This window comes from Phocoena phocoena, chromosome 6 (genome assembly GCF_963924675.1).
Source record: "Phocoena phocoena chromosome 6, mPhoPho1.1, whole genome shotgun sequence".
Lineage (NCBI taxonomy): Eukaryota > Metazoa > Chordata > Mammalia > Artiodactyla > Phocoenidae > Phocoena > Phocoena phocoena.
Window position 1 is genome coordinate 60,369,005 of NC_089224.1, and position 996,259 is coordinate 61,365,263.

General features: G+C 40.5%; 6 protein-coding genes and 2 pseudogenes across 9 annotated transcripts; 3 read left to right on the forward strand and 5 right to left on the reverse strand.

Annotated features, from left to right (window-relative positions):
• The first annotated feature begins 28,665 nt into the window (after positions 1 to 28,665).
• Positions 28,666 to 50,429, forward strand: AK3 (adenylate kinase 3). 2 transcript variants are annotated; one of them, XM_065879013.1, is made up of 5 exons: positions 28,666 to 28,986; positions 41,837 to 41,956; positions 43,136 to 43,308; positions 43,954 to 44,072; positions 49,180 to 50,429. In XM_065879013.1, exons 1-5 carry the CDS (start codon positions 28,836 to 28,838, stop codon positions 49,298 to 49,300), a joined length of 684 nt encoding a protein of 227 aa, XP_065735085.1. In that variant the 5' UTR covers positions 28,666 to 28,835; the 3' UTR covers positions 49,301 to 50,429. The 2 variants fall into 2 exon arrangements, with proteins under 2 accessions (XP_065735085.1, XP_065735086.1); XM_065879014.1 differs by lacking the exon at positions 41,837 to 41,956 and having other exon boundaries at positions 28,836 to 28,986; positions 49,180 to 49,300.
• Positions 50,430 to 55,125: 4,696 nt separating this feature from the next.
• On the reverse strand, positions 55,126 to 79,837 carry CDC37L1 (cell division cycle 37 like 1, HSP90 cochaperone). Its single transcript, XM_065879326.1, has 7 exons — positions 79,566 to 79,837; positions 73,976 to 74,257; positions 70,994 to 71,087; positions 64,024 to 64,139; positions 63,539 to 63,661; positions 59,638 to 59,802; positions 55,126 to 55,734 (listed from the first exon to the last, which is right to left on the reverse strand). Exons 1-7 carry the CDS (start codon positions 79,695 to 79,697, stop codon positions 55,633 to 55,635), a joined length of 1,014 nt encoding a protein of 337 aa, XP_065735398.1. The 5' UTR covers positions 79,698 to 79,837; the 3' UTR covers positions 55,126 to 55,632.
• Positions 79,838 to 90,096: 10,259 nt separating this feature from the next.
• SPATA6L (spermatogenesis associated 6 like) lies at positions 90,097 to 135,631 on the forward strand. Of its 3 annotated transcripts, XM_065879288.1 has the most exons (12): positions 90,097 to 90,135; positions 94,315 to 94,452; positions 98,133 to 98,181; positions 102,250 to 102,291; positions 111,351 to 111,475; positions 119,210 to 119,287; positions 121,700 to 121,939; positions 124,011 to 124,113; positions 127,393 to 127,427; positions 128,172 to 128,368; positions 134,358 to 134,451; positions 135,542 to 135,631. In XM_065879288.1, exons 1-12 carry the CDS (start codon positions 90,097 to 90,099, stop codon positions 135,629 to 135,631), a joined length of 1,230 nt encoding a protein of 409 aa, XP_065735360.1. The 3 variants fall into 3 exon arrangements, with proteins under 3 accessions (XP_065735360.1, XP_065735361.1, XP_065735362.1); XM_065879289.1 differs by lacking the exon at positions 102,250 to 102,291; XM_065879290.1 differs by lacking the exons at positions 98,133 to 98,181; positions 102,250 to 102,291; positions 111,351 to 111,475.
• Positions 92,696 to 94,083, reverse strand: PLPP6 (phospholipid phosphatase 6). The gene has a single exon (XM_065879448.1). The coding sequence runs from the start codon at positions 93,983 to 93,985 to the stop codon at positions 93,113 to 93,115; it is 873 nt and encodes a 290-aa protein (XP_065735520.1). The 5' UTR covers positions 93,986 to 94,083; the 3' UTR covers positions 92,696 to 93,112.
• A 12,580-nt stretch (positions 135,632 to 148,211) lies between the features above and the next one.
• SLC1A1 (solute carrier family 1 member 1) lies at positions 148,212 to 208,693 on the reverse strand. Its single transcript, XM_065879278.1, has 12 exons — positions 208,598 to 208,693; positions 184,104 to 184,244; positions 168,008 to 168,100; positions 166,225 to 166,339; positions 164,503 to 164,545; positions 162,978 to 163,076; positions 160,150 to 160,334; positions 158,922 to 159,029; positions 156,951 to 157,073; positions 156,368 to 156,562; positions 150,573 to 150,707; positions 148,212 to 148,459 (listed from the first exon to the last, which is right to left on the reverse strand). The coding sequence occupies exons 1-12, from the start codon at positions 208,686 to 208,688 to the stop codon at positions 148,213 to 148,215; spliced, it is 1,575 nt and encodes a 524-aa protein (XP_065735350.1). The 5' UTR covers positions 208,689 to 208,693; the 3' UTR covers position 148,212.
• A 9,893-nt stretch (positions 208,694 to 218,586) lies between these two features.
• On the reverse strand, positions 218,587 to 218,686 carry LOC136125274 (U6 spliceosomal RNA; annotated as a pseudogene).
• A 64,758-nt stretch (positions 218,687 to 283,444) lies between these two features.
• LOC136125050 (elongation factor 2-like) lies at positions 283,445 to 290,880 on the reverse strand (annotated as a pseudogene).
• A 120,217-nt stretch (positions 290,881 to 411,097) lies between these two features.
• On the forward strand, positions 411,098 to 911,054 carry GLIS3 (GLIS family zinc finger 3). The gene is made up of 10 exons (XM_065879061.1): positions 411,098 to 411,485; positions 573,434 to 573,641; positions 585,282 to 586,401; positions 804,443 to 804,604; positions 808,653 to 808,763; positions 844,709 to 844,850; positions 864,240 to 864,408; positions 882,787 to 882,962; positions 909,839 to 910,021; positions 910,918 to 911,054. Exons 1-10 carry the CDS (start codon positions 411,098 to 411,100, stop codon positions 911,052 to 911,054), a joined length of 2,796 nt encoding a protein of 931 aa, XP_065735133.1.
• The last annotated feature ends 85,205 nt before the right edge of the window (positions 911,055 to 996,259 follow it).

Consider the following 996,259-nt stretch of genomic DNA (forward strand, 5'->3'; position numbering starts at 1 on the left):
GTTTGTAGCGATTCTTGGACAATGTCACCAGATTATGAGTTCCAGAACACATGGGGGAAGAGACGGTTCTGGAAGGGGTCAGAGCTTGAGTAAGACTAAAGAAGGTGGCTAGCGTTATGCGGGTAAGGCTCAGTTATGAGGAACCACTGGAAGGTCTGAACTCCTATAGGGTGACAGGTTATTAGAGGTGTATGTTGAGTTTAACAGAATCAGCCCTGAAGTTCATTGAGGGAGGTGGGTAATCCATGCACATTATTGCCATTTCTTGAGACTTCTTTTAGGAAGTTGACAGTATTGAAAACTCCAGGACCTCTGAGGGCCTCCCTTGAATCCTGCTGTGGAGGATGCCAAAGCAAGGAAAGGAACCATCACACCAGGAGTGTATGTTTTGTATATCATCTCATCTTAATTAGTCAACAACCTTAAAAAACAACTAATATCTTCTGTAGCAATCCCTGTCTGTGCCCTGTTCATATCCCTTCAGCTCTTACTATTTTCAGTGCAAACGTGCTTAATTATCCTCCAACAGCACCTAGATCTCTTTGTCTGAGGGTTTTTCCCACCTGTATGGAACTCAGAAGGGCAAAGGTGCTGGGGAATTAATGCCCCGCCCCCCCTCCCCCAGAGTCCTCAACCAATGGCTGATGGGAGTTGATGTATAAATATCCCAGCGCCCTTAAACTTTGAGTGAGATAGCTCTGAGACATAGATTCTACAGCGTTTCCCCAGGGACCCTCAGAGATTTTAATCTTCAGTTGCCTACAGCAGGGGTCCCCAACGCCGGTAGAGGTCCGAGACCCATTACGAACAGGACCGCACAGCAGGAGGTGAGCGGCAGGCGAGCAAGCAAAGCTTCATCTGCCGCTCCGCGCCGCTCGCATTACCGCCTGCACCATCCCGCCCCCACCATCCTCCGTGGAAAAATTGTCTTCCACGAAACCGGTCCCTGGTGCCAAAAAGGTTGGTGACCGCTGGCCTACAGGGGTTACTTGCTTAAGTACCTTTTACTGGCTTCCTTCCCTTCCCCGTATCCTTCCTAGCTCCCTTCTGATATTTCGTGGGATTAATTTTCAAATAAACTACTTTCACTCAAATTATTGCCTCAGGGTCTTCTTCTGGGCACCTCCAATATAAGTTCTGATTTTTGATATTTGAGAACTGAGGTTCAGAGAGAATAAATGACTTGTTTAAAGTGACAACACTAATAAATGGCAGAACCAGAATAAAAACTGTCTGCCTGTCACTGTCTGTCTGTCTCTGTCATCTCATATCTTTGGAACCCTGAACCTCTAATAAGAAGTCTGGCTACCACGAAGCTGCCATGCCAGAGAGACCACAAAGATTTAGTGCCAGCTGTTCCAGCTGACAGCATCAGCTGCCAGACATGGGAGTGAGGAAGCCTTCAGATGATTCCAGTCCCCAGCCAGCCTCTGACAAGTCTTTGGAGTCACCCTAGCTGACACCATATGGAGTACAGATAAGCTATCCTCACTGAGGCCTGCCCAAATTGAGCTAAATAAATGATTGTTAGTATTTTAAGCTATGGGTTCAGGGGTAGTTTGTTACACAGTAATGGATAATGAAACTACATATCCCCGAATCCCCTTCCCTGCATAATTCTGGGTTAGCAAACCACAAGAAACATCTTGCATGAGATTTCAAAGGCAAACGTAAAGTCACAGCCACATTTTTTATGTTTGAAAGGTCACTGCAGGGTACCAGGCTCTCTTGCAGCTCACGTAGTTACCTTGTTGGCATGGAGCAGCAGCCAGGCCCAAAGCTCCTCCAGCTTCCACCTGATCCTACTTAGCAACTCCGATTCCTGGGCCAGCTGTGTATCTACCTCCATGACAGAGGACACCATCTTCTGCTGGTCACTCCCATCATTGGAGTCAGAGGCTTGGAGTCAGTGAGAGACTGATGCAAGTTCCAGCTCATCCTGCTGACTTTGGGCTCTATCACCAGGCGCAAAGACGACAGCTTCATACAGACTGTGAAACCAGCCCTCACAATAGCATAAGGTCAGATCCCTACAATAAACCTCTAGTGAGTGGTTCTGCTTTTTTTTTTTTTTTTTTTTTTGCGGTACATGGGCCTCTCACTGTTGTAGGCTCTCCCGTTGTGGAGGACAGAGTCCGGACACGCAGGCTCAGCAGCCATGGCTCACAGGCCCAGCCGCTCCGCGGCATGTGGGATCTTCCCGGATCGGGGAATGAACCCATGTCCCCTGCATCGGCAGGCGGACTCTCAACCACTGCGCCACCAGGGAAGCCCGGTTCTGCTTTTCTGTTTGAACCCTGACTAGTGCACAAGCCATTACTGAAAGCCTACTGAAATTAAGGCTCTATGCTAAAGTATTTACACACATGATCTCATTTGGTCCTCACGCCAACTACTTCAAAAGTTGGGTTGTATGTACATAGGGGTTTATAATACAGTTCTCTCTACTTTTGTTTATTTTCAAAATTGTCCATTACAATTTTTTAAATCTGCTCATAGATTTTTCTTTCACACTAAATGATAAATTACATATACCTTGCTTTGTAATCACTTCCACAAATACTTCCACTTTAATAATGATAAAAGTGTGCTTGGCTCAGTAGTGGATTTGGGGGCCAGAGTAGAAACAGATTCTTCCCAGTCCATAGAGAAAGTTACTCAACATCACACTTCTGCCCACTCTGCTATCTCATCATCTCCTTTATTCAAATCATAATGGTTCAATGGGCTTTCTCTCACCTCAGCCTGGAACTAATGCTTACACCACTCCAATTTTAGGATGAATGTTTGTGTCCTGTGCTCCTCCTTTGGGCTCCCACAATAACTATTCACAAGTACATTTCTGCATATATATCGTCCTTTTTTAAATTATTTATTTATTTATTTATTTTTGGTTGCATTGGGTCTTTGTTGCTGCACATGGACTTTCTCTAGTTGCAGCGAGCCGGGGCTACTCTGTTGCATTGTGCAGGCTTCTCATTGTGCTGGCTTCTCTTGTTGCAGAGCACGGGCTCGATGCACAGGCTTCAGTAGTTGTGGCACGCGGGCTTCAATAGCTGTGGTTTGCGGGCTCTAGAGCGCAGGCTCAGTAGTTGTGGCGCACGGGCTTAGCTGCTCCGCGGCATGTGGGATCTTCCCAGACCAGGGCTCGAACCCGTGTCACCTGCATTGGCAGGCAGATTCTTAACCACTGTGCCACCAGGGAAGCCCCCATATATATCCCCTTATAACCTCTTGAAACCTGTTTATGTGGCAGCCTACCTAACAATACTTTGTGATCCAGTGAGTGTGAGGACTGTGTCCTATCACTTAAAGCAGAAATCGTCTTATCATTGTATGCCCAGTGCTTAGCACCTAGTAGGCGTTTAATAAGTGTGACTATAATTAATTCTAGTTTAATAAGTGTGACAATAATTAATTAAAACACACATGGCTAGCCTAAATCAATAAACTCAAACTGTCTAAAACAATGGTTCTCAAACTTTATCATGCATCAAAACTGCCTGGAGGGCTTGTTAAAACACATATTGCTAGGCCTCATCCCCAGAGTTTCTTCAGTACATCTGGGGTAGGGCCTGAGATTTTACATTTCTAACAACTTCCCAGGTGATGTTGATGCTTCTGGCCTAAGGATCACACTTTGAGAAGATTAAAAAAAAAGTGGGGGGTGGAATTCCCTGGTGGTCCAGTGGTTAGGACTCCACGCTTACACTGCAGGGGGTACAGGTTCGATTCCCTGGTTGGGAACTAAGATCCCACAAGCCATGCAGCACGGCCAAAAAAAAAAAAAAAAAACACACATATGCTTACATACACAGAATAGGAGTCCCAGAAGGAGAGGAGAGAGAGACAGGGACAGAAAGAATATGTGGGCAAAACTTCCGAAGTTTGATGAAATGCATAAATATACACATCCAAATACTTAAAGTCACTACTTTAGAAGTTGAAGTTTTATTAGAAGTGGAGCCTCCAGACGAGAACCCAGTCCTGGCTGACACCTTGATGAGAACTTTGTGAGGCTGTGAAGCACAGAACCCAACTAAATCATGCCTGAACTCCTGACCCACAGGAACTGTGAGATAATTAGTATGCATTCAAGCCACTGAGTTTGTGGTAATTTGTTACACAGCTATGTAAAATTACTACACTGGGGCTTCCCGGGTGGTGCAGTGGTTGAGACTCTGCCTGCTAATGCAGGGGACACGGGTTCGAGCCCTGGTCTGGGAAGATCCCACATGCCGTGGAGCAACTAGGCCCGTGAGCCACAACTACTGAGCCTGTGCATCTGGAGCCTGTGCTCCGTAACAAGAGAGGCCGTGATAGTGAGAGGCCCCTGCACCGCGATGAAGAGTGGCCCCCGCTTGCCACAACTAGAGAAAGCCCTCACACAGAAATGAAGACCCAACACAGCAAAAATAAATTAATTAATAAACTCCTACCCCCAACATCTTAAATAAATAAATAAATAAAAGGTGAGCAGGTGGACCTAGAGACCCCCAGGCTCCTGTTCATCTCCAGAGTCCTACGACTTTAAAAATAAATAAATAAATTACTACACTGGTTTTCAAACCCAGGTCTGTCTGGCTTCCAAAGTCTGTGCTCTCTCTCCTACACCTGATTAAACGTCTTGTGAAAGGTGTTAACCGAGGAGTTGATGGAGGTGATAGACTTTCCAAGTTTCAAGAAACACAAATCATATGGTCCAGCCTCTCTATGACAAACAGATGCCCCTCTCCCAAGGGAACATCAAAGAACAGTGGTCCCAAACCTTTTCAGCACCAGGGACTGGTTTCATGGAAGACAATTTTTCCACGGACCGGGCGTGGGGGGTGGTTTTGGAATGATTCGAGTGCATTACATTTATTATGCACTTTATTTCTATTATTATTACATTGTAATATATAATGAAATAATTATACAACTCACGATAATGCAGAATCAGTGGGAGCCCTGAGCTTGTTTTCACTTGCCACTTACTGATAGTGTTTTGATATGAGTCTGCAAGCAACTGATTTATTATACTCTCTGTGCAGTCAAACCTCTCTGCTAATGATAATCTATATTTGCAGCCGCTCTCCAGCCCTAGCATCACAGCCTCAGCTCCACCTCAGGTCATCAGGCATTTGATTCTCATAAGGACCACGCAACCTAGATCCCTCGCATGCGCAGTGCACAGTAGGGTTCGCGCTCCTATGAGAATCTAATGTGGCCGCTGATCTGACAGGAGGCGGAGCTCAGGTGATAATACGAGCGATGGGGAGTGGCTGTAAATACAGGTGAAGCTGCGCTCGCTCACCCGCCGCTCACCTCCTGCTGTGCGGCCCGGGGTTCCTAACAGGCCACGGACCAGACCAGTCCGTGGCCCAGGGGTTGGGGACCCCGGTCTAAGAAGGTTGGGACATTGAACTATAAGACAACACCCTGAGTCCCATTTATATTTAGATGATGACTAGGGACAACCATAACTAACACTTTTAAAGATGCTTATAATTCTCAGAGACACCCTAATTGTGATATTTAACCTCTGTTTTTCTATAATTGTTAACAGTAAAAACACTGATAAAAGCTGAAAAAGTTTCTGTGCTTGTTTCAGAGCCTTTGGGAGAGGAGCAGGATGGGGGACCTCAGTCTTGTTTCACGATCATAAACTCTCTTCATTGACTGTGAGAGTGAAAGAGAAGTGGATGATCGGCAGGTGATAAACTATCAGAGCAGAATTTTTAAGGCACCAGCTGCCAATCCTTTTTTTGTGTGTTTTTGTTTTCTGGCCACATCACGTGGCATGTGGGATCTTAGTTCCCCAACTAGGGATCAAACCCGTGCCCCCTGCAGCGGAAGCACGGAGTCTTAACCACTGGGCTGCCAGAGTAGTCCCACAAGTTGCCAATCTTGAAGCCATCATATCATAATTATTAAATATTAGGATTTATAACTATGAAACTTCAAATGTTAATTGATGCCTAATACACAAATGTGGCATTGTTACATAAATGACACATTCCTGATTTTCTAGGACTGTCTCAAGGTCCTATATTTTATTCACTATCTCCATCAAATCACACTCATCACTCAACAAATCACACGTTCCAATATTTGATTCAGAACCATCTATATAACAACTCTTTCACTGTCTTAAAAATGCTTAACGGGCTTCCCTGGTGGTACAGTGGTTGAGAGTCTGCCTGCCGATGCAGGGGACACGGGTTCGTGCCCTGGTCCGGGAAGATCCCACATGCCGCGGAGTGGCTAGGCCCGTGGGCCATGGCCGCTGAGCCTGCGCGTCCAGAGCCTGTGCTTGGCAACGGGAGAGGCCACAACAGTGAGAGGCCTGTGTACCGCAAAAAAAAAAAAAAAAATGCTTAACCATAAAAAGGAGTGTATTGATTCATTAAAAGTTAAAGGGTATCCAAATGTCCATTAACTGATGAATGAATAAACAAAATAGAGTATATCCATGGTGGAATATTATTCAGCCATAAAAAGGAATGAAGCACTAATACATGCTACATCATGGATGAACCTTGAAAACATTATGCCAAGTGAAAGAAGCTATACACATACATACATACACACACACACATTTTGTATAATTCCATTTAAATTAAGTGTCCAAAACAGGCAAATCTATAGAGGCAGAAAGTACATTAGATGGAGACAAACATGGTCATTAGAAAATCCAGGCTCATCTTCTACCAGTTTGGCAAACCCACCATGAATAAGCCACCTCTTTCCCAGCAGCATCAGCAAATGTGGAGTAGAGCATTCACTGGCCCTGCTTGGATCACATACTCATTTCTGAACTGACCACGGTTGTCTGGAGGAGTATGGTGCTCTGATTGGCCAAATCTGAGTCACATTCTCATCTCCTTTGTACAAAAAGTAGTATCAGTGCCTCTCAAACTACAAGAATGGAGCAAGAGAGAGGAGTGGTTCCCCTAAGGAAAATTAAAGTTCTGTTATCACAAGAGGTAACAGATGACAGATAGGCAAAAACAATACATGACAACTTCACCAAACCCACGCAAAGCCCAAGAGTCTCATTACCTAGAATCTCTTCATGACTTTGTGGAGTTAAAACTTCACAATATGTGGATATTTTCTCAACTCAATTCAATTCCATAAAAATTTATCTAACACCTACTAGAGTGCCAGTGTTGGCCATGCCAAGAAATGTACAAGGATACAGGATAAAGGTCTAAGAATGTAGAGATGAGAAAGACTCACACCCTGTTTCCAGGATGTTTCACAGCCTAATCTAGTGATTCTTGACTTTATTGTACAAAAAATTCACCTGGGGCTCTTATTAAAAATGCATACTCCTGGGCCACAATCTAAGATTTTCTGATTTCTTAGGTGTGGGATTGGCTCTAGAAATACGTCTTTAAAAATTCCCAGGTGCTCATGCTGCACGGGGTCCAGGAACTACTCTTTGAGATTCTCTGATATGATGGAGAAGAAACACATGCAAAAAGGAAAATACAAGGCATCTGAGAGTAGCTGTACGACCAATATGAATGTCTGGGAGGTACAGAGGAAGTAGTGCCCTTGTTTAGCTTATATCACACATTTTGCACAAGACAGGGTTTTCAATAAAGGAAACTATAGGATTATATCCAGCCTACTGTGAACGTTTCTGATAATGACGAGCCTGGGGATATCTGAGAGATGAGAAGCTAAGAGCTGGCTTCATTCATTACTTGTAACAATCCTGTATATTTGCTCTCCTTTAATTCCACTGAGCATTTTTAGTGATATTGCAAATGAATTTACCCTTCAGAATTTATCCTACCCTTCAGTACTTTCTTAACTGAAAATCTTCATCCTTATATGTTCCTTTCAAATTGTTTCAATGTATAATTTTCACCTTTAAAAATAATTTACTATTATCTACTACTAGGGCTCCATTTAGATTGACTCTTCTGATCATAAGTAAGAAGGCACCTTAACCTCATGAGTAAAAGGTAGGTACCGTCCTTCAATATATTGAAAACCAACTCCGTAGTCTTTTTTATATTAGGAGAGTTTCTGAGACTATAGTTTTATCGCTTTAGGATGTTACAGACCTGTAAAATTAAAAGGAAAAAGGAGACCAATTGTGGTGGTTTAAAAAAGTCCACAAATTCTCTGATACTCCCTTCAATAGGTAGATCCTAATTAACCTTCCTTTTAGTGTGGTTGGACTCAGTGACTCACTGACTCACTTCTAATGAGTAAAATATGGTAGAAGTGACAGTTTGACTTCTAAGACTAGGTCATAAAAGGCACTGCAGCCTTCTGCCTGTTCTCTCTCTTGGATTTCCCACTGTGAGTGAAGCTAGTTGCCATGCCATTAGGCCACTCCAGCAACCCTGTAGACAGACCATGTGACAAGGAACTGAGGCCTCCAGTCAACAACCATGTGAGTGAACCATCCTGAAAGAGGAACATCCAGGCTCAGTAAACCCTTCAGATGACTGCAGCCCCAGCCAATATCTTGACTACTGCCTTGTGACAGATACTGACCCAGAATCACCCAGCTACACGGCTCTCAGATTCCTAACACTCAGAAACCATATGAGATAATAAAGTTTGAACCTGCAACGTTTTGGAATAATTTGTTATGCAGTAATAGATAGCTAATACACTGACAGAAAAAGATGCCACCCTTTTATTTTAAAGTAAAGGACATTAAAAAAAAACTACCATCTGTTATAACCATCATTTTATAAAATACATGATTAAAATCTTTTAACGTTTTAATGTGCACAATTTTAACATGCCAGAGAAAGAACCCTCATGTACTTATCTACCTAATTCAACAATTATTAATTCACAACCAATCTTATTTCATCTAGACCCACATCTATCCATCCATATCCACCTTAAATTATTTCAAAGGAAATTCCAGACAACATAACGTTTCATCTGTAAATATTTCTAAAAGACCCATATCTCTGAAAGATAAACACCCCCTTTTAAACATAACCAGAGCTTCCCTGGTGGCACAGTGGTTAAGAATCTGCCTGCCTAAGCAGGGTACATGGGTTCGAGCCCTGGTCCGGGAAGATCTCACATGCCATGGAGCAACTAAGCCCGTGTGCCACAACTACTGAACCTGTGCTCTAGAGCCCATGAACCACAACTACGGAAGCCCGCGTGCCTAGAGCCCGTGCTCCACAACAACAGAAGCCATTGCAATGAGAAGCCCACACATTGCAATGAAGAGCAGCCCCCGTTCGCCACAATTAGAGAAAGCCTGCACACAGCAACAAAGACCCAACTCAGGCAAAAATAAAATAAATAAATAAATCTATTTTTAAAAACCATAAACAAATACCTTTACAACACCTAAAAGGATAATTTCTTAATATTGTCAAATATCCAGTCACTATTCAAAGGTTTTAAAATTTGTTTAGTTTGTTTGAATCAGGATCAATTGCTTGATTTGTTTCATAGGTCTCTTTTAATTTAATGGCTCCTCATTTCTCTCTCTCTCTCCCCCCTCTTCCTTGCAATTTCTTTGCTGAAGGAACTACTTTGATTGTCTTTTATGTAGAGTTTCCCACAACCTGGATTTTGTCGATTGCAGCCCTAAGATGTCAGTTGACATGTTCCTCTGTTCACAGTATATATAATTGTATATAGATTGATTTTTTGATCTCAAGTGGGTTTCCTCAGGCTCAGTTTTCTCACTATTGACATTTTGGACCAAATATTTCTTCATTGTGGGTAGCTGTCTTATGTGGTGTAGAATGTTTAGCAGCAATCTTGGCCTCTAACCACTGGACACCAATAGCACTCTCTCTCCCAATTGTGACAACCAAAAACAATCTCCAGATGTTGTTAAATATCTCCTAGGAGTAACTGATATTGGACGACTCAGAAGATTCAGGTTCAAATTTGGAGGGGGCTACGGAACAGGAGGCATACTTTACAGGTAGGATGTGCACTTCTGTCATAAGGCATGTAACGTCTAGATGTCTCTTCTTTTTACCTATTGGCAGCCACTGATGAGCACTGCCTACTTCTATTAATTCATTAGAGGTTGCAAAATAGTAACATTCAAATTCAATTATTTATTTTTCATTTATTATCTCAAATATTTCCATAAAGAGAAACTTACTCTCAACCACTATTCGGTTACCTGAGGTGCAGTTCATAGAGGAAAGGTAAGATGTGTGTTTGTTCCTTTTCATTTATCTACCAATTTTCAAAATAATGAGCTCTTCAAAGGAGTCCACTGGGGATTTGGGGGTGTGTGAGCCTTTATGAGCTCATTAAGTTAAACATATTTGATGTGTTTCAATCCATTGCAGTTAATATTCTTAATAATGTTCAAATTATCCCCTCTCTCCAAGATGTGACTCTTGAACTTGGTTGCTGAGGATTTTTGCATTATTCAAGTGTATCCTGATAACTTCCTTGCTTTCTTGGATGAGATGATGTTCCAGCCTCAACTTGTATATTTTCTGTCTCTAATCTGGAATCAACCATTTCCCCAAGAAACTCTGACTTCTTTTAGTGGGAATCAGAGGCCATAATCTGGGCACTCTTTGTTACTTTGTCCTTGTTTCTAGGTTTTTCAGTAGGCAAAGCAGAGAAACACCTTTTCTTTTTTAAGATAAAATATACTGTGAATTCATAGTGGCACTTCCCATTCAAATTCAGGATTCAAGGTATTTAAGTTAACTTCATTGTTCTTACATTTGTATCTCTTTGCTCCCATTGCAATAAAAACTTGGTTCCCAAGGACCCCAACATAATTACTCATTTGCTTTATCCCACAAAACACAAAACTAGTCTCAGAACAATACTAACACCAACAATACAGTTACAGAAAAGAGTTTACAATATTTTTTTGTCCCCAGAGTATACTCCAGGAGGGATGTATAGTGAATTTACTGTGTTTTAAAAGTCTTAAATAGTTCTGCTCTGTGTAGTTGTGCCATCTACTCAATATAGACTTAGGCTTATTTGTTTCATTTTGCTTCCAACTTTTAGGGATTAAGAAAATTTTTTTAACTTTGTTTCACAATTATATAAAATTTACAAAACATTGTATATATAGAAAAATGTAGTTACTACCTCCATCCTTTCTATCCTGTCCCTTCCCTCCCCCCTATAAAAGACTGATTTTTAAAAAGTTTTTAGTTAATCCTTATTTTGTAAAATATAATTTTATTCCCTCTCCCTTCAGCTTTCTTAGATAAGCAGTACCGTATCACACGGAATTTTCTTCATGTTGGTTTTCAACTGACAAATACATGTTAGAAATCACTCCACAGCAATACATAGAGTTATTTCTCATTTCTCTTTACAACTTCCTTTGTGTGGATGGGCCATTTTATTAAACAATCCACAACAGTTTCCAGGGTTTTGTTATTGCAACACTGCAGCAATTAATAGCTCATTTGCACTGTTCCTCAATGTCATTATTTCCAGACCATTCTCTTTCCCAGTCCCTCACCTCTGGACCATTCTTCAGTCTAATAATCAGGAGGACTGTGAATTTGATATGCACTAGTCTCTACTCACTTCCCCTGCCCGCTCCTCCCCACTGCCACGTTCCCAAGCTGGTAGCTGCAGGATTGGAAGCCCTTCCATAGTAAAACCCGTAAAAGACACTTTTGCTGTGACAATCCTCTAAGAGATCAAAACCATACAGAGTAGAAGAGCTAGTAGTTAGGTCTGGGACTAGAATAATAAAAAAAGGACAAATCCCTGAATTTTGCCTTCAGGGAGAAGTACTGGAACAATGGGCTTATTGCATAATTCCAGCCCACTGATTTTGGGGACCAAAGCTGTCTAAAACCAGAGAAGGGGAACCAGCTGTAGGGAATTCCAAGAAACATCAACATGTGTGTACTTCTTGGAGGGAGAGCTCCAGTGAGTTCTGGGTACATTTAGTAACTTCTGTATTTACGTATGTTTGGTGTGTAAAGGCAAGTGCTCACCCCAAAGATATTCATTCAGAAGTAGATATAGTGAGTCTTTATTTTTTAGTTAAAAAAAGTTTCCTACTTTTTTCCTGATTTATAAAATACTATACATTATCAAAAAAACTGGAAAACATGAAAAAATATACATAAGTAGAGATTAAATCATATGTGACAGGTACTCATACAATAAAATCTTTCCATATTCAAGAGACAACAGCATACCTATTAATGGTCATGTTTTATGTAACAAAATTATGGCACAAAATTATTTGTGTCCTTAAACACAGGATTCATAATTTTCAAGTTTTAACTCTCTCCTTTCTGCTAGAATTAAATAATTTATTGTAATTCCTTAATTAATAAACCCGATGACTACTTCATGGCTGACTAAACTGTCAAAGAAGTTTCCCAGTTTGGCTGTTTTCAATGGCCCATAAGAAATACTTATAGTCATTTCAAACTCAACATATCTAAAAACTGAACTCTTCCAGTCAAATCTGAGGTTTTTTTCCAGTCATGGAAAAAAACTTCTTTTTTATTCCTTTTTTTTTTTTTAGTTTATTTATTTATTTATTTTTGGCTCCGTTGGGTCTTTGTTGCTGCACGCGGGCTTTCTCTAGTTGCGGTGAGCAGGGGCTACTCTTCGTTGCCGTGCGTGGGCTTCTCATTGCGATAGCTTCTCTTGTTACGGAGCATGGGCTCTAGGTGCACAGGCTTCAGTAGTTGTGGCACGTGGGCTCAGTAGTTGTGGCTCGCAGGCTCTAGAGTGCAGCCTCAGTAGTTGTGGTGCACGGGCTTAGTTGTTCCTCAGCGTGTGGGATCTTCCCAGATCAGAGCTTGAACCCCTGTCCCCTGCATTGGCAGGCGGATTCTTAACCACTGTGCCACCAGGGAAGTTCCATCCTTTTTCTTTTTAAGAGATGAAGTAATGTTATTTTTCTGGTTCACCAGACTTACAGCATCAATCAAAAACCTCTGTCTTTTCTTCCCTACATATTCACAAAGATAGAAATTCTCCCTTTATCTCATCACAAGAAGAAAAAGATTTCCTTTATTCTTTTCTTCTTTTTTAAATTGTATCTTTATTAGAAGATGGGTGTTAGCCAAACGTATTTTAGTTATAATTTCACAACATATGTAAATAAAACTATCATGCTGTACGCCTTAAACTTGTATAGTGATGTGTGTCAATTATTTCTCAATAACACTGGGGGAATAAAAGAACTCTCCTTTAAATTATTTAGAATTCTGTCTTGACACCACACTAGGCCTCATCAACGGGAAACATGTTAGTAAGAGGATTCAAGTTAATGTCCATCCAGTTGCCTCCATTATTCCCCCAACACGTCCTTATGTTTCATCGGTCCTTTTTCTGAACTGTGTGATAGCTCCTCGTTGTTTATTGACTAAAATCTAAACTATTTGACCTAATGTCATTCATTTTAAAACTATTCACTCTGTGCCAGGCATTGTGCTAGGCAGAAAGGATACAAGGATGCATTTAACAGACAAGGTTCCCTGCCCCCTGGTGCTGCATCTAGTGGGGGAGACAGACAATAAACTGCATGACAAGATAAGCATGCAACTTGTGACGGATGCTCTGAAGGAAATGACCAGGGTGCCCAAGAATCACAGAGAGGGTCTACTGATTGGGGGCAGGGGGTTGCTGAAAGAGGAAGTGGGGAGACCAACAAAGAGGCTCCTCCCATGGTCTGGGCAGCAGATGACAATGGTTTGGATTATTGTGGTGGCAGTGGAGAGAGAGGGAAGTGGTCATAGTAGAGATTAAGAGGTAGAAATGATAGGACTTGCTAACAGATTTGATATGAAAGGGAAGGTCTGAATCAAAGATCATGTCTAGCTCTCTGGTTTAAACAATTTGGCAGATGGTGGTACCAGTTCTGAGATGAGGAATATGAAAGAAGAGTGGATTTGGGGATTAAAATAAGGAGTTCCATGTTGCAGCTACTCAACCATCTAAGAAGATAGAGGAACCAGCCCTAGGATCACAATAGTAACAGCCACCGGGCAACAGGCTCCTGTGACCCCATCCCTTAAACCCAGCTCTCCCAGACAGAACCCAATCCTCTGGGCAGCCAGTGGCTGATCCTTATCCCAGCTGGGGACCCAGCCCAGGGCAGCTTTGACAGATGGTGAGTTTCTCTTCTACAGCCTCCAGGGCAGGAAGAATCTGGTCAAAGTTCTTCCCCTGCAGCACCTGCTCCTAACCCTCCCCTGGCTTAAGGGAAGGTGATTTCTCCAAAGGCTCCCACATCCAGCAGGGCCACCCTCTCTAGACTGCTGTGCAATAGAAGGGGAGCTCCTCCCTCCCAACCTTACAAGGGCAGGATCCCTTCCAGGAGGACGCATTGCTCTCCACAATTCCCTGTTGATCAGGAGGAAGGTTATCTTCCTCTCTCTGATCTGGAGGATGTGCTCTCCCTGCTATGAGCAGAGAGAGCCAACGTCAGCCCCTCACTGGTCCACGGCCGTCCTGAGGCTGAGTCCTGGCATCACTGGCCAGTGTGGATAGGGCCTCTGGCTGGCTGGCCTCCTGCTCTCCTCCAGACAGCCGTCCCTGGACAACATGAGCCAGATCTGCCTCCCTTGATGCATCACGTGTTGTGTTGTGCGGCCCCTGGAACCTGCCCCCAGCTGCTTACTCTCAACTCAGCCACCAGGGCAAGGCCCTGGACTTCCTGGAGAGAAAGATTACTGGTAGTGCTGCTGCGTTTACCACTCAGGCTGCCCAGAATCTGTAAAACATGTTCCCTGACACCCAGGGCTCACTCTGGCCAGAGACCATCGGTGCTGGCCACAGCTGGGGCAGACATGGCTCTCCTGCTTCCAGGGGACAGCTCCCTTGGGCTCAGACATGACCTTCCTCCCGGTTTGGGGGAGGGGACACTGGACAAAGACAAGAACATCTGCCACCTGACACTCTCCTTCTTGGTGGTCTCCAACCTCCCGGCCACTGGCCCCATCCAAAGGTGGCTGTGGGCCTACCCCTCATCATGAGGACAACCAAACGCACCTGGGGGATCTGGGCGGATGCTCCCGCCTGCGGCTGTGACCAGAAGCCGGCCAGGAAGTCCCAACTTGCTTAGCTCCCCACCTAATGAGTTTTGAACTTGACAGTTCAAGGAGTAAAAAGAAAGAGAAAGGGAAACTGTATCTTCTCTCATTCCTTTTAAGCACTTCCATCTAGTTTATGCTGGGTCACTCAGAACTTGAAAGTTCTTCCCACCGTGTCGAAATTACTGTGATGCCTTTAAACTGTGCCTTCCAAATAGGACTGAGACTGCGCTGAGGGCAGGGGTTTTGCTTCTCCGTCTTTGCGTCTATCATTGTGTCTACTGCTCCCTACCCCCCACCCCCGCTTTGCAGAGCGCTGGGAAGCCCCTTCCCAGCCATCCTCCCTGCGGAGGGCCTCGGGCAGAAGCCCCTACCCCGCCCCCCTCCCTGCCGAGGGCTTCCGGTGGAAAGCTCCGTGCTGGGAGGAAAACAGCTCAGCCTCTAGCTCTGGCCCTGCCTGATAGTCTTCCCAGGGCCCCACACCAGCCCTATCACTTCTGTGCACGTGGATGCCCCTGGGGGTCGAGAGGGGAGGCTGGAAAGGGGAGCAAGAGTGGGCTATGGGGCCCCTGGCTTCTAGACTGTGAGGCTCACTTCCAACACCTCGGGAAAATCAAGTATTCAGCCCAGGAGGAAGACTCAGGCTTTCAGACGTTGCATTGCAAGGGAAACGACTTTAAAAGGTTAGTCACATAGGCATTTGACAGTCTGTAAAGGAAACGTGGATGACTAACAGAATTACAGGATGGCTCCACCCTCTTACTGAAATGGCTTATTCTTTTGAATGCTTTGGGTAATTTCACAACACTTAGCGCTCGCTGGGAGCAGCTTTCCATCAGGAGGATGGAATAGGGGTAATTAGAATATCCTTCCCTTCTCTTTCATTACCTGCTCAGCTTTCTGTGACCAGCCTCTTTCCACTTGTTTTTCTTGTCTAAGTCTTCATGCCTTCAGAAAGCAATTTATTCAGGCAGGTGGGACAATGGTAGACAAACTGGGTAGGAAAAAATAAATTACTCAGCAGTCTAGTCTTGAATTCCTGTAAAACAAAATTTCCCATCTTCCTCCTCCCCGCCCCCCGGCGTAAAAGCATATATGTCGTCACAGCGCCATCTGCTGGTATCTGGAATCGCAGTAGCAGAATATTCGCTTTTTATTTGTGTTGCCTTGACCAGTGCTGCCCATTTCACTCATTGATTCGCAACACATGCATTGTGTGCCTACTTTGTGCCAGGCACTATGATAGATGCTAGAAGTACAAGAAAGCATGGCCGCTGTTTTGTCTAGTGTCAGGATCCTGGCACAAGTCAGAATCTTCTCAGGAAATTTCTAAATGCAGACTCCTGGGCTCTACCCAGTGAAGATTTTGAGTTGGTGGGACCAAGATAGGTCCCAGGAACCTGAATTTTCAACAAACTTCCCAGGTGATTCTGAAGCAGGGGGTCCACGAATTATATTCTGAGAGAAACTAATGATGGAGAAGCAGACAGTGGAATCTAATATTGAAATGTAGCCTGGTAAATGCCACATACTATGGCAGGGTCTACTGGAGGCACAGAGAAAAGATGTCTAATCAGCATAGGGATGAGATTGGAGAAGCCTTCCCAAAAGGTAAGACTCTAGATACATAGGAGTTGATGAGGTGGAGAAGGGGAGCAGAGGATCCAGGCAGAAGGTGCAGCATATGCAAAGGCAAAAGGTCATGAAACTTCATGGGACTGCAGGTAGTGTGGGAAGCTGGTTTGAAGTGTGGCAGAGTGTCAGAAAATGAAAGGCCTGGAATACTAGGCTAACTTTATCCTAAAAGCTCCAGGGAATATAGAAACTTTTTTTTTTTTTTCGGTACATGGGCCTCTCACTGTCATGGCTTCTCCCGTTGCGGAGCACAGGCTCCGGACACGCAGGCTCAGCGGCCGTGGCTCACGGGCCCAGCCGCTCCAAGGCATGTTGGACCTTCCCAGACCGGGGCACGAACCCATGTCGCCTGCATCGGCAGGTGGACTCTCAACCACTGCGCCACCAGGGAAGCCCTACAGAAACTTTTGAAGCAGGAGAATGACCTAGCCAGATCTGCATTTTGCAAAAATCCCTCTGGCAGCAAACTCAGGGTGCAGGACTAAAAGCAGGGCATCCCTTGGGAAAGAAGTGGCAGGACTGTGAGTGGAAGCAATGGCAGAGGAGGAAGAGGAGGGAGCAGATCGGGAGGAGTTAAGAAGGTACAGACAGTAGAACCTAATGGCTGACACACGGGGCAGGCAGCAGGTGAGATGGGTCCAAGGATGACACTAAGGGTTCTGGTCTGGGTGACCAGATGTCATTTCCCAAGACAAGACACACAAAAGGAGGGACAGGGTTGGGGAGGGGCAGGGAAGAGTAGGAGAGACACAAAAGGGAGAGAGGAAATGGACAGTGTCCCTTTCTAATATAATTGTCACTGCCCTCCTCCGCCGTTTACTGTGTGATCTTAATTCTTCCTTAACCCCACTATGCCTTGGTTGTTTCATCTGTCAAATACAGATCGTATTAGTATCTACCCCATAGGGTTGTTGTGAGGATTAAATGAGTTAATACATGCAAGGTACTTAACAAAAGTGCCCAACACTTAATAAGACTCAGTAGATGTTAGCTATCGTTTTATTACTTTTTATATATTATTCATAATAATGTTTATTGCCAGATTACTAATTGTGGTAACATTGGGTCATTGCTCCCAATGCTTCATTCCCTCCATGTTTTAGGATTTTACATCCACGTCCTTTGCTAAAGGACTTTGCACTAGGCTAGAGTACATCCCCCTGTTTGGCATCCATGACTTGCTCTGGCCAGTGCAGTATTAGTGACACTGTGACACAAGCAGAGGCTTTAAAGGTGCTTGTGAGGTTTGGCTTGCTCTTTTGTGCTTATGTCATTCACCAACCATGACCTTGTTAGCCACTGGGGGCTCAACCCAGAGGGGGCCAAGCCAACCTGTAGACTTGTGAGCAAGAAAACAAATGTTTCTGGTTGTGTGTCACTAAGATATGAGTGTTGTTGTTACAGAGCATTATGGTAACAATTGTGAACTAATACACTGATGTGGGAAAACATTCTCTGGCCAAACTTTTACACCGTTTCAGAGACTTTTGTGTCTCTACACTAGGTTCCTCGCAAGCAGAGGCTGCCTAGGCATCCTAGATCTCTGACAATATACCAGGCCTTTTCAGCCTTTGTCAAGAGTAATCATTTTAGAGGCTTCCCAAGTGGTAGCCACTGAGGGGTTACTTTGGGTGTTTTCATGTCCACAGAAGAGAGGCACTGAGCCGGAAAATTGGCAGGTGCCCAACCCACTTCTGCTTATACCCTTCCTTCCCCTTGACCAAGCTCAACTCATGGCCCTGACCACAGAATAACCCAACAAAGCTAAATTTAACTGTATGTTTGAAACCTAGGGGTGAGCTCAACTTGACCTCCAACTCTCCTAAGAGCAGCACTATTCCCAAAGCCATTCTCTGCATAGGTTGGCTACTAGAGTGGGTCTTCTTTCCCTTTGTCAGGAGCTCTTGTATTTGACAACCCATTTGCCCACATGCCATGCAGCAACTAAGCCTGTGCGCCACAACTACTGAGCCTGTGCTCTAGAGCCTGTGAGCCACAATTACTGGGCCCACGTGCCACAACTACTGAAGCCTGTGTGCCTAGAGCCTGTGCTCCACAACAAGAGAAGCCACCACAATGAGAAGCCCGCACACCACAACGAAGAGTAGCCCCTGCTCACCACGACTATAGAAAGCCCGCACAGATCAACGAAGACCCGACACAGCCAAAAATAAAAAAATAAATGAAATAAATTAATTTTAAAAAAAAGAATAAAAAAAATAAAACTCCATTTCTCAGCTGTATTTGACAATCCTCCTTTACTCTAGACAGCAGAGTGGGAAAGGCACTGGGTCAGGAGTTGAAAGACGAGCTCTGCCTGTCTGACATTGAATAGTCACTTAAAATGGCTGACTTTCAGTTTTCCATCTGTAAAATGGGGATAATAGAACCAGCCTCTAATTATCACCTAGTTATAAGGACCAAATGAGAAAGTGCTCACAAAACTGTAAAATGAAATATAAGTGATAAGTCCTATCACTAGGAACTTCAGTACTGGGGGGTTGGAGCAGGAGGAATAATTCAGGAATGGCGCCTCCTTCTGTGTGTCTCAGGAACTGCAACACATGACTGAGGGGCAGCCTTCATCCAGAGTGGGGATTTGGAGCCTCAGGCATTACAGGTTCCCCCTATCTCAGGTTCCCAGCATCAGATGCTTTACAACTTTCCTCCTGGTTTCTTTGTCACCACTCTCCCATCCCTCAATTTGGCTTAGTCTGGGCACAGGATCTTCAGAGCAGCTTAGAATTCTCCGCCACCATATCCAAACCCCAATCTCACTGTGCCCTGAGGCATCACAGTTCTGCTGCTTAGACTAACTTGAATAACTAACTTTTAAAAAGTTATTTTTTAATAAATCTGTTTTATAATAAATATATTTTAGGTGATAGTATCTTAATGTGCTATCTTAAAAGACGTTTGTTTTTAATAGCAATCTTTAAAACCTTGAGTCAAAAATGGGGGTGGTAGGGAATAAAGAGAAAGAGACTTACAATTTCAAATCACAAGCTTTGCCTAAAGAGATAATTTGGAGACAAAGCCTTTGTTTACATAATGATAAAACGTGCCCACATCACTAAGATCCTAAGTAAGAGCCCCACCACCACTCTGGGACAGGCGTGATCTCCATTTTACTGTTGAGAGTGAGGCGCAGAAAGGTCAAGTACTTGCCGAAGTTTACAGAGCTAATGAGTGACTGAGGCAGGACTAGGACCCAGCTCTTCTACTTTGCACTTCGTTCTTTGTCACTTCATTCTGTTGTAGAGAGTATTTGATGAGGCAGATATTGCAAATGTTCACTGAAGAGATAGTGATATTTAAAAGAATTGCCTGCAGATTTAAATTTTCCTTTGCTTTATTATTATTATTCTTTATTTTTTTCACAGTAGTAATTACTATGCTCTTTCCCTTCCACATACGGGAAGGAAAACTTGAGTATAGAGGTTTTGCTGCGTTCACTGCTGCTACATTCCTAGAACATCAGTAAATGCTAATTGGATTAAAATGAATCTAATTCATGAATAATAAAAGTGTGATGTCATCAATTATACTTCAATAAAGTTTTAAAAAGCTGAAGAAAATCCACTTTTAAAAAAAATAAATTTATTTATATTTATTTTTGGCTGTGTTGGGTCTTTGTTGCTGTGCGCAGGCTTTCTCTGTTTCTCTAGCTGCAGCAAGTGGGGGCTACTCTTGGTTGCGGTGTGCAGGCTTCTCATTGCGGTGGCTTCTTTTGTTGTTGAGCATGGGCTCTACGCGCGCGGGCTTCAGTAGTTGTGGTTCACGGGCTCTAGCACAGGCTCAGTAGTTGGGGCTCACGGGCTTAGTTGCTTTATGGCATGTGGGACCTTCCTGGACCAGGGCTCGAACCCGTGTCCCCTGCATTGGCAGGAGGATTCTTAACCACTGTGCCACCAGGGAAGCCCTGTCTTTTTTTTTTTTAAGGTGATATATTAGATGGGATTTGTTGGGGGTTTTTTTAAGGTGATTTTTTGGGGGTAAAAATTATATATGCTCATTAAAATTTTTTTCAAATGAAACAGAAAAGTAAAAAAAATCAACATGTCACATCTGTTATGATGGCATACACACACAGAAAAGAGGCCATGTGATGATGCAGTGAGAAAGTGGCCATCTGCAGCCCAGGAAGAGAGCTCTCACCAGACACCAATCCTAATGACACCCAGATCTTGGAATTCCAGCCTTTAGAGCTGTAAGAAAATAAATATTTAAGCCGCTCAGTCTATGGTATTTTGTTATGGCACCCCGGCAGATTAATGCTGGAAGTATGTTTACATTTCTCTTGAGTAACTGCCTGGGAGAGAGACTGCTTGGTTTTTTTGGTAGGTGTGCATTTAACTTTACAAGAAACTGCCAAACTTTTCCAGAGTGGTTGTACCATTTTGTATTCACATCAGCAATGTATGAGAGTTGTAGTTATCCCAGATCCTCTTCAATATTTGGTGTGACCTGGTTTTAAAAATTTTAGCTGTTCTGGTGGTATACACTGGTATCTCATTATGGTTTTATTTTACATTTTCCTGATGACCAGTGATATTAAGCATCTTTTCATATGCCTGTTTTTCAATCATATAGCTTCTTTGATGAAGTATTTGTTCAGATTTTTTGCCCATTTTGTTATCAGGTTGTGTGTTTTGTTATTATTGAGTTGTAAGAGGTCTTTACATATCTTTTATTAGATATATATTTTGCAAAGATTTTCTCCTAGTGTATGTTTTTCCTTTACATTCTTTAAACATTGTTTTTCAAAGAGCATAAGTTTTTAATTTTGGTTAAACTCCAGTTTATAATGTTTTTCTTTTATGGTTCATTCTTTTTGTGTCCTATCTAAGAAATCTTTGCCTAAGCAAAAGTCACAAAGATTTTCTCTTAGGTTTCTTGTAGAAGTTTTATCATTTTAAACTTTTACATGGAGGTCTATGATCCATTCTGAGTTAATTATGGCATAAGGTGAGAATTGAGTTTATGTTTTTCCACGTGGATATCCTTTTATTCCAGCAACATTGTTAAAAAGACTATCTTTTTCTCCTTTGTCAAAAATGAATTGACCCTATGTATGAGTCTATTTCTGGACTCTATTCTGTTCCATTGATCCATATACCTATCTTTACATCAACAGCACACGGTCTTAAATACTGCAGCCTTATAGTAAGTCTTGAAATCACGTAAAGTTCTCCATTTCTGTTCTTTCTCAAAATTGTATTGGCTAATCTAGGTTCCTTTTATTTCTACAAATTTTAAAATCAGCCTGTTAATTTTTATTTAAAAAACAAACCTGCTGAGATTGTGATTGAGACTATGTTGTATCTATAGATGATTTGGAGAGAACTGAGATTGTAGCCAAAACAATCACTGTTGTGGCCTCTCCCGTTGCAGAGCACAGGCTCCAGACGCGCAGGCTCAGCGGCCATGGCTCACGGGCGCATCCGCTCGGTGGCATGTGGGATCTTCCCAGCCCGGGGCACGAACCTGTGTCCCCTGCATCGGCAGATGGACTCTCAACCACTGCGCCACCAGGGAAGCCCCAAACTGAGTGTTTTGATGCATATACATAGTATGTCTTTCCATTTATTTAGATCTTCTATAATTTTTCTCCGAAATGAGTTTTCAATATTCAGTTCTTGTATTCAATTTCTTAGATTTACCCCCAAATATTTTTTGATGTTATTACAAATGGCATCTTAAAAACTTTTTATTTGCAATTGTCTGTTTCTAGTGTGTAGAGATACCAATGTTGCTTTGTATTTGACTTTGAATCCAGAACACATTAGTTCTAGTAGCTTTTTTGTAGATTCCTTATGACTTTTTATATACATGGTCATTTGTGAATAAGATAGTTTTGTTTCTTCTTTTTCAATCTTCCTTGCTTTACTGCACTGTCTAGGAGCTCCAGAACACTGTTAAAGAGACACGATGACAGCAGATATCTTGGTCTTGTTCCCCACATCTGGGAGAATACATTCACCATTAACTGTGATGTTAGCTTAGGTTTTTTATAAATGCCCTTTATCAGATTGAGATGGTGCCCATCTATTCCTAGCTTTATGAGGTTTTTTTTTTTTTTTTTTTTTTTTGCGGTACGTGGGCCTATCACTGTTGTGGCCTCTCCCGCTGCGGAGCACAGGCTCCGGACGCGCAGGCTCAGCGGCCATGGCTCACGGGCCTAGCCGCTCCACGGCATGTGGGATCCTCCCGGACCGGGGCACAAACCCGTGTCTCCTGCATCGGCAGGCGGACTCCCAACCGCTGCCCCACCAGGGAAGCCAGTTTTCTGAGTTTTTAATCATAAATGGGTGTTGAACTTTATAAAATGATTTTTGCCTCTATTGAGATAATCATATGGTTTTTCTTTTTAATTTGATAATATGGTGAATTATATTGATTTTTTAAATGGCTATTGAGATATATTTCACACATCATACAATTCACTCATTTAAAGTGTACACTTCAGTGGTTTTTAATATATTCACAAAGGTGTGCAACCATCACTACAGTCCATTTTAGAACATTTTCATACCTCAAAAAGAAACTCTGTACCTTTTAGTTATTACCACCCTATCTTCCTTGTTCCCCATATTCCCCAGCCCCAAACACTACTAATCTACTTTCTGTCTCTATAGATTTCCCTACTCTGGACTTACATATAAATGGAACTATATAATATATGGCTTCTTTCACTTAGCATAGTGTTTTCAAGATTCATCCATGTTATAGCATGTATCAGTACTTTATTCCTTTTTATGGCCAAATAAAAAGTTTCATTGTATGAATATATTACTTCATTTATCCATTCATCCATCGATGAACATGTGAAATGTTTCCACCTTTTGGCTATTATGAACAATGCTGCTATGAACATTCATGTACAAGTTTTTGTGTGGTGGACATATGTTTTCCATTTTCTTGAGTGTATACCTAGGAGTGAAATTGGGTTATATGATAACTCTATGTTTAATTGTTTGAGAATTATCAGGCTGTTTTCCAAAGTGACTGAATCATTTTACATTTCCAACAGCAGTGCATGAAAACTCAGATTCCTCCATATTTTCACCCACACTTGTTGTTATCTGCCTTTTAAATGTTAACCCCCTCCTTTCTTTCCAATTTTTCTCTTTCCTTCTGTCCTTCCCTTGTTTCCCTACTTCATCTCTTCCCTTGGACAAATATGCACAATTTATAATATTATTGGGACTAAAGTATTTCCACCAAGAAACCCATTCCTCTGTGCTTTTAACACCTAAAAGCCTCTTCACTTAAAATCACCATTGATCTCTACACCCACATTTCTACTACATTTATCTTTGAATTTCTAATTCTAGTGGCCAAGCCTCCATCTGAATGTACTGCAGTTCATCAATACTTCTAAGGACCTCAGAGTTTGAGAAGAACCTTAAAAGTTTCCTAGTCTAACTTATTTTGTTTAATGAAGAAAAGGGTGGAGGGAAGATTGAATGAAAAGAAGGTGGGAAAGAAGAGGAGGGAAGCAGAGCAAGGAGAAGAGAAGCAGCACCTAGCATATGCCTGGCATTTTACGTACACGATCCTATTTAAATTTCACAACAATCCCATGGGATTAATATCACCCTCCCCCTATTTCATAAATGAGGCAACTGAAGCTAAGAGAGGTTAATTATTTTGCTCAAGGTCCCTCAGCTTGTGAGAGTCAAATTTAGCTGTGTGCAACTCCAAATCCTGTGACCCAGAAAACTCTTGAATTTCAAGGAGGAGGACTACCCTCAGGGGCATATGATTACCCTATCCCTGGGTCCTGGGACAGAAATGCCCTGGATGGACCACAACTTCAGAACCGACGAGGCGTTATTAGGGGAATAACACAGTGTCTCCTCTCTGGAGGGAAGTCAGTGCTCTGATAGGAGTAGTTTTGTCCCAAAGGACAAGCAATGCCTCAGGCTAGGACAAAATGGTGAGGAAGTATGTTCTATGGCCAAGTTACAGTATTTGTCGCCTGGCAGGAACGACAAAGTGAGCTATGTGAGATGGTATGGAAAATTCCAAGATAAAACTTCAGAACATGCGTTACCCCAGTAGCAAAGGAAGCAACTCAGATTTCTGCAAGCTATTCAAAGAGCAGTAGCAATTATAAAAATAGACAGAACCGAGTCATTACACAGCCATGTTCATTTGTTTCATTTTGCCTTTAACTTTTACGGCTTGCTTTTGGAAACATTAAAAAAAATTAAGTCTTGCTACATACTTAACAAAGTCACTTGAATAAACCAAAGTACAATCAGAGAAGTCTGATCTCCATCTGCCCCATTCCTTCTGCCTCATTCCTTCCTTCCCCTAGAGGTAATCAGTTTTTGTTTGTTTAAATAAAACAAAAATTTTAATTTATTTTATTTTTAAATTTTTTTTCTATTTTTCTAAAACATAAAGATATATTCATATCTTCCTCCCCCCTCTGGTTAAGTGGTAGTATATAACCTTCAGCTTTGCCTCCTTGACGTTTTTTCACTGGCAATCATGCCATAGCACTCTACAGAGATATTTCTCATTTGCTTTTACAGCTGTGTAGTATTCCAATATGTGAGTGGATCCTCATTTATTTGACCATTCTGATGGACTCTGGGATTGTTTCCACTCTTTTGCTATTACAAATACTGTTCATTGCACAACCCTATGTATATATCTTTTTGTATTTTTGCTAGTGTATCTTTAGGTTAGGTTCTTAGAAATGGAATTTCTGGATTGACAAGTGCACGTATATGAAATTTTGCTAGATATTGCCAAATTTCTCTCTCCATGGATTGTACCATTTTTGTATTCCCACTAGCAAAATGTGAATGCCTGTTTCCTCACTACCTTGTCAACACATTACGTTGTCAAACTTAGATTTTTGCCAATCTAATAGTTGAGAAATAGTATCTCACTATAGTTTTAATTTGCATTTCCTTTGTCATAAGTATGATTTAACATCTTTTCATATGGTTCTTTCAAGGGCTGTTAAATAGAGCCCTTTATTTTCATTTCTTTGTGCCTCTTTTCTCTTCCCCTACTTTTGTCTAGATCTTCTCTTTCTTTTTTCTCTAATATCCTTGTTCTGGACAGTTTGAATTCTACTCCAAGAATTCCCTCTCAGAGAAAGCATTTTCTATATTTCACCTAACATTTTTTGAAATTACTAATTCAGTTGTTGAATAGCTATGGGATTCTTGGCAAAACTATCCTCTGATATTTTCATCTATGCATTGTAAATGAAAAATAATCTTTTTTTTTTTTTTACGCTTAGAAATAATTTCAGTCAGTTCTCAGTCCTATCAGCAGAATCTGACTCATTTAATCACTCCCTCCTTCTTGAAACACATTCCATCGACTTCCAAGATACTGCACTCACCTGTTTTCTTCCTAATTAACTTGCCTCTCCTCTCAGGCTCCTTCAGTGTTTCCTCCTCATCCCAAAATTTTGGCAAACCCCAGAACTCAGATTTCAGACCTCTTCTCCTCTCGTCTAAACTCACTCCCTAAGTGACTTTGTACTAGCTCATGAATTTAAATATATCAACAACTCCCAGATTTTACATCTCCAGCCTGGACCTCTACTATGTAGTCAAAATTTGTACATCTAACTGTTTCCTTATCAATTCCTGTGGATGTCCCAAAGGCATCTCCAACTTAACTTACCCCAAACAACACTGATATTCTCCCCAAACCTGTTTCTCCTACAGTTTTTCCAATCTCAGGTAATGACAGTTCTATTTTTCTAGTAGCTCAGGGAGAAATTCTTTCTCCACTCTCTAATCCACCTACCCCTGGTGGTGGATTAGAGAGTCCCGTGGCTACAACTGGCAGCTCAGCTGGAATGGCTGGACCGACTCAGATCGCTGGCCCTCTCTCCACATGGTCTTCTCTCAGACTTCTTTGGATCTGGCCTCTTCAGGAGTTCTAGAGGGCAAGCCCCAACATACAAGCATTTTTACGTCTCTTTTTGACTCACACTTTCTGTTGTATTAATGTATTATTTGAGCTCAGTGTCTTTACCACTGGGGCAAGTTCAAGGGTGAAGAACCAGCCCATACAAATATGTGTGCATGGCCAAATGACTGTGCTAAGCCCAGCTGCCAGGAGATTTCTCAGTTTGGCAGTTACTTATTCATTCCTCATTCATAATCCACAAACTTTAGCAAAGCTGCAGTTAGTTGGCATTTTGTGGGGCCTGGTGATGTGACCACAACACTCAGCTTTTCCTCCCCAGTGATGGGATGATTCCTCCGCTATTTTGTTTGTTTTCTTTCTAAGCCAAATATCCCCAGGATTTTCTTTCAGGTTTCTTTTGCAGCTAAACCCTCAAATGTTCCCAGCTTTGGAGATTAGAAGGAATCTCTATGCACCTAGTTCTCTAGTGTTTCGTAACTTGTACTTGTCCAGACCTTTTCATTCTTTTGTTAGTTCTGTTTCTTAAGTTCTCTGATCCTTTCATTTATGTTCTTTTTCTTTACTTAATCCTTTCCTCTGCTTTCCATGGGTTATTTTGATGTCTTTTTTCTAACTATATGAGTTGAATGCTTAATTCATTTATTTTCTTTCTTTCTTTCTTAGTAATAGATACATACGAGCTACTAAATTTCTTTCCAAGTACAGCACTGTCTACCTATTAAATCCCCCCATCCACTCACCCAGCTCAGATTCACTGGGGAGCAAGATTTCCCTTACCACCTCACTCTGAAATAATTTCTATCTTTTAAATTGAAAGCAGTTTTGGGCCACTCATTCGGTAACTTCTGAGGAGGACGGAACTGTGTTTATTTTCACAAAGCCTTCTCGCTGCCTTAGCATAGTGACCTTCCACAAAGAAACGATAATTATAGTGGATGACTTTAATGTAATATTGAACACTTACCCTGTAGCTGGCATTACACACATTATTTTAACAACTCCATACTAATCTTCCATGCCCATTTTACAGAGGAAATAGGTAGGAAATTTTTGTCTTGTGTTTCTATTCCTGGAACATGACAAACATTCCACGTTAGGGCCTTTTCCCCTTGACTTTGTCCCTCTCCCTCCACCTTCCCATTCAGTGCTAAGAGCAAATGCCATTTCTTCAAAGCTTTACTGACCACCCAATCTAAGACAGCCTCCCTCTACACATTGTATTTTATTTTGTTCATAGTACTATCTCAAATTACCTTGCTTATTTATCTGTTTCCTTGTTATGACCTGCTTCCACCACTAGACTTTCAAATCCAAGGAGCAGGAATTTTACTGAATAAATATTTATGGCATCAATGCAAACAGTGGAGCCTGAGGAGGAGCCAGTACTTTTAGGCTCGTCTGCGTAAAAGCAACAGTTCCTTTTGAATCCGAAAGTGTGATCCTGGGAAGTAAGAGACACCCCTCAACAGACCTGTGACTTACAGCACCTCACTCATTTTCAACTGGGATTCCTCTTCTGTGAAATGAGGAGGAAGGCCCTTTTGGTTCATTGCCACCCACTGGGACTCTACCTAGACAAACGTACCTTAACGGCCTGCGTGAGAATGCAAGGGAGCAGGAAAAGTCGCTCAGCAGCAGAGGAGGAGAGGGGAAGGGAGGGGAGGGAACTGCGGGCTTGGGAGGAGGAGAGGGGGACCTCTGAAGACCCAGGGAGCCGAGGGGCACGGGTGGTGGCGAGGGGGCAGCAAGTGGGAGCCGCGCGGAGGACGGCGCTGGGGTTGGGAGAGGCCCCGGGCGGGCGCTGTCGATCCCCTGGGACTGGGCAGGACGGGGCGGGGCACTGACAGGTGCGAGGTGTGGATCTGAGGGAAGTAGGGGGCATTCAGGGGTCACGGAGGAGGGCCCCCAGAGGCAGAGGACAGCAAAGGGGATGCTGAGGGAGCTGGCGGGTGGGGAGGAGGCGCGGAGAGCCGCGGGCTGTGTGGGGCGGCCGAGTCGCTCGCAAGGGTCGCTGCTGAAGTGCCGAGGGGGCGTGGCTTGCGCGGGCCGGGCGGGGTCAGGCGCGGGGGATGGGGGTGGGGGTTCCCGGGTCGCCAGGGGCGGGCGCGGCAGCCCGGCGGGGCTTGGGTGGGGCTGGCCTGGAGGCTGTCGCCTCACTTCCGGGAGCGCCTGGGCGCGGAGGCCGTAGCTTTCTTGCAGCGCTGCCAGCCGGCCGGCCCCGGCCTGCGGAGCGGGTGAGCGCGCAGCCAGGCCGAAGCCCCACTGTCCGCGCGGCCCCGGCCTCTCTCGGCGGCCATGGGGGCGTCTGCGCGGCTAGTGCGCGCAGCTATCATGGGGGCGCCGGGCTCTGGCAAGGGCACCGTGTCCTCGCGCATCACCAGACACTTCGAGCTGAAGCACCTCTCCAGCGGGGACCTGCTCCGAGACAATATGCTTCGGGGCACAGGTGGGAGCCCGGGCGGGAGGGGTGGCTGTGCGCTGTCGTCCTGGTGGGGATTTGTGGGCGGAGGGACCGAGGCTCGGGAAGTGGGTCCCAGGAATGCGGGTCCAGGGGTGTGGGCGCAGCATCTCCCAATTGCCGCCCGGGGGGTGGGGGCGGGGAAGTCCTCGAGCTGCTGAGATACTGTTCCCCGAAACCTCTGGCCTCTGTGGATAGCTTCAGGTGGGTTATTGAGGGAACGCACTAGGAAGTTAGGACACATTCGAAGTTCAAAGATTAAAGAAAACCACATGGCTTTGAGAGGTAAGTCCAGCCCCAGTCGCAGCTGCTCCTAAGGGTCCGTGATCTGTGTGTGGCTTATTCTCTGTCAGCCCTTGCGCTTGGAGAACTGTTAGAGCTCTCTTTCTTTTCTTTTTTGTTTTATAAATTTATTTAATTTTGGCTCTGTTGGGTCTTCGTTGCTGCGCACTGGTTTTCTCTAGTTGTGGCGAGCTGGACTACTCTTTGTTGCGGTGCTCGGGCTCGTCATTGCAGTGGCTTCTCTTGTGGAGCACCGGCTCTAGGTGAGCGAGCTTCAGTAGTTGCAGCGTGTGGGCTCAGTAGTTGTGGCGAGTGGGCTCTAGAGCGCAGGCTCAGTAGTTGTGGCTCACAGGCTTCGTTGCTCTGCGGGATGTGGGGTCTTCCCGGACCAGGGCTTGAACCCCTGTCCCCTGCATTGGTAGGTGGATTCTTAACCACTGCGCCACCAGGGAAGCCCAGCGCTTTCTTTTTTAATTTTTTGTTTGTTTGTTAAACGCTATGGAATTTTCTGGTTTTGACCTTTCCCCCATAATCTGAAGGCCAATATTATTTACCCTCCTTGCTGTCACAAAATTGGCTTAGATCTTTAGACAGGAAAGCTGTTCTTGTGCATGGTTATCTGAAAGATTGTTTTGTTTCTCATGCCAAAAAAATTCTTGCAACTCAGCACGAAATCGAGTCAACAAACTGTACACTTTACAATGGGTGGATTTTATGTAAATTATATCTTAAGAAAGCTGTTTTCCAAAAGTAACAGCAAGGTGAGTTTTTTTTTTTTTTCTCTCTCAAAAGTGTTGACCTTTACTTTCCAAAACAAAGTCATTTTGAAGCTCCTTTTAAAAATTAGGACTAACCCCTTGCACAAGGTAAAAAAGGATTGGAAACAGTATGGAAGTACATAATATTAAAAGTAAAAGTCTCTCTCATTCCCTGCCTCAGTCTCATTCTTCAGAGGGGAGCAGTGTCATGTGCTTGCTTTTAGAAATCTGTATTTGTGTATAAGCACATACAGGGTATATGTATATCCCATGTTTTATGCAATATGTAATCCTACTAAATATGTGTTCTGCACCAGTGTGTTTTCTCTATATCTAGGATATTTTTCCACACGAAAATACAGAAATCCATTTCATTATTTAACATTTGTATAGGTATCTATTTGCTGGATCTGCCATGGTTTATTTAACCGATCCCCTATTGATGGGTTATATAGGTTATTTCTAGGTGGGTTTTTTTGTTTGTTTCAGAATACTGACATTCAAATGAAAAAACTGTTTTTAGCTTGTCTTGTGGAGTTCTTTGGTTTATCACCTAATCTGGTGAATTACTACTTTTATTTTTCTCCTAACATTGATCTTTAAAAAAATCATAAAGTATTAAACTTCAGAAGGTTAAACTGTTTGGCTCACTTCGTAGTGTTCTTGATGCAACAGATTGCATTAGGTAACAATAAACAATCCCCGGTACTGCACCATCTTGGGGCAAGGTTATTCAAAGTGGGAAGGAGTAAAGAATACTTAAGCGATTCTCTGAAAAATAACTCAGCAGTGAGGCATAATTGAGTGTTAGAGAACACCTTCAGTGAAGAGTTAAAGATATGTTAACTTGGGAAAACACAAAACATTGAAAAAAATTAAATTTAAAGCAAATTAAGTAAACTTTTATTTTAAATTAAGAAACAACCCTCTTTGTTTATCCTTAGCATCCCATGACAAGCCCGCCATCCTCTTCCTGACTCCACAACATGAAAAGAGAGGCTAGAGGGAGGGAGGAGAGGATCACTGGGAAAGATGTGCAGCCTGCCTTAGACGCTTGCTCTTTCTGGAGTCTCTACAGGCAATTCTTTAACAAAGAAAACAGAAAATGGAGTTGAGGGAGGTGTCATGAGATTGTTATTACAGATGTTCTGTATCTCAGGACTAAGAATATATTCTCAAAAAATATTTGTGAATGGATTGGATATTTCCCCCAGGATCAGAGCCAAAGGAGAGGTGTAACCTTTTATTTAAAAAATACTGCTTAATGTTTTTTGATACCAAGAGTAAAGTATATTTACTAGAAAGGAAGGAAAACACTTAATGGGAGTATAAAAAAGAAAATTGAAGTCCTGTATAGTTCTACCACCCAGAGACAATTATAATTAACCCTTTGGTGCTTTTTCTTTTTTTTCTTTCTCCTTTTTGTTTCTTTTGTTTTTTTAAATGTATATTTATTTATGTTATTTATTATTTTTGTCTGTATTGGGTCTTAGTTGCGGCACACCGGATCTTCGTTGAGGCATGCAGGATCTTTCGTTGCAGCACAGGCTCTTCCTTGTGGTGCGCGGACTTCTGTCTAGTTGTGGCGTGCCGGTTTTCTCTTCTCTAGTTGCGGTGCGCAGGCTCTAGGGCACGCGAGCTCAGTAGTTGTGGTGTGCAGGCTTAGTTGCCCCGTGGCATGTGGTATCTTATTTCCCTGACCGGGAATGAACCGGTATCCCCTGCATTGGAAGGCAGATTTACCATTGGACCACCAGGGAAGTCCCTCTCTTTTTTTCTCTGTTGCATTTGTATGTCTTTGCAGACTAAATGATTGCTTAGATACCTTTTTTCACACTTATGTGAGCATGTTCACACATCACTAAGCAGTCTTTTAGTTTCATCAAGATTGCACAATTGTTAATTGAAACATTTTCCTATTATTATACACTTATGTGGTTAACCATTCTTTGTTATAATTAATACTGTTATGACTATCCTTGTACATGAACATTTGGCAGCATCTCTACTTATTTGCTTCAAATAAATTCCCTAGTGATGAATTTCTATAAATACAGTACCATCAGATATGCTAAGGAAGGATGGTGCCAATTTACTTTCCAACCACCATTTCATGATGATGCTGTATTATATAACCCATGGCTGTATTTTATAGCTAAAGTTTAAAATCATCCCAGCAGATGCGATAAAGACACTGGAAATATGTGGGAACCTGTTGACTGTAGCAAACCTGGAGTAACTGTAGACCACCACTGAACCCTGCAGTCAGGAAACTTGAGTCTTCCCCTTTGTCATTAGTCCAACCCTCTCATTTAGAGATGAGGAAACCGAGTTCAGGAGAGGTTAAAGAACTTGCTCAATAATAAAAACCAGTCGCTGGGAGACAAAAGTGGACACCCAGGTCTCCTTGTATGCCAATTAAATTACTCTCTCCATTATGCAACATTTCCAAAATTGAGGTTCATGAGATAATTTTAGGTAGACAAAAACATTTCTCAAAAATTTTTCTCAAAAATTAAATGCAAATAAAAAATCAATAAAATTTTTAATTTCAAAGTGTATTTGAAAAATGATAACTAGCACACCAACCCTTTAATTTTGTGAACATTATAGCTTATTAAATTAAAAAGCTGGACTTCCCTGATGGCCCAGTGGTTAAGAATCTGCCTGCCAATGCAGGGAACACAGGTTCGATATCCCTGGTCCGGGAAGATCCCACATGCTGCGGAGCACCTAAGCCTGTGTGCCACAATACTGAGCTTGCACTCAAGAGCCCGTGAGCCACAACTACTGAGCCCATGTGATTCAATTACTGAAGCCCACGTGCCTAGAGCCCGCGCTCCACAAGAAAAGCCACCGCAATGAGAAGCCCATACACCGCAACAAAGAGTGGCCCCCACTTTTAGCAACTAGAGAAAGCCTGCACACAGCAATGAAAACCCAACGCAGCCAATAAATAAATAATTAATTAATTTAAAAAAAAATTTAAAAAGCTGGGTCACTTTAAAGAAAATTATACAGTAAATAATAGTTCAGCTATGGCAGAAATTGTAAGGTTGCCATGTGATTGCCCAAAGTTTGAGAAACTGCACTGCAGCTTAGTGCTTCTCAAAGACATAATCCTGGACTAGATGGCTACCCCTTTTGGATCTCATTTGTTCTTATTTGTAAGTTGGGGAAGTTGAACTCAGTAGGTAATCCTCAAAGCCTCTGTCAGCTCCCAAGTTTCTGTATGTCTAACAAAACTTCTATTATGTACACACAGGCAGCATAGATGTGCCTAATTAGAATGATACTGACAGAGCAAATTATTTTTGTAATGGCAAAAATTTTGATTTGTATTGAAAATAGGCAATACATTTACATGGTTTTGAATTCCAAAAAATTTAAAAGGACATTTAGTGAAAAGATCCTTTCAGAGCTATTTCATGCACATACAACCCAGAGTTTACCTATTCTTCCCTCTGTTCTTTTTTACACAAGTGATAGTAAACCGTTAAGCACAGTTTTCTACCTTTAACAATATTGCTTTCTGTGAGGATTGCTCCATTTCTTTTTTTCTAACAAGGTAAGTTAGGCCTTTCAAAAATTCCATGGCTAGAATCCAGGATAGGGACTTCCCTGGTTAAGTGGTTAAGAATCAGCCTGCCAATGCAGGGGACATGGGTTCAAGCCCTGGTCCAGGAAGATCCCACATGCCGCGGAGCAACTAAGCCTGTGTGCCGCAACTACTGAGCTTGCGCTCTAGATCCCACAAGCCACAACTACTGAAGCCCACGAGCCTAGAGCCCATGCTCTGCAACAGGAGAAGCCACCGCAATGAGAAGCTCACGCACTGCAACAAAGAGTAGCCCCTGCTCGCCACAGCTAGAGAAAGCCCATGCTTAGCAGCAGAGACCCAATGCAGCCAAAAATAAATAAATAAATAAATATGTATTTATTTATTGGGGGGAAAAAAAGAATCAAGGATAATCCAGGCAGCTCATCTCTCTAGCTATCCATTCATTCATCCATCCATGGATTTGTCGAGCACCCAATGTGTGCTGGGTACTGGAGATACAGAGACAAATATATTTCACTGCAGGTGCTCACAGTTGGAACATGGGCAGGCCGATGGCCATAAGTCTACTCAGGCTGCCATAACAGAATAGCACAGACTAGATGACTTAAACAATAGAAATTTATTTTCTCATAGTTCTGGAGGCTAGAAGTCCAAGATCAAAGTGACAGCAGGGTTGGTTTCTGGTGTAGCCTTTCTTCCTGGCTTGCAAATGGCCACCTTCTCACTGGGTCCTCATGTGGTCTTTCCTCTTCCTCTTCTTGTAAGGACACCAGTCATATTAAATTAAAGTTCCCCTTTATGACCTCATTTAACCTTAATTACCTCCTTAAAGGCCCCATTTCTAAATACAGCCACATTGGGGGGTCAGGGCTTCAGCATATGGATTTTAAGGGACACAATGCAGTCCATACCAACATGTAAACAGGTAGTTTCAGCAGTGTGATAAGTGCTGAAACAGAGATAAGTCTGTGACATTATGGAAGTCCAGAGGAGGAACTTTTGGTTGCCTCAGAGGTTGAGGGACACCTCATCATGAAGAACCCTTTAAGATGTATCTTGAAAGATGAGTGAGAGCTTATCAGGCAACAGAGAGGAGAAAGAGGCGTGTGCAAAGGCTAGGAGGACCCAGAGTATGTGGAGCTCCTTGCTGGGGCCATAGTTTGATGGTTGGGTAGAAATGGTGGGGAGGTAGGTCGGGGAGAGAGAAGATGAGGCCAGACCCACTTGGACCTTTATACAGTTCTTGAGTTGACATTCTATCCTGAAGCACAGTGGGAAGGGGAGGAATATAGACCTGGAATGGGAATTCTTTCTAGGTGCTTCACTGAAGAGGAGTCAGATTGAGTGATGGTTGGAGGGAGGACCAGGGTCAAGGGATGTTTTGATTTTCAGTATAATTCTTGTGAAATATCCCATGCATGAAAGTATTATAATTTCTTTGATGGTTAGAAGAAGAATAAAATAAACACCCATTTACCCACCATCAGACAGAAAACCAGTACTTTTGGGGTCCCCATATGTGCCTATCCATCACATTTCCTTCCTGCCCCCCCAGAGGTAACCACTATGTTGACTCAGTCTTTATTATTTGAGAAAGTTTTTTTTTTTTTTAAGCCCGTGATTGGGTGTAAAGCTATCATTTGACTCATTCCTGTTGTTTTCCTAGTTTTATTTCAACATGTTTTTAAAGTTTTATGCACATTATAATATAACAATGCTAAAAGCACTTTTTTTTTTTGCGGTACGCGGGCCCCTCACCGCCGCGGCCCCTCCCGCTGCGGAGCGCAGGCCCAGCGGGCATGGCTCACGGGCCCAGCTGCTCCGCGGCACGTGGGATCCTCCGGGACCAGGGCACGAACCCACACCCCCTGCATCGGCAGGCGGACTCCCAACCACCGCACCACCAGGGAAGCGCTAAAAGCACTTTTGGCAGGAACTAGATTCATTCTCTGTAGCCCTTTCTCTTGGCATATATAAAAGAGAACTGTATTTACAGGTTGGTCAGGCCCTCTTTTGTACTTCATAGCTGCTCAAACAATAAGTTGTTTCCAGTTAGTTCGGATATGAGGTGTGGTTGGTTTGAGTAGTCTTATAAGAATGACCAGATGTTAAAAGGAGATATAGAATTAAAAATGGTTTTTTTGTATTAATGTTTCTGTGTTTTAGAATTTCTGATTATTATCCTTAAAATCAAAAGCTGGTTTTAACCCTTCCTATTCCCTTTTAAGCTTCCTTTTCTGTTTTTATTTGTGAATAACTTTATAGAAAATCAGTTTCTTTTGAATGATTTACTTTTTTTTTTTTTTTTTTTTTTTTTTTTTGCGGTACGCGGGCCTCTCACTGCTGTGGCCCCTCCCGTTGTGGAGCACAGGCTCCGGACGCGCAGGCTCAGCGGCCATGGCTCACGGGCCCAGCCGCTCCGCGGCACGTGGGATCCTCCCGGACCGGGGCACGAACCCGTGTCCCCTGCATCGGCAGGCGGACTCTCAACCACTGCGCCACCAGGGAAGCCCCTGATTTACTTTTAAACTAGATTTTTGTGTTTTGTAGGTGTGGAAGCTCCCAAATTCGTTAACATTTTGAATAAAAAAGGAAATTTTTTTTTTAATGTGGAGTCTATTTAGATACATTAAATTATACGCAATCAAGGGAATAAAAATTTACTAAATGTCCAAAGAATATGCTGGACAAAAGTCCTTGCGTAATTTTAAGAGGGAGTAAAAACTTGAAATGTAATAAACAAACTGCTTAGACTATGACGTAGAGAGTTGAATCATTTTATTTTTCTTTTAAATGGAAGCATTACAGGCTTCAGATTTTGATAACTATTGTGTTTAGTGATATAGAAAGTTGTTAGTGATATGAAAATGATTATTAGACTATGCATGGGACTATCTACTCATAAAACAAAATATTTGGAGGTTTGTATATTATCAGTTTTTTTTGTGTGTGTGTGGTACGCGGGCCTCTCAGTGTTGTGGCCTCTCCCGTTGCGGAGCACAGCCTCCGGACGCGCAGGCCCAGTGGCCATGGCTCATGTGCCCAGCCGCTCTGCGGCATGCGGGATCCTCCTGGACCAGGGCATGAACTCGCATCCCCTGCATTGGCAGGCGGACTCTAAACCACTGTGCCACCAGTGAAGCCCTATATTATCAGTTTTGATGATAATTATTCCTGAGTAATGTTGGTTTTATGAGTGGCTTTTTGTTGTTGTTTTGTTTTGCTTACCAGGTATTTTTCATCTTTAATTTTTTTTTTTTTTGGCTGTGTTGGGTCTTCGTTGCTGTGTGCGGGCTTTCTCTAGTTGTGGCGAGTGGGGGCTACTCTTTGTTGCAGTGCGTGGGCTTCTCATTGCAGTGGCTTGTCCAGTTGCGGAGCATGGGCTCTAGGTGTGCGGGCTTCAGTAGTTGCAGCATGCAAGCTCAGTAGTTGTGGCATGCGGGCCCTAGAGCATGCAGGCTTCAGTAGTTGTGGTGTGTGGGCTTAGTTGCTCCACGGCGTGTGGGATCTTTCCGGACCAGGGTTTGAACTTGTGTCCCTTGCGTTGGCAGGCGGATTCTTAACCACTGTGCCACCAGGGAAGTCCTACATTTTCTAAAAAAACATCTTTATTGAGATATAATTCACATTACATAAAATTAACCCTCTTAAACTATGAATAAGTGTTTTTTTTTCAATTACATTCAGAGTTGTGCAACCATCACCACAATCAATTTTAAAACATTTTTATCACCCCAAAAAGACACCCTATTCCCATTAGTAGTCACTCTTCATTTTCCCCCAATGCTCCCAGCCCTGGACAACCACTGATCTTCCTTCCGTCTCTCTAGATTTGCCTACTCTGAGCATTTCATATAAATGGTGTGATGTAATACGTGATTTTTTGTGTCTGGCTTTTTCCACTTGTCATGTTTTCAAAGTTCATACACTTTGGGACTTCCCAGGTGGTGCAGAATCCACCTGCCAATGCAGGGGACACGGGTTCGAGCCCTGATCCGGGAAGATCCCACATGCTGCGGAGCAACAAAGCCCATGTGCCACAACTACTGAGCCTGTGTGCCACAACTACTGAGCCTGCATGCCACAACTACTTGAGCCCGCGTGCCTAGAGCCTGTGCTCCACAACAAAGAGAAGCCACAGCAATGAGAAGCCCACGCACTGCAATGAAGATTAGTCCCCGCTCGCTGTTACTGGAGAAAGCCCGCGCACAGCAACAAAGACTCAACGTAGCCAAAAAAAAAAAAAAAAAGTTCATACACTTTGCAACATGTATCAGTACTTCACTTCTTTTTGTGGCTAAACAATATAATTTTGTATGGATATTCCACATTTTATTTACCCACTTGTCATTTGATGAAGATTTGGGTTGTTTTCGCTTTTTGGCTATTGTGAATAACGTTGCTGTGAACATTCACATACAAGTTTTCGTGTGAACTTAATTTTTATTTCTCTTGGAAAAATATACCTGAGCTGAATTGCTGCGTCATGTAGTAACTCTGTTTAAACCTTTGAAAAACTGCCACACTGTTTTCCAAATCGCCTATACCATTTATAATCCCACAAGCAATATATGAGGGTTTCAATTTCTCAACATTCTTGCCAACATTTGTCTTTTTTTTGTTGTTGTTATGTCTTTTTGATTACAGCCATCCTGGTGAGTGTGAAGTGATATCTCATTGTGGTTTCCATTTGTTATTTCCCTAATGACTAATGATGTTGAGCATCTTTCCATGTGCTTATTGGCCATTCATATATCTGTTTTTTTTGTATTCAGATCCTTTGCCCGTTTAAAAAAATGGATTTCCTTTTTAAATGCTGAGTCGTAAGAATTCTTTAGATAGTCTAGATAAAAGTTCCTTATTAGGTATATGATTTACAGGAACGTTCTCACATTCAGTGGATTGGATTTTCACTTTGGTGATGGTGTTCTTTGAAGCATAAAAGTTTTAAATTTTAATGAAGTCCACTTAAGAGTTTTGTAGTTTTAGCTCTTATATTTAGGTCTGTGATATACATATTGAGTTAATTTTTTAATATGGTGTTAGATAGAGGCCCACCTAACCTAATCTGTTCTTTTGTGTATGGATATTCAGTTTTCCCAGCACCACTTGTTGAGAAGACTATTTCTTCCCCCATTGAATTGGCTTGGTATCCTTGTTGAAAATCAACTGACCGTAAATGTGAGGGGTTATTTCTCGGCTCTCATTTCTGTTTCATGTGTTCACACAAAAACTTATATATGAATATTCATAGCAACATTATGTCTATCCTTATGCCAGTACAAACAGTCTTTTGAAATCCGAAGTGCATGTCCTCCAACTTGGTTCTTCTTTTTCAAGATTGTTTTCAGCTATTCTGGATACCTTGCATTTCCATATGAATTTTACAGTCATTTTGTCACTTTCTACAAAGACACCAGCTGGGATTTTGATAGGATTGCATTGAATCTGTAGATCATTTTCAAGGAGTCTTGCCATCTTAATATTAACTTTTCTAATCCACGAATATAAGCTATCTTTCCATTTAGTTAGATCTTCTTTAATCTCTTTCAACAATGTTGTGGTTTTCAGATTACCAGTTCTGTGCTTTTTTAAAAGAGTATATTGCTAAGTTTTTTATTCTTTTTGATACAATTGTAAATGGAATTTTCTTAATTTCATTTTCATATTGTTCATTTTTGTATACTTTTGATCTTGTACCTTGAAACTTTGCTGAACTCATTTATTAGTTCTAATAGTTTTTTAGTAGATTCCTTAGGATTTTCTAAATACAAGATCATGTCACCTAGAAATAGAGATAATTTTACTTCTTCCTTTCTGGATGCCTTTTGTTCTTTTTCTGGACTCATTGCCCTGGCTACAGTCTCTGGTACAGTGTTGAAATGGCAAGAACAGATCATCTTTTTTTAAGGCTATTCTTATACTTAATATAAAATTAGGTACTTTATTAGTTAATCCAATCATCTCAATCCATTTGTTGCCATTAGTTGAGGGCTTGGCCTGAAGAGTGAGAGGGGAGGGGAGGGACCAATACTAGTTTTTGGGATTCAGCCTTGGAGAATTATGATTTTTCTCAATACTGAGTTTGAGCTCTGTGTTCCCCAGAGCAGTGGTCAAAACCCTGACAACAGAGAGGTGCACACATATTAAGTATGTGGACCTTTCCAAGAGGGTATTTTAGAGAGTCCTGGGCGCTCTCAGAACCCAGGGCCTCTTCCAGATGCTGTTTATAAACCCAAGCAGTATACCTGTTATACGGCAGCCAATTTCCATGTAGTTAATGTGTTTAGTTAGAAATCTAAAGTTTCATGAATTTGACAATTTAGGATATGTTCTGAAGTCAGTATGTCAGTCCATACCAAGAATTATGAAAACAGTCATAAACTTTAAAAAAAAGTTTTTATTGGACTATGGTTGCTTCACAACGTTGTGTTAGTTTCTGCTATACAGCAAAGTGAATCAGTTATATGTATACATTTATCTCCTCTTTTTTAGATTTCCTTCCCATTTAGGTCACCACAGAGCACTGAGTAGAGTTCCCTGTGCTATACAGTAGGTTCTCATTAGTTATCTATTTTATACATAGTAGTGTATATATGTCAGTCCCAATCTCCCAATTCATCCCACCCCCTCTCCCCCCTTGGTATCCATGAAAACAGTCATAAACTTTTACTGTTTAATCTCTGAATCCTGAGAATTTATCCATCAGAAATAACTCAGAAGCCCCCCCCAAAAAAAAGAAAAAAAAAAGAGTGTTAAGATCTTTAAAAGCAGAAGTGGTAGGGAAAAATCAAGACTAATTTAAAATTTTAAATGTCTAACAGTATATATTGCCATGATAGAGTATATATTTTTAAATTTTTTTTTTAGAGTTTTTTTTTTTGATGTAGACTTTTTTTTGGCTGCATTGGGTCTTCGTTGCTGCACGTGGGCTTTCTCTAGTTGTGGCGAACAGGGGCTACTCTTCGTTGCTGTGCTCATGCTTCTCATTGTGGTGGCTTCTGTTGTTGCGGAGCACGGGCTCTAGGTTGTGCAGGTTTCAGTAGTTGTGGCACACAGGCTTCAGTAGTTGTGGCTCGCGGGCTCTAGTGCACAGGCTCAGTAGTTGTGGCGCACAAGCTTAGTTGCTCTGCGGCATGTGGGATCTTCCCGGACCAGAGCTCGAACCCGTGTCCCTTGCATTGGCAGGCGGATTCTTAACCACTGTGCCACCAGGGAAGTCCGAAAGAGTATATTTTTATCAAACATAGATATATACTGATGGAGTATTAGTTACCAAAAATGACTAAATGACTATATAAAATCACTGAAAAATATTTACAAAATGATGCTAAGTGAAAAAAGAGCACAAAACTATAAGTACACAGGTTTTTTTGTTTTTTTCTTTGTTGGTACGTGGGCCTCTCACTGTTGTGGCCTCTCCTGTTGCGGAGCACAGGCTCTGGACGCGCAGGCTCAGCGGCCGTGGCTCACGGGCCCAACCGCTCTGTGGCATGTGGGATCTTCCCGGACTGGAGCACGAACCCGTGTTCCCTGCATCGGCAGGCGGACTCTCAACCACTGCGCCACCAGGGAAGCCCAGTACACAGGTTTTTACAGTGGCATGAAAAATTCTGAATGTGTGTAAATAGTTTGGTAAGAGATGATGAGGAAATGAAAATACTGTTGTGTAAGAATGACATACAATTATAGGTAATACATAAAAGTTGTTCATAAATTCTTTTCATGTATTTCATTAAAATATAACATGATCACAGTGCTGATCTGGTCAAAAACTGAATTGTGACAGCAGCATCTCTTAGAGGATTAGAAAAATCTCTATAGTAACATGATTGCTGGCACTTAAACTGAGCCACTTAAAAATAATGACTATTTCAGTTTCTTATTTAAAAAGAAAATAATTTCAGTTAGTATATATATTTTTTCCCATAGAAAATTTAGAAAAACACAGAAAAGTGAAAATATGTTAAAAAAAAGAAAAGATAACAATTCTAACAGAGATGACTACTGCTAACATACTGGTTTATAGCTTTCCATTATTTTTATGTAATGGAGATTTTGAAATAGGCGTAGATTATTTTGTAATCTCTGTTTTTATCACAAAAGTTGATGATGCACATTTTCAAATGAGTGTGTTATCCAGGGAGCGTCTTTAGGTAACCAATTTCCTAGAGGACTAGAATAGGGTAGAATAGATGCACTTGCTGACTTTTCTTTTTTCCCACCTCTGCTATAGAAATTGGTGTGTTAGCCAAGACTTTCATTGACCAAGGGAAGCTCATCCCAGACGATGTCATGACTCGGTTGGTCCTTCATGAGCTGAAAAATCTCACCCAATATAGCTGGCTATTGGATGGTAAGTGGAATATTGAGAATATTTCAGCTGCCCAAAAGGATGCGTGCAGACAGGAGAGTGAGGATTTCACGCGCTACAGACATGGATGGTGGGCAGGGGGCCTGAGTGCTGCCACTCCCCACCCTGGGGCCTTGGGAGCCAGTCATGTTCTCTGGCCTGCTTTTTTTTAAATGCAAAGAGGGAAATGGACTGCATGATTTCTAAGCTCCTTCAGATATGACTTTTTGTTCCTTCCCCGCTCTTGGAGAATATTTAGGATAAGGGAGGATCACAAAAGGAAGAAGGAAGGCTGGAGAGTAACTTACAATCAGCTGTAAACATTCCCCAGCCAGAGGTGTGGCGGGATCCTTGAGGATATGTTGATGTTTAGTTTCTAGAGAGAGGTGTTTATTATAAGGAATTCGCTTACACAGTTATGGAGGTGGGCAAGTCCTAAGATCTTCAAAGTGAGTCAGGAACCTGGAGACCCAGGAGAGCCGGTGGTGTGATGGTGTAGTTTCGGTCTGAAGGCAGATGAGACCCAGGAAGAGGTGATGTTTGAGTTTGATTTCAGAGGCAGGAAAAAGCCATGTCCCAGTTGCAAGGCAGTCAGGCAGGAGGAATTCCCCTTTATCTTCTGGGGAGGCCAGCAACTTTATTCTATCCAGGCGTATCCACATTAGGGATAACAATCTGCTTTACTCAGTCAACTGATTTAAGTGTTAATCTCACCCCAAAAGACACCCTCACAGACACACCCAAAATACTGTTTGACCAAATATCTGAGCAACCTGTGGTCTGGACAAGTTGACACATAAAATTAACTATCACGGCTGCCCTACAACTACAACAAGGTTGTCATCCGCCTTCCTGGTGTTACTGCTTTTGTTCACATTGCTCAATATTAACTAATTTTCTTCCTTCTCCCCTTTCTCCCCATGGCTCTTTCTTCCTTTGTTCATTTTTTTTTTTTTTTTGCTGTATGCGGGCCTCTCACTGTTGTGGCCTCTCCCGTTGCGGAGAACAGGCTCCGGATGCGCAGGCTCAGCAGCCATGGCTTACGGGCCCAGCCGCTCCGCGGCATGTGGGATCTTCCCGGACCGGGGCATGAACCCGTGTCCCCTGCATCAGCAGGCGGACTCTCAACCACTGCACCACCAGGGAAGCCCCCTTTGTTGATTTTTAATTTACTTTGTAAAGGTTTTCCAAGGACACTTCCACAGGCAGAAGCCCTGGATAGAGCTTATCAGATAGACACAGTGATTAATCTGAACGTGCCCTTTGAGGTCATCAAGCAACGCCTCACTGCTCGCTGGATCCATCCAGGCAGTGGCCGTGTCTACAACATCGAATTCAACCCTCCCAAAACCATAGTGAGTATTTAGGGGGGAACTGACTTGGCCTTCAGCGTAGCCAACTGTCTCCAGTCCTCTTGCACTCACAGGTGACCTTGGATACCCTTGGATGACCAGAACTCCTGAGGGCATGTTCTCAGGTTACTTGGTGTAGTCAAATCGTCTAGTCCAGTCAGCTTGGTAGTAAAGGCATCCCCAGGAGCAACGGGGGTTATTCCTTCAAAAGCATGTATTGATTTCCTACTCTGTGTCAGGGAGTGTGTTAGAAATTGGGGCAGTAGGGATTAATGACACCTTGGGTTATTTAGGGCTTGCAGTTGAGATTCCCAGTCTGTAGCTGAATCTTTTTGTATATATATGTTTTTAATGTAATATATATAATATAATATATAACATAAATATAATATATAATATAAAATTATCTAGAGGCTGCTTAGAAAACCTTTTGCTCTAAAGAGAAGGTGATTGACACTGTGGAAATGATCGTGGGGTCTCATGGCTCTGTGTCGCAATGACCTGGATTTGGATTTGATTCCATTTATTTAAAAACACATTTTTGTTTGCTGCTTGCATAGATGTCTGTTTAAAAATCAGTTAACTACCTATAAAAATATCCTTCAAAAATATGATATTTGATGCCAGCATCTTCTAACTCCCATTTAGGGCATTGATGATCTGACTGGGGAGCCTCTCATTCAGCGTGAGGATGATAGACCAGAGACGGTTGTCAAGAGACTGAAGGCTTACGAAGCCCAAACAGAGCCCGTCCTGGAATACTACCGGTGAGTTGGTCACTTTTCACAACTTCTCTTGTATGATGAATCACTAAATCATTTTCTGATTATCCATGCTTTATAGCCAAAATGCTAAAATACCAGAAGATCCAACTCAAATTGGTTTAAATAATAAAGGAAATGTTAAAATGTTGTATACTTTGATAAATTGTCTATCAAAACAAAAGCTTAAGCTTAAAAGAAAGTTTTTTGCTTTCATTTGCTTTCATTGTAATAGCTGTGGAAATCAATAAAATAGACTCTTAGCAAAAAAAAATAAAAATAAATAAAGGAAATGTATTTGCTTGTGTAACAGAGAAGGCCAGAAGGTAGTTTGGGCTTCATTTGCCCCTAGGTTTGATCGGAATTTTGCTCTTCTCTCTGTTTTGTATTGGCTCTGTCTTCAGGCTTCCTGCATAGTTATACATGGTTGCCAGGAACAGCCACAGCATTCTCTTTATGAAAGGCTGAGGGGTCGCCTTCCCCACAGTGAACAAAAGCCTTAGATTGAACCAACTTGAACAGCCACTGTGGTCAGGGAATGCTTTGTGTTCTAGGCCTAGGTTACTGCCCATTCCTGAATCAGTCACTGGGATGGGAGAGATTACACTCGTTGGTCCACACCCAGAGCAGGGAGTGGGTCAGTCTCACCCAAACTCTGTTGTCTAGTGGAGGGAGGGCTGGAATGAATGCCGGGGAGGCAAACCTAATGGTGCCCACTCCCTGTGACAATAGAGGACACTACAGCACAGAAGACTCTCAAAGGACATAATCCTCAGATCATTTATTTGCCAAACAGTCTTTAGAAGTTTATATTCAAACATAGTTTTGTTAACTCTTAAGGGAAGTCATATCCCACCACAAATATGGGAACTCTACTGAATTAATAATTGACTCAGGCTAAGAAATAATTCCGTTTCTTTACTCAGCCTTCCCCTCTCCTAACAGAGGATTGATTACATTCACTTTCCTTTCATTCATTCACTTACTGAAAAATGACTCAGCATTAGGACAGGACAGTGCTGGGGTTAAAGCACAGACTCTGGAGCCAGAGTGCCTAAGTTCAAATCCCAGCTCACCATTTATTAACTTGACCTTAACCTCTTGTTTAACCTCTGTTTTCTCCACTGTAAAAGGGGGATGAGACTAAAGGGTTGAAAGATGGAGTTAATATGTGTAACCCTTAGAATTGTGTCTGACACACATTAAGCACTATATGATTATTAGCTATTATTATTGTTGTTGTAATGGGGTAACTATGCAGTGAATTCTGAAGCAGTAGTCTCCAAATTATTTTAATAGTTATTTCTGGAGGGTGAAATTACAAGGGAGTAGCTGTTACTATAATTTTGTGATTGATTATATAAAGAGCCTGGCTCTGCAGATTACCAGCTGTGTGGCCCTGGGCAAGGTGTTTCAACTTCTGTGCCACAAATTCTTCACTTGTAAAATCAGAGCAGTATTAAATAGTACCCACTTTATAGGGTTGTTAAGGGAGTGAAGTGAGAGAGCCCCTGTAAAGACTTACAGCAGTCCTGGCACTGTTAAATCATTCAGTGGTAACGATTATAATTTACTCGGTTGACACTGTGCTAGCTAGGCCCCTGGTCCACACACGTAATTAGACCCAGTCCCTGCCAGCGCCAAAGAAACTCACCTTCTTTATGAGGCAAAGTGCTGGGTAAACAATATTCATCATACAATGTGATAAGTGCTTATGTGAATCAGAGACCTAATTCACCCTAGCTTAAGCAAAAGGGAAATTTATTGGTCATGTAACTAAAGGGTCCAAAGGTAGATAGTTTGGGTCCAGGTGTTCAAACAGTGTCATCAGGCCTTGGTCACTCCACTTCCTTATGTTGGCTTCAATCTCAGGTGGGCTCTCCCTGTGTGAGCCCCTCAACATTCCAGCTCACGTCCTACCAGTTTACCCCAGCAGAAAAGAGAGCCTCTTTGCCTGCAAAAGTCCTGGAGTTAGTACTAACTAGCTCTGATCATGTCCATACTTGAGTCTGGGAAGTAGGGACAGTACCATCTGAATCTCACAGACTGAGTTTGGTGAAAAGGTTGTTTCCCTAAAAGGCGTTTGTTATTCGTTCAAAAGTAACCAGAAGAAGGGAGAACACATTGTTGCTGAGCAGATAAGAACACTGTGAGGCTATTAACAGAGGTAATAACAGAATGCAGTGGAAATACAGTGGCTGTAGGGATTAGTTCTGTAAAATGTGGGAAGGGAATTTGGGCAAGACTGTAGAGATGAAGTGTATAGCCCGGGTCCCTATTTTCAGGAGGTACCCTAGTCTTTCTCGGCTTCTGGCTTTTGCTACCTCTTGGCATCAATCAAAGCATTTCTGTCTAAGCTCCTGCACATAAAACTAGGACTAGACTTAACCAACAATTACAAGTGGTATTTGCAGCAGCCTTAGAGTCTGCATTGTTATTTTAAAATACCGACAGTTGTATTGTTGCTCTTAAAACTTCTCAGCTGTGGGACATCTGATAGTGTAATTAAGTCTGCGTTTACAAGCGATATGATGCTTTTACTTTTTAGAGGAACAATAGCTGAAGCTGGCTCCATTTTATTACATAGAAATTAAGGTGACACATGTTTGTCCAAGGTACACAGCTTTAGGACTGAATAGGTGCCTATAGTTGTTCCTTCAGTAATTAACCCACTTCTGACATTGGCTTGACTTTAAGGTGGCTCTTCAAGAGGCTTACAACAGTTAAGAAGCTTGTTCTCTTGAAAGTTTTACAAGATGTCTGTGAATTTAGAAGCAGGAGGGCTTTAACAGATGTTTCTTACCAAGAAAACAGTGGGAATTATTTAACATAGTCTTAACTGGCAAATCTTATGCGGTATCCAGAAAGGAATGCTTTTGTTCCCAGTGAAACATCTTAAAATCTAGTGAAAAGGTTGCACAAGTATGACAGATCCTGTTTTTAGAAAGTAATAAACCAGAGTTCTTCATTTGCTCTTCTGCGGCCTTTAAGCCAGTGTGTATATGAGTAGCTGGAGGAGGAGAGTAAATAAGAGGAATGCCAGAATCTCTGGCAGGAATCTGTTTTGAAAAGCAGCCCCTGGATTCTGATACTTATCACCACTGAACCCTCAGGAAACTGGAGTGAATAGACTTTGGCTGCTGGCATGGTAACAAGCCAGACAAATCTGCCTGGGGAGAAATGGAGAAACCCAATAGGAAACAATAAAAACAACGTTTTAAAATTCCCTTTTCCCTAAAATGCAGAAGGAGAGCATAGAGAAAAAATAAACCAAGTGAAAGAAGGAAGGATAATCAAGTATTAGAAAGCTGTCTTGCAAAGGGGTAAGTAGACAGAGAAAGCCAAGGATGTTCTGATGTTTGGCAGGACCTGTGTTTGGAAACCTACTACCATTTTGGTGAGTTGGGTTATTGCTTTACATCCCTAACACATAGTTTTATCAGTAAAATAAGGAAACTTGAGCTTTAAAGAGGATTAAATGAATTATTAGCACTTAGCACATGCTCAAAAAATGATAGGTGCATCTTAAAAGTGACCATTTGTGTTAGCCAGAGTGCACAACTGAAACCAAAATCTAGGTTTTCTAACACCCAGCCAAGTGCCTTTCTCTTTTGATCACACAGACCTATACTTACTGACACCCTTAAATCTACACTATCATCTTTTAAGAATCATTTTGAAAAGCTCATTAGGAAAACCCAGACCTGTGGGGTTTTTTTCTTTCATTTTTTAAAAATTGAAGTATAATTGACTTATAATATTATATTAGTTTCAGATGTACAACATAGTGATTCAATATTTTTTTATTAGAAAATGATCACAGGGCTTCCCTGGTGGCGCAGTGGTTGGGAGTCCGCCTGCTGATGCAGGGGACGTGGGTTCGTGCCCCGGTCCGGGAGGATCCCACATGCCGCGGAGCGGCTCGGCCCGTGGGCCATGGCGGCTGGGCCTGCGCGTCCGGAGCCTGTGCTCCGCAGCGGGGGAGAGGCCGCAGTAGTGAGAGGCCCACGTACCACAAAAAAAAAAAAAAAAAAAAAGAAAATGATCACAATAAGTCTAGTTACTGTCACCATACAGTTATTACAATATTATTGACTATATTCCCTATGATGTATATCGCATCCCCATGACATTTATTTTATTTATTTTACATTAAACTTCTGTAGAAACCAGAAGTTTCTACCTCTTAATATCCCACACCTATTTCCCTTATTCCCCTGTATCTCTCCCCTCTGGCAACCAGCAATTTATTTTCTGTATGTGGGTCTGTTTTTGTTTTGTTATGTTTGTTCATTTGGTTTGATTTTTAGATTCTACAAGTGAAATCATACAGTATTTATATTTCTCTGACTTACTTCACTTAGCTTAATACCCTCTAGGTGCATCTATGTTTTTGCAAATGGCAAGATTTAATTCTTTTTTATGGCTGAATAATATTCCATTTTATATACATACTACATCTTCTTTATGCATTCGTCTGACACTTAGGTTGTTTCCATATCTTGGGTATTATAAATAATGCTACAATGAACATGGAGGTGCATATAGCTTTTCGAGTTAGTGTTTTTGTTTTCTTTGGATAAATGCCCAAAAGTAGAATTGCTGGATCATATTGTAGTTCTATTTTTAATTTTCTGAGGAACCTCCATAATGTTTTTCACAGTGGCTGCGCCAATTTCCATTTCCACCAACAGTGCATGATGGTTCCCTTTTATCCACATCCTCACCAACACTTGTTATTTGTTGTTTTTTTGATAAAAGCCATTTTGATAGGTGTGAGATGATATCTCATTTTGCTTTTGATTTGCATTTCCCTGATTAGTGATGATGAACTTTTTTTTTTTTTTTTTTTTTTTTTTTGATGAACATCTTTTCATGTGTCTGTTGGCCATCTGTATGTCTTCTTTGGAAAAATGTCTGTTCAGGTCCTCTGCCCATTTTTTAATCAGATTGTTTATTTTTTTTGATGTTGAATTGTATAAGTTCTTTGTATATTTTGGAATTAACCCCTTATCAGATAAATCATTTCCAAATATCTTTTCCCATTCAGCCCGTGATTTTCTTTTTTTATGCTGTCAGACCTGTCTTTTTTTTGTTTGTTTTTCATCCTTAGGAAAAAAGGGGTGTTGGAAACATTCTCCGGAACAGAAACCAACAAGATCTGGCCATGTGTATATGCTTTCCTACAAACAAAAGTTCCACAAATAAACCAGAAAGCATCAGTTACTCCTTGAGGAAAAGTGCGTATAACTAGTAAGATGAGCAGAAGCTCCTTGTCTGTGCATTTAGAAGTTCATTGTCCTAAGACTCTGGCATGTATAAATTCTTTGAAAATTGTGTTTTATTTCTGCTGATTTTATTCTGGAAATTAAGGATGTGCCAAATGAGTCAGATGTGAAGATTCATCTTTTGAAATGTCTATTGTGTTTTATCCAGTTATCTTCTATGGATGCACAATTTAAAAACATCAGAGATGTCTCAACTTTTGAAAATTACTGAGCATAATTAAAAGAGCAGTTGGTAATCTAAGTTTTGTTCAGAAGAGGAGTGGTTGATAAAGTTTCCTTATTTTTCTTGAAAAGTAAAAAAAAAATTCCATGTCACTTGTGCGAAGTGTCTTATCAGAGGCTTTTGTGTAGACTGATGCTAAAAGAGATCTCTAGCACTGTGGTACACAGTTTTGTGGGACACTGTGCCTACAGAATTCCAGAAAAAAAGCAACGGGATTTACAGATTAGTTGCAGAATGCAAATTCACTGCTGCCTTTTATTGACCTAAAACAAATAGACTGCCAGGTATTTCTCCAGCAACATGGGTTTATTCGAGATCAGCAGATAATTGCAATTTGGGGTCTGCAACCATGGTGAGCCATGTGCAAGTCCTCCTCACAGCAAGGGAAGGAGAATGCTTTTATAGAGGGAAAAGGAAGTTGGGAGGGCTATAGTAAACAAAGAGTCTGTGGCTTTTCATTGGCTGAGTCCTTGCCAGGAAAGGAGAGTTGTCTTCTTCTGTTGGGCTCTACTATCTTCACAAGTCATGAGAGCTCCCCCTTCTGGTCTCCTGACTCTAATTGAGGTGTCTATTATTTTTTTACACTTTACACTAGCAAACTTATAGTAGCCATATATGCTATATTTTGTTGTTAAACATACTTTCAGTTTACTCCAGATTTTTGATTTGCTATAAAAGTGTACCAATTAGCATATAGGAAAATATACTTTTCTATGACTTATTTTCTTTTGAAAATAGTTGTGTACTGAGGGATATGATTTGTTAGAAATTGACAGCATAAGTTCTTGCAAAAGCACCAAAGTTGAATTTTCAATAGAATATGTAATTAAACTCTTATGTTTTCAGGTGTTACTCAGGTTAAGAAATGTGTGCTTTAGGATCTACTTGCCAGTTTCTCTTTTTGATCCAAATGTATGATCTGCCTTGATGAGTAACAAAGAGAAAGAAAGAAAGAGAAGAGACAGAAAGAAAGAAAGAAAGAAGCATAAGAGAAAACCCATGGCACTACGTAAAATAAGCATACTTTTTCATTAGGAAATCAATCATGTTTGCCTGGGGAAAATTCCCTTGACATAAATAACAATCATGATTAGTAAAGGTGTAGCAATTAAAAGGATTTACATGACATGTTAAAAAAAACAGGAAACTGATTGATTTTGCTTAGAAGAGTTCTTTATTCCTAATCAAAGAAGTTGACAGCTACTAGTGTTAACTGCTATCCTACCTTAATGGGGAAGAATTCTGCCGGTGAATGTAATCTGAACAGCCATTTTAAAACGAAAATGATTTGATTCCTTAGTGGGGCAACGGGATGTGTGCTTACACGGTGGCCTGTTAGGAAGAGCAGGGCAATGAGAGGTGAAGGAGAAATCCGACAATATCTTCAATCTCTTACTTGGTGCTAGATGAAATGAAACAAGTCATCGTATAAACCATTATTAACTACCTTTGAAAATTTGGCCTGTTTTATGCTAGGCACTGAAAATACAAATGCCAGCAAGCGATTCTTACATATCTTGTGGGGAAAAAAACCTTACTTTTCTTAGATTTTTAAAAATTCAATATTGATCTTTCAAAAATGTACCAAGGCTTTAAAAAAGTATTATGGTAAACATTTCATCCTTCACAAAACTTCCTTTAATGCCTTATTTGAATGTTAATATGTGCATTCTAAAAATGTTGGGAACTACTAAACTTATGAATTATCAAACATACATTAATATCAGTGTATTAGAATTAAATGAAAATTTAGAACTGTGGATATTACATTGTCTTTGGTAATTCATAGGGCCCACTCTATCTCACCGTCCCTTCTGCTGCCCTGATGTCTCATTTGCTTCTGAATTAGTCTGCTTTCTAAATAATAATTGTCTTAAAACAGTACTGTTTTAGATATGTAGGCTGGTTTCATTTTACACTTTATCTCCTGCCATAATACTGCAGCCATACTGGCCTTCTTGACACCTTCAGGAGATTTAGAAATCAAAAAGAGGGATAGAAGAACATAGCTATGAAAATTAAGACCCTTCTTCCTGTGATCATTCCCTCCCCACTCCCAAAACAACCCAAAGTTTTGCACATACATCCATTACTTTGGGAGATGCCTGCACTATTAAAAAAAAGCATTTGTTTTCTGCTATAATAACTATCATTATGATTTATGTGTCACATGAAAATATGTCTGGAGTTGAATGCCATGGCCAGAAGCTATTATGCCTTAGTTAAAAGCTAATAAGACTTCAACCCATTACCTTATTTTCTAGAGTACCACAAGTTATTTTGGTACAAATTTCATAAGCAGAATGTGCTGTGGGAAATGCAAAGTGGCGGTTAGTACCATCCAGAAATCTTATTTAATTCCATTTGAAATAGTTCAGATTTCTAAACCCTACACCACAGCTGCTTCCCCTCCAGCTATTTACAATGGTATTTGAGCAAAATATTTTGGACATTCATACTTTGTGACAAAACTTACCTATGTTAACAACAAATCATGGTAATTACAGACCTCAGATTATATTAAATTTCTGTAATACTGTAACCAACAACAATAAATTTGTATTTTAAAACATAAGTTGTCTTTTCATTAACAGAAGAAAATATTCCAAGACACTGGTAAACTGCAGAAACAGCCTTCCTATCTTTGCAATTCAAGATTCTGATTTTAGAAGTTATAAAAATTTTAAACACAAAATAGTCTAGCTGTGTTTAAAGCTTCTGGTGAAAGCCCATATGTTTTGCAGAGTCCACACCCAGCTCTAGCTTTTTTTTTTTTTCTTTAGCTCACTAATGATCACGTTTTTCCATATAGCATTGAGTAAAAAGTTAAACTGTCGTGCAGGTCAAATTGCACGACAAAGTGTAAATCAGTCTGGTGGTGTCATATTTTACCAAAGGACTCTTAAGTGTTTGAAGGGTAAATAGCATGACAAATCATGCCATTTAAAGAAACAAGTGAAATATGTGAGAATCTTTAAAAATCATTTTCATACTTAGAAAACATCAAACCTTAAATGTAATTCTTCAAGCCTTATGAGAATGGTTTCAACGTCATTATTAGATGGTAAGCAATTCATAATCAACTTTTATTCATCTTTGTACCCTCCCCCCCAGTTAGCTTACCTAGTAAGCAAGCAAATAAATACTTATTAGATGAGTCAGCTTCTTAGAAGACCTGTGAAATAGTATGTACATGTCCATTACAGATGGGAAATGAATGCATAGACTTTTAAAATGCATATGATATAGCAGCAATGAAATGAAAAGCCTGGCCCTCAGCTGAGACAAGTACGTTTCTGTCCCATATCAATTTAAGAACTGAAATACATGACTGACTTTGAGAACAGTAAACTGACATCTTTTTATTTTTCTCTGAAAATGTGCCAAGATTAACTTCAGGATCACTTTGCCTAAACCCACAATGTTTTCATCCTGTAAGAGAATCTACTTAACTAAACTATATCCATGTTCTTTGGGCATCATCTAATTAGTTCACTTTTAAAAGGGTAATAGGAATGCCAGGCGGACAGAAGTCCCAATTTTCCTAGAGAGAAGTTACAGGAGATTGTGAGCTTTTAGGCAATATTTGAAAGAGCCCACTAATGGTACAATTGGATGAGAATGTTACTCGTCTTCCTCTCCTAGAGAATAATCTTAAATCAGTATTATTTCCACCACCATTAATAAAATGAGACTGAGTTAACAGGGAATAGTGAAAACTATTTTTTTAAAATCTTAAAAAAATCTTTTATTGGAAGATTAATTTTATCAAATGAAATAATCTCTGATGGACACTTTGATGTCAAAGGTTTCACTTATTTGTTTGGACTTTCCATGGTTTGTATAGTTTGGAGAAAATTGTCTAACGTGAAATATAAATTATTCCTTTGCTTAGTATACTCTTATTATTTAAGAAACAGAAGACATTTCTCCTAATAGGAGTTAGTTCTTAGTAGTAAAGCAAAATAAAGAAAAATAAAAAGGATATCAATTTATTGTTCTGAGTACTATAGTACTGCTAAATTGTAAGTTATAGTCTTTAAGTGCAAATTATGGCATCAGTCAGTAGTTCCCAAAATAAATCCAATCACTTTCACACTGATACAACACTTCCCTTTGAAAGTAAAAGAATACACATAGCCAAATTTTAAATAGTTCTTCTGTTTTAGAAAACAAAAGCCAAAAAATCCTTCTGGAATAGTTTACTCAGTTTGTTGATAATTTCTCTCCTTCCAGTCTTCAGTTTTTAATACCTCTAACCTAAGGCAAAATGAAATTCAAAACAATTTTAAAGCTTACAGGCAAATCCTGGGGAAAAGTGAGAAGAATGGAAAGTAATGGTTCAAGTTACATTTCTGTGAAACTGGGGATTTTATTCCTATGTTCATTCTCCATTTGATAGGAAGGAAAAAGCAAGAGCTTGCTCCAGAACAGAAAAAAACAAACAACAAAAAAACTTCTATAACTAGGTCATTGGTTAAAAAAAAATTCAGGCTGATGAATACTACCATATAAATTAGTCAAACATTTTATTATAGAGTATGTATTTATATCAAAAGCACAAAAACAGCTTTATTCTTAAAACCAGGAAGATTGTGGTGTTACATACGTAGATTCAATAATTCCAGTCCATTTCTATGGGTACTAAGTGCCTTATCACCTCAGATTAGTTAAAACAAGGTGCAGATGAGGCCAAGATAACAGGTCTGATCACCATGTGGGTCCCTTGGCGTTACCTGGCTTCTCAAATTGAGACGCATAGTCCAAATCCCATTTAGTCATCTTCTAAATGTTTGCTACTAGTCTCAATGGGACTGAGCCAAAGACTACATTGGTTTCAAATCAAAGCTCATGTTCCTATAAGTCAGAAGGTTAATCCTCAAATAATAAGGACAGAATAATTAACATTGTCATCTCATTCCAAATAAAATGAATAATCAAATATCCTGGCATATTTAAAGTGAACTATATAGGAAGTAGTAAAGCTCAGAAGCATTCCATGGTAACTGAGCTAAAGAGAGGAATGACAAATGTAGTAAAAGCCATCATTACCAGTAAGGATCACCAAATTCTTAGAAATATGTACTTAGCTCCAAAAGATTTCTCTTGCTTTTTTAAAAAAGTCTTTGGGCCATATCAGAGTAAAACAAACAATAACCACAATTTTAAAAATCAGATTATTTTTCCCTATTTGTTCTTACAGGCCATTAGTATTCTTTTAAAACTTGCTCCCTGAGAGATCCCAGACTATGTCAAATAAAGAAATTAGGAGTGAGATTGAAGTTCCTCTCAGTAAAAAAAAAAATCTGTATTAGCTTTATCACTTTTTATATCACTATATAACCCTAATATTAAAATGTCAACAGGGTAAAATCAACTACTAAGGAATATAGTTCTGAGAATACTTGGGGATAAGTTTAGTATCTATATAAAATTGATATTATAGTCAAGGATTTAACTGATGGTGCCGAAAAAACAAATGTAATATTATTTTAAGGGGAAATATTTTGTTTTAATTTGTACCACCCCACTTACTTAGTAAAGTAGATTATCAACTACTGATTTATTGCTTTTAATATAATGAAACACCAGATTTGACAGCTAAATTAGCAATAGGATACAAGTACATTTTTATCTTTAATCATTTTTGTAGAGTAGGACATGTACATATCCATATAAAAAGACTGTAGCAGATGCCTCCTAGAATCAACCAGTTCTTGTAAACATTGCATTTGTGCAGATTTTCATACTTTGATTCCAAAATTGAGAACAATAAGATTAAAGGCAAATTTAGTAGCTAAAAAAAACAAAATAATGTCCAGTTTGACTTCTTGCAACATGTGGTACCACTCCTCTCTTCAGAAAAAAAAACAAAAGAAAAAAACCTAGCAGCACATGAAAAAAATTTTACAAAACGTTTCAGTACTCTTTGTTCTCCCTCCCATCAAAAACCGAACAAAAATAAAGTGCAGCACCCATAAAAGTGTCAAGAAAATAGCCAAGTTCTTCCTTTCTTGTAACAAAATAGCACTTGGCTTCAGCAGTCTTAACCAAATTATACAGTGTCCATCATTTTGGGTTCATCATCATCTTTATGTACCACTGAGTTTAAACTGCAGAGAGCTGTATTGATAGAATACTGAAGATAATCTGGATTCTGAAAAGAAAAAAGAATGAATGAATGATCATCAGTTTTATGCCAGTATATGCAGTTGCATATTCAGTTTTGCATTCTCTATTTCTCTGCAGTATAGCAGAACAGGAAAAAAGATGGACTTTGAAGTCAGACTTGGGTTGAAACCCAAGAAGATAAAGAAAAAAATTAAATAGATTATTACCACTTAATCCAAAGAGATGTGATAAAGAGAGAATGATGTACGTGAAAAATAGAAATGTAATAAACACTACCTTTTTCCTCTGTTTAACAAAACTCTATAATTTTAATTATTTAATCATATAAGACTGTATCTTCCATATGATTATATGTACATAGCTATTGATAATTTAAAAGATAAATATGGCTTTAAGCCAGCAATGTATTATATGTATTATGAAGATTACTAATTATAACAGTAAATACTAAAATTACAAAAACACTTGAATAAGGAAAAAATATATTTACTAAGAAAATATTATAGCTATCTTCAGAGTCTATTTTGGTTTCTCAAAGGTTAAAACAAACCCAAGTGAGAAATGGTTAATCTTCTGAAAGGTACTTAGACTCGTATTTAAAAAGTTGAAAACAAAAGAACAGTTTAATTTAGGTTTTGTTTATTTTTTAAACAGCAGAACTCAAAAATATTCTAATTTGTTCATTTCTAAAACTAGGAACAGAAAACTTTATTCAATAAATGCAAAAATAAACCCATTATTATTAAAGCATCATGAATAGAGACATAAGCCCTTAAGACCTAGGACTTTAGGAAATTCTTCCCCAAGAATTCAGTTTTATCAGTTGTTCTGAATATCTGCTCATACTTAGAGTTTTATTATGTATCACCTACTTTCATCTGTTTATTTTATTTAATAAACATCAATGAGGAAAACAGTCCACACAGGGCATAGATATCTTAAACCTCCCCATACCAAAGGGAGGCAGGGTTTTCAAAAGGTCTCCTTAATAAAGTACAATACTTTGTGATTCTTTTATTGTAAAAATCAAAAAGTAAGCCAGAAGTTAGTTGGATTATTCTCAATCAGGTTTTTATGAAGGAAGTGGCACAAATAACTGACTGAGGTCTGGAACACTAAAATAACTTTGGACCTCAGTTCTAACCCTACCTCTTCCACTTAGTATAATGCCATCCTCAAAGAGAAAATAATTCATCAAAATTTAATAACATTAAAAGCTAGTATACAGGATAAGCCTAAGGTAACTGTTACTTGTATCTCTGTCCAAGAGGCCTTGGTTTAGTTCTCTCAAAGCTAATGATAGTGGTATTTGGCTTATTTCACGAGACTGCTGTCAATTAAAAAAAGAGATTAAAAGCTAAAGTGTTATCCAAATTTAAGTTTTATAAAAAATTATTAATAATCTTGTTATGTTATCCCATTCTCCAAAGAAACAGAGTGCTAAGATCTTTTCTGACCATCCAGGCCCAATTCCAAAGGCCTTCAGAACAGAGCTTACAGTTACTCTCTATTAAGACTAGGCTCCAGATTTTCATGGAGAATTTTGAGTATTAGAACTGGCTAAAGAGATTCTCTAGAATTCATCTACCCACCTCCTTAAGAACTGAAGACATCATCATGAGGAGACTTAAAAAAACAAAAAGCAATCCATATACCTAACCTAATGTACACTTAAATTCCACTGATTACCCTATATTCTCATCTAATAACATACTCAACACATTTCTTGTCCCAGAGACCAGTTCCTCCCAAGAGCACACAACTGAGTGTCTTGTCCTCTTTCTAGCATATGATTCAACAATATTCTATGATGTAGGTCAGTGGTCCCCAACCTTTTTGGCACCAGGGACCAGTTTTGTGAAAGACAATTTTTCCACTGGCCTGGGGTAGGGGTGGGGGGATGGTCCAGGCGGTAATACAAGCAACGAGGAGCAGCAGATGAAGCTTCGCTTGCCCGCCGCTCACCTCCTGCTGTGCGGCCCGGTTCCTAACAGGCCACGGACTGGTACCAGTCAACGGCCTGGGAGTTGAGGACCCCTGATGTAGGAGAATGAATAAGCAATGGAGTAGAACAGAAATCCAGGATTAGCATATTAGCTCCATCACTTACTGTATTGACTTCAGGTAGATTACTTAACCTCCAGGAGGTACAGTTTACTCATCCATAAAATGAATGAAAATGTGTCACAGCATTTTTGAGAAGATTAAATGAGACACCATGTAAAAGTGTTTTGCAGTTTATAAACTGATATAATAAAAATGGGATGTTATTGTCATGGTTAAGCTCTTCTTCCAAATCTCCTCTCAGTTGACAACTTAGTCCCTCAGGTTGTCTCTCATCTTATCCTATCTATCATCTTATCCTTCTCTCAAATAACAGTGTTTCTGTGGATCTAGCTGAAATCTTATCTTTTCCCTCTTACGTTTAGAATCAACAACATCCTTCAAAAGTCTTTTCCTCTGCACTCATTATGTAACACCTTAGTTTTAGGAGGTTTATATGTTGAACTTACAGAGACTTAGTCAAAAAATTCCTTTGGAAAGACTGCGTCCCTATGGGCTCTTTCTCACAGAACTGAAGAGAAAATTTTCATTTTATTTAAACAGCATTAAGAGGTAATGTGTAGGACAAATTGAGAGAGAATATTGCTTACATGTCTAACTAAGGGTTAACATTACTAATTATTTAAAAATCGGACCTTAATTATTTCTATCCTTGAAAATAATATTTTTGGCTGAGTTGAATGTGATCAATTGCTTTCCTTAAATTGTCCCTTTGGCCTACAATACATATAACCAGAATAGTGAAATTATAGATACATAAGGTCAAGATACTGAAAATCTCAATTTCTACCACTCTTGAGATTTAAAAATAAATACAGGGCTCTCCTCACATTGCCTTTTTTTTTTTTTTTTTTTTTTGTGGTATGGGGGCCTCTCACTGTTGTGGCCTCTCCCGTTGCGGAGCACAGGCTCCAGACACGCAGGCTCAGCGGCCATGGCTCATGGGCCCAGCCGCTCCGCGGCATGCGGGATCTTCCCAGACCGGGGCACAAACCCGTGTCCCCTGCATCGGCAGGTGGACTCTCAGCCACTGCACCACCAGGGAAGCCCCACACTGCCTTTTGAGTGAGACTTCCCTTTCACTGTGTAGGCAACAGGCTAAACTGGCTAAAGCTGTTCCTAAAATCTTAGGTCCTAAAAATGAGAAAATGAGAGATGACTGGTTCAATTTAAATGCTACTAGAACCAAAATGGGCAGTAACTTTTAATAACTTAAAACAGTAATCCTAAGTAGAATCAGGCAGACCTGTGGTCCAACCTCCTCTTTGACATAAATTCTTTCACACTAGTGACATGGTTTTAGCTTATTCTAATAGCAGATTTCCAAGGGGCTCAAAGAATTGGCCAATATTACCATAAAGAACAGCTTAGCATAAGTTACATTAATTTGTAGTAAGATGTTACATCTGGTAGGCAACACCAACATTCAAAAAGATAATACTACTAAACTCATGCAACAGATCATCTTGGTTGCTACTTGGACATATGCTTTGAAGCTAATTCATCTCAATAAATTCTTAACGGTATAGTTCTACTTAGAATGAGATGTTCCTCAGGAGCCATCCTGAGAAGTTTATGATTGAGATGATCAATAGTTAACACTTGCCCTTAAGAATGCTTAGGTGGTCCTCATCCCTTCTGTATTTAAAGGAGTGGAATTTGGTATCTCTCTAAATACCTAAGAGATGAACAAGATTTAATGCCAAAATATGGCATGAGATGAAACTCAAGAGTTATCTTTTGAGGCAAGAATATTTAAAATGACCACACATATATAATGTATAAGAAGAAAGAGAAGTCCAAAAGAACAAAAATTATGTAAACTAATATATTTATAAAATAAATATTTACTTTTCCAACTTACCTGTGGTAAGGATTCTAATAAACCTATAGATCCAACACCAGAATGGGGAACATTATTCTGAACTGTCATAGGTTGGAAACTTGGTGATTGAGAATAAAGTCTTACTCTTGACTTGAAAGCTTCAAGTTCATTTTTGAATGCTTCAAAATAACCTTCTTCCTCTGCCTAGAAAATACAAAATATAAAGACTGTGTTTTTCAAGACTTCCAGACCACAGAGTAAACTCTAGCAAGCATATATTAGGCCTGAAGTGGAAGAAGTAAAGATGAGGTGAATAGTTTCAGTGTAGAAACCACCAAGATCTCTGTCAGATTTCTGAAAACTGCCTGTTTTATATGAATATTGAAGATTGGTTTGTTCCATTTCCCTTTGCTTCAGCAAAATAAAACAAACTAATAAGAAACAGCCCGTCTTTACACATACACACTAATAAAATGAAAGAAGGTAGGCTTCCTCTGTATTTCTCTTGATTTATCTATATTCTTGACAGGATCCAAAATAGTCCTCATTTAACCTCTCATGTTCTCCTCTCCTCTTCCCACTGCCAAGCAACAGCCAAGGGATATTCTTTAAACCTTCTAATTCTCTACCAATTAATGAGGGAACACTATTATTGTTATTAGTAATTCTCTGACCCTAAAACCCCTATTTGTAAAAGCCATGAAAGCCAATTAAACTCAACATTCAACTTCGTTATGAAAATACCTTAATGTTTTAGTTAAGGAAGTACCTTCTTTTCAAGTTTATGGAAAGAAAAAAGTACGATGAGTTATGTTGAGGGAAGGGAATTCTCTCTCCCAAGGTGTATTTAATATAAAGCAAAATTCTTAATGCAAAACATCCTTTTGGCAGTAGCCTCCAATTATAAACGTTTCCTTTGCAGATTAAAAAATGACACAGAGCACATCCTACACAATAGATCACAGAGTTTAAGTTCAAGTGGTGGAAGAGATTTTGTCGAAGTCTCATTCCTGAATATCAATGGGCCCATTCGTCTGCAGTGCAATTTTTTTTCTTTAATGTAGTTTACGTTGTGTAACTGGATTAAAACCTATGGATTAGTTACTAGCATCAATATCTATACAAATAATGCAGACAATGTTCTGTGCTGCCATTCTATCTTTTTAAGAATTTAGGAATCATTTCTTTAATTATATTATAGCATTTCACTTTAGTCAATATACGGTACTCGTGTAGACACATGTAATGTTAGCCTTCATATCCAAAAGTAGTCCTTCTGAAATGGTTATGTAGCAAACCATTAAAGGAATCAAGTGACACAACTGCTGACCTTACTTCATGCCTAAGGCCTAGGGATTTAGATCTAGAGAGACTTGATTGATTTTTGTTTTATTAAGCAACCTATGGGTCACTTGCTCAGTTTCTCTATGCTAATTTCCTCGTTTGTAAAAAAAGAAATAAAAATCCTTATAAAATGTTATGAGGATTTAATGAGTTAATCCATGTAAAGTGCCTAGAATAATACCTGGCACAAAGCAAGCACCTCATGAAAGTTATTCCTTAATTTAAAAGAAATTATTAAGAGCACAATGTTAAGATCTAAGACTGCATAGCTGTTCAGTTCTATTTTGTCAAAGTAAATTTCAAAGGATACATATAGTTTGACTATGTTCCATTATCTTACTAAGCACTAGTTCAAACATATCCATTAATGTAAGATGAAAAAGAAAGTATGATTTTATTTTTAATGCCTATGTGTCAAGTGAAAATTTAGAATAGTCATCAGAAGCCTAACTAAAATACCAACTCAATCGTTTACTCATTAAGGGCTTCCCTGGTGGTGTAGTGGTTAAGAATCTGCCAGCCAATGCAAGGGACACGGGTTCGAGCCCTGGTCTGGGAAGATCCCACATGCCATGGAGCAACTAAGCCTGGGTGCCACAACTACTGATCCTGCGTGCTGCAGCTACTGAAGCCTGTGCACCTAGAGCCTGTACTCTGCAACAAGAGAAGCCACCGCAATGAGAAGCCCGCGCACCACAACCAAGAGTAGCCCCTGCTCACTGTGACTAGAGAAAGCCCACGCGTGGCGATGAAGACCCAACACAGCCAATAATAAATAAATAAATAAGTTTATTTTTTTTAAAAATTGTTTACTCATTAAAACTACTGTCTTGGGAAAATTTTGTATTTTAACAGTAGAAGTAGAAGGTAGGACTGCTGCCATACTACTTTTTTTTATTTTAAAAACACAATGTTTTTCTCTATAAAAGGAAATATGTTGACTGTAGTATATGAAAAAGAAAATGGAAATGACTTATACTTCTACGACCCAGGTATAATCAAAATTAAACTTTTGGTATATTTCCTTCTAACTTCTAATTGTGTATGCTAAAATATATCATATATGCAAAAAAGAGCATGTAAAATATTTACGTACAATTTATTGGGCAAAAATCCCACTATGTACCCACAAAAATTAGGAAATAGATCATTACTAGTATCTTAGAGATGAGTTTCAAAGAGCATTCCATCTCTCTCTGAGGTTACCATTATTGTAACTTGTCCTAATCACTCCTTTGCCTCTTCAGTTTTACTGCTTAAAATTTATGTATCATCAACAATATATTTAGTTCTGCTTGTTTTTGAACTTTATAAAAAATATAAGAAAATGATACCAGATATATCATTCTAAGACTTGGTTTTTTTTTGCTTTCTTGTCTTTTTATCCATGCCAATGCTGATTAGTATATTACCAAATGAATATACCACAATTTATTCATTCTACTGTTAACAGACATTTGGGTTGTTCCCAGACTTTTTGCTATTATGAACAATTCTATTAAGCACATACATGAGTGTCTCTAGGGCAGCAGTTCTCAAACTTTATAGTCGCAGGACTCCCTCATACTCTTGAAAATTATTGAGAAACCTAAAGAGTTCCTGTTTATGTGGGCTATATCTATCAATACTTATGTGTTAGAAATTAAAACTGAGGAATTAAATATATATTAACTGAAATATAATAACAAACTCATTACATGTTAACATTTATAACATACTTTTTTAAAAAAACTCTATTTTCAAAACAAACAATTTAGTGAGAAGTCTGGCTTAAGAGAAGATAGCTGTATGCACACATCTGCTTCTGTATCAATCTATGCTGTACACTGATGAGAGAATGAGAGTGAAAATGGCAAATAACATCTTATTATTATTATGAAAATAGTTTTGACTCAGGACTAATGGAAAGGGTCTTGAAAACCCTCAAGTGTCCCTGGACCACATGTTGAGACGTTTTTCTCTAGGGTATATACCTAGGAGAATTTCTCGCTGTAAGCACTTGTCTTGTTCAACTTTACAAGGAAATTTTCCAAAGAGGTTATACCAATTTATACTCCTAGAGTCAGTGCATGTGAATTCTTATTGCTCTACTTCTTGTACAACTTTTAAATTATAGTAATAATTTAAATTAGTAAATTTAGTGAGTGTGAAATGTTATTTAATCTTTCTAGACATACCTATTTTTCGTTACTATAGCTGACTTCATCCTGTATATATAAACATGTATCACTTCTTTTGACTTTATAGCAAAGCATTTTCTCAGGTTAAAAATTTTTCATAAATATAATTTTGATGGCTGAATAATATTCTGTGTACTACAGATTTTTTTTAACCATTCCTCTAATTTTCCTGAATACATACATTCATGTAAATGGCTCTCAATTTCACATACATGTTGTATAGTATAGCTTCTTATATAGCTCCTTTAAATCTATATTAGCATGAAAACAACAATATAATTTTTCTTTTCCTTATAAAATCTACAGAATTTAGCCTGTGGCATCCTGGTTGGATGGCTTCCATTGATGTGTATGGACAAATGAGGTCTCAGCTAAAACCTAACCTTCCCATTTAACAATACCAAATAGCTACTTACTTTGGCTTTCTGGAAAAATAAGCGAAAACATCCTCTTGGATCCACATTACAGTTTTTGGCCATTTCCATAATAAACTGCATTACAACTGCTTGATGTGCTATTTGTTCCATCAGAGCCCCTTTCTGAAAGTAACAGATTAAAATTATAAGAAATATATTTAATATTGTGATTACTATTTGGATTTTTAAAATATGATTTTTAAATAGGTTAAAAAAGAAAAAGGTTTATAGTATCAATACATGGGAACAAGAGAGGTGAGGGGGCAGGCAGGCAGGGAAAGCACATTGGAAACAAGTTTCCCTATGCTAACTGAAATAACTAAAAAAAATTCCAACAGTAAGCTCAAGTAGATGTGAAAACAAAACAAAATTATAATTTCATTTAATGACCTTCCTACTTTCATTTAAAGTAACGGAAAAAACAAAACAAAAAAGTAAATCAGAATTCCACTAATGTTCCCAGAAATTCAAGTTTCACATGATACCTGTTCAGCTTCTAGATGAAAACACCATAAAATAAGATATTTAGCAGTTTCTTCACATACAAGGTATGGATGGTCAGACAAAAATCTCTGACTATCATCCCATCGACTTAACATACCTGTAAAAAAAAGAATTAAACCATGAATGTCAAATACTTTCCTCTTGTAAGCAAAGAAATGGTATTTTAAAATGATTCTCTTTAAAGACAACTCACATTGCCATAGCAGTATGTTATTGGAATACATACTAGCTATTGGAATACCCAGCATATTGGAAATAGCTTTCAAAATTCATAGCAAACTTTATTTCAAATAATGTCAGGCTGAAGTAGGGTGATTGGTTTAAAGCCGTAAGTTCTACATCTGGGGAATGCCCGAAGTCCCAGGCAAATAGAGACTCCTGGTCATTCTAGGCTAAAGTAAGTACAGATAATTTCAGGAGATTCAATATTATTTATTCAGAGAATACAAATTTTTCTGTTAGAAAGATGCATAAGAAAGCAAAACCTCAAGAAACTACACTGAGCAAACAAAGACATAATAAAAGATTCAGAAAAACTACATTTCTTCTAATTTATTAAAATATGTCTAAGATAATATGGTAAAATGTCAACAGCATGGGAAACCAATCCAGTAAGTGTTATAATAGTAAATATACTTTAACCATTTTAGTCATGTTAACCATTTAGTCATGATGACTTTATACGTAGAAAACAAAATCTTTTTAAAATTAGTTAAGCATATTTGAAAATAGCTGCCATTTTGCTTCAGAATACCAAACCAGTCCAAATACTACTAAAGGTGTACTGTCTTCTTTACCCAAATTAGTTAAGAAATTTGGTCAAAAAGTTGATACCACCCAAGTAATTAACAGAACCAGCAAAGTGTTGAGCTTTATTTAGACTCATCCAACCAAGAAAGTTACTGAGTCATCATGGAAATTTTATAAGGCTATCTCAATAGTTTGGCAATAAATCTTTCCTCTAGACACAAAATGAACTTCTGAAGTTCCACATCAGAACACAAGTAAAAACAAAACTGAGGACAAATGTCTTACTGAGAAATACACAGCAACACATGGAAATTAATTAAAAATAATGATTTTTTCCTCATTTAAAAAATTGGAAAAAAGCATTTTAGCATTTTCTCATAAAGAGTTTTACAAGCTTTAGAGAGTTACTTCCCCAACACTTTGGATACAGTGAATAGGTCATTTTAAATTCTGAGAAACGATGATTATTTAAGTTACTTTAAACTACTTCTCAAATTATATAAAGAATCTAATTAATAATTTCTGTGGGTCAGATCTAAAGAAAGCATAATTCTATTTCTTATACCTGAAGCCATAAAATAAATCCTATAAAGCAATTTTGCCTTAGCTTTGTTACACTTCTGAAGAGGGAATATTTTCAACTCTATCAAACCATTCAGAGAGATCATTGCTTCTCCGTTTACTTCTCCATGGGCAGCATTGTGACTTACTCACGCACCAAATTCCTACCCATTCTGGTTTCTTTTGCAGGAAAGATATATACGAAAGGGTTAGTGACACTTGTAGGGGCCGTGAAGAAGGGTGTCACTAAACGTTAAAGGTTTTAAACTATCCACTTAATAACTGAGACAAAACTAACACTTGAGGATGACCATAGCTTTTCTTTACCTGAAAAAGAATTGTCAATACCTGATTTCAAAAATGCATACTAAATTATTATGAAATTGAGAAGTTACGTTACAAGTAGTCCATTAAGACCTCTGTGGGAAGAGTGTGGAATTTTATGAACAAAATATATCAAGAGAATCAATGGCTTAGTGGAACAGAACATACCAGAAAGTACACATATTACTTTGGAATTTATAAAGAAACTAAAAATCAAATGGAGAGTAACACAATCTAACATGATGACTCTAGGACTAAACTGCCTAGGTTCAAGTATTGGCCTTACCACACCTTGGGCAAGTTCTGTTATACCTCTATGCCTACATTTCCCCATGTGTAAAAGAGGGCTAAAAACAGCATCTAACTCATAGGATTTTTGTGAGGACTAAAGGAGTTAATACATATAAAGCACTTAAAACAGTACCTGACAGAAAGTAAACACCTGATAAATACTAGGTATTATTAACACAATATGAACAATTCATTCATTCATTCATCCATCAAATGTTAAGCTAATCCTTTTTTTTTTTTTGCGGTATGCGGGCCTCACTGTTGTGGCCTCTCCTGTTGCGGAGCACAAGCTCCAGACGCGCAGGCTCAGTGGCCGTGGCTCACGTGCCTAGCTGCTCCACAGCATGTGGGATCTTCCCGGACCGGGGCACGAACCCGTGTCCCCTGCATCAGCAGGCGGACTCTCAACCACTGCGCCACCAGGGAAGCCCTAAGCTAATCTTTTGGTTAAGGATAATCTAGTCATTTAAACCAGCCAACCAACTTCTCTGAATGCTTGAAAAACCTTACTTTGACAAATTAAAATATTTTAATTATGTATCTTCACCCATATATTTTTTTTCTGGTGAATGTCTAAATCCCAATCCACCCTTTAGCTCTCAATATTCCATCTGATTCCTAAAATGGTCCCCAAATACACTTCATTATTTATTTCCCTTTCCTTTTTGCATTATACTGATAGAATGATAGATTTCAATCCTTTGAATTATACTAAGTATCTTAATTTGTCAATATACCAAAAACCTCCCAACTAGGTTGTGAATTTCTTAATGAATGATATATGACCTATTTTTCAATATATCCTGAGCTCCAGATCTCCTGTATTCCCAATCACCTACCACCAGACAGCTACTTCTACCTACATGCCTGCACATAAACTCATCTTATTTGAAAATGAACCCATTCTTCTCTCCCTGCCCATCTACATTGCTTCCTAGGTTCCATGTCACCCAATCAGGTATTTCAGAGATTCTTCTGACATTTCCATTCCTCCCACATCAAACTTATCACTAAGTCCTGTGCTTATGCTATTGCAATCTGTTAATATGGTGAATCACATTAATGAGTCTTCTAATGTTAAGCTATCCTTGAATTCTTAGGATAAACTCTTTAAAAATATTTCTTTTTCAGATTATAAAAATAAAGTATTTTCATTGTGAAGAATTTGAAAAATCCAGAAAATAAAAACCACCTGCAATGCTTACAAGAGATAATCAATGTTAACATTCTGATGTATTTCCCTCTGGTTTATTTTTTAATGACTTTTAGAGAAACAAAATTAGAATCATATCATACATGTTAATTTCCTACTCACTTCACATTCTAAGAGTACTTTTATTAATGTTTTTCAAAAATAGGATACTGATGTGTTTTTGAAAAGCAATATGTAAGTGATTACATTGAAGAGACTGAATATCCACCTACAGCACAACTGATTCTAACATAGTATCTATGCAAATATTTACAGCTTTTAACAAAATCTCCAGTGGCAACATCCCACACAGATTCAAAGAAATGCTGAATCACAGCTAACTTTGGTTGGAAGTGAACAGATGATGTGCCATGAAAAACTGTTAGATCACCAAAAATCAGCTCTAATCATCATAAAGACAGTGATGTCAAAGATGCATATGACTTTGAAGAAAACTGTTCTGTGAAGTTTAAAAGAAAACAGACTTTATTTCTAAATTGGTATTTTATATTTATAAAACACGAATTAACTAAATTAATAAGTAAACATAAATATGGGGGAAAAAATTAATACTTCACAATATTCCATGACATGGTTGTACCATTAATCATTAGATGGTAAATTCCATCTAATTACAAGGGGTAATAAAAGCAATATAAGAAAAGACAGTCAAAAAATATCAAAAGATACCATAAGGGAAAGTTAGGAGGAAGTCTGAAGAATATACGTACGCATGAGACCACAAAGTAGTACAGTGTCAAGCCTTTGCAGCCCTTCACAACCTCCCATGTTCTAGGCCCATGTCTTCCAAGAGTCTGGAATGCAAACCAAGTTTGGAAAGCCTCCAGCTAGAAGCTCTAATCACAGCTGCTATTCCAAATGTGTTTACTTCAAAGGATTATATGAATGTAGTCATTACTCTGACAAATGCCTTTTTTTCCTTTATTACAACAAGCACACAACTCCAGAAACATCTGCTTCCACCCAGGTGGGACAATTATTAAACTTCCACTGTCTTGCCTCAGGTCTCTCCATCAACTCTGTGCCATAATTTAGTCCCCAGAGACTTTGGCTATCTCATCATCCCACATGACTGCAAACTGGTCTACTGTACTCTGATGGAACTTGGTGAGCAAGAAGGAGCAGGTATCCCATTTGTCTTGGTACGATACAAACAAACATGCCAGAAAGTGGGAAATAAAAACACAGGAAAATTTTGGGAGCCTATACTACCCTAGTAACATTTCTGGGGATCCAATGGGCTGTGGCAAGTAGGATATCTTGCCCAAAGCGAAAAGTCAAGTGTATTTCCACTAAGAAACAGGCACAATGTGAATCTGGGAATGGCTATCAGGTCTGGTTGGCTTTGAAGACAGTAAGGCTCTGGTTAGTATTAAAGGATGAGACATGGAAGCCCACTCATGCAATGGCAAAACAACTGTTTATTAGTCACATATTTCCTCAGCCATCTGATTGTTTGTACAATATTTTATAAACTAAGGAGTCATGGTGGTAGATTTGAGATTATGCAGAGATTCAACAGCATGGGATCTCTTCATCAAGGGTATTCCAGGTTAGCCACTGAATACCTAATTTACCAGTAGCAGAAACCAGTGCTGAAACCTCAATATTGAAGAGGACAGCCAACCATCAAGCTGGAAGGACCAGCCAACCATCAAGTAATAGGTCGATAATCTTGGTCCCGTTTCATTTTGGAGGGACCAGTGGTTCCTCACTTGAACAAGACCATTTGAGATCTGGTATTGCCCTCCCTCTTTGCCATGCTTCTACCAGTAATGCATCTGTGGTCTTACTAAATGGGATGTTCCCCATACCACATTATTTCTTGACCCCAAAACTGAATTTACAGCAAAAGAAATGAAGACAACAGGCTCATGAAATTCACTGGTCTTATGAACATTACTACACAGAAGCAGTAGGTTTTATAGGATAGTGAAATGTTTTATTGAAGACACACATAATTATAGTGCCAGGTGGGTTACTACACCTAGTGAGGTAGGGATATTTTCCCAAACAAAATTCCTTCTGACCACAGCACTCAGTTTATAGCAAAAGTGAGGGAACTATTTTACATGCACTAGGTTTCCCATGGCTCCAAAGCAACTGGCCTACAGAATGCAAGCTCTGTGAAAGCACCTTGAGGGATGCTATTCTACCAGATGCATCATGCTCTGAAAGAGTAATCAGTACATGGTACTCCTTTTCCTACAGAACACACAGGCCTGGGAAGTAAGGGCTGTAGGTGGGAGCTGCAACTCACATTATCACAACTAAGATTCATTTACAAAATTTTTGCTTTTTATTCTTATAATTCAGGGCTCCGCTTATTTAAAGATTTTAATATCTACCCAAGGGATGACTGTATATCCATTTTTTCTATTGTAAATAATACTGGAATGATAATATTTGCAAAAATAAACTTCGCTTACTTCTTCAGACACTATTCTTGAATTAAACAGAATACGTAACTTATTTCACTTTTTAAAAATAAAAAGTATGAGGGCTTCCCTGGTGGCACAGTGGTTAAGAATCTGCCTGCCAATGCAGGGGACACAGGTTCATGCCCTAGTCCGGGAAGATCCCACATGCCATAGAGCAACTAAGCCCGTGTACCACAACTACTGAACCTGTGCTCTAGAGCCCGCGAGCCACAACTACTGAAGACCGTGCACCTAGAGCCCATGCTCCTCAACAAGAGAAGCCACTGCAATGAGAAGCCCACACACCGCAACGAAGAGTAGCCCCCGCTCGCCACAACTAGAGAAAGCCCGCACGCAGCAACAAAGACCCAACATAGCCAAAAATAAATAAAATAAATAAATCTATTTAAAAATAAAAAGTATGAGAAAAATGAATAAATTTTATGAATAAACTTTATGAAATAATTCTATGAATAAACTGCAAAAAAAGGAAAAAATCTAAAGTAGTATCTGTTGTACTGACATAAGGATGAATGAAATTCTAAATACTTTGGGAGAGAAACACCAATAGGAAAAAGGTCTCAAAATGTCATTTAAAAAGCTTATTAACATACTCCAAATAAAAACTATGTTTACTAAATTGACACATATATACTTCCCAGTAGCATTTTCACTCCAGCAGTATTGTCACTGCTTATAATTCTTAGAACATAGCATACTGTTTCCCGACTCTGCCTTTGGACATGCTGTTGCCTTGCCTCCCTTATCTACATGGAGAACTCTTACATGTTCCTTATAATCTAACTCAGACGTTATCTCCTCTGGGAAGCCTTCACTAAAATCAACCCCCATCCCACTGCTTTTCCCCAATAGAGAAAACTATTTTTCAGTTCTTTGTATATGTATTTCTATTACTTATTATTTATTATAAATTATATTCTATTACTTATTAGTTATCTGAATAACAGTTGAAGCATCTACATAAATTGTATAGCATCATATCCAAAACCTGAAAAAAATGAATGCTAATCTTACAACCATAAAATAATCAGATACAAAGGAAGCAAAGATGAAAAAAGACAAAAGCAAAGACTAGTTGGGAAATGGAAAGAAATCTAGGTAGTAAAAAAGACCATGTTTTTAGAGGGTAGGATTATATAATAATAGATTGAATTTTGCTTTTCTTCACAATTCAGTTTACTCTGTCACTCTATTTTTTTACGACCAAAAAAAAGTCTAAAACAAGAGCTATACAACTGTGCCAGAAGCAGCTATGCAACTGGAGTTTGTCACTTGTCTTCTTTTTGGTCCCCATTTTATAAATCCACCTTTTGTACACATATTTATGGTACCAAACATTACAAAAGAAGGAAACTCAAGTAGTAAACTTACCAAAATGTCTGATTTTCTGCTCATGTTTCTGCATAAATGATTTTGATTTATCTTCATCTTCTGTTTCTTTTCTTTTATCCTGATTAATAAAACTCTAAGAAAAAAATTTTGAAGTTAAAATCAGATTTTATATTCTAATTGGATTTTTTCTCACTTATTGAATGCCTAGCAATCCTTCTTATACACACTATAAAAAGGTGATGTAGTAAACTCATATTACATTATTAAATTCATCTGTAAAACTCTATTAAAAATTAAAATTTTCTTGGGCTTCCCTGGTGGCGCAGTGGTTGAGAGTCTGCCTGCTGATGCAGGGGACACGGGCTCATGCCCCGGTCCGGGAAGATCCCACATGCCACGGAGCGGCTGGGCCCATGAGCCATGGCCGCTGAGCCTGCGCATCCAGAGCCTATGCTCCACAGTGGGAGAGGCCACAACACTGAGAGGCCCACGTACCACAAAAAAAAAAAAAATTAATTAAAATTTTCTTGTAATGAAGTTTCATTAGTCTTATTTAAAGTGATATATATGTAGAAAATTATACAATTATTTTAGAAATCAACAGAGAAAAACAAATGAATTAACCTTTCTGTAAAACTGAATTTCCCTATCAAAGGCAGGTACAGAAAGATCCTTTACATGCATAATTTATGTTTTGCATTATTCATTTCCATTAAATATTTGCAGCCCTACTGTCATCTATGGAGTTCTTGCTGGAAACAAACTCAGAAATTCAAAGCATATAGAGTATATTTACAACAAAATTTTTGATAAGACATAAACCTAAAACAGACCTTTGCTGTAAACTTTTTTTAGGAGAGGCTAAACAGTTCGATTCTGAAATCAAGTACAAATTTCTATTAAGGAAGTGCTTCTTTTCAGTTAAATAAGTCATAAAAAAGACGAAGATGAAGTTTTTATCTGGCCAGAAAAACTGGCAGAACAATTTCTCAGAACATTATGTGATCACGTTTAAACCTTGAGATCATCACTGCCAAAAATGAAAATTGAAAACTAGCTCTCTGACAGTTTACAATCAGGAAACACACAAGTTTACATATTTCAAAATAAAAGCATTTTTTTCCTTTATATATTCTCCATCTAGACCAGCACTGTCCAATAGAAATATAATCCAAGCCACAAACGTAATTTAAAGTTTCCTTTCAGCCATGTTAAAAAGCAAAAGAAACAGATGAAATTAATAGCATATCTATTTAACCCAACATATCCAACATATTATCATTTCAACATGTAAGCGACACAAAAAATTATTAATGGAATATTTTACTTTTTTTGATACTAAGCCATCAGAATCTGGCGTGTATTTTACACTTACAGCACATCTCAATTCGGACTAGCCACATTTCAAGTGCTCAATGGCACATGTGGCTAGTGGCTATCAAGTTGGACAGCGCAGACCTAGACCAGTCCTCTCAAGTCTCAAGCTCCCAGACAAAATCAATGTACGATTTTGAGCAAATGACTGGAACATAAAGAGAGTCCTAATTAATTTGTGGTATAAATGTAAGCTATGTTAGAATCCAACTTTAAAAAAAAACAATTAAAAGAAGAGACAAAAATATTTTCTTTGTGACCACTGTGTTAACAAAAGAGACATTAACTTTATAAACAAAGAAACACTGTTTTGACAATTCCCTCTGGAATAAAAAAATTATTTTAAATAGTTTTGGGGTATAAATGCAAACCAGAAATAAAGTAATACTTAAGATGACACATCCCTTAGAACAACATATACAGAGACAGCGAATCATTCAGTGAAAGAATTATTCTGTTGAGGGGAAAGAAAAATATATAAATTAGTACAATCACAGAAAAAGTCTAGAAGGATATGACTCACTGTTAACAGTGGTCATCTCTGGGAAATGGAAATGAAGGAAGCCTTTCAATTCTACTTTACAGGTTTATGTTTTTGTTTTTTACAAGAAGCATGTTGTACTCTTACAATTTATCTCCATTAAAGAAAGAAGTACTGATAGGGCTAGTGGTACTAGACATTTACCTGTGTGTATTACTTATTGCTGTAGCAGGACTAGAGCTAGTCCAGGGGAAGGAAATTAAAGGTGCTTGGGGGGGGAGTGTTGAGAGTGGATGCCAGAGCAGAAACAAGTAGTGTTACACACTACATGTAGAGAATAATGACGGTTAAAGATAAACTGAATGCGGACTTAGACAAGAATGAGCAGTCCATACCTAAGTCTTGAGAGTTAAGTTTAGTACAAATAGAAAGAGCACTACTTTAGACATTAGATGAAAATGACTTTATTTCATTGCCCACTTCTTTTTCAGATACAAAAGTCAAAGAATAAGGCCTATATATGTAATCCAGTGAGAAACAGAAGACCGCTCTTAACAAACTAACTTGGCAAAAGTATTTTACTACTCCTTTCAGCAATAATGCTTGTAACACTAAGACCAGATTACTGTCTGAGGTTTACTAAATACATACTGGTAAATAACAGTGAGAGACTTTGTTTTATTTGATAAAACCAGTAACGATACATTAGTGTTACAAAATTGAAAGCAAGCTGATAAGCATAGCAACATCAGAAAGCACTGGTAACATCTGAGTTTTACCACATACCAGGCCCCATGCTATCTGCTTTTAAGATGTTACCTTATTTAGCTTTCATACCCACTCTTTATAGTTGATGAAACCTTAGAGAAGTGACTTGCCCAAGGTCACAAAGCCAGCTTGTGAAAAGTTGAAATTTGAGGCAGTCTGACTCCAGAACCCAGGCTTATATTCATTGTGCTATGCTGTAGCCATATAATTGGATTAAGGACTACCCACATTAGACACTACTGGGGATAACACATTTCTGTAACAATCACTTTTCCTAAACTGTCAACACTGAATACTGTTTATAAGATTCTGTTGCTTTGTTAACAGATATGCACAACTGGTTTGTACAAACACTTCAGTCTTTCCTTCTTTCATTATGGTCCAATAAAAGAGAGTACCTTATTAAAAACATCCTTGCTAATGGCATCCATGTTCCACAGACACATTCTCTCTCTTTGTACTAGAGCCTCTTCTTTCTGCCGCCATTCTTCTTCCCGTTGCCTCAGTTCTGATACTGCTGTTTGTGCTTTGGCATGTTCCTGATCCAAGGACTCAGAGTTATGCAGTGCTAAGCTACCAAGTTTCTGCTGAGCTTCAGCGAGATTCCATTTGCACGCCACAGAGCTCTTCACAAACTCTTTCTGCTTTTGGCAAGCCATTTCAATTCCATGGCTATACATCTGGATTAAAAAACAAAACAGTATTTTTAAGAAATGAAGAAGGCAACAGAACAGGTATGTTTATGTAGCACAGTTCAAATTTCTATTAGTCATGGATTTCTGTACAATGTTTTTGGTACACAGGTATTCAGCCTTCTGTGTTTGCAGTTAAGAGTTTTATATTATAGACCTTGTTTCATCAACTAGACTCTAAGTTTTGTTGTTAATTTGTGCCTCTCCCCTGACAACTAACAGCAACAAAAAGCCTGGCAACTAGCACAGTATCCTGCATACAGCGGGGCCTCAACAAACATTTGATTTATAGTCTTCATAATCCTGAAACAGAATAATGAAAACAAAAGCTTAAATCTAGTTCATCATCTTATCACTCAACATGCTGAAAAACAGACCTTTATAGAGCTTTGCTTTGCAAGTTCTTCACTCAAAGAACCTTTTATTTAGAAGTAATCACTTCTTGGTTTCTATTTTCTTTCTGTGTTACCCCAATCCTTGGTAATCTGAGTTGTTATTATTGGAAATTTCTATTTAAAACTGACTACATCAGATAGATAACCTTTAACTTAATCCTAATCAAAACAGACAAAGTTGTTTTAAAAAAATAGTCACTGGTCCACCCTAGTGACTCTTTTTTTTTTTAAGATCTTTACTGAAGTATAATTGCTTTACAATGGTGTGTTAGTTTCTGCTTTATAACAAAGTGAATCAGCTATACATATACATATGTCCCCATATCTCTTCCCTCTTGCGTCTCCCTCCCTCCCATCCCTCTAGGTGGTCACAAAGCACTGAGCTGATCTCCCTGTGCTATGCAGCTGCTTCCCACTAGCTATCTATTTTACGTTTGGTAGTGTATATATGTCCATGCCACTCTCTTACTTTGTCCCAGCTTACCCTTCCCCCTCCCCGTATCCTCAAGTCCATTCTCTAGTAGGTCTGTGTCTTTATTCACATCTTGCCCCTAGGTTCTTCATGACCTTTTTTTTTTTTTAAGATTCCATATATATGTGTTAGCATACGGTATTTGTTTTTCTCTTTCTGACTTACTTTACTCTGTATGACAGACTCTAGGTCCATCTACCTCACTACAAATAACTCAATTTCATTTCTTTTTATGGCTGAGTAATATTCCATTGTATATATGTGCCACATCTTCTTTATCCATTCATCTGCTGATGGACACTTAGGTTGCTCCCATGTCCTGGCTATTGTAAATACAGCTGCAATGAACATTTTGGTACATGACTCTTTTTGAATTATAGTTTTCTCAGGGTATACGCCCAGTAGTGGGATTGCTCGGTTGTATGGTAGTTCTATTTTTAGTTTTTTAAGGAACCTCCATACTGTTCTCCATAGTGGCTGTATCAATTTATATTCCCACCAACAGTGCAAGACGGTTCCCTTTTCTCCACACCCTCTCCAGCATTTATTGTTTGTAGATTTTTTGATGATGGCCATTCTGACCGGTGTGAGATGATATCTCATTATAGTTTTGATTTGCATTTCTCTAATGATTAATGATGTTGAGCATTCTTTCATGTGTTTGTTGGCAATCTGTATCTCTTCTTTGGAGAAATGTCTATTTAGGTCTTCTGCCCATTTTTGGATTGGGTTGTTTGTTTTTTTGATATTGAGCTGCATGAGCGGCTTGTAAATTTTGGAGATTAATCCTTTGTCAGTTGCTTCATTTGCAAATATTTTCTCCCATTCTGAGGGTTGTCTTTTCGTCTTGTTTATGGTTTCCTTTGCTGTGCAAAAGCTTCTAAGTTTCATTAGGTGGTGACTCTGTTCTACTAAGACTCAACAGTAATTAGTTTTAACATTTATTTAAAAATTTTTTTTAAATAAACGTATTTTATTTATTTATTTTTGGCTGACTGGGTCTTCGTTGCTGCGCACAGGCTTTCTCTAGTTGCGGCAAGCGGGGGCTACTCTTCGTTGTGGTGCGCGGGCTTCTCATCACGGTGGCTTCTCTTATTGCAGAGCACAGGCTCTGGGTACACAGGATTCAGCAGTTGTGGCACACAGGCTTAGGTGCTCCGCGGCATGTGGGAATCTTCCCAGACCAGGGATCGAACCTGTGTCCCCTGCACTGGCAGGTGGATTCTTAACCACTGTGCCACCAGGGAAGCCCACTTTTAACGTTTATTGAACCACCACGTGTAAAGCATCGTGACGGATGTTTAATTCCTTATATTCCTCAGTTCTATCAAACAAAAGCTAAAGGCACATTCTTTATGATTTCTTAGCCAAAATGTAGATCAATTTCAAACTAGGTATTCAGAATAATTTTACTCTAATCTATTCCCTTATCTTTATCACTATTCAAGCCCTTGTAATTTCACACTTTAATTATATAAATACACTCTTTCTCATTTCAAGCCATTCTCTACTCTTCTAGACTTGGAGTGATTTCTCCAAGAAACAAATATGATAATTTTACTCATTCTTAGAGTCTTGGGATAAAGTGCAAACTCTGTGGCATGGCATGGTCCCTCATGATCTCACTTCCTATTATCTCTCTAGACTCAGTCCTAGTCACTCTTCTACTTGTTTGCTTATTCTTTACATCCCCTTCCCACCCCTCCACCCCATTCAATGTGACAACTCCCCCATCCCTAAACCTCCTATCTCCATCCCAGATTCCAGCATCATGTCCCTTCCCTCTTACCCTGTCCCTCTCCACCCAAGTTATGCATATTTTTAAAGTGGTGTTTTCACACAATACTGTGCTTATTTGTTTAACTATCAGCTTCTTGAGGGGCTAGAATGCAATAAATCTTAGATGAATAAACGACTTGACTTCTTGGAATAGACTAGTGGTGGTTAGGAATTCTAAGGCAAGTAGCATGCAAGGCTTCTTTTTTAGCTAAGTCTTCAGGCAAACTTAGATTTCTATTGGAGGGAATGTGGACACTTGCTATTCAGATGTTTTACTTGTTTAGCAGGTTTGGAGCCCAGATACCACTTGGTCCTAACCAACCAAGTAAGGTATTTATTTTTACTTTTTGCTACCTTAGAATAGGGTTAAGAATAACTGCAGACTAGCTATGCTTAAAAAGGGACTAGGAAGAGGAGAAAAATGAAGCTATAAAATTTATTTTGTAAGAAAAGTCAAAGAAATACTAAGAAAGGTAAGGACAAATGGAAATATCTTGCATTGTCAAATTATGCGGGAGCAAATTCTCAAATCACCTCTCAAATCAAACACAGAAATTTTATTTCTTAATTCTAAAAATGATTTATGTTTATATCCTTCTGCACAGACTACACAGACTATGTTTGGGCATTTGAGTAAACTATCCAACATGTATTGAGATGACTGATCATATTTTAATAAACAAAGATTTGAAAAAAGAACTGTTAGCATTAAGGTCTACTAATGTAACTTTACATTAAAAAAATTCCCAAACAGGATCTCTAAGTTCCAAACTGCATTTAACTGGATCTCAGAACTATACATCACATATGACATTAATATAGCTAGTTTCCTTATATTTGGTAAAATTACACCAAGGCTGTTTTTATAAAGATTATAAAATGTTTATATACTGAATTAAATATTTTATTCTTTCCAAATATTCCAAAAGAAAAACTTAAGTTCTAAAACTTAAATCCAGCATGACAAGTAAGTAGGTTTGTTATAAACACAGGAACTAATTTAGGATTAGAAATCATTTTGCAAATCTTAGTACCATTCAAAGTTAGTTTCAGCCAAATAAAATTTTACATTACATCACAGGATGGGCAGTACAGTAGGTGGGAAAAAACACTGTACTAGGTGTCAGAAGTGGATTCTACTTTTAATTCTGCCACTGCCTACATGGCCTCAGGGAAATCACTTTTAATGTAGGATTTAAGCCTAATCATTTCTAAAATTCCTTTCAGCTAAATAAGCTTATAAATTAATATACAGCTATTTTTAAAATTCAGTTTCTCTTAGGTTACTCTTTAGATTCAACCACAATGCAGTGAAATTCTTGAGACCTTTCTATCCTCTCTATACTCCTTCAAAACTGACAATGGCAGCTGCTGTTCATTCTTTTTCTATCTCTGTAACACATTCATTATGTGCTTATATAACACATTTTGTATATAAAGATGACACCAGTGATCCATAATTAGTGGGTGACTACCAACCTATCAACTCTCATTCTGTCCTCCTAAAAAAATGTCTTGCACTTTCCCAGTGACTAGCTGGCCGAAGTACAGTCTGTGGTTATGAAACAGCATTTTTCTCTGTGCAGCCAACCAACCCTGTGAGCTGGGCATAGGATCGATGACCCTACACTTATTGGCAAACAACTTAAATCACTCATTTTCATTAACAGCTAGCAAGATGAGTCTAGAGAAAAACTGTTTTAATTCAGTTAAGCCCTGGGGGACCCCATTTTGCAAGAAGCCTAGAAGGCAAATACCTATAATCCATTTCATTGAACATATTAGTGTTTAGTCCGTGATCCTGAAATATACTTCGAAAACACTCAGGTTAGGAGAAAAACCGAGACAAGGTGATATGAGTACCTAAGCACTCCCTAAGATAGGACCAGGAAAATCCTAAGTGGCAGTATATCACATTTGGATAAGTTTCAGAGGAAAGAAGGCTGGGCTGAAAACCACAAGTAGCGGCAGGAATCTGAGGAAGAAGTCTGAAGGAAAAGGCAAACGTGTGCCTATATATTTTTACTGAAGAATGGTGTGAAACAAAACTAAAATCAGAAACGTAAGGGGAAAATAGTCACGCGAATGGGCGAGATTTATGCCAGCATCAATAGCAAGGTTTACAGAATTTGCTCAGATGTCAAAAGTCAGTGATATAAACTGGATCTGAAATCTTTATGTCAGGAGCTCAGTGAATTATTGAAATACAACCATTCACTGTTCCCATCAACTGTGCACAATTATTAGTGCCTTCAAAAGAATAAAGTGCTCGGATAAGAGCAGGCACAAGAAGACAAAGGGTCAATGTTATAGAGTGAGCTGTCCCAAATCTGGGTACCGTCAGAAGAGGGGTGGAGGGGAGAAACTTCTTCCAAGGGTGAGGAATTAGCCAAGGTGAAAAGGTGTGCGTGGAGGTGAAGGTTGGGGCTATATGGCCAGACCCTCTTCGAAGACCTCAGTAGATGCTACAAAGTGATGGGATGGCTTCAGGCTCCCGACGCCCGAGGTTGGGGGTCGGGAGTCGGGGGCGGGGAAAGGGGGAGGTGGGGGCTCAGAACAGGGCACAGAAGAGGGTCGCAGAGACAGAGGGCTCTGGGGGCCTGGTGACGGCACCTCTCCATCCCCCCGCAGAACACGGGCCCCTTCTCACCTGGGTGCCGCCTCCGGGCAGCTGCGGGTAGCGAGGAGAACCGGGGGACACGTCCAAGTCACTCTCTTCCTCAGCCTCACCTTCTGCCCGAGGGAGGCTCCAAGGTCCTGGCGGAGGCCACGGCTGCTCCATGTCCGGCTGCCCCCGGCCCTACAATCCCCACTGCCAACAGACTTCCCGTGAGCGGAACCTACTGCGCGGAGCCAGCCGCCCCAGCCGGCTGGGGCCGTTACCCAGAATCCCTCTGCCGGCCGCGGCGCCGACGCACGCCCGGCGCCAGCCTGTGCCGCGCCACCGGCGGACGGTGGAAAAAGACGTACTTCACTTGTTACGTCACTTCCGGATAGGAAGGCGTGGTAGAGGGAGGTACGTCCCGGATCCTGGGAGGCGGCTGTGGGTCTGGAATGGTTTCTTGTTTAAAACTAGTTTTTCTGAAGCCTTTCAGTGCTGCAAGTTTACCCTCAACGGCGCTGAGGGTCATGTAGTATTAAATACTTGTTGTCTGGAGTTTCCTACGCAGTAAACGGTGGGTCCTAGGGGCGGGTAGGTGTTCGGACCAAGTGTTGTCCTCCACTGCGTATTGTGTAAAAACTGCAATTCATTCCTGTACTCGTTACTGATATGTAAACCAGTTTCTGAAGCGGGGGTGAGGGTGGGGGTAGTTGAAGTGGAGAGAAATTTTAAAAACAGAGACAACTTTCCTCTCGTTCTGAGTTACGAGCAACGAGGATTCTGCGAAACTTGGCTGGGGAGAAGAGTATGCCAAAGATAAAGTACTGGAAGGAGCAGGACTTTAAAAAACACAGTACCATATATACAATGGAATATTACTCGGCCATAAAAAGAAACGAAATTGGGTCATTTGTTGAGACGTGGATGGATCTAGAGACTGTCATACAGAGTGAAGTAAGTCAGAAAGAGAAAAACAAATATCGTATATTAACGCGTATATGTGGAACCTAGAAAAATGGTACAGATGAACCGGTTTGCAGGGCAGAAATTGAGACACAGATGTAGAGAACAAACATATGGACACCAAGGGGGGAAAGTGGTGGTGGGGGGCGGTGGTGGTGTGATGAATTGGGCGATTGGGATTAACATGTATACACTGATGTGTATAAAATGGATGACTAATAAGAACCTGCTGTGTAAAATAAAGTTCAAAAATTATAAAAAAATTAAAAAAAAAATACAGTACCACAAATAGCGGATGTGTAGGAAGGGCTTCAGTGTATTTCTACGTATCTCGTTTAATCGTAAAGATTTGTGCTCTCATTATCCCCTTTTTTGAGAAGAAGAAATAGACCCCATTATGCCTAAGGTCACACATTTTAAGGGGAAGAGGTAGGATCAGCCCAGGGCGTATGACTTAAAAACGTGCACGTTTAACAATCAGGCATTGCTGCCCTACTCATAATTAGAGACCCAAATAAAAATAACGAGACGCCATTTTTTCAATCTTTTGAAGTTTGTCGATACCGAGTGTAGGCAAGGTGTGAGGAGATGCTGTTAGAATGTCATTTGTGTAACCTTTCGGGTGGGGTAACCTGAGAGTATCAGAGGTTTAAGTGCTTAGATTCGGCAATTTAACTACCAGGAAATTATCCAACAGTTATTTTTGCACCAATAACTAGTGATTTATCCACAAAGGTGTTTATTGCAGCTTTTTTCTTTTTTCTTTTTTTTGTGGCAAGGAACAAAAAGCAGAAAGTATATATAACTGTGCTGATATAGAAATATCTCCAAAATGTGAGTAAAAAAAGGCAACTTACTTTCTTATATGTATATTTATATAGCTATACGTATCTATCAAGAGACAGTAATCCAATTTATGTAAAAACAGTTCTGTGTGTGTGTGTGTGTGTGTGTGTGTACATGTGATAGAAAATTCCTGGAAAGTAAACAAGAATTATTAATGATTACTCCTAGTGGGTAAGGCTGGAGAGGAAAGTTTCTGAGCATCTTTACTTTCTTTTTTTTTTTTAATTTTTTTGCCGTACCCCGCAGCATGTGGGATCTTAGTTCCCAGACCAGGGATCGAACACATGCCCCTTGCATTGGAAGTGGGGAGTCATAACCACCGGACTGCCAAGGAAGTCACTGAGCATCTTTACTTTCTACTCTTAAGTTTTCCTGTATTATGCTGTTCCAGTATTTTCCAGTGACTATATGTTATACCTTAGTAACTAATTACAAATAAAAGTTGAGGAGCACTGTGCCTGAACCTTTCGAGTTCAAGAGTGAAAGCCATAGGAGAAAACATGACAGCAGCTAAAGCAGGAAGGGAGAGGAGTGAAAAACAGCTTTACTCACTTGTGGCTTTTTACTACTTGAAGAACATTTCTCAGAAACTTCCAGTGACTTCCCCTTATATATTATTGGCCAGAACTGGCTTAAATAAATTGATTCATTCCCTAGACCTAAATGTATTGCCACCTGCACAAAACCGGGATTCCATTGGCAAGGAAGAAGAGCTTATGGCTCTTAGGGAGGCAATCACATTGTCTTCCATAACTGTTTAAGTTCTTCCATAACTGTGCCATCTAGTGCCAGCCTAACTCCTGAGTGTCATTTCTTAACTTCCTCTACCCCCTGCCCAGTTTTCTCTTATTATGCTCATTGGTCTCCTTTCAGTTCCTCAAACATATCAATTTCTTTCCTGACTCATGGCCCTTTACATTTGTTGCTCCTTTTGCCTGGGTATCTTTTCTCTTTGTTCTTTAAAAGTCTTGTTAGTGGTCATGCTTTTCTTTTTAGGTCTTAGATCAACTGTCATACCCTTAAAGAGGCTGACCTGTCCACTGGGTCTAAATAGGGTTCTTCTTCCCTCTAACGTGTAACTTTCTATCTCACCCCACTGGATATTTCCTCCCTAGCATTTATCATACTGTTATTATCTATGTTCACATATTTATTTTATTTCTTACTTCACTAGAATGTAAGGTCCACAAGGGCATAGATTGTTTCTTGTTCACTCTTGTGCCTCCATGGTCCAGAACGGTACCTAGCACATAGTAGGTACTCAATAATATGTGTTGAATTGATGAATAGGGAACAAATGAATGGAAACAAGGATAAAAGGAAAGGTGTAGGATTACACAGAGACAGAAGAGGGTAAAACGGGAATGGGAAGAGTTATATTTTGTTAGGAGAAGAAAGGGTGGATATAATGACGTCAGAAGTAGCCTCATCTTAGCCATGGCCGACTTTGGGGCCTGAATCCTGTGCCCAAGTACAGTGGATACTTTTTACAAGTCTTGGAACTAAGTCATACTCTTTTCTGCTTTCTTATATCGGATAATATAATTCCTTGGAAATTGCTTTGGGTCATAGTTATCCTACTACTCCCATGGACATAGAACTAGCCAGCTGAAATGCAAAGGAGCAAATTAATTTTTCCTGAAGAGAAATTACTTTAAAATGGAAGGATATGCACTATGTACGTAGTCCAGAATGCCCAAGGGCAGTCCTTGTGGAAGGTTTTGTGTGGTATCATTAAGTAAGTATTGAGCCTACAAAAGCCAGTCAGTCAAAGCAGAAGCCAAAGAGTAACATGAGTTTGACTCATGACCTCTAATATAGTTTGTGAAATAGATTTCATGTGTGGGTCCAGATCCCAAATGACTTCAAGATTGTTAAAAGCTGTTCAACTGCAAGTTAATTCCTTCCCTGGAAGCCTTCCTGATACTTGGGGAAAATTCTCAAGAAGCATGTATGCTTAAAGAAGTAAGCAAATTGCCAGCTCCTGTTTTGGATATTCATGCAGAGACCACAGTTATTATAATACACTGCTGCTTTTTTGAATTACTTGTAAAGTATTACACACCACAGTAATTTTCTTCTGTTATCTGAATTTGAGTTGAATAGATCCACCATATTTTTTCTTTAAACATATGTAAGACTTTTTTTTTTTTTTTTTTGGCTGCGTTGGGTCTTTGTTGCTGTGTGCGGGCTTTCTCTAGTTGCAGCGAGCAGCGTCTACTCTTCGTTGCAGTGGGCAGGCTTCTCATTGCAGTGGCTTCTCGTTGTGGAGCACAGCACACTGGCTTCAGTAGTTGTGGCTTGCGGGCTCTAGAGCGCAGGCTCAGTAGTTGTGGCACATGGGCTTAGTTGCCCGTGGCATGTGGGATCTTCCCGGACCAGGGATCGAACCCATGTCCCCTGCATTGGCAGGTGGATTCTTAACCACTGCGCCACCAGGGAAGTCCCAAACGTATGTAGGACTTCTGTCAAAGAAATTCATAGTGATGCCACCAAGAATCTTCTTGATGGGCTATCTTAAGACAGGATGAGGTTTACATAAGGATATGATTACTTTTCTTATTTAAGTATGTGTTAAAGATTTTAAAATTGTTATTATATTTTTAAATACACAAAAGTATATTATTATAGTAAACTCCATATGTCCATCACCCAGATCAACAATTATCAAGATTTTGCTACATTTCCTTTATCCATTTCTTTTGTTAATTTGCTGGAGTATTTAGAAACAAAATCTTAGGCATTAGATCATTTCTGCTACATACTTCAATATGCATCTCTAAACAATGTTGATATTTGTCTTCCACAAACACAGGGACATTATCATACCTATCAAAATTAATTAATTTTGATTAATTAATTAATTGCTTGGTGTTATCTAATACCCAAACCATAATCAAATTTCCCTAAGAGTGTTCAATATTCTGTTTAAGTTGGTTTGTCTGAATCAGGGTTCGAACAAAGCCCACATATTATATTTGGTTGTCAGGGCTTGTATCTTTTAATCTAGAACATTTCTCCTCCCCACCTTCCTTTTTTTTTTTTTAATTTGCAGGGTTTGACTTGTTGCAGGCTAACTGGGTTAGTTGTCCTATAGAATGTTTCACATTCTAGATGTGTCTGTTTGCTGTCTTGTGGTGTCATTAACATGTTTCTCTATCCTCTAGGAAGTGAAATTAGCTCTAGAACAACACTGTTCAATAGATGTTTCTGTGATGATGGAAATATTCTACTTGCACTATCCAGTACAGTAGCCACTAGCCATTGTGGCTATTGAGCACTTTACAGGTGACTCGTGTGAGGAAATGAATTTTAAATTTTATTTAGTTTTAGTTAATTTAAATTTAAATAGCCATATGTGGTTACCTTACTAGATCATGTAGCTCTAGTGGCTCAGATTAAACTTCAAATTTCTTGGCAAAAGTGCTTCATAGGTGCTTCCTATGAATCACATATGAAGAAGACATGTGATGTCACCTTTAGTGATGTTAAGATTGATCAGTGGGTTCATATGGTGACACCCTCATCCCTCTAATATGGAGTTCCCCCAAAGGATATGATTTTAACATTAAGATTTAAAAAAAATATAAACTTCATCTTTGTGCAGTTTTTGAGAACCAAGGAAAGAGCCCAAAATAGCTCATTGAGCTCTTTTATACATTTATAGTAAAAGTCAGAAAGGTAAACTTTTCTCCTCCCTATATCAGACTCTAAGGAAACTATATTGTTAAAGAACATTTCAGAGAAAGACTTTGAAGAAGGCCAAACATAAAACACAATTAGTTCCTGAATCTTGAGGCTGGGTCTACACTTAAAAAAAAAAAAATCAGTAATCTGCCATTGCTTTAGGGCTGAAATAATCCAGATTGTTTCAGGTACTTGAGGTTTCCCTGCACCCAGGCGTTTCTCCCAAATCCTAATGAACAACTCGCTTTGGAAACTCAGTTTGCTGGTGTTATTCACATTTGCTAATGAATAATTCACTGGCACAAAAGATTGTAGGGCCTAACAAATGAGTCTGAGTCCAGACATAAAATAATGGCCTAGAACAGGACTTTGAAGATCTTTCTCACTTATTATTGAATCCAGCTGCCGTTGGAGAGACAGCTGGCTCTAATAAGTGGGCATGAATGTGATGGAGAGAAGAGCCCCTCTTTCCTTATCTGCTCATTGTCAGGTAACATGGGTGGCCCTTCTTTTTGCTATAGCAGGGAACTGAGGGCAGGACAGTGGTTCCAAAACCTGATTGGACTAACTCTACCCCTTCCAGACTCCAATGAAAACTACAGGCTCTCTTCCCAGAAAAATGCACATATGCACATGCATGAAAGGTTTCCTATCATCTCAGGGCCTTTAGGATCCCTGACACATCCAGGGGTCACAGCATAAGACACCCTGCACTGGAAGCAAAAGTATCAGACACACTTGCGTGGATATTCTCACAGTATGTGGTATACAGGATGGAGCCCCAATGCTGAAGAAGCCAGTTCCTGGTCCTTCCTATCCTCCCAGATTTATCCTTTCTATTATTTTATATTTTCTACTTGTTTTAATTCATTTTCCTTTTTAGACCAAATAATGCAAATACTTTGCAAAACTATTTTAAAAGTATCTAAGGCTATTCAATGAAAAGTAAGTTTTCTCTCTGTGTCTCTACTCTAGGTTCTTTCCCCAGAGGCATCCACCATTAGCAGTTTCTAGTTTTTTCTTTCAGAAATATTCTAAGCATATATGTCTATATCATATTCTCTGTCTCTTCCAAATGGCAGCACAGTTTACACATTTTTGTTCCATGCTTTTTTTTTCTTAGCTCTATATTTTAGAGAGTTTTTACTGCTGGGACTTAGAGCTCTGCTTTATTCTTTTCCCATGCTGCATACTATTCCATCTTGAGGCTTAACCATAATTGATTTAATCTGACCATACTTAATGAACATTTAGATGGTTTCCAGTATTTTTTAAACTACAAATATTGCTGCAGCATATGTTTTTTGTACTTGTGAAAGTATACCCATATATACCTATTCCTAGCAGTGGAATTCCTGAGTAAAATGAAAAATTTTGATAGATATTAACAAATTGCTCTCCAGAGAAGTTACATGTGATAGACAGAATAATGGCCCCCAAAGATATCCATGCCCTAGTACCTGGAACCTGGGGACATGTTACCTTTCATGGCAAAGAGAAATTAACTTGAAGATGGAATTAAGGTTTCTAATCAGCTGACCTTAAAATAGGGAAATTATCCTGGATTATCTGGTGGACTCTATATGGTTACAAAGGTCCTTAAAAGAACCAGAGAGATGGTAGCATGAAAAGGAGTTGGTTCAATGTTGCTGGCTTTGAAGATGAAGGAAGGGAGCTATGAGTCAAGGAATGAAGGCAGACCCCTAGAAGCTGGAAAAGCAAGGAGATGGAAAAGATAAGGAATGTAGCCCTCACATTTTGCTTTTAAAGATCTCTGTTGGATTTCTGATCCACAAAATCAAAAATTATACATTTGTCTTGTTTTAAGCCATTAAGTTTGTGGTAATTTGTTATAGTAGCCATAGAAAATTAATACACTTTATGTATTTACACTCCTACCAACAATGTATGAATGTATTTTCCCACATCCCTGCCATTAGTGATGCCTTTTTTTAAATATATTGTCCTCCCCTCATATGAATACTCCTTCCAATGTTATTTGAAAATAAATGTTTACAATTTAGTGTCCTGTATTTTTTTAGATAAAAGGAAAATCTCAGCTATAATTATCTGTAATATTTTGTTCTTTTCTCATTATAATTAACTCTTTGGAAAATCCCCATCTGGGACATGTACCATTTTCTTGGCAGTGGCCAGGATGTGAGCAGTATGCGTGACTGATGTGTCATTTCTGCAATGCTGTTGTCACTGCTGATCAGCCTGCACTGCAGAAATACTCTGGGACTAAGAGTTGTTTAATGAGATTTGTTTTCTGCCACCTACACAGGTACCTACACAGGTAATAAAGCCAGTGTCTGTAAGTGGTGACAGTCCAATGGCTTTGCTTGACCTCCAGTGGAGGTGGCAGCCTCAATCTTTGCAAGATGGGCCAGAGGCATTGTATATGTAGCAACTTCTGTATCTCCCTGGCAGCTACGTGCCTCAGGTGACTGGGGTGGGGGAAATTAACAGAGTGTAAATATTTCCTATCAGCTCAGTTAATACACCCATGCCCGACTAGCAGAAGTAGCTGCTAGTTGGGCATGGGTGTATTTCTCATTTTGCATAGTTAGTTTGCAATGTAGTGGTGGGACCTCCCCTTACCCATGTACATACATTAAACCCTATAGCCTGGCTTGACCATCTCTGAAATTAACATCTATTCAGGATAATTATTGAGCATCTACTCTGCTAGGTATTTAGGACACAAACTCTTAGCCACGCAGAGCTTACAGTTTATGGAGACAAATAGTAATCAACAATCGCAGGAGCAAATGTAAAACTGCTATTGTCACAGTTGCCAAAAAGAGGATATATATGTATGTGTGTGTGTGTGTGTGTAAATAAACAGTAGTGAGATTCTACCTTGTCTGGGAAAGTATAAGAGAGGCTTGGGTGGGATATGTAAATCTGTATACATTTGCTAATCCATACCTACATTGGATGACACCCTAGGTAAAGGATATAGAGGGAGGAAAAGAAAGAACTAGAAACACTGCTTAGCCAGGGAGAGGAGGAAGAATGGCCAGAGAGTTGAAGGGAAACCAGAAAAGGGCTGTGCCCTAGGAGTCAAGCAAGGAGATTCCAGTTATATCAAGGAGAGTTAAGCAAGGAGAGTCCAGTTAAGGCTAGGAAGAGCATTGAATGGGACACTGTGTCTCGGAATCAATAGGTTGTCTATGTTACAATGGCAGAGACGTGGTAGGGCACACCTGGATTCAAGTGTGGCTCCTTCCCTTTAGATGTGTGGCATTGGACAAAAGACTGTCTGGCTTCAGATTCTGCACCTGTAAATAAGAATAATAATATCTCCCTGAAAGAGTTACTGTGGGGATGAAGTTAATTAGCATATGCAATATCCCTACCAGTTTGTAGGTTTTCAATAAAGATTGATTCCTCCCTTCCATTATGTCTGACCACTTACTTATGTTTTGGTTGTCACTATCCTTGATGTCTTAGCATTGGTGTTGATGACGTACTTGTAAGGGTCAAGGCAGGTCCTGTCCCTGTATATAAATGCATTAGTAAGGGTGCCAGCAAGTTGTTGTGAGCTGACAAGTCAGTGCTCTGGATACTGTAGGGAGCCAAGCACCCACTGGTGTGCCTCTTGCTATGCTGACAGATCATCGAGGATTGGATAAGGACATAGTACATCTTCCTTCATCACACTGAGTTTTTCCCTTTCAGGGAAAGGCACTCCAGTTACCAAAATTAATACCTAATTCTTGTCTCAGGACATCTTTCTGCACTCACATTTCTGCAAATGCATAAATCTCCAATGCAAAATATTAGTAATAAATGACTAATTCCAATAAAATTTGTTTTGTTTAGAGACAGCATTGGCCCTCCCAGATTTTTCTGATTGGCTAGAAGCGGCCACTCCCTCCTTTATTCCTTCATTTTTGTCTGTTAAATACAGTGAATGGGAAAAAATGCAATTTCTTCTATTGGTTAAGAACTCTTGCCCTGCCTGCTACCTCTGACGGTTTTTACAGTGTAACCCTGGCTTTGGCAACTATGGTAACTACCCATTGGGAGATTATGTAATTCATTGCTTCCCTTAAGTTAACTAAACCCCAGTAAAGAGACTGAAAAATATTTCTATTGGGACTAAAACAGGATACGTAATTTTTAAACCTCTTTAGGAATTGTCCTTGTTTTGTTTTGTGGTACGTGGGCCTCTCACTGTTGTGGCCTCTCCCGCTGCCACGCAGGCTCAGGGGCCATGGCTCATGGGCCCAGCCGCTCCGCAGCATGTGGGATCTTCCTGGACCGGGGCACGAACCCGCATCCCCTGCATCGGCAGGCGGGCTCTCAACCACTGCACCACCAGGGAAGCCCTGTCCTTGTGTTTTTAATTAGCACACGTTTCATTTCTTATTGACAGTGGGCATGTTTTATGAACCAAACATGAGGACGTAACATTTCATAAATATGATTTTTATAAGCATGAGAATACCTTTAGGGACATACTACTATTTTAATTGTAATTGTTACAGAATTTCCAGGGCTTGGGGGTCGTATAGATACTAAAAATGGGCAGGGCTTAAATCGTAACGGAGCTATGATCACATTCGACTTTTAGAATTGACACTGTAAAATAAACATTTTAACATAGTGATTGGGGCCCTAAAGAGAGTGGATGGAAAGCGTGGAAAGGAAGCTAGGGCTCTTAGCATCTCGTGATCCGGCCACCAGGGCATATACACTAGGACATTCTCTCCCGTTAGTGCAGTCTGGAAGCCAGCGTCGTTCCAAGTGGAGCACAGGCGGCTCACACTCTGGCGGCGCCGGGGGCCTCGCAAGCGTTCCTTGGTGGAAGGTTGCGTGTTTTGAGTGTCCATAGCAACGCGACGCTTCAGCCTTCTGGAAGCCTTGGCTCCAGCTCGCGCTGTATGAGACCCGTACCGGTGGAAGGGACCTGGGCTGGTGGGAGAACTTATGGGGGTACAGTGGGGTGGGGAGCTGGGGAAACTACTGGGAACATTTGCTCCAAGGATTGAGTTAAACTTAAGAAAAATCGGTCCAAGGCTCAGCGCAAAAGGATCTTTTCATTCCAGTCCTTTCGCCCACGTAGGGAACTATGCCTTTGGAAGTGGTGGTGGAACTACAGATCCGGGCGGTAAGAGCGATCGACGAACCTCTCCTCTTTGGCCCAAATCAGACTCTTTCCCCAGGGTTCTAAAATGGTTATGGGTCGTTTTCACCACCCCTCGCCCCACACACATCATTAATACTACCTCTGTCCCTAAGATTCTCCACATTGGTCTTTTCTTACTTTCTAACCTTTAGTTCAACTCAACCTCTTCCCACCCCTCCTGCCCCGCCCCCCCGCCGTCCCGCCCCCAAGCCTGTTTCTTGGCTTTATCTGGAATTTTTCTGTTCTTTTAAAATAACCTTGCATTAAGTCCAAGAAGGATTTTATTTTCTTTTCCGGGATACAGATTTGTGAAGATTAAAAAGCCCCTTCTTTAAATAACCAGGGAAGATTTTAATTTCAGAAAGCCAGATCACTTCCCTGATAATTTGCCACCTCTATAAACCAATCAAGTATTTCTAAGATACTTCCCCTACAGATGGCTCTGGCTTGCTAATTCCAAAAGGGATCAATCAACAGCTGTTTAATAATTATCCACTGAATCCTGCTTAAGTGAGGTGCTGTGGCAAAGTGACTCCATTGTTCCTGTTTGGGGTCAGTCGTTCCTTATTTCAGCTTCCATTTTCCAACCCTTCCATGTGTAGTTGGTGACAGACTGTCAGGCAGCTTTGCCTGAAAGCTATAAGGAGCTTCTCTACTGGCCAGGTTTATAAGCAGAACACCAACAGTTTATGGCCGTGGAAAATCTGGTTAGCCTCCATACAAGTGACAGATGCTGTGATTTCATCCTAAGTGCAGCTCTGAAACAAAGATGGAAATCTCCTGGATTTGACTGATTTTGCTGACAGCAAATAGGACCAGACTATATCATTTGTGCTATATCAACTGTGACCTCTCACAATTGTGTAGTAAGATGAAGGAATTCTTGAGACGAGTGATAAATCTGTCTTCCTACTTATTAAGGCAAAAATTAAACAAGTTTTCATCTCACTTCATTCAACATTACTGGTTAATTTTATTTTGATTTTTAAATGGTATTCTTCAGTGTACAATTAGTTAACAGGGGAATCAGTTTTTTTTTATTCTACAGTACTTAGGATGCTTCAAAAAAATCAGGTGAATTGATCTGTGCTTTAAAAGCCAGCAAACTCAGGCCCCAGCAACCAAGATAAGGGAATTCCAGAAAAATAACCAGAAAGGAGGTGAGCCTAATTTTGATCTCCCAGTATTCAGACTTGTAGATGCTGCAAGAGGAAAAACTGCTTCCAAATATCTGGCCTGAATATTGCTGCAATTAAAATAAAGGATCTCTTTAAGTCTAAACAATAAAGGAAACCACTTAGAGTGTCACAGTTTGGCTGATTCAGGAAGTGAAGATGTAGTCTGTGTTCAGGATGTTGTGGAAATGCAAATAATTTTGCTTCATTTTGAAAAGTAGCTATTCCTTTTTCAGTGTTCCTCTCACGCTCAGAAAGTTCACACTTCCACCCAATCAGAGCCTACCTGTCACAGCCATTCTCCGGATTCCTAGGTACATCTCTATATGACAGATCAAATGCCATAATCCTTTCTATTTATAAATGTCAAAATAATTGGTTAAGATTATCTAAAGACACCAGTTCCATAGGTAATTTAAAGGTTCATATTTTCAGGCAGAGCAGCATTTAAAACACACACCCTCTTCCATCTTTCCTGATCAAAGAATAATGAGCAGAGTCCACCCTGCATTTGGAGGTTTTTGGTCTTGTGATTTGGGGAGGCACCATCGATAAACTGCTTTAATTGTGAGGGTCAATATAAATGGAAATTTAGGAGTTATATTTTGTGCCTGGTATAGCAGTAGGCTCCACTTGATGAATTTCAAGTTAAATACTGTTACCTAAAGTGTGCTGTATACAGGGAAATGGAATTCCATATGAAAAATATAATATACAGGGTCATCCTTGTGGTATATATTTGAAAGCTTATGCTGTTGCATTGCAAAGAATCAAGTTATTTTTCCATTTTATTACCTCATTAAAGAAGCATTATTCTTTATTCAGTAGAGATGGTAGGCAGCAGGGCCCATCTTCTTCCATGTTGGTCCACTGACAAAGTATGTAGTGAGCTTACCCCCAGACTCTCAGTTCCTTTGATCTCCTCAGCAGCTTCGCTTTTCTGTCCTCTGTCATGCCATGCTATTTGCTGTCAACAGAATTAAGCATGAGGCCATAGTCCCATCTTTCCTTTTCTATGGGCACTGTCGATATGACCGCCTTTAAGTGTTTCTTCTTCAGGTAAGTTCTTGGTTTGTTCTCTGAATGCAGAAAGACAATATTAGTGGGAAATAAATATCTTTTTAAAGATCTTTTGAGGAGGTAGAGGAAAAGGAGAGAAAGATATGTACTATAATCTCTCTTCTCACTACCTGATGCACAAAGATGTAAGAGACAAAACTAAGAAAGCATACCAAGAAAATTAGGAGTAAGAATAAATCTTCCCAACTGTGGTAACAGATCTTCAGAGGATAAATTAGAATAACCTATGTCTTAGACTCTTAAAGTACTGTTTAAAATCTACCTCAGGAAAAGAACTAGGATTAGTATGTGGCTCATCTGCCTGTATATTTACAGAATGAAGGTGATTTGTTTTTTCAAAGTTCAGTTTACAAGTGATATGTTGACTTACAGGATTACACAAAACAAAATTTTCTGATGTCAACTTTTAAAAAGCAGCAATATTATAATCACCTCAACTTGGTTTCTTTGCAGTTGTCCTGGAGATATAAAAAGTTGTTGAATAGGTATATAATGGGGGGGGGGTTGCTTTCTATAATATGGCTGTCATCAGTAATGGTCAGCACTGTGCTCTAGCCTAGCAACCCATCAAGATTGTAGGACACCTGAAATACCAAAAGGAAGCCTGAAATCCTTAGGGGGGCAAGCAGGATGGCTGCTGGTTTATGTCAGCATCGTCACGTGTAGAAACTTTCAGATCTGGTGCCATAACAAGTGAGATGGTGTCATGGTTGGTTCCACAGTACAAAGAGGACTGGAGCATTGTGCGGTGAAAGCCAGCAATAGTCCACGATGCTGTACTGCATGTAGCCCAGAAAAAAGCCAAAAGCCACGTCGGTGACATTGTGCCGCCCCAGCATGACCCTGGAGAGGCCCAAGATGAAGGCCCACAGTACCACGAGCACCCTCAGTGGAATGGCCAGCACTAGGTGGTTCAGGATGAACCGTGAGACTAGGGCGGCCCTGGTGGCATGGCCCGAAGGGAAGGAGTACTTGTCCACCGAAAGGGTGAAAAACATGTCCATCTGGTTGTGGGCCGGGCGGCGCCTGCGGACCAGCCCCTTGATCAGGGCCACCAGCAGCAGGTCCAACAGCAGGGAGAAGAGTAGGTTCATCAGCACCTCTCGCCCGGCCCAGCTGTCGCTCCTGGACAGGCAGTAGAGGGTGCCCAGCAGCCAGGGGATGCCGTGTCCCGAGATCTCCAGCAATTTCATAAGGGGCCGCACGCTGCCCCAGGATGAGCTCTCCCCCGCACACACCCCCAGCTTCTTAGACAGCCACAGGTCGATGGCCAGCAGGGAGCGCAGGGCGATGCCCAGGAAGGACGGGTTCAGGTCCATGCGGTCCTCCTCGGGCAGCGGGGACGGGAGCGCCGGCGAGGAGCCCCCCCCGGCCAGGGCGAACGAGCCGCGGCGGTGCACTGGGCTCTCGGATGCGCGGAGCCGGGCGCAGGTGGGGTCGGCGCCCGGCGCGCGGCTACTGAGCAGGGACTGGAACTCGAACCTGCCGCCGCCGCCGCCATGGGCCGGGCTGCCGCTGCTGCTCGGGGCGCAGGCGGCCAGCGGGCGTCCCTCGGCGTTCCTCCGGGGGCTCGGCATCGCGGCGGGCGGCCCGGACCGCAGCACCCGGCCAGCCTAAGGAGAAGCTTCCCGGCCCTGCAGCCTCTTCCGCTTCCGCACTGCCATCCTGGAGGGGCGGGGAGAGGAGCCAGCGAGAGGACGATTGTGACACCTGGCGGAGACTTGGGAGGAAATTGGAATTTCCAGTTTGAGCGAGGAGAGGAGAGGGGGAGGGTAGTGCTATAGGAGAGAGGTGAGGGTTACGGTTGTGGGGGAAATTTGACATTGTTTGTGGGAGGTTAGGGGAAATAGACCCTTTACAAAGCAAAACGCAAACCCTGTTCTCTATTTTTTTCTTTGTTTTTAAGATTTCTTGCCCAGGGGTGTGCCTTCCTGACAAGCAAGATGTGTTCCTTGGGGTTTACCTCCTGAATCAGTACCTGGAGACACACTGCTATCCTTCCGTGTTCCCTATTATGATTCAGCGGAGCATGAGGTTTGAAAAGGTGATCTTGACTTTTTCGTTGCTAAATAGAGAAATTCAAATTCTGTTGTCTGAGGATCATTTAGTGGTTCTTATAAAAAACACAGCTTTTATAAAGTTATTTTGTAAATTTTCTTTAAAAAAAAAATACATGAAGGCACCTCAGCACAGTGCAGAATCATAGTTGGAGGACTTGCTTTTGCATCCCAGATCTGAGCCAAGTTCTGTCAAACTAGTGCTAAGTACCCTGGTAGATGTTTTCTATTTTTGGAACTCCCATGGCATTTTCTAACTGGAACAGAGAGCATTTTCTGAATGTTCTTTGAAGTGTTAGAGGCAGCTGTGTACATTCTGACAGAGATTATCAATAAACTAGCAGACCTTAGAAACAAACTTTTTTAGATTCAGAAAAATACCCCAGACTAACCAAATTAGTTAAATCCTGTATGTGAAATCCTGTAACAAAACAAGAAGGCTTTTTAGATTTACTGAGTTTCCTTAGGTCATATCTGGTTTATTTAGCTGCAGTGATAAAAGCTAGATTCCATTCCAGTGAATGTGATCATAATATAAGTAGCCAAAACGTTACCAACCCTCTTCCCACTTTCATATTTAATGGAACATTAATTTCATTACTATCCAATCACTGACAATCTCTTGAAGTTTTTGTTTTGGAATTTAGAGATTGAATCAGTTTTAACCTTGATAAGCCTATGATTTTGTCCCAAAAAATATCACTGAGGTGGTTCTATTGGGGAGAGGATGAGAATGGGAAGGCTTCAGGGTAGGGCCTGTCACTTTTAAAGGTCTGGATAGTGGTGCCCTGAAAATGATCTGTCTATTTCAAACAGAGTAGCAGAGGAAATCAGGATTGATTTTTGAAAGGGCTAGGGCTGTGTGTAATATTTTTATAAATCACAGCCCATTAATTAATTTTTTACATCTTTATTGGAGTATAATTGCTTTATAGTGTTGTGTTAGTTTCTGCTGTATAACAAAGTGAATCAGCTATATGTATACATATATCCCCAGACGCCCTCCCTCCTGAGCCTCCCTCCCACCCTCCCTATCCCACCCCTCTAGGTGGTCACAAAGCACCGAGCTGATCTCCCTGTGCTTTGCAGGTGCTTCCCGCTAGCTATCTATTTTACATTTGGTAGTGTATATATGTCCATGCCACTCTCTCACTTCGTCCCAGCTTCCCCTTCCCCAGCCCCCACCGTGTCCTTAAGTCCATTCTCTATGTCTGTGTCTTTATTCCTGTCCTGCCACTAGGTTCATCAGTACCATTTTTTTTATGTTTCCCTTGTTTTATTTTTACCTCAATTAATGTACTTTATAGATGTGATAAAATATAAGTATTATGTAAGGAGTGGGGAGAGAACAAACTATAGCCACACAATTCTTAAAACATAGAAACACACATACAATAGGGCAACAACACCAAAAAATTCTCATCTGTTAATTCAGTTATAATGTGCCTTATTACTTAATATTGATCATTACTTCCTTGTGTATCATTAAATACACATTTATGGCATCATTTCCAAAGGCTTTGACCCCTTTCCAACATACATTTTAATCCAACCTCCATTGCTGCCTTTGGTTTCTTTTTTTTTTTTAACATCTTTATTGGAATATAATTGTTTTACAATGTTGTATTAGTTTCTGCTATATAACAAAGTGAATCAGCTATATGTATACATATATCCCCATATCCCCTCCCTCTTGCGTCTCCCTCCCACCCTCCCTATCCCACCCCTCTAGGTGGTCACAAAGCACCGAGCTGATCTCCCTGTACTATGTGGCTGCTTCCCACTAGCTATCTGTTTTACATTTGGTAGTGTATATATGTCCATGCCACTCTCTCACTTCGTCCCAGCTTACCCTTCCCCCTCCCCGTGTCCTCAAGTCCATTCTCTACATCTGCATCTTTATTCCTCTCCTGCCCCTAGGTTCATCAGAACCATTTTTATTTTTTTTTTAGATCCCATATATATATGCATTAGCATACAGTATTTGTTTTTCTCTTTCTGAGCCAGCCTGTTAATTTAAATAGTCTTCCAAACTGTTTGGATAAGAGAGGAATAAATGGATATTACCTTGGAACATACAGTCCGAATCCAAAGGAACCTAGTTCTAACCATTTCAATGTTGGTCATGGTTAAAAAGTGGGTGGTGAAAATCCAGTCTATTTTTTTCCCCCAAGAATTTCCTTATTAGTTTTATCAATTGTAAATTTGCTTTTCTAGAAGACTTTAAACATCTTTTTATAAGAAGCCCAAGGATGTAAAATTGTAGAAGCTGTAAATCAATCTGTAAATGACCTTGGAGGTCATCTAGTCCAAGCTCCCTGACTTGCAGAAGAGGAGAATGAGTGTCAGAGTCACACTCTAGATGTCACAAAGCTGTGTATTTGAGATTACTAGATATCACAGACCATTTTTCATTTTATAAAGTGCAAGTAAATAAATGCTTTATTTTAAATTTTGAAAAGTTGCCTTCTTGTGTGAGCTGTTTGAGTTCATATTCAAGCTTTCTACCAGTTGGCTCTAGCTTTCTTGTATCTGTTCCATTCTCTAGCTGCAAATACTTGCAGGGAGTAGTGAAAACACTTTCTCCTCCTTGGACCTTCTGTATAATTCAGAATTCAATGTTCTAAAGCATTCAGATAAACAAGAAATTACTCATAAAGAATGTATGAGCCATTGTGTTTGAGCAGTTCATGTTGATCATTTATTCCCCACGATCATCCTTGAGAAAATTCTTAGACATGGATGAAGAGAAGGGATGAACTAATATTACTGGAAAAATTTTGGAAAAACCCCCAGCTCACTCACATTTGCTTGTTAAATCCAAGTCAGTAAGACAGAAGTGGATTACAGGGGACAGCCTCCACTTTTGTGGTTAAAGCAGACCTGGTTTTGGATCAAGAGCAGATTTTAATCATGCTTAAGGTTAAACACCGTTTAAATCAGAAATTTAATGCCTGAAAACAAACTCTGCTGAAAACTTATGTTTCTTACAGGGTTCTAGAGTTCAGGGAGAGGGTCATGTTATGCCTTTACCTCAGTCCCCCTAGGCCCTTTTATCTCAAGGACAAAATAAACATATTTGGCTGTGGGTAGACAGGTATCACAGTGTTTTTCTTGTGCTTCATGATACACCTAAAACTTATGAGGCTCTCTCTCTTGTTATTTTTGGATTCTGTGGGAGTCTAGCTATGAATACTTAGCTTTTCTTTTGTGTTGCACATAGAATTTTTATTTATGTTCCTTTTTAGCACAACCAATGGCTTGGGAAGAGAAGCCATTTATTCAGTTAACATGTAATAAGTATCTGTTGTATTCAGGATGTTTTTCTAGGTACTCAAACAAGACTCTTTCAGGTAGATGCCAGATGTGCTTTTAGCAACAAACTGTGGGGCTAGGTCAAGTAGATGACGTTTTGAACATGTGGTAGATTCAGCTAACTTAAATTTTCCTTGTACTTGGTGTTGTGTTCATTCTCATTCATTTATTCTATAGTCATTTGTTGAACTTTTAACCACATACCTGTTAAAGGTACTCCTGTTGAATCCTAAAATATTCTATGGCTGGATTTGACATGTGTTAATTATTTGGAAGAATATGCTCTAGATTTTCTATAAGTATATATTAATAAAACTTTGAAGATTTATTTTCCCCATTTTTTTTCCTGCAGGTATTTGAAAATGCAATAGATCCTGGAGCTGTAGCAGACATTTTAGAAAGTAGGTACTCCCCCCTTCACCCCCAACAAAAGAGAGAGAGACTATTGTGTATATGTAATTCACAGATATAAAATTCTATTTTCTAAGTTGTGATACTTCCACATTTACCCCATATTTATGTTCAAGATAGTCTGTGTAAAATTTCAATCATGTCATTGATTCAATTACAAACCCTTTTCTAGATATGTATGGCATTTACTGGATGGTATGATTATGTTTGTTTTATTACAATTAAATGGTTTTTATATCTTAACAGAGTTGTTTAACCATCACCGTAATCAATTTTAGAACATTTTCATCACCATGGAAAGAAACCCTATACCCATTCTTCCTCATCCCTTCCAGCCCTAGGAAACTACTGACTAATCTTTCTGCCTCTATAGATTTGCGTATTCTGGATATTTCATATATATGGAATTATATAATATGTGGTCATTTGTAACTGGATTCTTTCATTTAGCATAATGTTTTCAAGATTCTTCCTTGCTATAGAATGTGTCAAGATTTCACTTCTTTTTATGTCCAAATAATGTCCCATTTTATGGATAAACCACATTTTGTTTATCCATTCATCAGATGATGGACATCTGGATTATTTTTGCTTTGGTGCTATGATGAATAATGCTGCTATAAATATTTGTGTACAAGTTTTTTTTGTAAACATGTTTTTATTTCTGTTGGGTGTATGCCTAGGAGTGGACTTGCTGGGTCATACGGTAACTCAGTTTAATTTTTTGAGGAATTTCCAGATTATACCAAAGGAGTTGTATCATTTTACATTCCACCAGCAATATATGAGATTTGATTTCTCCACATCCTGGCCAACACTTGTTATTATTTATCCTTTTGATTGGTAGCCATCCTTGTGGATATGAAGTGGTACCTCGTGGGTTTGATTTGCATTTCCCTGATAGCTAATGATGTTGAGCATTTTTTCATGTGCTTATTGGCCATTTGTATATCTTATTTGGAGAAGTGTCTATTCGGATCCTCTTCCTATATTTTAATTGGGTTTTTATTATTGAGTTGTAAGTTCTTTATATATTATAGATATAACTTTCATATCAGATGTATGATTGACAAATACTTTCTCCCATTCTTTGGACTATCTTTTTGCTTTCTTAATGGTGTTCTCTGAAACACAAACGTTTTTAATTTTGATGAATTATATTTTATCTATTTTTCTTTTGTTACTTCTGCCTTTGATGTCATAACTAAGAAACCATTGTGTAATTCAAGTCAAAGATTTATGTCTATATTTTCTTCTAAGAGTTTTATCATTTTAGCTCTTACATTTAAGTCTATAATACATATTGAGTTGATTTTTGTAAATGGCATGAGCTAAGGGTCCAATTTCATTCTTTTGCATCTGGATATCCAGTTGTCTCAGCACCATTGTTACTAAGAGTAGTTTTCCCCCATTGAATGGTCATGGCACTCTTGTTGAAAATCAATTGACTGTAAATGTGAGGTGTTTTTTTGGGGGGGTCTCAATTCTATTCCATTGATTCATAAATCTATCATTATTACAGTGCCACACTATTTTGATTATTGTAGCTTTATAGAAAGTTTTAAAATCAGGAAGTGTGAGTCCTCCAACTTAGTTCTTCTCTTTCAAGCCTGTTTTTTGCTATTTGGGTTCCCTTAGTTTGCCATACGAATTTTAGGATCAGCTTGTCTGTTTCTGCAAAGAAGCCAGCTAGGATGTTGATAGGCAATGATAGATTGCATTGAACCTGTAGATCAGTTTGGAGAATGTTGCCATCTAAACAATATTAAGTCTTCCAATTCATGACATGCCACGTGGTGAGAATTAATTGAGTGTAAGGAATTTAGAGACTGAGATAGCTTAAACGCTTTACATTACCATTGGGGTGATGGTTGGAAAAGATATAGTCCTTCTTCCTGTTTGGAAAACCCAAAATTATGGGGTGTCTTGGCTTTTAAGTTTCTTGGCATTTAAAATTCTGTCCTCATGTATTAATGTTTTTCATAAATCTACAAAGGGAGAATTTTTTTATTTTTTTGTATATATTTTTTATTGTATATATTTTTTTCAGCTTTATTTGAGGATATAATTGACATACAACATTGTGTAAGTTTAAGGTAACAGCATGTTGATTTGATACTCAGATATTTAGCAAAATGATTATTACAGTAGTGTTAGCTTACACCTCTAGCATGTTACATAATTACCATTTCTTTTTTGTGGTGAGAACATTTAAGATCTACTCTCTTAGTAACTTTCAACTACCGTATTAACTATAATCACCATTATTGTCTATATTAAAATGTTTTTCTAATATGTTGTGGAAATTATCTTTACTGATTTTTTATTTTTATACCATTTGTATTTTAAATTACTTTCAATATTTAAATTTTATTCTTGGCCTTATAGACATTGAACATGGGCACACTATTTTTTTTTTTTTTTTTTTTGCAGTACGCGGGCCTCTCACTGTTGTGGCCTCTCCCATTGTGGAGCACAGGCTCTGGACGCGCAAGCTCAGCGGCCATGGCTCACGGGCCCAGCCGCTCTGCAGCACGTGGGATCCTCCCAGACCAGGGCATGAACCCGTGTCCCCTGCATCTGCAGGCGGACTCTCAACCACTGCGCCACCAGGGAAGCCCTCACTATTTTTTTTTTAACATCTTTATTGGAGTATAATTGCTTTACAATGGTGTGTTAGTTTCTGCTTTATAACAAAATGAATCAGCTATACCTATAAATATATCCCCATATCCCCTTCCTCTTGTGTCTCCCTCCCACCCTCCCTATCCCACCCCTCTAGGTGGTCACAAAGCACCGAGCTGCTCTCCCTGTGCTATGTGGCTGATTCCCACTAGCTATCTATTTTACATTTGGTAGTATATATAAGTCCATGCCACTCTCTCACTTCGTCTCAGCTTACCCTTCCCCCTCCCCATGTCCTCAAGTCCATTCTCTACGTCTGCATCTTTATTCCTGTCCTGCCTCTAGGTTCTTCAGAACATTTTTATTTTTATTTTTTTTAGATTCCATATATATGTGTTAGCATGAGGTATTTGTTTTTCTCTTTCTGACTTACTTCACTCTGTATGACAGACTCTAGGTCCATTCACCTCACTACAAATACCTCAATTTCATTTCTTTTTATGGCTGAGTAATATTCCATTGTATATATGTGCCACATCTTCTTTATCCATTCATCTGTCGATGGACACTTAGGTTGCTTCCATGTCCTGGCTATTGTGAATAGAGCTGCAGTGAACATTGTGGTACATGACTCTTGTTGAATTATGGTTTTCCCAGGGTATATGCCCAGTAGTGGGATTGCTGGGTCATATGGTAGTTCTATTTTTAGTTTTTTAAGGAACCTCCATACTGTTCTCCATAGTGGCTGTATCAATTTACATTCCCACCAACAGTGCAAGAGGGTTCCCTTTTCTCTACACCCTATCCGGCATTTACTGTTTGTAGATTTTTTGATGATGGCCATTCTGACTGGTGTGAGGTGATACCTCATTGTAGTTTTGATTTGCATTTCTCTAATGATTAGTGATGTTGAGCATTCTTTCATGTGTTTGTTGGCAATCTGTATATCTTCTTTGGGCTCACTATTTCTAAATATATTTTGAACTCAGGAAATATTAAAAAAATGTTGTTTTATGTCTAATTTATATAGTCATATAGCATACTGTTTTAAGCAAAATAAGCTTTTATAGGTTGATGGATAACAGTTGTATTTTGAATTTTTTAAATGAACAGTAGTATGTTGTTATTTCCGTGATTTATGAATACATCTTTAAGAGAGAAAGTATCATATTTTGTCAATATTTTTCAGGAGACAAAATGCTATGTTTTTTTTTGTTTTGTTTGTTTGTTTTAAATGCTATGTTTATAAGTCAGTTATTCTCACCCCATGCCCCTAATTTACTGGGTCTAGAAATACCTGAATCATTGTTGGTATGCCACTGACTATCAGTAGTAGTAATGTAAATGGGGTGTTATGGCAGTTTTAAACTTAGTAATTAATGAAAAACTCTGACAGTATTCTAAAGTATTAATATCTCATTTTTCCTTTTTAGGCTTTCTAACCAGGTTTGAGTTAATACAGCTAGTGCCTCCAGGTAATGTGCCAATAAATGAATTTCTAAATTAGTTTAATTTAAATTTAAAAGGATTTTGGCATGACAAAATGGGGACTGGCATTTAAAAGCTGTGCTTTATATAACACATGCTGTTTACCCCCACCAGTCTGTTGAGCTTTGCCCACTTTCAGAAGAGTAACTTTATGGGTTTGAAAAAGCAGTAAGCATAGCTTAAACAGGTTCTTTGACCTTCCATTTTTTCATAATTTTATCTAATAATCATCAGATAATTTTTTTAGTCCTGGCTCAGCTTCTTTCAAGTGTTTGCTTTTGGCTGTGTCGTAATTTGTAGAGTGAGTGAGTGAGAGTGTGTGTTTGTGTGTGTGTGAAACCCAAAGCCATCTTCTCTGTTGATGCTAGAACAGGGTTGGCAAACGACAGCCCCCAGGCCAAATCCAACCTGCAGTCTGTTTTTGTATGGCCTGTGAGTTAAGAATGGCTTCTACATTTTTAAGAATTAAGATTTACTTCATATACTATAAAATTCACCATTTTCAAGTGTACAATTCAATTGTTTTTAGTATGTTCACAAGATTGTGTGACCATCACCCTATCTGATTTTAGAATTTTTATTACCCTCAAAAGAAACCCTCTACTCATTAGCAGTCGCTCCTCATTCCCTCCTCCTTCCAACCCCTAGCCACCACTAATCTACTTACTATCTCTAATTGATTTGCTCATTCTGGACATTTCATGTAAATGGAATCACAATTTGTGCCCTTTTATGTCTGGCTTCTTTCACTTAGCAAAATGTTTTCAAAGTTCATCCTTGTTGAAGCATATATCAGTATTTCCTTCCTTTTTATGACTAAATAATGTTCTTTTATATGAATATGCCGAATTTTGTTTATCCATTCATCAGTTGATAGACATTAGAGTTGTTTCCCCTTCTGGATATTATGAGTAACGCTTCTGTGAACATTCATGTACAAGTTTTCACACATGAAAACACATGAATACGTGTTTTCTGTTCTCTTGGGTATGTATTTGGGTATATACCTAGGGGTGGAATGGCTGGGTCACATAGTAACTCCATGTTTAACTTTTATTTTTTTTTTTTTTGCGGTACGCGGGCCTCTCACTGTTGTGGCCTCTCCCGTTGCGAAGCACAGGCTCCGGACGCGCAGGCCCAGCGGCCATGGCTCAAGGGCCCAGCCGCTCCGCAGCATGTGGGATCTTCCCGGACCGGGGCACGAACCTGTGTCCCCTGCATCAGCAGACGGACTCTCAACCACTGTGCCACCAGGGAAGCCCTCCATGTTTAACTTTTTAAGGAACTGCCAAACTGTCTTTGGCTTTTACATTTTTAAATGGTTGGAAAGAAATTTTTTTAAAGGAGAATATTTATTGATACATGAAAATTATATGAAATTCAAATTTCATCATCTGTGATGTTTTATCCATGCTCATTCATAGAAGTATTGTTTATGGCTGCTTTTGTGCTGGAATGAGAGTTCAGTAGTTGTGACTATATGGCTTGCAAAGCCTAAAATATTTATTCTCTGGCCCTTGCAGGAAAAGTTTGAGACCTCTGTGCTGGAATCATGGGACTTTAGGAGGAAACTGTTCTGTGATGACTTTGTTTTGTGTTATGCAAGAGACCTGAGCTAGTGAGAGCAAGTAGGAACTGCCACCTGGTGACACCACTTCTCAGAGTTTCTCAATGTGGCTGATTATCTGGTGATTTTAGAGTCTGTGTGTATGTGTGTGTGTGCATGTGAGAGAGAGAGAGAGAGAGAGAGAGGATACCTAAAACTCAGAAACATTTCTAATACTCTTCTCATATTTGCTAACATAAGCTTTGCCCTTTCCCTTCCCAGCTTCACAGTTTTAACTTGTAAAAAGCATCCCCAAATGCTGAGGAAACCTTTATTTATATTTTGGTGAACATGTTTCTTGCTATTTCTCTGTGGTTAGAAGAACACATGGATATGGAATTTTTACGTAAATAATGTCACATACATTTTCTTCTCTTACTAACTTCCCCAATTATATGTTACTGTTATACTGTAATTTTTAAAAACAGATTGAAAAGCATTATTTTTGGTATCATGAAGAATTTCATGAATTTACTTATGTGTTTTTATAGGTCTATAAAAAGTCTGTAAATAATATTTGGGGTTTTACTTTTTCACTCTACATTGTTACCTGTAGGTAACTTATTTGTCATTTTCAATAGGTATGTATTTTCCATAGTGTTATTACCAATCTTAAATTGATATTGCTGCTCATTAGGATTTCTTTGTCTTTCATATATTTATAACAATTATTTTTTCTCTTGATATATTTGTAAAGAATAGAATTGCTAGATTGAACCATATCTTATAACCCGAGAGTAAACTGATCCCCAGCAAGTTTCCATTATTTCTACTGCATTCAGCACTGTATAGAGTGCCTGTTCCCCATATCCTAGCTAATGCTGGATGCTATCATTTGGATTTTTTGTGTTTATAAAGTGTGTAATAATTCTTTAAAATATATTTCACCATATTTTCCGGTCCCTTCTTTTTAGATATGATTTGTGACAACCTTAACATTTTAAATTTACTTCAGAAATTTTCCATTTTCCCATATTATAATTTGTTTTCTTTCTTTCCTTCTGTATAGTATGACTGTCAGTGTCCTTTGATTACTTGTGGAGTGATGTCTGCATATTAACATTGCATTTTGGTATAAATTCCTGATATTTTCACCAAAGTTTTAAATCAGTTATGCTTAACACATATGTATTTCCCCTGTTTTGTTGCATTATTTTGATATTTTATTGTGTGAAACTTTCTTTTTCTTAAGAAAGCATAGGAGAAGGAAGGTGAGTCTGGTAGATGCCTCAGCTAAAGCAGAGGTGGCTGTGGAGGCTTTTATGAGGATCATGGCCCTGCCTACTGTGGCTGCTCTGCAGCAGGTCAAGGGCCCCAGTGGAGTGGAGTGGACCCAGTAGTCTGTAGTTCTTTCTTCTGCTGCTTAGTTTGTTGGCAGAGGCATGTCCTGAAAACAGATAAGAACCCCACTCTCGGTGGGTCTAGGGATGGACACACTTGTATATGTCAGTGCTTTCTTAGGTAGGCAGAACAGAGGGAAGATCAGAGATGCCTCCTACCTGCTTTTCAGAAATTCTCACTGAATGTTTTTTAGCCTAAAAGTAGCAGGCTAAAATCAGGGCATTGAGTTTTCTTCCATAATTTTTTTTTTTTTTTTTTTTTTTTTGCGGTACGTGGGCCTCTCACTGTTGTGGCCTCTCCCGTTGCGGAGCACAGGCTCCGGACACGCAGGCTCAGTGGCCATGGCTCACGGGCCCAGCCGCTACACGGCATGTGGGATCCTCCCGGACTGGGGCACGAACCCATGTCCCCTGCATCGGCAGGCGGACTCTCAACCACTGTGCCACCAGGGAAGCCCCATTCCATAAGTTTTTTATTTGACCCAATTTTATGTTCAAACGTATGTCACTGTTAACTGGCAAGTTATATTTTAGTATGCTAACAAAATAGAAGCAGGACCATTTTGATCTTATTTAATTTTTCGTGAGTTAAAAAGATTACCCAATATCTATAATAAATATCCTCACTGTAAAAATTGTAAATAACAAAATAATATAAAACGAAAAGTAAAAATTCACATTCTTCAACAACCTCTGACAATAATTACAATTAACAATTTGTTGTATATCTTTCTTAGGCCTTTTATAATGCATTTAATATGTATAATGCATTTAGTATATTCAACCAATTCTGAAATATATAGACATATACACAAACACACACTCACATATATATACATAAATATTAAATATGTCTAATATTTAGTATATGTTTATTTAATGTATATATGTATATATATAGGTTGAATGTATATTTCCTGCAACTTTTTAAAATTTGGTATATTTTTGACTGCCAGTTTTTTTTTACTTGACCGGAAATCCACCTGTGAGAAGGTTGCAAGAATGGTTCAAAATTGTGATGACTGGAGAATATTGAAGCTGGGTGCATGCTTACAGGTTATAACTCAGAAGTTAATCAGATACAAAGTGGGGGCTTTATTGTACTTGTCTTCCTTTTGTCTACAATCCTTCAATTTCAGATTGTAATTTTAGTGGAATTAAACTTGAATTGCTTGATATAATTAATTTTGTTTAGCTTCAGATGCATTACAGATTGATCCATTAATTTGTCCAACATATGTTTATTGAAGGTGTACTTAGAAAATGCCCTACACTGTGCCATTTCCTGGTGGTATGCCAGTGGCACCAGGTACAGAGTGGTGATGGTGAGCCGCCTTGATCTGCTGGTTCTTGATACTAGCTAATTAAGTAAAAATTATTTGCTTAAAGTCTCAAGTGGACTGTGCTGTGGGGTCCCATGGGCCACATTTAGGTTCTCAGGGAACAATTCTTCTTTGGCCGAATTGTTACCTTTTCATTTTGTTGTAGATATTACTGTATTTGATATTGTTTCATAGCACTTTCAAACACACTTACTATAATCAAAAGACATATTATGACCATTAAGTTTGTGATACAAGTACCTCAGATTTGCATACAACTTTACTTCTAAAGAATGAAGAGATCCAATGATTTGGCTTAGAAGTAATAAAGACTCCTCTGGGTCTTCAGTTTACGAAGATGGGAAAAAGCAAATAGACACAGGAGGGCAGCATAATTCTGTTTGACAGTGAGCTTGGTGCTTTTTTTTTATTGACCTCTTACACAGAAACTTCTACTTTGGGATAAGTCATGTATATTCAGTCCAGCTGTAAAATGCTCTTTTTTAGTGGGCACCCATTCCGTGAATCAGAGCTTGATTTTTTTTTAAATTAATTTATTTTTGGCTGCGTTGGGTCTTCGTTGCTGCTCGCAGGCGTTCTTTAGTTGCGGTGAGTGGGGGCTACTCTTTGTTGTGGTGCGCGGGCTTCTCATCGCGGTGGCTTCTCTTGTTGCGGAACGCGGGCTCTAGGCACGCGGGCTCAGTAATTGTGGCTCACGGGCTCTAGAGTGAGGGCTCAGTAGTTGTGGCACACGGGCTTAGTTGCTCCGCAGCATATGGAATCTTCCCGGACCAGGGCTCGAACACGTGTCCCCTGCATTGGCAGGTGGATTCTTAATGACTGCACTACCAGGGAAGCCCCAGAGCTTGATTTTATACTTCATAGTGATGTTTACTAGGCATCAGCAAGGAAAGAACTCCTGCCTCAGATGATCTGGTTTTGAATTCCTGCTTTGCCATTTGGCATCATGACAAGTGTCTTCAACTCTCAGAGCCTCATTTATCTGTAAAGAAGGAATCAAGTGAGACTCCATATGGGGAAGCAAGCTGTCAATTCTGATATGCTCTCTAAATACTAGATGTTTCTAGAAGCAGTATCGTTATTAAAATTATTATTTCTCTTAAAGTCTCATTTGTTTCCTTTTTCAGAGAGAAGTTTTTCACTAATGGCATTGACGATGTCCCTGTCTGTGCCGTTAGCCTATTAAGAACACCAAGCTTTTTCAGGCATTTTACTTGGCTTATGAGACTTGCTCAGCCTGTGCACATGTTTATTTATTATTTATAACCTAGGCTCTTGCTGTAACATCCCCTTGGTGTGCTGACATTTTCACACTGGGTGGTAGTTTGGATCTTTAGAAAATGACCAAACCAGACAGATAGAATTGAGAAGCTTCACAACCTTCTGTTTCTCTAAGCCTATTTCAGTTTCTTTTTTATTCCAGTGATTCCAAAGATAGCAGATAACTCACTTCCAATTCTCGGACCTCTCATTTTTATCTTAATTCTTGCTAAATGTATGAATAGTAAGTAATAGCTATCATTTTGGATGCAGTGACAAGAACTAGCCAAAAACATATGAAAGGAAAAAGGAAAAGCCCACTGTGTAGAGCATCATAGCAGGTGTTTGTTCCCAATAGGAACATACGATCGAAAACACACGATGTTTGTGCAGACCAGCGTAGTGTGGGGAGCACTGCTGAGCTGGTATCACAGATCATGGAATGTATGATGCTAATTAAGTTAAGAATCTCAAGGTGAGATTATCCTGGATTTAGAGTGAGCCCTAAATCCAGTACCTTTTTTTAAATATATGTATAAATTTATTTATTTAATTTTTTGCTGTGTTGGTTCTTTGTTGCCGCATGCGGGCTTTCTTTAGTTGCGGCAAGCTAGGGCTACTGTTTGTTACGGTGTGCGGGTTTCTCATTGAGGTGTTTTCTCTTGTTGTGGAGCACAGGCTCTAGGCGGGCTTCAGTAGTTGCAGCATGCGGGCTCAGTAGTTGTGGCACACGGGCTTAGTTGCTCTGTGGCATGTGGGATCTTCCCGGACCAGGGATTGAACCTATGTCCCCTGCATTGACAGGCAGATTCTTAACCACTGCGCCACCAGGGAAGTCCAAAGACGGACAAATCTTTAAGGTAGAGATGACCTCGGTGTGTTTGAGGGACAGCAAGAAGGGCAGGAGGGATGCTATGGAATGACCAAGGAGGAGAGTGATAATAAAGAAAGTAGGAGAGGTGATTAGAGGCTTGACTATACAGAGCCTTAAAGGCTAGGATAAGATGCTTAGATTTTATTCTAATATGATGGCAAGCCTATTGGAAGGTTTAACCACGTGAAAGTCACAATCTGATGTAACCTCACAGTGTGTAGGGAATAGATTTGAGTTCAGGAAGAATGGAAGCAGGGAGACCAGCTAGGAGGTCGTGGCAGCAGTCCAGGAGAGAGGAGGGTGGGGGCTTGGATCATGGTGGGGGCTTGGACCATGGTGGTAGCTGTAATAATAGAGAGAAGGGAACAAAATTTAGATTTATTTTGGAGATATAGTCAACAGAACTTGCTAATGGATTGATGTAAGGAGTGAGAGTGGAATCAAGGATAAATCCTAGATTTTTGGCTTGAGTAACTAGTACTGGTTCCTCTGATGGGAAGGTAGAGGAGAGCTGATTTGTGGAAAAAAGTCAAGAGTTCTATTTTGGACCTGTTATTTTGGAGATACTATAAGACACTTAAGGTGAAACTTGAAAGATGAATAGAATTTCAGCAGGATGGGGAGGAAGAAAGGATGTTTTGTAAGAAATAGCATAAGCTGAGGAAGTACAGAGCAGATGAGGGAAAGACACATCATCAGTCCTTTGTGGCTGGAGCATGTCTGAGAAGGGAAGAAGAGAAAGAAATATGATGAAAAATGTAGAACACATTGTTTTTGCACTTTGATCCTTGTTAGAATCCAAACATTCATATTAAATGGAATAAGTAGGAAGAAATTAATCCATCATATTATTTGATGTAAGGTCAGTTATTTTCTACATTTGCACCAAAATATACCCTCATCAGAATTCTTCAGACAAATAAAATAGGAGTCACAAAACAGTAAAGTTGAGACAGGCTGGGACCTGGGACCCTTTGCTACAATGCCTACACCTGGACACATCTATCCTCCAGCAATGAAACACAAAGAAACTATATGGGACTAAAAATAACTGCGTGCATGGGCAGTTGGGGCAAATTCTGGACAAAAGATACAAAGAGACCAAAAAACCCACCTGCCACTTCTGAAGAGACTGGAGCAAAAACAGGGTGTCGGGGAGCAAATGCAGGGTCCTGAGCATGCCGCCTGCACTCAATACACCCCACTGGAGGGGTGGGCAAAACACCTAAGCCACCCTCTGGCCTGATCCCTGGACACACCCCTACCCTCACCCCCTTATAAGGAACCAGCTCGTCCGGCGTCTGGGACGGAGCAAGCAAGGGAAACATTTGGTTTTGCTCCCACCTGAGGTCGCAGGGGCCCCAATAAAGCCTTGCCTGAGTTTCTTATCTGGCCTCTAGTCAATTGCTATTGATTGGGGAAGGCCAGGAACCCTGGTCAGTATCAAAGCTACCTCACTGACTACAGCTAATTTTTTGGTGGTGCTCTGTACAGGGGCCACTCTTGGTCCAAACCACTTGTATAGCACCTGTTTTGTAGAAGGCACCTTCTCCATCATTTAGCTCAGTGATTCTTAATCATATTACACCCAAGATGATCTTTTGGTAATGAGTATTTCATACTATCTCTTTTACCGTACTGAAATAATATTCACAGTTAATATAACCAATTATATAGGTCACTGCAAAAAATATATAGTATTCCAGCCATAATATAAAGGAGAAATACAAAGGAAAATTATTTAAAATAAAATGACATGTATACTAATATGTAGATGTTGAGCAAAATGTAATATTTGGATGTGATATGATTTTCAAAATGCCAAAAGGGTCTTGGTAAATATCCAAACAAAGCAAAGTACACTTGTTCCTTAATTTACCTGGTACCTGTATTCCTGAAAATTCAGTGTATTTTTAAGTTGTACAAAAAAATGCTTTGTGTTTATATGTAACAGTTAGATTCCAGGCTCAGATAACTATAAAAAGTTTTCTTGCCTGAAAGAATGTCTGGTAGGGTGTTAAAAAGTCGAGCAGGAGTGTCTTGAGCATTGCAGGATACCTTGAACTTTGGTTCCTGCCTGTGAAATTTCTCCACAAATTTCCAAAATGTCCCTGGGTTTGTTACCAGTACTGCTGAGAACCACAGCTCTGGCTGTTCTCTGAGCCATTGGGATGCTGACATTCCTACATCACAGAACACATGGAACCCTAGTCTACACTGTAACCTTTGAGTGAGCAGGGCATTGTCTGCCTGTTCTATCCCTAGGACCTGGCCCACGGTATGTCCTTACAAAACATTTGTCTCCTTAGAAAACATTTGTCGATGTTGGATGGAAAGAGATGGATGGAAGGTTTTCCCTTTTGTTCTATTTTGTGGAGCAACCCTTTAGGTAGTCTTTTTCTCTGCAGTGACTTGGGAAGGCTTTTAAAAATTATGCATGAGACAAAAAGTAGTAGAAGTCGTTGCCTCTTGAATAACAGGTGCTGTGATCAAAATGTCTATTTTTATCTGAGTGCCGTCTCTGCCATCACTTGTCTAAGCTTTTATTTTGTTGAACTCAGGGTTGTAGATACATCATTTTCAGAACATAAATCTGCTTATGCCTTTTTTCCTTTGTTTCTAGCGTGGGAAGAGTTGGCCTATTATGAAGAAAACACGCGGGACTTTCTCTTCCCTGTACCCAGGCTGACACCTTCGTACCCTGGGCTGTGTAGGGAGGTGCTCATGAAGACAGTTGAAGGTTTTCCGGTAAGTGATCTGTGCCCAGCTGGGCTTCTGTTGGGAGAGGGATTCTCGGGACCTGAACATTTTATTCCTGACAGGACCAGTTTGTGGGCAGATCACTTCATCTTGGTTAGTGCCCCTGATGTTCTCTTCAGCAGCCCTGATTAGATGCCCCACTCAAAATAATAAATGATACTGATTCCCACTATTGATCTGAGATGTGGGAGTCTTTTTTTTTTTTCATTAAATACATTCATTTTCGCTTTCTTCCCACATCGAAATACTCGAAGTAACCAACATTACTGTGGATTGCCCTGGTTCCTGTAGGAGTACCATATTTTAGCACCATTTATAAGAATACAGATCAAGGCATTTTTCATTATATAAAAGGTCTTAAGTACAAAAAAATTATTTTAAAGTTCAAAATTAAGCTCAAACACCCCTGGTTACTGGGGAAAAGATTGCCGAGACTGTGGTTATCTCCAGCCCCATATCCTTTCCTTGGATTACCCATGTTTTGGCGAGTTCACCCCTGTGTCACAGCTACACTCAGGAAATCAACAAGAGTGAGATAAAGCTCTGGTCAGTGTTCTCCCTCACTATTAATGAGCATTCAAAATATGGAAATATACAGATGGCCATAAAGGCCTGGTGACAGAGATATACGTAATAAATGGCTTGTTGATATGACTTTTCACTACAATTGTCTATTATCTCCAGGCTTAATGACCACTCTGTATAGTTCAATTATACTTACTAACCCATCCCACCATTCCCAGTAATAAATTTCAATTTACCATGAAAAAAAAAGCAAATGGCACAGCTTACCTTCACCCTCCCAAATGTGGCCAGGTCTCAGGCTGTGGGACCTTGCATACTTAAGGACGTCACTTTGTGACTGCAGGCCAGTGAGCAGGCACATTCATACACACGCATACATTCCTTCTGGTCATGGCCGAGCCTACCTTGCTCCTACTGCTACTGCTACCAAGGGTGGGAGCAGCCAAACCAGTTTAGTTTTGTGCTTCTCATGGCTCCAAGTTATTAACTGGATCACACAGGTATTAATCATCAGCTGCCCATGTCTTTTTCTTTTGACCTCTCACTGTTGTGGCCTCCGGTTGCGGAGCACAGGCTCCGGACGCGCAGGCTCAGTGGCCATGGCTCACGGGCCCAGCCGCTCCGCGGCACGTGGGATCCTCCCAGACCGGGGCACGAACCCGTGTCCCCTGCATCGGCAGGTGGACTCTCAACCACTGCGCCACCAGGGAAGCCCCTGCCCATGTCTTAATTCACTGCATAACTCAGCACTGGCTCCCTGATCTCTCCAGCCACTCAGAAGAGATCACCGAGGTTTTCTGAAAGAGTTAAGCATTACATAGTCTTCTTCTGTTAAATAGGCAACTTAAACTTTAGAAAAAGGAATTTGCAGAATCCAGGCACCGAAGTCTTCCACTGGTTCAGACTTTTATCCTTGTATAACGTAAGCCATGGAGGTCTGTCAGGCATGAGATGTGGGAGTCTTATCTAACCATTCTAAGTCACTGCCATATTCACACCATCACATAGTTATAAAAAGGTTTCTTCTTTCACCTCTTTTTTTAATTAAAAATTTTTTAATTGAAATATAGTTGATTTACAGTGTTGTGTTAGTTTCTGGTGTATAGCAAAGTGATTCAGTTATATATATATATAATTATTCCGTTTTATATATATTATATATAATATGTTATTATTTATATATATTATATATAATAATGTGTTATTTATATATATTCTTTTTCAGATTCTTTTCCATTATGGTTTATTACAGGATTTTTTTTGAATTAATTAATTTTATTTATTGTCTGCTGGGTTGGGGTAGGCTTTCTCTACTTGCGGCGAGCGGGGGCTACTCTTCATGGTGGTGTGTGTGCTTCTCATTGCAGTGGCTTCTCTTGTTGCAGAGCACGGGCTCTAGGCACACAGGCTTCGGTAGTTGTGACACGTGGGCTCAGTAGTTGTGGCTCGCAGGCTCTAGAACACAGGCTCAGTAGTTGTGGTGCACGGGCTTAGTTGCTCTGCGGCATGTGGGATCTTCCCTGACCAGGGCTGGAACCTGTGTCCCCTGCATTGGCAGGCAGTCTTAACCACTGTGCCACCAGGGAAATCCCTATTACAGGATACTGAATATAGTTCCCTGTGCTATATATAGTAGGACCTTGTTGTTTATCTATTCTATATGTAGCAGTTTGTATCGGCTAATCCCAAACTCCTAATTTATCCCTCCCCCACCCCCTTTCCCCTCTGGTAACCATAAATTTGTTTTTGTGTCTTTTTTCATCTCCTCTTAATGCAGACTAACTGAAAGATTTAATATCCGTTTATTTAATCATAGCTATTGTTTTAGTAACAATAATAGTAAAATAGAGTAGTGATAGTAATAATGCTACCTCTCACTTATTTTGTGCTTGGGTTTTTTCATGTGATATCTTATTTTCCTCATAACAGTTCTTAAGTCAGCCAAGGCAGATATTATGGTCTCTACTTAATGGAGGGGAAACTGTCAGAGGTTCACAGACTGATATTATCGAAGGATCTTAAAAGATACAGCAGTTATTTTTTTTTTTTGATACAGCAGTTATTTAGTTGATTATCTAACTGTTTGGGGGGCATTATCTGAACCCAAATTCAAAATATTCATTTTGATGTTATCTGGGATGATTTTTAACACTGCAGAAACTCTGACAATTTTCTTTACTTTTATGTCACTTGAATGACCTGTTTTAAGGGCCACATCCTTGTGAATTATAAAAAGCATACTTAATACTCAACTTTTCTGTTACTGCCCCATGAATCACCATTATTATAATTTAATAAAGTGTTATTGTCTCCATTTTGTTGAGAGTACTGTGCAGAATACATAACACGCAGGACCCCTGTTTCTAGGATGTTTATGATGACAGGACTTCTAGTTCTAATACTTCAAACAGCAGGCATTCATCAAAAGTTCTCCTAATCTGAATTCCTAATGAGCATAACTTTAAGTCCTCCAATAATCTTTGAAGGTTTGGTGAATATCACTGACATTTTTTTTTCTCAGAGATGTTCTTTGTGTATCACTTATACCCATGGTACTTGTGAGATGCTTGTCTTTATTATGTTGAGTTATTGGGATTTTGCTCTTCAGAAGCAAAAAGGGATAAAAACTAGTGAGAATTAGGTGGGAGATACTCTTTATATTAACTTTGGTTTGCCCAAGTTTTCTATTAAATAAAATCTATCTGCAAACACTGGGCTGGTATCCAGCTAAGTATCAAGACAAGAAGAAACACACTTTCTCATATTTTCCCAAATGTTATCTTTGTTTAACTTTATGGGCATAAGTAGGGAGAAGAACCTATGGAAGCTGTGTTTGTAGTTATTCATAAATGCAGGTAATCATAAGTGAAAGAGCTTTAGAACTGCAGGGAAAGATCTTCATGCATTAGAGGTAAAGTATCAATTCTTACAATGAAGTTAATGAAAGTATACTTTAAACAATTTGTAAAAAGATAGAGAAGCTCAATTTCTCTATGTTCTATAAAGCAAAATAAAACCAATTGCTGAAGCTTTACTCATAGCTGACATTCATTGCATGTTCGCTAGATGCCAGGCACTGTGCTGAGCTCCTTACACGGATGATCTTGTTCAATCCTCCTTAACCCTGCAAGGTGGCTACTGAAATTTTCCTCATCTTAGGCATGGGGAAGCTGGCATGGAGAATTTATCAAAGGTACTCAGAGTCACAGACCTGGTGAGCAATGGAGCAGGGATTCTCATGCTGGCCTGTCGGGCTTCGAAGTTTGCACTCGGTCACTGCATGAGGCTAAATCTCTCATGTTTATTTCAGCCCAGGGTCCAATTTCTTTTCATTAATGTTGTAGGATATGAGAATAAATGACATGTGCGGGTCAGGCAAATCATTCACTTCATTTATTTTCTCTTCTTAGTTCATTAAGAATTAGATTTATTTCCCCCAATAAAGTGTGACTTTTTCTTTGTACTTCCATATTTTATTTCATTTCACTTGTTATGCTAACAGCCTTTTTTGCCTCCTTTTCCTGCTGAGGTCAAGAATTCTGAGGAGGGGAATATAATCTGTTTTTTTGTTAGGTAAAGGCTGAATTTGTAAATTAAGCGGAAACAATATTTTTTTAATTATTAATTTTTAGTTAATAATTTCCATTTTTCTTTAGTGCAGTGATTCTAGGAAAATCCTACTGTTAAATACATTTATTGACCTAACCATCATCACCACCATCCCGTTGCTGAGGGGATTGCACAAGATAGAGCCTGTAAATTTCAGCTCTAAACTGTTATGCTAAAATCAGTACTTCTATGAAAAATACCTTCCTCCGTGTTGTCTGGAAGTCACTGCCAGGAGTGGAGGTCAAATAGGTGAACAAGATGGTGTTACAGGCTGTGGATTCCTTACTGGTAGGGGACCCTCTTCGTCTTCTCCAGGCAAAGTGGAGCTGCATGTATAGCGGTTACGTGTGGACTCAGGTGGTCTGGGTTCAAGCCCAGTGTTGTCACTGAATGACTGTGTGATTTTGGGTAAATTACTTAGTCTCCATGTACCTTAGTTTCTTCATCTGTAAAATGGGACTGGTAATAGTTCTTCCCTTATAGGGTTATTAGGAGGGTTAAATGAGGTAATATATGTATAGTCTTTAGCATAATATCTGGTGTATAGTTAAGTGCACAATAATGTGAGCTGTTATATTTTATTAAACTGTCGTTCAATGGTTAATACTACTTCTCCATGAGGTAGTCTTCTTAATGCCTCAGGGCCACTGGGGACCTGGGGCTTCGCGCACCCATGAGGTTTTGGATTTCCACCAGTGGTGCTGTGGACCCTGAAACTCCCCTTCCCCCACCCTCTTCTTCATGTGGGCAGTCTTGATAACTGGAGGTGAGGCTGTGCCGGCCATGTTATTGTGCATTCTTTATGGAACGCCACCTCCCCGCCGCCCCCCCACCCCGACCCCAATTATTCAACTCTGTGCAGCAACTGGGCTCTTGTGTTTATAAGCCCAGAAATCTTGAGTCACCAGTCCGGGCCTAACACTCTTATGGGCGTACTGTGCATTCTAGAGGCAAAAAAAAAAAAAAAAAGAGGAGGGGGAGCTGAGGAGGTAGGTTGTGCCTGTGAGGACCTGTTCTGTAGACAAGATGAATGTACAGGACTGAATGTGCATCGGAATGAATGAATGCACAGGAATCGAGCTGACTAGTTCATCCATGAAGCCCCCTGAGAGGTAGCATGAGGTAATGGAAAGAGGATGGGTTTTGCTGTCCAACAGAGTTTCAACTCTTGGCTCTACTGATCCCCAGCTGTGTGACACTGGACAGACTAACCTCTTCAAGCCTGTTCCCTCACATTTAAAGTGGGATATAATTGTCGACTACACAGGTTGTATGAGGATTAAATGAGATCGCACATGTGAAAGCCTCTAGGAGCACCTGGTACCTGTCTAAACATGCAGTGCATGTTGGTTCCTTTTCCCTCTAGGGCTTCGGCCGATGCAAATTCTTCTTGCAAGTACTTGGAGTATGTTATATAAGTGAAATGAGCTGTTAGCAACTGGAGGGAGAAGTCACTATGGGTGTGCCTGGAGGGGAGAGGGTGAGGCCAGGCTTCAAGAGACAGGTAGGATTTGGATTGGCAGCAAGAAGAAAGGGAAAGTGTCCCCAGAACAAAGGGGTACCTGGCCAGGCGGTGTTCTCTGGGGGAGAGGAGAGCAAAGGGTCATGTTCAGAGGGGCTGCAGGTAACTGGATGGGGTCAATTGGAGACAGTGTAATTCAGCTCCAAGTCCTGTACCTGTTTTGACGTTTACAAGACACGTGACCTTGGGAAAATTGCTTAATATCTCTTTCTGCCTCAGTTTTTTTTAAAGAAAAATAATTGTATTTTTTAAATATACAGTAAAATTGACTTTTTTGATACACAGTTCTATGAATTTAACACATGTATAGATTTGTGAAACCACCATCATAATCAGGATACAGAACAGTTCCATCACTCCCCAAATCTCCCTCATGCTATCTCTTTATAGACACATCCTCCGCCATAATCCACTAATCTGTTCTCCGTCATTAAAACTTTGTTTCCTCTTGAGAATATCACATAAATAGAATCACATAGTCTGTAACCACTCAAGACTGGCTTCTTTCACGTAGAACAATGTTTTTAAGATTCATCCATGTAGTTGTGTGTATCAGTAACTTGTTCCTTGTTATTACTGAGTAGATTCCATTATATAGATATACCATAGTTTATTCACCTATGAAGAACATTAGAGTTGTTTCAAGTTTTTGTCCAGTTCTCAGTTTTATCATTTATAAAGTGGGTTGACGTTAATAACTGTACTTTCCTTATAGCACTATGAGAATTAAGTAGGATAGGGTATATGTATGTGTATGTATATATATGTGTATGTATGTATATATATATATATATATATGTATCACCATGTTTTAGATACGATGGTACGGAGCAGAAAAAGAAGTATTGATCAATGAAACAAAATGAAGAGTTTGGAAATGAGTATAAATATTTTGTATGAGATATAAAGCATGTTTTCAAAGCAGGTAGGTAGGGAAGGAGAACTTCTATCCATCCCTCCCCCTAGGTAATCTCATTCAGTTCCATGGTCCGGTGTTTTAAATAGAGTAGCTAACTGCGGGGACACAAGTTGCAATGCCTGGATTCAATTACCAGCTCTGCCAGTACTAGCTGGACAAGTTGCTTAAATTCTCTGTACCTTAGCTTACACATCTACAAAGTGGAGATACTACTGGCACCAACCTCACAGGGTTGTTGTGAGGGTTAGATGAGTTAATATATGCAAAGCCCTTTGGTTGGGCTCTGGCACATAATATGTAGTATTATATGTGTTTAGCTATTCTTATTATGTATGTATTTTATTTTCAGCTTTGTTGGTGTATAATTGACAAAACCTGTATATATTTAAGGTATACACATTTATTTTTGTATATACCTTGTAAAATAATTGCCACAATCAAGCTAATTTTTTTTTTTTTTTTTGGCCGTGCTGTGTGGCTTATGGGATCTTAGTTCCCTGACCAGGGATGGAACCTGGGCTCCGACAGTGAAAGTGCCAAGTCCTAACCACTGGACAGCCAGGGAATTCCCACAATCAAGCTAATTAACATATCCATCATTTAACATTGTAAACTGTTGTTTTTGTTCTTTTTTGTGGTGAAAATACTTAACATCCACCCTTTTAGAAGATTTCAAATATAAAATATGGTATTGTTAACTGTTGTCACATTGCTGTACATTCCACTTCTAGAATATGTTCATCTTGCCTAACTGAAACTTTGTATCCTCTAACATCTCCCCATTTCCCCCATCCTCCAGCTCCTAGCAACCAGCTTTCTATTAGCTGTTTCTATGAGTTTGTTTCAGATTGCGCCTATAAGTGAGACATGCAGAATTTGCCTTTCTGTGTCTTGTTTATTTCACTTAGTATAGGGTCCTCTGGTTTCTTCTATGTTGTCACAAATGGCAGGATCTTCTTATTTTGAAAGGCTGAATAATATTTCACTGTACATATATTCGTTATGTATGTATTTTAGATAATGTGTGTAGATTATGCCAACTACAGAAAAGAGCATTTAGGTTCTCGGATGATTTCAAGTTAGGATAGGATGAGCAAAGACCCTCTTTCCATTTTATTTGTTATCTTTTATGCTGTTTTATTTTCAGGGCATTGCTCCCAAAATAGAGTTTTCTACGAGGACAGCCATCAGAGAACCTGTGTTTCTGCATAGAAACAGATTTCTTGTAAGTATAATTGAGAATCCAGTGATAGAAATGTTAGAAATTTTCTCCACAAATTTAAAGAATTTCAGCCTAAACTCGGTTTACCAAGTTTAGATGCAACTGGACAAACAGAAACCTGGAAACTTATTACTAGGTTTGAATTTCCATAGTCAAACTGTTCGTTCAGCCTGTCACATTAGAGTGAGTATGTTTGGCATGTATTCATCATGGCATAATTGGTGGAACAGAATGATCCAGAAGCTACGATCACAAGCTTGATGTGTCGTTTAGTTAGCTTTCGTTGTTGTTGTTCCATGACTTTTACTCTTGATTTTATCAACAGTAGTGTTTCCTTCTTTCCTGTGCTGAGGCTGAAGCTCAGAGTTGTATTTGTGGGCCACCTTTGGTAACAGTAAGGGTCTTGGGGCATCCATGAGCACTACCTTCATTTTACTTTCTTGTTCAGCCCTAATTTCCCCTTCACCCTGACTTCTTTCTGTTTTTGTTTTACCTTATTGTCCATAATTTTGCAACCATGTAAAATCGTTTCTAAAATGATATAGAGAGTTAATGAATATAGTTTGTAGACCTCACCTGGAGTCCTAGAAAATGTGGGCTTTGGGTTAAGAGATACTGAATGAGAAGGGTCACTAATCTGTGCGAGTCCGTCAGTCCCCTGGGCACCATAACTCATAAATGGGAAGCCAGTGGTTAATTTTCAGGAAGGCAATAGCTGCTTTTTAGTCTCTCCTTATTTACCCACTGTTTTCTCCAATCTATTTAAGTGTGCACAGTGATCTTTCAGTTTATTATTCTTTTTCTTCTACTCCACCATTTTAATCTTGTTTTAATCTCCTAATATAGGTCTTCCTATATTAACTTTTTTAAGTGTTAACTTTTAAAAATAATAGCTTTCATTGTTTTCCTATAACAAAAGTATCCCATTTATTTTATACAATTAGAAAATACAGATAAGAAAAAAGGACAAAATAAAAATTACCTGTTATTCTTACTATCTAGAGATGAGCATGAGTACTTTTTTGAATATATTCTTCTGTACACACACACACATACACATATTGTTTTAATTTTAGAAGATTAGGACCATACTACAATAATGATATTATTTCATATCATATTTTCACTTTGAATGTCATGAACGTGTTCTCATGTCCTTAAGTATGCTTAAGCCAGGCAATTTTTCATGGCTTCATACTATGCCATTGTACAGAAGTACCATAATTTTTGGCAATTCATTTTTCTGTTGTTGGGTACTAAGCTGATATATTAGTCAGGGTCCAGTCTGGAAAACAAACCATACCTGTTACTTTAACAGAAAGATTTAATGTAAAAAAAAAAAGGGCTAAACGAGGGTTGGAGGACTGAAAGGAAAAGGGGAACAGTGAAGTGATGGAGATAGTAACTACAGGAAGCAGCTTCCACCTCTAGTGTTGGGGGACCAAAGGGAAGAGGTTGGATCATCAAGAACATAGAAATTGGAGGAAGAAACCCCATAGAAAGGGCACCCAGACATGTGGGGAGGGGCTGCTCTCCCGGGTGTTTCCTCATGATTTCAGAGGGGAGACTCTGATGAGCTGGGACTCAGATCTCTAAGGAGGGACACTACTCATTGCTGCTGTCCCAGGAGCTTGGAGGAAGGATCCTGTGGGTCTAGACTCAAATCTCTGAGCAAGGGGCTCTCTGGCCACCTGGTGCTGTGAGGCTAGTTTTGGATTATGATAGGAAAAAACTATAAACTGGAGCCATTTGCTGCTGTCAAGGTGAAGAATGGTTGCTGGGGTGATGCTGACAAGAACAGAATGCAAAACTGGAAGTCCCCAGTCCCTTCCTCCTCCTCTAGTCTTACGGTCTCCCTCTAGCGCCCTCTAGTGGTGGAGCCTAACAAAACAGCTGGAAAAACCGAAGGGGGTTTGCAGAGTGCCGGGTCCAGTATCATAAAGCTGAGTGTAGAAAGGTGGGTTTGGAGCTGAAAGGAAAGTGCTTACTTACCAATATAGTTGGTTTCTAATTTTTGAAATGTTCTAAGAATTTCTGTAGCTATACATATAGCCATAATTATTTCTTTATAATAAATTCCTTGAAGTGAAATTGCTGGACCCAAGTTTATGCCAAATTCTCTCTCTCACTATATTTCTACATCTGTTAATCATCTGTCTATGATGGGGTGGGGGTGGGGGTATCTGATACTTTCCAACTTTCTCATAATGCAAATAAATCTCACTGCTAATAGTTGAAATATACTAGTGATACTAACCTGACCTGAAGAAAAATTTTTAAATGCCCTTCCTTAAGTTCATGTTTTATAAATCTGAGATGTTTAATCTTCTACCTTAGTTAAAGTTCAATTAAACACAGTTATATTCTGATTGAGTTTTCTTCTTTAAAAATATTGTTTCTTTTTTGGGTTTTCAGGAAGAAAGATGTAAGTCACGAAGGCCTTTATCCACATCAAATGGACCAAAATTCCACTTAAGTAGTATAAAGATGAAACCAAGGGAGAGTAATCTCGACAGACTGCCCCAAGGCATGCAGTCCCGGCCGCCCTCTCCATATTTCACCAGGCGTTCCTTTCAGGACCAGCCAGCTCAACTGAATCTTGGAGATAGTTTCAAAATACCTGGAGAAAGCAAACCTCCATTTGTAGTAAGACATGTGAGCCTAAAATTATTTTTCACAGTCCTTTGGAATGGTGAGGGTGTGAATGAGGGTGGAATAAAGGAAGGTTGGACCATGAAAACAAATGGGTAAGTAAATAAATAGAGGAAATTCAAATTGAATGACAGCTATGATTAAATTATGTTCACTTCCTAGAGTCATTGTCAGGAAAGATGTCTTATGCAGAAGACTTGCTTAGTAAATGTCTGCCATCCCTATTTTTAATTTCTGAAGATTATTAATAGAGAGTGTTATCTACATATGATAACCTGCCACTGTCCAGAAGAATCAATGAACTGTCAGTGGTAGAAGATGCATATCAAAGGCTGGCATATACTCTGTACCAATCTGAAACCAAAGCCTCATCTGTTTTAAGAAAACTGGTTTGAGTTTTCTTAGTGAGGTTGTTGCTTAATGGCCACACTTTTAAGAGCAGGAAACATATGTCTGCAGGAAGATGCAATGATGTGCCACAGTCAAAGCCCTTAATCAAAGTTATTTTAGATTTAGCCCTCAGGAAATAGTAGGCAAATTTAATCACACTTGTTCTCATAGTCTCAAGATTTTTTGAATACTATAAAAGTAAAGGAAAATGTAGAAGAGTTCAAGACAAAAATTGCCCACAGGTTCACCAGAATAATAAAATCATTGTTTAATTTGATACATTTTCTTTTGCCTTTTTTTGGTATTCATAATGCCTTATTTTTTCCCACAAAGTTGTAATTATACTGTATATACAGATTTGTTTCTTGATATTTACAGTTAATATTACATTAAAAACACTTCCAGTATTAGTTCATATTTTTCATGAACACCATTCCACATTCTAGTTCATGACTTATTCTTCAGAATGTTAACTGTTGATATTATTGTCAAGTTGATAATTTGACTTAATGATGATGTTTGTGCATTAGACACAAGAAATGAAGCATGGTAAATCTCAAAGGCAAGGTGCTTTTGAGATGACTGGATATAGAGTTGGTTTGTAGGTAGAACAGAGACGTTGTTTGGCTAGAAAGTACAGGATAGCTGTTTTCTTCATGGTGACCTGGGTAAAAATGTCTGGCAAAATCTAGCAATCACTCTTTAAACGTGGCTTCATACAAATATTGTTGAATTGAGTTTACTGAGTCTGATTTATATCATTTGACATACATTTTTATAAAATACAACTTTAGTGTATGCCATTATGGGCTAAATAAGCTTAAAATCTTGGAAGGTTTCTTAGGGAATTAAAACTTGCTTGATACTTTTATTTAACAAATTCTTATACAGTCTTTACTAATGTGCCAAGCTCTTTCCTAAGTGCTCTTTTATTTAGCCAGATTTCCTGATATCTGAAGTTTAAGTAGCAGCATTAAAATGTAGAGGACCTGATGTTGTCAAGATTGTAAATTCTAATCAAAGTATTTCTTGAAGTAGATTGAAGAGTAATATTATAACATGCTTTCTTGAAATTTAAAAAAAAAACAGAAATAAACAATGTTACAAAGAAACTCCAGCAACTCTATGTCATACATATTCTGGAAGAGTCTCTATTTCAAGTATTTTGACATGTTGTCCAGTGTAGGAAAATACGGTTACCTTAAATAAAATAATACAGTCACCACTATTCTTTTTTTCAAGAATATAGACACTCAGACTGGAAGGGGATGTGGAAGGCTGAAATGTCACCTTGTGAAAATCCCTTGTCTTCAGGGAGGACCACACCTAGGCCAGTACTGCTCAGACTGTTTAGGAACATGAAACTCTGTCTGGTTCTAAAAGAATGTGAAGTAAATGTCACTTGCTGTTTTCTGGGCTGGAGCCTTACCACTGGTTAGAATATGATTTGTGCCTAGTGCTAGGCCATGTCTTCGTGTTCTAACCTCAGTGAAATTAGGGACAGACAGGTTTCCCTGTTGGGTATAACATTTTATATACTTGGAGACTGTGATTTAATCTGTTTCCAACCTCTTTTCTCACCTGCATGACTGTGACTGAGGGGGAGAAAGGCATTACAGGCAATGAGGAGAGGGTAATACAAGCTACAGTGGGTTCAAGTCTCATTCCTTTCCTTTCCTTTCAGGTGGACAGTGCAAAGCCCTTTGGTGAGAACAGTTCAGAGCATCATTCCCAGAAGTCTAGAAGAAAATCTGACTTTTCAAACTTTCCATTTCCAGTGAGAAGAGGTACTTGAGTTTCTTGTTATTCCTATACAGTTTCCCCATGGGAATGAATGCATTCTACCTACCTCTAAGTCTTCTTTCATTCTGAGGAATCACATGTTTCTTTGGAAATTCAGGGCCTAATTCTCAGGTGCCCTCCCGCTGTGGAGTTTCCAGGGAGGGAGTTCCCATGAGCAGAGTCAGCTGAGAAGCTGTTTCAGAGTTCCCCTAGCTGTTGAAGGAGACTGCTCTGAGTAGTGTGACCACTGAGCGTGCTCTAGCTGTGGTTGTTCCCTGGCTGGGCTGGAAAAGCAGGGAGCATCTTGTCCTGGTGGAATCTGCTTGCTAAGGCACCACTGATAGCTAACATATAGGACTCTCCATTTCTCTGGATAGGAAGCAGCAGGGGATTGTTGGAGATCAGGAGATGCAACACTTACTTTACAAGATTCCATGTCAGCAAAGGAGGAGAGGCAATTTGTCTGAAGCAGTGAGGTTAAGGCAGGGGATCTCAAATGTTTAGATTTCAGTACCCTTTTGCATTAAGTATTATTGAAGACCCCAATGAACTTTGTGTATGCAGATGATATCTATCAATATTTAGTGTTAGAAATTAAAACTGAGAAATTTGTAAAATACAAGAATATACAAGCACACATTCCATTAAACATCAGAGTGGTGACATCATGACATATCATGTAGCTTTTGGAAAACTCCATTATACAGTTGTGAGAGAAAGAGAGTGAAAAAGAGATTAGTATTAATAGGAGAACAGTTTTGATCTTGCAGAGCTCCTGAAAGGTCTTAGAGACCCATGGGGAGGCCCCTGGATCACACACTGAGAGGCACTGGGTTAAGACCTCCCTGGGAGGCCTTTACTTTATGATTGAAATACATGAACCATGTCAATACTGAAGGTCAGGGCAGTGAATTTCAACCATTCCTGAATTAATAAAAATTCTTAGGCTAGAAAGGGATGGTGGTGGCCCATTCTCTTGACTCTTGGTGAGACTGGACCTGTACCATCCCTGACAACAGGGTTTCCTATGTTAGGCTGAAAGGTTTATACTTTTAAGGGGCTGCACATTCTCTTGTGGTAACTCAAGCCGGTGTCCTTGAATCACTGTGACTGTTCTACAGCAGCAAACCAAGGACAGAAGACAGGGTTTGAAGCAGAAAGTGCTTCATCACCTCTGACATTTAAGTCCTTTGGATTGAAAATCACCCATGTAGCCCATAAAAGCAGCACTGTCTTCCCCAATTACTCTGAAATCAAGCAACAGGAAATGTACTTTCCCAGGGAGGACAGTTGGGCTTAATGCTAGCTCAATTACAACAGGACTCATATATCACATTGGTCTCAGCCTTTGTCTTTCTTAATCCTGGCAGGTGGAGAACTAAGGTTCCAGAGAGGTTACAGAGTGTGTACAGGTCACACACCAAGTTTTTGGCATACTTACATTTAGAGAAGAAGTTCAGACCTCGGGGCTCAGATCCTTGGAATCCCTGTAGCTTCCAAGCCAGACTTTTCCTTAGGTCACCTGTCAGCTCATTCATTCAGGCCTAAGGCAGAATAAAGCAGTGCTTCTCAAACTTCACTGTGCATTCGAGTCACCTGGGCGTCTTGTTAAAGTGCGATTCTGATTCCCTAAGGCTGGGGTGGGGCCTGGAATCCCTCTTTTCTAACAAGCTTCCAGGTGATACCGATGCAGCTGGTCCATGGACTACACTTTGAGAAGCTAGGAAACAAGGGCAAACTCCCCGTGAAAGGGAGTGTTCAAAAATCAGTAGCAAGGGGGTTCCTAGGCAACAGGGCAGATTTATGGTTATAGCTGAAAAGAGGCTTAGCATTACCAATTCCCTGCTCAGCTGGGAGTTGGGTGGAAGAGAGCTTCTGGGACAAGATGCCCACACACCTATGTGCATGCCCAGAGGATATGACAATTAGCATGCTTTAAACAATCCCTTTTTATATCTTCCTTCTTTTTTTTTTTTTTTTTTTTTTTTTTTTAATAAATTTATTTTATTTATTTATTTATTTTGGCTGCTTTGGGTGTTCATTGCTGCGCGCGGGCTACTCTTTGTTGCGGTGCGTGGGCTTCTCATTGCTGTGGCTTCTGTTGTTACGGAGCAATGGCTCTAGGCACGCGGACTTCATTAGTTGTGGCACTTGGGCTCAGTAGTTGTGGCTCACGGGCTTAGTTGCTCCGCGAGCATGTGGGATCTTCCCGGACCAGGGCTCGAACCCGTGTCCCCTGCATTGGCAGGCAGATTCTTAACCACTGTGCCACCAGGGAAGTCCCTATATCTTCCTTCTTATTACCAGTGGCATTGGGGAATCAGCAGACCCTTGTCACTGCCTAAGCCCCAGTCATGCTGGGGGAAGCCCCGGTGGCCTTAGCATAGTCTTGCAAATACTCATTTCAAAAGCATTTTTTGGGCTTCCCTGGTGGCGCAGTGGTTGAGAGTCCGCCTGCCGATGCAGGGGACACGGGTTCGTGCCCCGGTCTGGGAAGATCCCACATGCCGCGGAGCGGCTGGGCCCGTGAGCCATGGCCGCTGAGCCTGCGCGTCCGGAGCCTGTCCTCCGCAACGGGAGAGGCCACAACAGTGAGAGGCCCGCGTAACGCATAAAAAAAAAAAAAAAAAAAAGCATTTTTTTTCAACCTGGAAAAATCCCATTTATTCTTGGTTTTATCTGTGTGTATTACTTCTAGTAATTCTTACCATTCTCTGGCATTAGGTCTATTTACTTATTATGATTACTTGGGTAATCATAATGATTTACACTTTTGCTGTGTTGTTTTTCCAAGCTCTTATGTATTCATTTTTGTATCTACCTTGGACAAGTACACTCAAGAGTTTCTGCATAAGTAGGATTTTATGTAAACCAAATATAAAGGGAATGCCAGAAGAGGCAGAGGGTATGAATTTTACATTGAGCCAAATGGCTTTCTTTTAGGCCCTGGGCACCTGGGCAAATAAGAGTTTTCCAGGCTGCCCAAGGGCTACTGAAGTTATTGCTTCACTTTAGACTCCCGCTTACTCTTCCTGTATCCATACGTGCTGTCATTAATATAACCTCATTGTCGACCTCAAGAGGACAGTAAAACTAATAGATAAATTGCTATGACTTCAGGAAGACTTAAAGGTGATGGTATAATTTACAAGGGAGCATTTAAGTTCTCTGATAATTCATTCATTGTGTAATATTTTTGTACTGCTGTGGAATAAGTGTAACAGCAGCTTTAGGGGTAACTGGTAATAATGAGTCATTGAAACACCTGTTCCTCTTTCTTCTAGCTTCTTCTCTTGACAGCCTTGAAGCTAACGTAAAGGTAATTTTAGAAGTAGCATTTGTAAACTGATTTATTTCCAGCTGTCTAATGTCAATTATTGTGCTTTCTCCCATGAGTGGTGGAAAGTATATTTCTAGCTAATGCTGCTTATGGAATTCCTGTAGTTTAACTTGAGTTGCTTTGCTTTAGTTGGTTTATTCCCCTCACATAAACTCTTTTCATTTGTAGGATGAATCACCAGTGAGGGTGTATGTAGGCCCAATATCTACTTTATCAGTAGGGATTTTCATTACTTTTTCTCTAGTCGAGTACCTTTGTATATGAGATGGTAAATCACTTGTTCTTAAAGTTTGATTGGTTTATTCAGGTGAAGGTGCAGACTTCCATGTTACAACATGAGAATGGATATATGCAAAGAAAATGGAGTACGCTGAGCTTCCTTTGCCATAGCAGTTAAATATTTTGTCTAAAAAATTATGTCTTTCCCAAACCCAATAATCTCCAATCCTCACAAACCAAAGCTCAGAGCATGAGTTGATTTTGGCTTGTGAATATATGCCAAATGTACAGAGTTTTGGTTATCTTTCCTTGCCCTTGACTGCTGAGCGTTTTGTCTCTAGTCTTCTCTATTCCCACCCCTCTTTTATTTGCAGGAGATCCCTGTGGCAGGTATTCTATCATCTTGCCCCCAGTTCTCTTCCCTGTCCCACCTGGCCCCCAGCTCTAAATTAAGCAAACCAAAGCAAAAACTACAACTAACGATTAATGCACATTGTCACTCAGGTTATCAAAGAGCCAGATGAACGGATTGTTTTAAGGAATGAATCACCATTATCGTTAGATTCAAGTAAGTTTGGAAAGCCCTCGGCCAGTTACAGTCATCAAGGGGATGCCGATTTCCACTGGGAAACTTCATTTGCCACCTCCCAACACTCCAGAACTCCCAGCCCTCTTCTGGATCAGCCCCTTCTCCGAGAAAGGTCAGCAGCAAGCACCCATCTCTTTGCTAGAAGAGTGCCTTGTGGTCTGGCAGGAGTAAAGTCAGGTCACTTCATCAGTTTGCTTCCTTAGGAATATTCAGCTGGGGACACCTTGATATGAAAAATTATTATTCCTTGAAAAATAATCCCAAAAGTAAGAATTGAGACTTTTCTCTTACCCTGGAAAGCATATCTCAGAATGCTTGTTGAAAATGGGACAGACAGCTAACTTGGCATAGGTACTATTTATCTATCCATTATGATCTGTCATAAATTTTAGAACTCAAGCTTTTGGTTTCACCAGTATAAAAGAACTCACTCTCGAAAGTTTGGAAATTATAGAAAAATGAAAAGGAGTGAAAAAATAAATCACCTATAGTCCTGCCACCCAAAGATAAGCATGATTAATATGTGGGTGTATTTTCTTTCTCTTTTTCTAGACATGGTTTGTTGGCTTGTTTATATTATTGTCACACACACACACACACACAAACCCACAATTGTGTATGTCTGGAGGGCAGGCCAGAGATTGAGAGCAGGGAACTTTATTTTCCAAACTGCACTCCCAGCTGATGTGACTAACCATCTGGTTTGCCCCAGACTGTCCTGATTTTAACCCTGACAATCCTGCATTCTGGGAAACTTCTTGGTCCCAGGCAAACCAGGACAGTTGGTCACAACTCCAGTGAAGTAGCACAAAAGATAATAGTTTTAAGATAGTTGTTTTGAATGAAAGATAGGCCAGTCTTGGGCTTCCCTGGTGGTGCAGTGGTTGAGAGTCCACCTGCCGATGCAGGGGACACAGGTTCGTGCCCCGGTCCGGGAAGATCCCACATGCCGCGGAGCGGCTGGGCCCGTGAGCCATGGCCGCTGAGCCTGCGCGTCCAGAGCCTGTGCTCCGCAACGGGAGAGGCCACAACAGTGAGAGGCCCGCATACTGCAAAAAAAAAAAAAAAAAAGGCCAGTCTGCTTTTCTCTGTATTGTTAGTGATGAGAGTAAGAAATCTCCACATAAAAATAATACAGTTGCTAACAAAGAGACTTGTAGTAAATATCCCAGAACAAAAGTGGCACTGAAATTTTAGTAGGAATTATAAGAAAGTGACAATGCATTCTTAGACTTTTTTCAGAAATGATAGAATACCTTTATATTAAAATGGACTTGAGGAAACCAAGTAAAATATTTTGATAAAATCTACTAAGTAATGGTGAGTCCTTGATTAGTTACTGTATTGGAAGAAAATAACACAACATAGATTTTTAAAAATTGGCCTTGGCTCCCAGAGACAGGTGGTGAGAGACACATTTACACCCGTCTCTGGGCCTGGTCTCCCTTCTCTTCTGGCTTCTTCTCTTTCTACCAGCCTGCAGCTTAACAGGTGGACAGAGCAGGTAGGGGGTTACCCCAGATGTAAAGACTTAGAATTTCTTTTAAACAGAGAAGGGGAGGAACCTTCAACTGGTGGTAGTCAGGACACTTGAGCTCTGCTCAACCTGTCTCCAAGTGCTATGTGATCTCACACAAGTACTCAGCCTTTTAGACCTTAGTTTCCTCAGCTGTAAAAGCGGTTTAGTGACCAAAGATCCATCCTCTTGCAGCCCAAAGTGCTTCTTTGCTGCCAGAACTGGAACAAGCTCATGGATTTTGCCCATGTGCCTTGTTTTCGTGCATCACCCAAACTCCTTATAATCAGCATAGCAAGATTTTCTGAGGGACTGAATTGAGCATCCATTTATTGAGAACCTATTATGTGCAGTGTATGTGATCGTGACACGTCCTGGCTTCCCAGTGGCTCACACACTAGACAGGGTGGCAGGCATACCCCCATGTCACTAAATTTGAGATGGATTATGATGTGCACTTAACAGAAATATAAACAAAATGTAGGGGAAAGGCAGAGCAAGAAGAGGTTAATTCCATTAGGAAGGAGATCTAGGAAGGCCTCGTTTCTTTTTAAATAAATTTGTTAGGTGGTTTATGCATTCATTCAACCAGGCTTTCCTGAGTATCTTTATGCAGCAGGACAGTAATTCTCAACTCTGGCTCACTGAAGAATTGCCTCATATTGAGTCAGAATCCTTGAGATTAGTACTGGGTGTGTGGAGGGGAATGTAGAATCTCTGTGATTAAAAGTGTGCCTCACCAATTATACCTCAATTAAAAAAAAAAGACACATGAAGAATCAGTTACCAATTCATGGCACTTAGTAGACATTCAATAAATACTTGCTGACACAAGGGAAAAAACAGTGCCTCAGAAGGAAAACAGGATTGATAGTCAACCTGCTAGTCCTGGAATAGAAATGCTAACATTTAAGACATTTCTTCTGATCTCTGAGAACTTGCAGAGGATGTTAAAAAAAAAAAAATGTACACAGAGAGTTTTCTACAAGGCAGAACTTTGAGAACAGTACAGACCAAATGCTATCAGAGTATAAAGGAGAAGGAAAGTACTCTGGAATGTTTTATGGAGGAGGTGGCATTTTCATGGGGGCCCAGAGGGGAGGGGATTGGATTGTGATAGTTAATGGAGGGGAGGGATGGGAGGTGAGAAGGCAGGGGGTGCTGTCAGGTTCTAAAAGTTAGAGCAGCCTTAGGGAAAAGTAGGTGCCAAGGCTGAGGGTCTGAGGGGGACTGTGGAAACCAAGCTAAGGAATTTGGGCTCAGTTGGAAGGCAGTGGGGAGCTTTTGCAAGTCATTCACAGGAATTAGCACAGTTGACTGTAGAATGATGACTCTGGCTGCAGACCAGAGTTTTAATCATTTATCTCTGATGAGTCAGCAAATTCTCTGTCCAAAGTCACTCTAAACTGATAAGTTTGGAACTAATCAAACTATGAATTTGTAAATAAGGTGACAAAGTATAACATGGTCACACAAAGGCTATCTGGTTTGCCCAAGACTGTCCTGGTTATAGCGCTGAAAGTCCTGCACTGTGGGAAACCTCTTAGTTCCAGGCATCCAGGAGAGCTTGTCACCTTAACCTCCAGGGAAGTGGCACTGAAGATAATAATTTTAAGGCAGCTGTTTTGAGTAAAGGATATCTCTTTGTATCCTTGGGGAAGAATCCATTCCCCATTGACCTCAGTGTAGCCCCTGTGGAAGAATCCATTCCCCGTTGACCTCACAGAGGTAGCCCTTGGAACACTAGGTGTTACTGTTATCGAACCAGGTTCGTTTGCCCTATGCACAGCAAGCCAAATGCTGAGGTGCAGAGAAAGTTTATTCACAACGCAGCCAAGTAAGGAGATGGGAGAACAAGTCTCAGCTCCACCTCCCCAAAGTTAAGGGGCTTGAGATATTTATGGGATAAAGAAGCAGGGTGGTCTTAGGCATGAGGAAATGTGATTGGAGGTAGAGAAAAGGTGAAGTAATCGGTACTTTGCCCAGGCATATCTGGGTTACATGCTTCTTCATGGGATGCATGTTCAAAAATGGAGGTACTTAGCATGATCTGAGGGTGGAGTTTTTGACCCTCTGAAGTCAAAAAATTGTTCATCAGATAACTCTGCAGACACAGTTTTAGGGTTAGTTATCCCAACCAGTCTTAGCCAGCTTGAACTAGACAGGATCCAACTCCACGTTCTTGTAAAACAACTTAAGCCCACCATTACTATAGTGACCTGTGATGTCAGAGGCTTTATCTGTAGGGGTGGTTAAGAAGTCTTGTGATATATTACCCTAGGCTATGTGAAGCTTGGAGGGTATGCAAATAAAGAAAGGAAAAAAGAATAAAAACAACTAAAGCAAGCTTAATCAGTAAAGGCAGTTTGTAAGAAGAGGGGTTTTTAACAAGCTGGTTCCTTATCTTCTGTAAGTCAAGCTCAAGAATTTCTGGTAGTCAACCATAAGGGGCGTAGTTTCACTACCAGTGCTTAGGCTCTGCCTCACTCACCGTTCTTTTCACATGAGCCACTGGGACCAGTCTCCCTCTGCTCAGATCACAGAAGTGCATGAGAAATACCTTTTGAGTTTCTGCTGACTTAATACTGAAATCAGCAAGGGCCAAGTTTGCAAGAATGAGATGGGAGGCAAGTTTTGGAGTGAGAATCAGCCCAAGGTTTTAATGGAGGAAGTGGAAAACCCTTTTAACTAGCAGCATGGGAAATGGTAGTCCCAAACGTGGGAGAAACACTCTCAAGCCGGTTCCCTAGCTCCAGTGTCCGGATAGAGTCACATCCCTTCAGCATCCATCCGCAGTTCAGCATCCATCTGCAGTCATCCCACTGCACAAGGAGAAGGCCATAATCAAGGCAGAGCACTGCTCTTGCCTGTTGACTCATCATTCTCAGAGGTCTTCAAATATAGTGTTGATTGTATATAGTAATAAGGGTAACAAGTGTACGGATAATTCTGGCACTGGTTACTCAAGACCAATGAAAAAGCATTTGCAGTGTCCATTTGGTGGCTATTTTTAAATGCCAATTTTATTTATAGCTTCAAAATATTTCTATTCCTTCATCTTAAAAATTCTTAGAGGAGTGTAGAAATGATGTGCCTGGCCTTTTCTTAAACATGGGCAGTGCTTTAGGTGGTTCGTTCATTTGCTGTGAGTCATTTTCCTGGGTTGGTAATGGATTTGTGTAGATCCAGTCATTCTCTTGGTCTTGTCTCCCTGGAAACCAGAGGGTACATGCTCGTTACAGGGAGCCAGGATGGGTGGCCTGGATGTGGGTCCCAAACCGAGCAGAGGGGCAACTGCACAGGGACTCATTAGTGTGGTGGCCACAACAACAACTGGATTGATTCTCACATGTTTCTGTCATTTCCAGTGTTTACTGTATATTAGTTAAAGAGACGATTTTATCCAAATTGCTAAAAGTTTTAGGCATTTTAAGAAAACAATATCTGTGCTTTTCATAATCAAACTGCAAATTCTGCCTCAACTTAAGAATTGGTACTCACTTCCCTCCCCAAAATGAATGAATGAATGAATGGATGGATTCAATCATTCAAGAAATATGTATTAAATTCCTACTGTGGTATGCAAAGCCCTGAGATGAGCTATTAGCCCAAGAGGCTCAGTCCCAATTTCAGTCTAGGAGGAGAGACAGACATTAACCAAATAGTGACAAAATGTCCACTGGGGGAAGTGCTATGAATGAGAGGTGAATGGATTCCAAGTGCATGAAATAGGGAAGCCGACTCCCTCTACAGCAGGGGTCCCCAACCCCCCTGGGTCGCGGACCGGTACCAGTCCATGGCCTGTTAGGAACCGGGCCGCACAGCAGGAGGTGAGTGGCGGGCGAGCAAGCGAAGCTTATCTGCCTCTCCCTGTCGCTCGCATTACCGCTTGAACTCCCCCCCGCCCCACCCCGGTGCCAAAAAGTGTCTTCCACAAATCCGGTCCCTGGTGCCAAAAAGGTTGGGGACCACTGCTCTACAGGAAGGGGCTCAGGAAGTATCTTCCTGAGAAATCAGTAACTGAATTGAGCTCTGAAGGTGGGTAGGACTCAACATGAGTGGGGATGGGGCTTGGGGGTGGCAGCATTCTACCCGAGGGAGCAGTGCTGGCAAGTGCCTATGGAAGGGAGAAAATGCAGCCTGTTTGAGGAACTGAAAGACACTGAAAGATCTGTGGTTAAGTTTGGGTCTGGGTGGCCTAAAGTAAATGACACATAAAAAACCCCTGGTAGAAAACAGTTGGGATTAAATTTTGTATTAAAAATTTTGGGGTTACATGTTTTAAAAGTAAAAGCAGGATTTGTTCTTTAGAGAAATATCTAAAATACACAGTAAATTACAAAGAAGAAAAGAGTCACACACCCTGACACACACCACTTTTAACATCTTGCTTGTTTTTATTCCCAGTGCTTTTCCTATACCTAGGCTTAATAAAGACATTGAAACCATGCTATGCACACTGTTTTGCATGTTGCTGCTTTTTTTCTCACCTTTAAGTTCTAAATATCGACCCTTATTGTTATGCACTCTAAGTGTCTTTTTTATCAGCTGCATAATACTCCACCCTGTTTACTCTGTTGAGCAGGTTCCACCGTGGGTCCCAGTCCATGTGGAAGAAGATCCACGAAAGGGTCTGTAGTCATCTGACGTCCCACAGATCTCAGCAACACCTAAACAAGGTCAGGGCTTCTGATGGAATTAGATCTTTGCTGATAAAATAATATGGGGACTGGGTCTCACAGTCTAGCAGGGGAGACATACATTAATCAAGTAACGACAGAAATAAATGTAAATTGTGATGCTCACCAAGGAGGTTACATGGTATCCTGAGAGTGTATGAAAAGGAGTATTGGACTTAGTTGGCAGTCAGGGCAGGCTTCCCTGAGGAAGAGACAGCGGAGCTTCAATCTGAGTGATGAGTAGTAGCTACGAGTGATGAGTAGCAGCTACTTTGGAGAACAGCACGCATCAAGCAGAGGTCCTACAGCAAGAGGGAGCATTGTCCTGTCAAAGAACTTAGAGAAGACAGTGTAACTGGCCCGAAGCACATTTCCTTCTGCTCTGGACAGGAATCCCTGTCCAGGGAAGAATCTAGGGACGTGTGTGGTCTGCATGAGCTCACAACATGGAAAAAAGTTTTCCTCAAAGTGCATAAGGTGTTTTTCACTGTTTGACTTTTATGGGGGTGAGGGGAGTGTTTCTGATCCATAGATAGATAAACCCAGCGCTTTGTCTACTGCAGATGTACAGCCATTAGCTGTGACCTGTCACCAGTTCAAAAGAATTCAAATGGAAGGTTGACAGTGCCCCCTCTGGTTGGATTTAACTATACCATGTAGTTGAATTGGTCATCTTGACTTATTTAAATGCTGGCATTTAAATGAATTGTTTAAATGAATATTGATTCCCCTAATCACCAGGGTTGTGGATTACTTTATGGCCTGTCTGCAAAGTCATTTGCTTTGCTTTGTTAATTCGTAGTTTTTTCAAGTAAGGGAATCCCTTTAAAATGTAAAAAGAAGAAAAGGAAGAAAGGGAAGAGGGAGGGGGCTTGGGAGAGAAGAAGGAAGAGGAAAGAAAGAAAGCGATAAAGGGAAGGAGGGAGGGGGAAAAAAATAGTATCTATATACACACATGTATCATGAACACAATATATACGGCATATATGGGATTCACAGACCTCTTAAATGCAAAACTACACATCCAGATATCCTTGATCTGTATTACATTATGAGTAATGCAATTGCTGGATTTGTTTTTGTTATATAGGAAGACTCCATCTCTGAAGTAAAGAATATCCTTGAAAGACCAAACTACCCTCTGAAGAAATATCCGGTTCATAAACAGAGATATTTTTAAACTGCTGTCCTGTGTAAGTAAGCAGCTTAAGTGCTTCTTGTTGATTTGCTCAAATAATTTCAGCTTCCTGCTACCATATAAAGTACCTAGAAAATGTGGCGGACAGGAGTCAAGGAGGAGATAAGAGCCACATTCTTCCTTCAGACAGCACATATGAGGGTCTGCCAGCAGTCTTGCCTCTTGTATGCTCCCCCTACCCCCTTACCTAATGGTCCCTCTTTCAGCTCCTCAAACACAAGCTCCTTCCAGCTGTGGGGCCTTTGCATGTGCTCTCTGACTGGAATACTTCTTCCTGACCCTGTATGGGTCACTTCTCTTTACCTTTCGGGTCTCATGCCTTTCCATGACACCCCCTCCTGCTCTGAGGTACACCTTTTTAGCCCTCTGCAGTTTTCTTTCATACAGTATGACACAGTTTGTTGTTATATTTTTATGTGGGTTGATTGCTTAAAAGTCTGCTTGAATGATACCTTCCCGAGGTCAGGGACTCTGCCGTCCTGCTCACTATTTTACAGCCAGAATTACAGTGGGATCCCATTTAACTTAGGTGAACTGAACCACACATGCCAGGTGTGTGCCCTGAACAAGAGCCTTCCTTCCCTCCACCACCCTGTCGCCACCCTTGCATCAGATGACCTTCCACTGTGGTTGGTGCTCAGTAAATATTTTTTTGTGGGAGGCTATTGAATGAGGTGATGAGGCAACTCTTGAATTCAGGTGTGTGGTAAGAAGTTCGACATTTTGAGGGCTGTTGTCATTTCTCAGGTTTTTTCTTCTTTCCCTTCCTACCCAGGCCCAGCATAAGAATAGCTCTTCCTTATTAAGTGCTTCCTGAGTGCCAGGAACTGGCCCGAATACTTCACTTGTATTAAATGAACTAATATTTAATTATCACAACAACTCTGTGAAGTAGGTACTATCACCAGTTCCATTTCACAGATAGGGAAACTGAGGCAAGGAGAGGTTAAGTGCCTTGCTCAAGGTAACATGGCTAGTGAATGGCTCAGCTGCCGTCTGAAGCCAGGTGATCTGGCTTTTAACCATTACATTCCATTGTTCTCCAAAACTGGAGTGTGTGATAGGAGAACCCTGGGGAGAAAGAGCAGAGCCCTTTGGAACCTAAGCAGAATTGGTGGACAATGCCCTTGAACATCCCCCAGAGGGTCCTATGGTGTTGTATCATGTAGTCCCTCATTCTAGCAACATCAAGATAATTAACGAATCTTTTTAAACAATAAAGGAGTGTGGGATGATGTGCTAGGTTTTCACTGTCCTCAGGCTCCTGAAATTCTGGTTTGAGGGTCATTTGTGCTTTAGGGCACACATTGCCTTGCCCAGGGCTGGCCAGGATTTCCCGCCTTCAGCACAGAGGAATGTAGAGGACAGCTCAGTAATTTCCCACTTTGCAGGCTTCTACCTTAGAACGTTCTGCTTGGTAGATTAAAGGATGGCTTCTGGGCCACATAATCTCCGGTTGCCAAAATAGTCATCTAGGCATTTATTAGGTGTTTATACGGAACACAGGCCACTTAATTACCACTTAGGGAACGTGGCCCACGTAATTACCAACTGCCAAATTGTGTTGAATTTCAACATGGCTAACATCAAGTTACATAAAGCCCTGAACCGGCAGATATGTGGACCCTGACGTGAGGAGATAGAGAGAAGGTAAGAAAAAAAAATTCCGTCTTAGTAAATAGCTTTCCTTTGTAACATGAGTTCCCACTCAGTGGTTTGGAATATGCTCATAGGCCTTCTATGAAAGCTCTCCATACCATTCTCTTCCTGTCCCAATTTGGGTCATGGATTCCTGGTGAGGCAGGGGTCCTGGAGGACTGTCAGTGAAAGTTTTCATGGTTGTAAAGAACTCAGGGGACTTTGACTCATCTTAAGCAAACAGGGCATTTAGTAGAATGAAGCTGTCTCAGTGAATCCAGGGAAGATCCAAACAAGCAAGGTCAAGCAGCTAAAATGGGACCGTTATGCCTATGGGCTGGGTAGACAGCAGCAGAGAGGAGCATTCGGCAGAAGACCCAGTGAGTTTCCACTCCATGTCCCCTGCCCTGCTTTTCTCAAGGACTCTCCTGCTTACAGCACCAGCGCTTGTCCTTCCCTTCTGCACTTCTGCTCTTTCACTGTTCATCATCTTTCCCTCTCCTGGTTTCCTGGTGACCTCAAGATTCAGGGGAAATGAAAAAGTAGATTCTTAGCACTTAGGGATTAAGTTAGGGATGCTTGGACCAGAAACCATGAGTCCAATTGTCTGACCAGGGAATGTGTGGAAGAGATGGGTCGAAGGGGTTGGACACCTGTTTCTCCTTACTCAGGATGGTTTGGGCCTTGATACTTTTGGTGTAAAACAGATGATCCTTTGTATACTTTAAGATGGTGAATTTTAGGTTATATGAATTTTACCATTAAAAAAGTCCCATAAGCGTGCACACACACACACACACACACACGCACACACCCATTATCCGTAGTTCTCCTGTGAGGTGTGATTGCCTCGGTGTCACCGTCCTTATCAAGAGCTGATTGCCCACGTCTGGTGTGTGCTCACTGAGATTCCACTTTCAAGGTTGGGCTTACAAGGCCTCCTCTGTGAAACCTGCTGGTCCCTCAGGCAGACTCAGGCCCTCTGCCTTCTGCCCCTCCACGTGCCTCCACTAAGGACTTCATTCCTTCATGTATTGTAGTTGGTTTTCCTTATGAAAACTCTCCCAAGAAGAGGGCAGAGGACTGGAGGGAGGTTTCTGCAAAGGGATGGGAGACTGAGCAGATGGCACCAGCTCTGGCCCACCGACCCTCCCATCCCTGTGAGCAGCTCCCATGATCCCAGCTGCCGCCGCCATGGCCAGCCTGCAACGGGACCTGGTCCACTTGTAATGCTCCCAACTTGAGGGAGGGCAAAGAACCCAGGCCCAGACACAGACAAGAACTGTAGCACAAAAACTTTTCTAAAATTAAAGAATAGCAAAAAGGAAATAAACCAAGAAAAGGAAAGAAAAAGGACAACAGTGAATTAAAATGCTGGTTTCTGATTCTGTCATGGCTCCTTAGGCCTCCAGCTCCAAAGGGAGGGGCTGCTATGGCTTCCAACCTTACCATCTCTGCTGGGCAGGCAGGAGCCATTTTACTTCCTCCCACGGGGCCCCTTCACCTCCCGTACAACCAAAGCAAAAAGCAAACCAGCCTACAGATGCCAAGCTCCAACCTCGAGGCCCTCCCTCTCTGATTTGCTCACCAGCTTCGGAGGGATTTATCATTTGATGGTTTGTGGTGATTGACACATGGATAATGACACACCTCCCTTCATCCCAGGGGCTCCTGCTCCTGTGAGAGTCTAACAGACAGACCACACAGGCAGTGGCCATACACCCAAATCACATGGCAAATTCCTGGGTCAGCAATCCTCAATGAGCATTAGAATCACCTGGGGGTGCTGAAAAATACTGATGCCCAGGTCACACTCTGGACCAACTTAATTGGAATCTCTGTGGGTGGTGCCTGGCATCAGTATTTCTATAAATGTTCTTCAGGAGATTCTAATGCACATTTAGCACCGAGAATCTCTGCAGTAGGCTGCAAATGTCTTGAGAATGGGGGACTCAGAACACCCCCCCAATCCTATACTGACCCCCTCCACTATCAAAAATAATTGTTCCATAGAATAGAATTGATTTGGGCATGTTTAACAGTTCAGCTCAATAACACCTAGCAGTTTCTGCACATTTACTATGTGCCAAGGACTGTACTAGCTCCTCAGAGTAACACTAAGAGGTAGATACTTTGCTTGTCATCATCCTGATAGTATACAAAGAGGCCAGGTAACTTGCCCAAGGTCACACAGGTGTTTGTCTTGCTAACCTAACATTGCCTCATTCCTACACGTAGAGCTACATGCCAAGATTTGGATAGAGGGAAACCATCTTCTTCTCCTTGGTTGTGTTTATTGATGGCCTTTTTCTCAGTACCACATGTAGTGTATGAAGTTGTCTTCACATTTCACAGGGGAGACTGAATGAAAGCTGGAGGAGCACCATGAAGAGCTCACTCATCAAGCCAACTGAACAACAGTTTTTGTTCTGTGTATCAAAGCACCAGTGTCTAACCCCCATTAACTCAAACCTGTACCCACCCAGTCTTTTGTACCCAGGTAAGAGTCATTGATTAAAGTGTCTGCTGTTTGGGGCTCAAGTTTTCTTGTCAAGCTGGAAAATTTGTGTTTTAGTTTGTTTGTATGCTTGTTTTGAGCTTGAAAACGAAAATAATAGTTGGGTGGCCGGTGCCTTTTCATTTGGAAAGTGCTTCTTAAAATTCTGATGAGAAGGTGTCAAGATGCCTTTTCAGGTGTTCCTCATTTTTGGCAGTGGATGTGTTCTTGAAAAGTTCTTTTCTTTCCCTCCTTCCTCATTTTTTCCTCCTTCCCGCTTGTCCTCACGCCTCCCCCACCTCTACCTATTTCCCTTCCTTTTCCTTCCCGTTCCTTCCTGTCCCTTCCTGTTCCTTCCCTTTCCTCTTACATTTTCCATGAGCTCGAGGAAGCTGCTATCTAGAGGAATAAACTGATATATCCTCTAGAAAAAGACTGTCACCCTGACTTTCCATTTTTGGTAAATCTGTTTTTTTGTGGTTGTTTGTTTGCTTTTTAGTGTTAGGCTTGATTTACATGATATCAACTGAAAACCTAGGAAGAGGGAGCATTACTTCTGGAGAATTCAGGTCTTGCTTTAAAGGTTTAATTTCTATGCTACATTTGTAAGAGGAGGCTAATTTCTTTTGTTTGTTGTTTAAACCACTCCTTCTGTCACCTACCCCTCCTTTTTCCCAACAATTCTTAAATAAATTTATATGAGGAACAAAACCTTCAAATATTTTTCTGAAATAACTACACTAAGTTTGGCAGAAATGACTGTCAAAACCAGATTTAAAATTAGTAGAAGGGTGCCTTTATGAAATGCTTACCCAGTTTGAGGAACAAGAAGAGGATGGGGGTGGATTGAAGTGGACATTTGTCTTCATGGGTCTACAGACCCAGAGAAGAGAGGGCTTGAAAACGGAAACCTTTGTCTTTCCTTCATGCTATATCCTGAGCATTTTCCTCTACCATGCCCTAAAACCCTTTCAGTTTTTACAAGATTCAGTGAGAGTCAAGTTTCCTTATCTCATTATTACCACAGGAATTGGTTCATTAGGTAAATTAAGAAAACGAAATTTAAAATTAAAGGAGAAAAAAAGTCCAAAAGCCAAAATAAAACAAAATTCATTTATCCCCTTCTCAGAATTTCAGCCTAATAAAGGTATATATCACAACAAGCATTCCACCTTTGAAAGACAGACGATATGCTTAAATTACACCTGCTTGTATGTTCTCAGTGTGTCTGAAACTATAGTTGTCAGTTTGTTATTTTGAGGTCTAAGTAGTCATCAATAATAAAAAATACTGTATTACATTAAGACTATGGTAGAGTTCTCAGAAAAGGGCCACTTAGGAAGGATATAAGCAGCTGAAGGAAATCAGTTCTAATGAATTGGTATCCGGTGGCAGTTATTGTTCAGATACCCACTGTGACACTCATTGTCCTTTTTTTCTTTTTTTATGGTTTGAGCATAACTCCTTAATTCAATTTAGGGATAAGATCTTAAATGCCCATTCTCATTTAAAGTCTTTTTTTTTCTTTTGCAAATCAATCTGCCTTTTGCTCACTTTCTGATCTGCTAACTCTATTGTTTAAGTTATTCCTATTTTATCTTTTTATTTCTCAAGGAGTTATTTCAGTTTTGAGGACTTACATTGGGGCCAGGATTGCAGCAGGATTTTGCTTTTGGAATATATAAAAATGTGAATAATTTTGTGACTTATTGGGGATTACTTTGGGAAGATCTGTGTCATTAAATGTAATAAATATCCCCACCTGTCTTGCTTCAGTTTATTACTGTTTTCTTGACTTTCACAGCGGCAGATCTATCAAAGCCTGGACCGTATTTTACAAATGTATTTTACAGGGTCTGGGTTTACAGAGGCTCCTGGGAAAATCTCCTTGGTGGAGCCTGGGCCCTCCAAGCAAAAGCCACCATACAGTAAGACCATTTCCCTATTGTCACCTGACTGACCCAAAGTTAGCTGAAGCCTATAGACCCTGAATTATAAATAAGATTTTAAAAATGAGAGTGTATATAATATGTTTAACATAAGAGAAGTCGGTCGGTTTTAAATGCATAATTGGGTCGGACTGATGGATTATGTATGCAAGTTCACCTAGCCCCTGAATGCCTGGCCGCTCTTACTAATAGTCATGGCTGTTCTTGATTAGTTCCATTAAAGGAGCCCTCTGACCTCTCTGAGGGCAGCCCGAGGAAAGGACGTGCTCTCTAGTCCGTGTGTGACCAGTGAACCTGCTAGTACTGCCTGACGGGACTGCTGTCCTTCCCTGAATAGGGGGCCCATCCCAGCACTCCTGGGGGATGTGCAGGTCTTGGAGAGAACTCCGTCCCCTCTTCCCATGGAGTGGGAACCCTGCTGACAGTGAGCGGAGCTGCAATCTTACTGCTCCTTGGTCTGCTCCCCCGGCCCCTCCACATGGGGCCTAGGGGAAGCAGTAGTTACTTCGATCATCAGAGGAAAGAGCCTGTGCTTGGTTTCACCTTCAGAACTAGGAAATTTGGCAAAAGCAGGGTCATGCCTAGGACAGGCGCTTTACCCTGGTGCAAATGGATGGCTGGCTTGTCGGAGCTTCTTCAGCAGTCCGAAATTTCCCCCTTGGGCTTCTGTATTTTTAGAGTGATCCTGCAGCACCCCCGTAAGTATATTTTTATATTCATAAATGTATATTTATGTACTTTTCTTTCTCTTATCTTTATTTTAAAAGTACCCTGTAGCCTTTAGTATAATATCAACCCTCCTCATCATTCACCATGAGAATCACCTGCCAGGGCTCATTTATTTGCTCTCTGTGGTGACCACAGCTTTGCCTCTCCAAGACGCTGTGGGCAGAAGGAATACAGCATATTCTGTGGCAGGGTTTGTGTGTCATCTCAATTCCAGGAGCTCTGAGATGGCAGCACTGAGGGCCACCATGCCTGCCCAGAGACGGTGTGGGGAACTGGGGGCTGCTAGGCGGCTCAGGTACCAGGATTAGGATTTTCAAATGAAGAGAAGAGGAAGAAGGGAGACCTCTGGCAGGGCGGAGTTCGCTGTAAGGTAGGAGAGCTGAAACATATGTGATGGGTCTTTGGTTTTTGACTGGCTGGAGCTGCTTTTGGCTCAGCCAAGGTATGTCACTGCACGTCTTGCTCAGCCTGGGTGGGGGTGTGGAGTGGTTTATTCTAGGTCCTTCCACAGAGGAGGCCAGGACAAGGGCAACATCCAGGGACTTGGGAGAGCTACAGTCTGTTTTGTTTTGGTTTTTTTTGCTGTATGCGGGCCTCTCACCGTCGTGGCCTCTCCTGCTGTGGAGCCCAGGCTCCAGACGCACAGGCTCAGCGGCTCAGCGGCCATGGCTTACAGGCGCAGCCGCTCCGCGGCATGTGGGATCTTCCCGGACCGGGGCACGAACCCGCGTCCCCTGCATCGGCAGGCGGACTCTCAACCACTGTGCCACCAGGGAAGTCCCGAGCTACAGTCTTTTAAAGACCTTACCAACTAACTCTGGGAGACCTGGAATCCCAGGAGAGAAATGGAGTAAAGGTCTTTTTCCCTCTTCCTGCCCCCTTTTTCTCTCTTTTATTCCTGTATTTACTGCCTCAGTTTGCCAGGTGCTGTATCAGGTGCTTCCCAAGGGCATTAGTAGGCGGTGTTAAGGTTGAGGGCCCTGGAGTGAGAGCACCTGGATTTGAATCCTGGTTTTACCATTTACTGGCTGAGTGACTTGAGCAAATAACGTAACCTTTTTTTGTGCCTCAGTGTCCATCTATGTGAGATGGAGTCAATGGTACCATCTATTTCATAATGTTGTTGTCATAAGCAAATGAGTTAATGCATTTAAAGCCCTTCAAATCAGTGCCTGGCACAAAACAAGCACTCAGTAAGTGTTAGCTGTTATTATGCTCATCTCATTTAATTATTGAGGAAAGCATTCCCCTCCCCCCATCCCCCCCTTTTTTTTTTTGCTGAGGACACTTAGGCTCAGAAAAGCTGAGTGTCCGAGCCAGTTTCCAAACCCTGGTCTGTCCTGTCTCCAAACCTCATGACCTTTCTGCTACTTTCTGCCACCCCTTGGTTGTCACTTGATTGTCCCTGAGACTGGTGCACGCTGGATAATTCAACCTCAAGGGTTTGAAAAAAATGAATTCAGCGTCCTTCAGTAAAGTGACAGGGCAACTAAGGTCTCTTGACAGGAGTTGGGACGAGGTTAACCACTTCTTGCTTAGGCCAACAAGAGATGCTTTCTGCTCTCATTTCCTGTCATTGGAATATTATGTTTGTAAACAGCATTTTTAGGAAACCACCCCCCCTTCCCCCACCCCAAAATCAACATCCCTGTTCCTTTTCCTCCAGGAACTGGCACTTATTTAGACTGATATCTTGAACTGAGGTAAATATCACACCTATTTTAGTGGGACGACTTCTGGGAAAGACTGTAATAGGTGTCATTGCTGGAAGTGCTGGATTCATGGTGAGAACTCCTTGTCGTGAAAGCTCGTTTGTCCTTGCATGAGGGGAGTTCAACATGGCGAATGATGACATCCTTTGTTCACTGAGTCATATGGTCCCAGCCCTGACGATTAACTGAACTGGTTCTGTAGCCTTGCGTGCAATCACTGTTTTTTTTTTTTAACATCTTTATTGGAGTAGAACTGCTTTACAATGGTGTGTTAGTTTCTGCTTTATAACAAAGTGAATCAGTTATACACGTCTCCATATCTCTTCCCTCTTGCAGCTTCCTCCCTCCCACCCTCCCTATCCCACCCCTCTAGATGGTCAAAAAGCACCGAGCTGATCTCCCGGTGCTATGTGGCTGCTTCCCACTAGCTAGCTATTTTACATTTGGTAGTGTATATATGTCCATGCCACTCTCTCACTTTGTCCCAGCTTACCCTTCCCCCTCCCCGTATCCTCCTCAAGTCCATTCTCCAGTAGGTCTGCATCTTTATTCCTGTCTTGCCCCTAGGTTCTTCATGACGTTTTTTTTTTTTTAAGATTCCGTATATATGTGTTAGCATATGGTATTTGTTTTTCTCTTTCTGACTTACATCACTTTGTATGACAGATTCTAGGTCCATCCACCTCACTACAAATAACTCAATTTCGTTTCTTTTTATGGCTGGGTAATATTCCATTGTATATATGTGCCACACCTTCTTTATCCATTCATCTGTCGATGGACACTTAGGTTGCTTCCATGTCCTGGCTATTGTAAATAGAGCTGCATTGAACATTTTGGTACATGACTCTTTTTGAATTATGGTTTTCTCAGGGTATATGCCCAGTAGTGGGATTGCTGGGTCATATGGTAGTTCTATTTTTAGTTTTTTAAGGAACCTCCATACTGTTCTCCATAGTGGCTGTATCAATTTACATTCCCACGAACAGTGCAAGAGGGTTCCCTTTTCTCCACACCCTCTCCAGCCTTTATTGTTTGTAGATTTTTTGATGATGGTCATTCTGACTGGTGTGAGAAAAAAAAAAACAGCTGGAGGAATCAGGCTCCTGGACTTCAGACTATACTACAAAGCTACAATAATCAAGACAGTATGGTACTGGCACAAAAACAGAAATATAGATCATGGAACAGGACAGAAAGCCCAGAGATAAACCCACACACATATGGTCACCTTATCTTGGATAAAGGAGGCAGAAATATACAGTGGAGAAAAGACAGCCTCTTCAATAAGTGGTGCTGGGAAAACTGGACAGCTACATGTAAAAGAATGAAATTAGAACACTCCCTAACACCATACACAAAGATAAACTCAAAATGGATTAAAGACCTAAATGTAAGGCCAGACACCATCAAACTCTTAGAGGAAAACATAGGCAGAACACTCTATGACATAAATCGAAACAAGATCCTTTTTGACCCACCTCCTAGAGAAATGGAAATAAAAACAAAAATAAACAAATGGTACCTAATGAAACTTAAAAGCTTTTGCACAGCAAAGGAGAACATAAACAAGACGAAAAGACAACCCTCAAAATGGGAGAAAATATTTGCAAATGAAGCAACTGACAAAGGATTAATCTCCGAAATATACAAGCAGCTCATGCAGCTCAATATGAAAAAAACAAACGACCCAATCCAAAAATGAGCAGAAGACCTAAAAAGACATTTCTCCAAAGAAGATATACAGATTGCCAACAAACACGTGAGAGAATGCTCAACATCATTAATCATTAGAGAAATGCAAATCAAAACTACAATGAGATATGTTTGTTTTTCGTAATACTACGTGCTCCGTATTGTAATGTGCCCTGGGGGGTATGGGACGAGATATGCTAAGGAGTGTAAGATACAACCTGTGCCTCCTGCAGTCTCTGGAATTACTAGGGCAATGAGATGTTTCACGTGTGACTATCAACTGACCAGGTCTCTCCCTTCCCACACCCATCGGAGTGCGTGAGATAAAAGAACAGATTAGGGAAGGAAAAGGCAGAGAAGAAAGAATGATGGAAATGTTTATTGAGACTGAAATGGAACATTGTTCTCTTTTATGAGTTAACAGCACAGTGTGTTAAGAGGCTGGTTACAAACTCACTCCAAAATAAGGATGACCTGCAGTTCACGAATGGCTCTGTCACCTCCAGTGCCTCAAATCAGAGCAGGCTGCCAAGAGGGTAGAACCATTCAGCCCAAGATAAATTACTGATTCAACTGTATTTATATTTACTTCCTAAACAACAACCCAATATTTGCATGTTAAAATTCACATTGAATCATGGGTCCATAATTTATGTGTACATGACCATTTGGTATCATCCTCTTGTAGATTTCAGGTGCAGGTGGTCAATACTGAGCATTTTGTTTTACTATTCCATGATCTTTGGCACAGTTTCTGGTTTCTTAAATATAAAAGCACAGGCTTAAATTGGCTACGCAATACTGCAGAAACAGGACTATTTTGGATCTCAGTGTAAACACAAGTATATGGTAAGCATTATTTACAAGATGAGAGCCGAGCACAGACTTCAATACGCTGTCTTCACAAATGAGCAGAAGAATGACAGGCAACAGATTTTAATGAGCAGGGGCCAAGATTACTAGACTACTAGTTAGTTAGAACAAACTTCCCTGGAGGAGGACACAAGTTTCATACAATGGAAGAATTTCCCTGAACCACTGATACCAATGTCTCATGTTGTGGGATTTACTCTGCAAGAATCTAGGGTAGGGACAGTGCTTTTCTGGCCAATGTGGCTTCTTCAGTCCATCAAATCCATATTAAAATACAACTTAGCTGGTAGCTTGCCATTGTTGTTTGGGCCTGGTGGGTAGGAAAGGGCAAAGTACTGTCTTTTTACGCAGGTATAATTGACTTTGGAAGAATTATAGTTGGATAATATAATTATTGTATTAAACACATCCAGTTGGATAAAAACACATCCAGCCTTATATGAGTGACAACTTTGTCTATAGTCTTATATAGAGCTGATATGGATTCCCTCCCAGAAGTAGAATCTGGAAGTTGTAAATGAGTGGGCCGTGCCACCTCAGAGTATCACCAGAATAACATCTCTGCTTTGGGGCTGATACATAAATGTGAAACGATCAAACAACATGATTTCTCATTCTTATGCTTATGAGAGAGGGGTTCTGATTAAGCCCCAAAGCATATCTGGATTGAAATTGTAGTTATTATTCAAGTACAAGGAGAGCTCTGTATTTCACGTTGACAGTTCTATTGTGATCTCTGTCTGGCAAACTATATGAAAATAATAAATATATACATATTTATATATATATATCTAGCTCTATACTGAACACTGGGTTAATAGTTACCAGCGTCCCAATACAGTACATTGAAAAAAAGAACCCTTCTCTCTTCTCCCCAGACCTCACATACATCTTAAAACTGTTACTGCAGAACTGTGCTGGTCTGTTTTCTTTCAGAGTAGTTTCTTTGAAGTTGGCCGGAGATGAGTTCAAAATGGACAATTTGGCACATTAACTTGCGGGGGGGCGGGGTGTTTAGATGCATTATAATCTATAAAAATGTGAGAGGTCAAAGGAAATCCATGGCAATAAAGCCTGAGTAATGACAGAATATTTTTTTAAAAAACCCAAAACACTGGTCTGTGCATGAGAAAGCAGTTTCTCTTTCACATCTATTGATATTACCTAATTAAAACAGTTACTACTTTAAATACTTCCTAACTCTGTCTCCCACAGGATTTAAAAATTCCAGGTAATACAGCTTTCCTTTCAATCAATTTTCTCTCATCTTACCCCACCCCCAAATCCCAGAACTCGGAGAGCAAAAGCTGTGAATTCAAATATAGAAAATAATCCAGAGGTCTGTATATCAAATCAAATGTACAGTTGGCTGTTAGTGTTTTTCTTTTCCTTACTTAATGTTTGAATTTGCTAAGAGATGAATCTCCTGGAGAGGTCCTTCACCACTCCCAGTTTTCCAAAGCCACGGCCCTAGAACTGTGAGGTCTGGGTGAATGAGATGGTGTCGGACTTGTCGACAGCAAAGCCTCCGTTGACATAGGACTTCTTGGTGTCCAAGTCTTCATTGTCGAGTGTCGTGGATTCCAAGGCAAAGGGGTTCACGATGTTGACTTCAGATGAAACATCCATCTGCTCCAGCTCCTTCTTAGAGAGCTTCTCCACGATGCCAGTCCCGAATGCATCGCCGAGGACATTCACCATGGTCCTGAACCGATCCCTGGGGAGGACAGAGGGAGTCAGACAGAAGGCCCAGATTTCATTTTCCTTCAAGTTGGAGACGGGAAAGGACCCAAGGAATTCAGTTACAAATTAAGCAAAGCACAAAGTGCTGTCCCCAGGGCTGGCTGACCAGAGGCTCTCCACTTCACAGGCCTGGGCCAGAGGTGGTTTGTAAAGGCACAGAATGAGCATACAGGCTGCCCTGGGTCCCCGTCAGTCACAGTGAATCTCCTGAATTCAGCACTGAGCTCCCTAAATTCCCTCCTCTCCTCCCAAAGAAACGTGAACACCGTCTTCACAGATATTTGGGGGGGAGCTGAGGGAGGGTCAGGATTCATTAGTCTTTCACCCAACCTCTTTCTTATGGGCATTTCTGAGCCTTCTTTTGGCTAAGATGAGAGAACTTGGATGTTTTGTGGGTGGTGTGTGTGTCCCCAGTGTGCTCCTTTCTTTCCCACACAAGGTCACTCCATGAGCAAGCCATCAGGGACACCACTGAGCATAGGGTCAGAAACCCCAGCCAGCCTGGGAATAGCTTACTCCTTGTGGCACTCTCAGCCAGTGGTACCCCCCAGACAGCCCGGAGGAGAGGCTGGTGGCAGGAAGCCAAGTAGGTGAAGGAGGCATCCTGGATGCTGGAGCACTGTTGCTAGGAAATGTGTACATGAATACTGTGAAAGCTACACCTGCAGGACAGAAAACGCTTACGCACGTGCTTACACACGTCCATTCTGGGTGCCCTCCTGCTATTTAGAACATGGATATTGAACTAGACCCTGGTGTGGACCAGCTAGTGTCTTCTTGTCTGTGGATCAGGTCAGGCCTTTGACTTCTCTGGATGTCTTGGAAGTGAAGGTCACTTGTGTTTCAGGAAGAACCAGGGAAAGGAGAGAAGTGCAAATCCACCATCACCACTAGAAAGAAAAATTGAAGCACCTGCCTCAATGGTAGGGTGTCTTGGCAAGAAAGGTGCCACCTCAGTTGGGCCTTGAAGAACCAGCTAGCTGCTGAGGGGGCCCCATAGCAGCTTCCCAAGTGCAGAAGCTTCTGCCTTCTGGGATGTGACGGTATCTTCAAAGCCACATGGAATGTTTCTGCTTCCCTCTCTACTATTTCAGCTGCTACTTGCAAACTACATAGCACTGTACTCCCCAGTAAAGCTGGCTGGTTCTGAGTGAAGGCTCAATATGGAGCAAACTCTCCTCTGATGGCCAGGGGACAGAGCCACACCCAGATGCTGGAAGACCACTGCACAGAGTGGGTATCAAGGTTAAAGCCAGGAACCAGGCTCATTCTAACTTTAACCTTGGGGGTCACAAAAGGCATGTTCTTACCCAGATGTTCTGCTGTGTTCCTTAGGTAGGTGTGTGCATGCGTGTGTCTGTTGTTAGAGAGAGAATGAATTGTTGGTTCAGGCCTGAATGGTCCAACTCATTCTAATCATAACAATTAAACTTGCTGTTAATTGAGCATATACTGCCAGCCAGACACTGTTCTGGACACTCCTCTCATTGTAGCTCACTCAGTCCTTATACCAACCCCATGAACTAGACAGAATCTTTCCCATCTCATAGGTAATGCAGCTGGCCCCCAGAGAGGTTAAGGAACTTGCTCGAGGTCAGAGAGCCAGTAAGACACTGAACCAGGATTCAAATCCAAATTAGTCTCATCCCAAAGCCTTTGCTTGTGCTACTGCCCTGATGGTACTGACGATCTTGGGAAGGTAGGCTGACGTTGAACCAGGCGGTTCTGAACCTATGATGCTGGGATAGGCTAGGGTGGCCTATTGGGTTTGGAATGTCTGGGGCCTTGCCCAGCTTCTTCACCTTATTGTTTTATGTTTATCTCATCCCACACCCAGCTCCTAACCTTGAGCATTACCAGGTATAATGAGTTAATGGAGATCACAAGCTTTATAAAATCACTGCTTGTAGTTATGAGGAGTTAGTTTTTAAGCATGTTATCAGATGGCCTGGGCAGAGGGAAATTAAAGCAGCAACAGATGGCTCATTAGGCAATCTGAGGGGAGAATGATGACAGACTGCAGATTATCCATGGCTGGGAAGCCTGCCTTCCCATCCGCCAGAGGCAGTGCGTTTATCCCAACTCACAGGAGCCAGTCGACAGCGATGATGAGGGTGACATCCTCAGCGGGCAGCCCCACGGCACTCAGCACGATCACCATGGTCACCAGGCCGGCCTGGGGCACACCGGCAGCTCCGATGCTGGCGGCTGTGGCCGTGACACTGTAGGCAAAACACACCAACACAAAAGGAGTCAGACACCCATTTCTCCCTTCAAGGGCCCTGGTCCAAAACGGTTAGTCCTGTTGGCTCTTACTGCTCTGTCCCTAGACTGGCCAGTCAGAATCTGTTCTCTGCTGGGCACAAGCTCTGCCTCATTAGACAGCTGTGGAAGACTGAGAAGAGCATGGTCTTTTTCCAGGGGGGAGATATAGCAAGTCATTCTAACATGAGGAAGTGGAGAGGAACTGCGTGAGTGGCACACAAAAAATGAGCTAGAGAGACACTTAACAGGAAGGCAAGAGTTTACCAACCGAGGTGTTAATGGAGGACTTTATCCACCCATCCATGTAGCCATCCATCCTAAACAAGTGCCAAGTACCTCTCCACGTGCTTTCTTCCTCCCTTCCTCCATCTATTCACCCAGGCAATCATTTATTGAGCATCTAATGTGTGCCAGGAATTTACACTGCCTTGAAGGATGGTGAAGGGGTGGGGATGGGGGTGGATGGGCAAGGGTATTCCAGGTGAAGGCAAAGGAATGAGGCACTGGCCAAACAGGTTTCAGTGTACTTTCTTTTACATCACAAGTCTCTTGACCTCTCTGGGAGCTGCCCTTTAGGGCACTGAGTTGAGAAATAGCTGTGACTCCTGTCCAAGGTACAAGTGTTTATTCCCGACTGCTCCTTTTTACCAGTGGATGCACTCTGTGCAAAAGGAAGAAAGATCTGGAATCCAGGAGAGGCAGCCAAATGAACTTCGTTACCTTGTATTTAAAAAGATCCCTCTTGCACGGATCAAATGTGGCACTAGGGATCTTTCTCTTTGGAATGTGCAGTTTTTCATCAGCAACATCTTCCTGATTTAAATCTGGTCATTTTGGAGAAAACAAGAGTTTGCCCTGCCCTGAAATGTCCCTGGATCTGAATGAGCTTGAGGGGACCCCTATATTTTCTGGATACACCTTCTCATCCTTGGGCCAAGGATGCCATTGGATTTAAAGCTGAAGATGGAGACACTGTCAATTTAAACTAGAAGAATCCCTGATTCTATCTACAATTCCATACTCTGTGGGCTAAAAAAGCCTCAGAGTTCTCACCAAGCTGATTCTACTGTTCATTCATCTGCCTAGTGATGTGTCACAGGTGGTCTCTGAGGGCACGGTCAAACACAGGCCAGAGTTCTTTGACAAGTGTGGTTTCCTTCAGTGGCTGTGACCACCAACTTACAGTAAATTAGAGATTTCTGGGGCTGTCCCAATTCCTCTAAAAGTTTCAGGCTTGCATAATCCTTTAGATCTGTTCTGACTTAAGTAGTCTTTGGAAAACCTAAGTTTATGTCAGTGGTGGTCGAAAACATTTAAAGTGAATGCATCAGTGGGTTTTCTTTGTCAGAAGTGATTTGTGTCCATACCCACTGATCCCTCTTGGAAGACCCAACACATTATGGTTAACCATGTCCCTATGGATTGAGGCTGGGCTTGAAACTCAAAATCCATTTAGTCAAAGAAAACTCTGCCCTTGAGCCTTGACCTTGCTGATTAAACTTCAGCCATTTGCCTGGCTTAGGTCTGAAACTTGGAACTATAAATCTTCAGATGGGGGTAAAAATATAAAAAACCTACTTCTTCTTCTTGAACATACCCCACTTTGACTGAAGAGGGTTTCACAGAAGAAAACACAATAATCATTGGTAGAAAGTTCTTTCCTAGCACTGAGATCTAGTTTTAGGTCAGGCCATTTGAAACTCAGCTCTCCATACAGGTTGGGGACTGAGTCGTGAGCTAGAGTGAGCACAGGTTTTAGAGGCAGACAGATCCAGCTCTGCCGTTTTACTAACGGTGTGTCCTTAGGCAAGTTACTTCTCTGAGTCTCAATTTCTTGCCTGTAAGATGGGGAGAATATGTCTACTTTGCAGGGCTGCTGTTAAGATTAGATGAGGTATTATATGTAAGGCATCAAGTATAGCACCTGGATGTAGTAGATGCTTAAAACTGATGCCATTTTGCTACGTCAGCAGCTGTTACAACTACTACTGCTGCTAGTATTACTATTAAAATTATCATAAAAACATCTACTATTACCACTGCTGCTACTTTTTCCCTCTAAGCTCTTTCTAGGCCCCAAATCCCATAATTATCTTTTGTTATAAGAAACTTTATCCCATTTTCAATCAGTTGTAACCTTTGATAAGTGAATATTTTGATAAAACCACGAAAGGGAATGTTTTAGGTGGATGGTTTCTTTGATGTCCAGTCCAAAAGGACCATAGAAAGAGATAAACTATGGATCCAAAAATCTCTGTAACCATCAACCACATGAGCCACAACTGTAACCTGTAAAATTGAAAAAAAAACAAAAACACTTATTATTTGATTCTCTCCCAGGTAGAGCCAGAGGATTTTTTAAGTCAATGATTACTCTGGGCCTCACAGTTGTTGTTATTTGCTCTGGGCCAGTAGTTATCAGCAAGTATGATTTAAGAATACACCAGAGGGGCTTCCTTGGTGGCACAGTGGTTAAGAATCCACCTGCCAATGCGGGGGACACGGGTTTGAGCCCTGGTCCAGGAAGATCCCACATGCCACGAAGCAGCTAAGCCTGTGTGCCACAACTACTGAGCCCGCATTCTGGAGCCCGTGCTCTGCAACAAGAGAAGCCACGACAATGAGAAGCCCGCGCACTGCAACGAAGAGTAGCCCCCGCTCGCCGCAACCAGAGAAAGCCCGCGTATGGCCACGAAGACCCAACACAGCCAAAATAAATAAATAAAATAAATAAATTAAAAAAAAAAAAAAGAATACACCAGAGCAGGGAGAGAGGTTTTTCATGTGAATTGATTAGTCTCTAGGCCCAAAGTTTATTTCTCTAGCAGTGAGGTTTAAAAAAAAAAAAAGGGTTAGAAAGATCTAGGAAACTTATGACTGAGGCAGAGGAAGGGAATTCATCCCCCAAATGGCAAATACCCAAAAGAACTGGCACCTCATACAACCACTCCTTGGAAATAAGTTAAGCACAGACTGGGTTCCACAGGCTGTGGTGAGGGAGGTGGGAAAAGGCACTTGGAGAAGTAAAAGTAACAACTGCTGGAACCACAGTGGTTGTGGAACTTTCTCAGGCATGATTCAGGGTTTCACTTTTAACATACTCACTGCTACTCAAATTACAGAATTTTACCCATGCTCCTCGGGGTCTAGCTTCCTTAGCCACTGATACATTTTACAGATCAGGAGGCACTGGTATAGCTTCCTGGCTGATGTGCCAAATGGTCTAGTTTGTACTTGTCTTCAGTTAATTTCAAGCAAACTGCAGTACATACTTTATGATTTAGGGTTGGGAAGATTTAAAAATTTACTGCATTAGAATGCTGCAAGAACTTACTTTATGCCTGGGATTTATGCCTGTGTCAAGTGCTGAGGATGCAAGAGTGAATTAGCTCTGAAAGGTTCGGATTCAACTGTGTGTAGGCCTAGGGACCCGGTTTAGTCTTAAACTTCTACTCTAAACTGAAGTCTCAGGATTAACTCTAATCCCAACCCACTACTTCAAAGCAGCACTGTCCAGTAGAGTTTTCCACTATGATGGCACCTATTTCTACAGTGACAGAACCTTCGCTGTCTGCTTTGTCCAATTTGTGTGTGTGGCTAATGGCTACGATATTGAACAGTGCTATTCCAGAGAAACATCTCTGGCAAAGCTCACTAATGAGGACTTCCCTGGTGGTGCAGTGGTTAAGAATCCGCCTGCCAATGCAGGGGACACGGGTTCAATCCCTGGTCCGGGAAGATCCCACATGCTGCAAAGCAGCTAAGCCTGTGCACCACAACTACTGAGCCCGCGCGCCACAACTACTGAAGCCCACACACCTAGAGCCTGTGCTCTGCAACAAGAGAAGCCACTGTAATGAGAAGCCCGTGCACCACAACGAAGAGTAGCCTCCACTCGCCGCAACTAGAGAAAGCCTGCGTGCAGCAACGAAGACCCAACGCAGCCATAAATAAATAAATTAATTAAAAAAAAATTCGCTAATGACATTTTCACCATCTACTTGAGCAGACAATTTCAGTCTTCATTTGACTACAATTCTCTGCAAGATTTTACTCTGTTGACCATTTCATCCTTGAAAATCTCTCTTCTCTGGGTTTCCATGACACCATGGTTTCATGGCTCTCTTTACCACCTTTCTATTCCTCCTCATTCTCCTGTTGGGTTTTCCCCTTTCTGCCTGCCTCTAATATTAGGCTTTTCTAGGGCTCAGTCCTTCGTCTTTCTCTCTTCTCTACAAACTCTCCCTACGTAATGTCATCCATTCCCAACATTTACTGAGTGCTCAGGATACAGGCACTGTTCTAAGCATTTTATATGCATCATCTGACTTAATTATCACTCCTTGCATAAAATGTAGGTACTATTATTATCCTCATTTTACAGGTGAGAAACAGAAGCTTAGAGAATTCGAGTAACTTGGTCAAGGTCACAGCCAATCATGGTTAAACATACATAACTGACTCACGACCCACATGCTTGATGAGCACCATCAAGCTGATGACTCTGACTTCTGTATCTGCAGTTGTGACCACATTTCTCACTGCATATTTCCACCTGCACGTCTTAAAGGCATTTCAAATTCAATGTGTCAAAAAGTGTAATCTCTTTACGTTCCCACCTATACTTGCTTCTCTTATACTAGTCCCTGTTCTGGTAAGCACCATCCATCAATCCAGAACCATCCACCAATCCTGGGGGTCATCTTAGCCTTCCTCTGTCCCTCACTCTGAATCCAGTAAATGCCTCTTGAATTCATTAGCTCTTCTCCATCCCCCGTGTCAGTACCTTAATGTAGGCCTTTTCATACCTTACTTGCAATAGTCTTCTAACTGGTCTTCTAGCTTATGGTTCCTGCCCCCACTGGGGCCATCCACCATATTACCAGTTACCTCTCTAAAATGCAAATCTGTCCATAATATGAAAGACTGTCTAAGACCCTTCCATGAGCTCCTCACACAAAGCCCTTCAGGATATGATCCCTGCCTTCACATTGTACTCTTTATGTCAACCATACCAAATAATCTGTACTCTGTAACTAGGCCATAGTTACATCAAGACCCCTGTTAATGCTATTCCTTTTTCCAAAATGCTTTTAGCTTCCTTCCTTCTACTACTAAATTCTTATTCCTCTTCTAAGACTTAGCTAAACGTTCCCTTCTTCCAGGAAGCCTTTCCTCGCCTTCCCAGGTAGAGCCAACCCTTTCTTCTTCAGTTCCCTTTGTGCCCCCTCAACTCAGACCTCTATTATAGCCTTTACCGTACCACTCAGCACTTATTTAGATATCTTCGTACCTTACCGTTCTACCAGGAACCCCTTGAAAGCAGGGACTGGTCCTTATTCCACCTTGAGTCCTTGGTACCTACTCTGTGCCTAGCACCTAGTGGGTGCACTGGACTGAGAACACAGGGATGCCTTTGGCTATCCAGACCTGAAGCAGTTTTATGTACCACGATCCCACTACTTGTAATATAGTTGTGCTTAATCTCGGGAAGGGACTTTGTAGACCAAGAAAATCAGCCTATCACTGGACCATCCTTGATCTCCCTTCACAGATGATTTTCACTTGAGGCAATTCCAGTAAGAGAGATGAAAAGGAGTGTGACCTCATGCCCCACCTGATAGTGACAATCTGCCCAATGCTCAAGTCCAAGTCATTCAACTGTGCAATAAACACAGCTGCCACTGCTTCATAGAGTGCGGTCCCATCCATGTTGATTGTAGCACCAACGGGCAACACAAATCTAGTGATCCTCTTGTCCACCCGGTTCTTCTCTTCAGCACAGCGGAAAGTGACTGGCAGTGTTGCTGAGCTGTGTGATAACAGAGAAAGGAACTGATGGTCTAGGAATGCTGGTCCTCGATCCCTGCCTGAAGAGATACCTCTGTTCCAAAAACTAAACCGAGATCTCAAAGCATGATGGCACTTTTGGCAGGTCCAGGAATCAGAAGGCGCTGTGCTTGCCACTGCCCCCAGCTACACTATAACCCCTTCCGGGCTGCAGGCTCTGCCAAGAGGGCAGGAAATATCCAGTAGGTGAGGGAGTATGTTTAAGGACATGGGCGGAGACTATGGACGTCATTTCTCAAATTAAAGGCAGCTACAAAACCCACCAGCTGCAGCCAGTGCTTCATCAGGTGAGGTGAGAGTTGCTAAGGCTTGGTTCACAGACTTCTTCCAGACACCCCTCTTCTATTTACCTGGAGGAGATCATGACAGCTGTCAGAAGAGCCTGGGCCATTCCCATGGCGAATCGGAAAGGGTTCTTTCGTACAATTAGAAAATATATCAGTGGGAGAATTACAATGGAGTGGATTGCAAGCCTGTAAACAGGAGAGAAACAGGTTCATAGATGATATCATCTCTTCATACTACTTCTTTTTTTCAAACAGCAGTTTTACTCATGATATATCATTCAACTTTCATAATGACTCAATGAGAATATGAAAAAGAGGACAGGAATATATGTCTCCAGTGCACATATGAGGAAGAAGAGACTCAGCAAATCAAATATCTTGTCAAAGATAATGGCTAAGCCAGTAGCTGAGCCCATGTTTAGGGGCTCACAGAACAAGTTGTGTCACGTTGCTGAGCCCTGTACCTGCGCTTCCTGCTATACGTGTTAACGTGCTTTCACTTCCTTCTGCTGTTGAATTCTTATTCCTCCTCTAAGACTCAGCAAAACTTGCCCCTCCTCTGGGAAGCCTTCCTTCACCTTCCCAGGTCAAGCTGACCTTTCCCTCCTTGGTGACTCTGTGGCCAGTAGTATTATAGCCCTTATCACAGCGCTCAGCCTGGGCCACGCCACTGGCTGGATGGCACCCACCACCTAAGAGGAGAATCAGGGTGCAATAAGGAGGAAGTAATCCCTGCTTTTCCACAGTCGTACTTCAGGACTGACCCTCTTTTCTTTGTCATTCCTATCTTCCAAACTATTCCTTGCCAGGGGGCTTAAGAAATGAGACTGATTTAATAGATGCCATGTAAGTGGGAACTTAGAGTTTACAGATCAGTTATGTGAAGCGGAAATAATAAGAAATGGTCATGGAAAAAAACAGATCCTGGAGGTCAGGAAAGAGGATCTTATAGACAGAAAGCCTGTGGCTTAGAACTATGAGAAACTGACTTAGTTTTCTGTTAGAAACCTAGATAGGTCAATAGAGCAGAAACCAGCAGAACCCCATTATGAAATAGCTCAGCATAATAAACCTCAGCCACACCATGACCTGGACACAGCCCCTGGCCTCCAGTAAGGTGGATGGTCCCACCTCCATTACTTCTGGGGCCCTGGGATTTGATTCTGGCTTCTTCTCCATTGACCAGCAGGGCTATGCTTTTGGTACACACAGATTAAGAACTAAATGCTGTACCGTGGAAAGTCCCCAGTGCATCTGAGTTCCAATAGGTGAGCTGATTGCTCCAGTTGGGTGTTTGGGGGCAAGGACCTATGGGAGTCAATTGATGATGTTTAGTCATTCCCTTGGTCCATATTTCTTAGCACATGTGACGTATCCTGCCCCTAGCTAGATATCTGGGCACACCACTCATAACCTATCCCACCACATCTCCCCTCAAGAACCAATAAGTGGGCTACAATAAATATGCACACAACCTGTCTCCTACTGCCCTCCTGCTTTGCACAGTTCTTACCAATCTAAAGATTCTCCTAGCACCCTCTCCAATGATGCAGGCTGTGACTGTGCCTACCAGCCCCACCAACAGGAGTGGAACCAACCAGCCATCCCACTCCTACTTGCTCCAGTCTGATTTAATTTAGGCCCTGCTTAATTTCTTTCAGACTCGGGGTACGTGGGGCCTGTTCTTATTGGTTTGGTTGGTTTACATCCTTGAAGAAGTTAAGGCCAGGAGCAGACCAAGAGAGGCCACCAGTGGGTTTTTCTTTTAAGAAATGATTTTAAGACAACTAATAAAGGCAGTGACAAAGCATGGTCCAGGCTGTTCTGCCAAGATCTGGAAATTAGCACAGTGCGATCCACCTCCAGTTCAGCCGTTAAAGGGCAGCCCTCCTCCCTGCTGCTCTCTTATCTCTGAACCCCATCTTTCCCTGCACGTGGGAGAGAAGCCAATTTTAACCAACTGAATTGCAGGCTCTCAGCAGAAATCCATTGGCTCAAATGATGTTTCTGTTTCTTCCCTCGAGTCTGACATACCCACTCAGGACGGTGGCCATGTAAAGGCCCAGCTTGCGGAATATTTCCCAGTCTTCGACTTCTATGATCTTCCCGGCAATCAGGAACAAAATACCAACCGGCATGTAGCTAGAAAGTAAACATAAGAAAGACTCACTTCTGTCATCAAGTATTTTCTCAGGGTGGGAATGATGGGGAAGAAACAAGCCAGGGCATGCACCTGGGCTTGGCATGTGCCCTCAGCTGGGAGTCCACAATGAAGCTAAGGTCTCACTTTCAGCCCTGCTGGACCACATTGGCACCAGGTTTCAGCACCCCTGTGCACCTTAACTTCTACCCACCTAAGCTACTGTAAGGGGTACACTTGGTTAGAAGGTGTGGTTAAATTGGTACATACCCCATGCCTTGCTTCTGGTACACAAACACCCTGCCTACTGTCACATCTGCAGATCTCTCCTTAGCTTGACTGTCCAAATATGGCCACTGGCTCTTTCTGGACATGGTTGTCTTGTTTCCCAGGTAGTGGTATCAGCAACAGAGCAGTAGAACTAGTCGTGCAAGTCGTCGTAATAGCTCTGTTTGTGGAGCTGTCATTACGTGCTTTGTGTTGGGTTAAGAATTTTACATGCACCATTTCACTTAATGTACTTCTCCCAGGTCTAGCGGCAGACGTTATTATCCTTTTTTACATATGATGAAGCTGAGGTTCAGCAGGATTAAGTGACTGAAATGTCACTGCCAATGTCTATACTTTGAACCAACTTGCCATGAGATAAGCGGGGCAGAGGTCTCCTAGGAAAGGTGGACTTTCTGGCATCTCTAGGGACAGGGCAGATACTCAGGTGGTGCCACTGCTATGCTCACCAACGGCAGCTTTTATTTGGATGCGTTAGGGCCCATGTCGTACCAACTGTAAATATTCTGAAAGTCCCTTCTGCCTGGGGCCTGGGAAGGAAAGCACCTTGTGTTCTGATGTGCAGGAAACTCTTTCAAATCACTCCTTTAAGAGTTATTTCTTACATAAATGTTGCTTGGTTGCAAGATGATCCAGGACTTTGGTAGAAAAGACAATGGCTGATATCTAGACTTTTGTTAGTGACCTAAGTCCTAAGTAATACATGGAATTGTTTAATACTCCAGTGTCTGGATACCCTCTTCTAAGGTGAGGTCAACTGAGAAGCATAAATCTCTTCATGCTAGTTTTGAAGGGTCAGGGGAAGCAAGATGGCATTAACCGGCGTGTGCTCACCACATAATGATTTGAACGATTTTCATGGTTGCGTCACTCAGAGCATTGAAGAAATCCACCAGAATCTGTCCCCTTTCTCCCATTTTTCCAATGACAATTCCAAAGACGAGGCAAAAGACAATCAAGCCCAGGACATTTATGCCGTCTGAATACATGCCTATGACTTTGTATTCCTTTGTTCTGTTCTGTGGATCAAAACCAAGAAAATACATTGATGCATGAGTACAGTCTTGTTAGAATGCATAGACCCTGAAACAGAAAGATATGATAGCCAAACAAACCAGTGGCTCTAGCAAGAACTCTGGATCAACAACTTTGGGAAACATAATTAAAAACACAAACACCTACGCGTGGGTCAAATTTTACTGCCCCCCACCCTCTGCCACTGAAGTTTAAAGTGTGTCTTTTTTCCTTTCTTTCAACAAATCCATATTTGAATATTTCTTTTGAAGATTTCTTATTCTGGGGTGTTTTAAATTTTTAATAAGAACTTTAGAATCAAGGCACTTTTCAGGGTTATTTTAACTACTAGTTACATTTGGAGTCTGCATAAAAAAGATACAGATTAATAATGCAGGAAGCTCAAAATATTTACCAGTGTGGACATTTTTAGGACACTTTACTATCTGTTTTATCCTGATAATGAACACAGGAATATTCTTTTCTGCCTCTAATCCTGGATGACCAATAGGATTTTAGAGACATAAAAATTAACCAGACATATACTACTGTGATCCATGTCTTTGTTTTATGCTGGGTAAGAAGAGCATGAGATATACCGAGAGATAACTCAATCTGCGTTATGCAGCTGAGATTTACTGAGAGATTTCACAGGGAGATAACGTATTCTGAGTGGTGCAAACCAGGTTTACAAAGAATTATGTGGACGAGCCACTGGGGTACCAATTATTTCTTACTTATGATCTGACATGATCAAACATATTTATTGAGCAGTTAGTGTGCTAACTGCATTGGCTACAGCATAAAGTCTTAAAATGCAGCTGGACAGACAAGACTAACTGTGAGAAACAGGAGCCAATGCTAGCAAGGTGGTGTGTAATTAACAGCACAGCCAAGCTATGAGTTACAGGCATCATGTGGAGACTGGGGACATGAATGAGGGCTGTGAGGTTAGGGAAAGCTAGGCCTGAGCAGTAGGCAGCCAGGAGATGAAAGCACAGTCCAGAAAAATGTAAGGAAAGGCAAAAGTCATCACGCACCAGGTCCCTGTACCCTGCTTGAATAATTCCTACTCATCCTTGATGGACCCCAAACTAATTTAAACCTCCCCGCTGAATGCCCCAGAGTACCCTGTTCTTCCCTGATTTAATATTCATCACTCTTCACATGAGGGCATATGTCACATCTGTCTTTTCTCTACTGTAATCCCAATGCCCAGCAGGGCTTGGCTCATGGAGGGTGCTCAGAAAATCTTTATGGAACCATATCAAAAAGCAGGAATAGAAACTAATTGAGGAGGTGGATCTGGATAGAATAGATTGGGCTCACCAAGAAATAAGCTGGGAAACCAGGGAGGAGCTAGGTCATGGAGGGCTTTCTGTAGGAAGAAAGAGGAAGCTAACTGTGGCCTACTTAACCTGAACTCTTACGTCTACTGAGTATTTATTTTTTCCTTAAATCTTTCCTTTCTGTGTGAAGGCACAGTACCTTCAGGAGCGATCTACAGGACTACAGATATACTACTTTAGGTCCACACGATCTAATCTCCAATGCTGAAATCCCCAAAGTTCTCAAAGCCTGTTGATTTCATTGATAAATTTATGGCAAACTCTTGGTGGCAAAACCTATCCCGAACTGAGATGAGGCTACATATAGCCTATTTTTCTTACTTGGTAGAACATTCACAAGTTAGTTGCAGAAATACTGATGTGCTTGATTCTAGAATGTTATTGTCAATTCCACTTAAGGATGTTGTATAACATATAGTACATACACCACCTGGACCTTCTAAAGTGAAAAGCTCTGAACTCAGTATCAAATATGGGCAAAGAGTTTCAGATAAGGAACTGTAGGCCTGCAGTTTAAGTAGTCTTGCAAATCTAACATAGTTCCCAGAGGTGCCCAACTCAACTCTGGGTGGCAGAGATACAGAAGTGAGAGGGCTCATTCTTTTCTCTGCGTGGTTCAGTTGCTTCTCATTATTCTCAGAAGTTACACTCTATAAAGTGGCTGCGAACACTGAATTAGTGAATATTGAATCAATGTTCCTAGGGGAAATATAGAATTAGGTTTCTGGGAATCACTAGTCACAACATTTTTGCCAAATAATCAACATAAAACCTTGTTTTCTCTGTGTTTCAGTTCAAAGACACCTTATTTAATATATATTATTTAGTTGTTAACATTGAACTCACAGCCAACACACTTTAACTCATGTCTGAATGAAACTTATCTAACACATGTATTTTCTCATATGGCACATCAGCCTGCCTGCCTTTGGGAAAACTAACTAGACAGCACTGCGGCATGATGCTTGGGGAACATTTCAAACAGCGACATCACCAAGACAGAGTACAAAAATGTGAAAAATGTGGCATAAACACACCGCACAAAGGACACTTATTTACCGTGTAAGAGCTGAACCAAGAAGGCTGAGCTGTAGCCTTGTTCAGCCTCAGCGGGGAACATGTGCATTGGGCAACTTAAAACTTTCACCACTCTTTGTGTGTCTGTGAATGTGAGTAGGTGAATTTACAAACGTGGAATCTGCGAACAATGAGGATCTACTTATTTCCATCTCCTGCTCACTCAATGGCTCGGCCCCTGCCTACCAGGGAAGGGAGCAAACAACAGGATGGAAATGGTACCTTGGAAATAGCAGTTGTCATGATGGCTGTGACAGACGCCTCCGTCCTGTTTGTCCCTGGCTCATTGGGACGTTTCACTTCTTCACGTGTGGTTTTGTACTGCACGTTGGAGGGGGAAAAAGGTCAAAGAAACAAACAAAAAAAGAATTTTTTTTTAAGCTTCTGAGGCTAAAGGAGTATTACTTTGGCCAGACAAGTGTCACTGAAAGATTCCACCTCCGAGGCCTCTGTTGGCTTCAGGTTTGGACGGTACCTCCCATGAGGCTTTGGAAGCAAAAATGGGATTGAGAAATCCAACCTCCTGATCTCCACAGCCACCATTCAATGGTGTCAAAATGCTCTCTCACTTCTGTAATAAGGGACCAATTAATGGAGCAATAATGTGAAAGAAAGCATGGGTTTTATTTGTAGTTGCTTTACCAGACAGACTCTATAGGAATCCTATGAATCATTTTTGTTTCAGTTTATTTATTTATTCATTTATTATTTTTAATCTGGAAAAAAAAAAACCTCATCACTTGGATAAATGTAGTCACCGTGACTTTAACAAACATCAAGAACTATACGGTTGTTCCAAAGTCAATAGTCCCTTTAGGGCTATTACGTGAGTGAGATTTCTGTTGAATTTCTTCAGCCCTGTTTGATTCTGCTGGACTTCAGCAGAGATGTTTAAGAAAGAGCTAGTATATCATCATGCCAGGCATAAACGTCACTCCTACGAGGCTCTGCCAACACCAGGAACCTTACAAATGACCACTGTGGCTGAATTGCAAAGGCACTCCCTAAATAGAGGTGGTTCTGTACCTCTTGGAGGTCGGCAGGGAGCAATTTAATTGCCATTTTTGTTGGTCTACACAGAGGTCTCTGTTCCTGTAATTATGTAAATGAATTCAGCAGCTTGTGATAGACTCAGCTGTCTTAAAGTGCATAGATAAACAAGAGAAAAAGCCTTAAAGGAAATGGAGTGAAGAGATTGTTAAACTTCCTAAAGGAAAAAAATCTTGGCTTTGTTATATTGCTCTGTAGAGTGCAAGCAATGGGCACGTAAAGGTGCAAGAAAAGACCAAATGCCAGGAACACTAACCACCCATGTGGGTCAGATACTGATTTCCCAACATGGGAGGGAAAGGAAAGAAGAGGTGGAGGGCTACTTTTCTAACTGCATTATATCTGTAGATAATCTAAGTTTCTTCACAAATATAATGTGGTTCTCCAAAAATAGGTACTAGAAGCCACATTTTAAAACACTCATTATTTGACAGCTTCCTGACTTGCTCCAGTTGAGCCCTTTTGGAGGAAAGAAAAAAAAGCCTAAGGGAAAACAGAGGAGCTACAACAGGCATGTCACTGTGCCTGGAAATACTAGGGTTAAGAAATAGGTCACCTGATATTCCTCCATTCACAGGTGCATTTCCTGTCATTTTTGACAGGCTAATTCTATTTCTTGGGTCATAGCAGGAAAAAAAATCTTAATTGGCAAGGGGGAAGAGGGGAGCAACTTGAGGGCAAAAGTCATTATTCTTACCTGCTGAAAACAGGCTTGGACAAGGTTCTCAGGGAACATATTCCTGTTGGAGACAGTACAAGCAGTATTACATTAAGGCAAAAGTGTTTTGTTTTGTTTTGTTTTTGCAGTACGCTGGCCTCTCACTGTTGTGGCCTCTCCTGTTGCGGAGCACAGGCTCCGGATGCGCAGGCTCAGCGGCCATGGCTCACGGGCCCAGCCGCTGCGCAGCATGTGGGATCTTCCTGGACCGGGGCACGAACCCGTGTCCCCTGCATCGGCAGGCGGACTCTCAACCACTGCGCCACCAGGGTAGCCCAAGGCAAAAGTGTTTTGTTTTGTTTTGTTTTGGTTTTTTTGGTCATACCCAATACTTTGATGGAAATGATTATGCGATAGAACTAGTACTCTGGTTTCTCTTCTGGCCTCTCCTTTACATAATACTTCCTTGTATTAAGACTTATTTTTCCCTGCTGAGCTTCAACCAGGGATAGATAGAAAGCTCTCCTAACCACCTGTCACGCTTAACTGATTCACCGAGTAGCTGACATGCCTGCTGTCCTTGGTGAGATTCACACTGGCAGGTAGACATGCACAGTTAAGAGACTTCTTTAATATTTTCCACATTTCTGTTTTCATTGATAATGAGAGCCCACTGCACTTATTCCCAAATTCTTTACGCCAGTTGCAAATAATCGTTATTATTGAATTAAAAATTATGTAAATCAATGCATTATAAGTGTGAAAAGGAAGGAGCAGTTTCTATAAAAACTAAGCTGGGGGCTTCCCTGGTGGCACAGTAGTTGAGAGTCTGCCTGCCGATGCAGGGGACACGGGTTCGTGCCCCGGTCCGGGAGGATCCCACATGCCGTGAAGCAGCTAGGCCCGTGAGCCATGGCCGCTGGGCCTGCGCGTCCGGAGCCTGTGGCCCGCAATGGGAGAGGCCACAGCAGTGAGAGGCTCGCGTACCGCAAAAAAAAAAAAAAAAAAAATCTAAGCTGGAATGCCTGGAAACTCAATGGAGGCAACTGAGTAAAACTTCTGTGGTTGCATTAGGTAAGGAAAGACAATTGAAACAAAAAACAACTGTAAGAACTCGGCACTCAGCTTTCTTTGCTATTTCTAAGGGTTTTGTTTCTCCACTTCATGGAAACTGAATCTGGAAATTGTAGATGATGCGTTTATAAAGGCAGCCTAGGCAACAGGAATATGAAAAATCAACTGACACACTCTAAGAGAAGACCTTGGCCCGACATAAAAAAATTGGCAAATAAACGCATTTAAGTTTTAAGTGTAAACAAAATATGTAATACATATTTACGATTCTCTGCTTTAAATGCTGTTTTTTTTTTTTAATTAACTGATCAATCTCCAGCCCCGATTGCTTCAGATAAGAGGGTTTCTCCTGTACAATTAAAAAATGTATTTCTTCAAGTATGCTTCAGAACTGACCACCTAACACAGCCCGGCATCTTAATGCAACAAGTATACTTTAGGCATCTCTGTCCATCCTAAACCCTGACAGAAAACGCTGTTCCTTCCATTCCCTCTTGGAACCATGACGTGGTAAGCATGACTGGCTGTGTAATTTGCAGGGTCCAGGGCAAAATGAACATGTATAATAATTCAAAAATTATTAAAAATTTCAAGACAGCAACAGCAGAGCATTAAACCAAGTATGGGGCCCTGTGCGACCACATAGGTCGCATGCCTATGAAGCCACCCTGCTGGCCAGACACTCACCTGATCAGGTCTAACATGGCATCCACTGAACTGACTTCCGGGCTGCTGCCTGTCCTGTCAATTTCATTCACTTTCTGGGTGACACCAGGCTTGATGCTCACCACCAGCACGATACCTATGACCAAAGATAGCACCCACAGAGCATTAAGAACCTCCTCGGGCACCTGACACCCCTCGTGGATCCATTTTAGAAACAATAGGCCTGGTGGTACCGGGCAATACTGGGATGGGGACCCTGAGGTCCAGCCAAAACGACAAGCCTCAGTGGGGACCTCAGCAGATGCCTTTATTACTTTTCCAACTAAATGAAGCAGAAAGAACTCTTCATGTGTGTTTTTAAAAAATGAAGGGGCTGCATTCCACAACTGCTTCTGGAAACACCTGCTGATGAGAATCCTCTTTTTTCTTTTCTTTAGCTTATGAGATCAGCCTAGGCAGGGGTTAGGGTGAGAATAATTCATTTTCCGACTCAGGGCACTCACTCAACATCTTTCTGTAACTTTTACCCACAGTTGCTGCTTATTTTTCTGAGGCTCATACAGAATGAGCCCTATCTTCCTTTCATATCACAAGCCTTCAAATATCTGGAAAGCTGTTGTGTAACCCACAAAAGGATTTGGGTTAGGAAGTGTTCCGTGTGACTCTTAGGGGGTGGAATGAGGACAGGAGTTCCAAGGAGAGATAGTTCTTCTCATTGTGAAGAAGAAATGTCTAAACAGAGAGCATCTGAAAGCCCCATTTTGGCCTCTGGAGGTAATGGGTTCCTCTTGAGGTGTTCAAGCAGAGGTGGGAGGTTTTAGGAAAGACCAGGTTGTTTGACTGGAGGGGAGTGAAGAAGAAAAGGCTCCATGCCCTTTATCACTCTTCCCAAGGAGAAATGCTAGTCCAAGGGGGCGGGACTTAAGGATGCTGAATGTGTCAGTTTTGCTAATGGGAGGAGTCACTGGGTAATAGAGGGGCAATGAATGGGTGTGGTCCACTCTTCTGTCTCAGGGTTGCAGTAAATAGATAAGCCCAGCTTTGTTCTTTGCCTTGGCCTCCCTCAGGAATCTCATGAGGAGATGTAGCTTTGATTTAAGGCGGGGTTCAGGCCCTCCTAAGTCCCCTGGCCTAATACCACTAAAATGTCACCACATCTTCATCACCTTTTATGAGTTCATTAAAGCAGAGCTGCAAGGGTCAAACTGGCTGCAACATCTGAGTACACACTCCTCTCTTCCCACTCCGGGCATCCTTCTTAAGATGTTACACTAGGTCCCAAAGGATGGACCATACTTTTTTCACAAAAGAGTGCCAAAGGTATAAGAGCAACCATATTCCCTCATTAGAACATTCTCCCTCTTTCAAGTGGAATTTATACTTGGCAAGACTCTGTTAGCTCTGGCTACTACATGAAATTTGAAATGTAATGAAATGCTGTCTTTCTGGAAATACTTCATAATTATACTCAAAGCCACTATTATAGACTAATCATCAAGTTTAAAGATCATATTAGCTCTTGGCTTCATTTCCTTCTACCCGATAAGGTAGATATGGCACAGAACTGTCACCCTCCTTCTGTTTCTTACTAGAGACACTAATAAGCAGTACCACGACTGAAATTCAGTCAGCCTTATATTGTTCGTATAAAATGTGCTGTGCTGACTTCAAGCCAAAAAGCTTCATAGTAGTTTGACAATTGTACTTTCTGATTTTAAAAAAGTGTGCATTTTTAAAAGCCAACTACTTTTAACTGGAAAGTCACAATTATACAGAAAAATAAGGATTCAGAAATAAATTTTACCTAAAATTACAGCAATGACAGTGGTACAGAAATAATACACGACAGCACGTAGACCGATTTTTCCAGATATGTTGGAATCCAGTGCAGCAACACCTGAAAAGGGGGGAGAAATCAAATTATATTACTCAAAAAGATTTCCAGGACCGGTGGTGATTCAATCCTCAAGGTGTGAAGAAAAGAGCTGAGAGCTGTGTCTGCATCTGCTAGGCCTATCTCACACATTTTGTTTGAATAAATGCAATGGGCAAAAGAACCACTTCAACATTCCAAATGCAGAATTAAGAGACAGAAGCCTAGTGGGAGGCAAGTTCCCCTCTGGCTAATCCCTACTACTTTAGCCCATAGTGAGTGCTGTGTCTTTGGCTGCTCTTGGGGGTGGTCATGAGACAGTAAAAGGAGTCCCCCCTTCTGCATCCGCTCTAAGAACTTTATCAAGATTTGTACATTATATCACTCAACATTCTTTTGGGATTCAGTATCAAGGAAAAGTTTACCTTGAAGAACTAAGAAAGTTCTTTCATCACATAATAAAAACCATGTAACTCATGATTGTTTCCCTTTCTGCCCTTTTTTGTCAGGAATCTCACAGTCAACTAAAAAAATAACTTTTACATGTGATTATAATATATATGTTCATTGTAATTATCTGAAGAAAAGAAAAAAACATAAAGATGAAAACAAAAATCACTTCATGTCATCAGCTGTAGTCAATATTCTGGTGAATTTTATCCCCATATTTTTTTCTCAATTTTTTGTAAACATGGCTGAGATAATTTGATAGTTTTTAATCCTCTCTCTTCTAAATACTGTATTATAAGCATCTTTTCTTATTGTTACAAATTCACCCCGCAGATAATTTTAAAGGCTACATAATCTTCTGTCATGTGGCTGTACCACAGGTATTTAATCATCTACTTAATGATGGATCTTTAGACAATCTCAGGGCCAAATTCAATAATAAATCACAGTAATTTCATTATCCATCCTGGCTAGCAAATTTCCTTCTTTTCATGATTTTTAAATTGCTTTTATGTTTACAACCTTATTCTGTATGGCTTTGATTGTGAGACTCCTTACAATCCCAGTTGGAGTTGGGATATAAATAAAAATTTCCGAGGGCACAGGTAATCAAAGAGACTTAGGACCACATTGTTAGATCTAGTTTCAGATGGTCTTTGGCTGCCAGTAAAGTGACTGAATGTTACCTGACTTGAAATGGTTGTGTAGCATGCCAAGGATAGCTGTAGAGGTGGAAGGCACACATCCCTCCTTGCTAGAAACCTCTGCGTTCCATCAAAGATGCTCATATAAATGGAATCAAATGATGCATCTCTCTAACTGGACTGCTTCTACGTGGGACACGAGGCAGGTTCAGAAGCGACCAAGTCATCTTTCAGCAAACCGTCATTTGAAGGTTTCAGACTACCCTGTCCGACTTCCAAAATGAGAATCACATTTTGAATCAAACGATCACCATAGAAAGTGATTTTTGAGTCTTCAACACACGAGTTGTTCCATAACTGTTTGCAAAACCTGAAGTACAAGGTAGCAGGAAAAACGAAGAGGTTGTCATGAGACAACCCGGAGGAAAAGGTCGTAAACCTGCAGGCTATCAGCAAGCACGAGTAGCTTTTATATTCACTCCTCATGCCATAAAAGGCCTATCCATTTTTTTTAAGTGACTAGGGGATTATGCTCCCCACATATAATCGTACATAGTTGACGTACAGGAAAAATCTGTAAGGAAGCTCTCATGATGATGATGACAGAAAAAGTCATCTCTCACTCTAAACACGCCATTCCTCTGGCTGTTGATTGCTCCTTATGAAGTTAATATTTTGAGAGAAGGGGCTCTGGCCTCTAGGAGTCACCCCAGGATGTTGTTAAGGGCTCATTAACCAACCTCCGGAGCAAGACTGTGCAGTTACCATATGATGGGTATACTGCAGTCACATACTAGAATAACCTGGATGATAGATCCTGTTCTCTTTCTTTGGGAAAAAGAATGTGGTAGGCTGAGCAGACTTTCTTTTCCTAATGTTAAGACAATTAAAAACAAGAATTCTACAAGAAACAATAACAAAAAAATTTAAGAGACACTGAAGGCTACAACTCAGAAAACCAATGAACTATCTCATTTAGCTTTGGTCTCTTAAAAAAGAGCAAACAATAATGCAAATATATAAGCTTGCTAAGTGTATTATTTGATTATAAAATGTTCCTATTCCATTTCTGAGCTCCATACATTATTTTGATAAACAATTATAATAATTATTCATAACAATAATGGTGGGTTAAAAAAAGAAAATCACCAACTTAACAGCACTCCAAGTAACCTGTACAAACACCTGTATCCCTGATCTAACAGAAGATGTATTTTCAGATATATTGACCTTTGTCAGACATCCAATTTAAGCATCTCCCAGTCCCTAAGGCACTGACAAGTGACAGGCTCACAGGGTGGCTGCAGAACTGCTCTCAGGTATGTGTTTCATGCCCGCTCAGGATTTTCTTCCAGCAGTGAAACAAATTAAATCTATGTGGGTAATTGTTTCCAGCATATATGGATATGTCTTAATTTGTCTTGATGATTTGGTCATGGGCTGGTGCCTCTGCTTTTATTCCAGGTCCCAGATGGCAATAAAAGGCTTCATAATAATGAGATTCTTGGCGGAAATATTTTAAACAAATACAGCCCCCGAAGCAGTCAGCCAGCTCCTCTCTGCTAGAGTACAACAACTCTCTTGTAGTTACTTTTAGGAAGAGCTTTGTTCCCCATCTCTCAAATCTACCTAGGTCCTACAGTTCTCTTGGATATATCAGAAGTGTATTCAAATCAACAGTCACACTTCTCCACCTCTCTAGAGTTACCACGCTAACTTTCTAGCCACCGCTGATTGGGGGCAGCATTCACACTCAAATCCAGGTTCTCAACAATTTTTAACACAATGTTGAGGATGAGGGGTGGGTGACTGCCATACAGGGAGGGAACATATGCAGGGAAACAGCCTAATATTTGAAAACCTTTATAACAGGAACATTACTGAACTTATTAACATGAATATAAAATGTCTGGATGGGTGGTCTAAACACCCCACCTGCCAGTAATAATGATAATTATAATAAAAATGAAAATGTTAATAGACACTGTGTACTGAGCAATGACAGCATGTTAAGTGCATCATCTCCTTTTATGCTTACTATATAACCCCATGAGCTAGGCCTTATTACTCCCATTTTACAGAGAAGGCTGTGGCTCAGAAAGGCTAAGTGACATGCCAAGGTCTTACAGCTGGTGAGTGGTAGAGCTGGATCCCAATCCAGGTTTGACCCCAAGGGCCAGATCTTAACCACTATGTCCTACTGGGTCTATCCACGTGCTATAAAATTCTAGACCAGCACTGCCCGTAGAACTTCCTGTGACGATAGAAAGGTTCTTGGTTTGTGCTGTCCATTGCAGTAGCCCCAGCTACACATGGCTAGTGAGCACTTGCAATGTGGCTAGTGTGACCGAGGAACTGATTTTAAATTCTGCTTAATTTTAATCGCAATATAAATAGCCACATGTGGCTAACGGCTACCATACTGGACATCAGCATAATCTCTAGACCTTACCAGAATGTCCAGCATTTAGTGGGTGCTCAGCAATGTTGAATGAATAAACTCAAGCTTAAATGTGCTACAAAATTCAGTGCAGGGCTTCCCTGGTGGCACAGTGGTTAAGAATCCGCCTGCCAATGCAGGGGACACAGGCTCGAGCCCTGGTCCGGAAAGACCCCCATGTGCTGCGGAGCAACTAAGCCTGTGCGCCACAACGACTGAGCCCGTGTGCCACAACTACTGAAGCCCGCGCGCCTAGAGCCCGTGCTCCACAACAAGAGAAGCCATTGCAATGAGAAGCCCACGCACCGCAACGAAGAGCAGCCCCCGCTCGCCGCAACTAGAGAAAGCCCGCGTGCAGAAACAAAGACCCAACGCAGCCAAATATAAACAAATAAATAAATGTATTAAAAAAAGAAATTCAGTGCAACCTGTACCTTGATAGCACAGGGGCGGTGGAGAGGATGACGGTAAACCTGATCAGCCATCATCTCTTGGTGTGCTTTTCCATCACCATGCTGACCATAGTGCTCTAAGGCCAGAGGCTTATTCTTTTCTGGATCCTCTGTGTGTTAAATAAGATGCTTTATGAATTTTGTACTCGATGCTTTCCATGTGACAGAAAAAACTGCACTTCTTATTGGTATTCCTCTCCTCACAAAGTGAGCCCATTTCAAAGATCCACTCCCGTGTAAGAGATTAGGAACTTGGCAGGTAATCTTAAAAACCACTCATACAGGGCAGTTTGGTATGGTTCCCAGAGCGGCCAACAAAAATACTTTTCACCCATAACAGACCTCCATGTGAGAACATATTTAGCATCTTAGTGTTTTTCTTTTTTTTTCGTTATTGTGTGCTCCACCCCACTCACCCCTCCTCCAGTCTTAGATATTTTTTCCTCATTGCCATCCCATGAAATTTTAATAGCACAAACCGTTCATCTGTTCACGTACTAAATGTATATACGTGCTCTTTACATGAGAAGAGTAAGTCCCCCCTCCACCCTAGGAACCAGCTTTTGCTGCCTCGAGGCCATATTGCTCCTGTTGAGAACGTGTGGTCTAGCTCAATGGATGTTGTCCTGCAAATGGTAACTTAATCCAGACCTTGGACTCTGAAGACAGCGCTTTTCAAGTGCTCTCTTACATGTAGCTGGTGGCTACTGCAATGGACAGCAAAAATAGAGAACAATTCCATCATCACAGGAAGGTCTACTGGGCGGCGCTGGACTAGATTTTGTAGCACATGCATGGGGCTAGTATGAGACAGTGGTTGAGAATATGGCCCCCTTGATAAAGGAGAATGGGGAGCTATTTATGAGTACAGAGTTTCAGTTTGCAAGATGAAGAGTTCTGGAGATGAGTGGTGGCGATGGTTATGCAACAATGTGAATGTACTTAATGCCACTGAATTATACACTAAAAAATGGTTAAGATGGTAAATTTTAGGACTTCGCTAGCGGTCCAGTGGTTAAGACTCTGCGCTTCCAAAGCAGGGGGTGCAGGTTCGATCCCTGGTCGAGGAACTAAGATGCCATATGCCACAGGACATGGCCAAAAAAAAAAAAAAAGGTAAATTTTATGTTATGTGTACTTTAACCACAATTAAAAATAATTTTAAAGATTTAAAAGCCTTACAGGTGAAACATCACCATAACGTGGTGGGTTTTACTCTAAAGAGCCTCCTGGATTCCTGGCTTTCAGGCCACGCCTCATGCCTGGTGAAGTCTAGAGGACCGCCTCTCCTTACGGTCCACTCCCAAAACTCAATTCTTCTGGAAGCTAACACCTGCCCTTTAGCAACTGACAAATGAGAGGGAACTGTGCACTCATATACTGCAAAGCAGGTGCGACAGGATCTGCACAGAAATCAAAGGTAAGTGTTTGAAAGTTTATGGCAATTGAACAGAATTTTGTCTGTTGAATGTAATAATAAAAAATCGGGCAAGTGTTTTGTGTGTCTTTTCTTTTTTATATCTTCTTCCTAGTAATTCATTTCTATTATAGTTTACAAAGATTATTGATCCATGCAGATTGGAAATTTAAAAAACTGGATCTTTCCCACCCACTTTAAAAACTGGATGCTCTGTAAAGCACTGGTGCAGAGACCTGGTACCATGGGCTTTCAGAGGAGCCAGAGGTGTCACCAGGCTGAGGTGACCAGAAACAACTCGCAGCAGGCAGCATTAAGATGTGCCGGATTCTGACAAAGATTCTTTGCTTCGCCACACTTTAGTCAGGCTTCTGAACCTTCTCTTAGGCCCATCTGTGTACTTCCTTGCAAAATACACTTTTAGCAAGAACCCTGCTAAGTCAGTTTAGCCAGAACCCCCTACCCTTGATATCTGATCATCCTAGACATCTGATCAGGTCTCTTAATCCTCTACCATCTCCCAGATGATGTCTGATTACTCTGGCCTGTCTTCAACATCAATCTTATTGGGTCAGTTTAGCCAGAATCCCCCTTACCCCTGATGTTTTCTCTTAATAATTATCCATCCCGCGGCCCCCACCCCCGTTGCTCCTTGGCTATAAATTCCCATTTCCATGCTCTATTCAGAGTTGAGCCCAGTCTCTCTCCTCCACTGCAAAATCTCATTGTAGTGGTCCCTACACTTGTCTTTATGGTCCTAGCTCAAATCTGCCTTACCATCTTTAACAAGTATCACCGAATTTCTTTTCTTTAACAAGTCCAGTTACCCGTGAGTCCAGGATTGTCCTTTAAAAACAGGGATAGTTTTGAGGCTGAGCTGTGGCCTAGAAACAGAGGTAGTCCTTGGAATTTAGGGGCACCTGCTAGCTCTTTAAGAAACCACACTTGTTTTTTCACCTCCGGAGGAGGCTTGGATGAGCTGGGGTGCTGGTTCCTGACCAAAGCAGTAACAATCTACTAGAATTTTTTTTATGAAAACACTGCAAAGGAAGCGTGGGCTAAACAATAGTATGTTTTACAGATAAACAACTGAGGGCAAAAGACTCCTCTGAGAGCTCTCTGATTAAGCTACCGCCCACCTGAGAACAAAATTTCGTGATGATCTCTCCCCACCTTGCCATTAAGGTATCAGAATTAACTGTTACTGGAAGATTTTTGGGTCTGGCGTCTGATGGTACTTCACAATTGTGAATGGACACATCATTCAAGAAACTCATTGCACTGGGGCATCCTCTTATCCAGAGGACTCCTGTCTCTCCATCACCAGCAGAGAGGCCACCGGCACATGGAGAAACAAGTATGGGCTTCGGTGGGACCCCCTGGGATCACATCTATAAAATGGAGGATTTTTTTTAAAAAATAAATTTATTTATTTTTGGTTGCGTTGGGTCTTTGTTGCTGTGCGCGGGCTTTCTCTAGTTGCGGCGAGTGGGGGTTACTCTTCGTTGCGTTGCGCAGGCTCCTTGTGGTGGCTTCTCTTGTTGTGGAGCACGGGCTCTAGGCACGTGGGCTTCAGTAGTTGCGGCACGCAGGCTCAGTAGTTGTGGCACCTGGGCTTAGTTCCTCTGCAGCATGTGGGATCTTCCCGGACTAGGGCTCAAACCCGTGTCCCCTGCATTGGCAGGTGGATTTTTAACTGCTGCACCACCAGGGAAGTCCCTAAAATGGAGGTTTTAAATGCCTCTACCTCGTAAAGTGTAATTGTGAGGAGCAAAGTGAACAACCCCATCTTGTACAGCTGTTGTGAGGGTCAGAAACAGTACCTACAGCACGCCTAGAACTTAAATTTTACTCAGTCAGTAGCCTCCGTTATTATTGAATGAAATGATCAATATGAAACGTGTCACTGGGCACATGGAAGGCACTACACAAGTGTTAACTCGTTCATTCCCTCACTCCTACCATAATCCTTCTGTATTCCTTCATCACATGGCCACTAAAGAGGTCTTTTTAAAACATAAATCAGGCCATTTCACATGCATGTATAAGCCTCTCGTTGCACTTAAGGTAAAATAGAAAACCTATGTATGGCTGCCTGCCCCCAGGCACCTCTTCCCAGGCTCTGGTCCCCAGGCAGCAGAAGGTTCCAGAATGGAGCCCGAGACTCTGCGTCAGTCCTAGGTGCTGCTCTTATGATCTGTGTAATCTTGGAAAATTGGCTGAATCTCTCTTCAATCTCCTGTTTCCTCATCTCTGAAGATAGAGAGGTAAGGTCCTACTTACTTTCATTGGGTTGCTATGAGGATAAAGAAATAAGTTCATTTCCCAGAGAAAACAAGGCTAGCTATGCTCTCACTTTGTTGATTCAGGGGGGCCTGGATTAATACTCCTGGGATGTTAAAAGGGGGAAAGAGAAAAGGCAGAGGGGAGCATGCAAAATATATTTCTGTGCACGCTTCACCTATGACATCTATTTTCCTTAGAGACATTAATACAAAGAACTGCCTTGAAATAGGTTCTATCACCTCCCAGACTATTCTGTGAAGTTAAAAAAAAAAAAATGGTCCCCAGCAAATGAACTAAAGGCTCTCACTTGCAGCCTTTGTCAGCAGGTCCACATTTGATGTTCAAAACATCTGTCAAGAAGCAATGGGCTGGTCTCCTGGTTCTTCAGCAATCCAGGTGCTGTTTTAACTTTTTTTTTTTTTTTTTTTAATATCATAGAGGACAGTGGTATTTGTAGTTGGGCCAAGTTTTCAGAAGATTCAATGAGCTTTTATAGGAGGCTTCTTGTTCAATAAGCATTAAACACACCTCAGAGGATCTAAGGAGCTCAGCCGCTCTCTTCAAAGTCCGTGCTTTGACATCAGGATAACTAACAGCTCAGTGAGACTTTTTTGGCTTTCTACCGCAAGCTAATTATTACCGAGCTCTCTCTTTGCTTCTCCTTACCTTACAAAGCTGGTAGCTCAGGCATCTGGGTAGAGGCTGTTTGTATGCTCAGGAACTTAACACTGCTGGCAGAGCAAGCCTTTTCCTATTATTTTCATTTCCAGAATGAACGCATTGTGTGAACTCACCTGTGTGGGCTTGATTCTAATACTGACCCTGTAGCTTCTGATGCCAACATTGGGACTGTCTAGAAACCTCTGATAGTATCAGACAAAAAAGAGTAAGTTAAAAAATTATATAGCTCTTCCAGGGCACTATGACATAGTATTATCATTATCCCTATTTTACAGTTGAGGACGCGTTAAGTAACTTGTTCAAGGTTTCACAGCTAGTAAATGGCAGAGCCAGGATGCAAACCCAGGCAGTCTGGCTCTTAACCAGTAGACTCTCCTGTTCCTCTGTGATTGATACTGACAAAGATTCTTTGCTTGACCACTTTAGTCAGGCTCCTGAACCTTCTCCTAGGCCTAACTGTGGACTTCACTGTAAAATCTAGTTTTAGCAAGAACCCTGCTAAATCAGTTTAACCAAAACCCCTATACCTCAATATCTGATCACTCTCCATATCTAATCAGGTTCCTCATTCTCCACCACCCCTCAGGGGATATCTGATTAACCTGGCCTGTCTTCAGCAAGAATCCTGTTAAAGGTCAGTTTAGGCAGAATCCCGCTTACCTCCGACGTTTCCTCACAGTAACCTTCCATCCACTGTTCTCACTACTCAGTTTCTTGGCTATCAACTCCCAGTGGCTCATGTTGTATTCATTTGGAGTTGAACCCACTCTCTTTCCTCCACTGCAAAATCCCATTGCAGTGGTACCTCTACCTACCATGATGGAATAAAGTCTGCCTTACCATCTTGGACTGTCACTGAATTTTCTTTTAAATAATACTTCCTCGCTTGTTCAGGGTGTTCCTTTGGAGATAATGACACAGGTGGGAGTCACTGCTCTAACTTGCTTCGCATGCCTACAGGCTCACGTCGACCTCCCAGGAAGGCGCACAAATCACATGAAGCCATGCCCTCAGCCTTCCATTCTCATGCCTCCTCCCCAGGTTTGCAGCATTCCAGTCCAAGTCTCACTGTCCTCCCAAGATGCCATGCCTTCTGCTATTTTCTTCTGCTTGGAATGCCTGCCTCACTTCATCTGATTCCTATCTCTTCTTCAAAACTCCACCCAATGTCCCTTCCCCGTCCTCATTCCCACAAAGCACTTATCACACAGCATTGCAATGTAGTTTCCCTTTCTTGAGGGACAGGACTTCTCTTTATATCTTGTATGCCCAGCACAGAGCCTGGGACATTGAAGATGAAATGAATGAATGAATGAATGTCGTTTCCCAGATCCATGTACTCCACAAAGGAGGTTCCTTAGAATCCTTGCATGATTTCTCACTCATTTTTTCTATTTTTTTAACAGGAGAAAAGTATACACATTTATTTAATACAAGTTTTACAGGACATGGAAGCCCTCATAAAGAATGAAGTCCCAAAGAAATGGCAAAACCTACTTGCTTTCACATTAGGTTGACAAAGAGAGGCAATTGAGGCAATTGTGGAAAAGTGACTCAAGTATATGAGGCTCACTCCTTTTTTTTTTTTTTTTAAGAAACAAAACCAGGTTAACTCAGTTGAACAGAGCTGTGAACCAGTCTAGCAGCACTGGTTTAGGCAAAAGGAAAGCTCATTCAGGGTGGACTCTCTGGGCTTCACTATGTCAGGGACTGAAGCAGGGAATAGTCTTGCTGCTTTTCTCTTTATTACTGTGGCCAGTGGTACATTCATTATGGGAACTCCATTCCTTATGTATACAATGTACCCCTTCCTTCTTTGGAGAAAACACGTTGTAGAAACCCAGTTAATATAATAAGTCCTCTGGCTTCAATAACTGTGTTCTAACACAACAAAAGTTTCTTGTTGGTCTTAGGGGAATGTTTAATTCATGTGTGCGAAGCTGTTTAGGCCATCTTATTTTCTTGGTTCCCAAACAAATCTGGGAAAAGAGAAAGGAGGCACTTCTTGAAATGCAGGCAGAGTCCAGTGGTTCCAGATAGTGCAAATGAGGTAAGATGTTCATTCTCAGCCTGTGTGATTCTAAGCTCCAGCAGTAAGTTTTAAATTTATAATCCATCTTGAAGTGGCAATTTTCGTAGAGACTAAACTATATAAAAAAGCCACCAATGTTTCAAGAAAAGCATGCATACTTTCCCCCATAGATGAAGTTGATATTGGATGCTCTTAGTTACCTAATAGCAAGCTGTACAGCCAAGTGATATGTGAGTCTTCAACTCTTATACCTTCTGGCCAACAAGGGGACTCATGGACTTGCGTGGCTAGCAGAAGACCTGGGATCCATGACCAGGTGGATGGTAGGAACTTCAGCCTCTCACAGGGTTAGTTTGTTTTCACACAGTTAACCAGTGTTTTCTGAATTAAACTGAACCTGTTTCAGGGAGGCACATGCCATGATTCTTTCCACTGGAGGGTGTGGGACAGCTTCCTGGTACACAGCCGATTATGAGTAAATGAATACGTATCCTTAAAAAAAATGCCCTCCCCAGCCTAGATGATCCCAGTATGTCACCACCTGCAAAGTCTGAATTTAAAAATAGGGATCTTGGGCTTCCCTGGTGGCACAGTGGTTAAGAATCCGCCTGCCAGTGCAGGAGACACTGGTTCAAGCCCTAGTCTGGGAAGATCCCACATGCTGCAGAGCAGCTAAGCCTGTGCGCCACAATTACTGAGCCTGCACTCTAGAGCCTGCGAGCCACAACTACTGAGCCCACGCGCCTAGAGCCCGTGCTCCGCAACAAGAGAAGCCACCGCAGTAAGCCTGCGCACTGCAACGAAGAGTAGCCCCCACTCACCGCAACTAGAGAAAGCCCTTGCGTGGCAACAAAGACCCAACGCAGACAAAAATAAAATAAATTAAAAAAAAAAAAATTAAACAAAAATAAAAATAAAAATAGGAGTCTCCAAATACCTTGATACTTCACTTTATCTGCTCCATCCTTCATTCTTGTGTGTCTTCACTTCTTATAAGTAGTATTTGCTTGGTGTGTTGGTTTGTCACTCAGATTCCATCTCAATTAGACTGTATCTTGAGAGTTAGAATCTAGTCTTAAATTTATCTCACCAGAGGTCAGCTGCCAGCTGGTCTCCTATGATTTTTGTAAATAAACATTTTATTGGCAACGCAGCCAGGCCCAATCATTTACATATTACTGACTGCTGCCCTTCTGTGATAACCAGTTGGATAGTTGGGTAGGGACAGTATGGCTCAAAAGCCTAAAATATTCACTATCTGGCCCTTTACAATAAAAGCTTCCAGATCCCTGCTTGAAAGAAAACCTACTCACACATATATTCTAATAAATACTGTTTCTATCTAAGCCTTAATAAATACTGGCTGTTGCTTAATAAATACTGTTTAAATCAAAGCCTTCGTTAAACCAGTAATGGAAAACCTTTGCCCCTGGAGGTGCGGTCAAATGGTTGTCATTGCAGCTTCTGCATCAGGGGAGTAAGACAGCATTCTGGAAAGATGCTCAGGGAATTTCTTGGAGCAGGCACCAAGGAGCTGTTCCATTCCTGTGCTGGAGGCTCCAGTCATTATAATTTGTATATTAAAGAAAATGTGACCTGAATTTAAACTCACTGGCTGATAAGAATGGGCCAGGATTTTCCAGAGCCACAATTCTAAGGCATGGCCAAAAGCCATTTCCCCTGCTATTTCCCTGGTGGTGTGATATAAATACAGCTTACAGACCCTAATGTTAACAGAGACTAAGCACTGATATTCTGCACATGGCACACGTGTGTCCCTCAGGATGTAAATTAAGGGTAGGATTCTGTTAGTGCCTACACTATCCGCCTCTGAAAATGCCTTGAGATTATGTCTATTGTTCCTCCTCTCTCTCTTTTTTTTAAATTAATTTATTTTATTTTATTTTTTATTTTTGGCTGCATTGCATCTTCGTTGCTGTGTGCCGGCTTTCTCTAGTTGCAGCGAGCAGGGGCTACTCTTCTTTGCTGTGTGCAGGCTTCTCATTGCGGTGGTTTCTCTTGCTGCGGAGCACAGGCTCTAGGTGCATGGGCTTCGGTAGTTGTGGCACATGGGCTCAGTAGTTGTGGTTTGCGGGCTCTAGAGCACAGGCTCAGTAGTTGTGGCGCACTGGCTTAGTTGCTCCGTGGCATGTGGGATCTTCCCGGACCAGGGCTCGAATCCATGTCCCCTGCATTGGCAGGTGGATTCTTAACCACTGTGCCACCAGAGAAGTCCTTCTTTTTTCTGTTTTAAAGCAAATTCCAGACATTATGTCATTTCATCCCTACATAATTCCACACACTTTTGATAAAAGAGCATTTTCTTACGTAACTAAATGCCATTATCACCGCTAACAAAATTATCAACAATTTCTTGATACCATCTCATAACCATTGTATATTCAAATTTCCCTGATTAATGTGACATCTGATCCTCATCATCACGTAAAGAGATATTCTTCCTGTTAAAACAGCTATAAAGTAAGTAGTTTTACATCAGCAGAGCCTTTGATGGCAGAGGTTTTTTTCCTACGTGTTATGCAAGATTATGCATAAGCACAGATCATTAGTCTTAGGTCTCAGTTTTGCTTGTCTCTACCACTAATTTATGCATCCTTAGGGCACTCACTCAACTCTCCCCCACTTCCAACATGTATTCTCCTTTGTCCTAATAAATGTATAAAATAAGCTCTTGACCTGCTGGATTTATAAAGGCTTTCAAAACTTGAAAACTGTTCTTCCTGTGTATTTTCCATAGCCATCTTCTGCTTTACTCTCCTGGTTCTGTGCTGGGTGGGGAGGTTGAGGACCACTGCAGGGTTTGGGGGAAGGACCACACACCAGGTGAAGGTGGTGCTGAGCTGCAGGGACAGGGAGCAGAGCTGGGGAGGAGAGTGGGAGGGAAACTACCAGAGGAAAGGCTGGAGGAGCACAGAGCAGAATCCATCCTACTTTCTTCTTCTGGAAGGAAGGAAGGAAGGAAGGAAGGGAGGGAGGGAGGGAGGGAAGGAGGGAGGGAGGGAGGGAAGGGAGAGAGAGAGGAAGGAAGGGAAGGAAGAAAGAAAATACAAAACAAAACAAAAATAACGTGTGTTTGCCTTGAAAATGCAAAGAAAGCTCAGTGAATCACTTTTTCTTAGTATCAGGATCTAATCATTGTTAGCCATTTGGTTTTGATCCCAACTCTTAAAATGTATATACATTTTAATAAAATTTGGATTGTACACAATATCTTGTTGTTTAATTTGTTTTATCCTTCTACTTTATATTGTATCAGGAACATTTCCACCTTCATTAACTATGTTTCCAAAACAAAGTGTTTAATAGTTGCATAGAATCCTAACTTACAGGTATAACATACATTTAGACAGCTTATAATTTATCACCATTATTAAAAAAATGTTACCATGAACATCCTTGTACCTAAATCTTTGAACATATCTCTGGTTATTTCTTAGCAGTAAATTCATCAAAGTAGAAATACTACGTGGAAAGGTCAGAACGTGCTCCAAACTGCCCCCAGAAAGTTTGTTCCAATTATACAGTAACTGAAAGTGAATGAATGAGCCCATTTCCCCATAACCTTGCCTTCATATTGTTATTATTTTTTCCTTTTAATCTGACAATTTAAAACACAAATATAGCATCATCGTTTCCATTCTGCTTTGTTCATGTCCCTTGAATCTTTGATCATTTTATCACTTTATGTCAAAAGAATGGGTAGTTGTTCTGATTTCTAACTCCTATTTAACTGCTGGGGATTTGGTGAAGGAAAATTGTAGAAATTTCCAGACCTGTGCTATACCTTCAAAAAGCAGCTAGGCTATGTGAATGGAATGCTGAGGGTTGCAAATTATTTTCCTAGATTATTTGCAAGGCTGAGCTAGCACCCAAAACAGCCAGACTGCAAAAATCTCACTAGTTATTGAATACCAAGAGCAGTATATATTTTCAAACATCCTACAACTAGTCCATAGACGTAAGTATCAATCACTAAGTAGTTTATGAACTTCGTGCAATCGCATGTAAAATACAGTATATATGTACAATCGTGAACACTTTTCTTGGGAGAGAGTCCAAAGCTTTCATCATGTTCTCAAAGGAGCCTAAGAAGAGATTAAGACTCTTCAATATGGAGAAAATTCTAAGGGGTTGTAATGGCAGTGTCTACAGGGAAAGGCAGGTAATGTAAATGAGTGAAGTAGATGAGGTATTAGGCAATAGGGAGTGGTGGGGACTGTGGCATCCTCAAATGCATTTGCTCCAAGTAAACAGAGTAGCTGTTTCTCAGCTCCAAACCACTGTTGGTGTGTGGGAACATGGCTCCAATGTTTCCTGATCTTATTTTTTTTTCAGAGGAAGCCAGAAATCTGGATGCTTACATGAAGTCTTCCAAATTTTAAATGCTTACAATCACTTCTACAAATAAACAAACATTATATGGTACAAATGACTGGTCTGCTGATTTGGCCCTCTGGCTGCAGGGCCTAAAAGAAGCCAGTCATTTCAAAACATAATTATACTCTCTTCAGGTCTGTAATAGGCCAAGAACACCAACACCCAAGGGACTCTAGTCTGATTGGAGTTTGGCACTTCAAAAGGTCAATGGCCAGATCCACAGCTCAAGCAATGCATTGCTGAACGCAGAAGATCCTGACACCCACCCTCCCTTAACCCAGCCAATGTCCAGTACTCTACATAGATCAGTCCTAGGTCTCTTTAGTGGCAGTAGAGAAAAATGTAGAAGAGGCCATGCCGAGAACCCTAATTGCCTGGTTGTATAAAACCATGATTTTCAAGCTGGCAACACTAGTGATTGCCACATTTTACCTACTGCCAGAACGAAGGTAAGGACAAGAAACTATGGAATGCACAGAGAAGCTTACCATACCCAGACAAATGACATTTTTGTAAGCCAAATTAATCTCTATCTATATCAAGGCGCTTGTTCTTTAAAGAGACCCTGCAATATAATGATCTATAAGGAAAAAATCATTTCCAAATTCAACTGCATCACAAGTTCAGATTTAAGAAAACCAGGTTTTTAAAATATGGTGCCAAGCCATCATTAAACCTTTTCCACAGCATGTGACTGCTGGTCCCCTGGGCAAATTTCCAAGGCAAGTATGTAGCAAGTTCTGAGTTCTGTGGAGAAGTGGATGTGAGTGAGGAGAGGGGACAGAGGACTCTTAAGGCTGTCGCTGACAGGGTAGGGGGCAGGACGGATGCAGCTGAGAAACAAACGAGTAAACTACTGAAAACATGATCAATACTGACAACCACATTTTCCCTGAGGATACCGGCTGACATCTCATTGACCAAATATGCCTTTTCTTTTCCTTCCTCATAAGACGTTATACGGCTGGTCAAATGAAGATCTGAGCTGCGGTGGACAGTGCTACAGGCAGAGCAATGCCACAAAGCAATGCCACTTTGTGAATAATGAAATATTTCACTCAAGCAAATATATACTTTCCAAGTGAGGGGTGTTTTGTGTGTGTGTGTTTGTGTGTGTGTGTGATACATCAAGTGCATTTTGACTTTTTCCATAATAAGAAAAGAACAACTCAGGTGATGGGATGGCTCCTTAAATAATCATGGAGAATGTCAGTTTTCTCAAGGTACCTGTAATCATGCTGGATATAATTAATGGTAAAACGATGAGTTTCAGCATTCTCATTAGAATTTCTCCAGGAAAGGAAAAGTAGAATTTCTCCAGGTTAGAGAGCTTGCTGTATTCTCGAACCAAAACGCCTATGGCAATCCCTAAGAAAAACAAGAATTGGAAAGAAGAAAGGAACAACATTGAGTTCTTCTGTATAAATTTCTACGGAAAAATACCACCCCCAGTGCAAATTTTAGTGGCAAGAAAAACAATTTTGATGATCTCCCATGAGTCTGTAAATGTGAAGACTTAAAAAACAAATCACATTTTAAAAGGTAAAGAGTACAAGTACACGTTATTCAGCAAATCTGGAAAAAGTGTAGTTTGTGTGAAAGCTTTTGTTTTCATTTCTTTTCTTCCCCTTCAATTATATTTATTATCATGACAAAACATCTAAGAATACTGTGAGAAGGAAAAAAAAGTTCATCTTAGTCAACCCAATATAACTATTGTTTTTACACACCACTTTTATTCTGTCTACCTATAGATATTTTACATATTTTATAGTTTACATATCAGTTTGTATTTTTCTCATATTATTTTAATAATAACTTTAGAAATACTCTTCTCTTTTTTAATTGAAGTATAGTTGATTTATAATGTTGTGTTAGTTTCAGGTGTACAGCAGTGATTCAGTTATATATATATATATATATATATATATATATATATATATATATATATATATATATATTCTTTTTCAGATTCTTTTTTTCCCTTATAGATTATTACAAGACATTGAGTATAGTTCCCTGTGCTATAACGTAGGTCATTGTTGGTTATCTATTTTATATATAGCAAGGAAATGTTCCATATCAAGAAACATACATTCTCTGAAAGCTTGCCTTAATGTTAATATGAACTTCTTCACTTGTGATGACTTTGACAACTAAAAATCACAAATTCTATCAATAAATATTTCTTCTTTATCCTCTTCCAAATGGTTCTAATAACATCTAATTGGTTTACTCCCCCCCATCCCCAGGAACCCTCACTCCCTACTACCTTTTATTAACCGAGAAAGAAATTGGGTTGGGATGACTCACACATCTTTTTTTTCTTCATCAACCTCTGATGGATGTCATGCTAATTGGAAGTAAAATGACTAGAGGACAGGAAGATTCAAGGAGGATATCACTGGATATGTTAATTCACAAATTCAAGTAATTAGTATGTGAAAACTTAGAGTTATTTGGGTACCGTTAAGAATGCTAGGGCAAATGAAAAGAGATGTGAATCATAATCAATACTAGAGTTTTCATTTCAATTCTGGTATACTTCTCATGCCCACTAGTAGACCAAATAGATGAACCACATAAGATACATTTGTGTAGTAACCTTATCTTTAGCTTACTTTTATTTTCCTGCATTAGCAGGTGGATTCTTAACCACTGCGCCACCAGGGAAGCCTTGGATATGGGTTTTTATGGGAGACATAAAAGAGTCACCACGAGGAATCATTTAAAAGCAATCAAAGGTGACAAGCACAATGAATAGGTTACTATATTTAGTCATGAAAGCTTGATAGAAAGCTTTTTTGTGGCTCAAGGGCTTAGTTGCTCCGTGGCATGTGGGATCTTCCCCGACCAGGGCTTGAACCCATATCGCCTGCATTGGCAGGCGGATTCTTAACCACTGCACCACCAGGGAAGTCCACCATTCTTAATTATAGAGTCGAAATATATTTTAATGATTTTTCACAGTTTACATCAAAGGTTGTAAATGTCCAAGGCCAGAAGTCCGGGCAGAAGTGCGAGAAACAGGCCTGAGGGGCCTGTGGTGGTCCTGACAGCTCCAGCCAAGCAGTGTCACATGGAAGTGAGGGTCCAGGGTGGCCTCATCTTCTGAATTTTTTACAGAGAAACTAAGAATCTGGGTCATTGTGTGAAACCACTCAATTTTTAAATGTTAATGAAAGCTTAAAAACAATTGTTAAGCTCTGTGAGGTCACACTAAATACTTCTGCAAGCCAACTTCCTGTTGAGCTGTCATCTTTTATTCTGGTTTTCCCACTGAAGACAGTATAGGAACATGATAAAACACAAGAGGGAAAGCTGCTGTGTTCAAAAGAAAGCAAACACCACAGGGACCAGGAAATGATCATGATGACCTCGTACAGTCTCCCATGTTTTTGAGTGAATCCTGCAAGTGTTACCTAACTTCTTGCACATAACACAGGAAGAGAGGCCAAAGAGAGGATGCTGCCCCTGCCATCGAGAACCTACATTCTAGGAGGCAGGACAGGACATGCACAATAATGATAGAAGCGCTTGCGAGTCTACAGAGGAGCCCACCCCAGAGTCTGTAGGAATTCAAGACTTTCTTGAAATTCCCATTAGGCTAGATTAAGAAAGGGAGAGGTTCAGATACACCTTCCATAATAGAATAGGAATTCAAAAGGCAGGTATTATTGAAGAAGAAGGAAAGTGGGGGAAACACCCAAAGACAGAGGAGTCAGGAGAAGAAGAAACACTCATCAAGTGCCTCTGTCCTAAGCACCTTTACAGTCATCTAATCTAACAAGCCTTTATTCTACAATGTACAGTTGTCCCTGCATTACTTTAACCACAGGGGAGTGATTCCAGGAGCCCCTGCATATACCAAAATCCAAGGATGCTCCACTACCTTATATAAAATCATGTAGCACAATGAATACATACAAGAAAGGTTAGAAAACTTGCCCATGGTCACATGGCCAGCCTTGAGACCAGGTCTGTCAGACCCCAAAGTGCAGCTCCTTCCATGAAGAGGTTACAAGGATGTGTTTGGCCAGTGGTTTGGCTGGTGCTCGAGGCGTGGTTTAGAGAACTGAGACAGAAACCTAAGTTGGGGCACACCATGAAAGGCCTAGAATGCCAGTGAGGAGAATTTATACTTCCCTAAGCGTAGGTCCCTTCCGATAACTGGGTCATTGTGCAGATTAAACAAGAGAAACCATGTGTTACACTATAACGTAATATAACAAGATTAGCTATTAGTAGAGATAATGAGAAGCCATTGAACATGTTTGCATAGCGGTGGGCCTGGACTGGAGATAAAGCTGGCTGAGGTATGTAGGGGCTGAGATATGTAGGAAACTGTCCAAATGTTCAGGCCATTCAGGGTAGGTGTACAGTGGTGTCTTTAGAAGGATGCCTGGGGTGAAGGGCTCAGCTCTGAAGTCAGACACATCTGATTTGGAACCTGGCTCTTTTGTGGAATCGCAAGTCACTTCCTTTTTCCTTGTGGCAACTCCAAAGAGGAACCAGGCTAGCCCTAGTACCAGAGCGGTTCTCTAAAAGGATCTGGAACTGAAGGCCAGTCACAGGGACGTGGCTTGAATTCAGAAAAAACATTTTTAGGTGGCTGAAGAGAAGTGACTTTCCTAACAACTTGCTCAAGTAATCTTTCAGTTCAGGGAAAACACCAGACTGGAAGGAGGGAGGAGGATCTAATTCCTTGCCCCATACTGAAAATGTACAGGACAGAAGCAATCAGAATGCTGTGCTTCCTGCACGCACTGCCTGGCCTTCCAGGAAGGGCAGGAGATTCTGACAGTAGCAGCCTGGTCGGAGAGGGGGAGAGGATGCTCAATGTGGGTCCAAGAGTCCATTCTGGCTGAAAAGATAACTCTTTGCCAAGAGGATGCTAGGACCCAGAGAAAGAATTCTCAGACTGCAACATCCTACGAGTAAAACCGGATGGATGTCTGGAGGAACCTAGCCAGGCTGAGTAAGCTCTCCATCTCCCCACCTCTGGACATTCCCCTCCACACTGATACTGGTGTTTGCCAAGGAGTTTGTATTCTGACCTCTTCATGGGCTGTCCACTCTCCCAGGGTAATCCTATCTGCTCTTATAGATTCAGTTTCCACTTCTATCTCCTGCCTCATTCTGTCTCCCAAGTTCCAGGTCTTCAGGCAATCTCTACCTAGATATATATAACTCAACATGGGACCCAACATACTAAAAATAAACCTATCATTCCTTCTCCCAGAAGACTTCTGACTTTTCCTCCTGGGTTAGCTGGTGGTTTTAAAATAGGTCCACACATTATTTGACACTCTTTCCATCAGGAGATGGAGTCTCTGTCCCCTTCCCTTAAACCTGGGTAGGTCTTTGTAATGGCCTTAATAAAGAAAATACAGCACAAATGAGCCTGCATGGAGTCTGAGGCTAGCTTAGAAAAGGGGTGGCTTTTGATGGTTTCTCTTCTTGGGACACTCACTTTGAAGCCCTGAGGTACCATGTAAAAAGTCCAGCTACCCTGAAGCTGCCCTGCTGGAGAGACCACATGGGAGAGCGAGTGAGTGAGTGAGTGACAGAGAGAGAGAACAGCTGTCTGAGTCTTCCAGGCAGTAAACACGTGAGTGATGGCCCTTCAGTTGACTCCAGCCCAGCCACCATATCCCTGCAATCACAAAAGTGACCTCAAGTAAGAATTGTTTAGCTGAGCCCAAATAATTCTCAGAACGACGAGGGATAATAATATGATTGCTATTTTAATCCACTAACTTTGGAAGTAATTAGTTACACAGAAATAGATACCTGGGAGTTCCCTGGTGGTGCAGTGGCTAAGACCCCGAGCTCCCAATGCAGGGGGCCCGGGTTCGATTCCTGGTCGGGGAACTAGGTCCCACATGCATGCTGCAACTAAGAGTTTGCATTCCACAACCAAGGAGGCTCCCTGCCGCAACTAAGATCCAGCACAACCAAATTAATTAATTGGCTTATTAATTTAAAAAAAGAAATAGATACCTGGAAGAGTTCCCTATCTTCCTAAATTGTGTTGTCACTGCAGACATTTTTTGAGGGCTGTGTAGACTATGGTCAGGTACTGTTCTAAGCATAATTAACTCTGACTGATCTTCACAACTCTGTGAGGTGACTTCATTTTCAGGTGAGAGACGGAGGCACAAGGAAGTAAAGTAGCTTGCCCAAGGTCCACAGGAAATAAGTGACACAGCTGAGATACCGAAGCAGTCTGGGTCTAAAGTGGTACACTTTGGGGACATTCTAGACAACTCTGCATCCCATCCCAGGCCCACATCGAACAGCCACCAAGTTCTGCTGATTCTACTGTCTAAACAACTCTCCAATCTGTCTCTCTCCCTTCCATCCTCACTGCCACCACCTTGGTTCAGGTCGGCCTCATTTCTCACTAAGACTATTTCATCAACTTCCTAACACTCTCTCTGCTTCTGGTCTTGTCTCTTCCAGTGCATCCTCCAAATCAAAGCCAGAACGATCTTTCTGAGATGCAAATCTGGCTGAGTTACTTTCCTGCTTAAAGCCCTTTCAATGGTTTCCCATCACAGGGTGGCATGCAAGCTCCTTGGTCCGCCCTACCCCCAGCCCCGCCCCAGTGCCCAGGTCTCTGAGGCTGTGCACATAGGCCCTCTGCTTTCCGACTTTACTTGTTTACCATTTCAGCAACTTCAAAACTCAGCTCAAGGGACTTCCCTGGTGGCGCAGTGGTTAAAAATCCACCTGCCAATGCAGGGGACACAGGTTCGAGCCCTGGTCTGTGAAGATCCCACATGCTGCAGAGCAACTAAGCCCGTGCACCACAACTACTGCGCTCTAGAGCCTGCGAGCCACAACTACTGAGTCCATGTGCCACAACTACTGAGCCTGGCGCAACCAAATTAATTAATTGGCTTATTAATTTAAAAAAAGAAATAGATACCTGGAAGAGTTCCCTATCTTCCTAAATTGTGTTGTCACTGCAGACATATTTTGAGGGCTGTGTAGACTATGTTTTCAGCCAAAACTACTGAAGCTGGCGTGGCTGGAGTCCGTGCTCCGCAACAAGAGAAGCCACCGCAGAGAAGCTGGCGCACCGCAACGAAGAGTGGCCCCCATTCACAGTAACTAGAGAAAGCCCTCACGCAACAAAGACCTAACGCAGCCAAAAATAAATAAATTTATTTAAAAAGACAAAAACAAAAACACCTCAGCTCAAGGGTGTTTGGAAAGCCTTCCCAACCTCCTCCATGTGACGTGTGTCCAGGTAACAAGGCAGGCCCTGGCTGGCCCTGCAGGTGTGGAGTTAAGAAGATCCCTTATCTTCCACGCCCCAAAATACCAAAAACAATTAGATCAGATATCCTCCGTAGGAGGGCAGCATCAGTCCACTGGAGGCTTCACTCTTCACAGGAATGAAAAGACACCAGAAAGAAAGAATTCCTCACACCATTTAAACATAGAACATCTCCTGAAACACTGGCCCTGTCTGTACCAGCCAGACTCTTAAGGTGTGTGTGTATGTTTAAGTGTACTTATCATACAGTAAGACTGAACTTTAGTGCACAGTCTTATGATTTTTAACATGTGTTAAAATTCTTACAACCACCGTCAAAATTAGGATATGCAAAGAGGATAGTTCTATCACCCCTAAGAACTCCCTTATGCTATACCTTTACAGTGATACACACACACACACACCCTGTCCCTAACCTCTGGCAACCTCTGATTTGTTCTCCACCACTATGTTTTTTTCTTTTTGAGAATGTCTTGTACATAGAATCATACTCTACGTAGCCTTTTAATACTGGTTACTTTCACTAAGTATGATGCACTTGAGATTCATCCATGTTTTCTGCATATCAATAATATGTTCCTTCTTCTTGATGAATGGATCACCTCTTATAGGTGGACAGTATTTATTTTTTCATTCACTGAAGGACATCTGGGTTGCTTCCTGTTTTGGGTGATTATGACTAGAGCTGCTATAAACATCTGTGTATAAGTTTTTGTGTGAACATAAGTTGTTCTCTTTCTAGGGTATACACCCAGGAATAGGACTGCTGGGTCATATGGTAAGTGTATATTTAACTTCTAAGAAACTGCCAAACTGTTTTCTAGAGTGGTTGTACCATTTTACATCCTCACCAGCAAGGTTTAAGAGGACCAGTTGCTCCACATCTTCATCAGCACTCAGTACTGGATTTTTTTATGTTAGTCATTCTAATAAGCATGTAGTGGCATCTTGTGTTTTTTCGTAATTTATCCTTGTTTTATTGAGATTTAATTGACATACAGCACTATATAAGTTTAAGGTGCATAGCACAGCGATTTGACTTACATACATTGAGATGATGACCACAAGAAGTTTACTGAACATCCAGCATCTCACATAGATACAAAATTAAATAAACAGAAAAAAAACCTTTTCCTTGTCTCATTGTGGTTTTAAGTTACATTTCCCTAATGGCTAATAATGCTGAACGTCTTTTTGTGTGTTTACTTGACAACCTCTTTGGTGAAGTGACTTTTTAAAGTTGGATTATTTGTTTTCTCACTATTGAGTTTTGAAAGTTATTATTATGTTCTGGATACAAGTTCAGACATGTTGGCTATGTGATCTGCAATCATTTTTTCCTAGTATGTAAGATTCTTCAGTCTCTTTCCCCCACCCAGCTTTATTGAAATATAACTGACAATTAAAAATTGCATACATTTAAGGTGTACAACTTTATGATTTGTTGTGTTCATTCTCTTAACATTGTCTTTCATAGAACAAAGGTTCTTTTTTTTTAATAAAGTCTAATTTATCAATTTTTTCTTTTATGAATTCTATTTGGTCATAATATCTAAGAACTCTTTGCCTAACTCTAGGGGCAAAGACTCTGAAAATTTTCTTTTTTACTCTTCTTCTAGATCTATGATCCGTTTTGAGTTAATTTTGTATAAAATATGATGTTTAGGTAGAGGTTCTTTTTTTTTTTTTTTTTTGCATATGAATGTCTAGCTGTTCCAATACCATTTGCTGAAAAGACTTACTTTCTTCTTTGAACGGCTTTTGCATCTTTGTCAAAAATCTGGAATCTCTATTCTATTTTATTGACTTATGTGCCTATCCCTTCACCAGTATTACAAAGTCTTGATTACTGTCATCTGTGATTCTTCCAACTTTCTTCTTCTTCTTCCAAATTGTTTGTTATTCCTTTGCCTTTCCATATAAAGTTTAGAATCAGTTTGTCTGATATATCTACAAAAAATACTTCCAGGATTTTGACTAGAATTGCATTAAAACTATAAGCCAATTTGAGAAGAACTGACATCATCATTATGATGTATCTTCCAATCTACGAACAGGTATGACTGTTTATTTAGGTCTGGAATTTCTTTCATCAGTGTTCTGTAATTTTCAACTATAGATCCTATTCATACTTCTTGTTAGATATATACCTGATCTTTTACTTTTTGGAGCTATTTTAAATAATATTTTAAAATTTCCATTTCCAATCTTACATTGTTAGTATATAGAAATAACAAATGCTTTCTTGGGAATTGATCTTGTATCTTGCAACCTTGCTAAATTGCTTACCAGTTTTAGGAGTTATTCTGTAGATTCCTTGGGATTTTCTATGTAGAAAACCGTGCCATCTGTGAACAGGGTAAGTTTTATTTCTCTCCAATCTATGTTCATTATTTCTTTTTCTTGCTGTATTGCACTGGATCAAGCTTCCAGTGAGATACTGAATAGAAGTGGTAAGAGTGGACATCCTTGCATTATTCCTGATTTTAAGGGGAGAGCATTCAGACTTTCATCACTAAATATGACACTAGCAATAGGCTGGGTTTTTGGGGTTCAGGGGGTTGTTTTTTTAAAATTCTTAAGAGTTTAAAGCAAAAATTCAATTGTGGTCCTTGCTTAATTTTCCTTCCCCTCCCTCAGGCTTTAAAGTAGTTTCTGTCTTAATTATTTTCAAAGTATGTGTTTATTATCTAAACAACTTCAAATGTTTCTGTAATGCTATGAATTCAATAAAGCTTAGCAATGAGTATACACCAAGTGCATTCAGGAAACAGTTCAGGAGCACAACAGATAAAAGGCAAAACATTTGCTGTAACTGCCACCCAATGTCCATTGTCTCTGCTGTTAATAGCATATCTCCCAACTCTCAATCTGTTTCAGGTCCAGCTCAAGTTATAACTAATTCAGAAGTTAGGGGAAGAGGGTGGGATGAAGGAGTGACTTTGGCCTGGCCCATCAGATAATCTCGTTTCCTTAGTACCAAGACTGATTATGGAATGGTCATTGACCCAATTAGGACTGAGTGAAACTCAGGCCAAGGCCCCAGAGTCTTGTTTGAACAGAGAGACATTTTCTCTTTTCTGCTGGGTATGAAGCAGGGATATAGAAACCTTGAACTGTGCTGGCAGCTATCTCACCACCAGTGGGAGTGTCTTACCTGAGAGTGAAAATAACACAAGAGTGCAAAGACTATATGTAAAGAGAGAATAGGACAGAATGATATTTTTGAACCCCTGAATTCAGCTGTACTTGAAACCACTCACCATTTCTGGGCTCTTAAATTCTCTGAACCATAAATTCTATGCCGACCCCCCACATTTCTGGCTTAAGCCTGTTCAACTGGGATTTTCTGTCACTTCCAATTAGAAGAGCGGGGAGAGCGAAAGTGTCACTGATATTCTGGGTGCCCCCTCGATCAACCACGCTGGCCCTCTTTGCATGAAAGAAAAGCTGGTTGATGTGAGGGCAAGGCCTTCTAGCTGTGGAAGCCATGGGGATGGGTCTGTGGGATAGGGCAAGGTAGGAGAATGGTCATGCTGGTACATGGTTACAGACGATACAGGAGTCATTATACCACTTACTTCTCAAAATGCCCATAGCAGAGGCCTCCAGTATTACCAGACACCATCAGACTAACTTCTCTACCATCATTCGTAGAACTTGATAATGGTGTCCCAAGAAAACCTCTTAGCATGGCATTCAATGCCATGTGGCTCTGTGCCCGTTATTCTCCCTTTGCCCTTTAGATTTACCTTCTGTCCTTTTCTGCCCCGCTTTGTGTCCCGGGAGAGTGATCTCTACCAATTGTGTAACCTGGGGTTCCTTGCCCTCTGGCTTTAGCTGGGTTTAGCCAAGGAGAAGCACTAACTGTGGATCTTAGGACAGAGAGAGAAAAGTTGGGGTATATGTTGTCTTCATTCCTTCCCTGTCCTGCCATGGTTCTGGTAGTGGCTATGTTCCTCTGTGGCCATACAGGTCCTATCAAGCAGCTCCTCTGTCGCAGCCCAGCCCCCAATGGACTGTGATAACACTGTCCCCCCTTCCCTTGACCATTCCGGCACAGGAGAGTTAACAGCTTCCCACAGTTACTAGCCCTGGGTGCCTCACCATCCCTTAACCCCACCTAACTCTGTCAGTAGTCCCTTGATTACAGTCTGTTCAGTTATATACTTCTGAGTGAGTGGATCATCTGTTTTCTGCCAGGTCTGCCCTAGCTGATATAGGCCCTCACATCTTCATCATCATTGATCTTATCATGTCCGGTCACAATAAACTCCTTGCTGTTTCTTAAAGATGCTCCTTGCTTTTGTGCGCTTGTTCGCAGATCCCCCTCCAAGGAAAACCCTTTGTCACTATCTTTGCCTAGTGAAGTGCTAATCACTCCTCAAAACAGAGTCACCTCCTCCAGAAAGCCTTTCCCAGGGTCTCTCCCCAGGTGAGATGAGTCTCTTCTCTGGGTCCTCCAGAGCTTCATCTGCATCTATTGTCCCCTCTAAAAGACCTCTATCTCAGCCCCTCCCTTCATCGCAAGTTCCCAAGGCATAAGCATTGTATGCTCACTTTTGTACCCCCACAATGTCCCAGGCACCAGTGCCTGACACTCCATGGATGTATGGTCAATACCTGCTGCACTGAAGTGAACCAGGAATGCATTATAATTGCTATTTAATGCATATGCCCAGGAAACCACTGCATTTTCTATTCGTTACTCATCAAATCTGATTACAAAAGGCAGGAGAAAATAGCTGAGATAGGGTACCATTAGCAGAGCGTGAAAACTGGGCTATAGGAATGTGGGTACAATTCTGCCACGTTGTCCCAGGGCCATCAAACCCAGAGAGGCATCATAAATATGGCCTCTCCAGTAATGGACAACGGCTATAGTAATGTACCCATGAGAAGTTAGGTGCCTGGTTCCTACACCTTGGGACTTCTCCCAGGCTTCTGGAGCCCCTGGAGTCCAAAGAGTCCCTTGGGTTCAAGTGAGGATAAGGCTGGTTATAGGACCAACCCACAGGAATCCAGTCTCTACAGCAAGCATTCAACTGGCTTAGAGGCCCAGCTTGTTCTAAGCTAGGAACAACCAGACTGTCCCTCCCCCCTAAAGATGGGTCAGTCCCACATACGTGTGTTTGGGTTATTTCCTGAGATACCTATCTATAACTTGACTTGTGGATTCTAAAATCTCCCGTTTCCTACCTGTGGTTGACTTTCTTTATTCTACTTTTTTTTCCCCCCTCTTAAAATGGTTCACGTCTGCTAAACTCATGGGTCATTCTACCGATCAGGTTATTTTATACATTCCTGTGAAAGATCTTCATCTACCTTGTGGCCATACTCCACTCTTTCCCCTCCTTGGTACCCAGGCAAATATTTGGTCTCCAAGTCCCTGAAGGAATGACAAGTCTCCTCACTCAGAGGTACACAGTTTGGAGAGGCCCTGGAATCCTTTGCTTGAAGGACACACCTTTTCCTCGGGTTTAACACCAGATTATCCAGGAACCCTACCTCTTTACAGTAACCAGTTTTACAACTCCCATAAACACCTTCTTGGTTCATTACACAATCTTAGGAAGGCTTCTTTCCACGTGTAAAAGAAATCTGACCATCTACCCCACAGTGGGCTTTAGTCAGGGGCAATTTGAGAGCAGGAAAGAGATGGACCTCTGCGAGAAAGAAGGGAGCCAGTCATCCTGGATTTTCTAGACCTGTCACAAGCCTGGAATCCCCATCTCGATGAACCCTGCATCCAGAGTGCTAAGTCTAAGTAACTGGGACTCCCCAACTTTCTCAGCCCATTCCTCACCTCTGCCTCAAAACTGTGTCACCTGCTTATTCTTACCATGTTCCTGCCTGCCAACTGTTTATCCCTCTCTTCTCCTAACCTCTATGGAGACTTAACTCTGACCTCTCCTTCCCCACTCCCAGAAGGACTGCAGAAATATTTACTTTCATCTTTAAATGAGTTAAGGTGTATTTGAAGAACTGTATAATATTTCCTAAATTAAAATGAAAGTGGTACCCAGTGTTGAAAGTTTGGGTCAGGGATTTCTGTCTCTAAATACCTCAGATGCTTCTCTTAACCCTAACTGAAAGAAAAAAGGCAAAGATAGACCAGCTTGTTTATTACTTCTGAAAGGAAAGAACACTCATGTATAGAATATTAAACATGTCATATAGCTACAAAGGGCCAGATGTCTTTTCACAGGGATGAGAGTTGGGCCCTAGAAAACACACGAAGATAACATTGTATATTAGTGTCTTCGAGGAATAACATTGTAACCAGGACTCAAGTTTTACAATTTGCATGGCTCCCTTTTTTCTTTGTTTATGGGAAACAATAACAAACATTTATAAGACACTTTATAGTTTTATAAAGTACCTCCACATGTTTAGCTCATTTGATAAAAACAATGGATTAGATTTAAGGTCTAGAGATAAGTATAAATGCATTTAAGATGACTGGCAGAGACCAAAAAAAGAAAAAAAAAAAAGAATCAAACATGGTGAGTATAATCTTTTCACAGTAATACTAGAGGATTTTGTTTATTCTTGGAATCTTGGAATGTTTTACGTTTGTGAGGATCTTCAGCCTCCTTTCTCAGTATTGCCCTCATGAACAGATGTTCCAGGGCATGGGGAGAGGCTGTAAAAGGGGAGAAAGAGAGAGAATCTAAGCAAAAAGTCACAGCTGCAAACCTCATTCACTGTGACGTACCAACACTTTCCCCTGGAACACAGAGCCCTGAACCGGATTCAAAAAGCCTTTAAAAACTCAGCGATGAGCACTGCAGGATCTTGATCTTGGATTCAATAAATCCAGTCTTCTGTGGTTACTTACTTGCAATTTAAAAAGCAGCCAAGGGGGCTTCCCTGGTGGCACAGTGGTTGAGAATCCACCTGCCAATGCAGGGGACATGGGTTCAAGCCCTGGTCCAGGAAGATCCCGCATGCCACGGAGCAATTAAGCCCGTGCACCACAACTACTGAGCCTGCGCACCTAGAGCCCGTGAGCTACAACTACTGAGCCTGCAAGCCACAACTACTGAAGCCTGAGCACCTAGAGCCCGTGCTCCGCAACAAGAAAAGCCACCGCAATGAGAAGCTCATACACCACAACGAAGAGTAGCCCCGCTTGCCGCAACTAGAAAAATCCCACGCACAGCAATGAAGACCCAACGCAGCCAAACCTTACCCAATCATTTCCACTTAAACAACAGTAGATGTAAACTTCTAATTTTTTTTTTCAAAATAAACAAGCTAGTCAGAGATTACTGGCAAATACTTATATTCAATGCAAATGGCAAACCAGTTACAAAGAAGACCTGGGCATGTTTCTCGGGGACTGTGGGTTCTGCACTGGCAGCAAACAAGAGCTCAACCTCTGTTACTCTGTGGAACTCAGAATTTCTCCCACGTGATGAAACCTCAGGAAATTCTCTAGGTGTGAGAAAGAAATCAATGAAGCGGAAGCAGAAATGGAGCAAACCTGTTATGTCTCCTGGTTGACAATTAACTTTTGCTAATAAAAAAAGTAAAAACTCATCTTCAGAATCTTTAACAACCAAGTCTGGTGTTTGTCCAAGCTGTTTAAGCTCAAGGTCTACTGGAACAAGCAGCACAGACAGGCTAATTAATCTCTTATCATAGAAATAATCTCCAGACAGGGACAGAATTGGGCAGAATTTGGACAGGGATGTGAAACGATGTGTGGAGGGGGAAAACCTAGAAAAAAATTCACTGAAAGACATAGGAGTTGCCAAATACCACATTCAAAAAGACTACCATCCAAGGGTGATTCAGCTCCACGCCATGGCCCAACTTTGGGAAGCCAGATGGATCTTCCAATCTCTCTAATTCTGTCCAGTTTCAGTATTGTATGGAATTATTAGTCTAATTAGTCCAAAGAACTCTCTGGAGATCAGGCTCATTCCTGTGCTGGTTTCCTGAGAAGGTCAGATCTTCCTCAGGGTAGAAAGATGCTCTCCATTCTGAAAGCTCCAGGGTCATGCTGAGCTCACACTAAAATGGCTTCAGAACTGTTAGTGATTAGGCTTGCCCTTCTTCTGGGGCCCCCAAACTAGGAGTAAAGTATATTTCAGATGACTCCAGCTTGGATAAGAGTTCCTCAGGGTCTTCACTCAAAAAACCATGCAACTTACTGGGTAACTAGGGGGTCGATGGGATAGGCTCATCAAGGATTGACCTCTTCTTCAATGAAGAAGGTTCTATAATCAGTCAAAAATATTTGGGAGCATCTCTTATGAAGCAGGTACCAGGTTAGATGCTATGAGTGTGACAGACCCATATAAGACAGCATTTTTTTTTTTTTTTAACCCTCAGGACACTGAGATAAGAAAGAGAAGCTGTAAAAACATAACAATACATATATTAAATAGTTTCATACAATACTGAAATCGGACACAAGATAAAGACCCCTGTACCCATATCATTATCTCTACCTGGGTTTGTCATCTTTCCAATCTTCAAGCCCAGAAATCCTACCACACCTGCTCAAGGCCATTCCTGGCCTCCTCCAATTCCCAATTCCACCTGTTTCTCAATTCCCCCTCTTCTTTGAAGGCCCAAGGCGTGTTGTAGCTTTCCTGCAGCATTTACAACACTTACACTCATATTAGTGATTTCTGTGCACATATTGCCTCTGATAGACTAAGACAAAACACAGACTTCAACTCTGTATCTCTTGTCCGTTAACATCAACACTTGTTCAATTTAAATTAATTGCAAAGTGAATAGATTTTCCCAGCAATGGACAATATTTTTCGTCTTACATGCCAGTTCCCTTTGATTAACAGTAGTTGCCTAGAGAAGAGTTTTGAGGATTCTGAGGTCATAGCAAAGCTCCAAGGTAAAGAGTGCTATAATCAATTAGTGATGTCTGCCACAGGGCAGGATTAGGAGTAGTGGTTCAAATGCAGTACAATTTGGGAAAATAAATTAAGGGTTATACGAGCACAGAGAAGGGAAATCATCTCTGACTGGCAGTCAGAGAAGTCTATATGATAAAAGTGAAAATTAGATCCACCATCAAGGATGGGTAGGATAACAGTGGGTGAAACACATGAGCAAAAGCAGTAGGGCAGGAGAGTATGACACATCCTGGGAAAGCAACTCTTAGACAAGCTCAACTAGAATAAGTTCAAATAGAAGGTTTACATGGGAGATGAATAGGGGAAGGACTAAATACTGTAGAATGTCTCAGGTTGAAGGACATGATAAAGAAAAGCCAAGAGACAGACAAGGGATGGAGTAAGAAGGAGGCTACTAGGCTTTATTTAGCTATTGTACAAGAGTGAAGTCTGCAAGAATGCTCTGAACTATCAATTAGGTGTATCAAGGTTCATTAGGAAGTAGCCTTGCTTAATAGTTAAGAACTGCAGTTTTGGAGTCAGACAGTCCTGGGTGCAAATCCCAGCTCTGACTGTGACCTCACGTGACTTAAGCCTTGTAAGTTTCAGTCTCCTTTTCTGTAAAAAAACTACACTTCTTACCTCATTGTGCTAAGGCTCAAATGGGAAATAATGTGCATAAAAGTCATAATAAGCCCTCAATAAATATTACCTATTGGGCTTGGTTACCCACAGAAAAAGAAATTTTCAAAGGAGAAAATGTGTCTCCGTCATTGTCTCATAATTTGGGAAATTTTATATGAAACTTGTAAAGTGGTTACGTGGCTCAGAAAACAATTAAGTATATGAAATAGCCACAGAAATAGAACAGAATCAGTTTATTTTCCAGTAATGCTCAGAGATTAGGCTTTTTGTGGTTAGGCATTTCTGGTGATGGTACATTTTTTTGTTGACTTAATTCTTTACTGAATTATAAGTAACCAGATAACTCTCAGGTGGTAGAAAAATAATTTAATTTTATAATCTTATTTAAGCATTCTCCTCTAAGGGTTTCCTCTTTAGTCAAGTAAGTAAGTACAGTTTTAACCCCCTGAGAGCACAGTTGTCTCAAATGCAGCTGTAAAAATTAACACACAGTGCAGACCCCTGCTGAGGTCACTTCTGAATAGAAGTTCCAGTCCCAAAGGCCACCACTTTGCTTCAATATGCAGACCTAGCAGAGTCACATGACGCTGGTATCAGGACCCTTCCTGGACACAGGAACATCTGCTGTGACAACTGTCCTGCTTGTGGACCCTGTTATGGACTCTGACCAACAAGGGCTCTGGGAACAAAGACCTTAGCCTGAGTGTGGAGGGATTGGTGGGAGGGTCTTGTTTCCTCAGTGCTGGTTCTGGGTCTCGTGGTAGAGAACAAGGCACAGAGTCCCCACTCTCCTGGCAGAGCGGGGACCACCGCCCAGAGCTCACACAACTGGGGCTGGGCCCGGGAGAGGAACCACCCAGGACACACAGCATGAAGTGTCTGTGAGCTGGGACAAGGTCTGCCCATCCCAGAAAGTGCAGGAGTATTTGCTGGAAAGGAAATATTCTACCTCTGGTAATGGAACAGACAGTGGGCAGATATTTTTCAAAGGTAGGGTAGTAACATTTCTGGCGATGAGTGAGTCACTGAAACACTTCCTTTCCATTAACAGAGGTGTTACTGTGGAGCGTTCTAATTACAACAGAGCACTCTTTGTCGCAGTTTGGGGCTGTTTTCCTCAGCAACTATAATGAATCAGCTCCTTCTAAATCTATCTGCTGTGCTAAACTACAGCTCTGAAGTGAATTATTGGCTTAATAGTAACTGTCTTCAATGTTGTCTTCTATTAGATGTATGTTTAACATTCAAAATAGGAAAGGCCATTGAAAAGACTTGCTACTTTAACAGACATTGCTGTGGGGGAGTTTAAGTGGGCCACTCAGTTCCATCTAAGATGAGCTCATTTTCTTCGAGAGTGCTGGAGTCCCCACCGTACTCGTGACCCCAGATCTCCAGCGACATCAACATGGGGGAGATCTGCAGTTCCTCAGGTGAACAGAGCTGCCTGGCACCAGGCCAGCGTGTCACTGACTCCCTATATAGGACAGCTATTTTCAGTCTCAGCTCTGCTAAAGGTAATCACAATTTCTCCCAAGTAATTAACATGGAAAGCTTTCTCTCTTAATAAGCAAGTGTTCATATGAGCACACATATGCTCTCCAACAGCTAATTCCTAATCCCATTTATTTACACCGTGTCTGAGCAACCCAAGATTTTTACTCATCTGAGCTACTATATGAGCTCCACCAAATCCAAATTTGGCATGTGATAATTTTCTCCATCTTATGTCGTCATTTGAAGCTTCCTTTATTTCTTATGCCCACTGCTCAAATTTCTGACAGATGGGTTAAGTTTGATCAGCCAAAAATCAGAATCTTTTCAGTGATTCCCCAACTCTGGTGGGTTCTGATTTGGTTTCAAAACTGAAAGCACCAGGCATAGGCATTCAAAGCCCAAAATTGTTTCCCTAATCCTTCAATATGTGGAACTAGGGACAAGTCAGCTAAAGGATCGCTTCTCAAAGGTACTTAATTAAGTAACATGCAAGATATATATACATGTATAGAAACAACGTAAGTTTATTAGACCTCACATTACTGTCGTGATGAATAATTTAAGGCTGACATAGAACATTACCCTGGTAACAGTCCCACACACAATTTACATTTTTACACCCCAAGTCACAGATGTAGAACAAATGACTCAACATCAAGGTCATTTTACCCTCCAGTAATGACTTTTAACCCTTCCTTAGTTCCCTAAGGAAGACTTCCTCTAACTCCCAGCAATGAACTGAGGAATGACTATACAAGCACACAGGTAAGGGATTTTAAAGCTAGAAGAAACTTCAGGGACTTTCTGACCCAGGGTCAACAAGTATGCAGCACACAGGCCACTATTTCCTGACCTTAAGCCCTTGGCAGACATCAGTAATCAATTTCAGAACTTTTCTTTCTCAACAAACATATCACGCCAGACAGTCCACTACCTATAAATTGGAGTTGGCACATGAATGAAATCTCTTTGATCTTCCAGCTAATCCGAACCCCTCTTCCTTCTGACAAGAAACAAAGATACACTTTTTTATATAGCATTTTAGAGTCAGTCTCATTACTTTAAGGTCTCCTTTCATTTTCTAGTGCCTGCTAAGGGTAATCAGAATGCTTTCGCCCTCTAGGGGTCTATAATCTAGTTTTGAAGAAGAAGAGTTTAACATGCTTGATAAGTATATGTAAACTAAGTGTTAATCTGTCTTACTGATGCAGATCAGAGGAGGCTGAAGTAGGCAGAGAAGAATGTATGGTGGAATTCAAGCTTAGCTTTGGGCTCATTTACTCATTCAATAAACAAGGATAACGTCTAACTATCTCTCTGAGTCATAAATGACACAACAATTTAACAAATGTATTGAGCCCACCAGGTATTGTGACAGGTGCTGTGGGTATAGAGAGGGGCAACACAGAATTCCTTCTCTCAAGGGCTCATGGGTCAGTGGGGAAGGCAGGAAATTAGAATACACTCTAACTATACAGTAACAAAAAGCAAGTAGACATTGGTTCTGTACAGTGGGAGAGCGTGATAGTTCTTTTCCAAGCTGCTGCCCGCTCCGGGACTTCCTCTCCTGCTAGACATCACCACCTCCTTCTCCCGAGGACTAAACCTAGCCAAGTCGCATCAGATCAACCTGCTGAACACCTCACAGAGCTGTCCTTTCCTTTCCACTCTCAATGCTGCTGCTCTGCTAAGGCCCCCATCTCTCTCTCTCTCTGCCTGGACCTTAACAGTAATCCCCTAGGGTGATCTGCCCACTTGCAAGATCACCCTTCTTGGATCCATTTTCCACATCCATCTGCCTCAAGGATCTTTTCTAAGCACAGTCCTGCCTATGTCATTGTCCAGTTTTGTCCTCAGGAGCATGTCTGGACTTATCAGCATGGCATTCCAGTCCCTCTAGGATCTGGCCGCCGACCTCCATGGCAGCCTTGCTTTTTCTCCCCCCATGTCCCTCAATCACACCCTTTGTGGCCAGTCACACCAAGCCACTTAGTTAGAAGGTAGAAAGGGCAGGCTTTGAAGGTGGAAAGAATAGCAGGGCAGCCTCATGGACAGAGGTGTAAGGGTGGCTCTGAGCCTAGAGTGGAGACCAGTCTGGCTGATCAGTCTGGCAAATCCCACAGGAGCAGTGTTCCTCCAGGGCACACACTGCAATTCTGAGAGTCCTGTGGAGGCATGTTGCAGCCCCTTCTCAGTCTCAGGGGAGAAAGGCGCCAACTACAGCCCAAAGTGCACACTACAGAATCCTCATACCCTATCCCGATGTGGCATACAGCCAGACCACCATGGTCCCCAGGAGGGTCTGCAAGGACCAAATATGACAGGGAGATGGGGAGCAAGATGGAGGACAGCAGTCCAAAGGGGGAGAAGGAAAAGTATAGGAAGACTGGGCATTCCCAGTTGTTATCTGAGTGATCCTGAGCGAGTCCTGCACTGTTCCAAGTCTGTTTCCTCGTGCATATAACGGTGAACGATAAGGCCTACTTTATAGTTGCAATATTTTTTTCATTGATTTTTCTTAAGTATTTCCTAAGATTTCACTAGCCATGATGGAAATGAGATTAGAAAAGTGTAAAATACATAGCAGAACAAGATCCTAACTTTCTTATACAGAACAATTATAAAATAAATCATTTTTTTAATTAAAAAAAAATACATAGCAGGTTAATTGTACTAGCCTCCTAAACTGGTCTCTCTGCTTCCACACTTGTCTCTGCTGTCTGTGGTCAAAAGAGCAGCCAGACAGGGAAAGCTGATTAAAAGATAATCAGACCATGTCACTGCTCTGCTCAACACCTTTTAATCGTTTCTCAACTCCCAGTAAAAGTCAAAGTCCTTATAAGAACTCACACCATCCTACTGCCTCTTCCCCCCACCTCCTCACTCCACCCCCATGCTCTTCCTTAAACACATCAGGATCTCCCTAGATACCTGCATTCCTTCACCTCTTTCCAGTCTCACTTCAATTCTCGCCTTCCCAGCAGGGTCTTCCCATTCTCCCTATTTCAACCTGCAATCCTCCAGCACCCTCTCTGCTTTACGTTACTCTGGAGCACTCTCACCATCTAACATACTCTACATTGTAGTTTACCTATTTTTCCGGTTTACTGTCTGCTTGTCTCCACTTGAACATAAGTCCCATGAGGACAGGGGTTTTTATTTTGTTCACTGTTATGTGCCCTGGTTCTAGAACAGTCCCTGGCACACAGTAGGTGCCCAATATATATTTGTTGAATGAGCGAATGATTTAAGCATCGGTTACTCTACAGGTATATTCCAAGGCTGAGCTGATTAGACGCCCAGCAGCACCAGGCCTGAGACCTGCCAGAGCACGAGTTTCATGATAACAAAATACATTCTGAATGCTGAGCTGCAGTCGTCTCCCTGCCCGATCCCCGATCTTCAGGAGCTTCACAGACACGCAGAAACTGAGCAAGAGAGCTTACACCATGACTCAAATTAGCACTGCCAGATACAAGAGCTCCGGCGTAGGAGACGTAAGGCTGGGTAGGGCAAGGGTTATTACTAAGAACATGAAGGAACTGTTCTCGATTTTGGACAATGGAATCTGAATCTGTAAATGACCCCTTTCTTTAGTGCTCCAAAGAAAATTATTCCGGATGAATAAGATTGCCAGCTCCTGTAAATAACAACAGCTATTTCCTTTCCTGAAAATCCACAACCTGGAAATCAGATTTTTCAAACGACTGAAATAAAGCACAACCTGGACAGAAAGATCAGGCTTTATGTTGTGAACGGGGTGAGGGTTCCATGAGTGCTTTACCAACATTATACACGCTATGATCAGTACTGGCTGACTTGGACACAGCCACAATCACAACGCTTGGACACAGAATTATCACACACAGATTCTGCTTGCACAGAATTCCCACTTAAAGCACTAAAATTCTTCCCTCGTAATTTCTGCCCCGTTAAGTGAAATGAGAATCAGGCTATGGGGCACAAAACAAAATGATTAATCCTTTCCATATCCTTTTAAAACAGTAAATAATGCTCTGGAGGCTGGTGTTCACCTAGACAGAACATGTCATCAAAACACTTGAGTCACCTTGGACTCAGAATTCTAGGCTGGACACCAAGCAGAACAGAGAAAGACCACGAGAGACCTTATTTTATAAGAAAATATTAATTTCCTCACAATGAAATTATTCAAATCATCTTAAAATGACATTTATTGAGTACCTGTTATATGCCAGTCACACAACTAGATATTTTCACATTATCTTAAACAACTCTAATAGCAAATGAGGTAATGACCTATATCCCTATTTTCCAGATGAGGAAATTGAGGATTCCAGAGAATCAGAGATTTTGTCTAAATGGTAGAACATGACAGTATCAGAATTCAAATCTAGAACTCTTGACTCCAGGCTCTGTGCTCATACTACTACACTATGGAAGCAGGGAAAAAGCCTGAAAGAATTGTAATAGATGCAATGAAAATTGTTCCTAATCAGATTTTAGTAAAGGCCTCTCACCTGAAAATCCAAGATATTATTTCCAGGACCTTGTAGGGTTTCACAGAAATTAACAAACATGGCCACTTAACTATTCAATCCCTTTATCTCATGAATAAGAATATGAGGAAGTATTTAGCTTTTAGCATCTCCTTGTCCATGAAAGAAATTAACTTTTACACCTAATAAAAATGACTTTTAATTTCATTTCCCCTCAAATGCTGTCTTCAAAAATCAGAGGCTTTAAGATGGCTGGGAAAAACCTTTGCCCCTTACTTCAAAAATCAAAATATTTTAAAGTGTCAGGGTTGCTGAATTATAGCAGGGACAAAACATTTCAATTTTAATCAGAAGATGATATTCTGTCAGGGTAATAATAAATAAGTTTAACTGTTTTTTCTTCTTTAAGATCCACATACTGAAAGGTACAGAAAGGAGGCTGCATGAGAGTGCTTGCGATTTCTGTATCAATCAAGACTGTTATAAAAATAAACTTACTATCATGGCCTAAAGGGCTTATGGATGGACTTAGCATCCCTGTTATAAGTTGGCTGCAATTTCACTTCTGGGTTTAAACCAGAATGAGTTAGCACAGACTACACAGACAGAGGTATGATTTTTGCACTCAAGCCCAGTGTTCCAAAGAATGAGGAAAGGAGGAGGACTCTGGGAAGTGCCTTGTGATGGACACATTGAGGGTGGTGTAGGCTTGACTTCTCAGACCAGGAGCTGAAATGCTCAGGGATGAAAGAGTTCAGTTGAGCGCTTACAATTTTTATATGGTGTTTTTCCTTTCTGGAGCAAAGTATCTGAATCAAGCTCCTGGGGCTTACCCACATTAAAACTGGAGGAAATTGCCCATCTGACACCAAAGGCCACGTCTCCAAAACAGACATGTTATCTCCTGTGACTCTGAAGACGTATTTATGCAACAAGTTCCAAAGGCCAGGGGACAATTTTCAAAATCTTTGCCAAACCAGCCTCCAGTGAATCGGTAAACTCAACACTGGTGTGCCACACTTGGTTAATAGGTGAGTATCTCTGGAAAACCCCACAGCTGAAAAGGCAGGATCATTTCACGCCCATGGGGGATTGGGAGGGAAATGCCAGGCTACCCAAAACCATCCTTAAAAAGGGATTTAACAATTAATTCTGGAATCTTGTCACTAGGAAAACAAACAAGGCCATCTCATCTATTTGGCTGAAATCACTCTCTCTGAGGCATCTGTTATTTAAAACGTGATGGGGTGGGATAACTCTTCCCTTAAAAACACCCTAACCAGGGACTTCCCTGGTGGCACAGTGGTTAAGACTCCGCCTGCCAATGCAGGGGACACGGGTTGGAGCCCGGGAAGAACCCACATGCCACGGAGCAACTAAGCCTGTGCGCCACAACTACTGAAGCTCACATGCCTAGAGCCCGTGCTCTGCAACAAGAGAAGTCACCGCAATGAGAAGCCCACGCACCACAATGAAGAGTAGCCCCCGCTTGCCGTAACTAGAGAAAGCCCGCGTGCAGCAACGAAGACCCAACGCAACCAACCAGCCAACCAACCAACCAAAACAAAACAAAACAAATGCCCTAAACCATGTGGCTCTTCTTGGGGAAAAGAGTTAAGCAGTCAAGACTTGCTCCTCTACTTCTCTCTTTTCCTCCCACACGTGGCCTCTGCTAAGGTAATTCCAGAATGTTATTTATTTACTAGAAACCTGACTTGACTTTGCATAAGGATCTGGAGGAACAAATCCGACCCTGAGGAATCCATTAACCTCCACAGACTTTTTTTGGGGGGGCGGGGGGGTTGGGCACCAAGAGGGGGAGCAAACAACACCAAATATTCTGAGATTCAGAAGCAGCCGCTGGAGAGAAAAGTGCATGAGGCTGGGAGAGGTACAGGCTAACCCTCTCCCCAGCTCCAGTTTCCAAATGGAAGGTGGGGTTTTCAAAGGAGCCTCACCTGCTGGGTGTCCCCACCTGTGCCAACTCTTAGAGGAAAGGAGGCAGTCTTGGCGCCAACGCCAAAGAGGAGCATCCCAGGGCCCAAGGTGTAAAACAGACTACCTGGCAGAAATTCAGAGTCTAAATAGGAACAACTCATACCTCTGAGCAATGGATCTGACATTCACCTAGTCCAGTGATTTCTCAGGAATGAATCACTTAAATACACCTTGTTTAAAAACAAGCACATATGACTTAAAAATTACTTTCAATAGAAAACCAATGTGGAGAGCAAGGAAGCTCAGGGAGGCTACCTCGGTAGATTTGCACGGGGGAAAGGGAGAAATCTGATAGCTCTCTTCCCCTTGACATGCTGCGGGCCACAACTACATACTCCTGAATTCAAGCACGAATCTGGCAGGTTTTCCGTGCCTCAGTGCGGGCAGCGGCTAGCCGCGTGGGAAGGCACTTTCCAGGCACTGCCCAGGGTGACCGACCGAAGGTAACATCCACCTCCTCCCTCCCTCCCCCCGGGAACCGGACCATCCCTGAGGTTCAGGTGCCTCTTCCAGTCCAATGGGAACCATCATCCACACTCAATCCCTGTCCGGACAACGCACGGTTCAGAAAAAAAAGGGGTGAGCAGATAGGATTTTAAAAATTAAACACATTTGCTTCCAAACGGGAAGAACCGAGAGCTCTTGCTTCCCTTTCTCCCTTGCAAGCCCCTTTGACCATTTTGGGTAAAGCAGGAACCCGCAGGCTCGCGGAACACCCAAACGGGAGTCCCGGAGGAGCTTTGTTCTTTGCACGCAGAAATCAACACCCTCAAGGGTAAGCCCCCGCGTGGTGTCCGAGGCCGAGGGGGAGCCGAGGGACCCGAGCATCGGGTGCGCCAATGCCGTGCCCACCCTCGCGCCCACCCTCGCACCCGCCCGCCCGGCACGCGGCCTGGGCGCTGGGAGGGCGTGAGGGTGCGCGCGTCGTCCACCCGCCACGCAGCTCACCTAGCACCACCGCAGCCACGGTGGAGAGTAGCAGCCAATTATTCCTCAGGAAGCGCTTCCAGTCGCATCCCTTCTTCGCCGGCTTCCCCATGGCTGGCGCCCGGGCTCCGAACCACAGGAGAGGCGGCCGCTCTTGTGCGTGGGGCTCGGCCGTGCGCGCGGGAGCCGGTGGAGCCCGGGGTCCGCCGGCGGCTCCGCGGCTCAGTGCAGGAGGGATGCGGGCGCGCTGGGGAGAGGGTGTGCGTTGGCCGCTGCCGCAGCCGCTGTCGCCGCCTCCGCCGCCACCTGAGCTCGCGCGCCGCTCCTGCAGCCCCTGCTAGCTCGGTGGCCGTGCGTGGCGGGCGCGCCCGGCTCCTCCTGCCGCCGCCGCGCTCTGCGGCGCCGCGGCCAACCAGCGAGGAAAGAGGGAGGAGCGGCCGGCCCAGGGAGGAGGGCGGGTGGGTGCGTGCGTGGTGCGCCCGGGGGTCCCGGTGGAGCAGGCGTGGGAGGGCTCCCACGCTGTGGCTGCAGCGGGGACGGCTACTCAGGGACCGCTGCGCTCCTCCCCAGCCTTAGGCTGGAGACTCTCGATTTTTTTGTTTTTTGTTTTTTTAATTGGTCAGGCTAGGTTTTCGGATTTATGGTTTCCTCCTCTTCCTAATCCAGAGGGGCGGAGTCGCTGGCCCCTTTGGTTTGGACTTCATTCGGCACACCAGCAAGCCTCCTCTTTCTCCATACCAGCCACTGCCAGTGCAGCACCGCAGTGGGGAGAGTCGTGGGGAACTGAGTTCTGTCTTGGGTCCCATTTGCTTCTCCACTGCAGCCTCGGATTGGCCAGAAGCCTGAAAAGCCTCCTAGAAACCTCTAGGAGGAGGGGGAAAAAAAGAGTGCTGGGGGGGGCGGTGAGTAGGACAGGACTTTGTGAACTTTCACACGAGGCCTCAAAGTCCCCTGCCCCCACAGGTATTGTTAACTCTCCTCCTTAAGCCGAGGGAGGTGACGCTCCCACAGGATGGTCTGTGGACCCAGGGCTTGGAATGGGCCCTCTTAGAACTTCACTGCCGCTCCTTGCGACCGGCTCTGTGGCCGCGCAAGGCCCCAAAGCTGTGAGACTTGGCAGAATGATTGGGACTGAAAAACCGACCGAGCAGTTCTGAGGAGAAGGTGGGCGGGCCCATCCCTAAGGCCAGATGCTTTGGAAAGGCAGACACAGGAGAGGTGGAGAAACTAGGTAAGTGCAGCTAAGTGAATTTTCTAATTCTCTTCCATTCTTCTACCCAGTTTTTTCACCCTCGCTTATACAAAACTTTTTCCTTCCCTTTTACCACGCCACTACCTCTGCAGCTCCAGTCTGCCTTCTCATTAGCTTTCCTAACGTTAAGTCAGCCCTGCACCTTTTTGCCAGACGTCTCCTCTGATTGGGGAGGGTGGGGGAATCTCCCAGCTAGATTTTCTGGTGACTAACCCCTCACAATTAGAGCTCCATTCCTTTGGCTTAAATTGACAGAAGTGTCCTTGAAGAGAAAATAAGTTTTATGAACCATGTACACTTTAGTATGAATGAGTTTATCAGCTACTTTCCAAAAAATAAATTTTGAGAGAAGGAAAGCTAGAGGGAAAGATCTGAAGAAATGTCAGAAGAAGGGAAACTATTGAGAAAGAGGGGACAAAGACATCCATCCCACAGTAAAAAAGCTGGAAATACTCAGATGTTCAAGGTGAAGAGTGGTAAATATATTATGGAACTGCCACGTAACTGTACATTATGCAGCGTCTATAAAAGAAGTTTATGAAATTTCTAATAGCATAGGGTAGCACATGTCATAATATGAGGTAAAACCGGAAGATGAAAATTGTATATATCACGTGATCACAACTATGTAAAACAAACCTAGAGCAAAACCATGTACTTAGAAAAAAGTCTAGAAGGAAACACAAAATTTTAACAGTGGTCATTCTTGAGTGATATTATTACTTGAATCTTTTTGCTTTCTATTTTTCTGTATTTTCTAAAGTGTTTACCATAAGCATACCTGTGCCCATTACAGTGTGGATAGGGCTGTATTTAAGAAATAAAGAGGTCCTAAAGAGAAAAGCGTGGAAGAATCTAAGCAGACTTTGTACATCACAATTTTTTGAGGTGTATGTAGTGAGATAATTACACCTGGGTTTTGGGAGTAGGATATTTAGGTTTAAATCCCAGCACTACCACTTACCAGCTGGGTGACCTTGGGCAAGTTGCTTAAATTTTTTTGTGTCTCAGTTTCTACATCTGTAAATGGGGGCATTAATAGTATTTATCTCATGAGGGTATTGTAAGAACTGAATACTAGAATGTATGTAAAAGACTTAGAACAGTGTCTGGCATACAAGCGTCATCATGAGTTTTACTTGGGGGTCAACCTGGACAGGCATCTTTTTACTTCCTCTCGTTGCCTGCCTGTCATGAACACACCCTGAGCCACTTCACACCCACAAGAACCCTGGTATACATATATTTTATTATTAATTTTTATTGGAGTATAGTTGCTTTACAATGTTGTGTTCGTTTCTGCTGTACAGCAAAGTGAATCAGCTATACGTATATATATATATATATATATATGCTCTCTTTTTTGTATTTCCTTCCCATTTAGGTCACCACAGAGCACTGAGTAGAGTTCCCTCTGCTATACAGTAGGTTCTCATTAGTAATCTATTTTATACATAGTAGTGTATATATGTAAATGCCAACCTCCCAATTCATCCCACCCCCCTTTTCCCCCCAGTATCCATATGTTTGTTCCCTATGTCTGTGTCTATTTCTGCTTTACAAATAAGTTCATCAGTTTATTTTTCTAGATTCCACATATAAGCAATATTATACGATACTTGTTTTTCTGACTTAACTCTGTATGACAGTCTCTAGGTCCATCCACATCTGTGCAGACTGCACAATTACTAGAACCCTTGTATATTGGTCAATAGTAATTGCCTTTAGAGTTACAATCAGTGGACCCTGAATCTATTGTACTTTCACACCTAAAGCCCATATAGTACATATTCATTTTATGCTTATTTAAATTATGCAATTTTAGGATAGTGCAATATAAAAAGAAAAATAGAGTCTAAACATATACACTCATTTTGAAATAATTAAAATCTCCTAAATTAAAAATAAAAGTCAAGAATCGAAGAAGTTCAAAGCACGTGGGCCAAGTGAATTATAAACTATGTTTATGCTATTGCTACATGGCAGGTCCACTTTAGCTGGTAATAAAAGGTAATTAATAAGCAAACACTGATAATACACTTAACATTTGCCAGACACCCTTCTAACCACTTTATACGTAGTAACTACTTTGGTCCTCACAACAACTTAATGAAGTAGGGACTATTGTTACCTCATGGGGCTGCTGGAAGAATCAAGTGAGATATTGTGTATTATTATTATCTTCATTTTACAGCTGAGGAATCTAAGGCAAAAAGAGGTTAAGTAACTTGCTTAAGTTCCCTCTATTAGTAAGAGAAGGATCAAGGGTTGAACTAGGTGGTCTTGCTCAAGCTAAATGCACAAACTGCATTAAACCAAAGGTCCTCAACCCTCGGGCCACGGACTGGTACCAGTTCATGATACCAGTTCATGGCCTGTTAGGAACTGGGCCGCACAGCAGGAGGTGAGCAGCAGGCAAGTGAGGGAAGCTTCATTTGCATTTACAGCCTCTCCCCATCGCTAGCATTACCGCCTGAGCTCCGCCTCCTGTCAGATCAGCGGTGGCAAACCCTACTGTGAACTGTGCATTCGAGGGATCTAGGGATCTAGGTTGCGCGCTCCTTATGAGAATCTAATGCCAGATCACCTGAGGGGGGTTGCTGAGGCGGTGCTGGGGAGCGGCTGCAAATGCAAATTCTCATTAGCAGAGAGGTCTGACTGCACAGCGACCATAATAAATCAATTGCTTGCAGACTCATATCAAAACCCAATCAGTGAGGGGCAAGTGACAAGCTGCATCTGGTGGCAGGCTTTATAGTGGCAAGTTAATTGATGTACTTCAGTTGTACAGCTGCATCTGGTGGCAGGCTTTAAGTCAGAATCTGACACTTACTTTAGTCCACACTTGGCCCACCCATTATTATATGTACCACTTCCGTTCGTGCCTCTTTCCCACACTGCACACTTGTCTCAGTCACAGTTGTGGTAAGCCCACAAGCTAACCCTAGCCAAAATGAGTAAAAAACAAACATCACTGGAGAGCCTCTTTGAAGAGGGGTAAAGACCCAATGATGAGACAGCAGAAGACTCTAAGACTGCCAACAAAAAGAAAGCTGCATTGAAAAGAAAATACCAAGAGTCCTACTTAAATTACAGGTTCATTGCAACAGGTGATTCACATTCTCCAAGCCCGCTTTGTATAATATGTGGTGACCGGCTCTCCAACGAAGCCAAGAAATCTTCAAAACTGCTTCGTCACATGGAGACCAAGCACCCTGCATTTCTTTTTTCAAAAGAAAGAAACGTGAACACGAAGAACAGAAGCAATTATTGAAGGCCACCACTTCATCAAATATGTCTGCACTGACAGCATGGTCCTTAGTGGCTAACTGCATTGCTAAAGCTAAGAAGCCCTGTACTATTGGTGAAGAGTTGATCCTGCCTGCTGCTAAGGACATTTGTCATGAACTTGTAGGAGAGGCTGCAGTTCAAAAGGTGACACGTGTTCCTCTTTTGGCTAGCACCATAACTAGATGAATTGATGAAATAGCAGAGGATACTGTGGCACGGTTGTTAGGATTAATGAATCACCGTGGTACGCAGTCCAGGTTGACGAGTCTACCGATGTTGACAACAAGGCAACAATGCTTGTTTTTGTGCGATATATTTTTCAGGAGGATGTGCAGGAGGACATGTTATGTGCACTTTTGTTGCTAACCAACACCACAGCTGCAGAACTGTTCAGTTCTTTGAATGATTACATATCAGGAAAACTGATTTGGTCATTTTGTGTTGGTATATGCACAGACGGAGTGGCTGCTATGACTGGATGGCTTTTTGATATCACTACTTGAGTCAAAGAGGTCACTTCTGAATGTGAGTCTACGCACTGCGTCATCCATAGAGAAATGCTGGCTAGCCAAAAAATGTCACCTGAACTTAACAGTGTTTTGCAGGATGTGATTAAAATTATCAACGACATTAAAGTACATGCCCTTAACTCACGTCTGTTCACGCAGCTCTGTGAGGAGATGGACACAGAGCACACACGTCTTCTCTTATACACAGAAGTGAAATGGCTTTCTAAAGGTAGATCACTGGCCAGAGTTTTTGAGTTACGAGAGCTGCTCCAGATATTTCTTTTAGATAAACAGTCACCCCTGGCGGCACATTCACATTTCAGTGACACAGAATGTGTCGCAAAACTTGCTTACTTGTGTGACATATTCAACCTGCTCAATGAACTCAATCTGTCACTTCAGGGGAGAATGACAGCTGTGTTCAAGACGGCAGATAAAGTGGCTGCATTCAAAGCCAAACTGGAATTATCGAGGCGACGAGTGAACATTGGGATTTTTGACACGTTTCAAACATTAGCAGAGATTTTGAAAGAGACTGAGCCAGGGCCTTCTTTCTCACAGCTGGTGCATGATCACCTGTCTCAGCTTTCAGAAGAGTTTGAGCATTACTTCCCAACCACAAAAGACCCCCGAACTGGGAAGGAATGGATCCGCGACCGGTTTGTGAATAAGCCAGGTGAATCGACTTTGTGCTAGAAGAGGATCAACTGCTTGAGATCTCAAATGATGGTGGCCTTAAAAGTATGTTTGAGACAACTTCAAATCTCCATACGTTCTGGATTAAAGTCAAGGCGGAATATCCTGAGATTGCCACAAAAGAACTGAAAAGCCTCCTTCCATTTCCAACATCCTGTCTTTGTGAAGCAGGGTTTTCTGCAGTGACAGCAACCAAAACGAGATTACGGAGTAGACTGGGCTGAAGGAAGGAACACAGTTCATGTGTCACTGTCTCCCATCACCTCCAGATGGGACCGTCTAGTTGCAGGAAAACAAGCTCAGGGCTCCCACTGATTCTGCATTATGGTGAGTTGTATAATTATTTCATTATATATTACAATGTAATAGTAATAGAAATAAAGTGCACCATAAATGTAATGAGCTTGAATCATCCCGAAACCATCCCCCCCCACTCCACCCCCACCCCGGTCTGTGAAAAAATTGTCTTCCACGAAACTGGTCCCTGGTGCCAAAAAGGTTGGGGACTGCTGCATTAAACCACCACCTCTTATATGAGGATCAAATACAGAATTGTTATGGGAAAATTACTCTTGAGTTACATGAATTTTACTTTATGCAAGATCTTCAAGAATCCCTCCGTTCACATCCAAGAGACACTATGGTGTCCTACAGTGCTCTGCTGAAGTGGAAACTGCATACATTTTATGGGGCAGTGGTTGAACTCTCGAATCCTCTCCCCATTGCTGCTACTGGAACTTAATAATTCTATGTTATTTCTCTGCCTAAGACAAGAAATGGTGTAGGAAGCACCACTTTGGGAAGGGGGGAAATTGGAGACCCCTAGTGCTCAAGTTCCATTCTTTCTTACTTTCTTAGCCTGGGATAGTCATGGACACAAATGATCACAAATTCGACGAGAGTGAAGAGGCATCTCCCTTGTAAACTCTACCTGAGGGGATCTTGACCACTCAGCTCCTGGAACAAAAACTTCACTCCCCTGGGATAAGATCTTAAACCCAAGTAGAAAGCAGTGTTAGAATTTTACCCCCTCCAGTAGATGTTAACATCTCCCTTTTTTCCAGGTCCCTCACGTTCCTTATCCTGCTGAAATACACCTTTGGCCAGTTCTTACTAGATTACATTTTGCCAGTGCGCTTGCTTGCTCTTATCCTCCCTCCCTCCCTTCCTTCCTCCTTCCCTCCCTCCCTCCCTTCCTTCCTTTCTTTCTGCCATTTAAGTAACTATGCCATTTCCTTTATTGTTATTGTTCTCCACCCCCCCCCCTTTTAAATTGTTAACTCATGGACTCTCTTGTTAGTAATTAAAGAAAGGAGACTTCAACTTTGCCACACAAGGTTAAATGAGCAGGTGACAACCTGGCCTTATATATTAATTGGGATAGAAATGGAAAGGGGCATTCAGAAACAAAAAGTAAGGCATCAGCTTCTGAGCATCTCTCAAAATAATATGCTGGTTGCATTCTACCACCATAAAACATATGCAGTTGGATGCTTTGTCCTCAGGCTGTGGTAATGGGGAGAAGGAGGTCATGGGTACCACAGTCTCCTTCAGCGTCTACAGCTGTGCAGCCATTCATGACTGATAGATGGTAAGAAGGATGCTGTCAGCATATTCAGATGCCCTTTTTAGCAATCTCTTTTTTATCTTCCAATCTTGATTTGGATTTCTCTTGGAATTAAAAATTATGGAGTAAAAGAACTGTAATTCATTAAATCTTCACAATAGTTCTCCAAGCAATATTTTATAAAGATGATTTGACCTGAAGAGACATGTTAGTTAGATATCCTTGAACTCTTGGATTCAACAGAACTTTGCCCCATAGGCTTTATTGCTTACTCTGACAAACTGAAGAGCAATTCCGTTTCATTTTAAAACATGAAAAAAATAAGTTATCTGCTTCGTAGAAGCTGTGTGTCCTTGAACAAGTCATTTAATCTCTCTGAACCTCAATTTTCTCATCTGAAGATATCATTTAAAGTAATACAAATGGTCAATATGTATTTGAAACATATGAAAAAATTTTCAATCTCACTAGTACTCAAAGAAATGAACATTTAAACCAATATTTGTTTACCAGCTGAACAAAGATATTTTAACATAAAATTTTATTTTATTTTATTTTTTCACATCTTTATTGGAGTATAAATGCTTTACAATGTTGTGTTAGTTTCTGCTGTACAACAAAGTGAATCAGCTACATGTATACATATGTCCCCATATCCCCTCCCTCTTGCGTCTCCCTCCCACCCTTCCTATCCCACCCTTCTAGGTCATCACAAAGCACCAAACTGATCTCCCTGTGCTTTGCAGCTGCTTCCCACTAGCCATCCATTTTACATTTGGTAGTGTATATGTGTCAATGCTACTCTCTCACTTCATCTCAGCTTCCCCTTCCCCCCCATGCCCTCAAGTCTGTTCTCTACGTCTGTGTCTTTATTCCTGCCCTGCCACTAAGTTCATCAGTACCACTTTTTAAAATTCCATATATATGCATTAGCATACGGTATTTGGTTTTCACTTTCTGCCTTACTTCACTCTGTGTGACAGATTCTAGGTCCATCCACCTCACTACAAATAACTCAATTTCGTTCCTTTTTACGGCTGAGTAATATTCCATTGTATATAATAGCATAAAATATTTTAAAATTCACAATTATAAAATTTACAGTTTTAACATTTTAATTATAAATTTAGAGAAGGTAAGGAAAAGTGGGCAGTGTCACACACTGCTGGTGGACCTGGAAAATGCTATGATTTTTCTAAGGATAATTAGGCATTTTGTAATCTTTCCATCAAAAGTGTTTATATTCTTTAATTCAACCAGTCTACTTCTAGAAGTTTATACCAAAATAATACTACAGGGCTGTTCATCCCAACTCAGTTGGAAACAACTTAACTGTCTAGTATAGTGGATTGGCTAAAGATTGATTAAGTGTGTAAAAATACACTGGACAATGGAACACCACTCAGGGATTAAAAAGCATATTTTAGCAGAATATTAAATTACGTGGGAAAATGGTAAACACACACATACAACTGTGTTTTGAGATCGCAAAATTAATAAACAGTGGGTGGGTTGCTTTTTACAATGAAGATGTAGTCATTTATTATTTTTAAACCTAAAAAGATAAAACTTAAACTATGCATATTATAATTCCAAGTAAGTCTCTGTGTGTGTGTGCGCATGTGTATAAGAGTGGTGATATGAAAGTTATTAATGTGCTTTTTTCGTTTTCCTTTCTGAACATATGTTCTTTGCCCTGCTAGGCTAAGGTATTCATATGCTTAGGAGATTTGTTATAGAAGGAATTTAAAGGAAATAAAAATGTACTAACATTACACTTCTGCATTATATATAATAATATTATTAATAATAATTGTGAGAAAGAATGTTCCATATTCCTTCATCTCCCCACTAGAATATCAAAAGATCCAGTTCACAGAATTTTCCTGTAGTGTAGGAACGATACCCTTCTATCTATGGCAGCTGTCACTCTACTGGAGCAGGAGGTTAACACATAGGGGAATTAGAAGAAAAACTTACCACTTTCTAGTCAAGGGAATGGTGGGAGGAAGAAACAGAGAGAAGGAGAGATGTTGATCCTGTTTTCTCTCCAGGCAGACTTCATCCAGGAAGGGGGTGTATGTTAGAGAAAAGGGGGTAGCAGCTGTCCCCTACTCCCTATTATGAGGCTGCTTCCCAGGCTGTCCTTTACCAACCTGGGGTGCAACTACATCAATGCAAATGTGGCAGGACAGTGTGATCAGGCAGCAAGAAGCTCTGAGATTTTACTTCTCAACCACGCTCTGTTCCTGGTGGCAGGGGTGCTGAGCTGGCAGTCACAGAATGGTCATGGCAGGATGAGGAGACTCTTCTTAGAGTCTGGGGGGAAACCATGTGAACTGGCCTCATGCAGAGACTCACTTATTTGTTACTTAGCGATAGCTGAGGTGAGACGGAGGCTGTGGGTAGATGCCCATTGGCTCTGGCTCTAACAAAGTAAAGGAAAGGACAGAAATATATCTTCACAGCAGCAGATTTCAACCAAGAAGGCCCACAGGGCAAGTTCCAACCAGAAACACAGAGGACAGTGCTCTGGAAACCAAGATCCAAATGAGTCCACACATTACACTGGGTTGTTAATTTTGCATAGTCTCTTTTATTCTACAACAGATGCTCCTCATCTCATTTGTTCAGGGGTCATTTGTCCTACAAAATTCCCCATATTCTGGATTTGTCTGGTTGTTCCTTTCTTTTTTAAAATATGGAACGCTTCATGAATTTGTGTGCTATCCTTGCAAAGCGGCCATGCTAATCTTCTCTGTATCATTCCAGTTTTAGTATATGTGTGTCTTCATGGTGGCAATTAATTTGTTTCTCTACCTCCACTTTTTCCTCTAAGCTGGTGATTAGATCTGGAGGTTTGATGTTTAGCAATGCTAAGATTGAACAGTGGATTCTGATGTTGCCAGCCTGATTCATCCGTGATAAATTCACCCATCAACCCTTTTGAATATTGTTTTGGCATCTGTTGGTGATGGTTGCTTAATACCATTTTGTTTAATTCATTCTAATTCTATCATTCCTTCTGAACACATTTGCTGAGATTCTTCCGTAAAAAGAATTTCTACCTCATCAACTGTTTGGTTACCCTGAAATAGAGTTTGTATGCAAAAGGCAGGATTCATGCTTAATTTCCTCCCTTTATTGGTTTTCTCAGTAATGAATTGGTACACTAGAAACATCCAATGGTGATTGATGAGGTTTTGTGTTTTTATTTTTTGTTAGTATTATTATGAACACATGGATTTATGTGTTGTGGATGGTTTTATGTGTTTCAGTCAGTTATAATCATGATTCTTTTCCTTGCTCAAATTGTCCCATCTTTGGTCAATGGGAGCCCCTTCATTTTGACTCCTGTGTCCTTTTGACAGAACTATTTGTCTTCAGTAGTGTCCTTATTTTCTGGGTCAGCAAGATGTCCCAAGGCCATCTCTTAGATTTCTTGCCCTGGAGCTAGAATCAGCCATTTCTCAAAAGAGTCCGGGTTCCTCTTGGTGGAGAATAGTATTTAGAAGCTATGATCTTGGTGATGGGGGTGCTCATTGCTACTAGGTTGTCAATGCTTCTAGACCTTTTTAGTGGACAGCCCTCAGAAATACATATTTCATGGTAAGAGACAAATATATAATGAGTTCATACTGATGTTTCCTGTACAGTTGTTTTATTATTGTAAAATATTCATAATTAATTTTACCACGTAAGCAATTTTTAAATGTATGAGTTTGTGACATTAAGTACATTCACATTGTTCGGCAAGCATCACCACCATCTGTCTCCAGGGCTTTCTCATCTTCCTAGACTGAAACTTTGTACTCATTAGACACTAACTCCCCACTCCCTTTTCCTCCAGCTCCTGGAAACCACCATTCTACTTACTATATTTATGAATATTTTCCCTTACGCGGCTGGTTTATTTCACTTAGCATAATGTCCTCAAGGGTCATCCATGTTGTGGCATGTAATTTCTTACTTTTTAAGGGTGAATTATGTATACATTGATGTATATACCACATATTGTTTATCCATTCATTCGTTGATGAACACTTGGGTTTTTTCCAAATTTTGGCCGTTGTGAATAATGCTGCTACAATAATGGGTGTATAAATACCTGTTCGAGTCCCTGTTTTCAATTCTTCTGTGTATATATCTGGAAGTGGAATTGCTGGATCATATGGTAATTCTATGTTTAATATTTTGAGGAACTGCCATACCATTTTTTAAATTGGTTGCACCATTTTACGTTCCAACCAGCAAAGCACAAGGGTTCCAGTTTCTCCACATCCTCATCAATACTTGTTATCTTAATAGTAGGTATCCCAATGGGTGTGAATCAATTCAAGTTTAAGATTACAGAGTTTTGATTGAACTTCTTTGATTTTACTCATATCAATTTTCTCTTTACTTCGAAAATCGTGGTTCCCAAAGACATTAATTGAAGTATTTATTTCCTAATCCTATAATGTATATATAATAGTTTTAAAAAAGTATCAATATTACTTCTAATAATAAGACCACTGAATGCAGCTTAAGAATTCTTTGTGGTTCTTTTGTCACCCAGATATATACCACAAGGGATATATAGTCAAATTTCTGTGTTTGAAAGTCACTCAACAAACATAACTAAAGAGAAACAGAGTCATAGATACAGAGAATAAACAGATGTTTCCTCAGGTTGGGGGGATGGGATGAGAGAAATAGATGAAGGAGATTAAGAGGTACAAACTTTAAGTTACAAATTAAATGTCACAGGTATGAAATGTATAGTGTGAGGAATATAGTCAATAATTATGTGATATCTTTAGTGACAGATGATAACTATTCTTATCATGGTGATCATTTTGAAATGTACAGAAATATCGATTTATTATGTTGGGTGCCAGGAACTAATGTAGTGTCGTAGGTCAATCATACTTCAAAAACAAACAGACAAACTCATACAAAAAGAGATCAGATTTGTGGTCATTGGGGGGTGGGGGAAAAGGAATTGGGTGAAGGTGGTCAAAAGGTACAAACTTCCAGTTATAAGATAAATAAGTACAATATGATAAATATAATGAACACATCTGTGCGTTATATGTGAAAGTTGTTAAGAGAGTAAACCCTAAGAGTTCTCATGATAAGGAAAGAATCTTTTTCTCTTTCTTTAATGTTGCATCTCTATGAGATGATGGATGTTCACTAACTTACTGTGGTCATCATTTCATGATGTATGTAAGTCAAATCATGATGCTCTACACCTTAAACTTATACAGTGCTGTATGTCAATTATACCTCAACAAAACTAGAAGGAAAAAAAAAAACCACGGGTAGAATTACAAGGAAAACGACCAAAGAGTCAAAAATAATAAAACAGCACAACACTGTGAAGGCACCAAATGCCACTGAACTGTACACTTTAAAATGGTTAATTGTATGTTATGTGAATTTTACCTGAATAAAAAAACTGAATTTAAAAAAGTCACTTGAAATAATTATTTGCCCTGTGTATTTATGCCATCAATTTGATATACAGTTAGAATTATAGGTTTCCATTTGGTGTCAATTTTTTTTATATTTTTATTTTTTGGCCACACTGCATGGCATGCATGAGCTTAGTTCCCCCACCAGGGATCGAACCCGTTCCCCCTGCAGTGGAAGCTCAGGGTCTTAACCACTGGACCGCCAGGGAAGTGGTTTTCAAATTTTAGAAATTGGTTTTTAAAAATTCAGTGATTTTTAAGATATGTAAAAACTTTTACATAGTTCAGTCAAAACTGTAAAACAGCACAGAGAATTCTCCATCTCCTTTCTTCCTTTACTCCCCTACCTCCCACCATATGTAACAATTAGCAGATATCTCTTACTGTTTGGTTTATCCTTTAGTTGCTTCTTTTTAGGAAATAGAAAGAAATATTTATATTCTCCTTCCCTTTATTACACAAAAGTGACATTTTACAAGCCCTGTTCTAGGCCTCACTTTTTTTCATTTATCCTGGTGCTCACTCAGTGTTACGTACAGAGATCTTCCTCATTCCTTTTTCTGTTCAATACTCCTTTGTGTAGGTCTTATTGTAAAGAAAACTTCCTCATTCCTTTGAACTGCTACGGAATATTATACTGTGTGAATAAACCCATAGTTAATTTAACAAGCTCCCTACAGCTGCTATGGAGGTTCCTCAAAAAACTAAAAATAGAGCTATGATACGATCCTGCAATCCCACTCCTGGGCATATATCTGGAGAAAACCATAATTTGAAAAGATAATGCACCCCAATGTTCATTGCAGCACTATTTACAATACTCAAGACATGGAAGCAACCTAAATGTCCATTGACAGATGAGTGGATAAAGAAGATGTGGTATACGCACACAATGGAATATTACTCAGCCATAAAAAAGGGATGAAATAATGCCATTTGCAGCAACTAGATGGACCTAGAGATTATCATACTAAGTGAAGTAAGCCAGACAGAGAAAGACAAATATGATATCGCTTATATGTGGAATTTTAAAAAATGATACAAATGACAGGAATTCCCTGGTGGTCCAGTGGTTAGGACTCCGTGCTTTCACTGCTGAAGACCTGGGTTCCATCCCTGGTCAGGGAACTGAGATCCCACAAGGTGTGCGGCACAGCCAAAAAAAAGATACAAATGAACATGTATACAAAACAGAAATAGACCCACAGACATAGAAAACAAACTTATGGTTACCGAAGGGGAAAGGGCAGGGAGAGGGATAAATTAGGAGTTTGGAAATAACATATACACACCACTATATATAAAATAGATAACCAACAAGGATTTACTGTATAGCACAGTGAACTATATTCAGCATCTTCTAATAAACTATAATGGAAAAGAATCTGAAAAAGAATAGATATATATGTATATATATGTATAAGCAAGTATTTTTTTATCATTCCAATCAACTTGTTGGTATACAATCTTTATTCCTTTAGTGGTTATACTGGAGATTACTACATCCATTCTTGAGTTATTAGTGTGTAATATAAATTAGCACTTCCCACATAATAAGACTTTAGAACATATTAACTCTGTTTACATTTGATGTTTATGTTGTCATGCATTTTTAATTTTACATAAAAACCCCACAAGACAGAATTAATAGTAGTAATACTAGTATTTTTTTCATATAGTCAATATTCATTTAGGTTTACTCATGTATTTACCTTTTTTGGTGCTCTTAATTCCTTTCTGCATTCTGTATTTTGGCTCGGGATCATTTTTCATTTTCCTGAAGAATTCCCTTTAATAGTTCTTGTGGTGTTGGTCTCATGGCAATGAACTGTCTTTGTCTGGAAGTATCTTTATTTTATGTTCTCTTTCAACGAACGTGTTTGTTTTTGTCTTAGATCCTACTCTGGCCCAGGGCAGACACTTCATGGTCCAGGCCTCGTGCTGCCCTTTTAGTGACTGGGCTCCTAATGCCGAACTCCCTCCTCATGCCCACATACCAGCTTTGGCCCATCTGAACCTTGGGAGGGTGTTTCTTGCTTGCCTGGTAACTGTGGACCAGTTCTTGCCTGGGCAACCCAGAGAACTTTTTCACTGTCGAGTAGGCTATAACTATATATTCTCCAACTTGGGTCTGCGTCCCAGCCTTGGGGAAAGGACCTTCTAAATTTGTCCATCCTTGGGAACTGTTGTCAGGGCTAGTTTATTCTTTAGCATTCTCTTTATATATTTATAGTTGCTCCCCTGTTGAATTAGTGATTTTTTTAAAATCAAACTTTCCCCATTTAAATTACTGTGTGATTTCTCTCTACTGGTTAGACCCTGAATGATACACCAACACATATCCCCAGGATAACCCCTTCTGTCATGACGTATTATCCCTATTGGATATATATTATCCAATATAATAAATATATATTGTTAGATTAAATTTGATAATATTTTGTTAAGAAGTTATACATCTATGTTATGAGGGATAATCTGTAAGTCTATTTTCTTTTAATGTCTTTGTCAGTTTTTGGAATCAGGGTAATCCTGGCCTCATAAAATGATTTAGTGTTTCTATCTTTTCTATTTTCTCAAAAATATGTGTTTGGATTGGTATTACTTTTTCCTTAAATGTTGGATGGAATTCACCAGTGAAGTCTTCTAGGCCTGGAGTTTCTTCGTGGAAGCTGTTAACTATGAATTCAATTTCTTTAATTGAAATTGGGCTGTTCAAGTTTTCTATTTCTTCTTGGGTCAATTTTTTTTTTTTTTTTCCAGTACGCGGGCCTCTCACTGTTGTGCCCTCTCCCGTTGCGGAGCGCAGGCTCCAGACGCGCAGGCTCAGCGGCCATGGCTCACGGGCCCAGCCGCTCTGCAGCATGTGGGATCCTCCCAGACCCGGGCACGAACCCGCATCCCCTGCATGGTAGGCGGACCCTCAACCACTGCGCCACCAGGGAAGCCCCTTGGGTCAATTTTTGATAATATGTGTCTTTCAATGAATGTGTCCATTTCATCTATGTTATCACAATAATAGTTGTTCATAATATATCCTTATATCCTTAATCTTTTAGGTCTGTCGTGACGTCCTCTCTTTCACTCCTCATGTTGGTAATTTGTGTCTTCTCTTCATATTTTTCTTGATCAGTCTGGGTAGGAACTTGTGAATTTATCAATCCCCCCCAAGTAGAACTAGCTTTTGGGTTCATTGTTTTTCTACACCATTTTTCTGGCTGGTAGACCACATTCTTGGGGTTCCCTCATCTCTCTGATCTTGTACTCTAAAATTGTGGCTGCTAAGGCAATTTTCTAATGATGTCAAATAGACTTACTGCCTTTAAATAGATTTCATTTTTGTATTTTTTTCTGGCTTTTCAAGTTGTTCTCAACAGGAGCACATGTTGCTTCATTACAGCCAGAAGCAGAAACGGGAGAGAAATAATTTCAGGTGGCTGGTATTGCTGGAAAAGCACTGATTTGGAAGCAGGATTCTTGAGTTCAAGACTTTTCTCTGTTGCTTACTGATAGTGCTGTTATCAACCTTGGGCAAGTCAACTTGACTATGTTTTAGTTTCCTTGTTTGTAAAGTGGGGATAACAGTAATATCTTTTACATCACAGTGCTTCTGTACGTATTAAGTAATCCAAAGTGAAACTGTTTTATGAACTATGGAAAATGTCGTGAATATAGCATGGCTCATGTTTAATTTGTACAACTGTGGATGCCTTGGAGGCAGTGACTGAGTCTTTTTGATCATGATTCCTCAACACCTAGCACAATTCCTGGAACATATTTTGGCTTTTAATAAACCTTTGTTGAGCTCAACCAAAGCTATTTTACATGAATGGTTAAAACTCTTACACACTGACTCAGTATAAATTCATACTGTATGCCCATAGTTATTGGCAACACCTGAATTAAGCCAGATCCTGCTGAATTGTTGTTTATTATTGTTATTTAGACTAAAAATATATACAATATCATGTGTAAACTTCCTGTATTCTTATAGGATTATGCTTTTTCTGGCCACAAACAGAAACGTGTGCTGAAAATCTGTAAATAGTGGGAAATCCCTAAGGGTTGTCTCATAGGAGGAAGAGGTAAAAAGATGCCTTGATTCTGGTAATGCTGTAGGATGAGTGTGCAAATATAACAGAGGTTCCTAAGTGATGTGTCACTGCAGCTTATAAGCTCTAACATTCCTTTATAGTTTCTGCACATGGGGCTGTTTGGAGGAATTTAACTACACCACCTACAGAAGACAGGTTTGTGTGTTATCTTAATAACATTTCTGGGTCACCCCTGCCCCTTTCCCCCCCATATGCATGCATATTTCTCTCCTCAGTTTTAAATTCAAGTGTGAAGTTCATTCAGGCTAGATCACTGTTTCCCCAGCTTCAAGATTCTGCATACCACCTTCATAATTCTTTCCCACATCTATGTACCACTTATACTGTTTACCTAAGATTTTCCTTGAACTAATTTTATTTTTCCTAAATTAATGTATTTTAAAAGAAAATTATCACTATCACAAATTGAAAAGCAACACCACCTTCCAAGATCGTGGTAAAAATAAAAAAGAGTGAAAATGAAACAATTTGTTTTAATTTAAATGCTACAAAGAGATCATTGCCTATTGAAGACTCTGAGCCCAGGGCCTGCTGTCTTTCAGGGATATACTGGGTCAGATAATCTCTAAGGTCTCTGATTTTAGCTTTCAACATCTATGGTGTTCCAGATATTTTCTCTTCCAACTATTTGTGTATTTCCTCCCTCAGTTCTCACTCATGCAAACTGTCCTTGCCTTATACCTCATGTACAAATGATTCCTTTTTACCAATGACTGCCTCCATTTTTAGTGTTGAGAGTCAGTATGAAAAGAACTTGGGGATTCTATGTAAGAAATAGAAAAAGGGGGGAAACTGTGAAAAGCAGGAAGTGATTGGCAGGAGGTAACTCGGACAAGAGTCATCCTGCCTCCTTGACCTAGAATAGTTTCCTCTGTTTTCCCAAACATATTCTTTTCATTTCCTTTTACTTCTCCTTTGAGGTTTGAGTTAAAATAAGCATATTCTCTAAAAAAGATAGCTACCTCTAGAAGGATTAAGAGGCCATTAGTCATCTACACCTAAGTGTAAAATAATCCAATCTACTTATTTCCTTAATACTTGAAATTGCCTACACTGAAGGAAAGGGAATGAAAGAATTTTGATGAGTGGTATGTTTTGGAAGACTAGGGGAACATAAGAGGAGAGAGGGTTGGCTGAGAAGGCATGGAGAGATAGAAGATAATAAAAGGTGAGAGAATCTAAAAGAAAAGTTTACCATAGTTTAACAATTTCTCTTTCCTCTCCTTCTTACCCTATCACCTTAATTTCTGTTCTAGAGACCCACAAGTTAAATTAGTATAAAAAATTATAGAGTTCAGCTACTTCTTAGATCAAGTCAACTTTTTTTTTTTTTTAACATCTTTATTGGAGGGTAATTGCTTTACAACGTGTGTTAGTTTCTGCTTTATAGCAAAGTGAATCAGCTGGCTAGGATTCTCCCCACCATTAGTAAAATTGCTTCTAAGAGAAAATGTATTCTGCATTCTGTGACACAGTATTTCATAACCTGAGAATTGTACAGTGTTCCACACACAGTGGGTAATTAAGAAATGTTATTACTACTGTCTGCCTTTATAAATATCCAGTGGGACAGATAATGTCAGGAAGATTGTTAGTATGGCCATGGATTTTCCCAAGAGAACAGTTTAACTTTGCTTATAGTGTTTCTGTGTGGTTTAGGTCCTGTATTAGGTTTCTTATCACGCTAAGTGCAATGATTGTTCTGATGACTTCCAGGCAGCTTCTGGGTCAATGCTTTTCAAATTGTCTGTGGTGAAGAGCCGGGATTTGTGTGTGTGTGTGTGTGTGTCTGATCTGTGGAAGACCAATCTTAGTATGCACCTTGTGCCACATGTGACTCACCACATCATTCTGACAATGCACACACTGTTCTATTACCTCACTCAAGAAGACAATTTGAATAACCTTGAGTTTGGATGTTCTGGTAATGTCAAATTGCTATAACAGCTTCTAAACACACACTCCTATTTCTGGGCTTATCTCATTGAAAAATGATGAAGAAAAGATCACAGACTACACTTGAGTAGTCTGGTCTAGTAGGTGTGTTCTGAGAGTTCCTCTTATAAAATGACAAGACCCCTCCAGCCCTGGGGAGTCCTTTTATTGACCTAAAATAAATGTAATATTAACAGTGCGGTTCATGGAGAAAAATAATCTAAGAATTATTGGTTTGTAACACAAATTTTCCAACTCACTTGGCGTACTCTTATTGCTATTCTCATTTTTAAAAACTCTACCAGAAAATTAGGAGCCCAGAAAGTTTGGAGATCTTATAATTTTTGCCTATTATTGTAATACTTATATTACATAAACATAATGTGTAAAATAATTTATAAAGCACTTTCTGTCAGGTTAAGTTATGCTGCAGTAACAAATGGTCCCTGAAATCTCAGAGCTTTATAGCAATAAACATTTATTTCTTGTTCATGCTGTGTATCCATCAGGGGTCCATTTAAGCTCAGCTCCAATTTGTCTTCATTTTAGGACTCACAGTAAGAGAGCAGTCTAGGTGGAACATTGCTGGTCTTGTGGTCAGGGAAAAGAGAAGATGGCAGCCATGTGATCACTCTTAAAGCTCTACCCAAATTGTACACATTACTTTCTCTCATATTTCAATGGCCAAAGCAAGTCACATGACCAACCCTGAAGTCAAGGGGTCAGGGATGTATAACCTTCCAGAGGGAGGGGCCTGGAAGGAGGGGCAGCAAAGAATTCAAACTAATAACACCTATGACACACACTGTTAAAATCTGAGTGAGAGTTGGGAAAAAGGGTAGAGAGGCATTTCAAAGTGTAGGGAATCTAGTCTGTAACTAAGAGAGATAAAATTACTTTTACTAATTTTAATACCAGTTTGAGAACATTTAAGTCTTTTTTTCCAGCTTTATTGAGATATAATTGACATACAACATTGTGTATGTTTAAGGTGTCCAGTGTTATGATTTGATACCTGTATATATTGTGAAATGATTACCACAATAAGGTTAGATTACATATCCATTACCTCACATAGTTACAATTCTTTCTGTGTGGGCTGAGAACTTTTAAGATCTACTCTCTGAGCAACTTTTAAATATACAATAGAGTATTGTTAGCTGTAGTTGCCATGCTGTACATTACATCCGCAGAATTTATTAATCCTAAAACTGGAAGTTTGTACCTACCTTCACCCATTTCCCCCACCCCACCACCCCAGCAACCACCAATCTGCTGTTTCTATTTCAGTTTGTTTTTTTAGATTCCATATGTAAGTGAGATCATACATTATTTGTATTTCTCTGACTTACTTTGCTTAACATAATGCCCTCAAGGTTCATTCGTGTTTTTGCAAGTGGCAGGATTTTCTTCTTTCTCATTGCTGAATAATATTCCATTGTATATGTACATATATGCACCACATTTTTTTAATCTATTCATCCACTGGTGGACACTTAGTTTGTTTTCATGTTTTGGCTATTGTAAATAATGCTGCAGTAAATCTGGGGTACACATATCCCTTTTAGAGAGTGATTTCATTTCTGTTGGATCCATACCCAAAAGTGGTATTGCTGGATCACATGGTAGTTATATTTTTAATTTCTTGAGGAACCTCCATATTGTCTTCCATAGTGGCTGCACCAGTTTACATCCCCTTTTCTTTGTATCTTCCTCAGCATTTGTTATCTCTTGTCTTTTTGATAATAGTTATCCTAACAGGTAGGAGGTGATATTTCATTATGGTTTTTATTTGTATTTCCCTGATGATTAGTGATGTTGATTGAGCACCTTTTCATGTACCTGTTGGTCATTTGAATATCTTCTTTGGAAAAATGTCTATTCAGGGTCTCTGCCCATTTAAAATTGGATTATTTGGGTTTTTTTGCCATTGAGTTCCTTATATATTTTGGATATTAACCCCTTATCAGATATATTGTCTGCAGATATTTTCTCCCATACTGTAGGTTGCTTTTTCATTTGTTGATTGTTTCTTTTGCTGTGCAGAAGCTTTTTTAGTTTGATGTAGTCCCACTTGTTTATTTTTGTTTTCATTACTTGTGCTTTGGTGTCATATCCATAAAATCATTGCCAAGACCGATGTCAAGGAGCTTTTTCCCTGTTTTCTTCTAGGAGTTTTATGGTTTCAGATCTTACAAGTCTTTAATCCATTTAGAGTTAATTTTTGTGAGTGGTGTAAGATAGGAGTCCATGGGTTTCCCTGGTGGCTCAGTGGTTGGGAGTCCGCCTGCCGATGTGGGGGACGCAGGTTCGTGCCCCGGTCCAGGAGGATCCCACATGCCATGGAGCGGCTGGGCCCATGGGCCATGGCCACTGGGCCTGCGCGTCTGGAGTCTGTGCTCCACAGCGGGAGGGGCCACAGCAGTGAGAGGCCCACTTACCGCAAAAAACAAACAAACAAAAAAAGAAACAAACAAGATAGGAGTCCACTTTCATTCTTTTACATGTGAATATTCAGCTTTCCCAACACTGTCTATTAAAGAGACTATCTTTTCTCCATTGAGTATTCTTGGCTCCCATGTCAAGTATGAGATGCCTGTACATGCATGGGTTTAATTTTGGGCTTTCAGTTCTGTTTCATGTGTCTGTTTTATGCCAATACCATAATGTTTTGAGTACTATAGTTTTGTAATATAGTTTGAAATCAGGATGTGTGATGCCTGCAGCTTTGTTCTTTTTTCTGAGAATTGTTTTGACTGTTCAGGGTTTTTTGTGGTTCCATATGAATTTTAAGATTTTTTTTTTTCTATTTATGTAAAAATTGCCATTGGAATTTTTTTTTAATTTAATTTAATTTTTTATTTTTAGCTTCTCTGGGTCTTCATTGCTGCACATGGGCTTTCTCTAGTCGCTGTGAGCAGGGGCTACTCTTCGTTGCGGTGCACGGGCTTCTCATTGCAGTGGCTTCTCTTGTTGGGAGCACGGGCTCTAGGTGCGCAGGCTTCAGTAGTTGTGGCATGCAGGCTCAGTAGTTGTGGCTCACGGGCTCTAGAGCACAGGCTCAGTAGTTGTGGTGCACGGGCTTAGTTGCTCCGTGGCATGTGGGATCTTCTTGGACCAGGGATCAAATTGGTGTTCCCTGCTTTAGCAGGTAGATTCTTAACAACTGCACCACCAGGGAAGTCCTGCCATTGGAATCTTGATAGGGGTTGCATCGAATCTATAAATGGTTTTGGCTAGTATGGACATTTTAACAATTTAATTCTTTATTTTACTCTGTCTTAAAGGCTCTTATGAGATTAGTTCTTTAGGTGTCATAAGTGGAAAATGTATCCCCTGTGGAAGAAGTATAGATAATTTATATTAAAAAAGAGAAACATCATGGGAATTTATCTCTCTTGGGTATATAGGGATGACATAGTAACAAGCATGATTATAAAGGAAACACAGAAGATAATAAAGTCTAATATGATACTAACTCACTTTATGTGTGAGGTTTCAAAACTTCAATATCTTTTATCTTGATTAGTATGGTTCTTTTTTTTTTTTCTTTTTTGGCTGTGTTTGGTCTTCGTTGCTGCACGCGGGCTTTCTCTAGTTACAGTGAGTGGGGGCTACTCTTTGTTGCGGTGCGCAGGCTTCTCATTGCGGTGGCTTCTCTTTGTTGTGGAACACGTTGTCTAGGCGTGCAGGCTTCAGTAGTTGGGGCACGTGGGCTCAGTAGTTGTGGCTCGCAGGCTCTAGAATGCAGACTCAGTAGTTGTGGCGCACAGGCTTAGTTGCCCTGTGGCATGTGGGATCTTCCTGGACCAGGGCTTGAACCTGTGTCCCCTGCATTGGCAGGCAGATTCTTAACCACTGTGCCACCAGGGAAGTCCCCGTGTGGTTCATTTTAGAAGATGAGAATATCACAGAAAAAGAGTAACATATTCACGTTCTGAACTTGTCAGAGAATTCCTGATTTGGTAAAATACAATTCCCAGAGAAGAAGTCAGACAGGTCTTAGCAGTTCTTAAAAATTATTAATTCTCTGAGGATAGGAAAGAAGTTTCCTCAAACCTTTCTTAAAACAGGGCTCATTCATATCAAAGAATTAATAAGCCTCCTTAAGCTCATAACATACAGTCATGGAGTAATTGGGCTCATTTGGAGCTAGTGCTCTTCAAGATTTCTTTTATCTTTAAACGACTTCAGATTTGAAATGCCTTGTCAGAAATAGAAAGAAAGAGTAAGGACAAATCCCCAGTGCATATAGGGGATTCTTCTTCTTCTTCTTTTTTAGTTTTAATTTTTTTTACTTTTCATTGTCTTTCATTCTTATTGACTTATATTACTAGTAAACACAGTATTTTGCAGTATAACAAGCAGTTTACTGTTCAGTTATATGATTTAGGAGGAGGACATAAAATTTAATCTTTTTTCTTCATAGTCCAGTGTGGGACAGATTACATACCCCTTTACCTATGCACACATTTATGAATATATACATATATCTATTCATATACACATGTACATATATAAATGTATATATACACATGTATTTATATATAAGAATAATATATAAATAAAATAATATATTATATATAAATGAAATCAACTTTTTTCCCTCTTTTATCTGCCTCTTCCCCTTCCCTCCTTGCCAATGATTTCTCTTTTTTTTTTCTTTTCCCATTTCTTTTCTTTTTCTTCAGTCTTCTTTCCTCTCTTCCTTCCTTTCTTTCTGTCTTTCTGTCTTTTTTGACTTATGCTACTCTTGGGATGGGTTTTTCAATTTTCTGCTTTGAGAGCTAGTAAGAGTACATTTTCCTAAGAGCTCCCAGTGTTTAAACTTGGGGAAAAGAATTGTGTTCTTCTAGCCAGAACATCCAGCTATAGTTGTTTAAAATATATATGCTCCTTTATGGGGCACAATGTGGCCAGGGAGTGATGCCTGAAGATGTGCCACATGGGTCTGCACTTCCATTTTGTCATCATGATGGTAACCAATTATGCTTGTTGTGGTAACCTATCATGCTTGTATAGAAGTTACAGTATGTACAGAGCTCATTCATCACATTCTCTTTTTTGATCTGATTTTGACACCAGTTCTGTAAAACTGGGACTTTTAACCCCATTTTATAATTAAAGTTTAAGTTACAGACCCAATAATGGGGAGAGCCTTGGTGACCTCCCCTTCCTCCTTCCTTCCCCCTTTCTCCATCTGCACATATATCTTAGGTGCCCATGTTCCTACAGTACAGCCTGAGAACCCCCACTGTTGATCAGCCTACCACTAACCCATCAAATTACCTTTCTCCTTGGCCATAGTTTATTGGTCTAAAGGTGAGTGCTTGATCTGAGCGACATTAATCAGGGTCCATCTTTAGGATTTTAAAAACTAGAACTGAGAATTCAGCACCTCTTCAGTGGTACAGCTTTTAGAGCATTTGTCTCCATTATTTCACTGGAAACAGCTCTTATCAAGGTCACCTATGACCCCCTGTGGTCCTATCCAGTAGTCAGTTCTCAGGCCTCATTTCTCCCCACCATTTAGCAGCATTTAGCATGGTTCATCAATTCCTCCTCCTGCATTTTCTCCAGATGACTTGTGGGATATCACTGTCTCTTGCTTCTCCTCCTACCTTGCTGACTATTCCTTCTGAGCCTTCTTTGCAGATTTGTTCCCAGCTCCCAATCTCCAGCAGTTGAAGACATCTGGGGCTCAGTCCAGGCTTCTTCTACTCTCTATCTTGGGCTACCTTTGGTTCTCTCCTCTTTTACCTCCACATCCAATGCTTCAGCCTATCATGTTGACTACCTTCAGAATATATTCAGCCTCTGACCATGTCTCACCCACTCTACCACGTTATCTCTTATCTAGATTATTGAAATAGCCTCCTAAATAGGCCCCAGGCCTCCACTTTGCCCCCCTACAGTTTCATCTCCATGCAGCAGCCAGAGTGGTTCTACTAAAACATGAATCCAATCCTTTCACTTCTCAGCTCAGTATTTTCCAGTGACTTTCCATCCCAGAGTAAACACCCAGATCTTTACAATGATCTTGGATTTATATAGTTTGGGCATTGTTACCTTTCTGATCGTGTCTCTTAGCACTCTTCTTTTCTCCCACTTCTACTCTAGCACACTGGCCCCTTGCTTGTCCTTGAACATGTCAAGAGTATGTTCCCACTTAGGAGTCTTTGTGTTTGCTGTTCCACCAAATATTCTTACTACTTTCTCCCTAACTTCATGGTTTGTTCATATATAACCAAATATTAGAACACTTTCCCTGACCACTTTTATAAAATAATACACACCACCACTACCACCACAACCACTCAGCACTCCCTAATGCCTTATACTGGTTATTTTTCTCCATAGCAGTTAACACTACCTTATATATTATTTGTACATTCGTTTGTTCTGTGACTTTCTCCATTCCACGAGAACACGAGCTCCCGGAGGGCAGACATTTTCCTTGTCACTACTATTTCCCTAGTGCCTAGAGCAGTGCCTGCCATGCAGTCAGGCTGAAAGGCAACAACTATTGAGTGAATAAGTAAATGTAACAATATAGAGCTGAGAAAGGCAGAGAAAACCAGTCTGAAAAAAGGAGAACAAAGCCAGCATTCTGGGAGGAGCAGAGACCAGGTGAAAGGTGCATCCTGACTGAGCCTGAGTCCCTGATTGTTCCAGGTGCTCAGGTGCATTTCTGATCTCCTGCAGCTTGGTGGTTCAGTTCTCCCATAGAATCTATGGACCTTGGTGTTTAAGTGGCCTTGAGTTGGGTTTCTGTATCCACCAGAGTCCTAACAAGTACTGTACACCATAGTCATATATACAGAAGGAGCTACAGGTCCAGAATCCAGGTCTTGGATTTTTAATCCAGCATCATACCAGGCATTTCTGCAGTTCAAATCCCTTATATGCTTACAGGGCCAAAGATGTAAGTGCCAAAATCCACTTGAAACAAGGACACAGAGGGTGTCAAATGTGAATGATTTCCTACCAAACTTGCTAAATATCTGCAGAGGGTGCAATCGCTTTCCTTATAAATACACATTTTCAAGATCTGAAAAGGTACAAGCAACACATAGTCTTTGCGCACCCCATTATTGATCAATTTATGATGATAAAGAGTAGACTTTAGGGCTTCCCTGGTGGCGCAGTGGTTAAGAATCTGCCTGCCAATGCAAGGGACACAGGTTTGAGCCCTGGACCGGGAAGATCCCACATGCCATGGAGCAACTAAGCCTGCGTGCCACAAGAGAAGCCCCCGCAATGAGAAGCCTGCTTGCCGCAACTAGAGGAAGCCCACGCACAGCAACGAAGACCCAACACAGCCAAAAATAAATAAGTAAAATAAATAAATTAAAAAAAAGAATTTATGGTGCAAACTTGGGTGCTGTCCATGGTCCTGCCAATTTAAAGTGAATTATTTCCAACTGTACATAAAAGGCTTTATTATGATAAACAACCCAAATCAGAGTTTATTCTGATGAAACATCAAGAATCTGAAGGTAGACAATCAAGTAGCCGCTCAGATTGGGATAATAGGGAGCTGTGGAAGAAATCTTGGACTGGGCATTAAGAGGATCTAGTGCAGTGATTATCTGTGTATTTGTCTGTCTGGCATTCATTTACCTTTCTTCAGTTAACAGCACCACGATTTTCCTTTGATCAATCTATCATCCCCCATAGCTCCATACAATTCAGGTAGAGTTGACCTCATCCTCCACTTCCCCCCTCCATTGACCTGTCATTGTTGCAGTGAAGGATCATAGTTCTGTGTGAGATCCCAAACTGCAGTGAATCAGATGAGAGCTCTAAGAGCTAGCTTTAGTGACCAGTACCAGTTAGGGAAAGCTTCACTACTTTGGAGGACAAATAGGACAGGAACAAAAGTGAAAACAACATAAAAGGGCAGGACCTGAACATGGAATACGCTGGCCTCAGGTGCTGAACGGAGGACTGTGCTCAGGAGGTGGACTGCTTTACACAACCTCCCATCAAAAGAAGAGATAAAGTTACCTGGGTCCTTGGGGAGGGTGTCCCTCATGAAGTCATCCACGGAGAGAAGATTTCAGCATCTCTTTCAGCAGATCAGCAGTACTTTGAGTCAAAGACCAGTCAAGAAGCAGAGTGAGGTTCAGGAAGGGTGATCAATGGTCACATTGGAATAAGAATGAAGAGTTTAATTTCTCAACATTAGTTGAGATTTTGATTGGAACAACAGACATAAAATAAATACTTGCCATACTATGAGGTAAATGCAAGAATACATGCAGGACATTGTAAGAATATAATGGATGAACACATTGTGTGGTGTTGTGGTGGGGAGACTGTTCAGAGATTAGTTCCCGGTAGAAAGATAAGATATAATATGTGAGAAAGGTTCATTGCAGGCATAAGGTACAACATGAGCAAGTGACAGTCAGTGGGCATGTTTGTTAGAATCAGTAGGTGTGTTTGTAGAAATATAAGCTGTTCAGTGCTGCTGGCGCCTAAGCACAGGCAAGGACAGTTGGAAAGTGAGCTGAGAAGGAAGCAGGGGCTGGATCACGAAAGGCCTTTGATACCATGAGAAAGAATTAGGACATTTCCACAGGTTGCCAATTGGTAAATCATGGGCTAATTTTGACCCTCGGATATTGTTTGACCTACACAACATTATTTAGAAAATTGAAATATCATTTAAAGGGCTTCCCTGGTGGCGCAGTGGTTGAGAGTCCGCCTGCCGATGCAGGGGACACGGGTTCGTGCCCCGGTCCGGGAAGATCCCACATGCCGTGGAGCGGCTGAGCCCGTGAGCCGTGGCCGCTGAGCCTGCGCGTCCGGAGCCTGTGCTCCGCAACGGGAGAGGCCACAGCAGTGAGAGCCCCACGTACCGCAAAAAAAAAAAAAGAAATATCATTTAAAAATTAGGAGGTTTTACATATCAAAAAAATCTAGATTTCTGATCTTTCTTTCTAGAAGTAATTAAAAGATCTGGCAATCTTGGACCTACATGGTGATATGGTAAAAAATTACCCAGAAACCAATATTATCTGTCTTCTCTGAATGGGGCATGTGCATTTCCAGTTCCCAATAGTCCAGTTCCAGTACAGTCCACTGATTCCTCAACTGGCAGCCAGCCTCTCTCTCTTTTTATCTGCATGACCCTTGTAGTAGTGAGAGTATCTGAGAAGGATTCAAAGTCTGAGTTGCCCCCAACATGCTGTATGTCTACAAGTAGGTCATTTAATCCCTCTGGTCCCCAGTTTCCCCATCACTTAAATCCTAACTAGTTTATTTCCAAGGTCCCTTCCTGCGCCATTATTGTATAATTTTATTATAATTAAAACAGTGATGAAAAATGCTCTAGCACTTTAGTTTTCAAAGATTTTGTATACATTTGTCACGGCTCCTGTGAGAAAAGTACTACATTCCTGATTGAATGGATAGTAAACTGAGATCCATAGAGGCTAAGAAACAAATCCTGTGCCCTTTCTCTCATACTGCACTATACTGTAAGGCTGTGCTTGAATTTTCTTCTTTCCAATATTCCCCAGGGTTGATGCATACTGATTAAAATAATGAAATGCAACCCACTAGCATGAGATAAAACGTATGAGATGTAACTCCAAGGCAATGGGATAGATTCCATATGACAAACAATATACTTAACTCTCATGTTTCTTGTAAGATGCTTTGGCATCTTGGGGAAGAAGGAGCTAAAACTGTGCCCATTAAGAAGGTTTTCAGTCATTTCTTTTCAGACAATTTATTCAAGCATAACATCTTTGAAACAATTTTGTAATCAAGTCTGAAAACAAGTTTTCAATCCTCAGATGCAATAAAGCCAGGGCTAGTGAGGTAAGAGGGTGTGCCTGCAGGGAATGCAAATGTCACTGGTTTCATATACACTAGAGGCTTTGGCTCTTCTTATGTGTTCATCTAAAAGGAGAGGTAGGGGAGGGGAAGAAAAATAAATAAAAGGAGAGGAAGCCAGACTTCTAATGATGGGATGGCTTGCTGTCTTCATGATAACTGACAAGGTAACCAGAATACCAGACTTGTGAAGTCATGTCCAGCAACCAGATGTTTTGCTTTATACAGGTGAATTTGAAGTTGCTGGAAAGAAGAGACATCAGATACACAATAGAATTACAGGAGTCTGGCTTAATGATTCACATATGAAAGAGAGACCAGAGCCAAAAGCTCATCACTCCAGTTCATTCAAGAAAAGTATGTGAACTGGAAGATACTTGAGAAAATGTTGCTAACTCAGACAGAAAGGTGAGAGGACAGCTTAGCATGTGATTATGTATCACTTCTGTTGGGAAAACAGAAAAGCATTACGTAGCTGTCTTTAAATTGTGTATGTGAGGCAGAGTAGTTATTATGATGCTCTTGTGAATTAACATAAGTGGTATACATTATTTTGCAGAAGAGATTTTGCATGTTTGAGATGCTGATTGCTGGACAGGCATCCCAAGCTGAATGGTTTGACCAGCAACCGAACCAAACCGCCTGCTGACTCAGTGACTTTATTGGAAATATCCCAATTATCACCCAAGGGCATTTCTTTTTTCTTTCTTTTTTTTTTTTTGCGGTACGCGGGCCTCTCACTGTTGTGGCCTCTTCCGTTGCGGAGCACAGGCTCCGGACGCGCAGGCTCAGCGGCCACGGCTCACGGGCCCAGCCACTCCGCGGCATGTGGGATCCTCCCGGACCGGGGCACGAACCCGTGTTCCCTGCATCGGCAGGCGGACTCTCAACCACTGCGCCACCAGGGAAGCCCTCTCTTTTTTTTTTTTTTTTAATAAATGTATTTATTTTGGTTTTGGCTGCATTAGGTCTTCATTGCTGCACGCGGGCTTTCTCTAGTTGCGGCGAGTGGGGGCTACTCTTCATTGTGGTGCACAGGCTTCTTATTGCGGTGGCTTCTCTTGTGGAGCACGGGCTCTAGGCACACGGGCTTCAGTAGTTGTGGCTCGCGGGCTCAGTAGTTGTGGCTCGTGGGCTCTAGAGCACAGGCTCAGTAGTTGTTGCACACGGGCTTAGTTGCTCTGTGGCATGTGGGATCTTCCTGGACCAGGACACGAACCCGTGTCCCCTGCCTTGGCAGGCAGATTCTTAAACACTGTGCTACCAGGGAAGCCCCCCAGGGCATTTCTAAACTATTCTTATGAGGTTGCGTTCTGGATTGGGGTCTGGAGCACTATGTGGATGCAGCTTCAAGACTTAGAATGAGGGACAGCAAAGTGGGAGAAAGAGAAAATGAAAACAAAATCCATTTGATTTAAACTAAACCTGCAAATTAATAACTGTAAACATATAAAGGAATCTAATGGTAAGAAAGACATGAATTCATTATAGATGAGATTAACTTATTAAATTTATTAATTTTATTAATTTATCTGACAAAGACTTTGAACTAACTTGAATAGTTAGTTGAATACCTTGAATACCATAATACTGATGTTTAAGGTATTCAAGGAGAAAAATGAAGAAATAAAATTCACTGAAAATAAGACATTGTAGAACAAAAGTAACAGAAATGAAATCTGAAATGAAAAAGGATGAATTAGAAATCCTGGAAAATAGAAAAAAACTGTAGTCTTGGAAATACAAAATTTCTTTATATAAATATTTATAGGGAGAATTAATGAATTGGAAAGTAGTACTGAAGAATTCACTCAGAATGCAGCACGGAGAGAAAAAGGGACAAAAAAATTAAAGCATGTTGAAGAGGCAATAGACTGAGATTGAGAGGGAGGGACCAACACTGATCATTGTGTACATTTTGATGGCACATTATGACCCTATGTATATAATTCCTAAAGGCAGGCCAGACAATGCTATATTTAATGAAAATCTACATGTGTGGTAGGATTATACAAAATATGCAAGGAAATGATAAACACCAGATTCAAGATAAGCTGTTGCTTCCTTCAAAGTGGGGCCAAAGTTAGGGTAAAAAATACTTCCCATTGCCACCATCTCACATTCTCTTTGGCTCATTCCACCTCCCTTAGGAAAATGAGAGTCAGTCACCATATCCTCAGAGCTTCCTGTTGTTGATTACAGGGTGGGCAGACTTCAGTGGGATATGGATAAATACAGTCTACTAGTTATCTGGCCTTTCATTGCTTTTAATTAATATGGTCTTCACTACTAAAACAAACATTTTAGTTGTATCTGTAATTTTTTTTCTTTAAATATGTGTATCTAAAGAAAATATGGCAAAACATTAGGATTTATTAGGGTGGCACGATGGGTATCTGAATATTGGTTATTTCAGTCTCATTATACTTTGTTGTAGAATGGAAATATTTCATTTGAAAATAAATTTATAAAATAAAAAAGAATAAGAAGCTATGTAGTTGGTGTCAGTGTTTGGGGCACTGGTTCTGGAGTCAGATTGGTTGGGGTCATTTCCTAACTCTTCAACTACGGGGCTGTGTGACTTTGGGCAAGTTGCCAAACCTCTCTCTCCATGCCTTAGTTTCCTAATCTGTGAAATAGTTGTCATAATGGTGTCTACTTCAAAGAGGTACTTGAAAAGTAAATGAAAAAAATTCTGTATGTATGCACACAAAGCTAGAGAATTTAGAAAATGTAGATATGTAAAAAGAATAAAACCATGTCATTTGCATCATATTAATATCTTAGTGGATAAACCTGCATCTCTTTTTCCTTGTGGATGTGCATATAAATATAATCCTAATAAATGTAAGCCCCTCATGCAGTTTTGGGTCCAGCAAGCAAAATTAATATTTAAGAAATCTAATTCTTTATTGCCACTTCTACAAAACCATGAAGGGGTTCAAATACATTTCCATACTAAGTTTTCACAACTTTTATCTTCTGTCCCATTTCCTCACACCCTGATGCTGTTCTACATCCCCTAGGAAACTCTTCCTCTTCCCCAGCTCAAGATACCTTTTCTCTACATTAGCACTTTATTATGTAGATTCAGTTGCCTTTTAGATGTAAATCCTCCTTTTTCTTCTTCTTTAGTTCTGTCTCTCTCTCCATTACCCAGATTATACATCACAAAACTCAAAGAATTTGAGAAAAGCAGAACTCTTTTCTTAAGGTAAGATGTCATTGATGGGATGGTATAGGTAACCTGGGGGTCATGGAGGCAGCAGTACTGGTAACCTGGGCAGGCAAAGACTGGACTCATTTTGGAGGTAGAGGGAGGAAGAAGGTGAATATTACAGTGTTACAGTTTTTATCGTATTTCCTATTAACATGAGATCATAGTTTATATTAATTTGAAACCAACTTTTTAATGTAATGTATTACAAATATTTCTTTGATATTTTTCTATAACACCGTTTTCTTTGCATAGTATCCCATAGTATAGATTAAACATTTCTCTATAGTTGTTTCCAAGTTTTTATTACTATAAACAAAGCTTTGTTGAGCCCCCTCATAGCTATATCTATGTTTACATCCAATTTTTTTTTTTTTTTTTTTTTTTTTTTTTTGCGGCACGCAGGCCTCTCACTGTTGTGGCCTCTCCCGTTGTGGAGCACAGGCTCCGGACGCACAGGCCCATTAGCCATGGCTCACGGGCCCAGCCGCTCCGCGGCATGTGGGATCCTCCCGGACCGGGGCACGAACTTGTCCCCTGCATCGGCAGGCGGACTGTCAACCACTGCACCACCAGGGAAGCCCCTATATCTAAATTTTTAGAAGAGGCATTATTGGGTTCAAGGATATACCAAATATCTAAGGCTTTTTTTTTTATAGTAAAAAAAATATCAGCACCAGTGTTGTGTGTCACAAATGAGTTTTCTTCAAGTATTCATGTTTATACCGAATATCCTTAGGATAGCTACAATTCACAGAAAATTTGGGGGGGAGATTTTTGTTATAGGCTATTGTCTTAACCTTTTTGGCAGAGATTTAAACTAAAGAGGCTTTTCAGTGATACAGCAAATCTGTCATTAAATACTAGGCAGACCCAGGATCAGATAAAATTAATATGAAAGGACCTTTGTAAGAGGATGCCTTTTGAGGGTCCTGTGACAATGGTCAGGAGACCCAGAGAAGGAAAGAAACACTTGTCTGAGGCATACTCCCCACTCTCCAATGAAGAAATGAGAGAATCTGCTCAGCTCCTGGAAACTCTACCTTTTGATTTGTCTTTCTGGGATTTTATCCAGCCTTCCTTGCGCCTGCCTCCTGCCATTGAGTTTCATAATCTCATTCAGTTTGCACTATCAGTAGTAATTCTGAGTATGAAACAGACAGTGGGGAGAGGGGAAAATGAAGGGGGTGGAGAAAGGAGAAGAAGGAAAGAAGCAAGAAAAGAAAGTGTTTGCCAGGCTAGGCACACTGTCATGGAAGGGAGAAAACTCGAGAAATTCTTTAGGTTGGCCATATTCAATCCCTCTCAACAGGCTCAAAGATGTTTATCTCCACAGATTGTTTCAGATAATTGTGAGAGACAGAAATCTCAACTTCAGCTGTATTAATGATTGTGATCTTCCCAAATTCTTGTATAACTTTGAGTGCAAATCATACAATTTGGTACTTGCTGGCTTTGTTCTGATTTATTTCTTGAATACAAATCTTGATTCTCTAGTGACATTATAATTTATTGGTGGCCTGGATCGAATCTCCTTTGGCATCTCTCCCCAGCACACTGGGCTCACAGTGAGTATGGGGTTGTATTCAGTATCCCATTTGCTTACATGTGCATTAGGATGAAAATCTCTCATTCTCAAGATTTAAAATTTTTAATTTAACAGAAAGAGAAAAACTAGAATGTCTTCTCTAGAGCTGGAGGTGGAATTGGAATTAAACCTCAATGCACACTGGAGGTCTGTATGGAAGAAAGACTAACTTACTCTGTGTAGAGGACAGTACAGGCTTTCCAAAGGTTTCTTCACATCCATCCTTCCATCCATCCATCCATCCATCCATCCATCCATCCATCCATCCATTCCCTTAGCAAATATTCATTGAATATACACAATGCTCTGTAATCAAATACTTTCTCTACTTGAGATGCTGTCTTCCCATTCTCTCTAAAGCTTCTATTTAACATCTCAGCTCAGATATTATCTTTTCAGAAAAGCTTTTTCTGATCCTATAGACAATTTTAGATGCCTCTTTTCCTATGTACCACTTTGACCTGGACATACCCCCACAAAATAAATTATAATACTATAGTATAAACACTTGTTTGCAGTGTGACTCTCACGGGCTATCTCTACTACCTCTGGCACCAGTGCAGTATCTGGCACACAGCAGATACTCATAAATATTTGTGGAATAAATGAGTGAATAAATGACTATTAACATTAAATGTCAGAATGAGGCACTGGCACTGGGTGCTCCCAATTTTGAGGCGTCCATTCAGTTGCAGTCTAGGTAGACCTTACATGAATGTCAGAACAGATTTCTCCAGCAGCAGGTGGAAGCAGGGAGTCCTGCACAGAAGGCAGCTGAAATCAATGCTTTCAACACAGATGGGTTCTGAAAAACAAGCCCAACAGGTTTGTGTCAATTAGGGATAAGTAGTTCTTTTTAGGGATCTAGAAATGAAGGCCCAGCTAAGTAAGCTTCTGACTTCGTGGTTCCACCTCTATGCAAATTACTTCTCAGTATCCAAATGAGTTGGCAAAAAACTTGAGTCTATATTTTATCATGGCATACCCTTCCAGGAATTTCAATAGTTGGCTATAAATCTCTGTACATGTTAACTGAGGAACTTTTCCTAGGAAGGCTTATTTTAGATTAAGACAATGAGAATCAGAGCAACATTTATATAGCTCTATAGCTGAATAACTTTCTGTATATGTTGGTTGAGTAAAACAATTCTTCTTTGCAGATACTTAAAAATTTTATAAACACCTGAGAAACAAGCTTCTGTAGACCAATCTGGGCCTCTAACTCCCATCGCTTATAGTGTGTTAGAAAACAGTCTGTGTTTCAAACAACAAATTTACAAACAGATTTTTGGCACCCAAGATTTGTGTGTACACTTCTCAACAACTTACAATGGCTCTCTATTGCCACTATATGTCTAAACTTTAAACCTGGTGTTCAAAACCTTTTTATCTTTCCAGACTTATGTCCCTTGATTCCTCCAAATAACCCTGTGTGACAACCAAACTCAACTACATGTGCTTACTAAACCTACAATGCTTCCAGCTGCTACACATTTGCTCAAGCTGTTCCCCACTTCTGTTAAAATCCTATCCTACCTTTGAGAATCAACTGTAACCTTTCCTAATCTCCCTCAATTAAGTATGACCACTTCCTCCTATAAATACCAAAGGTACTTTATTCCTGTATTAAAAACAAAAGATGATGGTGCCATTTATTGAGCAAATCCTACATACTAACCTTTGCACTAAGCACTTTACAAACATTGTTTAATATAATCCTCAGGACAGTTATATGGGGATAGGCATTAATTTTACATGTGCCTCTTCCATGGTGCTCACTCTTTATCTACTGTCTGAATGCAGAGAGGGACAAGGTCCTAGAGCAGGGGTCAACAAACTACAGCCCACTGCCTGTTTTTGTAAATAAAGTTTTATTGGAACACAGCCGTACTTATCTATTTACATTTATTTTATATAAATTTATTTATTTATTTTTGGCTGCATTGGGTCTTCGTTGCTGCACGTGGGCTTTCTCTAGTTGCAGAGAGTGGGGGCTACTCTTCATTGCGGTACATGGGCTTCTCATTGCAGTGGCTTCTCGTTGCAGAGCATGGGCTCTAGGCATGTGGGCTTCAGTAGTTGTGGCACACGGGCTTCAGTAGTTGTGGTTCACGGGCTCAGTGGTTGTGGCTCATGGGCCCTAGAGCACAGGCTCAGTAGTTGTGGCGCATGGGCTTAGTTGCTCCGCGGCATGTGGTATCTTCCCGGACCAGGGCTCGAACCCATGTTCCCTGCATTGGCAGGCGGATTCTTAACTACTACGCCACCAGGAAAGTCCTCAATTTACATATTGTCTCTGGCTCCTTTTGTGCTGCAGTGGCAGAGCTGAATAGTTGTGACAGAGACCATATGACACACAAAGGCTAAAATGTTTTCTAAATGGCTCTTTACAGAAAAAGTTTGCCAACCCCTGGACTAAGAGATGGGATGGAAGGATCCTGAGTCCCCAATTAACCACGTGGAGCGGAACTCTTCATTCCCCTGCCTCGCCAACCCGCATTGAACTGCGATGGAAGTAAGAAACAAATTTTTATTCTGTTAGTATGTTAAAAGTTCTGGGTTACTTGATCTAGTAGTTAGCCTAGCCCCACTAAAGTGATGTAAATATGCTATCTCTCCAGGACAGCAATCAAATGATTCCTCTTTCCATGATCCAGGAATATGTGAAGTTTGTTGCTGATTTCTTCTGTTGACTTCTGATGCCTTTTAAAAATTACAAATGAATATAAGAAAAATTCTAGGACTTCAAATTAGGATATGCTTCACAAAATAACTTCCACAAACGCCATGGCAGCTGAGTTGCTAGTGATTTAACTAAGTAAATAAACACCATAGGAAAAAAGATCCCAACAATTTCTGAGGCATGTACTTAGCTGGTGTTTGAGTGGGGAAGGTCAAATTGAGAAAATCTGTGAAGCTCTTCTACATGCCAGGTCCCTCCAGAGTTAGAGGAACTGACACTAAAAAGCAGATACTTATTTGAAAAGCAGTAAAAATACTGGAAGAGCAGTTTGTTACATCTTTTTATTCCTTCAATGAAAAATGCTAGGAAAGGAACCCGGAATGAGATAAAGATGAACTTTCCCATGATCTCTGGCATACTGAAAGTGACTGCAATTCCTATTGGGAATTTGAATTAAGTTAAGGGCCATTATCAGCTTATCTTTGGACTATATTTTTTTTGGAAGGAGAGTAGCCTAGTCAGTAATCTACACATTCTCCAGCAGTGGCCATTTGAGTTCCTTGCCCATTGCCTTCCTTAGGATCATGGGAGGAAGATGTTTATCCTCCTGTGGTGGTTGTTTCTTTGCTTTAACAGAACATAGTGATCTTGGAACAATAAAGCTAGTTATAGATTAACTGATCCTAACTTTTCAGTTTTGCAGAACCATCAAAGTTCAAGTTGGATAACTATTGCTAAGATTATTTATGAGGGCCCTACCCAAATATTTTCCATGCAAGGTACAAGCATAAGTGTGTACTGACAATAGTGCGTCTTTCCTGCTACTCTCCCATGCATCTAGACTGGGTATTGCAAATTGGTATCCATAGTCCACATTCCTCCTGCAGACATGCTATCTTTGGTCTGCACAGTGTTTTAAAATCAGAATGACTGTACACAAAAGTCAAGGTTTGAACTTCTCTTAAAAATTAGGACAGCCTAAAAATATTGGGCCTGCATTTCTGTGTACCAATAATAGTTTAGAGCTAGAATTATATGCACGTTCCAGCTGGATGTGGTTCCCAACACTCTGTCTTATCTTGGTTCTGACCTGCCTCAGCCTTTACATTACCTGCCCAGCTCCTGTCGGCACTGGAGTTCCTGGTTCTCACTCCAGGGTTCCTTGCTGTCTCCTCTGCTTATCTCAATTGTTTTAAATAGAAAGACGGCTGGATTTGGAGTCAGATAACCTTGATAGGCATCTTAGATCTACCATTTTGTGACTCTGGGCAAGTCATTTGATATCTCTAGTCTCCTTGTTTATAAAATGCCTGAAGCAAAAGATGGAATGTTTTTCAGATTAGCCAAGGTAATGCATGAAAAAAATGGCCTTGGTTTCAGTCGCTCACCTTCTCCTACAAGACCATTGCCTCAGTCTCCACCTTGGTAACCCTGCATCCAGTCTCTTCACTCCTCTATTCCATGGTTTTTAATGTTTCATTTACTCAAAAGCATGTTGAGCACCTACATGTTGAGTACCTACTCTGGCACTGGGCTGGGGATTCAACCGTCAGTGAGAACAGACTCAGTCACTATCTTTATGAAACTTACAGCTTTAATGGGGGAAGCAGACATAAATCAAATAATCATACAGATAAATGTAAAATTGTAATTGGGGCAACTCTATGAAGGAGATGAACTTGTCATTAAGAGAACATATGATGGGGCCCTTGATGAGGCCAGGGAAGTCAGAAAAGGCTCCGAGATCTAAAGGATAAGGAGCTGTACAATTGAAGAGGGTTTAGAAGAATATTCTAGGCAGTGGGAACAGCATGTATAAAAGCTCTGTCGGGGAGGAACATGGAAGGGATGAGGCACTAGAAGAGATCCAGTGGGTCAGGTTTAGAGGGAAAGAGGAAGAGTGGGAAACAGACAACTTGGGGGAGGTAGGGATCAAATGGCATTGTAGGCCATGCTTAGGAGCTTAATCTTTATCTTAAGAGCAGTAGGAAAGCTGTGGACAGTTTAAGCAGGGGGCAGGTACGACATGATCAAATTTGCTTTATGAAAAGGTAACTCTATTTGTAGGGTGGAAATCAGATGGAAGGAATATCAGATTGAATCCTATGAAGTTGCCACATGTAGACTATTTGTCCTATAAGATGGCAATTTCATATGATTCCACCTGATAAAGGGGATGCAGGGTAAACCAGATAGGAGGCTAGCAAGAGATGATTAGTGGCTTGGACTAGGATGGGGCATTGGAAATGGAGAAAAATGGACAGATCTGATAGATATTTAGAGGGTAAAAATCACTGAGCCTTAGTGATGGTTGGTGCAGGGTATCAAGGACAACTCCCAGACTTGTGTGCCTTAATGGGAAGTGGTGTCATTCATGAGTAGGGTGCTTTGGCAGATGACCAGGTTTGGTAAGCAGGGACGATTCCACATTCACTTCAAAGTGCCTTTTGCAACAACCCCCAGGAGATGAACTTTGAAAGTGTCTCTACAGAAATACCTTGCCTTGGCTTTAGCTGGATTCCTGGGGGGATGAATGACTCTAGGCTATGTTAAATCATCAGCTAGAGGTTCCACATTATGAATGTTTTATAAATTAAGGCCCCAAACCTGTGTAATGTGGGCTCAGAGTTTTGATTTTCACAGGTAATTATTTTTACCCCTCTCAAAACCCCAGGCAGATAATGTGTTTATGCAGGGAGTTCAGTTCTATTCTTTCCCTCCTTTGGGCCTGAACTCACTTTTTTTTTTTTTTTCTGTAGGTGTTAGAAGTCTAGCTCCCTTGCCCCAGGGTGTCCGTAACTCCACCTGAAACTCCTGTGGCCTCCTCCTGATATCAGCTCATATTTGTTCCTCTGACTTGATTTCATGCTATTCTTGGCACTTGAAAATTCCTTTTTTTAAAAATCAAACTTGGTTACATGGAAGGTATTTTTTGTCACATTGTATCTAGTATTTCTATGTGGTTATGTGGCAAGGGGCCTATTTGGGTCAGCTCAGTGGGCTGGGTGGTCACAAGTGGTCCAGGTAATTTTATATTTTTAGAATTATTTTATAACGATGTATGACATGGTATTCTGCCTTTTTTTTTTGCGGTATGCGGGCCTCTCAGTGCTGTGGCCTCTCCCGTTGCGGAGCACAGGCTCTGGACGCGCAGGCTCAGCGGCCATGGCTCACGGGCCCAGCCACTCCGCGGCATGTGGGATCTTCCCGGACCGGGGCACGAACCCGTGTCCCCTGCATCAGCAGGCGGACACTCAACCACTGCGCCACCAGGGAAGCCCGGTATTCTGCCATTTGACATAAGTATACATCTTTTGTTACAAGAGAGGAAAATCTTGCAGAGTGGTTGCCATCTGGCATTGGGCTTCAAGCTTATAGAATATGAAAATTTGTATATGACCTGGGTCCTAAGCTTGAATTCCAATGCTAAAGAGCAGCTAGTTTGCAGGAGCCCAAGGAGGACATTTCTGATCCCTTACCACAGTGTATGGCACCCAGGAGTTGCTGAAGAGATGTCTGTATAATTGAAAAGGAATTGAAAAAATTTTAATTGTAGAAGATGGGAATTCTTGGCATATCCTTCATGGTGTAATAAAAATCCTGGGATTAGGACAGAGAGATGTAATCAGGATGTTTTTTCAAGACCCAGAATGATTTGTAGTCTCAATATAGCATCCATCTTACTGTTCCCTGGCATCTAATCTATTCATAAAATGTAGATGACAACAGTGCTATCTCTGGTTCTTAGATTACATGTTTATGGATGATTCATTTAAATTCAAATATCATATACTAGTTATTTGCTATGTGCAAAGGTTTGTTTGTTTGTTTTTCTTTCTAGGTTCTATGAGGTATAAAGTGATGACTAAGACCCAGGGTCTACCCTCAACTACTTTATAGCCTAATGGTAGGGGGTGGGAACAAAAGCATACAATTAAAATAAAAATAACTAGCCCTTATCAAATGCTTTCAGTGTGCCAGGCACTGCGCTAAGAATTTTACATGGATTAGCTCACTTAACACTATGAAGTAGGCTGTTATTGTCTTTGTCAGTGAGGGAACTGAAGCACAGATAGGTTAAGAAATGTATACAAGGTTACATAGCAAGAAAGACACTGAGTCGGGATTGAAACCCAATCATTCTGATTTCAGATGTCAAGAGTTCAAATATTCTGCTGTATGGCAGCCCAAATAATCCATGTTAGAAGATGTTCATACCTTAACAGATGTTCAAGCTCAGGCTGAGAGCACAAAGGAAGTGTTCGGGAAAAGCTTTCTAAAGAAGTTTATTCTTCCATGGTCTTGAAGAATGAGTGGCATTTTGACATATAGTGATGAACGAAGAGGGTCTAGGGGTAGGAAGTTGTTGAGCAAAGGCAGAAGGCACCTTGGCATGTTTGGGAAACAGCAAATAGACAGTCCAACATGGCCAAGTATGGGCTGTTTGTGTGAGATAATGCAGGAAAGGAGAGGTAGATGGGACTTGAACTTCAGATAAAGGACTTCAGAGCAGGAAGTGGGGAGGGGTGTGCAGCATTCTTTTCATTGCTGCTCATAAATAACGTAAAGCCCATGAACAATTGAAGCTTCCAGAATTGACTTGGTCTACTTTCATTTGAGAGCAGAAGTGGAGAAAAAAAAAATTGGATGACTTCAGAGGTTTTAAAATCTGCTCTGAGGTTCAAAGGCATGACATATACACACTACTATATATAAAATAGATAACTAATAAGGACCTACTGTAGAGCATAGGGAACTCTACTCAATACTCTGTAATGGCCTATATGGGAAAAGAATCTTAAAAAGAGTGGATATATGTATAACTGATTCACTTTGCTGTATAGCAGAAACTAATACAACATTGTAAATCAACTATACTCCAATTAAAAAAAAAAAAAAGACTTCTTAGCCTGGGGGCTCTGGACTCATGAATAGGCTTCAGAGGGCCTGGCACCTCAGGAAATTGTGGGCAAAGTTTTGTGTTGCATGAACATATATGTTTTATGTCTAGGGAGGTGGTCCATAAGATGCATCACTTTCTCTAAGCATTCATAAGGTCCTTAGACCTTATGATGGTCTAAGGAGAGAAAGTCAGCAATGATCTCATTGGGGCCTTCCCCGGAGTCAGGAACTAGAACCAATGTCCTATTGTGTATCCTGAAACTTTGAGATTCTGCAGAAGTCAAAACTGAGAGTTTGAACTCCCCACTGATAAGCAAAACTTTCCACAGAAATATCATCACCATTAATCAGTAGAGGCCTGCCTTGTGTCAGCCTCTGCCTCAGGATTGCAGGTTATCTTGGTTAGCAGTCCTAACCAGGAAGGTACTAGGTAAAGCAAACCTCATTGTGAAAGTGTCAATAGGAACTGGGTCACTTTTGAGCTTCTGCCCCAGGATGTTTACAAGGGTAATAGGAAGCTATAATTTCCAGGCAGATGACAGCTGTCTGGAAGGATTCCTACCATTGCACATTTAATCCAACCCACCGGAATCACTCAACAGTAAAACAGCCTTGGCAATTGGCAACTTGTGGGCCAGGCCTATGAGAAAACCCTTCATTTCCTCCTGTTTGCAAAGCTTGCCCAGCAGGCCCTGCCATCAGTGACACCAGCTGAGGCGACTGAAGGTAGGAAGCCAGAAATGCCAGTGATGAAAACAAGGTTTCCAGGTAAATCCTTTGGTTTGCAGAAATAGCTGTGGTGGAGGCCGCTTTGGTCATTAGTGTTGTGTTTTTATATAATGATACTCTTTGATAAAGAGAAACAGAGTCCTGTGTGTATTAGTCATGATTAGGACTGTCTGCAGGTGACAGAAAACTGAAGACAACAGTGGCTTAAACATGATAGATATTGATATCTCTCTCATGTAAACCAAATCTAGAGTTGGGCAATCTGGGACTGGTTTGGCAACTCCATGAGCTGCAGGAAACCAGGCTCCCTCTAGTTTATTCCTTCCTCAAACCTAGGGAGCTACGTAGGCTCCTCAACCTCCAGCCTGGAGGAAGGAGAAAGAGGGGAAGAAAGGAGCCCCCTCTTTTAAGGACACTTCCTCAGAAGTTTCAATTCCATATACATCCCATTGTCCAGAACACAATGGCTGAAACTGGTGGTGAAGATGGTTGGAATGTAGTCTTCAATATGGGCGTCCAAGTGTCCAGTGAAATATTGGGGGCCCTATTCCATACATACATATATGGACAATTAGATGTCTCTTACAGTGTCTTCAGAAAAGATGGAATGTTTTGATGCTGTTTTGATAACTCTAGGGACCTTAGCAAGCCTGGATACTCCTCTATTTATTTAGGTTATTTAGTTAGTTCTCCTCCTGCCATGAAAGGCACCTTTAAATAGATAGCATCCTTTATTTTTGTTAGCAGGAGTGTGAGAAGCAAGATTTCTCCATTCACTCACTGATTCATTCACTCATTCATTCAGGTATCAGTACTGTCATGGCAGAGATGGTCAGCTATTTACCACATTTATGCCTCCTATTCAAAGCATAGAGTTGCTCCTGGGAAGTGGTTGTCCAGCCAGGGGCTAGACTTAGCCTGTACCATAGAGGTGGGCCCATATGGCCAGCTTTTGCCAATGGAATGTGAGCAGAGGAGATGCATCCCTTCTGGGAGGAGGTGGTTAAAAAACAAGCATGCTTTCTTCATCTCCTATTTTCCTACCTGCCTCTGGAAGCAAGGGATCCTGAGACCTATCAGATGGCAGAGCCACAGGTGGAAGGAGCCTGGGCTCCAGAATCACCCCAGGAAAGCTGCCCACCAAATATGCACACTGGACTGTTACATGAACAAGAAATAAACTTCTGTCATCTTAAGCTTCCAGTATGAGGGTGTTCAGTAAGTAGCCTGCTCTGATACAACACTAGGTTGAGGGCTCACCTCTCACGTCAGATAGAACTAGATTCCAATGCTATGTGCAGTACTTACTAGCTGTGAGATTTCAGGTAATTTCTACTAATCTCTCTGACATTTATAAAATGTGGCTTAATAATAGCACATACCACATACAATATTTTTTTGGTGAGAGGCTAGTACCTATTAAATGCATCATCCATGTTGGTTTTTATTCTTATAATCACATCTTGTTGAGTTCCTCCTTTTCTATTCTAGTAGGGTAGCTTTTGCTAATTTAGGGAGCAATCAAAAAGTTTGGGGGCTTCCCTGGTGGCGCAGTGGTTGAGAGTCCGCCTGCCGATGCAGGGGACACGGGTTCGTGACCTGGTCCAGGAGGATCCCACGTGTCACGGAGTGGCTGGGCCCATGAGCCATGGCCGCTAAGCCTGCGCGTCTGGAGCCTGTGCTCCACAACGGGAGAGGCCACAACAGTGAGAGGCCCATGTACCACAAAAAAAAAAAAAAAAAAAAAGTTTGGGCTCTCTCACTTATTTCTTCTCTTGTGCCCTCCAGGTTGTGTAGGTCTCTCTGCTGGTGGTCATCAGGGATTCTGCACAGCAGATGTCTCATTCCCCAGCTACTCTGTAGTAGGCAGAATAATGGCCCAAAGATGTCCATGTCCTAATCCCCGGAACCTGTGAATGTGTTGCTTTACGTGGCAAAAGGAATTTTGCTGATGTGATTAAGTTAAGGACTGATAGATGGGGAGATAATCATGGATCACCAAAGTGGGCTCAATGTAATCACAAGGGTCATTAAAATATGGGAAAGGGAGACAGAGAGTCAGAGAAGGAGATATGATGATGGAACAGATGTTGGAGTGATGAGGTTGGTATAGCTTGCAAGATGGAAGACCATGAGCCAAGGAATGCAGGCAGCCTCTAGAAGTTGGAAAAGGCAGGGAATGGACTCTTCCCTAGAGACTTAGAAGGAACACAGCCCTGCCAAACCCTTCATTTTAGCCCAGCAAGACCCATATCAGACCTCTATCCTACAGAACTGTAAATAATAAACGTATATTGTTTGTCCTTAAGTTTGTGGTAATTTGTTACAGCAGCAATAGGAAGCTAATGCATACCCTACTCCTAACATGCTTTGTTGCAACGTTCATGTGAATTTCTTTTTTTTCATCTTGGAATATAATTGCTTTACAATGTTGTGTTAGTTTCTGCTGTACAACAAAGTGAATTAGCTATATGTATACATATATCCCCGTATCCCCTCCCTCTTGAGCCTCCCTCCCACCCTCCCTATCCCCTCTAGGTCATCATAAAGCACAGAGCTGATCTCCCTGTGCTATGCGGCTGCTTCCCACTGGCTATCTATTTTACATTTGGTAGTATATATATGTCAATGCTACTCTCTCACTTCATCCCAGCTTCGCCTTCCTCCACTGTGTCCTCAAGTCCATTCTCTACATCTGCATCTTTATTCCTGCCCTGCCACTAGGTTCCTCAGTACCATTTTTTTAGATTCCATATATGTGTGTTAGCATACGGTATTTGTTTTTCTCTTTCTGACTTACTCTGTATGACAGACTCTAGGTCCATCCACCTCATTAAAAATAACTCAATTTCGTTCCTTTTTATGCTTTATTGAAACAGGAGGGAAAATCTCAGAAAGGACTCACAGTGCAAAAAGGACAAAGGCCAGGGTGGGGTGGCTAACATGAACTTTCCTTTGTATCATACAAGGAAAGGTACTTCAAGACTTGGGCTTTCCCAAGGGGGCTGTCCCCAACCCTCCAAGGATGCTCCTCAATTTCTGGCCAGGCTCTCCATCTTTGTTTTGTGTCATGGACACTTCATGGCACCCCTGCCCCAGCCCTCCCACTGCAAGCTGTGAGCCTGCCAAATCCCATACTAAGTGCCCTTTGAGTAAGAACATGTCTCCTATTTCCCTATTGGCAGGGTTCTGGCTTTGAACTTGAGCAATAGTGGATCCCATACTTGTAGTGAGAGCTTTGGGATGTTTCTGCGCCTCCCATCCCTAGACCAGGGAGCAACATAAAAGGAACACACTGACTGTGTGTGTGTGTGTGTGTGTTGAAATTCACAGAAGCCATTTTAAATTGTACAATTTAATGGCATATAGTACATTCATAATGTTGTGCAACCATCACCTCTATCCAGTTCCAAAACATTTTCTTTGTCCCAATTAAGTAGTTCCGATTAAGTCGTCACTCCCCAAGTGCCCCTTCCTCCCAGGCCTTGGCAGCCACCATCTGCTTTATGTCTCTATGGATTTATTTTGGAAATTTCAAATAAATTGAATAATACAATATATGGCCTTTTGTGTTTGGCTTTTTCCACTTAGCTTAATGTTTTTGAGGTTCATCCACGTTGTAAAATGTTATCGGTACTTCAATTCCTTTTCATGACCAAATAATATTCCATTGTGTGGCTATACCACTTTTTGTTTATCCATTCATCCATTGATGGATACTTGGGTTGTTTTCTCCTTTTGGCTATTGTGAAAAATGCTATGAGAATCTGTGCATGAGTTTTTCTTTGAATACCTCTTTTCAATCCTGCATGGACCTGTGTTTTCATATCTCTTGGGTATATTCAAAGGAATGGAATTACTGGGTCACCCTGGCCTTTGATACCTGCTTATTTTGTTGTCAAAGATAAATGTCTCCAGCACCACTAAATTACTTATTTTCAGGATCTTCTCTAGGTGGAAAGTGTGTACAGGGGCAGAGGGGGATGCTAATTTCTCTACCACATTGCTATTATCAAGCATGTTATCCCATGCATCTTTGTAGCCAAAGTGCTACCATGTGCTAAATTAACGGTGACCTGGAAGTGAGGGCTACAGGCTGCATCAGAACCCAAGACACCTTCCGTCACTCTCTGACACATTAAGCGGGTTACTTATACATTCACTGTCTAACTCCTTTACTGACTATATGAGTTCCACAAGGGCAGGGATTTGGTATGTTTTGTTCATTTCTGTATCCCGAGTGCCTATGACAGTGCCTGGAACAATGAACACATGAACATTTGGGAGGTCTGACCAGCAATGTTCTCTGATTCAATGTCCTGTCTCTCCTTGAGGTCCCAATCCTAGTAGCTGGGTCTGATACCCAGATGGAGGGTAAGACTCATATCCAGGAGCTCTTTAAATGGCACCTTTGTGTCCATTTTTCCTTTCAAGACTCAAAAATACCCTGGAGGTGTACAGAGTAGGTGTTCTTTCGTCACTTTGAAGATGAAGAAAATGATGATCAAAGGCATTAATTTGTGTCAAATAACTCAATTAGTGGGTGGTGTCAAAGGAAGGTAAGGGTGGTGTAGTAGTTTCCTAGGACTGCGGTAACAAATTACCACAAACTGGGTGAGTTGAAACAACAGAAATTTATTCTCTAACCATCCTGGAGGCCAGAATTATGAAATTAAGCTGTCAACAGGACCATGCCCACTCTCAAGACTCTAGAGGAGGACCTTGCATCCAGCTTCTGGTGGCTCCAGGCTTCCTTGGCTCTGGAAGCCCAGCTCCAATCTCTGCCTCTGTCTTCACATGGCCTTCTCCCCTGTGTCTCTGTGTGTGCTTTCTGTCTCTTATAAGGACATTCATCGTTGGATTTAGGGCTCACACTAAGCCAGGATGATTAATCTCAGGATCCTAAACTTAATTCACCTGCAAAAGCCCTTATGCCAAAGAAGGTCACATTTTGAGGTTCAGGTAGACACATCCTTTGGAGGCCACCACTGAACTCATTGCAGGTGGGTATCCCAATGAGAATGTCTCCTAATTGAGCTCTTTCTCAGTGGGAGCCTGATCTGCACTCCAGCCTTCCCAAACTGTGTCCATGTAACACTGGTTCCTTGAGACAGTAGGTGTTGTGAAAAAGAGGGCTGCAGGCAAATGAGTTTGGGAAACTCTGAGTTAAAGCTAGGCAGGAATTTTTACTGCAGGATTTCTCAGACTCTTTAACGTGCTAGTATTCACTGTAAATATTCACGAGAGGAAAACATATGGAGCACTCCTCAAATTCCTTTGATCTGGAAATCCTTTGAAAAAAGTGTAATGGAGAACAATGGAGCTCTCACGGGGTGAGGCTGCCTGGAATATATGTGGGAAGCGATGCTCCTCTCTTTCTCTTCTTTTCTCTTGGGGGGACTCCATTCCTAGGAGAGGTCCCATCAGAAATGATATAAATCACCCCAGAGAGGCTAAAGTCAAGTGGCATGGAAACGATCAAAAATATAATGCCAGATGTATTCTTTCAATCAGTAAATGTCTAATTAAAAAAAGAAAAATCCACCAGCTGCCTAAAAATCCCATATGATTGTCATAGTGATCACGCATCCCTTAGTGGACCATATTGGAAGTTTGAAGATATTTGCTAGGATTATGTTCCTGTTAGGAATCTATTGCCTAGTGCCATGTGTGCCTATTCTAATTAGAAAGGCAGAGTTTTAGAGCTGCAAGAGGTCTTAGAAATAATCTCTTCTAACCCAGTAATTTTACACATTAGGAAACAGAGGCCCAGAGAGACAAAACAGTACAGTGGGGCTCCCCTGGTGGCGCAGTGGTTGAGAGTCCGCCTGCCGATGCAGGGGACACGGGTTCGTGCCCCGGTCCGGGAAGATCCCACATGCCGCGGAGCCGCTGGGCCCTTGAGCCATGGCCGCTGAGCCTGTGCGTCCGGAGCCTGTGCTACACAACAGGAAAGGCCACAACAGTGAGAGGCCCGCGTACCGCAAAAAAAGACCAAAACAAAACAGTACAGTGTAGAACCTGCTCAAGTTCACCCAGAGAACCAGGTGCAGAGCTAGTTCTGGAACTTACGTCAACTGATTTCAAGTCCAAGGCTCTTTCTGCTACCCCGGGCTTCTTTTCTTTTAAAATATTGCTGTAGAAGGAAAAAATTTTACACTGATGTTTCACTGGAAATGTAAGGATTTGGGGATATTCTTATAACTGAACTTTCTGCCAAAAGTCCTTTTACCTCAACTCTTGATTTGAGGAAATACTTCTAACATTTATTGTCTTTATTCAAGATGCAATTTATTTTTTCTTTATGTATGCATGATTTTACAGTGGGTTAGGTCTGTTGTCTGACCACAGACTTAAGTGGAGATATAGACTGTATAGGAAAGAGATTAGCAACACTTTAAAAGACATGTCAAACTTTCACTGATTTTCTTGTGACATTTTAAGTATGTGTGTGGGGGATGCTATGAAAAGGAATAAAGCAACTGAAGGTTTAGAAGTATCTGGAAAGGTAGTCTGATAGGAGCAATTGGTCCACTTTTCAATAAAAATGGTTCCATGTGCCCTTTATAGCATTTGTGCAGTAATTTAGCCCACATTTATTATAGGGCATAGGGCTGAATGTTCAATGACCTTGTGATAGCCCCTGAAATTACTGGTCTTTAAAAAATAAATCCTTTATATGAGCTTGTTTCATAGCAACTGGGTAGGATTTTTGTAGATTTTAATAAGCTGTAAGTGATGTCGTAGAGGCTGCTCACAGACAGGAGCTCTGATGTCATTTTTTCATTAGGAAAGAGTGATTCTCCTAAAGGTCAACGCAATAGGGGCAAACGAGTAGCTTTCTCTGAATCCAGCTGGGAAAAGATGTGGAGATGTGTGGAATAGAACTCTTGTACCCACCGGCAGGCCTTGGAAGGTAAAAGTGAGAGGCATTTTAGAGGCAAATAGTTGCTGTTCCCCAATCCCTATAATAGGTTATTTCACTGCTGCAGGCCTCTCAAAATCAGGGGTGTGGGCTCCATGATATCAGGGGTGTGGGTTCCATGATATCAGGTGAAACATAGTTGTGGATCCTCTCCAGGAATGAGGTGGGACCTCTGATTATAGCAACTTTTTGTCTGAAAGGCAGACTTATGAATTGGTCTAGGAAGGCTCAGGGTTGTTCAGAGGTAAAAAGATGCCGCCCCCTGCCTTCGGTATTCCACATGTGGAGAATCTGGACATGGCATATATGAGGGCCCTCGATATACATCCCCACTGCTGTTTCTGACCACTTGTGTCCATCTCATACCCTTGGCCACCCCAAATTTCCTTTTCTGATTCCTGTGATTTGTTTCTTTCTCCAAAAAACAGGGCATGGCAGGGAAACAATTACTCCTAACTCAAGGGAACTGATAGTTTACTTGTTTCTGTCTCAGGTCCTTTGTCCTATCTTTCAGTAAAATTCCTCCCCCAGATATCCTCCTCCAGGTCTCAGCATGACTTGTGTCCTCCGAGAGACCTTCCCTGTCCCCTTAGATGTCCCATAGCACCTCTTGGAATTTGCTTTTTATCTCATTACCCTGGTTCACTTTCTTCAGGGCTCTGCTCTCTAACAGAAATCATCTCGGTTATGTATTTCCTTATGTGTGGTTGGCTCTGACTTCCTCCACTAGACTGGTAGGCACAGATGCTGTATCCCCAGGGCCCACACAGGGCCTGGCACAGGAGAGATGGAAGCAGAATCTAGGTGGGTCCCACTGGACTAGAAAACTGGGGGGTTGGGGGGCATGTCTGCTACTATAAGGATCTCTCACACCTAGACTTTTTAAAAGAGCTCTCAGCACTGTTTTCAATTATATATTGGTGTGATTATTTCTCTAAGGCCTATCTCTCTTACTAGGGCAAGGATTCATAACCATTTTGTGCCAAGATACATTTTGGTATCTGGTGAAGCTTATGGACCTCTTCTCAGAATACTGTTTTAAAATGCATAAAGTAAATATATAGGATTATAAAGGAAATCAAATATTGAAGTAAAATCATCAAAATATAAATTTGCAATATAGTTACATATGCTTCTTCATTAAGTGACACATTAAATAACAAAACCGACCATAATTTTTAAGTGGTGATGAGCATAATCAATTTTTTGAGATGTCTGCAAAAACTGTAATGTGAGATAAAAATGTCTGTGATTTCTACTGGTGACAAAAGCATAGGTACTTTTAATACTGCTGTGTTTTGTTGCCTACATGCATGATTAAATCAAATGCTAAATTTCAGTTAGAGATTAGTGAAAATAAAGATGTAATTCTTCCCATTCAAGCTCACCAATTCCCTGAAGTCTTTCCACAGATTTGGGGGCGGTAAGCGTGGGTGGGGAAGGGTCCATGGAGCCCAAGTTAAGAATTTCTGCACTAAAAAATATCAGATAAATTTGTTTCGCCATTTTAACCCTAGTCCCTAAGGCACAGTGGTAGATACTCCTTACATATTTGTGGAAGGAAAGAAAGAAGGAGAAAAGGAAAGGAGGGAAGGGCATTCTTCTTTGCATCTGACACTTTTTGGTGCTTGCTTGCTGAATTAATGGATCCTGCAGGCAGGGCACTACCCTTAATAAGCTAGTCCTTAATAAATGAGAGTACCCCTTTCCCCACATGTTCCAAATAACAATTGTATTTTGGGTAAGGTCCTTTGTATACTACTGAAACCCACTGAGTGACTCACCCATAGCTGACACAAAATACATACCTGAATGATAAAATGCCTCTTTGACTGAGGTAACCCCTACACTGTGAATTATCAGGTATGATGCATCAGTGCTTTCAGACTTCTATCAGAACAATCAGCTTTCCCCTTGGGCTGCCTTGGGCTTCATTTCCTGTCAGCAAGTTCAGAGCTTCTGAGGCCATGGCCCTTTTATCATGACAGCACCCGTGAGTTGACACTAGCCACCACCACCCGTCCCCCACCCCTGGTGAGTCATCTTGGAGGGACCTTTTTCCTGCTTCATGAGAAGAGAAGGCCCATGGAGACAGCAGGCTCACTAGGAATCAGGCTCTATCATCTGACAGAGATTACTTCAGGCTCTCATGAATACCAGCTGGAAAGATCAGCGCTGTGGATTACTGCTCTCACTGACAGGACTTAATGAAAACTCAGGGCTAGTGGAGATGAAATCTAACTCTTTATTCAATGCTTCAAAAACAAATCCTAGTATATCAGCATCACAGATGCCAACATGCATCTCTTGGTAGCAGACACTTTTGGAAAAGTTTGGAATGCTTTCTAAGACAGTTAAGGACAAATTAATATTTATGAAAGTGCTACAAAAATGAAGGTCTATTTTTTTAACATCTTTATTGGAGTATAATTGCTTTACAATGGTGTGTTTGTTAGTTTCTGCTGTATAACAAAGTGAATCAGCTATACATATACATATATCCCCATATCTCCTCCCTCTTGTGTCTCCCTCTCACGCTCCCTATCCCACCCCTCTAGGTGGTCACAAAGCACCAAGCTGATCTCCCTGTGCTATGTGGCTGCTTCCCACTAGCTATCTATTTTACATTTGGTAGTGTATATATGTCCATGCCATGTGAAGGGTCTATTTCTTAATAGGGGAAAGATAAACAGCTTGGGAAATAGACAGCAATAAAAGTGGCTATAAAAACTAGACCTTATGCATGGACCTGTTTTATTGTAACTGCCCAGTGGAATCTTTCTATGTTATCACACAGATCAAATAGTAAATGTGTTCCGTGTTCCCTCACCCATCCTACCCTCAAATCGATTGACTTGCTCAACATAATACTAGGCAGTGACTAACTATAACTTCCTTGCATCACAAAGCCCTATGAGGGACTTCCCTGGTGGTCCAGTGGCAAAGAATCTGCCTTCCAATGCAGGGAACGCAGGTTCGATCCCTGGTCGGGGAACTAAGATCCCACATGCCACGGGGCAACTAAGCCCGCACGCCACAACTACTGAGCTTGCGCGCCTCAACTAGACCCTGCGTGCTGCAAAACTACAGAGCCCCCGAGCTCTGGAGCCCATGCACCACAAGAGAGAGAAAACCTGCATGCCACAGCTAGAGGGAAGCCCACGCTCCACAATTAAAGATCCCGTGTATCGCAACTAAGACCCGATGCGGCCAAAAAAAAAAAAAGATTAATAAAAAACCCCAACACCCTACAAGTAATGGTTTGGGGCTAGAGATGCTTGTCCAGCTATATAATCATCAAATTATCTTTCTTTAAGTTTGTGGGGTATGTGCTTTCTCAGATAACATGGTCAAGATAATGGAATATGGATTAAGCAATGGAAGAAAGTGAACTTCTTGAACTCCATAAAATACCTGGTCTCTCTGCAAATGTGACAGTGGACTTGTGGATTCATGATCCCAAAACTGCTTCTTCCTCTCCATGTGGGGTCAGTGGTCTCCTGTTTGATGATTCCTCAAATCTGTGGTTTTCCATCCTGGAAAACCACTGCCCATTAGAATCACCTGGGAGTGATTTTTCAAAATAACCACACGTGCCTGGGCCCTACTCCAGGTATTTTAAAAGCTCCCCGGGTGACTGCACTGAGAACAGTGCACTTTAGAACCACTGCTCTAAAATCTCCACCAACTACTCTTGATGACTTCTGTTCAGATCCCTGTACATGGCCCTCAGCCCACTCTCCTGTTTGAAAGAGATTAGCATCTGTTCAAACCAGATGAGCATCAAAATAGAGTCTTTTTCTCTGATATAATCAGGAAATTGAACTTTTGGGAGAGAAAGTGACAAAGAGACTCCCATATTTGAGGTCAGAAAGCAATACTCCTGGACTTCATCAGTTGGGTCTCCATCTCCCTTTCTAGCTTTGCCTTGAGTTGACTGTGCACCATACTCTACCTTTCATTCCACCACACAGAGCAGCAACCTGTTCCCTGAAGAAGTCCGCAACGTTTCCACCTCTTGCCCTGGCTCATACTTCTCCTCCTACATACAATGCCTTCCTCCTAATCTCCACCATTTGAAATCCTACTCATTCATCCTTAAAGATCCAACTCAAATACTACCCATGAAGGCCATTCTCTCTTCAAGGCCTGAATCAGCATGTTTTGCCAATTTTTTTTTTTTTTTTTTGCCGTACTCGGGCCTCTCATTGTTGTGGCCTCTCCCGTTGCGGAGCACAGGCTCCGGATGCGCAGGCTCAGTGCCCATGGCTCACGGGCCCAGCCGCTCCACGGCATGTGGGATCTTCCCGGACCGGGGCATGAACCCGTGTCCCCTGCATCAGCAGGCGGACTCTCAACCACTGCGCCACCAGGGAAGCCCCAGCCAATATGTTTTTATAATACCATTTTGTATTTGTATTTTAGCCTTTTCAAAATTCTTATATAGTCCTTTCTAATTATTAGTTCAGAAAGTTTTACTAGAGTAAATCCTGTAACATCCTTTCTTTAACCTTCTCATTTGGGCAGCATTGTGATTTGCGTAAGGTTATAGTCTACATGTTTGTCTCTCCCACCTGAGTACAGTGACCTCAATAGTTAAAGCTAAGTTTCTTTCCTACAATAAACATTTGTGGGACTTAAAAAACTGCTTCAGTATTCTCTAGCATAGTTTAAGGTTCAGGGTGGCTTATTCAAAGGACATCTGACTATACCCAGTCCATTTGTTCAGGATGGCTCATGAGTGACTGTTAAGTCTTGGTAAGAAGACTGAAACGTCCACCCAGTGGTCCTCAGCCAGGTGGTCCAATCCTAAGAGGGCTTTGGAAATATGTGGCTTTCATAAAGCCTGGAGGTGTTATAGGCATTTAGTGGGCATAAGCCAAGAATGCTAAATGCTTTGCAATGTGTAGAAAAGCTTGTACAAAATGAGTTGTTTCATTAAAAATACCAATGGTTTCCCAAACCTACACCCATCCTAGCAGATTCTAACCAATCCACATTATAAAATACTTAAAAAACAGAAACAAAACCCAACATGGTTTGGAGAAATGAAAGAGGCTCATAAAACTCACTCTGAAATCACATGAAAAGTGTCTTGGGCATATTACCAGACAGGCAAAGAAAGCTTGATGATATCTGGTTGGTGAAATAGGAATTCTCACATTCTGTAGGTGAGAGTGTAACATGATGTAACCTTTCTGAGGACAATACTTATCAATATTTAAAACACATATTCCTTTAGATCTAGCAATTTCACTGCTAGGAATTTATCCTGTAGCTATATAAAGGCTCAAAGGTGCATGAACAGGGATGTTCATTACAATGCTGGTTGCCATCACAAAAAAGTGAGAACAATCTATATGTCCATCAATAGGAGGATGGTTAAATAAGCACTGGCACATCCATATGATGGTATGTGAGCACATGGAATGAGTGCCAAGTTATATTAAGTAGAAAAAAGTGAAGCCAAGGGATGCATGATATGATCTCTATTTTTCTTCAAAGTATATACATGTACTTACATACATATATACACACAGAGAATATATATATATTCACTTTGCATTGTTCTGATATAAACAAATTTTGTTACCATGGGTGAGTTAAATAACACCAGTCCCACAACAACATGATTTCAGTTTTAGTTACCAAGGTATATTAACTGTGAGTCATTGGATAAAGTACAAACTTTGTTGCTACCTCTTCAATCCACAAATCATTACATAAATAATACATGCACACCATGATCTGTAACTACTCACTAAGACTTCCTTCAATGTCTGCTGGCAATAAGTCACTGAACATTTGTTATCAGTTCACAAACAGATGGCAAAACAAGTAGTTTGTCCCTTTGTCTCCCAGTAATAAACCCACGTGACATTTTAGAAAAATTAGGTGCAACGAAGAAAAGAATAGTGATAACACTAGAAGGTAAATTTTGAATTGCACGAAATGGAGGTGTAGAAGCAATAGATGACTGTGGAAACATTGACGCTGCTGCCACTTGAGAGACTCAAGATACACATCAGGAGAAACTCAGTGAAGACCCACTTACCAGGAGCAATTAAAATTGTTGTGAGAAAAGAGATGAAGGTGCCTCAAAGGAAGTGACACCAGCAAAAAATTTCACATGAAAGGAACTCTTGGAATTATTTCCTGACATTGAAGGCATAAAATGTTGGAAATTGATCCAGATTCAAAAAGGAGTATGACAATTTGCCAAGGCATAGAAAAGACACTCTCTCCATATCATCAAGTTATATGACAAAAAGACGGCAAGGATTCCTGCTAAATTTTTTACAAAGAAATACAGCACTCTAATTCTCAGTGTTTCTAATGTTTCTAAATAAATAGTAGGTTTACTATTTTTTTCCTCTACATTTGTAACCAACAGTAAGAGAGTTTTGATGAAAAATTGTAAAGATAATGAAACAGTTATAATTTTCCCCATTGATCATTAAGATCATTTTGCATGGTTTCAGTTTGCAGTTATTTTCACAGTCCAGCACTACTGTGCAAAGCCAGGCCTGCCTGTATATATAAAATGCACATATATCTACATGTACATATATGTGTAATTTAAAATTAATAGTTACTTCTGAGGAGTGGGGCTGAGGCAGAGATGGTAGCAAAGGGAAATTTTATTTTCATTTTATACCCTTCTGGAATGTTTGACATTTTCCCCTTTAGTATGTATTAATTTTTGATATAAAACCGAACCTATAAAAATAAATATATAACAAGAGAGATAAGTTAATAAAACATTAAAAAATGTTCTGTGAACGTGATTTGTGCTGTTGTCAGTCCCTCCACCCCCACCCCAGGGAGATAATCCAAAGTTTTCATTAATTAAGAATTTCAGTAGAATTCATGACACCAAAATGGTTTAAAATCCATTGCTGTAAGGTCATATTTACCCTGTTCTCAGGCAGAAAGATTACAAAATGTGCAGGTTCTTCAGATGAATACGATCTTAGTTATTGATTTAATTTGCCTGTAGGGAGAACTAGCCTGAAAAGAAGTCCAATTGATGGTGATGTTCAGGTGCAATTTGCAAACAGATGCCCTAGACAAAATGCTTCCACTGTGTCTGATGATTAAACATGCATCTGTTTAGAAGGCAGCAGGATTGAGGCCAAGTATGACCTTGTGCACAACCTTGAAAGTTTACTTGCTGGCAAACAAAAAGGCAAATACATAGCAAGGACCATTTAGAGATATAATGTTGAGATTACCGGTGTATTTACCCTGCCAAGACTTGGTATACTCAGAAAATGAAGGTCCCATCAGGATTAGGCTGAAAACTTAACCACTGATGCAGAATGAGCAGCCAGGATTCAGTATGAGAGAGTTCATAGGGTGGGAAGATCCTGAGATGCCTAAATTGACCTAAACAATATGTTTTGACCTTCTATCACATTCCCTGAGGCCTTCTGGATAGATGAGGAAAATGCAAACTTATTATAACCAGGAAAGACTCTTGAAGGTCTAGGGAGTGAACTAGGGAGTGAGCAGGAATGACTAGGTAATCCTGAAGCATGCAGGATACAAGGCATCAATCAGTGTTTTATATGCATTATCTTATGTGACTATTAAAACCATCCTATGATTATTTTTACCACCCTAATTTCACCGATGAGACAACCAAGGTTCAACGAAGTTCAAGGAGATTAAATAATTTTCCCATTACCACATAGCAGGTAACTGGTAGAGCTACGACTCCAAAGTGCTTGGAAACGCCTCTGGGCTATACAGGTTTTGCTGCATCTTCCATTTACCAGAAATCTTGCTACTGCTAGATTATCTAAACTAAAATCTGCCCAGCCCTGCTATACTGTGGTGCTTGCCATTATGGGCACTCAAGCCTTTTGATCTTGGACTCTGCCCTTTTGTGTTTCTCTTACATGGTGTCTGTGGCTGGGAATCTCCTTGCTTTTGCCAACTTCACATTACAATCAGTTCAGAGGAAATGTACAGAAGCCTTAGTGTTTCCCCTTAAAGGACAGTATGGTTCTGACTTTCACTGACTTGGCAAAGGCTTCTATGTCTACAAATAAGAAACATCTGACTAGGGGTCTGTAAATGAAAATGATGACAAACTGGGCAGGGTGGAATTCTATAATCTGGCAAAGTTGAGCCATATTTGGATAGTCAAAACTTCATTTAGCAAAATCCAAGTTTTCATTTGGATTAAATCTTATTGGGTCTCAGTTAATAATTTGAAAAATGAAACTGTGTTCTTTTGGGGGCATTATAAGTAATGGTTAAAATGGACAGTGGAAAATATTCCCTACTTGGTATAAGACTCAGGGACATGGAGTCCCCTCCCCCATTTAAAGTCATGCTAGGTCTGGGTGGCACTGTTCAGGATGCTATTGGGGTTCCTTCCTAAATAACAGAGTCAAATCCGAGCTCTTTACAGAACTTTGTTAGCACACTGAAGAGTTTGACAATCTAACAGTTGTCCACAAGCAGGACATATTGAAAAGTATGTTTCTTGAGAGGTGGAAACTGGAACTTGCATACTCTTTGAGATAATACATAGCTGAAAAATTATCAGAGTTCATAATGTGTGGTGTCAGAAGGCAAGCCCAGGTCTGATGGAAACTCCTTTTTTTTTTTTTATTAGAAAAGGGATTAAGTGTGAGACCAAGAAACTGGAAGAGACCAAGAAGTCAATCAGAGAGGACTGCACTTCCCACAGTCATGTAGTCACACTAATGGTGTGATTCAATGTACTAGGCGTTATGCTAGGGTGGCTGTGGCTGATGTGTTTAAAGCCAATTGCCTACAGGTTATTTCTTTGGGAGCATTATTCTGCTTCAGAAGAGGAGTTTAGGTAGTTGAGCATAGAGTATCTAGCATGAGGGATCTCACTTAATCTTCTCAACACCCCTGATTTGGGATCAGCGTGCTAAAGGTATACCCAACATCTCTGAGTTGGTGGGTGTCAAATGCAGAACTCAAGCCCAGGACTGACTCTAAATAGCACCCTTAGCATTATGATACCTTTCCTTCAGTAATGTCAATAAAGCATCATTGGGCTTCCCTGGTGGCGCAGTGGTTGAGAGTCCACCTGCCGATGCAGGGGACGTGGGTTCGTGCCCCAGTCCGGGAAGATCCCACATGCAGCGGAGCGGCTAGGCCCATGAGCCGTGGCCGCTGAGCCTGTGCATCTGGAGCCTGTGCTCCGCAATGCGAGAGGCCACAACAGTGAAAGGCCCGCGTACGACAAAAAAAAAAAAAAAAAAAGCATCATCTATTTAATGGACTGTATTAGTTAGGATAGTACCAGGGACTGAAACAAACAGACCCTAAATATCAGTGGCTTAACAAAAGAGAACTTTATTTCTTACTCATCTTAAGTCTAATTGGCAGCAAGGGGGTGGCAAAAGAGGCTCATTCAGGGATCCAAGCTGACACAGGCTCTGCCATCTTTGACACTGGCTCAAGGTCGCTCGGGGTACTAACATCCAGAGGCAAATGGGAGAAGAAAGATGGCGGGGGATCATATGTTAAGCTTTTATGGGCTGCGCCTGCAAGTGACATATCCATTTTTGCCCTATTTACTGGTCAAATTCAGTCATATGGCTAGACTTACCTCCCAGGGAGCCTTGGAAATGTAAACTAGTTGTGGGCCCAGGAGGAAAGGAAAAAGGGTTTGGTGAATAGCCAGCCAGTTCCTACCACATTTGTGTTTTTCTGTAGTTACCAGAATGTAAGTATTATAAATAAATGTTGCCACCTACTAAATACCAAATTCCATGCCAGGTTCTGAGGATTTAAAAGTGAATAAAACCTGAATTCATGTCCCCAAGTCTAGTGGGGGACTAGACAGATACAAACATACAGACTGATATGGATTGTATCCTTTACATAAATAACTAGGCCGTTTGGCTCTTAGGTTGCATTTATGGGTGCGAGGATCCTCTCTTATTCAGAATTACTGATTTGGCTCCTTTTGAGGCTCTAGAATTGTCTGCTGCAGGGTCTGAACTTAGGTGCCAGTCTAGGGTAGGTTTTTTTCCCCCTTAAAAAAACTTTGATTATAAAAGAACCCATCTGTAGGCTCCCAACACAACCCAAAAGCCACACTGTCTACAGCTCACAACTCATTTTCACATTATCAAGCTGTCATAGCAGTATAAGCATTCCATCTTGCTACGCCTAAATAGGTGTGCTTCTTAGAAAAGCACCACCTAACCTTTAGGCTAGCTAGATACTGGGCTGTATAGATGGCACGATAAGCAAGATATTCTCAGAAAGTCACTGAGGACAGGGGTTCTAGCAGAGACTTAGACAATTTTGTCAGAGTGACAAATCCATTATATTTTGGCCTACAACTGTAACTAAAAAAATAAGATTACCTTTCCTTCCTGTCTCTATGCTAAGGAGAAAAAGGAACTGTTTCTCTCTTGTTCTAGCTTCCTCTTAATAAATGAAAAAATAAATATTTAACTTATATGCAACCTAGTCCTTCAGATTTAAATTACATGGGGTTTTCAAGAAATTACTCCTGTTTTTGCATGTACTGTAAAAAAAGATACTGAGAATCATTTATAGGCACTTGGGGATTGAGGAAATTCCAGTAGTCATGCCTGAAATCAGAACTAGCCAATAACAATGCTCTTATGTAGGCTTCCAGGTTTGCTTTCCCTGTGGCCAATATTATTTTTCTTTGACCATCTTTATGACCAGTTCCCTTTTTCACATCTATAGTTTGTGGCTTATTATTTCTTCCTCTCGTTTTAACTCACGTTTAATAACTCACCAAGAAAATGACTGTTTGCAGTTAGAAGCATAATTTTATTGAAATTACTAGAATCTTCAGTGTTTCTCCTAATGGTTTTCATTTATGACATCATGCTGTGACAATAATTCTGTGTATACTCTATAATGATCCAATTATACAAGTAAGCATGTTCATCTGTAGTAAATGACTGAGGAGACTTCCTGTAACCATAACAAGGGCAAATTCTGCCATAAGTACTAGCAAATAAAGTGGTATTCACATATTAATTAGGAGATAATTTGCAGAAATATTTTTGATAACATACTCAAATATGTGGTACTAATATCTACACCACTGCTTAAGTCAAAAATGGAGGACAACACCCTGATGTCCTCATCTCTGTCACACTCACATTTCATCAATCAAGCCCTACTGAGGTTTACCTCCTAAATAGCTCTACCCTTTGTGTCTCTATCCTTCCTGCTATTGTCCTAATTCAGGCCACCGTCATCTCTCGTCCATATTATTTTAACTGCCTTCTAACTCAACTCTATCATTTTTCTCATGCCCTCTCTTGGATCTATAGCCACACAGAAGAGCCATCTTTTCTATAACACAAACGTGATCATGTCCCTCCCATGCTTAAAATCTTCAATGATACTCCTTTTCTTCAAACCCCTTATGTGGCTTCTAAGGTTCTTCATAACTGGAATCCTGCTTCCATCTGGGTCTTTTCTCATCCCATTGCCCATTCTCCCTCCTCCCCACCCCACTCCAGCCTCCCCTATCCTGCTCCAGCCATACTATATTTCTTTCTTATTGTTCCTTCAACCGACCACATGATCTCTCGTTTCTGAACTTCACACTGTTTCTCTGCTCAAATATTCTTCTCCCCATGTTTTCCTTCAGTTTTCAGCTAGAATACCATGCTTCAAAGTAAACTTAACCTCATAGCCAATGCTGAATTAGATGTCCCTCCTGTGGGTGCTCACAGCATCCTACACTTAGCACCATGGTATCATGTATCACAGTGTACTGGTGCTTGAGCAAAGGGACAAGGTCTTGGGAAAAGAATTGCATTCATACACACACACACACACACACACACACACACACACACAGAATGTCTAGTAACTAATTACACCTGGCATTGTGGTTATAAAAGAATGTCAGCATGATACAAAGGAAAGGAAAGACCAGGGCTTGATCTTGCCTTTGCTTGCTGACCATCTATGAGAACTTGGACAAGTTACTTGATCTTCATGAGCCTTTGTTTCCTCATCCATAAATTGGGGTTATTGTAAAATGTTCTGATTCTGTACCCTCCCCCCTCCTCAAAGCACAAGGGAAGGAACAGAAGATAATCAAGGGAATCTAAGAACTTGACCATCTCAGAGTCTAGAGGATGGTACTGGGTGTAGGGTGAGGTGGGAGATGGGTAGCTGAGAAGCCACTTTTAGCTAAATGAAATCTACTGACCTGTCCCTTAGATGGAACCACTCTTCATTCTGGGCTCAGGGTGGAGGATGAAGGAGGCAATTCACTCCAGGACCCCAGGGGAACTCTAGCGTAGGTGGTGAAGATGTGAAGATGGTGGTGGTGTGAAGATGGTGGTGGAGGGCACTTTAATGTGCACACAGATCACTTGGGACTATAGTTAAAATGCAGATAATGGTTCAGTAAAACAGGGTGGAGGCTGAGATTTTGAATTTCTAACAAATTCCCAGGTAATACTAAGGCTGCTGATCCAGGGAGCATACTGTAAGTAGCAAGGATGTAGAAAATAACCATTTATGCCATCTCTTACTGGTGTAATGATATGGAAAAAGTATTAGCCTCTTAGTAGGTAATGTAAGAATTCCTTTGGGGAAGAATACCCTATGTGTTAAAAAAACATACTCTGATAAATTACTGGGTTTGGGCTGAGGGAAACTGACTCACCAAAGCACATATCGAAATAATTATTGACGATCTTAAACTGCCTTCTCAGGAGGCGGGGCGTCCCATTAACTTCAAGGCCTTTTTGTCTGTGCACCAGGATGAGTGGGGCATCTGGGTTTGAAGGCAAAGAGTGATTACTCTGCAGAGGAGGAGAAGGGAGCCAGAAGGGATACAGATTGAGTGGGGGAACTAGAGAAAGAGAAACCCACATTAGAGAAGTGTCTATATCATTATTTAGAAGTTCTTTGGTTGACAATATACTCATTTTTGTTCTTCCCTTCCAAGGAATCCTTTGGACTTCTCACCAATGCTTTTGTGCATGTGGTTTCTTTCTTTCTTTGCAGGGGGCGTGGGCTTGAAGAGGTGGATGAGGGGGACAGCTCACAGCAGGGTTACACTAGCCGCAAAGGACCCTGATAGGTTCTCTTCAGCAGCTGGAGTGGGGTAGGCAGGAGCGAGGGTGGGACACATCCATCTTCTATTGTCGAGTAATATGGCTCTGCTGCTATCAAAATCAGTAATTAAAGCCAAGAGCATTAATGGGTTAGCAAAAACACAGAGGCCACAATGACAAAGGAGATGAAAATAGGACGCTTGGGAAAAGGTTAACAGTGCCTGGAGTATTTACCTAGAAAAGAGCAAAGCCATCGTGATGATCAAATTTTATCAGCCATATTCAGGCCTTCTTTATTTCATAACCTCACAAAACCATAACTCAAGGAACTGGCACTAGTTTTAAAACATAGAATCTTAACCTGGGATCCAGGAAAGGGCTTGGAGAAGTGGTGGCTTTGAATTTCCTAAAATTATGTGCAAAAATTATTATATGCATATCTTTCTAGGGAGAGGCCATGTAGCTTTCAGCAAAATGCATACTGAATGGACATATGAAAATAGTTAAGAATCGCTGATTTCAAAATGAAAACCAGCTAGTACTCTTGCCTATGAAAATAATGAAAAAATGGGGAAAAAAGGAAATTAGGAATCTTGTCAATAAGAATTAAAAGAATCAGGCCAACGTTACACTGTCATTCTCTTAAAAATAGTGAGATCCAGTAAGAGGAAGATGAAACCTTTGCATCTGCTTAGAAAAGTAAAACTGGCTTCCCTTGATATTATTCAACAGAAAATCATGGCAAATTAATCTCTTTCTCTACAGTAAATAAAAACAACAGCAAAAACATGACATCAGATTGTAAAAGTACAAATTCAAGTTGGATCAGTAGTTCTCTCCCCCAGGGAATATTTGGCAATGTCTGGAGACACTTTGGGTTGTCTCAACTAGGGGTGTGCTACTGGCATCCAGTGAGGAGAGGCCAGGGATGCTGCTAAACCTCCTACAATGCACAGGACAGCCCCACAGCAAAGAACTCTCCAGTCCAAAATGTCAACAGTGTAGAGGCTGAGAAACCCTGAGTTAGAATAAATGAAAACTTCCTGGCTATGAGGAGTATGAATAATTGAAATAGGTATCTTAGGAACTGTAAAATCTCCTTCTATGAGGTTTTTAATGATCACGAACCTCAGCCCTAACTCACAAAGCACCTTCATTTTCTGCAGAGGTGAAAGTACAATCTATGGAGATGAAGCTCACATGAGAAAGACTTGATATTTTTCAAATTCATGTCCTCACAGTTCCTGTGTTTGCAGAATGAATAAATATCTCTGTTTACTACAAGTGACCTGCCACTAATTCGACTGCCTCTAGGGTCAAATGCCTTTCTCAATAGGAAGGATAATCATTTGTTACCAACTTGAAATTGTAAAGAAATTTAAATAGGAAGGCCATCACCTGATCTGGAATTTAGACAGACTGGTGGCAAGAGCCTGCTGGGAAGTAGTAGCAATCCCTGGTAAAGTATCCATATAAGCTTCTCAAAGGACCAGTTTGGCATGGGCTCAGCCCCTTTCAGAGGAGAGGTGTCACCAGTACCAAAGTGACCCATGAGTTGTGTGGGGATCCTTTCCCTTTGGATAGAGCATCAAAGCTGGCTGAGTAGCAGACACCACCACATGCCTCAGGCTGCCTTTTGAGCCTGAGGCATAAGATGAAAAGCAGATTGAAATCTCTGTAACAGGTATATGTTCACACCAAAATATTATAGTGAGTGAGTTGGGGGAAATAGAAAATCATGTCAGCACCTCAACAAAATTATCAGACTACATGTGCAAATCACCTTATTTTGGAAGTCATGTACGTAATCACTGGTCAATGAATACATTTATATTCTGCTTGCAAAATACTGCCTTTTAAGGGAGAAGATGTGATTGGAGTTTAATAAGCTGAATTATTAGGATTTAAATTCATGGGCAAAATTTGTAAATTTATGAACATAGTCTGCATAAAACCCTCAACATTAACATTTCGTAGGTTGGAGACATGCAATAGAAGCCCATTTTATTCTTAATGAATAATTGGAAAGCATTTTACACTGTTATAGACTTTCTACAGAGTCATGGTTCTGAATTTTTAAGTTAGCAATTAGTCATCTACTGGATATTCAATGCAATAATAGTACTCAGTGTGTTTTCCCAAGCCAGTCTGATTAAACAGCTAATTATAGTGCTAGCTATTGCAGCTTTGGCCTCCAAGCTTAAAGATATTCATAATAGCTAGACATGGCTATATTTGGCAGTGTTTTGCTATTGCTGTAATACAGAGAGAGCTATATGAGTTATAATCTTTTCTCATTGTTAGTGAACGGAATGAAGAGTGCGCTTGGATTAGTCTGTACTCTGTAAAAACAAATGTAGAGTCAGATGTGAAAAATCAGGAAAATCAAATGAATGTAGTGGGCTACCTTTTCTGAAAAACTTTGGCATGAGATACAAAGCTGACCTTTTGAATGGATATGAATTATTTCTCACATATATTTCATCTGAATTAAAGGTGAGTCTTCTTTCTTCCACCCACTCGATGGTACACAGCACCACTAAATTAAAGCTTGAAGGTTATGGTTTTCCTTTGCTTGTTGTTCAAGAATTATGACCTTAAAGAATTCTTCTATATTTGAAGCACAGATCCCAGAACCTAACTCCATGTCCCTTGAGAGACTGAAGGCTCAAAACAGCCCCAGATCACTCCTTTAGTCCTTGAGTTGGGGCTCTGGAATAACAACAACGACTGAATTGAGTGCTCCTAAGAGAAAGATATGAAAGTCCCAAACCTCATCTCAAACCATTCTGTGCTTTATGCATTCCCTGAGAAGAATCCTGAATTGTCAGGGGGAGCAGACCAAGGCAATCACAATAAATTCAGAAATAAATTCAGTCAAAAATAAACGTAGAATATGAAAGGGATTTTTTAAAAAATGTAGACCAGTTATCCTGGAATTGGGCCTTTAATGGAACCAGGTTCACCAAGTCCCAGTTCTGTGTCCTTCTGGTTCACCCAGAAGTACCATTTTCTGTTCCAGTTTTGGTTACTCTGTGAGTAGGGTAAAAAGTCCAAATTCAGGTGTACTGATCCATGAAGGTCACAGGAAAGATAATGCTTTAATTGGCAGTAAAAAGACAATCTATTAAAAGATAGCCCCTCTTATATTTTTAACAACAACGATAAGATAAAAAGACTGTCTCCCATTAATTAAGTGATCAAAATTAATCACTAAAACAGACAAACTAACATCATGTGCCTTCTGATATAATGTACCAAGAAGGACACAACATTACTTCTTTGGTTTTCCTGACAAAATGAATAACCTGAATCTAATCATGAGGGAACATCAGGCAAATTCAACCTATGGGACATTCTACACAATAACTGGCTTGTGCTTTTCATAAAAATCAAGGCCAAATAGCACGAAGAAAGGCTAAGAAACTGTTCCAGTTTAAAGAGGAATAAAGAAACATGAAAACTAATGCAATGTGTGATACAGGATTAGACCTTGGTCTGGGAAAAAACAAGTAGTTATAAAAGATATTATTAGACAATTGATAAAAACTTAATATGCACGGTACTCCACATTATATATCATTATATATCATCTCATAAATTAAGATGACAGTGAGATGTTAGTACATACCTATTGGAATGGCCAAAATCTAGAACACTGACAACACCAATGCTGGTGACGGATGTGGAACAAGAGGAACTGTCCTACATTGTTGGGAATACAAAATGGTACAGCCACTGTGGAAGGCAGATTAGTGGTTTCTTATAAACCATACAATCCAGTAGTCATGCTCCTTTGTCCTTACCCAAAAAAGCTGAAAGCTTATGTCTACACAAAAACCTGCAAAATGATGTTTATAGCAACTTTATTCATAATTGCCAAAACTTAGAAGCGACCAAGATGTCCTTCAGTAGCTGGCTGGATAAAATGTGGTACCTCCAGAAGATGGAATATTATTCAGTGCTAAAAATTAATGAGCTATCAAGTCATGAAAGACATGGAAGAACCTTAAATGGATATTACCAAAGTAAAAGAAGATAATCTAGAAAGGCTACATACTGTATGATTCCAACTACATTCTGGAAAAGGTAAAACCATGAAGCCAATAAAAAAAATAGTGGTTTCCAGGAGTGGAGGTGAGGAAAGATGAATAGGCAGAACACAGAGGATTTTTAAGGCAGTAAAAATATTCTGTATGATATTCTAATGATAGATATATATCATTGTACATTTGCCAAACCCACAGAATGTACAGTATTACCCCTAAGGTAAACTATGGACTTTGGGTGATTATGTTGTGTCAATGTGGATTAATTCTTAGTAAAAATAATGTACCATTCTGGCAAGTGATGTTGATAATGGGGGAGGTTATGCATGTGTAGGAACTAGGGGTATATAAGAAATCTCTGTACCTTCCTCTCAATTTTGCTGTAAACCTAAAACTGCTCCAAAGAAATAAAGTCTTAAAAAAAGAATATAGATTGTTGATAATTAGTATGGTATCAGGTTAAATTTCCTTTTTTAAAAAATTTTTGGCTGCATTGGGTCTTCGTTGCTGCGTGCGGGCTTTCTCTAGTTGCCGCGACTGGGGGCTACTCTTTCTTGCAGTGTGGGCTTCTCACTGCGGTGGCTTCTCTTGCTGTGGAGCATGGGCTCTAGGTGTGCGAGCTTCAGTAGTTGTGGCGCGCAGGCTCAGCAATTGTGGCTCGTGGGCTCTAGAGCACAGGCTCAGTAGTTGTGGCACATGGGCTTAGTTGCTCCATGGCATATGGGATCTTCCCGGACCAGGGATCGAACCCATGTCCCCTGAACTGGCAGGTGGATTCTTAACCACTGTGCCACCATGGAAGTCCCCAATTTCCTAGTTTTGATAATCACAGTGTGGTTATAAGAGGACACCCTCGTGCTTGTGAAATACACAATGAATTATTGACTACAGGGGCATGGTGTCTCCAAAATTCTCTCAAAAGATTTAGGAAAGGAAAATTACAGATAGAGATATAAGTAGAAATAGAAATAGAGATATAAATAGAAATGTGTGTATAAGGAGAGACATGCATGTATAACAAATGGAGAAAGAAAGGACAATGTAAGTAGTTGGTGAATTTATATAAAAGGTATATACAAGAATTCCTTGTACAATTATTGCAAAAATAAAAAGTTATCTTATAATATAAAAAATGGCTGCCATTTATTTGAGCATTTACCATGTGTGAAGCCATGCTCTAGATGTTATATACACATTAGCTCAGGTAATTCCAACTGATTTAGGAGCTAGGATGGCCCCATCTTACAGAGGTGGAAACTGAGGCCCAGAGAAGTTAAGTGATTGTTAAGTGACAGAGAGGCCTGGTCTCATCCTGGGTTGTCCAATGCCAAACTTGGGGTTTTGGCCACTATGCTCTCCTCTCCATGAGAGGCGTATTTTTATACTTATGCATGCCAGTTACCACCCAGACCTTTCTAAATCAAGATCCTCTGGCAACTCTAAGCTGGCTCTAATACACTCTTCCTCCTTCAATGCAAAAGCCTCCACACAGCCATGTGCACATATGAGGACTGGAGTTACTTCTGGGGCCAGAGGACAGTCAATCCCTAAGCAGATCTCTGGCCTCCTAAGCCATTACCCCATCAGTAGAGCCCCCTGACCAGGCATCTCCTTTGATGTTCTTATTGTCTTCCTTCTTGGTGCTCTCCTGGGCCCCACACTTCTCCCTGATGCTCACTGGAACCCCCACTGATTTCCCTCTTTGTCATATATATATTTTTAATTTTATTATTTGGCTGTATCAGGTCTTATTTGTGGCACACAGGATCTTCATTGTGGCACACAGGCTTCTCTAGTTGTGGTGCATGGGCTCAGTAGTTGTGGCATGTGGGCTTAGATGCCCCTCGGCTTGTGGGATCTTAGTTCCCTGACCAGGGATCGAACCCACATCCCCTTCGTTGCAAGGCGGATTCTTAACCACTGGACCACCAGGGAAGTCCCCACTCTTGCTCATTTTTTTAAGTGAAAGTTGGCTCCAACCTCAGGATGCTGCTGCCTGCTACGTCCCCCTCCAACAAAGATGTGTATTGTTCTGTTTCTCCTGTGATTCATGTTCTTGTGATAGGATTGGCTTTTCCAATTGTCCAAGTGTTGAATGACACTAAAAGATATGTTGAAGTCCCAACCCCCAGTACCTCAGAATGCCACCTCATTTGGAAATCGGGTTATTACATTAGTTAAGATTAGATAAGGTCATACTGGAGTAGGACGGGCCCTGAATCCAATCGGTCTGATGTCCTTATAAAATGTGAAGACACAAGAGTAGAGAACACCATGGATGATGGAGGCATCTATCAGCCAAGAAATGCCAAGGATTACCAGTGGCAACCAGAAGCTAGATGAGCAGTATGAAAGACATTCATTTCAGAGTCTCCAGAAGGAACCAACCCCACTGACACCCAGATTTTGGACTTCTGGCCTCTAGAACTGTGTGAGAAATTTCTGTTGTTTTAAACTACCCAGTTTGTGGTACTTTGTTATGGCAGCTCTAGAAAAACTAATACACCAAGGCTGCTTCAAACTCCTCCTACATCAACTGGTAAAAATCTCAGCTCTTTTAAGGGTCCTGCCACTAGGTTGTACCTCTTCTACTCCTGATCGCTAAAAACTACCAGCCTCCTGGCCACTCTTTTTCTTTTTTTAAATAAATTTATTTATTTTTGGCTGCATTGGGTCTTCGTTGCAGCACGCGGGCTTTCTCTAGTTGCGGTGAGCGGGAGCTACTCTTTGTTACGGTGCACAGGCTTCTCATTGCAGTGGCTTCTCTTGTTGTGGAGCACAGGCTCTAGGTGCGTGGGCTTCAGCAGTTGTGGCACATGGGCTCAGTAGTTGTGGCTCATAGGCCCTAGAGTGCAGGCTCAGTAGTTGTGGTGCATGGGCTTAGTTGCTCTGCAGCACGTGGGATCTTCCTGGACCAGGGCTCGAACCCGTGTCCCCTGCATTGGCAGGCAGATTCTTAACCACTGCACCACCAGGGAAGTCCCTCTTGGGCACTCTTAACAGGTTCATTGACCCTTTGGCTCCTTTCTTCTCCATCTCCTCCCGTTACCTGCTGATATTCCATGTGTTCAAATGACCCTGTAGATGAGCCATCCAACACCTGAGCCTCAGTTTCTTAGCCCCAACTCCAGTAAACCCCACTTTACTGGAGCTACCTCCATCTTTGGCTTAGAACCATTCCATATTAGAAATCCTAGGTAACCACTCTCTGATAAAACCGCAAGTCCTCCACAATATCATGTACCTCCTTCCTTTTTTTTTTCTTTTTTTTTTTGCAGTACGCGGGCCTCTCACTGTTGGGGGCCTCTCCCGTTGCGGAGCACAGGCTCCGGATGCGCAGGCTCAGCGGCCATGGCTCACGGGCCCAGACGCTCCGCGGCATGTGGGATCTTCCCGGGCCGGGTCACAAACCCACGTCCCCTGCATCGGCAGGCGGACTCTCAACCACTGCACCACCAGGGAAGCCCTACCTCCTTTCCTAAAACTCTTGTTCTCTAGCTTCCTAGTGTCCTCTGTACCCTAAATCTCAGCCTATTATTCCAGTCATCCCCCTTCTAGCCTCACTTGTTTCCTTCCTTGACTTGGCCCACATGGTTGATGACCTAAGCTACAATTCCACTCAATCTCTTAATTCTTCTGCAGCCTGGCTTTTATGCCACAGCCACCAGGCAAAACTCAATCTTGAAATTTGCAATGTGGCTTTCCTTCTGTATCCAGATTGTTAAGTGATAGGTTGGAGAAAATCCCATCTCCAGGTGGGTTGGCTCCACTACAAAGCCAGGGTTAGCATAGCGGCTCAACTCTTTTTCTTGTCCCCTGTCATCTTCTTTCCCTTTCCCCTCAGCAACTACTGTGACCCTCACTCTCCTCAGGTCCCTCATTCTCAGCAGAGAAGCTGTCTCCTTCATACACTACAATAGTGAGGACTTTGGTGATGAACTATTCAACATTCTAGATCCCCCTCCATAAACACAGCCACATCCATATGCACCTTTACCTCCTCCTGCCAATCTAAAAGGATAGAGTGCTTTCCTCCAAACCAAAGCCATTCCTTCTGCTTGTTCTTGTGATCCCAGCCTGCTCATTTCCCTCTGGGACCCTAATTCTTCTTTCTTATCATTTCAATCCACTGTTAAAGTTTCTCTGATCCTAAAATCAATCAGTTCTTTGATTCATCCCACTCTAACCACTGTGCTATCTTCCCCTTAACAGTTTCTTACCTCTCATTCACTCCTCAACTCACAAAAATCTGGCTTCTAATTCTATTGTACAATGAACTGCTTGTCAAGATCACCAATGACCTCCATCCTTGTAATCAATGGGTCTTTTTAGCCCTATGTTACTTGTCTTCTGTGCTAAATTTAACACTGTTAGAACATTCTCTCTTGATATTTTCTCCTTCCTTGTCTTCCATGACAATAATTCTATTTTTCCACCTATATTTCTGCCTTCTTCCTCCTTTTCAGTTCTCCTTTCCCAGTCTGTACATTTGGTGTTACCTGGGGTTCCATCCTTGCTCTACTACTCTTCCATGGGTCATGATTTTACCCCCATACGTTATTTCCTTAGAGAACTTCCACGACCCCAACTGCGAATCAGGTCCTTCTCTTAACTATCTTGTAGTAGCTTCACCTTTCCATTATTGCACTAAGCAAAAGCACACTTTTCAATGATATGTTTATGTGACTTTTTGTGTGTGTGTGTGGTAGGCGGGCCTCTCACTGTTGTGGCCTCTCCCGTTGCAGAGCACAGGCTCCGGATGCTCAGGCTCAGCAGCCACGGCTCATGGGTCCAGCCGCTCTGTGGCATGTGGGATCTTCCCAGACCAGGGCACGAACCCGTGTCCCCTGCATCGGCAGGCGGACTCTCAACAACTGCGCCACCAGGGAAGCCCTATGTGACTTTTTTGATTAATGTCTGTCTCCCCCACTAAATGGTTAACTCTTTGAGGACAAGAACCAATACTTATTTTCTGCATCTGTTGTATACCCAGAGTTAAGTGCAGTGCCTGGCCCATAAGGTATGTGACTCCTAGATCCAACCAGGCAAGTATATTCTATGATTTCCAAGTTCACAGCTCCAGCCCTGACTTCTCTCCTGAGTCTCAGATTTACGTGGCCAACTGCTTACAAGACACCTCTATTTGTATACTTCATAGTCATTCTAGACTTTTCTAAAACTAAACTTATCTTCCTCCTCCTGATGCACTTGTCTTCTATTATTTATCTTCAACCACCCAGACATCCAAACCAAAACCCTAGGAGTATCTTACGTTCTCATTCACCCCCACATCTAATCAATTATTTAATCTTACCTAGTTTAGTCTAAATCTCTCTCAAAGTCATCCTTCCTCTCCATCTCTGTATCACTGCCCACATGCCGGCCCCACCATCTCTCATTGAGACTATTCCTCTGTCACCTGCCTGGACTCTCTGCCTTTGCACATATGCGTGTGTGAGACTGGAGTGATCTAACTGAAATGCAAGTCTCACCATATCACTCTCCTTTGGAAAGCCTTTTCATGGCTCCTCATTGCCTGCAGGAAAAAAAAAAAAACCCTCTAGATACCTCCAAATTCCACAACACCATGTAAGGTCTTCTGCTATCTGGGCACAACTAGTTTTCCCAGTTGCATCGACTGTCTCTCATTATCTGGCACTTCCTACACTGATAATACCAAATGTTCACAGGCTCATCCATACATCCCCACGCCTTTATTTCCGCAGGTCCAGTGACCAATGATGCTCTTCTCTCCATAAAAGTACATCACACCGAAAGTCATCATCACCAGCATTATCCTCCTCATTTATGTGTCTGCCACCCTCCCTATCTCCACCCAATTAGACTGAGTACCTTGACAGTTTAGCCGTGTGTAGTTCATTTTCATTGCCCCATATCTTACTAGCACCTTCCTGACACATAATAGTTGCTCAATAAATCTTTGACAGCCTGACCTGAATATACTTGGAACATAAATGTGCTGGGAGCTGGTAGTATGACAGTTTGGTTTTCAAACTGTTTTCCTGAGGTTCTGAATTATCGACCAAAGAAACTTCTTCCTTGTCCAAAGGAAAACAAAGACTTGCATGGTATCAGATATTTCCTAATGCTGCCTGTTCTGGTACATATTAGCCTGTTATAAATGGCCAAGTTAGACAATAAACAATAACTAGTCCACTGGGTCATAATGTCATCTTGAAGTGCTTTTTTACCCCCCTGATCACCCCTGCTCTCCTCACAATTAAAACAAATCAAGTTCTATTCTACATTCTTTCCTTTCCAAATCTAAAAGGATAAATATGTGCCCATACTAACCAGCAAAATAATGGGAAAGAAAGAAAAATTTACTTTTAAAATTTGACCCTATAAATACTGTAACATTAAACAATTTTTACACACACCATTATTTTATTTCTGTCAAATTCCCCAAAGTGGGATTGCTGGATTAAAGGAAACTCCTTCACTTCAAAAAACAAATTAAGCCCCACTGTTTAGGGAATAAAACAAGCAGTGATTCAGGAAGAACAGTGACCTAAAGAAGCAGTTCTGGATTTTTTCCAGTTATTTCACTCTGGCAAGTGACATCTCTGTGTAGTCTTGTGTTTCCACTTGTTACTATAAGCACCAGTAGTCCTGACTCAGAGAATGGGGCTGCTTTGAGGTGCTCCCACCAATGACAGCAGAAATAAATGATTAATTCATCTAGAAACAAAAGGGTATAAACTGTGTGTCCTTCCTGCCTTAGCTTCAATACTTTGAAAAGAATGTTGCATCTGGCGGGGGGCCGGTGATCTAGGTCGTAAAAGTAAACATTAAAATCCTGGATTGGATAAAAAAAGAAAAAGCTGCAACTGTGTCCCCTGTTAGAATCTAATAATAATAAGGTTCAGGGCTGCACTGAGAGGTAATTGGCTTCAATCCCCTTTCCCAAGAGGAACCACAAACCCCAGCTAAGCCAGGCGGAGGCAGGTTCTACCTAGAGATCCTAAGGCAATGCACCTTTTGTAAGAATAATGATAGCCTCCAGGTATTGCATGTGTGTTTCCTGGTGCTAAGTGCTTTACTGAATCTCTTTTGACAATGCAGGCCTCTTTCTGGTTTTTCTGTCCTCAATGGAGATGGAGAAATGTGATTATTTTTCAAATTCTAAATAAACATTTGCATATCAGCTGGAAAAAAAGTGAACACCCCATCCTACCCTACTCAACAAACACACACACACACCCCTCCTAGACTTTTATCAGTAAGAAACCTGACGATGAGGAAGGAGCTATTTGCGTACAGTTCCATTGTCTCAGGTGACCCAAGTAGAGTGATTTTTCAGTTAATGTAGACAGCCTTAATGAAAACCAGGCCTGAAGAGAGGTCTAGTGTTACTAATTCAAAAGGAGCAGGGTTAAAGCTATAATAACAAGAGAACATGCTCCCTATATAGACTAGACAAGGTAATCTTTGGAAGTAACTACTTCTTTCACAGACAAAGTTTGTTTGTCTTTAAGGAATGTCAGAAGGCAATCTGGAGGCAGGCCCTTTGGAGGTGAAGCACCCTCAGCGTAAGTCCTTTCACAGGAGAATGTACCCTATAGAACAATTTTACAGAAGGGGGATCAGAGAAAGCCTCCACTGGCATCCAGCTGAAACCAGAGCTTGCAGAATATTCCAGACTCAACAACTGGCAGGCACCAGGACTCTACATCCTGGCAGGAATCACAGGGAGTGACAGAAAGGGTAGGGGAGATAGGGAAGAGTGGGGTCCAAATAGAAGAGGGGAAGACTCAAAGATAAGCAAACAGAGGAAGGTTAGGAAGGTAAGACACCTTCGTGGAGATTCTTTCTAGAAGCCCACAAACATGGATGACTTATTCCCCTTCTGGGAAATAAATAGAATGTTAGCTTTTTTTTTTTTTTTTTTTTTTTAAAGCTACAATTTCTGTTTCTGCCCTTAACCCTCTGCTTCTTTGGGTCATACATGACTCTTTCAGGAAAAAAAGTGATTTAAATCTTCTCCCAGTGGAATCTAGGGAAGGTGAGAAAGTATCAGGAGAGGTAGGCATGCTACATCTGATGACACCTGTTCTGTCCCATGAGGGACTGCTGGGTGGGGAAGAACCACAACCAGCTGAGGGTTCTACAGCCTGAGGGAGAGTAAGGTGATTCCCTGTGTCCTCTGGCTGCCGCCCCACCTTCTCAAGAGGGTCACAGGCTACTAGCAGTTTCAGACTTTACCTAATATACACAAACACTGTCTGGGGTTTGTACCTCCACAAAATTTACTTATGCTGTTTACTTACGCATATTATGAAGTGTTGCACTCAATGCATAGTATGAGTTATTGCACACTTCATCCTCATCTGCTGCTTTTTTCCTGCAAATTTTATTCTCCCCAGTTTGGAATGCCACACAGTTCTTCAAACCCACCATGATCTCTTAGGCATCTATACATGCATATGATCTCCTCTTCCTGAAATGTCTCTTTTTCTATTTGCTGGAAAATGTACTTATCCAGGTTTTTGCTCAATGAAGCACACAGTATGTATTCAAGAAATGTTTATGGAATGAAGGAATGAATGACTCCTTTATCCCCAAAGAGTTAATCACTCCCTTCTCTGTGCTGTCTTAGAACCTTCTGTACATGTTAGTAGTTTCACTTATCGTGCCATGTTGCCTATTTACTTATTTCTCAACCATAGACAGATTTTTTTTTGGCACCACCATATCGAATTTTATTACAACGACACTAATACAGCTGAAGATGCTCATGGTGACATGGCATAAGATTTCCTGCCTTCTAGTTTCTGTCCAAAGAGAATGTCTACCCACTTGTTCCTTCCCCCCTTTCTGGGAGAAAATCCACAATAGGCCACTTACCCAAATAAACCTCTTCATGTGTCTATTTTAAATTTTGGGGGGGGGACATTTGAGTTCCCCTCCGAAGAAATGAACAAAAAATAAGTGTTGGGCGTCCCCTCCCCTCCCCCCCCTCCACCGGCCAAACAAGTACCTGCTGCGAAGGCATTCCTGTTGCTCCGAAACCTTTAAATAGATATGAAAAGAAACGTCATCAAACGTCCATGATGAGCAATGGCACCAAGTGGGCCCCGGAAGGCTGGCAGGCGGAGCATCTCGGGTCTGGACAGTCTCGCGAGGCGTCGTGAGGAGAACGAGAGGCTAGAGGTTGTGTGGGTCGCCGGCTGGACGCAGGCGCTGCGCAAGGAGGCGTTCCCCGGCAGAGGCGCAGTGCAATATGCCGCTTCCAATCTGTCATGGAAGTTGTCTGGGGCTGGGATGCCTTCCTTCAGGCCTGTGTGCTTCCACGTGTCCCCCACAGCCTGGCTGGGGCGGCTGGTGTGGTCGAAGGGGTCTGCGAGCAGGGTCTGGAGGTGCCAGGAACGGGAAGGCCTGGCCGCTCGTGTGAGCCCTCAAGTCGGCCATGAAGCCAAAGGGCCTTCACGACAAGCATGGGGGTGCCAGCCACCTGGGACTCTTCTAAGTCGTGGCCCCGCTTCCTGTTCAGGACCCCCTGGATGCCACCAAGCCCTGTTGCGGACATCGGATCTCCACAGGTGGAGGGGCCCCACGGGCCGGGGCAGGAGGTCAGCACGGCATAGAGGCAGCGCCGGGCGTGGGGAAGCTCTGAATGGATCCACGTGCAGCGTCAAGTAGCGAATGTCGAAGCGCCCCCTGTAGGCCAGCCGCCACGCTGTCCCCATCTCGTTGAGGTACTGCGCGCCCTTGGTGATGTTGGGGAGGTGATGGGGCGGGTGTTTGAGGGCCCACAGTACCGCAGGCTTCGGGCCTCGGCCACGTCTCACTCATACTTCTTGGCCAGTTTGAGGCCTGTTACTTGAGCTCCTGGCGGGCAGACACCTCTGGTCGGTGTCCTTGGCCAAGGAGTCTAGGAAGGGCCGTGATTTCGTGTACAGCCGATTGTGCTCATTGGGGGCCTCGGACAGGCACCACAAGTTAGAGTCCTCGCTGACGGTCTCGCTATACTGCACGACCGGCTAGGATTTCTTGGTGGGAATGCAGGTGTGGTTCTTCTCCCGGTCCTTCAGGCAGACCCACAGGTGCCGCTCACCACCCTGCTGATAATGTGCTCCCCCTATTCCTCAGTGGTGCGTTGTACCACGCGGACCGACTTGGCCGGCCTCTTCAGCCCCTCCACCGGCTTGGGCAGGTCAGCCAGTTGTTGGCCTCCGTGGTGACCCAAACAGGCTCATGCTGAACGTCATCACCCGCATGTTGTGAGCATGCTCAAAGATGGTGATGGTGCCTGTCTTCACCAGGAACTGGCCCATGCCCAACAGGCCAGCGGTGTTCCCCCAAGGCACGTCCTCGATGGACTTTACATAATGCTAGACAGATTCTTGGTGGCCGACACTTGATGGCACTTCTGGCGTCTCAGCTGGTACCCAGCCTTGTTCAAAAAATACACAGCCTGGATCATAGTCAGCAGAAGTTTTCCCAGTGGTGAGGACACGCTCAATGGTCTAAGGAAGAAAAGTTCAAGAAATCCTGGGCTTGAAAAAGACCTGAGTAGGACATGGGGATTGAATGACACTTGCAAAGGGCTGTCACATCACAGGGAGGAGGGATAATGTCTTTGTGGCCTTGTAGTCTAGACCTAGACTGGTGGTTGGTGGCTAAAAGGAAATAATTTTCAGTTCAGAATAAAAATGAATTTTCTAATTGTTAGAGTAGTCCAAAGGTGAAATATTTAGAAAGAGAGTTTACTGTCTTTAAATGTAAATAAAGTGATCCTTGTAGACAGTGTTGAGGGGGTGACTCACATATCAGATGAGGATTGAATTTAAGGACTTTCTGGCTTTTCCCAATATGGCATCCTTTGGTTCACTGAACTTGAGTTGTTTTAGTAAAAACACTAGTCATTTACTCATTGTAGCACAGCAAGGGAATCCTCCTTTATTTTGTGTAATGGAAAGAGCATGGTTTGTAGAAATAGACCTGGGTTTGAATCCCTCATCTGTCATTTTTCTGGTACACCTTTTGAGAGAACTCAGGTAAGTTTCCAAGCCTCAATTTCATCGTTTTAAAAGTGAGGGTGAAAAAAAAAATTAATTAAATAAAATAAAAGTGAGGGTGCTACAATATTTACCGTCTAAGATTGCTGTGAATGTGAAGCACGTGACAGAGTGCCTGGCAGACAGTATGCTCTAGGAATATTTGTCATGAATATTAATGGTATTGTTGTGATTGCTCTTATTAGACATCCTGAAATTTTGATTGATTAATTCTATTTCTAAGACTATCTCAAAAAATATTCATGGCCACCCACAAAGATTTAGTCAGAAAAATGTTATTACAGCCCAATAATACGTATTTATATAAGTAATTTATTATTATAATGGAATAGCACTCTAATACTGTTTGGTCACCAAATTTTTTTCTGAGTGTGGTGATTATGGGGAGAGTTTATTTTTAGTATCTCTCTCTTTTTTCCCCCCTTAATTTTCTACTGTGTATATATGTTTTTATAATAAAGAGATTAATCATAATAAAGCATTTCAATTCCTCATGCCTAGGGGTCATTGGTGCCTGAGTGGGGAACCAGGAAAGATAGCAGCATCAGATGGGAATAGAGGTGGATAATCTTAAGGTTTCTTTGTATCCTGAAGTATTGTATGCAGTCAATGAGTGGTACAGATGCTAAGTGCTATAGGAGATTAAAAGCTTGTGGGGCTCTCTGGACAGGCTTGGACTTTTGGAAATCCCTGAAATTTGTATTTGCAGAGGGGAGCTGAGGAGAAACAGTGTGGGAAATGCAAGAGGTTGCAGAAACAGTCCTGCTATCAAACTGCAACAGATGGTACTCTAGCTGCTATTAGTTCACCAGGACAATAAACTGTCCCTGATGTGTGTCAGGAGATTTTCCTTTATTTAGAAATTTGAAGCACACTTTAAAATCTCTCATTCTCTGGTCATTTTACAAGCATTTTCTAAGAGGCTGAGCCATTTGCCCTTGGTTACTGGCCCTCTGCAGGGCAACATCATGAAATTGGAGCAGCTGAATTTTGACAGGTGACTTGAAATTGTGACAGTGACGGTTATAACCCAGCACTGTGCAACAACATCTCAACTGAGGCTCATGTTCCCAATTTGGATATCAAGGAATAGAAAGTCTTTTATCTGATATGCTTTAGATACCAAGGTTGTGTCAGGGGGTGGGGGCAGGACACAGAAGTCTGTAGATATTAACCAGCTGATGTTAGAAATTTCTCAAAAAGAAAGGCAGTTCATTACCTAGCTTTTGTACATACAAAAGGAAGCTGGTAGATGGAGAGTTAGGTCCTGAAGTAAAGCAGTGAGTGGCATCTTGCTGTCCGGGGAAGAAAGAAGAGAGTGGCTGTTTTTTTGTTTTGTTTTGTGTGTTTTTTTTTAAGACCAGGAAAACAAGAAAGAACAAAAGAGAGAGAAAGAGGGGAATGAATTTCAGTGCCATTGGCCATGGGTAATAGTCCTTATTAAAGAACAAAAAGCTTAGATTGACAACTTAGAAAATTAACTTTTACCTTCATGTGGAGTCTCTAGAAAGTTCCTTTCCAGTGAGGGTGAGTCCTGACTAAATGAAGAGTATTGCCTAAAAAGCTGCTCCTGTCTTTTGTTTTTGGCAGGGTTGCTGTTATTTCAAAAGAGGCCCCCATAAGTGAAACCCAAAGGTCATCTAGGTCCAGCAACCTGAGTTCATTGCAAGTGTGGGTCCCACAAAGTACATGGGGGGAAAACTTGTAAACACCATTGACACAGTCTCTGAACAGAGTGCTGGGAAGTTAACCCCCAAAGGCCACAGCTTCTTCAGTACTAAGTGGGGAACAGATGGGACTAGCTTGATGCCCTATAAGTGAAATGACTGATGGGCAGCCAAGGATGCTGAAATTCCTCCAGAAGATCATTGTAAAATGTAAGTAGAGTCTGGCTGTTCACTGGGAAAATGGGGGTAGTTCAGTGGGTATTTAGGGGAGTAAGTCTTGAAAGAAAGGAATCTAGGGGTATTTAGGGATTCAGGGTCTCTCTAGGACCACCCAGCTAACACAGGATAAGGCGGGGGCCCGTTTCTACAACTGGAGAGCCATTTACCATTCAGTACTTCCCTCTTCATTGAAATTTAAGCCTCTGAATACAACAATTTTGTGGTCAGTCAGTATGAAGAAAGGACAGCTTATCCAGGATATTTACTTTTGGAGAGGTAGATGCTCAAATGGAGAAGATCAAGGCATGATGTTACCTAAGAAGGGTTATAAGGGACCTTTGAAGGCCCCTTTTGGATCCATAAATCTAGAATTCAGTTCCTTTCAACCATCTTAATGGATTTTTAATGCAGTCGGAGAGCTGGAATTCAGAAATGTTAAAATATAGCCAGGTCTCAGCTTGTGTGGAAGCTGCTTTTGGAAAACATGCAGTACTCAACCTGTTAGTAATTAAAATTAATTACTGAATAGATTCTATCATAGGTGAGGGTTCTATATCACCTTAAAAATAACATAATAAATAGCTCATGGTAAACCTAGATTGGTTTGCTTATCCGGGAGTCAGGAATAATTTAAGTCAATAATGTGGGAATAGTAGACCTAAAAGGAAAATTAAATTGTCAAATAACAGCTCCAAATGTTATTAAACAAAAGGTGAATAATAATGCAGTCTGGGGCTTCCCTGGTGGCGCAGTGGTTGAGAGTCCGCCTGCCGATGCAGGGGACACAGGTTCGTGCCCCGGTCCAGGAAGATCCCACATGCCACAGAGCGGCTGGGCCCGTGAGCCATGGCTGCTGAGCCTGCGCGTCTGGAGCCTGTGCTCTGCAACAGCAGTGAGAGGCCCGTGTACCACAAAAAAAAAAAAAAAAAGCAGTTTGTTTGGAGTTTAGTTTTTCTTGCAAGCTCATTAAGCTTATTTCTTAAGCTTGTTCTTCAGAATGCTAATGCCAAGAACCTAATGCAATGAAATCTCAGGCCTCAGTCCAAGGAGAGGCTTACTTCCACTCTTTTTAGTTCTTGCTTCCTCACTTGAAGCCTGGCAGCCTCAGGACATGCCATCATTTACTTTCAGAGAACTCAGGTTATTTGCACTGTTTAGGTTTTGCTGTCTATTTTCTTGGCTAGGTTTCTGCATTTCTCTCTTAGGAAAAAAAACTGATAGAAAGATGGATGAAAAGTATGGAATCAGTGAGTCCAGGGAAGGTCAAAGTTTACTACTTGAGATGCTTTTCATTGGGCCAGAAATATTAATTGGGCAGTTAGTGACACCACCTGGTCTCCTTGGGAATCTTCACTTAGTCAGTTCATTGAAAAATGGACAAATTTTATTGCCTCTGCGTAAACTGTGTTAGGCACAGTAAAAGCTACATAAGAAATGGGAGGGCCCTGACCTTGAGGGCTTTATTATCTGAGGAATATTTTATATGCCTTTTCTACCCCATCTCTCCCACCCCTTACTCCAGAAATTCTGATTCAGGAGGTTAGGAGTGGGAGTGGGGTCCTGGCATCTGGATATGTTTTTCTGAGGATTCTGATGATCACTCTGGCTTAGGAAATGATTCAGGGGAAGACTCTGACTGATTATTTACCTGGAGAAATACTCTAGAAATGAGAGAACCGAAGAACCAAAAGAATTCAGAGTAAGTAGATCAAGGCGAGCTGGGGTAATCAGAGAGGCTTCAATGAAGAGGAAATTCTTGTAGATCTGTGTGAAAAAGCAGAACGGATAAAAAAACCCAAAACAATATAATAAGGTAGTATGTGCTAGGAGATATTCTGGGATGAGAGGAAGGTATTTTATCCCCTACATATGCTATTAAATAATAACCTAATTCTCCAATTTAATTTCAGTTTCTATTCTGGATTCTTATGGAACACATGAAATTTTCTCTAATCTCTGCTTTTAATATCTAATGTAATCACGTTTCCCCTGATTTTACCAAGTGTGTCAGTCAGAGTATTGTCAAAAAAACAGAAACCATTTCTGTTTCAAATAGAAGTTTCAGAGGGAATTTAATACAAATCTTGGTCTTATGGGTGTTGGAAGGGATTTAAGAAAAAAAGAAAAAGCAAGGGAGCTTGAGAAGCAAAAAAGATAAAGAGTGATACCCAGAGATTAGTATTTGTAGGAAGCAGCTATAAACTCTAGGACTGGATCCCAAGATCAGGCTTCTAGGGGTTCCACCTAGCCAATGCTAGGGCTGTGGAGGATGGTCTCCCTGGCCACAGCTGGGACCACCAAAGAATAGCAGTTACAGCAGAAGCTTGGATCACTGACGGGACACAACTACTTCCAGAAACACCAGCAGAAGCAAAAGAATATGAGAAAGAAATAATGGTTCTTTCTTTTGCCAGCTAATGAATGAGTCTGGGAAATGTAGTTTGTAGATACCAAACCCCAGCAATACAGAATAGTTGGAAAAAGGTGGATGTGGAGCTGAGGGGAAACAGGTACATCAGGTAAAATGAATCAAGATGTACTTCCTTCAGGAAGACAAATAAACATGTCCCAGTCAGAGGTTCATGCATGACTGCCAGCAGGTATTAGTACTAAAATATGCCAAATCTCGTAACAACCACTTAGCAGCTCAGTCCAAGAAAAGTAGAAAATGAAGCTTATGAAGTTTGGTGAATACTATGTGAATGTGCAACTCTTCCCTTGGCTTTTCTCATTTTAACCTGATTCACCGACCTATCCATCTACCTACCCGTTCATCCATCCAGTTAGTGCCTACCATATGCCAGACATTGTGGAGCACACTGGGAATACAAAGATAATGTCATACAGGCTTCCTTAGCTAGCTTCCAAGCCAGGCAGGCAGTGGACAGATTTGATAGTCACAGAAAATGCTTCAAGAAATAACCATATTATTTACTCCTTATGCTTTTCAAAGTAGTTTCTCATCTCCTATTCTAAAATTTTTGTAGGATATTTTTTTTTTTTTTTTTTTTTTTTTTTTTTGCGTTACGTGGGCCTCTCACTGTTGTGGCCTCTCCCGTTGCGGAGCACAGGCTCCGGACGCGCAGGCTCAGCGGCCATGGCTCACGGGCCCAGCTGCTCCGCCGCATGTGGGATCTTCCCGGACCGGGGCACGAACCTGTGTCCCCTGCATCGGCAGGCGGACTCTCAACCACTGCGCCACCAGGGAAGCCCGTAGGATATTTTTAAAAGATAATTTCACATTGAACATATTTTATTTCTTGCCAAAAACTTTCCATGAACATTGTATATCATTTTCTTATAAGGACACTCACATTTTTACTATTTTTCACTCACCTGCCTCTTACTCTCCTTTTTGATGAATAGGCTTTTTCCTCTGACCCGTGACCTTCCTGAATCTCTTCCTTCTTTGTAGGCCTGAACAGTGGTACCATGCAAAAGATTGCCACTGTTTATCCTGTGGCCATTTCTGTCCCTCTTCCCATGTTTTTCTTCCAATTTTATATGGCCTCTTAGACTCTTGGATTTGGTCTTTTCCTCCATTATCTTCGCCAGCTGGCTCTTGTAGATCAACTTTAAAGACTTTTTGAGAGATCAGACATTGCTATGAATCCTTCTCTCCTTGCCCTGCTCTCAGGAGGGTCTTGTCTCTCCTGTCCCAGAATTTATATTGAAACAAGCATACTTTCTGCTTTCTACCATTTTCTTTTTAACTCATTGCCTTTAAAAATCTTAACTATATATTTGTAGTGACCAATGTTTTCCAAAGTGTTCAAAATGGACCACCTGCCTCTGAGTCACCCAGGGAGCTTATTAAATATCCAAGTTCCCTGGCCAACTCCAGTCCTACTGACTTATAATCAGTGGTGTGTGGTCCAGAAATTTACATATTTAACAAGTTCCCCAGATGATTCTAATCACATGAAAGTGTGAGATGCACTGATAGAGATCTTTGTCTTCAAGCTCTGAAATTCTCCTTTGGTGCTTTTGAAAACACTGGTGTCTTTAACCGAATACTTTCTTATCATCAGACTTCCCCGATGGGCAATAATGATTTGAAGTTGGCCCCCTTATTTCTGAAATCATTTCACTTTGAATCAGTTATAATTTCTTCTCATAGTATCATACAGCCAAGATGCCTTCTGGGTTTGAAACCTTGTACCAAAATACTTCTGTGGAGTAGAGCAATATTGATGTCAGACTACAGTTGGTGAATATGAGGCTCAGAAGGAGTACGGGGCTAGTGGAAGGTCACATAGCCAGATCATTGCAGAGCTGAGATTGAAGCCTAGGCTGCCTGGGACACTTTCCCTGTCTTACCCAGTTAAGACCTCCTCTTTTTGGATTGGTATCTGTATTAAAAGATAAAACCCACACACACACAGACACACATTTCCATCCTTTGCAACGTACCATGAAATGTATTGAATACTGGCATTTTTTGGTACCTACCTTTCACAAAAGTAAAGTGGCATCTTTTCCCCAACAGCAAAAAGATGCTTGAAAATGCCTTTGTCATCACTAGTGTCACTGTGAATTAACACAGTGATGTTGATTGTAAACGGGGAGGGATGGTGCACACTGAAGTGAAGCAAACAGTTGTGATCATTTCAAGCTCCACCGAAATAGCAGAAGACAAGTCAGCTGCCACTATCCAATGGAGATGAAGGAGCTCGAGGTTTAGCTCCCAGGTCTTGACATCTCATCAGCTCAAAACAACTTATAAGCATTTACATGTATTTACATGTTTACTCTCCCATCTCTAGATAATTTGCACTAAAAGAAGGGACTGATATTGTCAGTCTTCCAAAATGGCTGATAATTCCAAAGTCATTTAGATTTGACTTTGCAACTTTTTTTAATGTTTAGTATTTGAATTTGGGCTTAATGTATTCTGAAAAATTATAACATTTTAAATAACAATAACACAGTAGTGAGAACCAGGTAGTAATATCTGCCTTTCTTATTCTGCCTCTTGATTTAACACTTCTCCTCTTTATGGTCCATAGTAGGAATGCTGGTGATCTCATACTGCACCAACCAAAACTGAATCTCTGTTTCCGACTCTCTCTGTCTCTGCCTCTGTTTTTTTTCTCTCTGTCTCTCTCTTTCTCACATATATAATTATTATATTTATTTCAAAGGACTGATTTAGGGTTTCTAGATGAAATACAAGGTGCCAAGTTAAATTTTAATTTCAGGTAAACAACATAAATTTTTCGTATAAGTACATTCCAATATCTCAGATAAACAATGAATAATTTTTAGTATGAGTATGTGCAAATATTTCAGATAAGCAATGGAATAATTGCATTTTGGACATACTAAAAATTGTTTATCTGAAATTAAAATTTAACTGGCATTGTGTATTTTTTATTTCCTAAACTTTGCAGCTTGAAGTGAAAATTAGATGAGATAATGTGTGTACGGTATCTGGCTCATAGTAAATGTTCATTAAAATTATTTTCATAATTGATCTCCTGTAGACCCTAACAAATAATAATAATTAGCATTTGTATATTACTTTACTATTTACAAAGCCACCTAATATTCATGATTCTTCTGATCCTCTTAGTGACTGTGGTATCCCCATCTACCTCATGAAGAAATTAAGCCTCATAAACATGTTTTACTGACTGTACAGCAATCCACAGTATGCTGTACAATCTTTTATTTCATAGACATGTATTTTTGAATATTGGCCTCATTTCTAATCATTGCTACTATAAATATTATTGAAATGAACATCTAAGAGCATAATTTTTTTATAAGTACTTTATGAGCTCCTTAGGTCAGAGACCATGACTATTTTGTTTTCCATTGCCCAACCAAAGATACTGCTCAATACATATTTCCTAAATGAATGCAATTTCCAGATTTACTGCTAGACTCTTCTAATGAAAATAACAACAATAATATTAATACTATTTTATGATGTACCAGGCATTTTCTAGATTGCTTTCATTTACTGATAATAATCTTCACAGTACTTTGCGAAATAGGTAGCATTATTACCAGACTTTATGGATGTGGAATCTGAGGCACGAAGAGATTAGGCGATTTCCTGCCCAATTCTTTGGCTAGTAAGCAGTGGAGCTGGGAGACAATTTCAGGTGACCTGGCTCAGAGCCTGCATTCTTATCCATTTCACTCTTCAGCCTCCAGCAATGGAATTAATGGCTCAAAGAACATGCATTATTTGTAAGCATCTTAATGCACGTTGCCAAATTGCTTTTCAGAAACATTGCACCTATATATTCTTCTACCAGGAATTCATGAGTGTCTCAACACAGCTTTTCTAGCATTGAGTATTCTCATGAAAACTTCTTTTCACATCAGTTAGGTGAAAAATAGTATCTAATAGTTACTACATTGTATTTATTTGATTACAAACGGTTGAACTCTCTTTTTCATATAGTTAAAAAATATATTTCTTCTCTTATAAGGTGTATATTTATATCCATACCTTTTGGCATATTAGGACTAAGCAAGCCAATCACATGAGTCTTATTGCCATATGTTGCAAAGGACTTATGAAAATCAAGTTTGCTTGTCTTTCAGTTTTGCCTTTGGACCTTTGGCTTATGAAGTTTAATTATAAAGAGAGAGAAATATGTCAGTCTTTTGTGATTTCTTCTGTTGCTCTTGTGCTTTGAGAGCATATAGGTCCAACATTTTAAACTTGACATTGTAATCCATTGCTTTTTCAAAGTCTTTACCTAGAAAAACTTCAGCCTTTGAAAGCTCTCCTTGTTATCCTCCTAATTTTTTAGATACTCGATACCTAAAAAGGTGGATTAATTTGTCTTTCTTAACCTTTCCCTACTCACCCCTTTTCCTCCTAACAACTTCTTCTGAGAGAAAAGCTTTGCCTCTCCTTCAGGGAATTCTTTCCTCCACTAGGATCATGTCTGAAAATATTTAAGGAGCAAGGCTAAACTATTTTTTTTAAAAAAATCCACATTGCTAATCCAGCTGTTTTGAATAATAATAAGGCTTTATATTCTGTCTGGTGTTTTAGCATATTTCAGCACCCTTTCTATATGTTAGGTGACCTCAGCATCCCTGTGAAGCCCATAGCACGGGTACTTTTTCCCTTTTACAGGTGAAGAATCAGAGACAGAAGTTAAGTGACCCAAGGTCACTGAAACTCATGTAGCTAGGACTGGAGTCTGGTTATTTTAACTCCTGCTCTTGTGATCTTTTCACTACTCCAAATTTTCTTATAAATGACTTACTGTCACAACAAGAAACCTAAATACTCATATAGTCATTTTTCCTCTCTCAAGTGTTTTAAGGTTCTGATACTTTCCCACTCATGCCAGAATGTTATCAGTTGGGGACAGTGAATTCTCTGAGCATTTGCTTTATGTGCACACATTTTTAAAAAGTCAACAAACACTGATGTGTATATTCTATTACTGTAGAAGCAAATATTCCCTTAAAGAGGAGCTTGCAGTCATACTCAGCTGGTATTTCTCATAACTTCACACACTAGAAAGCCATGTGTCTTCTGATTATCTTCTGTGTCAGCCACAAGATGGTACCCTTGCACATGGGAAAATGTTCAAGATGTATTATAAAGTGAAAAAAATGGATTTCAAAACAGTATATTCAATTGTGTGCACATGTGTGCATGTGTGTATGTGTGTGTGGAATTGGATGCACAATAAATGGCTAACAGTGGTTCTCTCTGAAAAATGTAGCTATTTATTTTTTGACCTTTGAGTATAATCTACATTTTCTATAGTAAGCCTGCTTTGTGTATGTGATCACTCATCCAGGAGATGGGAAGGCTCTGCTGTCAACAGAGATTGCATTCCTATCCTTATGGTGGGGGAGATGTGATGCTTGAGTTGACAGCCTGATCAGAATCACACAGAGTTGGGAATGGGCATAGTTTCCCAAGAAAGGGATGCCAGGGAGACAGATGCCATGTGTGAGCCTAGCTGTCTTGAGGGCCTTGGGCTGGGCCTGTACGAAATGTTCTTTTAGGGATTGGTCAGTAATTGGCTGAAAGTTCTGTCTGGGTTAACCCCAATATTGGTTCTTCTAAAATATGCTATGAGGTGGAAATTGCAGGATAGCTAAAGTTGACCAACAGCACCTTCTATCTTTTTGTTTTAGAGGGGTGAGTAGAGTAGGAAGTAGGGCATAGAGGTTTTTGCCTACAACAGCCATTGATTCAGAGGAGGCAGTTGTTCTGACTCATTTTGTAACTGTTCTTGGAGCAGAAATACTTGGCAGTGATGGCAAATAATCAGAAAGCAATATCACTGAGGCAGTTTCAATAGGGAATTCTTTCTCTGTACTTCAGTAGGAAAATTAAATAGCAGAGGTATGCATTTGGACAAAGATTTCTTGTATTACCTGAGAGCCTCATACTACCTGTTCCATTCACTGGAAGATATGAAATGTAACTGTGAAAAAGGTGCACACGTATGGTATAAATTGTTCAATAGTCACAGTCTGAAAATTTCGTGTTTTTCCCCCAGATAAGGAAAAATAATTAATTTCACCCTGAGTGTTGAGAAGTCTTTTTAGACCCGGGAAAGAGTTTGGCCAGGGGTTTTGCATAACATTTATGTAATTCAAATTGATTCTTGGTATAAATTGAGTTGGGTCTCAGAAACATATGCAGCTTCAACAGTTTGTCATCCTAGGGCAATGGTTTCCAAATGCTGGTTTGTGTATCAGTTATATGAGAATCACGTGGAAGAGGTTTAAAAATACCCCACACCACTCGCAAATTCTGATTCAGTAGGTCTTCAGTGGATCCTGAGAACCCCCAACCTTCCCCAGGTAACTCTGATGCAGTTGGGGTGGGAAACCATTGATCCAGACCACAGGACATGGAAGCTAACAGCTCATCTTCCACATTTAATGCAGTGGGTGATCGGTGATGTTTGAGAAGGGTGTTCTGCATTCCCCAGGTCCCATCATGGCGCCAGAAAAAGTCCAGTTTTATGTAAGAAAGCAACGTTTCAGAACTCATAAATCACAGAACCCAATGTTTCCATGTGCTTGGGACCTAGGGAACACAGAAATCACTTTCCTGGAGGCAATGCCTGGTTTTGAAATGTGACATTTAATAATCCAACTTGTGTTTTTCTTTCTAGTGTATTTTTGCCTTCTGCAAACATTTATGCAGTGCTACTAGTACTAGTTAGTGCATGAGGCATTGAGGTGGATAGAAATATCAGCCATCATCCCTGGCTCAGAGAACTCATTGTCCATTAGAGGCTGGGGAAAGACTGTGGAGTCCTACCATCACTACATGGAGTGACATCTGCCACGGTGGTGGCAGGTGGGAAGGATATGGGTGAAATAAGGACAGTATAGCACAAGATTCCTACAAGGGTTAGATGAACTATTATAACTTTAGCATCTTTCCCAATTCTTTTTTTTTTAAGATTTACTTATTATTTATTTATTTAATTTATTTTTGGCTGCGTCAGGTCTTAGTTGCGGCACACGGGATCTTCGTTGAGGCATGCGGGATCTTTTATTGTGGCACGTGGGCTTTTCTCTAGTTGTGGCATGCAGGTTTTCTCTTCTCTAGTTAGGGCTCATGGGCTCTGTAGTTAGCTGCACGCAGGCTCTCTAGTTGAGGCGCGTGAGCTCAGTAGTTGTTGTGCGCAGGCCAGTTGTTGTGTGTTGCCCAGAGGCACGTGGGATCTTAATTCCCTGACCAGGGATAGAACCATATCCCCTGCATTGTAAGGCGGAGTCTTTACCACTGGACCACCAGGGAAGTCCCCTTTCCCAATTCTTGACTCTATTTTTAGGGTTCTTAGGAAAATCACCTATGTTAGCAGGTCTGGGCCCCTTCAAGCAAATACCACTTACAATAGGATTTTCATCTTTCAATCATCAGACAGTCTCCTAAATTAGATGAAACTAGGAAGCTTTCTTGAAGTAACTTCCTAAAGTCTAGTAGTATGTGCAGTTGCTGTGTAATTTTTTATTGGAGGGCAACTGTCCTTGGGTGGCCCAGCCCATGAATGCCTGGCTACTTACCATTAACATCCTGACTACACCCTCTGGCCCTCTCTCAGGCAGCCTGCAACAACAGGATATGTCCAGTGGTTCTTGCAGTTGGTGATACACCTGCTAGAAGCCACTGTGGATTTCCCACTTCTTTCCTAACTAGAGATGGCAGACTCATCCCCAAAAAAGTGCTCATCCTCCGCCCCTCCATCAGCATGCACTGCCAGTAGTGATGAAGTCTGTAGTCCTTATTTCTCCTGGGCTGGGACATCTCCCTTTTTCCCCACAAGGTCTGGGTACTGTTGGTTCATTTCTGTCAATGCTGTGTTCCTTGTTTTAGAGACTTTGGATTAGAGGGAAAAGATTATGTTCTTAATTTCCATTGGAACAGACAATTTAGTCTTTAATCAGACCAAAGCACAACACATAGTAGGCACTCAATAAGCCTTTCCCTCCATCTTTATAAGTGTAATTTAGGGTTTGCTGGTAGTCAGGATAGAAAGTGGTTCCTTTTTGCCTGTGAAGGGCCAGCTACCTAATTTGCAGGGTCCAGTGCAAAATGAAAGTGCAGGGTCCCTTGTTTAAAAAGCATGAAAAAAGTGCCATGAAAGGTACTAAGAAATACTTTCTCCTTTCTTCTGTAGACTCTCTCATGATTTGTCATGGTGTTTAAAATTTGCTATTTAATGTCATTCTAAGTAATTAAAATTTTAAATTATTACCATGAATTTTACCATTCATAATTACATTGTGCAAATGTCAGTCTAAAAGCAAATATAAGAGCATTTAACTTGTATGCAGAATCAATGTAGTTGCACATTTGTATTTCATAGATCATACATGCATATGTATTTCATTCCTATCAGAACAGTAGAAATGCTACACAAAACTAACTCAGCTTTTAAATTTCACTTCTTGATATATGCACATTCTATCAACATTCTCTACCTGATAAGTAATGAATAACTTAAAGGAAAAGGAACCAAGTGTTACCCTACCTTTCCCTTTCTTTCTGTGTCATCTTTTCCACCATAAGTGATTGGCCAATTCAAGGAAGTAATGTGAATAAGGAAGGATATGATAAGGTCCTTGGGCATTCATATTTCTGTCTTCTTTCTGCACTCAAAGCAAATTCTGGTTCAAATGGAAAGAGTGGTCTCCCTAAGGTGTTAGTTTACTCCATTGCAAATGTAACATGCTCACCTTGTACTCACTTTTGAGTCTTTCTGAACTCCCATGTATATAGATTTACCAGAATTCTGTACTCATGGGGTATCACAAATGCTATATGTGATCGTGGTGGCAAGAAATAGAAGCAGACACTCATGTTGCATGTATCTCTTACACTCAAACTTTTGCTTCACTGTTCCATCGTATTTCACTTACATAGCAGAAGTTCAAAGATAAAATTATTAAAAATTTCAAGATGGCAACAGTCGAGTATTAAACCCAAGCACAGGGCTCTTCTGAGGAAAGGCCCTGTGCAGCTGCACCAGTGGTATGCCCAAGAAGTTCGTGCTACATGAATTCTTTCTAGACTAATTCCTCTTGCCTCAGGACACTTCAGCCACCCTTCATGGCATAAACAGAGCAGGCTGAGTAGGAGTTACGCTGCCACATCTTCAAAATATCAGGGATCCTGGAGGAGGGGAGGGGGCAGCATGCAGTACCTGAAACTACCCATGGAGGCTGGACTAGAAGGGGACTGAAACAGACCCAGGTGCAGTTATGGCTAGAAAAGGTGCAAACAGACAGGCAGAGCTGAGGATCCAAGGAAACACTGTTCTGTCCACATTTATTGTGAAACAGAAGGACTAAGAGGTGGCCTATACCCTTGAAGGAAAGAGTCAGGTCCTTGGGGGAGACTTGAGCCAGGCAACAGATTTGAATTTTGCTTTGTAGGAAATGTGGAACCATTGAAAAGATTAGGAGAGTTATGGGATGATTTCTATGTTTTATAAAGATGACTTTGGCCACAGTGCAGTAGTGGGTGGTGGGAGAGACAAGGCAAGGGACAGGGGCCAGTTGGAAAGCTGTAGCAATAGTCCAATATCTTGTAGATCACAACGAGAGGTCAGCAAGGAGGGCCACGCACTGGGGGTGTTGGGTGTCCCAATGGCAAGTCCAGGCAGGGAAAAGCACTGGAACTGCCCTCACTTGGCTGGGATTTGTGGGCAGGGCTCCAGCCATCAGGTGGGTGAGTGGTCAGAACAAAACAGACCACATACCGAAGCTTGAAGGAGAGAATTAATTCATCTACGGAGGAGTCTGGGGCTTAGGACTGAGGTGGTATCTAGTAGAAGGAGTGGAGTGAAGCTGAGGGGACAGCTTATGAGAGGCAATGTACTAAGGCTACTTACATGCCTTCTGTCCCCATCTGTCAGGATTTGTCATGGGCATGCACTGAATCAGCAGGGAGAAGTACTGTTCTTCTTTTTGTGAGGAACAGAGATGTCAAGCCTGGGGGCCAGACCTGACCACACAGTTTATATATGAATCTTTTTAAGAACCAAAAAATTATATCTTTTTCTATCACAAAAATCAGGATATTAGACAATACAGATGAGTAAAATGAAAAAATCAAAGCAAAGTATAATTCCAACCATCCTGGGTCACTATTAACTTTTGGGGGCATACACATTCAATATTTTATCTTTGCAAGTTCCCCCCTTCATTTACAAAAATGTTAGTCTTTTAAGCTGAATCTAGGTTGGAGGAGGGATATCTTTTACCTTTTGAAGTTTCACTCATTTGTGTTTCCTATATAATTCATACATGTTTATCTCAAGTCCCTCTCTCTAGAAGCAGGACCAGGTCTGCTGTTTTGTTTTGAATTCCCCAGAGGATTCTAATTCTTTCTCCAGAGTCTTCATGAAATAATGTCTTGTTGACTAGAGGACTAGTTACCTCATGAAATGTACATTGAGTATGGTGTGGATCTCTTATTCCTTAGTTGAAAGAAAGAGAAAATATATAATTAATTAAATATAAAATTATTTATATATAGTTATATAAAATACTTAAATATATTTGTTATATATAAAATACATACATGTTAAATATAGTATATTTAGTATCTAGAAAACCTGACATTGTGCAGCTCCCATTCCTTCAGTCCTTCCACATGACCCATAGTTTGAGATCCCATTGCCATCCAGAGGAAAAAAGACTGTGAGCAGATCAAAATCCCTGAAGATTTTGAAGATCTGGAATAATGAACCAAATGAACCAAGTTTAAAGAGCTTTATTTAAAAGAGATAAAGACCTATATTTGCAACCAAAAATCTAACAAGACCCGTAGAAGAAACACACAACTCTGAGATGGTGATGAGGCAGCAAACTATAGCTCAGGGGGAAGGATTGGAAGAACAGGATTGTTCATCATGGAGAAGTCTGAGAAAGTGATGCTGCTTACTTGTCTGAAGACGGTCATGCAGAAGAGGAAGCTCCTTACTGATACAGAAACCCATGCAAATATTACTTTGGATAGCCACAAAGTGCTATTGATTTGTATTTCGCTTCCAGTCTCCAATTCTTTTCACTGTCTCTTCATTTATGTACTCCTGCAATTTTATGTTTCCTTTTTAGTTGCTTGCTTTTTGGCCATGAACATAGGACTTTATTAGATAAACTCTCTTTAGATCTGGTGCATGGTTCCAACTTGTCAAAATCCTTTGGGGGCTTCCCTGGTGGCTCAGTGTTTGGGAGTCCGCCTGCCGATGTGGAGGACGCGGGTTCATGCCCCGGTTCGGGAGGGTCCCGCATACCATGGAGTGGCTGGGCCCATGAGCTATGGCCGCTGGGCCTGCGCGTCCGGAGCCTGTGCTCCGCGGCGGGAGAGGCCACGGCAGTGAGAGGCCCGCGAACCGCAAAAAAAAAAAAAAAAAAAAAAAAAATGCTGTGGGATTCTGATTTGTTCAGTGAGCATCTAAACCAGCTCTTGCAGTTGTATGCACATTTGATCAGCATGCCATTATTATGTTATAATCCTCCATGTATTGATGAGAAATAGATCCTTAAGAAGGATAACTACTTGCCTAAGGCCTTACAGCTAGGGTGTGTCAGAGCCCAGACTACACCTGGGTCTTCTATTCTCAGGCCAGTGTTCCTTCCATGGAACGGTACTCTCTCAACACAATTTTGAATTTTTGGTAGAACTTGAAGATAGATGCCCCAGGCACAATGTAACAGAGACGTGCCCTTTGAGTAGTGCTTTCACAAACATTTTGCAATAAATTATTTTAATAACTTTAGAGTTGGTATTGTTGCTCTCATTTTATGAATAAGAGGCCCAGGAAGGTTAAGTATTTTTATTCAAGGTCAGAAAGCAAACTACATATCAGTTGCTGCAGAGAACAGTTAGGTTGGGAAGATGTCTTACCTTCCTGGGATTCTTAAAACATCTTAGGGAATACTTCTTTAGAAGACCTAGAATAGTAGCTGAACAGTTCATCAGGAATTATTAAAATGGGAGGACCTCAAGGTCTGATCAGTCAAGATACTAGAGAATCTTTTTATGGTGTACAGAAATTCTAAGATGAAGCAAATGTCTAAAAAGATGCATAACAAGAAAGCATGTAAGCACCATTTGGGGTCTGATTAGAATTCTGAGGCTAGTTCTTTACTTTTAGAAGTATAGTAGTTGGAGAGAATTTTCAGGGAAAAAGAAAACATTCTTTTGGGCATTATTTGCTCTGTTTAATTAAGACTTAGTTAACATAAACAAGATTTTTATTTTTCTGACTGAAGAGTTTGAAGAGGTCTTTTAACACCAAGCAAAATCACCACCTTATTTCAAGTATAAATCAGCAAGTTTGTAGAGACGAGCTCCACTTTGAATTAGAACAATGGATTCCGTCCTCTTCTTTTCAAAAATGAGGAACCAAGTTTCAGAGACACGAGGTAGCTTAGTGAAAGTCATCCTTCAGCCTTGGGCTAGTGCTTACCTCCTAACTTTGTCCTCTTCCTGTTTTCTGCTTCATGATGCTTTGTTGCCTTCTGGTTGGGAAAGCTCACCAGGGTGACTTAGTTATTTTCTTTGTAGATATTCAGAAATTGGATATCTCATTTTAAAATATCTCTTTTTAAATGGAAGAACAAAAACACCACCTAAAGTAGACACCACCTAGTAGAGATGATTTTAGCATTACTCACTGTTTGAGAATAGTCAAGCCATGTGATGCTTTCATTGACAGGAATAAGCAAGAATTGACTGTGGTCAACTTGGGCTACGTAAGAGGAGGCATCATGCAGTAGAAAGTCCATGGGCTTTGGAATTATACTTGGGTATGAATTCTGGATTTGACATATTCTCCCTTAGAGCTTTGGCCAAGCTACATAAAACCTCTCTGAGCTCCACTCAGTTTCCTCGCTATAAATTGAAGATGATAATACTTTCCTTAATTGTATTAAATGAAGATTAAATGAAAGAATAGATGTCCAAATATCTAACCTAATGCATTGTCCATATTTGACACACAATAATATGTCGGTCCTCCTTTTCCTTTCTAGAATTTGCTTCTTCAAACACATTATTTCAATAAATATCTAAAGTCCCTGTGTTTGGTGTAAAGGATAAAGAGATGACAAGCACACGCACAGTATCTGTTCTCATAGAGGACAGACTGGGGAAGATACACATTAAATAAGCAATTACAATTGAGTGTTATGAGTGATTAGGTAAGGAAATGCAGGGTGCTAAATTTGGACTGAACAGGGAGATCTAGTTTAGGGAATCAAGAAGGGCTTCTCTGAGGAGGTGATATTTTAAGTTAAATTCTAGCACATGCATAAGATTTAGCCAGATGAGATGGGGTGAGGTTGGGGAAGGGAAGTCACAACTATTCCTAACAGAGGCAGCAATCAAGTGTGAAAATATTGAAGAGAGAAAGTTCAAGAAATGTAAAGTGATGGGGAGAGTGACGATTGATGTAGCTGGGGAGGTGAATAGGGGATATATCCTCAGGGTTTTACAAACCATGGTAATGATTTTAGAGATTAATGTTAAGGGCAATGGGGAATCATTGGACAGTTTATGAATTCAAGTGAAATGATTTTTGTCATTGAAATTAAAAGACTGTGGATATTATCTCTCTGGAAGTGTGTAGATAAAGGCCATTACTCAAATGGGCTGATAGGATTGCTTCAGGAATTGCCTTCATCCTTCGTTCGTAGAATTCAGGGATGTCTTTCTAATGGGAATGTGCCAGGATTTAGCCATTGCGCTCTGCCACAAGAGGGAGCTAGTGGTCTTCCGTGGTCAAGTAATTTTCTGTTGGTCCACTGTCTAATGACAGCATGGTAGCACTGGCAGTTGGCTCAACAGCTGGCAGTTTTCCAGGGACAAGGCCGTTATGGCAGTTGGTGGTTGGTAAATTCAGTCCCTACTCTCTGTGCCCAACCATATGTCCAGACCTTCCTAGTCCTGAAGCCTCCAGCCAGCTCAGAACAAAAACTTAGTCTGAAAAGGCCTCTCCTTGTCACCATCGCAATAACTTGATCATTTATGCTCAAAACAGCTCTCTGACAGGAAAACGTTTGTGTTCCTCCGGAATGTGAAGGAAGGTTCATGGTTTTTAAAATTCATGAATTGCGTGGAATGGAACGTTCCTTTTCTGAGTACAGGAAAGAAACAGAGAGGCTGTGTCTTCATGACATCCAAGCTATGGGTCATCTCAGGCAGGAAAAATCTAGTCAAGCCAATTATTTGGCATGGTAAAGATCCCTTTCCCTTCCATTCCAAGAAAAGGTTGTAAAATTTTTTCACTTTCCAGCTCGTTGCATTGGGTTCACTTGAGAATATTCAGGCTTAGGCAACCAGCTGAAGAAATTCAGTATTTCTTTCTTCTATTTAAAATTATACAAAGGCAGTGATTCAGGCTAGGTATATGATGAAGTAAAATCCAATTAAAAGATTTAAGTGGACTGATTTTCTTTGGTTGGTTAAATACAGCTATGAGGATAGGATAGAGCCTTGGGAAATTGTGGAGTTTATCTTTAACCATTCTTATCACTCTTTCTACGTTCTCTCCTGCCTTCTTGGGTCTATTTCTTCCTTCTGGATGCCAGATCCCCTCATACCCAAATCAGACTTCAGTTCCCCACCAAAGCATATCCAAGGACCTCTCCTACCCTGTTTGTTCTCTCATCTACACTTTTGAATGAAATCTTAGAACCTGTGAGTTTGAAACAAAGACATTTGATTAAATTGATTTACTATAAGTTTTTAATAAACTCTAATGTGTGAATGTAGGAACACCCAGCACACTCTCTAGCTTCTTGACCCTTGGGAAAAGATTTTGATAGCCCAAATGAATACTTGGTGGTGGCATTTTAGGAACACAGTATTTTGGCAGCTGGTGGAATGGGGTGAGTTGGAGCAGGCCTTCTCAGCACTGTGAGTGGGTAGTAATCTACGTTGCTGCTTTTGGAGTCTTAACTTTTGTCCTTCCATGTGAGCAAGTCAGGATGATAAGATGCAGCTCAGGTTTTCATTATGTTTGATTTGATCTTTCTCATTTTCATGTAATCTTTTTCATATAGTTAAGCCATCTCTTTTTCAACTGCCTTCCTTTCCCCATACATAATACTTAATAGCATGTTTGTGGAAACTAGAATTACTGTTTGATGATAGTGTCTGAGAAAGACTTACGACAGACAGAATTTTCTGTAGAGGGAAATACCTCTTTTATAAAGAAATCATATTGAAAGGATGTGGAATTTTTTTATCAGTTAAGAATATCCCATGTCTTCACTTTATAGTTTTATTTTAAAAGCAATACATGGGCTTCCCTAGTGGCACAGTGGTTAAGAAGCCGCCTGCCAATGCAGGGGACACGGGTTCGAGCCCTGGTCCGGGAAGATCCCACATGCCACGGAGCAGCTAAGCCCGTGTGCCACAACTACTGAAGCCCACGTGCCTAGAGCCCATGCTCCACGGCAAGAGACGCCACCTTAATGAGAGGCCTGCGCACCACAGCAAAGAGTAGCCCTCTTGCTGCAACTCAAAAGAAAGCCTGCGCACAGCAATGAAGACCCAATGCAGCCAAAAATAAATAAATTTTAAAAATAAATAAATAAAAGCAATACATGATGACAGCATAAAGATATAGAATATATATAAAGTGTAATAGAAAACATAAAGCAGAAAGTAAAAAAGATAAGTGTGATCACAGTTTTAGAGAATAATCACTGTTAAACTATTAACATTTTGAAACATTTGGAACTTTTCAGATATTTTTCTATGCATACATAGTCATTTTTCAAACATAAATAAGCAATATTATATTATGGTTATTATTTTGTAACCTGATTTTATTCACTTCATTACACATTGTGAGCATTGTTCATATCATCATTTTAAATGGGATCACACAATTCCTTTGCTTGAAGGTAGTATCATTTACTTAAGCAGTGTAACTGATCTCCTGTTAATGGAACTGTTTACAATTAAAAATGGCCAAATATCGCATCCTGAGATTTACCCTTGCCGGGGATATAGCACACACTATTTCTTTTTTTTTTTTTTTTTTTGGCTGCACCGGGTATTAGTTGTGCCACGCAGAATCTTCGTTGTGGCATGTTTTTAGTTGCAGTATGCAGGATCTGTAGTCACAGCATGCAGGCTCTTAGTTGTGGCATGTGGGATCTTTAGTTGAGGCATACAGACTCTTAGTTGTGGCATGAGAACTCTTAGTTGCGGCATGTTAATTCTTAGTTGTGGCATGCATGCAGGGTCTAGTTCCCTGACCAGGGATCGAACCCGGCCCCCCTGCATTGGGAGCACAGAGTCTTACCCACTGGACCACCAGGGAAGTCCCACCACACACTATTTTTGAAGAGGGAGTTTTCTAATGTTCACTAAAAATACTGTGGTCCTAGGTTCTATCTAGTATTTCAGAATGAGCTTCAGAGAGAGACCAAAGGCCTACAGAGATTTAGAGAGGGATTAGCTGTCCTTTTTGGTAATAGTTCTTCAGTAGACTCAAGGATATCTTAAGATCAAATGAGAATAATCAAGTGTTTCCACTCTTACAAAGAGACCCTTGAATATACCATTCAGTTTTCAGCTGAGGTTTAACCCAGAAGGGCAGATTTTTAACTTGACTATGCATTTTGTGTCAACTGTATGTGTTTCAGCATTTAGTATACAAGTCTCTATAGGAATTCTATCCAGACTACTGTTGAACCAGAGTTACTAAAGGGGAATTTAAGCAAAGGATCAAGGACTATAGAAACCTCTTTTGTAATACTGGACTGGGGGTCCTGCTCTGTGTCCTCATTCCTGGGAACGCTGTTGGAGCCTGGCATGAAGAATTGCCACGAGAGGTGGTAACCAGTTTATTAACCTCAACAGCCATCTAGCCCTTATGAGATTATCTTAGCTGGTACAAAGTGTTGATCAATGACAGTTGTATGTGTATATGTGTGTATTTTCAGAGCAGAAGAATTAAATGAATTTACTATGAGTAGAGCAAAGATACAAATGAAAAACCAGTATACTTAGAAATGTTGCTGAGTACCTATTTGTTGAGGATGTGATAGAGGTGGAAAGAATCCAGTCTGGATTAAATAGTGCTGGAGAAGCTGACCATTAAGGGGCCTTTTAATATTAATAGCTCAGACACTAAGAAACATCTCTTGGACAGGACCGTTGCTACTGCAGTATATAGGATTTCTGCTCCAAAATTTGTGTTTGACTTCTAAATGCCTTAAATATTCTTTTTTAATTAATTGATTGATTTTGGCTGCGTTGGGTCTGTGTTGCTGCATGCGGGCTTTTCTTTTTAGTTGCAGGGAGCCGGGTCTACTCTTCATTATGGTGCGTGGGCTTCTCATTGCGGTGGCTTCTCTTGTAGCAGAGCACGGGCTCTAGTCGCACGGGCTTCAGTAGCTGTGGCATGCGGGCTTCAGTAGCTGTGGCATGCAGGCTCAGTAGTTGTGGCACACAGGCTTAGTTGCTCTGCGGCATGTGGCATCTTCCTGGACCAGGGATCAAACCTGTGTCCCCTGCATTGGCAGGCAGATTCTTTTTTTGCGGTATGCGGGCCTCTCACTGTTGCGGCCTCTCCTGTTGCGGAGCACAGACTCCGGACGCGCAGGCTCAGCGGCCATGGCTCACGGGCCCAGCCGCTCTGCAGCATGTGGGACCTTCCTGGACCGGGGCACGAACCTGTGTCCCCTGCATCGGCAGGCGGACTCTCAACCACTGTGCCACCAGGGAACCCGTGTCCCCTGCATTGGCAGGCAGACTCTCAACCACTGCGCCACCAGGGAAGCCCCCAACAAATGTTTTTGATCATAAGAATAATGTTCAGACTTTTCCCCTATGAGGTAAGTAAGATCCCTTTCCCACTGGAGTCACTGAAGGTGGCAAACATATGACCATGAGCAACTTTAAGGGAAATTCATCATAAAGTGCCTTTTTTACTGTTGTTTGAAAAATAAGCTGTTGCTATAGGATTTTAATAAAACTGGCCCCATGCCGAGATGGAAAGCATGTGGTCATCAACTACAAAGGGAGCTTCAGCTGAGAGGGCTCATTTGGGGATGAAAATTGTCTTCCTGTTTTCTTACTGCATCAGTGATACAGCAGTTTCTTTTATAATTTCCAGTTGTGCACAAGCCAGTCAGAAGAAAAATGAATTTCCTTTCCTCCCTAGCTGAGAGAATATTCTTTTAAACCAGGGAAAGAAAGATAAACAGAAGAAGGAAAGAAAGAAGTAAGGAAAAAATCCATGGTAAAAAGTATATTTAAAAAATCCTCCCCCTCCACTGGTTTCAGGGAAGAGAGATTAGTTTGATATACAGCTTGTTTTAGATCTTATCTTAACCAGATAAGTTGCTTCACCAGGCACATGAGGTTGTTGGGGGGAACTGATGAGCACTTTTTAGTGATTCAGTATCGTGTAAGTAAATATATCCTCGTTCACTGACCATTTATCTCGTTTATTTCTGCTTACAAGCTAGAAAAAGAATATCAGTTGATCGTTGGAATTTCACTTGGATTTTCTCATAAAACTGTTCACACATTTTTATTTCTTTTGGATGGGGAGAAGAGAGATAACATTCCAAACTTGCAAAAACAAAATAAAAACTTCAAAGATTACAAGGTCCTTCTCTTCATCGTCAGGGAAGGAGCTTCAAATTAGGCTGTAGATTTTCTACTGATGTGCAACCAAATTCAGGGTTTTGAGGTGTAATAGAGTCATTGTGTTACAAGGTCAGGAAATGTGGTTAGGAGCTTTCACTGACTTTTGATGCCAAGCCTTCCCAGATATATTTGCAAGGTTGGAGCAAGGTGAAGTGAGGACTGCTTATAGAGTGACTAGGGTAGGAATGTGGGGATCTGGAAGCTTGAGCTTCCACTCAGGGTTTATCCGAGGATTGATCTTGGCCCCTTGGGTGAATTACCCAGGAAGGAACAGTTCATACATCACAGCTTTGTAAATCTAAATCTCTGTGCATGTAGAACCTTGTTGACACTCGTTATGGAAGTGAAAGAGACCAACCATCAAATAATTTTTTTATAAGAACTTTTGTCTCAGATTGAGTTCCCTAGGAAAATGGGACATTACCTTCAAGGGAGTGAGGGAAACAAGATTGGGCAGAAATAGAAATTGAACTGCCCTGCAATTGCAAGAGAGATTTCAGCCAATCTTTGGGATCATCAGAGGGATCTTTTCTTGACGCTAGAGGGCCAGACTCTTGGTACTCCCCTCCATCCACCAGCCATTACGTAAAGACTGCCCACAGGGAGGGGTATAACCTTGAGTGAAGCCGCTCCCTTCTGCAGAGAGCAATTCCCCAAGAGGGGCAGCTGGGAGCTGTCAACGGCCACCATTGCCAGCAGCAACACTCTCAGGAATGAGGGGTTTTGTTTGTTTTTTTTTTTCCATTTATAAAATAGGGCCAGTACTATCAACTTTATGGGGTTAATATAAAGAGTAAATGAGGTAATCCTTGTAAAGGGCCAAAGCTGGCATGGTAAATGCCAAGAGCTTAATGCATATTAGCAGTTATTATTTAAATGATAGCAATTTAATATTAATAATATTTGTAAAAGTGTTATTAGCCATCAGCCACATCCGTCTGAGAGTGTGTATTTTCCGGGTGCAAGATGCAGGCGGACTTCGGGAGAGTGACAGTGTCTCTGAGATGGATCATGTTTTTCTTATAACAACCAAATGTAGTCAGTCATGTGCTCTTCTGTTGTTGTATCCCTTCACTCTTGGAAGACATGTTGAGACACAGAGCCCTTTGCTGTCAAACAATCTAAAAGCCAGGGGTGGGTCAGACGCTTAGATGGTGCCTCCAGTGTTTCTAAGCCTGCTGCCTCCTTGGGAACAAACAGTGCTGTCTGTACAAGGCAAGTGCCCTTGTTGAATAAGGATGGCAGAGGGAAATGATGACTTCGTTAGGAGATGGAGAATAGCCTAGGTAGGCTTTAATTTCTGTAATTTAAATTTTTGCAAATTCTGGTATTCTATTAAAATTCTATCTATCTGACATTTGTGTCAGCATGAAAAAGAGTAAGAATACATATATTGGTACTTGCTTTTTTTAACATGAAGCTTAATTATTTTCCAGTGTAATTATTGACTGAGGTGGAGACCAGGGTAGCCTACAGTTCTCAGTTCAATAACTCTTTTTTAAAATTATAGATACTTTTATTTATTTATTTGAAATTGATTGTTTTCATTTTTTTTCTCTAGTTGCGGTGAGCAGGGGCTACTCTACGTTGCAGTGCGTGGGCTTCTCATTGTGGTGGCTTTTCTTGTTGTGGAGCATGGGCTCTAGGCACGTGGGCTTCAGTAGTTGTGGCTCGCGGGCTCAGTAGTTGTGGCTCACGGGCTCAGTAGTTGTGGCTCGCGGGCTCAGTAGTTGTGACACACGGGCTTAGTTGCTCTGTGGCATGTAGGATCTTCCCGGACCAGGGCTCAAACCTCTGTCCCCTGCATTGGCAGGCAGATTCTTAACCACTGCGCCACCAAGGAATTCCCTCAGTTCAATAGTTCTTGATGTTAACTTCAGCAGAATTCTATGTCTGCTTATTGTACTCCCAGGAGCCATTGCAGGCAACTCTACCTTTTAAAATAAATGTTAGTTCTAAAATTAAATTGAAAGCTGGGTCTTGGCATCTCATGAGTACTGTGTACTCCCAAGTTATTTCTATGAAATGTTAAATAAAACATTTATTGGCTATGTTGCCCCTGTCACCAGGCAGAAGCTGTTATTCCTCTGCATATGGGAGGAATCATTGTAAGGTGATGAAAGGTGAGCAGTAGCTCCTCAGAGGAGTCAGCCAGAAAGATTGTACGCCTTAGTCTCATTATAGTAGAAATAACCATCAGAAATCTGTCCTGATCTTTGCCCTGAAGGAATGTAAGCAGCTGTTCCTGACTTCCTGAGGCTACTGGTTCTAAAAGCAGTTCAGGTGAATCTACAAGGTCAAAGTGGAAGAGGAAACAGAAAAGGTCTGATGAGCCACATGCCAGTTCCAGGCACTCCAGCGGTGGAGCCAGTAAGAGGTTGGGAAAAAGTAGGTACAGGGCTTCCCTGGTGATGCAGTGGTTAAGAATCCACCTGGCAATGCAGGGGACACGGGTTCAATTCCCTAGCCCAGGAAGATCCCACATGCCATGGAGCAACTAAGCCCGTGTGCCACAACTGCTGAGCCCATGTGCTACAGCTACTGAAGCCCATGCACCTAGAGCCCGTGCTCCACAACAAGAGAAGCCACCACAATGAGAAGCCTGTGCACCACAACGAAGAGTAGCCCCCGCTCGCCACAACCAGAGAAAAGCCCGTGTTCAGTGAAGACCCGACGCAACCAAAAATAAAATAAATTTAAAAAAAAGAAATAAGTGCATGAGGAGATTCACATGTATGTATCTATGGGTGTGCACAGCTGTGGGCATTCCTGACATTTGGGGTTTAGTACATGCTGGAACAACTGTTAAAATTAACTTGGTTGGAGGGAGCTACTTTCAGTCCCCAGAGACTGGTAGCTAGGATGACAACCCAGATGAGGTATTTGAAGTCTCCCTTTGGTGAATGCAAACCTCTGTCTCTATAAGCTGGCATAGTCTTACCAGATGGAAATGCCAAGGATGGGACTAGTGACAAGTTTTAAGGACTTAGGGACCCAGCCATCTCCTAAACTACGCCAGCCTGGGATTTAGGGACCTGGCTGTCTCCTGAACTGCAGCCAGAGTGGAAGGTTTTGGAGTGGAGGAGTGCAGGCAGCAGCAGCAGAGGGAGCCCCCTGTGAATTCCGTAAGATAACTCTGGTTGTTAGTAAGATTTTACATGTTATGGGGACATTTTTCACACCCATCTAATCTGCTCTGAATAGAGACTTCACTGTATAGGGTTGTCTATGTGAATGCCAGACAGACTGCAACCCAGACACATATGTTAAAACACACATATGCACACACATGTAATGTGCACAGATACCTGTGTGCTCATCCCTCTGGGAGCATTTGTAGAGATTCTCACTGTATGAGGTATATCAGGACCACATGAATGTGATGCACAGACTGCAAAATTTCTGATGTAAATAGGTAGACTTTAAGAATGATGAAGGCAAAGGTTTTTGTCTCTTTTGGTCAATGATATATCCCCAGTACATAGAAGAGTGCCAGCACATATTAGGTGCACAATAAATATTTGTTGAATGAGATAGGTAATATTTCACCACCAGTAACAGCAGCACCGGGCTTCCCTGGTGGCACAGTGGTTGAGAGTCCGCCTGCCGATGCAGGGGACACGGGTTTGTGCCCCGGTCCGGGAAGATCCCACATGCCGCGGGGCGGCTGGACCTATGAGCCATGGCCGCTGAGACTGCGTGTCTGGAGCCTGTGCTCTGCAACGGGAGAGGCCACAACAGTGAGAGGCCCGCATACCGCAAAAAACCCCAAAAAAACAAAAAAACAAAAAAAAACAATAACAGCAGCACCACCTATACTACCAAGAACAATTACACCAGCGAACTAGAGAATTTCACAGGACGAGGAGCACTTCAACTTGGGAAGGTACTTAGCATGTTGCTTGGTATGTGATCCTTAATTACTGAATGAATGGGGGAACTTTTGTATTACTCTAGTTTTTTTTAAATACAAAAGTAATACCTGGCCATGGTAAAAAAAAAAAAAACAAACCCAAACGTTAAAAAAGAGTATATAACAAAAAGTAGAATTCCTCATCACTCTGGCCACTAGTCTCACTTTCCAGAAGCAACTAGTATTTACAGTTCATGTGTGTGTAGGGGAACATACTCTACACTGTTCTGTCCTTGCCTTTGTTGTGTTTAATGTCTTTCCTTATCAGATTATATAGATCTACCTCATTTTTTTTCAACAAAGGCATAAAATACCCATAGAATTGTATCATGTAGATGTAACATAACTTATTTAATTGGCCTCCAGTAGTTGAAAGTTGCACCCTTCTGAAATGTCACTTGACATTTCAAACAATGTAACAGTGAACATCTTTGTCATGCTTCAAGGGCACCATTGCCAAAGCCTCAATGGGAATGGTGCCACCTGGTCCAGCACTGTGTAATGCAGTGGTCCTGAGCCTTATACTTAGTCTTTGCACACATGTCCAAGTGTTTCTGTAGGATAAATTTCTAGAAGGACAGTTGCTTGCCCAAAGCCTATGCTCAGTGTGAAGTTTGATAGCTAATCTCCATAATGTTGAATGATGTTAACATGAATCAACTGATTAGTCGTTTGTGGGAGTCTGTATTAGCCAGAGAAATAGAATGTCTACCTATCTATATATCGATATCTATTTATCTGTCTCCTATTGGTTCTCTCTCTCTCTATGTGTGTGTGTGTGTATGTATATAAAGAGATTTATTATAAGGATTTGGCTCATATGATTATGGATGGTGAAAAGTCCCAAGATTTGCAGTTGGCAAAGAGGAGACCCAGGTGAACTGATGCTATAAGTTCCAGTCCAAGTCTGACTCTGAAGGCCGGAGCTGGATGTCCTAGCTAGAAGAGAGTCAGGCAGAGGGGAGCAAATTCTCCTCTTACTTACCTTTTGTTCTGTTGAGGCCTTCAGATTGGATGAGGCCCACCTACTTTGGGGAGAGCAATCTGCTTTACTCAATCTACCAATTCAACTGTTAATTTCATCCAGAAACACCCTCACAGACACACCCAGAATAATGTTTAATCAAACATTATTATTTTTTAAATAAATAATTAATTAAATAAATAAATAATTTTATTATTTTTTAAATAAATTTATTTACTTATTTATTTTTATTTTTGGCTGTGTTGGGTTTTCGTTGCCCCGCGTGGGCTTCCTCTAGTTGCGGTGAGCAGGGGCTACTCTTTGTTGCGGTGCACAGGCCTCCCATTGCAGTGGCTTCTCTTGTTATGGAGCATGGGCTCTAGGCATGCAGGCTTCAGTAGTTGTGGCACTCGGGTTCAGTAGTTGTGGAGTACAGGCTTAGTTGTTCTGTGGCATGTGGGCTTTTCCCGGACCAGGGCTTGAACCTGTGTCCCCTGAATTGGCAGGTGGATTCTTAACCACTGTGCCACCAGGGAAGACTGCTACTCACTTTTTTTTTTTTTTTTTTTTTTTTTTGTGGTACGCGGGCCTCTCACTGTTGTGGCCTCTCCCATTGCGGAACACAGGCTCTGGACGCGCAGGCTCAGCGGCCGTGGCTCATGGGCCCAGCTGCTCTGCGGCATGTGGGATCTTCCCGGACTGGGGCACGAACCTGCGTCCCCTGCATCAGCAGGCGGACTCTCAACCACTGCGCCACCAGGGAAGCCCTGCTACTCACTTTTAAAATGCAACTTGAGACTAAAATATGACTTTTATTTTTATCCTATTTGCATAAGTAAATGCACTAATACTCAATGATTTGTATGTGTTAAATTTTGTTTTCAGATTCTTGGTCTTTGAACACTATAAGATTTAGTTCTAGTGAGTATATTCTACCTTTTAAAACACTTGTTAATGTATTACGATAAAGCTAACCCTAGCTCCTGGCATAATGCTCTCCCATGAAAGTCTAATTTAACCTTCCTTTTACATACGTAATATTGCAAACATCAATGGGCATTTTACATCCAAAGGGCTTTGGGTTCAAACCTTTAGAGATTTCCTTACTGATGTTTCTCAGCTGTTACTTCAGCAAATTCCAAATTCACTCTTGGTGATTTTTATAGCTATGATAGCCATTCAATTTCATTTATAAATGAAATAAGTGGCCTATGATCATATACTCTTTGCAAAGCCTGATGCACTCTGTTGAATGTGTTTTGTTCCCTCTGTATTTTTAAAAGCAGTAGCTGCACTAGAGACAGCTTGACCTTACCGTGAGAAATAGCATTTTATCATGAAACTTGGCAGAGCCTTCAATTTCCTCCCGTTTAATATCTGTCATTCATTCCCATTGTCCAGGAAATATTCTCTCTGCTCTCCATGTGAAAGTTGTTATCTCTGGTGGCAGATACAACTTCTTTGAGGCCAGATCATCCTCATCCCACAGCTCAATCATGTAGCATTGCCGGACCCCTGTGGAAAACCAATCATGTTCTTTAAAGTGTGGCTGGAAAGTTAATGATGTAAAAGAAAGACACTGGATCCCCTAAACATACCATTAAGTTCCTGCCCACTTCCCCTAAATTGTGTGCCAATCTCTTTGACCCTGCTTATGAATCCAGCAGGCATAAAATAGAGGCTGAAATGAAAGGAAGAGGTCTTACTTACCATATCAAAGTATTGAGCTAGAAGGGACCTTAGACTTTGTCTAATCATAAACCTTCATTATAAAGACAAGAAAGCTGAGGCCCAGAGAGGGGAACTGACTTGACCAAGATCACTCAGCTAATTGGTGTTGGAGCTGGGGCTGGAAAACATATATTTTTATTGACTAATTTAACTGATATGTAATTTGCATACCATAAAATGCAGAGAACTGAGATGTCCAGTTGATGCATTTTGATTAATGGATATTTCTATGTAATCATAGCTAACACACCCACGTCCAATCAAGATATAGAATATTTCTGAGGAATTTTCCATATATTTCTTTCTAGTTAAAAGTAGGTTTTTCACTTCTGATCTAGTGTTTTTGCTGCCACTGACCTTTTCACCATCATATAGGTATGCTTACCATTTGATGAAAAGAGCCCAGGGCCAGAAACAGGGTATATGGGTTCTCCTTCCAGTTCTTGTTCAATTAACTGTATGATATTAGGCAAGCAGTTTCACTGAGTCAGTGTCTCTCGCTATTATAGGATGGCGTCCGGTGGGGAGCCAGATTGTAAAGGTGATAAAGCTTGCCTTTGGTTCTTCCTACCCTTCTTTTCTGAAATCTTTCTTATCTGGGCTGTGAAGTGTTGCTAGTTCTATCTAATTCCAACTACATTCTGTACGTTGTTTTGATCTAGCTAAGTACCATTACAAAGTAAGCTGAGTAGTCTGTTTTATGTCAAGGTATTAATAACTTTGTTCCTGGAAATGCTTGTGTTTAATAATCATAGGGACATCTACAGTTTATTGGAACCTACACTGTATATCAGGCATGTGTTTAGTACTCTATATATGTTGCCTAAATGGATGTTGCCTTATAGGAGCTCTATAAAGTTGTTGGGTCTATAAAGTTGTTGTTTAGGAGCTCTATAAAGTTGTTGGTTGTAAGGCCAGTCTGAGGCTCAAGTAGGTTGTCATTGGCCCATAATTGCACAGCTAGTAAGTAGCAGAGTTTGCACTGGGACCCAGATCTGCCCAACTCCACAATCAGGACACTTTCCATTCCCCTTCCTGCCTCAGGGAACTCTTGAAGATGACAGTGACTTCACCCAAAGGAATAACTCTTTGAAGTTAGAATTTGAGGTAGTATATCTTTCTGGAGGGAGAATGACATCTGACCGGGGAGCTCATGGACAACATATGCATCACCCCAGGCCTGTCAGTGTGGTTGTTCTCCTGGTCCCAGGACCACAGTGAGAAAGGCCTGAGAAAGCCCTGTGAACAGTGCACTGCTTTGCATGAGTTGTATGTTTAACTGTGTCTGGACAATTCTGTGCACTGGGGTTTTGGACTCAGTAAGATGGAGCAAATGGATTTTGGAGGGCAAGTATTTATTACAGCCAATATCGCCTATAAAAATTGAGATTTCAGGCCAGAGTATATAACTATGTTAATTACAGGAAAAGAGAAAGGAATCATCATGCACTCACTCAAGGAAGTAACTCTGGCTAAGGACCTCATGCCTACTAAAGGGGTGCTCTGTCCTCTTCCCCACAACATAAAGAGAGGTTTCCTGGTTTAACCGAATGAACTGAATCTTATTCACAAAGAAAATGATTAGGAAGTTTTGCCTGAGGGAATACTCAAGAGTTTCTATTGGGGTATCTAATTTCATTCATATACCTTTGCTTCTAGTTGTCTGACTTGCAAGTTTAGCATAGTATTCTCTTTTAAAAGCCCTATTTTAAAAGTCCTATTGGGGGCTTCCCCAGTGGCCAGTGGTTAAGAATCCGCCTGCCAATGCAGGTGATGCAGGTTTGAGCCCTGGTCCGGGAAGATCCCACATGCCGCGGAGCAACTAAGCCCGTGAACCACAAATACTGAGCCTGCTCTCTAGAGCTCATGTGCCGCAACAACTAAAGCCCACACGCCTGGAGCCCGTGCTCCACAACAAGAGAGGCCGCTGCAGTGAGAAGACGACGTGCCGCAGTGAAGAGTAGCCCCCGCTCACCGCAACTAGAGAAAAGCCCACGTGTAGCAACAAAGACCTAAGGCAGCCAAAAATAAATAAATTTATTTTAAAAAATATACTAAAAAAAAAAAATCCCTCTTGGGTATTAAGAGTTTTCCTGAAGTGGTACAGAGGAGACATGAGAAATAAAGCAACTCAACAGATAGAGGTGCCAAATTAAGTACAGCATATGTAATTCAGAGCATACTATCCCCTTGCAGGGGATATGCAGGCCCCAGGAGAAACAGCTGAGAACAATTTTGTTGTGTGGCTTATGGGAGGAATCTAGATCTAGCTCAAGAGCATCCCGGACTCTAGCCTACTACTGATTAAGACCCCCTTTTGGGTAACTTCTTGACCTTGGACCTGTTGAGAGACACTCTCAGGCAAGGAATCAGTGCAATCCTTAGTTTTGTTAGTAATGCACAGCTACACATGCCACCCTTTGGCCAATACCCAGAAGCAGTTCTGAAAATGCCTTAGTCATTTTTGAGCTGGGCTGAATCCAGAGACAAACCCTGGCCCCTGAACTTTGGAAATGCTGAGGCTCACTAGACTTGATTAGTTTTGGTACTGGTGAACTTCAACACCTCCTCATCTTTTAAAAAAAGCTGCCTGAGGTCAGAGGCCTGAGACTTCAGAAAAGCAGATCATACAGCATGCAGCTGCATTCACAACAAGACAGTGGAGGCTTTGAGGGTTGCTTGCCTATAGAAGTTTGCCCCCAACTGTGGTTTTGCCTGGTCAGTGGGGCACAGAAGTCTGATTGCCTTTGCATCAACAGTTTTAGCCTTTAGTGGCACAGAGGTATCAAGACAGAATAGTTCTCAGAGTCTGAGAGAAAAAGAGGTTGGGTCAAGTTGTGTGTGTTTGCTCAGGGATAAAAGATGAAACCGAGTCTTGGGAGGTGGCTGCCATACTCCAGGCTGGCATAACTTTCCAGAGAGCTAACTGACCTCCTGACCAAACCAATAAACCAACAAACCACTAAGAACTAGAGCTCTGAAGGAGGACCCCATATCTTAGCCTGAAGAGTCGCCACTTACACCTGTTAAATGTATAGACAGTAGGACTTGTTTTGCGCAAAGGGATGTTTTTCTTTCACAGTTCACAAAATCTTTCAGTGGTTCACCAAGCAAAAAATATTTATTTTTGGCAATGTCTGAGAATATTCATTTATGACCAATTCATTCTTTTGACCACTCCATCAAAGTGTTGTTTCCTGGAGTCTGTGGCACAAAGGTACAAGGGCAAGCTGAACTGCCCAATAACACACCTAGCCCTTCAGGCCTGCCTTGCTCCTGATTATCTCTGTGCCCATGAAAGCCTATGGGTGGCCAATGGAAGAAATCTCTCTACATAGAGACAGCCTAACCCAAGACAGAGTTCATTTAATGACCATCTGTAAGAGGCATGGCTATTTGGTTACCATTCTGTACTCTCTGATACTGGAGATCAGGAAAGTCTCTTGGTTTTACCCCCAAGATATCCTACTGTGCCCCAGCCAACTGTGTTCTCGTGCCCTCACAGGCCAAACAATCCAAGCTGAACTGTGAGCTACTTTAAAATTGGAGATCAATGATGGAGACCTTACATAAAAAGCCTAATGTAGGGCTTCCCTGGTGGCGCAGTGGTTGAGAGTCCGCCTGCCGATGCAGGGGACGTGGGTTCGTGCCCCGGTCCGGGAAGATCCCACATGCCGTGAAGCGGCTGGGCCCATGAGCCATGGCCGCTGATCCTGCACGTCCGGAGCCTGTGCTCCGCAACGGGAGAGGCCACAGCAGTGAGAGGCCCGCGTACCGCAAAAAAAAAAAAAAAAAGCCTGATGTAATTTTAGTCGCCACGGGCCAGCCTCAGGTTTTCCCCTTGTTCCTGAGCCATATGCCTTCATGACCTTGAGAAAATCAGTTAGCCACCCAAAAGAGGGTGTTACTGGGTGTTGCCTGAGCTTTACAGATGTTAGCAAGGCTCAAGACAATGGCTGCATTTTTTATTTAAAGGAGGAATACTGTGAACCAAGACAAGCTTCTTCTATAATGACAAAAATACACCTTTCCACATCAGTTGTGAATCTGACTTCATAAACATGATAGTTCAAGTTTACACTGAACACTTCATGAATCGGAGGATATTTTAAAAAATGATCTAGCTTACTTATTTCTTAACCAAGAACAGCTATTAACCCTCTAGAGATTAAATTAAATCTCTTAGATCCAAACACAACTCAAATAGAAGCACTATTAGTTTAATTTTTTCTCCAGATTCAGAATCCAGAAATTTTTTAAAAAAGAAAACTGTGCATTCATTTTCTCTGAACATGACTTCTTTGTGGTCCAGATTTCTAGCTCAGATATAAAATTAAATTCTTTGAAGAGGTTCAGAAACTAATTTTAAAAACCTAAGGCTTATCAATAAGTGACAGTACTTTGGGTACCATTTTATACTCCCTATTTCTAGCCACCACAATATTTTGTTCAAAACAAAATCTTTCATTGTCATTTAATGTCCATCATTAGGCAATACAGATTATAAACTTTTTGCTCTTTTTGCCCATGAAAACTACTAATTCTTGTCAGTTAAATGGAAAGTTTATTTTCAGTGTAAAATCTGAATAATAAAGAATTCTTAGAGAAAGGTATTTTTGTGTTTTAAAATATATATTTGAATACTTTGTAATAAGCCCAAGCACTAAACAGTATTTTCTCAACTGTGTAAAAGATTTTTCCTCACCCCTCCCTTCTTGATTTATATTTTGTTTGTTTTTAATTTTGGAAATTTAAAAAATACAGAACAGTGTGAAAAATAATAGACCATTACCCAATACCCACTAACATTTTATTATATTTACTTTTAGTATTTTTTTAATTAAAAAATAAGACATTTTAGATCAAATTGAAGTCCCCTTTGTTCTACATTATCTTATCCCATTCCCAGGGACAGTTGCTGTTATGAATTTAAGATATATTCTTAAAATACTTTTAATACTTTTTATGTGCATACTTATATATCAAAGGAAAATATGTACTAGTGTATGTGTGTGTTTTTTAAAATTAATTTTTATTAGCGTCTAGTTGCTTTACAATGTTGTGTTAGTTTCTGCTGTGTGTGTTTTAAATGTGCAAGAGGGACAGTTTACCCTACATATATTTTTTTGTATATATCATCTTACAAGTTGCTTTTGTCATTCAATATTGATTTAACCATGAATATCTTGATTAGTGGATGAGTCTTCTTTGCTTATATTATTTATAGTATATGACATATTTGGAATTACTTACACCATTTTAGTTTTTTTTGTTTGCTTTTGTTTTTCCATTTTGCTTGCTTTTCCCCTCTCTTCTCAACTTCTATTAGATGGTCACATTTCTTTATTTTCCCTTTTTTACTAGTTTGAAAGTTACACATTCTATTTCTAGTCCTTTAGTAAGTACCTTTAAAATTTTGTTATACATAACTCACATTATTTTAAAATAAATACTGAAGTTAATTTATACTATCCTTCTAAACAAGGAATTTAGCACATTTTTACTATAGAAAATCCTCTTCAGTCTCCCATATTAACTGTTGTTTAGAGTTTTAGTTCTACCTTGTTTTTAAATACAAAAGAGTGTTTGTTAGCTAACATTTTTACAGTTGTTTTGTTTGTTTTCTTTTCTCACCATTGCTGTTGAATTCCATCCTTCATTCTGCCTTCTTGTTCTTTCTTGCTAAAGTCTCTCTTTCAGTAGTTCTTTTGGTGAGGATCAGTTAACTCTCTTGGGCTTTGGATGTATAAAACGTGTATTTATATTACTTTCATTCTTGAGTGATCATTTATCTGTGGATAGAATTCTATTGTGTCAGTTTTTACCCTTGAATACTTTGAAGATGTAATTCATTCTCTTCTGGTATCTGTTGCTTCCAAAGAGAAGTTTGCTGTTAGCCTGCAGCCGGTCTAAATGTGTGATTTTTAATTTTTAGATAATCTGCCTTCTCTTTCTGTTCTATTTTCTCTTAATATTCTATAGTTTCACTACAATGTGTCAATGTTTTGGAATTGTTTTTATTTAACCTGCTCGTGACTCAGTGTGGTTCTTATTTATTTTTTAAACTTAAGTATTTCTTTGGTTCTAAAATTCTCATCCATTATCTCTTTAAATGTTGCCTCTTTCCTATTTCTCTATTCCATTCTTTTGGAATTTCTACTAGAATTATACTTTTCCCCTTTCTTTCCTCCATATCTCTTAGTGTCTTGTTCAAATTCTTAATTTTTAAAGTTTATCTGTGCTATGTTTGCTGTTTTTTCAGCTCTTGGTTCACTAATTCTCAGTTGTTTCTTTTTTTATTTAAATGAACATATTTTTATTTCTTGTATTTCTATTCAGTTCTTTTTTTATATATAAATTTATTTATTTATTGGCTGTGTTGTGTCTTCATTGCTGTGCACAAGCTTTCTCTAGTTGCAACAAGTGGGGGCTACTCTTTGTTGCGGTGTGTGGGCTTCTCATTGCAGTGGCTTCTTTTTGTTCTGGAGCACAGGCTCCAGGCACGTGGGCTGCAGTAGTTGTGACACGCAGGCTCAATAGCTGTGGCTCGTGGGCTCTAGAGCGCAGGCTCAGTAGTTGTGGTACACGGGCTTAGTTGCTCCACAGCATATGGGATCTTCCCAGACCAGGGCTTGAACCCGTGTCCCCTGCATTGGCAGGCGGATTCTTAACCACTGCGCCACCAGGGAAGTCCCTCTACTCAGTTCTTTTCCAAATCCAATAGTTCTGGTTTCATAATCTATTTTTAGATTAGAGGTTTCTATTTTTCCCCTTTGTGATAAGGATACTGTTTTAAAAATATTTTCAGGTGTTTTATTTTCCTGTCCTGAAAATCTTATCACCCACATTGCAGTGTGACTGGCAGAAAAAGGGTTGGGAAATGCCCACCATATTTTAAAAAGACATTAATCAGTTTTTATCACCAAGTTAGGTTTTCTCTGAATCCACAACAAGAAAATAAGCTTGAAGTCCAGTCTCCTTTAAATGTAAAGAAGTTATTCTAACCAGCCTTGAGGTCTAAGCAAGAAGCCAGAATCAGTAGGGAAAGTGAAAGTCCAAAACCCACCACTTTAATACCTGCGTATAGGCAGGACCAGCTACATGGATGTGCACCCTGGCCAGTCACACAGGGACTCATGCTTAGAAGGGACCCGTACTTGGTTTAATGCTCTGCTGTTACCATCTTGAAATTCCTAATAATTTTTACGCAAGGGGCCCTTATTCATTTTGCACTGGGCTCTGAAAATTATGTAGCTGGTTCTGATACTAGGGGAAATGCTGAGAGACAGGAAGAGGAAGTAAAAGAAAAATTAACTTTTGTTGGCCCCAGGGCATCATGGGTAGAAGAGGCAAGAGAAACAGTGAGTGAGACATATATAGATTCACTTCCTCCTTGGCACAGGAAAGAGGATATTATAAGATGGAGAGGAACGCCAGGAGGGGTCCTTTTGTCCCATTTCACACTTTGGACTCTGGAAGGGAAATTCAATCCCCCACCTCTAAAATGGAGATAATAAAGCATTCTGAAAGAGGCTTTAAAATAAAAATGTTTTTCAAAATTTCAAAGAGATACAAAGCAATAGGATTGTAAATTTACTCATGCGGTACTCAGGTGAACAGAGAAAATGTTTAAAGAAATTTTCTATTAATTATCCAAATTTCATTAGTAGGTCTCATCATTATAGAAGTGGGAAGAAAAATCTGAATTTTAAGTCAAATCCAGTAAGCCTGGTCCAGTGCAATAATTGAAACAATCCTTCTAAGCTTGATTTTTGTTCATGATTTAAACATGCCCAATTGCTCAGAAATCCACCTAGTCTCCCTTTGCTCTCCCAGGTACTGAGTGATGTCTAGAGGATGTAGCAAACATGGTCGTGCCATGGACCTTGAAGGATGGAAACAATTTCCTGAAGATGGTGAACTGGCAAGATAGGAACCTTGGTTTCTGATGACACTGAAGATTCCATATCAGCCCTGGATTGCCTACCTGCTCTGAACTTCTTTTAGGTGAGAGAGAAATATATTTCTATTTTGTTTAAATGATAATTATTTCAAATGTTCTCTTATATGCAGACAAACTTAATTCCGATACAGATACTTAGGCTGATTCTAATTTTTTGCTGCTATAAACTATGCTGCAGTTAGCATACTCGTCCAAACATTTCTGCACATTTGTCTGAGAAATTTTAGAATATATTCCTAGAAGTTGAATTATCAATTACAAGATTTATGAACATTTTTATTGTTTTGTGAAATATCTTGCCTAACTTGGGAAGGCATTCTGAATGGGGATCCTCTTGGGCAATGAACAAATGGGGTGAGAATATGTGGGACACTGATACCGGGAAGTGGTTGACATAACATGGGAAATGTAGATGAGAGCCAGATGTCCCCATGTCAAGCTAAAACTCCATTCTACTATTCCCTTTACTAGAATGGCTTAATCAAAGTCAAAATTATAAAAAAATAACCCAATAAAATAGTTGCATTTCAAGCCTGTCAGGTGTTCTTAAGATATTCGTTTGATATAATTGTAAAGCAGTAGACACACACACACACACACACACACACACACACACACACACACAAGCTACTCTGCTGGGTCCACTTCCATCTATGATTTTTAGGTCACTCTGGATTATTGGGAGATTATTATTGTTAGATTATTATTGGATTATATAAATAATTAGTCTCAAACTTCAGCACAGTTAAAAATCTATCTAAAAGCCTATTGGAAAAGTACATTTCTGAGCTTCACATATTCTGATTCAGTTGGTCAGGGGTGGGGCCCAGGAATATGCGTTTTAACTGGTATACCACTTTGAGAAGCACTTATCTAGATACTTTGAAGATTAAACTATTGGTTCAAATCCCATCCATCAGTAAATCTTACTGCCTCACTGTTAATTAATTCTTTGGTCAGAGAAGCTGACCAAAGATGGGCATAGAGGTGCAACTGAAATTGGCAGTTCTGGTGCTTTCTCTCAGTTGATTGACACTTTATGATTGTGGATTTAAAGTAATAGCCACACTTATGAATAATGAATATGATATTTTAGGAATTATTTAATGTATTTTTTATTCCTCTTAAATCAAGATGCCATATGGCTTCCCATCCTTTTAATCAATGAGTTTCAATGCTTCAGAGGCAGGGTAGTTACTGGCTAGAACACCAAAGTCATCCCTCAGCTTTGATTGTCAAATGAAGCTTTTTAATGTATTGTGTCCCCAGGGAGAAAGTGCTGTTGAAAGCTGGGCTGTATCAAGAGGGGAAAGGAATTTCTAATTTTCTAAGCTCCCTTTATATATCATTTATTTCTAATGGTATTGGATTCTTATTAGAGAATGAAGTCTGTAAAATTTCTACTTTCATACTTTCTTGAGGTTTTTTTGCAGCCATGTTCATGATCAATTTTTATAATATGTCTTTCCTTTAAAGGATGTCAGGTTCTTTAGCAATTAAAACAAGTGAGTTGATTGTAATATTCAGTTCCTCTGTATCTGTATTTATTTTTTGTCTCATAGATCTCACTGATTTGAAAGAAGTATATTAAAATCTCCTATATAACTGTATTTTATCTGTTTCTTTTTAACTTTTGCAGTCAAATTATACTCTCACGCTTAAAGAACAAAAATTAACAACAAACAAACTGAGCAACATAATCCCTGCCTTACTCCTTCCTATTCCCATATCCTCTCTCCTCAGAGGCAACCACTTTCAACTCTGCTTATCTTCTGGTGGTTACTACCATATTTCAAAATTACATGTAAATTTGATTTTAAATTTAAAAAATTATCTATTGACTTTCTACTTTGGACAGTGAGTTTGGGGAGAAATGCAGATAAACACCTGCATTCAATCTGCCACGCTTAAAGTCTTTAAGGAGGGGGGAAATGAGGAACAAAGGCAAGTGGTGAGATATGTGGATCCTGGTTGCTCTTTTGCAGGTCAAAACGTCAGCTTGGGGGTAATGAATATTAGAAATAATAAAACATATTAAAAATATTTATTGAGCACTTACTGTTCTAGTAAAATGCCCTCATGAGCTTGTATTCTATTGAGAGAGCCAGACAATAAATAAATATGTAAAACACATATGTCAATCGGTAAAAAGAAAAAAAAAGCTATGGAGAAAACAAAGCAAGGAGGTAGATAGCATAAAGAGGTGGGGTTGGGGGTAGGCTTGTGATTTTTAACTAGGATCATTATAGAAGGCCTGACTGAGATGGCAGCATCTGTGCAAATGCCTGAAGTAGGTGAGGGTACTGGCTGAGGGTATTTCAGGAAGAGCAGAATGAAAGAAAGGCAGAAGTAGGAAATGAGATCAGTGAGGTAATGGTGGGGCCCAGTGGCAGGAAAGGGTGAGAATAGATTGTGTCTGACCTTGTAAACACTTTGACCTTTACTCTGAGATGGAAACTTCTGGAGACTTTTGAAAAGAGGAGTGACCTAATTTGATTGTTGTTTTGAGGACAGACTGAAGGGAGACAAGGTGGACGCAGGATGTCAGTCAGGTGAGTAATGCCATAGTCCAAGTGAGAGATAAGTACAAGTTGGACCACAGTTACAGTAGTGAAGACACTGAGAAGTGTGAGTTCTGGATATATTTTGAAGGTAGAGCCAACAGGATTGCTAATGGATGAGCTTTGGCAATCTGAGAGGAAGGAAATTGTGCCTGAGAAACTGGAAGGAGAAAATTGCTACTACCTGCATTGAGGAAGATTGTAGACAGAGCTAGTTTTAGGGAGAAAGTTCAGAATCTGGTTGTGGACAGGTCAGGTCTGAGATGCCTGTTGGTCATCCAAGTGAAACTGTGGACTATACAGTTGGATATTGGAATCTAGAATTCATGGAAGATGTTTAGACTGAAAATGAAATTTGGGAATCATTAGCATAGATGATTTTTAAAGCCAGGAGACTAGATGAGAACACCAAAGAGTGAGTGAGTATAAAAGAGGAGACAGGAGAGAAGAGGCGTAAGGACTGAGACCTGGGTCACTCTACATTTGGAGGTCAGAATAGGAGTGGGAGATGAGTTGATAATGAAGTCAGAAGAAAACCAGGATTTCTAGGAAGCCAAGTAAAGACAGTATTTCAAGGAGAAATCTCAATCAACCTTGTCAAATGCTGCTGGCATGTTAAGTAGGATGAGGACTGGGAGTTGACCACTAGACTGAGCAATAGGAAGTCATTAGTGGCCTTACAAAGAGTAACTTCAGTGGAATGGTGGCAGGGGGGAAAAAGGGGAACCATGGAGGAAATCAAAATAAATATAGCCAACTCCTAAGAGGAGCTTTGCTGTAAAGGGCAGCAGAGAAGTGGGGTGATAGAAGGGGATGGATGAGGATGTAGGTTTAAGGTAGAAAAGAAATTTCAGTATGTTTAAGTGGGATTAAATTAACAGAGAGAAAAAAGGTGATGATGCAGGAGACAGGGGAGAATTGCTGGCAATGGGATCTAATGTTCAAGTGGAGTTGTCTTTAATTAACAATGGATTGCTTGTCCTCAGTAACAGGGAAGGCAGAATATATGGGCACAGCTGCAAGAGCTGGGTAGAAGTGATGGTGTAAGCCTGTGGATGCTTTTCTATCAGTTTTCATATTCTCAGTGAATTGAATGCCCCTTCATCAGCTGAAAATGAGTATTGATGAGGAAGTGCTAGGAGTTTGGGGAGATGAGAGAAAGCATGAAATAAGTCATGGAGGCGAATGGGAGAGAAAATGATCTAGGGCAGCATTAAGGCCTACGTGAGATGAGTGACTTCAGATTTAAAATGAGACCAGTCTTCATAATCATGAGTTTTTCTCCAGCCACACTGGAGCTGTGCACATGTTAGCCTGGGACAGAAAGAGAGTTAGACTGAACCAGGGTGAAATGTCGCCAGACAATTATGAGTTTGGAATCCAGAGTAATGGAGCTTATCCCTTACTTCCTTGGGTGCATGCTGGGAAAACTCTAAGCTCCAGTGTTGCCAGAGTGCTAGTTTAGAAGTGGCTGAAGAAGGGTGGACGTGGTTGGGCAGAGAGCGCTCTTGATTCACAGAATGTAGCACATGCCTGTGGGGTCAGAGAACGCAACTAGGAAAATCTGTCCCCCAAAAGAGAACACAGAAATGCTAAGAGCAGCTATGGACCAGAAGAGATAAGAGATCATTTGGATTAGAGGTAGGCAAGATTTGCAGCCAAGAGGGTACCTCAAGGATAATGGACTCTAGGCATGGGTGTTTGCAGTGTTTCCAAAAGAATCAGGTGGGATCAGGCCCCCACAATGGTCAGCAGGTTCAGGTATCCAGGGAAAAGATGCCTAGTCTCCATGTCCCCATGGTGGGCAACAGCAAGGACATGTGAGCCATCCCTCCTACTCCCACCCTCCTGCCACCATAAATACCCCCAGGTCCAGGAGCCATCTTGGTAAGGAAAATGGGGAAGAAGCATACACCCTGAAAGATGGAGCATTTCTTCCAAAGACACTGGGGTGAGATAGAATTTTAAAATGTTTCATACTGGAATTAAATGAGTTATATTTAGTTAGTTCATTGAGTCTTCCCCCACCCTTCTCACTTCTACCCCTTGGCACACCAGGAGCTCAAAAGTCAGATGATAGCAGTTGTGGGAAATAGAGGAAAGCAACAAAATTTTTTCTCATTTGATTTGTAGTTCATAAACTTCTACTTGGGTGTAGACATTTTGGATTATTTAGGGATTTAAATCATACATATTATTCCATGTAACAAAGTATGAAGAAGTCTGGAGAAAAAAGGAATAGATCCAGACATTCTAGGGGAATACTAACCTCACACTAGACCATGAAGCCATGAAGATCTTGTGAATTTTCCAATGAGCAAGAAGCAAAGCCACTTGTAACCAGGTGGTATTAGATCTTGACTTCTCACCAATCTATGTATATTGGTTAATATCAACATGAGAATGTCTGCTCTGAGAAGTCCACTCTACCACCAAAAACATCCTGTTTTTTTCTTTTTTTCTTTTGAACAAAAATTGCTATGGAGCTTTCACACCCATTAGGGAGATTTCCAGTTTTGCACTTTGACCCTGAGGTACGTTAATGATCCCTCCGCCCCATTAGCTCTTGGACTGTATCTTAGATGTCATCAGCACCCTAATGGGCAGTGTCCTGTGATTTGACAGTGCTACAGCTGTTTGAGGATTTTGCCTTTTTAAAATCCAAGCCAAAGGCCACTGCAGCTCAGGAGAATCATGTGTACTCTAAGAGTAGAGGTAAAATGAGGGCAAAGTAGGTTTTCCAATGGCTTTGTGCATTGCTCAAAGTTGTTATGTTCATCAGTGACCCAGTGGGCAGACAAGGGCAATGAGGAAGCTTCCCTGTGGAATCAAAGGCACTAGCACCTGAGAGAATGGGCCATTCAGAACCATCTTGGGCCACATCTCTATCTTTACCAAGAGCTCAGCATGACAGAATGTCCTGCCTTAGAATGGAAGCTGTTTGATGGCATCTGGATTTGGACAAAGCTACTATTATCCCTACTTTCCTTTCAGAATTCAGTCCTGCCAAGTTGCTATAAGGATTAGTGATAATGTATTTAAAGCAGAAGACATATACTAGGTGCTCAAGAAATGCTTGCTGTTATTGCAGAAACAATGTGAATAGTATTAGTATAAAGCAGTAGTTTTCAAAGATCTTCTCAGAAGTCCATGGTTAAAAAAGGGAAATTTAATTTAGACCAATGTTTTTCAAATCTGGCTGTGGTCAGAATATTTTCTGAGGCTTGCTAAAAACACATATCCTGGTGTCAGTCCTAGACATTCTGATTCACTTTGGGGTAGGGAGTGGGCATCTACATACTGATAGTTTAACAAGTTCTACAGGTGATACTGATGCACAAACCAGTGGTTCTCAGCCTGGCTGTACATTAAAATATTAAAATAACTGGGGAGCTATGAAAATTACAGATGCCAGGGCTGTACCCTAAGCCAACTGAATCAGAATCTCTGGGCAAGCAGACACTGGTGTTTAAAAAGCTCCTCATGAGATTCTGATGTGCCACTAAAGGGTCTCTGGTTTACATCATCATCACCTGAGGTGCTTGTCAAAAATCCCAATGCACAGGCCCCACCAATGCTATTCTGTACTAGATTTATTTGAGTGGAGGCCCAGGGATCTGCATTCTAGCAAACCCCACAGGTTTTTATGCATAACCAGTATTAAGAACCACAGTTATAGACAATAATTCTCAAACCTAGCACATTGGAATCTCCTGGAATAATTTTAAAAGTACCGATAGTTTGGTCTCACCCCCACATATTCTGAATGAATTGGAATGGGCTGTGGCCTGGTCATAAAGATTTTTTAAAGCTCTTTGGGTGATTCTAATATCCAGCAAAGCTTGAGAAGCAGTAGTCCCTGGGTCAGTAGCATCAGCATTATCTTCTGGGAACCTGTTAGAAATGCAGATTCCCAGGCTTCACCCCAGACCTACTGAATCAGAAATTCTGGGGGTGGAGCCCAGTTATCTGTTTGGTTTTTTTTTCTTAATTTTTATTGGAGTGTAGTTGATTTACAATGTTGTGTTAGTTTCAGGTGTACAGCAAAGTGAATTAGTTATACATATACATATATCCACACCTGTTTAAGATTCATTTCCCATATAGGCCATTACAAGCGTATTCGGTAGAGTTCCCTGTGCTATACAGTAGGTCCTCATTAGTTATCTATTTTTTTTTTTTTTTTTTTTTGCGGTATGCGGGCCTCTCACTGTTGTGGCCTCTCCCCTTGTGGAGCACAGGCTCCGGACACGCAGGCTCAGCGGCCATGGCTCACGGGCCCAGCCGCTCCGTGGCATGTGGGATCTTCCCGGACCGGGGCACGAACACGTGTCCCCTGCATCGGCAGGTGGACTCCCAACCACTGCGCCACCAGGGAAGCCCAGTTATCTATTTTATATATAGTAGTGTGCATATGTCAGTCCCAGTCTCCCAGTTTATCCCTTCCACCCTTATCCCCTGGTAACCATAAGTTTGTTTTCTACATCTGTGACTCTACTTCTGTTTTGTAAATAAGTTCATTTGTACCCTTTTTTTTAGATTCCACATGTAAGTGTTATCACATAATATTTGCCTTTCTGTGTCTGACTTCACTCATATGACAATCTCTAGGTCCATCCATGTGGCTGCAAATGGCATTATTTTGTTCTTTTTTATGGCTGAGTAATACTCCACTGTATATATGTACCACATCACCTTTACCCATTCCTCTGTTGATGAACATTTAGGTTGCTTCCATGTCCTAGCTATTGTAAATAGTGCTGCAATGAATGTTGGAGTGCATGTATTTTTTTGAATTATGGTTTTCTCTGGGTATATGCCTAGGAGTGGGATTGCTGGGTCATCTGGTAGCTCTATTTTTAGTTTTTTAGGAGATTCCATACTGCTCTTCATAATGGCTGTACCAATTGTGCTTCTGGTGATTCTATTGCACACTAAGGTTTGAGAACCAGGGACTAGATCTTGCTAATTAGCAAGAATCAATTAGCAAGAGTTCATGGATCAGATTAGCTGGTTGACACTTTGATTCAAGGGGCTTGACCCAGTCTGTTTCTACTGAAACAATGGGAAAGGCTGGCGGTGTGCAGCCCAGTTGAGGGGTGCCTAACTCAAGGCTGCCCAGAAAGGTTAGCCTCTGGGTGTGTGTGTGAAATGAAGAGCTCTGGTCAGCCCTGAACACATGGGTTCTTTCTCATTTGAAAAGCCGTGTTCAGGGCTTCCCTGGTGGTGCAGTGGTTAAGAATCTGCCTGCCAATGCAAGGGACACACGTTCCAGCCCTGGTCCAGGAAGATCCCACATGCCGCGGAGCAACTAAGCCCGTGCGCCACGGCTACTGAGCCTGCTCTCAAGAGCCCGCAAGCCACAGATACTGAGCCCATGTGCCGCAACTAGTGAAGCCTGCATGCCAAGAGCCCATGCTTCACAACAAAGAGAAGCCACTGCAATGAGAAGCCCACACACGGCAACGAAGAGTAGCCCCCGCTCACTGCAACTAGAGAAAGCCCATGCACAGCAATGAAGACCCAACACAGCCAAAAAATAAAAACAAACAAATAAATACATTTATAAAAAAGAAGAGAAAAGCCATGTTCTACCAAAGGAGAGCCCAATGCTCTCAAGGGCTTTCAACAGCTGTTCCAAGCTTTGGTGAGAACTAAACCCTAGACACCATGTTAAAATTCAGCTTCCTGAGCCCCATGCCAACAGAGTTTGGTTCTCTGGTTGTGGGGTAGGCACCAGGAAATAGCATTTTAAACAGGCACCCACGGTGATGCTGATGTAAGTGGTGTGTAAACCAAGCTCTGAAAAACATTGGTTTTATGGGCTGCTATCTCGACACTTTGTGAGACCAACTTCTGAGACCTTCAGATTTTAGCCCTGGTTCAGCTTCAGAAGGTCTGGGCTCCTCCATCGGCATATGGGTAGCAAACCCAGGTTACTATGTGCAAGGCCACTATGTGCAAAGTCACTGGCCGAGCTTTTCTTCCAGCACCTGGTTCCAAAGTGAGGCTTTTGATGTGAGCGAGAAGCTTCTTTTGTTCCAGGCCTTCCCAGCCCCATTGTTGCACTGCAGTCTGACTTTGAAATGTCACTCTAGTGTCCCCACCCTTGCTTAGAAAACTTTGCTATATGCAAAATCCAATGTGCTTCACCTGACCCTAATTCCTTGTGACTGAGGCCAGAAGCAACAGGTCGAAGAGGCTCCTTCTGAAAAGAAATCCAAAATGCTGCACATATTTGGCCTCCAGGCGGCGCCAGCCTTTTGGAAAAGGAGGTTGTTTATGTAACAGATTGGCAGTTTCAGCGGCTGTGTAAATGTCATTCTTTAAAAATAAAGATGAAACTCTCAGTTAACTCAAACAGGAGCAAATTAAAAAGTAGAGTGAAACATCTATTTCATGAACACAGTTCATCTGCTGTCTCTGGTACTTCAAAATGATACCTTTTCTCCAAATGATAACTGGCACCCTCCCACTGGCTTTAGCTAGGCAGTGACAAAACAACAGATCAATTCACTCACTTCAGTGAAGAAGAAAAAATCCAGTCAGTTAGGATGGGCTTCATGTAACTCACACACATGGAGACTGAATCCTTTCTATGCAACCAAACATATGAGCAGAGCCACTGAAACATGACTGAGGTGTTAAGTTTGTCCCCCAAAATGCAATAAGGAAGTTTGTAATGAATCTCAGTTGTTTTTAAACCCAAAGGATGATTATTCTTTGTGAACTCACCAGGAGGGTCCTTGAAATATCAGTTTTCAGCCATTGTAAGGGTATGTCTTTAACATGTAAAGCCATCTCATTTAGAGGGCTTTCTGTCCCGTGTGCTAATGCAAAATCTCAACCTTAGCTTCAAAATGGAATCGCTTGGGAAGCTTTTAAAAATTCCAAGGTTCAGGTACATATCCCAAGCCAATTAAGTAAGGATCTGGAGGTGGGACCCAGGCAACAGTCCTTTTTTAAGCTCCTTAGGTGACATAATGTGAAACCACCCCTTTCTGTTTGCAGCTATTTTCTCTGGAGTTCAGACCCTAGTCCTTGGGGCTGGGTGCAGGGACCAATCTCTAATACTCACACTGCTTTCTCCCAGTTTCTCTTCTCCTAGGGTCTGCTCCAAACCTCGTGCAGACCAGTCCCTAGAGGGCCCATCTCCAGTATCTTATGCCTATTATCCCAGGTGTGTCTGAAATCCAGTTGTGGCTACACCTTGACCGCAAGCTTGGGGCCCCACCACATAGTAATTGACTGGTCGATATGAAAGATAGCTCATTGTCTAGTATGATGGTTCCCAAATACCAGTCCAGAGTTAATTCTTATCCTGAATAAGAATAGCTCAAGGAGCTTGTTAAAATATGTATTTCTGGGCTCAACCTCAGAAAACCCCGTTCAGTTGGTCTGGAGAAAGACCTGGAGAGTTGTGTTTTAACAAGCTAAGCTTCTGGGGGAAACTGATTTAGTCCAGTGCCTCCAATACATAGAGGTAACAGAATCTCAGAGGAGATGTGACTTGTTCAGGGTCATTTGTCTAGTTAGGATAAGAGGCAAGATTAGAAGCAGGTGTCCTGACGACCGTGAAAAGAAGACATGCTATGGAGAAATACAATTTTTGCATTTCAAAAATATTTCAAAAATCAATGAATTTTCTTTCCAACCTTACCAATTAGATATTCCAGAAAGAGCAGAGCCTTCTGAAGTCAGATCTGTGTTCTAGTCCCTGCTTAGCAATACATTAGCTGTGTGGTTTGAGGCAAGTATTTTCATCTCTCTGAGTCCTAGTTTCTCTATCTTTCAAATGGGATGCTACTTGCCTCATAGGGTTTTGTGAGGATTAAATGACATAATGTTGGGCTTCCCTGGTGGCGCAGTTGTTGAGAGTCCGCCTGCCAATGCAGGGGACACGGGTTCGTGCCCTGGTCTGGGAAGATCCCACATGCTGCGGAGTGGCTGGGCCTGTGAGCCATGGCCGCTGAGCCTGTGCGTCCAGAGCCTGTGCTCCCCAACGGGAGAGGCCACAACAGTGAGAGGCCCGCGTACAGCAAAAAAAAAGACATAATGTTGCAATGGAGAGGACTTACTTTGCACCCACATGAGATACTGTTTGGAGACTCCCAAAATTAGGGCAGGGAGAGGATTTTGCAATGGGTGGGAGCCAGAGAAATATGGTTTCTGCTGCTTTTGTGATCCCACTTTAACATCGTGCTATGTGATGATAAACAGATTGGGAAACGGAGGCCTACCAAGGTGCAGTGACTTGCTCAGGATCACATAGCACAGTGTTTTCAGATACAGGTCTTCTGACTTATCAATCATTGCCCTTCCTTCTACATCTCCTACATGTCACCGAGGAAATTGCTTCAAGTCGGTAAGTTTTTACATTAGATGATCATAGTACTATATTATCTACTTGAATTTCTTGGAACTAGATACAGACACCAAGGATAGGTTGAGGGAAGGATCACTCAGCCCCCTAACCTTATCTTTCTAAATCTGATTCAGTGGGGGAAGGGAACTTAGGACACTTCAGCAAAGAACAAGGGACCCAGGGGAGGGCCTCTTGGATCCTTCTAGGATACGTATAAACGGATCCTGATGTTTCAGGTTTAAATCTTACCCTAAGCAATGTTGAAAATGCTCCCTGTTTAGCCCTGGGCTATCTGGGACCCTGCAGAAGAGATGCTAGACAGAGGCTGGGTCAGTGCCTTCCTCAGGCTAGTGGGGTGGGGATGGACCCTGGAATCATCACATTCTCCCCGTTTTCCACACCTGAAAGCTTTGTCAACACAGGAAGAACATGGAGTTGAGATGACACTTCAGTTTGAGCAAAAACCCTTTGCTGAGTAGTGTTGCTGGATATTTCTATCTGGTAAATCTGGAAACCTTATGAGCGATAGAGGATTTTTTTTTTAATTTTTACTTTATTTTTTTATACAGCAGGTTCTTATTAGTTATCCATTTTATACATATTAGTGTCTATATGTCAACCCCAGTCTCCTAATTTATCACCCCTCCCCCCCCACCACTTTCCTCCCTTGGTGTCCATACGTTTGTTCTCTACATCTGTGTCTCAATGTCTGCCCTGCAAACGGGTTCATCTGTACCATTTTTCTAGGTTCCACATATATGCGTTAATATACAATATTTGTTTTTCTCTTTCTGACTTACTTCACTCTGTATGACAGTCTGTAGATTCATCCAAGTCTCTACAAATGACCCAATTTCGTTCCTTTTTATGGCTGAGTAGTATTCCATTGTATATATGTACCACAACTTCTTTATCCATTCATCTGTTAATGGACACTTAGGTTGCTTCCATGTCCTGGCTATTATAAATAGTGCTACTGTGAACATTGGGGTGCATGTGTCTTTTTGAATTATGGTTTTCTCTGGGTATATGCCCAGTAGTGGGATTGTTGGGTCATATGGTAGTTCTATTTTTAGTTTTTTAAGGAACCTCCATACTGTTCTCCACAGTGGCTGTATCAGTTTACATTTCCACCAACAGTGCAAGAGGGTTCCCTTTTCTCCACATCCTCTCCAGCATTTGTTGTTTGTAGATTTTCTGATGATGCCCATTCTAACTGGTGTGAGGTGATACCTCATTGTAGTTTTGATTTACATTTCTCTAATAATTAGTGATGTTGAGCAGCTTTTCATGTGCTTCTTGGCCAATTATATGACTTCTTTGCAGAAATGTCTATTTAGGTCTTCTGGCCATTTTTGGATTGGGTTGTTTGTTTTCTTAATATTGAGCTGTCTGAGCTGTTTATATATTTTGGAGATTAATCCTTTGTCCACTGATTCGATTGGAAATATTTTCTCCCATTCTGAGGGTTGTCTTTTCGTCTTGTTTGTAATTTGCTTTGCAAAAGCTTCATTAGGTCCCATTTGTTTATTTTTGTTTTTATTTCCATTACTCTAGGAGGTGGATCAAAAAAGATCTTGCTGTGATTTATGTCAAAGAGTGCTCTTCCTATGTTTTCCTCTAAGACTTTTAGAGTGTCCAGTCTTACATTTAGGTCTCTAATCCATTTTGAGTTTATTTTTGTGTATGATGTTAGGGAGTGTTCTAATTACATTCTTTTACATGTAGCTGTCCAGTTTTCCCAGCACCACTTATTGAAGAGACTGTCTTTTCTCCATTGTATATCCTTGCCTCCTCTGTCATAGATTAGTTGACCACAGGTGTGTGGGTTTATCTCTGGGCTTTCTATGCTGTTCCACTGATCTATATTTCTGTTTTTGTGCCAGTACCATATTGGCTTGATTACTATAGCTTTGTATTATAGTCTGAAGCCAGGGAACCTGATTCCTCCAGCTCCGTTTTTTTCACTCAAGACTGCTTTGGCTATTCGTGGTCTTTTGTGTCTCCATACAAATTTTAAGATTTTTTTTGTTCTAGTTCTGTAAAAAATGCCATTGGTAATTTGATAGGGATTGCATTGAATCTGTAGATTGCTTTGAGTAGTAGAGTCATTTTCACAGTATTGATTCTTCCAATCCAAGAACATGGTATATCTCTCCATCTGTTGGTATCATCTTTAATTTCTTTCATCAGTGTCTTATAGTTTTCTGCATATAGGTCTTTTGTCTCCCTAGGTAGGTTTATTCCTAGATATTTTATTATTTTTATTGCGGTGGTAAATGGGGGGTTTTTATTGATTTCTCTTTCAGATTTTTCATCATTAGTGTATAGGAATGCAAGAGATTTCTGTGCATTAATTTTGTATCCTGCAACTTTACCAAATTCATTGATTAGCTCTAGTAGATTTCTGGTGGCATCTTTAGGATTCTCTATGTAGAGTATCATGTCATCTGCAAACAGTGACAGTTTTACTTCTTCTTTTCCAATTTGTATTCCTTTTATTTCTTTTTCTTCTCTGATTGCCGTGGCTAGGACTTCCCAAACCACTATGTTGAATAATAGTGGTGAGAGTGCACAGTCTAGTCTTGTTCCTGATCTTAGAAGAAATGCTTTCAGTTTTTCACCATTGAGAATGATGTTTGCTGTGGGTTTGTGGTATATGGCCTTTATTATGTTGAGGTAAGTACCCTCTATACCCACTATCTGGAGAGTTTTTATCATAAATGGGTGTTGAATTTTGTCAAAAGCTTCTTCTGCATCTATTGAGATGATCATATGGTTTTTCTTCTTCAATTTGTTAATATGGTGTATCACATTGATTGCTTTGTGTATATTGAAGAATCGTTGCATCCCTGGGAAAAATCCCACTTGATCATGGTGTATGATCCTTTTAATGTGTTGTTGGATTCTGCTTGCTAGTATTTTGTTGAGGATTTTTGCATCTATATTCATCAGTGATTTTGGTCTGTAATTTTCTTTTCTTGTAGTATCTTTGTCTGGTTTTGGTATCAGGGTGATGGTGGCCTCATAGAATGAGTTTGGGAGTGTTCCTTCCTCTGCAATTTTTTGGAACAGTTTGAGAAGGATGGGTGTTAGCTCTTCTCTAAGTGTTTGATAGAATTCACCTGTGAAGCCGTCTGGTCCTGGACTTTTGTTTGTTGGAAGGTATTTAATCACAGTTTCAATTTCATTGCTTGTGATTGGTCTGTTCATATTTTGTATTTCTTCCTGGTTCAGTCTTGGAAGGTTATACCTTTCTAAGAATTTGTCCATTTCTTCCAGGTTGTCCATTTAGTTGGCATAGAGTTGCTTGTATTAGTCTTTTTGGATGCTTTGTATTTCTGTGGTGTCTGTTGTAACTTCTCCTTTTTCATTTCTGATTTTACTGATTTGAGTCCTCTCCCTCTGTTTCTTGATCATTCTGGAAAATGGTTTATCAATTTTGTTTATCTTCTCAAAGAACCAACTTTTAGTTTTATTGGTCTTTGCTATTGTTTTCTTTGTTTCTATTTCATTCATTTCTGCTCTGATCTTTATGATTTCTTTCCTTCTGCTAACTTTGGGTTTTGTTTGTTCTTCTTTCTCTGGTTCCTTTAGGTGTAAGGTTAGATTGCTTATTTGAGATTTTTCTTGTTTTTGAGGTAGGCTTATATTGCTATAAACTTCCCTCTTAGAACTGCTTTTGCTGCATCCCATAAGTTTTGGATCGTCGTGTTTCCATTGTCATTTGTCTGTAGGTGTTTTTTGATTTCCTCTTTGATTTCTTCAGTGATCTCTTGGTTATTTAGTAACATTGTTTAGCCTTCATGTGTTTGTGTTTTTTACGTTTATTTCCCTGTAATTGATTTCTAATCTCACAGTATTGTGGTCAGAAAAGATGCTTGATATGATTTCAGTTTTCTTAAATTTACTGAGGCTTGATTTGTGACCCAGGATGTAATCTATCCTGGAGAATGTTCCATGTGCACTTGAGAAGAAAGTTTAATCTGCTGGTTTTGGATGGAATGTCCTATAAATATCAATTAAATCTGTCTGGTCTCTTGTGTCATTTAAAGCTTGTGTTTCCTTCTTAATTTTCTGTTTGGATGATCTGTCCGTTGGTGTAAGTGAGGTGTTAAAGTCCCCCACTATTATTGTGTTACTGTCGATTTCCTTTTTTATAGCTGTTAGCAGTTGCCTTATGTATTGAGGTGCTCCTATGTGTGTGCATATATGTTTATAATTGTTATATCTTCTTGGATTGATCCCTTGATCATTATGTCGTGTCCTTCCTTGTCTCTTGTAACGTTCTTTATTTTAAAGTCTATTTTATCTGATATGAGTATTGCTACTCCAGCTTTCTTTTGATTTCCATTTGCATGGAATATCTTTTTCCATCTCCTCACTTTCAGTCTGTATGCATCCATAGGTCTCTTGTAGACAGCATATATATGGGTCTTGTTTTTGTATCCATTCAGCAAGCCTGTGTCTTTTGGTTGGAGCAGTTAACATTCACATTTAAGATCATTATCAATATGTATGCTCCTATTACCATTTTCTTAATTGTTTTGTGTTTGCTTTTGTAGGTCCTTTTCTTCCCTTGTGTTTCCCACTTAGAGGAGTTCCTTTAGCATTTGTTGTAGGGCTGGTTTGGTGGTGCTGAATTCTCTTAGCTTTTGCTTGTCTGTAAAGCTTTTGATTTCTCCATCAAATCTGAATGAGATACTTGCTAGGTAGAGTAATCTTGGTTGTAGGTTCTTCCCTTTCATCACTTTAAATATGTCATGCCACTCCCTTCTGGTTTGTAGAGATTCTGCTGAGAAATCAGTTGTTAACCTTATGGGAGTTCCCTTGTATGTTATTTGTCATTTTTCCCTTGCTGCTTTCAATAATTTTTCTTTGTCTTTGATTTTTGCCAGCCTGATTAGTATGTGTCTCGGCATGTTTCTCCTTGGGTTTATCCTGCCTGGGACTCTTTGTGCTTCCTGGACTTGGGTGGCTTTCACACGTTAGGGAAGTTTTCGACTCTAATCTCTTCAAATATTTTCTTGGGTCCTTCCTCTCTCTCTTCTCCTTCTGGGACCCCTATAATGTGAATGTTGGTGCATTTAATGCTGTCCCAGAGGTCTCTTAGGCTGTCTTCATTTCTTTTCATTCTTTTCTCTTTATTCTGTTCTGTGGCAGTGAATTCCACCATTCTGTCTTCCAGGTCATTTATCTGTTCTTCTGCCTCAGTTATTCTGCTATTGATTCCTTTTGGTGTAGTTTTTGTTTCAGTTATTGTATTGTTCATCTCTGTTTGTTTGTTCTTTAATTCTTCTAGGTGTTTGTTAAAGATTTCTTGCATCTTCTTGATCTTTGCCTCCATTCTTTTTCCGATGTCCTGGATCATCTTTACTATCATTATTCTGAATTCTTTTCCTGGAAGGTTGCCTATCTCCACTTCATTTAGTTGTTTTTCTGGGGTTTTATCTTGTTCCTTCATCTGGTACATAGTCCTCTGCCTTTTCATCTTGTGTATCTTTCTGTGAATGTGGTTCTTGTTCCACAGGCTGCAGAATTGTAGTTCTTCATCCTTCTGCTGTCTGCTCTCTGGTGGATGAAGCTATCTAAGAGGCTTGTGCAAGTTTCCTGATGGGAGGGACTGGTGGTGGGTAGAGCTGACTGTTTCTCTGGTGGGCAGAGCTCAGTAAAAGTTTAATCCACTTGTGTGCTGATGCGTGGGGCTGGGTTCCCTCCCTGTTGGTTGTTTGGCCTGAGGCAACCCAACACTGGAGCCTACCTGGGCTCTTTGGTGGGGCTAGTGGTGGACTCTTGGAAGGCTCATGCCAAGGAGTACTTCCGAGAACCTCTGCTGCCAGTGTCATTGTCCTCACGGTGAAACACAGCCACCCCCTGCCTCTGCAGGAGAGCCTCCAACACTAGCCGATAGGTCTGGTTCAGTCTCCTATGGGATCACTGCTCCTTCCCCTGGGTCCCGATGCGCACACTACTTTGTGTGTCCCCTCCAAGAGTGAAGTCTCTTTTTCCTGCAGTCCTGTCGAAGTCCTACAATCAAATCCTGCTAGCCTTCAAAGTTTGATTCTCTAGGAATTCCTCCTCCCATTGCCAGACCCTCAGGTTGAGAAGCCTGACATGGGGCTCAGAATTTTCACTCTAGTGGGTGGACTTCTGTGGTATAAGTGTTCTCCAGTTTGTGAGTCACCCACCCAGCAGTTATGGGATTTGATTTTATTGTGATTGCACCCCTCCTACCGTCTCATTGTGGCTTCTCCTTTGTCTTTGGATGTGGGTTATCTTTTTTGGTGAGTTCCAGTGTCTTCCTGTCGATGATTGTTCAGCAGTTAGTTGTGATACCGGTGCTCTTGCAAGGGGGAGTGAGAGCACGTCCTTCTGCTCCGCCATCTTGAACCAGCCTTGCGATTGAGGATTGGCTTTAACTGAATCGTTTCACTTAGCTATCTACAATTAATTGATCAAATTCACAAGTTAATTGTCTTAGAGCTTCATTTCACTGTGTGGTATAGATGTTGATGATCTCTGGAGGTATTTTTTATGCTTGTAATTTGTGTGTTTTTTTTTAAGGTCAGCAGATTTTTTAAAATAAATTTATTTTATTTATTTATTTATTTTTGGCTGCGTTGGGTCTTCGTTTCTGCACGCAGGCTTTCTCTAGTTTTGGCGAGTGGGGGCTACTCTGTGTTGTGGTGTGCTAGCTTCTCATTGTGGTGGCTTCTCTTGTTGCGGAGCAGGGTCTCTATGCAGGCTCAGTAGTTTTGGCACGCGGGCTCAGTAGTTGTGGCACGCGGGCTCTAGAGCGCAGGCTCAGTAGTTGTAGTGCATGGGCTTAGTTGCTCCGCGGCATGTGGGATCTTCCTGGACCAGAGCTTGAACCTGTGTCCCCTGCATTGGCAGGCAGATTCTTAACCACTGTGCCACCAGGGAAGCCCCTGTAATTTGTTTTAATTATGGCACTGGGGCCTTCAGTAAAAATAGGTGGAAAGGTGTGTTTCTTCCGAGAGCTGTTCTGATTTTAGTTGTAGGTTTATGGGAGTTGACATGACTGTCCATGGCTGGCCACACTTTGAAACTTTGAAGGTCAGAAGTAGAAAAGAACCATGGGACACCTCCCACCCCGCCCCCCCCCACCCCACTACAGAAAGCCTTCTATAGTGTTTTTGTGTGCGAGAATGAAAGCTGCTTTTCTTAAAGGCAGTGGTTTGGCTGAGGGAGTGAGAAGTGAAAGGAGAGGGCAGGCTAGGCAGCCTGGGGACAGCGTATAGCACTAGGCCGACTGCTTACTGGGCCTGGTCAGGCTGTTTGGTCTTCACCTAGGTAACCTGTTGCCAGGAGGATGACAATAACTTCCCCATGACAACACTGGAGCAAGGTCCCTGGCATTGCAAACAAGGCCAGAAAAGTCTGCCCTTCATTAGGCCTGCTGGTTAATGAGCATGCATTTGTGCTGCAGTCATTTCCGGAGGGGTGGAGGGGGGCAGAGGGCACTCACCAGCTTCCCAGTCTCTCCAGCCATAAGCTCCTGACAACCCCACTTTTTCTGCCCATCTGCATACCCTGGAGCTGCCTGTTTTTATAGTTGCTTGTTTTGATCTGGTTCTGTGCTTTCTTTTTAAAATTTGTATAAGGACTGAATACTATATCCAGAAAACACCTTTAGAAACAGACGATTTACAGCCTGCTTGGGAGTTTCTCTAATACAGATGACCTTTCATTGTCTCCTTGACTCAATTTCTTCGCTTGTAAAATAATCAATTCCTATTTCCGATATTTGACTGAACTTATGTGATATCACACTGCTGAGCGACACTTGCTGTAACTGTTGGTCTTGAGATTCAAATTCAAACCCCCTGTATTACAAGACTAGCATATTGCCTGCCTCATGAAGAAGTCACTTTTGTTTCTAAGTGCTTAAACCCCTAGCACTAAATCTTGTCCTTCCCTCTCCTTAAAAGGTCAGCAGAGCAGATGTTGTGGCCGCTGCCAAATCCAGGCAGGATTTGAGGAGTCAAAGAATTTCTCAAAGAAAAATGGTTTTCTCTGGTGTGGCCCGAATTCCACCTTTTTTTAAGCATTATTTGAAGCTTTATATGAATATAATTTCTTGTAGGAGGATATCGCCAATCAGGTGTAACCCCTGGAATTGATGGAGAATCAAAACAGGTGAAACAGGAAGTTTCCTCCTATCTCATTGCATTGTCTAGAGCAGCCCTTCCTCAAAGTTCTGAGGAAAAGTTAATAGCATGACTTGAAAAAAAAGTGTCTCATAGCCAAGTTCACTTGGGAAACATTGTGTTAAATCAAGTTGAACAGGTCTCTTTTCTACAGGTGTTTGTCAGTGACTTTAATATTTAAATGCACAGTATGAATCCCTTTATTATGCAGTATTTCTCAAACTTATTTGACTAAGAAACCATATTTCTTTCCCACAGAGCAGGAGACCTGTTGTTCAATGGATTGAATTTGAGAAGCTAGCTCAGAGCAATGTCGAAAGGCCTTTGATAAAGATCTTGTTCTTTCACTCTTTACTGCTTAGAAAATGCTAGAAATCTCTCCCTGTCTCTTAAGATTATATTATTTGCTGATTCTTTAGGAAATTAAAGTCCATTTTTAAGAAAAGGCTTAGTTTTTTAATTTGTAAAATGAGAATAACAGTAACCTTTCTCACAAGTTGTTATGAGAATTGAGGGGGATACCCCAGATAAGGCAGCTGTCACAGAGTAGGCAATGTTATAAAGACTAACAACGAGATGAAAAGACTAACATTGAACCAAGAGTCCCTTGGTGTCACAACAATAAAGATTGTAAACAGGGACTTCCCTGGTGGCACAGTGGTTTAGAATCTGCCTGCCAATGCAGGGGACACAGGTTTGATCCCTGGTCCAGGAAGATCCCACATGCTATGGAGCAACCAAGCCCGTGTGCCACAACTACTGAGACTGTGCTGTAGAGCCTGCAAGCCACAATTACTGAGCCCGCGTGCCATGACTACTGAAGTCCGCACGCTTAGAGCCCCGTGCTCCGCAACAAGAGAAGCCACCGCAATGAGAACCCCATGCACCGCGATGAAGAGTAGCCCCCACTCGCTGCAACTAGAGAAAGCCCATGCACAGCAACAAAGACCCAACACAGCCAAAAATAATAAATAAACAAAATTTTAAAAATTATAAACAAAGAGCAATATACTGCCCATCCCAGAAATATTGATACCACCACGTATAACATTCAGAATACATAGCATCTAGCACCTGGTAGATGGTCAATGTATTTACTGAACGAATGGATGGGTGGATGAATGCCTAAATATACATGTATACTGAATGCAGTCTATATCAATAGGGACCACATGAGGATGGTTCTTGCATTAGTTACAGTGGCTCAAAAGATTATAGAAGTTTCGGGCTTCCCTGGTGGCGCAGTGGTTGAGAGTCCACCTGCCGATGCAGGGGACACGGGTTTGTGCCCCGGTCTGGGAAGATCCCACATGCTGCGGAGTGGCTGGGCCCATGAGCCATGGCCGCTGAGCCTGCACTCCACAACGGGAGAGGCCACAACAGTGAGAGGCCCGCGTACCACAAAAAAAAAAAAAAAAAAAAAAAAAGATTATAGAAGTTTCTTTCCACCTCATCTAACACCCAAGAGGTGGGTGGGCCATCTAGCCTGGGTAAACTGTTGTCTGCCTCAGGAAGTCATCCAGAGACCCAGGTGATCTGGTCTGCTCTGCTATCTTCAACATGGGGCTTCCATCTCTGGGCACAAGGCTGCTATATTTGTCCTTGTTTTCAGCCAGCAGGGCAGGGGAAGAAGGAGGACAAGAGTAAGTGGCTTGTTAAAAAGGTTGTGGACTAGAACATAGTCATATGACTGTACTCAGATACAAGGAAGGCAGAGATGTTAGTCTCTAGCTGGGCAGCCATGTGCTCAGCTAAAACTGGAGTGGGGGGTGTTATATCAATAAGGAGAAGAGAGTAATAGTGGATATTGAGGCCCAGTTAACAGTCTCTGCCTCAAAATTCTGCTCCAGTTTTATGCCTAGATCTAGGAAAGAAAGGTGCTGTCAGTAAATGTTGATCATTAAGGTCAAAGTGTTGATCCTGTGGTATTGGGTTGGAATATTTTCTTCCATTTCAAGGTTTTACTTCAAGAGATTTAGGCAAGCTCTAGTGGGTTTGGAGGACTTCAACCAGGATAGTTAGTGGTGAGATGAGACTCCAAAGGATATGAGAAATCCTTGGAGGAATTAAGTATATTTAACCTGGAAAAGAGAAAATTTAGGGATAACAGTATACCTGTCTCTAAATGCATAAGGACTCCCAAGTTGGAGAATGGTTAGGATTATTCTGTGTGGCTTTAAGAGATAAAAGACAAAGGCTCAGACTTCAGTCCCAGATGCTCTCCCTCCTAGTCCCTTGTACCACTCTACAACTCAGCCATTTTGAATATCTTCGTACTCCTGTAATGAATCATATTCCTCTCACTTCTGAGCCATTGTCCATGTGCTCCCTCTGTCTGGAACACTCTTCCCCAGTGTCTCTCTTTCCACCAGATCTTCATCTGACTGTTTCCTTCCTGTCCTTCAGGTCTCACCTTAGATGTTCCAAACTTCAGGAAACCTTGCTTAATATCCAAGTCTGTGTTTGGTGCCTTTTATGTTCCTGTGGCACCCCACATTTCCTCATCATAACCTATTACGTTCTATCATAATTGTGTAATAGGCGGGATTTACCACCAACCACTCCCACCCAAGTGCAGGCTCGGGATTTTCCTGCCACTCAGTCACTTCTCTGGATGTCAAGAATTCCACCTTCTATTTCAAGGGACCAATGAGTGTCCTGAGCTGTTTGAAAAGGGAGGGTGAGGGAAGTTCAGTAAAGGTAATTTGCATGGTATAGTGGATTGAATAGTGTCCCCCCAAAATATGCACCTAGAACCTTAGAATGAGACGTTATTTGGAAATAGAGTCTTTACTGGTGTAATTAGTTAAGATGAGGTCATACTGGATTAGATGGGCCCTAAATCCAATGACTGGTGATGTCCTTATAAGAAGAGGAGAGGACATAGAGAGACACACACAGAGAAGAAGGCCATGTGAATATGGAGGCAGGGGTTAAGGTTATGTTCCCACAAGCCAAGGAATGCCTGGGGCCTCCAGAGGCTGGAAGAGGTAAGGAAGGATCTTTCCCAAGAGGCTTCAGAGGGAGCAGGGCCTGCTGATACCTTGAGTACAGAAGTGTTAAGAATAAATTTTTGTTGTTTTAAGCCACCTCATTTGTGGTAATTTGTTATGGTAGCCCTAAGAAACTAATACAAATGGCCCAAGGCATGGCCCTTTCTACTAGACCATCTTAGGGTGGTCTAGTAGATGTGCAAGTAGCAGTCAGTAGTGGGTACTAACCATACAGCAGGGGGAAGAACAGCTAACATTATCCTTTGCATGAGTGACATGCAGTGCTTGTTTAAATGGCAATTGGTGACTTGTATGCACTGGCTTAGCTCCCTTCTGGCTCCCCTGGTGCTTGTGGTGGGTGATTATGAAAAGTTTCTCAGTGTTAACTCCACTTTTTCCAAGTTACCCTGAGTCCAATCCCTCTTCTTAGAGAGCGCCACCCTTTCCCAGGTATGGCCTTCTACTTCATCTCTAGCTTGCTTCCCAGGCCAGGTGGAGGTCATTTATAGTTTCCCTTACACCTTAGACTGGATCTTTCTCTTTTCAATCCACTGTCAAAGGTCTAAATCCTACACTAATGGTTTTCTAAATGTGGTCCCTGGATCAGTAGTAACAGCATTACCTGGGAAGGTTTCAATAGTGTAGGTGCTCAGGTTCATACCAGACCTACTGAATTAAAAATTATGGGTAGGTACCAGCAGCTTGTGTTTTCGTAGGCCCTCCAGGTAGTTCTGATGTGCACCAAAGTTTGAGAACCATTGGTCTCCACCTTGCTGTCTTAGGGACTGCCTCTTGATTTTTAAGAGTCTTTTCTTCTCTTGGCAGTGTCCAGACTATATGAATCAGAATGATTTGGCTTTCAAAACTGTTGTTTCTTCTGTGAGCCTACATTGGATATCCCAAAAGTAAGTTTTGACCAGTTTTGTCTGTTAGCATTTCTGCTGGAATACTCCTCATTTTCATGAGGATATGTAAAAACCTTTGACTGACTTGGGGAAGGGTGTTATTCAAGGAAACATGGAAAAGAAAAGCACAAAGATTAATTAAGCTCAATATGATATATCACTGCATTCATTTATTCATCTGTGTTTCCATCTAAACTATAAGCTCTTTGAGGACAGGGATTGTTTCAGTTTGGTTCACCGTTGTATTACCAGCACCTAGCTGTGGACCTGGTCACTTGTTGAACAGATGAAAAAACTAATAAATTGTAAAGATTATGAGTTTCCCATCATTGGAGGTGTTTAAACACAGAGTAGATGCTACTGGTAGAGATATTGTATCAGTTAGGTGGTTGGACTAGATGGATTTTAAAGTTCTCTTCCACCCTGGAATGTTGTAATTCTTTGTTATAGGACCCCACAGGGATCCCGCAGTCCTTGGTACAGTGTCTAGCTTTTTTTTTTTTTTGGCGGTACGCGGGCCTCTCACTGTTGTGGCCTCTCCCGTTGCGGAGCACAGGCTCCGGACGTGCAGGCTCAGCGGCCATGGCTCACGGGCCCAGACGCTCCGCGGCATGTGGGATCTTCCCGGACCGGGGCACAAACCCGTGTCCCCTGCATCGGCAGGCGGACTCTCGACCACTGCGCCACCAGGGAAGCCCTAGCATATTTTTATTGATAAATGCTTTATAACCTTTTGACTTCTCAGTGAGGTTGGTGGGGTTACAGTGACGCTGTTACCAGCTGCTGGACACCACCTAGTTCTAGGATAAATTCTGAGATGTTAGAAATACCCATTGGGAAGTATTTTACTATTCAGAGGTATCTTTTTTTCCGCTGTCACATTTGTAAATTGGAGGATTATTCTGACTTCAGTATCAAAACGTTGATTATCAGAAATGAGCTGCAAAAGAAAATAGTAAGAGCCTTAGTGGGAAAAGAAAGAAACTTCACACACAAGCACAAAGGTGCTCCCCTGGTTTTATGCAGGCCTGGGGTCACAAACTCAGAATGTTATTGCTGGAAGGGACCTCAGAGAATTGTTTACATTCAAGTAAGCTGAGGCCCACAGAGGTGGAGAACTTCTTGAGCCCACACAGCTGTCCAAGTAGACAATATATTGGGAGGATGAAAAAGGTTCAGTGTTAAAACTATAGCCTGGCAATAAGGCAGGATTTGAGAGTCTTATTCCTCACCATAAATAAGCCTTTTGTGACAAATGCTGTTGGTATCTTGCCCATGTTCCTTTGGAACTCACCTGACAAACTGTGGTCACTGGAGCTTAAAGAAAGCAGTCAGGGAACTGCAACCTGTCAGCTTGTCATTGATGGCCTGAGAGCAGTAAGTGTCAGACTCCTGTTCTAACAGAGTAATAATATTGAACATTTATTAGATGCTTACCATGCCAGGCACTGACCTAAGTTAAGTGCTCCATGTGTCTAATGCTTTACATCCTCACATTGCTCTCTATGATAAAAACAAGTAATATCATCCTCATCTTACAGATGAAAACACTGAGGCACAGAAAGCTTAAGAATCTCATCCAAGGTCACATAGCTAAAGACAGGCATAGCAGGATTCCAACCCAGGCTGTTCCAGCCAGACTTCAGGATGACTCCCCTATAAACTGCTCCTTAACATACATGATCATGCTGGGTTCAGGAGTCAGAAGACTTCATCTTTATCAACACAGATTTTGGCTCCTCTAGGTTCCCCTGCTTCTCGGAGGCTGATCTGCCAGTGGATCATGCTTTGGGCTGGAGCTACAGTTTATCTGTCCACAGAATGGCAAGTGAGGGTCCCTAGATTCCACCCAGTGCGGCCTGTTTTACTGTGACTTTCTGAGGTGTGAACACCTCTACCTGCTTCCATTTAGTGGGTGGAATGGGTCTCTGTCTGGCTTTAGTCAACTGGAACCTCAGGAGGAGCTGTGTCCAGATCATTCTTTAGGGACCACAGCATCATGTGGGCTACCTAGGAGTCCTCAGAGGAGGCCTGAAGGGGTCTTTGTTCTCTTGCTCCAGCATTCTTAAGCTGCAAAGGGTGAGTCAGTCTCGGGCCTCTGGTCAGACTCTGTGGAACATGACTTAGTGGCACTGAAGCCCTGGAGTAGCAGCGTGCAAGGCTCTTCCCATCAGCAGACCATGTGACCAGAAGACGTATGTGCTGGGCTACACGAGCATTGCATTGATAACAGTGATAAGTGGGGAGAGAGTGAACAACCCTCCAACATGCCTCCAGTCATGCGTACATGGAGGCTTTCTTTGTCCTACTTTCTATTTGCCCAGAATTTTTCTAAAGGCTGAGGTTCATGATGTGATTTCAGTGGAATTTGACTTGAACACAAAACATTTGATTGCATTGGGCTTCAGGCACGTTGGTCACTGATCACAACCCACAGGTATACCAAGGGAAAATGGTAGATAGGAAGAAGTTAGACCCAGGTTAGGTAGCCGAATTGTCTCCCTAAAGGTCACATGTCATATGGGGCTCTTGCTTGTGCACAAGGTCAGGAGCATCATTGCCACTGACTGAAAAGTGGATGTTAGCCACTGGAGTTGTCCAGTGTGATGACAGTGATCGAGCCTTTATTCAATGAGTTTGAAGGCAGTATCCATCCAGCTTCACAAAGCAGAAAGTTCAGATTTATTTGTGACTTCTCCTTGTCTTTCATCCTTCATACTGCCTGATTCTGCATCCAGTTCCAATGTGGGTTTTTTCCCCCACCAACACGCAATTCTCAGGTACCAGCTGTGTGTCCTACAATTCAACTTAATTCTGACACTATCTACCTGGAGATAGAGCCAGATTCCACAGGTTGTCCTCCGACACACATTTCAGATGCCAGTCACAAGTCCAGGTTGTTGACTTGTGTGTTTGACCGACCAGCTATAGATCAGAGGTTCTGATGACCCATTCCTTGGGTTCTATTAATTTGCTAAAGCAGCTCACAGAACTCAGAGAAACTTTGCTTTCTAGATTCTTATTTTACTATAAAAGGATATAACTCAGGAACAGCCACATGGAAGAGATGCATAGGGCAAGGTATGGGGAAAGAGCAAGAAGTTTCTATGGACTCTTTGAGCGTGCCACTTTCCCCAAATCTCCACATGTTCACCAACCCACAAGCTCTCTGAACCCTGTCCTTTTGGGTTTTTGTGGAAGCTTCATTACATAGGCATGATTGCTTATATCATTGGCCATTGGCGATTGATTCAACCTTCAGCCCTTCTTTCCTCCTCAGAGGCCTGGGGTGGGGCTGAAAGTTCCAACCCTCCAATCATATGGTTGGTTCTCTAGGCAACTAGCCCCCATCCTTAGGTGTAGTCCAAAAGTCACTTCATTAATTTAACAAAAATCACTGTTATTGCTCTCATCACTTAGGAAATTCCAAGGGTTTTAGGAGCTATGTACCAGGAAAGGGGTTGAAGGCCAAGTATATATTTTATTAAAAGATAAACTGAGCATATTAAAGTTTTTAAGAGTTTATTTGAGCAAAAATTGATTTGGGTAGTGCCAAACCAAAAGTGTTTAGGAATGCTCCACTAGCAGGAGCTTGGGGAGAGGCTTTTATAGTCAACATGGCATTAGGGCCACATCAGTTTAATGGCCTCTCTGTGTAATTAATTTCCCCCTTTTTGTCATCCTCTCATACATGAGAGATTGATCAAAAATTGATATTAGCACCACTCTCAGTCACTGTCAGAGTTAAGTTGCTCTTGTCTCTTTCTGAAACTCAGGTTGTGATGTCACATCTGTGGAAGAATGGTTTTTGCTGTTCATCTCATTACCCATCCTGTTTCTCTTCTCCCAAGTACAATGAGACCATCTGATAGTAGTAGTGCTGATGGCTACAAACATGCATTTAAGACCTTTGAGAGAACATAGTGTACCAGGGAGACTACAGTGATAACTATTGGGAGAATACCAAGAGACTGAAGTATACTCCTTAGCCAGGGCCCCATGAACCAAATTAGTTGTTATCAAATAAATCAAAGAATGTACCTGAAGGGTCATCAGCCTGTTTTAACTAAGTGGCTTGTGTGTTAATTTCTTGTACTTGCTACAGTACCAGAGGTGTTGACCCAGGTACAGCAGGAGACATTTGCTATGGCATAGACTTCTCCTTGTTCAGCCAAAAAGTAATCTAAAGCATTTCTATTATCTAAAACCACCTTAGCAAGAAAGGCTAGGGAACTTAGCGGTAGATTCAGCAGTAGTTGCCAGAGTTAAGGAGCACTGTCTTCCTGTGCATTAACAGAGAGAAAAAGCAAGTAGGGAAAAGGCAAAAGGAAAAAGACTTCATATTGGAGATGAAGATCTTGATCTGTGATCTTGGGAGAGGTTGTCTGCCTCAAGATGCTGTCTGCTTCAGTGGAGGAACCTCCCTAGTCAATTTTAATTTAATATCTCCAGTTAATGTGCAGTTCCAAGAGTCAGGAGGAGCCCTTTTTAATTGGGGGATGTGGACCCAAGATTCAAGTCCCTGAAGTTTGACTGCCATCTGGGTAGTGAGGAGAACCTGGTATGGTTCCTTCTAAGGAGGTTCAGGGGCTGTCTTTGTTTTTAGTGATTCCAAACCAGAAGAGTGGAATAAAGTTGGAAACATTAGTTTGGAGAGTTGTAGCCAGATACTTGAGAAAACTAGAAGAATTCAGGATCCAGTTCGGTTTATAGATATATAACAAAACCTCAAAGGCAATAAACAGGACTAGAATATGATATCCACAAGGTTGTTTTAATTTTTTACTGAAATACAGTTTTTTCCTTTGTAATCACCTTCATTTCTATCAAAGATAATCATAGTAAGATTAATTTGTTTTCAGAATAAGTCTAGTCTCATTAAACTTGGCCTGATTATTTACATAAGAGCAGTAGGAATAGTCACTGACCATATACACTCTGCTGGAACTTTTCACAGGGAATCTTAGATTAGACTTTTAAAAGCCTCTCCAGGCTAAGAAGCCAAGCCAAGAATTTACCATCAGACTTTGCTTGCACTGCCTATAGATTTCAGTGAATTCCTTTCTTCTTGAGGTACCCCAAATATCTTGAGGTTCCTGGTTGTGCCAGGAAGTGACCTTCTGTACTCATCTGGTAAGGCTGCTGGGAATCCTGTAAGCAAAGTACCAGGCCAGTTTTCCCAAGAGGCTTTTATTGGCTCCATAAAGCCAACTTTAGTTCCTTAAAACTGTTTGGGCATATCTGATTTTATGCATATTCTTTTTTTTTTAAAGACTGGTTTTGTTTGTTTATTTATTTATTTATTTTTGGCTGCATTGGGTCTTTGTTGCTACACGCAGGCTTCTCATTGTGGTGGCTTCTCTTGTTGCAGAGCACAGGCTCTAGGAACACGGGCTTCAGTAGTTGTAGCACACAGGCTCAATAGTTGTGGCTCACGGGCTTTAGAGTGCAGGCTCAGTAGTTGTGGTGTACAGGCTTAGTTGTTCCGTGGCATGTGGGATCTTCTCGGACCAGGGATCGAACCCGTGTCCCCTGCATTGGCAGGCGGATTTTTAACCAATACGTCACCAGGGAAGTCCCTATGCATATTATTAAATATGACATTCTAGTCAAAGGCTTTGTAATATAACCAGTGTTTCCAATTGTGTCCAGTTACAAGGAGAACAGATTCTTTTTGAATGTATGCATATAACTGTATTGCCATGAAAATAAGAATAGAGTTTCTGAATTATAGAGGGATCAGATAGGGAGAAGAAAATAAATGTTTCATCTTTGTTCACAGAAAATGTATTTTACCAAATTGCTGAATAGCTTAAGAGGAAAGAGAAAAAGTTTCCTAAAATTTGGGAAAATAAAACACTGAAGGACCACAGTGTTTCAAACAAAGTTCTTAAAGAGTATAATCATCCTCATCAGTTCATCCAGTCCCATGTAATTAATTCGTATTGATCTTGATCTTTTGTTAGCAGTTGTATGAAGCCATCAGTTTCTCCATTAGCATGCTGCAAATTCTTACTCAGTTCAGTGGTATGATCTGAAAGTTAACAGAAACCTGTATCTGTGAGTTCCTTCCATGAGTCTCCTTAAAGATGAAGTACTTTTGCAGGAACATTTTTGCAAAAGCATCAGAGTAAAACAATAACTGTCTGTAAGTGATAAGAGACATAAAAGTGGCCGTGGTTAAATATCTAGTGAGAGCTCCTTATAATGCTATTGACAAGAAAACTTGGTTATTTCTGTGACATACAACATTTTAAGATAATAACTAGAACTACAAGTGATAACATTATACTAGGACATACCAAATTTCTAGGACACTTATTATTGATATCATATATCCATATAAATCTAATGTAAACATTACTTCCTATTTGACAGTGCTTCCCATGTAATATAACATACAAAATAAGCCTAATTAGTTCAGTATCTCTTTTTATAAGGAGAGAGAACAACTCTTGAGATTTTCCAGGGACCCTCTGTAAAATCCCAAAGTTACTTCCAGGTCAAAAAGACTTCATTTAGAATTTGAAGTTTGCAAAAATATCAGAAGGATTTAGACACATGGCCAAATAGGATCACAGATCATTATGAAACAATATACTTAATTATCTATTTAACCAAAGTGACAAAAGATTTTAAAGGCAAATACAGAAGGTTACATAGTTGTGAGCAAAAATTAGCTCTTCTAATATTGAGAAGACTCAGTTTTCTTAAGTATTTTAAAGACCTGATAAAGACAATACAATACACAGGAAATTATTTTAGTAAAACACAAAATCTTTGCTTTCTAGGAGGATTACTTAAAAGGTAAAGAAAAAATCATTCAGAATCTCATATCATCAAGAGCAGAACAACATTGTCCAGGAAAACGTTGTCTTTTTAGCAGATGAAAAATGAATTAAGTTTTAGTTTTACATAAGCATACCACTATATTAAAGCTTAGTTTAAAAATCCTTATAATAACAATTCGATTTTAGCCAGCTTTACTACACAAGGTAAACTTTTCTCTCTTTCTCTCTCTTCCCAGCTTTCTATATCCATTTAGTTTGTCTTCATTCTCTTCTTTCCCATTCTGAAGAAACCAGCTTTACTTTAGAACAAAATTACTTTCACTTCTCATAAACAAAAGTGCATCTCCATACCTCATAAACTTTTCTTAGCCAAAAACACATCTTACTTTCCTGGCATAGAGTTGTTTTCCTTATTATTTTTAGTGGTTTTAATTACACATTAATTAGAATTCTTAATCCTTAAGAACCTTAATTTATAGTGAAAAGTAAGAAGTAAGCAATTGTGAACTGTTACCCCAGCATTCTTTAGATTGGCAAATTTATGAATACATTTCATAATTTCTAGAAGCATATGCTTCCTCATAGCATCATTTTTCAATGAAACACAGGCATGTTTACTAATAGACCCAAGTATGTTTAGTTCCTCTGTAATAACCCAAAAGTAGATAAACCTGTGTTCAGTAATTAATGTTTCAGTATTTTACCTTATTTGGAAGTGGTCTAGATATTCAGTGAATATCCATCATTTAACTTATTTCAGTATAATTTTAAGGTTTCAAGTTACCAAAAAGATTTTGGGAACTTTTTTTTTTTTTGCTGTACACGGGCCTCTCACTGTTGTGGCCTCGCCCGTTGTGGAGCACAGGCTCCGGATGCGCAGGCTCAGTGACCATGGCTCACAGGCCCAGCCGCTCCGTGGCATGTGGGATCTTTCTGGACCGGGGCACGAACCCGCGTCCCCTGCATCGGCATGCGGACTCTCAACCACTGCGCCACCAGGGAAGCCCTTGGGAACTATTTTTAAGTAAATATACCATAAAGCATAATTATTCTTTAAAAGTTCATTTATAAACTTTTATCTTACCTGCATCTATTTAATTTACTTGTTCTTAACAATTATGTTTAGATTATTCATGAAAATTTTTTTTTTTTTTTTTGTGGTACGCGGGCCTCTCACTGCTGTGGCCTCTCCCGTTGCGGAGCACAGGCTCCGGACGCGCAGGCTCAGCGGCCATGGCTCAGCGGCCATGGCTCATGGGCCCAGCCGCTCCGCGGTATGTGGGATCTTCCCTGACCGGGGCACGAACCCGCGTCCCCTGCATCGGCAGGCGGACTCTCAACCACTGCGCCACCAGGGAAGCCCCATGAAAATTTTATAAAATATTAAACGGCTCACCATTATCTTAAGATATATTTCTTGTTGACAAATTCTGTGAGAGAACATGAGTTTTTTTTTTTTTTTAGTAACCTAAAATAAAAGTATTATATTTAATGCTGATAACTCTAAAGATATGCCTATTTTAATTAAACTAACAAACTTAAAAGAGCTTTTATTTACCGAAGATTATCCTAGATCATGTGAAGTTGAAAAACATTTGGGTTAGTGTTTACATTTCTGAGAGTATACTTAATTTCTTAATTTACATAGCGCTTGTTTGTCTTTCTTTTTTTTTTAGGCTGTGCTGCACAGCTTGTGGGATCTTAGTTCCCTGACCAGGGCCCTCAGCAGTGAAAGCGCCAAATTCTAACCATTGGACTGCCAGGGAATTCCCCATGCTTGTTTTTCTTTAAGCCAGTTAAATAGAGCTCTTTATAAACTAATTTTGGCAGTAATATCCAGAGGTAGAAAAATGTTATACATCTATAACATACATGCACAGATGTACATAAACAAACAGACAGATACAAATCTTACAACTTTCACTTAAAAATTTTAGCCGGGGACAGGTATGATAATGCAGAAATCATAGGTTTGTAAAGGAATAGTTGGCTCCAAATTGTGTTTCTGGCAGGTGATATAAGTTTACTTTCCCAATTGGCTTAAACTTTTTACTAATGTTGTGGAGAAGATTTTTAAGATTTTTCATTTGCCTAGTTTCCAAATAGCCTTTCCCCCACTTTTCTCTTTTAATTTTTATCTTCTGATTTAGAATTACCTCCCTGAAGTTTGCTATTCAGAGATAGCCCTCAGTTTCCAGAGAAGACTGGGTAGAACATTTACATCTCAAAGGCACAGGCAAAGAATGCAGGTTCCTTCAAGAAGGACTTTTGATCCTAAATACAGAATTTTACAACACCTACAAGCCTTTTGAGATGAATAGGGGAGGCTTGGGGTTGGTAAAAAGGATAGATGGTCTTTGAATTATTTCTAGAGCAGCATTTAAGTTCTTATAAAGATTTGTAAGACAAGTACAGTTTTTAATTCCTTAAAGAATTGAGTTGCTGCTTGAATGATATCAAGGCTGACCCATCCAACTACTTTATCTTCAGTTTGCTTCTTATGTCAGGGAGAAGATCATTTCAACTAATATGGAAGTCAAAGATTCCTATGTTCTAGATTTAGAGCTGTTTGCCTTTGAATGTTTTTCTTCCCCTCTGGGTACAGAGCTTCTTTTAGCTTAGGGGAGCCTAAAACAAAAGAACAAAAGCAAAACAAAAAAACCCCCTTCTTATCAGGCTCTGAAAATCAGCTTCCAGTTTACCCAACTTTTGACCTTAGAACTACTTTTAAAAAATCCTTTCAAATATCTTATAGCTTTTCCTGGCAGTATTGAACAACTCCATGGACTTAAGAGGCATCCCCAAAGAGGTACAAAAGATACTGCCGGGCTTCCCTGGTGGCGCAGTGGTTGAGAGTCCGCCTGCCGATGCAGGGGACGCGGGTTCGTGCCCCGGTCCGGGAGGATCCCACATGCCGCGGAGCGGCTGGGCCCGTGAGCCATGGCCGCTGGGCCTGTGCGTCCGGAGCCTGTGCTCCACGACGGGAGAGGCCACAACAGTGAGAGGCCCGTGTACCGCAAAAAAAATAAAAATAAAAAACAAACAAAAGATACTGCCCTCCTAAAATCCAAAGCCACTCCCCAAGATTGCTAAAGGAACGAAAGAGACAATTTCCCTGAGAGCTGGCAGCAGTAAGACCCTAGCCACAAATAGAGTGCAGCCCACATTTCTGCCCCCAACCTGGTTACTGCCAAAATAAGTTCTCATGACACAAAATGAGGCAAACAAGAAGGCAACAGCTGTCCCTGGGAGAGAAAGAGTTGACAACCAGTGACTACCGGAAAGCAAATTTACGAGTCACAATTCAAAGACCTTATTCTCACAAATGTGTTTTTTTTTTTTTTTTTTGCCTGCCAATCTGAATTTGGAAAGGAGGGGACAGTGTGAAATTTTACCTTACTGTCTTGTCCAGGCACCATAGATAGAGATCTAGGAGGGCTGACTTTGGTAAGAATTCTCACCCTTTGCCAGCTTCTGCCTGGTTTTCCAGGATCCCGTCTGCAGGCTCTGAAGCAAGTGAGGTGTTCCAGCGGGTCTCATCATGGTCACCAGAAACAGTAGAGGAGGAAAACAAATTTCCCTCTACATTCTATGGTGAATGCTTGGCTGAGACCCCGTTTTCTCTAGGTACCTCCTAAATGGAAAAGCTTATCTAGGTTAAAAGTTCCCTACTGTGGTCACTGTAATTCAAGATTATCTCTGGTAAAGTTAACCTGCTTCTTCAGCCTTAAAACAAAATTTTATTCATCTGAGGCTTCACACTGGTCTGCGTCCAGTTTAAGTAGACCCAGCCCAACCTCAGACCCAGTCTGTTTTCCAACTCAGACCCAGTCTGTCTCTGGCCAGTTTCTGGACCCAGTCTGGAAAAATAAATGCTAAAATGAAGACTAAAAGTTCATAATGCAAAAACTGGTGAACTAGGATCTGAGAGGTACTTACCCACCACCTCCAAAGGTGCAGCAAATTCGAGGGGCTCAGGTCGCTTCCCCTTGTTGTTCATTGCTCCTGGGGGCCGTGGCGGGGGCGGGGATCTCCTTCAGTTCCCTCTTCTGACATCAAAACTGTCAAAAGATAGACTGAGACACAGTAACATTTTAAAGAGTTTATTTGAGCAGAAACAGATTTGAATCAGGCAGCACCAAACCAGAAGTGGTTTGTGGAGCACTAAACTACTGGAAGCTTGGGGAGAGAATTTTATAGAGAAAAGGCAGAAGAAAAGTTGTTGGCTATAGCTTAAAGCCTAGTTGGTTGTTCATGGTTGAATGTCCTTAGTGGTTTTGATTTTGTAACCTTGGGACATTTATAGGCTTAGATTTTGATTTGCATATGTAGGCCACCATGGCCTTAGTAGAGCCACATCAGTCTAATGGCCTCCTTGTTTAATTAATTTAACAATTTCTTATTATAAATCACAATATCATAATAACTGATTCATCTCAAAATCTAAATGCCACTTGAATATGCCTTGTCTCCTCATCTCCAGCACTTCCCTATCCTCTCACATCTACTGTCCCTCATATGGATTACTGAAGTAGCCTCCTAACTGGTCTCCCCATATCTCTCTTGACCCTTCTTTCCAAAATGCAAACCTGATTATGACATCTCAACCTCTTTTTCTCCCCTACTCCCACCCCCAAAACAACTCCAGTGATTCCTCTTTGCTCTTAGGACAAAGAACACAGGTTTGAACATGCTCCCAGGCTCTGATATCTGTCCTCTGCCACCTCCCCAGAAACATCCTGGTCCCTTTGCTCTCTTAACTTCACTGCTGTGTTCAGGTCCTAGAAACCTGTGGTTCTTTCTGCCTAGGACACACTCCTTTCTCACCTCCACCCCACTGCATCATTAAATCTCACTCTTGGCTCATGCCTCACTTCCTCATCAGACCTTCTTGACATGGATCAGATGTGTAACCTCCATATGTGATTGTTTTATGTCTTTCTCTCACATGTGACTCTAAGCTATATATCTTGTTTAGTGCCGTACCCCCAGTAACAGCACAGTGTATTCAATACATATTTGTTGTTGTTGAAGGAATCACTTTGCCCTTAAGTGGGAGGAGAGAAAACTGTGTCACTGTGAGAGGACAGACAAGCCCACAGCCATGGATCCGTCACACCAATGCCAGGCCCTCTGTCCTCCCAACGAAGCCCTACACCTCCCCCTTCTGCGGGTGCTTCCAGCCTGAGTACATTTACAAATCGCTCTTGTTCTTTGTCCCCACTGTAGTTACAGACTCCATTATAAAAAAAAAAAAAAAGTGTGGTAAAATACATATAACATAAAATTTACCATTTTTACCATTTTAAGTGTACAGTTCAGTGGTATTAAGTACATTCACATTGTTATGGAACCATCACCACCGCCTACCTCTAAAACTTTTTCATCTTTCCAAATTGAAATTCTGTACCCATTAAACAATAACTCCCCCTCCCCCTTCCCCCTGTTAACCGCTATTCTACTTTCTGTCTCTATGATTTTGACTACTCCAGGTAGCTCATATAAGTAGAATCATACAGTGTTTGTCTTTTTATGACTGGCTTATTTCACTTAGCATAATGTATTCAAGGTTAATCCATGTTGTAGCATATATCAAAATTACCTTCCTTTTTAAGGCTGAATAATATTTCATTGTAAAAAAATCTCTGTGTATCTATATCTGTATCACATTCTGTTTATTCATTCATCCATTGATGGACATTTGGGTTGTTTCCACCTTTTGACTATTGTGAATGATGCTGCTACGAATGTAGGTGTACAAAAATCTGTTCAACAGACTCTTTTTTTTAAAAAATATGTTTTTATTGAAGTATAGTTGATTTATAGTGTTTCTGGCATACAGAAAAGTGATTGTTATACATAAATACATCCATTATTTTTCAGATTCTTTTCCCTTATAGGTTATTACAAGACATTGAATATAGTTCCCTGTGCTATACAATAGGTCCTTGTTGTTTATCTATTTTATATACAGTAGTTTGTATCTGTTAATCCCAAATTCCAAATTTATCCCTCCCCCCTTTCCCCTTTGGTAACCATAAGTTTGTTTTCTATGTCTATTCGTCTATTTCTATTTTGTGAATGAGTTCATTTTTACCATTTTTTAATATTCCACATATAAGTGATATTATGGGATATTTGTCTTTGTCTGACTTACTTCACTTACTATGATAATCTCTAGATCCATCCATGTTGCTGTAAATGGCATTATTTCATTATTTTTTATGGCTGAATAATATTCCATTGTATATATATTAAACACACCTTCTTTATCCATTCATTTGAACACACTCCATTTTTAATGACATGTTATAATTGTAAGATCAAAGGATGATATGTCCCTCACATTGATATAATGGAGTCTTTTTTTTTTTTTTTTTTTTTTGCACAGAGAGGTTTTATTGAAGAATGAACTATTATTTTGACTTCGTTTTTTTTTTTTTTACATCTTTATTGGCGTATAATTGCTTTACAATGGTGCGCTGGTTTCTGCTTTATAACAAAGTGAATCAGTTATACATATACATATGGTCCCATATCTCTTCCCTCTTGCGTCTCCCTCCCTCTTACCCTCCCTATCCCACCCCTCTAGGTGGTCACAAAGCACTGAGCTGATCTGCCTGAGCTATGCAGCTGCTTCCCACTAGCTATCTATTTTACGTTTGGTAGTGTATATATGTCCATGCCACTCTCTCACTTTGTCACAACTTACTCTTCCCTCTCTCCATATCCTCAAGTCCATTCTCTAGTAGGTCTTTATTCCTGTCTTACCCCTAGGTTCTTCATGACATTTTTTTTTTCTTAGATTCCATATATATGTGTTAGCATACGGTATTTGTCTTTCTCTTTCTGACTTACTTCACTCTGTATGACAGACTCTATGTCCATCCACCTCACTACAAATAACTCAATTTTGTTTCTTTTTATGGCTGAGTAATATTCCACTGTATATATGTGCCACATCTTCTTTTTTTGTTGTTTTTTTGTTTTTGCGGTATGTGGGCCTCTCACTGTTGTGGCCTCTCCCGTTGCGGAGCATAGGCTCTGGACACACAGGCTCAGCGGCCATGGCTCACGGGCCCAGCCGCTCCGCGGCATGTGGGATCTTCCCGGACCGGGGCATGAACCCATGTCCCCTGCATCGGCAGGCAGACTCTCAACCACTATGCCACCAGGGAAGCCTGTGCCACATCTTCTTTATCCATTCGTCTGATGATGGACAGTTAGGTTGCTTCCATCTCCTGGCTATTGTAAATAGAGCTGCAATGAACATTTTGGTACATGACTCCTTTTGAATTATGGTTTTCTCAGGGTATATGCCCAGTAGTGGGATTGCTGGGTTGTATGGTAGTTTTATTTGTAGTTTTTTAAGGAACCTCCATACTGTTCTCCATAGTGGCTGAACCAATTCACATTCCCACCAGCAGTGAAAGAGTGTTCCCTTTTCTCCACACCCTCTCCAGCATTAATTGTTTCTAAATTTTTGATGATGGCCATTCTGATCGGTGTGAGATGATATCTCATTGTAGTTTTGATTTGCATTTCTCTAATGATTAATGATGTTGAGCATTCTCTCATGTGTTTGTTGGCAATCTGTATATCTTCTTTGGAGAAATGTCTATTTAGGTCTTCTGCACATTTTTGGACTAGGTTGTTTGTTTTTGTGTTATTGAGGTGCATGAGCTGCTTGTAAATTTGGGAGATTAATCCTTTGTCAGTTGCTTCATTTGTAAATATTTTCTCCCATTTTGCGGGTTGTCTTTTGGTCTTGTTTATGGTTTCCTTTGCTGTGCAAAAGCTTTTAAGTTTCATTAGGTCCCATTTGTTTCTTTTCGTTTTTATTTCCATTTCTCTAGGAGGTGGGTCAAAAAGTATCTTGCTGTGATTTATGTCATAGAGTGTTCTACCTATGTTTTCCTCTAAGGGTTTGATAGTTTCTGGCCTTACATTTAGGTCTTTAATCCATTTTGAGTTTGTTTTTGTGTATGGTGTTAGGGAGTGTTCTAATCTCATACTTTTACATGTACCTGTCCAGTTTTTCCAGCACCACTTATTGAAGAGGGTGTCCTTTCTCCACTGTACATTCCTGCCTCCTTTATCAAAGCTAAGGTGACCATATGTGCGTGGGTTTATCTCTGGGCTTTCTATCCTGTTGCATTGATCTATATTTCTGTTTTTGTGCCAGTACCATACTGTCTTGATTACTGTAGCTTTGTAGTATAGTCTGAAGTCAGGGAACCTGATTCCTCCAGCTCTGTTTTTTGTTCTCAAGATTGCTTTGGCTATTCGGGGTCTTTTGTGTTTCCATACAGATTGTGAGATTTTTTTGTTGTAGTTCTGTGAAAAATGCCAGTGGTAGTTTGATAGGGATTGCATTGAATCTGTAGATTGCTTTGGGTAGTAGAGTCATTTTCACAGTGTTGATTCTTCCAATCCAAGAACGTGGTATATCTCTCCATCTATTTGTATCATCTTTAATTTCTTTCATCAGTGTCTTGTAATTTTCTGCATACAGGTCTTTTGTCTCCTTAGGTAGCTTTATTCCTAGATATTTTATTCTTTTTGTTGCAGTGGTAAATGGGAGTGTTTTCTTAATTTCACTTTCAGATTTTTCATCATTAGTGTCTAGGAACGCCAGAGATTTCTGTGCATTAATTTTGTATCCTGCTACTTTACCAAATTCATTGATTAGCTTTAGTAATTTTCTGGTGGCATCTTTAGGATTCTTTATGTATACTATCATGTCATCTGCAAACAGTGACAGCTTTACTTCTTCTTTTCCGATTTGGATTCATTTTATTTCCTTTTCTTCTCTGATTTCTGTGCTAAAACTTCCAAGACTATGTTGAATAAGAGTGGTGAAAGTGGGCAACCTTCTCTTGTTCTGGATCTTACTGGAAATGGTTTCAGTTTTTCACAATTGAGGACGATGTTAGCTGTGCGTTTGTCATATATGGCCTTTATTAATGTTGAGGAAAGTTCCCTCTATGCCTACTTTCTGCAGGGTTTTTATCATAAATGGGTGTTGAATTTTGTCAAAAGCTTTCTCTGCATCTATTGAGATGATCATATGGTTTTTCTCCTTCAATTTGTTAATATGGTGTATCACGTTGATTGATTTGCGTATATTGATGAATCCTTGCATTCCTGGAATAAACGCCACTTGATCATGATGTATGATACTTTTAATGTGCTGTTGGATTCTGTTTGCTAGTATTTTGTTGAGGATTTTTGCATGTATGTTCATCGGTGATACTGGCCTGTAGTTTTCTTTCTGTGTGACATCCTTGTCTGGTTTTGGTATCAGGGTGATGGTGGCCTCGTAGAATGAGTTTGGGAGTGTTCCTCCCTCTGACATATTTTGGAAGGGTTTGAGAAGGATAGGTGTTAGCTCTTCTCTAAATGTTTGATAGAATTCGCCTGTGAAGCTGTGTGGTCCTGGGCTTCTGTTTGTTGGAAGATTTTTTTTTTTTTTTTTTTTTTTTGTTGGAAGATTTTAAATCACAGTTTCAATTTCAGTGCTTGTGATTGGTCTGTTCATATTTTCTATTTCTTCCTCATTCAGTCCTGGCAGGTTGTGCATTTCTAAGAATTTGTCCATTTCATCCAGGTTGTCCATTTTGTTGGCATAGAGTTGTTTGTACTAATCTCTCATGATCTTTTGTATTTCTGCAGTGTCAGTTGTTTTCCTTTTTAATTTCTAATATGTATTGATTTGAGTCTTCTCCCTTTTTTCCTTGATGAGTCTGCTTAATGGTTTATCAATTTTGTTTATCTTCTCAAAGAACCAGCTTTTAGTTTTATTGATCTTTGCTATCGATTCCTTCATTTTTTTTTCATTTATTTGTGATCTGATTTTTATGATTTCTTTCCTTCTGCTTACTTTGGGGTTTTTTGTTCTTTCTCTAATTGCTTTAGGTGCAAGGTTAGGTTGTTTATTCAAGATGTTTCCTATTTCTTAAGGTAGGGTTGTATTGCTATAAACTTCCCTCTTCGAACTGCTTTTGCTGCATCCCATATGTTTTGGGTCGTCGTGTCTCCACTGTCATTTGTTTCTCGGTATTTTTAAATTTCCTCTTTGATTTCTTCAGTGATCTCTTGGTTATTTAGTAGTGTATTGTTTAGCCTCCATGTGTTTGTATTTTTTACAGGTTTTTTCCTGTAATTGATATCTAGTCTCATAGTGTTGTGGCCGGAAAAGATACTTGATACAATTTCAATTTTCTTAAATTTACCAAGGCTTGATTTGTGACCCAAGATATGATCTATCCTGGAGAATGTTCCATGAGCACTTGAGAAAAATATGTATTCTGTTGTTTTTGGATGGAATGTCCTATAAATATCAATTAAGTCCATCTTATTTAATGTATCATTTAAAGCTTGTGTTTATTTATGTTCATTTTGGACGATCTGTCCATTGGTGAAAGTGGGGTTTTAAAGTTCCCTGCGATGAATGTGTTACTGTCGATTTCCCCTTTTATGGCTGTTAGTGTTTGCCTTATGTATTGAGGTGCTCCTATGTTGGGTGCATAAATATTTACAATTGTTATATCTTCTTCTTGGATCCATCCCTTGATCACTATGTAGTGTCCTTCTTTGTCTCTTCTAATAATCTTTATTTAAAAGTCTATTTTGTCTGATATGAGAATTGCTACTTCAGCTTTCTTTTGGTTTCCATTTGCATGGAATATCTTTTTCCATCCCCTCACTTTCAGTCTGTATGTGTCCCTAGGTCTGAAGTGGGTCTCTTGTAGACAGCATATATATGGGTCTTGTTTTTGTATCCATTCAGCCTGTCTGTGTCTTTTGGTGGGAGCATTTAATCCATTTACATTTAAGGTAATGATCGATATGTGTGTGCCTATTCCCATTTTCTTAATTGTTTTGGGTTTGTTATTGTAGATCTTTTCCTTGTCTTGTGTTTCTTGCCTAGAGAAGTTCCTTTAGCATTTGTTGTAAAGCTGGTTTGGTGGTGCTGAACTCTCTCAGCTTTTGCTTGTCTGTAAAGGTTTTAATTTCTCCATCAAATCTGAATGAGATCCTTGCTGGGTAGAGTAATCTTGGTTGTAGGTTTTTCTCCTTCATCACTTTATATATGTCCTGCCAGTCCCTTCTGGCTTGCAGAGTTTCTGCTGAAAGATCAGCTGTTAACCTTATGGGGGGGATTCCCTTGTGTGTTATTTGTTGTTTTTCCCTTTGTGCTTTAAATACATTTTCTTTGTAGTTAATTTTTGACAGTTTGATTAATATGTGTCTTGGTGTGTTTCTCCTTGGATTTATTCTGTATGGGACTCTCTGTGCTTCCTGGACTTTATTAACTATTTCCTTTCCCATATTAGTGAAGTTTTCAACTATAATCTCTTCTAATATTTTCTCAGTCCCTTTCTTTTTCTCCTCTTCTTCTGGGACCCCTATAAGTCGAATGTTGGTGCATTTAATGTTGTCCCAGAGGTCTCTGAAACGGTCCTCAGTTCTTTTCATTCTTTTTTCTTTATTCTGCTCTGCAGTAGTTATTTCCACTATTTTATCTTCCAGGTCACTTATCCGTTTTTCTGCCTGTTATTCTGCTATTGATCCCTTCTAGAGTATTTTTAATTTCATTTATTGTGTTGTTCATCGTTGCGTCTTTCCTCTTTAGTTCTTCTAAGCCCTTGTTAAATGTGTCTTGCGTTTTCTCTATTCTATTTCCAAGATTTTGGATCATCTTTACTCTCATTATTCTGAATTCTTTTTCAGGTAGACTGCCTATTTTCTCTTCATTTGTTAGGTCTGGTCGGTTTTTATCTTGCTCCTTCATCTGCTGTGTGTTTTTCTGTCTTCTCATTTTGCTTATCTTACTGTGTTTGGGGTCTCCTTTTTGCAGCCTGCAGGTTCGTAGTTCCCGTTGTTTTTGGTGTCTGTCCCCAGTGGCTAAAGTTGGTTCAGTGGGTTGTGTAGGCTTCCTGGTGGAGGAGACTAGTGCCTGTGTTCTGGTGGATGAGACTGGATCTTGTCTTTCTGGTGGGCAGGTCCACGTCTGGTGGTGTGTTTTGGGGTGTCTGTGGCCTTATTATGATTTTAGGCAGCCTCTCTGCTGATGGGTGGGGTTGTGTTCCTGTCTTGCTCGTTGTTGGGCGTAGGGTGTCCAGCACTGTAGCGTGCTGGTCGTTGAGTGAAGCTGGGTGTTGGCATTGAGATGGAGATCTCTGGGAGATTTTCGCCATTTGATATTATGTGGAGCTGGGAAGTCTCTTGTGGCCCAGTGCCCTGAAGTTGGCTCTCCCATGTCAGAGGCACAGCACTGACTCCTGGCTGTAGCACCAATAGCCTTTCATCCACACGGCTCAGAATAAAAGGGAGGAAAAGTAGAAAGAAAGAAGGAAAGAAAGAGAGAGAAAGAGGGAGGGAGGGAGGGAGGAAGGAAGGAAGGAAAGAAGGAAGAAAGAAAGAGGATAAAATAAAATAAAGTTATTCAAATAAAAAATAATTATTAAGAAAAACAATTTTTTTAAAGTAAAAAAAAAAGACGGACAGAACCCTGGGACAAATGGTGAAAGCAAAGCTATACAGACAAAATCTCACACAGAAGCATACACATACACACTCACAAAAAGAGGAAAAGGGGAAAAAATAATAAATCTTGCTCTCAAAGTCCACCTCCTCAATTTACGATGATTCGTTGTCTCTTCAGGTATTCCACAGATGCAGGGTCCATGAAGTTGATTGTGGAGATTTAGTCCGCTGCTCCTGAGGCTGCTGGGAAAGATTTCCCTTTCTCTTCTTTTGTTCGCACAGCTTCCGGGGCTCAACTTTGGATTTGGCCCCGCCTCTGTGTGTAGGTGGACTGAGGGCGTCTGTTCTTCGCTCAGACAGGACGGGGTTAAAGGAGCAGCTGATTCGGGGGCTCTGGCTCATTCAGGCCGGGGGGAGGGCGGGGTACGGATGTGGGCCAAGCCTGGGGCGGCAGAGGCCAGCATGATGTTGCATCAGCCTAAGGCATGCTGTGCGTGCGTTCCCCCGGGGAAGTTGTCCCTGGATCACGGGACCCTGGCATTGGCGGGCTGCACGGGCTTCCCGGAAGGGAGGTGTGGATAGTGACCTGTGCTTGCACACAGGCCTCTTGGTGGCGGCAGAAGCAGCCTTAGCGTCTCATGCCCCTCTCCGGGGTCCGGGTTGTTAGCTGCGGCTCGCGCCTGTCTCTGGAGCTCCTTTAAGCAGCGCTCTTAATCCCTCTTCTCCCACACCAGGAAAACAAAGAGGGAAGAAAAAGTCTCTTGCCTCTTCGGCAGGTCCAGACTTTTCCTCGGACTCCCTCCCGGTTAGCGGTGACGCACTAAACCCCTGCAGGCTGTGTTCACGCCGCGAATCGCAGTCCTCTCCCTGCTCTCAGACCAAAGCCCGAGCCTCAGCTCCCAGCCCCCACCCACCCCGGCGGGTGAGCAGACAAGCCTGTCGGGCTGGTGAGTGCTGGTCGGCTCCGATCCTCTGCGCGGGAATCTCTCCGCTTTGCCCCCCGCAACCCTGTTGCTGCGCTGTCCGCTGTGGCACTGAAGCTTACCCCACCCCCCCACCCCCCCGCCCACGCCCTTGTCTCCACCCGCGATGGGGCTTCCTAGTGTTTGGAAACCTTTCCTCCTTCACAGCTCCCTCCCACTGGTGCGGGTCCGTCCCTATTCTTTTGTCTCTGTTTATTCTTTTTTCTTTTGCCCTACCCAGGTACTTGGGGAGTTTCTTGCCTTTTGGGATGTCTGCGGTCTTCTGCCAGCATTCAGTGGGTGTTCTGTAGGAGTTGTTCCACGTGTAGATGTATTTCTGATGTATCTCTGTGTGGGAGGGGGGAAGGTGATCTCTGCGTCTTACTCTTCCGCCATCTTCCCCCTCTCTCCTATTATTTTGACTTTGGTTTGAGGAAAACTATAGCTGTTGTACAGCTACAATGTATAACAGCACAAATCTAATATCAGAAATAGAGAAGACTGAATGTGGATTATACAATTAAAATAATATGACAAAGTTATTTGGCATGATTCCATGGCTTCTTTTGTTCAATAAACATTTATTATTACAGGAATGAAATTAACTATCATTTTTTAAAAATTGGGGTATAGTTGTTTTACGATGTTGTGTTAGTTTCCGCTGTACAGCAAAGTGGAGTTCCCTGTGCTATACAGCAGGTCCTCCTTAGTTATCTATTTTATACGTATTACTGTATATATGTCAATCCTAATCTCCCAATTCATGCCACCCCCCCTTTCCCCCCTTGGTGTTCATACGTTTTTTTTCTACGTCTGTGTCTCTATTTCTGCCTTGCAAACAGGTTCATCTGTACCATATAATGGAGTCTTGAAGTGAGTATTAACTTCTTCCCAAAAAAGTACCTGCTAAGTCTTTCAGCAAGCCGGCACCAAGTTAGACATTGCCCCCTCTGAGAAATTAACAAGTATAGGGCAAGTCTGTGCCCCAAATGGCAGGTATACCTGGATGAGGAAACAAGTTCTGTGGAGTTTTGAATGCTATGTTATGTATTCAGACAATCAGAATTCAGAGAAGGGAGAGATCAAAGTGGACTTGAGTGTTAGAGAGGTATATTAGTTTCCTATTGCTGCTGGAACATACTACCAAAAACTTAGTGACTTAACACAAATTTGTTCTCTTATTGTTTTGGAGGCCAGAGGTCTAAGATTATTTTCACAGGGCTAAAGTCAAGGTGTGAGTAGGGCTGGTTCCTTCTACAAGCTCTGAGGGGGAATCGTTTCCTTGCCTTTTTCAGCTTCTAGCGACCTTCTGTATTCCTTGGCTTGTGGCCCTTTCCTCCATCTTCAGAGCACATCACTCCAGTCTTTGCTTCCACCACTGCATTGCCTTCTCCTCTGAATCTGACTCCTCTTGCCTTCCTCTTATAAGAACTGTTTTGATTACATCAGGCACACATGGATAGAACCTTACCTTAATCATATCTGCAAATTCCCTTTTGCCATATAAGGTAACACATTCACAGGTTCCGGGTATTAGGATGTGGGCATATTGTGTGTGGGTGGGTATTATTCAGCTTACCACAGAAGACTTCCTATAGAAGCATGTGGGATGGCCTTAACAATTGGCAGGCCCTGTAGGAGAAGCCGGTGGAGACAACATTCCAGTGAGGAGGTAGATGTGTGCTGTGCAGTCTGCCCCCCACTAGGCAGTAGGCCTTCCTTTTCCTGTGTATGATTCAACATACATGTACCCAGCACCAACTGTGAGCCTGGACCCTCCTCATTGTACCTGTTTGAGTATTCTGTATTTTGCAAGTACCCACTATGTGTTTCTGACCAGTGAGCAATGCCCTGATCCCTGGATGTATAGTAGCAGTGGAGACCATTGGCATTGAATGCTCATGGATCTTTAAAAGATTCACTCATCATCTACATTTTTGGGGCACCTCCAAGTGCCAGGACTATGTTAGACTTTTGGTCGCAGATAACTGACGTGTAGTCCTCTCACCCAGGGCATCTTTTTCTTTTTTATTTCTCAAGTTTCATACCATGAACAGGACTACTTTTATAATTCACAAAAAACCAAAACATAGTATTTATCTAAAAATATAAAGGAGTTGCTTTCAATGCCAACTTTAGGTGAAAGTGAATCTAAAGTACGCTTTTTCTTGTTTTAGTGCAGATGAGAGTTTGAGAAGGTAAAAAAGACATCCTTCGTTTTGGAGGTGATTGCAGAAACATAGATGTTTTCCAGGAAAGGTATGGATATCAGAGGATGGGGAGTAACCAGAATGCTAAGTGGGGACAGGCTTTGGGACCTGGGCTTAGTAAAAATTCCTAGTAGGCTCTGAAAGTCCATCGCAAATGGTGAGTTAAAGATGAACTGGTCTATGGCTATACAACCCTGAACGTGCCTGATCTCATCTAAAGATGAACTGTATATTCTTCCTTAAACCTTTCTTTCTTTCATGCTTGCCCAAATGTTATGCCCTAGCACATTTCTCAGAGTTCTAGTCATCACATTAGGGGGTCCTCTACTCTTTAAAGTGGTTTCAAGGGGGACTTGTCACTCATCAAGAACGCATAAACAGCCCCAGAATAGGTCCTATGCTAGCCTCAAAAGTAAAACATAAAGGAGGAAAAAAATGTGATAGGGTTTGCAATTTGGAAAACCCAGACTTATGTATTTAAAGGTCAAGAGTGTGCTGAAGAATATGGGCTTTGCAGTCACACCATATGTGTTCACATCCCAGCTTAAGAATTTACCCACTGGATGGCATGGGCAATTTATTTAATTTCTCAGTGATTCCTTGGCCTCGTCTATAAAATGGGGACAAAAATGGTACCTACAGTATCAGGCAGTTGTTAAGGATTAAAGTATTTAACATATTACTCAGCATGTAGTAAATTTTCAGTAAATGTTAATTGCCATTCAGCGGGTCAAGATGCTGTTTAAACTTATAGGGGAACACCTTTTAGTCTTTAAAGCAAGGTAAGAGAAAATGACCAAAGTTAATGACTTTTTTAGAAACTTGAAAGAAATCACCCAAAGCCAAAACAAATCAAGTGACTTACAGAAAATGGGGCAAAACAAATCAAATGATTTACAGAAAGTGGCGCTTACTGAGTCATTGGCAGGTTTCCTGCTTCCTTGCATTTTCCTTAGCAATTTATTTGAATCCTGGAATATGTGTTCAGATTGACCTCAGTCTCTTTATGAGGAGATATTTCAGAATCCAGACCTGCTGCCAAACTTATGTCAAAGGAGGGAAAAAGTTTGAAATGATCAAGGAAAAATAGTTATCATAATATTAGCTACCATAACAACTAACATTTGTATTGCGCCTATGGTTGACAAAGAGCTTTTTCACCTGTTTTAGCTCATATGGTTCTCCAAATAATCCTGTGAGGTATCTGTGGTGGGTGTTATTAATTTGGTTTTACTGATGAAAATACTAAAGTTGAAAGAAGTTAGATAACTTGTCTAAGATGACACAGAAAATAAGTGGCAAGGTTCATGGCTCTACATTTTGTGCCTTTAGAAAAAGTCAGCATCCTATGCTATCAGCATCACTATGAAGAGATTTAAATAATAATAAACACACGCTGTTCTATGCAGTAGCCTGAGAGTGTTGTTTTTCACAGTGGGCACTGTTGGGTGCTGTGAGCTATTTTGACAATGTGGCTGTTGTGCAAGCATTTTTAGGATGCTTTTCCAATTATGACACACACATACACACGCATGTTTCATTATTTTTTAATTCCTTCCCATTGTTGATCCAAAATGCTCAGTGATTCATTAGCCTTGGTTTCAAGTGACGTTTTGCTGTTTCAAAACTCAAATCTGCCCTTTTCAGATGTGACTTGAGATCAGTAAAGATACTCAAATAAAATCCACAGACCCTATTGATACATCCAAAAGATTTTAAACCAGAATAGCCTTATTGGAATGTACTGGAATAATGTGTCCCTTCCTCAGGGGACTATTTTGAAGGGCATCTGTCATATGGGTGTGAAAGTTCTGGTATGTTTGTTTAAACACAAGGGTCATATTACTTTATCATTGTGGTTTTAGGAAGTCAATAAATAACTTCATTTCTTCCCCACCCAAATTAACTACCAGTTGAGAAATGAGACAGGGAAAGCAGACAGATGGAGATCAAAGTGTGAACTCTATTACTGATAAGCTGATGGGAGAACTGACTTGATAACTGTGGCCAAAAGTGTTGCCAACAACCTAGCCCAAAGTTAGAGAGGTTTTCTCACCAATCACCTGCACCCCCATGTGGAGCCTGTTTCATTAAGGTACCACACTGTAGAAGGGCAGAGCCGTATGTCTGAATTCTACAGCTGGACTGATGAGAGCTGTTGAAGGGTTGAGAGGGCAGAGGAGAGTTGGGTGCAGGGGAGCAGGGATTAGAGAAGTGGAGAGAGAGAGAGAGAGAAAGATGGAGTAGGAGATGGAGGAGGAGGTGACTGCAGCTAAGCCTGGATGTTCACTTCTCCTAAGTTCACTGATGTTACTCCTCCCCCTTCCTAAAAGAAAAGTGAGTAAGGGGTGGGGGGTGAGGCCAAAAGTGTTACAACAGGAAAACATGGGGTAAGTGGAAAGTGGATTCCTATCTAGCATTTTCCAGGTATTTATCTACTTTAATGTGACCAACATTTCCAAGAGTTAGAGTGGTTGGTTGAATCTGCAGATGAAGAACCTGTGGAAACAGAGAACCAACTTACTATGCCATTTTATATAAGGGACTTGAGCATCCCCTGATTTGTTATCTGAGCCAGGGGTCTTGAAACCAATCCCTCTGCGGATAGTGAGGGGAGACCATATAGATAATTTCCAAAAGTCACACAGTAGGTAATAGTAGAAAGGATTTGAACTCAAGTGTGAATACAAAGCCCATGTTTGTTCCAGTACATCAAAAAGAACTTTGGATCGTGCACAAATAAGCGCTGTGTGTAAGGTAGTGTGTGGTCATAGCCTAGAGACTGAAGATCATTCCATCTGGGAAATAGGGAGGTATTTGGGGGGATGTGGCATTTGAAGCAGGCGTTGTGTAGGATTTAAATACTCACAAACAAAGAAAGGACTCTCTGGAAGAGGGAACAGCATAACCAGAGATGAGGTGATGAGAAATTGTCAGGAATTGAAAGGTAAAGGAATTGAAAATAGTACATGTGGAAGTCATACCGGGTTGGGATGATATATTGGGGTAAGCACCATTTTCAAAGTAGAAAGAACAGAAGTGAGCAAACAATTAAATGTGAGGGGTCAGGGAAAGACCAGAATCAATCAGACCTAATGTCAAAAATTTTAAGCCTGGTTAACTGTTAAAGAATGATGATGGCATTAAAAATATATGAAAGTCAGGAATAGAGACTGGTTTTACAGTTATTTGTCTTTGACCATGTTTAGTTCGATGTACTGTTTAGTACAGATACTTATTTTCATGATTTATCCATTCATTTAAGTAACAACTTTTTTTTTTTTTTTTTTTTTTTTGCTGTATGCAGGCCTCTCACTGTTGTGGCCTCTCCCGTTGCAGAGCATAGGCTCCAGACGCGCAGGCTCAGCGGCCGTGGCTCACGGGCCCAGCTGCTCTGCGGCATGTGGGATCTTCCCAGACTGGGGCATGAACCCATGTCCCCTGCATTGGCAGGCAGACTCTCAACCACTGCGCCACCAGGGAAGCCCTAAGTAACAGCTTTTGTTGAGTCTTTATGATGTGCTAGGAGCTAGGGATTTAATAGCAATCAAACATAAGCATGGTGCCTGCTCTTGGGAAGCTCATAGCCAAGTGGATGGGGGAACAGATCACAATCAAACAATCACATGATGTGAAATTGCTACTGTGGTAATGGCTACAATGGAGATATTCAACATGTTTTGAAGGTCTGTAATAAATAAGGGGGTCTTACCTGGTTCTGAATGTCAGAAAACATCTAACGAGGTAACACCTGAGCTGAGATCTGAGCGATAAGTAAGAGTTAACTGGGCCAAGAAGAAAAATTGCTTTGCAGGCATGGGGTCATTCACATAATGGAATATTACACAGCAATAAAGATGAATGAATCTCTGCTACTCACAGCTACCTGCAACTCATGACTTTGGATGAATATTGGTGACATAATGTTGGATGGAAAAAAAGCAAGTTCTAAAGATTATATACTTCATGATACCTTTTAATAAAGTTTAAAAACAAGAAAAATTAAACAACACATTGCATAGATATATATGTGATTTTTAAAAAAGGCAATGAAAAATAAACACAAAATTTAGAAAGTGAAAATTCGGAGTAGGAGTGGCAGGGGAAGGGATGGAGAGGTTCATAAGGACATGTAAATTTTAGTAAAACATGATGTTCTAGATACTGGGGTGGATGGGGAGCTCTGAAAAGTTCATCATATTATTTAAATAAACAGAGCCACGTACCAGCCAATTTTAGTGGCATGATAAACTAAGGATTATGATTAATCCAATTTTGGGCACCTGAGATTTTTTTTTTTTTTAAGAGATTATGCTGAGTATTGGGGACTTAAAGAATATCAGGATGGCTGGAATAGAGAAGCAGAGGGGAAAAGACAGGAAATGAGGCTGCGAAGATGGCTGAGCTCTGGACCATGTATTGCAGGCCTTTTCAGGCAGTTTTCCCATTATCCCAAGAGCTGTAGGAGACATTGAAAAGTTTTTAAGCAGGAGACAGGCTTCAAAATTTGCATTTTGAAAAAAGTCACTTTGCCTTCAGTGTAGTGACCAGATTGAAGAGAGGCCAGAAGGAATGTGGATGAATCACTTAGAAAGCTTTGTCTAGAAATAAGATAGTGGGAGCTTAGGATAGGGTGGATGTTGCTGTGCTGGTGGTGATGGTGATGGTGATGTTGGTACTGGTGGTGGTGATGGTGATGTTGGTTGTGGTAGTCCTAGATGGGATGGTGGTTTTAGTGTTGGAAATAGGGCTAAATGGACAGATTTGAGAATATTTAGGAAGTAGAATCTTTAGAATTTAGGGATAGATGTGACATATGTGTTGATGGAGAGGAAGGCAGACATCAAGGATAATTCCTAGGCTTTTGGCTTGTCAATAAAGTGGGGATGGTGCAGGAAGGAGAAATCAGTGATTCAGTTTGGGGCATGCTGAGTTTGAGATGCTTTTTCAGGTTCTACCTCTTTTGTAACCCCTTTCCAGAGATAGTGATTCACTTTCCTCTCTATTGCCTAAATGAGAGCTCACAAACTCCAGTTCTTTTGGGGGTCAGGTGGGTAACTGGTGTGACTAAAGCAGGCTGAGTCAGGGAGAGATTCAGAATGGTGAGGACTTCAGTGACCTGTGGAAAACATGACCCATCAAAGAGGGAGTGGTGGTGGCTGCGACTCAGCCCAAGTGTCGTTTTGACTCTTGAGTTTTCAAGTGGAGCAAAAAAAAATCATGGTTTTAATGTTTATTAGTTAGCAGCTAATCCGACACACAAAAAGACCTACTATAAGGGCTAATCCTGTGGGTGGGCCAAACGAAATTAATCTGTGACCCATAAGTAGCTAGATTAGAATTTTGGTTTTAAATCATTTATTAATATTAATTTATTCATCATATTATTGATCAAGTACAGTTCAGTACAGTTATTGGGATACACATTTTCTGATAACAGCACTATTAAGAGCTACTTGCATTTGAATTTTACGGAAATGTACTATATACTCAATTTTATTTTTAAATTTTCCATGTTACTATTTAAAAAAATTTTTTTTTCTATTTTCTTTTCTCATTTAGGTTATTACAGAATATTGAGCAGAGTTCCCTGTGCTGTACAGTAGATCCTTGTTGGTTATCTATTTTATTATTTTTTAACCCCTCATTTATTTATTTATTTTTGGCTGTGTTGGGTCTTCGTATCTGTGCGAGGGTTTTCTCTAGTTGTGGCAAGCGGGGGACACTCTTCATTGCGGGGCACGGGCCTCTCACTATTGCGGCCTCTCTTGTTGCGGAGCACAGGCTCCAGACGCGCAGGCTCAGTAGTTGTGGCTCACAGGCCTAGTTGCTCCGTGGCATGTGGGATCTTCCCAGACCAGGGCTCGAACCTGTGTCCCCTGCATTAGCAGGCAGATTCTCAACCACTGCGCCACCAGGGAAGCCCTGGTTATCTATTTTAAATACAGCAGTGTGTGCATGTCAATCCCAAACTCCCAATCTATCCCTCCCCCCTTCCCCCCAATAACCGTAAGTTCATTCTCTATATACTCAATTTTAGAACATTTTTTAATATTTAAATTTTTCATTTTGAAAAATATTAAGTCCTCAGAAGAGTTGCAAGAACAGAATAATGATTCCTTCACCCAGATCCACCATTTGTAAGCATTTCTTCACGTTTGTGTTCTCTCCTCCACCGTCTCAGCCCCTGCCCCCTCACATCTGGACCATGCCAGAGTTAGTTGCAGACATCATGACCTCTAATACTTTAGCACGTATTCCCTGTACAATGACATTCTCTTACATCACCACAACACAATGATTAAATTCAGGATTGATACAATACTGTTATCTAATATACAGTCAATATTCAATTTGGCAGTTTTTTTCTGATCTAGAATCCAGGGTAAATCATCCATTGTATTTGGTTGTCATGTATACTTAGTCTCCTTTAACTTGGAACAGTTCCTCGTGTCTTTTATGACAGTGACCTTTTTGAAGAGTACAGGCAAGCTGTTTTATAGAATGACCCTCAGTTTGAGTTTGCTTGATTGTTTCCTCATGATTAGGTTCAGGTTATGCATTTTTGGCAGGAATACTATGTAAGTATTGCTGTGTCCTCAGCGCATCACATCAGGAGGCACATGATATCACTTTGATGATTTAGGGTGGCTTGTGTCTGCCAGGTTTCTCCACTTACAGGAACTTATCTTCTTTGTAATCAGCAAGTAATCTGTGGGGAGATAGTTTGGGACTCTGCAAATATCCTGTTCACCAAGACTTTCACCCAATAGTTTTAGCATCCATTGAAAATTCCCATCTGAATCTGTTCCTACTATGGAGGTTGCAAATTTGTGATTTAAAAAACCCCTAACATTTCTTCTACGTGTATTAGCATTCTACTGTAAAGAGGCGCTTTGTGTTGCCCATTTATTTGTTTGTTTACTTTGTCTTTTTTGTATCTGTATAGACACCTAGATTCTTTTGTATCCAAAGTTTTCTAACCTATTGTTGTTTTTATGCTAAAATTGCCCACAGTTTTATGCTAAATTTCCAGCACCTTCAAGCTGGCTCCTGTGTTCTTTGACATCTTCCCATCAGTTTTTGAGGATTTACTTTCTGCCACAAGATGCTATGGCTCTCTTTGTGCTTTCCCTGTCCTAGCCCTGGAATCTGCCATTTACCCAAGGAGCCCTGCTTCCTTTTATTGGGGAATGTGTTTAGAAACAAAAATCGGAGACTACTTGTGCTAATCACTATTGAAATGTCATTGATTCTAGGTGCTTTCAGTGGACAGAACTTGTAGGCATGCATTTTTTTAAAAATCCATGGGTTCATTCCGATACTCCTAATTCCAGTCAAACACTAGAGGGCTCTTCCTTGCTTTCCCCTCAGTCCATAGGTGTATTTCTCTTCTCTCATAATGACTGCCTGGCCCCTAACAACATCAATGTATTTGCTCATTTAAAGAATGTGTTTTATACCAAATGTAAAATAGCTAGCTAGTGGGAAGCAGCCGCATAGCACAGGGAGATCAGCTCTGTTCTTTGTGTCAACCTAGAGGGGGTGGGATAGGGAGGGTGGGAGGGAGACACAAGAGGGAGGGGATATGGGGATATATGTATACATATAGCTGATTCACTTTGTTACACAGCAGAAACTAACACACCATTGTAAAACAATTATGCTCCAATAAAGATGTGTATAAATAAATAAATAATGTGTTTTAAAGCAAGGGAGATTTCCTCCTTTCCCAGCTGCTGAGATAATTTATTTTGACATTCCTCAGTTCCCATAGTTTTTCCTAGTTAATTTTTTCATATTTTAGGCATGTTCAGATTTCTCTAAGCATATCTTTGCAAAGATTTCACCATGTAGAAGTACTATATTAATATGATTTATCATAAATCATATGGAGAGAGAACAATTCCCTTCTTTTGAGTGAGGCTAAAATGAGGGTTGTTGATAATAACTTCCATCTGCTTGGCAGTTTACAGTTTGCAAAGTACTTCTTTACATGTACTACTTCATTTACTCTTAATGGTTTGAATTCTTTAGGTCCCATACAAAATGAAGAATACATACGTAAACCCAGAGCTTCGTGAATGTTTCACATGGTAGGACTCAAATAATACCTGCTGATTTTTAAAAAGATGCATTTAGAATCTATGGCAGATGAAAACAGGTATTATATAAAAGTGTTACCGAGTTCAAGCTCACTCTGCTTGCCACAAGACAGATGAATAAATCGAGAGACGAGGTGTCGAGGCAAGGAATAGCGACTTTATTCGGAAAGCCAGCAGACGAAGAAGATGGAGGACTAGGGTCCCCCAAAAAACATCTTATCGGAGTCTGGATGCCAGTTTCTTTTATAGAACAGAGAGGGGGAGGAGGTTAGGAAGTAAAAAGGCCATTTATCTTGTAAAATAGGAGGCGAGGTGTTAATTTCTTATTTTCTGCAGCCATTCACAGGTGGGCAGAGTCAGAATGTCTCTCTGTGAGCTGAACAAAGGCCCTTTAGTTTAACAGTCAGGCAGAGGGGCAGGGTTCCCTGTGGCAGGCCATTATGTATGCTTACAGCTGTAGATAGTGATTATAATAACAAAAGGGACAAAAAGCAAAGGTTAAAGTAAAGGAAACAGATCCAACATGGAGTCAGGATTGGCTCTTCCCTGTTACAAAAGCATGAATAATCCTCAGCAATAGATGATCTAAAACAATTTTTTTTAAACATTCAAACTTTATTTTTTTGGCCGTGCTGTATGGCTTGTGGGATCTTAGCTCCCCAACCAGGGATTGAACCCGGGCCCTCGACAGTGAGAGGGCAGAGTCCTAATCAATGGAACGCCAGATTCCCTAGATGATCTAAAAATTTTTATGCTCACATTGGCACTTTTTGCCATTGCTATTTTGTAGGAATTTTGTGTCTTTCTTAGAGTGATATTTTGAAAATATGTCTGCTTCCTAAACATACACCAAATTACAAATGCCTTTAAAGCAGTGGTTCTAGGGACTTACCTGGTGGTGCAGTGGTTAAGGATCCACCTACCAATGCAGGGGACACAGGTTCGATCCCTGATCCGGGAAGATCCCACATGCCGCGGAGCAACCAAGCCCGTGCGCCACAACAAAGAGTATCCCTGGCTCACCACAACTACAGAAAGCCCTCACGCAGCAGCGAAGACCCACTGCAGACAACAATAAAAAAAAAAAAAGAAAAAAAAAAAGCAGTGGTTCTTAAATATGGCTGTATGTAGAATTGCTTGGGGAGATGTGGGTGAGGGCCGCATCTCTTGCCAATCAAATCAGAATCTTTAAGGTAGGCATCAATACGTTTTAAAGCTGTCCAGATAATTCCAATGAGCAGCCACTGCACTGGTGAGAGAAGGCTCTGCTAAGTTTTGGTGAGAGTGGCTTGGGTCACATATAGACACAAGGTAGCTTGATCTGAGCCTGATTTCTGATTTAAAGACTGATGCTTAGAGTATGCAGGAATGTATTTTGAGCTTGACTTAGCAGTTGAAAGGCACCAAACATATTCTTTTATTTTTTCATTAGCTAGCCATATTCTCTTTATTCTAAGGTTTACATGATTTTCACATTTCAGTGTTTCTGAAATCATGTCACGACCTAAAATTAAGTGTATGTGTACACACATGCATTATAACATTATAAAGCCATATATAGAACAGGGCTCTTAAACCTCAGTGTGAATCATAAATATTTGATTAGTTATTATAAATGCGGAATGTTAGGCTGGTTGGGGGCCTTTTGAAAGGGCCAAGGTTAACCAGCACCCTGGGTGATTCTGATCCATCAGGTCCTTGGACTTTGCGTTACCGAGTCCAAGCTCACTCTGCTCGATGAACAACTGGACAGTAAATCGGGAGACGAGGTGTTGAGGCAAGGAATATGACTTCATTTGGAAAGCCAGCAGACTGAGAAGATGGCAGACTAGTGTCTCCAAAAAACCATCTATCTTATGGGGGTCTGGATGCCAGTTTCTTTTATAGAATCAGAGAGGGAGAGGCGGTGAGGAAGTAAAGTAAAAAGGCAGAATAGAGAGGAAGAAGCAGCGAGGAATTAAAGTAAAAAGGACGTAAGTCTTACAAATATCTCCTGGAATGGCCAGCCAGCCTCAGAAGGGGATGTTTTAATTTCTTCTTTTCTGCAACCATTCACAGGTGGGCAGGGTCAGATTGTCTCCCTGTGAGCTGAACAAAGGCTCTTTAGTTTAATATTCGGCAGAGGAGCAGAGTTCCCTGAGGCAGGCCATTATGTATGATTATAATAACAAAAGCAAGAAAAGAAAAGGTTAAAATTCAAAGAAACAGATCCAACATGGAGTCAAAATTGGCTCTTCCCTGTTACATTTGCTTGCTTTGAACAGTGGTTTTCAGAGTGGTTTTACCTCCTTCCCCCCAAGCAGTAGCCATGTCACCTAGGAACTTGTTAGAAAAGCGCATTCTCAGGCCCTACCCCAACCTACTGAATCAGAAACTCTGTAAGTGAGGACCCACAATCTGTATTTTCACGGGCCCCTAGGAATTCTGGTGTAGGATAAAGTTTGAGAACCACTATTTTGAGGAACACTGCCAGTGTTTCCCATACTTCTTTGATGATAAGAATCACCTAGCATACTTTAAAAAACTCCAAATCTTGGCTCCATCCTGGATCTATTGAATTAAAAATCCAAGGGGGGAAAAATATTCCAAGGGAACAGGTGGGTAATCTGTATATTAACAAGCTTCCCAGGTGATTCTTATCCTCAGACAAATTTGGGAAATACTGAGATGGAAAAATCAAGGATTTGTCAATTCACAGCCTTACATTCCCTATTTAGGTTTATCTTGGGTTTTGTGTTTATCATCGCATTTAAATTTTATAACAGCCTTATGAAGTAGATACTATTATCAAACCTGTTTTATAGATGACAAAACTGAGGTTTGAAGATCTCAAAAAACACACTGGGGGGCTTCCCTGGTGGCGCAGTGGTTGAGAGTCCGCCTGCCGATGCAGGGGACACGGGTTCGTGCCCCGGTCCGGGAAGATCCCACATGCCGCGGAACGGCTGGGCCAGTGAGCTACGGCCGCTGGACCTGCGCGTCTGGAGCCTGTGCTCCACAACGGGAGAGGCCACAACAATGAGAGGCCCGCGTACCGCAAAAAACAAACCCACGGAGTCATTTAGATAGTAAACCAGAGAGCTGGGACTCAAACCAAGAACTTTCTGACTCTAAAGCCTTGGTTCTTAAACTGTTCTAGGGTAACTGTTTGCAAATCGTTGATGTTGTTGTTGTTATAATGTAGGGTAGCTTTGCGGACAGATACTTGCCCAGAGACATTCCTTGGGTCAGTATTTAAGAACTGCCATCTGTAATCCCAACCCAGATTTGCAGACTTTGTTCCCTACTGTTTCTCAACATGAATTGTTCCCTCCAACAAGGCCATATTACTCCTCATCTTTGACCTCCCTTTGCTCACTCCTTCCTTTACTGTTGTATTCACTGTACCTTTACTGATGAGAAGTATCCATCCTCTTGTCTTCTAGGCCTCTTAATTACTCATCCCTTATTTCTTCCCACAAAAGGATTTTCCTTCCTCTTCTCAGTCCAAAATCTGGCCATGCCACAAGACTATTTCAGTTTCATTTCCCCTGTGAAGAACCCCTGAACACACTGGGCATCAGTGACCTCTCCCTTCTAGGACTTACAGTGACACTCTTGGCCTGCACCCTTTATTTGGTCCCCATCATGGAGTGCCCTGCTTATGCATCTTAATCTTTAATCTAGATTTGAAGGTGCTACTCTGTTCCTGGCCAAGTAGTAAGAGTGCCAAAATATCTGTTGACCTGCAATAAAGTCAGTCCAGTTAAAGAATCACAGAAAATGAAGATGGATTTTAAAAGCAAAAAAGACAAGTTGTGGGACCTTCTGGGAGAATCTGTGATGGGGTTACACTGACTGTCACGTGAGCCGTCAGTGGATTTGCAAGGGTAGTTAGGTGAATTTAATGATTATTCCTTCGAATTTAGTTTGCAGGATTCTTACCCTCTCTTCCAAACTCAGAAAAAGGTGGGAGCATCTCTTTTGGTGAGGATGGAATGACAGTGGAATTGGGAGAGGGGGTGGAGGTGTGGTGTAGGTTTTGTAAGCGGGAATGACTTTAATTTAAAAAAAAAAAAATTCCATTGTGATCTCATTCCAGACTAGAATGTATTTTCTTTTAAAAATACAATGGGTAATGCCTATTTTGGTTCCCTTCCAGATGTTAAGGTAGCATCATGTTTTGGAACCATAGCATCCTACGAGGTAACATGAGACTTCAGATCTGAAAGTCCTACGTTCTGGAAACCCCGACCTGGCAGAACATGTCCAGGTACCTCTGAGCTAGGGTCAGGGCCAATGCTGGGGAAAGGGTGCCACCTACTGACCAGCCATAGTCACACTGTTTCCTGCCAGAAGCGTTTCATTTGGTTTGGCTCAGAGCTCTTGCCTCAAAGAGGCTGGCCCCAGAGGCCCAGGGAGGTTCTCTGCCAACACCCATTGTGTTTCACGGGGAAGTTCATGAGGACATAGCTACACAAAGTGAGGTGTTCCAAGGGTATGTCTTCTATGAGAATATCTTTCAGGAAAAGAGTTTTCCTTTGAGGAAAAATATCAACAGCCTCTGTGTAGAAAATGACAGAAAAAGGGCTTCCCTGGTGGCACAGTGGTTGAGAGTACACCTGCCGATGCAGGGGACACGGGTTCGTGCCCCGGTCCGGGACGATCCCACATGCCGCGGAGCGGCTGGGCCCGTGAGCCATGGCCGCTGAGCCTGAGCGTCTGGAGCCTGTGCTCCGCAACGGGAGAGGCCACAACAGTGAGAAGCCCACGTACCGCAAAAAAAAAAAAGAAATGATAGAACAAATATTTGGTTGAATGCTGTTACGTAAAGTTATGGTTCCATCACATGGATTTCAAAGACAGTTGCGTTATTAAGGGGTGGACAGAACAGAGGGTGATGTTTAGGACTTAACTCTGTTTTAGAAGAGTTTGAATCCATTAATGGTTTAAATAATTAGAGGTCCATTTCATTTAAAAATAAAATTATATTTGCTACCATATTATTAAATGGGGAATATATATATAGAAAAGTTTTATTCTTTTATTTAGTGTAGGTTGATGGAAGACACTGACAGAAAGAGAACCAGTGCCTCCTGATATACCATTCAGTGTCAAGCTCCTTGACTAGGAGATAGTCATAATTGTTTGTCTTCTCAAGACCCTGTTGGGTCAATTTGAAAAGTGCATTAGAGGTTGACAAGATGGATGGATGGGATTTGTTTCCTCCACCAGGAAAATGCGTCCGGGACACATGATTGCAGGTGTGAGAAAGGCTACTTCCTAAATCAACTGAGATCCAAAATTAGACTCTTGCTTCTTTGGTGGGAGTGGTATCTTTTTTTTTTTTTTTGGGGGGGGGGAGTGGTATCTTAAAGAAAAGACGCTTTCATTGAGTCAATACACAGGGGAATGAGAGAGGAGAAGGAGATGTTTCTATGGCAGCTGGAGAAGGACTTCACAAGCTGCATCTTGGCAAATTGGCTTTTGGGGGAATCCCACTGTCACCCTCTGCAGCACTTAATCCCCGGGGAATTCCAGCCCTCTGGATCCTGATAAACAAAGTCACATTAAACTAAACCCTCCATTGAGATGTGCTATCAAGAGGGTTTTCCTAAACTAGAATGAGAGGAAGGGAGTGCTGCTTAGCCCAAAGGAGTAGTACTGACAGGCAATGGTTACTGGTACCAGGCACTGTGCTAAATGCTTTCCACAGATCAGTTCATGGGTGCTCCCTACAGTTCAGTGAAATAGGAATAGCATACGCTTAGGGATAGGGATTAAGGAACTTGCCTAATGTCCCAAAGTTCATGAGTGAGAGGGCTAAGATCTGAACCCAGTTCTGCCTGGCTCCAGAATCAGTACTCTTACCCATGTGACGTTCTGGACCTCTAATGGTGGCATTTCAGAAATTGCTAGTGGAATTATCTTGGAGTTAGGGAAGCTATGAAAGACACCATGGCTCACTCTTTTTTTGTTATAAGGGGTTACCCTGTGCCATGGTTGACAGAGACCCCCCTAATTTCTTTTCTTTTTTCTTTTGACTGAAGATGTCGTAGCTTCCTCAAGCTTGTGTGTGTGTGTGTGTGTGTGTGTGCATGCGTGTGTGTTTGTGTATGCATATGTGCACACACATATACATGTCTATGCATCTTTTTTGCATGGAGTGGGTTTGTTGAACCAAGAGTAGTGACACTGAAGGAATGGAGAGCAGTCAGCTACACAGTGCCGGGAGAGAATTGAAGTACAGTGAGCAGTGAGCAGTCAGCTACACAGGGCCAATGAGAAAATTGAGTCACACAGAGGTTGTTACTTGCCCCAGGTCACACCAGCTAATAAATGGTAGAAAGTTGGCTTAAACTCAGGCAGCCTGACTTACTACACTAACTATTATGTAATACTGTTTCTCAGCTAACTGATGTGCGTTAGTTAACCTTTCCGTGCTTTAGTTTTTCCTATTTATAAATTCATATTTTTAGCAAATATTGAGTTCCTAGCTTGTGTCAGAACTTATAGATCAGGTAGAGATGGAAAAGACCATGCACACAGAGTGCAAAATGCCAGAGAGAAAGAGGTTAAGCAGTCACATTCAGGACCATTACAATCTTATAGTAGCATGTAAGTCAAATTAATGTGGGGGGTAAAGTAGATAGCTAGTGGGAAGCAGCCGCATAGCACAGGGAGATCAGCTCGGTGCTTTGTGACCACCTAGAGGGGTGGGATAGGGAGGGTGGGAGGGAGGGAGACGCAAGAGGGAAGAGATATGGGAACATATGTATATGGATAACTGATTCACTTTGTTATAAAGCAGAAACTAACATACCATTGTAAAGCAATTATACTCCAATAAAGATGTAAAAAAAATTATAAATAAATAAAACAATCTCAAAAAAAAAATTAATGTGGGGAGAGACTGGAGGCAGGGAGACCAATGAGGAGGCCAGAGAACTGAAGAACTCAAGTTGGGTGGAGAGGCAGGGGTTTAACAATGGGAACAGTTGCCAGAAATATCAGGGAAGCAGGATGGTGAGGGTGAGACAGGGTGGGGGGAGGTAGTACAGCGAGCAGAATGGCTAAGTGAGAGGTTGACAGTGGCTTGCAAAGGAGGTCAGTTCAACTGCTGACTTCTTCAAACTAAGATTCCTGTGGACTCTGTACTCTAGATCAGAGCTATTGGATTTATATGGCTGAAGCTCAGAGTAATGATCTTTGGAGGAATATGATAATGACAGGTATGTGCCAGGCATTCCCCCCACTCACAGTATCTCTAGTCAGCAGAAGAATATTGTTCTACGGGTGCATGGCTTTCATTTTGGAGGGATTTTCCTTCCCCAAAGAGGCAGCATAGCATAGTGCTAGCAGGGCAGGCTCTGAAGCCAGAAGACTAGAATAAGTAGAGGACCTACTGACTAGTTGTGTATCCTGGGCAAGAACTTTAGTCTTTCTGTGCCTCAGTGTATGCATGTGTAAAATGGGGATAACACCACCTGCTTCATAGGGTTGTTGTGAGGATTAAACAAGTTAATATATGCAAAGTGCCTGGCCTGAGTTAGCACATAGGAAATATTAATTATTCCTGTTGATGAGTAAACTGAGGAGCAGATGAAATGATTGGTTGAGGACTCACAGCTCAGGATTCAAACCCAGGCCTGCCTAGCTCCAAGCCCTCCTTAATGTCCACTGTGCCATGCTGGACTGAGATGCGAAAGAAGTGAAGAAGATTGTGGAAATAGCACATCAGGTGGCAGAGGATGAAGAGCAATATGAGAAGTAACAAGGTAAAATTATGAGGAAGAACAGGAATAAAGAACTTTAAAAAACCTTTCCTGTTTTTCTGATTGTTAAATTGAAACAGCCTCACTGTAGAAATTAAAACATCGTAGAACTAAATTCCTGTCATCTAACTACCTCCCCTGCTCCCCTATCAGACTTTGAAAAAACAAAAACAGACCAGGACTTCATAGTATCATAGAAAGCAGCGGAGACTCAAAAGAGCAGAAGTAGTTGACAAAGCTGGATGCAGGATGGTCAGGGCCACAGGCTTGGTGTTGGGAAGGGCAGAGAGGGGACGTCATGGTAGGCGTTTGAGGGGCAGATGATGCAGATCTAGTAGTTAGATTTGGAATGAATCTGGTGTGGGAGGGAGGGAGCAGTGGGCATAGGCAGCTCCGAAATAAAGGGGGTGGAGCAGAGAGTTGTGGGGCAGGAGACTTTTGTGCTATAAATCCATTTGGGAGCCTCATGAAGCTTAGGGACCTCTTCTCAAAAAATGTTTTAACACCTAAAATAAAAGACGTGAGGTTACAAAAGGTTAACACTTCTCTCCACAGACCTCTTGGAATTCAGAACCCCTGTAAAGACACTACCAGTTTTAAGATTTGGTACTTCAATAAAGTCTCCATTCTTAGAAGCTACTTGCTGCCCTTAGAATCCTCTATATCCTGTCTGTATAGAAACCCAGAGATACCTCCAGAATGCAGAATGAGTCCAGATATCTGGCTCCAGGCTGATTTTAGATGAAGACCTATCTTCAGGTGATTTGGATACCCTAAAATGTAGAGAAGTTGTATAAAACATCAACATCACCACCCCCATTTGCTTATTTCAGAAGGATGTTGCCAGAGTGGAAAATGTTTTGGAGACTATGTGCTGACCAATCCTCATAATGTTCCAAAAAAAAATTTCACTGAAAACCAGAGAAGGGTAATCCTGGGTTATTGACTCATTGTAGGAGGTTCTCGGTATGCTTCACATGCTTGAAAGATGGCTGATGTGCTTTTCTCTGGGGTTGGATCCATTCCCTCACCCCCATATGGGCATATTTGGGATTTAAGTTTGCAAATGAAACTCAGAAAATCACCAATGACTCTTCTTGGACTAGGTGGAGGGCAAGGGGAAGCCTGGCAGCAGGCATGACCCAGGGTGGACCCGTTGGGGCATATACACTAGAAAAATGAGTTTCTGAGATTCTCTTCTTCACCCATTCAATCAGAAACTGGCTGAGCCTGCCTATGAAGTCATTATTAATACAGTAGAGGAGCGGTTTACATAAAATAATCCCATTTACTGTTCAATTATGTTTTTATATTTTTTACCAGGTCACAGGAATGTGTCTACAGGAAAAGGGTTTTTCCTACTCCTTGCCTGTAACTTGAAATTAAAATCATCATCCCAACAACATCCACTGTTGGAAGTACTATTTTGGGTTGGCCCTATGTAATGTGAAATGAGGAGAAAAAGTGTGTAGCTGAATCCCGATATGGAAATCCAGACTTAAAAACATTCTCTGATGGTTTGGCATCCGTGGGATAAATTGGTCATAGTTTTCAACAACTCAGATCAAAGCCAAATGCTGTTTGCATTCAGACAGTGATTCAGGGACCATGTCTTATTTGGTTTCTTTGAAAATAGAGCACAGACATTTTTTCATACCTTTGAGAGAAATCTTTCAGCCGCCAAATTTGTGCCTTGTAAATGTTATTGTACCCTAATACAAAATTTTACATCTTGTCTCAAATGTCTTTTTCGCAGTTATTCCACCATCCCCAAGTGCGTGGCTTGTTGCAATGAGGGTCTCCTGATGTAATATAAAGAGAAAAAATAGGCCAACTGGTAAAGATAAAAAAGAAATGAGAGTAAATAAAACACATATGGAATGTCTGCTTTCAGAGTTATAATGTATATGAGCATGTATGCAAATCAGCCATCCAAATAGAAATCTAGACTGGGCCAACCAGTTATGAAGGGGAAAAGGCCTTTCACTTCCCTTACCTAGATATTCCTCCATCACCTCTACCTCTCTCCTTTCTCAGGCTACTTTTTTTTTTTTTTTTTTTTGTGGTACGTGGGCCTCTCACTGTTGTGGCCTCTCCCGTTGCGGAGCACAGGCTCCGGACGCACAGGCTCAGCGGCCATGGCTCACGGGCCTAGCCGCTCCGCGGCATGTGGGATCTTCCCAGACCAGGGCATGAACCCATGTTCCCTGCATCGGCAGGCGGACTGTCAACCACTGGGCCACCAGGGAAGCCCCTTAGGCTACTTCTGATCCTTCCCAGTGAGGGAATCAGAATTGCTTGGTTTCAGTATTCGCTTTGGGACTCCTACCTCTGCCATGCATGCACTTCCTTTCACTTCTACTGCCCTTCAAATGCATGTGTCCTTTACCTCCTTTCTGTGGACCTTGCTTGTTAGGGAGGAGCTGCAGTGGTAAGTGAGAATTATTTAAATGACAGTTCTTAAAAAAATTAACTCATAACCAGTTATTGATTTTAATGAACAGATTATGTGTTTTTTAAAAAATAATTAATTAATTAATTTTTGGCTGCATTGGGTCTTCGTTGCTGCATGCAGGCTTTCTCTAGTTGCGGTGCATGGGCTTCTCACTGTGGTGGCTTCTTGTTGTGGAGCATGGACTCTAGGCGCTTAGGCTGCAACAGTTGTGACACACAGGCTTCAGCAGTTGTGGCACCCAGGCTCTAGAGCACAGGCTAAGTAGTTGTGGCGCACGGGCTTAGTTGCTCCGTGGCATGTGGGATCTTCCCAGACCAGGGCTCGAACCCATGTCCCCTGCATTGGCAGACGGGTTCCTAACCACTGTGCCACCAGGGAAGACCTATATGTTTTTTGAATTGTTTTCTGATTTTGTTTTGTTCACTTAACAGACTTTATTGAGTGTATATTATACAGAACACAATGGCTCTGGTGTAGTGGGAATTATAGGAGAGCCCAGTTGTTAACTGGGGGCGGGAGTCATATACACAAAATGTTAAACAGCATGGCAAGATAGAGTAACAACTTGGAGATGACACAGCTGATTTTATCTAGTGAATTCTTATATTGTACATTCAGTGTGGCAGACACTTTTCTAAGTGCTTCTCAAGTATTAACTCATTTAGTCTTCAAAACAAATATTTAACCCATTTAGTCTTCAAAACAATGCTCTGATATTATTACTATATTCATTCCCATTCTGCAGATGGAGAGATAGGCAGAGAGAGGTTAAGTGACTTCTACAGGGTCACTCAGCTATTAAGTTTGGAACAAGAACTAAATCCCATCTGTTTGGCTCCAGGGTCTGGGTCCTTAAATCATCTTGATGCAGCCTCTCCAGCTTTAGGCGATTAGTGCCAAGTGCGAGACATAGACAAGGGCTCTGAGTTTGACAGCAGGACCCACTCTAGGTGAGCTGAAGAGGTTGGAGAGGGCTTTGTGACAGTGGTTCTTACCCTGGCTGCCCATTACAGTGATCTGGGAAGTTTAAAAAAAAGTCTCCATGCTTTCATTACACCCAGGCTGATTAAATCAGAATCTCTAGAGGTGAGGTCTGGTCAGTTATATGAAGAGCTTCTCCACATATTCTAAAGGTCAGACAGCATGGAAACCACTGCAGGGAGAAGGCACTAAAACTGGATCCTGCAAAGTGGGCTGGAGCTCATGAAGTTGGGAGGAGAGAGGGTGGTCAGGTGGGAGATGGGGAGGCAGAGAAAAAGGTCCCTCCTCTGTTTTCTTTCCCTCTTCTCTCCTACCACTATGCTTTTGGAGCTTCCTCCAGCCACCCTTCCTTTTTTCTCTTTTCTGACTTCATCGTACCCTTCTTTCCTTTGATTCTCTCCCCCTCTCTCTCGTCAACCCTTTATCCCTTTCCTTCTTACGTCCTTCTGCTGCCTAGTCCCTTCCTTCTAGTTCATGACCTTTTGGTCATCTCACTTGCCATTGCCCCTCGTCCCAGCAAAAAGTGAGCAGAGGTTGAGGCTTTTGGGTCAGTCACAAGGCCCATTCATAGTGCACCTGAAAGGAATTAAAGGAAAGCCTGGGAGTACAGACCCAACTCCCAAGTAGTATAATTAGTGTTAAATACTGATAAGGACTGTACTATATTCTTTGGGGAGCTAGAGCATGTGGTATGCCTGGCTCTGGGGTGAGAGGAGAGAAGAGAGCTTGGAAGATGTATTAGTTTTCTACTGCTGTTACAACAAATTACCCTCAATATAGTGGCTTAAATAACTCAAATTCATATCTTACAGTTCTATAAGATAGAAGTCTGACTTGAGTCTCACTGGCAGGGCTGCATTTCTTTCTGATTGCTCTAGGAAAGACTCCTTTTTATTGCCTTTTCCAGCTTCTAGAGGCTGCCCACATTCCTTGGTTCATGGTTCCTTCCCCTGTCTTCAGAGCCAGCAGCATAGTACCTCTCTGGCCCTGCTTCCATGGTCGTCACATTACTTTCTCTACCTCTCTTCTTCTGCCTCCCTTTTCTACTTGTAAGGACTCATAATTACATTGGACCCACCTGGATAATCCAGGATAATCTCCCTATATTAAGGTTATTTTATTAGCAACCTTAATTCCATTTGCACATTAATTCCCTTTGCCCTGTAGCCTAACATATTCACAGGTTCCAGAGATTAGGATATGGACATTTTGGATGGGATATTAGTCTTTCTACAACAGAAAGCCTCACAGAATAGGAGGAAATGGACAGTAAAGGTCATTTCATGTAGACAACAGCAGATAGAAAGGATTGGGGGCTTTGGAGAGTGTTCAGGGTAGGTTTTGAGGAACTATAGTTTAGTATCACTTCGTAGTATCATACAACAGGCCATCACATGTGCCATTTATCCAATATGTTTTGTTCTTAAAGTTTACATATAATTATGTTTACCACATATCTCAGCAAAATATCTTACAATAAGCAGTACTCTTTGGGGGCAGTACAGTGTTACAGCTAAGAGCATGTGCCATGGAGCCATAGGCAGTGGGTTCTAGTCCTACCTCTACCATTTATTAGACTGATACTGGTAAGGATTCAATGAGATCAAGAATCTCAAGTACTTTGCTCTGCCCCTGGCATATAATAAGCCCTTCATAAATGTGAGCTGTTATTATTGTCACACTTAAACTATGCCTTAATCTAATGGCTTATAACTTGCCACTCTCACTTTCTCCTTTTTGTTTTTTTGGCCTCGCCGTGAGGCTTGTGGGAATCTTAGTTCCCCAACCAGGGATTGAACCCCGGGCCCTAGGCAGTGAAAGCATGGAGTCCTAACCACTGGACTGCCGGGGAATTCCCTTACTTTCCCCTGAATGTCTGCTTCTTCCTGGAAAAAAAAGAAAGCAACGATAGGAAGATTATTTCTGACCTATGCAACCTGCTGAGATAACATCGTTATTATCAAGCTCAAACTGTCTAACTGCTGGGCCCTTAATTCAATCTAGAATCTAAGGACTCTCTGCCCCTGCTGCTTATGCCAGCAACCCCAAATGGTATCTATAACTGAGTTTTAATTTGGTTACGAAGCAGAAGACAGAAGAACATGGGGGTTGGGGAAGGGGGTGTTCCAGGCTGAACTGAAACTTTCGAAGGCAGGAGTAATAACAGCAGCAACAACAGCAAAAGTGAGTGGGACTCAGAGATGCCTGGATACAAATCTTTTTTAATTTCTGAATGTAATTCCAGGAAAATCTTGGCTTTATTTTATCTGGGACTGAGATAAAGTCAAATTTCGATAGGAATTTGGGAATACATATATTTCCTATTAGGTGCTGAGTTCTGGGACTACATTTGTTAACCAGTGACTGAGAACATGTAGAAATGACCTGGCTTTTCAGGTCAGTTGTCTGACAACCAAATGGATACACTACTTTATCTGACCCCCAAAAGTTTACCAGCTGTTCTGAAAGGGGGCACTGGGCAATTACGGGGGAAGTGGAATGTTTCTTGCTTAATATTATACTGACAAAATGGTAGGAGGATCTTGAAAAGAGGATGAGTTATAACGTTTTAAAAATAATCAGGCTAAAATGATGTCACAAAAACTATTTAAGTAATTATTAGGTAGTGAGCACTTTTAAGTTTGTCTCGCTTATCTTTGTACCCTCCATGGTGCCTTATAGAACACTGTAGGTACTTCTGTGACTTGTTGTCAGCTATTTGATTAAAAAATAAAAGGGATCTTACTGGCTCCCACAAATGAAAAAGTCCAGCGGTCAGATGGAGATCAGGTGTGGCTCCATCAGGGCTCTGGCCCCTGCTTTTTGCAACCTTCTCCACAGAGACACTCCACAGAGTGTCAGCTCTCTCTGTAGGCTGAGAGGAAGACAGCTTCACTTCTGTCTCTTCACAACACATAGAAGAGGAAGGGTCACCTTTCCAGTGGCTTCCTAAAGCCACTTTCCTTAGAAGCTACCAAAGAAACTTCTCATGAGAACATCTCAATAGCCTAAATTGGGTCACATGCCTATCACTGAGTCAATCCCTATGATCAGGGCTTTCCTCTTCACATCTTATTGGCCCAGATTGGGTCACATGCTCATCAATGAACCTATCCGTATGGCCAGATGAATGTCATGCATTGGTTGGCTTATGTATGGACTTATGAGCAATTCACTTTGACCAGGGGAGGGAGATTTCTCTCAGAGTCATCAAGCCCATTCCTGGAGCTGGGGCTGGGGTTCATTTCCCCTGAAGGTGTTAGACTGTGTCACTTTTCAATAGAGAAAGCCTCTGGTTGCACATGTGTGCTGGTCAGTGTTGCAGTTCCCATTCAATCTTTTCAATAACTCACGTAGCTGAACTGAGGTCCTCCCCAGTGGCTCAGGAACCAGCTGAAGGTCTCCCAGTAAGTGGTGGAGTTAGAATTTCTAGGTTTTCTGATTCCCAAGTCCATCCTCCTCCTAACACACCTCCCTTCCTGAGTGAATGAACAAATAAATGTATGGTGGAAACAGGGCTCCCTGCTCTGAAAGGGTAAGAGAGTAATGGTTAATGTGGGAGAATGTTTTTCTCTGAAGCGTGGCCATTCCCCCAGAAGTTAGGTGACACTGAGAAGACCTCACCCCTCTCTCTGCTTGTTTCCTCATTTATAAAATAGTAGTTGTGCTAGATCTTACCTCATTGGGATGTTGTGAGAATTAAGTGAGGTAATGCAGATAATGAACTTGGAACAGTGTTCCCGGCCTGAAGGCGGTCAAAACCTTACCCAGGGCAGGTCTACTTTGGGGGTAATTGGATATTTATCCAATGGACAATAAAATTACACTTCTCCCTTCTCTACAGGATTAAAAGGGGATAGAAGTATTTATACATGTGAAAACCTCCTGAGTGTTTAGCATCATAGGGATTTAGAATTTGTAGAAAATTTCCAAGTGTATTCAAACTCCCTTGCAAGGGTATTTGGAACTTGAGGTTAGTTGGGGAGATGTCTGAAAATCCATGGAATCACTTTTTTTTAGAGATTAATCATGCCCAAAACTTATTCATTGTTCTCAGTTATCCCGATGATGTCCTGATGCTGTCCTGCCTTCTTCATTTCTTCTCAAAAAACTCATCTTCCTCTCGGCACCCTCATTCCATCTTTTCTCCCCATAATTTAGTACATATGTGTATATTTTTTCCTACAAATTTGAGATAAGCCATTCTTTTTTTGTTTTAATACATTTATTTTTATTTATTTATTTTTGGCCGCATTGGGCCTTAGTTGCTGTGCACAGGCTTTCTCTAGGTATGGTGAGCGGGGGCTGCTCTTCGTTGCGGTGCACGGGCTTCTCATTGCGGTGGCTTCTCTTGTTGCCAGCACGGGCTCTAGGCGCGTGGGCTTCAGTAGTTGTGGCTCATGGGCTCAGTAGTTGCGGCGCCCGGGCTCTAGAGAACAGGCTCAGTAGTTGTGGTGCACTGGCTTAGTTGCTCTGCAGCATGTGGGATCTTCCCAGACCAGGGCTCAAACCCGTGTCCCCTGCATTGGCAGGTGGATTCTTAACCACTGTGCCACAAGGGAAGTCCCAGTATGTATATTTTGGGGTGGAGGAATTCACGGTGTGATGCAAATGACCGGTTTTGGAGTGGTGTGAAGGAGGTAGTGGGATGTCAGATAGGGAGGGATCATCTGGTCATTGGAGGGAGAGGCTCACCCTCCTGGTTCTAAGCATTGCACAGAGACTGAATTTTCTTCCCCAAGAAATAGGAAATAATATTTTAATCTTCAGTTTACAATGAAGAGCATGGGGGCACACAAAGAGAAAGACAGGTGTTTAGACTCTTTTGGAGTATTGAAATGATTGTGCATATTCACAAAGACAATAGTTAGTGCTATTCACCATCTCTGCAAGTAGGGAAACCATTCTTTGGCTTCCTCATTAATTCATACATTCAGTTAGCGTTAATTACTTACTAGTGCCCAGCACTATTGTTAGGCCATGAAGGGCTTATGAAGAAATGTAAATTCTGTCCATTATAAGGCATTTACAGAAGGCAGTTATGGATAAGATAGCATCATGATCAGGTAATGAATTTTATAATTATATAAGTGGCCAGTTTGGATATCAAATGAAACTGGAAACTGCCACAGGAAACTGGCTGCCTGTGGAACATTGTGTATATCTATGAACTTATTTTTATTTAGGTAAACTCGTTGGAGATAAAACTTAGTAATATGTCAAGAAATATCCTATAAACCTTTGTAGAATATTAGATGCATCTCAATTGGGTTTGTATAAAATAGGCGGAAAAATTTTACTGGTAATACAAGGCGGAGAGACATTGTATAGAGTAAAATATTTCGACATTGTATAGAGTAAAATATTTCACATTTTGGTCAGTTGTTTGTGGAGTGATACATTTTAGACTCTGACTTATGGTTTTGGCCTTAGAAAGGAAAAGAGGCATGATGCTATGAACGTAATGGGTATAAATAATAATTTTTAAAAATTGCATCACTGATGTGTAAGCAGGAGAGTCTGGGCTGACTGCACTTGTGGCAAAATTAGTAGAAAGATCAATTTAAAAGTTTTATTAGAGTATCACACACTGATAACATTCCACTATTTGTATTACTAACTTAGGAAGGTGAAATGGAAAATTTTCATCTTAAACATTTAGCTCCCCTCTTTAAGTTGGCAAACACTGACTTTTTCCACTGTATTTCTACATACTGGACTCTTGCTAGCTCCTGGGTGTGTATGTGTCTGTGTGTTGATAGTTAGGCATACTATCACTGATGCTGTTAGCTCAACTTATCTGCATTTTTGAGGTAAAACTCTCTATAGACACTTTACAGCAGTAGGAATCTGATCAAGGTTCTTTGCAAGTTTGTAAATGCTGTCAGATCACTCAGACTGACACAAGTAACAGTTCTTCTGAAGGTTTGCAGTTAGGATGTTCCCTCCAGGGTCTACTGTGTTCCACTGCTATAGCTCTGAGATTGTGAATTATCCTATTTTGTATTCTAGCTTTGTGTGAGCAGATACCCTAGAGTTAACGCTTTTTGTGCCCTTTCTGATGCTGATTCCTCCTCTTGAAATGTTCTCCTTTGTTTATCAATTCTCTACCCACTCTTTGAAGCCCAGCTGAAACAGCCAAGCTACTTACTCCATGTTCTGTAGTAGGAAATTATTCCTTCGTCCTCTACACTCAGTTGTGCTTGTCTGACATTAATTAGAAGATGCCTTTTACTTTATACCCTTGCAATATATTTTACACACATTCAAAGAGCATGCATGGTTATTTTGTAGGATAGCAATGTTGAAAGGACTTGAGGCTTCTAGACTGGCAAACCTAGATCTGTCTCCTACTCTCCTTAACTGTTTACTGAGTTTCAAGCTTCCGTACTCCTAAATAGGAGACTGCCAGTGGGCATCTCATATGATTGCTTTGATGAGATAATATATGTAAAACACCACCATTTCTTGAGTGTTTGCTATATCCCAGGCCCTGGGCAAAATGCTTTATGTAACATCCTCCCATGTACAATGCCTACATCTGTTGATTCCTTTGCCCCCAATCCTGGGACAGAGTAGGTACTCGCTGAATATTTCTCAAATGAATGAGAACTGGACTTGAGCTGGCAGCAGGGCCCTGTCTTCTGAGTCAGCTGCCATGAGTCAGCCGTGGAGATGCATGCAACTAATGACTCCAGAGAGGAAAGATACAACTGGGTTGCAGTTCCCACCTGTCTGGCTGAAAGGCTACCATGGCATTCCTAAGCACAATGGAAAGCTCATGGAGAAAGGAGAGTGTCATTTCTGAACTGCACTATTTCCTTTTCCACCATCTCATTATTCTCCCCTCCCCAACTCATGCTGACCAGTTCAGTCCAGAAGAGGTACAGAGCTCATTCTGAGTCATTCCATGGTTGTATTGAGAACACTGCATTTTAACTATATCCCATGGAATATAAGGACATTGCAGATCTACCTTCCTAGCAAAAAAAAAAAAAAAGAAAAATGTAAACCAAAGCATTGTACCTGTTAAGTGGTAGGTAAATGTCTTAGGAATGTTAGAAGCTTGTGAAAATCCCACCTAAATAAAAAAATGGCATTCCCACCTTGGGCTCTTATAAGTGAAGAGAATTTTGGGAATCTAGGTTGATGACTCATAACTTTCCCAGTGTTTTATTTCCATGAGCCATTGATTAAAGTAGGGTGTAACACTATATATTTCTCTTCCAGCTATTCCCATCAAGTGGGAAGTTTTGGAAGCTTCTGTAAGCCCCTAGGATATAATTTCATGCATCGAAACCATTGTATTTGAAATGATATTTAAGGTACGTTGGAAAGGTTTTTTGCAACCTCCATTGAGGCTTGTCTTGTTCCTGGGGAGCAGTATGTACAACAAAAGAATCTGGATGAAGAGAATTTCCCGTGATGCATTGAAGGGTCAGTGTTCCCATCTTGCTCTGCTCCGGAAGGCTGGAGTTAATGAGGAAGAGTTTTTATGTGAATGTCAGGCCTGTTGCCATAACTAGCCACAGTGGAATAGTCATGGCAACTTCCATCACCTGGTTTCTTTGTTTTTGTGATACTGCTGCATGCTTCATTTTATGAGTATTTTCTTTTCTTGTGTGTGGTTGAACCCCCTTCTATTGCCATCTTGGGCTTGGATACTTGTGTTTAAAAAGAGAGGAAGAACAGAGGGAGAAACTGGAAAACTGACAGAATTACATATCTTAAGAACTTATTACTTTATTTCCCTCCCTCCACTTCTGCTGATAGATATTCTGGTTATTAATATTCTGATGAGTTTGTGTCTTTGGAAAAGGAAAAAAATGCCTTCCCTGAAGGGAATCTTGAAAAGCGGATCATAATGAGACAGAGGAAGTATTGTGAAAACTGGACTTTTTTGGTGATGGCATACCTTGGATACAGACCAACTCTAGTAATATTATTTCTGAAGTAAGATAAATGAAAATTTTCAACAATCTTTGGTGAGTCATTTGTGTACTTGAGGGCTTTTATCTTGATCACAGCATCTGCTACCTGAATGGTAATTTATAGTTCAGTGAGAGCCCTGGAATAGAATACAAGGACTGGTGAGAATCTAAGTGTCTTGAGATATCCTCATTCATTTCATTCATGAGGGTGAATAATATTCTCACTGTAGAAAGGTCTAACTGGAGAATACTGTGTGCTTTACTTACATTGACTCCCAAGGTGGAAGTCCACGCATCTGTGGCAGTACAGGTAGGGAACCATTAACAGTTGGCTTTCTGGGGACAGCCTCTTGAGGTCTCTGACCAAACCAAGCAGAAGGGCTGGGGTCACAGCTTAGATGGGGTATGAAGTTGAGGATGTTGGATTCTTAAGAATGGTCCACTATATAGGTGCAACATATGCAGGGAATGTGCCTCCATTCCTAGCAGCCCGTCTTTAGAATTTTACATCTTGTTACACTTCCATCACCTTCATCTCTTTTCTGCTTATTCTTTACTTTAAAAAGTTGCCAAAGGCATCTTCACCTATCCATTTTCCAAGTTATGTGCATTCAATCCTGTATATTAGAAAGACCCTTTTGCCATTTTCCACTTTTTAATTTTTCTCTCCATTTTACTACTGCGTGTTTTTTTTTTTAACTTGTTTATGCTTTGACATTAACTCTTGTCGAAATGCTGACGGTTTTGCATGTTAAAAAAAAAAAAAACCCGTTCAATAAATAAGGCCCAAGAAGAAGGTGAAGTGTCTCCCGGCTGTTAGCCGGTTCTGGAGTTCTTTGACTCCCTGGCGCAAGGGAAGGACTATGTGCTTGATCGCGTCGAGAGGGAGACACAAGCTCGGCCTTCGAATTGGCCAGCCTGGTGACCAGCGAGCCCGTCCCCCCTTCCCCCTCCCGCGCTCACACTCAGGAAGCAGCTGCCTACAGGCCGGCCCTCGGCGGCCGCACACACATCCACTCTCCTCCCAGGCCGCCTCCCTCCCTCCCTCCCTCCCTCCCTCCCTCCTCCCTCTCTCCCTCCCTCCCTCTCTCCCTCCCTCCCTCTTCCCCCTTCCCCTCTCCCTGCAGCCGCGTCCACACTGCGCCGCCAGGGCAGCCCAGAGCGTGGCGCGCACGGGCACTAGCGCTGGGGCCGCCACCACTGCCCCTCCCCGCAGTCCCGTTCGCTGCCCGCAGCCGTCTAGGCTAGCACCAGCGTCCTCCCGACGGAACCCGCCGAAAGCAGTTAGCCAGCATCCCACGCCGGCCCCCAGACGCACCCTCAGGCCCAGGGCGAGGATGAACAGGACGCGCGAGGCACAAAGTCGAAACTCAACTTTTTAAAGATATTATTTGCTCCGTGTGTGTGTGTGTGTGTGTATGCGCGCGCGGGGGGGGGGCGGCAGAATGAGCTGATGCCGAGGGTACAGCCACCCCACTTCTGCCCCCTCCTCCCCCTGCCGCCGCTGCCCTAGCACACGCGCGCGCACACACGGCACTTGGGCCGGGTTTCCGCGCTCGGTCCCCCTGCTTGGATGGGAGTTTTCATTTCCGAAGGAGGCAGAGCCGGGGGAGCGCGCTGAAGGGCTGGAGCCCCAAGTTTCTCCTCGCCAGCGCTGGCCGCCCGCTGTCACTCGCTCAGGCTGGCCGGGGGAAGGGACCCGCACGCCAGGCTTTGTTGTGGAAATCCCGGTTACCTGGTAAGTGGATGCCATAGGAACTTTGCTCGCAGGCGAGAGACGGGAGAAGCCGGGCGCTTGAGAATGTGGGGGAGTTGCAACGCTCAGAGATACAAACTAGGTATTAGAACTGTTTCCACGCTGAGCGGGTGGCGTTCGCTCAGGTTTAAGAATACGTGCACTCCAACACCCAGATTCTCTAAAAGGTCTGTTTACTGAGATAGATAACAATTCTCAATTAGGAGTCAAGCCGTGTTCCTTGTCAGTTGCCTAAAAGCGTCGACTGAAGAAGACGGAGAGGAAATCAACAAGGTTTTAAAGTTTTTCTAATGAGGACGACTTTTTTTGTTTTTGGCTTTTCTTCTAAACTACAGGGTCCAGAAGGCTACAAAATCAGGGCAGGTTACGGAACGCAAGGGCATGGTTGTGCACGCCACCCACGAGTCCCCACTGAAGGGAAACTTTGGAGAAGTGGGAATTGATGGGTTGACATGAGGTCTCTCTCGCGCTCACGGGGCTTTAGTTGCCTTTGCCAGTTCCACGTGTTTGTGGAGCTCTAACGAAGGCTGTTTTCCATGTTGTGCCTCACCCAAGCCCATGTCCCTCCCCATTGCTCCGGAGGTCCTCCGGTAGGGGGTACATTAACTCCTCGTGGGGACGGGTCCAGCGACTCGCAGCCGCCAGGTCTTGTAACTCTATAAACCCACGCCGCAAAATGCACAGATTCAGGCGCGCACACTCCCCACTAGGTTTGTCACCTCGCATTTACATTTTTATAGGGCCCGACAAAATGTCAGCACTGTTTGGGAAATGTCTCAGTCTCGGGGACTTTGTCCTGCGCACAACTCCAGTCCCTATAAATGACCCTGTGTGTATTTTGAAGTCGCCCGAGGCCGCTTTCTGGAAAGCCTGAGTGAGCAGCCGGCTTTCTCCTAAACACACACCTTGCCCAGAGAGACACTTCCAAGTTACTCACTGGAGCTGACAAGTCACTTCGGTGATGAGGAAGTCACCCAAATGTCTGGAAAACTTGGCCCTGACGGATTTGTCATCCTATGGATGATTCAATTAGGTACCTGTAGGGAGAAACTTTCTGAAAGGTCATTTCTGGCTTCCCGAGTCGCACCCTCGACTTGGGGGTGTCTAAGAGGCAAGAAGTGAAAGAATAAGGATTAGGACGATAGTTGGGTGGGGGCTTCGGGCCGGCGGGAGCGTGCGCTCCCGGGAGCGGCGAGCAGGCTGCGACTTCCTCGGGATCCGGGATTGGGCCGGGCAGCGCGCTGCTCCCTGCCTCTTGGACTTCCCAGCCGCGGGCCAGCCGCAGCGCTCGTTCGGCCCCGACTTACTCAGGACTGGGTTGCACAACAGGAAGCCTGCACAAGTTTGTTTTGTTTTGCTGCCCTCGGTTGCGGACAAGGCCGAGGGTTAGGGGCAGAGGCGGCCAGGGAGTAACGGGGTCGCAGCAGCGCGTCCCCAGCAGGGCTTTGTCGCCTCTGCCTCCCCGGACCCGCCCCTCACTCCTTGCCAGAGAGCCCAGGGGCATGGGCCTCGGATCCCCGGTGGCCAAGATAGGGGGGTCATGAGCAGATAAGGGCTGCCCTTCTCCTGTCCTGCCCCACACGCTTCTCCTTCGCCCGGCGGGTCCCCGGCACCTCTCCCGACCTCTCCAGCCCTCCTCCTGGCTGGAGGGCCCCCCCACCTCGGTATTCCTCACCCCCTTACTAGGCTTTCCCGGACATCAGCCGGGCCCTCATCCCTGCAGCATCTAAACCCAGGGCAGGGGGTGGGGGTGGAGGGTACTTCCGGAAACGCAGGGACTTGATAGAAGGAATTGCGGCCCCTTCTTGCAGAGAAGAGGGCTTTGCACCCTCTCCCCACCTACTTGTAGGACATAGCGTCGCCCCAGATTTTGGGCCTGGGGCTCTGGAGTTTGAGAAGAGGAATGTTCTGCAGCTCCCCCCAGTGGACCAGTTCCCTTTAGGTTGTGGAAAGAGGGAATCTCAAGTATGATGGGATCTTGGTTATCACCTACGGATGAGGAAACTGAGACCCAGAGAGTTTTAGGAGTTTTGCCCAGGGCCTCAGAGCCAGTTGTCACAGTCGCAGGGCAGACAATCAAGTTTCCCAGTTCCCAGTTCAGAGAGCATTCCTTGGCCTGAAGGTGAACTCAAGACAAATGCAGAGTCTCATTCTGTCCCTTCTGAAAGCTTTGATGAGTCATGATTTCTGCCTTGGGAGTTAGCCAGACGTCTGTTTCCCTCTCTGTAGCATTTCTGACTGGACCTCCCTTTTTACATAAATGGGGAAACTTTTTTTTGTATAAAATTGATTTGTATTGGTTTAAATTTTCCCATTCCTTCTTTTCTCCCTCCTTCAAGTTTGCTTACAGTGAAGTGTGAAACAGCTGCAACCAGCAAAAGTTTGTAGAAAAAGGATCTGCCACAATGAATGTTTGAAGCCACTTAGAGACAGGAGAGTGTGATGTTATTTTTGCAATTGGGAACTGTTGAAGTTTAATGATCGCCTTTGAATGCTTTACAGTTTTCATATGTTTTCACTTGTTGTCTATGCAGCCAGATTAGCCCTAACACTACCTTGGAAAGGAAGAGTGGGGGATTTCTTTTCCAGTTACTTTCAAACACCTTTCCTTGTTGGTAGTTGAAGTCCTTTCCTTTGTTACCCAGAGGACTCAGTAATCCTGCAGTGTGAATAGTTAAATCTAATTGCTGCTGTAACTCCATCTCTCCTTGGTTCACATTAGGCCAGTTTGAGAGAGCATCTTTTCTCTGGTTCCCGATACCATACAAGTTCCTTAATAGTAAAGAGTTTGTCAGAAATTGAATACTTGGGGGGTTGGTTGGTTTGCTTGGGAGGAACTGATCATGTACCAGCCCTGCCTTCATTTATATGGCAGAAAGTGGTCTTTCCATCATTTCAGAAGAGAGCTCAGTGTTCTCAGTTTTTTTTCTCTGAGTGTTCTTTCCTGCTAGTAAATTAATTTGAGGACATTCTTTCCGGTGTCGTCTCTCTCATATTGTAGTTATTGATCTCTGGAGTTGTAATGTTAATTTGTAGTTCTTCCAGAGTATAGAAGGAGTACTTCTTGAAGGAGATAATTCAGGAAGTGGCATCCCGTGCACATTCTCTTCCTTGGAGAAGTCATTTTCTGTGTAATTATTTTCTTTAGAGGATATTATAAGGAAGATTGAAATACAAGACTTAACATTTAACTTCTCTCAAAGTTTGGTTGGCTCATAGACTCAATCAGGACTGAAAATAAATTTAAAACATAAATAAACGGCACATAGGAAATCTGTGCAATGTAACCATGCTGCCTTACTCTTTCCAGGAGGATAAAACTTACAATAAAGTCTTTGAAATGACATTAACATGTAATTTGATTAAAAGATGCTCAAATTCCAAGTTTTCCTAGTTTTCCACTTACTTGAGGCAGAGTTGACACGAAGTCCAAAATTTTTATTGAGAAAATATTTTTACTGAGATAAAATAAAATATTGATAAAGTACATACATCTTAAGCTTGATGAATTTTCACAAACTGAACACAACTGAGTAACTAGCATCTGGATTAAGAAATGGAACATTACCAACACCCCAGAAACATCACTCTTACTCTCTTCTCATCACTATCTTCCCCCAGCCCTTCCAGTCACTGTGTTCTCCTCAAGAGTAATGACTGCCTTAACTTCTACGAGATGTAATAATGTTGCCCGTCTTTTTAATACCTTATGTAAATGGGATAATTCAATATGCACCCTTGGGTCTGGCTTCTTTTGCTGATACAACAACCTTTTAGTAGGTCAAATAATTTGGACTCCCCTTTAAAGTTTAGGGGAACATTTTGGCTTGCAGAAATTGGTTGGTCAGGCGTTACTTAATATGACAGAATTAAGGAAAAACGCTGACAGAAGCAGAAGCCCTATTCTCCATCCTAATGACTGTCTGATTAGGGAGACTGAACATGAGTGAAGCCAGCTTAGGGTGAGCAAGGAGAATGCTGAGGAGCAGCTACCACCGTGACAGCCCAGAATGCATTCGGCAGTCTCTCTGTTAGGGATAGCACCCCCCCCCAACTCCCCCAACACGCAAAGAAGCGCCTGGGTGAAAGTACTGAAATGACTGTATTTGTTTTGTGACTTTTAGTTAGGATTTCTCATTGTTCACGAGTATGCCAAGGTAAAGACAAGAATAATATGCCGGCTCAGAAGAGTGAGATGGAGTTTTTATGCTACTTTGTTCTAAGAAAGAAAGGAATAGACTGGGAGGAATAGACCAGGAAGCACACAACTGTAATTAAACTGGTTCCACAAGGCATAGAGCGTAAGGTTCATGATTTTATGGTCACACCTTACTTAGACTATATTTATTCAGGCAATAAATGATAAATATAGGATATTAATATATAAATATATAATTATATATTTCATTTATACCATGCTTTTCAGTATAAATAAGCAGTACAGTGTGATAACTATAAATATAATAAGTATATGTGCATAAATGTATATGAAAAGTCAATATGTATGACACAGGTAGTGTGAAAAATATAAATATAAAGGTATAATATAAAATAATCTGTGTACCTATAAGGGCTGGGGAGAGTTCAGAGGTAATTTAGACACAGTCCTAAAACTTAATGAAATTAGAATTTAGACAGGAAGATGAAACATAGGCAAATAACTATAAGGCAATGCAGAAAGTTATGAATGTTAAAGGAGGTGTACATAGAGTGAAATAGTCAACATTTATTGGATCCTTCTATGTACCAGACAGTGTGCTAAACAAGTAACGTGCATTATCTCATTTAATATTCTGTAATGCTGTGAACTAGGTACAACAGTGTAATTCTCACCATTTTACAGATCAGAGACAGAGGGATTAAGAGAGGATCAGAGAAGGCCTAAGGTGGGGTGGGCCTGGAGGTTGAATAGAATCTGGATTTGGGGAAACAGGGCAAAAGAAGGGAGGAGGGGAAACACCACTCAGGTGGACTCAAAGGCAATATGTAGGATGAACAGAAACAAGGATCTAATCATTTTCTACTTTGGGAACAAAATCGGGATTTATTTGTAAAACTGGAATCATGAAGGCTCTAAGCAGTTGAAAGCAGACTTGAAGTAAAGAAAGCTGGTGGGGGCCATTCTTGTCTGACATGATCTCTTCAGGCCAAGAATGGGAACAACTACACATTCCTTCAGCTGCAGCAAGCCTTGCTGAACTGCAGATGGGCAGATAGGATTATAGTGCAAGATCAGACCCCGTCCTAGGCTCCTTGATAAAAAGGTCAGGCTCTCTCAATGTCAGTTATTTCAGAAGTTCTGAGCCAGATCTATGAAGTTTCATTTCTAGGCCTGCTGAATACTGTACACACAAAACTAACCAGATGCCAGGCCTATATATGAATTCTTGTTATTCCTGTGTGTGAAGAAATGGATTAATGTTTTCTCAACCTTTGCAGCATGACCAATAGATTCCACTTCTGTCTGTAACTTGACTGAGTCATTCATGTAGGGTTTTTTGTTTTTTTTTTTAAATAAATATGTTGTCATGTTGGTTAAGGGCCTAGTCATTGTTGTGGACATTCATACTTCTGCAGTGATGTCAGTGAACATAATTTAACTTGTATAAAACTTCTGTCTACCAACAGCTAAAAATAGTTACATTGGTTACTTTTAAGCAATAACTAACTACACTGAAGGAAAGAAATCACTCAGTTACACAAGTGATAGGGATAATTTAATATATTTGAATATTTGGTTTAATGAGTGCTAAATTCAACTTATTTCTAGAATCTTCCATAGGTAGATGTTTATTATCCTTTTGAACATATAGTGAGTTTTAGCTTTGCAAATAGCTATTCACATGGGCTGAGTAGTTATTTATACATACTAGGTGACAAAGAATGCACTTTCATTTGCCGTATTTTACAACCTGTGTATCTCCTTGTGTGAGGATGGATTTTTTTTTTTAAAGAAAAATCTCCAGGCAGTTACTTTTCTTTTATATTTCTGAAGAAGGCTTTGTGTCTCAAACCATGGCCATGTGGTGTTTGTTCACTCTTTGCAATTCAGGTAATTAATTCAGTGGTGACATCACGGGGAATGTGTTCGTTTTTCCATTTCAAATTCCTCTTCATAGGATCTGATGGTTAACTTGTATTAAGAACAGATTTCAAAAAAAAGTCAGTTCTCAGAGGCAGTTATGTGTTAATTTATACTCGCCCTCTTTATCACTGTAAAAGTGAAGTTTTATTCCAGGGAAGGTCATGTACCCTTTACAACAAGGAAGATATAAAATTGTCAGTCATTTTGATCCTGATTCTGGTAGTCAGTTGGTTAATTGATAATTGTAGAGCACAGTTGATCAGTTGATACTAAATAAAAGATAAAGTGAAAGATAACAGTGGTAGGAGTATAGCTTTGTGTGATTTAAGGCTTATTTTTCATAAAGCTAAAAATGTCAAACATTTAGATCTTTTCTTTATTACGGCTATATTATGGTATTTGTTTTACTTTGGTTGTTTAATTCTGTCTGTGTCTACAGATATTCCTGTTAAGTACCTGGACAGGCAGATAGTCCAAATGCTTCCATAACAGTAGCTTTTATGCTTTTTTGTCTGCAACCCACCAGAAAATATATTTTTCATCTTACCCAGAATACACTATATGCATATAGATATGCAGACATATACACCCACAAATCATTAAAAGGAAACAATTCTTAACCATTAATATATTTGATGCACATTGATAGCTTCTGTTTTATTCTAGTTGGTTCTATTTCATTAAAAAAATGTTTTGCCATTGAATAATTGATTTCAGGGCTCACCAATGGATTGCCGTCAATTTGAAAAACAGTGCTTTAGAAACATTACTTTGTTAAACATAGATCTAGGAACTTATGGCCCATATTCACCTTCGGCCAACGCATGGGCCAAGGCATGGTTACCTTTCTGAACTTACCTATGTTTGTCTCAAAAATCTTTTTGGTTTCAAGTTCATTCTCATTGTGTGTGATTTCTTGCAGCTGACTAAGGGAATCCCTAACTATCCCCCTCTCTGTTGCCGTTTTTTGGTAGGGCCATATTTTTCTAGAACTTTCTGTACTCATTGATGAGTTCATGACTGAGGCAAAGTTGATGAAACACTTGTAGGTAATTGCTACTAAAAATAGTGACATTTAGTAAGTTAGGGGGATATGAGAGTTGCATAGATGCATTGAAGTGTGGAAAGTAGATTCTAAGAGACGTTATTGAACTTCTAATAATGCCCTCCAGCAGTATTTTCTTGAAGGTTCTGAATTTCTTCCAGATATCCATAATCACTAGCATCGTGTGGAATGTTCTCAATGCTGCTTCTGATTTTTAAGTTAGGATTAACTAACTACAGAATAAATTCCTGCATTAGATTTGGTCATTTTTTAGCACTCCCTCCCCCTCCCCTTCCCTCTCTCTCCTTCTTTCTGTCCCTCTTCTCCCTTTCCCTTTCCTTCCTTTCCTCAGTGTCCTGTCCATATTTACTACCCACATTTTTAGTATCGTAGCCACTAAATTTGATTAAAAAGGTATTTTACTCCATAAATTTAGGGAAGATTATTTTTATTTTTGAGAAAATTTTATATGAAAAAGTTAAAATGTGTATATCTCTAATTCGATGGCAAAGAGTTGTAATCACAGATTAAAACAGAGTCAGGAATTCTATTAGGTGGGATCCATAAGTTCATTATATAATCTTTTCTGAGTGGTCTTTGGTAGAATGGTCTTGAATTTCTGAAGGGAACACTGATTTGTCTTCATACTTTTAAGTGAAGTATGGTATAACTCAAAGCTAAACTTCTTTGATTTCATTTTATCAGTGATTATATTGCTTGAGTAATAGCTATAAACATCTTAGTATTCAAAATAAATATGTTAATATTCTCAAATTACATATATTAGACCTTGGGAGTGCCCAAGTGACTATACGGTCTATATGTACTAGTTACAAGGTGTAACCTCCCCAAGTTTCCACTCCACATCCAAATGTGGAATTATTCCATCCCTGTTTCTGTGTGACCTCTGTTGTAAAGTCTGTGAGAGTGCCAGTCTCACTGTATAAAGTTATGAAAACACGGAAATGATCAACTAAACTTTGTTGCTGGTTACTTAATATACTTTCAGTTTAGAGAAATGATATTGTATGCATCCAATGCATTTCCTCTGTAGTATCCTCCAGCTTCGCAGGCACATGTTTGCATTTTCCTCTTGTTAAAATTGCAGACAAGAATAATTTTGATTTATTGGTGACATCTAATATAGCTGTGTTTATATTGTTGCCAATAAAATGACTTACACGATGGGTTTTTGTTTATACAATCTTTTCTGAGGAGTCAGTCACCTGTGTTAGGACAAGGTACATTCTGCTTATTAAAATGAACTCCTAGGATCTAAGAACATTCAGATCTATCTGTCCTTGATTGAATTGCAAAACGTGCTTCACACTGCAGCAGTGCATGAGAATACCTTATATTATCTATCAATAGGCTTTTCATTTCTATATTCTTCTGGCTACAAAGCTGTAACTAGAGAAACCCATGGGAATAGCAGGGGCCTATTAGCGATCAAGGCAGTGATGTTGAAAAGGCAATGTTAATGAAATTATACAATCATTAACCTGAAGCGGAAAAAATAAAAAGAATCAATAAAAACTCTATTTTAGATGGTTTAGACGTATATATAAGAAGCCAGCCCAGGAGCAGTTTGTTTGCTGACAGGCATTTTGTGTCTCATTATCAGGTTTTCTATGCAGGGTAAGAAATGCTTGTGGCATAAGGAATGGAAAATGTAACAAAGGCTAAATGTAGCCTAAGGAAATGAAATGATGTATGAAAATTAATAATTAACTGGCTCATCAGATGAATTATGACTCTAGATGAGTCTGTTAATAATATTAACTAAGAAAGGGCTTTTGGCTGTAAATAGACATTATAGAACTCGTGTTTTTGGAATTTTCTTGAAGGGATGAGTTAACATTGTTCTGTGTAATCCTTTAATCCACACGGTACAGTGCCTTGAGCTTTGGGTAGAAGGTAGAGTCATGATCTTGTATTTTGATTAAAGTCATAGCTTTTCCAGAAATCTAATGAAATTATCATTAAGTGATTTTGTGCCTTGGTTTTCTTAGGAGTTAAGTAACTTCCTCTCTGACTTGACTTACAGGAATGTGTTTTAAGAGTTTTCAAGTGGCCGAAAGGAAAGATTTATTAACTTATGTTGACTCATATAGCAGGATGAATGAACATTTTCATTGTTAGAACCAAAGGAGTATTAAAAATCTAAATGTATTAATATGTCAGATCCAAAGTACCCTAAATTTATACTTCCGGGGGTTCCATGCTTTTTCTTTTTCTTCTTTTTTTCTGTTGATGCTTGGGTTTACAGTAGTTGGATGGAGGACAGAGGAGAAAGTAATGGTGGAGAACTTGATTAAGTTTTTAAATAGAAAGATGTTCTTCCAGTGGAATCCTACCAGTCAGGTTTTGATAGTGATTAGTAGTGATTTTACTTTCTGGCAAAGTGTAGGAAAATTTAACCCCAATGTTCATTTTTCAAGGTGGGTGTTGTCTTTCAGCACATCTCTGTTGTGATGGAGACAGTAGAGATTACTGTTATTTTTGCTTTCATATCCACCCCAGTCCCTTTGATTTAAGTGCCATAGGTATAAAAATCTACATATTTATCCTTCATCATAGTTAATGAGTATTTTCCATAATCTTCCTTTTCTTAATTATCTAGAACAAAATTTCAAGTGATTATCACCAAATTCTTCATTTTGTGGATGAAAAACTGTCCAGAGATGTTGTAAATGATTTGCCACAATTAGAACAATTAGAATTAGAACACAATTAGTTAGGTGTCCTAACTTCTAGTTGAGTACTCTATTCACTCCGACTCAGTGAGGATGGGTCTTTCTTAAAAGTTAGCTGTTTATTCCTTTTTTGTTACCAAGTGGGCTTAGAATTATGATAATATGACCTGGCCAAAAAGCACGTAAAATATTATATAATATGAATAAACAAATTGATTTTTAAATTCTGGTGTCTAATGCTTAAAAAATTTGTTGGTGTAATGAATGTGAAAACTGGATTATTTGGCATATTTTCTCATACAATTTATTTTATTTTTGTCTTGGGGCTGGTTTTTCTCAGCTCACACACCATTGACCTATTGGTTTTTCTTTATGGTATTAATCACTTTACTTTCTGGCTATTGCTTTTTTAGTAATAAAATTTAAGTACATTTTTGTTGTTGTTTTTACTTTCACCCTAAAGCTATTTAAAACAGGAGTGTGATTTATAAAAAAATAAAAATAAAATAAATATCCGGGCAGGTATGAGTTCTGATAATTAAGTTCTCAGTTCTTTAATTATTTTTCCTTCTTACAAACTCACCTTCTTAATGATCTAACCAAATGCTGAGTACTTACTTATATATATATATTTTTTTTTTTTCTGTGGTATGCGGGCCTCTCACTGTTGTGGCTTGTCCCGTTGCGGAGCACAGGCTCCGGACGTGCAGGCTCAGCGGCCATGGCTCACGGGCCCAGCCGCTCCGCGGCATGTGGGATCTTCCTGGACCAGGGCATGAACCCGTGTCCCCTGCATCGGCAGGCGGACTCTCAACCACTGCGCCACCAGGGAAGCCCTTACTTATCTGTTTTTACCCAGATTTTTTATGAGAATTCCTGCTTATATATGATCTTGATGCCAAAATCGACTCCCTTATTTTTAAAAAACCTGGAAATGGGCATAGTCTGCAAATCTGCAGAAACTTGTCACTTGGCCCATGGTCTTAGTGACTCATATTTCCAGTCATGTTGGATCATTCCTCATTTTCAACAAATTGCCAATACAACATATTTATTTTGCCTTTTTTTTTTTTTTGGCTGGTACTGAATAAGTGCTTTCTTCTGCAGGGTTCAAAGTGCCTCAGAAAACACTGTTTTATCAATGAATGGAGAATAGATGGCCAATATCATCTGGCAAAGTACAGAGACATTAAATGACTCTTGCCCACAATCAACCAGTGAATCAACAGAGAGCTGGTAGTATACTTGAGTTCTTCTAAATGGATGCAGCAGAAAAGGCATTGGAATTTTTCCATCATTAAAAAAAAACCTTACAGCCAGTCTGATACCAGGGTTCATTTCTTATTGTTCCATAAACAAACTTAAATGATGCAGTTTTGGATAATCTTCATTAGATTTATTTGTCCCTTCTTGGCAACTGTAGTGGAGGGAAGGACAGGAGTGAGACCTAGGATTGTTTCCGAGGAGGCATGTCAGTATTAAATGTGGCAGACTGATAGAATTCTTAATAAAATGGAGACTTGATAAAGGTGAAGGAAACATTCCAGTTTTATATTGTTGGTAATTTTGGAAGTTCCTCAACATATGGGCATACACACTCAACTTTGCAGAAGGCACAGTGAGTGCTTGGCTTGAAAATTAAATACTACAGGTTTCCCCTGCTATCTGAAAGTAGAGTGTTCCTATGAAATCTTTCATCAGCTGAAATGGCATAAAACGAAGAAGCAATTACCTTAGGACACATGTTGCTAAGGGATGCACAAAATAAAATGAGATAAAGCACAGATGTTCACAGACACAGTTCAATGCTCTGGAGGCTTGAAGTTGAGATGCTGAGCGTAGTTCCCAGCGAAGGAGCACTCTCACTGCTTGGGGTGAGTACTACCTCTGTAATGGCCCCCTGCAGAACAAATGCTAAAGCTGTTTTTGCTTTTCACCTTTTTTCATAAAAGTGAAAATCCTCCTCAAATTTCTTTTGGTTAGTGAAAACAGGTACTTAGGTAAGTTTTGTAAAAGCAAAGTGGCGTAAGGTGAAATTTTGAAAAGCAAGGGATACCTGTATTTTTGATTTTCTAAAACAGTAAAAAAAAATTCTTCACAAAAGGTTTGCTGTTCTTGATATCTTGTACTTGATGATTTATGGAGCATTCATTTGGGAGTTGAGTTGGAAATATTCGTCTAAGACATTGAGTGGATCATAGAGAAAAAGTAGGAATCATCCAGTTGAGGATATCTGGCCATTACTACTTTGCACTCAGTCTGTATTTCTTGTGTTTGTTCAGCTTTGGCTTCTTTCCATGACTATCATGTCTGTATAAAAGAATACAGATTGTGACTATGTTGGTCATTTATTTGGAGTAGTGGCACTTAGTCATGTTATTACACACATTTTGGGGAACTGTGGATCAAGGGAGGAAAAGGCCTTTCCTAATGATTTATAACCAGGAAGTACTGACATTATTATATATGGGTGGATGATGATGTCCTGTGGCCACGTCACTACTTTTGGTTCTCCCTCTGCCACTTGAGGAAGGGAGTGGTAAGATGGCAGATGGAAGCTTCATGGAACTACTGTCAGTTTACTGTGTGTGGTGCATGATGAACATACTCACCTTTAGAAGGGTTGTTTTGTCCTTATGCTTTCCATAAAGCATTTCACACAGCCTTTTCCTTGTCTAGGATCTTACTGGAAGAAGAGAGTATTGTGATGTTGATTCTATTTCCTTCCCCATAACTCAGGATCAGTATAGAACCAAGACTCTAACGCTGCTGTGAATATTTGGATATATGGATATATGAAGCCTTTGTGAGATTCCCATGCCTATTTTTTTATCCTTTGTAAATCTAGGGACTGTGAAAAAGATTGCTCGTAGAGTAAAAATCTGAGATGGTTTAATGTCCTCATAATCTCTTTTAGAGGTTATATCGGCTTTTTAAAAATTTTTCTTGATTTATTTTTGGCACTGGGTCTTTGTTGCTGTGCAGCTTTCTCTAGTTGCTGTGAGCGGGGGCTACTCTTCGTTGCAGTGTGCGGGCCTCTCATGGCGGTGGCTTCTTTTTTTGTGAAGCACGGGCTCTAGGCGTGCAGGCTCTAGTAGTTGTGGCTTGCGGGCTCTAGAGCGCAGGCTCAGTAGTTGTGGCGCACAGGCTTAGTTGCTCCGCAGCATGTGGGATCTTCCCGGACCAGGACTCAAACCCATGTCCCCTGCATTGGCAGGCGGATTCTTAACCACTGCGCCACCAGGGAAGCCCTGTATTGGCTTTTTGTTTGTTTACTGGAATCTTTGAAGCACTAGTCTCACAGCTCATGAAGGTGATGCTTTTGGGTTTCCCAGGATGCACTGTAGCAAACGTGAGCTACTACCGACAAATCCTCTACGGAGCAACATAAGTTTCATTTTGCAAGCTGGCACCAGTAGATTGGTTATAGTTGCCAAGAGCACTGTATTGAGAAGGGTTCAGTGGCAAAAAAAACAATGCAGTGATCCATAATCCATGTCTACAACGAGTGCAGGAGGGGAGAGTGCCTGACAATGAACCATGTATTAGATAACCCTGTTCTACATAAAAGACCGTTTTGCTGAGAGTGCTTCTTTTCTTCCTGATATGAATGCTACACAGGTTGAAAACTCGTTGTAATTTATTTTCCTTTTTACTTTTAAAAATGCCTGCATTTATTTTTTTAAACAGGCTAATAAACCACACCATGGATAACTTATTGGACTTTGCCTGAAAGGAATCATTAGTGTCATTGGATATTTGACCAACCTGGCTACAGGTTTTGTCAGAATGAATGGAAGGTCATGCAGCATGAATCTCCACCGGACATCAGGAACCCCACAGGGGCCTGGGATGGTCAGTGGCCAACATATTCCTCCCATTCGAGCCCACTCGGGGACTCCTGGCCCCTCGTCCTGTGGCAGCACACCAAGCCCTGCCATTGGAAGCCTTGCTAACAGCCTCCATCTCAAGATGCCCTCAGGAGGAGGGATGGCTCCTCAGAGCAACATGAATGAGAGCCCCATCCATCTGCCTGCCTTGAGCCCCAGGAGACAAGTGCTCACCAGTGGGAAGCCACGTTTCCAGGTCACCCAGACTGGAGGCATGTCAGGGCCACACACTTTAAAGCCAAAGCAACAGGAGTTTGGAAGCCCCTTTCCTCCAAAATCTGGGAAAGGTAGGATTGTCTTTTTGGGATCTTTTAAAAGTGGACACTATTTTTTTTCTCCTCCTTGTCTCTTCTCTGCCAGCAAATCCAATGGAAAAATACATGATTCAGTGTCAGGGTCAAAGTTTTTAGTCTCATAATGATATGTAGCTTTCTAGGAAAGGATGTGGACGTGTACACGTGTACATACGTGTGAGGGTGAGGGCACCACAGTGGTAAATGTGTCATCTCATGGGACTGTGAAATAGAGTGGAAGATGAGATAGAAAGATTGGAAACAGGGAGGTAGGGTGGGTGGTGGCAGAGGAAGGGCAAGAGCAAGTTTATTATGATCCTGCCCTCTGGATACACAGAGCTCTGCCTTGGCTTACCAGGGGCTGGATTCTGCAGGCCATGGAGGAGATGAGTGGCTGGAACTGTCATTATGTTAGCTGGATGCTAGAAGAAAGGTGGTGTTTGGAAGGAAAAGGATTAAAAAGGGAGAAATTTTAACAGCCAATAAAATGAGGAACTAGTACATAAAATAAAAAATTATTCTAAGAGCAAAGCCTATAATTTTTAAAAATTTTTATTTATTCATTTTTGGCTGCATTGGGTCTTTGTTGCTGTGCACAGACTTTCTCTAGTTGCGTTGAGCGGGGGTGCTACTCTTCATTGTGGTGTGCATGCTTCTTGTGGTAGCTTCTCTTGTTGCAGAGCACGGGCTCTAGGCATGCGGGCATCAGTAATTGTGGCTTGCGGGCTCTAGAGTGCAGGCTTAGTAGTGGTGGCGCACGGGCTTAGTTGCTCCGTGACATATGGGATTTTCCTGGACCAGGGACCAAACCCGTGTCCCCTGCAGCGGCAGGCAGATTCTTAACCACTGCGCCACCAGGGAAACCCCTAAACCTATAATTTTTATAATACAGCTAGTGACAAGAGAGTAGGCAGCTAGAAGAGTATAATGAAAAGATGTATTTTTGTGCTTGTTGAGAACTAGAAAAAACTTGTTAATTTGAAATGCAGAGCGAATGCTTTTAATTAAGCAGTGTTTGAATTACCATACATTTTAAATTAAGAATAATTTTTGGAGAATAACAAATTATTTGAGTGACATGCTCTCTCTAGAAACTGTTGTTGACTTAATGAGGTTATATTGCTAATGATATGTGTATTGGGGCTAGAAAAAGAAGGAGTATGTATCCCATGTAAAATATAGCTCTGTTATATAAAATAGCATGATTATATATTCCTTTAGGTGTTTTTAGCATTTAGTTTTAAATGTTTATACTAAGTGTTTATACCACCAAATAAAATTACTAGCAGCCTTGTGAGTAGCCATTCACCCAGTTAACTCATAACTTATCCAATTATGATGAATAATGATTTATATCAGGCAAGTTACCCCAAAGTTGTTTGTTTTAGTGTCTGTGTATTTCTGTATATGGAGAAGTTGGTATAAATGGGTAGCTTAAAAAAAAAAAAAGTAAACATGTGTAACTTTTTCTACTTAACTTTGGTGTAGGCTTGGTTTTGAGGTGTTTTATTTCTCAGAGCTACTGATATTTAGTGTAACTATAGGAAAAATTTTCCCTGGGGGCTGCATCTGAAATAGCTCCGTCATCGTCAGGTTGCTATGTTCATGACGTGGCAAGCTAAGGTTCTTAATGTCAAGCTCATGTGTTTGTATTTTCAGGGACTGAGGCCCAGTAAAATCTTTCAGCTCATGCTTGACTAGTGAACTGTAGCTTGCTTTTATATATATACTTGTGTTTGAAATCCTGACTGGCAATAATAATGGTGATAATATTAATAACTTGAACTTATTATATCATAACTTAGCGTGTGTCAGGCACCATGTTAAGTGCTTTCCAGTACATAGTTATTCCTCACGACAGCCCTGAGTTGTATGCTATTGTTGATTAACTGATAAGGGAACTAAGGTCTAGAAAGAATAAGTAACATAAGCCCTGCCAGGCAATAAGGAGTTTGGGAATATTACTTTAATAGTGATTAGAAGTGGTTATAATTATAATCGTAGTTTATAAAAAATGCTTCAGGTACTTAAGGAATAACGAACTATCAGGGTTAATATATCTTGGAACTCATGTAAAAATTAGAACTGCTTCCTGATTCTCTTTTTTTCTGTTTTCTGGCTCCTTGCTCAGCTTACAAGTTTGCAGTGCCTGTTCTGGATCTGCATGATTGGGGCATGTGTGGGCATGGGTAAGGGGTTGAGGACAACTGTATTATTATTCCCCCTTGCCTTGCAGCTTGGATACCACTAGTGGTCTGGATGGTGCCTGGAGTGGCTGAATGTGTCCCTTTCACATCTTGGATAACAATTCCTAAACTAAGCCAGTAACTGTTTGAGAATGGTGATCTGGGACTGTTTGAGCTTCATCCAATCATTTGCTCTACAAATAATTATTGAGCATATGTTATGGGTGAGCCACTGTTTTGGGGATATAATAACCAATAAAACATAGTCCTGACCCTCAAGGAGTTGAGAACTCAGAAAAAATAAATGGGCAGTTAGAATAAAGCATAGTTAAGGCTCTGGTAGAGATACACTCAGGGTGATATGGCAACATTGGGAGGGGTTCCCAGCCGGTGCTTGAAAAGTGGTTCTGGGAGGAGAGTAGGGTATCTAGGCAGACACCTGAAGAATGAGGAGCTAGCCTTACAATCATGGAAGAGTATGTCCTCTGTGTGTGTGTGAAGGGGCAGGGGCTGTCTGGAACTTACTCTGGGTAGGGAGAAAAGCACACTCAAAACCTGGAGGGGAGAGATCATGGTGCATTTCATGGACTTCTATCTGGTTTCACATTGAGGGGAGGTGTGGAGACTTTGGTAAGAGATGAGACTGGAAAAGAATAAGCAGTAGCCAGATGAAGGGTCATGAGTGCCATACCAAGGAGTTTGGATCCATCTTGAGGACACTAGCAAGCTGTGGAAGGATTTTAACCTTGGGGATGATGTGGATCCAAATAATCGTATGTGAATATCTTATTCTGTAACAGCCTTTCATAGCATTTTTAATTATTTATTTATTTTTTTGCGGTATGCGGGCCTCTCACTGTTGTGGCCTCTCCTGTTGCTGAGCACAGGCTCCGGACGCGCAGGCTCAGTGGCCATGGCTCACGGGCCTAGGCACTCCGCGGCATGTGGGAATCTTCCAGGACCGGGGCACGAACCCGTGTCCCTTGCATCGGCAGGCGGACTCTCAACCGCTGTGCCACCAGGGAAGCCCTCATGGCATTTATTGATGATCCTTGTATGAATCAGTTATGCTGCTGATTGCATAATAGTTATTTTCTGATTTTATCATTCCTTCTAGGTTTATTATCTGGTATTCTTCTAGAAGGGAGAGCTTCTTTCCCTTCTCTTTTAGAGTCATTGCAGATTCATGTATTCCTTTAAAAAATTCACTGTGCTATAATTCACTACCATCATTGTTTTTTCTGATGCTCAAACTGTCGCTGATTTGGCCAATGGGAGCCCCTTCAAGTCAGTTCTTATGTCCTTTTGACATGTTCCCATTAAGTACTTCCTTGGTTTGAGACAAAGCAAGATGTTCTAGGCTCATTTGTACTTCCCTGCCCTAGACCTGGAATCAGCTATTTTTCCAAAAAGTTCAGGTTCCTTTTAGTGGGAATTGATACTTGGGAAACTGGATGAAAGGGTGATCTTATTGGCTCTGGGGTGTCATTGCTTCTAGGTCCTTTCTGTGGACAGAGTGAGGAGATACACCAGACCAAGATAATGAGTTCCAGTTAAAATACATCACAGAGTTCTTCCTCACACTTCCTCACACTTCCTCATTGTGAATTTGTCAGTGAGAACCCTGGCTCTCAGGAACATGAGTGTATTTGTTTATTTGCTTTGTACTACAACAGAGAAAAAAGTTACTTGTAGCTTTATATTTCTAAGATATAGAAATTTGTTTTAAAAATGATTGCTTACCACATGTCAATTTTTAATGTGCTGAGATAAGAATTTTCATATTTATCTTTGCTGGTGAGTGACTGAGTTTGGAGGACTTTCTGCAGTTGGCAACTTTCTGGCCCTCCTAGAATTGGTGAGTACAGAATCTAAGTTAAATTGTACCACTAATGGCATTTCTCCCTACTTCCTGCTCAACAGTTACAGACTGTAATTAGACTGGGAGAAATGCATTTTTCAAAGCATCTGGGAAATCAGTTTTATGATCCTCACTATAAGCACGTTTGACATAGCTATTTAAATATTTAAGACAATTCCACATTCGCAGTACCCCTAGAACTATATAATTGGGAAGATTTTCATAGTAAAGGTTTTTTATTTTTCTTCAGGGCCTATGACATATCTTGTTGGGCTCTGCTGTCCTTGGAGACAAAGGGAGTTAGTTATTCATTAGTGCTTGTGGGTTATTCATTATTGTTGGTCAGAAAAAGCAGAATAATATCAACCAAGGACACTAAACTAATTGCGATTTAAAAACTCTTCTGTGTCACTTAAGGCTGGTGTCTCTTATAAAGACCTGGTCTAAGAAAATGTGTCGTGTGAGCCTGGGAGGTCTAAAAACTAGTGTACTTTAAATAATACATCAATTTTTATTCTTTACTGTTTGTGGTTTACTAATTTAATTGGTTATACCCTGGAGCTTAGGTTACAGCTTGATTCCTTAGTGGGTCAACTAGCTTCATAGTTTTCCCCCACTGCTACATCAGAAAATTTTAAAATACTGCCACTGATTTAAAAAGTTACTTTCCTATATCATTCCTTTACTTATGTTGATCCCTGGTAAAACAACAGACAATAAAAAAAAATCTGCTAACACCAGTGAGTGAACCATGTTGAGTGTAGTCATGTTAGAAGTGGGGCAAGAATAGCAATTGGGGAATCCCACATTTTTGAAGAGATACAGTTGATATATTAGCTTAAGAAAGTTGGGGCAAAATATGTGGTTACTTTTTTCCCCCCTACTTCTACTTTTTAATCATTTATATTTCCTTGCACTTCCAATGTGGCTTCCTGCAGAATTAGAGCAAATAAAGTTAATATTCCATAAAAGGTTCCAAAAATAACCAAACCAGTGAGAGACTAAAGGCTTTATTCCAGTTGAGGTAGCCAGAGTTTTCATTTCATCTTGCCAAACAAGACAGGTGAAACACAATGTTCACTTTTGTTTACTCTTTGGTCTGCACAGGGTTCACTTTGTGAGATTTATTGATGCTGAGTATAAGTCATATTGGTGATGGATTTCCAAGTATTACTGAGTGGCAGGCACAATTTGTTCCAGTTATGAAAGTGGTTTGTCAGTCTCATAACATTCCACCTTTAAAAGAATATATTCTGTTAACACCCCTACCTTCTATACACACCTCAAATGCTATGGGGCATGACCTTGAAATGTTAACATCTGTTAGTAACCTATAGCATTTTCTAAGGCTGTTAAACAGCAACAACTTTGGATTTGTAAAGTACTTTGTAGTTCATAACCTTTCATAGTGACTGTTTCATATGATTTTATCAAAGGCATAATCCCATGAGCTAAGGCAAGTGTAATTGGCCCCATTTTAGGGATGAAGAGACTGAGGCTCAGTTTTCTAGAGATCTCATTTTTCATGTGCTGCATGGGTTGCCACTGAATAGGACTCCATAATCTGAGAGTTCCTGCTAGAGGAATTCAGAGAAATCTTGCCCCCTCTCTTCAGTAGAGTCTAAGGTTGCTGCCATTCCTGAAAAAGTATATCTTTAAAAACTCAAAACCGTTCAGCCATCATTTCTATCCATGAGCTGAGGATATGGGCCCTTGCTCCTGTTTTAGAAAATTGTACTTGACACTTTTCAACAATAGGTCCTTCTGAGCAGGGAGGGCATTGTCTACCTGAGCAGGAATCAGGAAGCCTTTGTGTGATGGCCACCTGAGTGACATCGGTATATGTACAAGCATAAAGTCTTTAAACCCAGGCCGGAGGATATCATAAATATATGAATAGATTTGCTACTTCTGACACATCAGATTTTGAGGATACAATGGATGGTGACTTGTATTTAATACCTATTTTCATGGCTGCATTATTTGAGTAATGAAAGAAATAGAAGGTGTGTAATTGGCTCTGACATAATAAACTGGTTAAAAAATGAGACTTGTGGTGTAGGATCTTGATACTCAAGGGTAGTCTGAGGCCAACAGTGTTAGCATCCTCTGGGAGCTGGTTAGAAATGCACAGTCCCAGGGCCACCCCAGATCTGCTGAGTCGGATCTTGCATTTTAAAAGATCCCAGGTGATTCTTGTGCTCAGGGCTGGCTTAAGGGTGACTGCACAGTGCCCTGTCTCAGAAGGGGTGCCCTGTACTTGGCGTATAATGCTCTGGGGTCACTGACTTGACATTATTACTAATTTTATCTCTGAAATTGTGTTTTGTAAGTGAAGTCTGGTGGGACACTGGAGCTTGCGGGGGGAGGGGAGCTTCGAGTCTTAGTTCATACGTAGTTCCACATCTGGCCAGGATGGCCACTGTCTCCCTCGCCCCACCCAGTGTCCACTACTGCCTTCTGCCCTCAGCAGGGACCTGAGCATTGGTGTGGGGAAGTCAGGGTCAGATGTGTGTGCCCCACATGCCCAATCATGGGTGAGGATCTGGGCACCTTTGAAGGCCTGCATTCACTGTGAGTATCCCTGTTTGGAAGTAGCCCAGTGTTAAATAGCAAATAAAAAAATACCACGGCAAGTCAAGAGATGGGAGAAGAAAGGAAAATGCTGTTTTCCTCCTTTTTGAACAAGGGATCCAGCATTTTCATTTTGGTCCCTGTAAATTATGCTGCTTACCTTGCAAGTGCACACTGAAATTTGAGAAGCATTAGTATAAGAGAAAGAGCATGGACACTAGAGTCAGAAGACCCACATCTGGTTCACACTTTGCTGGTATGTGACATTGGGCAAGCCACTTGACCTTCCTGACTCAGTTTTCTCATCTGTAAAATGGGAGTGATGTCTTATGCTCCTTTCGCAATGGGCAGGGTCTAGGTAAAGGGCAGACCTGGCGACATGTCTTTGGTAGGAGTGTGTCCAGAACACCTTTCATCTTTGGCTTCGGTTTCATGAGGCTGGTAAACAAACCTGGACATCATGGCCTGAGGGTGGGATGGAGGTGGAGGGCAGGGTTCAGAATGGGAGAAGAAGGTCAAAAACATGGGTTTCAAATCCTTGGGAGTGGATGGAAAGCAAGAGTCAAGGAACTGAGGAAGGCAGGGACTGGGGATTGTGGGTAGGGAGAAGTGAGCATCAGAGAGCTTGTGAGCTGCACTCATAGGTTTCCCAAGTGGTTACCCACTTGTGTGGAAATCTCAGGCATGCATGAAATTGTGGGACAGAAAATGCGTTTGCTCTTGAGAGTTAAATTTGATGATACATGTGAGAATGCGTTTTACACTGTAAACTGCCGGACGCATGTAAAGTATTGTTCTTCCTAATTACAGGGGCAGTATGGCTCTCCATAATCCACAGCACCTGCTGCTGAATGGAATGGCCTCATCTCGATACCCTGTTCATTCATGGATTTGTCCTTTGAAGTAAAGGCCAGCTTAGTCATAACTCCCAAGTCTGGGCAGTTTGAAAAGCTACTTGTTGTGTGGATGTAGAACCCTAAATTCTGTTTTTACGGTTTGCCTCAAAAGCTAGAGAGAAAAAAATTAAAACACAATAAACAAGCCTTGAGATGAAATAGCATCTTTTAAGTTTGTCTTCCATCTAAAGATTTTACTGTAGATAGGGTGATCATATAATTTATTACCCAAACCAGGACACTTTCAAAAGTGAAATGGGGCCCTATTAATAATTATGCCCAGGACTACCCAGGATGAGCTGGAATGAAGGCAGGGTTGCCCTACATTAAGGGGAAAGTTTAATTGCGTTTAAACTCAGCATCTTACTCAACTTCTTTAAGGTAAAGTAGTTCAACCTACTTGACAGGATTATCCCCATGTAAGTTATTTCTTTCAAAATTATTTCTTGGGGCCATTGAGTGATTATTTGTATATTATTAGGTAGAATATATCAGTTTCTGGTTGTTCTACGGTTGGATATAAGTGAGCTAGCAATTATTTAGCACTTTATATTTTGTATAACTGTGCTTAGGTTTACATATTTTAATTTAATCCTTCCCAGCTCTGTGAAGTATCCCCACTGAAAACATGAGGAAAGAGAGGCTTAGAAAAATTAAGTAACTTGACCAAGAACACATGGGTATTTTAGCCCATGCCTCACTGACTTCGGAACCCTAAGTACTTTTATGGGATGTTGTTTTGGTTTTCTGGCACAGGGTTTGCCTCAGCAGGCTAGGTTCTTGGCAGTTGAGTACGATTTCCTGAAAGACATAATTATGTCTACCATAATTTCTACCATATAGTGTTGTAGTGTCTGTATATATTTATTTTGAAGAGAACAGTGAGCTGAAGCAGAAAAATCACTGTCAAGTAAATTGTTGCAGGTGTTTGTGTCAATTTGTGTTAAAAGTGTTCCTCCTTACTTGATTAAGATAGTGGTTTTGGTGGCAATCAGGTAGGCAATGTAATATAAAAAGGATACAGCTAATTTTTTTAAACCCTTACTCTGGGCTAGCTGCTGCACTGAGCAGAGCTGCTGGGCCATGCAACTAGAGAACAATTCAGAAGCCTAACATGATGGCCCTGGAGCTCAGTTCCTTTTAATCCTTGTAACAACCCTATGTGACATTAGATCAAGAAAACTAAGGTTTGAAGAGGTGAGTAATTTAGCAGCAGTCATGTGGCTAGAATGTGGCAAAGCTGGGAATTGAATCCAGGTACTGTCTGAACCGAGTGCCTTGAGTCTTAACCATCCTACTGTCTTCTATTGGGATGAGTCAGGTTACGGGGGCTGAGCTGGAGACCAGGGCCTTCTGTTGCATGTGTACTGATTCACCAAGTACCTTATTCAAGCCTCTTCTGGTTTCAGATAACTTGAAATCCACTGGGCTAGCTTATGTAAAAGGGGATTTATTATAAGAAACCAAGGGTGTTTCATGGCACCCCAGAAGAGGATGGACCACAAGATCTTTTGAAGGACTATAAAAACAAGATACTTCTCCACACTGCTTCCCTCTAGGCAATGTGATTTTTTATCTCTGCTGCTTCTGTTTGCACATTACTTCATTCTTCTCCCTGCAGATTGATTTTCTGTTGTGTGTGTGTGTGTGTGTGTGTGTGTGTGTGTCTGTATTAGTCAAGGTTCTCCAGAGAAATAGAACCAACAGGATATATTTATTTTTCTGTTTATTTATTTATTATAAGGTATTGGCTCATGCAAGTATGTACACAGAGAAGTACCAGAATCTGTAGTCGGCAAGCTGGGTACCCAGGAGGGCTGATGGTTTAGTTCTAGTCCAACTATGAAGGACTGAGAACGAGGAGAGCCTGTGGTGTAAGTGCCAGTCCAAAAGCAGGCAGCCTCGAGATTCAAGCCGAGTCAATGTTTCAGTGTGAGTCCGAAGGCTGGAAAAGACTGAGGTCCCAGCTCAAAGCTGTCAGGCAGGAAATGTTCCTCCTTGCTTGTGGGAGGATCCACCTTTTGTTCTATGTACACCTTCAACTGATCGGACTAGGCCCATCCACATTGGGGAGGGCAGTCTCCTTGATACAGTCTACTATTTCAAATGTTAATCTCATCTAGAAACACTTCACAGACATACCCAGAATAATATTTGACCAAAATATCTGTTCACCCCATGGCCCAATTAAGTTGACCCATAAAATTAACCATCACAATATCTATGGCCTCAACATGGCTTTCTTCCCCAGCCCTAAACAGGTAATGTACTCAGAACTTCTGTGCTATGAGTCAACTGGGTAGTGTCCCTCTATCCCAGTTTTAGGTTCCTTGGAAAGAAAGAAAGAGAGTCTGGTTGCTCCAGCTTGGGTCAGGTCTGGTTCATCCAGCTGGGTAGGGAGAGCCTCATGGAATAAACATGGGTCCCTCCTGCTCAGAAAAGGAGCATGTAGGTTGAGTGATACTTAGGACTTAGTCTCCTAAGTAAGCATAGTTTGGGGATATGCTTCAAATAACGGTGACGTTTCCAAAGGTATCACAGAAATGGTGTTCTTTAGCTGGCAGGATTCCAAAGTAAGGGAGGAGATTGTGGAATAATGACCACCAGAAAAAGTTAATTCTACGAGAAGTTATTTTTTTTAATTTATTTTTCTACTTAAAATATAAACTACTAAACTGTGATTGTGATTGTGTTACTTTGCATTGCTTTTCAGTAGTGGCCACTACAGTTTATAAGGTAAACGATTTTTTAAATGTTACCAGATTTTCAGTCCTGGATGTGGGAATTAAGAAAGAGCATATAATAGTTGATCCATTAAGCATTTAGGTTTATGTTGTATGGAGAGTGTAGTGAAGGTGAGGGTTGCCAGGGTTCAGATATGCAGACAAATTATTTCTATTTGAAATCACCTTGAACAGCACAGCAATTTGAAGTAGTTTGGCTGTCAGTTTTGAAAAATTTCAGCATAGCTATTTCTTGTTGCCTTGGGTTATATAATCAGAGAGTATCTATTCATGATTTGAATACTCTCACAGTTTTAATAGGAATCTATCAGGCATAAAACACATACAATTAATCAGTGAGTCAAATTTTTAAAACTTGGAGTATATGGATTGGGTGTTGAAAGCATATTTTCTTAAATATTTGGCCCAGGTAATTTTCCCACATACATAGAAGCAAATTCTGTATAATTACCTATACATTATTGTGACAGGCAGACTCTAAGATGGCCCTCAATCTTTCGGCATTCATGCCCTTGTGTAATAGCCACCACTTGAGTATAGGCTAGATGTAGGGACTTGCTTCTAAACATGACAAAGGTGATGAAATGTTACTTCCATCATTAGGTTACAAAAGGTTTCACTGTTGTCCTGCTTGCAGACTCTCTTTATTGTCCTCTTGGTTTGTATCTTTGATTAAGAATGCTGTGATTTTGGAAAGGCCCATGTGGCAAGTAACAGAGAGGGGACTCTGGCCAAAAAACAGTGAGGAACTGAGTCCTCAGTCCATCAACTGTCCTGAAACTGAATTCTGCAAACAACCATGTAAGATTTGAAGTAGAGCCTTCCACAGCTGAGCCTTCAGATGAGACTCTAGCTCTAGCTGACACTTTGATTGCAGGCTTGTGAGAGACCTTGAAGCAAAGGGCCCATCCAGCCATATTCAGATTCCTGACCCACAGAAACTGAGATAATAATACACATGTATTGTTTTAAGCCACTAATTTGGTGGTAATTTATTATGTATATAGATAACTAATACAGTTGTTGTCTGGACTTCTCTCTCTTTCAGCAGGCACAAGAAATTGGGCAACATCTAGGAGCAGGTGGGTAGGAATTAACCTCTGGGGTTTTTTTTTTTTAGGTTTTGATTTTACTTTATTTTTTAAGATTTTTTTTTATTGAATTTTTTTTTTTCTTCACTGTTATGTTTGCCTTCAACACTTTTTTTAAAACATCTTTATTGGAGTATAATTGCTTTACAGTGGTGTGTTAGTTTCTGCTTTATAACAAAGTGAATCAATTATACATCTACATCTGTCCCCATATCTCTTCCCTCTTGCATCTCCCTCCCTCCCACCCTCCCCATCCCACCCCTCTAGGTGGTCACAAAGAACCGAGGTGATCTCTCTGTGCTATGCGGCTGCTTCCCACTAGTTATCTATTTTACGTTTGATAGTGTATATATGTCCACGCCACTCTCTCACTTTGTCCCAGCTTACCCTTCCCCCTCCCCGTATCCTCAAGTCCATTCTCTAGTAGGTCTGTATCTTTATTCCTGTCTTGCCCCTAGGATCTTCTGACCACTTATTTTTTCTTCTTTTTTCTTAGATTCCATATATATGTAATAGCATAAGGTATTTGTTTTTCTCTTTCTTACTTCACCCTGTATGACAGTCTCTAGGTCCATCCACCTCAGTACAAATAACTCAGTTTCGTTCCTTTTTATGGCTGAGTAATATTCCATTGTATATATGTGCCACATTTTCTTTATCCATTCATCTGTTGATGGACACTTAGGTTGCTTCCGTGTCCTGGCTATTGTAAATAGAGCTGCAATGAACATTTTGGTACATGACTCTTTTTGAATTAAGGTTTTCTCAGGGTATATGCCCAGTAGTGGGATTGCTGGTGTGTATGGTAGTTCAATTTTTAGTTTTTTAAGGAACCTCCATACTGTTCTCCATAGTGGCTGTATCAGTTTACATTCCCACCAACAGTACAAGAGGGTTCCCTTTTCTCCACACCCTCTCCAGCATTTGTTGTTTGTAGATGTTTTGATGATGGCCATTCTGACCGGTGTGAGATGATATCTCATTGTAGTTTTGATTTGCATTTCTCTAATGATTAATGATGTTGAGCATTCTTTCATGTGTTCATTGGCAATCTGTATATCTTATTTGGAGAAATGTCTGTTTAGGTCTTCTGCCTATTTTTGGATTGGGTTGTTTGTTTTTTTTGATATTGAATTGCATGAGTTGCTTGTATATTTTGGAGATTAATCCTTTGTCAGTTGCTTCATTTGCAAATATTTTCTCCCATTTTGAGGGTTGTCTTTTGGTCTTGTTTATGGTTTCCTTTGCTGTGCAAAAGCTGTTAAGTTTTATTAGGTCCCATTTGTTTCTTTTTGTTTTTATTTCCATTTCTCTAGGAGGTGGGTCAAAAAGGATCTTGCTGTGATTTATGTCATAGAGTGTTCTGCCTATGTTTTCCTCTCAGAGTTTGATGGTGTCTGGCCTTACATTTAGGTCTTTAATCCATTTTGAATTTATTTTTGTGTATGGTGTTAGGGAGTGTTCTAATTTCATTGTTTTACATGTAGCTGTCCAGTTTTCCCAGCACCACTTATTGAAGAGGCTGTCTTTTCTCAACTGTACATTCCTGCCTCCTTTATCAAAGATAAGGTCACCATATGTGCGTGGGTTTATCTCTGGACTTTCTACACTGTTCCATTGATCTATATTTCTGTTTTTGTGCCAGTACCATACTGTCTTGATTACTGTAGTTTTGTAGTACAGTCTGAAGTCAGGGAGCCTGATTCCTCCAGCTCCATTTTTTGTTCTCAAGATTGCTTTGGCTATTCGGGGTCTTTTGTGTTTCCATACAAATTGTGAGATTTTTTGTTGTAGTTCTGTGAAAAATGCCAGTGGTAGTTTGATAGGGATTGCATTGAATCTGTAGATTGCTTTGGGTAGTAGAATCATTTTCACATTGTTGATTCTTCCAATCCAAGAACGTGGTATATCTCTCCATCTATTTGTATCATCTTTAATTTCTTTCATCAGTGTCATAATTATCTGCATACAAGTCTTTTGTCTCCTTAGGTAGTTTATTCCTAGATATTTTATTCTTTTTGTTGCAGTGGTAAATGGGAGTGTTTTCTTAATTTCACTTTCAGATTTTTCATCATTAGTGTATAGGAATGCAAGAAATTTCTGTGCATTAATTTTGTATCCTGCTACTTTACCAAATTCATTGATTAGCTCTAGTAGTTTTCTGGTAGCATGTTTAGGATTCTCTATGTATAGTATCATGTCATCTGCAAACAGTGACAGCTTTACTTCTTCTTTTCTGATTTGGATTCCTTTTATTTCCTTTTCTTCTCTGATTGCTGTGGCTAAAACTTCCAAAACTGTGTTGAATAAGTGTGGTGAGAGTGGGCAACCTTGTCTTGTTCCTGATCTTAGTGGAAATGGTTTCAGTTTTTCACCATTGAGGACGATGTTGCCTGTGTGATTGTCATATATGGCCTTTAGTATGTTGAGGAAAGTTCCCTCTATGCCTATTTTCTGGAGGGTTTTTATCATAAATGGGTGTTGAATTTTGTCGAAAGCTTTCTCTGCATCTGTTGAGATGATCATATGGTTTTTCTCCTTCAATTTGTTAATATGGTGTATCACGTTGATTGATTTGTGTATATTGAAGAATCCTTGCTTTCTGGGATAAACCCCACTTGATCATAGTGTATGATCTTTTTATTGGATTCTGTTTGCTAGTGCTGTTGGATTCTGTTTGCTAGTATTTTGTTGAGGATTTTTGCATCTATGTTCATCAGTGATATTGGCCTGTAGTTTTCTTACTTTGTGACATGTTTGTCTGGGTTTGGTATCAGAGTGATGGTGGCCTCGTAGAATGAGTTTGGGAGTGTTCCTCCCTCTGCTTTATTTTGGAAGAGTTTGAGAAGGATAGGTGTTAGCACTTCTCTAAATGTTTTATAGAATTCACCTGTGCAGCCATCTGGTCCTGGGCTTTTGTTTGTTGGATGATTTTTGTTTTTGGTTTTTTTTGTGGTACGCGGGCCTCTCACTGTTGTGGCCTCTCCCTTTGTGGAGCACAGGCTCCGGATGCGCAGGCTCAGCAGCCATGGCTCACAGGCCCAGCCACTACGCGGCATGTGGGATCTTCCCGGACCAGAGCACGAACCCATGTCCCCTGCATCGGCAGGCGGACTCTCAACCACTGCGCCACCAGGGAAGCCCTGTTGGAAGATCTTTAATCACAGTTTCAATTTCAGTGCCTGTGATTTGTGTGTTCATATTTTTTATTTCTTCCTGGTTCAGTCTCAGAAGGTTGTGCATTTCTAAGAATTTGTCCATTTCTTCCAGGTTGTCCATTTTATTGGCATATAGTTGCTTTATTGGCATTTTATTGGCATATAATCTCTCATGATCCTTTGTATTTCTGTAGTGTCAGTTGTTACTTCTCCTTTTTCATTTCTAATTCCATTGATTTGAGTCTTCTCCCTTTTTTTCTTGATCATTCTGGCTAATGGTTTATCAATTTTGTTTATCTTCTCAAAGAACCAGCTTTTAGTTTTATTGATCTTTCCTATCATTTCCTTCATTTCTTTTTCATTTATTTCTGATCTGATCTTTATGATTCCTTTCCTTCTGCTAACTTTGGGTTTTTTTTAATTCTTCTTTCTCTAATTGCTTTAGGTGTAAGGTTAGGTTGTTTATTTGAGATGTTTCATGTTTCTTAAGGTAGGATTGTATTGTTGTAAACTTACCTCTTAGAACTGCTGTTGCTGCATCCCATAGGTTTTGGGTCGTTGTGTTTTAATTGTCATTTGCTTCTAGGTATTTTTTTGATTTCCTCTTTGATTTCTTCAGTGATCTCTTGGTTTTTAAGTAGTGTGTTGTTTAGCCTCCATGTGTTTGTATTTCTTACAAATTTTTAACTGTAATTGATACCTAGTCTCATAGCACTGTGGTTGGAAAAGATACTTGATACAATTTCAATTTTCTTAAATTTACCAAGGTTTGATTTGTGACCCAAGATATGATCTATCCTGGAGAATGTTCCATGAGCACTTGAGAAGAATGTGTATTCTGTTGTTTTTGGATGGAATGTCCTATAAATATCTATTAAGTCCATCTTGTTTAATGTATCATTTAAAGCTGTGTTTTCTTATTTATTTTCATTTTGAACTGTCCATTGGTGAAAGTGGGGTGTTAAAGTCCCCTAGTATGATTGTGTTACTGTTGATTTCCCCTTTAATGGCTGTTAGTATTTGCCTTATGTATTGAGGTGCTCCTATATTGGGTGCATAAATATCTACAGTTGTTATATCTCCTTGGATTGATCCCTTGATCATTCTGTAGTGTCCTTCTTTGTCTCTTGTAATAGTCTTTGTTTTAAAGTCTCTTTTGTCTGGTATGAGAATTGCTACTCCAGCTTACTTTTGATATCCATTTGCATGGAATATCTTTTTCCATCCCCTCACTTTCAGTCTGTATGTGTCCCTAGGTCTGAAGTGGGTCTTTTGTAGACAGCGTATATATGGGTCTTGTTTATGTATCCATTTAGCCAGTCTATGTCTTTTGCTTGGAGCATTTAATACATTTACATTTAAGGTAATTATCAGTATGCATGTTATTACCATTTTCTTAATTATTTTGGGTTTATTATTATAGGCATTTTCCTTCTCTTGTGTTTCCTGCCTAGAGAAGTTCCTTTAGCATTTTTTGTAAAGCTGGTTTGGTGGTGCTGAATTCTCTTAGCTTTGCTTGTCTGTAAAGCTTTTAATTTCTCCGTCATATCTGAATGAGATCCTTACTGGGTAGAATAATCTTGGTTGTAGTTTTTTCTCCTTCATCTCTTTAAATATGTCCTTCCACTCCCTTCTGGCTTACAGAGTTTCTGCTGAAAGATCAGCTGTTAACCTTATGGTGATTCCCTTTTGTGTTATTTGTTGTTTTCCCCTTGCTGCTTTTAATATTTGTTCTTTGTATTTAATTTTAGATAGTTTGATTAATATGGGTCTTGATGTGTTTCTCCTCAGACTTATCCTGTATTGGACTCTCTGTGCTTCCTGGACTTGATTAACTATTTCCTTTCCCATATTAGGGAAGTTATCAACAATAATCTCTTCAAATATTTTCTCAGTCCCTTTCTTTTTCTCTTCTTCTTCTGGGACTCCTATAATTTGAATATTGGTGCATTTAATGGTTTCCCAGAGGTCTCTGAGACTGTCCCCAATTCTTTTCATTGTTTTTTCTCTATTCTGCTCTGCAGTAGTTAGTTATTTCCACTATTTTATCTTTCAGGTCACTTATCCGTTGTTCTGCCTTAGTTATTCTGCTATTGATCCCTTCTAGAGAATTTTTAATTTCATTTATTTTGTTGTTCATCACTGTTTGTTTGCTCTTTAGTTCTTCTAGGTCCTTGTTAAACGTTTCTTGTTTTTTCTCCATTCTATTTCCAAGATTTTGGATCATATCATTATTCTGAATTCTTTTTCAGGTAGACTGCCTATTTCCTCTTCATTGTTAGGTCTGGTGGGTTATTGCCTTACTCCTTCATCTGCTGTGTGTTTCTCTGTCCTCTCATTTTTCTTATCTTACTGTGTTTGGGATCTCCTTTTCACAGGCTGCAGGTTCGTTGTTCCCATTGTTTTTGGTGTCTGTCCCCAGTGGCTAAAGTTGGTTCAGTGGGTTGTGTAGGCTTCCTGGTGGAGGACACTAGTGCCTGTGTTCTGGTGGATGAGGCTGGATCTTGTCTTTGTTGGGCAGGTCCACGTCTGGTCATGTGTTTTGGGGTGTCTGTGATCTTATTGTGATTTTAGGCAGCCTCTCTGCTAATGGATGGGGTTGTGTTCCTGTCTTGCTCGTTGTTTGGCGTAAGGTGTCCTGCACTGTAGCTTGCTGGTCGTTGAGTGGAGCTGGGTGTTGGCATTGAGATGGAGATCTCTGGGAGATTTTTGCCGTTTGATATTACTGGGAGCTGGGAGGTCTCTTGTGGACCAGTGTCCTGAACTTGGCTTTCCCACCTCAGTGACACAGTGCTGATGCCTGGCTGGAGCACCGAGAGCCTGTCCTGCACACGGCTCAGAATAAAAGGGAGAAAAAAAAGAGAGAAAGAAAGAAGAAGATAAAATAAAAGTCAAATAAAATAAAAAATAATTATTAAGAAAAAAAAATTTTTTAAGTAATCATAAAGAAAAGAAAAATAAAACGAAAAAAAACGGACAGACAGAACCCTAGGACAAATGGTAAAAGCAAAGCTATACAGACAAAATCACACACAGAAGCATACACATACACACTCACAAAAAGAGAAACAGGCAAAAAGTATATATGTATCATTGCTCCCAAAGTCCACCTCAAGTTGGGATGATTCGTTGTGTATTCAGGTATTCCACAGATGCAGGGTCCATGAAGTTGATTGTGGAGATTTAATCCGCTGCTCCTGAGGCTGCTGGGAGAGATTTCCCTTTCTCTTCTTTGTTCGCACAGCTCCCGGGGTTCAGCTTTGGATTTGGACCCATCTCTGAGTGTAGGTCGCAGGAGGGCGTCTGTTCTTCGCTCAGACAGGACGGGGTTAAAGGAGCAGCTGATTCGGGGGCTCTGGCTCACTCAGGCCGCGGGGAGGGAGGGGTACGGATGCGGGCCGAGCCTGCGGCGTCAGAGGCCAACATGATGTTGCACCAGCCTAAGGCATGCTGTGCGTTCCCCTGGGGATGTTGTCCCTGGATCACGGGACCCTGGCAGTGGCGGGCTGCACAGGCTCCCGGGAAGGGAGGTGTGGAGAGTGACCTGTGCTCGCACACAGGCTTCTTGGTGGTGGCAGAAGCAGCCTTAGCGTCCCATGCCCGTCTCTAGGGTCCGCGCTGATATAGCCATGGCTCGCGCCTGTAGCTGGAGCTCCTTTACGCAGCGCTCTTAATCCCGTCTCCTCGTGCACCAGGAAACAAAGAGGCAAGAAAAAGGTCTCTTGCCTCTTCGGCAGGTCCAGACTTTTTCCCAGACTCCCTCCCGGCTAGCTGTGGCGCACTAGCCCCCTTCAGTCTGTGTTCTTGCCGCCAACCCCAGTCCTCTCCCTGGGATCCGACCTACGAAGCCCGAGCTCCAGCTCCCAGCCTCCGCCCGCCCCAGCGGGTGAGCAGACAAGTCTCTCGGGCTGATGAGTGCTGGTCGGCACCGATCCTGTCTTTGCAAGGTAATCTCTCGGTTTTGCCCTCCGCACGCACCCCTGTTGCTGCGCTCTTCTGCTTGGCTCCGAAGCTCCCCCGCTCCGCCCCCCGCAGTCTCCGCCCACGGAGGGGCTTCCTAGTGGGTGGCAACCTTTCCTCCTTCACAGCTCCCTCCCACTGGTGCAGGTCTCGTCCCTATTCTTTTCTCTCTGTTTTTTCTTTTTTTTTTTTTTTGCCCTACCCAGGTTCGTGGGGGAGTTCTTGCCTTTTGGGAGGTCTGAGGTCTTCTGCCAGCATTCAGTAGGTGTTCCGTAGGAGTTATTACACATGTAGATGTATTTCTGATGTATTTGTGGGGAGGAAGGTGATCCCTGCATCTTAACTCTTCTGCCATGTTGAAGTTCCTCCCTTATTGAATTACAATGTTGTGTTAATTACTGCTGTACAGCAAAGTGACTCAGTTATACATATATACATTCTTTGGCATATTCTTTTCCATTATGGTTTACCACAGGATATTGAATATAGTTCCCTGTGCTATACAGTAGGACCTTTTTGTTTATCCATTCTATATATACCAGTTTGCATCTGCTAATCCCAAACTCCCAATCCACCTTTCCCCCACCCCCTCCCCCTTGGCAACCACCAGTCTATTATGTCCCTGATTCTGTTTCTGTTTCATAGACAGGTTCATCTGTGTCACATTTTAGATTCTACATATAATTGATATCATATGGTATTTGTCCTTATCTTTCTCACTTACTTTACTTATGATAATCTCTGGTTGTATCTATGTTGCTGCAAATGGCATTATTTTATTCTTTTTTATGGCTGATTGGTGGAATTAACCTCTGTTGAGGGCCCATGATATGCCAGACATGGTGACAGGCTCTAAGATTCAGCAGAGCCAAATTGTAAGGCCTTTGTTATTACCTCCATTTTACAAAAGTGGAAATAGACATTCAGAGAAGTGAAATTATTTGCCCAAGTTTACATGACTTATAAGAGGCAGAACCAGTGTTTGAATGCAGGTCTGTCTTACTCCAGTGTCTCTGTTCCTTCCGTGCATCTGGCTAACTCCTTCAAGCTATGACAAACACTGGTGTGGCATTATTACCTAGAAAAAAAGGATTAAACAAAGGCAGTTCATATTTAAGCATTCACCAAGTAGCCAAGTACCTTCTGTGGCTTGTTGTCAGGACTCACCCCCACCCCTTTGTCTTTCTTCTCAGTGTCATGTTCCCACCAGCTATTCTTTTGCTTCTCTCTTCCTGCCCTCCATCTCCATCTAAACCTGTGTTTCATAGCCCTACTTGTATTGCCCCCTTTATTATTCTCAAACAAAATTCATGGACAGTATTGTCTACCTACACATTTAATTTTTAAAAATGGATATAATTTCATAACTGAAGTACAAGGAAAATAATTTATAATAAAATAAAATGCATTTAAATATGAAAATGTTCCAGCGCAACTATACCAGAAGACATAATGAAGTAGATAAGCTTTCACGTAAAAGTGGAATTAGCTAAAATTCTGATGATTTAGAATTGTATTTGTTGTATTGGTGGCTCAGATATCTAGTTGTTTGCTTTCAGTGATAGGATTTCATGAAATGGTAGACAATACTTCATAGTATTTCTGTCAAAACAATAATGCACTTGATTTGCACTATAACTTCATTTTAGATAATTTAGTATAAATGAGAATTATGAAAATAAAATTGACTTCAGTTCTAAACTCAGATGATTATAAACAGGTTTTTACTATGTGAATGTCTGGTGAGACACTTGAAAATCATATGGGATAGTTTTTTATTGTGTGGCATCCCTGCCTTCACCACTGAATGCTGATAATGATAACAGCCCAGAATGCCCCCAGAATTTCCAGATGATACATATCAATACATATAAGTATGAAGAAAATCAATATGAACACAATCAAATATGAAGAGAGAAGGAGAAACATTGAAAAACAAGTGATTGCATGAATAATAGTTCATTAACAAGAATAGATGAATTTCACAGGCTTTATGTACTTATATGTAACTCACAACATGTAAGTATATAAAGCCTTTGAAATGACATATATTATATGAACTGTATAATATACTATTTATATTATATATGCTAATATAACTATATTATTTATGTTACAATTTTTATAGAAAGTCTTTTATTAATAAGTAAAAGTTCCCAGAGACAACTTTTTCCTCCATTGTTTTTTTTTTTTAATAAATAATATTCTTTTTTCTTTAAAACCCACATTTGTTTATTTTTGGCTGTGTTGGGTCTTCATTTCTGTGCGAGGGCTTTCTCTAGTTGTGGCAAGCGGGGACCACTCACTATCGCGGCCTCTCTTGTTGCAGAGCACAGGCTCCAGACGCGCAGGCTCAGTAGTTGTGACTCACGGGTCTAGTTGCTCCGTGGCATGTGGGATCTTCCCAGACCAGGGCTCGAACCCGCGTCCCCTGCATTAGCAGGCAGATTCTCAACCACTGTGCCACCAGGGAAGCCCTCCTCCATTGTTTTATACATTGGAAATATATCTTCATACATAGATACCTTTATATCCCAGGGAGTATGTCTTTAGTTTACATTGATAAGAGAAGAAGATAAGCTAAGAGGAGATCTCATATCTCAAGTGGATAAGTTGAAATTAGACATTAAGAAGAGCTTCATTTGAGGGACACAGGGTGTTTTAACATGTTTCAGGTAAAGGATTGGTGTTGCGTTCTCTGTCGATTATAATGATAAGGGGTGATTTGTATAGTGTGAGGAAGCTGGGCCTAAATGTCCATCCAGTGATGTATCAGCCATGGCCCAGTCAGGAAAAGAGAAACCACTTCAGCTATTTGAACAGAGATAATCTAATATCAGAAATTAACAGGTTAAACAGATATTGAAGGACTGAAAAGGGGAAACGAACAGAACTCTGAGGTAACACATAGATAATAATTGTAGAAAGCAGCTACCATCTTAGGGCTGGAAGATCAAAAGGAAGAAATTCACAGTTACCAGAGTTTAGAAATTCAAAGGAAGAGCCCACAGGGCTGGGACCCAGACCTCTGAGGAGGTGCTGGTACTTTGGAGAGCTGGGACACACTTCCCTTCCAGTGGCTTTTACAGAATCAAACCAACAAGTATGAACTCCTACTCTCTGTGAAGCATCACTACAGACCCTAGAGTACTCTACACAGATGTCAAATCAATAATGATTCTCAAAACAAAAGTCATGGATTAGATCTAAACACTGGTGGGACATTTCCTCCTTTTATTCTTGTCCTTAAATTACCTAGAATAATTACACTGGTTAGGTCTAGGCGTAAGCCACTAAGCCATACTATTGCATTCCTTTCAAACTGTTTGTATCAAGAGAAGCTTGCATATTTGACAGTGTTCAGAACAAGCCCAGAGAAATAAAGCAAAGTGAGACCTTAACCTCCTTTTCGTGATTTGTTTACAGTCTTAACAAGATTGGAAAGAATAATGTTATCTAATACTTACATAACACTTATGATGTGGTAGATACTATATGTGCTTGATATCTGATTTTTTAAAAATGTATTATTGGGACATGTTTAAGTTGCCCCCAGACCCAGTGAGGTGGGGGCCATCATGCTAGTTGTTGTTATTATTATTATTCCTCGTATTTTATAGGTGAGGAAACTGAGGTATGGTTGAATAACTTGTCCAAGGTCACACAACTAGTAAGTGCAAAGTTAAGATGTAAACCAGCCAGTTTGACTCTAGAGTACATGATCTTAACTACTAAGCCATATTGGCAATTTATATCTATAAAACCTGTGTTCTTATTTGTCTATGGATGGATAGCAAATCAATTCATTTCTTCAGCAATGATGTAGTTTAGTAGGAATGCTGGCTTGGGGATTGGGAGAATGAGGTTCAAAACCTAAGTCTTCCAATAATTTTCTTAGAGATTTTATGAGAGTCATCCTAGCAGTTTGGGCTCTTTGTAAAATGAAGAGGTCGAATAAAATTATTTTAGAGATTTTTTTCTACCTATCATTGTTTTATGATTTGTAAAAGTCGTTACTTTTTAGGAATTGGGAGCTAGAGGTGAAGCCTGGCTTGCAGGGTGAGTTAGCTGTCAGTTTCCTAATATGTGTCAGACATAAACTTGGTAGGGGTAGTGTGATTGATAGCTAAGTAGACGGAGATTGTCAAGGACAAATAGAGTAAGGACTCATTTTATTCAGACATTTGGGCACTATGGGTTGACCGTTGTTTTAATTCCCATTTTTTGCTGAATTTCTATTTTTCTGCACTAGAAGTCAGTCTTGCTGGGAACTTTCAAAACACTGCTTAGAAGTAATTTCATCTCTGGAGCTTTAGCCAAGAGAGGATGGTCTCTTCTGCTAGCTTCCCTTGCTCCTAAGGGACTGTCTACTTTCCCAGTTTCCCTGGTGGTGCAGTGGTTAAGAATCCGCAGTGGTTAAGCTATCTATCTATTTATAGATAGCTCATCTACAGACTTACCTTTGATCCAAACACTGGAGAGCTAGAGTCCAGAGACTGAAAAATGCCCACAAACTAGAAAAATCTAGCAAAAGTGTTCTCAGATTAGAAGATAGGCGATGAGGGGCTTCCCTGGTGGTGCGGTGGTTGAGAATCTGCCTGCCAATGCAGGGGACACAGGTTCGAGCCCTGGTCTGGGAAGATCCCACATGCTGTGGAGCAACTGGGCCCGTGAGCCACAATTGCTGAGCCTGCGCGTCTGGAGCCTGTGCTCCGCAACAAGAGAGGCTGCGATAGTGAGAGGCCCGCGCACCGCGATGAAGAGTGGCCTCCGCTTGCCACAACTAGAGAAAGCCCTTGCACAGAAACGAAGACCCAACACAGCCATAAATAAATAAATTTAAAAATATCTCCAACTCACGGTGACCTGTGAAAACCCGATGCTAAGTAAAGGAAGCCAGACATAGAAGTTCATATGTGATGCATTATTCCATTTATAAAAAAAAAAAAAAAAAGAAGATGGGAGATGAGTTGTGTTGGCTTAATAAACCTTATCCTAAGGTTATGGAGGGAACATGGGTGTGTGTGGAGTGGGTGTATGTGTGTGGGGAAAGCTTTTCTCTTATTCTCCAAGCAGTGACATTCCCTTTTACCCTTAAGCATTCTCTTTTTTTTCCATTTCCTTCTCTCCTACTCACATTTTCCAAAGCCTTGATTTTTATGAAAGAGCTGAGTCTTCAAAACCTTTACATAAATGGGTTGTATTGTAGCATGTAGCACTTATCAGCAGTTCTATAAAATTAATGGGTTTATTTAGAGTCAAAAGTGATTTCAAATTAGGTTCTAAGTGTTGCCAAGTGTCACAGTTGACGTTGTTTTGGTAAATTTAGAACAAAAGAATAATTTTGGCTCATGTTTAGTAATAAAGTTGAATACAGATAACGTAGTTTGTTTTCCAAATAATTCTTTGTAATCTTTGAATTGTGTCAGGATATTTTTTTTTACTATTTATAATATTGCAGTGAAATATATTTTTTTACTATTTATAATGCAGTGAAATAAATGCATCATTATCATAATGGATGATGTCCATCCCATATACACTCAAGAACCACAAGGCTGATGAGAAGGGAGTGTGTGTGTGTGTGTGTGTGTGTGTGTGTGTGTCTGTGTGTGTATAAAATGTATGCCTATAGTTGTAGATATGCTAGATAGCATGGGCAGTGAGAATGAGTGGCATCTTGATAGGGTACACATATGGGCTATTCCTAATTTATATTGCAGTAGAAGAAAGAAGCGAAGTCACTTTACTGCATCTCGAACTTGTGGTACCTGTTCTTAGGTCTTGTGCTCTTCTAGAATTGAGCTAGAGGATCCTAGAGAATTTTCCTGGAGCTCTGTCAAGCTGTGGGAGGGACCCATCTGAGGCACTCCATCCTGCACAGTCAGGAGTTAATGGAAGTTTGAGGCAAGAAGTTGGTTTGGTTCTTTCTGCATAAGCCAGGCAGCTGATTTTCCTGGTGACAGATGAAGAGCCAGGATGAATGTGTTTTACTGAAGTATTTGGCTTTGGTTTACTCCAGGCTGTGAACTTGTCACCTCTAGTTCTTATTTAAATTTATAATCTTTAGAGGAGAGGAATTCATAATGTGGGTAATATGGGTGATGAAGTAGTATGACAAATGTCTTATTTGATGCCTCATCACCATAACATGGCATGTGATCTCTGTATGTGCATGTCTCTGCATTTGCCTATGGTCAGTTTTCTTCAGTTAATTGTGTATTTGGGTAAATGAGTTCTTGTGATTTAACATAGAAATTAAATTTCAAGCAGTACAAGTGACAGCATTTTTTTTCTTGTGATAGGAGGTAGACTTGAAACATTAGAGGTCATTCTAGCTCAATCCCTCCATTTTACAGGTAATGACATATAGAGGCAGTACATAGCATAGCATATTGGTTAAGGGTGTAGACCAGGAGTACGATACACCTGAGATTGAATCTAAACTCTCCCTAGGATCACCTCTGGGACCTTGAACAAGTGACAACATTTGTACGTACCTCATAGAAACTTAGAAAATTAAGATAATATATGTTCAGAATTTCACATAATTATTGATACATAAGACATGCTAATATGTTAAGTAGCATAGTGTGAAATTAGCACAGTAAACAACAGACTTTAGACCAAATAACCAGGTCTTTTGAGCTGAAAGTCTTTGCCTTGTCATCTTTCACCAGATATAAACTCTGTGAGGACAGAAGATTGTTTTTTCACTAAGAATTTGAGAGCCCATTGTATGCCCATGTGAACAAGAAAAAGTCTCACCTTATATTCTAATGGGAATAGCAATCAACAGGTAAATACCTAAGATATCTTTTCATAGGGTGATAAGTACAATAGAGAGAAGCAAAGCAGAATAATAGGGCTCAGAGGGATGGGGATAATACTTTAGAATGGATGTCCAGAGACAGCTTCTGATTTAAGTGGGGAGTAAGCCATCTGAAGATCTAAGGAAGAGTGTTCCTGGAAGAGAGAAAAGCAAGTGTATCGGACTTGATGTGATTCTGGTTTAGCCAGATCATTTAGGTCCTTAGAGACTGAAATAGGGAGTTCAGAGATTTTAAGTGTGATGGGAACTCCTTTGAAGGGCTTTAAGTAGAGAACTGATATTATCTAACTTATAAAGAGGAGGTTCTGGTTACTGTGTTGAGAATAGACTGGGTGGGAGGGAAAGAGTGGAAACAGGAAAACCAGTTAGGTTATTGCAGCAGCCCCAGTGAGATGGATGGAGGGTTCAGATCTGAGATGGGTTTTGATGACAGGACTTGCTGAAGGATTGGATGTGATGATAAGAAAAGGAAGAATCAAGGAAGAACTCTAGGTGTTTTTCCTGAGCATGTAGTGAATGGCAGTACCATTACCCTACATGGAAAAAAATTGAGTTTGAGGGTAGGAGATCAGGATTTTATTTTGAACATATTATATTTGTGATACCTGTTTAGTCCTTCAAGTGAGGATGTCAGGTACATAGTTGGATATATAAGTCTGGCCCTCTGGAGTGAAGTGGGAGCTAGAGATAGAAATGTGGGAGTTAACAGTATAGAGAAGATATTTGATGTCATGGGACTACAAGGGACTTCCCAGGAGGAGAGTGAAGATGGAGAAAACAGCCAAGAACTGAGCCTTGGGGCAACCAACATTGGAGGCTGAGAAGAGGGAGAAATTGATAAGTTACAATCAGCGGGGTAAGAGGAACACAAAGATAGAAGATGTCCTGGAAACCAAATGAACAAAATGTGTGAAGAAAGGAGTGATTAACTTGGTCAAATGTTGCTAAGAGGTTGGGAAAGATGAAACCTGAAAATTCTCTATTGAATTGGAGAAGATGGAGGCCACTGTTGGCCTTGACAAGAGGACAAAGGCCATGTTGTTGTGTCTGGCTTTTTCACTGCTATGTTTCCTGTGAAATACATTGTGTCTGGAACATAACAGAAACTTAAAAACATCTGTAGAATGCTGGATGAATGAATGAATGAATGTATTGACAAGCCAGACTTTCCTCCTTTTTGTAGTCTCAGTGCAGTCTTTGCTTATTTTAGACTTTAGTTGTTTTTTTTTTTAACATCTTTATTGGAGTATAATTGCTTTACAATGGTGTGTTAGTTTCTGCTGTATAACAAAGTGAATCAGCTATACGTATACATACATCCCCATAGCTCCTCCCTCTTGCGTTTTCCTCCCACTCTCCCTATCCCACCCCTCTAGTGGCTGCTTCCCACTCGCTATCTATTTTACATTTGGTAGTGTATATTGTCCATGCCACTCTCTCACTTCATCCCAGCTTACCCTTCCCCCTCCCCGGGTCCTCAAGTCCATTCTCTATGCCTGCGTCTTTATTCCTGTCCTGCCCCTAGGTTCTTCAGAACCATTTTTTTTTTGTTTTTTAGATTCCATATATATGTGTTAGCATACGGTATTTGTTTTTCTCTTTCTGACTTACTTTACTCTGTATGACAGACTCTATGTCCATCCACCTCACTACAAATAACTCAATATTGTTTCCTTTTATGGCTGAGTAATATTCCATTGTATATATATGCCACATCTTCTTTATCCATTCATCAGTTGAAGGACACTTAGGTTGCTTCCATTAGACTTTAGTTTTTGGTTTTATCAGGGACAAAATCATATGATTATAATAAAACACGTACATGGCTTTCTCTCAGCTAACAGTCTGTAATATTGACTGAACATTTACCTCACATGTTAATTAATGAAGTTTATAAAGCACCATAGTTCTAGACAATGTCCTGCATTATACAGTAGAATGAAGTAGTTAAAGAAGTGATCGATCCATTAATACTCTACACCCTGTCCTCCCTGTTCCTGAGTCTGCAGAGTCTCTCTGAGTCACCCTGGGGTTTATCAGTTACCCAAAGGCTGCTGTGGCTTGAATGTAGAACACTGTTAATAGAACAGACCAGAGGTTACTTCAGGCCATTTCAGTCTGGGCCATACAGATCTTTTCCCCTTTTCTTTGAGATGTTAACCAGCAAGGATACTCTCAGTTGGTTGCAGTAGGAAAAGTCCAGCCTTGCAGTTTCTCATACAGTTCTCTGAGGTACCCTGGGGTGACACAGGGAATTCACTGGGAGGCTGTGGGATTAATTTTTTTTTTTAAGGAAGACAGAAATAAACATCTGTCAGTTACTCTGTGAACTACTGGTTCAAGGTAGTTCATAGTTTCAGTATTAGATCACTGCATTACTTTTTAATGATGTCATATCTTTGCAAAGCTGGGCTCCTGGGGTTCACTGCCCTAAAAAAACAGTACTGTATAAAAATGTGGAGCAGGAAATGGGGTGGGGGGGTTCAAACTCATTTCAGAGTTTGAGAAGCTGTGCAGTGCCAGCAGCATACACATCTTATTAAAAATCGTGGTTATTTAAGAATGAAATAAAAACATTACTTTCATATCAATTTATTTCTAGTTTGTGAATGACTACCAAGCTGTTAGAACATAAGTACTTATTAAGTTGTTTGGAGCTACCTATTTAACAGATGGAACTGCTAGGTATCTCTCTTGGCTCAGGGGAGCCGTGAAAAAATTACCAAGACACCAGGAACTGATAGATTTTGAGAACCTCTGGTTTAGCCTTTTTGGCTTCTAGCAAGAAGAAAAGGAGAGAGGGAACCATTCTGCTGCCATCTCCAGCTTGGCCTGTTTGATTCCCAGCATCTCACCTAAGTCCACGCCGCTTAGTGTTCTGTGAGGCATTCCTGTGAATGATTGGGTGAATTTGCAAAATTAACAGGTATTGATGAACATTCTTATATTACAGCTGTGCCAACAACCCTACTTATGGATGGCCAGTGTTACCTCTCACCCAGGAAAGAGTGACAGCATTTTCTGTCCTTTTTCCTCTTTCTCCCCCTTGAGCTCTTTGCCACAGCTCCTAGAACCAGGTTCAGATTTATTGGTTAGAGAGACTTTTCGGACTAGCCTGGGTCTCTCCCCTAACCATTCATTTCTGTTTTATTTTCCTCTCCATGGCAATGTATTTTGAGCACTAGACAACTACCTTACATGTGAACTTTCAGAGCACAGCCCTTTATAACATGGGGATCATCTGGATTGGTGGAGAGCCGTTTCTGGAGATAATATTAGAGGACACACTTAGTTATGATGTATTATATTTGGCCCTTAAAACCTTAAGAAATTCATATCTGTTCATAGGAGGAGCATGGTGCTTTGTGTGTGTGTGTGTGAGATTCAAGAGAAGAAGGTGAAAAAGATCCATTTCACAGGTTCATGAGCAGTGCCATGTGATTTAAGACTTTCTGAAATGGGAATTGCGCTTAGTGAAATTGTGGGTTTATGGTCATTGACAAAGGTGAAATGCAGAGAAATGAGAGAATGTGATGTGTCTTTGTCTGTTTTGCTCAGGGGTATTCTAAGGGCTCAGAATGCCAGAGATGTATCCTTTACCTTCACTTTTGTGCCTTTTTCTGCTGAGTGGGTTGACTCTCTTGAATTATCTCCTTGGTTACTTGTCACTTTATTCTTGATACCAGCCTTCTCAGTTTTAGTCTTCAGAATTACTGTGAGTAGTGGGAAGGGTGTTTGGTTTTTTCCCACCATAGACGTATTCTTCCCTATCTCTGTCTGTTTCTTCTTTTTTTTTTTTTTTTTTTTATTATGCGTTACGCGGGCCTCTCACTGTTGTGGCCTCTCCCGTTGCGGAGGACAGGCTCCGGACGCGCAGGCTCAGCGGCCATGGCTCACGGGCCCAGCCGCTCCGCGGCATGTGGGATCTTCCCAGACCGGGGCACGAACCCGTGTCCCCTGCATCGGCAGGCGGACTCTCAACCACTGCGCCACCAGGGAAGCCCTGTCTGTTTCTTCTTAATCTCCATCTTTTCATTTCACCATCTCCTCTGTTCTCTTTTCATCTCAATCTACCCCTCCTCCTTCTCTCTTCTTCCCCCTCCCCCTGTCTCTCTTTCATCCCTTCTCCTCCATCCCCGTATCTCCTCTTCATTGCTTCCATCACAGCAGCGTCCTCAAGCCCCATGTCTCACTCTCACGTATCCCCAAAGGAAAGAGGTGCTCACACTGAATTGTGGGTATCTACCCCAGACCTGAATTGAGCATCAAAGCTTTTTGATATTTTCTGTGTTGAACTTGTGGATGGGACACAGATGATTTCTATAAATGAGTTTTACCCTGGGATGAGTTAACCAGGACTCAGTTCCCTCATCAGTTTTCTAGAATTCCATAAAATTCAGAAAACTTAGCCTGTGTTTGCTGCTTGGGTTTAAATGTCTCTAATACTAGGACCACATTATCTCCAGAGCAGCACTGCTGTGTAGAAATAATGTGGTAGCCACAAACATGAGCCACAGAAGTAATTTTAAAATGTTTTAGTAGGCACATGAAAAAGTAAAAAATCAAATAGTGAAGATAATTTTAATAATATATTTTAGTTAACCAGATATATTCAAAACATTATCATCCCAATATATAATCAGAATAAAAAGAGATTAATGAGATATGTTACATTCTTTTTTTCTTACTAAGTCTTTGAAATCTGGTGTATATTTTATACTTAGAGCACATCTCAATTTGGACAAGCTCCATTTCATTGCTTAAGAACCACATGTACTAGTGGCTACTGTATTAGACATTGAAGCTCCACATAGAAGGACATGGAGAAAAAAGATTGATTTTAGGCAATTAATGAACTGAAAGTATTTCTTGAGCTTCATGCTTCCAGAATGCTGAGTAAATGGAGCAGGTGCTCGACTAATAAGATGGGCTTGGAAAGCACCTTCAAGTTCAATATCAGTCTTTTAATGGCCTTAATCAAATAGCTGGTTGGCTGTGGGGTCTGGGGACTTGACCTGAGGGATAGAAGGCTAGGGGTCACTGCCATTTTCTGTACAACCTCCCAATTCCCCCTCTTCTATATTTCTACCCCCCATGGAATTTTCCCACTTCTTGTAAGTCTAGGACTTAAACAAATAAGGATTAGTCCTTCTGGTGAAAATAACTTAGCAGTTAAGAGCTCAAGTAGGTCCTTTAAGTTCTGATACACATTCTCTTCCTTTTTACACCTTGGTTTGCATGGCAAAGGAGATTTACCTTTTTCCTTGAAATTAACAAATGACTTCTTATCCCAGAAAGGCTCAAAAGTCAGCAAATTTAAGTAATATATTTTCATAGTTTGCATGTCACAGTGACAGGAAGGTGCTGCTTACCTCCACCCCCCATTTTGAACAGAGACAAGTTTGAACAGGCCCTGCCCCTTTCACCTTGGTTAAGCATTATCTTGTGTTCTTTGGGTTACTCTTGCATAACACTATCACAGCGTAAACTGAAAGTGCCCCCATTTAACTTTGGTCTGAATCTGCCCTAAGGATGAAGGGATAGTGTTGTGGGGGTGAGGAGTTGGTGAGTTGTCAATAACTAGGTAAATAAAATGGGAATATGGTTAACTTTAACCCCTCCCACCTAAGTCTCTCCACACTTAACTTCCATTTATTTTCTTCCACATGAAATGAGGAGTTTGATTAGATGAGAAACTCCCAGTGTTTCTTCTGAAGAAGGTCTGTTTTCCATTCCTTATGTGCTAAGGGGAAGGTAGAGGGTGCTGCCTGTACTAGTGGGGATTGGGAACTCCTGGTTCTGCAATCCGTTATCTGGCTTTTCTTAGAAATGAGCAAACTGGAGACCCTTGGATCTCATGTAACCTAAAGTCCTCTGGTAGTTTCAGTTTCTAGGTTTCTGACTTTTGTAGAATCCTTGAAGTGTTGCTTACCTATGCTTTTGCAACAAAGAGGTATTGATAGGATCTGAGTGGTGGGGTCTCCATTAATGAAGTACCTGGAATGTTTGGTTGCGGGGAGGTGTTATGCAGGCAAGTAGGGAACAGGTAGGAGATGGCAAACCCATAAGGGCCCATTGGTGTTTACCAGAGTAAATTTGTTTGCTGGATGACATCTGGGGCTTTGTGATAGTAAGCTATGTTTAGAAATAGCATTGGAGAAATACAGAGGTTGAATGATTTCCACATGTTAGGAATGTGGAGGGTTGCTTGGATAAAAGAGAAAAGAATCCAAGCAATGTCATACTAGGGTAGTCCAGTATTTTGTTTTCAAGGGACTTCAAAATTTTAAATATATTTACATTTACTATTATAGCAATAAAAAAAGAAACCAACACATGAAAACATAAAATCACCCGCATTTCTGCCACACAAAACCAACTGGTCTAGTTTTCTGTTGTTTCTGAGAGTTCCAAGGGCTGATTTATAAGTGAACATGGCTCCCCTTGGTGACAATATCCTCAGAAGCAAAAGGCCATCTTCCAAATATGCTTCCTTTCTCCCTCCCTCCCTTCCTTCCTTCCTTCCTCCCTTCCTCCCTTCCTTTCTTTCTGTTGCGCCGGGTCTTAGTTGTGGCAGGTGGGCTCCTTAGTTGCAGCCGGCAGGCTCCTTAGTTATGGCACGCAAGCTCTTAGTTGCAGCATGCATGTGGGATCTAGTTCCCTGACCAGGGATCGAACCTGCGTCCCCTGCACTGGAAGGTGGATTCTTAACGTCTGCACCACCAGGGAAGTCCCCAAATATGCTCCTCCTTTACGCATTATGAGTCTGCCTTTTTTTTTTTCTTAAACTAAATTTTTTATTTTGGAACAATTTTAGATTTACAGAAATATTGCAAAAATAATACAGAGATAAAACCCCAAAGACAAGCGCCTGATACTTCCCTGCAGGCCAACTATCTGACTAAGGTTATCTGAGGACTGACAATGAACTTTAAGGTTCATGAACTTTCCCAATCGCATCTTACTGGCCAATATTACCTAAATTACTTTTTATTACATTTGTCAAACCTAAGAAACCAATATTGGTATACAGCTATTCACTAAACTCAAGCCTATATATTCAGATTTCATGAATCACTGTGGATCTTTATTAGTTCATTTAAGTTATTTTTTGAAGTTTGGAATTGTCTGTGATACTACTTTATTTAAATAATGCTTTTTTCTCTCTGAAAACAATATATATACATATTTTTTTCATTGTAGAAATTAAGAAAATACTGAAAAATATAAAGAATAAAATAAATTGTAACTCCATTCCTGCCCTAATTTTGTGTTGAATGTAAGTATGTATGCATTAGCAAATTAAGTTCATTATGTTTACAGCATAGTTTAGAATTGCATATTTTTCATGTAGTATTACTTTAGGAGAAATTTAATTAAAAATCTTCAAATCAAATGTGTAATTAAAAAAAGTCATATTCCATTGTGTAATTACTCATTTATTGATGAACAACCCTTAGGCTCATTCTAACTTTGGCTACTATAATTTTTTTTTACCACTTCCCTGATGATGTTCTCAGTGTAAATTTCTAGGAGTGGAATTACTGGATCAGTGGACCTGCCTTGGTGTTTGTTGACAAGTTACCATCCAGAAACATGGTACCAATTTATATTCCCAAAGTATTCTTTCAGATACCTTACTTCACCTTTACCAGCACTGAAAGTCATAATTTTTAATCTTTCACAATTTGATAGGTGAAAAGTTGTATATCTTTTTTTTTTTTTTTTTTTTTTTTTTGCGGTACACGGGCCTCTCACTGTTGTGGCCTCTCCCGTTGCGGAGCACAGGCTCTGGACGCGCAGGCTCAGCGGCCATGGCTCACCGGCCCAGCCGCTCCGTGGCATGTGGGATCTTCCCGGACCAGGGCATGAAGCCATGTCCCCTGCATCAGCAGGCGGACTCTCAACCACTGCGCCACCAGGGAAGCTCTGTATATCTTTATTTTTTTAATTCTCATTTCTCTGTCACTAAACTTGTCCTATATTTTCTTAGCTTATATAAATGACCATATTATGCTTAATGTTTTAAACCATCTCTGATTAAATATACATTTACTGAATGGTGTGATATTACTATAAAGGTCTAAAAGGCCTTTTTCTACATAGTTAATGTACCCCCAAACTATAATTGAGTATTGCTTATCCTGTTCTCACTGAATTGTTATGTTCTTTTTTATAGGAGTGTCTCTATCTGAGATCACTCATCTGTTCCAGTGATTTTTCTGTATCTTTGGCCAGTACCAATATTATTTTACCATTAGAACCATTTTTATTTAGGGCTTGGGCAAATTCCTTATCCTTTTATTCCAAAAATATTTTAGCTCTTCCAACCATTCCCGATGAACTTTGGAACATTTTGCCAATTTTCAAAAAGGAGTCTATACTGTCCAACTTCATTGGAATTGCTTTATAATTGCTAGTTTTCTTCATCAGTAATATGGCATGATTCTCTATTCAGTCTTTTAAAAAATTCTGTTTCTCAAAGTGATTTGTAATTTTCCTCAAATAGATCTGATGCATTTCTTGTTAACATTACTTTATGTTTTGTTGTGGTTGATGTTATTGTGAATGGAATCTTCATTTACACATATCTTCTAATTATTTTTTATTGGTAGAGTTAATTACATAGGGCTTGATTGAACCTTATTGATTTTTTTACCCCTTATGCCTAGTGCATTACCTGACATGTGATAAGTGTCAATTAGTTTTCAGTTCTTTATTTTGTATTTTCTCACTATACTGTCATATTCTGTAAGTAATGATAGCTCTGTTTTAATATTTAAATGTTTTGTTTCATGTCTTATGGAATTGTCTGTATCTTCCCAAGAAATGCTAAATTATAATGGTGGTAGTAAGTATTCTTGTCCATGATTTAATAAGGATGCTTTCTGGTGCAGGAATTCTTAACATCCTTAGAGATCTATAGATGGGCTTTGGGAGAGTCTATTAACCACCCAAATATATGTGCAAATTTGATTTAATGAGAGAGATTGTGTGTGGGAGAGAGTATTTATATTTATATAGCTATTCTTATATATTTTATATTAAATTTATAATTTTAAATCATATAAACAATATATCTCTTTATTTCTGTACTTCTTTTTACCATGAGATTATTTTCCTTTGAGTTCTTCTTTTCTTTTATTTATTCTAAAACAACTGTCCTTTGAGCTTTTTTTTTTTTTATAATTTTTTCAGGGCTACTGATTTTTTTTTTTAATTTTTAATTTAATTAATTAATTTATTTTTGGCTGCATTGGGTCTTCATTCCTGCGTGAGGGCTTTTCTCTAGTTGCGGTGAGCGGGGGTTACTCTTCGTTGTGGTGCACGGTTCTCTCATTGCGGTGGCTTCTCTTGTTGCAGAGCGCAGGCTCTAGGTGCGTGGGCTTCAGTAGTTGTGGCACGCAGGCTCACTAGTTGTGGCTCACGGGCTCTAGAGCACAGGCTCAGTAGTTGTGGCACATAGGCTTAGTTGCTCCGCAGCATGTGGGATCTTCCCGGACCAGGGCTTGAACCCATGTCCCCTGCATTGGCAGGCAGATTTTTAACCACTGCACCACCAGAGAAGCCCCTCCTTTGAGCTTTAAGGATATGTCCCCTTAAAATAGCTGGTTTTGACTGAAGATACTGTTAGCAGAGGGGAGAACAGCTATTGAGAAAATCCAGGCGATTGTGAGATTTAAAGCTTTGTAGGAGGCTGGAGATACTTAAAAATGGCAGTGAGAGGCTATTTTAATGGCCTTTTTTGTACACATTGAACTCATGAAGACCAAGGCAAGGATGACTGACAAGGTGTTTTTAAAATCCAGTGTTTGAAACACTCAGATGTTTGAGCGACAAAACATATTGAATAGAGACTATAACCCATCACAAATGTATTATCTTACGCTTAAACCAAACTAAATATGAGCTAGTTTATTTAGGGTAAAGCTTTTGCTCCCTTTGGTGTCAGAGTTTGATTAAAGGATGTAAAAGAGCCTCAGGAAAATGACAGAGACTGTCTCATTGGACAGTAGTCATTAAAACAAATTAAATACAATTTACAGTTTCTGTCAGGAGTTAAAAGGAACAGAACTTGAAAGGCCCCTTTAAGAGCTGCAAATAAGTTCTACAATGGGCAAAATGCAGTTTTGTTTTAGGAACTGACAGGAGGAAAAGGATGAGACCAGTACTTTCCTTTAACCTTAACAAATTTCATATCAGGTAGATGCCTTTAGTCTGTAGCAGTTAGTGGGGATCCTGAAATCCATTGTTAGTTTGGAGAATACATTACTACAGTGATGGCTGTAGCTTCCTCAGCAATTACTCATTACTTAAATTTTAGTGGGAGTCATTAGAAATCCTAAAACAACCAAAAGAGGCACTTAGAAAAAATGCATGTAAATTGTAGTCACACAGAATCCCCTATGGAGTTGTAGAAATATTTTACCTTAAACAAGATCTTGAGAAGCCCATTTCCTATCTGTGTATCTGGGAACACAATGTGGTCTATTTCTTCCTGTAGGCAATGACTGACTTCATCATCTACATTGTTTTGTGTGTGCAAAAGCACTCCAAATGCTGATCAGCAAAAACATTACTAACCATTTAAAATAAAAGAAGTATTTTAAGAGGAATTTATTGCTTCTTAGACTCATAAATGATATGGTCCCTCCTTGAAATAGGGTGTTTCCTTTTCTAGCAGATAGGGGAGGTGGAAACACAGGCAAGAATTACTTTTCCCTGATTATTCTTTATGTAGTTTGCTAAGTCAAACTGGAAAAGGAAAAATAATTGCCAGAGTAAGGAACAGAAGATATGAGAGTGAACAAAACCCATGAGCTTTAACGACTTTGATAGTCAGTTGGAATTCTGCATTCAGACCTACCTTGCTTGGCACAGGGCACTTTGACATACTCTGTGCTGACTTAGAGCTGAAAAGAGAGGTTTTCGTCCTGGAGGCATTTAACAAGAAGGGAAAACTTAATTACAACATAAGGCAGATACCGGGTTGTAATAAAAATATATAGTGTTGTGGGTACCTAGAGGAACTGGAGGAACAGAAAAGGTGGAGAGTTTTGAGCTTTTCAACCCAGAGGTGGATTTTCTTAAGAATTCCATTACAAGCCAGAGTTAAGAGTGGGGCAAATCCTGGGGCATGGAAGTGTTAAGGAAGAGTCTGCAGTCTGATTCATGGTGAGAGAGACAAGACTGTGGAGCTGTATAATATGAAGTCCTTCAATGCAGAGTCCTTCAGTGTGTTGGCAGAGGTAAGTTACTGAAGGATGTTGAGGAAAGAAATGACATGATTTGAACTGTGTTTTAAGAAGACAACTTTGGGGGTGTGGAGTCAAGATGGTGGTGTGGGAAGACGTGGAGTTTATGTCTCCCCACAACTAGGGCGCCTGCAGGATGCTGGTGGGGGACCTTGATGCCCAAGGTGATGGGAGGAACCCACAAGTGAACTGCCGGGGGTCAGGCCGAAGCTCCTGCAGTGGGAGCTCTGTGTCCGAACCACTGGACTAACAGAGAACCTCATACCCTAGGGAATATTCATCGGAGTGAGATTTCCCAGAGGTCCTCATCTCAGCACCAAGACCCAGCTCTACCCAACAGCCTACAAACTCCACTGTTGGGAGCCTCAGGCCAAACAACCAGCAAGACAGGAACACAATCCCACTCATCCAAAAAAAAAAAAAAAAAAAAAGAAAAAATGAGACTGCAAAAAAATATGTCACAGATGAAGGAGCAAGGTAAACACCTGCAAGACCAAATAACTGAAGAGGGAATAGACAATCTACCTGAAAACGAATTCAGAGTAATGATAGTAAAGATGATCCAGAATCTTGGAAATAGAATGGAGGCACTGATTGAGAAAATACAGGAAATTTTTAACAAAGATCTAGAAGAACAAACAAACAGATGAACAACACAATAACTGAAATGAAAAACACACTAGAAGGCATCAATAACAGAATAATTGAGGCAGAAGAACGAATAAGTGAGCTGGAAGACAAAATGGTGGAAATAACTGCTGAGGAGCAGAATAAAGAAAAAAGGATGAAAAGAATTGAAGACAATCTCAGAGACCTCTGGAACAACACTAAATGCACCAACATTCAAATTATAGGGGTCCCAGAAGAAAAAGAGAAAAAGAAAGGGTCTGAGAAAATATTTGAAGAGATTATAGTGGAAAACTTCCCTAACATGGGAAAGGAAATAGTCACCCAAGTCCAGGAAGCACAGAGAGACCCATACAGGATAAACCCTATGAGAAACACACCTAGCGTTAGACACATATTAATCAAACTAACAAAAATTAAATTCAGAGAAAAAATATTAAAAGCAGCAAGGGAAAAACAAAAAATAACATACAGAGGACACCCCATAAGGTTATCAGCTGACTTTTCAGCAGAAACTCTGCAGACCAGAAGGGAGTGGCAGGATATACTTAAAGTGATGAAAGAAAAAAAAAACTACAGCCAAGAATACTCTACCCAGCAAGGATCTCATTCAGATTTGACGAAGAAATCAAAAACTTTTCAGACAAGCAAAAGCTAAGAGAATTCAGCACCACCAAACCAGCTTTACAACAAATGCCAGAGAAACTTCTCTAGGTGGGAAACACAAGAGAAGAAAAAGACCCACAAAAACAAACACAAAATAATTAAGAAAATGATAATAGGAACATACGTATTGATAATTACCTTAAATGTAAATGGAGGGCTTCCTTGGTGGCGCAGTTGTTGAGAGTCCGCCTGCCAATGCAAGGGACACGGGTTTGTGCCCTGGTCCAAGAAGATCCCACATGCCGAGGAGCAGCTGGGCCCATGAGCCATGGCCGCTGAGCCTGTGCATCTGGAGCCTGTGCTTCACAACAGGAGAGGCTACAACAGTGAGGGGCCCGCGTACCACACACACACACACACACACACACAAAAGTAAATGGATTAAATGCTACAACCAAAAGACATAGACTGGCTGAATAGATACAAAAACAAGACCCATATATATGCTATCTACAAGAGACCCACTTCAGACCTAGGGACACATACAGAATGAAAGTGAAGGGATGGAAAAAGATATTCCATGCAAATGGAAATCAAAAGACAGCTGGAGTAGCAATACTCATATCAGATAAAATAGTCTTTAAAATAAAGACTGTTAGAAGAGATAAAGAAGGACACTATTACATAACGAGCAAGGGATCAATCCAAGAAGAAGATATAACAATTATAAATGTTTATGCACCCAACATAGGAGCACCTTAATACATAAGTCAAATGCTAACAACTATGAAAAGAGAAATTGACGGTAACACAATAATAGTAGGGGACTTTAACACCCCACTTACACCAATGGACAGATCATCCAAACTAAATAAATAAGGACACACAGCTTTGAATGACACAATAGACCAGATAGATGTAATTAATATTTATAGAACATTCCACCCAGAAGTGGCAGAATACACTTTCTTCTCAAGTGGGCATGAAACATTCTCCAGGATAGATCACATTTTGGGTCACAACTCAAGCCTCGGTAAATTTAAGAATATTGAAATCATGTCAAGCATCTTTTCTGACCACAATGCTATGAGACTGGAAATCAATTACAGGAAAAAACCTGTAAAAAACACAAACACATGGAGGCTAAACAGTACGCTACTAAGTAACTGAGAGATCACTGAAGAAGTAAAAAATTACATAGAAACAAATGACAGCAAAAACACAACAACCCAAAACCTATGGGACATGGCAAAGGCAGTTCTAAGGGAAGTTTATAGCAATTCAGTCTCACCTCAAGAAACAAGAAAAATCTCAAATAAACAAGCTAACCCTACACTTAAAACAACTAGAGAAAAGAACAAAGAGGACACAAAGTCAGTAGAAGGAAAGAAATCATAAAGATCAGAGCAGAAATAAATGAAATAGAGACAAAGAAAATAGCAAAGATCAATAAAACTAAAAGCTGGTTCTTTGAGAAGATAAACAAAATTGATAAACCCTTAGCCAGACTCATCAAGAAAAAAAGAGAGAGGATGCAAATCAATAAAATTAGAAATGGAAAAGAAATCACAACTGACACTGCAGAAATACAAAGGATTATAAGAGACTACTACAACAACTATATGCCAATAAAATGGACAACCACAAAAAAATGTACAGATTCTTGGAAAGGTACAATTTTCCAAGACTGAACCAGGAAGAATTAGAAAATATAAACGGACCTATCAGAAGTAATGTAATTGAAACCGTAATTAAAAATCTTCCAACAAACAAAAGTCCAGGACTAGATTGTTTCACAGGCAAATTCTACCAAACATTTAGAGAAGTAACACTGATCATTCTCAAAGTCTTCAAAAAAATTGCAGAGGGAGAAACACTTCCAAATTCATTCTACGAAGCCACCATCACCCTGACACCAAAATCAGAAAAAGATATCACAAAAAAAGAAAATTGTACACCAATATCACTGATGAACATAGATGCAAAAATCCTGAACAAAATACTAGCAGAGTCCAACAGCACATTAAAAGGATCATACACCATGATCAAGTGGAGTTTATCCCAGGAATGCAAGGATTTTTCAATATATGCAAATCATTCAATGTGATACACCACATTAACAAATTAAGGAATAAAAACCACATGATCATCTCAATAGATGCAGAAAAAGCTTTTGACAAAATTCACTTCCGATTTATGATAAAAACTCTCCAGAAAATGGGCATACAGGGAGCCTACCTCAACATAATAAAGGCCATATATGACAAACCGACAGCAAACACCATACTCAGTAGTGAAAAACTTAAAGCATTTCCACCTAAGATCAGGAACAAGACAAGGATGTCCACTTTCGCCACTCTTATTCAACATAGTTTTGGAAATCCTAGCCATGGCAATCAGAGAAGAAAAAGAAATAAAAAGAGTACAAATTGGAAAAAAAGAAATAAAACTGTCACTGTTTGCAGATGACATGATACTATACATAGAAAATCCTAAAGATGCCACCAGAAAACTACTAGAACTAATCAATGAATTGGGTAAGGTTGCAAGATACAAAATTGATGCACAGAAATCTCTGGCCTTCCTATACACAACAATAAAAAATCAGAAAGAGAAATTAAGGAAACAATCCTATTTACCATTGCAACAAAAAGAATAAAATACCTAGGAATAAACTTACCTAAGGAAGTGAAAGACTTGTATTCGGTAAACTATAAAACACTGATGAAAGAAATCAAAGATGATGTAAACGCATGGATTCCATATTCTTGGATTGGAAGAATCAGTATTGTGAAAATGACTATACTACCCAAAGCAATCTCAGATTCAGTGCAGTCCCTATCAAATTACCAATGGCATTCTTCACAGAATTAGAAAAAAAATTTTACAATTCATATGGAAACACAAAAGACTCCGAAGAGCCAAAGCAGTTTTGAGAAAGAAAAACAGAGCTGGAGGAATCAGGCTCCCTGACTTCAGACTATACTACAAAGCTACAGTAATCAAGATAGTATGGTACTGGCACAAAACCAGAAATATAGATCAATGGAACAGGATAGAAAGCCCAGAGATAAACCCATGCACATATGTCACTTAATTTATGACAAAGGAGGCAAGAACATACAATGGAGGAAAGACAGCCTCTTCAATAAGTGGTGCTGGGAAAACTGGACAGCTACACATAAAAGTATGAAGTTAGAACACTCCCTAACACCATACACAAAAATATACTCAAAATGGATTAAAGGCCTAAATGTAAGACCAGACACTATAAAACTCTTAGAGGAAAACAGGAAAAACACTCTTTGACATAAACCACAGCAAGATCTTTTATCACCCACCTCCTAGAGTAATGAAAATAAAAACAAAAATAAACAAATGGAACTTAATGAAACTTAAAATCTTTTGCACAGCAAAGGGAACCATAAACAAGACAGAAAAGCAACCCTTACAATGGGAGAAAATATTTGCCAATGAAACAGTGGACAAAGGATTAATCTCCAAAATATACAAACAGCTTATGGAGCTCAATATCAAAAAAACAAACAATCCAATCCAAAAATGGGCAGAAGACCTAAATAGACATTTCACCAAAGAAGACATACAGATGGCCAAGAGGCACATGAAAAGATGCTCAATATCATTAATATTCAGAGAAATGCAAATCAAAAGTACAATGAGGTATCACCTCACACCAGTCAGAAAGGCCATTATCAAAAAATCTAGAAACAATAAATGCTGGAAGGAGTGTGGTGGAAAAGGAGCCCTCCTGCACTGTTGGTGAGAATGTAAATTGATACACCCACTATGGAGAACAGTATGGAGGTTCCTTAGAAAACTACAAATAGAACTACCATACAACCCAGCAATCCCACTACTGGGCATATACCCTGAGAAAACCATAATTCAAAAAGAGTTATGTACCCCAATGTTCATTGCAGCACTATTTACAATAGCCAGGACATGGAAACAACCTAAATGTCCATTGACAGATGAATGGATAAAGAAGATGTGCCACATACATACAATGGAATATTACTCAGCCATAAAAAGAAACAAAATTGAGTTATTTGTAGTGAGGTGGATGGACCTGGAGTCTGTCATACAGAGTGAAGTAAGTCAGAAAGTGAAAAACAAATACCATATGCTAATGCATATATATGGAATCTAAAAAAAAAAAAATTGGTACTGATGAACTTAGAGGCAGGGCAGGAATAAAGATGTAGACATAGAGAATGGACTTGAGGACACATGGGGTAGGGGGAAGCTGGGGTGAAGTCAGAGTAGCATCGACATATATACACTACCAAATGTAAAATCGTTAGGTGGTGGGAAGCAGCAGCATAGCACAGGAGATAAGCTCGGCGCTTTGGATGACCTAGAGGGCTGGGATAAGGAGGATGGGAGGGAGGCTCAAGAGGGAGGGGATATTAGGATGTATATGTGCATGTGGCTGTTTCACTCTGTTGTGTGACAGAGGCTAGTGCAGTACTGTGAAGCAGTTATACTCCAATAAAGATCTAGTAAAAAAAAAAAAAGACAACTTTGGTAGAAAATAACCATACATTTGGGGGAAAGAATAACAACGTGTTTGGGTTGTGTTTAATCGTTGCAGCGATTTCTTTTTTTTTTTTTTTTTTTTTTTTTTGCAGCGATTTCTTAAACAGCGCTTTCTCAGGACCTCCCTGGTGCTCCAGTGGTTAAGACTCCATGCTCCCAATGCAGGGGGCCCAGGTTCGATCTCTGGTTGGGGAACTAAGATCCTATATACTGCAACTAAGCCCTTGTGCCGCAACTCCTGAGCCTATGTGTGCTGCAACTACTGAGTCTGCGTGCTGTAGAGCCTGTACAGCACAACTAGAGAAGCCTGCACGCCTCAACTGGAGAGAGCCTGTGCACCACAACGAAGACCCAGCGCAGCCAAAATAAATAAATAAATTAAACAAACAAAACCAAAAAACAGTCCTTTCTCCAGGTCATCAGGGTCTTAGGGAGTTGTTCGTTTATTTCCATCCTTCCTTTGTATATTCATCTCTTTATTCATTCATTTAGGAAAAAAATGCTGAGCATTCATCACTACATCCTTTCATGTATATAGTTCCTTGTACTTTTCAAAGTACCTTTATAATATTGTCTGTCTTGCTTCCTTTAAGTACCCTATGAAGTAAGTAGGGATGATGTTATGGTTCTTATTTTATAGATAGAGCACCTGAAAATTGCTCCAAGTCAAGAGCCAGGAAGTAGTGAATTTGTATCAGAATTTGGGTTTTCTGATTCCTTAAGCAAATATGACTTCTTCCTTTTGTACAACACTTAATTCTATGTGGAATGCTGAGGACTCTGGGCCACGATAATCTTTTCTTTGAGAGAGGGACAATTTTTGTGGGGTCTGAGGTCACATACCTCCCAAGCAGTATAATCCCTCTTAGCCAGCATGATCTGGACTGGTTATTGTCCAGATAATTAAAAAAAATTGTTCATGTGGGAAATCAGAAAGCTGCTATACATTCATACCTTAAACATGTTACAGCAACTTAAAGCATCTAAATACATATTTATTTACCAGACTTTTGATTTGGGACCAAGGTCCTTTTTTTTCATTAAATGTCTTCTTCTTGGAGTCCACTTCAATCATCTGTCTTGTATATCTCTTCTATAATTTAAACGTATTGATTTATTTAATGTGGAGTGAGAACTTAAAACATTTGTGAAGCAATCTTGAGTATGGAATCATTTTAGATTTTAAAATTTCCCCCTAAGATCTTTTACAAATATCTACCCCACACCTAATTTAGCAATAGGTTTTTTTTTTTAAGTTGTTGACCTTTTTTTTTTTTTTTGACTCTTTCCAATGTAGTTTTTATAGGAAAACCACCTGCCTTCTTTTTCTATTCACTTTATGTAATCTTTAACTAAAGTATGTAAATATAACAGCATGCAACTGTCATAAACATGTCTATCATAAATGGGTTTGGGAACAAACACAATGACTCTTGGTAAATAACCTACTCAGTTGGTGGGGGCTGAAGTACACTGACATATTTGAAAGTAGCTTCCTAGCCAAGAGCATTCACTGTGCCATGGACAACAGTCAGTATATTTCACAGAGGGTATGGTGGACATTAGCCGTTTCAGTGAGTTGGTTAAGAGAGATTCAACTGCAATGTAATCTACAGCAGCATATACCACTAAAGAAGTTCAGAGTGTGGGTGGGTTGAGGTGGTCCAGAAAGATTTGTGGATGGCTTGGAACATTAGTTGGGGCGGGAAAGATGGGTGGGATTTAGGAAGGGAAGTTCTGATTGTGTGGGTGCATGGGTTTGTGTGTGTGTACTCAGAGAGAAACAGAGAGATAGGGAGCAAGCAGGGAATGGTCAGGTGTTGTCAGAAAAGGAAGGAAGTCCATTTCCTCGGAATACAAAAAAGTGGACAGTCAGACCAACTATATCTATTCAAAATCCTGTTCTAAATTCTACCTCATGAAGGAAATCTTCTCATAGTAGGTGGTTTTGTGAGGATTTGGACTTACTTCCTATTGTAAACAAAATAATTGTGGTTCCCATACAAATTAAAATGCTTTTGTTCTAGTTCTGTGAAAAAATGCCATTGGTAATTTAATAGGGATTGCATTGAATGTGTAGATTTCCTTGGGTAGTATGGTCATTTTAGGTATTTTATTCTTTTTGTTGCAATGGTAAGTGGGGTTGTTTCCTTAATTTCTCTTTCTGATATCTAGTTGTTAGTGTATAGAAATGCAACAGATTTTTGTATGTTAATTTTGTATCCTGCATCTTCGTTGAATTCATTGATGAGCTCTAGTAGTTTTCTGGTGGCATTTTTAGGATTTTCTATGTATAGCATCATGTCATCTGCAAACAGTGACAGTTTTACTTCTTCCTTTCCAATTTGGATTCCTTTTATTTGTTTTTCTTCCCTGATTGCTATGGCTAGGACTTCCAAAACTATGTTGAATAAAAGTGGCTAGAGTGGCATCCTTGTCTTGTTCCTGATCTTAGAGGAAATGCTTTCAGCCTTTCACCATTGAGTATGATGTTAGTTGTGAGTTTGTGAAAAATGGCCTTTATTATGTTGAGGTAAGTTCCCTCTGTGCCCACTTCCTGGAGAGTTTTTATCATAAATGGATGTTGAATTTTGTCAAAAGCTTTTTCTGCATCTATTGAGATGCTCGTATGGTTTTCATTCTACAAGTTGTTAATGTGGTGTATCACATTGATTTGCAGATATTGAGAAATGCTTGCATCCCTGGGATAAATACCACTTGAAAGTGGTGTATTGACTCTTTTAATGTATTGTTGGATTCAGTTTGCTAGTATTTTGTTGAGGATTTTTGCATTTATGTTCATCAGTGATATTGGCTTATAATTTTCTTTTTTCGTCTGGTTTTGGTATCAGGGTGATGGTGGCCTCATAGAATGAGTTTGGAAGTGTTCCTTTCTCTGCAAATTTTTGGAATAGTTTCAGAAGGATGGGTGTTAACTCTTCCCTAAATGTTTGGTAGAATTCACCTATGAAACCATCTGGTCCTGGACTTCTATTTGTTGAGAGTTTTAAAATTACTGTTTCAATTTCAGTACTGGTAATTGGTCTGTTCATATTTCCTATTTCAGTCTTGGGAGATTGTACCTTTCTAAGAATAAATAGTGCCATTTGTAGCAACATGGACGGGCCTAGACATTAACATAGTAAGGGAAGTAAGTCAGACAGAGAAAGACAAATATCATATGATATCACTTATATGTGGAATCTAAAAAAATGATACAAGTGAACTTATTTACAAAACAAAAGATTCACAGACATAGAAAATAAATTTATGGTTACTAAAGGGGAAGGGAGGGGAGGGATAAGTTAGGAGTTTGGGATTAACAGATACACACTACTATATATAAAATAGATAAGGAACTAGGACCTACTATATCACACAGGGAACTATATTCAATATCTTGTAATAACCTATAATGGAAAAGAATCTGAAAATGGTATATGTGTGAATAAATCAATCACTTTGCTGTTCATCTGAAACTAACACAACATTGTAAATCAACTATACTTCAATTTAAAAAATCATTGTGGTAGCTATTTAGTCTTCCATCTCCATTGTGGACTACACCTGACCCATCCCAGACAGATTAAGGGTTACCCAGTTTTAAGAAAGATGCCAAAGAAGAATTTATGGTTTCCCTTAGTAATCCATTCTGATGTTCTGGCCCTCTGTAATAACCCTTCACATATTTAAAAATGATTATTAAATCTTTTTTCCAGTGCCTAGGCTGGATTATCCCAAAGTGATAGAACCATCATTTCATATATTCTTTATTCTAAATTTACTGAGTAGAAAGAAAGAGAAATTACAAAGCATAGATTTCCCATTCACAATTTCAAATCAGCCATGAAGGATGTTGGTACTACATATATATATCTATGGTAGTACTATGTGTGTATGTGTGTGTCTGTATAGTTGTGTTTATATATATATATATATATATATACATGCATGTATGAACATACATGTGTCTAAAACAGTGTGTAAATATAATATATATACACAAATGCATACATATACATACACACACACCATAGCTTTTGGAAACCAAAAGATAAAGGTGCCAAAGGCAGTCTTACAGGTGTAACTTGAAAGTCAGAATGTTGAGGTTCTGTCTGAGATCACCTGACAGGGAAAGTTGATTGTTTGATACCCTTTTACCGTGATCATTTCTGGCTGTTCCTTTCTGGCCACTTCCTCCTCCTTTCTGTCTTCTGTACTCTGTCACAGGTTAAATAAGAGTTGACCTTTATATCAGTTTGCTGAGCTCCTCCTGATTATTAAGTGGGTTTGCTACTAAAAATGGATTAAGGTATCGTTCTCCTTAAGGTTATTTGTTTCTTAAGGGAGGACTTTTGGAGACAAGTCTTTGCAGACATAGGTCTTGAAGACCCAAGGCCTGGAATCTCTAATGTGGGATCAAATGGTTGAAGGGTTAATCCCACTAGTTTGCCAGGCATACACTGAAATGTCATTGATGTACATACAAAGGTGGGCTTTTCTGTATGCATAGCTTATCTAGACCAGTGCTGTACAATAAAATACAATGTAAGCCACACATGAGCCATGTATGTAATTTAAAATTTCTTGTAGCCACAGCAAAAAAAGTAAAAAGAAACAAGTGAAATTAATTTTGTTAATTAATTTATTTTTTTGTGGCTTAATCAGTCTCTTCTTTTTTTAAAAAATTCCTTTCCATTATGGGTTTATTATAGGATATTGAATATAGTTCCCTGTGCCATACAATAGGACCTGTTGTTTGTTGTTTATCCATTCTATATATAATAGTTTGCATGTGCTAGTTCAAAACTCCCAATCCATCCCTTCCCCACCCCCTTCCCCCTTGGCGACCACAAGTCTGTTCTCTATGTCTCTGAGTCTGTTTCTGTTTTGTAGATAAGTTCATTTGTGTCATACTTTAGATTCCATATATAAGTGATATCATATGGTATTTGTCTTTCTCTTTCTGACGTACTTCGCTTAGTATGATAATCCCTAGGTCCATACATGTAGCTGCAAACAACATTATTTCATTCTTTTTTATGGCTGAGTAGTATTCCATTGTGTGTGTGTGTGTGTGTGTGTGTGTGTGTGTACGTACCATATCTTCTTTATCCATTCATCTGTCAATGGACATTTAGGTTGTTTCCATGTCGGCTATTGTAAATAGTACTGCTATGAACATAGGGGTGCATATATCTTTTCGAATTAGAGTTTTGTCTGGACATATGCCCAGGAGTGGGATTGCTGGATCATATGGCAACTCCATTTTTAGTTTCTTGAGGAACCTCCATACTGTTCTCCATGGTGGCTATACCAATTTACATTCCCACCAACAGTATAGGAGGGTTCCCCTTTTCTCCACACCCTCTCTAGCATTTGTTATTTGTAGACTTTTTAATGGTGGCCATTCTGACCAGTGTGAGGTGGAATCTCATTGTAGTTTTGATTTGCATTTCTCTAATAATTAGCAGTGCTGAGCATCGTTTCATGTGCCTTTTGGCCATCTGTATCTCTTCTTTGGAGAAATGTCTATTTAGGTTTTTGAAACCAATTTTAATAATAGGTTTTATTTAACATACGTATATAATCAATGAAAAATTTCATCAATGAGATATTTTAGTGTTTTTGTATTAAGTCTTCTGAATCTGGTGTGTATTTTGTGTAATGCATCTCTACTTGGATTAGCCACATTTTAAGCACTCAATAGCCACATCTGGCTGGTGGTTACTCATTTGAATAGTGCAGGTCTAGAGACCTGAGAGTGCCACACTGAGGACAGGGAGCCTGTCATTTCTAAGTGTTGGATCCCACTTAGTACAGGGAGCCTGTTGTTAGACAACCTCCATCTGCCAGGGCATTCCATGGTATGCGTTGGTCATGCCCAGTAAGTAGAGGGAGTCAGAGTGTTTTGTTGAGCATGGGACTTTAGAATAGCACTTTGTGTTTGATTTCACCTCAGAAGGAACAGATTGATTCCTATACAGCTCTGAATAAAGTGAATTGTTCCTCAGAAAGAAAGTTGTTGAGCAACAAGTATAGGATTTCCTGGATAATAGCCAAGCGTGAGCAGGTTTTCTATAGATTAGCTGGCACACATTTTTTCCCACTTCCTGGAGATGCTGGAGAGTTAGAGATGAAAAACAGCCAAGTGTTACAGTGAGGGGCTATACAAGACACAGTGTACCTGAAACTGACCAGGTTAGAAGTTGTTTCCGGGGGTCTGGGATGGATCAGGAAGGGTCCATAGCAGCAAACTGGCTTTCCTCTACTACTCAGACTCCTGAGGCACCCTGTGAGTTTCTTTTCATTGCTGAGGGCCTCAAAGCCACAAGATAAATATGGTATAATTTTACTCCAAGACTTAGAGAACAGCAGTGTTATTTTTATATTAAAACAAATGTGGCTATTTTATGAGTGTAATGCAAAATTCCCTTGCACCTTAAAACATAAAACACAAGTCTTGTAAAAACAACGGACACTGAATTACTCTGGGACACACCATCTTTTTCCTTGAGCTTGGAGCTCATTTTCCTTTGCTTGTTGGGAATACTTGTAGAAGTGCTGCCTTTCCTATGTACCCCACCACACTTCTTCCAGTCTTAAGTTTAATGCACCTTCAGGTTTCAGAGCATGCACAAAAAGGCAAGGAAACTCGGGTAAGGTCATAATTATAAAGGGAGATTGTCCAGTGATGGGAGTAAAGTTATTTTGAAATCAATATTTTGAAAAAAATAGGATAACAAATTGCCTGTAAAGGTTAATTTCAGTAGAAATTAGTCTAAAAAATACACACATATACCCATACATATTTTCTTCCTCAGAGTAGCCATAGTTCTCTTTTCTTACCCTATGTCATTTATTTTCATTTGAATATTTCTTTTAGTGAAACTCAGTGAATAAGGATATGCTGTTTAGATAGTTGACTTATTCCCTTTAGCATTGTACCTCTTATTTTATTTAACTAGGTAATTAATTTTATTGAGATGTAGTTGACACATAATATATTAGTTTGAGGTATGCAACATAATGATTCAATATTTGTATATATCCAACTTACATTTTAAATCTTTTCTAACATTTTTACTTTACTCAAATTATAAGACTAATGCATTCTGACTATATGGATAAGATAAAGTTATCTATTAGTTTTGTGATGTAGTGCTATCTTATACTCTTGTTTATGATTGTAGCTGTTTTTTAAAAAATTTATTTTTATTTATTTATTTTTGGCTGTGTCGGGTCTTCACTGCTGTGTGTGGGCTCTTTCTGGTTGTGGTGAGCGGGGGCTACTCTTCGTTGTAGTGCTCAGACTTCTCATTGTGGTGGCTTCTCTTGTTGTGGAGCATGGGCTCTAGGTGCACGGGCTTCAGTAGTTGTGGTGTGTGGGCTCAGTATTTGTGGCTCGCAGGCTCTAGAGCACAGGCTCAGTAGTTGTAGCACACGGGCTTAGTTGCTCTGCAGTATGTGGGATCTTCCCGGGCCAGGGCTCTAACCTGTGTCCCCTGCATTGGCAGACGGATTCTTAACCACTGCGCCACCAGGGAAGTCCCTGATTGTTGCTGTTTTAAAAAAAATTTCTGAAGGGAAAACCTTAGGAACAGAGGGTCGAAGTTAGGTTTTAGGTGATGAAATAATCATGAGAAAGATAAGATATATGTCCATCACTTACATATTATAATTTTTTCTATCAATTGCAATTGCATTTGTAAAAAGATCAAGTTAAATGGTTGAAGAAATAATTCAGCATGAAAAAACTAAAGTTAAAAAAGTAACTTAGTGTATAACATAATGCAGATGGGTGAGACAAGGTTTATCACCCTTTATTCTGATAAAGGTCTTATGATTCAGAGTGAGGAAATAGACACCATTTGCTAACACTCCTGAAATCTAGTGATTGTGGTAGGTGGTGCTCATTGTCCATGGTTGTCTTTTCTACTAGGCATAGCCTCACAGTACTTTTTAATCAGCTGTTGGCATAGTCAAGTAGAAACTATTTAATGTTTATATTTATTTAATATTCTAGGTGTAATGTAGTCAGAGAAGGGAAATAAGTGATGGAAAACCATAAAAAATTTTATATCACTTTTTTAGTGAAAAAAAAAGGGGACCTAATGATGATGAGATCCCCTACAACTCCCAATGTCCAAGCCTTCTTTTATATTGAATTTAAGGAAAGATAGAGAGCATCAGTGTAGTAGTTCTCAACCTTGTTTTCTCATTAATGACAAAAGTACTAGAGTTGGCATCCAGGTCTCTAGAAACGGTGCAGAGTCTGCAGCCCACAACTTATGTCTGCTCATGGGAATACAAAAGTATGAGAAGGTCATCGTTCCCAGTCACAGAGGAAAAGAAGCTGTGACTGCTGTGGCTAGAGAGAACAGCTCTTTCATAATTTGTTTTAAACTCGTTTCCTCACGGTGAAGAATTTACAGCAGCAGCAGCAGCTGCAGCTGAGTAGTTACAGTGGTTATAGCACATCTCTTTGCTGGCCATTTCAAAAGTCTGAACTCCAGGGAAAGCCTGACTTACAGAATGCTTTAGCACATGAGGGCTTCAGGGTTTAATTAAAGAAAGCCAACTCTGGAAGAAAGATATCAGGTAGGCACACAATACAGTGATAGAAGGTGTCTGACCCACAAGGAATGACACACAGGGAGAACACTTGTTCAGAAAATTGTGCATTTTCCTGTTATCAGTAACTGAAAGAACATTGGTAGCACTTGTGTTATGCTGCCCATAAATGGTGATGGTTTCCTTGGTTGCTAAATAGAGGCCTTCTGAGTTCAAGTAGCCACAGTGGTTTTAGTTTTAGCACTGCAGGGTGGGGGGATATCTGGCACTTGATTTTTTTTAAATTGTAAACTGGTAGGTCTAGGTATATTTCAGGAAGGAAGTTAGAATGTTGGGGGATGATTAATATCTTCTCTCATGCAGGAAGGCTCTCTCATTCTCGAACAAATAGGAGTATATTCATATTTTATTCCTCTTCATAGCAAAGTAACAATTCCGTCTTCTGTATCACTTCTATTTTGGGCAGAGGTTAGGGATGGAGAGGGATAAATACTGATAAATACTGTCTACTAAGAGATCACCTCCCTCCCTTCCCTCCCTTTTGGTCTCCCTTTTAGCTACATTGTTTTACACTGTCTCTTAGGAAGCTCTGTAGAGGAATCAACTTCACATGAAACAGGCTGAGAGGTCCTTTCTCAGGGGGTAGACCTAAAGGCCCTGACATTGTGCTCAGTGGTATGGAAACAAGACATACCAGTGACAACAGGAAATTGGCAACAGGAAATTTGGGAGACATTTTTTGTTCTAGAGCACTCCTAGGTAGAAATTCTGAGAAAGGAGATCTGGATAGTCACTGGTCAAAGATAAGAATAAAGAGAATGTGTGGGGACTCATCCTGTCCATGTGAAACCTGCTGGGCTAGTGAATTAACTGAGGAAGGGAAAGTTATTTAAAGCCACATCAACTGGGTAAAGTCCTGAAGTAGCAGAGGACTAGAAGAGAGAAAATATGCTTCCAGTGTTTCCAAAAACAGGAAGACAGAAATGAAACTGTCAGTCGTTATGCTCTCAGTATAGAATTAATCTCAAGTGAAACAGTGGAAAAAACATTGCAAAACAAAAGGCATATTTTATGAGAGAGTTAATCAGGTCGTGAGAATCAACAGTTTGATAAACCATGTTAAAAAGTTTGAATTTATGAAATTGGGGGTAAAAAAGGTAATATAAATTGATAATGAAAGTGCTACACCAAAAACCTGGACCTGTGGTTTAAAAAAGTAATCATTCTGGAATGATAAAGATCCCACTTCTAGGTTTTCAGTCATGCCTCAAGGCTCACTGTTGACCCTGAAGTAGAGATTCCTTCTTGCTTTCACTGGAAACTACTATTTTTGCTTTTTTGCATATTTAAAAATATTTGTAGTCATAGTATAGACTTAATTTAATAATATGATTTTTTTCTTAGTTAATGTAAAGTTGCTATGAGTAGTTAGTTCATGTTGTCATAATTTTTATGGCTGCATAATATTCTACTTAGAGACGGTGCTTAACCATGTCTTGGTGTTAGATATTTAGGTTATTTCAAAGGGCATTGTTGTTATTACAAATAACCCACTATGAATATCTTTGCTTAGTAAACCCTTTCCTGTTATTTTTGGATTATTTCCTTAAAATTATTTTTAAATAGGATGGGTGAAGGAAATGAGTGTCTTTATGACTATACTTACTGTCAAACTGCTTTCTAAAACATTTCTGTGATTTTCACATGGTGGAGTTAGGAGTGGATGTGTCCACTTGTGCCTAATGAGATTATACTGCGTGAAGGATTCCCTAGATTTAATGCAGCTGGAAATGATTCTCCCTTGAGGTGATGTTGAGTCATCTCCCAAGGGAATCCTGGTCTCAAAATATTTCTAATGAATTGCTATGGACAAAAGAAAGAAAAGCATCTGCCAATCAGAAGTTTTAGATAGGCTTCAGAGGAGGGATTTTTATTTTGATTATTATTTTTTTGGTTTACATTATCTTATATAAGTGTTTTTGGCCTAGAATCTGGGAGTAAATACAACTTTAATAAATTGAATTTTGTTTTTTATAAGATAGCACCTAAAAATGCCTCATGCATAGTGGAGCTCTGTAATATTTGTGAGTAAATGAAATGCTGTGGGAAACTTGTCATTGAAAGTAACCCTGAAATGAATTTTTTTTTTGATCAACAGAACAGAAATTAGACTATTCTGCTTGAAACTTCAGATATTTTTCCATCTAGGTTTTCTTAAAATGAGGTATGCTTCTACAGTTCACTGCTACAGCCAATATTTGCAAATACTGTAACAAAAAACTGTTTAAACATAAAAACAAATATTCAGTTTGTCACATCCCAACCCATGTGGAAAAGGGAAATACTTTTTTAAAGTGGGAATTCTTAATATTATAAAGTGTTTGGTTGGAGCAGCAACTATTTAAAAACTCACAACTTTAATAAGTGAAGGAGATATACTGATGTAAACCACAAACATGTTTAGTGCATGAGATAGTTCAGACTCCTTCTCACCTTCAGCACAAAAGGTTTTCCTTCTTCTCTGGTTTTTTCTTTTTCCTTTCTTTCTTTCTCTTCTTTCTTTTCTTTTCTTTTTTTTTTTTTTTGACAACCACGTCAAGTTTTCCTGGCTGTGGCCAGGGAGCAGCACTCCAGCTATTAAGCTGTGTGAGAACAGTGAACTTGGTCAGCAAGGATCATTTGTCTCCAGTTGTCAACAAAGGCTTGTTTTACTAGGAACAATGACTACGCAGGTTTGTGCAGAGTGTTGTGTGCAGAAACGTTAATCAGTAAGCAGCCTGAGCCATACTCAAAATCTCTTTTACATAGTTATTTTGCTTTTTAGGGGTGATTATTGTCTCTGTCAATTGACACCATCTGAAAAAGAAGTTCATCAGTATGCTGAGATGCTCTCTACCGAGAAAGCTTGACTCAGTCCTCTGTTTCTTTCTTTTGGTTCTCTTTAATCAGTTTTCACCAGTGCGCAGCCCCGTTACTATTGATGTTTAAGTACAGCGAAGTGATTAAATGATAATGATCTTGGTTTCCATCCAAGATGACAGATTTTTCTAGCTTTGGGAATTCTTCAGTGCCCTGATGGAATGCATTTTTTACACACTCACCCACTTGTGCATTCACATGCACACATACACTCACATGCTTCACACTCACAGAGGACCTTGATTCCAAGAAGTACAGAAAGGATGACTGTTGGCTATTAGAAAGGGTGCAGTCTAAAGCCAGTAGGAGTAACTGGGGGTGAATGAATTCTTCTGCTCTGTTTGGCACTTACCAAAAGGACTGAATCACTCCAAGAAACATTCTGAGCTTAATTCCAGCATGGCTGAATCACTGAGATCAAGTTGTTAGAAATTTGAAGCTGATAGAAATTTCACTTTGAATCTGAAGGAGTGGTACGTGTGTGAGCCTTCTCTCTGTGTACATATTTCAGGAGATTCTTCCCAACATTTCCCACTCAGTGATTACCTCCCTGCCCATCACATTTTTATTAAGTTCAGTGGGGTGCAGCTTTCCATGACTGACTGAGGCAAGTGAGACTGGTGTCAGGGAGTACATAGAGTGGCATATTTTCAAGTCCTTCCACCTTCAGAGAGTGTTTGTGAGGGGGCAAAGAGTATAGTGTCTAAGAGCTTGGACTGTGGGGTCGAATGCAGATAGACCTATGTTATAATCTTGACACTGTCTCTCTTTTTTTTAAAATTAATTTGTGGCTGCGCTGGGTCTTCGTTGCTGCACACGGGCTTTCTCTAGTTGCGGCAAGCGGGGGGCTACTCTTGGTTGTGGTGCACAGGCTTCTTATTGCGGAGGCTTCTCTTGTTGCGGAGCACGGGCTCTAGGTGCGCAGACTTCAGTAGTGGTGGTGCGTGGGCTCAGTAGTTGTTGACACTGTCTCTTAATAGCTGTGCAACCTTCAGCAAGTCACTTAACCTCTCAGTATTAAGAGTCAACGTACAAATAATGGATTAACATAATAATAGTTTAACACTAATTGAGCTTTCACTATATACTGGGTACTATGCTTAAGCATGTTACACATGCTGTCTCATTTAATCCTATAACAGTGCATCCAGGTACGTCCTGTTATATATGTGAGGAAATTCAGACCCGGAGAGGTTAAAAATGAGCAGTCAACTGCATCTCTTGAGCCATATTCATTCCACCATAGCATCCTGCCTCTCCCTAAATGCCCTGGTGTGATTTCTTGTATACCAGGATTCCTGTTTCTGAAAGATTGAATAGATGAGATAGGGAGAAATGGTTGACCAAGGATCTCCCCAGATTCTAAACTGTGCTTGCTTTTAACCGCTAATGGTTGGGAAGCAGGCGATGGGGGGATAGACCTATAAGAACTAATATTCTAACTAATTGCTGGTCAAAGTGGTTTGCAGCAAGCAGCTTAGGGGTAGTGAGACATGGAAAGGGATACAAAAGGCTGAGGCATCCCATAGACACATGGTCCTGGGAGGGACCATGAAGTAGCAACATCAGTGACAATGCAGGAAAACCCATGTGAGGGTCCAGTGACTCACTTTAGTCAAAGGTCTTTCACCCCTAAGGCTGAAGGTATGAGGATTTTTGTAACTAGACCACAGTAGTTATACCAAGTCTTGGAGTGTGAGTCTTTAGAAATGCTCCTTGGTGCATCCCATAAGCCCTGTAGACTTCATTGTCGTTGAACAGAGTTTCCCCTAGCCAAAGGTGGACAGAGTTGAAGGAAGTTCTGGATTCCTCAAGATTAGCAAACCTGGGATAGTACCTGAGCAGGAGGGGTCAATACTGCTATAAAGTACAAGCCTTTCTGGAAGGACCTGGCTAGTCCCTAGATAAGGGGTTTCTGTGGTAATGGTGGCCAGCTCTAACTTCTGGGTGTTTGAATGGAGAGTGTCACAAGAGTAGCAGTAGTTAACCAAGAGCATCAAGAAATCACCTCGTCTGCCAGTCTTAAGGATTGAAGATAATGTGGGAATACTCTCTGAAAAAGGGGTCACCAGTATATTTGTATCATTGGTACCAAAATTATGATTGGTCATTGGAACTCATCCTCTTTGTTAATATAGATATTACTATCATGTGGTAGTCTTGGGAGCAGAGTTGTTGGTAATATTCTAGAGTAGAAAAGAAACAGGCCCAAACACAAAAACACTTTGCCTGCATACTGGTTCCACTGGAGGTATTAGGATTAACATTCTACTCTTTGGAATGGCCAGTGTTTCCTGGGTAATTTTACCTGTCATTTACTTATATCTTCGATTTTGTTTTTCAGAAGTTTGCTAACCATCTAACTGTAGTTCCTTTAAGAGTTTTGCTTTTTTCTGATGTTTTTCTGTTTTACCTCAGTGTATTAAATGTAGATTTATTTTTACTTATCTTGTTTATGCTTTCAGTATAAGGACTTGTTTCTTTCTCCGATTATGGGAGATCTTTGTAATTCTCTTCATTCTTTTCTTCTGGAATTGTTATTAGACATGTAATGGAGCCTCTCAGTCTGCCTTCTGAATCTCTTAATTGAACTTTAATATTTAAGAAAAACCTTTTTTCCCCTTGTCTTCCTTTTGGATGAATAAAATAATACCTCCTTAGTATTATCTTCTAATTCACTGTTCCTTTTTGGACATGTAAAATATAGGTTTTACCTCATCTATTGAATCTTTCTGGTTCAGTTAGTATACTTCCTAAAATTTTAAAGTGTTTCTTTTTTGTGTCTACCTGTTTTTATTTTGCTTTTTTATTTTTATAAATCTATTCTTATTTTTAATGGCTATTGCTTCTTTATTTATCTTATTAACCATCCTAAACCTATGTACTTTAAACTCTTTGTCTGTTCTGTGAAATTAATTTCATTTGGGCTGAATTCATAACTTGATGGTTGATTTGAGTTTCTTAGAATTAGATCCTTTTATATGTTTGGAATTTTAGTTTGTGGTTTCATTTTGAATGTGAGGGATTTTTGCTTTCTTCTGTTGTTTCTTTCTCTCATTCTTCCTTCTTGACTAATGCTTTTGTGGTTTTGCATTTGCCTTTACCTGGTGCCTCAGGCCCAGTCCATAACTGAGTATTATAACAGTGTTTATTATATCCTTGCTCTGTGATGATTTGGGGAACATCACAGATTCATGGAGCAAGCAGGCAATCTGACCCAATTCCTCTCTTAAGTCTTCTTTCCTCTTTCCCTATACCCATAGCTTCTGGTAAAGCTTAGGAGTCTTAAGCAGTAGGTCCTCTGTTACTTCATCCAGGTTCCTTTCACAAATGTGTGGGTACTTGGACATTTGCAGAGGAGAGAGGGAGCCTCACTTCAGTCTCTGGCTTCAAGCAGTAAGTCAGGCTCCATCTCCACCTAGCACGTGACAGTTTAGGATCTCATACCCCTCAGAAGTATACTTCTCTGCTGCTGCTGCCTGCTCCTGATTTGGGAGTCCTGCATTTCTTTAATCTCAGCCGTACTTGATTTCTGTTTCTTTTCTAGTTGATGGAGATTTATCTTGCCTTTGAGACTGATGATATCTTATTGATTTTCTCTTTTTTAAATTAAATTTTAAAATGTAAAATATGTCTTTGGATCAGAGAAACTGTTTTGGAGTTTGGACGTACAGGGCTGACTTGACCTGAATTGTACCATTTTCACTTTGCCAGCCTGCCTGTTTTAAAAGTCATTTCCCCAGGAATGCCAAGGGTACTATTGTATTGCTGTCTGCCTGGCCTTTTTTCCTCTCTTGTTGAATTGCTTCTGAAATTAAGGGACTTACTTTCTACCTGGTGTTATCTTGATTGGGTAATATTGAGAATAAATTTCAAGACTCCATCTTCACTGTAAATGTCAGTATTATCTCGAGTTAAGGAGGATAATATTAAAGAATAAGTAAGCTTACAGAAATTATTCTCCAGACCAAATTTCAGGAGATGTGACATTTGATATGATGTGTACTCAAGTATAAACTTCTACTTGGCTTTCGTGTGTGGTTATGAAATAGCTGAAAAAGCTTCATGAGTTGTTAGGGTTTTCTTTTTCTTTTAAATAAGAAATAATATGGTAGTAAAGACTTTATATCAAAGATTTTAAGAAGGTAAATGTTAATAAAACTGCAAATATTTTCTTTATTTTTTTCACATCTTATTAAATTCAAAGAACCAAAAAATATCCATGTTTCAGGGCACTTTTAAACGTACCTTGAGTACTTCAAGTTTAAAGGTAACATTGTGCTATAGACAACTTCTCTAGTCTTCCTTTAAAGTCTGTTGAAGACCTATTGTAACTTTCCTGTCATTCCAGTAGCTTGTGCTCTTATGCTCAGATCCTGAGCTCTGGGAACTGGTCATGGTAACCAACCTAAGTTAGATCTCTTGAAATCCTTTCTGTATGTACAATAATTTAATATCAGCTATTTTCAAAATTTTTATTTATTTTAAATGATCCTTAAAAATCTTTCAAAAAGATAATATGTGTGCATGGTAAAGTTTTCACACAAAGCGTATTCAGTAAAAGCAAGTCTCTAATTCTATCCCATTCCTGTAGGCCTCCTCCTAAGAGATGGCGAATGTTGGTGCTCTGTATTTCCTTCTTGAGATCTTCTAGGCACGTATGTGCATATTCCGTTTTTTCATAAATTGTAGCATATCGTACATACCGTTCTGAACCTTGTTTTTTATATCTAACAACTTACTTTGGAGCTCATCCTCTAATGGTATATATAAGGCTACCTCATGATTTTTTAAATTAAAACTGTTAATTATTGCTAGAATCTTCTTGTATTCCATAAAGCATTATGTAAGAGCTGTTAATATCCATCACAAGTTTATTTTAGAGTAGAGTGAACTCTCTTTATTCGGCTCTCCTGGACAGTAGGTTTTGAACTTCATATGTGAGTAGATAATAGAGCAGAGTTTCACTGTATGGAAGTCAGCTCCTAAGCTAGCCTTTCAGTTCTGTGTTTTCAACAATAGGTGGCACCAGCAATTTCTGTATTTGGGCTGTATGTAGATGGGAAGCATCATCATTTTGATAATTTTTCGCTTCATATCGTTGTGTTCACAGATTATTAATAGCAAAGATGTGTTTACCTGAAAGCCTAGAGGCTTGCAAAACATGCGTACATACATGGGGGATTAAGAAGCACTTTGTAGAAAGGTACCTGGAGTACTATGCTGCTTTCCTTCCCTTGCCCTGGATTTGTAGCAGTCATCTAATGAGACCAGACATTTATTTAATTATGAATATTATTTTATGTATACAAACAGATCTTTGCAGGGGAAACTTTTGAGATTGATTTTGGTGGAAATTTGTTCCTTGGCCACACACATGAGAATTTATCACTGCAGTGAGGAGTCATGCATTCTCAAGCTTAACCTGTCACATCTGTGCTGACAGTTCTTGTCTCTGTCTCAACCCCTCCTGCTACCCCATGATCCTTGTCAGCTGTGCCTAGAATGTCCCCTCAGCATTTAAAACACAGCATTTAAAAAACTAAATGCTTGGCTGCACAACGGCTTGAAGGTGCACCTGCAGGCCGGTTCCCTAGCAGTGCGCGTTTACTTTTGAGGGAAGAGCCACTACCCTGTGGTGCTGGGAGCTTCCTGTCACGTCACGTCAGGAGGAACGTCCTGTGTTCTTAGGTCGTCGGGAAACAGACTGAGCCTGCATACTTTTTTCTCAGCTGTTACCCATAATGTATTTGGAATCATTTAGCCTGCCATTGTTTCCAGAAATAATTACAGGTCTGTCCTGAGTGGGAAAGAAGTGGCCTGTGAGCAGGACATCTAGAGCAAAGTCCCAGCTCTGCTGCTGTGTGGCTGTATAACCTCGGGCATGAGTGTCACCTCTCTCTTGGGGAATAACAGCACCTGTGTTAGCTGAAGTCTATCTCTTGGCCACCTCCTCATCCATCACCACGTCCCATCTCCTCTAGTCCATTTGGAGATGAACCCCACAGACTCTGCCCTGGAGTCCTTCAGAGACAAGAGTGGAGACGTGTGTGTGTATGTTTCCTTGTGTGATTTTTGTCTGTTTCGTTTCGCTTTTACCATTTGGTTTGGGGTTCTATCTGTTTTTTTTTTTTCTTTTTTTTCCTTCCTTTTTTTCCTTTTCTTCTGAGCTGTGTGGCTGGCAGGATCTTGGTGCTCTGGCCAGGTATCAGGCCTGAGCCTCCAAGGTGGGAGAGCCGAGACCAGGACATTGGACCACCAGAGACCTCCCGGCCCCACGAGAGCCCGCCCAGAGGTCTCCAATACCAGCTCCACCCAACGGCCAACAAGCTCTGGTCCTGGACGCCCCATGCCAAACAAGTAGCAAGACAGGAACACAACCCCACCCATTAGCAGAGAAGCTGCCTAAAGACATACTATGTTCACAGACACCCCAAAACACACCACCGGACATGGCCCTGCCAACCAGATGAACAAGATCCAGCCCGACCCACTGGAACACAGGCATCAGTCCACTCCACCAGCAAGCCTACACAAGCCACTGAACCAACCTCCCCCACGGCACAGACACCAAAAACAATGGGAAATATGAACCTGCAGCCTGCGAAAAGGAGACCCCAGACAGAGCAGGTTAAACAAAATGAGGAGACAGAGAAATATGCAGCAGATGAAGGAGCAAGGTAAAAACCCACCAGACCAAACAGATGAAGAGGAAATAGGCAGTCTATCTGAAAAAGAATTCAGAATAATGATAATAAAGATGATTCAAAATCTTGGATATAGAATGGAGAAAATATAAGAAATGTTTAACAAGGACCTATAAGAAGTAAAGAGCAAACAAACAATGATGAACAACACAATAAATGAAATTAAAAATTCTGTAGAAGGATTTAGCAGAATAACTGAGGCAGATGAACGGATAAGTGACCTGGAAGATAAAATAGTGGAAATAACTGCCGCAGAGCAGAATAAAGAAAAAAGAATGAAAAGAATTGAGGACAGTCTCAGAGACCTCTGGGACAACATTAAACACACCAACATTCGAATTATAGAGGCCCCAGAAGAAGAAGAGAAAAAGAAAGGGTCTGAGAAAATCTTTGAAGAGATTATAGTTGAAAACTTCCCTATCATGGGAAAGGAAATAGTCAATCAACTCCAGGAAGTGCAGAGTCCCAAACAGGGTAAATCCAAGGAGAAACATGCCAAGACACATATTAATCAAACTATCAAAAATTAAATAAAAAGAAAAAATATTAAAAGCAACAAGGGAAAAGGAACAAATAACATACAAGAACATCTCCATAAGGTTAACAGCTGATCTTTCAGCAGAAACTCTGCAAGCCAGAAAGGAGTAGTAGAAGATATTTAAAGTGACGGAAGGGAAAAACCTACAACCAAGATTACTCTACACAGCAAGGATCTTATTCAGATTCGACGGAAAAATTAAAACCTTTACAGACAAGCAAAAATTAAGAGAATTCAGCACCACCAAACCAGCTCTACAAGAAATGCTAAAGGAACTTCTCTAGGCAGGAAATACAAGAGAAGGAAAAGACCTACAAAAACAAACCCCAAACAATTAAGAAAACGGTAATAGGAACATACATATCAATAATTACTTTAAAGGTAAATGGATTAAATAAATGATCCAACCAAAAGACATAGACTGGCTGAATGGATACAAAAACAAGACCCATATATATGCTGCCTACAAGAGACCCACTTCAGACCTAGGGACACATACAGACTGAAAGTGAGGATATGGAAAAAGATATTCCATGCAAATGGAAATCAAAAGAAACCTGGAGTAGCAATACTCATACCAGACAAAATAGACTTTAAAATCAACACTATTACAGGAGACAAAGAATGACACTACATGATGATCAAGGGATTAGTGCAAGAAGATATAACAATTGTAAATGATTATGCACCGAACAGAGGAGCACCTCAATACATAAGGCAAATGCTAACAGCCATAGAAGGGGAAATTGACAGTAACACAATCATAGTAGGGGGCTTTAATACCCCACTTTCACCAATGGACAGATCATCTAAAATGAAAATAAATAAGAAAACACAAGCTTTAAATGACACATTAGACCAGATGGACTTAATTGATATTTATAGGACATTCTATCCAAAAACAACAGAATAAACTACTTCTCAAGTGCTCATGGAACATTCTCCAGGATAGATCATATCTTGGGTCACAAATCAAGCCTTGGTAAATTTAAGCAAATTGAAATCGTATCAAGTATCTTTTCCGACCACAACACTGTGAGACTAGATATCAGTTACGAAAAAAAAATATAAAAAATACAGACACGTGGAGACTAAACAGTACACTACTAAATAACAAAGAGATCACTGAGGAAATAAAAAAGACCTAGAAACAAATGACAATGATAACACGACGACCCAAAACCTAGAACTGCGAAAGCAGTTCTAAGAGGGAAGTTTATAGCAATACAGTCCTACTTCAAGAAACAAGAAAAATCTCAAACAACCTACCCTTACACCTAAATTAATTAAAGAAGGAAGAGCAAAAAGCCCCCCAAAGTTAGCAGAAGGAAAGAAATCATAAAGATCAGATCAGAAATAAATGAAAAAGAAATGAAGGAAATGATAGCAAAGATCAATAAAACTAAAAGCAGGTTCTTTGAGAAGGTAAACAAAATTGAGACACCATTAGCCAGACTCATCAAGAAAAAAAGGGAGAAGGCTCAAATCAACAGAATTAGAAATGAAAAAGGAGAAGTAACAACTGACACTGCAGAAATACAAAGGATCATGAGAGAGTACTACAGTCAACTATATGCCAATAAAATGGACAACCTAGAAGAAATGGACAAATGCTTAGAAAAGTACAACCTTCCAAGACTGAACCAAGAAGAAATAGAAGGTTTGAACAGACCAATCACAAGCACTGAAATTGAAACTGTGAAAAGAAAATCTTCCAACAGTCAAAAGCCCAGGTACCAGATGGCTTCACAGGTGAATTCTATCAAACATTTAGAGAAGAGCTAACACCCATCTTTCTCAAACTCTTCCAAAATTTAGCAGAGGGAGGAACACTCCCAAGCTCATTCTACGAGGCCACCATTCACCCTGATACCAAAACCACACAAAGATGTCACAAAAAAAGAAAACTACAGGCCAATATCACTGATGAACATAGATGGAAAAATCCTCAACAAAATACTAGCAAACAGAATCCAACAGCACATTAAAAGGATCATACAGGGCTGCCTTGGTGGCACAGTGGTTGAGAGTCTGCCTGCCGATGCAGGGGACACGGGTTCATGCCCCGGTCTGGGAAGATCCCACATGCCGCAGAGCGGCTGGGCCCATGAGCCATGGCCCCTGAGCCTGCACGTCCGGAGCCTGTGCTCCACAACAGGAGAGGCCACAACAGTGAGAGGGCCGCATACCACAAAAAAAAAAAAAAAAAAAAAAAAGGATCATACACCGTGATCAAGTGGGCTTTATCCTAGGAGTGCCAAGAATCTTCAATATACGCAAATCAATCAATGTGATACACCTTATTAACAAATTGAAGGATGAAAACCATATGATAATTTCAGTAGATGCAGAAAAAGCTTTCAACCAAATTCAACACCATTTATGATAAAAACTCTCCAGAAGGTAGGCAAAGAGGGAACCTACCTCAACGTAATAAAAGCCATATATGATAAACCCACGGCCAACATTGTCCTCAGTGGTGAAAAAGTGAAGCCATTTCCTCTAAAAATCAGGAAGATGACAAGGTTGCCCACTGTCACCACTATTCAACATAGTTTTGGAAGTTTTAGTCACACAATCAGAGAAGAAAAAGAAATAAAAGGAATCCAAATCAGAAAAGAAGAAGCAGAACTGTCACTGTTTGCAGGTGACATGATACTATACATAGAGTATCCTAAAGATGCCACCAGAAAACTGCTAGAGGTAATCGATGAATTTGGTAAAGTAACAGGATACAAAGTTAATGCACAGAAATCTCTGGCATTCCTACACAGTAACGACAAAAAATCTGAAAGAGAATTAAGGAAATACTCCCATTTACCATTGCAACAAAAAGAATAAAATATGTAGGAATAAACCAAACTAAGGAGACAAAATACCTGTATGCAGAAAACTATAAGACATTGATGAAAGAAATTAAAGATGATATAAACACATGGACAGATATACCATGTTCTTGTACTGGAAGAATCAACATTGTGAAAATTACAACACTACTGAAAGCAATCTACAGATTCAGTACAATCCCGATCAAACTACCAATGGCATTTTCCACAGAACTAGCACAAAAAATTTCACAATTTGTATGGAAACACAAAAGACCCCCAATAACCAAAGCAATCTTGAGAAAGAAAAATGGAGCTGGAGGAATCAGGCTCCCTGACTTCAGACTATACTACAATAAATAAAGTAATCAAGTATTTATTGTACTACAATAAATACAGTAATCAAGACAGTATGGTACTGGCACAAAACCAGAAATATAGATCAATGGAATAGGATAGAAAGCCCAGAGATAAACCCACGCACATATGGTCACCTTACCTTTGATAAAGGAGGCAAGAATATACAATGGAGTAAAGACAGCCTCTTCAAAAATTGGTGCTAGGAAAACTGGACAGCTACAGGTAAAAGAATGAAATTAGAACACTTCCTAACACCATACACAAACATAAACTCAAAATGGATTAAAGACTTAAATGTAAAGCCAGACTCTATAAAACTCTTAGAGGAAAACATAGGCAGAACACTCTGTGACATAAATCAGAGCAAGATCCTTTTTGACCCACTTCCTAGAGTAATGGAAATAAAAACAAAAATAAACAAATGAAACTTAAAAGCTTTTGCACAGGAAAGGAAACCATAAAGGAGACAAAAAGAAACCCTCAGAATGGGAGAAAATATTTGCAAATGAAGCAACTGACAAAGGATTATCTCCTAAATATACAAGCAGCTCATACAGCTCAATATCAAAAAAAGCAAGCAACCCAATCCAAAAATGGGCAGAAGACCTAAATAGACTTTCCTCCAAAGAAGATATACTGATTGCCAACAAACGCATGAAAGAATGCTCAACATCACTAATCATTAAAGAAATGCAAATCAAAACTACCATGAGGTATCACCTCACACCGGTCAGAATGGCCATCATCAAAAAATCTACAAACAATAAATGCTGGAGAGGGTGTGGAGAAAAGGGAACCCTCTTGCACTGTTGTGGGAATGTAAATTGATACAGCCACTCTGGAGAACAGTATGGAGGTTCCTTAAAAAACTAAAAATGGAATTACCATACCACCCAGCAATCCCACTACTCGGCATGTACCCTGAGAAAACCATAATTCAAAAAGAGTCATGTGCCACAATGTTTCTTGCAGCACTATTTATAATAGTCAGGACATGGAAGCAACCTAAGTGTCAATTGACAGGTGAATGGATAAAGAGGATGTGGCATATATATACAATGGAATATTACTCAGTCATAAAAGGAAACAAAATTGAGTTATTTGTAGTGAGTTGGATAGACCTAGAGTCTGTCATACAGAGTGGAGTAAGTCAGAAAGAGAAAAACAAATACTGTATGCTAACACATATATATGGAATCTAAGAAAAAAGGAAAAAATGGTTCTGATGAACCTAGGGGCAGTACAGGAATAAAGATGCAGGTGTAGAGAATGGATTTGAGGACATGGGGAGGGGGAAGCGTAAGCTGGGACAAAGTGAGAGAGTAGTATTTACATATATACACTACCAAATGTAAAATAGATAGCTAGTGGGAAGCAGCTTTATAGCACAGGGAGAACAGCTCCGTGCTTTGTGACCACCTAGCGGGGGTGGGATAGGGAGGGTGGGAGAGAGGCACAAGAGGAAGGGGATATGGGGACATATGTACACGTATAGTTGCTTCACTTTGTTATACAGCAGAAACTAACACACCATTTTAAAGCAATTATACTCCGATAAAGATGTTAAAAAAAGTAAAATGAAAGCACACACACACAGAAACTAAATTCATCATTATTCCCTTTTCTTTCTATTGCCACCTTAGAGTTCTCTCCACCAGTTTCTAATTTGCCCTTTTGTATTTCAAAAGATTGCCTTTATTTCTGTTTCCTGGCAGTCCAAGACTTTGGTCAGTTTATAATTCTGTAATTCTCCTGCCCCACCCTCCTTATGTTCTTTTAAAGTATAGGGAGAAAAATCCTCCTGACTTGAGGATGGAAAATCAATAGAGGGGTCCTCAACAAGGTTTTCGAAGTTAAACATGCACTGATTCCAACAAACTGTGTGATTCAATACAGGTGTGAACACACACATTTTGATGTCATCATCTTTTTGCCCACATCCCTTGGGTCCATGGGCAACCTTTGGAAAGGAGCAAATGAAGGGAGATTCTACGACCCTCAACAGTGCTGGCTTTCAGTTGAGTCAGCCTTGCTTCTCTTTTCCTTTCTGAAGGGAGTTCAGAACTCCTTGGCCTTCACCTGCTATCATGCTTTGGTTTCCTCCCATGATGATATTTGTGGGTTTCTGTCTTTATAGAAACGTTTTGATCTTGTAGAAGTTCCAGATAGGTCTGCTGTGTATCTTTAAGTCAAGACCTTGTATTTTCCAGAGTTCCTAAATCTTCCTTTGTGTTCTGTAATTCAGTACTTTACTCTTAGGCTTTTTCAGGTATTTTTCAGGTACTTCAGTGACTTATTCAAGTCACTCTGTCAGTAAATAGTCAGTTACACAGAAATACCAGATCACACATTCAGAATGACTATTCTTTGTGCTCAAAGCTTCTGATTTATCAGCCCCGTATTTTGCCATTTTATTAGGACAAGGGTCTGTACCAAAGAGGCCAATATAGTCCTGGAGTCACTGCCTTTTCTACAGTTTTTGCTTGAAAACCTTCAATAGCTTCTTCCCAACTTTCCATTCCAGACAGACCATCATTATGTGGACTTAATCTACTTCTTTGTGTGTGTGATGACCCAGAGCCATCTTTGGGAGTCTGCAAGCTCAGACCTGTCTTTCTGGGACCATGAAAGGTCACCTGCCTTAGAGAGGAATACCCAAGAGAGAGAGAAAGAGGAAAAACAGGGGTGCTTGGTGAGGTTCCAACTGCTGCAGAGCTGTCTCCTTCTGCACACTCTCTGTCAGCAAAGCGAAGGGACGGAACTGCCTATTACCTTTCTGCAGACCTCTCCCAACAGTAGGCTTCTTCCTTGTGTGCTAGGACTTCTGCTTTTTTTTTTTTTTCCAAGGATGCTCCTAATGATTATTCTGACTGGATTTCTCATATATATATATATATATATATATATATATATATATATATATATATACACACACACACACACACATATGACTATGTATATATGATTAACTGGGCCCCTCTCAGAGATTAATTATTCTTATTCTTTTAAAAACCTGGTGGAGTGATAGTCTAGAAATTTACTTCAAACTAATTAATTAATAATACTAGCCACTGCTTATTGAGGTCATGCTATAAGCTAGACATTTTACACCCATTGTCTTTTTAGTCCTCATCAACAACTCTATGCCATAAATACTGTTACCTCTGCCCCATTTTGCAGTGGAGGAAATCAAGGTTCAGGAAAGTTAAGTAACTTGCCTAAGGTCACATACATAAGGAGTAGCCAGAAGGAGACTTGGCTCTTCGCTTCATACCTTGTTATCTCCATACTTTGAGGCAATGCTATAAAGTTCTCCTTCAGTAAGAAGCAGGAAGCCATGCAGTTTTCTTATCCTTGCTTGGCTCTTTCTTACCATTCACTCTCCCTTAGGCATAGACGGGTCGTTATACAGAGTTTGAGCCTAGGCATAGCACCCTTTAACCTTCTCTAGGGAAGAGCCAGTATTTCTCTGTTTCAGTTTTGCAACTTGTCTTTGTTGGTAATTTTTTTTTCATTTTTTCGCTGTATATATGTATTCTAATGACTGTGTGTCAAGCACTGAGCATACAGGTGTTCAACAGACATATATGGTCCTATCTTCATAGAGTTTTATAGATTAGTTGAGGAGAATACAGGCTATATGTATATAAAAAGTTAATTAGCTAAGTAAGAGACCAGCTTACTGCTGTTCATCCTTACTGTCAAGATATTGGAAAGCAGAATTAACTTGAGCATCCAATGCACAGTCTGCTGAGAGAAGATACATACGAATACATTGTCTCCTGGGCAGGATTTAGTAATTCAAACCAGTAATGTTTGAAGTTGATTAAAGAAAAATAGTCAGATTCCTGAATAATGATTTAAATGTGCTGGAACATTACCCATTACCCACACATTATATAAATATATTTTAAAATTCTGGCCAGTTGTTGAAATGATAATATTTCAAGTAGGTGGCACTAATAAGTATTCGTGCAATCATAGAATGTTGTTAGAAAGTGTTGTTTGACCTTCCTGTTCCTTATTTTATCTGAAGAAATTAAAACTCAGAAAAATTGCCTGTGCAGTGTTCCCTTACTTTCCAAATTCATGACTTGTAGAATGAATAGACTCTGGTTTATTCAGGGTCTCAGGAGTTCAAGTTGTCAACATTTCATCCTCTCACACATTAGCAACGTCAATGACTTGGAAATGAATATGATTTGAACTCCGTGATTCTTTCTCTTAGATGTGGTTGAAGTAGTGTGAGCTCATCATCAAGAAACAGTTAGTTAGATCTTCTCTTCAGCCTGCCTTGTCTAAATTTCATCTGCTACTACTAAATGGTTTTTACTAGTTCTAGTGACTCAAGAGGCAGTTTTACTCTGTGTGACTACTAGCAGACCACATTAAAGCATTTATGTTCCTTGTTAAGTTGCAGGAATGAGTTTTCTTAATGCCATCACTGAATTCCAATGGAGGAAATAAATTACTCATGCATTTTCTAATGGTTACAAAATTTTCCAGCATCTTGGCTGTCTAGTTCTCATCATGCTGAGGTTCTATTACCAAAGAGTAATTGACATGATTTTGACTAGCAGGCTGATACTACTTAGAAAACCAACTAAATAAAACATCTGAGTCATGGATCCTAGGAGAAAATTTCAAAGAGTAAACTATATAAGAGACAAAATTTTGTAGTTATGGGGAAAAATACTAGACTTGGGAAAAAAGCGTGTGGTCTTGTCTTATTAGCTTTGTCAGTGTGGGCAAGCTGTTTAACCTCTCCAAGCCTGTTTTCCTCATCTGTAAGCATGAAGATAATCATATTAATAACTGCTGCAACTATTTCATATGATTGTTGAGAAAATCAAATGAGATAACAAATGTGAAGGCTCACTAGAAAAATACTATGAAGATCTTTGTAAATGTAAGGGCCGAAAAGTATTGTAGTAATGATAATGATACTCAAAGTGACAATTGTGATCTAAATCTTGGCATAGAATTATGTATAAGAGAACATTAAATGGGTGCTTGGATGCTCTTATGTGTTGGTATAGCGACAGTGTTTGAAAAATGCAAGTCACTAAAAGAACGATTTTGCTGTTTAGCATTGATGTCAGTAAATGAAAATAGCTTGAAATATCTCCTTTGTGTCAAAAAAGGTTAAAAATACTTTTCAAAGATATAAACAATAGAAAAAGATGAAAAAAGGTAAGTGAGGAAATGGGGAGAAGGGAAAGTGGGATGAAACAAAGGGTTAAGTTAGGACCCCCCCCCCCCCCAATGCATCTCATAGGGCCCTACACCATTTGTTAGAGGTGAGTCAAAGATTGGGTTCTCAGTTTTCCTGCAGCCAGTGCAAGGAGAGAAACAGTCAACTATATGAATCATAGTGCCCTTAAGGTTCTGTAGTGAAGGAGGGCTGGCTATTCCTAATAATGAGACACAAGACAAAAGATTTTCCCAGGGAGTCATAAAAGAGGACAGTGTATGATGAGCAACATCCCACAGGACATCTTGATGATAAGCATTCATACATTTTTTGACGTTATCGGTATGATTGCCAAATGAAAAACTGACAAATTCACTGTTTGTTAGCAAGTTTTTTAGTTGCTTGGTTATAATCATGATTGAATGTATGTTAGGACTAGAAATAATCTCTGAGATCACCTTGGTCCCTCCTTATGTCTTGTGGATTAGGGAATTGAGGCCTACAGGAGTTGAGTGAAGGCTCAGGGTTAGGTGGTGGGTTTATATCAGAGCGCAAGGGGCTTCAGTGAAGATAGTTTCCTCTGAGCCCAACCTGTGTGACTGCGGGAACTTTCCTTGTCTCGATATAAATACCATTTGGCACTTTCAACATGTTTCTAATTGTGAGTTTAGCAGTTTACTGTGGTGGGTTTTTTCGGGCTGTTCGTTGTAGAGTATAGAAGCCGTTGACTATGATGGCATCTTCGTATCTTGTTTGTTTTGTTTTCATGGTAGAAGTTACTGATAAGCCTGCAAAACTGGATCTGAAATTTATAGAGAACAGGTCTCAAAATGCAAAATTTCCAAAATTTGTAATTATACTGCCTGCAGTGCCCCTCCTCATAAACTTAACACTGTCGTCAAAGACATAACTAGAAAATGCCCCTCCTCATAAACCTAACAGTATCATCAAAGACATAACTAGAAAATGTAGACATCAATATTTTAAGCCAATTAAAAAAAAAAAAAACCCAAACCGTAATTTTGAAACATAGATGGAGTTTTAAAATATTGGCTAAAAGCCTAAGGGAATTTTAGGTTGGCTTCTGTAGTGAACTTATTTGCTCACATTCATGGAAGGTGGCTTCTAATGTAGGCAGCAATTGTTCAAGAGGTTCCTGTGGTGTTTTAGAGGCCGAGTAAAACAAACTTCTTTTATCAAGGAACCATGAGATCAGCTGTGAGAATAAACAAGGGGGCCTAGGTTCTAGAGAAAATGAGAGTGGGTCTCCAAAAGGATCAGTCAGTGGGTTTGAGGGATTTTAGGGAAATTTGACTTTTTATGGTCAATTTGTGAGGCAATGTGTGTCTTTGAGAGAGGCACACTTAATGAACTTTTAACCTAGGAGTAGTGAATCATAGAATGTAAACATTGGAAGCAGTGGTTGTGAGAAGACGTCATGTCTGTCTCATCCACAAGGTTAAATGACTTGACCAGAGTCACAAAGTACAAAGGATTGAGACTTGAATATTCGCAGTCCAACTCTAAGATATGTGGGGATGTGCTGGAGTGGAGGGGAAGAATAGGCAGTGCAGATGTTAACATCCTTTCCCCATCTGTCTTTTTCTTTCCTAATTTGTAAAATTAAAAATCAGGGCCAGATTATCTCAAAGCAATTTCACAAATCTAAGAAGAATTCCTCTTGTGGAGTGTAGGTGTGGGAGATGTAAGTACTTTAAAAGTAATCTTTCTCTTTCCTTAAAAAAACCCCAGCCTACCTAAAAAGTATTTTTTTCTCTCATTCTGTAAGGAAGAGCAGTTAAAGGAGTTAACCTGAAGGCTACTGAGATGAACAGAGCGGAGCCATAATCTATTATCCCCCTTCTGCTTGGTATAACCCTGTGAATGAACATGTTGGCTCAAGAAATGGCATGCTGCATCTTTTTCATCTTACTGACAGCAAAATGAGTTTGACACCTTTCATCTCAAACATAAGCACTTTAGGGGCTTCCCTGGTGGCGCAGCGGTTGAGAATCTGCCCGCCAGTGCAGGGGACACAGGTTCGAGCCCTGGTCTGGGAGGATCCCACATGCCGCGGAGCAACTGGGCCCGTGAGCCACAATTACTGAGCCTGCGCGCCTGGAGCCTGTGCTCCGCAACAAGGGAGGCCACGATAGTGAGAGGCCCGCACACCGCAATGAAGAGTTGCTCCCGCTTGCTACAACTAGAGAAAGCCCTCGCACAGAAACGAAGACCCAACACAGTCATAAATAAATAAATTAATTTAAAAAAATGAGCACTTTGTTAAGCCAATGTGTTAAGATACAAAACATATACCACTTTTTTTACTCAAATTGCTTAGCGTGTAAAGTATAACACATTCCCCTGGACTTGGTACTGCCCAGACTTGGTTCAGGTGATGCCTTTATTCTTTCTTTTAAAGTACCACTGTCCTTTGACCCTTATATCCAAAAACTTGCCTACTGAATTAGTGATCTGTGCAAGCACTTGACACTAAATAGTGACATTGTGACTTGAAACATTGGGTGAGCTACAATGCTGTGGGGTTAAGTAAAGTCTTGGCTGGGTCTGTTTATGTTTGTTGTTAGTGATGAGTGTTAAGTGATTCATGGATGAAAAGGTTAAACACAAGGCTGGACCCATTCTAAACATCTCATTTTTGCATGTCCATTTTCTATGTTGTAAGGTGAGTCAGTGTAAGGCTTTCTGGAAGAATTGAGTCATGCAGAATCCAATTCAGAGAGGTTGTATTTTAGATAAGTGGATAGTGAGAGAAGCTGGGTAGATAGAATAATATTTTGCTTGGGAGTTGCAACAGGAGAAGAGAAAGAGGAAGGTGCACTTTGCTACAGTGTCTAGAGAAATTGTGCTCCATAATGGTTTATGTTTATACAAAACTTAGAGCTTTCAAAGCAGTGTCACATACCTGGTCTCACTGACTCTGGGTGGAGAGAAGGGAAGGAGGGAGAGGAGTCTGGAGGTGGCACCAGTGGCATGAATGTTAAAATACAGACATCTCGAGGGTCCTTTGGGTCTGTAGCAAAGCTCCAACTCCATCATCCCAAGAGCCTAAGTAGCTTCTTCCTCCTTCCCTTTCTGGTCTGTCCAAGGGCAGCTGATCTGGACACCTTCCCAGACCTGTATGGGTCCTCTTTACATTGGGAAATTTGCCCAGGTGGCCTCTGGGGTCCCTTTCAAGAGCTCTTAGAGATGATTCCTAGCGCTGGGACTTCTTGCTTAAAGACAGATGATACTGCCTTTTCAGACTGTCTGATTCCTATCATCAGGTTTGCCTTGGCCTCTTCTTTCTTGCATTGTCAGTACCTGCAGTGCTTTTCTCAACTGTTTCTGCCTCTTGGTATTTCCGTATGTTATCTTTGCCCCTTTCTCTCATGGTATAACCACGTTAGCCAAAGTCAAGTATTAGATTTTCCATTCTGTGTGTTGGTAGTTCTTTCTTTAGACATTCTTTGATATCAAAGGAGGGTTTTGGAAAAAAATTAGGTCAGTTGCCTGAATTAAATCTAGATAATTTTCAAAACCTCTTAGCTCACTAATTGATCTTTATGTTCTCATTCATCTAAGGAAAATGTGAGAAAAAAATTTTTCCAGCTAATTCATGGCCCCTGTATTATACATGTATTTTGTGCATGCTTGAGGGTTCCAAGAAAATGCCAAATAAAAAATTATTTATTTTTTACCTGTATATTTTTGGTTAACTTAAAAATTTTTAAACAATGTCAAACTTCAAGAAAAAGTTGTAAGCCTGGTACAAAGATTCCCATATGCCCTTTACCCAGATTCACCAAATTTGAACATTTTACCTCATTTTTGCCTTATTATTCTTTCTCAGCTCTTCAAAAATGTCAAGCTCTGACATATATCCATATATCTCTCTATATGTATTTTTTTCTGAATCATTTGAGAGTAAGTTGTAGACATGTTCCAATATCTTGAAATATTTCAGTGTATATTTCCTAGAAGAGAAAAAAAGAAAAAAAAAGACAAAATCCTTCTTTTATTTTTCCCTTTCCTTTTTGCTCTGGGATCCAACTTAGAGTGTTACACATTGTTTTCTTCATGTCTCTTGGTCTCTTTTAGTTAGGAACAGTTCCTTAGTCTTTTTCAGTCTTTTTTTTTTTAACTTTGATGAGCTGACGTTTTTGAAGAACACCTGCCTCTTACATTGTCCATGTTGCTCACGATGAGGCGTTGTGCTTTGGGTCTGAAGACCTCAGATACAATGCTGTGTTCCTCTTGAGGAATCATATCGGGGCATCAACGTGTTCAGTGCTGGTGATGATAACTTCTGTCTCTTGGTCAAGAGAGTTGTGCCAGGTTTCTCCTCTCTAAAGTTAATTAATATTTTGTTTTCAGGAATTTATAAGTGACTTATAAGTTTGTGATATGGAAATACTTTGAGATTATCTAAATATCCAATTCTTCATCAGACTTTTACCCTCTGCTTTTAGTTACACAGATTATTTTCTAACCTCATCATTACTTCTAAATTTATTAATTTAATTCCACAGTAAAAAATTATTTATTTATACAGTATGTCATGGATTTTAATTTTCTCAGCATGTTTTAAACCATTGCTATCAATATTTATTTTGATGCCCAATATGTCCCAGATTTGTCCAGTGGGAGCCCTTTCAAACTGTCTCCCGAGTCCTTTTGAAATGTCTCTATCATTCCTTGAGCAATTTTTAACTTTCTGTTATGATTAGATGTTCTAGGCTTATCTAGTACTTTCTTGCCCCTGCCCTGGAATCAGTCACTTCTCTAAAGAGCCCTGGTTCTTTTTGGTGGAGAGTGGTATTTTTAGAAACCAAGGTTCTGGGTGATAGATGTGCTTATTGGTACTGAGGTATCATAGCTTCTAGGCCCTCTCAGTAGGAAGAGCTGGGAAATATATAGGTATGTACACACATGCTATATACACACAAACATCTATATGTCTTTCTATATCTATCTAACCATAGATATTAAAAAGCTTGAGTTTGTACCAATACCTCTAATTTCCAGTTTAACACCACAAGGCTTATCCTAGTTGTATCCCTTTCCACATTTGTATCTCCTTCTGCAACAGTGAGAACCCTGCTCCTGTTATTCTTGTTTACTTATTTCCTCAATTTCCTGGCCACATGGGCTATCTCCTGAGTCCAGCCTCTTCAACCTAACAGTCATCTGGGACAAGCCCCTCTCCCTGCTCTGCCCATTATGGGTCTGCTGCACATGCTGACTGTACCAGCCAAGGCCTCTCCCTTCCCTTAGCTCAGCTGCGTTATTTGTGAGTTTTAAAAAAATATTAGTGTTTTTCATTGAAAGATGCTTAGAATGGTGATTGCCATAACTAAAGTCAAATTTGTAACTGGTATATTTTCATCTTTCTCCCTGTTCACTATGAGTATGAGAGAAGTGACTGATTTCTAAATATTTGAATGATATTTTGAGGGTTTGTGGTTTGATCACATTTATTAAAGGGTAGGTTCAGTGGGTTAGCAGTGCTTCTCAACAAGTTTTGTATCTTGAGGCACGTAGATAATGGTGATATTTGTTCAGCACACAGAGTTAAATGGATAAGATTTGTAGAGGATGCAGTCAAGAGGCCTGGGGGCTGTGGGTATTCAGGTTCCCTCATCTTGTTATACCTGTCACCCAGTAAGGGCATACTACTGTTTTAGAAGCTCTGGTTTAGACCTTGGTACTCCTAAGCTGCTCAGATAGTTCAAGGACCTAATTCCAGTGTCTGTAGCCTGTGTGCCTGATGTTGGTCAGTTCTCTGTCAGATATGTGCCAGTGGTCACAAGGGGACTCTATAAGAGGGCATGGATATATAGTGACAGCCCGCTGGCATGTTAGGTGCAAAAGCTCAAAGCACTTGTTATTTTAATGGATGGACTCACTAATCACCTCCATTAGTGGAGGATTGCTGTAAAGCAAAACATAGAAGATAAAATTTAAAAAATGTCTATTCCAAATTCATTGATTTATTACTTTAGCAATTACTTATTGAGCTCTACTTATGTGCCAGGCACTGCTTGAGTTAATAAGGATATAATACTGACCAATTTTGGCTCTCATAGGCCTTATATTTTAGAGGAAGAAACAGATAATAAAGAAGCAATTAATAAAGATTATTTCAGATATCTATGAGTGCCATGAAAAAAATAAACCCAGGGGAGTGTTTTAAGGTGATGATGGGGCATGGGCTGATTTGGTACATTGTGATTTGTATTTTTAAAAGATCAATTTGACTGATATGTAGGGAATAAATTTTAGGGAGCAAAGAGTGAGTGTGGGAGACTAGGAGAAAGATGATGATGATTAACACTTGGCTGTCCATTATGGTAGCCACTAGCCATATGTGGCAGTTTAAATTTAATTCAAACTTAATTAACATATCTGACATATGCTACAATATGGATGAGCCTGGAGGACATTATGCTAACTGAAACATGCCAGTCACAAAAAGATAAATACTATATGATTCCATTTACATGAGGTATGTAGAGTAGTCAAATTCATAGAGACAGAAAGTAGAATTGTGGTTGCTGGGGGCTGGGAGAGGGGAGTAGTAGTTTAATGGGTGTAGTTTCAGTTTTTCAAGATAAAGATTTCTGGAGGATGGTTGTACAACAATGCAAATGTACTTACCTCTTCTGAACTGTACACTTAAAATGGTAGATTTTATGTGTATATTTTACTACAGTTTTTTAAAAAACAGTTAAAAGAACTAGCTAAAATCTTCTGCATGAGAACACCAGAGATAAGTAGAAGTTTGTGGAGTAAGAGAAGGATGAGAGGAGAAAGAAGGAAGAGTAGCAAGATGGCATGAGGCTAGGGTCAAGAGAGGGGGAGAGAGCCAATCTAACATATCTCAAGAAATAGGATATGGAAAGACAATTAAAAACATTAATATATCCCCTCCCCCACCCAAAATTTATTAACCTAAAGTCATTTTTTTCCAGTTACGCTAGCCACATTTCAGGTGCTCAATAGAAACATGTGGCTGGTGTCTGCCATATTAGACTGTACACATATAGAACATCTCCATCACTGCAGAAAGTTCTATCATACAGCTCTGGTTTAGACCATGGTGGTTGTAATGGAGGTGGGGAGAAAGAAGTAGATGGATTTGGGAAATATAATCAACAGGACTTGCTGATTGATAGGATATTGTAGTAAAATGGAAGCAACAAATAAGGGATGATGTGTGGCTTTTCTGCTTGAGCAACTGGGGTAGATTGATAAGACTGAGTAGGAACGGGCTCAAGCGTACAAATCAAGAGAGTTCTGCTTTAGACACATTATGCCATCTCTTCTAGAGCAGAATCTAAATAACTCTTAATGGAAGTAGAGGGAGAAGGAAAAGTCCATTTTGATGAGTTTTTCAGTCTCATAACAGATGCTAAATAAGTCCCATATGTTTCTAAGTCCTCATCTTGCTTTAATTTTAGAGAGGCCATTATTGTCTGTTGGTTGTTTTATTAAAATACTATTTCATGCTGCTGCAAAATTTAATTCCACAGAAATCCTTTTGTTTATTTTAATTTTGTTTGAATTGTGATTTGGGATGCCAACTGAAAGTGACCAGAAAATGGGGGGTTTGCTCTTGATTCTTTGCTGAAGAGTTACTTACTAAGAGACCACAGATGGAGGACCCTGACTCAGTATGACAGGTAAATTAAATTATACTAGCTTTACCTTTCTGGAGCTTAACACTTTAAAACATATAAGCAAGGCATGTCTTCTAAAGAAGGAACTGTACGGGATGAGGGTACTGCAAGTGGCCTGCCTTAGAACCAAATGACATTTCTTAGTCTCTTTAGAGAAGGGTGCTACTTTCAGACACAAGGACAGTCCATGCTGAGCACTGTTATGTGGCTGCGTATCCTTGAAGTTTTTCCCTCTTAGAAATTTCTGCCAATGTTGCCCCCTTTTTGGAAGGAGTCACTTGCCTGTCCATGTTTAGGGTAAGAGGCCCTATATTGACAGTTGTCATGGGGGAGAAGGCTAAGTAATTTTTTTTTAATATCACAATGCTTTTATGGCTAATGGCTTACAAACAGGTGTCAGGTCTGAGCCAAGTGAATGAGTCACATCTATGCTTTGTGTGTTTCCCTGCACAATTTTTCTGAAGCATGAAAGTTCTCTTTGGCTTCTTGGGTTGACCACTTTTGTGCTCATGAACCAGTCACTCTAGTGCCCTGCTTCCCATTTCCAGACCCTCTTTATTCTTCTGTGGGAGTGGTAGAGATTACCTGACAAAAGCAAACTGGGGAACACTTGGGAAACATCACCCTCTCCTTTGTTTGCTTTAGTAGCACATTTTCCAGCACCATGCCTCCTGGCAGCAGCAGTCTCCTTAGTGTGGCTCTGTTCCCCTTTGAATGTTCATTGTTTAATGTACTGAGGTCTCCATTCTCTTATGCTGTTGTGCGGATCAGATCGATTCCAATTTGCCATTCAAGAGAGGAGGAGTTTTGATTTTTAATACAATGCATCTGACATTCTTTGTCTGCTTCATCTCTTCTTGTTGTGACAGCCCCCTCCCCCACATCCTGCTCATCAGGTAGAAAATGGATATTTACAGATCCATAGCTTTAGTAAGAATAAACTTAGCAGGAACATATAAAGAGTTTTGAAAACTAAGTCCTCGACCACATTGGACTGAGGGTATACTAGAAATCATAGAAATACTGAGATAGGACTAAAAACAAAGAACAACCAGGTATGCATCACAGTGAACTTATATGTGACAGCTGAACTTGGCTTTCTCTAGCCTTGCTTCAGAACCCTGTGGTGGGGCTCTCTAAGTCCAATGCATTTGCCAATTCAACCCACATTTTCTCCTTGCATGGAATTAATTTAGAACTAGGGAAGAAAAACTGCCCTGGCATCTGTCTATTTAAATAGAAGGAAAAGTCAAAAGCTTTTTTTTTAAAAATACAATCTTCTCTGAGCATATGTAATGAATTTATGTGGACATGATTTTCTCAAACATTAGGAAGGCTGCACTGGGACCATCACACCAAACAACATGGAGTCCAGCATCAAAATGAGAAATATATTTGGATTTAGAATTGCATTAGAACCGTATTTTTGATTTTTTAAATTCTCCTGTGTCTATCCCTATATTGCAGAACAGTTTTAAGAAAAGGATTTTGAAAACAACTAAGTTCATCTTTCTTTTAAAGGCAGGCAAATACCAACTAAGTATTGTTATACTGTTGAAGAAAACAAACATTGAGATCTGGAACATGACTTTTTAGTAACACAGTGTCATGAGGAAACTTTGAAGTAGTAACACAGACCTGTTTTCAGAGTCTAGAGCTTTCAGTAGGGATTGAAAATGGATGCTGTTGATGGGAACATTCAGTGCATCAAAACTGAATCATAGATGATTCCATGGTATACACCCAGGCAATGGCATTATAGTGAAGCTTCAGGGTTTTTGATGCTTGGAAGATGAAAGTAGAGCATTGGAAAATCCAGGAATCTTTTCTTAATAGAGTGGTAATAAGACCAAACATACTTTTTCTTTTCTTTTTTAAATTAATTTTTAAAATTAATTAATTTTGTCTGTGTTGGGTCTTCATTGTTGCGCACAGGCTTTCTCTAGCTGCAGCAAGCGGGGGCTACTCTTCGTTGCGGTGTGCAGGCTTCTCATTTTGTTGTGGAGTGTGGGCTCTAAGTGCGCGGGCTTCAGTAGTTGTGGCAGGCGGGCTCAGTAGTTGTGGCTTGTGGGTTCTAGAGGGCAGGCTCAGTAGTTGTGGCACATGGGCTTAGTTGCTCAGCAGCATGTGGGATCTTCCTGGACCAGGGATTGAACCCGTGTCCCCTGCATTGGCAGGCAGATTCCTAACCACTGTGCCACCAGAGAAGTCCAAACATACTTTTTCTTCATCATAAATGGTAAGTGATGTGTCTACCTCCACAAAAGCGTGCCATCATAATTAACAAAAGAAGTGAACTCCCTTCCCACCTGAAAGTGAGTGTATATATAATATACACGCACATATTTATTTATATGTGCACACACACACATGCATGTCTTTCCTGTCGCTTCACTGGCAAACGTATGACCAGTGACTGTGCATGCAGAAGTTTAGCTCAGTTCTAATTGGAGAATTTCAGAGGTGTGGTGGGAAGGTTTACACATAGATTTATTTGCTTGCATATTAATCCTCTCTTCCAACAAGGAGGCTGGAGGTCATCTCAGTGAAGTTTTGCTTCTATCTGCATGAGGCCAAGTTTTTAATGTCTTCTCCGTGTTTGAATATTGGCTTACCTATGTACCAGTCAACTAGTGCTATGAGAGCAAGAATTATCATTTTTTTCTAATGACCATTTATACAGGGCTTTTAAAACTGCAGAGTGCTGTCCTGCCCTGTTTCCCCTAGTTTTCACAACCAGGAGAGGTGGGCAAATATTTTTAAAGTCCAGATGATCCTGTTGGGGAATCTCCTCTTGGGTAAGTGATTAACATAAGTTACATGCTGTTGACCAGCCTTACAGTCTTTTTCCCAGCATACGAAATGAACTTTATATTCTGACATGTTTCCCAGCTACATGATTTGTAATCCCAATGGTGTTAGATGCTACAGTAGCTAAGGGAAATTTCATTTTATGCAAGATGCTGAATTATGAAATAATCTTGGTTTTAGGAAAGGATACAGCATTCTTGGAGATTTTATGACCAAGGATAAAGGACATTCAGAAGCTAAATGAAAACCAAAAGAAAGAAAATGGTGTAACATGCTCTGCTCAAGTTTTTTTTTTTTTTTTTTTTAATGTGTGGTTTCTCTTCTTCTTCCTGGTGTGGGAGCTCTTGGAGCGCAGGCACTAGTAGGTTCCTGTGCCTCACACTTAGGGAGATGCTCAGTAAATGTGGAGTAAATTAAATTACAAAACAGAAGATACATGCTTCAGGTGGAGATTTTGATTGGCTGCTGGTTCTGACACATGTTGTGACACTGGGTAATTCAGAAGATGTTTCCCCCAGAGTTTGCAGAAATTCTCTGCCTGCTGGGGCTAACCATTTGACATATTAATAGCTCTGAAACAGAATATGGGTCAATTTTGCCACTGCCTTCTTTCCACAAAAATGCATACTTGAAAGCTTTTATGACAAGATGATCAGAGAGCAGAATTTATTTCTGAGCAATTATCTTACTTTCTGTTAAAGTTTGTTCCATTAACTTTCATCATGAGTTTTGTTTGATATGTGCTAGAATGCTAGGGCAGCAGAGGCTCTGGCAAATACTATTAGTGAGATAAAGTATCATTAAAACCAGCACATACTCTCTCCATTACTCTCTATCCCTTTACTTTGCTTTATTTATTTATTTTTCATAACACCTCTCTCCGAAATTGTTTATTTTGTTTTGCTTAATGTTTATTTTCTGTCTTCCCATTAAAGTGTAAGCGCCACAAAAGCAGGGTATTTGATCTGTAACGCTGGTATCTAGAACAGTACTGGGAAATTTCTAGGTGCTTGATAAGTGTTTGTTGAATGAATGAATGCATGTAACTATGGCAGTCTGAGCCTGTCTGTATTACTTATTCATTATATAAATATTTGTATATTTATCAAGTTCCTATTATGTACCCCATGCTTTTATATATGCCAGAGTTTCAGCAGTGAAAAGATACAGTGCCTGTGTTTACAGATTATAATGTGTCGTGCTGTGCTTTCCAATATGATAGCCACATGTGGCTATGTAAATCTAAATGTAAATTAATAAAATTAAACATTCTGTTCCTTAGTCACACTAGCTTACATGTAGCTGATGGCTACTATAAGTGCTTACATGTAGCTGATGGCTACCATATTGGACAGCACAGATATAAAATATTGCCATTATCATAGAAAGTTCTATTGGATAACACACATTTAGTGATAAAACAGATCAATAATTGGGCATTTGCATTGCAGAGGGATATAATACATGCTGTGTAGAGAATAAGCACATGTTTCAAAGGGAGCGTATAGGAGAGGCTTTTAGCCTAGAATGTGGCTGTCAGGGGTTGTCAGAGATGGCTTTCTGGAGGAATGGCTTCTAAACTGAGAAATCAAGAATGCATAGGGATTAGGCAGGCCAAGGGGAGTGTCTGAATCAAAGGAAACAGCTGGAGGAGAAGGGGCTAGAATATGTACCTTAATATGGTTAGCTGCAGGAGGACCTTGTACTTTATTCTGAAGCCTACCCATGAGTGGACAGATAGCATGTCCATTCATAAACCACCTCCCATGCAGGCAGATATTTTTGTCATGGCAGCTGCTGTCTTTTCTCAGGCCCAGCCCAGCATCAATCTATAGCAGCCTCCTAAAGAAACTTCCTGCTTCTACTTTTGACTCCTCAACATTTTATCTCCAGCGAACTCCAAATTTTGTCATGTTATTCACTTGCTGAAAACATTTTATTGCCTCCCTGTACCACTTTGGATAAAGCTCAAACTCCTTAACGTACCTGTGAGGGTCTTTATGATCTGACCCCTGTTTCCTTTCCCAAATTTATTTTCCTACTCTTCACTTCTCACACTATGACTGAGTAGCATCACTTCTCCAAATGTTCCATTTCTCTGGCCTCTAGGCCTTTGCACCTGCTGTTCCCTCTGCATGGAAAACTATTCCTCTTCCCTGACTCATCTTTGTTTCCATACTTGCTTTTCAGACCTCACTTGAGAGTTTCTTCAGGATCCCCTGATATCGAAATCAAGGTGAGGTGCCCCACCGTATTCCCTGTCACACCTTTGTGTTCCCCTATTGTAGAATATATCACACTGTCTTATTTTGCCTGCTTTTATGTCTGTAACTCTCAGCCCTGGGACTGCAAGGAATCACATCTGCCTTGTTCTCTTTTTTGCCCCAAGTACCCAGCATAGTGCTTCAGTAAATATCTGCTTATGGAATGAATGAATAGATTTGATGATCCATCCTCCTTTCTAAGGTGTGATCAATAAGAAGTATGGTTCTGAGATGAAGGGGCCCATTAGAAGAAGCTCCTAAAATTCAACCACTGGGGGAGAAAAGAGAGAGAAGTCCGTTCGTGAAGAAAGCAGATCAGTGACCCTTATTATTTGTTTTTATGCTTAATTTTTTTATTGAGGTCTGTTTTCTTTTTCAACTCAACACCATGCACAGAAGCATGCAGTCCAAGGACTTAAGGTAAATTCGTAGAATTGTGCAACTATGACCATAATCCAGCTTTAGAACTTGTTCGTCATCCCAATAAAATTGCTCCTCTATGTTTACAGTTAATCCTTGTTCCTACTCCCAGTCTCAGGCAACCATTAATCTATTCTTTGTCTCTGTGGGTTTGTCTCTTCTGGGCATTTCATGCAAATGGAATCATATAATATGTGGTCTTTTGTGTCTGACTTCTTTTCCTTAGCAAAATGTTTTTAATATTCATCCTGTTGTAGGGAATATCAGTATTTAATTCTTTCTATATTCAATAATATCCCATTGTATGGATATACCACATTTTATTTATCCATTTATCAATTGGTGGATATTTGGGTTGTTTTCAGGTTTTGGCTATTATGAATAACATTACTACAGACATTCACATATGGATCTTTCTGTGGATGTATGCTTTCATTTCTCCTAGGTAGATATCTGAGAGTGGGATTGCTGGGCAAATTTATGTTTAAGTGTAAAAAATTTTTCTTAAAATTTTAATTTTGGTAAAATGCACAGAACACAAAATTTACCATAATAACCATTAAGTGTACAGTTCAGTACTGTTAAATACATCCACATTGTTGTGCAACCAATACCCAGAACTCTTTTTCTTCTTGCAAAACTAAAACTCTATACTCATTGAGTAACAACTCCCCATTCTCCCTCCCCCTCAGCCCCCAACAACCACCATTCTACTTTCTGTATCTACGAATTTGACTACTCTAGGTACCCATATAAGTGGAAACATACAGTATTTGTCTTTTTGTGACTGACTTACTACGCTTAGCATAATGTCCTCAAGGTTCACCCATGTTGTACTGTGTGTCAGAATTTCCTTTCTTTTTAAGGTTGAATAGTATTCCATTGTATGTATATGACTCATTTTGTTTATCCATTCATCCGTGGATGGATACTTAGGTTGCTTCCAACTTTTGACTGTTGTGGATGCTGCTGTGAACATGGGTGTACAGATGTCTCTTTGAGACCCTGCCTTCAATTGTTTTGTGTAAATACCCAGAAATGGTTTTGCTGGATCATATGGTATTTCTATGTTTAATTTTTTGAGGAACCTCCATACTATTTTCCATAGTGCTGCACCAAGGTTTTAATTTCTCCATATCCTCCCCAAAGGTTGTTATTTTCTGTTAAAAAATCTTTTTTTTTTATTAGAGCCATCCTAATGGGTGTGATGTTTAACTTTTTAATAAATTGCCCAATTGTTTTCCAAAGTTACTACACCATTTTACATTCCTACCAGCAGTGTATCTGGTGTGACCTTTGTTCTTAAGGGCTAACTTTAACCAAGGCAGCATACCCTTTTATCCCTCCACCTGGTGTTGTGAGCTGACAGTTAAGTGACACAACGTCTCTTTCCTTGAAGAATAAGGGATTGGCAGGATTGTGGCAAAGCTTGGTAGGTCTCTTTCTGCACCGATTGTGAATGAAACCTCTTCAGGGAATCTCTGTTTTAGGAGTGTGCTGGAAAGCTCACTGCCCAAAGCCATCCCAATGAGAATTCATTTTGTGGGTTTTGTTAGAGTTGGGCCCAGTGGACCTTGAATTTACATAATTACATGGAATCCAGAAGAAATGTACATAAAGAACAGGGCGCAGATTCATACATTTAGCACAATCTGAAATACCTCTGTAAACAAGTTTTTATTGAGCAGTCACCATGTGGCCAGGATTGAGCTAGATGCTGGTGGGATGTGGGTTTCGTAGATGCCGAGGGAATTTAGTCTTGTTGGGGAGATCAATTTAATCCAAAAGAAGCCACAGCTGAACCCTCTAAGATAGGATTTACTTAAGTGGGGAAATGTGTGGTACAGATTATAAGTATGGTAGCAACTCCAAGTAGAGGACTATCTATGAGTGCTGGAGGTGTTGGAGTTGGCTTCCTGGATGAGGGAAGGTAAGGGTATATGGAGTTTACCTTGAGAGAGGGAAATGGGGGACATTCCCGGTGGGGGCCAACATGACAAAAGGCCTGTAACTGAGATGACTCATGGCTTATTGGTGACACCATGAGGAGACTGCTTGACCAGAGCTGTGGAAAATAGGACTGGGCAATGAAGCTGCATCAAGACCTGGAGCCTGGTGTGGGCCTGTAGGAGCCCCTTCCTCCCCGGACTAGCAGGATAAGTGTTGTATTTCTTTCTGTATTTTGAGGCTTCCATTTTCTAGGGGGCCTTGCTTCTTTTTAAACTGAAGACTGAGGTTTTCTGGATTGTAGAATCCCAAGATAAGAAAAAAAAATTCCCCAGGGCAGCTTACTAAAGTTTGCTCTTAAAAAAAATATTCCTGCCTAGCAGTCATAAATAGCTTGCTAGATATGAATTTAAGTAGGCCAACTTTGAAATTCTATTCTAATTCAAAGCATGTTGCAAAGCCCTGTTTTCAGATTGGCAATTCAAATGCTTTCCCAGATAATACAGTGGGATGTTAAGATAAACTAAGGCTACCACAAAATAGGAAAGGCAATTGGATGCCAGACTTCACTGATAACAACTGGCATGATAATCTGATGGTTACTTTCTGGTTGGGTTGCTCAAAGATGGAATGATTAACCACACCACAGATCTTTTATATATTACAAAGCTATCATAATAGGTGCTTTCTGATATTTTCTCAAGAAGGTCTTTGGGACTTCTGTTACTGGAATTAGGCTCATTTATTAAGACTTGAGTTAACTAAGGTACGGATTGTTCTGAAGAAGGCTTCTTTCATTCAGTAAATACTTATGGTGCACCTGCTACGTGCCAGGCATTGTACTAACACTGGAGATACCAAGCTGAACAAAACATCATCCTTACATTCTGTGAATGGTGTACCCTAACTTCACACCAAGCCATAGACTGATATCGACAGAAGAAATTAGGGATGAGGTGATGGGATGTCTCATCTCCTTATGCCTATGTAGATTTCTTATTTGCAGTTTTGGTCTAGAGCAGTGGTTCTCAACTGTGGGTGGTTTTGGCAATGCCTGCAGATATTCTGTTTGTCATACTGGGGAGATGTTACTGGATTCTGGTGGATAGGGGTCAGGGATGCTGCTAAACATCTGAAATGCACAGGAGAACTCCCCACACAAAGAATTATCCAGCCCCAAATGTCAGTAGTACCAAGGTTAAGGAACCCTTGCAGAGGGACTTCCCTGGTGGCGCAGTGGTTGAGAGTCTGCCTGCCAGTGCAGGGGACATGGGTTCGAGCCCTGGTCCAGGAGGATCCCACATGCCGTGGAGCGGCTGGGCCCGTGAGCCATGGCCGCTGAGCCTGCGCTCTAGAGCCCACGAGCCACAACTGTTGAGCCCGTGTGCCACAACTACTGAAGCCCACATGCCTAGAGCCTGTGCTCCGCAACAAGAGAAGCCACTGCAATGAGAAGCCCACACACCACAACTAGAGAAAGCCCTCACACAGCAATGAAGACCCAACACAGCCAAAAATAAATAAATTAATTAAAAAAAAAAAAACCCTGGCAGAGAGGTAGGAATTCTACAGAGGCTCTAGCAATGAGTCTTTCTGACAACTGTTATGATGAAGGTTGTAGAGAAAAGTGAAATGGAATAAATGTGACTTATAAGAATCCAAGAGCTGGTGCATTGAGAATAACAGAGACTCGTCACTGATGACGTTTCTATTGGGAAAAGGAAGCCCTTGTGAGGGTTGCTCCCAACAAGGGCCCTATTGCCATTTGGACTGGAGGATTCTTTGTGTGGGGGACTGTTCTCTGGATTGTAGGTGTTTAGCATCCCTGACCCACACTCATGTGTGCCAGTGCCACACCCAGGCATTATGACAAACCCAGAGACCTTATGTTCTTCCAAATGTCCTGAGGTGAGGTAGCACAGACCAATGTTGAGAACCTTCAAGGAGTACTGATCTAGGGTCAAGATGTGTGGGTTCTAGGTGAACTTGGTGACTCCCAGTAGAAGTAATTTTACCTCTTTGAGCTGAGTGTCTTCATCTATAAAATGAGAGGATTGGGTTAGTTCAGGGGACTCCAAGGTGGAGGATGGATATCCATTTTAGTGCAGGAAGAAAATCTATAATTTTGTCTACTTTTCTTGTGTTCTTTTAAAATGGCACTTTTATGTATGTTTTATAATGTACCTGGCATGGACAGTAGCATGGGTACATAAGTTATATAAACATGAATGTGCATTTATGGTGGGCATGCTCAGTGGTGTTCTACTGAAGGGGTGCACCATCAGAGAAGTTGGGCACTGTATTCCTCTTCTGACAGCCTAAGTTTGGGGAAGGAATGTCACAGGAGCTGGAGACTTTCTAGCCATGGATTCATCTCTGCTGAAGGGCATACAAGGTGATGGATATCAGTTTTACCAAGAAGCAACCACCCACAGAGCTTTATCTCCTGGTATGTGGAGATTGGCATAGGACTTTAGGCAAAAAAACTACATGTTCCCTCATCATGTAGAGCCAGAATTTGTAAAGACTGGCAAGCCACTGGGGTTTTTAAAATTATTCTCTACATGGGTGTGGAAAATACTATTCCCTGACAGAAAATTTGATTCACACTTTACAAAGAGTATGGATGGGGACATGGTTAAATTGTGTAATCGCCACTCACAAGAGGGCCCTGAGTAGAACAGCCTCTTCCAACCCTGCCCACTTCAGCTGGAGCAGAATAGCACACTTGTTTTCAAACACTTATGCTACACCATGTTGAGCAACTTAGTAGATTTTGTATTCTTAAGACCACTCCTTTGGAAGCTGCTCAGAGGCACAGTTCTCACTCAGTCCCCTTTCCATTGACGTCAGGCTGAGCTGCAGGGAGATCAGAAGTTGTCCACAGCCATTGTAGTCTCAAGATCTAAAATAGAAATCTTTGCCGTCCCCCATTCCCAAGCATGTTAATTATCACTTCTCCTTTTGTCATTTATCTTGGGGGAATGTGTACTTGGTAGTCATATAAAGAAGCCATATTTTAGAAATCAGCTAGTTTCTTAGATTACTTATGTGTGGCAGGAATCTGCTTTGACAAATAAAAGTTTCTCCCCAGGGAGTGAACTAAAATGAAAACTACAGGCCTGCTTAGGCCTGTACTTGGCAGAAAAGGAGGTTAATGTGACATTAGTAGAATAGAAGTAACTTTGCTGTTGGTGAACAGAATGGTTATTGAGTCACACACACTGACCGTGCTGTTTTAAGCACTCTGTCATTGCTCCCAGCTTTGCTCCAGGGACGTATAGTATTTCTGTGGCTGTTAAGGTGGAAGTACTTTACTTTAGCTAGGTAAAGCAAAGTTAGAATTGTAGAATCACTGTCCTAAAAGTGATCTTAACAAATCATTCCATTTGCTTCCCTGTCTCCTACCCTGCTCAGAGGCAGTATAGTACAATGGTTAAGGGCACGGACCCTGGGCCAGGCTGCTGGCTCTGAATGTCCCCTCTTCCACTCATGAGTTGTATGGCCTTAGGCAACCTATTTATGCCCCCTGTGCTGCTGCTTCCTCATCTGCAATGCAGGCACAATGAGAAAAATGATGCTTATGTCATAGCATTGCTGTGAAGATGAAATGAAATAATATCCATAAAGATCTTACTATGTGTAAAGCACATAGTAGTATGTTAGCTATTATTATTAGCTATTCTTAACTTTAAAGAGGAATAATCATTAATCCCAGATTTGTAACCCATCTCTAGATTACTCAGTAAGCATCATTTTGATGTAAAGGCATAATGGGAAAAATGCACATTTTATTCTGCAAATGTTTCTTTTTCATTCTGAGTTCAGGTAAGGCTGGCAGAGGCAATTTCCCCTCCCTATAGTGGAACTTGGGGGGCAGCTACGGTACGGGGCTGCTTTGTGTGAGGAGAGGATTTGGGGTTAGATCATAAAGTTGAACTGGGTTACAGAAAGAGGTTTTTGATTATTCTTCGCAAATCATTAGGAATTGGGAAGAGTGACCTGGAGGTAGGGAATGAATGTGATGACTTTCTAGGTGCCCTCTGGTCTAAGATTCTGTAATTTTCAAAGGGCAAGTTGTCTTCATCGGCTTCTAGCCCCTCTGGCTTCACACAAAAAATGTATTTGGTTTCTGTGGACATGAGTGTCCAAATAAGAATGTTAAAGTTGTTGTTTGTCAGTATCAAGGATTTAGTCCCTCCCTGCTTCCTCCCAGTTCAATATGCCAAGTATCTACTTTAAAATGTGAAAGCTATTTTAATCTCTCAATTGTACGCAGATTTGACAGGTCAAATTTCAATAGACTATTAAAACAGTTCAGCTTTGGCGTAAATTGACCCAATTTACGTTCATATCTATTAAAGATGTTCATTTATGCAGTTACCACAATTCTGCATTTTTCACAGATATATCATTTCGTTTATGGATGGTTCAGACTCCTCATTAGACCTGAGAATTTGAGGTGTGAGACCCATGGTTCTTCCAGCCCAGCAACGTGCTATGGGAGAGATTATAAAGTATTTTGTTATTTCAGTGAACTCAAAGGTTAGGGAATATGGAGGTTTCTTTAAATGTCTAAAGTGCATATACTATTTAAGGTTTTCCTAAGCAGTTCATAAAGCTATGCCTGCATTTTCGACTGGTAGGCATTCTGAGTTTTACATTATCACAGCTTTCCGTTGGAAATAGTAATTTTCATATGTAGCAAATAAACCTCTTTCAAGGTTAGCGGATACCAGCTAGTCTTTGTGTACTGAAATTTCGTGAGTGATATCTTTTTTTAATTTGTTTTTTTGCTTGTTTGTTTGGTTGGTTAATAATGCTTTATTTGACAGTATCCAAAAATGCAAATGTACTCCTCTAGGTGGACATCTTACTTCCACTTTCATATGCATAAATTTTTCTCTTTAAATATCATACTTAAAAACACCAACTGGTGAATGAGACCTTAAGTCAGTCTTTTTGTAAATTTTTGGAAGACTCTCATTATGGCCTCCCTAAACTTTCTTCTTAGAATAAAAACTTTGATTTTTTTTTTTTATGCCTTTGGTGAAAGTATAGGAAATAAAGCGAATTTACAAATCCCCTTGAACACTTTTAAGATCTTCTTTCCAGACAGTTCTGTTATAGATTTCCTTAGGTTTAGTGACAAGAAAGCAGATAGACTTTCCCTTCATAATTTTAGAGTGGAAGCATCTTGTACCAGTTATTCACTTTCTCTTCTATACCTTCAACTCTCCTTTGTTCTAAATCCTAACTATCAGTTTTCAAGTTAGATTCCGGTATCCTGCATATTGAAACAAACAAGCAAGCAAGCAAGCAAGCAAGCAAGCACACAAACAATGAGCATTAAAACAAAGCAAAGCAAAACAAAACCAACCAAACAAAAAACTAAAAAAAATCCTCTTTTGACCACAGCTGATCCTTCTTTGGGTGCTGCCTAAATTTTTTTCCTTTCATTCAAATTTCTTTAAGGAGAAATCAACCACATTTAATGTATCTACCAATCAATTGAAACTGCTTTGCTTCAGGTCACTGGTAACCCCTTGTATCAGCTGCGATTCTTTGTCTTGCTTTGTTGAACAAACTCCAACTGGCTTAAACATAATGGAGAATTCTTGGCTCATGTAAATTAAAATCCTGAAGTGAGTGGTGACCTTAGGTGAGGCTTAATCCAGTGCCTGAAATGATTCACCAAGGACCTGGGTCCTCTCCATGTCTTTGCTTTGCCTCCCATGTTTCGTCTTCATTCTTTGGCTCTTCAGTGTCACTTACTTATCTTTCCACATCCCAGCCCTAGCCTTTCCCCTTTTATAGTGACATGAGTTGCAAGCAATTCCAGATATCCTATCCTCACAATAAAAACCTTACAGGAAAAAGACATAGGAAGTGTCTTTTTTTCTCAGAAGCCCCAGCAAATAATCTCCTTGCACCCCATTATCTCTGCTTGGATTCCTGCCCATCCCTGAACCAATCAGTCACTCTGGCCAGGGGTTTTGAAATGGGGATTGACTGAAGCCAGTTATGGCTTGTCTTTGGAGCTAAGCATTGCACCAGTAAATCCAGATCACATGACTAAAAGTGTGGAAAGAGTGATTCCCAAGGCAAAATTGGGGTGCTTTTAACAAAATGAGAGAAGAGGGTTTGGGGCAGTGACAACAGGGGGTGCTATCTCTGAAATGTCATAACCTTCCTTCTTGAAACTTGACTCCCTTGGTATCAATCCTCTTCTATCATGATCTCTCTACTTTCTTGGTTCTCTTCACATTTCTTAGACTTTCTTACTTAAGTTCTCTTTGATGGCTCCTCTTACTCTGCTCATCAGTAAACATTGATTTCTTCAGGATTCAACCCTTTCTTCTTGCTCCTTTTGCTTTCATATTCTGTATCTTCTCAGCTTCTGCTCCCAGATTAATGCAAGGAGTCTCCTACTCTCAGATATAATGAGTTCCTGAAAATGTGTCAGATGGTTACACGTACAAAAGTCAAATATATTCTAGAAGGCATTGGAATGTGTGTTGAAAAAATGGTAATAAAACACCTAATTATACTTCTCCTTTTAAACAGTATCATCAACCAGAAGATATTTCCAAAAATGTGTACCTATATTCTTTAATTTAGTGCTTTTCCTTCATAATGGATCATGCTTTCATCAACTTAGATCCAATGACTATCTGTACACAATAATTTCTGACTTTTCTATCAGTAGTGTCAGACTTCAGTTTTCTTCTTACCTCTTTTTTTTGGATTAATTAAACAGTAAGCCCAAAATGTAATAAACCCCAGTAGCCAAAAAGTTACACAAACATTGAGTGAAAACATTGTTGCTACTACCAGAACTGAACATCTGGCTGATAAGTATTGTCACCACATGATTGCTCGAAATATTTATTCTTCAGCTGAGGAAACAAAATCCATATTTGGCATATGAAAAGTGATTTACGGATTTTAGATTACAATGTACAGAGGTGAAATGGATGAGAGTTCATTGCAGCTTACATTTCTAGCTCATGTATATCCAATTGCCTCCAAGACAACTCCACAGAAATATTTTCAAGGGCACCTCATCCTTCCAGCATCCCTCCTGCATTCTCTAGCTCAAATGGAGACACCACCACCCTCCCTAGTTGTTCAAAACAGAAACCTGAGACTATCCCTGATGTGACCTTTCGTTGTTAGTGTATAGGAATGCAAGAGATTTCTGTGCGTTAATTTTGTATCCTGCTACTTTACCAAATTCATTGATTAGCTCTAGTAGTTTTCTGGTAGCGTCTTTAGGATTCTCTATGTATAGTATCTTGTCTTCTGCAAACAGTGACAGTTTTACTTCTTCTTTTCCAATTTGGATTCCTTTTATTTCTTTTTCTTCTCTGATTGCTGTGGCTAAAACTTCCAAAACTATGTTGAATAATAGTGGTGAGAGTGGGCAACCTTGTCTTGTTCCTGATCTTAGTGGAAATGGTTTCAGTTTTTCACCATTGAGGACAATGTTGGCTGTGGGTTTGTCATATATGGCCTTTATTATGTTGAGGAAAGTTCCCTCTATGCCTACTTTCTGGATAGTTTTTATCATAAATGGGTGTTGAATTTTGTGAAAAGCTTTTTCTGCATCTACTGAGATTATCATATCGTTTTTATCCTTCAATTTGTTAATATGGTGTATCACATTGATTTGCGTATATTGAAGAATCCTTGCATTCCTGGGATAAACCCCAGTTGATCATGGTGTATGATTCTTTTAATGTGCTGTTGGATTCTGTTTGTTAGTATTTTGTTGCGGATTTTTGCATCTGTGTTCATCAGTGATACCTGACATGACCTTTGATTTCATTCACACACTTTGCTGATTTGATACTATATGTTGTGAAATTGCCCTACCCTCTTTATCCCTGTTATCGCTTACCCTAATTCAACCCCATGTCATTTTTCAACTGGTCTTCCTTCTTTTACCCACGTTCTATACTAGGGGTCAGCAAACTTCTCTGTAAAGGGCCAGATAGTAAATATTATAGGCTTTTCAGGTCATATGGTCTCTTCCAACTACTTAACTCATCTTTGCAATAACAGTCATGGATACAATGTAAATGGATGATTGTAGCTGTGTTCCAATAAAACTTTATTTATAGACACGGAAATTTGAATTTCATATAATTTTCATGTGTGACAGGATATTTTTTTTCTTTTGACTTTTTAAAAATCTTAAAAATGTAAAAACTCTTCTTAGCACACAGTCATACAAAAGTCTTGCAGGCTGCAGTTTGCTGACCCAAGTTTTACAGGGTTACCAGAATGAGATAACCAAAATATAAATCTGAAAATTTCATTTGCACCCTTAAATCCATCATCAAAGTTCTGCCACCATGAGATAACAGAATAAGGTCTATCTTCCTTGAAATGGTCTGTTAATTCCTTCACGATCAGAGCTTCAGCCTTATATCTTGCCAGTTCTAGTCGTGGACTGCACAATTCAGAATGCTGACTTCCTTGCAGTTCCCTGCCCACACTGAACTTTTTTTTTTTTCTTAGGCCTTGACTGCTGTTCTTGGAAGGTCTTCCCTTCTTCCCTTCTCCCTTTCTTCCTTCCTTCCTTCCTTTCTTTTTTCTTCACAATGTATTAGAATTGTTGCATTGTTTGCCCCGCTAACAGGTTTCCTGCTGGCAGGACCATTTATTACTCTACTTTGTGTCCCCATTATCTCACTTCTAGCCCAGTGCCCTGCTAAAGTAGGTACTCAGTAAATATTTGTTGAATGCATGCATGCATGAATGAATGGACAAATGAATAAGTGGAATGGAATAGTTAAATGAGGCAAATTTTCTATTTTGCTAACAACCCTGACCAAAGTGTTGGTGAGTTCATAGGTTGAGACCAGTACAGGCAGTTCTTAACATAGGAATGGGTTGGGTTCCAAAAGCTTGTTTGTAAGTTGGTTGTTCAGAACTTGGAATGCATTTTCCCATATAAATGATTTTGTAAATTATACCTAACTGTTAGCCCTACTCCACCAAGGATTATTTGATGCATCATGTCACTGAACTGTGGAGCTGAAATTTTAAAAACTTAGAATATAATAAGTGAGATGTCATGGTTTAAATTCTATTAAAATATTATAAGCCCACATTTCATCTCAAGAAATGTTAAAAGGTGGCATTTTGTAATACTATAAATAAAACAAAACTGAATGCTGGTAAAGGCTTAGTGTAGAAAAGATGGTAGGAAAATTCTACCTCCTACCTTTTTCCCATAGAAAAATTCTATGGGAAACAACGTTTACAAGAACATCAGTTTTTTTACTCTTCTCATTATCACTTCAAAACTTACAGTTTTCTTTGCTATGATAAATGTTAATCATTAGAACTTCTTTTGGGTTCATCAGAAAAGGTTATGTTCAATTTTGGACTCAAATGTAAATGATACATAGACACATTTTAGAGGCCAAAAAAAAAAAAGTCTTCTTAACCATTTACTTCTAACCTCGTTCAGCAAAATTTCATGTTATTTTATCCTTGCTTTTTTTCTTGCTTTAGAATTATTGTTTCTCTTTTGTTCTCTTTTTCTTCTTGTTTTTCTCTCCGGCTTATCAGCATGTTACTTGTGGTGTTTGATTTCCTTGTATCTTGGCTAAGAGGTCAGGTAGGCACTTGTGGGATCAATGATAAGATCATTAGCTTCAAGTCACTTTTATTTATTAATTGAGTTGTTTACTAAATCTTTCCTCTATTTGATATGTATTTATCAAAATGCTTTCTAAATCTAAGGCAAAAGGCCAGCTCTGAATCAGTTAGGGAAAAGGGTTTGGAAGGACAAAGTGGAGTTAGTAGGAATGAAAGGAAGTTTGAAGAGCAAGAGCAAGGCTTGGTATTCAGAAGCCAAGTCTTGATGATCTAAGTCTTGGTAATAGAATACACTCATTGTAAAAAAATCCTGACATTACAGGAATTCTTAATTTAGACAAGGAAATTTACTCTTAAACTCCCCCATTGCAGATGAGGTATATACATCCAGATATTTCATGTATATATGAACATATATTATTAATAACGATTTTTACAAAATTGGGATCATATCTTATTTCATCAAATCTAAAATTCTCAATTAAAGATGTACCATTACTTTGTGTATCACTAAAAAAGTAAAACTTTGCCAATTTAAACAATGCCAGATATATATATGTTGATTGCTCTTCCATATCCATTCTCCACCCTTCTCCACACTGTCCTCTGTTCTGGAAGACTGACTGATCTGTATGGACCATGTCAATGGTCTCCCTTGCCCTCTGGCTTCCAGTTGGGTTTGGCCAATTGGGAACCTCTGCAGGAGATGAGAGGGAATGAGAAGAGTGAGGAAAGAGGATTTATTCCTAAAACTGTTCCAGGGGACCTTGTGCCAAGTGTGCTCCTTGATAGAAGGACACTTTCTTCTCAAGGTGGCACTTTCTTCTCTTATCTACTCCCCTGCCTCAGCCCTACCTTTGCCTTTATATTTAATCCCTTTATTATACCTTCCTCAAATTATCCTAATTTGAGCATGCCATCTGTTTCCTCTTGAGACTTTGATATATAAATGATTGATCCTAATTATTGAGATGTTAAAATGTGAAGCTCTTGGAAGTGATGCTATTCTACATCTCCTCCACTGCCCGCCACATAAAAGTCTATGTTGTTGTGTCAATGCACAGATTTGCAGGTGAACATTCATAGAAGCATTATTCATAATAGCTGAAAAGTAGAAGCAACCCAAATGTCTATCAGCTGGAGACTGGATAAGCAATATGTGGTATATCCATAGAATGGAATATTATTAAACAGTAAAAATGAGTGAATTCTGAAATGTGCTATGATATAGATAAACCTCAAAGGCATTATTCTAAGTATAGGAAGTCAGGCACAAATGACCACACATTGTGATCCCAATTGAATTAAATGCTCAAAAAGTCAAGTCAGTAGAGACAGAAAGTTGATTAGTGGTTGGCTAGGGTTGGGGGTGGGAACAGGGATTAACTGTATACAGGCACCATGGATATTATTGGGATGATGGCAATGTTCTAATTCTAGATTATGATGATCATTATACAACTTGGTAAATTTACTAAAATTCATTGAGTTGTATACTTAAAATGAGTACAGTTTTTAGTATGTAAACAATAAAGTTGTTTTGGAAAAAGTACACCTTGGATATCTTTTTATGTCAGTAGTTGTGGCTATAACTGTAACCCATATGTTTAATGCTTTTGCATATAATTCTATTTTTCTGCTGTGCAATATTGATGTACAACTTCAGTCCCTCCCACATTCCCTGCCACACCCCCAAATAATCCATTTTCTTAAAAGCATTGAAAGTGCTGTAGTCCCTATCAGAGATTCTACAGGGGAGTTAGTATCCACAACAGAGAGGTCTGCTGTCCCAGGTCTCTCCAGTCTTCTCCTCCAACCAGGGGCTTGCCCATCCCTGGAAATTTTCCCCTGCGTGCAATGCCAACCTGGGTTGTTCTTCTCCTCTCTTCTTCCCCCCACTTCCCTTCCCCTTCTCCCCTCTCCTCCTTTGTCCTCCCCTCTTCTCTCTAGCAAATAAATTATTGATCATACTTACTGGATAACTGTTCTATCTGTGTCTCTCAGTCCTAGATTCTAGTGGCCCCTCAGTTTCAGGTACCCACCAAGGAGGCTTATCCACCCAGCAGAAAAGCAAGTCTCTGTCTTTGGGGTGGAGGTATTCTAATACAGCTGATAAGAAAAATAAGTTTATCTTTATATTATTACATCTGTTATTCTATTCGATTGCTCTGTAGTATTTCATTTTATTAATGAAATAAACTTTTTATCAAGTTTTCTCCTGAACAACATGCTTGTGCTATTGCATATCTTCAGACAAGAATATAAGGACTCCCTACTGTTGAATTTAGATTAGACAGTGTTTATCCACAAATTTGCTTTTAATCCATGCCCTCCCACATTGCCAAAGATAATCAAGTGTTGGCTGTAATCACTCATACTTTGATTTGGAATATGTGATTAATTATATGTAAATATTATATCCTGTTAATTGGTGTTTTCAATATAAATGGCCTGAGTTAAATTTTTTTCCAGGGCTTTTTTTTTTTTTTTTTGATAACCAGAAAGTCAATTTTTTTGTGTTCCCCATTGATTTCCTGTGGCAATAAAAATAAAAGGTATTGAATTTTTTAATATGAAGTTAAATTTCACTGAATTTAACTATGTAGTTTAATTAAAGTGCTTACTATGCTAGGCAGCAGAAGTATGTTAGAAGAATTATCTGCAGTTCTTTGCCCTCAAGGACCTGAAGGGCTAATGGAAAGTAGGACACGTAAACAACTAACCTATAAAAGATCCGAAATAATTGTCAGGATCCTGACAAGGTAAGAAGAAATAGAAGGAATTCCTTAATCAGTTGGCATGTAAAGCTAGTCTAACTGAAAGTGATTTAGAAAGTGTTATTACTTAAAACATTTTTTTAAAAGATAACAATAAGAAAAAGTTGGATCTGAAAGAGACCTTAGAAATAAATCTAATTAGTGCTCTTATTGTACAAACAAAGAAACTGCCGTCTAACCTGGTAGAGGGGCTTTATAAAGTCACACTGCTTGGAGTAGAGGAGTCAGGAAGATGAAGATTCATAGAATTTTCTCCAGTACAGTGTGCTAGACCATGTAATGAAGCTAGATTAAGTTAATGAAAATGAGGCTAATTAAGTTAATAAAAAAGACATGGAATCTTTGCTTAGGAAATCTATCAAATCAACAGTGAGTGGCATGGTAACCTCTGGATGTAGAAATGTGGGCTCTTTGCAGAACTCCTGAGCTATACAGTTGGTGTTGCTTTCACAGAACCCTGGACTCTCCTGGTTGAAGTGACCCCCAACACTCACTGAATTTTTCCTTAAAGTTCTATGTTGAATTAAAATTTTTGTGCCTAAGACATCTACCACCTGGTTTCAGCTTCGTATCTCAGAAGTAACATGGAAGTCATGTACTAGTCTTTCACTTGGCAGTGCCTTAACAACCAAAAGATAGTCAGCTGTCTCTCCAAGCCTCTCCAGGCCAAATAGCACCATGGGAAATGCCTTCCAGACAGCACACTGGCCTGACCACTATCTTGTGTCAGCCACACATAACTGTCCCTCACTGGGATTGAGAAAGGGCACTAGAGTGAGAAAGACTGAGTGCCATTTACTAGCTCTTGTGTGGCGCTTGGTGAATTCATCTCTGCTGCTCATTTCCCTTATTTGTAAACTAGGAGTTGTTGGGAGAGTCAGATGAGATGACAGTTATAAAGCATTTAGAATGATGCTTTTATATATAGTATGTGTTCAATAAATGGTGGCAATTTATTGAACACCCTTGAGTGATTCTATTCATCATTACTATTGCTTTTTCAAGACACTAGTGGTGACCAGTCTTTGAGATAGCATCCAGTGATCCAGTTTCCAGCTGGTTATACCCTGTATAGTCCCCTCCCATATTGAATCAGGGCTGGCCTATGTGACGAATAAAATATTGCGGAAGGTATGTGACTTTTGAAGCGAGGTCATAAAAAAAGACCAAGAACCTTCTGTCTTGGTCTTTTGAATCACTCGCTCTGAGGGAAGCCATCATGTTGTAAGGACACTGAAGCAGCGCTGTGGAGAACCTCATGTGGGGAACTGTGACCTCGGGACTTCCCTGGTGGCACAGTGGTTAAGAATCCGCCTGCCAATGCAGGGGACACGGGTTCGAGCTCTGGTCTGGGAAGATCCCACATGCTGCGGAGCAACTAAGCCCATGCTTCACAATTACTGAGCCTGCGTCCAGGGCCCGCGAGCCACAACTTCTGAGCCCGCGTACTGCAATTACTGAAGCCCATGCGCCTAGAGCCCGTGCTCCGCAGCAAGAGAAGCCACTGCAATGAGAAGCCCCGCGCACCGCAGCGAAGAGTAGCCCCTGCTCGCCGCGACTAGGGAAAGCCCACATACAGCAGCGAAGATGCAGCCAAAAGTAAATAAATAAATAAAAATAAATAAACAAAAACTGTGCCCTCTTCCTCACAGCCAGTGCTACCTTGCCAGCCATGTGAGTGAGTCACCCTAGAAGCAGATTCAGGTCAGATGAATCTTTCAGTAATTGCAGCCCTAGTGACATATGACTGCAGCCTCATGAGAGACCTCAAATCAGAACTGCTTAGCTGAGATACTTCCAAATTTCTGACCCACACAAACTGAAAAATAATGAATGTTTATTGTGGTCTTAAGCTATTAAGTTTTGGAGTAATTTGTTATGCAGGAATAGATAAATGATTCAACATATTTTCTTGTTTTTTATTTCTTCACTGGGAGAACCATGACTCATGAAAAATTTGCCCACATAAAAGATGAAGAGTGAGGTCTTGTATGTTGTGAACATTCTCCAAGATGTTGTTGGTTCTACTCCCAAGTCTTTATGCCTTCTCATCACCTCCCCCAGTTTTAATCCACTTTTCAGTTCATATCTCTGCTTTGTCCTGTCACTGATAATAAAATATTCCTATCAGTAGAGGAGGTTCAAGTTTTCTATACCTGGTGCCCCATAATTTAAAACTGCAAATGGTCAAAACTGAGGGGAAATCAGATGTCTCTAGAGCCCATCAGGTGAGTTAAATGGTTCTAGGAGGTGTAGACTTTATAAAGTGGTGAGAAATGTGGCTGAACTGAAGAGTACATGCCCCATGTAAAGGGACTCACATTTCAAAAAAATTTTCAACATTCTGTGCTCTTTGTCTACAGAATTCAGCCAGATGGTACCAATTTGATAACTCTGATCAAAATGAACAGCCATATTAATAAACCTAAAGGGACAAAAGTTTCATCACTGGAAAATTTTTATTCCCTTTATATCTTCCCATTGGCACGTAAAAGCTCACCATATATGTACTTAAAGAATGGATACATATGTATCTTGGAAGAGCTATACTTGCTTTCTCACTTACCTATTGCAACGTAACAAACCACTCTAAAATTTAGTTGCTTAAAACAATACATGTTTATTATGTCTCACAAGTCTGTGGATTGGCAGATTGATTCTTCTAGCCTGGACTGGCTCAGCTGGGGCTCGATGACCTAGGATGCCTCACTCACTTATATGGGCCCTTAGCTGAGAATATTGGGACAGACTGTCTCTCCATGTGGCCTCTTGATCTCAAGGATGCTAACCCAGACTTCTTCACACAGTGATCACAGGGTTCCCAGCAGCAATAAGCTTCAGTGCTCAAGTACTTGTCAGGTCTCTGCTTGTGTCACATTTGTGAACGCATCATTGGCCAAAGCAAGTCACATAGCCAAGCACAGATTCAAAGAGTACGTAGACTTCACCTCTTGGTGGGGGGAATGGCAAAGTTACCTCCATGTGCCTGGAAAACTGTATGGCACTTTTTGTTTCCATAGGTAAGGAAGGCTCTGCTTGGTGGGAAATTTTCCAAATAAAGGAAGGAGAGTTGTATGGTGGTTAGGCAAAAAGGACAAATGTCCACTACAGTTCTTCAGGCACAGCTTGGAAGTAGCAGCCTAGATGTCATGGAGCACAGACATGCTGGAGCACCTGGCTGTCATCCATCAGCTATCAGAGAGATAGGGAGGAACAGGCAGAGTAATCAAATGGCTGGAGTGGGCCTGAGGATGGTGCCTGCAGGCCTCATGGATCATGGAGGACAAAGGAAAAAAGGGTGTCAGCGTAGAGTAAGTGCTGTCTATGGTTAGCCCCAGTGTCCAAGAGATAGACAGGGCCTGATCAGTACCCACAGATCCACAAGGGAACATTTCTGAATGATGCCTGTGGAGAGGAGCTATGCCTAAAGCCCTTCTCGTTTCAATCAGGCAAAAGTATGCCCAGAATGGGTGAATGCCAGGCATCTGCTCACCTTTCAGGACTGACTCCCACCTGTGCCTGGAGACTTTGCTCAGCTCATCTTTACCTACACGGGGTGAACACCTGCTTCAACATCCAAGGGTACTTGTAATTCTACCTCCAAAATAGAGAGTGGCATTCTGGACAGCCAGGCAGATTGTGGCAGACGCGGAGTAGAAGAGATGCCACCACTCCCCCCCTCCCCCAGCACCTGTGCTTGGGTAAATCTGAAAAAAACCAGTTTGAGATTTTGTTCACTAGCTCTTTACCTCCAGGCACCTGCCACCCCTAGGCTTTGTGTGAGAGACAGGAGGAATTTATGGCCTTTTTTTTTTTTTAACAGTCTACTAACTTGCCTTAGGGAAAGGAGAGTAGGAAAAAGTTATGTAAGGTGGGGAGGGGACGTGTTCTCTGATGAAGCTGAAAAGAAAGTACCCCTGATGAAAATTGGAAACAGAAAGTTTCCAGAAGAACACAAAAAGATTTCTGATGACAGGCCTGACATTTGATGAGCACCGGCTATGTACGATACTGGGCAGTAAGTCACAAAGAATGTTTTCATTTGGTCCCAAAATAACCCTAAAAATTTATATGAGGGTTTCCTCATTGTTGACGAGGAAACTGAGGCCAAGAGCAGCTGAACATTCTGAGTGTGCCCACTGAGCTAGGAAGAGGCTGAACCTCATGTTGTTTCCTTGTGTCATACTGCTTCCTGTAACTATATGGGGGAGCAGGGTGGAGACATCTGGGTGGGGTGGGGTTATCACTGACGTAGGACTGAAGTAGCTTTGGGAATCATGATGATAGGAGACTCTGCCCCATAACTCTGCCCCTAATTCTCCCCAGACTCCATCCTCTCCTAGGTATTCCCCCTGCCCCTGATCCCCATCCTGTTCCCTGTTCCAGGATCTCTGTCTGTGCCCCTCACTGACCCTTTCCACCTCAGGTAATCATTGGTAACTTGGAGCTGGAGAAAACTCTAAATCAGGTATCTGTCCAGTGGCAAAAAGAATGTTGTTGCAGGTCCAAGTAGATGACACAGGCTCATGCAGAAATTCAAGTTTGAATTTCACACCTACTTTCTTATAAAAATTCTATTACACAGGTAGTTCATTCCTTTTGCTAGAAATTTATTTTATTTTTAAAATTATTTATTTATTTTTGGCTGCGTTGGGTCTTCATTGCTGTGTGCGGGCTTTCTCTAGTTGCGGTGAGCAGGGGCTCCTTGTCATTGCGGTGCGCGGGCTTCTCATTGTAGTGGCTTCTCTTGTTGTGGAGCATGGCCTCTAGGTGCACCGAGCTTCAGTAGTTATGACAGCTGGGCTCAGTAGTTGTGGCACGCGGGCTCAGTAGTTGTGACTTGAGGGCTCTACAGCGCAGGCTCAGTAGTTGTGGCGCAGGGGCTTCGTTGCTCTGCGGCATGTAGGATCTTCCCGGACCAGGGCTCGAACCTGTGTCCCCTGCATTGGCAGGTGGATTCTTAACCACTGCTCCACCAGGGAAGTCCCCTAGAAATTAATTTTAAACGAAGGATTTTAAAAGTGCTTATATTTCTTCTCTTTCTATCCGAGGTTGCATCCTGGGTTAAAAACTAGAGAGACAATAACTAGGGTTTTCAAATAATTTATCATCCAAACTGAGCACTTTTGAGAGTGGAAGGGGGCACTGTTAATAATACCCCAGGACTCTCCCACATAAACAGGGATGTATAGCTAAGGGAATTTTAGGATAGAACACCTTTGAAAGTTTGGGACTACCTGCACATATTTTATGATTTGACGATATGTTGTTTTAGGTAGTGTCTTAATAACTTTAAAGAAAATACATGCACGTCTCTGGGGCAGACTTCTAAGCAGTGAAAGGAAGAGTAACTTTTTGGCTTGCTCGTTATTAATAGCCCAGTGCTTTCAAATTGCCGTTAAGTTTCTCTTGTCTGGTTCACACATTTGGATTCTGTCTTTCATACTGAACATTTGCAAACTATCCAAATATAAACATCTTTAATGAAGCAGTAAGATACTGAGGTGAAACAATGTCCAAGGTGTGAATTATTGCACCATCCATAACTCAGATTGAAGTGTGACTTTTTGTGATTACAGAATAGCTGTTTGCCGAGTTGTATACCAAAAAGCATGGTAATTACAGCCCTAAATAATTCATATTATATTTAAACATCTTTTTTTTTTTTTTGCGGTACAGGGGCCTCTCACTGCTGTGGCCTCTCCCGTTGCGGAGCACAGGCTCCGGACACGCAGGCTTAGTGGCCATGGCTCACGGGCCCAGCCGCTCCGCGGCATGTGGGATCTTCTCTGACCAGGGCACGAACCCGTGTCCCCTGCATCGGCAGGTGGACTCTCAACCACTGCGCCAGCAGGGAAGCCCCTCTTAGTAACTTTTGAGAAGTATTATTTATAATTGATGGGGGTTAGATAAGGGTAAAATGTCTTTGGTGAAAGACTTCCTATAAATCAATATACATCAGGCATAATTCTGTACACTAGAAAATGGTGTATCAGACCTTCTGAATTTCTTTAGGAAGTTTAGATTTTTATTTTCCTAATTTTATCATGGTTACACTGTGATTCCCTTGACATAAATTATATGCATGTACAAGTTTGGAATACGTAAGATATATGTAGGACAGACCCTAGGCAAAACCACATAACAGGCAAAATTCGACAACACTCAATAGCTTTTTGTTTGTTTTCAGTAATCTTGACACTGGATGTTCCTAGCTCCAGATTTTTTTATGTATTCCTCTCTGATCCCCAACTCTTCCTTATCCTGTGTCTTTGCCTTAAGATTCTCATCTCTACTCAACCTAAAGACTGTTTTTAAGTGATGATGATTCCTATTATCTCCTATGCCACCATTTTGTTGTTGTTGTTGTTAGGATATCTTTTAGAAAAGTGACTTAGAAGAGTGAGTAGGTACTCAGGCACTGTGGCAAGTCAGTTGTGAGGACTGGAATTTGGGGGGTAGGGGTATATTCCTCAGCACCCCTTAGTGTTCAGTCCACCTAGCCTTCTTTCATTATGCAACGAGACCATAGTCATTCTCATTCACTTGGAAATAAGAATGTATCTTTAAGAAAGTCCCATGGGAAGATGTACTGAAATGTGAGGCTTTTGAGAAAGGATGCAGTAATTGCTAGCTTTGCTCCATAAATCACTATATTTCCCTGAAGATAGAGATAATCAATGTTCTTTGACTCTCAGCTTCAGCTGGAAGAATCGAGGAAGAAATATTTCACATTGATTTGTCTCATCCATGACCCAAGCTGTGATGGGAATTAGTGAATTCTGAAGAATGGCTGATACATCTGCTGGAAACATTCAGCATTTGGAATACTCCTGTTTCCCTGTCATATAGTTTATTCAGTATTGCTTTTTTCCCTCTGCACCAACTGCATTTTCAGAGAGAGAGAAAAAAACTCTTCAGATTCACCAGGAATACTTTCTATATGAAGGCTTGTTACTATGCCTCTGGGATGCTGGCTTTCTGAACTCACCAAATCTTACTGTGTTTTTTAAAGCTTTCTTTTGCATCCTAGGAGTGATTGGTTTCATAGAAGCTCAAAGAGATCTTAGAAATAAACATGCTCAGTAGTGTTTTATTTTATTCTTCAGAGCCCTAGGGTTCCTCCAAGGTGTTTCAGAAGCTGTGAGGGGCCCATGCATAAGAAGGTAAGGTCCCTTGCTTCAGTCTCAGCACCTTCATTTTTTTTTTTTTTCATTACGCGGGCCTCTCACTGTTGTGGCCTCTCCCGTTGCGGAGCACAGGCTCCAGACGGGCAGGCTCAGCGGCCATGGCTCACGGGCCCAGCCGCTCTGCGGCATGTGGGATTCTCCTGGACCGGGACACGAACCCGCGTCCCCTGCATCGGCAGGTGGAACCTCAACCACTCCCCACTGTGCTGGGAAGCCCAGCACCTTCATTTTTATCTGTTTTATACAATGGGCTCTGTGTAAAATTCTCTTGACCATGTCAACCAAACTTTGAAAGAGTTTGGTCTCTGTCAAGTGATTAGTCCCAAGTGATCCAACTAGTTAATGGCAATGTCTAGGTCTAGGATATGCCTTCTGGTCTGTAGACCTCTTGTTTTGTTATATTGCTGTACCTCATAGAAAGGGAACCAAGGCCATAAACTGCCAACCAGTGGACAGAGTCATGAAAAGACCACTCACAAAGAGGAAATAAGCCTTTTTAGAAAATGCTCAACCTCACTGAATTTGGGAGTATAGATTAAAGCAGTGTTTGTTTTTATTGTGTTTTTTTGCCCTTATCAAATTGGTGAAGGTGATACTTAGTGGATAAGCAGAACACATTGAGATTGGTGTTATCAATACCTGTTTTGGGTGTATAAATTTGGCGGGAGGCATATTTATGTAGTGAGCTTGAAAAATATTTAAGATACATTCACATCATAACCTGGTGAACACTGGTGCAGCCCAGCAGATGTTCACAAGCCACATCCTTTCTGACTGGTCCGTGTATGTATTCTGACTGGGGGATAACCATGCTATACAGGGATTAAAGGTGTTGACTGTTGTTCCCCCATATAGCCCAATAACCTTACACTTTTAGGAATTGATGCTAACAAAATAATTTGAATTATAGTAGAAGAAGTGTGCATAGAAATGTTCTTTGCAACATTTTCACTATTTTTTAATAGTGAAAAATGATCTCCTCCCTAATGCGAACAGTTAAGCAAACTCTTAATGTCTGGATGGTGAAATATTAAAACTAAGTTTACAAATAGTTTCTTGAGAAGTGTTAAAATAATTTTAGTATACAGTTAAGTGAATAGAACTTCATATAAAGTATAGACTGGAATAATTATCTCTGGGCAGTGAGATTACGAGTGATTATTCATTTCTTTATTGGCTTTTAAAATATTTTCCCAGTTTTCTGTGGTGTGTATGTGTTCCTTTTATAAAAGGTGAAGGAATTAGTTTTTTCTTTTCCTGATAATTCCACTGAAAGTGCCACCAAAATCTTAGTTTGGGCTATTTTCTGATATAACTCAGGAGTGAGGAGAAGGCGAGAGCCTGCCTTCCACTGTGCTGTTTTGGTTTTGTGAACAGAAGAGATTTTCACGTGTCATTTGTCATTTGGCACACTCATAGTTCTCTGCTGGCAACAGTTGCTCCCTGAGTCTTTTGAGTTAGCATCAAGGAATTCCGGGTTTATGTTTGGGAAAGTATAACAGCAATGTGGGGCTTCAGTTAGGGTTTAGCAACTTAAAGACACTTTCTTCTAGCTCACAAAAATGAGAAGCCCTGCGTTTCAGTTCTGGCTATGTCACTTCCTATCCATGTGACTTGACTGAATGTAGAAAGTCCCTGAGCCTCAGTTTTTTCATTCGTCAAATGAGAGTGATGCTACCTCTTTTATGGTGCTATTAAAACAAGAAAAGACAGGTAATGTGCCTAATGTAGTGCATGGCATTAATGTAAAAGAAACCTTCAATCTGTGTCTATTCCATTGCTTTATTTACTCTGGGCCTCCTTCCTTTATTATGCGAGTTATGTAAGGGGAAAAGTACTGTGCTTTGAAAATTTATTCCTTATCCAATACTGTGGAGACTTGGGTAGATACAATCCTAAGAATCGGAAGGATAGTCCTAGATGGGTAGATCATTCTGGCAACTCCAACAGAACAACAAATGGCAGTTTCTGTTTTTCAGGACCTGTGGACTGACATGGTTAAGGACTTTTGTTTATGTGAGTGTCTCAGAGGATATATAAAAATTACAGTTCTTTATCTTCAGTAGCCACAGGTCCAGCTTTTTATTATTTGTGACTAGAGAAGGTGCCTAGCACAGAATGTGTTCTAAAACTCTGGAGGAGACATTTCTTTTCAGTCTCCTTAGTCCATCTACATCTACCCAGTACCCAGTACCTTAAATCTTTCTATCTTCCTTTTTGCCCTTTCAGAAAACTGCAGTCAGATCCTTCATTCTGGGAAAATATATCAGTATTAACAGATTTTGCTGTTCCCTTTTTCTTTTTTTTTTAAATTTAATTTTATTTATTTTTTTACACTGCAGGTTCTTATTAGTCATCCATTTTATATACATCAGTGTATACATGTCAATCCCAATTGCCCAGTTCAGCACACCACCATCCCCACCCCACCATGGTTTTCCCCCCTTGGTGTCCATACATTTGTTTTCTACTTCTGTGTCTCAATTTCTGCCCTGCAAACCGGTTCATCTGTACCATTTTTCTAGGTTCCACATATATGTGTTAATATACGGTATTTGTTTTTCTCTTTCTGACTTACTTCACTCTGTATTCTTATGACAGTCTCTAGATCCATCCACATCTCTACAAATGGCCCAATTTTGTTCCTTTTTATGGCTGAGTAATATTCCATTGTATACATGTACCACATCTTCTTTATCCATTCGTCTGTCGATGGGCATTTAGGTTGCTTCCATGACCTGGCTATTGTAAATAGTGGTGCAATGAACATTGGGGTGCATGTGTCTTTTTGAATTGTGGTTTTTTCTGGGTATATGCCCAGTAATGGGATTGCTGGATCATATGGTAATTTTCTTTTTAGTTTTTTAAGGAACCTCCATACTGTTCTCCATAGTGGCTGTATCAATTTACATTCCCACCAACAGTGCAAGAGGGTTCCCTTTTCTCCACACCCTCTCCAGCGTTTGTTGTTTGTAGATTTTCTGATGATGCCCATTCTAACTGGTGTGAGGTGTTACCTCATTGTAGTTTTGATTTGCATTTCTCTAATAATTAGTGATGTTGAGCAGCTTTTCATGTGCCTCTTGGTCATCTGTATGTCTTCTTTGGAGAAATGTCTACTTAGGTCTTCTGCCCATTTTTGGATTGGGTTGGTTGTTTTTTCAATATTGAGCTGCATGAGCTGTTTATATATTTTGGAGATTAATCCTGTGTCCATTGATTCGTTTGTAAATATTTTATCCCATTCTGAAGGTTGTCTTTTCATCTTGTTTATGGTTTCCTTTGCTGTGCAAAAGCTTTGAAGTTTCATTAGGTCCCATTTGTTTATTTTTGTTTTTATTTCCGTTACTCTAGGAGGTGGATCAAAAAAGATCTTGCTGTGATTTATGTAAAAGAGTGTTCTTCCTATGTTTTCCTCTAAGAGTTTTATAGTGTCCAGTCTTACATTTAGGTCTCTAATCCATTTTGGGTTTTTGTGTATGGTGTTAGGGAGTGTCCTAATTTCATTCTTTTACATGTAGCTGTCCAGTTTTCCCAGCATCATTTATTGAAGAGACTGTCTTTTCTCCATTGTATATCCTTGCCTCCTTTGTCATAGATTACTTGACCATAAGTGCGTGGGTTTATCTCTGGGCATTCTATCTTGTTCCATTGGCCTGTGTTTCTGTTTTTTTTGTCAGTACCATATTGTCTTGATTACTGTAGCTTTGTAGTATAGCCTGAAGTCAGGGAATCTGATTCCTCCAGCTCCGTTTTTTTCCCTCAAGACTGCTTTGGCTATTCGGGGTCTGTTGTGTCTCCATACAGAATTTTAAGATTTTTTGTTCTAGTTCCATAAAAAATGCCATTGGTAATTTGGTAGGGATTGCATTGAATCTGTGGATTGCTTTGGATAGTATAGTCATTTTCAAATATTGATTCTTCCAGTCCAAGAACACGGTATATCTCTCCATCTGTTGGTATCATCTTTAATTTCTTTCATCAGTGTCTTATAGTTTTCTGCATACAGGTCTTTTGTCTCCCTAGGTAAGTTTTTTCCTAGGTATTTTATTCTTTTGGTTGCAGTGGTAAATGGGAGTGTTTCCTTAATTTCTCTTTCACATTTTTCAACATTAGTGTATAGGAATGGAAGAGATTTCTGTGCATTACGTTTGTATCTTGCAACTTTACCCTATCCATTGATTAGCTCTAGTAGTTTTCTGGTGGCATCTTTAGGACTCTGTATGTATAGTATCACATCATTCGCAAACAGTGACAGTTTTACTTCTTCTTTTCCAATATATATTCCTTTTATTTCTTTTCCTTCTCTGATTGCTGTGGCTAGGACTTCCAAAACTATGTTGAATAATAGTGGCTAGAGTGGACATCCTTGTCTTGTTCCTGATCTTAGAGGAAATGCTTTCAGTTTTTTACCATTGAGAATGATGTTTACTTTGGGTTTGTCATATATTGCCTTTATCATGTTGAGGTAGGTTCCCTCTGTGCCCACTTTCTGGAGAGTTTTTATCATAAATGAGTGTTGAAGTTTGTCAGAAGCTTTTTCTGCATCTATTGAGATGATCATATGGTTTTTCTTCTTCAATTTGTTAGTATGGTGTATCACATTGATTGAGTTGTGTATATTGAAGAAACCTTGCATCCCTGGGATAAATCCCACTTGATCATGGTGTATGATCCTTTTCATGTGTTGTTGGATTCTGTTTGCTAGTATTTTGTTGAGGATTTTTGCATCTATATTCATCAGTGATATTGGTCTGTAATTTTCTTTTTTTGTAGTATCTCTGTCTGGTTTTGGTATCAGGGTGATGGTGGCCTCATAGAATGAGTTTGGGCGTGTTCCTTCCTCTGCAGTTTTTTGGAAGAGTTTGAGAAGGATGGGTGTTAGCTCTTCTCTAAATGCTTGGTAGAATTCACCTGTGAAGCCATCTGGTCCTGGACTATTGTTTGTTGGAAGATTTTTAATCACAGTTTGAATTTCATTACTTGTGATTGGTCTGTTCATATTTCCTATTTCTTCCTGGTTCAGTCTTGGAAGGTTATACCTTTCTAAGAATTTGTCCATTTCTTCCAGGTTGTCCATTTTGTTGGCATAGAGTTGCTTGTAGTAGTCTCTTAGGATGCTTTGTATTTCTGTGGTGTCTGTTGTAACTTCTTCTTTTTCATTTCTGATTTTATTGATTTGAGTCCTCTCCCTCTATTTCTTGATCATTCTGGAAAACGTTTTATCAATTTTGTTTATCTTCTCAAAGAACCAGCTTTTAGTTTTATTGGTCTTTGCTATTGTTTTCTTTGTTTCTATTTCGTTCATTTCTGCTCTGATCTTTATGTTTTTTTTCCTTCTGCTAACTTTGGGTTTTGTTTGTTCTTCTTTCTCTGGTTCCTTTAGGTGTAAGGTTAGATTGTTTATTTGAGATTTTTCTTGTTTCTTGAGGTAGGCTTGTATTGCTGTAAACTTCCCTGTTAGAACTGCTTTTGCTGCATCCCATAGGTTTTGGATTGTCATGTTTTCATTGTCATTTGTCTCTAAGTATTTTTTGATTTCCTCTTTTGATTTCTTCAGTGATCTTTTGGTTATTTAGTAACGTATTGTTTAGCCTCCATGTGTTTGTGTTTTTAACGTTTTTTTCCTGTAATTCATTTCTGATCTCATAGCATTGTGGTCAGAAAAGATGCTTGATATGATTTCAATTTTCTTCAGTTTACTGAGGCTTGATTTGTGACCCAAGATATGATCTATCCTGGAGAATGTTCCATGTGCGTTTGAGAAGAAAGTGTAATCTGCTGTTTTTGGATGGAATGTCCTTTAAATATCAGTTAAATCTATCTGGCCTATTGTGTCATTTAAAGCTTCTGTTTCCTTATTTATTTTCATTTTGGATGATCTGTTCATTGGTATAAGTGAGGTGTTAAAGTCCCCCACTATTATTGTGTTACTGTTGATTTCCTGTTTTAGTGCTGTTAGCAGTTGCCTTATGTATTGAGGTGCTCCTATGTTGGGTGCATATATATTTATAATTGTTATATCTTCTTCTTGGATTGATCCCTTGATCATTATGTAGTGTCCTTCCTTGTCTCTTCTAACATTCTTTATTTTAAAGTCTATTTTACCTGATATGAGTATTGCTACTCCAGCTTTCTTTTGATTTCCCTTTGCATGGAGTATCTTTTTCCATCTCCTCACTTTCAGTCTGCATGTGTCCCTAGGTCTGATGTGGGCCTCTTGTAGACAGCATATATATGTGTCTTGTTTTTGTATCCATTCAGCAATCCTGTGTCTTTTGGTTGGAGCATTTAATCCATTCACGTTTAAGGTAATTATCTATATGTATGTTCCTATGACCATTTTCTTAATTGTTTTGGGTTTGTTTTTGTAGGTCCTTTTCTTCCCTTGTGTTTCCCACTTAGAGAAGTTCCTTTAGCATTTGTTGTAGAGCTGGTTTGGTGGTGCTGAATTCTCTTAGCTTTTGCTTGTCTGTAAAGCTTTTGATTTTTCCATGGAATCTGAATGAGATCCTTGCTGGGTAGAGTAAATTTTGGTTGTAGGTTCTTCCCTTTCATCACTTTAAATATATCATACCACTCCCTTCTGGCTTGTAGAGTTTCTGCTGAGAAATCAGCTGTTAACCTTATGGGAGTTCCCTTGTATGTTATATGTTGTTCTTCCCTTGCTGCTTTCAGTAATTTTTCTTTGTCTTTAATTTTTGCCAATTTGATTACTATGTGTCTTGGCATGTTTCTCCTGGGGTTTATCCTGTGTGGGACTCTCTGTGCTTCCTGGACTTGGGTGGCTATTTCCTTTCCCATGTTAGGGAAGTTTTCAACTATAATCTCTTCAAATATTTTCTCGGGTCCTTTCTCTCTCTCTTCTCCTTCTGGGACCCCTGTAATGCGAATGTTGTTGCATTTAATGTTGTCCCAGAGATCTCTGAGGCTGTCTTCATTTCTTTTCATTCTTTTTTCTTTATTCTTTTCCACATCAGTGAATTCCACTATTCTGTCTTCCAGGTCACTTATCCATTTTTCTACCTCAGTTATTGTGCTATTGATTCCTTCTGGTGTAGTTTTCATTTCATTTGTTGTATTGTTCATCTCTGTTTGTTTGTTCTTCAGTTATTCTAGGTCTTTGTTAAATATTTCTTGCATCTTCTCAATCTTTGCCTCCATTCTTTTTCTGAGGTCCTGGATTATCTGCACTATCATTATTCTGAGTTCTCTTTCTGGAAGGCTGCCTATCTCCACTTTGTTTAGTTGTTTTTCTGGGGTTTTATCTTGTTCCTTCATCTGGTACATAGCTCTCTGCCTTTTCATCTTGTCTGTCTTTCTGTGAATGTGGTTTTCATTCCACAGGCTGCAGGATTGTAGTTCTTCTTACTTCTGCTGTCTGCCCTCTGGTGGATGAAGCTGTCTAAGAGGCTTGTGCAAGTTTCCTGATGGGAGGGACTGGTGGTGGGTAGAGCTGACTGTTGCTCTGGTGGGCAGAGCTCAGTAAAACTTTAATCCATTTGACTGCTGATGGGTGGGGCTGGGTTCCCTCCCTGTTGGTTGTTTGGCCCGAGGCGACCCAACACTGGAGCCTACCTGGGCTCTTTGGTGGGGCTGCTGGTGGACTCTGGGAGGTCCCATGCCAAGGAGTACTTCCCAGAACTTATGCTGCTAGTGTCCTTGTCCCCACGGTGAGCCACAGCCACACCCCACCTCTGCAGGAGACCCTCCAACACTATCAAGTAGGTCTGGTTCATTCTCCCCTGGGGTCACTGCTCCTTCCCCTGGGTCCCGATGCGCACACGACTTTGTGTGTTCCCTCCAAGAGTGAAGTCTCTGTTTACCCCATCCTGTCGAAGTCCTGCAGTCAAATCCTGCTAGGCTTTAAAGTCTGATTCTCTAGGAATTCCTCCTTCCGTTGCCAGACCCCCAGGTTGGGAAGCCTGACGTGAGGCTCAGAACCTTCTCTCCAGTGGGTGGATTTCTGTGGTATAAGTGTTCTCCAGTCTGTGAGTCACCCACTCAGCAGTTATGGGATTTGATTTTACTGTGATTGTGCTCCTCCTACCGTCTCATTTTGGCTTCTCCTTTGTATTTGGATGTGGGGTATCTTTTTTGGTGAGTTCCAATGTCCTCCTGTCAATGAGTGTCCAGCAGCTAGTTGTGATTCTGGTGCTCTCGCAAGAGGGAGTGAGAGCACGTCCTTCTACTCTGCCATCTTGGTTCAGGGCCTGCTCTTCCCTTTCTTAGGTGTACTTGCTTTTAATGAGAAGCCTTGGAGCTAAGAGCATGGGTTTCTAAATGGAGGAATTCTAACGTTCAGTTAGCAAGAGAGAATTTTGGATGTTAAGAGACCATCCAGAAAGGCCTTAAAGTAATTCCTGAAGAAACCTCCTGTTTGGACTATTTGATCTTTAAAGGAAGGAGGGCTGAGTTCAGAAGACCAGTTGTTTAGGGAGGGTCACCACTATTGATGCATTGTTCACTTATTCCTTTTCCTTTGTGTCCTTGGCCTTTTTCTGAGTCATCTCACTACTCCAAATGTCACCAGCCATATTTGCTGTGAAGATGGTTAGATCTAGATTGTTGCAGGTCTGAGGGATCATGTTGGAAGGACCTAAAATTAAACCAAGTCACATGCCAATATATAAGGAAAATGCAAATGAATCATTAAACAATTAAAAACTCAACTGATGTTTACTGCTGCCTGGAACACAGCCTGGGAACCTGGATGCAAGATAGGTACACATCTCGAAAATAAAGCAACTGAACTATGGGATTTAAAAGCCAGTAATTCCAGAGGAACAATTAATTTAAAAAGGAGGTTAATTCACAGTTTACAGACTTAGCAGCTGCTTGTTTAGCATATGCAATAAAGAGCAAACCAGTGGTAGATTTATAAAAATGTCAGTTAAATGATTTATGATATATGCATGCTAATTGTTTTTGCATAATCCAGTTCCCTTTTCCCTTTCATGACCCTCACTGAGATATTGTTTTAGAACAGAATGTAGTGCTTATACTCTATGTCTTTTTATGATTTAAATATTCTAAGTTGAAAGAATTTATATGTATTTTTTGTAAGCTGTTTGTCTTTGGAATTTCGGAACTTGGTGTTTGTTTATTTTTTTCTTTAAATCGGGGAATTGAAAATTATCTATTTGTGTATATTTTTTTCTTGGCATGTCCAAGTTATCTTTTTTAGCTGAAGCTCACAGGTTATCTAAGTATATGTAATAATAGTAGTCCTGTTTAATTTGCCGATAACAGGAACTTAAATGCATCTTATTGTAGTATGAAGAAATTCATGTGTTATTGCTTTATCCTGGCATATATGTATTTACCTTTATTCTGTAGGAGCAAACTATGATTTTAATTGCTTCTTCTTCTAGAGAGAGGTTCCTACTGCAAAAGGTTTTTATGGTCTCAGCTACTTATGTAGAATTTCCTACAGAGGCCTAAATATACTGAAACATGAGGGTCAAAACTGAGATAGAGATGTGGAAATCTAAGGTTTTGGTGTTTTTTCAAGTTATATTTTTCTATATGGAAATGAGAGAGAGAGAGAGAGAGAGAGAGAGAGAGAGAGAGAGAGAGTGTGTGTGTGTGTGTGTGTGTGTGTGTATTTTAACTCAGACTAGGATTCCTGTCTTACTTTGAAAGTCTGAAGAACATAAATCATTTGAAATAAGGATCTTCCAGTTTATTCGAGTAAAAATATTGGATATAGAATTTTCCAATAACATTTTTTGCTTCAGAAAGATCTCACCACTCAGGGATCACTTCTTGTGTTAAAAATATATTGCTCCTAAATATAGTAATACACTTGCCTGTAATTAGAATATCATGAACATCTGAAAGATAATTTTTTTAACATCTTTATTAGAGTATAATTGCTTTAAAAGGGTGTGTTAGTTTCTGCTGTATAACAAAGTGAATCAGCTATACTTACATACCCATATCCCCTCCATTTTGTGTCTCCCTCCCACACTCCCTATCCCACCCCTTTAGGTGGTCACAAAGCACCGAGCTGATCTCCCCGTGCAATACAGCTGCTTCCCACTAGCTATCTGTTTTACATTTGGTAGTGTATATATGTCCAGGCCACTCTCTCACTTCACCCCAGCTTACCCTTCCCCCACCCCGTGTCCACAAGTCCATTCTGTATGTCTGTGTCTTTATACCTGTCCTGCCCCTATACGTGTTAGTATGAGGTATTTGTTTTTCTCTTTCTGACTTACTTCACTCTGTATGACAGACTCTAGATCCATCCACCTCACTACAAATAACTCAATTTCCCTTTTCTTATGGCTGAGTAATATTCCATTGTATATATGTGCCACATCTTCTTTATCCATTCATCTGTCGATGGACACTTAGGGTGCTTCCATGTCCTGGCTATTGTAAATAGAGCTGCAATGAACATTGTGGTACATGACTCTTTTTGAATTATGGTTTCCTCAGGGTGTATGCCCACTAGTGGGATTGCTGGGTCATATTGTAGTTCTATCTTCAGTTTTTTGAGGAACCTCCATACTGTTCTCTATAGTGGCTGTATCAGTTTACATTCCCACCAACAGTGCAAGAGGCTTCCCTTTACTCCACAACCTCTCCAGCATTTATTGTTTGTAGATTTTTTGATGATGGCCATTCTAACTGGTGTGAGGTGATACCTCATTGTAATTTTGATTTGCATTTTTCTAATGATCAGTGATGTTGAGCATCCTTTCATGTGTTTGTTGGCAATCTGTATATCTTCTCTGAAAAAATGTCTATTTAGGTCTTCTGCCCATTTTTGGACTAGGTTGTTTGTTTTTTTTGATTTTGAGCTGCATGAGCTGCTTGTATAGTTTGGAGATTAATCCTTTGTCAGTTGCTTTGTTTGCAAATATTTTCTCCCATTCTGAAGGTTGCCTTTTCATCTTCCTTATGGTTTCCTTTGCTGTGCAAAAGGTTTTAAGTTTCATTAGGTTCTATTTGTTTATTTGTGTTTTTATTTCCATTTCTCTAGGAGGTGGGTCAAAAAGGATCTTGCTGTGATTTATGTCGTTGAGTGTTCTGCTTATATTTTCCTCTAAGAGTTTTATAGTGTCTGGCCTTACATTTATGTCTTCAATCCATTTTGAGTTTATTTTTGTGTATGGTGTTAGGGAGTGTTCTAATTTCATTGTTTTACATGTAGCTGTTCAGTTTTCCCAGCACCACTTATTGAAAAGGCTGTCTTTTCCCCATTGTATATTCTTCCCTCCTTTATCAAAGATAGGGTGACCTTTTGTGTGTGGGTTTATTTCTGGGCTTTCTATCCTGTGCCATTGATCTATATTTTTGTTTTTGTGCCAGTACCATACTGTCTTGATTATTGTAGCTTTGTAGTAAAGTGTGAAGTCAGGGAGCCTGATTCCTCCAGCTCTGTTTTTCTTTCTCAAGATTGCTTTAGCTATTTACGGTCTTTTGTGTTTCCATATAAACTGTGAAATTTTTTGTTCCAGTTCTGTGAAAAATGCCATTGTAGTTTGATAGGGAGTGCATTGAATCTGCAGATTGCTTTGGGTAGTAGAGTCATTTTCACATTGTTGATTCTTCATTTCCAAGAACGTGGTATATCTCTCCATGTGTGTATCATCTTTAATTTCTTTCATCAGTGTCTTATAGTTTTCTGCATACAGGTCTTTTGTCTGCCTAGGTGGGTTTATTCCTACATATTTTATTAGTTTGTTGCAGTGGTAAATGGGAGTGTTTCCTTCATTTCTCTTTCAGATTTTTCATCATTAGTATATAGGAATGCAAGAGATTTCTGTGCATTAATTTTGTATCCTGCTGCTTTACCAGATTCATCAATTAGCTGTAGTAGTTTTTTGGTAGCATCTTTAGGATTCTCTATGTATACTATCGTGTCATCTGCAAACAGTGACAGCTTTACTTCTTTTCCGATTTGGATTCCTTTTATTTCTCATTCTTCTCTGAGTGCTGTGGCTAAAACTTCCACAACTATGTTGAATAGTAATGGTGAGAGTGGGCAAGCTTGTCTTGTTCCTGATTTTAGAGGGAAAGGTTTCAGTTTTTCACCATTGAGAACGATGTTGGCTGTGGGTTTGTCATATATTGCCCTTATTATGTTGAGGTAGATTCCTTCTATGCCTACTTTCTGGAGGGTTTTTATCATAAATGGGTGTTGAATTTTGCAAAAAGCTTTTTCTACATCTATTGAGATTGTCATATTGTTTTTTCCTTCAGTCTGTTAATATGGTTTATTACGTTGATTGATTTGCATATATTGAAGAATCCTTGCATTCCTGGGATAAATCCCACTTGATCATGGTGTATAAATCCTTTTAATGTGCTGTTGGATTCTTTTTGCTAGTATTTTGCTGAGGATTTTTGCATCTATATTCATCAGTGATATTGGCCTGTCGTTTTCTTTTTTTGTCGCATCTTTACTTTTGGTGTCAGGGTGATGGTGGCCTCGTAGAATGAGTTTGGGAGTGTTCCTCCTTCTGCTGTATTTCAGAAGAGTATGAGAAGGATAGGTGTTAGCTTTTCTCTAAATGTTTGATAGAATTTGCCTGTGAAGCCATCTGGTCCTGGGCTTTTGTTTGTTGGAAGATTTTTAGTCACAGTCTCAATTTCAGTGCTTGTGATTGGTCTGTTTCTATTTTCTCTTTCTTCCTGGTTCAGTCTCAGAATGTTGTGCTTTTCTAAGAATTTGTCCATTTCTTCCAGGTTGTCCATTTTATTGGCATAGAGTTGCTTGTAGTAATCTCTCATGATCCTTTGTATTTCTGCAGTGTCAGTTGTTACTTCTCCTTTTTCATTTGTAATTCTATTGATTTGAGTCTTCTCCTTTTTTTTTCTTGATGAGTCTGGCTAATGGTATATCAATTTTGTTTATCTTCTCAAAGAATTAGCTTTTAGTTTTATTGATCTTTGCTATTGTTTCCTTCATTTCTTTTTCATTTATTTCTGATCTGATCTTTATGATTTCTTTCGTTCTGCTAACTTTGGGGGTTTTTTATTCTTCTTTCTCTAATTGCTTTAGGTGTAAGGTTAGGTTGTTTATTTGAGATCTTTCTCATTTCTTGAGGTAGGATTGTATTGCTATAAACTTCCCTCTTAGAACTGTTTTTGCTGCATCCCATAGGTTTGGGTCGTCATATTTTCATTGTCATTTGTCTCTAGGTATTTTTTGATTTCCTCTTTGATTTCTTCAGTGATCTCTTGGTTATTTAGTAGTGTATTGTTTAGCCTCCATGTGTTTGTATTTTATACAGTTTTTTTCCTGTAATTGATATCTAGTCTCATAGCATTGTGGTCAGAAAAGATACTTGATACAATTTCAATTTTCTTAAATTTACCAACGCTTGATTTGTGACCCAAGAGATGAGCTATCCTGGAGAATGTTCCATGAGCACTTGAGAAGAAAGTGTAATCTGCTGTTTTTGGATAGAAAGTGTAATCTGCTGTTTTTGGATAGAATGTCCTATAAATATCTATTAAGTCCATGTTGTTTAATGTATCATTTAAAGGTTGTATTTCCTTATTTTTTTTCATTTTGGATGATCTGTCCATTGGTGAAAGTGGGCTGTTAAAGTCCCGTACTGTGATTGTGTTACTGTTGATTTCCCCTTTTGTGGCTGTTAGCATTTGCCTTATGTATTGAGGTGCTCCTATGTTGGGTGCATATATATTTACAATTGTTATATCTTCTTCTTGGATTGATCCCTTGATCATTATGTAGTGTCCTTCTTTGTCTCTTGTAATACTATTTATTTTAAAGTCTCTTTTGTCTGGTATGAGAATTGCTACTCCAGCTTTCTTTTGATTTCCATTTGCATGGAATATCTTTTTCCATCTCCTCACTTTCAGTCTGTATGTGTCCCTAGCTCTGAAGTGGTCTCTTGTAGACAGCATATGTATGGGTCTTGTTTTGTATCCATGCAGCCAGTCTGTGTCTTTTGGTTGGAGCATTTAATGCATTTACATTTAAGGTAGTTATCTACATGTATGTTTGTATTACCATTTTCTTAATTGTTTTGGGTTTGTTATTGTAAGTCTTTTCCTTCTCTTGTGTTTCCTGCCTAGAGAAGTTCCTTTAGCATTTGTTGTAGAGCTGCTTTGGTGGTGTTGAATTCTCTTAGTTTTTGCTTGTCTGTAAAGATTTTATTTCTCTGTCGAATATTAATGAGATCCCTGCTGGGAAGAGTAATTTTGGTTGTAGGTTTTTGCCTTTCATCACTTTAAGTATGTCCTGCCACTCCCTTCTGGCTTGCAGAGTTTCTGCTGAAAGATCAGCTCTTAACCTTATGGGGATTCCGTTGTATGTTGATTGTTGCTTTTAATATTTTTTCTTTGTGTTTAATTTTTGATGGTTTGATCAATATGTGTCTTTGTGTGTTTCTCCTTGCATTTATCCTGTATGGGACTCTCTGCGCTTTCTGGACTTGACTGACTGTTTCCTTTCCCATGATAGGGAAGTTTTCAACTATAATCTCTTTTTTTTTTCTTTTTTTCAACTATAATCTCTTGAAATATTTTCTCAGTCCCTTTTTTTTTTTCTCTTCTTCTTCTGGGACCCCTATAATTCAAATGTTGGTGCGTTTAATGTTATCCCCAAGGTCTCTGAGATTGTCCTCAATTCTTTTCATTCTTTTTTCCTTATTCTGCTCTGCGGTAGTCATTTCCACAATTTTATCTTCCAGGTCACTTATCTGTTCTTCTGCCTCAGTTATTCTGCTCTTGATTCTTTCTAGAGAATTTTAAATTTTATTTATTGTGTTGTTCATCATTGTTTGTTTGCTCTTTAGTTCTTCTAGATCTTTGTTAGACATTTCTTGTATTTTCTCCATTCTTTCCCAAGATTTTGGATCATCTTTACTCTCATTACTCTGAAGTCTTTTTCAGGTAGGCTGCCTATTTCCTTTTCATTTGTTTGGTCTGGTGCGGTTTTACCTTGCTCCTTCATCTGCTGTATATTTGTCTGTCTTCTCATTTTGCTTAACTTACTGTGATTGGGGTCTCCTTTTCACACGCTGCAGGTTCATAGTTCCCATTGTTTTTGGTGTCTGCCCCCAGTGGGTAAGGTTGGTTCTGTGGGTTTTGTAGGCCTCCTGTTGGAGGAGACTGGTGCTTGTGTTCTGTTGGATGAGGCTGGATCTTGTCTTTCTGGTGGGCAGTACCATGTCCAGTGGTGTGTTTTGGGGTGTCTCTGAACTTATGATTTTAGGCAGCCTCTCTGCTAATGGGTGGGTTTGTGTTCCTGTCTTTCTAGTTTTGTGGCTTAGGGTGTCCAGCACTGAAGCTTGCTGATCGTTGAGTGGAGCTGGGTCTTAGCATTGTTATGGAGATCTCTGGGAGAGCTTTTTGACATTTCATGGGGCCGGGAGGTCTCTGGTGGGCCAGTGTCCTGAACTGGGCTCTCCCACCTCAGAGGCTCAGACCTGACACCCTGCCAGCGCACCAAGACCCTGTCAGCCACATGGCCGTCCAAATATATCCTCCATACAGATCTCTTCCAACTGCACTCAGAGCTGGCGAACTCTAAGAGTACGCTCTCCCCGGGGCTCACTATACATCAGAAACCCTGGTCTTTTCTCCATCCCTCGAACAAAACATTATTCCTCTTTTGGCTGAGTTCTTCAGTGGTATTGGTATGCTACTCCCACCTCCCATCCTTTGCCAGACTGGAAGATAAGGGAAAAATAAGCAGTGAGTTCTTACTGATATGTAGAAAGACTTAGGTAGGAGATTACTAATGGATAGTCAGTTTTCACTGGGAGAAACTACTTGCAGTGTATCTGTTATTTGGTTTGGGCACTGAATAACCTTGGTAGACCAGGCAGTCCTACATCCCTGTCAATGCCCAGCTTACTCTTAGCTTAATATATACAGCTAAGAGGCTGTATATGTTAAGGGTTGGAGCTGAGCCATTACTCCAGAAAAGAAAGCTCACTGATAGTAAGAAAGACAGATGCAAATACAAGACTTTCCAAGTAAATAAGAAAATATATATTCATGTGGATTTATTCCAAGCCTGAATGTGATTCATTTTGGGTTCACATATATTTTTTTTTCGCAGATCCTAACATTTGGAGGCAGAGCTAAACTTCAGTATTCAGAAACCCTTAAATACAAGGTACTTGATATAAAAGAAGCATTTTATGAAAAATAAATATTTAGCAAATCTGTTAATTTTTGGAATTTAAAGAAAAACAACAAAAACTCTTTGGTCATTATTTCCTTAAATGCAAGCAAAATACAAAGATTTCTCAACCTTTGATTGTTGACTTCTCTTTAAATGACTTATAAAATTTTATTCCTTAGAAGCCAGCCCTCTGCAGTCATTTAATCTTTCAGCCAATTGACATTTGGGCGTTTGTTCTATGTGTGGTACTGTAGTTCCAAATTACACTTGTTGAAAACCTGCAGAGTCTAAACACTGTAGACCCAGTTTAAAGCTTAATCTATGTTAAAAGAAAAAGAGTTCAAACCATCTTAGTCAGATTCCTTCCATATGACTGCTTTTGTCATAAATTTTTATGTCATGTGATAACTTATCAATACATTAAAGGCCACACTGGATGATGTAAGCAGTTCTTGTCTCAGATAGCTAAAGATAAATTATTTAAAGCAATCAACCAGCAAGAATGTTTCCTTATTCCAAATTTTGAAGTCTGCATCTGATTTTCAAATTAAGTGGATGAGGTTTACTCCATCTGTGTTTCTTTCCTTTTCCTTTTTTTTAACACTAAAAATGGAAGCCTGAAGACAGCTTTTGAGGTGAAGAACAGAATGCAATAGGTTAAATTTTAACCTAATTTCTCTCTAAGCAGCTTCTATGGAATCTTTATTACTAGACTTGGGTACAACACATTTCATTTTTGAAGGCTTAACTTAAGCTATTCCCGAAACTCTTTTAGTGAATAAAAAGAACTCTTTTATCTCCATACTGTTTTGGTGAATATTGTACATATATATATATGTATATGTGTATATATATATATATATATAGTCATGTTCATCCCTACAGAATTGAATTATAATAAATACCCCTTCGATGATGGAAAGTCATAGCATTTCAGGAGTGAATGTCTGGTATGCTAAATATGACTTACAGATGATGCTAATGAAAGTGTGTTCACCGTGTATGTGGTGGTGATAAATATTATCCTTAGATAAAAGCTTGATCACTCTCATATGACTCCGTGTGTGTGAGATCTGTATGTGCTAAGTATCATGAACACAGTTCTAGGTATGTGATTTCTTAAGTAATTATTAATTGATCAGTTCATTTTTCTACCTTATTGTGTTCCCTGCCTGACTCTGTGTGTGATCCCCAGTTATAAGAGGTTCATGGTTTTTACTTAGTGTTTATAGTGGAAGCCTTTGGAATGTTCCTGCTTATATGAATTTAGGTAGTTACTAGTAAGACACACACCCTGAACATACTGGTTGGATAGAACATGGGCACTTTTCTGAAGATTTTGCAGAGTGGGGAAAGGAGTTCCACTATATGTTTTAGTCCTGAATGAGATTTTCCTGTGTTGTGGTTAGAGCATTGTGTTGACTGTATCCAGTGCTTGATCTTTGGGATGTTGTATTGTGTATATACTTGGAGAACAACACATGCATGCCCCTAGGTGATTATCTGAAAGACTTTAATACACTGTACATGGCATATTGAGTCAGAGGTTTCTTATCAGGCTGGGAGGGTCCTCTAACCCTGGCTCCCATGCCTTGGTTGCATCCTCACATGTGGTGTTGCAAAACTGATCTGTTGACTAGTCCAGTTTCCCTCAACCTAGCCAGACAAACTTACCTGGTCTTCCTGGCAGGAGACTCCCTCAGGCCTGCTGCCACCCCTCTGTTCAAAAGAGTGGCCCTTATATAATTTCACTGTTGATCATCTTTACTACTTTTAGGATTCCACTTGAAACTCATATCTTCTAGAAAGTTTCTCCAGTTAGGTTTAACTCATCCTGAACACTTATCCTTATTTTATCATTTCAGCCTTTTTGAAGGCTAGAATCATATCCACTACTATTATTATTTTCTCCATGTGTTTCAGGAAAATTACTATATCAGTGATTCACTGCTTTTCGTAGAATCAGAGCCACTTGGGGATAGCTGGATTTTAAAAAATCCTCTGGTTGTACATGTGAAGTTCTCTTTTGTCATACGTATGAAGATACTGTTAAATTAGCATTCTGTGAATATTCACCAATTGCTGATTATATACCTAGGACTTATTTTAAGTTTTTATTTTGAAATAATTTAAGACTTAACAGAAAAGTTGTAAGAATAGTACAAAGAATTTCCTTATATTCTTTACTCAGATTTCTCAAATGTTAACTTTTTACAGTATTTGCTCCATTATTCCCTCTGTTTTTTTTTTTTCTGAACCATTTAGAGTACGTTGCAGACATGGTGCCCCTTTGCTCCTAAATTCTTTAATGTGTGCTTCCTAAAAACAAGAAAATTCTTTTAGGTAATTGCAGTACAGTTATCAAAATCAGGAAATTAATATTGATCCATACTATTACCTAATATATAGACCTTAGTAAATTTGCCAATTAACCCAGTGTCCTTTATAGCAAAGGAAAATCCTGGATCACACATAAGTGGCATCCGTGAGACTAGCACCCAGATCTTTGAGCTCATTCTCCCATGTTCCTTTTGTCTCTCTACACCAAAACGACATTTCTGAGGCCACCATGGAGTTATCTGAAAGCCTTGGTAAACTGCTTAGAGCTTTCAAAGCTATTTAGTAACCTGCAGAATCTGGGGCTAGTAATGATGTTATTTTTTAAAGGTCAGTGAATGACAAGAAATCTTGTCATGGTTTCCTTGTGTATGCCAAGCTGTCGAGGTCTCATTTATGAGATTGAAACTCAGAGAACTACCAGTAGGCAATGTTTGACAGAAGCAGAACCTTGACCAACAATTAACTAGGGTTGGAGATGCCTGAAATGTACAGACAGAACAATCAGCTTTCTCCTCCTTCCTCATTGAAGATGGTGGTGATGATCTTTGACCCCATAGGAAAAAATATCAAAAAACCGTGAGCTTAAGTTTAAATAGCTCATCACTTATAAATTAAATAACGTATATCTTCCTACGTTGCTACCATGATTTTCATCTTCTAAATTCTAAATAAATTAAAATAAATAAATCCAATTAATCCAAACCTTATAAACCAGTGAGAGAATCTGTATTAAACAGAATGATGTTTCAGTGATTAGGCCCAACTAGGGTCCAAGGCTTATGTCTATTTCCATAGAGTTTCTTGCTTAATTTACCATAAGGCATCCCAACATGGTCTTCAGCATTAAAGAGAACATAGTAAAGCAGCATATGAGCTGGAAAGGAATTTGACATTGTTCAGAGGTTTGAAGGATAATTACAACACCCATAAAACCAGAAAATGATACATAAATCTTTTATAAAGTAAAAATGTTGGCTTATTTCTCAAAATGTTTCTATTACTTAATACTCTGAATATCAGATCCTTTGTTCAGTACATAATGTTCAGAATAAATTGGTAGACATGAACTAAAGATCCTTTAAACAATTCACTTTTTTCACATTTCAATTTTATTCCTCTATTCAGGCATGGTGACATTCATTTAGTGACTTTGTTGTGGGAACATTTCTTTGCATATAATATACAGACTTGTTCAAATGTAGTCTGTTTTGGGTCATTATCCATTTCTTCGGGTTTCTTGGATGGAACAAATAGAGTCCAGTTAACAGCCTCAAGTAAAATATATCTGAAAGACATGACTTCTCTTATATATATATAATTAGGAAAGAAACCCTTCATTTTCGGATATACTTTAGACAGTCATTTACAACAGAGAGCTGGTCTGAAGCTTTGGCAAGGAAGAGAGGAGAAAGAAAAAGAGAGAGAGGGAGAGAGGAGAAAGAGAACAATTAGTCTGACTTGCTTGCTGTGTTTAACCTTTGCTATCAAGGAGGGAGGGAAAGATTACATTTAACCAGGCCAGTTATGTTATCTCTACACAATAGGAACAGACTTCAAACTGGAGCCCAAGACCAACGTGCTCTTCCTGTTGTTCTGCGCCTCCTCGCTGCTGGCGCTTGAGAGTGTGTTCTCATCAGCACCCTTAGAGATACTGACCATGCTTGGCCATTGCAGAGGAGTAACCAGACCAAAAGTGGCATCTTGAAAAACAACACTTTGAAAGCAACCTAGGACTTAAAGAAAAGGATGAAATAGCCATATGCGTGATAAAAATCAGCCGCTGCATCTGTTAGAAAATAAGTGTTTTTCTTGGGATTGGAGAAAAGTATACGAAAGGTGGTCCATGCAGTGAAAGGAACACAAATGTACTATGGGCTCAGACAATCCCAACTTCAACTTCAGATTCCAGTGGTGCTACTTTTACTAGCAACACGACCCACCTTGAATATATAATCTCTCTGATCTTCACTTTATGCACCAGGAAAATCTTAACAATTCAGCAAGCATATATTGGGCACCTACTGTGTACCAGCACTTTGTCAAGCACTGAGGTTCATGGATGAATAAGATGCTGCTCCTCTCCTCAGGAAGCTCAGAACCTACGAGACTCACAGTCACGAGGTATATGAGAACATACATGAAATAACTCAGCAGAATGTCTAGCACATAGTTAGGGCTTAACGTATTTTTTTTCCTTTCCAGTTTGTCCTCTCAGCTTTCCATGAAAATGGGGAAATCCAAAGATCTCCCAAGAATTTAGCAATTGTAGTCAATTATTCCCATTACCTCCCACATAAAACCTCTTATTAGGAGATGTCATAATTTGGAATTTGATGCATACCAGTTAGAGGCATATTTCCATGGAATGCATACTTTTGTGGTACTGAACGGAGCCAGCAAACAAGAGCTCCTATTCCAGCTTTGCGTCACTGTTTGCTCTTGGGTGATTCACTTCACCTTGGGAGTCATCTGGTTCAGTGTTAAAATGGGTATTGTGAATTAGTTAAGCCTTGTTGTTTATTGATTGATTGATTGATTGCTGCATTGGGTCTTCATTGCTGCGCGTGGGCTTGCTCTAGTTGCGGTGAGCGGGGGCTATTCTTCGCTGTGGTGTGCCTGCTTCTGATTGTGGTGGCTTCTCGTTGTGGAGCATGGGCTTCAGTAGTTGTGGCATGCGGGCTCAGTAGTTGTGGCTTGCGGGCCTAGTTGCTCTGTGGCATGTGGGATCTTCCAAGACCAGGGATCAAACCCATGTCCCCTGCATTGGCAAGCGGATTCTTAACCACTGCACCACCAGGGAAGTCCTAGGCCTGGTCTTTATCCTTTCAGATCCAACGTTAATAGGTTTACTTCTGATTTTCCACCTGAATCAATGTTACCTGCATTTTTGCCTTTCTTATATCCACCTTCCTCTTCCTCCACTCTCAAAGCCTTGTTGGAGTTGCTATGAACAGGAACACTGCTTGGTTTCAACCTTTTTTTTTTTGTAAATAAAGAAATCAGAGTTTTTTAATTCATTTTTCTTTTTTAAAAATATTTATTCATTGGCTGCATTGGATCTTAGTTGTGGCACGCAGGGTCTTTTGTTGCGGTGTGCAGGCTCTTTGTTGTGGTGCATGGGCTTCTCTCTAGTTGTGGCATGCAGGCTCCAGTGTACACGGGCTCTCTAGTTGTGGCGCCCCGGCTTAGTTGCCCTGCGGCATGTGGGATCTTAGTTCCCCAACCAGGGATCGAACCAGCGTCCCCTGCATTGCACGACAGATTCTCAACCACTGGACCGCCAGGGAAGTCCCTGGTTTCAACCTTGATTCAGTTGACTTTATCCTTTCTTTCCTCTCATATCTGGTTTTGGGGCAAATTGAGGAGGAAAAAGAAGAGGAGGTAAGACATGGCTGTCTCCACTTCTTAAACTACAGGTAACTCTTGGGTTCTCTGTTTCATGCTGAGAACACAAGAGGCTAAAGTCCCTCTGATCCCTAATGTCTTTACCAGTGTTACTGCTTTCACTTGTAGCCATTGAAACCCTTAGGCTAACTTGTAGAATACCAAAAATCATAAATTGTCAGAACTGGAAGAGGTTTTAGTTGGCTGTTTTTTTTTGTTTTGGGGTTTTTTTTTGTGTGGTATGCAGGCTTCTCACTGTTGTGGCCTCTCCTGCTGCGGGGCACAGGCTCCGGACGCCCAGGCTCAGCAGCCATGGCTCACGGGCCCAGCCGCTCCGCGGCATGTGGGATCCTCCCAGACCGGGGCACAAACCCATGTCCCCTGCATCGGCAGGCGGACTCTCAACCACTGCGCCACCAGGGAAGCCCTAGTTGACTGTTTTGCATGTATAAAACTGAAGTTCTGGAAGGAGAAGGAACCTTTTCAAGGATGTGCTGTTGCTTAGCACTCAGGTCAGAACTTGACCTCACATCTCTAGTGCAGCTCTCTTTCACTCTGCCATTGCTGTAAGAATAGTTATTTTTATGATTTATTCTCCACGTCACCTCTTAGGCAACCAAACATCACGAGCTTCTTTTTTGGTAAAGATTTTCTTGGGCCCCATCTTCATTCTACTGTGGTCTCTCTTTGCCTTATGGGGTTCTCCCCACTGTCTCCTTGGCTGAAGCTTTCCTTTCTACTCTTTGATGTATTCAGAGCAGTTCTAGAAATAGATCTGAGATGCTCCTAGTCACCCATAACCTTCTATATCTATTCCTATAAACATATTAATCATGGCTAACAGTTTTTGAATGCTTAATTATGAACAACACACTGTGTCAAGTACTTTCCATTAGAACAACTTTGTGATGTGCTGTTGTTTTCTCCATTTTCCAGAGGGGAAATGGAAGTATAGAGAAATTCCGTATTTTATTTGGGGTTCCAAGTCTGTAAGCATTAGTTTCGGGATTTGAAGCCAAGTGGTTTCACTCCAGAGTCTGTGTCTTTAAATATTGTGGCTTCCCACCTTGCTTCTTCCTGCTCACCCCATCCCACCCCAAAGATACTTTATCTTCCACTTTTGCAGATTCCTTTTTGCCTATAGCCCTAAACATTGGAGATTCTCAGAGTTCTATTCTTTTTCCTATTCTCCATTCCCTATATATGTGATCCTTGGGCAATCTCACCTGCATTGAAGACTCTAGGTTTATTCATAGCCCCAGGACCTGATTCTGCCCCATTTCCAGGTTCTCCCTTACAAATGCCTGTGTAGTTCTATGTGGATTTCTACACAGGCACATCATACTCAACTTGTTCAAAACTGTGTGGCATCTTAGGTGACTGGAGTGATTGCCCTTCAGGCATCTGCCTGGAGGGGGAGATATTTTGAAAGCCTCCCAGGTTCTGCTGCAGTGAAACTCTAGGTGTAGCTCTATGTCATAATGTGTAGGTCTGGATGTTAGAAAATATTTTTGATAAACATTTACCTATAAACAAATAAATTAGAAAGCCTTTTATTTCCCCTATGGAAAAGGATGTAGTTTATAAAGCATAGGCTGATTTTTTTTTCTTTTTTGCCTTGGATATTCAAGTAGGTGTTTATATAAAAAGGAACTCTGCCGAGATGACGTTGGAAATGGCTTCTTCAACATGTTTGAGGACCCCTCCAGCCTCCACTGTCCTGTATCCATGGAGCCTCAAAGGCAGAGGTGCTCTAGAGCCTCTCACAGTGTGGAAGAGACACAGCCCATGAGAGTTTCCACAGGTTCCAGTAACCCAGTGTATCAAACCATAGTGTGATACCTTGAAAGGGAAACCAAGAGCAAAATTCAGAATTAATCTGTCTTCACTCCCCTTCCCTACTTCTGGTCTCCAGCTGCTCTGCTGTCTTTTGTTTAAGTGGCACTATTTTTTGCCAAGATTAAGCATCTTTTTATTTCTTTTAAGTCTGGTTTGTGCCTTGCTTGGGAGTGTTCATCTGGATTTTCCTCTCTTCCTCCCTGATCCATAAATTTTTGTTCTTAAATAGCCCTCTCACCTAATACAGTATTATTTGCCTCCCAATATTGTTTACTCCATGCTTATAGGATGTTCTTTGCCATCTAATTTTAGATCCTACATAATGCCCTTCTTTGGATAAAAGCCATAGTTAAGATGTCACTTCCTATAAATCAGTTTTGGTGAAGATGAAGGCAGCTGTGGACAGGGGAGGAGGGCACAAGAACTCATGAAGTCTGACTCTTTCAAAGTCGACTTAATCCTCCCTCTTATCCTAGCTGTCTTTGTGCTGCTCTTTGGAGGATGGATGGACCTCTTTAACAAGAAGGAATGAGATTTTGCATTGTTGGACTTTGTCACAACAACAAAAGCCCTGGAAAATTCCAATTAATTAGCAAGCCGTGGGCTAATGAAAGAATAAAACTGAAAGAGAAATGCTCTAAGCTTTTGAGAGGAGTGTGCATGTGAGGACAATGCTGATTTCAAATATTTGGGGCTGTTTGTATAATTTTCCCAAGGTTTGCCTTCCTGAAATTGAAAGAGATAAGATGAGAGACAAGAGCAAGGATTTGTTAGAGTCAGGACGTAATAACACTGTTAGCTTTTCAGGACACTAAATGACCGACCATCATTTGAAGAAGTCAGTTAAATGTGGACTCACACAGTCAGAGAAATTAAAACCAGAATATAGACCCTTTGTACGTTTGGGTTTAGAGGAAAACATGGCAACTGGCCTGGCATAAAGTAAATTATGAAGTAAGGTTGAAGTTAATTATTATGAAGGACCAGGAAATCACTGTATCATTGTGTCCTTGAATGGGGGAGTGCTTGCAACCAATGTGGCTGCTAGAAATGTATAGTGATGGAAAACACTGAAGTTATTCATTTGTAGCTTTTTATTGAATGGTAATAATAATGATGATGATGATGATGCAGTAGTAGTAATAAAACTACAACAAAACTGCTACCACAGCTAACATATATTAAGCATTTAATGTGCACTAGGCACTATTCTAAGCATATTTAATCTTCTCAGCAAGCTTACTAGACAGTAGATATTATGTGACTCATGTCTTTATAACCTCCATTTTATACTTAAGAATATTGAGGCTAAAATATTAAGTGGCTTACCCACATATATAAGTGACAAGCCAAGATCCGAATCTGTACAGTCTAATAATTTGTGTCCACATTCGAAACCACCACTTCCACCTACCTGTGATATGGTTTTACGACATAGACCTACTAGATAGGCTAGATATTGCCAGGCTGGACGAGGAGGCAGAACCTCTGGGGCTCTATTTCCAGTTTGGTCACTAGTTTTTCCCAGGGACCAAGTCATTCAGTTATCATTTCTATTCTCCAGTGTGTTCATCTATAAAATGAAATTGTTGTAGTAGATGATAGCTGAGGTGTTTTCCACTTCTGAAATTCTGAGGATTAAGAAAATGATGTGTTTTAGATACAGGGTACATGAAATGGTCATTTCTGAAGTGTGTGTGTGTGTATGTGTGTGTATGTGTGGGTACGTGCTCAGACATAAAAAAATGAGATATCAGCTCTGGATTCAGGTAGATCTCTCTACTTGTGTGACTCTCCTATATGACTTGGGGCTGATTGCTTTATCTCTGTGAACTTTAGTTTCTTTTCTTCTGTTGGAGATGATGATACTATGTGTCCAGAGTGCCTAGAATAATGCCCAGGCATTGTTGGTACTTCTCCTGCCTGTCCTCATGTAGATGGTCTGAGGGTTGAGTAGAAGATACCCCACTTAGGGAGCTGGGTCCAGAGAAGTTGGTTCAGCCAAAAGGGTCATTTTCCTGAATAGGTGGCTGGGTGGGTATTTTTACATGATGGATCTGTTGGTAATTGACCTCATAGGTGAGAATAATTCAGACCTGGAATCACCAAGCTATTGGCAGTTTCACTGTTAGACTTTTTTTTGTGAATTATATCACTTTCCTTTCACTGTTCTTCCATGGGCAGTTATTTCATCTGCACATATTCTTCAGATAGCAGTGTTCTTCAGACTCCTTGAAAGGATGTTGCTTAGCAGTCATACTGGGTCGAATAGTGTCCCTCTCAAATTCATGCCTGCCTGGAATCTCAGAATGTGACCTCATTTAGAAATTGGGTTTTGTAGTTGTAATCAAGTTAAAAGATGATTTCATACGGGATTAGGGTGGAGCCTAATCCAAAAACTGGATCTTTATAAAAAGAGGGAAATTTGGACATGGATACCAAGATGAGAATGCCATGTGAAAACAGAAGACACAGGGAGAACATGGTGCGATGACAAAGGTAGAGACTGGAGTGGTGTGTCTACAAGGCAAGGAATGTCAAGGATTGATTATTGGCAACCACCAGAATCTAGAAAGAAGAGAGATCCTCCAATAGAGCCTTCAGAGAGAGCATGACCCCATCAACACCTTGATTTAGGACTTTTAGTCTCCAGAGCTTTGAGAGAATACATTTCTGTTATTTAAAGCCACTCAGTTTGTGGTACATTTGTTATGGCAGCCCTAGGAAACTATTACAGCAAGTAAGGTACCTGTTACTACTAATAATCAGGGCTGCTTGAGAGGGAGAAAGACACATAGACACTGACTAAGTGGGGAAAGAAAATACAATGCATCCACAAAGGCGTGATTTGGAAGCCATTTATTGTCATCCTGGCTTCTCTGCACAGTGTAAGTAAAAGCTCTTTTTACTCATATTGTCCAGGGTCAGAACAAGTGTCATAGAAATGACAAAACAAAACACTTGACAAAGATTGGATTTTTAGTAGGCTAACATTTTTTTAATTTGACTTTCATAAAACCAATATACTATAAACTACAGTGATTACCAATGAGATACTGAAGTGTTGGCCACTCGGTGAATATTAAGAGAAGTGCTGCTACATGGTTTGTCAATTAATTTGAATATTTTTTGAAGTTACCTGCATGCTTCCAGAGGTTGAAAAATGGTTAGTATTTCAGAAACATTTACTTGGCTATAGAATAGATTGGAAAGTGCAGTGTTCCTTAGAATCAGGTTATCAGTTGTAATTTGGGAATCAATCTTGAAATTGTAATAAGAAAAATAAATCTTAGTTACCTAAAAGGCAAGGACTTTGCAGAAAACAACACGATAATAAGACAAAACTGTCAAATAGGCTGGGGCTATGTGGATTCAGTTTGTTTCCAAAAAGCTCGTGAATTCTGTCATCAGGCAGTGAGGCCCATATCACATGTCACTTTACTTTGTTTTTAACATGTGGCTAAAGCTATGCCAGACCTGCTGCTGTGTGGGAGATGTACTTTCTGACAAAATAAGGCATTTTCCTGGCATCACGCCCCTTCGGAATTTTTACTGGTATGCATAAATCCAGCAAGTTTGCATTTCCCACACATATCCAATGTAGTCACACTTGGCTTTCTGGATTTGTGGTGGTCTCAAAGCCCGTCAGTGCCAACCTGGTCATTTCCTCATCACTATTGGGACTTACTCTGAAGAAATGAAACCAGGTGTTCATTCATCCATTATTCAAAAATTATCTCCCATCTTCCGTGCCTGATGTGAGGAAGAAATGGAGGAGGCAAAATAATCCAATTTTGAAAGAACTGAAAATGTTTTGTAGAGTAGAAATGAAAGTATTTCTAGTAGGCTATCTCCTTTTCCTCTTTCTCCTTATCCATCCTGATAATAAAGTGCACTGGGAAAGTTCATTTATATTATTTTGTGTTCAAAGTGATGATGATGACAGTGATGACATTAATATTAATTCTTGGTTGTTCATTATCGGCTGAATTTAAGTACTATATAAATAAACAAATCTCAGGACATGAGTCTGAGCTTTTCTAAGCAACTTTTAAAATTAATTAATTAATTAATTTATGGCTGCATTGGGTCTTCGTTGCTGCACGTGGGCTTTCTCTAGTTGCAGTGTGCAGGCTTTTCATTGTGGTGGCTTCTCTTGTTGTGGAGCACGGGCTCTAGGCGCATGGGCTCAGCAGTTGTGGCTCGCGGGCTCTAGAGCACAGGCTCAATAGTTGTGGTGCATGGGCTTAGTTGCTCCACGGCATGTGGGATCTTCCCAGACCAGGACTTCAACCCATGTCCCCTGCATTGGCAGGCAGATTCTTAACCGCTGCACCACCAGGGAAGCCCTAAGCTACTTTTTGAAATCTTATTAGGTTGCCCTTTTAATTCCTGGTTCTCTTCTCCTGAACGTTTTGATATTTTATTCTCAATCACAAGAGCCATCCGCGAAACAATATGGACCTCCAAGCACAAATTCATTATCTCTGATGGAAAAGTAACTAAAAGAACCTTCTCCAGCATTAAGAGTCCATGATATGTTATCTTTGCATAGATAGGATAGAACATGATCATCCATGTTGAAAGAAGGGGCTGAAAGAAGGCAGATTGTACAAAGCAACAGAAAAATCCCCAGTGTTTCACATACAATCTTGGGAAATGCCTCATTTACTTTATTCATTCAACACACATTTGTTGACCATGTGTCATACATGAGACTAAGGACTAGAGCTGCCAACTCAAGTGAGACACAGGCCGTTTTCTAGGAGCTATAGTCTAAAGTCAAAAGATTGGCAAGTCATCTCCAAATTTGTCTGATGCTGTGCTCCCCTTTGCAAAGTACATTTCATTCAGCCTGGTTTTCTTTTCCTTTCTCCAGCATGCCAAGCTGGATCCGCCTTTAGGTCTTTGTACTTGCAGCTTCCTCTGCCTAGGACTCTGCCCGTGTTGTTGTATGGCTAGTTTCACCATTTGTATCTCAGCTTATGAGCCGTCTCTTTCACAGGCCTTCCTGCCATTCAGTCCAAAGTAACACCCTCACCCCCTGCCCATGCTTCTTAAGTCCATCTACCTGTTTTCTGTGTTTCATGGCACTTATCCTTGTTTGAAATTATCTTGTTCATTTATTCATTCACTTGTTCTATTGTGTACCTCCTTGCCAGTAGAATGTACACTTTATGAAAAAGCAGATCTTACTTGTCTCGTTTACCATTTTGTTGAATGAGTGGATGAATGAATGAATGGATAACTGTAATACACTATAATACAGTCTGTAATGGAAGCATTAACAAAGTGCTATAGGAAATTAAGGAAAAGAGTGACAACTTCCATGTCTGAGCAGGTTGGGGATGGCTCCACAGAGAAGATATGTGAGCTGGACCAGGAAGGCAGGAGAGAGTGTATCAGAAGGCACTATTTCTCTTAGGTAGATGAAGCCCTTCCTTCCTCATCCTGACCCTCCTCAACTGATGATTCACTGATAGAGTTGACTTAATACCTGACGGGATAAGCCCAGTAATTGTGACCCTTGCCCTCTCTGGATGCATGTATCAGGGAAGTAAAGAACACGTTTCCTGAAAACTTCTCTTTCATGCTATGAGAAGTTGCTAAAAGCTTGTCTGTCCAGTAAAGAGAAGTTGGGATGTAATGGTTAAAAGGAGCTTATGAAACATAAGTAGGCATTCTTGACAAAATAAAAATAGAAGCTTAAAAGATGCATCATTTTTGGAAAGTTAAAAAAGAATTTTTTCCCCTACTGTAAGAAAATATGTGTGGATGAAGCATGTGTTTTAAACTATAGAATAACATTTGCATATTACTTCAGGGTACTGCAACCATGGCAATTCAGAGTTTTGTCGTTCCTGATAGACTGCTTGCAATATATACATCCATTAACAGGATTATCACTTGAAGAGACAATCGTATTTTTACTGAAAAGGTTTTTTGAGGATAAAATTTATTGATATTTAATGAAGCATGAAGCTTCTAAATGAACCATGAAAGCAATAGCTAAACTAATTAACTGCACACAAAGGCTCCCAGAATACATATGTGATGTGGGCTGTGTGCTTATCAATTGTGCCTGGTTACACTGACATCCTGGATAACATGCTCCTCATATGTGCTTTGTGGAGCAACAGTAAATCCTTCTGTAATGCATGCAATAAAAGAGGAAATAACTGTTTAGGTTTCCTGCAAATGCGGATGGGATATTTAAGACAAGCGTTGCAGGGTTTATAGGTTATAATTTAGCGGAGTTAAGACTAGTAATAACAACATATTATTTCCACACACTTGATTTAAGCCTCTATCTATGCTATTTCATTGAATGATAAATTGTTCCCTGGTTCTAAAAATACACATCTTCCTCCCTCCCCTTTCCCCTCTAAAGAAAGACCAAGGATACTAAATAACATGAGGTGAACATTTCATTGTGCAACAGGGATTCTTGTGGGCTTTTTTCAACTGCATGTGAAAACATGCCCTGTTGGAGGGCTCTAATTTTAAAAAGAGAGCAAACCACTCTGGCTTTGGCGGTCATTGCAAGTTGCACCAATTTGGGAGGCAAATGACTTACCCTAACGGAGCTGTTCACATTGACCTTTATCAGTCACCATCTTCCTTTTTAATCCAGTGGCTACCTACTCAGCCATAGACACCTACTCTCTGCCTCATTATCACAGAGTTTAGCTCTCAATGAGTACCTTATAATTTCCTCATGCACCTTTCTGAAAATGATATTCGTATACTAATAAAGGAGTCTGACAAATCATTAAGACCCATAATAATCGTGCATAGTAATGCTATAGAGGCAGGCACTCTAAAGGACATTGGAGCACTGAACTTGAGTGTGCATCAGAATCCCCCAGAAGGCCTGTGAAAATGCCAGTAGCTAGGCCCTACTGATTCAGTAGGTATGGGGTGGGGCCTAGAACTTGCATTTCTAGCAAGTCCTCAGGTGATGCTGATACTGTTGGTTCAGGCACGACACTTTGAGAACCATTGCAGTACTACATGCAGACTAGGGTGGAAAAGGCCATTTCAGGGACGCCCTTCAGGGAAGTCACAACCAGGGAAGGATATGGTTTGTCTCAAATAGCACCTAGACTCCCATCTAATATTCTTTTCTTTCTTAAAATGTATTGCCATTTTTTCTCTAAGACATCCTGGGCCCTCTTCACCAGACAAGGCTTCGAAATTTATTCAAACTTAGGTGTAAGTGACCCTTGGCAGTTTAAAAGGCTGTCCTTAACAAGGATATGTACATTTTAATGGGGGTGAAATGAAAAGAATGAAGCTCTGAAGAAGATATTTCATATATCTGCTCTGCAAAGAAAACAAATGGGCTGAATATTGAAAGGGTAAAAATAAAGTTTATAATGCGGTCATACTGAACAATTACATGAGAATCTGTGTCATGGCCGGGTCATGAGCCTGGGAAAATGACTCGGTTGCAGATCAAATGGGCCGTGTAATGGGTCAGTGGTTCCAGGTGTAATTGTCCCTGATGTCACTGGCTGCACAATCACGTTTATTCTCCCGCTTTTTACTGGCTTTTCAGTCTTTCAGCAGTAATTTAGTAACATGTGACCTTTTCAGTTTTTCACCCATTAGTACTAGTATTTTTTCTTTAAATAGCTTTTTTTTTTCTGAGTATAAAAATAATGCATGTTTACTGTAGAAAACAATTTTAAATAATGAAAAAAAGATAAAAATAAAAGAATAATGTAAAATCACCTACCAGTACCAGTATTCCCCAAACACAGAGGTATCCAGTGTTAATATTTAGGAGATAAATATGTGTGAATATCCTGTGATATATGATAGTGGTAATAAATATCTTAATAAAGTTTTGTGTTTTCTTGTCTTTTCTTTCACTACCTTGTGTTATGAACTTTCCCCCATGTATTTCAGTATTCTTTGAAAGTACAGCAGACATTATTTTCAGTGTGTGAGAAGTATACTATATTTATTTAATTAAGTTTGGTTTCTTTTTTGTTAAAACTATATTATCACAAATATCTTTTTAAATGATGGTAGATTATTGGGTCAAATGAACATTTTTTTTAAATACCCTTGACTGTATTACCAAGTTGCTTCCCAGATGGGTTATGTCACATTTTATACTTTCTACTCGATCTACTAGCAGAAAATTGAGAGTGTCTATTTTATGTCTTGTCTACTGGATTCTTTTTTTTTTTGTGAACTGTGGAACATAGGAATGTTTGTCTTTATTATTGATTTGTAAGGCCTCTTTACATATTAAGCCCATAACCCTTTGTTATGTAGAATGCTGGTATTTTCCTAGTCTTTTGATTGCTTTTCAATTTTGTTTATGGTACTTTCTGAGCTAAAATATTTTTGCAGTTCTATCTATTTATCTTTGCCTTCTGCATCCTAAAATTTAAAAAGAATCTCAGATATTTTCTTTTAGTTGTTTTTTATTTTTGATAAATATTTATTAATAATATTTAGCTCTTAATTTCCCTGGAATTTATTTTGGTATGTTATGGCTGATTGTATTTTCGAATGATGACTGAAACCATCTCTCCCATTCCATGTGCTTTTCTGTAGTGTGACTTTGCTGGTTCCTTCTTTATTTTTCCACTCCTTTGAATTTGAGGGAGTCCTGAGATTTCTTTGGCCAGCAATATATGGCAGAAGTAGTGCTGTGCCTGTGGTAGGCGTGGCCCTTAACTGGCCCGAAAGTCAGCCGCTATGCCGTGAGAAACCCAAGCCATATGCAGAGGCCATGTTTAGATGTTCCCATTGATGTTCCCATTGACAGCCAGGATATGAGGGAACCACCTTAGAAGTCTACGCAGTTTACCCTTCAGGTAACTGCAGCTCTAGTTGACATCTGAGTGCCGTGCATGAGAGACCCTAAGTGAGAAGTACCTTCCTGACCAGTCAACTCCCAGAACCACAACAGATAATAATAAGTCGTTGTTTTAAAGACTCTAAGTTTTGGGGTGGTTTGTAGCAATAGATAATTGGAACATATCTAATGTGAATAGGATTTAGCTTTGATTTTTCCCCAAACAGTAAACAGTTGCCCCACTACCATTTAATGAAGGATCTCCTTTCTCCTACTCATTTGTAATGCCACCATATGCTAGTTGTTATTATATATCTGAGTTATCTGAGGTCATGATCTTTTGCTTCTGTTCTGTTTCTTTGTTCAGTTTAACTACTCTTCTATATTTCACAATTTTTACCTTCATAGCTCAATAATATATTTATTTTCTTTTTCAAAGTCTTCTTGACTATTAGTATAGTTTATTCTTCCATATGAACTTTAGAATCCATTGTCAAGGTACTGAGTGAATGAGGAAGGGCCTGTTAGGACTTTGCAGTAAGTCAGTGGTTCCCCACCTGAGCGTTGTTGTCCCTTGGGGATATTTGGCAATGTCTGGGCAGCATTTAGTTTTGGTTATCAACAACTTGGGGGAGTGCTACTGGCATCTAGTGGGTAGAGGCTAGAGATGCTGCTCAACATCCTACAATGCACAGGGTCCCCCCTCTGACCACCACCAAATAAAAGCCCAAAGAATTATTTGGCACAAACTGTCATTAATGCAGAGGCTGAGAAACCCTACACTAGGTCTATGAAAAAGTTTGGAAGAGTCAATACACTTACTATATTTAGTTTTCTCACCTGAAAATATGTATATATTTTTTCATGTCTTCAGAACAAAAAGTAGTTTTTTTCATATTACATGCTATTCCTAGGTATTTTTAATTAAACGTTTTTCCATTAAATTTTGAAACTCATAATTGATAGTATATAAGAAATTTATTGTTTTTGCCATATTTATGTTGTGTGTTGTCACCTTAATGAATTTTCTTTTCCTGTATAGTGATTTTTAGGGGATTCTGTTGAATTTTATGGGTAGGTAGAATTCCTAAATTTAATTTGGTAAAAAGGAGAGAGAGTAAACTCAGTGTTCACTCAGAAAATGTTTGAGCTGGAAGGGATTTGAGAGATTACTTAATCCCTGGCCTTCATTTAAGTGATGATAAATCTGAAGCCTAGAGATGTTAATTTACCTGCCTTGCATCACATAGTAGAAGCCTAGAGCAGAAAGAAGCACACACACACACACACACACACACACACACACACACACACACACACACAAAAGCCTTTGAATGAGGGCATTGAAATTTCTCATAATTTATATAAAAATATGAAACTTGATACTGTGTTTTAAGCCTTTTGACGTGTTACATAGAGGGGGGAATGACCTTAGAAATGTTCTCTTCTAGTTCCTTCTCCCTCTACACTCTCTGCAATATCCTGGCAGCCCTTCCGTGTATTCTTTCAGGGACAAGAACTCTGCCTCACCAAGAGTTCCCAAGTCACTTCTGCTTGCTAGAAGGTTCTTCCTTTAATTAAGCTGTATTCTGCCTTCTTGAGGCTCACACAGCCATTATAGTTGAATGGTGCTGGAGGAAGCAGAGCTTTTACCTGCTGCAAAAGTGGCAAGTAATAGATGTTTGAAGGGCAGTGGGAAAAATTGTGTTACTGGTTGGTTGACTAGGTGAGCTATGGGGTTGGGAGGGTTTAAAGTTCTGGTTTCCAACTGTACAAGACCCGTGTCAACTGGGCATCCCATAAATACTTGTTGAATAGAATGTAATTTTATATGATGATTTTGCTTTCTACTTCTTTCTCTTCTTTTTTTTTGAGAAGCCTCGAGATAAAAGTTTGGCCCAAGGAGGACTAAGGGTCTTAACCCCAAATGCCCCTCATTCTGTCACCTTCCAAAGGCTCTCCTTTTGTTGGGGCCTCAGCCAGGGTTCCCCCCGCTGTGGAGGGTGTGAGCAGGTTTAACTAGGAACAGACAATTCTTTTTTTTATTTGGAACAGGCAATTCTTATGCTTCATTAGCAGGCTTCGTTACCAGGCAAGGTCCCTGTGCCATGGGGACTCCCTCCAAACTCTTATTGACATAATGAAGAACTCTTTCGTTATTTTAGGCTCCTAAAGGCAGAATTCTTCTTCAGAACAAAGACAAAGACAGTAAGGCCACAATGCAAAGGAATTCCCTCAGTGCTTAACAGCTAATTGGACAATTTTCTGCAATTATTATTATGCCTGGAAATAATCTCCTTACAGCCTCACTCATTGCTTGTAAACTTTCTTTGAGATGGGAATCTTTTAAATTATGCTGTCAAGTTTGATATGCTGAAATTAGATTTTTTCCTTTTCCTTAACAAGGTGCTTGCTGTCCCCAAGAAGCCTGAACATTGGTTCCATGGCAAAATTATATTTGGCAGGTAAATAAGCAGGCACTGGTTCCAGTAAAACCTGTAGTTCAGCAGTGATTCTACTGAAACCTAAGGTTTAAGAAGAGTTGAGCAAACTCAAACTGAACCTCTTTTTTAGACTATTGAAAAAGATGGTTAACCATCTCATTTCTCTTTTCTCCTGAAAATTCATGCATTTTGTCTGAGCCGGGAGAGTGGTGGTAGATTTTGTATTCTCTAGGTTTGCAGATAAAAGGGAGGGAGAGGGCTTCCCTGGTGGCGCAGTGGTTGAGAGTCCGCCTGCCAATGCAGGGGGCACGGGTTCGTGTCCTGATCCTCACGGAGCGGCTGGGCCCGTGAGCCATGGCCGCTGAGCCTGCGCGTCCAGAGCCTGTGCTCCGCAACGGGAGAGGCACAACAGTGAGAGGCCTGCGTACCGCAAAAAAAAAAAAAAAAAATGGAGGGAGAATCTGTCTGGGGGTAATTCCAGATTCAATTGGTGGACTGAAATGGAATTGATTTTTGGGCACAGTTGTAAAGTAGGGTGTCTCTGTGTCCCTTTTCACTCCTTATCCCCTCCTCTGTGCTTACCCCTTTTCTCCTCCAGTGTATCATCTCTTCATGAACATTCCTGTCCCATACCCGACACTCATTGTGTAGAAGGAGTCTACCATCTGCCATTTTCATTCTATTTTGAAAGCCAAAGACATTTTTTTTTAACATCTTTATTGGAGTATAATTGCTCCACAATGGTGTGTTAGTTTCTGCTTTATAACAAAGTGAACCAGCTATACACATACATATATCCCCATATCCCCTCCCTCTTGCGTCTCCCTCCCACCCTCCCTATCCCACCCCCTCTAGGTGGTCACAAAGCACCGACCTGATCTCCCTGTGCTATGCGGCTGCTTCCCACTAGCTCTCTGTTTTACGTTTGGTAGTATCTATAAGTCCATGCCACTCTCACAGTTCGTCCCAGTTTACCCTTCCCCCTCCCCGTGTCCTCAAGTCCATTCTCTACGTCTGTGTCTTTATTCCTGTCCTACCTCTAGGTTCTTCAGAACCACTTTTTTGTGTTTTTTTTTTTTTAGATTCCATATATATGTGTTAGCATATGGTATCTGTTTTTCTCTTTCTGACTTACTTCACTCTGTATGACAGACTCTAGATCCATCCACCTCACTACAAATAACTCAGTTTTGTTTCTTTTTATGGCTGAGTAATATTCCATTGTATATACGTGCCATATCTTCTTTATACATTCATCTGTCGATGGACACTTAGGTTGCTTCCATGTCCTGGCTATTGTAAATAGAACTGCAATGAATATTGTGGTACATGACATTTTTTGAATTATGGTTTTCTCAGGGTGTATGCCCAGTAGTGGGATTGCTGGGTCGTATGATAGTTCTATTTTTAGTTTTTTAAGGAACCTCCATACTGTTCTCCATAGTGGCTGTATCAATCTACATTCCCACCAACAGTGCAAGAGAGTTTCCTTTTCTCCACACCCTCTTCAGCATTTATTGTTTGTAGATTTTTTGTTGATGGCCACTCTGACTGGTGTGAGGTAATACCTCATTGTGGTTTTGATTTGCATTTCTGTAATGATTAGTGATGTTGAGCATTCTTTCATGTGTTTATTGGAGATCTGTATATCTTCTTTGGAGAAATGCAACAGACTTTTTTTTTTTTGCGGTACGCGGGCCTCTCACTGTTGCGGCCTCTCCCGTTGCGGAGCACAGGCTCCGGACGCGCAGGCTTATTGGCCCTGGCTCACAGGCCCAGCCACTCCGCGGCATGTGGGATCTTCCCGGACCAGGGCACGAACCTGTGTCCCCTGCATCGGCAGGCAGACTCTCAACCACTGCGCCACCAAGGAAGCCTGCAAAAGACATTTTTGACTGCCTCAGAGGTATTTGCACTATTAAGCAAGTCCAATGAATGTAGTAGAATACAGTAGAAAGTAGGATTGGTTGGGTGCTGATTACCTGGAATTTTATCCTGACTTTGCAATTGAATAGCTGTGTGACCTGGGATAAGTCACTTTACCTCTCTGGACTTGAGTTTTACCATCTGTAAGGAAATTGGAAACATGATCTCTGTTATTCCTTCTCGACATATAAATCTGTGAATTCAAAGCATGGTGGGAGCATGGATCCATCATTTTCTCATGGGGGAAACTCTTGAAATGATTTCATCCTCTATTCTGGTTTGAGGGTAGTCTTTTATATTATGAGAGGTGAAAGGTTTTCAGATGTGATCTGGGTAGGAAGGGGAATTAACGCTTACTGGGTATTTGGTTTGTGCCAGCCAGGTGCTAGATAGTTCATTATATGTTCTCACTAAGCTAAGCTTGGCAGGGAGGTTTAGTCTAAGTGATTTGGTCAAGTTCACACAGCTACAAAGCCACAGACCAAACTTAGCCTCCTGGCCTTATGACTTGGCTCCAGCAGGCATAGATCCTTTTCATCTCCATACTGCTGACCCCACCCACCGTACATCCACATTTTTCTCCTTCTTATGTCAATATTTTTATTTCATAGCGAAAACAGAGAGCAGCCACATGCCTGGGGACAGTTGGTGGCTGGTTAGACTCTGCTTTTAGGTCAGTGCAGTTTTGAAAGATGAAATTTTAAGGCAGAATTTTATAAAAGATTCCTTTAAAGGATTCATTTATATTGTTTTTAAGGTTGAGATTGCTAGTAGAAAGGGGCCCTATCGAACTGCATGGGAGGGTTGCCCTTCAAGCACCTCATGTTTACTTTTTGTTGAACCTGACACACTGTGTAACTGTCTTTGTGCTCCTCTGTGTGTGTGTGTGTGTGTGTGTGTGTGCACGCGCACGCGTGTGTGCATGCAAGCGCCTATCATGTTCTTAATCTCTAATATATATCCTGATGAATTGTGCAAACTTAAGACTATTAATCAACAGAAAAATCAATAAATACCTTCTATAGTAAGATTCATGGAGATGCTTATTTTCGTATTGTGTTCCTAAATATTGTCATCATTATCAGCATCATTGTCTCCTCAACGTTCCAACAGCTTTTTGATCGTCCCTTTTTTTTAAACAGATATCATTTTGTGTTGTAATTCTCTTGATCTCGGTTTTACCTTCTCTTTCTATGCAATTTAACCCCTGACTGAGTGAATGAAGAAATGAAGTTGATGTTAAGTATCAAAAATTCCTGAAAGTGAGAGGGGTTATATAACGGACATTTATCTGCTACCATAAAAGTTAAAATAATGTCATCTATTTATACTTGCATGCATGACACCTTTTATGGCACCTACAGGGAACAAATTAAGGTATTGTTCCTCACTTTTGCTTATATATGGAAACCAAGATGTTGGAGGCTGTGGGTGCTGTTTGTTCTAGCTTTGGGAGAGAAGAATCAGTTTCCAATTGTCCTCTCTTCTCCCCATTTCGTACTATCTGTCTAGTCGTGTGGAGGGTGGTGGTCAAGGATTTATGAGCTCATGGACATCTGTGCATGTTTTTGGAGTGGGGCTACCTGAGTTTGAATCCTCACTCTGATGGAATTACTGTTTTCTGAATCTCAGGTTGTCTCCTCTGTGAAATGGGATGGTAATAATCAGGGTTGTTGTGTGAGCTGACTGGTTAATCCAAGTATAGAGCCAGGCATCCTCCCCTGGTACCAAGTAAATCTTCCACTAACGTCAGCTCTCTTTTTTTTTGGCTGCGCGTTGCTGCGTGCGGGCTTTCTCTAGTTGTGGCTAGCGGAGGCTACTCTTCATTGCGGTCTGTGGGCTTCTCATTGTGGTGGCTTCTCGTTGTGGAGCATGAGCTCTAGGTGTGCAGGCTTCAGTAGTTGTGTCACATGGGCTCAGTAGTTGTAGCTTGCAGGCTCAGTAGTTGTGGCGCACAGGCTTAGTTGCTCCACGGCATGTGGGATCTTCCTGGACCAGGGCTCGAATCCGTGTCCCCTGCATTGGCAGGCGGATTCTTAACCACTGCACCACCAGGGAAGTCCCTCTCATTTTGTTTTTAATGTATAGATGTATTATTAGTAGTAGTAGTAGTAGCAGCGATAGTAGTAAAGTATAAGTTCTTGGTGAGGAAATATGATCACCATGTTGATATCTGTGTAACCTCTACGTTTCCTTTGTGATATTTATGAATAGCTAAGAAGAGGGAGAGGAGAGGAGTTTGTTATACTCCTGTTTCCATGGAGGGCTTCACAGAAAAGGTGACAAGTCCCACAGTTTGGAAAGGGCTGTGTCCATGGGGAGGAACTGTGTGTGTAATGAGGTGTAGAGTCAGCCTGTGGGGAGTGAGAGAGGAGGACAGGTTAGGAATGGCAGGGACAACAGAAAAGAGCCCCCCACCCCACCCCAACACTGGGCATCCCAGCAATCTCCCTATTTTGAATAATAAAACACTTTTTTCCTTTTAGCCTTCCTGCCACCTACCTGTGGAAAGTGGCTCAGTGTTAACAATAAAAGGTATGGGCATTACCTGTCCATAGACATTTAGTGAGTGTCTGCCCTGAGCACAACATGATTGTAGCCTGGTACTCTGGGGGTGAGGGGTTGGGGGTGAAGGTAGATAAGGTAAGTTCTCTATCCTCATGTTCCTGCCAGTTATAAGGCGGAAAGGTAAGATATAGGTACAGGTAATATATAATGTAGAAGTGATCAGTAACACAAAAGATTCAAAAATAACATTACCTGGGATTTTAGAGGAGGGATAAAAGCACCTTAAACTTGGGATAGGAGACAGGAATCTGGAAGGTTTGTTTCAAGGAGGGGGTAGAATGTTAGCTGGTCTTTAATGGTGGGAGTTGGGAGTTGTGGGTCCTGAGGGGCAGTGGGCAGGGATTCCCAGCTGCCTGGAATGGAGTATGTATGAAGGAACTGGGGCCTCCTGTGAGTGCAGCAAGGAAACTGATATAGCCAGATCTCATCTAGGGTCTGTGATAGTTAGTAAGAGTTTTCCTGAACCTATTTTTGCTATAATAAAAGGGGGGAGGGGTTGAGAGCTAAAGCATTCTCAGTATTCAGAGTTAAATGTTAACTCCTTTGTGTAGTTAACGACTAACTTATTCTTTCCTATGCAAAAGAAAAAAAAAAGAGAGGGAGAAAACAATGCATTAACCACCTAATTTTTTTAAAAAATTGCGGTTTACTTGTGTGGTTGCTTATTTTCAAGGTAATATATATGTAGCGATTATAAAGATGTGTGCAAACTTGAACAACAGCAGACACACCTTCGTAAGTTCCCTGTGTGGCTTCTGCAGGGTTCTCAGAGAGTTAGCTATTTTCGAACACATTCCTAGTTTAGCCATTAGAAAATTATGGGTTTTATTTGTATAAACTCAGCAGCTAAAATAGCATTTCCAGAAAGGTGGGTGAGCTCATCGCCCTCTGAACCGGGCAGGTTAATGACCTGCCCAGTATTGTTCACGCGGGCCAGTGCTGGCTGACTTCACCAGCAGTTCCACTTGAAGGGAGACATTGTTTCTTAGGCTGCATTTGTTAGATGCTTTCCTCTCTACACACCAGCCCTTGCTGAACGTGCTAGCAGTCTCTGAATGTACAAGCCCTGCGCATATTTTATGAAAGCAAAGAGCAGGTAGACCTGGAAATGTATGCAAAGTACTCTCTGCACAGCTGTCTGAGGCCCCCAGCCAAGAAAAAGATGTAAACACCTTTATCCCCACACTTTTACACGAACTGCCTATGGAAGCTCCCCAGTGAGAGAGCTTCTTACTTCTACCACTTTTAAATGTCAGTGACCAAACAGCCTGGGAACATGAATAACTTAAGCATGAGGTGCTTTTGCTGGTGATTCTGATGACTTTTCAAGAAGAATAATGGTAAAGTATGGAATGGAGGGATGCAGGGGAAGGGGATTAGGGATTGTAGAATTTGTATTTGCTGTGAGAAATGAAAATATACCGTGGTGTTGAACTTTAAGAACTTAGGATATTACCTGCATAACGTTCAGTTTGGTGAAGGAATAAATGGCTGGATGAGATGTCGAGTGCTAGGGCAAGGTGGCTAGAAAAGTAAGAGGCAGATGGTGAGTGAAACACCTTTGATTATACCAATAACGGTGAATGGGTTTGACTCTGAAGATGCTATTCTGCATACAGTCAATGGAGAAAGAAGAGCAATGTAGTTTTAGAAAGTCAAATTGAATGCTCTTCAGAATCAGTGCCAAATAGAATCCTGGTACATTGGTTCTGGCCTCTTTTAAATGAGTGATTTTTGCATTATCCTCTCCTTCCACTATGCTTATCTAGAGTACTGTTTAATTTTTATTACTAGGCTAATCCCTGTATTAAAGACATAAGACCTTTCATCTGTAGGTAGGAGAATAGGTGTTTGAGGTGAACTTTCTTCAGGGTTCTGTCCTTACTGCAGAAAAACCTAATTCACTGTTGAGTGGATTGAAACTGCAGATGCTAATTTAGAAATCCGTTTGCCAGATTCAGGTGACTCTGATAAGACTTTTGTTCTTTACAATCTTATGTGTTTGTGCGTGCATTCTTGGGAAGATTGCTGCTGGGTAGTGTTGCATGTCAGAGATGAGGGAAGTTTAGTTATTAACCCCACGTAGAGGGTAAAGGGGGTGCAATAGGCAGACTGTGGAATGAGGAAAGGGCCAGGTTGAAACATTTCCAAAAGGTATTTTTGTTGTTTATACTTGTTAATTATTAATATTAATTATTGATGAAAAGCAGTTTTGAGTTACATGCCACACATTGTTTAGGAATAAATTATCACATTTCTTATCTGGAACTATAGTAGATATTAAACTGTTTCAAATAATCAATATGTATTAATTTAGCAAGATTTTCCCCCTCCTTCAACATTAAAGACAAAAATTCATTAATTTCTGACTCATAAAGAGTTTTTGTGAAAGTGTGCTCTTCCCTCAGCTTTGGGTGGCTTTTAACACTAAATGAATATGTTAAGAACTTTAACCAAATTAGGTCAATAATTAAAAAGTATCTTTAGAACAAAGTATATATTTTATGAAAGACACATAGATAATACATAAGGCTTTGTAGGTTCAAATTGCCAAATTAGTTGTGAGTATCGTGCTTTGTCTCAAATATCTGAGCGTTTTCAGATATGCACTCTATGATCATCTTAATTTCTTGGAAATGAGCTTTTTAGGTATTTCCATATTTTGTAGTTTATCATATAGGTTTAAGTGAAGTATATTTTGTTCAAATTCCAGTGGGCAGAGATGTACAGGATTGAAGACAGCTCTGTGAGTCAGAACTGGCTGATGATCATAGTCTGTGTATGTGTGTGTGTGGGGGGAATTGGGGGTAGAAGGAGAAGAGGGGAGGAGAGAGAGGAGAGAAAGGTTGAGATTGAAGGTCTCTCAGACAGAAAAGGAACTGATATGACTTGGAGACCTTGCTCTCACAGTCAGGCTATAAAAGCCAATGTTTAATTCTTAGGTATTACAGGCTTTTTGAATGTTATTAAGATTCATTTTAGCCTCAGTCTTAAGGACTGTGTATTGGGCTTCCTGTGGCCTTTACTCATTCTGATTATTTGGTTCTACTATGTAATAGCATAGCAGTCACAGCATTGGCAACCCAAAGAGTTGTTTGCTTGAGAAAATAGCACGCACAGGTGAACCATCTCTGGGGTTTGCTGGCAGTGTATTTTCCCAGTAAGGAGAAGTTGTAATAGTGGCTTGAAAACCTTACCTAAGGTGGAGTAAGTAGTCTGATCCTGGATCAGTTCATTCTCTCTGTCATCTGAAAAACTTGCCCACTGACCTCATCCATAGCTCGGTGTTTGATCTCTGTGAGAAATTGATTCACCACTTTTCACAGCCCCAATCTAAGATTCTCTGGGGCATCTGGAAAAGTCTGCCTTACCTTTATGAAGGTTATGGCCATTTAAACCTTGCTTTTGATGGGCTCACTTCATTTTGGGAAGAAAAATTCTGCATTTGTGAAAAATGAGAGACACTTGGCTTTTTCAAGGGAGCTGACAGCTATTGGTTTCTCCAGAGAGGATTACTGGTGAAGACAGTTATGAAGAGAACAAGTAACTCTTTTAAATGAACAGCATGTTCTTGCTTAAATATTTCCCAGAACAATTCTAAAGAAATATAATACAGGTAAGTTTTATGTTCTCATTGTGAATTATGTTTACAAGAAATAAAAATAGGATTAGAATCATAGAGGAGGAAAAGCTTTTTTGTACTGGTGTCTTATATTTTACATGTCATGAATTCTAACCATTTATAAAATTATCTGGTTTCTTGCCCCTACTCACGGTTGATGTTTTTCTTCCTCTTTTTCCATCTAGAGAACTTTGAATTATTTTTATTCGTAAGTGAAAAATGTATTACAGCTTTATTTCCTTTTATTAATAATTCCTTCTTGCCCTTAACCACATCTCTGACTTTTTGGCATGTTAAAGTCCAATGAGCTCATGCTTAATCATGTATAAACAACCATCTAATTATATGGTTTTGAATTTTCATCTGACCAACTAAACAAAATTGACACAGAAAAGAGAAACCTGACAACCTCCCTGTCTTTGGATACCTGGCCTTTCTCTCCCTCACTGTCTATTCTTGCATTTAGTAAAATGCGTGTTAAAACTTATCAAAAAATCAGTTTGCATTTGCCAAGTTTCTGAGGTAAAATTGTTCTTTTCAAGGCTACGTGTCAAAAAACAAGTCAGTTAAGCTGAATTATATGTCTTTTTTACAAATTTTTTTCGGACTCCATTCTTTCCTCCTCTAGAGGGAGGTGTTACTAGAATTCCTTGTGCTACTGGTGTCAGATGACAGAGCATCCAGTATTCATGAGGCAAGATTTCTCAATCTTCATCCCCTTACTTTCTCTACTGAAGTACAATATATTACAAGGATACCAGTTGCCACATCTTCCCACCCTCCCCTGGACCACTGTGACTAACACATTTTTGAAAGAAGATAGTGGGAAAGTCTTTCCAAACAAAGGTGCTTACTGTGTTTAGGGAGGAAGGAAGTTGTCCATTCCCTTTTTTTCTCATTGGCTTGGTCCTAGAATTAGAACATGGAGCAAAATCTCTTCTGAAATTTGCAATGGTTTTACCATAGCTAACTTGCTGTGTTTGAAAGCAGAAGACCAAAGAAAAGATAACTCCCTTTATTATTATTTTTTCTGGATTCTTCACAAGATCAGTACCTAGGAGAGTAGGTTTGGTTATCTAGTACCTAATAGCTATAAGAGAGAAGAAAGGAAAGGGATACCTTTGAAATTTGGTGAAAGTGATTTATTTTCTCACTTTCTTCAGCCTTAAGATATAACTTGATTTCTCAAAGTACTATGACTCTGAAGCATGCATATCTCTAAGTGCTAAAATTTATGTAATTTTATTAAACTTACTATCTAAGTAGGTTTATTTAGAAGCAAATTATAGACTCCATTTTGAAAATTTAGACTTAGAATGATCACACTAAGGTGATTGCCTAAACAGTTTTCTTTATTGAAAATATTTTAGCAATACCTTTATAATTTTTCTGCTCATTGTAAGTAGCTAATATTACCCAGTGATTCACAGGTATTTGTGTAATATTTTATTTCAAACTGTAGATTTGTATCAAGGTTCATGTTCCTCTCGTTGTGCAAGAAGATCATAGTGAGACTTCTGCCTTTCCTTGTTATTTTTGTTTTGTTACGGGTGTTTAGAACAAAGAGAAGAACAAATTCCGGCAGACTTTATACTTTGGTTCAGCTGGAGCAGTCACAAGAGGAGGTATCTAACCACGAAATCAAGGCCTTTACTTAATTGACCTTTGGAGAATTGGGGAGGAATTTTATTTCTCTCCTTCCCATTTACATTTAAAGCCATAGGAAATTTTTATGTTGCTTATGATTTGTTATTAATTCTCTTCTAAGAATTTGTAAATTATTTAGGAAATGTTTTTGATTCAGTTAGCATTCAACTTTTTATTCACATTTATTTTCAGCTTTCATATTCAAATTCAGGTAAATAATAATACTCCTTTAAAAAAGTATTACTTTAGGGAGAACATAAGCACCACTTTTTTTTTTTTAATTGAATGAAAGATTCTCTGACGTCTATAGTGCCTTACAGTTTTCAAAAGTTGTTACATGATTTCGTATAATCCCACAGTAACCTTTTTTCCCCTACCCCTATGTTGCTCCTCCCCCCTTCCCAGTTCCCACTGGTAACCACTAGTTTGTTCTCTATGTCTGTGAGTCTGCTTCTTTTTTGTTTTATTCACTAGTTTGTTGCATTTTTAGATTACACATGTAAGTAATATCATATAATATTTGTCTTTCTCTGTCTGACTTACTTCACTTAGCATAATGCCTTCCAAGTCCATCCATGTTGCTGCAAATGGTAAAATTTCATTCTTTTTTATGGCTGAGTAGTATTCCAGTGTGTGTGTGTGTGTGTGTGTGTGTGTGTGTGTGTGTGTGTGTGTGTACCATATCTTCTTTATCCATTCACCTGATGATAGACACTTAGGTTGCTTCCATACCTTGGTAGTTGTAAGTAGTGCTGCTGTGAACATTGGGGTGCATGTATCTTTTCGAATTAGTATTTTTTGTGGGGTTTTTTTTGGATATATACCCAGGGAGTGGAATTGCTGGGTCATATGGTAGTTCTATTTTTAGTTTTTTGGGGGAACCTCCGTACTGTTTTCCACAGTGGCTGCACCAATTTACATTCCCACCAACAGTGTAGGAGGGTTCCCTTTTCTCCATATCCTTGCCAACATTTGTTATTTGTGTTCTTTTTGATGATAGTCATTCTGATAGGTGTGAGGTGATAGCTCATTGTGGTCTTGATTTGCATTTCCCTGATGATTAGCGATGTTGAGGGTCTTTTCATGTACCTGTTGGCCATCTACATTTCCTCTTTGGAAACATGTCTATTCAATTCTTCTGCCCAGTTTTTGATCAGGTTGTTTGTTGTTTTGATGTTGGGTTGTATGAGCTGTTTATATATGTTGAATATTAATCCCTTATCAGTCATATCATTTGCAAATATTTTCTCCCATTCAATATATTGTCTTTTCATTTTGGCGATGGTTTCCTTTGCTGTGCAAAAGCTTTTAAGTTTATTTAGGTCCCATTTGTTTATTTTTGCTTTTGTTACCTTTGCTTTAGGAGATGGATCCAAAAAGAATTATAAGCACTACTTTTAATTTAGATCTTTTTCATACTGGCATCAATCTGTATTATGATTGCTTTTTTGTTTTGATGAGAAAGAATTTGGGTTGGAATTGGTGTTCTTTTTTGTTTGACCTAATTTCATTATTATTAGTTCAGTTATTGTTGATATAGTGTCTGAATTAGCACCTGTAGGATATAGAGATAAAACAGTCACAATTACTTTAATGCTAACTCATGCCCCAATTATATTTACAGAAGTGCTTAGATTACTCTACTTCTCTTGTAAGTTCAAAAATGGCATTAAATAAAAGAAACACGGGGAACTTGCACTATATAGGCCTTAGTCAGATTGTCTGTGTGTTGAGACTTGTGATGTTAAAATTTTAAAAAATATTTTGGTAGTTGGGGTAATGTTATGTAATTTTACACAATGACAGGTTTCAAGTTGCTTGAGCCAAAGGGTAGATATTTCAGCTTTCCAATCTCTCCAGTTTTAATTGAATCTGTAGTGGATGTGACTTACTCTACCAACTCAGGTATAAATGAAAGCGTTCTTTAAATTATTTCCTTTAACTGAAAACAAATCAGACTCCAGTACCCTGAAATTTAGTCTCAGTCATTGTCGGTTGGAGTACCTAACACCTTGCCAGAGAGACGAGATCCCAGGGTCTTTGTGCAGAGCAGAATGTACCAAGAGCTTTTCTGGTTCTTGGTCCAGGTTGATGCTGAGGTGCCTGCTGACCAAGCCCACATGGCCTCTAGAAGTCTGCTCCTTGTGCATTGCTTGGGCACAGAAAGCTTTGCCAAGAGCTGAAGAGCTGGGAGCCCCTAGACCTAGAGCCTGGCCTTTGGACATTTGCCATTGCAGACATTCTCTTCACCCTCACTGCCTTCTCTGAGAGCTGCCTCACTACCTGGGGGACTGTCAAACTGATGTTCTTCCCAGACTTTGGGCAATCTCCCTTCTCCTGGATTTCTCTTCATAGGTACTCAGAGCACTTGGGTAATCTCAGTGGATTTAGGCCTCCCCACAGGACTAGAAGAAAGGACAAAATCAAGCAGCGTCTACTTTTGGCCCTTTTATAATAACTACCCTGAGACAAAGGAGCACAAAATACAAATAGTAGCTCAACAAATTTTCTTGCATATACCTGGGCTGCTGAATGGACTTTGGAGCCCAGAGTCAAGAATCTAAAGCCTAGAAGCAAAAGATATCTGGTTGATGAGACAGTTGAACAACCTGTGTGACTTCTGGATGCAGGAAGCCGGGCATTTTCTGGTTCTTAGAAATATGGGTGACTTGATTTTTAGTATAAGAGAATGTAATCTCCATAACTGCCATTTCTTTGGGTCGGATGCTTCTGGGCATCTCATCTGAAATTGCAAGCCTGTGTAGAATATGTAACAGAAAAAAATTATGATATGTATGTATCTCTTTGGACAGTTCTGCAGAATTACTGTTTGGTGGAAAACAAGTTAGTCTAGTAGCTCTTAGTGATGGCTGTGTAAGTTGTGACTTTTAGATACTAAGAAGTTATCTCTGTTATGAAGGATCGAATGGGATTTTCCCTTGGAACCAGCTCTTAGGTCCTAAAAAAAAGTTCCGTTGATTTGCATTGACTGCCTTAGACTACTCTCCCTTCGTGTCAAGTCATATGTATGTGCAGGGAGTAAGGAGAGATGCAGCAAACTAATAATATTTCCAGCTGTTCAGGAACTTAGAGATAAGGACGTATCAACAGTTGTGTTCACCAGGGATCTCTGTCTTTCCTTCTCATATATCACAACTCACACTTAAGAGGGAACTTCTTAATTTTATTTGTGTCCTTGAACTATATTTGCCTTAGAAGTCATATTCTTTATTCATTCACCCAACAAGTATTTGTTGAGCACCTCCTCTCTGACAGGGGTCCCAGTCATTGTTCCATACAATGAGAGGTCTTTCCAGTGGGCAGCTTTGCCATTTCTCTTCCAGTCTCTGTTTTTAGTTGACCTAGAGGGGAAAAGCAGCTTAGGGAAAACACAATGTTAATTTATGGAGAAGGGTCTGGAATCTAGTACTTCTTACAGTCCCTTCAACAACCCTCTTATTTTTTTTTCTTCATAAGATAATTTGGGGTTACTCTGTCCCTTTTATTTACCTCTGCTCAACCTGGTCCAGGCCTTGTCACTGCATCCTGAGCTCAAAGCAACATCTTCCTACCTTGCTCTGCTTTCTTATGTGCTGAAAATAGTGAAATTGTCTTCTTCATAGTCCCTCATCACGTCACACTCATGCTTAAAAGCCTACTATAGTTCTTTTGGAGGGCCTAGCCTTAGAGGGCCTGTGTAATCTAAGAATGCTTTAATAAGAGCATGAATACCTAAGGCTTATAGAGTACTTACTGTGTGCTGGACACTATTCTAAGTGCTTACATATTTTGACCTATTAGTTCTCCAAACAGCCTTATGAAGGTAGATACAATGATCATCCCCATTTTCTAGGTGAGGAAACAGGCACAGAGAGGTTAAGGAACTTGCCCAAGGTCACAGAGCTGGTAAGTGAAGCCATTTTGGCTCTAGCATCTCCGTCCTTTACCACTTCCCCATGCTGCCTCCATATGCCTTCATAGTACATTTCCTCACTTCACTTTGGCAAACCCCCTTTTTGTACCGTCCTCTGCCCTCTGGCCATTAAAAGGCTCAGATCAGGTTTCACCTCCTCCACCAAGCCTCCTCCAGTTTAACAGATCTTTTTCTTGTTTGATCTATCTCTTTGCTCAGCATATGGCAACTCAGTTTAAGATTGGGTGTTTCCTCCTGTCAGAATGGCCATCTTCAAAAAGAACACAAATAACAAATGTTGGCGAGGATATGGAGAAAAGGGAACCCTCCTACACTGCAAATTGGGGCAGCCACTGTGGAAAACAGTATGGAGTTTCCCCAAAAAACTAAAAATAGAACTACCATATGACCCAGCAATTCCACTCCTGGGTATATATCAAAAAAAACCCCAAAAACACTTATTTGGAAAGATATATGCACCCCAGTGTTCACAGCAGCACTATTTACAACTGCCAAGGTATGGAAGCAACCTAAGTGTCTATCATCAGGTGAATGGATAAAGAAGATATGGTGCACACAGACACACAGACACACACACACACAATGGAATATTACTCAGCCATAAAAAAGAATGAAATTTTGCCATTTGCAGCAATGTGAATGGACTTGGGGGGCATTATGCTAAATGAAATAAGTGAGACAGAGAAAGACAAATATTGTATGATATCACTTATATGTGGAATATAAAAATACAACAAACTAGTGAATAAAACAAAAAAGAAGCAGGCTCACAGATATAGAGAACAAGCTAGTGGTTACCAGTGGGAAGAGGGAAGGGGGGGGCAATATAGGGGTAGGGGAAATAAGGTTGTTATGAGATTATATGAAATTATGTGTGTGAAACTTTTGAAAATTGTAAAACACTATAAATTTTAAAGAATCTTGTATTGAATTAAGAAAGAGATTGGGTGTTTCCTAATTTTTTCATGTGTTGATTAAAACTCTTTCCAACTGGTCGGAAGCTCTTTAGGGGAAAACCCAATGGCCTAGGACTCCATTAGTACAGCACAGCACCAAGCTCACAGGTGGTGCTTAACAAATGTGACCTGTTCATGGGCTTTGGGAAACTCAGGTAGTTTTCTCCCATTAAGTATGCTTCCTTCCTCCTTTTTTTTTCTCATCCTTTCTTATATTTGTGCAAGTCCTATTTTTATAGAGTAAGTATAATTTCACCTTGAATTCATATATTTTCACAGATTAATCCCATGTGTAAGCCTTGATGTAAGCCTACTAAATTAGATGGTAAGCAAGAATTGTTTAACCCATCTGTGTATCCACACTCCCTAGAGTATATACTATAGCACAGAGCAGGGGCACAATAAAGGAATACCTGATCAGTGAGACAGAATTACTGAACTATGCCAGTACTGGTATTTCAGTTTTTCAGAGTAATGGTTTGCTTGTTTAACAAATATATTCACTCTCTTCTCATGGGATTGTTAGAAAATTTGTCCAGGGACAAGCAGTAAAATGTGCTTACATTTCCTCTTTGGTTTTCTAGGCTAATTGTTGGTGAACTTTATTTAACACTCTTGCTATACTAAGAGTCTCAATGGAGCAAAGCAGCTTTCAGTTAACTTGGCAAATCATTACAAGAGAGAACAGAAGGGTCAGCATAAGCACTCTGTACTAATTAGTTGATAATTGATGTACAATAGCTGACTGATGGGACTTTAGAATATAAACTTTGGGAATGCTGTTTAATATATCTTTACATCTTTATGAGGTGGTTTGGAGCTATGTGTTCTTAATAACATGTTATCAGGAGTGCCCAGTGGTGGGGAGCAAGACTGAGACTTCATGTCCAGGAATCCAGGGCACTGAGTGGTTCAGAAAGGAATATGATATTTTTTAATCTCTTGGAGTATAAATACGATTCCATTTAATGCAGGGATAAAATAAAAATGAGTAATGCTGTTGATTCCATACTTTGTGGCCAACATTCCTGAATACTGACTAAGGTTAGAAGAGTGTTAGTGTGAAAGTTATATTATTTCTGGGATAAACTTGGGAGGGAGGGCAGAGTGGTGGGAGATTGCCCAATTCGTGGGAATCTTCATTAATCTGGGTTAGGATTTAATCTATTTATTATCTGGGATCAAGTAATTAATTTCAGATTGGAGTTACAAAAATAGCCTTTATATGACCTCCTCCTCCTTTTTAAACTTGATCTTCTAAATCTTTATCAACCAATTATATAATCCATAAATTACTCTTAACTTGCTTCCCTAACCGTTGCCTTCTTACGCTGTCATTTACTACCACATGGGCTTCTCCTCATTGTTTGTCCAGCTTCTGGATCATGTACTCCTCCATCCTTTCTCCTCATCTCCACCAGATTAATCTTGGGTGAACTTGGCTTCTAGTGGGATGCACCACTATCTATAGCACAGGGTCCCAGGTGCATGTCAGCAGGCCAGTTACACCAGCATCATCTGGCTTAGTTGGTTTGAAGTGAAGCCTATGAATTTGCATTTTTGGAAAGCTTTCCTGGTGACCCTAATGTGCAGCCAGGTTTGGAGCCATTGGTGAATACATAATGTCCAGTTGTTAAATCAGGCCCACCAGGCTGACTAAACAAGTCCTCTAAGTCTGTCTTCTCCCTTTTTTCTGGTCAAGCCCCCTCATGCAGGCAACCCTGACTTCTTTCTCTTCATTTCCCTAGCACATACCACACCTCCTCCCTTCTGTTTCCGTGTCCACACCTTACTATTTCCTTCCCATTCGTGTGCTCGTTTTTCCTTCATGTTTTACCTCATTGTTTTCTAAAGAGTGTTCTTTAGTATGCGAGTCTTGGTTGAGTCATAGGGGGAAAAAAGTACCCTAAACAAATATATTTTGCATATTATTTGCTCCTCTGGGAGATTTATTATCAGCATTTGCAATTTTTAAAGGCTCTGAGAAGACCTGTAGTAAAGAGATACGTTTAACTTTGTTATATTAGAGTTTCCCAAAGCTATTTGACTATGGATCTCTCCATGACCCCATCTTATTTGTTATCACTGAACACCTTTGGACTTCCTGAAGACCTTTGGGAAATGCCTTTTTGGTTAAAATTGTTCTTCTTCAGTGAATTATCTGGTAAACAGTGATTTCCACCTTTTCTGAACTCCTGTCTCTATGATTCAGTCTCATGCTTTATTCTGTACAGTCTAGTATCATTATCTGATTGTTCCTAGATGAGTGCATCTTATCTCTACGGAGATGTAAGCTCCATGGAGGCAGGATGCTCTACTCAGTAGTCCTTACCTCTCATAAGTTTTGTGCAGTTTCGAGCATTTGTAACATACACTGAATTTAAATGCTTTGCCCCTGAATAAGGAAGCCAGCTATTTCATTCTGATTCTCATCCTTTGGTGTTCTTAGTCATCTACCCCTGCCTTAACTGTATTTCAGAGTAACACACTACACAGTCACATGTATTCATGAAGTTGTCACTACTGTATTTCAGCAGTAAAACATTACATATTTGACAAAACACTGTATAGCAAGCCTAGTATGTCTAATATGCAAGAATATCTTATTTCTAGTTCTAAGGAGGAATATGAATGAAAGCTGGGGAGAGTCTAAGAGTAAGGTAAGATGGGAGTGAGGAAAGGCCTGAAGTCTGGAGTCCATCGATGGGAGGATAAGTCTACTGTGTGTTGAGTAGAAGGCCTTGGGTCAGGAGGTATCAGCATGCCATCCTTGGTCACTCAGGAAAAGAGGTGCTAGAAATATCAGAAAGGTACCAGAAATGAGTTTATAATGTATTTATTAAGTGCCAGGCCCTAAATATATTACACATATTAGATCATTTAATCCTCAGAACAACTCAATGATGTAAGTACTAGTATTAACCCTATTTTAGAGATCAGAACACTGAGGTACAGAAAGCTTGAGTAATTTGCCCAAGGTCACGTGGCCATTCAGTGGTGGAGCTAGGGTACAAATCCATGCTTTTAACTATTGTGCTGTGCACTGTTACCTCTCACTTCTTTTCTTTCTCTGATTTTCTACTTTTCCATCAACCTTCAGTGCCCGGGTGTCCATTGATTTACTATTCCATTCTTGAAGTTCCATCTCAGCAAAACCTTTCCTTGAAATGCATGATCCTGGATTCGAAAACAGTTGCTCTAAAGGGTGTTATTGGGATAATTAGTAATATTTGACTATAAATTGTGTATTCTGTACTAGTACTATGTCATTGCTAAATGTCTTGAATTTGATGATTGTGTTATGATTATGTATTTAGGGGTGAAGGGCATAAAATCTATGGCTTATTATTAAATAGTTCAACAAATTAATGATAATTAAAACAATAATCTTATATATACAGAGATGGATAGATGAATAGATAGATCAACAGATGGAATTTATCAATTGATAAATTAGATAAAGAGGATTCATGTACTACTTACAACTATTCTGTAGGTTTGAAATGTTTTAAAGTGAAAGATTGGGACGAAAACCCTGATCCTTAGAGATGGTAAAGCATATAATAATATATACTAACCCTTTCAATCCTCATAACAACCCTGTATTAGGTACTATTAACTGTCCTGATTTTAGGGACAGGATACTGAGGCACAGAGACTTTTAAGGACCTTGCTCAGTGTTGCACAGCCAATGGGTGGGTGAGACAGAATTCAAATCCTGATATGCATTATTTCTGTTTCCAAAACACTCTGCATATGTGTTAGGTTGAACTATATAGAAACTGCTCTTATTTGATCATGTTTGACCTGTAAAGAAAGACATTTCATATGACCCAACCTAGGAGCAGGGATCTCTTTTATATAATGGTTGCTTTGGTATTCCTCTTCATGGGCAGACTGTGGGCTCTGTGGGGGGGTGGGACTCTGTCTATCTTGCTCACCATTGTCTCCAAGGACTGCCCGGTTCATGGTTGGCATTTGATTAGTGTCAGTTGATGAACAATACAATAAAAAAAAAGTTGATTACTTCTCCCTACCCCCCTCCCATATATATATATATATATATATATATATATATATATATATATATATATATATGTATGCTATTTCTGTTCCCCCAATATCTCTGTCATTTTTAGAGGAACCAGTGGATAAACATAAATCATTCTGAAAGTTGCAGCCTCAGCAGGGGTAATTGCAACATAGTCAACTATTTGACTTCAAGAGAACTCTTTCAACTAATGAAGATGTTAATTAAAAACATGCCCCTGCTAAGATGACCTCTCAGTTCAGGAAATGCAAAACGTTTGCGCTCCCCACCAGCATGCAGTGATTTTGGCTAGAATGTATGTAGTACTCAGAATGCCATCCACTCGAATCCTTATTTGAGCAGTAAACACATTTTTAAGAAACACTGTACAGTCTCTAAAAATAAGCAGTATTTCAAAATGAAAACCAGCATACAAGTAGTTGGCACATCTGGTAGTCAGAAAAGTTGTACAGTTTGTTTTCAGGGAATGACAAGCCAAGGAATGTTCAGACTTGGCCAGCTGAAAACTTTTCTTCTATCTGTGATGACACCTGGTTTTAAAAAAGTTGGCTCCAGGCTCAAAGCAGAAAGAAATGGGTAGAGAATTAAATAGTATCATTTACTTGTATCTTGTTTTGTGCAAGGAATTATAAAGAACTGTTTTCTTCTTACTTCAAGAAAGAGAATGTAGCAAAAAAAAAAAAAGTGATGACAGGCATGAACAATAATAACAACAACTACAACAAAAATTGCAGCTAACATCTATCAAGTACCTACTATGCCCTAGGCGACATGTGAAGTCCTTTACGTGTGTAATTAATACTAGATGCACAGTAACACCTTATAAAGTGGTGTTATTTTTATTCCCATTTTACAGATGAGGACACATAGAGATAAACACAAATATTTAAGTAATTTGCCCAAGTCACACAACCAACCTGGGTTGGGGGTTCCCAAGCAGGCTGTCTCCAGAGCCCATACTACAATGCACTACACAATTCTGAGCAGTCTGGAGGTGTTCATTCTGTCGGGCATTATGAAAAAAAATTGGCGTTAGATCGTTGCATTAAGCACAGTGGTTCTTGGTCAGACTGTTATTTGCCTCCCTGTGTGAGAGTGATGATGCCATTTTACAGAACATTCTTACAGCTGCTCCACAAACATAATGTGTTCCCAAGAAATTTACCGTATAGCTTCGTGCTAAAGGTATGTGATAGTCAGAAGCTGTCACTCCTCTATGGTTAGATGAGGCTCAAGTTGACCAGTGAATTTGGGAGTAGAAGGTGTTATAGTGAAAATGATGGAGACACTGGGGAGGGGAAGATTAATGTTTCTTTATTACAGTTGGAGAAAATACTGTGAATGTGAGGATCCAGGGTATAGGGTTACAAGGGCAGCCTTGACCAGTGTAAAATTCTAGTCCAGGGAGATAGATTTATAGTTACTACTCCCGCAGCTTCATCTTCCATTCAGACCTAGTTAGCCACACTGTGGAGAAACATCAAAGGATTGGCTTAGTTTGAGTCTGTTTTTGAAAAATGGCACTGTTTTAGACAAGAAGACCAGGAGGGCTTCAGTGGAAATAATGTGTATTTAATATCATGTATAACTATCTTTTATTTTCATTCATTCATTCTTAGCTTCATTGACAGACTTTATTGTGTACTGTATAGGCCCTGGGCTAGGTGCTGAGGAAGCAGCGATATCTCAGACAAGAGCTTTGTCTTTAAAAAGCAATAAAGTATAAACGGATGACAGGCATGTAAACATTTCCGTTCCCTGAAGGTGCTGAGGCAAATGTATTACGAAAGACTGTGGGGGAACGAAAAGAAGAATTGGTCAGATTTGCTCAGTTGGCAGTGGGGGAGAGGAAGTCACAGAGAAGATGACCTTTGAATCAAGACCTTGAAGACAGAGGTGCTCCTAGGTAGACAAGTTAGAGTAAGGCTGTGCCAAGCAGAGAGAAAAGCAGGAACAAGAAAAGGGCTAAAATAATTTTTTCAGCAATCTTATTGGTATTTATCTATGCTAAGATGTGCATTATTTTCACATCGGATTATCTCTGAAATATTAACACCATGTACTAGTTTATTGTTCTTACTGGTATATAAAATAATGGTATGACATAATATATGGCATCTAAGATTTGATGAAATAATGTATTAATATGCTTTGACACCAAGTAGTATTTGTTGGGTGTGCTGTTCCAGCTGCTAATATGTCTTTGTTTTAGAGGTAGATATTAATACCATTTTATGGTGAAGGAAACAGGCATGAAACGAATGAGTTCCTTAGATGAATATGTGACACTGAATTTGACAGAATACCTGACATCTAATGTTGCTTTTAATAGCAGTGGCTGGTAGGGATAGAACCTGGGGATAGAATTCAAGTGTCTTATATACTGGGCTAGGGTATGAACCATTACACTGCCTTTATCCAAGGTAAAAAGGGGGTTTGAAAAGCAAATCACATGTAGCTTGTTGGAATTTATAAAGATATTAAGTCTATGATCATTGCACAAAAATGTACCCACTACTCTTAGTGTCAAGATGAAGCCCTGATGGTACAGTGTTATATGAGTTATGAAAACAGAGGGACTATCATCTATAACTGATCTTTCAAGGCACAAGAAGATGCATCAGATAGAAGCTGCAGGGAGAGGGGAAGGTTCCGGTTTGTGTATCTGAAAAAAAAAATCAGACAGAAATTTCTTTTGGACCTTTCTTGGATCTTGGAAAGTATCCAAGGAAGAAACTAAGCATCCAGCACCTAAACTTAAGGACACAGGTGCCATGAAAATACACTCTTGTAGACTCCATTTCTGCTCTGTCAGTAAATCCCTGTGTGATTTACTGACACAAGTCAGTTAACATTTGATTTTAGTTTCCCAGAGGGCTGGACTAGAGAAGGCTTCCTGCTAGCTAAAGATGCTGTGACTCTCCTAGCACTTTGGAGATGTGGTTTCATTGATGAGAGCATTGGTGATTACTCTAAGGTCTTGTTTATCCTTAGTTTGCGGGCTGTTGGAATAGAATGTTACAAAAGATGAAGAAGTCATTTTTTTGGCTATTAACCTAATTTTTGAGAAGACAAAATAAAAAATTATACTCCTTAGGGCTAAGGAAAGTTACCGTGATGCTTTTCTACTACTTTGATCCCAAATATATCAACGAGCAAGATGGGGAATTTGGTGAGAAAATTTTAGAGCCAATTTGCCAGAAAAACCTGAGATCATATTTATTTTGATTTATTTGAAATGGGAACTGAGACTGGAACAGGTAGTTTTCAAAAACTGTTTGAAAAAGTATATCCATGCAAAAAGAATGTCTAGAATGATTCAACCACTATTATTATTTTTTATAAATGAGTCATGGCAGTGTTTACCTTTCTCCTCTTTGCTCTTCACGTTTCTGTAATGGCACAGATTCTTGATGGTTTCTTTTTTTTCCTTTCCCTTCTGGGATATGTACCAAATTTTACTACGTTCGAAGATTGTTACTAATGAAATGAAAAATTTATGTCAAATTTGGTTAACATGCTACTTTTAGAATGAATGTTTTGTTTAGGGTTCTCTCATCTTGATTTTTAAAAAATTGTGTGTATGTCCAATGAAAATATATTAGGATGAAGAGGAAAAATAAAGATTGGAGAGACACAGCCAGTCTATATCCTTTTAAAGAGGCATTTTGGAAGACCAGACTTGGAATGAAATGAACCAGTTAAACAAGTTTTTTTCAGGAGTGTCAACTTTCCTTGCTGGGTCATTCAAGATATTAGCTATTCTAGAAAAAACATGGTTTGATACAAGTAATCCCATCTACTTACCACCTTAACCCTTTAGGTAAAGAGATGATAAAATATGGTTCTTAATATAACTGGACACTTCTGTATAGAAGAAGCAAAATGTAAGCATATTTTGTATGAGTGGTGATTATAGAAGGGTTTCTATTGTAGCATTATGGATTTTCATTGGAATTAGAGAAAGCTTTTTTCTATCACTAATACTGAAAAAAAAAACCAAAAAGGTGATCCAAGGACTGTCTCTAAAGATGAGTCCTGATATAAGCGTGCACATATGTGTATTTACTGATTTCTGATATAAGGGACATGAAAGCTAACCTGATTCGTTTGTTTTTAGGGGCTCTTGGCTTTGGGCCTCAGTGCAAGTCCATTGGAAAAGGCAGCTGCAACAATCTAGTGGTCACCAGCAGTCCCATGATGGTTCAGCGACTGGGACCCATTTCACCACCAGCAAGCCAGGTCTCTACAGCATGCAACCAGATCAGTCCTAGCTTACAGAGGGCAATGAATGCAGCCAACCTGAATATACCTCCTTCAGATACCAGGTCTCAAGTTACTTTTTTTTTTTCCCCTTCTTATGGTATAATCACACCCATGACTGTTTTTCCTTTCCTTACTGAATGCATGCCCACACAACACACACACACACACACACACACACACACACACACACACTCAAGCAGCTCTTTTAATTTGAGCTTTGTAGGGGAATGTGTATAAAAACTGTGTGTGCCATAATATCATCTTAATTGGGAAGAATGGTTTAATACCTGCTGGCTTACAGTGTGAGTGAAATTAAGGCGCACTTTGAGATTTTGGGGCCTCTGTGACTAAATACCAGTGTGTTAATCTGTTGATTCCTGGTGAAGCAGGTCATATCATGGCCTAAAAAGATAAAGATGTTCCATGCACATCCATCTTAGCTGCTCGTTTTTCAGTGTATGAGTTGCAGCATCCTAAGGCTGCTTTACAGCTGTTTTGTCTGTCCAGCCATACATTCACCCATCTAACCAAGCATCTTAAATATTTATGGTCCTGCATAATGTAATAGTTGAAGTTTAGGGAGATAGTTGAAAAAGTAAAGATAGAAATCATGAATTTCAAGACTTTATGATGCGTCTAGGAAGACATACTTTCGTGTGTGAGTTCCATAACATTTCAACACAATGTCTGATTAGGTGCTGGAATAAGTAGGTCCAATAAATGCTATACATCTATCTCCATGGGAGATAATTGAATAGGGAAATTACCTTCTCAAACAAATTTTTATATCTCTTAAGGTCGATATTACAGGGGACATAAAACCAAACCACTGTGCAAAGTATAAGGTCTATTTCTATGTTTGAAATGAATTATTTCATCTTCTGTAAGTAGTCTTCTTGGAGAAATACAATCCAAAGTTTTTGCTTCAGTCCCAGATCTGTTGTAACTGTGATTTTGCGAAGGAATTGGACCTCTCTTCTGTGGACCTCTGTTCCTCTTCTTGGGGGACTGGAATCTGCTGAGATGCCTTGTAGTTCTGGGTTCTGTTTCTTCCTCTTCTTCCTCCCCTTCATTTTTCTTTTCCTCTTATCCCCCTTTCCCCTTCTTGTGTCTCTGCACTGTCCTCCTAGCTGCTATTCGAGACTCTGAAATCACAGTTCCTGGATCATTTTTTATGCCAATTTTTTCATGAGATGGAAACTTGTTTTTCACCTGAGATTTTTTTTGTGATGGGAAGCTGCTCCTGTCATTTTCCTATTGATGATTATGCCTTGAGGGACTCTTCAGACTTGCTGAGTATTGCATGTAAAATTAACTGTACTCGTGGGGTAGATGTCATTGGGAAGCCTTCAGCTTCCTGTCTGTGGCAAGTCCAGCCCATGCCTTGAAGGCAGAGAGTCATAATTAATGGAGAAACTGAAGGTAGGCAGGGCACAGGCTGCTCCAGCCACGCATGTATCTAGTGCAGTCCCTTTCATGGGTCGGGCAGGGAAGGGTCATTATCTCAGTGTTTTCTGGCATATTTGATTCCTTAGCATAAATTTTTATCCTTAAAAGATAACATCTTAGAGATGCACTGATATATATGTTTTGATTATGTATTCTGTGAGTCCTTCTATGGAAATAATTTTTGTAGGATGAGCAAAGAAACAGGAGTTGGGAACTGGCTTGGTGAAATATCGAATTTACTTTTAGCAATTTGGAAAGGTCACATTTATTTGTGATACTTAAATTGGTTTGTGTGTTCCATAAGAGGAGAGATAGGACAGGAGGCAACAGTTCAACTTGAAGGCATTTTGCTATCTAGAGATGGAGAGAGAATCAGCTTTGTGTATTGGGGGAATGCCCGGGGGGGTGGGGGTGGTGGGGTGGGGAGCTGGATGGGGACATAACTGTTCAGTCTGAGTGATGGCCACCCTATAAAAAGTTGTAAAATTTATTGTTTTTTCCTGATTATCTATGTAATTCTTACTCATTGTAGAAAATGTGGAAAATATGGACAAGCACAAGACAGTATATGATAGTCATCCCGAATCCTACCACTCACAGGCAACCATGGGTGGAATTTTGACATATATCCTTCTAGCTGTAGGCAAACATATACATCATAAGCATACGTTTCCCTTTCCATCAAATTGATCTATAATGATCTACATAGTATTATATTTACTTTTTTCGTTAATATAAACACTTTCCTTTGTAATAATCTTTTGTGGTAAAAATATATTTAGCATCATATAATGACTTCTTCCTGCCCAAGATTCCATTTTATTAAAAAGTATATAAATAAAACTATAATTTTTATCAGTATCTTATTACTGGGCATTTGTTTCCCTTTATTTCATTATTATAAGTAATACTTCATTGGATCAATTCTGTAACTCTTGTTGCCCATCTCTTTTTCATGACATATATGCATATATATGTACACATATATATGTAGTCATTCTCTTAAGCATCATTTTGAGGAATTCCTTGTCATATATACGTTAGTATTTCTTTTGAGCTTGGCATTGAACCAAGCAGTTCAGCTTGGTTATTACACCTCTTACGGCCCCATGAGAGTTACTGAGCTCTTGCTTCACCAGCTACCCTAACCTATTTCACTGTTGGTTTCTGAATTTTTCATATTGCTTTTATTTTGTTTGAGTTATCTTTCTTTCACATATAGCTTCAAATTAACCAGTCACCAGAAATAATATGCTTAGGATTAGATGAACATATGGAAATGGAGATTTCTCTAAGTATGGTGATAGAACCACAGCTCTTTGTCACTTTCTTTCCCATAGGCTTGGTGTGGGTAGCAGCAGGGATTATAGGCAAGAGTTCTTTGCAATCTTTCACAGTCATTCAGCATATTGTTTCAGAAGGAGAACAGAAAACGTGTGCTCCAGTTGTAGCTCGTGTGACTTTAAGCCTCGTACACCAGGTCTTTTAATCAAGCAGAGCAGCATGGACCACATGTGGGGTATGTTGTGGGGAAAACAGTGGAGGATGTATGTGATCCAGCTAGGTGACTGCCTATCAAATGCTGCTTTATTTGTACTTCTTTAAGAAGTTTTGGTCCTTTTTCTGGTGTCACTGGGAGGAATTTCACAGAACCTTGGTTTTATTCTCTGTAAAACAGAGGTTATTTAAACAATCCAATTTACTTACTTCACAGGCTATATTAAATGAAATAATACAAAGGGAAAATACTTCATAAGTTAAAAATGATGGTTATCATTATATTGATTGATTACTCACCTTAATCAATATTTTTTTGGAAAACTTTAACACTCTGGTGGGTACTGGCGGAGATAAAAATGACCCCTTTTTTTGGAGGACTTTGAATTTTATTGAGGAAGATAACACCCACAGATGCTTGAAGTTAGCTATGTTTAAGGCTCAGTACAGACAGTATATAATTTTTCTGGAAAGAGGACTTTTACTGAGAGCTACTATCTTTGGGGCAGGTTTCATGGATTAGAACTTTGAAATATTAAGAGATCGGGGGTAATTGCTTAGAAGGGAGGTAGGCTGCTAGGCAAAGGCCATTTGTTGGAAATTTTGTTCTTATTAGGTGTTTAAGATAGAAGAGAGAGTTCTCCATTCATATAACTACCTTAGTGAATAGAACATAGAATTTGCTTTCTGAAAAATATACGATAACTGTCTTAGAAAACTGAGATGTCCAAGGAGTTAAGGAATGTGCCTGCATGGGGTTATGCTCAAATTTAAATCGAACGATACTTTAGGTGTATTTTGAGAAAAATAAGAAACATCTCTTGACAGTGGAACAAATGAACATGTCTCACTCACTATAGGCAGCCCTCAAACCAAATAATATAATTTCAAATGCAAAGTATATACAGATGGGTAAAATACTTTCTGCCTGCCATTCACTGCTTAAAAATCTGAAATCCTCCAGTATGACAGTGACCAGGCAAATGCACCATTTGAGAATGTTATATAAACCATCTAAACCTCAGGGTGTAAAGCAAAGTCAGTTGTCTTTGCCTCATATATGACACGACTACTGATTGGACTTGGGTCAGAAAGCAATTCTGTTATCTCCCTGGGGAAGGGACCAAAAGGCCCTTGACATCCTATCACCAGGAGCCTTCAGCTGAGCTCTGCAGGGAGAGCTACAAGCTGCAGGTATGCTGGGAAAATAATTGGAAGTGTCCATGGGGAATTAAAAAACAGATGGTTCAGAAACCACTCTGGGGCTTGCAGAAGGACTTCAGTCCAAATATAAGGATCTGGACAGAGGAAAAGAAATCTGTGTCAGGGGCAACTGGACGTAAATTTCTGCTGTGTTTGTCATCGGTAAACATTACTTCATTTGATGGAAACACCACATCGACAATGGTGTTATCTACCACCTTATACTGTGCATTTTGGAGCTGAGATGTTTTCTTGCTGATTTCTCATGCTTGTAGGAAGCAGTGTTTCTGGCTTCCATTTTGTGAAAAGAAGAGGAACAGCTGGGATGAGAATGCTTCTATTTTTCCCTCAGTTCTTTTGCAACAGGTTGCTGTTTAACAGCTGGAAGTAGTAAATGGGTTCATTCTGGGAAGATAGACATTCTATACAATATTTTATTTTAAATTTTTTGTCAGAAAAAAGATCTCTGTAGAAAGCCAGTGCAAGTACATATAAAGAAGTCAGGTTTTTCTGATACACTACAACTCAGAATACACTATTCTGAGTTGGGAGTACAGTGAATTATGAATTATGTCCAGCCTCTTTGTGACAAATTTTCCATCCAAAGGGCATAGCTTTTCTCTTCAATGATTTTTAAGGCAATGATGTCATAGTAAAGCAAAATGAATTTTAAAGTGGCCAGACTACATTACAAAGCATTCTGTTATTCAGCTAACTGTTGTGACATGTGAGGCATGTTTTGTAAAGGGTAAGAAGGACAGGAGAGGAATTGTTGCAAAAGTGAAGTACTTAAAGCACATGCTTTGCTCTCAGTCCAAATCTGCTCTGATTCAAGGACAACAGTTCATGGAAGATCCAAAACTAGCAGGTGTGATTAAACCCTGCACGGCCCAAATGCATAATTACAAATATGACTTGATTTCAGGCTGTCACTCCCATATATATTACAGCTGTATTTTATATATATTTTATTTCTGGGGCAATTTGATGTTGTGACTGAGTACTTACAGTGTGAACTGCTGTCTTTTATAGAAACATTTAAAATTCCTTAATGTCAGTGAAATAAACTTGTGAAATTATTATTAGGTCCCCTGGATGACTTTGAGGATTTACTATTTTTTTCTTTTCAAATTAAGCATAGGTTTATGTTTACCTCACCAAACAGATTTCACTCAAAGGCTGGGACTCTGTTTAGACTTGTGTTCTGCGATACCTATTTGTAGTGTGGTGCACACAGTAGCTGCTTAATAAATACTTGTTTATTTGGTTTGCCATAACAAGCTTCAATAATTATTCCTACGTCTCTAATTTTTTCCCTGTATTAAAAAAAGATATTTAAAAATAAAGCAAGGACGATTTATTATCATTTAAAGTATTAAGATTATTTATAACAGTAGGTCTTTTTGTTTTATTATTCCAGTGAGCATTAGCTTTTATTGTTCTTCTTGGTAAAATGTTATTTACCTGGAACTAAAAGCCTTGGGTTTTATCTTAGCCAAAGAATGTGTGTTTAGCCGAGAATGTAATTAGGGGAAATACTTAAGGGATTGTCAATGCAATGTTCTTTTAGCTCTTAGGCAATCCATATCCTGCTAAAATGTTTGTCTTTTTTTTTCTCCCCGCCTTCTGGCTGCTGTTCCAGGTCCCTTATTTCGCGTGAGTCTTTGGCATCCTCAACTTTGAGTCTGACAGAAAGTCAGTCAGCCTTGAGCGTGAAACAAGAGTGGTCTCACGGCTACAGGGCTCTCCCTTCGCTCTCCTCCAACCACAGCTCTCAGAATGGCATTGATCTAGGGGACCTCCTCAGCCTTCCTCCTGGAACAGCCATGCCCAGCAACAGTGTCTCTAACTCATTGCCATCCTACCTGTTCGGGATGGAAAATAGCCACTCTCCTTACCCTAGTTCCCGGCACTCTTCGGCCAGGTCCCACTCGGCCCGCTCCAAGAAGAGAGCACTGTCCTTGTCCCCGTTGTCCGATGGCATTGGGAATGTGTATAAAAACTGTGTGTGCCATAATATCATCTTAATTGGGAAGAATGGTTTAATACCTGCTGGCTTACAGTGTGAGTGAAATTAAGGCGCACTTTGAGATTTTGGGGCCTCTGTGACTAAATACCAGTGTGTTAATCTGTTGATTCCTGGTGAAGCAGGTCATATCATGGCCTAAAAAGATAAAGATGTTCCATGCACATCCATCTTAGCTGCTCGTTTTTCAGTGTATGAGTTGCAGCATCCTAAGGCTGCTTTACAGCTGTTTTGTCTGTCCAGCCATACATTCACCCATCTAACCAAGCATCTTAAATATTTATGGTCCTGCATAATGTAATAGTTGAAGTTTAGGGAGATAGTTGAAAAAGTAAAGATAGAAATCATGAATTTCAAGACTTTATGATGCGTCTAGGAAGACATACTTTCGTGTGTGAGTTCCATAACATTTCAACACAATGTCTGATTAGGTGCTGGAATAAGTAGGTCCAATAAATGCTATACATCTATCTCCATGGGAGATAATTGAATAGGGAAATTACCTTCTCAAACAAATTTTTATATCTCTTAAGGTCGATATTACAGGGGACATAAAACCAAACCACTGTGCAAAGTATAAGGTCTATTTCTATGTTTGAAATGAATTATTTCATCTTCTGTAAGTAGTCTTCTTGGAGAAATACAATCCAAAGTTTTTGCTTCAGTCCCAGATCTGTTGTAACTGTGATTTTGCGAAGGAATTGGACCTCTCTTCTGTGGACCTCTGTTCCTCTTCTTGGGGGACTGGAATCTGCTGAGATGCCTTGTAGTTCTGGGTTCTGTTTCTTCCTCTTCTTCCTCCCCTTCATTTTTCTTTTCCTCTTATCCCCCTTTCCCCTTCTTGTGTCTCTGCACTGTCCTCCTAGCTGCTATTCGAGACTCTGAAATCACAGTTCCTGGATCATTTTTTATGCCAATTTTTTCATGAGATGGAAACTTGTTTTTCACCTGAGATTTTTTTTGTGATGGGAAGCTGCTCCTGTCATTTTCCTATTGATGATTATGCCTTGAGGGACTCTTCAGACTTGCTGAGTATTGCATGTAAAATTAACTGTACTCGTGGGGTAGATGTCATTGGGAAGCCTTCAGCTTCCTGTCTGTGGCAAGTCCAGCCCATGCCTTGAAGGCAGAGAGTCATAATTAATGGAGAAACTGAAGGTAGGCAGGGCACAGGCTGCTCCAGCCACGCATGTATCTAGTGCAGTCCCTTTCATGGGTCGGGCAGGGAAGGGTCATTATCTCAGTGTTTTCTGGCATATTTGATTCCTTAGCATAAATTTTTATCCTTAAAAGATAACATCTTAGAGATGCACTGATATATATGTTTTGATTATGTATTCTGTGAGTCCTTCTATGGAAATAATTTTTGTAGGATGAGCAAAGAAACAGGAGTTGGGAACTGGCTTGGTGAAATATCGAATTTACTTTTAGCAATTTGGAAAGGTCACATTTATTTGTGATACTTAAATTGGTTTGTGTGTTCCATAAGAGGAGAGATAGGACAGGAGGCAACAGTTCAACTTGAAGGCATTTTGCTATCTAGAGATGGAGAGAGAATCAGCTTTGTGTATTGGGGGAATGCCCGGGGGGGTGGGGGTGGTGGGGTGGGGAGCTGGATGGGGACATAACTGTTCAGTCTGAGTGATGGCCACCCTATAAAAAGTTGTAAAATTTATTGTTTTTTCCTGATTATCTATGTAATTCTTACTCATTGTAGAAAATGTGGAAAATATGGACAAGCACAAGACAGTATATGATAGTCATCCCGAATCCTACCACTCACAGGCAACCATGGGTGGAATTTTGACATATATCCTTCTAGCTGTAGGCAAACATATACATCATAAGCATACGTTTCCCTTTCCATCAAATTGATCTATAATGATCTACATAGTATTATATTTACTTTTTTCGTTAATATAAACACTTTCCTTTGTAATAATCTTTTGTGGTAAAAATATATTTAGCATCATATAATGACTTCTTCCTGCCCAAGATTCCATTTTATTAAAAAGTATATAAATAAAACTATAATTTTTATCAGTATCTTATTACTGGGCATTTGTTTCCCTTTATTTCATTATTATAAGTAATACTTCATTGGATCAATTCTGTAACTCTTGTTGCCCATCTCTTTTTCATGACATATATGCATATATATGTACACATATATATGTAGTCATTCTCTTAAGCATCATTTTGAGGAATTCCTTGTCATATATACGTTAGTATTTCTTTTGAGCTTGGCATTGAACCAAGCAGTTCAGCTTGGTTATTACACCTCTTACGGCCCCATGAGAGTTACTGAGCTCTTGCTTCACCAGCTACCCTAACCTATTTCACTGTTGGTTTCTGAATTTTTCATATTGCTTTTATTTTGTTTGAGTTATCTTTCTTTCACATATAGCTTCAAATTAACCAGTCACCAGAAATAATATGCTTAGGATTAGATGAACATATGGAAATGGAGATTTCTCTAAGTATGGTGATAGAACCACAGCTCTTTGTCACTTTCTTTCCCATAGGCTTGGTGTGGGTAGCAGCAGGGATTATAGGCAAGAGTTCTTTGCAATCTTTCACAGTCATTCAGCATATTGTTTCAGAAGGAGAACAGAAAACGTGTGCTCCAGTTGTAGCTCGTGTGACTTTAAGCCTCGTACACCAGGTCTTTTAATCAAGCAGAGCAGCATGGACCACATGTGGGGTATGTTGTGGGGAAAACAGTGGAGGATGTATGTGATCCAGCTAGGTGACTGCCTATCAAATGCTGCTTTATTTGTACTTCTTTAAGAAGTTTTGGTCCTTTTTCTGGTGTCACTGGGAGGAATTTCACAGAACCTTGGTTTTATTCTCTGTAAAACAGAGGTTATTTAAACAATCCAATTTACTTACTTCACAGGCTATATTAAATGAAATAATACAAAGGGAAAATACTTCATAAGTTAAAAATGATGGTTATCATTATATTGATTGATTACTCACCTTAATCAATATTTTTTTGGAAAACTTTAACACTCTGGTGGGTACTGGCGGAGATAAAAATGACCCCTTTTTTTGGAGGACTTTGAATTTTATTGAGGAAGATAACACCCACAGATGCTTGAAGTTAGCTATGTTTAAGGCTCAGTACAGACAGTATATAATTTTTCTGGAAAGAGGACTTTTACTGAGAGCTACTATCTTTGGGGCAGGTTTCATGGATTAGAACTTTGAAATATTAAGAGATCGGGGGTAATTGCTTAGAAGGGAGGTAGGCTGCTAGGCAAAGGCCATTTGTTGGAAATTTTGTTCTTATTAGGTGTTTAAGATAGAAGAGAGAGTTCTCCATTCATATAACTACCTTAGTGAATAGAACATAGAATTTGCTTTCTGAAAAATATACGATAACTGTCTTAGAAAACTGAGATGTCCAAGGAGTTAAGGAATGTGCCTGCATGGGGTTATGCTCAAATTTAAATCGAACGATACTTTAGGTGTATTTTGAGAAAAATAAGAAACATCTCTTGACAGTGGAACAAATGAACATGTCTCACTCACTATAGGCAGCCCTCAAACCAAATAATATAATTTCAAATGCAAAGTATATACAGATGGGTAAAATACTTTCTGCCTGCCATTCACTGCTTAAAAATCTGAAATCCTCCAGTATGACAGTGACCAGGCAAATGCACCATTTGAGAATGTTATATAAACCATCTAAACCTCAGGGTGTAAAGCAAAGTCAGTTGTCTTTGCCTCATATATGACACGACTACTGATTGGACTTGGGTCAGAAAGCAATTCTGTTATCTCCCTGGGGAAGGGACCAAAAGGCCCTTGACATCCTATCACCAGGAGCCTTCAGCTGAGCTCTGCAGGGAGAGCTACAAGCTGCAGGTATGCTGGGAAAATAATTGGAAGTGTCCATGGGGAATTAAAAAACAGATGGTTCAGAAACCACTCTGGGGCTTGCAGAAGGACTTCAGTCCAAATATAAGGATCTGGACAGAGGAAAAGAAATCTGTGTCAGGGGCAACTGGACGTAAATTTCTGCTGTGTTTGTCATCGGTAAACATTACTTCATTTGATGGAAACACCACATCGACAATGGTGTTATCTACCACCTTATACTGTGCATTTTGGAGCTGAGATGTTTTCTTGCTGATTTCTCATGCTTGTAGGAAGCAGTGTTTCTGGCTTCCATTTTGTGAAAAGAAGAGGAACAGCTGGGATGAGAATGCTTCTATTTTTCCCTCAGTTCTTTTGCAACAGGTTGCTGTTTAACAGCTGGAAGTAGTAAATGGGTTCATTCTGGGAAGATAGACATTCTATACAATATTTTATTTTAAATTTTTTGTCAGAAAAAAGATCTCTGTAGAAAGCCAGTGCAAGTACATATAAAGAAGTCAGGTTTTTCTGATACACTACAACTCAGAATACACTATTCTGAGTTGGGAGTACAGTGAATTATGAATTATGTCCAGCCTCTTTGTGACAAATTTTCCATCCAAAGGGCATAGCTTTTCTCTTCAATGATTTTTAAGGCAATGATGTCATAGTAAAGCAAAATGAATTTTAAAGTGGCCAGACTACATTACAAAGCATTCTGTTATTCAGCTAACTGTTGTGACATGTGAGGCATGTTTTGTAAAGGGTAAGAAGGACAGGAGAGGAATTGTTGCAAAAGTGAAGTACTTAAAGCACATGCTTTGCTCTCAGTCCAAATCTGCTCTGATTCAAGGACAACAGTTCATGGAAGATCCAAAACTAGCAGGTGTGATTAAACCCTGCACGGCCCAAATGCATAATTACAAATATGACTTGATTTCAGGCTGTCACTCCCATATATATTACAGCTGTATTTTATATATATTTTATTTCTGGGGCAATTTGATGTTGTGACTGAGTACTTACAGTGTGAACTGCTGTCTTTTATAGAAACATTTAAAATTCCTTAATGTCAGTGAAATAAACTTGTGAAATTATTATTAGGTCCCCTGGATGACTTTGAGGATTTACTATTTTTTTCTTTTCAAATTAAGCATAGGTTTATGTTTACCTCACCAAACAGATTTCACTCAAAGGCTGGGACTCTGTTTAGACTTGTGTTCTGCGATACCTATTTGTAGTGTGGTGCACACAGTAGCTGCTTAATAAATACTTGTTTATTTGGTTTGCCATAACAAGCTTCAATAATTATTCCTACGTCTCTAATTTTTTCCCTGTATTAAAAAAAGATATTTAAAAATAAAGCAAGGACGATTTATTATCATTTAAAGTATTAAGATTATTTATAACAGTAGGTCTTTTTGTTTTATTATTCCAGTGAGCATTAGCTTTTATTGTTCTTCTTGGTAAAATGTTATTTACCTGGAACTAAAAGCCTTGGGTTTTATCTTAGCCAAAGAATGTGTGTTTAGCCGAGAATGTAATTAGGGGAAATACTTAAGGGATTGTCAATGCAATGTTCTTTTAGCTCTTAGGCAATCCATATCCTGCTAAAATGTTTGTCTTTTTTTTTCTCCCCGCCTTCTGGCTGCTGTTCCAGGTCCCTTATTTCGCGTGAGTCTTTGGCATCCTCAACTTTGAGTCTGACAGAAAGTCAGTCAGCCTTGAGCGTGAAACAAGAGTGGTCTCACGGCTACAGGGCTCTCCCTTCGCTCTCCTCCAACCACAGCTCTCAGAATGGCATTGATCTAGGGGACCTCCTCAGCCTTCCTCCTGGAACAGCCATGCCCAGCAACAGTGTCTCTAACTCATTGCCATCCTACCTGTTCGGGATGGAAAATAGCCACTCTCCTTACCCTAGTTCCCGGCACTCTTCGGCCAGGTCCCACTCGGCCCGCTCCAAGAAGAGAGCACTGTCCTTGTCCCCGTTGTCCGATGGCATTGGGATAGACTTCAATACCATCATCCGCACCTCGCCCACGTCCTTGGTCGCCTACATCAACGGGTCAAGGTCTTCCCCGGCCAACATGTCCCCACAACCAGAGGTCTATGGGCATTTCCTGGGGGTGCGCGGCAGCTGTATTCCCCAGCCAGGCTCGGTGCCAAGCAGCCAGAAGGGCGTGCGGGTGGCCAGTGGTGGCCTGGCTCTTCCAGCCTACGACGAGGACAGCGTGCTGGAGTATGAGCGCATGCAGCAACTGGAGCACGGCGGCCTGCAGCCCGGCCTGGTCAACAACATGGTGGTGCAGCACGGCCTGCTGGACTCTGACGGCCAGCCGGCGGGCCTGCTAAAGACGGAGCGCCTGGATGACTTCCCGGGCGGCGCTCTGGACTTGCCCCCGGCACCCCCTCTGCCTCCTCTGCCACCTCCGCCCCAAGGCCCCCCGCCCCCCTACCACGCCCACCCGCACCTGCATCACCCAGAGCTCGTCCACCACACCCAACCGCTGGCCCTGCCTCAGGCCGCCCTGGAGGAGGATGGGGAGATGGAAGACGTTGGGGGCAAGCACTGCTGTCGCTGGATTGACTGCAGCGCCTTGTATGACCAGCAGGAGGAACTTGTGCGGCACATCGAGAAGGTTCACATAGATCAGCGCAAAGGGGAAGACTTCACTTGTTTCTGGGCCGGTTGTCCTCGAAGGTACAAGCCATTCAATGCCCGCTATAAACTGCTGATTCACATGAGAGTCCACTCGGGGGAGAAGCCCAACAAGTGTTCGGTGAGTCGCCTAAAGCCCACGGGAGTTCATTGAAGGTGTATGTGGTTTAACAAACGCTGCTACAAGTTAGGCGGCATTTTTTTCTTTTATGGAGTTTGGATGCTAGGGGTCTAGGTATCCATGGTACCTAGGTATCCTCTTCAGCCTGAGAAAGGGGAAGTCTTCTTTAATTATTAGTGGCTGGGGTATATCTCCACTTCTAGATTCTCTTCTGCAGATGTACATGATCGGGGAGGTTCACACTGCCACACTGTCCAAAGTCTTGGAAAATTGATTCCCACCAGGCACCAGCTTGAAGTTGCTGAAATGTGCAGGGCAGAGGAACACACACTACACCACCAGCAAGCTTTAGCTATTTTCCAAAGTAAATATTCAGTGATTTTCCCTTCCCTCCAATAACTGGGTGAGTGTTAGGGTTAGAGGGGTGGTTCTGATATTTAGAAAGGAACTCACACTTAGCAACTTGGCTAGTAAAAGTGTTGCTGCATACACCCACACGCCTGCACACTGCACCCTCCAAGGTTGTAAGTCTAGTTAATGATTTATAGCCAGCATGAGAACACTCAGGGTTACCAAAGGAGCTGAGTCTTACTGGATCTCCCTGAACTTTAAGGAGAGGGAGTTTGGTGGAAAATGTATAAGGAGAAAGAACCCAGAGGGGACTGTGTCTTTGGTGTTGAAGGAAGCGGGCATGGTGTCTCTTTCTCCCCACTTCCCCCTTTCACAACATCAATCCTGGAACTATCTCTGTTTCTTGGCAGAATTTACTGTTTTTGAATAATATGACTCTTAGATGGTTGCACAAACATTTCACACCTAACAGAAACCCTCAGGGTTTACAAGCAGGACATCACCCTTGGGATCCCAGGGTGGCTTTGCACAATCTCAGACAGCTCGCTTAACTCTTGGAAAAAGAAGAGCATGTGTTTTATATTAGTTTAGATGGACAGGAATATTTCTTTTACAGTTAACAATCTGAGAATTTTAGGTATTCCCTGGATATTGAATATGCTACAGGTCACTAAATGTGTGTAAAAAATATATATCATTTGGAAAAGGAACTTATTTAGATGGTGGTTCCCCCAGCCAGAGTCCCTTCTTTCTGTAGTATGTCTTGATAATAAAGAATCTGGGCCATGTTTACCATGTTTATGCTTGATTATAGATTGGCCAAGTTGTCAGATTCATGTAAAAGCAAACCAAACAGGTGATAGTTGTAAGGCAAGTATGAGAAGCGCCTTTTCACCATCCAGTAGGTATTTTTGAAAGAGTTTTAATAATTTCTGGAGGAATGAAATTGCATTTCTTGTCCTTACATTATGCCCCATGTTATGATTCTTCTTAAGGAAAACTTGAAACTCATACATTGTAAGAATGCCAGGTTATATGACTGAAAAGAATAATTACATTCCAGCCAACAAAACCTTACTCTGTCAGTAAGGTTCTGCATTAAAAATGCCAGAAAGAGACAAGCAATTGAAGGCAATTCCGTTTACTCTGTTTGGAACACACCGGCCTATTGCAGGCAAGAAAGACATTCAGTCTCTGAAGGAAAACAGTCCAGCCTTTTAGTTCTGACTAATCCTGGCTGAAAATAGTTTGCTGGATTTGGCTTTACTGAAATAAACATATAGGCTTGAATTATCCAAAAAAATATTTTTTTGCATTGCAAAATTAATTTTTGTGCAAAAGGATTTCCCTATTTTCCCACTATACCCAGATTTTGAAAAGGCGTATAACTTTATAAAGTTGACTTTTGCTAAAGTGCATGATGACTATTAAAAATAGAAATACTTCAGTGAAAGAATAAGCTGAGAGGTGAATGTTTGCAGGCGTCTGCATAGCTTTTCATGGTATTATTCAAGATGGGTATGGGAGGTGATTTTTCTCTCTCCCCTAGTCTGCCTACTCCCCATTTCTAGATGGAATCTTTGCAAAATTTAGATTGCTAGATTTAATAACATATCAAATCTAGACCCACAAAGCATTAAATCACATGTTATAGTGCAAATGTATTGTACAAAACAGGGTTTCTTAGGGGCTGACTAATGCTGCAGTTCTTGCCTTGGGACTGTATATTTTTAGCAGGAATATAAGACGTACATATCATGAGCATCGTGTCTTGTGAAAACTGTTATGTTGCTGCCTGTCATCTGCTTGATTTGTAGGGTTGTAGCTAACTGGCAGCAAATAATTTTGCCCTGAAAGTTGAGCAGCCTCTCAAGTTGTAGCCCGTGGAGAGAAGACGTTGTGCTTAATGTGGATGCGCATCTGAAAAAGAGGCATTCTTCTGCCTCTTGCAAAACCAGTCTTTACACTCTTGGAATCCAGACACAGAACTCTTAAAACTGAACAGCTTCATCTCTCACTTTTTTAGAAACTGATGGTCGTTGATTCAAAGCTCAAGATCCTTGCCAAGTAAAATGACCACATTCTTCTTTTGGAGACATGAAGTGATCTTTGGGTTTTTGTGGCTGTGTCACATGCTGCAAAAGGCTAGGAGCAGTTTAAATTATAAGGCCCTGTCCACTTTTGTTTTACGTATGTTTAACTGCTGTTAATTTTCTGTGGACCATAGTTAGAGTTAGTCATCCTTTTCACTCACTTAGCTTATTGACCCAAGAAAGATGTGATGACCCAATTGTGTTTGGTGACCATGACTACAGGCAGCACAATGAGCTTCTGGAAGTCATGTGAAAAGGAGGATGTGTGAAAGGGCTATTCAGTGACAGCCTGCTTACAGTAAGAGGCTACCACTGGTGTCCTCCCTTGATGCCAAATTCCATCTCATGCATGGGAGAACACATTCTCAGAGTCTCTGACTGTAACTCCTCAGCCTTACCCAGAACTCTGGGATTCAGATCTCTCAGGACTTTAGGTGGCAGAACTGGGGGAGGATTGTTAATTTATTATTTGGTTAACTTACTGGAAGGAGAGAATGGTTTCTTTTCCCTTTCCCACCCAAACAACTCCACCCTTCTGTAGATCTCATTCTTACTACTTCTGTGGAGAGCCAAACCAGCTGCTTTCTTCCCGCTCTTGGCCTTGATTACAGAGATATTCCCAGCCATCGGCAAAGGCCTTGAGAAGTAAAGGCCTCAGCAGGCAGACAGACGGACCTCAGTTAAATCAGAAACTGGAATATGGCAATATTATATTAAAAACACCTGAGTCTATTCACTTCTGTCTACTAATAAAGCAATTTGTAGGTGCCAGATCATTCTATTTAGACCTTCCTGAGCTTAGACCAACCTCAACATTGATGAGTCTCAGAATTATCAGAACTTTTGAACATTCCCAGGTATAACTTTGCTGAATTCTATTATGTTTTTCTGAGATGATAAGGTTTCAAATTCTCAAGTCAGAGCAAGTAATGGAGCCTTATAATTAGTTTCTTTCCCAACCCCGTGTTTCATGTTCCTAAAAGGACAATGTAAAGAATAACCCCAAACTATAGATGTACAGTAACCATCCCTAACAGTAGCCATAGTAAGTGTTCCACTGAATGCACACTGAGAATGTTTTTACCGTAGTAGGTCTTTTTGCCATTAAGTTGAAGAGTATGCAACACCTCAGTAGCGTTCCCAGGAAGGTGTCCTCTGAATGAGATCAGACACACTTCTCATGAGAAAGCCTATCTGATCAGGGCAGAGTGAGCAGAGGGACAGGGTTCTGTTGCCAGGATCAGAAACACTGATCCTGGCCTTTGTGCACAAAAGAAAGCAGTTGGGCTGGGAGGTTAGGGAGTGTTAATGAGGGAATTAGGGGGAATGTGGGTCGCCACTTAAATTTTGCTTATTTTTCCTGGATGAATTTTATCCAATAGCAAAAAGGAATTTTGTAAAACTTTTACCCACCCACAGATTTTCACAAAAATGTCACTGACCGAAGACAGCTTTGAATCTTGTATGAATTGACTCATTTCTCCACAGACATTTTGCCTGGCAAAATGCAAAGTATTTGCTTTGGCTTGACTATTGGGCCGTTTGCTTTTTAAGTAACATTGGATTATGGAATACAAGAAAATAAATACAGAGCTGGGGCCATGTCCCCATTCCTCTTTTATGGCCTGATTTATGGGTTATGGGCCAGCCTTAGCCATGTAAGACATTTCTTGAGGAAAAGTAAATTCATTGTAAAATACGGAAGGAGGTTTTTTTTCCCCCACATCCTTTATTTTATTATTTTGATAAGACTTGGCATTGATGTGGTGACCACAATTACCTGACTAGAAGGGACCTCAGGAAAATATCATCTAGGCATAATTATTAATTATCACTCCACAGTCTTCATATTGGCAACAATTAATAAATTCTCGGGCTTCTCTGGTGGCGCAGTGGTTGAGAGTCCACCTGCCGATGCAGGGGACATGGGTTCGTGCCCCAGTCCGGGAAGATCCCACATGCCGTGGAGCGGCTAGGCCTGTAAGCCATGGCCGCTGAGCCTGCGCGTCCGGAACATGTGCTCCGCAACGGGAGAGGCCACAACAGTGAGAGGTCCGCGTACCACAAAAAAAAAAAAAAAAAATTCTCATAATGTCAAGTATTGGAGGGTATGGAGAAGGGGATGTTTTAACATTGTTAGTGAGAGTAAGCTAGTGTAACCACTTGGAAAAATTTTTGAGAATATCTAGCAAACGTGAAGATGAGCATATCCAACAAAACCATGTCTAAGTATCTATCCTAGAGCAACTCTTGGTGGCAGGAAGACATGCCTTTGTGTTTTTTTTTTTTATAAATTTATTTATTTTTGGCTGCGTTGGGTCTTCATTTGCTGCAAGCGGGGGCTACTCTTTGTTGCATCACGCGGGCTTCTCATTGTGGTGGCTTCTCTTGTTGTGGAGCACAGGCTCTAGGTATGCGGGCTTCAGTAGTGTGGCACCCGGGCTCAGTAGTTGTGACTTGTGGGCTCTAGAGCCCAGGCTCAGTAGTTGTGGCACATGGGCTTAGCTGCTCCGCAGCATGTGGGATCTTCCCGGACCAGGGCTCAAACCCATGTCCCCGGCATTGGCAGGCGGATTCTTAACCACTGTGCCACCAGGGAAGTCCCCATGCCTCTGTTTTTTTAAAAAAGTATAAATAACCTATCTGTCCATAGATAAGGTGAGTCAACAAACTGTGGTTTATTCCTAATGAAATAATATAAAGGAATTTAAAATTAAGAAGCTATATATAAATCGATATATCTATAGATTGATAGATAACAACATGGATAAATAGATAACAATGTTGAATGAAACAATTACATGCAAAAGGGTATATACAGTGTAATATAATTTATGTATATTTAAACACATGCTAAGCAGTATTATACAGTTGTTGTAGATACATAATTACTTGGTTAAACAATAAAATCATGTAGGCAGGATAACCTTAGGATAGTGGATACTTCTAGAGATGAAAGAAATAGGAAGACAGGGGATGTATCTTTTATCCAAAGAGGGAGAGAAATGAAACAAATATGGCAGAATATTAAAATGTTTGGTGGTGGCAATACAGCTGTCATAGGTATCTTATAATATTTTCTATGCTTTGCTGCCTGTTTGAAATATTTTATAACTGTAAATATATATTTTTATCTAAAAAGAAAAGAAAAGAAAATCAATGAGTATAATACTCTTAACTCCCTTCCACACATACCAGTTTTTCAGAGAGGAGAAAAAAGCCTAGGGAAATTAAGCGATTTTTCTAAGACTAGAAAGTTGTTTGGCCATTGCCTACTTACTCCAAGGAGGTGGTTTTCCACTTTGGCTGACATTGCAATTGCCTGAAAAGATTTAAAAAATACCCATACCTGGGTCCTACCCCCAGAGTCTGTGATGTAATTGGTGGGGTGTGTAGCTTTCCAGGTGATTCTAAAGTGCAGAAGGGTGAGAACTAGTGCTCTAAAAGCTTCCACATTCTGACACTGAACTCTAGATAGACGAAAGCTTACCTTGTCATTTTAGTTAAGGCGTAGGGAGGCACTGTTTAGTAGCAAGTACATTTTCATTATCATCGGTGTCCTGACAATGATTAGGATAATTTCGTGTTCCCTTGGAATAAAATTCAAGACAAGGGATAAGAAGATAACAGAGCAGCGCTGGTCGTGGCAGAAGGCTTTCAACTGAGTGTCCATTTCATATGCAGAGTATTCTCTCTCTACAATTAATAGTCAGTTAAAGGTTGGGATGAGTCTGTGCTGAGTAATGAATGTCATTGCCACCTCCTTGCCTCTTGAGTTAAAAGTGGAACTGACAAATCTGTCACATTGCTCCCATTTTTAAAGGTAAAATAGAGTCTTTCCCCTAACAACTACAATGCAGCCTTTCTGCTTTTAATATAAAATGATCTTCAAAACATTTTTGCTACTATGGATGTTTCTGAAGAGTTGGTAAATTGCTAAAATATTGAATTTTCCCTTTTATCAAATCTGCCTGATGTGATTAAATAAATAAAATTAACATTAATATCCTCTTTGTCTCTTGAGGCTGAAACACCACCAGTGAAACATCTGGTAAAGATCAGAGAGAGCGTAGCTTCCAAATTGTATCCCACAAGGCATCAGTCTGTCAAGTATTTAATGCAAACTCAGTGATTTTAAAAAGATACAACTAAATCACAAGATTTTTTTCCCATTGATTTTACATAAGAAAGAGATGCCACCATATTTATCTGTGTATAGACATATCCAACATAGTGTAGACATATATATGTCACTATAAATTACAAACCCGTTAGTATAGGTAAAAACAAAACCACAGAAATTCTCATCAGATGGGGCATTGGCCACAGTTTATAAGGCGTCTGTCAAATTGGATTTTACATCCCAAAACACAGTTTAGAAACCTTCCATTTGGTAGTGGTTTAATTTTATTTCCCTTTAGAAGGCATTTAATCCACTTTACCTGAGGAACTGGCCTTTCATGAACTTTGTCTTGAAAATAAATTCATAGCAGATTTGGGCAAACGTTTCATAGCAAATCGTGGCTTATGTTTCTTTGCCCGGCACTTCTAAGATTAATGAAAAACAATAGATAATGAGAGAAACTTTAAGAGGCTGAATACTTGAGGCTTTATCCTCATTAAGCCAAATCATTAACTACATGACAGTTAATGTTCCTTTTAGTTCATATTTGTTTTGTGGTTTTTCTCTAATTTCATGCCCTGAAGTTTTTAAAATTACAAAAAACTATGGTAATCTTTTCCTAAAAGATCTGATTAAGGGGATATATTTTAGATCTCCTGAGGTTTGTTCATATGTAGATTTTATTTGATTTTTTTTTTTATGTTTATTGGAATATAATTGCTTTACAATGGTGTGTTGGTTTCTACTGTATAACAAAGTGAATCAGCTATATGTATACATATATCCCCATACCCCCTCCCTCTTGCGTCTCCCTTGCACCCTCCCAAGCTGATCAAAGCACCGAGCTGATCTTGCTGTGCTATGCAGCTGCTAGCTATCTATTTTACATTTGGTAGTGTATATGTGTCCATGCCACTCTCACTTCGTCCCAGCTTACCCTTCCCCCTCCCCATGTCCTCAAGTCCATTCTCTACGTCTACGTCTACGTCTTTATTCCTGTCCTGCCCCTAGTAGTTTCATCATTTCATCAGAACCTTTTTTTTTTATAGATTCCATATATATATATATATATATATATATATATATATATATGTTAGCATACAGTATTTGTTTTTCTCTTTCTGACTTACTTCACTCTGTATGACAGTCTCTAGGTCCATCCACCTCACTACAAGTAACTCAATTTTGTTTCTTTTTATGGCTAATATTCCATTGTATATATATATACCACATCTTCTTTATCCGTTCATCTGTTGATGGACACTTATGTTGCTTCCATGTCCTGGCTACTGTAAATAGTGCTGTAAGGAACATTGTGGTACATGACTCTTTTTGAATTATGGCTTTTTCAGGGTATATGCCCAGTAGTGGGATTGCTGGGTCATATGGTAGTTCTATCTTTAGTTTTTTAAGGAATCTCCATACTGTTCTCCATAGTGGCTGTGTCAATTTCTATTCCCACCAACAGTGCAAGAGGGTTCCCTTTTCTCCACACCCTCTCCAGCATTTATTGTTTGTAGATTTTTCGATAATGCCCATTCTGACTGGTGTGAGGTGATGCCTCATTGTAGTTTTGATTTGCATTTCTCTAATAATTAGTGATGTTGAGCATCCTTCATATGTAGATTTTAAAATGTATTTTTCTTAGTTCATTCTCCATCAGTGTGGAAAATTAGTTTGGTGATTTATTAGAAATGTCTTTTGTGACCTTTGGAATATTTCTTGATTACGTTTGCTCTGAGTGGTCGTGTTGACATCTTTGAGTCCAAATGGAATTCAAGTATGTAGAGTGAAAGACCACATATATTTTTCCATAAAAGAGGTAGTCTGATTCTCTTTGATCTTTCAGAAGTGTTTTCTTCAAGCTCTGGGTAGAATGATGTGGAAAAGAGATTTTTTTTTTTTTTTTTTCTGGGCAGATTTATTAGTTTCTACTGTAATTACTGAGTCAGGGCCTCTGGACTATCAATAAGACAATGAATGTTGTAACCCTGGGTGGTGGATGTGTGGCTGGCAAACACACAACCTGGGTGGGCAGGCTCGATTTCCCCTTGGCTTGAACTGTGGGCAGCCTCAACCAGAGGGGAGATTGGTTGGTTTAGTGGGTGTCATCGCTCATATGGGAGGTTGGTGTAGATAGGAATTTGATGAGAAAATGGAATGAAACCTGTGTGTTCTTATTTTGCAGCACAGTATTTATTTTTATTTTCTTGGTCCATGAATGCTGGATTTGAGTACAGAGAATAACTAATAATTTTGAATTTTGAAGACTTTAAAAAATAGTTAATTTGAAAAGTAACTGAGAAACTGGAAAATGAGATGACCTAGTTCTGGGGAGGCAGGGGCAATGTGCATGAGTAATTTACACCATGCTCCAAACTTAAGGTGAGCGTATAGTTTATTGTTCAAATTGGGACAATTTTGAGAGTGAAAGGGGTTCTCTTTCCCTGGAATATCTGTGCAAAACAGGCTTGTCCTAGGAAAACTAGGATGTATAGTTGTCCTGCCCAAATAGTATATGCAGGGACTTCCCTGGCAGTCCAGCGGTTAAGACACCGTGCTTCCACTGCAGGGACCATAGGTTTGATCCCTGGTCGGGGAACTAAGGTCCCTCATGCTGCGTGGTGTGGTCAAAAAAATAGAAAAAAACAGAAAAAACCAAACAGTATTTGCACTGATGTGTCCAACCAATCAATGCATGCTCATTCATTTATTTGATCACTGAATACAAGCCACGTGCCATGCCCTGTCCTGGAAGCTGGGAGTGAGTAGGTATGGAAATAAATGGGACATTCTTTTGAAGAGATCACAGTCTTCTAGCAGTGACAGCTGTGAAAATAGTTATTTACACAGTAATGAAACAAGGGCTATGATATAGGTCTATGCAGATTGTTTTAATGGGAAAACAGGGGAAGAACCTTCCAGCTCTGTAGAGTCTTAGAGGAGGCGACTGCATCTTGAAAGAAGACAGTGATTCTTGCAGAGAAAAGGAAGGAAGCCATTCAAATGGAGCACCACAATATGTGATAACACAGGGGTGTGAAAGAGTCCAGGAAAGAAACAGTTCCTAGGTAGTTCGATGGTCCAAGACTAGGTAGGAGTGTGAAGGGAGGCTGGAAATTCACCTTGGGCCAATAACAAAGGACTTTTACTATCAAACAGGGATAATATTTTGAAAATTAGAAAGAATTACACACCTAGTTAATACAAATGCAAATTCAGTTAAAACAAAAGAAGTCTTAGGAGGCAGCATTATTAAGGAAGTAAGTACAGTGCTTTAGTGCATGTGAAATGAAACTCTGATGTCCCCCAAACCATCTCATTGTCTCTTAAAGTTTATAGTTTCATTCTTCATTGAAATCTATCTCTTGACAGCTATAATATGAAACACAAATTTTTCTTATGCCAAATGATAAGAAACACATAAATGGAGTGTTTGTCTCCACATAAATGGAGACAAACGTAAAAGTATTTTCTGTGGTGGGCTTTAAAGAAAATTAAAAACCCGAGGAAGACTAGGGACCAAAGGCTATTTGAGCAGTTATGTGGAATGACTAAGAAGTGGACAGGGGCTGCATACATTATCCTGTGTATGAGTAGCCTTCTATTAGTTAAATATTTCCTTTTATAATCCGTAAAGTAGTAAAGTACTGTTAGGCAAAGGTTGGACTGGTACTCGTCATGTTGAGCTTGTCAGCCCTTTCCAGACTTCCTCCCACCCTCTGACTGCTAAGATTTACTGTGGAATTTTTTTCTTCTCAGACTGAATTAATACAGAGCAGAGCTAAATGTTTGAGATGGTTAGAGGAGTGCACATTAAGTAAATTCTCATCAAAATGGCACCCATTCCTGCTGATTCAATCTGGAGCACCTTAGGGCCTCATGCCTCTTTAGACAGGGGAAGGCAGAGTGAAAGCAGAGACTGGCCTTTTGTTACTTGAGCTTCATGCTCTAGAGCACTCACCTCACCTGGGGCTTGAGCCTCCCAATGTTGGGCTATTTGCCTGTGTGACCAGAGAGCACAGCCTGGAGCCAACGTCAGTAGACTTAGGTGTTCAGAGTGCTCCAGATAAGGCATCGGACCGGTCTTTGTCCTTAAAATTTACGAGGCAGCATCTCAGGCTTGTATTTATAGAACAATTTCTTTTTTGTGCTTTACCATGCTTATTTGAAAATGCTTTAAGTTTTAAGCTGGGAAAGCTCATCCTTTGATTAGAAATATTGCTACAAGTAAACTCTTTCTCTTCTGCCACTTCCATCTCCCATTCCCAGTCAGTTTCTAGCGTGAAACCACCAAATGGTGCTTTGTTAGCCAAGAGAATGGATTTGGAGGTGGAAGAGCAGTTGTAATGAAGGGAAAATGGGGGACCCCACCTTAAAAAAAATTCTGAAATGGAAATTTGTCTTCCATTACGTTTGTGGTGACTCTTATTGTCTCCTTCCCTCAGAATTTCCATGCTGCCTTAGAGCCCATGCTTTTGCTCCTTATTTTTTCCCTCCATCTATTCAAGGCTTGCTTTTGGGAAAAAAGTTCAGCAAAGATAAAATTCTACATATAAATAAATGGTGAATGACTGAGAAAAGATTCAGTGCACTGGCCTTCCCAGGGGTAGTTGCTATTTTCACTAGGAAGAAAGTGTTAAACCTCTCCCTTAGACAGAAACTCATTTAGGGAAATGAAAAGGGAAAGAAAATAATGGTCTTACAAATTCTGAGCTACTAGATTGCTTTAATCTTCACCATAGCCCTCAGAGTGAAGTAATTTGTGGAGCTTGAGATTCACATTCTCTTCTTTATAACTACATATTCCAACATCATTATTCATCTTTGAGTCCTACCCATGGCATCTCGCTCAATGATTAGAATAACATATAGTATCTCTCAAATATATATACATACATCTCTGTCTTTTTACTAACCAATCAACTGATCTATCTATATCTGTGTATATGTATATGTGTGTGTGTGTGTGTGTGTGTATATATATATATATATATACACACACACACGTGTGTGTGTGTGTATACATATATTCTTGGAGTCAGGATGGGTACATGGAGGTTATTATTATTCTATTGTTTCTACTTGTGAGAAGATTTGAAATTTTCCATAATAAAATGTTAAAAATAAGCAAATAAAGTTTTTGAGTTAACTTTTAGGAAGCAAAAGGACAGTTTGTTTGTTCCCTCCAACACCTCAGAAAATGTTGCCAGCCATTTTTTTCCTTGGGTATCCTGTGTTCTGATCTGAAAGCAAATTAATTTTTTCCATTGCTCGTAAAGGTCTCTGAAATAATTTTGCTTAAAAATGAGATGAGAGATACTCTTAAGCAATAACATGATATTTGAAAAGGCAAACGATAACAAGGAAGCGCTATTGGAGAATGTTAAGATGATCTGACTTCTGTAATAGACAGCCCCAAATCTCAGTGGCTTGGTACAATAAAGGTTTGTTTCTTATTCATGTTGTAATACAGCTTGCTCCTTGTGATTGTTCAGTGGCTCAGGAACCTTCAATCTAATAGCTGTGCAATCTGAGTCTAGGGTGGAAGAGCATGTTGAGGATTGTGCAGAAGGTTTGGAAGCTGGATCTGCAAATGACACGCTTCACTTCTTCCTGCATCCCATTGGCCCGAACTTAATCACATGACCCCAGCTAACTGGAAGTGGGGTTGGGAAATGTGGTCTTTATGTGTGCACAGGAGGACATTAAACACAGAATATTGTATCTTCAGCAAGCAACTAGACGTCCCTCTCCTGCTTCACCCCTGACCTATCCTGGTTCTCTGTATCCCCTTGAAAAGAAGAAACTGTCAAATCTTGATCTTTGAGTTTTTCTTGAGTGGCCACCCTATATCATCAAAGTGGTTTTGTAAAAGACCATTTCTTTTTTCTTATCAGTGCTGGCTTCTATAACTTGCTTTTCAACTTAGTAAATCTTTCCCAGCCCAACCATTTTTTTCTTATTTACTCTCCAAGGATTCCATTGCCATACAGTCACCACTGCTGGGAAAACTCTTGTTATCTCAAGTGAATTACTCAGTTTTTCCCACCTTGTCCAAATTACATGTTCTTGGTGCATAATTCCCCACTGCTCATCATCTTTCTAAGTCATGAGGATGTGTGATGTCTTCATGTCCCACAGGCACTCACCCTTGAGGGAGATCTGCTCATGATCAAGGGCAAGGTCATAAATGAATCACAGAGAGATACACCATCGTGAACAGAAATGTGGTGTGAAGGGCTATTTTACTAAGACCCTGAAACACAATATTCCCCATCTGTTCATAAAGTAACTTATTTGATACACACAGTGTGGTCATAAGTGCTCTTCTGTTCTCTGAATGCTTGCTTTTGGTCATGAACTGGCACACACAAAAGGAAAAAATGACAGTGTGCCTCTATGGACACTTTTGGTCCGTTTCCATAAATATATTCAAACAAAATGAAATTGCCTGGCTCTATATAATATGTCCTTTAGTGTGTTTAAGCTTGCAAAATTACCCCCAAGGATGACAAATTGTAAACATCATGCAATACCACAGCCGTGGTTCAAGGCCTGTCTCAGTGTTCTGCCGACATTCACCCTTCCTAGAAACGTTTAAAGTGTTTTAGGAAAACGAAGCTAGGCAAACAAGCTTATCAGGAACGACAATAAAAAAATCATTGATTCTAATTAGGAGGCGTCACACATACAGAAACAAAGCTGCTTTTGTGTAGTGGAAAGTCTATCTGTTCTCTGAAACACATGGAGTGTTTTCCAGTCGCTTTAGATAATGAAGCTGACAAAGTTTCAGGGCCCTGACCTTTTGGCCCATCTCAAGCAATGCAGCTGCACTTGTCGAAACTTGAAGGTGTTGGTGGGAGGTGTGCTGGGATACAAGTTGTTATAAAGGTGACAGTGAAACAGGTGCTATTTTTTCTGAAAGCCCCAAACTACATCATAAATTGAGGTGGGGAGTATTTAGGTTCTTGAGGCAAGGACTGAGTTTATAGCAGTTACCTCTAGTTGTTCCTGTAGCAAGTACTTCCCCCAGCAGCCCAGTGCATTGACCCACCACTGGTGAGGACTCCAGCGACTCCGGCTGTCTGGGTCAGCCTGCTCCTGCTCCTTCGTGTGTCCTGGGGAGATCAGCTTTATATTGTAACCCTGGTTTTGTGCTATGCTCATGGAATGGGGTCTTTATGGTGGAACCAGGCAAAAAGGAGCTGTATAATCTGAGCAAATAATGGAGAAATCACTCTAATTGCTTTACACCATTGAGGTAGTAAATCAGAATCCACAGCTGTGTCACTGTCACTTCTCTTGAATTCAGGACTTCAGAAAAATGAATTTCACTAGACCACAGGGTCAGGAACATAGATCATAGTAAATCGATGGACAGTTTAGTTCAATATTAAGAGTACATATTGACCATTTGCAGTGTCAATGATTTATTCTCAAGGAGGAGTTTCATAGAAGACGTTTCTAGTTGCTTGATTGTACATTTCCTCGGAAGATTGGCTTGCTAATCACCATCAATGAGTAATAGGGGTTGCCCCACCCCGAAAAATAAAGCCCATTGTGTTCTGAAGGAATGATACTGCCAAGTGTCTTGACAGGCTCCTGCTGCACTTGTCAAACACCTGTGCCTGGGTGTGAAATTTTGAAGTTGGATTCTCACTTAGCCAAGATTAGAATAGGTTTAATTGAAGGTGTCTGAAACGGGGGACAATTTAAAATTCTTAAATACAGAATTCACACATTTCTAAAAAACATTGTACTGATCATTTCTAAATTATTTGGTTTCTGCCTTCATTTTTACTAACATAGATATTATATAAAATTCAAATGATCATAATATAAAAGAAAATTATCTTAATATGGAAAATGTTGTAAAGTTATTTGTATAATTTTTTTCACTTAAAGATCTTTAAATATTTGGTTTATGTTTACATTTTAATACTGAGTCATTCCTCTATTTGCAGGTGTGCGTGCTCTCTGTGGTCTCTAAAAGTGATCCGCAGGTATAAGACAAAAAGGTCTCTGATGACTATCTCTATTTCACTCATTCAACTATTGAGCAATTGAGCAACTATTTCATAACAACCACTCTTGTAGGCCCTGGGGATATAGCAGTGAACAGATCAGACCCCAAACTCCCTGTCCTCTTGGAGCTCTAGAGGGAAGGATAATAAATAATGCAGATGCTTGGGGGAAGAAGGTTTCAGACAGAGAGAACAGCAAGTGTAAAGGCCTTGAGGCAGTAGTGTTGGCCTGGTTTGTTCTAGAAACATCAAGGAGTCCAGGGTGGCTGGAGTAGAGTGAACAAGGATGAAAGAGAAGAGGAATTCAGGGAAAAAATGTTTAGGGTCTAGATTGTTTAGGGCTGGTAGTCCATGAAAGGATAGTTTTGAGTAGAGGGATGATATGATTTATATTATGTTTTTGTATAATTGTTGAATGCTGTATGGAGTGTACATTGAAGAGGAACTAGGAATAGAAGCAGGAAGACCAAGCCTCAGTAACTGGGATCATTGCAGTAACCTTCTCTCTGGTCTTCCTGCTCATGTCCAGAGGTAGAAGTTAGGGTAGTCAATTGAGTTCTGGCTATATAAACATAGCCAGAACTCAGTTGACAGAATTTCTCAGTGGATTGGATATGGGATGTGGGAGACAGAAGTGTCAGCTGTGACCCCAGGGTTTGGAGTCTGGGAGGATGGGAGTTACCTTTAACTGACTGTGGGAGGTTTGGGGAGAAAACAGAGAGTTTGGTTTTATTTTTTAAATTTTATTTATTTTTGGCTGCACTGGGTCTTTGTTGCTGTGCGCGGGCTTTCTCTAGCTGCAGAGAGCGGGGGCCACTCCTCGCCGTGGTGCGCGGGCCTCCCACTGCGGTGTCCTTCCCCGCTGCGGAGCACGGGCTCCAGAGCACAGGCTCAGTAGCTGTGGCACATGGGCTCAGCAGTTGTGGCTCATGGGCTCTAGAGCGCAGGCTCAGCAATTGTGGCACATGGGCCCAGTTGCTCTGTGGCATGTGGGATCTTCTTGGACTAGGGCTCGAACCTGTGTCCCCTGCATTGGCAGGTGGACTCCCAACCACTGTGCCACCAGGGAAGCCCAGAGTTTGGTTTTAGGCTTGTTAAGTTTGAGGAGCCTGTGGTGTGAGTCCCAGGGTGAGTCTGGAGATCAGGGAAGTCTAGACTGATACTATTTTGGGGTTACCTATGTATAGGTAGTATTCAAGGTTATGAGATTGTCTGACCTGATTGAAAGTGAAATAAGTAGAGTCATGAAAAAATTGGTGTCTGTACTCCTGAATTCCATGAGGGGTGGGTGAAGGGAGAGATGAGTTGTAGTAGTCAAGTCCTCTTTCCCAAACAGCTTGTGTCTCCTTTGCCCTGCTTTGTTGTGTTGCCCTGACCCTACCTTCCGTATATCTAGGAGAATTTCAAGGTGCCATTGAAGAGAAAAAGATAGGGTTGAAGAGGTTGGTTCAAGTTGGACTGCCATTGACATACCTGTATTTCTGTTTCCACATCAGAAGATAAGCAGACAGAAAACAAGGAGTACATGATTCAAGAGAATAAATAGGTTTCTACTGTCATAGTCTTATGCTCTTGAAATTGGGGGGTTGTTAATAATAGGATCCATATATCTTAGTTTATACAGAACTTAACAGTGTGTAAGCTCCAAGAAATAGTCTTAAGTCAGTTCTATCATTGAGGTGACATGGAGGTGACAAGGAATCCAGGAACAGATTGGATGACTTCTTGGTCAGTTTGTTGAGGGGATTCAAAAAATAATGGGTAATTTTTTTCTCCTTTTCCAACAGTGAGATTCTGAGATTCTGTCTTTTAATAAATTAATCTCTCAGTGAATTTGATGGTAGCTTGTGTTCCAGAATTCATGTTCTCAATAGCCTGGCTGATCTCTGCTTAGACAGCCAGCTCCATGAATGTCTCCATAATGTTGATAGGGAGCAATATGAAAGAGCTGTGGGTTTGAGGTTTTCAGGGGTTGTACTTGGGTTCATGTTCTAGATGTGTACATTGTGTGAAAGGCTCAGGGATTCTGTTCTTGGCCATTGAAGCCCAGGGAGTCTGTGGAAGTAATTTTAATTTTAAGATCACACAATTATATTTCTTCCTGCTCTAGAAACAGCTTAATGAAATACCTTTTGTGTACCATGTATTGGGTTTGTTTACTGTAGATTGTGATAGCTAGGGAACAAAACCTTACATTTTAGCTTTTGGAAATTTTTATGATGTTCATGTCTTTGGCAATAAAACTTCGTTGGCTCCAACAAGATGCCTCTTTTGTTTGCCTGAAGTGTTATGTCAGGTCTATATTCAGAGAAGGGATAGGGATTTTTTTACATTTATTTTTCCCTTCTGTTTCCTCTCTTCTCCCCCCCATTTTCTAGCACCTACTCATTCACTTTATGTTTTCTTTCTACACAGAGCTATTGAAGGTGAGTACAAAGAGAAAATGGAGGTTTTAACAGTGCTTAAAATCTGTGTGTGTGTGTGTGTGTGTGTGTGTGTGTGTGTATTTCCATCCAGTGACTGCGAAAGTATATTCAGTGCTTAAAAACAGTGATATTTAATATTTAAGTCTATATTTTATAGAGTTTATATCTGTTGTAGGGACTGTCTTATATTTTCTAGCAGGGTTTACTGTTCTACTAGTTAGGGCAGGGCTTCACAACCTTACGCTATTGACATTTTGGACCAGATAACTCTTTGTTGATGAGGGCCTCTCTTGAGCATTGTAGGATATTTAGCTGCATCCCTGGCCTCTACACATTAGACGCTAGTAGCACCCCCTTTATCCCTGGTAGTGACAAAAATATCTCTAGGCATTCTGTATGTCTCCTGGGGGGCAAAGTTGCTGCAGGTTGAGAACCGCTGAGCTAGGGGAGTCTGAATTTATCTGCCTTATTCATGTGGAGACAGGGCAGTTATTTTGAGATTGCAGTCAGTGCCTGAAATGCAAATATTTGGCTTAAAAAATGTTCACTTGGCATATCCAAGTGAGAGCTTATGGGAACCTTTTCTTCTCTGGCCTCACCAAGGGCCCTGGCCATGGCCTCTGTAACTTCTGATGACCAGTTGATGAAGAAGTAGTCCTTGATGCATTCAGGATTGTAGTAGGGAGGGATGTAAATTGTTCCAAGAACCTACTTGACCCAGAATTGCCTTTTCTTATAGAAATACTGATGTAAATGGAGGGTTGGTTCCCTGTTCCAGAAAAATGGCTGTATCTAGAATGTATCCTCTTCTGTTGGGGAAGTGGGGATTTATCTAGAGCAGAACTACTATGATATTTTAAGCCAGAATCCCAGTCTTAGGTGAGAATAATCCCTATCAATATTCAACTTCTCAATTTCCGTATTAATAATGAAAGCATAGTACTGAAAATATACAGAAATTTAAAGGCCCAAATTTGCAGTTTCACTGTGTTTGTCTTTGCAATGCTCTGCCTTTTGATTCTAGAAGTGAAGCCCATTTCACTCTCCCATTTAGAACAAGTCATTGAGAGGGTGCACTGTTGGTGCCCACGATGGCACTAGATAAATGACTCATTAACAGGAAAGGGCTCTTTCCATCACTACTTGACTTCAATAAGGAAAGCCAAAGAACCTTTAGATCTACAACTGTATCAAGCCAGCAGTGCTTACAAGATTAAACTTTTTTGAAATCAGCTAATTAGAAGCAATTTTAAAACAAACAGCTTTCTGGAGCTTCATCAGGAAAATCATAGGTATAATTATCAGTAGTTACATGTATTATCCTAGAAGAATAATTTTCAAAATATAAGACACTGATTGTTTGCCTAACCTGTTCCACCCAGGGGACTTTTTGAGTCAAGACTGGGTTTGGAAATATTTTACACAGAATGACTAGTGGCAGTAATAATAGACATTGACAAATGAAAGTGGCCTTGTATGGTTTATACAGAATAATAAAAATCACCCTATGCTTATGACAGAAGAAAATTAAGTAGAACAGCTGTATTTGGACATTTACTTTTGGACCCCGAGGGAAAAAAAAAAAGCTTTCACAGTTCGAGACAGACTGTTGGGAAGCTGAACTCTACCCAAGATAATAACATCTTCCATTTGTTAAGTCAGGTTTACAAAGCACTGTCCCATGCATAATCTCATTGGATTCTCACAATAATCCTTGGAGGTAGAAAAGGTAGTTGCAGTTTTCATTTCCATTTTAGAATAAGGGAGCAGCTCATGTGACTTTACTAAAGTTTTACAGCCAGTAAGTACTAGATTGCAAACCAAGACCCAGGTCTGTTGGACTCCTGGACCAGCATTTTTTTCCATTCCACCACAGCCTTCCATAAAGCTATTGTGAGTCATGTTTATTCCATTTCCCACTCTGCTTTTTTCTGGGATCCCAATCCTAGTTCCTGCCCCTACTCCACTAGGACAGCTGCATTGCACAACCCGGGGCACCATTCATTTTGCACATCCCCTGGTGTATTGCAACTAGAGGATCCCTGGAGAAGCACCGTGTACATAGGCCACATGAAATTCCATCCATCAGGAGAGTTTCTACCTGTGTTCATTTACAACTGCACAGCAATACAGTGGGTGAGTAAAGTGGCTCTCTATGCCTAGAAACTTTAAAAGAACTATTTTTTTCCCTTCTTTTCTTCCCTCAGTGTTATACCACTTAAAACATCATATAACTCTATGGTACGACTTGTGGAAATGGCTACTTGGGTTCTGCAAAAAAGAAAAACTCAAAAAAGCCACCACGGTTTCTTTTTATTTGGTTAAAGAAACACCCTGGTATCTGACATAGAATCATTTCATCTAGTTTAAGATGATGTAATTTTGTTCTTTTGAATTTGGTTATTCTGGAAAAGGCACATTTTTACTTGTTACAAAAGTATGTATCTCAGAACAAATGTATAGACACCAAGGGGGGGAAGCGGCGGGGGGCGGGGGTGGTGGTGTGATGAATTGGGAGATTGGGATTGACATGTACGCACTGATATGTATAAAATAGATAACTAATAAGAACCTGCTATATGAAAATAAAATAAAATTATGTCCAGCGACCAAAAAAAAAGTATGTATCTCTGAACCATATATTATCAAGGAGTATTAGAAGTAGGTTTTTATTTATTTATTTTTGTCTGCGTTGGGTCTATGTTGCTGTGTGCGGGCTTTCTCTAGTTGCGGCGAGCGGGGGCTACTCTTCGTTGCGGTGCGCAGGCTTCTCATTTTGGTGGCTTCTCTTGTTGCAGAGCACGGGCTCTAGGCACATGGGCTTCAGTAGTTGTGGCACGTGGGCTCAGTAGTTGTGGCTCACAGGTTGTAGAGCGCAGGCTCAGTAGTTGTGGCGCACAGGCTTAGTTGCTCTGTGGCATGTGGGATCTTCCTGGACCAGGACTCGAACCCCTGTCCCCTGCATTGGCAGGTGGGTTCTTAACCACTGTGCCACCAGGGAAGTCCTTAGAAGTGGGCTTTTAAAAATCATGTTTTTGCTTAATTAGTCAGGTGTCTTTTATACTATTTTGTTGTACCTTCCCTCCATTAAAAATATACTAATACACTCTCTCATGTTTTCCAAAAGTTATTTGTCCTCTTTTCATGAGCGATCAATTTTGTGGGAACAAAATGCATGTAAGAAGTTTAGTGACTAGGATAGTGTGTAGTTTAACAGGTCAGCCCTGGTGGGCAGTAAGGCCAATTAAGATGGAAGGAAAACAACCTGCCAGTGTAAACCTCATTCTCTTGTACTACCCCATCTGTTCTGGTTTCTGTTGTAAGAACTCTGATTTCTATTACTAGTGTAAAACAGACAGCTAAGTAAGAGTAAGAATACCATGACTTTTTATTATTATACCATTTTACACCTTTTCAAAACATCCTCATATAGTATGTGTCATTTTATTGTTGCAGAATCCAGTATGGAAGGCAGAATGGGCAGTCTTATTATTTCCATTTTACAGGCTAGGAAACTGAGGCTCAGAGAAGTTATGTGAGAGGATTGCCCAAGTTAATAAATTATAGGACATAGTCTTCTTTATATTTTTTGTTGTAAATCTTATCATTTTCACCCAAAAATAATGTTAGGAATTCAAAGGTAAAAACACATTTCAAGCAATTTAAATTCTTGGAATGAGGTGAGATAAATTTGCCAACAACATCTTAGAACACGAAGTCACATATTTCAGTTCATACTTAATATATAATTTATTGTGTCCTGCAAATCAGAAACCAATAGAAATTGTGTTTGGAAGGGGCTTAGAGAGTCAAACCTCATCTTGGAACAGGGTTTTGTTATGGGTTGAATTGTGTCCCCCCCTAAAAGATATGCTGAAGTCATCACCCCTCAGTACCTCAGGATGTGACCTTATTTGGAGATAGGGTCTGTAATTGTAGAGGTAATCAAGTTAATTAGGGTCATTAGGGTGGATCCTAATCCATTATGATTAGTGTCCTTATAAAAAGAGAAAAGTTGGACACAAAAACAGACATACACAAAAGGAAGATGATGTGAAGAGAGGAACATGGAGAATGCCATGTGAAGATGAAAGCAGATACTGGAGGGATGCATCTACAAGCCAAAGATTGCCAGCAAACCACCAGAAGCTAGGAGAGAGGTCAGAACTAATCCTCACTCATAGCTCTTAGAAAAAACCAACCCTGCCAACACCCTGATTTTGGCCTTACAGCCTCCAGAACTGTGAGACAAAAAAATTTTTGTTATTTTAAGCCACCCTGTTTGTGGTACTTTGTTACAACAGCCCTAGGAAACTAATACAGACTTTCCTCTGTGCCTGCCTTTGACAAACTGCTGCAGGTGCCACTGCCACTGCTGCTTTTCCTCCTTTTTTTTTTTTTTTTTTTTTTTTTGGCTGTGTTAGGTCTTCGCTGCTGCGCGTGGACTTTCTCTAGTTGTGCTGAGCGGGGACTACTCTTCGTTGCAGTGCACAGGCTTTTCATTGCGGTGGCTTCTCTTGTTGCAGAGCACGGGCTCTAGGCACGAGGGCTTCAGTAGTTGTGGCTCGCGGGCTCTAGAGAGTATAGGCTTCAGCAGTTGTGGCACATGGGCTTAGTTGCCTTGTGGCATGTGGGATCTTCCAGGACCAGGGATCGAGCCCATGCCCCGTGCATTGGCAGGCAGATTCTTAACCACTGGGCCACCAGGGAAGTCCTGCTTTTCCTTCTTGGTGTCATAACTATAGAAAACCATGCAGCAGAATGCTGGACTTCATCTTGAAGGCAGTGGGGAGCCCCTGGAATGTTTTCAGAGGAGAAGGAAATGATCAAATCTGTGTTTTAAATGTTCACATTGGCTGCAGTGTGGAGAAATACATTTGAGAAGCATGATGGGAGCAAGACCATAGACCTGTAAGGAGGTTTTTATGCTAGTCGAGTTGAGAGATGAAGAAGGCATAAATTATAGTGAGGACCCACTGAAGTATCATCCATTCCTTAGGTTTCAGTACAGCCTCACCTGCACACATACTCTCTTAGCTTGTGGGCCAGAGCAGGATGGACCAGCTGTCTTGTGGTACACGTTCTAGTCTGCCATGCATCAGGGCTCCAAGCACACTTGTAGTTCATGTTTTCTGAAACCCAACTCATGGGAATTTGGGGATTATCACACCCTGCCCTGGACATAGGTATCCTTACTTTGAGCTCTGCGTGCAGGTTTGTTTAATGTGTTTTGGAAGTGTGTGAGAGCTAACTTGGAGAGACAAATGAGTAAGTTTCTGGGAGGAATTAAATCATGAGTCTGTCTATATTTGAATTAAGATCCCTGGAATTTTATGTCTCAACTTTGATCATTTTTTTTTTCACTGTAAATAAAAAGCAAAAAGGTGAAGAAGAATGACACTGTAGCAAGGGATCAGAAGAATTTTTCAACAACTTAGAAATTAAGTTTAGAGCCACCCGATACTTTTTTTTTTTTTATACACGGGCCTCTCACTGTTGTGGCCTCTCCCGTTGCGGAGCACAGGCTCCAGACGCACAGGCTCAGCGGCCATGGCTCACGGGCCCAGCCTCTCCGCGGCATGTGGGATCTTCCCGGACCGGGGCACGAACCCGTGTCCCCTGCATCGGCAGGCGGACTCTCAACCACTGCGCCACCAGGGAATCCCCCGATACTTTTAAGGCACATTTTTACTGTATACAGTTGGAAGAAGGAAATGTTACAGAGAGAGGCTTTAGTTCACATCCAGTTAATCTCTCAGGATAATTTGTTTACTGGATTCTGCTGCCAAACCTATGAGTTGCTTTCTTCAGGGGTGAGAGTTCGTCGGTGAAGTGATTTATTATGTTTCTATTACACAGCATATTGATCATGCTCATGGAAAATGTTAACGGTGTCCCTTCTACATCATTCATCTTCCACTCTCTCCTTCGTTATTCCCATCCCCCATCTGTAGTTCTTGTATCACAGAGGGACATCTCATTAGGAATATACCAAGGTTGGTGAATGACATGGCTCTGTGTGTTGCTGCAGGATTTTTAAAAGGCATTCATTACTTAGAATTGCAAGAGGGAATTAGCATTTAAGTAAGAAAGTGTTACAAAGGCTTGAAAGTGGGTCCTTCCATAGCTTCGGTGAGAAATTAAATTCTGAGAGACAGAAATTTGTTTTTATTTTCATATCTCTCAACCGTACCAGCTCTTCCTTCTTTAATCATCCAGTGTCCTGCTGTGTAGAAGAATCTGTGGGCCTCTCCGTGTGATACTGAGACCCTGACTTTAAAAAGTTATGAACTAGTTCTGAATACGTAAGACTGTAAGAATATTACAGTGAACACTCAAATAGACTGATGGAATAGAATAGATTCCAGAAATGCCCCACAAATAAATGGAAGCTTAATTTTTCAGAATTCTGTGTTGTTTTGTTTTGTTGCTTTAACTGAATAGTGGGTCTTCCCACTGCTTTTGGGGGTGATGCAGCCCCAGGACAATTGGGTTCTTGAGACATCATCTCCCAGTAAACTCCCCATGTTGATCATAGTCAGGATATAATGAGGATATATTACTGACAATGCACAAAGTGCTTCACATTCTACAACAGCACAGCACACTCCCATGATTATATTTTTAAAAAATATTTTATCCTGACGAAATATTTTGGTCACTGTGTGATGCTGTAAGAGTGGCGTCCTGCATTGTAATACCTACTATGATATCTTCAGTTAAAAGCCCCAGAACAGGGAGGAAACTAGTGGAAGTGGTCATAGGAGATGCCGCCTCCCTCCATCTGCCTTCTTACTGAAGGCTGCATGGGTGTACCTCTAAGAGGAAGTGACAAGAGCATCAGGTGAGCCCACTCTTCTGCCCTGAGATGAGCCTTGAAGCCCAGGATTTCAGGTGGGCCCCTGATTCTCCGTATTCCTTCTCATAGTGTAGACATCCTATTTGTGCTATAGGTCTTCACTCAGCAGAGACTCACTCAAACCTTTTTACTCTCAAACCTAGAAGAAACTTTTCCTTTTGTCTCAATTTACAGTAGAGGCAGTCTTGGTTCCAAGTGGCTTTGGATGGCAGTAAATCCTAGAAAGGATGCTCCTACCCTAACGGATTAGAGGTGTGCTGCTCTCTGAACCTGTAGGTCCTTCTTGGGAGAAAGATTTCTGCAAGCAGAACCCTCCCCGTGGAGTGAGGAGTGACTTTTTTTCTAGTTTACTCCACCCTTTGTTTCCTTTATTCCACTAATTTACAAGGTGTCTTCCCCTGATGCCACCTCTGCCGCTCCTCTCCCCTCTCTCTCGAGCCTTGTTTTGAAAAATAGATTACATTTCAAATAGATTACATCTCAAATAACTTCTGAATTCAGAGAGGGAATAGTCTTCACTACAAATAACCTCAGATTAAAGATTCTCCACTATAATTTTTCGTTTAGTCCTTCAGCCACTAGATTTAAGTAAGTTGAGTAACAACTATATTGCCTCATCCTCCAACCCCAATTTTTAAAAATTATAACTGATCACCAAATTAAAGAAAGGGCCATTGAGAGCTTAGAGTTCTGGAGTTATTCATAGGATGAATGCATTACTTTTGTTTTGGGTGTGACTTAACAATACAAATGACCTTTCAGTTGAAACTATTCCTGGACTAGGTGTAGGAGTGATTCAGTCTATGTCTTTATAATGCAACTGGTAGAAATAAAAGAACCATACACTCATATTTGCATTATTTTAAATGCAGTCAATTAACAACAAATCATCTTGTTATTTTAGTACTATGTAGAAACAAATTTTAAGTCACTTTTGGTGATTCAGAATTTTTCTTAAAATTATCTATTTAATTCTTTGGTGAACAAACTTATCTTTTTTCTTTTTCATTATTTTCCTTTAAATTATTTTCTCTTTTTGCTTTTGCATTCAGATGTATTCCTATTACGACAAAATCTATGATAGAGAAAATTTTTTTCTTTAAGTCTGGATTACTGGATATAGAAAAAATACAGCAAGAAGCAAAGAACCCACATTTGGGGTTAAAGTCAACTGGGTTTGAACCCTTGCTCTGCCACTTCCGTGTTCTGGAATCTGGAAAACTACTTAACTCCTCTGAGCTTCAACTTCCTAGCCTGTAGAAGGAAGATGATAATACTTACCTTGTAAGGTTGTTGGCAGGGTTAAGAAATGGAGAACTACAATGGCAAGCAATTAGGAGTAAATCACTTCTTGTTTTTGTTTTGTTTGTTAAAATTTTTTTTATTGAGGTGTAACTGATACATAACATTATATTTGTTTCAGGTGTACAGTATAACAATTCAATATTTGTATACACCTTGAAATGATCACCACAGTAAGTCTAGTTACCATCCATCCAGCAGCATACAAAATTAACTTTTAGGATTTATTATCTTGACAACTTTCAAGTATGCTCTACAGTATTACTGACTATAGTCACCATGCTTTATATGGTGTATCCCCATGACTTAGTTACTTTATAACTAGAAGTTTGTACCACTTGACGCTTTTCACCTGTTTTGAACACTCCCCAACCTCACTCCCTTCTGGCAACCACCATTCTCTTCTCTGTATCTATGATTTTTACTTTGTTTAGTTTGTTTTGTTTTTTTAGACTTCACATATAAGTGAAATCATACGGTATTTGTCTTTTTCTAGCTGACATATTTAGCTTAGCATAATGCTCTCAGTGTCTATCCATGTTATCACAAATGGCAAGATTTCATTCATTTATTTATGGTTGAGTAGTCGTCTGTTGTATATATATATATATATATATACCACATCTTTATCCATTCATTCATTGATGGACACTTAGGTTGTTTCCATATCTTGGCTATTGTAAATATGCTGCAGTGAACAAGGAGGAACTTACATCTTTTCAAATTAGTATTTTTGTTTTCTTCAGATAAATACGCAGAAGTAGAATTGCTGGATTACATGATAGTTCTCTTTTTAAGAGGAGCCTCCATACTGTTGTCTATAGTAGCTGTACCAATTAACATTCCCACCAGCAGTGCATGAAGGCCCCCTTTTCTCCACATCCTCACCAACACTTGTTATTTCTTGTCTTTTTGATAATAGCCAATCTAACAGGTATGAGGTAATATCTCATTGTGGTTTTGATGTGCATTTTCCTGATGATTAATGATGTTGAGCATCTTTTCATGTGCCTATTGGCCATCTGTATGTCTTCTTTGGAAAAATATCTATTCAGCTCCTCTGTTTAGTGTTTCATTGGATTGTTTTTAGTTAGGTTTTTTTCGTTTTTGTTTTGCTGTTGAGTTGTATGAGTTCTTTATATATTTTGGATATTAACCCTTTATCAGATATGATTTGCCAATATTTTCTCCCATTCGTTCGTCACCTCTTCATTTTGTTGTTGGTTTCCTTTGCTGTGCAGAAGCTTTTTGGTTTGACGCAGTCCCACTTGTTTATTTTTGCATTTGCAGTCAGATCCAAAAATTCCTCACGGAGACCAGTGTCAGGTAGCTTACTGCATATATTTTCTTCTAGGAGTTTTATGGTTTCAGATCTTACATTCAAGTCTTTAATCCATTTTGAATTCATTTTTGTGTATGGTGTAAGATAGTGGTCTAGTTTCATACTTGTGTGTGTGGCTGTCCAGTTTTCCCAACATCATTTATTGAAGAGACTATCTTTTCCCCATTGTATATTCTTGCCTCCTTTGTCATAAATTAATTGACTGTACACATGTGGGTTTACTTTTGGGTTCTCTATTTGTTCCATTAATCTATATGACTTGATATGATTCAAGTCTTCTTAAATTTATTGAGACTTGTTTTGTACCTAACATGTGATCTGTCCTGTTTTTATGCCAATACCATACTGTTTTGATAACTGTAGTTTTGTAATATAGTTTGAAATCAGGGACCACGATGCCTCTAGCTTTGTTTTCCTTTCTCAAGGTTACTTTGGCTAATTGGGTTATTTTGTGGTTCTATATAAATTTTAGGATTGTTTGTTATGTTTTTGTGAGAAATGTCATTGGAATTTTAATTGCATTGAATTTGTGTATTGCTCTGGGTAATGTGGACATTTTAACAATATTAACTCTTCCAATCCATGAGTGTGGAATATCTTTCCACTTCTTTTGTGTGTGTCTTCTTCAGTTTCTTTCATTAGTAACTTATAGTTTTCAGTATATAGTTCTGTCACCTCTTTGGTTAAATTTATTCCTAGGTATTTTATTCTTTTTGATGCAGTTATAAGGGATTGTTTTCTTAATTTCTCTTTCTGATAGTTCATTGTTAGTGTCTAGAAACACAACAGATTTTTATGTGCTAATTTTGTATCTTACCACTTTATTGAATTTGTTTATTAGTTCTGACAGGTTTTTGTGGAGTCTTTAGGGTTTTCTCTATATAAAATATGTCATCCACAAATAGTGACAGTTTTACTTCTTCCTTTCCAATTTGGATACCTTTTATTTCTTTTTCTTGCCTAATTGCTCTGGCAAGGATTTTCAATACTATGTAGAATAAAAGTGGGGAGAAGGGGACATGCTTGTTTTGTTTCTGATCTTAGAGAAGATGCATTAAGCTTTTCACCATTTGAGTATAATGTTAGCTGTGGGCTTGTCAAATATGGCCTTTATTATGTTGAGGTACATTCCTTCTATACCCACTTGGTTGAGAGTTTTTATCATAAACGGATGTTGAATTCTGTCAAATGCTTTTACTGCATCTACTGAGATGATTTTTACTTGTGATTTTTCCAGTTTTGCTCTTTTTTTTTTTCCAGTTTTGTTCTTATAATTGATTCTAATTTCATACCATTGTGTTCAGAAAAGATGCTTGATATGATTCAAGTCTTAGATTTATTGAGATTTCTTTTGTGGCCTAACATGTGATCTATCCTGGAGAATGTTTCTTGTGCACTTGAGAAGAATATGTGTTCTGCTGCTTTGGGATGGAATGTTCTATATATGTCTATTAAGTCCATCTGATCTAATGTGTCATTTAAGGCTGATGTTTCTTTTTTGGTTTTCTGTCAGGATAATCTCTCCATTGTTGTAAGTGGGGTGTTAAAGTCCCCTACTATTATCGTATTACTGTCAGTTTCTCCCTTTAGGTATGTTAGTATTTCCTTTATGCATTTGGTGCTCTTATGTTGGGTGCATATTTATTTACAAATGTTATACCTTCTTATTGGATTGACCCCTTTATTGTTATGTAATATCCTTTGTTGTCTTTTATTACAGTCTTTGTTTTGAAGTCTGTTTTGTCTTATATGAGTATAGCTACAGCAACTTCCTTTTCATTTCCATTTGCATGGACTCTCTTTCTCCTTCCCTTTACTTTTAGTATATATGTGTCCTTATTTCTGAAATAAGTCTCTTATAAGCAGCATATAGATTAATCTTGCTTTTTTTAAATCCATTCACCCTCTCTATGTCTTTTGATTGGAGAATTTAGTTCATTTACATTTAAAATAATTATTGATAGATCTATACTTATTGCCATTTTTTAGTTGTTTTCTGGCTGTTTTTGTAGTTCTTCTCTGTTCCTTTCTTCTCTTGCTCTCTTCCCTTGTGGTTTGATGACTTTCTTTAGTGTTATGTTTAGATGCCTCTCTCAGTTTTGTGGGGAGGGGGTATCTGCTCTAGGTTTTTGCTTTGTGGTTACTGTAAGGTTCGTATGTAACATCTGATGTATATAGCAGTTTATTTTAAGTTGAAAGTAACTTAAATTTGAACTCACTCCAAAACCTTACATTTTTACTTTCTCCTCCACCATATTTTATGTTTTTGATATCACATTTTACATCTTTTAAAGTTTATGTATCCCTTAACTAATTATTATAGTTTTAGTTAATTTTACTGCTTTTGTCTTTTAGTCTTCATACTAGCTTTACAAGTCATTAATTTACTACCATTACCTTATAACTACCTTTGCTAGTGAGATTTGCCTAATTGCTTTCTTGTTATTAATTAGTGCCTAACTGCTTTCTTGTTATTAATTAGTGCCATTGCTCAAAGAAGCACCTTTAAACATTTCTTGTAAGGATGTCTTAGTAGTGATGAACTTCTTTAGTTTTTGGTTGTCTGGAAAACTCTTTCTCTCTCCTTCTGTTCTGAATGATAACCTTGCCAGGTAGAGTAACATTGGTTGGAAGTGTTTTCCTTTGCACACTTTGAATATATTATGCCACTACCTTGTTGTCTGCAAAATTTCTGTGGAAAATTTGCTGATAGTTTATGTGTGTAAAAGTTGTTTTTCTCTTGCTGCTTTCAAGACTTTTTCTTTATCTTAACTTTTGCCATTTTAATTATAATGCGTCTTGGTGTGAATCTCTTTAGGTTCATCTTATTTGGAGATTATTGGGCTTCCTGGACCTGGCTGTCTGTGTCCTACCTCAAGTTAGGGAAATTTTCAGCCATTATTTATTCAAATATTTTTTCTGCCCATTTCTCTCTTTTCTCCTTCTGGGACCCCTATGGTGTGAATGTTATTCTGCATGATGTTGTTGCCTAGGTCCCTTAAGCTGTCTTCTTTTTTTTTTAATTCTTTTTTTCTATTTACTGCCCTTTTTGGTTGAGTTCCATTGCCCTGTCTTCCAGATTACTGGTCCATTCTTCTGCTTCATCTAGTGTGCTGTTGAATCCCCTAGTATATTTTTCAGTTTAGTTATCATGTTCTTCATCTTTGTGACTTCTTTTTGGTACTTTCTTATATTTTCTGTCTCTTTGTTGAAGTTCTCACTGTGTTCATTAATTTTTCTCCTTAGTTCAGTGAGCATATTTATGATCATTACTTTAAATTTTTTATCATTACTTTAAATTTTTTATCTCGTTTCATTAAGGTCTTTCTCTGAGGTTTTACCTTGTTCTTTTGTTTGGAACATATTTCTCTGTTTTCTCATTTTGCTTGACTCTGTTTCTCTGTATTAGGCAAGATAGCTTCTTCTCTCAATCTTGAAGGAGTGGCCTTGTGTAGGTGGTGAACCTGATCACTCAGCCTTGCCCTAGCTCTTGGTTGTCTCTTGAACCTTTATGATTGTCTAAGCAGCCTGATTTATTCTTGATATGTCCCTGTTGTTGAGGGTATGCCAAGACCTGTCAGTGTTCCAAGGGGAGGGATCTCATTTAGCACCTAGTTTCAGGCTGATTAGAAGCAGCAGCTTTTAAAGTATGTAAATAAGTACAGCTCCATGGGACTGAAATCATAAACCCTGCTGATCTCCAGATCACCCCTGGGTGACAGTTGCAAAAATAAAGCTCCAGATGAGTATATAAACTCTTTTCTGGAAGGTATCAGTGAGCTGGAGTGAGACCAGGGGAATGCTCAAGGATAGCTCCCTGCTTATGTTACCTGGGAGTGCCTCTGTAGCCTCTAGACGTATGGCAAACCTGAAGCTTGTCCCTTATGTGGATCCAGGACAAGTAAATAGGCCTTTTTAGCAGGAAGACTGGGGATGTGTTTTAGTCTGCTGTCTGTGTGGTACCCTGAGAGTGGTAGCCTGCCAATAACTGTCTTTCTGATTGTTACAATCACATGGAGCCCAGGCATACAAGCCTCCTCGACTACCAGGGCCAGGTGATCTAGAGGTGTCCCCTGTGTTGACTGTGCATGCCTGCTGGCTTTAACAAGGCAACTAAAGAGAAAAGGGGGCAGAGCATGCTTTGGTAACGGAGCCAGAGAATGCCATGACTGCTCATGCTTGCTAGCCACAGCCTGGGAGCAGGGGAGTACGGCAACTGCCTGCCCTTGTTGGCTTCAGCAAGACAGCAGGATGGTGTTGCAACTTCTCGCCCCCACAGGCCTTAGCAAGGCAGCGGGAGGGTGTCACGTCCTCACGCACCCACTGTGCTAGCACGGTAGAGTGAGAGTGCAAAAATGCTATTTGCCAGTGCCTCCATCTCTGGAGAAAGTCCCAGCTGTCCCCCCTGCCCCTCCAGCAGATGCTGGAGTAGCAAATGAATCTCCTTCACATATAGTCCAGGCATTTTGCAAATTGCTGCTTTGGTGCGGGGTCCTGGGGCAAATGAGACTGCCTGTGAGCCCTTTAAAAGGAGAATCTCAGTTTCCTATAGCCCTTTAGGTCCATTGGACATAAGCCCTGTTGGTCTTCTAAGCCAGATGTTTTGAGGGCTCATCTCTCTGGTGTAAGTCCCAAGGGTTGAGGTACCTGATAAGGGGCACAAACCCTTCATTCCTCTGAGAGAAGCTCCAGGCTTATGAGATCCCTTCCTGTTGTGAGTCACCACACCAGGGATGGAGTTTTTGGTAAGACCAAATTTCTCCCTGTCTTACCTGACTACCTATGGTCCTTTTAGGTAGAGGAGCAGTGGAGGAGCAGTTCAGCTAGTTTTCAGTTCTTTTTCAGAGGGAATTATTCCATATGTAACTGTAGATTTGGTCCATCCAAGGGAAGAGGTGAGTTCAGGATCTTTCTACACTGCCATCTTGGTCTGCCAGGAACTCAGTTTTTCAGTGTTAGTTCCTTCTTCCTTTTGTGTCAGCACATTGAGATTCAGCTTAATTTAGCTGTTGTAGAGATGGATCATTAAAAGTGAAGCAAATTTGTAACTAATTCACATTTGTCATTCACGGATGAGGGAAATCAGAGGAGTGAAGTATCTTATTCAAGAAGGCAAAATTATTGGCAGAGGAGAGATTAGAACCCGCCTGTCCCCCTTTCTCAAACCCAGACCTTTCTCCTTACAGTAAAGCTTGTCCGTTGATCCAATAAGCTTTACCCTTGAACGCTATAAAACATAGCATCCACCTAAACAAATCTCCCAATCTAATCACCAAAGGAATATGAGCGAAATATGATCTCTATCTGCTTGGACATCATATTTGTTATAACATAATTTGTTAATTAAGATGAAGTTAAGGACTTCCCTGGTGGCCCAGTGGTTAAGAATCTGCCTGCCAATGCAGGAGACACAGCTCCGAGCCCTGGTCCGGGAAGATCCCACATGCCATGGAGCAACTAAACCCATGTGCCACAACTACTGAGCCTGCGCTCTAGAGCCCTCTAGCTGCAACTATTGAGCCCACGTGCCACAACTACTGAAGCCTGCATGCCTAGAGCCTGTGCTCCACAACAAGAGAAGCCACTGCAATGAGAAGCCCGTGCACTGCAACGACGAGTAGCCCCCACTTGCCACAACTAGAGAAAGCCCACACGCAGCAGCGAAGACCCAATGCAGCCAAAAATAAATAAATAAAAATTGAAAAAGAAAAGACAAAGTTATACTATTAATTAAGATGAAGTTATACTACGAATAACTTTATGTCTGTGGTTATTGTGAACCCCGTTCATTAAAATCTCTCCTGAAATTTAGCAGTACTCAGAATTTGGATGTCTTTTTGGTATAGCGTGAGATGGCACCCAGGTATAAGGTTAATATTCGGGGAATGGCTTATTCAAAGTGTCTGTGCATTTAAAATTGGACAAATCTTGGCAGATTTTATCTCCATAGGCAGTTGTACTGATTTATACTCACTAGCCATATATGAGAGTGCCAGTTTCTCCTACTCCTAACTGCTATAGTATGTCAGCAAACTTTGATATTTGCTAATCTTATAGATGAAAAATGTTCATCTTTTTAAGAATTCAGTGATCCATTTTGACTGTCTTTCTTGTTCCTCAGTCCCTCTGTCATCCCTGCCATGTTCCTTTCTTGTCTCTTTCCGTTCATCATCTGGTGGCTTCGGTTGAGATTTTAGATTGCTTGAAGTCTTTTATGCATGGAAAAGGTGATCTAGAAAGGATCCAAAGTTAAGACATTTGCAGGAAGCTGAATTCAAAGAGGATGAAGAAAACAACAAATTATTCCCAAGAATTAGTCAATAGCAAAATATTGATTCAACACACGGTTGACCTAAAATTCCTTGGTTTTTGGAGTGGGACTTTATGAGATGAGGCCTCAGGGATATTGAAGAATTGATAAGGCCTTCTGTTGAACTTGTCCTATTGTGACCAATGAATGTGTCTTTGATCTCAAATGGCCTAAAATTCAAACGGGTGGGCAGTAACAGGTCCAGTATACCCACTGCAATCTATGGAAGTTGTAAATGGACAAGTCAACCTCACTTCTGGGTTGGGAGGGAAGCTGAAGATACCTTGGCTTCCTATAAGCTTCTTCAAGACCAATATCTAGTCTTCCAGTTATATGTAATCCCTCATGGTACCATAGAAGGCCAAGCTCATAATAAGCATTTGTTCCTTGTTAGTTTAAAACATGCTATAAACTAAATGACTTTGGATTCAGGGCCAAGACCCTGAGTTCCTTTTTGTGTCTTTAGGCTACCCTCCTGTTCTGACTTTGGCTGGAAAGCCTCTGCCAGGCAGCACTGAGTTGACCTTTCTCTGCCCTCCAAGTGCCTTTGTCTTCCCTTCCTGTGCACTTTGCAAGAACTGTCCACGCTTATTGAAAACAGCAGGGTCAAAGTGATTGACTCTTTTCAGTATTTTTCTAGCAGGAACATTCATTCATTGTTTTAACTTTTTTTCAGGCAACATAGCGTAGTGATAAAGAGCATGGGCTCTGAAGCCAGACAGCCTGGGTTTAAATCATGACTCTCGTGACTCTGCCACCGAGCCTGTCACTTACACTGTGCCTCAGTTTTCTCATCTGTAAATGAGGATAATTAAATATGCATACATATGTGGGTGTGTGTGTATGTGTGTGTAGCTTAACAAAGTGCCTACCTTATAAGTGATCTTGTATGCTTATTGTTACTAATAATATTATTTTTACTTCAGACACTGTAAAGATAAGTAGAAAAAATGCTTGCTATATACAACTCCTGCAAAACATTTTATATAACTTCACTCACAATAACTCCGTGGATGTTATCATCCTCTTTTTATATAAGGAAACTGAGGCACAGGGAGGTTAAATGAATTGTTCAAGGAACCTACCTAAGTCCGAAAATGGCCCAGCTGGGATTTGAAGTCAGACTCTAGAGCCTGCAGTTGTAAACACTGTGCTGTGCATGAAACTCCTCTTCACAGAGCACACAGTCTAGTGACTCTAGCATGCTGGCAGTAGTAATAACAACAGTCCCAGCAATAGCAGTAAAAGTACTGATACCAGCCTAGTGGTAAGAGGGTGTATTACCCTCTGCTTCACATACCTTATGAGGGAAGTACTATTAGAATCCCTGCCGATGAGGAAATAGAGGAACACAGCTACCATGGTGGCTACATATATCTGAGTCATAGTTTGAGCCTAAACCTGTCTGATTCTAGTGTCCTGGGCCTTAATACCACCCTGAATGTCTCCAGTTCAGATTCCATGTCCTGGGCCAGGTGGCCTGAGTATGTCAGGCAGGATATCAGTGTGGGTTCAGTGGACTTGGAAGCTTTCCTTTTTCCTTCCACCTTTAGCTCTCTCTTACCTGATCCTTCCTGGGAAGCCTCATTTTATTCTTTTTTTTTTTTTGAAGTCCCAAAGAAGGTTAAAATACAAATTCTCTTGTGACACACCAACAGGAGCTGTAATCAGGAGCTTTTTTTGGTTTGGTTTGGTTTGGTTTTCATTGAGTGTCAGTTTAAGATCCTCAATGAATTTAAGAGGTTTCCTTAAACTTGAATCAAATATTGATTAAGCCAGGACCACAGTTTTGGATCTGTTGGAGTTTATAGGTAAGAAGCTAGTACTAAGAAATCTAGTGTTCTCTAGAAGATGATGAGGGCACTGGGCCTCTGTAGAAGTGAAGAGGCAGTGTAGATCATCTGTATCACAGCTCTGTTTAATACTATCTCTGGGACAAGTAAGCTGACCTAGATGGGATGAAAATGTGAGATACATACCCTGAAGTCCCTGGGAGCCCAGACAGGACAGCTCTCACTCACACAGGGCAGAAGGGATCCAACAAGGAGCAGAGTTCTTGGACATAACACCTCTTATGCCAGGAACATGGTACATAGTGGGAGGTACCACTTCCTCTTTTTGATCACATGGAAATGTGGATTTCCCCTCTTCACTACCTGATTAATGAAGATACCTGAGAATTTAATTTTTTAATGTTTTTAATATTTTTATGTTTTGGCAATGTTCCTTGTCAGTAATTCCCCAATAATTTTGAAATAGTAATATATTTTCATCTCCCCTTTATTTCATATATTTGAATTTTAAAGCCATGTATATAAATACACAATTTTGCATTATCTTCAGTATTGTATATGTATATATAAATATATGTATATATTCATACACACAAACGCATATACTTACATTTGTTTTCTCTTAAAACTTTTGTAAAGGGGAAAAACATATTATCCGCTGCATCCACTATTCAAGATTGGACTTTTCAGGAATTTTTATTTTTCATTTTTGCGATAAATTCATTACACCGAGCTATTTTATAGGTGATCAATGTCTCCTTTATATAATGGAGTGATGTATCCTCATAGAACCTGAGCTTAAATCGCCACACTGCAGTTGTGACAAGCATTAATATTTGGGTTATTAAGAGGCATGAAAAACTAGCCCAGATAGGAATATTTGTAACTAGTCCATAAAAATAAAAGTAAAGCCAACATTTACGTTTTGTTTGAAGAAAGTTGTGAGGGAGAGCCTTTCTACCAGCTTTGTTTTAACATAGATGCATTGATATAGATGTTTCTGTCAAAATTAAGTCATTGGTGACTCCATTTGAAGAGCTATTTCATTTTCTTTCTGAGGAATGACTACAGGCCTTTTGGGGTGAGGCCCTTTTGACTGGCAGGCTGCCGTGTAGGATTTGGCTGTGAAGTACGTGGGCTTTTTTTTTTTTTTTTCCTCCCGTGGGCTTTTTGAAAAGGAGTATTAGTATATCTCTTTTGGCCATGGTTTTAAAACATAGGACTTCATAAATACTGTGAAATGTCATCGTGTTTTTTGCATCATAGTAAAAGGCAGTGCACTTTACAAGGGACATGACACTAGATTGTAAGATCGTTGAGGGGAAGGACAAGGTCTTATTTATCTCTTTGCTCCCTAATATCAGAAACATACCCCACATATAGTTGGTGCTCAATAAATACTTATTGAAGTGAATTCAGTTTAAAATGGTGAGTATCCAGTTTTAAGAAGATAATTGCCATGTGAATTTTTACTTAAAATAGCCTTTCAAATTTGGCTTAAGGGACAGACATCTTATTGAATAACTTTGGGACACCTTAGGATGGGGAAAATAAGGGAGGATTGTATTTCTCTTCTGTTGACCAACATTCATTTCTCATTTCAGTAGGTACTAATTAAGTGAGAACATTTCTTTTTTTTAACCCTTCTCTCCCCTTTGATTAACTAATTGATATACCAAATATTTATTAGGCATATGTTTTATATCAAGGATTGGGCTAGGCTATGGGACTGCAAAGGTAAATAAAATGTAATACTTGCTTGCAAAAGGAGGCAGGTCAATAAATTAATGGTTGCAAGTTGCCTTGATAAGAAGCATTTATCTACATGGTACTAACCTCTGTTCTATCACATTTTCTTTCCCATCTTCTCTATTCTTTCTCCCTTTGAGAAGTAGAATTCTTGTAGGTTTTGTGGGGGTAGAGGAGAAATCCAGATCTACCATGCTGTGACAAGCAAACATTGTCTGGCCAGTCAGCTGTGTTCCACTGTGGCAAATGCATTGAGAGTTTATTATTTAATGAGATGTGAAGTCTATCTGCAAGTGATCTGAAGTTCATTGGTCGATCACATGGCTGTAACTAACTGTAATACAAAATAGATAATGGTAAATGGGATAATCAGGGATAGATAATCTCTTCATGTGTTTAGGGGCCCGAGAGAACACTTCTGTGTGTGGAGGCAGAGGGGGGAAAGGAGGATTGGAGGAAGAAAAGTGAAGACTTCATGGAGAAAATGGTCAGGTTTGGGCTGGGTAATAAAATGGGTACCTTAGGGCTATCACGCCACATAGGAATATGGGTACTGCATATTTCCATATTAGGTGCTCAATGAATATTTATCTCACATATATGAATCTTACGTTGTTGCTTTATTTATTTATTTATTTTTGGGCGGTACGCGGGCCTCTTACTGTTGTGGCCTCTCCTGTTGCAGAGCACAGGCTCCGGACGCGCAGGCTCAGCGGCCATGGCTCACGGGCCCAGCCGCTCCGCGGCATGTGGGATCTTCCCAGACCGGGGCATGAACCCGTGTCCTCTGCATCAGCAGGCGGACTCTCAACCACTGCGCCACCAGGGAAGCCCTGTTGTTGCACTTTTTTCCCTTAAATCTCCTATTGTTTTCTAACTTTTAATGTGGTGGTCAATATAAGTGTATTTTCAGCTCTGTGAGGACAGAGTTCACATTCTGTACTTTTTGTTCTTTATAGCACAGAGCTTTCAAACTGTTTGAAAGGCACTGAAGGATTTAGTTGGAGTATTTTCACCAGAGGAGTTTGGTTTTAGATCTATCTGGAAACTACTGATTGTTTTCCTATTTTGTTTGTTAGGATGTCATTTTGGAATCCATTTGCCTTTTCTTCTTTTATCTCAAAACTTTTTATCACCTTCACTCAGTAGTGGTTCTGTACAGTTTTGGCTGTGCATACATTCAAGGCTCTCACTTGAAAGTAAAATATGTGTTTTATCCGCGACCTAATTAATGGATGAAAAAACAAACAGTTGATACGTTTTAACAGCTATTCTACCTCTGCACTCAGTCTGACCATAATAAACCTAAAATTTATTGCTATTACCTATTAGCAGTATTTTAGATTTTTCTCTTCCTTGCCTCCACTTAACATGAATTATTAGCTGCAAACTAGTATAATTATTGCTTTTTTAAATTTGAAACTTAGACATATTTTCTTGGTCAATCCAAGTTTATGAAACAATTGCAAGTTGACTGTAAAGGGTATGCAAAGCACTATACTAGAAGCTTGTAGATGCTGTGGAGGTGAGGAGGGGAGAGTCCCTGCCTTCTAGGAGCTCATTACCCAGCATGGAGGACATGTCTATAAATCATTCCATTATCAGTTAGACTGTGTAGAATGCCACAACTAAAGAACAACACGACTTTGTAGGAATTGAGGGGGAGAAAAGAATAATCTACACAGAGGTTATCCAAGATCATAGGTTTCTTTGGTTAATGAAGTTCCATGATGCCTAAAATCCCGACTGTGCACAGTGCCAGGTACATAGAATAGTGCCTCCTCAGGCTATGTTGAAAGGTAGTACGCATGGGTGGTAAAAAAATCTAAAACTCTATAAAAGGGTATACAGTGGAAAGTAAGTCTGTCTCTTAACATATTCCATCATCTTTCCTCACTAGAGACACCCGCTTTTCACAATTTCCTGTTTCTGATTAATTGTTAAAGATTTATTTCTGGAAGATCCTTTTAAAAATGTCATTGAATTCAATCCAGCATAATAAACATTCTGCAAATGCGCCAGGTGCTGTATTAGGTACTGCCAATACAAGACTGGGATTCTGATTCCCGAGAGTTCACAGTATGATACAATAAAGATATGACTTGAAATATAACATGTTCAATGATTTGATAAAAGTTACGGGATAGGTGTTCTGATAACTCAGAGGAAGAAATGAATGACTCATTGCCCTAGAGTGGGGCTGGTGCAGTTTTAAAGAGGTCGTGATCTTTCATCTGGGACTTGGAGATGAGCATTTCACTAGACTGAGGTAGAAAGAACCATATGTTCAAAGAAATAGGAGACAAAATACATGTTGAGTATATCAGTAAGGCTAGAGTGTAGGATGTGTGCAGTGGTAAGCATCTGGAGGTTGAGGCCAAATTGTTGGGGACATTGAATTTCTCATCTCATGAAGTGTGGATGTCATCCTGTATGAGGGTGAAAGGAAGTGGTTGAAGGTGTGTGAGAATGGTAGGGACACAAGGCATATCTGTCTTTTGGAAGGATGATTTTGGTGGTCCTCTGAAGGCTGTAATGGGCAGGGGAGAATGTGTAAGTTTGGGGATCAGTTAGGATTATAACTCTGGCTACTACCTGGACAGGATGACTTGAGATGGTGTCAGTGGAAATGAAGAGAAAAAAGATCTGAGAGATATCACAGAAGGAGAAATGACAGGCTCTGATGATAATAGGAACGTATTGGCCATGTTCCTATCTCAGGATTTGTACTCTTGCTAAGGGACACTCATGGATGAATTAGACATAGTTTTGTCTAACAGTCTAGTGAGAAGCAGAGCATTTTCAGGATTCAGAGCAAGAAATGAGAAGGGAATCCCTAGAAACCATCAACATTTAAATGGCGGGTGAATAAAGTCATCGGTGATAGAAGCAAATTGATTGATTATAAAGCAGAATGAGACAGTCTAGAATAGCAGTGGTGAGAGTTTGAGCATGGAGAAAGTGTTCCATAGTGTCTGACCACTGATACTGAGAAGTCAGGTAGAGTGAAGACTGAGAGAGCTTAGGCAGTTAGAAAGTCAGTGTTGGCTTCCGAGGGAGAATATGACTTATTTGGCAAGGAAAGAAAGGTCAAGGCAGAGGGCCTTGAGGGGAGAGGAGATGAATTATGAACCGCTGGCTATGAAGTGGGCATCATGAAAAGACGTAGGACTGGGCATACCATCTCTCCTCGTGCCATCTACTCAGTGAATTTTGCCCAGGGTGGTTGGTAAATATGAATCTAAATGTGGGAACTGGAGGAGACAGGGTTGATTGTCTATGGTGTGAAGGATGGCAGTTGTAAAAGATGGCGACCAAGGCAGGGAGAGGGTGAAGGTTTTGCAGAGCCGCCATGGGGCATCCGTTCTTGGCAGTGAGTCTGGGATGTGTCTGTCCACTGCCTTCACTGGCAATCTCTTTTGTTGTTTCTGTTGAGTATCTAATTTTACGTATAAACTCAAACGAGATCATTTTCTCTGGGCTTTTTCTTTTTTTTGCCCGGAAAAGTTTCGCATTCTTTTGCTTGTAAGACTTGATAGTCGCTTTTCATCACAGATGGGACCAACTCTGTCTGCATTTTTCTGACCTGCATCAATGTGAATGCAGGAGGGTTCTTGGGAAAAAAGCAGCGCGGTGCCAGATATTATAGAAGGTCCCTGTGTGTAGCTTGAGATGTACAGATTAATGGCCACAGTCCTGACGTGGTGTTCTGGAAACAGCGTCAATCTACACAAGGGGGAAGCTGAGGAGTTTGTTAGGTCACCAGAGCCTGGAGCTTGAAGCGCAGCTTTAGTGTACGGCATGCTTCTGTTGTTTATAACTTTCTGTAATGTGTGATAACAAAGAGCAGTGTGTGGTAACAAAGAACACTCTGTTACCACAAGTTATTTTAACCACCAGCCTTCGGCTGCTCATCCTTTCTTCCCCTTCTTCCTCACAGCTCTGTTTCTGGCTCCTTGTCTCTGTCACCCACTTCCACCTCCTCCCCAGCTGCTCCTCCTTGTCTCCTTGTATGAAGTCCTTCCTCATGGCTGTTTCTCCTCCACCACAGCAAACCTGCTGGAGGCTTTTGGCTTCATAACATTAGCGGTTTGCCATGATTTTCCCCTCCCCTTGCACTAACATTTCTCTCAAGGGTTCTTCAAATTTAGAGAAACACAAGATGAAGGATATTTTATGGGTCTTTTCAGTTTAACGAAAGTCTGGGAATTGTGTGTGTGTGTGTGTGTGTGTGTGTGTGTGTGTGTGTGAGAGAGAGAGAGAGAGAGAGAGAGAGAGAGATCAGAGGTTTTGAGGGCTTCATAGTCATTTTCTCTCTTCCCAGAGGACTCCATGTCTTTTTAATGCTACTAAGCTAAAAATATAGAATAAGCTTTATTAAATGGACCTGGAGAAGTCAATGTGTTTTGTTCTTAAAAACCTGGCCTGAGATTCTGAATGGTATCCAAACCCTGGAATAACATGTGCCCCTGTGAAGAGAGGTGGGCAATCAGATGTGACCATGGTATAAATGGTGATGAACCCAGAATGGTCAAACAGAGGCAGTTTCTTTCTCTAGAGATAATTTCTACATGTACAGCCTTTTTCTTTTTCTGGCATGAAATAGCAAGTGAAATCAGAATTGTTGGTGTAAGCAAATGATACATGACGTAAGCTTTACTGATCATGTTGCATGAATTTAAAGGTAGAGAGTGATTTTTTATATTTTCCTTGTGCTTTCTGTGGTGGATTTTTTTTTTTTTTTTGGCTTAGTTTATTGAACACACCTGAAATGTTTTTCTCGAACCCCTTTACTCTTAAATCTTGTTGTTCATATTTTCAGTAGTATAAATCATACCTGGAAAGAATATAAAAAGCAATTCAAAGATTTCAATTTAAAAATCCCTGTGTATTGACTTTTTGACCTTTGAAAAGTCAATTAACACCTCCATTTCTTAGTTTCCTTATCTGTGGAATGGGGGAGTTGAACAACATAAACTCTAAAGTCTTGTCCATTTTAAACATACATTAATAATAGGACAAACTCAGGGCTGGATATACTGGATTTCACCTAGTATTTCAATTCCATGTGTCTGGTTGCAGCTACCTAGAGGGCTATGTAAGGATTAGAGACTGCCAGGCTCAGTTGGAAAGAGGAAGGTATTGATTAGTGATGTCTGCCTTGAATGTAGTATTTAGGAGTGGTGGTATGTGTTTTGAGTTTTTACCATTTTTTCTCTAACCCTACTAAGAGGGACCACAGGGCAATTATGTTTTCATATTACACACACACACACAAATACACATCTCACTTGAACCAAATCATTGATGAGACCACAGGCATGGGTTCTATTCCTTTTTCTGATGATTTAGCTTCAATTAAGTCAAATTTATGCTCCATGACTCATGTCTTAAAACCAAGAGGAATAGAGAAAAGGGTGTGTAAGTGACTTCTTTTAAATACATCACTGCTTCAGACCCAGATGTTCTAAAAACTTGTTCACTTGCAGAGGACAAGGTGCTAAATTATAGCCAGTTACCACCTAATGTAGTATATCATTGAGCCCTAAAATGTTACTTTTTTTAGTAGCCATGGGCTAGGAACAAAATGGTGTAGAGAAATATGTATGGGAAATTGTGTAAACTAAATCTTAAGTCAGTTTCAAAAGTTTAATTTTTATAATTATAATTAGTTATAATTTTATAACTAATAGTTTTTATAACTTCTTTAGGAAGTTTGACAAAATTATGCTTTCAAAATATCCAAATGAAGAGTGGAAGAGCTACAAAACAGTATTTTTAGAATGCTAGATAAAGATGGGTAACGTTCATCAGATTTCAAGGTTCATCTTGACCTGCTGCCTCTCGGGACACTGATCAAAGTTTCGTGAATCCTTCTGATGCGGAGTTATTCATTAGGGTTCTCAGCACATAATTATGGACTGTCAGAAGATTTCAGTTTTGTGTAATAAATGAGTAGCATGCCCGCAGCTTGCTGAGATGCTAGCTTAATAACCTCATAAGATAGGTTGTTTTTCTTATCCCTCAAGACCTGAGAAAACTGGTTTTTATCTTGCCCACCCCATCTCAAATGAAGATGAAAAGTTGAAGACTTAGATTTCTTTAAAAGTTTCTTTCTTTTTTTTTTTTTTTAACATCTTTACTGGAGTATAATTGCTTTACAATGTTGTGTTAGTTTCTCCTGTATAAGAAAGTGAATCAGCTATATGTATACATATATCCCCATATCCCCTCCCTCTTGCATCTCCCTCCTACCTTCCCTATCCCACCCCTCTAGGTGGTCACAAAGCACCTAGCTGTTCTCCCTGTGTGATGCAGCTGTTTCCCACTAGCTATCTGTTTTAACATTTGGTAGTGTATATATGCCAGTGCTACTCTGTCACTTCATCCCAGCTTACCCTTCTGCCTCCCTGTGTCCTCAAGTCCAGTTTCTATGTTTGCATCTTTATTCCTGTCCTGCCCCTAGGTTCATCAGAACCACTTTTTTTTTTTAGATTCCATATATATGTGTTAGCATATGGTATTTGTTTTTCTCTTTCTGACTTACTTCACTCTGTATGGCAGACTCTAGGTCCATCCACCTCACTACAAATAACTCAATTTCATTTCTTTTTATGGCTGAGTAATATTCCATTGTATATATGTGCCACATCTTCTTTATCCATTCATCTGTCGATGGACATTTAGGTTGTTTCCATGTCCTGGCTATTGTAAATAGAGCTGCAGTGAACATTGTGGTACATGACTCTTTTTGAATTATGGTTTTCTCAGGGTGTATGCCCAGTAGTGGGATTGCTGGGTCATATGGTAGTTCTATTTTTAGTTTTTTAAGGAACCTCCATACTGTTCTCCAGAGTGGCTGTATCAATTTACAGTGCAAGAGGGTTCCCTTTTCTCCACACCCTCTTCAGCATTTATTGTTTGTAGATTTTTTGATGATGGCCATTCTGACCAGTGTGAGGTGATACCTCATTGTAGTTTTGATTTGCATTTCTCTAATAATTAGTGATGTTGAGCATCCTTTCATGTGTTTGTTGGCAATCTGTATATCTTCTTTGGAAGAATGTCTGTTTAGATCTTCTGCCCAATTTTGGATTGGGTTCTTTGATATTGAGCTGCAGTTATATTTTGGAGATTAATCCTTTGTCAGTTGCTTTGTTTGCAAATATTTTCTCCCATTCTGAGGGTTGTCTTTTTGCCTTGTTTATGGCTTCCTTTGCTGTGCAAAAGCTTTTAAGTTTCATTAAGTCCCATTTGTTTATTTTTGTTTTTATTTCCATTTCTCTAGGAGGTGGGTCAGAAAGGATCTTGCCGTGATTTATGTCAAAGAGTGTTCTTCCTATGTTTTCCTGTAAGAGTTTGATACTGTCTGGCCTTACATTTAGGTCTTTAATCCATTTTGAGTTTATTTTTGTGCATGGTGTTAGGGAGTGTTCTAATTTCATTCTTTTCCATGTAGCTGTCCAGTTTTCCCAGCACCACTTATTGAAGAGGCTGTCTTTTCTCCATTGTATATTCTGGCCTCCTTTATCAAAGATAAGGTGATCATATGTGCATGGGTTTGTCTCTGGGCTTTCTATCGTGTTCCATTGATCTATATTTCTGTTTTTGTGCCAGTACCATACTGTCTTGATTACTGTGGCTTTGTACTATAGTCTGAAGTCAGGGAGCCTGATTCATCCAGCTCCATTTTTCTTTCTCAAGATTGCTTTGGTTTTTTGGGGTCTTTTGTGTTTCCATATAAATTGTGAATTTTTTTGTTCCAGTTCTGTGAAAAATGCCAGTGGTAGTTTGATAGGGATTGCATTGAATCTGTAGATTGCTTTGGGAAGTATAGTCACTTTCACAATGTTGATTCTTCCAATCTAAGAATGTGGTATATCTCTCCATCTGTTTGTATCATCTTTAATTTCTTTCATCAGTGTATTATAATTTTCTACATCCAGGTCTTTTGTCTCCTTAGGTAGGTTTATTCCTCGGTATTTTATTCTTTGTCTTGCAGTGGTAAATGGGAGTGTTTCCTTAATTTTACTTTCAGATTTTTCATCGTTAGTATATAGGAATGCAAGAGATTTCTGTGCATTACTTTCGTATCCTGCTACTTTACCAAATTGATTAGCTCTAGTAGTTTTCTGGTAGCATCTTTAGGATTTTTGATGTATACTATCATGTCATCTGCAAACAGTGACAGCTTTACTTCTTCTTTTCCGATTTAGATTCCTTTTATTTCTTTTTCTTCTCTGAGTGCTGTGGCTAAACCTTCCACAACTATGTTGAATACTAGTGGTGAGAGTGGGCAACCTTGTCTTTTTCCTGATTTTAGGGGAAATGGTTTCAGTTTCTCACCAGTGAGAATGATGTTGGCTGTGGGTTTGTCATATATGGCCTTTATTATGTTGAGGTACATTCCCTCTGTGCCTACTTTCTGGAGAGTTTTTATCATAAATGCACTTTGAATTTTATCAAAAGCTTTTTATGCATCTATTGAGATTATCATATGGTTTTTAACCTTCAGTTTGTTAATATGGTGTATCACATTTATTGATTTGCATATATTGAAGAATCCTTGCATTCTTGGGATAAACCCCACTTGATCATGGTGTATGATCCTTTTAATGTGCTATTGGTTTCTGCTTGATAGTATTTTGTTGAGGTTTTTGCATCTATGTTCATCAGTGATATCAGCCTGTAGTTTTCTTTTTTTGTGACTTCTTTGTCTGGTTTTGCTATCAGGGTGATGGTGGCCTCGCAGAATGAGTTTGGGAGTGTTCCTCCCTCTGCTGTATTTTGGAAGAGTTTGAGAAGCGTAGGTGTTAGCTCTTCTCTAAATGTTTGATAGAATTTGCCTGTGAAGCCATTTGGTCCTGGGCTTTTGTTTGTTGGAAGATTTTTTTTTTTTTTTTTTTTTTTTTTGTGGTACGCAGGCCTCTCACTGTTGTGGCCTCTCCCATTGCGGAGCACAGGCTCTGGACGCGCAGGCTCAGCGGCCATGGCTCACGGGCCCAGCCGCTCCGCAGCATGTGGGATCTTCCCGGACCAGGGCACGAACCCGGGTCCCCTGCATCGGCAGGCGGACTCTCAACCACTGTGCCACCAGGGAAGCCCGGAAGATTTTTAATCACAGTTTCAATTTCACTTTTTGTGATTGGTCTGTTTATATTTTCTATTTCTTCCTGTTTCAGTCTTGGAAGGTTGTACTTTTATAAGAATTTGTCCATTTCTTCCTGGTTGTCCATTTTACTGGCATAGAGTTGCTTGTAGTAATCTCTCATGATCCTTTGTATTTCTTCAGTGTTAGTTGTTACTTCTCCTTTTTCATTTCTAATTCTGTTGATTTGAGTCTTCTCCCTTTTTTTCTTGATGAGTCTGGCTAATGGTGTATCAATTTTATTTATCTTCTCAAAGAACCAGCTTTTAGTTTTATTGACCTTTGCTATCATTTCCTTCATTTCTTTTTCATTTATTTCTGATCTGATCTTCATGATTTCTTTCTTTCTGCTAACTTTGGGTTTTTCTTTTTGTTCTTCTTTCTCTAATTGCTTTAGGTGTAAGGTTAGTTTGTTTATTTGAGATTTTTCTTGTTTCTTGATGTAGGATTATATTGCTATAAACTTTCCTCTTAGAACTGCTTTTGCTGCATCCCATAGGTTTTGGGTTGTCATGTTTTCATTGTCATTTATTTCTAGGTATTTTTTTTTCCTCTTTGATTTCTTCAGCGATCTCTTGGTTATTTAGTAGCGTATTGTTTAGCCTCCATGTGTTTGTATTTTTTACAGGTTTTTTCCTGTAATTGATATCTAGTCTCATAGTGTTTTGGTCGGAAAAGACACTTGATAGGATTTCAATTTTCTAAATTTACCAAGGCTTCACTTTTGACCCAATATATGGTCTATCCGGGAGAATATTCCATGACCACTTGAGAAGAAAGTGCATTCTGTTGTTTTAAGATGGAATGTTCTATTAATATCAGTTAAGTCCATCTTGTCTAATGTGTTGTTTAAAGCTTGTGTGTTCTTATTTATTTTCATCTTGGGTGATCTGTCCATTGGTGAAAGTTGGGTGTTAAAGTTCCCTACTATTATTGTGTTACTGTCAATTTCCCTTTCTGTGGCTGTTAGCTTTTACCTTATGTATTGAGGTGCTCCTGTGTTGGGTGCATAAATATTTACAATTGTTATATCTTCTTCTTGGATTGATCCCTTGATCATTGTATAGTGTCTTTCTTTGTCTCTTGTAATAGTCTTTATTTTAAAGTATCTTTTGTCTGGTATGAGAATTGCTACTCCAGGTTTCATTGTATAGTGATTCTTTGTATAGTGTCTTTCTTTGTATAGTGTCTTTCTTTGTCTCTTGTAATAGTCTTTATTTTAAAGTATCTTTTGTCTGGTATGAGAATTGCTACTCCAGGTTTCTTTCGATTTCCATTTGCATGGAATATCTTTTTCTATCCCCTCACTTTCGGTCCGTATGTGTCCCTAAGTCTGAAGTGGGTCTCTTGTAGACAGCATATATATGGGTCTTGTTTTTGTATCCATTCAGCCAGTCTTTTGGTTGGAGCACTTAATCCATTTACATTTAAGTTAATTATCGATATGTATGTTCTATTACTATTTTCTTAATTGTTTTGGGTTTGTTTTTGTAGGTCCTTTTCTTCTCTTGTGTTTCCTGCCTAGAGAGGTTCCTTTAGCGTTTATTGTAAAGCTGTTTGGTAGTGCTGACTTCTCTTAGCTTTTGCTTGTCTGTAAAGGTTTTAATTTCTCTGTCAAATCTGAATGAGGTCCTCGCTGGGTAGAGTAATGTTGGTTGTAGGTTTTTCCCTTTCATCACTTTAAATAGGTCCTGCCACTTCCTTCTGGCTTATAGAGTTTCTGCTGAAAGATCTGCTGTTAACTTTACAGGGATTCCCTTGTATGTTGATTGTTGCTTTTCCCTTGCTGCTTTTAATATTTTTTCTTTGTATTTAATTTTTGATCGTTTGATTAGTATGTGCCTTGGCGTGTTTCTCCTTGGATTTTTCCTGTATGGGACTCTCTGCACTTCCTGGACTTGATTCACTATTTTCTTTCCCATGTTAGGGAAGTTTTCAACTATAATATCTTCAAATATTTTCTCAGACCCTTTCTTTTTCTCGTCTTCTGGGACCTCTATAATTCGAATGTTGGTGCGTTTAATGTTATCCCCGAGGTTTCTGAGACTGTCCTCAATTCTTTTCATTCTGTTTTCTTTATTCTGCTCTGTGGTAGTTATTTCCACTGTTTTATCTTCCAGGTCACTTATCTGTTCTTCTGCCTCAGTTATTCTGCTATTGATTCCTTCTAGAGAATTTTTAATTCCATTTATTATGTTGTTCATCATTGTTTGTTTGCTCTTTAGTTCTTCTAGATCCTTGTTAAATGTTTCTTGTATTTTCTCCATTCTATTTCCAGGATTTTGGATCATCTTTACTATCATTACTCTGAATTCTTTTTCAGATAGACTGCCTATTTCCTCTTCATTTGTTTGGTCTGGTGGGTTTTTACCTTTGTCCTTCATGTGCTGCGTATTTCTCTGTCTTCTCATTTTGCTTAACTTACTGTGTTTGTGGGTCTCCTTTTCGCAGGCTGCTGGTTTGTAGTTCCCATTGTTTTTGGTGTCTGTCCCCAGTGGGTAAGGTTGGTTCAGTGGCTTGTGTAGGCTTCCTGGTTGAGGGGACTGGTGCTTGTGTTCTGGTGGATGGTGCTGGATCTTGCCTTTCTGGTGGGCAGGGCTGTGTCTGATGGTGTGTTTTGGTGTGTCTGTGAACCTAGTATGATTTTAGGCAGCCTGTCTGCTGATGGGTGGGGTTGTGTTCCTGTCTTGCTAGTTGTTTGGTATGGGGTGTTCAGCACTGGAGCTTGCTGGCCGTTGGGTGGAGCTGGGTCTTAGCGTTGAGATGGAGATCTCTGGGAGAGCTCTCGCCGATTGATATTACGTGGGCCGGGTGGTCTCTGGTGGTCCAATGTCCTGAACTTGGCTCTCCCACTTCAGAGGCTTAGGACTGACACCAGGCCAGAGCACCAGGACCCTGTCAGCCACATGGCTCAGAAGAAAAGGGAGGAAAAAAAAAAGAAAAAATAAATTAATTAATTAATTAAATTAAATTAAATAATTAAAATAAAAAAGAATTATTAAAATAAAAAATCTTTACAGTAATAATAATAATTTAAAAAAGAGAGCAACAAAACCAAGAAACAAATCCACCAATGATAATAAGTGCTAAATTCTATACTAAGATAAACAGAAAAATCAGAAACTAGTCAGTCGCATACAGCAAACCCCAAGTCTACAGTTGCTCCCAAAGTCCATCGCCTCAGTTTTGGAATGATTCATTGTCAATTCAGGTATTCCACAGATGTAGGGTACATCAATTTGATTATGGAGATTTAATCCATTTTTCCTGAGGCTGCACAGAGAAATTTCCCTGTCTCTTCTTTGTTTGCACAGCTCCGGGCGTTCAGCTTTGATTTTGGCCCTGCCTCTGCATGTAGGTCGCCCTCAGGCATCTGTTCCCGCCCAGCCAGGACGGGGTTAAAGCAGTGGCTGATTAGGGGGCTCTGACTCACTCAGGCTGGGGGGAGGGTGGGGTATGGTAGTTATAATTGGAACGTGGGGCTAGCCTGGTGATTGCAGAGGCCGGTGTGACATTGTGACAGCCTGAGGAGTGCCGTGTGTTCTTCTGGGGAAGTTGTCCCTGGATCTTGGGACCCTGGCAGTGGTGTGCTGCTCCCGGGGTGGGTGTGGATAGTGACCTGTGCTTGCACATAGGCTTCTTGGTGGCTGCAGCAGCAGTGTTAGCGTTTCATGCCCATTTCTGGTGTCTGAGCTGTTAGCCGTGGCCTGCACCCATCTCGGGAGCTCGTTTAGGTGGTGCTCTGAATCCCCTCTCTTTGCGCACCCCGAAAGAATGGTCTGTTCCCTCTTAGACAGGTCCAGACTTTTTCCTGGACTCCCTCCCGGCTAGCTGTGGCTCACTAGCCCCCTTCAGGCTGTGTTCACACAGCCAACCCCAGTCCTCTCCCTGGGATCTGACCTCCGAAGCCTGAGCCTTAGCTCCTAGCCCCCACCTGCCCCGGCGGGTGAGCAGACAAGCCTCTCGGGCTGGTGAGTGCTGGTCGGCACTGATCCTCTGTGGGGATCTCTCTGCTTTTCCCTCTGCCCTCCTGTTGCTGCGCTCTCCTCTGTGGCTCCAAAACTTCCCCCCTGCCCACCCCCTGTCCCTGCTAGTGAAGGGGCTTCCTAATGTGTGGAAACTTTTCCTCCTCCACAGCTCCCTCCAAGAGGTGCAGGACCCATCCCTATTCTTTTGTCTCTGTTGTTTTCTTTTTTCTTTTGCCCTACCCAGGTACGTGGGGATTTTCTTGCCTTTGGGGAAGTCTGAGGTCTTCTGCCAGCATTCAGTAGGTGTTCTGTAGGAGTTGTTCCACGTGTAGGTATAGTTTTGATGTGTTTGTGGGGAGGAAGGTTATCTACACGTCTTACTCTTCCACCATCTTGAAGTTCCCCCCCTAAAAGTTTATTTCTAAGAGGAAGAAACACAGCTTCTCATTTTGTACCCCCTTCCTTTGTTCCATCTTCTTTTGAATTGGAAGCATAACAAATTTTGTTTTTATACTGGAATCTTGATTAAGACGTATAAGTTTTTCTCCTATCACGCATAGTTATATACAGTAAGATGTTAGTAAATCAGTGCTGATAAGCACTGCCATGTTTCAATTGCTGCCTGCATGATACTCTTACTCAGGGATGCAATTATTTCCCTTGGTTTTGACAAAGATTTCAACTGTGATATTCACAGAGCACAAACGTATCCTAAGACACTGTAGTGCGTTAGAAATCTTTCCAGAGGAGGACTCAAGCTTCTGCCTGGGGCTCCCATTCTGACTCTCTCCTCTGTTTTTGGATGTTTGTTTATATTTAGATATTAGCTGATTATGCACATGAAGTGGCATTTAAGAAGCATGAATCATTCTATCTAGAGATCATAATTAACAAGGATTTCTAGGAATATTTTTGCCTTCATTTTCAAGTTTGAGAATATAAAGAAATGGAGGGCAATTCATCGTTAGTCACTTTATTGGTAATGGTGGTGGAGGCACTTGTTTATAATAGCTTCAAGAGGGAAATAGAGGTGGTTAATTTACTATAGAATTTTATTGCACACCTACTATGTTCAGCTCACTGTTGAGAATACAGAGATGCATCAGATACAGAGCCTGCCAGTAAGGAGTTTATAGTCTAGTTGAGGAAGTAGATCAGTCAGGATAGGCTGGCTGCTATACCAGACCCCTAAATATCAGTGGCTTATACACTGAGCTTATTTTATTGATATTTATTTCCAGTCAAAGTATATTTCCAAGTTTGGAGCTTTCCTTGTTTCATCCAGAGACACTTGCTCTGTCTACCTTTGACTTCATTGTCTGGCGGATCTACAGTATTCTCTCCATTTAACTAGATAAGGAGCAAAGGAAAGGTAGATTATACATGGGAGGTCTGAAAATGGGTAAGTCCCTTCTATTCATGTCCCACTGGCTAGAAGTGAGGCACATGGTCAAATGTTGGTGCAAGGGAGGCTGAGAAATGTAGCCCAATTTACTGAACAGCTGACAGCCTCTGCCACCAGAGATAAGAATGTGCAACAGAGGAGAAAGTGTTGGATGTGGTAAGGACAGAGTGGGAAAGCCCGGGAGAGAGGAACTAGATGCTTAAGAATATTTTGAAAAGAAATCAAGTGGGTCATTTTGTACCAGTTGTGTCTGGCAGTCACATTCCCACATAGCATGGTAATCCTCAGTGCCATGTTGGAATTTGAGTGCCTGGCCTGCATTGAGTATGAAGCTTGTTGTATAACCCAAGAACAGCTAAGGGATCCATGGTGGCCAGTCAGTTCTGAAGCAGACTGTACTGTCCTGACCAAGAGCCAGCCAGGCAAATCTGGAAAAACGCCCTGTGGGGTGGAAACCCTGCCTATGGAAATACAGTTACCCTATGGAGCTGCGTGTGTAAACAGACTGTGAAAGACAAACAGAGCCACCTCAAACAGCCTTTTTTCCATAGGCTGTTTCTTCAGAAATGAAAGGAGTATGAAGGTTGTATGATGTAGCATAGGAAGATCCAACAGAAGGACTTGTAGGTATTGCTGCTGACCAGCCTTGTGTCATTTGCCCCTTGCTTTTTCTCAGCCTCGATATTTGCAATATATCCTAACGTCCCTAGATTTCCCCCCATTGGCGACTATGGAATTTCAGGTTTCAGCCAACTATGAGATATGTCTTATTCAGGGCCAGGATTAGAGTTAGAAATCTAAGGCGGTGTCAAAAGCTCATCACTCAAGATCAATAAAATTTTACTGTAAGATTTGAAGTAATCAATATTAATATAGAAAAATCCATAGTGGACAAAACATCAAAATTTTAAATAGAACAAGAGCATTATTACTAATTTTTCTTTCTGCCTCAGCTCTGCATGACCCAGCACTGTACTCTTTGTGATCTTGTCTTTATTTAAAATCTTAATATTTTATTCATAGTGGATTTTTTTGTAATGATATTGGTTACTGAAAATATTGCATCAACGTATTACTTATCTTGATTACTGAGTTTTTGGAGCCCCGTTAAATTGTGTATCTAAGGCAGATGCCTCCCAGCTAACCTTAGTCTGAGCCCTGGCCTACTTACTTCTGTGTCCCCAGTGTATAGCACAATGCCTGAGATATAGTAGATACTCGGGAAATGCTTACAAATGCAGGAATGCTGGAAAAAATAATGGATAAACTAACAGATGAGGTGTCTTGAAATTGGAATACAGGATAGTTTTGGAATTATAGTGCACAGTTTCCAGGTGAATCATAAGGCCAGTTTTCATAGATACCCAGTACGCTCAGAGTCCTTAGGTCTTAGTAGCAGGCAGATTCTTGCATGGACGTTTTTACAACAGCATTTTTCCAAATGCATCCTTGTTTGTAATCTTAAATGATTGTGCATATTTTTCATCTTTTAGGATGAGAGTATTCATAGTGTTCTGTATTTTATCAACAAATATCTGTGGAATACCTAGTTTTTCTTTTTTTCTTCTCTCATTATTAGTTTTTTTTTTTTATGGTAGGGCAATGTTTATGTTTATGAGCAGCTATGAGTCATTGAATTTTCCTTGTGTGTTTGTTGCTTCTAATGATCCCAGCAGTCTTTTGAGGTAGTGTCTTCTGTTTGTTTTTATTTTTTTAAATCCACTTTCAAAGGCGGAAATAGAGGCTGATCTTGGGTTTGAGTGGTAAAGCTAGGGTTTCAATTTAGGTTTCTCGGGCTCCATAGCCCATGCTCTTCCCAGCACTGAAGACATGCCTGGGAATAAAAGCACTTCCTTGGTTGTGACTGGAACTGTGTCCCAAAGGCAGAGGAACAGGGTGAGGACTTTGAAACTGCCCTGACCTCTGCTGATTGGAGAAACTTTCCTGGAGAGGCAGATAAGAAAATCCCATCAATGGAACAAGTTGCTCCAGGTCTGCAGAAGTTTCAGGATTGCTTGGTCTCCGTTTTTTGCTTTCTTCACTTTGGTTTGCAGATACTGCAGTTTAGGAAAGCAGCATACCTTTCAGAGTAAGCTCAGGGCAAGCACCCAGGGAGTCTTTCTCCTAGTCAGGCTTTGACAGGGATTTTAAGCAAGTCAAATTCTCTGGGCTTCAATCTTTTCTTATGTGAAGAGGGAATAATTCTAATACCTGCCACTTACCACCTTTATTGACAATTGTTGAAAAGATATAAAGAAAAAAGTATTTGCAAGTTATAAGTGTTACCTATACAAAATTTGAATGTTTGGAATTTGTTCCAAAAGCAATATGACCCTATTTTGGGGGATCAAAGAAGGTAAAGACATAAGCTTAAACAAACTGCAGTGGGACATGGGTGCAGGAAAACCACCTTTAATATGAAATATATTGTTTGCATTAAACTGCTTTACATTTGAAGAGTCTGAGTATCACAAAGACTTGGTTCAATTTAACAATTTCCTAAAGAAACAAGACTACATTTTTAGCAAATGGCCTGGAATTTTTTTTTTTTTTTAAAGAAAAGAAAGCTTAATAGTTTTCTAGGGGGAAATGGAGGGTATTTCAAAGCACAGATTTCTCTTATTCAGGACTTTCAATGCCCTCTCTGAGCTCTGAAGTAGCTAAACACATTTTTAGTAGCTTCACTGAAAGAAAGTACAGCCTGGAGCCAAGAGCTTTCATGCCAAACTTTAAGCTAGAGCAGATTTTTTAAGTCATGTTAGAAACCTCCAAAAGAGGAGGGATTATAATGAAAAATGTTGACCTGTCCTTAACTTAACAGCAGGAATGGCAGCAGTACAATAATAATGATTTCTCTACTGTATTACTCCCAGCCTGGCTGAAAAGGATCTCTTGGTTTCCTTTTGTGGTCAAAAGATGGAGCTATAAATGGGACAGCTAGATGTATATCAGGCACCCTGTGGCAGGAGTCTTATGCACTGCTGGAGCTATTATTGGGGCTACATAGATCTCCAGAGAGTCCTGGGGCCATGCAAGAAGAATTACATGGTTACAGAATCATAAGATTTGGAAGGGAACTCAAGTTGTCTGGATCAGTGGTTGCTAGACTGGGTTCTACTGAACCCAAGAGTTCCACAGAAGGATGGGGCAGGGCAGGGCAGGTGGGAGCAGGCTCTGTAGAAGCTTCTGGTGGAGTGGAACCATGCAAGTAGGGGCAGGATGCTCCATACCCCTATTTTAGCCAAAGCAGATTTGCTTTTATATGCTTTATATATAGTTTGGCATGAAATTATATTTGCAAAAAGGGTTGCATTGATAAAAATAATTTTAAGACTACTGATCTGGTATAACTTTCTCTTAGTCCAGGAATTTCCTTTACAATAACCTAGAACAGAAGTAATTCCTTCTCAACTTACCTAGCTCTAGTGATGGGGAACTGTATCAGTCAGTCAGGGCCCACTGAAAAGACCACAATCACACCAGTCATTTTAACAGAGAGAATTCAATGTAAAGAATTGTGATTCTTAATAATTCCAAACAATTTTTTTTGCAGTACGCCTTTATTCCCAGACCTCTCACTGTTGTGGCCTCTCCCGTGGCGGAGCACAGGCTCCGGACGCGCAGGCTCAGCGGCCATGGCTCACGGGCCCAGCTGCTCCGCGGCATGTGGAATCTTCCTGGACCGGGGCACGAACCCATGTCCCCTGCATTGGCAGGCGGACTCTCAACCACTGCGCCACCAGGGAAGCCCCTCCAAACAATTTTTAACAATTCCAAACTAGGTATGGGAAAAATGAAAAAGTTAAAAGAAGGGGAGGAAGTAACTGTGGGAAGTAGCTGTCACCCCTTGAAACAGGAACAAAGAGAAGAGGTCAGAATTGTTAAAATTTAGGAGCTTGGAGAAGGCTGCCAGGGAGCTGGGAACCAGGTCTCTGAGGAGGAAACTCTGAGCTGATGAGGCTGGTTCTGGGCTTGTTGGAAAAACTACAAATTGGGATTAATTACTGTGGCCAAGGTGAAGGCCTGCTCCTAGGGTAATCCTGACAAGAACAGAAGAACCTGGAAGGAGCCAGCCCTTTCTCCCTCCAGTTTTCCTCTAGCACTCCCAATTGGTAGAGGCTAACAGGGAACCACCTGGCAAAGGAGAAATGAATTGCAGCTTCCCAGCTTTAGCAGCACAAAGCATAGCAAAGAAGGGCGGTTTTGAAGCTGAGATGCAATACCTTAATAACCAGCATAGGAATATACCCTTTCTCAATGTATCCTAGTGTATTGTTCTTTTGTTTGTTTGTTTTTGTTTTTAACATCTTTATTGGAGTATAATTGCTTTACAATGGTGAGTTAGTTTCTGCTTTATAAAAAGTGAATCAGCTACACATATCCCCATATCCCCATATCCCCTCCCTCTTGCATCTCCCTCCCACCCTCCCTATCCCACCCCTCCAGGTGGTCACAAAGCACTGAGCTGATCTCCCTGTGCTATGCAGCCTAGTGTATTGTTGAATCAGCTTTAAGTGAGAAACAAAGAAGCAGACTAGTAAACAAAAACCCTTTCCATTTTGGAGGGAATTTATCCTTCCTTCCCAGGTTTTCTTTTCTCCAGGCCAAATACACCCAGTCCCTTCAGCCTGCCTCAAGGACATGTGTAGACATTTTGGTTGTCATCCTTTGGATACCTCCCAGTTTGTCAGCATCTCTTTTAAATATGGTTCTCAATTTGTTGGTACCTACTGAAAGCCTTAAGAATGTGCATACTTTTTTTCTTAGCACTTCCACTGCTAGGAATTTATCATTATGAAGTTTTCATAGTCTGCATAAAAATTTAGCTATAAGGGTATTAATTTCAATGTTGATCATTTTTTAAAACTTTGGAAAACCATAAATGTTCAAGAATAGGGGATTGGTTGTACTGTACAGTACTCAGCAGGTATTATAAATGATGATGAAGAAGAAAATTTAACAATATGAAAACAAAGTCACATTGTTTTTTTAGGTAAAAAAGTCAGGTTATGAAATGGCTTACACATACATACATACATACACATTAAAAAAAGGTTGGGAGGATATATACTAAATATCCAGCATATGATTGGTCATTATTTTGAGATGGAGATATAATGGACAGTTTTGATTTTCTTCTTTCTAGTTATCTGTTTTTTTTGTTTGTTTGTTTGTTTTTGTGGTACGCGGGCTTCTCACTGTTGTGGCCTCTCCCGTTGCGGAACACAGGCTCCGGACGCTCAGGCTCAGCGGCCATGGCTCACGGGCCCAGCTGCTCCGCGGCATGTGGGATCTTCCCGGACCGGGGCACGAACCCATGTCCCCTGCATCGGCAGGCGGACTCTCAACCACTGCACCACCAGGGAAGCCCCTAGTTATTTGTATTTTAAACTTATTTTCCAATTAAAATATATTTCCTTTTGTAATAAACTGAGAAGTAATCTGGTGCACAGTTTGGAGTTTAAGACTTTATAGGTATCTTTTGACTAACACATAATGGAATTAGTTTCCCTTCATCTGAAAAACATAGTTCTATTAAGACAACCTAAGATTGCACTCTTTTTTTTCTTTTTTTGCAATTATATTACTTTGTTTTTCCATTGTAAGGTTTTAATCATTTAAAATTCAATATTTTTTTAATACGAGGATCATGGTTCTCATGGGATAGTACGTAGAACCTATTAATCAAGCTTTCCTCACCCTCTACAGATCTAAAATGTATTTTTAATCAACTTTATTGGATTTTAATTTACATTCAGTAAAATATACTCTTTTTTTAAAAATTTATTTATTATTTATTTTTGGCTGTGTTGGGTTTTCGTTTCTGTGCGAGGGCTTTCTCTAGCTGCGGCAAGCGGGGGCCACTCTTCATCGCGATGCGTGGGCCTCTCACTACTGTGGCCTCTCCCGCTGCAGAGCACAGGCTTCAGACGTGTAGGCTCAGCAGTTGTGGCTCACGGGCCCAGTTGCTCCGCGGCATGTGAGATCTTCCCAGACCAGTGCTCGAACCCGTGTCCCCTGCCTTGGCAGGCAGATTCTCAACCACTGCGCCACCAGGGAAACCCTAAAATGTACTCATTTTTAAGTGTAAAGTTCCATGAGATTTGACTAATGCATTCACCTGTGAAACCGCCACTCCAGTCAATATGTAGAATATTTCCATCACTCTGCTAAGTACCCTTGTGTCAGTTTGCAGCCAACGCCTCTGTCAACTCTGGATTGAGATAACCACTTCTTTGCTTTCTGTTACTGTAGATTAAATGCCATTTTAATCATTTGACAGAAATGGAATCATCCAGTATGTACAATTTGCTCCTAGCTTCTTTTGTGCAGTATAATGTCCTTGGGATTCATTTATTATCATATATTGAAGTAGTTCATTCCTTTTTATTGCTGAGTAGTATTGCATTTATATGAATATATCATAGTTTGTCTGCCCATACACTTGATGGGCATTTCAGTTGGGGCTATTGTGAATAAAGCTTCTGTGAACATCCTAAAATCTTTTAAAAACCTATATCTAAGACTATGTTAGCTCCTATTTAATATCTTTTATTTGGTTTATTTCCATCATGTCAGCTCATGTCAGCCTTTTAAAAGCTAGTTCTATCATCTAATGTATTTGTCATTCTTCTCATCATGTGCCAACTCCTTATTTGATGAATACGGCTTTTATATCTTCATTGTGAAATTGCATCGGTAGAAAGATTGCTGGAGCAGTCAGGAAGCTATAAACCTCCTCCTATGTGTCTTTGAGAAAGTCTCTTAAACAAAAAACTTAAGTGTCTGTATCTGGAGAATCAAGAAGATTGCTGTAGATGATCCTCTTAGATTGGCTTTAGCTCCAGAATTCTGTGGTTTGGTGAAAATGCCTGATTACCAAATAGAGGCAAAATCACATTTACCAAGATCGTGTTTACTTTGTAGATGACACAGATGACTGAGACCAGGTGACTAAAATGTAACTAGATCCTATGTGTGATCCTATGTTGATGATTTTAACTAATGCTATCTAAGAAAATGTCTTGGTACAGGGATAGGGCCCTAAACATGGCTCTTCATGGTGATGGCATTTCCAAATCATTGGAATATGGAAAACAAATCTCCTATGATGTAATAAGGCATCAAGGTATAAAATATAGACCATAAGAGAATATAATCCAATTGGGTAACCTCCATATCTGACAAAGGAGGAAAGGAGTTTAGAGATTGACAGCTGATAAGAAATGTAGAACTGGGACTGAAATGTGGCCGAATCTCTCAAGGTTATGGAGTTTGTAACACCAATCATCAAGAAAGAATTATCAGGAGTAGTTGAGTGTATTTAGAGGTATATAAGCCACAAAAGGCTTAGAAATTAAGTGTTTAGAAAAGAAAACTAAATTCCTGGAATTTCTGTGACAAATCCTGGGTGATGAGGATGCCCAGTCATGGCTTAGGTGGAGCAGTTTCAACCTGAAACCAAAGTATTTGGGGAGACCTATACTGAAATGGCTCTGCTCCTCTGGAGATTCCTGATTCATGACATTGATTATCCCCAGTCTGGGGCTAGCTCAACGGTAAATTAGCAAGAAGACTCTATTCCCTTGGATTGGGGAGGAAGGAGGAACCAGCCAGCTGGAAGGGAGATGGAGAGATAGAAATGCCAGAGAGTGGGACAAAATGATTGTAACATGCTCCTTATGCAAATTTGAGTGAATAAAACTGTAAACCTGCCCCTTGGCTCTCGGTTTGAATAATGGTATTCTGCAAGTTACTTCTTCAATGACTATTTTGTGTTCTGCATTTTAAGCAGGGGTTTATGTACTTACACACATCAGACACACACAGTTCAACCACTGAGCACCTCCTATATGTCAGGTGCTGCTTCATATACCTTGCATGTTTTGGTTTACTCAAACTTCCCATTAATTCTGTAAAGTAGATGCTCATTATTATTCCCATATCATGAATTAAGAAACTGAGGCAGAGAGAAGTTAATTCCTTTGAGGAGTAAGGATTTGAACCTTGGCAGTCTGACTTCAGGATTTACATTCTGAACCACCATGTTATGTTGCTCTATACCTTGTATGCCCTGGTCAGGATTGGGGAAGAGTGCTGTGTTACCCAGTAGAGGCCATCCTGAGTTTCTGCTTTGTGGCTGTGAATTGTATTTCTCAGCCAGCTTTGCTCATGTTGTCATACCCTGAGAGTCTGTCTATCAGCTTTTTCAGCCTGGGAGTAGAGATGCAGGCTCCTCTTATGAGTGAGTCCCAAAGTGTGGTAGTTCATGATTTTTTTTGAATGACTTGGGTGCTCGTTCTTAGGCCCCACCTAATATCTTCTGAATCTGAAACTTTCAAGGTGAAACCTGACAGTTAGAAGGTGTAACACATTCTTGGGTGATTTGGGTGTACACAGAAGTTTGAGAACAGCTGTTTAAGCATCCTGTATTTAGATGATTTTTAATCAATTCTCTTTTGCATTATCATTCTTGTAAATCAGTCCAGATGGAATGTATCTCTATCTCCACTGTACTATAGAAATCTGGTGGTGAGGGCTTCCCTGTTGGCACAGTGGTTGAGAGTCTGCCTGCCGATGCAGGGGACATGGGTTCGTGCTCCAGTCCGGGAGGATCCCACATGCTGCGGAGTGGCTAGGCCCGTGAGCCATGGGTGCTGAGCCTGCGCGCCTGGAGCCTGTGCTCCGCAACGGGAGAGGCCACAACAGTGAGGCCCGTGTACTGCTAAAAAAAAATAAGAAGAAGAAGAAGAAATCTGGTGGTGGGTATTAGAGGAATAGGTGTGCAACACAAGTGTAGTGGTTGCAAGGTTATAAAGCTGGTTTCCAATTTGAGATTGGTAGCCATTTGAAAAAGAAAGAAGGATACTTAAGGGGCCGATATTTAAAAAACAAAGCAATAAACCCAAGTGGAAAACGATCATAAATGCATGCATCATGCTTTATGGCTAAAACATATAATTTTATTTGAGTTATTTTACTACTAATTTGGCCTTTCAGTTCTATTTGGGACTGTATGTGAACTTTACACTGATGAGCATGGCTTTGTTAGGCTGCCCATGTATATCACAAGGTTCTGTTTTAATTCATTCTACTCTTAGAGAAGAAACAAACTAAACAGTCACAACAGCAGCACAATAATATAACAACAAAAAAGCACAGTCCTTTCTAGAAAGCCAGTTCTCTTGTTAGGTGCAGAAATCTCTGTAATAGGCAGGATGTCATTAAAAAAAGGTTCATGCTTGGCTAGACTTTTCAGTAAATTGTAAAGAGGAAGAAATGTCATGTTTTATTTACAGTGAGTGTATTTCATACATAGGAACTAAATTTTGTTAACTCAATAATGGCTATTTAAAATGTCCCTGGAAGTTTTACAGAAAACTCTTCTCCTCCCCTTCTGAAAATTAACTCAGTAGTGCCCAAAGGTTACTGATGGATTGGAGACACTCTGACTCCATTGTCATGGAAGAGTGGACCCGCCATGAAAGTACCCACTCACCATGTTGGGAACATTGTACGATTTTCCTTGTGCACTTGTCAACTAAGGGCTTTACAGACTGGCCCTTTTCACAACAGTCCAAACTTTGCAATGGTTGTGAATAACACAGAAGGCCCATCTTTGAAGGATTTGAGTTGTGTGTGAGCACATGTTCTGAAATGGTCAAAACTAAATATTATTATCAAGATGAACTCTTCTCAAGAGAGAAGATGAGTAGCTTAAAAGCACTCTTTGGAGGAAAGAACCACTGAGAGAGGCACAGAACTGGAAATAAAGGATGAGGGGACTATTTCCATGATTAGAGAAAGCATCCTTCCACAGCTTTGCCTGGCCTTCTCTGGCATCTGAGACAATAGGATGACCCAGCAGGTGGGTATATATAGAGCTCCATCCTTTATGTTGTACAGAGCTGTGGGCTTCGTTCTCTGTCCAAAGGGGTGTTATCAAGGCAAGTAAATGCAACGTGTTGCTTTTCTTCTTTGGGTGTGTTTCTTGATGTTGTGTTATCTCTTGCTTTGTGATGGATGAATTTTTGTGGCTTTTATGAAACTCTCAGGGTGACTTTTTAAAAGATATATTAAGAAAGTACTTTAAAATTATAAAGCCACCTTAGTAATTCTCCTCCCAAAGAATAAAAATGCCAAATTAGGAATTGTGGACTCCAGGGAGTATGACAAAGGGAAACTGAATTTTATCCTTTTCCCTCTGGTTGGTTCTAGCAGTGCTGGGAGCAGATACTAGTAGTAAGATCTCCTAAACGGTAACAGTGTTGGCAGCTGTCACTTAAGCTTTTTCATAGTTCTTTGTTCCTTAACCACGTGCAGATATCCATGTACTCCTTTTAAAAGTCAAAATCTGAGATCCAGGAAAGAAAAGGAAACATTGGTGGAGACTTCAAGGTCATGGATGATTTAGAAATAGCTTATTTCGTACCCTGATTCTAATCCAACCCCAGCACACTCTGTTGGCAAAGCTAGTATCAAGTTTATTTTCGGGATAGTTATAACTGATATTACTTTCAATTTCCATATAATCATGTCTGGATTGTTTAAGGAGTTCCTCTGTACTTTGAAAAAAGAAAGAGAAAAACAGCAAGGTTTAGATTAAGGACATCTACTTGTGATTTTATTTTCCTTATTCATATTGGCCCAGTGGTTACATAACAGATTGCTGCTATGAATATTTCCTGTCACATTGTATCTTTGAAATGTACCTATAGGCATTTGAAGCCCATGCCTCCCAATGATGCATTGTCTCCTTATTTAAATTCAAGGAATGTTTTGTGACCATTGCTGATTCCTGAGTGGGAGCTTTTGGTGTATTAGCATGCTTTGCAGTTGAAAGGCCTTATAGATCTCTTTGCATAATATTGGTCAAATCATCATAAACCAATTTTAAAGGAAGAAAAAAGATCCCAGTGGTGAAAGGAAAAAATAATGACAAAGAAACCTGCTTCCTGTGAGTGTACATGTGCATATCTCTGAGTGCTAAAGTACAGATATATAAAGCAGGGGGTTTAACCTTGCCACCATGTTGTGAAGCTCTTTTCTATCTTAGCAGGGCTTTTCTAGCTGGCCCATAAAAGAACTCTAAAAGGTGTTCTCATAAATAATTGGAGGCTCACTGGCACTAGATTAATTAATTACTTAATTATTTGAGTGCTGATTACTTGCTTTGGTATATAAGAATTTGAATATGTGGGGCAGAGAAATAATTTTACCCATTCTCTTTCACCTGGGTGTGTGAGAGAGAATTACATAGAGCTTACACATAAAGATGCACACACAAACACGAGTTACCACCGCCTATCACCTTCTTTGGCGTCTTTTTTGATACCAGAGGGTTTAGACAGTCAGTAGTCGTGTCTGGGGACATAGTCTTAGATAGCTGAGAGATCTTACTTAACAAACAAAATTTCCCAGGAAATAGCCCTTATTTGTCAGTTTTCTCATTATTCTTACTTGGTGCAAATCTGAACTTATGCTAAGTCATTATCCATTAAATCGTTATACTCAAGAGAGAGGAACTCAGTACAGAATGGATCTATATGGAACTGTCTTATAAGGAGGGGATTTGAAAATTGAAGAATCTGAAGAACTTTTCTATAAAGCTATCTCAACTATGAAATATCAACTTTAGCAGAGATAGTGAGGGCAGAATTAAGATCCAATATGTAAATTACCTTGAATGTAAATAGATGAAATGCTCCAACCAAAAGACACAGACTGGCTAAATGGATACAAAAACAAAACCCGTATATATGCTGTCTACAAGAGACCCACTTCAGGCCTAGGGAAACATACAGACTGAAAGTGAGGGGATGGAAAAAGGTATTCAATGCAAATAGAAATCAAAAGAAAGCCGGAGTAGCAATACTCATATCAGATAAAATAGACTTTAAAATAAAGACTGTTACAAGAGATAAGGAAGGACACTACATACTGATCAAGGGATCAATCCAAGAAGAATATATAACAATTATAAATATTTATGCACCCAACATAGGAGCACTTCAGTACATAAGGCAGCTGCTAACAGCCATAAAACAGGAAATCGACAGCAACACAATAATAGTGGGGGACTTTTAACACCCCACTTACACCAATGGACAGATCATCCAGACAGAAAATAAAAAAGGAAACACAAGCTTTAAGTGACACAATAGACCAGATAGATTAAATTGATATTATAGGACATTCCATGTGAAAGCAGCAGAATACACTTTCTTCTCAATGCACATAGAACATTTTCCAGGATAGATCACATCTTGGGGCACAAATCAAGCCTTGGAAAATTTAAGAAAATTGAAATCAAATCAAGCATCTTTCCTTACCACAACATTATGAGATTAGAAATCAATTACAGGAAAAAAACTGTAGAAAACACAAACACATGGAGGCTAAACAATATGCTACTAAATAACCAAGAGATCACTGGAGAAATCAAAGAGGAAATCAAAAAATACCTAGAAACAAATGACATTGAAAATATGACAGCCCAAAACCTACAGGACGCAACAAAAGCAATTCTAAGAGGGAAGTTTATATAAATTCAGTCTCACCTCAAGAAACAAGAAAAATTTCAAATAAACGATCTAATCTTACACCTAAAGCAACTATAGAAAGAAGAACAAAAGAACCCCAAAGTTAATAGAAGGAAAGAAATCATAAAGATTAGAGCAGAAATAAATGAAATAGAAGTGAAGAAAACAATAGCAAAGGTCAATAAAACAAAAAGTTGGTTCTTTGAGAAGATAAACAAAATTGATAAACCTTTAATCCAACTCATCAAGAAAAAAAAGGGAGAGGGGACTTCCCTGTTGGCGCCGTGGTTGAGAGTCCGCCTGCCGATGCAGGGGATGCGGGTTCGTGCCCCGGTCCGGGAAGATCCCACGTGCCATGGAGCGGCTGGGCCCGTGAACCATGGCCGCTGAGCCTGCGCGTCCGGAGCCTGTGCTCCGCAACGGGAGAGGCCACAACAGTGAGAGGCCCGCATACCGCAAAAAAAAAAAAAAAAAAAAAAAAAGGGAGAGGACTCAAATCAATAAAATTAGAAATGAAAAAGGAGAAATTACAACTGACACTGCAGAAATGCAAAGGATCGTTAGGAGACTATTACAAGCAACTATACGCCAATAAAACGGACAACTTGGAAGAAATGGATAAATTCTTAGAAGGGTACAATCTCCCAAGACTGAACCAGGAAGAATTAGAAAATATAAACCGACCAATCACAAGTAATGAAATTGAAAATGTAAGTAAAAATCTTCCAACAAATAAAAGTCCAGGACCAGATGGCTTCACAGGTGAATTCTATCAAACATTTAGACAGCTAACACCTATCCTTCTCAAACTCTTCCAAAAAATTTCAGAGGCCACCATCACCCTGATACCAAAACCAGATAAAGATGTCACACACACAAAAAAAACTACAGACCAATATAACTGATGAACGTAGATGCAAAAATTCTCAACAAAATCTAGCAAACAGAATCCAACAACACATTAAAAGAATCATACACCATGATGAAGTGGGATTTATCCCAGGGATGCAAGGATTCTTCAATGTATGCAAATAAATCAATGTGATACATCATATTAACAAATTAAAGAATAAAAACCATATGATCATCTCAATAGATGCAGAAAAAGCTTTTGACAAAATTCAACACCCATTTATGATAAAAACTTTCCAGAAACTGGGTATGGAGGGAACCTACCTCAGTATAATAAAGGCTATATAAAACAAACCCATAGCAAACATCATTCCATCATTCTCAATGGTGAAAAACTGAAACAATTTCCTCTAAGATGAGAAATAAGACAAGGATGTCCATTCTCGCCACTATTATTCAACATAGTTTTGGAAGTCCTAGCCACGGCAGTCAGAGAGGGAAAAGAAATAAAAGGAATCCAAATCGGAAAAGAAGAAGGAAAACTGTCACTGTTTGCAGATGACATGACACTATACATAGATAATCCTAAAGATGCTACCAGAAAACTACTAGAGCTAATCAATAAATTTGGTAAAGTTGCAGGATACAAAATTAATGCACAGAAATCTCTTCATTCCTGATCCAATGAAAGATCAGAAACAGAAATTAAGGAAACAATCCCATTTAGTGTCACAACAAAAAGAATAAAATACCTAGGAATAAACCTACTTAAGGAGGCTGAAGACCTGTACTCAGAAAACTATAAAACACTGATGAAAGAAATCAAAGATGAAACAAATGGATGGAGAGATATACCATGTTCTTGGATTGGAAGAATCAACATTGTGAAAATGACTATACTACCCAAAGCAATCTACAGATTCAGTGCAATCCCTATTAAACTACCAATGGCATTTTTCACAGAATTAGAAAAACAATTTACAATTTATGTGGAAACACAAAAGACCCTGAATAGCCAAAGCAATCTTGAGAAAGAAAAACGGAGCTGGAGGAATAAGGCTCCCGGACTTCAGACTATGGTACAAAGCTACAGTAATCAAGACAGTATGGTACTGGTACAAAAACAGAAATATAGATCAGTGGTACAGGATAGAAAGCCCAGAGATAAACCCATACACCTATGGCCACCTAATCTATGACAGAGGAGGTAAGAATATACAATGGAGAAAAGACAGCCTCTTCAATAAGTTGTGCTGGGAAAACTGGACAGCTACATGTGAAAAAATGAAATTAGAACACTACCTAACACCATACACAAAAATAAACTCAAAATGGATTAAAGACCTAAATGTAAGACTGGACACTATAAAACTCTCAGAGGAAAACATAAGTAGAATACTCTCTGACATAAATCGCAGCAAGATCTTTTTCAATCCACCTCCTGGAGTAAAGTAAATAAAAATAAACAAATGGGACCTAATTAAAAGCTTTTGCACAGTAAGCAAAGGAAACCATAAAGAAAGTGAAAAGACAGCCCTCAGAATAGGAGAAAATATTTGCAAATGAAATAACTGACAAGGGATTAATCTCCAAAATATACAAATAGCTCATGCAGCTCAATATCAAAAAAACAAATAACCCAATCAAAAAATGGGCAGAAGGTCTAAATAGACATCTCTCCAAAGAAGACATACAGGTGGTTAAAAAGCACATGAAAAGATGTTCAACATCACTAATTATTAGAGAAATGCAAATCAAAACTACAGTGAGGTATCACCTCACACCAGTCAGAATGGCCATCATCAAAAAACTTACAAACAATAAGTGCTGGAGAGGGTGTGGAGAAAAGAGAACCTACTTGCACTGTTGGTGGGAATGTAAATTGATTCAGCCACTGTGGGGAACAGTCTGGAGGTTCCTTCAAAAACTAAAAATAGAACTACCATATGACCCAGCAATCTCACTACTGGGCATATACCCTGAGAAAACCATAATTCAAAAAGACACCTGTACCCCTGTGTTCACTGCAGCACTATTTACAGTAGCCAGGAGACGGAAACAACCTAAATGTCCATCAACAGATGAATGGATAAAGAAGATGTGACACATGTATACAATGGAATATTACTCAGCCATAAAAAGGAATGAAATTGGGTCATATGTAGAGATGTGGATGGACATAGAGTCTGTCATACAGAGTGAAGTAAGTCAGAAAGAGAAAAACAAATACCATATGCTAACACATATATATGGAATCTAAGAAAAAAAAAAAGGTCATGAAGAACCTAGGGATAAGTTGGGAATAAAGACACAGACCTACTAGAGCATGGACTTGAGGATATGGGGAGGGGGAAGGGTAAGCTCTGACAAAGTGAGAGAGTGGCAAGTATATATATATATACACTACCAAACGTAAAATAGATAGCTAGTGGGAAGCAGCCACATAGTACAGGGAGATCAGCTCGGTGCTTTGTGACCACCTAGAGGGGTGGGATAGGGAGGGTGGGAGGGAGGGAGATGCAAGAGGGAAGAAATACGGGAACATATTTATATGTATAACTGATTCACTTTGTTGTAAAGCAGAAACTAACACACCATTGTAAAGCAATTATACTCCAATAAAGATGTTAAAAAAAAAGAAAGAGAAAAACAAATATTGTATATTAATACATATATGTGGAATCTAGAAAAATGGTACAGATGAACCTATTTGCAGGGCAGGAATAGAGACACAGACGTAGAGAATGGTCCTGTGGACACAGAGGGGGAAGGGGATGGTGGGATGAATTGGGAAATTAGGACTGACATATGTACACTACCATGTGTAAAATAGATAGCTAGTGGGAACCTGCTGTTACCACTAGCACAGGGAGCTCAGCTCAGTGCTCTGTGATGACCTACATGGGTGGGTTGGGGGCTGGGCTGGGAGTGAGGTCCAAGAGGGAGGGGATATATGTATACATATAGCTGATTCATATTCATATATTAGTATATTCATACTAATATAACATTGTAAACTATACTCCAGTAAAAAAAAAAAGCCAACACGTAAATTATATATGTATATGATACAATACAATGTGTATTATATCTATGTGTATACATATATATAACGTTTTGAGTCAGAATCACTTGACTGTCTTATTACAGATACATGCAAATGTAAGCTGGACCGAGTAGAATGTGCATGAAATGGCTGCCTATGCACCTTGGTACCATGTTCTGTGGGTCTCTGCCTGGATCCGACAGTGATGACACAGGTGGCTGGAGCATATTCAGAGCTTCTCTTCCTGTCACCCATAGGCTTCTTTTCCCAAGTGGAAATTGTCAGTTACACTTCAAACTGGAGAAGGCAGAGTGTCCTTGGGGTTGGTTTTCTTTTAAAATCTACTGAGGTATTTTAGAATGATTCCGAAATCTTTCATAAAAGAGCTTTGGCAAAATAGCAAAACAGCTGTAAAACGCTCTTGACTAAATTTAATGGCTTAATTTCCCCGCAAGTATGCACTGTAGAGCAAAAAGCACCTCTCCACACACACTTTCATTTCAAGGTACTTTCTGCTTCAATCTGGAGGTAGGCATGCAGTTGGCAAAAAACCTTTTGATGTTCTGGGGAAAAAATAGCCTACTTTTTGGCAGATAGTCTAAAAAGAAACTTAGGTTTTTTAGATCGTAAGTATCTGTGAGATCCACTGTGGGCTCTTACAGACCCGGACTGGACCTTTAGTAGGCTTGTAGGCCCATGCGCATTTACATCTATTAATGATTTTTATTTCTAAATATCTTATCTTTAATCCTGCTTTCTCCTGGGGATAGCAACTGGAATATTTATGAGCCTGAGGTTTGGAATGGCTGAGGCGCTATTCCAAGTTTAGCTGCCAGCTGGGCAGCCTCTGCAGTGGTTTTAGGCACAGAGGCTGAAGAGGACCCAAAGGAGCAACCTCCAAGTCTTGAAATCTGGAAGACACGGTAGCCAATTAATTTCCCAACCCTAAAGTTTTAGAGCTGGCTCGTATCTTAGGAATCTACTCTGCTCAGTAAGTTCCTATATATTCAACAGGGCATCTTTATTGAGCCTTATCTGAGGCGCTAAAGGCTTTGTAAAACTATGAGTTTTATAGTATTCTGCTAATCCCATGCATTTATTGGAGCTAATGCTATTGGCTGAATGTGTACAAGTTACATACTTTTCTGGGCCTTAATTCTCAATGAGTGAGACCAGGGGGTTGGATTATAGATGATTTCTAAAAATCCCTTATTTTTCTGATATTCTTTAATTAATGATTAGACCTGGATTTATTGGTCAAGTCTCCATCGAGAAGTCAAATAGACCTGTTAAGTACACACATACTCACACACACAGAGCAAAAACCCCCAAAAATCTATAGTCAAGAAAGAAAAGACTCCCTTGACAGCACTCTCTTTCAACGTTTCATATTACAACTAGTCTTGTCTCCTTCTGCTGGTCTTATGGAGGCAGATATAGGACCATGTAGACTGATGTACTTTGCAGTTAATGACAGGAGGAATGTCTTCTCTGAAATTTTAGCTTTGAGTTCCAGGGTTTTGTCTAATATTTATTATTTTGTTTCTGATTATACAGATTATACTTCATCATTGTAAACAAATTGGAAAGTACAGAAAAATATAAAGGAAGAAAGATAGTAAATCCATCACGCAAATACTTAACATATTTTGGGGTATAATGTTGGCCTTTTTACTTAGCATACATATAATATTTCTTTATCCTTTTCACCGTTTGTGATTTGGAAGTTGTTACTTTTAGGTTAAAATTAATTTTATAATTAAATAGTGTGCAACTTTTTCTCTGGTTGTCAAAATCATGAATGAAATACTCTTTTGATTTTCCATTTGGGCAACATAAGAAATATAGCATCTTTCGCCAACTTCCCTGAACTTTAGAATGAGATTATTATAATGATTTAAAATTTGTTTTTTTTTTTACATTTTGCTTTTAATACTTTTAATTCAAAAAATTTTTAGAATTTACCTTTTTTATTATCTTATAAAATGTCATTTAATTTTAATTAGAAAATTTAGTTTCTGAACTCATGCTTACTACCAGCCTTTTCCTACTAATACTTCTCCTTTTTTGAGCTCTTAATTTTGAGTCCTTTCTCTACCAGTCGGAAGTTGTTTGAGAACTCTTTTCAGGAAGGATATATAGTGTAATGCTTTCTGACTTTATACACCCTGATAATTTTTTCTGTTATCTTTACCTAAGAATGATGACTACAGGATATTGAACAACTGTATCATAAGCTTTTTCTTTCAAAATTCAGTGGTTATTGCTTCATTTTATTTCTAATTATTGTGAAGGAGAAGTCTGGAATCCATCTATTCTTTGCTAGTGATCTTTTTTCCTTGCTTTGATGCTTAATTTTTTCTTGAAATGAGGCATTATTAATTTTTTTTTCTCCCTAGAATCCAGTCTGCTATACCCTATCTTAATTGTGGTTTTAAATTTGGCAAATCTGTTTTATCTCAATACTGTCCTTGCTCTAGTTTTGTATATAAAGTACCAACTTGAATCTAGTTGAAAAGACAAATTGGAAATTCAGAAACATTCTCTTGGTTCTTTAAGCAAAACTATTTCACAGGAATGCTTTTACTTTGATCCTTTGTGGCTGCTTGCTTCTTTTGGCAACATCTTTTTACAGCACTTTCTAAACAGCATCTTTTCCTGTGTTCTTTGCTCTTACTCTCTCCTTTGTTCACTCCTATAAAGAAGCTTCTTTGTTTATGCATTGTTAGAGTGTTGAGACAGGGCATCAGGCAGGGTCCAGTCAGGAGACAAACCTTGACAGTGTTTTGAAGAAGAACAATTTAATGTAAAGTATCATTAACCGATCAAAGGTGTTAAGTGCTAAAAAGGATAAGAGGATTCTGAGGAATACTTGAGTGGCAAATGCATGGAACAGTTGCTTCCTCTAGGGCTGAAGGGGACTAAGTAAGCAAGAAACTAAGAATTTAGAAGCGAGATTCCCCTCTTGTCCAATCAAGGTTGAGAATTAGACCTCATTGGAAAGGGTGTGTTTGCAGCTGTGTGGTGGACAAGTTCACTGGGTGTTAGCTGACCAGAGCTGTTCCACATGAAGCCCCTGCCGGAGTGCCATCTGACCACAGCTGTTGAACAGGAAGTCACCCACCATGATGCCAGTGGGCTGGGGCTGGTCCACGGGATGATGTGCACTGGGGTACTAGAGAAACTCCCTAGAAAGTTAAGTACCACTGGGCCTCATACACACTGCTGGAGGAATGCAATAGAAGCAAGAAGAAAAGCACACCAGAACTAGAAAGAGAAGCCCCTTCTTCCACTATGCCTTGCAGTGGCCTTCCAGTTTCTTCTGTTGACAAAGCCTAATATTTTACCAGCTGGCAAAGAAGAAATGCTTACAGGGTTCAGCTTTAGTTTTACTAAGCAGAGCAAAGAAGGGTGAACTGGAGTTGACAGTCAATAAGCTGCTAACTGACACAGATGGTCTCTCTGAGGCACAGATAGAGGAAAGAAGGAAGAGTTTTTAGTATTGTTTATATTATCTGGTAAGAAATCAAGCAGCCTGGAGTAGCAGGGAGAGAGCTGAAGCCATAGCATTGGCGATGAGGAGCATCAGCTTTGTGCTGTTGAGCTTCTTTGTCATTCTTTCTTGACCACCAAGAGGAGGCTGGGACCGTGCTCTTGTTCTGCAGATGGTACAGGTATCAGCATCAAGGGCAAACTGGGAAACCAGAGGGTTTCCACCCAGGGGGCCTCCCTGCCTGGATGCTTCTATAAACCTGCTGGGGTTCAGATAAGTTCCCAACTGCCCCACAATAATGAGTGTTAATGAGTTTCTGCTGGAGCCTCTCCAACTTCTGGGCCAGAGAGTTGTATATAAGGTCAGCCTTCCCTACAGACAAATACCATTTGCTCTTTTATTAAATAGAAATATCTTGAAATTTCTGGTGTGTGAATGTAACGCTTTCTAAATTCCTTAAAGGATGTAAATTTTCCCAGTTTTTTATATTCTTTGGGTCATTTTAATGAGATTATGGAAGGAGGCAGAGTTATATGTATACTTATACACCTGGAAGTCTTATATTTTTAATGTGCCGCAAATCTGTTTTCCTATACTTGTTTTAACTGTATATTAAAAAGTCCAGTCTTAGTCTGTATTTCTTATGCCCTTTCTAGTTGAATTTAGAACTATGTGACATTATTTCAGGGCTAAAAATATATTGCATGCTTTAACATTTAATTTTTATGAGTGTCATCTATGCATACAGTGTAGCCAAATTCTAGCATCTTAAACAGACCTCTTCACCTGGAATATTCTGTGCTTGTCAGTTTAGTTAATTAGCATCACAGTGATTTATGGGTTGAGAAACATTTGGGTTTTGCTACTTTTTTTGCTGGCTGGTAAGAAATTTATAAGGTTAATACAGAGAGTTCTATTTTAGTAAACCTGTTTACTAATTGGTAGAACATGACATTTGTGTTACTTAATACATTAAGGCAGAGAGGTGGGAATTTGTATAAAACAAACAAATTTGATATTAAAGTTTGAAAATGACAGAGAACTTCTCACCTGGGCTGTTGTGCAGTATTGGTATGAAAAGATTCAAAAAGTAAAATAAAAAGTGAAGGGCTCTATATAGCATGTGGAAAAAATCCCAAATATTGTAGTACTTAAAAAAATAAGCCATTCCACTTGTCCTTGACTCATTCTTTGTTCAGTATCCCCTGATGCTCCTCTTTCTATCTGGTTTGTGTTGCTCTTTACAAGAATGGCTCTGAGTCAGGGAAAACCTGAGAAGGGACCCAGAGGAGAGACTTTGTCCCAAGGAAGGGTCTGGTTTGCAAACTCCACAGCCTGAAGGAGTTCTGGGAAAAAACAGAAATTCAGACCTACAGAAGAAAAAATAGCCAGTTCTATATTCTTGATGGGACATGGGATTAAATGTATTGTTTTAAAATTAATTAATAATTTTAATTTGAAAATATTTTACTAATAAAAATAAATTATTTTATAATTTCCAGAATCAAACTTTTTTCCTTTTCTAAAAAATTAGGAACAGTGCCAGTTTTAATCTTCAGGTGTCTCTGCTCTACTCTTAGACACATTGATAGTGGAGCACTACTCATGTCTACTAACAGCACCCTGGGGGATTAGGACCCATCAGCACCAGGACACTGGAACCCAGTTAACATGACTACATGTTCTCTTGCTAATTTTTTTTCATCTAATTCATCTTAAATTTCAGTTTGAAGCCCATTTCGCTATATGAGAAAATGGAAATGAAATGGGAATTAAGTAGCTTCCTCTCTGACATTGGTTAATTTTATACATCTTCTGTGAGCAGAGGGTCTGAAATTGAGTGTGATAGGAAAGGGGTGAACTAAATGGGGATGTGGATCTTGCATAACCAATGTTATAAATCCAATATTTATATTTTATGGAATAAAAATTAGAAATGCAGAAAATATGACAGTCAAGGAAAACCTTGAACTAATGTATAAATTTTATGTAAGTAATATCTGTGTGCTTTGTTGTGTAAAAGCTTTACATTTTTGTTAGTCACATCCTTCAATAGCTTCTATTATTTGTGGATTTTTATCTTATTTAAGAAGGTCCTTTTCTCCTAATATTAGAAAAAAATTCTCTGGTATTTACTTCTAATACTTAAACTTTTTCTACTCACTTTTATCTCTTTATTCCTTGTAGAATTCATTTCTGTGTATGGTACAAGGTACAAATATAGGTTATTTTTTCTCCTCAATAAATGTAAGTTCTCCTGGCATCACTAAGGTCTATCTTTTTCTACTGAGATAATATGCTACCTTTAGCATAAACTATTCTAATTTTTGCCTTATTCTGTTACTTGGTTCTCTCATCTGTTTCAGTGGCCTAGTTGTCAGTTATTGTAGAGACATTTCAGAGTTTCCAAAAATGTCTTATAGCTTTAAAATATGTTTTGACATCCAGATAAGATGTTTCCTCTCATTATTAGACTTTTTCAAAATTTTGTTGACCTTTCAATTTTAATGGGCCTCAGAATCAGGAATTTGATAAGTTCCATTAAAAATCTTGTGATTTTGATTGAAATTGCATTCAATTCACAGATAAATATTTAATCTCACTGTTCAGATTCTGATATGTTCCCTGTTTCTTCATGTCTTCCTTTATGTCCTGTGGTAAAGTCTTATGATTTTCTTCACATACATATTTTACTTCTATCAGTAGGTTTACTATTGGACACGCACACTGTCAAATATACACACACACTCTGAATATCTTCACCTTTCAATTGGTTGGTTGTATGTAGAAAAGTTATTTTTTTCTCTGATGACCTTGTGTATGACCAACCTATTAAACTCTTATTTGCCTTAATATTTCCTTTCAATTGATTTTCCTAGATCTTCTAGGTATTCCTTTCTAATATTTACATCTCATTTGTTTGCTTGTTTAATTGCCTAATTTAGGACCTTTGATACATAGTTGAGTTCTTAGTGGTGAGATGATAGCAAACCTGCTTGTCTTTCTTCGGATTTTAGTGAAGGTGCTTCTAATACAGTATCATTTTTAGAATTCTTATTTTTTTGTTTTTAAATCATGAATTGGGATTGAATCTTATCAAGAGCTTTTTAAAAATCTATTGAGACAGTCATCTGGTTGGATTTCTGATTCTGTTAGTGTACTGAATTACATGAATAGATTTCCAGATGTTTATTCATTGTTCATTCCTGGAGTAAACAATTTGTTGTGGTAGGATTTGGTTTTCAATAATATTATTCTTTCCTGCACCAACATGCCAAATGTATCACCCCACCTTCCAGGATAATTTGTTACATACCTCTAAAAGTCTCTTCCACACCATATGAGTTATCCATTGTATTATATGTTTTATAAGAGAATTTTACTAAGTGGGGAATAAAAAAGAAGAAAGTAAGAAGAAAGGATAAGTCTCATACATTTTGCTCCTGGGAATATTGTAAAATGTACAAATCACATCCCTAGACAGACCTAAGATGGTGTTGGCTCAGAAACACATTTTTCTTTTCTGCTTTGTTTTTTGCAGAAATTGAACTTAATTTATTAATCATCAATATATTAATCTGATGAGGTTAAAGATTCAAATGATGTAAATGACTTTAATCTGATGAGGGTAAAGATTCAAGTGATGTAAATGAGTTTATTCCAAGTGCTCAGTCAACATAACAACAGTAAGAATTTGTGTCTCTTGTACACTGTGCTTACTGTATGCATAGCATTCTTAACATACACCATCTAAATTAATCTTCACTGCAATGATGGGGGCAGGCAGAAGAGTTATTATCACCCCGTTTTATAGGTACGAAACTGAGGTTTGGAGAAGATTAGTGACTCAACTGAGGTCACATAGCAAAGGAGTGATACGGTTAAGACTAGACCCCCAAGTCTTCTTAATCCTAAATCAGTATTCATTCCATCTCTGTCTCGGACCTTTTGTATGATGAAAACTCTATGTGGCAGAAACTGGCACAGAAGTGAAGAAAGATGAGAACCCATTCTTTCCCTTCCACCTCTGTCCCACTCCCTCCAGTAATTTCAACATGAGGAAATTAGCAAGGAATCTTCAAGGAACATTTCTACAACATCATGAGGATTTTTATTTTGAACTGCCTTTTCTTCCTCTCCTAAATTAAGGAAGTCACTAAGCCACAGGGGCAGTGTATCATTTTAATATGACTGCATTTGTTGAGCTCCTTTGGGTCAAAGAACGCACAGTCCTGTATAGACATTAACTTTCACAACCTGGGTACTTAGTGTGGGTAGGCAAGGACGTAATTCAATCTCCATGTTGTGGGTAGTGAAGTCATGTCAGGGAGAGGTGCTGGGATAGCCCAAAACCTCAGAGCAAATGAAGTGAGAATGGAGAGGACCAACACACCTGCAGCCCCTCTCCACCTCCCATGCCCCCCTGTTACCACCTGACTTAAAGAAGCTCAGCTGTCCCAAAGAGAAGAAGCTGTCTCAGGATACCCTGATCACTGAAAAATCAAAGGAACAGAGTAGTAAAATGTGCAGAGAGTCCTTATAAGTCACATGTGGCAGTCTAGCATAATTCTCCATGGAATATGCAAATATAAGCTTACAGAAAGAGTAGCATGTTGTTTTTTTCCTCTAGAAACACTTCAGAATATCATGATGTTGGCCTTCATGATGTTTTTGATAATTCAGATACTTTACTGGACTGTCATGCAAACATGAGACTAGAAAAAATTGTTAGCATCTCATTTTTATACTAAACTGTGATAATATATACTCTGTGTAGTTCAGTCTTTACAAGTGTCCAATTAAACCATTCTGTGCCTAGTTACACAAGGTTCCAAGTCTAGAATAGAAAGCCCTCCCCCTGCCCCCCCACATGTAGCATTGTAATGTTAACAATTGAGCAGCAGCCATCACAAAGCAGGCAAATAGTGGTGTGCAAGTCTATCTGAAAACCAGAGGATTGGGGTAGAAACTGGATCTGGAGCATAGAATGGATAGGCCAGAAAGTAAGGGCTGGAGGGCAGGCTCTGAGTGTAGAAAATCTATAGGTGGGGGTGGAGGGTGGTAGGGCATAAGAATGGTACCAGTGAGCAGAGCTGAGACTTGCTTCTGGGGCAGAGCCTGGTTGACTTAGGGAGAAGAAAAGAGAATACCACTCCGAATGCAACTCGTTGGTGAGCTGGCAGGGAGCACCTCCAGGTGAAAGACACCAAGGATTATATTCAGTTGAGAGGACTTGGGTAAACAGATTGGCTGAGAGGAGAATCCGGTACCAGATTCATGTTTAAAAAGACAATACTTGTTAAATTGGAAAGTTGAAGAGAAGACATAAATGGGAGACTCAGTAAAGGCAGTTAGTCCTGGAGAACTGAAAACAGAATGAAGTGAGGGGTAAAAATTCCATTAAGTGAGAAGTTCAGGGTAGGCTGGAATTCCAGACTGGGAGCTTGGCTGAGACATCTTTGAGTAAAGTGTCCGGTGTGTGCTACGAGGCCTGAAAAATCGGCTCAAGGAAGCTGCCTGGGCTGGCCAGGAGCCTTAGGTTCCAGGAGGAAGGCTGCATGTAGAATTCAACATGGCCTTAAAAGTAGGAGTTGAGGACTTCCCTGGTGGCACAGTGGTTAAGAATCCTCCTGCCAGTGCAGGGGACACAGGTTCAAGCCCTTCTCCGGGCTTTCCCACATGCCGCGGAGCAACTAAGCCCGTGTACCACAACTACTGAGCCTGCGCTCTAGAGCCTGTGAGCCACAACTACTGAGCCCATGTACCACAACTACTGAAGCCCACGCGCCTGTGCTCCGCAACAAGAGAAGCCACTGCAATGAGAAGCCCGCACACTGCAACAAAGAGTAGCCCCCTACCCTGCTCACCGCAACTAGAGATAGCCCACGCAGCAATGAAGACCCACCACAGCCATAAATAAATAAACAAATAAATAAATAAAAGTAGGAGTTGAGTTCTAGTTCAGATGTAGGAAATTGCAAGAGACCTTCACATCTACTCTAACAATGAGAATAAGCAATAGAATTACAGATGGTTTTAAACCAGTGATAGAGCCAAGGACACAAAGAAGTAGACATAACTTCTTTCTCTTCCTAGGAGAGAAGAAACCCAGGGCTGCTTTCAGTCCTGGAAGAGTGGTAGGAAGAGGAGGAATATGTTGTAGGCAGAGTAAGAAGAAACTAGCCCAATTTTAACTAACTTTGAGTGAATGCATGTTGGCTGGCATGACTGTTTAGAAAACCAAGGATCCCTAGCCACAGAGCAAGCCTGCATCACCCTCTAACTTCTCTGTGGGCTTTTACCAAGTGCATAGGGGTGACAGGCAAAAGGCTGAGAGTAGGACAGAAAAGCGGATAGTTTCCTTTTAAGGCACATGTGGGCTTTCCCAAGAGTAAGACAGTGACTTGGTCAAGGCTGACTGAAGACAGGAGAGGAGAGCTGAGAGAAATTCTGTCACAGCACTCTGGAGTGTTCTGTAGTCACCATCCAAAGGTTGAGGGCACCCAAAAGTAGGGCAGAGAGAGCTTTCCAGAGATACAGAAAGCCAGGAGCTGTAATGGAGAATGAAGAGAATTTCTTAATGACCCCAAAATATGCCTGCTGGACTTCAAAGCTGAGAGAGATAACCACCAGTTTTGAAAGTTGATGGTTTACCTGTAAACCATAGGGAGATCTTCTGGAATCTTCTTAGTACTCAGATCTCAAGCCCTACTAAAAAAGAGTCCTGATCGCATCCTCTAAATATTAAAGCCAGTGGTGAATTGAATTTAACTACAGCTGCAGTAAATCCAGACACAGATCAACTATAGACTAAATGACAAAGTGCTCCTTTCCCCCCACCAAAGAAGGATGAGGCCTTTTCTGTGGATAAATATTAACTTAGTCTCCATTGTTCTTCTACACAAAATGTCTGCAAAAAATAATTTATAGACCTATGAAAAAACAAGTGAATGTGACTCTTGCCCAAGAGAGGAAATAGTCATAGACATAAAGATGGTCCAGTTTTGTAATTATTAGGCAGGATTTTAAATGATTATCCTAGGTATCTTCAAGGATCTAGTGGAAAAAATGGATAACATGCAAGAACGGATGTGGAATTTCAGTGGAGAGATGGCACTTTCTTTCAAAGTTGGGGCAGGAGAGTCTAGAGAGTCAAAGAGCTCAATAGGGAGAGAAAGGCCCTATTCAATAGGGATGTGATTCTGTACCCAGGGCAGTGACAACTTATCCTCTGCCATGCTCTTGTGCTCCCTATTATACATGTGTGTTCATAGTTGCTAATCATGGAAAAACAAAAATAAATTAAAACCAAAAAAAAAAGCAAAACAAGGAAAAGAAAGCAAAGGCCTACAAGCATTTCTTGGTCTGGAGAAATTAGTGGCACAAGAAGCCAGGCTCATAGCTAAATCCTGGATTCACTTCCTTTTCCCTAGGAATAAGGTACATTTGTGATTCTGTACAATCCACACAATAAGTGATATTCTTTGTCTTTTTCCTTAGCTTTATTTGGAGAAATCACTCATCCAAAGGGGCAGATGCACCGGAAGAAAATGTCTGAGTTCCAAAGCCCAGAATAGCAATAAATACCTATATATAATTTTAGAACATATTTTCTTTACAGTTAATTTTGTTTAACCTGTAAAGTAGATCAAAGTTCATAGCAAGGGGCCTGGGCTTTTTGCATAAGCCCATCATCAAAGCCTGTTTTCTGAGGTTTTTCTCAATGAAGACCACTTTTTCTTACATCATTAAAAGTACTGTCATGTCTTTGCTGAGAATTGTCAAAAACTCCTTTTGATATCATGGAAAAAGTTGAGTAAACTGTTTTTGTTTTTGTTTTATGCTGCATTTTTCTGTTCCCTAGGAAGTTGGTTGACCTTTCTTTCTTTTTTATTTCTTTTTCAATTTTCTTTCATTTGAAGAAGAGTGAACTGGTTCACACAAAATGTGATTTTATGTTGTGCTTATTAATTGAGAACAAATAATGAGTCTGAAACAGACCCCAAGTGCCTGCCTTTTCCAGAAATGAAAAAGTTCTTCTCTTTATTTATCTGTGATTATCCATTTTAAAATTGTTCTTTGTCACCTGTCTCTGTGCTTTCCTGTTCAGCTTTTTAGAATAAAATTTGTATCTTCATTAGATATTTTTCTTGGGTACAGACCCAACCAGAGAGAATTCAGTTTGAAATCAGTCAGGACCAGCTTCATAATTTGCAGGGCCCAGTGCAAAATGAAAATATGGGACTCCTTGTTCAAAAATCGTTAAGAATTTTAGGCTGTCACCATCCTAGGTGAAAGGCTCCAAGTGTGGAGCCTTTGTAAGGGTGAAGCCCTGTGCAACTACACAGCTTATATGCCCATAAAGCCAGCTCTGGAATTTGGATTATCTCAGCTTCTGGTTCCTTAGGACATCGTTGATCTCTCAAGAAGCTGCTTATTCAGATATTCTAGAGTCATGGTCTTGAATGAGATGAAATTTAGGAGCCTAGTTGTTATGAAGTCTGCATGGCCAGGATGTAAGGCTGTGCAGGTTGTGCACTGAACAATCCTAGGGAGCACCATTCACATTCTTAGTCATCATAGATTTAGATAATTAGTGGCATTTCTTCCTGGCATGTGGCAAAAAAGTGTCTTGGGGAAGAAGATCAGCCTTTTCTAATACACAAAGTTATTATTTGGGCAAGTAGTAGCTGCTTTTGCCAACTCCCTTTTCCCTATTCATCAACATTTTCTCTTTCCCTGTCTCTTGACCTCACAGTTTGTGTGTGCTTGTCTATGTCTGTCTCTCTTTTCTTCTTTCTCTCCTCTCTCTCCTCTCCTCTGTTTTCTTCTCTTTGGTTTTTTTCTCCTTTCTCCAGCCTTTACTTTGCTCCCAAAGCCTGGCTCCATAGAAAGTCTCCTGAGAAACTGGCATTCAATCTTAGGTTGAATTTCATTCAGTTTGTCCCATCTTTAAGGGAGTATTCCATTTAAAATCCTCAGTTCTAAATCCTCATTTTAAAGCACACATTCTCTATCTCATATTTACGTATTCTAAACTTTCATGTGTCTCAAGATTATAAGCCCTGAGAGGTAGCTACTCATCTACCTCATCTTGGAACCCCCATTTTCTTTGCATATGGAAGGTGCTCAAGTATAGGAGCTTTTTGGTGATGCTGAGAGATATTAAAAAATAGGATCAGGAACCGGGATACACAGAGGAGCCCTTGATTTCATCTTACCTAGAATTTAGAGTAATCTGAGGCCAGTCACACTCTGCCTAGTCAAACTCTACATCTGCAGCTACATGTCTCAGAATAGTCCAAGAAAGAGAAAACAGGGACTCTTGCCAAGTCTATTGATGTCAAGGATGACAACTCCATATGCTAAGAAGAAGGAAGCCCCAGTTGCCCTGTTCATTCTTGGTCCAGGATGAAAAAGTAATGGAAAGGAGAAAGATGAAGCATATCTGGCATCATCTTTTCTTTTTTTCCCCTTACCCACAGACCCAGAAGAGAAGAGAATAGAATTTTAAAAATCAAGGTAGCATCATAATGATTTTTTAAAAGCCCTAGATATCAGTGTTAGGGCAAACCTTGTTAAATCCCAGAAAGGTAAATTAGTAGCTCTTGTGGGAAAAGCCATGAGAGCACATTAATTGGACCAATATCTTCATTTTTAAAAATAGAATCTTCTAAGCACTGAAAGCCCATAGTGGTCAAGTGTGCCAAGGAGCAAGATGTTGAAAACTGCTGGTTTCTCAGGTGATTTGGTCAAGAACACCACCACCACCACCCTCCTCCCATGGTAGCACACACCAAAATTTTTAAAAATTTACTCTGGTTTCAAAATGTTCTAGTTTGGCTGTCCATGATATGCTGCCATTATTATTATTATTATTTTAGCTGAGGAACAGCACAGGTCTATAGAGAAAATAAGTAAATAAGCCAAGGCCCAGGAAAAGTGATATTCATGTCTTCAAACTCTGAATTGCCATGGAGGCAGCTTTGTCACCAGTGTTCCCTGTGATCTGATTCTACCTGAAGCCCTGATCAGGCCTGCATTTACGTCCTTCTCCCATAGAAGGCCATTTCTGTACCTGTAGAACCCACAGGCTCTGACTGTTGAATTTACTCCAGAGCACATCCTCCTGGGACTCTAACCAAGGTGTTTAGTGTCAATCCTTAAATTCAGGTAGTTCTTGAGAGCTTGGGAAAACACATTTATTTGTTTTGTGCCTTTGAAAGCTTGGAAACGTGGAGGTGCTGTGGAGCTGAGGGAACATCTATTGAGTATACTGCAGGCATTGCTCTATTCTGAAATCAAGCAGTGACCACGAAAGGCAAGGTCTCTGCCCTCATGGAGCTGATGTTCTGCTGGCAAGTGTAGATGGGCAGTGTGCCCTGCCACCAGGGAGCTCTGTCTTTGAATAAGCAGTTTACTGCATGAAGCCATGGGGTCTTCATCTCCTAAAAGAAAGAGTGAGACCTTTAGAAGGCTTTGTGCTCAACTCAAACATTTTCTTTTTGTTCCTCTTTCTCTCTTATTCAAACAGCAGGAATCTGATTGTTGTGAAAAAGACCCAAGTTGGGTAAAAGCAAATGTGTACACATTGAGGGATCCTGCAAAGTAACTTGACTTTTTGCTTTGACTTTAAAGTGAGTTCTTGGAGGCTTCTATTTGATAAGCAGAACAGAACAAAATAAAATCAGAGCTTGAAGCAAACTTACCTTAAAGGCTAAGCTCTTTTGTCTTAACCTCAGGAACAAAACCAACCAATTGCAGTGACATCTGGTCTATGAAAGAAAGGCCGAGACTTAAATGCACAATTGAAACTAAGCAGTCTACAGTTAGTTGGTCAATGGTGTCACTAATTGGGTGGCCTTTGAGGCCACATTTGTTTCCTTTCTTTGGGCTTTAGAGCCTGTTGCCATCCAGAATTACTTTGTTTTGTTTTGTTTTTGAGAAGAAAGAAAATTAATAGGCACTGAGTCTGGCTCTTCCTCTGTCTTGTAGGAATTCTTTTTAGCCTCAAGCACTCTTCAGAGATTTATTCACTAAAGAAATGCCTACTGTGCCTGGTACTGTTCTAGGCACTGGGGATATAGTGGTGAACAAGACAAAAGAGTGCTGCTCTCATGGAGCTTACATTCTAGAAGAGAGAGGTAGGCAATTAACAAGCAAATGAATAAATAAATAATTTCAGAGAATCTGAAAGTGCTGTGAAAAGAGTACAATAGGATAATAGCCTGGAAGTACCTGGGGATGGCGAGGAGGGGCTGTTTCAGTTTGAGTGACCAAAAGGTTCTGTGTGAGGAGGTGCCCAGTTAGCTGAATTGGGGCAATATGGAGAGGCCAGCATAATTGCTTGTTCCTGCACTGACTGTTCATGTTATTTAATAATAGTTATAAAATTAAACACAAATGGGGTAGCCCTGGAGAAACATAGTTTGGTGGTTCCTCAATAAGTTAAATGTAGAATTACCATATGACCCAGCACTCCTACTTCTAGGTGTATACCTAAAAGAATTGAAGACAGATGTTCAAACAGGAACTTGTACATGAATATTCATAGCAGCTCTAGTCACAGTAGCCAAAAGGTGTAAAAAAACCAAATGTCCATCAATGGTTGAATGGATAAACAAAATGTGTTATGTCTATACAGTGGACTATTATTCAGCCATAAAAAGGAATGAAGTACTGATAGATGCTACAACATGGATGAACCTTGAAAACACTGTGCTAAATGAACAAAGCTAGACAAAAAGGCTACATATTATGTGATTCAACTTATATGACATAGGTAGGTAAATCCACAGAGATAGATAGCAGGTTAGTAGTCGATTAGTTTATGGGAAGCAGAGAATGGGAAGTGACTGCTAATGGCTATGAGGTTTCCTTTCAGGGTAATGAAAAGGTTCTGGAACTAGATAGGGGTAATGGTTGTACAACACTGTGAATGTACTTAATACCCATGAATTGCACACTTTAAAGTGGTTAAAATAGTATGTATATTTTACCACAATTAAAACAAATTAAACCCAACTGTGATTTTGACACTAGTCCATACCAAGAGACATTTGCATACAGTTGGAAAAAATCCTGAAAAGTAATTGTGGATTGTCGGGCTTAGCCCTTTATTTTAGGGAGGAAGTTTAATTTTGTATTTATTTAGGCCCATACCATCTGGATTGATCCCTTGATCATTATATAGTGTCCTTCTTTGTCTCTTGTAACGGTTCTTATTTTAAAGCCTATTTTGTCTGATATGAGTATTGCTTTCAGGGACTTATCAAGGTAAAATTGAACACAAATACAATTGTACAAATATGCAGATGCGCACATCTCTCCAATGAATCTATTCTTTAATGTCTTAAACCATTTAGAAGTGAATAGGATGTGTTTTATACACAGGCCTCCCCCTGATGTACTTTAATGTCTAACTTTTTTATATGTGAGGAACATTCTCACCTGTGAGCTTGCTGACTGTTCCTGAGGTCTTAGTGAAAAGAGAAGGCTCTACAGTTGAGGAGTGGGTGCAGGGGGAGGTGATACTCATTGTTAAGAACACCAGACTTAGAAATAAAACAGGTGGAGGAGGTTTGGACAGGTCTCCCAAGACCAAGTTGAAGACATGGCCATAGATAGAGGTAGCATGGGGGAAGGAGGAAGGGCAGAACAGTGGCCTGGCATTCCAGAGGCCTGGCCTCACCTGTCCCTAACCTGCCTTGTGCATCTAGGATGTTATTTCAATACATGTATATATGTATTATCTATAAAGTTTCATACCTTTCACAAGCCTAGCACCTAAAGTAAACACAAATGGGGAAAAATAAGCACCTTTGATCAAACTTCAGAATATTAGCCATAGCAGTAGTCCCATATTTCTTCATTGAGTTTGGTGTGTCATCCATCTGACATTTCTTAGAATGAGAAACTGGTGAAAATTCTGTAGTCCCCCCAGATTATTGACAAAACATCTGAAGAGTTTTCAAACCTCTGGTAAGAATGATGGCTATGCTCTTTAAAAAAAAATTATATCTCAAGTAGTATTCATTTAGTGTCTCAAGTTGTTATGACCTTTTTCTTTCTTCAACTGACATAAATAAAATGCTACTGAGGCCTCCTTGTTTTTTCTACCACTTCCTCTGATCTACATAGTTAGTGGGAGGTGGAGGTATATTTAGATATATTATTGAAGAGGTGGTTTTGATATATTGAGGCTCAGGTATAAGGCATTCCACCAGACTGTCTTAAGAAAATGTTAGGATTGTCACAATTTCCAACAATCCAGAATGTTCTGTCTACTTGTCAGTGGCAGCCTCTCACCCCCACATACACCTTTCCTTTTTTTTCACTTACTCTTCCTACTACACTCACCATTGGAAATAAGCAGTGCTATGTCTTGCTTAGGCAGTGTTTGAATTCCCTCATAAACACGTGAAAGAGAAGTGCATTCTGTTCTGTTTGTCTGAGGCCCATTGTCTGCTTTCAATTTTGACCCAGTTTCTTTTGGGACTGGGAGTACAGGGAAAATTTAGGCCTTACAGGAGATTATCAATGGATGCTTTCAGGCAGTCCTCTGAGACGTGTGCCTGAGTGGTAATTACTTGTCTAGGATCCTACATTCACCAGAAGGAGTATAGTGTTCTCAAACAGGAAGAAAAACAAATCTTTGTAGTTTATTGTGAAACTTTCTACTTCCCCCAACTACAAGGACCCAGAAGGCAGGTTTAGGGTTACACCTGCAGGTGTAAAGGCTTACTATCTTTTTTTTTTAATAAATTTATTTGTTTATTTATTTTTGGCTGCATTGGGTCTTTGTTGCTGTGCATGGACTTTCTCTAGTTGCAGTGAGCAGGGGCTACTCTTCGTTGCGGTGCGCGGGCTTCTCATTGCAGTGGCTTCTCGTTGCGGAGCATGGGCTCTAGGAATGCAGGCTTCAATAGTTGTGGCACACAGGCTCAGTAGTTGTGGCTCGCGGGCTCTAGGCGCAGGCTCAGTCGTTGTGGCTCACAGGCTTAGTTGCTCTGCGGCATGTGGGATCTTCCCAGACCAGGGCACGAACCTGTGTTCCCTTCATTGGGAGGCAGATTCTTAACCACTGCGCCACCAGGGAAGTCCTAGGCTTACTCTCTTTATCCCCTCTTACATGAAGGCTTATCTCTGATGGGGGGGTTAGAGCCTAGCCAGACTAATAAAAGTGATGCCAGTGACTTTCGGGGGAAACCTAGTATTGGAATATGGAAAAAAGTCACAACTAAAAGATTTGAATCCTGCTAAAAAAATGTATGAGAACAATAAAGACTCCTAACTTAGTATAGCTTCTTCTATATGAGATATATACTCTGTGATCTTAAGACATTCTCAGAGGATTCTTATGCAGAGAGAGAGCTTAATCCTATGTGTCCATATGTGTGTTGGAAGCAGGGAGATGTGTATAAAAGAGGATGAGGGAGAGAATCAGAATATTAATCGGCTCACAGGACACTCTCGCTAGCATCCCTGGGCTGTGGGCTTTGATGATAGTCACCGTCTTTAATAGCTGGTCTGGCATGGCACTGACCAGTTGGAATGGATGCCAACTATATTGCTGACGCAGAGTCCTGGACAGCCCATTTTGTGCCAGGCTTTCATCCTTTAGCTATCATGTGGGGAAGGGATCCTATAAGAGGAATCCAGGTGGCCATGCTAGTGGCAGGGGGAAGTTAGGTATCACGGCAGTGGTTATTTACCAACCAGTATGAATGCATTTGAATATTTCAACAACCAGTACACAAGCTGCAGGTCTGTGACTCTCTCTGTATCCTAGGCTTGTAAAGCAGTTCTTATCAAGATATAGCCTACTTGGTATCTAGGACGGCTGGTTGTTGTTGTCGTTGTTGTTATTGTTGTTGTTGTTAGGTGTTTGTTTCTTGGCTAGTATGATTATGTGATCATTTGCTCATATATCCTTGGTGTTCATCTGAATTGCTACCTGGTTAAAACCCAGCCTTTTGTCCTCAGCAGTCTCTATGCCTATGACATTCAGTACAATAGAGGCCTGCTGACTACATCAGGAACCCAAAACTATTTTGAGTACTGGCTTGCTGTGAGTACTTGAGTACTCATCTTACTGCTTTGTGGTGACTATTTCAAAGTGATAGGATGCAGTAAAGTCACTGAGTCTCCAGAGATGTTTTTTTAGGAGAACTACATTGCCTATTTTCAGAAAAGAGCTAAAATATTGGAAGTCACAAAGTTGTTGGTAAGATGTTTGTGTAGAGGTCCTAATAGGTGTACACGCTAGGCCTGGTTGCATGATGGGTGGCTGGAAGGACAGTATTTGAGAGGGGTGAACGTACTAAGAAAGTTTGCAGCTGGGACATCTGATTTCCACAGAGAGGACTTCAGTGTTAGAAGAGATGCTGCCACCTTTCAATCCTGGTCTTAAATGGTGCTTTCATACGCTCCATGAAGAGATACTTCTCTCTTCATTAGGTCATTGCCTTCCAAGTGATTTAATGCGATTAAAAATAAGCACACAGTTGAATACTATAATGTGGTTAAGCAAGCTGTTTCTGACTGTGCAAGCTAACTTTTTTTCTATTTATGAGAGTGGCTTATGTTATATTATGCATATACTGAGCCATGGTGTGACTATATGATAGCCCTGTGTAACATCAGCATTTAAGGTGGACTGTTGAAATAGATCCACAGGGAAATAAGTTTTCAGCAGGATCCCTTACAGTGCACGAACCATCTCACAGCTTGATTTGTACCTTTACATCTTCTGCTCAATATGTTTTCTTCTCTTGATCCTCATGAACGTCATTCAGTATTAAAAAATACTGTCAGCTTAAATGTTGCATTATGTTTAACTCTAACATGCCCTGTATGATAGAATCTGCTAGAGAGTCAGAGTAGGGTTCGATGCTCAAATGTTACCACTCACCCCTCTTCTTCAGGGTTTGGCTAAATTCGGTATGAACACACAGAACTGCAGTAAATAGGACAAAGTATGTTTTATTTAGGGTTCCCTGATCATGGGTTAGAGTGCAGCACACAGTGGTCTTACCCAGACTTCCCATCTGGAAAAATTGGAAAAATTCTGGAAAAATTGGAATTAGAGAACGAAGACCTTCCTGGGTCTACCAGATAGCAGCTGGTTGTGGAGGGTGTAACTAACTCCCTGGTTAACTGGGTCCAGTGGATGTCAGAGTCTCCTTAGTATTAGTCACACTCTCCTTCCCTAGGGAATGGCTAGGAGGACCAGAAGCCTTATACAGAAAATCTCTCTCCTAAGGAGGGCCTTGGAAATCCATTCTTGGATGCGTGACTTTGGTGAGGTAGGATTCTGCTTGCACCCCTTCTATCCCAACAGAGTTTATCTCACAATAGTTCATTGGCCTTGTCTAAACTACTTTGAGTTACTTTTCTATGTAACCTAGAGAGTGTACAGAAAGGTCCAGGTTGTGGCTCTAGAGCCATAATGCCAGCTTAAGTCTTCCATAAGGTCTTCCCTGGCTTAGCTAGGGGGCCCCTCTTCTGTGCTATAATAATGTAGCACACTGAGCCCACTCCATCTCTTTTCACTCTGACAGCATTATGTTAAAATTCTTTCTCCCCTTAGATTGTGAGCTCCTTGAGGCCAGGGACCATGCATTGGTGATATAAAATTAGCTCTTAGCATAGTGCCCAGATTATAGTAGGTACTCAATAAATATTTGTGAAACTAAAATGAAAGGCATATGAAGCCATCTGGTGGAGGTCTTTAAATGGTATGTCTAAGGGTGTGGATTTAAGCCTTTCTGTAATTGGGAGCAATAGCATATTTTGTGTAAAGACATGATTGTCTGGAATATAAGACTAAAAAAGTAATATTTTTTTAAAAGCATAGACTCTTAAGATTAAAAAGGACCTTAAAAATTACCCAGTCCAGCTACACATGTTAAGGTAGCTATAACTTAGTGGTTATTGGGCCTTTGAACACCTGCCAAGGCAGCCTATTCTATTTCCAAATGAGCTAAAATATCTTCTATAGCTTCATCCCTAATTTTTCCTTTGGAGATACCTAGACAGTGTATTGCCTCTCTTCTATATGACAGCCCTTCATTTATTTCAAGAAAAATTGTCATGTCCCCCTGCCCACACTTGCTAAGTGAACACACCCAGTTTACCGTTCCTCATATGATAACAATTCAGGGTTCCTTCATTATCCTAGTAGCTATCCTCTAAATATTTTCCAGTGAATGAACACTGCTCAAAAATTGCATTACTAGAACTGAAGGGGATATTTCACGTATGGTCCAGAGTAGAAAGGATTTATTGCTTCTCTAATCCCAGAAGCCATATGCACATTAAACACAACTTACCTTATTAGCTTTATTGATGACCTGGTCCCATCGCTGCATCCCGTTTGGCTTTCTGCTGATGAAAACGTAGTCTTTTCCTATGCTGCTGCTTAAACTGGGTATCTCAGCCTCTACTTATGTAATTGCTTATTTGGACCCAAGTAGAGAACGTTACATCCTGCTAGGTCTCTCACACCTGCCAACCCTCTCTGGCTCCGTACTGTGCCATTTGATGTATCTCCTACCTTTCTCAGTACTGTGACCTCTCAGGATTTTATGGGCATCCCCGTATTATTACTGTCTTCATTCAGCTTCATATGAAAATGTTCAGCTGGATGGGCCAAGGATAGGGTTCTGTGTCAAGCTGCTGGAAATCTCTCTGTGGTGGGTGTCGACTTTGGGAGTGGTTTATGTTTATAAGGTTTACATCCTCCCTCCCCCACACATAATTTGTAATATCATAAGAGACCTTGTAAAATGCATTGTTGAAGTCCACATTTTGGTATAATCAAAGGGAGATATGACCAATTGTGGGTAAAATTTTGCTGCCTTCTGGTGATGGCAGTTTCTCTTTCTGGCTTCTCGTGAACAATCCCTTTAATCAACCATTTTGGATTTTTATCAAGGCGACCTGTATACAATTTTTTGAATCTGCCTTCTTCTTCAGATTGAAAACATGAATGACATTTGCCAGTTCCCCAGTTTTTGGCACATCTTCCATTTTCCACAATTACTCAAGGATTTCTGACAGGGCTGGAGTATTAGCGATCTCTTTTGCGAGGATTCATAATATCTAGGCTGTGCTTCCAAGGCTATGTTTAATTTCACCTGAAGCCTGTTGTCTGATTTTTTCCAGGCCTTGACTGTTGAGAACACAACTTTTCTTTTTGCGGAGTTGTTACATTGTATGTACAAAAGAAAAAAAATCATTTTTATAGCAAAAAATGTCCAGAACACTTCACCTTCGTGAGGCTTTCTAGTTACGTTAAATGCACAAGTCCCAGTGTGTGTGTAGGTTTCTTTCATAAGTGGGCTTCTTCAAGTAATAGAGCTTGTTGTAAGGCTGCAGGTGGCAATAATAGCAAAAATGGCTCTTTGGAAATGCAAAGTTGAATCAAGAAATGGCCAGGACCTGGAATTGGAAAATCAACATCAATTCTAGGGACTGTGCTATCTGGACCCTGCAGTAGCAGCAGTAGTTCACTGACTCCCCACCCCAGCACTACGCCAAGGACAGGCTCAACTCCCTTCTGCCCTCCTCCCTCCCCCCTCCCCCCACCTGCCTGCCTTCCTCCTTCCTTCCCTTCCTCCATCCCTCCCTCCCTTCTTCTCTCCCTCCCTCCCTCCCTTCCTTCCTCCCTTCCTTCCTCCCTCCCTCCCTCCCTTCCTTCCTCCCTCCCTCCCTTCCTTCCTTCCTTTCTTCCTCCCTCCCTCCCTCCCTTCCTCCCTTCCCTCCCTCCCTCCCTCCCTTCCTTCCTTCCTTCCTCCCTCCCTCCCTCCCTCCTTTCCTTCCTTCCTCCCTCCCTCCCTCCCTCCCTCCCTTCCTTCCTTCCCTCCCTCCCTTCCTTCCTTCCTTCCTCCCTCCCTCCCTCCCTCCCTTCCTTCCTCCCTCCCTCCCTTCCTTCCTCCCTTCCTTCCTCCCTCCCTCCCTCCTCCCTCCCTCCCTCCCTCCCTTCCTTTCCTAGAGCTGACCTCAGGCATAGTTTATTTCCTCAGCTCTTTTCTTTGCTTTATCTTTTACTTCTGTGCTACAATTTATTGACTCTTTACCTCAGAATTTACATTTACCCATATTTTTGGCTTGCTCAAAACTTTGCTTCCCCCATGGCATTTTGTGGGCTATTTCTTACCCATTCTCTTGTCCAGGGAGACTTTTAAGATGGTGTTTGGAATAATTTAGGAACAGATCTGCCCAAAGACTTCAAGACATTAAATAATCTATACTTGTCCTAGTAGAACCGAATATTCCTCAGGTTTTTGCTTTTCTTTTCAAACAGGTATGCGAAAACTTGCTAATTGTGTAACTCTGTGACAATATCGTGAGCAGTAACTTGTCAGTCATGCCCACAGTCTCTTTCTGAGGGTAACTGCTCACCTTCTGGACCACCATGTTTTACTCCACTTGACCCTTGCTCAAATATGGCTGACTGTATTACGGGTACGCAACTGACCCAAAGACAGCAGTCCATAGGCTGGCCAGCAAAAACCTCTTCCCACACAAGGGTGAAATGGGCCAGTCAGATTCCTTCTATCTGGAAAGGAATTCTATTTCTAACTGAAAAATGGGAATAGGAGCAGGCAAACAGGAGCTCAGAAGATGGAAACCCACAGAGAGACCGTGAAAGACAAGAGAAAGACTAGGTGCTGTTTTCCTGAGGGAAAGGGGCAAAGATTATTTAATGTCTCTCCCAGTCTTTGGGCTGATCCATATAATCATATGCATAAGTAAATACTTTATGGCCGTTTTATAGAACTTGGCATGAGTGGATGGAGAGCAGGAGGTTTTAGGTAGAGTTAGGAGCCACACACACTCCTACTTCATTCTGTTGTAGGAGCTCCATTCTCCTCTTGAGTAGATCAGATTCTTCTCTCATCTCCTTTCTACTGGGCATCCCCAGGCAGTCTCCCAGCTTCTCTGGGATACTGAAGCATACCTGCCAGTTTCCTCTTCTGTGCCAGCCCCTATTGGTGATGTTTGTCTGCTTTGCCTCTTGGCCCTTACCTGTGCTCTTAACAGTGCCCAGCGTGCTGCCTTCCAGTATGGGTGACACCACCTTGCTGCGGTGCTGGCTGGTGCTCCATGTGCTAGGTTCTGCTGCTCCTGCAGCTGCTATACCTGGGAGCCGTGTCAGAGGGTACCAGATCCTGACATTAATTAAAGTGGTGAAGGCTGATTTTACTCAGTAACTATTGTAATAGAGGAAAAGAGACTCCAATATAGAACTGGGCACAATTCTAAATACGAAGACACATGGGACTTCATATACAAGGAGGAGGAGGAGCAGGTCAATGGATGGAAATTACTAAAAGGAGACATCAAGGGTGGGGGGTTTCTTGCTTAAATGACTTAGCAGGATTCTTGCTACAACTGGACTAGACAAGCCGAAGACAGGACCCAAGGATGAAGCCTGGTTGAAGGAGGGCTCAGAGGAACCTTCGTAAGGTTTGGTTAAGGAGAGCGTCTTTGCCAGCCCTCAACCCACCACATTTTTATTGGATTTCTGGAACTACAGATGAACTGAAGCTGCATCTTATTTTTGTCTTGAATGAGATTCTCTTCTCCCTTTTGTGTTACTTGGTTACATTCTCCTAAAGAGGTACTGTGTCAGTTCCCAGCTCAAACATGGTGGGAAAATATGTCTTTGCATTTGTTTCTTCAGGCTTCATTCACAAGCCCATGGCTGCCAGGACTTGCTGGGTGAGAAGTTTTTCCTGGGAGAAATCTGAGTAATAGACAAAATGCTGTACTCAAAACCATGTCTTCTCAGCCCTGTAACAGCTGAGGCATTGTTTGGGACTAAACTTGTCTCTACCCTTGAGATCTTCTGTGAGAGCCCCTCTCTAGCCCTTCCTGCAGACGGACCCTAGTGGAGTTGTCAGCCTGACAGTCACCTCAGATCAGCCACACCCGAATACCACCTGGGCATCCAACCAAGGCTAAGCCAGAACTACTCCCCACCCTCTTTAGTACTTGGAAAAGAAGAAAATACATCGAAACCTAATGCACTTCACCCTGACACCTGCCTCTAAACTAAGAAAACTGCATTTACTTCTTAACACTCTCCAGTTTATACTTTAAAAAAATTAATTCTGACAGAACCACCTCAGGCCTGTTTCCAAAAGAAGTGAAGTTTTACTGAAAATGATTGGAAAGAAAGGCACAAATGAATGTTTAAAAGAATTAAAATGCAGGCGTTAAAGTAGGACTTTGAGTTGGGGCTGTGGGGAGTGGAGAGGGCTGAAGAGAACCATGGCTGAGTGTATTGTGGCGCTGAAACTAGGGGAGAAAAACCATTTTTGGTTCTCAGTAGAAGAATGGCCATTTCTTTGGATATTTCCAAGATTGCTGCTCTTGAGGTTTGCACTGCTTTTTCACTGCACCTTTTTTCTTTTCAAGAAACTGCTAATGATTTGGCATCCCGCACATAGCTGCATTCTCCTTATAACTATGTGTACTTTCAAGTCTTTACTCAAATTCAGTATAATTTATTTCAGAAAATCATCTTTCAGGAACATGGTATTAATTCAAGAAAGCTCTTGCTGCTTTTATTGTCACTAAAAGCATATATTGTTTTTCACAGAATACCGTCATTTGTTTGTATTTCCCCACAGTTTTTATTTTGGGGAGTTTTGTTCTGTTCTAGTGGTACCTGAAGTGATTTTGAGTGTTTGCAGCATGATGTTAATTAACCAAATGTTTCAACCTGGAACTTTAAACACCTGGGCTGACATAAACTGCTTTGAATCAGTGTGGAAATCGTTGGAACGGTGGATGTTGAAGATTTGGGGTAAAACACAGTAGATGGTAAGAGATTTTATGCTCTAGTCATTTTTTAAGGCAGAATAAAAGCAGATGAATAAGTGTCGGGCTCGGTAGCAGAGTTTGTTCTCAGCAGCAGGCATGTCTTATATACTAATGAGTCAGCCATCAGCAGCTCCCAGCATCTGTCTGGATGCAGAGAGCATAGGTCTAGTTTATGTTTGGCTGAAATATGACCCTGTTCCCATTTCACTTCTCTATTCTGCCTACCCTTCAGCTTGATAAGTTAAAAAACTTGGATAGTTGCAAATGAAGAGTCAAGGCTAGTCATGGGAATTGCTAGGGCAAAGGATTTGGGTACCTAAATCCTTCCACTTATCCTTTCTTCCCTCTGAGGAATTCTGACCGACAGAACATATGCAATAAGAACCATATTTGAATGGAAAATGAAGCACCGTTTTATTAATAACTGAGCAGGCACCTGATAAGCTCACATAGACACCTGCACAAGAAAGGGGGCTCTGGTAAGGCTGAAGTGAACCAAAATGGCTGTGCCTGTGGAGCAAACCTACCCTTTCTTCCATCCAGTCTAAGGTACAAGAGCTAAAATGGATTGAGAATAGTTGATTTGTCTATCGCAGGGTTTCTCAGAAGCAGCGCTAATGGCATGTGGGATAGATAGTTCTTTGCTGTGGGAGCCGTCCTGTGCATTGTAGGAGGTTTGGCAGCATCCCTGGCCTCTCTCCTCAGTAGATTTCAGTAGCAAGCTTTCTGCACCCTTGTTGTGACAACCAAAAAAGTCTCCAGACACTGCCAGACATCCCCTGGGGGCAAAATTGCCTCTAGTTGAGAACTACTGGCCTATGGGAAGCAGACCCCCAACTGGTCTGGGTTTCCCAGTGATACGTAGGTTATAAAACACAAGCTTAACCATGGACCCATGAGGAGAGGGTCTAGAATAAGATTTTTTAAATTGAGTACATAATATGATTGAAGTGCTTTCAAACAGTGGTTTCCAAATGTTACCTATTAGAATCACCTGGGGAGCTTGTAAAAGTCCTGATGCCTTGGCCACACTGCAATGTCAATTAAGTCACAATCTCTGGGGTGGAGCCAGGCCCTCAGGGTTTTTTTAAAACTTCCAATGTGCAGCCAAATTTGAGAACCAGTGCTTTAAAGTACAGTCACTAGCAGGACATGGCCAAATTGCCTGACTTGCAAATATCCTGTGTAATGAACAGCTTCTTGCTGTTATTCATTCTACATAACTGGTGAGTAGTTCTCAAACTTTAGCTTGCATCACAATCAGCTGGAGGGCTAGATGTTGAGAAAGAAATCTTTCTGATTCATTAGGTCTGGGGTGGAGCCTGATGTTTTGCATTTCTGAAAAATTCCGAAGTGGTCTTGATGCTGCTGACCAGGAACCACCTTTGAGAACCACTGCTGATCACCGTCACTACAACCCTTTTACCTGAGGAGCAGTGGTCCAACTGTCCCGAGTCAACAGCACCACCCAATGACAGACATGGAACCATCTACCAAACTTCACTAGTCTTCATCTCTCTTCATCTTCTTATAGTTTTCTCCTTTTTTCCATCTTTCCTAACTCACAGCCCACATCGTTCCACTGAAGGCACTCCGTGATTGTAGTCAACCTTAATAGTCCTCAGAAGTACTCAGAATTTCTATTCAGAAATTTCACATGCCTTCCATACGCTTATTCGTTGAATCCGTTTTTCTTCCTTTGCTAGCATTTAAAAAGTTTAGGAAAAGACCTCTTATTTAGTTTTATTGTTTTCAGATTGCCCTTATCTGATGATACACTGTCAGTGAGGATTTCTTCCATTTTCACTGTAGCATGTTGTAATACTTTGTTATTGAAATAGATTTTGAGGATTAACTTAGAAATCTAGCCGTGATTTTAAAACGATGAATTAATTTTGACAAAATATCTTTGGAATTAGGAGACTATATATTCAGTGTAGCAGGTTGTTTTTTTTTAACCTGTTAGATGCAAGGCTCCATAGTTTAAACATATTATTTAAAACACGATTGTCTTGCTTTAGAAGTATCAAACTCTTTGAAGACCAAGGCCATGACTAACATGTCCCTATTTATGTCTCCCATTAAAATGACTACCCATTCAGAAATAGAGATGGTGTTAATGGGTAGATATTTGGTCAGTTAAGTACCAGGGCTATGCCAGGGGCTTGTCTGCAGGATGACCAGAGGATGTCATTTTATTAAGGAGGAGGTCTCAATTACCAGCTGCTTAGAATCCTTTGAAGCAGGGCTGCCTGCCCTTGTCTTGCCTCTTGACCCACAGATCTTCCCAGATAGTTTGAGATGGACTGGCCCTGTGTTTGGTATTTGCCCATTGGCTTTGCAGACTCAGTTTCTCATAGGCATTTCTACAACCCTATCAGAAGCCATTTGGATGGATTTCGAAAAGAAAATAATATGTCTTAGGAAATATAGTAAGAATTAACATTGGACTGGGAAGCCAGAACTGGGCTCTCTCTAGTCCAGGCTCTGGCACTAACTAGTAGTGTCACCTTGGACAAATCACTTCACTTATCCTGCTTTCATCTTTCCGGTCAGGAAAATCGAGGGAATTAAAGCAGGTAGTCTGTAAGTTCTTCTCTAGTGCTGCTACCCTGTGATGATGTGAAGTTAGATATTCTGTAGGCTAGAGACCTATGGGAGCCTAACTGCTTCTGTGAAGTGTGGGCTTCTTTCCACAGTCAGTAACTCAGGGTAATACATTGTGTGGAGGAGGGAAAGACATGAACAGAGAGTGTTTACAGCTTCTCCTTGTTGCCTTTTAGCACCTGAATAATACTACATTGAACAGCTAGGGAAAAAAACCTTTGTTTTTCAATCAAGCTCTTGAATTTTAGTCCTCACAACCAAATTTAATATATGCAAAAATACCTTACTGAATGACAGTGCTGGAACCTCTCCAAAGGATAGCTAAGTGGCCTATTAAATTCCATGTTAAGCAGGTAGAGTGTGGAAGCACCCTAGGTGTGAAAAGGGTCCTTTAAAATGTTCCTTCTTAACTTCTCATCCCTTCTTAACTCCCCAGAAGTTAAGAAGGGATGAGAGTAAGGTCTGGTGCCCAAGCTTGTTACATTGGTTTTCTTTTTTCCCTGAGTTTGTAAGAGATGAATGGTTCCCAGTGTTGTGGCAGGCTCTCCAGCTATGCTCTGGCTCACAGTGAAAGAAGACGTGGGGTTATCAGGCAGTTCGTCAATTGTGTAAATTAGTCTGCCTTGGAGGTTAGTGGAGGAGAAAAGCAGGTGATCAGAGTTATGAGTGAGTCCGGTGTGTCCTCTTCCTGATTTTTCCCACAGATAAGAACACTTGTATGCATAGTATTTAATATATATAAAGGCTGGGTCCCATGCCTTTAAGAAATCAGGATTAAGGAAGCTGTATAAATGTAAACTTTGAAGAAAAAGAATGAACAAAAGAGTACTGGAAAGTTGAATACATATGGCCAAACTATGTCACAAGCCAAAGGACCAGTCATCTTTATAACATGCTAGCACAGTGGCTTACAGAATGGATTCTCATGCATACTCCTAGGACAAAAACACTAAAGGGACATACCCAGGAAATTCCTTTTCCTTAAATCAGGTTGAAGCAGCATATTGAGACCTGGGGAATCGTATTAGATTTCACCTTTAATCTCCCAGACGTCAATCTTTTTACAAGTGGTCATTCTCAGAAAGGTACAAGTCGGGAGTGCTTTGGCATTGAGTTCCAAAATGGCCTTTATCATCTTGATGACAATTTTTCCAATTTAGTTAACAGTTTATTCAGTTGTAAAACTATAGTGACTCACGTAGAGGTTTCCCTCTGTGTCAACAGCGAGGATTTTCAGAGCTTGGTAATGAGTTGGACAACTTTTCTGCCGCACTTCAAAAGAAGTAATCAATCATGGGATAATATTTGTAGAATGTCAGAACTGGAATATGGCCAGTTGCTAATCATCCTCAAATAAAACCCTTGATTAATTACAAAATGAATTATCCAAAAGTGACAAAATTTACTTGGGCCTTATTGAAGTTTTACCAGGTTACCTGCTCCATGCTAGGTGAACAGGAAGTGGGAAAAGATGTTCTTCTCCTTCATCAATGTTCAACTTAAAACAAACATACAAACAAAAACAAAAAAGCTACAGAGCTCACAAAAGATGGATGAGAGACCCTGTAAAAGTTTCATCCAATGAAGTGATTTTTTTTTGTACTTCCTGCATTTCATATCTTCCCTGAATGTGGGCAGCTGAAAGGTGTTTATAAAATATTTCTCAACACCAAAGTGAAATTTCTCCACAGCAGTCATAATAATAGTTCATTAAATAAATGGTATAAAAAACTGCTTGAACATTTCACAAGCATAAATGAATCACAGCAAGTCTTGGAGAGATACTACAAATTAATTAAGTGACCACAAGGACAGGATGAAAATCTGAAATTTGAAATTCAGATTTTGTAGGAGAATTGTAGGAGAATTCCAGCTATGAATCCCTTGTCAAGGTTGTCATCTGATTTTCTGCCCCTGAGAGGTTTATTGTTTATTGTTTATCTCCTGTTGCTTGGGTCATAGGTTAGGTTACGCCTGGGCATGTGAAAGTTCTGACAGGATCCATTGTTATTGTGTGTGTGGGGGGGAGGGGTGCACCCCGCAGCGCACAGCATAGTACCTGGCTTATGGGATAGTCACAATCCATGTATTTATGAAACATGTATAACATTACTTCTTTAGATAAAAAATTTACTCATTTATTCCTCATGATAACCCTATCAGATAGTCACTCTTATCCCATTTTACAAATGAGAAAACTGAGCCTTGGAGAGGTTAGTAACATGCCTAAGGCCATAAAACTAGGAAATGACAGAACTAGAATTTAAATCCTGGGCCATGTGGTTTTAGAGTCTGTGATCTGTGATCCTATGCTGTGTTGCTTCTCTCAATAAATCTTCATTGAAATAAAAATAAGTCTTGTCTATGAAGAGTTTATAAAGCAAATTCACATATCATTTCATTTGATCGTCAAAGTACCCAGTAAGGAAAGCATAGCTATTCCCATTTTAGGATGGAGAAAACTGAGGCTTGGACAGGTGAATGATTTTTCCAAACTCACCTGGCTAGTAAGTTATGGGGGCAAAAGGTTGGAACTTGGATGGCCCATGGCTTGAGCTCTGGCTTTCTTTCGGCCTTAGCTGCAGTGGAGTAGTAACTGTTATGAACCAGAGTCCACTGCACTCTGCCCGTTTTATTTCTAGCCCCCTCCACTGGTTTTCACTTCTCCTTGAGGTCAGTAGTTACACTCAAATGAAATGAGTGGGAAGGGACTTTTGCATCAAAGCAGGTTCCTCCAAATACCAGCTTTTCTGCACTTTCTCTTGGTATGTCACCAATCTCTAGTATAGTTTTCTCCAACTCCTGCCCCATGCACAACTAGCAATCACTTATGGTGGGAATGAATTTGGGAAGTCAAAGTTAAGTAAACATTTCTTAGGTAGTGCTCTGTTTACCGGATACCTGGTTCATATCTGGACCTCAGTGCTTAAGGCTATAGCTTCAGAGTACCATAGCCCCCACCCCCATTTTTTACTGTGTCACCCTTTGAGTCTCAGGGAGCAAACTGCTTTCTTGTTTCAGTCCTGTATCCTTCCCTTTAGACTATGGACAGAAACTGTAACAAATTTTGGCTGAGTTCTCCACTTTTTTCCCCCATAGGAATCTTACTTTCAATGCAAGTTGTCAATCATTTCTCAAAAACCTAATCTTTATTTATATGTCTGTCTACTTATATGCCATCTTCTTCCATAGGAGTTGAGGTAAATTAAAGGAAACATAAAATAATAAAATACAAGGAGAAAGTAGAAAATAAAGATTGGAGAAGATAGAAATTAGAATAGGGCAGGAGTTGAGGATAAAGAGAGATTTGACTTCTAGCTTTTTAGCCAGAAAAAACCAAATAAGAGCAAAAACAAAATGTGAAATGCAGTGAATTTCAGAATTCTTGTTGATGAAGAGGAGGATAAAACCCTTTAACTCTAAAGGAAAATTCTCACTTGAGGCTGCTTTCAGATGGTAATTCCCTATGAAAAGCATTGTAGGTACTGTGGTTATAAAGATGATCTTGAATCTTTCGGTCTAACAGGTGAGACAGGCAAATTGAAACCTATGGAATAAAATAAATGCAGCTCAAGGGCAAGTCAATGGGAGCGCCTAGGAAAGGAAGATCCATTTTGACAGGAGATTCCTGGTTGAGCTTTGAAGGAAGGATTTGATTTTGATTGAAGAGAATGAAAAGATGGGCATTCCAGCCCTAGGGAATGGAATGAGCCAGACCAAGGTTATGGGCTTGTGTTTGGGGTGGAACAGAGAGACAGTCATTTGGGTCAAGTATAAGAAGACCAGTGTGGAAGGCAAGACAAGAAGAGAGCTTAGTATGAACCTGTGGCTTTTAGGAAGCTGGATGATTTCTGCGGAAGGGCTGTGTCCTGACCTTGCTTGGGGACGTTCATTCTGGCATCAAGGTGAAGATTGTGTCACAAAAGTGAGGGGCTGAATGAAGGGAGATAAGTTAGAGCACTGCTGCAGTAACAGAGAAGTGACCAGGTCCCAACTAGGCCAGTGGCAATGGAAATGAAAAGTAGAAAATGGAGAATCTATGGGAGCTAAAATTTAAAAGATTTGGCCAAATGTGGAGGTTAACTAGGAGACAGATAGGAAGGGCAACAGGAGAAAGTTAGGAGGTAGGTTTGGGGTATGCTCAGATAATCCAGCATGCAGAGATCTGACTGAATCTTCTGGAGTCTTTTCTACTTTTGTTACAGTATGATACACTGGTCAAGAACTTTGAGTTTGGTTGACTAAACCTGGTTTTGAATCATGTCTCACTAGCTATGTAATCTTCCATAAATAATCCAAGCCTTCATTTTGCCATTCGTAAAATGGGAATAAAATCTGCCATAAAATGGTGTGGTAAAGATTGAGGGAGAATGTGCACATTTGGAAAACACTTAGCACACCATGCAGCTGTAGTAAGCAGTCTTATTGGGATCATTTCTACTCCTGGTACTTTCAGGCTGGTCTTGGGCCTTCTCTTTGTACTTCTGCTCTGTTTTCTCATCTGCCATTCTGTTGCAAACATACATTTCTCAAAACATATTCAGAGCCTCAGTGTCCTGGCTCACCTAGCAGTAATAGTACACACAGCAGCATGGTGAAGTCAAGCACAGTCTTGCTGCTGCGAGAGTATCTGAAGTGATGAAGACCCTCAACATTTGTGTTTTGGCCCTACTCACCACTAGGTGAAGAGGAGAGACACTCTAGGATACCAAGTGACATTCAGGTTCTGAAGGCAAGACTTTGCACTCTGTGATGTGAGGGTCTGCACTGCTAAAATCTTCAACCAAGAAGTGCTCTGGGTGAAGTTAAAGTGCCCCTAAGGACAGAGAAGCAGACACTATTGAAAAAGGGAGTGCCAGGATTTCAGTGTCACTTGGTTTCCCAGACTACTTCTTGAAGACATGTAAATGTGACAGCCTGCAAAAGCAGCAGCAAAAGTGACAAGTGGTAGAAATTGTGATGTGGTCTTCTGTGAGTCCCTGAGGGCAGCTAACACTAGGAGAGTGTCTCTCATGGGTCAGTGATTTGTTATAACATTCCTAATTATCAGGCGTTGTCAGCTGAGCTTCTTATTGGGAAATTCTCTTTCTAATTAACATATCCCTGCTCTGAACATGCTCACAGGTCTCTGCTAATTCAAGGAACAGTGGAAGAATGTACCAGGAGCTCAGCTTTAATTGAAAATGTAATAATTAGACTGTGGAATCCTACTTTTAATTGATAGAGCCAGATGTTCCTTGGTGTCTAACTTATTTTCTCATGATATTATGCCCTGACAGAACTAATAAAATTTCTGGGAATCTGTTACAATTTTTAAAAAGTCTGTGACTCAGTCTCAGTCCATAAGTGTAGATGGGACCCATATCATTCCACTTGTCTTGGATCCTTTGCTTGAGTTGTTGGAGAACTAAACAAGTCCCTGTGTTGTCATGCACGTGAATGGAATGTTATTTCATCTGAAATAGCCTACCTTCACTTTCAAAGCTGGTTAAGTAGTCTGACAACTGCCAGACACAACATCACCCTTCAATTTGGACAAAAGGGGCCCTGTGCCAATCCCATACTTGAACTTCAATGTGCATATGAATCACCTAGAGATTTTGATTGAGTGGGTCCAATCAAAATCCCAGTGGGGCCTGGGATTCTCCATTTCTAGTAGGCTCCCAGGTGGTGTTCACTCTCGTGTTGGTGGAGCACACTTTTGAGGAACATAGCTCTGAAGGACCCCACTCTGGCCCTTCTCCATCTTCTCCCTTCCCTGTGGGATAAGGAATCCACAGATCCAAGGAGATGTGCCTATCCACAGCCTGTGCCCCCTCCTTCTAGACCTTGCTTTAGGTACTTAGAGTGCTAGAATTCCCTGCCCAAATGGCCTAGCACCTTTTTCTAGAGTCTTCTCTGACCTCCTTCTCAGGTTCATTCACCTGAAGTGGGTGAACCCCAGGTCTGAGGGGTTGCTAAGGGGCAGCTGTTGTGGATGTGTGTTCAGTGCCCCTTGTGGTATAATATAGAACTGAGGTGGAAAGAAGGGGAAAAGTCAGGGTATGGGTGGCTCTCCTGGCATGGCTCTATTCTAGTGCAGAACCCTGAGAAGTTGAAGAAGTCTATGTTCAACCTGGATTCCAGCCTCAGATTCTTTGAGGAACTTAAAAGGAGAATGCCATTATCAGTAGAGACTGGGGGCGTCTTGTGGACAGGAGTTGCCTGTCTTGAATTGGATGGGGTGAGCAGATACTTCATGGCATATGATATATGGGCCTCCATTTGTACTCTTGCTCCTGTCCTACAAATGTTGGGGTAGGTCTAACTGGAAGATGCCTTATGACCCCAACAGAGAAAGATCTTCATCCCTTCATCATTTGATATTTTGCATACATTTATTTTCCTTGATACACATTAGAAATATGCATATTTGTTATGCTGCTCTATGGTATACAGTCCTACACCTTTGTTTTATGGGCCATTCTGCCATCCTTAAATATATTTATCAGCAGACAAATTCTTTTAAAAGTAAGATTTTTTTAAAGTTATAAAAGTTAATACAAAATTTTAAAAAATTATTATCTGAGGAAGAAAATAAGATGATATGCTTTTACACTTTATGATTTTGGTAGATTTCAGTAAAAGTTGGTTTGTTTTTTTTTTAATTTTTATTTATTTATTTTTGGCTGCATTGGGTCTTCGTTGCTGTGTGCGGGCTTTCTCTAGTTGCAGCGAGCAGGGGCTACTCTTGGTTGCGGTGAGCAGGTTTCTCATTGCGGTGGCTTCTCTTGTTGCAGAGCACGGGCTCTAGACGCGCAGGCTCAATAGTTGTGGCTCGCGGGCTCTAGACCACAGGCTCGGTAGTTGTGGCTCACGGGCTTAGTTGCTTCGGGGCATGTGGGATCCTCCCGGACCAGGGCTCGAACCCCTGTACCCTGCATTGGCAGGCGGATTCCCAACCACCGCGCCACCAGGGAAGCCCCTGCCATCCTTAAATATATTTATCAGCAGACAAATTCTTTTAAAAGTAAGATTTTTTTTTAAGTTATAAAAGTTAATATTAAAAAATAATAATAAAAATTAAAAAGTTAATATAAAATTTTTAAAAATTATTCTCTGAGGAAGAAAATAAGATGATATGCTTTTACATTTTATGATTTTGGTAGATTTCAGTAAAAGTTGGTTCTTTATGGTTAGACTAGTGAGGACCGAAGTTCCCAGCTACAGATACAGATTATAGGAGCGATGCTGAGTGAAAGGAGTGAAGGGCCTTCTGCTGAACCCAGCACCTTGTGTTCTGCTTTAAGTTTTCATCTGCACTTTTGAAACCTCCTTCTGTATGCAGTGAACATCTGTGTTAAAGGACCCTCAGGCCCAGCACAGCAGGCACTCTTAGCAGGACTCAAGGCTAGGATCTAGCACTTTGGATGGGGATCTCCCTAGGTATCCCTTGCTGCTCAATGCTCCTGTGCTGCCTCTGTCTGAGCTTCTGAACACCGCACCCTTCTGCCAAGGTTGAGAGGGCCTCCTGGGTTCTTTGGGATTTGCTGAACTTGACCTTCTATCTATCTAGATTCGGTATCTGCCAGGCTTTTTAGGCTAGTTGAGTCTAGGCTTCTTGCCTCCTATATATTGGCATGAAAAATGAGAGTTTAAAGAGAATGATTTCAAACCTTTATTGGGTCACTGAAGAGAAAGAGACTGGAACCACTGGAGCAATTTCTAATTGATTTCTCAGTTGAATTGCTTATTTGTTTTCTTTTCACCTTTATACCTCTGGGGGTAGTTCTTTCTTTGGCACCTATGAGCAGTTTCTATTTCCTTTTTTGCCCCCTCTTTGTTTTCCTTTTTTCTTTCTTTAATCTTTTTTTTTTTTTGACATTTAAAAATATTGAAGTGAGAGCTAATACCTATTCTTCTCAAACTCTTCCAAAATATAGCAGAGGGAGGAACACTCCCAAACTCATTCTACGAGGCCACCATCATCCTGATACCAAAACCAGACAAAGATGTCACAAAGAAAGAAAACTACAGGTCAATATCACTGATGAACATAGATGCAAATATCCTCAACAGGGCTTCCCTGTTGGCACAGTGGTTGAGAGTCCGCCTGCCGATGCAGGGTACACAGGTTTGTACCCCGGTCTGGGAAGATCCCACATACCGCGGAGTGGCTGGGTCTGTGAGCCATGGGCGCTGAGCCTGCGCGTCCAGAGCCTGTGCTCCGCAACGGGTGGGGCCGCAACAGTGAGAGGCCTACGTACCGCAAAAAAAAAAAAAATCCTCAACAAAATACTCTCAAACAGAATCCAACTGCATATTAAAAGGATCATACACCATGATCAAGTGGAGTTTATTCCAGGAATGCAAGGATTCTTCAATATACACAAATCAATCAACGTGGTACACCATATTAACAAATTGAAGGAGAAAAACCATATGATCATCTCAATAGATGCAGAAAAAGCTTTCAACAAAATTCAACACCCATTTATGATAAAAACCCTGCAGAAAGTAGGCATAGAGAGAACATTCCTCAACATAATAAAGGCCTTATATGACAAACCCACAGCCAACGTCATTCTCAATGGTGAAAAACTGAAACCATTTCCACTAAAATCAGGAACAAGACAAGGTTGCCCACTCTCACCACTATTATTCAACATAGTTTTGGAAGTTTTAGCCACAGCAATCAGAGAAGAAAAAGAAATAAAAGGAATCCAAATCGGAAAAGAAGAAGTAAAGCTGTCACTGTTTGCAGATGACATGATACTATACATCAAAAATCCTAAAGATGCCACCAGAAAACTACTAGAGCTAATCAGTGAATTTGGTAAAGTAGCAGGATACAAAATTAATGCACAGAAATCTCTGGCGTTCCTATACACTAATGATGAAAAATCTGAAAGTGAAATTAAGAAAACACTCCCATTTACCATTGCAACAAAAAGAATAAAATATCTAGGAATAAAGCTAACTAAGGAGACAAAAGACCTGTATGCAGAAAATTATAAGACACTGATGACAGAAATTAAAGATGATACAAATAGATGGAGAGATATACCATGTTCTTGGATTGGAAGAATCAACATTATGAAAATGACTCTACTATCCAAAGCAATCTACAGATTCAGTGCAATCCCTATCAAACTACCACTGGCATTTTTCACAGAACTGGAACAAAAAATTTCACAATTTGTATGGAAACACAAAAGACCCCGAATAGCCAAAGCAATCTTGAGAACGCAAAATACAGCTGGAGGAATCAGGCTCCCTGTCTTCAGACTATACTACCTCAAAGCTAGAATAATGAAGACAGTATGGTACTGGCACAAAAACAGAAATATAGATCAATGGAACAGGACAGAAAGCCCAGAGATAAACGCACGTACATATGGTCACCTTATCTTTGATAAAGGAGGCAAGAATATACAGTGGAGAAAAGACAGCCTCTAAGTGGTGCTGGGAAAACTGGACAGGTACATGTAAAAGTATGAAATTACAACACTCCCTAACACCATACACAAAAATAAACTCAAAATGGATTAAAGACCTAAATGTAAGGCCAGAAACTATCAAACTCTGAGAGGAAAACATAGGCAGAACACTCTATGACATAAATCACAGCAAGATCCTTTTTGACCCACCTCCTAGAGAAATGGAAATAAAAATGAAAATAAACAAATGGAACCTAATGAAACTTAAAAGCTTTTGCACAGCAAAGGAAACCATAAACAAGACCAAAAGACAACCCTCAAAATGGGAGAAAATATTTGCAAATGAAGCAACTGACAAAGGATTAATCTCCAAAATTTACAAGCAGCTCATGCAGCTCAATAACAAAAAAAAACAAAAAACCCAATCCAAAAATGGACAGAAGACCTAAATAGACATTTCTCCAAAGAAGATATACAGATTGCCAACAAACACATGAAAGAATGCTCAACATCATTAACCATTAGAGAAATGCAAATCAAAACTACAATGAGAAAAAAACAAAAAAACCCAAAAAAAAACCCAAAAACTACAATGAGATATCATCTCACACCGATCAGAATGGCCATCATGAAAAAATCTACAAACAATAAATGCTGGAGAGGGTGTGGAGAAAAGGGAACCCTCTTGCACTGTTGGTAGGAATGTAAATTGATACAGCCACTATGGAGAACAGTATGGAGGTTCCTCAAAAAACTACAGATAGAACTACCATACGACCCAGCAATCCCACTACTGGGCATATACCCTGAGAAAACCATAATTCAAAAAGAGTCATGTACCAAAATGTTCATTGTAGCTCTGTTTACAATAGCCAGGACATGGAAGCAACCTCAGTGTCTATCAACAGATGAATGGATGAAGATGTGGCACATATATACAATGGAATATTACTCAGCCATAAAAAGAAACTAAACTGAGTTATTTGTAGTGAGGTGGATGGACGTAGAGTCTGTCATATAGAGTGAATTAGGTCAGAAAGTGAAAAACAATTACTGTATGTTAACACATATATATGGAATCTAAGAAAAAAAAAAAAAGGTAATGAAGAACCCAGGGGTAAGACGGGAATAAAGATACAGACCTACTAGAGAATGGATTTGAGGATATGGGGAGGGGGAAGGGTAAGCTCTGACAAAGTGAGAGAGTGGCATGGACATATATGCATTACCAAACGTAAAATAGATAGCTAGTGGGAACAGCCGCATAGCACAGGGAGATCAGCTCGGTGGTTTGTCACCACCTAGAGGGCTGGGATAGGGAAGGTGGGAGGGAGTGAGCCGCAAGAGGAAAGAGATATGGGAACATATTTGTGTGTATAACTGATTCACTTTGTTATGAAGCAGAAACTAACACACCATTGTAAAGCAATTATAGTCCAATAAAGATGTTAAAAAAATATTGAAGTGAAATTCACATAACATATAATTAACCATTCAGTGTGCAGTACGTTAACCTATTCTGGACATTTAATATAAGTGGAATCATGTAGTATGTGATCTTTGGCCTCTTTCAGTAACCTTTTTGAGGTTCGCCCACATTAGCATGTGTCAGTACTTCGTTTCTTTTTATGCTGAATAATAGTCCATTGTATGTATGTACTACATTTTGTTTATCCATTGATGGACTTTTGGCTGTTGAGTAGTGAGTAGTGCTGCTATGAATGTATCTGTAGAAGTATTTGTTTGAATACCTGTTTTCACTTCTTTTGAGTGTATACCTGGGAGAGGAATTGCTGGGTCATATAGTAATTCTATGTTTAACTCTTTTGAGGAATTGTCTTCCACAGGGGCTGCACCATTTTACATTCCTATCAGTAATGCATGAGTGTTCCAGTTTCTCCGTACCATTCCCAGCACTTATTTTCCATTTTTACTATAACCATCCTGGTGGGTGTTTGAAGTGGTATCTCATTGTGGTTTTGACCTGCATTTCCTTAATGACGAATTATGTTGAACACCTTTATGAGCAGTTTCTTGATGTCGGTACATGATGTTATGATGTCAGTGAGTAAGATACAGTCCGTAGTGGAATATTTGAACGAAACAGACAGCTCAGCATTTCTTGCCTCATCCTAGCTTTCTGTATGGGCTGTGAACCTCTTGGTGAGTGCGAGTTACGTGAACTCTTACTGCCATGCCATCAAGAATGGTAGGGAGCCACCCATGTTGGTCCAGTGGGAAGAAAAGACCTGTTGGTCATTTCTAATTTCTATTCCTGAGGAGCAAATAGTATTAGAGTTGGCTAGATGAGAATTTTTAAAATTTTATTGTCTGAGGATCCTAAGGGTTTCTGTGATCGTTTTTAAAGTACTGAGGAGGATATCAGTGCTATTTAAGTTTTAGATGTATTTTTGGGAAATTACTGGTTTGTATTTTAAGTGTGAGTGATGGCAGTTACTTTCAGAGTTAAATAATTTTTCTTCTTACTACAAAATACACTTCTTCTTGATGTCCTCACAATCTGGTACCACACTAGAAAGCAGATATGATGAGTTTCATTCAGATACGAATGTGTAAATTTTCTCCTTTTTGTTCTAAAGTGTTTGGATAAAGAGTAAGAAGAAAAAAGAGCCCAACACTGTCCTAGCAACATATTGACATTGCTGTCAGTGTATTTATTTTTATAACTTACTGTCCCTTTGGCTTAGCTGATTAGCTGCAGTATCCTGCATTCCTGTTTGCCTTTTGCATGTGTCAACATTATTAAAAAGTTACTTGATTCAAAAGCAGACAGATGTAATCTGTGGTGTTGGGATTCAGGAAACAGGTTATTGTTGCAGGAGAAATGGCTGGAATTGGGCCACGAGGGGGCTCCTGGAGGACTGGTTATAATCTTTTCTGATCTAGGTTACATGGGTGTGTCACTTTGTGTAAATTTAGGGAGTTGTTCCCTTATGATTTATGCTCTTTTCTGTATGTATGTTATACGTCAGTAAACGTTTTATTAAAAAATAAAAAGAGGGAAAGAGCCCTGCTTCTTCCTCAATGTGCTGTATGTTCTGGATTGTAATATAAAGGCTGCATGATTTGAGAAAATGGGGAAATCTTTGGTCCTGATAAAGGGAGAAAAAAGGAAGGAAATTGATTTTGGGGAGTCATGCATTATATTACATAATGCATTATCTCATTTGGTCTTCACAGCAATCCTGTGGCATTGTATGTTATACCCATCTTGCAGATGGAGAAACTGAGACTTAGAAAATTTAAGAAATTTAGGGAGGCTCATCTAGCTTTCTGTAATGGAGTCAGGAATTGGCCCTAGAGCTGATGTTGCAAAGTTCTCTACAGTACATGGTGTCTTTGTAATCTAGTCAGTGTTCAATTACTATCTCCTCCTTTGTAATCTAGTCAGTGTTCAATTACTGTCTCCTTAATAGGTGAGGGAGTTAATTAGGAGAAGGAAAGTGCTATGCTGCTCCTCTAGTGTGGATCTGGTTTGTGCTGGTTTGGTCTGGTACAGTTTGCAGATGGGTCCTTAGAAATGGAATTGACAGGACCCCCACCCACTAGGTTCCCCTTTCTCTCAACTCTGAGCTAGTCTTCAGTTGGACAGAGCTGAGCAATCTTGAGAGATACTGACAGATTGACGGCCTGCTAGCCGGAGTGTACCTGTCCTGTGAGGGTTCCACCAGGGCTCTTCTCATTTAGAGCTGGGTGTCTGAATGCCTCGACCTTCTGGAAACTGGCAGGAATAATGGACTGGTTGGGACGCTGAATTGAACAGGATCCTAGTGAGCTGTCAAATGTGATTGCTGAAACGGTTTCAGTATGAGCTTATCAGACTGTTTAGGAACAGAGAATAAGCACAGTACATGTTATTTATGGCATTCACACTTTTGCAGCTAGAAACAAAATATAGCATGTCCCAGGCTCAGATTTAAATTAGAATATTCTGGCGTGCACAGATTAACTGAACAATAGATTTGAAGGATAAGAAAGAGCCTCAAATTTAGAGGAGGAGAGAGGGAGAGACAAGCAAGAGCCAGAGTGAGAGAGATTGAGGAAATGTGTCTAATTTTACAGTGCAATTTGAAAATGTTTCAGTCCTCAAATGAACTGGTTGTCCTTTACCAACTGTGGGAATGGGAAAGGCATTCTAGTATATCCAATTGTGAACTATTTTAGTAAAACTCCTGCTGTGAACTACTGCTGAGTTACATTGTTTTCTTGTGGCTTACAGACCTGTTTAGGTAGATCTTTCAGTATCTTCTGTAGTTGCTTTAGTGACTTTGAAAGGACTAAGGTTTGTTCAATTAAATAGATGTGTCCTGTTAGGCAGGTTACTAAAATTGTATTCTGGTGGATTGTTAACTACGTATCAGTGAAACTGATTATAGTGTAGCAGATGAGTGTGTGTTTGTGTCCTGAAGATTGGTTGACTTGTATTTATTGTTGAGAGAAAGATGGGGCAGGTTTGAGATTTGAAGTAGCCTCACTGCTGACCCCACCCCCACCTACCCTGCAGGCATCTGGCTGGTGTGACCCACCAACATATGTCCTCAAAGCCTGGGAACCCAAGGCATTTGGAGTCAGGTAGACCCAGCTTTGAATCCAGCCCCACCTTTTACCAGCTGTGTGATTTTTCTCTTTCTCTGAGTCCCTCTTCTCATTTGTAAAAGAGTGATAAAACCTAAGTTGAAGAGAGAGTGTGAGAATGAAATTAGATAATATTTACAATGCCTGATCAATAAATGTTAATTTTTTCACTCATCTCCTTTCACCCCTGGTAATTTGAATGGATGAAATAATACTGGTAAAAGTTTAACACATATTTTAAAAATAGTCTAATAAGTATGCTTAAAGAAAATGGATGTTAAAATATCTTCTTGTTGGGAGGCTCTTAGGTTTGGAAGTTCATTACAAAATGATTAATATTTTACTGCGTTATTTTATGTAAACTGCATTGTATATACTGATGATTTTTTTCTTATTTGCATGTTTGTCTTTGTGTATACATATATTTTATAGATACAAAATATATAATATACATTATAATTATATATTTTATATATATAAATAATATGTGTGTATCCTTTTTTGGGCCACCTCAAATGTTTTTTAGAAAATGGAAGACAATAAAGAAATTTAAAATACATAGATTTTTATACTTTTGATGAGCTTTCACACTTAAATGCATATTAATAAAACTGACTGCAGTCATTGTTGCTTTAGGATTACAGAAAAGCATTTATTCACATACACAATGATAAAAGTAATTGTGTATTTGCTAGGAAAAAATTAATGGACCTCTGTTTATGGGGCTTAATAATTGAGACTGTTTGACAGCGAATCTACCGGCTTATTGTTTCTCAATAACTACTAAATGGGTAAACCCTCTCTTTGCAACTAAAATAGTGACGTCCTAGCCATCCAGGGATGTTGTGGGCCTGCTTGGTGAAGTACTTGTGCATTTATAACCTTGATGTTGGAAGAAAGCCTTTTTGGCTGTGTTAGGCAGTTGGGCTACTGTGGTTATATACCAGAGACTGGGTAGATTATAAACAATATAAATTTATTTCTCATAGTTCTGGAGGCTGGGAAATCCAAGATCAAGATTCAGTGTCTGGTGAGGGCCCGATTCCTTGTTCATTGACGGCCGTCTTCTTACTGTGTCCTCACATTGTGGAAAGGGCACAGGAATTCTCTGGGGTCTCTTTTTAAAGGGCACTAATCCCATCCATGAAGGCTCCACCCTCATGACCTAATAAGATCCCACCTCCAAATACTATGATAATTGGGGATTAGGTTTCAACATATGAATTTTGAGACGGACACAAACATTCAGTCTATAGCATAGGCTAACCATATTCTTGGTTTTTACTATCTGCAGTTGATAATGTTCTTGGGAACTGTGATTTGACCCAAAACATAAACAAGGGTATATTATATTAAAATTTATTCCTCTCTACCATGACTTTTGTTTTTAAAAATTATTTGCAACATTTTATCCTAATTGCAATACAGGATAACACAAGTCTTTTTCTCTATTGATTATTTCAAAAAAAGAAAACTGTTTCATTTACAAAACTCCCCATGGGCAAGAATCATGAATTATGTATTCACAGTATATTTCCTATCCCTGAATTCTTAGAAATTTTTATTTCCTTTTGAGCTGATAATAAGGCCTCCATGGGCTATTGAATCTTCTTTAAATTTTTAATTATATGAGACTCGTGATTAATTTTATCTTTTAATCTAAAAACGTGGACCAAAGCATTGTATAGATGGTCTAATATGTGGAGACTTCACTTGTTCAGCCATTCATTCACTTATTCATTCATTTCTTCTTTCAGCAAACATTTGTTGAGTATGTTCTGTTGCTCATTGCTGTGTTTAAGTGCTAGGAATCCAGTGCTGAACAGGACAGGCATGGCTGCTGCCCTGTGGAGCTTACCAAACTGTAGGGGACGTGAACACCAGTCAGAAAATCACTGGACTAAATTTATCCTCTCTGTGATAAGCAGAAGGAAGCAATCTAATCAGGAAAGTTGAGGAAGGCCGTCTGAAAAAGTGACAGTTGACCTGAGATACGAAGGAAGAATAAACGTTAAGTAGTTTCTTGCCTATGAATTCAAAGTCCTGGCCTCCATTTTGCCCATTTGAATCTGTACAGTCTCAGCAGCAATTATAAGGAGCACACCTCCTCCCCTGCACTCCTGTGTAGTATGAGGCAGGCTGTCTATACCATACACTCTGAGTTCCCCCACAACTAATCTTTGTGAGAAACATGAGAAGTGAGGAGACAGAGTTTTCTGGGCCAACGTTTAGTTCTACCCTAATTAAATGTAAGCAGTGGCCACATGGAGCAGCCCCATCTGTGCCTGCTACCTTTGCTGCTCCAAAACAAATGGGGCTGATTCAGGAATAAGTGTGTTCCTACAGGGATGAAAATAAATAAATAAATAAATAGGAAAAGAAAGAAAGAAGAAAAGAAAATTAATTAATCCACTCCTCATAGTCACTATCATGACCTTCATTTTTTGTTTGTTTGGTTTTTTGTTTGTTTGTTTCTGCAGTACGCGGGCCTCTCACTGTTGTGGCCTCTCCCGTTGCGGAGCACAGGCTTCAGACGCGCAGGCTCAGTGGCCGTGGCTCACGGGCCCAGCCGCTCTGCGGCATGTGGGATCTTCCCGGACCAGGGCACGAACCCGTGTCCCCTGCATTGGCAGGCGGACTCTCAACCACTGTGCCACCAGGAAAGCCCATGACCTTCATTTTGATTTTTGATGTGATGACAACCATATCTGCAGCTGATACAACCATGATACTAATTAGAATGGAAACATAGCACTTTTGATAAACTTTCTCTTTGAGAAGGTTTATTTAATTTCTCTTTACAATCTCAGTCTGAACAGCTACAGACAGGCTGGGGGGCTGCATGGATTTGACTGGATGAAAGCAAGTGACCTCTTTTTGGCTCTCGCCATCATCACTTTGGGAAAAATTAACCTTCACTGAGTAAGACGTACTATAAAACTGTGCTTCTTAAACCATGTGTGGAGGAGGATCAGTTTTTTCTTTTTGCATTTTAAGCCACTGTAAATGGAACATGGCCCTCCTGTTCATGGCTGGATTCACCAGCTGTGTTTGACAACACTGGACCTGGTCTGTACCCTGCTCTATGAGCTTCTCAACACTCTTAATTTCTGTACTTATCTCACTGAGTGTCAGTAACAAATAGTTTGTGACCCAGCACTGGGTCACAAGCATAGTAATCCTAATGCTTCTGTATCAATGAGAGAGCAATGAGGTGGGAGCACATCCAGAGCTGAGAAAACTTTCTAGTTGCTGACCTCTTGTGGGCTAAATTCTATTTCATCTTCTTTCCCCTAATCCCTTGCCTTGTAGAAAACCTAAAGTTCAAGCTCAGGATTGCCATGGCTTTCAGAAGCAACACTACCTGTATGGCCCACACGACGTACCATGTTCCTCAGCACAAAGAGGGTTTTGGAGAAGTTCTGAGACTTAGAGTCCTGAGTTTTTGTCAGTCCTTACAGGCATACCTCATTTTATTGTGCTTTGCTTGATTGTACTGTGTATTGATACTATAATTTTCACAAATTGAAAGCTTGTGGCAACCCTCCACTGTCAGATGATGGCTAACATTTTTTAGCAAAAAAGTACTTTTTAGACTAAGGTATGTCGTGTTCTTTTAGACATAATGATATTGCACAGTTAGTAGACTACAGTATAGTGTAAACATAACTTTTATATGCACGAGAAACCAAAATATTCTTGTGACTTGCTTTATTGTGATATTTTGCTTTATTGCAGTTGGTCTGGAACTGAGCCCACAATATCTCTTAGGTATGCCTGTATGTGTTTAGGAACACATGCAAACATTTCCTTGGTGACACTTTTTTAGGGTCGGTTGGACAAGCTAGCAGGCTCACTCTAATCTGCTTCCAGGATGTCTTTGAAAAGCAATGAAAAATATCAGAATGGAGTTACATTTAGATACAATTCTCTGAAGAGTTGCAATGCCTAATGCTGTGCTCTGAACTGCACAGAATTTAAGCCAAAAATGAGAACTTACTGCTGACTATCAGGAGTTTAGAATCTAAAGTAAACAGTGTACATAGCTCAAACTATATATTGTGTCAGATAAGGGCCGGGCAGTTTCACAAAATTTTGAGTATTTTTAAAAAAAGATTTGATAACTGGAGTTTAGTATGCACATTGTTTCCTTTAGAAACCCTTATAGTTTATTTTCAAATTTATTGAGGTATAATTTATGTATATAATAAATTATATCCTTTTAAAGAGAGAATGCAAGTTGTTTCACACCTGTATATGCCCGTGAAATCATTGCTCCAAACAAGATACAGAGAGCATTTTCATCACCCCCAAAAGTTTCCTTATTCTGCTTTGCAATCTGTTCTTCTCTCAGTCTGCGATCCTAGGCAACCGCTGATCTGGGTTTTGTCACCATAGATTAGTTTACATTTTCTAGAATTTCAGATGAATGGTGTCTTACAGTATGTACTCTTTAGTGTCTGGCTTCTTTCTCTACTATACGTGTCTTGAGATTCATCCATGTTGTGCGTCTCAGTAGTTCATTCCTTTACAATGCTGAGTTGTATTTCATTTTATGGATACAACATATTTTGTTTATCCACTTTCCTGTTGAACTGTTACCAGTTATTGACTATTGTGAATAAAATAGCCATGAATATTTTTGTACAAGTCTTAATGTGGACATATGTTTGCATTTCTCTTGGGCACATACCTAGGAGTTAAATGTCTGGGTCATATGGTAGGTATACGTTTAACTTTTTAAGAAATCAGGACAGAGCATTTTTGGGTAAATTTAGCCACCAAGCAATGCATACACATTTGCATTTTAGAAAGTTTAATTTTTATACATGAATGGATAGAATCAGGTTGGGGGGGGTAAGGATTTTCTGTAAAAATGAATGCTGAAATATGCTCTTATAAAATAGACTTTCAGAACAGGGAAAACTGAGATATGGATAGAGTGAATTCTAGTCATATAGTTATCAAACCAAGCACAGGACCTGGGGCTTGAATTCCTCCATTTCCTAGTTATGTGACACAGACCAGTTGCTCTACCTCTCTAAGGCCTCCATTTGCATATCTGTGAAATGGGGATGATAGTAGTGGAGTGACAGTTCAGAATGTTGCTGTAAGAATTAAATGCAGAAGTCCAATGGTCTTACTAGCACAATGTCTAGGCATAGCAAGTCTTCAGATACTAAGTTGTTGACATCTCTGTTGTATTTAAGAAAGCATCTGAACAAAACCATCTGAGAAGTGCATAAGCTGCATTGGAGACAAAAAAAAAAAATTGAACTGCAATTCAGCATGTTTTGCTTGTGATTAAATGTATCTGATTTCTGCTCTTTGACTAAGCAGTGCACCAGAATTACTACTTTAGGAGCTTCAAATTGTAGAAACACGTTGCTCCAGATAAACAGAAAAGACCTGAGTTGCTTTGTGAATTATCCAAGTGATGCCCAGCTGGTCACATCTTGAGTTCAGGAAAAAGTACAGACAGCTTGGCAAGTGCTTCAGCAGCTTGCTTCTGACAGAAAACCAGAAGCTCCTTAGAGCTTGCTCAGGGAAAATCTCTAGGCCCTCGGGTGTATTTTGTTAGGAACCTGGAAAGACCCTCTTTATGTTAAATGCAATGTTACATTATATTAATTAAAAATGAGATTCTAACTGTGTTAAATTGTTGAACAGGAAATTTGACTGGGACACAACTGAAGCTTGTATTTGTAAACCACAAATAAATAATGGGTAGCCATCCAAGGCTGAAGTTACCTCATGTCAGGCAGATCTGAAGCTACATATTGCCATAGCTGTCGTATTCTGTGAAGTTGTGCTGTGTAGAGGATGAAATCTTGTCTCTATCTGCTGGTGACATTAACTCATTAAACTAAGCATTAGTCAGATAAATTTGGCCAGGAGGGGTTTTGCAAAGAACAGAGATAAATTTCTTATTCAGTTGCATCAAAACCACCAAAAAAATGTTATAAATTATTTTAAAAAGAATATGAATTAGTAAGTTAGGTTTATTCTTTGAATTATCATTTTTTATTTCATTGCAAAAAGTTCAGAGTTAGATATCTGAATTATAGTGCCTAACTTGGGCAGAAGTTAGAATTAGTAAGCCTAAAGATTTCCATGCAGTTTACTCAATATATTTTCATATGTAAAAGTAAGATATATATATATATATTTTTTAATATCTTAACATACCTCTGGATCAGGAAGAGTATTTGTCTTCATAAGAAATGAGAGAGCAAAAAATAATTTGAACCTTTGGAATATATAAAAAAAATTTTTAAACATCTTTATTGCAGTATAATTGCTTTACAATGGTGTGTTAGTTTTTGCTTTATAACAAAGTGAGTCAGCTATACATATACATATATCCCCATATCTCTTCCCTCTTGTGTCTCCCCCCTCCCACCCTCCCGATCCCACCCCTCTAGGTGGTCACAAAGCACCAAGCTGATCTCCCTGTGCTATGTGGCTGCTTCCCACTAGCTATCTATTTTACATTTAGTAGTGTATATATGTCCATGCCACTCTCTCACTTTGTCACAGCTTACCCTTCCCCCTCCCCGTGTCCTCAAGACCATTCTCTAGTAGGTCTGCGTCTTTATTCCCATCTTTTTTTTTTGGATTCCATATATATGTGTTAGCATACGGTATTTGTTTTTCTCTTTCTGACTTACTTCACTCTATATGACAGACTCTAGGTCCATCCACCTCACTACAAATAACTCAATTTCATTTCTTTTTATGGCTGAGTAATATTCCATTGTATATATGTGCCACATCTTCTTTATCCATTCATCTGTTGATGGACACTTAGGTTGCTTCCATGTCCTGCCTATTGTAAAAAGAGCTGCAATGAACATTGTGGTACATGACTCTTTTTGAATTATGGTTTTCTCAGGGTATATGCCCAGTAGTGGGATTGCTGGGTCGTATGGTAGTTCTATTTGTAGTTTTTTAAGGAACCTCCATACAGTTCTCCATAGTGGCTGTATCAATTTACATTCCCACCAACAGTGCAAGAGGGTTCCCTTTTCTCCACACCCTCTCCAGCATTTGTTGTTTGTAGATTTTTTGATTATGGCCATTCCGACCAGTGTGAGATGATATCTCATTGTAGTTTTGATTTGCATTTCTCTAATGATTAATGATGTTGAGCATTCTTTCATGTGTTTGTTGGCAATCTGTATATCTTCTTTGGAGAAATGTCTGTTTAGGTCTTCTGCCCATTTGTGGATTGGGTTGTTTACTTTTTTTGATATTGAGCTGCATGAGCTGCTTGTAAATTTTGAAGATTGATCCTTTGTCAGTTGCTTCATTTGCAAATATTTTCTCCCATCCTGAGGGTTGTCTTTTGGTCTTGTTTATGGTTTCCTTTGCTGTGCAGAAGATTTTAAGTTTCCTTAGGTCCCATTTGTTTATTTTTGTTTTTATTTCCATTTCTCTAGGAGGTGGGTCAAAAGGATCTTGCTATGATTTATGTCATAGAGTGTTCTGCCTATGTTTTCCTCTCAGAGTTTGATAGTTTCTGGCCTTACATTTAGGTGTTTAATCCATTTTGAGTTTATTTTTGTGTATGGTGTTAGGGAGTGTTCTAATTTCATTCTATTACATGTAGCTGTCCAGTTTTCCCAGCACCACTTATAGAAGAGGCTGTCTTTTCTCCATTGTGTATTCTTGCCTCCTTTATCAAAGATAAGGTGACCATAGGTACGTGGGTTTCTCTCTGGGCTTTCTGTCCTGTTCCATTGATCTATATTTCAGTTTCTGTTCCAGCACCATACTGTCTTCATTACTGTAGCTTTGTAGTAGTACAGTCTGAAGTCAGGGAGCCTGATTCCTCCAACTCCGTTTTTCTTTCTCAAGATTGCTTTCGCTCTTCAGGGTCTTTTGTGTTTCCACACAAATTGTGAATTTTTTTGTTCTAGTTCCGTGAAAAATGCCAGTGGTAGTTTGATAGGGATTGCACTGAATCTGTAGATTGCTTTGGGTAGTAGAGTCATTTTCACAATATTGATTCTTCCAATCCAAGAACATGGTATATCTCTCCATCTGTTTGTATCATCTTTAATTTCTGTCATCAGTGTCTTATAATTTTCTGCATACAGGTCTTTTGTCTCCTTAGTTAGCTTTATTCCTAGATATTTTATTCTTTTTGTTGCAATGGTAAATGGGAGTGTTTTCTTAATTTCACTTTCAGATTTTTCATCATTAGTGTACAGGAATGCCAGAGATTTCTGTGCATTAATTTTGTATCCTGCTAGTTTACCAAATTCACTGACTAGCTCTAGTAGTTTTCTGGTGGCATCTTTAGGATTTTTGATGTATACTATCATGTCATCTGCAAACAGTAACAGCTTTACTTCTTCTTTTCTGATATGGATTCCTTTTATTTCTTTTTCTTCTCTGATTGACGTGGCTAAAACTTCCAAAACTATGTTGAATAACAGTGGTGAGAGTGGGCAATCTTGTCTTGTTCCCAATCTTAGTGGAAATGCTTTCAGTTTTTCACCATTGAGGATGATGTTGGCTGTGGGTTTGTCATATATGGCCTTTATTATGTTGAGGTAACTTCCCTCTATGCCTACTTTTTAGAGGGTTTTTATCATAAATGGGTGTTGAAATTTGTCAAACGCTTTCTCTGCATCTATTGAGATGATCATGGTTTTTCTCCTTCAGTTTGTTAATATGGTGTATCACATTGATTGATTTGTATATATTGAAGAATCCTTGCATTCCTGGGATAAACCCCACTTGATCATGGTGTATGATCCTTTTCATGTGCTGTTGGATTCTTTTTGCTAGTACTTTGTTGAGGATTTTTGCATGTATGTTTATTAGTGATATTGTCCTGTAGTTTTCTTCTTTGTGACATCTCTGTCTGGTTTTCCTATCAGGGTGATGTTGGCCTAGTAGAATGAGTTTGGGAGTGTTCCCCCCCTCTGCTATATTTTGGAAGAGTCTGAGAAGGATAGGTCTTAGCTCTTCTCTAAACGTTTGATAGAATTCGCCTGTGAAGCCATCTGGTCCTGGGCTTTTGTTTGTTGGAAGATTTTTAATCACAGTTTCAATTTCAGTGCTTGTGATTGGTCTGTTCATAGTTTCTATTTCTTCCTGGTTCAGTCTCGGAAGGTTGTGCGTTTTTAAGCATTTGTCCATTTCTTCCAGGTTGTCCATTTTATCGGCATAGAGTTGCTTGTAGTAATCTCTCATGATCCTTTGTATTTCTGCAGTGTCAGTTGTTACTTCTCCTTTTTAATTTCTGATATGTATTGATTTGAGTCTTCTCCCTTTTTTTCTTGATGAGTCTGGCTAATGGTTTATCAATTTTGTTTATCTTCTCAGAGAACTAGCTTTTAGTTTTATTGATCTTTGCTATCGTTTCCTTCATTTCTTTTTATTTCTGATCTGATCTTTGTGATTTCTTTCCTTCTGCTAACTTTGGGGTTTTTTTTGTTCTTTCTCTAATTGCTTTAGGTGTAGGTGTAAGGTTAGGTTGTTTATTTGAGATGTTTCTTGCTTCTTAAGGTAGGATTGTATTGCTATAAACTTCCTCTTAGAATGATTTTGCTGCATCCCAGAGGGTTTGGATTGTCGTGTTTTCATTGTCATTTGTTTCTAGGTTTTTTGTTGTTTTTTATTTTTTGCGGTACGCGGGCCTCTCACTGTTGTGGCCTCTCCCGTTGTGGAGCACAGGGACGCACAGGCTCAGCCGCCATGGCTCACGGGCCCAGCCGCTCCACGGCATGTGGAATCTTCCTGGACTGGGACATGAACCCATGTCCCCTGCGTCGGCAGGCCGACTCCCAACCACTGCGCCACCAGGGAAGCCCTTGCAGGTATTTTTTGATTTCCTCTTTGATTTCTTCAGTGATCTCTTGGTTATTAAGTAGTGTATTGTTTAGCCTCCATGTGTTTGTATTTTTTACAGATTTTTTTTCCTGTAGTTGATATCTAGTCTCATAGCATTGTGGTCAGAAAAGATACTTGATACGATTTCAATTTTCTTAAATTTACCAAGGCTTGATTTGTGACCTAAGATATGATCTATCCTGGAGAATGTTCCATGAGCACTTGTGAGGAATGTGTATTCTGTTTTATTTGGATGGAATGTCCTATAAATATCAATTAAGTCTCTCTTGTTTAATGTATCATTTAAAGCCTGTGTTTCCTTATTTATTTTCATTTTGGGTGATCTGTCCATTGGTGAAAGTGGGGTGTTAAAGTCCCCTACTATGATTGTATTACGTTGATTTCCCCTTTTATGGCTGTTAGTATTTGCCTTATGTATTGAGGTGCTCCTATGTTGGGTGCATAAATATTTACAATTGCTATGTCTTCTTCTTGGGTTGATCGCTTGATCATTATGTAGTGTCCTTCTTTATCTCTTGTAATAGTCTTTGTTTTAAAGTCTCGTTTGTCTGATATGAGAATTGCTACTCCAGCTTTCTTTTGATTTCCATTTGCATGGAATATCTTTTTCCATCTGCTCACTTTCAGTCTGTATGTGTCCCTAGGTCTGAAGTGGGTCTTTTGTAGACAGCATATATATGGGTCTCGTTTTTGTATTCATTCAGCCAGTCTATGTCTTTTGGTTGGAGCATTTAATCCATTTACATTTAAGGTAATTATCGATATGTACGTTCCTATTACCATTTTATTAATTGTATTGTAGGTCTTTTCCTTCTCTTGTGTTTCCTGCCTAGAGAAGTTCCCTTAGCATTTGTTGTAAAGCTGGTTTGGTGGTGCTGAATTCTCTTAGCTTTTGCTTGTCTGTAAAGGTTTTAATTTCTCTGTCGAATCTGAGTGAGATCCTTGCTGGGTAGAGTAATCTCGGTTGTAGGTTTTTCCCTTTCATCACTTTAAATATGTCCTGCCACTCCCTTCTGGCTTGCAGAGTTTCTGCTGAAAGATCAGCTGTTAACCTTATGGGGATTCCCTTGTATGTTATTTGTTGTTTTTCCCTTGCTGCTTTTAATATTTTTTCTTTGTATTTAATTTTTGATACTTTGATTAATATGTGCCTTGGCGTGTTTCTCCTTGGATTTATCCTGTATGGGACTCTCTGTGATTCCTGGACTTGATTAACTATTTCTTTTCCCATATTAGGGAAGTTTTCAAGTATAATCTCTTCAAATAGTTTCTCAATCCCTTTCTTTTCCTCTTCTTCTTCTGGGACCCCTAAAATTCGAATGTTGGTGTGTTTAATGTTGTCCCAGAGGTCTCTGAGAGTGTCCTCAGTTCTTTTCATTCTTTTTACTTTATTCTGCTCTGCAGTAGTTATTTCCACTATTTTATCTTGCAGGTCACTTATCCGTTGTTCTGCCTCAGTTATTCTGCTATTGATCCCTTCTAGAGAATTTTTAATTTCATTTAGTGTGTTATTCATCATTGTTTGTTTGCTCTTTTTTTTAAAAAAAAAATATTTATTTATTTATTTCTGGCTGCATTGGGTCTTCATTGCTGTGCACGGGTTGTCTCTAGTTGTGGTGAGAGGGGGCTACTCTTTGTTGTGGTGTGTGGGCTTCTCACTGCAGTGGCTTCCCTTGTTGCAGAGCACGGGCTCTAGGCGCTCGGGCTTCAGTAGTTGTGGCACACGGGCTGAGTAGTTGTGGCTCGCAGGCTGTAGATCACAGGCTCTGTAGGTGTGGCTCACGGGCTTATTTGCTCCGTGGCATGTGGGATCTTCCCGGACCAGGGCTCGAACCCATCTCCCTCGCACTTGCAGGTGGATTCTTAAGCACTGCGCCACCAGGGAAGCCCCTATTTGTTTGCTCTTTAGTTCTTCTAGGTCCTTGTTAAACGTTTCTTGTATTTTCTCCCTTCTATTTCCAAGATTTTGGATCATCTTTACTATCATTATTCTGAATTCTTTTTCAGGTAGACTGCCTATTTCCTCTTCATTTGTTAGGTCTGGTGGGTTTTTACCTTGCTCCTTCATCTGCCATGTGTTTCTCTGTCTTCTCATTTTGCTTAACTTACTGTGTTTGGGGTCTCCTTTTCGCAGGCTGCAGGTTCGTAGTTCCCGTTGTTTTTGGTGTCTGCCCCCAGTGGCTAAGGTTGGTTCAGTGGGTTGTGTAGGCTTCCTGGTGGAGGGGACTAGTGCCCATGTTCTGGTGGATGAGGCTGGATCTTGTCTTTCTGGTGGGCAGGTCCACGTCTGGTGGTGTGTTTTGGGGTGTCTGTGGCCTTATTATGATTTTAGGCAGCCTCTCTGCTAATGGGTGGGGTTGTGTTCCTGTCTTGCTAGTTGTTTGGCGGAGGGTGTCAAGTACTGTAGCTTGCTGGTTGTTGAGTGGAGCTGGTTCTTGGAGTTGAGATGGATATCTCTGGGAGATTTTTGCCACTTGATATTACATGGAGCTGGGAGGTCTCTTGTGGACCAATGTCCTGAACTTGGCTCTTCCACCTCAGAGGCACAGCACTGATGCCTGGCTAGAGCACCAAGAGCCTGTCATCCACACGGCTCAGAATAAAAGGGAGAAAAAAAGAAAGAAAAAGATAAAATTAAATAAAGTTTTTAAAATAAAAAGTAATTATTGAAAAAAATGTTTAAAGTAATAAAAAAAGAAAGAAAGAAAGAAGAGAGCAACCAAACCAAAAAACAAATTCACCAGTGATAACAAGCGCTAAAAACTATACTAAAAAAAAGAAAGAAAAAAAAGACAGAAAGACAGAGCCCTAGGACAAATGGTAAAAGCAAAGCTATATAGACAAAATCACACACAGAAGCATACACATATACACTCACAAAAAGAGAAAAAGGGGAAAATATGTATATATCGTTGCTCCCTAAGTCCACCTCCTCAATTTGGGCTGATTTACTGTCTATTCAGGTATTCCACAGATGCAGGGTACATGAAGTTGTGGAGATGTAATCCGCTGCTCCTGAGGCTGCTGGGAGAGATTTCACTTTCTCTTCTTTGTTCGCACAGCTCCTGGGGTTCAGCTTTGGATTTGGACCCACCTCTTAGTGTAGGTCGCCTGAGGCCATCTGTTCTTCGCTCAGACAGGACGGGGTTAAAGGAGTAGCTGATTAGGGGGCTCTGGCTCACTCAGGCCGGGGGAGGGAGGGGTACGGATGTGGGGCCAGCCTGCAGCGTCAGAGGCCGGCGTGCCGTTGCACCAGCTTGAGGCGCGCCGTGCGTTCTCTCGGGGAAGTTGTCCCTGGATCCCGGGACCCTGGCAGTGGCCGGCTGCACAGGCTCCCCGGAAGGGGGTTGTGGATAGTGACCTGTGCTCGCACACAGGCTTCATGGTGGCGGCAGCAGCAGCCTTAGCGTCTCATGCCCGTCTCTGGGGTCTGTGCTGATAGCCTCGGCTCGCGCCCGTCTCTGGAGCTCATTTAGGCTGCGCTCTTAATCCTCTCTCCTCGCTCACCGCGAGACAAAGAGGCCCAAAAAAGTCTCTTGCCTCTTTGGCAGGTCCAGCCTTTTTCCCGGACTCCCTCCCGGCTAGCCGTGGTGCACTAACCAACCCTTCAGTCTGTGTTCACGCAGCCAACCCCAGTCCTCTCCCTGGGATCTGACCTCTGAAGCCCGAGCCTCAGCTCCCAGCCCCGCCCGCCCGGGCTGGTGAGTGCTGCTCGGCACCGCTGTGCGGGAATCTCTCCGCTTTGCCCTCCTCACCCCTGTTGCTGCGCTCTCCTGCTTGGCGCTGAAGCTTCCCCCCTCCGCCCCCCGCAGTCTCCACCTGTGAAGGGGCTTCCTAGTGTGCGGGAACCTTTCCTCCGTCACAGCTCTCTCCCACTGGTGCAGGTCCCGTCCCTATTCTTTTGTCTCTGTTTTTTATTTTTATTTTTTTTTGCCCTATCCAGGTTCATGGGGGAGTTTGTTGCCTTTTGGGATGTCTAAGGTCTTCTGCCAGTGTTCAGTAGGTGTTCTGTAGGAGTTATTCCACATGTAGATGTATTTCTGATGTATCTGTGGGGAGGAAGGTGATGTCTGCATCTTACTCTTCCTCCATCTTGAAGCCCCCTCTCAGGTTTATTCTTTGATAGTCTACGTTATCCAGTTTGAACCAACCCCCCAACTTGATTTTTATTCTTACCATAGATAATACAGGATATATAGTCTAGTATAGCAAATTATGGTATATATATATATATATACACACACATACACACACACATATATACACACACTATATATAATATAGTAAAATTGTTAGGTAGCAGTCTCAGCAACCTGCAAGTCCTTTCAGGGACTTATCCAAGAATTGCAGATGCTCAGTTCCTGTTACTCTTGAAAAAACTTTGCATCAGACCTGTGTCTTTTTTTTTTTTTTTTTTTTTTTTGTGGTATGCGGGCCTCTCACTGTTGTGGCCCCTCCCCGTTGCGGAGCACAGGCTCCGGACGCGCAGGCCCAGCGGCCATGGCCCACGGGCCCAGCCGCTCCGCGGCATGTGGGATCCTCCCGGACCGGGGCACGAACCCGTGTCCCCTGCATCGGCAGGCGGACTCTCAACCACTGCGCCACCAGGGAAGCCCAGACCTGTGTCTTTTTTAATCCCTACGACCCACTGCTTACTCTAGTGCACAGAAATCTCTGAGCTGCTGTATTTTTGGCACTGTGAGCAGGTGGAAGTTGATTTGTGGTGAGTGTTACTGTGGCTGTGATCAGGAGATGCGTGACCAGTATCATTTGCTTATATCAGGGTGACAGCAAGGGAGAATTTGAAATGAATCCACCATGTGTGCTGCTGCTAATTATTTACTTTGTTCAATGCAGCTTGGCACTAATTCTCACAATATCAGACATTTATAATCTGGTGCTATGTAAATGACTGGGGAGAAGTCTGAAAAGTGTCTCATAGCTGGAAGCTCAGGCTTATTGGGAAAGTTATTAAATCTCATGGTTAAAACCAAGGTGAAAAGCCTGGTATCAGAATCCATGTTACTAAATAAGTGTTTGGTGTGTGACTCTCTTCCTAAAGATCTTAGACTGCACATGAAGCCAACCTGATTGGTTTAAAGGGTGAAAAGTCCCAAAGACTTTTAAAAAAAATTATGTTTCTCTAATACTAAGAAAAGGATTTGGTGAAATTTCCCTTAAATTGACCAGATGTTTTGGTATGATATAAATGTAAACAGACAATGGCATGCTTGGTTTGAGAAGGGCCTTGACAACTCAAGTCCTTGTGAGGAAGAACTGCAGTTTACTCACATACAAGCCTCTTTTATGCCAGTTCTAAAAGCAAATAAATGGACTTTCCCATCTATTACCTACCTCTTCTCACCCCACGCTGGCCACAAGGGCCCCTGTTCCCCCTGCACACAAGACTCTCTCCTGACTTAGCATCCTTGCACTGGCTGCTCCCTCTATGTGCAAATGCCCTCTGCCCTCATCTACTAACTCTCACCTCCTTCAAGGCTTTGCTCAAATGTCGCCTTCTCCATGAGGTATACCTTAGCACCTGATTTAAAATGGAAACCCACACTTTCCCTGCTCTAACTTTCCTTTTTTACTATAGTGTTTACCAACTTTCAGCATGCTGTAGTATTTACTTACTTACTGTGCTTCCTGCTTTTTATTGGCCTTTTCTCCCCATACCTCTCCCTGAGGGCAGAGTTCTTTGCTGTGTTGTTCACAGATGGGTCTAAGTGGCACATAATAGGCACTCAATAAATATTTGCTAAGTGAATAAATTTATGGTATGAGCACTGGGAAAAAAAATATCTTGGGTGGTAAGGTTGCCAGACCCTGAGCTGTCTGATGTAATCCCAGAGATGTGCAGGCAGAGTCTGTTCCTATCTTTGAATTTCTTTGCTAGATGCATGATGTCAGGCAAATGACTTGACCTCCTGGGCCACCATTACTTTCTGATAATCCCTGGGGATTCTTGTGAGGGGCAAAGAAGTCACAAGTATGAAAGCACTGTTTAAACATCCTGTATAAACTTTGATCCTGTGTTATGGAGTTTTAATGTTCCAAAGAATCAAGATTATTTCTGTTTTCACCAAATTCTTAACTATCATGTTTTATGTTGCATTGAATGAATCAAACTAGCATTTATTGACTGCCTGCTAGTTGACACTGTGCTGGGTACCTTCCACAAGTCACCTCATTGCTCCTCACCACCACTGTGTGAAGTACCTGCTCTTACCTCATCTGCAATAGGAATTAAAGGCCCAGAGGGGTACACACAGTAAGTAGGATGTCTTGAATTTGAACATCAGCCTGTGTCATTCACAGATTCTTCATGTTTGTTCCTCTAAGCGAGAATACATGATTCTTCTTTTCTAGTTAGGAAAAATTGCTCTCATTAGCTTACTGCCGTTTATATTCTGTCCCCCTATCATAGTGATTCCTGAGGGGCATGTATCAGTATCACTGGGGACACTCTTTTTCCAAGTGTGTACACCTGCCTCCCTGGGGATTGGGCCTCATTGCCACAGCTATTACTGAGGGGACTATGGGTTTAGGTCGAAGATAGTTTGAGAGCTATTGCACTTTTGATTTGAAAGCTACTCTCTTAAGTCACCCTCCGTAGCTTCTCCCTTCTCTGAGCCCCCTAACCCCAGTCAAGTTCCCAATTATAGCTAAGAATCTGTGAAGGCCCTGATATTTTAGCCTGTTTTACAGGCTTAATTTAATTCAAAGATGATAAACTGTGACTTAGAAAGAACATCCCAAGTGTTCCTTTAATTCATGAAAAAACAACCAGCAAAAGAGGTGATTCATCTTATTTCCTTCCTCAGTGACTTCTCTTTCAACTGTGGGTTCTGGGAACAGGTCTGTGTATCCTCCCCAGGGCTTCCTGAGCCAGCTCTTCTGTTACTGGCGAGGGTGGATGAAGAAGTACAGCCAAGAACTTACCTCTAAACTTCAACCTAATTGTCCTATTTTTATATTCAACATCCCTCCTATTAAGACAGGACAAAGGTCACAAACAAGTAGCCAAGTTTATTTCAGTTTCATCCCTCCCTCCTTCCCTCCCTTCCTTCCTTTCTGCCTTCCTGTCAGGATACACTTGAAATTTTTGATTACTTTATAGGAAGAGTTTTGTTTCTCTATCAGTCCAAGCATGCAAAAATCATGTGTTTATGAGGTTACCCACAGCCCTGACATGTAGCCATGTTTTCATATTAGAAGTAGGTTCCCTGGGGGTGAGGCTGGGCCCAGGGGACAAGGCCTGCCACATTGGTTGGTTGGGGAGCAGCCATGTTAAAAAAAAGATGGTGCTTTCAGTCAGTTTGGTCAGTACATCACACAGTCCTACTGCTAATGTTCCAACTGCATATTGAACTGATTGACCTTTGCATTCACACAATTTCTGCTGAATATTTTTCATCAGTCTTAGCACCCATCCTTAAATATTGTTGCTAGCATGTATTTTGAGGAGGGTATGTATTTTCCTCCTGCAACTTCTCAGCCTTTTCCACCGACTCACTTTGTTACCAGGCTATTCATTCACAGAGTTCTGTCTTTGCTTGTGGTACTTCCCCTATTGGGAATCCCCACGAACTTCAGATCTTTGCATCTCAACCCTAGCCACCTTTCACAGCCTCTGTCTGATCATCTCTACTCTGGGAAGATTTCTGGGACCGCCTGAAAGCAGAGGAGGTTTCTACCTTCTCCAAACAGTTGTCCTCACTCTCTGTCCCTCATGTGATATTCGTATACTCCCCGTGTTACTTGTTTGTGTGTGTGCATGCATGTGCGCACAGATGGATTGCTGACTTCTTGAAGGTAAAGACAGCATATCTTCTGTTTATTTCATGGCATCCAGCACCCAAATTGCATCATCTGTTGGGTGAAGAAGTACATAGCACCTGCTACTCCCTGCTGCAGAGTGAAGATTAGTCAAGGAATAAACAACTTCTTGAGCTGGTTATAGTTACTAACCTAGAACTAAACCAGCATCTCTTTTTATTTTTCCAAGCAAACGGCTGCCACTATTCAGAGACAAGCATAAGGCTAGCTTGTCTAGCCAGCTGGTCTTGGCAAATATCTAAGTGGTGGTGTGTTGGGAAGAAGACTGAAACAATTTAGTGGTTTCTGAAAGGTAAAAGGTTTTCAGAGGGGGAAAAGGGCCAAGCTGCCTTTTTCAGAAGCACTCAGGACCAGATGACAGGCACATGATGGCCGATTGAATGGTTGTTCCTCGATGTTGGAAGCATTTTGCAATGTGATTGTTCAGCTTATGGATCGGGTATCAGAAGATCTCTCGGGCTGCATTGCCCAAGAGTGAGACCTCAGCAGCTCCTTGTGCGGTTTAAGTGTTTGTGTTCCCTTTAGTTATCATCTGATCATATGCCAGCTTGTAATGAGATTGTAGTGGCTTTGCACAACAATGGAGTCCTCAAAAGGCTGAGAAAACATGACAGAAACGGTGAGTGGCAGAATCCTTAGATCTCTCATTTAATGCTGGTTGATTGAGTGCATCCATGTGGAGGAGGTCTTTCAAGTCAGCATCAGAGCAGAGCAATTTCAGAAAGACATCAGAGCCTTCCCCAAATGAGAAGGCATGGATGGGCAAAGGCACTTTTTTGCAAACAAGTTCAGAAATCTCAAGGCAGAGGAGTTGTATTGTTTTTCAGCATTAGGGAACCTTACTGTCATTTCACGTGAAATCTTCTAAAAATGCCCCTTTGGTGTTTCTGGCCTGATGTATTATGGTGAGTTCATTCAGCCCCTTTGTTCTGTTTAGGAAGATATACTTCTTCATATTTATTTAGTGTAAAGTGGAAATGAGAAAATAAAGGAATCACAAAACTTAAGTTCCCAGAAAGAAAATGAGATAGTTTGACCAGGAGCTCTTTTTCAGTAACAATGGGGATTTCACTAGTTTCTGATACACCTGACTTCATGGTTGACTCCATGTAAAATAGCTTCAGATGTGTGAAGCTTTTTATTGGATGACAGTGCTGCATGGCCACTGACTTTCTGGGTGACTGGTGACTAGTGGTTGGGGTCAGCCAGTCATTCACTGCACTCAGTTTACTTTGTTTTTGTTTTGTTTTGTTTTAATATTTATTTATTTATTTGGCTGCACGGGGTCTTAGTTGAGGCATGCGGGGTCTTTAGTTGCAGCATGCAGGCTCTTTTAGTTGTGGCAGTTCAGTGCATATAGCAAATGAGAGTTCCCTTTGTCTTTTTTAGGCTGAAAGTATTTTGTGGTTAACATCTCATTAACATAGCTTGATAAGACAATGACGTTATCTTGCTTTTGTATGAGCTTCCAGGAAAAGCAGTGTGGTGGAAAGAAGATTGATGAAAAGGTCAGAATCTTTATCTGGAATTTTCTCTTCTAGTTCTTACTCCCTCATAAACCCCATGTCTGCACACGTCACCCTTCCATGATGTGGTGAACTAACTTTAATTTATCCTTTTGATTTCCTCTCAAATATCACTTCCAGGGAGCCTTTGCCTGATTTCCAGGTTAGGTCAGAATCCCTATCATGTGCTCTCATCATCAGACACTGTGTTTCTCTTCTGTAGCTTTTGTCCCACTTGTAATAATTTAATAATTCTTTAAATAGTTGTTTATTATCAGTCAAATCTATTAGAATGAAAGTCCCATGAAGGAGAGGTCTATCATTGTGTTTTCTAATGCACAGTGACCTCTTCTAAGTATAAAAGCAGTCCATGAATATTTATTGAAGGAGTGAATGAACAGTAAGTGAATTGTCCCAGGTCTGCCATGATTCAGCCCTGTGATACTGGGTCGGTTATCCAAATCTTTCTTGGTCTCAGTGTGTACATCTGCCCTTCAAAGGCACTGGACTACATGATTTCTGTATTAGCTACCTGTGGCTGCCATAATGAAGGAACATAAACTGGGTGGCTTAAAAGGACAAAAATTTATTCTTTCACCATTCTGGAGGCTAGAAGTCTGAAATCAAGTCATTAGAAGGACCATGCTCCCTCTGATGGTTCTAGGGGAAAGTCCTTCCTTGCCTCTTCCTAACTTCTAGGGATTGCTGGCAGTCTTTGGTGTTCCTTGGCTTATAGCTACATCATTCTGATTTCTGCCTTCATTTTCACATGGCCTTCTTCCCTCTGTGTGTCTGTGTTGTTCTTCTTCTTATTAAGACACCAGTCATATTGTATTTAAGGCCTACCCTACTTCCAGTATTACCTCATCTTAACTAATTAAATCTGCAGAGACCCCATTTCCAAAATGAGGTCACATTCTGAGGCTCCGGGTAGACATGAACTTTGGGGAGACACTGTTCAATCCAGTACAACTTCTAAAGCCCCTTCCCAGTTTTTTGATTCTGTGACTTAGCTTTCTGTGATTCCATTCTCCCATCTTCACAGCTCCACTCTCCTCATGCTGGTTTCAGAAATGTTTCAGGCTCAGTTGAGACAAAAGCCAGGAGTTGGTGTTGCCACCAGCAGGGCATGTATCAGAGCTTACTGTCTGGTAGGGAATGTTGAGTCCCAATGGAGATCTTCTTCTTCTTCTTCTTTTTAAAATTTTATTTGGTTGCACCAGGTCTTAGTTGTGGCAGGTGGGCTCCTTCATTGCAGCTCACCTGCTCCTTAGTTGTGGCATGTGTGCTCCTTAGGTGCAGCATGTTTGCTCCTTAGTTGCGGCAGGTGGCCTCCTTAGTTGCGGCTCACTGGCTCCTTAGTTGCGGCTCGCTGGCTCCTTAGTTGTGGCTCGCCAGCTCCTTGGTTGTGGCATGCGAACTCTTAGTTGCAACATGCATGTGGGATCTAGTTCCATGACCAGGGATCGAACCCAGGCCCCCTGCATTGGGAGCACAGAGTCTTAACCATTGTGCCACCAGGGAAGTCCCCAAATGGAGATCTTCTTGATTCTTGGGCCCCATGTCAATTCCTTCTTCAAGTTTGTCTGCATTTCATTGCCCTTGGCTCTCTCAGAATTGTAATATGCTCATATGGTACTTTTACACGAAAGAGTAAAAGATGCCCCCTATGTTTGGCATTTCAGCTCCCATCACCCCTTCGCTGGGCATACTTGTGCTGCCCAATTGTGTGCTGAGGCCTTGGCCTCTCCATTTTTTGACAAATGCCTACCTGGACTTGTGTTCCTCTGCCTTGCCTTGCCTTGCCACTTCACACTTGAGTCATCCAGGTTTGCATCTATCTATCTGGCCTGCCTGTGACTATACTAATCCTTGGAGTCTTTTTTGTCCTCACACAAGACATTTGCCACCAAGAGATCAAGCACTGACTAGAAAAGTGAAGGTAAAGGTGGCCTAATACTTCATACCCACAAAATAATAAGCTAGTAATAGTAGGTCTCGAGCCTGCCTATGTTCTCTGTTGGATAGAGAAGCCAAATGAACATTTATTGAGGACCTGCTATATGTCAGGCCTTACATACCTGTTATAAATGGTCTAAATTTGTATACAGAGTAGGCATCTTATTCCTATTTAATGTATTTAAATGCAGCAATCATATAGAAACAATGAATTTCTAAGGACAGAAAATTTATTATATAATGAGAAAGTGTGCTTTGACTCTTAACATAATTGTTACTGCTTCCTTTGATATTGGGAATAAATGTCACAACAATCATCAAAAGAGAAAATATATAAGGAAGAAATGGAGTTTGCTATGGAAGTGATTCTTAAACTTGTAGGGTATCTTAAAGTCTGTACTAGCTCATCCTCTGAGAAGTGTGTGCTCTGGTGTTTGGAGAATTGGGGACATGGGACATCATGGGCCACCAGAGATTATAAATCAGTTCACAGGCATCACCACACTGTGATCCCAGCTGCCACAGAGAGCTAAAGGTTCCCAAAGATAGTCACAGTTTTGCTCTATTCCTGTACAAGAAACCAGGGAGAGGTGAAGTTCCAACATGTGAAAAGGATTAGAAGAAAACAAAGTTCAAGAGAAATGGTGGCTGGGGCCCACCAGGTGCCCCCATTTCCTGACAGATCATAAAGGGACATGATAGTCTCCACAAAAATGTAAGGAAGAATGTTTTTACATAGTAGTTAAAGAAACAGGAATCTCAATGTCCTCAAGAAATTGTATAAATATATAAATAATAGCATCAAGAAGGGTTTATATGTTCAGTTCCTTTGGAGAATTATTGGAGGAGAGTTGGGAATGATCATCAACCTTTTTTTCCTTTTTGCTCATGACACAGGTGAAAGAATAAATACAATAATTATCAAAAAGGATCTAGTTTGCCTAGATTTCTAGGCCCTGCTTTTGATCTCCATAATGTGCATTGACTACTTTTATCTACACTCTTCTAATAATTATTAGTAACTCACTGATTCATTTATTTACGGGTATTTTTCAATGCTCATATCTGGCAGACATTGCAGCGACTGCTGTGGAAAGATTGGAGTTGTAGAAAGCATTGTTCATACTTAAGGGGTTTACAGCCTAATATTAGAGTACGTATGAACAGGTAATGGGACAGTGGTTTAGCCCCTATACTTATGAAATTGCTTTGAATGACACAAACAGTGTTAGAAGGGTTTTTGTTGTACTTTAAAACTTTTTCTTTGTTCTCCCCATGATGTTTGCTTTACAGGCAGGCTTTCTTCAAATGGAAGCAAAAAAAATCTCAGTGCTTCTAGTACTTCCCTCTCTACTGTCACCTTTCCGACTTCTGCCAAAATTAATAATTTTTAATGAGAATTCTCAACCATAAAAATCTGACTGTGGAAATCAGTGCTGGAAAGAAAGATCAGTCTCTTGGCGGGTACGTCAAAACAATTTTTTAAAAATCTTAAAAGATTTGCCCAGTTTCCTGTGAATAGCTAGAGTTTTATGAAAGTCATAGCAAATGAAAAGTGAAGTATGGGGACAAGATATCTGTCCCACCCAAACCAAACTCACCAGATGAAAGCATTACCAAAATCAATTAGAAAAATAATGATCATACAGCAACTCCCTCCTAATTGGTGAGGGCAACTGGACCAGAAACAGCAGGCTGGAAGCAGTTCAGTGCATTATTCACCAGATAGATGGGATGCCAGGTCTTTGGCCCCCTCCCCTGCTTGGGAAGCTTTATATTCTAGACGCTTTGTGAGTGGGCTACCTATCATATCTGTGAATCAGGGAGAGCACTTTGTGGTGCATAGCCCGGCGTCTGCTCTTTGAGGCCTTGCTCATAGGACCAAAGACACTTATAGGCCACCCAATGCCATGCGCCTCTCACCAAGATGTGTCACCTTATTTTCTGTGTCTTCTGGGCCTTGCTTCTGTTTTCGTCTGCCATTTGACTATGAAAATCTTGAGAACAGAGACCCTGATTCTTACTGAGCCCTTTCTCTCCCCAGGGCCGGGCACAGTGCACCTTACAAACCTGCTTCTCTAGAGCGATCAATCAACAGTTGTTTGCTACCTTCTCTGGCTCTGGGAGTACTTCCTCCAGACTTCCAGTTTAGCACTTTGTATGCATGGAACTGGTGTGTATTTTAGGATTCTTCTCTTAGTGCAGGGATTTGCAAACAAGGTGTTTCAGAGGCTTAGGATTCTGCAGGTGTAGGGAAGAAGTATGAGCAAGTGGTAAGCCACATGGGCACGCCCTTCACCCGACACCTATCTATCTTGAGAAGCTCCACTTTTACCTGTTTTGTACTTTGGGATTTTCTTTGCAAATAAAGGTTCTATATAGATACACGCATAAATACATCATCCATACATCCATACATCCATACATCCATACATCCATCCATACATGCATATCAGTGCATCACTATTCCCAGGAACACTTCTGATAGTAGGATTTTAGTAACTTGATCAAGTTAATGGGTTCATAGTTAGAGTCTGGTCTGGAAAACAGGACCCACCCACTCTAGGTACTTTAAGAAGGAGGGGATTTCGTACAGGCAATTATGCCTTATAGAACCATTGAACAGGCAAGTGGAGAAAGGCTCAGGGAAAACTGCATCTGGCTTTCCAAAAATTAAGAGGGTCCAGAAATCAAAAGAAAGAGTCACAGATGACCTCAGTCATTTAGTGCACCAAAGCAGGGACTTTGCAGGAGAAAGTCTGGAATCTGAGGCAAATTTCAAGTCTGTTCTTGTACGTGGCTCTGTTTGCTATTCCTAGAGGGGAAAATGGCTTCTCCTTCTCTTCTGTTTCCAAATTTGCACAAGATGACTCTCACTGGTAGGCTCTAAAGGTGGAGCCCTGCTGGTAGGGATTCTGGAAGAATGGAATATTTCCTGAGCTCCTCTGGAGGAGAGGAATGCTTACTATAGGCTAGACACCATTCTGAGTGTTTTCCATATATGAAATAAGTTAATATTGGAGCCACCTGATAAAGTGGGTTCTGTTATTATCCTCCTATTTTACAGCTGAGGACACTGAAGCACAAAGATCAAGTGACATGGCTAAAGTTATCCATCTTGTAAGTGGCAGAGTTGGGGTTAAGAGCCCAGGCAGTCTGGGGCCTGAGTCTGTGCTCTTGACCTTGACACCAGTGGTTCTCAATTGGGAGCTGTGCTAGGGGACAGGGGACATGTCTGGAGATATTTTTGATTGCCACAACTGGGGAGAGGGGGTTGCTACTGGAGTTCAGTCGGGAGAAACCAGGGATGCTGCTGAACATCCTGCAATGCACAGGACAGCTTTTTACAGTGAAGAATGATCCATCCCAAAATGTCAATGGTGTGAGGTTGAGAACCCCTTCTATACACCATGCTGAGTGTGAGCAGAGGGGCTTCTCCTGTTCTTTGGTGTGTGCCACTTGAGAGCCTCTTTTGTGTCCTATGTCCTGGGTTGAGGTGACCAGGCCCTTCCCCTTTCCCCAGCTCTACAAAGGACTGCTTCTCTCTTTGCAGTGAATCCAGGTGGACCTGGCTGAGGTCAGAGGATGGGAGGCCCTCCTGTTCCAGAGACTGCCAGGTCCCTTAGTGTTTGGCCCACACCTTTGGCGGTGCCTAGAGCATTTTTCAGATACAACATTTTGTCTCTTCCTTCTCCTCCTTGCTCCTCTTGCTCCAGGATTGTCATTCTTCTGCCAAATACAGCACAGACCCACGGGGAGCCTTAGAGTAATCTTAGATTACTCTAAGGCTCCAGTCATGGCCCCAACAACCCAGGCAGCATGAGTGTGCTTCTACCCCTTCCCACAAATGGCCAGCATGAAGCCAGTCCCACTTCTGCTCTCTGCTGGGAAGTTTGTGGAGGGCTATGGGATCCAGGGCTTGGGCCATGGGCTGCACTTGCTGGCCCTCAAGAACACTACCCATCTTCTTGAGCGGCAGCTGGTGCCTGTCACACGTGTCCTGGTGGCATCTCTGTTGGAAGTGAGGAGTGATCCATGCCAGCTGGCTTGTCAGCTGTCAAAATAAACAGTGAGCATGAGCTACCTTGCGTCTGCAGCACAGCTGAGGGGTTGTCTTTGCACACGGGCTGTGCGAGGGAGGTGGGCAGCCTCCTCACGCTCCATATGAGCAATTTCCATTCTGTTGTTTTCTCTCACACATGGTGTTCTGGAACAGCTCTGGAAGGAGAGAGAGGGAGAGAGACTGACTCAGTGTTTTAACTTAGATTCTGTGAGATTCATCTATGGATGCATCCATTTTCTTGTGAGTAGCAGGAACACCTCTTCTGTATCACAGAGTATCAACCCATGAAGAACTCTAATGCTGTGGTGGAAAGGGCACTGGGCTGTGAGTTATGACTCAACGGGGTCAAGTTCATGACCATGGTTTTCTCACCTCAGTTCTCCTCATCACGATTTCCTCATCTGTAAAATGTAGATATTGGAACAATATCACCTTTAAACTTTCCTCCAACTTTAAACATCAGTGGCTTTAGAGTTCATTTCACAGCATTTAGACTAGGGTCAGAAGCTTCCAGATCTCCAGCCCGTAGCCTTTTTGACTATGTCACAGAATTCACATAAGCAACATGTGGAGCCAGTCCTCTGAATCGCTCTAGATGAAGAGATGAACATGGAGTGCTCTGAGTGTCACCCCCGGCCACATACATCAGTCCTTACCCCCTGTGTTGAAAGATGTCAAGTTAAGGATAAAATAAGATAGTGTAACCCACGTAGAATTCTGCAGGCCCTGCCTGTTTTATCCAGGGATGTACTGTGGGGGGCTAGGTTTGAAATACACTGGGAGCATTTTGGACAACTTCTGTCTGCCTCTTCACCTGGGAATAGAATGAGAGCAGGGAAAGGCACTGGCCGCTATAGCTGGGATCAGTGCTCATGTTGGAAGCTGATGACAACTTCTGAGCCCACATGAAAGGCTGGACTTGTCCTGGCCGAGCAGTTCAGAGCCACTAAACAAATGTAATGTGAGGGCCTACTGTGAGCCAAGCACCATGCTCTGGGTCAGGCCTTTGGAAGTGATCCTGAGGAATCTCAGAGCATACCCTTCTGAGCCATGTAAAAACAAGGCCAAGCCTTCTCTCAGCCACTCCCAGGCCCTTTATAGTCAACAGACTTTGCAGAGACTGGGAGGGTTTGTTGGATAGAGAGAATTTAAGAAACTGTGGAATTAGGGGCTTTCTTTGGGCAAGTGAGAGCTTAGGTGCAGAGGGATCAGGCACATGCAGCCCTGGTGTACACACAGAAGCATGCTGACAAAAGACTGGCCTTTGGTCCCAGAGCCTTGGCTGTCTCACAGAGGCCTGGGGCGATACCCCTAGGGACATTGGGTACATCGCGACATTTGGAGGTAGGCAATAGCCTTAGGAATGTCTGTGATTGCCACCGAAGTCTTTATCTCTCCAAAGTGAGAATATACATCGGTACTTCTTGATTTGTAGCTTATGGATATACTTAAAAAAAATTATATATGTGTGTGATCTTTCTTTTATATCTTTCTTATGTGTGTATGTCTGCCCACGTGTGCAGGTAAGAATTTGTGTATATCATCAGCTTTTCATAGTTTCTGAAATTCTACCACTAGATATTCATTTCCTTTAGTTTCTTTAGATTTTTTTCTTAAATTGTCAATAAATCCCCACTGAAATTCCAACTATCCCTGGGACTGTTAGCATCATATTTCTTTTATAATTGGCATTTTAGTAGGGATTGATCTACCTCTTAGTTTTGGCAGGGGACTGAGAAGATGGCATCCGGGGAGAGGGGTGCAGCCGGCAGTGAGATGAGGGAGGTGTCCTTGAACCAGGAAGAGGAAGAGGGACATGGAGAGTGTTGGACTTTATTTTTCACATTAGCCTAAGTGGTGGGAAGTAGGGGTCATACCACCTAAAGCTCAGAGCTTGGCTGTTTTCCTGTCCAATCAGGAGGACAGCCAGGGCTCTTTGCTACTGCTCAGGCTAAATCCTGGACGTCCCCTGTCTTTTGGGGGCCCCTGAAGCAGGACAACACCCACCAGGCTCAAGCAGGACTGAACCAAGCGCTGTGAGACCCTGTGGAGTGTTTGGATTAGCAGCTGGCTTCCTATGCTCTTCTCCCAGTAGTCTGTCCCTCTAGGAAGATGAGTCAGATTCTTGGTCTCAAGGCTTGTGCCCCCATAAACAAGAACCTCCAAGTGACTTCCCAGAATGCTGCAGGTTACCAATGTATTATCATTTCATTTTGGCCCACAAAGAAGTACATTAATGACTTTGGGCCTTGGCTGTTAGCATTTGCCTCTTTCCGGGGCAGCTTGGATCCAGGACTTTCCGATCTGTCTCCTCACAGTGTTTCTCTTGGTCAAAGAGCACCATTAAGAGTTTTTTATAGACCTTCTATCTATTCCTACGTTTTCCCTTAGCCTTAACTATTATTGAAATATAGTGTCCTACCCCAAAATGTTGGGCTTTAGAAGTGCGAGCACGGGTTTTAGAACCAGCCAACTTGGTTTTTAAATCTAAGCTCTGTCACGTTCCTGCTAAATAACCTCGAGCAAGTCTTTTAAGCTCTCCAAGCCTCAGTATTTTCATCTACAGTGTGGAGATGATGACTCTTAGTTCATAGGATTGGTCTGAGTACTTAAGGTATGTATAGTGCCAGGCATTTGTTAGTCAGGAACATGCCTTGGTTCCCCTTCCTTTCTCTACTCCTCACCCACAATCCATCCTAGGTCTTCAAACCTTCCTCGTCTCACATATGCTGAAGGTATGACTTGAATTCAGTGATGACACATATTTTTTATAACCTAGCCTGCAACTAAGTTATATTCTCATCTACTGGTTTGCCCCTTTGTTCTATTTTCAAAATTTCCATACGGATGGTTAAATGTGGTTTAGAAACACTCCCGTTTTCTTGAATCATATGAGTAACTGTAGTTAAAACCAGTGCTCAGAATAATCCATTAAGGGAGCATTCATGCTATTTACCTGTCAGGCAAGGAGTGTGAAAGAGAGAATTTACAGCAAAGAGCCTAACACTGTAGGTCCAGGCAGGAAAACCTGCATTCTGCCCAATTATTTTGGCAGCTTTTGTGGAAAGTCTGTTGAAAGCAGGGATGAGAAGAAGGTAGTTCAAGTGTTTTCTTCCCATGATAGCTGCGACTTGAAGAAGTGAAGCAGCAGGTAGGAAGGACCTATGTGGGTCTGTAAAGATGTTATGTCCGTGTGCAGATACACATGACTTTAACCTTTGTATTGTCTCACATTTCCGCTCATCCTGAAGCACTGACCATAGCAGTACTAATTCAATAAATGGCTAAGAGGCAACTGAGGGGGAAAAAACTCCACAGAGCCCCAGATAGAATTCTTTGCCTGATGCATGTGTATTCTTTCTCTTCTGGACAAGCAGCTGATACAGATAGATTTCAGTGCCTTCAGTGGTAATATCATTTTCTCTTATATGGATTCCATCTCATGAATCCAACCATCCTATTCTTGGCAGATGTTTTGGTTATTTTCAGATTATTTTGCTAGTACAGTATTTGACTGAAAATCATAATAATAGCAGCTAACATTTGTACAGTACTTTATACTTGTTGGCCTAAGCCCTTTACATGTATAGTTGATTTAATCCTTTCAACAAGTCTATGAGGTAGGTACTATCCTTTTTTTTTTTTTTTTTTTTTGGCTGCATTGGGTCTTCATTGCTGCGCACGGGCTTTCTCTAGTTGCGGTGAGCGGGGGTTACTCTTCGTTGCAATGTGTGGGCTTCTCATTGCGGTGGCTTCTATTGTTGCGGAGCACTGTCTCTAGGTGCACAGACTTCAGTAGTTGCAGCATACGGGCTCGGTAGTTGTGGCTCACGGGTTCAGTAGTTGTGGCACGCGGGCTTTAGAGTGCAGGCTCAGTAGTTATGGCACACAGGCTTAGTTGCTCTGCGGCATGTGGGATCTTCCCGGACGAGGGATCAAACCTGGGTCCCGTGCATTGGCAGGCGGACTCTTAACCACTGCGCCACCAGGGAAGTCCCAGTAGGTACTCTTCATGTCCTAACTTTATAGATAAAAAAACTGAGGAATAGAGATCCAAGAGGCCTGATGTCACATTAGAAAATGGTAGAAGCAGAAAGAAGCATCATTTGAATTCATGAGGTTTAGCTCCTAAGGCCATACTCTTATTCACTACATTACTCTGTCTCCTGTTATTAGCCTTTTGTGTGTATATGTGTGTATTTGTGGATGTATGCTATATACATCCTTACTTTTATGGCAGGACATACTTTTATTGTAGAGCAGTAAATTAAATTCTTAGCAGTGAGATTGTTATATAAAGGGTATGTGCATTTGAAATTTTGATAAGAATTGCCGAATTGCCTCCTCCACTCCCACCCCCCAAAATAGAATGCACCAATTTACTCTCTTACAACAGTTATTTCAAGATATATTTTCCACTGTTAGGTGCCACAGAGAATACTGAATGGAGAAATGACACCAAAACATGTGAAGGTAGACGCTGAAGTTTGAATATGTCTAATGACAGTTTAGAATAGACCAGAGAATTCACCACTGAGGGCATTGTAATTCAAGGGGTTAGACCACTGCCTGTAAATTGAGGAACTGCCAATTTTAATCCTACTTTGACTTTGCTTTGGGAGGGTTACTTCATTTCTTCATTCAGTCACATTTTAAATTTATGTTATCATAGATAAATAATACATGGTAGAGCCAGGACCCAAATCTAAGTATGTTTGAAATCCATATTCTAAGTCTAGTAGAATGGGATTACTAATTGGTATCTCACAGGGTTGTTGGAAGGATTAAATGAGTTAACGTGTAAGGACCACACAGTATCTGTTCAATAACTGTTAGTCTCCATCTCTTTCAGTGTTCTGTGAAACCATATAACTAATCCCAGTGCTCCCCCTTGCAGTATTCCCGCAAACCAGTAGACCTGCACAATGAACAGCAGCCGCTGGATGTGCCAAACGTGTGCTCAGTGATATTGAACTTCCCTGAACTGTACTTGTCCTGTGACCAACCTTCTCAGTCTTCCAGCTATTCCAAGTAGTGTTCATACAACAGTATCTGGCTGGATCCTCATTTAATCCTTCATGTTTTGAATGACTTTGGAGAACGAGTTCACAGCTAGTACCAATCATGTCTCCAAAGACATTTTTGGTATTTGTGGAGGGATTTGAGTAATTTGTGTATTAAAGTCCTCCCACTGCCTCATCATTTCCATCTATTCTTTTATTTTCTTTACTTGAAACAGTCCTGATATGTTGACCTATCAAATGTCAAGGAGTCTTTTTCTTGTTTACCACCCTTGCTCTGGTCTTCAATCAATCAATCAATCAGTCAGTTAAAAGGAGTTTTTTTTTATCCATTCCCTCATTCCACTCAAATAACTTGTAATTTCCCTTTTACAACTCATAACATATATTTACTTGTTAATGTCTATTACTTAACCAGAAACTAAGCTTCACAAGGATAAGAATTATAATTTCTCTCTGTCTCCATTTCTAGCTCTGTGCCTGCCATTGAGTAGGTCATCCACATAGGTTGTTGACTTCAGCCTCTGAATGTTTCGGTGCACTGGGGCACTACAGTAATAGTCATTATAAATGGAATGTTCTAATGAAAAAGCCCATTTTAGATCTCTGACTTTGCCGTAAAAGATTTACCAAGGAACTGTAACAAGTGTCAAATTTTGTAAGACAATTAATGGTATGAGCACCAAGGTGAAAATTTTAGAAAGTTGGTATAGTTTAATTCCCAGAATAATCTTCTGTCTTCTTTGGCACTGATTTCCTCTAGACAGTTCACTATAATTTTTATTATTACTCTGGGAATTTTATGTTATGTGTAGTCTCCAGCACACTGGAGTACTATATTTGGAACTGGCAAATTAAGCCTCCTTTAGTAATATTTTGAGTTAATTTGGTTTTGGGTTTGCAGAATGGTGATGGAGAGACTTAGAGACACTCAGTACATTGATGTTAGAAGGAGTGATTGGGAGCTTGGAAGTCTCAATTTGACTGTCATTGCAAGTTCTTCAATGTGTGTTTATAACATGTAATTCTGCAAGGTTGAGCCAATGAAGGTGGATACATCTATTCTTCAGCATTTCTTTTTCAATTTGTAGTTTCATAGTAATGACTGAAGTTTCATTTTGCATTCCTTCCTTCCTTTCCTCCTTCCCTCCCTCTCTGTCTCCCTTCCCTATCTCCCTCTTCTTTCCTTCTTCCCTTTCCTTTTCTCCCTCCCCCTCTCCCTCCCTCCCTTTCTCCCTCTCTCCCTTCCTTCCTTCCTTCCTCCCTTCTACCTTCCTCCCTTCCTTTCTTCCTCTCTTTCCTTTTCTCCCTCCCTCCCTTCTTTTCTCCCTTTCCTTTTCTCCCTTCCCCTCTCCCTCCTTCCCCCACCCCCCTTCCTCCCTTCCTTTCTTTTCTTTCTTTCCTTTCTATATATACCAGTGCACAAAACTATGTGCTAGAGAGGTTTCTGTTATACTTTCCAAAGCCTCAGTGATCTGGCTGCTTATGGTATTGCTATACAATGGGGGCTACCAGAGAAAAGTAATACATTAGGAGTGCTTTCAAGCTGCAAGTAACACCAACCATACTACAGTGGCTTAAAAAAGAAGGAGCTATTATTCTCATAAAACCAGAAGTTTTCAGACATAGGCAACTATTGACTTCGGCTCCATGACTCAGCAGTATCAGAGCCCATGTCTTTGTGGTTCTCTTTGCCTTTTGCTCACGACAGCAAGACAGCCACTGCAGCTCTAACCATCACACTCATATTCAAGGTAGGAAGAAAGGGAAACGGTCACACTGGTCCCACCTTTCCTTTTCATCAAAAAAGCAAAAGTTTTCCTCAAATTTTCTCTTTCTCCCAGCAGACATCCATATGCATCACTTTTCAGAACTGGGTTATACTGTCATCCCTCTTTGCAAGAAAGGCTGGGAAAGAGTGTTTGACTTTCTAGCCACTGCAGTGTGAGGCAGCAAGGGAGAGTGAATTGGAAGTAGTTTCAGGGTAATTAATCCACAGTGTCTGCTACAGGCAACAAACAAGTATCAGGTTCATACAGATCATACCAGAGCACAAGGGGATAACCAGTAAGACATGATGATAGTTTCAGAAATGAGAGAATTGGGTATTATGTGGGGCCAAGGAAAATGTTAGGGCAAGAGAATGTATGCAGGGATACAGTCTAATCAGTGAGTGGATTCCTTTTCTATTGCTGTTGTAACATTTACCACAAATTTGGTGGCAAATCAAACAATACAAATTTATTATCTTACATTTCTGGAGGTCAGAAGCCCAAAATGAGTCTTCGTGGGCTTATTGGGTGAAAGTCAGCAGGGCTGGTTCCTCCTGGAGGCTCTGAAGGAAGAATCTGTTTCCTTACCTTTATCAGCTTGCAGAGGCCACTTGCATTCCTTGGCTTATGACACCTTCTTATCTTGATTCCATTGTCACATCTACTACTAATAACTCAGATCCTCCTGCCTCTCTCTTAAAAGGACCCTGTGATTACATTAGGCCACTCAGAGAATCCAAGATAATCTCTCCATCTCAAGACCCTTAATTTAATCAATCTGCCAAATCCCTTTACCATGTAATGTAACATATCACAGATTCTGGGGATAGGACATGGACATTGCTGGAGGTGTCATTATTCTGTCTACCACAGTGAGACTAGCGAGAACCACCCCGGAGGGTCAGAATAAGATGTCTGTTGAGAATGATAATACATTTGTCCACCAAAGAATAGAGGCCAAGGAAGGGAGAAGGAAGCATTCAGATAGCATAGCCACATCATACAGATGATCCTTACTTGCTTTTCTGTGTTTGGTTTGTTGAAAGCTAGTATCTGAGAGATGCATCATTTTCAGTATTCTTTGGCATATACTATTCATAAGTGACAGATCTGAAGACTGACTGGGTGCCTAAAGCTGCTTAGGAATTTTAAAACTTTAAAGAAATGCTTGATTTGGACTTTTCCTTGGGAATTTTTTTCCTTTTAAAGAAAGCGAACAGCAAGTTAACATGTTTACAAACAGAGGTTTACTTGGGAGAGACCAAAAAGGAATACTTTCACTGATATTTTCCAGTTCCACACACAACTTGTATTTTTGCTTGGTATTGTGTTGTATAGTGGGTCTAACTTTTAATTGGTTGGTTCTGGAAATTCCATCAGAATAATTAATAATTAATAATCTCCTTTAAGATACACTTTTGGTATTTTTTTCCTTAGATAAACTTTAGTTTTTGACAGATATATACAATTTACAGCCTTAAAAAGTCATGGATTTGTAAAACCACTGAAAGCATGATTCATTGCCAAAAGATTTGTTTGTTTATTTAAATAGGAAAAGAGTAGTTCTGTTTGTCCCTTAGTGTGTTCATTCACTGAGTGATTCATTCATTGATTCATCAGACATAATTGAATAATCTGCAATATACCAGGCACTGCAATCAGCATAAAGAATATCGACATGAGTATAACTAAATTGCAAATTCTTTGAGGGTAGAAAATACAGCCTATTCCTGATAAATTCAATGTCCAGCACAGTCATAAAATTAACACACAGGAAATGTTGGTTGAACTGAATTGAAAACATAGTCCCTGCCTACAAAGATCTCACAGGCAAGCAAGGAGGGACATATAAGCAGATAAATTGAAATATACCTTGTGAAAGCACAGAAGAAAATACGCATCAGAATTTTTCAGGGAAGACTCTACTAAGGATCTGGCATTTGCCTAGTTTGAAAACAGGAATTGGCTAAATTGAGACAGGAAGAGTGAATGTCAGGAGAGGGAGCTGCAGGTGCATAGCTTAGGTGTGTGCTTGGGGATCTGATAATTCAGGTGTCACTAGAATACAGGTAAGTCATGGGGGTGGTGATTAGGGGGAAGATGGAGGGAGGCGAAGCTGCAAAGTTAGTTGGAGCCCTGATGGGGAAGAGCCTGTAGTTTTTCTTGGTAGGAAGTTGGATTTTATCCCCTAGACAACAGGAAGCCACTAGAAGCTTTTAGGTAAAGGACTAAGAAAATCATCTTTTCTTTCCTTCCGTTAGACTTTTTGAAATTGTGAAATGAATCTTACCTACCAAAGAGGGAATATAACGTATATGTCTATTTTAAATGAAAACAGTAATAAAATAACACTGATAATTCTAATAAGAGATGGATGATTTTCCTCTTAGAATCTCTCTGTCTCCTTTACCGATCATATCCCCTCTCTCCCCATCAGGGGAAATTACCATTTTAATATTGTATTAATAATTTTCTTGCTTTTACTTAAAGTTTTACCACATGTGTAAATATCCCTAAAAATATATTGTTTGGTCTTGCCTGCTTTTATATAACGTGTATAATAGAATCATACTGAATGCATTTCTTCTGAGATTTTCTTACTTGCTCCACATTGCTTTTGATTATCCATGTTGATTTGTGGACCTATGGATCATTGATTTTCACAGCTATCTAATAGTTATTAAATGATTATACCAAATTTAATTATCCATTTACCATCATGGATATTTAAGTTATTTCAAGTTTTTATTATTATGAATAGTACTGTTTAAATTATTCTTGTACTTGTTTACTGGAGGCATGTGTATGAGAGTTTCTCTCGGAGAGAAATCATGGGGTCATCGTGTATGTGCATGTTCACTTTTTCCACAATGAATCTACCAATTTATACTCCCACCAGTATATGAGTTCTTTCCTCAGATCCTTACTTGGTATTATCAGACTTTTTAATCTTTGCCCCTTTTTTTGTATATAAAATATTCTCTCACTAGAATTTTAATTTGCATTTTTTCTACATACTAGTGAGATTGAGCCTCTTTTCATATGTTCATTGGTTGTTTGTATTTCTTCTGTGAAATACAAATTTTTCTGCCTATTTTAAATAAGGTTGTTTGGTTTTTACTTATTGATTTGTAGGAGTCTTCCATTTATTCTAGATACTATCCTTTGGTGGTTATCATCTAGTTTGTGACTTGGATTTTTATTACCTTTAAGATCTTTTGATGAGCATTCTTGATTTTAAGTCAAACATTAATTTTTTCATTATTGTTTATGTTTTTTTAATTTTTTTAATTTTTGTGGTACGTGGGCCTCTCACTGTTGTGGCCTCTCCCATTGCGGAGCACAGGCTCTGGACACGCAGGCTCAGCGGCCATGGCTCACGGGCCTAGCTGCTCCACGGCATGTGGGATCTTCCCGTATCGGGACACGAACCCGTGTCCCCTGCATCGGCAGGCAGACTCTCAACCACTGTGCCACCAGGGAAGCCCGGTTTATGTTTTTTTATGTTTTATCTAAGACACCTTTCCTACCTTATGATCTTCAAAGTATTATCCTATATCTTTTGCCTAAATATGTTAACCTTTTGTCTTTCACTTTTAAGTTCTTGATTTATTTGAGAGTTTTTTTAATGGTGAAATCTACTTTCAGTTTTTTCCTCTGGGTGATCAGTTGTTCTGGAAGCATTTTTAAATAATCCATACTTACAGATCTGCAATGCCAGCTCTGTCATATATCAGGTTTCTGTATATGTATAGGTCTGTGTATGGGATCTCTGTTCTTTTCCATTGGTGTATTTTTCTATCTCCATGATTAAATATTAAATTACATAACGACTAAGTCTTGTTTCTTGATAGAGCAAGTCCCCAAACCTAGTTCTTCTTTAAGCCTGTCTTAGCCTCTCTTTCTTGGCTGTTTGCTCTTCTGTATACAGTTTAGAATAAATTCATCAAGGTCCTTGACAAATCCTATTGAGATTTAAAAAAAAAATCTTTACTGAACATGTAGCTAAATTATAGGATCATTGACATATTTACAATAGTAAGTCTTTCGATCCATGAATATGTCTTGTCTCTCAATTTATTTATATCTTCTTTAAAGTCTTTCAGTAAAGTTTAATACTTTGTTTACCTAAAAATCTCACAAAATCCTTGTTTTTTCCCCTACCATATATTATATATTTTTGTTGTTGATTTTGTAAATGATAACTTTAAAAATTTACAGTTTAAATTATTGATTGCTGGTGTTTAGAAATGCAGCCTTGCTCTTAAAAATACACTCTAGGGGCTTCCCTGGTGGCGCGGTGGTTGAGAGTCTGCCTGCCAATGCAGGGGACATGGGTTCGAGCCCTGGTCCGGGAGGATCCCACATGCCGCGGAGCAACTAAGCCCGTGCGCCACAACTGCTGAGCCTGCACTCTAGAGCCTGCCAGCCGCAACTACTGAGCCCGTGTACCACAACTACTGAAGCCCACGTGCCTGGAGCCCGTGCTCCACAAGAAGTCACTGCAACTAGAGAAAGCCCCCACACAGCAACAAAGACCCAATGCAGCCTAAAATAAAATAAAATAATTTAAAAATTAAAAAAAAAAAAATACACTCTATTGGAGAGTCTAGGAAAAAAAGCATTCTCATTCATTGCTAGTGAGAATGCAGAATGGTTACAGCCTCCATTTTGGGGAATTTCATGGTATCTAACAAATCTGCATACCTGTTTACCCTTTGGCCTAACAATCCCACTTCTAAAAATTTACCTTGATGAAACACCTCTATAAATATCAAGTAACATAAAGATAGTTATTTGTTGTAGTTTTCTTTGTAATGGCAAAATATTGGAAACCCAAATGTTCAATTACAAAGACTGGTTGAATAACCATGGCATATCCATACAACTGAGTAAGTACTATGAAGCTGTAAAGTATCATGAGTAATATTTCTATAAACTGTTATGGTGTGATAGCCAGAATAATTGTTAAGTGAAAAAGCAAGGTACAAAAGAGTATGTATTGTATGCCACCTTTTGTTTAAGAAAGAAAGGGAAATAAATCTATATATGTGTGTATGTATGTAGGTATGGGTGTGTATTGCTTAATTTTTCAAAAAGAAATACAGGAATTATAAACCAAAAGGTAATTAAAGTGATTGATAAGATGGGGTGAGTGGTAATTGGGTTGAAGGTGATAGGGATTGGAGTATACCTATTTATATAGTTTTGACTTTTGAAATATATAATATTTTACCTAATAAAGGTAAAATTAAAATCATAAAGGATGAAAACATATCAAATCTTAAAATTGAATGGAAACAAAAAGAAAAGAATCCTAACTGTATATCAAATAGATAACATAACCACAGAACAAATAATGAATTCACAGTATTTTTAAACATAGTACTCAGAATATATATTTTCATGGGATGTATTCTAAGGAAAAAAAGAACTGCAAAGAAATCTTAAAACTCTACTTAGTAGGTTTATTGTTAGTATAGTGTTTGTATTATAATTATGAAAAAATATTGTAGGATAAAATAGGTAAGTAAATATACTAATATAATTATAAACCACAATGTTTTACTGTAAGAGATAAGAGATATATGTATACATATATAATAAAATAAGATTAAAAAGCTTCTGTGATATTAAATTTGAATTGGTTCTATCAGATGAATTTATTCTTTAAATCATATATTTCCTAGCTCTGTACATTAAAAGGACCTAGGAAATGACACACAATTAACAATAAGCACACTCAGCACACAGATCTTGGTTTCTAAGTATCATTACTGACTAAAAGGAAACAGGACTTCTTATAGAAATAGCTAATTCCAGATCTGGAGCAGGGAAGGACCAAGGTGAGCCTGGATTATCTTTTTGGCCCAGAAGGCAAGGAAGCCCTCAAAGAGTAATCAGGATCATGTCAAAAGAACACAGGAGCTGGCCTCAACAAGTTTCCACAGGCATTTGGGTCAATTAAAGCATCAAAAAGAACAATGACAAGAATTAATTATTACATAGTGATGAAAAGGAAATAAATGAAACTTCATTAAACTTTTAAATTTGAATAATTTTTAGATTCTTTAGGGATTTTTATGTATAAGACTATATAGTCTACATATAATGATTTTTGTGTCTTCTAATGCTGGCACATTTTATTTCTTTTTCTTATTACAGTATATAAACTAGAACCTTCAGTTTGATATTGAATAGAAATGCTGATAGTGCATGACCTTTTCTTATGCTTATTCCCTTAAGGCCATGCTTTTAACTATTTCACAATTGAGTATAACATTTTCTGTATGTTTTTAACAGGTTAGCTGCTTCCCTTATATGCTTAGTTTGCTAAGAGTTTTTATTCTGAATGGTTGCTGCACTTTATTAAGCCTTTTTTATTTTCTTCTATAGTGGTAGTTAATTGTTTTCTCCTTAATCTCTCAGTGATATGATCAATGAACCTTACATTCCTAGAAAAAATGTTCAACTTGGTCATGATGTGTTATATTTTTTATGTATTTAATGAGTTAGTTTACCAATATGTTAAGATTTTGACATTTAAGTTAATGATGAGGATCACCTAAAGTTTTCATTTCTTGTTCTAGTCTTATCTCATTTCTGTACTCTTGGTAGATTTTATGTGAGTGTGAACTTTTCTGTTTCTTGAACGTTAGTAGAACTCAAGTGTTAAGCCATTTAGACCAAGTGGGAAGGTTTTAAATTTCTGACTTAATTATTTTAATGGCTGTATTGTCATTCAGGATTTCTGTTTCTTCTTAAGTCTGTCTTGGTAGTTTGTATTATTCTAGACACTTGTCCTTTTCATCTCAGTTTACAAATTTATTGACATAAAATATTATCACTTCTTTAATCTCTGCTGCATCTGTAATTCTGTCCTCTTTTCATTCCTATTATTAATTTGTGTCATCTTCTCCCCACCTTTTTTTTTTTTTTTTTTTTTTTTTGCGCTATGCGGGCCTCTCACTGCCGTGGCCTCTCCCGTTGCAGAGCACAGGCTCCGGACGCGCAGGCTCAGCAGCCATGGGTCACGGGCCAGCCACTCCGCGGCATGTGGGATCTTCCCGGACTGGGGCACGAACCCGCGTCCCCTGCATCGGCAGGCGGACTCTCAACCACTGCGCCACCAGGGAAGCCCCCCACCTTTTATTAGTCTTGCCAGATTATCAATTTTATTATTCTTCTAAATGAAGCGATTTTGGACTTCATTCATCCCCTATTTTTTTTTCTGTTTTATTAATTTCTTTTCCTATCTTTATTATTTTTTCCTTCTGCTTTGATTTTATTTGCATTTTTAAATAACTCTTAATAATTTGTTATTTGTTAACACAAGCATGTCAGGTTAAATATCCCTGGAAGAACTGCTTTAGCTATATCCTACAAATTTTGACATTATAACATGCATATTTAACTTAACAAAAAGTAAAGTCAATCAGTATTTTTACCTTTTTCCCAAATGGCACTCTATCCATTCCCCACCATAATTGTGTGGGGAGGATGCTCCAGAATTTATCAATAATTATTTATTAATCCCTAAAATTAAATCTTAGTGTTATTATTTTAATGACCAATATTTGTATTAACCCACATCTTTTCTACCTTCTTTGGTCTACTTTCTTTGGTTCTTTTTCTTGTTATTAGAACTTTCTTCTGAGATAACTTTACTCTTTCTTAAAGGACATCCTTTAGAAGTGTTCGGGCCTCTCACTGCTGTGGCCTCTCCTGTTGCGGAGCACAGGCTCCAGACGCACAGGCTCAGCCGCTACGGCTCACGGGCCCAGCCGCTCCGCGGCATGTGGGATCCTTCCATACCGGGCCACGAACCCACGTCCCCTGCATCAGCAGGCAGACTCTCAACCACTGTGCCACCAGGGAAGCCCTAGTGTTTTTAGTGAGAATCTCAGTTTTTGTATTTCTGAAAACATTTTTATTTCATCCTTGTTTTTGAAAGATATTTATACCTTGTGTGCAATTTTAGATAGTCAATTATTTCATTTCTCATAGCAATTTGAAGATATATATCATTCTCTGTCCTTTGGCTTCCGTTGTTGCTTTTGAGTCTAACTGTCATTCCTACTATAATCTATCTTTTCTGTTGGACTGCTTTTAAAGTCTCCCCCTTACCTTGGTGTTTTGCTACAATGTGCCTAGGGATGAATTTGGTTTTATTTGTTCTACTTAGAATTCACTGGGATTCCTAAAACATTATGTTTTTTTTTTCAATTCAGGAAAGTTCTTATTCATTTTGTTTTCAAAATATTGCCTTCCCTCCCTCACTGTGCTGTCACTTCCTGGAACTCTGATTAGAAGGCTACTGTATGTTTTCTGTTTACCTTCTATGTCTTTTATATTGTCTTTCATAATTTTTTACCCCTTTGTCTCTTTGCTGTGTTCTACCTAATTTATATAGATCCATTTTCCAGGTGGCTAAGTCTTTCTTCAGCCACATCTTCTTTGCTGCTTAACTCATAAATTAAATTTTTATTTTTAATTATTACGTCTTTCATTTTTAGAAGTAGTTTTTATTTTTCAGAACTGCCTGATCAGTTTTTGAAATTTCTTGTTTCTTTGGCATACATTAATTTTTCTTTTTTACTTCTTAAAACATTTAAATCATACTTATGGACCTGATATTTCCATGCTTGTATAGTTGATAATCTTTTCAGGTCTTCTGCAGTGTGTAGTTTCTGCTGACAGTCACTCAGTGGTAAATTTGTACTGTGAGCTCATCCTTTAGAATTTTATCTTCGGGAATTCTTTGTGGCCTAGGTTGAAAGTACAAAAGACTCTATCAACTCTGTATCACTTTCAACTAAAATATCAGCTTTGAGGTGTTTTAGTCCATACAAGTACATGAATTCAAGATCCCAATTCAGGTTTTGTGGTTAGGAATTCTTAAGGGAGCTTTCCCTCCTTTACCAATTGCCAAGAAAGGCATTTTTTGCCTACTGGCTCACTCTATATGTCAGGTTTATTTATTTGTTTTTCCTAGTTCATTTGCTGATTATGTTGCCATTCAGAAGCTCCTACTGTATGAATGGATATCTTTCAAAACTGTGGATCCATGCTTTGTTTCCCCGCCCCCCACCTAGCCCTTTAGAAGCCATGCTTTAGGGTGCCTGGAATTAGTAGACTATCCCCAGCTCTTACTTACCCTTGATTGCTGAGGGTTTTGTGTGTGTGTGTGTGTGTGTGTGTGTGTGTGTGTGTGTGTGTGTGTCCAGCCTCTAAAGTATTCCCTTACTCTATTGCCAGGTGAGCCATGCATTAAAAAACATATTCTTTGGATTCCACATATAAGTGATATCATATGATATTTGCCTTTCTCTGTCTGATTTACCTCACTTAGTATGATAATCTCTAGCTCTATCCATGTTGCTGTAAATAGCATTATTTCATTCTTTTTATTACTGAGTAATATTCCATTGTATATATGTACCACATCTTCTTTATCCATTCGTCTTTCAATGGACATTTAAGTTGCATGATACAAGTGAACTTATTTACAAAACAGAAACAGACGCACAGACTTAGAAAACAAACTTATGGTTACCAAAGGGAAAAGGTGGGGGAGGGAGGGATAAATTAGGAGGTTGAGATTAACATGTACACACTGCTATGTATAAAATATATAATCAACAAGGACCTACTGTATAGCCCAGGGAACTCTACTCAATACTCTTTAATAACCTATGTGGGAAAAGAATCTGAAAAAGAATAGATATATGTAGGTATATAACTAAATCACTTGACTGTACACCTGAAGCTAACACAACATTGTAAATCACCTATACTCCAATATAAAATAAAAATTTTTTTTAAGATATTTTAAAAAAATTTTTCACCAATGTTTTCACATGTGCTGCCTCAGAAATGATTTCTTTGAGCACCTAATTTGCTGTATTGCTAGGGACAGAAGTAAATAGGCAATCAGTTTTGATTTTTAGAAAGATATGTAGGTGGTAGGGTTGAACGTAGGCTGACAGCAGGGAGAGTCTAGATGCAGGGAGAAAGTTTTTTGTTCTGATGATTTATTCTCACAATAATGCACAAATCCTGTGTAAATACTTAGATCTCATTATACAGGCAAAGCATGTAAAACAACTCAAAATCAAGATATTTAATACTCATTAGTTATGGAAATAGTTATTTACCCCTTGTGGTGTTTTGAATTATGTTTGTGAGTCAGAGTGTATTTTCACAGCCTAACCTTAAGGAAGACATATAGTTGCCAAATCTTGAGTGAGAAAAATGAATCCCAAATCGAGGTACAGGTGTCTAAATTGCAGTCTCTCCTGCCAGCATTACTTATTTGACAAACATTTTTTAACATAAAGAGAGCACCTGAGCACATGCCAGGCCATGGACTGTGCTGTGAAATGGCAACTGAAACAGCTTTTTATTTCTCAATGGGAGGGTAAAAAGAGATGATACCATAATGATAAGCCTCTTGATGTATCAGTTTCATAGATCCAGCCGGTGCATCTCTAGAACAGTATTTCTCAAAGTGTGGTCCAGAACATGGAACTTGTCAGAAAGCAGATTCTCAGGTCCCACCCAAGACCTTCTCAATCAGAAACTCTAGAAATGGGGCCCAGAAATTTGTGTTTTAACAAGCCTTCCAGATGATTCTGATGCATACTAGAGTTTGAAAACTACTGTTCCCAAGAAGGCTGAGTTGAAACAGAAAGGAAGTGATTCAGAAGACAATCCATTTTCCATTGGATTTTTCCACTGTCAAAATACTTTTAAAATGTGACAAAGCAAATTATTTATAACAGACAAAAAAATTGGAAGCAAACTAATTGTCTGGCAGTGCAGTATTAGTAGAATGAATTATGGTATAAACATTTGATGAAATTATGCAGTCATCAAAATTACTTAAGAGTATTTAATAATGAGGACAATGCTTATAATAGAATGTTTAAACACATGTTCACATGCATACGCAAACATACATGCTTATAATGGCATATGTAGACATTCATCGGATCCCAGAGAATTCCTTACTTGTCTTCGGAAATACATGAAAATGATGTTGGTACTCCATAGATAGTAAGATTATGTGATATTTTTACATATACCTGTAATATACATATATATTACTACTTTATGTATTTCTAAATTGTCTATGACAGACAAATATTATTTTTATAAATATTAGCAACAAGGAAATAAAGTATTTTTTAAGCTATAGTCAAATTGCATTGCATTGCAGACTTCAGAAGATTAAAGATTACACCTGCCTCACTGCTCTTCTGTGGAACAGTTAGGGGAAGAACCAGTACAAAGAGATCCTGATTTGACAGATGGTATGAGGCCATGGCAGAGTGAGGTGCATTGTCAATGGGTTTTACTCTGGGGATGTTGTCAGGCCAGTTCATGACATTGTTGACCGGCCATAAAAGTTTGAAAGCTGAAAGTTTGAGAGCTGGAGTGAGAACACAGGAAACACAAAAACCTTTTTCCCCACGATCCTGTAGCTCAGAAAATCCCCAACATCTGGCTCACGTGTGAAGCCAGGAAAGATACGATTTATACTGGCAGCCAGCCTTACTTTGAGCCTTAACTAGTTGGCTTCGTGTCACACAGGGAAAACACTGGATTTGCTGAGGATTTTATTCCCATGTGGAAAATCTTCATACACATCAAACTAAACTAAGACAGTTTTGTCTAGCACCTTCTAGGGGACAAAAGTGACCTTATGGGAATTGGTCAAAGTAGAGATTATCGGCTATCACACTGTCTGGTCTTTGTTTTACACTGACCAAATTAAATCTGGGATAATGTTCAGAGAGTAGGAATACCTTCACAAACACAGCGAATCCATTGTTAGCCTCTTTCTTTACTTTTATTATGGAAATTCACAAAAATTGTCAAAAGTTTAAAGGACAGTTGTAATGAATATGCCTATCACCTTGCTTTAAAACCATTTACTCCTTAATAATGGAAAAAATATATTGAGCTTCTGGGTTAATCTTATCAACCTTATCCCATAAATGAGCATCTCTTCTTTTACTTTGAGAGGGGTTTAATTTAGAACCTCTAAATTCATCATTTACCTGTGGGGAAAGGGGGCATGCAGTTTCTTTGAACACTTTTCAGCAGAAACTTTAACACGGAAAAGCATTTCTTTGTTGCCCCCTTTCTCAAAGAAGCAAGTAACAATAAAATACACAAACTAATTTTCACTAATCCCTTTTCTTTGGTTTTTACGTTTTACACTTTGAAAAGCTGAAAACAAAAATCACTTTTTCTCCCCAAAATTACTGCTGGAAAATGTGGGGGTTTTTTATGCTAAGCATTAGTCTAGGCACCATGTAAGATTAAAGTGAATGCCACTGTTTTTGTCCTCTGAATGTCCACATTCTAACATCATTAGTTGTGGTTGTGACATGAACAGACAAAGCTGCCCTAAAGCAACATTTTCAAGGGGGACCTCTGTTTTCTCATTGACTTTGTACTAAAAAATCTGACTTCAGTTCCTCTAAAAGTAATTGGCCTTAAGTTACAATAAAACTTCAATTAAAAATTCAACCCACATGAAGTCATGATGAACTATGTAGTAATAAAATATTGCTAACTCCCAAGGTAAGCTACAGTTAAAATACAAAAATACAATTAAAACAAAAGTGAAAGTATCAATAATTTCATTTATCACCATGTGAAGTATGGCAAATGAAGGTATCGTTAATGGAGTGAACAGACTCCAGGATGTGTATAATTTTCCTAAGTGTTCTCAGCATATTAAACCTTCAAGCAAAGTCATAACTTCAATGATTATATCCAGAGTTTTTAAACTACGTGATTCACTTTGTTTTACTTCTGCTATCCCTTGCACATACTAATCTTCCTGCAGATTGGAGCCCAGTGACATCTGCTGAAACTCTTTGACATTTTCATTAAAGAGGCTTTTGGGGGGAAGGTAAAAGTAAAAATCAAAATGGACATTTGATGTAATGATAGCTACTGATGTACCAATTTGTACACTAATTTTCAAGGCATCTCAATAAAATACTTTCCAGTTTTAAAAACTGACACAACTTGCTATTGCAAAATGTGTGACGTGCAATTTTTTCTCAATACCCTTTTTATCCAAGTCATTGCAAGAGCTGAGTGCTTCTGCTGTTATGCTAGGAGCTATTTCGGCTTAAGAACTAGTTGGAATAAAGATATAAGGCTCTTGTCAATTTCCATAGCCCTGATTTTCCACATCAGAAACATCATTTCGGTTCCCTGTTAAACAAAACTGTTTCATTTTGACATTTCATACTTCAAAGAACTCCATTGTTGTTTGGACCTGTTTTTAAAATTTGGGGGTTGTGTGTACTGACATGGATGAACCTTTTCTTATTTGGAAGGGATGGGGGTAAGCTGAGTTCTGTCATTTAACTTGTATAAAATTTAACATATTTTTAAAAATATTAAAATAAACATGGAACACAACACTGTAAATCAACTATACTTCAATAAAAAAATAAAATAAGCATGGGTATGGTTGGATATTTGACAACTAATTTTGACATTAAGCCTGGACAGCTTCAGGTTATATCCTTCAGTCTTCTCTGGCAGAAGGCATGGGCTTAGGCAATGGTTAGAGTGCCAGGAAATTCCCGTTTGACCTACGGAGCCAGAATATTGTGAACTCCTAGTTGGCAGGAATTTCTTTTTTAGTCTCACTGTGTTGGGTGTGTATTTTTTTTTCATTCAGCAATCAACCCTACTGAGTGCCTACCATGAGTCAGAGGCTGTGCCAGGTGCCGATCAGTCTTTGGTGAATGAAATAGATGTGTCATTGCCCTCTGGAATTTAAGACTTACTGTTATCAGTAATTGTTAATTGACTGATAGGGTGTTTACTAGCATCTGTCTTCCTCCTGACTGATTCTTATACTGTGTGAATGTAATATGCCCTCCTCCTTTCTCTTATAAAGCAGTGGCTTTTCAGTGATGATTAACTGAATGATGAAAAACTATGCACAAAGGCAGGTTGCCCAAGGCCCTTTCCATGCTGTACACCTGGCCTTGGTTGCCACGTGCCGTGTTTGAAAATTAACTTCACGGTAGAAATATTACCTGGTTTCATCATTCAAATTGTGATGGTATTCAGGTTTTTAAAATTGAAATGTTTATTGAGGTAATTACAGATTCACATGCACTTGTAAGAAATAATACAGAAATGTACATGTGTGTGTTGGCACGTGTGTGTTTGTGTATAATTGTATTGCCTGTTTTTGTATTCACCACCACGGTCAAGATACTGAACATTTCCATCACCCCAGGGATCTCTCCTGTTTCCTCTTCATAACCATACACTGTTGCTGTCCATCTCCCTATCCCTGACCTTTCTAGCATTAATCTGTCTTCTATTGCTAGAATTTTTTTCAACTCAAAAAAGTTACATAAATGGAACTATACAGCATGTCACCCCTTTGGGTTGGCTTTTTTTTACTCAGTATAATTCACTGGAAATTCATTTAATTTGTTGTGTGTATCAATATTTTATTCCTTTTTATTTCTGAGTAATATTGTATGGTATGTGTATTCTACACTTTGTTTAACTGTTTACCTGGTGAAGGACAATTAGGCTGATTCCATCTTGGGGCTATTACAAACAAAACTGCTAAAAATTCCAAAATTTTAATTATGATTGTGTGGATCTTTTGGGGTCCATTCCCTTTGCCATCACTATGTTTCTTGGATATGTGGGTTTGTGTCTTTTTCTACATTTGGGAAGTTTTCAGCCATTATTTCTTCATACACTCTTTCAGCCCCATTCTCCTTCTCTCCCTCAAACATTGATGATACAAGTGCTGGATATTCTGTTACTGTCCCACACTTCCCTGAGGCTCTCTTAGTTATTTTTTTCAGTATGTTTTTTCTCTTTTTGTTGAGATTGGGTGATTTCTCTTGTTCTGTCCTCAAGTTCACTGATTCTGTCCTCTGTAGTCTCTACTACTGAGTCTATCCAGTTAGTTTTTACATTTCAGTTACTTTGTTTTCCATACAGTATTTTCTGTAATTTCCACTTGATTCTTTTTTATAGCTTCTATTTATTTCCTGATATTTTCCATTTTTTCACTTGTAAGAAAATTTATAGTCGATTAAAGCATATTAATAACAACTGCTTTAAAATCCTTTTCAGATGATTCCAATGTCTGATCCACCTGATTTATTTTGGTACTGACATTAGTTGTTTATCTTTTTTTCATTCAAGTTGCGATTTTCTTGGTCTTGGTTGATAGGTGATTTTTTTATTATATCGGGGACATTTTGTCTATTGTATTTGGAAACACTGGACTCTATTTCAATCTTTTATTTTAGCAGACAGTCACCCTGTTTAGGTTTAGCATGTGGGTCTTCTCCTACTTTTTAGTGGGCTGTGGTTCCAATAGCAGTGTAATCTTTAGAGCCCTTGTGGTGCTATTTTGGTTGGCTCAGATTGCCTAGTGCCACTGGGGCTCCCACTGGGCCCTGTCGGTGCTGCCTGAGGGGGCAGAGAAGGTTTCACCACCAGATGCCTTTCACTGAGGGAAGGGTGTGGTGGATTTTTCCTGTCAGTGTTTCTAGATAGGGGAGGAGAATATCAGGCTCATGGGGACAAAGAGGATTCCCGGATAGGGTCACTTGCTGTACCTGGATCCCTTTTACTGGTTCCAGTTGTCTACCAGAGTATCCAATATAAAGTGTATAAATAGTCTCTTTATTAAAGATTTTTTTTTCTTTCTTTTTTGTCCCTGTATTATAAGTGCTGGTATCACAGTTCTTTATGCATTTCTGGACCTCATTCCATCCTCCCTTATTAGGGCAAAAGTTCCTTTGAAATTAGTGGTGTGCTGGGTTAATTAAGTGGCATTAGGCCTACAGGACCTTACCCAGGTTGATGTGTAATAACCTGCTAACTCAGCCCCCTGGTTGCTTTGGTTGTGTGTGTATTATTGGATCTGGTCCTGTTTGTTCACCCCCAACTGTCCATATTCTCTGTCCCTACCCTCCCCAAGGCCTTAGTGCAGCCTGAGTGAGGTACATGGCTTGTCCACTTGAATGACCTCATGTGAGCAAGTAACCCACCAGTTTGAAGCTCCTTCCTGGTCTATGCAAGAGGCATTACCTTGTTGACCAGTTATCACATTTTATTGAACATTGGGCCTGATCTCAAGACTTACTTAATATTTCATTGGAAGACCAATCTTGTGCCTCAGAATACAGCTAGCTGTGAGGAATAGCTTCTGTTACTTGGTAACTCAGTGATACATATGGTACTGGGAACGAAAGATCAGACTGTGGATTAATGGTGAGGTAGGCCTAATTTCACAGTTTCCAGTAAATCTGCTTGAGAGATCAGAATGGGGGCAGGCAATGAGGGTGGAATTCTGTGAATAATTTATTATCACACAAGGAAGCTTCAGTCCATATTTAAAGTTTGATTCACGTAATTATCAGAGCCCCAGAGCAAATTATCTGCAGCAGCATCCACAGCCTCCATCCATTTCCAGTCTTCATTGACTCCTCAACTGCTGAGCAACTGCATTTAGCTCTGCTCTGCTCTGTGTGGAATTAGCAAAGGACAGAGGGTCCCTTGTCACAGGACCCAGTGGCTCCAAAGTATTGAGAATTTCTTTGGTAGTTTTCATTTCTATAAATTATTCTATAATTTAACTAAAAAAGACTTCCTTTTCCTTCAGGGAAGTTATTCTTTTTTTTTAAACATTTTTATTGGAGTATAATCGCTTTCCAATGGTGTGTTAGTTTCTGCTTTATAACAAAGTGAATCAGTTATACATATACATATGTTCCCATATCTCTTCCCTCCTGCGTCTTCCTCCCTCCCACCCCTCTAGGTGGTCACAAAGCACCGAGCTGATCTCCCTGTGCTATGTGGCTGCTTCCCACTAGCTATCTATTTTACATTTGGTAGTGTATATATGTCCATGCCACTCTCTCACTTTGTCACAGCTTACCCTTCCCCCTCCCCATATCCTCAAGTCCATTCTTTAGTAGGTCTGTATCTTTATTCCTGTCTTACCCCTAGGTTCTTCATGACATTTTTTTTCTTATATTCCATATATATGTGTTAGCATATGGTATTTGTCTTTCTCTTTCTGACTTACTTCACTCTGTATGACAGACTCTAGGTCCATCCACCTCACTACAAATAACTCAATTTCTTTTCTTTTTATGGCTGAGTAATATTCCATTGTATATATGTGCCACATCTTCTTTATCCATTCATCTGATGATGGACACTTAGGTTGCTTCCATCTCCTGGCTATTGTAAATAGAGCTGCAATGAACATTTTGGTACATGACTCTTTTTGAATTTTGGTTTTCTCAGGGTATATGCCCAGTAGTGGGATTGCTGGGTCATATGGTAGTTCTATTTGTAGTTTTTTAAGGAAGCACCATACTGTTCTCCATAGTGGCTGTACCAATTCACATTCCCACCAGCAGTGCAAGAGTGTTGCTTTTTCTCCACACTCTCTCCAGCATTTATTGTTTGTAGATTTTTTGATGATGGCCATTCTGACCGGTGTGAGATGATATCTCATTGTAGTTTTGGTTTGCATTTCTCTAATGATTAATGATGTTGAGCATTCTTTCATGTGTTTGTTGGCAGTCTGTATATCTTCTTTGGAGAAATGTCTATTTAGGTCTTCTGACAATTTTTGGGTTGGGTTGTTTGGTTTCTTGATATTGAGCTGCATGAGCTGCTTGTAAATTTTGGAGATTAATCCTTTGTCAGTTGCTTCGTTTGCAAATATTTTCTCCCATTCTGAGGGTTGTCTTTTGGTCTTGTTTATGGTTTCCTTTGCTGTGCAAAAGCTGTGAAGTTTCATTAGGTCCCATTTGTTTATTTTTGTTTTTATTTCCATTTCTCTAGGAGGTGGGTCAAAAAGAATCTAGCTGTGATTTATGTCATAGAGTGTTCTGCCTATGCTTTCCTCTAAGAGTTTGATAGTTTCTGGCCTTACATTTAGGTCTTTAATCCATTTTGAGTTTATTTTTGTGTATGGTGTTAGGGCGTATTCTAATCTCATACTTTTACATGTACCTGTCCAGTTTTCCCAGCACCACTTATTGAAGAGGCTATCCTTTCTCCACGGTACATTCCTCCCTCCTTTATCAAAGATAAGGTGACCATATGTGCGTGGGCTTATCTCTGGGCTTTCTATCCTGTTCCATAGATCTATATTTCTGTTTTTGTGCCAGTACCATACTGTCTTGATTACTGTAGCTTTGTAGTATAGTCTGAAGTCAGGGAGCCTGATTCCTCCAGCTCCATTTTTCGATCTCAATATTGCTTTTGCTATTCGGGGTCTTTTGTGTTTCCATACAAATTGTGAAATTTTTTGTTCTAGTTCTGTGAAAAATGCCAGTAGTAGTTTGATAGGGATTGCATTGAACCTGTAGATTGCTTTGGGTAGTAGAGTCATTTTCATAATGTTGATTCTTCCAATCCAAGAACATGGTATATCTCTCCATCTATTTGTATCATCTTTAATTTCTTTCATCAGTGTCTTATAATTTTCTGCGTATAGGTCTTTTGTCTCCTTAGGTAGGTACAGGCCAATATCACTGATGAGCATAGATGCAAAAATCCTCAACAAAATACTAGCAAACAGAATCCAACAGCACATTAAAAGGATCATACACCATGATCAAGTGGGATTTATTCCAGGAATGCAAGGATTCTTCAATATACTCAAATCAATCAACTTGATACACCATATTAACAAATTGAAGGAGAAAAACCATATGATCATCTCAATAGATGCAGAGAAAGCTTTTGACAAAATTCAACACCCATTTATGATAACAACCCTACAGAAAATAGGCATAGAGGGAACTTTCCTCAACATAATAAAGGCCATATATGACAAACCCACAGCTAACATCGTCCTCAATGGTGAAAAACTGAAACCATTTCCACTAAGATCAGGAACAAGACAAGGTTGCCCACTCTCACCACTATTGTTCAACATAGTTTTGGAAGTTTTAGCCACAGCAATCAGAGAAGAAAAGGAAATAAAAGGAATCCAAATCGGAAAAGAAGAAGTAAAGCTGTCACTGTTTGCAGATGTCATGATACTCTACATAGAGAATCCGAAAGATGCTACCAGAAAACTACTAGAGCTAATCAATGAATTTGGTAAAGTAGCAGGATATAAAATTAATGCACAGAAATCTCTGGTGTTCCTATACACTAATGATGAAAAATCTGAAAGTGAAATTAAGAAAACACTCCCATTTACTGTTGCAACAAAAAGGGAAGTTATTCTTGACAGTTTCTCACTTAATTTTTTTTAATTAACAAGACTGATTTATTTCTCTTCTTTTCTCTACAAATGAGTTTATTATAATTGATGTGGATAGAACAAAGTGTGAAGCTTATAGTTTAATAACATTATAAAGTTTTAGTTTAAATTGGAAATGGCAAAAACTAGAAGGAAACATTAAAAAATAATTTTTATGGAACTAGATTGTTGCATCACGCAATTGTTTTGGGTTTGTACATAATACCCCTAACTAACACATAGGACCTCTGCTTCTGTTGAGTGTTACATATCAATAAACCCTTTCTTTTCCAGAGTAATTTGGGATTTCTTACAGGAAAAGCAAATGTTGCTTTCTTTGCTAAAATGTTTATTACTTGAAAAATCTCTTGCTATTACTGATTGACATATTTTATTTAAAAAATAGTGAACCTGGTAGTAGCTGATGTATATCCACACTGTTTGTGTTAGAAGATGGTATCCTAGAGAAGAACATACGTCTACCTTCTGGCCTCAAATATCCTGTACCAGAAATCAGTGCCTTGCAATTAATGATCCCTAAAATTGTGGAATTTTCTTTCTGACACAAGAATTATATTTAATTTTGACTAAAATGGTGAAGAATAATTTTCTGAGTGAATTAAGCCCTGTGTGTAGGGAGTGTACCAAGTACAAGAGACTGTTGTTTACTGGCTAAGAGAGCCTTAGTTGTGGCCTTTCACCTTTATTTTGACTCTGATTTCTTTTGATTTAGCAAAGTTTGGATCCTGTATCATTCCTGATGATATTTAAGAGCCAGTGACCCTAAAGTGACCCAGATCTTGATTGTCCTACCTTCTTTCTGGCTAGCTCCCTGAAGGCTTCTATAAATGACAGGAAAAATAAAGGAAGTTAGGATGTAAGCCAGTTTCCTTTCTGCTTCTGAGAAAAGTCTTGGTAAAGAAAAGAGTTTGAAACTATCCTTTGGTTAAATATGTCAGTGGATATAGATTATTTTTGCCAGGCTTAGCCCTTCTGACTGAGGAAAAACTGAAAGAACCTTATATATTTATTAGTTTGTGCTTACTTAGACATTAAATTTATGGAGCATCTTTTCCTGAATTCATAAAGGGCCCCACTATATCAACAAGAGAAAAAAACAAGAAACTTCTCCTTTGTTTTCCGTCATGGGCCACTTGTTAAAGAGGAATGCAGTCAGACATATAAACATTGTAGTATGTAGCAGAACATTTGATCTTTACAGGTCGGAATGACTAGAGTGGTAACAAGCTGTGCAGAGCCTGGCAGAGTAACCATGACTTTACTAGGGTAGGGGACCTGGGGGAGAGATGGAGTCTCCATGCCAAGATCACCCTGGTTAGGAGTCATATTTAATATGAAGGAGGGAGAAAGAGACAAAAAGACGCAGTGTAGTCAGTTGATTCCTTTCTTAATTTATACAGCTGTGTAGGAAAAAAAAGTGAAGTAAAGGTACCCCATGCTGGTAGAGGAAGGGCAAATCATGGGAAAGAGTGCATTTTGGAATGTTATGTTCTTTTCTGTTCTCTGCTTTAACAAGTAAATACAATAGCACTACATGGAAACAACAAAGGAATTAAAATGTGCCATTCTGAAAGGCATAATAAAATCAGACAGGCCAATCCAGGACTTTTTTTTATGTGTAAGCAATTACTTTGCAGGTAGAATAAGATTAAAGCTGTTCCATAATTCCCTCCCTCCCTCTGTGGCAGAAATGCAGAGCTCAGAGCCTACCAGAACTCTCTAGAAGCTTTTGGGATATCTCTCAAGGTTTTGAATGTCCTTCTGTGAAAGAATTTGCCAGCAAGTGGCTGGGCCTCTACCTGGGAAGGATACCATCTTTTGGACCTGGCTGGTTAGGTAATACGATAGAAGACATCTCATGACAAGGATTAGGTTATGTGATGCCTCCCACAGGCCCAGAAAACCAGATCACAGTCCACATCACAGCCCCTAATCAGTGTTCTTGGGGTTGACCTAAGTTTGTTGTAAACCATGAATAGCAAGGTTCTCTTGCAGAGTCTCATGTTAGAAAACCTTCAAGAAGTGCGCATATGCTAGCAAAAGGCATGAATATGCTAGCTTCCATCCATCTGCCCATCTATCCAACCATCCATCTAATGAGTTTTGAATTCCTTATTTGTTCAGACTGTTGGGGAAGATCTTCATACCACCTTTATTAAAGTCATCAAGGAGCCGCAGACAGCCTTGGATTTTGCTGTTAGGTCACCTCTGTTGCAGTGCTCTGTTAATGACCGAAGAAGGAGTTCTAACCCTCCCCCACAGAAAGTACCCCACCAAATTAACTATCAATGAGACACATTTTCAAAAGAGCATGGAACGTTAGTTTCTACATATTTTTTGATTTCTAAAATGGTAAATATCCTGATAAACTGGCGAAGTGATAAGTGGTATGACTCCAAACCAGCCCTAAAATGGACAAACAGCTCTTCATGTATCTTGGGAAGCAGAACTGCACCCAAGCAAACAGGACAAAAATCTCCCTGGTTTCACTGCTTTGTCTCAGCCACTTGTAGGTGAGCCTGGGCAAAAGAGCAGGTCTTCGGAGTTTGACTTGTTAATTCCTTGTCTCTTTTCTTCTTTGCATTTTATCTCTGGGATCGGATCCTTTGCCTGCTGCTCTTTCCCCTCTCTAGTTAACCAGTGCCGTTTGTTTTATTAGCCCCTTTCCAAAGGACTCTGCTACCAGTCCTTTGGCCTTCTTGACTGACAAACATTTACTATGCATAGTTTCCATATGTTGCCTCCTCCTACTTGCATTTTAATCTTTTCTTTCAAGTGTGGATGAAAGTCAAGGCCCCCGGGACACTGGGAGGGGCTTCTTTCCAGAAATAATTCCACAGTGGGCCTACTTTCCCTGTTGAGGATCCTGAAAGTTTCCTGTGACTTCCTACTCTGTATGTTCAACTTGTATCCCCTATTCCTCCACTGCAACTAGGCCACTTCTCACCCTCCCCTCACCCCACTTCTCACCCTCCCCTCACCCCATGCACACTGTAAGTGCCTGCCCAGCCCTGCCTTTGCCCAAGGGTCTCCTTCCCAATGGTGGTGAACTTTCTCCTTTATTCCCTGGCCTAACAAATTGTTCAAGACGTCCTTAGTCCTAACTCCTTCATGATCCTTCCCATCTCCCGTCAGCTCCCAGTTCATGCCTCCAAAGAGCCTCTGTATTGATGAGAAAGAGGAACCAGCATGTTAATTTGACCCCATCTCCCTAATCTCTCTGGAGGCCCTGGAGAGAAGTAAGGATAATTGTTTTTAAGTAGTAATGAAGAGAGAAATTCTTGGACCCCACTTGAAATTCAAGAGATTTAGGATTAGAATTGAATTGTACCTCACTCATCAGAATCAATTTTGATCCCTTTGAAGCATGAAAATTTCTCATGTAAAATAGCCTTAAGCCAGGCAACTTCTAACAAGATATTCCTGGACCAGTAATTTTCATATCTCTTATATCCTTGCTTCCTTGAGATATTCCTTCTTTCTGCATTATTTAAGCACTTTTTATGTGTGGCCATATCTACTGACTATACTTTGTCAGGTTCACTTTTCCTACTAAGTTGTAAATTCTGTGGGAATAATGACCCTGCCTCTTTATTGTACATTGTCCCTAACACTACTCACTGGTCTTCCTATGAAGACAGAAATATTTAGAGTGTAGTGTCTCTTAGTGTCACTAACTCTGCTGATTTTATGTTCAAAATGCCAGCAAGGTAAGTGTTCGAACTGCATTTTTCAATTCTGGAACCAGCAATAGGTGCCTGGAGCTAATTATATTCCATCCACGGGACGGGATAGAGAGGAGATGAGGACAGAGAAGTGGAAGGAGTTTGGGGTAAGGAAAGCCAATGGTATTTTGCAGAATTTTTCATCCTATAGATAGTTAGTGAATATCTCCTATGTGTCAGGACCTCTGCTAGTAACTAGGAGTAGTACAACTGTAACGAACATACACAAGGTCTCTGCTTTCATGGAGCTTGCAGCCCCCTGAGAGAGACTAATAATACAGAATTATTTACTTAAAACGGGTTAAGAGTCACAAAAGAAAAGTAAAAGTGTGCTTTCAGAGTACTAAAAGGGTGGGGGGCTTCTACTCAGGAGCTTCGCTGAGAGATTCATCAAGATTCAGCTGGCCTGAAACTAATCTGAAATGCTTTTTCTCGGTGTCAGTGAGAAACACCATTGTCACGTCAGGAAGAATTTTCCAGCCCCAGGAACCAATGGCATATTTATAGCCTCTTTTACGTCAACTTGTCAAGCAGCATCTTTAACACAGCCTGCTCCCTAGAAACATCTCACACTCGTTGCAGGCTGTGGCAGCACCGAAGCCAAACATTCTGTGCTCTCCGTTTCAGTATAGCAGAGGATGCCGGGAGTTAGTCTACCCACAGCACACTGTTAGCACAAGCATCTCGAGTGAGCCAAAAGACAATTGCAGCTCTGATTCCCTGGAGTCTGGAGGTACTTCTCTGGCCAACTGGTCTCATATGTAAGCCTCTAACCTTGGAACTGGTTGTTGGTAACTGATTGAGAGGCTTAATTCTGTTTGTGTTTTTTAAATGGTGATGATAACATGACGTTTTTTAGACTCTTAATACACCTCCAAGTGTAGATTGTTAGAATTTTTGCTGAATAATACATATCAGGTCTAACTAGCAGGAGTGCAGTGATGCTTGTTATTGGGACACTGCATGTTATAGAAATGTGTGCATAAAAAAGAGATAGAATTTAAAAAAAGAGAGATAGAATATATTATGCTGGAGAAGAATGATGTTATTCACAAATGAAAGCTCAAACAGAATAGTAAAATGAAGACTATGAAGAAAAGATAAACAAAAGGTGAATCTTCGTTATGTAGCTAACTGGACCTTAGGAGTTCACCCGTCAAGTTTCCATCATCGCCCGACTTGCTCCCAACAGCAATCAAGGTGATATGATTTTGTGTACAATTCCACATAGGAAAGCTCAGCGTAAGAAATTATATCATGCTCATTATGAAAAATCATAATAGTCTGTAGCACATCCATAAGCTTGATGCCAGTTTTCTCTGTGCAGAGAGGGAACTGTATTCAGGTAGCAGTGCTTTAGCCATCTCAGATCTTTTGTTCAGAGGAACAGGTCTTTCTCTGGGCTTTCCTTGATGAGTTTCTGAAACCTGGATCAAGCATAATTGCTTTTAAATGGACTATAGCACTCCAAATCGTAACCCATGTGAGATCTGGAATCAGGAAGGAATGGCTGGCTCAGTGAGTTAGGAAGGGCTTTGCTGAGGAGGTGACATTTGAGCTGCATCTTTGAGGAAATGCAGGTTATGCCCAGAGCACAGAGGATGACAAGAAGAGTTTTCTCTCCAGAGGGAGCAGTATGTGGTAAAGCACAGAGGTACAATATCTGTAGGAAGCAGCTGATAGGGGTGCCTAAAGATAAGGTCGTGGCAGGGAGGGGTGGGTGAGGGGATGTGCCAGCTTCATCTGCTTGCCTCCAGACTTTCTCTTGAAAGAAATGAAGATAAATGCAGCCTTTTAAAGTAGTCAAAGGATGGAATCACATTTATTTTTCAGAGAATTCTGATGACAAGCAAGAAACCAAAGACAGTAAGAGATATGATGAAGCTGAAATAGCAGATGCTGAAGACCCAAGGCCTTATGTGGCAGTGGGTAATGCAGGTGGGGACAAAGTGAAGAGGAGCTTAGGAGACGTCTGGGTCAGAACCTTTACCAGCAGAGAAAACAAATACTCTGGGGAGATACAGCATGTCCATTGCAGTAGGCCAAATACGGAGGATGGTTGGAGGAGCTGTAATCAGCTGTGACTTCCAACCCCTTTTAGTCCTTGGGACTTGGAAGTGAGATTTTCCCCTTCAGCTGCAGACTAACAGTGAGAGAATTTACTTAAGGTTTAATATGCAGTTGGCACTCTGCCAAGCATCCTACTGGTGCTGTATAATTATATCCTTACTGCAGACCAACCATATAATGTAAGTATTACTATTACCTCCATTATGTGGATGAGGAAATTGAGGCCTAAGAAGCTAAGTAGTTTTACTGGGGCTTCAATCTTGGGTTCAGACCCTAGAGCGCATCCTCTTTACCCCATACCTACTGCACAATAGAAAGATTTCTCGGTTTCCTCATAGGTATATAAAAAAGAGAAAGTTCCAAACAGAACCTCCTGACTCCCGGTTGCATCTCTCCATTCTCCATTATTTTTTTTACGTTATTAATGAGAACACTTCTTTTACTGGTTTTTCTAGTTTTACTGAAACTAGAAAATGTGAAAGCCCCTGACTCCACCTTCTCTGTCTCCCTCTTGCCCATCACCAATTAGTCCCGACCCCCGAACTGTGTCTCCTCCTAAATACAGTTGAGGTGTTATTCCACTGTGAACCAGCCCTGCCTCTCAAACACTCTATTCCTTATAAGTGCTTTGCAGTCTGTGAATTCCTGTTTCTCTTACATTCTCCATTGGGTTATAAACTTCTTACAAGTAGGGACTATGTCATATGCATTTTTGCATGCCTTTATGGGCTCTAACATTCTCTGTGCCTTACCAACAGTAGAAGTGTAAAATTATTTACTAATTGACTTAGGGCTTCCCTGGTGGCGCAGTGGTTGAGAGTCCGCCTGCCGATGCAGGGGACACGGGTTCGTGCCCCGGTCCGGGAAGATCCCACATGCCGCAGAGCGGCTGGGCGCGTGAGCCATGGCCGCTGAGCCTACGCATCCAGAGCCTGTGCTCTGCAACAGGAGAGGCCACAACAGTGAGAGGCCCGCGTACCGCCAAAAAAAAGAAAAAAGAGAGCCTTTAACTATATGATGAAACTTTAATTGTGCTTTACTATTCGTTTATTTTTGTGTTAACCCAAATTGGGAGTGTAGTTGGGGGTGTGTGTGCTGCCCCTCTTACTAGAGAACAGCAGTTGGGATCAATGAGTTGGACAGAGTTGAGGATTGGTTTCCAGACCTTCTCAAAAGGGCAGATTTCTGTAGGAAGGCCTTGGAAAAAACATTTGGACTTTATCCGTGACTCAAGGCTTAGGCAGTTTCAAGGTCCAGTGTGGAGTGAAGTGCTACAAAGCCAGCAACTCCCTCCCCCATAGATCAGAGTAAAGAGAACCAACTTCAGGGGACATATGCTAGATTACCAGACATTCCTCAGAAGAGGATCTGTTCTTTTTTCCCTCTTATATTCTTCATTCACTTTACATTTTAAAATTACATGTGGTATAGTCTGAGTTTTTAATTAAGAAGGGAAGTGAATTTCATATTAAATTACTTTAAAAATTTGCAGATGTTATTTTCATGATGAAATAACCCAATTTTATTTACAAGTGAAGTTTTAATTTTGTCAACTTTTCTCTCCTGTATCAAATGATCATTTTAAATCTGTCATCACATGATCTCCATTTTTGCCTTCCCTGTCATTTTTGAAAACATCTATGTTAGTGTTCATTGGCGGGGTCCAGCCTTCTGCTCAATCATCAGAATTGTGGTCAGAGTATGGGCCTACAGTGAAGATTTTTCATTCTGTAAGAAGTCATTAATTAGGATTCTGTTGCTTTAGATTTGTGGTAATTTAGGCCTGGCAAGTATTACTGACATTGAGTAAAATGTTTGGCCTTTTATGTATAAAATTGTCCTTTTTCCACTAATTTTCAAAATTATAGAGCTCAAGGAACCACAAAAGCTTGTCACAGATGCCTTACTTGACAGATGAGGAAACCAAGTTACAGAGGGTGGAAGAATATTTGAAGGTAGAAAAGCCCTGATCCTCTATCTTCAGATCCCCAAGATACCATGTAAAAAAGAGATAGCTTTTGGGGCTTCCCTGGTGGCGCAGTGGTTGAGAGTCTGCCTGCCAATGCAGGGGACATGGGTTCGTGCCCCGGTCCGGGAAGATCCCACATGCTGCCGAGTGGCTTGGCCCGTGAGCCATGGCTGCTGAGCCTGCGCGTCCGGAGCCTGTGCTCCGCAATGAGAGAGGCCACAACAGTGAGAGGCCCGTGTACCGCAAAAAAAAAAAAAAAAAAAGAGATACCTTTTTAAAAATTCCAAAGTAGCTCTCACTTTGAACCCTGTACTGATGCAAGCAAGGCTTTCTTATCCACTATCTTCTGACCCCACCCATTCTCATATTATTCTAACAGTGAAGTTATCTTTCTGTCCTATATGCCAGTAGGACTTTAATTAATCTAGAAATAATTTTGGAGCCATCACTGTACTAGAAATGCATCTCCTCCACACTGCTTTCCTTCAAAGACAACCCTAAAGTGGCCACTTCTGGTAGAAAGAGAAAGAAGAGAAAGCCATGTGGTCCCCTTTCCTTCACAGCTGATGGTGCAGCCTGGAGCCAGAGCTGGCTTCCTCCTTCTGCCAGCAAGCCCTTAGTTGAGCCACCAACCCCTTAAGTCTGGCCCCCAAGTTGACTTTGGATCTTGCAAGTTCTTGAAGTTCATGGGCAAGCTCAAGGGATTGGCTGTGAACAGCTGCCACCCTGGAGGCTACTTCCATTGTAAGCCTTGTCCCAGAATTTTGGAAGAGCACTAGTTAAGGTCAAAAGGCATCTCACATCTTTCTCCAGAAGCTCTAAAACAATAGTGTGCATCCTTTGGGGATATGGATGGCTTTGGGACTAATGAAGACTATGGATACGCCTCCCACCCCATCCCCAAATATAGAGATGCATGTGCACAGACACACAATCACACAGCTTTGCCTGCTATTTCAAGGGATCTGTGGGTTCTCTGAATTCCATCTACAGAGTGTAAAAATCAGTCTCCCTAACCTAGAGAGTTCAAATTTGTATAGCACTGTATGGTTAATGACACCTTTGAAATACATTATAGCATTTTATCCCAAATACCCTCATGTGGTAGGTATATTTTTCCCATTTAATAGATGTAAAATAATAGAAAATAATAGCAATAATGACATTATTTGTATTATTTATTGCTAATATTTATTGTTTGCTGTGTGCCAGCTACTATTCTAAGCACTTTACGTGTATTGACTCCCCTTTATAATGTCCTTTGTAAGTAGGAACTATTATTAGCCCTAGTTCAAACGTCATCAAACTAAAGCAGAATAGTAGGGTGCTCACAGGATGGATAGGGCTTCAGGACCATGCATGGGGTTGAGTGGAATCTAAAACATCTTTCAGGAAATTCGCTGGTGGTCCAGTGGTTAGGACTCTGCTCTTCCACTGCAGGGGGCATGGGTTTGATCCCTGATTGGGGAACTAAGATCCCACAAACTGTGCGGTGCTGCCGAAAAAATAAAAAAGTAAAACATCTTTCAGAGTTTGTGAATCAGTCTTAATTTTGTTCAGTACACTTTCCCTATGATGAACAATCTCCAGCCAATTAAATCGCTTACTCAAATGCAGTGCCCAGGAGAGACTATGCAATATTGACCCAACTTTTAATAGATAGCATGCCCGACCCCTGGCTCAACCGGTCCCTGTGGTTTCTCTAGAGGGTGGCCAGCTCCTGGATTTATCCTTGTACTCATACTATACTTCATGATGAAGAACTAATTCTCCCAAAAGAAGTTGGGGTGAATTAAGAAGGGAGAATGAATATTGGGCAGCTAAAAATGATAAATGAATTGATGATCTGTTATTATCCCTTCCAACCATGGGATTTTGTTACTTTGTGATTCTGTGCCATCCCTCGGTTGAGCGATTGAATGAATTAATGGTGATCGAGTCCGTGCCAAATGTCCAGTGCCAGCAGCTGGAACTGAGGCTGAGTCCACACCCTGGGCCTGGAGAGCCCACCACATGAAAGGATACAGGAAGCCAAGCCTGTTTTCCTTTAAAAAAAAAAAAAGGTAGTTGAGCTAACCACCATATTAATATAAGCTATTTTCATGGGAAAAGAATTTTATGTGTGGGGCAATGGGCCATAGTAAAAACTTTATTTTATTTTTAATTAAATGCTGGGTTTTCAGATGCCCTTGGGCCATACTAATATGTGAAGAGTAAATTCGTAATTTGTTGGGTTTTTACAAGGGTTTATTGTGTAAAAGCAGCTCTTTGCTCCACTGTAGTTTTTCTGAGTCTCCCATCACTTTTGCCATAACCAACACACGTGGGGCTGAGTTTTTTACTCAGCACACCTCACAACATCTATTCATGTATTTCAGTCCAGATCTGATATTTTTACAGGGAAGGTCATAAATATAGACTGCTCCCCACACATGAGCACTCCCACACACTTTTCCCCCCTTTTAGGGCTTCACACCCTGAGTAGGCACCTCAGCGAGGTAGTCCGATTGCTATAGTTGGGGTGTCATTGATCTTATGGAGCTAGAAATAGCATGACAGGGTAGGAAGAATACAGACTCCAAAGCCAGATGTATCTGGCATCCAATCAAAAACTCTGTTCAGTTTTTTTAAATTCTCTTTTTTCTCTATGTTTCATTTTGGATATTTTCTATTGCTCTGTCTTCAGCCTCTCTAGTCTTTGCATCTACAATGTCAAGTCTGCTGTTAATCCCTTCCAGTGTAATTTTCTTATGAGACATTGCAGTTTTCATCTCTAGAAGTTTGCTTTTTTAGGTATCTTCCACGTCTCTTCTTAACTCTTTTAATATAAAGAATACAGTTATAACAACTGTTTTTTAAATTTTATTTTATTTTTATTTACTTTTGGCTGCGTTGGGTCTTTGTTGCTGCGCGTGGGCTTTCTCTAGCTGTGGCGAGCAGGGGCTACTCTTTGTTGAGGTGTGTGGGCTTCTCACTGCAGTGGCTTCTCTTGTGGAGCACAGGCTCTAGGAGCATGGGCTTCAGTAATTGCGGCCCATTGGCTCAGTAGTTGTGGCGCACGGCCTCAGTTGCTCTGCAGCATGTGGGATCTTCCCAGACCAGGACTCGAACCCATGTCCCCTGCATTGGCAGGCGGATTCTTAAACGCTGTGCTACCAGGGAAGCCCTATAACAACTATTTTAATGGTTTTGCCTGATAACTCTAACATCTGTGTCATTTATCAATACAGCAAAACCAGATTGATTTTTTTCCGCATTGTGGGTCACATTTTCCTGATTCTTTGCATTCCTGGTAGTTTTTGATCAGATGCCAGACAATGTGAATTTATTTTGTTGGGTGCCTGATATTTTCGCATTCCTGTAAATATTCTCGAACTCTGCTCTGGGGTATGGTTAAGTCGCTTGAAAATAGTTTGATCCTTTCCAGTCTTGTTTGGCTAGGCAGCCTGGGAGCAGTGCTCGATCTAAGGCTAATTATTCTCCACTACTGAAGATGACTATCCTGAGTCCTCTACTTAACATCCTGTGAACTCTGAGTTTTCCAGTCTGACTGGTAGGCATAACAGGGACCCTATATGAGTTCCCAGCACTGTTTCCTCTAATCCTTTGGTGTTATCTTTGCACTCAGGTAATTTATTCACATGAATGTGCTTACGTATCTGTTCTTGGCTGAATACTTGAGAGGACCCTGTGCAAATCTCTTTCTGGGCTGTTCTCTTCTCTGTACATTTTTTTATTCTGTCCTGTAAGCTCTAGCTGCCTTGTATCTACTTGCTCTATTTCCTCAATTTAGGGAGTCTACTGCTTTCTGCCTGGGCCCTTCTTCCCTGTGCTGCCACCCAGAAATTTTCTTAAGGCAGTAAGCTGGGGCAATAGTAGACCTCACCTCATTTGTTCTTTATCTTGGGGATCCCTGTCTTTATTGCCTGGTGTCCAGTGTCTTGAAAAGTGTTGTTTTATATATTTTATCTGGGGTGTGTGTGTGTGTGTGTGTGTGTGTGTGTGTGTGTGTGTGTGTGTATTTCAGATCAGAGAGTAAACCTGTCCCTTTTACTCCATCTTGACTATAAATTAATGAGAAGTATGGCATATATAAAGAGGGTACCACTCAAGGATTTTTCTCCTTGCATACTGGTTACTGATTTCACTCAAAAATAAAATTCCCATAGTAAATTATTTTCATGTAGATTAGTGCTCCTTCCATCCTCCCTCCCTCCCTCCCTCCTTTCCTTCCTTCTTTCCTCCCTCCCTCCCTCCCTCCCTCCCTCCCTTCCTTCCTTCCTTCCTTTCTATCTTTTTTAATGCAATAGTGGCTAGCATGTTTAGGGTTGCTCAGTTACTCACTTTTCACAAATACTCATTGAGCATCTACTAGATACCGTATGTGCTGCAAGGCACTAGCAATATAATTTATTTATTTATTTTTGCTGTGTTGGGTCTTCGTTTCTGTGCGAGGGCTTTCTCTAGTTGTGGCAAGCGGGCCCAGCTGCTCCACGGCATGTGGGATCCTCCCAGACCGGGGCTCGAACCCGCATCCCCTGCATTAGCAGGCAGATTCTCAACCACTTCGCCACCAGGGAAGCCCCGGCACTAGCAATATAAAGAGTGATGTGATGGTTCTTGCTTCAGAGTGGCTATAATGTGGTCATTGATTGAAAATTTCTCCAAAAGCACCCGTGAGTCAATTTCTTGCATATAGCCTATGAGTTGCCTTTTTTAATGAGAAAAACAAAGGCTTTTAAAAAGGAAGAAAGAGAACATTTGACTAGCAAGTCTTATGAACAATGTATGGAAAATAGTAGGTACTCAATAAATACGTATTCTTTGAATGAATAAAAATTATCTGTGAATTTAATAATCATATTGATGATTTTAGGACCATATTTAGCTCAGTATGGCTTGAAGGGATTTGAAGATACTTTTCCATCTCACTTGCAAAGCAGTTTAATTGAAATTATGTATTACACCATTGATTTTCTTAGGTCATTGTGGTTGGCACTGGGGCCATGAGTGAGACATGGTTCCTGTCCTCCGAGCTTATGGTCTAGAATTGTGTGAAGTACTGGTTGTGTCAGAATACCTAGGAGCATACTTATCCCAGAATCATTGAGTCAGGGAGGGCTTCCAGGAGGAGGTGATGGCTAAGCTGCAGCCTGAACAAATGATACCTTTGGTGAAGAGGAAACTTTTGAATGAATCTAGTTCTTCCAAGGCCTAAACTACAGCTTTGGAAGCTAGACTCAGACTGTCATACCCACTGTCTACTTCTGTCCTCACTAATAGGTTTCATATAAAATTGGGTGAGCCATCATGGTAAAATCACCTTCCAAGCATGTACAGTGCAATATCCTGCCAGTACCTGCTTGAAATGAAAAGACCTAAAGTTCTGTCACGTTTAATACAGAATCCATTAAAAAGTATCCCAGCAGAGGGCTGAGCACAGAGGGCTAAGGTCTTAACAAATGCTTGTTTAATTGAATTGAGGACATAAACTCTGAGAGGTGGCCAGGAGAGAAGTTGGGGAATCTGCTGCCCCCCTCCTCTCAGTTCTGGGCTGCTGCCCGAGTTCATCTTTCTTCAGTTGGTCCAGCTCTGCAACAAAGGAGTGCTTCAGTTCAGCAGAGCAGCATAGAGCTTGCTCGCATGCTGAGCAGGAGGGCTGTCGAGAGAGACTGTGTAGTAAATAAAGAGCGCTCATTGAAATGCCAAGTGTCACTACTTTGGCATTTAATTATCTGACTTGCTGGCAGCTGGAAGTAGGGAAGCAAGAGGAGAAAAAGAAGAAAGGCAGCGAGGAGCAGAAGGCAGAACTGGACAGTGATCTGATGTGGACAGTCAGCCAGGAGCACCACTTTCTAAGCACATCCTTAAAAAACACTCACTTTGTATCGACTGTTAGAATTACCTACATTTTTGAGAAGAAATTTCAGTTAAATTGCCTTATGATTTTTAAGAAATCACCGCTTGGAACATACAGAGGCACAATCAAGGAACTCTTAAAGTGAAGATCATTTTAGGTTATGTTCAGCGTGGGCTGTCAAAGGTGTCTAAACACACAGCAAGGTCGTGTGGGAAAGACATTCAGGCAAAGCAGTGCCAGTGCTGTGGGCGTTCTGTCCAATGTGAACGAACACCACTTGGCAGCCTGCTGGTCTTGCTTACTCCTCCGGTGGGTAGAGAGCTGTGGGCTCTAGAGGCAGCAGAGAAAGGTTTTAATCCCGGCTTTGCCACTTACAGTGTGAATTTGGGCCTGTGTGTGTGTTATCAGTTCTTTCAACACTTAAAGCTTAAAACACTTAAAGCTTCCTATTGGAAGCTTTCGTTGTTTGGGTGCTGGCCTAAAAGTCACTTTCTGTAGTGCCGAGCACTGAGCTGATTATACTTGGGGATGTGTTTGAAAAATCTTTTTTTTTTTTTAAAGCAGCAGATCCCTTTTATTAAGCAAAATATTATATAAGGCATTTGTGTCTGAAACCAACAGAAGGAGCTAGCTGCTCAAAGGAGGAAGAGTGACCTCTCCCAACTCTAGACATCTTCAGGTCTTCATTCACATGTCACCTTTTCAGGAGACCTCCTCATACCCAACTTCTGCCTAAGCACCAAGCCCTCCCCAGCCCACCCCCAACTGCTGGCATTACTTTCCCCTTACTCAACTCCTATTTTTCTTCGTAGGAGTTACTGTATCTGCCATACAGTACATTGATCTATTAGCTGTTGGTTTGCTCCTCCCCCACTGGAATATGTGTCACATGTTGTGTTCTGTGCTATATCTCTAGCAAAGAGGTATCCCTAGTACCTGGAACCAAGTAGGCACTCAATCATTATCTTTTCGGTGAATGGTGCATAAGTAGTGACCAATATTAACACATACGGTTCCTGCTCTGATAGTCTCATGTTGGGGAAAAACAGGTAGTCAGGCAACCATTGAACTGTGTGGTTAAGTGTTGTGCTGGGTGAAGTGTGAAGTGCTGTGGGGACACAAGGAAAGGCCTCTGACCCAGACATGGGAGGTCTAGGAAGGCTTCCTGGAGGAGGAAACCTGATCACATAAGAAACTGAGGCTCATAGATGGTAAGTCCTAAGGTCAGGTAGACTGAAAAGTGGAGGAGCTGGTGCAAAGTAATGAAATAGCACTGGTACAAAGGTGTTGGTCTCCTCCATTCTGAACATGTGATATTTAGAATCTGCAGAAGTTTTAGGACTTTAGTTGTGCCAATGGGGAGTCAATAAAACCACGCCTACGTCATTGAAGATTGATCAGAACAGGATGCCTTGCAGGGATTGGGTCCAGGGAAAGTTCATATTATTCTGGAGAGTGAGAAACAGCATTGCTAAGGAGGTAGAGGTGAAACTGTGGATCTGTATGACTCTATGAAAGTGATAGTAGCAAGTTTGGGGTTTTGTCAGTATCTGATCCAGGAGAAGTTGCCTTTAAAACAAACATTCTGGGCTTCCCTGGTGGCGCAGTGGTTGAGAATCTGCCTGCCAGTGCAGGGGACACGGGTTCAAGCCCTGGTCTGGGAAGATCCCACATGCTGTGGAGCAACTGGGCCTGTGAGCCACAACTACTGAGCCTGCGCGTCTGGAGCCTGTGCTCCGCAACAAGAGAGGCTGCGACAGTGAGAGGCCCGCGCACCGCGATGAAGAGTGGCCCCCGCTTGCCACAACTAGAGAAAGCCCTCGCACAGAAGCGAAGACCCAACACAGCCAAAAATAAATAAATAAATTTAAAAAAATAAAAATAAAACAAACGTTCCATGTCTAGGCATTAAAACGGTGGCTATCCTATAATGCAAAACAAAATTTTTTAATGAAGATACTTTGACCTACGAGTCCCAATTCTAAGAATTTATCCTAAGGTAATTCTAACATCATAATCCAATTATATGTGTGTGTGTATAGTACATGTTCATGTATGGAGAGTACATGTTTATGTACTCTATATTATTGTTAATAGTATATATGCATATACACATATCATTGCAAAATAATTGGGGACTATCTAAATGTCCAACGAGAGGGAGCTGATTAAATAATATGGGTAATTCATGATGGAATATTATGCAGTTGTTAAAAGTGACAATTTTGAGATATATTTATTTACATGGAAAGATAACTAAGTTATTAAGCAGAATGCCTTATAGTATATAAAGTATATATATTATATATATATAGCATGATTTCAGATTCTAAAGAAAAGTGTGTGTGTTTATGTGTATATATATATATAAAGCATTTATATATTTCCATGGGATAAACTACAGAAGGGCATACATCACTATATTAACTGTGTTTATGTATATTAACAGTGTTTGTTTATGCAATCAATACATTTTTATTCATGTAATGAGAATCACTGGAAAGAAGTACAGTGATAATTATATACACACCACCCCTTTAAGAAATGGCTAGACATTTGGCAATAGTTTTTCTCCCAGCGGTCATCACCTCTGCCTTCTCTTGGGCTGAGAAGTATTCCCAACTGCATGTGAACTTCTCTGGAGGGCTTCTACCTTTCTCCCAGATCCTCCCCTCCTGTGAGCTTTTCACAAGAAAGGTCCATTTTTCAGTACACAACCAAGACTGCCATTTGTCTCTCAGGTTTAGACCAGTGGAGAGTGCACCCAGTGGCATCAACTGGCCTTTTGCTGTCATTAAATATTACTGTTTTACACTCACAAATAAAAGTTAGCAGCATTTCATTGCTTCATAGTGTGAAATTAGACCTCCTAACCAGCTGGATGCAACAGCCTGGCGTAGAAATGGTGATGACTGCTAGTGTTCGTGGTTCAATTCAATTAGGAATATTTTTTTCTCCCCTTTGGTGAAAGGGGTAGTCAAGATGAATGCCTCACAAACTTCTGAAATATGTAATTGTATAAAAGAACTATTAAAGTAGAGTAACATCTCTATGATCTTTGAACTAAGCCGTCATTCTGCCATTATTGATGTAGCTGCTTTAAGCCGCCTAATTAAAATCGGAGTGACAGATTTGTTATTGAAAATCTCAAACCCAGCTCACATCCCGTACAGCACATCTGAGCAGGGTATATATCTGCTGTTTTGATGGACTCTTAAAATTGCTAAGCTGTGCCGGGTGCCAAAAGGAATTCAATAAATCTTTTCTTTTCTTACTGAGCAGCTCTCGTTAGTCTTTTTAATAATAGCACTAGTGGATATCAACTTTAGTTCTCCAAAATAAATTAAGTGTGTCCATTAGGGTTGTAATTATAGCATCGGATATGAGTTTATTCTGCTACAAAGAGATGGCCAGGCTGATAGAGCCAAGAGCTCTCCTCTCGGCCCTCTGCATTTCAAACATTGTTTTGTGCATAAAATGTGGATCTAATATCTGAGTTGGGGAGGGGTGGCCTCTGAAGGTCTTTTCGTCATCTGAACTGACAATATTTCTCCCTCCTTGGAGTTCTGAGCATACGGTATCAAGTGGTGTGAATTTTGCAGATACTAAGTGAAAGCTGGTCACCAACGAGCAGCCCGCAGTTCAGAGCCTGCTAAACAAACTGCATAAACCTTGGAGTAGGAGAACATGACAGAAGGCTGCGTTATCTGAAAATTTAGCTAATTTTCTTTTTAAAACCATCTGTCATGGTTATTCAGATTTGAGGGCTAAATGGAACGGAAGGTATTGCTGGGGGATTAAACAAGTTCTCTGAAAATATTTTCATACCCTTCCCTCTTGTCAGAAGCTTTTTTTTTCACGAAAGATGTCATTCGAGTGTTTGGGTTTTTGGTTTTTTTTTTAAGTTTCTGTCTTCCATGCCATGGGAAAACTTTGTTACCCTGTTGGTACTAAAGAATGGAGTGGGATGCAAGTAGATGAGTTTGTAGTGTGTAAGGTTTATCCTGGACTTCTGGATCTCACAGCCTTATAATGTCATTCTCAGTCCTGATTGAGATGTCTGGATATTCTAAATTAATCCATAAGAGATTTCTGCAGAGGTTGGCAGAGGGTAACATTTAAGCAGAGCCCTTTTCCTCCCCATGCCCAGAAAAGAGGAAGGAATTACTGAGCAGAAAAAAAATGAGCAAGGGAGCCAGAGAGTGCATTTTCATAGCAAGAATCTACCAACACTCTCTTGTCATAGTTATTTTTCCACTTCTTCCTCCATTTTGGAAGAAAAGTTCCTGTTATTTCTTAATTCATGAACGGTAGCACAGATATTAGAAGCTCTGTTTTCTTGGGCAAATGTGGAAATAGGAAGTTTGAAAAGATATTTACATCTTTTAAATATGTATGGAAGGTAACCTCCCTCCTTTCCCATCTTCTGACTTCATTATTAAAAGAAAAACATTCACGTGGTGATGTGAAGGCAACTGAGTGTCATTTCCCTTTAAATAGTACAAAACATATAGGGGCAGGATTGCATTTGTCACAAATTGTCAATATATATTTTTTTAAGAAACCAAAATCTTATAGGGATGGTTCCAAATGTGCCTGATTTCCCTGAGCAGTGAGCAGCTCGACCTTTACATTAGCAGATATATTTATAAATACACATATGGCCCGCTAGGACCTGATTGGCTACTGATCTGATGAGCCAGCAACAGAATTATGGTGTATCACCTGCATGGAGTTTAGTTTGCTTTTAGTTTTTTTTTTTTTAAGTTACTGATTTACCTTAGAGGTTTTCACTTGCAGTCACCTAATTTATCTGCATTCATTGACAGGTGTAATTTGTTAATGCAGTCTGTGAAAGCGGAGAGGTTTTGAATGTTTTGATGTGTTTTGTCGGATCTTTACATGATAGCTTTTTTCCTCATGAATCCGTGACACTTGTCAAGATGGACCACAACCAAGCGCATAAAAGAGAGCTGGACTCACAAGGTTTGTGTTACAAAAATGAAAGAAAATGTTCTGTATTTAAAATATAAGATTATAATACTTAATGCCCTTTTAAAAACTATACCACAGCCCCAGGAGATTCTACTCTTTTTCCACCTGAGCTGGGAATCACTGATTTAGGAGGCTTCTCCCAGCTGCTGCTTCTTCCTCATCCTCCATACACATTAGCATGCTTTCTAAGCCAATGCCTTTTCTTTTCCTTTTTCTTTTTCGCATTCACATTTCTGGCTGCCTTTTAATTCCTGAATAATCACCTTTCTCTAGCTGATGACATTAAAGGACATTTTCCCTACATTAAAACAATGAAATTGCCTGAGTGAACTGAGTACTTTTGCAGCTAAGTTCATTTCTTTTTCAGCTTCACAGGCACAGTGAAATGTGTAAATAGGGACCTTAATTTTCCCTCAGCTGCAATCTATAGTCTTCAACACTTCTGAGGTGGAAAAAACATACGAATGCTCTTCTTTTAAACTTGTAATAGTTTCATTGTAAATTCCCCATATACTCTTTGTCCTCTGTAATAGAGAGCAGTTGCTTTTTCTGAAGGCACAAATGGAACTGATTGACTTTTAGAGAATAGTAGAGGCCACATGGCTCTTTAGGGAAGTTTTCCGCCCTCACTAGGTGTCTTAAAAGCATTAAAATCACTAAGAAACAAAAATTTCAAATGGAGCAGAGGATCCTTTATGGAAGTAACTACTTCTTTATATTTGTAGACAAGGTAATCCAGAAGCTCTGTTGAATAGAAATATAACCCCACTGTCAGCTCTGTATCAGAGAGAGGTTTTGGATCTAGAAATTAATTAGTAAAGAAGAGAAGGGATAAAATTAAATCATGGTTCCTTCATATCATCGATTTTCTTGAGTGCAGTAGAAACCATTCATTAATTTATTCAAACCCAGTTCTTGACCTGCCACTGTATGTAATTCATAAAGTTTCATGTAGGAAAAGAAGAAAAAGGTGTGAATCCAGAACTTTTCACCCTATTTTCATGTATGGTAGAAAAGGTCTTGAAGAGCTTTACACATCTCACTTGCAAAATAAAGTAGAAATGAGTGAGAATTTGTACCATATGTCCACCTATTTTTTGCACTTACAAGAATCACAAGTGATCTGAGTTCATAAAATGCTGATTTTTTCTAAGAATTTTCCTTTCTCTTAGGATATCTCACCTAGGTCTGCGAGGCTTCAGATGGATTACAATAAAAAATTTGATTAGCTTTCAACAGCAAAAGTTCAGTAAACATGTGAAAAATTTACAGAAATAAAATATTGGAAACATTTATATTTTCCCCTTCTTAATTACATAGTTTGAAACGATGTGTATTTTTCAAGCTGTTCTTCCATGACTCTCATTTTATTTTTAACTATTATTTGGAGGTTGCCGTTTTGATAGTCTTAGTTTTATGTTATCAGAGATATTTATTCTCAGATCTAATTTGCTTCGTATTAAAAATTTTCACAACAGTTTTGTGTGAAAATTATTTCCATAGTGAAGTATAATAGCAAAAGGAATAGGCTAGGGTTAGCATGGTCAGTAAGAACAGGTAAATTATTTGTGTAGTAAAGAACTTGGCCTTGCCCAATGAGAAGTTTCCTCTGCCTTCAGCTTCTGGGAGGTAAACCTGTGTCATACCTGATAGGAGTGTCTTTTTTTAGAGTGGGAGTTGCCCACAACAGATTTAGGGTGAGCTGGCCACACCAGGAAAAATTTTATGGTGTAAGTTAGGGTGAGGGCTTTGGGGTCTCCTGACATCAGTCAACCTGGAAGCTGAGATCAGCCATGAGAGCATTCAGTCAATCAAGCATGTCTATGTAATGGAGCCCTAATAAAAACCATGGGAGGGCTTCCCTGGTGGCACAGTGGTTGGGAGTCCGCCTGCCGATGCAGGGGACACGGGTTCATGCCCCGGTCCGGGAAGATCCCACATGCCGCGGGGCGGCTGGGCCCATGAGCCATGGCCACTGAGCCTGCGCGTCCGGAGCCTGTGCTCCGCAACGGGAGAGGCCACAACAGTGAGAGGCCCGCATACCACAAAAAAAAAAAAAAAAGAAAAAACAGAAATAAGGAGACTTAAAAGATATAATAAGAAAATGCAAGGTTTAGACCTTATTTAGATACTAATTCAAACAACTCCTGTTAAAAATATAATTTTGACACAATTGAGAACATTTAATTTTTTTAATTTAGTTTTAAAAATTTGGACAGTGCTTTAGAAAAACCCAGGACAAATCTGATAATAGTATTGTGGTTATGTAACAAAATATTTATATATTTTTAAAATGTACATTGAATTATGTAGGATTTACATAGCATGATATATGAGATTTACTTTAAAATATATCAGAAATAAAAGGAAAAGGATTAGGTAAAGGATGCATCAAAAATCTTAATAATGGTTGAATGGTAATGAAGGGAATTGGAGGGTCATCACGCTATTCTTTCTACTGTTGTATATGTTTAAAGTGTTTTATAATAAATTGTTTTCAAGTATTCTTTTTTTAAATGAAAGAAACAAGAAATAAGGTGGACTTTTGCTGACCCTAAGTACTGAAGAAGCTCATGCTTACTTGGGGAGCCCCCTGTCTAGGACATCATTATCTGTAATGCAGGGTTCTTGGAGCCTGAAGAAGCTAACATGCCCTCCACAACTGAACAGCTGTACTCCCCACCCTCTGTCCCGTTCACAGGATCCAGAGGTGTAACCAGTAACCAGAGTGTAGAATGAGGAAAGTTTAAAGTTAAACTAGATAGAGAAATAAAAGAATTGGGTTGGTTTGTCAGATGCACAGATTTTATCCTAAAACAGAGAAGAATGGTCTCAAAGCCCTCAAAGTCATACTGGGGACTTTCATACTTCCCAAATCAGGCACTACTCTTCAAAACAGAATATTTTTTTTGTAAATAATGTACAAGTTCAGCGTTCCATAGAACAACATACCTCTCTATGGCATCCTAAGCTAGATATGAAAACTAGTGCAGATATGAAATGCTAACCTGCTATAGTGTGTTCCATGAAAGTTAAGGGTCCTAACACACCTTTTTGAACAAAAGCCTCTATCTACTTGTATCACAGATGGCAGGACAATGCCTGCTTCTCAAGTAGTTTCTTGTTGGCAAACAGGTGCTACTCAAAACAGCGGCACCCTCAGTACTGCAGTACTGCCTCCAGGGGCGACTGCTGACCTGAAGGAGAAGGTGAGATGTGTCACCTGGTCTCTTTCCAACTCTGGAAATAGACTGGCGTTCTCAAATGTAGTAGGATCTAATTGTTGGAGCCAAATCATCAGTTAAATATACAGCAGTCCTTTTCAAGGAACTGTTATCACAGGCTTAAGTGTAAATACACCAAATGGAGTAGTTGCAGTGCGCCCATCAGATAACCGTATGCCCATCAGCTATTGTGTGTTCCGCAAATTAATTTATTGTGTTTAGACCCAGCTTTGCATCCTGGCAGTCATGGTGCCAACAGAGCCTGAGCATGTCAGTTGTGTCTGCCTCTTAACTGTGTGATAGATCTCTTTTCATTTCCCTTTCTCTCGTCTCACAAACCTGTTATTTAGTTTCCCCAAATAGCATATTCAGAATTTTCTCATTTCTGAAGAATACCATTTTTAGGTGCAAATGATGACTGCATAGAAATTGAGTAATGACTCCTTTTGTTATGCTGGGTCAATTTTGTCATGACCCAGTCTTACTTTGTGTCAGTGACACCATTAAAATACAAAATAGAATTCATCCTCAAGCCCCTTCTGATGTAAGTGACATCAGACAGAAAGTGTTTGTTGTCTTCGTGTGGACAGGAAGGGTCTGAAATTAGCCCCCCAAATGTCCTCACTTTAAAGAGGAGTAACATGGCTACCTTGCCATGGCTCCATTCATCATTGATGGTGGAAACCACAAGGCTCCTTCTCCCCCTCCCCCTTCCCACCTCCCTCCCTCCCTCCCTCCCTTTCTTCCTTCCTTCCTTTTTTATTTTACCCCAGGAGACCAAGGTCATACAGCAGGACAAATATAGCCAACTTTGAACCTCTGAGTCTGCTTTGAATTTAGGGAATACTCATCTTCTCATCTTTCTCTCTTTAATTGCCAGCTTCACATTAGGGTGGTTACTTGACAAAAGTTCTCAGAAGTTTAGAAAAGGTTGAGCTGTGTTGACTGGAGTGAGGGTTTTGTCTGTATGTCAGTGATCAAAGCAATCTCAGCTTCTGCTGCCACAAGTAATCTTGTATCACCATATTCTAGGAGAGGGCTTCTCATCCTCAGTACTACTGACATTTTGGGCTGGATAATTCTTTGTTGGGGGACTGTTCTGTGCATTGAAGAATGTTTAACAGCATCCCTGGCCTCTACCCATTAGACACTAGTAATATCTCCCCCTGCCCTCCCCCTACACACACTCAGAGATACTTAAAAGTATCTCCAGATATTGACAAATGTTCCCTGGGAGGCAAAATCACCCATGGTTGAGAATTGCTGCCCAAGGATGTAGCACTGGTGATCTGTTTCAAATTTTTTGAGAAGATGGCTATGGCACACTTTCAGGTTGATAAAATGATAACTTCTCCTTCTTCAAATAATGCATTTGTTTTCCCAAGGTGACTAGGGAAGAGAAGAATTTGCATTTTGAACTCCATGTCCCATAAATTACCAGAATTTTCAGTTAGAGGAGAATCAAAACTATCTTGTCCTAAATATAAGAACTCTAAGATCAAATTACTTTCGCATTTTTTTTCACCATTAAGGTATCTTCTTCATGACAATTTTAATCCCAAATCTTTACCAGCATTAGTGAAACAACAAGGGTCTTGTTTATTCTCCACTTTAGGAAACCTCTGAGCTTAAGCAGAAGGATCTGTGCTAGATATTTGGTGATTATATGTGTGTACCAGCTCTGAAAACCACCTTTAATAATTGTTTTCAAATTACCTTATGTGCCAGCTTTTTGCACTTAAGCAGATACGAAAGCTAAAATGAAATTACTGGCTTCCTGGTTGAGATTGAGGGTGTGTGAATGCAGTACATGTTATTAATTTGGAATACAGAAATGACTGTACAATTCTAAATGAAATATTTTATCGTAGGTAGCATTTATCCCCCAAGTTGCAAGACATATCCTGAAACAGGAAATAACAGAATCAACTTAAAGTCCCTCATCTAGCTTTCTTCCCTAAAAGTATACTCTGAAAATGCTTCTTTTTGAATTTTACTTAATTTCTGGACAGAGGTGCTGGATAGCCTAACTTTCCAGTCATCAGGAATGGTTGCTCTGAAAGCAACCATTTGGGCTTCTAACAAGAGGAGCATGGAACTTAAAAATTAAGGATGCAGGTTATTTTGGTTAATTCATACACAGCAAGCTGAGTCCTTCACGGTCGTTCTGTTTGGTTGTGAAAAAGAAATCTCCAGAAGAATCAAAAAGCTATCCTGGGCTTTCAGAAGCTTTTTTTTTAAAAAAACATTTATTTATTTTATTTATTTATTTTTGGCTACGTTGGGTCTTCATTGCTGCGCTCGGGCTTTCTCTAGTTGCGCCGAGTGGGGGCTACTCTTAATGGCGGTGCACGGGCTTCTCATTGAGGTGGCTTCTCTTGTTGAGGAGCACGGGCTCTAGGCACGCGGGCTTCAGTAGTTGTGGCACGCGAGCTCAGTAGTTGTGGCTCGCCGACTCTAGAGTGCAGGCTTAGTAGTTGTGGCGCATGGCCTTAGTTGCTGCTCCGCGGGCATGTGGGATCTTCCCAGACCAGGGCGCAAACCCTTGTCCCCTGCGTTGGCAGGCGGATTCTTAACCACTGCGCCACCAGGGAAGCCCTAGAAGCTTTAACACAGAGATATCTGCTTTCATGGAATTGATCCTGATCACCTTATATCAATTCTGATCAAGTCACCAAATAGCTATGCATCTGGTATGTGCAAGAACAAAAGATCTACTTTGAGTGGAAACGTTGGACATTAATAAATCGTTTCCCAGGACCTACTCTTCTTTGGAGATACTTCTTGTCATGTATAGGGAATCTGTAGGGTCTGCTTACTTTCTTTTTAAAGTCTTTATTGAACTTGTTACAGTATTGCTTCTGTTTTATGCTTTGGTTTTTTGTCTGCAAGGCATGTGGGATCTTATCTCCCTGACCAGGGATCACCCCCTACATTGGAAGGCAAAGTCTTAACCACTGGACCACCAGGGAAGTCCCTCTGCTTACTTTTGAACTTCTGCATTTCTCACCTGAATGTGGATTCTAGGCAACGTTTTATTCAAAGAAAGAATGATAGATTAAAACAGAGATTGGTATTCCAACCTTCTGAGTCTTCACTTTGTGCTGACAAATTAATTGTCTGTTTTACCTTCTTTGAACAGCGAGGTTCTATTTGGTTTGTCGGGTCATGTGCATTTCATTACACTACACCTTGGTGACAAAGGAAGCTTAGGGGTAAAAATGAACCCAGAGATGAGTCAAGCATTTGGCTTGAGCTCTGTGGCTCAAAAATGGACAAGTCATTGGTTCTGACGGTGCGTCCTCTGACACATGGAAAAGACCTGTGGCAAGTCGTGTTGATGGAGCCTCACACATTTTCCAAGGGATGTTTTGTCTCTAGACTGTGGAGTCATATTTGAATTTGCTCATTCACTCATATTTAAATTTTACCCAGACAGCCCAGTCTAAACCCCAATGGATGGGATAACTGCCTAAATATACCAAATGTATTTAGTAATTCAGACTTTCCCCTCTGGAATTAAGGATTGAATTTCTTTTAAGAATAATGATGAAATGTTCTATTTTTTGATCTACGTGGCAGTTACATGGGTATGTTCAATGTGCAATAATTAATTGAGCTATATGCATATCATTTGTATGGCTTCCTAGATATAGTACTTAAATGAAAAGATTTATTTTAAAAAGAGTCATGCTGAAATTGACAAGACTAGCAAAAGTTTATAAAAGGGGAAAAAACTTACCTGTGGAAAAAATCAAATCACAGCACCTTAGTGAGCTTCCAGCTATCATTTGTATAGTTTAATCAAACATCTTTGCAAATGTACCTCTATTAAGCATTTTTATAGGAGGCTTACCACAGAAATATGTATTTTTCATATGTGCGTACAGTCATGATTTCATTTTGTAATGCTGAAAATGCTATCTCCTTTAAAAAACATCTTTGTTGCTTTACTGATAAGAGTTCTGTATTATTTAATTAGACTACAATGGGTATTGAGACCAGTACCATTGGACTATATACCATTTCATCAGCACCCTAATTAGTCTAAGCATTTACTGTATCTCCACTGCTCCATTCAGTTGGAATAATTTTGAGAGCCAGTAAAGGTGAGGTTTCATCCTGAATATCATGCCACTTCTGCTGCATGATAAAATCATATTGTCGAGGGCTTCATCCCCTTCAACCAGCACTGTGAATTTGAAATCCAGTTTTGAAACCTCTTCAGTTATAACCCAGACATCTCCACAATCCATATAATATTTTAGCCCACACATTTGGTAAAACCATATGAATTTAGAATTATGGTGAGGAGGGAGAAAGGAGAAGGAGAAGCTAACCTGAGTTAGTGGAAAATGTAATTATCGTTTTTAAAGATATTATTTATGGGATTTTTCTTTGCAAAGAGCAAAGTGAAATTTGCTCACAACGATGTACGAAGTATTTTCCTCACCTCCTGCTCCCAATCACCCTCCCCCTTAAAATAATGTGTTAACAATTTGATGTCTGTCTGTACATTCTTGATGATTATAGAAACATACAAACATATGCACACATATGATTTTTTCTTTTGTATTACAGAATGGGATCATACTATATATATTTCTCAGCACATCGTATATCATGGACATTTCTCCAAGTCAGTCCATGTAGCCCTAATACATTCTTCTTAATAGCCACGTCACGGCCTATAGCATTGATGTATTGTAACTGAGGATTCAGGCAATGTCCTGTTTTTCTGCCCCTATAACAAATGAAGCAATAAATACACTGGTATATTTATTCTTATATATTAATATTGGGTAGAGAACTTTTAAAGAAAAGTGGATTTAAGAAACTATTTTCGGGCTTCCCTGGTGGCGCAGTGGTTGAGAGTCCGCTTGCCGATGCAGGGGACACAGGTTCGTGCCCCGGTCCGGGAGGATCCCGCATGCAGCGGAGTGGCTAGGCCCACGAGCCATGGCCGCTGAGTCTGCGCGTCCGGAGCCTGTGCTCCGCAACGGGAGAGGCCACAACAGTGAGTGGCCTGCGTACCGCAAAAACAAACAAAAAAACCAGACTATTTTCAGGTGCATGTAGTAACTGAAAATGAGTTAGCCAGGCACAGGCAGACAGAGATTCTTAGTGGTGGTTTTTACTAAATGCCCAAGAAGAATAGCACGTACTGTATCAATCATGTACATGATTGAGGGGTCCTCAAAATGTCAATTTTTGGCAGAAAATAGATTGCCTGGGTTTGGGATGGGAACAAAGATTCACTGTAAATGGGCTGAGCTGACTGATATTCTCATCATTGGGATGCTGAGAATGCTCTAAAATTGGACTATGGTGAGAGTTGCACACCTCAGTAAATTTACTAAAGAGTAATTTAATTGTACTTTGAAATTGAGTGAATTTTGGTATGCAAATTATACCTCCATAAAGTTGTTTAAAGAGGTAAATTTTTAAAGCAGTTCATGGGACATCTTTTTTTTATATCATCAATTAGCATTATCTAAGAAAAAAGGTTTCCTTCAGTAAAGGCAATTCCAGCCCACCAACACCTGTTTGATTTATTACAATCTCAGAATTCTTGGACTTTGCTCAATAAATATTTTCTGCATTTAACTAACTAAACTTTTTTTGCTCCTGCTGACCGCAGTAGTCATTTTCCAGGGTGACATTTAAGAAAGCCATGATCTTATTATTTAGACACTGATGAGTTTTATCAGTCCCATTCAGTCATTCACTCAGCAGTTACATACTGAGTACCAGTGTATGCCAGGCACTGTTCTAGTAATTTGGAATGTATCTGTGTCTAAGAAAGTTGAAGACACCTGCCCTCTTGGAGCCTGTACTCTAACTTAAAGTCAGAGAAAGGAGAGAAGACCATTATTTCATATTGTAAAGCAGGGCTTCCCAAGTGAATTACCAGGGTTTCTTGTTAAAATGCAGCTTTTGGTTCAATAGGGATGCTGTCTGGACTTCTGGATTTCTGCCAAGCAGTCAAGTGATGGTAATGCTGCTGGTCTGAAGACCACACTTTGAGGAGCAAGGTTTTAACATACAGTGACATGTATGTACACGACAGTCACGCTTTTATGAGGTTGTACTGTATTTCACACCCTGTGTTCTCCTCGATTCCCTCCATTTGCTGGGACCCAAATAAACAACACAGGTGGGAATGGGAGTGTTGGTGGCCTTGATAATCACCTGGCACCTCTTCAGCATTCTTTGCTGGATGAGAGATGTGCTGCCTGCTCCAAACAGTAGGAACATAGCTGGTCTTGGAAGTAGCATCTTCTGGCTACCCCTTCCGCTGCACTGGCCTTCCTCTCCGCATGCTTGGTCTGGAGGTTAGGAAGCTTGAATTTTTCTGCAGATCTTCTATAACTCTTCTATAGACCCTTGATGATTAAAACATAGTAAGCTACTGAAAGTTACAAACCAGTGAATTCTAGTGATTGAATTAGGAAAGACGTATGGTGAAGGGAAACTAATATCAATATTTTTGAGTGACTACTCTGTACATTTAAGAATTCTGTGATGCATAAACTTTAGGAAGTCTTTATTATTATTTTCATTTTCAAACATGAAAACTGTGGCCCTCAGAGTATTCTGCTGATTTTTTTTTTTTCTTTAGTTTGCTCAAGATCACACAATGGGTAGTTAGCAGAACTAAGATTAGAATAGAATTATTTGTATCTGACTTTGAAGAAGCAACAATACCCTTAACCTTGTACCCTGCTGGAAAGTTCTTAGTTAAGGAAAATTTCTTGTCTCTTAAGATCTCCCTCAATTTTAAAACTTTTGAAGTCAAAGCACCACAATTTCCTTGAAAGATACCACTTCATAAGTCAGAAAGAGAAAAACAAATGCCGTATGCTAACACATATATATGGGATCTTAAAAAAAAAAAAAGGTTCTGAGGAACCTAGGGGCAGGACAGGAATAAACACGCAGATGTAGAGAATGGACTTGAGGACCCGGGGAGGGGGAAGGGTAAGCTGGGACGAAGTGAGAGAGTGGCATGGACATATATATACTACCAAATGTAAAATAGGTAGCTAGTGGGAAGCAGCTGCATAGCACAGCGAGATCAGCTCGGTGCTTTGTGACCACATAGAGGGGATGGGATAGGGAGGGTGGGAGGGAGACGCAAGAGGGAGGGCGTATGGGGATATATGTGTACGTATAGCTGATTCACTTTGTTATACAGCAGAAACTAACATTGTAAAGCAAATATACTCCAATAAAGATGTTAAAAAAAAAAAAAAACAAAAATACTTCACCCTCATGCCTCACTACTACTCAGAAACTCTGAAAATACAAGGGCCTTGACATTGTCTGTTATAAATCTTTGCACCTGATAGCCTTTTGTGAAGACAGAATAAGAAAAGGTTCTGTTTCTGTATCTTGTTCTTTTTGAGTATTCCAGCATGACAGGCAAGATATGTTCTAGACACAGGCAACTTTAGAGATATAGAAACATCATTTGTTGGAGAATAATTGATCCTTGTTATATGCCTGATAATTTTTTTGGCTAGTCATCTTCAGAACATCAGATTTAATTAAACATAGTCACTAATTAAAGTACAGAATGTGTGCTTGAATTCCTGGGAAATTAGAAATAGAAAATTTCAGAAAATAAGTAGAATTCTCTTCATATGTTTCCTCCCCTCCACTTTTTTGGTAATTTCTTGACCTTCTGTCAAATGCAGTGCAAAGAGAATGTAATTAATGCAAGTGTGTTTTGTATGCCCAGTAATAGATTTTTTTCACTGAAACATAACCTTTATATGATGCTTCTGTTATTACTGGCTGTCAGGTGAAAACTAAATGAGCTTGCTCTGAGCTTCAGATTTATCTTTCAGTCTACAAAAGTCTATGTGAGAGTTTGAGGAGTTACATAGCTTTTACTGATGATTTGGTAAATTAGTCCCATCAATCTGTGATAAACATAATACATCCTCTTCTTGAAGCTAATGGCTGGGGCCAGCAGTGATACTTTGCAGTCCAGCACTCTGTCTGTGCCTTCTGCTTGGAAAATACCTCCAGCTGCCAGGAACTTCTACCAGTTAGTGTGCTGATGCCGTTGTTTACTTAAAACGTGCGTGGCAGCCAGAAGCAGTTCATGCACCCTCTCAGATCGGGAAAGGCACCCGACTTACCAGTGTTTGGTTCATTGCAGCCTTACGGCAATCAGATTCAAAAGTGAAACTGAAAACTGACCTAAGGGATACAGAAGGCCAGTCCCTACACTGTCTCCAAAGGGCTTGTCCTTTTATACTTTCTGCACCTCGAACATCGTCCTTGATTGTCTCCCCAAGGGATAGTCCCCACCATCGAAAGTCCCCCAGCAATATTATCAGTCTGGGTTGGCAAGGATACCACCCTATGCTTTACCTGCATTTCTAAAGCTGAACCACAAAGCAGAAATTGACTTCTAAATGGCCCTTCTGCTTTGTGTGTGTGAAACCTAGGATGGAGGAGGAAGCCCCCTTATCCATCAGTCAGTGTTCCTCATGTGTGATGTCTGTTTCAAAGGATAGTCCCAGAGAGCTCAGAGCTGACTTGAACTCTGGCTGAGTCACCAGGGACCTGGAGATGGGATCCCACTTGGCCAAGCACCAAAAACATCTCTGGTTTCCTGTGGCAACTCGGATTTCACAGGGGTGTGGAGTCTGACCTCACATCTTATGAGAACAAGCAGCACATCTCCAGCAGGGCCAGAAATACTGCAGGAGCAGTCCTCGCTTCGCTATTCCAGCACTCTCACTGCCAGTTTTGTTCAGAGCACCAGAAGTGCAGGGGATGTGTGAACATGTCAAATTAATGAAAAACAAAGTTAAACATTTCAGAACCTGCAAAACGGTTCAATTCCAGAAATGAGCAAAGGTTTGGGAAGAGCCTTATTTTTTGGCGAGGTTTATTCTTCCTCCATAGACATAAAAATAAGTCTTTCAAAGAACACGAATATTTGAGGCATTTGGCAACATACAGACTCTGGCAACCTCTCCTTATTTATACCATGTAGTTATACTTGCCTTTATATGTCTGTCCTTTTCATTATTGAGCCTAACATGGTCTTTTGTGAAATTCCAATTATTGATTAGCACTGGCAACTCAAATGTGGCTTTTTATACGTCAATAAGTCTCTCTTTTCCCTCTTCTTAAATCACAGCAGATCTTGTTGGACATTTGGGGAGAAAACAACTTAAAATTCACATCCAGATCTTGGCTGCCAATTCAGGACTTTGTTACTATGAGATTTGCCAAGCGTTTAGCTTACTCCTCGCAGAAACTGCAGAGTTTGGGGGTGGGGGATCCCTGTCGCCAGAGTAAAAATGGAGTGACATCATTAGAACTCAGCTAAATCTGCAGCTCCGGTGAAATTCTGGCCTCCACATCTCCCCCCAACCCCTTTTTTGTTTCTTCCCTCTCCACTGCCCCTCAACCCATTATACACTCAGTTCTCAAACTAAAAGCAAACAAAAAACATCTCAAAGGCATGACATCAGAGACCAACTATGAGCCTATCAGATTTGTTTGAATAAATATAAATAAACAACCAAAGACTTGGCCTTTTTTCAAGAGATTTAATCCTTTTGCCAGTTGTATACTTACGGTGTTAGTTTTCATTAGGGAACTGGTGCCCCTTTTAAAAGGAGAAAATTAATATTTCTGGGGAAGAAACGAATGAGGCATGAGCAGGAGCATCAGGTATTTCCAGCTTCCCTTTAGTGTTTACCCAGGTTACCATTGTGTCTAATCTATAGTGCAACCAAGAAAATATAGTAGCAGCCAGTTGTTCTAAACTCAGTTATATTTAGGGTAGAATCTCTTTAGAAGAAAAGAACCAAAGTTCTTTGATAATGCTATTTTCACATTACACATTTATATCAAGGTACATTGATATCATAATTTATTGGAGAGGGTTACGTTAGTCCATGTATTAAATGGTACCCTTGAGCCTGAAAGTGTTAATGCAACTTTTCATGCTGCCTGCTTTGCAGTCACTACAGATCCCCTCATTCTTTTAAAATTAATAGACTTGTTCTTACCTTTGTCTGATTGTGCAGAGATTTGCATGTAGACCTGCTAAACTTGCCAACTGTAGCAAATGGTTAGTAACTATTCTCAATATGGGTGAGCACACAAGGTACTCTTTCAGAACTGAATGCTATTTCCTCACAGCAAGTTTCCTTCTTCCTATTGAACGTTGGCAACCTTAATTTTGGAATATTTTTGCATTTACAATCAAGAAACTTTCAAAGAATGTTTTTCTGTCTTATTAGGAACCCATGATTTATGGCATGTTTAATTCCACCTGACTTCCATTGGGTGGTTGCATGGAGGGAACATGGAATGTGTTCAGATTTTGTCAAAGCCCAAGAATAGCATATTTTTGTCATATATCAGATTCAAGCCTGTATTCCAAGCATTTATATTCATTTTACTTGTGTGTGTATGTGTGTGTGTGTGTGTGTGTGTGTATATATATATATATATATGTATATATAAAACACCAAAGCAATTAGTATGTGGGTTTTGAGACTTATGTCACTTATAGGATACTGTTTCCACATCTTCTGGGGTCAGAAGGCCAGTACAAACCATACAGCAAGAGCACAGTGGGTTCTGATGAACCATTTACTTTCTTGTAATGCAAGAGCCTATTTAGGGTGATCCTGTGCTGCTGTCAGAGCAATGAGGGTCAGCAGTTGTGGTGACAGATTAGTTTTGACAAGCTTAATGACCCCAAAGAAGAAAAGTCTGTGGCTCTGATAGCAACTGGGGAATAATTGGTGAGCTCAGCCAAATAGGGAATGTGTTAAAATTCCCCAATTCTCTATGGCAGGCCAATTACACCATTCAGCACAGGGGTGGAAGGTTGCCATCCACTTCTTTAGCCTTACAAAAGCATCAGCAGGCTATATTTCAATCAATTGAATTTGGTTTGGCAGGACATCAGGACACTGAAAGAAACAACTGGATCTTTCAAACTATGTTCATACAAAAAACTTGGGCAAAGAGCAAAACGAGAATTTTTGTAAGGCACCAGTGGATAATGCTAATCTCACTGTTGGCAGATTCTGCTGGTGCACTACAAGCTGTCTCTTATCTGCCCAGGGTGGGGAGGCCCTGGAAACATAGGTTCCTTAGAGTGCATGATAAGTAAATGATTGTCAATTATCAGTCCAGCCAAACGCTATCTTTTCATTAACCTATTTAACAAAAAATTTATTGTGAACCTACTATGTGTCAGGGCGCTTCTGGGGTCAGGGAATGAGATTTTGTTCATCTCATGCCAAGAAAAGACCCCTGCTTGCCTGGAGACTATATTCTAATGGATAGATACAGTTATAAACAAGTAAGAAATAAATCGGATGATTGCCACCATGGTGGCAAGTGATATGGTGTATTAGTTCGCTAGGATTGTCCTAACAAGGTGCCACCAACTGCGCCTTTAAATAACAGAAATTTGTCGTCTCACAGTTTTGAAGGCTGTAGGTCTGAAATAGAGGCACAGCAGGGTTGATTCGTTCTGAGAGCCATGAGGGAAAGATCTGTTCCAGGCCCTCACCTTGACTTGTAGATTGTTGTCTTCTCCCTCTATTTTTGTATCATCTTCCTCTGTGCAAGTCTCTAGTGTCCAAATTTCTCCTTTCTATAAGGACACCAGTCATATTGGATTAGGGCCACACACCCCCCGCCATGACCTCATGTTAATTTCATTCCCTCTGTAAAGACCCTGTCTCTAGAAAAGACAGCCCTCAGAATGGGAGAAAATATTTACAAATGAATCAATGGACAAAGGATTAATCTCCAAAATATATAAACAGCTCATGCAGCTCAATGTTCAAAAAACAAACAACCCAATCAAAAAATGGGCAGAAGACCTAAATAGACATTTCTCCAAAGAAGACATACAGATGGCCAAGAAGCACATGAAAAGCTGCTCAACATCACTAATTATTAGAGAAATGCAAATCAAAACTACGATGAGGTATCACCTCACACCAGTTAGAATGGGCATCATCAGAAAATCTACAAACAACAAATGCTGGAGAGGGTGTGGAGAAGAGGAAACCCTCTTGCACTGTTGGTGGGAATGTAAATTGATACAGCCACTATGGAGAACAGTATGGAGGTTCCTTAAAAAACTAAAAATAGAACTACCATATGACCCAGCAGTCCCACTACTGGGCATGTACCCTGAGAAAACCATAATTCAAAAAGAGTCATGGACCACAATGTTCACTGCAGCACTATTTACAATAGCCAGGACATGGAAGCAACCTAAATGTCCATCAACAGACGAATGGATAAAGAAGATGTGGCACATATATACAATGGAATATTACTCAGCCATAAAAAGGAACGAAATTGGGTCATTTGTAGAGACGTGGGTGGATCTAGAGACTGTCATACAGAGTGAAGTAAGTCAGAAAGAGAAAAACAAATATCATATATTAACGCATATATGTGGAACCTAGAAAAATGGTACAGATGAACCAGTTTGCAGGGCAGAAATAGAGACACAGATGTAGAGAACAAACGTATGGACACCAAGAGGGGAAAGTGGCAGTGGGAGGGGCTGATGGTGGGATGTATTAGGAGATTGGGATTGACATATATACACTAATATGTATAAAATGGATAACTAATAAGAACCTGCTGTATAAAAATCTAAGTAAAATAAAATTTAAAAAACAACCCAACAAAAACCAGACCCTGTCTCCAAGTAAGGTCACATTTTGAGGTATTCGGGGTCAGGACTCCAACATACAAATTTTGAGGGGGACACAATTCAACCCGTAACAGCAGTTAAGCCACCTACAAGAAAGTGGTCACAGAGTACATCCTGGAGGGAGTGATAATGGAGTTGAGGCCTGAGAAGAAGAAACCAGTCCTTGGAACAAGTGGAGGCAGAGTGTTGGGGCAGAAGAAACTGCATATATAAACGACCCAGAGGTGGTATGTGTCTTAGGAAGAGTAGCTAGAGTGCTTGTAAAGATGAGAGAGGGCTTTCGGTCAGAGGTGTGGCAGGGACAAGATCACATGGGCCTTATCGGCCAACTGCAAAGAAGAATTTGGATCTTACTGAGAGTATGGTGGGAAGCCAGTAGAGCATTTTAGTCAGAGGAGCTAGATGTTCTGCTTTTCATTTTAAAGCCTAGATTATAGAGTGCCTACTGAAAACAAAGCAATATGTCCAGTGCAGAGTGGGCTCAAGGCTTTTCTACAGTCTTTACCACAGCCTACCTTGCACTCTTACCCTGTATCTAATCACCAAGACTTCTTGCTGCTCTCTCTCGGCCTGCTCCCACATTGTGTTGTCTGTTTTCCCACCTCTAGGCCTTTTTCAGTGATATTTCTTCTACCTGGATTTCCCTAAGTGCTCAGTCTGCACATTGAACTCCTATTCCTAGTTTGACACCCATCTCAAAAATTACTTCCTGTATGGTATCAGCTCAGGTTCACACAATCCATCTCTGTCTTTGCGCATATCTTTTATTGTATCACATTGTATTGCATCTGTTTGTTTACATGCCCACTTAACCAATTACCGGGTGAGCTCCGTGAGGGCAAGGACCCCAACCCCATTCATCTTCATGTGCTGAGAGCCTACCTCAGCACCCAGCCCAGAGTCGGAGCCCAATACCCACTTATTAAATGAATGTCTAAATGACTTATAAGTCAGGGCTGTGTGCTTAAGAGAAACCATTAAGAACTCTTGGACTAGTGGAGTATTAAAACTCTTGGACTAGTGGAGTATAGTGGGGAGAATGAGGGGCTTTATAGGCACACCAGCATCAGTCTGAATTCAACCGCAACTTGGGTTACTTCTGGGCATTGGTGCTTAACTTCTTAGAGCCTCCATTCTCTTAATAGTAAAATGAGCCTAATGATTCATGACCTTTTTAAAAAAAACTAGGATTTAACTTAGGAAACTTTTGTGACTGCACCTGGTCCATGGCCTGGCACAAACTAGATGCTCAATAAAATGGTGCTTTCTTTCTCTTCGCCTCATCTTCAGAAAGCCTTATTGTTATTACACGCAAGGAAAAGCACATAAAGATTCATTGAAACTATGAATTGGGCAATTGTTCACTTACGGGCTTGGTAGTTATGTATATGGCAAATATTTACCTCAAAAATATGTTTTTCAGCAAACTGAGAGAGTGGAAGGCAGTGTTGCAACACTCTGGTGGAAAATCGGGGGTTTGGAGGGGTGGAGGAGTCACAGCTTTTCATTACTAATCAGCTTTTTATGAAGAACTTTAAGAGTGTAACATTTGCTACCACAGAATACCAGCATTGAAGGTCTGATTCATTAACTGTGATAATCCCTTTGTTTGGGGCTTTATTTCCTATTCCCAAGAGGCTGCCTGATTTGCAACGTGGACATTTCAGGCAGAACATTTTGCACAGTCTTGCAACATTGATGGTGTGAGTCTTTGTGTGGACCTGAACAGAAGATGCAAATGCTTAATTTTTGAGACAAAAGGAAAAACATTAAGCAGCTCTTTCCTTTGTGAACCCGAGCCAGACTGGGAATGAGAATTCAAGAAACCTCACCATGAAGTCTGTCGGTGCTAAGATTTCTTTGTCTGTTTTCCAGAGTCGTGGTATATGTATGTGGCTAATAGCAAGGTTTTAAATATGGCTTCTATTTAAAATCACTGTTCTCTCGTGCTGCCTCTGGGGTGAGGATCTCATTTTCGGTGTCAGTACTGACCTGGGGGTATAGCCTTAGGGCGACTCGATAAGTCTCTTGGTTGACATGTCTGCAGTATGCAAATTCCATCTGGAGGTTCCTCTCCAACTCCCTGTAGTTTCGGTCTTTGTTCCTCGTGCACTCACAGCCTCAGTGCCTTCTCCTCACTGCCACCTCAACAGCAACTTTTACAGTCTTCTTTTAAATGTGCTGATTATAAAGGTGAACGCAAAGACGTTAACTGGCTAGGCAGCTACACTGGAGAAGTGTTATTCAATCCAAATATATTGATTACTGCATAAACAAGAACAGGTTTGATGTGTAGGCAGTGTAAAAGACTCTCAGGCAAGGACTCCAAACCCACTGATTGATGATGATTTTATCCTGCTTTTCCATTTGGGACCCCTAGGCCACACCTTCAAAGAAAGAACAGATATGTAGATACGGAGCCACTTTGAGATTTTTCTTCCCATTCCACGGCACTGTGGGAGGCAGGTGGCTGGGAGGTCTGGTAAAGATTTTTCAGGTTTTAGTTCTAATTGCTTACACCGTGTCGCGAGTCCCCGGGCAAGTTCTCAAGGACGGAGTTCTTAGACGCAGTGCCAGGGAAGATGCAGGGGCTTAATCAGTTTGTGACTACAGGTGTAGATTATTCTTCTCGTTTGATGTGCCTGTGTGTTGAGGCAGAAATCTCTCCTTTTGGGGGAGCTCTCATCGTTTCAGCGAAGCTGCAGAAGAAAAAGCCTGATAAAGGCTAAACATCCAAAGTTGTTAAAGCATGGTCAGCGCTCTCATGTATGAGGCTGTTTCTGTAATATAATTACTGTTTGGGGATATTCAAAGTTGGCTCAAGGAAGAAGCCGCTTTGGTAATGAAAGGAGAAAAAATTTTAACCGGTCCGTGGGATCAAAAGAAAAAAAAACCTGCATGTAATGTCTTTTGGTGCACCCTAAAGCTAGAGGTGAGATCCAGTGTGTCGGGTTACTTAAGCATGGACTGAGAATCAGAACGATGTCTCCAAGCCCTTTGGCTTTCTGGGTAAGGTCTTTATTTGACTGGCCAGAAATATTCCGCTTGAGGATTGGGTCTCCACAGAATTAAACAAAGGACATCAAAGCCTGTTCCATGGTGATCTGAAGGCTTCTGTCCGGGATGTTTCTGTTGATTTGGATACCAACTGTAGTCTCAAACCCAGGGCACTTCGTTGTAACATTTTACTAGTCAGCCTGGATTTTTGGCAGGCTTTAGTTTATTTTTCTCTAAGCTTAAGACATAAGGAATTGAAATTTGAGAGCACTGCTGTGCCTTGGAACTTAAAATTTAAAAAGCTTTTGGAAGTGATTTTCTTTCTTTCAACTACTGCATTGAAGAGTAGAATTTAACTTTTATAAATGACCATTGGGTAACGTAACCACAACGGTTTTTGTTTTTGTTTTCATGGACAGTGTAAGCAGGTGGTTCGACCAGAGTTGAAGAAGTCATTTCTTTTTTCTTCTTTTTTTGCCACATCCAGAAGATGTAGATTGTAGTAGGGAGTATTTATGGGGGAACAGGCTATGGTATGGTTGTAGCCAATGGCTGGTTCATTTATACTACCTCATTCAGGTTCCTCCTCTTTCCCATAGCTGCCATTAAAGGGAAGCCTCTCTTTACTGATTATATTGACACCTTTCTTTTCCTAGATTTTGCTTTTTATGCTCTATCTCTTAGGCAACCAAACTCAATGTGGGGATTTTTTAAGAACTCAGTATATTATTCAATCACCAGGTAAACAGTCTATCCTTAAATACAATTTATCAGTTATTTTTCCCTATGGCTTTTGAGTCCCTAAATGCTGGGAGAGAAAACCTGACATTTTGGTACTTTTTATGCTTAACTCTTTACAACTTTATTTGGTAATGATCTGTTCTGAGACCCTGGAAGCATCTTGTATTCTTTAATACAGTGCCAGCCATAACCACTGCTCATGACCCCTCTTTCATTCGTATGATGCATTTAAGTTTTCAAAATATTGTGTATATATTATCTCTTTGAGCTTCACAACAGCCTCTTGAAGCAGGCCATTCTCTGTGGCAGAAATTCCTTCTCGGGCACCATGATATCTCTGTCCTTATGTCTTCCATGGAATTCAAGTGCAGGGGGTTTTTGTTGAAAACCCTTGGTTGAACTGTCTTTCTTCCCCTCCCTGCCTCCCTCCCTCCCTCCTTCCCACACAAAATGACCGTCAACTTTTAATTTAAACTCCTGAAAGAGACAGGCAGAACACCACATGTCTTCGTGGGTGTAGTGATTGGAGATGAAAGAGCTGACTTTCACGCACTATCTTCCCTCGCTGCTATTCTGAGAGGCCATGTTTTGAGACATGTCTCCGATTTACAGCTCTGTTTCCTCCGTCATCTTCCTTTGATACAACTGCTAGCTTCAGCCATTCGTGCTCTCTCTCTCCAGCCTGTCCCCTTGTCCCCTCCACATCGTGAATTCTCTTGCTTTTGCAGAACTTCTGCTCACCAGGTGGGTCCTTTTGAGCTTTCACATCTCTCTTTTATTTATTTTTACCCACAGTCTTATTCCATGTACACCATTGTCTGAATTGTCATGAATTTTGGATTTAATTCCAGATAGTCAAAAGCATGTTTTCAGCTGAACAAACCAAATGAAGTAAAAAGCCTCGTTCCCCTTTTACTTTATTCTCATTACCCATCCCAGCGGGGAGGATGAGTAAAGAATGCATCCTCTAGATCCTGAAAGAATTTCTAATATTCATTCTTTCTCTATAAGATACAGAGCTTAATCCTTTCTTTAGACATTTTCTTTTTTTCTAAATAAACAGGGCCTAATTGGAAAAAGCTGAGAGAGTTAAGCAGAAAAGAATAGAAAACATTTACTGAGTTTGGAAGTGCATATTGAATACTGCAGGAAATTTGCATATGGATTACTTGGTGAAAAAATAGAAACATTCTCAGCCCATTAGTTACTGTGATGGACTCCCACTGACTAAAATCCAAGTACTTTTGCCTTGTTTTCTCCAACTGTTCTTTTCTGTAATCATTTCTCTTTAACCGCAGGGCAGCTATTCTGTTACTGCACTTTGTACTAGGGAGAGGACAAAATAAGGAACATAGCTGTGCCTAGAAAATGAGCAGGCGATCTCTGATTTAATCCCTGAACTTTGCACCGTTATTTCTACGCTTTGGCGGGAGGGTTGCTTCTTTATTAGAGGGGACTTCTAAGTCATATTTTCATCTCTATAGTTGTAAGTGACTATCCTCGGTTCCAAACCTTAGGTTCCTCCTTGGTGCCTCAGTTTCTCCAAATGCAAAATGGAAGGTAATATTTAGCAGCACTAATGGAAACAGGAGGAAAAGAATCAATGAATATTTATAAAAGTAAATTGAGTCCCTGGGATATAAGATCCCACAGAAATTCAAAGCATAATTAAAGTAGGGAGAACAGATTAGTGTTAAATATATGTGTGAAGCACATTTCACATTTCCTTCCAACAAAGAGTGAATTTAATTTACTCTAAGAGGAGAAAAAAAGGAAAAAAGTGGTATTGTGAATTAGGATTCTAAATTTGGTTTTTGATATGTTGATTGGTGTACTACAGACATAAAGCCACATGTTGACTTTTTCAGCAAATGCATGCTATGTGCGTGTGTGTGTGTGTGTGTGTGTGTGTGTGTGTGTGTGTCTTGGAGGTGGAGGAGGGATATACATAAGTAAATCTAATTACCATTGGCAGTACTCCTCTAGGAGAGCTGCATCAAGTACTAGCAAAAGAATTGTTATCAAAGAGATATTTAAAACTCTTTACCTTTAATCCATAGAGAAATCATTAAACATAGATCAGCTCTTTGTATTGTGGTATGAGGCAAGACCATGTGAACAAAAAGATGTTCAGGTATTGCCTACAGAAAACATCTACATTATTGTGTCATTGTTTGAGGAAACAACCCAAACTCTGTCACTTTACAAAAGAATCATTGAAAATTAATAGATGTGGAAGTTGGTATAAAAGATCAAAGTATCAGGGGCTTCTCTGGTGGCGCAGTGGTTGAGAGTCCGCCTGCCGATGCAGGGGACATGGGCTCGTGCCCCGGTCTGGGAAGATCCCACATGCCGTGGAGCGGCTGGGCCCGTGAGCCATGGCCGCTGAGCCTGCACGTCTGGAGCCTGTGCTCCACAATGGGAGAGGCCACAACAGTGAGAGGCCCGCGTACGCCCAAAAAAAAAAAAAAAAAAAGAAAGGTCAAAATATCAATATCTGTCAGCCTGTTCCAGGCTTTCCACAACGGCTTGGAAACTGCTGGAAAAAAGTTTTATGCAACATTGATCACAGAAATGGAAAGAAATGCTAATAGATAAAGAGGACCCTCTGTGTTTTATAAACACTGAAGTGCTGCATATGCACTAATTTGTCAAAAGAACTAAAAAAAGACAAATATTCTCAAGAGATTTTATCATAAAAGTATGTCCTATAGAAAATCCAAGTTCACTTTTTTTCCTGGCCAAGTTCTCTTGACACAAGTAAACCTTTTGTTGGGATAATGAGGACATGGCTAAATTTTCTGGTGAGATAGTGTTCACCAGAGAATATGTGTACAGACCCCAGGTCCCAGAGGAAATCAAGAAGTGGTGATCCTTCATCCTCCCAAGACGACATCTGTGAATACCTACACCAGGAACCACCTAGGTAATAATCACAATGTGATTTCTTTTTTAATGCAAAATAAATAAGATTCATGTTGGGGGAAAGCTGTGTCTGAGTTGTCAATTTGACCTGTAGGAACTTACTACACAAAATGTGGCCTGAGGACCATCAGCATCTCTTGGGAGTTTTTTTTAGAAAGGTAGACTCAGACCCCATTCCAGACCTGCTGAATCAGAGTCAGCCTTACAATGAGTTATTCAGGAGATTTGTGAGCACATTAAAGTCTGAGAAGCACTGTCCTAGGATACCACTTGGTAGCTGATTGCTTCAGGTCTTATGCATTGTCTCCATACAATAATTAATAAACTTTTGGTAATTGATTTTGGGTCATTGAATAAATGACGATTGAGAGTAGCTTTGACATTTGGATGATCTGACCTAATATTACCCATCAATCCCAGATTTTTCCATTTCATTTAGTGAGCACCTGACAAGTTCCAAGCACTGTGCTAGGCTCTGGAAACAGGGGTACGGACAAGAAAGAGCTCAGGAGATAACCATTATGCAGACGATTACTGAAATTTTTATTTAATGGCAGATGAGTAAAGAATTATGAAGGAGAAATACAGTGTGCAAAGAAAATACAAATTGGGTGAGCCTGGTTGCGTCCAGAAGATCAGAGAGTGCTATGGGATCCTGGAGTGGTGGTGCTACCCTTTGGAGGCTTCGGGTTCAAGTGGGCCTCTAGTGGGTGGATCCCAGATAGGCAGAAGAGCAGCGAGGTAGATTACCATTCCCCAGTAGTAAGGTGGCTAAGAAGGTAGGAAGCTGTTGCCTTTGAGCTAACTTTTTTTCCCCTTGAATAAACATTTTTATTGGCCATATGATTTTTTTTTTCTTGAGATGCCGAAAGCTTACATGGTTTGCTCAAATTAGAAATATAATAAACACCACAAGTCCAGAGAGCATGCAAACAAGAGCTCTAAATAGGGCAGCAGTTCCAGCTCAGGTTTGTTGATTGTTCTCCAGATTATCTTGGTCTGGTTAGACCTGTGGCTAGGCAGCTTCCTCCTTTGCCTCTCACCTTCAATGGGTTTGTCTTAAAGAGATCAGCAGTGTCCCCGTCTATCTTTACTGTGGCTTCAGCTGACCTCTTATCATTCGGAAGGACCAGTGTTGTTTTTGTCATGCTTCTCTCTCCTCTCCTTCCTTCTTTTTTTCTTGTTGAGGTTGCTTTTCCATCTCAGTCATTTCAAGTTTGAATTTGATTTGCATATCTAAACTGCTAATTGTACCAATTACTTGCAGTGCTTCTGAATTCCAAAAAAGAAGTCTGAAACTGACCACTTTCATTAAAGTCAGTGTCAGTTTGCCATGAAATTTGGAGCTATGGAGACAAGTCCTTTTTTTTTTCCTTAAAAATATATTTTTAAAAGGCCAGCTGCCAACGACTGTATTTTTCAGGTCCCAATCGCTCATGTTTCTGGTGGTGTTTTTCTGTAGTCCAGCATACATTCTTTAACTAAATACTACTCTTGAAAGATCAAAAGGAGTACTCCCTGCTTTCATTTTGTTCTTGGCTGTAGCTCACGGATGTCTATTTTTTTTTTTCTTAATTTACAAAAAGCTTTCTTTCAGAAGAAAAAGAAGTGGCTCTGTGGATCATAAAGCGATCATTAGCATTTACTAATACAGTCTGCTCTTAAGTTGCTTTCCACCACATCTTTTCAGTATTATTTACTGAGCAGCTGAAAGAATTGGGCTTTGAATTTTTAGATTACTATAAAGCAAGACCTATTGTCACTTATTGCTGGGTATAATTGCACCATATATATTTAGTGAAGCTATTTATTCATCTCCCTGGTGGATAACTTTGTCAAAATGAGTTGAGATATTTCTGTGTGTGCAGTTGGAATCTAGAAAACATTTGCATTTCATGTAGCACTTCGAAATTATAGTTTCACAAATATTTTTTTTCTCCAGACATGAGGGTCTGTTCTTAAGTTCCACTCATCTTTTATTATTCCCCCTTGTTTGTTAGAAGAAGCACTGTTCCTATGAGTCCATAGTTACTCTGAGTGGATTTTAAGCCCTAACAACATGGTTTTAAAAAGAGAAAGGAAGGAAGGGAGGAAGGAAGAGAAAGCATTTTAATATAAATAGCTTGTATTTTAATATATAATAATGCATTTGTTCATTATTCAACAAATCTACATTAGGAGCTTTCTGTGCACACTAGTGCATCATGAAAAGGACCATCCTGGTCCCCTTCCTAAAGGAGCTCACGGTCCGTGAGGATGTTATAAGGGCATATACATGGGAGACTAAGCCTAAGCTTGGGGACAGAGACTGCTTTCCTGGAAAAGGTATATTTAAGCTAAGCTCGAAAAGATGAGTCATATTTAACCAGGGAAATAGGAGGAAAACATTTTTCCAGGCCAAGGAAGTAGCATGTGCAAATGCCTTGAAGTAAGAAAGGGCATGACGGCTCAAGGAACTGAAAGACCAATGTGGCTGAAGCCGAAGGAGCGAAGGGGAGGACGGTGAGGTGAGGATGAGGCTGAAGAGTAGGCAGGAGCCAGATAAAAGCAAGTCCTTGGAAGCCATGGTTAGGCTTTGGTCTTTATCCCAAAACCAATGAGAAACCTTTAAAGAATTTGACACGGGACCGACATGATCAGATTTGTAGTTTTCAACCGATTACTCTGGCAGCAGCGTGGAGACTACATGGTGGATGAGGGCACAAGTGGGAGGGGGAGACCTATTAGGAGATTACTGAGGTAGACCACGTGGGAGAAGTTGGTGGCTTAGTCTAGGGGAGGTCAGATGTTGATGGAAGAAGTAGACATGTTTGAGAGATACTTCTGAGGACCTAGATATTAGAGATGGGTGTGTGAAAGAGGGCTGTCAAGGGTTACTTCCATGTGCTGGGCTGTACTGTTGGGTAAATAGAGAGCAAGGAGTGAAGCTGTGTTTTGGGGGAAAGGTCATTGTTAAATGTTGGAATATTTACTTTGAGGTACCTTGGACCATCAGTATACAGAGATATTGAATAGACAGTGCGACCTGGAGCTCAGAGGAGAGGTCTAGGCCAAGTTTAACAGTTGATAACCCTGTGATTTCTGATGTGATACAGTTAGGATCCATATATCCAACAAAGTAAAGTGAACTGTTTTTCTCTTTCTGGATGAATTTTGCTTCAAATTAGAAGTGCTACGACAAATATTTAGGCAAATAATCATTAACCATTTTTCAAAAAGAACATTTATTGAGCACCTAATACATATTAGGCACCTATTAGATTATGGGAACTGTTAAAACATCTTTCTTTTCTCCATAAGTAAAGTTACTTTGAAGAAAGGCTTAGCCACATAGGCATCTAAGAAGGACCAAGTTTTGTCGCCACTGGTAAATTAGTAGTAAATTCAGAAGCCCCTTCATTTGATGAAATGAGTTAAGGGTTCATGCTGTATTTTATTGTTTGGCTGAGTATGCAGCCTTGAAGTTCTTTCAGAATGCTCAGGTTGACTATTTCACATTAGGTCTGATGTTGTATTTGTTTCCAGCAGCATAAGCATCTGAGTGATTTACAGATGCATACCACTTTTTTTTTTTAATTTGAGAATTACAGTTATTAAAACAAAAGATTATCCCAAGAACATAAGGCTCACAATACTTTTTAGTCATTATCAATGACTTCCCTTTATGCTCAGACTTTGGTGAGAATGATTGGTATAATTTAGGATAGTTGATGGTATTTTCTGTAGTGAATTTAAACTACTAATATTTTTCACTTCGTAAAGGGGCAAAAGAAAAAGCGTGTTTGGATTCCTTCCAAAGCATATTTTTTCCTTTATCTCTTTAACCTCTTGAGAAATAACAGTACCTTGGCGTTGTATAGAGGAAATGGTTAAATAATTGAGCCAGAAGGCCATGATTCTGGTTATCCATCTGACACTAGCTCTATGTCTGTGGCAAATCACCTGACTTCTCTAGGCCTCGATTTTCTTCACTTGTAAAATGGGGATAATAATACTAGATAATTTGAATACATGAAAGAAATAATGGTTAACTTTTATTGGAAATTTACTCTGTGCTAAGTATTTTCACGTCAGGATTGTTGGCTCTGTAAGATGGCTAAGGACATAAAGCAAGAAACATATCTTAGAAACAATATCTTTTACTCATTTTTTTACTTCTTTGGAGAATAAGAAACAATTGTAATTTAAATTCATCAAATTAAAACATCTGAGATGGTCCACATACACCACAAACTTGACAATTTTAGGTAATATTTTATGTAGCCCTATTATTCTTGTGATAAATGGAGTCATGTTCAGGGCCAGGGAGGGGAGGGTTGAAGTTGCATTAAGTAGAATAGTCAAGGGGATTGAGATTACAATTCTTAGCCAAGGTATTTGCTTAAGAATTGTAGGGATCAGACTCAGTGCATGCATACAGTGATTGAATACTCTGTGGGTCTCAATACCTAAAAGGTCATACTTGGAAGGGGTTAACGAATTTGATGATAGTTTCTTGCCCATGGGTGAACCATGGACATATATATAGGAAGGTGATTTTCTCAACAAAACAAAAAGGAGAAGGGCTCAGAGATGGGATAGGTAGTTTAAAATCAGAACCAGGAAGGAGAAGAGCAAGTAGAAGAATTGGGAGATTTTCTGAGCACCTGCTACTTGCCAGTCAGGCATGTGATGGGAAAGCCATGCAGAAAAGCTCAGCTGTGAAAGAAAGAATATTGGAGATGATGCACTTTGGAAGCAAGTGAGTGAGTGGCCTTGACAAATCTTGTGGGTTGTCACAAAAGATTGTCAGTTCTCGGACTGTGAAGCTGCATCCCTCTGAGCTCACACCTTTGTAATGGCTGCCAGGGCTAATGCAAGGTTTTAGTTCCATTATTTTCATATCTGCTTCTTTTTTAAGCAGCCAGACACAGATGACTTTTAGCAAGTACAGAACTTATATTTAAGCAATGCATAATGAAAATCGACGGCTTTTTGTTGAGAAAAGCATGGTGTCAGGAAAATATCCCTGCCACACTCTTTCCTCCTGTCACAGTGGTGGAAATTTTACATTTGAAAGTGAAAAGGCTTAAGATATAATTTTTTAATCCCATCTTTCCTGCCCACTTGCATCTCTTCCAAAGCTTGTCAGGGCCAGATCTGGAAAAGTAAGAGCCATTAAAAATTTGGCATCTTGCACTCTGTTTTTTGGAGTAAATTCAGTGTGGGCCAATTTATGGTAAATTATTCTCTTCGTGTGTGAATTTCCTTTTCTCTCTTGGCAAATTCATGCTTGCCTCTATACCCCTGCACACAGATCTTAAATATACACATTTATTACAGAATCTGTGTGGGATATGTGTGCAAGTGTTAGTGTGTGCCCATGGCTGTACCCACAAGTACATATGCACATATTTGCACCTGTGTGCCTATATGATAGCAAATTGACTTAAACAGTTTGTCTTGGAAGTTTGTGTTGCTGTATGTATGTTAGCATACATTCTGTTGCAACCCACAAACAGTTTCTCAGTCAAGAGATGACAGAATTCAGCAATCATTTTGGGAAACACCATAGTAAATAAATATATTGCTTAGCTCTGTTAAACCAAGCATGCCAATTCTTAATAAAACTGAAGGCAAGCAGTGGCATTTCTCCTCTTTGCAGTCAAAGACAATTACAGGGGAGCCAGTCCACTGCCAACAGGAAAGGCAGAGCCAAGGCCTTGCTACAGCCCCTTGCACTCTGAATACAGAAAGCTCTGGGTTTAGGCGTGGTTATAACCTGGGATTATATGGGGCTGTAATGGCTGCCTCCCATTCAGAGAGGCTGGCTATAGGATGGTGAGCAGAGGCATGGCATGGGAAATTGATTGACCTGCTCTTTGGAGATATTTGACTCAGGCAGTTTAGGGCAAGGTCCCAAAGATCTTTTTTCTTTGCACGAGGCTCTTTCCTGGCATATTTGAGAGCATATTAGCTCAGCTTAGGGCAATTTACATCAGTTTATTTTCCTTTATGAATGAAGAAGGCACACATTTATGTGCCTTGAATTACTGGTAATAACATGTTCCCAATGGGTCTGTGTATGTTTAGCTCAAGTTGGTGTGGTAGGAAGACCGCTCACTCCCTTCACCAGTATTGCTACAGATTTCTCAGAACATCAGTAAAGAAGTTAATGCATTGCATCTACAAAAAAATACAGCCATATGTTGTTATTAGTATTGTTTCCCCATGTGATTAGATATTAAAATAATTATATGTTTTACAGTAATTCTATAGAACATTAAAATAGAGCAAAACCCATAAAGCATTTTACAGCTTTTGCGATGTTGACCATTTGATGTCATCAAGAATGGTAACTGGCCCTACCTAATTAAAAGGCCTTAATGAGCTTACTACACAAGGAAGTCTAGGAAATCAATATGCTTTTTATACAAAGAGTTCATTCTCTCCATTTCATTTAGCATTTATTTAGCAAATAATCTGTGGTCACTTTGAGCATATGCCAAGCACTGTACCCAGTGCTGGCCATAAAAAGATTAATAAGGGCTTCCCTGGTGGCGCAGTGGTTGAGAGTCCGCCTGCCGATGCAGGGGACACAGGTTCGTGCCCCGGTCTGGGAGGATCCCACATGCCGTGGAGCGGCTGGGCCCGTGAGCCATGGCCGCTGGGCTTGTGCGTCCGGAGCCTGTGCTCCACAACGGGAGAGGCCACAACAGTGAGAGGCCCGCGCACAGCAAAAAAAAAAAAAAAAGATTAATAAGACTCAGTCACTTATCCTCATAAAGCTCACAGCCTACTGGGGGAGACAAACAATCCAATTAGTGTATCTCCAGGCATTACCAAGGCAGTGGGCAAGGCTTGGTTTGTGTGTGTAGGGAGTGGCCCATTGTGCCTTGGTGAAAGCATAAAGGAAGGCATCACAGAGGAGGTGACACCAAGCTAAAGGTTCAGTAGGATGTCACCAGGCACAGGGAGTAGCACAAGCGGAGGCAGAGGCAAAGCAGAGCATGCTGCTTAATTAGGGAACCGCAGCTGGACTGGCCTGGAGTCCAGTGGGAAGGGTGGGAGGAGAGAGGGGAGGGGACAGGCATGACCGCATACATGCCAAGACCTTCTTTGACCCGTAGCCTCTCTCTCCTTCTCTGTTTCTGTTTTTCTACTTCTCCTTTGCTTTTGCTTGCTTAGTTCTCTTTTACTTCATCTATCCCTATCTGTCTTCTGAAATTTGAGAGACCTTTAAGAGAAACTAGAGTTTTAGAGAATGTTTCTGCCATTTTTCTAAAATGCAAAAAATAATGCCTAAAATCCAAAAGATGATTCCTCCAATATCTCTGTTTTCCTCACCTTTAGTATATAGAAAATAATTTGAGGGTGTTGGAGTAGGCTGGGTCAGATTCAGAATTTGTTCTGAGTATATGTCTATCTCCTGGAATGTACTGTGAATGCAGAAAAGGTAGGATGGGGCTTCCCTGGTGGTGCAGCAGTTAAGAATCCGCCTGCCAAGGCAGGGGACACGGGTTCGTGCCCCGGTCCGGGAAGATTCCACATGCCGTGGAGCAGCTAGGCCCATGAGCCATGGCCGCTGAGCCTGCGCATCTGGAGCCTGTGCTCCGCAACGGGAGAGGCCACAACAGTGAGAGGCCCGTGTACCGCAAAAAAAATAAAATAAAATAAAATAATTATAAAAAAAAAAAGAAAAGGTAGGATGGAGCCTGGTGGTTCTTTTGTATCATCCACACAGCCTATAAAGTGCTGAATGTACAAGAAACTCAGTATTCCCTGGTCCATTGGTATATAGACTGATACTTAAAAAATTGGAAAAATTGTTTTCTTTAATATAGAGTAGCAAAATACATGACAGTTGCTTTTATATGTAGACTTTATATATACTTAATAGAAGTACTGTGTAGATCCATGTATATGGAATTGTATATGACTATGTGGTGGTCAGAAACACAGATACACAGAAAATTAAAAATACACAAAATACACAGAAAATTAAATAGTTTGATTTCTTTTAGGTATATTTATTCAGGGCCAACGACATAGCCTTAAATATATTTGCTCTACTGGCATGTAATCAAAGTGCATTTATTGAGGTCTGACTGTGAACCTCTGAAGGATACATGCTCTAGTGGATATATATTTGTAGACTGCATGAAATCAATGCTAATAAACAACAACAAAATTCAGGCAACTTATTGTTATGTTTAAACAACCCCCAAACAACCAGTTTTCCATTATTTACCCACTCACGGAACAATTATTTGCTTGACATTGTAGTTTTCTGGCGTTGTATTGACACAACATGAATAATATATGATATTTTATATCTGTTGAATAACCGGAGATAGCCATATGATATGTTTTAAATATCAGTGTTGCACTGTGGAGTATTCTTTTTCCAGTTGTGAATATAATGCCCATGATGAGGTTTCATTTATCCCCAGCTCCTTTCAATTTTTATAAACCAGACACTTGATAATTTCCATAAAAATTTAATATGGTTCAAATGTTGGCACAAAAATAACATATTTCTCTCTACATTGTCATGTAGCTTCTCCAAAACATTTTTTCCATTTTCAATTTTTATGTTACACCCTTGTTTATTTTGCCACCTCATTTAGAGTGTCCTTTTAAAGATCAGCTGCTGCCCATGACCCAAAATGTTAAAAAACAACAAATTGCCTTAAACCGATAAGAAACACATACATACTGCCCATTTAGGTAACCTTTGTTTTATACAGATTTCTTAATCAAAAACAAGAAGCACAACAAGCCAGGAAGTTGCATTTATGAGCTAGTTAATAGATTCATTTTGTACACTAGAATAAGAAGGAGAAACATAGTAACTGGGATCTCTTTATTACAGTTTAGGAAAACATTACAGAAAGGGTTTTATATTAATTCTACAAAATTTTAATAGTTCCAGAAGATCTGGATAAATGAGTATAGTAGGCCATTTCAGAATGCCAGATGAGTGGCATGCACTGAAGTGGTTGACTCATTGAAGCCAAAGTGTCAGAGTCTCTTCCCCACTCTGGCTGCCCCAGCCAAGCCAAGGGACCGGGAAACTTTGAAGGCTGTCCTAGGAAATGCAAGTGCAAATCTATTTAGGTGTTTGGAATCTTTGGAAAATCACTTGGGAGTGCACTGATTTCCTTGAAGTAAAGAGAAATATCAAATTAACCAGGGTTACCCTACCACAATTTTAAATAATTTTCCAGCTTCTCTTGGTAGAACTTTGAAATATTTTAAAATCAGATATTACCTTTAACAACCAAAAGGAAACATAGAAACTCGTTTTCTGTGGGTACCTTCTTCCGTTATGGATGAGAAGGTGATTAGACTGAAAACATGAGTAAAATCACAAAGTGAGAACCTGCAGAGACATCTTCTCCATCCTCGTTACAGAATTAATAGTCTGAATGAAGCATGGAGAGGAAGGAACTCCATATTATTCAGTTTAATAAATTCATGAACTGGATACTTTTTGTTTACTTGTTTGTTTGCTGTACGCAGGCCTCTCACTGTTGTGGCCTCTCCCGTTGCGGAGCACAGGCTCCGGACGCACAGGCTCAGCGGCCATGGCTCACGGGCCCAGCTGCTCCGCGGCATGTGGGATCTTCCCGGACTGGGACACGAACCCATGTCCCCTGCATCGGCAGGCGGACTCTCAACCACTGTGCCACCAGGGAAGCCCTAGATACTTTTTAAAAGCCTCAAAACATTTGAATTATTTTCTTTTTCTCCCTTTATGTAACACTTTATACAAACTGATGTGGTAAATACTAAGATTTGCTGGAGCATCCAGTCCTAATAAGAATGCACTGGGAACAGAAACCACAGGGTGGCACGAGGCAAGCCGTATGTCCAAATGCGAATGAGAGTGAAGGAGAAACAAGATCAGATTGCCCCAATGTGCTTCTGCAGGTCTTTCTGTTTTGATTTCTTGTCCTTTTTTCCCCCTGACTTTTCTTCTTCTTTTCTTCCCCCAGACAACACTTTCTGTTCTCTTCCCAACCTAAGTTTAACAATTAGACTTTACTCTTCTGTACTTTTAAGGAGAAAGCAGCAATAGTTTGGTTCATCAAAAGTAAGCCCTTTACTTTTTTATTCTTGCTCTAGTTCTTTTTTTATTTTATCTCTTTTTTTTTTTTCTTTAAATCCCATCAAACTGTACATATTCAACCTGAGGGTGGTTTCATGATCCCTAGAACCTTACTTCTCAAACTGGAATCTTTGAACATTCAACATTTAGAAGTATGACCTAGGAGATAGTTAGAAATGCAGAATCTCAGGCCCTACTCCACACCTACTGAATCACAATCTGTATTTTAATAAGATGCCCAAGTGACTTATGAGCACATAAAGATGGGAAGCACTGTCCTGGAAGGAAACTTATAAATCTCAGCTGAACATATGAGTCAGATTTCTCACCTCTTCTCAGATGTGTGGAGTGGCTCTGGGCCCTCAGCCGTGCCTTTGGCCCCCTCTTTCTGAGTCACAGAAGAAGACATCTTTCATTTATACCTTTTGCAGGTATGGCCATGATTCAAGTGGACTTGAACTCTTGGGCTTACTGTGGAAGTCATCTTGACTATATCCACAGTGTTATAAATATTTGCTGACCTTTCCACCAAAGCCTTTCGCCTCTGTTGTCTTTGGGCTGTACCTGGAAGTTGTAAACTAGCATATAATTCATCAGTCAGTCCCCAGCGCTGCACAGCATGACGCAGTATCAGCTGTCACTAATGGGATTAATTGGTCTTGACTGATGAAATTGTAAAACTTATTCTTCCAAGGGTCGTAAACACTGAGCCTTAATTGAAATCAAATGTATATTTTTAAAAAGCGTGTCCAGCATCATAGACTCCTTTCTGTTTTGGTTTTGTTGACACTAGTGATGGTATAGAAACCTGACTGGGAAAGGTTTGCTGTTATTACTGCTTTGAATACGAACTTGTGCTTCTCAACACTCTAAATTGCTGATTAGGGGAGGGAGTAATATTCTACTTGATTACTGGTTACACATATGGAATAAATCCTATTTTAATGGTGTCTAATGAGTCTTTCCTTTTCAAAACCTTACACAAAAGCCTCTAATAGAAAGGGAAAGTAATATTTCAAAGGTCATCTTAATGCCACTTAATGTCAACAATCTGTAATCAAGCCTATATATATATATAGAGAGAGAGAGATGGTGATTACAGACCAGTTGTGATCCTTTAAATATGAAATAATCTCCTAAATTAACAAAGTGGTGCAAGCTAAGGATCTCTGGATTTGAGGTAACTTATACTTTTTAATTAAGGTTTGTTACTTGAAAACAGCCTCAGAGTTAAAGAGGTTTTTCTCAGAGTGAGGCTTCATACAATGCAGTATTTTCAAAACCCCATGAGATTTAAAATTCTGTTGCTTACAGTTTCATGCATTGTTCTTACATGTGTCTGTAAAGCCACTGAAATGTGCGATTGGAAAATGATGACTCCCCGTCAGTGCTTTTTTCTCAGCAGTGAAATGTAGTAGGCGCTAGAAACATGGGATGTTTTGTTGGTCAGGAGGCCACTGAGGGAACTGTTAGGCATACCTGTTTCAGAACTAGACATCTGCTTGGCAACAGATTAAATAATCAGGAGTTTAAAGAATCTCTAGTATGACATTGGCATTCTGGAATTTTGTCTCATTTGCAGTGCAAATGGAGATAACCCTGCTTTATCCTGGGATGGAGATGTTTCCTTTCAGTCCAGGGCTGCTGCAAGCCCATATGACTCTTGTCCCAATTAGAAATGAGTGAATTCTGCAAGACACTTTACTTCTGTCAGGAGATTTTCTTAAGAACATTAACAGTGATTACAAAATGAATGGCATTCCAAACTCACACTGTAGCATCTGAATCTCCTGGAGGGCCCCTTAACACTCAGACGTCTGGGCCCACACCCCCAGGTTTCTGTTCTGTAAGTCTGGGGTTGGGCCAGAGAATTTGTGTTTCTGACAAGTTCCCAAGGGTATGCCGATGCTGCAGGTCCGCACACCGTGTCTTTGAGAGTCACTGCTCAAGGTTCACCATTGTGTGACCTGTCCAGCCATATGCATTGATCTTGCTTCCATCTTCCCATGAGTAAAATTTGCATTCATCTTGTTCCTCTCATTGCTTAACACATAGTGCCATGCTCATAGGGCTTACTCAGTATTGGTCGGGGGAAAAAAAGAATGCTATTTAGATAAAATTACTAATGGGTACCAGACCCATTTCCCACCACCACTCCCTCCCGTATTACCATTCTGCATTTGTCTCTCTTTTTGTTCCACTTTTCCTTCTTCTGCTACCCCCTTGGATTCTGAGAGCTTGTTTATTTGTTGTTTTTCTCTCGTCTTCCTATATATGGCTTGTGTTTGAACCACGGGCATCTTCAGGCCTGATGACCCAGCTGTGTGTCAATGGGCCTTAGGTTCCTGGCTCTACAGGAAGTCCAGGAAGGGGATGACCAGGGACTAAGATATTGGTCAATTTTTGTATAGAGGTTGGTTCGTGGCAATGACACAGCAGTCAGGTGACAATTTGGACCTTAGATCTCAGGATAGACTCTACACTTCAGGAATCTTGATGAGAAAGTTTGTGGTCAAATTCAAGGAAACTCTCCTTCTATGATTCCGGCTTACCTTTATGTTTAGATGTTCCTTTACAAGGTGAGACTCATTTTGAAAGATTTTGAAAACATGAAGAAATATAAGTAGAAAACAAAGCATCCATTTACTCAAACACCCAAAACATCCAGTTTAGCTGTATTTTGTAACACTCTTGTGTAGTTCTACCTAAATGTTAGTTTATTTTTAATGCATTGGCATTTAATTGAACTTATAAATCTTGGGGTAAAATTGCCTGAGGGAGAGGAAACTCCTGTGCTGAATTACAGGTTTATTCCCATAATGAATGATAATGATTCATTATGAAATCATTTGCTTTCAAGTTTCATCCAGACACCTTTAGAGAAATGAACAGCACCTAATTTCTCTTCTTGCAGAATTGTTAGTGTGGCACGCACGTTCAATCAGGTGTGATTCTCTGCATACTCCTGTGATGGGTTGGGTGTTAGGAGCACCCCCATGGAGCCATTTGTCAGTTCTTCCATGCTGGATTTTATTGGTTTGGCGTTCATGGTTTCTTCCCAGTGAATTTCTTCAACAAGAGTGAGTGGTTGATGTTTATTATGAGCCCCTGAATACATGGGGTTGCCTTGTTCTTGCCTTTATTCATACAACTCAGTGTGGTCAAATCCCTTCACTCTTAATCTTTTCTCCTGAAAATTGTATAATGCTAGTACAAGTACTACAAATACTTTTGTCTTCTGGCCTTTCTTGTTACAGAGGAAACATCTGAGATCAGTTGGATTTTCATGATTTTACTGATAATCTTTTTGTTGTCATTTTCAGTCTGGGTGCTCATATTTTCCTCCATCTTTGCTATTTTTATTTTTATTTATTTATTTATTTATTTATTTCTTGTGGTACGCGGGCCTCTCACTTTTGTGGCCTCTCCCGTTGCGGAGCACAGTCTCCGGACACGCAGGCTCAGCGGCCATGGCTCACAGGCCCAGCTGCTCCGCGGCACGTGGGATCTTCCCGGACCGGGGCTCGAACCCTTGTCCCCTGCATCGGCAGGCGGACTCTCAACCACTGCGCCACCAGGGAAGCCCATCTTTGCTATTTTTAAAAAATGGTCAGGGTGTTCTGAGCTATAGTTTACTTTTCACTGATTTGCTTGGAATGTAGCAAGCTCTTTGGTCTTTGATCATTACTTCTGTTAACAATAACACTAGCAATTAACTGAGTTCAACTGGACATTTACATGGACATTTAACTGGAGAGACCTTAGAAATGCTAATCTACATTCATTTTACATCTGATGAAGTGGGCAGTTGGAATTAGTTCTAGGACATGTTTGGGATCCCCTCTAATCACTCTGTGGTAGATCCAGGTGTCTTATCTGTCTGGTGCTCACAGAAACCTCATTAATATATTCTAAAGTGGTCCTCCACTCCCATGTTGGTGCTGAGACAGTGCAGCCTTCTCTCTGACCAAGAGCTAGGGTGACTATAGAAGGGAGTGGTTGTTGGGGCCTACTCAGGTCTGGGTATGCACCCCTGGAGCTGGCCCCAGAATGGTGCCCACCCTACAAAACAGCCTTGCTAGGAACTAGGCTACAGGCTTGATGCGTCCAAAACCACAAGCTCATTTTAGACCTAAGTGTGGTCTACCAGGTGATTCTAAGACAAATGAACTGAGCTCCAGAAGTTTGCACTGAGTTATCATTCAGAGTGAACCTTAAAAACAGAGGTTTGGTTGGCAGAGGCCTCTTAGCCATGAATTGGGGGTTATCTTTGAGCCCCTTTATTCTCAGATTTGAGACCCATTTGAAAACCTGAAGAAATAAACCACTTAATTCCCCTCTCCCTCTAGCGATATAACATTATATGCCTTTCACTCTTCGTCAGCAATCATCTTCTGTTCGGGCTAAATTTATTTTTATGTGAAATAGAAATCAGGAAAACACCAAAATTATTTTAAGCAAAATATCAAAATTGAAATAAACCAACATATGTCTGTGAAACATGTATAACTCTCAATCAAAAATAAGTGCAACTTTCATAAATTTCTTAAAATACTCCAGCATGCAAAATCTGGACAACTTAAATAGATGGAATTGTGACATGTTCGATTATTCTTCCTCCTTAGTTCATCCTTTACTTAAAGGTGAAAATTCAAATAACCAAAACCTGGCCAGCTCTGTGTCATCCCTTCATGGACAATGTACTCATCTGTTATAATAAGTAAGAGAACCAAGGAATTTTATAGCATTTCTTGCAGTAAGCTTAAGTTATACCTGCTAATTTTTAATGAAAACCATCTTCAATTTACCCTTCTTTACTTCTGTTCTCCCCACCAGCCCCACATTCCTCTCTAAGGAGTGAGGTTTCTTAATTGCAGTAAACATATTATGTTTTGTTCTGATAGTTTGGGGTTTTTCTTCTTTTGGCCATGCTCCGCAGCATGTGGGATCTTGGTTCCCCGACCAGGGATCAAACCCGCACCTGCTGCATTGGAAGCGCAGAGGCTTAACCACTGGACCACCAGGGAAGTCCCTGATAGTTTTTTAATTCAGTTTTCCTTGCATTGGGAACTCTAATGGCATTAAAATTGTCAAAAGGACATAATATTCTGGGGCTTAGCATCAAAGAGAAAGTTAAAGGATAAAGGCCCATCTCACATTTATGCTTCATGTATAGGCTTTCTCTAACACATTTTCTATTAGATTGTCACTTCAAGGATTGAAATCACTTTGACCCTCTAATAGTAGCTGATATTTTGCCCACAGAAGACAGTAAGTAAATATTACCATCAATAAATATTATTGACAAACCAATGAAGCATTTCTTGAGATCTTCAACTTTTTATTTTAAGCTCTTCTCTTTAAGAACCAGGTAACAAAATTTCTTAAAAAAATAGAAATAAATAAAACTATAACTTTATTTGGAATATGATTTAGCAGTAAATGAATTGTCTTCCATTCCCTTTTTAAAAGCATGTTAAAAACTTTATCTCATTAGGCTTGGCATCACCCTGTATATTAACAGGGTCACTCTTGGGAGTTGAAAACCACTTAAGATAGAGTTAAGAAAGTTTATGATCTTAATGATTCAGCAGACACATGTCCTTTTCATCTCTCACTCTTGGATAGTCTATTTACTTTTTTTTCTCATACATCACTCTTTTTTTGTTAGTTTATTAGTTGTAAAAAGTTTCTTCCTTCCTGGTTCTTTCAATTTGGACCAATTTGGAAATGAAAAAGTGTGTTAATTTTTTAACAAACCTTTAAGGCACGCATTAGTGTATTTTTATTAACTGAGCCAGATGGCTCACAGCAAATTTTCTCTGACATAAGTAATCACAGAAATCAGTTTGGGACCCAAATCTGGTATGGAAAGTGGCATGTATATTCAGTGGAAAAATGCAGTTCACATAAACATACGGATCTTTTTAGAAGTAATATTGTTACTGTTTGGATTTCATTTTATTTTTTTGTTTTAGGCTAAGTACAAACTAAGGACATTTATTTTTCCTGTCCCCCAACCCCAAACATTCAAGGTCCTTCTCAACAACCAAAAATTGTTTTCTTTTTTGCAGTTTGAAGGTTGCAAGAAGGCCTTCTCAAGGCTCGAAAATCTCAAGATTCATTTGCGGAGCCACACAGGCGAGAAGCCGTATTTGTGCCAGCATCCGGGCTGTCAGAAGGCGTTCAGTAACTCCAGTGACCGCGCCAAGCACCAGAGGACACATCTGGACACTGTAAGAACGGCAGGAGCTTTCCAGCTTCCAGCCCCAAGCCCCGGTGTGCGGAAGTGCCCGTTTGACAGTGGGACGGTGAAGGTGTTTGCTTTATGACCTGCAGGTTATAGGGAGAGTGCCAAGGGCAGCAGTGAAACCTGGTAAAGAGCCAGAAGGGGCCCTGTTTGGTTCTTTCTTTTCCATTTTTCTGTAGTCACAAGTTATCCTAAATATTACAGCTGCCTGGGACAAAGGGGGTTCCTTGGTTACCTCTGTATACAAAGCAAAGGCACTTTAGGGGCTGTCGTATAGTAGATTTTAGTACAGAGAATGACTCCTAGAGATTGGACATTGAAGTAAGTGTTCAAATATCAAGATATACTAAGATAGGTAAGATATGCTATTGTTAGAAATAGGAAGCACTTTTTTTCTTACCCTGGTTCTTTTCTTCTTGACATAAGAACTTTGAGGCTGGCATGATTTTTGAAAGTGAATCTAGCCTTTTGCTTTAGAAACCACCTGGTATTTTCACCTTCAAGTGATCTAAAAAGAATCAGCAAATCTTTCCCAAGGGTTCAGTTTCATCACGCTTCCTATGTGTTAACAGCCACATATCCATTGACATAAACCTTAACTCTCTTAGTGCTGAAACATTTTGTTCATTTGCTAATGCCCTTTCCTTGACTCTGTCTTTTATTTTCTAAATTATGTTGATTGTCTTCCTTTGCATTTCTCAGGTTTTGATGCCATTTTCTTTACATGAGGCCAGGTAGATTATATGTAATTTTAGTTCACTTAACAAAGCCATCAGGATAAATGTATTATACACATCACAGATCTCTTATCCCACGTTCTTGCAAGTAATGTATTCATGACAGTACTTTTTCAGTGTTAACATTCTGATGTCTATTATTAAACTACACCAGAATTTGAATTTTTAAAAGATACTGTTATTTCTACACACCTTCTCATACATATTTAAGATTCTTCTGATGTTATAGCTGACATATTTATTAAATTTTATATTAGTCTCTATTAGTCATACTAATAGAAGTCATTTTAGCTATATGTCACATAACCTTTCTAAACAGAATTACCTCCTGATATATATATAAATGGGATGGTTTGCCTAGTAAATATCTGAAATATAATTAGAGTAATATGGGTGTAAGATGGACCCTTTCTGCTATAGCTGAATTGAATTCAGTGATTTTAGGACCAAAAGAATGGAATATTAAGTGAATAAATTTGGTGAATAGCAGTATTTTTTAAAGGTAGAAGAAGGAAAAAAAAGAATGAATTATGTTTAAATGCCCGATTTTATATGTCTAAAATGGTCTTGGTAGAATCTAATAAATTTTCCAATTTGTCATTAAACTTTATCATGGAAGAATGAACATTCATGAGACAAGATTGTCTTGAGAAATTGCTTCTTCTCTAGCTAGTTATCTATAGTTTGAAAGAACTATTGTAAGGCTAAGTGTTATGGCTCTACAATACCCTTCTTTGCTTGGAGCTAATTTTAGCTAATCAAACTAAGAGCATTTTCTAAAATCATTTTGAATTAAAAAATATATATCCCTTTTAAAAACTTTTGAGGAAAGCTACCTAAGATAATAATTTCATGATTAAGTTCAATGCAGTAGCTTTTAAGACTTAGCTGTTTTTATTTTTTTTTATTATTTCTCTATTAAATCTTTTAAAACCATCATTTTTCCTTTGAAGTCCAAACTACCTTCTGTTTAAATTTTTATTGCATTTAACAAATTGGTAAGTTCTTTTAAAATCTTCTACAATTTTAAGAAATTAAACATTTATTTAAAGAAGGAAACTGTAGTTGCTTGTAGAATTTATTATTTAAATTTAGGTCCCCATTCCCTTTCATTAAGTACTCCTTACGCTAATGCTGTCAGAATTTTGGATAAAGTATTTCTTCAGTTAAATGGATTGTTTACTTATAGGAAAATGATTTCCCCATAAAAATTACTGAGTTCATAATTCTAACCCTGAAAAGTGTTATTAATTCATTTCTCTATTAGCATCTTAATGTCTCAACAGGGGAAATAGTTTTATCGTACAAATGGAAAATAATGAAGAATATAGTTTGATGAAGTGTAACATGCCATTTAAAGCTCAGGTAATCTGAGTTAAAATGACCAGCATATCCGTACCACTTAGACCATCCCCTGATGTTGCTCTTTTGGCATACTGATCCCAGGTGGCTGATAGCAGGGGAGAGAGTGACATCTCAAAATCAAATACAAAATGACGTTACCCATTTCTTATCTTTCTAACCCAAGTAATGGTGACTATTGTGATAATTATGGCATCGATTTATATAACACGTTAATATTCCCAAAGATTTTTACATGCAACATCTCTAATGCTCAAAACATGAGCTTATGTGGTCACAGCGTGACTGCCAATAAAGATGTTGGCTAATTGCCCCCATAACACCAGGGCAGGACAGGAAAGACTAGGGCAAGAAAGCTGTGTGAACCCAGAAAAGATTCCCAGGTTAAAGGAAACCTTTGTTTACCCAATGGAAACTTCCTTGGCAAGTGACTTCAGCCCATAATTGGCTCATCATTTTGCAGAAACTGTGACATATTGAGAGGCTGGTTCATCCATCGTTCACTGTTAGATCCCTGATATGTAACACAGTGTCCAGCGTGTTACGGGAGCAAAAGAGTTGCTGGGTGATTTACTCATTCAATCAATCAGTCAGTCGATGAACAAACACATCAGGTAATCAAACTTAGAATTCAAATTGGGAGTTTCAAACTGAATTATATATTCATGACTTTACCTTGTTCTTGGAATCAAAAATGGTAACAGTAGCAACAAAAAAAGTGAATCACATATATGGCTTCCTGCAGGGCAAATAATATAATCCACATATATGTTGGCCTACAAAATGACAAGCAAGTGCATGAAAACAGGAACAAAATATAAACAGTAGGGGAAAAAAAACTGATTTTTCGGGAGAGTTAGGTCAACAGAATAAGCAGGTTTCTAAAGAAAGAATTCTATTGTAGAGACAGGGTTTTAATTCTCTTCCTTACATTTCACCTCATGCAGGCATAGCTTTATTATGTCACCTGATGAGATACTAAGTAGATGAGTGACTATTAATACATCTTATAAACACAGTTAATCTTGTGATTTTTTTCAGTTCTTAGGATAAGCGATTTTTATTTATTCTACAATTTAAAAGCCGTATTCCCAAAGCTTTGGTTTGAATTTCGTTGTTACAATAGGAATAGTTGCTAAAATTTGAATCAATGTGTAGTGCTCTCATTCATTAATTCATCATTCCTAATTAGCATCTACCAATCACCAGGGACATGAAAATAAAAGATTCTAGACTCTGCCTTAGGCTCCACACCTTACATCTCTCAGGCGTATGGGGGAATTGGAGTAGCCAAAACTTGTGTTCTCGTCATGCTCAGCCAACGGCTTATTCACCTAACCCAGGCTTAACACCAGGACTCCTCTACTACTAATAATATTAATGTTTCTCTGGCTGATTTTTCATGTGTCTGTTGTTTGAAACCTACTGTCTTTTACTCACTTTCCACTAATTTTCCCTTTTAATTTTCTCCCTCTCTCTTTCTGAATCAGGTTTCTTCTGAAACATTCCCAGTCTTTTCTGGACTTTTCTACAGCTTCTTTATACCTGAACTCTTAAAGAGTATGTGTTTCCTAATTTCTGACAGTACCAAAGATTGTTTTCAGGGGAACATAACTGTAAGTATGACTGAAGATACTAATAATTTCCATATTGAAAAATGCCACAGGAGGTTTCGCGGTAAGAGTGCATTCTGTAGCAGTCTCTTAAAAATCTTCAAAGATAAGCCATCTCTTTGTTTCTTGAAAGTTTACTCTTCTCTTCACCTTGATGCAAACTTTCTGGGCTTTCTAATTAAAATGAATGAGTATCACATAGCATTTCACGTCAGTCAGTTGGTAACAGTTCATGCTCTGAAGTCAGTCGTCTTTGAGTAGACCTTCCCCAGTTACCTTTATGATTTAACCACAGCTGTTTCTTTCTTTCTTTCTTATTTAGAAACCTTATGCTTGTCAAATTCCAGGATGCACCAAACGCTACACAGACCCAAGCTCCTTAAGAAAGCATGTGAAGGCACATTCTTCCAAAGATCAGCAAGCAAGGAAAAAGGTAATTTTGAAAGAGAATTTATCCAGCCAGGACAAGCACATTTAAATTCCTCTTGCAGTACTGGGAGCTTCTGCAGGGCATTGGTGATTCTCATACTTCTCAAGGTATAACATGTTTTAGACTCTGAGTAGAGAAGTCATCCATGAAGTAGTAGCAAGGCTGTGATTTTCATAACTGATGTAACCAGATATGAATTTCTGGGGAGGGTTTGTATAATAGGAATTGGAGGAAATTAGTGAAAGTCACCTAAACTGGAAAGTAACAAAATTCAGTCCAAATAGCTAAAGAAAATTGAATTGGGAAAAACAGCACAACAAAAACCCTTTCTGGAGATAAGTGCTTTTTCATAAAATATCAGTTGGCTAAAATAATTACGTCTGATGAAGCAGGTAGGGTAAGTATAGAGCATTCTTCCCTTTAAGCTTAGAAAAAACCACATTCCTTAATAAGTATTACGTAAGAAAGTCTGAGAAAGGAATTGAACCTAAAATTACTTTGACATCAATGAGGGCTTAGTGCATCTCTCAAAGTTCATAGAAATTATAGTATCTCTCAGATTTGGAAGAAATGTTAAAGATCAACCTGCCAACCCACCTGACTTATTCTCCTGACCTCATAAAATCTCCAGCAAGTGGTTGACCATGCTGTGCTTTAACACCTCGAGAAATGAGGAGCTTACTGCCTTTCTAGGATTTTCTAATAACTGAGTTTGTAAATTTTTGGACCAAAAAGTATCTTCTGATCATGGCAGAAAATAAGTTGACCTGACCTTGGCTTTTTGAGTGTTTCATTTGTGTTCAGATGGGTACCTGGTTCATCTAAGGGCCCTTCATAACAAATTTAAGGGAAGTTTAAGACTCTGCTTATTTCAAGTGATTGAACCCCATGGTGTGATTAAACCCTATGGCTGTGGTTTTCAGATCACCATGGCTTCTAGTTAACTAGAATCGTTTATTCTTTTATGATTTATAGGGATTTAACTCTTTTATGTTGGGAAATGCTCTGTAATCTTTTTGTTACTTGAGATTTTTTCTTCCTTGAGAGGTGTTAGCACAATGCCAGTTGAGGGCTCATATATGGAAACAATTTGACCCCTTTGCTGTGAGTTAGAAAAATGGCCAGTCAGAAGGATTTGATAGATATTCTTTTTTAAAAAATAGATATTCTTAACGGCATACATACCCACTCTTGTAAGTCAATTGTTAAAATTATTTTTTTCTCTATAAATATAGTTAAGTGTCTTTAATTGGAATCCCAATAAACTGATAACAGATGATCATTATCAAGAGATGATAATAGATGATCCTTCAACATGGATTGGATATGTTCCTGTATTTTAAAACAGCAAAGAAACTGCTAAGTGAATTAATAATATACATAAAGTTGTAAGGAGGATGCTTAATATTCTTAAAATAACACACCATTGTTGCATACTGTTAACTGTATAGGAGGACCATTGTCTAATGTTTTTTGTCATTATCCATGTATATCTTATAAACTTGAAGTAGTAAGTTGTGCTTGTTAAAAAATAAACCTTGCTGAGTTTCTTCCCCCTAAATCTGACCATTCTCCACCTCCAAGTTGTCCCAAATGTATGAGGTTTTACTGTAATAGCCAATCTATCGTCAGATTGAAGAGCACCTTCACAGAGAATAACAACTGTCATGGGCATGACAGAATGTAAGTCTCACATGTAGACAAGTAAGCAATAATATGATATTCAGCTTAAGAGGGTAACCTAGGTTGACAGTAGGTATGAAAACAGAATGGGATATTTTTAGGAATTACTAATGGTTTCTATTGTTCAAACATGGTGTGTTTCAATCTCTTTATAAAGGAAGAGTAGTTTTGATTATGTGAAAGATTCTTGAAGCACTAATTTAAAAAGAAAATCAGATCTTAAGACTACAGAATACAAATTTATAAACAATTTGCAGACAGCCTTCAACAGGCAATCCAGATAACAAGGATATGCTTTCAAGGAGCAGTATTATAATCTAATGTCAGATATTACAATATTCTCTTAATTTTGTCTTATGTAAAATGAGGTATTATCTCTCCAGTGATTTAGCTTTTGATGTTCACTCTTTTTCCTGCGAGTGGTTGAATTGGATTTGGCTGACGTTCTGACATTCATTGCTTAGTCCTTAGTGACAAATTACTGTGTTTACTTTCCAAATTTTAACCTGTCCTTTTAATCTGAAGATTTAAAAAATCCTGTAATGGACTAATTTGTGGAAATTAAAATGATGAAAGTTGCTCCATCCAATAAAAAGGGGAAATGCCACTCCCAGGAGAAGCAGTGCTAATAAACCTCAAATCAATCAATCCACATTTTCAAACCTTGAGCTGGTATTCCGGTGTGTAGTATTTACATGGTACAATGTTGTTACTAGACCTCAGAGAGGTTCTAAGTGCTATTCACGTCAGGGCTTGGTATTTGAAATATTTCCTGGCAGCAATAATAAAAAAAAGTAAGAAACAATAACCCTTTTAAGGCAGAATTAAGATTATTTACGACTTTAATTAAAAATTGAAAACTGGCATCATTTCAAAAAGCCTTTACAAAAATGTGAATTCATCAAAAATAACCATAAAAATTCCAAGGTGATAAAGGCACTGTGGAGTAATGGTCCCAGCCCTAGGGAATTGTTTTGTTGAAAAGAATAAAACCCTTTTCTGTCACACCCTGTTAGTCATGGACTTGTTTAATATACCCTGCCTGCATGCCTGCCTCTAATCCTCTTTTTAACCTCCCCCTAGACACTAAATGACATTATTTTGGTCTTAACATGGCCGGCTTTATGAAGTCCTACAGTGAAATCATGGCCAGTGACAAGGCATCCTCACCCATAAGACAAGTGTTTATTAGGATGGGTAGAGATCTCATAAGTGATGCCCTGGTCATGGCCATGTGGCCCTTTTCCCACACCTGTTGGATCCTACTGAAAACCAAGAACCTGAAATCTCAGCTTAATATTATTCAAGCTATGAAAAGAAAGAAGAAGGGGGAAAAAAAAACTCTCTGCAAAAGAATTGGGATAATTTGGCTCATTGCATGCAGAGAGTAACTTTTCTCTTTGTCTAATGTGTGCACACCCACACATCCCATCAGGTGACGTACAGACTTCTTCCATCGAATGTGCTTTGCAGATCTTGAGTCCATTAAATAGAGGGCTACACAGATAAATGAGCAGCAAAATACTCAAGTCACCAGCTATGGTCTCCAGAGTAGAATTCAGAATAGAATTCAGCTTGCAGAGCAAAAGACAGAATCCGTCCTTCAATTCTGTCTGATAATGAGTGTTGAAATAAGAGAAAACTAAGGCAATAAGCCACTTGAAATTTTCCTCAAGCCTGTGAGCTTTATCAGAATTTTTCATTTTCACCTTGGAAGTGCCATAAACAAGGAGGTTTCCTTCAACTCTGGCCTGCTACCAACATGGACTTTTTAAAAGTGAATGCAAAGAATGCTGGGCCAGAAGTTAGAGATGACATGAATCTTTCGTCCATTTCACACTTCCACAGAGATTCCAGACTTTGGGTGTGATTCGTTAAATGTTTGTTAAACATTCACCTTTGACTCACCATGGTTGATAACTTTCACTTTTGTGACCTCTATGTGGGCTGTTTTAAACCAAGCAAGTATAATGTGAATGCAACACGTATGTATTTTTCCTACTTAGGGAACAGCTTTATATAGCTTTCTGGCTAAAATAGAGCTGCTTATTTAATTCAACTCTCTTCATGTAGAACTGATGATTCTCTGGAATCTGTTCAGAGCCACCACCACCCCATATGTACTCAAAACTATAAACAATTTCATTAAATACAACATAGGCTCACCTTGCTTTGTGCAGTTGTTGGAATCTTAAAAAAGCTATGTGAAAAAGTACATTTTCCCCTGAATGAAAGCATGTATAAAAGAGCTAGTGAGGCTCACTTTTCTATCAGTTGTTTTCTGTCATCATCTACGTGGCATACGGCATATACAAATGGGGTACACAATCAGAGGCCTTCCCAGATTTTGACAATCCTCCTTCTATCCTCCCTGCCTCCCTTCCTCCCTTCCTTCCTGCCTTCCTTCCTTCATTCCTTTTTTTTCCTGCTCAGGAATAAATTAAAAACCATTCCAACTCTCAATGGAATGTCAGTCATAGGCACATATTACAAATATATTATTTCAAGATGAACTGGTAGCTCCCCTTCTTCCTCTCACATTTAGGAAATCATATTAGAATTTGAGTAATAGTGATGCTATTACAGGGATGACATTTAAAGGGCACTAGTGTGTGTGTTTTTTTTTAAGTGGGTCACATTAAGTTTTCTACTTTAACAATTGTTGCTGACAAATTACGTACTTTACACCTCAGAATGGTGGTGAGACATACTACCTACCTGCCTGAATGTCTTGATGTCTCAGTTGAGGGTAATGGATTTCAAGAAAGGTGCTAGGTATGCTTTTGTAAAACAAACAATTTTGGTTCAAAATAATGATGCTAACTAATAATTAAATTTAAATTTAAAAAAGTCAAGTTAACCCCAGATTGATTATACTGATTTGGAGTTGAAACCAATTGCCTGGAGGCTTCTATTTTAAGTCGATACAGTATGAAACCAGCTATGATTTTGAGAACATTTTGATGCTACATGGTGATTGGAGCTTTTAAAAAGGAATTGAGGATTCACATTTGGGTGTGGGAAGGTGGAGGGGTAGGGGTGGTTGTCCATGAGAGTAAACAGTTAGTGAGAAAAAACATCTGTTCATTTCTGGAGGTAATGGAAAAACTGTTTTCAGCCTTGTGAATACAGAAAAATAAATATTCGCATCTCTGAGCCTAGCCCAGTGTCTTTTTTAGCCCGTAAAGCAGTGTTTCTCAAAGCATGTTCTTTAGAACCTTATCAGATCCTTATCTTTAGGATCTTATCAGATAATTCTTTTTTTCTTTTTTTTTATTTGGCTGCACTGGGTCTTAGTTGCGGCACTCGGGATCTTCATTGCTGTGCGCGGGATCTTTTAGTCGAGGCATGTGGAATCTAGTTCCCTGGCCAGGGATCAAACCCAAGCCCCCTGCATTGGGAACGCAGAGTCTTAGCCACTGGACCACCAGGGAAGTCCCTCAGATAATTCTTTTAGAAAGTTTTTTGTTATATAAATTTGGGAAATGCTGAGTTGAAAAATATTCAATGGTTTTCTTCTTGCAAGAGTTCTCAGAGCCTTGGATGTACCAATATTCCAGAGAGAAAATAACATTAAGCATTGTTCAAAATTACTTGGCCAACAAAACAATCTTCTTTTTCCTCTAGAGCATCTCATCAAACCATTCTTCTGTAAATTACTTTAGAAATACAATCTCAAGTAACTTCATTTATTCCATTCAACAAATATTTATTAAGCTCCTACTGTGTGTCAGGCATTTATTAAAACCCATGGATGCAAGTGTGCCTAATACAGACATATTCTCGGTTCTTATAGAGCCACATTGTCTTGATGAAGTCCAGCAACAATAAAAAGATTGACAGAAAATAAGTAACATAAATGTAGGCAAGGAAGCAGTGAGAGAGTTGATATGGAGATTAAAGAGGGGGACCTGTTGAGGTGAGATGGTCCGGAACACATTCAAGTGACCACTTTAGAAATGAGAAAACTGTATTAGCTGCAAAAAGTTTTAAAGCACTGCTTAAGTTAAAATACTGTACCTTTCTGTTTGAGCTTCTTTTAAATAATTCTGGTGCTAACTAAGAGCACAGCAGTAGATGTCAGGATCCTCTTAGTTTGTTGTAATTAAACTTTTTGGCAGCCTTTCCTCAATTGCAGTGTCATTAGGGGAACTGGATGCTAGACATTGAAAAGCATAGCTTATTATCTCCCACCTAAGAAAATGACTCAGATGGTCAGCATTTGTGGTTCGCTGAGCAATCAGCACAGGTAGCGCAAGTGAGGCCCTGCATCAGCTCTGAGGATTTAAAAACAAGTGAGATCTGAATCTGCCCTCCTACAGATTACATTCCAATGAAAGACACATGGAGATACGTGCTTTCTGTATGGTAGGAGAAATGCTGTGATTAAAGTCACACAGAGCGTGCTTGTGGAACATGGTATCTGGGAGTTCCTTTGTGACTGACAGAGATTCTTAAGGAGTGAAGTCTTAGATTCTATTATTTGAAAGAAATGGGGAGATCTTTGGAGTTCTACATTGTTCTTGATTATATTACAGTTCTTTGTCATATGTGGCAAAGTAGTTTTTGTTCTATCCCCCTTGAAAATTCTTAATTGGAACAAAAAATAGGAGTGTTTGGCCCTGCTCTGGCCAACTATGTAAGGAATGAGGACCGTATGACAGGTGCTTTAGTGAGCTATTTTATAGAAATCGTTCCTAGAAAATTGTTTTTTTGATTGATTGACAGAAACCTAAGCTTCTCCTTCCTTTTCTCTTATTAGATTTTGTGGATTCTTGATAAAAATGATTTTGGAATAGAAACATTTTCCCCAGACTTTCTGCTGCCTAAACATAATGTCCTAAAATATCATGATACAGTTCATCGTGGCCCTCCTCGGGTTTTTGCTCTGTCTCCACTTCTGAAGTACTGGTTCCCCTTGGAATTACTGCTTCCTCTGCTAGTTCTCTCTTGTCTTTCCTTTTCATATTCAACTGAGTTTTGTCTTTGATGTCCATGGGTAATATGTTTCTATTTGTTTGTGTCGGCTCTCTGAGCTCTAAAGATTTATTTTCAGGTGACTTCACACAAGGGCTTGGATAAGCCTAATGTGAAAACTTTTCATGGTGGTTTCTGGATGGGTGACTGTGTCTCAGAGTACTGTTCGGATTGGACGTCAGGAGGTACGGGCTCCTTTTATGCAGTGCTATGAATTGCTTTGTGACTTAGCTTAATTTACAGTCCCCTAGTTTTTCCATTTCCCCATCTTCACAGCTATCTTGAAAGGCAAACACGGGGCCTCAAAGGTGAAAGGGTAATCATTTCAGTGTTGTTACACATACCTACAGTCCAGGGTGGTCTATTGTGAATGACAACAGAACAGTGTCCTTGGAAATACTTTTTCTTTGTGAGAACTGAATATTCTTGTAGGTGAAGTCCCCTTTTAGTGATGACTATAGATCATCTTTCTAGGTCATATGGTTGTTTGGATGATGGAGCAAAAAAGATCCAAATGAGGGAAAGGAAGCTGAGACCCAAACCAGAGGAGATTAAAATCAAACTTGAACCTGTGATATTTGGTTCTATTCATAGGTTATTAATCTGGGATCCATGGACCATAAGGGAATACATGGAAGAGTGGGTTTTAGGAAGTTAATGAAATCCCAGAAATGTAAAATGTAAAATGTATTTTTCTAGGGAGAAGCTCCATAGGTTTCATTGATTCTCTGAAATTAAGACTTCCTGATGACCAAAGGGAAAAAAAGGAAAAAATTCCCACAAAGGGGACACAAGGAAACACTCTGGGAGGTGTGTTACATTTCTACTACATTGATTGCAGTGATGGTATCATGAGTGTTTGCATATGTCCAAACTCATCAAGTTGTCCATATTATTATATGTGCAGTTCTTTGTATATCAATTATACCTCAATAAAGCTGTTGAAAAAAAGACCCTCTGAGCCAAAAGAAATGCAGGATGCCTAGTGACTGTTTCACCTGGCTTTAATTATAATGCCCCCCAAAACTTTGCCCAACTAAGAACAATCTATGCTCTTATGTTCTGGGGGATCGACTCCTACTTACCCGGCATTTACTGTGTGTCTGATATTTTGATAAATGCTTGTGAATACAAAAATGGTAAGATAGGCTCCTTTCCCTTGAGGCAACCAGAGATGTTAAAGCAGGACTTCGACAAGCGGTGGGATGATTGTATAGATGGTGAATTGAAGTATGGAGGGGAGGGTACAATAAATTAATGGAGGAGTCTGAAGCAATTGCACCACTTAGGATGGTATGCACTTTTACAAGATTTAATGAAGGCCAGGACAAGGATAGTGGCAGTTGAGATGAAAATGAGTGGACAGGGGCTTCCCTGGTGGCACAGTGGTTGAGAGTCCGCCTGCCAATGCAGGGGACATGGGTTCGTGCCCTGGTCCGAGAGGATCACACATGCCGCAGAGTAGCTGGGCCCGTGAGCCATGGCCGCTGAGCCTGCACGTCCGGAGCCTGTGCTTCGCAACAGGAGAGGCCACAACAGTGAGAGGCCCACGTACCACAAAAAAAAAAAAAGAGTGGACAGCATGTGGTGATGGATTGGATGCCAGGGATGAAGGGTAGAGTCAAGATGTCTCCAGAGTTCTTACTTCTAGGATTGGATGAGCAGTCCACAGGTGAAATTTCTTCTTTCTCAGGGAAATCTCAGTTCTGCTCTTAAGACCTTTCAGCTGATTGTATTAAAAATTGACTGTATTGACCCACCTCCTAGAGAAATGGAAATAAAAACAAAAATAAACAAATGGGAACTAATGAAACTTAAAATCTTCTGCACAGCAAAGGGAACCATAAACAAGACAAAAAGACAACATTCAGAATGGGAGAAAATATTTCCAAATGAAGCAGCTGACAAAGGATTAATCTCCAAAATTTACAAGCCAGCTCATGCAGCTTAATATCAAAAAAACAAACAACCCAATCCAAAACTGGGCAGAAGACCTAGATAGACATTTCTCCAAAGAAGATATACAGATTGCCAACAAACACATGAAAGGATGTTCAACATCACTGATCATTAGAGAAATGCAAATCAAAACTACAATGAGGTATCACCTCACACCAGTTAGAATGGGCATCATCAAAAAATCTACAAACAATAAATGCTGGAGAGGGTGTGGAGAAAAGGGAACCCTCTTGCACTGTTGGTGGGAATGTAAATTGATACAGCCACTATGGAGAACAGTATGGAGGTTCCTTAAAAAACTAAAAATAGAACTACCATACGACCCAGCAATCCCACTCCTGGGCATATACACCGAGAAAACCATAATTCAAAAAGAGTCATGGACCACAATGTTCATTGCAGCTCTATTTACAATAGCTCGGACATGGAAGCAACCTAAGTGTCCATCAACAGATGAATGGATAAAGAAGATGTGGCACATATATACAGTGGAGTATTACTCAGCCATAAAAAGAAACGAAATTGAGTTATTTGTAGTGAGGTGGATGGACCTAGAGTCTGTCATACGGAGTGAGATAAGTCAGAAAGAGAAAAACAAATACCGTATGCTAGCACACATATATGGAATCTTAAAAAAAAAAAAAAAAAAAGGTTATGAAGGGCCTAGGGGCAGGACGGGAATAAAGACGCAGATGTAGAGAATGGACTTGAGGACACGGGGAGAGGAAAGGGTAAGCTGGGATGAAGTGAGAGAGTGGCGTGGACATATATATGCTACCAAATGTAAAATAGATAGCTTGTGAGAAGCAGCCACATAGCACAGGGAGATCAATCAGCTCGGTGCTTTGTGACCACCTAGAAGGGTGGGATAGGGAGGGTGGGAGGGAGATGTAAGAGGGAGGAGATATGGGGATATATGTATATGTATAGCTGATTCACTTTGTTATAAAGCAGAAACTAACACACCATTGTAAAGCAATTATACTCCAATAAAGATGTTAAAAAAAATTGACTGTAAATGTTAATCACATCTAAAAAAAATACCTTCATAACAATACCTAGATTAGTGTTTCATTGCATAACTAGGGCCTAGAGGCTAGCCAAGCAGACACATAAAACTGACCATCACACCCAGAAACTAAAATTCATTATGTTAAAATTTAACTGAGGCTACTTTATTTGAAGGTGACACTAGCCACACAAAAATGGGGCATGATAAACTTCAAAATGTAGTTTATATTAGTGCAAATTGATTATTCACTAGGAAAACTTAAGGAAATTAATTATTGGATATACTGGTTCTACTCCCTTTTCTTATACCAGTGATGGTTCAAAGCAAATTTGTTCATGCCAATTAATTTATAGATACTATGCTAAGAGAGTACAAGAGGATTATACTTTAAGCAAATAGGCAGATACTTTTTTAAACATGTATTTTGTGTTATGTATCAGAGAATTTACAGAATCATAGAAATTTATCATAATATGTTAACTTTTAATTCAGTCATTTTTGTCATAAGTTTGTGTCATATAATATTTGTTAATACAGTATGTTTGTATTATATTAAATGAAATAATGACAGTAAAATGCTTAGCATGGTGCTTGATACGTTATACATGGCCAATAAAGGTTAGCTGTTACCACTAGAATTACATCATGTAGTCCATTAAGGGTTTCTAAGAGAGAAGACAAGGGTTGTTGAAATTTTAGTGAGTTGGTTTTCCCCACTCCAGACTTCTCCATTAATTTATTTTACCTCAAGGAGATTTTAGCTGCTTAAAAACAATTAATGGAAACTGAGATTATGACAGAATTGTGAATTGTTTATATATCCATTTTGTTTTTTCTTCATACTAGAAACACATTTGTGTTCATGTTTGCCTGTTTTAAAATCTCAACCAGACAAACTTACTGGATAGAATCCATGTCTTTGGGTTGAAAATCCCTGCCAGTTGTCAGTTTTCCTATAGGTATTGTTATGTGAATGGCAGATGGATGGATATAGGTTTCATGCAGAAGAGCTTTACTTTTATACCCGTTTTAGACCTTGATTGTTTCCTGACTTTTCCTCTTCTAAATTGCTCTCATTTGTGAAATCTGGACAGTAACAGCAGTGCCATAGGTATGTGGTAGCTACTAGTGAGGAAACACACGTGAAGTGCTTGTTGCAAGCCTGCACAAGACGGAGCTCAATCCTTGGAGGAGGTATAGCTGTGGCCACGGTGGTGGGAGTTAGAAGGTGTTACAATAAAGAGCAAAGTGCCTTGTCGTCCCCTATTTCTGCTGGGGAAACTGGCTTTTATTAGTGGTGTACAGAGCAAAAGTCAGATAATGGCAAGAATTTTCTGAGGGGAGAAGAGATTTTTCCTGCCTCAGCTGTTTTATGTGGATTCTTGCTTGAGAAGTTAGAGGAACTTGACGAATAGACCTTTGAGCCTTCTGCAAGGCACCTCTTGAGTTGTTCAGCAAGTGGAATCCAATCTCTGTGACTCAGTTGTTTTAATAGTGATGGTGATAACCTTATTTTGCCCACGTTTAATGCTTTAACATTTCAGAACCATTTTGTATACATTATCTTATTTGATTCTTTTGGCCTTTAGAGTCAGGATGAATTTGTTATTACTACTTCTACTCTCTTTAGTTTGTTTCTGAGAAATGAGAAAGTTTAGAAGTGGAAAGGGAACCAAGTATGATGCCAAAGGTGTTATGCTGTTTTCCTACAAGACCCACAGAATGTGCTCCAGAATTAGCTAATACTGCCTAACGCAAAGCCGTCCGTTAAGCCTTGACGTACTGTTTGCAATCTTGGCATTCCACAGAACATTTTGGCAAAAGATTATTCTCCCTCCCAGCAATCCAGACCCCTCTTTATAAACTCTAGCAAAGTGTCATGTGACATCTTAAATGCTCACTGTTTCCACTGTTTGTTCAGTCCGGACTAACTCTTTAAGTAACTGTTAAAGGACTGCAGATAGTCGCTGCCTCAATAGGGCTGTCCTTTTCACTGGAATAGAAAGATGTTTTTCTTCTTTTGGCGATGGGTGCTTGCTGTGCTGCCATTATAGGGGCCAGCTGTGGGCACAGCTGTAGTCCATTAGAATTATAAGCATCCCTAAATGGACCCTCATCTTCCCTGGAACCCAACATGGGGAATCACATTCAGAAAGTTCCAAAAGATATTTATGACGACTCTTCATGAAATCTTAAGCTTTCAGATTTTTAAGACATTTTTTTTAATTTAGCAAGTCTAATATGTCCAAACATTCTTTATATTATTAAGTCAAAAATCTACCTTCCTGGAACACCCACACAGGAGCTCTAGTTCTGTCTTCCAGGTATGCTTCTTTGTTTCCATCAATGACCTTACTGATGTATGCAGAAATCCTGCATTAATATTCCTGTTACCAACAATTTTTACTTATTACCCAGCTTCCAGATTTTTTTTAGCATACAGATTGTATGCCTTTCTATTCTCTCCCTTTCATTTGTGCCATAGAATACAGTTTCAGGTAGGGTCACGGGAGACCATCAGTGATCTGATGACCTTATTGGCTTTTGAGGCAGCACTGAACTGAAAAGGCAGGGAACTGATGTCAAAGGGCCTTATATATCATACTAAGATGTTTATAGATAGATCGTGGTCAGACTTCTGATTTAGAAAGATAATTATGGTGGTAATGTGGGGCATGATTTAGGGATCTCGGGTGAAAGGAGACAAGACAATTAGGTTGGCATATTTTTGTTAATCAATATTGTTTAGATACAGTGGCTCATCTAATTATGATTATATCCAGCAGGGCTATCATCAATTCCAGGTTTCTCAGTCTTCTCCAAAATGCTATCGTGAGAGACTTTACTAAATAAGTTGTTGTAATCTAGGCTCATTATATCTGTGGCTTTCAGCTAATGGTATCTAAAAAGGAAATGAGGTTTCTCTGGTTGTTCTCAATAACCCCATCCTAGCTCCTATTGACTTACTTTCTCTTGAACTGCTCACCAACCTATATTATTTCTATAATCTTTCCAAGCATGAAGTTTAAGCATTCTGGTTATCAGTTGCGTTTCTAGACTTTATCTTTTTTTGCCTTGTTGAAATTTGAGGTATGGATTTCTGGTTTTCCATTTTTCTGGGCCTTATCTCTTCGTACTTTCTCAAAACATATTTTTATAACCATGTTTACAAGTGTTTTTGGTAGCAGAGTTAGTGTAACATTAGAATCTTGAATCCCCTGACTAGTTAGTGGGCTCTCTTGCTGTCTTCTCTCCTATGCTAGGCCTTGCTGTCCTCTCTCACACTACTTCCAGCAATCGTTTTTCTAATGATTCTCATTTGGGACTCTGAGCTATGGGATATATAGAAGCCAGGTAGTAGCAGAATTGTGATGTAGTTGATCAAAGTGGCTTAACACTGCTGCGTATCTTTCCATATATTTTTCTATCATATATAAACATGGGACCCCTCTGTTCTGATTCTTTTTACTCCGTAGCATATAGTAAAAATCACTGCCATGAGGAGCCTTTATCACTCAATATTGGCAAGAACATCACTGATCTCTGAAAAAGGAGACTCAAAAGGGAAAACAGTTAAAAAGGTGACAGAAGACAACAGACAAGAAGCTCTGTTTCACAACAATGCTTTGGGCTAGCCTAGCATATAAGCGCCAGCTATATAGGAATTTGATAATATTTACTCACTGTGGACTTTGAATAGAAATTGTATTTTGAGATGATAGTATTACAAAGGACATCCTTGATGTTTCCTCATATGTACATAAGCAAACACAGAAATCAGATTTCATTTCTTTGTACTCAAATTAGCAATCAAGGATGATCCATTCCCCTGCTCCTTTAAAAAAATCTTGTTCTTTCATATGGAAAAATGTCAAGAACAAGTTCCCCAATTTTCAAGTCATAAAGATTCAGACATGTTAGGGTGCCCTCAATCTTGGCATAAGTGTACAGAGGAACCCAATGTTCATGATGTTTTCCCCACCTCCCATCTCTACCCCAATTATGAGCCCCCTCCCACCCCAGAATATTTAGCTTGAAGTTGATTAAAGCCTTCAACACAACAAAACACTCACAAACTAAGTACCACTAAATCTCTTCAACCATTGGTGATGGCAAGAAGGGGTGAATTGGCATTTAAAATATCCAGTAATAACACAATGGGTGCAATTACCCATTTTTATTCTCTTCCCTTATGAAATAAGTATTTAAAGGAAACGGGAAGAAGAACAATAAGAGCCATTAAATACCTGTGTAGCACAGTTTACTGGGCATTTTCATGCCTGTTTAGCTCTTTAATCTTCACAACAGTTATACAAGGTCAGTGTTGCAATTATTGTAATCGCATTTTAGAGATGAAAGGCCTAAGCTTCTGAGAAGCTAGCTGTCTTTGCAAAGCACACTCAGTAAGTAGGAGAACCGTACTCCAGCTGTGTTTTTCTGACTCCGCATCCAGTGCTCCTTTGACTCTACCATTCTTACTACGGGCTGTCTGATTTTCCAACACGGGAAATGGTGTAATTTGTTTGCAAGCTCTTGGCATGATGATCATTCCCAGAAGCTCTGTAGTAGCCTTCTGTTAGAAGATGGTAGCAGGGCCCCTGACTGAGGCTCTGCCCCTAGAGGCCCCCCATGCTTTGGAGTACCTTCCTCAAATTTTTCTAAACCCTTTTTTGGTGATTGGGCCAGCAGTACCATCCAGGTGGGGAACCCTGAGCCCAGACTAGCACCCACAGAGGTGCCAGCCCTAATTTCTCTCCTTCAGGGCATTCTCTACCCCATATGTGGGGTCAACTAGGTGCCCTGATGAGCTTTTCAACATGCCTGTGAGATCATCCTGAGGACCTGTAGGCCAGACCTAATTCCAAGAGGGCAGCCTCGGGAGCAGATCACTTGTGCTGGCCAATGTGGTATTTCTTTTGCTGAATCACTTGAGATTGGCCCTCTGGTGTGATGCTGACATACTGATTTGGGGTGACTCAAATTGATTATTTTGACAGAAGCCCTACAAAATCTTTTGCCTAGGGCTCTGTACATCCTGTGGATAGTCTTGTAAATGGCAGGAACTATAAAGCATCTGAGATTTTACCCTAGGTACAAGCTAGTAAATTAGCCTGCCACAGTTTCATGGATGCTGGCAGAAGACATGAGCCTCCTGGGTCAGAGACAAAGGTGAGGTTATTACTCACAGCAGTGGCGGTAGCCAGAGTATCATCTTTTTCTTTTTCTTTTTTTATAATAAATTTATTTATTATTTATTTTTGGCTGCGTTGGGTCTTCGTTGCTTCAAGTGCAGGCTTTCTCTAGTTGTGGTGAGCAGGGGCTACTCTTCATTGCGGTACGCGGCCTTCTCACTGCAGTAGCTTCTTTTGTTGTGGAGCGCGGGCTCTAGAGTGCAGGCTCAGTAGTTGTGGCTCACAGGCTTAGTTGCTCTGCATCATATGGGGTCTTCCCGGACCAGGGATCAAACTCGTGTCCCCTGCATTGGCAGGCGGATTCCCAACCACTGTGCCACCAGGGAAGTCCCTCATCGTTTTCTTGTGCAAGTTTCTTAAGTCTTAGTTCCCACAAGGTGACACAAAGAGGGCCAGGTGACACTTGCACACTCAGTGGATTGTGTTACAAGAGGAAAGTTCTGAGCTTAGGGAACCCAAATCTTTTATATAGATTTACCCTGCTACCCAAAAGTAGAGCATTCCTGTGAAACCTTTCTTAAGCAGAAATGGCATAAAGCAAAGAAGCAATTACCTTAGGACACATCTTGCTAACAGATGCACAAAATGAATGGAGATAAAGCACAGATGCTCACAGACGCAGTTCAATGCTGTGGAGCCTTGATGCTGAGATGCCGAGCGTAGTGTAGTTCCTGGGGAAGGAGGTTGGTGGTGCCACTCTCACTGCTCTGGGTGTGCACTGCCTCCGTAACACCTGACTACAAAACAAATGCTGAACCCTATTTTCTCTTTTCGCCTTTTTTCATAAAAGCAAAAATCCTTAAATTTCTTTTGGTTAGAGAAAACAGGTACTATGTAGGTCTTTTGTAAAAGCGAAGTGGCATAAAGCAAACTTTAGAAAAGCGAGGGATACTTGTAATGGGTGAAAGTATGCCTGCCCTTTGCTAAGGAGGAAGATACTAACCTAGTCAGTTTTCCAAAGCCCTTTGGTATAGAAACATGCTTTAAAAAGATAGTCTAATAAGGGAGTCAGTGCCTCTGTTCCCAAGACGTAGAGAAACTTGAGAGACCCATGGAGAATTGCCTCTCAACAGTAGGTTCTTATTGCTCCCTCTTGATTGCAAATGTGCAGGAACAGCCAAACAGTAACCCCAGCCTGCCCTGGGATGGCCCTAAATCTTTAGGATTGTCCCAAAATAAATGATTCCCAAAAGAAAAGGCTGAAGCCAGGAAAGAAGGAACATGGATGTTTGAAAGGAATAATTGTATGCCTTGTGGGTCTGTATATAACTTGCCATTTCCATACACGTTTGTTTCAGATACTACAGCCCTGCCCATGGATAGCTCCAATTATCTCATGGTTTGATTTGTTCACCTGTACCTAGAATTATCTATACCACTAGCTTGTTACAGTGCATAGAATTGCCACCATTACAGTCATTCTTTCCAGTTACTGTCTACAGATTGTCTCCAGAAGATCTTGTATAATTTTGTTCTGTTATATGGGACAGGCAATGCAACAGTCCCTTCACTCCCAGAATGTATCAATATGGCTTCAATTACAAATTTTCAAGTAGCAGGTCTGTCTTCCATGGATATTGTGAGAGGAAGATGGTTTTAATGGGAGTATGAGATCAGAAGAAGTGAGAAATGATGGGTATACTTGGATCTGGGGGAGGTGTTTTCAGTAGGGTCTCCAGGGGATAAAGGAATAGTTTGCACCCACTGGAGGGTAAGGCAGAGGAAAACCAAGCATTGGGGAGCATTGGAAAAAACTGGCTGGGGTGATGTTTTAGAAGTCACTCCACAATTTACCCTAGAGCCTATCCTCCTATTGGACTTTCAGAATAGATCTGAAAATGGGTTTTTTGCTATTCCATCTCCTTAGTTTTCCTTGGCTTTTAAAAAGAATGTAGGCAGTACATTCTAAAATGAATGTCAGGGGAGTGTTTTTAAAGGAATAACTCAAATGCAGTTGTGTTTGCTCACTTGTCTATCAATGTCACCCTTCCGTTTTGACGCCCAGCTCAGCATCAGCTGTGTGCACTGTACGTGCAGACATCCTCAGCCCTGACAGCACCTGCTGTTCGTGGCTATCACCTCTTTGGCCATACCCCTATGCAGATGCTGCCCTCAATGACTTGGATACCAAGCAGTGATATTTACATTGATATGCTTAAGTTAACTTTGTGGTGGTAAAAGCCTCAGTTTTTCATTTCCTGGCTGGTATTTGCAATGTGTAATTGCAACACTGCATTTACGTGTGTTTTTGCCTTTAAAATGTTCTGTGGTGTTGCAACATTTGAGAAATTCCCAGGGACCCTTAATCTTCCTACAAACACTGGTTTGTAAGCTAAGAGCCAACTCACTATCTCAAAGTAAACTCCTTGTGCCCCTGCTACATAATTCTGATTATCATTTGTGTATCTTTAGACTGTCCCTGTGCTGTCTTTTAGTTTGTTTCACTCTTGAGGCTACCAATAAAAGAATGAAGGAAAAAAGATTTTTTTTTAAAATTCTAGTTTCTTCTTTCAAGAGCAATTGAACTTAAAGCTACTTTCCCTATTGTTTTCCGTGAAGTTGCATTTAAATATTTTATTAATGCAAAGACGTGTATTCAGGACTAAGGACAAGTGAACAGTAGCCATGGCAACCAGGAAGCCATTCAGGAGGTGAAAAAAATGCAGTAAAGAGTAAGTGTTTTAATCCTTAACTTTAATCCCTTTACTTCCTGTTCTCAAAATGAAATATAAATCAGGCACCATGGAGCGCTGCAATTTTTCTCTGAAAAGGATGTTGGCAAAAGAGGATTAGTAATGGACAGACGTATTTAAAGAATTTAATCACACAATTTGTTGTAAAACTTTTGAGACCATGAGTGACCAGTTCTTTTGAGGGCCGTCAATGAGAACCAACAAAACATACTTTGAAACTGATTAGAGAGTTGGCGCAGGGGGACACCTCTGCTTGCTGTTATTGTTACATCATTTCAGCCTGTGGTAATGACATGAGAAACCAAGGAATTTGCTTGGTTCCCCTAGTGGGGTGGTAGAAGACTGGGGGTGGGGGAGGTGTCTTGTTGTTAGAATAGAGATATTCTTTTGATCTTCAAAATACCAGGGAAAAATTAAGTCTCCTGTATTTCACATACTACCTTTCCTTGATGTTTGATTACTATGGGAGTTTTACAAAGATGTGTGCTTTCCATTGTCAACAGACTCTGGATTTCTGCTAAAAACCACAGGCTTTACCTTCTGTGGACAATAAAACAGAATCCTCAGAAGGATAAATTATTACTTCTTAGTGTCTCTATTTTTTGTTTCTAAGATTTTCTTTTACATAGAGCACTGCTGACTTGTTAATTTCTGTTTAAAAATAAAATATCTGTTATTTTTTCCTTTAAAGTCAGACCTAAAATATGCCCCCTACACTGGCTTAAAACATTGGTTGTTTGACTCTACAGCACATCTCTTTTCCCTTGTTCTACTTTGGAGGATTATTTGGGATGAAAGGGGACATGTCTTTTGATGGCACTTTCCCTTTCTTACATATATATATATATATATATATATATATATATATATATATATATGAGTATTTTTTATTTCTACTGGACTAAGAGTCACCAGTACACAGGACTCTTGGCAGAGGTCTGAAGTAGCCACAACTTCTAGTAGCTCCATGCATTGTCAGAATGTGAAATCACTTCCAATAATAACATCTTCCCAAGGGGGTGCTAATAATGATGACAGATAAGCAACATGAGACCTAGAGCATTTGAGAGTGGAGTTAGACACAGCAGAACACTGAGTTTGGAGTTCCTTATAGACCTTGAAAACAAAAGCATACATGCTAAGTCCTGCAGGTGGCAGGACATCTGGGGAAGAAAAATAGCATCGTGTTCTCCAGCTTAGAGGACAACGTGGAACATTGACAACTGCTGTTTCTGCTTCGTCATGACCTACTGTCATTTCTCCCCATACTGTCAGAACCAGCAAGGCTTGCATAGTCTAGGACAGAGCTTCTGAAATGTAATGCATGCACTGTGAGTGGCTACTGGCAGCCATCATTATTCTTCCATACTTTCCTTGGATTTTTTGGCTTTCTAGTCTGCAGTTCTGGGGTGCAGTTAAGTTTTCAGAGAGGGGATTGGAGTTCATTGCAGTGGGTGGATGACAAGAAGAAAGACAAAGTAATGTCAGTGTCCAAAGGAGGAATAGTAGGTTCTAAACATGAAAAAGACTTTGGCAGAAGCTGCAGAGACTACAGGAAGTCTCAGGAAGAGTCCAGTTCCTGTCTCAGGCTTTACTGTAAAGAACTTCTCTGAACCAGGCCTCCTTTCCCATGACCAAAGAGAAGAGCTTCATTTCACCAAAGCATTAAAAGTTTATGTGATTCATGCATCACTCTTAGATATACAGTCCTCAGTCGAGAGAGGGGAAGTTACCTACAGTAAAATGCTTCTGTGCCTTGATGAAAATAACACCAGGGGCAAGCTCTTATGTTGGTTGGCATTACCTCAGGGGGAAAAAGACCCTGGAACAGCATTAAAGCCTGAACATGGAGCAGTGACCAGGGAGACCAGGGACATGGCTGGCCACTTAATCAACCAGGGTCCAAAAGATGGAGGGTCTTGTTTTGGCGATGTACATTGTCAAAAAGGGTGCTAGAGTGTGTCATTTCATGTCCACTTGGCTCGAAATTTCTGTTCTGCTTGTCAAATATATGCTAGACAGGGCTTCCCTGGTGGCGCAGTGGTTGAGAATCTGCCTGCTACTGCAGGGGACATGGGTTCGAGCCCTGACCTGGGAAGATCCCACATGCCGGGGAGCAACTAAGCCCGTGCACCACAACTACTGAGCCTGCGCGTCTGGAGCCTGTGCTCCTCAACAAGAGAGCCTGCGACAGTGAGAGGCCCGCGCACCGCGATGAAGAGTGGTCCCCGCTCGCTGCAACTAGAGAAAGCCCTCACACAGAAGCGAAGACCCAACACAGCCAAAAATAAATAAATAAATATTTAAAAAAAAAAAAAAAAAAAAAAAAAAAAAATATATGCTAGACAGTGAATCTTTAAAAGCAAGGTAGAAAGTTGGATTTGTTCCCAGCCCTTCCAGGTGGATAAGAGATAGGAAGTACAAATGTAATGAATGAGCATTTCTGGAAAAATTGCTCATTTGCACATTCCAATAGACAACATATAAATGTGAATACTTTTATCTAGTGAAATTTGGCATGAACGGGGACTGAGCATTATAAGGAAATTAACTTCCTAAGTATCTTTAAAAAACAAAAAAACTTCTGTTAAGATTTCACTTGTCTAGAGGCAAGACGGGAATAAAGACACAGACCTACTAGAGAGTGAACTTGAGGATACGGGGAGGGGGAAGGGTAAACTGGGACAAAGGGAGAGAGTGGCATGGACATATATCCAGTACCAAATGTAAAATAGATAGCTAGTGGGAAGCAGCTGCATAGCACAGGGAGATCAGCTCGGTGCTCTGTGACCACCTAGAAGGGTGGGATAGGGAGGGTGGGAGGGAGGGAGACGCAAGAGGGAAGAGATGTGGGGACATATGTATATGTATAACTGATTCACTTTGTTATAAAGCAGAAACTAACACACCATTGTAAAGCAATTATACTCCAATAAAGATGTTTTAAAAAAAAAAGATTTCACTTGTCTAGTTCCTGTTTTATTCTCAGTTGATAATTTCAGCATGCTTAAACTGCCTCACTCTTTTTTTTCCTTTTGTATTGCAATGAAGACATGATTTTATCTGCCTTTAGGAGCTGCCCTAAAGGATAAGCATGGATTAATGAATCCTTAGCAGCTATTGATTCATTTGTTATTCATTCCTTTATTTGTTCACACATTTCCCCAAATACTTATATAGAGTACCTTTCATGTGAAAAGAAGCACTGTTTTAGCTTGTATGATTAAACAGACATAGTTTCTGTTTACAAGGACACTTTTTAATCTTCTGTGACACACACACACACACACACACACACACACATATAATGTATAAGTAAGTATTATAGAATGTAGAAAACCACAGTACTATCAGAGTGATACAGAGAAATTGCTATTGGAATGTCTAAAAAGGAAGAAATTATTTTGGAATGGAAAGATGTGGGACAACTTTGAGGAAGAGGTGACATTGAATTGGATCTTGAAGAATATGTAGAATGTGTTATAGATATGCAGAGTCTGGAATAAGGGGGACTCCAGATGAGGGAAGCTTGTGGCCAGAAGTACAGCTTAAGACATGAATGAGAATGAACAAAGGTTACAGAGGAGAGCATGTTGGCTCTGTGTGACATGAGGCGTGGGACATGAAAGCACACAGCTAGGGGAGAGCCCACCTGTTAAAGCTGGTGAGTTTGGGGGTAGGTAGTGCTTGGTAGAGAGTCACCAAAGGGCTTTGGAGCGGGGGTGGGGGTAATGCCGTCAGCAGTGTACTTGGGGAAAATTAAACAGAAAGCAAGTGCTCTCCTTTGAAGTTACAGCCTTCAACTTTTAGAAGTAGGCATTTGAAAATTGTCCAAACACCGATATACGTGAAAATCAGCCTTAAATCTTTTCGTGAAAATCAGCCTTAAATCTTTTTCAGACAATCTGTTTTAATTAAATGAAAGGAAGGAAAAAATAACTTCTGCAGTTAGTCTCTCCCCACTCCTCCTAAACTATAGCATCGGCAGGGGTTGTAGTCAGAAATCAATTCAAAGGGACACAATAAGGAGCTGGGGGAAGTAATTACTAGATAGCTGGCTGCTTTAATTAAACCTTGAGAATACTTGAATAGAAAGAAAAATGCTACACTTGACTGGATGGGATGGAATGTGTGTCGTCACATTAGGGCAATGAGCTGGTGTCAGGAGGAATTTATGAAGCTATGATAGAAGAAACCCTTCTTCTTGAGTCTTTACAACCTCATAACCAGGCCTCAAAGGGTGAAGGAGGATGTTTTCCATGCCATGTGAAATTCCATGTTAATATTTCTGTATTTGGCTAAAAAAAGAATCCATCCTTCAGTTTAATGTTCTGCCTTTTAGGTGTTCCTCCAAATGAAGTTTGAATCTACCTTTAACTATGTTCATTTATATATCATTTTCCAGTCAGAGAACAAAATGTAGGATTCTTGGTGTCAATTTTAGAGTAATATTGACTTAGGAGGAAAATGGTGTTTTTACAAATGTAAACAATGCAGAAAATCCAACCTGCATGCCTTTATGATTTCAACATACTTTTGAACCTCAATTCTCCAACTCTGTCCAGGAGAGCTAGATAGTGGTACAAACTTTGGTAAATAGGGCATCTAGGTAAGTATTAACATCCCCCAAAATGTTCTGAAAATGTTTTGTTGTTGGTTTTGATTTCTAATATATTTTGGGAAAAGTCCAATTAAAAAATTGAGTAAAAGCTAGCTACATTCTTCTGAGATAGAATAATTTCAGAGTGATATTCATCTGTGAAAACTGTGCTAATGTCTTGAATAAGGCACTGTTTGGCCCCAGACTCTATTTATGAGGCTAAGCAAGACCACAGGGGGTTCTAACAAGTTTCACTCTTAACAATTATAATAGCTTCTCTTCTTGAGCAAAAAAAAAAAAAAAAAAATTAACTATGTACTACACTAGCCACTTTCTGTAGGTCATCTCATGTAATCCTGTAATAACCCCACAGTGTTGGTGTTATCACCACCATTCTACAGAGGATGGTACTGAAGCCTTTCAAGGTTAAATATCTTGCCAAAGGCCACGTGTTAGTAGGTAGCAGAGCTGAAATTTGAACTTGCATCTACTAGACCCCAAAGTCTCCGTTCTTTTTCCTTTGTCTTATTGCCATATTATGGTATGATAAAAAGAAAGAGAAAAATAACTAAAGATGGATGGGAGAAAAAAGAAAATAAAGGTGCATGTTATACAGTGTTGTAATGTTTCCACACTGGATATTAATGGGAAAAATGTAAGAATAGAAATGGTAGTTACATGTGTTGAACGTTGACTATATACCATTATTGGTGAAATGATTTATTATCTCATGTTATCTGTTATCCCCAACAACCACCTTATAAACTACCCACATTGTACAGAGGAAGCTGAGCTAAAGAGATGTTAAACTACTTGTTAACAGTTGTCTAACATTTCATAAGTAAGGGTACAAAAGCTCAAATCCAGGTATTTTGGGTCCAGAGCCCACACTCTTATTTTTCATGACCCATATGCTAAACTATTATTTGAGTGGCTGTTAATATCAATAGAGCACGGGCTGTTTTTCAGAGATAACTCACTCTTGTTTAGAGATTTAACATCATCATTTAATACCATCTTTGATGCCAGAGGATATTTTCATCAAGTTTGTAAATGGCCCCAAAGTGGGGAATGTGGTAGCCAGCTGAGTGACAGAGTCAAATGAAAGGCAGCCAAGAGCTTCTGTACCACCAAACGACAATGGAGATGTAAAAAGTTAGCTTCTGAATATAAAGAGCCATCAGAAATAAAGAGCATCACATTTGAAAAGAGATCTAGAAATTTTACTTAATGGCACGTTTTATTTTAGCCACACTATAAACTCCATGAGGGCAGGGAACCAGGTTATCTTGGGCATAACTTTATCTTCTAGGCCTAGCATAGTTTGGGGAACACAATAAGGGATTCAATAAATGGAATGAATGAATGAATGAATAATGTAACATGGACTTTAAAAAGCTATTGATTCTTTTAGGTTAAATTGATAGAGGTAGAACATCTAGAACAAGGGATGTGTTTGTTCTGTTACACTCTCTCTTGGTCACACAGCTAGTTCACTGTATTAGTATTGGTATAGCATTTGCACATTTACACATCCAGTGAGGTCCAGTGTTGAGAGTAATTGGTGTGGTGAATGGAATAATATGCTACATGAGAAAGCAGGGACTGACATTTTAGGTAAGTGACTTCTGTGTAGCAAACATGGTTTCAAGCACTTTCTCAACCTTATCTAATTTATTTATTAAAGCAACCAAGATAGCTCAGTGGTATCATCTTTATTTTACAAAAGGGGGACTAAACTCAGGCAAGTCAATATATCTGCTCTGGATCACCCAGTAGTTGAACCAGTTTGTCAAACTAAGAGGCCCAATCTCCTTCTACCTGAAATTACTCTTGTCTATATTAAAAACTAAAGATATTCAGCCTGGAGAAAAAACTGCTAAGGGAGGGCTGACAAAGAAAGTAAACTACTGCCTCTTTCAGGGCTGAAATTCTGTGATACTGTCGCATTTTGAGGCTTCTCAAATATTAAAAGAAATATAAAGTAGACCACAAGCAAAGTTATTCTGTGTGGTCTGGGGGAAGAGGGGAGAAATAAACTCCAGTGAGTAGAAATTATGGGAGGCAGATTACAGATCAACTTGAGGCAAACCTTTCTAATGATTAGACCTATTTAACAGTGGAGTGCAATGAGTCGTGAGGAAGTGAGTTCCCTGTCATCGAAGGGATTTAAACAAAGGCTGAGCTGCCACCATGATATGCGGTAATGTTGGGCAGTTCAGTACCCTACATTTAAATTTAAATTAATTAAAATTAGATTAAAATAAAATAAAGTTTGGTTCCTCAGTTGCACTAGCTACATTTCAAGTGTTTATTAATCACATGTGACTAGTGTCTACCAATTAGTACAGTACAGAACTTTTCTATCATCTGAGAGAGTTCTGTTGGACAGCACTGCTATCGCACTGGTGCATAGCATTACTGGACTCTGGTTCCTTTTTACTCTGAAATTCTCTTTCTGTGAACCGTTCCCCATCAATCACTATTTTTTACTAAATAACCAGTAGTTTTGTTGTATCTATATAGGAGTTGATTTTTCATGTCTCTTATTGAGATATACCCTGGTATGTGTATTTATTCAAATATTTTGGCATGTTCATTAAGTAGCTATAGATAAAATGTGTGGCCTTTGGAGTCAGTGCTAACCAAATAAGTACTTCCTATTATAGAAATTCAGGGTGTCCAATTGGACAGTACCTCTTGTTCCTGAAGAGTTTTCTTCCAATACCATTTTTCTAAGTCTTCACTCTCATTTCTTTCCTTCTTTGCAAATTGGTCATTCCCAAAGGAAATGAATTTGACAGCAGATTGTTGGAGATTAATTATCTATGATATGCCAAAGCCACTTCATAAATGTCAGTGCTGAGGAATCCCTAGAGAGAGAATTTTTAGATTCAACTGGAAATTAATTGTAATTAATATAATAGGTTAATTCATTGTAATTATTTTTAAGCCTTTTGGCAGTGAGTTAATTCCCCAAGATCCACATTGCTCAAAGTGTCATAGAGAATGCTTGATGAGAATGTTCTGGTACTAAACCTTAACCCTCTCGAAAAAAATGCTATTTGTCTTTCCTTCTGGCTGAGTTTCTTCAGAAACATATTTTGGTGGCATTTGATTTCTGGAGAACAAAGGAATCCCTGCAAGGTGATGTATAAACATCACAGCCCAGATAGAGGATGCTCATTGGAGAAAGGGAAAACAAAGGCCTTTGATTGTGCCTCGTTTTCTTTGGAAGTATGTCTTGCTTCAGACTAACAGAATGCCTTTGCTCTTGGAATAAAATGTAATGGAACTGAAAATTGAAGAATCTGGGCCTTTTTCCCTTTCCTAATTATTTCCACTTGACTCACTTAATCTTGGACGATTATTCAATCATATCTGAAATGGGAAAATGATGGGAGTAGAATTTCCGTCTCTTGTTTCAAGAGCTTATAAACATTAACAGAATAGTCTTGAACAAAAAACAAATACAAATCACAATTGACGGTGCCTCGTTTTTAGATATTAGAAAAAAATCCCTGCATTGTTAGGGAAGCAGCTCAAGTTTCCAAATGCGGGAACCTTGTCAAGACTTGATGCGTGATTTCACTATTAACGTTGAAAAACTATCATTTAGAGCAAATATTTCATAATGGCAGATTGTAGAGAAGCTAAGGAGCCAATTGATTTACTTGCACCTGGATAGGCCAAGAAATTAAGCCCTAAAATGGGTCCTTAATGATCAGGATCATTAACACTCAAAGATTCGCAGGTTGGTTTCTGAGACTCAGAGATGTCTCATTTCTTTCTAGTATGTTTATGAGCCTTACTGCAGGTTTATGAATAGAAGGACACATGCAATCCTGATAATTGCTGAGAGCTAGATCAGGACTCAATATGCAATAAAATTCCTGACAATTGGGACTGTCTAAAATTAAAGCTAACTGCCAAGATAGGGAAGTAAGTTGCCTGTTACGATAGGGAAACAAGCAGAGTCTGAGAGCCACCTACTGGGGTTGCTGTAGGGCAACAGTGCATAAGACAGAGGTTTGGCCCCAGTGATATCTGAGGCTGTTTTGAATGCTAATTATTCTTGTAAATTAGGGTTTTGTTTTTAATTTAGACTCCACAATTATGGTTTTAGTATTATCCATAATGGCCCAGAATACCCCACTTTCATTAAACATCTAGTTACTATACTGCTGGTGTGTGGGCAGAGCAGGAACTGAAGAAAAGGGAACAATGTATGTCTGAGCATCTTATGAGTACTGCTGATTGGCTCTCTGCATTCCTGAGGCAAATAAAAAGAATTTGGGGGCGTTTGCTAAATTGGGTGCTCCCAGAAGCAGGCTGTGAGCCAAGGATTCAGGTGCCTGTGAGTTGTTAAAGAACTGCTCCCAGGAGAATACAGGAGAGGAATGAGGGAAGGGGCTAAAGCTAAACGGGGTGTGTGCCGGGGGGTGATCCTACAGGGAGCTCTGGAGCATAATTTACACTTCAGAGTTTGTCCCACTTTGGCGCTAAGCAGAACTGGTTAGCCATGCATATGTCTGTTGGTGGGGGGTGTCTGCGAACTGCTGGCTGTAATGTACGCAGAAGCTGGGGGATGGGCACACAAAGCCAGGAGAGGGGGCAGTACAGAGCTAATCAAAGGGATCAGAGGGGATCTGGCAGAGCAGCAGCAGCCTCTGCGCTATAGCTACTATTATCTGTATCTTTTAAAATTCTCCGTCAGGAGAGGTAATTAAGACACGACCGCGTTGTATTTTTAGACACATCCACAGGCCACTAGAGATTGTAAAGTCCTTTAGATAAAGAATTGTGTCTCATTCTTACAAATCCAGTTAGCACTGTATGATTTACCCGGATGCTGGTCCCACCCTGCCAGGTGCTGCAGGGTTTTGAAAGTTTAAAAGGCAGTCAGCCAACCAGGTCCTCATGGACTTTATAATAGTGCAGACTAAACTCATAACAAGAAACAAAGCCTTGAACATACGTCCAGTTGCAGGATTGTTGAAAGCAGACTCTTCAGCTCTCCCTGTACCATTGGGGGCCCCGTGTGGGCTGACCTGGTCAGAGGGGCTTCATTCAGGAGGGAGCCATAAACTGGGTCTTGGAGGAATTATACTGAGAGGAGGGAAGCCATTCCAGGCAAGAGGAATGAACAACATAATAAATGGGATATTTGCAGACAGCAAGATATTGCTCATGAAAGGAGCAGAGGCTTTTGTCGAGGCCTAGGGGAAATATCTATCCTTAGTATGTGGTGGAGTCACGTCACAGAAGGTCTTCTTGTCTTCGCCTTTTGGGACTGGTGTACTAAGAGAGGAGAGGATATTTGTTTCTTGGGTATGGCATAATAAACTCTATTTTAGGAGAGTCTGCCTGAAATCCCAGTATGGATTGATGAGGAAAGAGGGCCTGGAGGGAGAAGTAATGCCTAGCAGTCACTATTAGCAGTCCAGCCCCATTTTTTTTTTTTTTTTTTTTTGATGTGGACCATTTTTAAAGTCTTTATTGATTTGTTACAATATTGCTTCTGTTTTTTGTTTTGGTTTTTTGGCCCCGAGGCAGGTGGGATCTTAGCTCCCCGACCAGGGATTGAACCAGCACCCGCTGCATTGGAAGGCAAAGTCTTTTTTTAAATTTTTTTTTATTTTTGGCTGCGTTGGGTCTATTTTTTGGTTGCAGTGTGCAGGCTTCTCATTGCAGTGGCTTCTCTTGTGGAGCACGGGCTCTAGGCACGCGGGCTTCAGTAGTTGTGGCATGCAGGCTCAGTAGTTGTGACTTGCGGGCTCTAGTGCGCAGGCTCAGTAGTTGTGGTGCATGGGCTCCGCGGCATGTGGGATCTTCCTGGACCAGGGCTCGAACCCATGTCCCCTGCATTGGCAGGCAGATTCTTAACCACTGCGCCACCAGGGAAGCCCCTGAAGGCGAAGTCTTAAACATTGGACCGCCAGGGAAGTCCCTCCAGCCCCATATTGCTCCCTGAACCTTGCCCTCTGAATTCTAGCTGCCTGCAGATTCTTTCCACCAGGATGTCCCAGAATAATCTCAGAGTTAACATGTCTCAAACCAATCTGCTGATTTACCTCCAACCTACTTCTCTGTTCTCCTTTGCTGTTCCTCAGGCCAAAACTTGGAGCCGTCCTTGACTCTCCTTCTCTCATATTTCGCACCCCATTCAGCTCCACCCTCAAAACAAAGTCACCAGGGACTTCCCTGGCGCAGCAATGAAGACCCAACGCAGCCAAAACCAAAAAACAAAGTCACCGCCTCTGACTCTAGGCCTTCGGCATCTCCCATCTGGATTGTTGAGATAGCCCCTAACTGGGCTCTCTTGCCCTCCTACTGTCTGTTTTCCACACAATAATCAGAGTTATCTCTTCACATTATAAGACAAACCAGTTGCTTTCCTGCTCACAGCCTCCCATTAGTTGCTGTCACAGTGAAATCAGTCCGCCCTCAATATCCTTGTGTTCCGCATCTCTGGATTCAACCAACCACGGGCCAAAAATACGGGGAGGGCTTCCCTGGTGGCGCAGTGGTTGAGAGTCCGCCTGCCGATGCAGGGGACACAGGTTCGTGCCCTGGTCCGGGAAGATCCCACATGCCGCCTAGGGGCTGGGCCCGTGAGCCATGGCCGCTGAGCCTGCGCGTCCGGAGCCTGTGCTTCGCAATGGGAGAGGCCACAACAGTGAGTGACCTGCATGCTGCAAAAATAAAAAAATAATACGGGGAAAAAATTCCAGAAAGTTCCAGAAAGCAAAACTTGAATATGCTTTATGTGCCTGCAACTATTTACATAGCATTTTCATTTTATTGGGTATTACAGTTAAGGTAGAGATGATTTAAAGTATACAGGAGGATGTACATAGGTTATATTGCAAATATCGTGCCATTTTATATAAAGAACTTGAGCATACGTGGATTTTGGTAGGTATCCCCAGGGGTCCTGGAGCCAGTGCCCCTGGATACTGAGGGATTGCTATGCTAAATCTCCCGGTGTTGAAGGCTGGACACAACCTGACTCTGGCTATTTCTCCAACCCCATGAGCCTTATCTTTCCCATTGCTCCCTTGCTCCCTCCTCTCCAGGTGGTTGTTTTTAGAACCCATCAGCCTGTTCCCTCTTTAGATTTCTTTCCTTTCTGTTCCATCCACATAAAATGCTCTTTCTACCATCTTGCCTCTCTCACTTCATTCAGGTCACGGTCCATAATGTCCTCTCCTCCCAGAGGCCTTCCTTGACCCCTCGTCTAAAAGCATGGAGATACGAGTGTCATCCCCACGAAGTCTGGCTGAGCTCCACAGAAACAGGAGTGAGGGCCAAAGAGAACATCAGGGAAGGGATGAGAAGGGGAAGAGGACCCAAGGGAGGAGCATAGGGTCAGAGACTCAGGAGAGAGAGAAGTAAGATGTCCTCTTTCAGAGAGGGGTACTGAGGTCAGGATGCCCCTAGGTTAAGATCATCTCCTTCAGGGGCCCTGAGGCCACTCTGCATGTGCTTAGCATGCAGATCTTAAGGAATGTTGGGTGCCATGCTTTATTTTTCCCAACTGCAGATATTCATGTTACTGGCCCAGGACTGAACCAGGTGACAAGCCTCTGGGGAAGGGGAAATGAAAACCAGACAGTGGTGCTTTTTGTTTCTCTGTCTCTACTCCAACAAAGACCCCTTTCCCTCAAGGGCATGGTGTCAGAATCTACACAGTGATAATGAGATATTCCAGGAACTTTTCTGGAGAACCTAGGGACCCTTTGCTCTTTCCCCAACTAGACCAATCTGAATGACAGTCTCCTGGCTAAAATACTTAAAAGTCCTAAGAGGAAGAAGGAAGTGTATGAATGTACGTGATGTGGTACAGGAAAGGAGGAAGTTGGGGGTGGGTTATTTCTTGAGGCTGTATAGTGTAACTTTGAAGAGCCTGGTTTGGGATTCTGACACCCAAATCCAACTCTGACCTTTACCGGATTGTGTCATTCCAACTTTCTCATCTCTGAAATGGAAATCACAATAGTGTGTGCCTCTTAGGGTTGCTATGAGGCACACAGTGTCAAGTACACTACACGGATTCCATATATGTTTACTGAAATGGAATGCAATCTTTAAAACTGTGTCATGGTGACTCTGTACATCCAGCCATTTCCTGTGGAATTTATGTGCATGATCCTCTTTTCCTTGCTGATTGGAAATAGTCATCATATGGTTGTGTCTTTCAAAGTGCATTCTAATAGGATCTGTATCAGTCATGCTTCTCCAGACAAGCAGAACCAGTAGGAGATATCTATATGTATGTATCTATATCCATATCCATATCTATAGATACAGATAGAGAGAGAGAGATTGATAGATTTCAAGGAATTGGCTTACTCAGTTGTGGGAACTGGCAAGTCAGAAATCTGTAGGGTAGGCACACAGGCTGGAAACTCTGGCAGGAGCTAATGCTCCAGTCCAAAGGAAGAATTTCTTCTTTTTCAGGTAAATCTTAGGTTTTTGCTCCCACAGATTGGATGAGGTCCACCCAGGTTATAGAAAATAATCTCCTTAAAGTCAGCTGGCTGTAGATGTTAACCCTATCTACAGAATTCCTTCTCAGCAACACCTAATATTCGATTGAATAATTGGGTACTATAGTATAGCCTCGTTGACACAAAACTAACCATCAGTGTATCCATACCCTACAACTCATATGGACTCTCAAAGAAAGGGAGACACAGTGCCTATGAGGCTATAGATAATAGGGGATGAAATGAGCCTCCCAGGAAGTAGATGGTGAAGACCCTATAAGGGTTTCCTGCTGTACTAAGACTAAAAGCCAAAGTGCTAACTGAGTGCTGCAGGGTCCTGTGATCTGGCTCTGCCCCCACCTCACCTCTCAGAACTTATCTCCTACTTCTCTCTCTAGGTCACACCCCACTCCAGCCTCGCTGGCCTCTTAATTCTAGAACTCTCTTCCCCTTGATATGTACTTAGCTAATTTCCTCAGTTCCTTCAAGTCTTTGCTTGAATCTCTTCTCAACAAGACCACAGTTCTCCCCAACATAACAATCCCACCTACCTTTCTCCTTTTTTTTTTTTCCATAGCACTTACCACCTTCTATACAACTTACTTATTTAGTTCATTTATTTACTGTTTACTCCTTCCTCTAGAATATAGACTTCTCAGTAGGGATCTTTGTGTGTTTTGATTACGAATGTATTTCAAGCCCCTAGAACAGTGTCTGGCATATGGTTGAGGCCCAAGAAATGCTAATTCAGTGAATGAAAGAGAAGGATAAAGAAGGGCAGTGCTACTCAAGAACTGATAGGGTGTGGTTAGGGCAGCTGAGTTGAACGACTCCAGGGGTGCCATTCACATAGATTGCAATATGAATAAACATCCCTGGTGTTGTGCAACACAACAGCCCCTTAAAATAGATGAACTGATGAGTGGGACAGGGGGAGTGGTTGTTCAAATTCCATTTCTTTCTATAAAGAGCAGTAAAGGCTCCATAAAGGGCAAGTCCTTGTTGTCCTCTAAGGGCAGGTATTAAAATGGGTTGACATTTTTTAACCTTTTTTATCCCTGTGAAAGGGTAAAAATCCAAATTGTTCTTAAGAAATGAACTTCATGTAACCATTTATTATTATGAGGTCTGAAGGGAGACATAATAAGAAATGGTTACATGAGGTTCATGTCATAAGGACAATTTGGCTTTTGTAATTCCTTATTTCTACAATTCATTTCCTCTTCTCATAACCAGAAAAATCTCAGCTCTTCTAGAATCAGGATTCTTAGAGAATCTTCTCATCAGGATTCTTAGTGGTTCCAAAGTGTGGTTCCCAGATAACAGCATTATCATGACCTGGGAACTTTCCAGAAATGAACTGCAGACCCAATGGATCATTAGCTCTGCGTTGGAGCCTGCAGGTGATTCTGATACATGTCCAGGTTTGAGAACCACAATTAGAGACCATCCCCATTGAAAAACTTTCCTCTTTCTTTTTTATATTCCTAGGAGCTAAGAAGATGTTGTTTTATATAAATAATTGGGTTTCTTACTCCAAATATAAAACCAGAGTACATTGAAAGATATCCCTCCCAGGAGATGCTGCTGTGTGCCTCCTGCTTCACCCATTGGACAATTCCTGGACTAGAGAATGTTTAAGAGCCTTAAATGATCCAGAGGGCCTTTTCCTGGTCTAATAATCTGGGAGGGAGAGAGGGATACTAAATTTGCATATCATTACTGCATTTCTATGCATATGGCCCTCCTTCGGAAATTTGGCATAAGGTGCTTGAGGACCTTCTGCAAAAAAAAAGGTCCTCAAGGCTTATTTAATTTAAGAGGCACTTTCTAGAACCATGTCTAGTCCCAGAGAAAACCAAATTAACTCTCACCACAAAGCTGTATGGAATCACACTCTTGGAACACATGAATACTTGTCACAGCTAAGGAAGAATTGCCTGCCTTTGGATCCAGGAGTAACCATGGCTGTGAAATGCCTTAGAAAGACCTCATCAGTACTCATATCTGTAAAACCCTAGAATAGTTGGTAATAGAAAGCAGAGAGATGTTCATGTCTACTCTTAGTAAAACATGTGGGCCCCAGATCACATTTTAACGATGAAAGATAAATTAAAAGTGATCACCAGAACTCATTCTAAGCCTTGATTTTTTTCCAGTTTTTCTTACGTGGCATGTATTAGGTTAGTACCAAAATAACAAACATACCTTCCAAAGCCCCTGAGAGGGTTAGGCATTAACCCAGATAGTCTTGGTCAGACATTCCAATATGGCTAAGCTGAGGAAATTATGTCTTGTTCACGACATGTGTTAAACGCTTCTTCCCTATACTTAGGGTCACTGTGCCCTTTTCATATTCTTGGACTAAGACCTGGACATGTGTTTGTCTCTTCATGAAGCTTTTTCAGTTCCAAGAAATACTGCTCTCTAAATAGTGACTTACTGATGTTTTGTACCTGTGTGTATGTTTTTCTTTCTGATCAGAGTCATTGTCGGTGGTGTGCTCGTAGTGTTTAACAACCAGCTTTCCAGATGAAAAAGCCCCAGTTTGTAGCATTTGTCAATTTCCATAAATGTGTAAATGCTATCACCATGACCAATTTCAAGCTATCAATATAACATCACTGCAAGTAAAGTTTGGAAAAAGTACACACAATTGGTATTCTTGGATTGGTGCAAGCCAGCTCCAACACGTCATTGGAATGTAGAAAATTTGGAAAGCAGAGGAAAGGATAAAAAGAAAACAGAGGAAATAAATTCATGATATTGCTGCTAAGAACAAAAATCACTTTTAATATGGATTACATTTCCTTACAGTATTTTGTCTTTGTTTTAATGTAATTGTTATCATTTTGTATACATAATTTTGTGTTTTGCTTTTATATTCATGAACATCATTTTAATGGTTGCATAATATTCCATCAAATTAATGTAACAATAATGCTATATATCAAACTAGAGCACTGCGTATAAATCTTCCTTCACCTTTCTGGCTATTTCCTTAAGGCGAATTCTAAGAACAAATGATTTCAATTATGGGTCTTGAAAAAAATATTCCCAAGTACCATTTGGAGAGTTTGAAACAGTATACACTCCACCCAACAGTGTTTAAGAATGCTTCTCTCACTCTACCTTCACTACAACTACTTCTTTTTTAAAGTGTTGGATAATTTGATACGTTCTTCTTTTTTTAACATGTAGAATATTTATTTATTTATTTTAACATCTTTATTGGAGTATAACTGCTTTACAATGGTGTGTTACTTTCTGCTGTATAACAAAGTGAATCCGCTATACGTATACATATATACCCATATTCCCTCCCTCTTGCGTCTCCCTCCCACACTCCCTGTCCCACCCCTCTAGGTGGTCACAAAGCACTGAGCTGATCTCCCTGTGCATTGCAGCTGCTTCCCACTAGTGAGGTGAATGGACCTAGACTGTGTCATACGAAGTGAAGTGAGTCAGAAAGAGAAAAGTAAATACCGTATGCTAACACATATATATGGAATCTAAAAAAAAAAAAAGGTTCTGAAGAACCTAGGGGCAGGACAGGAATAAAGATGCAGACGGAGAGAATGGCATGGACATATATACATTACCAAATGTAAAATAGATAAGTTTTTTTAAAAAAGTTTAGCATTGCATTTCTTTACAATTGTGCTGAACATTATGTTTATTTTCATTTCTATTTCTCCTTTTTAAAAATTTTTGTTCATGTCAAGGGCTGCATAGTGAGTCAGTCCCCTCCCAGGAGATTCTGCTGTGTGCCTCCCTCCTCACTCATTTGATAATTCCTGGACTAGGGAATGTTTAGGATCTTTAAATGATCTGGAAGGCCCTTTTCTGGTCTACTCATCTGGGAGGAAGACAGAGAGGGACACTAAATTTGCTCCCTCTCTCCCCTACTTACATCTCGGCTTTTTTCTATTTCTCTACTCCAAGCCCCAGACTCCCTCCACTTCTGCCTTACTATCCCTCAGATAATCCAGGCACACCACAGAGCAACAGGTTCTTCCCCCATATGTCTGCAGGACTCACTCCCTCACTTCTATCAAGGCTTTTTACCAGTGCCATCGCCAACAGACTTTCTCTGATCCCCCTGTGTCAGGTTGCCATCCCTCATTCCTACTCACTGTCTCCCTTCTCTGAGTCACTCTTCTCTATAGCATTTATCACCATCTGCTATAGCATATATTTTACTGTTCATCATCTGCTTCCCCTCTAGGATATAAGTTCCATAAGACAGTATCTCTAGAGTCTAGAGGAGCGTCTAATGCTCAATAAATAATTGTTGAATGAGACTCAAGCCCTGTATCTAAAGGGTTGGTTTTATCTTGATGAAGACAAAATCAATTTATATGTTCTCTTTAAACACTGAAGATAACTATTTGCAATATCTGTAAGAAATATATTTCTACATTTTTTGAAGATATTATGTTTTTAGACAAAGAGAAGGTTGGTATTTTTATGTAACTAAATCTTCCATTGTGATTTTTTTCAATTCAAATTACACTTATAAAATTCTTTTTCATAAAGAAATTAGATAACTTTGCACCCGTACTTTATTATGCCATTTTTATGGCTCTTTAATATACAAAGAATTAATTTTGTTATTGTGATAAAATGAAGTCTAATTTTTTAATGTGACCTACTGTTGGGATAGTTTGTTGCTTGTAATGACTTTGCTTTTTCTTGTTACCATGTTCCCTAATATTTTAAAACTTAACTTGTGTATTTTCCTCTCATGTAAAATCTACAGGTATCAAATCTCAATGGACATTCTTAATTATCTCTAAGATATTTTCATGATAGTATCTCTGTATTTTAAAAGCACTTTACGGAGGGGGAGGTGGTGGTGGGATGAATTGTGAGATTGAGATTGACATATATACACTAATATGTATAAAATAGGTAACTAACAAGAACCTGCTGTATAACAAAATAAAATTAAAAAAACTAAAAGAAAAAGCGCACTTTACAATACAGACTAAATGCACTTGAGTTTGTTTTTGTTATCACTACAAGTTCTGATAGGATACAGAGCAAATGAAAGAAAATATAATAGGAAGTTGGGTTCCCAGAAGTGGAAATATCAAGGACTGAAGTAAAATCTGCCTCTAGCCACATTTTTCCTGAAACACCTGCCAGGTGTTATTAGAATTAGAAAGCTGACCCTTTTATTGACTCTGTAAGTCCCATGCCTAACCTGTAGTTGTTGCTTGATAAATATTTGTGGACTGAATTGCCTGAGCCTTACAGCATGATAGCCTTTCCAGAGAAGTATTCCAAGGAATCGCCTTCCTTTTCCATCTGTCTTCTGTTTTCTCCTTCTCTTAGCTGCGGTCCAGTGCAGAGCTCCATCCTGACCTGCTCACAGATTGCCTCACCGTGCAGCCCCTGCAGCCCGCCACTTCCCCACGAGATGCTGCCGATAGGGCGGTGGGATGCTCCCCAGGGCCCGGGACTGACCTCTATCCAGGTAATGTCAGCAAAGGCAGACCCAACCACATCAACTACCCTTCTCTAGGCCCTTCACTTTGGTTAATGGAAATGCACACATAAAAATGCTTCTAAGATCATCTGTATTTCACTTTATCAGTAGACTGCAAATTATCCCCCTCCTGTCCTCCGCATTTGATTCCTGAGCTGGGTTTGGCAGCAGACTGTTTTTTCTCATAAAGAAACAAAGTAAAATAATGCATTAACTCTTTAGGTTCTGGACTTCTGCCAAAAGTTCAGTGTACCCAACCCTCCCAGGTATCTTAAATTTATTAATTTGATTTAGACTCAAAGGAAATGTTTTCCCTAATGGAGCAGTCACTGTTGTCTTTGCATTGTAAAAGGAAGCCCCAGGTCTCTAAGAAAAAATTTCACATCAGTAAATCAACTTGTAAGAATGTCCATTAATGTTTGTCAACCACTGGGGGAGTAGGGTTGGGGTGGCACTCCCAGAATAGCTTCCTTCTGCCTAGGTTTGAATAATAGATGACTCTACATCTAGAAAAATGTTATGTATGCAGTGAAAAATGAGAAAGGATTAATATGCAATAAGGATGTTATTTTTTTCATTTACTTTCTTGCCTGGATTTGTGTGCATTTTCTACTCTCTATAATGGTGATATACTTGTGCAAACATGATTGGTTAGTCATCCTCATATATGGAAAGCTCTTACTGTCATGCTATGAACATGAAAGCAAAAGTCCCACCAGCTCCACATTCCAGACAATGGGAATTTTCTGTTTTCTGTGAATTACAAATTCTTCTCCCACTCCATCTGGTTCCAGAGCCAGGTTTTGGCAGCAGATTGCTTTTTCTTTTTAAAACTCCTAATAAGCCATAAAGAATGAAGAATTTACTGATGCATAACAGTGGAATAGGAGAAAGACAAGCTTGTATAACTTTTTAAACTTCACAGTTCTCAGCTGATCCAAATGCAGGGGAAAAGGCATTAAGCAAATATTTCAAGGGGGTCAGAGTCATCAAGACATCCTTAGTGTTGTCCCAGTGTTGGTAGCCCTTTATCAATTGCTTTGGGTACTTATTCTTGGAGAAAACAAAGCCTCAGCTTTTTGAGACCATAGGAGATTAGATTAAAACTTATTTGAAAGGCTGACCAAATCTGACAGAGATTTTGAGTGCAGGTACACATAACACATGAAATATGCCAATGTACAATGTTACCAGCACCCAAATATTTTATATTAGATATATACATGAAAAAGTGTGACTAGCTTTTGTTTGTACATATGTCTGTTTGATTTGCCAAACATTTGATATATGAACATTTATTCTAGCACATTAAATTAGCAATCAGTTTAAAACAGCCTTTAGGGCATTTCCCTACTTATTTAGTCCATAAATCCATGATCTTACTATTATAAATAGCTGGAACCCAGCAATTAGAGAGTAAGAGCTAACCAGAATTGATTGAAAAATGATCCAACATCCAATATAAAAAAATATGGTGATGGGCTGGTCTTGTTGCATTTAAACTTCTTGGAAATGGATTTGGGAAGCCATGATATCTTTGTCTATGAAAAACATTAGTACCTTTGCTGTATGTGGCATACAGTATATGGCTCACTTTCAAAACTTAGGAGTCACATTTGTCTTGATATGTGCTTTTGGGTGTCTGGTAGTATTGTTAAAGTTTTTTTAAGAGGTTTAGTTTGAAACGGCTTTGTCATTCCAGACAGAATTTCTCTTTTTGTTCATGATGCTTTTCTGCATTTGATCTTCAAAACAAGCTGTTAACTTTGAGCCTCTAACTGTGGCAGGCGAGCTGCCAGAGCAGACAAGGAGCCTAGGTTACCACGGCGTCAACAGAGCGTCTTCACATTGACTCGAATTTTCTGTGGCTCTGGGAATATTAGAAACAGGCAGGTGGCCATCTTGCTTAACTTTGTTCCTAGAATTTTACTTCTCTAGTTAGCTTTTAAGTATGAAAGTTTATCTGGCCTGCTTCTTTCTTTACTCCTGCTTCCTTTAGGCTCTATTTTACTTTCTTTGCTCTTGACTTTTTTTTTTTTAGTTGATTATGTTCTCTGTTTTGCTGAGTAGGCAACAAACAGAGCAGAACAAGGCAGTGAAACTAAAACAACAATTTTCAGCCTTCCTTTTATAGTTCTAGAAATGCAGTTACCAGCAGTGCATGTTCACACCAGTTTCAGACCTGTGCTAAAGATTGATGGAAAGAAGCCAAATAGCAAAACATGCCGAAAGAAAAGGAAGCTGTTCATCAATTAGTTAAATGTAAAATCTGAAGTGTTAAGGTAATTTGATGAAGATTAAGAGTTGGCTAAATGGCAAAAAGAATTTGGAGTCTTTCCCTTAAAATTCTATTATACAAAATCAAGAAAATATTTGTTTAAAGGTTATCAAGAACTTATACCTATAAGTGCTAGTAAATTGATTTATCATAAAAATATTTTGATGGAAACTTATTGAGTGTATATGGGTGCAAAGGACCAAAAATAGTTTAGCATGAATATCATGATTTTTTAGAAGCCACAATGACTGGGGACTTGTGGTTTGAAGAAGTCATGGTTTCGAAATGGAAATTTTTAGTGGCTAGGAGGCAGTGATTTGTAAGATTCCAAGGTAGGAATAGTTTGCAGAGCATTAAGGTGAACAGGGAAGATGGCAATTCTGACACATACAAGTCTTGCAAGTCTCCTAACATATTGGCTTCCCTTATTGAAACAAACTTTTCAGTTGATAAGACAGAGTTTGAGTGGAAAGGATTGCACGAAAAGACTTTTATTTCTTTGGAAGAAAATAGTGCCCCAGGTTAAAGCAGCCAAATATTACTTGAGGTCACACTGAAGAAGATTTAAAATTGAGGTGTTTACTTGTCTACTATTCTGAAAAACCCAGGGCTCCCCACCACCGCTCCTGGGTTAACCTGAGAGTAATTTTGTGATCTAACAGGGAGGCCAAGGCAGTGATGAGTAATTCTCAAGGATGGCTCACTTAGATTTTCTGTGCTTTTGTTCAGAAGTTCTGTAACCCAGATAGATAATGCCCCAGGCCAGCCTGTAAATTTAGGTGATTTATCTGGTAATCTGAGGGAGGAGTATTTCATAGCCAGTAGATCAAGGTGTGAATGCCACACTCAAGCCTAAATGCCTGTGTAGATCTTCCCATCAGCGCCCTCGATGAGCTAATAAAGTGGATAAGCCTATAATTAGTGAGTCTGCAATATCATGGACAGCCTGGACCAGTGCCTGGTCTTGGCAGAGAGTCCATTCAGTAACAAAGCATGCTCTGGGGAAGAATTTCTGTCCCATGAGTGATCATAAAAATTACATCTCCCTCCAAACTGAAACTGTACTACAGACTCAATAAAACATGGCCTTTGCAAATGCCCTTAGCCATGAAGACATCATAGAGGCCAGTGTGGTTGAGATATTTGAGTCCCACAGAAACCACCCATGAGGTGAAGAGCTAATGCAACTGGAACAAGGAAATCTGCAAGAATGGGTGGGGGCGGATTTTATTGTTACCACTTCTATCGAGTTATAAAATAATGATGTTTTAGAGCTTATAAGTCCTATTGAATTATCCCAATTTTGAATGTAACTAGATTTTTCAGGAGAAAAAAATGTGTTATGTTCAGATATCATAGGGCATTGTAGAAAAAAGTCAATGACTTGTTTAGGACAGGAATTTTTGAAGCCGTGTAATAGTCGGTCCTCCATATCTTCAGATGCAGAACTCAAGGATACAGAGGGACTTCAGCATCCAAGGATTTTGGTATTTGCACGGGGGTCCTGGAACCAATCCCCCAAGGATACTGAGGGATGACTGTATTGTCATTCCCTTCTCTTCGCCTCGTTACTAGAAAATGAAAGCTTCTCTCTTACAATATCATCATTTTTTTTTTTACAATGTCATCACTTTTTTAATATATAGCACTGTATTAAATCCATACAATATTTAGCATACTTTAAGAAATAGCTAATGTTTCATTTTAATGCATGGTATATGTTTTAATGCATTTTCTACATTCTTGAGTTGAGTATATTTGCTATCTTGGGACAGCTTGCCGAGTTTCAGGGGCTAGAAATAGTTTCATATAAATGTGCCTCATATAGTCTACTCTCAAAAAGTGGTTGTTAATTCAGGGACTTTATTAGAAGGTTCTAAATTGGCACACAAATTTCCCAATAGGTTAAACTTTATAGGAAAATTGTGAAGATTGAAAAACATGATCTATGTAAAAGTCCTTAAGAGGGCATAGTGCACTGGAAAAAATGCAATAGTTATTAATTGCATTATTTTCAAAAGCACTGCTTTGTTTAGAATTCACAAGAGGTGAAAAAGGGACAGAACAATTTGGAATTGGTGTTGGACCAACACTAATGGGCCAACACCAAGAAGGAGGCAGATACTGGGGTTACAGAAAGGATTTAAAGGGAAACATTTGGCAATAAAGTTATTGTCAAGTCTCTTTGATGTTGCCTTGAACTGCTGTCAAAATCTTGCATTGTTTTTGTAACGTCTCGTGTCTGTGGTTTGTCCACAGATTGCATTGGATCCATGAGGGTAGGAGCAAGCCTCATCCTTCTCTATTGTAGGCACTGATAGCTTTAACCTATAGATTTAGCCCTCCCTGCCCCTGAGCCCATCCTTTAGTATGCATTATGTCACCTGAAAGACTTATGAGAACAGGCTGCTGGGCCCCACCCCCAGAATTTCTGATTCAGTAGGTCTGAGTGAGTCACAGAATTTAAACTTTTTGCCAGGTATTTCTAACAAGTTCTCAGGTGACACTGGGTGTTGCTGGTCCAGGGACCACACTTTGTAAACCATTGCTCCGGGATCATAAAGTGTGGGAATGTGACTTTTAGCAAAACATGATCCGAATTTTGACTGGTGGAGTTAAAATAAGAATTGCCCCTAATTAACTAGATGGGGGGAATCCTTTCCCAATGAATACATATAGCAAATCACCACGATGTACACTTTAAATATCTTACAATTTTATATGTCGGTTATACCTCAGTGAAGCTGAAACAAAAAAAGAAGTATTTAAAGATGAAGCAAATTTATCACGTGAAAACAGCATGATGGAACTCTGTCCACAAAAGGGAATTTTATGATATTGCTGATATGCTATATATTTATAATGATAAATGGAATAATGCTGCTCTGGTACTTACAATTAAATAATTACAAAGATAATAAAACAGAATCAAATAGTGGGGAGCAAAATGCCCTGCAGTGTATATTTCTGTTTCTTATTATAGTGACCCTATAGATTGATATTAAGCGTGTCCGCCCACACCAGAGTTATAATGGCACTGCTCATATTTTGGTTAAGAATAAGATCTTATAACCACCCAACTATAACCAAGTAAGTGTTCAGCATCTATAGTTAAAGAAAATTAAATTCTGATTCCCAGCCAGCACAGGGCACATTTGTATGTATGCAGCTAATGTTAGTGACTTTATATGTTTACAGGCCGCCTAATTTGGTGCTTCACACTTACTCCCTTGTATTCATGTTAGGTTTTCACACAAGATTAAGCTGAATTATTCAGTTATATAATATGTACAAGTTTTTGCTGTAAAAATATTTTTGTGGGTGAGCAAACACAATTCCACACCTTATGGAGGAGGAGAGGAAGGTAGTGAAGCTGGATGATTATAGTTGTGTTCTCACTGGGCAAAGTCTTCCTTGTCTTTATACAATATTTCTCCTTTCTCTCAATTTATGTTATTTTGTTGACGCTCAGATGGGGTGTGGGAAGGAAAGGTTGGATCTACTTTGAAGTGTACCCCAAGCAGGTCTTAGGAAGCAGACAGATGGCAAGATAGAATTCAGGATAGAATTTGTGGACCGAGGAGCTAGTAGCTTTTGTGATTAGGAAGTTATGGGCCAAACTTCTGGGTCCAAAGTTCTGACTTTCTGCTCCAAGGAAAGAGGGATAGAGGTAGTTATATCTCTTTCATGTGGAGAATAAACAAAAAAGAAACTGGACATTTTCAAGGTGTTTGTAGCCACAGTGAAAGTTCATTTTTTACATTTGTATAAGCACTGAAAATGAATGTTAGGAATAGCATAAAACTCTAAAGTGAAGGACATTACTGCATTAGCTTCAATATTACTTGTCATGTTTTGCTGTTAACAGTAGTAAGGGAGCATATTGCAGGCATTGTATAAAGAGGATTTTGTGGAATTGACCCATTCCAGGCCACCAACAGCACTGACTCCAAAGACTGACTTTTATAGTGTCTTCCTCAATATTGTCAGAGGATTATCTGCTCCTTTCAGGTGCCCTGGCCATGTCTTGAACCATTAACGCTTCTCTAACAGTAGGCATTCATCCATCAGAAGTTACAGCTGCCTCCTTGGGGTCTTAATTTTCCTACCTAAGTTTCAAGGCTGCTCTAGCCTCACTTTCATGACATTTTTTCTAGTTGCTACCTGAGTTTAGCTTCTTGGACTCCAATCCTGTTCTCTCTTAGTGAACTTAGCTGCTCACATCTGGCTTCTGCTCTGACTCTCATCATCACTGATTTCAGAGCTGAGTCCTACCCTAAAGATCTGTTAACACCTAGCCACATCCTAAAAAGCCGGGGATTTATAATCTTCATGGAACTTTTCTCTGGGGATTTAATAAAAGGTCTATTCCTATGTTATAGGAGAGACTGCAGAAAGTAAACTACCCAGTTGACCCTTGAACAATGCGGGTTCAAACTGTGTTGCTGCATTTATACATGGACATTTTAAAATAGTAAATACTGCCATACTACACAGTGTGTGGTTGGTTGAATTCTTGGATGTGGAGGAGCTGCGGAGATGACTGCGGATACTGACGGCCAACTATAAGTTATACATGAATTAACACCTGCATTGTTCAAGGGTCAACTGTATTCATTATTGAAAAGAAAAGGGGATAAATTCTCATCAGCGTGCATAAGGGTTTGCTCCTCAGACAGGTTCACAGGGATGCTTATCAAGTTTTCTGAGAAATGGACACACTTCATGAAAATGAATTGCATCAGCTGCCCCAGAAGATTTTGCAATTGGTAAATAACGATCTAGGTTCCATAATTCTGAAGTACTAAGACAGTTGGGGGTCATATCTACAGAAAAGTAAGGATAGGCAATATTTAGCATCTCTTTTCTTAAGTCACATTACTGGCCACATTTTGTACAAGCCCCCGGATCACTGTGTAGCCAATCTATGCTCAAATAGAACATTTATAAGTGGAAATGTTACTTCTTCCTCTAAGTCAAATTTATTTCCCTCTTACTGAGATAAGTTACTGATCTGACATACATTAAATGACATACAGAGTGCTCAGAACAGTGCCTAGTACACAGTAAGTGTTCAGCATCTATAGTTAATATTATTACTTTTATCCAAATACTAGAAAAATATATATTATGACTCTGTAAAGCAGATAGGAAACAGGTGCCAAAAATTACCCACCACTCCCATTGTTTAAGGAATGGGAAAATATGGAAGCCTAAACAAATTGTAAATTTAATAAGCATCATTTAGTAGAATAAAAGAAAACTAAAATACAGTCCTTTATATTTTATATTTCAGTAATTTTCCCAGTAGTTCACATAGCATTTTTTAAATTCTACTGTAGGTCTCTAGAGAAAAACAAACTGGAATCAGAAGCCCACTGATTCACTTGGGTGGCAATGCACCCAGAATCACAAAGTCCAAATTCTGTTTTGATTGGTACCAGTGTTTGTGTATTCAAATATAACACCATTTTTTGTTTGTTTTTGTTATTAATAGGCCAGTGTGGTATGACAGAAAGAACGTGGGGCTAAATCTGAGCCCCAATCCTGCCTCTCCACTCACTGAATGTTTAGTTTGGGGAGATTACCTTTCCTCTTTGTAAAATGGTGGTAAGGTTACTGATTCCATTCTCACTAATTGTGAGAATTAGGTGAGTTCACATATGAGAGTTCAGTACACTCCCTGCCTCTGTTAGATGCTCAATTGATGCTCCTTTCTTTTTTTTCCTTCCTCTTTGCCTAAAAGCTTAGAGAATTACTTAGAAACCAAGTCCATGTCTGTGACAGGGACTAGAACCTCTTCTGTCCATTCCTTTTAGTACTGGGTGCTACTACTTGGAGTTTAGAAATAGCTGTCCTGAGATAAATTATTCCTTCTGAGAAGAATTCAAGTCAAGATGAGGACTCAGAACTCCCATATTCTAAGACCCAACTTCAGATCTGTACATTAGACATTTTTTCGGTTGCCATAAAGATTAGAAGTATACTTAGGCTGGTCATTACAGAGTGAAAAGGTGCCTGATTGATAAATGAACTTAATCAACATTGAATCTGTGAGGGTGAGGTAGGAGGAGGAAAAAAGAAATAGGATTGATGACTTTGACCAACACAGTTTTACACAATCATTGTGTTGACCTTGCTGAGGTATAACCTTGGTCCCTCCTAATGTCATTTTGTAAATAGACTCTTCCAGGACATGTCATTTTTCTCAAAATATACTACAAAGTGTCTAGAAAACTATTCTTGACTACTTGCTTACTTCAAATTGCTTTTCCATATTTCAAAACAGTTCTCTAGTCTTTTCATGAGGGTTCTTAGTAGTTAACATGCAACAGCTAATGTATAACACCATGGGTCAAATCTGGCTTGCCTGCTTCCTGTTTTTGCATGGCCTGAGAGTTAAGGAGGGTTTTAAGATTTTTAAATGTAAAATGTAGAAAAGATTTTAAAGCCTTTAAGTGAGAACAGTTGCTCAAAGAATTGAGGACATTGCCTCTTGCCTGCAAAGCCTAAATATTTACTGTCTGGCCCTTTATGGAAAAGGTTTGCCAACCACTGCTTTATATTGACATCTGGGACATTCATCAATTACTGAGAGAGATCAAGGAAGCTTATGACTTCCATGTATTTTTTAAAAATATTTATTTATTTATATATTATTTTGGCTGTGCCAGGTCTTAGTTGTGGCATGTGGGATCTTTAGTTGTGGCATGCATGCAGGATCTAGTTCCCCAACCAGGAATCCAACCCAGGCCCCCTGCACTGGGAGCACAGAGTGTTACCCACTGGATCACCAGGGAAGTCCCTGGCTTCCATGTATTTAATCATATTTTGTTTTACAAATCTTCTAGTACATAAGGTTTTGTTGATCCCTGTAATATTTTAGATGTAGCAAATATTTTAGTAGTTTTCTAGTCCATGGGTTTGCAGAGATTTTTATAAGGCCCAGTGCTTAAAACAGATCACAGCAGAGCTGTTTTAGTTGAAGGGATCCAGACTACTTGTACTGCCTATTGCCTAGCATTCCTAGTCCTCCCTTGGGCATTCTGTGGAACCCTGAATGTATTGGCTTTCAAACGGAATTATCAGCAGTAAAGTCCTCACGTTGCAAGCAAACACCTTCAGATGCAGCCTGGGCCATGGTGGGAAGGTGTAAGCCCTCAGTGTTGTGGCTTCCCCTTAGGAAGAAGCTTCCAGAAGATAGGCAAGATGTGGTTCTGGTTCTGATGAGCCCAAGGGTGACAGAGCAATGAGAGGAAGCAGTCATAGTTTAATTCTACCCAGGTCTATTTTTCCTAAAAAGAGAAAAGTCTCAAACCCTTGAATATCCAGGATTATGTTATCTAAAATCCAGGTCTGTTGTAGATATATGTTAATGTCCAGGAGAAAAGCAAAAAGTTAAAATATTGGGCTTCCCTGGTGGCGCAGTGGTTGAGAGTCCACCTGCCGATGCAGGGGACACGGGTTCGTGCCCCGGTCTGGGAAGATCCCACATGCCGCGGAGCGGCTGGGCCTGTGAGCCATGGCCGTTGAGCCTGGGCGTCCGGAGCCTGTGCTCCGCAACGGGAGAGGCCACAACAGTGAGAGGCCCGCGTAATGCAAAAAAAAAAAAAAAAAAGTTGAAATATTGAACTTTAGGAACCCATGTGGTCACTTTCCAACAGGAAAGATGCTTACTTCCTCAAAAATAACTTTCTACCAGCAGCAAAGATGCTTGAAGTTCATATAACTGAAGACAACTGTCCATTCCACAGGTAGAGAAAAGCCTTTAAATTCCTTGAGAAAGGTTGTATGTGGGCACAAATTCAGGATAACATGTAAATGACTTATCAGAGTCTATCTTGAAAGTAAACTAGGAAGAAATACTGAGTATCTGAAGGCAAAAATGGGAAGAGTGTCCACTTCGTGGGCAAAGTGTGAAAAAAGAGGGAAGGGTTTCTCTGGAGTCACAAGGAAACCAAATTCTTCAGCTATGGAGGTTTTCCCAGGGTTAGTGGCAATTGCAGGCTTCGGTTCCCCACTATAGCACAGTTCCCCAAAAGGGCTATTGTAACTCCATCATACAGAGCTAGGAAAGGGAGAGGTGTGCTGGGAGAGTTCAGAGTTGGTAAATCAGCTCTTGAGTTGGCTGAAAGAATATTGCATTAAAAATTGGATTGGCTATCGGTGCTAAAAATCTGTTTCCAGAAAGCCTTCTCTGTGAAATGTTTTCAGAAGTCATATGAAATTAGAGTGGGTGGAGTTATCTCAGCAGTATCTGAAAGGGAGGAAACATCTTTTGTGGTTAACATGATACAGGTAGGAGATAGCTAAGGGATGAAAAATGAGGAGTTGGAGAACCCAGTATGTTTTTTTACTAAAATTTCCGGTTTTTTGACTGAGTCAGACTTTATTTGCAAAAAAAGAGATGAGGAATATTCCTGTAAGAATTTCCAGGAATGGTTGTCCATTCCTGCTCCATCTTTCTTCTTTCTTTCTGCTCTCCTACTCTGCTCAGAATGGGATAACATAACACACAGATGCAATACTGGATTTTTTTCAGAGTAGTCTGAGTTGTTTGCTGGTTCAAATTATTTTAATGACTTTCTCTATAACTAACTCTCTGCGAGCAAATAAGTGTGCAGGTTGGGGAGTGAAGGAAAGAAAGCTAAGGTATGAGATTTGAGGTTAGATATGTCATGCATTGTCTGGAAAGACCCAAGAGGGCTGCGTGAAATGCTGGTCCCAGAGAATTTGAGACAGCTGCCAGGTGATGCCATTCTACTTGTAACTGTCTTTGTTCTGAAATGCAGATGTTTTAGAAGCTTTTCCTAACATGAAGTTAATTACACCTGGTGTTTCAGAATGTTTGATGGTAACCTTTGGCATTTACATGCATGATGTCAGCCATTATCTTCTAGTTGTGTTGCCATGTGTTCCAGAAAGGCATGTAAGCATGTATCCTCTTCCAAACACTAATAACTTCTTTCCTGGCTATAAATCCAGCTGCGTGATGTGGAAATGTAATTGAGCAGCCTACATAGATGTTTGGAGCTCATGTGGGAATATCTATTTGTAAGAGAACCTGAATATTCATGTAACTGTCCAGACATCAATAAACTTTCATTTTACCGTGTTTATTTCTGTTCCCCAGTGAACAGCAGCACTCTTAAGCTCAGAGTTAATAGGCACGTTCTTCAGAGATGTACCCTCTCTTACCTTAATAGGACATCTCCCTAACACATTTGTTTATCGGTTGCCAGGTAGCTCTCCCATCAGGTGACATGAGTATGTTTTCTTTGTCTTAGTGCACAGGTGACAGTTACCATTGTTTGCCATCAATTAGCTTGGGGTAGCATGTCAAGGATGTACAGGTGGTGTCACTTTACTCTGACAGCCACCCGATCCAGTTGAGGAGGGATTGTTTCATTATCCTCTTATCAGGGCTGCTGGATAATGATACTCTACACTGCAAAGTGGGAGAAAAAAAAGACAGGCAGAAAGAATAGATTTTTAGGGATTGGCAATGTTAAAATTATTCATGCCTCGAGGAGAAGGGAAAGATTAGAGAGCTGACAGGGCAAACCCTTAAGAAGCTTCTTTTTCCTAATACAGATGGAATACGGAATGATACCCTTACTGATGGAGAAAGAGAAGAGGGGGGAAGTGCCCAGACATTAGGAGGAAAGAAAAAGAGGAACTAGTCCCTTCTGCTCATAGCGAGCAGGCAAGGATTAGCTGCCATCTCTCTCCCATTCTCCAATTAACCTCAAATTCAGCCTTCCAAGTGCCCATACCGGGACCTTTTCCTTGCTAGAAAACTCTCTGGTTTGTGGACTTAGGTCATGAGAGCATTTTCCACTGAACAACAGTGCAACTGAATGGTTTCATGGTGAAATACAAAGAACTGCAGAAGGTATTGGGACACAAGTTTTCATTATTGAGGACCAAAACTCCAGTCACCACCACCCACCCCGCCCCGTGTTGGTCATTTTCTTCAGAATGACTGAAGGGAAGTCTTTTTTGAATTCTGAAAATTAACCACGGCTGGATCTTTATGCTGTTGGAGAAACAAACACAAAGAAGTGCTGAAAATGTAAAAATACTTCAAGATAAACTAAGCTTCAAGGTGGACAACTGTGTTGACATTTTAGTCACAGCCCATTTTCGCTCCTTAACGAAGTGCAGTCATGCTTGAAAATGACTTATCTTTTAAACTGAAACGCATTATGGGTTGTAACTCAAAGGTGTGTATTACTCATGTAAAATAAAGTACAGCATTTTAACCCTATGAGGATTCTTTCACAGGCCCTGAACACTTTATACCAACTTGCATTAGAAAAGTTGAACAAAAAATGCTTATTATTAGAGAGTATGATGTATATGCTCTTTTGCATTTTAAAATGACTCTAGTTCACAGTTTATATTTATATGCCTCTTTAGGTAAGAAGCCATTCTTTATTGGAGATTTACCATTTTGGAGCAACATGCCTTTGTCTTCTCCATCCTGTTAATTATAGGAATAATTACAATAATATAAATAGGCAAGGAATAGCAACAATGGTTTGTCGAGCACTTAACCATGGTCCAGACATACTTAACACTATGCTAAGTGTTTCCTATATATTGTATAATCCTCCTCGCCATCCTGTGAGGTATTATCCTTATTTAAGATGAAGAAACTGAGCTTAGGTTAAGTGACTTGCCCAAGACACATTGCTAGTAATTGGTAAAGCTCATTTTCAAACCCAGGTCCATCTGACTCCCAGTGCGTACTCTTTGTTCCTTTAATAACCACCCTGACACTATCGCTCCTGAGTGCCCAATTTCTGGTAGGCCAAAGTAGCTAAAATTTTCATTGCAGTTCAGTCATTTCCTGAATCCTTCCTAGGTTCAAATTTCTCCTGGAGGGAGCCTTGAGGAGGAAAGACAGAGACAAGATTGAGCTCACCCTTTGAATGGGGCCTGTAATTATTTTTTAATATCTCTGTGAAAGCCGACTTAGCCTGATTTCATTGATTAGTTTACCCCTCTGTACCCAGACCCTGGAAATAATGCCCAAGAGATGAGTAGTGAGCCCATACCTCTTCCCATGTACCAGCCACCAAGCATTAAATGTCATTCCTCTGTGTCCCAACTCTGGCACTGATTATAAGTGAATTCACAATCTATGGATAAGATTGGTTCCCCTTGTCCTATGAGAGCAGGCCCTCTATGAAGTGCAACACCATGGCTTTTCAAGTAATCATAAATGACTCTGAAAGCATATTTACTGTAACTGCTAGGTGGCAACAGATCTGCCCAGTACTTCTCTTCTTCGTGCATTATTGACAGAGGCAGTGGCCTTTCAGCCCACGACATCAACATCGTGCTCGCTTGTGGTAACAGGTGCATATATCTGATTGCTCATGAAGAACCCCTCCCTGCCTTCCTTCTTTCCCACCAGTGGATCGACATGCTCCTGACAAGCATCTGAAATCTTTATTTCAGAAAAAGCCCATCTCCTACCGGCTGTTTGTTTTCCAAACCAAATAATTCAGTTAATTTCTTGCTTGAGTTAATTTTCAGAGCTGGAAAATTTCAGCCACGTTGAGGTCACTTTAGTACTTTCAGGCTGGATAGAAGCAAAAATGGGAATCTACTTTTTGGATCCTAACCAGCATTTTGGTGTTTAAAACTACCCATGTGCTTTGTGTGTGGTGGGGGAGGAGTGCCTAGTGACTCCAAGCAGCCTTTACAAGTGGAGTATGCAAGGGTTCTGATACGGTATCAACACTCCTATGCCTTTGTTTTTGCATCCATCTTGCATTTGAGAGGCAATATGTGTGATGGTTAGAGGCACATGATCTGAAATCAGGTTTCCCAAGTTTGAATTCCAGGACCACCACTTACCAGCCACAAGACCTACATACGCCAGGTAACCTAATCAAGAACCTGATTAGGCCTCAAGTTCCTCAATAGTAAACTGGAGAAAGGTTTGCAAAGTACTAAATAAATGTCATCTATTGAATCTGGGGCATGGGGCAGGCAAGAAGATGAAATACAGCAGAGATATGGTCCAACACCTACTGCTCAAAGTGCAGTCCCCAGACCAGCAACCCCAGCATTGCCTGGGACTTTGGGAATTTGATAGAAGTTCAGAATCTCAGCACTTGCTGCCTCCAAGACCTAGTGAATCCGAATCAATATTTTACCCTGGTGAATTGTTTGCAAATTAAAGCTGGAGAAGCAGGATTCTAGCTGCCCATACAGTTTTGAACAGAAATATGCCCTCCAGTTGACTGTTTTTAATATACCTCAGCCTGACAAGGGAGGTCTTCTTCCCTGCCCTCTAAAACGATGAAAACATAGTCATGAAACAATGCCTATGGTAGCCTTCCCTGTCTCTGGGGATGGGCCTGAGACAAGTAGACTTCATTTCAGGAAGTTTCCTTGCCTGAAAAACTCCTTGCCTTTCTCTAGTCACACAGTGAATACATGACAGCTGAAGTGTCCCCAAGGGTGCCCTGTCCACACCCGTTAGACTTATAGATTAATTGTTTTCATTTGGATAGAGAGAGTGCTGCCTGTTAACCCAAACTAACCTGAGCCAGTTAAAGCCTCGAGACTAGAATGCCCTGGTCCCAGTAGCTGGTGAGATGGCATCTGGGGACCACACAGATCAACAGATGCTGCTTTGTCAAAATTAAAAAGCCCAACTGTGTCACCTCCACCTACCTCTATAAGGAGATGGGGTGAGGGACTGTAGCGAGCTAAGCCCCAGAGAGAAAGAAAGACTAAAGCAGCAGGGAGGCCAGCTCCTGGTCCTCTGCTGGAAGTAGGGCTCACAAATTCATCTCAAGACCAAGCTTTTATTCCCTCGGGGAGTCCACCATCTCTTAATCACAAAAGCAAGAAGAATTTCCAGTATGTTGCTCCGCCATGCCTAATCAGTTGTCCAGCTGCCAGGCACCAGTGCGGTCTAGAGGCTCACCTAAAAGCCCTCCTCCAGCCTTGAGGTCAACCGTGACCCCTGAGGTGACATAGACAATGAAGGCCGCCCCCGTAGGTAGCCTGTGTGTGCTGCCTGATTTGATCACAACAGCTTTGTTAATATTGCCCTAGATGCTGGAGGGTTCAGTTCTCCTCCTTATGCTTTGATTAATAGGCCTCATTGTGTGCCCCATTAGTGGAGTTTGGAAAATCATTTTGGAAGGAAATTTTTCCTTTTGTGAATGACCTTACACTTGCACTCTGACATGGAGATTTTCTTCCTGAGGTTAAAAAAATCACTTGGCAAAGCCTGAGCATCTGTCTGTGGGCAGGTCTGTGTGAAGGTCTCAGGTATTTGACTTCAAGCATTAAGAGACTAGTGCCTGCCTGGTACAGAGTAAGGGCTGGAAAATTGTGTTTGAATGAATGAATATTCTTAGACTATAGTAAGATAGAATCCTGGATGTATGACTTTGATAGCTGGAAATTCCTAGAAGTCAGTGTAAGTAAGAGGCATTTCCTGTGCCATAGTGGCAATTTCTAAGAAATATGGATCTTTGGTAGAGGTCAAAGGCAATCCTGCTGAAGCCACTGATACCTGACTCCAGAGTTTTGTCCATTTTGTACGAAGGATATGTGAGATGGGAGTTGGATGAATGTTGGAAAGCCATGCTCTATTGTTACTTCCTCTGAATCTCTGGTCATTGTATTGATCCCAGGCAACATCCACAAACATTGCCCTGGGCTCTGCATGCAAAGTGCTCTGTGTAGACACTGAATTATAAGCGTCCTCTAGGTTATCTAACCGGAAGAGAATTTGTCTTACATTCCTCATCCAATTTGTTAGAATATAGAGGCAAGTCCCAGGCTTCATTTTGCTGACAGGCAATTTCGTACACCCTACGTAAGAAACTGTTTCATACACTTTTTTTATATACTTTAAATTGAACCCTAAAGCCTCCCTTTCTTCCTCTTGTGGGGTCTGCAGTCAAAGGGTCTCTGCCTGTTCCAGTGTCATTCACTGGCTGTAGCAGTGGAAGGAAGGGCTGTAGATGTGTGTTTGACTGTTGGTCAGTCAACACGTGACCTCAGCACAGCTGGAGGGCATGTTTCTGAGCCTCCGGCCCTAAACCACACACCTCTTATGTCCCACCTCACATCCCCTTCACCACGTGTTCCTACCAGTGGCCATTGCTACGGCAACCAGGCATAACTTGGCAGCATCCCCTCAACTGCACTGGCTTTCTGTCCCCAGGCTTCTCTGATGCCCTGGTCTTGGACATCTCTGAGAACCTTTAGCCACTGTGGTGCATGCGCCTACTTGGAAGTGTGAGAGAAGTAACACCCTTTACCAGCGGGGAACAGGAGTTGGTGGATAGATGTTCCTTTCTGTCCTTGTCCTACTCACGGAGCCCAAGACGGACTCCAGTGGCATTTAGATTGTGTTCGTCTTTGTTTACTCAACAAACATGAATGACGTGTTGACAAACATGAATGACGTGTTGGAGACAGTAGGCACCAAGGTTGTCTGGTTCACTAGTCTATCCCAGAACCTGGCTCAGTGTCTGCCAGATGGTAGGTACTCCGTAAATATTTGTGGAATAATTGGCTGCTGAGAGAGGAATGAGAAGAACGCAAGTAACTGCACACACAGCAAAAATATTAAAATAAGTACAGAAAGGTAGAGGACATTACAGGCAAAAGCATAATAACGTAAATTGCCGTGACATAGTTGAGGTGTGGTCAGTTGTCTGATTTGGCCAGAGTTTAGGGCACATTTTGGGATTTGGGGGGCACAAATAAGGCAGTGTGTTAAAGTGTTGAACACCGTTTGATGTTCTATACTAGTAAGTCTCAGTATTTTGGTATAAGGATTTATAGAGGTCTGTTCCCCTCATTCAGCTGCCACCTCCGCAAGGACAGGGGCACACATATTGTAGAGTGGCTAGCATGTAGTAGGCACCAAATAAATATTGAATTTAAAAATTAATGGTTGGAGGATAGATGGATGGATGCATGATGATGGATGGTTGGTCCTGGCTATTAAGCGGGCTGAAGGAGAGGACCTTAACCAGGCCTAACTTTCAGTGTGTGGCAGGCTGCACACAATACCAAATTTCCCAGCCTATTTCTTTGCAACTGATGCAAAAACACGGCTAATATAGCTAATGTAGGCCTTTGGGAAGCAGCACATTTTCTATTGAAGCATAGAGCAAAGCATGGAGTGTGTACACCAAGTTTCTGTGTTGCTCATGGGTTGTAAACAGCAAGGCAGCACTTCTTTGTGAAAAACACACACACATATATACAAAAATACCTCCAGCGGATAATGTGATGGGTACATTCAGCAACTACAACAAAATAAATAGGAGAGCTCACGTTTCTACATTAAGGCAGAAAAAAGTTAGCTGTGTTTCCACAGTGTCTCTGTGACCTTCTCATTATTCCATTAGTTTTTGGAATAGTATATAAAACACCAAGCTTCATGCTGACAAACACCGTATTGAAACTATTGCCGCAGTCAATCCAAACAGCCTTTTCCCGTGGGTAAGATTACTATTTGGAATACAAGCAGAATGCGGCTGCTTGAGCAAGCTGAGCATAAATGAGGTAGTGATCCATAAGGTGACTCTAGCGAGTCTGCAAACGTGCAGCTTTTCTGGAGGCTGACACACAGCAGAAGCTCTGCATTGCCCTTTTGAGCTGGTAAGCATTTTCTAGTCTCACCACCTCTTCAGGACTTGGAAGACTGTGGAGGATGCAGGCGTCTAAGGACAAGAGTTAACCTGACACAATGCTGACTTACCAAAAACAAAACCTTCAAATGAGATCACACTCCTATCAGTAGCTTTTTGAGCGCGAAGATGATAACTCTGCTTCTTCACAAGTTCCTTTAAGTACTTGAACTCTTGTTCCATTGGATTAAGCTTTCAGGGGCTGGGTCATTTGGGGGTATTAACTCTATCCTGGAGAGGTTGGAGAAAAGTGGTGCTGGTCTAAAAATACAGCTCCCTGAACTTTTAAACCTTCAAATCTCTTTGATTATGTGGCTTTTTTCCCTTAATCCTGAACCTGGTTTTTTAAATTTTTAAAAAATCCATTTATTCTTTGATATCAGTAGAGTAAGTTCAAAAAGAGCTAAGATGGGTATAAAGCTTGGCGTAGCTTTGTATAGAGAAGGAAGTTAAAGAGAGTCAGCATAATGATGCTGGTATGATTGCAGCATAATGAGACGTCTGCTGAGTAGATCCAGGCACTGAGAGAGCTTCTCTGATAGTGATAGACTCCGAAAGTGACAAGCCCCATTTTCTTCTGTGACATGGTACCAATTAGCCGATCTAAATGGGCACATATTTAAGTTTGAGGTCACGTACAGTTCTCAAAGGCTAGGCTGCCCCCAACAACGAGGCTGTAACTCACACTCTGTGTCATAATAGACAACAGCGGGAGAAGATCCCGGAGCAGTTTTTGAGGCCCCTTTTCCATATTTTGTGGTGTTGGGAGAGGAGTCATGTTTGCTGAAGACTAAGTACATTTATCCATCACACCTTTGGGAAATGCCCAGGGTCGGTTAGACTCTGAAGTTAAAAGAGTGTAGGATGCTGCATTGGTACTAGGATCAGGGGAAGCTCTGTTCTCATTACATTGATTTAGCAGTGACACGGAGACTGGGCATGACCCACAGCGCCTCACTGCAGCACGGAGAAGAGGAAGAAGGCCTGTGTCGTATCCTTCTGGGTCAGCAGACCGCATATTCTGTTACCTGACTGTCCTCCCCTGTGACTGAAAAGTGCTAATACAGAGACCTTCGCCCAGGTGCAGACATTACAAGATTGGCTAATTATACAGTGTCCAGACAGGGAACTTGCCGGGCAAGGCAGCTCTTATGAGACAAACCGTGAATGTCAGCCTGGAGCGAGCTGAACATGGACTCCTCAGACAGCAGTAAAGGCACATTATCCGGGGAACCTGTTCCACCATAAACACAAAAGCTGTGTATATCCAATAAGGGGAGAACTGTTCCCCTAAAGCCACCAAAGAGAAAAACAAACAAGCCCCTAAAATGTGCTTGCTGCCAGCCTTCAGTGTTTAAAGAGTGCGTGCTTCCTCTGGGGCGCGGTCTGATGCTTGTTCTCCCTTGATTTCAGCTTCAGTTTTCTCCAGCAATCATTCAGGCCGAAGCGGGACAGCTGCTGGGGCCATGCCAACCTCACATCCAGTCAGTCACCCTTCTCCAGGACATAACGTACAGGGGAGCTCCCGCAACCCCTCCTCCCAGTTACCTGCACCCACAGCTGCGGACGCGGGAGCTGAGAGGTAAGGCCATCCGTCTCTCTCTTCTAATAGGTGGCACCGCCAAACCTCCCTCCACCAAGAAGAGCTTTGACAGTTGCTGAAGTTTATTAATAATCCATTGGTGGGTTGAATTACCCAAAGGTGACATTTTAAAAGTACATGCACAAAACACGTGAACCGAATATCTCATTATCTGTTTTATTTTCCATGGGAAAAAAAATAAAGATACTGGCAATAGCCCACTGAAGTGTCTGATGCTGGGGAGATGCATCAGAATGTTCCTGTCATTCCTCAGTTTGTTTCAGGGACTCAATTTTAAGATAATGTCCCTACAGGTTGACATGCTTTCCAGAAGTAAGGTGGTACCTTCAGCACATAGATCAGTGGTGTTATCTTAAGAATATAGCATAAAAGGGCACAGGATTTTATACGCACTACCAGAAAGGGGCTGTTCACTGAATACTTTATGTTGATACCACCCTCATAAAGAGTTTCTGGGAGAAAATTTTTCAATCTTGACACTTCGGTCCCTGTCTTTGGACTGCCCAGCCCTCCAGTGGTGTGGACAGCATGCTACTTCTTTCATTCTCCTCTCCACTCGTCATCTGGCTTGAATTGACCTAGACATCCACGGGAAAAAGTTCTTGTGGGCACCCCTATGCAATCCTGGAATAGTAGGCATTTGGTAGACAAAATAATGGGTTGAATAGGCAACTGGAGTAAAAGTTTTGAATCGTTGATTTCACCAGCAGTCTGTGGTTTTGTTGGTGTTGGCCTGGTCTAGGAGTTTTTTAATGTGTTTTTAAGTCCACTAAGCCATATTTTTAAATTTTATGCCTACCCTTTATTAATACATCTGTTCATTTAATAAGCATCTGTTGAATACTTGCTATGTGTCGTACATTTTGCTGAAGATGAAAAGATGATGAAAACCTGGTCCTGCCATTATAGGATTTGGTAGTGAAGGCAGACATGCAAACAACATATAGTAATGCTGGTTGGATAAATGATGTAACAGAGGTGCCACAGAAGCTCTATCTCTGCCTTGGGGAGGGGGAGAAAAGAAAGACAAGAGTGATCTAGGCATTACAGGAAGATTTATCCACCACTCTTCCAGGTGGATAAATGGAGAAGAGCATCCAAGGTAGCCAGAGGAACATATGTAAGACATGAGAGGGGGAAGGACACATGGAGGGAGCAAGGTGCCAGTAACTCAGGTGGCATCATCAGGTAGACATGGCGGATGAAGTCAGGTGAGAATGGGTTGGCTCATGGGGAACAATCACGCTGAAGATTTTACCCCTGATCCTACTGGAAGTGAAGAACCATTATAGACCCTTTCTTAGGAGAGAAACACATCAGATTGTCATTTTAGAGAAGCAACTCAGGTGACAAGATGGTAAAGTAATTGAGGTTTGAAGCAGGGATGAAAGGTAGGGAAAATAAGGAGGTTATTATAGAAGTCCTTATGAACAATATGAGGACCTGAGCTAAGGCAAAGCAGTCAGGATGGAGAATTTATTCAAGGGCGATTAGTTAGGAGGCAGAATCACTAATTATAAATATATGTGTGGGGTAAACAGGAGGGACCAAAATTAATTCCTGAGTTACACCCCGAGACATCAAGATGGAAAATGGTGCCGTTAACAAAGGAAAAGAGGGTTTTGAATAGAGGTGAGGGTGGGAAAGAAGGAATGATAATAAATGGACTTTAGGGTTTGGACTTTCAGGTGGCTGTAAAACGTCCAGGTGGATGTGTCTGGTAGGCAATTGAAACATGGATCAGAATATGTTAGACTTAATCCTAACACTTCTATGTACATGGTTATGTGTAAACAAATTATTAGCCTTCTCTCACAGGATCTGTCAGCAAAGCAGTGCAAATGCTAATCATCTATTAAGTTCACAGACTTGCCAGTTGTTGGATGTATTTCTGTAAGTTCAGATGAGCTTATTCATTTTAGGATTTTATTTAGTTCCCAGTTGAGTTTTAAATGATATTATCCGTGGGCTTTTCATCATCCCATTTCATTCTGCCTGGCCAAGCATCATACCCTACAAGATAGTGAAGCTAAGAAACCATCCATAGGGACTTCCTCCTCTTTGTCTCATCTTATTGGTAGTTATAAAGACTCTTTACAAGAATATAAGAAAAAGGTAATCTGTGTGTCTTCTTTTTTGTACACAGCCTTTAAAAGAATCAATGTAGAAGAAGATTTTAACCATTATTAGAGTCAAAAACAACAACCACCCAAACACCTGATTAAATCCCGGCTCTCACAGTTGCTGATTGTTTGAATGTGTTCCGTGGATGCTCCTGCTGCTTGGGTTGTTTCTGGGTTTGTTTTTAACATTTCATTTTGTTTTATTTTATAATTATTTTTTCAATTTCGTCTTTTGAATGTTGGTAACATATTAAAAAATTTCAAGAACGGCACAGTGAACACCCATATACCCTGCACCCATATGCACCCATTGTTAACATTTTGCCACCTTCTCTCTCTCTTTCTGTCTCTTTCTCTTTCTGACTTGAGAGATCCTTTATTTGTCTGTTTGCTTGCTTCCCTGTTGTTTCTGAACCAATCTGAGAGAATATCTTGGGGCTTCCCTGGTGGCGCAGTGGTTGAGAGTCCACCTGCCGATGCAGGGGACACAGGTTCGTGCCCCGGTCTGGGAGGATCCCACATGCCGCGGAGTGGCTGGGCCCGTGGGCCATGGCCGCTGAGCCTGCGCGTCCGGGGCCTGTGCTCCGCGGCGGGAGAGGCCACAACAGTGAGAGGCCCATGTACCGCCAAAAAAAAAAAAAAAAAAAAAATCATCTTCTTCTTCATTATTATTATTATTGCTTTTTTCATGACATTGACAGTTTCTAAAGAACTGAGGAGATTTATTTTGCAGAATGTTCCACAGTTTGGACTTGTCTGATATTTTTTCCTCCTTAATAAACTTGTTCGTTTAGGGCAGGAATAACACATAGGTGATGGGGTGTTCCTTAGCTCTTTTGAGCCTTAGTTTGCACTCATGGGGAATTAGGATTAGACGAACCAAAGCAGGTAAAGCACCTAGCTTGTTACATGGCATAAGGACAGGCAACCTTGGCATGGCTGAGAGATTCAGGTTTGTAAGCCAGAGGATGTTGTCAGATGATTGCAGTGGCTGATAATATAATCATGGAAGGGAAAATGGAGAGGCAGAGGAAGGTGGTGTACTTTGCATGGCTGGGTGAATGAAGTGGATATTTTCACTTTTGTGGCTTTGCCTTTTTGCTCTGCTCTCCCCACAGGATGTGAGCCCCATTCCTATGCCAGCCCAGCTGGCAGGAGCAAGGGCGTGGAGGTTTATCTCTTCCAATCAGGTTTGGAGATGAGGATGACTGGAGAAACAGCCCTGAATTATTCACTGTGTTTGCACTAATGTCCAGCATAAAAACACTAAGAGGAAATGTGCTTACCTTCCGCTTTGGGTTTATATATCTTTGCCTCTGTTTGCCTGGGAAATTCCCCAGTAAAAACCCCAGCAGTTTTCCTAACGGAAATAAGTTTATCCACTTTGCGATTTTTAGTGAGAAACTGGCATTTTTTCCCCTGCTTTGCGGGCATTGATTCATCATTTATTTAGCTTTAAATTGTTAATAAAATGGGCTGAGTCACTGTCATAAGTCAGGAAAGGTCCACTACATCTATCCAGTTAACATCTGTTTCTTTGATCCTTACCACCGTAAAATAAAGTAAACGCAAGTTCTCTCAATTTGATGAGGTTCCATTTTTATTTTGAAATATTATCTGAATGACACATCATTTCAGTGATTTAAGCTGAACCACACCACATCACCCAATGTTGGTTTAAAATTATTATGGGAAGTGGTGTTTTACTATGTCATATTGAACGAGCCAGTGGTACTTTATGACAGTGGGAACTCGGCGTCTTCGGAAGTGTTAATTTATTGGGTTTCAAAGTATGTCTTTTAGCCGAGAGAAAACAAACATTGATGGAAGTCCCTTTTTGAGATGGAGAAATCTTGCAATCCCAAGAAAAAGTCAGCTGGATTTGTGTCACTCATCTTGTTCAAGAGCATGTTGGCTGCCTCTCCCCTTCTAAAGAATGCCACAAATATGGTGTGCTCTGTTGTATAAGTGACAGAGTTTAGGGGGACTTGTGGATTTACCAGAGTGGAGCGACATGTAAAGGGCTTCCTACAAGCCCCACCTCTGAGCCAGAGAAGACTGAAAACAAGGAAAGGATGTGCTCTCCCCGTAGAGAATGCATTCTAGTACAGGAATCGAACAGCAGAGAATGTTAGGGGCAGTTTTTTTGGAGAAAGTAATCTAAACACCTTAGCTAAATAAGGAATGTCAGTTTCTTGAATCTGTATGAAGTATTGGGAAGCCTTACTGTTTTCCATTCATATCAGATGTGATACTGCTAGAATTCTAGGGACTTTGATATATGTGCAGTCTTTCTACGCCTTTGGGTACCCAGGGCTGGTCTTCACAGATAGCATTTTCTTATTCACCATTGGGAACATATTGTAGCTTTCCTGGATGCCAAGGGGTTAAAGATAGCAATTGTTTTCTATGTCATGTCTTTGCAATCATGTAAAGTTCTTTAGCTCTAGTCAAACCAACCTGCTCACTGACTTAGCTTGGTTGTTTTCTGCATCTTAATTCAGGATCTTTCTCTACCTAAAGAGACAATAAGGATATTCCCTCATTATCTTATTCTTGACTAAATGTTATCAGCCTGGGGCTTGGCTTAGTTTTCAGCCCAGAAAGCCTCCTTGCCTCTTGCAGCTCCCCAGTTAAATCTGTCTCATTTATTTTCCATTTCCCAGATGTCCACTTGCTACCTGGATTATTAGTTCTTTGAGGGCAGGAGCCCAAAATTTCCTTGTAACCTCCAGGGTTCCTGTGATGCTAAGGCAAGTTTGACAAGGGAAAAGGACCAGTGAGGGGAATGCCTAGGAAACAGGGGGTCATTGCCAACTCCCACTGCCCAGGTGGGAGATTCCTAGAAAGGATTACTCCCCTTGATTCATTGGTCTGAAGGATGGTGACCTCAAAGTTCCAGTATCTTATGTAACCTGCATACTTCTTTCTATACAATACATAGTTGCTCTAATACATATGTTCACACACACACACACACACACACACACACACACACACACACACACACTGCTAGGAGTCTCTTGCCATCACCCATTGCTGGGGTTCCCTTTGCTTTCCTGTGGTCTTTAATACTAGATGCTCAATACTAACTATTCCCACATATTTGCATCTGTAGTATCTGAACAGCTCAAAACTAGGCCTGCTGCTTTGCTGTCCTTCCCACCGTAGGACTTTCTTAGTAAACAGGGACACTGATATCTTCACCCACTCAGCTTTTCCATAGACAGACACACATACACATTCTCTCTCTCTCTCCACATAATCTTTTCTCTCTCTTTTTAATCTTCTAGTATGTGTGCAATAATGGCTAAAATCATAAGCATCATACAAAATATTAAAGTTTATCAAAATCAGTCCTAACATTGAGGTTCATTCATTTATTGAATCATTCAGTCAGCTGGTATTTGGGCACCAGGCAATATACTGGACACTGAGGACATAGTGGTCAATGAGGCTGACAGGAGCCTGGCCCTCTCAAAGTACCTAGTCCAGCAAGAGCTAACCTGGTCAATAGGTGATCATAATTTTGGATGCTATGAAGGGGCACTACAGGAGGCTGTGGAGGCATACAGAAGGAGTACCTAACCCAAAATTGGGGAGGCAGGAATAGAAGAAAAAATATCTCCCTGAAATCTGAAGGTCTATAGAACCCGGCCAGGCAACGTCATATATACAAAAGCTAAGAGGAGAGAGAACAAGCGAGGACGGAGCTTCATAAATAAATGTAGGAGGCTCATGAGCTGCGTCAAGGAGCTTGGGCTTTATCTAGAGAATAGGCTTTTGTGTATTTGGCTAAGACAGGTACCCTGGTGACTCTGGCATACATTTCAAAGGCCTCCATATCCTGTTATCCACCGAGCAAGAGTTCAGAACATATTCTGTGCCCAACAGAAGAAGAAATGATGAAGAATGTACGAATGATTTGTCTGGTCCTCAAGCAGACAAAGGCTGTCCTTTCCATATCCTAGACTGATAAGGCAACACAATGGGTTTTGTGTTATTTTCCTTTTTAACACAATTTGTAAAGACAGTTTTGCCCCTTGCAATTCCAAGCTTGTAGTTTATATAGTCATGACCTATTTAAGAAGATTTTGAAGAGTCAGTGTCAAAAAAAAATTACCTCCATGTTAGAGACAAAGTGCCAAACATCTGAAAGTTAGAGCTCTAATATCAATAACTTGGCCTCACTGTTCTTATTATAAAAGAGAAGACTTGAGTATTATTAAGAAGTGTCCACGTTGCTATGTGTCATAATTTAGTTGCAATTTACCCAGTGAGCACTGCTCTCAGAGGCTCCTTGATATGTGTTACAGACCCTTTCCCACATGCATAGATAGCTGACTTATAAGGCAACAAACACTGGCAAAACAAACAAACAAACAAAGCTTGTCGATCTTTATCACTGAAATAACTGAGAAAAGCCATAGTCAGAAAATAAATATAAGCCTCAAATATCCATTGTTATCGGCCTGAGTATTGGCATCTACATCATCCTCTGTTAGAGTCTATTGATAGGATGCTCACCTAATGTCATGTGGCCAAGAGCATCATTCTTTCTCTTTGGGCTTCAGCACTTTATATTCAGAAAACAGTTATCCACATTTAACATCCCATTAAGGGGTCAGTTTCTTTCTAGAAAAGAGACTTCCACAGATGTTCAAGATTAAGAGAGGTGGGGTCCAAAATCTACCCCTCTCCCCACCACACGTCTACTTGAGAATTGCTGAATGTAACGAATGTTGTTCCTGATGTTGATGCTGTGAGCACAAAGAGGCAGAAACTTCCAATATCCTAGACTTGAAAATGGAGATACAGCATTGTATCTTAGACGGAAAAGCTTGAGGTCCTTTTTCTGTTCTGTTTTCTTTAAATCTGTGGAAAATTCCTGGTACTTCTTGATGTTTATTCCAGGGCAGAATAGCCCACCAGTCTTAAAACGTCTTAAATATTGATCCATGAGCACAGCCATGCTTCATCCTCTCTGGAAAATATCAGTGGGGTTATTGGCCTTTGGAATGACCTTTCTTCTCACAGAGGTCTTCACCTTACTAATAGCTTCTTATAAATACGCCACCCTGACTCAATCGTAATAGTTACACGTACAGGGAAATTGGTGATATTTGTTACTTTCTTCTTACCTACCTAATGACTGTGAATGGCTCCTCTGGAAGAAAAATAAAACAACAACAACAAGGCATTGCTGAACTAGCTGCCATAGCCCACCCTGATCTATCTCTCATTTAAATTTCTGGGTGGGTAACAGGATATGGAGGCCTTTGAAATGTATGCCAGAGTCACCAGGGCACCTGTCTTAGCCAAATACACAAAAGCCTGTTCTCTACATAAAGCCCAGGCTCCTTAATGCAGTGTGGTCTGTGAAACTTTTATGAGCCTAATTACCAGAGTCCAATATATTTCTTGATAATGGAGGAAAATAATGAGCTAGGTCTACATGGCTGTCTTCAGCTTACTATTAAAAACCTAAAAAGCCTAGGAGTCAACTTTGATTCCTCCCTTTGCCCAAGCACTTTCATATAGAATTAACCTGTAAGTCCTATTAGCTCTGCCTTCAAATACATTTGAAGCCTAATCAGCTCCACTCCTCCACACCCAGCTCACCAGTATCCCCTCCTCTCTCAAGTACAACAGCCCCCTAACTGGTTTCCCAACATCCAGTCTTGCTTACCCACAACCTTCTACTTTCACCCTACCAGCACACCTGGCCTTTGCTCCACACCACAACAGGAGCTGCCCTTTAACACGTAAATTGAATCATTGAGGATTTTCTGCTCACATCTGTGTTCCCACCATACTTAGAATAAAGTCCAAACTCATTTTTATAGTGTGAAAGGCAGCAGTAACCCTGAGCAGCTGATTGATGCACTTCCATCTCCACATTCTCCTTTGTGTCGCTTCATGGTGAAGCAGGAGATGCTGATGTGGGCATACACGTGTCACTCCAGCAAACAAATGGCTTGACTTGTGGTTCAAGTATTCGTTCACATCAGTTTGTTTTCCATGGATTTTAAATTTTGAAATGCACTAAATCATCATTTTAGATTAATTATAAATGCACATTACAAGCCATCTATTGGAAGGTCTGTAAAAGGAACTATAATTTTTAAGTGCCAATGAAGTTGTTTCACCTCTGAATGCCAAATCAGCCATCTTTATTGCGTTCCCACATTCCAAACAAATCCACTTCATGAGAAGCCCAAGATGATGTTTTTTTAGTCCCCTTGGATTCTCAATCAGGAAAGTGAGTCATGACAGTAACAAGGAATGCTTGAGGTAAAATAGAATTCCTTTTCTTGAAACCTCTACTTTAGTGCATTAGCGTGAAGCAACATGGAGTTCGCTAAGCCATTATAGTATTCAAATGTGGCAATGTGTTCTTTTCATATGCTTCCTCTGAAACAGCAAGTCATAGGGAGCCAGAATTCCCAAAGTGAAAGCCCACGAGCCATTCTAGCCTGAGTCAAGATATCCACATATTACAAAGTGCCTCATCTCTGATGTAGAAAAGGCTGTTCCAAGGAAAGCCTCTGTTTAATGTTTTAACAGTGTGATCTGGAGATCACCTTCATCTTTTCCCCTCTCAGGTGGGGATAGTTGGAGAAATGGGCTCCTAAGAAACTACATCTTTTTTCAAGGGAAGGACTGTTTGTTCATTAGTGGTGAGGAGTCTATTGAAGTGAGCAGAAACCAAGAGACAAAGTTCTTTGGATTAGTCTTCTTGCCTCCTCTTCTGAGAAATAATCTTTAGTTGCTTTTCTGTTTAGTTGCAAGGAGAAAAACTTTTCTCTGTTTTAATCATCTTCCTCAGAGTAATGGTTGGAATCATTCTCCTGAAGAAGATGTTCTCCCCTCAGAACCAGAAACTGGTTTCTGGACAAATATAATATTCAACTGGCCATTTGCACCAATTCGACAAAGGTACCATCCACCTGGACACAAGAATTGGCACTGGGCTTCCCTGGTGGCGCAGTGGTTGAGAGTCCGCCTGCCGATGCAGGGGACATGGGTTCGTGCCCCGGTCCGGGAAGATCCCACATGCCGTGGAGCAGCTGGGCCTGTGAGCCATGGCCGCTGAGCCTGCACGTCCGGAGCCTGTGCTCCACAACGGGAGAGGCCACAGCAGTGAGAGGCCCACGTACCGAGGGAAAAAAAAGAAAAAGAATTGGCACTAATTTGGGAGCCACGTCTTTGGAACCAGTGGTCTCTTCAACAGAGTATTTCTTCAACAGCAACAGCCAACATTTATTAATTATCTTTGCATAGTACTGGATGAGGTGCTGAAGATACAAAATGGTAGCAAACATCTGAGGATTTGATGCTCTTTCCATCTGTAAGAGCCAAGACCCCTTCTCTAATTGTGAATTTTTAAATATATGCTGTTTCTTTTTTTTTTTTTTTTTTTGTGGTACGCGGGCCTCTCACTGCCGTGGCCTCTCCCGTTGCGGAGCACAGGCTCCCGACGCACAGGCCCAGCGGCCATGGCTCACGGGCCCAGCCGCTCCACGGCATGTGGGATCTTCCCAGACCGGGGCACGAACCCGCGTCCTCTGCATCGGCAGGCGGACTCCCAACCACTGCGCCACCAGGGAAGCCCTATATGCTGTTTCTTTTCATTCATTTCTGTAGCCAATTGTTGAGTCTCGTCTTCAAGAGAAGGTATAGAAAATTCATTTGTGGTTATTACAATAGTAACCTGACATCCTTCAGATGAAGAAAAAAAAAGCACATATAAACAGCACATGTTATTACTGAGCAAACCACCACCCAGCTACTTTCTTTTCAAATTTATGGATTATATTGACTTCTGAGGTCTCATTTGGCAGTGGCTCTCAAAGGCACCTGGCTGTACTTGGCAGGAGTACTTCATTGGAAGTTAGTTCTAAAAGTTCTTCTGATGTCGTCAAGAGACTCGTGTTTTCAGTTTGTGACCATGAGAAAGGTATGCAAGAAGCTTTTTTTTAATCTACCTATACCTCTCTTTCTCACGTTTGGAGAAAAATAACACTTTTTTCTCATTTCTCATCTAGCATTCTCATCACACTTTCTTCCGAATGTTTTTCTTTCACCTAATGCTTTCTATTTCAAAGCAGACTGAACTCTATGCCTAGCACTGTGCTGAACAAGAGAAAGTCTTCCCTTTGCCACAGGACTATGAGTTAATCCCCTTGCTTTGACCTACTCAGAGCTGCCCAAGGGACGATATCATTACAGAATTTTTTTTCACCGCAGAATTTTTTGACATGAAATGTCTAAGACCACTCTGGATAAATTTTCTTCTGGTTGGCACTTTTTTTGTAAAGAGGATTTGGCAGAATCAGACTTTTCTTTCCTTTCTCCCCATCACATCAGATTCTGAAATAGACAACCAACCAAGTCACAGCCAATTCTGCAGTCAAGATATTCCAAAAAACCTGGCTCTTGGTTAAATGTGTCCTGCATAATTCATTTTTGTAACATATCCTGGATGTCCTCTCCTCCTCCCTCTGCATTTCCACAGGGGAATAATAGTGTGATACCGTGGGCTGTATGTCACTGTATACAAGAAAAAATACACTTCTCTGCCTTGGGCATTGATTACTTTGTTTTCTTGACTTACAACTTACTCCCGAAACCCAAGTGGAGAAACGTTCCTCCAGAACACTCTACCCTTTCTATTTCCCACAAGCACTCACTCATTATAATATATATATGTCTTTTTTAGAAAGCCTTGGTGATCATTTCACCTATAGCCAACTTCACAGCCCTCATTTTGTCATGCTCTGTGGAGGCTCAGGCAGTCATTTTTGAGTCTTAGTCTCGTCCAATGTGATAAATTATTTGTAGTTAATATTGACCCAGACTCTTGTAAGGAGAAAGAAACACTAAGCCCTTCCTGGGGATGGCTTCAGCTCTTCGACTAGTTTGGAACAGAGTCTGCAGATGGACATACAGCTCTTGGCCTGCTTTGGTCCTGCCCAGATGGACAGTGTTGCAATTACCCACACTTCCCCAAGGCTGTTTCTTCATTTCTGAAAGCTGGTCTTGATTGTCTCAGAAGCAGAATTCAATTTGCAGTTCCCCCAGTAACGTGCTGTGATTCATTCGGGGACAAATCTGGATTGAACTGAGTCCAAGTGTCTCTTTTGTGAGACAGAAGGGAAGTATAAGTAGATACTATAGTCACCCAGATGATTCAGCCAGGAATTCATGAAGTGATTCATAAATCGTTTTAAAGACCACTAAAGACTACTAAAATGGAGCACTGTCTGGCTATACAAAGTGGGGTATTATCATTGGGGGGTTTTTTTAGATGTTAAATCAGATGTGTAATCCTTAAAACTGTGCTTTTCTTTTTAGGTTTTGAAAAGGATTCCTTTTTTCCCCCTCTGCAGTCAGCCAACTGCTAAAGCCATTTTTCATTGATTAGTTTTCACAGATGAATTTTAAAACCACTACAGATGATACCCCACAATTCTTTGGGGGAATGAAGAATACCTCCCCAAATCTGCCATAGACCAGTTTCTATTCATTATTTCTACTCCCTGGCAGCAAATCAATAATATTTTTCATGTGAATGCAATGAAACTAGCTGTTCTGTTGCATTCTTCCTTCTTTGGGAGGTCTATAACCCCCATGGAAGAAAGAAGGCGGGGCGGGGGGTAACTATCCAAAGCATATACCAACCAACATCTAATCTAGCTGACCATGAAAACACCTCTTTTCAGAGTGTCAACCCCCAAAGCAGTGCTAAAACATACAGTCCCACATGGCTTGCACTGCTTGTGTATACAGTACGAATGAAGAAAAGTGAGACATATTTATGACATGTGCTTGATTTGCAACACAGCCTATTAGTAAATTTTGTTTGAAGAAATACAGTTGTTAGTTGACCTAGAAATACTTTGGATTTATACACAAGGGAAAGAGTGTAACTGAAAGGCGTTATTCAGCTGGAAAGACTAAAGGTATAAGCCTGGCTTGGGCACAAAGAACCCCAGTTTAGAAATCAGCAAATTCACCAAAGCAAACTGGGGAATCACATTGTCAGTTTTTTTTTTTTTTTTTTTTTTTGCGGTACACGGGTCTCTCACTGTTGTGGCCTCTCCCGTTGCGGAGCACAGGCTCTGGGTGCACAGGCTCAGCGGCCATGGCTCACGGGCCCAGCCGCTCCACAGCATGTGGGATCTTCCCGGACCGGGGCACAAACCCTGGTCCCCGGCATCGGCAGGTGGACTCTCAACCACTGTGCCACCAGGGAAGCCCACACTGTCAGATTCTTAAAGGCAGTAGGTTGCTGGTACCCCCATCCCCATCATCTGGTGATGAGGAGAAAAACCTCAGATGCCCACAAGAGTCCTCTTCCATCCTCCCTCAAGCCATCTCTCTGCCTTGCTTTGCATCTTCACTAGAGAATGTCTTACCTTCTTGGGATAAAGTGGTATCTGGAGAACTAGCTGTGTGACTTTGGCAAATCATTTCATGTCTCTGGGCTAGATACAGTGGTGCTCCACTGCCCTTCAGCTCAAGTATTCTGTGATTGTATGGATTTGTGAGCTCAGGATAATTCGTTGGGAAAGCCGGTACCAAAAAAATGAGACTCTTACAGAAGACCACAACTAACTGCTCCTGGAACTAGGAAATTATCCAGATGAGTAAAAGCCTCACCTTCTTTGAGCCTCTTTCCATAGTCAAGAGAGAAAAGAGTGCTAAGAGTTTTTTAATTTTTTGAGCTTCATAGATATTCTAACACAGTGCTATTAGACAGCTCTCAAGCATTGGGTATATTTTAAATCAGGGATACCTTAAATGTACATTCTGTTTAGAGCAGTCATTCCATAAACATGTGTCAATCATCTGAAAGGTGTCAGACATTCTCTGTTTAAAGTACTTGGATATCTGTGAGTTCCTAATTTAAAATTTTTCATAGTCCACCCCGCCCCTCACCTGCATCCTTTATTTTTCTCTGTAGTACTCATTTCCTCTAGCTCAATACGTAGTTTGTGGGTTTAAAATTGTTCATTGCCTGCTTCCTCTTACACAAACACGGAGATCTGTGTCATGTGTTACTCTCTCCGTAGTGCACTCGGAGCACTTGGTTGGTGTTCAGTAAATACCTCCTGAATGAATAAATGAATATGTTATCTCAGATTTTATGATCCCCAGTAAGAGTCGAGGTTAACTGTATTTTGCACTTAAAACTGAGGCTGGGAGAAATCAGGGTATTTATTCAAAATCACCCGGCTGGTAAGGGATGGAGCCACACTCCAAGGCCGGGGGGTCTGACTTCTACTCCATCTGTCTTCTACGACAGCCGTCTGCTTCTCCTGCCATTTGCAATTTCTCTGCACATGAACCTCACCAGTTGTATGTGTTTCAATTGGGACCTATTGTTCTATGAAACAATCTAAGATTGAGTACTGCATCAGCAGGAGAGCTCTTTGCTTCTGGCCCACATCACTGCAAGGTTGGGAAGCTCAATGTGAACAGAGGGTGGGAGCAGGCCACAAAAGAGAAGGAGCATAGCCAAGTAAATACCCCCAAATAATCAGACATTTCCCAAGGTGGGTATAGATAAATATTTGCAGAAATCTTTCCAAGGTGGTTTTTAAATTTATTTTTTTATTTTTATTTATTTTTGTGGTACGCAGGCCTCTCACTGCTGTGGCCTCTTCCGTTGCAGAGCACAGGCTCTGGACGCGCAGGCTCAGCAGCCATGGCTCATGGGCCCAGCCGCTCCGCGGCATGCGGCATCTTCCCGGACCGGGGCACAAACCCATGTCTCCTGCATCGGCAGGTGGACTCTCAACCACTGCGCTATCAGGGAAGCCCGTTTTTTTATTTTTTCCCCAGATCTTTGGTGAGCACTTTAAAACCTTTTTCCTTCTCTCTGTCTCTTTTTTTTTTTTTTTGCAAACCATTAAACCATGGCTTATGCTAAGGTTATATAAACTCCTCCACTAAATGAATGGAAATGGTTGACTCAATTCTCTGGTTTGCTTTTGTGTGATCTGCTTCTGGTAAGCAGTGATGTTTTTAAAAAATTCTGTTGTGTGCATTTTTACATAACAATCTTCTATTGTTTCAAAGAAGTATGAAAGGCCAAAGAAGAGACTGGTAAGCTATATCAAATGAAATCTGTGAAACGTCAACTGCAGATCAGCCGCTGGGGAACAGAGTTGGACCCAGAAAGACTTCAGACAGTCTGTCTTCTGGCTCTTGGACACTGCTGTCACTCAGAATGAATGAGAGTGATGTCATCTTGTCCTGACATAGTGGGGGAATGAGATATTCCTTAGGAGAAAAATTATAAATCACTGCAGTTTATACTCAGCGTCAAAATTATTTGTTTATTTATTTTAGTATCAAAAAATTTAATTCATCTTCTTTGGAGTTAAAGAAAAATTTTCTGTTTGGGGCAGAAAATTCAGACTGTATTCATTTGGCCATGTGTGTGCGTGTTAAAAAGACTAGGTTGGAAAATAGGTGAGGACACTAAGAAAATGGGATTTCGAGGCCCCTTCTACTCTACCTTCAGTAACAATAACATTTTATGTTTTGCTTAGCAAGTTCCTGTTTAAGCATGCATGTTTTTTGTTTGTTTGCTTGCTTCTGGAGTAAATGGCCTCAAACTACTCAAGTTTCTTGAGTCTCTTTGGCTGTTTAAATAACATTCCTGGCATCTCTCTTGCTGTGATTTAGTGATTGCTTTTGGTTGCTCCCAGGGCCTTGCCTTGAACAGTAGGGCTCTCTCCTTCTCTGCTCCTCTCCTGCCCTCTCCTTGATTCTAATTTGCTCTTTCTATTTCTATGAGCTAGTTAAAAAGTAAGCAAGTTTATAAAAATTAAATTTAAGTTAATAGATTGTGAGAGATTTTTCAGTAAAATACAATGTAGTGTTTTTAGGCAGTAACAAAATTGATTCTATGTGCTGTACTTGAAAGTCAGTCATTTATGCGCTCGTTTCTTACACTGGGCTTTTTAGTGCTAAATTCTTATTTATTTCCTTGTTCCTAGAAATTGTCTGGATCACAATCAAGATCACATCTTGTTACTTTCCATCTTTTCTTTATATATGTAAAAGTTAGAGTTTTTGTACCAATTCTTTCCTTTCCAAAGCAAAGACTACTTTAAGTGTACATTTATTTCATTTAGAATAGTATATATTTAAATTTTTATTAATACTTTATATGGAGTGACGTACTGTATTTTGAAATTATATTAACTTATACCATATAATCTTATTTATTTGAATAACATGGTGAAAAATCCAGACTGAATTAGCAAAAAGCAAAATGTAGAGTCGGTTGAAGGCTCAGTGAGTATTCTTTTATCCCCCCCAGGTATCTGAGATAGATGATGCTAAAATCTTGATGCGTATGTACTTCCACATTTTTTTCTTTGTCAACATTGCTATTACATTAAGTAATATGTGGTAACCAAGAGAGAATGGCCAGGGTGTGAAACTTGTGTGAATAAATAGATAAGAATGATTTGTAATTAGCATATAATTATATACTCTCTAGATAGATAGATACATAGATATATAATTTATATATAGATATATCATCTAAATGTAGATATAGAGGTCTGTTGTATAAAATTAACATTCCAGATGACACCTAAAATGCTCAGATGAGTTCTGTTCTTTTAGTTGGTTGAATACACCCCTTTTTTATAGCTAGTAATCATAATTCACCCTATAGTCACATCATCCCGAATTATAAAAATGTAAGGTTTTATATTGCTCACAATCTTTGCTTCCTTCTCCTTCCCCATACACATTTTCTACTCTTTGTTAATCAAACCTTCATTTATGAGTCAGACTTACTGTGCTGTGGGGGAGGGATTTGTGAAACAAAATTATTCTCCTCCGTCAAGCTGGTGATACTAAGGTCCTACTTCTAAATACTGCAACTTGCTCCATCTACACATCTCTGCACCATCAATCCTTAAGAGAAAGGACAGGTGGCAGAGGTACCAGAAGAGAAGACTGAAAAAACACCAAGAGCATGTTATATCTTTTATTCCCAAACACAGAAATATAATTAAGAAGGCAAAGGATCTTGCTGCTTTGCCCCCAAAACACAAAATTGAGATGCCAAAGATGGCTATTTAGCAATGACATAGGTTTCCTTCCAATTCAAATCCACCCCTTTCCCTCCCTCCCTGGACATCTTCCGTTCACAGAATTCTGGTGTTGGTTGGTGATGTGGACTCCTTCTAGCCCCAAAGTCAGTGATCTCACAATTCCTCCTGCCTCTCACACAAGCCCAGAGCAGCCTGTGAGACACATTGAGGACATGTTCCCCAAGAAAACAGCCTCTATACGGGGAATCCCGGCATACAAGATTTCATAGATATTCTCAGGACAGTGCCAGCGTTCATTTGCTCTGTTTTTCCTCAAGGCCATTCAGCACATCTTTTCAAGCTAATTCCAGTTAAGATGATGTGCTTGGAAAATATATATTTACCAGGCACAGGACACTCAGTTACTATTCTCTTCCAGCTGAGTGAAGATCTAAGTTCTTGATTAAGCAGGCATCCTAACCCAGCTAGTTTCTTTAAGCCTCCTCTGAATTGTCTTCTCCGTAACTTAACCAGTCCAAATCCTCCCTTCTTGGCTCCTACATCATCTTACATAGTCTTATCAGACCTCAGCAAGGGGAATGCAAAAACAAATGGGATTTCATCCCATGGTTTCTTACTGCAGCAATACAAATGTAGAAGCTCTGCCTTGTTAAATACTATGGTTCAAAATGTTGAAAATTGCTTGATAAACTTGACTGGTTCATCCTCCCTTTGATCACCTATGGCCCTACACAAAAAGCCCAGAAAAATGAAGTGACCTGTTTCTATGAAATAAGTGGTGTACATAGATGGCGACATCTACATGTTGGGATAAAACAAAGCCTGTCTTTCTGTACAGTGTAAGAAACAGCCTATTGAAGGTTTTCAATCACCTGAGCCTTTGCAGGGGAGACTAAACTCTTCATTGCTAATATAGTTTTTCTACACATCACTGTGATGCTTGTTTTCACTGCACTGACAGAGTCCCTGCTCCTTTCTCCACCACACTTGCACCAGCCCCCTACTGAACTGGCAGATTGAATGTCGTTTTGATAGTCTATGGTCATTGTTCAACTTTAAAACTGTTCCCACGAGTACACTTCAAGGGAACTTCAGTGTTAGAAAGTATAAACTGTCCTTTTAAACCTAGTGAGTCAGATCCTGCCATTTTTCTGTACAATTAGAAGATCAATGGATAGTTATCCATTTTATATCTCGGGTTAGTTGATGATGTCACCTTATTTAAACACCTGTATGTCCCACCTCAGAAACTGCCATAATCTCATTATGATTGGCCCGTGTGACTGCAAAAAATGTCCCAAATCGTGTGTGAGGTTCCTGTTACACCCTGGGCAATGTTCTTTGCCAAGCACAGAACCCACATAGATCTTTTGGGTTCTGGATTTCAAACCACACTTGACCTTTGAGGTTTAAGTTAATTTATTCTTGGCAAAAGAAAATGTATAGTTTAAAGAGAATAGGACTAGAGAGGCTTATAATAAAGTCTTATAACACTTTTTGGACTTCAGATATGTCTTACAGAACAAAATGTTTATGAGCTAAGTGTAAATGAATCAGAAACACACAGATTAAATTTCCCTTAAAATGCAAACGGGTCTAAAAATTAGCAGAAAAGGGGTCTGGCAAAGATGTGCTTTGAATTTCACCAAACCCAGAGTATTTGAAATGCATTTTAAGAAGCTTGACAACTCAGACTGTGACTAGATTTTCCCTTTGTTGATCCCTTTTACTCCTTCAGTATCTCAATTGAGAAGTCAGTGGTTAAAAATGGGAGAGAAAAGTCTTAAGTTTTTTTTTAAAGGGCTTTTTGTCACACTCTTATATAGCCAGAATAGGGAATTAGAATTTGGCTTTGAAGAGTTTGTCTTTTTTTTTTTTTTTTGCGGTACGCGGTACGCGGACCTCTCACTGTTGTGGCCTCTCCCGTTGCGGAGCACAGGCTCCGGACGCGCAGGCTCAGCGGCCATGGCTCCCGGGCCCATCCGCTCCGCGGCATGTGGGATCTTCCCGGACCGGGGCACGAACCCGTGTCCCCTGCATTGGCAGGCGGACTCTCAACCACTGCGCCACCAGGGAAGCCCGAAGAGTTCGTCTTTGTTCCTGCTTTTTTACATCTCTTATGTTTCCTTTTGTAATTGTTTCCTCAGGTTTGCGCCTTCTGCCCCATCTCCTCACCACATCAGCCCCCGGAGAGTGCCTGCTCCTCCTTCAATAATGCAGAGAACACAGCCTCCCCATACCCAGCAGCCCTCAGCATCACACCTGAAGTCTTATCAGCCAGAAACAAGCTCTTCTTTTCAACCAAATGGAATCCATGTCCATGGTAAGCAAGTAGCTGACAGTCCCTTGAGTTTTGAAAAGTGATGTTGTGCTGTTGCTTTTAATCAAGTGTCTTAGTTACCTGTTGTGGATTTCAGATGTCCTGCTATACACCACCAGGCTTTGGCTTTAATAACTTTCCTCTAAAATTTCACACTTAATCAGCATGAAATCTTGCAGTATCTTCCTGGCTTTGACCCTAAGATGGTATGACTTAGGACACCTCCAAGTGGTCAGACCAAGGTGATGATCCATTCATTGACCCAGCACTTTTAACACCTCATGGTTAGGCCCTAACAATAGCATCTTGTTTCCTAGACAGTAAACAGTGTAAAAGGGAAACAACAGGAGTCCTTTTGCCCATGCATGCCTCTCCTCTCACAGGTCTTTGCCCCCATTCCCATATGCCCAGATCCTCTCCATCCTTCAAGGCCCAGATGAAATGGCACTTCTCTCTGAAGCCTTTCCTGATCTCCTTGCTGGATGTAATCTCTCCTGGCTTTAAACACTTGATTGCATATCACCTGGATTTCTGATATTATTGATACTTATGCTCTCTCTCCTTGTAATTTACTTCTCTGTGAGTAAAACTTGTCTTCACTGGTAATGTGTAAACTTCTTTCTAAAGTCAGAATTTTCTGACCCACTGTTCTTTCTTTTAGAGAATTTAGCACAGTTCTTCACGTGTTGTAAAGACACATAGATACTGGATGAGTTCATGGAAGAAGAAGAGGGAAGGAAGGCAAGAGAAATCATGATGGTTTTCAAAATGTGTTTAACCCAGAACATGCATGGAGAACTAAGTGTAGCTTAATTTCTTCTCTTAAACCAATTTCTTCTCTTTACTTAAACCAAGTTTGCTGACTCAGACAGATATCTTAGTGAACATCTATAGAAAGTTGAGTTGTCAAATCATATAGACTCAAAGTATACATAGGCTTTTACTTCCTAGGGACAGACACACCTTCTGTATAAGCAGAAGGGATACCATACATTTAAGCTGAGAGTTTCAGCACCTGAGAAACATGACTCTTCTCCATCTGTCTCATGTTGGTTCCTGAGTTTGCTCTTCATGAGTTATTACTTGAAATTAATGGGTGGAATGGTATCCCCAAACAAATCTAAATCAGTATTCAAGCTGTGTGGATAAGTGTGAATAACTTCCCAAGATGGCAGAATCAAGCAGTACTATGGAGCTAGGTTTGGATAAGAACATCAAAGCAGGGGTCTAGACAGCCAACGAGGAGACAAAATGCAGAGAGTGGCAGGTTGCTGGAAGGGAAGAATCTTGGAAAGCCCAGGGCCACTGGCTCTGGCTCAAAGTTCCATCCATTGCTTCTCCCCTCTCCCTGATAGTAGTCACACAAACCCCCCGTTCCCTAACAAAACTTGGGCCTTGGTCATTTTTACCTTCTTCTGTCAGTAAATTTCTTCTCAAGCTTTATTATGTGTTTACTCAACCAAGAAACATTCCTTGAGTGCCTACTATGCGTAAAGCAATGAATGTGTGAGGAAGACAAACAGAGCACTCTGTCTTCTGAGGGGGGCCTCCCAACCCTGACAAGGAGTTCTTCTAATGTGGGGGAGATTCAGGTGCTCTGAAGCCACCCTTACCTACAGGCAGGAGGCAAACAACATGAGTTCCGGGTTTGTGGAATACAGAATAGGTCACTGATTCTAAGACACACAATTTTTACCTTCATATTTTAACACTGCTGAAATCTGAACATATCCCAGTCAGTGGCATCATGTAACTGGCAGTGATTTTTCTTTCTGGTGCTATATAGAACAATGGAGCATTTCACAGTCAATTGTGTCATAATTCCAGTGAAATGCAATGTAACACACTTTGATTACAATTGTGAAAAACACATTTTAAAATTTCAAAAATTAACCTACTTGCATGAAAAAATATTGGAAGGAAGTTCTCCAAAATGTTGACAGTTTTTTTTTAATCATGGTGGTAGGATAATGGGTGGTTCTTTTTCTTCTTTTTTCTGCTTTCTAAAGAAATTCTAAAAGAGATTTTGGAATTAGACCAATTTGAATGCAAATACCAATCTACTCAACTGTGTGACTCTGGACAAATTATTGAGCCTCAGTTCACTTTCATTAAATGAGGGGAGTCTTACCTACCTTCTCTCATCAGTTGTTAGGAGAATTCCACAAGCAGAGCACCTGGTACTGTGCAGGAGCTTAACTAATTAATGTTCTTCCTTCTACTCCCTTTTCTTGATTAGACTATTTGAGAATAGGAATAATATTTGTAGTCTTAGGGCAAGCATAATACTTGGTGCAAAGTAGGCATTTAGTAAGTATTTACTGAATAAGTGATTGACACTTTCTCATTCACCAAATGAATAATGAAACACGAGGGTACAGATAATGGGGTTTACCTTATCATTTTGCCCTGCCTCTTGGCAAAAGACTCTTCTGCCATATTTCTCATTTTTAGTTGAACAATGAATTTTCTCAAGTTTAGCTGAAACTTGAAATTGTGGTTTTATTTTTTGATTTCACTTTAATTGTTAAAAATTCCCATGGCCAGTGAGAAACTGCTAATAGTGTTACCGATCCTCCCTAGTTACTCCCCAACAAATGTCCTGCCCAGTGTTGTTGGAGCCAATAGAACGAGACTGAGTTCGTTTCAGAAGCAAAGGAAAGCTTTATGCTTTGATCAAAGAATGGAGAGGCTCCGGCTCCTGCTCTAGAGCACAGGCTCTCCCAGAAAGGCTGGAGGCTGGGCTGCTTTATAGGGTTCTCTCCTGCCGAGGGGTGGGAGGAGTTCCTGCGGGTCCCGTGCAGCATTTCTGCAAATAGCATGCCATCCTCATCTTCAACTGCAGTGTCGTGCTCAGTGCTTCTGCACAATGCATGACAAGCTGAAGTGTCTGGCGCAGCGGTTCTGCACTGGGAACTCAAATCCGACATATTAAGTGCAAGGCCCGCTATAGGCAAGTGAAAGTAAACACAAAAGAAGAGGTTATCTTATCACCTAGGTTGTGTCTTATTTTTCCCGGGGACCCCAGTGGACTTTGCCAGTGACAGTAGCAGCTCTAAAACAGATACATACAACAAGCCTTTCTGGAAGAGATCAAGATATAGTTATGCAAATTGGAAATCATGACTTTCTCCCAGGAGGATGGGCAAGTGGCTGCAGTGAAGAGCTTGCAAAGAGAGTGTTCATGCATTAGCCCCTGGGCAACTGCTAGGATTTAGGGAGTAGGGATCCAGATGCAGACTTAGCCTCAAGCATTTTTTCTGAAAATGTTTTTGTGATACTTTCTGGGCATGAGCATTTCTCTTCAACTACTCCTTAGGATAAGGGCCCAAACTGATCTAATATTTTTCAAGCGGGAGATACACTGCTGGGAGTGAGGGGAGCAGAGACCCTCTAAATGAGTTGCTGTTATTGGCCGTGCCTTTCAGCTTTGGTTGCACTAGTTTGCTCGATGGTGTTATATAGCATCTTGGTAACAAGGAACTTCACCCCCATTAAAAGTGGATTCTTAAAGCCCCAAGCAGTGTTGGGATTGCTAACATGATAGCTACAGTGAATATTTGTTCTTTCTTTCAAGAAGTTCATGGCTTTAATGAGCGTTGTCACCCCCATCCTCTCTGTGCTCCCTACTGCAGGTAGAGGTCAGAGAAAAATGTCATCACTGTATTTTTAGAGATGGGACCTGAGACATAGAAGAATATTAAATGTCTAGGCATTGCTGCCTTGGCAAAGTGCACAGACATCTTTAACAAGAAGTCCACATTTCCAAGCCACATTCTTAATCTACCATTTTTAAGTCAAAGGCACATCAAAATAAATATGTGTTTATATCTATCCATGGAATATACGCTTGTATGTAGATGCTGTTGCATTACATAGAGCCATGAAAGGTTAGTACTCAGAGTGGCTTTAGTCTTATAGATGAAGAAGGAAATGAGGTCCATTGAGTTTTGCTCATGGTGTACTAACTGATAAGAGCTTAGATGTTGTGTGCTCTATGTATATATTTATTACGAGGTATTTTGTAAAAGGCACACTTTGAAAAGATTAATAGCACTGCTTTTTCAAGTTCCCTTAACCTAGTGGATGACCCGGGACCAGAGCTCAGTTTTGTTGATTCTGCATCCACTTCATCCATTCTTACTGCCTTCGTTAGTAAGGGTGGATAAGGTGTCATTTCTTTTAATGTTTGAATACTGGTAGCATTTACAGGTCTCTGGGTGGCATCTCCAAGGCAACTTCCTAGTACATTTTAGTCTTTTATTTAAGATGTAAACAGAAGGACAACTCTTTCCAATCATGTAAGCTTGTTCTTCAGTCTTTTCTTTCTCTTTAGGACCATTGTCTTGCCCGGGCAAGCTTCAGAATTTGGCCTGGATTAGTTGCCTGAGAGTTGATATTTGTACATTTTGTTATGGTACTAATGGATAATTTCTTTTTAAATGCTCTATTCACTCCAAGCTGTTAGAATGCTGTGGGAATTCCTAGAACAGTATTTTCACAACCTTCCTGCTTCTGGACCCATCAAGGAGAGGCCAAGTTCAATTCAGCAAGTGTTTATTGGTCACCCACTTTTGTCAGGCAAACATGAATGTCATTTAATCAATGCAATGTGATACATGCAATAACAGAATGTATCAGAGGCTCCCAGTTTGTTCAGAAGAAGGTGTCAGTGAAGGGGTCCTAGAGGTGAATAGAGTTTCTTCTTGAATAGAGCTTTGTTTTTGTTTTGTTTTATACTGGAGCATAGCCGATTAATAATGTTGTGATAGTTTCAGGTGCACAGCAAAGCGACCCAGCCACACATACACATGTATCCACTCTCCCCCAAGCTCCCCTCCCACCCAGGCTGCCACATAACATTGAGCAGAATTCCCTGTGCCATACAGTAGGTCCTTGGTGGTTATCCGTTTTAAATATAGCAGTGTGTACATGTCAGTCCTGAACTCCCAGTCTATCCCTCCTCCCCACCCTTCCCCCCTGGTAACCTTAAGTTTGTTCTCTAAGTCTGGGAGTCTGTTTCTGGTTTGTACATAAGTTCATGTGTATCATTTCTTTTTAGATTCCACATATAAGTGATATCATACGATATTTCTCTTTCTCTGTCTGACTTACTTCACTCAGTATGACGATCTCTAGTTCCATCCATGTTGCTGCAAATCGCATTTTTTCATTCTTTTTAATGGCTGAGTAATAGTCCATTGCATGTCCAGTGGTTAGGACTCCACACTTTCACTGAAGAGAGTTTTGATGGTAAATAGATCACTGGGTAAGCCAAGTGGCGAGAGGCATTCCAGGCAGGGGGAAGCAAAGCACACAGGCAAGAACACAAATGACAGCATGGTGTGTGCTTAGAGAGATGAGCCAAAGACAGTTGGTGTACGGCTGGGATATACAGCTTCAGTCGTGGAGTAGAGGGAGAGAAGGCTGAGGAACCTGCAAGACCAGCTAATAACGGGATCTGTGGCCACACTGAGTGTAATGCTGCCAAGTGAAGAGGCCAGCATGGTATTTAGGAAAGTCAGCCAAGGCACTGTGTAGAGAATGGAATGGGCAAGGTAGGAACATTACATCCTAAGTCTTGGGATTATACTGGCCTGCCTGCATAGAACACCCAAACAGCAGTGACTTAAATAAACAGTCCAGTTCACTCAGATAGAAGTGGTAGATAGGGGAATGATGTCAAAATAATGTGGAGCTCTGGTTGTTCACACACAATCTTTCCTAGGCAAGAGGAGCTGAGATGGCAAGAGAAGGAGAAAATGAAGAAGCCCTCAGCCTATCTGCTGCATAAGCAGAATCCCTTTCTGCTCTCTTTCTATAAAATTTGAAATGAGCATGATCCCAGGGGCTGTGTCCCCAGAAAGGTGCACACCTGGCCTGCCCAGCCCTCAGCTGATGGCAGATCACAGTTCTTCCTAAGTGCTGGTTCTATCACCTGTTGTCTCAGTTCCTGCAAGCCATCATTTCCAGTCAACATTTTTGCCCATTTTTAATAACCACCAAAGAGCCTCCAGCCACATTGAACAGGCTGCCCAAATCCTCTCTTGATTATTTTGTTACTCCTGCAATGAGTAGGTTTCGTAGATTTTGAGTGGTCTGTCCCAATCCTGGTTTTCCCAAAGAGCCTGTTATTTGTAATACACATTTGTACAGAGCAAAGGGCTTCTCAGGATTTGTTTATCATGTTATAGCAGCATGCCCAGTGTACTCTTCCCATGTAACAAGACATCTGAAAGTAGACAGTGCATGGAGGAGAAGCAGCCCCATGGAGCCAATGGTGCACCAGTCTCCTCCAGCTTTCTGCTTTGCCATCTTTAACAGTGGCTTCCATCCTCCCGGTCACAATATGGATGCTGATGTCTCAGTTTCAGGCAAAAGTGAGGGAGAAGAGTGAAGGACAGGTGTACCCCAAACTTAGTCCCATGGCCACCCTCACATGCAAGGGAGTCTGGGAAAACAGGTATTTTAGTTCATTGCCATGCTCGACAAAACTGAGGTTCTGTTAATAATGTTTATTGGATAGACAGACTACAGGGTGTGCCAAAGATTCTCTGGAACCGTCTTCTAATCTGTAAAATGGAACTATCTCACAGATTCATTCACATTGATTGCCTCTGGGAAATCAGTGGTAGAGCCTAGAGACCTCTTTCTGAGGGTTCTGCCCCCATTTTCTGCCCCTCTTCCCTATTCTCTTAGGTTTCTATACTTTCCACTGCTTGCTCCTATTTTCACCCCTCTGGAGTTGCCAGTTGCCAACACAAAGATTTCCATCATCCAAGATCCAGTCATTAGATTTCATTAGAAAATCACCATGAAGCTGTCTCCCCAGCCTGAGCTGTTTGATATCAAGGCAGCAGCGGGGGGAAAAGCAGAGCCTTCTCTGCTGGACCTGGCTCCTGTGGTTCATGAGCTGTCTTTCTCATGATTTAAAGTGTGCCTGCAGGCCCCGAAGAAGCAGGCCAGTGAGCTCCCAGACAATAGTGGCATTTTCCCACCTCAGTGCGGACAACAAAAGGTTTCCAGACACCAACAGGCCTCCAAGAACAAAACACGTTGTAAATGGCTTGTCCTACCAAACAACCAAACCATCTTTCAAACTGAAGAAACCTCAGAGCACTGATACTTAAATGAAATGGAGTGGCAGGTACAAGCTTAACTTCTTCTTCTGTGTTGGCTGTTTACTTAACAGTGATTGTGCAATGGTACTTTCCAGAAGAGCCCTATGGGTTACAGCCATAACTGATCTCATTTCTGGGAGTTTATAGTGTTAAATGTTTAAAGCTTATTTTTTTGAAAGGCAAATTGTAGAGACAATAAACATACTTCCCTCCCACAGGAAATTTAGTCACATCTGCATATGTGAGGTTGTGAAATAATAAAGCAGTAAGTCTAGAAATTATATTGCTTAGAACTCAAGCATGTGTCACAACTTTGCCTGGAAATCTCAGGAAGACAAATCAGATTGATAAATCAACAGTGTAATAGTCTTCACTGAGGAAGTTGTGGCGTATTCACAAGGAGGATGAGCCAATGAGTGTACTTCACGTTATTCTGATGTTATCAGTGGATATTATCATCAGCGGTCATAATCAGGAATAATTTTTGGTATCAGCCTTGATGTTATTAATGCTTATATAGTACTGGGGATTGATGATTAGATCCAGGGAAATTCTTAATTACTCTTATATACTTAATTACTACAAAATTATCCCAAGAGCAATTTTACATTCCTAGTACTTGATAAATTCTGACAGTGTGCTAATTCTATAAAACAAAAGTTAAATTTAAGTGTGTATATGAGTGCAGTCAGAATTTCAACATGTTGGGTTTTATGACAGGCATGTAATATGGTCATCTTAATCAGAAGAGCTGTTTGATTAATTATGGAAAATTGAACTGTGAATAATATACATATGTGATTGAGCACACACACTCACAGGTTAAACCCATATATCAGTAAGGGTATTAGAGGACTAGATCTAAATCAAGTAATCATCACTAAATTCTAAGTTTCCTTAGGACAGGAATCGTATCTCTTCACAATGTTTGGTACATGGTAATGCTTAATAAAAGTTTATTGAATAAATATGAATTAATAAAAAGGGGAGGAGGAAGAGAGGGATTTTGCCCATGGTTTCTTAAACTGGTTGGTGGAGCCAGCCGTTGGCAAAATTGAGACTTGGAATCAAGTTTTCAGGGCCCGTCTTTTCTCTGGGCACTTCCTCTTATTTTCCTGTTCGTCTCTTTAGATATCCAGTGCTTACCAACTGCCTGGGACCTCTCCCTAGAGGAAATAGGATGATTTAGTGATTCACTTATACATTAAGGTAAATTTAATGCAATACTCCTTCTCATGAGTATTTGCACATCTGGTACTGAGTGTCAAGTAGTGAAATTCTGAGCAGTGGCAGCCCTGTGGAAGAGGTATTTTGAGGCATTCCCAGGGCTCGTAGGTGTAAGTCCCTTGTTTTTGAAAGCACTTTTCAGTTTTCAAAGCATTCCCAGCCACTAGCTTACATACCCTCAAATTGGTCACAGTATCTCAGAAGAGGAGATTTCCAGAAGAGGAGGTTGTGACTTGCCCAAGGTGATAAAGGAAGAGAAACAGTGAGCTGTAGAAAAAGCTGTAGAAAAGTCTGCAGAAAAAGACTGGAGTCAGGCAGATCTGAATTGGAATCTTATGAGCAAGTCATGCAATGTCCTGAATCTAAGTTTCCCGACTATTTTATTTTTATTGAAATATAGTTAGTGTACAATACTATGTACACCATTTTGGGGTGTACTGAAATTTGACATTTACATGCATTATGAAATAATCACCACAAGTTTAGTAACCATCTGTCCCCATACAAAGTGATTACAATATTATTGACCGTATTCTTTATGCTGTATATTACATCCCTGGGGCTTTTTATATAACTGGAGATTTGTACCTCTTAGTCTGCTTCACCTGTTTCACTGACCACCCTCCCCTCTGCAAAGCACCCATTCTCTGTATCTGTGAGTCTGTTTTCATCTTGTTTTGATTCTTTGTTTTGTTTTTTAAATTCTGAGTATTATAGGGGGATAGTGATACTTCTCCTTCAGAGTTGGTGTAAGAATGAGAGAAAATGCCTGGTCTGCAGGATATGCTCAGTTAATTAGAACTATTATTATCGTTGTCATTTTTCTACTGTGTACTAGATACTGGGTGTGCTGGATACTTCCACTTGTATTGTTTAATCCTCACAATAACATTAATAAAAATATTAATATACTCTAGCCTCCCAGGTGAGACTGAGAGTTTAAGCACCTTGCCCCAAGTCACATACCTAGTGAATATCAGAGCTGGTTTTATAAACACAGTCTGACCCCAAAGCTCACACTCATTCTCCTTCATGGTGATGCCTGTAGCTACAGTACTGTAAGAGTTTTTAGTTAGCTTGGGAGTTATTTTTGTGTGAAGGTTAAATGTGGAACCATTAAAGATGAGGTTCCTTACAGGGCTAAAATTCTGCTGGCAATACAGGTACTATGATTCATGAGACAAAGTGATTTCCCACCAACCACTTGTCTTGTGTATTTTGCATACTGATTGCTGAAAATGTTTGCCTTTTTTTCCCCCTGTGTCAGGCAGTATGGTGCATGTTTACAGTGCCTTTCTTATTAGTCCTCATAACAACCCTATAAAGAAGGCATTGTTTATTCCCATTTTACAGCTGAGGAGTCTGAATCGCTAAAACATTAAGTAACTTGCCCATGATTTCTTAATCTTGAAATGGTAGAGCTGGAGACTACACCCAGGACCATCTGACAACAGTCTATGTTCTTCACCACTGGATTAAGAGCCGTCACGGTCCCTGTAGGGAAGGGATAGCTCACCCTCTGATTGCCCCCAGTGGTGTTACCCCACAGGTGTGTATGTGTATTGGTGTGTTTGTGTGTCTCTGTGTGTGTGTGCCCACGTGCATGCACGCACCCACGCTCTCATGTGCCATGTTTGCTCAAGCACACGCCTGCTGGGAGAAACTGTTTGGAAACCTGATTACTAAATCATCAAACCAGGATTACTGGATTCTTAGCACATTCCTTAAATGCAGTTTTTAAATTCTTATTGACTTTTTAAATTAGAAAAAAAATTTTACCTGTTCATTTTTTTAAAGGTACTTAGGGTACTTAACCTTATAAAGAGTTTAAGTTGCTTCCCAGCCTATGTTCACCTTAATTCCACTGCTCAAAGGTAATGATTATTAAGATTGGTGAGTATTCCTTTTAGACTTTTAAAAATGCTTCTGAAAATGAAATATATGCATGTATATGTACATAACATGTGCCCTGTTATAAAGTGGCCTCACATTCTGCATTTTATTTTATGACTTACTTTTTTTTTTAATTAATTAACTTATTTATTTTTGGCTGCATTGGGTCTTTGTTGCTGCGCGCAGGCTTTCTCTAGTTGTGGCGAGCGGGGGCTACTCTTTGTTGCAGTGCGCACGCTTCTCATTGTGGTGGCTTCTCTCATTGCGGAACACGGGCTCTAGGTGCGTGGGCTTCAGTAGTTGTGGCACCCAGGCTCAGTAGTTGTGGCTCACGGGCTCTAGAGCACAGACTCAGTAGTTGTGGCGCATGGGCTTAGTTGCTCCATGGCATGTGGAATCTTCCCAGACCAGGGATCAAACCCATGTCCCCAGCGTTGGCAGGCGGATTCTTAATCACTGTGCCACCAGGGAAGTCCCACTTTTTTTTAACTTAACAAAATATATGCTTTTGCTTTCTAGGTCAATGTATGTAAATCAACTCCTTTTTAATTGTATAGTTTAATACTTAAGGGAACTTTTCATTTTTTAATCATTCCACTGTTGAAAGACATTTATGTTTTTTCCACTTTTTGCTTTTATTAACAATGCTATATTAAATCTCCTTATGTATATTGTGTGTTTACACAAGTACTCTCACACATATATATATCTCTTTGCATTCTTTCTTTAGGAAATATTTCTGAAAGAGAAATTGCTGGATGAATGGGTATGCACATTTTAAAGCTGGGTAGATAATGCCATATATCCTTCACAAAGTCCGTACCAATTTAGACTCTCATCAACAGTGCATTAGAGCACTCATTTCCCCACCCTAGATATTGTCAGTCATTTATTATTTTTGTTTAAGTGTTTTGAATTTTTAAAAATTTTTATACAGCAGGTTCTTATTACTTATCCATTTTATACATATTAGTGTATACATGTCAATCCCAGTCTCCCAGTTCATCCCACCACCACCACCACCACCAGCCCCCATCAGTCATTTTAATACTTGCCAATTTGTACAGCAAAGTTGTTTTGATTTTTCCTTTGGTTAATAATGTGACTGAGCATCTTTTAATATTTTTATTGAGCTCTAAAGGTAGTTCAGTTATAATAGGAATTAAGTAACAGGAGCTACTATTTGGGTATCTATATTATTTATTAAGTAGTTCACTTGCTCTTTCACCTGCCAGTCAGGTTGTGTCATTGGCAGCATGACAGTTTGTTTTCTTAATTGGAACTCAAAAATTTATTGAAGAGGAGGAAAAGATCCAGAAAATTTCTGTTTCATTGACTACTGTGACTTCTCTGTCAGTTAACTTAAAAAGTATAGAGGGGCTTCCTGGGTGGCACAGTGGTTGAGAGTCCGCCTGCCGATGCAGGGGACACGGGTTCGTGCCCCGGGCCAGGAAGATCCCACATGCCGCGGAGTGGCTGGGCACGTGAGCCATGGCCGCTGAGCCTGTGCATCCGGAGCCTGTGCTCCACAATGGAAGAGGCCACAACAGTGAGAGGCCCACGTACCACAAAAAAAAAAAACAAAAAAAAAAAACTATAGAAAAGCGTTTAATGAACATTATTGCAGATTTAGTGCTTTTTCATTCTTTGGGGGAAGCAATGACATTTTTTCCAGAAGCAAATGTTTTGTCTTATATCTGAAACTCATGAAGTTTAGCCTCTAATGAATAGAGATCTTAAAATCAAGTTAAATATTGTCTTATAAGTCTATTTTAGGGGCTGCGCATTTGAACTCTTCAGGTCTGAACATACTAATGGCAATCCGTGTCTTGTAATTCTTGTATTTTTAGTTGCAGTTTTCCTTGTAAATATGATAAGCAACTCATCGTTTAGAAGAAAAAATGTGAATAGCTGTGGTTGGAGTTTCCTTAAAGGGAAAACCCACACACACATCAGAAACGTGTTGTTACTGGTAGCAAGACCACTGTGTTAATAAAACAGAACAGCAACAATAAAACGCTAGAATTGGCTTGATCTGTGCCCATTCAGGTCATCCGGGCTCAGACCATGTTGCACAACAGTCCTAGTTCCCTTAGAATTTCTAGTTGATTTACTTACAGTTATGAGTGCTCTTTCTCATTACAGAAATTTTTGCTTTCTAACCAGACTGCTCTGGCTAAACTCTCTATTTCATTCTTTTGTAAGGGCTTTGAGAACTAGACCTTAAAGATGCAAGTCTGTTGAAGTAAAAACATTCAGGCATTTTTCTAGATCATTTAAGTGTAACGACCAGCCACTCCTCTCCTACATTCCTCCACAAACCCAATCTCATATCACACATCCCTTTACTTCAGATTCTTAAATTCTGTCATCAGAATGGCCGAATGATTCAGGGGATCTGAATTAGCCAAATATTTACCCCAAGGTTGTTTGTGTCTGTGGCTCTGGGCTGATGTAGGGTTTTTATCAATACCATTGAGGTCAGTGATAGAACATACATTTATATTGCAATATGTGTTTTATAAATTACTCTTAGGTACAAGATCATTATCATTGCCTGGTAGCTATAAAGAAACTGCTCAATAAAATATTTGTTGGATGAATACCTGGATCCTCATTATAACTTTATGAAGAGAGTAGGAAATATATTTCTGCTCCTATTTAGAGATGAAACTCAGATTAGAAACTCAGAAACTCCTTGACCTTGGGATGGTTTCCTAAAAGAGTGCAAAGTGTTCTGTGGATGAGTTGAGCCACTTAATTCTCCTGCCCACTCTTGTTCCTCTTCAGGTTCAGTGGCCTCCTGGCATCCAGCAGAAAATGGTGGCTTGGAGCAGCAAAACTCTCCAGGTCATCTTGACAGGGCCAATTGTATTTCCATTGTCTTTGTTTCTTCCTCCATTAAAAGAAAATTTCAGTGTTAGAAAGGGAAGTCACTTTATTTTTCTGAAACTCCTGATAGGCTATTATGTACAAAGTTCATAGATCAAAATCTTTGAGCTCAGTTATGGTTCCTCTTACCATCAGTATCTTCACCAAAGGCTCTATATGTAAGTATCACTCACTCATCCATTTATTCATTCTCAAATATTCAGCTCCTATTATGTGCCAGGTCCTGCTTGGGGTGCTAAAGCTACATCAATAGAGAAAACAGAAGTCCCTGCCTGTCGTGAGCTTATATGTAAGGAATGGTTCTTGGCAAGCAAAACCTTTGAACTCAACCGTGAGACAGTATTCTTCATGGTCCATGTGTAGGCAAGGAATCATGTCATCTATTTAATCCCTGTAGTACATGGCACATTTGAGATGCCTAATACATACTTTAAAATCGAGAGTTTGGTGGGCAGTGGGATGAGAGTAAGAAGAAAAGGAAAGACCCTGTAGACTAGACATACTCATCAGAGTGTGACCCCCAGGTGGTAGTGGGAAGAAGGCTGTCTAGCTGGAGGGGCGGAGCAGAGGATGGCAGATCATAAATTGACTTATCCACGTTAGGAGTCAGTGTCCCCAAGGTTTGACAAGATGAAAAGGCAAGTTTCCTGGTAGCCAGATGGAAAGGAGTGACAGGAATTTGGGGATCCAATGACATACATCAGGTTTTACAAATGCAGAGTCTGCTCTGCTTTCTTAAACCCACCTATATAGATTTCTTTTACTTCAAGACCAGATTTCATCTCACTATAATATTCTAGACAGCAGATTTGGGGGAAGCTTCACAGTATGTAACAAGGACTTAGCTGTGAGGCAGAGGTTCAGCAGGAGAAACAATCAAGCCATTGGTGCAAGTGTGAGCTGGTGCCCACTCTTAGAGAGATTAGAATGCTGGAAAGTTGTATAGTCATAGACTTGGATTCAGGGAAACAAGAAATCACCTAGTTAGTGGAGCGGATATAACATGGGAGTTTGGTTACAGCTAGACAGCAGAAGTCTAGGCCACAAGATCAGTGTGGGACCAACAGTAAGCCCAGAACTTCTGAGTCACTCAACTGAGGTCCCGTGATTGCACCTTGCCCAAGAAGAGAATGGTACTGGGGTGGGGAGGGAGATCATCCTGATCTATGTCTGTAATCTAAAGTCACTTTGGGACAGTCATCATTGCTTTATCCCCAAGAGCCCCCAGAGTCCAGCAGAAAGGGCTGGGGGTGAGCCCAGGAGGAAGAGATGCCCATACAAAGAGCTCTCCTCCTCCATTTTAAATGAACTCAGAGCTGTTCTGTTTTTTCCTGTTGGTATTCCATTTGGAAAACTTGCCAAAGATTGAAAATCATGTAAAGATGTTCTTAGGGCTTCTAAACCTTTAGTGTAAGAAACACTTTGTTAACATGAACACTCCCAGGCCCTTCACCCAGAAATTTGATTCACTGTGTCTGCCGTAGAGCCCAGGTGGAGCTGATGCTGTGGCCCCCACTTTAACAACCACAGGCCTAGACCCTAAGTGTAGGACTTAGTGCCACCTCACCGTGCTTCCCCTATCAGAGATAATCCAAAGGAAGCAATTGGCCAGTGACTGAGGGAATACTTTCTGGCTTCCTTCTCCCTTTACCTTCCGGGGAAGCCCTGTAAATGCAGCATAACCGAAAAGCTGTAGAGAACCAGGATGGCTCTCAGGGGAGGCTGCAGCATTTCATGTTAATGTCCCTTTTAGTCTCTATCTGGAATCCTCTTCTCTGCCAGACCTTTCTTACAGCAAAGCATGCTTGGAAGGACAAGGACAGATAGAATTAAATCTTCATTCTCTGCCGTGCTTTCCTTGTTCTGTTTTTGGCTCAAGTACTCCTGAGTCAAAGGGTTGCTTGTGAACTTTATGCAACAGAGCTTGACACAACTGAGGGTCAATTTACCTTTGTACTCAGAGAATGTAGGATGATAAGTAACACCAGGCTCATAATGAGACAGTAGGGGCTGGAATTTTCAGTGTGTTTTACTGTATGCAAAATATTTTCACACTTATTATTTCATTTGATCCTTGTAAGCCACCTAGGAGGGTTATATATACCAGTAACAGAGTAACCCCCTCTCATAGAGAAATTCCCAACTCATTCCTTTCAACCTTGACCCATGGCCAAAGTGTTTACTTCACACACCCATCAGACTAAGAATGTCCAACTCCTCCACCCTTCATTCTGGGCTTTATATGTATCCAAGATTTTTGAGTCATAGGCGGGTGATGGAGTACAGGAGGCAAATCATGGGCAACTGGGCACTGAATCTCTTTCCGTTTGTTCCCTGTGCTTCTCCCCCTCCCTATCATGAGGATCATGCTGCCACAATAGTATTATTTTCCCCCTTTTATCAATAGAGACTCATAGGCTCAGAGAGGCTATGGTTTCCTCAAGGCCACACAGCCAGTAAATGGCAAAGCTGGCTTTAATATCCATCTTAAGAATCTTTGGGTCTTCTGGTTTTGAGCATCTCTGTTTTATATAATTGCCATACGTGCATTGTCATTATCAGGATTCACTGAACCATTTTACTGTAACTGTACATACCCACACACGGCAATTACTGAGACACATTGCAATTAGTTTACTTCGGCAGCTTATCATTCTGAGAATTTGGAAGCCATAGGCCACCACGCATTAGTGTTTTGGTTGGGTTGAAGATATTTTAATGAAAATCGATTACATCTTTTAACCAAAAGGGTTTTATACATGCCTTCCTTCTCACTCTGCTTTCTCCCATTTCCTTTTTGCCCTTTTCAGCAAAATGCTCTGCCCACTCTCATCCCCTTATTTGAAACTTTGCAGACATCAGTAGCAGACCATCTTCCTCTTCCCCTACCCCAGGTATACAACTTGGAGAGCGAGTGTGGCTCACAGTAATAAATGCTGTTAGCAGCTTGCTTCAGACCAGGTGAGGTTCTGTGAGGTGCACTAGCAGAGGAGAGCACCCAGAGTGTGCAGAATGCATCTCTCTGTGGCCTGCAGGCTAGTGGTAGAAGCTGTAGAAAATGGCCCCACTTCTTGGAACCAGGTGGACTTGTCTAACTTGAAGCCCACTTGCTGCAACCCATCTGACCAGGGGCTAGGGGACCAGGAGGTTGCTCCACTGGTCAGCTTTCTAACCACTGTAACCTGGTTCCTTCAAAAGGAATGTGCCAAATGGAATGTTCAGGGTTATTATTTCCATTATTTTCCTTTTTCTTAGTACAGTAGTTACTTAAATGTCAGTCTTAAATAGCTCGAGTGCTTTGCAAGCTGGTTTAGTTCTCAGCCCAAAGAAAAATCTGTCTTGCTAACACAGTCTGTGAGCTGTTCCTGTAGCTTCCCCATTTATAGACTCCATATTAAAATGAAGAGTCGGTTTCTCCATCACTTCCAGGGAGGAAGCTTAGTAGAGTTCTGACTACATGAAGACCTGGCTGAGGTTGTTGGCCAAGACCAGGAGCTAAGGGGAAAAATGACAACCAAACTGTGGAGGCTTCACTTCCAAGATCAGCATCATTTTATACCTAAGGGTGGTGGGTTATGAGAGATAAACTGCTTAAGAATTGCATATGCATTATACAGAATCTACAAATACAGCTAAGCTTATTTCATGGTAGTAATAATTGCTACTATTTACTGAGGGCCTACTACATGCTGGGGAATGCACTAGATGCTTTTATAAATGCTCTCATGTATAATGTTTTCCACAACCCTATAAAATAGATATTATTTTAAAAGAAAATGAGGCTCAAGAAGGAAAATAATTTATGCAAAGACACACAGTTGGTTAATGGGTTATCCAGGCTTTGAACCCAGATCCAGGTGGTTCATGCAATGGATAGAAATAAAATAGTGACTAAATCAGAAAATTGGCCAAGAGAAATTTCCAAAATGTCTCTGTTTCTACTCTTCAGGGTTTTTCGAATTTTTCAGTGTTTAGGTAATTTCATCAATTTTGTTAATTAATTCAATGCTTTTCTCCCTAATGAAAATGTATATATTTTATGAAATGTTGATCCAGTCTGAGTAACTTTGCCTATAATCTGGCAGAGAGGGACCTCAACACAAATGGCAAGATTTTGTTTGAAATGATTTGTCTGTGAGCTTAAGCCCTAATAGTCTCTATGAACTGTTACCAAACAGACCAGAGTTTGAGTCCTGGTTCTGAAACTTGGTAGCTATGAGGATTTAGGTAAGTTATTTGAACTTTTTTGTTTCCTTGTCTGTAAACTGGGGACAATATTACTTAACTCAAAAGTTGATGTAGGGCTTCCCTGGTGGCGCAGTGGTTGAGAGTCCGCCTGCCGATGCAGGGGACGCGGGTTCGTGCCCCGGTCCGAGAAGATCCCACATGCCGCGGAGCGGCTGGCCCCGTGAGCCATGGCCGCTGGGCCTGCGTGTCCGGAGCCTGTGCTCCACAACAGGAGAGGCCACAACAGTGAGAGGCCCGCATACCACAAAAAAAAAAAAAAAAAAAAAAAAAAAAAAAGTTGATGTAACTTAAAAAGAATGAAATATTGCCATTTGCAGCAACATGGATGAACCTAGAGAATATTATGCTTAGTAAAGTAAATCAGACAGACATATTATATGATATCACTTATATGTGGAATCTAAAAAATAATACAAATGAATCTATATACAAAACAAAAACAGACTCACAGACATAGAAAACATACTTATGGTTACCAAAGGGAAAGGTGGGGGACAGGTAAATTAGGAATATGGGATTAACAGATACAAACTGCTATACATAAAATAGATAAACAACAAGGATTTCCTGTATAGCACAGGGAACTATATTCAATATCTTGTAATAACCTATAATGGAAAATAATCTGAAAATATATATATATATCTGAATCATTTTGCTGTATACCTAAAATTAACACAATATCATAAATCAACTATATTTCAGTTTCTTTAAAAGTTGTAAAAATGAAGATTTTCTATTTAAAACACCTAAGATAATGCCTATCTCAGAGCAAATAAATATTAGTTCCTCTCCTTCCTTCTGAAAGAATTCTCTGAGGGGTTGGTGTAACACTAATCAAAATGTCTATAAAAATGCCAAAGCAAAGGGACTGTAAATGAGAAAACTCTGGACTTAGTAGAAAAGTATGTGATGACTGTTTTAGCTCTGCTCCCCATTTGTTTTAAGATAAAGGCTAGATCCATGAATAATTGCAAATAGCTGGATGTTTTTAAATATTAAAATGATTGTATGAATTTTCCACTTTTCTCTTATTTGCACAATAACATATAACCATAGTATTGGTTTAAAGGCATGTGATTCAACTTCCATCTCTTTGTCTATAAAATGAGAACATTTGTTTGAATCACCTACTTATAAGACAGGTATATCAGAGGCTGCCTAAGAAGGAGTTTTTTAAAGTTTTTTAAAAAGGTACCATGTGAGTAATAAGTGTATGATTCCCTGGGCCTTTCTCTGAGTAAAGTTGGAGGTCATTAAATCATGCTGAGAAGATGGGATGCCAGAGATCATATTCTTAGAGCCTTTAAGAGCTTTACCAGAGACTTATCTATTTTTTTCTCTTTTCTGCTCATTGGCTTGTATCATGGATTGCAGAAGGTATTTAAAGGGGGGAGTGCAAGGGTCCCCAGAGAGTACAAGGGAACGCACAAAGAGCCATAAGAGTGTTGGAGAAGAAGAAATAAGGGTAGCGAAAGGGAGTAGGCCATGCATCTTCTTTCTGTGTCCCTGTCCCTGGAACTCTTTGATTTGAGCCCTCTCGTTCATCACTTAGGCTTATCCATGCCCCTTTACATGCAGCAATCATGACTGAGGCCCAAAACTCTACACTTCCTAAAGTAACCGACAAAATTATAGTCTCTGTGGAAAAATGGTTAAGAGTTGTAAAGCTCATAAACATACATCCCTGCTTCCACTTGGCTAGCAAACAGCTGTACCGCCAAAAAGCTGAGCACTGCCAGCTCTGCCTCTGTCACTGACATCTGCTTATTCTCCTACCCAGGCACGAATTGATCAGTACCACTGGCAAAAAAAAGAAAACCCACTCTGCCAGGGCTGGTCCTCAGCAGAGCTATGGGATGACCTCCTAATTATATCTACCCTCACCAGACAGGACCAAACAAAAGGGACCATAATCACTACTCTTTTTTAAAAGTTTTGGGAGTGCCCAAACTTCTTTTTTATTTTAGCTTTTTCCTCTTCCTATCTTGAATGCAGTCTAGAGAAAAGAGTTGCATCTCTATATATTCCTTAAAGAAAATTTCCTTTTTATTGTCACATATAATATTAAATTGTATTACTTGATTTCTGATTTGTATGTCTATCTTTCTTTCTCACTGAAACATAAACTCCAAGAAGGCATGGAGTATGTTTTATGCACCACTGTGTCTCCAGCGCTCGAGTAAGTGCTTAGCATATAGCTGTCGACTAAATGAAGGCATAAAAGTTGAAATGTTTGTGTTATTAGAAGAATAGGGAAGAAAAGTGAAAAGAATCATTTGTAGAGTGATGTGTGCAGGTACATGCTCAGCCCTTCACACGGGTCATCTCTTAATCCTCTTTAATCTCTGAGGTTACCTTATGAAGTAGATACTGTGAACCCCCATTTTATAAAAATACAGTAACAAAGGCAAGCACATGCTTAGCCAGTGTTTCTTCTGAAAGGTCGAGGGGACAGATGACTCCTGAGATGCGGGCAGTATCTGAAAACAACAGTGTTTGGCCTGGATGCCTAAAATGATGCTCTCCGATCACATGGGAATTGAAGGGCTTTCTTGTCTGAAGATATTGAGGGGTCTTGGGAAGCAATTGCTCTCAGCATTGTTTCCAAGGAGCTTCACAACGGGTCCTGCCCAGCCTGATCAGGCCACACTCTGGTTGAGGAATTAGTTCTGGGGGCCCTTCCTGATGCCTGTGATGGGCTTCACAGGTGGGCTGTCTGCATCTATAAGTTGGCATCATGGTCTGGGCAGAACCTACCGCAGGAAAGGGTCAGTCTTGATTCTGAATGTTGTCCATCCAACTCTTTTCCTGGTGCCCAGAGTTTGGTGGTGGTTCTCAGCCTCACCATAAAGGAGAACAAGAATTTGTTTTGCAAAGCCATCTGCTATGTATATAAACAAACCCATTAGGGGCACAGCTCCTGACATAGCACCTTGACAAAGTTTAGGCTGATGGTATTCATCTCTACCCATAAGTGTAAGGTAGAGCCTGTGTATTGAACTTTATTTCATCATCAAGTGGTAGGGAAATTGGAGACCCACCTATGCTGTTGCCACTTCCATACACACAGTGAGCTAGGCCCAGAGTCTGCAGGAAAGAAAGTAGCTGATGTGTTTCCTTTTCCTTCTCTTACTTCCAGAAAGGAAAGTGGTTCCTGCAGGAGAACTGAATTGCCCTGGAAGTTTAGCTTAAAACAATGTGCATCAGCCCTCATGAGGGCTGTGAGTTGGGTGACCATTATTTATTTATTGAAGTATTTATACTCTGGTTCCTTCTACCAAGACTAGAGTGTAAATTTGTAAGGAAAGATAAATGTAATAAAGAGTCTAATATACTTCTTATCTTGAATGCCAGGAGTCTAAGAATCATTATCTGGCTTTTATTTAAACTCTTGGTGGGTCATATGTTTTTTCTCTAGGAATTTAATCAGAAACATTACTGAAAATCTGTTAAACCTGAGAATGCAGATATCCCTAGAGTTGTGCTGTCCAGTACAGTAGCCACAAGCCACATGTGGCCATTTAAATTTGAATTAATTAAAACTACATAAAATGTAGAAGTTGGTTCCTCAGTTGACTAGCCACATCTCAAGCGCTCAGTAGCCACATGCAGGTACTGTATTGGACAGTGAGATAGAGGTCATTTCCATCAACACACAAAGTTCTCTTGGACAGCGCTGCCCTAGAGAATACCCTTCCATTACTGTATTTAGTCATGTGCTTCCTTTCTCCTCTAACTTTTTCCACTCCCCTTCCACGTTGGGAAGGAAATCCACACTCAGCTTCATGGGGCTACTTCATCATCATTAAGCAGCAAGAGTAACCATGAACTCCTGATCTAACGGATCATCACAGAGCTGTCAGTGACCCCACATGACAAAGTAAAGAGGAGAGGTTTTTGAGAATGAATTTTAGGGCTTCCCTTGTGGTGCAGTGGTTGAGAATCCGCCTGCCAATGCAGGGGACGCGGGTTCAAGCCCTGGTTCTGGGAAGATCCCACAGGCTGTGGAGCAACTAAGCCCGTGTGCCACAACTACTGAGCCTGCGCTCTAGAGCCCTCGAGCCACAACTACTGAGCCCATGTGCCACAACTAGTGAAGCCGCATGCCTAAAACCAGTTATCCACAACAAGAGAAGCCACCGCAATGAGAAACCCGCGCACCACAACGAAGAGTAGCCCCTGCTCACCTCAACCAGAGAAAAGCCCGTGCATAGCAGTGAAGACCCAATGCAAACAAAAAAATAATAACAATAAAATAAATACATTTATTGGGAAAAAAAGAATGATTTTTAATACTATGTGAGCTCATAGGTAATATTAGGGGAGAAAACAGGATACAAAACAATATGTATAACATTCCAGTTTTGTGTGTATATATCTGGCTAGGTCTGAATTGTAGGAATAAAGATAATTTTTCTTTTCTTTGCATATACTATTCTACATTTTCTAGTTGGTACAATTAATTCAAAATATTTTAATAATTAGAAAAACAAGTTTGTTTTTAGAAGGGAAAAATACTTCCCAAAACTGACAAGAGGAGGAATGATTCTCCTTGACCTTCAGGAGCTACAGCTTGAGTAAAGTCAGTTTATCTGCAAGTTCCTCTTCTCCTCCTCCATTCTTGGAGGTAAAATAACTTCTAAAATGGGGGAGGGGTGATTTTCTAACTAAATGTGATGACTAATATTTATTGCCAACATAAACTTATGCGTGCATTCTTCTGCTACTATAAGTGTATGTGTTCTTGTTCCAACTGCATTATCAATCCTCAAGGACAAGGTGTTATCTTCTAGTTCTTTTGTCTCTCCAAAAGCACCTTGACCGGTACTCAGTAACTGTCATTGACTGACCGACTGACAGATTGGCTGACCTTGCCATCACTCTTATGTTTTATGCCCACGAAATGTGTTAACATCTTGCTGCGTTTTGCTTTGGGTCCTTGACGTAGTGTTCCTTCCAAACTTACTACATGAAATTCAGCAGCTGGAATACAGGAGCCATTCATCAGAAAATGAGTTAGGCTTTCTCTGTTTTTTTGTGTGTGGCAAGATCCTAATGGAATCTTTTAAAATTATGTTAGTTTTATGGAAATAGCAGTGGGAAGAGGCTATGTTAAAGCTCTTTGATTTGAGTGACCACAGTCATCCACACCAGTGTATTTGGCATCTCTAGTAACTGGCTTCTTGAAGGGAGGGATTTAATAAAGAGGATTTTCTCTTCCTGAGTTGGCTGTGAGAGTGGTAAAACATGCTTGTGGGGCCATTCTGGTTTTGACTGTTTCTCGTGTCAGCCAAGAAAGCCACAGGCAGGAACTACAGTTCACTCGGCCCTCTCACTCAGACCCAGATGGACAGGGGAAACTGGGAGATGGAGCTCAGGATGTTGGGTTTACTATTTAACTTCACCGGGTGTATTTCATTGCATTATGAACCTTTTGTACCTTACACTTTACAGCACTCAAATGTAGATTGAAGCCATGTGAAATTCCTGCCATGTCTTCAAAGCAGGGAGAAGACAGGAAAGAGAGAATGAATTGGTTTTCACAAAAGGCCAGTGGAAGTCTCTATCACTGTCCCTGACATACCTGAATGATCAATGTCCCTATGTGGGGAGTTGTGGGAGTCTGTCTTCCTGGAAGGTTAATATTACACTGAGGAATGCTATCAGGGTATATATGAGTGACAAACATGAACAGAGCCAGCATAGGGATATAAATAGCAAATATTGTCTATTTTGTTCAGTGAGGCAACATTACATTCTAATAAACCAACTGTGATGGTTCCTGGTAATGTTTTCCTCCTGATGGTGATGCCGTGATTACATGTGCCTGGCCATTGGGTACCCAAAGTCAAGATCAGTCCAAGAAACCTCCCAAATGAAACTGCACATCCCAGGTCTTTCAGCCCACTCAAGTTTGTTGCTGTTGTGAGCCTGCATGGGGGCAAGTGAAGAAATCAGAATGTGTGTAAATTAGTGAAGGATCTAGGAACCAATATGGGAAAGAGGTATATAGCCCAGGTCCCGAGGGCCAAGAATGTTCCAGAGGATTCCACCTGGGAACTGGAAGTGAGCTACATGCCCACTGCCTTGTCCATTCTTACATTTGGTTATTGTTGAAGGACTTACTTGTTGCCCTTTTGAAAATTTTATTTCTCTTAATAAACATTTTACTTTTGAGAGCTACATTATTGTGATGTAATTTTACTTTTTTATTTGTCTTATTTAGCAAACATATATAAATTGTGTTATTAAAATATATTATATAAATATTAATTATATTCTCCGATTATATTGTATAATATGTAAATATTAACTCAATTTAATCTTCATAATAACTCACTAAGGTATAGGTACTACTTTTTATTTTTATTTTTTTATTTTTGGGTGCATTGGGTCTTTGTTGCTGTGCGTGGGCTTCTCATTGTGGTGGCCTCTCTTGCTGTGGAGCGTAGGCTCTAGGCTAGCAGGCTTCAGTAGTTGTGGCTCACGGGGCTCTAGAGCGCAGGCTCAATAGCTGTAGCGCGTGGGCTTAGTTGCTCCGCGGCATGTGGGATCTTCCCGGACCAGGGCTTGAACCCGTGTCCCCTGCATTGGCAGGCGGATTCTCAACCACTGCGCCACCAGGGAAGCCCCTAGGTACTACTTTTAATCCCGTTTTACAAATTAGAAAGCTGAAATACTGCAAGGCTAAATAATTCACCAAGACTACACAGTTGGTAAGCAGTTGAGCTAGGATTTGAACCCAGGAAGTCTGGCTCCAAAGTACTTGTCCTTCGCTGATACTAAAATTCAGAAAAACATAAAGCCAAAAAAACCCCAAAGACGGGCTTCCCTGGTGGCGCAGTGGTTGAGAACCTGCCTGCCAATGCAGGGGACACGGGTTCGAGCCCTGGTCTGGGAAGATCCCACATGCCACGGAGCAACTGGGCCCGTGAGCCACAACTACTGAGCCTGCGCGTCTGGAGCCTGTGCTCTGCAACAAGAGAGGCTGCGATAGTGAGAGGCCCGCGCACGGCGATGAAGAGTGGCCCCAGCTCGCCACAACTAGAGAAAGCCCTCGGACAGAAACGAAGACCCAACGCAGCCAAAAATAAATAAATAAAATTAAAAAAAAAAAAAAAAAAAAAAAAAAACCCCAAAGACAACTATAAATATGTTGCCTTGCAATCTGTCCTATACATAGTCTTCCACATAACTGAACCCAGTCTCCCTATTCAGTTTTGTATCTTGCTTTATTTTCCAACTGAACCTTATAATGGTCTTTCCACGATGTTAACTCCTTGTAAATACTGTTTTCATGGCTACTTAACATTCCCATCAGGTAAATGTGCCACTGTTCAACCGTTCTCTTATGGGTGGCCATTTTTCCTCCTCTGTTGGTTTTCTGTTATGACAGCTAGCACTGTGATGACTACCTCTTGCAGAATTTCTTCTGTTTTTCAGAATACACTTTTAGGATACATTCTTGGAAGAAAAATTCCCCTGTCCAGAAGTATGAACACTTTTAGGTTCTAGATGCAGGTTGTCAAGTGATTTACAGAGGCTTATACTCCTTTGCAATGTCTGCACACTCTGCACAGGTGCCTTTGTCACCAGTCTCAGTCCAGCACCAAGAATGACTTTCAGAAATCTTTGCTAATGTGTTAGGTAGAATATGGTATTTTATCATTGTCTTGATTTTTATTGCTTTAACAGCTAGAGAATTGCCAGTTGTCCATATTGGTTGATAAATTATATGCGTATCTGAGTGATCTGTTTGGGTCCTTTGCCCGTCTGCCTACTGAGTCCATGCAGAAGACTTAGGGCATCAAAAAGAGAAGAGCCAGTAGTTTTCCATTCTTTCTTCTCCTGCCTTGACATGGAACTTCCTTATGTTTTTTCCTAGTCTATACTGCTAACATGAATTTAATCTTCCTCCCAAACCTTATATGGATTTTTCTCTTGATTCTACATAAAGTATACTACTGTTTACTTACAAAGAATGTTATTTTGTTTTCTTTTTTTTTTTTTTTTTGTTATTTTGTTTTCTACTGTGAGTGTACCCTGTTCATAAATCTGTATCCATCCTCTGTCTTGTATCATAAGCTCCTAGAGGGCTGGTCTGTGGCTTTGTGAGCAGTTCAGCACACATTCCTTGGTGATATTCCTAGCGACCATAGAACAAGCCTCCTGGCCAAGGGTAGTCTGCCTTGAGAGTACTAATCAGAAATGAGAAGGGTGTGAGCATAATAGGTTGGATGTGTTAGTGTGCCTCAGTTGTACTTAAAGAGAGCTAAAAAGAACCCAACCCAAATAGCACCTTCCCTACCTCTTGATAGGTGACTCCATAAGAAGAAGCAGTTCTAGAGGAGGAAAGCACACAGGACTAGGGCTCCAAAGGCCATGAATTAGTTCTGTATTCACCATCGTGTAATGTTTGTGGAAGGAACCCTGGTGGCACTTCCTCTACTAATCCCTTGTTTTTTTCACCAGAAACAGAGTCATGATATCAATAACTGACATTCATAAAGCACTTTCAAATGTTATATATGGATTTCCTTATCCAATGACTTGCTTAATCTTCATGATCACCCAGTGAAATAGACAGTGACTTTCACATGTTAGAGCTGAGGAAACAGGTACCATGAAATAAGGTATTGAATGAAGATTTCATTATATTTTTAAAACCGTATACTCCAGAAAGTAATCTTTTACTTAAATTTATTACGAGACAAGGAGGAAGAGGGAAATGGTAAGGTATCATGGAAGGTGTGGAGAATCATAGAAAAGGACCACATAGGACCCCAAGGGAAAAATTCCATTGAGTAAGAAAAAAATTGAAAAGATAAATGAAACAAGATTAGCAAAATGTTGATTATTTTCAAATATTAAGAAATCTTTCCACCTATTTCTTCATTATATTGTTTATTCACTTCCAGTTTTTCTATTTACTGCAAAGATCAGCAATAATAATAGTTAAGTAAATGGTTGCATATCTGACTATGAGATACTGTGTACCTATTCAAAATAATGAGGAAGAAAAAATATAAATGTGTATGAATGTATCTGTTGGAAGTACAGATGGATAGATCTATGTTGCATTTTTTAAGCTGAGCATTGTTAAGAGCTTTATTCGGGTTTTTACGAAATGTGGAAAACAGACTATAAAATAAAAGAAGTTAAGGAAGATGCACTTAAAAACTGGTGAGAGGGCATGGGGTAGGAATGTCCCCTGAAGGACAGGCCTTCAGTGTCCAGGACTCTTTGGAGAGTCTAGGGAAGGTGTGAAGCCCTTCAGCTTCTGGTACTAGAGCAAGAAATAAAAAGCCCCTGGAGGTAGAAGAGCTTCTGCTCAGGTAGTACATTATGGATGCTTGGTCAGAAGATTTTGTAGGTGGGCTTAAGGGTTAAAGGCATTTTGTCATATGAAGCCAGGCTGAGTGAGGGTCTAGCCAGGTTGAAATGATCTTCTGAACTTGTGCCCTGCAGTAGCTCAATGCCATGCTTGCATTTCAGGATTTTATGGGCAGCTGCAGACATTCTGCCCCCCACATTACCCTGACTCTCAGAGAACCATGCCGCCTAGCAGCTCCTGCAGTGTGGTGCCTTCCTTCGAGGACTGCCTGGTCCCCACGTCTATGGGCCAGGCTGGCTTTGACGTTTTCCACAGAGCCTTCTCAGCTCACTCGGGCATTACAGGTGTGTTGGTGTCTGTGACTTAGACACTCGGGCAGACAAGCAGGTGAGATCAGGTGGGTTTCCCGTGACCAGCCTGGACTAGACTTGACCCAGCACATGACCACATCAAATCCTGTTCGGTCTGCCCGTGAAATGTCTCTCCTCTTATCTTCCTCTCCAGCCCTTCTCCAGCCCCACTTCCAGCACCCTCGTTCAGGTGCCATCATGTCTCTCCCAGACTTAGGCAACAGCCTTCCAACAAGTTCCTTGAGTCAGCTCCTTATCTTTACCATTCTGCCCTCCAAGCTACCGTAACCATTGCCTTCCAAAAATGAAGGATAAAATAAGGTACTTTCCTGTTCAGCTACCTTCAGTAGTTTGTAGTTTCCCAGAGAATAAAGTCGACTGTCCTCAGCAAGGCATTCGAAGCCTGCAGGAGTTGAGCCTGATGGAACTCTCCGGACCTGCGCTCATGTCTCATGTGCCCTCCTCACATGTCTCCCTACATGCTCTGTACCTGAGGTTTGCCAGCACACTTGGCCCCACGTGTCCCCTCTCTGTCTTCGCTCCCTCTTTCCCCCTCATGGAATGTTCTTTCTTTACCTCTCCGTCTGTGAGAATCCCATCCTTTTTTATGGCTCAACCGTAATATCACCTCCTTTTTGAGGCCGCCCTCACTCTTCCCTACAGAGCTTCACTTTCATTGCTACTCAGCCCATCTCTTGTGCCAAGTCCTCTTTTAGCCACCTGCCTGCACATCAGCCTCTTCCCCCACCTGAGGAGACCGAGGACGGGGAGACCCGCTGAAGGGCCTGGCCCGGCACCGTTTCCTCCTCAGCCCCAGCCAGCATTTGCTCCCTGCGAGCCCGGCGTCTGCGACAAGGTAGCAGTTGACTTGTGCGCTCTTTCTCTTCCAGTGTGTGATCTACCTTCGGGTTCCTCAAGCCTTTTTGGGGAGTCTCTTCGCAGTGGACCTGAAGACACCACGTTCTTGCAGGTCAGCGCTGTGGATCGCTGTCCTAGCCAGCTCTCCTCTGTCTATACTGAAGGCTAAAAGCTCCCCTGGCCTCCACTACCACTGGCATCCAGAGTCTTTTTGTTCCTTGCCACCTTTTCTTCTTATACTTTCACAGACTGTAAGAAAAAGGATGTCAAGCGAATCAGCGGAACCTGCCAAGTCCCAGGTGTGTCTTTGGAGGGCAGGGCTGAATGGTCAGAGCTGGGCTTTGTAGGTGTGTTTGCAGCTGTTCCTTTTTCTCCCTGGGTTTGCCGGTGACCAGCAGGACTCTTTTCAAAGGGAATTCAGAGTCTCACTCTACCGAATACCTGTTACTCCCTGGCTGCCAACCTTCAAAGGACACCAGTGAGATGATGTGCACGTGAAAGTGTAATTTGGGGATTTGCTGAAACTCCAAACAAGGAAGGGTGACCCAAATTGCCAGAAGCACAGTGAACTATCCCACCCAAGAGCCAGGCACAGCAAGGGGAACCCACTTCCAAAGCACAGCGTGGGCTCAGCTCTTGGAGGACCCCAGGTTTCCCAGCGCCGGCCTGCCGTCCAGTGAGCTGGCTGCCTCTCTCCTCTTAGATATTCCCACACTAACCATTTGCTTTCAGTGTTTCTCCAAAAGCAAAATGAGAAAGTTCTGTCAAGCACAGGCCCTTGAGAAGCACTACAGCTTGTTTTATATTCATGCAACCTATCTTAGTTCTTTGATTTTAAAGACTTGTTACTTACGTCTACTTTTTAAAGGAAAACAATGTTTAGAGGTCTGTTCTTTGGATGGAAATAATTATTTTAATGCCCCCAGCTATGTACATCTTGCCTCCGCTGTGGCTCTGCTTGCCCGCACCCTGCAGCACCTGTGAGCGCCCGGAATGTTACTGTTGCATTAGCAAAGGCTACCTGAGGGACATGGGGTAGGCCACCCTCTTCCCAGTGCTGCCACAGAGACCCTCGTGGGTTGACTCTTCAGCGGCTCCACCTCGAAGACATTTTTCAAAGGAAAAGGTCACTTGACGGGCTCACCCATGGCCTCCGCTCTGGTGCTCTGCCCAGGGACCTGCTAGAAGCTGTGAGAGCAGGGACACACGGACGTGTGCTCCTGGGTTCTCAGAAAACCAAACTAGAGATGCCTGATGTCTGGCTACTTTGTACAGCCTCTGCTCCCTCCATTAGGATCTCCCCTCACCTGTCTGTCTGTTGCTTCCTTGCCTTCCTTCTCTCCCTCTTTTTGCATTGCTCTCACCCTCTTCTTGACTGTGGTTCAGACATGCCCACCACCCGCCATTGCCTGCTCACCACCTCTGAGCAAGGTCTGGCCAAAGGCAGGTAGAGGGGACAGTTCTGGAAAGGTGGCCAGAAGGAGGCAACCTTTCTGTCTGAAACTCTGTTTTGAGGGCCTGGAATTTACCCAGAGCTCTCGGCCATTTGATCTCAAACCTGAATAGGATGCCATTTTCTGTGACGCCTTTACCAAGTTATTAAAAAGATCCAGAGTCCTATGACATAGGCTATAAAAATTGCCAAAACCCAAAAACACCTGGTAGATTCTGACATTACAGTACTCTCGCCTCTCACGATTTCTTTTCTCTCTCTTTAAAAATGTTCTCTGAGGAAAAATGAAACAATGCTATTTGTCAAACTGGGATAATTATAATCTTCAACAAGACAATTAAACAGCTTGGTGTCAGACTTGGGATCCGGTGACAGTTTTTATCCTGACAGACATGTCCTTCCCGTCTGGCCGCACGGTCGGTAGTGTTCTGCCTGATTCCGGACTTCATTCTGACACGAAGTAGAATCAGCCGAATAAAGAACAAAGTGCAGGGTCCGTTCTGACAGTGCACTCAGTCAGTCTAGTTTCTCTGGCCAGTGGGCTCTGATCTGAGGAGAGCCATCACGCAGACATCCATGTCTGCAAAAGAGACAAGTCATTCACTTTACAAAAATCTGCTCTGCTTTACAAAAGAATTCACGTCAGGCTTTCTTTCCACATGAGTTCTCAGACGGCACACAAAGTCCCACCCCTCTGGCAGGCTTTGTGGGTTGTGTCACTTGGCCTAAACAGGGACCATGTCCTTTGTCACACCCTGCGGAGAAGGGAAAGCTCTGGTATGTTAGAGAGACAATCTATTCATTCTAAATCCTGGAGCCTCTACAGGGAACTCAAAACACATTTCATTTGTGTGATGAGGAGGAAAAAAAATGGAAAGGCAAGGTTGTTACTGCAGCTGATGTTGTCTGCCTGCCTGTGGCTTTTGCTATAATTTCAGGTGAAAACAGGTTAGGAGGACAAAGCCAGAAGCTGAACCTCAGAAACTTTGGCTGGAGGACATCCTCGTGCACATCTGTAGTCTCCCCGTTGGCCTCGCTGAGGCCCGAGGGAACCAGAGGGTGCCAGACAGCAGCGCACCTGCGGGGCCTCCTTCCCCAGCAGGAATTGGGAGAGGTAACAGGCCCAGTGCAGCCTGCAAGGCTGGGTGCCCCTCACTCCCCTTCCATGTTTCCCCTCAGCTGCAGGTTTGAGCTTAGGGCCCCAGGACAGGACACCTCCAGGTTCCTTGGAGACAACACACGCTGCCCTGAGATTCCAGAATCTCACCTGACCTTAAAATTTGTTCCTTGCTCGCTTTCACACTGCACAAGATTTATATATGCTTTCATCATTATAGCAGTAAAAGTAGCAGTAAAAGTAGAAACAAGATTTATATATGCTTTCATCATTGTAGCAGTAAAAGTAGAAACTTCAAAAACTCATTTCCTTCCATTTCCTGGTCTTTTTAACTCTTGATATGTAAGCATTTTCGTAAACATCTGAAGAGAGATTGTCATTCCCCTCTTTTAAAAGACTGGTGCTTGTGAAAATACACACAGCGCAAAGCCAATTATCCTATTACATTAAAAAAGAAAAATCAGTATGCCTAGAGACATTTCATTTGCTGCATTGTCTTAATTCCCTAAAGGGACTGCATCAAAATGTAAGTTGTAATTTAGCCTCTGATCAGCTGCTAAATATTATTTAAATATTTACTAGTCCTGTGGGGTATCTCCCATTACCCATGTCTACCCCAAATTATTTAGGTGATTCCAAAATGAACAGAAGGTCTTCAGTCAATCACAGCAAAGTTTCGCTTTGGTGTTGTTCTGTTGTTTTAAAATTAGCAGCTGTCAAGCACATTAGCATACTAGAACAGAGGTAAGTGTTCAACCCCCTATCCAAGAACCTTGCTTCCCAGTTGCCTTGAAATATTGGGAATAGTGATTGTAAATGTCCAATTTAATTATTTGGTATTTTATTTGACTGTTTTGACCATGTCATTTTATAGCAGCATTTTTAATGGCACTTTTTGTTGGTGGTGTGGAATTTCTGTGGTTACATTTTTTTTTTTTTTTTTTTTTTTTGCAATGAGTAAAGAAAAAAAAACACTCATTGGAGAGATGGCGAGTGTAGGAAAGAAGAGATTTATTTTGTACAGACAGCAGAGCATCCTGTGTAATGTTGCTGACATAAAGCACTTTGGGGGGAAAAAGTGGAAATCTGTTTCCCATAAATCACACAGACTCTTGTACATAGTTATATACACTCACGTAGAGAAGTGAACTGCATATATCATACTGGATATGGGGCTGATTTTACTCTAGGGGCACATCTGGTGCTTATTGTCATAAATCTTTTAAAGAATTAGGTACACTTTTTTCTATTAATATGTATAGTTTTGTGATTTGTCACAGTTATGTTTCATATAATCATAAGTTATTTTGTCTTGTTTCATGAAGTCCTTTTTTTATGTCGAAAGTAAAATGAAGGGATTGTGCACTTGGTACATAATAAAACTGGAAATAGAGGATGCGCCCACCTGCCTGAAATCCTCCTTTAGCATTTCGTTTTAAAACATGATGGCAACAACCATTTTTTGTTTGTTTGTTTTATTATTTTGTTTAGTTTTACCATCCGCCTCAGTCATATTGGATTGGTAATTATAATTAAAAGCAGATGGGGGTGGGGGAGGGAGTGTCCAAGGCCAGTTTTAAAATGACGCATCGCTTTGGGCCAGAGCTGCAGCCTGGATTTAATTATAGATATGAGGACGAAATGGCAGTAAAAATGAATGTGTCCCTGAATCCTTTACATGTTGGGAGTGTCCATAAATAAAACATGAAGTTTTATTTCATCAGATTTAATTAAAGCTTTTATACATGTTTTATTGGTTATTCTATTAATCTGCTTCAAAAACTGGATAAATGTGTGCTAGGGTTTGGGGTTTATTTGTGCCTTTTCAATGTAGTGCTGCATCATGCTTCAGAAATGCCTCTAGTGCACGGTCCTCCAGGTGATGGGGCTTCGGCCTGCTGGCCATTGGAGTGGGCCCTTTCTGCGCAGTTTTCCTAAAACCCTGCCAAGAAAGACACAAGCATCAGCTTCCTGTGAACGAATACCCTGACCTTTAAGTCCTCTGATTTCCCAGAGGAGAAAGGGGCAGTTATCATTTCCCTGATTCCTTGTCGTGTCTGATCGGCTTCTTTCCTCAGCTCCCATCCCGAGGGGACAGGGAAGGGGAAAGGGTTGTCAGGACATTCACACATCTGACTGCCCCGTGAGCCAAGCACAGCACTCTAAATAAAAGACATCACGTTATCTCAAGGATTATTCTTAGAAAATTGACAGTTTTCTCACTGAATTTTTAAGACTTGAGAATTATGTTCACGGAAGATACAAAGCAGAAGGGATGATGGCTCCCATGCCCCTCATCTGGCTCTTCAAGGTGCTGGGGGAACATGCAGCAAACTCATGTGGTCCAGGCTTTGGAGGTGAAAATAGTGCTGACTGACAAGACACAAACTGTCTCTACTCCCTAGAGGGACGCAGCTGGTGGGAGGGTGATTTGGTCCAACCTCTCTGGAGGACGGTGTGGCATTAACTGGTAGAGTTGAAGATACACGTACCCTGCTATCCAACAATTCCATTCCTCTCTTGGGAGTCAATGGTGGCTCAGTTAAAAGATGTCCAATGCTATTTACAATGGCCAAAACTGGAAATGACCCAACTGTCCACCAACAGTAAAAAGAATAAGTGAACTGTGCTAAAGTGATGAAATGCAATGCAGTGCAGCAAAGGCAGTCACAGACCTGCAGCCACATGCAGTGATTCAGAGCTGAGTCTCATGAACTGTGCTGAAAGAAAATACAAGACAGAAAAGAAAATAGACAGTGCTATTCTATTTATACACAGTTCAAAAACAAACAAAATTCAAATATGGAGTTTAGGGGGCAGAAGTATAAACAACAGCAAGGAATATACTACCACAAAGGTCCAGGTACTGATGAACTCTGGTCAGGAAGAAAGGGCAACCCAGAGTACTCCTGGGGTGCTGACCAACAGTGTTTTATGTCCTGACCCATGTGTTAGGTTAAACAGGTGTTTCTTTTGTAATTTAACTGCGCATACATATTTTTTTAGTTTTTAGTTCAAATGCATGGGAAGGTCAACTCTTATATCCTCTACCCCCGGGGTCTGCAAACTTTTTCTGCAAAGGGCCAGATAGGACATATTTTAGGCTTTTAGGGCCATATGATCTCTGTCTCAACTACACAACTTTGTTGTAGCTCAAAAGCAGCCATAGACAGTATACAAACAAATGGGTATGGCTGTGTTACAATAAAACTTTACTTATGGACGCAAATTTGAATTTCCTATAGTTTTCAGATGTCATGAAATATTTTTCTTCTTTTGATTTTTGTCAACGATTTAAAAATGTAAAAAACATTCTTATTTCACAGGCCATACAAAAAGAAACAAAAAAGGCAGCAGGCAGGATTTGCCATGGGCCATAGTGTTCTGTCCCTAGTCAACTGAGGGAACATTCCCCTGCCCTACCCATAAATATCTGCCCAAAGAAAACCACAGTGACGAACCCCTCTGCTTATTCTTCGGCTATGTTGGGTCTTATTCCTGGAGGAAATTCATGAGTTCTATTGATTAAGCTTTTGTTTGTTTAGATTCTGGGTTCTGCTCCCTGGGATACAGATGAATGCTTAGAGCCTGGAGTGCCACTTGACTTTATCTCTGGATTTGAAGTTTTTAATAAAAAGAACTGGGCATACAGAAATCTGTGAGAATTGGAAAATGAGCACCCATTCTTTCCAAGCTAACTAAATATTTGCTGGATCTTGGCAGCCATAGCCAGCCGTTTCCTCTGAAATGCTGAGAGGTTATAAGTATTGGGAGACTTCATTTTTCTCAGGCCATAGCTCTTATGAGAAGCTGGAGTTGCCTCTCAAAACCTGCAGCGTTCTCAGGGAGAGGAGAGTCAGTGTTTTATGTCCAAAGATTCCACTGAGATGTCTGGAGCAGAGTCAGGGGGCACTGACAGCGCTAACAGTCTGTGCCCTCTCCTCATAGCAGGAGAAGGGGCTTAACACCCCAGCACCTTCTCTGGCCTCTGGTTTTCCGCAATGCCTAGCTCCCTAATTCCCAAACTTAAGGGTTTGTCAGCCCTGACAGTGCTGCCTGTCAGCCACTCATGCTCATGATAGAGACTGAGACTGAATTCACGTGGTCGTGAGTGTATACTCTCTTTGTATCTCTAGCTTGTGATAACATTGATAGTTTTAAAAGTATGGTTGTTCACGACTCCTGTGGCATTTTTAAGTACTAGCATGGACTAAATCCTCTTCAGTGGGTCTCCCTGGTGGTTTTGTGTGCTTGGCTTTGTGTGTTGTGTATGGTTTGGATACTAAAGCTGCAGGGAACACAGTGTCTTGGGTGAAATAATCTGAACTTTATAAAGAGAAGTTTAACCAAGAGAAAGCTTAGAGAACATTCAGTCCAACTTGATCTTTTACAGAGGATGAAATTGAGGTTGTTTCATTCATTTGTTCATTCATTCATTCTTTTAACATTTTTTGTGTAAAATACACAGACGTAGAAGTGGCTGTCATGCTCACATAGCTGACAACAGAAGATTCCAAGAATCATCTGCCCAAGAACATTGCCCGGGTGCCTATTCAAAATTCACACTCTAGAGCTTCTGTATGCAAACCCCAGAGTTACTGAGTTGGAATTTTTAGGAGTAAGATGGTTGCATCTGCATTCTTAAATAAACTCTCCAGGTGGCTGTCTATGGAAACTAACTTTGACTGCCTCCCCACCCTTGATTTAGTGGAGGAGGCTGACCATTTAACAAGGCAACGCAGTTTAATAAGAGCTAACAAAGAGAGCCTTCCAATCCCTGCCTGGGGAGACAGGAGAGTGGGGTCAGTTCCCTGGGGGATGGGATGACTGCCTGAGTTAGTCCTAAAGGTCAAGTTAGTCTTCAAGAAGCAAAGAAGCAGCAGAAGGGTGTACCAGGCAGGAAATGGTACGTTTGCAGAGCTGCCAGGAAGGACAGTAACTCGCAGGCGTCACCCAACGAGCTAGTTGGAGAGTTGGGGATTGTCCCGTCTCTGGGCAGTGAGCGATTTTTCTTCTCTGGCCCTGAGCCCCAGCCCTTCCTGTGTCAGCCCCACTGAGCTCAGGGTACTGTTTCCCAAACCAGCAGGGGCTGGTATGTTACTAGTTACTCTGCAAAAAAAGGGTTCCACTTTCAAATTAGTTTGGGGAATGGTGGGTCAAAGTTGGGGTTCTTTTTCACGGGGGGGTGGGTTGTTTTTCTTTTCTGCGGGACCTCTCAGAGACTTTACTATGCCAAAGTGCATTGTGACTCTCCAAGAAAGAGTTAGAGGATGAAGTCTATTGACCATGGAACCCTTTTTTTCCAAAAAGTACCTTGTTAGCACTGTAGAAAACAATTTGGCAGGTCCTCAAAAAATTAAATATACAATTACCATATGATCCAGCAATTCCATCCTTATGTACATACTCAAAAGAATTGAAAACTGGGACTAAAAACAGATACATGTACACCAATGCTCCTAGCAGCATTATTCACAGTAGCCAAAATGTAGAAACAATCTAAATGTCCATCAGCTGATGAATGGATAAGCAAAGTGTGGTCTATCCAACACTGAATGTACAGCCAGCCTTCTGTATCCACAGGTTTGGAGCCAGCCAATTGTACTCTGCCATTTGATATAATAGACTCGAGCCTCCACAGACTTTGGCATCCATGGAACAAATCCCCCAAGGATACTGAGGGACAACTGTACTTAATGTCGCTAAACTGTGCACTCAAAAATGGTTAAAATGGTAAATTTTATGTTAGGTATATTTATGTTAGGTATATTTTACCACAATTTTAAAAAAAGTATAATGTAAACAGAGTGCCTAATAGGGTGCCTGACACCCAGAAGACAATTTTAAAAATAAGTGCCTTGTTAGGTAAGTGTTCCTTAGGACACAGTTTGGGAACGTGACTCCAGAGACAGGTGTCAACTGCAAATTGGCACTTGCCATTGGCACTTGCCATCTACCTCTACAAGGATTACATCATGAGCTGCTGCAGCTGCTGATTTTCAACACCCCTGAAAGGAGTTCAGGGTGGAGAGTGGAAATGAGGCACTCTGTGCTCGGGGGAAAACTGGCAGAACAGGTCTCCAGACAAATATTTTCAGGAGCTGATTTTATGAGCCCAATTCTTGTATCTCCTCCCACCTACAAAAGCACTAAAATCCTTCATGGTGACGACTGCTCCTCGTGACTAGCAGAAACCTTCATGAGACGAGCAGAAACCTTCTGCAAAAAAATGTGCTTGAAGACACAGAGAATGGACTTGAGGGTACGGGGAGGGGGAAGGGTAAGCTGGGATGAAGTGAGAGAGTGGCATGGACATATATACACTACCAAATGTAAAATAGCTAGTGGCAAGCAGCCGCATAGCACAGGGAGATCAGCTCGGTGCTTTGTGACCTCCTAGAGGGGTGGGATACGGAGGGTGGGAGGGAGATGCAAGGGGGAGGACATATGGGGATTATGTATATGTGTAGCTGATTCACTTTGTTATACAGCAGAAACTAACACACCACTGTAAAGCAATTATACTCCAATAAAGATGTTAAAAAAAAAGAAGTGCTTGAGTGCATGTACCCCCCTTTCACCCAGAATCACATATATACTGACCATCCCCCCTACCTCTTTGGAGCAGTTTCTCAGAGCCGAGATGCTGTCTCCCAGGCTATAGTCCTCATTTTGCCCCAAATAAAACTTAACTCACAACTCTCATGTTATACATTTTTTTAAGTCGACACAGGTGAGTAGAGCCCTCGGGGTGGGTGTTGGCCCCCGACAGGTGGAAGTGCGTGCTGTGAATGGTACCAGCTGGCAGAGAAAGCGGAAGAGGACGAGAAGCAGAAGAAGACGTGGCCAGCTGGTTTGGAGCAGCTGCAGAAGGTGGCTCTGAGCACAGGGTACCGTGTCCGACATAAATTCTCAGGTAACTGAGGAAGGGAGAGAAAGGCAGACAGAAGGAAGCGGGTGGATGTCAGTGTAGCAGAAGGAAGAGGTAGTGAACTGGAGGGGAAGACGGGAAGCACTGGCATAGACCCCGCTGATCCCAATGTGTGCAAATGCAGAGATTTGGGTTTTGTTCATTCACCTAACCATTGTTTACTGAGCTGCATACCCCTCACCGTGTGCCTCTTACTGTTCTAGGTGCTGTGATAATGCAAGAAAGAAAACACAGCATCATCCCTGTCCTTACGTCATTGTATTCCAGTGGACTGGAGATTCGAATGGTTTGCTCTGGTTGTCTGTGAAGTGTGAGCCTCTGGAAGGTTGTTGACGGTTGGGTTCTCCAGGAAGCAGATGCTGAGGCAGAGTTGGGAGTGGAAACGATTCTGAAGAAGTTTTGAAGAGTGACCCCAGTGAAAGGAAAGGGGCTGAAGCTGGATTGGGCGTGAGGCACCATCAGACTGTGATGCTAACTGGACAGACGTTCTGCCAGAGACTGCTCTGACCCACTAGAAGAGTGCCATGCTGGGTGGAAATAGCTAGGCCATTGTACCACCCCCTTGCTGAAGTCCATCCTGAGAAGGGTGTGTCTTGGCTATCACTGTCTTGGTCGTTCATTGGCTGAGGTCCTTCCAGAGAGCCAGAAAGCTGAGAGGACACTGAAGAAGTTAATAGTGCCATCTAACCACACACAATGTAGCTGGGGGTCTGAACAGCATAGCTCTGTTCCTGCCACAGAGGGTGTTAGGAAAAAGCATAGGTCCCCCATCATTTTGTTTCCCAGTTTGTAATAAAGAGCGTATTGGGGACATACATTCACACACACTATTGAAAATGGTTTTCTGACTCAGCCCTTCCCCTGGTAGCTCTAACACACACACACACACACACACACACACACACACACACAGAGTCACTGGGATTTCAGCATCTCAAGAGTATTTTCTCTCAAGGCTAGCACACTCCTTCCTGGGAAAGAGTGGTGAGAAATTTTGAGGGAGATAAAGAGGTAGATGACCTGTTGCTTTTTCTCTCATCCAGGAGGCATCAAGGACTGTCACAGGTTTGGTGTCAGGCAGACCTTGTTCTCTGTCACTTACGGCCTTTGCAGCAGCAGAAGTAATTCCTCAGCTGCACTGCCCTGAGCCCATTTCTTATTCTTCCAGCAGGAGTGATCACGTTCATCTCACAGGCAGTGAGATCACGCGGATATCTGGCATAGTCCCAGTTACATGTAACGCACTTGCTGAAGAGTGACCACCATTTTTTAAAAATTACTGATCCTGCACCCAGAGTAGAATGATAATTTGTGAGGAGACCACAGAAAGGATTATGATTCTGAGATGTGTGCATGGAAGCAGGAAGGACCTGAGCTAGTCTGGAGAGCAAGCAAGTCATAAAATCACCCAGATGACATTGCCCACAGAAGTCTCTCTGTATCTAGAGCTCACAGCAACCTGTAGTACAAACAGACACCTCTTTGGTGTCTTCCTGGGACCACCAGGATAGATAGTACTGCCTTTGGAAGCAAACGAGGATCTTCTGTGCTGGGTCCTGTGCATCAAAGGCTCCCCTCTGACCATCCTCCAGCCATGCCCTGCCCCAAAAAGTGAGGCGCTCATGTGACCAAAGGTATGTCTCCAGCCCACACCCACTTTCCTTCCACTTCTAGACCCAGCCCAGGTACCTGTAAACTCCGAATTCCCAGTCCAAATGGTCCCGCGCTGCTTCCAGGGCTGGCACAGTCTTCTCCCTCAAGCCCATCCTCCCAAGAGTGGATCAGATCTTCAGTGTGTTCCTCCCTGGGCCTGCGAGGTAGCCAGAAAGTGGCTGTTAGAGGGACTGTGGGTGAAGCTAGACATGGAGACTGGGCTGTCCATAACTGAGCATAAAGCCTCCTCATGGCTGAAAACAGAACCAGCATTTTGGAGAGAAGAGGGGTGGGTTAGAGGCTGGAGGCCGGACTGGCTTTCCTGGTACCACCAGGTTCTGGCCAAGAAATCCAAGGAGTCTCTGATCATTCTAAATCAAACCTGGCCTTCCAGGTCGTTATGAAAGTATATTTGTTAACAATTGTTTTAGCTTTCTTTGGAATTCTAAAATATTTAGATCTCTGAGTTTGTGGGCTTCCATTTGCAATCTTACCCTGGGGCCCTGTAAATGTTAGAGGTGGGCCTGGGGGAATGCTTAGAGCCTGGAGTCAGTAGGCCCCCAAAGTACCAGGAGAGAAGGTGTGCAGTGGAGTTTCCAAAGCCCGTGAAAACTCTTTAAGGAATGTCAGAGCATCAGGACTCAACAAATACCTAGACAGTTGCCAGACAGCAAACGGTGTACAGTGCAAACATTTGTTGTAGTCTGACGCCTTTAAAAACAAAATAATGCGTTGGTATTTCTAATCCAAGAGCTTCCTGACTTGGCTGTGCTCTTCAGTCCACAGTGAACATCTCTAGACCATGTCCCCGTGTGGTCCATGGAACATCCGTACAGCTCAGTCCTTGTTGCTCATGTATATAGCATGACCCATTACACTGAAGAGTTGCTTCACAGGGTGCCCCTCACCCCTGTCTCCACATCTGCATGGCACATTAAGCTAACAGTCTCTCTGGGGTACTGGGGGGCACATCTGTGTAGCCCACCCACACAGCTGGGTCTTCCATCATCAACTCCAAATCATCCCCTCCCTTCTCCCTAGCTTGTATCCTGTGCTCACTCCCGCTTAGTCTTTCAAAAGGCCAGACTCATGTCCACAGAAAGGGTTTATGTCTGAGGCCTAGGGTTCATGATGGAACAGGCGCATTTGTGCTCCAGTCCCCCATGGATGCCTGAGTAATCCAGAGCTCCATCACGGAACACTATCCGGTCCAGGTGCCTTTGCTACTGCACAGGAACCAAGATGCAGCATCAGCAGCTTGTCCAAGGCTAGTAAGTGAGATGACCAGACCAAAAAGCCTGGGCTCTTCTGTTTATGCTGTGGTCACTTTTCCTCTGCTCCCAGGCTTTCTAGAATCTTTGCCCTTATCAAAATCTGACTGGGCTGTGCTGAGCTATTAGTGGTCAGGCTTGCTCACTGCTCATAGTAGAGGCAAAGCTGCTCTGGGAACTCATGGTCTCTCGTTCCATTCTTCTCTTTGCAATAGATCTCAGGCTGCCTGGCTGGGCTCTGACCATCAGACCTGAGATCAGTGCTTCTCCAGCCATGCCAGTTGCACCGTGATAGAGGCAGCACGGAGAGAGGTGAAGAGTACTGGTCTGGGCTCCTGAGACCGGGCTCCCTCTGCGTGATGATGGCCAAGTCACTTCTGACCAGAGCTTGAGGTCTAGCGTGACATGGCCTCAGAATCCACTCCATCTTCACCACTTAAGCAAATTACTTGACTACTCTGAACCTCAGACTCTTCATCTACACAATGAGGATAATAACCTGAGCCACGGGCTTCTTAGGGATTCATGTGCCCGTCACATGCTGGGCCCTTAATAAATCTTGGTTTCCCTTCCCCAACTGTAAACTTCAAGGAGAGGAAGCAGATGATCTGTACAGCTCTGACATGCTTTCATGCTGTCACTTGGCTTCCTATTCCAGGATTTTTCCCAGGATCCATGATTGATTTCCTTATGGGGTCGTTTCACACCTCAGCCCTGCGGTGTTCATTGGAAAATTTGCTATGAAATTGTGTTGTCCGTCACCTTCCCAGGCCATGAAGGGCTCTGCAGCCAGAGTCATCCACCTGGCGGTTGGCTCGATTAATGATCCACCCAGAAGATGGATCCAGGAAGCGACCTATCACAAGGTCGCCTTCTGTGCTGCCTGAGAGAAGTTCCGGGAGAGCTCTGAAGTCAATGGGACGTGCCATCCTGAGGCATGGGAACCACAGGGATGACGCAGGCAGGGGAGCCTCTACTCAGAGGCTGCAGCCCTCAGAACAATACCAAGACTTCATTTCCTGGCCTTCCTTCCTCTGGGCTGCAATCTCAGGACAGGTGCAGACAGAAGAGTACTGGGGGCTAAAGCCAAGCTGTCAGGTAAAAGAACAGCTCTGCACAGCCGGGTGGAACTTATATACTCTTTGTTTATAAGTAACAAAAGCCACGCTGAGTTGCTTAAGCAGTGAAGGGAAAGTTATTGAAAAGACATGGTAGAAAATAAGGAGATACCAGGAATGGACCTGAAATGCTAGCCCAGCTCTCTCTCCCTCTCTCGTCTTTCATCTCTGCTCATTTTGGCCTGGCTGTTCTATTCTTCTGTCTCTGCAGACCTGCCTCATCTGCTTCTCTGATCCACACAACCGGCAAATGATGCCGTGCATCCTACATCTCAAGGTTTATGCTTTACCAGCATAAAGAAAGAGAGTCAATCAGTCAACCTTTCTCCACACGTGGATAAGTATAGATGTAGATGTAGATGTAGATATAGACATATAGATGCGGATATGTATCCTATCAATCTGGATTTCAAATCCACAAAGAAGGCCTTCTGAGGTATCCATCCTGACTCAGGTACCCACCTCTGGTCTGATCAATTACTCCCGGAGCTTGGTAGTTTAGTTAACTGGACCGCACCCCCCTCCCCCGCCCTCCAGTGAGTGAGGGGACAATAAAGGGAGATCTCTGTGTTCCTGGCATAGGCTCTAAAAGTTATCCATGGCAGCCTAGCGCTCTGAAAGCCAAAATCATGAGTCTAATATCAAGAGGAGCCCAGTCGTTCCAGGATTACCGTTTACTAGTAGTAAGTGGGTAGCGACCCTTAGACAGCAGGACGCTTCTCCAAACCTGCCCCAGTTGACTACTGTCTGGCAGACCTGCTTCTTCCAATAGTTCCTCAGCACTTAATTCTCCCCTTCAGAGATAAGTAACACTGCTTTAAGAGGAAAGAGTAGGGAGAGAGATTTTGAGAACGAGAAGAAACGAAATTTGTTGAGCAAATTTACTGGGCTGTCCACAGTCTGTATACATTACTTCTTCGATCTAAATACAGCCGAGAACTGAGGTATCTTTGGGCTGAAGCAAGAAGTGCGGGCTGCTGGCATGCCTGTCCTGGTTACTGCTGGTCTCCCTCAGTGGGGTTAGGAGTGGTTTGGCAATTGTCTTCCACTGATAAGGTAACATTTTAAAGAAAACAACAACAACAGCAACAAACAATAAAGGTGTGAGGGCTAATAGGCTTCCCTTCTCACTACAATTTGTGTGCAGGAATTTAAGTTTTCTTTATTCCACCAAGACAAATCAGGTACCCCTTTGACAAGTATCCCCTTCCTGCCCACTGACTTTATAAATGCTACTTAAAAGTTGATAACAGTTGTGTGTATGTGTGTGTGTGTGTGTGTGTGTTGGGGGAGAGTCAGGGGGAGAAATTTTAATGGGGAAAACATTTTTTATTGATTCTCAAACTGTGTGTGGTAAACATATGTGATAGGGGAGGATATGCAAGTAAGTACAATCTGGGGCACCTCTCTTAACTAAGATGCTTTATACACGTGAATGCACGCACTGCAAGGGATTTCGTCAGGCATTTCCTGTGTACTTGAGGCCTGAGGCCCAGAGTTGAGAACCCCATGGGGATGTTGTGAAGTTTGAATGAGGTAACATAGTGATGGTCAAACTTTCTTTAAAAATTTTTTTGGAGTATAGTTGCTTTACAATGTTGTGTTAGTTTCTGCTGTACAGCAAAGTGAATCAGCTATACATATACATATATCCCCTCTTTTTTGGTTTTCCTTCCAATTTAGGTCATCACGGAGCACTGAGTAGAGTTTCCTGCGCTATACAGTAGGTTCTCACTAGTTATCTGTTTTATACATAGCAGTGTATATGTGTCAATGCCAATCTCCCAATTCATCCCACACCCCCCTTCCCCTCTTGGGTTATGGCCAAACTTTAATGTGCATTTAAATTAGTTGAGGGTCTTGATAAAACACACATTCTGATTCAGTAGATTCGAGGAACGGCCTGAGATGCTGCATTTCTAATAAGCACCCATGATGCTGGTGATGCTAATTGGGGACCACACATTGAGAACCACATGCAGAGCCAAAGACCGGCACCTAAATCAGGGGTGGACGCTACCATATGGCCACATCCACACAGTCTATTCCCTTGCACACCCTGGCTGAGGTCATCACTTACTACTTAGTAAGGAAAAAGTAAAATCTTAAATGCACCTGCTTTGTATTTCTTGCCACCTGCCTATTCCAGTTTTTCACACATTTATCTAGATGTTCAAAATTTTCTGAAATTTTAGTTAAAACTCCTTCAGCAATAGATTGCAAACCTCTACATTTTTGCTTGAACATAACGGACTGTTTAGCAATTTGTTACAGATATGGATGTGCACATGTACAGAGGTAGACATTTCTCCCTCAGAAAGGAAGATAAGTTCTACTTAAAGGGAGATTAGCCAATTGCTGACATATTGGGGGGATTATTTCTTCACATTTTCCAATGTTCATGATACTTAATATCCTCAGCACTCTGGGCCCATCCCATGCGATCTGGTTGATCCATCTCTGTGTTATTTTCTTCCTGTTTTGCACAAAAAGTTGCCCGGTACCCACCAGGAATTATGAGACCAAAGCAAAGAGATAAGAAAGCTACAGTGGACCCATTCGAATGTTCACCCCCTCTCTGAAGTTTCCCCCCAACACAGTTTGCCCTCCCCTCCCCTCGCTACCATTTCTGAAGAATAAATCCTTCTGTGTTGCCACAGGCCTTAGGGCATGCCCCCTATGAGGACCCATCGAAGCTTATTATAGTTATTTACTGATGTCTGCCCTATTCCACTATTTTGTAAGCTCCCCAGAGAGCTTATGACTTACGCATCATTGTATTTTCTGAGCATAGCAGAGTGTCTGACACAGAAAAGGTCCTTAATAAACGTTGTTGAATTGAATTAAACTGAATTGCAGGTGAATGAAAAACTTACTTCCATGTTCTTTGGAGAAAGTGGAAATTATGGATTCTGGAGTAAGAATGGGACACGGACAGATTTAGAATGCAGAGCTGTGAGAGATCACCCATGCAAAGGACTACAAATAGTTCAGTCTGGCTGGTGTGTACAATGTGAGTAGGTATCAGGAGAGAAAGGTAAGCAGGAAGCAGATCCTCAGGGGCCATGGACCCCTACGAAATAGTTCAGAATATATTCTATGAGATCTGGAGAAGTATTAAACTGTGTTAAGCCTGTAACATGATCTTTTTGGCTTGTAAACAGAACACTGGCAGCAAAATAAAGGATAGATTGGAGCAGACTGAGACTAGAGGCAGGGATTTAATGATCCAGACCCTGGTTCTTGGAGGTTGGAAGAATAATGTTCAATGGACCCAGGGTAGGGGTGCAACTGTGCCTGCATCTCCGGTAGCATCCTAGGGCTGCCCAAAGATGTTCAATAATTTTTCAGAATTTTGAGAACCCACTGGGTTACATTTGAAAAACAACAACAAAAAAGGGTCTCTCCTCCAGAGATATAAGAAATGTCTATTGCATTAAAAGCCCCATAAACTTATTTAAGATTCTGGAGCTGGCCATTCTGGCAGAATGAATTTCCCATCAGCCTACTCGATTTCACTTCCTGCCTTTCATGAAATATATGTATAGAGAAAGCATGATATTCCCCGGCGGGCTCTGCATTCAAGTGCATCTGCTGTCCAATTTACAGCTTGCGAAGGAGGTGTTAATTAGCTGGCAGAAGCACCTGAACAGGGAGTACTGGGTTGGCTGAGGGGGTGGGAAGGTCTCTGGCATTTCCTTATTCACAGAGGCAGGAAAAAAAAGAAAGGAAACTCACATTGCTGTCCAAAATGGCAACCTCCAAGCCAAGGCAAGTAGCAGAATCATAGCAGGTACCTCTCTCTCTAAAAAGAGTCTATTTCTGGATTCGTGTGATTAATATCAAATGTTAATACGAATTTACTTTAAGTTTTACCTTCATATACGACTCTCTGAATTTTAAAGATCTCTCCCAGAAACATGGGTGAGTTTTTAGCCATTGAGTAGGATAAAATTAACATCGAAGAAGGGATAGAATGAATTCCCACAGGAGAAAAAGCAGAGAACCTGTCTTCCAAGAGAAAGGGCAGTGACCCAGAGCCAGGAGAGTCTAGGAGGTGGAGGGTAGGGAAGGGAAGTCTCAAATCCAGGTGGGGCCGAAAGGACTTTTCATTCGGGGTCAATTTTAAAAGTTGGCTGGGTTGAAGTAGGTGGTTCAAGGCAACCATTTGTTGGGAGGAGAATAAGGCTAAATAACGATCAACTCGAAATTTCTTCAATGTGTATGTCAACAAAACTCGCCAAATCTCTTAACTCAAAATAAACAAGCAGTTGATGAAACAAAAGGAAGACAGAGTAACAGGATGTCATCTGATACAACATTTTCACTGTAGAGATGGCACAGCTGAGATTCAGAGAAGTAGAGTAACTTTCCCAAGGATATTGATGACGGAATCATAACTTGAACCTTGGGTTCCTGACTTTCCGCCCGCTTCTCTTTCTAATATACTCCACTGTTGTTTTCAACGTACTTGGGGTTAGTACGCCTAGTCTGATCTGGGACAGCAACTCTTAACAGCACTGAGATATTTCTACAATATTACTGCAGAATAGCAGGAGGGCCAGACAAAAGAGACATGACCAGAAAGAAGACATGGACACAGAAGGTATGAAACACCTAGTTATTTAGCCTCTAATGACCATCAAGAGGAAATCAATTTTTTTTTTTTTTTTTTTGGTACGCGAGCTTCTCACTGTTGTGGCCTCTCCCGTTGCGGAGCACAGGCTCCGGACGCGCAGGCTCAGCGGCCATGGCTCACGGGCCCCGCCGCTCCGCAGCGTGCGGGATCTTCCCAGGCCGGGGCACGAACCCGTGTCCCCTGCATCGGCAGGCGGACTCTCAACCACTGCGCCACCAGGGAAGCCCGAGGAAATCAGTTTTTAAAAGTTGGGCAAATATAAACTTGCAGTTAGTTAATAAATATTGCATGTACCAGTGTGGCAGAAGACATTGTGTAAAAAATTCAGAGGTGCTCACATTACACATATAAAGAATACATGGGGAGACCACTTACTTTCTGCTTTGAAAAATATCACTGAAACTTCATAAAGTACAACTTGTTGTAAAGCAAAGCAAAAAGGAGAAAGCGGCATAAGTCGAGCTTTTGGCACACTCAGCAAGTACTCTTCAGGCTGCCAAGGTACAAGGCACCTGCACAAAGGGAAGAGAGACCCTTTACATCCGACCGCAGGATGGCTGCACCGGGTTCCCAGTGGAGCTGAGGTGTCCAAACTGAGGAAGACAGGGTCAAGGAAATTCAGTGAGGAACACAAATGAGGGCAGGGCCTCTCTGGAAGATCACAGGGCTCCAAGCCCCGCTGCTTCCTTCAGCAAATCCTAATTAGCCCAGGAATAGACAAAACACAATGTGTTTTCAGGACACGCCCCGGAGAGAGAGAAATTCTTGAGGTATGTAATTCGGCGCAATTAGCAAGGGCTGGAGGGGAGCGGATAGAATGTGGAACAGGCTTGATTGGGTAATAATTTCCCTGGGGAATTGTGGGAGGTGAGCCAGTGGGGCTTTTCTGAACTGACTTGCCGTGGACTCTGCTCTAAAGCTTGAGGACAGAGATGGGAAAATCAAAGGGGATTTTCCTACTCAAATGTACCAAATATTTCCTCTGAGAATTGCTTTAATCCCCCAGTTTCTAGGCCAGTATGACACGTAGTAGATTTTCAGTAATGTTTACTAATGAGAAAATAAAGTAAAATGAAATGGTGAAGGAAATTCATGCATACCCTGTCTGTCTTCAACCCCTATGGAAGTTTTGAGGGTGTTGGCAGAGAGGTAGAACAGGCTACTTTTAGTTATAATTCACTTGTCTTGTACTAGCTCCCAAAAGCCTGTAAAACCCAGAAAAGGGATACAGGGGAAAATTTCCACTGCTTGGAGATTCATTAGGTGTAATAAAACGTAATGGGCCTCCTGTAGCCTATGTGGACGAGATCCAAGATCCATTGCTTCCTAGCTAGGTGACCTTATGAAAGCTATTTGATCTTCTGAGTCTTGGTTTGCTCATCTGCAAAATGGACCTGACTTACCCAGGGTTGTTGTCAGGATTAATAAGATCATGGCCCCTACTGGCTCTAGTGAACAGCCCAGACAGCAAGCCAATAAATCCATTTACACAAATGTGTGTTCTGGAATCAGCTTATCTTGGAGAGCTCACCAGGAAACTTCATTGCTCAAAATTAGACGTTCTAAACCTGGGAGATTTATTAGGATTTTTTATAGCCAAGGTGGGTGTTTGGCAATGCCTGCTTTTAAAGATTGTCAAGTTAAAATTATATGGTGAGGCTCTGTGGTGTCAAATTTTGAGGCCATTCATCCGTTTATTGGAGGATTCCTGGTATACTTTTTTTTTTTTTTTTTCCTGGTATACTTTTTTCCATGCTTTATTTCCTAATTGTGGTAAAATACACATAATGGGTAAAATACCCATTCCTGGTATACTTTTTTCCATGCTTTATTTCCTAATTGTGGTAAAATACACATAATAAAATTTACCATTTTAACCATATTTAAGTGTGCAGATCTGTGGCATTCAGTGTATTCACATTGTTGTATTCACCATCACCACCATCCATCTCCAGCACTTTTTCACATTCCCAAACTGATACTCTACCCATGAAACACTAACTCTCTGTTCTCCTCTTCCTCAGCCCCTGGCAACCACCATTCCTACTTTCTATGAATTTGACTACTCAAGGCATCTCATATAAAAGGAATTATATAACACTTGTCCTTTGGTGACTGGTTTATTTCACTTAATATAATATCTTCAAGGTTCATCCATGTTGTGGTATATCTCAAATTTCCTTCCTTTTTAAAGGCTGAATATTATTCCATTGTATGTATATACCACATTTTGTTTATCCATTCATCTATGGATGGACACTTGTGTTGCTTCTACCTTTTGGCTACAGTGAATAGTGCTGACGTGAACATGTGTATACACCTAATTTATTTTTTAAGAAGATTTGACCTTCTGCATAGGTACTGCCTTGATCTACCTCTGATAATAGCTGGGCTGGTTGTCCCTTCAAGCACATTGCCTCCTCAGATTTTTAACATCTCACAAAAAAATGTCAGCCCTCACCCCAGTTCTGTTAGCTGTTGAAACATATAAGTTTATAATTAACCTCCAAACACTGAATAGCTGCATTCCAGGTACTTGTCAGAAAGTATAATCTGAAATTTAATGTGGCTCAGTATCCTTCCAAAGATCAGTTGAAAGACATACATTATGAAATGGGAACTGCCTGAAGCTTTACTCTTTCAAATCTATCCCTAAATTAAGCCAGACCCCATCCCAATAACTGGGATGTGTTTCTTTATTGTACACAGAAGTGATCTCACTGAATTATGCTTTGGTGAAAGGGCTAGATCTGGCTTCAGTTTTTCTCGTGTGCAGTTTTATGAACCTGTATTGTATTTAGTGCATAGGTAACGTGCAGGATGTTGTTTACTTTTTCATACTGTTTCCTCTTTAGGAGGATCCATGGGAGAAATTATTCTTTGGTGTCAGCATGAACCATGGCTTCCTGGAGCTACTGGTTTATGTTTTTTTCCTGTGGGCACAGAACTGTGTAACAAATTGTGTTCCTATCATCACTTTGGCTACTAGGAAGCTTAGATTCAAATGTGCTCCCACCTAAACAAAAGGCATGAAATGTGTAACATGAATTTTGTGTATTGAAGTCACCTCTTGCTATGTCCTATTCTTAAATAATTTTCTCTTTGCCATGATTTTCTCCCTTATTGCCATTGTGTGTTTGTGTAAATCACCAACAGGGAGAGACAGATAGACAGAGAGAGACAGAGAAACAGACAGAGTGGGACAGAGAGAGAGGGAGGAAGGGACAGCAAGGAAAAGAGAGGATATGTTTTAAAATAAGAATGTATCATTCAAAATTCTTGGCTGCAAACAAAGAAACCAATTCTAATTAGCTTCACCACAAATTAATTAGTTAATTTAAAAGGGAATTCACAGAAAGACTAGCAGCTGAGCTCACAAAATCATTGGAAAGGTGGAGAATGGGGCTGAAAAAATAGGCAGCATCCCAGAACACTTGGGCAATGGGCACTGCAGGGCGCTCTGTACTGGAAGAGGAGGGTAAGATGTGAAGTAAGAGAAAGTTTTCTCTTTATAACCCCAAACCCCATGTGGCAACAACCTCAAACATGTACAACTGACAAGTCCATCTCTTCCTGGCTACCTCTTTAGTACGTGGTCCTACTTCTTCTGACCCTAACATAGCACTCACTTGTCTGAACTTGGCTTCCAACTCTGTTAAACGAAAGCCCTGTAGTGACTAGAACCATACTGCTCAGACTGCAGTCCACTGACTACCTGTTGCTCTCTGAGCGTATCCACACTCCCCCACACCCCAAAAAAACACACACATTGATGTCAAGTGGCTCATAAAACAGTCTTCCACTCTACAAAAGGCTGTCCTTTAGAAGAGTTCAGGTAAATACAAATTCCTCCATCCTACTGTACATCAAAATCTTCACCTCCTCATTCAGTGCACTGGAAATTCCACTCTGCCAGAAATGTCTAAAAAGTTTCAGATGTACCTAGGGTCCAGCATTAGCATATCTAAAGCTCTTGACCCTCCCCCCCCTTTTTTTTCTCCACAATCCCAGAGAAAGTATATTATCACAATGAGGCATTCTGTGTGGAACCAGAACGAGGGCTGTGTCAGCCCTGTTCACAAGAGGAAGTTTCCTGACCAGACAGCTGGAAGATTCATCCCCTTTTGTACGCAAATACCCAATATTCTCTTCATGTGGTGGGGATGTCTGCATTAAATCTGCACAGTTCTACTGCCATGTTCACCAAGTAAACTTCGAATTAAAACTCGAAATATGGTTAAAACTTTTTTTCCCATGTAGCGTTTCATATGAGGGAAGGATACAATGACATGAATATCTGGGTGGCCTCCTTGCCTTGCTGTAGGTAAACACATTGGCAGAGGGGCAAGAAACCCTTCTGTGAGTTTGTGAGCCTAGTCTGTGTGGGATAATCCCCCTGGGTCCCTTTAACTGTGATCACCCTGAGGTGGTCACTTTTCTAGATCTATAAAGCTGAGCATCGCACCGTGACGCCCAAGGCCCATTCATCCACTTACTCCTGCCCTGTGAGGCCCTGTAGACACAGCTGACAGGATTCTTGAATAATAACAATGCTTACCATTTATCGAGCACTTATAACAGGCACTATTATTCTACATACCCTGTTGTAAAAAAGAAAATGAACTAATTTAATCCTCACAGCATCCCTATGAGGTTGGTACTGTAATTATCATCATTTTACAGATGAGAAAACTGAGACACAAAGAAGTTAGAAACGTGCCCTAGTGGGAGAGTCAGGGTTCAATCCCAGGCAGTCAGGCTCCTGAGCGTACACTCGAGAATGTTATGCTATAGCGTCCCCAGGGATTGATGACATTTACATCTTTACAACTTATATTTTGGACAGATTACAGGTAGCGCATCTGGAAATTGTTCATCTGAAGTCATTGGATAGAAGCTCTGCTTTGATATTGGAAAGCAAAGCAAAACAAAATGGGAAGGAAAAAACCCCAAATGTGATATATGCCAGGTTGTTCTGTAAACTGCCCCAAAGTCATGTCTTTAGCATGGGAACTGACCAAGGAGACTTAGCCAAAAATTCACATGGGTGTTGAAGGATCATTCCAGGGGAAACCGTCCTCCTTCATTGCCTGACGTGACCTTTCTAGATTTCTGCCTCTGTAAGCACAGCTCCTCAATGCGGGTGATTTGTGACATCTGCATTCACAGTCATCACAAGTACGGTGGGGAGTTTGGAGAGTGAGCCGCTAACGTCAAGCCTCAAACAAAGGGAAAGATGACAATATGGTGGACCCTTTAGCCAGGGTGTCCTTCCTGTCGAGTAGGTGTCTGATCAGGCCACCCAAGATGGCTGTTCTCCTGCTCTCTGTACATCCCCTGCTCGATCAGTCCCTGCCCGACCTATACCCTACTCACCTAACTGACCTTCCCGCGTAATCATAGAGCCTAATCAAAATGCCCATGTGCTTGCCTCCAGCCCCAGCTAATTATTGTTCTAATTAGAACTTCTCCACTATGATAGCTGATCAAAGGGGCGGTGAGGGACATGCCCCTCTGCTAGTTTCCCTGGTAACCAACAAGACAGCCTGAAGTCAATTACTCCTGTAACTGGTAACCTCCCCTCCCCGAGTAGTGAAGGCTGCCGCCATGTTCTGCCCGCTGCCGTCTGCCGTCTGCTCTCTGTGGGATGTCGCTCCAGGACCTCGCTTCAGACATGTAAGCTCCCCCATCCATTAGAACACTGATGTCTCTGTCACCGACTCTGGGCTCTTTCTTCCATCTCGAGGCTGGGCAAGTACAGGGCTTACTAGGCCTGTGGGGTGCAGACCAACAGCAGGAGTCAGGCATTCTGACTTGCTAAGGAGCAATGTTTGCTTCCTTGGACTTTCTCTAGACACATCAACAGGACTTACAGCACAAACTGGAGCTGGTTCACTGTAGCCATTCTTTCTTTGCTCTTTTATAGCAAAAGCCTGAGCATTTCAGGGTTAGAGCATGAGGGATTCCCACCACCACAACTCCACGGCTAAAGCCCAGGCCATACACCAATCAGGGGGAAGCCTAGGTTGGGATGTTCCCATCAATACTGAAGCCATTTCTTCTGAGGAGGACTTGCCAAAAGCCAAACATTTGATTAGAAATTCTCCTCTAGAGTCGTCCAGGGTCAACTCTTTGCCTACGCTGCCTGAGAAACCACCAAATCCAAATCTACAATCTTCTCCACTAAGCTTTACCGCCTCTCTTTCAGTGTTTGTACATTTAACTATACCATCTGTGGTCATGGAATATAGGATTCCTATAGCTAGAAACAATTTTCATCAACAATAAATTGTGGTAGGAATATTTACCATTAAAAAGAAAAATTCCACATCATAACTTGCAGCTTCCTGCCTGAGCAGCTGTGCCTGAGAATAAAACCTGGCCCTGCCCCCAGCCTGGCCCCAGTCCCTACCTTCCAGCCTCCTCTCGCCCAGTCTCCAGTGGGGGTCCAGCCTCTGTAACACATGGCACTGGTCCTGATCCCTCTGCCTGATCTCCTAATCTGTGACTAACCACTGACTCTTCTGCTGCTTGGAACCCTCTCATTATTCCATGACTGCAACTGCAGGTAGACCCTCTGGCCCCAGTGGCTGAGGACCCAGCCTCTCATGGAATGCCGAGCTCCCTGCCTTTTCCCTCTCCCGCTGACCGTACTCTTTGAGTGACTCATTGATTTTCATTTCAATATCTCTGTCCTAGAGGCAAAAAAGCCCTTAAGTAACATGGACAATCTCCCCATCTCCACCCTTCCATCCTCTAAACAGCTGAGACCCTTGCCTTTATGGCTGGTTTAGCAACTAATCAGTTGGCTCAATTAAAAATACATTTGTCACATGTTCTGTTGCTTACAAAATAATACATAGTTACTGTAAAAATTTTTAACTTTGCAAAAAATATATAATAGAAAAAGTGAAGGTCCTTATTCACACCCCCCTGAGACAATGACTGTTAACAGTTAGGTAGACATGGGGATATATGTGTGTGTGTCTGTCTGTGTGTGTGTCTGTGTGTATGTATTTTAGTGTTTTAGAACTGTATTGGAGTTATACTATACATATTGTTTTGAAACTTTTTTCTACTTAATATACCCTGAATGTCTCTTCTTATCAGCACATAAAATCTACCTCATGTTTTAAAACGTTACATAGTGTTCCTTGTATAAATGTAGCACAATTTATTAACAAATACCTAATGATGGACATCTGGTTTATGTTCAATTAATTTGTCCTGACAATGCACAGAGAACATGCTTGGACACTAATCTTTGCTTGCTTGTATATTTCTGTAGAGCTTAGATTTGGGACGTGGCAAGGCAACTCTGAGCCTCAGCTGCTCTTTCGATAAAATGAGGATAACTGCAGGAGGCTGTGAGAATTAGATGAGACGTTAACACTGAGGTGGACATGTGTAATTCACTCTAGCTCCCTTGTATCTAAAGCTCTGTCTGAGTCAGGAATTCTCCAATTATTGAGTCTTGGTTGAGGATACTTTCTTCCATTAGAAATACCCAAAATGCCACATACTCACCTTCCCAGAGACCTTAGCAGCCAGGTAAAATCATCTGACCTAGGCTCCACCAATCAGATGATTCACAGTACACTGATTTGGGAGTCAGTGACACAACAGCCAAGGTTGGGTAGCACACTTTCTCTCTTTCATGGCCATGGTAGTTGATGATGTAAACAAGGTCAAGTTCTCATCAGAGAAACAGCAACAGTGCAAAGTGTTTTTTCCTCTGCCTCAGTGTTTCTCATTGGCTGTCCATCAGAATATATTGGGGAGCTTTAAAAAATACTGATGCCTAGATCCCAGCCCCAAAGATTCTGATGTAATGGATCTGGAGGAAATCTTGGACACTGGGATTTTTTTAAACAGCTTTATTGACATCTAATTTATATAGCATAAAATTTACCCATTATAATTATAAATTCAATTATTTAAAAATATATATTTATAGCATTGTGCAGCCATTACCATAATGTAGTTTTAGAACACTTCCATCATCCCCCAAATTTCCCTCCTACCAGTTTGCAGTCAACGCTTGCTTCTTTTCTGGCCTCAGACAACCACTAATCTACTTTCTATCTCCATCCATTTGTCTTTTGTGGGCATCCATGTAAACAGGATTAGACCATGTGCAGTCTTCTGCCTCTGGCTTCTTTAACTTCTCCTAATATTGTTGAGGTTCATCTGTGTTGTAGCATGTTCCTTTTTATCGATGAACAGTATCCCACTCTATAAACACTCCACATTTCGTTTATTCAGCAGTTGATGGACATCTGGGTTGTTTCCAGTTTGGGGCTATTATGAATAATGTTAGTGTGAACATTTGTGTGTATGCCTTTGTGTAGAAATATGTTTACATTTCTCCTAGGTATATTTCTAGGAGCCGGACTGCGGACTCATATGGTAAGTTTAACTTTTTAAGAAACTGCTAAACTATATTCCAATGTGCACCATTTTACAGTTCTACCAGCGATGATTAGGGGTTTCATTTTGCTAACACTTAGTATTGTCAGTGTTTTTAATTGTTAATTTGTATTTCCATAATGACGAATGATATTGAATATCTTTTCAAGTGCTTATTAGCCATTTGTATATTTTCTTTGGTGAAATGTCTATTCAAAGTTTTTGCCCATTGTTTTCATCAGATTGTCTTAGTAGTAGCTTGTAAGAGTTCTTTATGTATTCTAGAAACAAGAATTTTATCAGACATGTGATTTATATTTTCTCCCAGTCTTTGACTTATCTTTTTATTTTCTTATTGGTGTTGTTTGAAACGCAAATGCTTTTAATTCTGATGATGTGCAAGATATCAGGTTTTCATTTTACAGATTGTGCTTTTGTGTCATATCTAAGAACTCTTTGGTCAACCCAAGGTCGTGTAGGCTTTCTCCTATGTTGTGTCTAGAAGTCTTACGGTTTTAGCTCTTGCATTTAGGTCTATGATTCATTTTGAGTTGTTTTTTATCTATGTTGTGAGGTTTTGCATATTTTGATATTAATTGTTCAAGTACCATTTGTTACAGAGACTATCCATTCTTCATTGAATTGTCTTGGCATATTTGTTGAATGGGCACTGGAATTTTAAGTGTCCGTGGTGCAAAGTTGAGATCCAAGCTGCCTGAAGATGCTAGCATCTAGCATTGCTAGGTCTCCTCTGTCTTTCCACATTAGAGAAAGATCTTGATATGTTCTAGAATCTAGAACACTCTCCTAACCTGATGAGAATCTTTGGGATTTTTCCTTGGATTTTTTGCAAATGCTGTCACCATCTACCTGAACAGATTATACAGAAGTGATCTTCAATAACTACAACCTACACTTAAAAAGCTGTTCTATTATATCCTGCATGAGTCACAACTAGGTCTGCTTTTCCCATTAGACTGTGAGCTGTTCAAAGGCAAGGACTGTGTTTTAACAATGAAAACAATATGAACAGCTACCAGTTTGAGCATTTGTTCCAGTGCTATGCTCAGTACCTTATAGATTTATCTCATATAATCACCATTTTCCAAGACTTCTGAGAGGTGTTTCACAGAAGTTAAGTAACTTATCCAAGGTCACACAACCAATAAATGGCAGAGACAGGATTCATACCATGGAGAATCTGTGTATAAAACCACAAAAAATAATCAAGCAAATATTTCTAGATAGCCCAGTCCTTCTCAGGAAATGGCTCCAAGTTCTCCAACCCGTTGCAGACCAATGACATGGTCATTGTAGCATGAAAAATGTATATGTAATCAACAGGGATGAGAAGCTGAGGCTGGCAGAGACTTTGGGCTTGGGTGGGTTAGGACTTTCTATATAGAGGTGCCACTAATAGGTTTTGTTTTTCTCTTCTGTTCTGATGACAATTTGGAATTTTTACCCCACTGCGAGAGTGATGGTTCGTTTCACGTTTTACATGGCTGGTTTATTGTGCTCTTGACAATTTTTCCCCTACTCTTGACAATTGTGAGCATTGATCTTTTCTCTGGAGTGACAGGATATTACACTGAGACTTTGGGGTGGCTCGTGTTGCCTCTCACCAGCCATCCACAAATGCATGATGCTTGGTCTGTATTCCTCTATCACTACTCTCAGACCCTCTTCATGGTGAAAAATGATGCCTGTGCTATCCCTGACACTCCTACTCAGAGCACATTTGCACAGGTGAGGCTGATGAGCTGGTAAAGCCGTGGGCGGGCCATAGCTGTGGGTGGATCTGGCCTTCTAGACTGTGCCTATCAAAAACCAGGGCAGGGCTCAGCCCACCTCTTGACTTGGCTACTCGGGGTTTCACGTGGAAGAATGGAAGAAGCACTACTCGGGTCATCACGAAGTCTGTGTCTCACCCTAAGCCTACCACTCTGTAGCTGTGTTACTTTGGTCAGACCACTTAATCTCTCTATAAGCTTTAGTTTCTGTATGTGAAATTGGGACTAGCTCTGTATTTCCCAGTTGTTGGCCTATGTATCGCAAACCTGTAATACTCTCCAGTTAAATTGGGCTTAGTAGCCAGTTCATTTGGGGAGTCTTCTTTGGGAATTCGTCTGTCCTCCTGGAAATCTACACCTCCTTCAAAGCCCTCCCCTAAACTTGGATTCCTCATGAAGCTCACCCTGGTCATCCTCCCCAATGGAATTCATCCCTTTCTCTCTCCTTCTCCTACACTACTTTTCAAATTCTTCTACCGTAGTCCTCATTCCGTAGTGCCCAGTTTATTTTCACATATGTCTATCCATCAACTACCTAAACTCTGAAGGCCAAGATCTTGCCCCACTCATCTTCCAAGACCTAACACAGATATGACACTTATGTCGTAGGTACAACATAAATGTTGATATGAATAACTAATAACTGTTATACTTGGTGATCTTGGCATGTGTTTACACTTAGCTGTGCACCTGTAACCATTTGTGTTGGTCATCCACACACCTTCCTTCCTTCTCTTCCTTGGGAAACAGCTTCTCCCCAACTCCAATTCTATAATCCTGGTGGGGCTGCCTGTCATAGTACTTGGCGCCTTGCTCACAGGAATAGCCATGATGTGACCCAGGCTGGCCTACTCTTTCACGTTGGCAGGTGTGTGACCTACACTGGGCCCATTGTGGTTCTTCTCTGAGATTTATTTCATTGTTGTTCGTGGGTCCTTTATCAGATTTTGTTTTTATGTTAATTAATACTTTAAAATCACCTCTACATGGAGCCGCACATTTACGACAGTTAACCAAATTAATGTGACAGCATGGGAGCAGCAGAATTCAAGAAGAGGGCTGAACAGTGATGTTTACACATCCGCAATATTATGTGCACAGACAAGTGTGACTTTGACTTTTTTGTGTGACTAATCTTGTAAGGACCTTTTCCATCACATTCTACTTGATCCCTCTGTGGTGTCTGATACCTCCTCCTTGAAACTCTATCCTGCTCTGGTTTCTGTGACGTAGCTCTCCCAGGTCACCCCTCTCTCATCTCCGTTGTGGACTCCTCTTTCTCTGGGCTGTGTCCTCAAGTGGAGAGGGAGAGAGCGTGTCTTGTATTTCGGGTTACAGAAGCAGGAGGACATGAATTAGAAGCTGTTGGTGGCCGTCTTCCATCATCTGTGGAAATCTGTTTCCAGCAGGAGAGAATGAAGTCAGGCAGAACTGCATGGAGTGGAGATGAGCGAGAGGATGGGGGAGAAGGTGTCCGAGTGGCCCCTGACAGTAGCAAATCCCTTAAAGTCCAGCGGTTTCTCTCCCTCTGATTCTGTTAACCTCCAGTGTCTTTCTAACATAGCCCCTTAATACTTAAGTGAGTTTGAGCTCCCATTACTTAACAGCCCAACTTTACTAAAACACAACCACAACCCATCCTTTAGATTATATCATTCTAGGAACATGATTACTGTACTGGCTTAGCAAAATGAAATAAAGACAAAGTCTAGGTCTCAAACAGGAAGGCAAGATTCCAGGGCCAGAAATGGTTTCTCCAGACCACAACTCAGGAAACTTGCACATTTTGTAATAATTTTTTCTTCCTGAGTAGACTTTTAAAAGTCAGTCTACCTCCTTCCTCCAGCATAGCCCTCTGAGAAACCTGCAGCCCTTCAGAAGGATTCCTATGTTTGGGTGCTGACTCAGCCCCCAAAATTTTTTTTCTCCCCCAACTAATTGAATTCTGCAGGCCCCACCGGTGACTGACAGTGTTCCCAACTGGGAGCAGTGACTGAAGGCAGCAAGTTGCCTGCTGTTATTTTCTGCTTTCTTCTAGTTTAATTGCTTTTGTACCTGTGCCTATTACATGAAGAACTAAATGAAAACTCTACAGGACTGAAAATAGCACTTCAGATGGGATTATGTCCCCTCAGAGTCTCCTCTTTGACTCTGTAGCTAGACAGGCGTTTTTCAGCAGAGGGAAAGATTTTTTTTTTTTTAAGTTACTGTGAATCTGGAGGAAATGATGGCTACAATTTCACCTAGCCTATGCTACCCCTCTGACATATTCTCCCATTAAAATGACAGGTTTCCACCACGAAGCCCACCAATAAAACACTTCACATTTGATGATGGCAAAAGAGGTAAAAGTAGTGTGAAAATTCCTAAGGGAAAAGTTGTCATTTCCTTAGTTGGATGGGGTCGGGTTTGCATAATGGGAAGCTTTGATTATAAACATGGTGCTGTGCTATTTTTACATTGTCCCAACTTTCCTCCCTGTTCAAGCAGTAATAGCGATTGTGGTTACTATACTGTGGATCGGTCCACTCCTTCCCATTCTTCTTCTCTATTTGGGAACATGGGGAGGGGGTGACCCCCATAGCTGTTTCATAAGCAGCTGTAACATAGGAGGCTTCCTAAAAAGTTGGCCAGTGGGAGGAACTGGTTCTCATTCATCTTCCCACCAGGATCTGAGAGTCCATCTGAGAATGCAGCAGATGGAGAACAGGCAGAGGACAGAGGTACAGAGAAAAACTCACTTGGGCTTCTGGATCAAGCCATGCCTGCATTCAGTCCATCTTTGGGCTTTTCATTTATATGAGCCAATAAATGCCCTCTTTTTTTTTTTTTGGTCATTTGCAACTGAAAGAATTCAAACCAATACTGATGATTCACTGTTTGGATTCTTCCCCTATGAAAAAAGATCTTCCAAGGAACCATGAGAAACATGAACAGCCACCTTCATTCACCTCCATGCCCAACCCTCAATTCCCAGCTTGTCCTCGTGCTGCTGTTTGGTCTCATACCTGTGTTAACTTTGTTAACAAAGGGTTCAATTCTGAAACAACCGTTTGGTTTTCCTTCAAGGAGCCACCCAAGTACAAAGCGTGGCAGAAGTTCTCAAAGTGTATGATACAAGAGGCGGTGGCAAGTGCAGCCCCTGCCTGGGAACTTGTCAGAAATGCACATTTTCAAGCCCCGCCCCAGATCTCTTGAGTCAGAACTTGTAGGGGTGGGGCCCAGAGACCTGTATTTTAACCAGCCCTCCAGGAGACTTGAATGCAAGCTGAAGCTTGAGAACTCCTGGCATAGAGGGTGTCCACAGTCGTTGTAGACTGTAGACTGTAGACTGAAAAAGCCATAGTAAGACCAGGATGGTGTCTTACCAGGAATGTTTCATGACGCAGGGGCTGAAAATTTCAAGTGGTGCAATAAGCAAATATGACAAGTGGGGAGACCGAAACAGGGTTAGGACTTAAAGAACCCCTGTACTTTTCTGCACAGCAGTGCAAGCAAGCTGGGATCCTAAGAGAGGGGGTGGAGATTTGGATGTTTCTTTTGTGGGTGAAATCACTTGTAGTTGCTTCATAATACTTTTCTCAGACGCTCACATTTTGATATCATCTTGGATGGTTTCAGTCTAGTAATGTGGAAAGTTTGGGGGAGGTCATCATTTGCTGTCTGTGTAAATTAAATTTTGTTTCTGTCGTAACGGCAGCTTATCCAGCAGCATCCTGGAAGAAGCCAGGAGTACCTCCTTTTCTCTTTTGATCGCTCAGAGTGCTTGGCGGCCTTGTTCACTTAATGCCTCACCGCACCTGGGAGGGGCGGTTTATTTCTGACCAAAGCCCAAGTGTTTTAGCAAAACACTCTCCACCGCCAGCACATCTCTGAGCCTGAACATTTAGAGTGAACATAAAGTTGAGGAAAGAAACCCACCCCCTCGGCCAGGGCGAGGACTGACCTCGATTTCTCTGTGTGTGTGCCCTACCTGCCTCCCCACAATCCAGCCTTCTTTCTAGAGAGGGCCACTGTGGTAAGTGGCATTCTCTCCACCCTCGGGGACGGTCCATGGTATTAACGAGTGGAAGCACAGTATTAACCTGGAGCCTAGAGAAACAGGTAACCTGGCCCCAGCTCCAAAGCCCGATGGCAGGTGGTGACGGCAGGATGGGTCCTGGGCAGCAACTTTAGGAGCAGCCTGGAATTGCCTTTTCTGAGGCTCTTTCCTGAAAATTCAGCCTTGCCTCTCAGGTTCAGAAAACTTACGGGAAGTAAAGGGTTTGTGGGGCACTCCGAAAGCAGCACTTGTTGGTGATGCCTCTTTCTGGAGGATGTCTGTGTTTCATCCCGTCAGGTGCGCTCTGGCCCATCTATCTCTCAGTCTCTCCCTCTGTTGCCAGATGATTAGTTGGTATTCACTAATGCTGCCTTTGTTCAATGCCTGCTGAATGAGGTAAGGCTCTAGGATGAAGGCCAGTGGCGCCACACACACACACACACACACACACACACACACGTGCGCAGCGTGTCTTCTCAACCATGAGGTTCATTATTTATTATTTTTTAAAAAGCTACAGCAACAAGATGGAGCGAGAAAAGCTCGCTTTACTCTTTGCTGCAGCATCTGCCACGCTGCCCCATGTCAGCATGACTAGCGTCATTCCTGCCGCCTGCCCGCGCTGCTATCCATCAAGGCTCCTGGTGGGCTTTCCGCCCCCCTCAGGTGTGACAGCAGGAGCCCAGGACTTGCCATTGGGCAGACCTGAGTCCAAACGCTGGCTCTACCACTTCTTTGGCAATGGATACGAGAAAGAAACATAAATCAGGTCAAGGGGGATAGATTTACCATGTAATTGGGAGATCAGTTTGCAAAATTCAACAGGGTACTCAGCACCAGCCTCAGGAGCAAAGACCTGAAGGTGAGAGACTTAGATGAGGGGGGCTGCTTGAAGGAAGAGTGTTCCGGGCACAGGGCACAGCTGGAGCAAAGGTCCTGAGGCAGGAGTGTGCCTGGGGAATTTGAGGAAGAGAAAGGAAGCTGGAGTGGTAGAGTGAAGTGAGCAATGGGGGAGAAGTGAGAGGGGAGGTCAGGAGGTAATGGCAGGCTGGGATTAGCTTGGCCATGAGAGACAAATGTCAGGACACCGGCTTTACTTTAGTGACATGGGAGCCACTGCAGGATTTCAAGCAGAGGTGTTAGGTGATCTGACCTGGGCTCTAAAGGACTCACCCAGGCTGCAGTGCGGAGAGCCGCCTGTAGGGGCAGAATCAGGGGGAGAGATGGTGGGCTGGGCCAGGCTGGCAGCCGTGAAGGAAGAGAAGTGGTTGAATTCTGGATGTGTTTGGAGGTAGAGGACTAACCTGCGAGCTGGATGGACTGGATATGGGGTGTGAAAGAGAGAGAGGGGGGATGTCTCCAAAGCTTTTGTCCTGAGCAACTGGGAGAATGCTACCGTTTTGCGAGAATTAAATGGGACACACATCCCACGGAGACTGGCACGTAGTCGGCACTCACTAAGGGTTCCCTTCCTCTGCAACAGCCTCTGGGTCACTCTGCTCCTTCCTCCTCACGTGGCCTTCCAATGGGCCAATGGCAGCATCTTTAAACCTCAGTCTCCTAATCTGTAATGTGGGGTCAGTAGAGCCAGGACTGTGCGGAGGATTACGTACGAGGAAGCATTTTGCAAGGCCTGGGCACAGAGTAAATGCTCAGCAAATGTTGGCTTTTACTAAACAGAGAGAAAAATGTAGCCAGTTGTTGGGCACTTCAGCAGGAGTGATTTTGGGTGGTCTTCCCACTTCCTGTTCCTGCAGCTTCACTGGGGGCCTCATGAAGCTTCTTGAATACTGGCCTAATCATGACACCCAGCCGCTCACGTGCAGTGGCTCCCAGCAGGACCCATGAGCAAGGCCGGGCTTTTAAGCAGCAGCTACAGGCCCATCACACTCCACTCTCGTCTCCTCAGTAGCTATTCCTCAACAGCTTACACTCAGTTCACCAGCGCATATGCTCACCTTCCCAACCTCTGCACGCATATTCAGGCCACAGATGTGCTGGTCCCACTGGGCTCTGGAAGGCCCCCTCCCTTCTCGCCCCTCTGGGTGATGTCCTACTCTTCCTGTAGGACACAGACGGAATGCCGCCACCCGGAAAGCTATCTTCAACTCCCCCAGTGTTATTTTTCCTACTCTGTGCTACCATGGTAGAGTGTACACATGTATCTTGTTGGACTGCTCCCACATCACAAAGTGTGGATGGTACTAAACTATATAATAGGACACCGACCTATCAGATTAGACACCAGCCATAAGCAGCCGGTGCAGGACAGCTGGATACAGCCTTCCTGTACAGTGTCACGCATTGACTTGCCCACCTACTCTCTTGATTCTAAGGTCCCACAGGCTAGAGACCACCACTTATCTATACCTATTCCCCAAAGGACTGTCTGACATCTACTAGCCTCTCTATAGATATTTTCTACAGTCACAGGGAAAAGGGATGCAAAGGCCCTGGCTTCCTTTGACATCACCGCACCGCAGCAGTAATTTCTCACCCCCGGTGCTGCCTGGATCAAAGAAGCCCCCCTCCCCTCTTGCCTTCTGGCTGCGGGAAGGCCTGTCCCCTTCCTCTTGCCTGATGCTCTGCGTCAGTCAAAGACAGTCAGATTGGAGCTGAACGTGTCTCCCCACAAGTAACTTTTCACAAGTGGTGAAGCCGTAACCTGCAACATCCTCCTCTACCATCCGTTCCAGAGCGCACACTTGGCCTTGAGTGCCCAGCGGGGCACACGCGTCAGGGAGATGGAGGTGCTTTGAATTTACTGCTTCCATCTCAGCTCAGCGTTGGCAACTTGCGCTGCCCATTTTTCCTCACTTGTATACTCACCTTTTCTAGCCTGAACTTAAAAGTGGGTTTTGGAAATTGATTCCCTCCCCATCAAGAAAAACAAGCTCCAAATAGGCCAAAGGAAATTGGCTGGGTATTTGAATAAATGATTACTTTTCCTAAGTGGCCTCTCACACATAGCCAACACCCATGATTTTAGCTCAAAAATAAATAGAGGGAAAGTGAGAAAAATTAGATTAGAGTGTGTTGGATCATCTACATAGACTTCCTCAAAACTCAGGCTGGAAGAGGCCGTGGAGATCAGCTACCTCAAGGTTTCTCAAACTGTGTTCTGAGAAGCCCCAGGAGTTTCAAGCAGCCCCATCAGGAGGACAGGAGGTGGAGGGGAGCAAGTGGGGCTCCAGGCCCCCCAAGCACCTCTCCAGCCAGCTTCGCTAAGGACCTGTGTGTTTTGTACAATGATTTGTTTAAATTGAGAGCCTTGTAGTTAAAAATGCTTACAGATTACTGTTCCAAGCCTAATCCACACATTTTACAAACGAGGAAAGCAAGGATGAAAGAGGTGAAATACTTTGCCGGGGCTCTCACAGTGAATCAGTGATGGAGTCAGAGCTCAATTTCAAGTCTTTTAATACAGGTACTTACGCCTCAGTACCCGGCTGCCTCGTGATATTCTACACCTGGAATTGTTGTCACCTACCCAGTATTCTTTTTTCCCTTTTTCCTTCTTTGGTCCAGGGACTCTGCTTCCCCTGCTACAGGTGGCTGAGGAGTAGGGTACTCCCAGAGCCTTTGGTACCCAAGGGCAGAGTGATTGGCCAGGAGTGAGTATGAAATCCAAGCAGAGTCAGCCAGAGTCCTTTCTTAAGAGATAGTAATGACACAGACAGAGTACAATGTCTGTCCTTCTGAGACTGAGAGCACTAAAATCCCATGTAACTTAGAGCTGTTGGAAGCCCTGTTGCAATCATGGGGAAGAGTCCATCTGAGAATGAAACGAAGGCAAAGGAAAGCAAATCAGAGTGATGGAGAGAGATTCAGCAGTCCTGAATCCATTGTTTGAAACCTTGGACCCTAAACCTTGTGCAACCTCTGGTCTTCTCAGTCAGGTGAATCAATAATTTGTTGTTGTTTTTTTTTTGCTTAAATTAACTTGCTTAAATTAACTTGATTTGGTTTCTATCTTTTATTGCAATGAAGTGTCATAACACGTGTCCTAAAGTAACTTTTATTTATAGAACATTTTCTAGAACACCAAGCTTTTTTCATTACCCCAAGTCAGAGTTGGATGGAGCTATAACCCCCTCCTCCCAGAATTTCATCGCCTCCCTTCTGGCCAGGAGGATACATGAAACCCAGGATGTTGCAACATGCCACAGAGACTTATTTGCTCGACAGATGCTCTTTGAGAGCCCTCTAAGTGCAATTCCAATTTCCCTCACTCTTGGCGTGAAGTCACAGTCTAGCTGGCCAGAAGGTAGATGACTTGAGATTGTGTTAGATGTCTTCAAAATAAAGGGAAGAATATGCGTGTATCAGTCAATGTCTGATCAGGAAAACAGGAACTACTGCAAGAGTTGATGACAGAGTGGATTATTCAGGGAATTGGTTACACAGGAGAAGCCACATGAAATGGCCTTCTTTCCAGAGGGTTGAAGTAGAGATGGTGTTTCAGCTGGGCCAGAGAAGTACAAGGTCCTTCTCCAAGCTTGAGGCATCTTCAAGCTTTGCTACTTTTGTTTGGGAAAATTGTGTTCTCTTTATTTCTGTCACTTTCACACTGAGAGGATGCTTGCTACTGTTACGTTAGCCAGGCCTTGGAGACAAACAGTGGGTGTGAGGCGCAAGCCACATGTCCAGAAGCGACTGGTTTAGGCTTTTGTTCCTTGCCTGTTGTAGTCATTGTTCTGGTGGCTTCCATTCAGCCAGCTGAAGGGACAAGTGTTTGTCTGTAGGCCCACCTATTTCAGGAACTGCACGGTTCTGAGCCTGCCCATGCGTCATTAAGAGAAAGACCGTCCACGGGAACCAACCCTATTGACAAATTCCAAGGAAGAAGACAACTTCCTGAAACTCTTTGCTCAACTCCTCTGCCTTGTTTTATTTCTCTGTGGAATGTGCCAAGCCAAGAAAGACAAGCAGGTCATTGGGCAAAGTTAATCATTTATTGGTCTTTTACTTGGTCCAGCCCCAATTTGTTAGTTTGCTTCTTAATAGCATCAGTCTGGCAAGGAAATACTGCCTAATTTTTGTTGATACTGGGAGGGTCTGCAGTTCAAGTGGAAAATTAGGATTTAATGAGAAATGAGTCTTAGGGAGGAATTGATACATATTCTTGTGCTTTACGTGTTAGAAAGGGTTGTGTGACTTCTAACTGCTTAATTATGGTGCTATTCACTCACCAAACATTTGCTGAGTAACCTGTTAGTGGGTCTTCTTAGTTTTTCCTCAGAAAACAAAACCGAGGAGGGCAGAACCATGACAGGCCTTCTGTAAGTATGAGAGATTCACTTTACTATTTGCTGTTTTCAAGAGACCACTAAAGTCTGAGCAATTTTTTAATGACCAAATTTTAGATGTAGGAGATGTTTTACTAATTCAAGTTGATGTTACGGAGTGGAAAGAGTGCAGATTCTGAAGACAGAATTGAATTTGATTCCTGACTTTACCGTGTGTCAGCTTTTTGGATACAGGTGAATCATATCCTTTCTGAATCTCAATTTTCTCATCAAAAAAAAAAAAAAAAAAAAGGGCTTCACAATACCCACCATGTAAGGGAAGAATTCAGGATAAAGAAACCTCTAATATATTAACACTCTGTTGGCACATAAGTGCTCACATAATTGTGCGAATCATGATATTTACGCAGCCTCTTCATACCTGTCTCTTTGCCAAACTGAAGTGAGGTCACATTACTTAGCTCTGCCCCAGTCTCATAACTTTCTCCCTTCACTCCCTAATTAGGCTAACAAGGTACTAATATTGTGTCCTCTCTGATAAGGGCCCCTGCTCTGGACATTTTGTGATCTCTCTGCCATTGTGCTGTTCTCGCTTTGTGTAAATGCACAGAGTAAGCTCTCAGCAAACACTTGTTGAATGAATGAACAAGTGCTCTACCCGATCTGATAAGTGAAATCATAGGGCTACATGCAAATTTGTCACCAATCCTAAGTACCTTGTGCATATTTTAGGATGGAACTTCTGAAGCAATTGTAAATAACCAAGAGGAGGTTCTCACATTAGCATGCGGGGTCAACGCATAAGGTAAATCTTTTTGGGGGGAAGTTCCTTGGAGTAGTCCTCAGATCACACCCTGGAATTATACTCTGACATCCTCTGTAAGGCACTGCTCTTTGCATTTTTTATGGGAAGTATTGGATTGGGTGGTTGGATGATAGTTGGATAATTACTCGGACTGGCTTATAAGCTTTTAGAAACATCGCATAAAGATTGTTTCTAATGCCTGGGTATCTCACCTCTGACTTAGACCTACAGTATGACACACACTTCTACAAATTATTTGGAAAGCGATGGTGATCGGTGTGCTCAGGATGAGATGATGGCAGGACCCCAGACCGAAGCCTGGACTGTAGCCTGTGTCCACTTAACACTGGTGCTCATGTCACTGAATCTCTTAATTTGGCCTCATCAACACCAGGGTCTAGCCAAGAGAGCTATTAACCACAGACTGGGCACAAATAAGCAAAGTTCCCATATCCATCCCAAACATTCCTTCTGGAAGAAAATAAACTATCGAATATTTGGTATTTCTGATGATGCTGAGTCTAGGAAATATTCTTTTCTTGCATACAATTTATAACTGATATGTTACTTTCGTATGCATTTTACTCCGCACAGAAATAAATGAGGTGTTTTGCTGGTGGTTCTTTGCTTGCACTTCCCCACGTGATCTCTGCCTTTCTCCACCCTGCTCTGTGCTTGGAGGAGGATGGGGCTGGCTCTCCAGAGCGTGTCATTCAGGCACCCTCACCAATAACTGCAGGTTGAGAAAAGGAGCCAAGGGGAAGTGCTAGCAAGAGATTGGAGGGCAGACCGAGAGAGAAGTCAGGGTATTTCTTCCCCTGCTACTCTGCTGCATTGTGCTTTGTTCTGGCAGTGACTGCATCTCTAAGTCTACACCTTCTTTCAGGGAGCCTCTCCTTATAGCTCCAGTTCACATCAGGCTCCAGGAACACTGTTTCTTCACCTGTCCCTTTAGGACTAAGTGGTAATGGCTTCTCACTATTGCTAGTCTCTAAATGCCCAATGCCCCCCTATTGGTTTCTTTAGTCCTTCCATACCTGTACAGAGACTCCAGTAATTAATTTTCTTCAAAACCCAAGCGGAGTGCACTTTCTGTTTCTTGCTGGGAATCCTGAGTTCTACAGGTAATTGTGATGTAAAAGTATCATTCTCAGAATGGCTTACAGAATAACAACCAACTTATAATGTAGAGGAGCCGGGAAATGGCCTCAAGACTTGAAACTCTGTGCCCTCATCAAGTCACCTCATGGAGAATAGAAAATGTCTTGGAATAACAATGCCCTCTTGCGTCCTTAGCCATTTCTTAGACATCTGAAAGTATCTCAACTTCACAGCATTGTACCAAGAGGAGTTACGTTTATAAAAATTCATTCATTCAGCATTCAACACATTCTACTTTGGGGAAGAATTTGGAAATTCAAGACAAGAAAGAAATGATTCCTATCTTTGAGGAAATTTTCCATTCTAGGAGATGAAGATGGACCTCAATAAATGAATCCTGGAATTGAGTCTTGAGGGATGAATAGGTGTGTTCACCAAATAGACCAAATAGGGGTCAGAGACAGAATTCCATGCAGAGAGAGCAATTTAACAATGGTTGAAAGAGGAGAGAAATAATCCAATTGTTCAAGGAACTTCAAATTGTCTATTGTGCCTAAAGTACAAAAGGAAGGAAAATAAAAAGGGGACAACACAAGAGATTTGGTTAATAAGAGTTAAGAAGGGACCAGGCTTCCCTGGTGGCACAGGGGTTGAGAGTCCGCCTGCCGATGCAGGGGACACGGGTTCGTGCCCCGGTCCGGGAAGATCCCACATGCTGCGGAGCGGCTGGGCCTGGGCGCCATGGCCACTGACCCTGCACATCCGAAGCCTGTGCTCTGCAATGGGAGAGGCCGCAACAGTGAGAGGCCCGTGTACCGCCAAAAAAAAAAAAAAAAAAAAAAGAGTTAAGAAGGGACCAGAGCATAGAGGGCTCTGTGTTCCATGCTTAGGAATTTAGACTTCATATTTAGGGTAGTGTACCCATTGAGGGCTTTTAAATTGGGGAGTGGCGTGATTAGATTAGTAGCATTTTGTAGTAATCTGATGTCATCAGGAAACATAGGTTAGATGGGGCCATAACTAGAGACTTGGAGATCATCAAGCTCTTACAAGAATATTGCATTTATCTAGACTTGGGAAGGCTGGAGGAAGCTGGTCACTGAGTGGGTGGAAAAAAGTGAACAAATCCAAGAGACAGCAAACGTACTAGTCAGGGTCTAATCAGGAGACAGAACCACACAATAATTTGAATGGGAAAAGTTTCAGTTCCAACGAGGAATTGGCTGGTAAGAAGTAAGGAGAACTCTAAAGAATATAGGAACAGCAGGTGTGTGAAAATAGTCACACACCCTCGGGCTGAGATAGAGTACCCAAGGATGAGAAAAACAGCTGATCTAATTAACAAATCAAAATTGTAATTAAAAAAATTAACAAACTAGACAAACCACAAGCTAACTTGATCAAGGAAAAGAAAGTAAGCACAAACATACAAATTAAAATGATGAGGGAGATATAACAATTGAAGCAGAAGAAATTAAAAACAGTATAAGAAAGAACTTTCAAGATCTCTATGCAAGTAAATTTGAAAACCTAGATGAAATGGATAACTTCTTAAGGAAATTCAAATTACCAAATTTGATGCCATTAGAATTTAAAAGTTTAAGCAGACTAATTTCTACAGAAGAAATAGTGTTAATAAGAAACTAGCCCACACTAAAAATGCTACCATACCCAACTGGCTTCACAAATTATTTCCACCAAATCTTCAAAGACCAGATTTTTCCAATGTTTTAAAAATTATTCTAGAATATTAAGAAAAAACAATTCCTAATTCCTTTTATGAAGCAAGTATAAAATTATGCATAAACTAAAGACTATACAAAGAAAGACAATTATAGACCAATATCACTTGTGAATACAAATGCAAAAATTCTGATCCAAAAATTCCCAATCCTGCTGGGATTGAAGAAAATTTACTAAATGGAGTCTTTATAGAGGAATGGAAAAGTTAAGGGAACCAACAAACAATATTAGCAAACATAATCCAACATCACATTAAATGTTATAGTATAATACGGCCAAGTAGGATATACTCAAGGAATGCACTATTTCTGCAGATGCTGAGAAAACCTTTGACTAAATTCATTACCCATTCATGATAAAAACACTTAAGGAAATAGGAATTGAGGGATACTTTCTCAACATGATAAAATATGTATGCCTTTGTCCTAAAGCTAGTATTCTACTTAATGGGGAAACACTAGAGGTATTTTCATTAAGACCAGGAACAAGGCAAGAATTGAACATTAGGCAGTTAGACAAGAGATAGTAATTAGAGGTATACGAATGGGAAAGAAAAGGTAAAACTACTTCTATCTGAAGATGATATGACAGTACTCTGAAAAACCCAGAGAATCAATGATAAAACCAATTTGAAGAGTAGGAATTCAGTGAAGTGGCAAGATATAAAATTAACAAACAACATCGATAGCCTTCACATATAAAAGAACAGAGGACATAATGGCAAAGAACACCCCATTTACAATAACAGCCAAGAAGATGAAATGCATAGCAATATATTTAACCAGAAATTAGCAAAACCTATCTTTTTAATTCTGATGGCATCAAATTTGGTGATGCCTATATGAGGACAGTTTTGAAACACTCCTGAAAGACACAAAGGCAGACCTGAACAATTGGAAATCCATTCCTTGTCTTTGGCTAGGATGAAAACATTAAAAAGCTGTCAGTTCCCCTGAAGTTAATTTATAAATTGAATGCATCTCCAATAAAAATACCAAGTTATTTTATAGACAAGCTGATACTAAAGTTCATATGGAGAAACAAACATGCAATAGTCACTAGGGAATATTGAAAAAGAACACCTAGAAGGGAGGACTAGCACTAACAGACATTAAAGCATATGTAAAGCTACCATAATTAACACAGGGTGGTATGACACATGAGTAGACAAACACTATAGATCAATGGGATAGAATGGAAAGCTCAGAATTTGACCCAAATACTATTTCTGAAAATTTCCTGTAAGCCTAAAGATGGTTCAAAATACAAAACTAAAGCTATATAAACACAAATAGTCAGTAGGGGAATGCAAATCAAAACCACAATGAGGGGGACCTTCAAGATGGTAGAGGAGTAAGATGTGGAGATCACCTTCCACCCCACAAATACATTGGAAATACATCTACACGTGGAACAACTCCTACAGAACACCTACTGAATGCGGGCAGAAGACCTCAGACTTCCCAAAAGCTTTGCTTTTACCATTTGTCCTAGGGTTCTGTCTACCGTTTTGTTTTGTTTTTTTTTGGTATAGCTTTTAGCGCTTGTTACCATTGGTGGATTTGTTTTTTTCATCTGGTTGCTCTCTTCTTTTTTTTAATTACTTTTTAATATTTTTTATTTTAATAACGTTATTTTATTCATTTATGTTTTCTTTCTTTCCTTCTTTTTTTCCCCTCCCTTTTCTTCTGAGCCATGTGGCTGGCAGGGTCTTGGTACTGTGGCCGGGTGTGGGGCCTGAGCCTCTGAGGTGGGAGAGCCGAGTTCAGGACATTGGTCTACCAGGGACCTCCCAGCTCCACATAATATCAAATGGTGAAAATCTCCCAGAGCTCTCCATCTCAATGCTAAGACCCAGCTCCACTCAACAGCCAGCAAGCTACAGTGCTAGACACCCTATGCCAAACAACTAGCAAGACAAGAACATAACCCCACCCATTAGCAGAGAGCCTGCATAAAATCATAATAAGGTCAAAGACACCCCAAAACACACCACCGGATGTGGTCCTGCCCACCAGAAAAACAAGATCCAGCCTCATCCACCAGAACACAGGCACCAGTCTCCTCCACCAGGAAGCCTACACAACACACTGAACCAACCTCACCCACTGGGGGCAGACACCAAAAACAATGGGAACTACGAACATGCAGCCTGTGAAAAGGAGACCCCAAACACAGTAAGTTAAGCAAAGTGAGAAAACAGAGAAATACACAGCAGATGAAGGAGCAAGGTAAAAAAACCCCACCAGACCAAACAAATGAAGAGGAAATAGGCAGTCTACCTGAAAAAGAACTCAGAGTATAATAGTAAAGATGATCCAAAATCTTGGAAATAGAATAGAGAAAATGCAAGAAAAGTTTAACAAGGACCTATAAGAACTAAAGAGCAAACAAACAATGATGAACAACAAAACAAATGAAACTAAAAATTCTCTAGAAAGAATCAATAGCAGAATAACTGAGGCAGAACAATGGATAAGTGACCTGGAAGATAAAATGGTGGAAATAATGACCGCACAGCAGAATAAAGAAGGAATAATGAAAAGAATTGAGGACAGTCTCAGAGACCTCTGAGACAACATTAAATGCAACAACATTTGAATTATAGGGGTCCCAGAAGAAGAAGAGAAAAAAACAGGGACTGAGAGAATATTTGAAGAGATTATAGTTGAAAACTTCCCTAGTATGGGAAAGGAAATAGTCAATCAAGTCCAGGAAGCACAGAGAGTCCCATACAGTATAAATCCAAGGAGAAACATGCCAAGGCACATATTAATCAAACTATCAAAAATTAAATACAAAGAAAAAATATTAAAAGCAGCAAGGAAAAGGAAACAAATAACATACGAGGGAATCCCCATAAGGTTAAAAGCTGATCTTTCAGCAGAAACTCTGCAAGCCAGAAGGGAGTGGCAGGACATATTGAAAGTGATGAAAGGGAAAAACCTACAACCAAGATTACTCTACCCGGCAAGGATCTCATTCAGATTCAACGGAGAAATTAAAACCTTAACAGACAAGCAAAAGCTAAGAGAATTCAGCACCACCAAACCAGCTCTACAACAAATGCTAAAGGAACTTCTCTAAGTGGGAAACACAAAAGAAAAGGACCTACAAAAACAAACCCAAAACAATTAATAAAATGGTAATAGGAACATAAATATCGATAATTAAACAGGAAAGGATTAAATGCTCCAACCAGAAGACACAGGCTCATGAATGGATACAAAAACAAGACCCATATATATGCTGTCTACAAGAGACCCACTTCAGACCTAGGGACACATACAGACTGAAAGGGAGGGGATGGAAAAAGATGTTCCATGCAAATGGAAATCAGAAGAAAGCTGGAGTAGCAATTCTCATATCAGATAAAATAGACTTTAAAATAAAGACTATTACAAGAGACAAAGAAGGACACTACATAATGATCAAGGGATCAATCCAAGAAGAAGATATAACAATTGTAAATATTTATGCACCCAACATAGGAGCACCTCAATACACAAGGCAAATGCTAACATCCATAAAAGGAGAAATCAACAGTAACACAATCATAGTAGGGGACTTTAACACCCACTGTCAGCAACAGACAGATCGTCCAAAATGAAAATTAATAAGGAAACACAAGCTTTTAATGATACATTAAACAAGATGGACTTAATTGATATTTATAGGACATTCCATCTAAAAACAACAGAATACACTTTCTTCTCAACTGCTCATGGAACATTCTCCAGGATAGATCATATCTTGGGCCACAAATCACGCCTTGGTAAATTTAAGAAAATTGAAATCGTATCAAATATCTTTTCCTAACCACAACGCTATGAGACTAGATATCAATTACAGGGAAAAAATCTGTAAAAAAAAAAAATACAAACACATGGAGGTTAAACAATGTTACTAAGTAACCAAGAGATCACTGAAGAAATCAAAGAGGAAATCAAAAAATACCTAGAAACAAATGACAATGAAAACATGACGACCCAAAACCTATGAGATGCAGCAAAAGCAGTTCTAAGAGGGAAGTTCTAAGAGGAGGCAATACAATCCTACCTCAAGAAACAAGAAACATCTCAAATAAGCAAACTACCCCTATACTGAAAGCAAGTAGAAAAAGAAGAACAAAAAACCCCAAGGTTAGCAGAAGGAAAGAAATCATAAAAATGAGATCAGAAATAAATGAAAAAGAAATGAAGGAAATGGTAGCAAAGATCAATAAAACTAAAAGCTGGTTCTTTGAGAAGATAAACAAAATTGATTAACCATTAGCCAGACTCATCAAGAAAAAAATGGAGAGAACTCAAATCAACAGAATTAGAAATGAAAAAGGAGAAGTAACAACTGGCACTGCAGAAATACAAAGGATCATGAGAGATTACTACAAGCAACTCTATGCCAATAAAATGGACAACCTGGAAGAAATGGACAAATTCTTAGAAAAGCACAACCTTCCGAGACTGAACCAGGAAGAAATCGAAAATATAAACAGGCCAATCACAAACACTGAAATTGAGACTGTGATTAAAAATCTTCCAAGAAACAAAAGCCCAGGACAAGACAGCATCACAGATGAATTCTATCAGACATTTATTTTATTTTATTTGTTTTATTTATTTATTTTTGTTCTTCCAGTTGAGTCAACTGCAGGCTTATTTTAAAATTTATTTTCTGTACAGCAGGTTCTTATTAGTTATCCATTTTAACATATTAGTGTATGTATGTCAATCCCAATCACCCAATTCATCACACCACCCCCCCGCCCCCCGGCGCTTTCCCCCCTTGATGTCCATACGTTTGTTCTCTACATCTCTGTCTCTATTTCTGCCCTGCAAACCGGTTCATCTGTACCTCTTTTCTAGGTTCCACATATATGCTTTAATATACGATATTTGTTTTTCTCTTTCTGACTTACTTCACTCTGTATGACAGTCTCTAGATTCATCCACATCTCTACAAATGACCCAATTTTGTTCCGTTTTATGGCTGAGTAATATTTCATTGTATATATGTACCACATGTTCTTTATCCATTCATCTGTCGATGGGCATTTAGGTTGCTTCCGTGACGTGGCTATTGTAAATAGTGCTGCAGTGAACATTGGGGTGCATGTGTCTTTTTGAATTATGGTTTTCTCTGAGTATATGCGCAGTAGTGGGATTGCTGGGTCATACGGTAATTCTATATTTAGTTTTTTAAGGAACCTCCATACTGTTCTCCATAGTGGCTGTATCAATTTACATTCCCACCAACAGTGCAAGAGGGTTCCCTTTTCTCAGCACCCTCTCCAGCATTTGTGGTTTGTAGATTTTCTGATGATGCCCATTATAACTGTCGTGAGGTGATACCTCATTGTAGTTTTGATTTGCATTTCTCTAATAATTAGTGATGTTGAGCAGCTTTTCATGTGCTTCTTGGCCATCTGTATGTCTTCTTTGGAGAAATGTCTATTTAGGTCTTCTGCCCATTTTTGGATTGGGTTGTTTGTTTTTTTAATATTGAGCTGCATGAGCTGTTTATATATTTTGGAGATTAATCCTTTGTCCATTGATTCGTTTGCAAATATTTTCTCCCATTCTGAGGGTTGTCTTTTCATCTTGTTTGTAGTTTCCTTTGCAAAAGCTTTTAAGTTTTATTAGGTCCCATTTGTTTATTTTTGTTTTTATTTCCATTACTCTAGGAGGTGGATCAAAAAAGATCTTGCTGTGATTTATGCCAAAGAGTGTTCTTCCTATGTTTTCCTCTAAGAGTTTTATAGTGTCTGGTCTTACATTTAGGTCTCTAATCCATTTTGAGTGTATTTTTGTGTATGGTGCTAGGGAGTGTTCTAATTTCATTCTTTTACATGTAGCTGTCCAGTTTTCCCGGCACCAATTATTGAAGAGGCTGTCTTTTCTCCATTGTATATCCTTGCCTCCTTTGTCATAGATTAGTTGACCACAGGTGCGTGGATTTATGTCTGGGCTTTCTATCCTGTACCATTGATCTATATTTCTGTTTTTGCGCTAGTTTTGTGCTAGTTTTGTGCTAGATACATGTTACAGCAAGGATGAAACTTGAAAACAATGCTAAATGAAAGAAGCCAGACACAGTAAAGGCAACATATTGCGTGAATGGGCACATCTACAGAGACAGAAAGTAGGCAATGGTTGTCAGGGAATGAGAGGCAACTGGAATTTCTAACATTTACAGGGCTTCTTTTTGGGGTGGCAGACCTGTTATGGAATTATATAGTGCTAATGTTGCACAGCATTGTGACTATACTAAAAACCCATAGAGTTGTATACCTTTAAAATGGTGAATTTTATGTTACATCAATTTTGTCTCAATTTTTTAAAATGGAAAAGACCTCCATACAATCAAGAAACATTGTGCCAGCTAGCACAGGAAAAATATTTAAAAGGGAAAGGTCCATTTACACAGAGCAGACAAGGAGGCTGATTTGGAGACAAGAGGTGACAATAAGCCGATAAATGGCACAGTCCATCCCTTTGACTACGCAACTTCCACAAGTATCCTTCAAGCATCTGAACCCCCATGCACTTTGAAAACAGAAAGTTCTATACAATTATGAATGATTTCACAGGATCTACTTATATTCTTGTATCTTTTTTCCTGCCTTTTCTGTTTGAAAACAATTCCATTTGAATTCCAAAATTTTTTGGATCCCACAGGGTGACTTTACATCTCTGCCACCATGTTAGAGGAAGGGAATGAAGATTATATGTGCCTCTATCTTTAGTGAAGTTAGAATCAAACAGAAGAATGAAACTACCTGGGATAAGTAGTATGGGTGAGATAGCCGGAGAAATCCCTGAATTTTTTCTATACTCACCTCTGGGCCCTGAGCAAAAAGGGAAAGTAGGACTAAGAGGTTTGCTTTTTTATCTCCTTTTTCCCTCTTTTGTTTCTCACCTCTACAGACTAAGCCTTCTTCTGCAAGGCCAGACTATGAAGGAGTGACAGGGAACCCAGAGGTGGCTTTAGATGGAAATTTCTAGAATGGAATGTGATATATATTATTTCCCTACACACTGACTGGCTTGAAGATAACTACTTTAGAAACACTGGTCCTTTAAATCTTCCTCTGCATGTCCAATGTTGCCATTTCCCTGAGAGGGCCAGCTGTACACAGGCCTGAGTGAATTCGCTCTGTGAGTAATACTTCATTGTCCAAGAGCCCAGTGAGGTCCACTGTCTAGCTCCACGTGAAGCTCCTTAAAAGGTCTGTATTCATCTTAGGGTCTATCAAGTAGTACGTGTTCTCAGGGGAGAGCGTCCCTTTTTCCTGCGGTGAGGTAACAAAACAGATGGCTCCGGCATGCTGTGCTCTCACCTAAACTGTCAGTGAGCCAGCCATCCTGTCTCAGTTCCACAAACAAACATCCCAGTCCTTGCAAAATGTGGAAGCAGCAGAGGATCTTGATTCAGCATTGGCTTCAGCAGTGAAAAAATGAAAGCATTTCGCCATTTCTCATAATAACAATTACCTAGGAGGTAAATTTAAGAGATTTAGTTTCCAGTGAACACTTTCATGGTTAAGGGAATACAGTCTACTTGAATATCCTGAAGTAAAAATTTCAACTGTAGTTTTGTGTGGGCAAGAATTGGGTGAGTAGAAGAGTGTGAAATTGTACACCTTCAACTGTTTTAACCAGGACCTCCAATTAACTGGAAGTTCCCTCTTTCTTTTTTTGGAAATGGGGGAGTGGGGGAGGGTGATGCTTTAAGAACTCACATCCAGGATCTTAAAACAATTTCCAAGACTTTTCTTAGAATCAATCTGCCTTCTAGACCTCTAATTCTGTAGAAATAGAGCTGATGGTCAAAAGAAAATCATGAGTAACTAGAAAATCCCCAATTATCGAAAGAATCAACTGTGGTCATTCTACTGCTGTACTGAATAAGACAAGAAAGAGGAGTGATGAATTTATAAACACTTTCAAGGGAGTTTTTTCAAAAATTTAAATGAGAAAAATTTTGGTTATTGTTTAATTAATGACACAATTCACTTGACTTGGGTCCTGAACTTTCTGGGTAATTGAGACTTTATGAGGATTTATATATAAAGTTGTGTATATACATGTTCTCTTTAAGAATTCCTAAACAAGAGAGGGACTTCCCTGGTGGTCCAGTGGGTAAGACTCTGTGCTCCCAATGCAGGGGCCCAGGTTCGATCCCTGGTTGAGGGACTGGATGCCGCATGCATGCTGCAACTAAGGGTTTGCATGCTGCAGCTAGAAGATCCTGTGTACTACAACTAAGACCCAGAGCAGCCAAAATAAATAAATAAGTAAATAAAAATAAATCTTAAAAAAAAAAATTCCTAGAACAGTATGGAGGTTCCTTAAAAAAACTAAAAATAGAACTACCATACGACCCAGCAATCCCACTACTGGGCATATACCCTGAGAAAACCATAATTCAGAAAGAGTCATGTACCACAATGTTCATTGCAGCTCTATTTACAATAGCCAGGACATGGAAGCAACCTAAGTGTCCATTGACAGATGAATGGATAAAGAAGATGTGGCACATATATACAATGGAATATTAGCCATAAGAAGAAACGAAATTGAGTTATTTGTAGTGAGGTGGATGGACCTAGAGTCTGTCATACAGAGTGAAGTAAGTCAAAGAGAAAAACAAATACCGTATGCTAACACATATATATGGAATCTAAAAAAAAAAAAAAATGGTCATGAAGAACCTAGGGGCAAGACGGGAATAAAGACACAGACCTACTAGAGAATGGACTTGAGGATATGGGGAGGGGGAAGGGTAAGCTGGGACAAAGTGAGAGAGTGGCATGGACGTATATACACTACCAAATGTAAAACAGAGAGCTAGTGGGAAGCAGCCGCATAGCACAGGGAGATCATCTCGGTGCTTTGTGACCACCTAGGTGGGGTGGGACAGGGAGGGTGGGAGGGAGGGAGACTCAAGAGGGAAGAGATATGGGGACATATGTATATGTACAACTGATTCACTTTGTTATAAAGCAGAAACTAACATACCATTGTAAAGCAATTATATTCCCATAAAGATGTTTTAAAAAATTCCTAGAAATGTTAATTTGACTGTAAAGTGCTTATCTTAAAAATGTGGCAAGTAGGCTTCCCCGGTGGCGCAGTTGTTTAGAATCTGCCTGCCAATGCAGGGGACACGGGTTCGAGCCCTGGTCTGGGAAGATCCCACATGCTGCGGAGCAACTAAGCCCGTGAGCCACAACTACTGAGCCTGCGCGTCTGGAGCCTGTGCTCCACAGCGGGAGAGGCCGTGACAGTGAGAGGCCTGCGCACCGCGATGAAGAGTGGCCCCCACTCGCCGCAACTGGAGAAAGCCCTCGCACAGAAGCGAAGACCCAACACAGCCAAAAAAAAAAAAAAAAGAAAAAAGTGGCAAGTAATTGAGTTACTTTTTTTTTCCCCCCAGTGAAAACATTCAAAGACAGTGTTCTGTTTCAATCTGCAAGGATTATTTGTCTCTTGCTTTGTTTAGGAGAATCTTACCCTGGTATCCCTCAATAAGGGACTATTTGACTTTCACTGGCCAAAATCCGTTGATTAGGAGCCCCGTCTGGGAGTTAATGGGCAAGTGTGGTGGCATGAGGCAAGTGCAAGACGCAGTATCCACTTCCCACCACCAAGCCAGGGGTCCAGCGTTGTCTCGCCAGCTTAGTGATTCATCACGCTCCTTCACCTACTCTTTGTCTGCATTTGACAGGAGCCCCGCTGAACGGAAAACAGCTAAGGTAGCACAGAGAAGCAAATTTGACAGAGCCCTTTAATTAGAAGCTAATGGTTAAGCTCGTTTGGTATTCTTCGTACCATAATGACATTATTTATCAGGAATTCTTTTGGTGGGAACGTGGCTGCCTTTTACACTTCCCAGCAACATTTCTCATCTATTATCACAAAATAATCTTGAGTTCTTGTAAATCCCTTAGCAAAGGCTTCTTATAAAAGAACTTAAAAAGGAATAAATCCTCTGAGATATCACAGGATTCTTGCTGTGTGCCTCCCACAGACTTGCATGAGAATTGCTCGGCTTGAACCATGTACGTGGCTTTGAAGATCCAATCCGTGCGCCTGTAATTCAGGCAGGAAACAAAAAAGTCATAAATGTTTGTAATGGAGCTCGCGTCTGCATACGTTTGTGATATTTTTGGTACGGTAAAGGAGGGGAGAGTAAAACTCCGATGTTTCTTTGCAGCCCCCCTTTTAGGGGGAATTTCAGTCTACCTCTTAGGGGCAAGGAATTATAATTTCACGTTGGTGAACATGGATAGGGCGACACCGGAGGACGGGTGGAGATGGAAATGAGAGAAATCAAATAATTTTTTGGGGGCCTACTTCTTATTGTTAAGAAGTCATTTATATATTTGCTCACAGAAACGTCTGAAATGTTGCCTCTCCCCCTCCCCCAACAAGGGCGTGTATGAACACCTGCCGCGCACCGCTCTCCCCAGCTGCCGCCGGTGATTTCAGCTTCCCAAGGTATATGGCCCTGCAGCTGCCAGATGAGCGACTTTCATGATTGCAGAGTTCCTATTTTTAATCAGACGTGCAGGAAATTGTGGGCATCTCTGTTTTATTTACTTGGTTTTTAAATGTTTCCTGCATGAGTTTCTTTTCTCAGCAGCGAAAATAAATGGTAGGAGGTGGTATCTGTGCCCTTCAAAAACCTTCTGTCGGTTGGGGGGCTCCTCTTTGCATTGTCTGTATGCGGGCCTCGAATAACCAAAGTCCTGAGTCTTTCGCCACTATTTTCTACATGTAAAATGTTTTTCCTTCATTTCAGATGTCCAGTAAATAGCCTAATAAGTGGAATTTGACTGAGGGATGTTGCATAGCAGCAAAGAGCTTTCTGGTGCAGCTCCAGTGTGGTCAGGATAGAGCAAGGTCACTTCCTTTTCATTCCACCATGCCGAGTAATTCTCATAATACCAAGTCACCAAAGGAAGAGGCAGGGCCAAGATTTTAATTATATTTGATCAAATCTATGAGGGTGCTAAGAAAGAAAAGAAACCTGCCAATTAACCCTGACAAACCATCAACTGAATGACTGATGTCAGAGATGTTCAATGTGATGGAAGAGTATGCACCTTGGAATTGATGAAAAGTGGTCATTAGTCCACAATTTTTTCCCTGCACTTTGTGTGCCCACCCCTTTGGATGCTAATGGCCAAAACATGAGACATGGCCCTGGTGTCAGAGAACTTATGGTCCCTTTGGGAGAGATAAGATTATGACCACATAAATAGCATGGATAGGGCTCAATGCCATGAAGCAGGGAGTTGGGAGAAAATCTCATGGGAGTGGTTTACAGGAACCAGAAAAGCTGAATCTTAAGGATCATCCCATGCGTAGACGAGAGCATTCTAGGGAAAGACAAAAGCTTTGACGTCTGTGGAAATGATAGGCAATGATGTAGGTGGTCAGACTCTGGAACCAAACTGCCTGGATTCAAATCCCAGTTATGCCAGTGATTGGCTGTATGACTTTAGGCAAGTTGTTCAACCTCTTCTTGCTTCGGGTCGCCTACTTGTTAAAGGGAATTAAATTTGTCATTGTGGTTAGCATGTTACTTAACACACAATAGGCGATCAGTGAGAATTAACTCAGAAAAACAGTAATAATGGCATGTAAAGGACTGAGTGGGCTGAAACAGGAAGGGAAAAGTAGGGAACCTGGAGGGGGGTAGTTGTGGGGTATTAGAGAGGGTGAAGTTACACTGGTCCCTTTGCTATTCCTTAAACACAGCAAAGTACCAGGGTCTTTGCACAAGCTAGTTCCCTGGCCTACAATACTCTTCCCCTAGCTAGCTGTCTGACTTTCTCCTTTAGATTTCTTTTTGGTCATGTAATCTGATCAGAGAGATCTTCCCTGACTCTCCTACATAAGATGGTACCACCATCCCTACTCAGTCACTTTCTATCTCCCTTACTTTAATTTTTAAAAATAGTTCTTACTACTCCCTGTTATTTTATATGCTGATTTATTGGGTTAAGAGTGTGTGTGTGTGTGTGTGTGTGTGTGTGTGTGATCATCCTCTGGCAGCCAGAATGGAAGTTAGAAGAGAATAAGGCTCAGATAGATAAGAGTAATGGGAAAGAAGAACAAGTCCTCAAGACTGAAAGACTTGGAAACATCTTCAATGAAGGGGCTCAGAATGCACCACCCCAAAATATACCACTTCGACTTAAGGATTATTTTGAGCTAAAGGCAATTAAGAAGCAGCAAATGTAGAAAGAGATTTCTGACCTACTCCTATCTGCTGAAAAGCAGGATATTAATTTCCCTTTGTGAAGATGGTCCCCTTCCCCTCTCCCGCTCCAGGAGGGCAGCCTTTGTTACTGGAGACAGAAAGTCTGCCCTAAGATGGGTCTGCACAAACAAACCTTACCGAAACAACCCTTATTCTCCATCAGTTTTCCCCACATACTTACCTTCCCCAAATTTCCTGCCTTGAGGAACTCGAATCCCTCTCCCTTTGTTTTGTCACTGCTCCAAAATTCATCAGCCTTTGTTAAAATGGTATATAAGCTCCCATGCCTGTTTTTGGGGTGTTTTCACTTCTTTTCTGTGAGGCTCCCCTATGTGCATATGAAATAAACCTCTTCTACTGTTAATCTGTCTTTCATCAATTCAATTTACATGCCCTAGCAGCTAAACCTAAAGGGTAGAGAAAAAGATTTTTTTCTCTCCCCTACAGCAAAAATAATGCCATCAATGAATTCTACTTCCAAGGATATAGAGTCTACATTTAAATAATAACAACAACAATAAAAATTAAAAATAAAAACAACAACAAAATTGTGGAGCCCTTTGAAGGCAGGGACTAGGTTTTTTTGTAACCTCCATACCTCCTCATATCCTGTTCTGTAGTAAATGAAGAAGAAGCATCTCCATGATAAAGATGCCTCCTTGGGAGAACAATACATTCTCCTGGCGCATTCACTGAAACCCGTGACTCAGAGGGCTTGGGATCTCTCACTGTAGTAGGCTGAATAATCATCCCACAAGGTTCCTAATCCCTGGGACCTGTGAATGTTACCTTGTATGGCCAAAGGGCCTTTGCAGATGTGAGCAAATTAAGAATGTTAAAATGAGTAGATTATTCTGGATTATCTGGAGTAGGCCCTGGGTATAATCACAAGTGTCTTTATAAGAGGGAGGCAGAGGGACACTTAACTACAGAAGAAGAAGCCAGTATCAGGATGGAAGCAAGATGCCTTCAGTGCTGGTTTTGAAGAAGGGGAAGGAGGAAGAGGCCAGGTGCTAAGAAATGAAAAAATTGTAGCTCCAGAGAACAGAAGGAAGCAAAGAAGTGGATTTTCCCCTAGAGCCTCAGGAGGATGTGTGGTCCTTGATTTCAGCCCAGGGAAATAGATATCAGAGTTCTGGTGTCCAGAACCGTAGAGTTAGTGGTAATTTGTTGTTACAGTGGCCATAGGAGACTCCTACACTCATTGCTGTCTTTGTGATGTTTCGTAGACACCGAGCAATTTGTTCAGGGCAGTCGTGGTTCAAGACAACAAATCTAGCAGAGTCTTAGGAGTTTTCTCATTTTGTTTAGGTTCAGGACAGAAGTTTTTTTTAACACTTTATTCCATCAAAATGTTAAGTCACTGGCTATAAGTCATGGTTCTCATAGTCTTTCAGCTTGTCCTTCTTGAACAGGACAGGAGGCAATATGCACCAACAAATAAGAATTCTCTGAGCACCTACTATGTGCCTGTATTTTGAGGCATAAATAAGCTTTAGAACACTTGGTCTAACCTTGATCATACTGGTAAGGGAATTGAGATGTGGAAGAACTCATATAAAAAGTATATAAAGAAAGCTTTGAAAACCAAAATAACCTACATATAAGAGGTATTTTTATTGCCTAATACTGTGTTGGACCCACGTACAGGATCAATAAATATAGTATTTAAGTGACATAGTCCTTGTTAATAAGCTTACAATCTAGGGAAAATATTTATACAGGAAAAACAAATAGATTTTCCTGATTAATAAAATGTACTATAAAACTCTGGTAATTAAAACAATGTGATCTGGTGTAGGAATAGACAGTCAGATATCTGGAATGTCATAAAACTCTAAGAATAGAATAAGAATTTAATTTATAAATTTCAAATAGTGGAGAAGGAATAGATTATTAAATAAATAATGATGATAAAAATCAGCTAACACTCTGGGGAAAAAGGCTTCATTCCTTACCATACATCTTACACCAAAAGGAAGCTGGGATATAAATGGAAAAACACACAATATAATAAATTAATAGAAGAAAGCATAGATTAATATTAATTTTATTTTAAAGTGCAAAGACATTTTAAAAACATTGCACAAACAGAAATGGCATGAATTTTAAATTTTATAATCTGGTGACAAAAAATTTTTAATTTCAATTTTTATGTCCCAAAACAGAATATACAAACTCCAAAGATAAAGAATCTGAGAAATAATTAGGGAGTGTGAAAATATTTATCTACAAGAGGTTCGTTGCAATATATACAATGTGTGTGTATAAAAATCTAGAAGGAAAACACTAATATATTAACAGTAATTATATTTTGTTAGTAGGGTTACAGTAGAGTCTGTCTAGCTGTCTATCTAATCTCTCTATTGAGATACATATATAGATGATAGATAGATAGATATTTAATTTATTTGTTTCTTTAATAATTTAACTCCTGGTAAACTGCTACCCCACTATCATTTAATTTCCAGAGTAAGAAACACATGTATTAACATGGATCTGATTATAGGGTTTAGTATCAAAATAGAGTGGAATGAACTCTGAAGGAAAGCAGAAACACTTTAAAATTCTATACTCTTTCCTCAATTTATTACTAGGGATTTCATTGTTATTTTAAAGGCAGAATACTTTGAATGACTATATGTCTGCACATAGATTATCCTTTAATTCCTTCCGTTAGTTTACAAAATAAATCTCAAACTTTAGTATGTTTAATGTAAGTAAACTCTACTTGGAGTGATTTAAAATCCTCTAAATCACTTAAATCACTTACTTTTATTTAAAGAATTTTTAATGTTGGATTTTAACTTTGGAAACAAACCCTGTATAAATGCAGTTGCACTGCATAGATGAATTTTATTTTTCTTTTTATTTAACCTATTTTAATATGGAATCCTACATATTTTCTTTGTTTTCCCTTTGTTTACAACATTAGAAGATTCTAATCCATTTTAAGTTAGTGGAGGGAACAGCTATTCCCTGTAGGCTGATTTACAAATATTCCTCAGAGGAGTATGAAGATTAAGCCCTAAGGACAAAGAATTGGCTTTTCTGTTGCCAGTGATTCTGTTTCAAGATTTAGTGATAGTGAAATAGACAGTTTCTTTGCTCTGTGAGGTGAGGATTGGGGTAAGAAGGAGAAGGCAAGAAAGTCACATGACAGATTACCGTAATCTGGGAGTTGATCCTGGGAAGGTAGCCAAAAAAATAAAAAGATAGAAGGGGGCTAGTGGCCTTGGAGAAGGGCCACTTAGAAGGATGATATTCAAAGGGCTTGTGTTCACTAGCCCTTTGAAAATCATGTGTGGGCTCAGGCCCAAAGAATGAGACTCTCCTATCACCAGAATGCGGGCCCGTGACAGTAAATTCTCCAGTAGGTGCAGGTGAGAAGTTGGTCCCATTTGGGCCTCACCAGTTGCCTGATCATCAGGGGCTGTGCCCATCTGTGTCTTGAGACTAGGCTTGGTCTTTGTCACGCTACTCGGTATGGGCATCCCCCTCCTTACAATGTCACATATTTTTCAGCCCAGAAATTGTGTCTGGGGGTGAGGGGTAGGAGAGAGTTGGATCCCTGTACTGATGGTGATGAGAGCATTGAATTGAGTAGTTGGAAACATCTGGGCTGGGATATGATTAGCAACACCCCTCACATAAGCATTTTCTAACTTGCCTGAAAATTAAATTTGAAATACCTTAAGCAATGGAATAAAATCACAGAGCAAAATGTCTATAGCTAAAAAAACCTCAATCAAATTCTGCTTCCAAAAACAATATGAGCCCGATTAAAAGGCAAACAGTATACTGGGGGGGATATTTGGAACAACTGTATCTCTCTTCCCCCCCAAGTGGCAATCGTTTCTGCTATGGTCAAGACTGACCACATGTGGACAGTCAAGCGTGGGAGGTTATTTTATTTAGGTTAATTGCTGGAGTGATTGAGGATTAACCTGTGTTTTCTCAGCATGTGAATCCAGGGGCTTTGAAAATCAGGAGTTGCTGGCAGAACTTTGCCCTTTCCAGTGGAAGACAGACCAGGATATTTTGGACAGGGTAAATTTGAAACAGAAAAGAGTAAATATTATGGAAGAGACGTATATCACAGTATTACATGGTTGTCTGGGTAGTAGGTTTATAAGCGATTTTTCATTCTCACATGTGCTTTTAAATATTAACCCTGTAAGACATATCTCACCGAAAGTTTCAAAATATGCCTAAATAAAAATTGAAGTCCCAAATGTGAACACATTAACCCTCAGTACTGAAATGCATCTATATTTTTCTCATAATAATACCTGTCATCCTTTAAAGATTGTTACACTATTCTGTGCTTAAACTATACCTATTTGTTCAAAGAGGGATGTTATTTTTTGGAAAATTGTTGTATCTATACTGTGATACAATCTGGAAAACATAAGCCTCAAAAACTCCCAGCCTTTTACATTCTCCCTCAGCGCGTTCCTTCTAAATAGGGTACTGACCTTGCTTTGGTGTTAATGCTTTCAGATTGGCAAATTTTCAGATTGGCAAATTCCAGATTGGCAAATTTACCCAAGAGAGGAGAACAAACTGAGTGAAGAGGAAATGAAAAAAAAGTGAAACAATCAAAAAATACTAAAAAAAAAAATCGCAAAAAAAATCTTGATCTTGTTTGAAGGGTATTGAATCGATGTCATCATTTTCCTTTTAATAGAAACATGTGGGAGGAGAAGCTTCCAGCCTCCCACTACCTAGATGACCACAGACTGTGCCTGCACCAAAGTTGTGACTCTAGGGATTCGATTTCTTTCTGTTTTGTTTCCAGGAAGTGCATTTGTACCAGATAACTCTAGCATAACAAAGGTTACCCTAAAAGCTGGTCAATAATTTATATGAAAGAATTTATGGAATTTTGTTGTTCCCTGATTTTCTTGTGGAAAGGGAGAGCAAAACAAGCAAAAGCCCTAAAAGCTTTTTGAAATGAATGTTACAGCAGGTTCCAACTTTCAAAACAACCACGACCGTGATCGTGTGTGTTAGAGGGCAACGTGCTCCTGTGGTTTGGTCTGTGGCAGAGTTGCCAAAACTCACCGGCCTGTTGCTTCATTGTTCTCTGCTCAAGAAGAACAGAAACAATGAAATGGGTTTGGTTTTTTTTTTAATTTCCTTGCTGGTTTTCACAGTTCTTTTCCAGTCAGTGTGTTTGTCCAATTTGGCCACAACCTGGCCTTGTTTCTAGAAATGGGGTTAGTTCTCTCAAGGGTTTACCATGAAATATAATGCAGCACGTCTTTGTCTAAGCCTCCCTGGGTGGCTATTGTGAATCAAGTCTCGTGTGTTTTATGCAGAGCTTTTGGATTTTCAGAGTAATTTTAGGTCTCCCCTCTCACTGAGATGAGATAATGAGGATATGAACTATTATCGCCCACTTAACAAGAGAAAAAAAAAAAACAACACTGAAGTTTCAAGAATTTCTACAGGGTATTTATTATTAGTTTGGGGACCTTCTGGCATTCAAATCCCCCTTCCTGTTAATACCCGAATATGCCTTCTGGAGGACCCCACACGATAGCCCAGATCCTCCCTGTTCCTGCCCTGGCACAGTTTCAGGCACATGGCATAGACTAAACCAATAGGATGCTCTCTCCTGGGATTTTGCATCTTGAATGTGACCCAAAGACAAGGGGACAAGAGATAGCTAATGTCCCCGATTCCTTTCCTCCCATTCTCTGCCTCTCTCTCTCTGTCTCTCTCTGTCTCTGGGCGTTTTTTTGTTTGTTTTTGTTTCTGTTTTGTTTTATTTTTAATTTATCCTTTTAAAAAATCATTATTTATAGTGAAATCTAGTTGAAGAGCAGAGAAGTGCTATATTTAAAGTTTAATTTTATTTGAAAGTGAACACATGTATAATGACCATCCAAGTCAAGAAATAGTCCTTTGCCAACACCCAGAAGTTCCTGTTAAATACTCCTTCCTGACTGCATTTCTCTCCTTCCCCGGGGTAACCGTTAGCCTGACTTCTGTAGGTAATTACTCTCTTGCTAGTTTTTAATTTTATCACCCAAAGATGAACCTATAAACAGTATAGTTTAGTTTTGCCAGTTTCTGAATTTTATGTGAGCGAAATCAAACACGTATTCATTTGTAACTGGCTTCTTTCACTCAGCATTTTGTCTTTGTGGTTGGGTGAAACCACAGTTCATTTATTTTCATTGCTATGTAGCATTCCATTGTATGAGTATAACACAATATATTCATCCATTCTACTGCTGAAGGCTACCTGGGACATTTGGACTGTTAAAAACAATGATGGTATAAACAGTCTTGTACATTTTATCCTGGTGCATGTGAACACAGATTTATTTAGCTATCTGAGGCTGAGAGTGGTACAGATGGATAATAAGTTTTATTAATCTTCAACCTTACTTCATGATACCAAACAACTTTCCAAAGTGGTTGTTCCAATTTATACTACCACCAGTAGCAAATGAGTGTTCCCATCGCTGAACATCCTCACCAACACTTGGACTCGTCAGACTCTTAAATATGGGATTATCAAATGATTTGCACAATTTTAACTGTTTGATTTGCATTGGTTAAAAGTGAGCCAGAATATTTTCCTCAGTCTCATGAGTGGTGGGGTAGTGTAGTGGTCACAGTGCTGACCTTGGATTTAGTGTGTTTGAGTTCAAGTCTCAGCTCTACAGTTTAGCTGTATGACTGTGGGAAAGTTACTTAACCTTTCTGTGCTTCATTTTTCACATTTATCATAAGTTGGATAGTAATAATGCCCAACCTCATAAGGTCATTGTGATGATTAAATGACTTAATAAACATAGAGCATTTAGAACAGTATGTGGCACATAACGAGTGTGTATAATAACATACTCGTTATTATAACATATTATTATATGTTATAATAACATATTATTATGTTATAATAACATATTATTATGTTATAATAACATATTATTATATGTTATAATAACATATTATTATGTTATAATAACATATTATGTTATAATAACCTATTATTATATGTTATAATAACATATTATTATATGTTATAATAACATTTTATATGTTATAATAACATATTATTATATGTTATAACAACATATGTTATAATAACATATTATATGTTATAATAGCATATGTGTTATACTAACATATTATTATATGTTATAATAACATTATTGTGTGTTATGATAACATGTGTTATAATAACATTATTATGTGTTGTAGTAACATTATTATGTGTTATAATAAGTGTTTGTCATTGTTATTATTCTGGTAAAAGCAAAAGCATGTCTGGGATCAGGTGTTGCTAAACATTAGAATACTTATGTGTTGGAAGAAAATAGGATTATTTATTTATTTATTCATTGATTTAACAATTCAACAAACATTTGAAGGACTATGGGGTCTGAAAAGATGAGAGACATGAGAGATAACTCACAATTTAAGGGGAAAGGCGGGTACACAAACAAGCAACACCAAGCACAACATCGTAAGTGCCATAGTGGTGGATATACACTGAGGAGGAAACTATTAACTAAGCCTGAGAATGGGGAGTTGGAGCAAAGAAGGCTTCACCTTAATAGTAGCAGTTGAGATGTGCTTCACAGTTTGAACAAACAGAAATATGGAGAAAGGACATTCCAAACAGACGTAAAAAAGCCTGGGGAGAAAAATGACAGAAGCATGAGAGTTTAGTGCCTATTTGGAGGACTTAAGCTGGTAGGAGACACTTAAAATATTTTGAAAGAAAATTAAAAAGTGATAGAAAATTAGATTAAGGTTGGATTGTATAAGGATTTTAGGAAATGCCAAAAAGGTTAGAATATATTCTTTGCTTGGTCGGGATTCACGATAAGTCTTAACCAGAGAAATGACTAGAACTTTATGGTAGAGTGATAATAAGCTGTATTACAGGGATCAGCTTGAAAGGGGGAGGGGAAAAGTAGGTATACAACTCTATTTGGGTCCTTTTCAGAGGAGTGGGACCAAGTGCACTTTCTCTGCAGTAGCTCCACTTTCTGACAAGGCTCACCATCATGGTCATAAGACCACTGTAGCAGTGTAGATCTTACAGCCTCTTTTCTTCAAATCCGTGAGAACAGAAAAAGTTTCTCTTTCCCCCAAAAACTACTGGTTGACCGGGAAAGCAAATAGATGGTGGGTGGCAAAAATGGAGAGTTGTCCATGTCCAGATCATGTAGGGGATAGTTGAGCAGATCAGACAAGAAGTTGCTAGAAAAATTAAATGGAAAGAAGAGATGAATAGGAAATATGATCATATCTGACAATGGATGGGATATGTGGGAACAGTGAGGGGAGAAGGCTAATATGATTCCAAAGGTGGGGGCCTGAACATTTGGGAGGAGGGTGATGTCATTTACTGAGATAAGAAACACAGGCGGAGGAACAGGTTTGGGGGCCAGATGAGTTTTGTTTTGGAACTGCTGAGCTTGCGTCCTGGCAATCTATCTCTGTGGAAAGGTTGACCAGGCAGATGGAAGAGCAGGTCTGTAGGAGGCACAATACCCTGCACACAGCTTCCCCATAAATGTTTATTAAATACAAAATAAACAAAGATGAAACCAGTTTCCATGTTAGCATTCCCACAGTGATATTTACTGGTTGGGTCCTTGCCGAAGTGAGGCTTGAATATATCCAACTTAAAAATAATTGCTTACCACTTCTGTGCCCTCCCATATGTTTCTCCTTCCAGTTACTAGTACAATCTTTTTTTAATAATTAAGATTTTGAAAAAAAAAACACCATTCAAACACACTGTAGTCCTTGCCCTCGTATTATTAATTACTGGAGTGGTAAGGCTTATTAAAAGCATTTTTAACTGTGTGCAGTAACACAGATTGACAAGGGCCCTGAACTTGGCTTTGAAGTGAACACGTTTTTTCTTCCTCATTGTACAATGGTACTGCAGCCTTTGATCTCATGCTGCCTTAGTCAGCTCAGGCTGCTATAACAAAATACTACAGACCAGATGGCCTATAAAGAAGAGAACTCTATTTCTCACAGTTCTGGAGGCTGGAATTTCGAGATCTGGGTGCCAGCATGGTTGGGTTCTGGTGAGAGCCTTCTTCTGAGTTACAGACTGCTGTCTTCTCATTGTATCCTCACATAGCAGAAAGAGAGAGCTAGCTGTCCAACCTCTTTTTCTAAGGGCACTAATTCCATTCATGGGGGCTCCACCATCATGACCTAATTACCTCGCAAAAGTCCCACCTCCAAACACCATCACATTGGTATTAGGGTTTCAACATACAAATTTTGGGGGAACATTCAGTCCATAACATTCCCTTTATAGCACATACTTCAAAAATTTTGTCAGAATATGTTAGATAATAGGTTTCCATCTTTGGTTCCAGAAATATGCTTAATGTAGATATGGTTGTCCAAATCTAAGAAGGTAGCCACATTCCTTTCTCCTGCCCTCAAGTTACACTGTCAGGCTAGGGTTTAAAAGTATCTCCAACAAAAAAATCTCTCATTTAAATTTGGAAGTAGCAGGGGCAGACGAATTCCATTCTCAGACTGTGTTCCACAAATTCATGTTCTTTTGCCCCCTTCACTCCCATCCCTGTAATATGTAGTTGTTTATCTCTTTCCCTGAAATATCGCCCCCCTCAGAAGGCTTGCTGAGCTTACTTATCCTGGGCTCCCTCACCCTAGCTTAGTGCTCGGCACATAGCAGTTCCTCAAACAAAGCACATGCAGAATACACTGGATCAAACGATTGTTTGTCTGGTCAGGTCTACTATGAATCACCACCCTGAATGCTTATCTTGCTCCTGTTTAATCTTGTGTAGTGGGTTAGTGGCTTTGTTCAGGCCAATTAGAAGTTGGGATGATTTATGGGATAGGAGAAAACAATGTCATACATTTTTCTATAGTAATAGGACCAAAGTCTGGCTATGGTTTGCTTTTTCTCAGTTGGAAGCTGTTTAAACACTTCTGCTAGAGTTTCCTTTTAAGTCTTTCAAGAAAGAGTTTCTCTTCACCCCCAACCCTACTCATCCCAGCCAGGTGCCCAGAACACCACAACAAGGGAATCGCTGACTCACTCTCACAAAAGTGAAGCTGTGTAATAGGATACATTCTTTTCCAACCAATTTCTTCTTCTCAACACATGTTGACTCATTAGAAATGGTAAGAAGAAATTTAGCAAAAGTCACTGACTTTTACTGCTTCCTTTGCAAAAAATTTTTTCTGTTCTTTATGACAAATTAATCGCATAGTCAGTACCATGTAATTCAACACCCATTTCAAGAGTACCTACTAGGGAAAAGGCGCTGGGAACTGCTTCCTTTGGAAGTCATAAAAATTAAGAAACTAACTAGGGGAAAAATGGTCTTAGCATGTTTTTGTGGCTGCACATAAAGTACCTTGGTGAGGTTGATGGGGAATCTTTGAAGAGAAATAGGGGACAGACCTCAGTGTAGAGGAAAACTTGAAAAGGAACACTGAGCTGGGGGATGTCTTTGAATACATGTATGCAGTAAGGCTGTTTACTCCTAAAAGGTCTCTTTCAGATTGCGGCAGAAGGGAGGCATTCTTCCTTGTCTCGAAGGCAACAATTCTGGTTCTTTGAGCGTTTTTTCTTATATTTTTATAAATGGCTGTTTGTTGTGTTTTGCTTCTAAGATAGGACATGTGCTCCTGAGCAGGGCTATAGAAAGTTCTCCCTGAGGGTCCACTCATGCCTGTGAGTCCAGCTCAAATTCTACTTCTTTGGTGAATCCCTCTCAGAGTCCCCTAGTAGTCTCTCTCTCACTTCCAGGTGTTCCGTGGTGTTTCTATCTCTGATGCCCACTACCCTATAATAGAGCATCCCAAAATAGATGGTTTAAAGCAAAAACAATTTCATTGCTTGATAGTCTGTGGGTGAGGAATTTTAGCAGGGCTCAGCAGGGATGGCTCATCTCTGCTCTGTGTGGTATTAGTGGATCCACTGGGGCTGGAGGATCCCAGAAGGCTTCATCCCGTGTGTGACATCTCAGCTGGAGCAGCTGGGATACATGGAGGATGGTCAAGCCTTCATTCCAGAAGGGTATGAACAAACAGTTTGAACAAACAGAAATATGGAGAAAGGAACTTCTTCAGGGTAGCTCAGGGCTCCAGCAGAATGAAAATGGAATCTCTCCGGCTCTTAAGGTCTAGGTACTAAATTGACATAGTAGCACTTCTGTTGCATTCTAAAGGCCAAAACAAACCACAAGGGCAGCCTAGATTCAAGGAGAGGGGAGATGGACTTCACCTCTTGATGGAAAGAGTGTCGTACCCAGATAGAGAAGAAGAAATTGATGGTGGCCTCTTTACAGACAGTCCTTTGTAGCTGTGTTGAAATTTATGGTCCCAATATTCTCATTATTTGTCTGCCTACCCTGTAATTCTGTGAGCTTCTCAAAATGCAAAGCCAAGCTCATATCCATTGCTGTTTCTTCCCAAAGTTGGGATTCAGGGACCATTTGGATAAATGAATCGATTTGTATAGGCTAAGGACACAGAGTAGAGAAATACCTTGGAAAGATTGTCAGGTTTGGAATCAAACACGGCTTTGATTCCCAAATGTTGCACGTATCTATGAGCTTTAGATGTACCCCTTATTTTTAATTTCGATTTCCTCAAGTATAAATTGAGGTGATAATTCACAGTCCATAGAGTGATTAAGAGTGAACAAGTTACTGTCTGTGAAGTTATCTAGCACATGGGCTAAGGTTGGGAAATGAGTCTCATTCTTGACTTTTGGTTTATGTCTTCTTTTCTCTCCTCAAATGTTCAGATACATTTTGACATACTTAATGACACATTTGAAGGAAAAAGTTTTCTCATTGAGTGGTTAGAAGTAGAACAATATGTTAAACACAGCCCAGGATATAACCGCATTAGAATGCAGTAATTGGCACTTAGTGGAGTTGCTGACAAAAGACACTCCTGCATTCTCATGAAGCCCCCCGGGCACACAGGCACATGTGGATATCAAATTAAGGGTCCAGTTGTGCCAGCAGCCAGGTTCCTTAATATTACCTCTCACACCCAGAGCTGACTTTTCTTTCAGAAAACTGTCTATGATCTGTCCATAGATTACCCTAGCAAACCATAACTAACAGACACACACTAGAGGACAAAAGAAGCCAGTAGGGAGATGTTTAATGTAGCAGCCTTGACATCATAAAGAGCAGAGAGCCATCTCTCCCTGGCTAATTCGAATTCAGTCAGTCTCTTGTGCAAAACCAAGGACAAATAGCAATGATTCACATTTCTTTCGTGTAGTAGTCCTCAACCTTCTCAGTCCCAGCTCTCCCTTTATAAAGTACATATTCTCTGCTGCCCTTTTACTATTCTGAAATCAAATCCATAGATAAAATAGCTTATCTACAAGCATAAAAATCTCAGTAGATGCCCTAACTGTAGCATAAAGAACAATGATGAAAAAGTAATGTATAATCAGATAATATGTGTTTCAATATGTAAATACTGAGGAACACCACACTTAAGAGAATCAAGAAGTCGTTAATTAAATGCTTGCACAAACTTAAAATTCACAAATTTGAAATTAAGATAATATTCAACTGAAGACTTCCTGTTTAAACTTTTTTTCACATTTGAAAAATAAAGGTTCTGTAAGTATTGGGGTGGCCAAAAAGTTTGTTCGGTATTTTTCTGTATCTTTCGGAAAAACCCGAATTTTGGCCAACCCAATACATATATATGTGTATGTATATAAATGCATATATGTGTGTATACACGTATATTTATATATATGTATGTATATATAAATTGCTGTAAATACTACAGTTACAAATGTAAACTGAAACACATGTATTGTATTTGTGACTCAATGCTGCTTTTGCTGGAAAAGTTGTAAACAAAACTAAATTCTGTATTTCCTCAATTTACATGGCAATTTTCATCTGGAAAATTCAGTGCACATTCCAACCATGAAAAACTACTTGGTGTTTATATATTAATCCAAGTAAGGATCTACACTCAGATTATTATAAACACATTTTTCACTTACACAAATGTCTGACTTCTCAAATTGAAGTCTGTGACTTTAGAAAATTGACTGAAGGCAGAACAATTTTTCCTTGTACAGGACTGTCTGCACATTGCAGGATATATGGCATCTCTGATCCTCGCCAATCCAATGCTCCCTAAATCACAGGCATCCAAAATCATTGTGATAAAACAAAGCCCCTACAACTGTTGAATTCCACCAATTTAGTACAGTAAGTTTCCAAAATGGCCCTTTCCAATGATATGATCTCATTGGATCATCACAGTGAGAGATACTATTATTTTCATTTTTTACCAGTAAAGAAATAGGCTCATGGAGGTTAACTAACTCACATGGATCGTAATTAGTGGTGTTGACCCATATCTTCTTGTATTTGGTTTAGAATCTTCCCCCGTGCTCAGATTTTATTTAAAAAAAAAAATAAAAGACTTGTTTTCATCATGTGGTAGCCTTTTCAGACTTATTAGGGGGTGCTGAGTCAACATTGCAGCAGTTAGGATTTGCTGACTCATGGTAGAGATATAGCTTCCTTATTCAGCTATGACTTCTGGCTTTTCCTCATTTATCTTTCATGTAGTCCATTCATTTTTGCTTATCTGCTAAAGAGGGTTTTAGCGGCTCTGACTTCATAGGGGTAGTTTAAGGGGGGAAAATGACTTGATGATTGCAGGATGCTTTGAGCCCATTAAATGAATTACATGAGTTGATACAGACTAAGTGCTTGGAACAGTGTCTCACACTCAGAAAGTCCATAAAGTCAGCTTAATAAATGTTAGCTAAACATTTTGGGGAAGATGGGTTTTTATAATGGTAGTGGAGGTGATAGTGACTGGCTTTCTTGCATTTTGGTTCAACATCTTTGTTTTGATTGCCTACTTGCAAGTCTTTGTACGAGGGTATTCCTTGAACAGAACACAATCCTTGCCCTGAAGGACCTTATTAGTCCTCCTGGGGAGAGGAGTCAGGTTGAAGAAGTATGAACAACACAAATAAAATATGTACATAGTTTCTTTACAATAGCCAAGATATGGAAACAACTTAACTGCCCATTGATGGATTAATGGATAAAGAATATGTGGCATACACACACATAAACACACACACACACACACACACACACACACACACACACAGTGGAATACTACTCAGCCATAAAAAGATGAAATCTTGACATTTGCAATCTTGACATTTGCAACAACATGAATGGACCTTGAGGGTATTACGCTAAGTGAAATACGTCAGATGGAGAAAGACAAACATTGTATGATTTCGTTCATATGTGGAATATTAAATAAATAAACAAAACAAACAAACACATAGATACAGAGAACAGAGTAACAGAAGTTACCAGAAAGGATGGGGGTGGGGGAGAGCAAAATGGGTAGAGGGGGTCAACTGCACAGTGACAGACGAAAACAACTTTTGGTGGTGAGCACACTGTAGTGTATACAGAAGTCGACTTACAGTGTTCTATACATGAAACTTATATAATGTTATAAATCAAAATTACCTCAATTAAAAGGGTGATGTAGAAAGATAAATGCCTTGAGAGGCAGAAACTATATTATAAGTCATTAGGAGTTCCAACTTCTGGTAATAGCAGAGAACAAAACGAGAAATCGCATTCATCTGGAAATCAAGAAAGTTGAGGTGACGCTGAACGATGATGATCTGATTGTGAAATTGGAGGAGAGGCCCAGAAAGATTCAGAATCTTAAGAGGAAATTGCTGTACCACCAAAAGCACCAGGTAGCATTGGGAAGCACGTTCACAGAGCTACAATCAGCTAGAGCAGCCTCCCCAAACCTGCTAAACATGAAAATCACCTGGGGAGCATTTAAAAACCGATTCCTAAGGTCTAGCCCAGCCTTACTGAATCAGAACCTCCAAGGGTGGATTTAGAAACTTGTATTCTTTTGTAAACTTCTCAAAGAAATTCTGATGATCAGCCTGGTGTAGACAAGTTCAGAGGTTCTCAGACTGGTCCTCAGCACCTGTGGCTGTGTAAGAAATCCAGGTTCTCAGATCCCCTGAGCCAGAAACCACTGGGCTGGAGTCTAGCAATCTGTATTTTCACAAGCCCTGCAGGTGATTCTGAAGTACATTCAAGTAAAGCCCAGAGTAGAAAAATGCACTCAACTGTCAATTTCTTCTTTTTTTTGAATAGAGTGAAGATGATAGAGACCTTTCTGAGTTTTTCTTGGAGACAGGGCATTTCAAGGTATGCTCTGACACAATCAGACTTTTCTTGTCTTTCTTTTTTCTTATTGAGGTATAATTGACATATAACATTGTATTAGTCCAAGGTGTCAATTTCTTGAGTGTAAAGGGTTAATGAATGGGAGGGTGGCAAAAAAAATGGAGATATTGGCTCCACCTGCTTTTTGGTGTGCATTTTTTTTTTTCTTCTTTTTGTTGCAAGAATTTTAGTAGTGAAGAATTGAGAAAAAACAAGGTAGAATTCTTCCTCTTCACTTAAATTATAATAGTGACGACCGCAGGCATCAACAATGCCAGCCTCTTCTAATATTTTTCTCAAAGTCTCATAACAACCTGAGAGGTAGGTTGATATTATCTCTATTCTACCTATGAGGAAACACTCTCAGAGATTTTAAATAATTTGCTCAAGATCACATAGTTAATAAGTAGCTGAGCTGAGATTTGAACTTAAGGGTCTTTCACACTATGACAGGCTGTCTCTGCTCTGATCTTTCTCCAGTTGGGGCAGTTAGAACTGTCAGAGAATTGAGAGACAATGAATGCCAATCTTCTAACTTTACCACTGACATCTGAGGTCCAGAAGTGTACATTAAATCACCGCAAATCACCAAGCAGGTTGGTGACAGAGTTGGAGTGAGAAGCCAGAAAGAGCCAGTCCAGGGCTCTTTCGAACATGCCACCTTGAGGTTCCTTCTCAAACTGCTGGGACACTTGTTACATAATGTTTCAATTTATGTAGGAATGTGACTAATCCACATATTTTGGTATTTGATCAGATGTAGAATATAAATGAGGAAAGCACTTAATTGAAAATCTCAAGAAATGGGAGAGCTGGGGAGGGCTACAGTACAGAGCAACAATGAAATGCAGGCTGTGTGAATTTTTTCAGGCGTTATGGATATGAACTAGTTTAGTTTACTACATCTGCTGAGATCAATTCCGTATTACAGCTAAACAAGCACAGGGCTGTGTGGCATTCATGTCTGATTGAATTGAGGATTTGGTAATTACTAACCTTCCTGACTGATCGCTTCATCTATGAATCAAGCAAAAATTAAATGTTTGTTGCATTGCAACCTGTCTCCAAACAACTGTCTGTTTTATTCAGCAAAGCAGTGATCAAAGCAATCTTCTCATCATTTCGGATTTTCTCTCTTCTGAAAAGTCAATATTTAAAATTCATTTTTGCTATAGGAAAGATAGCAAAGATAGCAATGAGTAGAATTTCCTTTCTGAAGAAACACCTGTCATTTGAAGAAGCACAAAGACTGTAGAGGGAAAATACGTACCTTAATCATAATTTTGTGTCCTTTTAATTATAATTATATTAGAGCTCTGGTATAAAAATATAGAACATTTAGCTAAAATAGATAAAACAGATCTCAAAATGTTGCCACTAAAGGACTCTAATATGTTATTATGCCTAGCTGATTCTAAATGTCAGACTATAATCACCAAAACTTAAAAAATGATCTGTAGGTTGCTGCTTTTGACCTGAAATTCTAAAAGGTTAAGAAATTAGGATAATCAGATTATTGAAACAAATTTACAGATTCCAAGTTGAAGTTCTTACGTGGCTAAGAATCTTCTGCAGTGTGAGTCAATCGTGTTCATGACTGTAGCTGACACTCTTGGTCGTCTATACAATATCTATTGCCATATACCACCTCCTTGCTCTGCTTTCCTCCCCCAGCAAGAACCTCATTTTTACTCAGGTATGCTTCCTCCTTGGCATGGCCATATGGCAGGGGGTGAGTCTTGACTGGTTTCAGCCAATCATGTTGGTCCCATTCAACTTGCCAATAACTGGCCAAAGGTGGTGTTGGGTGACAGAATTCTGGCCTTTGAACCATGAGGGCAAGCCTCTTGGGAGGACTTGGGAAAGGTGTCTCCACTCTTTGAAAAAGACAAAGGAAGAAATGGCTCATTTTCTGCTTCATGGCTCATTTTCAGCCATGAGGGGAGTCAGCTTGAGAAGAATGACAAAAGTAAGAGAAACAGAGAAGTAAAACCTGGCCCTGATCCTGCTGCACCCAGAGATACTCTGTACTTCCTGCTCAGTGAGGAAAGTAATTTCTTTATTGTCTAAAACAGTAGCTCTCAAACTTTCGCCTTCATCAGTATCCCCTGAGGGGGCTTGTTAAAGCACGGATTTCTGGGCCCACCCCCAGAGTTTCTGACTCAGTATACCCTGGGTGGAACTGGAAAATTTGCATTTCTAACAAGTTCCCAGATGATTCTGATGTTGCTGGTCCGGGGATCACACTTTGATAGTCACTGGTCTGAAAGTCAATTGCCAAGGGTTTCAGTTACTTGCAGCTGAAAGCCTCTTAATTTATATTCATAGGTGCTGAGAAACACATAAAGATGTAAAGGCCTCTAGCCTTCCAGGAAGTTTCAAGCATGATTTATGTTAAGCTAACCAGAAAGAAACATTCTATCCTTCTTTTTCTTTCCATTTACAATGACACTCCTTAAAAACAAGTTGATCAAAACCTTGAAGCATAACATGTTTCTAAAGAAAAAGCATGGGCGTTGGAGGCAGGCAGTCCTGGATTTAAATTAGAGCTCTACAATGCTGTCTGTACTTGTAAATTATTTAGATTCTCCGTTTTCTGATTTATAAATGGAAATTAAGACTTTATTCTATAGCCTTGTTGTGAGGATTATATGAAATAACATGCAGAATTCTTCCAGCATAGTACCTGCTATATGGTAGATTAATTTTCCCTCTCTCTTTGTGTTTATACACAACATAATTTCTATTTGTTTTCCTAACTTCATAACTGAAGTACAACATACAGGGCAAAAAATAGGAAGTCCTCATTATCCAAAACTTTGTTATCTAAAATCCTGTATTTATAAGATTGTCAATGGAAACAAGAGTCTTCATAATACAAAAATATTTACCAATGACCTGTCCACTTATAATATTAATACACATTCAAAAATCCTCCCTGCTAAACAGTAGTGTCTTTCTACCAATCCATCCTAATATTTGTAGATGAGTCTCTACTAGATTGTAAATTGTGAACATCTGATAATAAAAATCGATTACAAATTGAGGTTGCATATCTTGCAAGTGGTACAAGATTTCATGACGCTAATTAAAGTGATGTTGAAAAACTCATCATACCACTCTCCAAGTTCCTGGCATATGAGGATCTAGCAGAGGTAGACCAGTGAAAAATTTGAAGTAAAACATCTGGAATTTTGATACTAGGATAGACTCTTTAAGAATGATGAATATCAAAGGCCTAAGAGAGGCTCCTGGTAAAAGTGATGTATATTTTCACATAGAGATTCTCTCCAAGATCATATAGCAGAAGACAAATGGAAACAAAGAAGTATTAGATCATATTATTTTCTCATCAAAATGATGTCAGATTAAATGATCACCATTTCACTCATTCTTGGAAAAAACTAAGGAATAAGGAATATAACCTAAATCGTGTTAAATATTAAATAAAATAAATGAATTTTCAGAATTTTAGTATCAGTTTTCAAGGTAAAATTGCACCTGAAACTTTTCCGTCACTACTTACTGTAAAAATATAGCTTCTGCTTTAGGTGGATTTACTTTAAAATATTGAGGAGACAGAAATCCAGACAGTAATACTATGTTGTTTTTTTACAATGCCTGAACCTCTTTTAGGAGAAGCTGCCAGCCACATCTCGGTATCTGTTCTTCTCTTCTCCCACAGTAACAGAAGCCTGAGTGTTAGCTGGGCCAGTGCTGTCCAGATAGATCATTTTGTTTGCGAGCCTTCTTTGACTCTATACCTGGCTGATGAGATGTGGTGAAAATGTTCTGTGAGGGTTCAAGTAAAGCTGCTTAAACGGGAGGAGGTGTGCCTCTCTTTATTTCCCAGTTCCTGCTGTCTGGGATGTGGGCAGGGCCTCCAGCAGATATCTTGGACCATGAGGTGAAAACCACACACTCAGATGGCGGGAAAGAAAACTAGACATCCGGGTTCTTGCCATGACCATGGAACTCCCATACCAGTCTCAAAATGCCTACTCTTGAGTTTCTTTACATGATAGACAAATAAATAATTATCCCATTAAAGCTACTGTTATTTGGCATTTTCTGGAATATATAGCATAATTATGTCTCATATACCCTCTGAGATTTGCTGAAAAGCTGTTGTTATTCTTCAAGTGTATTTTTGCTCATTGCTTTAGATGATGAGGATGTGGGAAGTGGGTCAGCAATGTCGGGGAGGGGACAGGGAGGATAAAAGGCTCAAGTTTGATATTAAATAGAATTACAAAAAGCAAGGCAGTCATATTTAGTTGTTTCACATCTGATTTAGCTCTGAGTGTAAATGCACTCAGTAGGTTGCTATTGTAGATTATTCACATCTAAATGTTATATCGAGTCTACAATATTTGAGCAGGAAAGGACTTTTCAATCATCTAATGCTACATCTGTCCATTTCAAGAGTCCTCTCTACCACATCCCTGTAATATGGCCAATCCAGCCTCTGCAAAAAGACTTTGGTAAGAAAGTATTAAAGGTATATGGCAGGGCTTCCCTGGTGGCACAGTGGTTGAGAGTCCGCCTGCCGATGCAGGGGACATGGGTTCGTGCCCTGGTCCGGGAAGATCCCACGTGCCGTTGAGCGGCTGGGCCCGTGAGCCATGGCCGCTGAGCCTGAGCGTCTGGAGCCTGTGCTCTGCAACGGGAGAGGCCACAACAGTGAGAGGCCCGCGTACCGCAAAAAAAGGTATATGGCAGCCCCTTCAGTTGATGGGAAGGGCTTCCTTGTGTTAGTTTTGAACCTGGCTCTTCAAAACTTGTACCTACAAGGTTATGGTTCTACAGAGCCGAACTTCCTCTTAATAGCCCTTTGGGTTATTATAGAAAGCTAACGTGCTGCCTTAACATCTTCTCAGTTTTTGGCTAAACACCCCCAGTTCTTTCAATTATTCTTCTTTTGAGGTCGTTCCCAGTCCTCTCACCCTCCTGATTGCTCTCTGATGCATTCTAAATTGTCAGCAGTCGTCTCTGCAAAAACCCATTTCATCATGCTGTGCCTTACAGGAAACAGAGGGTCACCATCAGCTATAATTATACTTTTTATAGCTGATGGTTACCATGAGCGCCCTCTGAAGCCTTCTCCTCACAAAACAGAAGCGAACTGTTTTTTTGCATCTTTCGTTAAAGCCCCTTAAAAACATTTAATCTCTATCAAATAGGAGGCATGGAAACAGTCTCCAAAACAAAAACAAACCAGCAAGTAAACAAAAACTTGGCTAGTGAGAGGGCAGACTTTTGAAATATATTCCAGAGTGTTTAAATCCTCCAAACTAAAATGAGATAAGACATATGAGTTTTTAAAAAAGATCACATTCCCCATAGTGTTGGTAACCTGTTGGCCTCAGTAAAATACGTGTTGACTGACAATTTTCTGGGTGTGGGGAGACTGGGGCAAGAACTGATGCATCTGAGGATAAGCAAATCACCCATTGTCAGAGGAAATAATGGAGAAACAAATAAGAAATGTTGGACCAAGCCAACACACACACACACACACACACACACACACACACACACACACACACACACACACACACACGCTTGCGGTAGTAAAGCCTTGCAACTTGCAGTATTTCCCAATTGTCTAAAAAAAAGAAGCTATGGGCAGCTCCAGGCTCTCTTATCTTTTTCACAGGTATCTGCCTCCTCTTGGTCCTGGGATTAAATCTTCTCTTGATCACTATCTTACCCTTTAGCCATTCATTCCCCATTGACAGTATAAATGTCACTTTGAAATAACTGTCCCTGCTATTTAGTTTGAGAATGTTTGAAAAAGATAGTATTTTTGCAAGAGTTGATGTTGGGTTATATGATTTCGTGTAAAACAGCATGGGGTCAGCAGACGCTGCTTCTTAACGGTTTTCTAGCTCATCTTTTAAGAAAGAGTTTGTGTGAAGAGAAAATAAAAACAACTCATCTTGCCTTGGCCTCCTCCACTCCCCCTACCCCCCCCCACTTTTTTTTTTTTTTGGATCACAAATCCTTGTTTTGTTGAGTTTAATAGGTCGTGAGTAGTGGTTCATTAACGTAAAAGCCAGGCACTATACTGCTGTACATTTTGCAGAAATGTTTGTTCTCGACTGGTGTGGAGTGGTGATTTCCAAAGGCTTCTGGACTCTCAGTGGGCTTTGCCTAACCAGGTTTCCCCATCTTGAATCAACTCTCCCAATCTCTCCTAATAACAAGCCTTAGCAAGCCATCTTCTTCTGTTGACACAACTGTGATCCCCATGTGTCACATAATATTTTTATTTCACCACTGACGAGCGCAAAAGAGGATGACCAGCAGTCTTGGGGTCAGGAGTCTTGCTTTGCTACCTTGTGGCCTCGGTGCTCAGAGCTAGATTTATCAACTGTGCCATTGGTCAGAATTGATCCCCTCTTTCTTTCCATCCTCTGGACTGCCTTTTTCAACAGTACCCATGGTTATATATTTTGGATTGTAAATCTTGCCCACATTTTATTTGGAAAGATTACCATAGAATAAAGTGAATAGGTCCACTTTTGTCACCAAATGACTCGAAGCAGTACTTTCCTTTTCTGAGACTCAGTTTGCAAACATGTGAGATAAGGATTGAATTGGATTTTGAGGCCACATCCAGCTCTTACATTCTACGACCAGTGACTTTTGCATTTTAAAATAGAGCATAGAAGGAATATAGATCAAATACCTTGAATAACAAGGCTATTTTTCTGCCTATTTGTGGGCAGGAGGAAGGGTATGTGAAGCCACTGTCGATTTTTAAATAGGAGCTATGCAGCCCTGGAAAGAATTCTGCAACCTGAATTTACTCCTCATTGTGGCTGAAGCATGGCTCACTTTCGAGCTTTCAAAGGATGCAATCTGGTTTATTCAGAGGGTACAGGTAGGAAAGAATACATCTGGCTCCAAAGCCTCATGCTAAAGACCTTTAAGGATGCCACAGAAAAACTGAGATAAATACCCTGAGCTGCTAAAAGGAGGTCTTCAGTCCAGACACCATCAGGAACACCACGACCTGTGGGATCCTTCTTCTTCATGCCAGGGCCAAATCTTCATCAAAAACTTCCATTATTTACTTGTTCAATGAGGCTGAAAAAGTCTCACGGAATAACATTAACTTGTTCTTCTGTTGACCTCCTCTGGCCCTCTAGGAACCCAGCTACGGAGTATGATCTGATGAAAGGGTGTCATGACCCACTTGCTTTCCAAGTATGCAATTCACTTCATGGATCCAGAAAACAGCAGTTTGCTAAGCCTTCCATTTTCCAACTTTAAAATATGGAGGCAAAGTTTATTAAAACAAAAAAATTAAATATCATGTTTCTTCTTTTTTTTTTTTTTTGCGGTACACGGGCCTCTCCCTGTTGTGGCCCCTCCCGTTGCGGAGCACAGGCTCCAGACATGCAGGCTCCACGGCCATGGCTCACGGGCCCAGCCCCTCCGTGGCATGTGGGATCTTCCCGGACCGGGGCACGAACCCATGTCCCCGGCATCGGCAGGCGGACTCTCAACCACTGCGCCACCAGGGAAGCCCTCTCTTTCTTCTTTCTAATAGATTGTTTTAGTTAGAAAAGGCATTTTCGTTATGCATCTAACTGACTTTCTCGCTGCAATGCATTGGTGGAGGTCTATGAAGAATAACAGCTCAGTGCTAAATAGTGGGGGTGGGCCTGTCGTGGTGTGGGGAGGAACTGCAGGCCACATTTCCTGATGCACAAGTGGAAAGAATTCAGTAGCTCTTGAGTATACAGTGTACATATGAGTCAACAAGTAGACAAAGAAAATCCAGACCTTTGATGACCCCTGGTGAATAAACTAAGCACTGCATTGAAATGCAGCTAGAGCCGCAGACTTCCCTTGCAGGCTAGCCCCTGGATTGCTCCTCTCTCAAGCAAGGCAAAGGGTTTTTTTCCTCCTAAGTGCTTGTTTCGTTCGCATTACAGACATGCGTTACAGACTTGAGGCATCCATATCCCTCTAAACAAACCTGATTTTGGTGATCTCTGTTGGTAGATTAAGAAATGTGTGTGCCTACACGTTTTTATATCTGTGCTAGGATCCCGTTAGACACAAACAGTGTTATTTAGGAATTCAGGGATTCATAAATCAAGGTCTGTAACTTTCTTTCAGATTGGGTAATTTCTTAATATTGTTTTATGGAAGAGTTATGAAGGACAAATAAGCCTTCTTATGTAACCCAATTTTAAAGTCAGAGTTGACAGGTAATCACTTGTCTGTATAAACCCTGAGTAGCAGCTAAAATGCTCTTCTATGCAACAAAAGTCTGCCTTTTCATAAACCACTGTATGTGGCCAGCATGTGGTACATGTGACCCAGAAGGCAGGCTTTGTTTTGTCAGCTTGCAGGAGAGGAAAGAAACTTGTTAGTGTAAAAGATGACGTGGGGGGATGGAGGCATTTTGGGGGTGCACCCAGGCATCCAATTATAAACGTGGTAATGCCAGGTGCCTATTTGTAATCACCCAGAAGGGAATGTACCTGACAGAGTTATCATAGGGTCGAATTCTAAACAGTTTATAGTATTCTGCCAGTTAGCCTATCAGTAGTTTGTGTACCATAATCACTGGCTTTTATGTCTTTGTTGCCTGAACCAGAGATATTTTTTATATCTCTAAGGTTGATGTATATGGGGTGTTGAATTTATTCTCTCTCCCCTCACCCTTTTTTATCACCACAAAACTAAGAATTATGCCTTTATTTCTAAAAAAAAAAAAAATCACTAAAAATTTTTCATGAGAAACGTTATATATTCCAAAGGTTTGCTTCGGCTTTGTGGGAAGCCATTTGGTCTCTTCACTGGGATTACAGGGGCTCATGTAGACACGCGCAATCACATAAGCAAAGGCGGGGATCTTCAGCACAGCCATACGAGGTAGTCCTCACCTGCTGGATCAGGAGGCTGGCATTCTGAGACTTTAATCAACTTGCCAAACAGACATCTAAAATTTCAAAGGTGGGAAGAATCTTAGATGTTGTCTAATTCAGTTCTTCCACGGCCTGCTCCTCCCGAATGAGCAAACTGAAACCTAGAATTGGTTGATAATTCCAATGTCGCAAAGCCAAGCACAGAGGTCTGTTCCCTCCCGGTCCAGCTGTCCATCCTTTGCCTCACTTTGCCCTCCTTGGGTCATGTTGAATGTACTGTGTCTTTGTAGAGGGGACCACATCACCGTTGGGAATTTCGGGTAAATTGTTGACTGAAACGTGGGAGGCAGGAGAAGGGATATACTGAAACATTGGTAATTTGAGAAACAACTCAATTTGAAGATACATTTATTTTATCATTTTTAAAGTTTCTTTTTCAAATTAGAGAAAGTGTGCTTTGATCTTAACCCCCAAATCCATCTATGTTTATTATTTCACTATATGTTTTAATGAAGAGTTACATTATATACAGAACATGGTAATTTGAAAGGTTTGTCATGATATCCTTATTGATGTGGTTGGGCATGTATGTTCTACTCTGTGGCTGAAGGACAAACAAATTGCTAATGATTTATATACTACTATACATCTCAACTGCTAAAAGTAATTTCTGAGAATTTTCACCTAAATATGATGTATCCTGAAATCTTGACGATTGCTCATCCCTCATGTTTATATGAAGTACATATTTTGATTGAACAAATGTAACATTAAAAAGCCTCTCCCTGCATGATGCCAGCAGGCCACTGAGGTGGGAAAGTAGCTTTGCGTGAAGTGTTGGAAGACATGTCCAAGATGTCTTCAAATTCAAGGTCATGGGCTCTAAGCTACCAAATACAGCGTGAGACTATCCACGCCTGACTCAAGGAATCCTTCCTTTCAAAAGAAAATCGGTTGGACATGATAAGAGGTTCTTAGTAACCTGTTCCGGGTCTTAATAATCCTGAAGGCTCAAGTATCTCACAAAATCCCTTGTAGATATCAAGGCTTATTTCCTAGTTGTCAATCCCTAGAATTAAGACACGTTTCTTATTGGAGGTAGCAGAGCTTAATGGGAAAAGCAGTAGAAATCTGAAGACTTGACTTTGCATCCAGACTTTCTTCTCTCTAGCTGTGTAACCTTGGGCAGATTATTTAGCCCAATGAGCCCAACATCGGGGCTAGGGAGATTGGTTTTGTCATAATATGTGGCTACAACCTGAAGTTCTTCTAGGTCTGCTTATGGGGTAGTGATTAAGGGGGCCACAGCTCAGGAGAGTGAGCTACACCTAACTGTGAAGCCCACTATAATGTTGAAGCAGGAGCATCTCCACAGGAGTGCCGAAGCATCCCCTGGGACAGGGCAGGACCAGGTTTCAATGGCCACACTGGCTGAAGACTGACACCTATAGACCAAAGGACTTTCAAGTCTCTCCTTTGTCTAAATAAGTCTTCCAGGTGCTCGGACATTTTAAGTCTGGGTATGTTGGCAGGGGAAGGGGAGTGGGTGTGCATCAAATGATTGATCCTAGATTTTCTTAAAAGGTCAGGTCTGGGGCTCAAACAGTTGAATTGGAAAAATAATGCTGACCTGAGCAGTTGAGCTTGAGGCTTAGATTTCTTGCATATTAAACTGCTAAGGAAAATTAATAATTTACCGATAATTCAACCATCTTAAAAAACAAACTCTTCCCACATTAAGACAAACAAGCACCCAAACAACAATACATTACACATAGAAAGGTGACATGAGTTACACTGTTCTCAGTACTACCGTCGTCCTTAGAGGACTGCATCGGAATCTCCCAGGTTGGGAGGAGGCTGCCTTTTCCTATTTCAAGCTTGTCACACGCCCCTTTCTCTTCTTAGAATGACTGCTTAATTTCATGACAGCTTTTGCCGGTGGGTGTGAACACTGTGGAGTCTGAGAAGAGGCTGCAAAGTTCGGGTTTAACCACAAATGCAAGTAGATAAAAGGAGCTGATTCATCATGTGGTGTAAGATTCTAGAACCGCACAAATGGGAGCAAGCATTGTTCAGGTCTCCAGCAAATGTTTATCCAATGTTACCTTAAATTTCCTACAATGATGTTCACTTGGCATGGTATCTAAGGCCTTCCATAACCTGAGTGACATCTACCTGCCTACAGGATCTCCTTCCACTGGCCCTTTGAGTTCAGGTAATTCAGAATTATTGACCTTTACTTAAACCCATCATGCTGTTTCATGCCTGTCCTCCTTGACAGGCTACTGGTTTTTTCTGGATTGTCTTTTTCCTGTAGTGAACTCCTACTCAATTCTTAAAGACCTGGTTCAAATGCCCTTTGCCACCTGCCTTTGCCCTGCGAAGTCATGATTAATCGCCATTTTTCCTGCATATGCTACATTGCAGTCTAATTATTCATAAACAGGTTTTTATAACCATCTAGACTATAAACTCCCATGAGCAATCACAGTGTTATTTGTTGTTCACTGCCAGTTCCTAGAACATAATAGGTTTTTAAGCACTATTTTTGAATGAATGAACACATGCATACATGAATTCTCAGCACTGTATCAAAGGGGTGGTAGGTGGAGCTACAAAAATGAAGAGATGCCTTTTATCCTCAAGGAGACTATAATCACGGGGAGGAAATAGACATGTTAATCTTACCTTCACTGTAAGACAGGTTTCTAAGGAATATGCTAGAGATACAAAGTGCTATAGGAGTATGTATGCCTAGCAGTAAAACTTTTGTTGAAAGAATAATGAAGGAAATAAATATTTATTGAATGAATAACAAAGGGAAGAACAATGATGAGAGAATTATTTTAAGAGATAGAAAAAGTTTGGTGGAGGAGATACCATTTAAACTGGAGTTTAAAAGGTGATGGTAAAAATTAGAAAGGCTGAGTGGTCACACCGGTAAAAGTAGAGCCATGAGCACATGAAGTGTTAGGGAAATGATCAGCAATCCTGTTTGGTTGGAACATAGTGAATATGGGAAGGGATGGTAGGAGATTTGTCTGGAGACATATATTGGCAGTACTAGGAAAGCCTTGGATTTTATTGGGGAAGTCATGGAGAGCTGTTGAAGGTTTTAGAGCAGGGGAATGAAGTGATATATTAATACATGCCTTATAGGATTAAATGAGATAATACATGGAAAGTGTTTGGAACAGTGATCTGTAAACAGTAAATACTCAACGAATGTTCGTTATCCTAGTTAGATATTTTCTGGAAGAAGAAATAAGGTAAGAAGAAACGGAAGTCAAGGAAAAAAGTAAGCTATAGCAATTGTCTAGATAAGAGATAATAAAGTCCTAAACTTAGAAAGAGACTGTAGGCATGAAAAGGGATTATATTCAAATGACATTTTAAAAGTAGATTGGAAATAACTTTATCACCAGTTGGTGAGCCAAGAGGAATCAGAAGCTTCTAGCCTTGCTATCTAGGAGAAGAGTGATGTTATATAAATTATAAGACCAGAGGATGGGGGGATTCTGGGAGGCAGGTAATGGGTGTGTGTTGGAAATGTTGAGTTTGATGGACACTGGGACTCAAAGATGTCCACACACCTGTCAGATATGTGGGTCTGAGGTGGACAAGAGATGTGAATTTGTGAATTACCAGCAGAGAGGTGATGGGTGACACCATGCAAATGATTTAAATGACACCCCCCCCCCTCAAATGTAGAGAAAGAAAAGTAATGAGGACAGAAAATTTGTGATGGCTGATTTTTATTGGGGGTGGACTTTATGCCTAATACTTGAGAATTTCAGAATATCTTCCTTCCTCACCAGTCATACTATTTTGAGTGCCAAGGGCTGCTGAGTATGGGAAAAGCAGAACACAACATGGCAACATCAATATGTACAAGCTGAGACAACATAATCAACAATAACCATCTTATCACAAAAAAGTGCAGGTGCTTTAAAGGGGTGAAATAAGTATGCTAGGATCCCACCATAGTGCTTCTTCATGTACTACTAACCTGATCATTGACATACTTTAGTGTGTTTCTTCATTAGGAGCAAGCTTGATCATGACACCGAAAGGAAAACTCCGTGTTGCTGGATTTCAAAAACTGAAATCTGACTAAGTGCTTCAGAATGACCACATTCCTCAATTTGTGGTACACCATCATTGTTGATCCATGTAAGTTTCTCCTTTATTTTATTTTTCTATTCTTCATTCCATATCCTCCATTTCCAATCCTTTTATTATCACAGAAGTTACCTATACTCATATATATCGAACATAATGTTGGGTAAAAAACGTAACTGGAATGAGATGTATGGAAGAGTATCATGTATGTTCATTTAAAATATATTCATAGAAAAAATTCTATGTATTATTTATGGATAAGTTTATATGCATGTGGGGTGGGGGACTAAAAATATAAAAACCCTTTGTTACCTAGGAAGCTTCTGGGAGTTTTACTTTCCAGAGCAGAAATCTTAAGGCGTAGAGCACTTGTTGTCAAAATTCAGCATGAATCAGAAGCTCTTGAGGGCTTGTGCAGACACAGATCACTGGGACCCACACCAGAGTTTCTGATTGTCTTGGGTAGGGCCTGAAAATTTGCATTTCTAACCAGCCCCCAGGTGGTATTAACGCTGCTGATCTGGGCCCAGACAGTTACTCTCCAGTGGTAACCACTAGTTTATTCTCTGTACGTCTGTTTCTTTTTTGTTGTATTCACTAGTATGTTTTATCTTTTAGATTCCACAGATAAGTGATATCATACAGTATTTTTCTTTCTCTGACTTATTTCACTAAGCATAATACCCTCCAAGGCCATCCATGTTGTTGCAAAGGGCAAAATTTCATTCTTTTTCCTGGCTAATATTCCATTGTATGTATATACCACATCCTTTTTGTCCATTTCTCTCTTGAAGGACACTTACATTGCTAAATACTATTTCCTACTAAAAGGAATCAGAGCTTTTTAAAGAAAAAGTGATTTCTGGTCTGTGGCAGTAATTGTACAAGGTGAACCTGAAAGCTAAGAAGTTTTTAAAGATTAATGTAGTAATGTCAAAAGGGGCCAGATGTAAGGAGTTTGCACAGACCAAAGTTAGAATAATTTGAATATCAAAAAGAATAATGATCAATGGTCAAATAGGGAAATCTATGGATATCAGGAATTATAGTTTTCAATATGATAATGGTCTTGGATTATGCAGGGAATTTCTTTAATTTTTAGAAATGGATGCTAAAATCCTTATGGGTGATATGTCATGATGTCTGTAATTTATTTTTAGTAGCTCAGCAAAAATTATCTAGATAGATAAAACAAATATGGCCAATTTTTGAAAACTATGACTATGGATAGCTAGTACATGTGTTCATTTTTCTGATTTTCTGCATACTTGAGATTTTTCATAATGCAAAAAATTCTGAACTTAAAACATTTTATATTTATATATGTAACGTATATTTTTTAATTTATATGTGCGTGTGCATGGATTACCTTTCACAATTTGTAGATGTTTAAAAATTGTTAGTTCCCTGCTTTAGACTCAAAAAAGAAGAAAAAAACAAACCCTATCCTTGGCTTGGCTTTAATTCTTTTTTCAGAATGAAGTGAAGTTTAAACACACACACAAATAAACAAACAAGCAAACAAACTTCTCACCCCACCCCCCTCCAACCCCATTCCTCTAATTGATTTCCTTGGCTTCCCTTTGTTGTATCAACAGAGACTTCAGCTTTTAATTCACATTGGATAGTGCCAAAGACATTTTGCTCTTATTCAAATCATAAGGTCAAAGAGAGAGAAAGTGGGAGAGAGAGCATGCAATGAGAAGCCAGATGGAGTGGAGAAGAGTTATGAGACAGATGGGCCTCTCGGAACAAGCAATGTAGCCATGATAATAAAACTGTAAAAACAAGTCAAGGAGAATGGTTAAAATGCTAAGAGCCTGACGCCTGGTTTGCTAGAAATTCAACCAGAGGTGACCTCTACTCACCCTAACCTGCCTAAAATCAGAATTCAGGTTTTTTTCCTCCTAATGGAAGGTCACCTTGGCCTATTTACATATAGGCAGGCCAAGTTCATTCAAATATTCATGTCTAGATCGAGGAATGTATAATCATAACTCATTCAGCAGATATTTATCAAGCTTCTACTATGCGCCCGGCTCTTTTCTAGCAGCTTGGGATATATCGGAGGACAAAACACATCAAAATCCCTGCCCTTATGGAAAGGCAATAAACAGCAAATCAATAAATTAAACGGGGTGTGGGTTGCAATTTAAATTAGAATGGTCAGGATGGGCCTCATGAGGTCAGGCATTTGAGCAAAGACTTGAAGAAGGGGAAGGAGTTAGCTGTGCTAATGACTGTGGGAAGAATTTCACAAGCTAAAGGAATGGCAAGTGCAAAGACCCCGTGGCAGCAATGTACGTTGCAAGTCCCAGGAATGGGGCAGAGGCCAGGGGGGCTAAGAAGAATGAGACTGGGGGAAAATGGCAGGACAAGAGGTCAGAGGTAACAACGGCCAGGTCATGAAGGGCTTTGAATACACTGAAGAATTTGGATTTTTCTCAAAGTGAAACGGGAGCGGAGGAAAAAGCTTTGAGTAGAGAAGTGACACAATCTGGCTTATGTTTTTTAAAGGATGGCTCTGGAAGCTATGTTGCAAATAGACTGCAGGAGGGCAAAGGTGGACCCAGGGAGACTAGTTAAGGAGCTGCTTCAGTAATCAGGTGAATGGTGATGCTTGCTTGGCTCAAGGTGAAAGCAATGAAGTGGAACAGCAAATGTAATTGGGTCATGTGCTCACAGTGTGGAGAAGCAAAAAAAATGTATTTAGTTCCCCACTTCTCCATATCAAATAACAAGATGTTTACTTTTTCATCTGGAGATAAACTTTATCCAACATTTAAACTCTAGGAGTGAATTATCTGGTGTATCTTTCTGCAGAGTTTATGGAACAAGATAATGGGAAGTATGTTTAGGGCTGATGGGGGCAGGAGTGGAGGGAGCATACATAACAAGGACCCAAGAGTCCACAAGAAATTCCAGGGCCCCACTATCCTGGATGTCAATACAAACTTTGTTTAAGACCTTTTAGGCAGACTGCCCTTGCTGGTGTGCCAGAAAAAATTGTTATTGTTGTATTTATGAGATCCAGGCCCACTCTCAGGAGGTATTTTCTGGGGCTCTTTAGTGATAGTTACTTTTTAAAACGCTAGACATCCTTCCTGTTGTTAAAGGCAAAAATATGAAGTGAAATTGTAATCCTGAAGTCGCTTTTAAGGGATGGCATCAGAGACTTGACACGATTCAGGAATAGAGTTTAGAGAATCGAGAGGACAGAGTGAATCATGTCCGAGCTGTGTGGCCATCCCCCTTCTGCATAATCTCTGCCATGTCCTGGAACTGTAAGGTAAACAGTCAGAAATCAGGGTTGCAGGTGAAGTTTTTTGTTTGATAGTTTTATTGAGGGATACCTGACCTACAATAAACTGCATATAAAGTTTACGTATGAAACGGTTTGGCATATGTATACACCAGAACCAAGACAATGAACATAGCTACCATCCCCCAAAGATTCCTACTGCTCCTGTGTAATCCTTTCTTTCCCGTTATTCCTTG

Coding starts and splice junctions, on each gene's coding strand:
- AK3 (XM_065879013.1), top strand. CDS start 28,836: ATGGGGGCGTCTGCGCGGCTAGTGCGCGCAGCTATCATGGGGGCGCCG. Junction 43,309..43,953: donor TCAACCCTCCCAAAACCATA/GTGAGTATTTAG, acceptor ACTCCCATTTAG/GGCATTGATGATCTGACTGG. Junction 44,073..49,179: donor CCCGTCCTGGAATACTACCG/GTGAGTTGGTCA, acceptor TTTCATCCTTAG/GAAAAAAGGGGTGTTGGAAA.
- CDC37L1 (XM_065879326.1), bottom strand. CDS start 79,697: ATGGAGCAGCCGTGGCCTCCGCCAGGACCTTGGAGCCTCCCTCGGGCA. Junction 74,258..79,565: donor TGCCCGGAGGCGGCACCCAG/GTGAGAAGGGGC, acceptor TTTTTAATCCAG/ATGTATAGCCATGGAATTGA. Junction 63,662..64,023: donor TTCATCTAGAAGCTGAACAG/GTATCATGTGAA, acceptor TGTTACTTTCAG/AAAGGGGCTCTGATGGAACA.
- SPATA6L (XM_065879288.1), top strand. CDS start 90,097: ATGCCTTTGGAAGTGGTGGTGGAACTACAGATCCGGGCG. Junction 98,182..102,249: donor TGTAGCAGACATTTTAGAAA/GTAGGTACTCCC, acceptor TTTCCTTTTTAG/GCTTTCTAACCAGGTTTGAG. Junction 121,940..124,010: donor CTCCATTTGTAGTAAGACAT/GTGAGCCTAAAA, acceptor CTTTCCTTTCAG/GTGGACAGTGCAAAGCCCTT.
- PLPP6 (XM_065879448.1), bottom strand. CDS start 93,985: ATGCCGAGCCCCCGGAGGAACGCCGAGGGACGCCCGCTGGCCGCCTGC.
- SLC1A1 (XM_065879278.1), bottom strand. CDS start 208,688: ATGGGGAAGCCGGCGAAGAAGGGATGCGACTGGAAGCGCTTCCTGAGG. Junction 159,030..160,149: donor ATCGTTCAAATCATTATGTG/GTGAGCACACGC, acceptor TTTACTTTCTAG/CTACATGCCGGTTGGTATTT. Junction 157,074..158,921: donor ATGGCCACCGTCCTGAGTGG/GTATGTCAGACT, acceptor TCCTGTTTACAG/GCTTGCAATCCACTCCATTG.
- GLIS3 (XM_065879061.1), top strand. CDS start 411,098: ATGAATGGAAGGTCATGCAGCATGAATCTCCACCGGACATCAGGAACC. Junction 804,605..808,652: donor AGAGGACACATCTGGACACT/GTAAGAACGGCA, acceptor TTTCTTATTTAG/AAACCTTATGCTTGTCAAAT. Junction 808,764..844,708: donor ATCAGCAAGCAAGGAAAAAG/GTAATTTTGAAA, acceptor TCCTTCTCTTAG/CTGCGGTCCAGTGCAGAGCT.